Source organism: Topomyia yanbarensis, chromosome 3 (genome assembly GCF_030247195.1).
Source record: "Topomyia yanbarensis strain Yona2022 chromosome 3, ASM3024719v1, whole genome shotgun sequence".
In the NCBI taxonomy this organism is placed as follows: Eukaryota; Metazoa; Arthropoda; class Insecta; order Diptera; family Culicidae; genus Topomyia; species Topomyia yanbarensis.
The window spans coordinates 306,918,304-308,026,153 of NC_080672.1; the positions used below are offsets into that span (position 1 = coordinate 306,918,304).

Consider the following 1,107,850-nt stretch of genomic DNA (forward strand, 5'->3'; position numbering starts at 1 on the left):
TCGAAAAATTCTAAAGCGTTTCTCTCGTTTTGCGACAACTTTAATAGGAGTGAATTGCAAAACTTAAAACTTCTTCAATTGAAGGTAAATGAACCTTATTTGAGTTGTTTAGTTTTCTGCAGAGATCTACCACTTTAGGTGTCATATAAGCAATTTGTAGGTTTCTTTGCATTAATGAACTAAAGGAATTTAAACATCTGGTAGTGATAGCTATTTTTATGACATAGGCGAGATTACTGCCTCTCGATCACCTCGATAAACTGACGAAATTACTAATAATTAAATAAAAACAGTAAGAATGGGAGTAGTTTTATTGCAAGCTACAGTAAATATTGCAGATTTTTTCGAAAGAGCAAGATTTTTCGTTTTTTTCGAACGTACCAGATTTCGGTTCAAAATACTTGGCAACGCTATAATTGACAGCTGGCACTATTAAAAAACGAGTAATAAACCTTCACACTTAATTTTCTTCAGCCGAATCATTGAATACTTTACTCTGACGTCATAAATGAACTCAAGTGTTCATTTTTGACAGTTCGCTTGTACTGTTTACATGGACTTGGAAAAATTTATTGCGAATTACTACGAGCGAATCTAGTCGTCCACAAAATTTTTCTAAGTCCAAGTAAACAGTTGTACTTGTAGTAAACTGTCAAGAAAAGTGAGGTTAACTGCGTCCCTAAAGAACCTAACAGCATTACTTACATATTTTGTCGAGATTTAAACAGGCGAGCACTTGGAAAACACATAAAAAGTGTCCCACATCAAATAGCAGCCCGGATAAAATGGCGTCACCTGAAAAGCAACGTCGCAAGCACCTGGGAAATTCTCAACTCTCATCGGGACATCGGAAAACAACTTGGAATCGTGCAGTCAACTCTGAGCATCGAACGAAAGAAGAAATGTGGTCAGAATGGATGTTCTATTAGTGATCAGGATCATAAGTGCGTAGTGAAAGCGTTTCAACGGAATCCCAATGCTTCTGTCAGGGATGTGGCCAAAAAGTTGAAACTGTCCAAGTCTTTTGACCAGAGAGCCAAGGACCGGGAGGGACTGCATACGTACAAAGTGCAGAAGGTTTCAAATCGTGACGAACGGCAATATACGGTGGGAAAGTCACGGGCCCGGCAACTGTACTCCCAGATGCTGACGAAGTATTATTGTCTCATCTTGGATGATGCGACTTGCGTCAAGGCGGACTTATATCAGCTTCCGGGGCTACTGTTCTTCACCGCCCAGCACAAGTTTGATGTGCCAGAGGAAGTAAGGAAGCAGAAACTTTCAAAGTTTGCCCATAACTACATGATTTGGCAAGCGATCTGCTCATGTGGCAAACGGAGTGCGTCGCTCGTGGCTACCGGGACTGTAAACGGGTTAATTTAGCTCAAGTAGTATCTACAGAAGCGTCTGCTTCTTCAGTTGAAGCAACACGAGGGGCCTCTTCTGGTTGGATCAAGCTTCGTGCCACTATCCAAATGTTGTCCTGGAGTGGTACGAAGCCAAAGGGGTCACTTTCGTACCCAAGGGCATGTTAATTTTATATTAGAACGATTTGCACTGGTGTACTCAGATTGATATTGTTATCATTACAAACATCTGTGATGAATATCTCCCCCAGTGACCGATCAGAAACGCATAACAAAAAGATTTAAAAACGATATCTCGCATTAATACTTGTTATAAGTTTCTGTTATGTTCGACCTAATTTATAACACAATAAGTTAAGAAAATTTCGTTCTGTTATAATTTTGTTATTTCGTTTTGATCGGGTAACCACTCACACTAATCAAAGTTATTCAAACATGTCTTCAATTATCAAATCAGTATCTTGGCAATTTATTTAAAAAAACAGCTCAATTTCGGGCCTCGAAAGTAGAGGGCTCCATTAATATGTACTTTTTTTTATTCGTGCTCCGTTGGCCTCTATCTGCATTGAGTGCTTGTTATTGACGCCAAAGAGGCTACTCCACCATCTGGATCCTTGAGATCGGCCCACCAACCCATGGACCGGAACCATCGACTTTACTTCCCTTCCCGACGGGAATGTCACTTCAAAATAATTGTTATATTGCTTGTGGCACTCAAAACTGGATTCTAACCGCCTTGCGCAATTACCATTCTTTTTTTAAATTCTTCTCATAGACTGGTTAGTTCGACTGGTCTGTCTATGAAAGTACCATCTCTATCACTTGAAATACATGTGGTTTGACAGCTCGTAGTTTTGAAATTACTCGCACTTTAAAACTGTGGAGTCCAGGTTGGTGGGAAGTGCGCAATATTCAGTTTAGTTTTGCATGAATTCGTATTTTTCAGTAATTCGAGTATTGCTTGAAAAATTCTAAGAAATTGCAACAGATCTATCAAATCTCAATGCAATTTTGCTCTAATTTTGTTTAATTTGATACACCTGGCACCTCTGCATACTATATGTTCAAACCGTGGAATAATTCTGGCAAAATATTGTTTTTATTTTGATTGGTTCCTGCAGTTACACTGCTGTAAATGTTTTGTTTTGATTTCATCGAGCACTGAAACTGTCAAATTTCGAGCAATTCAATTTATTTTTTGTGACACATTTCAAACCATCCTCGTCTATTCCAAACCATTCTTAAGGAATGCGGGAAATGCGATCCCATTCCGAACTAATTAATACCAATCTTTATCAATCCGTTCAGAACTATGAATTCCATATCAACATTTGAATAGGGCTAATAAGACTTGTAAACAAACTTTTGTTTTGCTGATTTCTCTTAATTTGTTATCATTTCAACACAGACAACATTTGAAATTGATTCTGCCAAGATGTTGATTCATGTGTATTTTTCATAAAATTCAACTCGTTGGCGGAATAATGAGCGAAATAAGTTTGTTTACAAAAGTCTCATTAGCCCTTTTGAAGAATTACTATTGAATTATTAGTTCATTTCATCAACAAATCACCGTGCCGTGCCCTTCCGAAGGAAGACGTAACCACAGATTTTTCACTTCAGAAAATATCAATGGCCTCGGCTGGGATTAAACTCGGACCCACTGGAGTGAAAAGCGGTCACGCTTACCATTCAACCACCTGTTCATACCTATTTCGTGGTGAATTTTGAATTTCTATCTCTTATTCTCCCTACAACATCCCGCCAACAAACAGCGCAGCGCAGTCATCGATTACCCCGTATATGTATATGTACTATATCGCGTCGCAGGTCTGGTTTAGATAGATTTCCAGAAACAAAAAAAAAAATAGTTTCACAACACAACTACATAACTTGGTCAAACGTGCCAGACCGGCTGGCAAATGCGGTACGGTATCCGGACGAGATTTGTCTCTCGTCGGTACATTCAACCTTGTTTCTCTTCCCTCAGCAGTTGGTTCGTAATAGTAAATTTCATCGCTTTTCCCTAATTGTTTTAACAATATGTTACCTTAGAGTGGCTGGTTTTAGCTCATTGCTGCATTTGTGTTGTATGTTTGTTTGTTGGTTTTCGTTAGTAAAAAGTTGTTGTGTAAAGTTGGTTGGAAAAATCATAGTAAGAAAAGTCCTCTGTAATCATGTTAGAGATGATTGTATAAGACATTGTTCCTATAGAATTAGCGGAAAATTGTTGCTTGTTTTTATTACTTGTTTCTTCTTCAATATATATAATATATATACGTATCGCAAGAATAATTTCGAAAGTCTTTTTTCTTCTTTTTGATCTAATTTTATGTAATGTTCACATTTGCTTGATACATGTTTATATCTATCGGATTTTAGGTTTGTGTTTTACTTCTTCTGTATGGTTGTCACGTTATAATTGTTTTCTTTATTTGTTTCCAAACTATACTACACCCACAACTACATGTTTGCTGTATTTGAGATTTGCTCAGTTTGTTGTAATAATTAGTTGTTTGTTTAACCATTTTACCAGATAACTTTCAACACTAGTTTCTGATGAAATTCTGTCACACCGATACACATTGTTTTCTTCTTACTACATATTTCTTCTTAACTACTTTTGCTTACTTTTTGAAAATTGATCTAGTCTAAATAAAACCTACTTCATCCAATATTTTCCGCCTTATAATAATAAAAAATCGATACTCGTTCGTTTTTTCCTTTATTTTTTTTTGTTTTGCGCTAGACCTAAACTTATCGTTAAACATTCGAAAAAATCGTGATTTTTGCTCCGCGCCGTACTTGGAATAAGACCTCAAACATAGTTTCTGCTGAAATTGTAACGGGTTCCGTATTTGAATTAGTTTGTCGATCGCGCGCCTACATAGTTTGACTTATTTGTTCACTTTTTTGACTCTTTATTTTCGCTACTTTTGTTTTGATTTCAGTTCGGTTTGCTTATATTATAGTTGGTAATTATTTCTAAATATCGAATCTTCTAGGGTTCTTTTTTCAGTTATGTTCTTTCAAACAGGTTCCGATTAGGATTCGTACGTTCTACTAAACAGCTAGGTGACAGACAGTATTGATTCATGATTTGTAAAGTGGGAATCTACGGGGTCCAAATGTTGGTTTTACTGTCATTTAGTTGTTTTTTGTGTGGATCGGTTTACATGTGAAAGCTAACGCCTAAACCGTTTGAGCAAGGTTGATTTGGGTTTGCTACGCGCTATTATTTTTCTCTATTGTTATCATAATTATTTTGTTTATGCTAGTGTTAGTGGTTAGTTTTGAAACGTAGTTGCTGTTGCAAAAAAAAATCAACTGTTTTATGTGTATAAAAGATGCTTTTAATAAATTAGGATATCGATACTACATATGCAACAAAAGATCCACGAAAGGAGTTGATAGGATGTGTTATTGTGAAATTGGTGCACCATAATCTTATGATATTTACTCATGTTTTCTGTCGTGGTTAATACGAGTGTACTCTCTGCTTTTATATTGTTTAGATACTAGTGTATTAAGGAATACCTGTGAGATTTGTTCACCATAATGTTAAAATAGGGGCAAAAATAGAAAACAAAAAACAATACAAATACTATCTAATTTCGAGTGTTAAACAATACAATACTATCACTAAAATAAATAAAAATGTTAAGCAATATAACTATAATATTCCTATCAAAGTTATTCATACAAAAAACTGTGAAGTATGGGTATCATTAGTTGTAAAAGATTTTTTATTATTTTGTTTTCAAATTTGTGTGTTTATCCAGTAATACACTATTTCATCAATACTTGCATTATTTGTAGCTATATTGTATGTAGTGCTTGACTCTTGGTTTATGTTGCTAAGTAGGGCTAAAACTGGGACCAGCCAGATTCTTCATATATTACGAGCTGTGTTCTTGCGTGACATCTATGGTTTTCTGTACTTGTTTTCATCCGACACGGTGTGTATGTGGGGGAGTGTAAGTTTTTCGAAGATAACATATTAATAAGTCAATCACCATTTAATTTCTCCACAGAGAGAGGATACCGCGCTTCTATCCCGCAAAAGTAGATAAATGTTAATTGATCTATGTGCAAGCACAAAAATATGTATCCAGCATTCTACGTGCCACAGTGGTGGTCATGCCCAGTTTACATTGGTGCTGGTTGCAATCTGCTGGTGCCAGCATGCTGGCAACCAGCATAATGTAAACGTTCAGCCCCCTGTCAAGGACGACGTCTCTGTACAGCCAGCATCACTGCCATGAAAGGCAAAACATTGATTTTGAACCGAATGATTAGAAGCTGTATTTAGTTACAAAATGTCGATTTTCTGAATGATATGATATTAAATCATCCCACAAGATGCAAAACGTCGTGTGGAATGCTTGAATATCGAGCATAGTGCCGAACATAATTCTTTGGGGCTTTATAGCTATAACGCCCCATATATCGGGCCCATATTATTGGCTCGAATCAAAACTCGTCGAAATGTCAATTGACGATAGGTTCATCCGAAGTGTTCATTTGTGTTTACATTTTGCTAGCGTTGCCAATTTTATTTTATGTCCACCACCCAATGTGGCTACGCCACATCGCTTTTGCGCGTGCTGTCCGACTTCGCTACCGCTCAGTCGGACTTAAACTAGGGATAGCCCCTATGTTTGAGTAAGCCGGGCAAACGAGTGGATCACAGGTTCGTTTGCTTCCGACGGCGGGTCGGTGGCCACCTCGCCCGGCGGAGCCTCAGCGGCTTTGCGCCGCTTCGGTTCCTAGGCCTCGGTTATGCGGCTAAGCCGCATCGAAATGGTACCCCTTAAACATTCTAACTAGAACCGGTTGTGTCACCGGAGCCGGAATACGACTTAGAACCAGCCAGCATACCGGCTGGGCTTAACTGGGAAGTTTAGTAAAATTTAATCTGGAAATAAAAATTTTCTGGCAACGCTCCAGCACCCCGTTGAATTCTAACGATTTTACCACCTGGGCGCCAGGTTGACGATATGAAATGAACTTTGATTACTTTCGACAAGTTTTGATTCGAGCCAACAACATCCAGCCATTCCAAACTGGGCATTGCTGTCACGTGGCTGGATGTTGTTGGCTCGAATCAAAACTTGTCGAAAGTAAACAAAGTTCATTTTATATCGTCAACCTGGCGCCCAGGTGGTGAAATCAACGGGGTGCTGGAGCGTTGCCAAAAAAATTTTATTTCCAGATTAAATTTTACTAAACTTCCCAGTTTAACTCAGCCGAAATGCTGGCTGGATCTAATTCGTATTCCGGCTCCGGTGACACAACCGATTCAAGTTAGAATGTTTAAGGGGTACCATTTCGATGCGGCTTAGCCGAGGCCCGGGCGATGTGGCCACCGACCCGCCGTCGGAAGCAAGCGAACATGTGATCCACTCGTTTGCCCGGCTTACTCAAACATAGGGGCTATCCCTAGTTTAAGTCCGACTGAGCGGTAGCGAAGTCGGACAGCACGCGCAAAAGCGATGTGGCGTAGCCACATTGGGTGCTGGACACAAAATAAAATTGGCAACGCTAGCAAAAGGTAAACACAAATGAACACTCCGGATGAACCTATTGTCAATTGACATTTCGACGAGTTTTGATTCGAGCCAATAATATGGGCCCCTGTCACGTTGACGTGTAAACAATATAGTTCCTATATAGTTGGGCTGAGACAAAAGTCGAGAAACTGGTAGCTCTAATTTTAGAAATAAAATACTGGCATCCCATGCAAATGTTCAAGCTCTAACCGAGTGACTCCATTGTGAACGTCGTTAGCGATTTCGTACATGCACGTAGAGCGAAACGAATTGGTAGATATGGTGTATATGCGAACATCTCCCGGTGTCAAACATATTGTTTATTATCGTTTATTGTTCGACAATAAGTAAATAATAGAATTTTAAAAATTATAATCGCAATGCCTTTTCACGTGGATCCGAAGAGAAAACGTCAAGTAATACTCGAATGGCTCCGGCATTTGACATGTTCAATTAGCTTTGCTCAGTGTCTCCGCCTAACTATGAATATAGGAACTATGGTAAACAATTATTGTCAGAATAGCCAGAATAGAGACTGCTTATAAATTACAAACAAAATGAACTTGACCGCCATTATGACGAGTAAATAGCTGGATAGCCTTTAACTGACACTTCAACTTTGTTAAATAATGGCGCTCTTACTAGTGTCGTTGGATGTTAGTAATATTTGCTACTCTTTTAGACGTGTTGTCTTCGAATTTTTAAATTTAAAGTCGATTCGGTAGTTCAAAGAAAAAAAACCCAAAGCCCAGAAAATTGAGATATTGTAGGTTCATACGAATGTGGATCGCTCAAAAATGCTTCGTCAGGCAAAATAATTGAATGGCTGGCATCCAAAAGGGGCTAACCCGCATTTAGCATTTTTTTACAGGAAATGGGAAAAACTTCCACATTTCCAAATTAAGATTGTTTTGATTGCAAAAATACATTATTTTATTAGTAGTCCATTAACTCACGTTGTCAAGAACAAAAAAGGTCATGTACTACTTTTCAATTAATGCATTTTCGTAATTCTAGGAGGGGGGCGGGGGGGGGGGTTACCACCGGGGGTATCTGGCGTCCAAAAGGGGATAATCCACAATTTACACGTCCTTTCCTTATCTTTCGTTTTAGAGTTGGCAAAGTTTTTGCATAGCATCTAGGTATTTTTAGTAACCTTTTTTTGACGATACAGAAAGTGTTAATCTATTCATTCAATTTTCATTCAATAAAGCAACATTTGAACAACATTTACCTAAATTTTCATTGAAAAATATTGAAAAAAATTGGGATTCAGGAGGCACCTCGAAAAATTGCGGTGTGCCATAATTCAAAATCTGTAAGACCAATCGTTCTGAAATTTTGCACAGTTCTTCTTCACATCATTGCTCAGGTAACAACAGGAGTTTTTTTTACGAAATTATTATTTTTACAATAACATGTTAACTATTTTTTAGGGAACCGGATTTTTGGCTTCAAAGTGCCACTAAAAATTCAAAAATAGAGTGGGAAAAAATAAAAAGCTCCGTCATTACCTGAGAAATATTGTGCCGCTTCGTTTTCTAGGCCTCAGTTATGCGGCTAATCAGCATAATGTTGCCACACCTTAAACGAATATTCCTGAAGGGTATCGGATGGTTACCGGAAGTTTCTTTAAACGCGATCTGGGAAAAAAAATCTGGCAACGGGGCCCATATTATTGGCTCGAATCAAAACTCGTCGAAATGTCAATTGACGATAGGTTCATCCGAAGTGTTCATTTGTGTTTACATTTTGCTAGCGTTGCCAATTTTATTTTGTGTCCACCACCCAATGTGGCTACGCCACATCGCTTTTGCGCGTGCTGTCCGACTTCGCCACCGCTCAGTCGGACTTGAACTAGGGATAGCCCCTATTTTTGAGTAAGCCGGGTAAACGAGTGGATCACAGGTTCACTTGCTTCCGACGGCGGGTCGTTGGCCACCTCGCCCGGCGGATTCTCAGCGGCTTCGCGCCGCTTCGGTTCCTAGGACTCGGTTATGCGGCTAAGCCACATCGAAATGGTACCCCTAAAACATTCTAACTAGAATCGGTTGTGTCACTGGAGCCGGAATACGAATTAGAACTAGCCAGCATTCCGGCTGAGCTTAACTGTGAAGTTTAGTAAAATTTAATTTGGAAATTAAATTTTTCTGGCAACGCTCCAGCACCCCGTTGAATTCTAACGATTTCACCACCTGGGCACCAGGTTGACGATATGGAACGAACTTTGTTTACTTTCGACAAGTTTTGATTCGAGCCAACAACATCTAGCCATGAACCTATCGTCAATTGACGTTTCGATGAATTTTAATTCGAGCCAATAATTGAATAGTTTACGGGGCTGGATGTTGTTGGCTCGAATCAAAACTTGTCGAAAGTAAACAAAGTTCATTTCATATCGTCAACCTGGCGCCCAGGTGGTGAAATCAACGGGGTGCTGGAGCGTCGCCAAAAAAATTTTATTTCCAGATTAAATTTTACTAAACTTCCCAGTTTAACTCAGCGGAAATGCTGGCTGGATCTAATTCGTATTCCGGCTCCGGTGACACAACCGATTCAAGTTAGAATGTTTAAGGGGTACCATTTCGATGCGGCTTAGACGCATAACCGAGGCCCGGGCGAGGTGGCCACCGACCCGCCGTCGGAAGCAAGCGAACCTGTGATCCACTCGTTTGCCCGGCTTACTCAAACATACACTGAAAAAAATCCAAACGTTAATTCTATTTGCTTCAAACCGCTTAAAATTCATATGAAGAAGAAATGCTATTGTTATCTCGCGCACACATATCTTCTATGTGTCAACTGTATAAACTATGTATGAACACACATAAGTTATATGTGCATATTGTTATAGAATGGGGTTTTATGTGCCCAATAGTTATGAAATGTGAATGTAAGATTAATATTTCTTGTAAATACACACATTAGGTTTATGTGCCAGCAAATAGTGTCTATATGCCTCCGTTAATTGCAAAAATCTATGTGTGAAATCAATAGGCATAACGTTTACTTTTTTTTGAGTGTAGGGGCTATCCCTAGTTTAAGTCGGACAGCACGCGCAAAAGCGATGTGGCGTAGCCACATTGGGTGCTGGACACAAAATAAAATTGGCAACGCTAGCAAAAGGTAAACACAAATGAGCACTCCGGATGAACCTATCGTCAATTGACATTTCGACGAGTTTTGATTCGAGCCAATAATATGGGCCCAGTTTACGGTGACGTCACAAAGGCTGGATGTTATTGGCTCGAATCAAAACTTGTCGAAAGTAAACAAAGTTCATTTCATATCGTCAACCTGGCGCCCAGGTGGTGAAATCAACGGGGTGCTGGAGCGTTGCCAAAAAATTTTTATTTCCAGATTAAATTTTACTAAACTTCCCAGTTTAACTCAGCCGAAATGCTGGCTGGATCTAATTCGTATTCCGGCTCCGGTGACACAACCGATTCAAGTTAGAATGTTTAAGGGGTACCATTTCGATGCGGCTTAGCCGAGGCCCGGGCGATGTGGCCACCGACCCGCCGTCGGAAGCAAGCGAACATGTGATCCACTCGTTTGCCCGGCTTACTCAAACATAGGGGCTATCCCTAGTTTAAGTCCGACTGAGCGGTAGCGAAGTCGGACAGCACGCGCAAAAGCGATGTGGCGTAGCCACATTGGGTGCTGGACACAAAATAAAATTGGCAACGCTAGCAAAATGTAAACACAAATGAACACTCCGGATGAACCTATCGTCAATTGACATTTCGACGAGTTTTGATTCGAGCCAATAATATGGGCCCCGTCACAAATGAACTGAGTGTTCATTTTTGACAGTTCGCTTGTACTATTCACATGGACTTATGTGGTTTTCGTTTGAGGCGAAACTGAGTCAGTTCCTAACCCCAACTGCTGTCAAAATGTATGAACTGACAGCGGTTGGGGTTAGAACCTGACTCAGTTTCAGGTTCAAGCGAAATCGCTATTAGTAAAATTCTTTACGGTTTGCTTCGAGCGAATCTAGTCGTCCACAAATTTTTCAAAGTCCATGTAAACAGTACAAGCGAACTGTCAAGAAAAGTGAGGTTAACTGTATCAGTAAAGAACCTAATAGGGGCTCTCAATTTGAAATGAAGACGTGCGGTTTTGTCATGAAAATCCTGCCAACTTGAAAGTGAATGATTGAGGCTGGTTTTGAATTTGGATCATGGTTGGAGTGGATTACATTGAAAATTGGCATTTGAAAATGAAAATTCGCATCGCTGAGTAGAAGTAACTCGAAAAACGTCACAACATTTTTTCAGCGCATATTTTTTTTCATTCCCTGTAAGTCTCAGATAGTTTTGCTGTACAAAATAAGGTAATCGAACAACTATTTTTGGATAAATGTTGCATTCAAAACATTCTACGCCGTTTTAAAAATTCCTCATGTGTCAAAATGTTCTAATATCCAGACGAAATCATGGAAATTCATGACCCGAATACAACTGCCAAGTTTTGTTTGAATCAGGCAGGGATGGTTATATTTCATCCCATTGATATCATGAACTACAGATTTATTACATTTACTTATTTTTTTTGGCGCACGCCCTACCGGCTCAAAGGTTCGAATGTCTTGTTCGCAGCTCACCTCAATTCTAAACCCCGCACATAGGGTTGGAATTTTTTTAAATCGAAAAGAGGCGAATTACTCTGAGGTGAAAACCTCAACAATCGATAAAAATTGTTTAAATTGCGTCAACATTAAATATGATATTGATGGAAAAGCACGGTACTTCGTTAGCATCAGTGACCAGTGACCTCACGCGTCCATCGAAAAAAAAGTAATCAACGTAATTTTTTACCGTTCGTATCAGCCATCTGTATGCTATGAATGGTGAGTAGTTTTTTCCCGAGTTAAACAACAAATGTCTCACAAACAACAAAACTTACCAATATTCAAATTGCGAGTGGCAAAACATACAAACATCCTATATGTATTCATATCACACAAAACTGCTCTATTTTTCAATCCAGGTTGGTGATGACCATCAATATTTTATCTCCGATGATGAAAAACATTTCGCATTGAAAAAATCAACACGCGACACCGCATTTCTACTCATAAACCCCTATAAATATGCACTGCGGCGTTTTATTTAAGCTTGCTGTACTTCAACAAAACAAAACGAAAATGTTCACTGGAACCTGCTGCAATACTAAGCATTTTAGCTGCTTATGTTTCTTTTGTCCGTTTGTGCAAAAAAATAAAATAAGATAAAAATATACCACAACTTTCAAACTGAATGTAATCGACCGCAGAGAAAAGTTTTTTTCAGTTTTGCATCGCTTTCAAGTATTTACTGTTTGTACTGATATGAATAAAAAAAAACTTTTTAACATATTTACGATCTTTTCAGAGGAGACTGTGAACAAACAAACTCTCTTTCTCTCATGCATCTGATAAACCACGTTTCGCTGCACAATGATGCATTTTTCTGTTGGTTGTTTTGTCTGTCTTTTCCCGCCGCCTCGTTCTACTCGTATGTAAACTTGTTTTGATGTGTGATTCAGTATTGTGCGTGGAATACACGCCCACTCATTTCGTTTGCTATTTGTTATTTTTTTTTCAACTCTGTATGCTAATCTAGTTTGAATAATGTTCGGTTCCGGAAATTCAGTGTAAAATTTATGCCTTTTAGAGCCTCGCTACTCGCGGTGGGATGTGTAACGAAAAAGTTGCAAACTCGCCGAGACCATCTAAAGCCAACTGGACCTGCAGGGCAGCCAAACAGGGTGCGTACGATGTTTTGAGTATTTTACTAGATCAAGAAACTATGCACTATGTGTTTAAAGAAATCGACTATGTGGTGGCAAAAGACGAGCCAGACATGATTGATTTTTAAACATCGTTATCGCTTTTCGAATACAGGTTTCCAACAAGACGAAGATGGAAGCTCTCGTTATGTTGTGCACATTTGTGGTTGGAAGAATCGGCGACTTGCGGTAACAATTAATGGAAAGCCATTTTTGTCGGATCTAACAAACGCGAAGTAAAACAACAAGACATTCTTAAAACTTATGTAGCGCTGATTTTTTATAACTGTCATTGAACCTAGTCTCAAAACATTTTACGCACCTTGTTGTTGCTGAAAACTGTTGATGGGTGGTCTTGTGTAATAAAACTTGTTCTTCCACGATTTACGATACCGGGGAGCTGTATATATATGTATATATGTTACCTAGGCTAATTCTGCCAGCTGGAAGAACCCAAAATCCAAATGATAGCGATGAAAAAGCACAAGCTCAGTCCGTTCATTTTCACGGCTATCCGATGCTTTCCTTCTTCGGTTTTCCAACGCCGCTGCTGATACGACGGATGCAGCTTTCGGACCAATTAATTTGTTGATAATGATGTTGGAAAAACTGCTGCCGATGTCCCGAACCTCTTTCTGCTGCCCTTTCTGCACTTAGTGGCGCAACGTTCCTGAAAATGGAAGAAAACAGAAAGGGGAAAAACCGTAAATGATTAAAGCATTTTAATTAGCTTGGAAAGCATTTTTTGCCTCGAAGTGGGTAGAGTTTTCCATTTCACAGAAACTGGTATGGCGAAAGGGTACATTCGCTGTACGATAAATCCTTCGCGGAATTGAAATGGCAATGAGTTCTAATCAATTTGTAGAGAATTTAAGCAATGGTTGTGATATTAGTGAAATTTGTCTTGAGGGCCCATCCATTTATTCCTCGGACATTTTAGGGGGAGGGCGTGGTATTAAAAATTGCTTGTTTGTCCATGGGGACATTGTCATGGCATGACAAATTTACACATGGACATTTTAGATACATAAAAAGTGAATCATTGACATAAACGCTTGCCATTACTTTTAAATTTGTTTTTGTGTGTACAATAGAGTGGTACAAGAAAAAAATATTCGTGTGAAAATGCTCCAACCGGATTTTGAAAATATATGCAAAAAAATGTAAGCTGTTTCTTTTATTAAAATGCCAATGTTTCTTTTATTAAAATGCCAAATGAACTACTCGCACAAGTCGTTTGAAAATATTGCGATTTTCACAGTTTCAGTGAATTACCAATGTTTTCTCTCGAGAATATAGAGTACAAAGAGAATAGGGAAAGAGACGAATAGTGTGAAGCCAAAAATACCTTATTGAGCAGACCAATCGTGCAATGTAAATAAACATTACTCATGCCTGAGTTGGAGGAGATAAGTATTGTACTTCTATCAAAAAAGAAATTTGAATTTTCATCAGAATTTAGTTCAATCGTGATTGTAAGGTGCATTCTAGAGTATATGTATGAGTAAAAATAAGCTTTAGAATTATTTCATCTCTTTGTTTCGAAATGCACATCGTTTGATAAACAAATCCATCGATCGACATACGGTTTGTTTTCAAAATATAATAGGAGTCATTTAAAGTGCTGCCTATAGAAGCGGTTGCCAAAATTCTAGTGTTGAAATCATCATAAAGGGCGTGTTGCCGTTTTGACTGATTTTCACTCTTCGTCTCTTTCCCTATTCTCTTTGATAGAGTACTTGACAATCGGTAACTGTATTAGTGTGTTCGACGATTTGTTTTCCTCCATCTGTCACAGGCAGGGCAGGAAAATTTCGAAAAATGAATTGATTGCTGTTCGAAGCTTCACCCCAGTAAAGTTCAGCCGGAAATGAACTGGAATTCCGGCTGGTTCCAGTTCGCATTCCGGCTCCAGTGACACAACCGATTCTAACTAGAATCGCTTGTGTCACTGGAGCCGGAATACGAACTAGATCCAGCCGGAATTTCGGTTCATTTCCGGCTGAGCTTAACTGGGACGAAGCACCTTCTCAAGCATACCACATGCAATCGATGAGTTTGACACAATCGCTGCGAACATTTAGGGGTAAAACTTATCTCTGCTCGGACGAAGCGAGCTTCGCATCTAGTTCGCTTTTTACAATGTTCGAAAAAGTTCACATTAACCTTAGAAGCACACATCGTCGAACACGAGGTAAGCTCTTGGCTCGTGGTTTTTGAGTTTTTGGAACATTTCCACAGAGTTTCGAAGCGATATTCGGTGAACACATATAAAGCGAATGCCTCGTTTATTTGAGAATCGCGAACATCGAAGTTTTATATCGCTTCAAGCATCAGCATCATGAGGCCACCGCGAACATGTTCGCTACGTGACTATCTGTCTTAAAATCATAAACTGTAAATCTTATTTTGAGTATAAATAAAATGGATTATTTTAAGATTATAATTTAGGATTTAGGGATTAGGTGCGTCGCATACCTTACCAATTTATGAGCCACGAGTTTGAATGAGCGTAGTGGTAGTGAAATTCAAATTCTTTTTTTCGGAATACAATTATGTTTACTAGCTACTTTGATTGCAAACTCGTCTTTTCTTTTTCAATCGGAGTATATTTTCCCTGCCAAGGAGTTTAGGTGAAGATGTATAAAGTATGTTTAAGGGGGTAAGGGTTTCAGCGTGAAAAAATGTTTTTTGGTGAAATGACTCTTTTGGATGAAATGATACATTATAATGTACAAAAGTTTTGATCAATTCGCTTCGCCCAAATTTCTAAAAAAAATCGCATGTTTTTTAACGCTAAAAGCATTACCCCTCTCTTAATAATCTCCCTATCTAAAACAAATTCTTCCTAAAAAGAACAATTTTCGGATGGAATCTCACTGCTGACGTCCGAGTTCAGTTAGACGGCGAACTTCAGTTATTTGCATCCACTGAGGGGTAGTTAGGCGTAGTCCGTTGGCCTTTGTTTTCAACTTGTTGCGGTTTCTAACGTTCTTGCGCAACATTCCAAAATCGGCTAGTCATATTCACTCAATAATATGCGATGATTTGTGTGTTAAACGTTATTTTTAATTTTACCAAATGAATTTATTAACAAATACCTACATACTTGAATCCATTATTATTGTCATTAATTGAATTATAATTTCTTGGCATCTGTACCAAACCAAGAGGAAAGCTTCCAAATGATTTTTATAATATTGTTTTATAAGTTTATTGGTTGATTACCTAATCACAAGAGACAAAATATTTATTTTCAAACATTTTCGACAGAATCTGTTCACTTAATAAATGAAGTGTCAAACTTATTACATGTTCCACTTTTATGAAATTTATTTCCTGACTCCTGTACATGTGTTTTGTGATAAATAATAAGAAGGATATTCCAACTTGTTTGTATTGTATTTGTTAACTAATTACTGATGGAGAAACGCAAAGAACTTACAAACAATGTTCTAGTGATTTTTTGTTGTTGGAAATCCAAAAACAATTCTGAAAAGGACAAAATTTGGTTTATCTTCTCCATGATGTAATCTTCCCTTATTTGACTTTTACTAATAAAAAATAAAAGAAACAAATCTTTAGGGCCCCCTGTATTTTTTTTTGAATCAGTTGTAGCCGAAATGCTTTATGTAAGGGAAATCTCGGAAAATGAGAAGCGAAATAAATAACTCCAAGTAGAATGAAAGTCGTTCTAAACTCGAACTTTTTCGAATACTGTCTTTCCATTATTATTCGCTTTTTGTCGCATTCCATATTTTGATATATTATTTTGAAGACCCATATTTAAGATCAATACAATAGTAATTCTTCAAAAGGGCTAATGAGACTTTTGAATATTGTCTTCACAATCGTAAAACAATGTACTTTGGTGCTCAGTGCAGTTTTCGCTTTCTGTCCAGACATCACACTGAACCAGGGTTGCCAAAAATACAGAATAATCTGTATTTATACAGATTTTTCAGCCATTTTCAGACCAAGAATCTGTATGTACAGATATACAGATTTTTCCGTGTATGTACAGATACACAGATTTTTGAGAAATGATGTTACAAATACTGTTTTTGGACATAATTTTTTCAGTTTCAGTAATACTTCCTCTCTGTCTCTCTCAGCTTAGCTCTCTATATTAAAATATATCTTCACTTTTAAGATTGGTCGCTCACTCTGAAGACAAAAGTTTGTAATACACTCAGGTTAGCACCCAGCAAACGCCTGCCCAGTGAGCAAATTTTCTGGCAGAGACCGCTCTGCTAGATTTCTGTAAGTCTTGGTTTGGCAGCCCTGTCAGATTTCTGCGCGTATCTTGTCGGGTTAGTTGAGCTAGGGCGAACTCGGTTTCGCTCGCATTTTCTGGCAAATTTTGACAGGAACCAAGCTAAACCCTGGCATAACTCGGACATAAACTGTGCAAAGATCCTGGCAATTCCTACCTGGTAGAATTTAGCACGAATCGAGCAAAACATCTGACAAAGATGTTGCAGGAAGCGTGCAGAGATCTTGGCCGTACATTTCTGGCTAGATTCTGGATAAAAGTGAGCAGCATCGGTTGGTTTAACCGCTTCTGTCAGAAACTGTTGTTGCATTTGAGCGAATTCGTTGCCAGAATTCTCGCACAAAACGCGCAAAATGCTCGCAGAAACTCTGCCAGCATCAATTTCGCTTTGCTCAACTTTTGCTAACTTTCTGCTTGCCACGCTGACCGGGTGGCTGAAGTCTACTTCCAGAAACGTGAACGGCCAATTTCTTCACTTGAATGAAACGGTTTTCGGAAAATTGGTCACCAGCAACCTGAAAACTGGTTTTCATCCAGTGAAGAAATTGGCCGTAATTGTAATTCTCTGTGTCTTTGTTAATTCTCAATTTTTCCGAGAATTCGATAGCTGCATTGGTCGACTTAATGTATATATCATTATATGTCAACAAAAGTCATTAAATGAAGAAGAAAATTATTTTTCCTTTGTGCACATTGCTAAAGTTCAAGTTTCTGGATGTAAAATATCAGAACGACTTGTAGTGTTTTTTATGAAAATGTAAACTGCCCTTGCTTGACTGATTTAAACCACAAGAATTAATATCTTCGATAGATTATCCAGCAAAAGGTTAAACGACTCAACAGATTCGATACAGATATCGACACAGATTTTTCGAAGAGTAAATACAGATGAAAAGATTTTTTAGGACAAAAATACAGATTTAATTTTGGCAACCCTGCACTGAACCTTATCAAATGAATAACGAGGTTGGAGGGCAAGCTGCCATTTATACAGATTTATCTGTATTATACGGATTTTTAAGTGCAAATACAGACCTGGCACAGAATACAGATTTTCATAAGATTATACAGATTTATACAGATTTTTTAAAATCTAACTGGAAACCACTTGTGTGACCATTCCTTCAACAGTTTTTGCAGCTACCATCTCATTTCGAAATAGTTTTTAATATTATCATTTATAATTATGCCGGAATATCATTTTTACGCTATACTTTGAAGTTCTGAATTCACATTATAACTTCAAATTCCCTTTTTTCATTGAATACAGACGAATACAGATTTTCCATTGAGACAATACAGATTTTTTAACAAAATCATCTGGCAGCTCTCCTAATGGTCATACTGCTGCTCATACTATTATACTGGGAATCATGGGCCAGTTTACGAATGCTTGAATAATATTTTATCATTTTGTGAATTATTTTCCGGATACGCAATGCCAGTCCGGGCTATTATGCTAAGAATCATGAGCCATTTTCTCACGAATGCATGAATATTTTATGATTACGAATGGTAAGTCATGACTATTATACTAGGAATCATGAATTAGTCCACGAATACATGAATAATATTTTTCGATTTTGAGAACTATTTCACGAGCACAAATATTAAATTGTGACTAATATATTAGGAATCATGGATTAGTTCAAAGAATTCAAAGGATTCATGAACAAAGTTCCAAGTTTCGTGAAATAGTTCACGAGAAAATATCCAGACTGTTGATTTTGTGAACTAATTCACAACTGCGAAAACCATATCATGATCAAGATGTCACGTCGTATATTCGGACTGAATAGCATGAATAAAATCACGAATCAACTTTTTGGGTTGATGAATAGTGTTCATAAAGTTGTGAACACGTGCAAAAAATCGGTTTGGCAATGACATGGTGGATAGCGTAGCAGAAGTTCAAAAAACAAAAATAAGCATCTTCCCTAATAAAAGCGTTACGCGAACGTAACTAAAGGGAAATTTAACATAATTATAAAACACATGATTTTTTAAGGTCCTGTTTTCGTAACGTAAAAACGTGATTGAATAAGAAACTTCTTATATGCCACAAGAAAGAGCGGTTATTTCAGTTCCATGCTGACCTTCGCTCAATCAATCAATCATCAATTTTTCAACTGTTAGTTCGCTAATAAAGGATATTTTATTAAAGATTGTATATTTAATCAAATGTTTGATTGCAAAAATGTCGTTTTCTTTGTAAAAATCATCATTATTTCCGTAATTTTTCTTTTTCGCGAAACAAAAAACAGATCAATAAATACATCGGTTGTGAAAATATTGTGTTCATTGCCAAAACTATAAAAATGGACAATTCGAGTTAACGGCCACAGCTCTGCCCATGTTTAATATTTTCACATAACATTTTTATTTATAAAGACACGAAAGCATCTTCTACTGGATACATCTAACCGACTACTATTTAACGTTAGGAAAGCGGCGGTTCAACTGACAATGACGATTATCACAACTGGTTTGGGAAAATTTGAATTATTTGCCTAACTCGTTATCAATCCGATTTCACAATGTCCCTGTCTGTCAGTGGCAGAGAGCCAAGCCTCCCGCTCGTTGTGCTGGTGCTTGTTATCATTTATTGTGTGGGTTTACGTTTTGGAGTGGGTCGGAGGGTTCAGGTGAAGGTGAAGGATAAACCAGCAAGAACCGATAGAAAGATGCTTGAGATATCAAGAGATCTTATGACCCGGGTAATGATGGAATTTAATAAACTCCGATTACATGCTAAGTGCTGCCGGTATAAAGAATAGAGACACCGAGCAGAGAGAAATAGGAATAGATAGCAGGTTTTTCCCTCATTGGAGTGGATTTCAGATGAAGCGTACAGAACAAATGGAAAAATATGAGAAATGTTCTCGGATATCAAAAAGAAATGATGGACGCTTTTTGCGGAAAGATGCAAGAGTAAGTCTGGTGGAGGGTCGAAGCACTGGCCGAGGGGTCTTCAAAGGGTTTAGCGTTTAATATTCTTTGAAAATTGAAGGTTTATTGCTGATCAATAACACGTATTTTTTATTTTGTGATTGAAAGTGGGTGAATTCGTCAGCAATATTGGTTACGGCTCAACGTACTTACAAATAGTTACAACCAATCGAAACATGATAAATTCGTGAAATGTGTGACATACAGACAGAAACTGTTAATGCTGCTTTAGTCATATGCAGCGTTGCAAATTTTCCACAACCTTACAATTTACAAACCTCTCTCATTATTCCACTCTCAAGCGCTTTTCAGAACATGCCTCCAGCCATCGGCCAGCAAGGTGGCATTAGAAGAGTAACGAATGTAACTTCCGCTCTACGTAACTGGATATTTTAACCATTTTCAATTCAAATGATTACAACGATTTGTTGTTAAATTTCTGTATTTAGTGCTAGCATGAATAAAATAACAATTGATAAATCTCCCATAAGCGACATTCGGATTGGTTCCAATTTTTCACTGTGATAGGTTTGTGGCTTAACGCAAACCTGGACTCATTTTACTGTTAGATACTATTTTTTTAAAGAACTAATCTTTTAAAGAACACCTAACTGTAGTAGTTCTCTTAGTGGAGGCACTTTTCACTTCTTTGGCTATACTATATTGTTTGTGCAGCGGATAAGCAACAAAGTAGTATTGAAGTTGATTGCAGACGTTATTGATAGCTATGACAAAATTTTTTTTAACATTGTAAACCGATTGAGCTCGAAGCACATTTTACATCACTCTTTTACGAAAATGCCATGAGGGCATGTTGGATCGCAACGTAATTTGGATAGCAAAAGTTGATGAAGAAAGCACGTTTTGAGTTTTTTTTTTCTCCCATCATCACTCCCATTAATAGACCTGATGCTATCTAGTAGCATGAGTGGACAGAGCATAAGCTCGGGGATGAGTGTATGATTTCAATTAGCCACCCCTCCGTAGGTGTAACGAGCGAACTAAAGGTAAATACACATGAATGTAGGTTGGGAGTTGATGCTGAACGGAACCTTATACCAAGCGATCGGGGGTCGATTGGTAAGAACGATATTAGCCATCAGTAAATTGGAGTAATTAATTAATTAATTAATTAACGTACATTTGGATACTGAACATAGCGAGGTACCCGGATAGGAGACTAAAGTCATATAGATAGAACATAAAGAATGAGATAATTAGTGAATAGTGATTGCTTTATTTAGAAATTGGGCGTTGGTCTGGCTCAAGGTTGCAAAGAAAAAATTAAAAATGATCCTAATTAGCGAGCATTGCACACCTTGAATTCCTTTTGTGGTCTTGAATGACTGTGCAAATTATGGGAGCGATTGCGTTTAAAGTTTGTAGGGAAATTAGATGGGAAAAAATGTACTTTTTTGTAACTCCACTCGTACAGATCACTATTTCACTCAAATTGATAAACCAATGCAATAAAAGAGCTGTCTAGTATGTTTGGAATCATTCTGCGAAGTGAAAATGCTATGTGATTGATAAAAGCATAAGAAGAAACCTAAAATAATTTACAGGTTAATAATTCTAATGCAAACTTTAAATACATATACTGACACAGAAAATCGGGTCTGATCGAGATTCGAGCAAATAACGGCTTATTTACGTGTCTTGCATCTATCACCAGTCAATGGCAATTGATTGGGTCATTGCAATATAAAATGCGATAAATGATATCAGAATAATTCAATCTCACTGCTAGATGGTTTTATGACATTCCAACTAAGTTCATAGGATTCAGAAAACCAGTCTGAAAAAAACTTGTCAAAGACACCAAGTGTTTGCGATGAACACATTCTGAGATGTTTAACATTGAACATTAACCCTAGAATGTTGCACTGGGGTAAAATATACCCCAAGCCATCTTTGGAGCCGTGTGAAGACGAGAATTCGGATTTTACTGACCTGGGACTCCATAATTCAATTTAGAGTTCCTAGTAAGAGTAGGAAAAGGTGGTATAGCCAGTTTGCTTATAGCCTCCGTGGAAGCAGGTGTCAAAGTTGGCGTGGGGTACATTTGTACCCCAGTGTACGGTTGCCGTTAGTGTTTCGTCAGGTTTCGTGCTGTCAGTAGAAATGTGATTCGTGACAATACCAGTTTAAATACTGGTTGTTTTACTACGTAAGTAACAATTAGTATTATATGTTCGTTTTTAATCATTTGTTCAATTAATTTAATTTAATTTTGAAGTAGAAAAAAATCGTTCTTATTTTTGCTGAATTTTGTTGTTTATTTTTTAATAGTTTTTCAAAATAATGACTCGCAAGTATAATTTGCGCACAGTATCTGCTGTAACAGTAACGTTGCGTGTTACAAATGTATTACTGATCAGAAATATTTTTTTTTCATTTCAATTTCCACCCTATTAAGTGGCATTTTCCAAAACCGGATTTTTAAACTTTCACTCTTCCAAATAAATGTGCTTGTTAAAAATTTCGAAATTCCAGTTTATGCCGTTTCTAGACCATTCTTTCAACTTTTAGAATCATTTGATTATTTTGAAATCGGTTGAAAATTCGCAAAGTTATAGAAATTTTTGAGAAAAAAATCAAAACCACGATTTTTTCAATTTCAAGTTCAAAGTATTTATATGCTAACCGAATGTGACAGTCCTGGATGGAGCTAGAAAATGTAAGGTATTCCAAACTTTTGCATGGTGTAGAAAACTTCAACGTACGCTAAATCGAAATGAGTATGAAGATATTGTTAGAAGGTTCGAACGAAAAAAATGACGAAATTTGCACTAAATCTTTTGATTTAGCAGGCGATTCGTAGATGCGTAGAAACGGTTTAACTTTTATTTACTTGATCTGGTGTCATGCCACTATTACTAGTTGTATGACATCATGCTAACGCAATTGGTTGATATATTCTATTTAAATTAAACTATTTTCAAGGCTGGTCCTGGCCTGGCAAATCAGAGCCCAGGCCAGAGAAGATTCTTGGTGATCAACAGGATTAAAATATATATTTCAATGATTTAATCAACTAAAGAAAACTGCCCATAGTTTAATCTATTAAAGAACATTGTTCACAAATCGAAAGAAAATCACTTAACACCGATTACTACTATCTTCTAATTTACGTAAAATTTATTAAATGTATCATCGATGACGCCATCAAGCAGCTACAAATATGAATAAGCTCAATAGTTTCAGCATCTCTTGCTTCCGGCACATGGACATAAACCTTACTTCCCATATCCGGAAGTATAAGTGAGGTGCAAGGCCAACTATGACGATTTCGATTACACATTCTACACGCAGAAAAAAAATTAGTAAAAATAAACAAATTTTGGTTTTAAATAATAATTTTCCCGTTTGATATAGTGACAAACAAAATTCAGGTTTGATTCAATCAATACTGTTGGTTGAAATTACCAACAAATTCATTTGTTGGCTTTTCAATAGTTTCAACAAATATTTCGTTTGAATCAACAAAATCATGGGAAGTTTAACCGAATAAACAAGTTCGAAGAAACAAAAACAAATCTTTTGTATTAACCAAAGGAGAGAACAACTCAAATTTAGTTCAAATTAAACAAAGATTCTGTTGGTTTTTAACAAAGGGATCAGTTAGATCCAACAAATTTTATTTTGATTCAACAATGTTTTTATTTAAAATGTAAACAGAAGTATTTGTTGAACTAAACAAAATACATGCTTTCGAAAAACGCCCATTTCAGTTTGAAACAGTCGTTCGCCACGTTTTAGATTCAACTAAACGTTTTGTTGATTCAAAAAGGCCTGATTCTTCTGCGTGTACGTCAATTCGTCACTTCGTTAAACAAATATATTGACACTAATCTGCTCAGTAATTGGTTTGTTTTCGGAATGAAAGTATTTTTTTTCCACAAGATGTTCGACTACGTGAACAAATCTGTAATGTCTGTTTGATTGCAGGTTTATTTTACCACAATTTGAGAAACAGTCTCAATTAAAGCTGTTGCACCTAACGCATCAAAGTCCTACAGATAACGAAGACGTAAGTGTCTTTCGAAAATGAGAGGATCAGAGCATAATTCCGTAAGCACTCGAGTACAGTCTCTAGAAAAGATAGAAGAAGTGCTCTTGAGTCGATTCTAATTTATTGTTTATTTTTTCCGTGGTTTTCGATCATCTCGTTCATTTTATTCCATAGCGAACAAAAATCAAACGAAAGACTGTCACATACTGAAAACATTGGATCGAAACAATAATCCCAACTTATTGACTTATAGGTTCAACCAGTTACAACATTTTAGTCGTTCTCCATGATAGCCTATTGATGTCCGTTCACTGTAACGTCACGGCGTTTTCAAACTTACCTAGACATTAATTGGAAACCATCGGAAACGACTAAAATGCTACTGCTGGTTGTAACATTAAGTTTATTATGATTGATTGTGGTTTGGCATCAATACTGTGTACCTTTCTGCTGATAGGTTGATAGTAGACAGGTGTATATAATTCGTGGGTATATGAACATCTCAGTGTAACCGCTGTTCTACCACTTTTGGCTTGTTTACTTTTACATGTTCTCCTTGCCTATTATTCGATTGTTAAAAATATCAAGGTTTTCAGGATTACCAGTGTTTTAGTGCGGAACGTATTTCCTGCATTAAATTGTTTGTCAATAGAAATATTAGTTCACTAAAATGGCACGAAACAAAAACTGTCTTCTTGGTTACATTGTTATCAAGAAATTGAAATGTTTTTGTCTAGCACGCTTGAGTGAGATGCCTGGTGTTTATACTAAGCGTGCAGTGCATTAACCCATTACAGACATTAAATTTGCAAATAATTTAACTAGCTTTATTCTGGCCAATATCTAGCATTTGTTTTTGTTAAACATGGCAATCACTAGCGATAAAGTACTCATTTTTGAAGAGTTTTTGTGCTCAGTTTTCTCTAAAAGTTTTTTATTGTATAATTCGTTTATTCGATTCGGTTCAATGCGTTAGCTGAATGGAGCTGTGGGTCTTTTATATATTTCCATGATGTAAACAATAAAAAGTACAAAGCGTTAATGGTTGTCCAACAGATCTCGTGCGAATGACTATCGATTGCGCATGGATTCGGATGTTTATTAGGCTGGAAAATATTTTTCCTAACCAACAGCGTCTTGGTGGTGTAACGGGTGCGGGTAACGAGTGTGGATTTCTTTAATGATGGTGCTGGCTGTTTATTGTGAGATACTTGATGCAGCGTTTGCCGTCACTATTACCTGTCATAAATTTGGCAATTGTTTGTGGTTCAGATAATGGTATTGGAGACTATGGATATGCAAAATTATAATGCGCGTAATGATACTATCGCATTAGGTTTTGTACGTGCAGGGCTAGGTAGTAGGGGTAATAGGTTGGTCCATCTAGATTTTCTACACAGAAACAGCATTTGAAATACGGGGAATAACTTCCTAGATTTATAATGGATTCCATTTCTTCCAATGGTCACTGTGCAAGTAAGTGGTATCAGTTCATGAAACCGAGCATTAATTTTCTCCTCGTTAATATAAAGGGTGTTTGGTTCATGATTAGAACCTTACGAAAGGTGATAGAAAATTGAATAGAAATTTGGGGAAAAATTGTTCTACACAAATCATCAAATCTCAACCGTTACAGTTATTGAACTTTTTCTGTTGTACAGACGCGGCCGACGGTGGCCACTGATTATCAAACATGCAGGCAATAGTTTATCAATCGAATGAGTTAACACAGTTTCTTAGGTTTATTGACTATATCCATTCTGCACGTCACGCGTCTGTTACGCGTAATTACCCCTGACTACTTCCAAACCTAGGCACAGAATGATCACCGTCCAAATCACTTTCACTTCAGCGTAATCTTCGCTCAAAATAATTCTTTTTCTAAATCCCTGAGTGGCTTTTTTCCGATGAAGCAGATCACTGCTCCTCACAATTATCTTCTACCGACTGACTTACTTTCGCACGACTACCTTATTACTCAACTTACTGGACCGCCGGACCCGAGTCGGGCGGTTATCAACTACCGACTGCCTTACTTTCGCACGACTACCTTATTACTCAACTTACTGGACCGCCGGACCCGAGTCGGGCGGTTATCAACTACCGACTGCCTTCCACGACCGACTTCCACGACGGCCTACAACGACTCGATACTCCGACTGACTAACGCGGCCGGGCGAGAACAACTTAAACGACTGACTTATCCGACACGCGCACCTGTTGCGCGTGCGAACCCTAATTAACTTTTCACGACTGACCTCTTCCAATCTGACGCAAAAGACTTTTATCATTTCGTCTGTGTAGACTTCTCTCTTAGAGAGTCTCAGACCTAAACAAAACATTCTTTCCACGCTCGCGAGAGTAAAGACCCCGGTGGATGAATCAGTAGTTCACTATGACTCATACTCGGAAGCCTTTACTTTCTATAATAGCGTCGCCGTCTGCTGCTGGCAGCAACAAACTGTGTTTAATTAAACAAAGTGTTTATTCTTTTCCGTAAGCATATGGCTTGGAAAGCGCGAGTGCATCAAAATATCAGCTTAGCTTAAGGCTGTAGCTGGTGATGTAACCCAGGAAATTAGCTTCCATGGTGCACCACTTGGAGAAATTTTCCAGGGTTGATGCTGGCCGAAAACTATGGGCGCTGCATGCCCCCTTACTTACTGAGCTTGATGTTGCCTCGGAGAGACGCATCATCAAGACGATTGCGCGGGTTATTAGAAAAATTTATGTCAAAAAGTCTTTTGTGTCCTAACTCCTAAGATTGCCATTACAAAAATCATATTTGTTATTACTTTTGTCAAAACCAAATATTTACAATTTTCTATCATTATTTGACATTTTCTTAACATCCTAACTTTACGATGGTCCTAGTGTGCACCCCTGCTGTCCTTCTCGCGGCTCGTCCAATGCTTATACCGGTGTTTTCACCAGTGTGCTGCCTGGCTGCTTCCTCTCGGGTCGATAATGGTTTTCGGGACTTTGATCTCGGGGCACCTCCTCTGGTCCTGCACCCTCCTAGTTTCGTTTATATTCGCACCAGTCAGAGTTTGGTGTTTCTGACTGTGCCTTCCATTCGCCTTGCTTCGGGATGTCCAACCACCAGTGTCTAACATGACGGTGGCTGTCTTTCGGCGCAAAGTCGGTTTTGGTAATTCCGACTGCGTATAGTGCCTCATTATTGGAGCGGCTGACTGGGCTTTTGATTTTCTCCAGTCGTGTCTTCGTTCGGTAATTCACCGCAGTCGGACGTTATGGTAGTTCCGACTGGGGCAACATATATATGTGTTGGCCGAGCATCAGTCGAATTGTAGTGTGTCGACTGTGCGGCATGCTTATTGTTCTTGTATCATCGGTCAGAGTGTAATGTTCCTACCGAAGTACTTTGTAGTTAATTATATGACCGTAGTCGGGTTGTGATGTCCCGGCTGTAGCCTTTTTGCTCGTGTTTTGGAGTGAGCCGGGTATTGGCTGTACCGACTTCACTCCCTATGTCTTCTTCTTACTTCCAGTAGCGTAGCGGCTTTCCGTTTCTTGTTCTTGTTGTCTTCTGTGGCGCCCCTCAATCATTCCCGTCACCACCTTCGACTGGTTCCATCCTTATCGAACGCGTTGGGTAGTCTAACAAAGCTACCTTAATCCATCCTTGTCGAACGCGGTGGGTAGTGCTCGTGACTACCTTCTCCACAGGGCACACACTTCTCTGGACTTCTGCTTCCACTTTATACAAAATCTCCTATGTTTAGTAGTTATTATTATTTTTGTCAATATACGTTATTTGCTTATTTGTTGTACGATTTTGATAATTTGGCTGCTATAGATTATTATTGTATTAAAAACATGAACAAACTAATTTTTTTTGTGTTATCTTCATTCTCAACCTGGAATTTGCTATATCTATTTAATTATTTCAATTTATGTTTGTTTACAATCATTTGCTTTAATCTTTAAAATTTGTCATATGTGAAATTACTTTTGTTTATAGTTTATTTTAAAATGAGAACCGACTCGATTGGCAATCTTCCTAATCTTCTAATTTATTTTTGTCGGTGATTCTTTGCAAAAGAAAAAGAGTGTTAGTGGTTAGTATGTTTCCCCCAATTCCTTCTTTTTCCCCAGATGTGTTTTTTTTTCTTTTGTTTTTTTTTCGAGATCTTTTGCTACTTTGCTCATTTTAATAATTTCGAGTTCTTTTGCCTATTGTGCTCGTTTTTAGTAAATTTCTTTTTTGTGATATTGTTTTAGGCTCGAGATGGATAATATTTTTTTTTGTGTGTTCCTCGAGTTGTGTCTTTTTTTTGTAATTGTGTTTTTTTTCATAATTATTTTTTTTTCATAATGCATTTTTTTTTCTTAATTTTTTTTTTCAAAAATGTTTTGTGTCGACAACATTTGTCGAAGCGAGGTAAGTATTTTTTTTTTGTGGGAATACTTGATTGTCTTCCTTCCTGTCTATTGTGGCTATTGTGTATGTTGCTTCGACATCTCCCCCTATCCAATTGAGGTTGACCCAGGAGGGTACCTGTAAATAAAGACTTAAATTCCCGAAAAGATACATGGTATTTGTAACCATGCGGTTATGAAAGAAAAGTACTCTGAAAACTTACTTACCATAATCAACTACATCCGTCCTAGGGAGTACCTGAAAATTACAATCGCCAAGGTGGACTGATGCGCAACTTGTGAAACCAAATCGAAATTCTCCTAATAATATTTAGAAAGATAGAAAAAAAAATAACGCCCTTTGGCTGATTTGCGATTCTTGTGAAATTTCAAAATGAAATTCTTCTGCAGTGTCTGTCTCTACTGCAACTTGTTGATAACTTTTTTGTTTTGGCATATTTGCCCTTTTCATAAAATATTTCTCATCTGGGCGTTTTACTCGCCATTACTACTCATCTGCCTTTCATTATGTGTATTTATGTTTTAATCAGTACCTTGGACGGATTCATGTCGCGTCTCTTTGGTAAAATGTAATCTTCTGAGCGTGTTCGTTACACGTCTCTTTATAAATTGTTCGATAATGTCTTCTACTCCCACTTTCACGTTTTTCGTGACGCTTTCATCACCTATATATTGTAGTGTCCATTAACACTTTTCTTTAATTATGAAACTTTTTCCCTTGTTTTCACCGGTAAGATCTCCTACTGATTATTCCCTTCGTCTTTGTCTCGTATTCCTGTTCTTCACCCTTTTCGCCCTTACTTGGTTTGTCCTCGTTTGTCAACCTTTTCGTCCTATCTAAAATTTTAACACTCGTTCATACTTCATTCATTTATCATACATCCTGGCGTCTGTTTCCTTGTGTATCACTCACCCTTTTCACTCCAGGGGTCAGACTTCCCCTTGTTCATTCATTCTTGTGTTCCCATCTCGATACTTCGGCATTGTTAACTCCGGAGTTTCAAATCGTAGTATAGCTTACACGATCCGATTTAGAAAATACGTGAGACACCCTATGATTTTGGCTCTAGCTCTGGTCCTTTGACTCTGGCTTTTGGCTCTACTCTTATTTTGGCTCTGGTTCACTGACTCAGGCCTTCTTTTATTTTTACTTTATAAATTGCACTCGACTCAGGTCCTTTGACTCTGGCTTTTTGGCTCTTGACTTTTATTTTGGCTCTGGTTCGCTGACTCAGGCCCTTCTGTATTTTTGCCTTAGTTTGGTTCAGGTTTCTTGGACTCTGACCATCTCTTGTATTCATTGTCAATGTTTTGCAACCTTCCTTTTGATTGCACTTTTTCCCGTGTTACACTTGCAAACAACCTTGCAAAATTTATATTACTTTTATTCGCAACCTTTCCTTCGATTGCATCTTTTTCGTGTTTCTATTATATCCCATATTTTATACGACAGTCTACTTGACTCGTTAATAAAAAAAAATTTCCCACTTTCTGGCTTTATATTTTCTACCATTTTAAATTGCTTTTTATCGACAGACACTGCTTATTTTATTTTAAACTTTTGATTTTTTTTTCTGACATAAACCCTTTTTTTTAAATTAAACATTATGTCCTCGTATTATACTTTGCCCTTCATTTTGCATTCCGTTCTTTATTTGTTCTTCGTTGTGTTGTTCGTATACATATTTATTTTTTGTTCCTATTTCAGTATGCACAATGCTGACTAGTATATACATATTGATTTAATAGCTACTTGTGTTTATATGTAGAATAGTTTAATAAGGTGAATATATACATATGTATTTACAACTATGTACATTTTTTTTATTAGAACTCAGTCCATATACCTTTTTAATCGGTTGACATGTACTTTCTCGAGTCTATTTCCGTTTTTAATTACGGCTGTTTGTTCACTTGGCAGTTCGACCACTTCGTATGGTCCTCTCCATAGATTTTGCAATTTCTGTCCTACACCTATGGGGTTGGCTTTAACTAACACCAATTCGCCCCACATGGGTTGCCATTCGTTTGTGTTTTTATCGTATATTTCTTTTCTTTTTTGTTTCGATAAAATCAAATTTTCGCGTGCTTGAGTATGCATGCGCTTGAATGTAGACCGCATCTCATTCACATAATCTTCATAATATACGCCATCACTGTCCCATTTGTATACTGAGTTCGGGATGTTTGCGCGTTGACCATATAGTAATTCGAATGGTGTGTAACCAGTCGATGAATTTAACGTTGTATTATATTCAAACGTAAAGAAAGGCACGTGTTGATCCCAAGTTCTCGGATCCTTTCCAACGTACTGCCTTAGATAGATTTTTAATTCTCTATTGGACCTTTCCACCAAATTAGCTTGTGGGTGGTAGGTACTTGTGGTGATTTTCTTTATTTTTAAGATCTTACATACATGTTTCATTAAGGAACTTACAAAATTTGTTCCATTGTCTGTAACTAACTCCAAGGGAGTTCCAAATTTACAGATGTAGTTTTCTACAAAAGTTTGGGCAACCGTCGAACTTTCCTGGTTCTCCATCGGTGCTACTGTTAAAAATCTAGTTAGGTCGTCTTGCATGACTAGACCGTATTTATTTCCCCAATCTGATTCGGGTAATACTACAATATCCATGTACAATTTTTCGAAAGGTGCAATGGAAGTAGTTGTAATTTTCATCGGAATCTTGTTGGACCTACCAATTTTATTCTTTTGGCACGAGTCACATTGTTTGACGTAGTTTTCTACGTCTCTACGCATGTTTTTCCACTCGAATAGTGGGCTTATACGTTTTAACATTCTTTTACTTCCGACATGTCCGGCCAGCGGAGAGTCATGAAACTCTCTAAGAACAGTTTCTCTCTCTTCTACTGGTACGTGCATTCGCTCTTTCTCTGGTGCATATAGAGTGAACACCTTATTGAATTTTCCTGCAATGAATCTTAAAATATTTGTTTCCAGTGTAGTTTGTATATTTCTGTAAGAGATAATTTGAATGTTCTTATCTCCTTTCATATGTTCGGGACAGTTCGCAAACGCGTCTACTAACCCTTCAAAAAATACTTTTGTGTCGGCTCTTGATCGGCTCGACCCGTTCAATATCATTCCCCATATTTTTCGGTTGGGTATCGCAAATACTCTACCGTTCAAATAATCTTTCAACCCATGAGGTAGGTCGACCAATTCGCTTAGCTCTTTATAGGCTGATTTACTGTTGACAATCACGAATGTGGCGTCTGTTTGGCTTTCTTCGATCTTGCTCTTCGAAAATTTTAATAATTTAAAATCAATACGTCCTTGGGCTAGATCATTCTGGAAGTCTTGTGAGATCAATCTTTCAACATCACTCTCGTCCCATTCGAAATCGATATTCTCTAAACCATCCATGTGCGGATTCCACTCGGATATCTGTTTATTCTTGAAAAGACCAAATCTTCCCGTTTGATCCGTAATTTGTGTTGGGGTTTTGTTCTCTGCGTCTGTCCGCCTCGCAAGTTCTTTATCTTCTTGCTGCTGTTGCCGCTTTTGCTGTCGAGTAACTACAGCGACAGTGTGAGTAATTTCATCCTTATCGGTTTCCGGATGAAGTCTTGATAAAAAATCGGCTACAACATTGTCCTTGCCTTGTTTGTAGCGAATATCCATTTCTAACCCTTGTAATTTTAGGCGAAGTCTAGTAAGAGTCGGGGAAGTCTCTTTTAAATGCCATATCGAGATCAATGGTCTATGATCCGTATAGACAATAAATTTTTGGTTATATATAAAGTGTTTAAACCTGTTTACTGACCATACGATTGCGAGTAATTCTTTTTCTATCGTATGGTACATTCTTTCTGCATCGACTAGACCTCTGCTCGCATAGGCTATGGGTCTATCGGTGGACTTTTCATTAGAGAGTACTGCACCAATGGCATACTCGCTTGCATCTGTTGTGATCACAAACGTATCTTTGTAGTTCGGTCTTACCAACAGAGTATCTGAAGTTAAAAAATCTTTCAATTCTTCGAATGCTTTCTGACATTCATTAGTCCAACTAAATTTTACATTTTTCTTTAGCAGATCGTTCAATGGTTTACGTTTTTCTGCTATTTGTGGTATGAATTTACCATAAAAATTAACCGTTCCTAAAAACGAACGGACTCCTTTAACTGTTTTTGGCACAGTCATTTCTTTGATGGCCTTTATATTATCTTCCGTCGGCCGAATGCCTTCTGAATCAATTGCATGTCCGAGATATTTAATTTCGGTTCTTAAGATTTGGCATTTTCCTGCCTCAATTTTCAAATTGTGTCGGCGCATAGCTTTCAAAACTTTTATGAGGTTTTCATTGTGTTCCTCAATGGTCGACCCGTAAATGATAATATCGTCTAGGTAAACGATAGCTTTCACATTTTCAATTTCGTATAATATTGTGTTCATCAACTTCTGAAATGTTGATGGACTATTTCTAAGGCCCATAGGCATTCTTGTGAATTCAAAATGCCCTTTTGGGGTTGAAAAGGCTGTTTTAGCCGCATCTTTTGGATTGATCGGGACTTGGTAAAATCCAGATTTCAAGTCCAATGTTGAAAAATATTTTGATCCTCCTAGGTTGTCGAGTATTTCGTCGATCAGCGGGATTGGATATACGAATGGTTTCGTTACTAAATTCAATGCTCTAAAGTCGACCACGATTCTATACTTTTTATTTCCGTTTTCATCGTCCTTTTTAGGTACGCACAAAACCGGTGCATTCCATGGACTTTTACTAGGCTTAATAATGCCCTGCTTCAACATTTCCTCGATTTCTGCATTTATATGCTTTTTCGTTGCTTCGGGAAATCTATATTGCCTTTTATTTATCGGCACGTTTGACGTCGTCTCTATTTCATGAACCGCCGCGTCTGTAGTTGTTAGATGGTCTCCTTTTTGGTAGAACACATCACTATATTCAGCCATTATTGATTCCATGGCTTGGAAATTATATCTTTCTAAATGATTCAAATTAAGAATTTCTAATAATTTTTCAGTTCGTTCATTACCACGTAACTGATCGTACTTTTTATTTTCAACCAGACAATAGTCCTGGTTGTCATCCAAGTTTTCTGAAATTTGTTCTTCATAATAGGAATCCACGAAGCTCTCGTCGTTGGATTCATTCATGTAATTCTTTTTGTAGTAATTCTTATTTGTACCATAATCACTTAAAACTGTCCTATTTTCTGATCCGTATTCTGGGACCATACTAGTCATACACTTTCTTCTGTGAAGTGTATCAATTTGATTATTTAATTCTTCCATATTGTACTGAGACCCAGCATCAGTATAATTTATAATTGCCTCTGTCTGGCTTGCCTTCTCGGCTGTAATTTCGCATTTGCGCGACATATTTGAGGGCATTTCATTATCTCTTACCATTTTATTTTGGTTTCTATTATTAATCGCGTCCCTTCCTTCGGGGGTCTTATTACGTTTTTCTTCGACGTATTTAGTTGGATTCTTTTCATCCGTGTTGTTCGGAATATTTTCCCCTCTTAACGGAAAATTATCAGTATTTTGTATCTTATCTCCATTTGACTTTTTGTCGAACTCATTCGATTTACTGAGTGCGATGTAGTCCAAATGCTGGGAGATAAAAACTGTGTGTTCTTTTAAAAATTCTGCTCCAATAATTCCTGGAACACATAGGTCTTTTACCACATAAAACTTAATTTTATAATCGGAATTCCCAATTATGAAATTGGTCTCTACTGACCCGATGGTTTCTGTCTGTGTCAGATTAAAACCGGTAATATTTACTTTATCTCTATAATTGATGAGTCTGGCTCCAATTTTCGAGAGCGTGTCCCATCTTATTACATTAAGGAATGCTCCTGTATCAAGCATATACTTAACTTTAGTATCTGGCCTTGCAACTGAGGCGATATTTACTAGTAACTGATTGTTCCTAGTACATTCTATATTCAATTTTTCATATTGAGAAGTATCTCTTCCCAATTTATTATTGCCGTTATCTGGCCTTGTCTTGGGCCTTTCGTGGCCATTGTATCTTTCGGCAGGCAACTGCCTGTTAGTATTTGCACCCTGTCTGGTTGCGTAATAATTCCGTAAATTTGTATTTATGCTGCTTTCATTCGTGAAGCAATTTACGCCCAATTGGCTATTTTGATCTTGGTAGTGACCTATGTTAGAATCATAATCTTGCCTTCGGGGCTTCTCATTCTGTTTAAAAATTTTAGTTTTTGTGTTTTGATCAAAATCTGACCAGTAAGTTTCCGCATAATTCTGCGGTGAATATTTGAAATTACTTTCGCCTATTTCTGGCCGATAATTTCTTTCAGGTAGCTCATAATCTCTACCTTCATCTATATATTCAATTGGATTTCCGATATATCTTTTCGGTGTCCAACATTGTTGCGTAACAGTACGTGTACGCGATAATTCTAACAATTCCAGCCTGCTTTCTATCTCTTTCAGACACTGGTTTTCAATATCTACTTTCTCTAAGTAGTCCAGTAATTGCACTAGTGGCATCCCTCTGTGTCCACGCGCAAATAATTTTAACTCTTCATTTCGCAGACCCGCGATAAAATGTAATCTAAGGCTAATAATCATTGGCATATCTTTGATGCCAGTCCCTTCATTATAAACATCAATTTGGTCTTTTATTATTTCAGCCCGTATTCTATATTCTTTAAACGATTCGTTCGGACTTTGTCGAAGGGTCTCAATTTTTGAAATTACCTCTTCTATCCGTTCTCGTTTACTAAATTTCTTTATTAAATTTTCTCTTAATGCTGGCCAAGTATCGGCTTTAATTTTCAATATTTGGGCTGCTGCATTCTTTCTTAGTTTTAAGAGTACCACGTAGATCAACTCATCTCGTGACACTCCCTAGGGTATTTGCTTTTCAAAGTGTTCTATATGATAGATGAATGCATCTAGCTCATCGGTAGATCCATCAAATTCTGGAATGCATTGAATTGCTTCCGTCTTCGGAAACTCGTAATCCATCTTTTCAAAATAGAATAAATATTTAATATGGTTGCCAGCTATTAAGTATAATTGGAATATTAACTGGATTAAATCCTTTTATTATTATATTTTTATATTTATTGAAATATTTTCGTTCCACAGCACACTCTGCTGCCATGCGATTTTTAATAAATTTTTCAATATTATTAATTTATTCATTATTTCGAACAAAACCTTATAACAAATATTATGCTAATCATAATTAAGCCACCCTGATGTTCTAAAGTAAGCTTGACTATGGTCAAGGCTGGCTAAATAAACTACATCATCACTGCACGTGATTCATAAAGTAATAAGTCACCTTGCGCAAAGCAACGGGTGACATAACATAGTCAGCATATAACAGTGTTTTTACCCACAGGTAAACACCGTATTCCAATGGCCTACATGGTTTTAAGTTATTATTTTCGCGGTCAAGTTATTGAAACCTGACCTTCAATTTTCGACGCTTGCATTTGCTCGAACCTGACATTTAATTCGTTCTTCCAACTGTTTTGCGCTACGTAGTTAGTTCTGCCGTTGTTTATTCAAACAGCTGTGCTGCATAGCGGAGCGAAGAATTCATGGGTTTGTTTTTAATTTTTTTTGTTTCTTTTTATGGCAACCTATAGCATGCCACCAATGGCTCTTCGCCGTCGTGCTTTTTATGAAGCTCCTGGTAGGAGATTGGTAAGAATCGCTCGAAAGTGTTAAAAAAAACAGCTGCAATGCAACTTTGGAATGTGAACTGTACCTAGCAGTACCCAGATTGGGTTCAAATCTATATTGATAATGTGAAACTCAGTCGAAGCTCGTACGCTTCTGTTTATTTATTAATTTGATAAAAGCAAACACAAACACATATCGTGCTGTGTGCTTTCCCATTTTTAAATTGATTCGTCAGAGGCTTGTTCTGAGCGATACTAACAATGTATGTTTCCCTGGTATTGGGTGATGATTAATTCTTATTAATTTTCGAACTTTCTGTATTTTCGAATGACCGACTTAGTACCCTCCGGCTTTATGCCAGGAGGTCGGGTTGCATTATATGCTTTTTTTTTGTGCGAGACGGTTTTCATATTGAATGAAACGTTGGACAGCTACTTTTGCGTGTCACTTACAAAATCGGTTTCTCGTTAATTCTTTTGGTTTTTTGATTAAATGATTAGTAGTATTGATTACTCTATCGCCTTTTTGGTTTGATAACGACGTAGACCTTATTTTTGCCTCGTCGATTGGTTTAATTTTCGTAGACTTTTCAATTTTCTTCACCACGCGATTTCTTAATTGGATTACCCTATCTGTCGTATCTACTTGATAGGTGTAGCATTTCTAAAATTCATTTTGCATGTATATCTCTTCTCTTGGATTTCTCGATTTCATATATATAGTGGGTGGAAGAAATGTTTATTATTGTTGTTTCTTGATTGCTTGCTCTGTGACCCCCAATGTACGGGCGACATCAAAGGCATACGTAACAAAAACGTTACTTTCGTGAAACAGAACGCTGCTGCTATAGCATGAACTTGACCTACTCCCAGGTCTCGATCAAAGACGTAGCTCGTACGTTTTTGTTTATTAATTAACTCGTTAAAGGAAAACACCAGTACTTATGGTGCTGTGTGCATCATATACGCGGCATCCAATGTCTGACCGTGGTTTCGTTTGTTTAGAAAACAACTGCATTGCTTGCGACGGTTTTCGTCGACGCAATGGATAAATTAAATTGGACAGCCACTTTCGCGTGTCATCTACAATGTGCTGCTCCGGGTCATGATACCCTGGTAGCGCTTTCAGTGGATCTTTAATCAGTGATCCTTATATCCTTAAGGATGGTTGGTAATAATAAAACAAACTGACCTGATAGCTTGGGCGCGCCATTTCTATCGGTCTGTTTAGTGTTAGTATAAAAAATTTGTCATCGATTTAGTGTTAATTTGTCATCAATCTGAAAATTAATGATTATTTGCTTGAATAATTACTTTAACCCCGTATAGCACCCCTATCCTATTTGTATTGAACTGACACAGGTCAACATCTCGGCGGGCGCACAATTCATGAGCCCCACTGACAGTTCAAATTGTTCCGCTTGTCTCGCTCAAAGCCCGATTTTTTTTGCTAGCCAGATTCCGAGCGGTATGACTCAATTCTATTAGATATTTGGTAAAAAGCGAGAATATTGGATACACACCTAGAGAAAATAGTGCAAATTTACGTCTCCTGACCCTGACATATACGAGCATCAAAAATGACTTAGTCCCACGTTTGATTCCAATTTTATATGACGCTTAACTTCGTAAATCATGTAATTCCACTCCCCATACAGCGTTTGTTCTGAATGGTAGGAAGTGTAACCCTATGTCATTGCGCATGTAAAGCATATGTTTCATGCAAAATTAAACGGAACACGGCAATGTTCCATCATTTCGTCAATTACGGTTCGTTTTTTTTTTGGTGTGTAGCTAATTGAAGAAATAAAGTAAAAGTGGTTCACTTACCTGAATTGCATTGTTGCTCTGCCCGTTCTTGCCGAGATGATGCAGACCACTATTTCTACAGTACATGGAGCGCCGCTAGTTCCACAGCACAACTTCACGTGATGCCAAATCTGTTGGAAACTCTTTCCAAACTCTTATCAAGCGCAAAACGATGTATTTGTGCGGGACCGTTGACGCACTCTGTCAAAGTTTTGCGAACAAAGAAACTTGCACTGAATCGATTAGATCTGCTGAGTGTTTGCCTTTTTCCACATTTAAGCTATCGCATTTTTCGTGACTGGCTTGCGATTTTTCTTCAGTTTTCAACATCAATATTACGCAGACGATTTACGCATTTTTTTTTTCATCACATTCAATATTAACACGATCAGAAATCGTCGAATTTCTGCTTTTCTCGGATCTACACTTATGGTTAAGGTTTCCTCGCGACGAGACTTATTTCAGGCATTAAAACTGGTTACCACCAACAAGCAAACTTTCTAAGATATGTCCAAATCCACAACTTTCACTCACTGTCTACTCCAATCGTTTTTGGCGTTTCCTAGCCTTTCACTTTTGCGGCTTCAAGTCCGCTGTCACCAGAATGTACAGACGCGGCCGACGGTGGCCACTGATTATCAAACATGCAGGCAATAGTTTATCAATCGAATGAGTTAACACAGTTTCTTAGGTTTATTGACTATATCCATTCTGCACGTCACGCGTCTGTTACGCGTAATTACCCCTGACTACTTCCAAACCTAGGCACAGAATGATCACCGTCCAAATCACTTTCACTTCAGCGTAATCTTCGCTCAAAATAATTCTTTTTCTAAATCCCTGAGTGGCTTTTTTCCGATGAAGCAGATCACTGCTCCTCACAATTATCTTCTACCGACTGACTTACTTTCGCACGACTACCTTATTACTCAACTTACTGGACCGCCGGACCCGAGTCGGGCGGTTATCAACTACCGACTGCCTTACTTTCGCACGACTACCTTATTACTCAACTTACTGGACCGCCGGACCCGAGTCGGGCGGTTATCAACTACCGACTGCCTTCCACGACCGACTTCCACGACGGCCTACAACGACTCGATACTCCGACTGACTAACGCGGCCGGGCGAGAACAACTTAAACGACTGACTTATCCGACACGCGCACCTGTTGCGCGTGCGAACCCTAATTAACTTTTCACGACTGACCTCTTCCAATCTGACGCAAAAGACTTTTATCATTTCGTCTGTGTAGACTTCTCTCTGAGAGAGTCTCAGACCTAAACAAAACATTCTTTCCACGCTCGCGAGAGTAAAGACCCCGGTGGATGAATCAGTAGTTCACTATGACTCATACTCGGAAGCCTTTACTTTCTATAATAGCGTCGCCGTCTGCTGCTGGCAGCAACAAACTGTGTTTAATTAAACAAAGTGTTTATTCTTTTCCGTAAGCATATGGCTTGGAAAGCGCGAGTGCATCAAAATATCAGCTTAGCTTAAGGCTGTAGCTGGTGATGTAACCCAGGAAATTAGCTTCCATGGTGCACCACTTGGAGAAATTTTCCAGGGTTGATGCTGGCCGAAAACTATGGGCGCTGCACTGTAAATAATTAGTTCATCTTTAAATACTTGTAATTCAAAAAGTGTACTGCGTATTTCAAATCCTTCATTAGAAAGGTGTGAAAATTTCCTATCAAATGGTGTCCTCACTTGTTTCAGTTTATCTTTTAGGAATAATTTCTTTAAAAGTTAAAATTTTTTATTTTTCGTTCATTTCTCAATAATCTTGATAGTTAACATCACCATTTTAATGATTCAGATTGTTTGTCTGGAAAAGCTACATAATTTGCTCTTTGACATGATACACTTATCTGTACTTGTTTCCACGTGTTTGGGTTATTGAACTTGTTATTTTCTATAATACTGGTTATTGAAATCTTATTTTCTCTAATACTGGCTCTAATTGAAAAAGTGTGGCATTTATTGTATTTTTTTGTTTTCACTGGAAAATCAAAAAAAAATTGCAGAGAAAAATGTATTTATACCCTTCAGTTAAGTGCATTTAGTATTCTTTTAGAAATAAATTAGTTCAAGGTTAGTGTTATTAGTAGCATTTTCGTTAATTTTCATGAAAAAGTAAATAATAAACATCACTATTATTATCATCGAAATAATGCATCTCAGTAAGTTGTACAATTATTTGTATCACATCATTCCATATGTAAAAACAACGAGTTCGAACACACTGTATTTGGGGAGACTTCATGTTGTGTTTACTATAAATTACAGCGAAATAAAAAGAGATGTGGATAAAGTGTTAAAGAATAACTTGTAGGGAATGTAAAGAAATATAATGAACAATCCCAATGATAAGTTTTGTTAATTATCAATTAGAAAAATTACCAAACTCCGCGAAAAACACTAATTTTAAACTATTTAACTAGTGAAAGGTGACTTAGTACTCTTAATTAGATGATATTTATACTTAGCTCGGTAGGAAATTTTCTGAGCTTTCCAAAGAAACTTCAGATTAGAGTCTTTTAAGCACTTACAAGTCAATTTCAGAAAAAGTTGGATAATAAAATTGTAAAGAAATGAGAAGAGATAAGAATATGATGTTAAAAACAAATTATGGATCGTCTTGAAACGCAGCTTTTGGATACTAGTTATTGTTATGTTCATAATTTATTATTTCTAGAAAATCAACAAAAACCTCATTAAAAACACTAACTTTTAACTACTTTACCATTAAAGGTTAACTAAAACTAATTAACTGCTAGGTAAGAGGATACCTACCATTCAATCGGAAATTTTCATTGTAATTAAATGATTTCAAATGCAAAGTTTACTTTTTGATTTAGAGGTATTTTAAGGCAAATAAATTATTTACAAAAAAAAAATCACTAACTGTAACGGTTGAGGTTTGATGGTTGTATAGAACGATTTTTTTCTTCAAATATTATAGTCTCTCACCTCTCGAGAGATTCTTAACCATGAACCAAACATCCTGTATATGAGGATCTTAATTATAGCGGCGTCACAAAAACCCCGTGCTACAAGTTATTATGCGAATTGACTGCTTTTGCCGGGGCTAATTAGTTAAACGCTATTAGTACTGAATACCTGACATGGTAGAACTTGATAATGGTGACTTTTATCAGCATAACCTCCATTTTCACCCCCAGCAAATGTTTCACATCACGACTGCCTTATGCGCCTTAAGCGAAAAGGCCGGAAGTTAATATCCTCCATATTTAGCTGGAGCACCGCTTCTTGCTTCTGCGACTCACTCATCTCGACAGATCACCACGGCAAGAAGGAAAGTAACAGTTTCTTTTGTCTTTCCGATGAGTCACACAATATGAAAGGAACTGTTTTTGTCACACCCAACCTACTGAGTAGGTATCGTGGCCGGTGTCTCTGGTAGTTCGAAATAGCAATCTTTCTCAACATTCTCATCATTGTTCAAACCAATCAAGATACAAATTTGTTAAGAGTCACCGAAAACATGTTTTTCTTAAGTTTACGGCTACGTGCCTGTCGAGTAACTACAAGTCTAAGTTGTAAAAATATTATTGAATTTCTTGTTTCAGATAACTTTATCATGAGTCACCATGCCTGCTCCTCGACGTGGACATGGTTGGACGTCTACTCTTCGAACGCTTATATGTGTGGCCTCGCGTGACTGAACGCGTAGATATACGCATCACAAATCACAGTTCGATACCCAAATTTTATTGGATTGTGAAATTCTTAATCTCTTCTCCCAGGAGACTCTGGATCAATCAAAATGACTGATATAGTCATAGATACGGTTTATGACTTATGATACAGGTTTGTAAATACAAGAAGGTTATCTTTCTACATTTGGCTAAAAGTAATTATTTCGCGAGTTTTGCAGTTTAGACCACATTTAGGAAATTTTCGTTACACGAAAAGCTCCTGCTCTCGGAGATGACATATCAACCATTAATCCACATAGTAATTAGGCCTTTAAAATATATTTCGAAAAGTTCTTGTTCGGGATCGGTATATTGGGCAAAGTTTTAAAATATATTATTCTTAAAAGCTTTACTGAAAACACAAGATGTCTTTCTTCTTATTATTCAAATATGGAACATTTTTGTGGAAAAATCCAAGAACCAGTTATGGAAATTGTTTTTGGAGTCACTCAGTTTTGTAAATCTCACTATTTATGGTGCCTGTTGTCATGTATGGCCCACTAAGTTTGCCATTAGTACATAGTATATATGCACGTCAAATTTCAAACCCTAGATAATGGCCGATACACTCATAGATCGGGAACAACGGCCTTATGTTCCTTCCGAAGAAAGACGTAACCATACATATTCCGCCAGTCGATACAGAAAACTAGATTAGGATTGTCGCTGGTGTTCCCATTAATTTCGCCGTGGAACATGTTTGTTTTGCTTACGGTATATATCTGTCAAGGTACCGAAAGTCTCTCTAGTAAAAGTCTTTGGTCCGTCCTTTTGGTACACGCAGGAAAATATGGCCTGCTTGTAACCACAAACTGTTTAGTCATCATGCTAAACGTCCAATAACATAAAACAGCAGAATAAACGAGAGGCAAACAGAAACATGATGTGAAATAAAATTCTATGTGGTATACTATTATAATTTCATTAGCTTTCACATGATATCTATGCGTGACAGATAATGTTTATGTGTTACTACAAATTGCAACAAAAATATGTGTGAAATCAATATATGCAATATAACGAATTTTCTCGGCGTAAGTTTTCGACTGTTATTGTTATGAAATGAAAGAGTTTGTATATACCGTATATACCGCACAAGAAAATAAAAATTTATCAGTCCAGGTTTAGACAATTTGTGCATTCTAATTAGTGAAAATACATCAGCCAAGAATGGCCATTGTTTTGCTGGCTAAAAGAAAAAAAAATGATTAGTCACTATAAAACGGCGATGGGTTTTTTTTTGCTTTTTTTTTATTTGGCTTATTTGACAGGTATATCCCGGAATTAAAACAATGATGCTCCTACCACTGATGCCAGCGACAATCCTAATCTAATGTTCTGTATCTACTATTCCGCCTCAGAAAATCCCAAAGATCACAGATGAGACTAAACCCAGAGCTAATGGGGTAAGAAGCGATCACGTTTACCACTTAACCACTGGTGTCATTAAATTCAACGTTCAATATTTACGAGTTTAATGTCTCAGTTATGGTTGCGGTCGGCCATAACTGCGGCCGAAACCAGAGTGAATAAAGTGAAAGTACAGTATAAAACAGAGCCCAGAGGAGCGAAGCCAGCACAAATCCGGCCAGGATTGCAGTTAAAAACCAGAACATTTCCCGGAAAACAAGGACATCTCTCTCGTGTTTTTTATAAACGGCCAATAAGCATACTGTCAAATTTCACTGTGAGAGAAAATTCCGGACAAACCGTAACTCGCCAAGAGTGGACGTTGGCATTTTACAAAAGAGAAAAATTTTCTCTTTCGTTTACTGCTGTCACTAATAATCGGCGATTGATGGTTTGGCCAGAATTTCCTCTCAATGTGAATTTTGATAGTATGCTTATTGGCCCTTTTCAAAAAACACGCGTGATCTAGTCAATTTAAACATCATTATGTGGCCAGTTGTTGATATCTGAAAGTCTTCGACCTAACTAACGAATCGAGCTCGTTAGTTTAGCCGAGGTCACGGTGTGATTTAGTTACCTTGCCGGTTTGAGGTCTATGGGTTTTAGTTGTTTCTAGTTATTCTGTTTTTAATATTTTAGAGCCTGATAACGATCTATGCTGAGATATATTGTAAATATTCTAATTAGTAAACTTGACAGTCAAAAGAAATTTTGCTATTTTACTACATTGTGATATTATATTCATGCACTTCGTTACAAAAAATCACCACAAAGCCGCCCTAACTTGAGACGCCCCTCTTAAAACCACTTTCTGAGCAACATCACTGAACTAATAGCTGATTTTATCCAGAGATAGCTGAATAGTTTTGCATAGCCAGAAAAAAAAAATCGTTAGGAGCCAAACAAGCCGGTAAGCTATAGTCACAACATCCAATTATATTTTCTCATGAACATTCAACTTTCCACTATCATTCGGATGTGATGAGAAGAAGATTGGAAAACATTTTCCATTTGTTAAACTTTGCGTTTTAGAAGAGCGGCGGGAACAATTTGTGCATCACAACAACTCATAACGACACTAAGCGCGGTAGATAACTTTGAATCACACAGTTGAAGGCCGCGGCTAGAGCAGTCTGTGTTGTGCTATTTTAAAGCTAGTTTGAAGTGTACTTCTCATACGTTTTAGAAAATTGTATGATTTTGAATCAAGATAAAACCGCATATCGGCAAACTTTTTTAAAGAGACCACTTAATAAATTCATTCGGATAAAATTTACTTTTAAAGAAAATAAAATTTATTAAAGTTACTGCACGTATTTCGTAAGGTCAAACATCATTAAACTTGGCAACAATCGAAGATTGCTCCATTGAACTGTTAGAACCAATCAAAACGGTTGCCATTCAGATATTCCAATTAAATTTTCCGACACGGCGGTGTTCGTTATCAAAGCCAAAGCGGGCTGCGTACGCCCACAATCCATCCAACTAGCCAGGGCAATTTCTTCTAGATAGAGCATAATGCTCGAATTTAATCTCGACAAACGCCTGCTGCCGCTGCTCTGCGAATACTGGTGAATGTTGGCGGCTAAACCGAACGAGAAACCATCATCAGACAAAAATTTATGTTGTCGTTTGCCACCCCGCAAAGGTCAAACGGCATCTTCATCACTCTCTGTGAACAGTGTCTTTATATAGGTACAAATCCCATTCCGTTGTAGCTCACCAGCCAGCGAGCGGTTCAGCTTCTGGCTGACTCCTGGAAGGATATGATGACGATGATGTCGACAGATGAGAGCTCTTGATGTCAATATCTCATTCGCTTGCTAATGAAGGTTTTGGATTTAGTGGCTTTATGCCAGGTCGTCGCCGCGCGTCGCCGCTACACTGGCAGAGTAGGAAGTGCTTTGGATTCAAAATGGTTCTAGTTAAATTGCTCAATTTCATCGGAGCAGTGGGTGGGCTAGCCGTTGCAGAAGGTCCTGCTAGTTCGAAGGATTTTATTTCGACTTTTGAGTACACGGAATAAGCGTTTTTATACTTACAGGAAAAATTGCATCCATCCAGAAATGTGCATCACTTTATTACCGAGATTCATCAATTGAGTCGTTAAATGAATAAAATTCTCCTTTTATCACATATACCAATGGAGCCCTTTCTAAATGGAATAATATATGTATACAGTAATTCCATGAAAAAAGTTATACGTTATTTCAGAATTTCCAAATATTTAGTAGAATTGTTCTCTATCGAAAAAGTGAGACATGTATTATTTATTTAGCTATTAGGGTGCCGCTTTCCACGTTGGACTGACCCGAGAATGTGATTCTTCAAAATTTAATTTTAAAAAAATCATAACTTCTGAACCACTGAACCCATTTTTGTTGTTAACAGCTCAAATTAAAGGTTTTTAAATGTAGTTGCAAGCAATCTTGAATGAAGAACTTACACGTATTATTAGGTTTCCCTTGACATTTACTGCGAGGGGCGTGAAAACTCCATACTTCTATATTTTGAGCTCTGCTACATAACCTATCAAAAAATTAGGCTGCCCCATGCAGAGGCTTCGGAGATACATTTTTTTAAATGAAAAATCATTGCGCCGGAATACATAAGCCACACGTGCATGGAAATTATGAAAACACATGGTAGTTCATCATACATCTCTATTGAGTGACAGTAGCTGTGACCAACGGAATCTATGAGTAACTTACGAGCTCGGTACAAGATTCGTTTCAGCCCACGGGCTGTCCATTAGGCCAAATCGAATTTATTAAATTTATTAAATCTGAATCTAAATCTGAAACATATAAAATTTTCACAAATTTGCGTATTTACGCTTTCCCTAACACAGACCTCATCTTGACACTCATATGCGTCCTCCACATTTCATCGCTTGTTTCTGACCAAATTCCTTCGTTGCCATACCTACTCTGTTGGCAGAACTAGTGACATTATCGTTGGTGCTGCTGCTGATAGAATAGTTGTTGCATGTGCCATTTGACATGAGCCACGGAAGGGGAGCATTTGTCTATGTGTACTGGAAGGATTTTGTTGTTCGCAGTTCTAAGCGATGAAGGCGCAATAGAATCGAGATTGCGATTTGCTGCTTCATACCGTACGTATGAGTCGTACAGGCAAGGTTCGATTCGTTTTATAGGATTTTCGGCTCGAATCACAAGAGATAGTTATCAGCAAACCGTCCTTATTAGGACGAATACATAGTGGAGAATTGAATTAGAAAATTCCGTTTAGTAACTTGTATGAACTTTGGTAAGCATCAATTCTGTACCTTTACCATTGAATCATGATGTAAGCAAATATTCATCCAATTATTAAAAAGATCGATGATTGATGCGATGAATTAAATTCGCACCTGATGCTCACTAATCATGCTGCATTTTCAATGTAACTGTGGTCGAGTCTTGTACACAACTCTTTACTTTTTTATGTCGTTTTGCACATAAAAAAGTTAAAAAAATTTAACTACGTACCTATCATTAACGTCAGCCGCATACAAAAAAAACAAAAGCAGCGTATGGCTTAATGACCCAATTACAAAGCCACCCTAAAGAAAACAACTGTAGATCTATTCGCTTCCAAAAACACGGCAGAAAAGTATTAAATCATAAATCACACCACTCATTGTCACTGGGACTAGATTGACAGCGGGACACAAACACGACAGAGGCGCTAAACTCAGTAAGCGAGCTATAACCAAAAACCGAAATGCAAAATCAACAAAGAGAAGAAAGGAAAATATTACGAAGGAAAATAGCGTTTACGACTGCGGCTTCGGCAGGTCGGGAACTCAGTTGGAAAATCCATTGAAGCTCGCCTCGGGGCAACTCTGGGATCAGTTGAGCGACCGGGTAGAATAAAAAAAAACAATCTGCAAGCAGCATAGATTGAAACGGTACAAGATTGTCAATGCGATACTATTGCGAGGAAGGTCGAACAGTGTTGGTAGTGCTATGTGAAAGCAGACGGAGCTGCTTCCGGTTGCGGTCGCTATCATAACGGGATGGAAGAAAGCCAAGACTATCAAGAGAATGACATCCGAAAGATCCGGAAGTGCGCTCTAGTGTGCGGTTATATCGTGTAATTGGTATTATGATGTGATTCATTAAATAGGGTGTGTGACTATACGGAAAGGCTTTGTTCGGTTATTCTGGGTTAACCCGTGTACGAAATCTGCGGATGAAAATCTCAGTTTAATATTGCTGGACTCACACCGCTCACTTACACCATTTTCACATGTTGTCCTAGGTGAAAAGAGCGTAAGTGCAAATGAGAGTCTCGGTTTGTTTACTTCCTCTTCCGTCAATTACTCGGCCGCTTTTACCTTTGTTGCCTAACTCTTAGCACAATGCGCTAGGCGAAATCAGAGTCTTTCGTTATATACTGAAAAAAGGATGGGAAGTTTTATGATGAAGCCGTAATAATCGAAAGAGAAAGTAAACACAGAGAGGCTCTCATTTGCACTTACGCCCTTTTCACGTGTTGGTCTAGCATGCATCGTTTAAATTCTTCTCATAGACTGGTTAGTTCGTCTGACCTGTCTATAATAGAGTTTTCGATTGCTGTAACCGGTGTAGTTCTTTGCACTGAAATTGCAGAGATTTGGCACCGACAACGCAAACGTCAAAACGATCCAGCAATGGTCGCTAACAAATTCTCGATTTAACATCCGATGTGAATCATTTAAAAATTATACGCCGTTTATCGCGTATTTTTTTCTCAATAATTTATATTTCTTAACAGAGTTGACCAATGTGGATGCTATACACGTTAGAAGAACCGCATATTCTTGTAATTTATACTAAAGGAGACTGAGCCACCATGGTCTAAAAACACCGGAGTTATTCCAGATTGCGTTGGAGTAAGTCGGTTTTGCCATCTGCGTTTTTTATTAATAACAAACATTTTCCATGAGACTGACCTTAAACTATTTTAAAACATGTAGAATTTATTAAAGCACTTCATACTAAAGTAATTTGAGGTTTGGCCAGTCTTTCCTGAGGGCCTTAGAACTAGTCAAAAGAGGCCAATAATTAATGCACATTGAATCCATTGAAAAAATGACTCCAAGAATAGAAAGTCAGTGTAAGTGGTAGAAGACTACGTGTAAGAACCAAATCCAACATTGTCGGACTATGAGAACACTTGAGCGGTTCACCGGTGAATCCAGATTTTGGTCCTAGATGGCTACTTTTATCAAATCGCAAACCTTCATCATGGTACGTATCAAAACACATCTATTTCACAAGATGATTAAAGGCATTAAAGTTTGTATGCCATTGGGTCGCGATGGTTAGTTCCGCAATATGATCCCAGAGTAGGGTGACCATACGTCCTGGTTTCCCAGGACATGTCCTGGTTTTGCATTGACTGTCCTGGTGTCCTGGGAAGTCGAGGAAAATGCTTCATTTGTCCTGGTTTTTCTCCTGTAAGCCGAATCTATTTCTATTTATTCAGTCTTCGCTTTTCACTATGCTCCAGATCGCAGTTACGACCGACCGCAACCAGAACTACATAGTATACTTATCCTCAATCGGAATGCGACAAACAAAACTTAATACAGTCTAATTAATTTGAATTACATTCTTAGAGTGATCTGCCCCTAGGTGGAATCCTTTGAGTTTGAAACCTAGAGAAAATTTTTCTAGGTATTTCCAAGGGTGTTTGTTTCGAGAGAATGCGAGTGACGGAACCTATTCCTTCATATCTGAACTTTCAATTCAAAGCAAAATGCGTGACCAAATCTCAAATCACGCTGTGCGCGTATGAAGGACAGTCCCCTGCGTGCCCTTCGTTGTTACACAAGAAGACACACTACGAGAAACCATGCACACAAACCTCTAACGAATCAATATCGAATATCAACTGCAAGCATACCCATCACACAGCCCTTCATCAACATCAACTAAATCACAAATCACAAGATCCGATGGATAAACAATAAAATTCGATTTATTTATTTTTATTTACACATTGATAATATTAAAAGATCCACGGCTCAATAAATCAAATAAATGAAATAGCTAATGGACGATTAACATGCCTTCACGCCTGGACGCTGAACAACGACTAACCGCCGAGTGCAGCATCCTACATAAGTATGGAATGTCGCGTTCAAACAGTGCTGCGAAATTTCAAAATCAGTTACTTATTTCTGCTTGTATTTACCGAAACCAAAATTCAGGTTCACCGCCTCCATCATTCATTAACTTTCCAACTGACTGAAACTTCATGCAGACTGGAATGCTTGAGTGCAGAGGAAATAAAAATTCCTTTACAAACCAAAGCATTTATTTGTTTTTATGTGGACAGTTTGAAGGCAGAATCTGGCATCTTCTACATTTTCGATCATAAGTGAACTGTATAATCTATATCTGATGCACTTTTGCTTAATAATCCCTCTCATAGGTAGAATGGAAACAAAATTCAGTTTGCTTCTGAAACCGAACATATCCGAATCTGAATGCGCTGTGTCGGGAGAACGAATGACGAGGGAAATGAACCAAACATTTCATTCATTGCGACGGGCATGAATTGAATTTTGTTTCCTTTCAAGTTCATGCAGGGATGTCAATTTGTTCAAGCTCGGGCTCAAACTGATATTATTTATACCAAGCTATCATCCAGTTTTTATACAACAATCTCATGTTTCTGATTTTCGTCAATGTCGTGTTTTTGTACTGGAAACTCCTCGCCGGTCCTGCGCAGACCATCTCAACATGAAAAGTTTGCTGATGATGGTGTAGCAAGAACTGCCTTTGTTTAAGTCCGAAAAAGCTCTTGGTGATCGAATTCCGACGAAACACTTTCTGGTAGAGCTCTTCCTCTCAGACTCCTAGAACTTTTTTACTGTCGAAGCTATGCCTGCCACACCCCAGAACTTTTTAACTACCGAAAACAGGCGGAAAAGGCAATGTTGATTGAGAGGCAACGAGGGGAAGCAATACCCTTTCGACTGTCCTGGTTTTTTACTCGTCTGATATGGTCACCCTATCCCAGAGGGTCGCTTGATGAAGGTTGGCGATTTGATAAAACTGACCCTCTGCGAGCATATTTTTCGTTTCGATTGCTATGGCTAAAGTTCCGGCCAACTGCCGTAAGGCTGTCCGACAGGGACTGGAATACTTTTGTAAAATCATGAATTAATCCAGAAATCAATGAAAATTTGCTTTGTTCTGATATATTTTGTTTTTTTCTGCTTTATCAAAAATGGTCTCTTTTTTCATACAATCATATGCGACTTCGTGAGGAGGAATATTTTCTGCAGGTGAAAATAGAGCATAGTATTGCGGATGTCATCTATCTTAAGTGTGCAATGCAGTACTATCATTCAACATGTTACACCAAGCAGAAAAAAATCTCTCGGCAAACCGCAAGCCAAAACACGTGATTGAAAGTGATGGTGTTAGAAACTCGATTTGAATTAATAATCCCGTAATAGAAATTTGTTGTTTTTGATCATTTCAATAACATTAAATGCCAGTATATTAATTTATAAAAAAATCAAAATCACGAACAATTTGTGTCTTACGACAATTTCCTTCCGGTTAGTTTGTCAAAAAGACGCCCGTAGTATTTTTTTAATCGTTGTGTGTCCGACGCGGTACCCGGGTACCTTTTACATTTCTTATAAAAGAAATGTATAGAATTCGCTCAAACTTTCAAGATTTTTTCCGAGGCCCGGAGGGCCGAGTCTTATATACCAATCGACTCAGCTCGACGATTTGGGACAATGTCTGTGTGTGTGTGTCAGTGTGTGTGTGTGTATGTAACGGACAAATTCTCATTCGTGTTTCTCAGCAATGGCTGAACCGATCTTATCCAAACCAATTTTAAATGAAAGAACTAAAAAACAGTATGAATGCTATTAATTTGTTTTTGATTCTGATGTTTAGTTTTTAAGATATGAATGCTTGAATGCGTAAAAATGGCGCTTTTGGCAGTTTTTTTAAATTATCTGCCGAAATTGACAATATAGATTAACAATTTATATGTTTTTAGACAGCTTAAACGAATACCTTTCGAACAAGCTATAGATTGTTGAAATCGGACTATTATCAAAAGAGATATTTAATATTAAATGCGGACGAAAGATTGCTATCATTTCCCATTGCCAGAAATATGACCAAAAACATGTAATCTATTATTAACGCCAAAACGGCCTATTTTAGGTCAATAGTATCTTCGGAGAATTTAATAGAGGTAATATGCTCTTTCTTTTGGTATTGTGCTTTTGCTGATTAATCCCCCTATGAGTGAGATATTTTCACAAATTTTCTTGGAAGTGATTATAACGAAATGATGCCTTCAGCAAATTTGTAGCTCTTACTTTTGCGAATAACTTTACTGAAGACTTCAAATATCTATTTTGAATACTTTAAAAGTTATGGCTTGTTGTTTGTGGATTACTCTTCGTCGCCTATTTATTGTTCAATATAGTAATAATCCATTGAAATAAACCAAACATTATTTCGATAAATCGAATTTTGTATTTCATTTTTCTATCTACAACCGCTAGAAATAATCACCGAACACTTCCAAGTTGTCTGGAAGGAACTTGATAACTTATCAGTGCAAAAATGTTCATTTGTGCGAACCTTCTGACTGCAATTTTTCTAACTTATGACCATCGGATTGATCTGAAACCTTTTGGAAAATGAAAAGCGAAATAAATAACTCCAAGCAACGGCGTAGCCAAGAGAAGGTTTTAACACCATACAGCCCCCCCCACCACACAAAAAAAATATTGGATTGGAGTTGAAAATTTATTGATGCAAACTGATTTAATTCAATATTACAATAACATTATCTGATCCGTAGATTGATAACCTGTTGTTGTAAACATCATGAGGACTTTTGATAAATTGTCGGAATGGGGTCCTGATATGTAACTGATCTATTGGTCTTGATTTCACAGTTGTCTAAATTAGACAACTGTGAAATCAAGACTATTATTAAATAGCATCAATATCAAATTCATGCCTGAAAACATTCCAATAGAAAATTCCAGAGTTCTGTAATCAATCATAATCCTCAGATTTCTTTTCAAATTTTCAGCTTTTTTCCTACACAATATTAGGAAAGCTTATTACACAATTATTCCTAATAGGTTTGTGAAAATTATAAACTATTTGAATTTTTTTATAGTTTTATTTTTTATTTAACCGTGATTTTTTAATAAATAGTGATCATCGCTTCACAACGTAGTCTATTTATCATGGTTTGCGGTGAGCACGAACTCTCGAATTGCTGAACTGAAAATTATGGAATAGAAATTAATTTTTAGTATTCTTTACAGACCCGCTGGTGCCCTAAGACGATTTCGCTAGAGTTTTAGAGCACTGTGCACCCAGTGCATTAACGCAAGTGACGGAAGGTTATCGAAAAGTTTCGTGAAAATGAAAGTTCCAGTAATGATGATGATTTTCCCAAACGGTTCGTTTTCGTGAGGTTTTTATTTATTCTTTGGCATTAGGATTAGCGATAATAATTCAAATCAAGAATACTACTGGGAAGTCACCTTTAGAAAAAGTCGATGTAGAAGTAAAATTTGAAACTATGCACGCATGTACTTCAGAGATAGCGTGATATCAGGAGCTGCGATTTCATTTCAACGCTTTTTTTGTGAAAAGGGCGATACTTACAAATGTAAACATAGGGCTTTTTTCTTACATGCGAATGAGGGCTTTGAAACGCAACAAATTAACCTAAAAATTTTGATTCTACGATATTGCTTTCTTAAACTACAGCAAAAAATACAACGGGCGAAACTGTATTTTTGTTTGTTTATTTAAAGTTTCGCCCTCCACGCTCCATGCAAGCAAACAGGGCGATACTTTTTTTGCTAGCAGTTTAGAGGCGAAACTGTTATTTTCGTATTTTTTAGGATTATCAGACTGATACCAGCTGTAAATAGTAACAATGATCTCTATTGAAAAAACCCGGACGAAATCGGTGGTGTAAAACGGTAGTTATTGTAAAAAAACGTAAGGGCGATACTTCAATGCTGATAGATGGGACCGAAAAAGTAAACAATCGCCAAAGGGGCGATACTATCATTTTGTCAATTTCAATAGCAAAAACAAATTTTAATTTAATAATTTCAAATACTTTATGAAGTTTTGTGTTTCGATCACTGAATCATGCAAGCTAGGATGTCAAAAAACACAATAGTTCTTAAATAGGAAATAAAACCAAGTCTGGAAATATTCACTGTTGATTTTCTTTGAATGGTATCACTGCTAGTATCGCCCTTTTCAAGAAAAAGCGTTGATTTCTTAGTTCTCAGTCGCGATGGAAATTTGAGTAAAATATAAACTTCAATTCGATTAAAAAAAATCGTTTTTTTTGTTTCAGTACAATATATAACCCCTTTTAGGAAAATTCAGTTTTCCCACCACAATATAGATATTTTATTAACAGAGCATTAACAATAATTCGTTGGTATGTCTATATGTCTATTTTATGGGCCATTTTTTCGCTTTCCCATTGATTTTGTTTGAGATTTCTAGCACTGATGTTGTCCTATGCTGATTTGAGCGATTCTCTGAGTCCTGCCACTATCCCATGTAGTATGTGTTATCAAAAACATCGCGAAGCATCAAGTTCTAAATGCTCTCAAACGATATATTATCCGAAGAGAGTGATAAGAGTTATAAGAAATGTCTCATCACACTGTTAGGTGGATTAAACACGTTTTTAAGTTTCAATTAATTAAATTCCTATGTTTTATCCATAGCTGGAAATTGAAACTTTGTGACATCTTAGAACTTCACTAAATCAATCTTTTGGGTTGATAATATTGTTGATATAGTAAGCGTGGGAGTGAGGAGGGGCTCCTGATTTTTTTACTACGTTACAGGCCGACGTGGGTACCCGGGTACCCACAAAACTAAAATGCCCATAACTAAGGTAATATCCAACCGATTTCGATACTTTTGGCCGTTTTGGATTCAGGAACTCATCCACTTTTGGACTTGGTAAAAATGAATCGGGTCACCTCATTCGATTCCAGGGAATCCGGGTTTCCGGAAGCAGGTTCCAGTGCTGGGCTACTATTTGCGAACTTCAATGGAAAACTAGCAATATGGGTATCAAAATTCTCGGAACTGCATCAGTAGGCTGTATCTCGTGATTTTGGAATTTTTTGGTGATTTGACCCCGGAACGGACATTCCGAAGCAGATTCTAGTGGGGCCGTGAATGGCCATTCCATTCCAATTCCATTTTTTCAATTGCCATAGGGTCCCGTAACAAAAAAAACAGACTTCCAATTTGACAATTTGAAGAGTTTTGATACTCATATTGCTAGGACATCATTAAAATTTACAAATCATGTCCTAGTACTGGAACATTAATCCGGAAAATCCGGATTACCAAAAACCAGATCCATTCATCCGGTTCTATTGTTCAGAATCAAAAAGTGAACGAGTTCCTGAGTTCAAAACATCTAAAAGTGTCCAAATAGGTTAAAGGAAGCCATAGTTATGAGCATTTCAATTTGTGGGTACCCGGGTACCCTCGTTGGCCTGTTAAAGGTGTTTTTTTTTGTTGGACACATAACTGTTAAATAAGCAAGCTAAAAACCTGAAATGTCAATATAATGGCCAAACAATTTTTTTTTCGCAGAACCCATCTGGAATTGATTTTGCAATGCCAAATACTGCCGAAAAATGTATGTTCCATCAAAATTGTAATTTTGAAATTTTGACTCTATCACTCATGATTTTTAAGGTTCATCTGAGAACGCCTCATTAAGCGGCCATTTTGGAAAACGAAAAAAGCAGTTTTTTCTCACACCGGTGTGAAAATCTTCATGAAAATGAATCAATGTATTTAAGGCATTGGTAGAGAATTACCGATTCATGAAAAAATTTCCAACAGTGTGAGAAAAAACTGCTTTTTGCGTTTTACAAGATTGCCGTTTTTCTAAGCTTTCCCAGTTGAACCATAAACCAAAAAAACTGAAAATAAAATAATAATTTTTTCTTATAACGGGTGTTCAATAAAAAATGAGAAGGATTTCAATGTCTTTTTGTAATTAAAATAAAAACCGTAATTTTTTTCTCTCCAAGAGAATTGCTCTCTGGACTCCCTAGAAATGGGTGGCATATTTCTTTTCGACAGTTCAATCGAAGATGGCTTCGAAACAACAAGCACTCTGCGAACGTGTTGTACGGTTTTACCAAACGAATGATCATCGTGCAAAAAAGTTTACGGTAAACCACTTTCGAGACGTAATCGTGCCCGTGATTTACCGGATTCTGGCATCGCTGAGCGTGGAGTGGAAGGCTAGTAGCGGCCGTCCGGCGAAAATATTGACCAAGAAGAAAAAGGAAGTGCCGAAAAAGCTGTTTGACAACAAAGCCGGAACGACTGTATCGATTTTGTTGGCTATTTTCGGCAAATTTGAGACTAAGAGAAACGAAAGCAATGAAATTGAAAGACGGATAGGTATTCTAGAGCGAATCAGTTATAAACTTAGAACGGAAAACTAGAACTAGGCAGGCTCATATGGGCATGATCGAAAGGAAATGTGAAGAATTCTTTGCCTTATGCAGAGTAGGAGTTGGGCGTTGCACCCAAGTCTACCGCATGGTCTATGGTAGAACATAACTCATCATCATGTTTTACCGCCGACGCCGAACTACATAGTAACAAAGCCGGAACGAGTTTGTGTGACGCCGGCCAAAAATATCACTGCTCCCATACCTTGATTCAATGAACCCTCAAGATGGAGGACATCATCTGTCGGTCCCCCGAGTACACTGACGAGCAGATAGCGATCGTAAAATCGAAATGCCGGTGGATGACGAAGAACTACCGCGTGACATCGTTAATGCTGGACGACGAAAGTTACTTTCCACATTCCAGGAAATGACAGCTACTATTCCAGCGATAAGTAGGTCACATCTCCCGAAGTAAAATATAAGTTTAAGCATAAATTTGAAAAAAAAAAAAGATATGCAGTACATTGCCATTCGGACAGAGGGATTTCAAAACCGGTTGTCAAGCAGAGCGGTCTGGCTATCAATCAACAAGTTTACCAGGAGGAGTGTCTTGAGAAAATGGTTCTGCCGTTCTTAAAGGAGCATCATGCGAATGGGATGTACTTCTTCTGGCCGGACAAACATGGGGGAACATGAGAGGACTTGATCAGGTTTCCAGCTAAACCCGCGTAAATCTCTAAAAAAAATTCAATTCTTCAAATGTCATTGAAATATAATGTGCAAAGGTGTTGTGGGTGTTAATGGTTTTTTGCAGAATTTTTAATTTAATTTTCGTCTGCATCCTGTTGGACTAACGTGACATCCGTGAAAAGTTCGACCAGGTATTGATCCCTGATGAAGACCAGCGATGTCAGTGCTATGAGAGTCGAGACTTTTAGGGCATGCTACTCTCTGAGTACCGCTCAGTACGCGAAGAATGACAACGCAGAACGATTCAAAATGGTCTACTTAGAAGCGTACGAAGCCATTACGAAAACGCACTAAGTCGACGATATATTGATCAGCGTAGGTTCCAAGGATGAAGTAATTCATCCAGCGAACGACGTGAGGGTCTTGCATGCCCAAGGTGGGTAGGAACTGAATAAGCAATTCCACAGTAACCAGTTTAGCGTTACAAGAAACAAACATGGAAGAAAAGAATCTCGATCTATCTTCGGAGTTGTCCACGAAAAAGATTTTGGGTATGAAGTGAAATACATGCCTTGATGTTTTCATTTAGAAGGTCGGTTGGAATCGGCACGACGAAGCATTGCTGAAGGGTGGAAGACGCCCTATGAAATGAAAAGTTCTACGAGCCTTGATGACTATATATGTATGAAGATTTTGTTGCAAGCTATTTGGCGATCCGGCGTAGCCTGGGACGATGAGATAAGCTTTAATACGTTCGACAAATGGCAATTGTACTTACAAGTCCTGTCGCAGGTCGAAAATGAGCACGATTACCCGGTGCTATTTTCTTTCTGATTAGTGAAGTAGATGAGATACAGTGCCACATTTTCGTTGACGCTGGAAAGGTTTCGGTTCTCCGAATAGCCCGAATAGATGGAAATATCAGCTGCTCTCTTGGCACTGCAAAGAGTTCTGTTGAAACTAACATCGATTCCGCGACTGGAGTTACACGCCGCAGTGATCTGCGCACGACTTGAGCACACTGTCATTGAAACTGGGTATGCGAGGTTTATTGGTCTAACTCTAGGAACGTATTATACCGGATAAACTCGCACCATCGACGGGATCAGTTCGTAGGGTTCGCTGAAATCCTTGAAACTATGAAGGTAAGCGAATAGCGTTACATACCCAGCAAGCTAAATGTTGCTGACAACGCTACGAAGTGGAGCACACTTCCAGATCCGTCTGTCGAGAGCAGATGGTTCAACGAATTGGATTTTCTCTGATCAACGGAGTAGAAGTTGTCGTAGCTCACAATCAAGACCGCAACTACCGATATAGGATTTGAAGAAGGGCATCTAACTCATTAACTTTTACCAGAACCAATCATTCACGTCGAGGATTACTGCAGCTCGGTACTACGGATGGTACGATTCATAGCAAGCTGCCAATTGAATCTTAAAAAGCAGCTGGTCAGCACACGGGATTGCTTACCGATGGCCGAAACACACCTGATACGTTTCACAAGGCAAGAATGTTTTTCTAATGAAATCGACATTTTGTGGAATACGCCACGAAAGGTTGGAGAACTTGTAACTTCTCTTTCACAATCTTGTCCACTGTACAAGCAAACGCCGTGGTTAGATGAATGTGGAATGATTCGGATGAGAACCTGTGTCGGTGCATGTGAGTACGCTACCGAAAGCGGTAAGAAACCTATTATCCTACTGAGAAAACATCATATCACTACTCTTATGAAATCCCACTACCACAATATATACCACCATTAGAACCAAGAAACAGTAATGAACGAACGTCCGATATACCACATTGGGCGCTTACGTACGTGCTTCAACTAAGTGCGTAGAGATTGCAAACGCAGTATCGAACCCTTCAATCACGGCAGATCTTTCCTTTGCTCGACTAGCGGCTTTCGCATGCCTGTTCACACATAGTGGTGTCTATTGCTCTGTTCCAATCTAAGTGGAACTCGGTAGAAGAATCGTAACCTGTTTGACTGTTCGAGCGATAGATATCGAAGTAGTGCATTCGTTGATTACTAGTTCTCGCATTATGGCAATCTGGAAATTCGATGTTAGACTTGGTCAACCTCATAAATTCAACAGTGACCGTGGACTTCAATGGTGCAGAATGAGAGCTAGAAAGACTCGGTGAAGCGGTCGATCTCGACAAAATCGTAAAGAAATCCACTTCATCCGCTGGCAAATGGGCGATCAATCCTTCCCTAGCTTCTCATCTGGGACGGAGCTGGGAAAGACTGATACGAAGAGTAACCTGATGGCTCGATCAAGACTCCGTCCAACGAAGTCCTTCACAAACTCGCGAAATCGAGCACATAGTGAATTCTCGCCGCTTTCGCATGTGCCGGTAGGCCGACTCGGCATTTTCTTCTCGGTTCATCCAACGGTACGAAGCCACTGATCACAGTAGACGATAGTGGGATTTTTTCATGTTTCTATCTAAGCTGTATAACAAATATGATGTCATGCACAGTTTGTGCTCCTGTTAACATTTGTAACAGAACTTATTGTTGAGGAAATGGTTTGAATCAGTATCTCGATACAGCAAAGCTTTATTGCTCATATGTACAACAAACGGACAAAACTTACCCGAGTATCCAATGGTGAGCACCTCTACCGGCAGCGATCCACGCCGCCGGGACAGCAGATTATCCGTATCGGTACGCCGCTTGAACCGCTGCCAGGCGGACGAGGAAGACGAACTGCTGCCGGGTGCCGCTCCGCTAGTATCCTCCGACAGTATGGGACTGAGAATTTCCGCGCCTCCAGACGAACGCCGTCGTAGGGCTTTTTTCGTACTGCGCCGTTTTATGCTGAAGCTACTACGAATCACAACACTGTTGGAGCTCTCGCAGGGAACGGATCCACGTCGCTGCATGTTGTATACCGGGCCGATATTGTTGGGTAACGTCGGTGCCTCCGGTTGGGTCCCGTGCGGTTGGTCTTTTGTTTCTGTTGGAAGCAAAACTAACGGTTAGAAATAGATTTAAAATATCAGTTAGAAAGTTTCATCTTACGCATGGTGGACATGAATTCCGCTGGCATCGAACCACGCCGCAGATCACAGCCCTTGATGACGAGCGAAACGCCAAGGTCCGATTCGGTCGACTTCGGTGGTAACGCAACGGTGACCGGGGCAGAACCTCGTCGCCTGCTTAGGCTCCGTTTCAGCATCGACGGATCGAGATTCTCCTTTTGGCCGAGAGAGAGCTTCGGTATTTTGGCCTTGTCTGCGGAGCCGGAAGAATCCGTTTCGCGCTTAATGCTTTCCTTCTTAATCATTAGAATACCACGAGATTCGCTGTTTGTTCCAGGGTGGGAATTGGAAGAGCTGCTGCTGGAGTTGGATTCGAGCAATGCCTCCGGACAGGCACCAAGTTCGGCTTGCGAAGACATGTAACGGGTGCGTATGTACGGTTGCAACGGTGGGAAGGTTTGCTGTCTGATTAGATGTTTGGAAGTTCCAACGGTGAGAAGATTGGCGGTGTTGCCTATGCTGGCCGTTCCATGCAGCATTAGATTCAGTCGATCGCCACAGATACCAGCGGTCATGGACGCAATGCTGCAGTCTGGAAGAAGATTTTCCGCACTTAGTGGACGTTCTCGATCAGCCGTACTACCGGTAGACGAGCCTCTTCCTCCCCGGTGCAGGCTGTCACTATCTGAAGAAAAGATAGAGAGCGAATCGTTATCAAATTTGTGCTCGTCGCTCTCCTGAATAGATTCCGGTGGGTGATTCGATGCGCGGTGATCCCGTACAGGAAGCACAATTTTCGGTATACTGTGTACGGGGACAGAGAACCGTCGTTCACTGCGGACACTGCAAAATCCAGGAATCTGTAACGAGCCACGGCGTTCAAATTTGGAGAAGTTTGGTATCAAAACCTCCGAACTGTCCGACAGATCAAGCACTGGTTCTTCTTGATCATCACTTTCCTCGGGGTCCTCCTCTTCCAACAATTCCGCATCGGAGATTTCTGTTCGAGTTTCTTCGTTGATTTCTGCCTGCAGCTTACACTCCCACTGGGCCTGGTTGAATTTCAAATGATGCATCATACTGTGTGAGAGTTCCGTCTTCAAGAATCGATGCCACTCGTCCAACAAAGGCGTAACGACAAACTTGAAGAATCCAGTTTGAATCTTGGGCACCGACGTGGACTGCCGATCACAGAGCGAAGTAACGGGCAAATTGAGCTGTCTTTCGTAGTCCCCCTGGCGGAAAAATTCCTCGCAGACCTTCATGCTCCACTTTTTACTGATATCCCATGGCCGGCAGGGATTCGAGATGTCTGCACATTTGAGCGCGATCTGTAGAATGAAATGTCTGTGTTCCTTGTCGCGCATATCGAGCTTATCTCGACAGAGATAATCCCGAAATGTGGCGATAAATTCTTGCTGCCTGGTGATGTCCGTCGCTAGGATTAGAGAGCTGATTTGCTTTTCCAGTTCTGGTCGAATACCCTGTATCTGTTCGGCAACGCCACTCTCCAGCAGGCAACCGACGGCCGAACGCCAGTGATGATTCTCTAGCACCGAAGTGTTCTCGTACAGCGCCGCCAGATGGTTGGAGGTCGCTATCAAGAACGGTTGATTCACGCCCGGATGGTCCAAATCGTGGGTGACAGCACCAATCAATGAAGCCATAATTTCCAGCGGGCTCAGATTCTCCAGGATGCGTCTCTCTTGCAAGAAACAGTGCATTGCTTGTGTTACGTCAGTCGCGTGAATTGAATTGTGATACGGATTCGTACTATGATATCCTTCCTCGATTAAACTAAACAATTTCCATACTCTAACTACGTCTAGATTGAAGTGGTCCAAAAGGCCGTACCAATGGAACAAGTGAACACATAAGACAGGCAGTGACCGTCCTAGAAGGGAGATGAATATAATATACCTTTAAATCGTAGAAGAAGAATGCTTCGCTAGAACTTACCCCCCGTGACCGTCTCCAGGGTGAAAGCATTGAAGCGCCAGTTACCGACACGGTCCAGAATGCACTGCACTTGGCCGTGTAGGATGTCATCCAAAATTGCCTGATCCAGCACAAGGCTGCGAGTGTTGAGCTTCTTTCTGCGTCGCTTGTGCATCGTTAGGAACCGCCCGGTACAGGCATGCCGTCGCCGCGGGTTCTCCGAGTACTCATCGGCTATTAGGGCCTCGAACAGGGGCCGATCCTGATCGGACATTCGACGGGCCGGCTGGTAGGGTGTCGTCGTTACGGTGGTCGCCATCGTTGTCAAAGCAATCGTCGTCGATCCGGTCGATGGTATCGTGTTGGATGTTGTAGCTGAAATATAGAAAACAAACAAAAACGCTGTATTAAAACAGTTGAAGTAAAACGAAAGCTGCGAAGGGGATTAGGTAGCCTAGCTGATACAAATCTCACTAACGAAGAGCCACGATGTACATTAATAATGAAAGGAAAACCTCCGGGCTCTAAAGGTGTGATAAACAAACCGTGCGGAGCTAGTCCAACAACGAAATCGAACGTAATAAAAATTTATCACCTTATCACACTTTGTCGAGCTCCAGCCATTTCATCACCATGTTGGACTGACGGTGAGACCTGATCCTAGCCTATAGTGAATAATCCTACCAAGCTGGAGAGAAATGTGTGGTCAATTTAATCTAGTTAGATCGCCTTTCATTCAGTTTGCAGTGGAAGCTTCCAATTCATTTTCACATTTTTTTTACAAACCACTATCTCACCAGACCAAATGGTTAATAATCCCCGGAAATTGGATTTGAAAAAGAGAACGTACAATGTTTGCTGACTGTGGTTGCCTCGGGAAGCCGAATACTGAGCCCTTGTTGCATACCGTAACAGTAGTAGCTACGAGTTTTCCCTAGCTGGAACCGACCCTTATCTATCTCGTAGTAAAATGGTTTATGTCGTTTCCCTAGTTTCATTGTTCGGGAGATTACTGTGTCAAGAATCGAGTTGTTTGTATTATGTGTAGGCATAATGTGTGATAGGAAGCTCGAATGCCGATTGAATCGGGAACGGACCGATAACTTCTTCCAATTCACCCTATTCGGGGTGGGGGAGGAGCGTGTCGTAGGATAAATGGCCATTTTTATGAAAATGGCCAAATTGTATTTTTGATAATAATGTATTTTTGATCAAATCGAAACCTGATAGCAGAGTAAAAATAGAATCTGATTACTGGTCAGGGTGGTAAAGTTTCCCTTAACAGGAAAAACCGAATAACTCTAGAACAGGATATTTTCAACTTTTAAGGTCCAATATCAAAATTCTTATAGCAATGTTTCATAATTAAAACAAAAATTAAGATTAGGGCAATACTTTTATGGAAAGTATTATTCAGCAGCAGTTTCAATATCAATGTTATTATTTACGTTTCAAGGTCGCCAATGTTTTTTTCTGGTATTCACAATTGAAATTTTCCAAACAAACAGCAGAGTACAGGACCCCATTAACGTCAAACTTCGCACAGCAATGTACTACCCATGATCGCATAGTTGTCCCGTTTTCTGTGGGATTTCCTATCTTTTTGGGACTGATATGCAATCATGGGCAGTGTAGCACCTTGAAGAAGGGAACCACTACTGCTTATTTGTTGCTAAACTGAAAAGTAACGTGAAGGCTAAGCCGGCCTATTAAATCTTTAGCACACGAAGGAAAACTCAGTGAGTCAGTAATTTGTCATTATTCAATTTACACTGTCGACAGTCGCGATTTGACCTGAAATTAGAACATTTGAGCTAATACATCGAGGTGACCTTAGGACTAGATTCGAAATTTTCAGAAAAAACTACACTACATCAAATATGCAGTCTACTTGCTACTTCTGTCCGAGTTAGGCTTACAATCGAGCCAAGTGAGCGACAACTAGTAGCCTCTCGATTTAGTGTGCATTTTGTAGAGAATAAAGGAAAAATTGTATGTATTCTTGCTATAATGGGTAAAGCTTATGACAAAGCTCTGCTCCGACCCAACGTTACGGTCGTTGAGTTTAAATTGTGTTCGATACGACCGAGTTTTCGTGAAGCGCAATACCTTTTGAAGGTGTAAAGGGAGTATAGGCTCATGAAAGTTATCTATCTCCAGTATCATCATCTCCACAATGCAGTATTGATATCATTCAACATGTTAATTCAAGACGAACGTTTCGTTTTGCAGGACAACTATAAAAACCAATGGATGAAAGTGACAACGCTGGAATTATGATTCCCGTTTATATAGAAAATGACTTTATAGAGGTAAGCATACATGACTTAACATTGCCTGCCCCTTTTGACCTAATGGCAAAATTTGTGGCACTTGTTCACGCCATACTGAAAAAGCAGCATCCAGTATCCCAAAATCAACTGAAAGCAACATCGGCAAGGAAGTTAATATCCCTGACGATGGCTTTACACAGCCCAAACATTCATTGGTGGTTGAATTCAACCCGCTTCGGAGAACCCATCCGAATCATCACCGACCGACAATTGGAGTCCGATCTATTGCGCGAGCTGACCAAAGTTTTGAACACCACTCATCTAAAGACCTACCACCTGCAAGGCAATGGGAATGAGATCCTCTCTTACAAAAGAACTTCCAGTTTCGTCAGCCGAAGCTACCTACGGGAAGACTGGTTAATTCTTCGCCGAAGTTCTTACCAAAACACTAACACCAGAATTTGTTATGAATCTGAAGATGACCATGGTTAATCGTCCATAAGTAACCACTCTAAGCATCAACCTTGCGTGCATAGGGAATAAGCTACTTCCTCGCACGTTTTGAAGTAGAATACCGCCAATTTTGTAACTAATTCTGTAGAATGTACAATTAGGCCATCACAAATATTTTTTAAAAATTATGTCACCCCCCCCTTCAAAATCGCTGAAAAAAATCAGGGGGCAAATAATTTTTTTAAAATAACCAAAATTCAAAAAATTGTCACGTTTTATAGAACAACAATAGCTTCCAGATTTTGCTTTACGTAACTGAAAACTATTATGGTAGTTTTAGAAATTACCATCCCATGATAATTTTTATTTTGACCATTCTCGGGTAAATGTGAAGTTTAAATGAGATCATCGATCCAGTCCAACATCGAATGAAACGTTTGCTGGTCGCGGAAGGAAGGACCCATCTGTGTATTATCAAACAAACATCTCATGGAAAGGCTAATACAGACCGACTTCTGAATCGATTCCATTTTAAACGCAACAGTCGATAGAGACATAATCGATCGTTGCATTCGAAAATAATTTCGATAAGGAAACAATCTGAGTTCAAATCAGACTCCTGGAGATTTATATATGATTCAATATTCAATATACATGAGCTTTACCGAAAGGTTTTTGACATTTAAAGATTTCATATGGGATCTTAGTATTCATACCGTATTTCCGCAGCCATATGTGCGATTCTTATGAATCTGCTACCAAACCTTCCATTTAAGGCTAAGCTTGTGAAAATTGAATAAGCCGTTTTCCAAGAAGCCGAAGAGACATTAATTCTGAAATATTCCAAGAACCAGAAACATGCGAAATTTTCGAGATAGACGCTGGAATCAAAAAAACTTTGTCTGGCCATCAGCGATCATTAATGCTCTAGCAAAGCTAAATATAGATCTTACAAATAATGGTATCATCGGCACTTACCGCAGGAAGAACCGGGAATCCATTATCGATGTCAATTTTTGTAGCCTTGGAGTAACCGGAAAGATGGACTGAAAAGTGTGCGAGGATATATCCACAGCGACCACCAAGCGATTTGGTACAGCATTGATAACAGGACTATGAACTACACATGAATATGAATATGTAGGAGATAAATAAACGAGTGAAGATGGAAAACAGCGATTTATCACAGGAACGTGTCCGTCGAAGAACTTGAATTTCAGGGTATCCTCTTCAACCTAAATGCGAACGAGTTCACGGCACTACTAACAAAGGCGTGTAATGCGACCATACCAAGGGATGGGAAACTGAGAAACGGTCGCCGGGTGCAATACGACGATTATCGATCTACGTATAAGTTGCCTCCGAGCTTGAGAAGAAGTCGGAGATCACTTCGGTTTCTCATCTCGCTCAGTTCAGAAGCTAGAAATCGTTCCGCTGCAATAGCAGGGCAAGTAATCAAATTTACCCGCGCGACGCTTGGCAAAAATTGATTCCTTCTGCCTAGTGTGTGATACGTGAACAAACAATGAGTGACAATGCCAAGCAAAAGTATATCACGATGCGGGCAAACTGTGTTGCTGTTGACTACACGAAATATCCGGTAATACCATCAATTCATGAAGGGGAGCAAATGTTGAAGGTGAACTTGAAGTTCAACGTAGCTTGCGGTACTTTATGCGGTGCAATTCCACCATTTACGTCATGCGCTACTGAATATGTTAAAAAATATTAGTCAAGTAGAATCATTCGCTTCCCAGAACAACATGAAACACGTCATCGAATGTAATGACATTTTATACAGTATCCCAACATATATAAATGTTGACATGACCTGGCACCACGTACTAGTTCCTTCGCTATCAAACAAATCCTGTCAAAATACGGAGAGGTGAATAGTGTTAAGGAAGATAGTTGGAGGAACTTCTTCCCAAGACTCCGCAACGGAGTTCGTGTGGTGAGAATGCGTCCGACAAAACCTATTCCCTCTTACTTGACTTTCACATGCAAATCACCTCATGGTGTTGAATATTCTCAACGAACACTAGTCACGCACCCAGGACAGATTCCTACCTGTCAATATTGTGATCATCCGCTACACCACGGGAAACCTTGCGCAGAGACTGCTAAAGAAATTCCACCTGATACGACCAAAGCCGGTATACAATCATCGTATGTTAAACCACAACCAGTTGGTAAACCAACGACTGCAGACCGGACATTCACAAACACCAGCTCAACAACGATCGGCCCCAGTACCACTAAACCAACTGCCATTATCAACATCGAAGTAACAACGATTACAGCAAATGTTTCCAAACCAACAACCAACACCACCAATAAGGAATCTAATACCGATGAAGAAGAATTTACAATAGCGACCCGTAAGCACAAACAACAAATAAGAACATCCGACGATGAGCAAGATGAATGCAGTACCGATGATGACATGGACGTAAACTAAAACGCGAGAGAAGACGGACCAAATGACCCCCAAGGTGCGCTCCACGGCTCAGTTGTGCTAACGCATTGAGCCGTGTCAAATATATGTAAAATTAAAAAGAAGTCAGAAGGCTCGAGGTAAGCGAGCTGCAAGAACCGCTCTCAACAAAGCAGTCAAGCTGTACAAGAAAGCCTTACCACAAAGCCAACGCGAATTTCCTTAGGAGAGACCTACAAAGTTGGCATAACAAAGATAAAAGGCTCAGCTGCACCACCTGAAAGGTGCCCGGAATAGATGGAGGTCACCATCGAAAGGTTTTCCCAACAACATGAATCTATTATTAGGTATGATCACAAAGATGAAGATCGGTTTACCAACAAACAGGTTATCGAGATGGCGAAAGCCATAAAAGTGAAGCGATACATGAGAGCCCGGATATGTTCAAAACGATCCGATAATTGGAAGCGACAAAAGCTGATGTTGCTTCCGATACCGGGACAACATGGAAATCTTTCAGCGTAGTCAATATATCCCTTGGTAATGTTAGAGAGAAGGAGTAATCCTGAACAAGCTAACGAAGTACGCGGACCGTGAGAACGGCATCTCATGTAATTCGGCTTCCTTATAGGCAGGTCTACAGTGAAATCCATCCAAACGGTCGTGGGAGCTGTGGAGACAGCAGAGATACAACTGACGTTCCTAGACTCGACGCTGTGGAACGCAGTGTACGATGGAGTATTGAAGCTGAACCTTCCCAGAGATATACGATTTTCGGCTTCACGGATGATGTGGTGTTCCAAGTAATCGGACAATCACTAGAAAAGGAGACACTCGACACGGAGACGATTGCCCATCATAAAACAGAGTTGGTGATGACTAGCAGCCGAAAGACAGCGCGGTCGGAAAATATATCATCGACTTGAACTTTTTAAAGTCACGACGATTATGTTAAGGGGAAGGTTGTGAGAGCAACCACAGCTTTGCTTGAGGCGCCAGTGTACTGAGCACCACGAACCAGCGGAAATCGCTGGACCGAAGCATGTGAGCAGACTAGTTTCACCGTCAGGGACAAGATCGAGTAGGTCGAGTGAAGCACCAGCGGTGGGTCGTCGAGTTTTCAACGAACCGGAAGCAGCGAACCAGAAGCTACGCTCTATCCGGTATCGCCGAACCGTCCTCGCCAAGTACTGGTTGGCCCTTTGAGTAGGATTTATTGACTATGCGAGTAGATTGCGACAAAACTGGGAGCTAAATGATTCGCGCAACAGGCATCGGTATCGGGAGAACTTCCGACGGGGAATTGAGATGGCTCGCGAAAACAGGAACTAAATGGTTCACAGAAACTGGAGCCAAATGGCTAAAGGAAGTTCATCACTGCGATTAGCCGGATATGTGTTCGGAGCTAAACCGCTCTAATGTATCATTTTGTCTTGAGACTGAATCAGCCTCCCCACGATATAACGCTTCGATGCAGTCTCGTGCTTTTGTTCCACGAGAACCTCACTTTTTTGAAAGAAGAAAAGTGAGGACTGTTAGTAGTGGTTAGGCATAAAAGTGAGTCCCACCTAGGGCCAATGCAGTTTTGAAGCTTTTTTAACCATACTATAAAACATACAGACATTTTCAGATATCCAGAATGTTTTCCAAAAGTCCATAAGTGAAATGTTGCAATCCTGTTTCTGTACATTGTTATCAAGCAGGTTCACCTTTGACCGATTTTCATGCCTTGTGTGTACAGTCGGTCCATGTGCCACCACAACGGAATGAAAACTGTTCAAGCAACCAAAAGTTAATACCTTAATGTACTCTTAAATGTTTACATTAAGTTCTAGAGAACTTTCAAGCTTTTTTGGGAATTTAGAAATTGCACTGTTCGGAAAATTATTTAAAACGAAAACTTTAGCATCCCTTTCCTATGTAAACTTTTGATTGATTCAGTAATGTTTGCTTGAATTTTTCTAGTAAAACAAATAGCTCAACCCCGCTATACGAAATCACCCTGTGGAAACGTCCACCATTGTTCAATCGAAAGAAAATGTAAAAAGAAAAAAAATTGTGTTTATTAAAATAAATATTTATTTTTTGTTTGCCCCCCCCTTCAGAAAAAAATTTGTACTTGGACATAATTTTTAAAAAAGATTTGTAATGGCCTTATTGAAAGTAACGAAAATAATGGATTTTGTGAAGGCAGTTATTATCTGCACCATGATTAGTCCGTACAATTCGCTCCTCTTTAACGATGAAAGTTAATTATTTCTGTTCGATGTCAGGCCCCTTTGGTTGCGAACGTAAACTGAATTACGTAAAAAACCGGAGGTCGTGTGCTAGTATGGCATCATTTGTGAATTACACTCGTGCTGGCTACACCAGTACGTCCTGTCGGTCGAATCCATCGTTTGCTGAGAACGGCCCACTACGCTGAACTTCTTGGCTCCGGAGCAACCGTCTGCTTGGCAGCAGTGATGGAATATCTTGCCGCTAAAGTATTGGAGCTGGCAGTAAACAGTGCTCGTGATAATAAATAGACCAGGAGCATCCCCCGTCATCTACAGCTGGCCATTCGGAATGACGTAAAGTTGAACAAATTGCTTGACTATTTCCTAGGGTGGTATGTTGACTAGTATCCAGGCCTTTCTGCTGTCATCGCAGACCGAAAAGAAACCGAAGAAATCGGCTACCACCGGAGAGAATAAGAAAAAAAAGATAGGTGAGTAATGTCAGAGACATAACCGAAGTGAAGTAGAATACACTTCAGGCTGTTAATGCGAGTGCTGCAATTTTTACTACCTTCAAAAAATTGTATTGAAACTAGTTATTTCGGTATTTCTAATGGACCAAAATATCGGTACATGCACATTAAAATTCTAAAATATAGAAACTTATTCGAACATACGGATTCTCATATGATAAGCTGAAAAGCTTACTCAATGATAGTGAATCAATCCCTTTGGCAACAGCAAAAAAATTCGATATACGTGTACCGTTATTTCGGTATTTCTATTAGAAATACCCAAATAAGTGGTTTTAATTAAACTATTTAGAAGATAGTATAACTTGCAGTATTCGTATCAATAGCCTTAAATGTATTCTACTTCACTTCGGTTACATCTCTGACATTACATACCCATCTTTTTGACAGAGTTGACGTACTCAAAACGCCAATAACACCACCGTAAGAAGGCCCCTGCAGAGTACTATGACGCAAAAAAAGGACAAGAAACAGGCTATCTTCGTCGATCACCTCAACCTCCAAACCAGCGTGTTACCAATCCTGCCCACTCAATGAAAGGGGGTCTACCCCAAGCGTCCATCTATGTTACTCTCAAAATCGCGATTGGGCATCTATGATTGGCAGACTTTAACTCTCATGGTGTGGCTTGGGGTTGCCTTTATGATGATAACCGATCTACTTTATTCACGATTTTTGCGATAACTAGAAATATGAGTGAAAGGACACAGATTTCTCCGCAACCAACGCGCTCTGAATTTGATACAGCAAGGTTGCACGTAGAAGACAATCCATGATCCTTACCGTAGCGATCATGTTCCAATTATGAACAGCTCAAGGCCATCGGAAACAATCAATGTTTCGTATGACCTCACAGGAAGCATTGATTGGAAGAGCTACTCTGTCGCGATATCCGAAACTATCGACTCGACATAGGTACTTCCTCTTTAGGAAGAGCATAAGTTTTTGTCTGAACTGATTCTCGTTAACGCGATTCAAGATCAGACGAAACGAACCCCTCAACATCCAAAGGCATTACCTTGGCGGGGCAAAGCGTACTCAGACGTATACGTGAAGAAGTTCGCTGCCTATAACAGACGAAGGGATATCCGATAGCTACCGACAGACAGTACGCAAGGCGTGAATTGCGAATGAAGAGTTTGATGAATGTCAAGAAATGTGTTACTGGCCCAGATTCGTCGACGGGTTAACTAGAGAAACATCGATTATCTGTCTTTAAGGTACGGCTCGACTTATAGAAAATCAAAACAGCAATTATGCGAATATGGAATATTCAAACCGTTAAATATTGGATTTCACCAAGAAGGTTTGTCCGGACTCCGTCCCGACACAGGAAACCTACCGCGCAGCGTACCCTCACGATACTGCCAACGAAACATGGTGCAGTTTTCACTAGCTCTCTTATCATGTAAAAATAAATCCCCAGGGCCAGGCAGAATCAAATTTAATTTCTTGAAAAATCGCTCAGGTTCACAATTTGTATTGGCCGATTGCCGTGTTATCCGGGAATTGTTTGAGAAAATGATCCTATTTCGACTAGACAATTGGGTCGAAGCGAATAATTTCAAAGCGACGAACGATCGCCTTGCCTGACTATCAATAGAAATTCAAATGGCCCACGCTTGTAAGGAATAAATGGCATCAGTTAAGGGGGTTTTGACTTAGCCTTTATCAACGTTCTTTCTGATAAACTGTACCAGTATGGTCGTTCATCAACTTTGTACAATTTTTTACTGATTTTGTTGTCGGAAAAGCGCAACACTCCACTTTGAAATTTAGCTATTACTGGGTCAAACTATCACTTAGGTCTTCACAGAAAAATATCTGGTTTGACTCTTTAGGCACCTAGGGATTGTATATTAGGTATCTGAAATAGAAATATTACGAAAGGATCAGTTTTCTTCGCACAATAACAGGAACATGATAGTGTACCCATCCAGGGGATCTGCTCAGGTTGTAGCAAACAACAATATTTCCAGGAATGGAGTACGGATGCTTCGGTTATCACTCCGCTGCAAACATACACTTCATCGAAGCTTATTCGATATGATATTTTGAACCTGTTGGTGACTGAAAATTTCGACTTCGATTTTTGTATCATTATCTGTTCAAATCTTTCAAAAGAAAAATAATTGGTATAGGGTGTGGAGACTATTTTCGTCCTATTTCTATTATCGCCCTACCCATTTGAAGCCGTTAGTTAGAGCAGCGTCTGCCATCTTTGTTCAACGCATTAGCTCAAATGGTAGTGCGAAAATAGGAGCATTCGATTCGGGTTTTTGGGGCTCTCAAACAGAATAGTTTCCCTTTTTTCAGGACATTTTTGTTATTATATTGGTTCTTGGGAATGAAGCAAGGATACTGACGCCAATTTATGCGCAATTTAACGAGTGTAGGCTTCGTAATTAATAGAATGGTGTGGTACCCTCCCTAATGGGGCTAAAATTAGGTCTTTACCCTACTAGCCTTATTAACACTAGAGTCATCCAGAAGGTCATTTCAGAAAGTGATCTGATATTGATAGTTTCAGGTAGTTGAGCTCGAGCCAGTTCGCCAATTCATGCAAAACTTTGTCGGAGCAGAAAGTCAAAACTAACACCATTGCTTACTCAGACCTGGGATGGGACGTAAAAACTTCACGTAAAATGTAGCAAATCCGTTTAAAATATGTGGGACAGAACGAGAAGCTATGTGAGTAGATAGATAATTTGTAATTTGTATATTGGAGGATTTTACCAAGTGGTCATTCGCTCGTAGTAGATAGATTAAATAAACAGAAAAAAAGAAAAAAAATATCGGCTAGTCTAGCTCCAGTCTCTGACTATGCAAGTGCTGGGTAATTTCATATGTTGAGTATGCGACGCCGCTGTCGATCAAAATACAATGGAGTCGTTTAATACCACACTCATAATTTCTCCCTGTCAACTTGACGAATATCGGAAAATATAATTGTGGTATCAAACGACATAAACATTCCAAACTGCCCTGAACTTTGTGCAATTGCACGATTTCTGACGCTGATTGATAATACATTTTCTCCGGTAAGTTTAAAATAGATTGGATGAGGTAAAAACTGATTCAGTACACAATCATATATAGAGTGAAAGTTAAAAATATAAATAATAAATAACAATGTGCGTATCCACCGTCTGGTATAGTTTATGATACCTTTTATAAAAATATACTCGCAATCACCTGTCTGTCAATTAATAAAGTTACTCAGATTTATAACGAAAGTTTTGCACAATGCAAACCGCCCCCGCTCCCGAACTACGTTGAAAATCAACCTCCACCGTCTCCAACCGGCCGCCAGTCTCAAAAATAATTTGAAGTGTAAAACGATCCTCGTCCACCCACGGCTACGTAGCATTTGAAGAAACCAACCACCGAGCAAGCGAGCGAGCACCACATAACGAAGACGACAAGTCAAAGTGCAATGCGACCAAAGTGCCACAACTAATTTAACACGACAAGTGACACTTTCAAGTGCGCAGCATTTTAGTTTCTGCGCTACCTTCCAGTTTCTGTTGGCAATATTATTGAGCCCCCTCCCCGCCCCCCTTTCTTCCTCCCGCTGCAGAAACCTATAGCCATCGGCACAGATTTGAGACGCAGTTGAGTTTCCGCAAAATCTGTTTGAACTGCTGCACATTTAATTGAATGCAGCTTCTTCTTTCTCCAGTAATTTTATTAATTTTTAAGTTTTGCGAACTACGGCGAACTGTTCGCAGGTAGGTGAACTCTCCCTTTTCCACAGTGAAATGTTTCTAACTAAGTAAAATTTTCCCCGCAATGCTATGACAGTGTGGGTTGGTTTTAGTTTCTTCAAGAACAGCCTCGCTAACGTTCGGCTGCAGCTCGGCAGAGTGAAGAGCAATCTGAAAACTTAGCCCTTGTACGTCTACTGCCAGCCCGGGCGAGAGTAGAAACAAATTAGCCTAAGTGTATTCCGGTACCTTGACTTGGCTGCGGATTTGAAAGCTTCCTCCGCCAGAACCCACAGTCGGTGTTGAGTTGAGTTAGTAGTTATTTTTCGAACAATGAATGATAAGAAGCTCGCAGTAAGATGTTGAGTGGAATTAAAAACTTGTGCTGCCGAGCTAACACCGTTCCGGCGTTGTTCACTCATCCACTCACTTGATTACTTTGGGTCGAGTTGTGAATGGGGAAGTTGTTTAAATCTTTTCGCCAGCTTGTTCAATATGCTTATGGAAATACTTGAAATGGGTAATGGGTCTGGTAGAATGGATTTTATTAATGTCGTCTGTCGTTCTGCCATACCACCGATTTTGTCAGCCTTACATGAAAATCCGTTTGATGGACTCTAGTAGACAAACCAAACCAAATATGAGAAACTCTTCTCTTAAGCATTTTTTTCTTATTTTGGTGATGGAAAATATTTAAAAATATAAAGATGATTTTTTTTAAACCCCTGAAGGGAAATTTGTACCAAATAATCAGAAAGGGTTATGAGGCTATGTCTAAGAACTGAAGAGGAATATTCCAAGTAACAATTAAAGTTTTATAGCACTCTATAGGTGCATTCTCAGTTTCATGGGCGGCTAAACCTAAATTGTTACTAGGGATGTTAACAGCTTCGTTTTCTTAAAAAAGAAAAAAAATATGATAATTTGCTCATATTGCTAGGTTCTCCAACACTTCCCAAAATTTTTCGGCTCGATCGCTTAGCATGGGGAAATTTACTTGTATTTAGGTACGGAAAATACTTAAATTTTGCTCAGTGCTTACATACGCTGGATGTAATTACCCAAGAAAAAAATATTTGCATTGAAGAACAGCTCATGAAATAAAGAACGATAAATTACAATATTATTTATTCAACGGATATACAAATATTACAGCAATGATTCCCCCCATATTATTCATTTCAATGATTAAATTCTTGTTGCCATCAAAGATATGTCCGTGTACTGTATTGCAATTTCAAAATAAACAAGGTGCCTTCGCGAACGTAACACCCGTAGCCTAATACTTAGTCCCCCTCAAATACTGCAAGTTTTTATAAGCTCCGAAATTTATATTTGTTTTTTAGACAAACCAGCTTAAAGTTTAAGCCACTAAAAAATTAGTTAATTTGTTTGGTTCATTATTGTGTATCATCCATCAATATTCGTTTACAATTGTATCGGTAATACTAGACTTGAAATGTGTCTGAATAAATACTGTTCACTAAATTCAAGGCTGATCCGTTTGCAAAAACACGGACAATAGAAAAAAATCGCCGCAGATAAAATCACTTGCATAGTTTGTTGATTGTTATCAAAAAGAGCCTTAAGGTAAAAGTATTTTTTTTGTTTTATTATGCCTAACGTCGCGCACCCTTTTTCATGCTCTTGCCAAATTATTTTTATATATGTCTACTCTATTGTTCTCGCTGTCATCGCAGACCCAAGGCCATATTCAGCTGAGCGCACGCGTTTTTACTCGCAAATGAGCGTGAGTGTTTATAAATTCGTAAATTCAATTAGTTTATAGAAAAAGTGTTCGTTATTTGGGATTTAATTCGTAAAAAATTCGCTTCTCATTTTTATTAAAATTCATTTATCATGTAGGTCATGATCCAGGCATTCCAAGAATTTCCTGGAGTGAAGGTCTCAAGAACTATAAGCGTAACTAGATATCTTTCGGACGTTTATGACTGCGGCGCATACTCATAGAAGCTCATAATACAAACGGCTTTCACAAGAAGGTCATGCAACTGGATGAATGGCGACTTCCGGTTAGGCAATAGTCTGGATAATTTTAACAATATTGGAATTGCTGGAATGGCATAGACAATTAAAATCGGAAATCAGTGAATGACGTTATTTTAAAATCTGAGATGGCGACTTCCGATCGAACAAAATTTCCTATAACCCTAAGAATATTAGTATATTTGTATCGGGCTTGACAAGTAGACGATGGAAACCGACATGTGACGACATTTTGTCACTCAATCCTCAAAAGGGCAAGTTAAAATTGCGACTTTAAGAAAAATTGCTCCCAACGAAATCAAAAGCCTTTTTTTGTCGCTTTATCAGTAAGAAAATCGAAAGCCCGAAAACGCTCGAGCATTTGTATTTCAAACTACAAGTCCATTGAAACTAGACCCTTGACTTTTTGAGGGTTAAAATGGCAACATCTTCCTCCTAACTTCAATTTTCTTGAACCCAAACTATAAGAGTGGATATTTTTGAAACGGGCTTCCCAAGCAAATTCTCAAGGGTTTAAAGACCATACAATCACATAAAAATACCATGCATATGGTCCGCGCCAAATTTTACAACCATGAAATGGTCTCAAAACCCCATAAATGCTTCAGACTATGGTTTTTAACGGGAATCTTCAGAACCGTGGTGATGGTGTTTTCGTGGGTTGAACCCATTGCAAACATTATCAAAACATCACGAATTGGGAGTGAATTTGGACCATAAGCATGGGGGCGTTATGGGCTTCTCGTTTGCTCGGGTTGACGAGTAGATGAAGGTAAAAATGGCGTCTTTCGGTTGAGCAATTTATCTAAGCCGGAAGTCGCCATTTAACCATAAAATGGCTTCAGACATCGATTTCCGTCATCTACTCGTCATCTCCATTCCGAAAATAAACATATCGTTGAGGTTATAGAAAGTTTATGTGCAACGGAAGTCGTCATCTTGGTTTTCAAAATTGCTTCCGACATCGGTTTCCGTCATGTACTTATCAATCAAATTCCAAAAATATCCAACATTTATTAGTAATGGTTAGCTAGGCATATGCCAAAGCGATTACAACTTTATGGTGTACTGTATCGTCAACCCTCCCGCACCTTGACATTTAGCCTAAGTTGCTTGAAACCACCGTGTTTAGGATGATGTCACCACAGTAGAGTGCCGTCCGCTAATTGTGATTTCTACGCGAGAAAATAATTTCGTGACGTCTTTTACGAACTTGTTTTCTTTATTTACATTCGGACGAGCTAATCAAGATAACCATTTCAAAACAGTGTAATAATTTATTGTAAACATAAGCAAGTTAATTCATCATTTCGGTGTTTCGTAAAATGATTACGAATAGTGCCGAATGTAAAATGCAGAAAGCATGATTTGATTTGAGTGCGCTTCTAGTGTGAGCCCGTCGCCCTTGAAATATCTTTCGCATATTACAATTCTTTTGTCGTTAATCCTTAACAACATTTAGTTTTGTGATTGTCATTTTTTACTTCGCATTTGGCAATGGCGGAATTGACGTCGTTTGTTTATTTCTGACAGCATATCGTCTCACTCAGTGGATCTCAACCTTGTTCATACCACGGATCCCTTAGAAATCACACTGGGTTGCCGTGGACTCCCACTGATAAACATCGATTTTGTATGCTATCAAAATGTTATTTTCAGTTTTCTAGAAAGCAAGGCCTGAAATTTCAATATGTATTCAGAAAATATATTTTTCTTCGCGGACCCCCAGCAACGACTTCGCGGCCCTCTAGGGGTACGCGGACCCTGGGTTGAGAATCACTGATCTAACTGATAGGCACTGTGACATTTACGGTGCAAAGATTACCACGAATTTCAGAAGTGATGACAGCTCATTTTTTATTGAAGAAGGAGAAAACATGGACTGTATAATTTCTTTTTTTATCGAAGATGGAGAAAAACATGGACTGTATCATTGTGTGTGGTTGTTAAATGACTGGGCAATGCATAATATAGACCCGGTGGTTCGCCATAGTATTGCAATCGGTCGATACGAGTTGTGGTCGGAGGCTGGTTTTCCTGGTTTTTGAATGGCGATGACCTTCACTTGCCTCCAGAGGTTATTCGCTCATTCCCACGACAAGCAGTTTATCGCACAGCTTTTTTAACCTTAGTAGGCACGGACCCAACTTTTCATCTTTCAAGAAATTGCGAGAATTTACTGACAATGCAGTATGGAAGCGTGATAATTTCGCAGCTTCGAACCTCGTGATGAATTAAGTTCAAGAAAAACCATTAATATATTACATTATAGAATTTATTTCCCCACATTATTGCAGTATTTTCATTCTAAGGATCTGTATCTACTCATTTTTGTGAATTTTTGCGAAACTATCAGTTATTCGGCAGTTTTACATTAGGCGCGAAAATATCATCTCATATTATACCGCGAAAAGATGAGATCCAATGCTGTCTTGTCGAGAAAAGTTGGAGAGCAAACAATGTTACATCGTATGTTTGCTTTTTTATTGTTGGTCGAAGTAGGTGAAATATCGGCTTATTCTGTTCACGAATGCGAAAATTGTAAACTCTGCTTGCTTCCAATCATGAAGGACAATATTACCCTCAAGAAACTTATTAAATAAATTCAACAAGCGTCTCTTGGCAGAGTCTGGCAGATTCTTTAACAAGTTAAATTTGATTCTGTCTGGCCCTGCAGCTTTATTGTTACATGACAAGAAAGCAAGTGAGAACTTCACCATCGAAAGCGGTGTTTTGTTCGCGTTATCGTGAGGGGACGCAGTGCGGTAGATCTTCTGTGCTAGGGCGGAATCCGGCAAAACCTTCTTGGCAAAATCGAATATCGAACGGTTTGAATATTCCACGCTTTCGTTAGTACTGCTTCGATTTCGTAAGCGCCAGGCCGTACTCCAAAGAGTGCTCATCGATGTTTCTCTCGTTAGCCCGTCGACGAACCGGCGCCAGTAGCTACGTTTTTTGGCTTTCATCAAACTCTTCATGCGCGTTTCCGCCATCGCGTACTGTCGATAGCTAGCTGGCAGCCCGTCGTCCCGGAAGGTCTTATACGCGGCGGCCTTCTCCGTGTACACGTCTAAGCACTCTTTGTCCCACCATGGATTGGGAGGACGTCCGCGAGAGTTCGCGTCTGGTATGCGTTTAGTCTGAGCTTGAATCGCGGTATCGAGAATCAAGCAAGCCATGAATCTGTTCTCTTCCTCCGGAGGAAGCTCTTGCGTCGATTCTACTTTTCCGGATATCGCGGACGCGTAGCTCTTCCAATCAATATTTCATACGAAACATTGATTGTATTCGGTGGCATAAAACTAGCCTCAGTGCGGGGAGGAGTTCCGCAATATCGCAAAGCAATCGGTAGCTAACTGAGGCTCTAGTGGGGATATAGGTGGAAGCATTGCAAAGGTAGGCCTGTAATTCTGGTTTGGCAAGCGACAACTTCAATGCCTGGTGCCGAGTGGAGGTTGATTCGATTGAAAGAATAGCAGTTTTTGATCCCCAAAAGTACTCCTCCGTAAATGTCTTCTCGATCCAAGCGAATAACGTTAAAGTCGTGGAAGTGTAGGTCTATTTCTGAAGTGTCTCGCATAGTGCAAATGCATCGCATTTCAAGTTATTTAGTAAGAGTTTAAAGGAATCGATTTTCGGGATAATGGTTCTGCAATTTCACTGTAGAACAGTGATTAAATCCGCGATTTTGTTCGATGAATTAGCTATCGAAGGATACAAGCGCTGAAAGGAGGGACCATTTCGCAGTGAATCAATCAGTGTATCAAAAATGTTTTTACTGCGGGGAGAAAGTTTATCAAGATGCTTTTGAGAGGGTCAGAAATATTTAGTGCTGTAAAAATATGGTCCACAATGTCAGAGAAATTTATTAAGCCAGCGCTGGTTTCTTTCTCTGGTTGCGTATGGGAACACTTGGGGTTTTTGATGTTCCTGGAAGTGCTGGGAGCTCCTTTTCTGAGCTCAGGTTTCTGAGACCAGGAGCGACTTGCTTCGATTTTGCACCAATAATTCCTTGTGTAGTTATTTTAGGGGGACCATCAAGAGACACCTTCTGGCCTTTACGACGAAGCTTGGAAGATGAAGAAGGTGTTCCTCCTTTTTGTATTGATCTAGGCGCAACAGAAGTTGTTTCCCCCTGGGGCTCATCACAGTCGCCTTCGTTAGTAGACAAGTTGGTATAGATGTTCGTAGAGGCCGCTGGCGTAGCTATCCTAAGCATTTCTGCAAAAGCTCGCTTAGAGCGTCCCTGGAGGGAACGCTTAAGGTTCTCCTCGCGCTGTTTGTACGCGGGACATGCCGGGAGATCATGTAAAGACACTTTTCGACATCTCTTCCACAGCAATCATCCGAATGATTTCCACCGCATTTCCCACAATGGGCCTTATTGCTACAATGGGATGCTGTGTGTCCCAATTGTTTGCAATCAGTACAGTTTATGACCCGCGGCACCAAGAGGCGAACAGGTAGACGAACCTTGTCAAAAAGGAAGTAGTTGGGTAGAGCAGAATCGGCGAAGTTCACCCGTTAAGAGTCTGAGTTGACGTATATTTTAACGTACGTATGAAATAACTGTGCTTAATTGTGTGTATAATAGGGTGGGGCAAAATGATCGTTTTTTCAGCACAGCATTTTTTTGGTTCCTTTTGAAGTCCCAAACAACTGTGTAAAATTTGGGGTCGATGGGTGTTGACCCGGCGTAGCGCATTGCGTTTGAAATTTGTATGGAGATTAGTATGGGAAAACCTACATTTTTGCATTTTTAATTCTACAGACTACAATTCTTCCTGTAGTATGCCAACAAGTAGATAGAAGTGTAGTCCAGGATATCCTGAACAACTTTGCCGAAGGATGTATGGTGTTAGAATATCTCTAAGCCAAGTTGTTCAAAGTTCAATACATCGAATTAAATGCCAAAAATCATTTTTATTGCCAACACTGCGGGTGTACCAATAGTATTTCATATAGCATTCCAAAATAACATTATATATTTTAGATTTACCACATTGGTATGTTTGGATGAATTATTCAAAAGCCTTAGCTCAATTTCATGAGGTAGTTGAGCAATAGGGCGTAGTGAGGAGTGAGGGGGGGGGGGGCTTAATATGTAGAAATCCGAACTGAAATGATTTTTGGCATTTAATTCGATGTATTGAACTTTGAACAGCTATAACTTGGCTTAGAGACATTCTAACACCATATATCCTTCGGAAAAGTTGTTCAGCATATCCTGGACTATACTTCTATCTATTTGTTGGCATACTACAGGAAAAATTTTGGTCTGTAGAATTAAAAATGCAAAAATGTAGGTTTTCCCATACTAATCTCCATACAAATTTCAAACGCAATGCGCCATGCCGCACAGTGGGACCAATCTAAAAAAGGTAGGACAAAAAAGGTAGGACAAAACCTATTTGAGGCCTTAGATGTCATTTTAGAGCCAGCATTTCTTCGTAGGATATGTTCACAATATTATTCTGCAACTTTTTAAATAGAATATTTTGTTGTTGAACTAAAGTAGAGTACCCGAGCAAAAAATTTTTTTTCAAAAAATTGTTTTAGAGGGTCGATGTCTTCGACAAAGTTATAGAATATTATGTTTTGAATAACTTCTTCTAAGATACCACAGACATCAGACCTCAAATTTTAGGCAAAATAATTGTTTTTTGAAAATATGATCAAAAAAGCAGTTTTTCGATATTTCCAAGCTAAAAACCTTAATTGAATAATTTAATACGTTCTACAAACTTGCAGGTAACACTAAAATACAACTTTTTATCGAAGAAACTAATAACCTAAAATCAATATTTTGGCTTCTAAAACTATTTTTCATATAAATTTACTGTATTTTCATCAAAGATTTCTGTTTTCAGGTGCACTTTTGTGCAGCCAAACTTTGGCTATTCCGATACTCTATTATTCGTAGAATAAAATTAATACTACATAGAAACAGGATATAGTTGGACGCGTTGTTTGGGTAACCATTCATGTACGACGGTTTATAACATAAAATGTGCTTATATTATGTTTAATCTATATACATTATTAGCTATTAACAAAATCTTATATTTTGCACGCACCTACAAGCATCGAGGGATGCTTGTAGGTGCTTGCAAAATGACGGTTACAATATGGAAAAGTGAAAAAATAATATAAACTTTGAATTTAAACTGCCAAAGAACAACGATTTCGGATTAAAAAATAAATCTACAGTATGTATAAGGTATTTTTAACAAAAATGTTCGAAATTGAATATTATACAACTTTGCTGAAGTCCTCAACCATCTAAAAAAATAGAAATGATTCAATTATATTGTGAATATTTTTCGACACACTTAGATTCTATCATATCTAAGGCCTCAAATAGATATTAATCTACTTTTATGAATTTGTAGAACTAATCTTATTGGTTAAACTAAAGTAGAAATCCCGAACTAAACAAATTAAATTTTGTTTAAGTGGTTGAGGTCTTCAGCAAAGTTGTCAAATATTGTATTTTGAACAATTCTGTTGAAAATACCATTTATTTATTTTTTGAGCCGAAATCGTTGTTCTTTGGCAGTTCAAATTCAAAATTTATATTATTTTTTCACTTTTTCATATTGTAACCGTCATTGATCAACTAAATATGTTCTATATGCTTGTAAGTGCGTACAAAATGTAAGATTTTGTTAATAGCTAATAATGTATATAAATTAAAAATAATATAGACACATTTTATGTTATAAACCGTCGTACATGAATGGTTACCCAAACAACGCGTCCAACTATATCCTGTTTCTATGTAGTATTAATTTTATTCTACGAATAATAGAGTATCGGAATAGCCAAAGTTTGGCTGCACAAAAGTGCACCTAAAAACAGAAATCTTTGATGAAAATAGAGTAAATTTATATGAAAAATAGTTTTAGAAGCCAAAATATTGATTTTAGGTTATTAGTTTCTTTAACAAAAAGTTGTATTTTAGTGTTACCTGCAAGTTTGTAGAACATATTAAATTAATCAATTAAGGTTTTTAGCATGGAAATATCGAAAAACTGATTTTTTAATCATATTTTCAAAAAACAACAATTTTGCCTCAAATTTGAGGTCTGATGTCTGTGATATCTTAGTAGAAGTTATTCAAAACATAATATTCTACAACTTTGTCGAAGACATCGACCCTCTAAAAAAATTTATTTTAATTTTTTTTTTGCTCGGGTACTCTACTTCAGTCCAACAACAAAATATTCTATTTAAAAAGTTGCAGAATAATATTGTGAACATATCCTACGAAGAAATGCTGGCTCTAAAATGACATCTAAGGCCTCAAATAGGTTTTGTCCCACCTTTTTTGGATTGGTCCCACTGTGCGCCGGGTCAACACCAATCGACCCCAAATTTTGCACAGTTGTTTGGGACCCAAAAAGGTACCAAAAAAGTACTGTGCTCGGTTGATGTGGCCATGATTACATTTTTCCATATAACAATGCCCCACCCTAGTGTATAATGGTATCGATAAGGCTTACTAGAAGAACACTGTTTCACTGGTCACTGGCCGGTTAACGGTACTTAGAAACAGAAACACAAAAGAAGGGAAAATATACTGAAACCTCGACGAGGTGGAGAGTGTGCAAAATAAGCTTGACCGCGGATTACTACTACACAAAAAAATATTTCATGTTTTAAATTTATTTTCATGCACACTTTTGGAGCATGAATAAAAAAGTAAAATTAAGTTCCACCACAAATACACACAACTTGTCGTGCTTTCTTCAACGCATTTTATTGTATTTTTACCCGTTGATTGAAAGTTACAGTTTCATTAAACGGGATACCAATGTCCTTTAATGTATTTTTAATCTAATATTGCTGTAAAATAAACGACCTGTAATATCACACGAACGAAGGTGTAAAATTATATGCTTTTCGATGCTCCCATTAAGTGCATAGAATTCGAGCCCTATTCTTACAGTCCCGTCACCTAGTGACTAGAAGACAATTTCCTTCTAGTCACTAAGTGACGTCACTGTGATAATAGGGCCAATTTTCAATCAAATTTTGTATTCAAGCTTTGTATGTTTACATTGGTATTGATCAGTGCAGTAAAATTTCATTTCATTCAATCGAAACTGAATGAACGCAGTCAATCAGTCGTCTGCAGTAGCATTCACATTCATTTAACGCATCAGTTGTTGTTAATCTGAAGCTGGGTTCATGGCACTTCACTCACCGCTGCTTTCAAATGAGTCGCAATTCATATTCAACCTCCTTCGTTTGATCCTCTCAAATGGATAGATCAGCTTTCAATTTCCCGAGTGAGCACCAGTCAAATGAGATCCGGGTAAACCAAAGACAAAAAGAGACAACTGGCTTCGTATTTTTGGTTATCATGCCTTTCTTGTGCCAGATGACCGATGAGTGTATGCAGATAGCGAGGTTGGCAGTGAAGCCAATTTCTTTGTCATATTTAAATATGTTGCTATAATACACATAATAATGACCGTTTTATTGACACACATTTCGCATTTATCTGGTACTAATCAATCCAACATTTTTATCACATACTACATGTTTCTAGCAAATTTGACCAGCATAACAGCCTATTCATCAGAATCAAATTTGCAACAAAAATATTATAGAGATGAACGTACTACCAAATAACATTTTTCATTGCAACCAGTTTCAATAAGCTGTTATTAGTAGATTCATTATTTTCGTCTGAACTCTGCGAATTTAAGAAAATTTGAAAAAGAAATATGATAGCCGCAGTATGCTATCATAATTGTACGAAGCTGTCAAATTCATTGCTAAAATCAAATATGTAATTCAGCTATTTATTTGCACCTCTACCAATAGTTCCCTGTGTACAATTCCGATGACATGGTGAAGAGGTAAAACATTTCCGCACTGGTTATATAGGAACACATTACGAGCACAGTCTATAGTCTACGAGAATCTTTTCTTTTTCAGAAAGAATTCGAAAAGGTTCTGCTCGATATGAATGCTATAAATAGGTCATATCGAAGGTGGGTTTATTGATTTGAGGTAACCAAAAGGCGCCATATTGGATTGATTGATTGTAAAATGTCCTCAATCATCAGTTTCCGTCATCTAGTGACCATCATTGCAAAAGCGATATAGATATATATTGATCATGGTTTTTACTGTGGTGGTTACCCGAAACCGCCATCTTTGTTTTCAAAATGGCCTAAATTCATAAATTACGGTATTTTATGATTATTTTAAATGATACCCATATTGATAGTTGTTTTCACAGTTTCTTGGTCACTATAGGCCGCAATCTTGGATTTCAAAATGGACTAACCTCCTTTCAAATGGTATCTATGTTGCCCTCATCTCTGATTTAAAAATGACTTTAACCATCGAGCTTGAGCGTGAGCTTGACCTTGTACGACCACCCGTAGCTGCTACTCCGTTATCGATCTAGACTAGCTGAAGTTGCACAGGGAATCAGTAGTAGTGCTTGGGATTAGGGAAACATCTTTCAATGTGCAACTCCTGGTAATCCTAAAGTGTTTATTGAACAAAACCGGCGCCGGCCTGGCCCGAACGTAGATCGCAGAAGGAACGTTAGTCCGATACTTGCTTTTGCTAGGCAACGGCTTTACTTCCCTTCCGAAGGAAGATTTTACACCTCAGAAAAATCTCAGCGACCTCGGCTGGGAGTGCACCCAGACTAACTGGGATGGATGGCTGTCACGCTTACCACTCAACCAACTACGCCTTCATTTAAAATGACTAACCATCGATTTCCGTTATCTATCATCTTGGACCTTTAACGAGTTCGCCCGTTTACACCTAAGACAAGATAAAGCAACTAGTAATACGATTTCTGTATATTTCTGTATTTTGGTAGTACGTCCATCTCTATTTCAAAGTTTGTGGCAAATTTGATTCTGATGAATAGGCTGTTATGCTGACCAAATTTGCTAGAAACATGTAGTATATGATAAAAATCTTGGATTGATTAGTTCCAGATATATTTTGGCGAAATGTGAGTTAATAAAACAGTCTCGCTAGTTGCATACAGTCATCTGTCAACAATTATTCACCAGGGCACAAGAAAGGAAAGAAAACTCTCCAAGAAGAAGAGAAAGAAAGGTTCGGAACATTTGTCATTTTTGAGTGCATTTGTTTTATGTTTGTTAAGCAGAAAAGCCCACTACGTCATTTGTTTCATTCTTTTCTTTTTCATATCCTCCTGATTTATCAGCTTCATCGAAAAAAAAAAATACAACCTTACTCATGCAGAGAAAAAATGCTCGTACCTGTATCCGTCTTGAGTTGCCTCGTCTTATCATAGCCTTTACCCTATATTATTTATTATCTTGGTCGGAGTTATTTTTATGTCAGTGAGTGTTCCTTCATATTCATTTGTGAGTGGTTGGTTCACTTCCATTAGCTGAGACCGTGCTAATGTGAGGTTGGTGTTCAATAGAAACTAAACAGGCAAAAACGTCAAATGACTAGAACCTGTTATTCAATTGACAGTGAACTTTGAGTGACTCAAACGAAGACGGCAGCCGAACTCAACTGATATAGTGGTGGTATGTTTACAGTGAAAGGCTCGAAGTTTCACTTGAAACGATTATTTTCGTTTGAAATTGATATTTTACCGCACTGGTATTGATTAACATGTCGTTTAAATTTCATAATTTTTTGGTGTGTATTCTTTGTCGCTATACATAGGGATGCCATTATGCCAGATTTATCTGGTACAGCAAGAGTTTTTGTAGCTTCCAGACAAAAAGACAAACCTCTCATTCTGCCAGATTTTTAAAATAAAGAAGTGTTTGCACTCACATTTTGGAAATTTGGGGCATATTTTCCAAAATTTATTAAAAATCGATTAATAAATATTGATGACTTTGAGGTCGCTTTTAAGTGACAGATTTTTAGTTGATCTGCCAGATATTCTTTGAAAAATAGTGGCAACCCTGGCTATACACCACTCGAACTGGCAATAAACACTTCTATCTCGACCGAGCGCTCGAAAACGAATGAATTTTTATCGATATTCAAAATTCAATGGTTCAAAGTAAATATTGAAAATCATTCTTTTTGTCTGTACTGTCCGTGTATCAATAGAAGTCTGGTTTCAAACTGAAATAATTTCAAATTTTCAATCTGTTCAGATAAATAAATTTTCATAATTTCCTGATTTGCTAAGTGGAATAACAGTGTAAACATTCGATTAGTTCGAAGTTTCACCCGTCGGAAATGACTGGTGCGCGACATTCCCCACAAACTGATCTAAACTGATTACATCAACTGCTTCGAGAATGTCTACCAAAACCTCGACAAGTATTAAATCACCCCGTTGTGTAAGTGCTACACCCTTTCTAGAACGCATCTAGTAATAGCACTCAACTGCCCCCATATGTTGTCGACGCCGCCATACCACCGCCGCCATTGGCACAGTTGCACCATAGCGCGCCGTACATCTGCTAATTCCCCATTAAAAGCCAGTCGGACGCTCTTTACTCTGACCTGGATGGTTGGAAGTAGCTTGAAGATTATTTTAGTGCCGATATGATGCTTTCACCGGTGTTGTTACATTAGGGTGCTGGACTACTTTCGGGCGCTGGACACGAACTCGGACATGCACTACTTACGGCCACTCGGCGGGATGCTGAAACTATTAAAGGAGGTGTCGTTTCCCTTTCGATCATTCACCCGGGATTCGTAGCCTGGGGTGTTTATGCAACCTTTCACGAGTATCAGCGTGCGCTATAGTATGCACTAAGGCAACAGTGTGGCACTGAACCATAGTGTTCCAAAACGTCATTTTCGTGATCAAAATGGTATAGCTGTTAAACCATAGATTTTCAAGATTCGAGTTCTTCGAAGAATTCTCTAAGTACGGAAAGACACATGTTTTGATAGAAAGAGTTGGGTGATTAATTTCTCTAAAAGTTAGATAGAAAATATATTTTCTTTATAGATTTAGTTAGGGAATATAGGAAATTCAATTTTCTTTGTGTAGTTAGTTTATTACAAAAGCAATTCAATGTAAATTATTTGTATTAGTTATACCAAAAATTAATATCTATCTTTATTATTTTTAAGTTTAAAAATTTACTATCAGCAGCAAAAATGTGCAAAAATTTCCAATAAATACCTAACATAAAAGTTTGATTTTTAAGAGTTCTCCTCGTCAGTAACTAACACCAACTTAAAGCTAGTTAGATGAATCTTAACCAGCACCAAATTGGCGTTAAAGGGCGAACACGAAATTATTGCGACACATTCAACAGGGCATAACTTTTTTACCATTGGGTAACAATCAACCAAATTTTGCACACTTTCTCATTGATGTGTATTGTTTACATGCTGTCAAACTCGAAGTCGTGTTTTTCGATTCAACGAGAATGGAGGTGAACCAACGCGAGTCGAGAGAACAAATTCTTTTCAAACACCTGGAATTTCCTGACCTGTCGCACCGGCAGTTGGGAAAAATGTTGAACATTCACTATTCAACCGTCTCCAGAGTGTTGAAGCGGTTGACGTTGGACCACGGCAAAGGAGCTGGAAGAAAACCGGGACCGGAGAACAAAAAGACGGAGGGAAAGGTGAAGCGGATGATTAAAGCAAATCCCAACATGTCAAGCCGGGATTTGGCTAAAAAGATCGGCATGTCGCAGAGCTACGTCCAGAATGCAAAGAAGAGAGCTAGACTACATACATACAAGGTACAGAACTTCCCAAACCGCGATGAGCGGCAACAATCGACGGCTAAAACTCGGGCACAGAAGCTCTACGAGAAGATGCTGACAAAATATGGCTGCTGTGTGATGGACGACAAAACGTATATCAAAGCCGATTTTAAGCAAATTCCGGGGTTGGAGTTTTTCACCGGTAAGAGCAAGTTCTATGTGGAAGACAAATTTAAGAAGAAGAAAATGTCGAAGTTCGCCTCCAAATATCTCATTTGGCAGGCCATCTGCTCTTGCGTACTGAGGAGTGAGCTTTTCGTGACAAAGGGCACAGTAAATGGCGAGATCTATAAATCTGAGTGCCTCGAGAAGCGCCTTTTGCCATTCTTGCAGCAGCACGACGAAGCTCCGCTATTTTGGCCAGATTTGGCATCATGCCACTATTCTAAAAGTATTCTGGAGTGGTATGAGGAAAATTCTGTCCATTTTGTTCCAAAGGACATGAATCCGCCAAACTGTCCGGAGCTGCGCCCGGTGGAGCAGTACTGAGCAATGATGAAGCGGAAACTTCGGAAGAGCAAGAAGACAGTCAAAGACGAGGACATGTTAAGAAAATGGAAAAAAAAACTGAGAAACTGGTACCGGATGACACTGTAAAGACTTTGATGGAGGGCATCAAGCGAAAATGCGTTCAATTTTACACTCTCTTTACACTTACACTTTCTTTTGATTTTTGAAGTAAATATATGTATAAAACTACCCTAAAATTTTGGTTCGATTTTAAACATTATAAGACAATAGGCATGACATTTTCGGTGTCACAATAATTTCGTGTTCGCCCTTTAGTTAGGTACTAAAATCAAAAAGTGATTTGTCTTACGTGAACACTTAAACAACTGGTTGGTACCGAATGATGTCTCGGTAGTAAGCGTAGAAGTTCATGTTTGCTGATGGCGAATATTGGACCGATGCCGTCATTTGTGATGAGACCGAAACGCCTGGCGCTATGCAAAAATTTCCAAACGGGAAATTATATTGGGCTGGATCAAAACTTTTTATCCATGAGGATACAACAGCATAACATGGCGCTGGTTTAGACTGATCTAACTAGCATTAAGTTGGTGTTAGTTACTGACGAGGAGAATCCAAAACACTAAAAAACTAAACTTTTATGTTAGGTATTGTGTCCTTATGCACAAAAAAATATTTTTAGTCTTGTCCAAAAAAAATTCCCGTTTGGGAATTTTTGCAGGGTACCAGGCGTTTCGATCTCATCACAAAAGGCAGTTGCTACCGAGACATTTCCCGGTACTAGCAAGCACGCTAGATGTGTGACTTTTTTGATTTTAGTGTCAAACTGGCGCCAATTTGGTGCTGGTTTGAACGCATCTAACTATCATTAAGTTGGTGTTAGTTACTGATGAAACTACACTACAAAATCAAACTTTTAGCGGATGGTGGGCGTAGCGTGGCTGGTAAATCGATTGCCTTGTACGCAGCGCACCTGGGTTCGAGTCCCGACCCTGCACATAGGGTTATAAATTTTTCATAAGAAATTTTTCCAACTCGAAGAGGCGAATGACCTTAAGGTTCAAATCGGCGAAATCTGCATTTTTGCCATCTATAAAGTTGTGTGTAATTTGACCTGAAAATGTGAATGCAATAATTTACAGTAATGCTTTCGTTCGAAGAAATATAGATATACCTTCTTTAGCAAAAAATGTGAATTTTATTGTCTCAAATATGAAACTTGCATTTTGATCGTGAAAATAGAACACTGTGCGTCCGAGCAATTCCATTAAGGGGTCATGCCATGAATGTCCTCATCGTACGGAAAGTACCTACATAGCCGGTCTCGTACACTGCATTGGATAGTTTCCAAGGAAAGTAGAATGCAAGAAGGCCTCCATCTACGCGTCCCGTTTACTAGCTGGAACCATTTGGCAAGGTGCTACCGGGCAAATGAATGGCAGCACTATAAACGGGACTCACACACTCTCGGACTATTGGACGGACGGCAGGGCGCTGCGATGGGTCGTGCAGTTTGTGCTGTGAAATTCAGAGCACTTGTTAGCACTTGATGGTGAAATCTAGCCCGGCACTGCGTGTTTACATTGAAGACGGTTGGAAGCTGACGATTGCACCAGTTTAAGCCGCTTAGCTGTGAAATGTTTACCATAGCTTCCACAGCATCCTAAGCATCACGGCAAACAGCGAATGTTGGGTTGAGTAGTGTTGAGCTAAAATAATCTGGAGATCTATTTTAAGACCCATTGTTGGGCAAAACGGTGCAACGTGATCTAATTACACAGGTAGGTAGGTAACGAGACACGGAAAATTTTGGGTCCCTGTTCCATCACAGAGCATTCGCATAGATTAGTTTTGAACTAGGAGTACAGGGTGCAAACCATTAGACATATATGTTATAGACGTTAATTGGTTTATGGCGATATTGTCAAAGGTAATCTCCATCTTAGCCTGACATTGTACTCCAGAATGGCCATTATTCTCGATGACTCCAACTAAATGCTTGCCATCGATCACAGCCACTGTTTGAAATTTAATTAATCGTCAATTGAAATACCTTTACCGGCTTCGATAGTATACCAACAAACCACCGGAAATTTTCCTGCTGCATTTGCTATTACCGTGTGTCGACCAACATGTTACACTATGCGACATGGTGGTGGTGACGGTGGTGAGCCACTAGGAGACCATGCTGTGAAATGGTAGGTAAATTGATAGACAATAAACAGATTTTCCCTGTCTACCTTTTGTCCAGCGGCGGTGTGGTTTCCCTACTCGCATGAGCAAGCGATACCTATTCATTAGTGGTCGGCTACCTCACCGAAAATTCCATATTACTAGAGGTTCACAGTTCGGAGAATGAGGCTTATTTTTTAAATTTGATCGGTTTTAATTATGTTGAAAATTAATATCTAATATGCAGCGGAAATAGTTTTCACCTGCTCTGGTATCAGCCGATGCGCTTTTGAACATTTCAACCTCGCGCCCGCCATAATGCGATAAAACTGTTCAATATTTACTTTTGACACACGTTATTTGAACCAGTTGTCAATAATGTAGCGATAATCAAACTCAGTAGTCAACGGTTGACCTTACTGCAGAAGACATCTATTTACATGCGTGGGCAATTCCATTATTCGACGCTATTCATAGATAGAGAGTTCCGATGTGTGGGCATGGCTGGAAATAATATTTGCTTAAAAGCTTTCATGATTAGAGCGCTTCCCGGCTTGGCTCATGCCGGTTCGTGGGCAGATGCGTCGACTACGGGTGGGGGCAGCAGGAGCTTGCAAATTAACTTTGTGTTTGTTGCTTAGAGATCTGCAGCTTCTTTTTTGGAAACAAGATCTGAATCTGGTTAGAAATCCAAGTAATAAAAGGGCACCAAAAAAGCAAATTTTCAATGTACTTTTCAAATCGTTGTTGGTCTAGTAAACTACCACAAAACCACGTTTGAAAAATTTAACTCGCTCTCAAAATTTAGATTTACAACAAAAAACATTTTTGGGACCTTCGGCATTAAAAAATTATCTGCTATGTCAGTTCTCAGCTGGATTAAGATTTCTCAGCATTTCTGGAATAAAGAAGAATAAAACTTTCCAACAGTATGCTATTTGCTCTTTAGAGGGCCATTCGAAAAATATTTGAGATACGTTCCCAAAAATTTCACACCTTTAAAAGTATAAACTCTCGAAAAGGGCAAAAGAATTTGATTTCCTTTGAAAGGCTACAGTTTAAGACCCCTAAACAGTATATATTTTGTTCTAGTTTTTCACATGCGGTAACATGTGAATGGCTAAATAAAAAATCCATAGTGATTAGTTTTGTGACAAGTGTCCTGTTGTCTCGTCTGTAGGCAGCTTATAAGACAAAAAAAATAATTTTCGTATAATCTTTTGTATATAAAATGTTTTATACCCTCAAAATCTTGATTTATAGCAAAAACTAAACTATATTTCGGGACAACGCACCCAAGGATTACTCCAGGAGATCGTCCGTTGTAGTTTTTTGACACTGAAATTATTGTCGCAAAGCAAGTACCGTAAACCGGGGTGACTTTGATCACTCGAAACTTTTTTCGTAGATCGCTTATTAAACCAGAATAGTCAACCGAATCATTTTAATTTGAAATGATTTTTTTCTAAACTTATAAAATACTGATTTGTTATACTTTTTGAGTATATTGTTCGGTTTTTGGGTACAAAAACTACAGAAAACCGAAATTTGACTTTACCTTATTTTCACGAAGCTTCGTAAAGTGTCTATTTATTATAAAACAAATAAATCACAGATTTGAGGAAGAGTAATAAATTACAAAAGAGTTTATATTTTCCGTTACAGTGGGATGTGCTTAATTTACTTTTAAGAGTTTGTTTATTTTAAATGCAATTTTTTGTGAAACTAGTTGGCAATTATTTTAAACTAAAACTCGCAACATTTTTTTATTGTTCAACATTCTAACGTGTTAAAATGGATGAAACTTTTTGTATATTGATCAAGCACTGAAATAAACATTTTTAGCAGTTTTAAAAGCTTTCAGAATTTTTTATTTTAGTTGGAAGCAAATTTTACGAATTTTGGTTACTCGAATTTTATAGTACATTGAAATACTTTGTATAATATCAATTAACATCTATTTAACATAATGAGTATCTTTCCAGAATTAATTTAAACAAACATTTGAATGATAAACATTGACATCAATAATTTAATGTGGGTGAACATGCAGGTTATCAAAGTCATCTCGGAATACGAAAACGGACTTGAACTTGAAATCATTTTTGGAAAAATAGCTGTAAGTGGACAATTTTAGGTAAAACCATCCAATCTTGTTCACCATACATCAGTACATGGTTTAAAAATACTAAACTTGAAAAAAAATTGTTGCGTCTAAAAATATATAATGATTAATTCGAAACGTGATCAATGTCACCCCGGTTTACGGTGAGTAAGTTGGTGTAATTTTTGACTCAAAACTTAATTGGACAGTCCACATCGAAGAAGCGAATGACCTCTTCGATGTGGAATGTAAAACCTCTATAATCAAAATAAAAGAAAGTCCACATCGAATTCAAAATTGGCCTTCGACCAATGTAAACGGACCATTGGCATATCTTGGGAACTCAAACCCAAGTAGCGGTAAGCGGTACCGCCACACGGTATTATCTTTGATTTTAGACCTGAGTTTAGTCCGGTCTAAGACATTAGTACCTGTCATTGCAGAAATGGCTGCATCCTGAAGCCAAAATGAAAACAGTGTAAAAGGCCGCCATGTTCTTCTTGTATACATCTCAAAAATTTGAATCAACTTTTTGACCTTTATGTGCAATATTATATCCCATGTGGCACACAAACCATATAAGAACAAGTAAGCAATTTGAATCCCGTACGAAAAACAGGACTTTTAAATGCCATTTTTTATATTCTTTATCGTCCTATCTATAAGGTGCTACACGCTCATTTCAAAACGCCACGTTGAAGAGTTATATTGCAGGTTAGCAGAAGTCGAACCATTTTGAAACAAGCCGTAGAACGAAATTTTATAATTGAATGCAGAGCTGCATTAAATCAAAATTATTTCCGGTTATTAGTTTACTTATGGTTATCAAAATGAGTAAAGCTGTTTAATTTGCCCACTATTTTTTAGTTATTTTAACAAGAATATATAATCACAATTTGTATCCTTTTTTAGTTATATCTTCTCACAAAAAACACAATAATCAAGTGGAAGCTTACTTATATTTTGCTGCTTTCGAATGAGTCCAAGCTAAGATTAAATAAAAGATTGTAAATAAAGCCATGCCATACAACCTAAGTAACACTTTTAAATATGACGGCAAATAATCTGCTAGAAATATTCTCATTTGGTCGTTATTTAAATGATATCGAAGTTTTCTTATATTGTTTCACTAATTAGAATTTTCCATCAGATCTTGGACGATAAGCATTTCAACTGTAGAAAAAAATTGTCGTTTAATTCTTAGTGATAGAACAGATATGCACAGGGTATGAAAGAGTTGTGAAAGTTGAGACTGGGTAGATGACTTGGCAAAATAATGCAAAAAGTTGAATATGGAAGAATCACCTAAATCGTGTCGGAACTTAAGGGGGGTTGTGTAAGGTATTATGGGCAAAAAAATTGTATTCTTTAATTTTTTTCGATACAAGGATAGTTTGTTAAGTAACTATGGGAGTTTTTTTTGTCGATTTACAAATTTTTTAGTAGAACTTTGACGCCAAAGTTCGATTATTGCTAAAAAAAAATAAACATACTATTGTAAAAATAAAAATGTTATGCATTTTGCAAAAAGCTCGTGTAGATGTGAAGAGGAAGAACTGTGCAAAATTCAGAACGGTTGGTCCAGGAAATTCTGAGTTATGGTTTACACCGCATTTTGTCGAGGTGCCTCCTGAAGAGTGACAAAATTGTTCTCACACGCTATGGAACGAGACATATGATGAAAAAAGCTATTTTACTGCAAGAAAATGTCGGAATGAAAAACAATTCACCATGTTGTTTAATTTACTCATTTTCTTTAACTTGAATTTGTTGTTTTTTAACATTGTCGTGTATCGCAGATCAGAACGCAGCCATATAAATGACAGCATCGTTTGATTAAAGCTTACCAAATATTTTAGGATGTTAGTTCGGTTTAAAAACAATTAGTACGCCTTTGAGCTTACGGCTATCAGTGGATCTACATATCGATTCTTAGATCAATACTGGCAAACGGGTGCCTTGAGGGAGAAGTCATTGGAGACAATCCAATCGAAGTTAAATCATTTTCGGAGAATGGTCTTGATGGCGATGACTGGTGCGTTCTCGACAACATCTACTGCTGCTCTAGAGGCACTCTTGAACATCAAACCACTATATGTGTTTCTGAACTAACAAGTACTTCTTGTGCATACCGTCTCAAGGTTACTGGGTTATGAAAGAGTAACTCAACAGATCGTGAAGCTAGCCACATAAGATTGTGGCTTCAAATTCACGATTTTTTTTCGTAAGGGAAGGTGGGGAGTTGTGAAGACCGTCATTACCCGCTAAGCTAAAAATGTGGAAACTACTGTTAAATATCTCTACTGTCATGACGTCATTTTCTTATAAGCAATTTTATGCGAAGAACAGGAAACCACAACCGCTAATTCAGGTGGTTTGGCACGAATCATATTCTCACCTATTCATTGCGAATCAGATCATGTTCTAACTCATCTTTAGATTAGAAATATCTAACAATTTATCGTCTATTATAGCCCTGATAAAAATAAACCACGACAATATTCTCCTACTTTTTGTAATGGTTCACAACTCCCCACCAAACTAAAAATGCCGATTCCACGAATTTCACGGAATCTGCCATATTTCGAACAAGATATTGATTTTGACGTAGGACTACGTCTTTGTTTTCGATATAGGGGTGCACGTTGCAAATTCTACAAAAATGGTATGTAACGAAAAGTGGTCCAATTTTAAACGCATATAAATCACCCATCTTACGATAAATTTTCAAATTTTTTGCGCATATCGCCCCGAAATATTTCTAAGAATAGATTCCAATAGATAAACCCAAAGATTTTTGATATCATGGCATTAAAAATTTAAATAATGAACAACCTAGTCAAAATATCGCGCATTTACACACAGAAGATTGCGCTTCCCCAGTCCAGCACGACAGATTTGTGTACCTAGCGCGCCACGCCTCTATGAATGACGTCATCATCGACTATTTAAACGGACGGATTTCGCCGAAGCAGCTCAGTCGTCTGTTGAGCGGCAGGCGAAGCAGATCACTGTGCTTTTACAGCCAGTGTAGCTGAGTTAGAAGTCCGTTACACTGCCTGTGGAGGTACGCTACCCAGTGAATGCGAATGAACTTGTCCGTATGCTATCTTTTGTGTTGTGCTCGTTTCCAGCACATTTTTATGTATAGTTATTCGTACACAAAATAGTTTGTACATGCGAGCTCCATTTGCAAACACGGTTAACATAGTGTCGTGGTATTAGTTGTCTCTTTCGCTCTACCCATCATCATCAGCATTGATTCATTTTGCTTTGTGAGCTTGGGTTTAATGTTTGAGGCGAATGTGTAGGTAGATAGTTCTAATTTGTTACTAAATTGCACAACGAAAGTTTATTATTTACGTTCGATCAATTCATTGATTCATTTCCCCATCACGTGATTCATTTCCACTCAGCCTATAGTACTTTGATTCTACTGATAGGTACATACTACAAAGCCTATTTATGAATGAATACACTGCCACTTGAAAAACCGTTGCAAAAACGCATCTTGTGCATATATAAAATTGTTTTCGATTCTTATATATTTGTAGTTTCGATATATGATTAAGACCACTGCACTCGCTATATTTGTATGCGTACTTTAAGAAAGTTATAATAATGGCAAAATTTGATTTTTCTTCACTAGCCCGGGTTTTCTACCACACACAATCGAAAAGGTTTTACAAGCTAATCTTATTCTATAAAGATTTAGTTCCAGATATTAGTTCGGTCACAGTTTTCTGTACTTCCTTCAGATCTTCTTAAATAAGTTTAAGCAATGTCAAAATAATATGTTATTAAATACGAAAACTTTCCTAAGATAAACGAAATTTGTTTTTACCTCCAACGCCAGTACCCGCTAACTTACCCCAATCGCATATTTTATAAACAAGTGTTTAAAAAACAACTTTTGTTATCATTGCCCGTAATATCTCTACGGATACCGGAAGCTCTTTTTGTGCACTATCGAAAAATATAATAAATCGTGGAATAGATTAAAAATCATCTTAAATAACACAAAATGTTTAAAATTAAGAAAATTTACTTTGTGTGCTCGAACACTTAATATGGCACACATCTTCTACAAAACAAAATGTTATGTTATTTCACATTACTAGATGTTCACAACGAGAGAGAGAGAGAGAGAGAGAGAGAGAGAGAGAGAGAGAGAGAGAGAGAGAGAGAGAGAGAGCGTCATATAGCTAATGGAAAAGGGGAAAAGTGGACTCCTCCAACTTACCCCAACCGTCAACTAGCCCCGGGCCCCACTGGTAACATTTCCATTCCTAAATCAAACGCAAGCATGTTGGTATCGCATACTTTGCCCCTCTCCAATTACGAGAACATGCCACCACTGACTGTTCGCTCGTGGGGCGGAAATATTTAGTCCGATAGATAGTAGAGTGAAAACAAACAAATATGTGCGCAGTTTTCCCTGTAACGCTATTATCATTTCGGAGATTTCCGGCAGTGGATGCTCATATCTCACTATGTACATTGTATACACACCACAAAGCAGAACCTTACAGAATATGTGTCTCCGGCAAATATTGATTGAAGTTAACTCCACATGGTGCAGATGAACCGTTAGTAAATAGTTCATCCGTTTGCAAAACTGTTGTTTGGAATGTCGTAACTTTTGACGGTAAGAAGAGCGAGCTTCTGGAGCGCGAGTGATAGTTGAGTGGTCATGGTTCATCGTTTGGCTCTCCGGACACAAATCAGCATAAGATCTGGTCTGGTTTTGGGAAACTAAGATTTTTTTTTGGAGCACGGTTTATCAACATTCGATTAGTTAGGCCGAAGCACAAGAATCTTGAGCTCTTGGGCTGTATCCAAAATTGTTAGCTATTAATGCTGGAAAATTGCACCCAAACAAATGTTTTGCTGGCGAAATGTAAATCCTAAACATCAAGGAATTTGTTGCGATTGTAATAGCCATCCGCGACGGACATAGGGTAGACGAGCCCTTAATCATCTCATTAGTCACGATATCACACTATTTCGCTTATAACTCGGCTTACAAAGATTGGATTGCGCTTAAATAGGTATCAACATGTTTGCTTCGTTTCTAAGAAGCAGATCAATAAAAAATTTGACTTGGAAAATGTAAAATACTCGCGTTTGAGCGAAGCGAAAAGTCGAGTACAATGCACCATTATTCGTCCTACTATTTGAATAGAGATAGACCCTACTCTAACTAATGTGTTCAAATGGGTGGGATGAATAGAGGTGCTAAGATGAATTAGGGCACAGTAACGCCAAGCGTGTTTTTTTCGCTCGCGTCAAATTTGTAAAAATAGAAAAGTTTTCCAGCATTAGTTTTTCTCAGTTATATATAAATAGTTTTTTTTAAGAATTCAAGTATGTGTTGCAGCTTGGAGTGTATTATTCTGCATACATTCGTGTCCAATTGTGATTTTCGTGGAAACATAAGGCATTGACATGTCGCGCAGTTCAAACATGAATAAGGCTTTACCAATTTGTTAAAAAGAGGAAGCCTTCATTCATTATCAGATTTAGAACGGTTCTAGAGGGAAATAGGACGGAGAACAATCTTGGTTGTTATTTTCCATTACTTTTATTTGACATTTCTAATCTTTTCTCTCAAGAGCGTTTATTTGCTATAACCTAGGCTCATTAGCCAGGGCAGGACTAAATATCTCTGTCCTATCCCAGGAAATGATCAAAGGAGTGACATTAATCCTCTTAGCCCAACAATTTATCAAACTCCCCTCAAATTGAAACGGTCGCTACGGTTGTCCACGTTTCTTCCTTATTCAAGGTTCAAAATAATTCTTTGATTAAATTCTTCATTAAATGAAAAAATTGATTGCAGTATAATTTTGAATCATTTTCATTTGTTTCGCTGCACAGTTAGCATGGCCTCTTTCATGATTGTGACATATAGCATATGTGCCGCAAATATTAATATTGACAAGGGGCCGTTCATATACCACGTGGACAAAAAAACTTTCCTTTTAACCCTCTCCTCCCCCTCCATGGACAAGCGTGGATAATCCCTGTAGCCCTACCCCCCTCCCTACGATGTCCACGTAGATGTCCCAAGATTTTTTTGAGGGTAGTTTCATAAAAAATGTGTTTTAAGAAAATATTTTGGACTACTATGATACTGAAGGACTTTATTAAATTCGTTTAAACTTCAACCATTCTGTAAACACTTCTTTAGTCTTTTGTAACATTTCCATGTGAATATTCCAGTTCTGAACGACAACGTTTTAAAGATTCATTATAATGACACAAAATTGAAGTTACCTAGGGATTCTTGGATTGGCGCGTAATTTCAACCACAAGCTTTCAAATCTAATATTAGTGGTATTTGATCAAGTTACAGAAGATCGAATTAAGTGATTCAGGCAGAAATTTTTTCCTCGATTTCGTTTCGCACGATTTCCTCTGATTTTGTTTATGATAGTTGCCATCGATGTTCTTAATTTTCTAATAAACAAAAAAACAATAATTTTCAATTTTCACAGATGCATTGCACATTCACACACTATGCTGTTATAAGCATTTCTACTATTTCAAAATCTAGAAAAAAATGAAGGTTCCCGGTACTAGGTTTCCACGCTCACACTAATGACGATGCAAATTTGTTTCATTGTTAATAACAGTATAATGAAAAGTCCACGTGGACATTTCCTACACCCCCTCCTCCCCTCACCATGGACAAGCGTGGACTTTCTCGTGACCCCTACCCTCCCCTAAATTGTCGACGTGGTATATTGATGGCCCCCAAGCAAAATTGTAGGCAAACGTTTGCAATTTTCCAGGATCCCTGCATGTATTGGCTGTGTATATGTAGACTAGACTGGACTAGACTAGAAACTATCAAGGAATTTGTTGCATTTTTAAAGCTCATTTGTCGCATTTAATGAACACTGCAAGCTTAATTCCCTACTATTCTAAGTGCTACGTATTATTCGTGCCAACTTTGCGCATCTGAAATTATGAATATTTCTACCATCTGATAAATAACTGTTAGTCATGCAGTATTGCAATACCACATCAATATTTATGGTTCCGCATACAAATGAAAATATGTAAAGCGAGCTATAGCTTGAGAATATGTTATTGCTCGTACCCCAATGTGATAAAGAGCTATAGGCTTCATCAGTAGGGTTGATTCAGAATGAAGAATCTGGGATGTTTACCGTTCTGTGTTGTTATTGTTTTATGTACTCATTTTTTCTCTATTATTTCACTCCATCATATCATCAAAATAATTAGACGACATGTACTGAAAAAAATGGTTCACATAATCTTGAATAAAGTGCCATGAATTTTTGAACAACCACCTTTTTACGTTACGAAAAAAGGACCATGAGTAAAAACCATGCGTTTTATAATTATGTTCAATTTCTCTTCATAACGCTTATATTAGTGGAAATATTTGTTTATGTTTTGTAAACTTCAGTCACGGTTTCCGCCATGTCATTCCTAAAACGATTTTCTGTACGTGAATTAGTTCAACTTTATGAACATTATTGATAAAACCAAAGGTTGACTTGTGATGTTATTCATTAGTCCACAAAATCAAAACATCGTGGACATTTTCTCGAGAACTATTTCACGAAACTCGGAATTTTATTCATGAATCCATTCAATCCTCGTGAACTAATTCATGATTCTTGAATATATTAGTCACGATCTAATATACGCTCGTGAAATATTTTACAAAGTCATGCTCGTGAACCGGTCCATGATTCCTAGTACAATAGTGACGTCTGACTAATCGTGCTCGTCAAATAGTACACAAAGTCATGAAATATTATTAATATATTCGTGAGCTGATTCATGATTCATAGTACACGATTTACGATCTATTTTGCGTCCTTGCATATTTATAAAGTATTTCCAATCATTTGCAATTTCATGCAACATGGTAATGAAATTTTCACGTGAACTATTTCACAAAATTTGAAGTATTGTTCGTGGAATAATTTTGTTCTATGTACTATTTCATTAATTAGGTAATAGGTACTAGCAGTAGATATAAAAAAAAACTATTAGGACCTCGAACATCTTTATTCATTTGATAAGGTTCCGTGTGATGTCTGGATAGTAAACTTTGCTGAGCCCTACAAATCGTGTTCTTGATTTAGTTCACAGAACAAGATACCGCAAATCAGTCACACTTTTATGATTCAGTTACTATTGTCACGTTACTCCAAGTAAAAAACCGATAATAACCTAAAAATAATAGATCGCGATACGACGAAGAGACATTACGAATACCATGATAAATGATATCTGAACATGAGTCACATTACTTCACGCGTCGAATTCGAAAGTAAGCTCTAGAATAAAATATCACGATAACGCAATTTTCGAAAATCGTGACTAAGATCTTGAAACCGCGAACACAATAAACAATATTAATCTCTACTCGTTACTTAAGCATCACGACAACGTGAATAGAAATTATGAAAATCGTGACAAAGTCCCTGAAATCATGAATATTAATCACATAACATAATCACACATATAAACATTAAAAATCTTGGTTAAGATTCTGAAATTATGAACGTGAATCACTCTACTCATGATAAAAATATCACGATACACTGTAACCTCCATGTACGAACCAAACCGGGGATTCGTAAATTGAATTTGTTCGTAAAAAAAGTGTTCGTTCCGCTTGCGAAACCGGAAGTCGTCATCTTGGATTACAAAATGGCTTTAGACATCGATTCCCGTCATGCACTCGGCATTCCGATTCCAAAAATACCCATAATGTTGAGGTTATAGAGAATTTATCTAAGACGGAAGTCGCCATCTTGGATTTCCTAAATGACCTCCTACATCGATTTCCGTCATTAACTGATTTACTCCATTCCGAAAATACCCAACATTAGTAACAATTAGCTAGAAATATGTAAAATTTTATACAACTTCTTAGTCAAACTTTTTTGCGAACTTGGTTCATAATAAAAGAGTTTGTTTTTTTAAATTTAGTTCGTAAAAAAAAGCTACGTAAATCGAATATTACGTAAACAAAGAGTTCGTAAATGGAGGTTTCCGTGTATCGCGAATAAGATCCTGCAATCATGAACATAAATCTTGCTAGTCTGATGAAAAATCCGATAGTAAACTCATCAATTAGATAGCACGGTAACGCGATGAAAAATCACAGAAATGGCGAATAAGCTCCTGAAATCATGAACATCGTTTGACTATCGGCTGTCTTCCCAAATTATAAACAATAATGATAACAAATACTAAACATATCCAGGGAACAACAGCAGTAACCCAACCAAACATTCGAATGTAACGCCATATATACAGGGTGTTTAGTTCATGGTTAAGAACCTCTATAAGGATGATTGACTGTCATATTTGGAGAAAAAAATCGTTCTACACATACCTTCAAATCTCAACCGTTACTAAGTTATTGATTTTTTTGTGTTAAAAACTTAGTTGTCTTAAAATAGCTCTAACTCAAAAAATATGCTTTTTATTTCAAATCTTTTGGATCCATTGGATAGGTGAGAAAATTTTCCATTGAAAAATGCCCTCAAATGTTTCAGCTAATGAGATTAAGTAACCTTTTCGCAGTCATTTATTTAAAATTTAACAGTTTTGATCAATTTTTCGTTCATTTCGCGAAAATCATAATAGTTAACATCACCATTTTGATAATTAAAATTTTTAGTCTTGAAAAGTTGCATAATTTGTTCCTTGACATGATACACTTATCTTTTCTTGTTTTCCTGTGTTTGGGTTATTGAAATTGGATATTTTTATCTCATATTCACTTATACTAGCTCTTATTGAAAAAGTATGGCACTTATTGTACCTTTTCTTATTTTAATTCGAAAGCCTGGAAAATTTTGCATAGAAAAAGGTATAAATGCCTTTTAGTTAAGTGAGTTTAGTATTCTTTTAGAAGTTAACTAATTTAAAGTTAGTGTTATTATTAGCATTTTTGTTATTTTCTTAAAATAGTAAATAAGAAACAGCACCACTATTATCATGGAATTAATGCATCTCACCAAGTTCTACAATTCTTTCTTTGACTCCATTTAATTATCTCTTTTAGTTTCGAAGCAAAATCATTTTTATCACCTCGTTTCATATACAAAAACAACGATTTCGAATCCACTACATTTGTGATAAGGCCATGCTGTGTTAACTATTAAATTGCAGTGAAATGAAAAGCGATAGGGATAAAGTGTCAAATAACAAGTTGTAGAAAATATTAAGGGGCACCAAATGAACAGTAGTGATGATAAATTTAGTTGATTAATAATTAGAATAATTACAAAACTCTCCAAAAAACGCCAATTTTAAGTTATTTTACTAGTAAAAAGTCATTTAGAACACTTAACTAAAAGATTTCTGTACATACATCGAAAGGAAATTTTCTCAACTTTCCAATGAAGGCCTGGTAATAACGATATAAAGCATATTTTTAGATTAAAGTCTTTTAAGCACTTGCATGTCGATTACAGGAAAAAATTAGAAGTGAAATTACAAGGAAACGAGTAGAGATAGGAATATCATGTTCAAGAACAAATTATAAATCGTCTTCAAACCCATCTTTTGGATAATAGATATTGCTATAATCATAATTCATTATTTTGAGAAAATTAACAAAAACCTCATCAAAAATAACTACTTTGAACTACTTTACAACTAAAAGGCAATTAAAACTAATTAACTGAAAGATATGAGAACACCATTCAATAAAAAAATTTCTCACCTTTCCAATGGAACTAAAAGATTTTAAATTCGAGGTATACTTTTCGAGTTAGAAGTATTTTAAGATAAATAAGTTTTTTACACAAAAAGATCAATAACTCTGTAACGGTTCAGATTTGATGGTATGTGTAGAACGATTTTTTTCTCCAAATATGACAGTCAATCACCCCTCGAGAGATTCTTAGTCATGAACCAAACACCCTGTATATTCGGGGCGAATACAAATAGCGTCATGAATACGAGGTTTATTACTCAGCAGATCAGAAACTTGATCACAGTTTTCGTAAATCGTTCAGTTCATGAGATCGTGATCTTTTGTTCATGAAAGTATGAATGATTTTTTTCCCGTGTGGCAAGGCACATATCTCTCTGTAGCCTGAAGAATAAAACCACACAAACAGTGAAAAGAATCACACCTAGAACGATGTATTTGGATTTAGAATGAGTTGTACGAAGAGCAATAAAAGCTTGACGGGAACTCCATTCTGTCCCATCGCTACATATCGCCACAGAAACTTTGTCTGCCTTTTTCCTGTCTAAAACTTCATCTTTTACGAATGTTTTCCAAGTGAAACTTTACGCGAGGCTCGAAGTTACAGCGAAATAAATGTTGTAAAACTTTCGAAGACGCATGTTGCAACTCAGTACATACACGTTTGTTTGTGACATCCGATTTGAAGCGCTATACAAAGTTTTCCTTTTGGCGAAGTCGAACGAGCTAAAAACCGGCAAAAGCTACCTAACAGAACATTCATCTCCGTCAACTGTAACGCTTATTAAATGTGAAAAACTCAATACATGCTACAACTTTAAGCATGCTTAATTACGGTCGGTTTTCGCCCCCCTTTTGCTCTCTCAACCAGCAACCGCTCATCTCAATTCAATGCCAGCACGGAAGCATCGGGGTAAACATTCATCCTCCTGACTGCCGCCAGCCACCAGCGCACCACCACAGCTACCCATTAGAGCGCACAGCAAAAGTCGTAAAAAGTGATGTTGACTACCTTTCCATCACTTCTTTGGTCGCCGATTGCTGCGGTGTTTCCCATGATGGTTTACCACAGAGCAGCCAGTTTTTGCACTTTTTTTCTCGGCTCACCCACACTGTCCAGTTCTACCCTTCTTAAACGCCTCAACGAGTGACGGTCCACCGGGGGGTTTGGTTATTCATAAATTTTTGATTGCATACCATTCCCGCTGCATGGTTAGCAGCCGGTCGAGCGTGTAAAAGAGCACATGGGGGCTAGTTCCTATGCTACCTACAATCACCAGCTTCCTTGCGATCCGACGCCCATTAGGAGCGAAGCAGAGGAAAAAACTTTCTTCTTTTATTATCTTATGTCCTTCCAGTCCTGCTCATCGTCGGTGACAGCTTCGTTTCATTGCTCATTCAGTAAGCAAGGCGTCGTTATTATCGGGTCGTCCCACATTGCTATGCACGAACCCATTGCCATACTCTCCCCGATGGAGAAGGTCCTGGCTGATTGGCAGTAACGATGGCGTCAGCGGCCGTTTAGCGTGGGTTACTATTACGAGAATTGTTAAATTTCTGAACGGAAGCACTTTGAGTTGAGTTGGAATAATTTGACGTTTTGACGGCGATGTTATGAAGAAGTACGCGTTAGCATGTAGCTATCGTCTTGATATGAATTACGTGGCACGAAATAAATATATGTTACGTACTCACGGCGGTAAAATTATTTTTTTATTGATGTAAAGAAGACTGACAGTGTGTTATGGAATAGGCAGTGTGAGGTGAAAATAGTTGATACTCTTAAACGTTACACAAATATAGCGATATATGTAGTGTAGAACATTTTCTCCCTAACACTGTAGTGCATTAAAAAAACTTATGTAGCCTAAAAAGTTACAGAAAAAGATTTTAACAGTTGATATTTCTGAAAACTGAAGTTTTCTGGGTGTAACGTTAAAGATTCGTTTTATTGATTTTCCCATACATAGCTGAAACAAAACATCATTTTCGGAACTGGTCTTCGTATTGTTTCGTATAAACTACCCTGCGTTTCCTTCGTTAAGCGAACCTATGGGAGTGCATTGTTCTTATTGTATCTACTATATTGTGCCCTTAGCTCGAGATTAACCCTCCGGCACTTGCGTGGATGGCTCTACAAATTAGTAATAAGTTTTTCCTAGAGTTTCTAAAGGTGTTGAGCAAAATACAACGCGTACGTTTAGAAGAATCGTTTAGAATCGAATTTTTTTTTATTTCAGCATACTGAGCTTTATTTTGTTTTTGTTTTGTAGGACGATTAAGAGGGGGGGGGATAAGGGTTCAGCGTGAAAAAAAAACTTTTTTGTGAATTTTTTTAGAGCGTGAAGCAAATTTATCAAAAATTTTGTACATTATAGCGTATCATTTCAATAACATGCTGTAATTTTTCTATGCAAAAATATCAAAAAACAACTCTGTGACGAAGCTTTTTGTACAACGTCTCTGGAAAAACATGATTTGCGGTGTAACTGCCATTCCAAAACTACTTAACCGATTTCTTTAAAACTTTGCATACACATTTTATGTAAAAAATGCCTAACCCCTACGAAGAACGTTTAAGATAAAATTTTCAACAAAGGGGGTTTTATACTCATTTTAAATAAAAATTACTATTTTTCACGAAAAATCTCGCCTTTTTATGAGTAAACACCCCTTTGAATGAAAAATTGTCTCAAAAACTCAACGTAGGAGTTAGGTATTTTCAGCATAGAATGTGTATGCAAAGTTTGAAAGAAATCGGTTAGGTGGTTTTTGAATGGCAGGTAACACCGCAAATCATGTTTTTTCAGAGACGTTGTACAAAAAGCTTCGTTACCGAGTCGTTTGTTGACATTTTTGGATAGAAAAATTACAACATGTTATTGAAATGATACACTGTAATGTACAAAATTTTTGATAAATTTTCTTCACGCATAATTCTAAAAAAACTTTGGCAATATTTTTATACGGTAAATTCGGGGATTTCATGCTCAGTTTATTGATATTAAATAAGAATTTTGTTTATGGGCAGGCTGCTTCAATTTAATGTTCTGCATGCCCTTTTGATACACAAACTACAGTTTGTGGAATGAGATAATTCGGTGAAAACTTCACCAGAACCTATGAATATGTATAAAATTGTGTAGAAAAGGTATAAGAATTTTCCAACTTGTCCAGCGTCAAAATGATCGTGGAATGGAATGATCGTGGATTATGGAATAGCTGTGGATTAAACTACGCTACACGAAGCGCGAAAGGCTATTCGAAGCTGACAAACGGTTATGGCGCTAGGGAGAACGGAATCTCTGCCGATCTTCTAACAGTAACCGGCTGTACGAAGCAATTCACTGCGTGATAGAAGAAATGCCTTTGAACTGGTTGGCTGATGGGGGTAATAACAATCTAGATATAATGATCCTCAATACCGCCTTAAAAATACTCTCGCGTATTCTGTTTCGCAGACTGCGACTGTTGGCTGAAGACTTTGATGGTGAATACTAAAGTGGGCTTGGAGAAGTATGATTAAAAGATAATTATCATTCAAAAAATTCTGAAATAATTTCAAATATACAATTTGCGAACTCATTATCTACTTGTAGATTTTTAGGCAACGTGCAATTTAGTAAAACGAGAAAAACTGTGGTGATAATGCTAGAACATGACTTTTCGATCGAACGTTTGTGATCTTAGGAGGACTGAATCAAGGCACTATCTAATTCATGGTTCAACATAGCGCTTGAAGGAGCGATACGAAGATCTGGTGAGCAAACGGACGGGCTTATCATCACGAGATCTCATTACTTCTTGGCTTCGAGAATAAAATCGTAGCCATCGATCGCAGAGCTGTAAAAGATTGTTATTTCTCTATCCAACCTTTCCAGAAAAAAATCCGTGATTCCGGCTGGTTTCTGCCAATATTCCAGCCTGAGTTTCGGTAGAGATCTTCCAGAATTACGGTTGGTTTGACTCGATACTCATAGAACTAGATCGAATTACCACCTACGCACAGAGCCGAGATTGACACATACTAAAATAACTGCTTGTGTGATGCACCTATATTAGGGTGTCCCAAAATGACATCATGTTAAAAAAATGACATCATGTTATCAGGACCACTTTCTTCTTCGGAGTGAATTTGCTAAAACGCTCCCTACTGGTGGCGAATTTTGATTTTTCGAAAAATGGGCCGATTTTGGGTAAAATTTCAACTTCATGCTTGTTGAAGTGCTCCTGAACTGTCTTAGATTTTTTTCATCATTTTTTTATTTTTCTGGAGATACAAATGGAGAAGTTTTATTGGTTAGTTTGTACAAATAATGGATTATAAGAGCGACAGTGCCTTTAAAACTTAGTAAAAAGTGTAGTTTTTGGTGTTTTTCGTTAGTTTTTCATTAAAATTTTAAAAGCATAAAAAGCACTTCAGGTAGTTGAGCCACATATAGGGGCGTATTTTTGCCGAAGAAAGTGTATAGCTACGGCTAGATAACCTTTTGACATTTTATGCTATTCGTAAAAAATAACACTGTTCTACAAAATAAAACAATTTCAGTGTGCTTAGTCCATATTTTGTATTTCGCAAAATAGGAGGCAAATGATGAAAAATGGAGTTTTCTTCTAGTCTCTATTGCATCAGAATCGGTTTTTATGAGCATTCGACGATTTTTTTAAAATTATTTAGTATATTGATAACCCCTAGTGGGGTTGAAAATCATGAAAATTAAACAAATATGTCGAGTTAGTGGCAAGTTATGGCGTATATTTGTATGCCGAATCGATTTATGCATTCAGATTTTGTATATAAAGTCTCATTCCCATGTTAGGTACCTTAGAAAGAAGAAAATCCTTACGATCCTTACGTTTTAGATCACACATTTCCGAAATAGTCAATTTTGAAGGTTTTGTATTTTCGAAAAAGTTTTACGACAGAATACAATGCATCTTCTAGTACAATAATTTTGGTGAATAAGCCTTTCTAAAAATAATTAGAGACTTGGTATCATTAGTAAAGTTATTATTTTTATAATTGATGGTACAAAAAATCATCAAATTCTTATTAAACCCGATTCTGACGAATTAAAGACAAACAGAAAACGCCGTTTTAAATCATTTTACTTCTATTTTCAAAAAAACAATATGTGGTCTAAGCACATTTGAATTGTTATATTTTTTGGAACATTATTATTTTTGATGAATTGCTAAAAATGTCGGAGGCTCTATTACAAAAACTTATATTACTCATACCCCTTTTACCGTGGCTATACACTTTCTTCAACAAAATTACGCCACGTTATTCGGCTCAACTACTTGAAGTGTTCTCTATACTTTTAAAAATTTGTAGATGCCCAGTTTTGAAGAAAAACTAATGAAAAACACCAAAAATTACACTTTTTACTAGTTTTAATGTTTTGATGTTTTGCTGTTTTGATGTTTTGATGTTTTGATGTTTTGATATTTTGATGTTTTGATGTTTTGATGTTTTGATGTTTTGATGTTTTGATGTTTTGATGTTTTGATGTTTTGATGTTTTGACGTTTTGATGTTTTGCTGTTTTGATGTTTTGCTGTTTTGATGCTTTGATGTTTTGACATTTTGATGTTTTGATGTTTTGATGTTTTGATGTATTGATGTATTGATGTATTGATGTATTGATGTTTTGATGGTTTGATGTTTTGATGTTTTGATGTTTTGATGTATTGATGTTTTGATGTATTGATGTTTTGATGTTTTGATGTTTTGATGTTTTGATGTTTTGATGTTTTGATGTTTTAATGTTTTGAAGTTTTGATGTTTTGCTGTTTTGATGTTTTGATGTTTTGATGTTTTGATGTTTTAATGTTTTGACGTTTTGATGTTTTGCTGTTTTGATGTTTTGATGTTTTGATGTTTTGATGTTTTAATGTTTTAATGTTTTGACGTTTTGACGTTTTGATGTTTTTCTGTTTTGATGTTTTGATGTTTTGCTGTTTTGATGCTTTGATGTTTTGATGTTTTGATGTTTTGATGTATTGATGTTTTGATGTATTGATGTTTTGATGTTTTGATGTTTTGATGTTTTGATGTTTTGATGTTTTGATGTTTTGATGTTTTGATGTTTTGATGTTTTGATGTTTTGATGTTTTGATGTTTTGATGTATTGATGTTTTGATGTTTTGATGTTTTGATGTTTTGATGTATTGATGTATTGATGTATTGGTGTTTTGATGTTTGATGTTTTGATGTTTTGATGTTTTGATGTTTTAATGTTTTGACGTTTTGATGTTTTGATGTTTTGATGTTTTGATGTTTTGATGTTTTGATGTTTTGATGTTTTGATGTTTTGATGTTTTAATGTTTTGCTGTTTTGATGTTTTGCTGTTTTGATGCTTTGATGTTTTGATGTTTTGATGTATTGATGTTTTGATGTTTTGATGTTTTGATGTTTTGATGTTTTGATGTTTTGATGTTTTGATGTTTTGATGTTTTGATGTTTTGCTGTTTTGATGCTTTGATGCTTTGATGTTTTGATGTTTTGATGTTTTGATGTTTTGATGTTTTGATGTTTTGATGTTTTGATGTTTTGATGTTTTGATGTTTTGATGTTTTGATGTTTTGATGTTTTGATGTTTTGATGTTTTGATGTTTTGATGTTTTGATGTTTTGATGTTTTGATGTTTTGATGTTTTGATGTTTTGACGTTTTGATGTTTTGCTGTTTTGATGCTTTGATGTTTTGATGTTTTGATGTATTGATGTTTTGATGTTTTGATGCTTTGATGTTTTGATGTTTTGATGTTTTGCTGTTTTGATGCTTTGATGTTTTGATGTTTTGATGTTTTGATGTTTTGATGTTTTGATGTTTTGATGTTTTGATGTTTTGATGTTTTGATGTTTTGATGTTTTGATGTTTTAATGTTTTGATGTTTTGATGTTTTGATGTTTTGATGTTTTGATGTTTTGATGTTTTGATGTTTTGATGTTTTGATGTTTTGATGTTTTGATGTTTTGATGTTTTGATGTTTTGATGTTTTGATGTTTTGATGTTTTGATGTTTTGATGTTTTGATGTTTTAATGTTTTGATGTTTTGATGTTTTAATGTTTTGATGTCTTGATATTTTGATGCTTTGATGTTTTTATGTTTTTACCTTTTTATTTTCAAAAAACGGAATTTTTTTATTGCTTTATCCGAAAGTACAACTCCTTGAGAATATTTTCCCAAATTTTTGTAGAGATCCGAGAAATAGATCGAAAGTTACAGAGCTTTAAGGCGCGATCCGTCTACCAAGAGTAGTGGTAACTTGAAATTTTAAACTCGATTATCTCGAAATGTCGTTGTTCCAAAAATGGTTTTTTCTTGATCACGATTGCCGAAAAACCACTCAACCGATTTTCTGCAGTTTGTTTTTTTTTTCATTTGATCGTTATTAAGTTTTCTCGTATCTAAACGATTCCTTTGTTATGCATAAATTTTTGTTTTGTAGATAAGAATTTTTTCATGCAATTTTTAGAGTTTAAAATAGCGATTTTTTAGTAAAACGCTCCCGAATGCAGGAATTATTTATTCAACTAATCGTTAAGGTACGAGGAATACTCATATTCTAATGGAATTTCTTGAGTTTTGGGATTTCGGTTGATCCATTGGTCTTCAATCGTGATCACCGTAAACCTTTTAAAGAAAAAAGAGTTTCGGGGGAAAAGCCATAACTCAGCTAATTATCAATATATTTTTATAAACTTATGCTTGTTTATTTCACCGAAAAATGCGCTACCCAAATACTATAAGTATAATGTAATGAAACCATTGCTTTATGCCTTTAAGTAAATTCAAACTTTCTTGCAATTTTTCGAACAAAAATTTAATTTAAGGTGTTGTTGATGTAGATAATCGAAAAAAAACATTATCGAAAAAGAGAAGGAAAAGGAATTCAAAAATTCCGAAGCGCAATCGTGATCACAGCTAAGCAACCACGTGAACCGAAATGCACAAATTCAATTCCACGCTCTGGCGACGACGAGGACACCGAAGAAGTCATTCGCAAGTACTAAGTTAGACGCAGCTACTGAAAAAACATGTTTTTTCGAAATTTCCTTCCATGATTGTTCACATCATATGCCACTTTCTCGTTTTCTTACCTGAATGACGTCAGTGGATTGCGTTTATTATTTGGGTTATAAATTTTTAAATAATCTGCAGTATTTATATTCTTCAAATTAAAATTAACCGTTGATTTTCTAGGCGTGTGAATTGTTTTATTTAACCTCGAATATAGTGACACATCGTATCCCCAGATTTTATAAACGCCGAAAAAAGTACCTTCCCCTTATTAGCTTTAGCTTGAAAAATATTCAACCAGGCAAAAATTCATTATTGCCAAAACATTGACAGATGTATAACCATACCAACGAGTGCTTGTTTCTCAAAATTAGTGCAAAAATACCATCGCACGAGCTCGCCATAGAAAACTGAACTACTTGACCCCACTCTACTCTACCACAGTCCATGCTAAATTCGATCCAATGATCGCGTATTCTTACTGATCGACTGTGGAGGTTTGGCAAAACAATTTTTTTAGACTCTAATTCGAATATATAGAAATTTCTGGGAGTCATCCTAACGCAATATTACGTCCGGCCAAGTTGGTAGACATTTGCATTTTTGTAAAAGTATAGCTTTTACAAAAATAGTTACATGGTTCAAGCAAAACTGTGAACAAGCTGGCAATTTTAAGCTCGGCATAAGTCCCCGGGTAACAACCAATCGTCTAAAATTTTGGTATTGTCATTTGAGATCCCAAAAGAAACTTTATTGAACCTAGTTCTGGAAAATGATTGTGTGGCCGATGCAATTTTTAGGAACATTTAGAAGAATGTATTGCATCTCCATTTTAATCGGCTAAATTTTACATTTAAAGAAGTGAAAAAATAGTCTTTAAAAAGGACGTGATGTTGATAATGCCTAATTAAAAATTGTTTCGGCAATATTTGTGGTTGTTTTGTTACAAAAAGTTTGTTTAGATCAATTCACCTACATCCATAGAATTTAGAAGACTTCTTGTAACAAAATACCACGCGCTACCATTTGCATGGTTAACAATGGAATCATATCTTTTTTGTGGAATGTACATTTGGGTGTAAAAACTTTTTCAACGAAATGAAGTTAAGAGAAAATTTCCCATTGGACATTTTTTCAAAATATAAACTAGGAAAAAAGGTTGCACAATCGGCATCGAAGCGGTCGGACATTCAATCACACCTGGTACCCATAAAACGAATTAATTCTATTATATTAGGTGTCCAACATTTTCTGATTAATTTCCATTGGCGTGTTCGAAGGGACATGGGAATTCAGACATAACTATCTCATTTAATATTGCTGAAATTTCTATTAAAAGACACAAATCAAAGGGGTTCATTATTTTTCGAAACGATTCCACATATTTTTTCCGCGAGGATACATAATGTTATGTTTTAACTCTCCACAGAACCTTGACATCTTGACCTCCCCTTTTTTTTAAATAATTAAATGAGTTGTGAAAAGATTATTAGATTTGTAATGCATTACTTTAACGTAATTATTTGAACCTTTGGGCGACAAATGCCGCGACACATATACACAATGAATTGAAAATTCTCAATGCAATCCAATTTATTTCAACTCATATACGTGTTCTCAAAAGTGAGATACGCGTGCTACCCCTAGACAGACAATGTAAAGCAAAGCTTCTACTGGTTTTCGCATCATTAAATAACCAGTACCAACTCTAATGAGTTCCTCGAATGAATCAATGTCAGTCAATACAGCAGCCGAACCCGTGGGCAACCTGCCTTCTGAACAAACAACCAATAATCAATATCTGATTTTCGAATCATTCCCGAATCATGAGTGACGTGCAACTTTTAGTTAATATAATTAAATATTCCGAGAATGCGATTTCCCGCGCGTAATTCGGTCTCAAATGGACTGCGAAAAAGTTTCGATTCGTATTTCGCAGAACAAACCGTTGCATAACTGAAACAACCCATCAGTACAATTTAGACTACCAAACGCCAGACCGAATCTAGCCAATTTCATTAAATCCCCATACCCACTGCACTCTTCTGCCCACACTTTCTTCCTGATTCCATTAGCATAGCGACGAAGGACGCGGATTATCGCAGTAATTAAAAAGTTGGTTTTCGAAATTTATTATCGTAATTTTACTTTCTCATCCCACAGCCATAGGTGGGTAGGTAACCACGGCTCTGGATTTCCGTTCATTGCATCATCCCTATCACCACCACCACCATCATCACTATGAAACACACAAGGCCGGGCTAATGCGGTAAAAGGGTTTTAAAACCACAACAATATCGCCGGCAGCAGAATCGGGGCGAAGCAGAGGCAGCTTAAAATAAAAAGCTTCTACCACGCAGCTTTATTGCTCACTTGATGTTGTGTGGGTACTGAGTGGGTACAGCCAGGGATTGTTGTTTCCACTAGCAACAATGATTATGATCAGTAGTTAAACATGAAGTCAGTGCGTAAGATGCAAAAATTATCGTCACAATGCAACTGTTAATTGTGTTGGACATAAATATCAGACGCCGTTCTTATCAACGACATCAAATTAGTAGAAGGACAAAAGAAATATGGTAAAGAGCAGTAGTAGTAACATATATTTTTATTTTTGATGAATCTTGATGAAATTAATCGAATCGCGAAGTTCGTAAGAGAAAACGCCGGAAAATTGGCAAAGTTTATTAGTATTTAAATAGTTATTCTGAATATTAACATTTACGATTTCGCTCAGATTTATTAAAGTAAATTGGATCACGATCGATCGGTTCCCTTCCGCATCGAATCCAGCTACATAGCACAATTTACATGACCTATCGGGAACCTGTTTGAGTAGTTTATTCATTTACTTTGAATACGCCTTCCTACGCGGGCATAGTTGACGTAACAACAAATAGACAAGAACTACATCCTTGCACCCTACAGACCGGATCTTCTATCTGCACGTTCCGTTCGCTCATTCGACATTCCAATAGAAACTTTCCCGTTTACACAGATGCATAGCAACGGAAAGTACACATTCTGCTTACGATAGCTGCCAAGAAAACTTCCAACTTTCACCTAGAACGAACAGACACACTCATACACCCACGCATACCAAACTATATCCCCATGGACTATGGTTTATTTAGTACAACTGTGCGCCCTTAGCTGACTCAGGAAATTGCAAAAAAGATGCAAATTAAAGTTAAGCTTCTCCGGCTTTGGCTTTACTGCCTTCCTATGTGCCTGGCCAGATTCCACTTTCAGGCACATCCCCGAATCCTTCCTTGCAGCAGCTGCCATATCAGATGCTACAACGTCATAGTCATATCTCTTTTGCTATGGCTCAATCTTGCAGTTGCTTCCGAGGATGCACTTGACCGTGTGGGTGATGCTTATTTGAATAATGAATAGAAATTTGGGCTCCGAGGGAATACACGTACGCTTGAAATGACTGATGAATATTCAGACGCCTCCTTAAAAATCGATACGATGGAGACGGGTGGTAGTTACTTCTTTCTTCGGAAGAAACTAATCGCTTTCTGGCATTTCTCGCTTAGTTAAGTACTATCATTGATTACGCTATTAGATTATAACGGATAATCGTTCCGGGCAATACGGTTACTTTTCGTACAGTCATTTTGATTGCATCAACCCGAATGTGTTTATTGCATTAGCTAAAACTTTTCCGCCATCATCATCATCACCACTCAAACTAAATCGACTCAGTAGTAAAGAAATTCTAGTGGGAAGTAAGAGAAACTTTTCCAACCGAGAAAAAAACCATTGCCCAGCTCACCATTCGCTTGCCTAGTTCGAAATGTCAATTAGTGAAGTTCATTTGAATAACTTTTGATTAAACGAAAATGGTTTTCCCCTTTTTCTGCAGGGATCCTGACTGCACGGATGCTGTGAACTCAGAGCCGAGCCGCAAAATTGAAAGCACCAGTCAACCATCATCAACACTTGCTGAACTTTTCATTCTTTTTTTTGATTCGTTGCTCGTTTGCATTTCAATCATTGAGGCTGGGGTCTTTGCTTCTTTTGGGAGTTGTTCAGTGAAATCGAGAAAACCGGTTTGTAAGCTTTTACTGCATTCAATGTCTGGCTTCAGCTCGCCCGTGCCGGATTAATTCCGGGGATGGGAAAGTTATTTGCCTTTCCAGCATGGTCAGTTTATTTATGTGACTAATTGCCACATGACTTGTGCTTAGAACGGCCATGAACTGGGAAAATATCCATAGAACATTTTTTAAGATGATCGTAGGCATTGAAGAGCAACTCAACTCATCGGATTATTATTCCTTCAATCGAAGAAAAAAGCAGGAATGTTATTCTTGGTAATAAACTTTGCAGTTGCTTGCTGGTTACTGCATCTCAATTTCTCGGAATTAATTCCATCCAGATGAGTGCACTCAATAGGTTGAACATTGCGATGATGGAATTGTAAAGTTAGTACAAAAGAAAGAAAACAGTGCAGGAGTGCCATCATGCTCAAGCACATTCTCATCGTTGATTTATCTGCAAGGTTGAAAAATGTGTAGGGGACTCAGTATTTCTACATATTTCAAGCAGTTTGGAATATGCGGCTCGGAAACCTTGCATGTTGTATTCGTACAGGAGTTGTTTGAATCGCAAATTAAATTTAATAGAAAATTTAATCCTCGTCCACCTAGTATTGAATTTGTGACTGTCTCTTCAACGAAAACTGTTTTTTTCATACTAAGGAACTATAACAAGGAAATAGATCGGAAAACGAACAAGTGGTACAGCGAGAATGAAAATTGGACAAAAAGAGTTTGCTTTACTGGCAATATTCAAACATAGCTATTGCACTACACTATGTAACAGTACAGATGCAATTGAAGAATTGTTACTTGAGTGAGTAGAAATCATTGATTGTATTTCGTCTTCATCTCATCAGAATTTGGCTTCGACTTAGCACCAAATTGCACAGTGGGACGAGCCCGGAATTAAGTCCATATATGAAGGTTATGCGATATTCTCACTAGTATTTTTCTCGTATCAGATGAGCCATCAGAGACATTTTCGCGAGATTTTAGATGATTTGAATGCAAAATGAATTTTTGACAGCTTTTTGAAGGGCATAACTCAAGTGTTTTTTTCATTATTTGACCATAGGAACTACATACGGTTATTCTCGTTTTTCAAAGAAACGGTTGATTTTATGAATTGAATTACTTCACCAAAATTATCCGTGTGATAAAATTACATCGTAAAATCGCCAAAAATAAGTCACTAGTTGGTTTAGTTAGTGTTTAGATAACTGTTTGTCATGATTTTTTTTTATTGAATTCGAACTTCTAAAGCGATAACAACAACGACGCCCATGAATGCCCGCGATCCCACTATGCTCATTCGAAAGCTTTCATTTTCTCTTTAAAATGAGCCTATGCTAGTTTTGCGAAAACTTGCGATAAGCAGTCAAAATTTGAAAAAACTGTGGATGGGGACGCATGGTTATTACTGATATTTAATTTGAATATTCACTTTATGACTAGAATAATGACACTAATTTATGCACAACTTTCAAATAGCATTTAGCGCATGATCTACAAGGGGTTTAGTAGTGATCAAGAGTAAGGAGCCGAATGGGAAGTACTTAAAAACCGGTAAAGGAATTAAGAATGTTTAAAATTCAGTAATTTTTTTCAACCATCTGAAATGTGTCATAAAATGTTTCATGAACTATTACCAAAAACTGTCAAATTGAGTGAACACAGTTGAGTTCTAGTCATTTGGTGAGACTATTTTTTCCGAGTTTGCATAGCGCTGATATAGCTTAAGGGTATGCTATATTATCCTAATAAAATAAGACCATTTTTAAATGAACCATATACGCGAAAAAAGGATTTTGGATTTATTTTAATTTAAGGTATGAACTAAGCAATCTAAGCAACTTAAAACACACCTGCGAAAACAAAATCGTTAACCATCTTGTTGATTAGTGAATGTAAATCAATATTCCACTAAGACGCTCAAAATGTTTGTTTTGAAAATGAAAAAATATGTAGTTTTCATACCAAGTAACCCACTAATGAATTAAACGTTCCAAAATTAGTCGATCACATCTTATTTCATCCTTAAAAATAATGTAGTCATTTCTAAAGCCACATAATGAGAATCAATTCGTTTCAATACGGAAAATAAATTCCAAAATTACAATTGAAAGAAATCTTTATAAAAGACAAAATATTTACTTTTGAGCCACTCTAATAAGTAGTAAAGTTAATTTCTATTTTCTGTAACCAACATAGGAATTCAGCGCACAAAAATGTCTTTGAAAAATTGTTTAACCTTCACAGCAAAATAATTATTTTTGAGCCACCCTAATGTATAATGAATTTTTTTTGGAAATGTTAATATCAAAAACGATTTAGCACACGAAAATTAATATACACAAATTTTAAGAACGATTTAGAAAAAAAAAATTGAGACACCCTAATGAATAGTAAATGTTCATTTTTGAAATGTTTTATTATCGAAAACGAATTCAGCGTACCAAAATTACATAAAAACGTCCTATATGAACCGATACGGAAAAGTTTGGACTTTAGTCCACCTTTTGTTCTAAGTCGTGCCACTGTGGATTGGCGTAAAGTCCTACACAGAAGCCCGATTTATGTTGTAAAGCAAACAATTGGTCATAAGACTGGCTCTATGTTGCATGAAAAAAATTAAAATATTTATCGAGCACAGCACTTTTTGAGTTCTTCTCGTAGACCAAAATGACTGCGCAAATTATGACAGAAATTGGTTGCTGGCAGTTACATGTCAAATGATATGAAGTTTCGTAATCGGATTCACAAAGATAACGCGAATAATACTCAGCACGCTGACTAGTAGCCATGTGATAATAAAGTTTGCAATGTCCATTCAGTGCCCTGACTAGAGTACTATTATAATTGTGCTTGCAAAAATTCAGCAAATTGTTTGACATTTTCGGACTCACATCCGGCAGAAAAGTCTTTGTTTGAACGCATGTTTGCAAGCTGCGCCCATGGTTGGCATGTTAGGATGCAGTCCAAATCGAATCTTGTGCTTTTTCCAACTTATCGAAAGTGGCAGGACTGGTTCTGGACAGAACGAAGTCAGTCGCAGCGACCGCTCTAGCCAATGCGTCCGCCCATTCATTTTCAGTAATACCGGAATGACCGGGTACCATAGACGCATTAGAAATTCTAAGTTCTTCGACTTGAGTTCGACATACGAGTACTATTTTTGAACTTGAATCTGTCGAACTAAGCGCTTTCAGGGCAGTCTGACTGTCAGAGAAATAAAAAAATTTTTTACTGCAAATTCCATGCCGATTGTACGCCATACAGAATCGCGAAGATTTCTCTTGGAATACGGTACAGTGTCTACCAAGCTAATGGGATTGGTCTAATCTCTATTCACAACAATATACACCAGCACGGACTCAGCTCTCCAACAAAGAACCGTCAGTGTAGTCAATTACGCATTATTCAAGCTGTCGCTCCATACAACCAGACAGCCTTTCCTCGTGAGGAGGGATTCCCACATTAAAAGCTTTAAAAGGGAAACTACATGTGAGTGTAAGGTCCCTGGGAGTAAGTATATACTCATCCCAAGTAACCATTTGAGACCACATTCTACTGTGGTTAGTTACACTATCCGTATACACAAGAAAGTGTTTCTTGTTTCAGAAACACATATAGTGGTTTTATTTTCAAGAGTGCCTCTAGAGCAGAGGTAGGTGTTGTCGATAAAGCACCATCGCCATCAAGGGCATCCTATGTCCCTTCTGCCACCAGACAAGGCACTTGAATGCCAGTATGGGTCTAAACATTTTTCGTGTAGATCCACTGAATGTATTTGGGTTTGAGTCCAAAGGATTTGCCGAAAACCTGTCTACATTGGCCGAAGGTCATACAAGCTCTCTTGAAGAATTACGTACTCAACTTGATCTGCAACAATATTTTCATAATCAAAGAACTGCAACTGACGGGCTCCGGTTGTAGTCCTTTGTTGCGTGAAAAGCACTCATGATGTTTTATTTGGATTAACTGATAGTCCAACATGAAGACACCATTGGTCAACAACACATAAAGCTTGTTGCATCAAAACAAAAAGTGTGTTAATGCAAATACCGGTGATCATTATATGATAATCATCAGCGAAACAATATGTTGGAAACCAAAACTCATTAAGTTTCCTCAACAAGCCATCGGTGACAAGGTTCCATAGAAGTGGTGACAGCACACTACCTTGAGGACATCCGCAGATACTCAGTTTCCTTATCTCTACTTGTCTTAACGATGAGCACAGATGTCGGTTGCTAAGCATTGCGTGTATCTAGTTCGTGATATATGAATGTACTCCATAACCTCGTGCTGTTTCCAAAATGGATTCGAAAGACTTGTTTCAAAACACTTTCAATGTCGAGACAAACTCATACATTTGATTGTTTTTGCGAAAAAGTAGTGGTCGATTAAACATTCCATCAATTTCAGAAGGAAGGAGGTCAGACTGAGAATTAGAACTGCCTGAAAAGAACTCAGGGGCAGTCGTCAGTGATGGCTCCGTACAGCCTGGAAAGTGTGTGTCAAAAAGGCAGTTGAGTACTATATCTTCGTCAGACGAGTATTCACTTTTAGCAGTTCTAAACGAACTGACATGAAAGTCTTTCGATTTTGAAAGTTACTTATTTAATCTGCTAGTCTCGTTGAGACTAGAAACATTTGTGCAGAGGCTTTACCGACTACTTCGTTCAGAGGATCGAAGGGAATTTCTGTATGCTTTGCGAGCTAATTAGAATGCCTCTGACGCGTCCCTGCGTCTGCGATTCCAAGCTTTTCTACATGACTTTTTGAGTCGAACATGTTCGGTATTCCAACAATTGGTTTCTCTAGAAGCACGCATAATTGGAAGCGGGCTTGCCTCTTGGTATGCTGCTACTATGAGTGAGTTGGTTATATCCACGTCCCCATCCAAGTCACTTGGAGATTCAATCGTCGGAAAATACCCCTGAAACTAAGTCGCTAAGACTTCTCCCTAAAGATTTCAGTTCGTAGATTTGGGATTACAATATGTTACGATATCTAGCGAGACGTTTAAATGCTCAAAGACGATACTTATTATAACGACTCATATAACGACGGTTGGAGCTCGTTTGGTACGAGCCAGTGTGCCAGCTTTTGCATAATACGGTCAGAGCAGAGAGTTACATATAACACCTCTTCTCTGCCAGCTCGTGCAAATTTTGGGCGATTTCCTACATTAAGTATGTACAGATTTTTACTGCTTAAGTATTTCATTAATTCGGTGTCTCTCAAAATGATATATGAGCTGCCCCAAATTATGTGGTGGGCATTTGCATCACTGCCGATTATGAGAGGAAACCCATTTCGGTCATTGTATGATGCAACTCTTTTGAAATCATCAGAAAGTGATGGTTCATTATGCGGCAAATATGCTGAACAACTGACGTATTTCTTGTTTATCATCAGTCATATTGACTGTGACAGCGCAAATATCGCGAGATGTAAGATCGGTTATAAGACATGTGTCAATAGTAAGTATACATGCACGAGGCATTTCACGTAGGTTTGCCATGCCGTTTTTGTTGAAAGCTACCAAGACGTGGTTAACCCTTTATAAGGCCCAGATTTTGGGGCTAATAATGAATGTTATATTAATAGAAATAAAAAGTAACAAGAAGAGTTGCCAGACTCATAACAAGTAGATTTCAAAAGATTGGAACACTTCTCACTTCATATTCCTGCGTTACGAACGAAACGAAAAGGCGGCAATTTAGTTGCTGTTCTGCACATCGCAGTGGATTTGTGCTGCTCTATTTTTCATCGGTGTATTTCGCTCTTTGTGCACATTGTGTGAGCAAATAATAAGCCTGTCCACGACACTCCCTGCTCGATTGGCATATTATAGTCCTGCCAGCCGTTCAGTCCTCGACACTGAGAAACGCCTTGACTTGACATGGGAGCAGAAATCCAGTAGATCAATTCTTGGTTAAGAAACATCAACCCGCCGGATGCCAAACACGGCCTCTAGGCTGGTTTTGTCCGGATAAAGGTAATAGAACCTAGAATAAATCATGTAAATTTGCGTCTCCCGACCCTGACATATACGAGCATCAAAAATGACTTAGTTTTTCGTGGGATTTGAATTTGACGTTGAATTTCGAAAATCACGTAATTGTACTCCACATATGACGTTTGTTCTGAATGGTTGTAAGTATAATTTTATGTCATTGCGCATGTAAAGTATATGCTTCGTGTAAAACTAAACGGAATCTGGTTCCGTTTCAAGGCGAATGACCCATGAGGTTAAAGCCTTTAATTAAATAAACAAACAAACAATGTTTCGTCATTTCGTAAATCAATGATAAAATTCAGATTTTTTTGGTGTGCTGTTATCAACCTCCTAGTGGACCCCAGCCAGGAAACTATTGCTATTGAACGGGTGTACAAGTAGAAAATAGTACAATCAAAATAGGGATTGGGAATGATGGCCAAACTGTGGATTCGCTCACTATACACAAAGTGCGAAAGACTATTCGAGAGCGTAAAACGGTAAGACCGTTGAGAAGGACGGAATCCCGGCCAAACATCGAAAAATCCGGAGTAACAGGCTTTATGAAGTAATCCACTACGTGATCGGGATGATCTCGGTGGAAGAAGAAATGTCTTCGGATTGGCTGGATGAGCTGATATGCTCATATATCTTCAAGAAGGGCCACACACTCGAGTGTAATGACTATCGAGGTATAACGATCCTCAATACCCGCCTTCTGTTTAGCAGACAGCGCCCCTTGGCTGAATCCTTTGGCGGTCAATACCATAGCGGGTTATCGATGGGCTCTTTGACAGATCCGAGAAAAATTCGAGGAATTTAACTGTCAGATTAATAATCGGTTTGAGGATTTCAAAGCGGCGTACGATTCAGTGAAACGGAACGTATTGCGGCAGATAATGCCTGAACATGGTTTTCCGACATAACTGAGTACACTGATTCGAATAACGCTGGACGGGTCCAAATCAAGCGTCGATATAGCAGGAGAGACATTCGACTCGTTTGTGACGTTAGATGGATTGAAGCAAAGTGAGGCACTCTAATAAATTGATTAATATATCGTTCAAAGGTGCGATACGAAGATCTGATGTGCAAAAGGAACAAAACCATCATCATGAGCTTTTGCATGCTGTTTGGCTTCGCGAACGGTATCGAACTAAGACAAAACTGTTGGTTCTAAGGTGGAAATCGATAGGGTACAGTAAATGGTTTTTAAACGTATGCATTTATCTTGAAAGACCAATTACATGTTAGACATGAGCTACCAAGGCGTGCCCATTAAAGCATAAGAGTTCCATAAGGCCATTAATGCCATGATGGTCATTAATTTTGTAAAGGAACGATATTTTTGCGATTTTAATTGACATTTTACGTATTCGTTATTTTTATGGTTTTACAGTAACTGAAAATTTTCGAAAAATCGCTAATCGACTCGTTCGAATACAACATTAACTTAGTCACTAAGTTAGAATCGGATTCTGATGAGACCAAGTCGAAATGCAAACTGCATAATTAGCTGTGTTATAGATTAATCATTTCAAAATGGCGGTAGACATTAATTTTCGACCTATAGCGGCATGAAGTACTCAGTGTTGTTAATGTTTTCCCCAATTTACAACATTTTTGTGTTATTGATTCTTGATATCTTACTATACTTTTCTAAATGTTTTAACAGAGAGTGAGTTTACCCCAAGGTGCGCATTTAATCATCCCAAATTTGATTAATCTATCTTAATTAAAATAATGGTGACTATTCAATAGCAAATATTCAATAAATTCTAGTGACATAAGTAAAAATTGGATAAGTAATCGTTGAAAAATTCTATTATAGTTAAAACACCACCAGTACGACAAAGTAAATCAATTTTTTCAAATATCTTCCTAACATTAAAAAATACGATATGGATTTGGTATGTATCCCTTACCAATTGCCAATAGACGAATTTCGCGCCAACTCGAACAAATGTTGGCAGCACCCTCTCAGATTTTAATGAAACTTTCTGTACATAAAGACTTTGTCACAAAAAGCTACTTTGCATACTTTGTTTTTCCAAAAATGATCTAGACTGTCTTTTGAAAAGGGTCAAACTTTTTTTACCATTTTTTTTCAAATGGCTATAGTCTTAAAATGACAAATCCTGCAAAAATATTGTAGGAGTGATTTTTACAAAATTAGTCAAATTTTTGAATAAAAATATTGAAAAATTTCTTCATTGACTCCTACACTGAAAAAATCGAGCTTAAAAATTTAAAGTCGATTTACAAAAAAACCATTTTTGATTTGGATGAATTTTTGTTCCGAGATAGGTAATTATGTTCCCTACCTGATGTCAAAAATTCAAGTTGGGCACTTTCAAGAAAAAATAGTTATTTGAAAAAATCTTTTCCTTGTCCAAACTAATTTTTTGTTCAGTGTATTTTTATCGAAAACTAAACCAACAAAAGTCATAATCATCTCAGAATCCAATTTCCGAACTGCTAGTTACCTGATACATGCAAAAGTATCAGTAAAGAATTTGGTATATATTCATAACAAACTTGAATGGGGGCAAAGATAAGCCATTTGACATCGTCGATATATGCGATATTTAACTAAATACCACTTGGCCGTGTACGATAAAGTATCTTGTCTATGTACCCGCCCGTGAAGTAGAGATTGATGTTGTAGTCTCCAACAGGGGCCTTAATAACGAAGTATGGGGTTCACTCTTTCAAGAACCCTTTGCTTCGGCCAGTGAAAATTCTGGTTCGCAAGCAATTTCGTTCAGGAAAAATCAAGGAGTATTTGAAAACAACTAACATAGTTTGATCTTTTGGACCGGTCTAGTCTACCTGTTCGCCTTTTAGTGCCGCGAGGTATGAACTACCGTTGTTGAAAACAATTGGGTCTACAGCGACTTGTTGTAGAAACAAAGCACTCTGTGGAAAATGCGGAGAGAATCATGAACGGTTTTCCTACTGTGGAGAGACTTCGAATGATCCCTCGACTTATCCCGCATATAAACTATGTGGGGACAAAATGAAACATTCTTTTAAGGAAAGCTCTGATAAGGAATGCAATGCGCTACGCCCCCGACAACGACTAATTTTTATGTTTCCTTATACACTAAAGAGCGAGAGTCTAACTTTCCCATTATGAGAACACCTTCTAATGTGCTTATAAATTTCCGAAAGAGGAAAATTAGTTTTCTCTCCTAAGCTTCCTCGTAATGGCCTGAAAGCGTCCCTTGAAGGGTGCTGTTACAAAACCGAAGTAAGTGGTTCCTGATCTCGGTAATTGTAGAAACTAGCAGTAATTTCGACATGGGACATCAAAAACTCCAAGTGTCCCTATATTTTAGTCCCTACATTTTTCCCCAGGTTTTACAGAATGCATTTGCACTACGATTAACGGTCAGACGAAACGAGTACCCGACGCGAACAACCGTGAACAGTCTCCTACTTCGTGGTGGGTAGAGATTGCTTAGAATTATACGCGAAAGGGACTTTTGAACCGGATTTTTCCCAATATACGCGACGCTACAAATGCAAATGAAAATCTTGATGAAAGCTGAAAAACGCGATTATTGGCACCGGTCCGTCGACGGATTAACGGACGGATTATCAGAGAAACAATGTTTCGTCTGGTGGCCAGGGCCTACGTTGTGTATTCGATTCATCCTGTGATTGGAATACACGGAACGTTCGTCATATGATGGCAGCTATGCATCGCTTTTATGCTAATTATTATGACAGTAGCGGTGAGTGCATCCATAAAAGAGGCTGTGCTGCCAACATTCTCCCCACAAAACTGATGGTTTTATATCTACCTATCAGCGACCATGCCCATGTCGTTATAGTTACAGGAGGCTCTCCGTTTGATGGAGCATGCAAAGCACTTTTTGTATATTCTGGAGAAAACATGGGAGTTTTTGAGTATTTTTTCTGAAAAATCATAGCAGATTACCTTAGTTTGAGTTCTTTCGCTGTGCTCCATTCCGGGTAATGAGAAGGTGGACGATTGGATTAGAAAGATAATGAGAAGATGGACATTTTGGCATTATAAGGTGATATTTATGAAAGATCGCGTAGCTTCAACCAGTTTATAAATATTTTTCTCAGAAGAATTGCCCATTTTCGTGGAGCGATGGAAGTTCAGGAATACCATAGGTATCAACAAACCTTGGTCCAAGAGAATGAACGACGGTCATGACTTAATTCGGGTGATATCTCGGGTCATGTACAATACGTAGAATGCGCATCTCCGGCGTATTGGGGTCGTGGAGAGCGGTCTCTGTGCTTGTAGTAGCGGTTATCGCGATATTAAATATGTTGTCTGGTCGTGCGCTAAGTGTTCTAGTACCAGATCTCCGTTAAACGAATCCCTTCGGCCCCGTACCAGTCTAGTCCGAGATGCTATACCAAATTCGTTACTGATACTTTTTGCATACATCAGGCAACTAGCAGTTGCGAAACTGGATTCTAATATGATTATGACTTTCATTTTTCATTTTCAGTTTTCGATAAAAATGCACTGAAAAAAAAATCAGTTTGGACATGGAAAAGTTTTTTTTTTAAATTTTTTTCTTGAAAGTGCCCAACTTGAATTTTTGACGGTAAGTAGGGAACATAATTACCTATATTGGAACAAAATTTCATCCAAATCTAAGATGGTTTTTTTTTGTAAATCGACTTTAAATTTTTAAATTCGATTTTTTCAGTGTAGGAGCTGATGAAGAACTTTTTTAAATTTTTTTTTCGAAAATTTAACTAATTTTGTGAAAAGCATTGCTACAACATTTTTTGTAGTATTTGTTTTTCAGACTATAGCCATTTGAAAAAAAAAATGGTAAAAAAGTTTGACCCTCTTCAAAAGACAGTCTAGATCATTTTTGAAAAAACAAAGTGGCTTTTTGTGACAAAGTTCTCATGTACAGAAAGTTTCATTAAAATCTGAGGGGGTGCTGCCAACATTTGTTCGAGTTGGCGCGAAATTCGTCTGCGGTAATGCGGTATGGCGCACTTTTTTTTTTCATCAGAGTCGGTCAGCTTAGCAATAGCAATAGTTCAAAATACATTTATTTAAATTTTCAGCGTTATCTGGGTTATTTTGCGCATTTACTTTTCACGTGAAGTTTACGAGCTGTGAAAATAACGAAATAAAGCGGTTTTTGAATACAGGTTTAAAACTAAATCGTATCCGAACAAAAATCAATATCTCATGGGGAGTAATGTTTAACTAACTTCTTACATCCTTTTTTTTACTAATATGTAGTCACACTGTCTTGTTTACTTTTTAACGACACTCAATTAGCTAGAGATTTCTGGGTAGGGAAAGTTTTGAAAATTTAGAGCCATAGTACTCAAGTGAGAGCAAGGATATCCATATGTATGAAATATAGAGATCGGAAAACTAGAAGTGGCAGTATCATTAGAAACAGGCTTAAAAACTTACTGACTAATCTTTTGTCTTCGGCTGGCAGGAGTCGAGCTTGGGCAGCATTACTACGAATCGCTCATGTCTCACGGCAAATACATAATGGGACACGATTGGTAATCTATAAACAAATTTGTGCTTTTGCGTATAAACTGAAAGCTGATTTCGACATCCGCTTGAGTTGTACACTGTGCAGCTTTACTAGAGGCTATCGAAATGAATCATCTTAAGAATGCGAAGAAAAAACGTTAAATTTTAAGTCACTCTAATATCCACTCCTCAAAAAAGATGTACTCAAATCTGTCGAATGATTCCGACCGGACATCAAAAGAGAAAGTTGTACCCTTTACCATTATGCAAAAGAGTGTTTATTATGCAAACAAGTTAACAAAATTGACTAACAGTTTTTCCGAATGATGTTATCCTTCCTTCCCGTCTGGCTGCATTGACATTTTACATGAAGCAAACTCCTAACAAACCAACCTACATTGTGGGATCTTAATCCACTGGCATAACCCCCATGCCTCGCAATGATACATGTTCGGAAGGGAGACGAAACCCACTCACTTCAACATCGGAACCGGTCGGAAGGAACCCAGTCCAACTTATAGCCCCCTCAGTTCGCTTTTTAACGAGCAAACACAAAACGATAACTTTGATAGCGCCTGTTTGTATGCCCATGTTCCGGAGCTAGACAGACCGTCTCTAAGCCAACCAAGTGGTACTGCTGCTGGCTGCACCAAAAGCCATCAAATCGGACCGTTCTCTGGTGGGCATCGAATAGCAGCCTCCGCCGGGTCCAGCATATGTGAGGGGCGGCGTTGGTTTGGGATGGGGATTTATACGAAAGGGTAGAAAATGCCCCTGTAATCTCTTAATTTAAATGTACTTGATAGGAACATACGATGAGAATGCTAGTGGGCGGCCTCACTGTAGCCGAGAAGCTTCTTCCGGATCAAGCGATGAGGCTGTTTATGGTACTGTATGGTCAACAGGCATCAGCTTTGGTCAGACGAGAAGCTTATTGCAAACACTATATAGCAGCTTAATAAAATTTTTTATGCATGCTAGTGCTTCAAAACAGAAGAATCTGACCTAGGGGTGTGGCGTCTAAATTGATTAGCTTTCTGGTTATCGAGGTAAGTTTTTCTGTAGAGAAAAAAGGAAACTTTGTTTTTTTCAAATTTCGAATATATACAACTCATTCGAACACAATGCATGCAGGTTCGAAATTATATACTTTGTGGGTACCATAACGATTACTGATCTGCATCTACAGTTAACTACTCAAATGGAACAGAATTCATTTCCTGCAGAAAAGTGCCAGCTTTTTTTCTTTTTCGTATCCATTTAACCTCACATAAAAAGTCCTCTCCGATCCCCGTATATATAGCCGTAAATTGTTACACGGATTGCCGATTAGAATCAAATTACTGGCAGCAGTGGTTTTTGTCGGTGGTTACCAGCCGCATATATCTAGATGTATACATTTCGCCGGTGCGCTTTATCCCAAAAACAATTATTCCGATCTTTTTGGCTTGGTGCGCTGTGCACTGTACGGTCGCCGCCGTGGCGGGGGCCCCAACGTGGGTGTGGACATGAGAGCGCACAGGGGCGCGACCTGTTGCATCGTACGTTTTACGGCACATCGTGCTACGATTGAAACTGTACCAATGTTGGTCCCTAGCTGGAGAAAATTATCCTGATAATTCCGGGGCAATGGCAATTAACGAAAGTCGGCCCATTCATTGGGATGCTGCTGGTGCTCTAGGCCGAAATGTGGCTCGGGGCCAAAAAGGGGCGGAGGTGAGTGTTTAACTTTCTTTTTTTTTGCACGCTACTGTGTGCCGGTCTAATGAGCTTGAGGTTCGAATGAGTTGGATAACTATCGCTGTTTGGCGTTGAAAGGGTACACGGAAAGTCCTACGGGGCCTTGTTCGATGGAATCAAGCGATTCGCGTGCGGTTGCTTATTGAATTCTGAACTGTGCTGGGATTTAACGTTGAATAATTGAGCTGTTTTGTTAAATTAGTGTATGCTGTGAGAGCAGTAGGTACCTTATTGTAGTGCAGTTAAGTAGTTTGTCTCAACTTACCTGAAAATAGAGAAAAAGAATGTAATTAAAATATGCTAATTGTATTCCTAGAGTGGAAATTGCAAGTGGGAACATTGAAAATATGATGTATGGTTGCAGGTATCAAGGAATGAGACTGGATTGAATATATATTGCTTTTGATATCTGTTAAGGACATAAATTTAGCTGGTTATCCGCATCGCTTTATATTGACACTAATTCATGTAATATGTATTGCCAATCCAACCCGACAATGTTGAAGTAGAGAAAATCATAAGCAAATAGTTCATGTAAGCATTTATCGATATTTATTGAGTAAATGTAAATTCAATAGTTTTCAAAATCTCGTAACTCCAAAACTAAAATTACACGATTTCTTATTTCTGCGGCATCATTTTCCTCCTTCATGTCCATGTCTTTTTTAAACAACGACGTTTTCATTGAGTTGTATTGTTTATTGGACCTTTAACCTCGACAGGTCATTCACTCTAACAACGTTGTAAACAGTCGAACCTCTTGGCTTAGGTAAGATTTGCTCACAAAAGCAAAGTAAAGCTTTTATTTGAGGCAGGTTATAACTATGGTAGGTAGAACTGAAGTTATTGCAATTAGTCTGACTGGACTTGGTTGGAGCAGTGCTGCCAGGTATAGTTTCAGTTTACGTGTAAAATAAAATTTTGATATTTCTTCGTTGTCTTGCAATACTATTGAAAACTGATAAAACGTATCAAATTATATTCTCTTCGACTATCTTTCTATACAGTTAAACTACAATACAGGTCGGACTCGATTATCCGGGGATTCGATTATCCGTGACTCGATTATCCGGGGAAAATGATTCGATTACCCGGGTGTTTCTAAAAAGCTTTTCAGGATTCTGTTTGGATGCTTTCTAGTATTCTGATCGAAGTTTTCTTAGCATTCCGATGGAATCTATTTAAAATTTCGATTGAATCCTTATCCGTATTTCTATGGTTTTTTTTCTCTGTATTTAGCTTTTCAAAGGTCTGGTGCAATCCTACTCAAAACATCAATCTGCTGAAGATTATGATTTTTTCAAGATACTGATAGAATCATGCTCCTATTTTCAATGAAATCCGATATAAAATTCTGATGAATATCCTGCTGTGAGTTCCAGTGGACTTTGACACAATATTGCTCTTCTTTCATTATCCCTTTCAACAATTGATTCCTGCTCAGAATTCTAATGACATCTTTAACCGATTCATGCCAATGTTGTTGATAAATAACCACGTTTTTAAACGACTATAACTTTTGACTTACACAACGTATGTTTACTGTATCGATTTTGTTGGCTATTTTCGGCAAATTTGAGACTAAGAGAAACGAAAGCAATGAAATTGAAAGACGGATAGCTATTCTAGAGCGAATCATCATGTTTTACCGCCGACGCCGGCGGTAAAACATGATGATGAGTTATGTTCTACCATAGACCATCAGGAATCAGAATATATTGGCTCAAATGGCACGTTCCCCGTACATAGTCGGGAATTTGTGCCATAGACCATGCGGTAGACTTGGGTGAAACGCCCAACTCCTACTCTGCAGAAGGCAAAAAATTCTTCACATTTCCTTTCGATCATGCCCATATGAGCCTGCCTAGTTCTAGTTTTCCGTTCTAAGTTTATAACTGATTCGCTCTAGAATACCTATCCGTCTTTCAATTTCATTGCTTTCGTTTCTCTTAGTCTCAAATTTGCCGAAAATAGCCAACAAAATCGATACAGTAGAACCTTGCGGCAATTAAAACATAGTAACATACAACGTATGTTTACAACGACAAATAAGCTAATAGCTGTGACTAATATCTTTTATTCGAGCACTAACAGTTATAAATATTATGAGTAGAACAGAAGTTATTACAATTAATCTTATTGGGTTCCGTTGAAACAGTGCTGCCAGGGATAGTTTCTGTTAATGGTGAAAGTAAAATTTTGGAATATTTTCGTAGCCCAATATATGTAAATATTATTGAAAACTGATAGAGCTTTTCAATTTAGACTACCTTCAACTACCTTTTTCATGAAATTGGACTTGATCTGAAGGTAAATATTGAGCAGCTTCTAGCACTGCGAAAGAAGCACCTATCTTTAGTAAACCAGGTTTTTCGTGTTTCATGATGCCAACAGTTCTAAGAAAAAATAGTTTTGAAACCCTATATGCGGTAGAAAAAAGTTGGTCTAGAAATGATTAACAAGATTCTGATAACAGACCCGGCAGTCAATTCTTGGGTAGCTCAAGCAAAAATGGATGTTAGGCTATGTAAAGAGGGCGCCAACAGTACTTCTTGCTGAAGCTTCCGAGAACCCATCATCTACGTAACCTTCTGCAGTTCTTCGCTGGTGACAATCATGAGTCGGAGAGTTTCCGAAGACTACTAGCGTAGTGATCACCTGACAATCCGGTACGACATTGGTCAACTAAATGATGCTACAAGAACAAGGATCTCTTTGTGGAGACAACGTGCACTCTTCTAGCTAGAATGAAGATTATAAGAAACGTTAGCTGGGATATGTGACACCACCACGTACACTAAACTGGTGCCGAGAAACAGACGACCCGCAGCTTATTTACTATGTTTTTTTTCAGTATACGAGTAATCAAATCATTTACCCCGGAAAATCGAAGCCCCGGTTAATCGAGTTTGACCTGTATTGCACCTTGTTAAAAAGTTTGTCATAGTATTTTTGCACAAATATCTATAAACAACTAATACATGCCGTTAACTTGTTACCAGTATAAATAATACATGAAAACCAACCAAAAATACAAATCACACCTTGAGATTCTGAAAAATCGGCGAAAATAGGTACATTTACATTTTCCATAATAGGAAAATTTACGCTGATCATTTTATTTCCAATTTCTTAGCAAAAACAGCTTAAATTCATAAAATAACACAAAAAAAAGTTTGGTTCGATTATCCAAGTGATTCGATTATCCGGGGTGAGATTTTTTTGAAATCCCCGGATAATCGAGTCCGACCTGTAATTATTTTAGAAGAACAGTATTGGCTTTTATTGAGCAACTTCAAGCATTGCAAGAAAAGCACATATATTGATCAAAATAGGTTTTTCGCGTTTCTGGTCCCAAAGTCCACAGTCTCAAGAAAAACATAATTTTGGACTAGAGTGACAGGAAAAAAATGACCCTTATCGACCCACCCCTGAGTCGATTTCTAGTCCCACCAGCAGTACTTGTTCCAAATTTGAAGCAAATCGGACAAGTCTAGCTACCGGACCAACGTGCCTGAAGTTTGTATGAGATTTTTCGACAATTTACATGGAGAAAACCCATTAACTCGCATTTTTGCCGCTTGGTGGCACTGTATGCATCGCATTATCACTTTAGGTGAAAATAAGAAAGATAATTTAATTGTCTCCAACTTTGTCGAAGACTGCTAATGAATCTGGCTTTGTTAAAAGAAGTTATTAAACTTTTAGCGAAGTGATGTCTGAGTCAGTTTTCCATTGGGCCTAGCAGTGCATGCTTGTGCATCAGTACTCGATTCACACGAACTAAACATTTTTGTGAATTAACCGTTAGATTTAGCTCAATAGTATGTTCAGAAGAATTGTAGTAAATAATAGGAGTCATATTTTGGTTAGAAAATTTTAGTTCCACATTGTACCGCATAGAGGGCGCCAACGCTAACTTTTCAACGGAGAGAGATAGGAATTAGGTGTCTTCCACAAAGTTGTAGAACATTTTTCAATAATTCTCCCGAACATCTCGATATTCTATCTCTCTCCGTTGATAAGTTAGTATAGGCGCCCTCTATGCGGTTACATTTGGAACTAAAATTTTCCAGCCAAAACATAACCCGTATTGTGTGGTATAATTCTTCTGAACATACTATTGAGCTAAACCTAACGGTTATTTCGCAAAAATGTAGAGTTCGTGGGAATCGAGTACTGATACACAACCATGCACTGCTAGGCCCCATGGAAAACTGACTCAGACATCACTTCGTAAAAATTTTAATAACTTCTTTTAACAAAGCCGGATTGACTAACTGTCTTCGACAAAGTTGTAGACAATTAAATTATCTTTCTTATTTTCACTTACCGTGATAATACGATGCATACAGTGTCATCTAGCGGTAAAAATGCGAGTTAGTAGGTTTTCTTCATGTAAATTGTCGAAAAATTCCATATAAACTTCAGGCACGTTGGTCCGGTAGCTAGACTTGTCCGATTTGCCTCAAATTTGGTGCAAGAACTCCTGGTGGGACTAGGAATCGAATCAGGGGTGGGCCGATTGAGTTTTCAAAAATTCATTATTTTTCTGGGCAGTCTATTTTGGACCCTATGAGCGCTAGAAATAAGATGGACTTCATAAGATTACATAACAATGTTTAAGAACTTTCCAGCGTAATTACTTTGTAAAATATAAAAAAACAACCTGTGTGTCCTGAGACAGCATATTGTTTTTCGCAAACTCCACAATGACGTAGTTTCATGTATTGTTTGTGCAGTGGATAAGAAACAAGGTGGTATGCAAATTGTTTGCTTCCTTTACTATTAGATTTTGCTTTTCTACTGTACATGGTAGGAAGGTAGACTGATTTTCACAGTTATTTTTTGCTTTGAGTATCCTCCCCGGATGCAGGGTTACCGTAGAGTACTGCCTCAAATAGTGATTGGTAGTTTGACATGACTGTATTAATAACAGTATTTAGACAGTGAGTGAATGAGTGGTTGCAAATGGTTTTAATAAATTGGAGTTTTTTTTATTATAAAGTTTTTTGCATTATTAAAGTAAAGTTTTTAATGCCCTATAATAATAGAAATTTTTAAGAGAATATTTTTGAAATATTCCTTTATTAGAAGTTGTAAAATAATCGATTTTTTTCTAAAATTTTACTAGGTCTAGGTTTTTTTTCTAAAATTTTACTAGGAACACTGGGTTCGACGATTCTGGTCGCGCTCTCGGTCTAATTTTACTATGCATAGCAAGGTACTACCAGTCAGCTGAAACTTTGTCTATTACTCGAATTTCAACGGCACCAGCGGTTCAGTGATAAGCGTGAACTCTTCTCACCGCAGTGGGTTTGGGTTCAATCTCAGACGAGGTCAGTGAGACTTTCTGAGGAGAGAAATCTATGGTCACGTATTCTTTCGGAAGGGAAGTAAATCGGTTGGTTCAGGTCCATGCGTTGAAGGGTCGAATCTAGGGCCCAGAAGATGAAGTAATACTCAGTGTGAACAGAGACAGAAGTAAAATAAGCACGAATAAAACAATATTGTTCGAATTTCTTCAAACGGTTTTGGTTGATTATTCTTAAAATGATAATGTTTCAAATTATGCAAAAATAGATTTTTTTAGTATAGAAAATGCTTTACTCGTGTGGGGCTGGGGCTAGGTGTAAAACAAAAATTATATATTCAATCCGCGTTGCGAAAATTTGGCACAATTTTAAGCGACTGTGACGCCCATAATTCTTGCTGGATATGCGCCATTTAAATACCAATCGAAATAGAAACTTAAAATCGATAGGAACTTTAATTTGGTATCTCAACTGAACACTATTGAAATATCCGTATTATTGTAAAAAACACTGTGAAAATGTAACAAAACAGACAACGTTTTCACATTCATTTTGTTAATTGTTGATTGATTTTCATAATTAGAACACCATCAAATTATCACATTTGTCTGTGTAATAATAATTCGTAAATCTGCAAAAAATTGGGAAAACATAAACAATTTTCATAAATTTGCGCAAGCCTTTACATAACACAGACCTCATCTTGACACTCATAAGCGTGCTACGCGCTCTGTTGGCAGAGCAGAGTAAGATTATCGCTGATGCTGCTGCTGGAAAGATGGCTGTTACATCTCTCACTTGACGTAAGTCACGGAAGGGTAGCGTTTGTCTGTGTATACTAGAAGCATTGTGTTGTTCGCAGTTCCAAGCGGCGATGGCGCAATAGTAGCGAGATGGCGAATTGCTAGTTTATACCGTGCGTGCCGGCAAGATTCGAATAGTTCAATAGGATTATCGACTGGAATCACAAGACAATTATCCTTATTAGAACGAATACATAACGGAAAAAGAATTGAATTAGAAAATTATTTCAATTAACTTGTATATACTGTGCTCTTGTTAATGATCAATTCTGTGTCTTTTCAAGCGAGTAATAACAGTAAAAGCAAATATTCATTAAATTATTAATAATCTACGAATCGAAAATTTTAGAAAAAAAACGATAATCAGAAAATGTGGCAACCCTGACATTAAGCGAGAACCATACCAAAATAGGATGATGAAAATATTCTCATTTTTGTACAAAAGGTGGGTTTTACATCTGTATCGCAAAGCTTATAAAAAAGTTCTTCAGGTTTCAAATGTGATCATATTACATGAGCTGCCAAAGAGTAACGTTCATCTGTGTGTACTGGAAAGATGTTGTAATTCAAAGTTTCCAGCGATAACGGCACAAGAGAAACGAAATGGCGAATTGCTGATTTATACCGTGTGTATGAGCCGTGCCGGCAAGGTTAGAATCATTTCATAGGATTCTTGACCCAAATCACAAGACATTTTCAGTAAACCGTCCTTATTAGGACGAATACATAATGGAAAGTGAATTGAATTAGAAAAAATCCTTCTAACTTGATATTCCTTTACGCTTGTTAATGATTCGTTATATGCCATTACCAATTATAATAATAACGTTTGAAAATTATATCAACATTACACAGTTATTAATCGTTTCAATATTAATTTTGTGATAATAGAAAATCAGTTGAATCAAAAAGTTCTCATCCATTTACTCTCTTTCACTATACATTTTACCACATTGATACAGTCGTGATTCGCTAGTTGGGCCACAGCCTCTGTCCAATTAACAAATAAATTCGCTAGTTGGACCGTCTGACAAATGTCAAAAACTCTCCAAAGAAGACATTAGTAGTGTAAAAGATCGCTAAAGTAAATTTGACATGAGATTTTGACGTTCAGATGCTTTTAAGTTGGACAATGGTCCAACTAGCGGAGGTCCAACTAAAAAGCGGTCCAGTGAAAGAGTGTTCAACTAGCGAATCACGGTTGTCCCTGTAGTTCAGGTCAAACGATCTTTTATTTGTGATGGTGAAAACAAACAACGTGTTTTGGTTCAGTGTATTCTTACTGATTAGTTGTTTACATCAACCGCTCCAGCTGTTTTTATTTTGGACGAGATTTATGATGTTTTATCGTTAATTATCGTATCAATCGATAGCGAATTTTGTTTTTACCGTTGTTATTGTGCAGTGTTAAAGTGTCTGCTGTTTGCATTTGTGTTGTGAAAAAACAATCGAGTAAACTTCAGCGACTTAACCACCAAAAGTTCCCACCGAACGCAGTTCCATCTATATTTAATTGCCTGCATGCGGCACTCATTATGGCAAGTGCATACGATCACTGCGCGGTGACCGTCAAATCCGACGACTACTTTATTCAATGCATGGGCTTTTTCAAAAATGTGGTTCAAATGCAATGCGGGAAACAACATAACAAGCCGTTCTTGAAAAAAACTTGCGAAAAATCCAAATTTATTTTGGATGTGCAATGAAGTTTGCTCACTTTCGCGACACCGTTTCTTCGCTTGGAAGTTTTATCGCTGCTATCGCTAGAAAAACGGATGAAGTCTGTGCTGAAGTAAAGGCCGAGTTATCTAGAGAGAAACAGCAAATGTTGCGTCTCGCTAGAAAGGTCTTAACAGCTACTCCAATCCGCCCAATTTCCGGTATCTCTCGACCACCTCAGAAAGGTTGTCACGAGGATGGCCCTGATACCAGCAATATTCTTGTTGGCGGTCGAAAGCTATTCGATAATAGCAACATTGTTACGTTTCCATCTCCAGCGTCGGTGCTCTGGTTGTATCTTTCCTTCTTTCAACCCAGCGTTAGGAAGGAGACTGTTTTCTCCGCCTCCAGAAGAAGTATGTCAGCTACTATGGTACTGTGTGTGGGATTGATGAAAAGACCTTCCAACGCACTCAAAACGGCAACATGGCTTCGCTCTGTGCTGAACCTGATCCGTCCTCCAACAACATCGAGTTTTACTACCAGAATGTTGGTGGCTTAAATTCATCAACGGATAGCTATTTGCTCGCGACTGCGGGCTGCTGTTATGACGTCATCGCCTTGACCGAGACGTGGCTCAACAACCGTATTCTGTCTCGTCAGGTGTTTGGTTCATCATTCGATGTCTAGCGTTATGACCGCACCGCCCTCAACAGCCACAAGACATCAGTTGGTGGTGTGCTTATCGCCGTTCGTCATGGTGTAAAAATCGAAGCGATCAACGATGACCGGTGGGTGAGCTCTGAGCAAGTGTAGCTATGAATGATACTTGCCGATCGCAATATGTTCCTGTGCGTCGTGTATTATCCACCTGAAAGAATTGGTGATTTCAGCCTGATCGATGTACATCTTTCCTCCGACGCGCCTTTTTAGATACCAGCGAAACGTCGAGTGTTAACTAAAATCTAAGCCCAAGTCGTTCTGGAAGTATGTGAATGAGCAGCGACAAAATCCAGTTTAATATATTATGTCATTTAATGGAGTTTTAGGCACCGACACTAAGGAAATTTGCCAACTGTTCTCCAACAAATTTTCAAGCGTTTTTTTTCGACAAGAGCCTTCCACTACAAACAACCGAATTAGCGTCGATACTGCTGCCATTCTTGAAGACAATTCCAAGCTAAAAGCTTCTAGTTCCCCGCCTCCATATGGCGTTCCCTCAGGTTTTGTCAAAAAGTGCATCAGTGGGCTTCTTGAACCACTTCGTCGGAGTCTTCGTTCTATCACTAACTACTAGAGAATTCCCTTCCTGCTGGAAACCCGATCAGAAAGAAATAACAAAATTATTACAGACTGAGTTACTTTGTTATGATAACAAGTTGTGTTATAACTTTGGTCTCATTAGTTGGTAAAATAACAGAAAACATAACAGAAATTCTTCTAGTATATATCAAAAATATGACAACCTGTGATAGGCTTCTAACAGAATTATAACAAATTTTGTTAGGTTCCCCCATTGCCAATATAGCTTTTATTACCTATTGTATAGTATCAATGAATTTAGCGTGCAGGTCTAAAAATAGAATAGAATAGAAAAATATAGCATACATTAAGGCGTTTTCGTTTGTCAGCAAAAGCTTCATATAGCAAAAGCTTTTTATAGTTTGGTCAAATGATTGCATACATGCTGGCTGATTGTTATTACGAATATATGACACGCTGGTGGTTATTTGTGGATTATAGCGATTTGAACCTGGGTATTCAGAGTGTTACGTGTATGTTTCCTGCTTGAACCAACGACGTTGCTTTCGACTGATGTTTAATGTTAGCATAATATTCCTCGAATCCGTCAAGGGCAAAACGATTATAGATGCATCTTGTTTCCAGAACGCACACATTGAACTTTGCCAAAGCCTAAGGACTGTTTGTTTTCCTTGTATCATACGCTTTGTTTTCATGCAGTTTTACTCACTACTACAGCTGCCTATATTACGATAGACTGGATAGCTTTATAATATCTTTTCAGATTAGGAATGTGGGGCTATTTTTAGATTCTGAATAGTGCGCTTCGGTGCTTCTCTTGTACGTTAACATGATTTACACGGTTTTTAGAAATAATGTCGATGCGATATGGTAACATTGAGCGGATAATTTACCTACATTATTTTACGGAGAATACGACATAGATTCAAAGAAACAAATACCAAAGTTTTGAGGCTTGCATTTTGAGATTTCAAGTAAAGTTGTTTTCGGGGTTTTCTTATTGGCATTTTTATATGGGGAAGATTAAGCAAACCATTACAATAATCTCATATCTAATAAATTCGCAGAAATACAATTTTTTACAATAGTTCAATCTATCAGTTGCGAATATTATAACAGATAATCATAAAAGTCGAGAAATTGTTGAGGATTCTTCGGTGTGACGAATTTTGGAATATTTCATGTTTTCAAAAATACATTTTCTTTTCTTAATTTTATTTAGTTTAGGAGGAAATTATTCAATATTTTTACATTAAAGTTTTGAGCTATTTCAAGCACTATCTAAAACACATATTTAAATTGTAACAGCAAACAATATTACCAGCTGGGATATATATTCAGAGATTTCTGGGCCATTTTGGAATATTGATAGCTTTATGCAGCATACTCACAAATATTAATCTTTCAACAATCTGAACAGGTCGCATTATTCCTTTTTGACGTAGGACTTACGTCTTTCTTTACTATACTGGGTGTCATTTCAAAATTTTCAAAACGGATGCGTTACGTACACTTTGAACTCTAATAACTTTTCTCCTACTAAAGGAATTACTAATTTTGTTTCATAAATCGAAAGGAAAACGTTCAACGCTTGCTATTGATACCTTGTTTGCTATGTAAAACTTGTTTAAAAAGTTCAAAAACTACTTTTAATGCGAATCAACATTAATGCTAAAACCTATAAATATGGGTGTCACAGTTTTTCTTAAAGCCAGACGTGTGTAAGCCACAGAGCAGAACACACGTACGTGTGCTGCTCAACGAGAAGCTGCATTTTGACCACCAACCAAATCATAGCTACTGCCTTATCGCTGCCAACCAAGAACAGTCGTCGCCCTGCGTGAAATTCATTGCTCTCAGAAGTGGACAGAGTTACTAATTCGCAAGCTGCTCTTCCAGTGCCTGGTCCGTGAGATTGCAGAGAATTTCAAAACCTACTCTTCCGGAGCTCAGCCGTAATGGCCCTTTAAGAAGCCAGCGAGGCCTGCCTGGTTAGTTTGTTGGAAAATACCAATCTGTGCGCTATCCATGCCAAGCGAATAATCATCATGCCGAGCGGGAAACGGCGAAATAATATTCACAACAAACGGTCCTTATTAGGACCACAAAATCGTTCTCAGAAGAATTACAATTGAAATTTCCATTTCGTGCTTTGGAAAATAACTTCCCTCTTATCGGGTTAGTTATTTTCTATAATAATATCCGAAAAATGTGCGATAAAACCAATAAACTGACCAATTGGACGGAAGCAATAAAATACCTACAACAATTTGAGTCAGAAAAGTGATATTAACGGAAAAATGCTTCGATCGTTTCTAAGTGTTTGGCAGCTGAAGTTGCCGATTTGTTTTCCAACGTCAATTATTTGCGCTGTGCTGTACGGAACAGATTTTTGCGCGATTTGTTGGGAAATAATTGAAACAATTGTGATTCCGTAGATTTTACCGTAAATTTTGATAGAAATGATTTTGTAAAAGCATTAATTAGCCGTGCTTTGAATGGTGGTTTTTGCAAATCTTTCTAGAACATTAGTGAATGTGGAAACCCTGCTACTAAGCGAATGCCACGCCAAAAAGAATGATGAAAATATTTTCATTTGTCGCACAAAGGGATGGACTACCATCTGCACTAAGAAGTTTATAAAAGAGATCGCATTCCGACATACAATGCTCATTCGATGTGAGCTGCAAAAGGGGAATGTTCGTGTATGTAAGCAGTAGAAGCGAATTCGGGCAAGGTTCGAATCGTTAGCAAGGATTCTCGTCTGGTATCACCAAACATAGTTATCTACAAACCGTTCTTTTTAGGATGAAAACATAATGGAGAAAGAATTGAATTAGAAAGTTCCATTTAATAACTTGAATTGAGTTTGCGCCTGTCAATTCTTGTATACATTTACCAGTGATTCATATAAGCAAATGTTTATCAAATTAATCTACAAACCCGAAGGTTTTTGCAAGTCCTAGAAAATCAGTGAATGTGGCAATCTCATTCGACATGAAATTTCCAGTAAACATTCATTCAAAAAGTGCATTGGCTCAAATTATCCATGAATGTCATATGATATGCCCAAGTTTAGTCCTACGTCAACACCGCGGTTACGTCCCGGGCATTACCCACTCCTAGTTTTTTAACTTTCTACAAAATGAATCAAGTATCTTGATTATTACGAAAATTTGCTAGTTCGATGTTTTTTTAAAGGAACGAAGAACCATCGAATACAACGGAAACATTAGTACATATGCGCATTCAAAGTAATTGTTAGTTCATTGTGAATATCAAACTGTCTTAGGTGGAATGAAAAGATACAACAATCCCAAACTCAACTATTCTTATGCGGGAGTTTAAATAAACAAATTACAATGGTTTGGTAGCTCGAACGCACAAAATAAGATACCAAAAATTAAGATACAAACCGGACAAGTTTCGGTTGTTTATGAAAAACCCGCATAAATTGGAGAAATCGGACTGAAGATCAGGAGCGGATCCAGAAAAAAATTTCGGAGGAGGTCCAAAATTTCGACTTTGAAATGTTCATTGTACAATACGTAATATGTAATACCCTTATTTAATTAAAATCGGTTTTGGTAATCGAATCTGGTTTGGAATGGTTTTGAACTTAGAATGAATTTAAAATAGAAACTATTTTAGAATTTCTCAAGAAGTTAAAAAATTAAAGGGTTGTGTACAGGACACGACCACGGTGACATTAAAAATGTAGCTTTTTTCAAGAGCGTGCAAATGAGTTTTATCTATCACACATATCGACTCACGTTCTTGTTCACTCGCCTGTTTTCATATGTTACAATTTGCTATATACCCTCCCCATCGAAACATAATTTATTGAAGGTCTTTTAACGGTAATCTATTAATTAATCAAGTATCTCACTAGGTGATTGGCATTATTTGGCTGATCCATCTAGTAAAAATAGGTTGGTCTGTCCAGAAAATATATTCAAAAGAAAAGTTCCATATTGAGAGCTGTGATGAGGAAGCCCACGCCCGCCAACGGAAATATACAGATTCTCCATGAAATATGAAATTTCATTTTCCATTTAAATTTTCAATAATGTACTAATGAACTTAAGTAAACAATCTTAAGTTTAAGGATTTCTTGATCGATTAGTGGTGGAAAAAATGAAATTATTTGATAAATTACATTGTTATGCAACGTTCGCACTACCAGTTAAAACGGGTTTTTATGCTATCTTGGTGACAGTTTTCTTGTTGCTAATTATTAAAACGTGTTATAACTCTGTAGTGAAAACATTGTATTATTAAACCAATTCTGCAGCGTTTTATGTTATATAGGTGTTTTATGTGGTAATAGGACTGACATAATTATATCTTTACAGCGGTTTGTTTGATAATTTAAAACAGATTTATTTTAAAATTTAAATTAGTATACCCAACCGTTCTATTTGTTGTATACTTTAAAACGCAATTAGAACTGTGTTTTAAATACATCGTCGCTGTTGTGCTATCTTATGACAAGCGCCATTTAGCACATTTCGAGAAAAACGATTTTTAAAGTTTGAGATTGAATATCTTGAAACTTATAAATGGTATAAACAATCCAAAGAAGACAATTGATGCTTCTATCTATTCTGCATTAATCTCTCAAATATTACGAAGATCGGTTGACTATGTTGCGAGTTTTTACTATGAATGTGAACAAAAGTTGCACTCACACGTGTCATAGGCGTGTATTGATGACAAAATTTGTATGACGTGTCATAATCGTGCATGGAAAATTTTCCATAGAAAAAAATCATCACTTTTTAACTTTTATTCATATCTTTGGGTTCATATGGTCTATCAACATTCGGTGAAATGCATTTTAAAGGAAATGAGTCAGGGAATCTAGAAAAATGGTTATTCTTGATTACAGTGTTGCCAAATATATTTTATTTCCAGTTCAAAACTAAAACTGTGTTTTTCTCACAACTCGTATAATTTTCTTTCGAAAATGTTTATGCCATTGTGTTCCTCAGACATTTTCACACATAAAACCGTCTAAAACTTCAATATAACTTGAACCAATCCCTAGATATAGTGATTTGTAGCAAAAAACTCACAATTTCTCATCATGTTTCTAGCTATATCTAAGTAACCAAGTAGAATTTCGAAATTCTGAAAACGCCACTTTGTAGAGATTTTTTAAACAAGTAATGTGGCATATCTAACTCAGTTTACCCCAAAATGGCGTTTGTCATAAGATAGCACAACAGCGACGACATAGGGTAGGACAGATATTCTGACTGGATAAACTGGGAAAACAATTTTAAGACCAGTAACGCTTAAGACATGGCTTGAATTTGAATCGAAAAAGAACACCCGCTTCTACTGCTGCTGGGACGGTATGTTCTGTTTTAAAATTTTCCGTTGTGTGCAGTACGAAACAAAAGTGTTTGAAATTATAAAACAAAAAGTTCTGCTGGGAATGTGATTGTTTCCGATGCAATTACACTCAGATTTTTCACGCAGGGGATACAGGCCGTGTAAATGAAAACCGCGTAAATTTCAAAATCCGCGTAAAGAAACCTGAGTGTACTCTCCTATATAAAATACTACGCTGCTGAACAGTGCAATAGCTACAGAAGCACGTTGTCAGATGCCTTACTGATAAAAAACATATAACCGAAATATGAAACATGAAAACCAATAGGCTCTTTACCCTACGCAGCTACAAAGCGCCGTAAACATGGATTAACAAGTTACAACGCATACGCATGCATAGAAATAAATAAATTTTTTTCAAACGCAACACTCTTAAGCAGCACACACCGTATTGAATTAAATCCAAACTACCCCGCCCGCCCACTTTGCAAATCATTCTGTGACACCGTGCTGGTACCCGAAAAATCCGCACACGGCCACCGCTGCCGAAAATGCATAGCGTCTACCGCTTATTGTAGTGCCCAGACGCTGCAGCCATGATCTTACCCGTTCGACATAAGAACAAAAACTGATTCAAACGGGTGGGTACGCGTCACCTCTATTTATAAACTAACCGTATATGGTTTAGTCGCTTAGGTGCGAGTGTGTACAAATGCCAACGTTGCCGAAAATCGATAGCGCTTATTGCATCACCCGGAGACGATGTTGCTCGTATGAGATAAGAGCAACAACTGATTTAAACGGACATGCGTCGCTTCTGTTTATGACTTTTCGTCTTTCATTGAGTCACTAAGCTGCCCTCTTTTGACGGCTGTGTCCGAGAAATCTGCCTCACGAATGGTAATTTTCCCGTTTATCGTGAACTTTTTAATTTTACCAATTTCCAAAAGTCTACTTTTATTGGGGAGATATTAAATTATTACCAATATTTAAGTTAGATGTTTCTGAATCGGTTGGTGTATAAATGATTAAAATCCATCTAGTAATATCGGAGTTATAAGCGTGCAAACCTTACATAGTTTCGTTACATGTGAGATAGTTTAGATTTTAGAATGACACCTAGCCCCAGATAGTGGAGTAAGACATTTTTAATGTCAAAAATTTCGGGGGGGTCCGGACCCCCAAGACCCTCCCCCTGGATCCGCCACTGCTGAAGATCCTCGAAGATCCTCAAAATTCATAACGATTTTGTGTAAATCAGTATATATCAAATAGTTTTTTAAGTTCTGAAAATTCGTTTTCGCAATATGCACAATTAATTAAAAGAAAATTATTTATATAATTATTTGACTAAACCATAACAAATAGTTTTAAAATGCTTTTTATTTGAATCCGCGTTTCTTTATTTCATCTGGAGTGCTTAATACTTCCTGCATCTCCTTTAAAATAATTTTTATATGAAAATTATGATCTTTAGAATAGCTTGTTGATGACTTTACGATTCCAAAACTTTTTGAATAAAGGCTTCAACATTGAAATCATAAACCACATATTCGATGTTGCGCGTCAGACGACCCGAGCAGAGTCTGATATCAAATTGAGAACAAAACTTGATGTTGTGATGTAGTAGGGAATGATTGCTCAGGTTGTTACCATTTTGGTGAAATATTTCATTGATAACAAAATAAGTAATCAATTTAATGTTTGTCACAGAAATAGAAACATTTTTTGTTCTAAAAATGTAAGCACATCAAAATGAGATCAAAATATGATGTCATATCTGAAAAAATTTAAACTGGTATCAAAATAAGATTTCAATTTGATGCTTGATATCAAAATATGTTGTCTATTTGCTGTAATTTTGATGTTGGACTTTGCTCGGGGAGTGTCTCAGAAAATAGGCAATCTCTTAATCAAAATGCAACCAAGTAAGTTAAACACCTTACTTTCAAGTTTTCAGACCACTTGCATCTAAAACTTATCTATTCTCAAAATAATGGAAATTTGAATATCCATGTGGAAAACGCAAATTTAAGGAAATCAATAAAAACTTCGAAAATTTGCTTTAAAAAGTTGAATATATACGTATAAAAAGAGGTTTCAGCGTATTAGCAAATAGACAGTCATTTGTATAATATAACAATCATTCACAGTTGATTGATTGATTTGTTTATTGGGGCTTTAACCAACTGGTCATTTGCCTGCTTTACAGTTTACGGTTAGCAATCAATGATAATTGTGAAAGAATATGTAATATATTATAACACCATCGTTATATGCGTACATTAAAATCATATTAGCAGTTCGACGATATCTCCAGATAAGTTATAAGTTTGCTTGCCTTGCTGATTGGGATAATACAAAAATAACACAGTGAGTAATAAATATCAACATGAGATATAAATTTGATAGTTTTCTGTTATATCGTTCTGATCGGGAAGCAGCGCACATGTTTCAAGTTAAAAAAGGAACTTTGATAATTTTTAGGAGAATCTCGTGTTTAAGTGCTGTATCAAAACTCGAAATCAGCATTAAGGACTGTCTATTTGCACCATTCTTCGAAGCATCCGGTATCCCACAAGGAAGCCATCTCGGTCCAGTAATATTCCTCTTCGACTTTAATGACGTTAATATCAAATTACACCGCCTTTCTTTCGCAGACGATACCGAGTTTCTTCAGAGTGAACTGGAGAGCTTTAGTGCGTGGTGTGATCTAAACAGAGTAAATGCTCAATCGTTACGTTTACGCGGAGACGCCATCCGACTCAGTTTGACTACCCTTTGTTCGACACGAGCATTCCAAGACACTCTCACGTCAAGGATCTCGGAGTCATCATGGATTCGGTACTAACCTTTAAACCACATACTTCATACGTCATGGATAAGGCATCAAGCCAGCTCGGGTTCATCTTCCGAATAGCGCAAAACTTTAGGGACGTGTACTGTTTAAAATCACTCTATTACGTGTTGGTTCGCTCAGCACTAGAATATTGTTCTGTTGTTTGGAATCCGTACTACCAGAACGGCGTTGACAGAATCTAGGCCGTCCAACGCCGGTTCATACGTTTTGAACTCCGACATATTCCTGGACAAAACAGATTTCAGTTGCCGAGCTGCAGAATCCGTCGTCTGTTAATACAGCTCGACACCCTAGGCATCCGTATTTTCAATGTAACCGTGGTCGTGTCTTGTTTGATTGTATCTAACTTGCTAACAATTCATAGAGGATGAAAAAATTTATTAATGTTCAAAGTGTGCAAAGCGTTCGCGGTCTGTGAATATTTTAGAAAACTTCGGAGAATTGTAAAGAACAGACATATTTTTATTTAAAACGTTATTATTCTTGGCAGCCAGCCGAGCAAATAGTGCACATTTATTATTAAAATAAACAGCTAGGTATAAGTTTCCATAATGCAAACGCATCCAAAACACTTCGTAGAACAAGCAATCTCAGTTCCTGTAATTCATTGCACCAGCCGGGAAAAGTCATTGTCATTTCGTTAATTAGGAATAAAACTCCGCCAATTGTGAGCATTCCGGGCGAGTACAATACCCAGCCCCCTTGGCAACGAAGTCGGACGAATAACATTATGTACCTACTTCCGTAATGGCATCCCCACACACACACCACACTGCTGGCTGTGTAGGTACCTATATAGTGATAGTTCGGCAGACACTGCTCGAAGCATCGTCGCCACGGTACGATGCCAATTCCACTTTTCATTTTCCCGTTCGTGTCGCTCGGAGCACAGCACAAAATTAATTAATTAAGCGCTATATTTTGGAAACAAAACGCAACCATCGCAGCCAGCAGATGACGGCCGTGGGCCATCGACACTGCTCAGCACACCACAGCTCGAGCGGATAGGAAATAGATCATCCAAACCGACCGACCGACCGGGAGTTATGTCACAAAATCTGGCGGGGCGGAAGGGGAGACTTACGGAATTCGAGGAGCGTAACCCGAGTAGTGTTGTCGTTTGATGAGGTGAGCATAACTGGTGGGCATTGATGGCACGGTGCTTGAAATAAAGGTATTATCTGAAATAATCTTGTGAGAACTCCAATATTGGTATAGATTGAGCAATCTTTAAAAATGGTGTTAGCTAGATCTCTTTAAATGTGCATTTGATTTAGTGCCTAGAGTTCTATATTAGTTATGGAATTTGCGTTTCGACTTCGTCTCATTAGACTAACTTAGTGATAGGACTATGCTAGTGCCGGATTGACGCTAGCTCCAAAAAACTAAAACACTTTTTGTGTTTCAGAGCCATCATCACGCAGGACTAGAGGTTTGCTTGTCGTTTTTTGGAGCTAGCGTTAATCCTGCGCTAGCTTAGTCCTGTCACTAAGTTAGTGTCGGATTCTGATGAGACGAAGTCGAAACGCAAATTCCATAACTAATTTAGTTATAGGTTTTATGCTCTTCGCGCGCAAAGGTGGTTTTAAACAATTTTCTCCTTAAAGTACTATTTACACTTAACCGATCCGTTTCAGTGTCGGTTCAGTTCCATGCACGGACACCAATATTCTTTCACACAAACCAAAGGCGAGCATTCACACTTGTCCGGAACGGCATCGTCCCGATCAAGTGTGAATGCTCGCATTTGAAGTGTGTGAAATAATATTGGCGTCCGTGCACGGCACTGAACCGTAACTGAATCGGATCGGATAGGTGTAAATTCGGCTTAATGGAGAAAAATAGTTTTCAGCTAGATCAAGTACACAATACTTGCTGAAATTCAATAAGCAGCTGATGCCAATTGAGATGAAATTTCGTCCACGTTATGCTACCTAGTATGCAAGCCAAAATTTCAACAGCAAACCCGCCTCGTAATCACCGTTTTTTCTGGGGACTTTCCGTGCTGTCATAAACAGGACTTGAGGTTTCAGATTTTATTCACGAATCAGTGGCTCCACAGCGTACGTGTACCGGTGCTCCGATGGCATTCATGCGATGTGTTCCTGGTTTTAATTGCGTGTCTATCTTGCAAGAAAATCTAGGACACAGCACACGCCCTAATTGTGTGTTAAGAGTAAGGGAGAATACAAGTGTTGTGATTAATGAGGCACACATTAGGTGAATGAATAATTTTCAAATGGGACGATATTCTAGGAATATCCAATTTCTTGTTTCTACGAAACCTCATTTAAAAATTAATGATTTTTTTTTAGAAAAATCAACTGTTCTCAAAATTGAAACGAAGTAACAGAACGCAATCCCCACTAAACTAATCGACTAATCCATCAAGATAAAAAAAACCCGACAGCTGGTTCGAGCGGAAAAGTGCAGACGTAAAATTCATCACTGACATGGAAAAGTTGCATTCATAATCACTGAACCGAAAACTTCACCCATCGTCGCTTGTAGCAAAATGCATCCCAGAAATTCGGGTAGCGTCAACTGGCGTTGTATAGAACCCATCTCGTACCACCCGACAGAGAAATGTTCCAAACCTGTCAAAATGGTGTCTGTTGGAAAATTCCTCTTTCTCTCTGTCCACCGACCTACCTAATTGTTGCATCGTTGGTCCTAACCGCTCGTAGGGTTGGATTCGGGTCAGAACGTTATACCACGAAACGCATCACCAGCACGACTGTGATACTCTCCCTTTGGAAACTCCGAGCACGCCGGAAATGGATGCATTTTCCGTGTTGCGTAAATTATTTTTAACAGTAGGAGTTGGCCCCGGTACCCCCCACCACCAACACCACCGATCGTTTCGAATATCCCGAATGTGGGAGAGGATTAAGATTGTTCCGCTTTTCGGTTAGCTGAGCACCTCATCTCGACGATTAATGTAGTGGAAATTGTGGCAGTGTTGCGGTTTTAAAAAGCAGATGGTTTTATCATGAATTATTTAATTGCACTGAGAGATGCTGAGCTGGAGTGTTGTTGAACCACGAGTTCACAGGCTTCAGCAAAGTGGCGTATTATATATTGATGGGAAGAAATGTTACACCTAGATTTTAATAATATATTGATGCATTGGAGAAAATTGAATGGAATGATACTGAACAGTACCAGTTCAATTTAATTACCGAAATGCTTCCCTTCAGTTGGTTTGCGAATTAAATTTTGAACCGATTCAAATCAATGTAATTAGGAAACATTGCGACTAAAATATAAGGAATTGATGAATCAATGCAATGGTACGAGCAGGATCAGATTAATAATTGTGGGGATCCAAAAACCATTAATTCGATCGGGTGCTCTGAATCGATTCTTTGTCCCACTTGGAATGTCTATTCCAAATTTGAACCACATCGAACAAGTCTAGCTACCGGATCAAATGTACAGCAAATACTCCTGATGGAACTAGGACTCGACTTAGGGGTCGGCCAAGCCCCGATGGGTGTTATTTGTTGTCGTTACTAACCACTTACCTTTCAATATACGGACCCTTTTAAAATTTCGGAAGAAAAGTCGTGTATGATTTGGAACGTTTATATCTTTTGTAGTACTGAATAGAACTAATAAAATTCTTCGGTATTTTCTCGAAAATATGTGTAGCAATGTTGTGATAAATTTTGGAATATGTAGGACATGCATCCATAACGAAAAAATCGTGTATTGAAATCTTCCGAAAAACGGCTAGATAAAAATGAAAATTTCCTGACCAACTCGTTAGATCCGTCAACATAGTGTAGAGATGGTCGGGTTTCATTTTTTTAAAACCCGAACCCGACCCGAACCCGAGAGCTTGAAAATTGAAAATCCCGAAGCCGACACAAGCGCGAAGTTTTTAAATTTGAAAAACCCGAACCCGACCCAAGCCCGATCATTTCAAAATTGCAAAACCCGAACCCGACAATGAAAATTTGGTAAAACCCGAGCCCGGCACGAACCCGATAATTTCAAAATTTAAAAACCCGAACCCTACCAAACTAGAAAATTTATAATTTGATGAACTGGATCTGAACCGAACTTATTAAAGCGAAGAATCAACCAAAGATCCCGAAATTTTTTAATTTTAGGCACCTGAGCTGCATCCAAGACTCATCCAAATGAATCATCCAAGGCTCGAACCTGAAGTAGCACCATACATGTCCAATTATATCTACCTATGGCAGAACGAATTACTGGCGAGAGGAATTGGCGTTTATATTTGCTATTATAGAACGTTGAATTTGTAATGTTTTGAGAAACTTATAGATCGTCGATATCCTAACCGGAAAGTAAGATATATCAACGGCTAACGCATGGGGAAATAAGAGGCATAATGATGACAGATTCAAACAATGTTGCTTGTCGTACTTAATAAAAATTTCCAATTTTTAATTGAAAACCATTCCCGCAAGAGCAGTTTTGTACAATTTATTACATGCATTAAATAAGGGTATGTCAATTAGCAATTCGTATTCGACAGTTTACACGACGTCACCCGCGTTACTGTTTGGTACGGTCAAACTTGTGTCGAAAGGTGTCTATCAAAATTCTCTGATGCGTTCTTGATATCACATTATTAGCTAGTACTGTATGCGCGACACTAGATACTTCGACATCTCCAATAAAGTTCTCGGAACGACTCCAAACTTCTACAAGACTGTTCATGGCTTGAACAGAACACACCATATTTTTATGATTAATTTCTTTAAATCGTGGAAATTCCCTCTCCAAGGTTAAGGGGTTTGACGGTATTGCAAACATCATCAAGCATCAATTGCTTTAAGATGGGTATTGCATTAAACCTCGATAGTGGTGCATCGAGGAGACCGAGAGGGCTTATGCGCCTTTATTATGTTATATGTTTCTTCTTACTCTGCACCTGCGCATACCAACGCTAAACCACTGGTCTATGCGCGGTGTCGTGGCCGACTGGCGGATCGACGTAGATTGACTTTTACTGTGTGTCATGTTTGCAAATATTGTTCTATTGGTGGTATTCGTGGACGGGGCTCGCGGAGGGAGTCATTGTGTGTCCATTTATCGGTCGACTTCGTCATCATGCATATACTAATTAAATTAATTTAATAACTAAATTAATTTAATAAAGTAGAATAAGTAGAAACCTATTAGTTGTAGCTTTGTGATAATCGTAGTTTTTCGTACTAGTGTACAACTGTTATGCGCTAGTCGTATGTCTATCTATGTATGTATTCGTCCGAGTATTTGTGACAGTTGGGTCAGGGAATGGATGCAGAACTGACGTATATGATAGAATAGTGGCTAATACTTCTGGTGATCAATCTGAGCATTTGGTTCTGTTCATTTGAAAAAATCGGGTTGGATAAATTAGGGTAAAATAAATTTACCGACGCACGCGAGTCATCCATTCCCGGCTAGCATAGCGTGATTAAAGTCTAACAGCATGCAATTGTCGTTAATGATTAATATACAACATTTGCGACGAGTTTGATTGCATGTTACATATGTTTTTCTATTCTACTTCATTAGTCTGTTTCTTTTGTACATCTATTAGTTTGCTTTTCCAACACATCGGTAGTTAAGTAAACGTGGCATCTTTAAACTTCCAAACGCGGTCTCAAACATTAACCCACCACTCGCGCGATCATGAAACGGTCACGTCCGAAAGTGTTACCAGTCTGGACTAATGCCTTCAGTTGAACCAATCAAAAAAGTGACGCTCATATTCACTAAATAACACGTTCCATGGTGACATGACCTGGAACTCAAGTTTCCCCATAGGGAAACGGACTACCATCTGTACCATACACTAAAAATTAAGCATCAGATTCACGGTCCGCGCGCGATCAAACAAAAATACACATCATTATAAAATCGAAGTTATACACGCGAAGTCACATACACGTGACAAACACGTTAATATTCAAATGCTACAGCCCTTCGCGATCATCCCCGGCACCTACACCCGCGATCTAGTAAACATGATGGCATCCCAATGATAAAGTGAATGTCTCAGCTCCTATAAATTTTCAAATGCGGTCTCAAGCGTGAACCTAAAAACTCCCGCACTCGAACGATCATGAATCGGTCACTTCCGGATGTTTCCATCCTTGATATCAGCAGACTAGGTCCATGCCTTCAATTGGATCAATTAAAAAAAAAGAAAGCTCTCATATCCACTGGACACCACGTTACATGGCGACATGACCGAGGACTAGTGATATGGGGTACTCACTCCCTGTCAGAATGTGAATTGTACACCAAAATTAACTATCAGAATGAAGGCCCGCGTGACCATCCAAGAACGCACGCGTATATAGGAAATGCCACACGGTTAGAAAATCCAGTCTTGTACACGTGGAGTCACATGAACGCGAGCACACGTGACAAACACGTTAACGTACGAACGATTAAGCCTTTCGCGATTAACAACGCACACCTACGTTCGCGATCGCGAAAATTTAATAACACCCCGGTAATAAGGAGAACGTTTTAGCACTCACGAAGTTTCAAACGCTGTCTCAAACACGAACCTACAAACGTCCGTTTTCGCGCGCTCATGAGTCGATCACGTCCGGAAACCATTACTCTCTGTCCTAATAACTTAGGTCCATACATTCAGTAGGACCAAAAAAAATACAGCACATATCCACTAGACAACACGTTCCATGGCGACATCACCGGGCACTAGTGATATGGAAGATCTCACACTCTTTTTGCATCTTAGCAGTACACCAAAAAATAAAGTATTAGACTCACGGTGCGCGCGATTATCCAAGAATACACGCGAATATGCGAAAGGCACACGGTTATAAAATAGAATTCATACACGCGAAGTTACATACACGTTAACACACGCGACATACAAACGCACACGCGATCGAACACGTTAACTACAAATGCTCGAGCTCTTCGCGATGATACATGCGATCGCGAGTCCATACGCCCGCACATACCTGAACCGTACATTGAATATCACATTCAGAATCACGGCCTGATTCTAACGGGGAGCCCTTCCGAGAACCTAGCTCTACAGCTCCAGTAGGACAACTCTCGAAAATTTTTTTTCTTAAGATCGTGAAAATTCATGAAGGAATTCGGATCATGCAACGGCCCAGCCCGGGGACAATCTGACCGATCCCAAGTAACATAGCACGCTACAAGTGCAATCTAAATTTTATTAGTGGCTATAAAACTACCATAAAACCTCAATTGTTACTAGGGATAGCGCTTGTTTCGTGTATGATGTTTTGATAGTGGCGCTAGTATACCATTACCATATAAGTGCCATAGTTGATAGATTGTCTCTACTTCCCGTAGATTTCTACTCACATGAACCAAAATTTTCCGACAAATTTACTTTGACTTGGTTTATTGATGAATATCATGAAAAATAAATCGCATAAAAATTTTAGACGCGAAACACTTATTGTTGAATGCTCTCTCATGAGTGCTCGTTTAAAAAACAAAATAATTCGGGCAGTTTGTGAATCCTTAGAGAAGAAATTTTATATATGAATAAAAATACAATATTTGGGTATCAGAAAATATGACGAATTCTAGCGATTCAATGTCATCCATTCGTATCACGAAGTGAAGTTGAATGCTACAAAATGAGACTCGGTGGGATTGATCTGTTCAAAACCTGAACCCGATCCGAATCCGAAAATTTCAAATTCGAAAAACCCGAACTTGACTCGAACCGGAAAGTTTAAAATTTCAAAAACCCGGACCCGACCCGAACCAGAGAAAATCAAATTTGAAAACCCGACCCGAACCTGAGAAGTTCAAATTTACAGAACCCGAACCCGACCCGAAACCCGTCAGGTTCGGGTCGGGTCCGCGTTTCGGGTCAAAAACCCGAACCTGACCATACCGACCAATAAAATAATGAAAAGTTTTATTTATTTATCTATTGATGTTATTGGCGTCAAGCGCCACATAGACAATTTATTATTCTTAGTTTCTTAATCTATTTCGGAACACGTTTTTGAAGATGTTGAAATCATAGAGCGAATAGGTTTCGTTGAAGTGCCTAATGCAAGAGTTGAATGGCTGATTATATCCATAGATGGTTAGATGAGCAGGAACACGAGGAAATTGATGATTTCAAGTCTGGCGGTATGGGATGTTGATGCATAGTTCATGTAGGAGTGCAGGACAATCAATGTTGCCGGCAGATGTTGCAGATCAAATATGAAGAGACGATGCATATTCACTCTTCGATCAGCAAGAGGTTCAAATTGAAGTAGTAGACACCGGTGGGTGTAGTTTGGGAGGTTGCGTGGGTCGTTCCATGGCAGACGTCGAAGTGCATATCGAATAAGGCTTTTTTGAACTGTTTCCATTCGTGCGATCTGCGTTGCATGGTACGGCGCCCAATTTCACAGCGTGTACATCATCGAAACACGTGGTATTTCTCCTGATGAAGGCAAGGACGGAGAATGTTTTCGCTGTGGTCAATGCTATGTGGTCGTTGAACCTCAATTTACTATCGATTGTCACTCCTAGATCGCGGATAGTGCCGACACGTTCCAAAGACTCGTTCATCATTGAGTATTCGAAACTGACGAGAGTACGGCAGCGAGTGAATGAAATGGTTTTGCATTTTGATACGTTGATTTCCAAGCCGTTTTCTTCGCACCAACGGATCAATGCATTTATGTCTTCCTGGAGTATATAATAATCATCTTAAAGATTTTTAAATCATCTGCGACCATCAGCTTTTCACAATAAACGGTAAACAAACGTCATTCACGAAGAGTATAAATATGAGCGGTCCGAGGATGCTGCCTTGCGGTACTCCGGAAGTTATGTCAAACATCCATTTAACTTGACAAAAACTTTTCGGTTTGAGAGGTACGATTGGAACCATTTTGTGATCCATGACGGAAATCCGAGTCTTTTCATTTTTTCAATTGCTAAGGCATTTGACACTTTATCGAATGCCTTCGAAAAGTAGATCGCACCAATTTGTTTGCGTTTTTCTACATCATGTAGTAATCTATTTATGTACCACATAAGATTTGTTGTCGTTGAGCGGTTTTTGACAAAACCTTGTTAGGATATAGAAATGATCGGTTGGGATGCATGATAAACGACTTTGTGCACAATCCTTTCGAAAACTTTTCCCAAAACAACTCAAAATGGATATTCCGCGATATTTTTCCACACAATTTATATTGTCAGATTTGTGAATCGGCACAACAAAAGCTGTTTTCCAAGCTTTTGGGAAGGTTCCCTCCGTAATATGCTGTTTCCCGTTCCGTTCCACCTAAACTACCCCCGCAGAAACCACCGTGGTCGAATCCAAGATTACGCGCTCTCAAGCGAGCGCGATCAGCTGCTCTGCGAAAGTACTGCAGTTTCCGGTCGCCGTATTTTAAAAGACAATTGAATGCCACAAGCAACCAGTATCGCAGCTACAATCACCTCCTGTACAATCGTCATGTCAAGCGCACTGAAGAGAACCTTCGTCGGAACCCCAAACTTTTTTGGTCGTTTGTCAATTCCAAAAGAAAAGAAACGGGGCTGCCATGCTCCATGTTTTCAGAAAATATAACTGCTCGCACCGAAACCGAGAAGTGCAACCTTTTTGCAATGCACTTTAAACAAGTATTCCATGATCGTTCCGCCACTCCGATCCAGATAGAAGAAGCAACGTGCAGGATGCCTTGTGATGTGTTTGATTTCAGTATTCCGCGTATTACAGACGACATGGTAGTTGCTGCCATGCAAAAATTGAAACTATAGTTTACTGCTGCCCCTGACGGTATTCCGTCCTCCGTGCTGAAGCGCTGTGCAGTTGCTCTTTGTAGCCCGCTGGCTAGGCTGTTTAACCTCTCGGCTCAACAAAGTGAGTTCCCTGCACGCTGGAAGTTTTCCCACCTGTTCCCAGTTTTGAAAAAGGGGGATAAACGTAATGTTTCCAATTATCGAGGAATTACTTCTCTGTGTGCCTGCTCAAAGCTTTTTGAAATAATCGTAAACGACACTCTGTTCGCCTGCTGCAAGAGTTAAATAGACAGTGAACAGCATGGTTTTTTTTCCAAAACGCTCCGTAACGACTAATCTTATGCAGTTTACCACGAACTGCATACGAAACATGGATTCCGGATGGCAAATCGATGCCGCATATATGGACCTCAAGGCAGCATTCGACCGCGTGGATCATGGAATTCTTCTTAAAAAATTGGAATTACTTGGCTTCTCAGCAATGGCCGTTGCTTGGTTCAGGTCGTACTTGACGAACCGCTGTGTACAGGTTCAAATAGGTTCGACAACATCGGAAATGTTCTCAAACCAGTCCGGAGTTCCACAAGGTAGTAACCTCGGCCCGTTACTGTTCTCGTTATTTATAAACGATCTCTCTTTGCTGCTTCCGTCGGATTGTCGTTTCTTTTATGCGGATGATACGAAAATTCTTAAAATCATCAAGTGCCTATCTGACTGCTTGGAGCTACAGGGTATGCTGTATTTGTTCGAGGAATGGTGCAAAAAGAACTTTATGTGCTTAAGTATCGCAAAATGCAGCGTGATTTCCTTCCATCTGAAAAGTTTGCCAATCGCGTATGATTATCAAGTTTGTGGAAGCTCTTTAATGCGGGTAGAGCACATCAGGAATCTTCGCGTAACTCTGGATCGTGAAATGACCTTCAAACTTCACTACGACGATATTGTATCAAAAGCAAACCGACAATTGGGATTCATCTTCAAAATTGCAGCAGAGTTTACGTTTACGCTCTGCGGCAGTTACCATGGCGTGACCCAATAAACTTGCCACCATACGAAGACCGCTGCCGTCTGCTAAACATCGAACCGCTGGAGGTACGACGGATCACCGCACAAGCTTCATTCGCTGCAAAACTAATGACGGGCGACATTGACTGCCCCTCTCTGCTTATGCAGTTTAATTTGTACGCTCCAGAGAGACCTCTTCGTCGCCGAAACCTCCTGTCCCTGGAACCTCGGAATACGCAATACGGTCAGCATGACTCGCTTCGATTCATTTGCGTGCGGTTCAACGAATTTGCAGATTTATTTGACTTTAATATGTCGTCCAACGTGTTTCGTCAACGGCTACTTAACCATTTTCGTGTTGCTCGCCGTAATTAGCTTTTAAGTTTTTTTATTCATTAAGACAATTTGTCAGATGAATTTATATGCTCACAAATACAAATACAAAGTACAAATAGATTGTATGAAGATTAATGCAAGCGGACGAGCCGGCGAGCGAGCGCACTTTTTGGCAAAAGTAGGTGGTAGATCGTCCGATCCGGCTCCTTTGGAAGCGAAGCATTTACATCTTTTAAAGCGTCAAGAACGTCATTATCTTCCACAACAAGCGGAGAGACACAAATGTTGTGACGTGGTATACGGTATAATTTAAGGGGTTTTCTTGCGTAGACGTGCTACATCGTCACTGTTGTGCTATCTTATGACAAACGCCATTTTGAGGTATACTTAGTAAGATATGCTATATTACTTGTTTAAAAAAATCTTTGCAAAGTGGCGTTTTCAGAATTTCGATATTTTGCTAGGCTACTGAGATATAGTGAAAAACGTGCTGAGAAATGTTTAATGTTTTGCTTTAAATGACTCTGTCTGGGGATTGGCTCAAGTTATCAGGATGTATAAAATGTTTTTATATGTAAAACTATCTGAGGAACACAATGGCATAATCATTTTCAAAACAAAATTACACGAATTGTGAGAAAAATGCAGTTTAAGTTTACAACTGGAAATATAGCCTATTTGGCAACACTGTAACCAAAAATATTTTTTATTTTCTAGATTTCCACCAGTGTCCACCAAGGTTGATTTCGAGTCAATTTCTATGGCAACGACGGCGGGGGACTCTCACATTTAAAATTTCAAACAACTTATCATAGAAATAGGTCAACCCAGTCAACGGAGAGTAGATCGGTACATCGAAAAACGTGGTATTTCATGTCAAAGTCGCAGCAATCAAAATCGCATTCCGTTCGGTTATCGTCAAGTAGGTGAATCGTTTCACAGCATGTGTCGATTTTTAAAACGAATGGTTTATGGTCAATTTTTAAAATAGATGATGGCGGGTCAATCAGCTCGATGCAAAGATCATTCACAAACGTTAGGTCGAGGAGGCACCTATTAACATTTAGCAAAACATTTATTTGGTGTAGACCAACGGGGATCATCGTTTCAGTAAGGGAAATTTCTTGCTCTGATGATGCATTAACGGGAAGTATTCCGTTCACATCATCATCGAACGTCCAATTGAGGTTGGGTAGATTATAGTCTCCTACAACGATAATTAAATCATCAGCATCTGCTACATCGACATGACGCTGCTCAGCGTTAGCGTTAGTTAAATCCGTGCTTGAATTTGGTCTCAAGTAAATGCCGCAAATGAAAACTGCTTGCTGAAGAAGTTTAATTCGCACAACCTGTTCCAATCGATCACAATCTTAAACAGATATTGATTTGCAGTGAAGGTGAGATTTTACTGCAACTAGGACCCTAGCGAAATATTGTGTAGTTTTGAAGAAAGCTCAGTATTTCTGATGTCGGAGTGCAGCCGGGTTTCAGACAGTACGATGATGTCTTTATCGCAATCGGTTAGCATTATGAAGATGCTATTTGTTTTAGTACGCACTCCTCTAACATTTTGGTAGTAAAGAGTGAGGTTTTCGGAAGGCTGTTGTGCGATTCTGGTAACAGAGGACACGGTGTCAACCTTACTCACCATCGTTGCAGATAATTAAGCATGATGCGGATGACTACATGTACGTTGCGATGATGATGCTCGATGCGAGAGCCGGCAGGTAGTTTGGGAGAAGTTACTGGTTGATTTGTGTTGCAGTCACTGCGTCGAGGTAAAAGTTTTAAAGATAGGTCCGCTACAAATGTGTTTCTATTATCATTTGTATTGAGCTGCTTGAAACGAACATAGCTCGAAGGACCGTGTCATAGCGGATGGTGGAAGAAAGACGACATATTCGTTTTGGTAATGCTGGTGTTTGTACCCGAACGGGATGGAAAGGCACGCGAAACGAAAACGAGGGAGAGAGCGACAGTAGCGTGTATTCGCGCAACTATACAAAAATATCGGTCAATCGGTTTTCTCATCATTCGTTTGACCGTCGTTGTACTACCAGCATCAGCAGTAGCGGAGCATTTTTTTTTTGCGCTATAGACCTTAGTAAACAGTCCGCCCACAAGTACACTGGTGGGAAAGCTTCCCGTAAGCAGTTGGCAGCGACGGTAGGCCGAAAAAGTGTACCAGCCAATTGTGGTGTTAAGAAACTCCATCGACACCGGCTACTGGTCAGAAACTGTTGCCCAGTCAGAAATTCGCCGCAATTAAAAGTCACCGGAACAACTAATTCGCAAGCTGCTTGGGAAAAAATTGGTCCCAAAATCGTGATAAAGTGCCATGAATTCTGCAACAATCACGTTTTTACGTTACGAAAACAGGACCATGAACAAAAATCATGTGTTTCATAATAATGTTCCATTTTCTTTCAGTAGCGTCTATATAGCGCTTTTATTAGTGGAGATAATTGTTTTTGTTTTGTGGACTTCAGTCACGGTTTCCGAGATACCATTAACAAATCAATTTTCTGTACGTGAACTAGTTTACAACTTTGTGAAAATTAATCATAAAACCAAGGGTTGAATCGTGATTTTATTCATGACTTTTGGAACATTATTCGGAGTCCGACTATGCATCGTGAACTGACGCATGATTTGTTACATCTTGAACATGATCTGGTTTTCGTGGTTGTGAAGTAGTTCACAAAATCAAAACATATTTTATCGTGAACTATTTCATGAAACCCGGAACATTATTCTTGAATCTTTTCAATCATCGTCAACCAGTTTATGATTCCGACTATATCAGACACGATTTAATATCCGTGTTCGTGAAATAGTTCACAACATATTATTTAAGCGTACGTGAACTGATTTCTTGCGAATTAGTCACAACTCACCATTCATGTTCATGAAATTGCACAAAACCATGAAATAATTTTTATTTACTCGTGAACTAGTTCATGATTCGTAGTATGACTGGTTCATGACTCGTAGTACATGAGGGTCCCCGACTACCTATGCTGGATCCTGAAGTGCTACTGTACGAGACGAACGAAGGGCAGAAGTCAATGCGCGTGACAGCGGATGTTCCTCAGGGCTCTATTCTTGATCCAACTCTTTGGAACGGTATGCACGATGCGGTCTTGACACTGTCGCTGCCCAGGAAAGTAAAAATCGTGGGTTTAGAGGGCGACGTTCACTAACGGTGATGGGTGAGACATATGAAGTTCAGGTGTCGGTGATGGCGATCGAGAACTGGATGAACGGGGTCAAGCTGCAGATAGCTCACCACAAGATGTTGTTGGTCAGCAACTGCAAAGCGGTTCAATGGATGCGGGTCAACGTCGGAGGGCAGGTGATTGCATCGAAGCGTGCACTTAAACAATTGGGAGTGCTCATCGACGACCGGTTGAGCTTCACGTCGACTATACGCTTGCCCAAAATCGGCGAAGGCAACGAATGCAATAGCAAGGATAGTCGGCAGCCCGAGAAGCAGCACGAGACGTTTGCTATCTACTGTTTCGTCATTGGTACTGTGATATGGGGTTCCCGCCTGGGGTGCGGCGCAAAAAACCAAGCGGAACCGCGAAAAGCGGAACAGGATGTTTCGGCTGATGGCAGTAAGAGTCGCCGGCGCGTACAGAACAAGATCGTCGGAGGCAGTATAAATTATCGCCGGGATGATCCCCATCTGCATCACCCTGGAGAGGGATATCAAGTGCTACAATCGGAGAAACACCAGAAACGTGAGGAAAACGGTGAGAAATGATATGATGGTGCGGTGGCAACAGACATGGGACAATACGGTGAGAAAGTGGAGACGTGGGTCAATAGAAAGCATGGAGAGGAGAACCTCCACCTGACACAGCTCCTGTTGGGCCACGGCTATTCTATTCTATTCTATTCTAACCCTTACACAGCCAGTATTGAAAAGCATCCTGGAAAACACCGCAGTTATTCTTTAGTGTTTTTCTTGTCAACATTAATATTTGAAGCATATTATTTGTAATATGTCGCAAATATTAAAACGGCCAGGCCTACTGTACAGAGTTGGGTTAAAAGGTGTTTCAAAACTATACGGCAATCAATTTATTCATTTAATGAATAATTTAACTAACGAATCGTTTTGAATCTTGAATGAGTAAGAAACGAGGACAACCGTACCGACCGTTTCAGTTTATAGGGAATTAGCTCCTGTCGGGCCACGGCTGGTACAGAAAGTATCTTCATCGGTTCGAGCAAGCAAAGTCACCATTGTGTCCGGAGTGTGAGAACGTCGAGGAGACACCGGAGCATGTGATCTTCGAATATCCGAGATTCAAAGCGACGCGCAGGGAGATGCTTGAAACGCGATGAAACGGGATGGTCGAACATAAACCCAGATAATATCGTCTATCTAATGAAAAGCAACGACGAATGGCGTGATGAACAGCGAACAACGGTTTCGGGAGAGCAATCACCCCTGGGATACTCTCCGCTGGAGTAGGCTAGTCGGGGACAAGTCGAGTTGACTGCGACAGAGCGGCGGGTATAGGTCGTCGGGGTGCCAGGATTCCGGACACTACGCTCCACCCGGAATTTCCGGACCGACCACAGCAGTCGGCACCCTCTCGGTTACCTGATAGAAAGACAGCAAAACCCAAATAAGAATGGTTTCGGGAGAACTTTTCTCGACGAGTTCTTAGAAGTGTTCCAGTTGTCACGAACTGGGTGCCTTTTTTGAAAAATGCTGCATGCAGAAACTTCTACGCCATTGTAAAAAATGCTCTTGATTCAAAATGATCTAATTAATTGTGAAAAGTATTTAGTCTTCCATGCCGGTGGAACGTGTAAAGGTTCAATCCAAGATGGGCGGTAATAATTTGAATGAATTTTGGACGGATCTCGAGAAATTATTTCATTCCAGTACATCTCAAACAAGACCATTTTCTATGATTAGCTGTGAATGTATTCTCAAGTCAATCATTCAAGATGGACGTCTGTTCCCTGTGAGGCTAGTGAGGGACGAATTGTTTTTAATAATAGCGCTATTTTTCTGCAGCGCATCTTTCTTTACAATCATCATACTCTTGAACAGTATTACACTCAAGTTTTTTCACGCGGATTTTCCAATTACTGCGGTTTTTTATGCAGATTTTCCAATTAACGCGGTTTTTTATACGCGGATTTTCCAATTAACGCGGTTTTTGCAAAAATATTCTAAGTCCTTTGAATGCAAAAGATTTAGAAGATTTTCGGAAAGATGGAAGAGACGGGTCTTGAAGACTCCTTATAGCCCGCACCCCAACAATATACAGGGTGTTTGGTTCATAGTTAAGAACCTCTCGAGGGATGATTGACTGTCATATTTGGAGCAAAAAATCGTTCTACACATACCATGAAATCTCAACCGTTACTAAGTTATTGAACTTTTTGTGTTAAAAACTTAGTTGTCTTAACATAGCTATAACTCAAAAAAAATGCTTTGTATTTCAAATCCTTTAGATCCATTGGATAGGTGAGAAAATTTTCCACTAAAAAATGTCCTCACATGTTTCAGCTAATGATGTTAAATAATCTTTTCACAGTAATTTATTTAAAATTTAACAATTTTGATCGATTTTTCGTTCACTTCGCGAAAATCTTAATTGTTAACATCACCATTTTAATAATTCAAATTGTTAGTCTTGAAGAGTTGAATAACTTGTTCTTTGACATGATACACTTATCTTGTCTTGTTTTCATGTGTTTGGGTTATTGAACTTGGATACTTTTATCTCATATTCACTAATACTAGCTCTTATTGAAGACGTATGGCACTTATTGTACCTTTTCTTACTTTTATTCGAAAGCCAGGAAAATTTTGCAGAGAAAAATGTATTAATACCTTTCAGTAAAGTTAATTTAGTATTCTTTTCGAAATTAATTAGTTTAAAGTTAGTGTTATTATTAGCATTTTCGTTATTTTCTTAAAATAGTAAATGATAAGCTTCACCATTATTATTATGGAATTAATGGATCTCAGCAAGTTCTACAATTCTTTCTTTGGCTCCATTCAATTATCTCTTTTAGTTTCGAAGCAAAATCATTTTTATTTTCTCGTTTAATATGTAAAAACAACCCACTACATTTGTGTTGAGGTCATGCTGTGTTAACTATTAAATTGCAGCGAAATGAAAAGCGATAGTGCTAAATAACAAGTTGTAGAGAATATTAAGGGGCCACCAAAAGAACAATAGTGACGATTAATTTAGTTGATTAATAATTAAAATAATTAAAAAAAACTCTCCAAAAAACGCAAATTTTGAGTTATTTTACTGGTAAAAAGTCATTTAGTACACTTAACTAAAAGATATATATATATATATATATATATATATATATATATATATATATATATATATATATATATATATATATATATATATATATATATATATATATATATATATATATATATATATATATATATATATATATATATATATATATATATATATATATATATATATATATATATATATATATATATATATATATATATATATATATATATATATATATATACGTAAATCGAAAGGAAATTTTCTCAGCTTTCCAATGAAGCCCTGGTAATAGTGATATAAAGTATATTTTTTAGATTAGAGTCTATTGATAACTTGCAAGTCAATTACAGGAAAAGTTTAGAAGTGAAATTACAAGGAAACGAGAAGAGATAGGAATATTATGTTGAAGAACAAATTATGAATCGTCCTCAAACCCAACTTTTGGATAATAGATATTGCTATAATCATAATTCATTATTTTGAGATAATTGGCAAAAACCTCATGAAAAACACCAACTTTCAACTACTTTACAATTAAAAGGTAATTAAAACTAATTAACTGAAAGATATGAGATCCTTATTCAATAGAAAATTTTCTCACCTTTCCAATGGAACTAAAAGATTTAAAATATGAGGTACACTTTTCTGGATAGAGGTGTTTTAAGATAAACAAGTTTCTTTACACAAAAAGTTCAATAACTCTGAAACAGTTGAGATTTCATGGCATGTGTAGAACGATTTTTTCTCCAAATATGACAGCAAATCAACCCTCGAGAGATTCTTAATCATGAACCAAACACCATGTAGGTATTTTCGGGATGGTCTTGAGAGTAGGTGCCAGAAATTGATTTTAGACGCCATTTTGAAATCAAAGATGGCAACTTCCGGTTTAGCGAAATTCGCTATAACTGAATCAATATGGATATTTTCGGAATGGCCTTGATGAGTAGGATACAAAGGTCGATGTTTGACGCCATTTTGAATTCCAAGATGGCGACGTCCGGGTTAGCCACATTCACTATAACCTAGTCAATATGAGTGTTTTCGTAATGATCTTAACGAGTAGGTTCCAAAAATTGATTTTTGGCGGCATTTTGAAATCAAAGATGGCGACTTCCGGTTTAGCGAAATTCGCTATAACTGAATCAATATGGGTATTTTCGGAATGGTCTTGAAGAGTAGGTGCCAGAAATTGATTTTTGACACCATTTTCAAATCAAAGATGGCGGCTTCTGGTTTAACGAAATTCGCTGTAACCCAATCAATATGGGTATTTTCGGAATGGTCTCGAAGAGCAGGTGACAGACCCGTCTCTTCCATCTTTCCGAAAGTCTTCTAGGTCATTGGCATTCAAAAGGATATTTTTTGCGAAAACCGTGTCAATTGCGAAATCCGCGCAAAATAAAAACTGCCAAAATTGTTCTGAGTTCTTTGCATTTAAAAGGACTTCGATTTTTTTTTCAGAAAAAAGTCTTTTGCATTCAAAAGGGCTTCACTAGTATCAAAAAGTGGTGGAAACTGGAGCTAACCGTAATATGAACTCTAAAGCGCCAATTTGATGATAGTTCTATACCCTTTCAAACCAGCTAAATTTGGTGTATCGTAGCATATATTTATAGAACGTTTAAAGTATTTCATTACACCAGAAATCTGAGTAAATATTTTGTAAATTAGCGGCAGCAAAACCATTGTCGCAAAACTGCCACAACATAGTAATACCAAAGGTAATTGAATTGTCGTTCGTTTTATATTATTTATATCATCGCTGGCCCCGAGCCCATCCGACCTGTGCAGGAATCGCAACACTTGACCTATGCAGCTAATGGAATCAAATTTCAATTTAACTCCGATTACATCCGAACGGGTTCGAAACATTTATTTCCGGGCGCTTTTTTACCCACGCATAAACCGTTATTATATTTACTGAGTATTCGAAATCGATTCTAAATAGTGAGCGTTCAGAAAGTTTTAGAGAAAAAAAAGCTGTTAACAATTTACAATAACTAGTACCCGAACGATGAACGGTACCCCTTGCTGGTAAAAATTGTCTAACCAATATTCCCAACAAAACTGTTCAACACATGTTCTTTTTTTCTATATTGAAGGCATGTTTTACGACTGTGTGTCGCTTCTAGCGGCAGGTCGGACGTCAGTAACTGAACTGAAATGATATTTTAATTAAACTGGTCAACTGAGCAAATGCAGCTGTCCGTGCCACGTGAGCGGAAAATGGAAGTTTCACTGCTGGACCAGCAAATTTGGATGCAGCAGGAACTTGTAATACACCGACTAACCAAGCGTCCAACGTCCAACCGTTTTCAGAGCTGAGCACAGGAAATTGACAGTGCGTTTTGGGAAAGTAGTACTGTAACCTTTTTTGCACTCACCGGCGGCCGGGGACTGGGCAGCACAGCGCAGCCTAGCACAGCACAGGAAAGTGATGCAGCGACGCTTTGCGCAATTAGTAAAATTGCAATTTCGTCAAAGGGAAATTGGTTTGATGAATTACCGCCACTAGCCGTGGTAGGTAGGTAGGTAGGTGTAGGTGTAGGTACCGTTGGCAGTGAACACTTTTATGTGACTGAAATTAATGGCGTTTGTGGCCAGGCGCAGGTTGACAGGAGGTAATCGGAATTTGAGCGAACTGACGTGATTTACGAGCTGTAAGGTGGTTACGTACTAATTTCGACTGCGAACTGGAATTGAGATGTGAAATGTGATTGAATTTTTAATCGGAATGGGAAAACTCGTAAACTGTATAGCAAAAAGGTTCAAACGCTGTAGGTACTACGGACGCAAACCAATTGCGATATTCGGACCGTCTGCTGCGACAGATTTCGCAACCGATTGTCAGCGTGTAGGTTACTGATACTGCTAGGAGAGGATTTCTGATTTGGTAGATTAAATTCCAATATTAACAAGATATATATTGGAATAATATCAGTATCATATTTAAGGGCGCTTGAAAAAAAGTGTTTTTACATGTATTTTGGAAGATTTTTTCCAAAAAAAATGTGCATGAAAAAACTAATTCCGAAATCTAAACTAATTAGAAGTCATGAATTTCAAATTGTATTGAGTCCATATTGACTTTCCCTGTTATTGATTTGCCTCAAGTTGAGATGAATTTCGAAATAACATCGACTTCTCGGCTCAAGTTATTTAAATTTATTGTGCATTTCTGGAGTCCTGACACCAACTGAGAGTTCCCCGGCGGCGGAATTTCTCTCGGTACTGATGTCTGTACCGTGAGCCACTTAACTCCCTGCTTTTTAGCGATATAGTCGGATAGTCCACAGCGTGAATCTACCCAGCTGGGAATTCCTCGGTGGTGGATTTCTCTTAATTCCGATGCAAGTTTTCGTGAGACATTTAGCTCCCCGCATCGTACTCCGGCGGTAGACCTGGCCGACTCAACGTGCCAGTCAGCAGGTGCCGAGGTCTGTTCAGTCTATTCTGTTGACAGTATCCCAGATATGGTCGTCGTGGTACATCTCTTTGACGATATCGTCGACTGCCAGGTCCAGCATACCCCTTCGAATTTCTTTGAACCTAGGATATTCAAAGACCACGTGCTCCGGTTTCTCTTGTACATGTACTCCGACTACATATGGGGACCGTACCATTTGAACCAATATATTCTGATTCTGAATGGAGTTACGAAGTATATCAAAATCGATACAGGTACTTCCGGAAGCATTCGATTCCGGACAAAAACTGCGTCAAATAGAAGTTGACTTCACCATGCTTTCTATGCACCGGTGTACTACATTAGGCATAAATACGTTAGGGTCTTTTGGGTAGAAAACCGGTCAACTTCTGTAAACATTTAGTTTTGCTGTATGAACTTAAAGAAGTCTTTGTTAAACAAAAAAAAGTAAACCGAACGCTTAGCATTGAAAAAGCTGTTTTTGGTTAGATATGGAGAAATAAACATGCTTCGATAAGTGCTTACATACATGCTTATTGCAAGTGTGTAAGAAGATTATTTTTGTCTTGAAGAACAGCTCATGAAATGAAGAATGATAAATTATATTATTATTCATATAATAAATATTGCTGCTCTCCCTTTGCAAAAACACGAAAGGTACCGGTAACCGTAGGTACCATAAACCGGGGTGACTTTGAACATCGGGGTGACTTTGATCACTCGAAACTTTTTTCGTAGATCGCGCAAATTAGAATAGTCTACCGAATCATTTTAATTTTAATTGATTTTTACTCTAAACTTATAAAATACTGATTTGTTATACTTTTTGAGTATATTCTTCGGTTTTTTGGGTACAAAAACTACAAAAAACCGAAATTTGACTTTACCTGATTTTTACGAAGCTTTTTTTATAAAACAAATAAATCTCAGATTTGAGCAAGAGTAATAAATTACAAGCGAGTTTTTATTTTCCTTTAGATTGGGATATGCTAAATTTAGTTTTAAGAGTTTGTTTATTTTTAATACATTTTTTGTGAAACTTGTTGGCAATTATTTCAAATTATTGTAAGCTAAAATTCGCAACATTTTTTTATTGTTCAATATTTCAACGTGTTAAAATCAATGAAACTTTTTGTACATTGATAAAACACTGAAACAAAACAATTTTAGCAGTTTTAAAGGTTTTCAGAATCTTTTATTCTAGTTGGACACAAATTATACGAATTTTGGTTACTCGAATTTTACAGTACATTGAAATACTTTGTATGATACTAATTAACATCTATTTAACAATGAGTATCTTTCCAGAATTAGTTTAAACAAATATTTGAATGAAAAGCATTGACATCAATAACTTAACGTGGGTGAACATGCAGGTTATCAAAGTTACCCCGGAACACGAAAACGGACTTCAACTTGAAATCATTTTTTTAGCTGTAAACGGACAATTTTAGGTAAAACCATCCAATCTTGTTCTCCATACAACAGTACATGGTTTAAAAATATTAAACTCGGAAAAAATGTGTTGCGTCTAAAAATATGTAATGATTACTTCGAAAAGTGATCAATGTCACCCCGGTTTACGGTACCCACTTTAAACCTCCACACCTTTCACTTACCAACACATACAAAAATAAGCTAGCGTGAAGATAATATTGAACTAATGCTAATTAAGCCAATTAAGTATCAAGTGTAAAAGCAATGTAATAGATATTTCCAAAATTATATCTATCTATCTATCTATCTATCTATATATATATATATATATATATATATATATATATATATATATATATATATATATATATATATATATATATATATATATATATATATATATATATATATATATATATATATATATATATATATATATATATATATATATATATATATATATATATATATATATATATATATAAAAGTCAAAGTTTGTATGTATATGATTTATAGACTCCCAAACGGCTTAACCGATTTCCGTAAAAATTTGCACACAGTAGGTATTTGGTATGGGGCGTGTTTGTGTGCTATTAGTTAGAGATTATCTGCCCGCTAGATGGCGCTTTGGAACAAATTGTGTTTTCCTCTTATTTCGCAGAGTGTCGCTGCAACGCGCGATGGGTATTAGCTAGTTGAATATAATCAGCCATGGAATCATAGTTGGGATAAATGAGAAAGGCACAATTGCACCACTAGGTTGATTAAAACAGGGGTTTTACATTTATTTACAGTGTCTTTGGTAAGTTTAAACCTCGACATGTGTCAAATAATCTAATTTGAAAAATACAGAACCCTTGAAACAGCTTTTTAAACTTTGTAACTTTGAACTCCAAATCGAATTAGAACTTACAACCATTTCCGATGTCTTCGAAAGTCGTAAAATCGTATTCTTCTGCCCAACAAGTGTTCAAATTCAATAATTTAAAAGGTTCACCTGTTCATACTACTGATGCTTTCTTATAGAATTGATTCCATTTTGTAAATTTTAATATCAGCAAAAATACTATAATCAATTTGTTTAAATTACATTGTCCGTGTGTTTAGAAAAATGTTTCAATAATATCCGAAGTCTACTCATTGGGTGGACTATAGTTTTACGCTACACTTAATTTTTTCACGCATTGTGAGAAGAACCGAACCCTTCCAATCACATTACTGGATTGCAAGCCAGTTTGTTTTACGCCATCATCTCATCAAGCATTTCTGTCCTCTAACTTCAAATGATGAAAAAAACCAAACAAAATAATTTGATGTTTCGCCCCACCTAATTATGAAAGCATGCATCAAGACGAAGCATACGACAAGGATTTTCCGGGTTGACCAACGTCACGTTTAGAAATGACGCCCGAGCCGGTACGGTACATCGAGGAAGCAAACGAACAGTTGGTTCGATTCGACATGCACGTCACGTAACGATACACGGTAAACGGTCGTTCCTAATGGCCATCAGTTGTCGTCATGCCGAAAGCCAGAGTTGACATTACCTATTCGTTGAACAGAGATGTGCAGTTTCCCATCGGTGGTAGTTACGGCAGGCAGGAAAATTTTACGTATTGGCTAGTTTGTGGGAATGCCAAATCTGCACACCTCTTCGAATATCTATATACGCATTTACACATATTACGAATAATAGTTGCGTATACATATTCATTGAATGGATCTATCGTGTCACATCGGTAATCCTGGCACGTCCTACATCTCCACTGGCGATATTTTTATCTTTATAGCTAACAAGTGACAAAGATTAGGTTCATTCGGTGTGTTGGATTCGATTAATTTTACTTTCAGTTATCATAGCTCAACGTGATTATGGAATCTTGTACAGCCGATAGTGTGATGCAGCGTGGGAGAGATATTCTGTTTATAACGTTGAAGATGCATTTGACGCGATAACTTTTAGCGAACGTAACTGGGTGCAGCTAGTTTCGAATCAATGCAAAAAATAATACTTCGTTATCGGTTTGCAGTTTCCCGACAAGGCTGGGCGAACAACGGCGAAAAAAAAACAAAGGTCGCTAATGAGTTAAATCATGTGCCAAGTACAAGTGTATCTGCTTCAATTAGCAATAATTGTTTTACCCTGGAGGAAGCAATAGAAGGCTAGCGGCTGCCATGACTGCAAACAATCTCCACGAGGTACGGCTATCGCGAATAGAAGTTGTTTGTACTACTATAAATTCATATTCATAAAAATTAATTCGAGAGGTCTGAAATAAAGGAAGATGAAATAGGTGATTTTTACAAGGATTGGCTATGTTCTGTGTAATTACAGTTTTTTTTAAAATATTCTAATCACAACGATAATAATCACAAGTATCACTCGGTTTAGCATTTTACCATTCCTAAAAAAAACATGTTGAAGCCACTCAATCTTTGAAAAAGTTTTCCAAAGCAATCGATTCAACTTAACGAATTGTTTGTGTATGAGTGTATATGTGGCAAGCCTCTCAAGAATCCCTGAACTGATCTTAACCAAACTAGTTCAAAATGAAAATCCTAACATCCGGTTAGAACAATATTATTTTTTGTTACAGATTTTGGAGTTAAGTTTTCTAAACATGGCATATAAGATGCTCGAAAGCATAGCATTCAAGTAATCCGGTGATGTGTAATCATTGCAATTGAATACAATTTACTTCAACGTTTTTATTTTCGCAACGCGCAACTACGCTGAGTTAGAAAAACATCCGCGACCTGCTGCAGCTTTTTGTTCTAATTGCATCCCCTTTATAAACTGAACTATGCTAAAGAGCCGTCCATATATCACGTAGACAGTTTAAGGGAGAGTACGGGGTAGAGCCACAAGAAAAAATGACCCACATAAAATTAGAAAGATAATTTCATTGTATACAACTTTGTTGAAGACGACGAGTCAATCCGGCTTTTTTGAAGAAGTTCTTTGCCAGCTCTGTAGATCTAAGAGATTCTTTTTATTCTAAAAATTTATTTGGAACGGCTCAATGCCTTAGCACAACTGAGCCATGGGTCTTTTAATTTTTTCACAATAAGTAAAAATTAAAAAAATGCTAAGAGAGTCGGTCTGTCAGATCTTGTTGACGCAGTTTGCTGCTGCGTGTTGAGATCCTTTTCCTTGGCGGTGACAGGGGTCATTCAGTCTGCCTTCTCTCGCGTTATCGTTCCCGTCCATGTCATCATCGGTACTGCTTTCTTGCTGTTAACGATCAGAGGTACTTATTTGTTTCTTGTCCTTGTGTTACGGGTCGCTGTTGAAAATCCGTCTTCATCGGTATTTGCTTCTTTATTGGCGATGCTAGTTGTTGGTTTGGGAGTGGTTGTCGTGGGCGTTGTACCTGTCTTATTAGTCAATTGGATCGTTGTTTTTGGTTTATCTGAAGGTATCGGTGGCTGCTTGTTAGTGTTGGCTGTAGTAGATTAGTTTTGACTAGTTGCTTCGGCTCATATTTTTCCGTAGTAGCTGTAGGAGAGAGTGGGTACGCTTGATCTCACTTTTGTTTTTTTTCTAATAACTTTTCAACGAAATAAAAATTGTAATTGCAAAATTCGCCATCTTGTAGTCAATTCGAATTGTAAGAGCTATGAATAATGTGTCAATCCGAATATAAACATTTTTGAAAATCATCTCAAAACGAGGTTTTTGTGAAAACGTGTGGTAATTTAATCCCCCGCCTACTAGGGCTAAAGAAACAAAAATAACTAATGATACTACCTTTTTAGATGCACGACATGCTTTAACCACAGTAGAAAGTCAAGACAAGTATTTACGGTAAATCAGTGCTGTTTAACTGGCTTTTCAACCTTCAATAACTTATACTTAACTTATCTCATTCGTTCGCGGAAAAAAACATTTTAGATCAATTAATAAAGCCCGGTACTTTATGAAAATGATGCTTTTCTATTTTTATACATTTCGAAAGTATTTGAGAGACCTAATGATAGGGATCAAGAATACCCATTGTCACAGGGATCAAAGATACCTGTTGTATGAGGTGAACAAAATTAAAATTTATTTGTATGTTTTGTGAAATTTTTTATTCAAAAAACGTGTTTTTCTAGACAAAAGCCCTTAGAAAGTAATCGTAAATGAAAATATTCATAAATAATTAGTTCGACTATCTGATACAACCGCTAAAAAAAATTGTAAAAAGATCTTCGAGATGGATTTAAGCACATATTTTCTAAAATATATCACAACTTTTCCAAACCAAATGTAATACATCAGATTTGTTTTTTGAACATCATAAACGAGCAAAGACTTCATTTTCTTTTTATATTGTGATAACTTTATTCGTATAGTTTATGAGATATGGCCAAGGAATCAAATATTCCAAGGATCAAGTGTCCTCACTCTCCCCTATGGTTACAGAATTGGCATGTTGGATCCTGCTCGGATGATATGTGACTAGCGTTGTTTGCTTATAGGTCACGCCTTTCTTCGGTGATTTGCAATCGATAGTCATGTAAGAAGGTATTGGTTTAATCACTCGCATCCTCACAATAGGAACGCCGTTGGGAATGCTGGTGAAAAAATTTCTCCAGGTGTCATTCGTAATAGATTCTACTTCTTTCATATTGCGAAATGATTCGTTTGATGTAATCTTCCCTAGTGCCCTGGCCCAAATCATGGATACGCACGTCCACCATGTCGTTTTCCATATGCACGGGGATCTTGACTCTGGTGTTAAATTCGGCCTCGTGCTGTTCTTTGCAATGAAGTTCTCTGCCTGTGCTACACTTCTAAACGTGATCAAAACACAGTTTTTAACGTGGTGCAACTGAATGTACGTAACTTCAGCGAGATCAAGCTCCATTTTAACCTTAACTAACTGTTCCACATCCTGAACTGTGAGTCTAACACGAGTTTTATTAAAGTCGATCGAAATCGTGTTATCCCGTAGCACGGGCACTTTTGTTTCATTTGGCAAACTCATTTCACTCCCCAGCCGGGGGCAACAATACAATTGTTTGTGCACTGATATAGAACAAACGGCTGGCTTGCTTCACTGGTGCCTATAGCATGCTATAACGTAGCGATTTTTTGCTTCTGCAGATCTAAGACATTTCATATATGCACTACGTAGCTGACTTGTACACGAATTGATTAAAATACTGTCATCTAGCGGCGGGCACTAGTACGCTAGGAACCATTTCATATATAAATGAATTATTAAACTAGGAATCATAAACTAGTTCACAAATACAAGAAAATTAATTTTGTGAACATTTTCACGAGTACGAATGTTGAGTTGTGACTACTATACTAGGAATCATTCACCAGTTAACGAATACATGAATAATATTTCATGATTTTGGGAACTATTTTACGAACACGAATGGTGAGTCGTGCCAATTAGTTATGAATCGTGATTCAGTTCACGCGTACATGAATAATATTTGGTGTTTTGTGAACTATTTCACGAGCATGGATATTGGATCGTGAATAATATATTAGGAATTCTAAACTAGTTCACGATGATTGAAAGGATTCATGAATAATATTTCAAGTTTTATGAAATAGTTCACGGTATAATATGGTTTGATTTTGTGTAGTAATAATTTACAACCACGAAATCCACTTCAAGGTGTAATAAAACATATTTCAGTTTACGTCGTATAATCGGACTCTGAATAATGTTCCTTTAGTTTTATAAATTATATTGTTCACGTACAGAATCGATTTTTTTTCCAATTTGTTTATTTGATAAGGCACGTATGCGTTAGCTTAAAGGTGCCATTTTTTCATTGTTTTACATTTTGAATTTCTTAAAACTAGGGGGTTACACATTTCAATATTATTTTGTTTTATATAATGAAACTAAAACAAAACTTTACAGCTAACTTATACATATAAAAGAGGGTATAATATAATATTCGTAAGATTTGGGGGACGGGTCATTTTGTGTGTTCTTTGTATAGTAATTCACTTTATGATTTTTAGAAGGGAGATTGTAGGAGAAATTAATTATTAACTAAGCGGAACATTTTACAAGCTTATTAACTAGAAATAACTAGAAAGAGTGGTTCAAGATTAAGGGGAATTAATTAGGGCTATTTTAAAGTAGTGGTACTGTTGGGCATTTCTTAACGAGATTAAATATTGATCAACTAAAACTAAGCACTTAAGTTTTGGGAATATATTCAAGGGGAGAAGGGGGTGAAGTCATACATCTGTGTATCAGAGACATGGGAGGGAGAGCGGACAAGGCTGAAGGGGAGGGGGGTGAGATATAAACTTTCAGTTTCCGGCATCAGGAATTAACGGCCAGGATTACAGATTCGAACGGATTGATCAACTAACACTAGAAGATAGAGGGGCACATAAGTTTTGGGAAGATATTCAAGGGGAGAAGGGGTGAAGTCATACATCTGTGTATCAGAGACATGGGAGAGAGGGTGGACAAGGCTGAACGGGGGGATACAAACTTTCAGTTTCCGGCATCAGGAATCAACGACCAGGATCACAGATTCGAACGGATGCATCAAGTATTGTGACGCCGGGCGGTTTTCCTCGAGCCGGCAGGGGTTCCTCCAGACGATTTCGTAGTACGGCTCAGATACGGATCGGGAACACACCGCGCGGCGTGTGTGATGTTGTACTGTAGATCTCGTGTTGTTGGTTCATTCGACAGATGTTTTGTCTCGTCTTGGAGTCGTATCAAACCATCGTTGGGGTACGGTAGGCGGAAGAGGGCACTTCTGGGAATGATAAGAGAAAAGATAGGGGCATTTAAATTTGGACATTGATGGTTTTGAGGAACGTGTATATAAGGGACATGTAGAGAATATCGCGGCTTGCTAGTACATCTCGAACCGGGACATTGGGTGATCTTCCTCGGGCCCGAAGGGAATCGAATAGTTGAGATCTGGCAGAACAGTACTCGGCGCATGCCCAGACAACATGTTCGATTTCGTGATAACCGTTGCCACAAGAGCCGATACCGCTATCCACGAGCCCAATACGCCGGAGATGTGCGTCCAGCGTGTAGTGATTGGACATGAGCCGAGACATCACGCGAATGAAATCCCGACCCACATCCATCCCTCTGAACCAAGGTTTCGTCGATACCTTAGGGATTATCGAATGTAGCCACCTTCCCAGTTCACCATTGCTCCATGAAGTTTGCCAACTTTCGAGGGTTCTCTGATGAGTGATACTGAAAAATTCGCTGAAGCTAATTGGTCTTTCATATATGTCACCTTGTAAAGCGCCCGCCTTAGCTAAAGAGTCCGCTTCTTCATTACCTGGAATGGAGCAATGCGAGGGAACCCAAACTAAGGTAATCTTGTACGATCTTACAGACAAAGCACGCAGGCGCTCCCAGATTTTCCCCAGAAAATATGGAATGTGCTTTCTAGGTTTCATTGAACGGAGAGCCTCGATTGAGCTGAGACTATCCGAGACAATAAAGTAATGATCGGTGGGCAAAGTATCAATGATCCCAAGGGTATACTGAATAGCAGCAAGCTCTGCGACGTAAACTGAAGCAGGATCATTGAGTTTGAATGAGGCGGTGAGGTTTTGATTGAATATACCGAAGCCAGTGGAGCCGTCGAGGCTTGACCCGTCGGTGTAAAACATCTTGTTGCAGTCGACTTCTCGAAATTTACTATGAAAGATGCTTGGGATCACTTGCGGACGTATGTGATCCGGGATTCCACGAATCTCGTCTTTCATGGATGTGTCGAAGAATACAGTTGAATCAGAAGCATGAAAGAGATTGACACGGTTGGGATAGTATGAAGAAGGATTGATATTTTGTGCCATGTAATCGAAGTACAAGGACATAAATCGGGTTTGAGAATTGAGCTCGACAAGCCTTTCGAAATTTGCAATTACTAACGGGTTCAAGATATCGCATCGGATGAGCAATCGATATGAGAGTTCCCAAAATCGATTTTTCAGCGGAAGGACGCCCGCCAGCACTTCTAAACTCATCGTATGTGTCGAGTGCATGCAACCCAAAGCAATACGCAAACAACAATATTGGATTCGCTCTAGTTTGATGAAATGTATGTTCGCAGCGGAGCGGAAACAGAAACTCCCGTACTCCATCACCGACAATATCATTGTTTGGTACAGCCTGATCAGGTCTCCTGGGTGTGCACCCCACCATGTTCCGGTTATTGTACGGAGAAAGTTGATCCTTTGCTGGCACTTCTGTTTCAGATACCTAATGTGACATCCCCAGGTTCCTTTAGAGTCGAACCAGACCCCGAGATATTTGAAAGTTGAAACCTGAGCAATAGTTTGACCCATTAATTGAAGCTGTAGTTGCGCTGGTTCACGCTTCCTTGAAAATACGACTAGCTCAGTTTTCTCCGTGGAGAACTCGATACCTAGCTGGAGGGCCCAAGCAGACAAATTGTCCAAGGTATCTTGCAATGGTCCTTGCAGATCGACGGCTTTGGGATCTGTAATAGAGACCACACCGTCATCTGCAAGCTGCCTTAGCGTGCAGGAATTGACAAGACATTCGTCAATGTCATTCACGTAAAAGTTATAGAGAAGGGGGCATAGACATGAGCCCTGGGGAAGACCCATGTAGCTAATTCGTGATGTCGATAAATCACCATGCGAAAAATGCATATGTTTTTCAGACAGCAAGTTTAGCAAAAAGTTGTTTAGAGTCGGTGAAAGACCATGCTGGTGCAGCTTCTCAGAAATAATTTTGATAGAAACTGAGTCAAAAGCCCCCTTTATATCTAGGAAAACTGATGCCATCTGCTCTTTGCTAGCATAAGCCATTTGAATTTCTGTTGAGAGCAACGCAAGACAATCGTTCGTCCCTTTGCCTTTGCGGAAACCAAATTGTGTATCTGACAGTAAGCCATTTGCTTCAACCCAATTATCGAGACGAAACAAGATCATTTTCTCGAACAACTTTCGGATACAGGACAGCATCGCAATCGGTCGATACGAGTTGTGGTCGGAGGCTGGTTTTCCTGGTTTTTGAATGGCGATGACCTTCACTTGCCTCCAGTCATGAGGGACAATATTATCCTCAAGAAACTTGTTAAATAAATTCAACAAGCGTCTCTTGGCAGAGTCTGGCAGATTCTTTAACAAGTTAAATTTGATTCTGTCTGGCCCTGGGGCTTTATTGTTACATGATAAGAGAGCAAGTGAGAACTCCACCATCGAAAACGGTGTTTCGTTCGCGTTATTGTGAGGGGACGCGGCGCGGTAGATCTTCTGTGCTGGGGCGGAATCCGGACAAACCTTCTTGGCAAAATCGAATATCCAACGGTTTGAATATTCCACGCTCTCATTGGTACTGTTTCGGTTTCGTAAGCGCCGGGCCGTACTCCAAAGAGTGCTCATCGATGTTTCTCTCGTTAGTCCGTCGACGAACCGGCGACAGTAGCTACGTTTTTTGGCTTTTATCAAACTCTTCATGCGCGTTTCCGCCATCGCGTACTGTCGGTAGCTAGCTGGCAGCCCGTCATCCCGGAAGGTCTTATACGCGGCGGCCTTCTCCGTGTACACGTCTGAGCACTCTTTGTCCCACCATGGATTGGGAGGACGCCCGCGTGAATTCGCGTCTGGTACGCGTTTAGTCTGAGCTTGAATCGCGGTATCGAGAATCAAGCCAGCCAGGAACCCGTACTCTTCCTCCGGAGGAAGCTCTTGTGTCGATTCTACTTTTTCGGATATCGCGGACGCGTAGCTCTTCCAATCAATATTTCGTGTGAGGTCATACGAAACATTGATTGTATTCGGTGGCCCTGAACCGTTGGCAATATTAATTACGATTGGCAGATGGTCGCTGCCGTGGGGATCAGAGACTACCTTCCACATGCAATCTAACCGAAGCGATGTCGAGCAGAGGGACAGGTCTAAGGCGCTCGGACGCGCTGGAGGGGCAGGAATCCGTGTCATTTCACCCGTATTCAAAATGGTCATATTGAAGTTGTCGCAAAGCTCATGGAGTAGGGTAGATCGATTATCGTCATGAAGGCAACCCCATGCCGTGCCGTGGGAGTTGAAGTCACCTAAAACTAGCCTCGGTGCGGGGAGGAGTTCCGCAATATCGCAAAGCCGTCGGTGGCTAACTGAGGCTCTAGGGGGGATGTACGTGGAAGCAATGCAAAGGTCTTTGCCTTTAATTCTGGTTTGGCAAGCGACAACTTCAATGCCTGGTGTCGAGGGGAGGTCGATCCGATTGAAAGAATAGCACTTTTTGATCCCCAAAAGTACTCCTCCGTAAGAGTCTTCTCGATCCAAGCGAATAATATTAAAATCGTGAAAGTGTAGGGTTATTTCTGAAGTGAGCCATGTCTTGGGGGTTTTTGATGTTCCTGGAAGTGCTGGGAACTCCTTTTCTGAGCTCAGGTTACTGAGACCGGGAGCGACTTGCTTCGGTTTTACAACAGTACTTCCTTGAGTAGTTATTTTAGGGGGACCATGAAGAGACACCTTCTGGCCTTTACGACGAAGCTTGGAAGAGGAAATGTTCTTCCTTTTTCTACTACTTCTAGGCACAGCAGAAGATGTTCCCTCCTGGGGTTCATCACAGTCGCCTTCGTCAGTAGACAAGCTGGTAAAGATGTTCGTAGAGACAGGTGGCGTAGCTATCTTAAGCATTTCTGCAAAAGATCGCTTAGAGCGTCCCTGAAGGGAACGCTTAAGATTTTCCTCGCGCTGTTTGTACGCGGGACATGAAGGGAGATCATGTGGGTTTCCCCCACAGTAGAGGCACTTTTCGACATCTCTACCACAGGAATCATCCGCATGATTCCCACCGCATTTCCCACAGCGGGCTTTATTGCTACAATGGGAGGCTGTGTGTCCCAATTGTTTGCAATTAGTACAGTTCATGAGCCGCGGCACAAAGAGGCGAACAGGTAGACGAACCTTGTCAAAGAGGAGGTAATTGGGCAGGGCAGAGCCGGCGAAGGTCACCCGATAAGAGTCTGAGTTGACGTATGTTTTCTTCCCGTCAGCTGCGACTGATGCTGAATGCAAACGTTTGCATTCCAGTATCTTCACTGGCTTAAGCATGGGGTCTTTGAAACAGCCAGTCCCATATTTTAGCAGGTCCTCGCAATTCAGACTCGAATCGGAAACGACCCCACTGACTTCAACCCTGCTAGCTGGAATATACACCCTGTACTCCCCCGTAAAGGGCTCGTAGCCAGCAATATCATTTGCCTGAGTTGAACTGTTAACAACCACCCGAAGCTTATCAGGGCGAATTTTCGATATTTCTGTCACGGCCGAATACCGGTCTGTCAGAACGCGAGAAATCTGCAACAGATTCAAACACTTTTTTTCTTTGGTCCGAAAGAAGATCACAAATGGCCCGGTGGCCGAGCTCGGATATACTTTGAGCCGGGGAGCCGATTTTGTTTCGACGTCCATCTCACCTTGAGACGAACCGCCGTCAGGGGAAGTCATTTTTGCACGGGCCTATTGCCCAGTGCACGTTATTAAGACAACCAAGAAGGGGAAACGAAAACTAATACTTAGCTTGTGTAGGTAACGGTATCCAGACGGCTTACTAGAAGAACACTGCTTCACTTCACTGACCGGCTAACGGTACTCAGAAACAGAAACACAAAAGAAGGGAAAAAATACTGAAACCTCAACTAGGCGTAGAGTGTGCAAATAACCTTGAACGCGGATTAACACTATTTGTCGCTATAGAGTGTACGGACCGATGACAAAAGACTTCTATCTCGACTGAGTGCTCGATAACGAATGAGAATCGATTTAGTAATTGCGGAACACGTGACTGAAGTTCACAAACAAAAAGAAATATCTTCACTAGAAAAAAAAACCTTATATAAGCGTTGAAGGGAAATCGAACATAATTATAAAACACACGATTTTTGTTCATAGTCCTGTTTTCGTAACGTAAAAACGTAATAGTTCCCGAATTCATAGCACTGTACTCACGGTTTTGGGAACAATTGTTTTCCGTGTATGAGTATTATCAACGACGGAAATTTTTCTGAGCGTCCTGTCGTTTCACGTAGTTTCTGGTCCCAACGATTTTTTTTCTCTAAACGCTCGCAACAAAATCACTGAAAGTTGCCCTTTTATGCAATTTCTGATATTCCTCCTAAATTAAGTATACTTACAATGGTATTTTAAATGCAAAAATTTGGGAAATAACGAATTTGCGATCAGATTACGACGTCCTGTTGTTATGTCGCGTATTTTTTATAACACCCTTTTTTACACAATTATGTACGACAACAACCTTAACGACGCTCATTGACAATTCAGCAGGAGTGCTCGCCGCTAAATGAGTTCTTCTTAATCATAACATGAAGGTTAGTGACGCAAGAAGAAATATTAACCCATTCATGCCCATGTTGTTTGTGGACAACAACGTTTTTAAACGACTATAGTTTTTGATTGAGGCAAGATTTGCTCACAAAACAAGCAAGGCTAATAAATGTAATTATTGCCTTTCATTTGAGTATTAACAGTTACAAGCAGTCTTCCCATGAACATCAATAAGTTTGCACCTGTGTACAAAATTTCGTGCACGCGTTCAACCTCAAACTTTCTTTGCCTTTGTGTACAGGTTCGCCTCGAACACCGAACCCAAGCGAACGATGTGCAAACTTAGGTTTAAACACCGTGTACGTACACCGTGTGCGTACACCAGAAAGTCACAAACAAAACAGAATGAGTCAACACTAGTGATGATGAGTGATAGAAAGAGAAAACTAGTGTCAAGAACCTGTGTGTACGAACACCGCGTACGTACATGGGGTTCGGTTGTGCAGACGAACATGTGTACGTGTTTTGGTACGCATTAGCGTGTTCGTGTTTTTTTTTTTCGAGAGTTGTCCTACTGGAGCTGTAGAGCTAGGTTCTCGGAAGGGCTCCCCGTCAGAATCACATACTACAATTTGCAGACGAGACAGGCAATGTCGCCCAATAAAACACTGCATTAGGCCAATTGTAGCGGGCCGTGATTCTGAATGTGATATTCATTGTACGGTTCAGGTATGTGCGGACGTAGGGACTCGCGATCGCATGTATCATCGCAAAGGGTTCGAGCATTTGTACGTTAACGTGTTCGATCGTGTGTGCGTTTGTATGTCGCGTGTGCGTTTGTATGTCGCGTGCGCGTTTGTATGTCGCGTGTGCTAACGTGTATGAACTTCGCGTGTATACATTCTATTTCATAACCGTGTGCCTTTCGCATATTCGCGTGTGTTCTAGAATGATCGCGTGCGGACCGTGAATCTGATACTTAATTTTGATTTTTGGTGTACGGTTCAGATTCCAGAAGAAAGTGGGTTCTTACATATCATTAGAATTCCCATTCATGTCGCCGTAGAACGCGTGGTCTAGTGGATATGAGCTTTATTTTTTTTTCTGATTGGTCCAACTGAATGTATGTACCTAAATTGCTAGAATGAAGGCTAAAGATTTCCGGACGTGACCGATTCATGATCGCGCGCGTTTGCGGGTTCGCGTTTGAGACCGCGTTTGTAACATCGTAAGTACTAAAACGTTCACACAATTGCCGGAGTGTTATCAAGTTTACGCAATCTCGGGCATAGGTGTGCGTAGATGATCGCGAAGGGCTTAAGCGTTCGTATGTTGACGTGTTCGTCGCGTGTGCTCGCGTGTATGTGACTTCGCGTGTATAAATTCGATTTTGAAACCCTGCGGCCATTCATATATTCGCGGACCGTCATTCTGATCTTTAGCTTTCGGTGTACGGATCACATTCTGACAGGGAGAGAGTTACTCCATATCACTAGAGTTTCCGGACATGTCGCCATGGAACGTTTTGTCTAGTGGATATGGGAGCTATTTTTCAATTTTATTATTTTTTTTTATTAATTAACAAGGACCTAGATTGTTGGTACCGAGGATAGAGACTTCCGGACGATCCCGATTCCTGATGGCGCGAGCGCGGTAGTTTGTAGGTTGACGCTTGAGATCGTGTTGCTAAGTTTATGAGTGCTGAAATTTTCACCTTATCACCGGGGTGTAATCATGTTTGCGAGTTCGTGGGCGTAGGTTGCTTGGAAAATCGCGAGGGGCTCTAACGTTTGTGCGCTGACGTGATTTTGTAACGTGTGTTCTTGAATGGTCGCGCGAACCGTGAGTCTGATATTAAATTTTCAGTGCGCGGTTAGAATTCTGGCAGAGAGTGGGATCGTTTATATCGATAGGGTTCCCGGTCATGTCGCCATGAGACGTGTTGTCTAATAGGTATGGGCGTATTTTCTTAATTGGTCCAGCTGAAGGCATGGACCTAGTCTTCTAGGATGAAGGATAGACTTTCGGACGTGACCGATTCGTAATCGCGTGCACGATGGCATTTTTGTAGGTTCCCGCTGAGACCGCGTTTGAGAATGTGTGAGTGTTAAGACGTTCACTATCACCATCTTTGTTGACCCAGCTGAAGGCGGGTGTATAATGGCAGTATAGGACTCGAAAAGAAGAAATAAAAGACAATATATGAGAGACGTAACAGATTAGATAGGTACAAGATACAGCTGAAGTTATGATCATCACATGAGACATACATTAGTACTTCAAACACTACTAATACTTGAATAGCCAATCACCACACATAGCACATCCTTTCTCAATTATCTATTTGTTACTGGTTGATTGTTGGTTATGAGCTGGTAAATAGAGGAAAGGTATAGAACAGATAAAAGGCTCATATCAGCCCTCCCGGCCTCCCCGACACACCACTATCGAGGCGTATTGTAATCAACATCTTGAAGCGGGCTTTTATATAAATCAAATCCTCAGTAATCATAATGTTTGGTGGATTATTAACATGAGAACTAATTAACCTCTAGTAGTAGAACTTGGTGCAAATAAAAACTAAAAAGAGCGAAGGTCCTTATATTTAGATAACTCTATTGAATCTATTGTAGCTTGATGATGTTTACAATACCGTCAATCCCATCAACCTGCGAGAGGGTACGCATTAGCGTGTTCGTGTTTGCACACTAAATGTGGGTTTAAGAAGAGCACAGAACTAGAGCGAACATGGTGTTCGATGTTCATTTGGGAAGTCTGGTTACAAGGATCAGCACCAGCTATAATTTGTGAAAATACGAGCGAACAATGTTGGCTGCAGTGTTGTGGAAACTGCCCTGGAACGCAAATTTTAGCGACAGAACTAATGAGTATTCTTAGCACATAGCACATAGCTTCATATATATGACCATTTCATTTTAATTAATTATTTCATTCCAAATCTTTTTATTCGTTTTGTTCATCTGCGTTCATTTTACTTATTTTATTCGTTTCATTCTTTGGATTCACTCTAATCAGTTATTGCAATTAGTCTGATTGGATTCCGATGGAGTAGTGCTGCCAGGGACACCCAAGTAACAATTGCAGTTTTATAGCACACTACAAGTGCAATCTAAGTTTTATGTGTAGCTATAAAACTACCATAAAACCTTAATTGTTACTAGGGCAGTATACGTTGATGACGGAAAATGAATTTTTCATACATCTTCGTCGCGTTGTAATATAATTAAAAACTGATAAAACTTATCAATTTAGACTGTATTTTGTTAGTTGAGCAGCTTCTAACACTGTGAGGGAAGCACCTATCTTTATGAAAAAAGGCTTTTGGTGTTTCTTGACCTCACCGTTTACAAGAAAAAATTGTTTTGAAACCCTACCTGCACTAGAAAAAAGTTGGGCATGAAAGGGTTAACACCTCAGTGATCTTATTGTTTTGTCCATAGCTGTAAATTGTATACCAAGATTTGGTACGTCTAACTCTGAAAGAGTATGAAGGGTAATTATGGTTAAAACCGACACCTTGAGTTTAACAATTTTTCTAGGTTACTACAAAACCAATAAAATTATAATTTCTACGCAGAATTCTTCTTCAGGAAATTTTTAACAAGGCTTAATTTTGTCAGCGCTTCAAAAAAAAATATTATATGTTTTTAACAACATACAATTAGCAAGGGACTGGAAAATGAAGTATATTTTTCAATATTAAGAGCCATAGTACACTGAAACCTCCATTTACGAACTCTTTTTTTTACGTAATATTCGATTAACGTAACTTTTTTTTACGAACTAAATTCGAAATATCGAACTCTTTTTGAAAAGTTTGAGTTCGTACATTACAGCATGAAGTTATATACTTATGTGTTCTTAGTTAATTGTTACTAATATAAGTTGGGTATTTTCGAAATGGGGTTGACGAGTGCGTGACGGAAATCGATGTCTTGAGCCATTTTGGAATCCAAGATGGCAACTTCCGGTTTAGATAAATCTATTATCTATTATCTATATATATATATATATATATATATATATATATATATATATATATATATATATATATATATATATATATATATATATATATATATATATATATATATATATATATATATATATATATATATATATATATATATATATATATATATATATATATATATATATATATATATATATATATATATATATATATATATATATATATAAAAGGCCTCGGAACAAATTGTTTTCCTCCTGTTTCGTTGATTTTCAGCAACGCGCGATGGGTATTAGCTAGTTCTCTATAACCTCAACAAATCCAAAATGGCGACTTCCGGTTTAGATAAATTCTCTATAACCTCAACAATATGGGTATTTAGGAATGGGGTTGACGAGTGTATGACGGAAATCGATGTCTTGAGCCATTTTGAAATCCAAGATGGCGACTTCCAATTGAGATAAATTCTCTATAACCTCAACAATATGGGTATGTTAGGAATGGAGTTGACGAGTGTATGACGGAAATCGATGTCTTGAGCCATTTTGGAATCCAAGATGGCGACTTCCGGTTTAGATAAATTCTCTATAACCTCAATAATATGGGTATTTTCGGAATTGGGTTGACGAGTGCATGATGGAAATCGATGTCTTGAACTATTTTGGAATCCAATTTTCTATAACCTCAACAATATGGGTACTTTCGGGATAGGGTTGACGAGTGCATGACGGAAATAGAACCCATATTGTTCGTTATCAAGAATAATGCTCACCCGGCAATCGTCATATTGAACATGGAAAAACATTCTAAAAATACCCATATTGTTAGGGTTATCGAGAATATTGCTCAACCGGAAGTCGCCATCTTGAATTGAGTGTGTACCTTAGCCGCGATCGGTCGACTGTTTTGGAGCTCCTCGCTAGTCGATCCAAAATCGTAGTTTTTCGATACGGATTATCAAATAAAAGTGTTTTTTTAATACGAAGAATGACTCGGTGAACAGTCTTCGTAAATCGGAAGTGGAATTCAGTGATTTTTTTGGAGTTTTTCATCACGGCGTAAAGTGATTCAAAGCCACACAGCATTAGTGTAAAATGTGCTCCCCCCGCAATACGGGCCGTCTATTCCCGATGCGGGGAAGAAAAAAGTGTTTTAACAACGTAAATAATAATAGTGGAGATCAAAAACTCACAAAAAAGTGTTTTTCCCAGTGATAAAGCTTTCCCAAAAAGCGAAAATTTTTCAGCGTCACTTGGTGAAAAAGTGGCGATTCCAAATTATCAGCGCGTCACCCGTAGCTATCGCCCGATAGGTGTCGCACCAATTTCTTAGTTCCACATTCGGAAACCTGCAGGTCAGTTTTTCTCTTTCTTCCGACATTTTCCAAACCTTTTTCGGGTAAGGACCACGTGCGTGGCCAGTGGAGTCTTCTGTATCTGCTGCAAGCATACTGTTGTTGATAAATTGCGCTGTACTTGCAAACGTGAGAAAGAGAAAGGATTACTCGGGCTGTTTGATGCGTGAGAAAGAAGCTGGAGATTTTGAGGATATCTGGAGAAGGTTTTGAATGGGACGAAAAATGGATAAGCAAGTATCAGTCACTCGCGTAAGTAGGAGATGAGGAAGGAAATAGAAAAACTGGTATATTTTTCTACAGACATTCTAATTTATATATACAAAAATCAAATAAATACACCAAATACGCGTCGATTTCTTACCTCATGTAAGGAATCGAAAGTCTTATTGTAATGTTATAATCCATTTGATACAAACATTACAGTAAGGCGGGGCTGGTTGATGGAACGATGACCTCGGAACATGTCTGGCGCTGTACACGAAATGGGTCATCGGAAAGTCAATTGAGCTAACACCTACCTAAATCCTTGAACCAAGTTATTTGCATGGATATGTTAAAATACATGCAAACATCTTTTTTCTGTAAATCACTACCAGCTAGTGGGAGTTAGGTTGGTTAACACACACACACATCGGAAGTCGCCATCTTGAATTTCGAAAAGGTTCAAATTGTCCATTTTCAGCATCTACTTGTCAAGCCCGTTCCAAAAATACCCTTATTGTTAGGGTTATCGAGAATATTGCTCAACCAGAAGTCGCCATCTTGGATATCAAAACGGTTCCAATTGTCCATTTTCAGCATCTCTTGGCAAGACCATCCCAAAAATACCCATATTGTTAGAGTTATCGAGAATATTGCTCAACCGGAAGTCGCCATCTTGGATTTCAAAACGGTTCCAATTGTCCATTTTCAACATCTACTTGCCAAGCCTGTTCCAAAAATACCCATATTGTTAGAGTTATCGAGAATATTGCTCAACCGGAAGTCGCCATCTTGGATTTCAAAATGGTTCCAATTGTCCAGTTTCAACATCTACTTGTCAAGCCCGTTCTAAAAATACCCATATTGTCAGGGTTATCGAGAATATTGCTCAACCGGAAGTCGCCATGTTGGATTTCAAAACGATTCCAATCGTCCATTTTCAACATCTACTTGTCAAGCCCGTTCCAAAAATACCCATATTGTTAGGGTTATCGAGAATATTGCTCAACCCGAAGTCGCCATCTTGGATTTCAAAACGATTCCAATTGTACATTTTCAACATCTACTTGTCAAGCCCGTTCCAAAAATACCCATATTGTCAGGGTTATCGAGAATATTGCTCAACCAACGAATATTAATAAGAATGTGAAGCAAACTTTTTTACGAACTAAATCCCAAATAACGAACACTTTTTTCACGAACTAATTCAATTTACGAACCCCCGGTTTAGTTCCTAAATAGAGGTTTCAGTGTACTCAAGGAAGAGCAAGGGGTTGAAGGAAGAAAGTTTTAGAAAAGCGTAGAAAGGGTCATATGAGCAAGCTTAGAGTTTACCAGCGACTTAACCCTTTGTCTGCCACCGCAGGAGTCAGGATCTGACAGAATCTGACTTAACTTTTTGTCGGTTCCGACAGCATGAAATAACAAGTTGTTTTACGCTCGTCCGGACATGCCGTAGACTCAGGTGATTCGCATTTTTAATGCCAAAAGATCCTGACTCCTGTGGCAGCAGACAAAGGGTTAAGTCGCCGGTAAACTCTAAACTTGATCATATGACCCTTTCCACGCTTTTCTAAAACTTTCTATAGCTTGAAATGATTAAAAATTTGATTTCTAAGGAAAGTTGTGCGGTGTCAGTTTTACCCACAGTGTCGGTTTTACCCATAATTCCTCAACATTCCTGGTTTGTTAGACTTTTTGTATAATGCTTTACACAACCAGGAAAACGTCGTCTTCAACTTGTCTGAATAATTAGTAATTATCACTTTCATAGTAAATCCGCAAACAAAGAAACTTTGACTTGCATACATGCATTGAAGTAAAAATGTTGCCCTTGTTTGAAGACTTAAACGGTTCCATAATTATTCAACAACAAAAATTATTTTGTTTTGGTAATTTTCCTAGAAGTAAACCACATCATAATAACAACCGCAAGTGGCTAGGTCAGGCACCAACGCAACTGCCTTTACGCATTGAGTCACACAGGTTTATTTTTGGTTCACCTTTTTCGTCAGTTTTTTCTTCTATGCTTTTTGTTAGCGCACCTAGCGCCTACCTGGAGGACACATTTTCACTGAATTATAATAATTTTAACATTCACTCGGATGCCCGGATTACTTTTACGTAATGTCATTTATGTATTCTGCACTTTTAATTTGTTCCACTAGCACAAGTCATGTCAGCTGCCACTTTCACACTTTATTGCGAGTTATTCTTTGCTACTCAATCTCCGCAAACTTCTAACACAACCGATCAATTGTTTCGCTTATCGAGTTATTTGGAGAACCCCATGGATTCGGAATCAAATTTAACCGAAAATGCAATCAAGATACCGTTCAAAATAAGCCCACACAACGTCGCCTCCAACCACACATGTTCTGACGTCACAGCGAAGTTACCTACTGCTACCACCGCACCCATTCACTCTCTTTGCCACACTGACTCAATGGTTTCAGCCGTTGATGTGTCACTCACACAAGCCGAAAGCCATTTAATGCGAAGCCAGGTGGGAAAACATGAGAATGATGCATCGTCACCTAGATATGTAAATGTTTGCGAGGTGATGCGATGGTAGCTTTTTACCAGCCGGTAGCCATCATCTTCTACAGCGAAGGTGCTTTAATTTGTCACTTAAAGCTTCGGAAGGCACCGATTCCGTGCAGCACCACACTCAAAGTTCAACTTAATGCTTTATAAATGGCAAAAAGGCTTGAAACTGTACTGGATTAACCGTACATGGGCGCTGCGGTAGAGTGTGGTGCCGTGGCCACCCCCGCTCACGCAACGAAACGAAAAGTGAATCAAATTCTCGGCGTGGTTGCTTCAACTTTAAACGGTGGAAAATTGGATGATCCCCGTTTTTCGAGGTGCTGGAGTTTTGGGATGTTCTACGTTCGTTAGGGCGGGTGAGTGTTATAAAAGGGTATAAATTTACATTCTACTTACATATCAGTCGTTTGTAGTTGGAGTTGTCCGTGGTTTCCATTGTGGCAACGTCTGGGATCTGTAAAAGGCGAAATAGAACTGAATCAGTGGGGGGCTGGTTGGATCAATCATACGTACATACTGTGATACGGGCGTGAGTGACTGAGTGTGTATCTACAACAACAACAACAACAAAACCAACTGGCCGACTGAGTGCGAGCAGAGGGAGAGAACGTGATTTGCCTGCCGAGGTGCAGTCTGTCTGACGGTAGCTGGCTCGGGCGAATCGTGCCTCCGCGAATCAACGTGGAGAGACTGATGCAGTTACATTTAAATATATTAGTCGCGTAGTAAAATATCGTTTTTCCTGTTCACTAGACACTTAGCGCGGAGCACACGTTACTCGATTTTGTTTTGTTGTGAGGTTTGCGTCGAAAACAAATGCAAATTGGTGGTTATTCATGCTTGATAGACGGGGGTGCTCAAATTCGGGCGATGTTTGCTTCGATTAAAACAAACCGTATTTATTAATGTTAGAGCTTCATGCTCAGCAGTTATAAAACTGGCATAAGCCGCCGTACTATTTGTTGGTTAATTGAAAACACCCTTAAAATATATATAGAAAGTATTCATCTCAGACGCTCAGACTTAATAGACTTGAAGAAAATAACTTTGAACCCAGTAACGCTGAAGGCATGCCGAAACATAAACTATGAAATAAATAGAACAATAGAACACCCGCTAAAACTGTTGCTATGAAGGGCAATTTCTGATCTCAAAATTTTCTGTTTTATATTATAAAACTCTCAAAATTCAGAATCTAGAACTGAGCATACCCCCAGTACAATCTTCAAAATTTTGTAGAATCACTTATTTGTTCAAAATGATGACGTAGTAGGAGTTGTTAGATATTAAAATATTTTCCAAAAAATGAGGCGAAATACTGTAGTTGTATGAAGAAAAAAAATCAAAATGATATTTTAGACCACTTTATTATCTCCTTCACAGCCAAAGCTAAAAATCGTTCGACTGCAGCTACCAGTAAAGCAAGAAATAAATTCTACCCACTGCTTTGTTTCTTATCCACTGCACAAACAGTATAGTGACGTTGGTATAGTATCGTTACTCTCGACTGTGAAGTAAAGTGAGTGTACCACAATAGGCAAAAGTAGTTTTATTATGGCAAAATACAATTGCGATTCACTAAGATCCCCATATAAGGATGGATAGTGCAATCCACAAACAATCACACAAACTGGTTCCGATTACACCGGGCAGCACAATCCGCATATTCATGTCGCATTACGAAAAAGTGCTCGAATTAACATTGATATATGGAACATTTTTTCTCTACAACATTCGCAACAGAGTTCGAATAATTAGTTCTCACCTTCATGACCCTGGAACATGGCAGCCCCTATGCTCAGACAACATTGTGCAACTATGACAATCAGACGACCAAAACATCACAATTAACAATGCTCTTCAAGACAATTACTTCAACGATAGTATGGACGAATGTTGTCAGGTAACGCCAAAAACGATCCAACGTCGGGAAAAACAACCACCGTACACAAAGGTACATTTCTCGGAAAGGGTTCGATAGAAACGGTGTAAATAGGATTTGTATTATTTATATAACCCTTAAAAAGGCTGGCTGAAATTGTAACTTTATGAAGTATCGCTCCACGACCCAATTAAATCAAAAGCACTCTTTTTTGTCGTTTTATCAGTGAGAGAATCGAAAGGCCGAAAACTCTCAATCATTTGTATTTCAAGTTCATTGAAACTAGAGAACTTAAACCCGCTAGGCCTCTGATACCCCTTGCCTTTTTGAGGGATTCAAGATAAACAGCTCCACTCGCGAATCAAGCCATGGGTATTTTATATATTAACATAGAAATTGCGATGGACTTCCAACAAAATCGTTGTTAAATCGTCAACAGAAATAAAATGAATTTATTGAATTTCTTCTTAACCCTAAATATAATTAAAAATATTTTTGAACTTAAATCTACGGGTAACCCTAGGATCCTGTACCTAACACTTAAACTATACTTATATACTACACACTAGATTTATATATCTACATGCTATGAAAAATGAAATGTACTAAAAACTACAATCAAAATTAACACTACCACAACCACACAACAGCAATAAAAAGGGGGACAATTTAGGAATAAAGTTTAGTTTTATATCAGCAAGCACATCAAGCGGGTAAGCTTTATCGGTTGAGATCCGAAATCCAACCAAACGGAAAATTATACAGTCCACCTTCAAGGTCGAAGGCCGGTTCGCGAATTGAAGTTAAAAGTTCGGAATCGGGAGAAATTACTAAATTTTACATGGTCCTTCGAGCCGGATCTCGAGGACTAGTACTGACAGTGATAATCGCCGCCGGTTTATCGTAAATTGTGCTAATCGAATTAATCACGTGTACCGTGAACGTGGTGCGATACGTTTCGCCATCCACTGCTCAAAGGGTGAAAAAAGTGAATAACCTGCGGATCCTCCAAGATCACGAATTTGATCGCTAAACGACGAACATAGTGCCCACAATACCGCGTGTCGATCAATAGAAACCGCGTGGTTGCGATAGACCGCATTGTAATACCTGTTCTCGTATGTGCTTCCCAGTTGACCGTGAACAAAGCCATTGTTGGTCAACTATCACCGCATTGTGATAAACTTTGGATTGTCGAAAGTAAAGGAGGAATAAAAGTGATTGTGTGGTACTTCGCATTGTTCTTATGATATAATTGCTGACGACGCCAATGTCGGCATTGACTTTCGCTGAGTGAACAGCAAACCGATTATCACCTGCACGTGTTTCATTTATTTCGCCGGGAGGCTGTAAGGACTGCTATCACCGGCCACCCTGAGAAACACTGAAGGTAACCAGTGCTGAGTAAGGGAATTCGATCTATATATTCCTTACATACGACAATCGCGTCGGTTCGGTAGTGCCATTCCGCGTAGTGGCCCGGGAAGGATCACACCCGTCGTAAAATTCGGATCGTCGCTATCGGGACGGTAGAGTCAACCCGCGAGTTGGCCCGGGAAGGAGAAATCGTACGACTCGTACCGGTTCGCGTAGTGCCACGGAAATTGCTGAACATGCTGAAGGACGAGTCAGTGAGCAGTGAGCATGAAGAGGAGTTTTTAAAAAAGAATAAGGAGCATTTGCTGGAGACCTTAGCACAGTTGATGCAAAGTGCAAAGGATTACAAAAATGGAAAAAATACTGAGTTGATAGACACGTGGGCGGAAAGACTGGAAGAAATTGCTAAGGAATATCGACGTGTAGTGTGTGTTTTAGAGATGCATGGTGGGTGCTATAGAGAGGAACGTGCTGAGTTTGAAAATAAATACTGCGCCCTTCGAGCATTTTATACAAAACAAATCAAGGACAACCATGCCCAAAGTGCTCACACCGTTCACGTTCGTCAGCTCAGCCACATTCGTTACCCTGAACTGAACCTTCCCCGTTTCACTGGCAAATTGGAAGATTGGTGTGTGTTCCGGGATGCTTTCGAGTCCGCTATAGGCAATCGTGAGGAGGTAGCTAACATCGATAAGTTTCAATATTTGAAGGGACTAGTTCACGGTGAGGCTGCGAGAATCGTTGAGGCCATTTCGGTTTGCGATGAAGGATACAACGATGCGTGGCGTGCATTGAAATTGCGTTATGAGAACAAGCGTCAGTTAGTTCGATGTCACATAAAGGCCTTGTTCGATACTCCTACTATGAAAAGGGAGACAGCCGATGAACTTTTAGGGCTGGTGGACAAATTCGAACAGCATATTTCCGTTTTAGGACGTTTGGGAGAAGGTACGGATGCCTGGAGTTCTATGTTGGTCTACCAGTTGTCAATTCGTTTGGATTCCCACACGTTGCGTGAATGGGAAAACTACTGCGCTCGCCTCGATTCAGACAACGTAGCCGCCGTGCTTGGAGGGACGGCTGACCCTCTTTTTGAGGATTGTGATGATACCATGCCATCTTACATCTCGATGGTAAACTTTCTGCAAAATTATGCAAGGGTTCTTCAATCAGTTGGACCCTCTTCCCTTGCTGGACGGGAGCGCGAACCCAAGCCTAAGCCACCAGTTAAGTTTGGCGCTCATATTAGCTGTTCGTCCACTAAGCTAGGTCCCCAGAGCACGAGAAAATGTGAACAGTGTAATCAGGATCATTCTCTCTATCAATGTCCGCAATTTCAAAGATTATCAGACCAACAGCGATTGGAATTCGTCAGATTCAAGAAGCTGTGTCTCAATTGCCTCCGTCATGTCGACCACTTTGCTAAAAATTGTCCGTGGAAATCATGCAATCGATGTCCGCGTAAACATCACACACTTCTCCACGGAGCACAGTTTACACAGCAGACCCCTTCTGCTCCCCAGCCTAATGGAACAGTAACCCTCCTAGCTCAACCGACTGCTGTCGAAAGCACTCATACTTCAACTGCTGCACTGCAACCATCGTCTGCTCAATTTCATTCTACACAACCACCAAAGGCCACCAGAAACCCCGCCACAATGCAACCGTTTAGTTTGCCGGGGAATTTTCACTACGCCACGGTAGCATGCGATAAGGAAAATCAACAGAACACCGTAATTCTTCCTACTGCGCTAGTAGAAGTTGAGGACATTGGAGGACGCAGAATCACAGCTAGATGCTTGTTGGACTCAGGATCGCAGAGTCATTTTATAACCCGCGCACTTTGTCAAAAACTGAAGCTTCCTTGTTCAAGTGCACCATCTCCCATTCTGGTCAGCGGTATCGGCCAGACAACTACGAAAGCAACGCAATTCGTCACCGCCAAGGTGTCGTCCAGAGTTTCTCCATTTACAATTGAACCCAGACTTTTGATTCTGCCGCACCTTGCCATCACTCTGCCATCATCTACCATTAATATACGAGGATGGCATATCCCTGAAGCAGTACAGTTAGCCGATCCTACATTCCATTTGTCAAAGCAAATCGACATCATTTTGGGTGCTGAGTATTTTTTCAACACGCTACGGTATGGTCGTATTCAATTGGGTGAGCAACTACCGATACTGCAGAATTCGGCACTTGGATGGTTTGTCTCCGGCGCTTGCGTGATATCAGATCACGACCACACAGATCCACGATCCTGTTTTTCAAGCAGTACTGTACGCCTTGAAGAACTTCTTCGTAAGTTTTGGGAACTAGAAACAGTTCGGGACTCGAAGGGATGGTCGCCCACCGATCGAATTTGTGAAGAACATTTTATTGCTAATACTTCGCGGACGCCTGAAGGCCGTTATATGGTAAAACTACCGAAACGCGAAGAATTGATTATACTGCTAGGCGACAACAAATACCAGGCCACTAGACGATTTCTCTCATTGGAACGTTCATTGCAACAAGATCCAGAAAGGATGGCCATGTACAAAGATTTCATCGATCAGTATATATCCTTGGGCCACATGCGTGAGGTAAGCTCTCAAGAACTTGAGGTACGTCCACAGTTTATACTACCACATCATGGAGTACTTAAACTTGACAGTAGTACTACAAAACTGAGAACAGTATTCGATGCGTCTTGTAAATCACGTTCCGGATTGGCGCTAAACGATACGTTGCTACCTGGGCCCACTATCCAGGACACTCTCGTGGCGCTCGTGCTACGGTTTCGCATTCACAGATACGTTGTTTCAGCAGACATCGAAAAAATGTTTAGACAGGTGCTGGTGCATCCATCCGATCAACCGTTACAACGCATCCTTTGGCGAGGGGATCCCCGGGACTCCCTGAAATTGTACCAGCTGCAGACGGTTACCTACGGGTTAAACAATTCGCCCTTCCTAGCTACACGTGTCCTGTTACAACTGGCTGAGGACGAGAAAATGAAATTTCCAGTGGCTGCTCGCATAGCTAAGAAGGATTTCTACGTTGATAATCTTCTCACCGGAGCAAACGACACGTTAGAGCTTCAACGAATTTGTAAGCAGATGATTGGTCTACTCAACGCCGGCGGTTTTCCTCTTCGACAATGGTCGTCAAATTCTCAAGAAGTTTTGAATATAGTTCCAGAAAATCTTCGCGAAACCCGCACACTGTTGGAATTAGATCGAGATTCTTCTATTACCGCTCTCGGATTACGTTGGGAGCCAGCCGCAGATACGCTTTCATTCAAACCACCAAAGTGGAAAGGAAATCAACAGCTCACCAAACGGACTGTGCTGTCACAGATGAGCAGTCTTTTTGACCCTCTTGGGTTAGTAGGACCAAGCATAGTTCGTGCAAAAATTATAATGCAGTCTCTGTGGAAACATCAACTCGATTGGGACGCACCATTGCCGTCACAGTACGCACAGGAATGGATCAATTACCAGCTAGATATACCGTGCTTGGAAAATCTTCGAGTACCACGAGCCGCAATATTGTTCCCGCATCATGATCTGCAGATCCATGGATTCAGTGACGCGTCAGAGCAGGCATATGGCGCATGCCTTTACTTGAGGTCAATCAACGCTTCCGGACAATGTTCTGTACAACTGCTTACAGCAAAATCCCGAGTGGCTCCAGTTGATAGCAAGTCAATCCCACGATTGGAACTCTCCGCTGCGCTTCTTCTCACACATCTTCTCGTCCAAGTCACCGCTAGTACAGGCATCTCCATACCAACCTACCTGTGGACGGATTCCACCGTCGTTCTGAGTTGGATATCGGCACCTGCTTCAAACTGGAAAACTTTCGTGGCGAACAGAGTGGCCGAGATCCAAGAACATACTGCTTCTGCTACTTGGAATCACGTGCCGTCAGAGGACAACCCTGCTGATCTTTTGTCTAGAGGCATGAGTCTACATCATCTGTTAAATTGTTCTTTGTGGTGGCATGGACCCAGATGGGTGAATGCTTTGGATATCGCTTGGCCGAAAAATCCAGTCTCGAGAAAAGAATGCGGTGAAGTTCCTGAACTTCGGAAGGTTGTTTCATTAGTAGCAACTACGCAACCAGAAGATATAATCAATCGTTACTCACACCTGAACCGGTTGATTCGCACCTGCGCGTGGTGGCACCGTTTCCGCGAGAATACCCGTTGCGAAGCAAGCATCCGTGTGATCGGTTCGTTATCCTCCGCGGAAATTGACCGCGCGTTAATCGCTCTCGTTCGTCGTGTCCAAGAAGAACACTTTGCTCTAGATAGGAGGCAGTTGGAGCGGAACCAAAAGTTACACCCGAAATCGAAGCTGAGATTCCTGAAACCGCAACTAGTTGATGGCCTTATTCGAGTTGGTGGCCGGTTGCATCATTCCGCTCTCGCCATCGACGAAAAACATCCCATCGTGCTTCCGGCAAAACATCACCTCACCACGTTAATTGCGAGACGTTATCACGAGAAAACCATGCATGGAGGCCCTAATTTGCTGCTGTCAACAATTCGTCAAAGGTTCTGGCCACTTAGGGGCCGGGAATGCGTCCGTTCAATTGTACACGACTGTATCACTTGTACCCGTGCTCGCCCCAGATCGTTGGAACAGTTGATGGGCGATCTACCACCGGTCCGAGTAAACAAATCCTTTCCCTTTGAAAATGTGGGAGTGGATTTCGCCGGACCTGTATTCCTGAAACCACCTAATCGGAAGGCAGGCCCTGTAAAGGGGTACGTTGCGGTATATGTGTGCCTTGCAGTCAAGGCGGTCCACCTAGACCTAGTTCCGGATATGACGACTGACGGATTCATCGCCAGTCTACGACGCTTCACAGGCAGACGTGGAAAACCCAGCACCATCTACTGCGATAACGGTCGCAATTTTGTTGGAGCCCAACGAGAATTAAGCGAGCTACGTAAACTCTTCCTGACACAACGCCATCGGGATGCCGTAACTAACGAAGGCATCGATAATGGCATTCACTTTCTCTTCATTGCACCCCGCTCTCCATCATTAGGAGGAATATGGGAGGCGGCGGTCAAATCGATGAAGCTGCATCTTCGTCGCATCATGGGAAATGCAATGCTCACCGAAACCGAATTTACGACCGCTCTCATTCAGGTAGAAGCGGCACTCAACTCTCGTCCAATAACTCCCATGTCAGAGGACCCTCAGGATTTACAACCATTGACGCCGGGACATTTTCTGGTAGGTAAGCCATTAAACGCAATACCCGAACCAGATCTCAGCGGAATTCCCGAAAGCCGCCTTTCTCGATGGCAACGTGTTCAAAATCTCAGTCAGCACTTTTGGCGACGCTGGCACCACGAATATCTCAACACGTTGCAGAATCGTTATCGTTGGACGGAAGAAACATCAAATCTCGCGAAGAATGCAATCGTGCTGCTACGAGATGAGAATCTTCCCCCACAGCGGTGGGCGATCGGCAGAGTCGTTGACGTTCACCCAGGCGAAGATGGACTGGTTCGTTTGGCATCTGTAAAAACCAACAACGGAATCACCCAGAGAGCAGTGAACAAATTGTGCCTACTACCAGTGGAAGTTAGCCCGAGTGATCTAACCCAGTCCAGATCTATCACACCCATTTCATCCCACGAGGAAAAATAATTCATTTTGGCGGCCAGGATGTTAAATCGTCAACAGAAATAAAATGAATTTATTGAATTTCTTCTTAACCCTAAATATAATTAAAAATATTTTTGAACTTAAATCTACGGGTAACCCTAGGATCCTGTACCTAACACTTAAACTATACTTATATACTACACACTACATTTATATATCTACATGCTATGAAAAATGAAATGTACTAAAAACTACAATCAAAATTAACACTACCACAACCACACAACAGCAATAAAAAGGGGGACAATTTAGGAATAAAGTTTAGTTTTATATCAGCAAGCACATCAAGCGGGTAAGCTTTATCGGTTGAGATCCGAAATCCAACCAAACGGAAAATTATACAGTCCACCTTCAAGGTCGAAGGCCGGTTCGCGAATTGAAGTTAAAAGTTCGGAATCGGGAGAAATTACTAAATTTTACAATCGTATTAGACTTACAGTACGCGAGGGGGGACTGTTGTTAAAGGTTAGATTAGAGTCTAATCTCACGGAAGTGACCTATGTACAACTTCATCATACGTGTTATTGTGCACTTATAGCTTTTAAAGGTTTAGCTATGGTAGAATGTTTACCTGGAGTGGACAACATACAGCACGGCATCAATAACGTTAAAATCAAGATGACTTGCAATAAAATCGATCTACATTTACACGACCTATAACCGCGTGCAATTTTATACCACATTAAAAGATTCATATCGATAAACGGGAAACCAATTTACTAAAATCAACAACAGCAAACGATCTTCGACATATGCTACTAAACCCCAATTAAATGGTCAACAAATAACCAATGCGCTTGGTGTCTATACCTACTGCGAAGAAACAACGAGTGCACCAAGTTTCTACAAATAAAATAACCACCCGAACAAATACCATGCAACCCCATAAAAAGATCGTGAATATGGTCCGCGTCGAATTTCACAACCATCAAAACACCACAAGGTAGTCTCCAAATCCCATGCATGCACCAGAATATGGTTTTATTATGGGATCTTCCGGACCATGGTTATTGTGTTTTTTTTGGGTTGACCCCATTTCAAACAGCTTTTCGTTTACCTGGCCAACACCACTAACAAAGAAGTAATCACAAATGAGGACGGATACACAATAATGACCTGTCAAAACGAAAAAAAAAAACGAATAAGAAAAATATAAACAGTTGAAAATAGTAAATGAAAAAAATCATCCGAATTAAATAATAAATTAAATATTCATAAACTTACATTGGAAAGTACAAAAAATTGTTTAAATGAATACAATAAATAAATTAAAAAATAAAATAAATGACAAAGAAAAACAGGAAGAAAATAAATTAAATAAATATGTGAGATTACTTTATCTAAAAAATGAAATTAAATAAAATGAAAGAAATACATAATATGAATGAAAAACATAACATTAACAAAGTAGAAAAAAAGTAATATAAATGAAATAAGTAAATTAAATCAAATTACACAAATAAAACAAAGAAAATAAACAACAATAAATAAATAAACACGTACAATAAACAATCTAAAAACAAAAAACACATGAAATACAAAAAATACAATAAATGCAAAGAATACAATAAATACGATAAAAACAATAAATAAAATAAATAAAATCAATGAAACGAATAGAATCTTTAAAATGAACAAAATTCACACAATGAACAAAATGAAAAAAAAAATAATGAAATGAAAAAATTAAAAAAAAATGGAAGAAATTGAAACAAAAATGAAAACATAAAATAAAACGAATAATATAAACAGAATGAATAAAATTAACAACATTCATAAAATTTGATAAAATGAACAAATTTAATAAAATGAATAAAACGTATAAAGTGAATAAATTGAATTTAATAAACCAAACTAATAAGGTGAATAAAATGCATGAAATGATTAAAATTAATAAAATAAATAAAATGAATAAAATGAATAAAATAAATAAAATGAATAACATGAATAAAATGAATAAAATGAATAAAATGAATAAAATGAATAAAATGAATAAAATGAATAAAATGAATAAAATGAATAAAATGAATAAAATTAATAAAATGAATAAAATGAATAAATGAATAAAATGAATAAAATAAAAAAAGGATAAAATTATTTCTTTTTCTTTTTTTATTATAGAGGTTTTCGCCTCTTTGGAATAGAGAAATCTCTTATGAAAAATTTCTAACCCTATGTGCGGGGTCGGGACTCGAACCCAGGTGCGCTGCGTACACGGCAATCGATTTACCAACTATGCTACGCTCACCCGCAATAATAAAATGAATAAAATGAATAAAATGAATACGATGAATAAAATGAATAAAATGAATAAAATGAATATAATGAATAAAATGAATAAAATGAATCAAATGAATAAAATGAATATTTTGATATAATTGAGCAAAATGACTAAAATGAAGTAAATAAATAAAATAAATTTAATGAGTAGAATGAGCAAAACGAGTGCATAAAATGGATGGAATCAATAAAATGAATAAACAAATGAAAAAGATAATAAAATAAATATAATAAATAAAATAAGCTAAATTATTATAATTAATAAATGAGGAAGTATTAATTACACAAAAGCAATGAATAAAATAAATATGAAAAATAAATAAAATGAAGCAAATTGGATATATAAAATGAATTGTTTAATTTAAATATATGTAATTAATAAAAACATATGTGTAGTTTGAAGCCTCGAAAGATGAATTCCCGTGTTTTTGTCGTCGAGATTTGTATTAGCTTAACCTCACCTTCCAACTTATAGAAATGTAGTTTAAGAAGGGCGCGGGTAAAGGATATTCGTGGAAAAAAAGCTAAAAAAAGTTTTCTTGCGGCAAAAAGTGTGTTAGTTTATTAAATTAATTTCCATACAATAACGCAACATTTGAACAACATTTTTCTTGAATCTTCAGGGAGACAAAATGCAATGTACACCATAACTCAAAATCTTGTGGACCAATTGTTACAAAATTTCGCACAGTTCTTCTTCACATCATTGCTTAGTTAAGTTAGGTGTAGTATTCAACGGGGAAAACAGATCGCAATGGTGAGTTAAGCGAACGAAATTATGTGAAAAAAAAATTCCCCAGAAGTAGAATTGGAACCTGCAACGCTTGGGACTCCGACCCAATGCACAAGCCCTTATGCTATCCCTGGGATATGATGACGTCCCAGAAAAAAACACATTATTATCGCATTGGCGATAACCTAGCCTCTAAAGCGAGGTCACAAACAACCGCAGCTGCTACCCAATTAATTAATATTTTTTGACAAAAAATAAGAAAAAATCAAAAATCGCGCAAAGAATAAACGCTCTCGTAGTTACCTGGCAAATGATTTGATGATGAACTGTGTAAAATTTTAAAACGATTGGTATTAAATTCCTGTAATTCATTGTTACTCGCTTAATTGTCAGTATTTTGAAAAGAAGTTTTAGAGAATATATTATGATAGGAAAATTGAAAGAATATACTAACACGTTCTGTATCACCACAAATAAAAAACAAACCCTAACCTAACCCCACTACCTTAACACCTTTGGCTGTCTCATAGGAAAAATTAAAATTCTGCTAAGTCTACCTGTTATCTTAGACTCCAATCTCATGTTAGTGGAATATGACGATGCAATAATATACGAAGAAAGTTGTATGCTGGGTTTTTAACATGGTTCAGCATAAATTTAGAAACTCTTACTCAATAATATTGGAATTGTATCTCATGCAATATTGCAGCGTTGTATGCTGTCCACACACTGCTACCATGTATGGAGAAGGCGTTGAATCAGTCCAAAGACAGTTACTTTTGTACGCTTTTCGTAATCTAAACTTGGCGGCATTTCCACATTCATCATATGAAGCATGCTGCTTGCTCATTAAAGATCCAATGAGGTAATTTTTCAACAATCACATCATTACACTCTCAAACAAAATGTTATGTACCTAATCGTACCTAAGAACTATTTATTTAATTTAATAAATATGTCAATTAAAAAATTCCAATAATGGCGTTATGAATAGAATAATGAGTCAATATACTGAAAACTGCGAATTGACTTCGCAATGTCCAGAAAATAAGTTAAATTGCAACTGAAACGTAAAAAGTATATGTAGTAGACATGTATACATAGTAATATTATTTTATGTAGTTCACTTCTTCATAGTAAATAAAAATTCAAAAAATTTTCGAGAATATTTTCATAAATAAGTATTCCAATAAATATTTACAGATCCAGATGGAAAAAATCACAAGAAGAATCGCGAAAAGGACCATATATCTTCGTCTACTACCATTCTCCAAGAAAATTATCAAATGAGTATTGTTTTCAAGAATAGGAATATTTTAGTTCATTTAATACATGCTTTGTACTACAATGTACATTTGACCAACTTTTCAGAAATTCGATCACCTCTACAGCACACCGACATTTGCTAGCTCTCGTACCGAAACATTCCTGCTACGCTACTATAGTGTTTGATCTTTACAGCAACAACGCGGGACGGTGTAGCAAAGTGTATCAATAACCAAGTGGCAATGTAGCAAAGTAAGCGGAGCGGCGGGTTGGGTGGAAAAATTAGCGTCGACCAGTTTGTTTATGCAGATTTTATTAGTGTGTGTGTGTATTTGTATTTATGTGATCTACCATACCCAGCGTAAGTGCGGCAGTGAGTGAACTGTTTGTTGGACAATCAAGCCCTCGCGCTCCACCACCGGCCGCGCCTCACCGGCTCATTGCATTCGGTCGAGCGTTCCACTAAAACAGCATATTGTGGTGGGCAAGCTGTCTGAGCGTTAGGGAGTGGGGTGCTCGGGGGCTGCGGTCGATGCGTTTAAGCGTCCAAAATGATTTATTGCCTACCGGCCCTAGATACGGCATTATGAGTTAATGGGAAAATCTTTTGAGTGTTGTGGTTTTTGCATTATAGTTAGATGACGTGCGATAAAAAAAATCCTGGGAGCATTTCCTCGTGACATAAGTTTGTCAAGAAGTGAACGTGCCAAATAATAATTGAAAGTACCAATTGACATTTGCCAGATATAGATTTCGAGAGACTTTTCACTGTTCATCCAATTTATACCGACCTCTGCTTCTCCGAAACATTTCCAAGCGCACGGCTTGTGTCAAGTGATGGGTCAAATAGCGCTGTGCACATATCAAAGGAACTGTTTATTTAGGTAGCGGAATATTTCACCTGCCGCGGGCAGCAAATCGATCGCACATGTGGGTTGATGACGGGCATGGCGGGCGGATCAAATATTAAATTGTTGTAATATAAACCAATCGGCTGATACATAACTGTCTCGTGGCTTCGTTGAACAAATAGCGCGACACTTTAGCTCGTGGCTTTGAAGCTGCTCTGCCTACCCACCAGGCGAGTGCCGCGTGTCACCGGTTTTCATTGAGCGGAAAGCAAACAGCTGCCGTATGGTTTTGCGTTACATTAAACCGGCTGCTTCAAGTGACAGGGAGGGAGTCAATTTTAGTACGATTATTTGAAAGCGGAGATAGTCATGTTTGGAATAGGGAAATGCCGTGCGTGTGTTATTGCGAATTGACAAATTTCACAGAGCGAGTTCAGACGAATGGTATTTTCGTTCTCCGGTGCTTTCGTTACTGAGGTGATAGGATACTTATCATTAGAAAACGAGAATACTATTGATCGAGCAGAATAGTGAGAAAGGCGAGTACACATAAAGTAACAATAAAAATCACACGAAATTCAAATACAAATTTCTTCTAATCATTCCACAGTACAGCGAATAAGCCGATAAGCAATTTTATGCTCAGTCAGAAAATTGAGTACATGAATATTATTTCAATCTTCCACGGTAATTGGAAACTACAAGTGTTATGTTAGAGCACGCGTCACTATTTTGCCTCAGCATTGAATCCAGGACGGGCTGCCAGTAATTTGATTCTTTCGCTGAAGGGAAAAATTTACCTCGTCGACAAAATCGCGAACTCATCAATCGCTCACATTCAACAGTAGTACGTATCTACATATTTAGCATACCTTTTTTAAATGGGCCGGAACACAAACTGTCAAAAAACATTTTGAAGAAAAGCTCCATACTAATCAGCTGTCTGCGCGCATCGAAGTTACATTTATAGATGAGAGACAACACGTACATATTTTGATAGCTGGCTTTCCGGCCCTTTCGAAAAAAGACAACGCGATGTATAATCTATTGATGAGCTGCATGAGTCATGTCCCAAGTACACATACATATATACATCTATTGCAATTACAACCTGTCGTCACTCAGCGTGGTGGTTAGGAAGGCAACTAGTAGCGTTAGTCAGCCGTCAAATTACTTCGCGTGAAACCCGATATGTCGTCATTGGCGTAGCATCGGTGCGAGTTTCAGGCGAAAAAAGGGCCTTTGATACATATGCCCTGATTTATGATAAATCTTTCAATAATGATGGCTGATGCATTGGAAGATCGGAATGCTGGATTTATTCGTTGCATGTAAATACGGTGTCGGAGATGGCTGCGTACAATGGTGTGGTTGTCAGCACAAGGTGAGGGGGAGGCATGAGTACCCTGCATCACGAAAGCGAAGTCATTGAATCGCAAGGTGCGCAGTAAATTTGCGTATCGTTATCTAGACAACAATATGCACGCATGGTGTGTAATGGTACAGTACAGTGAATGGCAGATGGATAAATAACGACGAGTGTGAGGCGGGTTTATCCCATTAGGCATAAATACGTTCAGCATACCGAGGCTAGGCATGCGGCTTATAGGTGTTAGTCATAAAATACGTTTGGCAGAAAGGCCGTAAAGCATAATTAAGGACAGGTAAAATGCATCATACTGTTGTTCTATTTCCATAATCCATTAACAAAAACTCATTTTTGGCGATGATGGTATCGGGTGGTGGCAGCCATGCACGATTTGGTGGGAAGAGGTTTGGGGGGGCATGCCGGTTTTATGACGATATTTGGCAAGGGGGATGGCAGGGCCGACCGCAAAATATGACTATCGTCGATTCGAATGACACTTTGCAGTTGTGTTCGATTTATGAGTCTCCATGATTTTTTCTGGCAATAGCAATATTTTTTTTTAAATTCGTTTATTTGACACGGCTCATAGCAGTAGCTTAACGAAGCCGTGGATCTTTTATATGTTTACAATACATGTAAAAATAAAAATACAAATAAGAATTATTGTAGTAATATTGGATCTCGTGCGCACAACTTTTTATTGCAAGCGGAGACCTTCTTTCGCAAGGTCTGTTGACAAACAGCGTCAAGGGGGTCATTTGATTCTCTCTTGTTTTTCACGTCCCGGTCGAAGCTGACTTGGTGTCCGGGATCAGATGTTCTCCCTTGCTTCTTGCACTTATTGTTGATCAGTGTAAATCCGTCGTCATTGTTACCACATTCGTTGCCGATGTTGCGCACAGTTGCTTTTGGGGTGCTGGATGATTCTTTTGTGGTTGTCATTATGGTCTGAACAGCTGCCACAAATTTGGCCACCGTTTGTGGTTCAGGCATTGGTATTGAGAGCTCTGTTTTAGGTTGGTTTGCCGTAGATGAGTTGGCAATCGGTTGAGGTGCGTTTTCCTCTGTATCTTTCGCGCAAGGTTGCCCATGATCTGTCTGATTACAATACTTGCACGTAGGAGTTTGCGTAGTTTGCATAATTGTAGTTCCGTGAGTTTTGAGTTTTATTATCAAGTAGGAGGGTACAGGCCTTTCAACCCGCATCCTCACTACAAAAACGCCGTTAGGAGTACCCGGAAAGAAGTTTCTCCAAGTATCTGGTATAACGGATAACTTCTCCGTATTGCGACTTGCATTTTGCAATTGGCTCAGGAGGGCTACGAGGTGATAGGTCATACAACCTTACATCTATATAAACATTCTATATATATATATATATATATATATATATATATATATATATATATATATATATATATATATATATATATATATATATATATATATATATATATATATATATATATATATATATATATATATATATATATATATATATATATATATATATATATATATATATATATATATATATATATATATATATATATATATATATATATATATATATATATATATATATATATATATATATATATATATATATATATATATATATATATATATATATATATATATATATATATATATATATATATATATATATATATATACGGGAATCTTAATTCCAACGTTGTCACTTTTAACCACATGTTTTAAGTTGTTCTTCAAAACGAAACGCTCGGCTTGTGCTAACGTGTTGAATGATATTAAAACTGCATTGCGAAGATGATGATACTGAAGGTACAAGACTTCCGCAAGTCTAAGTTGCATTTTTACCTTCACTAAAACTCGGTCGTTTTGAACAAAATTAAATGTCAACGACCGCAGCGTTGGGTCGGAGTAGAGCTTTTTCGTCAACTTTACTCATGATGACAAGAATAATCCGTTGTTTTCTTTGTTCTCGAGACAATGCACACTAGATCGAGAGGCCTGTTGTTCACTTGGCTCGATTGTACGTCTGACTGCGGCAGAAGTAGAAAGTAGACTGTGATTGCAATATTTTGATACAAAAGCCAATTTTCAAAAGGGCGTAGTTTCTATGTGCATAAATTTCCAAAAAAAATTGGTGGATTACTCTATTTTATACAGCAAAACTATCTGAGAACGAGTTATAGGGAATGAATACTTCTATGCGAAAAGCTATACCCTGAAAAAAAAATGTTGCGTCATTTTTCACAAAAACAAAATTTATATTAAAAATTTTGATTGCAAAAAACCCATTCTTTATACTTTTTTATATTTTAAAAATTTGGAATGTGATTGCATAATGAAGAACTTATCGGTAAAAAAGTTGTTCTAATAATAACTATACATGTTTTTAAATTTCATACTGATTGACATGCAAAACATACATAATTTTATTACAGAAAATAGTATCAGTTTTAATTCAAAACGCATTTAAAAAAAATCCACAATGCGATAGTTTTCGAGATATTTAGAATTTTGCTGCAACAAAAACAATTAACTCGTGTAATTATGCCCTTTTTAAAAGTTACTCGCTTTACCCCATCATAAAATGTCAACAATCTAATGTTTATCGTTTTAAAGACGAAAAAGAAACTTTTTCGGTATATTTGATTATGATTCTAAATGCCATTTTAAATCAAAATGCTAGACAATATTTTTCATTACACATTTTTCAGAAGTTATTCGCATTTCTCCAACAACAACAATAGATGTTTCAAAAGGCCCATAAAATTTCCTGTAACTTTTTCTTTGATATCCAGGCGATATTGTAAACCACCTTGATTATGCAACTATTTTATTCGCTCTTTTTTATGGCAAATAACGAAGCAGTCTTCATTTTATTATAGTACGAATTACACATATTTTATCATATGTAATTTAGAAGGTTGTGGTAACCGGGTCAAGCCAATCGAGCTGATATTTCTTTGGACTGTGAAAACTTATTTGTTTATTTGTTTAGTGTTTATTTGACTAATTAGGGAACTAATCCACTGGGCTTTTAGTGTGCGTAGGGAATGCACATGGTTTTGTCTGAGTCTTGTGTTCTCATTTTTTATTGATTTCGTTTATTTGATAGGCACAAATGCGTTAGCTTGGCGGTGCCAATTTTTTTTGTATTTACCTTTTGGATATCTTAAAACTAGGAGGTTACAATGTTGAAATATTTTTTTTTATAAAAAAAAATTTTTTACGGCTATTTTAAGACTAGAAATAAGATTCTATATACAAGAGAGGGGGCAAAAGATTTTTTTCGTGAAAATTTTTAAAACAAGGAATTTAGTTTGATATACAAGAGGGGGAGTAGTTTTTTACGAAATATTTTACAGTTATCTTAAAACTAACAAATGGGGGGACAAATATTTATGAGAAATTTCACAGATGTCTTAAAACTAGGGATGCAATTCTATTTACAAGATGGAGGACAATAGTTTTAACAAAGAGTAAAAATGTCAGCTAGCTTAAAACTAGGAATACAAAGTTATTTTTTTTATCGGAGATTTATGCTTGGTCAAGATATTCAGAGGGGGGCTTATTTCCAAAATCGGTGTAGCAGCAGTTGTATCAGGGACAGGGGAGAGAAAGCGTAGATGGTGACCGGAAGAGAAGAGCAAAACTTGCAACTTTCGTTCAAACGGGAGATCAGTGAAACAAATTAGCGCCTCAGTCTAGTAGGTCGGATTGGCGAATGGTATTCTTCGGACCTGCGGGGAGTCCTTCAAGAGTCATCGCCCCAGTAACAATTGTGGTTTTATGAGTTTTATAACCACTGATAAATCTTAGATTGTACTTGTAGCGTGCTATAAAACTTTAATTGTTACTTGGGCGGACCTCGAGTCGCTCTCGCTTTAGTTTCCGTAGTAGTAAGGGCGACGGTGGTTACATAGTGGCACTCTGGAGCAGATCGGTTCCACAAGGCATGAGGAAACTTCTAAAAACGAGAAATAAAAGAGAGGGGCTAAATGGGGATATTTATCGTTTTTATGAAAGTATAAATAAGGGACATATAGGGGAAATCGCGAATTGCCAGAATATCACGAACTGTAACATTGGACGGTCTACCTCGGGCCCGAAGGGTTGTGTTCTCTTATATTGAGTACCTTCATATACTTTGGAATAGTACATGAACTATATTATTTATTGTACATGAGTATAAAAATATTATAGCTTGATTATTGACGTGAAATTGGACTAAACCAAGATCCCCATCTTTATATCTTGCAAATGCTGCATTTCATGGGCACATTGTTGTTTTAAATTAAAATTGTTTCGTTCTCATTGACTCTGATTTTGTTCTAGTATATAGCTTGAGCTTGTGCGACCACCCCTGGCTGCTTATCCGTTATCGTTATCGATCTGGGCTAGCTGAAGTAGCACAGGGTATCAGTAGATAATTATGCTTGCGAGTAGCGAAACATCTTTCAATGTGCAACTCCTGTCCTGGTTAATCCTAAAATGTTTATTGATCAATACCGGCGCCGGGCAGGCCCGAATGTAGATCGCAGAAGGAAAGGGAAGGAAAGTTAGTCCGATACTGGCTTTTGCTAGAGGCCGTATATACTACTGCGCACTCCACATATATCACGGGAGGAGGATATTTTTGTTAGTAAGAGTATAGAAGTTGGATCTACTTCTTCTTTACCGACTTCAGAGAGGTGATTCCACTACCTGGAGTAGACATCGATCCACCAATTTCATGGACCGGATACCAACGGCTTTACTTCCCTTCCGAAGGAAGACGGGACCACAGATTTTTTCATCTCAGAAAAATCTCAACGACCTCGGCTGGAATTGAACCCAGATCAACTGGAATGAGTGGCGGTCACGCTTACCACTCAACCACCGGCGCCCTCAAGATCTTGTTCTAGTATATAGCATATAAAAACCCGCGCGTGTGTCATAGGTTGTATATTTGACTTACAAAATTAGTCGCTTAACGTATTTCGGTAGTGCTTATTTTATACCGGTTAAAATGCGTTTCAGTTAGCATAAAAAACACGCGAATAATGGAAATATAAGAATCGACACTTTATTCAAACGTTCGCGGAGAAAGAAAACAATACATCCTCGTCATATCATTTCTTATAAAAATAATGGTAAAGTTAATACACGATAAATAATACTTATATTACGAATACGTATCACTTATCAAAGTGAATCCAGATTTGTGTAACTCTTTAACCCATCCTTCAAAAATTCCTTCCCGTGGCAAACGTAGAGGTATACACGGTCTCCACGAAAACCATTGTTACACTAATATTCCGCATTATCCCGATTACTGTAAGTTCGTGGCCGGCGCAGTTATTGGTATTTCAAAGTAGGTTTACTGTGCCCTGATTCATCTTAGCTAGTGTATTCATCCAACCCATTTGAATATTGTTAGTTTTAAGATAACTGTAAAATATTTCATAAAATACTATTACTCCCCCTCTTGTATATCAAAGTGAATCCCTTGTTTTAAATTTTTTCATAAAAAAATCTTTTGGCCCTCTCTTGTATATTGAATCTTATTTCTAGTCTTAAGATAGCTGTCAAACGGTAGGAAGAGACACATTTGGGATGAGTCGGTGGGTCCACCTTCCTTTCTCCGCGTTGTTCCACTCTTGCTGTCACTTAGCAAACGAGTCCGCTCTGATCAGTCTCCTTGCATTCCGTGCATTTCTCCGCTGGTAGCATTCCACATCCTCAACCAGAGTGATGCAGATGTGAATCATTCCAGCAATGACGCATAGCGCCTCCGACGATAGCGTTCTGTAGCACTCGCGACACGAATAGCCATTAGGCGAAACGTGCTTGTCAACTTCGTCGGGTTCCGCTTTGAGTTCTCAGCGCAGTAGTCCAGGTCGGTACCCCATACCTCAGTATTGAGGATGAAATATCCGCCATGAGACGTCTCCTGCTGCTTCTTGCTCCTCCGTGATTCAGCATGATCCTTGTCAATGCAATAGTTGTCTTTGCAGCCTTCTCACATACACAGTCGACATGACTGTTGTAATTTAACTAATCGACGACCGTCAAATCCAGGTGCTTCAGCGCACGTATCGATGGAACGGTTTATCCCCCGACGCTGATCTCTACACGCTGCATTTTTTTTACGGTTGCTGACCAGCACTACCTCGGTCTTGTGGTGAACCAGCTGCCTATTATCTCTGCTGTCAACATCTCCACCTCCTTAAAGGGTCTCGCTTGTTATAGACAGGACAACATCATCTGCAAAGCCGACGATCGCAACTCTCCTGGGAAGTTCCTGTGTTAACACTCCATTGAACATTACATTCCAGAGCGTTGGGCCGAGTGTGGAGCCTTGAGGTATCTTCGCCGTGAGCCTATTCGGCCTCTTCCCCATGTTCGTTTCGTAGACCAATACTCGGTTTTGGAAGATAGTCCGGAACCCGCGTTCTGTGCAGTGGTACGGCGATCGCCCCCAGCTCCCTAGTAACAATTTACGTTTTATGACACTCTTGAAGCTCTTCTTAAAACTTAGAATGCACTTGGAGTGTGCTATAAAACTAGAAATGCTACTTGGGCTGGCACTGTTGAACGCGTACTTCACGTCTATCGTTACCACGGCGCGGTAGCGATTACCCCTTCACTTTTGCTTCGACGCTTTCTCCGTGCTCGCGATGACTGTGAGGATGGCGTCCACCGTCGATATCCCTTTGCGGGACCCGAACTGCCTCTGCGATAGTTCGTTTTTAGTTTCTGAGTAGGTCGTCAGCCTGTTGAGAATGACCCTTCCAGTTTATCAAGAGTATCCAGTTGGCATATAGGCCGATACGATGCTGGATCTCGTGATGGTTTCCCTGGTTTTGGCAGCAACACCAGCTTCTGGATCTTCCATTTCAGTAGCCATCCTCCTGGCATTTCTGTAGGACTATCCTGAACATGTCCGAAAACGCCAGGATCGCGGACTTCAGTGCCACAGCTTTCTCCGCTTTCAGCCCATTTGCCACAATAAGGAGCTCGTCGTTGGAGACTCGATTGTAACAAGCATTTCCACCGTCTGCATCAACGCACGATGTAGGCGGTCATGCGGTTGTGTCGTGCTTCGGGAAAAGACCCGCACATATCGAATGGCGTCATTAGACCGTTGACCCAGGCCATAACGACACGGTAAGCATTGTCCCAAGGGTTAGCGTCTACTTTTCTGCACAGCTCCTTGTAGCAGGTGGACTTGCTTAGTACTATCTCGCGTTTAAAAGCGGCGGAATGTTACCCTGCACTTTTCTCTGACTGCCTCAGATCTTGGTCTCTAAACGCGTCTTCTGGCTTTTAAACAAGCAGCCCGGAGAATGCTGAACCTTTCGTTCCATCAGTACACCGGACGCTGGTTTCGTAGACTCGGCTCCATTTTCCTCGGCATTGTTACATTGCATGCTCTAGCTACTGTTACCGACAGCTCATCAGAATTGGAGTGACGCTGTCAGCAAAAAGTGCTTCCACAAAAAGGTTCTTGTCGAATTCCATTATTTTCCACTTCCGCTCGCCAGTTCTCACTCTCGGCGTTACCGTACAATTTCACCGACCAATGGTGTAGTGGATCGCTTGGTGGTCACTATTTGTGTACTGCTCACTAACTCGCCAATTCATCTTATCCATCAGCGACGCGCTGCAGAATGTTACGTCGATGATGGATTCCCGGCCGTCTTTACGGAATGTGCTAGTGGAACCTTCGCTTCACAGCTTTACGTCCAGCTTCGCCAGTGCATTCAATAGGCTGTAACCTCTTGCGTTGGTCAGCCTGCTACCCGGCTGCACGGCCCAAGCGTTAAAATCTCCTCCTATAGCAACCGGCGTTTGCCCGACTAACAAGTCGGTTAATGCGTCCAGCATCCGGTTGTACTGCTCTGGTGTCCACCGTGGAGGAGCATAACAGCTACACACGAATACGTCGTTGATCCTGGCGATCAATCCCTTCCTTCGAGTGTGTTATCCACCACCTTTTGAACAGGAAAACCGCCCATCACTTGGATTGCCGCCATCCCTGCACTATCCACCACCCAATTACCGTTATCGGGAGGGACACGGTACACCTCTGCAGTAATTGCAACGTCGCACTTCGTTTCTGTGGTTTACTGCCACAACAGTTGCTGTGCAATGTTACAATGATTGCGATTAAGCTGGGTTATCTCCACAATCATTGGTCTACCTTCTCTTTTTTGTACTCTGTACATAGAAGCCTCCCGTCATGCGGTCTTTTCCGCCTTCATTTGTGCAGAGCAAGCACTTCGGTTGCTTTGTACAGTCTCTAGCAATGTGTCCCTTCTCCCCACATTTTCTGAACAGATCAGATCTGTCCGGGCCTATACAGTTTCTCGCCTGGTGGCCGAAAGCCACCTCTCCGTTTGTTTAGTGGCTCTAGGGATCAATCGCAACGAGCATACCGACCATCCGATTTTGATCTTACCGGTCGACATAAGCTTGTTGACTGCGGTTGGCGATAAGCGTATCACTGCTGTCTGTGTGCCACTGTACGCCTTCTTCAACTTGATTGATATCTGCTCTTTCTCCAGGTTACAATGCTCTATTAACGCGCTTCTCACTTCGTCTTCCGTTGTGATCTCGTCCAGATTCCTGCACTCGATCACTGCTTCCTGAACCAAAGCTCTCACATTCGCTTCTCCTCCCACCGCTTCTGCCACGAGTTCCCGATAGGCCGAGCTCTTGATCAATAGATCTTTTTTCAGCTCGAACAGCATTTCGGTACTTACAACGTTCTCCCCCAGCTCCGTCAGCTTGGGATACTCACTCACCCTTTTGAGGATCGCAGCGTACGTCACGCCATCGTTTGCTTTGACGACTAGAGCGTTTCCCTTATGGTTCTGCTGGCGTGGCCGAAGGTTTTCTTTCTTCTTTTCCTCCTTTTCTTTCTGTTTTTTCCTCCTTTCTTCTGCGGTTTCTGCGGTTCGCCATTCACTCTGCGATTGTCGGCTGTTTCGCTGTCCTTTATCGACCTGCTTGGGCTTCTGCGGTTCCTCCTCCTATCCTGGCGTTTCCCTTATTCTTTTCACAGAACGAGAATACCGGTCACACCTCGGCGTCTCATAGGCTTCAGCTTTGTCGGTATCTCTGTGGTTTTCAGCGTCTTTTCGTCGTTTTCAACTCGCTCTAGTAACGCCATCTGTTCGCATTCGGCTACTGCTACAGCGGATTCGATGCTAATCACTAGATCCTTGATCTGTCCGTGCACGTTGCCCTTGTTGCTCACGAATTCGTAGAGTTCTTTGATTTTTTGCCTCAACTTCGTCACTTCAGGTAACCCAGACTGCGGGTCTTCTTAGATAATGCTTGCTTTCGGCGTGCACACCTGAAATTCTAGCTTTCCTTGGCGTCCAGTTGGTTTGTCGCCGTTCGTGTTCGGTATGGCCTCTCTGGGTTGCTCTCGCTGCTGCTCCTGTTGCACTTGCTGTTGCACTTGTTCGTTATGCTGGGTCGGCGACCTAGCTAGCCCACCTTTGGCGAACTGGTTCGCCACACTTGCTCCGATTGAATTTTTCTTATTTTTGTTGTTTGACCCTTTATGTGTGTATATGTAGGTGTGTATGTGTAAGATATGTGACTCAGTTTTATCAGAAATGGCTGGACCCATTTGCCCGATCTGTCTCAAATTAAAGGTACAACCTTCCCATTGGCTGCTATTGAATTTTGTGCCGATCGGAATTTCCGTTCCGGAGTTACGGGCTATATGATATCAAAATGATGCAAAACATTTTAAAAAAGGTGTATCTTATCACTTTGACCACATTGGCTACCTAAGACGGTTCCCGAGTCCATAGAAGCAGGGACTGAATATTGATCAAAGGGGTGAGTAAAGGAAAATTTTAAAATCGAATTTGTATTTTTGTTGCAAAATGTCTTTAAAATGCATGACACGTCGAGATTTGATGTAATCTCAAAAAAACTGCGAATTATATTATGCAGATGCAGAAGTGCAGTCCATAGATATTTGTAGCCTTCAAATGTTTCGCTATCTGTTAGATTTCTATTACAATATATCCCATCAACAACAATCATTATTCATACCAGTTGGCAAAGTATTATTTACCATAACTGCTAAAATGCGGATTTGGCAGATATTTTCTGCTAAATTTCTTTAAAGAATTTAAACATCCTGTTAAAAAATAATAAAAACTTTTCCCAGGATTCTCGAATTCCGGGAATCGGTATACATAAATTCCCTAGATTTGGAAATCCTGCAAATTGCAAAAATCTCGGTATTACCTGGAAATACGTTCCCGGGATCGAAGCTTTAGTAATATCACTCTAAGACTTAAAATATAATTCAATGAACTCAATTTTATAAAATCGGGAAATTTCTAAAATTCCTGAAATAAATTAGACACAAATGTTTCATTGGACATCAAATATATTGTTAGGCAAGCTGTGATATTTGAACGATTCGCATTGATTTTTATCGCTGTTTACACGTTTATTCCATTTGGTTGAATGAATACTTCTGGAAATGCTAGAACATTCTTCTTACAATCATCGTCATTGAATATGCCGACGATAAATTTTTTTTAGAAAATCTTATGAATCGATCGTCTGTAAAGCAGAGGCCTCACCTTCTCTCGTCGTTCAATTTTTTACAGACGTTGTCGAAAAATAATGGAAAATAAAAATGAAAGATATGTTTCGTCATAAACTTAAGCATAAGCTGATTTTTTTAATTCTTTTGAACCGAATCCCAGTAATTTTTGCATCTGTGACAATAGAGGAATTCCACTAAGATCCGTCTGAAAATGTTTAAAATCGTGACCGACATCTTAGATTCCTATGAAACTCTACAAGTTTCACCGGCATGGAAGATTGAACATTTTCCACAATTAGTATAATTATTTTGACTCACGATTAATTTTTTAAAAGGGCGTACAGTTCTACGTGCATCAATTTCATTTTTTTTTGTTCGATTACTGCATTTTATACAGCAAAACTTGCTGAGAACGAGTTTCAGGGAATAAATATTTATGTGCGAAAAAAATATACACTGAAAAAAATGTTGAGTCATTTTTCACAAAAACAAAAATTTGTGTTAAAAATTTAAATTTCAAAAAAATCCATGTTTTCTATTTTTTAAATTTGGTCAACAAAAACCTAAAAAGAAAAGAAACATTTTGAATGTGATTGTATGGTGGAGAACTTATCAGTAAAAAAGTTTTTCTAACAATAACTTTATACATAATTTACAAATTCATACTAATTGACATACAAAACTGTAATTTTATTACAGAATATATTTCTAAGCATCATTTCAAATCAAAATGCATTTAACAAAAATCTTCCAAAATGCGATAGTTTTCGAGATAGTTGGAATTTTGTTCCAACAAAAAAAGTTGATTCGTGTGATTATGCCCTTTTTTAAAGTTATTCGCGTTACCTCATCATAAAATGTCAAAAATCTAATGTTTATCGTTTTAAAGACGCAAAAGAAACTTTTTCAGTGCATTTGAATCATGGAGAAGCTTGCAATAAAAAAGTTTTCCTAATATTTTTATAATTCATACCATTTGAAGTTAAAATACAATTTTCTTTTTGAATGTTTGAATTCTAAACGCCATTTTAAATCAAAATGCTAATAACAAATTTTTTTTGAAATGTAGTAGTTCTCGAGATATTTTAAATTTTGTTTTAACAACACAATTATTTTGTTTTATTACGACCTTTTCAGAAGTTGTTCGTGTTTTTTCATCAACAACAATAAGTTTATCAAAAGGCCCATAACATTTCCGGTAACTTTCTCTTTGACATCAAGGTGATATTGTAAACCATTTGAAAGCTATATGAAAACAACTAAAAGACTATTGAGCCATAGGTTCTTAGGATTAAACTAAATAGTTCGATCATATTTTGGTTATTTCATATAGCTTTCAAATGGGTTATAATATCACCTTAATATCAAAAGAGAAGTTACAGGCAATTTTTTGGGCCTTTTGAAAAACCTATTCTTGTTAATGGAGAAATAAACGCGAATAATTTCCGGAAAGGTCGTAATAAAACAAAATAATTGCGTTGTTAAAACAAAATTTTAAATATCTCGAGAACCACTACATGTCGGAATTTTTTGTTAAAAGCATTTTGATTTAAAATGGCGTATTCAAAAAGAAAATTATATTTTTACTGCAAATAGTATGAATTATAAAAATATGTCAAAAGTTGTTGCTAGGAAAACTTTTTAATTGAAAGCTTCTCCATGATCTGAAAAAGTTTCTTGTACGTCTTTAGAAAGATATACATTTGATATTTGACATTTTATGATGGGGTAACGCGAACAACTTTTAAAAAGGGCATAATCACCCGAATTAACTGTGTTTGCTGGAACAAAATTCCAAATATCTCGAAAACTAACGCATTTTGGAAGATTTTTGTTAAATGCTTTTTGATTTAAAATGATACTTAGAATTATATTTTGTAATAAAATTACAGTTTTGTATGTTAAGTAGTATGGAATTTGAAAAAAAAACATGTATAAAGTTATTGTTAGAAAAACTTTCTTGTCGGTGGGTTCTCCATCATACAATTACATTCAAAATGCTCCTTTACTCTCAAGGTTTTTGTTGACAAAATATAAAAAATTAGAAAAAAATGGTTTTTTTTTTTTGCAATTTAACTTTTTAACACAAATTTTTGTTTTTGTGTAAAATTTCAGTGCATATTTTTTTCGTTTTCCCTGTAAATCATTTTTAGAAAGTTTTCTGTATAAAATACAGCAGTTGTACAAAAAAATGATGTTAATGAACGTAGAAATGTCTACGTCCTTTCAAAAAATTGCTATTGTATCAAAACATTGCAATTGTCAGAGAAAATCATGGAGATTCATTAACCGAACACAACTTCAAAGCTTCGTTCGAAGCGACGATGGTCATATTTTGTGCTCGGCCGGTTTCTCATGGAATCCCACAATATTTAAACCATCGAGCACTCATCAAACATTTTTTTGTACAATTCATTAAACAGGTGCTATTTTCTGAGGTATCAGTTTCGCAATTTACTGATTACACGATAATATATATATATATATATATATATATATATATATATATATATATATATATATATATATATATATATATATATATATATATATATATATATATATATATATATATATATATATATATATATATATATAATATATATATATATATATATATATATATATATATATATATATATATATATATATATATATATACATATATATATATATATATATATATATATATATATATATATATATATATATATATATATATATATATATATATATATATATATATATATATATATATATATATATATATATATATATATATATATATATATATATATATATATATATATATATATATATATATATATATATATATATATATATATATATATATATATATATAACTAATATAGTGGAGCAACTTTGTTTCCCAATGCCTTAATACGATGGAAACGCACGGTCGTTGGTGAGTTGACATGTTTCGTGCGTTGAGAGCTTATAGACAATTTAGGGTGTCATATGATGTAAAGTCGTAAAGCACTAACTACTCTTAGAAAAAAAATGTCACGTTGCATGTGCTACCTGGGAGTATCTGCAAACACACAGCTCGGTGGTAGATGACTGCCATGCAAATAGCTCACATGATCTACCTTAATCGTTGGGTTAAGGTTAATTCTACGGTGCGCTGCGCTTACGGGAGCCTTCACCAGTCTCTAGTTGATGGTTATCATTTCCCGTGACGGAACCGATTGCAATCCGATAGCAATAATGGGTACGAACAATGATTGCCGTTATATACGGGTGACCGCCGCCGCCGTTGGCAGTTCACAGTTTCATCATCTGTCGATGTCGATGCCAATGTGTAATTTAGCGACTAACATGGTCATGGCTGCAGGTTGATTTAATAGTGTTGTAACACGAACGGCACTTGTGCGTAAGGTGTTGTTTTGTTTGTCATCACTTCGTTTCTAGGGTGTCACCGAATGCATCGGCATTGAGAGCTAAACTAGCAGAACTATTTGAGACATGCGTTTCCGACTAGCTACTCAACATTCAGAGTTGCATGTTTTCGCCTTGATGAAACCAATCAGGAAAGTGACCCTTTCCCATTCATTCTATAATAATAGATAAATAGAATCCTATTCGTTTATTTTATCAGATTCGTTTGATTGGTATTCTAAATTCTCAGAAGAACCTGCCTACTTACCTATCTGTCTGATGGTCTACCAGTAATTCACACATCCAGCGCACGTTTTCTGATCTTTCACGACACGGTCAGAACCGAGGGAACAATCCTCAGTCGCACGTGATTCGATTTCCCATAGGTCGGAGCGGAACAAACGGAGCATAGCTCCGACCGGCACTGCAGACACATACACGCACGTAGGACACACATGACTAGACGGTGTCACAGATGCCAACAATATTTCACTTGCACAAACAGTAACACTTACGGTAATCGGTTTGTGTTATTGCTGCTGATGTGCACATCTTCCTCACACCTGACCGGAAATGGACTTGGTTCCGGACGGGCCGACGACGACGACGAGTGTAGGACACAAACGTCCGACGACAGCTTTCCGTTCTCGGAGAATGAATTATCTTCCCATTCATGGTGGCATATGTGGGTGTAGGTACCGCTGCCCCGGAAAGCAGATCGAGGCACGGTGAGAATCTCAAGGATTTATGTTCGAAATGAAAGTGACGGGTGTGATAAGGCTGTCAGCTTCAATGACAGCAGTAGTAAGATAAGAAAAATTGGAAACATAATTTTTTTAATGAATGATATTTATAAGAAAAACCTGTTTTAATCCACCTATAGGTGCAATTGTGCCTTTCTCATTTCTCCAAACTATGATTTAATAACTGGTTCGTACAATATAACATTATGGAAATGTCTTTCATTCTTATTACACTTGGTAAGTATATATAAGAGCACCTTTTTGCATTCATCGAGGTATCGGTTTGAATCGGAGTTTTCTATGTGATCGCACTCCACAACCCGTAACTCCGGAGCTGGAAGTCGGATGGAGATGGAATTTAATATCAGTTTCCGGGGACGCAACACCTTTCATTTGAGACTAAGTTGATCAAATCGTTCTAGCCATTTTCGAAAAACCAATATAACCGTTATTCTGAATTTGGATGCTTCCGGATCCGTCGATGGTGGCCAGTGTGGCCAAAGAGACTTTGAATGATCACCTCACCAATTCATCGCAGAATTCGTTAGAATCGGGATTTGCTGCGTGATCGTACGTATCACCCTGTAATTCAGGAACCAGAACTCGGATCCACACAAAATTCAACAGCAGCTGAAATCAATTTTGTCAAAATCGGTTCAGAAAATTCCGAGAAACCGATATGGACAAATCAACAAATTTTGTTTTGTAACCATACTCTTCAACTCGTAATCCGGAACAAGATGTCGGTTGAAAATGAAATTCAATAGCAACCTATGGGAATATTATACCTTTCATTTGAATCTTAGTTTGTAAAAATCGGTTCAGCCATCTCCGAGAAACCGATGTGGACATTTTGTTAACAAATCCGCACATACACACATACATACATACATACATACATACATACATACATACATACATACATACACATATACATACACACATACATACACACAGATATTTTGCGATCACGGCGAACTGAGTCGGATGTTGTATGAGACTCGGCCCTCCGGGCCTCGGTTAGAAAATCGGTTTTTGAAGCAATTGCATAACCTTTCTATATGAGAAAGGCAAAAGAATAATATTTAATTAGCTTAATAAGCATGAGTTCAATGTTATGTTCATGTGATTATAATTTGGAAAGGTAGGTGGAATGGGTTTGAACGTGTAGGGAATGGGGGGTTAGTAGAGTGGGAGTGGAGGATGCGTCAGAAATCCTTCATCTTATTTCGGTATACGGGATGGATGAAGGAAATGCGGGCGTGAGGGTGGTCCAAGGGGAGGGGAGTGATGAAGGAGGGAGGTGTAAGGGCAAGACGGGGGGGGGGGGCGGCGACGCAATACTCAACTGCATATTTTGCCTTCCATTTGAGACTTGGTTTGCGAAAATCGGTTCAGTCATCACCGAAGAATCGATTTGACTTTAATTGTGGAATATGCCCGGAATTCCGGACTTCCGGAATCGTTGATAGTGGACAATATATTCAAAGAATGTTTGATTGGCAATCAGTGATCTAGATCTGCGATTAGAAGTTATTTGGTGACCATTTTAATAGTTTTTAGCCTCTGAGGTATTACGATTGTACCGATTTATATGGGAAATTCCAGTGTATCCTTACTAACACCCCTGTAACTCCGGAAGCAAGAGTCAGAACCGAATGAAATTCAGCAGCAGTCAATGGCATTACTGTATCTTTCATTTGAAATCAAGTTTGTAAAAATCGGTAGAGAATTCGTTGGGGAATGGGTGTGATATAAGCTTAGGAACTTGGTGGGTTCCCCGGGGGGCGACATGAACCATCATAGGTGGCCAATGTGGTCAAAGCTACTTTGATTGATCATTAGTGATACAGACCCGCAAACTAGAGTAATGTTACATCAATTTTAATATGTTTTACATCATTTGAACATCATGGTGGTACCAGTTTATATGGGAATTTGCTGTGTGACCGCACTCTTCAACCCGTAACTCCGGAACCGGAAGTCGGATCAACTAAAAATTCAATAGCAGCTTATGGGAGCGTTATACCTTTCAGATGAAACTAAATTTGCGAAAATCGGTTCAGCCATCTCTGAGAAAATTGTGTGAGTTTAAATGACACACACACACATACACACACACATACACACACACATACATACACACACACAGACATTTGCCGATCTCGACGAACTGAATCGAATGGTGTATGACACTCGGCCCTCCGGGCCTCGGTTAAAAAGTCGATTTTTACAGTGATTGCATAGCCTTTCTTTATATGAGAAAGGCAAAAATGTTTTATGTTTTGATATACATATACGAATAGAAAAGCAAATATGAACAGTTTTAGTGGGTCTATTTAGTAGTGTGACAAAATCGACCGTTGACACATTTATTATTTCGCATCTCGTTTGTCAATTTATTCATAAAATAGTTCACAAATTCCCACACCGTGATACCAGTCTTCCCAGTTCTCCTGCATCCCGGAACAAGCGTGTCAGACCACTGGGTTGCTCGTCATCTTCTGAGACTGCCTTAGGACAGGGCACAATCGCATCGAGCGCAGCAGTAACCTTATTCATGGTAGCCGGTCGATCGGTAGGTTGGAATGTGAAAAACCCAGTTGGACAAACGACGACGATTTGAGAAATTGCGATAAGACGTTAGTTACAGAAAGAATGGCGTTTTGCACTGAACATTTGAAAGCGCTATTCATTCCTTCGCCAAGGGGGCCAAAGACCGACAGAGGATGGCCATTGCTTTGGACCTTTCGTATGTGCATGTGACCAGTTTGTAAATTACCATCAATTGCAGTGCACTTTTCGCAAATTGTTCGTTGCAGATTTCTGTTGCCATGCTAGCTGTGAGCCGAAATTGTTTCCGGACTGATAGTTATTAGTAAAACAATGCCGGCTAAGCATTGTGAAATTGTTTCATGTTAGGATGTTTACTGAGAATTTTGTACTCCATATTTAGTCAGTTATTGGTAAACATCCAAAACTTAACTATGAACCGGATGGTTGAAACCGGACATATCGAAAAGTATGGTCCCGACAACTGAACTAGAAGGTGGTTGCCATTATTGAGAAATATCCCAAACTTTCAGTTCGAAAAGTAGCTTGCAACGTTAGAATATTAAAATCGTCTGCACAAAAAGAGAAGCACAAACAAAACAAATTTCCAATGCAAAAACCTGTTTTAATCCACCTAGTGGTGCAACTGTGCCTTTCTCATTTCTCCAAACTATGATTCCTTGGCTGGTTATGTTCGTTTCAATTGTGGAAATATTTAGTACGTTCTTAATACACAATAATATGGTACAACTGGCGATTGGCAAAATGAAGGCTTCAACCTCGGCAAGCCCAGATGGTATACCAGCTGTTATTCTTAAAAAATGCTCTGTCGGTCTAATTGAACCTCTTTTTTCATCTGTTTAAACTTTCTCTAACAACCTGAGTATTTCTCAACCTCTGTAAATACTCCTTCATGTTTCCAGTTCATAAAAAGGTGATAAAAAGGAAGTCGACTGTCGTTATTTGAGAATTCTTGAAAGTCTGCTGCATTTCAATACTTCGTCCAGGTCACACAGAGCTCACGGAGAAACTGCTCAAAAAGAAGTTTCCTTTTCAGATTGAGTTCGGAGCGATTTTTCTTATTTCATCTGACTGTTTCAATTCTACTTTTCAGCATCATGTATGTTTTCATTATCTACAGTTTACCTGTTTACCTGATCTCTACATCGACAACTATCCTGGTATTACAACACTAAGCGCAGTTCCTAAGCTGTTCGAAATGGTTGTGTTGGAACCCATTTTCAGCCACTACAAACAGCACAGTATATCTTCGAGATTCGGCATGGATTTATGCCGAAACGTTCAACATCTGCGAATCTTCTGTCGTTCACAACCTATGTGACAGATGCCATGTCCGATGGCCTTCAAACTGACGTTATCTACATGGATCTTTCCACAGATTGATAAGATTAATCGCGTTATTGCAGTGGCAAAGTTGGATAGACTTGGCTTTGGTATTAATATTCTCCGTTGGATGCAATCGTATCTCAGTAATTGTGCTGGTGCTGGTGTCTACTGTCGTGAGATGAGATTGGAACAATCTCACTCACTAGGTAGATACTATACTGTATTCCAAGCAGAAATCTTTGCGATTATGTGCGGGGTGCAATCGGCCCTTCAACTGAGTTTGTCCGGCTGCGTTATAAACTTCTGCTCCGATAGTCAGTCTGCAATCAAGGCCCTTAGCTCAGACAAATCCCGGTCCAAGCTAGTGATCGCGTGCCGAACCCAAATTGAAGAACTAAGCATTGTCAACATTAAGATAAAAAATACGGTCCTGGGCTTCGTCCGAGCACCGCAATTATTGGAGAAATCTACAAACATGTCGCCAAACAAAGGCGTTTCTAGAACACCGTGCCCAGTGATTTCGAAAAATCTCTTACATTTTTCGAAGCTCCACTGCGACATGCTGACCAAGGCCACTGCAACCTCAATTATCACATGGCAACTATTCAGCACGCTGAGTCTTTTTCATGTGATCTTTGTGAATCCGACTACGGAACCTCATATCATCTGATATGCAACTGTCCAACGATAGCGCAATTGCCATTTCGAGTCTTCGGTCGTCCTTATATAGACGAAATCGTGTTTGGACGACTGAAACTCAGAGACATACTAAAGTTTCTTATCCAATGTGGTAAAGAGCTTTAGGCTTATTCGCAGGCAAGTTGAACTACTTGTGAGTTTAACTTACCTGTTGTTTATTTTTGTTTTGTGCTGTTATTTTCCCAACCCTTCCAATTCTACTTCCCCACACCTCCTTGTCCTTTCCTTCCGCTCAGCAAATGTTGAAAACACACGGCAAGGCACAATTCTCCGACTACATAAAAGGCAGCCAATATATTCTGATTCCTGGATGCAATCGTAACTCAGTAATCGTCATCTAGCAGTCCAGATAGGTGATTTTGTATCCGAAGAGTTCATCGCTTTATCTGGCATTTCGCAAGGCAGTCATCTCGGTCCACTGATTTTTCTACTGTATTTCAACGACGTCAACCCTTGTTTAGTTCTGATGAGGCAGCTTTCATTCAACCTGGTAACCTTTGTGGAATGGTTTGAAATCAATAGAATGACCCTAAATCCAAGAAATGCATGGTCATTACGTTCCCGAGGAAAAAACGTCAATTCGATTCGAATTCTGTCTAGCAGAATGATCGAGTGACAGAGCGAATTGTGTCGAAGATCTTGGAGTTTTTCTCGATGAACAACATGACATTTAAGCATCATATCAGCTATAATGTTGCAAAGGCATCTCACTGCACAGTAGGTAAAAAGCGATTCCCAATATATTTGAAATGTTTCGGAATTTGATAAGAAATTGAACGCAACTAGTTTGGTCCACTGCACGCATCTGTGGCCAGAGTTACGGGGGTTTATTTCCGGTATTTAGCAATAAGCGATTCCCAGGCATTCAATTGGTCACTACGGGATTCCTACCACAGTTTTTATGTAGAAAGTTACGGAATTGGATAATAAGTCAAACGCAACTGGTTTGGTTCACTGCACACATATATGGCTAGAATTACGAGGGTACCCGGAGTATTCCTGGTGTTAGGGTAAAGTAGTAAAACTGCCAAAATGTTAGACATTGTTTTCATTTCAGTGTTAACAATCACAATAGAATACAAATTTTGTTGGAAGATGCCATTTATAGAATTTAGGAGAGTGTTGTAACAGGAGAGTGTTGTGTATTTGGGTATCTTCGTGAGGTACAAACTAAGTTCAGAGTAATTTGTTTTATTTTTCGATAGTATTCAATAAACAAGTATTTCTTCGCTGCTGTTTCCGTTAGGGTTGTAGGGTTTTTCCACATTAGGGTGTCTCAGAAAAGTTTTTTATGTCATTTTTTCTGAAAAGGAAGCCCTATATTATAGACAGCACGCGTGGGTAAATATAATCCCGTATAAGCATAAAATAATGGGATCGGAATGAAAATCTGATTCGAGTTTCATAACCCTGGACTACATTCACTATATTCTGTCTTTTTACTGTAAAAAAGTCAAACTAGATTTTTTGGAAAAAAGTCAAACTAGGATTTAGCAAGAGATTTTTGGGCTTTGTGAAATTTGTTACCAATTACAGATAAATGTTCGCGAAAACTATAATTAAAACTTGTAATTTTAAGATTTAAATATTTTGTTTTTATTTTTTTACTGTACTGTGTAGTTTGTATTACACTAATAAGTTTAATAAAGAATTCGAGACGACATAGATGAAACCAGGTTTCCAATTTCGTTTAGAACGCGGCGAACATGATTTGAAATCCGAAGTCTTTTAAGTATAAAGTCATATAAATTTCAAAAATATACATAAATTGCCCTAATGTTAGCTTAAAATTCTGGTACAGGACTATCGTAAATGCACTCCTCAATTAACGCTGATAAATGGTCAAATTTGTAAGGAAATATAATATTACAAGTAATGAAAATTTAATTATTAAAATCAGTCAGAATCTGAATTCAATCCGACATCAAATTCTAGTTCAACTATAAATACTTCTCTAAATTATCGTTAGATACCCAAATAACCTACTCTCCTATTACCACACTATTAAGTTCCTATTAAATTCTATAAATAGCATCTTCGAACAAAAATTTCGTGATTGCTAACACTTAGAAACTGAAATGAAAACGAACAAAGTCGAAAATTTTGGCAGTTTTACTACTTTAACTACTCTAATACCAGGAATACTCCGGGTACTCAAACCCCCGTAATTCTTGCCACAGATGCGTGTAGTGAACCAAACTAGTTGCGTTTGATTTTTTATCAAGTTCCTCAACTTTTCATATATAAGTTATGGAACGCGCATTATCTCAACGGTGTCTATCGAATTGAAGCAGATTTGTTCGGTTTGCACCATCGTCGATTGCCCTGGAACAACCCTCACCAGCTGCCAAATAATGAAAGTCGTTTTTTTGTTTATTGGACTCAATATATTGCAAGCAGGGATGCCACATTGAAATCTGTGTTTCGGCCAAAAAAATCTTTTTACTATCTGTGATGACTAAAATAGGAAAAAAATCTGTGAAAGTCTTAGATAAATTTCCAAAAAATCTGTGACAAAGGTCTCTCTGGCAATAATAGTCTTTGGTCCACATTCTTAGTACACGCAGAAAAATTTGGCTTGACTATAACAACAAACTGTTTAGTTAAGATTCAAATTGGTGAAATACAGAGTTTGCATATTTTCCATTTCCGGCTCTTTTATACTGCTGTGATGTTTATGCATTCGAGACCGAAAATGTCCAATGCATAAAATTTACTGCAGAAAAACGAGAAGCAGACAGAAAAATGATGTGAAATTTGTTATGAATCAAAATTCTATGTGGCATAATATTATAATTTTGATGCACGGTATATGAATTTCAATAATTTTCATATGATATTTATGTGACAGATAATTTTTATGTGCTGCTACAAATTGCAAAAAATCATGCGTGAAAGCAATTGATTCAATAAAGCGTTTTTTCTCGGTGTGAATTCTCGACTGTTATATTTTTTTACTTTCTTCTATTTGGTCCATACCAGTCAAAAAGGGCAAGTTGCTGGCTAACCAGGGACTATTTGCTAACTCGGATGCGCTAATAGCCAGCAATTTGCCAGCAAATTGCTGGCAATTACGGGGGCTATTTCAAATGCAACATTTAGGCGATTTGGCGCCGTCATTTTTGTGCCTCCCTACCCGCCTTTGAATCACCCCCAGATCGCCCACGGAACGCACCATTTAATCGCCCTTAATTGCCTAATGAAGATGCTATTAATAGAATTTAATGGGAATTTATTTTATAGGCAATTAGCACAGGCAAGTTGAATCAAACGTCAAACTGTTTAAAACGCCTGAACCAAAGGCGTTGTTTATGTTATATAAAGGCACGCACAGAGTGAAGCCAAATCTACCTATCGAACAGTCAGATGGCTACCTATCGTGCAAAATAAACATTCTTCTTTCGGAGAACATGCAAGAAAAGTATTAGTGTTGAGAGAAATAATATCATGGCGAAATATCTCAATCGCCGAAACAAGACACTGTATTCAGTTTATTATACTTTTTTGTAACAATGTAAAATAAATTACATGAAATAGTATTATGAATAAAGTGCTATAAGCCACGAAACAGTAGATTTTCAATTCACTCCACTGTTTAACTCGGGTGAAGTCACTCAAAGTTACAGCAAAAACTGTGGGTGCCAGGAACAAAGAAGAGGGCATCATTTTAGGCAGTGTTGCGCATTCCTCTGTACGGGACTCTATAATACCACAGACTCTAGCCTGAACATGTTCGTCTGCATTTTTTTTGACCGGGATTTGACTACCCCCAGTCAAAAAAAAAATGCGGACGTACATAACAATGATGTTCCAACCACTGATGCTAGTAACAATCCTAATCCGTTGTTCTGTATCTACTATCCCGTATGACGATTTCAGATATTTTGCACGATCTAATTGACTGCCCCGAGCTTCTCAGTGCGATAAATATGAACGTTCGCCCTCGCGCCCTTCGCAATAATATATTCCTCCGATTACCTCTTCGCCGGACTAATTATGGAGTTAACGGTACCATCATTGGTTTGCAGCGGACTTTCAACAGAGTGTCATCCGAATTAAACCTTCGCATTTCACGTAGTAGATTATAATCTGACTTTTTATATAGATTAAGAAATTATCATTAGGACCACAGTGTGTCTGTTGATATTAATTAATTATAAATAAATAAATAAATAAAGTAAACGTAGACCTGCCAGAGTTTTGACGGGACGGAGGCAGCCGTGCTGTTGGCCCACTCGCCATTTCAAGGCGGGTCATCCTTCCTTACTGGGGGAGTAGAACAGCACGCTTGTCAGTTCAAAGTTGCCGTTCAATTCGTGATCCGTGTCCTGTCCGTTTGTTTCGTTTGTTTGTGTGTTTGACGAGTAGAGGCGTTTTTTGTAGAGAAGAGGCGTTTTTTCGCCTAACAAAGAAATTGAAAAGCGGTCTGTGATTGTGGGTTTCTCCAACTCTCGATAGCAAAACACGCGATTTTATGTTGTGATGCTTCAAGCTACAAATATATTTGGATAGCATTTTGGTTTACGGCTAAAGACATTGTTTACTCACAAATTTGGTGAAAACCCGGAACGGTAGGTTGGGACGTTTCAGACATCCAAATTTGCGGTGCAGTTCAATCCCTATTGGTACAAATTTGGCGATTAGGTTAAGTTCAAACGTATTCTTAGTTTATGGTGTCTTATAAAGCCATACTCACAGTAGAGTAGAATCCAGGATTTAACCAATATTGCACGTTACAAATTCTGAAGAGTTGGCATTTAAGTTTAAGTACAGTATTAGGTTGATCTAGATAGCCATAAGTATAGATTAAGTTTCGTATCTAGGTAATAATAATTTTGTCCTTGAAATTACTCATTCTCAATAAAGCACTTATTTATAATTATTAGGCAATATTTAAATTATAGAAATGGGGTATTTATATGACGGCACTTGTATCGATAATATTAAAATTGTTGAGATTAAGCACTGCGAACTAGTAACGTAACTGTCCGAGATAACGTTCAATTTTCTCTATCATCACCATTTTACGTTTCAGGTCTATCGCTCAGCAATGACAGTGAGGGTCGCGCTCGATCATCGCCGCGTCGCCGCAGCAGAGAGTATCGTCACAACTCGGTCGAAAACATAATGGAAATGCAGGAAGACTCATTGTAATTTTATTTAACGATTTCTCATATTACCGTCAAATAAAAAGAATTTTACAAAAATTTCAGGACTTTTTAAACGATGTCCCTCAAATTTATCTTATTTGTTTTATTCATTCACTTGATTTAATTAATTTTTTATTTGCACTCAGAAAAGTTCTTCTCACTGAGTTTTTCCTGCATTTAATGCATTTTATTTTTCATGTTATTTTTAATATTTGCTTCATTTTATTCCGTTACTTTGAATAATTTGAATAATAAGCTGCTGTTGAATTTTTAGTTGATCCGACTTCTGGACTTCCCCCTCTCTCACACTTCCCCCCTTCATTGCATTCATTTGATTCATTTTGTTTGTTTTATTTATTTTTTCTATTTTTTCAGCATATTCATTTCTTTATTTTGTTCCTTTTATTCAGTCTAAATAACCAACCTAGGAAAAAAAATTGAAGTGTTCAGTGTTTATAAACTGCAATTTCGTATTAGTATTACTGCCATACGCGAGCGATGGGTGGCAAGTCTAATTTACACTGGTATAACGATGTAGCTATTCAAACAGGGTTGCTATGTGTTCAGTAGAAGATTACCTTTAGAAATATATAGTCTTCTGATTAATTGAATGATGAGGTGATTTTTTAAGAATTTATTTTCAATGTTAACCGATTTTCCATACTAACTTCCATATAAACTTTGAAATTTTTGGAGGGTTCGTAGACACAACCAATCGGTACCAAAATTTGCAAAATTACTAAGGGCCATAAAAGGAATCAGTAGAGCCTGGTGGAGCTAAAAGTCAAAAATTGAACCAGTCTAGTGTACACCTTATAAATTCAAGTAAGGTTTTTTTTTGTTAATTTCAAATCAAATTCAAAGCAGAATCCAAAACAGGACATCATTTGATGCTAGTTCGGTTACGATCGGGTCTAACGTTTCTGAGATACAGATACACATACCGACGTTGCTCCACTTCGTGGAACAGAGTCGTTTGGCATGTGAGACAAAGCCCTTTGGGCCTCGAAAAGAGACTTGAAAGATTAGGCGGTTTCTAAATCGAATGGAAACAGAAAAAACTCCCTTCTCATCAAAAGACAAGATTCTTCAAACTTCAAAAACAATACCTGAGGCATTATAAAGGTTAAGTCATACAGTAAAGTCAAAAGACAAAATTCCAGCTAAATTTTCTTTCTGGACCACTGTGCATTGGAGTCTGCTAGGTCCCAAAGGAAAGCTACCCCGCAAAGAATACGACAAGAGCGACGCAGGAGCGAAAACCAAGCAAAAAAAAATGCCCCGTAAGCAATGAAGGGAAAAGCTTACCGCTGCTGTAGATTCGTTTGATCAAAGATTAAAGCGGAAGGCAAAATGGCAGAAGCTTTTCTTCTCGATTCTTTTTTTTCCATCTGTCAACAGATCAGATTAGAAGAGGATACCGCGCACGAGTTCACTCGTTCTCTCTATCTATCCATCCCCGTTCGCCGTAACACCGTGTCCGTTCCGTAATCACTTTGAAGCAGAAGAAAACTCCTCCAACTCCAATTGAAATATTTTCCATGTTGAAAAGTGTAAGCATTCAAATCACCGCATCAACGGAGCGAAAGTTCGCATAACGAGTTTATCGTTCTGATTTTGTGTGTGTGTGAGAGAGAGCGAGGATGGGTGGATTGGCCAGTTTGAGTATCTGGAATGAGGTCAATGGATCCCGGGAAGTGGAAATCATGAATGGGATAGTGAGTTCAGGTTCGTGTCATTCATTGGCATCGAGAAAAGCGGAAGGAAAAAATGATGACTCGAAATTTTGATGCTTGTTCGCTTTCGACGTCCTTTATGTTGGCTAGTAGTTAGTGGTATAAGTTATCAAAGAATTTTGCGTATCGTAATTTTCACAAAGCTGGCAAGAAAGGCATATGTGCTCACTTTTGCCTGTCTCAATCAGGAATGGCTTTGAAGGTATTTAAAAAAGCTTATAGAGTGTAGTGATTTTTTTGGAGCCACATGTTGATTAGAGGGGCACACATTTATTCAAAATTGATTTTATTGTTCTCAATTTTATAGTGTTTTGATGTTAACAAAAAGATAATGGTGTTGAGCTATATTTTTTTCTAAGGAGAAAGATGAACTCAACTATTTTGAGTATAAAAGGTACAACACCTGATTTTAGTAAGCCAATGAATTTGCGCTTCGACTTCGTTTCATCAGTATCTGAAACTGTCTTTGCACAAGGTAGACGCAAAATCGCTGGACGAATTCGCCTACATTATTTTGATTTGACTGTTTCTCACATTTATCGTACTTGCGGGACGTCATCGGTGGCATGTAGTTTAGTGTGAACACAAGTAGTGTTCTATTTTCGTATTTATCGTCAGTGGCGTGTCCTGGGGGAGGGTCTTCGGTGTCCAAACCTCTGCCCTCCTCAGCTTCCAAAAATTTCAAATTAGTTTGAAACTCGAAATCAGTTCAAATCAATTTTTCAGCGATTTTCATTTTTAATGAGGTTATTACATATTACGTATTGTACAATGTTCATTTTAAAATCAAAATTTCAGACGCCTCCTCCTGAAAAAAGTTTCTGGACCCGCCTCTGTTTGTCGTCTTTATTCGAGCGCTAAGACAATTTCAGATATTGATGAGGTTTCTTGCGGGATATCACGCTGGACTAGGGGTTTGGTCAGGAACACAAATTGTGTCTCCGTTTTTTTGGAGCTAGCGTCAATCTGGCGCTAGCTTAGTCCTGTTACTAAGTTAGTGTCGGATTCTGATGAGACGAAGTCGAAACGCAAATTCCATAACTAATTTAGAAATGAAGTCGCAAATTCCTCGACTTACTAATATTGTTGTCAATGGCTCGAGTGGCTATCATCATGCCCTGTTCAGTGCGACTGAAGCATTAGCTTGTGGCAAGAGTTGATCAGGCGTGTGATTTAGGAATGCAATTGGATGCGAAACAAACATTCGATTCACAACACTCGATCACCATCCATGGGAGATTGATGAACATAATGTAATAATTATAGAATAAGCAAACAAGTCCTTACTTGACACTTTAGGTCTTATATGACAATTGGTTAGCAGTACATATTGATAGTTAAGGGAGCATTCATAAATTACGTAACGCGTTTAGGGGGGAGGGGGTACGAGAAGTTGTGACATGTTGTGACATATGGGGGAGGGGGAGTAAGCTATATCGTTACGTAACATGTTTTTGCTGCACAAAAAAAAATCGAAGAATTTTTTACGTATTAGGTGAGGGGGGATAGAGAAATTTGTGACAATTTGTTACATCAATTTTGGGCAATTTTCACGTTATTTATGAATGGTCCCTTAACCAGTAAAACGATTGGCGTCCTAGTGGTGTTACCTTGTTAATTCAATTTCATTAGATAATTTTTATTTGACATTCAACTTACGAATATTTAAATGAAAATGGTGTTCCATCGCGTAAATACATACATTACAAACCGCATACCGTACGAAAGAGTAAATGATTTCGCAAACACCATGAAGTTTCCACGAAGAAAACGCAACATTCAAGTAACAATCATTTCTGAGCAAACGCCCCTCTCGGGAAAAAAGTGATGACTAGCTTGAAGACATTCGCCGAGTTAACCTCCATCAATCTGGTGAAATTCGTTTACAGCAGGTATGACTCAAGGAACCGGAACCAAGTACAGCCAACTCGGCAAATTTGGTTGTCAATCGTAATCGTACATCCCGTTCGGTTCCATCCGGCCCGCGAATGGTGTGAGAGATTCGCCTAGTTCACGTGACACAAAAATATGCTTGTGACAATTTTCAAAACGCTTGTCGTTTCTTTAACCGGAAATATTTTCACGTGGACTTTCGTCTGTGTATTAACCTTTTTCTACTGCGGTTACCGATTCAGTACACCGAATGAAGACTGAATTGATATTGGGGGCAATTTTTAATTTTTTTTATTTTCTATCCGTGGCACGGTGCTTTGATCACGACGACATTTGGGATGTGTATTTTTCATTGATCTCGTTTTTCGGTTGTCCTCACCATTTAGAATGACTTCGGAAGGGTTATTATTGTTCGTATACTGTAGAGAACGCCATCAATTTAAAATCTCTCGACAACAGAGTAATTTTGTCGGCTAAATTGCAGCAATATTTAAAATTGACTCAGGCCCGCCGAGAGGGGGGGGGGGGGGCGGGGTGTTTCCCTCCGGGCCCGGAGTTTTGAAGGGGGCCCGGATTTTTAACAGAAACTAAAATTTTGGCAAACACTTTTTCGACAAAAATAATTTGAGAATACAAATAAAAATTTAATATCTTGTGTATGAGGTAACTAGAATAGCGAAAAATATAAACTACTGCATATTTGATATCAACTACGTTCATACCAACCCAATTCTCGCACACACACACAGGAATAGAGATTTGTTATAGGAAAATTCCTAACCTGAATGAAGAAGCGAATGACCTTAAGGTTAAAATTTCTATAATCGAAACTAAAATATGATTAGATTTGTAAGGGTTAAACAATTAAATGGTTTGATTAGTCATGAGGTTGTCTTCAAATTTAGCCAATTTGAAATCGATTTTTTTGATTTATTGAATTTTCAAGCGCTGGATTAGTATCGAGAGTAATTATTGAAAGAAAAAAAAACCCTGCTTAGAGTTGCCACACCGGTTTTTGGAGACAAATTCTGTGTCTTCGTTCAGGCAAATCCGAATTCGCCAGGAAGAATCCATTGGATTATTTTGCAATTTTGCGTTGCCCTTTTCTTTACCAGGAATCGCCCAGTACCCAGTCCTCATAAACATAATCCTCGGGTTGCAGGCCCATATTGTTAAGAAGGGCCCCTCTTGGCGTTGACAAATATTATTTAAAAGTGCCATTTGGGTTTACTTTACCCCATTGAACCTTCGCTTCAATGAATCAATGTTCCTCACAAAGATTCTCGAAAGAAACTGAAGTGTGATTTCACACCCCTTGTTTGTTTACTGAGAAGCAGAGCAAAGCTCGCTCAGATTATCCTTCACAGCGAGAGTGGTTGGTGCTTTTGGATTCTTTGTGAATAACCGAGACTGTCAACAAATGCAAAAACATACAACTAAATGTGAACGGCACAGAAAGGTGGAGTACTTTACCAAAACATTACACCCTACGGTGAATGTGAAGAAAATAAAATATTTTTCTTCCTAGTGCTACGAGCTACATAAGAAATAAAACTGTACTATACAATAAAAAGCAATGGAAGTGCTCCGAAATTCTGTCGAGTGATCACTTTAATTCGAAATTCTAATTAATTTCAACGCAGACCCATGTGTCTCTTGAAGTCTGCTCAGTAAAATTCTGCTGGTCAAAGTACCACTAGAGGCGGTAATCCTACCTCTATTTGAGAGCTCAATTGGTCAAATGAGTCATCAACAACTCTTGATATACCAAAAGAATTCGAAATTAATCCAAATGAAATGAACGGTTTGGCGTTCATTGATACAAAATCTATAAAAATCCCATTCAGATACGAGATAATTCCAAAACATTTTTGTAAAGGGGTCATACTCAAATGACGTAGCTTTTTTCGGCGATTCGAAAATTACCAATTCCCCCTAGCAAAGCGGCCAGGGATGGAAAAAATGAATACGTTTTACAATTTTTTCAAATACGGCCTTTTATCAACATTTTCATTATAACAGGAAATTGCGTACACAACAAGCCCCTTTCGTGACGAGTACAGTGTTAATAGTTTTGTTTTGAATTTTATATGTCATGTAGCATGAAGAGAAGATCTCTCAGTTCGCAATCCTGCAGCTGCCAATGATTCTAAGAAGCATACGTTCAACTAAATTGCTAAATTGTGTTTGAATGATTTCGAAGAGAAAATTTAACTCTGTTACTAAAATAATCAACTAGTTAGCAAGATTAGCTAACTAATGCAGCAAGTTAAATCCGCATTCAAAATCTTTTCGTTTTGGAGGAGTGAGCGTGAGATTTTGAACGTCGCTTCCTGAACGTAACAATATTATTTTTATTTTTGAACTATTTTCTAGAAATCAGTTACAACATTCTTGTAAAATATTTTAAGGTGTACTAACACATCAACACAAATAAAAGAATAATTCATGTTTTTATAGGATTATGAATGTTTTCGAAACCAGCAAAGCGTAAACTCCAACCACAACCCTTATTTGAAATTTGTTACATGTTTCTCATTTTTTTCCATTTTTTTATTCCTATATGGATTTTTTTATTTTGTTAAAATTTCATTGATCAATTTTTTCAAGTTATGGATTGTATTTGTATTTTTATAGATTCTGCCTTTTTGATCTATTTGCATACTTTTATTTTATCCATCTTTTTACGTTCCTTACTTTTGCTTTTTTTTCTATTGCTATCACTATCACTTACTTTAATTTATAGTTTTTTCTTTGTTATTTAATTTTATTCGCAATTTTCCGAGAAAATTCTGCTTTCTTTAATTTTTTTCTTAATGTTTCATATTTTAATACCATACTTTTTTATTTGTATTTTTTGTCATTCCATCTAATTTTTAGAATTTACTACATTTATTTTCGTCATAGCCTTTTTCTATTGACTTTCTTTTCATATTTTTTTTTGCATTTCCAAAAGCAATTGTACTTATTCAAATTCATTCCAATTTCTTTTATTGTTTTATTTTTTTACCTTTCGCCTATTTTTTTCCTCATTTTCTAGTTTTTAGCTTTTCGTTTATAGTAGTTTTATTTTTTCCTAATGTTCATTTAATACAATTTTATTTATTTTTTATATTTTTTTCTTAACATTTAATTCGTTATTGTTATTTCTTCATGTTTTCCATTTAACCTATTTTGAAAGTACTTTTTCTGTTGACCGTTTTCCTATACGTTAGCATTGAATTTTTTTTATTTTCCTGAAAAAACATTTGATTTATCTTTTCTTGACATTATGCGTACTTTTTTTTCTCTGTTTGTTTGACACGGCTCAACGCGTTAGCATAGCTGAGCCGGACATCTTTTAATATTTTACAATGTGTAAAAATAAAGAATGTAACAGTATTTATTTTTACTCGTAGCATTTTGCTGACGCAGCTTGCTGCTGCGTGTTGAGATTCTTTTCCTTGGCGGTGAAAAGTTGTTCGCCGAATCTTGAGGGTCATTTGATCTACCTTCTTTCTCGTTGTCGCACTCGTCCATGTCATCATCTGTGCTACTCGCATGCTGTTCACGATCGGTTGTTCTGGTTTGTGCCTTAATCGTATGGGTCGCTATTGTGTGTCCGTTTTCTTCTGTTTTCGCTTCATTTTTGTTGTTGCTGGTTGTTGGCTTAGAGACATTAGACGCGATCGTTGTAGAATTCATGTTTGTTGCTGCTTGATACGGAAAAGCTGGTTTTGCAGCCGGCGTAAGATTTGTATTTATGATGTCCAATGTCTTAAAAATGCATAAAACGTCGAGATTTGATGTAAAATTAAAAAACAAATTTTGGCGAAAATGGGCTTTTTTGGACTTTGGTACATTTTTGCCTTTCTCATATAGAAAGGTTATGCAATCACTCTGAAAATTGTCAACCTAATCCCGGCCATTGTATTGAACATAAATTCGTAGTTTAGACAAGTGAGAAAGGCACAATTGCACCACTAGGTGGATTAAAACAGGTTTTTTTTAGTTGGAATTGGTTTTCATTGGAAAAAGGAAAATTGAAATTGGTCGACAAACGGCCGACGTACGTTTGTTTGAGCAGAAAAGATGAGTTTGTCTGCACTGACTTTCAATTACTGTTTTTACAAATACTTCGGATATACAAATTTGTTTTTCATTATTCCTTGCTTACTGTTTTTGTAAAAGATATATCTATCCAATGGTGAAGAAACATTTGAAATCGGTGCACAAACAGCTAAGATGTGGCAAGTTAAAGTAGCGTTCCCATTTTTTTCGTTGACCTTGTTTTAGTCTTTTTACGCTAACTTACGGTAACAACTCTATTCTTCTATTTTTTTTATGCAACGTGTTTGCAAAAGATATACCTTTCCAGTAGTGAAGACAGTTAAGTAATAGCTGAGAGTTTAATTTGGGGGCAAAACATCCCAAAAACATAACTTCTCGTATGTATTTTTCAAGAGACGAACATATCTCCTATGAAAAGCTAAGGTTGTTCCTTCAGGAAAAAGTATTTTATGCCCAGCTTTTTTCTAGAGCATGTAAGGTTTCGAAACTATTTTTCCTTGAAAACGGTGTGGTCAAGAAACACGAAAAGCTTTTTTTCATAAAGATAGGTGCTTGCTTCGCAGTGCTAGAAGCTGTTAAATTTTTACCTTCCAATGCTCAATACAATTCCATTAGAAAATTTACAATAGTCCACTTGCGTGGAAATCGTAGCCAAAGACAGTCTAAATTGATTAGTTTTATCAGTTTTCAATAATATTGCAATATAACGAAGATATATGAAAAATTCATTTTCCGTTGTCACTGTAAACTGGCAGCACTGCTCCATCGGAATCCAATCAGACTAAATGCAATAGCTTCAGTTCTAGAGCTGATTCTTGTAACAGTTAATACTCAAACGAAAGGCAATTGTCACATTTATAACCCTTCCTTGTTTTTGTGAGCAAATCTTGTCTCAATCAAAAACATGGCTGTTTAAAAACGTTGTTGTCCACAAACAACATGGTCACGAAGGGGTTAACTATAATTTTCTTAGAGCACCCGCTATTGAGGAAGGAATAATTATTTAGTGAATTTCTTATTTATTTTTTATGGGTGGCTTGATAACCCTTAAAGATATATTTTATATTACCGTACCATACTATATGCGATTACTATTGATTAAAAAAAACATGGTTAAAATTAATCTTTGGAGGTACACTATACCATACAACACAAAAATAGCTGTAAAATGAAAACTTGGATAGCTACGATCGGGTAAATTGCAAAAAGCACAAATTTATCAAATAGTAAAGGATCCGGCTAAACTCAAATGAAACAGGAAGGCTTTCCCCGCGCACTCTTTCGCAGTAAACTGTACAGGGCAGTTAACGTGATACTACATGTTATGAGCAATAAATATCAGCAAACTAGTTAAGGCCGTAGGTAGGTATAGGCCAACAGCTTCGAGGACAGCTATTGTGCAATACATACATAGTTGCTCGAGCTTAACCCCGGCCATCCGGGGAATATAAATTTATACGAATTTAATTAGTTTTGAAAACACTATTTATTATTGAAACTTGTAGGTTTAAATCACGACATTGTGCATGAAAATGGGGGATATAAACTGCAATTAGAATGACAATTTTATCGTACTTCACTCCGGCGCAAAACGGCGTAAATTTGAAAAGTTGTATCATGGCACGTGGGTTAGGACTGCGAGGGAAATTAGTTCATATATTTTAGCTTAATTAATAAAAGTCAGATTTAATGTAAATTATGCATAACGTTGCGATGAGGTTGTCGATGCCCAACACACAGATAATACGTTATAACTACGATTTGCTGTAAGTAAATTGAACGTACATGTATTATCGATTAAAAATCGGAACCATTGACTAAATTCTTTTGTTGCTAACACACATTCTCATTGAATACTATTTATCCGTTACCGTTATACCTGCTGCCGGATATTCAAAATCAATCAAAGACGTCATATCGCCGTCTTCGGTTTGTGTACCGATTATGGAAGAAATTTGGTAGTAGCGGTACCCCGTTATCTTTCGACTTGGTGGGTGGGTGACATACATAGAATAATGATGCTATTTGACATTATTAGAAATGGTGGCACAATATTTCGTTCATTTTTCGGCGTGCAAAAGATGGAATGCTTCTACACTGGCATAAATCTATTTGTAGGCTCCGAAATACGAATCAGTGTAATAACAAAAATGGCTTAAAACTATTTCACCATTTTCAAGCTATTTTTGTTATCGGGTTTAAATGAATCAAAAACTTGAAGCATGTGTCCCAAATCTTACCTTATCATTGGAATTAATGCGTGGAAAGAAGATGAGAAATAATGATATGGATAGTAGACTGTCCAGAAAAATAATGAACTTTTGAAAACTCTATCGGCCCACCCTAAATCTATACCTAGTTCCACCAGAAGTACTTGCACCAAATTTGAAGCAAATCGGACAAGTCTAGCTACCGGACTAACGTGCCTAAAATTTATTTGGGAGTTTTCGACAATTAACATGGAGAAATCCCACTAGCTCGATTTTACACCGCTAGGTGGCACTGTATGCATCGTACAATCACCTTAAGTGAAAAGAAGAAATATAATTTGATTGTCTGCAACTTTGTCGAAGACTGCTAGTCAATCCAGCTGTGTTAAAAGAAGTCATTGAACGTTTAGCGAAGCGATGTCTGAGTCAGTTTTGCATGGGGTCTAGCAGTGCACAGTGGGACGAGCCCGGACTTAAGTCCATATATGAAGGTTATGCGAAATTCTCACTAGTATTTTTCTCGTATCAGCTGAGCCATCAGAAACATTTTCGCGAGATTTTAGGTGATTTGAATGCAAAATGACTTTTTGACAGCTTTTTGAAGGGCATAACTCAAGTGTTTTTTGCATTATTTGACCATAGGAACTACATACGGTTATTCTCGTTTTTCAAAGAAACGGTTGATTTTATAAATTGCATCACTTCACCAAAATTATCCGTGTGATAAAATTACATCGTAAAATCGCCAAAAATAAGGCACTAGTTGGTTTAGTTAGTGTTTAGATAACTGTTTCTCATGAATTTTTATTGAATTCGAACTTCTAAAGCGATAACAACAACGACGCCCGCGAATGCCCGCGATCACACAATGCTCATTCGAAAGCTTTTCATTTTCTCTTTAAAATGAGCCTATGCTAGTTTTGCGAAAACTTGCGATAAGCAGCCAAATTTGAAAAAAACTGTGAATGGAGACGCATGGTTATTACTGATATTTAATTTGAATATTCACTTTATGACTAGAATAATGACACTAATTTATGCACAACTTTCAAATAGCATTTAGAGCAAGGGTTTTACTAGTGATCAAGAGTAAGGAGTCGAATGGGAAGTATGGTTTTTAAGTGGTAAAGGAATTAAGAATGTTTGAAATTCAGTAAATATTTTCAACCATCTGAAATGTGTTATAAAATGTTTCATGAACTATTTTTGCTAACTTACGCAATAACTGTCAAATTGAGTGAACACAGTTGAGTTCTAGTCATTTAGTGAGACTATTTTTCCGAGTTTGCATAGCGCTGATATAGCTTAAGGGTATGCGATATTATCCTAATAAAATAAGACCATTTTTAAATGAACCATATACGCGAAAAAAGGATTTTCGATTTATTTTAATTTAAGGTATGAAATAGGCAATCTAAATAACTTAAAACACACCTGCGAAAACAAAATCGTTAACCATCTTGTTGATTAGTTAATGTAAATCAATATTCCACTAAGACGCTCAAAATGTTTGTTTTGAAAATGAAAAAAAAATGTAGTATTCATACCAAGTAACGTACTAATGAATTAAACGTTCCAAAATTAGTCGATCACATCTTATTTGCTCCTTAAAAATAATAAACTCATTTCTAAAGCCACATAATGAGAATCATTTCGTTTCAATACGGAAAATAAATTCCAAAATTACAATTGAAAGAAATCTTTATAAAAGACAAAATATTTACTTTTGAGCCACTCTAATAAGTAGTAAAGTTAATTTCTATTTTCTATAACCAACAGGAATTCAGCGCACAAAAATGCCTTTAAAATTTTTTTGAACCTTCACAACAAAATAATTATTTTTGAGCCACCCTAATGTATAATGAATTTTTTTGTGGAAATGTTAATATGAAAAACGATTTAGCACACGAAAATTAATATACACAAATTTTAAGAACGATTTAGAAAAAAAATTTGAGACACCCTAATGAATAGTAAATGTTCATTTTTGAAATGTTTTGATATCGAAAACGAATTCAGCGTACCAAAATTACATAAAAACGTCCTATATGAACCGATACGGAAAAGTTTGGATTTTAGTCCACCTTTTGTTCTAAGTCGTGCCACTGTGCAGTGCATGGTTATGTATCAGTACTCGATTCCCAAGAGCTATACATTTTTGTGAAGTAATGGTTAGCTCAATCGCATGTTCAGAAGGATTGTAGTACACGATACAAGTTATGATTTGGTTAAAAAAATTTAGTTCCTGCTCTGAACGCATAGAGGGTGTCAACACTAACTTTTCATCAGGGATGCCAGCTGCACAGATTTATCTGCATTTCACAGATTTTCAATATGCTGCACAGATTGCAAAAACTACACAGATTTCCACAGTTTTCTGTTTTAACGCACAGATTTCCACAACTTTCTTCTAGAATGCACAGATTAGCACAGATTTCTCAATTTTTTACCCTGTGCGAAAGCCAAAAAAAGGTCGCCACATCTTGTTTTTAGCCAAATTTGTACGTTTCCCGTGACACAGATAGACACAGATTTTTAAATGGGCCGCGCAGATTTTTCAAAATATCACCTGGCGTCAGGGTTACCATATTCACAGATTTTTCTGTAACGACACAGATTTTTTTCACAATTTTTGATCACAGATTCTTTTTCACAGATGACAGATTTTTGGCATTTTGATAAAGATTTCACAGATTTTCACAGATTTTTGGAAATATTGTGATTTTTCACAGATTTTTTGGAAATTTATCACAGATTTTCACAGATTTTTTTCCCGTTTTAGTCATCACAGATGGTAAAAAGATTTTTTTGGCCGAAACACAGATTTCAATGTGGCATCCCTGCCTGGCATCCCTGCTTTTCATAGAAGGGAGATAGAATATATTAGTACAAAAAAAAAATGTTCGGATGAATTACTGCAAAATGCCTGTTCTACAACTTTATAGAAGACACCAAATTTTCATCTCTCTGTTGAAAAGTTAGTGTTGGCGTCGTCCTGTATGCGGTAACAGTTGCAGTTATTAGATGTAAACAATTAAAACTCGAAAATCTCGATTTTTACAATAAATTCGGCTGTATCTGAACTAAAAGTCATAGAGACCTAAAAATTTTTTTGCAGCTATATTAAACATTGGATTAAATAATAGATCTTTTTTGCAGAATTTTTCGAAAAAAAATTATCAAAATATGGAATTACCAAATTCACATAACTTTTTGTGATAGTTGTACTCCTTACATCCCTAAGAGATGATTGAAAGAATGAATTCGTATTTATATGTCGACTAGACTCTAGACTAGACTAGACTAGAAATCCAATAAAAACATAGAAGTAGGTGGGACGAATACGTCCCACTGCGTCGCAAAGGGTTAAACAGAAGCTAGGGTAGTACTTATTTTAGCAATGTTTAAAATTGAACTTTGTAACGATTCGAGATAGAGCTGAACTGTCTTCGATGAAGTTGCAGAGCAACACATTTTAGAAAAAATTGCCGAAGACATGGAAGCTCTAGCTTTCATACTTTCCATTGCACGAGAAATCCAAAATAGCTTTAGGGTGTGCCTTAAAAAAACGGTTTTATTTCTATGACTTTTGTAGTTTTTATTTTACACTAAAGTACTCTTTAGACAAGTTGAAGATTATTGCAGGGTGCGTAATTTGCTTCAAAACACCAACTACAAAACTTTTTTCGTTTTAAAGTTTTGAGAACTTGTGAATAAAAAAATATAACTTTTTTGTAATAACACTATCTTCGATTAGGCCACTTAACATTAAATACCGTTGCTGTCATATGAAATAGCATACTTTGCAATAGAGATCAGCAAAAAATGGCAAATGCGATATTTTTTTATATCTTGAAATATTTATTCGAACAATAGTTTATTTTTAGTACAAAGTATATCTAACTTTCTATTTGTTTTTTTATTATTTTGATTATAGAGGTTTTAACCTTAAGGTCATTCACCTCTTTTTGGGTTAGGGAAATCTTTTTTGGAAAAATCTCTAACCCTACGTGAGGGGTTGGGAAACGAACCCAGGTGAGCTGCGTACAAGGCAATCGAATTACCAACTACGCTATGCCCGTCCCCATATAACTTTCTAACGCTAGAAGTTCGGTATGTTAACCCTCCGGCTCTCGCGCCAAATTTTGTAACACGAGCACTCGCGCGTTGTACTTTGTACAACACAGATATTCATTAGAATCCGTTTCATTTGGAGCACTACTTTCTTCTGCAAGCTTGGGCAGTAGAGTTTTGGCCTTTCGGATGGACGAATTAACACGCCAGGCCGCGCTAGTGAGCATTAATTATTTTTCTATCTACTGTATCTGAAGTGTCTGATTTTTCAGCAGATATGTGTCTTCAGCAATGTTGTTCTGGTGATCAAAGCCTACGAGGTGGTATGCGAAATAGTTCGATATGCTGCTACTACGTGGCGCTAGTGGCCATACCATTTTTGGCCTACTGTATCTCGAATTCCTGATTTGTTAGCAGGACGCTATCTTCGATCTAGTTGCACTAGAGACAAATACCTACGAAGCGAAACACTGGATAGTTTGGGATTCTGCCACTAGGTAGCGCTAGTGAGCATGCATATTCATGATTTCTGAATTTCAAGGTTGCGACTATTTAGAAGTATGATAGTACAATTCATGTCATAAGTGAGCTATACTATTTTCGAATCAAATCAGTAGGTTGAAGAAATTGAAGAACAATTGTGCTAGTTTAGCAGTTTTTCTGTACTTAGGAAGGTTGTGCCATTATTTCTGTGCATGTTATTAGCAGCCCCTTTTACAGGTTACCATCGTGATTGGTTGATTGGTGTTACAGAAATAGTACACATGAGTTTTACAACTTCCAAATCTTAATTTCTTTGCGTACATATTCCAAAACTATAAATGAATAAATTTTTTTAGTTAAGTTAGAGGAACGTCATCTGACAATTTAGTGAACTTATTTTCGGAATATCATCGATTTATTCTTTCCCTTGATGATATTCACCATTTATGGTTTTAGTTCGAAGAAAAAATAGAACAACTACCTTCCAAAGAGACAGGAAACTGAGATACAGTGGGTCGAAAAAATTACATGCTCAAGTTCATTAGCGCCTCCTAGTCGAAGAATCCCATATTATTCGATATACAACATTGAAGGTTTTAGTCTCGTGAGCAACTTTGCCGAATGCAATTACTTGCAAAAAATCAGGAAATTGAGATACATTAGGTTGAACAACTGACAAGTTCACTAGCACCGCCTAACGGTAGTTTTATGAAGCAGCCGTTATACCACCTCATAGGTTTTAATCTGCTTATCAAAAACGTCGAAGATACTGACTCTCTAAAAAAATCTAGATCTTGAGATATAGTAAGCTGAAAAAATAACATGCTCACTGGCGTCATCTAGCAGCAGAATTTTATATCAAACTATTTTATCTTTCACTGACTAGCTCTTGATCTTCTGAACAAAGTTGCCGAAGGAAGTAACCCTCCACACGATATATATTGAACAGAATACTGTTTGATCGAACTTCCCACATCGCGCGTTCTATTGGTCTGGTTTTATCAAACAATTTCAGATTGTATTGTTGCACTTTAGGTATATCAGTGCATCAAAATGAGTGTATCTTGTCTAAAACATGATTTCTGAGGAATACATAGTGGTTTGGCCTTGATAAATGTCTATGTAACTAAATGATAACGCAAAATCCCAAAGTGTTGTACAAAGTACAATAGCGCGAGTGCTCGAGGGTTAAGAAAATTTATTCTCCTTCAAAATATTTGAAAGAAAGTGATCTTAATCAAAAATCAAAGCAGCAAAAGTTATATTAAGAAAACCATTTTTTAAGAAAAACCCTTAATGTTTTTGATAAATTTCTTTTAAAATGGAAAGTACACGACATAGAGTTCCAATGTCTTCGACAAAGTGTTTTAAAATTTTCTTTCATTCAATTTTCTGGAAGACAGCAAAACTCTATCTCGAACCATAAAAAGTTAATTTCACCCTACCCACTATTTGAAATAATAGAAAAGTATTGTAAAGTGAAATATTTTACCATGAAAACGAAACAATATTTTATATATTGTCCACCGTGAAAGTAATTTAACCCTTCGGAAGTCGCGATTTTGGTCCACTGAACGAGCAGCCGCTGGTGCCCTAAGACGATTTCGCTAGATTTTCAGAGCAGCGTGCACTCAGTGCACTAGCCCGACTGACGGAAGGATAAACATATTCAAAGGAATAATTCATGAAAAACCAAACTTTTTCAGTTTTCATTTTTTTAAACTATCCTTTAGATGTTTTTAGTGTTTTTGAAGTTGAACATTTCTATCTAATACGTAAAAACTCTAGCTTCTATTGTTCAAAAGATACTAGTGCTTAGTATATCAAAAATATTTTTTTTAAATCAATTTTATGAAATTTATTTATTTATGTATGTAGAACGACATCTTTGAAGGTCGTTTGGCTCTAGCTAGAATGATTAGAAAGTTAATTTTTTGATCTTGGTAAAATTAGTAAAATTCTCCAAAGACTTAATAAGGCTAAGTTGTTTAGTTTTAGTAAAATCTCAAAATTCCTAGTAAATTTGCATTGATTTCACGCTGATTAGGCCAATTAAATATTATACTTTTGATTGTTTCGAGTGTACTAGCGTCGACATGTAGCTCATCAGGTTCGTGGCAGTAATGCGCTTATACATACTTACCAAGTGTAATAGCTGTAATAGACATTTCTACAGTGTTATATTGAATATAAGCAGCTATTCCGTTACATATGAGGTTTTATGGCTTTCTTGAATCCCTTCTTAAAACTTAAAATGCACTTGTAGTGTGCAATGAAACTAGAAATGCTACTTGGGTTAAGTCATAGTTAAGGTAAATGAGAAAGACACAATTGCTCCACTAGGTGGATTAAAACAGGTTTTTATTTCTAATTATCGGGTTATGAGAAATTTGGTACTCAGATCGCGCATTTTGACGAATGACCAAATGATGAATTTCAAAATGCAGTTTCTGATATTCCATTCGATATATTCTGCATGTTCATTATTATCAGTATGTGATTCCCATTCATATCTATTGACAGCAATTTCCAATTGACAATTGTGCTTTGGGTATATGCACTCCGATTTGATGAGTTCGATAGACGAACTGTTTTGGTTGGTAAATTTCGGTCTAGAAAATGTTGTCTGCTGATAGAAAAAACCTGCACCTATCTGACTTTCATAGGTACATCCTGTTGTCTGAGCATAAAATGAGTTAATCCTAAGTCTAATAACCAATAGGACTAAACGGTCAAAGCACTAGGAACTGGGGGTTTGCTCAGAAATACAAATGCAGGGTGTCATACAATTCAGCGCATTCGCCGGAAGGTTAAGTATGGAAAATCTTTTGAGTAGGGGAACCGGGGGCAAGTCCGACACCGTGGGTAAGCCCGACACCCAACGTCTTTTCCTAGATATCAAATTTTAAATCATACAATAATAGTAGGATATCATTAGTACGATTTTTTTGAGCATTTCGAGACACATAGATGCCATATAGATTCAACCAAAAGGATAATCTAATATGAGAATCTAAAATGATATTGAAGAACAATTTCCATCGATTGCCGGATTTTTGATGAACAGAGTTCCGAAAAATCATAACACGAACCGGATAACTTACTACAAAAGCGTATGTTACTTCTAAGTGAATCGGATCTTACTCCTTAGAATGGCTTCACAAGCGATAATAAAGCTTGAAAAGATTAACGGGAAAAATCTTTACTATAATACAAACAAGTGTTGAACATTATTTATTCACACCACACATTCGTATGCTCTTCCTCTTGCTACGCGATGGAAGTCCAGAAAGCATGCATTTGTATCACACATACTCATATATACATATTTACACTTTATCACACATACACAACACACTTTTAATGAAAAAAAATGGACAAAAAGAAAGCTATCAAGGGTGTCGCTCTTGCCACTTCAGGGGATTTGTCTTACGCGCAGCGTTTTTATAATGTTATTGTTCTCAATTTTTTGGCAACTAGTCATTTTTAATGAATCCAATTTTTTGAAACGCTGAAAAAATAATATCTTGTTAAGAACCATCTAAACAAGGATTATGCACAGAATATACAATTTTTGGAGCTTGTAGCTTGTATATTTTGAAAAAATGATTGCGCTTAAGGTGTCGGACTTGCCCCCGGTTCCCCTAAGTGAATTTTATCATTTATGATTATTACCTGCATTATATAAATAAATAAATAAATAAATAAGCGCCGATTTCTTCCTTCCGGGAAGGAATTGAAAGTTTTACTGTAATGTTAAAATCCAATTGATACAAACATTACATTAAGGCTGGGCTGGTTGATGGAACGATGACCTCGGAACATGTCTGGCGCTGTACTCGAAATGGATCATCGGAAAGACAATTGAGCTAACACCTACCTAAATCCATGAACCAAGTTATTTACATGAATATATTTAAATACATGCAAGCATTTTTTTCTGTAAATCACTATTAGCTAGTGGGAGATAGGATGGTTAACACACACACACACACACACACACACACACACACACACACACACACACCACATTTGATGCACAAAAAGCAGCTCTTTTATGGGCATTTTGCATGACATTGGACAGCATTTCGGGCTTAATCGCAGCAATTTCAGCTCGTATATTAGCTTGCTGGGTTTGTCAAGGTTCTTAGGTTTGCTAGAATAAACTTTACTTTTCAGGTAACTCCACGCAAAAAAGTCTGATACCGTTAAATCTGGAGAACGAGGAGGCAACTCCAAATCATCCTGAGAATTTGGTCTACAAGAACTTGATTATAGCAGCTGCGGTGTGGCAATGTGCCCCGTCTTGTTGAAAATGGGAATCTGGAGAGTTGGTACGGATCCGTACTCAAAAAATTCTTCACTAAATTACAGATTGTCTTGTTTGTAGGCGCCGAATGCCTGCAATATTTTTTACGATAAGCACGTAGGGGAATTATGGTTAAAACCGACACCTTAAGCTTAACAATTTTTCTAAGTTGCCACAAAACCAATAAAATTATAATTTTTATGCAGAATTCTTCTTCAAAAAATGCTTAACTAGACTTAATTTTTTCAGCGCTTCAACAAATTAATTTCATTAAAAATTATTGGTTGTAAAAATTGGAAAACAAGTTGACTTTTTGTAGGCACTACGGGTAAAACCGACACCCCATAGGGGTAAGATCGACACCCCCTCTAATTTATTTTCTCTCCACTTTATTAAAATCTTTATCTTTATTAAAAATGAGATATATGAGTGATTAATAAAGTGTGAGTATGCATGATGCAACTATGTGCTTTTTATTGCTTCATAATGTAGTGAGGGGAAGAAAGTTCGAAAGAGTAGTACTATAAATAAGAGTATTTTATGCTATAGGATTATTTATTGATATGAGTATTTCCAAATAATCCTCGCGCACATCATTGAAACCTCCAGTGTCACTTTATTTCGTAAGAGATGATTTGCAAGCGTTCTACGTTCTGCTGATTGGATTCATTCACTTATAAGTGACACACACACTTCTTAGTAAAACTATCTTTTTCAGATTTGATTTTTCGGACTCTGATCATCAACGATCTATTGGGGTATACATAAGATCATTGTCTCATTGTGATAAAGTTCGTCTATGACAAACCAAGAGAACACTAGAAATTCGGTTTGATGAGTTTTTTGCTGAAATAGCAAAAGCTTCGATAGAATCAGATAAGCAAAAATTCCAATTTTTGATTTTTAAAGAGACTTACAAGAAATAAACACAATAAAAGTATTTCTGTGTATTTCTGCTAATACTATAGTGTTCTAATAGGCTAATTGAAGTGTCACAAAGATCCCCAGTATTTTGAAATGAATCGCAAGTATACACAGCCATCTTAACAGCGTGCCGGTTTTACCCTAACCATAGGGTGTCGGTTTTACCCCAACAGCGCACATTTTTTTATAAAAGCAATTAAAAATATTGCATTTCTCAAACTCGTCTTCAATACACCTAGTTGATCATAGGACAGGCCGATAATAATAGGTACTGAAAAATGTGGTGATTTGAAAAGCTTTTGTTCGGTTAAAACCTTAAAATCTACCAACGAAATTTAACATCCAGACGAGTATAAACGCTGCTGTCGTATGTTTTGTTCATTTTTATGACACTCGGCGTACTAACGTAAATCCAATTTTTCTTCAAATGCTCTAAATAAACATACTAATAATAATGTATCATAATGAAATGAATAAAAATTCGATTTCTTGGAAATGTTGTGGGGTTTTACCCACAGTGTCGGTTTTTCCCACAATTCCCCTACAGCTTTCACTATGGAACGATCGTTTTCAATATAAAGCGCTACGATTTCAGTGCTTTCTTTTGGTATAAATCGACTTATAGCTAAAATGGCACTAGATGACGTTTCAGAATTGTGTTTATCTGTTAAAATCGGCTGGAAAATGGAGGAGTTGTTCAATGTTGAAATAGGATACATCCAGATGGCGCACTCTGTAGTGTTTTCATTTCAGGAGCTAGCGTCAATAAGGCGCCAGCTTAGACCTGTCACTAAGTTAGTGTCGGAATCTGTTGACAGGAACTCGGAACGCCTCTTCAATACCTGATTTAGTTACAGCTTTTGTGCTCTTAACCCTAGAACGTTGCACTGGGGTACCAATGTACCCCACGCCTTCTTTGGGGCCGTGTAAAAACGAGAATTCTGCATTTATCGACCTGGGACCCTAACCATAATTCAATTTAGAGTTCCTAGTAAGAGTAGGAAAATATGGTATAGCCAGTTTGCTTATGGCCTTCATGGAAGCAGGTGTCAAAGTTGGCGTGGGGTATATTTGTACCCCAGTGTACGGTTGCCGTTAGTGTTTCGTCAGGCTTCGTGCTGTCAGTGGAGATGTGATTCGTGACAATACCAGTTTGGATACTGGTTTTTTTTACTACGATAGTAACAATTAGTATTATATAATCGTTTTTAATCGTGCATTTAATTTAATTTAATTTTGAAGCGGAACAAAAAATCGTTCTCATTTTTGCTGATTTTTATTGTTTTATTGTTAATTTTTCATAGTTTTTCAAAGCAATGGCTCGCGAGTGTAATTTGCGCACAATAACAGCTGTAACAGTAACATTGCGTATTACCAATGTATTACTGGTAAGAAATATATTTTTCATTTCAATTTCCACCCCATTTCGTGGTATTTTCCAAAACCCGATTTTTAAACTTTCACTCTTCAAAAAATTGCAGTTTTTCAAAAATATCGAAATTCCATTTTATACCGTATCAAGATCGTTCTTTCAACTTTTAGAGTCATTTGATTTTTTTCAAATCGGTTGAAAATTCGCAAAATTATAGTAATTTTTGTGAAAAAAATCAGAACAGCGATTTTTTCACTTTTTATTTTGTTCAAACCAATTTATGTATCATTGATTCAATAGATTCCCTACTTTCACTTACACAGCTGTTTTCGCAATTAAAAAACGAAGAAAATGGTGTATTCTTTGCATTTTTACCCGCGAAAATTGCAATCAAACGCGTGGGGTACATTTGTACCCCAGTGCAACGTTCTAGGATGGAAAACGCAAGTGCAACGTTCTAGGGTTAACGTGCAAATAAACCACAATTTTCTTCTTAGTGGAGAAAAAATAGACGATATCGCGACATGCGAGGACTCGTTGTATTGAACTATCGTCACATTTATTATCTTAATTTCCACGTTACGTTTATTTTTGCATGACAAAATTGCAAAGGAAACTGAAACAATTGAAAAACGGCAGTCTTATGTCAACTTAGTTGACAAATAATCCCGATTGAAAAAACGCTAAAAATACCGTTTATCATAAGACCCGAATAAACTTCACACCCTCAAAAGAGGTAGTGATATTTTGTTTCAATTTTCACAATATTCTAGGCCAACAGACTGTTTACTCAATCCTCGAGAACGTATAATCAAATCAAGATCCGGGAGCAACATATTGCTATTTTAGACAGCTAAAAATTCGGAACAATTCTTCTTTCCTCGTGTTATTTATCACAGCAAATAAATCTGAACCTGCCACTGATTGATGAACCAACAGAGCCTTACTTTTACTAGCAAACACAACGCCTTTTGAAAACGTTGACAATTCGACAAAGTAAAAAAAAAATAAATCCCTGCCAAGTCTTGCCACCGACATTTCCTTTCCAGTTGCAATCCTTGATTGCGATTCGCGCCCGCTCCCTAGTTTTCTTCCTCTCTCTATCCCTGGCTCCGAATTGTAAGCCCCGACAACAGCAAACAATCAGCATTTCGAGCAGAATACCGCGTTGTCAGACCGGGAAGTAGCGAAATAGTAGCTGAAATTAGATTAATGTACACTCAAATTTCCATCATCACCCAAAACGAGGTTAAGCAGCTTTTGGCAATCGCTTGTGTGCGCCTTGCCCCGGGTGCGGTTCCTACTTGGCTGGGAGTTAAAATCTAGGGCAAAACGGGTCTGGATTTCTGCTTTTGCGAGACCGAATCCTTTTTCCATTTCCGGGTGGAGTGGATGGTTCTGAGTGAAGAAAAAATACACAGGACGATTGCTGTGGGGACTGATAGAGATAGTACGGTTATAAATGGATCGCATTTGAATAGGTATAAAAAATAACGGTTGGTTGATCAGATGGAGATATTTGAGGGTCGGTCTGGGGACTTCTGCTCGAAGACGACCATTATTTTGAAGCACGAATCTAATAGTTATGATGGACGCACATTTTTTCGAGTGTAACATTGTATGGGAAAAGAGGGGCCTTAGTTCGAAAACAAGCTAACATTCGAAGTGATACACTCGTTCTCGTTTGGATTATTGCTCAAACCAAATTAATTCGTGACAGCATAGAAAGCACATCCATTCAGCGCAGATTTACTCGTTATTTTTAAATTCCAAACTACGTCAGATTTCGCTTTCCACACACAATGGCATCGTACCACGTACATTTAATTAAAACCGTCTAAAAATAAAAACGCATTCAGTTTAACTGAATTTATTATGGCTCTATTTCGCTACCTATCTCGTTGAGCTCGTGGGCTTCGCCGCGCCACCAGTGAACCTTCTCAATTGCCATTGAAACAGCAGTAGAGCACAGAGCGATCCATGTTGACTGCAATCAGGGATTCCGCTCACGTATTCAGCCTGCTTTAAACCGTTCAATTTTCATTCATTACGCCGCATTGTTGCCTCGTACGCGAACAGGTTATTCCTGGATTTGGAGCATTGTTCTGTTACGTTCGAGCTGCGTTGCGTATTGTGTATTTCGTGGGGATGAAAAAGTTATGAATCAATTATGTTTAGTTTTATTTTCAATATGAAAATTACTTGGGTTAGCAGGCATTGTACACGCAGAAAAATTAAGCATATTTAAATCAAAAATATGTGTTATTGAATACTATCATTTATTGTTTATTACTTCAAACAACAAACGTATTGATCTGAAAATATTTTTTTATTGCAGCAACAATAAATTTTTGCTTTCAATAAAAACTGTTTTTAATTTCAGTAATTTTGTTTTAATTTCAATAAAATATTTATTAAAAAAAATGGAACAATAACTTTTTTTTATTGAAACAATAAATAAATATTATTGAATTCAATAAATAAATTTATTGTCTCCCGACCAATAATTTTCTTTATTGAATTTAATCCATATTTTTATTGAACCTACAAATTTTTTTTCTGCGTGTAATTCTCTCTCACTCACGCGAGAAGAAGCTTATCCAATATCCAACTTTTCTGAGATAAGATGAGTCGCAAAATTCTCCGTCTCCACAAATAGCGTGAGAATGATTTTCCGGATAAAATTTATTTGAATTTTTCCTTCTCACCGGAGAAGGTGATAAAATTTTAATTTCGTGGAAATCAATAAAAACTTTAAAAAATACACTTAATTACAAAGAAAAGCGACAGAGAAATACAGTGACACAATCTCATATTCGTACACCTCTAGTATATGTTTAATATTGTTTCACAAACGTTTGCGCTATTTAATATAGGTATTGTTTTGTAAATGTGGTAGTAGAATCATCATCTGTCATTTTCTTATCATTTCTAATCTAAAGTGTGCAAGTTTCCATACACTACACATAAAAAATCATTACTTGATGTGAAAATGGCACAATTTCATATTCGCCCACTGAAAAGTCATTTAATTTGTAATTTAAGACCTGTTATTTCTTTATTTTTTTGTTTTGCTTTGAAAAATAGATTTTATGACTACAGAAAAGTGTTCATTGCCACAGTTTCTTCAAAACTAGTTTAAGAAATTCCCTCGAATTAACGTAATGGTTAAAAAAAGTAAACTAACTGCCATTATGGGACGGAAACTAATTATTACTCACCAAAATGAAGCTAAATCACTTCATAAAATCTTTGAAATTGTTCAAAGGTTGCGTCCAACTATTTAACATGTTGTTAAAAACATTGATGTGGCGAAACGCAGAACAGATATAGCGGAAAACTTGAACTGCAAAAAATTTACGATGAGGGATAACCGATTTTTAATTATAAAAATTTGGGAAAATTGAGTAATTAATGTTATATGCATGGAAAATAAATTGAATCATAGCATTTAAGTATAAGTCTGCTCTGGTACGGCTCGTAATGTACGGAGAACGGACAATTACAATGACTGTGTTCTGAACAAGAAGCTGTTCATCAATGAGAAGAACAAAGAATTGATTTTTTATAAACTAAACAACTTTATTAGAATATTGGAAAAATGTTAAACTTTGTCTACGAGTCCAAATTCAATAGCTTTGACTCAAATGGCTGTTGTTTCGAGTGGAGAAAATAGAACTCAGACCTGACCGTAATAGTCTTATAACAGCAGCTAAGCGCAGGGACAGTGGAGTTATTGTATGGGGTATTATATGTCCACTAGAAGTGCTAGAAATTTGGTCTTCATTGATGGAATGATGGATCAGAATGTGTATTTTAATATGAATATCTTAAAATAAATTTTATAGCAAAGCTTCCGTAGAATGGTACTTTTACTAAAAAATGGTGGACATTGGAAATACGATCAGGAGAAGAACCTAAAGCATAAGGCGTGCAAAAAACGTTTAGAGGGAATTTAAAATTGTTTACATGTTATGGATTCTCCACTGCAGACCCCGTTTATTAACTGATTAGAAAAATAAATGGGAGTATTTGCATAAAAAGTGCAAAACTATCCGGATTATAATGAGAATGATCTTAGACACTACTATTTAGAAACATGGGATAAAATTTAAGTTGAATGCACACAAAAACTAGTGGTTAGCATTCCAATACGATTGAAAACTGTACTTGCAAACAAAAGGTACCACATTGAACATTTATTATAGAAATTTCAATTGATTTTTGAAAAAATATGTGTACTGTACGAATATGAGATTGCGTGTATATTTGACTATCTTTAGAATTATGTTTTTTTGGGAAAAAATGACATTTGTAGTACAAAGATAATTATTGTATCTTCCTTATGCTGTCTAGTAAACTATTTCTACATAAATAAAATGTCTCGTGAACTAATTTTTTACTTGTAAAATGCAGATAAGCATTCCGCACAGCGGTGTACGAAAATGAGATTGTGTCACTGTATGATAGACTTGTTTTTTCGTGTTTTGGAATAACGACAGGAAAGCAGCGAGCGAAAAAAAGATACCGTGATAAACTCATTCACTCATTCTCCGGCTGTTTTATTTATCCGGAGAAGTTGTGTTAGTGCCAATAACCTTTCATGTGAAAATGTGAGTTTTTATTGTCGCAGTAGCAAACTATCCGGGCGCATTTACTCATAAAAGCGATACAGTCGGGTCTCCTACAACGCGAATTCCTACAACGCGGCTTCCTACTGCGCGGATTCCTACTGCGCGGTACCCGCGTTGTAGGATACCCATAGCTTATGGGATTTCGACTAATTGGGGCTGTGGCCGATTATTTCGTCCGTGTCAACATGTAGTGCCATACTTTCTTTGGCAAAGTTGTTGTACTCACTTGGGCCTACAACTTAGTGTAATTGGGTATCCAATTAGTTGAGAACTATGCCGCCAGGGGTGTTATGAAGAGAGAGTAAATAAATCGAAATTCTCGTCGTAATTTCGACTATCATCAAATGGATTCAATGTCAAATATATCAAGACCCTGATTATTTTGAAAGGTGGTGTCTTCGGGGAATTTATAAAAGAAGTCCAGAGCTTCTGGATGGTAGAAAGTATAACTCGCAATTACCCCACCAGGCGGCGCTAGTGCCAATGCAAATATTCAACACATTTTAAAATAATTCTATATCTCAACAACGTGATTAGATAGACTAGTACTGTCCTCAACAAAGTTGCTCGAGAGGTCGAGGACTACCCAACGGTGACAGATTAGTTTGGAATATTCTCACTATGCGGCGCTAGTGAGCGTAGAAGCTTTCAACATATGGTAGATTATGGTGTAACTTGGAAAAATGATGTTTTCGGCGAAGTTCTCGAGGAGGTCAAAGACTACTGGATTATGGATAGATTAAACTGGAATGGACCCGTCAGGCGGCGCTAGTAAGCATTTTCTTTCAAAGCATGTATCTCGAGATCATGATCATTTGGAAGGGTGGTGTCTTCGGCAATATTTATAGGCAGGTCGAGCTCTGTCCTACGGCGACCAAATTAGTTCAGAACTCGCCCACTAGATGGCGCTAAAGAGAATGAAACTTTCTGAACATTATAGATATATTTGTAAAGTCTGATAATTTTAGAAAACGCTGTTTTTGGTAAAGTTCTCTAGGGAGACAAGTGCAGTTTGACAATGTATAGGAAAATTTCGATTTTACCCACTAGGTGACGCTAGTGAGCACGAATTTTTTCTTTAAATTTCTGCATGTCAATATAAAGGCAGTTTAGAAGGGTGGTGTTTTCAACAAAGTTTCTCGAGAGGTCGAGGACTACCCAACGGTAACAGATTAGTTTAGAATACTCTCACTATGAGGCGCTAGTGAGCGTAGATGCGTTCAGCATGGAGTAGATAATGATATATCTCAAAAGTCTAATAACTTAGAATGATGGTGTTTTCGGCAAAGTTCTTGAGGAGGTCAAAAGCTACTCGATTATGAATAGATTAAAGTTGAATGGACCCGCCAGTTGGCGCTAGTGAGCATTATTTTTCATATCCTGTATCTCGAGATCATGATCATTTGGAAGGGTGGTAATATTCATAGACAGGTCGAGCTCTGTCCTAAGACGAACAAATTAGTTCTGAACTTGCCCACTAGGTGTCGCTAATGAAAATAAAACTTTCTCAACATTATATATTTCTAATGTCTGATAATTTAGGAAAACGCTGTTTTTGGTAAAGTTCTCCAGGGGGACAAGTGCTGTTTGACAATGTAAATAATATTTTGAATTAACCCGCTAGGTGACACTAATAAATACGCATTTCTTCTTTCAATTTCTGCATCTCTATATAAAGGCAGTTTGGAAGGGTGGTATCTTCGACAAAGTTGCTTGAGAGGTCCAGAACTACCCAACGATTAGTTTAGAATACTCTTACTATGCAGCGCTAGTGTGCGCAGACTTTTAAGACCTGGTAAATTATGATACAACTCAAGAGTGTAACTTAGAAAGATGGTGTTTCGGCAAAGTTCTTGAGGAAGTCAAGGGCTGCTCGATTATAGACAGACTGAATTGGAATGGACCCGCCAGGTGGCGCTAGTGAGCAAGCTTTTTTCAATTTTTATTTCTCGGGATCAGGATAATTGGGATGAGTGGTATCTTTGGCAAAATACATCGACAGGTTGAGTTTTATATTACTGTGATCAGATTAAGCATAAGCATAAGCATAAGCATAAGAGATCGCCCGTAGTTGCTACTCCGTTATTGACCAGAACCAAATTAGGTTGCAAAATGTTCATTGGAACAACATGCTTGGGAATAACATGATGAGCCACATTGTACAAACTATTCTGATCCCTGCATGCTGATCAATACCGACGCCGGCCACGTCCGAATGCAGATCTTCTGGGGAAGGAAGGAATGTTAGTCCGATACATGTTGCTACTAGAGACCGAGGAATCCTCTGCATCTCCACATGTATCACGGGATGGGGAGAGTTGTTAGTAAGTGTGCCAATAGCGTTATCATGTAATAATTGCTCTGGGCAGACGGCTGCCGAGAATTTGGGAAATTTATCATTTGTTGTATTAATACGATTAGCAAAATAAGCACCTTGAACTCCGGATAGCCGGCTATAAGGAGCACTGCTTATATTTTTTTAATAATATTCAATCACACAACGAATTTTTTCGTGATTTCTATCGTGTCGGTGCTGATTTTACCCGGCGATCGTTTGAATAAAATGAGGAATCTTATACAGAAGGTTTATCAGAATCTTCCACAGGTATCGCGGAGTTGGTGGTTTGGAAGGGAATAGGGTCTAGGATTCGCTCCAAGCAAGCGATGCGACCTGTATAGCATAGTTTATTAGGTAGTAATTCAGTTAGTTTTCGAGAACACGATCGCTCGAAAAATAAGATCTACCGAGAGTATCCTGTTTTCTAAACAAAAGCAATTTCACATCCACACAGCCGATCGTGGGAGTATTGCCTAGAAAAGCTAATCTTATCTGTGTAATGGGCCGGATCACTATTTATTGCGACATTATTTAGACTAATTTCGCTATTCCTTCTCTACGATATATTTTTTGGGTTGCAAACGAGTGATAAAACGTTATACAGACAGAGAGTTATGATAGCTCTAGATGTTATAAATCAACGAAAGTATTTCCTATTTCTAATATCGGATTGTTTGTGAAATACACGTATACGAACGATTATATCGAACATTGAAGGGAAATACAGAGGATCGTTAACCTGATGCACGGGCTTGTTACCAATAACGGAACTTGAAATTAGATTCATTAAAACAGACGCGGCGAATTTTCAGTACGTACTGACCCGCGATCATCGATACTAGTTAAATTAAAGTCTTATTGGCACTGATTTCCGAACAACTTTTACGGTATTGTTTTCTCGGCTATATCGCATACTCTCATTCTGCTACTATCTGCAGAAGGCTGATAGCTCCCAGTCGTCGCCGGTCTAAGGACCAAATGCCATCAATAGACTCGCGTGGAGGCATGCGATAGAATAGAAAACTAAGCTCAATGAAAATGACAGCAAAACACTTATTCTTCGTGCTGACATTACTGAAGGTAATTGCCAACCGGTCCCCGATCCCTCTCGCGAATTGTCAATGCTCAAACCTTATACATGATTGAAGTCATCATTCCACTCAAATAAGGCCATGTGTTTTCCCAAAGCACATTGAATGCTCTGTGAATCAGTTCCCCCGTTGGTAAAACAAACCCTAAAGAAACATAAAAATTAGTTTGCTCAGTCCAAAGAAAAGTATGCCGACCGGCAGATACGTGTTCCCTTACAGCGCCATCACATCAACGAACACCCAAAATTTACATGAGACAAAATATCTGCAATCCCGAATATAAAAGACTCAAAACCTATACTCATTTGCAATCAAATAATACAGTAAAAAAACAGTTGAATATCCAAGGCGGCTCATTTTTAAAGACAGCACCGCCGATGAAACACTCAATAAAAATAGGTGACAAGGGACGCGGACGAAATTAGCTGAGCGCCGACCGGCAGGTTTGCCACCTATTTTTCGGGCGAAGAATTTTGGGCGACACCTGGTAGTCGCTAGTCGCTGGTGAAACGCAAATTATTTGAATGTCAATTTTTCTTATTGCCATATTTTTTTCACTTTTCGGATCGATTTTTTTTCTCTGAAAAAACCATTTTTCACTATTTTTACAATGTACACTGTGTTTCTAGATGTTTTCTATACACTTTTATTGTCCTTGCATCAGGAATCGACGGCCCGTAATGCAAGGAAAAGATATTTTTTCATTTGCCGGAATTTAATTTTCACAAACTGTCACCACTCGCGTCAGTCGAAAATATGTCGAAAAATGCTTTTATAAACCACTTCACTTTGTATAATTGTTAAATCGCACCGTTATTAACACTTTTAATAACCGGGAGACAGTAAACTGTGCCAAAAATGATGAAAATTAACCGACTCGAAGGGAGCTCTACGAGAGTCAACCGCTCGCGACGAAGATACACACTCGAATCAGTTTTATATTACTGTGATCAGATTAGTTCAGAACTCACTCATTGCTAGGGAAAATACAACTTCTACTACGTAGTAGCTTAAGTCCAAAAAATATGTCCAACTGACAATTTGTCTTAAAGAACTAAACTAAACTAAGTTGAACTAAACACAATTAAACTAGTGACAATACACGACGACGAAACTGCAAAGAATTCATGACGAAGTCGAAAATTTCAGCAAACTCGTTGAAGCGACGACTCATTGCCAAAATTGGACAATTGCAGCGTAGTTAGTGCTGCGCATTTCAGAATGCAGCAGGGCTCGTGGGCGAAGAGAACGGGTAGGCGCGTAGAGGTTGATTTGCGCTAGTAGCTCCGGATCATCATATTCAGCCAGCAGAATCTTTGACACGAAGGTAGCCTGGACTGCATATATCCGATGTGTTAATGTATTAAGTACTAAAAGACGACAACGGTCCTCGTACGGTGACAGATTTAATGGATCGTTCCACGGTAATCCACGTAACGCATATCGTATGAATTTACACTGGACTGCTTCGATCCTAAGGCTCCACGTTGCTTGATAGGGGCACCAAACTACATTTGCAAATTCCAACTGCGGGCGCACTAATGAGCAATAAATCTGCCTTGCAACACAGAGGATCCCGAAATTCACTGGAAATTTTGAAAATAAATCCCAGTAATTGATTGGCTTTGTCGATGGGCGCAGAGACGTGATGAGTATACGTTAGCTTTTCATTAAGAATGGCTCCTAGATCCTTCACGTGGTCAACGCGTTGCAGCTGAGTTGCTGCGATGTTATAGCTGAAGGTAAGCATATTTCTCGTACGAAAATAGCTGATGACAAAACATTTTGCAACACTAAGGACCATCTTGTTTCTTACACACCAGCTATAAAAAGTGTCGATAAGATGCTGTAGCTCACGGCAATCGGCTTCATTTCGTATAACAAGAAAAAATTTTAAATCGTCGGCAAAAAACAGCTTTCCTCCACGCCTTAGAACGAAAACTGCATCGTTCACGAACAGTGAAAAAAGCAGTGGACCCAGCGTACTACCTTGAGGAACTCCGGAAGTGTTGATAAAGGATTCTGAAACAATATCTCCAATTTGAACAACGACTTCACGGTGTACAAGGTAGGATCGAAGCCGATGGCAGAATCCAGTAGAACATCCTAGTTTATCAAGCTTTGTTATCAGTATCTCATGATTAACTCTATCAAAAGCTGCCTTTAGATCAGTGTAAATAGTATCCACCTGCAATTTCTTAGACAATTGTTCCGTGAAAAATGACGTGAAGCAGACGAGATTCGTCTCGATCGAACGTCCGGGGAAAAATCCGTGCTGGGATGTACTGATGTAGTGTCGACAAGCAGAAAATAACGCTTCGTTGATGATTGATTCAAATACTTTAGATTCGACTCCAAGCGAATTGACTCCGCGGTAGCTCACCATGTTGCATCTGTCACCCTTCTTGAATACCGGGAACATTACTGAGCGTTTCCAATCCTCAGGAAACGTTTGCTGCTGAAGCGAATAGGTTAAAAATATATGCAAGTCCGAACTTTTTTTCAATACAGTTGAAGGTAACATTTTAAAGTTACATGAAAACAACCAAGATATGATTCAGCTATATAGTTTAATCAACAGACCCTATGGTTGAAATATATTTTAGTTGCTTTCATGTAACTTTCAAATGGTTTACAATATCGCCTTGATGTCAAAGAGAAAGTTACACGAAAGTTTACGGGCCTTTTGAAAAACTTATTATTGTTGATGGACTAACTTATGAAAAGGTCGTAATAAAACAAAATATTTGTGCTGTTAAAACAAAAGTTAAAATATCTCGAGAACTACTACATTTTAGAAAATTTTTGTGAGAAGCATTTCGATTTAAAATGGCGTTTAGAATCATATTCAAAAAGAAAATTGTATTTTTGACTGCAAATAGTAAGAATTATAAAAAAATGTCAAAAGTTGTTGTTAGGAAAACTTTTTTATTGAAAGCTTCTCCAGGATCCAAATACACTAAAAAAGTTGCTTTTATGTCTTTAAAACGATAAACATTAAATTTTTGACATTTTTTGATGGGGTAACGCGAATAACCTTTAAAAAGAGCATAATAAGTAGAAAAATTTCAAATATCTCGAAAACTATCGCATTTTGGAAGATTTTTGTTAAATGCATTTTGATTTTAAATGGTGCTTAGAATTATATTCTGTAATAAAATTACAATTTTGTATGTCAATTAGTATGAAATTTAAAAATATGTACGAAGTTATTGTTAGAAAAACTTTTTTACCGATTTTTTCTCCATCATGCAATCACAATCAAAATATTTCTTTTCTCTTTAGGTTTTTGGTAACAAAAAATAAAAAATTTAAAAAAATGGGTTTTTTCGCAATTTAAATTTTTATCATAAATTTTTGTTTTTTTTGAAAAATGACACAACATTTTTTTCAGTGTATATTTTTTTCGGACAGAAGTATTCATTCCCTGTAACTTGTTCTCAGATAGTTTTGCTGTATAAAATACAGTAATCGAACAAAAAAATTTTGAAATTCATGCACGTAGAAACGTTTACGCCCTTTTGAAAAATTACTCTTGTATCAAAATATTCCAATTGCCAGAGAATATCATGGAGATTCATACAGCGAACACACCTGCAAGGTTTCGTTCGAATCGACGATGGTCATATTTTGCGGTCGGCCGGTTTCTAATGGAATCCCTCTAATGTCACCAAGAACACGTGCTTACTCGCGTAACCTAGCAATTACCAGACTTTAAAAAAGATCTATAATATTGTGAAAATTTCATCATCGTTAGCGCCGCCTAATAGGTGAGTTCTAAACTAATCTGTTCACCGTATGGCAGAACTCGACCTGCCGATGAATATTACCAAAGACATCACCGTTGCAAATTATCATGATCTCGAAATACAGAATATAATATATACTTGCTCACTATCGTAACCTTGCGGGTCCATTCCAAGTTAATCTATCCATGATCGAGTAGTCCTTGAGCTCTTCAAGAACATTGCCAAAAACGCAATCATTAGACATTTGAGATATATCACAATCTACCACATGCTGAGAGCATGAACGCTCATAATGAGAGTATTCTAAACCACCCTTCTAAACTACCTTTATGTTGAGATGCAGAAATTGAAAGGAAAAATGCGTACTCACTAGTGTCACCTAGCGGGTAAAATCGATATTTTTCTATACATTGTCAAACAGCACTTGTCCCCCTGGAGAACTTTACCAAAACAGCGTTTTCCTAAATTATCAGACATTAGAAATATATAATGTTGAGAAAGTTTCATTTTCATTAGCGACGCCTAGTGGACAAGTTCAGAACTAATGTGTTCGCCTTAGGACAGAGCTCGACCTGTCTATGAATATTGCCAAAGACACCACCCTTCCAAATGATCATGATCTCGAGATACAGGATATGAAAAATAATGCTCACTAGCGCCAACTGGCGGGTCCATTCAACTTTAATCTATCCATAATCGAGTAGCTTTTGACCTCCTCAAGAACACCATCTTTCTAAGTTATTAGACTTTTGAGATATATCATTATCTACTCCATGCTGAAAGCATCTACGCTCACTAGCGCCTCATAGTGAGAGTATTCTAAACTAATCTGTTACCGTTAGGTTGTCCTCGACCTCTCGAGAAACTTTGTTGAAAACACCACCCTTCTAAACTGCCTTTATATTGAGATGCAGAAATTTAAAGAAAAAATTCGTGCTCACTAGCGTCACCTAGTGGGTAAAATCGAAATTTTCCTATACATTGTCAAACAGCACTTGTCTCCCTGGAGAACTTTACCAAAAACAGCGTTTTCCAAAATTATCAGACTTTAGAAATATATCTATAATGTTGAGAAAATTTCATTCTCTTTAGCGCCATCTAGTGGGCGAGTTCCGAACTAATTTGTTCGCCGTAGGACAGAGCTCGACCTGCTTATAAATATTGCCAAAGACACCACCCTTCCAAATGATCATGATCTCGAGATACATGCTTTGAAAGAAAATGCTCACTAGCGCCGCCTGGTGGGTCCATTCCAGTTCAACCTATCCATAATCCAGTAGCCTTTGACCTCCTCGAGAACTTCGCCGAAAACACCATTTTTCCAAGTTATTAGACTTTTGAGATACAGCATAATCTACCATATGTTGAAAGCTTCTACGCTCACTAGCGCTGCATAGTGAGAATATTCCAAACTAATCTATCACCGTTGGGTAGTCCTCGACCTCTCGAGCAACTTTGCTGAAGGCAGTACTAGTCTATCTAATCACGTTGTTGAGATATAGAATTATTTTAACATGTGTTGAATATTAGCATTAGCACTAGCGCCGCCTGGTGGGGTTATTACGAGTTATACTTTCTACCATCCAGAAGCTCTGGACTTCTTTTATAAATTCCCCGAAGACACCACCTTTCAAAATAATCAGGGTCTTGATATATTTGACATTGAATCCATTTGATGATAGTCGAAATTACGATTAAAATTTCGATTTATTTACTCTTTCTTCATAGCACCCCTGGCGGCATAGTTCTCAACTAATTGGATACCCAATTACACTAAGTTGTAGGCCCAAGTGAGTACAACGACTTTGCCAAAAAAAGTATGGCGCTACATGTTGACACGGACGAAATAATCGGCCACAGCCCCAATTAGTCGAAATCCCATAAGCTATGGGTATCCTACAACGCGGATTCCTTTTTCACGCCCCCAGTTAATCGCGTAGTAGGAGACCCGACTGTAAATGCAATGCCTGTGGGTTAGTAATTCTTAAGGGGAACATACCTTTTTATTTAATTTTTTTATCTGAAACTACAACTCCTAGAGAATATTTTCTCAAATTTTTATGGAGATCCGAGAAACAGATCGAAAGTTACAGCGCTACCAAGCGCGCTTCGTCTACCAAGAGCAGTGGTAATTTGAAATTTTAAATTCGATTTTCTCGAAATGTCGTTTTTTCATAAATGGTTTTCATCAGCTTTAGTTTTGGAATATGTTCGGAATCCGGGACTTCCGGAATTATCGATAGTGGACAATTTATTCTAAGAATCTTTGATTCACTATCAGTGATCAGCGAATCGAAGTAATTTGATGTTAATTTCAATAGATTTTTAACCTACCAGGTATTATGATTGTACCGGTTTATATGAGAAATTCCTATGTGACCTAGGGCATCGCAAAATTTTTTTTTTTTTTGAATTCTCAAAGGCCCCTCTCTCATATTGTGACAAATGTCAAAGTAAGCTCAGATGCCAAATTTCACATCATTTGGACAATTCTAGACCCCCGCCCACTTCGCTTGAAATTTTTGAAATTGGTGCTATGGGAAAATGTGGAGGAAAAATATATTAAATGTTATAACTTTTGAAGTAGCTATCAGAAAACTACAATTTATACCTCTTTTTAAAGAAAATAACCTTAGTATTGCAATGAAGATATTCCTGTTCCTAGAAAAATACGGGATTGTGGGGTACTGGGTCATTTTGGCCTCAAAATCCCCTTTTTTAAATTTTCTGCTCCGTTGTGCAAACCATACATATTTTGCAGTTTTTCTAATGTGAAAAAATCTCAGAAACCGAACGAACCTTTTAGATCTCTGTCCGAACACGAGAAGTTGGGGTTGAATGTTGAATGTGAAAAATTCTTAGAAATACAACAAAAATAGATTCGTCTGCGTTAAAATTCAAAAACATCAAATTTTTTGACATTAACTCTACAAACCACATTTTTTCATTAAATGTCCTAATACCTCAACTTCACCTATTTTTCCAGGTATGAAACTTTTCTCATGTGATTCCTAAGCGCATTTTCACTATAAATAGTAAATTAAATAAGAATTTTGTTGTTAAATGGAGTTAATATGTGCGATTTTATGATAAAAATGTGAAATCGAGAATATATGTCAGATAATTTGATGTTTCTGAATTTTACCGGTAACGAATCTATTTTTATTTTGTTCCTAAGGATTTTCCACGTTGAACAAGGTACAATTTATGAAAATTGAATGAAAAATAATAGAGATATATACACGAAAAAAATGATAAAATTTAATATAAATGACAATAGGCCCTATAACCCCAACTTCTCGTATTCGGACAAAGGTCTAAAAGGTTCCGTTCGATTTCTGAGATTTTTTCACATTAGAAAAACTGCAAAATATGTAAGGTTTGCACAACGGAGCTAAAAAATTAAAAAAATAGGGGATTTTGGGGCCAAAAAGACCTAGTACTCCACTTTCCCGTATTTTTATAGAAACAGGAATGTCTCCATTCCAATACTAAGGTTATTTCCTTTAAAAAGAGGTATAAATTGTAATTTTCTAATTGCTACTTCAAAAGTTATAGCATTTAATATATTTTTCCTCCACATTTTCCCATAGCACCAATTTCAAAAATTTCAAGCGAAGTGGGCGGGGGTCTAGAATTGTCCAAATGATGTGAAATTTGGCATCTGAGCTTACTTTGACATTTGTCACAATATGAGAGAGGGGGCCTTTGAGAATTCAAAAAATTTTTGCAATTCCCTAGACCGCAGTAACCAAGCTGTAACTCCGGAACCAAAAGTCGGTACTGAATGAAGTTCAATAACAGTCAATAAATGTATTATATCTTTCATTTGAAATCAATTTTTCGGTTCCGACAGCATAAAGTACAAAGTTACTTTACGCTCGTCCAGAACATGCCGCAGTCTGCGGCCCGCAGACTCACAAGATTCGCATTTCAAATACCAAAATATCCTGACTCCTGCGGTACAAAACGTTAAGTCGCCGGGAAACTCTAAACTTGCTCATATGATCCTACTCCTCGCTTTTCTAAACTTTCTTCCTTCAACTCCTTGCTCCCCCTTCAGTACTATTACTCTTAATATTGAAAAATATTTATCAAGGTATCACTGATAAATCGATGTAATTGTTATTTTGAATTTGGGTACTTCCGCCGGGGCTTCCGAAACTGTCGATGGTGGCCAAAGAATGGCTGTTAGTGACCTAGAACTACAAATCCAAGCAGTTGTGGACACATTTTGGAAAAGTTTTCACCTTTTTACATTCATCGCCTTATACGTCGAAATCGGGTTTTGTTGCGTGTTTGAACTCATCATCCTGTAATTCCGGAATCGGAAGTCGGATTAATTGGAAATTCAATAGCAGCGAGCTTATACCTTTCGTTTGAGTTCATGTTTGTAAAAATCGGTGAATTATTCGCTGAGAAATAGGTATGACATTAACCAAGGGACTTGACAAGTTCTCAGGGGGCATCAAGAGCCGCCAAGGTGACCAATGTGGTCAAAGCGACTTCAATTGGGTCATTAATGATCTAAACACGCAAATTCAAGTACTGTTGCACACATTTCAATATGTATTGCATCATTTGGACATCAAGGTGGTACCAGTTTATTTGGGAATTGACTGTTAACTCCGGAACTGGAAGTCGGATCAATAAAAAAATCAATAGCGACCGATGAGAAGGTTGTACCTTTTATTTGAAACTAAGTTTGTGCAAAGCAATCCCGCCATCTCTGAGAAAAATCTGTGAGATTATTTGACACATACATACATACATACATATATACATACATACACACATTCATACAAATATACACATGTACATACTTTTTCCGATCTCGACGAACTGAGTCGAATGTTATAAGACCGGCCTCGGTTAAAATGTCGAAGTTCCGACCAATTGCATAACCCCTCTAGATGAAAAAGGCAAAACGCATTTCATTTCCAATTTTGCATAAACTTTCACTCTTTCGTCGAAACATTTGTTCAACAAGCGTCTTACGCTGATCTGCTTCGTTTGATACATTGTTAGATGTAGAGTTAGTTTGTTGCAGGGCTTTGACGTCTTACACGCAACGCAAAATGCATTTCAAATTTCTATTTTGATGGAAAGTAGATATTTAATTTCGTTGATTTTCAAAAATGCATCACGAGATTTCGGTTCACAATTTGAAAAAAATCTATGCAAATCTTTATCGATTTAGGACTATTAACAAATCTAATGCTCGATTGGACATGACACTGACAGTAAATGGTGAACACACTATAGAGATAGCGAGTATTCAGCGTCTTTGTTTTAATCTATTGCGCTACTTAAATTTGACAACCGCACCGTTCGCCCGCTTTAACGGTCATTTTTAATATTTTTGTAGTTGGGACTGTGGTTACCTTTGCAATTATGGCGCAACTGGCATATGAACGAACAAGCATGTAACAAACCGGAGGGGTAACTCACCAGCAAATCAGTGTTTGGGACCGTTAATAAAAGGTGGAGCTAGTTTCCTGGGAAAATTGTTGGATCGATGTTTTTTGAGGGGATTCCCTCATACTGTTATGTCTGTTAGTCTGTGGTAAAAACTCTCACCTTTCGTTAACCATTCTGGACAAAGTCACTGTCAAAATAATCAAAACCAGTAAACTGTGATTTAGTCCAGCATAAAACATAGATGCAGAAGTACCATGATAAACACACTTGCTATTTGAATTGCTCAGTTATGACCGTTTTAGGAGGGATTGTCTTATGAATGAATTATTGAAGTATACCAAGTTTTATTTAAAAAAATGTCGCCATGAAGCAAAAATAGCAAATTGTAAAGAAAAATTCTCAAATATACGCCTTCTTGTTCGTTTGCAGGGTGGAATCAAACGTTTTAAGACATTTTTTTGAAAGAATATGTACTTTTTAACAAAACATTTAACATTTTTTACCAAAACTTGGTTAAGTGTTGTTTCATTATTTACAGAAAAATATTACCGAATGCTCGTTTCCAGCAGATTTCATGGGGCGCATGTATTTTGCGTTGCTTTTTCATGATATTTCATAATAAATCCTCAACGGCATGCCTTCAAACGCGCATGGATGTGTTATATACAATAATAACGTTCTTTTATATTCACTATTCTGAAAAAATGTATACCTTGCAATATGATATTTTGTTTGATGATTGACATCATGCTATGTAAAGGAATAAAACCACGATAAAATTTTATTGAATACATCTAATCAGTGAAAAAATCCAGGTTAAAACTGAAAGTTCCAACATGGATAGCATAAGAAGTTTTATGGACTTCTTCAGGATAACTTTACACAGTTTTATGATGGTTTAATAGCGCTCATATAATGGTTTTCCAAATTGCTAGGTCAGGAGAAGGTTTTATGCTGTTGGTTTAATATCACACCTATAGAGTAAAATAGAACTGTAATGAAACTATTACTCCAATGATAGTTTGCATAACAAGTTCTACTGATAACAATAAAACTGGGCCAATTTGTCACAACATGCGTTTATAGCAGCCTGTAGAAAGTACATAAGACCATAAGGTTGGCATGGGAGGTTTTAAATATTAGTTTCATTAAACGCTATAAAATTTAAATATAACTAAAATTGTTGCTTGGGATACCTCCTAACATTCCAAAACTTCGTCGATCGGATGTCATTTAAAAGGAAGTAATCAGTATACAACGGAAATTGATGATTAATGCCGTTTTGAAATCCAATTTCCGATTTCTACTGGCCACCCATTTTCAATTGACACCCAAATCGATGATGGTTATGAATGATATGTTATAAATAATTTCTGAAACCATTCTTAGGCTAAAAATGGAATATTTCTCCTCTTAGGGCAAATTTGGTATATCTTTATACCCTATTTTTGCGCTATGGTTTTGTTTATCCCATTTCTGCTCTTACTGGTACTCAAACCGGTTTTGCTCTTTTCATCCCAAGCCCAAACTTGCTCTCAGCCTGTCAAATATCAGTATAATTATTCCTGTAACTAGGGGAAGGCAGCATACATAAATTTCGCAACCAGAGAATTGGAATTGAAGTGATTCACGATATTACAAGCAGTTTCTGTTTAAGGGTACAACATTCCCCCTCAGAGTCTTTCTATCATAAAGGATATCAAATGAACCGCGCTGTTTGTCAGCTCTTTATCGGGGTACGCTCATTTTGCATAACAGCAGTGCTTGATATTACAACAACTCGCACAGTGATCTCGGGTTACTAGATTTTTTATCGCAATCAACAGCCAGCAGGTTGAACAATTTGTTCTTTTATAACTAAATTCACTCACGGTGCAGTGGTTGAGGTTAGGTTTTATCCAACGTACCTGAAAAAAGCGAAAGAAAAACACATTAAAATAAAGTCATAATAAATTCCGAGAATCTCAAGTCAATATTCGTCTTCTTGATGACAGCGAAAGCACGAAAGAATTTCAGCAATGAGACCAGTCGGCGGATGATTGCTCAATGCTCATCTTACAGCGAGCTTTTTTTCTTCTCTTCGTACATCAGGAGTACCTTTCATAAAACATTGACTGCGGAGCCCGCTGGGTGGAAGATGGGGAGGGGTGGTAAAACTTTTTGGCCCAAACCCATCATCATTTCAATTCGCCTAAATGTGTTCTTAAATCAACATAGCCGTCCTTCTTGTGTTGTTCTTTTTTGGGATGCGCACAGTTGCCCTACGTTGAAAAATGCAAATTCTGCATGCTACTGATGGAGCGGAGCGAGCCAGCCCAGGCAGCAGTAGCGTGCCAGGCAACGTAGTCTATTATGGTGAAACGTGGACTTGAAGAAGGCAACAGAAGACAAGTTTAACGTTTGCCCAAATGGGGCTGCTTCCTGGAAGTTAAGAAAATTGTTTGATTTGAGTTTTTCTTGGCTTTAGGAATTTCGACTTATGAATTTCCTATTCGCCTTTAATGGGGCAAAGTTTCACGGTGGTATTTAATTTGAATAATTTTAACGTTACAACTCTGCGATACCAATTCCCCCCACACCAACAGGATTGACAAAACGGTTAGCCGCTCTGTGTGGAGAATCTTAATCCTATTGCAATTTGTAAAAATCTTACCGTAATGCTTCATCGTTAAAAAAACCAAACGCCCTGGGTCATTGTTTAAAATTTATTTATTACAAAGAAAAACAATAAAGTGCCATAAGATCGAGTACGACAGGTCACGGTCCATTGTTAGTTTCGCTGGTACTTTCGCGCTCTCACAGCTCTGCGGCCGTTAAACGGAGCGCCTGAGTAAAACGGCGACGTTTGAAAAATGGAACAATCGAAACAAAAAAGAATTAAAAATGGGACGAGTTTCATAGAAAAGAAAAGCGCTTCAGTTTTCAAACTGGTGTTTTGTGTTATATTTTCTTAATCAGGATGCAACATAAATGGTTCTTTTTTCTGTGGAAATATGTAAAGAAATAAACAAATGCCTCTTTTCCTGGTACATAGTCACAATTGATTGCAATCGTTTGATCAACTTTCTCTATCAAGGGTTCTGTAATCGCTGAATTACTTTAATTAGAGTGTAAGCGCCTGATATCGTGAAAAAGTCGTAACATACTCGACCACGACTCGGAGTAATTCTTTGTACCAGTAGAATCATTGCATTTGTCCTAAGAGTCAGCTACGAAGTGTGTCTCAACCGAAAGTCAAACTATTGAATTGTGGCAGCAAGACGTTTCAATCGCTTTGAATTTATTGTTAGATTCAGCTGCATTCAGAGATAGAGAACCGAGGAAAAAAGAAACCATTAACATGCAATGAAAATAAGAACATGGGTGAAAGTAGAAGGAATGCCGTCGGAGATATTTTAACAAGGGAACGCATATTCTGATCCACGATGCATTTTTCAACAGAATTGGAAGTATGCAACTGAAAATACTATTTTGTGGTGGATAAAATTGGATTTTCTCTGTTGGGGTGGTACAGTCATTTTCGGTTTCTTTTGATATTCTGCCAGAAGTCAAATAAAATGTTTACCTTGTTTGTTGATCGTCTTTAATGGGTTTTCGCGTTGGAAACAGCAATATTCGGCTGCATCCGACGCAATCGAGTAGTACGGAAAATGTAAAGCGAACAAAGCTGCATCATAGTTTTCTTTTTTGAAAGTAGGAATGCACTGGATCTTTGTATGGCTTCCTTTGTGTTAAACAACGTTGATATATAAATAGAAAAAATAGGTCAGTTAAGCTGTCTATAAAAGTTGGCAAAAATTGGGCTTAGTAAACATAGCTTGTTTTCAATTCCAACTGCAGGAGGCTTCTATTCTAAATGTCACAGTAAACTCAAATAGTTTTTACCGTTGGCTTCAACTAGCACGAGACCTTATATGCAACATCTAATTGCGGTTTAAGATTACGTTAAGATGTATTATTTTGCTTAATTTTCAATCCCACTGAGCTATGTTATAATTGAATATAAAAAAAATTCAAATGCTCATTGAGATAGATCTTGACGCACCAGCGGCAAACGGAAGACGCAGTGGCGTAGAAAGAAAATTTTTCGGGGGGGGGGGGGGGGATATGATTTTTTTTTGTATATATATGAAAAATTGTTCAAAAACATTCTGAGCAGGAAAAAAATGTTCAAAACCAACAACTCAGGGAACGGGTTTGGGTAGTCAAGGTAGGAAAGCTAGCTGTTGGTATAGAATTAATGCTCTTCCCCTACGAGGACAATCTGGGCGGCAAACTTCAGACTGTCTAATTTACTGAGCCCTTCAGTTCCCTTGTGCAATTCAGTACCACTTCTTCGTTGAGTTTCCGACTGGTTCGCGAACTACTCGGTCTAGTCACAGACGATAGATCTAGCCTACTCCGACGAAAAGTTCCCCGGCGAGAGAAGTTCGAAAGCGAGCCAACCAGCCAGATGCTGCGGTCAGTTCGGCGATTCCAGTAGAGTAGGGCATCCAGTTTGCTGGAGCCCCGGCGCGGCTGGTGGTGTATCGTCGAGATCTAGGCGGTCTCGTTCCCGGCGGTGAATCTGACTGTACGCTGACGGAGAGGTCCCAGACGAAAGAAGTTCTCCCGATACCGATTCTTCAGTACTACAACTTCTTGAGCCGTTTGGCTCCGTGACCGGTACCATTTAGCACCGCAACTCCTTTAAACCCTTTAGTTCTCTTCTTGGGCCATTTAGCACTACTTCCTTGATGATCCATTCAGCTCCTCGACTTGTTCGCGAACAACTCAGTCTAGTCCCCGACGATGGACCTGACCTACTCCGACAGATAATTCCCCGGCGAGAGAAGTTCTCCCGAGATCGAGCTAATCAGCTATGTGCCGAGGTCAGTTCGGCGATTCTGGTGAAGTAGGGTGTCCGGTGCACTGGTGCGCCGATGACCCGCGACTAAAGGTGTCTCGACGCTGTCTATTCAGTCTAGTCCCCAGTGGTGAATCTAGCTTACGCTAACGGAGAGTTCCCTGGCGAAAAAAGTTCTCCCAATATCGATTCTTCTTTGGTTTTCGCTATTTTTCTATCAGAACAACCGGCGGGGTGCCGTGGTCGGTCTGACGAATCCGCATGGAGCGTGACGTCCGGTTCGCTGGCGTTTCGACGACTCATACTCGCTGCTCTGTTGCAGTCTACTCGACTAGTCCTCGGCGGTGAATCTAGCTTATTCCTGCGGAGAGTTCCCTGGCGGTGATTGCTCTCTCGAAACCGTTGTTCGATGTCCATTCCGTTGTAAGACGGTCATGATCTACATCAGCGGTTCTCAACCTTTTTCGTACCACGGACTCCTTAGATATCACACTGGGTTGCTGCGGACCCCCATAGATAAACATCAATTTTGTATGCTATCAATATGTTATTTTCAATTTGTTAGGAAACATGACTGGAAATTTCAATATGCACTCGGACCCCAGGTTGAGAATCACTGATCTACATCATATCTCTGTTTACTGTGTTTCACGTCTTTACGTCGCTTGTCATTCTGTAGGCTACATTATCCGGGTTGATGTCCGGTCCTCCCGTTTTTAGCTCCCTGCACGTCACTTCAAACCTCGGACATTCAAAGACTCTCCTCGGACATTCAAAGACTTCAAACCTCGGACATTCAAAGACGCTCCGGTGTCTCCTCGACGATCTCACACTCCAAGCACAGTGTTGACGTTGCGTACCCACACCGATGAAGATACTCCTTAAGCAACCGTCGCTCGGTAGGAGCTGTTTCAGGTGGAAGGTCATCTCTCCGTGCTTTCTATTGACCCACGCCGACAGGTTTGGATGAGCCGGTAGGTCCACTTTCCTTTCTCCGTATTGTCACATTCCTGTTGCCACGTCACCATCGAATCGATTCTCATCATCTTCCTCACGTTTCTGGCTTTTCATTGTTTGTAGCACTTGATATCCTCCGTCAGGGTAATGTAGATGGGGATCATCTCGGCGACAAGGCATACTGCCTCCGGTACACAATCGCAACTCGTACGACCAGCAGTCGAAGCGTCCTGTTCAGCTTTTCGCGGTTTCATTGTCTCCGTCACCGACACCTCCATTTCTTCAAGTGTCTCACCGTTAGTGACACATCGTCCACGAAACCAACGATTTTCACTTGCCTGGGAAGCCGCAGTGTTAAGACCCCATCGTACATCTCTTTCCAAAGTGTTGGACAGAGAATGGAGCCCTGAGGAACGCCCGCTGTGACTCGCATTGCCTATTGCCCGTTTGTTCGTCTGGTACAGCAGTGCTCTACTCTGGAAGTAGCTCTTCAGGATCTGGCTCATTCTTTTATTCCACGCTGCGGTATTGGTCTATTCGAGGTTGCATGGCTCGGTGACTTCCCACACTTTGGCAGCAATATCAGTTTCTGCACCTTCCTCATTTCGGGGATTACCATCATCTAAAGACTTCAGCAGTAGCATCCTAAACATGTCCGGATACGCCAGGATCGCAGCTTTCAGCGCCACGGTTGGTATTCCATCCGGACCGGGGGTTTACTTTGATTTTAGTCACATCGATGCTTCTTTGAGCTCGTCGTTAGTCACTTATCACTCGGCTGTGTTACCTCCTTCTTCTTCGTCGTACTGTGTCGGTGACCAGGTAGCTGAATCGTGATTCGGGAAGAGACCCTCAACGATTATCTTTAGTTTTCCCGGGTATAATTCAGCTGGTGTCGCAGACCCTCGTCTTCGTCATGACGACTCAGTACGCGTCCCCCAGAGATTGGCGTTTATTTCTCAGCACAGCTACTTATGGCAATTGGCTTGCTAAGCTTGATCTCCCGTTTTAAAGAGTCCTTACCTTCTCTCACTCTCCGATCTTACGCTCTGAGCCCGTTTTCTGGATCTAAGACAAGCAGCGTGTAGCGTACTGAGCTACTCATTTAACCCGTAATCTGCACGCCGTCTACTGCATGGCCCTAGTTTTCGTGACATTATAACGTCACAAGTCGTCACAATCCTTCTTGCCGCATCAACGTGCTTGATTCCGTTGTTCGCCGAACAACGGCCGAAGTAACTCAACAAAGAGGCTTTCGTTAAATGCTTTCGTCTTCCACTTTAGCTTGCGGCCCGTCCTTCTTCGTGCTGCTGAATCGCCTGGTGGTCTCTATGGGGATACTTCTCTCACACTCTCCAGTCCATGTTCGCCGTCAATCAAGGACTACAGAATGTGGCGAAATTTCTCTCGGTACCGATATCCGTTTCGTGAACCAATAAGCTCCCAGCTCCTCGCTTCGCCGCGATCTACTTGTTATAGTCCTCGGCGGTTGAGCTAGCCTCCACAACGTGCCGTAAGGTAGGTGTCGTTTTGTTTAACATATTGATTTTTTTCAAAATTCTCCAAAATATTTTGGGGGGGGGGGGTTGTTTCGTCCCCAAACCCTCCCCGCAACTACGCCACTGGGAAGACGGCATTTTTAATCATTTTTACACTAGAGTTTGGTCGGCAAAGGCTGAGTAATGCGTAAGACAGAGCCTCTTTCCAGCAACTCCTATCCCTACCTCCCCGTGGTACTGGCCGGGACCTACGAGCAACCTTAGGGAAGATCGGGTAACCAACCCCGGTGGGAACTTTGGTCGTAGGCTGACAGGGAAGGGGGGGGGGGGGGCTTTGCTGCTGCAAGCCTGAGCGCCTGAGCGTCTGATCTTCAAGAAAACAGCATGTTTCCCATGTTAGGGGCGGCTGATCATCGTCCGAGTGCCAGTGAAGGACCCCATGTTCAACTGTGCACTATGGTCCTCCGGAAAGTTAGGGAGTTGGTGTCAGGCCCTGCGAGCCAGCCGTAAAAAACCGATTGCCGCGAAAAGTCAACAAGATAAGAATGCGAACCGATACCAGTGGCGACAACCACTGCGACGAAAAGGGACTAGCGATTGGAAGCTTGGAACGTGGACCTGCAGATTTCTCAAATTCATCGGCAGCACTCGCGTACTCGCCGATGTTCTCAAGGACCGCGGGTTCGGAATCGTAGCGCTGCAGGAGGTGTGTTGGACAGGATCCATGGTGCGAACGTTTAGAGGTAATCATACCATCTACCCGAGCTGCGGCAACACACATGAGCTAGGGACAGCTTTTATTGTGATGGGCGATACGCAAAGGCTCGTGATCGGTTGATGGCCGATTGACGAAAGAATGTGCAGGTTGAGGATCAAGGGCCGTTTCTTCAACATCAGCATAATAAACGTGCACAGCCCTCTCTCCGGAAGCACCGATGATGACAAAGACGGTTTCTACGCGCAGCTGCCCAAGCCACGACGTCTAGATCATCATTGGGGACTTGAACGCTCAGGTAGGCCAGGAGGAAGAATTCAGACCGACGATTGGAAAGTTCAGCGCTCACCAGCTGACGAATGAGAACGGCCTTCGACTCATTGATTTCGCCGCCTCCAAGAACATGGCCATTCGTAGCACCTTCTTCCAGCACAGCCTCCCATATCGTTACACCTGGAGATCACCGCTACAGACGGAATCGCAAATCGACCACGTCCTGATCGATGGACGGCACTTCTCCGGCATTATCGACGTCAGGACTTATCGTGGCGCTAACATCGGCTCTGACCACTACCTGGTGATGGTTAAATTGCGCCCAAAACTATCCGCCATTAATCATGTACCGTACCGACGGCAGCCTCGGTACGATCTGGAGCGACTGAAGCAACCAGGTGTCGCCACTGCATACGCGCAGCACCTCGAGGCAGCGTTGCCGGACGAGGGAGAGCTCGACGTGACCCCACTAGAGGACTGCTGGAGAACAGTAAAAGCAACCGTCAACAACGTAGCTTAGGACATTATCGGGTACGAGGAACGGAGACGACGGAACGATTGGTTCGACGAGGAGTGCAGAGCGGTTTTGGAGGACAAGAATGCAGCGCGAGCGGTCATGCTGCAGCATGGAACCCGAAAGAATGTGGAACGATACAATCAGAAGCGGAGGCGGCAGACACGCCTCTTCCGGAAAAAAAACGTCGCCTGGCAGAAGCAGAATGCGAGGAAATGGAACTGCTGTGCCGTTCTCAAGATAAACGGAAGTTCTACCAGAAGCTCAACGCATCCCGCAAAGGCTTCGTGCCGCAAGCCGAAATATGTAGGGATAAGGACGGGAGCCTGCTGACGGACAACCGTGAGGTGAACGAAAGGTGGAAGCAGTACTTCGATGAGCACCTGAACGGCGAGAAGAATGTAGGTACAGATGACCAAGGCAACGGGGGATTTGACTGCGTCAGTGCAGTTGAGGACGGGAATGAACCAACTCCCACGTTGAGAGAAGTTAAGGATGCCATCCAACAGCTCTAGAACAACAATGCAGCTGGCAAAGATGGTATCGCAGCTGAACTCATCATGTTGGGCCCGGAAAAGTTGGTCACTTGTCTGCACCGGTTAGTAGTCAGGATCTGGGAAACCGAACAGCTACCGGAGGAGTAGAAAGAAGGGGTGATCTGCCCCATCCACAAGTAAGGCGACCATTTGGAGTGTGAGAACTTCCGAGCGATCACCATTTTGAATGCCGCCTATAAAGTGCTATCCCAGATCATCTTCCGTCGTCTAAAGTTAATGAGTTCGTGGGAAGTTATCCAGAAATGTCGTGAATACCAGGTCCCAACGCATCACCTGTTCATCGACTTCAAGGCGGCATACGACAGTATCGACCGCGTAGAGCTATGGAAAATCATGGACGAAAACAGCTTTCCCGGGAAGCTGACTCGACTGATCAAAGCAACGATGGACGGTGTACAAAACAGAACGCTGGATGAACTGGAAAGTTCACCCGAAATCCTTACGCTGCACAGTGGGGCGAAACTGAAAAAAGACGGTCAAAAGTCTTTCCTGAGTTTCACAGATGTTTTCATGCTTTTATGTCTTCAGGAAAGTTTCCTAGGACTACATCCCACATCTTTTAGGATAAGCACCTTAATTTTTCTTAAGGTGCAAGTGTCACTTAAAAAAAATTTTTTTTAGCTCGACATCCAAAAAATTTTTTTTTGTGCGGAATCTTGTAGAGTAATTTATTTTGAACAACTTTTAAGAACATATCTGCCATCTATATATTTTTCCTTAAGTGATATGTACGTTAAACCTTAAAATCAATTTTTCAACTTTCTCTTCTACAACTTAATTTTTTCTACATTTGTATATTCTAGAAAGTTTTAGATACCGTCAAAACACATAACTTTTCTGAAGACTCCAATGATGTATAACATGTGTATCGGGATTTAAATCGATTTTTCTTTAAAAAATACTCTTTTTCATTACAAAATTTCTCAAAATTGTGAAACTTTGTGAACCAAAACTCAGCATGATTAGATTCGTTATTTTATGTAGTATTTGTAAGCGAAGTATAACAATCCGGACTTTTCGGGTTTTTTAGTTCTCCTACATTTTTATACTGTATAATGCATGGATATTTCGCAGTATCTATAGAGCGGGCGTAATAATACAGAATACTACACTCAATGCAAAATATATCTTCTATTATCAACAATCAACATGTAAAAAACAATGAAAGTGTATGAAGCACTTATTAAACAATAGAAGTATTTTATATTGAACTAGCCAATACCCGCCGCGTGTTGCTGCGACTTTCAACGAAATAGGATTAAACACAATTTGTTCCGAAGCGCCATGGCAGATAATCCCCAATCAATAGCACACAAACACGCTCCATGACAAATGTCTACTACGTATAAATTTTTAGGGCAATCGGCCTTTTGGGAGTCCATAAATCACATACATACAAACATTGACTTTTATATATATATAGAAGAAGATGAGTAAAACGATTAATCTTGGAAAGATTACATAATTTTGGTATTATCCCTCTCATTCTTCGTTCCAGTTACTCAAAAATCCACAAAACGCAAGCTCTGAGAGTGATTCAGAATGATATTTGCTTTGATGTGTGTTTTATTTTCAATAATTCAAAATAAAATATTACTAATGCTATAAATTATTGGATTACTGTTAAGCGTGTAATGTACCCGCGTAAAAAGCAATTTAGGCGTCCTTCTAATGTATAATTAGTGCTTCATACACTTCATTGTTTTTACATGTTGATTGTTGACTGCCTCATGCCAAGACGGGAGGGTCGTAGCGTAGTATGTTGGAACTAAGCTACCGATGCCTCATGGCGTGGCAGAGGAGTGAAAGGGTGAGCATCCAAGTCAGTCTCACACTGCATGTTAAGGGTGAGCATAAAAGTCAGCCTCACAGGTTGGTAGAGGCTAGCACAAAAGTCAGCCTAGCAAGGAATGAAAAAGGTGAGCACAAAAGTCAGCCTCGCATGGTATGTCAGAAGTGGGGCCTAAGAAAAATGTCCCACATGGGATGCCAGAGGGAGTGACAAAGGTACAATAGAGTGGCACGATTGAGAGTGAATCAGGTGATAGGGTGAGCACCCAAGTCAGCCTCACATGGTATGGGTAGGGCGACCACAAAAGTAAGCCTAGCAAGGAATGAGTAAGGTGAGCACACAAGTCAGCCTCGCATGGAACGTAAAAGGTGAGCACAAAAGTCAGCCTCATGTGGAAGTGTTTGAGAGTGAATCAAAGTGCGATTGAGAGAGCACCCAAGTAAGCCTCATACAGGATGTATGAACGCGTGAGTGAGAGTGAATGAGTACATTTAGTACAGCCATCCCCCCAGAAGTAATACCGAGAAGTAGTTCCTGGGAGGAATGATGGCGGAGCCCATCACGCCCCCAGTGCACCCCGTGCGGTAGATTGGACCCTACCAATAGCACGTGTACTGGGCTAGGACATAAAGGTCTTCTCCATTGTAAAAAAAACATGTTTGTTGATAATAGAAGAAATATTTTGCATTGAATTTAGTATTCTGTATTATGACGTGTTGATTTACTAACGCCCGCTCTATAGATACTGTGAAATATCCATGCATTATACAGTATAAAAATGTAGGAAAACTAAAAAACCCGAAATGTCCGGATTGTTATACTTCCCTTATATTTACTACCTAACATGGCGAATTTAATCATGCTGAGTTTTGGTTCACAAAGTTTCACAATTTTGAGAAATTTTATAATGAAAAAGAGTATTTTTTAAAGAAAAATCGATTTATATTCCGATACACATGTCATACATCATTGGAGTCATCAGAAAAGTTGTGTGTTTCGACGGTATCTAAAACTTTCTAGAATATATGAATGTAGAAAAAATTAAGTTGTAGAAGAGAAAGTTGAAAAATTGATTTTAAGGTGCAACTTACATATCACTTAAGGAAAAATATATAGATGGCAGATATGTTCTTCAAAGTTGTTCAAAATAAATTGCTCTACAAGATTCCGCCCAAAAAAAATTTTTTGGTTGCCGAGCTAAAAAAAAATTTTTTTTAAGTGACACTTGCACCTTAAGAAAAATTAAGGTGCTTATCCTAAAAGATGTGGGATGTAGTCCTAGGAAACTTTCCTGAAGACATCAAATCATGAAAACATCTGTGAAACTCAGGAAAGACTTTTGACCGTCTTTTTTCAGTTTCGCCCCACTGTGCGCTGCAGCGTAAGGATTTCGGGTGAACTTTCCGGTCCATCCAGGATCTCGACGGGGACTGAGACAAGGTGATGGACTCTCGTGTCTACTATTCAATGCGATAAGCCGGGCTCAACAGCCGTGGCACGATCTTCACGAAATCCGGCCAATTTGTATGCTTCGCGGACGATATGGACATTATCGCCTGAACATTTGGAACGGTGACAGACCTGTACACCCGCCTGAAACGCGAAGCAGCGAAGGTCGAACTGGTGGTAAATGCGTCCAAAACAAAGTATATGCTGGTAGGCGGAACCGAAAACGACAGGATCCGGCTAGGAAACAGCGTTACGATCGACGGGGATACCTTCGAGGTAGTGGAGGATTTTGTCTACCTGGGATCCTTATTAACGGCTGACAATAACGTGAGCCGTGAAATCCGAAGACGCATCATCAGTGGAAGTCGAGCTTACTATGGGCTCCAGAAGAAACTGCGGTCAAGAAAGATTCAGCCCCGCACCAAATGCACCATGTCCAAAACACTTATAAGACCGGTGGTTCTCTACGCGCACAAAACTTGGACCATGCTCGAGGAAGACCTGCAAGCGCTAAGAGTTTTCGAGCGACGGGTGCTAAGGACGATCTTCGGCGGTGTGCAGGAGAACGGTGTGTGGCGGCGAAGGATGAACCACGAACTCGCTGCACTCTATGGCGAACCCAGTATCCAAAAGGTGGCCAAAGCTGGAAGGATACGGTGGGCAGGACATGTTGCAAGAGTGCCGGACAACAATCCTACAAAGATGGTGTTCGCTAATGATCCGGTTGGTACAAGAAGGCGAGGAGCGCAGAGAGCACGATGGGCGGACCAGGTGGAACGTGATTTGGCGAGTGTTGGGCGTAACCGACGTTGGAGAGCTGCAGCTACAAATCGAGTATTGTGGAGACAAATTGTTGATTCAGTGTTATCATGAAATTGATGTTGAACTAAATAAATGAAATGAAATGACACTAGAGTTTCTTATTACACAGCGCTACAGTGATTTTGTACTGTTCAAGGGACTTAGTATTGGTTGTACATTTCATCAAAATGCCACACAAAATAATTCATGAAAAGTATTCTGTACCCTCAAAATATTGATTTATAACAACAAAACTATGTTTCGGGGCTTTCGGGAGCTCTCAAAAATTTTCTACGTTGTCATTTTTCAACCGATCTTCAATTTTATGAGTTTTCTGGAAATAATTTTGGAAGTCCATCAATTCGGTGTCTCTCATATTAATATCTGAGCTGTCTCAAATTATGTGGTGGGTATTTGCATCACCACCGATTGTAAGTGGAAACCCATTTCTGCCACAGTATGATACAACCCTTTTGCAATCATCAGATGGGATTCATTATGCGGCGAATGTGTCGGACAATAAACGTATTTTCTGTTTATGTTATCAACAGTCATATTGACTGTGACAGCACAAATATCACGAGTTGTGATGTCGGATAGAAGATATGCGTCAATAGCACTATTCACAAGTTTACATGTACGGGGCATTTCACGTGTTTTTGTCAAGCCATTTTGTTGTTGTGTTGTGGGCAGTGATGTACCAAATCGGGTTTTTATAATTTTGGGGAAAAAACCCAAGGTTTTTTTCCCGGTTAAAACGGTTTTTTCGCGGGAAGATTGGGTTTTTTGCATTTTTTTATGTTTTGGTAATTGAACATTAATGTATTGTTATCCAAACATTTTTATTTTATTTATGAGCATTATTGTCATAAAGTTTTGCATGTATATGAATTCTGAATGGTTTTCCTCGATTGAATCATTGTTATTGCGGTGATCCAACTTTTTTTTTACAAATATTGTGGTTAAATAAGTGATAAAACTTTTCAATGTTTGGGCTAAGTCGATTGTGCTTCTTACTGTGAATCCACCTAAACGAACTAAACATTTTTTTTACTGTTGCTGATGTAGCTGATAACGAAAAAATTCGGATTGTGATTTGTGAGAGTTCTGATTACGGTTCATACTAATGACGAATGTCAAGGCCACTCGCATTCTGCATATGAGTCACTTTTCACCGAACTAAATAGATATTTTCTAAATTTTGTGTGAATACCTACCTCATTTCGCTAAAAGTATAGCAACCCCTAAAATGAGTAACAAGCAGAATAAAAGCAGTTTGGGCATCACACGATTATTCTAATTTTCACTTGTCAGAGTAACAATGACTATTGTTCCCAGTATTATATGAAACCAGTTGGAATATGGAATGGACCGAAATTAAAGTCGCAGGAACAGAAAATGCTTCGTAAAACCCGTATTAAATATATTAGAATGTGAAAATTGAATTTAAACTTCAAGTTTAAAAATTGGACAGGAGCTTTTCGATTATGTCCTACAGAATAAAAACCGTAAAAAAGTATATCCGGTTTTCGCAAAGGACTTTTCTTTATCCAACTTTTAATCTTGAATGTAACGTTGTACGGAATTTCCTCTGAGCGAATTATACTGGAGGTTCATCCTTGCCGACTTTTTCGGGTGATAATATTCTAAGCGATTGTCATGCTCATGATTTTAACGCTTGATGTTTATATTCGATTTTTACATGCTAAGATATCTGGAGTGGATTCTACACACCAAAAAATAATGAAATTTAAACGACATGTAAATCAATACGAATGTAAACATACAACGATTGAATCGAAAATTTGATTGAAAATTACGTTAAAATCAATTGGAGCACCAAACAGCATACAATTTTACACTCTCATTCGTGTAATATTACATGTCATTCATTTTACAGCAGTTTTCGAGTAAAAATACATAAGAAGCGCATTGGTTTTCCGTTTAAAGAAACTGTAATTTTCAATCCACGTGTAAAATTATAATAAAATTCGTTGAAGAAAGCACGACAAGTCGTGTGTGTTTGTGGTGGAACTTAATTTTACATTTATATTCATGCTCCAAATATGTGCATGAAAATAAACTTAAAATTACAAAATATTTTTTTCTGTGTACAAAGTATGTTTTATCCTTGCGACTTTTATTTTCGGTCTCTCAAATGTAAATGCAAGATTCTTTAACCCTCCGGAAGTCGCGCTTATACCCACTGAATGAGCAGCCGCTGGTGCCCTAAGACGATTTCGCTAGATTTTCAGAGCAGCGTGCCGACTGCCGAAAGGATAAAAAAAATTAAATGAACATTATACATTCGATAAAACGAAAAAACCCATATTTCGTCCGGGTTAAAATGATTTGGGAAAAAACCCGGTTAAAACCCAAAAATAAAAACCCGGGAGGATGGAATTTTTCCCATCGGTACATCACTGGTTGTGGGTCAATTTTTGGCAAAAATATTTCGAGAGATTTCAACCCACCGGGTACCACACGCCCGAGCAAACGATAAGTCCATAATACCCCCAGCTCATGGTCCAAATTCACCCCCATTATATGGTATTTGTTCTATTTGTTATTGGGTCAACCCATGAAAACACCATCGACATGGTCCGGTAGATCCCACGTAAAAACCATATTTTGATGTATCTGTGGGTTATTGAGACAATGTTGTGGTGTTTTGATGGTTGTAAAATTTGTAACGAACCATATTCATGGTATTTTTAAGGGGTTGTATGGTGTTTGAGCCCATGAGAATTTGCTAAAGCAATACACTTACCATTCTTGTCTATAATATCAGCTTGTACTGGGCCATAGGCCCATGCAAAAATGACTTCCCTTGACAGTGGTTTATCGCAAAGAGAGAGGGAGGTCGAAACAAAATCGGCTCCCGGCTCAAGGTTTATCCATTCTCGGCCACCGGGCCTTATGTGATCTTCTTCCGGGCCAAAGACAAAAAGTGTTTGAATCTATAGCAGACTTCTTGAGTTCTGACGGAATGGTATTCGGCCGAGACAGAAATATCGAAAATTCGCCCTGATAAGTTTCGGGTGGTGGTAACTAGTTTGAATCAGGCAAACGACATTACCGTTGCCTACGGGCCCTTTTCGAAGGTGTACAGAGCATATATATACCAGCTAATAAAGTTGAAGTCTGCAGGGTCATTTAAGATTCGAGTCTAAATAGCGAGGACTTGCTGACACATGGGATTGGCTGTTTTAAAGACTCCATGCTTCAGGCAGTGAAGATACTGGAGTGCAAACGTTTGCATTTAGCATGAGGGATTCCATGAGAAACCGACCGACCGCAAAATATGACCAATGACCATCGCCGATTCGAATGAAACTTTGCAGTTGTGTTCGGTTAATGAATCTCCATGACTTTTTTGGAGATTTCAATGTTTTGATACAAGAACAATTTTTCAAAAGAGCGTAGACGTTTATGCGTGTATCACCTCAAAAATTTTTCTTCGATTACCGTATTTTAAACAACAAAACTATCTGACAACGAGTTGCATGGAATCAATGCTTCTTAGAACATCGCCTTGATCTCAAAGAGAAAGTTATAGTAAAAATTATGGGCCTTTTGAAAAACTTATTGTTGTTGATGGAGAAATGCGAATAACTTATGAAAAGGTTGTAATAAAACAAAATAATTGCGCTGTTAAATTTTTTTTTAAATATCTCGAGAACTACCACATTTCAGAATTTTTTTGTGAGAAGCATTTTGATTTAAAAATGGCGTTTATTTAATCATATTCAAAAAGAAAATTGTATTTTTGACTGCAAATAGTATGAATTATAAAAATATGTCAAAAGTTGTTTTTGGAAAACTGTTTTTATTGAAACCTTCTCCATAATTCAAATGCACTGAAAAATTTTCTTTCACGTCCTTAAAGCGATATACATTTGTTTATTGACATTTTATGATGGGGTAACGCGAATAAGATTTAGAAGGGCATAATTACACGATTTAATTGTTTTGTTTGAGCGAAATTCCAAATATCCCGATAACTATCGCATTTTGGAAGAATTTTGTTGAATGCATTTTGATTTAAGAATACTTAGAATTATATTCTGTAATAAAATTACAATTTTGTATATTAATTAGTACAAAATTTTAAAACTTGTATAAAGTTATAGTTAGAAAAAAATTACCGACAGGTTCTTCATTATTCATTTTTTTTTTAGGTTGTTGACAAAATATAAAAAAAAATAGAAAAATGGGTTTTGTCGCGATTACTCTTTTAAATATTGTTTTTGTAAAGAATGAAACATTTTTTTCAGTGTATATTTTTTCATATAGAAGTACACTCAGGTTTTTTTTAAGCGGGGGATACAGGCCGCGTAAATGAAAACCGCGTAAATTTCAAAATCCGCGTAAATGGAAACCGCGTAAATTTCAAAATCCGCGCAAATGAAGACCGTGTAAATTTATGAATCCGCGTTAATGGGAACCTCGTTAATGGATACCGCGTAAATTAAAAAATCCACGTAAATAAAAACCGCGTAAATTTAAAAAACCGCGTAAATTTCAAAATCCGCGTGAATGAAAACCACGTAAATTTCAAAATCCGCGTAAAAAACGCATAAAGAAATACCGCGCAAAAACCGTGTAAAAAAACCTGAGTGTATTCATGCACTATAACTCGTTCTCAGATAGTTTTGCTGTTTAAAATACGATAATTGACACACATTTTTTTGAAATTAATGCACGTAGAAACGTCTACGACCTTTTGAAAAATTGCTCTAATATCAAAATATTACGATTGACAGAGAATATCCCGGAGATTCATAAACCGAATACAGCTGCAAAGTTTCGTTCGAATCGACGATGGTCATATTTTGCGGTCGACCGATTTCTCATGGAATCCCTCAATATCATCTAAATATCATAAGCACGCAACATAGATCGTGGTTAATATCCTAAAAATCATGAACCAGTTCACGAATTTATGAATAAAACGTTATGATTTTGTTAACTATGTCACAAGCACGAGTGGTGAGTCTCGACTAATATGCTAGAACCAATTCACGGATACACGAAAAAATTTTCATGATTTTGTGCATTATTTCACGGGCACGAAGCGCCGATCGTTACTGTTATACTTAGCTTCGTGAACCAGTTCACGAATCCTTTAATTTGTGGACTATTTCACGAGAACGATTGGTGAGTTGCACTAATATACTAGGAATTGGGAATCAGTTCACGAATACATGAATATATGTTGTGAACTATTTCACGAGCATGGCTGTGACAGATACACTAGAAATCGAGAACCAGTTCACGAATACTCAAATACTATTTTATGATTTTGTGCACTATTTCACCGGTATGCACGGTCAGGTGCGACTATTGTACTAAGAACCAGAACTAGTTAATGTATCCATGAATAATATTTCATGATTCAGTGAACTGCTTCAAGATTATGAATGTTGAATAACGACTAATATGCTAGGAATTGAGAAACAGTTTACGAATACTTGAATAATACTTTATACTTTTGTGCACTATTCCACGGGCACACATGGTCTGTCGTTACTAGTATACTATTGATCGATTTGGTAATGATATGGCGGAATTTCGTAAAAATAAAACAAATATCTCCACTAATAAAAGCGTAATGCACGCGTTTCTAAAGGAAAGTTGAACATAATTATAAAACACATGATTTTTGTTTACGCTCATGTTTTCGCAACATAAATACGAGAAATGTTCCAGAATTTATGACACTTTATCAACGGTATTGGGAACATTTTTTTCCGTGTACCATGAATATAATATGAAAGGTTGGAAAGGTAACACATTTTTTGAAAAATTCCATGTTAATTCGTTGTAAATACTTAAAATGATCAAGCTCATTATAATTTTTCCAATCGCTACCAGTTACTATTGAACATCAATTTAATTGCTTTGACCCTTTCATGCCCATTTTTTTTTTCTAGTGCCTATTTAACCCTGAAAAGAGTGGAATCAAAGTCTTTTTTCTTAATGATAGGTGCTTCCCTCGCAGTGCTAAAAGCTGTTCATTTTTTACATTCCAATGCTCAATACTATTCTCCTAGAATATTTACAATAGTTCGCTTGCGTGGAAAACGTAGCCAAAGACAATCTAAATTGATAAATTTTATAAGTTTTCAATAATATTGCAACATAACGAAGATATATGAAAACTTAATTTTCCGTCATCAACGTATACTGTCCCTGGCAGCACTGCTCCACCGGAATTTAATCAGACTAATTGCTATAACTTCAGTTTTAGAGCCGATCCTTGTAACTGTTTATACTTAAATGAAAGGCAATAGTCACATTTATCAGCCTTACTTGTTTTTGTGAGCAAATCTTGCCTCAATCAAAACTTATAGCTGTTTAAAATTGTTGATGTCCACGAACAACATGTACATGCAGGGGTTAAGGGCGTCGTGGTTTTGTTCGGTAAAATAAACTATCGTTCTAAAATAAACTTTTTAGGCGATATAGAGAGTGTTAGTCTGTTCAGTCAATTTGCATACAATAATGCAACATTTGGACGTTTTTTTTTCAAAATTTTTATTGCAATATATTGAAAATTGTACACTATACCACAAAACCTCGTTTTTTCCAATTGTTTTTCTTTTTATTATTACTTTGGTAACTGGGAGGGGGCGTCTTAGAAAATTATCATTATTACAATTGTCACAATATCATCTGAAATTATTTTTTTTGGAGAACATCGAATTAGTGGCTTCATAGTGCTACGAAAAATTAAAAAATCAAGAAAAAAAAATAAAAGCTTCCGAAGTTACCTGAAATAATGTGAACAAGAACTCTGCAAAATATTAAAACGATACAGTGCAAAGCAAGTTTTCGACGAGCCGCCTCCGAAGATTCAGTACTACTCGCTCAATTTTAAGTATTTTGTCATGAAAACTTGAGGAGCTATCACCAACACATTTTTATTAATGTGCCTTTTGTGTTTTCAGCTTTGGTCACCGTTCGATTCTGCTTACTGGTTTCGGTTGATGTTGTTCGGTGAAAACCGAACAACATCAACCGAAACCAGTAAGCAGTAATGTGCCTTTTGTAATCGAACTAACCTTGAGGCTTGAGCGCACCTCCCCCTTACAGTTCTAGCTGCACACTAAATTTCTTTGGTGATGTTCCAGATACTATCCACCTTCCTTCTTTTGTTTAAATTTCCTTATTTGAAATTGCGGTTGGGTGACAGAAATGATAAGCCGTTGAATGATTTGATCTTCGTTCCTACATTGTGTTGTAAGATCATTGGGGATGACTTAATTCAATGCGATGGAAGTAGGAATTGGCTTAGCTAAATATATTCACAGTACAAGAACCTTTATTAAAACCAATTTGATAAAAGATTTGAACTTTTAGTCGCCTTTTAGGTGGATTCCAACTGGCAGATGTGCAATAAAAAAACAGTCCGATTAAATAGTATCCAACTAGCGAATAACTACTAGTGCGCGAATTAAGTACACCGCACACCATCAAAAATTTTATTTAATAGTTCTACGACTCAAATTAAAGTGAAATTGTTTTTGGTGTGTGACATTTTGGAACGAAACAAGTTACGTGAATAATATCTTGATTTTATTGTCGTGCTTATTATTTTTAAATATATTAATTTACAAATTACTCATGAGAAATAATGAACCGTGTAAAACCGAATCAACGATTATTAATCACAAATCAGATTTCAATTCAGAACTTAATACATTGTTCGTCCTCCTAGAGCTCCAATTAAAGCTACTAGACGTCCTGGCATTGAATCAACTAATTATTCCAAGATCGAAGTGTCGATTTATTCCCCTGCTTCTTGAATTGCTGTTTTCGGCTGAACTGCTGTATCGATTTGTTGTCCTTTCGCAATTACACGCTCGAACAAAATACCCCAAGGAACACCTTATTAAGTTTAGATCAGGACAGATAGTAGACCATTTCAAGACATTGATGTTTCGTGATGCGAGAAAAGATCTTGTTTGTTTTGAGGAATGTATTACGGCATTATCCTGCAGAAACATGCAGGTTTCTCCCCACTGGTATCTATTAATTTTCCTCAAAGAATTCTCAAATATTGCTTTGATTTTCCGCCGAATCCAAGAGAAGGTCCCCTTAATAAAATGTGTGATGCCCTGACTAATAATAAGACGAATAAGTTATCATTTCTACTACTGTTTAAAACTTTGTCGATATTTTTGCCAAAGTCAGCGCCTCTAGCATTTTATTGTTTTCAGCACTAACTATCCCAATCAAACCACGAAGGATACATACATTAAAACATCAATTGACCCACTTCTTCACATCAAACAACATTCACACTTCCCCTGCGGGCACAAAAACTCATTCTGGGACACGGGCTCTATTGAAAAACCAATTAAATCCGATTTCTGTTCCGACTAGTTCGCAAGCCAAAACGCCTCGGCTCATCATACTGAAATGCAGCTCGAAAATAAACACAATTTCGGTCTGTCGATTCATCTGAAATGCGGTACCAACATCAACCATCTGTTTGTTTTTCCCGTAACCCCTTTTCCAACCACCCCGCCCAACCCGCTCAGAAATTTAGTAGCCAGGTGAACACCCAGCAACACGGAACGACAAACATTCCGAGGCGGAAATTGAACTACTAACTCATGCCAGCCGGATTATTGGCATTAAACTTTTCCGCTTCGGTGTTTGTTTTTCTTTCCTCGCTATTCAATAACTTTTGCTCTTGCAAATGAATACCTATATACTGCATATACCGGTGTCCGTCTACCTATTTTAACACTTGGCAATGGTAGTTGACAGCTCCGGGTGTTTATGGTCATCGAAAGATGGAGGAAAAAAAACTTCTGCCAGCAACCGAGCGGTTATGCCAGCCTTAAGGTTATTCGTGTCTGAGTTGCTTTTTCGCGTTCCGAATGTTCTGAAATCTCGACAAACATATGATCACGGCCTAAAAGCCAACTGTCAAAATCCACTTTGAATGGAAATTCCAGACAAACCGTTACTAGTCGAACACAGTTCACAACAGTTTATGAAAGAGAAAACTTTACTCTTTCATTTACTACCAACATCTATGATTGGCGTGTAACGGTTTGTCCGGAATTTCCATTCAAAGTGGATTTTGACAGTTGGCTTTTAGGCCGTAATCATATGTTTGTCAAGAAATGTTTAATTACCTATCCTAGGTATGCTGGTTGACTCGCTTTATTACTTGTTTGTATCTTTTGGATACTTGCCGAGAACACGTGGTTCATGTACTATTGTGTATTTGTTTGCTTTTTCGCAAAGCCAAAATATGCGGCAACAAATGTTGTTTTTGATAGCCAAGAGAATTTGCGAAAATGTAAATCTCCTGTGGCCACATGATCCAGAAATAATTACATCGACTTTCAGTATTATCCTTGATTTTGAATAAGAGTTTGATCTGGACTAAGCGTTTTTATAACGACGTTTATACTTGTTACTATAGTTAGATCTTAAGACGGCTCAGGGCCCCTGGACACTACTGGATTAAGGGTCCGCTATCATTGAACAGCTGCAAATAGATGTATAGTAGTATGGTTCTCCATGCCACTCAAAGACCTCCAAATTTGAACCAACTAGGCCAACAATTAAGTTCGTATGAGACAAACCATTAGAATACATAAAGAAAAATATGGTTATGAATTCTACCATCAGGTGGTAATTAATTGGCGGGTGACTCCATCATGTACAGGATTTACAAAAAAAATCTGATACTCGAACACGTTAAGGTAGGCGATTAAAATGATAAAGCAGCGTGCCACAGAGAGGACTCGTTTTTCAATCTAAGATTTCCACAAAGAGACGTATTATAATCAAATGGCTATTGGGAAGATAATAGGGCATTTAAAGGCTAGAAATAAAATATATTGCGTGTCGTTTCTCTCATTAGCAGTTATATAATGTATCAGTAACCTGACAGAATTAACATAGGCTGATCTGACTTTCATAGTTGCCTGGTGTTGTTTGAGGACGAAGAGTGTTTCGGTCAAGAGGGAATGCTGTATTAGGGCGGGTTTATCGTCCATCATTTCAATGATGTCTCGAGCAGAAAAAAATCTTTGTACTCTATGATGAGTTTAAGGTGACTTTTGTAAGCAAATCGCGAAATTTCCTATTTCTTGATTGTTTTTAGTAGTACATGTTTAATCTGAACTTTTTAACGTCGGTAATATACGGGCGGCAACGTTTTGGAGGATTAGGTAAAGTATCTCACATTCCTATTCTCATAATGCTGACAAAATATAGTGAAAAGTATTTGGTGTTGATTTTGACTGTTGTTCGTTTGTATTGTCGTTTATTTTTTAGAAGTTTTCTTTTCATCGCTCTAAAGCTTTAGAACCCAGAATATACCATTTATTAAAAATGATGTGATTTGCTTCGAACTGAGCTAACTGAAATTGGAAATGCATTTGCCAAGGAGTAGTAGTCAAGTACGCCATTTGACTGCACATGATATGTTGAGTTTGACATTTCGAATTCCTGTGATCTGCCTATGACAGCCACCTTGATCGCAATATAGACGTTTAGTCCAAAAATGCAAACAATAAATTTCAATGTCAAATAAAGTTAACTAGTTTTTAGACTACGAGTTACGTCCCATTTAGATCTGTTCAGAACTTTTTTGTAGTTATTTCACTTTTTGTGCGAATTTTTCGTTGAGGTACGTTTTACATTTCTTAGAAAAAAAATGTATAGAATTCGCTCGAATTTTCAAGATTTTTTCCGAGGCCCGGAGAGCCGAGTCTTGTATGCCAATCGACTCAGCTCGACGATTTGGGACAATGTCTGTGTGTCGTGTTTCTCAGCAATGGCTGAACCGATCTTATCCAAACGAATTTTAAATTAAAGGCATATCACCCAGACAGAACGCTATTAAATGGTTTTTGATTCTTATGTTTAGTTTCCAAGATATGAATGTTTGAAGGTGCCAAAATCGCATTTTTTTGCAGTTTTTTGACATTTACTGCCGAAATTGACGACCTAACTAAACAATCCATATATTTTTATGCGCTTATACGAATACCTTTCGAATGAACTATACATTGTCGAAATCGGACTATAATCAAAAGAGATATTTAACATTAAATGCGGACGAAAGATTTTTATCATTTCTCATAGCCAGAAATAAGACCAAAAACATTCAATGTATTATTAGCGCCAAAACGGAAAATGTTAGGTCAAAAGTATCTTCGGAGAATTTAAAGCATGCAATATGGCCTTTCTTTTGGTATTGTGATTTAATGATTAATCCTCCTAAGAGTGAGATATTTTCATGAATTTTCTTGGAAGTGATTGTATCGGAATAATGACTTCAGCAAATTTGTAGCTCTTACTTTTGCGAATAACTTTACTGAAGACATCAAATGCATATTTCGAATACTTTAAAAGTTATGACTTGTTGTTTGTGGATTTCCCTTTGTCGCCTATTTAGTGTTCAATCCATTTAAATGAGCCAAATATTATTTCGATAAAACGAATTTCGTATTTCATTTTTCTATCTACAACCGCTAGAATAACCACCGAACAATTCCAAGTTGTCTAGATGGAACTTGATCACTTATCGGTGCAAAAAATTTCATTTGCGCGAACCTTCTGACTTATAACCATCGGATAGATCTGAAACATATCTCAGAAAATGAAAAGCGAAATAAATAACTCCAAGCAGTGGTGTAGCCAAGAGGATGCTTTGGGATTTAACCACACAAAAAAAATTATTGGATTGAAGTTTTTGATGCTGCCTGATTTAATTTAATATTACAATGATAATTATCTGATCAGTACATTGATAACCTATTGTTTGAAACATCATGAGCACCTTTGATAAATTGTGGGAATGCGATACTGATCTGTAACTGATCTATTGGTCTTGATCTCACAGTTGTCTAATAACATCAATATCAAATACCTGTCTAAAAACATTCCAATAGAAATTCATTCCAGAGTTCAGAAATCCATCATAATCATAATCATAATTTCCTATCATATTGAGTTCAGTTTTAAAAAAGGTTTACTGCAATATGGATTAGGGTCATTTTTTAATAAAAAGCGAAACTGGAATTGCTTTAATGTCTATGAAACTTAGAACTGCTCATCGAAAAATTGCATTACTTCCAATATTTGCTGAAAATATTTTTATTTTGGGAATGCGTCGATTTGAAACTAAAACGTTATAGAATTAATAGCTGATAAGATAGAGGTACGGCTACACGACTTAGCGTCACATACCTCCAGTGAACCAATTACAAAATACGGAAAAAGGTAAACTTGTTACACCTGATACTTGTAAAATTTTTTTGCGTGTTGCCGACGGTGCTCTTATCGTAAGGGTCTAGTTCGAAAGACCTATTCCCTCCTCACTTGTTACACAATTTAAAACACATCGAACTATCACTACACAAACCACACTACACACCTATCAAGAACAGATTCCCACGTGCCAGTTATAAAATCGAACGGCACACCATTGAAGATCTTGTGCTGCACTCAAATTTAGCCTACACTCTTTAATATTTTTAATTATATCACAATCCGTCGTATGAATAGTAGTCTGGTTCCTCTAAACCAACACACAGTGCTACCAGCAAACAAGTAGATAACAAACAAGACCCGTAAGACCAACGAACAAATAAAAACATACAATAGTGTCCCCAAAACATCATCAGCGATGACAGTGTGGACGAGTATGATAGGTGAATAGAAAGCGGACTAACTAACCCTCAAGTAGCAGATGGCGAATCGGCAAATGGATTTTCTAGGAGAAAGAATATCTTCACTCGTAATAACAAATTCAGTAAGCAGTACTGTAAATACAGAAATGACTTACAGCTCTATGAAGGAGCGAGCGTACAAAACTGTGTCAAATAAATGATGTAAACAAATATTAATTATCCTGATTTGATAGACATGAAAAGCATCGAAAAATTGCATTACTTCCAACATTTGCTGAAAATATTTTTATTTTGGGAATGCGTCGATTTGAGACGAAAACGTTATAGAATTAATAACGAAAAAACCACCTTCCAAAAGTGGGAGAATTTATGAAAAATGGCCTTTTCCGTTCCGCCAATTTGGTATCTTCGATGATTTCACAAACGTTAAACAGCACATCATTTGATAAAATAATTTTGGCGTTATATCCTCCAAGAAGTATTTATGGCGAATTTACTCTTCAAACAAATTTAGTTCCAGACTTAATGTCTTCAGCAAAATTTTGGGGAGTGCTATTACAAACCGCTTTGTTGAAGACATGAAGGCTCCATGTGTTCAAGGTATTAACATATTTTAGGCTACTTCTATTTAATTTTAAATTAAATTATTATGATTCCACTGTTTATGATAAATCTCTTCTATTGTTTATAAACGATAAAATTTACTTTTTATCGAAAGCTTGAGTTTGTGAAGCTCACAATAGAAAGTTATTTTAGAAAAAACTAAATTAAGGAACACTTCGTAAATATCATTTTATAACTCGGTATACTCCATATACGTAGTATTTATGCCTACAATAAAGTTGTTTTAAATGAAAGTCTCAACAGGAATTATTTTCTAAACAAAAAAATTCGCTAAAGACAGGAACTCTGTTACAATTTTTTGAAAAACTGATGCTCCATAATTTTAAAACTTCAAAGATGGCGGTTTCGTAATTATGCCATTTGGGCAGTAAGTTAGATTTTCACCAAATCCCCACCAAACCGATATAAATAAATAATACATTGAAGACCCGATTTGATCAGCCCCCAATTTTATCAACCTCATATGCAGTGTTTGATGGGCTCTAGCAGACAAACAAGGCTGAATTTAAGTAAATCCTTTCTTGGCCATGTTTTCTTTATCCTAAAGATGCAAATACCCAACAAACAAGGAAAGCTGAACAAGCCTTTTATCAGAGAGAATAGGCTGAACAAGAACTGTTTAAGCCATTATTCAGCTAAATTGTTTATTGGGTACGCAAAAAAATCAATTTTTTTAAAAAAATTTGCGCTAGAAGACTATAATAAATAATGAGAAATAGTTATTAGACTACATCAAGGGAAGGGAAGAATATACCATGCATTGGTTGAATAATTTATATATGTTATTAACGGATCATTAGCAATAATTCGTTTTTATTTCTATTTTATAGACCATTTTTCCGCTTTTCCATTAAATAAGTTTAACCTTTGAGATTTCTTGCAATGATATTGTCCTATGCTAATTTGAGCGATTTTCTGAGTCCTGCCACTATCCCATGTAGAATGTGTTATCAAAAACATCGCGAAGCATTAAGTTCTAAATGTTCTCAATCGATATAATACCCGAAGAATGCGATATGAGTTATAAGAAATGTATGATCACACTGTTAGGTGGATTAAAAGCGTTTTACCGATAAGTTCTCCATCATACAATTACATTCAAAATGTTCCTTTTCTCTTTATGTTTTTGTTGACAAAAAAAACTTGAAAGAATAGTTTTTTTACAATTTACAATTTTTTAACACAAATTTTTGTTTTTGTGAAAAATGACAACATTTTTTTCAGTGTATATTTTCTCGTATATAAATATTCATTCACTGAAACTCGTTCTCAGTAAGTTATGATGTTTTAAATATAGTAATCGAACAAAAAAAATTGGAATTAATGCACGTAGAAATATCTACGCCCTTTTGAAAAATTGCGCTTGTATCAAATTATTGCAATTGTCAAAGAAAATCATCGAGTTTCATAAACCGAACACAACTTCAAAGTTTAGTTCGAGTCGACGATGGTCATATTTTGTGGTCGGTCGGTTTCTTATGGAATGTAAGTATGTTCCATTTGTTTTATTTGCAAAAATGAGTCATTTTTCTACTGAAAGAATGCGTAAAACTGGTAACTTTTAAGTTGAATCGTCCATTGATTTTTTTTTTGTTTCGATTAAGGAGTTTTCGACGCTTTGAGTCATTTGCCTCTTTTCGGGTTAGAAACATTATTTGCACATCAAACTTAAAGAAAATTCACCATACATGATGATAAAATGACAACAAAAATGCTTGTTCTTTGCTTTTTTCGTAACCAAGTGGTACTCACTTGTGCTCTCTGATTGGAGTCCGCATAATTGAACACGCGCAGAGAATTTTTCTACATACATATAACCATCACCGTTACTACCTCCATCACCATATAAAATGCAGCTGTCAATCCAAACCCACAGCTAGAGAGCTAGAGGCATCACAAACGAACGCCGATTATTTACATTCCGAGTGCGTGCAACGATGTGATAAGTTGACGTGATTTTGGTTTCCAGTCAGGCATCCTGTCTGTCCATTCGTTTGCCATCGTTGTGATGTGATGTAGTACGATGTGCCTAACCGTTATTGTCTGACATGTAGGTGAAAACACGCTTGGAACGAGTCTCACACGTACATACACTATACATACAGCTGCCTGCATATTTCATGTGTGCTTTTTCGTCTAATCAATTATTCTGGATCTTTTCTATCGTGGTTGTACTTTGTACTTTTGGGTGGCTGGGTAGGCTTTTGTATGAAGCAAAAAAACTTGGTTTGATGGATCGGCCCTATTTGGTGCATCCGGGGTAACGCGCTGGTGCTATAAATCAATTATCATATGTTCGAACCTCAAACAGAATATGTACTTAGTAGGAGAAGTATGCAATTGTCAGAAAAACGCTGCGAAGCCGGTTGAAATCAAAGGTCAAGTTCCATAATAAAATGTAGCACCAGACTTTGGTTTACCTTTGTGATGAAACGACAATATTAGATGTGACATACTCCCTTTGACAAGCTATTTGCTAGTGATGTCGTTTGCTCTGCTATATGTGGAGTTGTTTGATTTTTCTTCTTTGAGTAACGCCCTTTTGATTCCTAGCGTAACCACGGAAACAGGACGAAATTCTTCTATTCACAACTCTGTTTTTGTGGTGGCAAATGCTCATAGGAGCTGTTGTTCCTCTCATCGCATCTACCCAATTTTACTGATTGCTGTTGTTGTTGCTACTGCTGGAGCTACCGTCAAGCTAAATGGGAACCACGAAGATTTGCCGCCAGCAAAGGAAAATTGTTCATATCTGAATGTGTGATGATACTGCCAGTTGCTGTTGGCAACAAGAAACTGAATTGAGCTTTTTGGCGTACGTGAAATTTAAGGAAAATTTTATCCCATCACTGAGGAAAAGCATTTTACCATGTTGGAGAAACAACAGCGATCATGGAAAATATGAGCAGGAATTATTTGATACAAATTTTCATGTTCAAATTTGCGTTGTATTCAATTTTTCCTGTACCCTCGATTGTTCAACCCCTGAACTTAACCACATTAACAAAAATTATACAAAACTACCGCTGAAGTCTCTGTCGTTCCAACAGATTTCCTAGCTCAATCTGTCACTTTCCATACCCCCTGGCAGCTAGCAGTTCCTCGGCTGCTGCCAAAAATAATCCCCTCCAAATTCTAAACACTTACAAAAAGCTTCCAGCTTCACATCTGATGTGCATTTACCGAGTTCGGGCCAGGGCAGCAAAAAAAAGGAACAGTGCCATCAGTACCTCTCCAGAATGACTGGGCGATACTGCAAGGACGAGGAAAGCTCTAGTAAGAGCGAAAAATAAACGAAAGTCCCCAGGCGAGGAAAAAAACGTGTTTCTTTACGGATGCACAATTCATTCCGAAGATAAATTCTCTGGCTGATAGCCGTACCTGCTCCGTACTCGTCATGCCATTCACCTAAACCGTGTCTCGCTGATGGAAAGAACGGTGCACATTTTCGCTTCCTTCGCGGTTGTGCAACCACATTTTATCGCTTGCACTGACGGTTGTTGGCAGAAAACCTCGTTCTCCTAGGGTGCAATCGTAATAGCAGCTCTCAGCGAATGATAAATTACATTAAAAGCCTACCTACCGGGATGCCACCACCGACCGTACAGAATGACCTGGATACACACAGGAAAAGAATTGAAATGCACCAGGATTATTTATCGATGGTTGCTAGTTGTGGCAGTGGCAGCTTGAAACAAGCCAGCATTTCCTTTCAGTACAACCAGGACGGCACATAATATTAATCTAGGTCGTCAGGATATGCTTCACGGATATGATTTCTGGTGAGATTGATTGGAGTTTTAATGTGCGAGTCATTAGCTCAACAGTGATGACATACTTTGCTTCGTTTTTCTTGCATCTGTTATCTTTTGTCCTTTGCCCTTATTGAACAACTATATGTGGGGATCAAGTAAACTGCATCATAATATTCTTTTTCATATTTTACTTTTATGACTTATTTTGCACATTTCATGTCTTTTTTCCACTAGTTTCTCTGATTATACTTTCGTACCTATTTTCCTTCTATAGCTGGTTTTCTCAATATTAATAATCGGACTTATTTGACTTATTTTACTTATTCTGACTTATTGACTTATTTTATTTATTTTACCTATTTTACTTATTTCACTTATTTTAGTTATCATGCGAAGTTCACCTTTACTTTTTAATCGATTTACAGGCTTTACATATTTGACCAATGTATTTAATTATTAAACTTAGTTTTAATTTGCATTACTTATTTCACTTATACTCTTTTTACTAATTCTGCTTATTTTACTTATATTGGATAATTATTCTACTTATTTTTCTGGCATTTAATGACTTTACTAATCCTTAATATTCTACTAAGTCATCTTTTGTATTTTTTTCTTCTTACTTAACTACTTCTACTTTTTTATATTTTACTTATTTTACTTACAATATAACTTTAATTCGAAGCATTAGAATCGTTCTTCGTCAATGCAAAAGAATAAAATTTACAAGTAGAATTTTTTACTATAGATGACGTCGTGTTTCATAGTTCCTACGTATGGGACACACTGGTACATTTTATCACCAACTCACAGAGGCGTCAAATCTTGGCCAAAATGGGAAAAATATTGTTTTTGGTTATTTGTCCATATTTTAAGCTCAAATTGGCCTTCGAAACATACTCTAACGTTTTGCGTAAAAAGAAAAGCGTTTTCGTTTGATAATTTTTGTATGCAATTATTTGAAATCAGGTGATTTTTTTACACATTTTATTAGCTTGAAAACCATTATCCCTAAATTTCTCAGGAAGCTTAAAAACTAATTATCCCTAAATTTTTCAGGAAGCTTAAAAACTAATTACCGAAAGTCAATATATCAATCAAAATCGGGCTTTTCATAGCAAACTCCAGCAACTACAATCAATTGGGGTCAATTTTAGCTTTTCTTTGTCATTTTTTGGGTAGGTTTTATAAAAGTGCTCATTTTTATCAATTTTCCACATAATCGTTAGTAAAAAAAGTACCTTGTCGGGCTATGTTGGGGAAATCTGTTAAAAGGAGAAGATTATTTGGAGTGTCTCAATGAATCCCATTCTGTTTTTACAGCTGTTTGAAAATGGCGTGTTTTTTGTTCAGATTTAAGAGAATACAATTAAAAAAATCAACATTGGGGCTATTTAAAAGATCTTATATGAAAATAATAATTTGAGACGGCGCCGGTGGTTGAGAGGTAAGCGTGACCGCCACTCATTCCAGTTGGGCTGGGTTCAATTCCAGTCAAGATCATTGAGATTTTTTTGAGGTGAAAAAATCTGTGGTCACGTCTTCCTTCGGAAGGGAAGTAAAGCGGTTGGTCCCCGGTCCATGAGTTGATGGATCGATATCTAGTCCAGTGTTACCTGAAGTTACCTCTCTGGCGTCGGTAAAGAAGAAGTAGAATCCAACTTCTATACTTACCAACAAATATCCTCCTCCCTTGATACTTGTGGAGTGCGCAGTAGTATATACGACCTCTAGCAAAAGCAAGTATCGGATTAACCATTCCTTTCCTTTCCTTTCGCGATCTACGTTCGGGCCTGGCCTGCACCAGTATTGATCAATAAACAATTTAGGATTACCAGGAGTTACACATTGAAAGATGTTTCGCTATTCCCAAGCATATTTATCTACTTATTCCCTGTGCAACTTCAGCTAGTCCAGATCGATGATAACGGAGTAGCGCCCAGGGGTGGTCGCACAAGCTCAAGCTTATATGGAAAGAATGATTTGATTGAGTCCCCCATATTATTCTTTGTTAGATTGCGGTCATTAACCGAATTGAGCTACTACGACCACGAAAGCCATATAAAAGAGTGTGAAATAAAACGTACACCAGTTGCCTTGGAAACAGAAGCGAAGCATCAAACAAATTATATGCAATCTTCTCATTCCAGTTCCTTGTCTCCGGATTGCAAGTGTTAACGTGAATAATCCAGATTGAATAAGATAATCACTTGGATAGATTTCTATTACCGAGTATAAAAAAACTTGAATATTTGTTTCTATTATAAGAAAACCAGAAAAGCAAAATAAACATATGAACTTGAAACAAAATGTTTTAATTTATGAAAACAGTTGAAACAGACTAAATCTCAATACAAGGTTTCCTCAAACTGATAGATTACTCTAAAAACACGATTACATTGAAAAATAATAATGCTCGTGGAATTCGTTAATTTTCGGCTTTGCATCACACTGCAAGCAGATTTAATATTTTCATATTTTGGTCATAAATTGTCTAAAACCATGAAAAACCATTTTTATCACTTTTATCAGCTTAAAAACATGTGAAATTATTTTGGCCATGGATTTGATATAGTTACGCCACTGTGCGACTGTTAATTACCCATAAATAGTTATGTGCGTGAGTTTTACCAACTGGAAACATATATGTATTAGTTAATAACTGAGTGGCACACTATGTACCACTTTTGGCTAAACAAATAACATGTACTATCATCAAATATAAATCGTAGAAAAATGTGTTTCACCCCTCTCTCCTACTCATTTTACTTGTTTTATTTGATTCACCGTGCAAAACTTATTTCAATAATTCTGTTTATACCTTTTATTTTTTTTAAAATAATGTTGCCTTTTTTTCTTATAAACATTATTTCTTTTATTTTGTTAATTTTAATTGTCTATTTGTTACATTTGTTTCTTTTGATTTGATTTGTCTTTCACCCTCATTAACATTTTCGGATTATTTCTCCTATATAAATATACTCTACATCTTGATCTTCATATATGATTTACTTTTTTGATTTTGTGTCTTTATTATACCCGAGTTAATTATTTTACTTATATTACCTATGTTAGGGGAGAGTGGGGTTTACATGAACCATTTTTTGTTGCTTTCAATAATACTTAGGCCTTTTAAGATGCCGTATTGTCTCTGCAAGGATTTAAAAGAACAAAGAATACTTTACCCTATGTAATACCTTTGAGAATGAAAAGATACGTACTATCGTAATTATTAGGATTTTACAAATTTATGTCAAACGGTGTTATGTGTCAAGTTGAGGAAAGTTGAACCATGCTTCCGGCTGTTATAACAACGTAGACCCACATAAAAAGTTATACTACGTTCACACTACGAGTTAAAGCGTGTTTTAACGCTATCTTGATGACGTTTTGCGTGTTGCCAATTATTAAAACATGTTTTAACGCTGTAGTGTCAACGTAGTATTATCGTTTATCCTTTATACTACGTTTACACTACGAGTTAAACCGTGTTTTAACGCTATCTTGATGACATTTGTCTTATTGCTAATTATTATAACATGTTTTAACTCTGTAGTGTGAACGTAGTATTAGTCTTTTGTTTTATATGTGCCAAAAAGCATTCAATTTGTATGCTGTAGCATAAAAACTAAAATAAAAACCCGTTTTAATCCACCTAGCGGTTGAATTGTGCCTTTCTCATTTCTTCAAACTATGACTCCAAGACCGATTTCGTTCAACATAATTGTGGAAATGTCAATTACATTCTTAATACACTTTGCATCTACACACACTCGCCAGCCATGGACCGGATGTTCTACTTACTTCCCTAGCTACGCTCCTGTAAAATCCATAAATCCTATGTCAGTCGAAAGAAAATTAGATTGACGATTTTCAAAATGATTGCATAACCTTTCCATATGAGAAAGGCAAAGGCGAAAATTTGCCAAAATACAAAAAAAATCAATCTTTGTCAATTTTTTTTCGAGATTTCATCAAATTTCAACGTTTTATGCATTTTTAAGACATTTAGCATCAAAAATACAAAATTCGATTTTAAAATTTTTCTATCCAGTCCCTACTTCTATGAACTCAGGAACCGTCGTAGGTAGGGTAAACAGGTCTAATACGCCCCCCTTAAGCAAAAATAGCTATATTTCACCATTCGACGCTATGATCTTCTCACTAACTACTCTAATTTATTGTTATATTAGTTAGAAATTAGTACCCGTTTCATTTTTTATTAAAAACATCCTGATACAAGTACAATTAAACATTTTTCAAAGATGCCTAAATTCTAGTTTTTTTTCTTTCACCCAGGGCAAAATGCCCCCGGTGAAAGTGTAATATGCCCCACAACAAGAGGACGGTATGCCCCACAGCAATCGGTGAGTATGCCCCACAACAATGGGTGGGGCGTTTTGGCCGGTGATGAGCTGTTGTGAATACATGAATAATTCTACACACACATAGTTTTAAGCCAAGCTATAAACTAAGATAGTAACTATAACATTCTAGTAAGCTACTGGAAATAGTTCTATCGAATCCGACCATTTCTAATTGGTTGTAATGCTTTGGGAAAAAGTGGAAGCATACATAAAAGTAGCTCTTTTGAAACTTTTGTGTATATTGTTGTTTTGCAGCATATTAAAAATACCAAACTAACTTAGTACGTTGATTTCATGAAACGATACTGTTATCAGTCATTTTTACTTTTTAGATAATTCAGGAATCCTGGGAATCGAAGAGGGGCATTTAGCCCCGGTGGGGCGTATTATACCCTTTTACCCTACTGCCAATGCCAAAACGACTTTGAGGTGAGCCTCAAAAAGGCAAGCTATAATTGTGACTTCAAGATGCATCACTCCTAAAACCCAACGAAATCGTAAGCCTCTCTTTTGTCGTTTTATCAGTGAGAGAATCGAAGCCCCGAAAATATTCGATCATTTGTATTTCAAATTACAAGTTTCTTGAAACTAGAGAACAGTAACTAGCCGGGCCTCCGAGGGTTAAAGCCGTAACCCCGGAAACGGATTCAGATCGACATAAAATTCAATAGCAGCCGAAAAAATTTTCGACATGACATAAAATCTAGTCGTTTCGTGCATTTTTGAGATATGTATTTGGCGAAGTACGAATTCGATTTCTGAAATTTCATGTGGTCCCCTTATGAAAAAAAGTGTTCCGGTTTATGTGGGTATTTCATAGGTGACCGGAAGTTTTCCGAAACCATATAACCGAACCGTACGGAATTTTATAGATATCTATGACGATTATGTACCTTTCATTTGGGACTAAGTTTGTGAAGATCGTCCCAACCATCCCCGATAAACTGATGTGAGTTTGTTAATTTTTATAGGGTGCGATTCTTCCGGGGCACTTTCGGAACTCTCTATGATAGTCAATGCGGTAGACGAGACTTCGGTTGGCCGTCAGTGATCTAGAACTGCTAATGCAAGTTGTTTGACACATAGATATATTCGTTTTAGCAAAATTTTTACCTTTTTGCCTTCATCGAGGTATCATTTTGAATCGGAATTTTCTATGTGCCCGCATGCCACAACTCGCAACATCGGAACCGTAAGTCGGATCAGAATTCAATTTAGTAGCTGTTTACGGGGTAGTGAAAGCTATCATTTGAGTTTGGTCCAAACGGTCTAGCCATCTCCGAGAAACCGATATAATTGTTATTCTAAGTTTGGATACTTTCGTCTGGGCCGCCGGATCCAGCGATGGTGGCCAATGTGGCCAAAGAGACTTTGAATGACTATTAGTGACCTAGAACTATAAATCCAAGCAGTTGTGGTCGCTTTTTGAAAAAAATTCACCTTTATACATTCATCGCAGTATCGGTTGAAATCGGGATTTTATGTGTGATCGTACTCATCATTCTGTAATTCCGGAACAAGAAGTCAAACCCACACAAAATTCAATACCAGCCGATGAAAACGTTATACATTTCATTTAAGACAAAGTTTACGATAATCGGTTCAGAAAAAGCCGAGAAACTGATGTGGACAAATTATAACAAGATTTTCTATGTAACCATACTCTTCAACTCGTATCTCCGGAATCAACTCTCGGATCAAAATAAAATTCAATAACAGCCGATGGGAACGTTGTACTTTTCATTTGTGACTAAGTTTGTGAAAATCGGTTTAGCTATCTCTGAGAAAACGATGTGGACATTTTGTTGACATGTCTGCACATACACACACATACATACACACATAGACATTTTCCGATCTCGACGAACTGAGTCGAATGGTATATGACCCTCGACCCTCCGGGCCTCGGTTAGGAAGTCGGTTTTTGAAGCAATTGCATAACCTTTCTATATGAGAAAGGCAAAAATATTTACAGTGACAGTGTTTACACCTATCCCCCGGTTTACCTATCCACACTTAAACGACAAAAAACCAATTCGCAAAAAAACGCAAATAACCATGGGCCACAAATCGATTTGGTCGAATTTTTGGCCGAAAATGCAGAACCTATAAGCCTTACTATTAGTCATTCAGTGTCTTCGGAACAAATTCTCTGCCATAAGTGCCCTTTATTTAGGTAATACAAAATTAGAGTGCCCTCTCGATTTTTTAAATCAAAAAATATCTCTTAAATTGAAAAAGATAGGAGAACACACTTCTCCAAAGAAATTTGTATTTGTATTTGTATTTGTATTTGTATTTGTATTTGCCGTAGTTCTATCTCAACCCTCCCGCAACTTGACGGGCCGGGCTTCGGTAAAAAATTCAAAGTTTGAGCGAATTTTATACTTTGCTTTTGTAAGAAATTTCCGTAGTCGTAGTCCAATTAATTCTAGTCGTTATAAGATGTCTAACCGAGAAAATAACTTCAGAATACCAAATTCAGGTATACTGTACCCAATACTTGAACACCATAATAAGGTCAGGGCCAGCGGAATGCGTGGGTAGTATGGGTACTCGAAAATTACCGAGGGGGGAATTACCCACTCGAAAGTTTGGAACAAACCAAAACCTGAGATTAACCACGTATGTGTCTTGCGCACCAAATTCTTGCGTTGCAAATCCTCGATGTAAAAAAATTGCATATTTATATTCAAACACAAATTTCTTTGCCTCACAATTTAAATTTTTTGAGAAGAATAAGGATTTGTTTGGAATTTGGATTTTTTTATTATATTTATACTCATGGGAATACATTTTGACAAATATGCATTTTAAAACGAGGAGTTCAGATCGATAGACAACAAATATTAATACAATTTTATTCAGACTATGGGATGCAGTTAGAAATATTTTTAAGGACAATATAAACAATTTGTAATTTTTTAACATGAATAATCATTTGAATAAAAATTGTAGCAAGGAGACACAATCACTAGACAATCAGTAGACTTTTTATATGGGAGGCAAAAGATAGTTGATCCCAACATTAGTAGCAGATACCGTATCAGAGAACAATCAGAGAAAAATGATAGGGAAAAAAGAATTTAAACTTGTAGCTTTGTGGCAAACGGAAGATCACTATCAGGACATCATGAACCGGATCGTCGACTGGCCTTCTTGGATCCGCTAGGAACTCTTATGATCACATTTGCAAGTAGCTGTTAGTAAGTCAACCAAAAGAGTAGATATAAATAAATTTGGAGGATAGTCAGAATATCTCAGACTAAAACCAGGCCGAAGGGATTCGTTTAACGCAGATCTGGCGCTACACAACTAGGAACAATCGTGTAAATTTACCATCAAAGATGACATAGTTTCACGTTTGATTTTAATTTTACATGTCGTTGAATTTTGTATGTTACGTAATTTTACTCCACATATGGTGTTTGTTTAAAATGTGTAACTTTATGGCACTGCGCTTCGAAAGTACATCTTTCATGTAAAATTAAACAGAACACGGTTATATTTCGTCATTTCGTCAATTTCGGTTTGTTAGATTGTGGCAAGTTTCGAAATACCGTAAAGTTGTTAAAATTCAGTGCTTTTTGGTGTGTAGAATACTAGGCGCACGACCAGACAATATGTTTAATGTCACGATAGCTGTCGCCGCAAGCGCAGAGAACGCTTTTCACGACTCCAATACGCCGGAGATGCACATCCAACGTATAAATATTGTATATGATCAGAGATGCTACCCGAAGGAAGTCACGAGGTTCATCCTTATTTTTAACCAAGGTTGGTTAATGCCTTTGAGATTCCTAAACCATTTTCCTATAAAATTTGCCAATTTTCGAGTGTCTTCTGACAAAAAATACTGAAAAATTCGTTAAAGCTGCGCGATCTTTCACAAATATTACCTTCGAATGCCTTCTGTCTGTGAGTGTCCGCATTCTCATTACCATTCTTGTCACTTTTCTTATTACCCGGAATAGGGCAATGCGAAAGAACTTAAACTAATATTTGTATCAGGTAATCAGGAACGATTTTAATATAAAGAATCTAGAAACGCCCATATTTTCTCCAGGAAAATTAGGAACGCTTTCCATGCTTCTGCTTGGAACTGTAACGATGTGGACATGGTCGTAGGTAAATATAAAACCATAAGTTTTGTGGGGAAAATGCTTAGCACGAGTATCTTTGCTGTCAGGTAAATTGGCGTGTTTGAAGAACAATTATTACGTTTATATACATTATTAAAATTTCATCGCAAAACGTCTATCATTTGAATGTGAATCTACGTGGAATGCTGTTGTCGTCGATAAAGGATTCTTAGTTCCGTGTATTCCGATCGAAAGTCGAATCGAGATCACAGGCCCAGCTGCTAGATGAAATATTGTTTCTCTCGTTGACGAACCGGTGCCAATAACCGCGTTTTCCAGTTTTCATCAAGTTTTTTATTTGCGTTGCTAATATTGCTTATATTCGGAAAAATTTGGGCGATCTGACTGCTAACCCGACTGAAATAATAGCACGTTTTGATCCCCAAAACGCTCCTCAATATTGTTTTCTCGACCATGCCGAATAATGCTAAAATTTAGAAAGATCTTCGTCGGAAGTAAACTAGGTTTTACACAATGCAAATACATTGTGTAAATCCTAGAAAAATAATATGGCTGAAATATAGAGATACTTGGAGTTTTGGATGTCCCATGTGGACTTTCCGAGACCAGGAGCCACTTACTTCGGTTTTGTAACAGCACCCATCAAGGTTCTTTACGAGAAAATCTTGAGGAGGAAATGATTCTCCTCTTTCGAAAACTATTAGGCACATTAGAAAATGTTTCCGCAACGGGATTGTGAGAATATTGCTCTTTAGTGAACAAGGAAGCGTAGAAATTAGTCGTGGCCGGTGGTTTTTTTTAACATTTCTTACTTCCGTTTCTTTGCTTCAGTTTTTCTCCGTATAATTTATATACGGGATATGTTCACAGTTCATTCGAATTCTCCTTACAGAAGAAATAGTTTTCTTGATCATCTCCGCATTTTCCACACCCTGCTTTATTTATATAATGGACTCGTTGCTTGCAACGACGGCAGTTCATGCCCGCGGTACAAAAAGGTGAACAAATAGACGAGCCCCGAATCCCTCGAAAGGTTCGAAATGATTTTCTAACACTCCTTGAGTTTTGCTGAACACAATTGCTTGCATAACAGAATTTTCACTGAATGAAGCACAGTGATCTGGAATGAGCCACCCCCTAAGGCCCTTCTCGGAGGCTACACCATCAATCTCTACTTCCCGGGTTGGTACATAGACAAAATACCTTTTCGTACACGGTCGAGTGTTGTTTGGTTAGATCACGCGATATATCGATGACGTTAAATGGCTTGTCTTTAGTCCGGAAGTAGACCATCCAGGGGCTTTAGATATAATTTGAATCGAAAAAGTAACTCATATGCATTATTTATGCCATCGGAGAAATATTCAAATCGACCTCCACTAAGCCTAAAAGGATGTCGGTCGTCAGAGGTACCTTCCCATTAGTCAACACTATCATGCGGGCTTCAGCACTCGCACAAGGAAGGTTTTATAGCAGGAAACGGAAAATTAATGCAATGAAATTCAAAAGAATGGATTAATTGGTATTTAGCTGTGGAACTTTTGTAGTATCTGTACACCCAAAACTCGGCCGTAATACCTTCACGGCAATAAGGAAAAAATGCTCTAATAGCAAGACGTTTAATACTAAAACGGTCCCAACGAAAAATTCCATAAATATTGCCGCGTCTGATTGTCTGGAAGAGTGTAGCACTTCGCTTGTTATTGTATTGCGCATCAAGCGAAACGAACACAATGTGGATAAAGACCAGCTTCGATTTTCTCTACAGGAAACACTTGAAGATCGGCTCACACTCGGCTAATTTCAAAGCACAGTCGGAAAAAAACCGACTCGGAATAGTGAGGTATTTTGGTCGGAGTTAAATTGATTTTTTTTCTATGACCGACGTCAACAGCGGTAGCGACTGCACAAAACATTAACAGTCCTTCCCATCATGTACGGAAAGCAAGGCCGTTTGGATCCACATATCCGAACCGAGGGTCCGGATCCAGACACTTGTCTAGATCTAAGCACCAAATCTGAGCCTGGTTTAGGTCCGGACCTGGTAAGGAGAAAAGGAGGTGGGCTAGATCCAGGGACAGGTCAATTTCCGGGTACTGGTCCAGATTCGGGAACTGGTCCAAATTTGGGAACTGGTCTTGATCGGGAGCTTGTTCAGATCCGGAAACTGCCTAAAATTTTTATTTCACTATCTAACTTACCCTGTAAAAAAAACGTAATTCCGCCTATTTCTACCAATATTGGTCCAGATTCCAGCCTTAGTTCGGGCAGAAAGCCGCCAATATTCCAGCTGGTTTGACTCGATACTAATACTATTGTAGAAATCGACTGAATTATCCTACATATGAACAGAGCCGAAGTTGACACATACTGAAAAAGTGTTTAGTTGTGTGATGCACAGCTACCGAAATTCGTCATTCCACCGTTTAGTATCTTTGCGGTAATATGAGTTTAATACCGCAATGCGCAATTGCGTGGTCTGTTACCAAAAAGGCAATAGAATCTTACCCAAAAGCAATAGAAACATGTCCGTCACATTTTCGTTGAGCCGCCATATCTGAACTTTCGTCGGTACGAGGAGAAATTACTTCGAATCTTATTACCCACTCGGGAAAAATGTGTTCCGCCGCCCCTGAATTATACTAAAACGAACTGGCCATCTTGGTTTTCGAAATGGCCTCAGACATCGATATTTGACATCTACTCGTCAATTCCGTTCGAAAAATACCCATATTGATGGAGTTTAAGAGAATTCCACTGAACCGGAAGTCGTCATCTTGGTTTTCTAAAAGGCCTTAAACATTGATATCTGACGTTCACTCATCAATCCAGTTCCAAAAATACTTATATTGATGGGGTTTTACAGAATTCCACTGAACCGGAAGTCGCCATCTTGATTCTCCAAATCGCTTCAGGCATGGACATGGAAAACTTGATTAAAAATCGTCTAAGTCGTTTGCCTTTAAAAGGACTTAGAACCGTGTTAATTGCGAAAATCGTGCAAAAAAACCGTCCTAATTTCGAAAACCGTGTTAAAAACCATGTAAAAAATAGCCTTAGTGTATTGATTTGGTATTTGTAAAAATCACGTGAATACATAAATAATGCTAAAATAAAATATTGTACCTCATTGAGGTATTAAACTTGTATTGAAGAATGTTTCTTCAATACCTGCTTAATACCTCAATGAGGTATTAATAATCAATTAATACCAGGTTTCGGTACGCTACCAGAAAATAGTAAGCTTGGGTTATTGTCCAGTTATTTTCTCCTAGTCGGGTAGACGACAAATTTACGCCACGTTTGATGAATTGGTATAAATCCTCTATTTCAAAAAATCTAAATGGTAATCTGACAAGTTTGAGAAAGTCTTACTTTCACCAGGTAAATACACAATTTTATTCCGACGAGCCAACCCCGTCTCAGAATCGCACATAACGTCGATGCTTCAAAACTTCAACAACCAACTCCGAAGCCATCGCGCTTGAAGCTTTCAAAACTTTGAACAATGCTTTGCACGCTTCAACAACTAAGTGATTTCATAGGAAACAAATTTAAACTTTCTACCATCCTCTCGCAACTTACGGAAACCACCAACACACAAAGTGACAGCAACGATATCTTCACACACCCACTGTCCGGTCAACCAACGCACAGCGAAAATATGGATGCTGAGCGGTGAGACACTGACCTTGTTTTTCCTCCCACAACCGGATGGAAACTGCTGTTCAGCCCTAAACACAATCCTGCCAATTGTGTCGTCCGTCAGCTGTGTTTGTCTGTTTGTTTGCCGCCCTCTGCTCGAGTTGTGCCATATTCTGAGAAAGGGGCGTGCGATGCAAAGCAGGAATATCAATTTTCACTTCGGTTTAACTAAAGTAGAGTCCATTTTCCATCACCATCATCATCATCATCATCACCATCATCGTCAACAAAATCATCGAAGGTATCGTCCCAACTATCAGTATTGTTGCACAATAAAAGGATAAACTCTCGACTGGAGCGAGAAAACAATACCCGGCCAGCACTTGAAGCCATTCCCAGTAATGGAGTGGAAGCAATTTCTGCTGCAATTTTCCTGGCTGATAGTTGTTTGATGGGTTATTTATACACTTTAGAATGGAGCCTGCAATCGGATATCGGATGGTGGTTTCAAGACGAAGATAGACTACAATGATCTGCTTTCAATGAAAATTCAAGTTCGAGCTCATCTGTCGTAGTTCGACAAAGGACAAGGAGAGCGTACGGTGGAACGAGTCGGAGTTAGCCAAGGTCACCGTGGGATGAATACAAATTGCGTTTCTGCTAGTCAATGCAATTAGTATATTTTACATTGCTACTTGCCTGCATCATTCTAAGAAAAAATCGTCCATCGTTGGATCTTGGACGGAATCGTTTAACAATTATTTGCAAACGTTTTGTTGAAAGTTGAGCTGTCTTCTTTCTAAAAATACATTGAAAATGAAAGCTCTGCGTACCATGTAAACAATGAATAAATAATAAACTGAAGTGGCAATAAACATTTGTTTACGGATCAATCCTGGGTCATTATGGTAATATCCAATCAATTACATTTAAATTGATTGGTTCTAATGGTGCATTAAATTGTCACTTAATTGAATACTGCATTGAATCGTCACATTCCATCAATTGGCTTTACTCGAGGAACCACAAAGTTATCCAAAACCATTCCGGAACGTGCTACGAATAAGCGTATTTGGCCGAAATTCATCAAATATTTTAGCACATAATTCGGCCCCTCATTTGTGCATTTCTATGTGTTCTTTTGCCTTTTTCCTGGATCCCCTTCGTTGCTATGCTCTAGTTCACCCGTGCGGAAGCATCCACATCCACATCAATGATCCTATAGTCTCTCCCTGCCAGAGCAACAACCCCCAACTCGATTCGCAAACAAGGAAATCATAATTCAACGAATTATGTAATCAACATCACCGAGAAACGCGTGGCTTCTGGAATGGAATGAAAAGAGGAATTAGATGTGGGGATTACATACATACACACGCATATACACATACACATTCCCCAGTGAGGACCAGCCAGCGTTGGTGGCTGGCTCTTCCGATGACTATCAAAACCATTGATCTCGCAAAGTAATTGAAATATCCGTTTCCGTCAGCACCGGTTTCCATCGCTGCGCTAGCCGTCTCGCAGCGCCGCGCGGATGGTTCGAATTATCTTGGGTTTGCTCCGGCCCCGGGTCTGGGGAAAGTGGGAGAAAGGAGCGGATCGCATCTGAGTGGGATAATTAGCGTCACATAAAATACCATCCAATCGAAGTGAAAGAACGAAGCTTTGGTTGGGATGGCTGGGGGACAAAGCCCTGGCTGATAAGGGTTTGTGCGGTCCCCGGAATATGCGGAATTGATTACTTCCTTTTATAGCTCTTCTCGGGAGCAACTTGTTTGGGAGATTTAGCGGCCATGGCGTATGCTTTTGCGACTGTCTTCCAATTCCATTCTAAGATCGAATACAGTTGGGGACGCTGACGACCAATTTAATTGCTAGTATTTGTGTCTGTTTGCGTCATTGCGATTTGATGCTTTGAGGAGAGAAATGTCATATTTACTACGAAAAGCTGTTTTAATCAACCTAGTGGTGCAATTGTGCCTTTCTTATTTATCAAAACTATGATTTAATAGCTCGTCATTGTTGTGCTATCTTATGACAAGTGCCATTTTGCACTTTTCGAGAAAAGCGATTTCGAAAGTTTGAGAATAAAAATTGAATTAAAATTTATAAATATTAAAAAAATTTCCGAGAAGGGAATCGATGCATTTATCTTTCCTGTTGTAATATCTCGATTTATGCGAAGATCGGTTGACTATATTGACAGTTTTTGCTTAAAATGTAAACCAGAGTCACTCGCATACGTGTCATAAATGTGTATTGATGATAACACTAGTTTACAAAATAAAAATAGAAATCAGTCTACTTTCTACTTCTGCCCAAGTCAGACGTACAATCGAACCAAGTGAACAACAACTAGCAACCTCTCGATCTAGTGAGCATTGTCTCGAGAACAAAGGAAACTTTTAATTTATTCTTGCCATCATGAGTAAAGTTGACGAAAAATCTCTGCTCCGACCCAACACAGCGGTCGTTGACATTAAATTCTGTTCAATAAGATTGAGTTTTCGTGAAGTGGAATACCTGCTGAAGGTGAAGATGCAGCTAAAGCTCAAAGAGGTTATGTATCTACAGTATCATCATCTTCGCAATGTAGTGCTCATATCATTCAACACGTTAGCACAAGCCGAACGTTTCGTTTTGCAGAACAACTTGAAGAACGTGGCTGAAAGTGATAAAGTTGGAATTAAGATTCCCGTGTATATAAAAAAAGACTATGTAGATGTAAAATTACATGACCTATCACCACGTACCCCTCCTGATCTAATCGGAAAATACATGTCGCAATACGGAGAAGTAGAATCCGTTACACGTGATACGTAGAGAAATTTCTTCCCGGGTACACCTAACGGTGTTCTTGTGGTGAGGATGCGGATAGAAAGACCCTCCCACTTGACTATAAAACTTAAAACCCACGAAGCTACTATTCATCAAACTACGTTATGCACCCATGAGGGGCAAACTCCTACGTGCAAGTATTGTAATCAGACAGCACACCACGGACAACCTTGCGCGGAAGATACAGAGGAGAATGTATCGCTACCGATTGCCAACGAATCCACGGACAACCAACCCAAAAAAGAATTTTCAATACCAATACCTGAACCAAAAATGGTTGCCAAATTTGTGGCAGCTGTTCAGTCCATATTGACAACTGCCAAAGCAGCATCCAGAACCCCTGAAACAACTGTAAGTAACATCGGTGATGAAGATAATAAGAATGACGACGGATTTACATTGGTCACCCGTAAGTGCAAGAAGCAAGAAAAAACATCTGGGTACCAAGGTACTTTTAACGATAATGACCTTGATACGGAGGACAGGAGAGAATTAAACGGTCCCCATGACGCAGTAGGCGAACCGCGAAAGAAGGTCTCCGCTCGCAATAAAAAGTTGCGCGCACGAGATCCAACGGACAAACAATAATATTTGTTTATATTTTTATTTTTTGTATATTGTAAACACATAAAAGATCCACGGCTCCGTTAAGCTACCGCTATGAGCCGTGTCAAATAAACGAAATAAAAAAAAAATAAAAATAAAATCTGAACTTTAATATTCGAACACCATTTCTGATGTAAAATTTCGTGCTGAATCCAAAAATGAGGTCCAAAAAATTTACAATAGAACAGTTTTCGAGTTACAGTTACAGTTACAGTTCACCTTTAAAATTAAAAGTGCGTTCAGTAAAATCCAAATACCTTCGGTTGTAGTGCATCGATATGAAATATTATAATGTTGAATTACAGGTAATTTTATGCACTTTCGATCGTTAGAACATTTGGTTTTAGTGCGACTACTGGTTCTGGCTTTATTTACGAATCTATTGAACTTTTTCGTGATTTTTCGTCATTTTTTTAAGGAAAATGAGCGTTTGGTCAATATTTTGGGCAAGATAATGCAATCCTAAAAACTATATTTTTATGGGAAATTAAATCCTACTAATAACCAATGAAAATAAGCACTTATTAGTTAAAATCGGACGGAAATTGTGAAGGTTATTCAATTTTTGTTGAATGGAGATTTTTGAGTTTCTCTGGGTCAACTCATTGAACCGTCTCGATTCCGATTTTTTCTAGGCTTCGTTCCATAATATATGAGGGACTCTCTGTTAGAATTCTGTTAAACAAGTAAGTGGAAGAATTTTGAGAAAATTTAATGTGGGGTAATATTCGAACTCGTTTATCCAAATGATTCAAGACTTCTTAAGACAATAAGTTCAGGCTCAGTGGAGTAATGTCATCAAAAATTTGGCATTAAAATACGCATAATGTTCAAATGTGCCATACAGAATCGCATATGTCCATGAAACTTTGTAAACCGTACGCTCCAGAATGCCTGGATACACCCATCGGAAGCTTATGACGGTGCAAAATGTTAAATTCGGACACAAGCTTCATGAATGATGACTTATCCACCTATTTCGTCACGTTTTGTTCTACTAACAATTTATTTTACGTTATTAAAACGTCTTTGTCAACGCAGAAACCGTCGAGCTAGCAACACTGCCTGGCAAAGGCAACGCGTCAGCGTCAAAGCAAAGCAGCAACAGTTAAGCGTCGCGTCAATGGGTGACAGTCGTCATTTGACATCAGTCGAATAACGTCATCAAACTGTCAGCGACCAGACCACATTGCTTCTGGCAGTTCCTTTTCCTTACTGAAGCTCAGCGCGAACGGCAGCAAATAAAGTTGATGGTGAAAATTGAAGCATTGATAGAGAAGTATAGTAAGATTAGTAAAGATCAATTAAATTAGAAAAGGTGAAAGATAGGAGAGTAGAGAAGGAAGTCGTGGAGTACCTGTAAAAAAGAGACAGGAAAATCTCAAGCTGTAAATCGCTACAGCTAAATAGGGCGCAAGGAAGGAACAGCCCACCAAATTGTAAGTGTTAATTAAGGTACCAAAACTTTCACTAATTTCAAATTAAATTTTAGTTGAAGCCTATTAAAAAGTTCGCTATCAAAACGGTCTTTTCCTGCGCCCTACAACCTCGACAATCTTCAAAATTTGTGGTAAGATGGCCGAACAGACGCCAATTGGAGATACAACGGAGTTGGAACAAGAGGAATCCAATTGTGTGGCCTGCCAACGTCTGGATAGTGCGGACAATATGGTCCAGTGTGACCGATGCGACGGATGGCGGCACTATACATGCGCCGGGGTGGATGCGAGTGTGATGAACCGGTCATGGGTGTGCGGTGATTGCACCTCCATGCAAGAGGATGCCATTTCATTGAAGAGCGGTTCCAGTCGTGCCAGTGCAGCGTCGGCGCTTTCCGTCTGTATGAGCCAGCTGGTGGAAAGGCAGCAGCTAGAACGAAAACGTGCGGAAATAGAGCTGCAACGCCGCCATCTTGATGAGCAACAAAAACTCATCGACAAAGTGTTGGAAGGAGAAGAAAATGGCAGCCATCGCAGTGGTGTTTCAGCGCGCAGTGCTACCAATGAAGCGGCTTCACCTACTTCAAGTAAGCGTCTTTCTACTCCACTTCCCCCCGGTGCCCCACTAGCATCATCTGTTCGTCGTTCGGTACCGGCGCCGGGTACACCCAGATCGGTAGCGCCACCGATGGTAACCATTCCCCTAGCAGTGTTGAAGCCGTCTGCGTCTCAGTCACCACAGGGAACGAAATCTGAGGATGCATTGTTGGAACTCAGGAACCGAGTGGAGCAATGCGAAAGGCGAGCAAAACCGACACACGAACAGCTATCAGCACTACAAACACAGTTGGAACTGTGCCGCAACCTACTTGAGGGATTTCAATCCAGTGCGGAAATGTGCGAACGAGTCGGACAACCGGAAGCAAGCAGTACAGTGACGGAGCAGCTACCAAAGCCAGCGGCAAGCCAGCCGCGCATGGAGAAGCAGACCGGCGCCATTCCCAAGGCGGGCCGAACGTTAGCAACTGTCCCGGAGGACGAACGAATTCGGTCTAAAAATGGTTCCGAAGCTGAAGCAGTAGGTGGAATCGACCCAATGAATCGTCGCTGGCCTGTGAGGGAACCGGTAAGCCATACTAGTTTGGCAGCGGTAAGTCAAACAATCGCAGCAACGGAAAGCAATCCAAGCTATATGGAACCCCCAGGTAAGCGTCAAGCCTTGAGTAATTATTCAATAAATGCAAACGAATACACCTCTCAATATTGCCCCACGACCAATATGTATGAAATTTCCCGTGAACAGTCGCGAAATTTCGCGCATCCGGGAAATATTAAAATGCCTCCTGAAGTTCCCCGCGAGCAGCAGCAAGTTTTTCACGCGCGCCCGGGTGTAACACAAATACTAACTCTGCCCAAGAGTCAATATAAGAATAAAACCGATGAACGAATGCGTGATTCCCCCACATACCCGGTTGAATTCAATAAATTTCCTCTGCCCCCTCGTCTGTCAGAAAATGTGTATCAAGACCAAGTGATTCCCCCTCGAGCTCCAGGAGGTCCAACGCAGCAGCAGCTAGCAGCACGGCAGTCCCTGGCTAAGGAACTTCCCCGATTCTCTGGAGACCCAGCGGATTGGCCGATCTTTATTTCAAGCTATCGATACACAACAGAAGCCTGCGGCTTTTCGGATGGTGAGAACATGCTTCGCCTGCAACGATGTTTGTCTGGTTCTGCGCTTGAAACAGTACGTAGTCGGCTGGTGTTACCAGTAGCGGTGCCCCAAGTGATCGAGACACTTCGTATGCGATTTGGACGTCCTGAGTTGCTGATCAACGCTCTGCTACGCAAGGTGCGAGACATCCCAGCACCACGGTCCGACAGATTGGAAGGTCTCATCGATTTCGGGATGGCGGTGCAAGCGTTATGCGACCACATCGAAGCGGCGAACGAACGCGCTCATTTATCGAATCCTTCACTACTACAGGAACTCGTTGCGAAGCTTCCCGCAGATCAAAGGATGATGTGGGCAGGATATAAGCGTAGTTTTCAAGTCGTCGATTTAAAAACCTTCGGCGATTACATGACGTCGGTGGTGCAGGACGCGTCGAGCGTAGTAACCTTCGAACCTGAGTCCAGAAGGAACAACCCACGCGATCGTCCGAAGAACAAAGCGTTCGTGAACACTCACGCGATGGAAGGAGCAGTCAGTTCTATACGGTCAATAAATGTGCCAACCGGCGCAGCGAAACAGTTTGACTGCGCACACTGCAGCAAAACTGGTCATCGAGTGCGCGAGTGTATTGCATTTAAAGCGTTGCACGTCGACGACCGCTGGAGAAGAGTCCGAGCTTTAGGTCTTTGTCAGAATTGTCTATTCAGCCATGGACGCAGGGCGTGTCGGATTCGTAGTAGTTGTGACATCGAGGGTTGTCAGTTCCGCCATCATCCACTGCTTCACTCTCTACGTGGGCCTCCAAAGGCTCCAGCATCGAATGCATTAGTGGCGGAGAATCACACCCACCGTCTTCTGACTTCGTCGACGCTGTTTCGGATAATTCCCGTAATCCTACATGGAAGCGACGTCTCGATTGATACCTTTGCATTCTTGGACGAGGGATCAGATCTGACACTAATGGAACATGATCTGGCTGTATCGTTGGGTCTGAAAGGTAGCCCTCAGCCTTTGTGTCTACGCTGGACGGGAAACACTTCCCGCATGGAAAAGGGATCGCAACGCATCACTTTCGAGTTCGCAGGTGAAGGACAGCACAAACGGCACAAGATAGTGAACGCAAGAACGGTTCAATGTCTCAATCTGCCGAGTCAGAGTTTCCAGGTGGAAGAAGCAGCGACAAAACACGCGCACCTTAGGGGGATTCCGGTTAGCAGCTACCATAACGCAAAGCCTAAGATCCTCATAGGAATCGACAACCTACGACTTGCGCTACCACTTAAAGTAAGAGAGAGCGATGGTACCGGTCCGATAGCTGCGAGAACCAGATTGGGCTGGTGTGTCTACGGCCCGCGAGAAAGCGGTGACACCGAAGCTTATAATTTCCACGTAAGCAGATGCGATTGCGACGAAGAACTTCACGATACGGTGAAGCAGTTTTTTGCCATCGAAGAAGCAGGCGTGCGCCCGTCAAACATTCCAATGTCTAAGGAAGAACAACGAGCGCTAACCATCCTGGAAACTACAACCCGACGAGTAGAGAACCGTTTCGAAACGGGTTTGTTGTGGAAAGAAGACAATGTAGAATTCCCGAACAGCTACACGATGGCGGTACGTCGTCTAGAATGTCTCGAACGCAGAATGGATCGCGATCCGCTGCTAAAAGAGAACCTCCATCGACAGATGTGCGAATACGAGGCAAAGGGTTACGCGCACAGGGCTACGAAAGCGGAGATAGATGCAGCGGACCCAAGAAGGGTATGGTACCTCCCGGTGGGAGCGGTAATAAACCCTAAGAAACCAGGAAAGGTCCGAGTTATTTGGGATGCAGCCGCCAAAGTCGATGGAGTCTCACTTAACAGCGCTCTTCTCAAAGGTCCGGATCAACTCTCGTCACTTCCAGCCGTGCTATTCCGTTTTCGACAGTATGGGGTGGCGGTCAGCTCGGATATTCAGGAAATGTTCCACCAAATTCGTATCCGAGAGGAAGATAAGAATTCCCAGCGCTTCTTGTGGCGCGCTTGTCCATCGGAGAAACCTACGATCTACTTGATGGATGTCGCTACCTTCGGGAGCACCTGTTCACCAGCTTCGGCACAATTCGTCAAAAATCGGAACGCAGTACAGCACGCTGAACTGTTTCCTGAGGCATCGAAAGCGATCGTCCACGATCACTACGTTGACGATTACCTGTCGAGTTTCGGATCCGTAGAAGAGGCGACAAAGGTAGCAAACGACGTGCGATGCATTCACGGCCAAGGAGGCTTCAAATTGCACAACTGGCGATCAAATAGCGGCACGGTCCTCGAGCAACTGGGCGAAGTACCAGATGGAACTGAGAAGCAACTGAACCTGATCGACGGGTCGACAACCGAGAGAGTGCTCGGTATGCTTTGGAGCCCATCATCCGATGAACTGAGTTTCTCTACTCAAATGAGCGACGAGGTACAAACACTGATTCGCATGGCAACCCGACCGACGAAGAGGCAGATTCTACGTTGCGTCATGACGTTGTTTGATCCACTGGGGTTACTCTCGCCGTTTATCATCCACGGAAAGGTCTTGATCCAGGACCTGTGGCGCGAAGGCACGGATTGGGACGAACAAGTAGGCGATTTAGTCTATGCGAAGTGGCAGAGGTGGATCGAGATGATCAACCATATCGCAGAGATCCGAATTCCCAGATGTTACTTCCCCAACGCCACGAGAAGGACCTACCTCAGGGCTGAAATGCATGTGTTTGTCGACGCAAGCGAAGTAGCTTATTCGTGCGCTATCTACTTACGCACCTTCAACGAACACGGTAAACCACAGTGCAGCTTAGTAGCGGCAAAATCAAAGGTCGCCCCCCTGAAACCGTGGTCTATTCCCAGGCTGGAACTGCAGGCATGTGTACTGGGCGTACGGTGGTCAAAATTTGTGAAGGAAAACCTCGACGTCCCAGTTTCCAAGACGGTTTTCTGGACCGATTCCAGAACGGCGCTATCCTGGATTAATGCCGACCCTCGAAACTATCGACAGTTCGTGTCCTGTAGAGTAGGTGAGATACTTGAGCATACTTCGGTAAGCGACTGGAGATGGGTGCCTTCCAAATCAAATCCAGCGGACGAAGCAACGAAATGGGGTAGTGGACCGTACTTCAACCACGACAGCAAGTGGTTCCAAGGACCGCATTTCCTGAATCTCCTGGAAGCAGATTGGACCTGTCGCAAAGAACCGGTGATGGTTACCGTGGAAGAAATGCGTGTATCGACACTACATCACAGTTCGTTTGAACCAACGATCGATTTCGACCGATTCTCTTCCTGGGACAGGTTGCAACGTGCGACCGCATACGTTCTCCGTTTTCTGCACAATGTATCGAAGAAACAGCCACGATATAGTGGACAGCTGCAACAGTCGGAGCTGAAGGCTGCTGAAGAAGTCATCTTCAAGTTGGTGCAACGTGAACAATACCCGGACGAAGTTGCAGCGCTGTCAAACAAAGCGCCCAATGAGACCGGTCAAGAAGTCATCGGGAAAAACAGTTGCATCTACCAAATGATGCCGAAGCTGGACGAGAAGGGTTTGCTACGTGAACAGGGTCGAATCGCGGCAGTTAAGAACGTCGCCTACAACGTGCGCCATCCCGTGATTCTACCGAGAAGGCATCGCGTCACGGAACTTCTGGTGCATCGATTCCACCGCAACTTTCGCCATGGCAATGCTGAAACGGTCGTTAACGAAGTTCGACAATTGTACGCTATCCCGAGGCTTCGATTGGTGGTCAAGAAAGTGGGCAGAGAATGCCCGTCCTGCAAAATACGGCGAACCAGACCAATGATTCCTCCAATGGCACCACTGCCATCTGCCCGCTTAGCCCATCACGAGCGAGCTTTCACCTACACAGGGGTGGATTATTTCGGACCATTGCTGGTGAAGTTGGGACGATCCAATGTAAAGCGATGGGTCGCACTGTTCACCTGCCTAACGATTCGTGCCGTACACCTAGAAATCGCCTACACACTATCAACGGAGTCCTGTATTTCGTGCGTCCGCCGATTCGTTGGACGGCGCGGGCCACCTGCCGAGTTTTTCAGCGACAACGGAACGAATTTCCAAGGAGCCGATCGAGTACTGCAGCACCAGATAAGCCAGGGACTGTCCGCAACGTTTACCAGTGCAAACACGAAGTGGAACTTCATACCACCAGGAGCGCCACACATGGGCGGAGCGTGGGAACGCCTAGTACAGTCCGTTAAAGCTGCAATGAAAGAAGCGTATTCCGAGGGGAAGCTTGACGACGAGGGGTTGCAGACGTTGGTCGTGGAGGCTGAAAGTGTCGTAAACTCAAGGCCTCTGACGTATCTGCCATTGGAGAGCGAGGAGACCGAGGCCCTCACCCCGAACCACTTCCTGTTGTTAAGTTCGAATGGGATGAAGCAAATGAACGACGAAGATGAAGGACCGAGACAGATCAGCGAATCAGTTCGGTGTCGAATCCTGGGGGATTCCTGGGAGCACATCCAGCATCAGCTAGATGTATTCTGGGGGCGCTGGTTGGTGGAATATCTGCCGGTGATCCGCCGGCAACCGAAATGGTTCAGCGAGACACCATCATTGAAACCAGGCGACCTGGTGATGGTCGCGGAGCCGACGAGACGGAGTGGCTGGGAGCGAGGCCGAATAGTTTGCCTGAAGCAGCATGCGGACGGCAGACATCGACGAGCGGTCGTGAAGATAGGCGACAAGATCTGTGTTCGACCGGTGTCGCGGTTGGCCTTGCTCGACGTCAAGAGGAGTGGAGCTCCGGCAGACTCCGGACTACACCCGGGGGAGACTGTCAACGCAGAAACCGTCGAGCTAGCAACACTGCCTGGCAAAGGCAACGCGTCAGCGTCAAAGCAAAGCAGCAACAGTTAAGCGTCGCGTCAATGGGTGACAGTCGTCATTTGACATCAGTCGAATAACGTCATCAAACTGTCAGCGACCAGACCACATTGCTTCTGGCAGTTCCTTTTCCTTACTGAAGCTCAGCGCGAACGGCAGCAAATAAAGTTGATGGTGAAAATTGAAGCATTGATAGAGAAGTATAGTAAGATTAGTAAAGATCAATTAAATTAGAAAAGGTGAAAGATAGGAGAGTAGAGAAGGAAGTCGTGGAGTACCTGTAAAAAAGAGACAGGAAAATCTCAAGCTGTAAATCGCTACAGCTAAATAGGGCGCAAGGAAGGAACAGCCCACCAAATTGTAAGTGTTAATTAAGGTACCAAAACTTTCACTAATTTCAAATTAAATTTTAGTTGAAGCCTATTAAAAAGTTCGCTATCAAAACGGTCTTTTCCTGCGCCCTACAACCTCGACATCTTGAAGTTTATAATTTGAAATTATATGGGATTCACATTGACTTCTACGATGTACCGATTTTACTGTACTGGTTCATAAAATTTCAATATACTACAATATATTGCGTAAAACATCTAAGTGCAATTACACAATATTCTACGTTCTTCAAATCATTCTGAAGTTCAGATTTTGAGATTTTAAACCTAAAATAAGTTTTCTTCGATGTCCTACATAATTTCAAAACACGAAATGCTAGATGTTCTGTGAAGGATAACAAATTAAAAGTTTTACAAATTATTATTTTTATAATACTTGACGTATGTAGTATCACATATTTATACGGATTCAAACGAATTTTATGACGTGTGCGGATTTAGTATATAACGAGTTTTGTATCAATGGAGTGTTATTTTATGTAATACACTTGTAAATATTACACGCAGTATTACATACCAATCATTCGATGACTTATAATTTCATTGAGCCTAAAATTATTGTTATCAGAAGTCTTGAATCATTTGGATAAATGAGTTCTAATATTACCCCACATTAAGATTATTCAATATTCTTCCACTTACTTGTTTAACAGAATTGTGACAGAGAGTCCCTCATATATTATCGAACAAAGCCTAGAGAAAGGTTCAATAAGTTGACCCACAGAAACTCAAAAATCTCCATTCTATAAAAATTGAATAACTTTCACAATTTCCATCCGATTTAAACTAATAAGTGCTTATTTTCATTGATTATTAGTGGGCTTTAATTTCCCATAAAAATTTATGCCCAAAATATTGACCAAACGCTCGTTTTTCTTCATAAAATGACGAAAAATCAAGAAAAAGTTCAATAGATTCGTAAATAACGCCAGCACCAGTAGTCGCACTAAAACAAAATGTTCTAACAATCGAAAGTGCATTCAATTACCTTTAATATTTCTTGTCGATGCACTACAATCGGAGTTATTTGGATTTTGCTGAAGGCATTTTTAATTTTATAGGTGAAATTCATTTTTTACTGTAACTCGAAATTTTTTGACTTTATTTTCGGATTCAGCACACGATTTTACATTGAAAATGGCCACCAGCTTATTTAGTTCAGAAATGCTGTAAACTAGTGTAATATAAGTATGACTTGTTACAAATGTGCACAGAAGCTTTCATATAAAAAGAATCATAACTGATTCGTAAAATTATGCCTTATAGACCACTATTCCCAATATTATACTTTTCCATGCGGTAGCACGAATATCAGGTTACAAACTGATGGTATTGGAACCACAATTTTCCTCCTTTCATTAACAATTTAGAGACAATATATATCAAACAATGTTATTGTTGACAGGCGAAAAAAATATTTTTCTTGCATTATCCATCATTACATTTCGGCCTACTTTCCAGAACTAGTCCACGAAAAAAAAATGTTCCCAATATCGTGAATAAAGGGCCATGAATTCTGGAACAATCACGTTTTTAACGTAACGAAAACAGGACAATGAACAAAAATCATGGCTTGTATAATTATGTTCAATTTCCCTTGAGTAACGCTTGGATAACGCTTTTATTAGTGGAAATGTTTGTTTTTGTTTTGTGAACTTCGGTCATGGTTTCCACCAAGAAATAGTTCACAACTTTATGAACATTATCCGTAAAACCAAAGGTTGACTCATGATTATTTCATATAGGAACATTAGTTCACAAAATCAAAATATTCTGGATATTTTTTCGTGAACTATTTCACGAATTTCATAATTTTATTTATGCATCCATTCAATGCTCATGAACTAATTCATGATCCCTAATATTTTAGTCACGATCCAATATCCGTGCTCGTGAAATGGCTCTCAAAATCATCAAATATTATTCATACATTCGTGAACTGGTTCATGATTCCTAATATATTAGTTACCATCCAATATCCGTGCTCGTGAAATAGTTCACGAAATCATAAAAGTCACAGAATCAGAATATATTGGCTTAAATAGCACGTTCCCCGTATGTAGTCGGGGATTTGTGCCTTAGTATAATAGTCACAACTTATCATTCGTTTTCATGAAAGGCTCACGAAATCATAAAATATTATTCATGTATTCGTGAACCGATTCATGATTACTAGTACATGGTTTACGATCTGTCTAGTATCTATTTGCGTGCTTATGATATTTAGAAAATCCGTAGTCATTTACAATTTCATGCAACATGTTAATGAAATTTTTACGTGAACTCTTTCACAAAATTTGGAGTATTATTCATGGAATCATTTTTGTTCCATGCACTTTTTCATTAAATACCCAGCTGCTAGCGACCAGTAAAAGGTACGAGAACCTCGAACATCGTTATTCATTTGATAAGGTTCATTGTGATGTCCGGACAGAAAACGAAAACTGCACTGAGAACCCCAAATAGTGTGCGTGGTGTAGTTCACAGAACCAGATATCGCGAATGAGTCTTATTTTAATGATTCAGTTCATATTTTCACGTTATTCCGAGTAAAAAATCCGTTAGTAACCAAAAAATAATAGATCACGATAAGGCGAAAAGAATTTACGAATACCAACAATAGTAACAATAGTTACATTACTCTTTGAAGTAAAAGCTCTAAAATAAAATATCATGATAACATGAGCAGAAATTATAAAAATCGTGACTAAAATACTGAAATCATGAATACAAATCACACAACTCGTGACAAAAATATATAAAATCGTGACTAAGATCCTGAAATCATGAACATGAATTGCTCAATTCATGATTAAAATATCACGGTAACATGAACAGAAGTTACAAAAATCGCGACTAAGATCCTGAAAGCATGAAAATAAATCACACAACTCATGTATATATAAAAATCGTTTGAAAGATCCTGAAATCGTGAACATGAATCACTCTACTCAAGACTAAAACATTACGATAACGTGAATATAAATTACGAACATCGCGACTAAGATCTTGAAATCATGAACTTTAATCCCGCTTACGTCATGAGAATTCACAAGAATCGTGAATAAGCTCTTGAAATCATGAACACCGTTTGACTGTCAACTGTGTATGAACAAGAATCACAACAAGAAACTAAACATGTCCATGGAACAAAAATAGTAACCCAACCCAAAAATAGTTTCATGAATACGAGGATTATTGTTCCCAATTTCAGGAACTTGGTTACGGTTTTCATAAATCGTACAGTTCACGAAATCGTGACCTTTTGTTCATGAATTTATGAACGGATTTTTTCCGTGTGGAAATATCAAAAGGAAATTTAATCAATATTCTTGAAAACACAAGCCTACAATTTCCAGAAAAAAATCTATGGTAGGAAAAGTTTTGCTCCAAAGACCTACAGTGACACAATCTCATTTTCGTACACCGCTATGCGGAATGCTTATATGCATTTTACAAGTAAAAATAGTTAAAGATAGTCAAATATACACTCAATCTCATATTCGTACAGTACACATTTTTTTTTTCAAAAATCAATTGAAATTTCCATAATAAATATTCAATGTTATAGCTTTTGTTTGTAATTACAGTTTTCAATCATATTGGAATGCTGACCACTAGTTTTTGTATGCATCCAACTTAAATTTTATTCCATTCTTCTAAATAGTAGTTTCTAAGATCATTCTCATTATAATCCGGATAGTTTCGCACTTTTTATCCAAATACTTCCACTTATTTTTCTAATCAGTTAATGAACGGGGTCCGCAGTGAATCCATAACATTTAAACAAAACTTCTGCATTAGGTTCTCCTCCTGGTCGACTTTCCTATATCCACCATTTCTTAGTAAAAGTACCATTTTATGGAAGCTTTGCTTTAAAATTTATTTTAAGATATTTATATTAAAATACACATTCTGATCCATCATTCCATCAATGAAGACCAAATTTCTAGCACTTCTAGTGGACATATAATACCCCATACAATAACTCCACTGTCCCTGCGCTTAGTTGCTGTTATAAGGTTTTTACGTCCAGGTCTGAGTTCGATTTTCTCCACTCGAAAAAACAGCCATTTGTGTCAAAGATGTTGAATTTGGACTCGTAGACAAAGTTTACAATCTTTCCAATATTCCTATCATGAATCATTTGAATGTTGTTTAGTAAATAAAAAATCAATTCTTTGGTCATTTTATTGATGAACGGCTTTTTGCTCAGAACACAGGCATTGTAATTGTCCGTTCTCCATACATTACGAATCGTACCAGAGCAGACTTATACTTAAACGCTATGATTCAATTTATTTACCATGTAAATAACATTAAATGTTATATACATGGTAAATATATTATGACACACAACTTTGAATAATTACATTCCCGGAACAGGTAGTGGACAGATTAATATAGTAGAATATTGCATTTAAAAAGCAGAAACGGTCCTAGCAGGAAATATCATCGCATCCGGAACCACCCAGAAGACCCTCGGCATGGCGAGTCACCCTCCAGCGAACAGAACATTTATTAGCTATTGGTAAACATACATAGTTATACCCGTAGAGCTATAACTAATAGCAGAATCGTAAAAAAAAAAACCGGCAGTAACCTGACAAATGTATCGCTGAGCACGTTCGCAATCTCCATATTGGCAGCAACAAAGTATAGATTTTACGATCCTTCCGGGAAAACTAGCAAGCTTTGCACCCCCCATGATATGGAGTGCATCGAAGAGAGCATTTAACATTGCACCGTGACACTACCTTCATTTGCAAATTTGTAATTGTCCCTACTACTGTTCCTTTATGCACATGCACGCGGATCCCACATGCACCGGAGCGAGCAGCGGAATATGGCAGTCCCAAAGTTAGTACGTGCGGTGACAAATATTCTATTAATAAATCTCAATTCGTTCCCAACGGCAGTGTTTTATTCCGGGAGTGGTTTGCCTGCGGTTGACACCGGAATAATAGCGCAAGAAAAAGTTGCACTTTTCTCTGCCATTCCAACTTTGTAGTGATTCGCGTGGCAATCCAACGATATACCGACCGCACCGAGCACCGTGAAATTGGATTTATGAGCTGAACAAGTTATGACCAATGCATTGCATCTCCAGTGCTCTGCTCCTTCTCCGGGCGCGGCGGTAGGTACTTTTCTCGCCTAACAAGGATCTAGATTCTTCTAGAAGCTACAGACGTGGATCCATCCAGTAGAGTGGAGAGAAATCCAACAATGTGTTTTACTGCTTTCCCAGTGGGATCGGCCATCCGACCGTTTTGTAGCTGGGCGGTAGTTCACAGCTAGAACGGGCTAGACTCGAGGAGCCGTGCCCTGGCGGTTGGAGATACGAGTAATGTGCAATGTATAAAGTACCGATAGCTGCCAGTACAGGATAAGTTTGACGTTCGGAAAACTGAGACATTTGACGGAGCACTATGGGTCTGATTGAGTTCGATCTTTAAAGTTTCATGCTCAAAAAATCAAACAATTGTCTTTGAGAGACGTATTAAACTCTGTTGAAAAAATGCTGTAGATTTAAGGTAAAATTTGAGTACCTCTGTAATTTTTATGAAGTGTGAAATTCGGCCAACATTTCAAGTGATTGATACTTTGATGTAAGAATTGATTAGGAAATTGTTCTTCGAATAAGATGATTACGAAAACTATTAAGTTACATTCAACACCAAGATCCTATTTTTTGCAGGTTTTAAGCTCACGGTACTTTTAAACGAATTTAACATTTTAAAATTTTAACCGATTTTCATGCTTTTTAAGACCTTTTACGAAGCAGGCTTTTAACCATTAAAGGCGCAAACCAATTTTTCTAAAATTTCTGAAAATTGTCTCACAGTTTTAAAACGTTACTGTTACAATTTTGTGATGGTTTTCGCAATGTTGTTTTAAAACAACATTGCGAATTTAAAGGTTAATTTCCCACTTGCTGTTTTAGTTATCCTAAGCAAGTGTTGATCTCGGCGTCAAACATGACATATGTTCCAAATAATTGCACCAAATCATCATTTCCAACTTGCCACAGTAGAGACATATACGGCAAATAAAACTTTACACCCACAGGAATAACTAACAATCACGAACAACTGTTCTTCAACCATAATCGGGACCACTATGTCGGGGTGGTTCAAGTCTGGCTTGTTACCCTCTTGAACCAACTGATCATCGAACAAGGCCAGAGCAAGCGAAGTGCATAGTTTGCAAGCTGCAACCAACCACCGCAAGCTGTTTCAATTTACCGCACCGAGAACACGAAAACCCATAAAGTCGACAATTTTATACTTGTACACATTTTCAAACCTAATGGTTCATACTCACATCTTTTGCGTCAGACTATTGTTCCTCGACGGTCGTAATATCCTCACTCTTTGTACCGCCGAAGGGTATAGGAATTGAAGTCGGTTGGGTCGGAATTTGTGACCGAATACGAAGAAGCACACTAGTGTTGCCGCCTGTGCGAATTTGTCTGGAAAGGACCAGCTCATTTGATTCATTTTTGTACACATTATGTACGGTCATAGACGGCTTCCCAGTTCGTTAGTAAGAAAGAAGTGTGCCTTTGCGACAAAGTTATTATTCATAATTTAATGTTTAGAGAAAATCCCAAAAACCTAATTTCATTCATTTGTATCGTCACTATTTGTTTTTATCAGTTGGTATTACCATTATCACATCAGCGCAAACCAGCGCGCATCCAACGTAACACATCAATGTAGCATCCTTGAAGAACAGTGAAAACAACAATAGTATCACATTTCTTCCATGTGGGACTTCTGATTTACTACTAAACTGAAAAGAAACGTGATAACCAAGGTACTCCCCAGTTAAACAGGTATCGTATAAGGATGACCAACAAAAATCGTATAAGCATACAATTTTTATCGGAATCGTATAATGGTACACCGTATGTATACGCATTATACAAAATTTATCTTAACTTGTACGTTGTGATGACTTGTATATGAGTGCGAACTAAGTCATGTAATGTATGAAAAGGCTCGCTTTAAGGGCAGTAATAAGCAACAATTATGACTACACAAATGTGTGTCGGTAATAGCCAAGTTATTCCAAGTATTGCACGCCAAGAATCGTAAAGCAAAGTGGTGGTATGAAATGCTGGGTTGGTACCGACTTCAATTCAATCCCCAAAATAAATTATTAGTTTTGATAGGCTTTAAAAAGAAATAAATAAATCGATACTTTGTAACAAAGGGGTCTCAGTTATATGTTGATATTGCCTTCAATTCGTTCCCATGCCAGCATAGTTGCATCGTACCATAAGTAGAAACATATAGAACTATGAAAATATGAACAAGACTTTTAGGTAATAGTTAAAATATGAGTTTTTCTATATACTGTTTATAAACATTTTTAGTTAATTTCAAGACTGGCGCAGGTACTAATGTTAACAGAACAAAAATATACAAAGCGTGGATAGTATTCACAGAACTCGAAACATCTTGAAACTAAAGTGTATCGCAAAGTAAAATTTGAAAAGTTAATATGGTTGATGCAGACACTCTGTTTGTTATTTCTATGATTTCATAAATTTTGCAAACAATTTAATGGGTATCTATTGACGCAAAATGCTTATTTAAAAAAATATCAATCGGGTTTCTTACGCCAACTTGTATATTTGTTTCATATAAGCGAAGTAATAGTTTATAAATTATTTTAATAGTTATATTTATGGCAATCTCGTCGATATTTTTGGCGAAGATGTATAGCTTCTTTACTATAATAGAGCCCTCGAAAAATTTATACAAGTTTGACATTAATTGGATTATTATATGTACATATGGACATATATGTACATTTTCATAAGTACAAGGATGTTACAATATAGGAGTTGATTACAACACATTTCGGATATCATTAAGAGTTAGTTATCTCACGTTCGCATATACAAAGTCGTATATCAGAGTGGTATAATAAAGGCATTTTTCCAAGAGTCAATGAGTTTGACCCGAACTAACCACACCTATCAAAACGGTGTATGGGGTATGTTGCAGGCACGTAAGCTGATGCTTCAGGGTTCGAGACCGAGTGAACCCATTTGTAGTAAAAGAAATGCTAGAAACGTTTTAGGATGCGAAAATTCAAAGTAATTCTCATTCTTAAAAATAGGTGACCAAAAGATGTGTCTTATTCTTAATTTTTATTTTATATTAATATTTTCTATAATCGTATATAGTACTTTTTCGAGTCGTAAGAGTGTATAAAGGTGTCTGTTTCTTGCCACAGGGAATTAGGCTAAGTACCGACTACAGTCGCATTTATATACAGTTTACATCGTATATTGAAACCCAGTTTTATCTCAATGTAGATATATTGTCTCCACTTTTGTCCGTATATAGCATATTTGCGCATTGTATACGATTTAGTTGTACTGTATATTTACATATATAATTCAGTTGAAATTTCGGTATAACTACAAAATTGTTTGCCAGGTCATATTGAACGCTTATTGCACGGAATTTTCAGTAGTAGTTTTCATTCGACGTTCTATTTTTAACTTTATCGCCCGATATTATTTTTGCAATTTCCAAAGCTTACCGGTCATTATATCGTTCTGTGTGCGAGCACTTAATGTGTTCATTTATGGTGTGCAGTTAAAGTGCTTTTAAATCACCTTCTGGAAGCTATAAAGATTTCTGTTTTTATTGACTGTCAGTCACTATACAGGCACTGTTTTAAATATTGGAAAATTTAACCTTAGCTGATTTCAAGCAACAATCAATATTTGATATTTTATCGTATGAGATTTTCTAGTGTCGAACAAGTTATCTTAATCTTTTATTGATAGAAGATATTTTCAGTAATTGTACCAAGTTTGAAAGATTAAATAATATCAATATGATTCATGCAAGAATTTAGATATGCTAACAAGAATCTGAACCCGCCCGTACAAAGTGTGTTCGAGTCAAAACCGAATAGTAGCAAAACTAATCAACTGAACTCATCTATTTATTTGCAATTCAAAAGCTTATTGAAATATATCCCTATAATGCAGTTCAGTACAGTACCTTTTTCTACCATAATTCAGTCAGTCAGTAAATAGACAATATATTTCTTGCTCTACGAAAAGTATTTTGATGTGTAATTAAGCGCATTTGATCGTCCTGAACTTCTAAACGGGTGTCATTAGTTCCAGTAAAATCGTAAAAGAAGAATTAAAATAACAAACAGCACGAGTTCAAGTTCAAAAGGAAGATTGCAATTGCTACATGAACATTTTCACATAAAGTTCTCCAAGTTCTAAAAAACTTCACGGATTTACTGAAAATCAGTCTGAACCAATGTGATCTTAGATTTATTCCGGTATATCCATAATATTATTCACAAACAATTGCCTTCATCGGAACTGGTACCACATCAGGAATTCCACGATGATCTGTCCGGAAAACTTTTTGGTCAGTTTTTTATTAATTGACTACTCGTTCGAAAGGAAATTTAACAATCTTCACCACGTCGTATAGATGGCCAAAATCGGTTCGAAACTACCGGAGTTATAGCAATATTACGGAAAAAGAGAATTTTGACGTATTTCAAAGACTTGTTCTTTAAAAAATGTAACATTACATGATAAAATCGGCGAAACTCGAAAATTTGTGGACAGGCTTCTTTACGAATGGTTTTAGAATAACACTATCCAATTTGATAATAAATTCAATGAAAATTAGGCAAATTAGAGCGATTTTAGTGAAGGGGTAGTAAAAAATGTGGAGAGGTCTAAGGGGTACGAATGTACCCACAAAACCGTTTACGTATACAAAATGTCACGAAACCGTTGTAGGGTTAATAGAATATTTTTTTAAATATACTGGCACCACTAGCACGTCAGTTAAATTTTAACCCAACTATACAATCGCAACAGTAGATACAGAACACTACCTGGTAAGTCCAATCGGAATATGATCTCAAATTCTAGCTGGCTCTAGTTAGTATTCTGTCTCAAGTGACATAACCGATTCTTATTAGAATCTGTTCCCGATCAGAATGAAATAAAAAAAAATAGTATAGGATGTGCTATTTTGTTACGAAGATGTTCCGTTACAAGTTGTGTTGTAATTGTAACTCTGGTCTCGTTAATAGCTGAATTAACAAAAGATATAACAGAAATTCCTACAGTATATATCACAAATCACGGTGTTCCTAAAACCGTTATTAACAAAAAATGACCATAAATTTGTCATACGGCATTCGAAAGATACAGTATCCAAGCATCTTGTCAGTGAATTTCAAAATCCATCAATTATTCCGATTCCCAAATGGATTCTACCAAGGCTGTGACTAAAATCATAATTCAGCGGACTCTTCGCCACATTATGACGTAGTGCTGGAAAGGTTTTCCGCGGCTCAGGCGGAACAAAATACATCGGAAACAACTCAGCGGGCTCTTCGCCACACTCGAGAGGTTTTATTTGAGATGTTCTTTATCTATCTGATCTTATTTTAAAAATAGTTGCTAGGTTACACTGACCGTTTTACTTTTAATGCTACAAATAGTAGTAATATTCTCAATATTCAAACTAAAATAACATGAGGTAAACAAAAATGACCTCTGAGATTTTTTCATAAAACATACTATCAATTGTGATCTTTCGAATGCAAAAAGAAGAGATCAATTTCACTTGCTCCATTTTAGGATATCAACATTTGAAAAGGTTGTGTTTTTTTTTGCTAAAAATGCTCATAACTTTTGAACTAAATAAGCTATCTCAAATATGTCTATATAAATAATATTCGTCTCAATAAGCTCTAAAAGTTTTGTGAAGACGCTATTGACGGAAAAAAATTATTTAAAAAGTTATAACGAAAAAACTGATTTTGTTAGGGATACCCTATCACACAACATTTTAATAGCTATAAAATTAAAACCATTAAAGTTACAAATATGACGTCCTCAGCAAAGTTGCTTGAAAAAGGTTGTACTACAATTTTGCGGAACATTTCATTGTTCTATCTCTTCTTATTTCGAAAATAATTTTCAGATCGTACAAACAATAAGGACCACCGTAATGTCACCCACTTCAAAAGATGCCTCAATTGACACAGATTATTTGTTCCGAAGACATGAAATCTCTAGAGCCAGTAGTTTAGTCACAAATGTTTTTGTCATCCTAAATTCTGGATTCGGACCACTGTGCAGTGTGATGAGACATTTCTTATAACTCTTATCACTCTCTTCGGATATTATATCGTTTGAGAACATTTAGAACTTGATGCTTCGCGATGTTTTTGATAACACATACTACCTGGGATAGTGGCAGGACTCAGAGAATCGCTCAAATCAGCATAGGACAACATCAGTGCTAGAAATCTCAAACCAAATCAATGGGAAAGCGAAAAAATGGCCCATAAAATAAACATACAAACGAATTATTGCTAATGCTCTGTTAATAAAATATCTAAATTCCTCAATAAATGCATTGTGGTGGGAAAACTGAATTTTACTAAAGGGGTTATGTATATTGTACTGAGCCAAAAAAATCGAAATTTTTTTTTGAATCGATTTGAAGTTTATACTTTACTCAAATTTCCAACGCGACTGAGACCTAAAAACCAACGCTTTTTCTGGAAAAAAGCGATACTAGCAGTGACACCATTCAAAGAAAATCAACAGTGAATATTTCCAGACTTGGTTTTATTTCCTATTTAAGAACTATTGTGTTTTTTACATCCTAGATTGCATGATTCAGTGATCGAAACCCAAAACTTCATGAAGTATTTGAAATTATTAAATTAAAATTTGTGTTTGCTATTGAAATTGACAAAATCATAGTATCTCCCCTTTGGCGATTGTTTACTTTTTCGGTCCCACCTATCAGCATTGAAGTATCGCCCTTACGTTTTTTTTACAATACCAATTTTACAATTGGTTGGGGTTAGGTGAAAATCGATTTTACTGTCCAAACGGCATAATTCAGAAACCGTAATTTTTGAAATTTTAAAATTATGCAGAATTAATTTTTCCGAAAATAGTAACAGAGTTCATGTCTTCAGCGAATTTGTTGAGACTTTATTGTAGTCATGAATATTAACCTGAGAAAATTCACCATAAATACTTCTTGGACGATATACCGTCAAAATTATTTTATCAAATGATGCGCTGTTTAACGTTTGTAAAACTCATTGAAGATACTAAACCTCCGAAATTGGCGGTTTCAAAATGATGCTATCTTGACCTAAAATTACTGTTTTTAAACATTTGACTTATACATATAATTGGTCATACAACAAAGTTGGAAAGTGTTATCCTCGTTATTAATCATATTACGTTTTCGTCTCAATTCGACGCATTCCCAAAATAAAAACCTGTTTTAATCCACTTAGTGGTGCAATTGTGCTTTTCTCATTTGTCCAGACTACGATTCCATGGCTGGTTATGTTCAATACAATGGTGGAAATGAATATTACATGTTCAGTACGATTTACACATACATACAATGGATCGACAGCCACGATCTTGAGATACTATGTAATACTGAAACATCGCTTGAAACCAGCGGCGGATCATGGAGAAAGATCGGGGAGGTCCGGGTCCTGCCAAAAATTTTCAACTTGTTAAGAAATTTTAAACTAGTTTTAATTTTAAAGTAGCAATCCCTCACTGGATACACCCTCCGGGTCGGTATGATTGACGACTTTTAGAGTGATTGCATAACCTTTCTATATGAGAAAGGCAAAAATGTACCAAAGTCCAAAAAAATCAATTTTTGTCAAACATTATTTTTTCGAGTTAACATCAAATCTCAATGTTTCATGCATTATAAAATCATTTGGCATCAAAAATACAAATTTGATTTTGAAAATTTTTCATTTCACTTTATATGGGAATTTGCTGTGTGATTACACTCTTCAACTCGTAACTCCGGAACCGGAAGTCCAATCAATAAAAAATTCAATTGCCGCCGATGGGAAGGTTGTACCTTACATTTGAGACTAACTTTGTGCAAATCGGTCCAGCCATCTCTGATTAACAGAGGTCACATTTTTTTCCACATACACACATACACACACAGACATTTTCCGATGAACTGAGTCGATTGGCATATGACACTCAGCCCTCCCGGTCGGAATTAGATTGACGAATTTTAGAGTGAATGAGAAAGACAAAAACATTTTTAGCAAATGTTGAAAGTTATGCATTTTTTTTTGGTGAGCAGTTCTATGTTTCATAGACATTAAATCAATTTTAACTTCGCTTCCTATTAAATAAAGACCTTTATTACAGTACATCTCTACAAAAGCGAGCTCAATTTGAAAAGAAATCTGAGGATTATGATTGATTACAGAACTCTGGAATTTTCTATTGGAATGTTTTCAGGCAGGAATTTGATATTGATGCTATTAGACAACTGTGAAATCAAGACTAATAGCTCAGTTACATATCAGGACCCCATTCCGACAATTTATCAAAAGACCTCATGATGTTTACAACAACAACAAGTTATCAATGTACGGATCAGATAATTGTTATTGTGATAGTGAATTAAATCAGTCAGCATCAATAAATTTTCAACTTCAATCCAATTTTTTTTGGGTGTGGTGGGGGGTGGGGGTTGTATTGTGTTAAACCCCAAAACCTTCTCTTGGCTACGCCGTTGCTTGGAGTTATTTATTTAACTTTTCATTTTCCGATATGTTTCAGATCGATCCAATGGTCATAAGTTAGAAAAATTGCAGTCAGAAGGTTCGCACAAATTAACATTTTTGTACTGATAAGTTATCAAGTTCCTTCCAGACAACTTGGAAGTGTTCGGTGAATATTTCTAGCGGTTGTAGATAGAAAAATGAAATACAAAATTCGTTTTATCGAAATAATGTTTGGCTTATTTCAATGGATTATTACTATATTGAACAATTATTAGGCGACAAAGAGTAATCCACAAACAACAAGCCATAACTTTTAAAGTATTCAAAATAGATATTTGAAGTCTTCAGCAAAGTTATTCGCAAAAGTAAGAGCTACAAATTTGCTGAAGACATCATTTCGATATAATCACTTCCAAGAAAATTTGTGAAAATATCTCACTCATAGGGGGATAATTCAGCAAAAGCACAATACCAAAAGAAAGGGCATATTACCTCCATTAAATTCTACGAAGATACTATTGTCCTAAAATAAGCCGTTTTGGCGTTATTAATAGATTACATGTTTTTGGTCATATTTCTGGCAATAGGAAATGATAAAAATCTGTCGTCTACATTTAATGTTAAATATCTCTTTTGATAATAGTCCGATTTCAACAATCTATAGCTTGTTCGAAAGGTATTCGTTAAAGCTGTCTAAAAACATGTAAACTGTTAATCTATATTGTCAATTTCGGCAGATAATTTAAAAAAACTGCAAAAAACGCCATTTTTACGCATTCAAACATTCATATCTTGGAAACTAAACATCATAATCAAAAACAAATCAATAGCGTTCATACTGTTTTTTAGTTCTTTCATTTAAAATTGGTTTGGATAAGATTGGTTCAGCCATTGCTGAGAAACACGAATGAGAATTTGTCCGTTACATACACACACATACAGACACACACACACAGACATTGTCCCAAATCGTCGAGCTGAGTCGATTGGTATATAAGACTCGGCCCTCCGGGCCTCGGAAAAAATCTTGAAAGTTTGAGCGAATTCTATACATTTCTTTTATAAGAAATGTAAAAATATATTCTTCTTAATGAAAATTAACGATGAAACGTCTACTTATTCAATAATGACAAAATAATTAGAATCGGTCAACAAACCATTGAGATAAGGCCTTTTGAAGTAAACATTCCGATTTTCATCCATTTTTTTTTTAAATTTGCACATTATATTTAACGTTTGTTTGACAACCCTATTTTCATATTTTTTTAGTGCACCATATAAATAACACCTTTTGTCCATTATATACCATGTTCACACTACGAGTTAAAACGTGTGTTAACGCTATCTTGATGACAATTTTCTTGTTGTTAATTATTATAACGTATTTTAACTCTGTAGTGTGAACGTAGTAATAGTTATGTAATTAAATGGTAAGGTTTTCCTTTAAAAACTGCGACACGTATAAACGTTCTAAATAGTCAATGAATAAACATGGATTCACACTTGAAGTATGGTAGAAAACCCATCTATGACCGCATACCACATCCAAACCGTTATAAATTTCGATTCCGTCAATGAAATATTTTCAAACTTGCAGGGGATATACTTGATTAGTATATCTTTCGAATGACATGTACTAAATAATTAGACAAATATTTTTTTGTTTATGGAGATAGGGGTGTTTGTTGGTAGCCTTATGAAACGTGTCATAAAACTTCAAATCGCAATTTCTCTCGAATCTCTCGATGGATCATTTTGAAATTCACTGAGAAGATGCTTGGATACTGTATCTTTCGAATGCCGTATGACAAATTTATGGTCATTTTTTTGTTAATAACGGTTTTAGGAACACCGTGAAATGTAACAACCTGTGATATATTTCTATCGGCATTATAAAAAAATTTGATTCGTTCTCCCATGACCATGATACCACAGACTAACAGACATAACACTCATAAACAAAACTTCGTCCGCTTTAACGGTCATTTCAAATATATTTGTAGTTGGGACTGTGGCCACATTTGAAATTATGGCGCCACTGACATATGAACAAACATATGAGGGATAGATCACTAGTCAAAAATTCTTCCCAAACCTGAGGGGTAATCCACCAGTAAATGAGTGTTTGGGACCGTGAATAAAAGGTGTAGCTTGTGTTCTGGGAAAATTGTCGGATCGATGTTTTTAGGGAATTTCCTCATAGTGTTATGTCTGTTAGTCTGTGATCATAGCTTCTAATACTAATTGTGTAATATAAACGATTTAGGCGTTCATGTCAAAAGTAGAATGTAAACAAAAATATCAAATATTGAGACGCTTTTTGTTTGGAAGCAAAAAGCCTCACGCAGTAAAAGTTTTTTAATAGCTTTGTCATATTTTAGTTGTATACATGGTAGCTGACTTAGGGTCGATTTCTTCAGCCTCGCTTAAGGGAGTAAGGGTATCAGCAAGAAAAGAAACACTTTTTATGCGAATTTTTTTTAAAACTTTGCATGAAGTGAATTGATCAAAACTTTTATTCATTATAGTGTATTATTTCAATAACATGCTGTAATTTTTCTATGCAAAAATATCAGCAAACGATTCGGTGACGAAGCTTTTTGTAGAACGTTTTTGGAAAAACTTGATTTGCGGTGTTACCTGCCATTCAAAAACTACTCAACCGATTTCATTCAAACTTTGCATACACATTCTACGTAAAAAATACCTAACCCCTACGTTGAGTTTTTGAAATAATTTTTCGACTCAGTGGCAAAAGCGGCAACACTGGTTCCCACCAAAGTCATCTGATATACGGACGAGCGAATGCTGAATGCGAGGAAGATTGTGACCAATAAAAACTGTAAACTGATGGTACTGCTGATAAAGTTGACGATGTTTAGGGCGTCTCTACAAGGGTGACATTCCACATCTCGATGTGAAAGGTTTTTTTTTGTATACAAGCCTTTATGGAAAGGTCGATTCGGCTTGGTAGCAGGTTCACAACATCTTTCAAGACATTTCGAATTCTTTGACTTTGAATTCATTTATCAGGTTTAACGAATGAATCGGCATCATATGATAGGTTGTGATAAATTAATATCATTATAGTTGTGATTGAGCTGACATTATCTCGAACTTGTAACCTCAAACAGTTCTGATAAAAGAGAACTGACATTATTTCGAGCTCGTAGCCTCAAATTGCCATTCGCTCATTCGAACCTACACCCTATCCGAATTCAAAAAAAATGAAAAACTATCACCCGAAAATGTTTCCGGATTGCAGTCTGGTAGTTGTACAAAAAACTGCTCCCTTCTAGCGGTCACGTTCAGTTGTAGGTCATTCGTTTTTACCACTCGCAAGTTCGTGAGTGATCATCGCTTGTTACCGAGATATGTTACAATTCACCCCCACAAAAGGTCGGCGGGGCGGTGGTCTTTCCTCTAGCGAAGAGCACGCCATAAATCAAGACATCAAATTAACAACGTTTTGTTGAGCGATTGTGATGGCAACAAGCAGCGCCATTCCGGCGAAGATTTGAAAAGGCACATGGCATCACAAAATGTTGGAATCGTATACGGACCATTAGGGAGGGTGAGTCTGCTTGGGTTGCTGCTGTGGTTTTGTTGTTGTTATTACTACTACTACTTTTTTGTTCCGCTCCCGGAACGTTTATTACGATGAGCCATATTTTATGTATCCATTCCAAGGCCTTGCCGACCTTGTAGCATTTAATTAGGTTCGACTACTGGTCTGGGTCAGATTTCCCGCACGGATATACGGGATTATTGCGCCCACGGATTCGGTCTTTGAAAGCAACGCCAACGCTCGGAAAAGTGCCACCATTGCCTAATACATACCGCAATCCAGTTTTACAACACTCTGGGCGAGTTGCTTATTAGTGGTACAGGTCGTAAAATTTACGCTTTAGCTTGTAGTCCTAGCAATTAACTTCATGGGTTTAGTACCTACTGATGATAATGACATTCATTCAGCAAAATATTTGGTTTGTTGAACGTCGTTTTCCAGGGGAAGGTTTTAATCAACTTTGTACAGAGATGGACCGAATGTTCATATTCGCAGTGAGATGTTGAACATTAATAAATGTTGTAATAAAAATCTTGCTATTATTTGAACATGGGAAAACTTGAGTTAGTGTTGGTCCATAATTATAATAAAGACAGCTGCTTTTAGTACTTTGCTTACAAAGGTGTGAATTTATAAATATGGCTGTTTTGGCGCAAGTTATTTCAGTGCAATATTTGAGATTATAAGGAATGTAAGCCTAAGAGGACAGACCCATCTATATGGTGCTCTCAAACTACACTCTAATTACCACTCATACCAGTTAATCGGATTAATAAAATAAAATATTTTCCGAAGTCTTCTCGATACAACCCTAATAAGATAAAGTCGTGAATGTTGAAATTTATTCCTGAAGTAAGCCATGTTTTGCATAAAGCAAATGCACCGCATTTCAAATTATTTAAAAAAAAATAAGGAATCGATTTCCGGAATAATGCTTCTGTAATTCCACTGTAGAACAGCAATTAAACCCGAGACCTCGTTCGATGAATTAGTCATCGAAGAATACAATCGCTGAAAGGAGGGGCCATTTTGCAGCCACTTGCATCAATCATGTTTTCACAGTGGGGAGAAAGCTTATCAAGATGCTTTAAAAAGGATCAGAATTATTTAACGCTGTGAAAATATCAGTAAATTTTATTAGGCCAACAGTAGTTTCTTTCACTCGCTGAGGCACACTTGGAGTTTCACATTTTTTAGCATATTCTGGGAACTGCTTTTCTGAGCTCAAGTTTCTGAGGCCAAGGGGCTACTTGCTTCGGTTTTGTACCAGTACTTTCTCGAGCTGTTATTTTAGGATGACCTTGAAAGAACACATTCTGGTCTTTAAAGTGAAGCCTAGGAGAGAGAGAGATTGTCTCTTCGTTTTCAATTGCTTCCAGGCACAATAGAGGATGTTCCCTCCTGGGGTTCATTGGAGTAGCAATTGCCTCAGTTGCTCCTCGTGCTGTTCATACGCGGGACATGGTTATCCTCCACAGTAGAGACACATTTGAACGTCCCTTCCACAGAAATCATCCACATTATCCTAACCACATTTCTCACACCGCACCTTATTGCTAGAGTGCGAGGCTGTTTCCCAGTTAGTATTAGTACAGTTCATGACCCACGGCACCAAAAGGCGAACAGGTAAACACAACTTGTCAAAAAGGAGGTAGTTAGGTAGGGTAGACCCGGCGAAGGTCACCAGGCAAGAGTCTGAGTTGACGTATGCCCTCTTCCAGTCAGCCGCAACTGATGCTGATTGTAAACCTCGTATGACAGCAGATCCGCGCAATTCAAGCTGCAATCGGAGACAGCTCCGTTTATTTCAATCCGGTTAGCTGATACATATGCTCTGAACTCCTTCGTAAAAGGCATGTAGCCAGCAAGATAATTTGCCTGCTTCACACTGCGATTTTGGATTTGCCGGATAATATCTTTTATTAATTCCCTGTTTTGGGCGAGACTATCAACCAGAGTTAAAAATAATCGAAGCTCTCTTTTGACGACTGAAAATGAGCCTGATGCGACTCGCGGTGAATAGAAAAAAATAATCATTCAAATATCCATGTTATTCATTCAGTTGAATATCGTACAATATATTCATTACACTAATTATCTAGGAAAAAGTTTTCAAATGCCGATAAAGCATATGAAACAACAATCATCATCGCTTACATTGTGCCAGGGCCTACTTTGATGCGTTTGATTCGTTGCTGCACGGCCGCTTCGTGCAATAATCGGAGACGAATGAAAATCTGCATGGATGAATGGGCGGTTTGTTCGTTTGACGTTTTCAGCTGCGTCACTGAATATTGAAAATGAATGCGACAGAATATGGTCAATTTTCATTCAATGAATTTGAATATTTTTAACTCTGCTATCAACTGTTACTTAGGCCAAAATAGGAATTCATTTTTATTGGAAGAAATCGAAAAGAAATGGGTGGTCCGAATTGCAACAGGGTTGGGGTAATTCGGACCTTGATCAGGCTTTTAGGAAAAAATATTTATTTGTGATTCGCTTGACACGTTTCAGTTCTATAGCTCATAAACCCTTACTAGGTCCGAAATAGCCCAGTTCCTCCTACCAATTTTGGCCAGGTTGGCCAGTGGGAATGGGTGCCGAATGGGGTCATGTTTGGCATACATAAATGTATAAAGAACCGTCATCATAAGTCATAAGTTTATTGAGAGAATACTAATAATAAACATAACCAAAACAAAAATAATAATGTACATATCAGTTTTGTATATGATTGGACCGACCTTGGATGTTCCGCATTACGCTTCCAATGAAGATTCCGGCGATACCATAGTATTTCTCATTATACTGAACAAGTGACAATGTGGACTATCGATGAAACGATCCCAAGGTTTTGAAATAAGCTTGAAAGTTTATATAAAATTCCATCTAAAATGATATTGATACTCTGATTCAAATACTGGATTCTACGTGAAAATCAACCGGAAAATCCGTAGAGCTGTCCAATTCATGAATCTACTTTTAGAATTCTGCAGTTTTTTTTCGAAAACATTTATTCTCATTGCATTGACATAAATTTCTAGTTCAGAGTGAAAAATTCATTCGCTGAACTAATCAATTCATAAAGTCTTTGAATCATGGATTTTTAGTGTTTCTTGAATTCTCATTTGAACGAGTTCGTATTTATGACCTACACATGTTTTTTTGTTTTTTTTCCTTTTTTAATTCGACTACGTTAGTCACATTTTCTTTTTTACATTTTAACGACATTCAATTAGCAATCTTACTGGGTAGGGAAAGTACTAATGCTAGTGAACTTGGGTGATTCGTAGTTATGCTGGCTAAGCTCGACCCTCATTAGCAGAAGACAAAGATTAAGCCCGTACGATATTAAGCCTGTTCTAATGACACTACAACTTCTAGTTTTCCGATCTGTTTACTTCACATCCTTACTCTCACTTGAGTACTATGGCTCTAATTTTCATAACATGTTTTTTGGCTACATAATGACCTTCCGGAAGATCTGGAACATCAGTGGAATTGGCCTATTCATGAACCTTGTCCTAGAGGGGTCTGGGTCAATTAGCATAAAGTCATTTGGCATAAGGTAATTTTGCATAATGTTATTTAGCATAACGGACGTTTGGCATAGCGGTTATTTGGCATAATTTTGAGAAGTGATCACACTGGAGGTCATTTGCCATTTTTTTAACTACAGGGAAACACATAATTTAACATTGCGCGAGAAGTCAGGTAATTCGGAATAATTTTAAGCCGTGCTACTGCTGAACATCTTTCCGTACAAATATTTTTATGTTAAGGAGAACAGTAATTTAGCATAACGGTCGTTCGGCATAGGTATATGTAGTGATAAAGTTATCGATTACCAGGATGTTTTTTGAGTATATCCTTTCCTGTATGTATTATGTATTTTGATTGTATGTTGACAATAACGATCATCGTTGGAGGGAAAGTTAGTTATGCAGTTGTAAGCATCTGGCTTGTAGCTCAAATGTTTGAGCACAACGACAACTACCTAAATACCGTAAACCGGAGTGACTTTGATCATCGGGGAGACTTTGATCACTCGAAACTTTTTTCCTAGATCGCTTATTAAACCAGAATAGTCTACCGAATCATTTTAATTTGAAATGATTTTTACTCTAAACTTATAAAATACTGATTTGTTATGCTTTTTGAGTATATTGTTCGGTTTTTGGGTACAAAAACTACAAAAAACCGAAATTTGACTTTACCTTATTTTTATGAAGCTTCGTCTTTTTTTATAAAACAAATATATCTCAGATTTAAGCAAGAGTAATAAATTACAAGCGTTTTTATTATCCTTCAGAGTGAGATGTGCCAAACTTACTTTTAAGAGTTTGTTTATTTTAAATTCAATTTTTTGTGAAACTAGTTGGCAATTATTTCAAATTATCTGAAGCTAAAATTCGCGACATTTTTTTATTGTTAAATATTCCAACGTGTTAAAATGGATGAAACTTTTTGTATCTTGATAAAGCACTGAAATAAACAATTTTAGCAATTTTAAAGGTTTTCAGAATCTTTTATTCTAGTTGAACATAAATTATACGGATTTTGGTTACTCGAATTTCACAGTACATTGAAATACTTTGTATAATACTAATTATCATCTATTTAACAATGAGTAGCTTTCCAGAATTAGTTTAAACAAACATTTGAATGAAAAACATTGACATCAATAACTTAATGTGGGTGAACATGCAGGTTATCAAAGTCACCCCGGAATACGAAATCGGACCTCAACTTGAAATCATTTTTGGAAAAATAGCTGTGAATGGACAATTTTAGGTAAAACCATCCAATCTTATTCTCCATACATCAGTACATGGTTTAAAAATACTAAGCATGAAAAAAATCTGTTGCGTCTAAAGATATGTAATCATTACGTCGAAAAGTGATCAATGTCACCGCGCTTTACGGTATTTAAATGGCTTTAAATGAGTTTGTTTGCCAATAGCACTAAAATTGAATTTGACGGACTTAAACTTAAACTAATTTGTAGCCCCTATGTTTGAGTAATCTTAGCAAGCGAGTGGATCACAGGTTTGCTTGCGAGGGGCCGCCGCTTCCGATGTTTGAAAAATATGACGAAATCATGATATAAAGAAAGATAATAAGGATAATTTTAATTATTGAGATATTGTATGGAAAACCAAAACTCACTGGCGATCATAATAATAATGGCCAAAACAAAACATATGTCGGGTAAATCGCAGTTCTACACCGAACTATACTAAAACGTATGTCATTGCTAAGAATCAGTTATTAAATGTTAAATAATAATAAAATAAAATATAATCAATATTAGATAATGACTAACACATTATTATTATTACTTGGTGCAGCTTTAACCTTATGGATCATTCACCTAACCTATATATTCGTATGTTATACCAAATGACTCAGTGAGATCACTTAGCAAAATTATGTCAAATGCCCGATATGCCAAATGTTCATTATGCCAAATGTTCTTTCTGCCAAATGACCGTTATGCCAAATGACCGTTATGCCAAATGACATTCAGTGTGATTCTCAAAATTATACCAAATGACCATTATGCCAAATGACCGTTATGCCAAATGTCCGTTATGCCAAATGGCCTTCAGCGTGATCAATTATCAAAATTATGCCAAATGACCGTTATGCTAAATGTCCGTTATGCCAAATGACTTTCAGTGTTATCAATTCTCCAAATTACAATTCTCGACACAAGGAAAAGTTTTGACGCCGAAAAATACCTTCTGTATAAGATTCCACATTATTCAAACGATTGCTGGGTAAAATCAGCACCGACACTATAGAAACCACGGAAAAATTCGTCGCGTTATGGAATATTATTAAAAAATATAAGCAGTGCTCCTTATAGCCGGCTATTCGGAGTTCAAGTTGCTTATTTTGCTAATCGTATTAATACAACAAATGATAAATTTCCCAAATTCTCGGCAGCCGACTGCCCAGAGCAATTATTACATGATAACGCTATTGGCACATTTACTAACAACTCTCCCCTTCCCGTGATACATGTGGAGATGCAGAGGATTCCTCGGTCTCTAGTAGCAACATGTATCGTACTAACATTCCTTCCTTTCCCAGAAGATCAGCATTCGGACATGGCCGGCGTCGGTATTGATCAGCATGCAGGGATCAATATAGATTGTACAATGTGGCTCAACATGTTATTCCCAAGCATGTTGTTCCAATGAACATTTTGCAACCTAATTTGGTTCTGGTCAATAACGGAGTAGCAACTACGGGCGATCTCTTATGCTTATGCTTATGCTTATGCTTATGCTTATGATTAATGGCCCGCTCCACAGTGGCACGACTTAGAATAAAAGGTGGACTTAAGTCCTAACATTGCCATATCGGTTCAAACAAGACGGTTTTATGTAATTTTGGTACGCTGAACTCGTTTTTGATATTAAAACATGTAAAAAATAAACATTTACTATTCATTAGGGTGTCTCAAAATATTTTTTTTAAATCGTTCTTAAAATTTGTGTACATTAATTTTCGTGTGCTAAATCGGTTTTGATATTAACACTTGTCAAAAAAAATCATTATGCATTAGGGTGGCTCAAAAATAATTATTTTGTTATTAAAGTTTTAAAAAAAACGTTTAAAGAAATATTTGTGCGCTGAATTCCTGTTTTGGTTATAAAAATAGAAATTAACTTTACTACTTATTAGAGTGGCTCAAAAGTAAGTATTTTGTTATTTATAATGATTTTTGCAATAGTAATTTTGGAATTTATTTTTCATATTGAAACGAATTGATTGACATCTCATTATGAGGCTTCAGAAATGACTATTTTGTTTCTACGGATCAAATAAGATGTGCTTGACTCATATTGAAACGTTTAATTCATTAGTTGATTACTTGATATGGAAACTATTTTTTTTTTCATTTTCAAAACAAACATTTTGGGCGTCTTAGTGGAATGTTTAATTACATTCACTAATCAACAAGATGGTTAACGATTTTTTTGGCATGTGTGTTTTAAGTTACTTAGGTTGTTTATTTCTTATCTTAAATAAAAATAAATCCAAAACCCTTTTTCGCGTATATGGTAAATTTAAAAATAGTCTAATTTTTTTTTGTATAATGTTGCATAGCCTTAAACTATATCAGTGCTATGCAAATTCGGATCAAAATAGTTTCACCAAATTGCGTAAGTTAGCAAGAAATAGTTCCAAAAACATTTCATGACATATTTCAGATGATTGAAAATATTTACTGATTTTAAAAAAATCTTAACACCTTTACCATCTAAAAACCATACTTCCACTCCGCTCCTTGCTCTTAATCACTAGTAAAACTCTTGTAGATCATGCTCTCAATGCTTTTTGAAAGTTGTGCAGGTATGCGTGTCATTATTCTAGCTAAAAGTGATTATTTAAATTCAATATCAGTAATAACCATGCGTCTCCATTCACAGTTTTTTTAAATTTTGACTGCTTATCGCAAGTTTTCGCAAAACTAACATAGGCTCATTTTAAAGAGAAAATTAAAAGCTTTCGAATGAGTATAGTGTGATTGCGGGCATTCGCGGGCGTCGTTGTTGATATCGCATTAGAAGTTCGAATTCAATAAAAATTCATGACAAACAGTTATCCAAACAATAACTAAACCAACTAGTGACTTATTTTTGGCCATTTTACGATGTAATTTAATCACGCGGATAATTTTGGTGAAGCAATTCAATGCAAATCAACCGTTTCTTTGAAAAACGGAAATAACCGTATGTGGTTCCTATGGTCAAATATTGCAAAAAACGCTGGAGTTATGCCCTTCAAAAAGCTGTCAAAAATTCATTTTACATTCAAATCACCTAAAATTTCGCGGCAATATTTCTGATGGCTCAGCTGATACGAGAAAAATACTAGTGAGAATATCGCATAACCTTCATATATGGACTTAAGTCCAGGCTTGTCCCACTGTGCGCTCCCGTCATAGAGTTCTAGATTTTTTGGAATATTATTCGTATAAATCCATTCTTGTGAATGAGATATAGACCTCAGTCGTATCATTTCGGAAGATCCGGAACTGGCTCTGTAATTCTATGGTTTCCTAGAAAGCTTTTTTTTTTAATTATTATTGCAAAGAAATTGTATTTGTGACCGGAACAAAGACTCTATTTGGGAACTGGCCAATACAACTCCGGATCATCCGAAAGGTAAATGGGTCTTCGTTCCAGTCACAAGTACAAATTTATGCGAATGATATACCCTTACATGTTTTCGAAAATATCTCAGAGCTCTAGGACAAGATTCATTAATCGACCAGCTGTGTGGATGTTCCAGATCTTCCGGATGGTCATTATGTGGCCAATTTTCCTGCTTTAACTACAAATTTATGCCAATGCAACAAATATTTTCGAAAAACCTCAGAGATCTAGAACTAGATTCATGAAGTGACTAATTATACGGATGTTTCGGATGTTTTTCACGTAAAATCCAGGGTCAATAGTTGAGTCACAGTGTTCATATAATTTCAAAGATATTTTATATAAACTTTCAAGCTTATTTCAAATTTGTGTGGTCAGTTTCATTGATTGACCACATTGTCATTTGTTCAACATTATGAGATATACAATTATTCCGCAGGAATCAAGATCCGGAACGTACAAGGTCGGTCGTATCATGTACAAATTTGGTATATACATTCTTGCTTTGGTTTTGTTTGTGTTTATTATTAGTATTTTGTCAATAAACCTGTGATTTATGATCACTGTTCTGCATACATTTATGTATGCCAAACATGACCCCATTCGGCACCGATTCCCACTAGCCAATCTGGTCAAAAACGGTAATATTTACCAGCAATTGAAAATTGAAACTCTAACACACAATTTGGGGTTCAGATAGATTTGACTTGAAATGTGTCTTAAAACTGAGCTCGAAATCGAGGCCAATATAACCCGCTAACACCTTATTTTTTTTCTTCGAGAGTTGTCCTACTGGAGCTGTAGAGCTAGGTTTTTGGAAGCGCTCCCCGTCAGAATCACATACTACAATTTGCAGACGAAACAGGCGAATGGCGCCCACTAAAACACTGCTTTAGGCCAATTGTGGTGGGCCGTGATTCTGAATGTGATATTCATTGTACGGTTCAGGTGTGTGTGGGCGTAGGGACTCGCGATAGCGTGTATCATTGCGAAGGGCTCCAACATTTGTACGTTAACGCGTTCGATCGCGTGAGCATTTGAATGTCGCGGGTGCTAACGTGTATGTAACTTCGCGTGTTTAAATTCTATTTTATAACGGTGTGACTTTCGCATATTCGCGTGTGTTTTAGAATGATCGCGCGCAGACCGTGAATCTTATACTTATTTTTTCGTGTACGGTTCAGATTCCAGAAGAAAGTGGGTTCTTCCATATCACTAGAGTTCCCAGTCATATCGCCGTAGAACGTATGGTCTAGCGGATATGAGCTTTATTTTTTTGTTGGTCCAACTGGATGTATGGACCTAAGTCGCTGGAATGAAGAGTAAAGATTTCCGGACGTGACCGATTCATGATCTCGCGCGTTTGTAGGTTCGCGTTTGAGACCGCGTTTGTAACTTCGTATGTACTAAAACGTTCACATAATTACCGAGGTGTTATCAAGTATGCGCGATCGCGGGCATAGGTGTGCGTGGATGATCGCGAAGGGCTTAAGCGTTCGTATGTCGACGTGTTTGTCACGTGTGCTCGCGTGTATGTGACTTCGCTTGTATAAATGTTCGCGGTCCGTCATTCAGTTTTCGGTGTACATTCGGATCACATTCTGACAGGGAATGAGTTACCCCACATCACTAGAGTTCTCGGTCATATCGCCATGAAACGTTTTGTCTAGTGTGTATCTGAGTTATTTTTTCTTAATTTTTCAATTTTATTTTTTTATTATTTAATATGGACCTAGACTGTTGGTACCGAGGATAGAGACTTCCGGACGATCCCGACTCATGATGGCGCGAGCGCGGGAGTTTGTAGGTTGACACTTGAGATCGCGTTGGTAAGTTTATGAGTGCTGAGACGTTCACCTTATCACCGCGGTGTAATCATGTTTGCTAGTTCATGGGCGTAGGTTACTCGGAAAATCGCGAGGGGCTCTAACGTTTGTACGCTTATGTGATTTTGTAATATATTTGCGTGTGTTCCTGAATGGTCGCGCGAACCGTGAGTCTGATATCAAATTTTCGGTATGCGGCTAAAACTCTGGCAGATATTGGGATCCCTTATATCGATAGGGTTCCCGGTCATGTCGCCATGAGACGTGTTATCTAATAGGTATGAGCGTATTTTCTTATTTTGGTCCAGCTGAAGGCAAAGACCCAGGCTTCTAGGATCAAGCACAGATTTCCGGACGTGACCGTAATCGCGCGCGAGGGCATTTTTGTAGGTTCCCGCTTGAGACCGCGTTTGAGAATGTGTGAGTGTTAAGACGTTCACTATCACCATCTTCGCTGACACACAGCTAAAGGCTGGTGTAGAATGGCAGTACAGGACTCGAAATAAAGAAATAAAAGACAATATATGAGAGACGTAATAGATTAGACAGGTACAAGAAACAGCTGAAGTTATGATCATCACATGAAAGACATACATTAGTACTTCAAACCACTATCGAGGCGTATTGTAATCAACATCTTGAAACGGGCTTCTTATATAAATCAAATCCTGAGTAGTCATAATGATTGGTGGATTATTAACATAAGAACTGATTAACCTCTAGTAGTATTAAAAATATTTCAACATTGTAACCTCCTAGTTTTAAGATATCCAAAATGTAAAAACAAAAGCATTTGGCACCGCCAAGCTAACGCATTTGTGCCTATCAAATAAACGAAATGAATAAAAAAAAACCTGTTTTAATCCACCTAGCGGTGCAATTGTGCCTTTCTCATTTCTCTAAACTATGGCACGGAGGCTTTTTATGTTCAACATAATTGTGGAAATGTCCATTACATTCTTAGTACACTTTGCACTTATACACAATGGCATGCCAGCCACGAACTTGATGAGCTACGTTTCGACGGTGAAACACTTGAAACAAAAAAATATCATACTCCATTAGCCTAATCATCATTAGATCAATGTTATCTGCTTGCTAACTCATTTTGTCATGCGGGGCTGGGTATGTGAAGGGCGAAAGTCCCATGAACGAACGACTCCCCAGCTTAAATTGGTATGCTTTGTGATACAGTGGTGGTTTAAAGATGATGGGGTTGAAAGGGAGGGGTATGAGGGCTGGATGGGGTGGTGGTCTGAGGGGTGATTTAAGGAGATTTTTAAAGGAGGGGCGCGAACAGTAGAGGGGGGGGGGGTGTAACCCCTCTCCGTAAACCATCAACTACGCCCCTGTTAAAATCCAGAAACCCTAAACGAGTCGAAAAAAAAAATTGGCCGGGATTAGGTTGACGTTTTTCAGAGTGATTGCATAACCTTTCTATATGATAAAGGCAAAAATGTGCCAAAATCCAAAAAAGTGAATCGTAGTCAAATTTTTTTTTCGAGTTTGCATCAAATCTCGACGTTTCATGCACCTTGAACACATTTAGCATCAAAAATAAAAATTCTATTTTTAATTTTTCCTATAGTTTATATGAGAAATTTCTGTGTGGCCGCACTCTGAAACCCGTAATTCCGGAACCAGAATTCCGATCGATCCAAAATTCAATAGCAGCCGATGGGAAGGTTGCACCTTTCATTTGAGACTAAGTTTGGGCAAATCGGTCCAGCCATCTCTGAGAAAAATGAGTGACATTATTTGACACATACGCACATACATACACACACACACATACACACACACATACACACACACATACACACACATACATACATACACACACACATACAGACTTTTTCCGATCTCGACGAACTGAGTCGAATGGGATATGACACTCGGCCCTCCAGGCCGGGATTAAGTTGACGTTTTTCAGAGTGATTGCATAACCTTTCTATATGAGAAAGGCAAAAACCTCTAGTAGTAGAACTTGGTGCAAATAGAAACTAAAAAGAGCGAAAGTCCTTTAGATAACTCTATTGAATTTATTGTGGTTTGATGTTGTTTACAATACCGTCAATCCCATTAACCTGCGAGAGGGAATATGACCCGCTAAGAAGGTTAAGAAATTATGATGATGATGATGATGATGATGATGATGTATTTATTTTCTGAATCGTTTATAAGAAATATTTTGTCAGAAAGGCATGCCCCTCCTTTGCCAGTCAGCTGGAGCCGCCTATGATATTATTTCAAATCTGATTTTGCATAAGGGTACGGTTTCACATCAACTCATCAAGTTTCAGAGCAATTACATAAACCTTTCTAGATGAGCAAGACAAAAACTGTTGCATTTTCTTGCACTTACTTCTTCTTACGTTTCGGAGCAAAGCCACGATGCGAAGGATGAGAGCAATAACCATGAGCCTCATTAAATAAATTTTATTATAGAGAAGAGAAAGTACCAACTTCGAAAACCGATTAATTAAATTTAATAAGAACAACTTTTACCAAAGAACCATTGCGGCACCGCGGGGACCGAAGAGGCGCCATACGAAAACGGTCGTCGTGCCGAACTCTTGTTAGTGGAGAAAATTCTTCCAACAGCCAGTAACTTTCACATCTTAAGTTTTCGACGAAACCAAAGCGAGCGGCGGAAGGTGGAAAAATAGAAAAATGACTCACGTGAACCGTGTGTACGTGCTTTTCCAGCAACCTGTCAGCTCAATTAAAGTAGCGAACGATTCGTCGTCGTTTTCGCTGTCACGTTATTCGTTTCCATTCATGCAAACCCAGGCCAGCTGAGCTGTGGCGGAGGAGGCGGTTACTTGCTTCAGATGAAAATAGCTTCACAGGAGAAATTCTGACGAACGGAAGACACGTAGGAGTAGGGGACTTGAAAATTTATGTGATATCATATTCAATCCGCCCCATAAAATCTGGGCCGCTGGGATATTGGAGATTTGTTTGTTTTATATTCGACAATCGTTCTGGAATGTTTCCAAATTGAATCGTTCCTGCCAATACTGCGTTGTTCCACTTACCTGAAAATAGAGAAAGAAAAAAATATATTAATACTTTAGTTAATATTCAGCTCTGTTCTTAATGTCAGGATCGTCACAGCAGCACAGTGATTATCCTGTACGCTAAGACAAAGCCCGGGGAGAAATTTCGCAATGGGGTTGTGGTATCAAAGTTTCAAGGATCTAGTTTAAAATAATGAGGCAGCATCAAACAAAGTTCACAATAAATGCTCAATCCACGAAGTCAACAATTATAAACGCAACTAATCTGATGTGACTTCCCAGAACCACTTCTTGACTCAATATTCCCCCACAACTGACATCCAACATTCCAAACAATTTAAATTTAGATGATCCGCCGTTCAAAGAATATTTCCAAGCTTGAACAATTTCACGGACTTCGGAAATGTCGTCCCTAAACACCCGCGTGCAAATTAGTAGTTGGTCATTTCAAAGGCAAATCCGCCGTGTCCGGCTGTGTCGTATCCCCCCCCCCTCCCCCTTCCTACCCAGCAGCAGTTGTACCGGAATGCCGGTTGCCTGGATGTGATGGATTGAACGTTTGCGGTTGCGATTTCAAAGCCCGGGGGCAGTTACTTCGACCGCACGTGTTGAAAATGTGTCAAAAATCCGCCACAAATTTGATGGTCCCCTCAAAACGAAATAACTGTAACACGCGCGACCAATCGTACTTACGCGCATTGAGCGTTTGATGGATGAAGCGCTGTTGTTTGGTTCGTACTGGCTGTGGATTCTATTTTTTTGCCGTCGGTCACGGATGTGGTTCGATCCGATTTTAACGGAACGAGTGTTTTTTGTTAACAATCGATAGAAATTTGATTTGTATATCGAACACTACACCAATCTGTCAGTCAATTAGGATGGATTACTTCACCTATTGTTTGGTTTATTACGAAATATCTTAATTGGGCAGATAATTTGTCAGACCTCAATCGGCCCAAACTGCTATAACTGACGTAATCGTCAATAAATTTCGCCTGTAACCAACAAATAAAAAATGACGCATATTCAAAATGTGGGAACCTATTTCGACGGATCAAGAATCATCCTCTACTGCTACAACAGTGAAGACGGTGCTTGATAAAAAGGAGATGATTATTTTTGCGGTTCGGTAACCGCAGACCAACAACTGTGACTCCATAGTGCACACGATGACAACCTGCTGCTTTCCGGACTAAAAATCTCCTCTTGTGTGTGTGCGTTTGGGTACCTATGATGGATGTTCTTGACACGGGGACATTCTTAGTCGATATAGGTAGAAAGTGGCATTTGTTCAAATTGGCTTCGGCTGGAGATGGATCGAAGACAACCGAAAGTGTCACGTTCAGGTTAGATCTAACCGAGGAGGAAATCTGTTTGCTCCTGCTGGTATTCAGCGAACTGTACCCAAATCGAATTCTTATTCAATGCAGAGTGGGTGTTGTCACTGGTTTTGAGTTTGATGTGAATATATAGATATGGTTAGTAGAACGATGACCCTATTATCGAACAGCTCTGTCCGATGGCTGTGGACAACCGACAAGGATGGGTAATTTTAAGAAGTTTATTATATTGACCCAGTATTATTATATCCGCTTGATGAAATGTGTGGAAAAATATTTTGTATATTATTGAGTCATTGTAAAAATATTCACTTATTTGCTGTCAGGATTGCCACTCCTCCGGGTTTGACCCGGAGACTCCGGTTTCTGGGGGCGATATCCGGGCCTCCGGGTTTTATCTTAATTTCTCCGGGTCTGGTGAGACGACGGATTTTTATGCTTTTATATTGCTTGTGGCAGTAAAAACTGGATTCTGACCACACTGCGCACTTACTATTCTTCTATTGAATTCTTCTCATAGACTGGTTAGTTCGACTGGTCTGTCTATGAAAGTACCATCTCTATCACTTGAAATACATGTGATTTGACAGCTCGCAGTTTTCAGTAGCAGTTTGATCACTCGCACTTCGAAAGTGCGGAGTCCAGGTTGGTGGGAAGTGCGCAATACTACCTGCTCATGCAGTGGTTCTTAACTGTTAATCAGTGAGGTTTACTTCTTTGTTGGAACCTCCCTTGCGACGAAGAACCTGCAAAAAATTCTAGAAGATGCTACGGTGTGCATCACTCTTCTCTACCGCTGTGGCGGAGAGCAATGCCCGTTCCACTTATTAATTACAGCGAGAGTGCCTGGTGCTTTTGGGTTCTTTGCGGTTAGCCGGGGAAGTGAAATTCTACACACATCTAAACCAACAAAACTGTTTGCTAATGCGAAAAATGTGTGTTCACAAAGCTTAATGTGAATGTATGAGAACAGTGGTGTCCATTATACTTTGCCAATACAAAACATTCAATGGTGAATGTGGGTTAATTTGGCATTTCTCCAACCATTTGGTACTGATGGAATTAAAAAGTTTATACTTGTTTCTTTACATCTCAGTAAGTAATAATAACCGATTAAATTGCTCTAAAATATCCATTGATTCATATTTAAGTTTAAGTCTATACTTATGTTTTTTTGCATCTCCAGGTGAAAGTGTCACTGGTGCTGACAACCCTATTTGCCCATGGACCCATCCATCCAACATTCCAACATGAATTGTCTGATGAGCTAAAATCACCTCGATGACAGTACGACCGTATCCGAAACGTGGTGCTTGTCTAACTCTGTGATTTACCCAGTGCGAAATAATTCCTTGAGATCTACCCTCTAAGATCTCTGGTGGCTCCAGACTATTAACCCTTTGTGACGCGATATTTTTTTTTTCATTGTTAATACTGTTATTTTTAGCTTTATATAAGTTTTCGGGGTCGCTGATTCTGATTCTGATGTCAAAAATGTAAAATTCGAAATGGCGGATACAGTATGGCGACTGTGCTTGGCTAAATTTCATGTTTTTTATATTGGTCTAACACGTCTTATAAACAGGTTTTCCGGGTCGCTGATTCTGATTCTAACATCGAAAATCTAAAGGCGCCATTTTGAATTTTCGAATTCTTACACCCAAATTGTAATCAGCGACCCCAAAAACTCCCGTAAATCGAGTTTTATGCTTTGGAACAAAATTCGCAAATTTCGTGGCTATCAAATTCTTAAAATAAGTAGAATGATTAATTCAAATCAAACTAATAAAATAAATGAACAAATCAAATTAGTGTAGCTCTTTAATTGATAAAATAGAAAGTTTAAAAACAGGTTACAAAATTATTAAAATAAATTAAATTCAGCCAACTTAACATATTAGATGAAATGAATAAAAGAAATCAGTGAACAGAAATAATATTCATAAAATGAAGAAATAGAATGAAATGTATGAACTAAAAAAATATAAAATGAATAAAACAATAAAATGAATAAAATTCATTAAGTTTATTAAATTAAATATATAAAGCAAATTAATAAAATAAAATAAATAAATTAATTAATTAAATTAAATTAATTATATGAACCAAATAAATGAAATTTATAAAAGTATTACAATAAATAAAACAAACGTAGGTGTTAAAATTTTGACATGAATTAAATTAATAAAATGATAATTAATAAAAATCAATGAAATGAACAATATGAATGAAACGAATAAAACCTAATAAATGAATTAAATGGATGAATTGAATCAAATAAGGAAAACACGCAAAGGACCAAATAACTAAAAAAATAAATAAGAAGAGATGAATAAAATGAATAAGACGAATAAAATGCATGAAATGTACCAAATCGATAAATCATCTCAGTCTATATTTCTGGAACCAGATAACCGATCCGTACGAAATTTCATAGCTATCTGTGGGGGTAATACCCTTTCATTTGAAATTAATTGAATAAAGTTTCTAAAAATTGTTAAAGAATTCGCTGAGAAATAGATGGGACATTTATTTAAGAATATGCTAGGATATGGTGGATTTGAGGCTGCATTGGGCTCTGCTAAACCCCTACAAAAGCCACAATTCCGAAAGCAATTCCGACGATGCGAGTCTGTATTGCGTTTACTAAGATCCTAAGATTTCAGAAATCAAAAATCTTAGTAGTAACAGTACCCTAGCCCAACCGAAGTGCCAACCGGAGCGTCAGTATCGATGCCAGTAACATTCTGATTACGACGTACTGGTCATGACGAACGTCAACCAACAGGACACAGATCACGAATTGGACGGCGACTCTGGGCTGACTGACAGGCGTGCTGTCCTACTCCCTGAAGTAAGATAGGATGACACCGACATGAAATGGTCAGTTTGCTAACAGTACGGCTGCCTCAGTACCGCTAAAATCTTGACAGGTCTCCGGGTATGTTCAAAACTCGTCACCATTTAGTTGGTGGTACTAGGTTCGGATGGGCCATTCCCGATTTTACGCCGATCCGGCACTGAACACTACTCCCCATGAAGTATAGTGTCGACCCTAGCATGACCTACCTGCTTCCATAGATAACCATGGGATCACAAGAGGCGGCTACGTACAATGAGTGGAGATAGCGGCACAACAACAGCATCCAGATTAGAGCGGCGTAAGCAATATCTCACAGAAGCCGAAAGTAGCGAAGTGCTTGGTGGAGGAGCTTTACAAGTTTGTGGACGCGAGAAGCAGTGTCTATAAGGACATTGAAGAAATGGTTCTCAGAATCCGAAAGGTGCTATGTACTGTCTGCCGTGAAGAAGAGCTGGTTGGAGTGTAGAGCACAGCAGTTTCCGTGACTCCAAAGAGGGTAAGAGCCTCGCCAGGAACTGGAAAGCCAGGCGGGCCCAAGAGACGCGAAGACGCTCTTACTGCCAAAGGAAAGTACGTCACTCGGCCGAGAAAAAGATGGAGTATCTTTGAAGGTCGGAAGGAGAAAAACGAGAAACAGTAAAAGCGGAAGGAAGAGAGCAAAGCAGAAGAGGAAATGCTCGTTGGAAGGCGCCAAAGGGAGAAACCGTGCTCGTCAAAACCAATGACCCGACGACGTATGCAGCGATCCTCCGGTCGGAGAGGATTCGGAGCTGAAGGATTTGAGGTATAGCGTGGTAAGAATCAGGCGTACCCAAAAAAGGTGAAATGTTCTTCAAGTTGAAGAAGGATCGCACGATTAACACTTCGACCTTGCAGGAGACTATTACCAAATCAATGGGTGAAAAGGCAGAAGTAAAAGCCTTAAACCCGGATATGGTGATTGTGTGCAAGGACCTGGATGAGATCACGGCGGAAGATGAGGTGAGAGGTGCACTGAAGCAGTAGCACAACCTGGGAAAAGCGCACATGACGATCCGGTTACAGAAGTGGTATGGAGGAACTGAGATAGCGATGAGTCGTTTACCGGTAACCGCTGCAGACAAAGCGCTGGAGGTAGGCAAAGTTACGGTTGGAAGGGCGAGATGCCTATTGATAGCCGCCCCACGAGTGAATAAACAAGCGGAAAAAGGCTTTAGAGATTTTGCGGGGCCTTGCAAAGGACCGGATGTGGTGGAGATGCGGGGAGACGGGCCATCTTGCGGGAGACTGCACGTGGCTTCAAATGCTCTGCCTACAAGAAAGAGACTGCAGGCCGTCGCACAGTGATTCCTCTTCATGCAAAAGTCGGAAAAAATTAAAAAAGTGTATTAAATATTTTCAAACAATGGTTTCTTGGGTAATTTTGGGTCGCTGATTACGAATATGATGTCTACATAGCCCTAATATCTGAAGATATCATGATAGGGAGGTAAATAGGGGTATGACGGTCAAGACGGCTGTCATGTGCTGAAGAGCGGAACGCGAAACGTTAAAAACAATTTCAAATAATTTAAAGAAAATTTCACATGGTTACTTGGGTCCAGGAAGGATTGTACAAAATCTCTAAACAATTGGTCCAGTACATTTTGAGTTATGATGGACACTGCATTTTTTCAAAGTGCCTCTGGAGATTCACTATCACTCGCTCAATTTCTAGCACTTTGCTATGCAAACTAAATAAATTATTCTTCAAGTGTTGCCATATACAGTGGAAATTGGTTGACTATTACCACTCTCTGTATCGCAAAGAAATCTAAAAATTATTCCTTTTTTAACCAATTTACTTGAAAACTTAAAATTGTGAAATTTGCTTGAAATAAGGTGTTTGGACAAATCAATGTATCGACTATAGTAGTTTGCAATCGAAAGGACACTGAACCGTCAATAAAATGCACAGAACTTTTTTTCATAATTTTAAATTTATGTTCATGCACATATTTGGAGCATGAATATTTATGTAAAATTAAGTCCCACCACACACACACACACCACTTGTCGTGCTTTCTTCAACGAATTTTTTTATAAATTTACACGTTGATTGAAAATTACAGCTTCATTAAACGGGATATCAATGCACTTTAATGTATTTTTAAACCAATATTGCTGTAAAATAAATGACATGTAATATCACACGAACGGAACTGTAAAATCGTATGCTTTTTGATGCTCCCATTTAGTACATCGCATTCAACTTAATTTTCAATCAAATTTTTGATTCAAGCTGTGTATGTTTACATTCGTATTGATTTACATGTCGTTTGAATTTCATTATTTTCTGGTGTGTGGTGAAACACATAACTTTATTTAAATAAAATAGACTCGCATGAATATTCATTTTCTCTTTCGGTAGTACTCCCATTTCAATATGTTTGATTCATTAACTTTTTACGGTTCTAAAATGAAAAAAAAAATCTTCTGGTTTTTGAAATTATCCAAATTAGATTTGGAATGATGCCAAATTGTAGATCCTTTATTTTATTCGATTTTACAATAAAAAAGTTGAGAGAAAAAAACAATTTTGAACTAAAGTCACACAGATAAAAAAAACGCCTTTAATCCACCTAACAGTGTGATGAGACATTTCTTTTAACTCTTAGCACTCTCTTCGAATATTATTTCGATTGAGAACATTTAGAACTTGATGTTTCGCGATGCTTTTGATAACACATACTCAGAGAAACGCTCAAATCAGCATAAGACAATATTAGTGCTAGAAATCTCAAAGGCTGAGCCAAATCATTGGAAAAGCGGAAAAATGGCTCATAAAATAGACGGACAAACGAATTATTACTAATGCTCTGTTAATAACATATCTAAATTCTTCAATCAATGCATTGTGTAGGAAAAACTGAATTTTCCTAAAGTGCTGGGCCAAAAAAATCGAATTTTTTTTTAATCTATTTGAATTTCATACTCTCAATTGCGCTTACTCAAGTTTCCAACACGACTGTGAACTAAGAACTGAAATTGCAGCTCTTGATATCAGGCTACCTCTGAAGTGCATGCGTGAATAGTTCAAACTTTACTTCAATATCGACTTTTTTTAAAAGTGACTTCCCAGTAATATCTTTGATTTGAATTAATGTTACTAATCCTAATGTCAAAGAACATATTATAAAAAAACTCTCATATCTCGTCACGGAAAATCATTATCATTACTAGAACATTTTTTTTCGCGAAACTCTTCGACAAACTTCTGTCACCCGCACTAGTGCACTGTTCACGCTGCTCTGAAAATCTAGTGAAATCGTCTTAGGGGTCTGATTCAGAGCCATTTGCGCGATTTAAATCTGGGTGAGTAAAATCTGTAAAGAATATTAAAAACTATCGCCTATTCTATAATATTAAGTTCAGCAATTGGAGAGATCGTGCTCACCACAAGCCATGAAAAATAAACTGCGTTGTGGAGCGACGGTCATTACTCAGTTTATTAAAAAATAATACTCAATTCGCAACATATAAGCCCTTAAGCATACCAAATAATTTAGGATATCCTTTTAACATAAACTATCGCACGAATGAAAGCTAACTGAATATCGTTAAAAAGTAAAAAAGAAAATTTGACTACATAATAGTCGAAATAAAGAAGGGAAAAAGAATGGGAGTAGGTTCGCCAAATTTTGGAAGAAGTCGATAAAATAACTCCTTGAAAACTACTAAAATATTAGTGTAGTTCGTTGCAATTGAAAAAATTATCCTCAAAAAAAATGTACCAATTAATGTGGGACACAGTGAGTAATAAATACAGTAAAGACCCGTTTTTATCAGCCCCATGGTGTATTTTAGGCTGACGAAACGGGGACTAAATCGGGACATATTTCTTTCTCTCTTTAGAATAAACCGAAGCAGACTGAATCGGGGGCTGATCAAATCGTGGGCTGATTAAATCGGGTATTCACCGCATTATAATAGATAAGCAGTATTCGAAGAAGTTTCTTGTGGACGAGTGTAGAACGATTTTGTTTCTACTTACTTGGAGTCAGCGGCCAGAAATTCGGTTTGGTGAAAAATTACTGTCAAAATGGCATTCCGAAACCGTCATCTTTGAAGTTTTAAAAATGTGCAGAATAAATTTTTCAAAAACAATAGTAGCAGACTTCGTGTCTTTAGCGAATTTGTTAAGGCTGTCATTTGAAACAACCTTGTTGAAGGCATGAATACTTCGTGTGGGGAGTATATCGAGCTATAAAATGATATCTTTCAAAAATAACTTATTATTGTGAGCTTCACAAACTCAAGCTTTGGATAAAATTTAAATTTGATTGTTTATAAAAAGTAGAAGAGATTTATCATAAACAGTAAAATCATAATAGTTCATTTTAAGGGTAGATTCAAATAACCTAAATATTTTGATACCCTGAACACATAGAGCCTTCATGTCTTCAACAAAGTGGTTTATAATAGCACTCTCGAAAACTTTGCTGAAGACATTAACTCTCGAACTAAGTTAGTTGGAACAGTGAATTCTCCATAACTACTTCTAGAGCCTGAACGTTCATCATTCTGACTCGAATCTATGAAATACACCAAGTTTAAAATAATCGAACTACTGGATTTTGCAAAATGACACGAAATAAGTATATCTCAAATCAGAAGTAAAATTATCATTTGAAATATTATTTTACGCCTTGATCTCAACCCGGTCATGCCTAATACGAACCTTGTTTCGATTCATCAACATATTTGCAGCTTCAACCTCTCCATCGGCTCTGAGACTGATTTGTGCTGCAAATACAAGCTCTTCTGTTGTATACTTGCTTCTCAGCTCTGCCGTTTTCAACCGCTTCCTTCTGTCACAAAGCTCGTCAAACTTCTTCTCAGGTCTTCCGGGTTTGACTTGCCCGCCATTAGAGGTTACTGGTAGCTCAAATATTAAATATTCTTCCAACCAATCGGCATTTTCCTTGTTGAACTTTTCAACCTTCCGCTGTGTTTTTTTCCAACGACGATCATAATCTAGCCAGAAACATTTAATAATCCGTTGAGCATCTTCACATCTCTCCTCCTGAATTTGATCAAAAATAATATTTTCTATTTTGCTTCTTTTGCTATCAGCATTTTTTATGCTACTAGTAGCATCCAATAGACTTTTTCTTTTGAATGCTTTTTAAATAAAACAAAAATAAAGCTTCAAATTTAATGAGACAAAACCTCGAACAAAACTTACCATTAACTGGTGCATTCATGATGTATGCACAGAATTGAGGAGAATAACAAGTGGTTAGTATATCAAGTGATAATCTTCATAAAGAAAATATGTTTTTTGAACCATAAACATAACGTAGCACTTGTGAGTTAATACGAACTGATTAGTTTAGATGGCCAATTTTAAGTGATTCAACCAGATACAAGTAGGTAAGATCAATCATAGATGCAAAATGTCGATGACTACTTGATCAAAATTTGTCATCTGTGTCAATAAACAATAACCATATATCAAAAACTGCTATTTAGAACACAAACCAAATTAAAAACGTTAAAATCAAATATTACGAGCAAAATGCCACTAATGCACCGAACCTCTCCCTCCTCCCTTCTCACTCTTCATATGTGAACTCCCACTCGCCATATTTTATCAAAGTAATATATTAACCACCAGAACGCAGACTGTCAATAGCGCATGTTGGATGAAATCTTCTAAAAAATGTTCTTTGTTGGCCCTACGAACTAAAAACCTCATATGATAGGGGAACATGGGGAGACTTGACCAAGCGCAAAATTCTATGTTTGGCTATGGCGTCTTCTATTCGATTCTTAATTTTTTTTCAAAAATATTTTTACATATGTTTCGATCCCTTAAGGTAATTTTAAAAGTTTGGAGTAAAAAATCCTTTCCTTGCAGAAAATATTACGTAATTAATAAATTTGCATTAAATGATGTAATTTTTTATCAAACTTTGTATGGACATATCTACTCGACTACTAATTACCATTAAAGGACTAATATACCATCTTAATCCTTGTGAAGCAGTGAAATGATTTTACATAAACTGGAACATTGGAATAGTTATTACTAGAATTCGCATGAAATTGAACGCAATGACTAATGTTGGGGAGACTTGACCAAGATTTTATGGGGAGACTTGACCAAGTGGCGATCAGCTGAAGAAAGATACAAAATTCCTAATATTTATTATGCTTTGGTATCTACTGTTAATGTTAATCACGCCATAAAAAAATCCCACCCCAAACATAAGTCTTTATATTTTAAAATTTGTAAGCAAAGTTAGCAATAGTAGGACTGATTTTGTGACGTGTGAACATGCAATGCTTCAGTACAGTTAATCCTTAAAAAGAAATGCATTTAAAAAAATCAAAATTTATCAAATGCAACTCTTTTATATTTTTTACTGCTACCTAAGGATCTCGACAATAGGGAAAAAATAATTACAGTATGTTTTATGTCATTATTTTTTGTTATGATTTTTCAAAATTCTCTTAGTCAAGTCTCCCTACGCCTTGGTCAAGTCTCCCCGCAATGGGGAGACTTGACCAGAAAAAACGATCACAGAAAAACTTTTGTAACTTTTCAAAAATTAAATTAAAAATTTTGCAAAAAATCATGAAGATGCGCAATAACTTTGCGCATTACATCTGAATGATTTTTGGGAGATTGAAGGCTTTTTTAGAGATTTATGCAGTTTTAGCTGAAAACCTGGTCAAGTCTCCCCATGTTCCCCTACACATGCTATTACAACCTATACATATTAAGGAGGGGATAAGGTTAATTTGGTACAAAGACACGTTTTCTTTAAATTTGGAGATACAGAGTGTGTTAGTAGATTAGTTTGTATAGTTTTAGCTTATATTATCCACCAGTAACTACCACTCGCTCATTTGAAAGTTTACATTTAAGTTTATTATGAATATACAGGGTGTTTGGTTCATGGTTAAGAATCTCCCGGGGGGTGATAGACTGTCATATTTGGAGAAAAAAATTGTTCTACACATACCATCAAATCTCAACCGTTACAGAGTTATTGAACTTTTTGTGTAAAAAACTTATTTGTCTTAAAATACCTCTAACTTTAAAAGTGTACTTTGTATTTTAAATGTTTTAGTTCCATTCGAAAGGTGAGAAAATTTCGCATTGAGTGATGCCCTCACATGTTTCAGCTAATGAGTTTAAGTAGCCTTTTCAAAGTAATTTATTGAAAATTAAACAATTTTGAACGATTTTTCGTTAATTTCTTGAAAATCCTAGTAGTTAACCTCATCATTTAAATAATTCAGAGCATTAGTCTTGATGAGCTGCTTAATTTGTTCTTTGACATGATACACTTACCTTTCCTTATTTTCATGATTTTGGGTTATTCAACTTGGATATTTTTATCTCATTTTCACTAGTACCAGCTCTAATTGAAAAATTACGGCATCTATTGTACTTTTTTCTTCTTTTTATTCAAAAGCCAGGAAAATTTTACAGTGAAAAATGTATTAATACCTTTCAGTTAAGTGAATTTAGTATTCTTTTAAAAGTAAATTAGTTTAAAGTTAGTGCTATTATTGGCATTTTCGTTAATTTTCTTAAAATAGTAAATAATAAACATCACCATTATTATCATGGAAATAATGCATCTCAGCAAGTTCTATAGTTCTTTCTTTGACTCCATTCAATTATCTCTTTTGGTTTCGACGCAAAATCGTTTTTATCACATCATTTCATATGAAAAAATAATGACATGACTACATTTGTAGGGAGCTCATGCTGTGTTTACTATTAAATTGCAGCAACATGAAAAGAGATATAGACAAAGTGTCTAATAAAAAGTTATAGAGAACATTAAGGGGCATCAAATGAACAATAGTTACGATAAATTTTGTTGATTAATAATTAGAATAATTAAAAAACTCTCCAAAAAACACAAATTTTGAGTTATTTCGTTAGTAAAAAATCATTTAGTACGCTTAACTAAAAGATATTTGTACATACACTGATAGGACATCTTCTCAGCTTTCCAATGAAATCTTGCTAATAACGATATAAAGCATATTTTTTAGATTAGAGTCTTTTAAGCACTTGCAAGTCGGTTACAGGAAAAGTATAGTAATGAAATTACAAAGAAATGAGAAGAGATAGAAATATGACGTCCCAGAACAAATCATGCATCGTCCCAAAACCCAACTTTTGGATAATGGATATTGCTATAATCATACTTCATTATTTCGAGAAAATTAGCAAAAACCTCCTCAAAAACACTAACTTTTAACTACTTTACAGTTAAAAGGTAATTAAAACTAATTAGTTAAAAGACATGAGAACACCATTCAATAGGAAATTTTCTCACCTTTCGAATGGAACTGAAACATTTAAAATACAAAGTATACTTTTTAAGCTAGAGGTATTTTAAGACAAATAAGTTTTTTACACAAAAAGTTCAATAACTCTGTAACGGTTGAGATTTGATGGTATGTGTAGAACAATTTTTTTCTCCAAATATGGCAGTCTATCACCCCCCGAGAGATTCTTAACCATGAACCAAACACCCTGTATACCAAATTCGTTACTGATACTTTTTGCATGTATCCGGCCAATAGGCAGTTGGGAAATTGGATTCTGAGATGATTATGACTTTCATTGGTTTAGTTTTCGATAAAAATATACTGAAAAAAAATTCAGTTTGGACAAGAAAAAGTTTCAAATAACTTTTTTTCCTTGAAATTGCCCAACTTGAAATTTTGACGGTAGGTAGGGAACTTAATTACCTATCTTGAAAAAAAAAATTCATCCGAATCAAAAAAGGGGGTTTTTTGCAAATCGATTTTAAATTTTTTAAATCGATTTTTTTAGTGTAGGAGTCAATGGAGAATTTTTTCAATATTTTTATTCAAAAATTTGACTAATTTTGGGAAAATCACTCATACATTTTTTTTTTGTAGGATTTGGCATTTTTAGACTATAGCCATTTGAAAAAAATTGGTAAATAAAGTTTGACCATTTTCAAAAGACATTCTAGATCATTTTTGGAAAAACAAAGTATGCAAAGTGGCTGTTTGTGACAAAATCTTCATGTACAGAAAGTTTCATTAAAATCTGAGAGGGTGCTGGCAACTCTGAATACGATTTGGCGCGAAATTCGTCATCGCACTACTAGGTGAATTCAATCGATTTCGTCTCTCATACATGTATCTAGATATTTTATGAAAACATTTTTCTTTGAGTTTCGGTTTAATTTTGGAGTTTACAAACTCTTATTTAATTTAATTTAAACTCTTCTTGATCGAAAAGAAAAAAGAAAGTTTTCTTAACAACTTTTAGCATATTATTAAAATTCATACTCCTTTCAATAAAGAATACTATTTTATTATTGAATATAATTCCAAATACTATTTCAAATCAAAATGCTCATAACAAATAATTTCGAAAATGCATTAGTTTTCGATATATTTTAAATTTTGTTTTAACCAAAACTATTATTTTGTTTGATTACGACCTTTTCATAAGATGTGCGCGTTTCTCTTTCAAAAATAGTAGGTTTATGAAAATGCTCATTGAATTTCCTGTGGCTTTTCTTTTGACATCAAGGTGTTAAGGTAAACCTTTTGAAAGCTATCAGAAAACAACAAAAATATGATTCAACTATATAGTTTGATCATCTGATCCTATAGCTGAATCATATATTCATTGTTTTCTTGTAGCTTTCAACTTGTTTCCAATATCGCCTTGATGTCAACGGGAAAGTTGCAGGATATTTTATGAGCATTTTGCAAAACCTTCTGTTCTTGATGGAGAAACACAAACAACTTATGAAAAGGTCGTAAACAAATGGAATAATTGTTATTGCATTTATTGGAACAAAATTTAAAATATTTCCAAAACTGCAATATTTAAAAAAATCAGTGTATATTTTTTCGTGTAGAAGTTTCCATTCCCTGCAACTATCTCTCAGATAGTTTTGCTGTATAAAATACCGTAACCGAGAAATTTTTATTTTCATTCTGCATGCAAAAATTTCTACGCCCTTTTAAAAAAATGCTCTTGTATCAAAATTGACAGAGAAAATCATGGAGATTCATGATCTGAACACAACTGCAAAGTTTTGTTCGATTCGGAGATGGTCATATTTTATGGTCAGCCACTTTCCCATGGAATCCCTCAAGTACGTTAAATCGATGTATACCTGTACACTGTTAATACCAAAAAGATGTGGTTTGCGCAAAATTGCGCAAGATGTCATAGAGATTTTCGAAAAGCTGATAAAAAAATCTTCAAAATGGGCCTAGTGTGACATGCGAGAAAGTGTGTGCTCCTATTTGAAAATCGAGATAAAGTTTGTTTCAGTTTCTCCATATATTTTACAAGGGAAGAAAAAATCGAACTATGAGCGCACTGAACTTTGAAATACTGTAGCGGGCCAACCACTCATCCAAACGTCCTGAAATTTTGGCAAATCATTTCTCATATACTGTACAATAATACAAAAATAACCTTGGAACAAAATTAAAAGGTGCATTTTTTGACTTTTTTCCGCCTCGGCATCACTGTGCGTCGCTTTGATTGCGGCTCCGTATCATGTCTCCCCTGTTAACGGTAACTGAGTGGCGGATAGATCGCGAACGGCTGCGATACAAGCTATGGGATAATCCCCCACTCAAGAAGTGGTAGAATGCTCATTGCTCATACAAAGGCTTCGTGATCGCCAAAATCTCTAGCGTCTTCGGTGCAAGGGTTACGCTCCTCCAAGGTGGAGCAGTTAAACCTAATGCTGGAGCAGTTAACCGAACAGTTTATCGGCCAAAAGCCAGCAGTCATTGGTAGTGATTTAAACGCTTGGGATGTAGTGTGGAGCAGAGAAGTAATCAAAACAAGAGGGTGTACCCTGCAAGAAGCTCTAGCGAAGTTAGACGTACGATAGTGCAGTGATGGTTCCAACAGCACATTTCGGAGAGAGGGAGGTAGTTTTCATCGAGGTCACATTCTATAGCCCTTCACTGAAAGCGATTATGCGAGAAGTATACGTGTAGAGACCACCAGGCGATTCGCTACCGTATCGGCCAACGGAACCCTTTTGCAGCACGGAGAAGGATGACCGAAAGTGGAAGACGTCCTTCGTTGACGCACTTCGGCCGAACGGCGGGACCGAGAACGTGGATGCGGTTGATCTAACAAGAAGGATGGTGACTGTGGCGCCACAATGCCGCGAAAACTGGAACTACGCAATACACGGCGTTCGCCATACTGGTTGAACGAGACGCTTAGTATACTACGGGCTCTTTGTCTCATAGCAAGAGGGCGGGCTAAAAAGCCCCGAAATGTCGAAATACAAAAGCCGTTGTTGCTGTCAAAGCCAGAGAAACCACCGGGCGATCCAGCCTCGTATAGGCCTATATTTTGCTGGTTACAAACGGAAAACTCCTGGAAATAATCATTCTTAACAGGTTGGCGTAATGCACGGAGGGTGAGCGCAGACTGTGCAAGATACAGTTCGGACTCCGCAAAGGAGCATCGACAGTGGATGCAATTCGGACAGTGTTCGAGAGTGCAGTGAAGACATCTAAACGGAAGAGGAAATCGATACTGCGCTGTGTTTACGATTGATGTGAAGTATACATTTAACAGCGCCCTCTCAGGAGGCATCGCCGCAGCTCTGCACAGAGTGGGGGTCGCAGACTATCTATGGTGGATCCTGAAGAGGTACTTCCAGAGGAGAGCGTTGCTGTATGAGACGAGTTGGCTGCAGGAATAGGACAATGCGGAAAAGAGAAGGAGGACCTACCGGCTCATCCCAAATCTGTCAATGTGGAGAGGTAAACTTCCACCTGACACAGCTTCTGTCGGACCACGGCTGCTTCAGGAAGTATTTTCACCGATTCGGGAACGCATTGTGCCCGGAGTAAGAGAGCGTTGGAGAGACACCGGAAAACTTTGTCTTCGAATGTCCGAATTTGCTTGAAACAGTAGGACCGGACAAGCGATGTAAACACGTGCAATACGGTCGACAGAGTGAGGACACAGATCACGACCGACTTACAGCGGAAATAGCGTGATGCACAACGAGTAACGGTTTGGAGAGAGCAATCATCGCTAGATTAGCCCAAATCCACCGCCGGGGACTAGTCGAGTAGACTGGCAACAGAGCGCCGGGTATGCGTTGTCGAGGCGCCAGTGAACTGTACGCCACGCTCCACCCGGAATCACCGGACTAACCACGGCAACCTCCCGGTTGGCATGAGAGAAATATCGCGAAAACCAAAGAAGAATCGGTATCAAGAGAGCTTATTTCGCCGGAAAATTCTCCGTCGGCGTAAGCTAGACTCACCGCCGGGGACTAGACTGAGTAGACCGCGACAAGAGACCTCCAGACGCGGGTCGTCGAGGCATTAGCGAAACGGTCGCCCTACTCCACCGAAATCGCCAAACTGACCTGGACACCTGGTTGGTTGGCTCGATTTCGGAAGAACTTCTCTCGCCGGGGTACTCTCCGTCGAAGAAGGCTAGGTTCATGGACGGGGACTAGACTGAGTAGTTCGCGAACAAGTCGAGAGTTCAACGAGAAAAAGGAACTATTTTTTTTATTGGCACAAGGGAGCCGAAGGGCTCACTAATTTAGACGGTGCGTGAACTACACAGCCTTTACTTACAAATACGCGCAACAGCTGGATTTGTTGTAGTATCGGTACCGAAAATCTCGGGAGCCATCATCATTGTGGCCGAAAAATCTGATTCTGGTTTCAGAGTTACGGGTTGAAGAGTGCCGTGCCACATCATATACCCATATAAACCGGTATCACTTTGTTATCTCAATGACGCAAAAATTTATAAAATATATTCCAAATTACAGGGATTTTTAATTCTGGCTCAGTGACGCCCATTAAACCTTCTTTGACGACTTTGGTCACCTACGATGGCACCGGAAGCGTCGAGAAACTGACAAATTCGTAATCTTTTTTTCCGGGATGACTATCTCGATTTCCACAAACTCATTTTCGAATGAAAGAAATAATATCCTTATTACCTCCTGTCGAATTTTATTTCGAATGGAATTCTCCAAAGCTCGACTTTCCAAATACCACCTATGGCGGTTCTTGACACCGGCGGGAAATTTTCCAAGTTTCTAAGTTAATGCCCCTCCTATCTCTTAGAAAATTATTTACCGCTTTTTTCACCGCACACTTCCGATATAAATCTCAACTTCCACGACTTTAATATAATTTGTATGGATCGAGAAAACCCTTGCGAAGGAGTACTTTTGGGGATTAAAAAGTGCTATTCTCCCTTCGACACCAGGCATGGAAATTGTCGCTTGTCAAGTTATAATCAAACCTTTGCATTGCTTCCATCTACATTCCTCCTAGAGCCTCGGTAGAGCACCGAACGCTTTATAATATCACGGAATCCTTACCGGCACCGCGGCTAGTTCTGGGAGACTTTAACTCGCACGGTACGGTATGGGGTTGTCTTCATGATGATAATAGATCAACATTAATCCAAGATCTTTGCGACAATTTCAACATGGCCATCTTAAACACGGGAGAAATGACTCGGATTCCTACACTACCAGCACACGCAAGCGAGTTGGATTTATCGCTATGCTTGACATCGCTACACTTAGATTGCATGTGGAAGTTGATCCCTGATCCCCACGGTAGCGATCATTTGCCTATCGTGATTTCAATTGCTAACTGTTCAAGACCATCAGAAACTATCAATGTCTCGTATGACCTCACACGGAACATCGATTGGAAGAGTTACGCGACCGCGATGTCTGCTAAAATCTAATCCACTCAAGAACTTCCTCCGGAGGAAGAGTACAGATTTTTGACTGGCTTGATTCTCAACAATGCGAATCAAACTCAGACTAAACCAGTACCCAGCGCGAATACCCATGGACGGTCTAAAGAGTGCTCAGAGCTGTACGCGGAAAAGTCCACTGCATATAAGGCCTTCCGGGAAGACGGGTTACCCGATAGCTATCAACAGTACGCGTCGTTAGAAAGGCGAATGAAGAGTGTAATGAAAGCCAAAAAACGCAGTTATTGGCGCCGGTTCGTCGACGGGTTAACGAGAGAAACAGCGATGAGAACTCTTTGGGGTACGGCTCGACGTATGCGTAACCGAAACAGTACCAACGAGAACGTGGAATATTCAAACCGTTGGATATTCGCTTCGCCAAGAAGATCTGTCCGGACTCTGCCCCGGCACAGATAACGTGCCGCACCGCGTCTCCTCATGATACCGCGAACGAAACACCTTTTTCGATGGTGGAGTGCTCACTTGCTCTCTTGTCATGAAATAATAACGCCCCAGGGTTAGACAGAATCAAATTCAACTTGCTGAAGAATCTGCCTGACACTGCAAAAATGCGCTTGCTGAATTTATTTAACAAGTTTCTTGAGGGTTACATTGTCCCTCATGACTGGAGGCAAGTGAAGGTCATCGCCATCCAAAAACCAGGAAAACCAGCCTCCGACCACAACTCGTATCGACCGATTGCAATGCTGTCATGTATTCGGAAGTTGTTCGAGAAAATGATCTTGTTTCGCCTCGACAACTGGGTTGGAGCAAATGGCTTACTGTCAGATACACAATTTGGCTTCAGCAAAGGCAAAGGGACGAACGATTGCCTTGCGATGCTTTCTACAGAAATCCAAATGGCCTATGCTAACAAAGAGCAGATGGTATCAGTCTTCTTGGATATTAAGGGGGCTTTTGACTCAGTTTCTAGCAATATTCTGTTAGAGAAGCTGCACCAGCATGGTCTTTCACCAATTTTAAATAACTTTTTGCTAAACCTGTTGTCTGAAAAGCACATGCACTTTTCGCATGGCGATTTAACAACATCGCGATTTAGCTACATGGGTCTTCCCCAGGGCTCATGTCTAAGTCCCCTGCTCTAAAATTTTTAAATGAATGATATAGACGATTGTTTTGCCAATTCATGCACGCTAAGGCAACTTGCAGACGACGGGGTGGTCTCTGTTACAGGGCCCAAAGCTGCCGACTTGCAAGGACCATTACAAGATACCTTGGACAATTTGTCTGCTTGGGCTCTTCAGCTGGGTATCGAGTTCTCCACGGAGAAAACTGAGTTGGTTGTTTTTTCTAGGAAGCGTGAGCCGGCACAACTACAGCTTCTATTGATGGGTGCAACGATCAATCAGGTCTTATTATTTAAATATCTCGGAGTCTGGTTCGACTCTAAAGGTACCTGGGGACGTCACATTAGGTATCTGAAACAGAAATGCCAACAAACATACACTTCATCAAACTGAAGAGAATCCAGTATCGTTGTTTGCGCATTACCTTGGGTTGCATGCACTCGACCCATACGATGAGTCTCGAAGTGCTGGCGGGCGTTCTTCCGCTAAAAAATCTAATCCTTCTTCATATACTCCCAACCGTTTTCGTTTCCTAGATACTTCTGATTCTACTGTATTCTTCGACACATTCATGAAGGAAGAGATTCGTGGAATCCCGGACCATATACGCCCGCAAGTGATCCCCAATATATTTTATAATAAATTCCGAGAAGTCGACTGTGACAAAATGTTTTACACTGACGGATCAAATCTCGATGGGTCCACTGGCTTCGGTATCTTCAACAATACTATCACCGCTTCATTCAAGCTCAATGATCACGCTTCAGTTTACGTCGCAGAGTTAGCTGCAATTCAGTACACCCTTGGGATCATCGACACTCTGCCCACAGATCACTACTTCAGACAGCCTCAACTCTATCGAGGCTCTTCGTGCGGTGAAGCCCAAAAAGCAATTCCCGTATTTTCTGGGGAAGATACGGGAGTCCTTGTGTACGTTATCTGAAAAATCTTATCAGATTACCTTTGTTTGGGTCCCCTTTCCTTGCTCTATCCCGGGCAATGAAAAGGCCGACTCATTAGCAAAGGTGGGCGCATTAAATGGTGACATATACGAAAGACCAATCTGCTTCAACAATTTTTTTAGTATTTGTCGTCAGAGGACACTCAACAGTTGGCAAACCTCGTGGTGCAATGGTGAACTTGGACGATGGCTACATTCGATTATCCCAAAGGTATCAACGAAGCCTTGGTTCTGAGGGATGGATGTGGGTTGGGATCTTATTCGTGTAATGTCCCGACTTATGTCCAACCACTAAACCTTAGATGCGCATTTGCGGCGTATTGGGCTTGCGGAGAGTAGTCTGTGCGCTTGTGGCGAGGGCTATCACGACATCGAGCACGTTGTCTGAGTATGCGCCGGGTATTTGGACGCCAAGTCTCAGTTAAAGGATTCCCTTCGGGCCCGAGGTAGACCACCCAATTTCCCAGTCCGAGATATGCTAGCAAATCGTGATTTTCCGTATATGTCCCTTATTTATACTTTCATAAAAACGATAAATATCCCAATTTAGCCCCTCTCTTTTTATTTCTCGTTTTTAGAAATTTCCTCCTGCCTTGTGGAACCGATCAGCTCCAGACTGCCACTATGTAACCGTCGTCACCCTTACCACTACGGAAACTGAAGCGAGAGCGACTCGAGGTCCGATGACTTTTGAAGGATTCCCCGCGGGTCCGAAGAATACCATCCGCCAATCTGACCTACTAGACTAAGGCGCTAATTGGTTTTGCTGATCTCCCGTTTGCCCGAAAGTTGCAAGTTTTGCTCTTCTCTCCCGGTAACCATCTACATCTTCTCTCCCCTGTCCTTAATACAAATATTTCTACACCGATTTTGGAAATGACCAAGCATAAGTCTCCGATAAAAAAATTAAATTTGTATTCCGTATTCCTAGTTTTAAGATAGTTGTAATTTTTACTCTTTGTTAAAACTATTGTCCCCCATCTTGTAAATAGAATTGTATCCCTAGTTTTAAAACACCTGTGAAATTTTTCATAAATATTTGTTTTTCCTTTTGTGTACTAAACTATATTGTTAGTTTTAAGATAACTGAAAATATTTCCTAAAAAACTATTACTATTGAATTCCTTGTTTTAAAATTTTTAATAAAAAAAAATCTTTTGCCCCCTCTCTTGTATATAGAATCTTATTCCTAGTCTTAAGATAGCTGTAAAAAATTTCTCTTTTATAAAAAAAATATTTCAACATTGTAACCTCCTAGTTGTAAGATATCCAAAATGTAAAATCAAAAGAATTTGGCACCGCCAAGCTAACGCATTTGTGCCTATCAAATAAATGAAATGAGTAACAAAAAATGGATATTATAGTTATTACTGTTTCAACATTGTTCGCCGCAGAGTTTTCGCAATAGAGTAACAATAATATTTCATGTAACAATCAATTTTCCTGTCAACAAAAAACTGATACAGTAAATTCACATTAAATTTTACTGTTTTCGAGTAAACATATATGGAAAAAAGTCGGGTAAAAATTATGGAAAAAGTCGATTTTTTAAATGTTAAAATACATAACCACCCCCTTTTTCACTGTAATAGCAGATTATACATTAAAATTTACTGTACAAACGTTAAAGTTTATTGTTTTTGTGTTGTAGCATAGCTCTACAATTTACTGTAAAGTATTGTAAAATTACTGTACTGTCACAGTTATTACTGTACATTTCTATTCGGGTACTTACCATCAAACTGAACGTAACTGTTTACCAATTACTCAATCTTATTAAACAAATCAAAAACTATTCAAATAGCTAGCATCAGATGTGTGCATAAACACCACGCAAAAACTATTTTCAATTTCGCTAATATCCATCCATCCATTAGCACCAATTGGTTTGCGCCGCCTGATCGCGATGGGTTTGCGCTGGTCAGAATGAAGACAACAAATTAACTAGGCGTATAATTATTATCAATTCAAGCAGGCGATAGTACGACACCCGTACCGTGTCGTAGCCGTGTGTCAAGTCGTACACGCTTCATTGCCACAATTATTACCAATTAGCGTGCCCCTCTGTCAGCTACCGAAAATAATTAAAAGAAAAATAGCACTTCCTTAAAAGTTGCTCCACAGGTAATGGAACGTATCGGTTTCAAACAATAGGCGATTTTCGCGTGTTGAAGTATCAATTGTGTTCAACGGCAATAATGGTGACAACTGTAATTTTGCTTATTTTAGAAATACTTTTAAGGTTTTTGATGGACTCTTGTACTTGTCGCCAAGCCGTTCCATGTTTCCATGCGGAAAATTGAGCGTATTTTTGGACCTCATTTAGGTTCGCGGAATTTAAGAATTTTATCTAATGAGACCCGCCATGTGTTCAAATAAATCACGGTTAAACAATCATCTCCGAAGCACATCGCATCTACTGAAATAGCATGCACTTCCATTAAAAACAAGTCTCTTTTGCAGGCACGAAATACCTATTACTTAAGCGTAAAATACATTTGCTATGAGCCGTTTGTCTACTTGCAACAATGTCTAACCGTTTCGTTGAACCTTTTCTGGTTAGACTGTCCATGTGTGTGTGTGCGATCAAAATACACACGTACAGTACACATACACGCGCGGCGTGCCATATACGTATTCTATCAACTTTACACTGGAACACGTTTCTGACACGATTGTTATTTGTTTACCTTAACGGCTCGACACTCTTCCGGCCAAATCGGGAGAAGCACATCGGCAGCGTTCCGCCAAGCCCCCAAGAAAGTGCACGGGAATTAGGGCCGGGTTGACTATTAGTTGAAGAAATTCGTCAATTTCGTAATTTTCACAGATGATAGAATTTGATATTGTTAGTGGAGAAACTAATTTGTTACAAAGAAATTTAAAATAAATGTGAATTTCTTCATGGTAATTGGAAACCACGTGAACTGCAGGTAAGTTCCTGTCGCGGCGTCTTGCAACATTATTTCGCCATTTTAATCACGTATTATCCTATCTGTTTACCAACATCGGTTTTCAATAGAAAAAAACCCCGATTTCCCTTACAAGGTGATCTCCAAGAGTTTCATCTATCCAGCTCACACGAGATTTAATTTGTATTAATTAATCCCAATGCTCACACTTTGTGCACACCTCCGTGCCCGTTTTCACAGCAGCAACAGCACCGCCACCACCAATGTTTACAATACCCCAGAGGGGTGTAAATGTTTGGACACGTCTGCCGAATGGAGTGTAAATTTAGCGCTCGCTGGAAGAAATAGATCCGAGCTGCGGCTGCGGTCGATCATCTGGCGGCATATCAGTATCGGTTGTTCGGGCGGCAGGTTCAATGCGCTTCGAGATTAAATTGCATGGGGATTTTCACCGCCGCCAATCAATTCACATGTACCTATATCCAACCAGTCAGTCAGTCAGGCAGGCAGCCACCTGATGCTTGGTGGATGTGGACCACAGATGTTTATCGTGCGGTTGCTTCTCGGATAATGCCCGTCGCAGTTATAATACAAAAACGCGTTTCTCTCTCGGGGTGTTGGAGTTCTTGGGAATAACAACTCGCATAGATTGTGTTTTTGTAGAAGAAACAGGTGTTTACTGTCAGGGAGGAGTGCGAGGGGAAATTGAGAAAAATCTGGTTCATACAAACTGGGTCGTTCGCAGAAAGAGAAAAAATAAACATGTGTGAAAATGGTGACTTCGTTATATACTACGCTGGTAATAATTTTGGCCTTTTTTGCAACTCCGGTAATCTAAATGGTTACTCGGTCCACAAACCACATGCCAAATATGTATTAATTCTGACAGTTCTAGTCCACTTACAAGAGTTTTCAAGTTTCTATTGTAATGTACATGAAAAATCGGAAATAAAAGCTTAAAATTCAATAAAAAAAACCCACAGTAACTCAGCATACCTCAAAATTTAAGGTCATGTAGCTTATCCTGTAACGATCACTTTTGTTGAAGGTTGCATATTTAGTGGAGGTTTCTGAACAAAGATATTCAACTTTAATGATTTACAGAATTTTTGAAAATCTCCTATTCATAGCATGTGCGAGAAAGAATGGCAACCCATAACTTTATATGAGAATATCCTTTTACTGCAGTCTTCGGTAATGATGACTCTCACGCCAAAAACTATATATCGTCACTGTTGTGCTATCTTATGACAAACGCCATTTCGGGGTAAATTCAGTTAGATATGCCACGTTACTGAATTTTTAAATCTTTCCCTGACAATGGTTCGCCTCAAGGTGAGATGGACGTAGAAACTTAATCGGCTCAAGGTACATCCACGCTCGGCCGCCGGACCGGACCGTTCACCACCCCTTCTTATGTGTCAAAGATACAATGCAATCAATCTCGAATATCGAAAATTCGCCCCGATAAATTCCGGGTGGTGGTAAACAGTTTTAAATCCTGCAAATGATATTGCTTACTACGGGTATTTTACGAAGGTGTACAGCAGCGGTTCTCAACCTTCTTCGTATCACGGACCCCTTTGAAATCAACCTGAGTTTTTGTGGACCCCTAAAGCCACACAAAGTTATTGCGGGCAGGAGGGTCTTGTGGATGTAGCTTGCTGCTGCGTGTGGAGAACCCTTTTCTTTGCGCTAATGCATTAGCTGTGTTGTCCACAACATTGGAGTCAACCCATTTCTCGGCTCTTGTTCACGTCCACGTCTTGATCGGTACAGCTTTCAAGATGTTCGAAGTTCTTATTTGTTTCTTGCTCTTACGGGTTGTTGTCATAAATACGTACCAGGTTGAGAATCGCTGGTGTACAGAGTATATGTACCAGCTAACAGGGTTGAAGTCTGTGGCGTCGTTTCCGATTCCAGTTTGAATTGAACGACTCTGCTGACACTAAGGTTTGGCTGTTTTAAAGACTCCATGCTACATCCAAGCGTTGGCATTCAGCATCAGTCGCAGTTGACAGGAAGAGGACATACGTCAACTCAGACTCTTATCGGGTGATCTTCGCCGGTTCGTCTCTACTCAACTATCACCTCTTTGAAAAAATTCGTCTACCTGTTCGCCTCTTTGTGCCTCTGGTCATAAACTGTACTAACTGCAAACATGTAGGACACACATCCTCCCATTGCAGCAATAAGGTTCGTTGTGGGACATTCGGTGGGAATCATGTGGATGATTCCTGTGGAAGGGATGTTGAAAAGCATTTCTACTGTGAGGGAAATTCGCATGATCTCCCGGCATGTTCCGCGTACAAACAGCGCGAGGAGAATCTCAAGCGTTCCCTTCAGGGACACTCTAAGCGATCTATTGCAGAAATGCTTTAGATAACTACGCCACTGGCCTCTACGAACATCTAAACTAAATTTTCTACTGACGAAGGCGACTGTGATGAACTCCAGGAGGGAACATCTTCTCACGTGCCTAAAAGCAATAGAAAAAGGAGGAACATTTCCTCTCCCAAGCTTCGTCGTAAAGGCCAGAAGGTGTCTCTTCATGGCCCCCCTAAAATAACTACTCAAGCAAGTACTGGTGCAAAACCGAAGCAAGTCGCTCCCGGTCTCAGAAATCTGAGCTCAGAAAAGGAATTCCCAGCACTTCGAGGAACATCAAAAACCCTAAATGTTCCATATCTCAGCCAGAGAAAGAAACCATCGCTGGCTTAATAAATTTCTCTGACATTGCGGACATTCTCACAGCTTCAAATGTTTCTGACCCCCTTAAAAGCATCTTAATAAGCTTTCTCCCCGCTGTAGAAACATTCTTGGTGCAGTTCACTGCGAAATGGCCCCTCTTTTCAGCGATTGTATCCTTCGATGGCTATTTCATCGAATGAGGTCAAGGATTTAATCACTGTTCTAGAGTGGAATTGTGGAAGCATTATCCCGAAAATCGATTCCTTTAAAATCTTACTAAATAACTTGAAATGCGATGCGTTTGCACTATGCGAAACATGGCAGATTTCAGAAATAGACCTCAACTTTCACAATTTTAATATTATTCGCTTGGATCTAGAAGACTCTCAGTAGTAGTTTTGGGGATCAAAATGTGCTATTCTCTCAATCGAATCGACCTCTCCTCAACACCAGGCACTGAAGCTGTCGCTTTCCAAACCAGAATAAAAAGGAAAAGACCTTTGCATTGCTTCCATCTACATTTTGCGCTAGAGCCTCAATTGGCCACCGACGGATTTGTGATATTGCGGATCTCCTCCCCGCGCCGAGGCTAGTTTTAGGTGATTTCAACTCCCACGGTTCAGCATGGGGTTGCCCTCATGACGATATTCGACCTACCTCACTCCACGAGCTTTGCAACAACTTCAATATAACCACGTTGAACATGGGTAAAATAACACGGATTCCGGCCCGTCCAGCGCCGTCGAGCGCCTTAGACTTGTCCTTCTGCTCGACATCGATGCGGCTTGATTGCAGGTGAAATGTTGTCCCTGATCCAGGCGACCATAGTGACCATCTGCCAATCGCAGCTATTGCCAACGGCTTAGAGCCACCGAATACAATCAATGTTTCGTATGACGCCACACGAAATATTGATTGGAAGAGTTACGCGTTCGCGATATCCGGAAGAATTGAGTCCACACAAGAGCTTCTTCCGAAGGAAGAGTATTAATTCCTGGCTGGCTTGATTCTCGATACCGCGATTTAAACTTAAGCTAAACGTGTACCGGATGCAAACTCACGCGGGCGTCGTCCCAACCTATGGTGAGAGAAAGAGTGCTAAGACTAGCTATCAACAGGGCGCGATGCTAGAAACGCGAATGAACAGTTTAATGAAAGCCATGAAACGGAGTTACTGGCGCCGGTTTGTTGACGGACTAATGAGAGAAACATCGATGAGCACTATTTGGGACAAAGCCAGCGTATGCGAAACCAAAACAGTACTAACGAGCGTGTAATATTTAAACCGTTGAATATTCGTTTTCGCCAAAAAAGTTTGTCCAGATCCCACACCGAATCTATCGCTCCGCGTATCCTCACGATAGCGCGAGCGAAACATCTTTTTCGATGCCACAGGGCCAGTTAGAAACAAATTCATCTTGTTAATGAATCTACCAGACTGTGCCAAGACGCGCTTGTTAAATTTATTTAATAAATTTCTTAAGGGTAACATTGTCCCTCATGACTGTAGGCAAATGAAGGTCAACGCCATCCAAAAACCAAGAAAGCCAGCCTCCGACCACAACTTGTGTCGACCGATTACAATGCTGTCCTGTATCGGAAAGTTGTTCCATGATCTTGTTTCGCCTCGACAAATGAGTTGAAGCAAATGACTTACTGTCAAATACACAATTTGGCTTCCGCAAAGGCAAATTGACGAATGATTGTCTTGCGTTGCTCTCAATAGAAATTCAAACGGCGTATGCTAGCGAAGAGCAGATGGCATCAGTTTTCTTGGATATTAAGAGGGATTTTGATTCCGTTTCTATAGAAATTCTTTCTGAGAAGCTGCACCAGCATAGTCTTTCGCCGATTTTAAATAACTTTTTGCTAAACCTGTTGTCTGAAAACACATGCACTTTTCGCATGGTGATTTATCGACATCACGAATTTGATACATGGGTCTTCCTCAGGGTCATGCCTTAGCCCCCTTTTCCACAATTTTTACGTGAATGACATTAACGAAAGTCTTGTCAATCCCTGCACGCTAACCCGAGCAAACGAAAAGTCCATAATGCCCCCATGACCATGATTCAAATTCACCCCCACTACATGGTATTTTGAAGGTGTTTGGAATGGGTTCAAGCCATGAAAACATCATCACCATGGTCCGGATGATCCCATTTGAAAACCGTATTCTGGAGTATTTATGTTTTTATGAGTCAATTTCATGGTGTTTTGATGGTTGTACAATTTGGCGCGGACCTTTTTCATGCTATTTTTATGGGGTTGTATGGTGTTTAAACCCATGAGAATTTGCTCGGGAAGGCGGCTTGCAGATGACAGTGTGGTCTTTATTACAGGTCCCAAAGCTGTCGATCTGCAAAGACCATTGCATTATTTGCATAGGTTTTCCAGCAGATATTACTTATTTTTATACACGTGAAACAAAGATGCTTTTATTATCTATTGCTTTCACACATACTTCGAACGAAATTACTAGCATTTATCCATATATCAAGTGAAGATAGCTAACCACATTTTTAATGTACTATCCTCAAACTTATCTTCCAATTTATTATATTACCCGTAAATTCTGTATCTTAGTTCGCTTTTTTTAACTTATCACTTTCCGCCGGGTTCCTGGTCGGCACATAAATTAGCTCTTCAAAAAAACTCAGCTGATGGTAAAATGAATGTCGAATAAGATTCGTCATTAAAGATTCCGACTTCCCTTTTAAAAATATACAAACTGAGCTCAGCGGAGCAATCAAAATTACGTTACTGGCGATAAAGTATTATGGAGGACTACCGCGTCTACATGCCCACTCATAAAATTGAGAGCGACGGTGTAATCACCGATTATACTGATCACGGAATTGTCTATTTCCAGGACCCCTGGTTCCAGTGAGTGAATATTTCGAATAGTGAACGGGACAAGGAGGTGTGTCCCTTCAAGAACAAATACACACTTAATTTTTTCTGCCGAATCTCAGCTTTTTTACACCTTTTGCCGAAATCTCAACAGCTGAGATTCAGCAAATATTATTTTTTGCTGAGATCTCACTAAAAGTGACGTTTGAGTGCTGAGATTCGGAAAATATTTCAACGAAAATCAGCAAACTAATCTCACTTTACTAAGATATCAGTTTCTAAATTTGCTGCCTACACAGCTGTTGGGAAATTACCGAGCCGAATTGAGTATGTAGGTCATTGTGCTGAAAAGTGTAAATAGAGTTCACTTGATCTCCCAATCTAACCATTAGTATTAAGCCATTGCATAATATAATTTGCACTAATATTGCACAAAACCCCTATTTCTGCATTTACAATGCAATCAAGCTCTACATTATCATCGTAAATGCATAAAGGCACTCCCGAAATGTTACATTATCGCCAGCTCTATATACGCATATAAAGCTGATATATAGAGCAAATATAAAACCAATATAATGATCATACCATGATGTGGGTGAATTCGTTATGCATCCCTTCTTGATAATTACATTCGGCATATTTCATTGCGTTCGAACATATGCAATAAAACCTAGCCAGCAAAAACAGTGCATTTGCCGCGTGAATGTCGAGGTTCTGTTCGGGACTAACTAAAGGTAGCTTTTATGTTACGTGAGAAGCAAATTTTGTTTAAGTTACAAATATTCGTCACATATCATTATGCGAGAATCGGTTACAGTTCTAAACAGTACTTTTTAATTTCCTTCTTTTTGTACATCACACCTAAAAGGAAAAATATAGGAGCACGCTGCAAAAACATTGCGCAAACTGACTGCCCCTTGAAGTTGTCTAATAGCATGAGTAGTGCCGGTAACAGACTTTCAAATTTGACAGTTCTACATTGGTACTATATAAAAGCATTAGTAATGCAGAAAACGAGCTGTCAATCACTGCGTTGTAATAGCAGAATATTACGCCTTCTCTGGCATTATATCAGCATTAAATTAGTATATGGGTCATTTCGAGCGAAGTGATTAAAAAAAGGTGCAAGCTTGAAATCGACCTTCACGGATTTGGGGGAAATTTAGAGCCAATATATAAAAACCCAAGTTTTTGTGTCAATCGAACCACCCCTCGGGCCATGGGAGCACCCCTCGTTTTGATAAATTGCCAAAAACCTTGATTTTCTTTTGATTATATCTCCGGTTCTATTTACACTATAATTAAACCGCAAGATGACTTTTGAAGAAAATTTTTCAAAGAATCTATACAAAATATTAACTTTTAGCGGCAGTGCTGCCAACTGTGCGATTTTCTCAATTGAATATTAAAAGATAATTTTTCTCTACATATATTTTAATTTTGAATATTCCAATGCCATCGTGTTGCCTAAACATTTTTAGATAAAAACAATTATAATCTCAATTTAATTTGCGCAAATTGTGAGATACACCGTTTTGAAGGGAAAATTCGCATTTTCTCATATAAAAATCCATTTTTATTGGTCAAAATTGAGAAAATCTTCAAACGACCCTGATCTGGTAGAAGCAAAACAAAAACGTAGTTTCTCATCATTTCTAGACTACTTCACGATCGATTATATATGAACTCAGAATACTCAAGTTGGTTTTTTTTATTGTTGTGCGCTTGTGATTTTATATGGGATATTGCAATTTTTTTTCTTCAAAACAAATTATCTCAGGATGCGCTCAAATAATATTGAGATTATAAGTGTTGTTCGGATCACGAAAAATAACTATTTATTTTGTAGCCCTGTTCTTGATGCGCAGCTCAAGCTGTAAATTTAACGCGATTTAGTATAATAAAACATTAGATAAATCTAGGAAATCTTCCAGAAAATAGTCTGCTTATCCTGCACGTGACACTAACTTCAGTCGTACTTGTTTGCCGTATTATTAGTTCGTAGATACCCTAGTTTTAAGTGTAGACAGTATTTTTTAACTCAATTAATTGTTTAAACTCACATTTTCAAAGGTTCCACAGTAAATGATAGAATTTTGCTGATTTTTTATAAATCTTTCCTTAAGGGGTTACATATGTTGAGGTCGGCCAAAAAATCGATTTATTTATTTTTCTACCGTAAAGTTCAGGTTCTCAAGAATGTTGTTTCAAATTTTCATAGAGATCGGAGCAGTGGACGCAAAGTTATAGCGTTTTTCATCTTGCTCCCTTACGGAGGTGTGGCTTATACTTGAAACTTTAAACGCGATTATCTCGAAATCATTTTTCCCAAAAACGACTTTGCGGTGACTACGATTGCCGAAAAAGTTTTCAACCGATCTCAAAAAATTTTTTCAGCTTATTCATAATTTAACAGTCGTGTCCTTGAACGATTCCGTTTTGTCAACAAAATCTTCATATTAATGTTATTAATTTTTTAATAAATTTTTTCAGGTGAAAATAGTGTTTTCTTATGGAAAAATCGTCCCTATTTCGAAAAAAAAAAGAAATTTTTTTTAATAACTACTGCCAAGTGGTGCCAACAACCCCCGCCCCGTAATGCTTGGTCAGGTCCATAGACTGGACAGATTAACTCCTTATCTCTAGCACTGTTAGCTTCGATGCCGGTCACCTAAAAATTTCCCTACGTGTTTTAACCATGACTTGTCGAACACGTCCATCCTTTCCGAATATCAGTTCTTCGACAATGCCTCGTATCCACGCTCTGCTGTTGTTGTCGTCTACTAAATACACCAGGTCACCTATTTCGATTGGTACTTGCTCGTCATGGCAGGCAGAAATTCAGCCTCTACAGTTCTTCCTTCCATCCTGATTATATACGAGTCGATTAAAATCGGAGAAAGTTTCGCCAATTTATGACGTTTTGTTGTCGACAGATCTTGATTTTTAACTAGTATCTTAAGTTCTTCCGGAAATGCATCACGTTGAGCTATACCAAATAGAATTTCCTCAGCATGTTTGTATTCTTCCTGCTTCAAACCCGTCCTAATGGCTGGTATCTCCACAATACCACAATTGGTAACTTCTTCACTTTCCGTCTACAGTTGGCTACGAAGCGAATCACGCAGGCGATTGTTCTCACCAAAACATTGCAGCGGGATATTCTGGTGGGATCTATCAACGTTTGAGGAAACTCGATGTCATGATGGAAAAAGTACGGTCGCATCTTATCATTAACTCCTGCCGGTGGCAACCTTGGCGCCGGCCAATTATCGTCTGCCCCATTGAGAATGCTTGGTCCCAGGGACTGTTGGATTCAAGCTGAGGACTGTTATATTTTGTTGGAACCCAGCGCCAGTCATTCAAATTTGTTGTATTAAGGATTTCGCTTATCCTGAACGCGACAAACTGTTTATATTTACGTTGATCAGACTGTATCCACGAAAGCACTGTTGATGAATCAGTCCACTTGAAGCATTGCTTTATTTACACTGTATGACTTTCCTTAATTGTTTTTTAACAAACGTCAGCCAAGGGCGGCTGCCTGATGTCCCAGTCGTGGAATGGTAAGTTGTTTAAGAGGAGCAACTTCAGCCTTAGCCATGACCAAAACACTGTGTGGTCCATTTGGAGTCATGATTCTTAAAAATGCTACGCAACCATATGCAGACTCACTAGCGTCTACGAAAATGTGCAATTAAAGGGCTGTTAGTCACCAACGGATGAATATCTTTAAAGTAAAAACGAGGTATCCTTACGCCTTCAACTATAGGAAGTAGTCCTAGCCACTGAGTCCATTTCCTGTACGAATGGACATTGATTTCTTCATCCCAGTTACATCCCAAACGCCACAGATCTTGAATGAGCATTTTTCCGAACACCGTAAATGCAGCTGAAAGTCCGAGAGGATTAAACATACTCATTACATTACTGCTCGTTTAGTCGGTCGACTATCACCGTACACAAATGGTTGTAGTTCCTCAGGCAACTCCGTAGAGCATCAGCATAAGCATAAGAGATCGCCCGTGGTTGCTACTCCGTTATTGACCAGAACCAATTGAGATTGCAAAATGTTCATTGGAACAACATGCTTGGGAATAGCAGGCTCATCGTGCTATTGTGCAATCTATATTGCTCCCTGCATGCTGATCAATACCGACGACGGCCACGTCCGAATGCAGATCTTCTGGGGAAGGAAGGAATGTTAGTCCGATACATGTTGCTGCTAGAGACCGAGGAATCCTCTGCATCTCCACTGTAGTTCCTCAGACAACTCCGTAGAGAACATAAACACGTCATCGGTTCTAAGCTGATCAGCTAAAGTACGTTCTACCAACGAATAAGATGAGCCGTCGTTCAGAAAGATCATCGCTTGTATCGTACGTTGTCCACTTCTAAGAACTACCGGAACCATACGGAAAATTATCGGTTGAGAAGACTATGAATATTACAATCCGCCATTCTTTCGATACCATCCTGATGTATGAGAGCGTTATGTCTTTCCCGGCAACTTCCTACATTGCAACGTGTTTTAAACTTGCATGGAGCTTGGCCGTGATCATTCAAATAAATATGACAATTTCCATTGCTTTACTGTTTGCAGACGCTCGTTCAATGGAAGTCGTCTGAACTCGTCACAGTGCCGAGCTTTATGATCTGTGCGTTTGCAGATTTTGCAGAGTTTTTGGCGGTTTCCTCTTCTGAATTGATCATAATCGTAAGGCTCGAAATCTTGAGAAGCGTTTTCCACCTCACTGTGAGCGTTCATGAAACCTTCAGGATCAAATCTCTTAGTTCTACTGTTGTCCTTCGGAACTCTACTTGGTTGATGAAACGCTTCCGAAAACAAAGACTCACTGGCCTCTGACACTATCTGAGACAAAAAATCTGATAACGTTCGCAACGTAACACTTCTCTTGGCTTGGCGGAGACCAACCTGACCCACCACATGTTACGGTTCTGGGTATGAATCACTGAATCTTATAATAAGTTATATTTTAGATTTAATCAAGCTTTCTAAATATTGTTCTATATCTTGATATGCTGCACGTATAGAAAGTTTTTTCCATTATCTTTCTTATCAACTTTACCGAAGACACCAAGTCTCTAAATAATATTTTTAAGAGTTTTTAATTCACTTTTACTTCAAGGGATATTATGCACCAAAATATTTTTTTTCACTGTATTATGTGATAAAGTTTCTTCGAAGCTACAAAATTGACGATTTCGAAATTATGTGATCTTGATTGTAAAAAACTGTTTTTGAACATTTTATTAAGTACAATAGAACCTCTACCAAACCAGGGGTTCGTGAATTGAATAAGTTCGTACAAAAAGAGTTCTTTATTTGGAATTCAGTACGTACAAAAAGTACACTTCACATTCTTACTACAATTTGTTTCGTCAAAGCAGTTAAAAAGTTTTAATAATTATCGCGAATCTAGTTGTTCACAAAATGATTCTAAGTCCATGTTAACAGTACTAGCTAACTGTCAAAAACGTGAGGTTAACTGTGTCAGTAATGAACCTAATACCTTAATAGATGTCACAAAAAATCAACAAATTCTTAAAAACTCGTATCTTGATCTGTAAGACACTTACTTTCTACGTTCCGGAAAACAAATTCCAGGTGATTTTTTTTGCCGAAGACTCAGCTGTTCTTTGCCATATGTTATTCCGTATTCCAATACCTCTTCTACTTAAATGAAATGAACTAAAGACCGCGTGTATCGTACGGGGGTGACATTGAATTTGTGATGCAATTCTTTAACAACAACAAAATTGTTGTGAGTCATAAAAATGTTTCGAATTTCCATCCGTTATATACTAACTGGGCCCTACTACACAAAGTAAGGAACCATCGCCGTCACCGTTCGCCGTCATTGAGTCGGGAAATGTATTTTCATTGCTATCACCCGACAACCTCGGTCCATAACTCATCTGCGACCGGTTCATGGCGGGTGCAAAACTCGACAAACGTTACAACACAAGCCGAGAACTGCCAGCCAGGAACTTTTCGGCTAATTGACACCGGATCACCGTCGGAGCTAACCAGCCAACCATATACCTACTACTGTTCCGTGTCTTCTAGCTTGTTAGCGTAAAGTAATGGTAGGGACATGTAGCCAGCCATCATCTTGTGTTAATGGGCTCGTAAAAAGAAAAATCCGGCCCATTCCTCTCCGTCTCCGAGTGGGGATGGGGTGTGACGCGCAGGACACAATCCTGTCCGTAAATAAGAGGAAATCTTGCAATGTAAACATTTCGGGGCAATCAAATTCGCACTAATTTATGATGGCGTGTGTTGGCCGGGCGATGCTGCTGGCTGGTGGGAGGAGTGCTGTGATGTACTACTACTGAATCGTGACGAAGACGAGCGTTGAATTTCCACTTTGTGCTGTACCTGAGATGCAAAATATGGCTTGATATGATAAATAATTGAGTTCCGGGAGAAACGTCAGTTTTGTGTATATTAATATATTAATGCAGGAAAAATCTGTTACGAAGAGCCTTCCAAATAGGACATTGTGTGAAGTATAGACTTAGAAAGGAAATGGTCTATCATTCCAGAGCAAGTTAAATTTTGCTTTTAGATTGTAACCACCAAATAGTAAGTTGGTTTAATTAGAGTTTGAGCAATTTTGATTTTCAATGATCACTATTAAATATCACTAAATGTTCAAAAAATCGTTCGAGGTACATGAACATGTTTTACTAGCTAACAGATTGCTTTGTTCGTTTAATTAATATTGGTAAAGCTTGCACGGAACATTACAGTAGAAGCAAACGCTTTACTTACACATCTTAAGTCTAATAATAGTCAAAACGTGATAACGGGTGATTTATTTGAATCTGTACTTTCCCGAAAGACACCCACATCGAGGAAATAAAAATAAAAATCTTCAGAATTAGTCACGTGTATAGGCCTGATGTCGTGAGTAGCTAAAGACAGTGTGAATTTCGCTTGATCGCGTAGAACCAGTATTTTAGCAGATCACGAGACCCTTAGTCTTCTCAGCTCAGGCAGATGGAAAAGTTATAATCAATTCGCGAAAAAGTAAATAAATAAACTGTATGACGTCACAAATTGAGATATACACCCTGCACGAACAACGACTGACGGTGATGAGATAATAAAATGCAAGTAGGCAGCAAATCCCATTTATGCAACCCGCGACACGGTTAGAACTGGGAAATAGCACGACTCAAAACAACACCCGGCTAAGTCATATGACACCTGACGACTGATAACACAGCGTTCGGTGCGCCTAGGTCAATAAATTTAACCTCTTCTCTCCGGCTGTAGTCATACAGTCGTAGCCGCATTCCTGTCATTTACACATACTCGCAAAAGGGGGTGGGCGTAGCGTAGTTGGTAAATCGATTGCCTTGTACGCAGCGCACCTGGGCTCGAGTCCCGACCCCGTACATAGGGTTAGAAATTTTTCATAAGAGATTTTTCTAACCCGAAGAGGCGAATGACCTTAAGGTTAAAACCTCTATAATCAAAATAAAAAAAAAAAAAAAAAAAAAAAAAAAACATACTCGCAAACACACCTCTAACGGATGGGCTGGAGCGGGGATGGGGAGTGTGACAGTACGTTGTCTGTTGGTCTGGTGGAGTACCCCGTCACGCGTCAATCAGAGTCAGTGACGATGATGGTGATTCATGTGACACTTCAACTGGCAACTGCATGGAAAATTCTGATGGCGATGATTCCAGGCAAACCCGCGTATTCCCAGTCCCGCAGGAAGGCAACCCCATTATGGGGTTATTATTTTAGTAGCCCGGTGGGTGAAATAAACAACGCAAACACCTGTTCGGTTGGAACTATTCCACGTGTGCTGGTATGGGATAGAACTTACTTCAGTTGAAACACTTCCAAGACAAAGGCTGCTTTTACTCCGTTCATGGATAACCGAATATTAATGCATACACAAAGGCTTGCCAACATAGAATCGGAACACTTTTAAGCTGTACGCACACGAGGCGACAGGACACAATCCACAAAATATATTCACTATGAATTTTGTTCTACCTATTCCAACGCTGTTGCTGTTACCGCGTTGGAATAGCTAGTACAAAATCCATAATGTATTTTTTATGGCGTGTGATCTATCGTGTGCGTACAGCTTTAATCAGAACTATCATAGAATTTGTTCTGAGGTAGGGTGGACAAAGATGACAGGGGGAGAAAGTTATTAACTTTCAGTTTTAGGCGTCGGGAGATCAACGGCGTAGGTTACAGACTCGGGTGACCTTCATCAGGAAGAATTATGTATTGGGACGCCGGGTGGTTCTCCTCGAGTCGGCAGGGGTTCCTCCAGACGATTTCGCAGTACGGCTCAGATGCGGATTGGAAAGACTTTTAGTTACGCGTGTGATGTTTGTGCTGCAGATCCCGTGTTTGTTGGCTCATTCGACAGAGATGTTTGGTGTCGCCTTGGAGTCGCATCAAACCTTCGTGGGTGTATGGTACAGGCGGAAGAGGGCACTTCTGAGAATGATAACAATGAAAAACGGGAGTTAAATCTGTATATTGATGGTTTTTAGGAAGGTGTATGCAACGGACATATAGAGGAGATCGCGGCTTGCCATAACATCTCGAACCGGGACGTTGAGTGGTCTTCCTCGGGCCCGGAGGGTGTCCATTAGCCGAGACTTGGCGGAACTGTACTCGGCGCACGCCCAGATAATATGCGCGACATCATGATAGCCGTTGCCACAAGCGCAGATACCGCTATCCACGAGCCCAATTCCCTGGAGATGAGCATCCAGTGTGTAATGGTTTGCCATGAGTCGGGACAACACACGAATGAAGTCTTGGCCCACATCCATCCCCTTGAACCAAGGTTTCGTCGATACCTTAGGGACTATCGAATGTAGACACCGTCCTAGTTCACCATTGCTCCACGAAGTAATACTGAAAAATTCGTTGAAGCAAATTCATGGACGTCACCTTCTAGGGTGCCCACCATAGCTAAGAAGTCCGCCGGAATGGAGCAATCAGAAGGGACCCACACCAAGGTAATCTGGAAAGATTTGTTAGATAAAAAATTCAGTAGCACCCGTATTTTCCTCAAAAAGTACGGGGAGTGCTTCCCACGTTTCATCAGACGAATAGCGTCAATGGAGCTAAGGGCTATCCGAAACGATGAAGTAATGGTCTGCGGGTAATGTGTCAATGACTCCAAGGGTATACTGAAGAGCAGCTAGTTCTGCGGCGTAAATTGAAGCAGGGTCACTGAGTTTGTAGGAGGCGGTGAACTATTGATTGAAAATACCGAAGCCGGTGGACTTTTCGAAGTTTGATCCGTCAGTATAAAACGTCTTAGTACAGTCGACTTCTCGGAATTTATTATAAAAAATGTTTGGTACCACTTGTGGGTGTATGTAGTCCGGAATTTCACAAATCTCGTCTTTCATGGATGTGTCGAAGAAAACAGTAGATTCAGAAGTATTTATAGAATGCACACGGTTGGGATTGTAAGAAGAAGGATTAATATTCTGCGCCATGTAGTCAAAGTACCGGGACATAAAACGGGTCTGAGAATTGAGCTCAACAAGCCTTTCGAAATTCTCAATCACCACCAGGTTCAAGATATCGCATTGAATGAGCAATCGATATGAGAGTTTCCAAAATCGATTTTTCAGCGGGAGAACGCCCGACAAGACTTCGAAACTCATCGTATGGGTCGACTGCATACACCCTAAGGCGATTAGGTAAACAATGATACTGAATTCATTCGAGGTTGATGAAATGTATGTTCGCAGCGGAGCGAAAACAGAAGCATTCGTATTCCATTACCGACAGCATCGTTTTTTGATACAACCTAATTAGATCTCCTGGGTGGGCACTCCACCATGTTTCGGTTATTATACGAAGAAAGTTGATCCTTTGTTGGTATTTCTGTTTCAGATACCTAATGTGGCATCCGCAAGTACCTTTCGCGTCGAACCAGATATTTTACTGTGAAGACCTGACCGATAGTTTAAGTCGTTAATAGAAGCTGTAGTTGTGTGCTCCTAGAAAATTCAACTAGCTTAGTTTTCTTCGTGGAGAATTTGATACCCAGCTTAATAACCCAAGCAGATAAATTGTCCAAAGTATTCTGTAATGGTCCTTGTAGATCGACAGCTTTGGATCCCGTAACAGACACCACGCCATCGTCTGCAAGTTGCCTTAACGTGCAGGAATTGTCAAGGCATTCATCAATGTCGTTGACATAGAAATTGTATAACAGGGGGCTTAGACATGAGCCCTGGGAGAGGACCATGTAACTAAATCGTGATGTCGATAAGTCACCATGCGAAAAATGTATGTGTTTTTCCGACAACAAGATTAGTAAAATGTTGTTTAAAGTCGTTGAAAGATCATGCTGGTGCAGCTTTTCAGAAAGAAAGTTGATAGAAACTGAATCAGAGGCCCCCTTAATATATAGGAACACTCATGCCATCTGCTCTTTGCTAGCATAGGCCATTTGAATTTCGGTTGAGAGCAATGCAAGACAATCGTTCGTCACTTTGCTTTTGCGAAAGCCAAATTGTGTATCTGACAGCCATTTGCTTCAACCCAATCGTCGAGGCTAGATAGCATTGCATTGCGATCGGTCGATACGAATTGTGATCGGAGGCAGGTTTTCCTGGTTTTTGGATGGCGATAACCTTGACTTGTCTCCAATCGTGTGGGACAATGTTACTCTCAAGACACTTGTTCAATAAGTTCAATAAGCGTCTTTTGGCAGAGTCTGGCAGATTCTTCAACAAGTTAAAGCTTTATTGTTACCTGATAAGAGAGCGAGTGAGAACTGCACCATCGTAAACGGTGTTTCGTTCGCGTTATCGTTATCGTGAGGGGACGCGGCGCGGTAGATCCTCTGTGCCGAGGCGGAATCCGGACAAACTTTCTTGGCGAAATCGAATATCCAACGGTTTGAATATTCCACGCTCTCATTTGTGATGTTTCGGTTTCGCATACGTCGGCCTGTTTCCCAAAGAGTGCTCATCGAGGTTTCTCTCGTTAATCCGTCACTGAACCGGCGCTAATTATCGCGTTTCTTGGCATTCATCAAACTCTTCATTCGCTTGTCTAACGTCGCGTACTGTCGAAAACGAGCAGATAACCCGTCGTTCTGGAAGGTCTTATACGCGACGGACTTCTCCGCGTACACCTCTGAGCAATCTTATCCCAACAAGGATGGGGAAAACATTTTTGTATGCTCGCGCCGGGTACTGGCTTAGTCTGAGTTTGATTCGCGCTGTCGAGAATCAAGCCAACCAAAAAGCTGTACTCTTCCTCCGGAGGAAGTACTTGGGTAGATTTGATGTTGTCGGATATCGCGGCAGCATAACTCTTCCAATCGATATTTCGTGTGAGGTCATACGAAACATTGATCGTATTCGGTGGCCCTGAACCGTTAGCAATATTGATTACGATTGGCAGATGGTCGCTGCCATGGGGATTAGAGCTTCCACATGCAATATAACCGCAGCGATGTCAAGCAAAGGGACAGGTCTAAGGCGCTTGGACGCGCTGGAGGGGCAGAAATCCGTGTAATTTCACCCGTATTCAAAATTATCATATTGAAGTTGTCTCAAAGCTCGTAGAGTAGATGTAGATCAATTATCGTCATGAAGGCAACCCCATGCCGTACCATGGGAGTTGAAGTCATCCAAAATTAACTTCGGTGCGGGGAGGAGTTCCGAAATGACACAAAGCCGTCGATGGCTCTAGGGGAATGTAGGTGGAAGCAATGCCAAGGTTTTTGCCTTTAATTCTGGTTTGGTAAGCGACAACTTCAATGCCTGGTGTCGAGGGGAGGTCGATTCGATTGACAGAATAGAATTTTTTGATCCCCAAAACTATTCCTCCGATAGAGTCTTCTCGATCCAAGCGAATAATTAAAATCGTGGAAGTGTAGGTCTATTTCTGAAGTAACCATGTCTCGCATAGTGCAAATGCATCGCATTTCAAGTTATTTAGTAAGATTTTAAAAGAATCGATTTTCGGGATAATGCTTCTGCAATTTCACTGTAGAACAGTAATTATATCCGTGACCTCGTTCGATGAATTAGCCATCGAAGAATACACTCGCTGTAATGAGGGGCCATTTCGTAGTGAACTGCATCAAAAATGTTTTTACTGCGGGGAGAAAGCTTATCAAGATGCTTTTAAGGGGGAAGTGGAACTCCTTTTCTGAGCTCAGGTTACTGAGACCGGGAGCGAATTGCTTCGGTTTTGCACCAGTACCTCTAGTAATTATTTTAGGGGGATCATGAAGAGATACCTTCTGAACTTTACGACGAAGCTTGGGAGAGGAAATGTTCCTCCTTTTTCTATTGGTTCTAGGCACAGCAGAAGATGTTCCTTCCTGGGGTTCATCACAGTCGCCTTCATCAGTAGATAAGATGTTCGTAGAGGCCGGGGGCGTAGCTATCTCAAGCATTTCTGCAAAAGATCGCTTGGAGCGTCCCTAAAGGGAACGCTTAAGATTCTCCTCGCGCTGTTTGTATGCGGGACATGCCGGGAGATCATGTGGGTTTCCCCCACAGTAGAGACACTTTTCGACATCCTTTCCACAGGAACCATCCGCATGATTCCCACCGCATTTTCAACAACGGGTCTTATTGCTACAATGGGAGGCTGTGCATCCCAATTGTTTGCAATTAGTACAGCTCATGACCCGCGGCACAAAGAGGCGAACAGGTAGACGCACCTTTGTTAAAGAGGAGGTAGTTGGGTAGAGCAGAACCGGCGAAGGTTACCGTAAACCAGGGGTAATTTTGATCATCGGGGTGATTTTGATCACTCGAAACTTTTTTCGTAGATCGCTTATTAAAGCAGAATAGTCTACCGAATCATTTTAATTTGAAATGATTTTTACTCTAAACTTATAAAATACTGATATGATATACTTTTTGAGTATATTGTTCGGTTTTTGGGTCCAGAAACTACGAAACACCGAAATTTGACTTTCCCTTATTTTTACAAAGCTTCGTAAAGTGTCTATTTTTTATAAAACAAATAAATCTCAGATTTGAGCAAGAGTAATAAATTACAAGCGAGTTTTTATTTTCCTTTAGATTGGGATGTGGCAAATTTAGTTTCAAGAGTTTGTTTATTTTAAATAATTTGTGAAACTAGTTGGCAATTATTTAAAATTATTTTAAGCTAAAATTCGCACATTTTTTTTATTGTTCAATATTCCAACGTGTTCAAATAGAGGAAACTTTTTGCACATTGATAAAGCACTGAAATAAAACCATTTTAGCAGTTTTAAAGGTTTTCAGAATATTTTATTCTAGTTCTACACAAATTATATGAATTTTGGTTACTCGAATTGTACAGTACATTGAAATACTTTTTATAATACCAATTAATATCTATTTAATAATGAGTATCTTTCCAGAATTAGTTTAAACAAACATTTGAATGAAAAACATTGACATCAACAACTTAATGTGGGTGAACATGCAGGTTATCAAAGTCACCCCGGAATACGAACACGGGCTTCAACTTGAAATTATTTTTGAAAATATAGCTGTAAGCGGACAATTTTAGGTAAAACCATCCAATCTTGGCTTAATCATGGGGTCTTTGAAACAGCCAGTCCCATATTCCCGCAGATCCTGTCAGACTCAGACTGGAATCAGAAACGACCCCACTGCAACTGACTTTAACGATGTTATTTTTGTACGGGCCTATTGCCCAGTGCACATTAGTATGAGAGCCAAGAAGGGGAAACGTATAAAATAACTGTACTTAACTGTGTATACCGATATCCAGACGGCTTACTAGAAAAACTGAATCCTTGATGACTCCAAGATCCTTGACGTGAGAGTGTCTTGGAATGCTCGAGCCGAATAAATGGTAATTGAACTAAATCGGACGCCGTTTCCGCGTGAACGTAACGATTGAGCATTTACTCGGGTTTAAACCCATTCTGTTTAGATCACACCACGTACTATAGCTCTCCAGTTCACTCTGAAGAAACTCGGCATCGGTTTTATCCCGCATTTGTAGAAAAAAATTCATGTAGTCGGCCAAAGAAAGGCGGGGTCCTTGTAATTTGATATTGACGTCTTTAAAATAGAGGAGGAATATTACTGAACCGAGATGGCTTCCTTGTGGGATACCGGATGTAGCGAAGAATGTTGCAAATAGACAATGCTTAATACTAATTTGGAATTGCCTTCAATCCAGCGCAGAAGTTGTCCATGAATACCGAGTTTGATTCGCTATAGCGTTATCATGCCTAATTTTGTTGACGCACAGAGGAGTAACTGGGGTCGAATCCTGGCCAAAACTATTTTTTGCGGCTATTGCTGTTATTTTGCCTTAATATGAACTAAAAATAGAAAATAACTAGTTTTTGGGACAATTTGGCATCTATCCACCTACCAGTGCAGAGGCCAATTTACTAGATCCTTCCGAATACTAGTATTTTCGAGGTGATCTTTGTGAATGCATCTGTTTTTCCCGATGCATGAACAGTTAGTCAGTGGAAAAGGGAGAAGAAAAGGGATACTTGTGCACATATTCATAGATATACATTTTGCCAAACATAGTATTTGGCCCTACAGCATTTTGGCGTACCTAAAATTAGTGGAAATACCAATATTTTCAAATCGCTTGAAATTTGTGGATCGGAAAAGATCGGAAGAGATAGAATGTTTTTCGGATAGCCGGAAGCTTGTTTCGTAATGTTGTTTCAGCAACTTTGCCGGATCTTGCCGTATAGTGTAACTTTTTTATCGTTCAAATTTGAAATAAAATGTTTAAAAAGGGTGTTTCTAAAGCTGGTCCAATACACAGAAACACTACTATTTTCGTTATTTTTAAGCTGAGGTTAAACTAATAGTTGTGTTCAATTACGTTTGTTATAATATTGTCTTATTTAATACAAACATCATCATTAGAAAGCGATTTTGGTGGATATATAATAAAAAATGATTAAAAACCCCTTAAAATATCACCATTTTGCATCCATGCAAAAATTATTTAGCAATTTTCGGCACACTCTTTATTTTACCACAATATGCAGTATGCTTTTAGGTATCTAAAAATATATAACTAAATAAAAAACGTGCAAACTCTAGTTCAAACATCCGTGTACATACACCGGGTGCGTACACGAGAACGATTCGTACAAGGCAAAAAGAGTCAACGTTAGTGATGATGAGAGTGAGAAAGAGAAAACTAGTGCCTAAAACCTATGTGTACGCACACCGTGTACGTACATGGGGTTCGGTTGTGCAGGCGAACATGTGCACGTGTTTAGGTACGAAATAGCGTGTTTAAGTTCGTACACGAAGTGTGGGTTTAATATGAGCATAGAACCAGAGCGAACATTGTGTGCGATGTGCATATGGGAAGACAGATTATCAATGTTCGATTTGTTTCCTTTTTTATGAACTGGAAACATGAGCGCTGCTGTGCAGCAGAAAGGGAATGTTCCAGTAGTGAGTGATAGCACGAAGACTCACCGAAGTGGTTTAAGAAGATGCACTTTTTAACTGAAATCGAGGGAACGCCATCAGGGCCCGGGGAACTAGATACTTTCTGCTTGGAATTTGCTGCAAGAATAGCCTAAAGAAGGAGTTTCAAGCACTTCCAATCTTTGTAAATTTTGAGAAGCTTACCGGCGCATTAATAGAATTTGCGAGTTGGTTTGCGCGCTCGTTGCCAAAACATTGAATCGCCATCAATCGTTGCACTTGCTTTTGCTGATAGTTTCACAAAACGCATATTGTAGAAAAATACTTCCAAAACTTGTTTGTTTGATGGTACGACATTTACATTTCGAATATGACACTTCGATTTCTGTACACCATTGTAACCAACTTCACGCAATTAGGTTAGGAACAGCCACCTGGTAGGTGGCCGCAAGAGCATGGGAGGCATAACCATAGAAGCGGCAGGGCCCACCATATGTTGATTACTGTCCACGTCTGTACATTTACATAGGGATGCCACCCCCTGGTTGGACATGATCGACTCCGCGCGAAATTTAAGTTTTGTAATTTGTCTCTTGCATCAATTAAAATATTTTATATTCAATTTTATATTTAAATTATTAAAATTTAAAATAATTTATATAAAGAAACAGCGAAAATATGCAAAATTTCTATGAAATTGCCATTGGTTCACTTCAATTCATTTTCCGGTCCATTAATTTTTCTTGGATCGGTTTCAAATTGTACAGGTGTTAGGTTAAAAGGAAACTTTTTCAGCCCGGCACTCGTTGATATGTTTATTTTGAATTTTTTTCTAACGAAGTGCGGCCAGGCTAGTGTATATAGTGACAACCTGAGATCCATCTTCAAGATTTCGAATATGTCGGCTCGAATTTCAAATTGTAATCCTCTAATTTTAAGAGATTTAAAATGTAAAACGCCAATATACGCACATTCACGGCAAAGTATCGTGTCGTATTCAATAGACATACTGAGAAAAAAATAATACCTTTTAATGATGTCGCTGATGGAATCATACCAGCGTTTAAAAAAAACTCATAAAATGTGGACATGGGATTTAGTTTATTCCTGGCCTTGCTGCCAAAATATCCTACTACATATATACCTATATAATGAAAAAGTAGAGAAGAGTTGTGAACTTGTGCGGTAATTTTGTCGAAATCCCATATAGATTAAGAGTACAAATCTATAGCTGACAAACTGTCGCTCGTGTCATCTGCGAAAATAAATGATCTTTCTGTGGAGTAAGCGTGTTCACCTTTATGTAACACTCAGTGGTTAGCATGTGTTACGCCAGCGTTTGAAGACACAAGTGTACAATTATATGTATAGTTTAGCGCCTGTAACTCGGGCGCTTACTAATCAGTCAGAAGAGGTGAGCGATGCACGGTGAGTCCACATGTCATCACTTGACTGACAGCTAGCGAATGATGTATGAAATCTAGTGTCAACGCTGTACGTGTCCCAGCAACATGCGCGTCGACCTTCCTGTGGAGCACTCGGAACTGCTTCTATTGCTGGGTGATGATCGGTAATTTAGCAGCAAGTTATTGGACGGTGCGCTTTCTGTCTCTCTCTCTCTACCCAATGCGGTTCCACCCGGCTCCGGGAAAGTAAACCACAACGTAACAGCTGAGCCGGTTTCCAACTGCTGCTGGTATGCTGCTTCACGCTGGTCAGAGAAAAAATACCGCGCCGAGAAAGAAAAACCAACTTTAAAGATTATTTTTAACGCCGCCCTTCGCCGGGTGCCGCACGAACGAACCGCGAGAGAATGGAAAAGTAGTACAAATTTCTGCATCATCATCATCACCACCATCATCAACGCTATCATCATCAACAGCGTATTACCAGCTGTAGGTAGGTACCGCGGAAAAAATAACCGAGTCGCTCCGAGAAATACCGGAGAAAAACAAAGCCCAGGAAAAAAAATCGATGGTGTCATTAGCGCCGACCGCAAGAAATGCTGCATGCAATCAAAGGGGAAATGTGCAAAATCCATAAAACTTTGCACGAACACTGTCACCGACCACCGCTAAATGCCATTACGTAACAGGGGCGAAACTGAGCCAGAGGCCGAGCGAGACAACCCAAAAGGCCATAAAAAATCTATTCTTGCACTTTGGGTGTCTGGCAAAACAATCACCTTTTCGTGTATAGAGTTACGATGCCCGGTTGCATTGTCGGCAATCAAAACCCGCACCGCTATTCGTACATCGCAGCTAGTTGTGGTCAAAATTCGACCAAGTACCCTAACCAACGCAAAATTCATGCGGAAAGCGAATCAATCATATTTCAGCGACAGGATACGTTGGTTATTTCGAGGAACCCGACCAAAAAAGTTTTGACGTAATTTATCACAGCTTCAAATCAAGCGTGTGTCGTAAATATACAATTTTCAGAAAAAAGTTTCGAAATTCTTCGAGTAAACATTTAATCGCTTTTGCATCAAATTTCGCCAACTTTCTTGCTCGGGTTTCCTTCCGATGCACGCCAGGGCCATGATTTCGTGCCGACGTAGAATTGAACTTTTACGATAAACTGCTGACTACAGGAAAAAAATCTTAACTAAAAATAGCAACTATTCAAACGAACGCTAAAAATAGTTCATTCTTCTTCAATCACTGGCAAAACCACTTCTTCGCTAAACTTCCTGGCCATTAGGTTACAGGTCAGGACTCGTACAGTACGATGGTTGGTTAGGGGGGAAACGATACTGTGATTTACGGTATCGTGCATTCTGTGATACTGGGATTTGGTTTACAGCGTTCAAATAACAGAGCCCGAATGTTTCGATTTCTCAACCTGCCACTCGCTCGTCGTACCGTACCGAGTCATGGTGTGTACTAGGTATCCTATGTGTATGCACTACTTTCTACTACGTGGCATTGGACACTCGACACGAAAGGGTGAATAAAAATAATAGTGCTTACGGGACAGAAAAAAGGCGGGTATGTGTGATAAGGACTTTTGCAGTAGCGAGAAAAAAAATCATTGCACAGGAGTAAACTGTACATAGCCGGAGTATGGTAGAAGCGTTGCATCTGTCGTTTATGCACTGGAAACGATGTACGCAAAAACGAAAACTGATCCCGGACATGCACTATGACAGTGAAGTACCACGCGTTCGCATTGTTTTCAAAATTGTGGAGACAGATGGATGTTAGTAAAGTAAGGAAAGGATTAATCAATAGTTATTGCTATTGCTGATTGTAACCCTTTAGTTGATGTATAATATCGGTCGCACACTGGGATGAACCAAAATTTCAATCTGTTAGTCTGAAGCTAGATTGATCAATCTTCGGAGAATATCATTTGAATGTGAAATACAGGTAGCAACTGCAAGTTCGTGGCAGCTACTGACGAGTGGAAGACAAAACTCTTCAACCCATAACTCCGAAACAATAGAAGCCGATGGGAATGTTATACCTTTCATTTGAGACTAAATTTGTGCAATACGGCCATCACTGTTAAATGTTTGTTATCGAGAAGGAGTCATCAAAAGGTCGGAAGCCCCAAAACCGTGAACTTAATTCACTAGAGGTTGTAACCCGTGTGGGTAACAATTTAGCACTGGGTGGAAATATACCTATTTGTGGGTATGCACTCCGTAGAGTGTATTTGTTGACATGTTAAATTATGCTCACCGCTGTTCGATACCGTTCACTTTTTTATGTAAATTTTCTTCATTTTCGCGTATGGGAACGGTTTTGTTCGTGCAGCTAGGTTACATAATTTTTGTTTTACGTTTGTAGATAAATAATATAGGGATTAGTTAGGTCACCGTTCTCCTTTTGCTGTTCAATTGGTTGCTGGATACACTGCAAGGACGATGACAGCTATGCACCGAGGCGGTTTGTCGGTTTTGTTTTGGTCGGGTGGAAGGCGGTCATCGCGGTAATAGTTTAGTTAGTAACTCCGCTAGCGAATGACGGATCTCAATAGTGGCATGTCTGTAATAATATACGTACATGGAACTATTGAGAACCAGAGCTACAGGTCCAAAGCCCTGGTAAAGGAGGATGGTTGTGATGATCTGGGCCGAGGTCACCACGTAAAGCAAGGTAGGTCATAACCCCAATTCCAAGGCGTGAAGCGACCCGTGCCGAGGGATGAGTGATCGAGGGGGTGAAAAAGATGCTCGATCGTTAACGGAGCCTGTGGGGTACCTGGGCAACCCCCACAGTAAGCGTCCCTTACCACGTTAATGCGGAGCTCTGGCGTGGCGGACATTTATTCTCGCGCTACTCGTGGGATCAAACATGTAGTCAACAAAAAACAAAAATAAACAGTCGGAGGTGCCAAACCCCTTTGCTAGAGGAGGTTTGGCGAGGTCTCCCCCCGTGGGGAGAGTAGTGGAGCGATGAGTGCTGCATCTGAAAGCACCAGTGACCCCCCAGCAGCGGTAGGAAATAGTCCTACCAACGCACCGGACGGGCCACTATCTGCGATGCGCAAAGTGGTGGAGCAGCTCGATTCAATAATCGAGTACACTAGCGCAAAGCAAAACATAAGCAAGGAGTTAAAACAGAGTCTCCTGGAACTCCGAAAAACTGTTCGTGTCGCAAGACAGAAACATCAGGCTTACGCCAAGAGGGTGGAATGTCGGGAGAAGTCCGACAGAGAAACCCAGACAATGGCCTCCAAAAGGGAGGGAAAAGAGAAGGTCGATAGGGCACTCAGACAGTGGCCTTCACCTTCTATGGAGCAGCCACGTCGCTCGAAGCGGCGGCCGAGTTCCCCTCGAAGGGAAAAGGCAAGGGCAAGGGTCGCCAGGCGAGGGTGCAAAAACCGACACCATACGGCGTGCAACCGTCTGGCTAAGGTAAGCGAGGGCGAGAGTGACCTCGCTGAGCAGAGCGTTGGTACCAGCAACCCGGCCCGACCGAGGCAGGGGGCGTTAACCCCTGGACGCTGGTTACCAAGAAGAAGCCGGCACCGACACCGGAGGTACCGTGGCCCGCGAAGAAGGCCAAGGACAGAGGCGAGGCCTTGTGGTTAAAAACCGACAAGGACAAATACGCCGACGTCCTAACGTCGATGAAGGCGGCCGAAAGCCTTTCGGCCCTTGGGCAAGATGTGCGTAGCGTGAGACGCACCAACACGGGAGAAATGATTCTGGTGCTGAAGCGAGGCGCACAATCTAGTGCGGTATACAAGGCTTTGGCCCAAGAGGTCCTTGGTGAAGGCGTCCAAGTCAGGTCGCTAGGGGCGGAAATGACTCTCCAGTGCAAGCATCTGGACGAGTTCACGACCGCAGAAGATGTCGTCGAAGCCGTTAAGGAACAATGCGACGTCACAATCGAGCGGGCCTCTGTCCGATTTAGAGATGGACCCTCTGGCACCCAAGTAGCCTACCTCAGGTTACTGAAGGCGGATGCCAAAAAGGTAACCGACAAAGGGAAGCTGAAGATCGGCTGGTCGGTATGCCTCATTAGCATACCCCAGCCGCCTTCAGTGGATAGGTGCTATCGGTGCCTTGAGTCCGGCCACAAAGCCTACGAGTGCAAGAACACAGGCAGGAGCAAACTATGTCGTCGCTGCGGCGAGGAGGGGCATAAGGAGCGGGGTTGCACTAAGGCGTACAAGTGCCTTATCTGCACCGCTAAGAAGTAAGCCCATAAACATGCTATGGGCGGACCTTCGTGTCCCTTCGGTGAGGCAAATAAGAAGAAGCCGTGAACGTCACACAGCTAAATCTTAACCATTGTGCAGCAGCGCAACAGCTGCTGTGGCAGTCGGTCTCGGAGTCGAGGACAGATGTCGCCCTCTTATCAGACCCGTACCGCATCCCTGCCGGCAACGGCAATTGGGTGTCGGACGGGTCTGGAATGGTGGCTGCTGGCTGCTACTCCGTTATCGGACTAGCTGAAGTTGCACAGAGAATAAGTAGATAATTATGCTTGGGAGTAGCGAAACATCTTTCAATGTGCAACTCCTGGTAATCCTAAAGTATTGATCAACACCGGCGCCGGCCAGGCCCGAACGTAGATCGCGGAAGGAATGGTTAGCCCGATACTTGCTTTTGCTAGATGCCGTATATACTGCTGCGCACTCCACAAGTATCGCAGGAGGAGGATATTTTTGTTACTAAGAGTATAGAAGTTGGATCACTTCTTCTTTACCGACGTCAGAGAGGTGACTTCACTATCTGGACTAGATATCAATCCACCAAACTCATAGACCAGGGGACCAACGGATTTACTTCCCTTCCGAAGGAAGACGTGATCACAGATTTTTTCACCTCAAAAAAATCTGAACGACCTCGGCTGGAATTGTACCCAGGCAAATTGGAATGAGTGGCGGTCACGCTTACCACTCAACCACCGGTACCGGCATAACATTGATATGAAAATTGTGACGAAAAAATGGAATCGTTCAAGGACACGGCAGTTAAATTACGAACAATTTAAAAAAAAGTGTTGAGAACGGTTGAAAACTTTTTCGGCAATCGTAGTCATCGTAAAGACGTTTATGGAAAACATGATTTCGAGATAATCGCGTTTAAAGTTTCAAGTATAAGCTACGCCTTCGTAAGGGAGCAAAATGAAAAACTCTATAACTTTGCGTCTAGTGCTCCGATTTATATAAAAATTTGGGAAAATATTTTTAAGAACCCAAACTTTAAGATAGAGGAATAATTTTTTTTCGATTATATGGCTGACCTCAACATATGAAACCCCTTAAATTTAGTTTTTTTTCAATATAACTTTTTCCTCTGTAACTTTTCGTGCAAACCATGTTCCAAACAAATGTGGAAGGCCTTAGAAAACGCTTTATAAATCGATAACATTAAGTCCTGCAAATTCAAGTTGTTCAATAAAATTCTTCATTACGAGCATTTCTACAACTTTGTCGAAGACACCAACTTTCTACCTCGTCTGTATAAAAAGTTATTTTTTGTAGTTCAATCATAGTAAGCCATGCCTCAATTCAATTTTTATCAGATTGTGGAGAATATTCATACGAACAATTCCTCCAAAGACACCCTGTGAATATATTCGATGGTTTGGCGTCTAGTGAACGTTTTTGGTATTTCCGACTACTGTGCGTTGCCTGCTGGCTCGTGGTGGATTTGGATGGGTTTGTAGTAGTTGTTAAGCCAACCGACTAAACTTAAATCTCTTGTATCTCGCAAACCTCGTCCATCCGGGGCAACCGTTAAGTACTGTTTGGTGGTCTTACTTATTTTGTTTTGTGTTAATCGTCATGTTTTTATCCATAGCTACTTTTCCTTACTTGCAGTCCAACCTTCGCCATACATCTGACCTGCTCAGGTCTGCTGCAAATATCATCACCTGTTGAGACACAAACCGATCCGGAGATGTCTACCAAAAGGATTGACATCTGTTTCCAGCCACCTTCGCCGGGATTCTTACCCTTTTTGGTGCTAGTCGTTCCTATTTATCTGCCAGCTGGTGCTGAGAACTTCTCGGCGGCGGTATTTTCGCGATCCATTTCGTTGCCATTCCAACGAAATAATCATCGGCGGTAAAAGTTCTCTAGACAACGATATCCCGATTTTCTCCAACTTCGTGGTTTTTCCTCCTTAGTTGCCGTTGCTGACCGACATCTGCTGTCTACTCACTACTGTTGCTAATATCGAAGCTTGTCGAAACGCGAACCGATTCTTCAGATAAGCCGTCCAACTCGACATACATCCCTTTCCAGCCACCCTCGCACAGTTTCGTCCTTGGTTTCTTCATTGACTAGTTTCTAAAGTGACCGAACTCAAATGACATTTAATTTGTCAAAACGGTTTGCAGTATATTTTTTTTTCCTGAACAGGAAGTTAATAAATTTTTAAAAGTAATTCAAAATCTTCTTTGGGGGGAGGACGAGGGGTTTGACCCCCCCCCCCCCCTTGCGCACTGGCCTGGCAAATAGTAACAATTATTTCAAAACGCTTTACAAGCGATCAAAATTGAATAGCGTTTTTCGTGGAAATCATTCTTTCATTATAACTTTTTTTCTGAGATTTTTTCAATTCTTTAAATGTTCTAATATGTTGTTGGAATTGATACTACAGATATTTGTCGAAGACGTGAACATTTTTTATTTCAAAACTTAAGATTTATTGAATTAACGTAGTTTTAAAATACCGCCATTTTAAACGTCAATTACTAGGAGATTTGAAAACATGTGGAAAACATTTCGATTCTATGAGAAAGACAGTGAAAAGTACTATATTAAAAAATACTAGTCACAACGCGCATCAACCGGCTTGTATGTAAAAATTACTTTCCAGTAATGCATGCTCTGTATTTTGTAACAAAATAAGTAGAACTTGTTCAACATAACTTTTTTGGTGATTTTTTCTATTCGTCAAATGTTCTAAAACATCATTGGAAGTATCAAAGTACACATATGAATACAGAACTGTTGGTTGCTGTAATCTCAAGCTTTCGAATTATTCATAAATTAACACAATAACAAATAGGAATACATTCGTGATTCGCAGGTTGGCCATAACCTCTGTCCAACTAACAAATTTGATTTGCTAGGTGGACCGACTGACAAATGTCAAAAACCCTCCGAAGGAGACCATAATAGTGGAAATGCATCTGTTGCTTAATTTCAACAACTTCTTAGAACATTTGTAGAATTGAAAAAAAATATGTTGGGATAAAATGAAAAAACGAATATTTGGATGCCTTCCACGAACAACGTATTTTATCTCAACACCGTCACATTTTGGAGAGTTTTCATGTTTAGCAAGTTTTCTCATAGTAAAATTTTCTACAACTTTGTCATTGACATAATAGCTCTATTTCGAAAGTTAGTAGATATAAATTTTTATCACACTTTTAGGTAGATTAATCACAGTTCAGTATACATCAAAAGAAGGGGGCTTATATTCCAAAAAAGTATCCCTAACACACCAAATCACTAAAATCAACTCCTAGAGCACAATTAATTAAACGCACGAAGTTACTTCTTACGCTTTAGTCTACAAACTGTACAGCAAACATGGTTTTCATTGTTATAACAGGTTTGCAAGCATGTATATTTTATATCAATCAGGTTCCTTAGAGTGTATAGAGCAGCGTAGTGTTTAATATAGGAGTTTAGAAGTGGAATTGGAACGGAAACAATCACATCCTCAGTAGAAGGTTTTGTTATTACAAACAATTTCGTTTCGTACTTTCGTACTACGCTGCCGTTCACTTTGTTGCTTCATTCGATACACGTTTGGAACTGCAATTTGTTTGTTTGTTTTTTAGTTTCAGTTTTGACAGATTGAGATAATTGTCTTTTATGTGAGAGAAATAATTTCAATTTTATCATAAAAATGACAAAGAAATTAGGATATTTCACCGCCAAGCTTCTGATATTTGCGAAAGAAAATTAGGGTGAACTTACGCTTTGTGCCCATTTTTTATTGTAAAAACTAGCCTTTTTAAATTAACCCTTTCATGCCCAACTTTTTTCTAGTGCAAGTAGGATTTCAAAACTATTTTTCCTTGAAAACGCTGGGGCCAAGAAACACGAAAAGCCATTTTTCATAAAGATAAGAGCTTCCCTCGCAGTGCTAGAAGCTTCTCAATTTTTACCTTCCAATGCTCAATACAATTCTCCTAGAATATTTACAATAGTCCAATTACGTAAAAAACGTAGCCAAAGGCACTCTAAATTGATAAGTTTTATCAATTTTCAATAATTTTGCAACATAAAGAAGATATATGAAAAATTCATTTTTCGTCGTCAACTTAAACTGTCCCTGGCAGCACTGGAAGCTAATCAGACTAACTGCAATAACTTCAGTTCTAGAGCTGATTTTTGTAACTGTTAGTACTCAAATGAAAGGCAATAGTCACATTTATTAACCTTACTTGTTTTGTGAGGAAATCTTGCCTCAATCAAAAGTTATAGCTGTTTAAAAACGTTGTTGTCCACAAACAACATAAGCATGAATGGGTTAAGAACGCTACTTACAAATATCGTCCTGGAGAAAATGTTCATAGTTTACTATGTTCGCGATGTCATTTTAAACGAATTTAAAAATAATCATCTAAAACGACTTACCTAGAGTTTCCGATGACAATTAACGGTACAAGCTAGAAGGGAATACTTAAGTGTTTTCTTCTCATATGACCCTCTCTTTAGTATTTCTGTAAAAAAGGGATTGGGCGTCTTCGGAGAGATATCATTCCCATGAATCTCTGGGCACTTGCCACACCGGCCCAACCTTGTCAAAGGAGCGTCTGCCGGTTGGGATGTTTGTACCGCGAAGTAGTGTCCCGTTTTAACCCTTAAAGGCACAAACCAATTTTTTTCTAACTATACATTACTATGATAATTTGGAGATGGTTTTCGCGATGTAATTTTAAAACAACATGGCGCATTAAGGAGTTAATTAGCTAAGCAAGTCACTTGTGACAAATTTGAAGAGACATACAATTTTGTCGTCCTGTGTGATTACAATTCAAAAACCTCACTCAATGGAGAGAAAGGTCCTTGAAACAGCTAACCTCTTCACCACGCGCATGACTGGCTCGAATCGGTGACCACACCATCGATCTCAACTATGAGGACGAACATGTAGACGCGGTAGTCCATCATAAATCACTTGTCGTCAGAAATGTCATTCGCTTGCTTTAAACAGGATATCACAATTCTGGCAGTCATACAAGAACAAGCTTTGGAAATCCCGTATCCATTTTTAAAAAATGCTCACCCAGTTTACACCTAGCATAAACTGATTTCGCAAATTCGTCGTCAGTCGACTTCAAACACCTAACATCGAATGATATTGCAGACAAATCTGCAGTGAATTTATTTTTTTTTTATTTCACGAAATTTTAGTAGAGAACTAATCACTAATAAGGCCATTACAAATCTTTTTTAAAAATTATGTCCAAGTACAATTTATTTTCTGAAGGGGGTGGCAAACAAAAAATAAATATTTATTTTTATTAAAACAAAAAAAAGTTTATTTTTTTTTCATTTTACATTTTCCTGCGATCGTTCTCGTGGACGTTTCCGCAGGGTGTTTTCGGAATTTAAATAATTTTCCGAGCAGTACAATTTCTAATAGCGGTTTAATCTGTTTCTAAATTCCCAATAAAAGCTTGAATGATCACTAAGAACTTAATATGAACATTAAGAGGTACTTTTAGGTATTATCCGAACTTTTGGTTGCTTGGATAGTTTTCATACCGTTGTAGTGGCACATGGACCGATTTTACACAAAAAGCATGAAAATTGGTCTTGATAACAATGTACAGAAACAGGATTGTAGCATTTTACATATGGACTGGCGAACTGGCGAACGTACATTCTGTGCATACTATAATTTTTCGAGCTCTAGTGGACACGGCAGGTTTGGTTTATTGCTTGTGTTTGAAAACTTGCAGATTTGTTTGTTTGGTACATGATAGTCATTTGGCTCTGTTCCGTGTACATTTTCAAAATACTTACATTTTCCCCCATCTTGTTGTGCAGTCGTATGGATTTATGAAACGTATAGGAATCATCAGTTCATATTTGTCTTTTTCATATAAGGAATGCAATCACTCTGAAACTCGACTTGTCAAGCTAGACCCGGAGTGTCGAGTGTCATATATCACTAGATTCAGTTCGTCGATGTGAAAATGTCTATAAGTGTGTTTATTATAGTAAAGTTGAAAAGTTTCAAAAGTGCATTGACAATGGCTGTGACTCACTTTCGTGCATAACCACTTAAAACAGTCCTTACTTTTCTTCCTTCCTTCTGCCCCACGAGACTGCATCAAAGCGTGGGGAGACTGATTCGGGCTTGAGATACAGTGAACTCAAAAAATAGCATTATTGCCGGCACTGCCTAGTGGTAGAGTTGAAAACTATTTGGTCTTTCACAGCTCTTGATATTCCGAACATGTTTTCCGAAGATGGATACCCTGTACAAGATCGAGATCACGAGATATTTCGAATAGAATGTTCTTTTGTTGAAATTTCCATTTCGCTTGTTCCATTTACATGATTTTAACAATCTATTTCAGCTTTAATGGTGGTACTTAAGGTATGTCTTTGTATAAAAATAATTATGTATTGTCCAGGACAAATTATGACAAAATGATACAGTAGAGCATACATTCGAGCCGTTTAGCTCCGAACACCTATTCGGTTAATCGCAGTTGGGAACTTCCGTGAGCCATTTGGCTCCCGTTTCTGTAGTCTTCCCCTTAGCATAATCGTCGTAACTTTAAAAGTTCGAATCGATGATATGTTCTCCGACCGCGATTTTCGCCTGTTGCTGTCTTTCGGCTGCTAGTCAACACCTGGTGGGTTACTTAAGAGCTCTAATTATACAGTGCATTCCATACCGGACATCTACGGAATCACACTGTGCACTTTCACTCATCGTAAGTGACAACATATGCAGTTAATCTAAGCAATCTTTGACTCTGCCTCTTTCAGGTTTCAACTGTCCTACAGGTAATACGCGATTCCTTTCTAGACAACAGTGCAGACATTCACAAACACCAACTCTGTTTTATGATGGGCAATCGTCTCCGTGGCGAGTGCCTCCAGCTCTTCTAGTGATTCTCCGATTACTTGGAACACCACATTATCCATGAAACCGAAAATCGTTATATCTCTGAGGAGGTTCAGCTTCAATACTCCATCGTACACTGCGTTCCACAGCGTCGGGCCGAGGAACGTCAGTCGTAATTGTCATTCTCCCTTGTCTGTTTCATAGATCAGTGTTCGGTACTGAAAGTAGCTCTGTAATATCCTGCAGAGTTACTCATGCTGTACAACGAATGGGCTAGGAAGCTAGCTAGTACTATTGAACCATTCTTCACATCTAAGGTAACCACCACGCAATAGCAATATCCTTTTCTCTGTTGTCATCACAGCTCCCACAACCGTTCGAATTGCATGACAAGCTGTTCTCACGGTCCGTGTACTTAGTTAGCTTGTTCAGGATTACTCTCTCTAACAGTACCAAGAGACATATTGACCTATAAGTTGGAAGATCTCCAAGTTTTCCTTGCATCGGAAGCAGCATCAGCTTCTCGCTTCCAGTTATCGGCTCATTCTGAACATATCCGCGTTCTCATATACCGCTTTTTTCAGCGAAATATGAGAGGCTGGTACTGGGTCCTTCCACTAATGGCTTTCGCCATCTCGATCAGCTGCTTGTCGGTAATTGGAGCTTCTTCTTCATGATCATCCTCCTCACTGTACGGCGAAGATTGGTTCAAGTTGCGGCGAAAACCTTTCGATGGTGACCTCTAGCTTCTCCGGACACCTTTCAGGTAGTGCAGCTGGGCCTTTTATCTTTTTTTTGCATAACTTTGTAGGCGTCTCCTCGAGAATTCGCGTTGGCTTTGTGGCAAAGCTCATCAATTCAAGCTTTCTTGTTCAGCTAGACTGCTTTGTTAAAAGGGGCTCGCGCAGCTCGTTTCCCTCTTTCGATGTCACTACGAGCACTCTAACTTCTTCTCCAAGGTCGGAATAACTTATACGTAAATCGGTAATCTTCGTATTACAGCCGACTACCGTTTCTCGGTCTCCCATTTCTCGGTATGGTCGCATTACACGCCCTTGTTAGTACTACCATTAACTCGTTCGCATTTAGGTTGAAGAGGATGCCCCCAAATTTAAATTCTTCGACGGACACGTCCTTGTGAAAGATCGCTGTTTTCAACTTTCACTCGTTATTCAAACTGTGTCCGGTTACCAATGCTGTACCATATCGCTTGATGGTCGCTGTGGGTATATCCTCGCACACTTTTCATTTTTCCTGTCACTCCAAGGCACAGTGGTCAAAATGTGTAAATTCATGCCTTTAATTATTTAGCGGAAAAACTATAAGGTTCTGTGTTTTGATGACTTCGGAAAAGTTGTTGGAGCTACCAAGGCGGATTTTCGGAAGTAGACAGCCATGTTTCAAAATACAGTGTAAAGACATTTCTGAAATCTAACTTTTTACTGGTAGCAGATAGAAAGTTTCAGTCTTCGGCAAAGTTGTAGAGAATATTATTTTTAGCAAATCTTTCATAAGAACTAACTCTCTAACTATAGCCGTTTCAATGTTATGCGGTGTTTTCATGAGGACCCCCTTCAAAATTGGTTTTTTTCATGATAACTCTTGTCGTATTTATTTCTCTACAAATATGTGTTCCGAAATGTTTTAGATATTACGAAAATGCATAACTTTGTTGAATATTTCAAGACGATATTATGTTTTTGGAGAGAGTTACAGCTTTTTTATGATTAATATTATCAAACTTCATAGCCAGTTTTCTAAAAAGTTGCAAAAATATGCAGATGAAATATTGTTATTTTGAAACTATCATAAATCTCCTACAAAATCCTGAAGGAATGGTTTGTATCCGATAGTATCCTAAGATGTTATGATCGAATGAAAGTGCTAGTAATCGGGGCGATCGTATTATGTGTTATATTGAATATTTAAAAATAAGATAAACGTAACTGCCATCAAATCCCCATTTTACGGTCAGTTCGATCCTTAGGAGTTTTCGCTGTTCGCTTCTACTATGCGATTTGACGTATGATCAAGAAGCTTCTGTAAGTCAACTTCGACAGAAAACTCGGTAACAGTTAGGGACCATTCATAAATTACGTAACGCGTTTAGGGGGGGGGGAGGGGGTTCAACAAGTTGTTACATATTGTGACATAGGGGGGAGGGGGAGTAAGCTAGCTCGTTACGTAACATGTTTTCACCGAAGAAAAAAAAATTTCAAGGAATTTGTTACGTAATAGGGGAGGGGGGGATAAAGAAATTTGTGACAATTTGTTACATGGGGGGAGTCAATTTTGGGCAATTTTTGCGTTACGTAATTTATGAATGGTCCCTTATGGATGATTCATCGGGGTAACATTTTTGTTTCTCGGCGATAACTTTAGTGTATGATGGGTATATATTAACATTTAGTACTTTTGCACCTTTCTGAATTTTTATATAAATCGCTTTCGTAAGATTGTATTCGACGATCAAGGATGCTTCAGCTCCAGTGTATCGGATTTCTTGTGCTTTCTTCCATGAACGTTGCATTTTAGAAGCCCGAGTGGGAGTTGTTTGCGTTGCCTCTTTAACAACCAAAACTGCTGATAAATCCCCTGACTCTCGAAGTTTCATCTGTGTCGCAAAAGCTAACTCATCAGAGGAATATTTTGATCGCAAGATTGATGTTTTGATGCGCTTCACTTTGTCAGTGCTTTCCAAAAAGGGCAGAGTTTTTCTTCATCGACAAGTTTCAATAGGCTTTGTGTTTATTTTACTTAAAATGTATCCGGGTAGTCTGAACGAACTGTTGAAGTAATCAGTATTGTATTTTAGAACAATAGATTCACTTCGATGATATCTAAGCCATAACTTATTGAAATATTTGCAGATAGTCGAGGCAATTCTTTCAGTTTCGCTTGCAACATATGGCATATCATCAGGAACTATGCGATAAGCTTTGAAAATTGCCTGGCAGATTTCATGTAATTTTTTACTATGATCACCTTTGGTTTTTTTCCAAAGCTGAAACAGCTGACGTTTACTGATTTCGACTACACAAAAAAAGAAAATTTATGTTGAATAACAAACATATTCATCAGGGTATTTGAAACATTAAGATGTTATATTGAAATGTCTAATTCACAGAACATTAAATAACAGCGACAAATGTTCGAGCATAGAATAGAAATAAAACGTCTTATCAATAACAGATAACGAAATTGCCCAAATAAAATGTTGCGTTGCTTTCACAGATTACAATACACTAAACAAATATTCATGGTAACCATCAGTTTGCACTTACCCGCAATATTTGAATACATATTTCAAATTTGATTTATAACTCAGGATCCTTTGTTTTAATTTTATTCTTTAATTACGTAACAGATAAACGCTTCTTCAGAATGAGTTTGTATATTTGTGTAACGCCTTTCATGAGCACCAAGCATCGAAGTGTCGCCGAAAAAACTCATATACTCACAATTTCATTCGATCATAACATGTTAGGATACTATCGGATACAAACCATTTCTTCAGGATTTTGTAGGGGATTTATGATAGTTTCAAAATAACAATATTTCATCTGCATATTTTTGCACTTTTTTGAGAAAACTGGCTATGAAGTTTGATAATATTAATCATAAAAAAAGCTGTAACTCTCTCCAAAAACATAATATCGTCTTGAAATATTCAACAAAGTTGTGCATTTTCATAATATCTAAAACATTTCGGAACACATATTTGTGGAGAAATAAATACGACAAGAGTTATCATGAAAAACCAATTTTGAAGGAGGTCCTCATGAAAACACCGCATAACATTGGAACGGCTATAGTTAGAGAGTCAGTTCTTATGAAAGATTTGCTAAAAATAATATTCTCTACAACTTTGCCGAAGACTGAAACTTTCTATCTGCTACCAGTAAAAAGTTAGATTTCAGAAATGTCTTCACACTGTATTTTGGAACATGGCTGTCTACTTTCGAAAATGCGCCTTGGTAGCCTCAACAACTTTTCCGAAGTCACCAAAACACAGAACCTTATAGTTTTTCCGCTAAATAATTAAATGAATTTACACATTTTGACCACTGTGCAAGGCCACAAACATTAACATGGATAATGGATTCACGGCTCTCCTTGGAAAACGGCTAATTCAATTTTCACAAGCTTAGTCTTAAATGGAAGGTTTAGTAGCAGACTTTGATCTGGTGAAGTTCATACGAATCGCACATATGGGTGCGGAAATACGGTATGAACACTGCGATCCCATATTAAATCTTTAAATTTCAAAAGCTTTTCGGTAAATCATGAATATTAAACCACAAATAAATCGCCAGGAGTCTTATGTGAATTCAGATTGTTTCCTTATAGAAATTTAGAGTGAAACTACCGATCTCTATCGACTGTTGCGTTTAAAATGGGATCGATTCAGAAGTCGGTCTGATAGCCTTGCCATGAGATGTTTGTTTGAGAATTCACGAGCGGCTCCTTCCTTCCGCGAACAGTAAACGTTTCGTTTGATGTTAGACTGGATCGACGATTTTATTCGGACGTCCTATCTACCATTGTGACCATTCTTGGTCAAAATAAAAAAAATCATGCAATTTCCAAAACTACTAGAATAGTTTTCAATGACGAAAAGCAAAACTCTATGAAAGCTATTGTTTTTTTTATAAAAAGTGACAATTTTTTTAATTGAGGTTATTAAAAAAAATTATTTGCCCCCTGATTTTTTCCAGCAATTTTGAAGGGGGAGGGGGGTGACATAATTTTTATAAGATTTGTAATGGCCTAATTTTGATTTTCTGTGTCACATTTGGAAGATTTCTCAAAATCAGTTTTCCTGTTTTATTATAAAAGTCATATATGCTTCGAAATTAAATTTGAAAAAAAAAATATTGGAGTGTTAATTTTCCTCAATTTTTCATCGGTATATTTCGACTTCTGTGCACATTGTTTACACAAATAATACGCCTGGAGTACGTCGGCAAAGGACGCTGAAATCTTGAGTTGCTTTATAAAAAAACAAAGATAAGTCAAAAAAATCGGAAATTGGAATTAGAGTAAGTACCACTTTCAAATAGACAATTATTTGTTTAAAAGTCGAACTAAAAATGTAAACACCGAAAGAGCGCAAAATTTATACTCCGCTAAAGGCGCCAGAAGGTCACGTTACGGCACTGAAGGGATATACGAGCTAGAGGTACATGTATCCCAGACTTATAATATATTTCCAAAAGTAGAGTTTTTAAAAATTTTTAAGATGCGAAATTTTTATACGTAGAACGGCCTCGCACAAGGACGCAAAAATGAATTATGCCCATCATTACCATTGGTGGTAACTGTCAAATTAATTGCTCGACAAACGTAATCGAATAACTTTATATTATACGTTCTACCTTCCTCCGTGCAATACAATAATAAAGCGATTGTCTGCTCTTGTCAGATGATATTTGATGTGGAACTGGCAGATTCAATTATCAGCTGCCGTGATAACTGTAATTTTGTAAGAAGAGATAGATGCTATCATGAATAAAATCCAACGAGAAAGCTACTCAGGCTCATGTAGGATCCATGACTGTTACAGGTATTCATCATATTTTCCACTACCCTGTTTACTTCTAATGTCAACCGATTTGAATTCCGCTATTGCACACATCCTACACTAAACGCCACTTCGTCTACGAAACTGTGACAAATGTCTAAGCAATCTACTCCCATCATCACCAATCATTTAAACCAACCAGCAGCGATAAAACCCTCCAATGCACTCCAATCTAATTCGCGCTTTAATGTCATTACACCGGTTCACTGTCCCGTTTGGCTGTTTGGCTCTGGGCACACCCGGGTGGTTCTGCGTGTCATCATTCTACCGACACCAGCAGTACCAATTGCTTTCAATTGAGTTCAATTGCCGATGGCGGCAGCGGCAGCATATGAGGGATATCACCGTTTCGTTTCGATACATAGATAGGAAATAACCCGCGAGGATTTATCAACTACGTCGAGCAAAGGTGTAAACAAGATTATTACCGCCAGGCTGGAACTTGTTGCTCTCTACGAGGGCGCTTTTTTACGTGCGGGCAATATATGATCAGTGTATGAAGATAGTACATTTTTATAGATCCAATAAAACTCAAATTCATAGGAGTCTTTGATTTCAATGCTTTGCTATATCTGATGAGTTTATCTCCAACATGATAAAAATAAGAATTATAGCTCATAAATACGATTTAGAATGATAGTTTAAAGAAAAAATTAAATTGAAACACTGTATGACCTTTTCCAGCGAACCTAGCATACGTTTGCTGTACTTATAACGCATTATTATAACGTCCATCAGATAATCCGATCCAGCAGTCAACCAAAGACAGGTTAGCGAACGTTTCCCTCACTCAACCGGAATTTATCCCGGATCAGACAGTTCGACCGGGGCGGTACAGTGAACCTTCGCCCGTCGAACAGAACAGAATCGATCGTTTATATAATTGCCATGCCATGCCACCGAGCCGCAAATGCATCAGGCAAGTGCAATAAATTGATTGACAGATTACAGTGAAAACCACATTCCACCAGCCAGGGTTGATGGTCCGCGTTGCATTGTGCCTACGTCGCGCCATCCGTACGTGCGTCCGTGCACTTGCGGTGGTTTCGAATGCTCATAAAGTAGTACTTGCTGCCAATCAAGCTCTGGATGATGTTACCGAGGCCGATGGATCGAGCCGTGATGGAAAATTGTCCATCGCAGAAGATGTGAACGCCGCACTGCTGCAGTGCGGGGCCTCGATGAGAGGAAAAAGGTCAAACGCACTCCACAAGTCACTCACCTGAAAAAGAGATGGAAGAGAAAAGCAATGGAAATGCGTCAGTGTGTGGTTGGCGGTACATAGTTAGTCATAAGCAATCGACGGTGTGGTAAAGCTATGACAGACATTGCGGCGCGGGGGGGTAAAAGTGTGCTGGTGATGATAAATCTGGCCGCCAGTCGGGTTGATTTAATGCCATCGGCACAAAGGAGAATGGACAGCTTAAGTAGCAGAAGTTTTTTTTTCTTCCTATGTTTGAATTGTCACGGGGTGATCGGACGGTCGGTGGGGATATTAAATGGAGAAATTTAATTACCATAAGATATATATCCTCCACTATGGGAATGGTCACGCGGATAGTCAGGATGAAATGCTTTGCGCTTTTGACCTTGGCATTTCTGAAAGGCGTTGAGATGGACTTGAGCTGGTGAGAAAATTTTGCTAGGATGGTGAAAATAGAGATTAATCTTAGCGATAACGTTTCCATATAAAACCATATCAGATGTTTCAAATTTAAATTGTAGTGCTCATAATTGATTGATGATATTTTGCGGTTGTTTAGTTCATTGAAGAGTAGGCTCTCGTGGATAATCGAGATTGCATGATCGCGTTTGTGATTAGTGTTGTATTATTGCGCAGGGATTGAGCGTTTGTATGTTGACGGTGATGTAGATAGTGTGGGTTTGTCTAACCGAGTAACAGCATGTTAATTCGTGTGAGTTTTTGAATGTACGCGGGAATTACGATGTTGAGTGTATGGTTCAATTGTAGAAGGGAGTGAATTTTCCCATACCACTTGAATATCTGGCCGTGGCGCCACGAGACTTTTAGTGCATATGGTTATGTTTTTGTTTAACGAAGACTGAGAGCATGTATCTAAGTTTCTAGCAGCAAAGGTAAAGACTCCCGGACGTGATCGCGCGGAAATGGGCACTTGATCCAAGCAAAAGAAAATAACTTCAAAACACTAAATTCAGGTATTCCGCATCAACAACTGAATACCACATGATGGTGTTCATGAGCGCTACATCAGAGGTTCTACGAATAGCTAGTTGATAATGAAATAAGCTATTATTTTTTTGTTTTGGTTTTTCGAAGGGTGTCCTACTGGAGCTGTAAAGCTAGGTTCTCGGAAGGGCTCCACGTCAGAATCACACACTACAATTGCAGACGAGACAGGCAACGTCGCCTACTAAAACACTGCTTAAGGCCAATTACAGCGGGCCGTGATTCTGAATGTGATAGTCATTGCACGGTTCAGAGCTCGAGCATTTGTACGTTAACGTGTTTAATCGCGTGTGCGAGTTAACGACGTTGCTACCCAGATATGCACAAAAAATATGCTTACCTGGTGGCCCGTGCGATGGCTCTAGGTTCGACGATCGCCCTCGATATGGATGTTGACGCACCAACCATCGTCGCCGCGTGGACGAATAATGCTGACGACGGTCATCATCGTGCCCATCGATAGGTTTATTGTAACTTAGGTTTAATTAATAAAATCAGTCTGGTTTAGACAGTGACAGTAGTACGACTCAATTTTTTTAAAAATAAACCCGGATAGGTAGAAGTTTAACTGGCGTCCGAATAGGGACCTCGTGAGCATAGGGAACAGTATAATCCGGGAGTGTAAATTCTTGAAGTTCGGCAGAAATATTAAGTGATTTTTGAAAAAAAAAAAAAAAGAAAATCGTTCCGGTAGAAATAGCCGAGCCGTTCAAAACTGTTAAGTGTCCAGTGCCGTGAAAATCTTTTAAACTCAACAAGAGCCAACAATCCCGGAGAAGCGGAACGTCGGACACAGTGGGCAACCCAATCGGTGTCAGGAGCCCGAGTAGCGGAAGCAAAAAGGAACAATCCGACGAACCTGCCGACATTCCCCCCTTCTTTAACGAGGACCATGCTAATAATACTGTAAGTACTAAAATTACTTTTTCTTCAAACAGTGATTGTGAGTAAATTAAAGTGCAAATCATAGTTTTTCTAAATCCCGTATATCAAACGATCTATTCAAAATTTCCAAAATTAAGAAAAAAAAGGAGACTAAACTACTTTTATAAGGACAAAATGGACTTGCCACCAGGACCAAGCCCAACCGTACCTAATGTAGAATCAGCTAGTGGTGATAACTTCACGGAATTAGGGAGAATTCCGGATTTTTTGAAAGATTTAAGGACTTTCAATGGAAGCTCTACGGAGCTTATGAACTGGATATTAGATGTAAAAGGTATATTTCACATGTACCGACACATACCAAAAAATTCTCTACAATATGATTTAATTGAAAAAAGCGTGAGAAGAAGGATTACCGGTGAAGCAGCCGACGTTTTAAATGCCAACAATGTTACTTCTGACTGGGGTGAAATCAGATCCACCCTGCTACTCTATTATAGCGACAAACGAGAAGTGAAAACGCTCGACTTTGAGCTAACCACTATTAAGAAAGGGCACTCCGAATCATTAGCAGGTTACTATAGTAGAGTTAACGAACTATTATCTGCTATCATCGCCCAATTACAAACGGACGAAAAATACAGAACGAACGCTGCTGTATATATTGACTATTTTCGAGAAAAGGCTCTCGATTCTTTTATAAGAGGCCACGAAAGAAACCTCAGCCTTCTATTAAAAACGGCACAACCTAAAACTCTCAGTAGTGCTTATCAATTTTGTATTGATTACCGTAACATGGACATGCGATCTGGTCCATTGCGAAATGAACCAACGAATGTTTCCCTTCCTAGACCAAGAGATCTAGACATACCCAAACTTCCCCCGCGACCACCTCCCAGAATGTTTGTAAAACCTCCCGTGGTAGCCCCACAATTACCACCTAGGAGATTTTATAATCACTTTCCACAGCATCCACCGATGCAACTTTACGGAGTAAATCGTCATCCCAATCCAAATTTTGGTCAACCAAATCCTCCAAGGGTTGAACCGATGGATGTAGACCAAAGCATTCGTTCAAGAAATATTAACTATGGCAATCGGCCACAATTTAATTATAAGCGACCACATCCACCATCAACAATTTCAAAATTTCAAAAGAGTAGCTCATCCAGTCGAATTCGAACTTGGTTATTTCGATCATTATGATCCCTACTATCCAACGGAATATAACTATTATGATGAAGATGCAGAATATTATAGTACCAATCCGCAAGATTATCAAGAACTAATAATGCCTAATCCTCCTGAAGCATGTGCTGATATAGCCACAACATCAAGAGAAGAAAATTTGAATAATAATTCTAAAACTTCTGAACCTGAAAATACAGCTAATTTTTTAGAGTGGAAGACGAGTTGGTGACGCCAACTCTGCCATACATTAACCTTCGTACGACCATTGGGAGCTTTCCATTTTTGATTGATACAGGGGCAAACGTTAACCTGATATCACCAAAACTAGCGTATGCTTATGGTAAAACAAAAAGATGGGTGGGTAATGTCTGCGACATAACCGGAGAGATGTAGAATACATAAGGAACACGTTCTTCAAATATGTTGATACTCATTGGAATTTTCGGACAAAAGGTGATTTGGGCGAGGAATATTTCAAATTATTCTTTACAAAAATGATGGTGGTCCTGAAAAGGACCGTTTTTGTTGGTGTTGTTGGCCTTGGTGAGGGAGATAGCCAACGATGAAATGAATTGTTAGCATGAGGAAGTCGCATAGTACTGGCCAATGGCAGAACAGATAATAATTGATTCCTGAAAATCATTTTTTCTTTATTCATGTAAATTATACATACTTACAAATCTAACAGAAGATTCCTGATCATATTTCTGAATCATTAGTGCGAACATTGTGTAATTTGGTTAAGTACAATGAAAGTTACAAACTTTCCAAACTCGACCTTCTGTTCCTTCCGAAATATTGAAATGGGGTGTCTATATTAAACCGTTGGTCGTGGTCACAATAAAAAAGATGGGTGGGTAATGTCTGTGACATAACCGGAGCGTCGTGATTTCAATTCGAGACGTTAATTTAAATCTAATAATATTCAACAGAATCACGTTTGAATGGGAAATTTTTAAATAATTCTCTATGGTAATAATGGTGGTTCTGAAAAGAACCTTTGGTATCGGCGTTGGTGTTGATGGTGATGCGCTGAATCGTTGGATATATTTGGCATGATAGTAACGTGCCTGGCGAACTGTTTTGTAGCCTCGAACAAAACGACAAGACTGGCTTCTTCGGGTACCATTACGGCTGAACTTTATAAGCTTAGCTCGACTTTGAAATCCTGCACAATCTCACGAATCAGACACTGGTAGGGCCATTTTGTTTGCTACTACCACGGAGCTGCACAAAAAAATCATTTAATGCAGTTAGTACACGGAGGCTGCCAAAAAGCTCGAATAGAAGCATGCGACTTCAACGTTTCTCTTAAACACATGCAATTGAAGCAACACTGATCACTAGAGGGATGATGAGGCAACACGCACATTCGTTTTGGTAATTCTGATAATAACAGTAGAAAGGAATGGAAAAGCAGTGCACGAAACGAGCGAGAGGATAATTTAAATTTTTGTTCCGTGTGCAAGCTACTTCTTTCCACACAACGTATTATGTTGCTTGTTGAAAATTTGTTACACATCTTAAAATGAGAGTTTCAGTTTAACTCTCACTAGAACACAATTGATTGGTCCTGAAAAGAACCGTTGCTTTTATTGTAATTTATACCCACTCCCAGCGGACACTGTGAGCCAGTTTGATTTCTTTTGCGAGAAAGTTACGTACTTGGCGCACTATTTTGTATCCTCAAACAAACCGACCAAGTAGGCATCACTGGCTTCATTACGCCTGAGTTTTGTAAGCGTAGCTCGACTTTGAAGTAATACACAACCTTACGAACCAGACGCTGGAATGTTATCCAGCGGATTAGTTGATCCATTGCCCTTTAGTTGGGGCGAAATATTGGCATGGCGACAGGTCCTGATCGGTAGTTAGTTGCGATGGGCTACCAGTAGCTGGGGCACTTTTGCGGACCGTCATCATTGCCAACTGCTTTCCTCCGATGGACTGGCTGCTTGCTAGTGCTTGAACGAATACGAATGATGAGAAAAACACCGACCAATATTCATATATGAAAACACGAGAAAGCACTATTATCGCTCTCTCGCTCGTTTTCGTGCCATTCCTGTGCCTTTCCTTTCCGTTCGGCTACCAAACTAGCATAACCAAAACGAATATTCTGTCTTTCCATCGCCTTCAATCTAGTGGCCAGTGCTAGCAAACTTGCATGTTCATACTGGCCATGGGATGGTGGGGGAACACCCACATTCGTTTTAGTTATGTTGGCATTAGCAGCAGAAAGGAATGGAAAAGCAGTGCACGAAAACGAGCGAGAGAGGATAATTTAAATTCTCTTTCTTTCGTTCCACACATCGTATTTCATATATAGCTTTCTGAAAATTATTTGTTATACACCATAAAATGTAAATTTCAGTTTACCTCTTATTAGAACACAATTAATTGGTCCTGTAAAGAACCGTTGTTTTATTGCGGGAGCATAATTCAGACGCACTCCCCGCGGACACGTTGAGCCAATTTAATGTATTTGGCCTGAAAGTTATGCGCTTGGCGCACTATTTTGCATTCTCGAACAAACCGACCAAGTAGGCACCGTTGGCTTCTCGGGGCATCATTACGACTGAGCTTTGTAAGCGTAGCTCGACTTTGCAGTCCTGCACAATCTCACGACCCAGACGCTGGAACGATAGCCTACAGATTAGTTGCTCTGTTGCTCTTTAATTGGGGCGAAATTCTTGCAGGGCGACAGTTAGTGATCGGGTTGCGATGAGTCACCAGTAGCTGGGGCACTTTTTCCGACCGTCGTCATCGCCAACTGCTTTCCTTCGGTGGACTGGCTGCTTGCTTTGCTAGTGCTTGAACGAATACGAATGATGAGAAAAACCGACCGACAGATATTTATATAATCGCGCTAATATGCACTACAATCGCTTTCTCGCTCGTTCTCGTGCCGTGCATGAGCCTTTCCTTTCCGTCCGGCTTCTAATGGCCTAACCAAAGGAATATGCCGTCTTTCCCCCACCAACTGCTCTCGTCAAGCAACCCAATGCGAATAATCATAGGAACAAACATGTAGTGGACCTATACACAAACTTTTCATTATTTTATTGTTCGGTTGGTCCACCATTGTGACGGCTCTGTGCGGGATGGGCTGAAAATTTTCACTTTTCCGGGTCGTTTTCGAAAAAATTTTCAAAGCACAATTTTTTGTTATTTGTGCATGTTATACATACTTCAAATTTTAATACAGCATAGAGGAACATATTTGCAACAAATTGGCCTAAAATCAAATCATTCTGTTAAGTATGATAAAAGTTATTAACGTTCAAAATCTGACGCGGCGCCGCAGCCGATATTTTGAAACGGGACCCCTATATTGAAAGCTTAAATGTATTCTACATTAAAAACATTCAGTTTAGACAAAGACATTTTTTTCTTTATTTCCTTGAAAGTGCCCAATTTGAATTTTTGACGGTAGGTAGGGAACATAATTACCTATCTTGGAACAAAATTTCATCCAAATTAAAGAATTGTAAATTTGTAAATCGACTTTGAATTTTTAAAATCATTTTTTTCAGTGTAGTAGTCGATGAAGATTTTTTTCAATATTTTTATTAATTTTTTTTTGTGAAAATCACTCCTACAACAATTTTTTGTAGGTTTTGTCATTTTTAGACAAAAGCCATTTGAAAAAAATGGGTGAAAAAGTTGGGACCTTTTCAAAAGACAGTCTAGATCATTTTTGGAAAAATAGAGTATGCAAAGTGGCGTTTTGTGACAAAGTCTTCATGTACAGAAAGTTTCATTAAAATCTGAAAGGGTGCTGCCAACTCTGAGCACGATTTAGCGCGAAATTCGTCTATAGGTTTTCAAGGTCTGGTTCTGACGTCGAAAATGTCAAATTCAAAACGGGGGATCCAATATGGCGACTGTGATAGACTAAATTTCATGTCTTTTTTCATATCGGCCTAAAACTTCTTACAAGGGAGTTTTCTGGGTCGTTGATCCTGATTCTGATGTCGAAAATGTAAAATTCAAAATGGCAAATCCAATATGACGACTGTTCTTGGGTAAATTTCATGTTTTTTTATATTGATCTAAAACGCCTTACATGGGAGTTCTAGGGGTCACTGATTCTGATTGTGACGTCGAAATGTAAAATTCAAAATGGCGGATCCAATATGTCGACTGTGCTTAGCTAAATTTTATGTTTTCGGGGTCACTGATTAAAATTGATTAAAAATGGCGGATTTAATATGGCGACTGGGTTTTGCTAAATTTCATGTTTTGCCTTTCTCATATACAAAGGTTATGCAATCGGTCGGAATTTCGACATTTTAACTGAGGCCCACAGGGCCGAATCTCTTATACCATTTGACTCAGTTCGTCGAGATCGGAAAGTCTGTATGTGTGTGTATGTGTGTATGTATGTATGTATGTATGTATGTATGTATGTATGTATGTATGTATGTATGTTTCAAGTAATCTCACCGATTTTTCTCAGAGATGGCTGGACCGATTTGCACAAACTTAGTCTCAAACGAAAGGTACAACCTTCCCATAGGTCACCATTGATTTTTATCGGACCGCTGGTTCCGGAGTTAAGTGGTGTAGAGTTGATCACACATGAAAAATGACCTGGTACCATCATAATGTTCAAATGATGCAATACATATTAAAATGTGCACAACACTACTTGGATTTGCGCGCCTAGATCATTAATGACCCATCGAAGTCACCTTGACCACATTGGCCACTTATGATGGTTCTTGATGCTGCAGGGGAACTTGCTAACTCCTTTAGTTAATGTCATATTTCGCAGCGAATTATTTACCGATTTTTACAAACTTGGTCTCAAATGAAAGGTCCAACGTTCCCATCAGCTGCTATTAAATTTCTAATTGATCCTACTTCCGGTCCGGAAGTATAGGGTGATGAATACGAACACACAACAAAACCCGATTCCAACGTATACTACCATGAATGTAAAAAGGTGAATTTTTTTCGAAAATGTGACCACAACGGCTTGGATTCGTTGTTCCAGGACACTAATAGTGATTCAAAGTCTCTTTGGTCACATTGGCCACCATCGACGGTCCCGGAAGCCCCGGCGAAAGTATCCAAATTCAGAATGACGATTTCTCAGTAATGACTTGACCGATTTGACCAAACTCAGTCTCAAATGAACGGTGTGGCATTCCCAAAAACGGTTATTGAAGGCCATTTCGATCCGACTTCCGGCTGCGAAGTTACGGGTTGAGGAGTGTGGTCACATAGAAAACTTCTATTCAAACCGATACCGCGATGAATACAAAAAGAATTTTTCTGCTTAAAGGGGAGCCAAACATTTTGCATTTGTAGTTCAAGTTTACTGACGCCCTATCGAAGTCGTGTTGACCACATTGACCTCCATAGACGTGCCCGGGAAAAGAGACCATCTTTCAAAATTATGCGAAGCGTCTGGTGTTGTGGGTAAAGAAAAAACTTGTTTTTGCCTTTCTCATATAGAAAGGTTATACAATCACTCTAAAAATCGTCAACCTAATCCCGGCCCGAGGGCCGAGTGTCTTACGCCATTCGACTCAGTTCGTCGAGATCGGAAAATGTCTGTGTGTATGTATGTGTATGTTGAAAAAATGTCACCTCTGTTTCTCAGAGATGGCTGGACTGATTTGCACAAATTTAGTCTCAAATGAAAGGTACAATTTTCCCATCGGCTGCTATTGAATTTTTTATTGATTGGACTTCCGGTTCCGGAGTTACGGGTTGAAGAGTGCGACCACACAGCAAATTCCCATATAAACTGAAATGAAAAATTCTCAAAGGGGAGAGTAAGGGAAAATTTAAAAATCGAATTTGCATTTTTGATGCCAAATGACTTTAAAATGCATGAATCGTTGAGATTTGAGGAAATAGGCCGAATAAAATTTTTTGACGGAAATTGACTTTTTGGACTTTGGCACATTTTTGCCTTTCTCATATAGAAAGGTTATGCAATCACTCTAAAAATCGTCAACCTAATCCCGGCCAAAATGTTTTTGACCTATAAAGGCTTAGGTAGGAATATGTAATGAGGGGTTGCTACTTTAAAATTAAAACTAGTTTGAAATTTCTTAACCCTAGAACGTTGCACTTGCGTTTTCCACCCTAGAAAGTTGCACTGGGGTACAAATGTACCCCACGCGTTTGATCGCAATTTTCGCAGGTGAAAATGCAAACAAAAGAAATGTATAATACATCATTTTCTTTGTTTTTTCATTGCGAAAACAGCTGTGTAAGTGAAAGTACGGATTTATTGAATACATGGTACATAAATTGGTTTGAACAAAAAATAAAATGAAAAAGTCGCGGTTTTAACTTTTTTCACAAAGATTACTAATTTTTCAACCGATTTAAAAAAAAACAAATGATTCTAAAAGTTGAAAGAATGGTCTAGAAACGGTATAAAATGAAATTTCGATATTTTTGAAAAAGTGAAATTATTTGGAAGAGTGAAAGTTTAAAAATTGGGTTTCGGAAAATACCACGAAATGGGGTGAAAATTTAATATGAAAAAAATATTTCTGAACAGTAATACATTGGTAACACGCAACGTTACTGTTACAGCAGTTACTGTGCGCAAATTATACTTGCGAGGCATTGTTTTGAAAAACTATAAAAAATAAACAATAAAAAAATAAGAACGATTTTTCTTCTACTTTAAAATTAAATTAAATTAATTAAATAATTGATTAAAAACGATTTTATAATACTAGTTGTTACTTACGTAGTAAAACAACCAGCATTTAAACTGGTATTGTCACGAGTCACATTTCCACAGCACGAAACCTGACGAAACGCTAACGGCAACGGTACAGTGGGGTACAAATGTACCGCACGCCAACTTTGACACCTGCTCCCACGAAGGCTATAAGCAAACTGGCTGTGCCACCTTTTCCTACCCTTACTAGGAATTCCAAATTAAATTATGGTTAGGATCCCAGGTCGGTAAATACCGAATTCTCGTCTTCACACGGCTCCAAAGAAGGCGTGGGGTACATTTGTACCCCAGTGCAACGTTCTAGGCTTAACAAGTTGAAAATTTTCGGCAGGATCCGGACTACCTGATCTTCCTCCTTGATGCGTCGCTGGTTTCAAGCGATATTTCAGTATCTCAAGATCTTGGCTGTCGATCCATTGTATGTATGTGTAAATCGTATTGAATATGTAATATACATTTCCATCATTGTATTGAACATAACCAGCCATGGAATCGTAGTTTGGACAAATGAGAAAGGCACAATTGCACCAGTAGGTGGATTAAAATAGGTTTTTCAGTTTAATATTACCGTGGCTGTTTTTTCTTTTACAAAGTTTTAGAACTCAAATAATGATTTTTTCTTGTATATAGTTGTCATGTCATGTCATGTATAATAATAAAATGTAATATATGCATTTGAAAGCTTTTAATGAATATAAACAACGCAAACATTCTCGTTTTCATGTTTGAGAAAGGCACAATTGTACAGCTAGGATTAAAATGGATGGATTAAAACAGGTTTTTGCTGAGATGTCACTAAAAGTGTTATTTGATAGCTGAGGCTCGGAAAATATTTCGCCAAAAATCAGCAATCTAGGATGCTAAACTAAAGATATTGGTTGTTGGGAAATTATCTAGCTGAATTGCGTGTCCAGGCGCCCTTCACAGCCAAATAATGTTTAATCATTTGTTTGCTTAGTGGAGAGAAAAGAGTTTTTGCCTAAATTTTTCCCCATTAGGGAAAAATATAAAATATAAACTTTTAACTTCTGGCTACCTGCGTCACTAGAGAATTATTAGTTCCTGTAGTAAATCAAGCACAATTAGGATATCTAAAATCTCCAAGCCCTATAACTGAATTGTTTACACTGAATTCGACTAGAAATAATTAATAATTTGTATACCCTCATCACACGCAAAGAGCATTTTAATATGATTTGACTCGGAATCGCCCCATATCAAGTAAAACACCTTGAACCGGACTGAATGACCCTCTGTTAAACCCGGCTGAGCAACAGATTGGCCAGTAATTCCATCACAGGAAACTGCAACCATAATAACTTAAGCAATCGGTAGGAAAACTCAGCAAGATTTATACAAATCCGGTGCCGTGAGAAAAACTCATTCGTTTGCAACAATAATAGTAACCACCACAACATACCTCCTACAACCCTTCTAGACCAACCCAATGATGACAAACGATGATCGTGAGTATGTGTTGACAGCAAACATTCCACACGAGAGGCTCGAAAAGTGATGGACGCTACGTACGTGATGAGAACGAAAATAGGTTAATGACCCTTTCAGCGGTATCGATTATTTGCCCTCCGTTTCATAGGGGAGTGGATCCTACAGTTTTACGGCGGATCCAGCTTAGAATGACAGGGATTTAATCACCTACTTATTGGTTACGGTAGTGTACAGTGATGAAGATGCGAACTTGTTGTAAAAAATGTATGTACACTCAACAGCCAATGGCACCAACTGATGGGCCCTATCGCTCTCTGAGCCCTGAAACGGATGTGGCTTTGGACTCCCTGTAGTGAACCATCAATGGATTTGCACTCAAAGCTGTGGAGAGCATGCTGTCATGCACAGGCAAAACCGCACCACGGTAAGCCATAGGAAGGCTAATGGGAAGAGTATTGATTAAGATTAATGGGAACTTGCTGCTGCGGACTGCTGAACATTGTCCTGCTGTATAGAGGGAGGTATTTAGTACGACGTCGTATTTTCTGTAACGATCGCCAGAGTACGATTTGATGTTGTGCAACATGCACAACGGCGGAGGTTAAGGACCAGCTCAATACATCAAGATTTAGTGTAATTTATTACGCTGTGACGGGGGAATGTTTCTGGCCAGTAGCTACCATTTGTCAATCGTTCTCTCGTTCCACATCAAACGCGCTTGACCGTAATCCTGAAAGATGAACAGAACAGGAAGAACTGTATTCAACTTAGCATATCAGACGCACACTCCCACTTCATTATTTCCTCCAAGTACAGCATCGTAGATCCGAAAAGCCGCCTCATCCATGCGGTCGAAGATTCTCTTGAATGCCGCTCGCGTGCCACACGTCAACCATTCAACCCCTCGAAGTTAGCCTAAAGGCAAACCACCTGGGTAGCTGTAAATAAAAGCTCGAAAGGGCAAAGCAAACTTATCGCATACCGACCTCGCGCACTGCTGCTGCTGCTGACCCGTTTCCCAGCACCGTGGTGGGTATGTATATGTGTGTCATTGAAACTCCGATGGCATCGGGTGCCGCAGGCTGAGAAAAAAAAATGTTACCCCAACATTTCCGCGTCAGTAACTATAACCTCGGTGGTGCAGATACCTTTACCTTTGAGTACCGATTCTGCTGGGCAGTATATACTTCGATACTTATGCATGTTTTAGCTAATACGGGAAGTGTCCATTCAGCAGGAAGAACCGCAAATGCCGAAATGTCATGCTACATACATTTCAGACATTTTTAGTTGAATTTCTAAACGTCGAGGGTTGCTCGACGGAACAGTATCGGTTGATGAGTGGTTTACTGTTTAAATGGAGTTGTGTGATTGCCAAATTTCAAACCTTTCCTATTTTTACATCACGTTTTTGATTCGCTCTATATTGTATTAATTATTGGCAAAAATTTAAATGAAACTTTTTCAAAATGTCATCAAAACGCTATTCGGTCGACTGCATGAAAATCTAAGAATATAATATCAATAATTTATTTAGAAGATTACTTCACCATGCTTTCTATATAACCAGGTCGAGAGAACCGGTATGAATGTGTGAGTCATCCTTTTTTTTCGACGAGTCCTAATCATGCTGCTATTTGGCCATCGAGTCAGTTCTCATTGTTTTCCGTATTCCCCTGGCCCCTTCCGCTTATAGCATTCGTTATCTTCCAAAGGGGTGATGCCGATAGACAACATTCCAGCTATTACGCAGACTACCTCTGATGAGCTAGTCCTGTACGCGCTCGCGACCCACATGGTCATGAGCCAGAGTATACTACTCAGCTTTATGCGATTCCGCTGTGTCTCCAGCGCCGAAATCCAGACCGGGACTCCGTATCTCAGTATCGACGATGATTCGCTAGCCAGAAGACGCCTCTTGCTACTGCTTGGCCTGGCGTTGTTCGGCATGACTCTGGCTAAAACGTTTATAGCTTTGATCGCTTTCTCGCAGGCACAGCCGACGCAGGTGTTGAAGTTTAGTCGGTCATCTATCATTACGTTCAGCTGTTTCAGCGCCCGCTTCGATACTATGACATGCTCCCCGACGATGATTTCTGCTGGCTGCAGTACTTTGCAGTTGCTGACCAACAGCACCTCCGTTTTGTGATGAGCTATCTGCAACTTCCCTTGCATCCAGTTTCAAATCCTGTCGATCGCCTCCATCGTCAGCTTAAGCATCAGCACGCAGTTATACATCCTGTTTCAAAGCGTTGGACCCTGGATAGAGCCTTGCGGGACTCCTTCCGTAATTATAATCGATTTTTGTCCCGTTTGTCTCATAGTTCAGGACACGGTTCTGGAAATAGCTCCATAGAATGCTACACAGGCAGCAGTGATTCCGCAATGACTTCCCAGCTTGCGCTATAGCACGGCACAGATTTCTCTTCTTCTCTGTTTGCGCACCTTATCGGCTCTCTCGATGACGGACTCAATGGCATCCATTGTAGACTTGCCCTTCCGAAATCCGAACTAGTTTTTCGACAACCGGTTATCGCTTTCCGTAAATATTGTCACCCTGTTAGGGACAATCCATGCCAGTTTCCCAAGCGTATCCAGCAGGCGTATTGGTCTATACGACGATTGATCCTCGGGGAGCACTAACTTCTGTGTCTTCCTTTCGTCAGGGAAAGCTTTTGAAACACTTTTCTGGACACATTCGGGAGTGCCTGGAATGCCGCTCTCAATGCAATGTTGGGTGATTTCATCCGGTTCGGGCGATGTCTTCACTTCAAAAGCCTTGGCCAATGCGATGAAACCCTCATTGGAGACTTGTATCACTTCGACATTGTCCCGCTTTACCTCGTCATACGGTATAATCGGCCATATCATTGGATCGTGCTCCGGAAAGAGCCCTTCTACGATAACCTTCAGTTTATCAGGTCACATTTCCAGAGGCGTCATGGGCCCTCTGATCTTCGCCATCATCACACGGTATGCGTCGCTCCAGGGATTGGTGTCAGCACTCTGGCACAACTCCTTAAAGCAAATCGATTTTCTCACATTTCAATACTGTCCCTGTAGCGTGGAACAATATACTACGCTCCTCTCTGTCCGCTTCGGTACTAGCTCTCTTGGCGTATCTTCTGGCTCTAAGGCAGCTTGCGCGGAGGGCTCCGAGCTCCTCACCCTGCCAGTATGCTGGACACTGTCTTCTCCTTGGCTCTAGATTTCTTGGCATTGTGGCGTCGCATTCTCTTGCTAGAGTATCGGTAAACTCTTCCGCGTTTATGTCAGAGGAGTCGCTCGCTGCCTGTAGTATTTTCACAAAGAGATCGTTGTTAAATGACTTCACCATCCATTCCGTTTGTGAGCTCTCACCCTGTATATTGACGCTTGGTATCGTTGACCAAAACTGTACCAGATTGCCAAGAGGTCACTATGCGTGTAGTCTTTGCAAACTCCCAGCTCATGTTTACCGCTAATGACGGGCTACAAAAGGTTATGATGGATTCCCGTCCATTTCCGCGGAAAGTTATGCTGGTGCCCTCGTTGCATAGCATAACATCCAGTTTGGCTAGAGCAGTGGTTTTCAACCTTTTTCGTTCCATGTACCCCTTTCCGAATATTGATCCCAACGATGTACCTCTTCCTGAAAATTGTTTACCATCATTACCCTGTCAGAAAAAGTAATGATTTTCAATTGGATGAAAACCATAGTCAGTAAGTATTTCAAATTTTGATACACTGAAACAATATATAAAGACAAAAATCCTACGGGAACGTAAGGATAACAAGCTACATTTTGTCCCGGATAGTTCACCCCCTACAATTGTCTAATTTACCCCTGGGGGTGAATTTACCGGTTGAAAACCACTAGACTAGACTAGAGCTTCCAACAAGCTATACCATCTTGCGTTGGTATGTCTTCTACCCCACTCCACTACTCAAGCATTGAAATCTCCTCCGATGACTACCGGTCTGCGTCCGATCAGTCCTCCAGTAAGCTCATCTAGCATCCGATGGAACAGCTCTACCGTTTGAATAGCCCAAATCAGTCTCCAGCATAAAGGAACAGCAACTACGAATCTCTACTTATTCAGGAAGGTAAAGCTTCCATAGCATTGGTTCAGGCTCTGCACATCCATAAAGAAACTGCTATATTGGAAGGTTACATAACACTGGCTTTATTGCTTACAACAATAAAGGCATGACTAACCCACGTGAAATGCCTCGTGCATGCACTTTTGAAAAGGGCTTTAGACATATGTTTCATATCGGAGCTCACAACTCGCGATTATCTACGCTGAGTTCCTCTGGATAATGACTCGACACGTCAATCGTTTGTTTACCATTTATCTGTCACCAATATTTTTTAAACCAGCGGGAGTTTTATTGGTACAAAACTTTACACAGCACTTTATGATGAAAAAATTATCGACGTTGCAACTTTGCGGTAACTGTAGTATACGAGTCAACTGAAGATAACGCTGTGACAGTGGTGCTAGTTTGCAGAAAATAATGTTGCCAAACCATTTTATTTAGTTGGGAATAAGATGGCGAGTCTTTATTCAGTAATTCAGCGTCTTTTCTCGTGATATGTGTGCAGTTACAGTTACTCTGACTGTCGGTAACAGGCAGGAAGTATTTATATATATATATATATATATATATATATATATATATATATATATATATATATATATATATATATATATATATATATATATATATATATATATATATATATATATATATATATATATATATATATATATATATATATATATATATATATATATATATATATATATATATATATATATATATATATATATATATATATATATATATTGTTCCACATATCTGCCGCATAACGTTCATCACCTTTCAAAATCGCTTCATCATGTTGTAGCCGAAATGGGCTTTTCCGCTCATTAAGGGCAGTAATACAAATGCTCATCACGTCATTAGGGGAAGCTCAGACATCAATCTGAGAGGCTCTGAACTGATGGAATACACAAGTAGTACAAATCTCCATATTCTGAATGTGGGAAAACGACCAACTTTTGCGAGATCTGGGAGAGAGGAGGTGTTAGACATAACGCTTTGCCCTGAAAGAGTTTTGCATGAGCTGGGAAATTGGCAGATTCCAAATGAAACGGAACCGTCTCTACGCTGTACCACCATCACCGGGACGCCTGTTATACAGTACTACGGGAGCCCCCGAGCGCTCCGACGCAGTCGTGCTACCAGCCAGCGCCCAGCTCAGCCGTCCCGGCCCTGCGTTCGGAGGTCGAGAGGGGATCTTCCGAACTTCCTTTTCAGGCGAGTATTTTGCTTTAAATGGTCATCCGATCTCTGAAAACCTTTTGGTTTGCAGCACGTCGCCGAGCACATTGCGTGTGCCGTTGTTTGAACAAAGCTTCATTTCGTATACACCACCGTACCCGCATCAACCAGTTCATCCTGCGCTGCCATCACCGGAACGCCCGTTATACAGTATTACGGAAGCCCTCGAGCGCTCCGACGCAGTCGTGCTACCAGCCAGCGGCCAGCTCAGTCGTCCCGGCCCTGTGTTCGGAGGGCGTGAGGGGGTCTTCCGAACTCCCTTCTCAGGCGAGTATTTTGCTGTTTATCACGATCCGCTTCCTGAAAACCATTTGGTTTCTAGCTTGCAATCGAGTACATTACGTTCGGATAATATACCGGGACACCTGTTTGGCGTTGACGGTTTGCGGTTGTACTACCAAAACGTCAGAGGACTAAGGACGAAAATCGAGGACGTGTACTTGGCTGCAGCTGACGGTGACGGTGATATTTACGTTCTGACAGAAACTTGGCTTGATGATTGTATTACATCTGTGCAGCTCTTCGGGGATGGGTACACGGTTTATCGTGCGGATCGATGCGATAGCAACAGCATTCACGGTCGCGGCGGAGGTGTTTTGATAGCTGTTTCTTCCGCACTTGTCTTCTGTGAATTTGGTGTGGATAGTTCATCGTGCATCGAAGCTGTTTGGACGAAGATTACCACATCGATGAAGTGCTACTTTATTTGCGCTGTTTACATTCCTCCTGAAAAATGTCTTGACTGCAATATTATGCAGCTCCATCTAGACTCTATAGAATGCATTTCTTCTCAGGCAAATGCAAACGATGCGATGGTAGTGCTTCCCACATAACAGGACTTATGTGGGTAGCCTCTGAGCGTGGATACGCTTACCCTAGCCCGTCATCCTCGACAACTAATCCTGCCAGCCGTTTACTACTAGACGGGATGGCTTTCCACGGACTAAATCAAATAAACACGATTTCCAACCACCAATTTCGTTTTCTGGACCTCGTCTTCGTAAATGGGATTGCTCTGCCTGAGTGTTCTGTGAGTGAAGCTTCTAATAAGATCGTTCCTTTGAATAACTATCATCCCGCTTTAGTAATAACAATTTCTACCAGTAGCACCCTGCAATACGAAGAAGCTTTAGTTGCGGATCGTCGTAATTTTCGCAAAACTGATCTAGCTACATTGCGCCGCTCCTTGTTGTTGATCGACTGGAGTGTACTACTTGATCATGTGGATGTAGATGCTGCAGTTGACCTTTACAACCGACTACAGCTTGACTGTGTTGAAATATCCGTGCCTAAATGCCAACCTCCTAGGAAGCCTCCATGGTCTAATGGCGTGCTTCGGAATCTAAAACGTACTCGTGCCAAAGCTCTTCGAGCGTACACTAATCGACGATGTCCTTTTCTCAAGCGCTTTTTTGCAATAGCCAGTAATGAGTATCGTAGTTACAATAAACTGCTGTACAAACGATATGTTAACCGCATTCAACAAAACTTACGAAGAAATCCGAAAGGCTTTTGGTCTTTCGTTAACATGAAAAGAAAGGAAACTGGCCTCCCATCTAAGATGGTTTACATTGACGAAATAGCGACTACGACTGCGGCAAAATGCTCTCTATTTGCTAGTTACTTCTCGGGAGTTTTCACGACTGATGTGCCATCTGTAATCGAGCTCGAAAATGCGGTTCGTGATGTTCCTGTTGACGCAGTGGACATGGATGTATTCACAATTTCAGAACAATCGATTCTCTCTGCAATTCGGAAAACTAAATCGTCGTTTGCTCCAGGACTAAGTGCTATACCCTCTGCTATACTGAAAAAATGTTCCGATATTTTAGCGAAGTCGTTGTCCAAATTGGTGACAATGTATCTGAATCCTTTTCCAACCATTCTGGAGTTCCTCGAGGTAGTACGTTTGGTCCGTTACTGTTTACACTGTTCGTGAATGATGTGGTTTTCATCTTGATGCGTGGAGAAAAACTGTTCTTTGCTGACGACTTGAAAATATTTCTAGTTATAAAGAAAGAAGCCGATTGCTGTGAGCTACAGTATCTCGTTGATACCTTCTACAGAAAAAGAAACATGATGGTTCTTAGTGTTGCTAAATGCTTTGCTATCAGCTTTCATCGAACGAGGAACATGTTTACTTTCAACTACAACATCGCTGGAACTCAGCTGCAACGCGTTGACCATGTAAAAGATTTGGGGGTCATCCTAGATGAAAGGCTAACGTACACCCATCACTTCTCAGCGATCATTGACAAAGCTAATCGTCTACTAGGTTTCATGTTCAAAATATCCAATGAATTCTGGGATCCTTTATGTTTCAAAGCTTTATACTGTTCACTGGTGCGCTCACAGCTGGAATTCGCGAACATCGTATGGCGTCCCTACCATGCAACTTGGAGCCAAAGAATTGAAGCCGTCCAACGCAGATTCATGCGATATGCGTTACGCCAATTGTCTTGGAATGATCCGCTGAATTTGCCACCATATGAAGACCGTTGTCGATTATTAGGACTACACACCTTAAAAGACCGTAGGCACGCCTCGCAAACCACCTTCGTATCTAAGCTTCTTCTGGCTGAATATGATGTTCCCGATCTCCTATCGCAAATTACGCACCAACCCGTGTCCTTCGTCCTCGAACACTGCTACAGACTGAAATGCGCAGCACTAACCACGCTGCCAATAGCCCAATATTAGCAATGGTCCATCGCTTCAACGATTTTACCGACACCTTCGACTTCGTCATTAGTTCTGCGCAGTTACGGAACCGTTTGTTGTCACTTTAGGTTAATTATGTATAGTTTAGTCACAGTTATAGTTCATTAAGACTCAGTGTCAGATGGACTGAAATTGTTTTAATACAAATACAAATACAAAAATAAATGGCGAATTCGGCCGCGAACTGCTTCCAACGTTCACAATTTCTTCAATCCTATACAAAATTTGCAAAATATTGGTGGATACCTAAGCTTTATACAACCGATCATCATTGGACTCAGATTATTCCAAACGGAAAAGTTTGAAATAAAATTGCTGACAAAGAAGGTGAAACTATTTTGGTAGAATATTTCGTGAAACCTGCTTCAAATTTGCTCAATTTATTTATTTATTTCTCGAAATTTTAATAAAATTCTCATTGTAGTATATCGTGATATATTTTGTAGTGCGACACTAAATTAAACAAAGAAATCCTTGAGCATTTTCAAAGAAGTTGTCAGAATATTATCTACATCTAGCTATCCGTATAAATGGGAGCCATTTTTTTCCTTAATCAATTTTGCAGTCTATACAAGTCGCTGATACTCCATGCTGCTCTGCATGATCATGACGCATGGTCGTTGGAGGATACAAACTATCGAGTACTCGATGTGTTTGAGAGAAGAATTTATCACTCAGTACACCAACTGTACAAATATGCTGACGTCGCAAGGCTAGTAGAAAACGGCAGAACTCAGAGGAATGTGCATTTAGCGCTAAAGTTGGGAGAGAGAGATACCAGCTTAAGAAATGTACAGCAGAGAACCTGGGTGAGGAAAAGGCACGAGGAAGATTGAGCTCTAGAAACCCACCCGGTCACGATAATGATGATGATTTTTAGAAGATACGGATATTGATAGTTCAATATTATTTTGAAGCGAGAAGTGATGTCACAGAAATGTTATTCATTTATGTGTTTCTTACCAAAAACCGTTCCGATATGAACACTGAAGAAGACTATAAGTAATAGTTGAATTGCTAGTATCTGATTGATGGTGTAAAGCAACTGTTATTCGTTATTAGTTATTTACTTTATTATTTGTATTTGAAAAGGCACGTTGCTGTTAGCTAAAAAAGTGCCAATTTTGTTTTGTTTCATTTTCATTATTATTATTATAGTGGAATTAAACGAAAGCCATTTGCCTTAAGAGGATTAACGAAGGATTCCTCCAGCGAAGATCTTGTAGTGCTAGTCAAACAAATCGTTCAATCAGCAGAATCCAAACAAGCTCTGACTGACATTTTGGAGCAGTGGGCGAACCAACTAACTCTATAACGCCTTCAAGCAGCGTGGATCCTAAAAGTCCCGGCCAATTTAATAAATAAATCCGTGTTGTCGAGTTACTTTCAAGATTCAAACTGAGCGATGCTAATTGAAGGTTAACTTAGCATCCAACATGACGCCAAGGTCACTGCCGTTATCAACTCTATCGAGCCTTTAGCCTTCGATTTGGTAGTCGCACAGTATCGGATTAACCATGCGGTGGAAAGTTATTATCTGACATATAGCGATGCAAACAACGAGTCAATTTCTACGACAGAATCCACACGTTCAAGTATGTTTCACATCATTAGTTACTAACTTTATTCTGTCGTATTTATATCTACGCTTTTACTCAACTTCGAGCATTCACCACGGAGGACGCCGCTATAAAAACTACTTCATCCGCCACATTCCGACGACAAGGCAAACAGAAAGACTTCTACAAATAAATCACATTCCCTCACTCACTACAGAGATCCTCGAAGGCCAATCGATGCCACTTCCAAATTCCCCATTCGCCCATCGGCACATTCTCGGCAGCCTTCTTTTGACATAATTTGCTAATTTACTCTGCGCTGTCAGGACTTGATTGCAGCTGAGCCGCTACGTGCGTCCCATGTCCCATCAATAACACTGATGTATTCGATCTTACGACACAGTCGCTCAGCATTTCTTGGTTTGCAAGTCCACTGCTGCAAATAACACCCGCTTCATTGTCATGTGTAAAGCATCGCGGAAGCAACCACACCCATCCCCATCCGAACCGAAGGAAGTAGGAAACACCCGGCTATCGAGGACGACAAACTATGCTACCAATCCAGCAATTGCATAATTGAGTCAATATTTCCCCCCGGGTCGATTCGGTCGCCCACTCGACGACGACAACGACGACAACGACTACCACGACGACGATGACGACGACGATGATTACGATGATGTTGATGGTAATGATGGCAGTGACGATGAGCCTCCTGATGGTCGAGTTCCGTTTTCACCATCATCGCTACACGCTACCACAGAGTATCGGACCCCGGTCGGTAGCTATCGAATCATCGGGCATCGTCGTCAAATCAGTAACAGCAACTGTCCGCAAGCTGTTAGAAGGCGTCGCCCGCCACCGCTGTGAACCGAAAGGGGTTGCTTGCATGTCGATAGTGTTTCAGCAGCAGCGCACAATAAATGGCCTGTACGTGTAAAACAAATAGGAACCGGGGTGTAGTTTTTGTTCGCCGGTTATTTGCAGTTGGGTTCTGTTGTCGTCTGGATAGTGTGCAGTTTGGGCTACTTGGGGCGAAACTTAATGCACTTCTGGTCCGGGTACACAACCGCTTTTATTTATTGGTGTTGGTGGCATGGAAGCAATCCACGGAGGAGTGTATTTTAAGCCCTTTAAGTAGGGTAATTTCTTGAGGTTACGGAATAGATGTGCTAGCGGTAAATTGTTTAAAATTATTACGTCGAATATATGAAAGCTATGTCGTAAAGCAGCAGTTCTTTACCTTTACTGGATTATTCTCCTTTAATTTACTGCATTGTTTCTTTGTACCCCGGACCTTTTCTGCTTTCCACAGCTAATAACCCGATCAGAAGATGATAATGAAATAGTCAAAACCATGTCTCCCATTGGTATTTTCTATAAAGCTAATCTAATTGGATTTTGTATTTGAATTTTTCTCAACAGTTGAGTATCTGCACCTTTATGCACAAATTTACAAAGCACCCCAGTTTACTGCCTAAGGAGAATCAGCACATTGTCACATTGGCCTGCTGGCCAAAAAATTCAATTCCGTTCGGTCCTCATTAGCAAAAACCAAGACATTTTGTGACAACGCCAGGGACGTCAGCCCCGATCAGTTGTTTCAATTGTACACATAAGTTATATGGAATTTTTATATTTAAATAGCGCCCAATTGGTATGTTAGCTACTAACAAAAAGAATACGAAACATAAAAATCCATCGATAATTAAGTTTGGTTTTAACCCATTTTTCCCTCGCCTCTCCTAGAGAGAATTAGCATTATATTAAATTCCTTAAGAGTTCTTCCCTTACTAATTTTTTGTGAGCGGCATGTCTTTGAAACGATGCCCTCAATGTCGTGCTCAAAATGACGATTCTCTAGACTCAACCATGGAAGACGGTTTCAATGAGAATATAAAATCCTATGCTGTTGGCGGAACTGATCTTTGTCGTCCCAAAATTGCCTAAAAAATTCAACTGGGCAAAAACAGAGTTCGAACTTCATTCTAAGCAATCAAAAAATAATTTTGATATTTTTAAACTCTACTTCGGCGCTTATTATTCGGCCCCCATCAATGCGTTGTGTTTGGTCGTCTGGGATAGTCGCTTTACGATAAAGAACCGTGTCTACGTCGCAGCACACGACGTGAAAATAGACGGTGCGGTTACTGGCACGAGTGTCACTTACGTGATCTGTTGATGACTGGAATACAAGCAATTGCGGTTAGCCGTGATAAAAGACAACAAAATCAACTACACTCAAGTTCTATAACGTGATTTTTTTTACGCGGATTTTCCAATTAACGCCGTTTTTTACGCGGATTCCCCAATTAACGTGGTTTTTTCAAAAATATAAGTAAGTCCTTTTAAATGCAAAAAACTTAAACTTTTTTCTGGCACCTACTCGTCAAGACCATTCCGGAAATCCTCATATTGATTAAGTTGTAGAGAATTTCTTTAAGCAAGAAATCACCATCTTGGATTTCAAAATGGCACCAAAAATCAATTTGTGGTACCTATCAGGAAGCAAAATATATTGGCTTAAATGGCACGTTCCCCGTATGTAATCGGGGATTTGTGCCTTCGGCACCTATCAGGAATATTGTTGAAGTGCGGGCCATAAAGAGTCGTCCAGACGCGTCTCTTTCATCTCTCCGAAAATGTTATAAGTCTTTTACATTCAACTTTTTTTGCAAAAACCGTGTTAATTGCGAAATCCACGCAAAAAGCTGCAAAAGGACTTTAAATTCTTTTTCCGGAAAAATCAAAAGGATTTACATTTTTGCAAAAACCGTGTCAATTGCGAAACCCGTAGCAAAAAAACTTTCAAAAATAGTCCTTTGCTGACGGATTTATCTTACGCAGATTTTCGTATTACGGCTGCTTTTTACGCGGATTTTCGAATTAACGGGGTTTTTACGCGGATTTTCCAATTAACGCGGTCTTTTACGCGGATTTTCCAATTAACGCGTTTTTTTACGCGGTACGTATCCCCCGCGTAAAAAAAATCTGGGTGTATATCAAGTAGGGCTTGTTTTGTTTAAACTTCGCTGAGTGTGTTCTACCTACACGTCTTCCTGTACATTGCGGAAAAACGACGACTTTAGGAATTGTCCAAATGATATGTAATTTGGGATGAGTGCTAGCTTTGGCATTTGTTACAATATAAAGAGGGGGAGCGTAGATAATCGCGATTGCAGGTGCGCAAGGGTCACCAGAATTGAATTATCGCGAAGGTATAAACGTTTGTATGTTAACCTATTTGATCGCGTAAGCATTTTACGGTACTAGAATTCCTAATACCCACCCTTTTCGGCGAGAACCGATACTGAAGCCTTCAGTACTGATAGTTCCGGTGAAACATTGGTTATCGAATTTATTTTTTCAAAAAGCTCGCACTTCAGTGTAAAATTAAACGTTTAAAATCATGAGATTATCGATTAACTCAACATGTATTTTGCTCAACTAAGTCTGTTATTTCACATTTTAGCAGAAGTCGGTGCGACTTTCTTCAGAGTGAATAATTGGTAAATGCTGAAAGAAGGATTCTTTGTCGCCTAACACTTTTCGTGTACAATAGAACGCAGCCTAATACAACAGTGTGGTTTGCCTACTCCTCTGTTCTGCATACCATGGTTTCTTCTTTTTATGTGCACTGTACATTGTACAGCAACTGTCTATTTATTCCTGGTAATATAATTATGTAATCAATCGGTGCTTGCTATTGTATTCATAAATATTAAACAACAAATTGAACTCAGGTGTGACTTTGACCACAAACTAATTATGTCGGCACACAGCGAACAACTATTCCTATTTTCACTTTCTACACACAGCAAAAGAGTTTGACCGCTTACATAACTGATAAAAAAACTTTCTCCACTTCAATTCTCAAGTTTCCCTAAGGCGATGCAATCATTATATTTGCCGTATGTGAGTTTGTTATCGTTTCAAAATGGCACTCCTGACTTCCGCTCTAACAGAATAGATGACACGTCATGGTTTAGGTCTAGGTTAGATACATTTTTATCAGATGTTTAGTGTTTGAATTTGTTTATATTTTAGAGTGGGAGCTCCCGGACGAGTACGATTCGTAATCGCGCAAAGCGGGCCTTCGTATGTTGGCGTATGGGGCCGCGTTTCAAAGTTCGTAAGTTGTCTTAATCTCCTATGTGTTTTTATGATTGTGGAATTGTGGGTATATTAAAGTATACGTGTATTATCGTGAAACGCTCGAGCGTTTGTATGATATTATGCACGCTCTTTTCATCACGTATGCTAGCGCGCTTGTAGTTTTGCGTGTCAGGAATCAGGAATTAGTAGCGACTAGTTCAAATGGTACGTTCCCCATGTTGATCGGAGAATCGTGCCTTGCCGTCTGATTTTATCCGGAGAAAGATAATCAACCTCCTAGTGGACTAGACATGGTTAGATTTCTTTTTTTCAAACCCGAACCCGAGAAATTAAAAATTGAAAACCACGGACCCGACCTGAATTTTACAACTAAAAACACCGAACCTCGCTCTAAACCGAGAATATTTTTTTTGGAAAACCAAAACACGACCTGAGCCCGAGAATTACAAAATTGGAAAACCCGGAACGACTCCGGTCATTCCGCGCAAAGCGATCAAGGCACGTGTATTCGACCTTCACCGATTTGAACAATTGTGTTAATCTAAGACCAATTTAGCAGAATCCAACTTTTTGTACCAATTGTATCACCCCTCGTGCCCTGGGAATACCCCCCGGTTTGACAAATTGGTGAAACCTTTGATTTTCTTTTGATTATCTCTTCGGTTCTATTTACCCTACAATCAAACCGCAAGATGCTTTTCGAAGGTTGCTCGCGTTCAAGCAGCCTTTAGTTTTTAGTGACAGTGCTGCCAACTAGGCGATTCTTCCAGTTAAAAAAATTAAAGTTCATTTTAATTTGGAAAATTTTAATTCCATCGTGTTCCTCAGACATTTTTACATAAAAAACACCTATTATCTCAATATGATTTGAGCTTATTCTGAGATATACAATTTTAAAACGAACAAACTTATTGACCTCGATCTCTTGTCTATACGCCGAGATGTTTCGAAAGCAGTTTTCATCGCCGATTTACTGCAATCTCGAATCGACTGCTCTGAACTTCTGCTACTTTTGAACATAGACATTCATCGTCGTAGTCTTCGAACCCATCCTTTCTTTCGCATTCCGGTAGCCAGAACAAATTATGGCTATAACGGACCTTTCGTCAGTATGTGCCGTCTTTTCAATCGCTGTTCCAACGACTTCGACTTTCATTTGTCCCGTAATGCCATCAAAAAATCGTTTTTGACCTCATTATCTTGTTAGCTGTAGTCTAGTAATAGTTCATAGTTATTAAGATTTGCTGTTAGCTTTAATTGTAGTTATAAGTGTTGAATTGTATTGTAATTTGGATATTTGTTATCTGTTGATATAAAAGATGAGGAGGTTTTATGCCTGCTGGAGAGAGAGTTAAAATTAAATTCAGCTCCAGCAGGCTTTTTCCTGCTCCCAAATAAACTTCAATTTCTCATATGAAATCGCAGACGCCCAAAGACAAAAATTTAACTTTAGTAAACTGAGTTTACGCATAATTTCTCGTGAAATACGCGAGAAATGACGAAAAACTACGTTTTTTTGTCTCTAGCAAATCAGGGTCAGTTTTTATGATCATTTGGAGATTTTCTCAATATTTGTAGATAAAAATGAAATTCTATGTGGTAAAATGCGATTTTTTCCTTCAAAACAGTGTAGCTCGGGAATGGCTCGAAGAATAAGTGTTTTTGTTTAAAAATGTCTGAGGAACACGATGAAATTAGAATTTTCTAAATTAAAATATATGTATCGCGAAAAAAATGGAAAAATATCATAGTTGGCAACACCACCGCCAAAAACTAATATTTTTTCTAGGCTCCTTGAGCAATTTCCTTCTAAAACCTCTTGCAGTTTGATTTTAGAGTAAATGGAACGGGGGGATATAATCAAAATAAAATCAAGGGTTTTAGCAAACGGGTGGTGCTCCCATTGCGAGGGGTGATTTAATTGACACAAAAATTTAGATTTCTAGATATTGAATAATCGCTCCAAAATTGGTTTAAATTTGTGAAGGTCTGTTTCATGCTGCCATCTTTTTTTATCATTTCGCTCTGAATGCCCCCTATATGGAGAACCGTACAAAGATTTTAAATTTCAAGCACAAAAACAACTCGGCCCCAAGCATATAATATTTTTATTACAAATAACAGAATCAATCGAACCTAAAGTATCAACATACGCGTCCACGTATATCAACTTATTATAACACGAATTATTGGCAAATGGAATTATCATTTATATATATCATTATTGTCCATCGAATTTGTATTGTTCTGAGAAACTTTTAAATCCGATGTCTTAACCAGGAAGGTGGGAAAATCGCCTGCTATAACGCGGAAACAGCAAGCTTAATGCTAACAGTTTCAATCAGCCTAAAATGTCGCCTAAAATTTATATTTTTTAAATTCTGCTTCATAAAACTAATAATATACACATCTAGAGCCTTAAGCTGTAGGTAACTCCTATTTGATAGTTTTCACGATGCCACTCGCGTTACGGTTTGATACGATCAAACTGGTGTCAATTGTTTTATCTGACGCGTTCTTGATGTTATATCAATAGCGGTTATAATGTTTGTTTTCGCTTCAGATAGTATAGTAAACGCAACTGTAGAGCTATTTGGACATCTCCAATACAGTTTCCGATACAACAATCAAGCTCCACAAACCCGGTAGTGGGTAGACAGACCACATAGTATTGGTGATCAAGTTTTTGAAATGGTGGAAATTAGATATATTTCTTGTTTTGAAATGAGTCATGTTTTTTTTTCTTTTTTTCAAGGTTTTTAGGAACGTGTCGAATGAAAAATAGACAGGGAAAAAATGACCGAAACGGTGACAATTCACCTTTTAATTGGACACACTGAGAAAAGATTTATCCTCAAGCAGGAATCGTCAAAACAAGGAATATGTAAATTCCATCCAAATGCTGAATTTGTCGTTACCATCTGCCGAGAGGCTTTGAGAGCAAACTTCAGTATACTTCTCCATACCTCAATTCATCACCAAAAGTCTGGTGGTGTCGGGTGTACCCCATTAGGCATAAATACGTTAGTTATACGGACGTTTGGCATACGTACGTTAGGCATAATGGATGATAGGCATAAAGACATTACGCATAATGGACGTTAGGTATAATATACGTTAGGTATAATGGACGTTAGGCATAATAAACGATTCGCTTAACGGACGTTAGGCATAAATTATGATATTGAAGTATAATTGTAAAGAAATCACTTTTGGCGTTGACGGCCTCGGGTCGTAGTAGCACAAAAATGTTTGAAATTTTTGATATTGTAGAATTACTCTGGAAGCTGATCGAATTCGATCAACATTTTATTCTATTTTATATACTTGAAGAAATCATCACTAATATAAAAGATGCATAACGAATGCTTGGCATGCGAAAACTCAGCTTGCGCTGATGTCTTTGCGAACAACTGATAAATTGCACATGATTAAATAAGCTAAACACTCTTGTTTAAAATCAGTTTCATTCGTATTAGGGTATAAATTACGCACATTAACCATATTATGCCCATGCTGTATATAATCAACAACGTTTTGCCTTTCTCATATAGAAAGGTTATGCAATCACTCTGAAAAACGTCAACCTAATCCCGGCCCGGAGGGCCGAGTGTCATATCCCATTCGACTCAGTTCGTCGAGATCGGAAAAAGTCTGTATTTGTGTGTATGTATGTGTGTGTATATACGTGTGTATGTATGTATGTGCGTATCTCTCAAATAATGTCACTCATTTTTCTCAGAGATGGCTGGACCGATTTGCCCAAACTTAGTCTCAAATGAAAGGTGCAACCTTCCCATCGGCTGCTATTGAATTTTGGATCGATCGGAACTCTGGTTCCGGAATTACGGGTTTCAGAGTGCGGCCACACAGAAATTTCTCATATAAACTATAGGAAAAATTAAAAATAGAATTTTTATTTTTGATGCTAAATGTGTTCAATTTGCATAAAACGTCGAGATTTGATGCAAACTCGAAAAAAAATTTGACGACGATTCACTTTTTTGGATTTTGGCACATTTTTGCCTTTCTCTTCTTTTTTTTCGACTCGCATAGGGTTTTTTGGATTTTAACAGGGGCGTAGTTGATGGTTTACGGAGAGGGGTTACACCTCCCCTCTACTGTTCGCTCCCCTCCTTTAAAAATGTCCTTAAATCACCCCTCAGACCACCACCCCATCCAGCCCTCATACCCCTCCCTTTCAACCCCATCATCTTTAAACCACCACTATATTACAAAGCATACCAATTTAAGCTGGGGAGTCGTTCGTTCATGGGACTTTCGCCCTCCTCACATACCCATCCCCGCATGACAAAATGAGTTAGCAAGCAGATAACATTGATCTAATGCTGATTAGGCTAATGGAGTATGATATTTTTTTGTTTCAAGTGTTCCACCGTCGACACGTAGCTCATCAAGTTCGTGGCTGGCATGCCATTGTGTATAAGTGCAAAGTGTACTAAAAATGTAATGGACATTTCCACAATTATGTTGAACATAAAAAACCTCCGTGCCATAGTTTAGAGAAATGAGAAAGGCACAATTGCACCGCTAGGTGGATTAAAACAGGTTTTTTAAACAGCTATAACTTTTGATTTAGGCAGAATTTACTCACAAAAACAAATAAGACTAGTAACTCGGACGATTACCTTTCATTTCAGCGCTAAAAGTCCCCAGAACTGAAGTTATTGCTATTAGCCTGATAGAACTCCGCTAGAACAGGGCTACCAGAAATATTTTCAGTTAGCGTTGATAAATGGAATTTTGATATATCTTTGTAATTTCTCATTGTTATTGAAAACTGCTAAAACGCATCAATTTGAACAGTCTTCGATTATCTTTTTTTGTAGCATATTTCGTTTCGGCAACTCGTCACAGTACACAAAAAAACTCTCTCTATTGAAAATTTTCTAGAATTGTATTGAGCATCGGAAGGTAAATATTGAGCAGCCTCCTGCACAGGTTTCCTTTTTTTCTTAAATCCCATGAACACTAGAAACAATATGGGAATGAAAGGGTTGACTTAGATTAGATCATACATGCATGCATGGTGTAATTGTCCAAGAAGATAATATATAACCTTTAAGAACAACTCATGAAAGAAAGAATGATGCATTTTAATATTCATTCAACGAATATACGAATATTGCTGCTTCTATATTGATTATCTCTCATATTATTAAGGTCAATGATTATATTCTCGAGGCCATCAAAAATAAAACTACGGAAACTGTCTACTATGAGGGAAAGTTTTTTCGTGTACTGTGACGAGTTGCCGAAACGAAAAAGGTATCGTCATTCGCCACACACAAAAAATCCGTACCCTAATGCAGACGCTGCACATAACACTGCAAAGTTTCCATTGGTGCCAAAACTTAATGTTTGTTTATTATTTTGCTTTTTTAAATATTTGGATTGAACTGTATTGGTAATACATCTAAGAGGCTTGAAATGTACTTGTACCAAATTTGTTCACTTGAATTGATGAATACTTTTTTTCATTTCGTCCACTGAAAAAATGGAGAAAAACTCTACACTCGCAAGGAATAAATGTCTCGCTTGCTATTTTTCATTTTGGAGTCTCTTCTTTCTAACCTGAAAAACAAGCGTAAGGTTGGAATCTCTATAATAGCGAAAGCCTTGCGATTATTTGTGAATTATGCGAATCGTCCATTATGCCTTACGTATATTATGCCAATCGCCCATTATGCCTAACGTCCATTATGCCGAATGTACTTATGCCTAACATATGCATGCCTAACGCATTTATGCCAAACGTCGCGCACCCGGTGGTGTCCTAGCTAATAATATCTCAAGCCTGAACGCGATCCACTGAAGCTAAAAATTTGCTTATAGGAGGCATTGGGACCGATAAGTCCATTGCTGTGGCAGTGATCACAATACTGTTGAGAATCTGTGATGACATCGTCACAGTTTCTCGATGGCGGAGTGGTTAACGAACGCAAATAGAGACTGGAAGATTGCAGGTACGATTCCTTCTTGAGTACATATTTTTTCTCGGTGTGTCTAATAAAATGAGATTGGCACCGTTCCGGTTACTCTTTCTCTGTCTGTTTTCCATTGGACACGTTCTCAAAAACGTGAAAAATGGGATGTTTTCATGACGAAGCCCGCATCGTGCTGTGGCCTTTATAAACGATTGTTTAACCCTTTCACGGCCAACTTTTTTCTAGTGCATGTAGGGTTTTAAAACTATTTTTCCTTGAAAACGATTGGGTCAAAAAACACGAAAAGCCTATTTTCATAAAGATAGGTTCTTCCATGGCAGTGCTAGAAGTTGGTCAATTTTTACCTTCTAATGCTCAATACAATTCTCCTAGAATAATAACAGTAGTCTAATTACGTGGAAAACGTAGCCAACGACAGTCTAAATTGATAAGTTTTATCAGTTTTCAATAATATGGCATCATAATAAAGATATATGAAAAATTCATTTTCCGTCGTCAACGTAAACTATCCCTGGCAGCACTGCTCCATCGGAATCCAATCAGACTAATTGCAATAACTTCAGTTCTAGAGCTGATCCTTGTAACTGTTCATACTTAAATTAAAGGCAATAATCACATTAATGAGCCTTACTTGTTTTTGTGAGCAAATCTAGCCTCAATCAAAAGTTATAGCTGTTTAAAAACGTTGTTGTCCACAAACAACATGGGCATGAATGGGTTAAAGGCAAACAGCTTTGTACTTCGCAGCTAAGCCAAGAGTATACCCAGTTAAACCTCTGTATAGTGAACCACAGTCACATTGCTCCAATTCTTCGAGAGATTTCCGGCTGCTGGGTACCACACGGCTGGGTTTGTATTGTCGTGAAAAGCTCGAGTGTTTGTATGATATTATGTGCGTTTTTATCACGTCTGCTAGCGCGAGGGTAATTTCGCGTGTACTTATGCGTTTCTTCAACCGTGTGTTTGCATTTGAATATCACCGTGAAAGAAACCATAATGGAAGAGTCAACAGATTAACTAGACAATCATTCAGTAAAGGTTACATGGACGAACGATACATATACTACACTATATTAGAGCAATGCATTAGATATTGTGACAATCACGGACAGAACGGTAAGAACATATGACTGATATGAAAGGCAAGAAACGCAGAAACACACAGTACATGAAAAAGCAACATTAAAAAAACAACAACTACTGGTTGAAATCTGTTTAGGCAGGTGAGCGTAAGACACGTAGCATGCATTATGAAAAAGGCCCAATAAGCCCACCCGGCCTTTTGTACGATTCACCACTATCGATGCGTATTGCAATGGACATCGCAAAGTAGCTACAACTGTGATCAATAGAGTATGAATGGCTATTTCTGTATCTGGCGCATTAAATGGAGATGTTCGATCTTAAGTGAACGTAAAAAAGTTTAATACTGGATAAAAATCCGCGTTGTATGATTGAGATGTACTTCGAAGTTACTAAAAATTGTTGGCAAGAGAATATTATACCGTTCGCAGATAAATTGTTCGAATCATACACCTGGTTTTAGAGTCAAAGATGTTTTTGAGATGACTTACAGCACCGTTTCCCTCGTTTGATTTTTAGGTTTTTCGCTTAGGTTGATATTATTATTCATTCTTACTTACCTGAAAATAAAGAAATGAAAAAATACGCCATTAGAATTTATACTTAACAACATTTCGTTATCGCCTAATTAACTCAAAGCTTAGCCAACAGCCCATTTAGATATGCCAATTAGTGGCCACTTCTCGTATTGACACAATTATTTCCAAATAACCGAAAAAGCATACAAATACTCACACACACAACAATCACCCGATTAGCAGACAGCGAAGTTTTATCAATATTTACCAACACAACACGATTCATATCCACTAGCTAACGTGTGAAAGAGGAGCAATTTGAACCTATAAATGTCACACCTATAAAAAAAAACCAATTCCCCGGCTGCGACTGTGCCGTTGATCCTACCATAATTGATTGAACGAAGAAATTGTTATGAAACTGTATAGGACCACAAAAAAATCGCTCCCTTTCTTTTGTTGACGGAAGTTAAGTGAGCGAACATTGATACCTCTGAAGATAGCGCCGAATATGGAGTATTATTATGTATTGCGAATTGCACCTCCACTCATACCCGGCACCACCCTTGCTCAGACTATATGTATATGCATACGTGTGACAAAGTACCGACGACCCACATAAACAAGCTATCATTTTCGCCGGTTGACTCCCACCGAACGAACCTGTGCGGGTGAGCCTTGAAATGTAGCTGACAAGGTCGAGGTGTGCCAGAATTTACGACCCATGGACAAATTTTTGCGTTTCTGTATTCAGCTGAAACAATAAATGCCTTGCGGTGGTCGGGCGAGAGTTGAATTCCAATTTAGACAGACACGAAAAGGTGCAAACGAGAGGTGGTAAGGTATATTCTACGTTGAAAATAGAATCTTGTAGAGGAATAAAACTAGCTTTGCATTGTCATTCATAAGTAAAATTAAACAAATTTTGTTTTTTAAAATAGATAAAGCTGTGCACGGGAAAATTTGATTTTCTGCCCTGTTTATAGTTTCTTAACTGATAAAACGGGTCCTTACTGTACACCTTATTTTTTCAGAAAATCAAAAAAAAATTATAACTTCTCAAACTAAAACTCTTTTTTTTTTTTTTTCAATTTGTTTATTTGATAAGACACGTTTGCGTTAGCTTAATTTATTTATTTATTTATTCGATCTTCGGCAGATACCGTACAGATTGAGTGTAAACGACTTAGTGTTATAGTGTTAAAAGTTTATAATCGCTAACTTATAACTAGATTTAGTAATATGATAGTCAAAGATTTCGGAAGTTTCATTAAATTTGCGGCAACATCTATCTACCGGATTATTCTGGCCGTATGCTGTACGGTGCCTAGGAATCCATAAAAGCGGTCGGTTTCTTATAACACGAGGAGGAACAAACAAATTAATCCTTGAAAGAGTATCGGGACAGTCAATATTGCTCGACAACATATCAAAGTGAACATTCTTTGCAAGAAGGTACGACGTGACTCCAGCGTTGGCAAATCTAGCAGCATACATCTATTATTATACGGTGGCAGACGGATAGGGTCATTCCATGGCAGTTTTCTTAAAGCAAACCGTACAAAGCTTCTTTGAACACGCTCCAATCGATTGTTTTGCACGGCATTGTACGGCGCCCACACTTGTACAGCGTACTCCAAAATGCTACGGACCAATACGCAGTATATAGATTTCAGAGTGTAGAAATCCTCGAAGTCAGCAGTGTTTCGTTTCAAAAAACCCAATGTTGCAAAAGCTTTAGCCGTTGTCGCTGTGATGTGGTCGGCGTAGCGAAGTTTTTTGTCAAATAACACTCCCAGGTCACGGATAGATTCCACGCACTCGATGACACACGCTTGAAGGGTATATTCGCAGCGCCTTAGAGTTGTCGAGCGCCCGAAGCTTATCACCTTACATTTATCGACGTTGATCTGCATTCCATTCAGCGAGCACCACTCTTCAATATTGACTATATCCTCTTGGAGCACAGCTGAATCGAGTCCCGAAGCAATGGAGCGAAAGATTTTCAGATCATCAGCATAGAGCAGTTTTCCAGACTTGATGCGGGTGCAGAGATCGTTGATGAATAATATAAAGATAAGTGGCCCTAAGTGACTTCCTTGAGGGACATCATCAATTATGGTGAAGATGCAGCGTACATTGCATTGTAAACAAACTTTTCCAGAACTTTGGCCAAACAATTCAGAAGATACCTCTATAGTTTTGAATATTATGAGTGTTTCCTGCCTTAAGGATAGGAACTATAGCAGCTTCTTTCCACACACTTGGAAAAACATTTTCCGTGATCGAGCGCTTGAAAATAATGCTTACTGGTACAGAAAGCGCTCGGGCACAATGTTTTATGAACAAAGGGGGCAAACAATCCGGGCCTGGCCCTTTCAACGGGCCAACGCTGGACAAAGCTATCAAAACATCGGCATCGTTTACGTTAGGGCAGGGGAGGCTGATATTATAGGTTGGCAATGTTTCAAGGTAGTCTTGCGATGGGTAGACAGGAGGGCTGGTAAATACATCTCGAAAGTGATCTGCAAAAAGATCCACCGATTCGGCTGTGGTCTGTGAACATTTGTCTCGAAGATAAACATTTTCTGGAATACCCCCGGAGCGTCTTCTGCTATTTATAAACTTCCAGAATGTCGAGGGATTATTCCGCAGGTTGCATTGGACTTGGTTGAGATACTCACCGAATGCACTGTTTCGGGCTGTTTCATATTGCAGCTCAATTTGTCGAAGAATAACTTTGTTGTCGTCGGTCCTGTGATGTAAGAATCGCTTACGTTGCTTCCGTAGTACGTTGCGCAGCCGGCCAAGCTCATCGTTCCACCACGGGTACTTATAGTCTACTTTTTTAGTGGTACGTTTTTTAGGAACATTGCAGCGAAGAATTCCATATATGGCCTCGTAGAACGCCAAATCATTTCCATCCAGCATATCGTGCCAATTGACTGCACCAATGGCCGATGAGACTTCATCGAGGTTGCATCGAGTAAAATCAAAGTTGAGGTCGTCATTAGTTGAATTCGAATCGTCGCCGTCGTTAGAACACGCGTCAAATCTTAAAACGAAGGGCTTATGGTGAGGGTCTACTTTAAGTATAGATGTCGGGGGCTCGATCAGTTCGAACACGTTCGTGTCGTTGACGAAGGCTAGATCGAGTGTCCGTCCGTTCACATTGCTAAAAGAGCAGATTTGATATAAACCATCAGAGACCAAAGTTTCTGTGATGGCCGTCTCTTGCTCCGATGTCGCATTTTCTGGAATGTAGCACTTAAGATCGTCATCGAAAGACCACCGGAGATGAGGAAGGTTGTAACCACCAACAACTAGTACATTGTCTCGCCTGCTGGCTTTGTCAAGAATGCTCTGAACCGCGGAGGAGTGTACGTTATACAAGTCAGGATCACTGTTCGGCCTCAGATAAATGCAGCAAATAAATAACGACCGACCTGGCAGGGAAACGCGTACGACAACCTGTTCCAAACATTCACATCCAGGCATTTTTAGTTCAGTCGCAGCAAGATTTTTCTTTATCGCAATAAGAACACCACCTTCGCGGCGTAGATGGCTGGCAGAAGAATTACGATCGCAACGATAAATAGCGTAGTTCGTCGTAAGCTCGGAATTTAATATATCATCGCGTAGCCAGGTTTCGGTGAGAACAATAATGTCGTAATCGCAAGAAGTAAGGGCAAGCAAGAAGGTCTGAGTTTTCGTTCTCATTCCACGGACGTTCTGGTAGTAGACGGACAGGAAATCTTCAGAGGTCAAGTGTGTGATATGAATGGATCGATGAGAATCGAAGCTTACTTGGATGTTAACGGCGTCTCCACAGTGATCAGGGGTAGAATCGGGGTGTGCGGAGGTCTCCAAAAATTCTGACCGGCTCGTCCTGTATCCTCAAATTCGCGAAACCGAATACGTAATGGCCATGTATCCGCTGACATAGCTTATGCCTTAAGACTAACTGGCATGCTCACCTTGAAGGATACAAAGCTCAGCGTGCGTACTTCTCTGCCTCTAGGAACCAGCTTGTCTGCCTTCACTTCCTCAGAATCCAGTCTCGTACGCACCATTTGCAGTACGGTGTCGTCAGATACCTGCGGGTCAATGCCGGAAAGATATAACCAGAACTTTGGTTCGTCGCTCGCGATAGCTCCCGGGGCAACTATATTTGGGCCAGAGTTACAATTTGCTGTTCCACACAGAAGTTTCGCTGGGCGTTGGGACGTGCTATCCTCGTCGTTCTCGGTGTCGCGCAGTCTTTTAGCTCTGGATCGCGGAACTGATTGATACACACGAGGTGTCAAAACGGGAGTTGCTGGGACAGAGTCAATCAGCGCCTTGAAATTGGTGCGAATTTCAGTCCGAATGTCTGCGAGGATGGCATCTTTGATTTCGGTTTTGAGTGAATCTATTATGTGTTCATTCGCTGCATTCACAGATACTAAAGCATTCGAAAAACGAGCTTTACTGAGGATATTTTTGCAGGCATAACACATCCAAATCAGGTGGCCGCTCGATTTCAAAGCATCGTGAATTTCCGGTTTCATCCCAGAACAACGCAAACAAACTCCAGACGAGCAAAAAGGTGCCATTTTTTCATTGTTTTACATTTTGAATTCCTTAAAACTAGGGGGTTACACATTTGAATATCATTTAGTTTCATATAATGAAACTAGAAAAAAAACTTTACAGCGAACTTATACATATACAAGAGGGAATAATATAATATTCATAAGATTAGGGGACGGGTCATTTTGTGTGTTCTTTGTATAATAATGCACTTTATGATTTTTAGAAGCTGTTGTTGGAGCAATAAATTATTAACTAAGCGGAACATTTTACAAGCTTATTAACTAGAAATAACTAGAGGGAGTGGTTCAATTTTATTAAGATTAGGGGGAATTAATTAAGGCTATTTTAAAGTAGTGGTACTGTTGGGCATTTCTTAAGGAGTTAAATATTGATCAACTAAAACTAGTTATACCCCCTATCTTAAGTTTTGGGAATATATGCAAGGGGTGGGGGGTGGGTGAAGTCATACATCTGTGTATCAGAGACATGGGAGAGAGGGTGGACAAGGCTGACAAAGGGGGGGGGGGAAGATATAAACTTTCAGTTTCCGGCATCGGAAATCAACGGCCAGGATTTCAGATTCGAACCGGTGCATCAAGTATTGACGGCGGGCGGTTTTCCTCGAGCCGGCAGGGGTTTCTCCAGACGATTTCGTAGTACGGCTCAGATGCGGATCGGCAACACACCGCGTTGCGTCATTCGACAGATGTTTTGTCTTGTCTTGGAGTCGTATCAGACCATCGTTGGGGTACGGTAGGCGGAAGAGGGCACTTTTGGGAATGATAAGAGAAAAGATAGGGGCATTTTTATTTGGATATTGATGGTTTTTAGGTACGTGTATATAAGGGACATGTAGATAATATCGCGGCTTGATAGTACATCTCGAGATGGGACATTGTGTGATCTTCCTCGGGCCCGAAGAGAATCGAGATCTGGCAGAACAGTACTCGACGCATGCCCAGACAATATGTTCGATCTCGTGATAACCGTTGCCACAAGCGCAGATACCGCTATCCGCGAGCCCAATACGCCGGAGATGAGCGTCTGTCCCTGGGGCTTTATTGTTACATGACAAGAGAGCAAGTGTGAACTCCACCATCGAAAACGGTGTTTCGTTCGCGTTATCGTGAAGGGACGCGGCGCGATAGATCTTCTGTGCCGGGGCGGAATCCGGTCAAAACTTCTTGGCAAAACCTAATATCCAACGGTTTGAATATTCCGCGCTCTCGTTAGTACTGTTTCGGTTTCGTAAGCGCCCGGCCGTACTCCAAAGATAGCTTATCGATGTTTCTCTCGTTAGTCCGTCAACGAACCGGCGCCAGTAGCAACGTTTTTTGGCTTTCATCAAACTCGTTATGCGCGTTTCCGCCATCGCGTACTGTCGGTTACTAGCTGGCAGCCCGTCATCCCGGAAGCTCTTATACGCAGCGGCCTTCACCGCGTACACGTCTGAGCACTCTTTGACCCACCATGGATTGGGAGGACACCCGCGTGAGTTCGCGTCCGGTACGCGTTTAGTCTGAGCTTGAATCGCGGTATCGAGAATCAAGCCAGCCAGGAACCCGTACTCTTCCTTCCCCCGTAGGAAGCTCGTGAGTGCACTCGATTTTGCCGGATATCGCGAACGCGTAGCTGTTCCAATCAATATTTCGTGTGAGGTCATACGAAACATTGATTGTATTCGGTGGCCTTGAACCGTTAGCAATATTAATTACGATTGGCAGATGGTCGCTGCCGTGGGGATCAGAGACTACCTTCCACATGCAATCTAACCGCAGCGATGTCGAGCAGAGAGACAGGTCTAAGGCGCTCGGACGCATTGGAGGAGCAGGAATCCGTGTCATTTCACCCGTATTCAAAATAGTCATATTGAAGTTGTCGCAAAGCTCATGGAGTAGGGTAGATCGATTATCGTCTTGATGGCAACCCCATGCCGTAGCGCGGGAGTTGAAGTCACCTAAAACTAGCCTCGGTGCGGGTAGGAGTTCCGCAATATCGCAAAGCCATCGGTGGCTAACTTAGGCTCTAGGTGGGATGTAGGTGGAAGCAATGCAAAGGTCTTCGCCTTTAATTCTGGTTTGGCAAGTGACAACTTCAATGCCTGGTGTCGAGGGGAGGTCGATTCGATTGAAAGAATAGCACTTTTTGATCCCCATAAGTACTCCTCCGTAAGAGTCTTCTCGATCCAAGCGAATAATGTTAAAATCATGGAAGTGTAGGTCTATTTCTGAAGTGAGCCATGCCTCGCATAGGGCCAATGCATCGCATTTCAAGTTATTTAGTAAGATTTTAAAGGAATCGATTTTCGGCATAATGCTTCTGCAATTCCACTGTAGAACAGTGATTAAAGCCGTGACCTCATTCAAAGAATTAGCCATCGAAGAATACAATCGCTGAAAAGAAGAGGCCATTTCGCAGTGAACTGCATCAAGAATGTTTTTACTGCGGGGAGAAAGCTTATCAAGATGCTTTTAAGGGGGTCAGAAATATTTAAAGCTGTAAGAATACGGTCCACAATGTCAGAGAAATTTATTAAGCCAGCAACGTTTTCTTTCTCTGGCTGAGATATGGGAACACTTGGGGTTTTGATGTTTCTGGAAGTGCTGGGAAGTCCTTTTCTGAGGTCAGGTTACTGAGACCGGGAGCGACTTGTTTCGGTTTTGCACCAGTATTTCATTGAGTAGTTATTTTAAGGTGGCCATGAAAAGGCACCTTCTGGTCTTTACGACGAAGCTTGGGAGAGGAAATGTTCCTCCTTTTTTATTGCTTCTAGGCACAGCAGAAGATGTTCCCTCCTGGGGTTCATCACAGTCGCCTTCGTAAGTTGGTATAGATGTTCGTAGAGGCCGGTGGCGTAGCTATCGTAAGCATTTCTGCAAAAGATCGCTTAGAGCCTCCCTGAAGGGAACGCTTAAGATTCTCCTCGCACTGTTTGTACGCAGGACATGAAGGGGGATCATGTGGGTTTCCCCCACAGTAGAGACACTTTTCAACATCTCTTCCACAGGAATCATCCGCATGATTCCCACCGCATTTCCCACAACGGGCTTTATTGCTACAATGGGAGGCTGTGTGTCCCAATTGCTTGCAATTAGTACAGTTCATGACCCGTGGCACAAAGAGGCGAACAGGTAGACGAACCTTGTCAAAGAGAAAGTAGTTGGGTAGAGCAGAACTGGCGAAGGTCACCCGATAAGAGTCTGAGTTGATGTATATTTTCTTGCCGTCAGCTGCGACTGATGCTGAATGCAAACGTTTGCATTCCAGTATCTTCACTGGCTTAAGCATGGAGTCTTTGAAACAGCCAGTCCCATATTTTAGCAGGTCCTCGCAATTCAGACTCGAATCGGAAACGACCCCACTGACTTCAACCCTGTTAGCTGGAATATACACCCTGTACTCCTTCGTAAAGGGCCCGTAGCATGCAATATCGTTTGCCTGAGTCAAACTGTTAACAACCACCCGAAGCTGATCAGGGTGAATTTTCGATATCTCTGTCACAAAGGGCCCGGTGGCCGAGCTTGGATGAGCCGGGGAGCCGATTTTGTTTCGACGTCCATCTCACCTTGAGATGAACCGCCGTCAAGGGAAGTCATTTTTGCATGGGTCTATTGCCCAGTGCACGTTAGTAAAAGAACCAAGAAGGGGAAACGTAAACTAATACTTAACTTGTGTATGTAACGGTATCCAGACGGCTTACTGCTTCACTGGTCACTGACCGGCTAACGGTACTCAGAAACAGAAACACAAAAGGAGGGAAAAAATTCTGAAACCTCGACTAGGCGTAGAGTGCGCGAAATAACCTTGAACGCGGATTAGCACTATTTGTCGCTATAGAGTGTACGGGCCGACAACAAAAGACTTCTATCTCGACTGAGTGCTCGATAACGAATGAACTAAAACTCTTTGAATAAATTTGACGCGAAGTTTCTACAGAAAAAAATAAATCCATCACATAAATATTCAACTCCTGTATCAAGTAGGAAGAAATTTCTATATGTAGCGCCACTTGTCTTGAGATCATCCTAATTGGCGTAAACTGATTTCCACTAATAAATTCTCAGAAGGTATACAACTTGATGAGTGTGTATTATAAGCGAGCTAGCCGTGGTCTACCTGGAACATCTACTCGCAACATCAGCTAATTTGGCAAACCTAATTAAATTAGCAGAGGGAAAATTTTCTGTATGATTAACTTCCAGATGAGACTACGACATAAACAGCACAGTCGTTCCACTTCGTTCAGTAAGTGAAAAGTTAGTTTCATTAGACGATATCCTAGGCAACTCGAAAATCGTAGAATCTGCAGTGTTTTAGCGAAAAAATTACAAATGGAAAAGCTGTCAATTAAAATATAGCTGGTAAGCTTGCATATAAATTGAAAGTTAAATTTAAAGGTTTTGTCCGTCCCGGCCCACTGATAATTTACTGATAATATATTCAAGCATCATTCCCACAATTTTCGAACAGATTTTAATTTCACAATCCCTTTGGAACGCTAGAACAAATTGTAAAAAGTACCACGTCAATTCTGTTCAGCCACGCCAGGTTCCGAAACTTTGGCCCCGCGAACCTTGCGGGGAAAGTAAATTGCTTGTGAAAAAGGGTTAAACCATAAAAAGAAGAAACACACCATCGAATTCCCTATAGTGCCACACTCACCGGCGGGCAACCATTTGGAATGCTGTGCACAACATTTAAAACTTTCCGTAAAATTGAGCATAGGCGAACGGCGATCAAACCCTTTTTTCCCAGAAGCGCAAGCGATGAATAAAAGATTTTCCGCCAAGAAAGCGCGAGCGGGCAGCGCATCACGTGCTTGGGATTTGATCCGTGTTCCATGCGAATTTCCGCCACAAATCGGATCGGTGGCGGCTCAGGGGAAAGTTTGTTTCTTTCACCTCGTCATGCGGTACACGTGTACGACTTACGTGATACCGTTCGAATCAATGGTAGTGAAAATTTCGTAAGCTGATTTGCTGTTACAAGAATTTGTTCTCAGATGATGGGAAAATATTCGAGGCAGTTCGAAATTGTTGGCTGGCATAGCGGTAATCAATTTAGAACTATGAAGCAACTTCAAAGAGAAAAGTTTCATTAGGCCTGAAATAAAATCCAGCGAATTTGTGATATTCAGCTTTTGAGCAAGTTTTAGCGAATTTCGTTACATTCCTTTCATCCCGGATTAAGGGATGCGGAAAGCGTCAGTTGACAGTTGATAGGAAGCTTGTCAATATGTTCATCTCAAACGTTTAATCGTTGAAACTGATTCGGGTATTTGTGACAAGATTTTTGATTATTTTCAAACATTTTTTATTTTCAGTTTACAGACACACGCCACAAAATTTATCGCTGTCATCAGCCTTCGTTCCAGCTTCTAATATCGGGTCAAGGACAGCCAGCAATCCTTCCGAGCTCTGGCAATCGCTCACGTTCGTCCTTCTCTCACTGATGAACAATCATCCATCAACGACCACTTAATGCCCTGCGGGAGTCCAACCGGATCATGTCTTCCATAGTCGCCGGAACCAACACCGTCACGGTTCGCTTCAGGACATAAATTTCCACATTTTCCGCACAAATATTTATTGATTTATCATTATCTGTAGCACGCCGGGGAAACCAGCTGGACTCCATTGATTCCGGCTGACAATACATAAAGTACATACTTGGAACGATTTCTAGAGAACCGCCCGTCATCCCGAGCATAGCTTCAACTCGGCAAATGACTTCTATTATCTCACATACCTATACAGCGGAATTATTTCGACAGGATAAGAACATAAGTGCTGAAGACATTGGCAAAAATGTGCTTATTTGGCATTTTCATCCCGTGGGGAGAAGAAATTACTGGCAGTAGCCAACGCTCCCCGTTCCGGCTGGCCAAAGAGCTCCGAAGATGAGAATGAATTGATCTCAGAACAACAGGGACAGCTCTGGCTTTTCGCATCGCGATAATGAAGAAGATGGAAAACTGCTGTTCGATTTCCCAATGATGTCAAGTAATTCGTTTGGGGGGTTCGGTACAATGCAACGCTGCCGGTTGGGACTACTGATGGCGTTGGCGATGGTGAAAGGTCAAAGAGCATTTCGACGAGCGGTGGGACGATGAACGAATGCGAAAATAAAATGTCAATATTGAATTTTAAATTAACTTTGATTGCGAATTATTGACGAACAGTAATTGCACATTATGCGATGCCAACGGTAAGTGTTGTCTCTGTTTAGGGGAACATGGGGAGACTTGACCAGGTTTTCAGCTAAACCTGCATAACTCTCTAAAAAAGTTTTCAATCCTTCAAAATTCATTGAATTTTGAATTAATTGATTGTTGCAAAAGTTACAAAAAAATTTCTGTGAAAGTTTTTTTTTTGGTCAAGTCTCCCACTACCACTGCCCCATATTGCCACTTGGTCAAGTCTCCCCAATATTGGTTCTTACGTTCAATGTCGTTCAAATTTTAGTAATAACTATTCCAATGTTCCGATTAATGTAAAATCGTTTCACTATTTCATAAGGAATAAGCTGTGATATAAGTACTTATCAGTAGTCGTCGAGTAGAGATGTCCATACAAAGTTTGATAAAAAATTACATCATTTTACTCAAATTTTTAAATCACGGAATATTTTCTATAAGAAAAGAATTTTTAGATCCAAACTTTTAAAATTACTTTAAGGGATCGAAACAATATAAAAATATTTTTGAAAATTTTTTAGGAACCTAATAGAATACATCATAGCCAATAATGGAATTCTGCGCTTGGTCAAGTCTCCCCATGTCCCCCTACTCGCACTCGTTTACTGTGTTGTACTTTGTTTTGTATCTATTGTTGGTGAGTGCTAAGAATCCATAGTTGATCCCTTATAATTTAATCATAACCAAATGGTTATGATCATAATGAAAGCATGATCTGTTAAATTGTCGGAAAATTCTGGATCTAGGACATGCGCAGGACCTTATAATTAGTATTGAAATGTTTAGCTAAGGTTCAATAAAGATTAGCAATAGGCACCAGACTACAATTTTATGCTTAGAGATCTGTAGCTCTTAGAAAATCACACCATGGTCCTTAGAATCTGGTAGCAACATAGCGCGTGCTTCAGGTGGCACACAAACGCCTACGCTATAAAAAGAATGCCCACAATGATATACAAATGCTCAAATCTTTCGCAATAATACATGTCCGATTGCAAACGCGATCACTCACATATTCCTACTATAGATTGGCGAGAGAATCGCGAATCGATCACAACAATCGACTCTTTAAAAAGATTGGATGAGCCACGATTCTTTTTTTTAAAGTTGCGATTCTTTAAAAAAATCTGCTGTTGAACGACTCAGAGAAATGTATAATTACAACATTCAAAACGTAATAATTTTTGTAAAACTTGCCAATTTCTGTGTGCATTTATTGATGCCAGCATTCAGTTTCAACGCGTCCTTCGTTCATTCAGTTCCAAGCTCACTGAAGGTTTCAATAAAATTGAACGCCTTCAATTCGAAGGAAATATAAATTAATTCACAAACAATAGCATTTATTTGTTATATGTGAAGGCAGAATGAGGATCCTTTTTAAATTTTAGAGCATAAGTGAACTGCGTAATCTATGGCTGAAACATATTTGAGCGATTTTCCCACTCAGAGACAGCCCAAAAACATAAATTCAGTTTGAAACTGAAGTTGAATTTGAACCGAAAATAACTGAATGAATGCGCAACACCGAACTAATGAAGCACGATTATACTAAAACGATGCTAGCAAATGGAGTGAGTTAGCTGTGGACATTATTCACAAACAAATAAATAAGCGCGATGAACACACGCACACTTATGGAATCAAAATATCTACTCCAGATTAAAATCAAACAGATATTTCTTTAATCTTTCAAATGAATCACTGAATCGATCGAGAGTCGATTCAATTTTTTTCGAATGAATCGGGCACGATTTGCTCACTATACTGAATTGCCCATCTCTAATTCCTACGCTTATTATCTCGCAATCATATACACGTAACGGCGATTATATCTACGTCGTAGCACTTACGAATTTATAAACGATATCCCATGTGCTAACATACAAACGCCCGTTTCTCGTGCGGTCATTATCATACACACCCAGGAGCTCTAACACAAAAATACAGAAGTTATATACACTAATTTATAAACACTGACAACAAGTCTCAGAGCGCCATGACCGAACACTCTAGTGGTATAGGGAAACACACGATCTTCTAGTATATGGAACGCACACTGAAAATTAACTATCAGAATCACGTCACGCGCGATCATTCATGATCATACGCGAATATGCGAATGGTCACACGGTTATAGCATCGAATTTAAACACGCGAAGTTACACACACGCTAGCACAAGCGACACATAAAAGCCCACGCAATCGATACACGAAGACGAATGCAATCGCGATCATCCACGCATATCTGCGCCTTAGTTTTTGCAAACACAAAAACCTGTTTTAATCCACCTGGTGGTACGATTGTGCCTTTCTCATTTGTCCAACCCACGATTCCATGGCTGGTAATGTTCAGAATGGTGGAAATGTCTATTTCAGTACGATTTACGCGTGCATACAATGGATCGATAGGCACATGAGATTTGAGATGCTATACGTCGACACTGAAACACTTGAAACCAAGAGAATCTAGGAGGAGGGTCGGGGGGGGGGGGGGGCGGTATGTATGGGGTAAGTTGGCGGAATGCCAGAAAATAAGCAATCAAATGGAAATTCAATTACATCAGTGTCCGCATGAAACGGGGCGATTGTCTTTTCAATAAATCTGTATATTATTCAACACTTTCCATTGTATTTCAGTCTCATAACCCCGGCATTTTGACTCCGACGCGAACTCTGTATTCAAAAACATATTTTCGTAATTCTCCCGGTGATTGACCGAAGTAAAGGCCGAATTGACGAGAGTCACAAGAAAAAGATGCTCTTACTTTAGAGTTTCATTCTGTGCCAAAGTCCAAAAAAGTCAATACCCGCCAATTTTTTTCGAGATTATTTAAAATCTCGACGTTTCATGCATTTCAAAGACATTTGGCATACAAAATGCAAATTCGATTTTGAAATCTTCCTTCACTCCCCCTTTGAACATTTTTCAGTTCGTGCTTATACGGAATCAAAAACCGTCGTAGATGGTAAATGGTGTCAAAACGAGTTTCGTTAGCCATTATTGATCTAGATTGGTAAATCCAAGTAATTTTGCATCCATTTTAATAAGCTTTGCATCGTTTTGATATCATGGTGGTACCAGTTTATATGGAAATTGGCTGTGTGACCGCACTCTGCAACCCGTAACTCCGGAACCGGAAGTCCGATCAATAAAAAAAAATTAATAGCGACAGATAGGAATGTACCTTTCATTTGAGATGAAGCTTGCGCAAATCGATCCAGCCATCTCTGAGAAACAGAGGTGATATTTTTTTCCACATGCACACATACACACAATATCGTCGAAGAGATGTGCCTGGGACGCTGTCAATGGAATAGTTACGAGCTGTAGAGGAAGTGGCGAAGGAACCAACAAAGTAGCGCCATCGACTAGAACAGTGATCACCTTTCGTACAAACTTAGGACAAAACCTCAAAAGTGGCCTGAATTTGATGAAAACTTTATGTTGGCGTAACTTTGTGTCGCTGAATTCATATTTGATGGTATTTCATATTTGATGGTATTTTGGCTTTCTCATATAAAAAGGATATTTTTACTTCAAAATTTTGGCACCTAGGGTGGTTCGAAAATTTAACATTTACGGATATAAAGTGCACTATATCTAAAAATTCATTTTCAAAAACATTGGAGTGTTGAATTTTTAGCAGAATACATAATCTTTCAATTGTCGATAATACTGAGACGCATTTGTAAATTATATTGCGAACTCTAGGTACTCAAACACTACCATGTATCTCCATCAGACATATCATAGAAAATTACCTTTTTTATACCTCGGGGCAGAAAGGGGCAAAACAAGACATTCATTTTCGGAAAGTACGCTAATTTTCAAACGTCGTTAACTATAAGCGATCTTTCCGAAATGTTTCAAAAAAAGTACAGCCACATTGAAAATTGTAATTGAAATTTAATGCACGATTTATTATTTGTTCTTCATATCTGAGCGAGAAGAAAGGCTTGTATCGACTAAATCGAATGGAAGTCCAGCGAATAACCTTTCAAATGAAACGTCATCTATTTCATCTTTGAAGTTCTGTAAAAAATCGAACTTTTGTCCTCAAGACTTAATATTTTAAAAAGACTCTATTCAACCAGTTTACAAACAGAGAAAAATATTAAATCATGAAAAATCCAAAATAAAGGTTTTGTCCGGTTAGGTGACACTGTGCGACGGTGTCGAGCAGGTGCGTCCAGCGTCTAACTCGTTTTCATGCGATCGTGACGTCCATACATCCACACATTTGAACTGTGTTACTTTGCACCAGGCCAAACTATTAATCGTTGGTTAGAAATGCAAAAATAGAAGCCTATTAATTTTAGTATAGTAAAAATTATAGTTTTAAAACGCTAGAGGACAATTGTTAGCTGGTAGTCGTGTGTCTATCTGTGTATGTGTTCGTTTGAATATCTGTGACTGTTGGGTCAGGAAATGGATGCAGAACTGGCGTAGGTATGTGATTCTATTGGATTCATTCGGGAACATCAGATTGGATAAATGATGATACGACACATGGAGTAATCCATTTCCGGCCAACATAGTATGACAAAATCCCAATAGAATTGAACTGTCGTTAATGGCAAATAAGTACCATTTGCTGGCATTTGAACTCGTCTAAGTTATTTGGTTGCTTGTTACAGGTGTTCTTTTCTTCTACTTCATTAGTCTGTTTTTGTTCTACCTCTATGAATTTGCTATTTTGTACTAAAATAATATCGGTAATGCGCTTCTAATTATTCGCTTTGCATCTTTTTAATTTTTAATCGGCATGTCATTTTTTCCGTTTTTACTATATCTTAAATTCGACTCATGCTAACATTCACTAACACAATCAATTGCATATTCTCGCACATGCACTCGCAATCTTTCCCATTCCGAACGTAAAAACGTTCGTGGCCTTCTCGATAACACAAACCTGACCACAAACGCGAGTATGCAATTGCCCGTGATATAGCCAACAAACGCGAGTATGCAATTGCCCGTGATATAGCCAACATTAGAACACCCCGGTAATTGAGGGGTTACACCAGTGTAGAACACGAAAAAATATGCACATTTTAAAAGTTTTTGTTGACATAGGAAAGTGATGAATCAATATTATTTTAAATGAGATTTATAATACTAATTGTGATGTTTAAAAAATAATGATTTCAAATACTTCATCAGAAATCGAAATGTTTTGGTAGAGGTCCACGGCCGGAAATCTAGCTCCCTTAATTTTTGACCTAGACCATAAAAATAAAGTTTTGACGTTTTCTTAGAACGATAGCAAACAACCTACGTATGATTGTTCCAATATTTTTTCGCGAAATAGCACACATGTTAGTAGAAAAACGCTGAAAGGAGTTAAAAATAGACACAAAATTGCAATTTTTAAAAAATCACGCAATGAAAAATTAAGATCCTACGTAAGTAATTTTGAATACGCCGTAAAAATTTCATAACGATCAAAATTGGTTTGTTCGAGTTACATTTCCGGCCAGCTCAAAAAAGGGTTTCGAGAAAAACACGGTTAAAGTTTTCAGTTCGCTCAAGGTATACATTATAGGTGTTGCGGCAAAATAGAAGATTTTAACATTTACATATTATTGTTGCCTTCCTTATTTTGCCCTATATAATTTTTAAGACCCTAATGCATATTTTAGACCCACGAATAAATTCCGATTTTTTCAAATTTCTATGGTGGTGATACCCCTTAAGTGAACGGTACGCGCGATCATGAATCGGTCACGTGCGAAAGTCCCTATCCTCTTCCATAGCGACATCATCGGGAACTCTAGTGATATGCGAATTTTACTCTCTACTAGCGTTCAGTACGTTAACATTTGAAGGGATCAATTTAAGAACGGCCTAAGTAAAAAAATATCTAAAGTGGGTTAATCACAAATTATTGTATGTTATTGAATTTTCGAAGATTTTCTCCGATGCCAAACAATATATGTATTCAAATAAGTAACTTCAAGTTCGGTTTTTTTTTTTCAGAAGTCGGTGTCATTGCATTCATTACAAGATAACATACAATAATTTGTGAATAACCCACTTTTGATATTTTTGACATTGGCCGTTCGTGCACTAGGGCATGGCAATTTTTTTTTTTTTAAATTCTCGAAGGCCCCCCCCCCCTCTCATATTGTGACAAATGTCAAAGTAAGCTCAAATGCCAAATTTCACATCATTTGGACAATTCTAGACCACCGCCCACTGTGCTTGAAATTTTTTAAATTTATGCTATGGGAAAATGTGTAGGAAAAATATATTTAATGCTATAACTTTTGAAGTAACAATCAGAAAATTACAATTTATACCTCTTTTTAAAGGAAATAACATTAGTATTAATATGGAGATATTCCTGTTTCCATAAACATACGCGAAAGTGGGGTACTGGGTCATTTTGACCCCAAAATCTCCCATTTTTTGAATTTTTCTGCTCCGTTGTGCAAACCATACATATTTTGCAGTTTTTCAAATGTGAAAAAATCTCAAAAATCGAACGAAACCTTTTAGATCTTTTTCCGAATACGAGAAGTTAGGGTTATAGGGCCTTTTGTCATTTATATTAAATTTTATCATTTTCTCGTTCATATATCTCTATTATTCTTCATTCAATTTTCATAAATTGTACCTTGTCCAGCGTGGAAAATCCTTAGGAACAAAATAAAAATAGATTCGTTACCGGTGAAATTTAGAAACATCAAATTATCTGACATATAGTCTCGATTTCACATTTTTATCATAAAATCGCACATATTAACTCCATTTTATAACAAAATTCTTATTTAATTTACTATTTATAGTGAAAAATGCGCTTAGGAATCACATAAGAAAAGTTTGATACCTGGAAAAATAGGTGAAGTTGAGGTATTAGGACATTTAATGAAAAAATGTGGTTTGTTTAGTTAATGTCAAAAAAAATTTATGTTTTTAAATTTTAACGCAAACGAATCTTTTTTTGTTGTATTTCTAAGAATTTTCCACGTTCAAGAAGGTACAATTTATTAAAATTGAATGAAGAATATATGAACGAGAAAATGATAAAATTTAATATAAATGACAAAAGACCCTATAAACCCAACTTCTCGTATTCGGACAAAGGTCTAAAAGGTTCTGTTCGATTTCTGAGATTTTTTCACATTAGAAAAACTGCAAAATATGTATGGTTTGCACAACGGAGCAGAAAAATTCAAAAAATAGGAGATTTTGGGGTCAAAATGACCCAGTACCCCACTTTCCCGCATTTTTATAGAAACAGGAATATCTTCATTCTAATACTAAGGTTATTTCCTCTAAAAAGAGGTATAAATTGTAATTTTCTGATTGTTGCTTCAAAAGTTATACCATTTAATATATTTTTCCTACACATTTTCCCATAGCACCAATTTCAAAAATTTCAAGCGAAATGGGCGGGGGTCTAGAATTGTACAAATGATGTGAAATTTGGCATCTGAGCTTACTTTGACATTTGTGACAATATGAGAGGAGGGACCTTTGAAAATCCAAAAAAATAATTTTTGCGGTGCCCTATAGTACATATAAACGCTTAAGACCTTCGCGATCATGCACGCACTTCAAAACCCGCGGCCTGGCAAATAGGAGAACACCTCAGTGATTAAGTAAAAGCCTGGATAGTAAGACAGATGTGGATGGTCTGAATAATCAACTGCTTACAGTTTTACTTCTGACAATAATTTATCTTGCGTTATCTTGAACAACTAAGCTTTTTCATTATATGCTATCATTAGTGCTCGTGTTCACTGCACAGCATTGTTTTTTTTGAAACATGTGAAAAATCAACAAATCAATGTTTCGTTATTTTTGCAGCTAGATAAAAGAATTGACATCAATGGAAATGGAAGTCATGTCATTTGAGTCAACAAACAAACCAAACTGAAGCTAGCTGGCCATGGGATATCTATTTAGGCAAAATGTTTTAACAATGTAACAAATGTACCACTATGAATGGTCATTTATGCGAACATATTTTCAAAACTTTCTTCATTTTAAAACGGAACTCATTATATTTAGTTTATTTTAAAAAGTTATATGGATATATTCTAATAAGCACGTTTTACAACATTCGAAATTTGCTTGTGACCATATTTTATCCGAGTTCACATTGTGCATTGCAAACACCATAGGGTGCCGATATGGATGTAAATAAACATCCATTCTTCCATATCTTTCGAATAGGAAACTTTGATTTTTGACAACATTTTGTTGAAGCAGTATATTGGAAAAGCCTTATTGGAATGTCACAAAGGGATCAAAGTAAGTTCAGTGTTATTTTTTACGTATTTACGCACTTATTTTTTTCTGCCGAATCTGAGCTTTTTTCGCATCTTTTGCCGAAATCTCAACAGCTGAGATCTCAGTAAACCTTTTTTTGCTGAGATCTCAGCACGTTTCATAGCTGAGATTCGGAAAAGATTTCACAAAAAATCAGCAAACAAATCTCACTTTACAGAGATATCAGTTTCTAAATTTGCTGACTACACGGCTGTAATTGCCGAACTGAATTTTGTGTGTACGGTAAAAAAGTGACTAGAAAATTGAAGTACTAAAATGAGCTATTAGGTTTTTTACTAACGCAGTTAACCTCACTTTTCTTGACAGTTCACTAGTACTGTTTACATGGACTTAGAAAAACTTCAATTTAGGTAGTAAGAAAATTTCAATGAAATTCTACCGATATATACGGAGATAAAATTTGTTTTATGGAGTCATCAAATAAACGAAATTTTGACTGAAGCGATCCGTTAAGCATTGTTTCAGTGGGTGACATTTTCCGTCTCGTTTCCAATTTTAGTGACAGATCCTGGCAGGGAACCCTTCGGAGAACCCAACTCTACAGCTAGGACAACTCTCGAAAAAAATTGTCGCAATATTACGTGAGTACCAATTTCGGTATTAGATCGACGACAAATGCATAGCATAATCAACTGGCCCAAAAATTCCGACACGGTTTACGTTTGCTACACAAATTGAGAAAAAATTGTTACCTAGATATTTTGCAATAAAAAAGCTTCACTTATTATGATTGGATTGATGATAGTCCATTCGTCTAGCCAAACACGTCAGTCTGCTTCTCACTCTAGGCAGGCGAAAAAGATGAACCCAGCTAAAAATAAACTCATCTTTTCCCCTTCAGGTACCGACTGTCACCTGCTGTAGACCAAATACTGGCCGCAGTTAAACGTTATGTGACCATGGGTTAATGTAATAATATGACACACATCTATCTCAATTTACTATCAAACGCCCCTCGTTAGCACCAGACACCGCATTTCGTGATGGCCGTTCATCCAACAGGTTAACGGAAAAAAATATGGGATAATTTGTTTTTATTTTCGTTTTCTCCCTTCCTTTCATATGCGAGCCACCCTACCAGTGGAACCTTATTCATATCCGCCACACAGCTTGGGGCGTCACGTTAACCCGGTAGCAATGGAAAAGTCCAACCCTCTGACCATGTAGCAACACATTCGCGATACTCGACGAAAAGACCTTCGGACATTCGCTGGTCAAGCTGGTAGAGTAGGGACAACTGGGGGCCGGGCGAACCGTAACCTCAGAACCAGTGCGCTCGCGGGCGATTAATTGCCTTTAATTAGGTTTTTAATTGTACGTCTCTACTATTAGCACCACCAGCAGGAGCAGCAGCAGGCATAGAGCAAAATTATCGAATCGAGCCAATAGAACCAATTCCGGCTAACGAGTATTGGATTTACAGCACGATTCGATCGTTTTGGAAACAATCCGCTCTAATCTATTGGCTGCCATCGGTATTCACGTAGCGTTTGCTGATACGATTAGGAAGTTTGTGCGATTTTCTGTAGGATATTGCGAGGAGTAAAGTGAATTCAGAAACAAGGCGCAGACCTCTCATCGCATGACTTATCGATATAAAGGTGAAGAGTGGATTGATTTCGCTAGAATTATGATCATTAGTTTGGTACTTATGAGGAAATGATATCAAAACAGTTTGTTATTTCGATTATATATTTTTTAACCTTATACGCCACTTGATTTTCCAGCGAGAAAATTTCTTTAGAATAACCTCCAACATACAGGAACAGCGGATAACGTGGGTAGTATGAGTAATACTACCGACTTTAATATATCCGAGGGTCACTTGAAACCTTGAAACAAACCTAAAATTTTAAATCTGCGATGCACAAATGCATCACGAGTGATTTTATGTGATTGCGAAGCAAACGTATGTATTAAGAAAATGCAAAGAATCTCTAGTGATAAAGCGCCACACCCCTCCTTTTCCACATTGCTTACTGCCTACTCGGGCTAAAAGTGTGAGCTATATTGGTGAAATAATACGAAAGATTGGTGTGTAATGTCATAGACATAACCGAAATCAAATAGAATTCACTGAACCCGGCGCTAGCTTAGTCCTGTCACTAAGTTAGTGTCGGATTCTGACGAGACGAAGTCGAAACGCTCCCTTCCAACTAGAGATGGACAAATGAATCCCGAATCGATTAAAAGAATCGACTCTTCAAAAAAAACTGAATGAATCGCGATTCTTTTTAAAGAGCTGCGATTCACTGAAGGAATGACAATTAATTATAAACTCAACGAGAGCCAAAATGAACCGAATGAGTTTGCCATGATTAAGAATCACTCTAAAATAAACAAACACGATGAACAAATTAGCTCTGTTTGTCATACACGGAATAAAATATCAGCACATAACTAATTTAAATTTAATAATAGTTGTAATTTCAAGGGAGAAACAAATCTTGAAAATGGCAAACTTTTTGGTGAAAAATAGCAAGTTTTATTTCAAATCAGTAAAAAACTCTCTAAATTGAAAAATTATCTCGAAAAATTATCTCGAAAATTCAACATAGGGGTTAGGTATCTTGTGCAAAGAATGTGTATGCAAAATTTGAAATAAATCGGTTAAGTAGTTTTTGTATTTGTATTTGTATAAAAAAAGTCCAACTGACAATTTGTCTTAATGAACTATACTTAACTAAGGTAAACAAAACATAATTAAAATAATGACAATACACGACGACGAAACTGCGAAGAGTTCATGACGAAGTCAAAAATTTCAGCAAACTCGTTGAAGCGACGACTCATTGCTAAAATTGGACTATTTGTAGCGTAGTTGGTGCTGCGCATTTCAGAATGCAGTAGGGCTCGAGGGCGAAGAGAGCGGGTAGGCGCGTAGAGGTTGATTTGCGCTAGTAGCTCCGGATCATCATATTCAGCCAGCAGAATCTTTGACACGAAGGTAGCTTGCGCTGCATGTCTCCGGCGTGTTAAAGTATTAAGTCCTAAAAGACGACAACGGTCCTCGTACGGTGGCAGGTTTAATGGATCGTTCCACGGCAATTCACGTAACGCATATCGTATGAATTTACGCTGGACTGCTTCGATCCTAAGGCTCAACGTAGCTTGATAAGGGCACCAAACGAGGTTTGCAAATTCCAACTGCGAGCGAACCAATGAGCAATAAAGAGCCTTGAAACATAGAGGATCCCGAAATTCGTTGGATATTTTGAATGACAGTTAACACCGCAAATCGTGCTTTTCCAGAGATATTCTACAAAAAGTTTCGTCGCCGAGCCGCTTGTCGCTATTTTTGCATATAAAAATAACATAATGTTATTGAAATGATACATTATAATGTACCAAAATTTTGATCTATTCGCTTCACCCAAATTTCTAAAAATGAATCGCAAAAAAAGTGTTTTTTCACGCTGATACCCTAACGAACCCCCGTAACCATCCCACCTTAACGCCTAATAAATATATTTTTTTCCCGTTTCAGCTCAAACATTTTTCAAAGTATTGAAACGAATCACTGAATCAATCAAACGAGTCAATTCAATTTAGTGAGTGAATCGGGCACGATTCACTCTCCAAGCTGAATCGGTTTGCCCATCTTTACTACCAACCCCAACGATATTTAATTTTTATATAATCAAAGTACTGAATATAGTGCATACAGAAAATATAAGCCATATTATAAAAATAATCTAATAAATATAATATAATGTGTATATACTGAAACCATCATTAACGAACTCATTATTTTACACAATATTCGATTCGTGTAACTTTTTTACAAACTAAATTAAAAATAACAAACTTTTTTACGAACCAAGTTTGAGTACGTACAGTACAGTGTAGTATGAAATTGTGTACAATTTATTCTTAGCAAACTGTTACTAATAAAAGTTGGGTATTTTCGCAATTGGGTTGACGAGTGCATGACTGTGATCGATGTCTGAAGCCATCTTGAAATCCAAGATTGCGACTTCCAGTTTAAATAAATACTCTATTAACCTCAACAATATGTATTTTCGGAATGAGGTTGACGAGTAGATGACGGAAATTGATGCATGGCGCAATCTGGAAATCCAAGATAGCGACTTTCGGATTACATTAATTCTCTACAGTGAAGATCCGTTTTTATCAGCCCCTTAGAGAATTTTAGGCTGATAAAATGGGAACATTGATAAAATATATTTTTCTTTTTTTTAAGAAATCGTAGCTCTTAAAATATTCTTCTTTAGTCCCTAGATATAGCCTCATAACCATTCCTGATTATTTAGCTTAAGCTCCCCTTAAGGGGGTCTGACAGCGCAAAATTTAAAAAAAAATATTTTTTTGCATATTTCGGATCTCTAAGATAAGAAAAATATGCTCAAGAAAGGATTTACTCGAATTCAACTTGGTTTGTCTGCTAGAGCCCATCAAACTACCAACCATCAATTTTCATATGAAGCTGATAAAATCAAATAAAAAAGCTGATAAAATCGGGGGCTGATAAAATCGGGTCTTCACTGTATAACCCCAACAATTTGAACATTTTCTCAATAGAGCTGCAAGCGCATGACGAAAATCGATGTCGGAAGCCATTTCGAAATCCAAGATGGAGGTTTCCGATTTAGATAAATTTTCTATAACTTCAAAAACGTGAGAATTTTCGAAACGAGTACATGACGAAGATCGACGTCTGAAGTCAACTTGAAATCAAATATGTCAACTTCCTTTGATTAATTCTCTACAACCTCAATAATAAGGCTATTTTCAGAATGAGACAATTATAGAGCAGATTAGTGATGATATAGTTACAGAAAATTGATGATATAGTTACAGAAAATTTTTGGTCTTCAAAATTACGTCACTCATCGATTTCCGACATCTACTGTTACACGGAGCTGGCATCGCAGACTAATCGTGAGTTATCAAACAACCATAGAACACGATGAAAAGCGCAAAATTGTTAAAGTCACATATTAGTCCGCTATATTGGAATCGCCATTTTCATTTTTTTTATTTTTACACATATTAACTTGAATTCGTATTTATAGTCGATACAGAACACTAGATTAGGATTGTCGCTGGTATCAGTGGTAGGAACATTATTGTTTTGATTCCGGGATATATCTGTCAAATAGGCCAAATAAAAAAGCAAAAAAATAATCCTCTATCGCCGTTTCATAGCGACTAATCATTTTTATGACTTTTAGCCAGCAAGACAATGCTCATAATTGGCTGATGTATTTTCACTAATTAGAATGCACAAATTGTCTAAATCTGTACTGAATTTTGATAAATTTTTATTTCCTTGTGCGGTATATACAAACTCTTTCATTTCATAACAATAATAGTCAAAAATTTGCACCGAGAAAATTCGTTATATTGAATATATTGATTTCATACGTATTTTTTGCAATTTGTGGTAGCACAAATCTACGTATCTGTCACGCATAGATATCATGTGAAAACTAATGAAATTATAATAGTATGCCGCATAGAAATTTGTTTCATAGCAGATATTACATAATTTTTCTGTTCGCCTCTCGTTTATTCTGCTGTAAGTTTTATGCATTGTACGTTTTCGGTTTGAATGCTTAAAAATCACAGCAGAATAAACGAGACTGAAGTAAAATATAGACAAACTCTGCATTTTACTAATTTGAAATTCAACTAAACGGTTTGTGGTTACAAGCAGGCCATATTTTTCTGCGCGTACTAAAATTGCGGATCAAAGACTTACTAGAAACACTTTCTGCACCTTGACAAATATATACCGAATGCAAAACAAACATATTCCGAGGCGAAAACAATGGGAACACCAGCGACAATCCTAATCTAGTGTTCTGTATCTATTGTATTTATAAATCACAAAAACTTTTTTTCCCGATTTTCGCTAAAATTCTCCTTTTTTAGTGGAAGCCCGCCATATTGGAACGAACATTTTGAGTTTTGAAAAACTGTTTTCAGATTTGTAATCTGCGATGTTCAAACCCACAATTCCATGTAATTGTTACAAAATACATTAGGGTATTGCAAAAAACACTCTTTTTTAAATTCTGAAAGCCCCCTCTGACAAAGCTCAGATGTTACATCATTTGAACAATTTGAGACTATTTAGACACTATGGGAAAATATCAAGAAAGTAAAGTAAATGCTATAACTTTTAAAGTAGAACTCGGAAAATTACAGTTTAAACTTTATTTCAAAAGAAATCCTAGTATTTAAATAGCAATATTTTTCGAGAATCGAAAATCTCGACAAATACAGGAAATTGGGGATTTGGGACGATTTGTCCATAAAGTCATTTTTTACACTTTTTTGCTCTATATTGCAGTCATACATATTTTGCAGTTTTCCTATTGTGAAAAAATCTATGAAATCCAACGGAACCTTTGTCTAAATACGATAAGTTAGGTTTTCGGGGATGTTTTGACAATCGCATTAAATTCTATCATTTTCTCGGGTATCTCTAAAATTTTACAATGAATTTTTATAAAATGTACCGCGAGGAATGTGAAAAATGCTCAGAAAAAACGAAGCAAATTCGTTTCCGGTAAAATTCAGGTACATCTGATTTTTTGACATTTAGTCTAGAAACCATATTTTTTTCATTTAATGTTATAATACCCCAACTTGCCGTATTTTTTCCAGAAATAAAACTTTTTCTTTGTCATACCCAAGCGTATTTTACACTACAAACAGTAAATCAAAGAATAAATTACTATTAAATGAAGTTGATATGTGCAATTTAATGACAAAGTGTGGAATCGAGATAAACTCTAAAAATCCGATAGTTCTAAATTTTACCTATAACGAACCTATTTCTATTTTATCCCTAAAAATTTTTCACGATCAACACGGTACAAAAAATTGATTGACGAATAATAGATATCTGCACGAGAAAATAATAAAAATTGATATGAATGACAAAATGCCCTAAACTCCCAACTTCTCGTATCTGGACGACGGTCACAAATATTCCGTTTGATTCCGGAGATTTTTACTCATTAGAAAAACTGCAAAATATATTTTGCATCATAAAGCAGAAATATTAAAAAAAAAATCTTTCTAGATGAGAAAGGCAAAATAGGGGATTTTGGGAACAAAATGTCCCAAAAACCCGTTTTCAAATACCAAGATAGTGTCCTTCATAAAAGATATAAACTGTTAGTTTCCGAGTGCTACTTCGAAAGTTAGAGAATTTATTATACTCGTTCTTCATATTTTTCCATAGTGGCAATGTCAAAAAATTAAAGCGAAGTGGGCTGGGGTCTAAACTTTTCCAAATGATACTTTGACATTGAGAATATTTTTGCGATGCCGTAATTGACATTCTACCGCGAATAATACATCGCAAGTGTTCTAAAAATTTTAAACGCGTTTATCTTAAAACATGATTTTTCAAAACTGCGTACAATCTCATTGGAAAAAAAAAGTCCGATTTAAAGACTTCATCTTTTGACCTCTCGACAGCGAAACCTTTTTTCATTGGAGGAATGATCTATAAAATCTACAATTTTTTTACATTTAGTAGTGAAACCTTGAAGTGGAAAAAGGGCTAAAAATCGACCTCAAAGTTTGAGATCGCACCATTATATCAAAATTGATGTTTTTTTCCCGTTCTTAGGCCATTCCTCCAATAAATTTAGTTCATTTTAAAGCCTTATTATTAGTTTTGTGTTTCAGATTGATCCGGAGGCAGCAGGCTGAACGCAATAGGGATCTTTAGGAGTGTGCGGGTTAAGGCATATTCTGATGCAGATTAGTACCGTGAGTTAATATCTCAGTTCTTCTTCAATATTTTGGCCCGAAACTATTAAAAAAAACATTTTTTAGCTTGTTTCCCTTAAGGACAATAACACATCCAAACCCATGCGACTTGCACGACTCTATAGGTTGCCTTATCAGATCTACCATAGTTTGCAGATGAAACTTGGGATGGCAGGCTGCTAGCGGATTGAAAAAGTACCAGATCATGCTGTGTGGGGTGCTGTCCCGGTTAACAATGAGGCGAACGAGATATTTGCAGATACGTCATTTAGTAGGACAACTGTCAGTTTACTGGTTGAATTTAATTTGTTTTTTTTTTTAATTTAAAAATCATGAAAGAATAACTAAGGTTTAAGAATGATATGAGTGTACTCGTAAGGACACCCGCTATCAATACGTATGAAAAACTGGCACAATTTTTCCAAATTAAAGATCCCTATTTTGGAATTCTACACGCACCAAACCTTAGACAGAATATCACCATGGGGGCCATTTTGTTTACTCGCCTTGAGAAAAATTGTAAATGAAGACGAAAATATAAGCTTTTTGAATTCTAAAACTGTTTCCTTCTATGTTATTTATTAGCCCGTAAAAATCCAAATTTTGCTTTGAATGAGAATCCTCCACTTAAACATAGGGGAACCCGGGGCTATTCGGACCTACATAATCAAATCGCCCTTTTAGGTGGATAGATGTGAAAAAAGTTACCGGTCAAAAGTCCTAATTGTTAGTTTGAAACCTCAGCTACATTTGGGTACCACAAAAGGTTGATTTGCACCACTTAATGGCAGCGCTAGGCGACGATTTGCAAACCTCTACGTTTTTCCATCCTTTTACAATGTAGGGGTAATTCGGACCTCCCTACGGGGCAATTAGGACCGTCATTTTTCTTTAATTTTTTTACAATGGAATTATGTTTACCTACTAATTATTTACAAGAGACACTCTTTGTGAACAAAAGAAAGAAATTGCTTTACAAAAGCTTAATCTGGTATGTCACAGCTGTCGATCGGCGGCCCAAGTATTTTCTTTGCTGTGGCGTGTGCAATGGTGTGCGCAACCGCAAGCCGCTGAACGGTGGTTGACGGAATAGAGGGTCCGAATAGCCTACGCTCATATCGCACAAAAGTGGTGAGCGCCTCGAAAATATATCTGTTTTCACCCAAACAAAAATCATTTCATAAAATAGGAGCCTCAAGCTTTCCAAAACATTTACATTTTATTTTTTTTCACTTTTATTTGTTGATTTAATCACGGTTTTTCCATTATAATGATTTTTGTTTCGAGAATTGGAAAAAAACGAAACACGTTTTATCTCTTTTCTACAAAGAACAAAGAATCAAATTCAGCTCTCAAAATTAATGCTTCAGAATAGCGGTTTCACAAATATGTACGATATCAGAAAATCTTACTATTTTCTGAGAAATCGAGGGGGTCCGAATTACCCCCACTGTCTTAATAGCCCCGGGTTCCTCTATATAAAATGCTCATTTAACTGAAATATCTTTATTTTTAGGATAAATGCAAATAAGTGTCCTATTTTGTGCATCTATTCTCACCTCAACTACCCAATTATTGCCTCCTGGGCATGCGTCTAATTCTAACTAGGTATCCAGATCATCGAACCCGACGCATGATTTGTTTAAACGAATCATTCTACTTTTTCCAACCGATCCAAACACCAGGCACATGAAAGAACCTCATCAGCTATTAGCAGAAGGCTAACAACTCTTAGTGACTAGTTTCACATCAATGCTCAATGCGTTGTCCCGAGCCGAATTCTATGTTTAGATGAAAATAAAATTTCTGCAATCAGCAACCAGTTGAATAACTTGAAATAATTTATTATTTATACATGAAATTGCATTACAATATATTTTCAAGTTTATGTTTTAGTTTGGCCGCACAGCTGATTCTTTCCTGTGTGCTAAATGCAAAAAGGTTGTTTCGATTGCGGCAGTGTATCGGAATAACGAGATATGAGTCGGTTCGTAAATAAATTTATCGGTTCGTAAATAATAGTTTTGCTATACGCCGTTGTGTTCTGTTTCGGTTCGTTGTGTGAATGAGCTAAATTAGCAGATATTTCAAGAAGGTGAAAGTTTGGAATAAATCAAAACCTGAGAATTACCTTGTACATACAAGGTAATTCTCAGGTTTTGATTTATTCCAAACTTTCACCTTCTTGAAATATCTGCTAATTTGGCTCAATAATTTAATCTTATTTATTCAGATACAAATTTCTTTGCTGTACAAGTTAAATTTCTTGGTATATGGGATAATGATTAGGATTTGTTTGAAATTATTTTTTATATTAATACTATGGGGAATACATTTTGACACATCTACATCTTAAAACAAGGAATTCAAATCGATGCACAAAAAATATTTATTCGATTTTGTTCAGACTAAAGGATGCAGTTAGAAATATTTATAAGGACTGGATATACAATTTGTATTTTTTTAGCAAGAACTATTATTTGATTAACAATTGAAACAAGGAGAAACACTATTAGGTTATTTATAAGAAAGGCAAAAGACATAGACAAGAGGGACTGATTCCAACATCAGAGTATCAGAGATCATATCACGGAAAATGAAGAGAGGACGTAGAACAATGGCAGAAAAAAGGAGAAATCAAACTGGCAGCTTATTGACAAACGGAAGATAACTGTCAGAACACCATGAACCGAATCGCCGACTGGCTTTCTTGGATTCACTGAAAATCTTTAGGCATCAGATTTCTAGGTAGCTGTTAGTATATCAACCATAAAAAGAAGAGATAAATAAATTTAGCATATAAGGAAGTTCGAGAATAGTCAGCACATCTCGGACTGGAACAAGGCCGAAGAGATTCGTTTAACGGAGATCTGAAATTAGAACGCCACGCGCACGACCAGACAACATGTTTAATATCGCCATTACCATCTCCACAAGCGCAGTGATCGCTCTCCACGATCCAATATGCCGGAAATGCGCATTAAACGTATAATGATTGGATATGACCTGAGATATCACCCGAATGAAGTCACGACCGTCATCCATCCACTTGAACCAAGGGTTGTTGATACCTTTGGGATTCCTAAACTTCTATCGTTGCTTCAATTTTGCCAATTCTCGAACGTCCTCTGACAAAAAACACTGAAAAATTCGTTAAACGTACACAATCTTTCATAAATATTACCTTCTAATGCCTAAGCTGCCGTTATAAGCGTATTTGTCCCATGTTCTATGGGATTCCCTATACACGTGGGACAATTATGCGTAGAAGGGCAGTAAGTGTCCACCTTCTAATTACCATTCTAATCGAAGTGTCCGCTTTGGTCTCAGTACCCGAAATGGAGCAATGCGAAAGAACTCATATTAAGGGGTTATATAAAAGGTTGTAGTGAAAGAGTGAGCTAAGTTCTTTTTGTGCAAATTTTATTTGAAAAAGCGAAAGACAAATTGAATTAAAAGAAATATTCAAGGTTGTCGGAATTATTGCCCATCCCCGAAGCTTGTTTATGACAGATGTTTGCGGTAAACGCTCTTCAAGCTCAAGCTCAAGCTCAACTGAAATCCAAAAACTAAAAAGATTATTTAAAAAAAAATGGATTGTGGTTGACCAATAAAATTGAGTTTTGTGGTGTTCAAAATTTTAAACCAAAATTCATAGCAAAAAACTCGAAAATTTTTGGATGAAAAAGGAACCGTGCAAGTACACCAGAATGTTAATACAAACAATTAAAAAATTTATGAATTTATTTTTGAGATATCACGTTCACCGCAACGAGACTTTTCCAAAAAAAAACTTCATTCCGAGATAATTGCGTTTTAACCTCCTAAGCTAATCTGATATCGTTTTTCAGATAAAGCACTCAGGAGTTCCCTTGTTTCCCCAAGAAATATAAGGAGCACTTTCCATGCTCCATCGAACGGAGAGCCTCCCTGGTGATTTCTTTGCGCCATCGAACGGAGAGCCTCCAAGGGACTGTAACGATGTAGGCATGGTCAAAGTACACCTTAGCCAACACACAAAACATAGCTTCTCTCGTTAATCCGTCGACGAATCGGTGCCAATAACAGCGTTTTTCAGCTTTCATCAAGATTTTCATTTGCGTTTTTGGACATCGCGTATATTCGGAAAAAATCGTGCAACGATCCGACGTTCAAAAAGTCCTTTTCGCGTACAATTCTAAGCAACTCGTTTCGTCTGACCTTTAATCGCAGTGTCGAGAATCAAGCCAACCAAAACCTTGTACGCTTCCACAGAAAGAATTTCTTGTTTTGATTCGATTGTTTCGGATAGAGTGGGCGTGTAGCTTTTTCAATCAATAAACATGCTAATTGTAGCGAAGTCGAGTACAACGATGAATCTAACGCGTTTGGCCGCGATGGTGTAGTAGGAATTCGTATGATTTCTACAGTGTTCAAGATGGTCATATTAAAATTGTCGCAACTATCACGCAGTATGATAGATAGGTTATCATCGTGGAGACAACACCATGGTATTTCGTTTAACCCTACAACGGTTTCGTAACTTTTTCTATACGTTAACGGTTTTGTGGGATACATTCGTACCCCAGAGCTAAAACCGCTCTAATATGCCTAGTTTTTATTGAATTTATAATTAAATTGGATAGTTTTACTAAAAAATAAGCCAAGCAAAGCAACCTTTTCAAAAATATTCCTGTTTTGTAATTTTTATTATGCAATATTTCATTTTTTATAGAACAGGTCTTTAAAATACGTCAAAATCCTCTTTTTTCTTTAATATTGCTATAACTTTGGAAGTTTCTAGCCGACTTTGACAATCTATACGGCGTTAAAAAGATTATTAAATTGCCTTTTGAACAAATAGTACATAATTAAAAACCATCAAAAAAAGTATTTATTCCGATGCTTGTTTGAACAACAAACGCCAATATAAACAGTAAATATACAGCAAGATGCAGTGCTGAAGTTAAAACAGGAAGGCGTCGAAGAGACAGGCCAGTGCACTGTACGTTCTAGAGCCTGGGCTACAGAAGATGAGGAATTGAGTGGTGCGTAGTACATATTATATACAAATCATATTCACGAATGTGTTTTTACTCTTTCGTCCTCTAAACCAAAAAGTATGATAACGAATCAAGCGCCTTTTCTAATTATTTTGCTATAGTAGCTTTATTATATCAAATAACATATTCTATTGTTCAGCAATGTTGAAGCCTATACAATTTCAAGCAAGTTTCTCGGTTACTTTGCATCGATATTTTGCTCATAAAAAGATATAATAAATTTTCCGTATTATATACACATGACAAAACACTAACGTAAACGGTTTTGTGGGGTACATTTGTACCCCAGACAAACAAATTGATTTATGATAAAGTTTGCTTGCAGTTAAAATAAACCATAACGGAATAACAGGGATTGCAAATAGCTCTGGGGTACAAATGTACCCCACAAAACCGTTCTATGGTTAATTGAACCAGCTGAAGTGCGATGAATATGGAAACAATACCAATAAGTCTTTGCCTTCGATTCGGACTTGACAAACGACAAATTCAGTACCTGGTACCAAGTGAAGGTTAATCTGATTGAAAGAACAGCATATTTTGTTCCCTAAAAACGCTCCTCCATGATATTTACTTGGCCCTGGCGAATAATGTTAAAATTGTAGAAGTTAACCAGATTCTACACAATGTTAATGTATAGTGTAAGACCTGGGGGGAAATGTAGGGATTGAAATGTGGGGACACTTGGGGTTATTTATGTCCCATGTCCGAGACCAGGAATCAGGGTTTTGTCACAGCACCCTTCAAGCGACACTCTCAGGCCTTTACGAGGAAGGAGATGATTTTTCTCATTCGAAAATTTATAGGTACATTAGAAAATGTTTTCGCGATGGGATGGTCAGACGCTCGCTCTTTAGTGAACGTAGCGAAGCGTAGAAATTAGTTGTGGATGGTGGCCTAGCCCTCTTTAGCATTTACTCTAGCAGCTTTCCTTAAAAGAGTGCTTTAATTTTTCTTCACATAATTTATATATGTGATATGTCGAGAGATCATACGGAGTCTCTCCACAGTATGAAGATTTTTCATGATTATCTCTACATTTTCACACCGTACTTTGATGGTGCAATACAAGGCGAACAGACGAGCCCTGTCTAAAAGAACAAAGTTTGGAAGAGCAGATCCGGAGAGAGGCTCGAAATGAAGCTGATAAGAAATGAGTTTTTGCAAACCAGCATTTTCACTGACTGAAGCAAATGGTGCTTGAAGGAGCCAACCCCATACTTCGCAATAAGGCCCCTGTCGGAGATTACACCATCAATCTCTGCTTCCCGTGCGGGTGCGTAGACAAAATACTTCTTCGTACACGGCCGAGTGTTGTTTAGTAAGATCGCGCATATATCGATGATGTTAAAAAGCTTATCAATGGTCCGGAAGTAGACCATTCAGGGGCCGGTTGTATTAGATAATTTTGTATCGAAATCATCGGCATCATTTTTTTCACAGGAGAAATATTTAAATCGACCTTCATTGATCCTGAGTATGTCGGTCGTAGGAGATACCATCCCAGTAGCCAGCTTTATCATACGAGCTTCAGTACTAGAGATGGGCGGGTATGAGATTTTTCGTACCCGGACCCGACCTGAACCCGAATATCATTTTTGTAAAATTACCAGATCCCGACCCGTAATAAAAAAAATTCGAACCTGTACACGCATTAAAAAATTAAAACCCGTACCTTACCCGACCCGATTTTAAATAAATAAATTCAACCTGTTCCATTCGAAAAAGTAAGGGAGCCCGAGGCGGAATTTTATTTTTTCATCTCTTTGACTTAAGTAGATTGTGCACTATCGAAAAATAGCATAATTCATGTAGTTGATTAAAACTCACCGTAGGTAACACAGACTTCACAACATTCACTTATTAAGTTCGAAAGGTGTCGCCCACAACTTCTACAAAACAAAATTTAATGCAACATAAACATTAGAGCGGCTCGAAAATAACATTTTTCAGCACAGCACTTTTTGAGTTCCTTTTGTGGTCCCAAATGCCTGTGCAAAGTTTGGGAGCGGTTGGTTGCTTCCTGGGTTTGCGCATTGCGTTTAAAGTTTGTATGGGATTTTATATGGGGAAATCAATTACTTTGCATTTACGTTAATAAAGATCGCTATTTCACTCAATATGAAAAACCAGCTTTATAAAACGATAATTCAAACCTTGGTTAACAGCTTTGTCGAAGACCGTAACTAGCTACGAATTTTTAAAAATAGTTATAACGATTTTAAAATTTATGGTTCAATCCAAATGCAGAAATTAATTATTTCTTCCAACACTGTCAGTACACCACGACACCGATACTTTAAACTTGAATAAATAAAAATATTTTCATGGCAGAGACTTGGTACCTTTGAATGAAATGTTCAGAATGAACTGCTGAATAACATAGACGTAGTCAGAAAATGAAAACAAGAGGGAGTGTGGCTTGTGTACTCCCCAGTTCCCTGTTTAGATAGTTTAGTATAACATAAAGAGCACATCTTCAACGCAGGTTTAAACCACCGAATTAAAAATTAATCTTACGTGTTTGAGTGCTACTATTTAAAGGGCTCTACTGTTATCTCATTTAAAATGGTACAGCGGTTTATAAGTCTTACATATTTTAAAACCCTATTTCTTAGCCGGTCAGAGCCAGAATTTAAAAAAAAATGCATATCCTTAGATTCCTTGAAGTCTCGGAATTGTTTCTATTGACGTTTTCGTTTGAGAATCTAGGAACGAACCCAGGATAGTTATTTCAAACAAGCGTTTTATGATGAAGTTGCGTTAGGTTGACGCAAAACAGAGGTGATGTTGGAGAACCAGAAATATATTTCAGGTTAGAACCCAACGCGATTTCCAGACCTGTGTTAGTTTTTGTCACAAGCAAAAACAACACATAAATTTGTAGGTGTAAATTCTAAATATTGTAAATGTTATTTCCCACAACAAAGATTGTAGCATGATTCATTTTTGGAGTCTATCAAAATATTCAGAAAGTTCAGTCGTTGATATTTACAAGGACGTAATGATTATTTGTCTTATACAAAACAATCTAAACAGGGACTGGGGAGTACACATGCCCCCCCCCATCTTCTTCTTTTCATTTTCTGACTACGTCTATGATATTCAGCAATTCATTCTGAACATTTCATTCAAAGGTACCAAGTCTCTGCGATGAATATATTCTCATTTATTCAAGTTTGAAGTAGGGGAGCCCGGGGCTAGTTGGCGGTTGAGGTAAGTTGGCGGAAGCCCCTTTTCTCCGTTTCTATTAAACATAAAGCGTTGACTCTCGTTGTGTACCTCAAGTATTGTGAAACACATTATCCGATGTGTTTTAGTTGCAAAACGTTTTGTTTTGTTGAAATTGTGGGCGATATTTTGTTTTCGAGCATACTAAGTAAATTTTCTGAATTTTAAATGCTTTGCGGTATTTAGGGTAATTTTCAATCTATTTCCCGAATGATTATATTTTTCGATAGCGCGTGAAAAGAGCTTGCAATATCCCTTTAGATATTACATCTATCCACAAACAAAACTTATTTTTTAAATAGTTTTGCATAAAATATGCGGTTGGGGTAAGTTGGCGGTGTTGCACGCGGGGCAAGTTGGCGGTACTATTTACAGTGCAAAAAAGTCATCAAAAAAATTTATTTCTGGAATTCACTGCAAAGTAAGAAAATCTTTTTCTTGTGTATCTTGCCAATGTAGGAGACATTTATTCCGGCCAATTGCACGAAAAATTTCGAAAATTTGCTTTTGAATAGGGAGTAAGCGTCAAAGTCAAAATGCCGGGGTATTGAAACTGAAATATAATAGCAAATGTCGGTTAATATACAGTTTTCTCGAAAAGACATTCAGCACGTTCCAAAAGGACCCTTGAGGTAATTGAATCTCCATTTGATTGCTTAGTTTTGGGCATATTCTCACATATCGCCAACTTACCCTGGGGCTGGGGTAAGTTGGTGGGTTTTCCGCGTCACATATTTTTGTCTCTAAAAAAGGAGAAAATGCATCAAACACTTTAAAAAAAATCAAAGATGTTGCCAACAGTCTGCTCTTTCACGCCGCGTGTTCTATTTTGCAAGATCTACCTACATCAAAGCGGTAAAAATTGAAAACTGAAAACACGCCAACTAGCCCCGGTCTCCCTTATCGGTGTCGTGGTGTACTGACAGTGTTGGAAGAAATAATTAATTTCTGCATTTGGATTGAACCATACGTTTTAAAATCGTTATAACTATTTTTTGAAAACTCGTAGCTAGTTACGGTCTTCGACAAAGTTGTTAACCTAGGTTTGAATTATCGTTTTAAAGAGCTGGTTTTTCATATTGAGTGAAATAGCGATCTTGATTAACGTAAATGCAAAATAATTAATTTCCCCATATAAAATCCCAAAACTTTAAACGCAATGCGCAAACCCGGGAAGCAACCAACCGCTCTCAAACTTTGCACAGGCATTTGGGACCACAGAAGGAACTCAAAAAGTGATGTGCCCGCTAGTTTAAATCATTTTGAAGTTTTCCCATACAACCACGAGCCACTCTAATAAACATGTATCGAAATTCATTTCATATCACTTGATGTGGAAAACAAGAGATAGCGCCATTTATCTAACACAAAAATGGTCTCTGCCAACCTATGCCTACTACGAACTAGACCCGAACTCCTCCTCTGAGCTTGGAAAAAAATTCTGCCGCAATGGAATCAATAGTCGAAATAACGAGAAATGTTGAATATTGCACAGACATATGTCCAAATATTTGCTTCACAAGCAAATTCCCAACCAAGGCCTATCGAGCACAGAAGGAATTAGTCTTTCTACGATATAAAAATAAATCGATATTTCTAGTAAACCGATTTTAGCAATCGACTGTATCAGTACACACAATGTCTCCAACTTTCCCTAACACCAAAATGTTAAATTTACAACTGCTCTAGTGAATCGAATCGCACAGAAACATTTTATTGCGCTTTTAAAAATAAACCCCCTTCCCAAGAAGAACACTTCCAATTGAAAATGTGTCAGCTTTAGAAGGAAACTCTAAACAGCACCCACTGTCAAATTTGGCGCATCGGAATTGTCTCCAAATCGCAAATCCCACTTGGTTCTGCCAATCGTGCGAATTTGTATGTATGTATTTATATGCGTGGGCGTGTGGATCGTTACCACCGTTTGCATCAGCAAGCAGCAGCTCGCGGCGGGGTCGTATAGTAGTAAGAAGACCGCAATTTGAGCGTCGACGTATTTGCTTGTTTGCCAAAACTCGGGGGACGCGGCGCAGTGCTGCAGAAAAATAATAAATAGATATACACCCGCGAACGTGTCGAAAGGACGGCAATGGCGATGGCCATAAACTGGTTTAGTGTTGTTTGCTTGTATAAACGGACGGCACTGTTGTCGTCGTTGTCGTCGTCGTCGTCGCCCTGTTTACTCTAGAGGCCTGCAGTTAACCGCCGCCGAGGACAATGTCGCGCGTCGACAGCGACAGGCGCACCCGATCAACCCAATCTCTCGGGACGTGCGGTTGAATTGGAAGCTGTGGGGAGGTAGGGGACGAAGTGGATTGAATGAATCCTATTGTTAAACACCGGGTGGTAGTAGCCAAGGCTCAGCTGGGCTCGGCGGTTGTTTTGAACACGACCTTTCGCAATGTTTACAACAAGCCCACAGGTGAGATATTTATTAGCGGCCTAACGTCGAACTTTGCACCGGTAGCTGCCGACCCCAGTGAACTCTGTATGACATGGTGCATCGAAGAAACTTCCGTATATTGATATAATAGCAGTGCTAAGAACGTGTGTGGGCTCATTACTTACAATGGCCGGCGGCGGTGCTCTTAGGTCAGCTTCTAATTGCAAAGCAGTCCAGATCAGACGAGGGTGGTCATTTGCTATTATATTGCGAAAGATTTTTGCCAAAAGGGTGCTGGAAGGTTAAGAGATGTGTTGGTATAAAACGTGCTTCTAGAATCGCGTTGCTTACAGATTGTAAACCATAAACTTTTAAATGTTTTTAATTTTAAATGTAAGGCTAACATGTGTTGTACCAAAAATCTTATTAAAATATTGAATCCAAACCAACTGTTAGAGTTGGGAACAGGAACACATACCCTAGTTGTGCAACCGTTAATACAGAACAACCAAACTTGTTGCGGGCAACGGTGAGTTGGTCGAGCGGTTTATGGTTGAATTTATTACGGCTTTTCGCCCTTCTGACGTGCTTGGAATAATGCTTCCCCAATAAATTTATATTAGTTGACTTGACCACTCGTCTTAGTGTGCTCAGAATTTACGATGGGAGAAGCAATAAAGATGACTTTCTCAAGAAACAATTGCATCTCACGAAGAGTTAACTGAATTGAAATAACTACCGGTTTTCAGTTATTATGGATTGGACTTTTCAAACAGTCACTTAATCTTTCACGCGGACAAAATCCCGTTTGTGTTTCGTGATTATTCTAACGATATCATCATCAACATTCATGGCTGCTGTTCACGGTCCGTAGTTCGAAACAGCCATTCATCGCAAGAATTCAGTGGTAGTCCCAGCCAACTCAGATTTGAATTGTTTCGATGTGTGATATTTATTTATGTATTTAGGAAGATAACCCTAGTAATAATTGAAGTTTTATAGCACACTACAAGTGTAATCTAAGTTTTATGTGTGGCTACAAAACTATCATAAAACCTGAATTGTTACTAGGGAAAACTGTTTGCGCCCAGACCGATGGTTTTAGATATATAGTGTCTTCTACAAACTTTCTTAGTACTTTTTAGCCGGATTTTTTATGTTAGTTAAATTAGAGTGGTCCTTGTGGTTTGATTGTTCAAAGTATCAACTTTTTAGATATGTGAAATTTGGTTACATAATGTTCTACAAAGCCATGAAACAATTAAATTCAAGCAAGTTTGCTAAACAAACTGTAAGACTATCTCCAATGGTTCATATGTTATAATTTTCTAAATATTTAAGGTAGGGTGGCTCTTGAAAAATTGGTTTCCTTATACCTTCTGATATGTTATTTTCACGCAAATGCTTTGTTCTAAAGGTTTTTAGAGGTTTGGAAAATGCACATTTCTGCCGAAGTAACGAAGTTTCTATCTCTTTGTTTTCGCAGTTACAAGCAATTTTCCAAACGTCTATTCGAAGATTGCAAATAGATTTTCAATCCATCAATTTCATTTGGAAGATCGAAACTTCTTTAGTTTTCTACGAGAGCATTGTTTCTTTAAAAAAAACCTGTTTTAATCCACCTAGTGGTGCAATTGCGCCATTCTCATTTATCCAAACTACGATTCCATTGCTGTTTTTTAAAAGTTTTTCGGAACGTGTCCAATGGGGAATAGACAGAGAGAATGAACCGGAAACGATGATAATTCACCTTTTATTGAACACACTGGGAAAAGATATGTCCTCAAGCAGGAATCGAACCTGCGATCTCCCAGTCTCTAGTTTGGTGCGTTAACCACTCCGCCATCGAGGAACTGTGATGATTAGGGCATTGCAAAAAATTTTTTTTTTTGAATTCTCCAAGGCCCCCCCTCTCATATTGTGACAAATTTCACATGATTTGGACAATGTTAGACCCCCGCGCACTTCGCTTGAAATTTTTTGAAATTGGTACTACGGGAAAATATGGAGGAAAAATACATTAAATGCTATAACTTTTGAAGTAGCTATCAGAAAATTTCAATTTATACCTCTTTTGAAAGGAAATAATCATAGAATTTGAATTGAGATATTTTTGTTTCTAGGAAAATACGGGAAAGTGGGGTACTGGGTCATTTTGGACCCAAAATTTCATATTTTTAATGATTTTTTCTGCTCCGTGATGCAAATCGTACATATTTTGTAGTTTTTCTAATGTCGAAAAATCTCAGAAATCGAACGGAACCCTCTTGACCTTAGTCCGAATACGAGAAGTTGGGGTTATAGGGCTTTTTGTCATTCATATTAAATTTTATTATTCTCTCATGCATATATCTCTATTATTCTTCAATCAATTTTCATAAAATGTAACTTATTGAACGTGTAAAATTCTGAGGAATAAAACAAAAATAAAAACGCTAGAGGTAAAATTCAGAAACATCAAACTTTTTGATATTTACTTTACAAATCTCATTTTTTTCATTACTTTTCCTAATACTTCAACTTCCCCTATTTTTCCAGAAATAAAACTTTTCTCATGTGATCCCTAAGCATATTTTACACTAAAAGTAGTAAATTAAATAAGAATTTTGTTGTTAAATGGAGTTAATATGTGCGATTTTATGATAAAAATATGAAATCGACACTATATGTCAGATAATTTGATGTTTCTGAATTTTAGCGGTAACGAATCTATTTTTGTTGTAATCCTAAGGATTTTCCACGTTCAACAAGGTTACAGAATATTTTATATTTTATTAAAATTGAGTGAGGAATAATAGAGATATATTCACGAGAAAATGATGAAGTTTAATTTGAATGACAAAAGGCCATTTAACCCCAACTTCTCGTATTCGGACAAAGGTCAAAAAGGCTCCGATCGATTTTTGAGATTTTTTACATCAGAAAAACTACTGTTTGATTTGCATAACGGAGCAGGAAAATCATTAAAAATAGGGGATTCTGGGGCCAAAATAACCCAGTACTTTACTTTCCCGTATTTTCCTAGAAACGAAATATCTCCATTCAAATACTAAGATTATTTTCTTTCAAAAGAGGTATAAATTGTAATTTTCTGATTGCTACTTCAAAAGTTATAGCATTTAATGTATTTTTCCTCCATATTTTCGCATAGTACCAATTTCTAAACATTTCAAGCGAAGTGGGCGGGGGTCTAAAATTGTCCAAATGATGTGAAATTTGGCATCTGAGCTTGCTTTGACATTTGTCACAATATGAGAGGGGGGGCCTTCGAGAATTCAAAAAAAAAAATTTTTTGCAATGCCCTAGTGATGATACATCACAGATTCCCAACAGTATCGGCATCCCCACCACAGTCTTAATACCTACAGTGGACCGTCCTACCCCCAATGCCTCTCATAAGCGATTTTAGGACAGAATTCAACACGCTTTCCTATATTCTTTCCGGAGGGTGAGTCCATCCGAGCGTCTGTTCCCCATGTTAGGGGCGGCTCAAAACAGCGTCTGTTCTCCATGTTAGGGGCGGCTGATGTATCGTCCTCGTGTCAGCGTGGGACTGTAAACAGAGCTGACACGATGGTCCTCCAGCGAGACAGGGAGTTGGGGAAGGCCCAACAAGCCCTGGAAAACTAACCGTTACGAACAAAGAAAATACGAATCGGAACAATCGGCAAAGACCTACGCGACAAAATAAGGACTACGATTGGAAATTCGGAACATGGAACTGCAGGCTTTCCAGCTTTTGATAGGATAATCTACTACGAACTCAAACAACGCAACTTTGAAGTCGTAGCACTGCAGGAACTTTACTTGATAGGACAAAAGGTATGGAAAAGCGGGCATCGGGCGGCTACTTTCTACCAGACCTGTGACACCACCAACGAACTGGGAACCGGCTTTGTAGTGCTGGGTAGGATGCGTCAACGCGTGATTGGGTGGACTCCGATCAACGCAAGGATGTGTAAGTTGAGGATCAAAGGCCGTTTCTTCAACTACAGCATCATCAACGTACACTGCCCACACGATGGGAGACACGACGACGAGAAGGAAGTGTTCTATGCGAAGCTGGAGGATGTGTACGACGACTGTTCGCAACGGGACGTGAAAGTCGTCATCGGCGATATGAACGCTCAGGTAGGTAATGTTTAGACCGGTAATCGGGCCAACCAGTTTGCATACCGTATCGAATGACAACGGACAACGATGCGTGAACTTCGCAGCCTCTCGTGGCATGGTAGTCCGAAGTACCTTCTTCCCCCGTAAAGTTATCCACAAAGCCACCTGGAGATCACCTGACCAACGCACCGAAAACCAAATCGATCACGTTCTAATCGACGGGCGATTCTTTTCTGATATCACCAACGTTCGTACCTACCGCAGTTCGAATATAGATTCGGACCATTACCTAGCTGCAGTATGCATGAGCTGAGTGCAGTTACTCTTGAAGATGGCTGCAGGGAGATCCGTTCCGCCATAGGAAGTACTGCTATAGCAGCGCTAGATACAGCGATTCCGAATCGAGGAAACGACTGGTTCGATGACGAATGTAAGCAGTTAATAGAGGAGAACGGAATGAGACAGAATGTGGAACAATACAAATAAGCACGGAACAGGCAAACCTCGGTCCTCCGGAGAAAGAAGCGTCAACAGGAGGAACGAGATCGCGAAGCGATGGAGCAACTGTACTGCGTAAACGTCACACAGAAGTTCTACGAGAAGCTGAACAGTTCGCGCAAAAGCTACGTTCCGCAAGCCGATATATGCAGGGACTAAGACGGCAACCTTCTTACGAACGAGTGTGAGGTGATTGGTGGAAGCAGTACTATGACGAGCATCTAAACTGTGAAGCAACAGAGGACGAATGCGGTATGGCAACGGATCTTGGATCACGTGCAGAAGGCGATAGGCTGCTGGCCCCTGATCTCCAAGAAGTCAAGGAGGAGGAGGCGCTGCACTGAGTAATCGCCAAAATTTGGGAGGACTGAAGCCTTCAGTCTGATGTACGTTTCTGACATCGCCTCAAAGTTCCGTGCCATTATGTCAATGTCGTCGGCGAAACCAAGAAGCTGAACGGACTTCCTGAATATCGTGCCACTCGTGTCTATCCCCGCTTTCCTTATTACACCTGCCAGCAGGATTGGACTTCGTTTCGAAGACAAAATACATGAGAGGAAGAGCTTCTAGAGACGACAATGTGAACCTCCCATCCCGAGTTGGGATTGACGGTGACGAAATCGAGATGGTCGACGAATTCGTGTATTTGGACTCACTGGTAACCGCCGACAATGATACCAGCAGAGAAATTCAGAGACGGATCTTGGCGGGAAATCGTGTCTACTTTTAACTCCGAAGGACGCTCTGGTCGAACAAAATTCGCCGCCGCACGAAGTTGATTATCTACAAAACGCTGATAAGACCGGTGCGCCCTCGGAGTTTTCCAACGAAAGGTGTTGCGTGCCATTTATGGTGGCGTGCAGATGAAAGACAGAACGTGACACAGGCGAATGAACCATGAGTTGCATCAGCTGCTGGAAGAACCATCCAACGTGCATACCGCAAAAATAGGACATCTGCGGGTGGCTGGACACGTCGTGAAAATGTCGGACGACGACCCGGTGAAGATGGTTCTTGAGGGCGACCCTACAGGAACAAGAAGACGGGGTGCACAGCGAGCACGGTGAATCGACCAGATAGAGGACGACCTGCGGACCCTTCGAAGACTGCGAGGCTGACGACAAGCAGCAATGGAGACAGCTTCTGCATACAGCAAGAGACAACAAGGCTCTAACCTGAACGGTAAATAAGGTGGAAATGTCATATATTGGCCATCAAGGAATGGAGAACCTTGGAGCAGAAAGCAGATGTAACCGGAAAGGAGCTGTTGATGGCCAAGAAGTCCTTGGAAATTAGTCCAACAGTGGAACCACCGAAAGTGAGGGAAACTTACGAGGCGAAAGACAAACCCCATGGTACGTCCGTCTCTACACCGAAGAGCTCATAGGGTTCTCCAGGTGATACGAGACCAGGAGGTTCCAATAAACACAAGGAGGGCCCCGGCGTAGTTGTACGCGTAGCGAACGAAGCAGTCACCAACGTGAATAAAAACACCAAATGGGAAGTCGTCTGCAGCATAAAACGAAAGGTGAACAATAAGGATAGGTCCGAAAAGCGAAAGCTTTTCAAGGGACGAAACAAAGGTGAACCACTCATAGTCAAAGCTAACGATGACTCATACGAGGAGGTACTGCGCGCAATAAAGACAAACCCGGTACTCAAGAAGCTGGGCTCAGACGTTAACAAAATCAGGCGCACCCGCACTGGAGAGATGATTCTGGAAATGAAAAAGGATCCGAAGTCAAACAGCTCTACTTATAAAGAGCTCACCGAGAAAGCTATGGGCGAAGCGGTGAACGTGAAAGCCTTGTGCCCGGAGGCAACCATCCAATGTAAGGACCTGGATGAGATATCCTCGGAAGAAGAGCTAAAAGAAGCTCTGGAAAAACAGTGCGAGCTGGCAGAAGTGCAGATGTTGATCCGAATAAGGAAGGGACCTTTCGACACGCAAGCGGCTTCGGTTAGTCTTCCAGGCGAAGCAGACACTTAAAATTGGGAAGATCAAGGTTGGCTGGTTGGTATGTCCATTGAGTGTCTCTCAGCGACCGAAAGTGTACTCCAAGTGTCAAGAGTTCGGCCACCTGGCGAGAAACTGCAGTGGACCTGACAGGAGCAAATTATGCAGACGGTGCGGAAAGAAGCCACATGGCAAAAGACTGCCGGCAGGTTCCGAAATGTCTGATCTGCGCAACCGAAGAAGGTAGCAACCACGTTACAGGAGGCCCACGTTGTCCGGCCTTCAAACAGGCGACTGCAACGAAGTCACAATGGAGGTAATGCAAATCAACCTTAACCACTGAGACACAGCACAACACTTGCTGTGGCAATCTGTAGCGTAGTCTAAATGCGATATAGCAATCATTTCGGAGCCTTACCGTATCCCGGTCAGCGATGGAAACTGGATAAGAGATAACGCAAAATCAGCGGCGATTTGGACGACGGGGAGATATCCATTTCAGGAAGTGGTTTGTCATGCGGATGAAGGCTTCGTATTCGCTAAAATAAAAGGAGTCTTCTTCTGCAGCTGCTACGCACCTCCGCGGTGGCTAACCGATCGAGTCACACAAATGCTCGATAAGCTGACAGAAGAGGTTATCGATCGGAGACTTATCGCTATAACCGACGATTTCAACGCTTGGACAGTAAAATGGGGCAGCCGCTTTACCAACTCAAGAGAGAGTAGTCTACTCGAGGCCTTTGTAAAGCTGAACGTAGATATTGCAAACGATGGTATAACCAGCACTTACCGTCGCGAAGGTCGACATTATTGACGTTACTTTCTGCAGTTGGTTGGAAGCTTAAATTGGAGAGTGTGTGAGGGGTACACCCATAACGACCACTAAGCGATCCGGTACACTATCGGAAGCAATAGACAATTGGAAGCGCGTGTGATCCAATCAAACGAGTAGAGGTGGAAAACAACGACAAGGGAGTCTTCGTCGAAGCGTTGAGGCGTGAGTGCAATCACATTCAGTGCACATGAAGTAACAACGGCATTAGCAAGAGCGTGGGATGCAACCAAACCAAGGTATAGTGCCCAGCTTTCTTGTGGAATTTGGCGATTGCTGACCTAAGTGCATGCTGCACCGAGTCTGGAGGAAGATGCAGAAAGCCCGAAACGTCGCAGAAAGAGATGCTCGAAGACCAGCATATAAGGCGGCAAGAGCTGCACTTAATAAGGAAATTAAACTCAGTAAGAAAGCCTGTCTAGAAGAGCTTTACCGCAACGCCAATTCAAATCCGTGGGGCGAAGCCTGTAGAGTTGCCATGGCGAAGATAAGAGGACCGGCAGTACCACCGGATAGGTGCCCGGAGAGGATGAGAGTCATCATAGAAGCGCTATTTCCACTGCATAACCGACGGCCTGGCCGCCCACGCCATGCTGGACGCAGTATGACTACGAACAAGCTAGGGTATCCAACAAGGTGCTGATGGTGCACCATGGTGGTGGCAAAAGCATTGAGAACCAAGAAGGCCCCGAGACCAGAAGGTATCCTTAACGGCTATGAGAACAGCAATCCCATCGAACCCGGATATGTTTAGGACCGCGTTGCAAAAGTGCATCGACGATGGTGACTTCCCCGACATCTGGAAGCGACAAAAGCTAGTGCTGTTGCCGAAGCCAGGCAAGCCTCCTGGAGATCCTTCAGCATATAGGCCGATATGCCTGTTGGATACAGTCAGCAAGGTACTTAAAAGAGTAATACTTAACAGGCTTACGACATACACAGAGGGAGAGAATGGACTATCCAACATGCAGTTCAGTTTCCGAAAAGGTAGATCCACCGTGGATGCCATACGAACGGTCGTGGAAACTTAGGAGGCTGCGCAGAAGTGGTTACTCTGGGCGTAAAAAACACCTTCAACAGCGCTAGTTGAGCCGCAATCGCTGATTCACTGTGAGTTCCCGACTACCTCTGTAGGATTCTGAGAAACTACTTCCAGAACCGGTAACTGATCTACGACAGTAATACCGGGAAAAGAAGTGTAACCGTAACAGCAGGCGTTCCACAGAGTTCTATACTCGGCCCACTATTTGGAATGCTATGTTCAACGGAGTGTTGAAGCTGAGCCACCCCAGGGGCGTGAAGATTGTCGGTTTTGTGACGACGTGGTGCTCCTAATGATCGGCGAAACACTAGATGAAGTAGAAGTACTCGCCACGGAGGCGATAGATGTTGTGGAAGACTGAATGCGCGAGAAGAAGTTGACGTTAGCTTACCACAAAACCGAGATGATTATGATAAGCAACCGAAAGGCAGCGCAGCAGGCAAGAATTTAGATTGGAGAGTATATGATCAACTCAAAGCGAGAAGTTAGACAACTGGGAGTGATGATAGACGACCGGCTAAGCTTCAATGGCCACATCGACCACGCATGCGGGATGGCCGTAAAAGTGATCTCGGCACTATCTCGGATCATGCCCAACAATTCGGCGATCAGTAGCAGTAAAAAACAACTACTGTGTCTCAACATCGGTGCTCAGATACGCAGGACCTGTTTGGGTGACGGCACTCCAGACGAAGAGAAGCATGTCTCGGCTGAAAAGCACGTTCAGGTTGATTGCTATGCGGGTGTCTATCAAACTATTTCGTCAGAGGTAGCCTACGTGATAGCTGGAACGATTCCCATAAAACTTCTACTGGAAGAAGATGAGTGTTATAGGGATCGAGACGCGAAAGGAGTCCGTAAACGAGCCTGAGCAGATACCTTAAGCAAGTATCAACATCAGTGGGATAACGCAGCAAATGAAGTGACCTTACACATGACGCAATTCTTGTCTGGTCACTGCTGCTTCAAGAAGTATCTGAACAGATTCAGCCACGCGAAATCGCCGTTCTGCATCGTAGCTGTGATGCAGAGGAAACGCCTGAGCACATGGTCCTCCAATGCCCGCGATTCGAGCACGAACAAAATTAAATGAGAACAATTGTCGATGAGGACGTTAGCATAAACAATATTGTCCAAAAAATGTGCGCGGACAAAGAAAAATTGGACGCAGTCAACAGAACAGTCGTTCAGATGATGCCAGCGTTGCAACGAAGATGGCGAGAGGAGCAACGACCAGCAACGTGGTAGTACAAGGCTTCGAGTCGTCGAGGCACCGATGCACTGGAAGTCACACTCCAAACGAAATCGCCGGACCGACCTTGGCACTCGACAAGTCGGTCTGCTGAAGAGAGATGAAGGATGCTAGCGGGCGCGACCGGAGTAGACCAGATCCACCGCTGGGGACTAGACTGAGTGCACGTACCGTTGACGATAGGGCATCTGAGAACCGGAAGTCATATTTCACCCGTAATCGCAGGACTGACCTCAACATCAAGCACCGAGTTAACAGTTTCGAGAGAACTTTCGTCGTCGGCAAAAGTTCTCCGTCGGAGTAGGCTGGGACCACCGACTGGGACTAGTTGGAGTAGATCGTAAAGTAGCACCGACAAATCGTCGTCGGAGCGCCTGTGAACTAGAGCCATCCATCCAGATTAATGTGTCAGTCAATGGTTTTGGGAGACATTCTTCCGTCGGGAAACTCTTCGCCGAGGTAGGCTAGTTCCACCGTCCAGGACTACGCCGAGTAGCATCGAACGCAACAAACCATCAATATAGGGTCGTCGGGGCATCCACGACATCCAACTTGTCAACGTAAAGAGGAGTGCATATAAAATATCATGCCGTGTAAGATTGATACGGCGCTGATGAGACCAGCGAACTAGCACGACCAGCTAGACCTGGAATCGAGCGAAGGGCCCGGGGGGATCAGGCAAATGTCAGTCTCCTTGGTGGAGTTTAAAGAAGTAGGATTCAAAGTTATCTTCAGAGTCCCGCATTCTAGCACACGATAGACGAAAGCGGCAGTATTGTCTAACTACTGAACGTATGGGTTTTTGGTAGTAACCAACGGGGAAAATAGATCGAAATGGTGAGTTAAGCGAAAGCAATTATGTGAAAAAATTAACCCCCCCCCCCACACCCCAAAAGGCAACATTCGAACTTGCAACCCTTGGGACTACGACCCAATGTACTATCCCTTATGTTAACCGTAGAATATGATGACGTCTCAGAAAGGAGACATCATTATCGCATTGGCGACAGTGGTCGTACCCTGCCTCTAAAAGGAGATCACACACAACCGCAGCTGCCACCCAACGCATTAAATCCATTCAATTTCCCCGCTAGATACCAAGGCCCGAGTTTTTATTATCCTCTGGTGTATAAGTTTTTAGTTCATTGCTCATCGTACTTCGGTGGGTGACACAGCTAATGAAGACTGTCGATTTCTGGTCCCGGGTATGCAGTCCGTGATCGCATATCAGTCCCATAAAGATAGGAAATTCCATAGAATACGGGACAACTATGCGATCATAGGTAATATGAAGGGAGCGAATCCGCCGTTCGAATTAAGCAAACAATTATTTTTTTCAGTTTTTGACGAAAGTGCCAATACCTTATTTTAGCCTAAGGTTCTGTGCATTGGGCCGGAGTCCCAAGGGTTGCAGGTTCGAATCGTGCCGCTGGGGGATTTTTTTTCACACAATTGCTTCCGCTTAACTCATCATTTCGATCTGTTTTCCCCGTTGGATACCACCAAAAAGTCTTAAAGAAGGTATTGGTACTTACGTCAAGCGCCAAAAAATGAATTATTTGTTTACTGGACGTATGCTGGGTCGGCGAATAAGTATTACCACTGAGTGAAAAAAGGATGCACAAAGGCATACACCACAAAGAAACTTTGTTAGAGTTTGGTTTCGTTTCAATTTGCTGCTAACGAAGCTCACAAAGACTTTCTTTCTTCTACACCCTAGAGATTAGAGCCGACAAACATCTATTCGCTGAGGGATTCCATGAGAAACCGGCCGACCGCAAAATATGACCATCGTCGATTCGAACGAAACTTTGCAGGTGTGTTCGCTGTATGAATCTCCATGATATTCTCTGGCAATTGGAATATTTTGATACAAGAGTAATTTTTCAAAAGGGCGTAAACGTTTGTACGTGTATGAATTTCAAATGTTTTTTGTTGGATTACTGTATTTTATACAGCAAAACTATTTGAGAACAAGTTACAGGGAATGAATACTTCTGTCTGAAAAAAATATACACTGAAAAAAATGTTGTGTCATTTTTCAAAAAAAAACAAAAATTTATGATAAATATTTAAATTGCGAAAAAGGTTTTTTTTAAAAAAAATTTATATTTTGTTACCAAAAACTTAAAGAGAAAAGAAACATTTTGATTGTGATTGCATGATGGAGAAAAAATCGGTAAAAAAGTTTTTCTAACAATAACTTCGTACATGTTTTTAAATTTCATACTAATTGACATACAAAATTGTAATTTTATTACAGAATATAATTCTAAGCACCATTTAAAATCAAAATGCATTTAACAAAAATCTTCCAAAATGCGATAGTTTTCGAGATATTTGAAATTTTGCTACTACAAAAACAATTAATTCGTGTAATTATGCTCTTTTTAAAAGTTATTTGCGTTACCCCATCAAAAAATGTCAAAAATTTAATGTTTATCGTTTTAAAGACGTAAAAGCAACCTTTTTAGTGTATTTGGATCATGGAGAAGCTTTCAATAAAAAAGTTTTCCTAACAACAACTTTTGACATTTTTTTATAATTCTTACTATTTGCAGTCAAAAATACAATTTTCTTTTTGAATATGATTCTAAACGCCATTTTAAATCGAAATGCTCTTAACAAAAATTTTCTAAAATGTAGTAGTTCTCGAGATATTTTAACTTTTGTTTTAACAACACAATTATTTTGTTTTATTACGACCTTTTCATAAGTTAGTCGCGTTTCTCCATCCACAATAAAAGGTTTTTCAAAAGGCCCGTAAACTTTCGTGCAACTTTCTCTTTGACATCAAGGCGATATTGTAAACCATTTGAAAGTTACATGAAAGCAACCAAAATATGTTTTAACCATAGGGTCTGTTGATTAAACTATACAGGGTGTTTGGTTCATGGTTAAGAATCTCTCGGGGGGTGATAGACTGTCATATTTGGAGAAAAAAATTGTTCTAAACATACCCTCAAATCTCAACCGTTACAGAGTTATTGAACTTTTTGTGTAAAAAACTTATTTGTCTTCAAATACCTCTAACTTTAAAAGTATACTTTGTATTTTAAATGTTTTAGTTCCATTCGAAAGGTGAGAAAATTTCCCATTGAATAGTGTTCTCATATCTTTTAGTTAATTAGTTTTAATTACCTTTTAGCTGTAAAGTAGTTAAAAGTTAGTGTTTTTGAGGAGGTTTTTGCTAATTTTCTCGAAATAATGAAGTATGATTGTAGCAATATCCATTATCCAAAAGTTGGGTTTTAGGACGATTCATAATTTGTTCTTGGACGTCATATTCCTATCTCTTCACATTTCTTTGTAATTTCATTACTATACTTTTCCTGTAACCGACTTGCAAGTGCTTAAAAGACTCTAATCTAAAAAATATGCTTTATATCGTTATTTACAAGATTTCATTGGAAAGCTGAGAAAATGTCCTATCAGTGTATGTACAAATATCTTTTAGTTAAGTCTACTAAATGATTTTTTACTAACGAAATATCTAAAAATTTGTGTTTTTTGGAGTTTTTTAATTATTCTAATTATTAATCAACAAAATTTATCGTTACTCTTGTTCGTTTGATGCCCCTTAATGTTCTCTATAACTTTTTATTTGACACTTTGTCTATATCTCTTTTCATTTGGCTGCTATTTAATAGTTAACACAGCATGACCTCGCCGCAAATGTAGTTGGTTCGAAATCGTTATTTTTGCATATGAAACGATGTGATAAAAACGATTTTGCGTCGAAACCAAAAGAGATAATTGGATGGAGTCAAAGAAAGAACTGTAGAACTTGCTGAGATGCATTATTTTCATGATAATAATGGTGATGTTTATTACTTACAATTTTAAGAAAATTAACGAAAATGCTAATAATAGCACTAACTTTAAACTAATTTAATTCAAAAAGAATACTAAATTCACTTAACTGAAAGGTATTAATACATTTTTCTCTGTAAAATTTTCCTGGCTTTCGAATAAAAAGAAAAATAATACAAAAAGTGCCATACTTTTTCAATTAGAGCTGGTATTAGTGAAAATGAGATAAAAATATCCAAGTTAAATAACCCAAACTCATGAAAATAAGAAAAGGTAAGTGCATAATGTCAAAGAACGAATTATGCAGCTCTTCAAGACTAACAATCTGGATTATTAAAATGATGAGGTTAACTACTAGGATTTTCAAGAAATGTACGAAAAATCGATTAAAAATGTTTAATTTTCAATAAATTACTTTGAAAAGGCTACTTAAACTCATTAGCTGAAACATGTAATGGCATCACTCAATGCGAAATTTTCTCACCTTCCCAGTGGATCTAAAATATTTGTAATACAAAGTATACTTTTTGAGTTAGAGGTATTTTAAGACAAATAAGCTTTTAACACAAAAAGTTCAATAACTTTGTAACGGTTGAGATTTGAGGGTATGTGTAGAACAATTTTTTTCTCCAAATATGACAGTCTATCACCACCCGAGAGATTCTTAATCATGAACCAAACACCCTGTATAGCTGAATCATATGTTGGTTGTTTTCATGTAACTTTAAAATTTTTCACAATATCGCCTTGATGTCAAAGAGAAAGTTGCAGGAAAGTTTACGAGCCTTTTGAAAAACCTATTATTGTTGATGGAAAAACGCGACTAACTTATGAAAAGGTCGTAATAAAACAAAATAATTGTGTTGTTAAAACAAAAGTTAAAATATCTCGAGAACTACTACATTTTAGAAAATTTTTGTTAAGAGCATTTCGATTTAAAATGGCTTTTAGAATCATATTCAAAAAGAAAATTGTATTTTTGACTGCAAATAGTAAGAATTATAAAAAAAAATGTCAAAAGTTGTTGTTAGGAAAACTTTTTTATTGAAAGCTTCTCCAGGATCCAAATACACTAAAAAGGTTGCTTTTACGTCTTTAAAACGATAAACATTAAATTTTTGACATTTTTTGATGGGGTAACGCGAATAACTTTTAAAAAGAGCATAATTACACGAATTAATTGTTTTTGAAAAAGCAAAATTTCAAATATCTCGAAAACTATCGCATTTTGGAAGATTTTTGTTAAATGCATTTTGATTTTAAATGGTGCTTAGAATTATATTCTCTAATAAAATTACAATTTTGTATGTCTATTAGTATGAAATTTAAAAACACGTACGAAATTATTGTTAGGAAAACTTTTTTACCGATTTTTTCTCCATTATGCAATCACATTCAAAATGATTCTTTTCTCTTTAGGTTTTTGGTAACAAAATATAAAAAATTTAAAAAAATGGGATTTTTCGCAATTTAAATTTTCATCATAAATTCTTGTTTTTTTGAAAAATGACACATTTTTTTCAGTGTATATTTTTTTCAGACAGAAGTATTCATTCCCTGTAACTCGCTCTCAGATAGTTTTGCTGTATAAAATACAGTAATCGAACAAAAAAAATTGAAATTCATACACGTAGAAACGTTTACGCCCTTTTGAAAAGTTGCTCTTGAGTCAAAATAATCTTATTACCTGTGGAAAATATTTAGTCTTGCATGACGGTGAAACGTGTAAAGTTTCATTGGAATCTAAGATGGTCGGTCAAGATTTTAAAGATTTTCGGACGGATCTTCGTGGAATTCCTCCGCTAAAAAACACCTCTTTATTACCCGTGCTATGACAACACACTAGACTGCCCAGAAAAAGAAAAGAATTTTAGAAAATTCAATCGGTCCACCCCTGGGTCGATTACCAGTTCCACCACTTGCATTTGTTCAAAATTTGAGCCAAATCAGACTAGACTAGCTACCGAACCAACGTACTTGAAGTTTGCATGAGATTTTTCAACAATCCACATGGAGAAAACAGAGATAGCATTTTGGAACATTATCAAGCAACTGCGGTTTTTGCAGCGGCTGGAATCAATCGAATCTGGCCAACTTTTGAACTCAATTCGTCCACGTATAATCGATTTCGCTGTTGCAAAAATGCTGATGCCAACATTTCTCATTGATTGCAGCGGAATTTTTCCGCTTTCATTTGATTTGCTCTTCCGCGTCACCTGATTGCAATTTCCGTTTCCCAACTGCTAGCTTGGTACCCGCCAGGGGAGGAAACCGTGCACGACAAACGACGTTGAAAGATTTCCCGTAATCCATAAATATGATAGATAGCTGATTGATGGGTTGAGAATGAGAACCGGGAGACACTAAACAAATGTTCGCGTGTATGTATTTATATAGGCGCATCGACGTAAGTGCAATCCGTTGAACGTGACGACGGTTGATTGATACGGTTTATCTGAACGTTGCAGACTTCGCCTCACCAGGTAGAAACTGGTCGTCAAGTATGGTTTATTTCAAAATAAAGTTTGTGATTATTTTAACGAACAACTACAGGTCCAATCACGAACAATTCAATATTAGGAGTTGAACCCAGCTCCTTCCATTTCGGTCTTGAAAAAAAGCTCTCTCATCTCAACGGTAGGATTGCAAATAGGAAACTCATAAGAATATGAAGTAAATTAATTAAAAAATTCTTCTGCTGACTCTAGTAGGTCTACGCTAGCAGATCTATTGTGCTAGTGAAAAGCTATGCAACTGAGGAGGTAGCACGAACCAATCGATGTTGTACAATTGATATCACTTCACCAATTATCGTTTATGCTCCTTTGTCGGATTCCTGCAGAAGTTATATCGAAAAAAAAATCCGAAGAAGTTGTCCTCGATGCTTCCATGGAAACAGATTCATATCCCGTGAAGTACACGGTCAACTTTTGGATCTCAAAACAGAAACGAGCTCATGTCGGTACAACAGCTTTTTTAAAACAGTCGTATATTGAATACCATGATTTTGTTAAGTACGTCTAAAATATATAATGGATCACGTACTTCATCGTGCTCTAGATGAAGATCTTCGTCTTCGCGGACGTCTTTCATAGCTACTATCGTAGAACTCACGATGCTGCATTCTCCTGGTCGAACGTCGTGGAATTCGCTGACTATCGTCCGTTTCCAATTCCATCGTAGAACAAAGATGTGCCGGACACACTGCCGCTTGTTGTGGACGTGCCCGGGTAATTACCTCACTCAACTTTCCTAGGGCTTTATCATACACCTGCGCACCCCAGCTCACATATCCTGTTCCGATGGCTGTGAAAACAAATGTCACCATGCTGCACAGCGTTATGAGAAACTCCACCAGACTATCACCTCCCATATCAGCGTACAGTACCGGGTATTTACGGGATGCGAGACACTGGAATAATCGAAACAACAGGGCTTCGATTCGACACCACACGATCACCATGGCTATCTCAATGACCAAAAGAAAAATGAAAAACTCAGCCACGGCTTGCGCACTGAGTGGAACCCGCCGGTAACGCACCGGGAAGATTTTCGTTTTGCTGAGATACATCACGACAGAACTGAGAAACAGGACACTTCTTAGATTCGGGCCCACCGTACAACAGCTCTCCTCTTTCGCTGGCGGATCCATAAAAACAAGAATTTTGAGACCGGCATGTAGTAGGACGGCTAGAAACAGCGCTATAGAACTGCCCATAGGTCAATGTCGGGATCGTTTTTCGCGGGGCGAGCTTATGACTGAAAATGTGGAAGATCTGCTAAAAGGCAAAACAATGTAAAACATAAATTTGCTCACTTACGAATACGCTTCCGGGGCTCGCAAGAACTCCGATAGTAGTTGTATTGAATGACATTAGATGGAACGGAAAAGTATAGATTGCTTGGATCAACGAAACGAATATGGTTTCAAGGGTGTCAAGCGTTTGAAGGCTCCAAGACAAAGTATTCAATTTGACAAGCCATGGCAAATTTAAAAGTTAGTGGGTTTCTGTTCAATTCTAGGTTCAATTATTAGTGGGATAAAAACAGAAATTACAAAAGAGGGTGATATTCATAATACCGCACTTACGAATCGTATAATAAATCCTCACTTTAGGTTCTGCTTTTAAATAACACTCACCTGAAAAAAGAAGAGAAAATAAATAAGAATTAAGTTCAATGAAACATCTGCATAAATCCAGTACTAATATTAGTATTATAGCTACAGTCATTTCCACCCCACCGGATGTAGAAACTGTTTGCCTCGTCGCTTTCAAACATAACTTTTGGCCGATAGCCAAGCTCTTTTTTTTATCGAAACTACGACGTCTTACTCTACTACGAAAACGACAGCATAGCGCAGTACTGATGTCATTGTCCTACTAAAAGTTTATTTTCCTTCGACCTCGTTTTCGCCTGAGTCTATCCGCACTTGCCAAAAGTTGGCCTCCATCCCCCTCCTCTCTATTTCTCAACCATCTTTCGACAAAGGACATATGTGTATCTATGTAAACTGCAGCGGCATTGCACTTCGCACTGTAAATATCCCGAATTCAGCGAAACTGTTGAACTAGATTCACGCTGACTACGTGGCTGGTACTTTGCCAACAAGTGCATACTTACTCTCATTTCGAGCATAGATTGATCGACCCTCTCGCTATGGGAAGAGAAGGAACAACCAGACGATGCCCGAATTGAGGCGTAATTTACGTTCGGTACGAGAACAGGCACTTAAATCCGTTGCCATCGTGATACCTTTGAATGACTGTGTCCATTCGCTTCACTTTATACCTATAGGGCTAGGAGAAGTGAGATTCATTTGGCTACCATTTCATCCCCCGCTTCCATGCTCATTTAATGACGGCAATTGTCGTCCACTCCATCACACAGAGCACAGGCATGCTGTTACGATAAAACACCTAAGTGACATTAATTGTCAAGATAATTAAAACAACGTTGATGAAACCTAATTATAATTGGACTATTAGAAGGAATTCATCATCAAAAATAATTGTATAATGTTTGTAATTTTTCGCACCGTTTTTATAAGGATTTTTTTTAACAAAATAAGTGTGATACATTTTCAACTAAATTGCCCTGCCTTTTAAAAAGTGACTTCTGTACGTCATACAGTGGTCAAAAATCCCGTAAAGCTGGCCAACAGTCGAACTTCTTCATTTGCATCTTTTTTTATTAATTTTTTATGTAATTTATCTTCCCATTGTACCATATAGGCGGTGGGAGAATTCAAAACAAGTTACCAATTTTCTGCAGTCATATCAGAATCAGGGCAGGAAAATTTCGAAAAATGAATTGATTGCTGTTCGAAGCTTCACGAAGCACCTTCTCAAGCATACCACATGCAATCGATGAGTTTGACACAATCGCTGCGAACATTTAGGGGTAAAACTTATCTCTGCTCGGACGAAGCGAGCTTCGCATCTAGTTCGCTCTTTACAATGTTCGAAAAAGTTCACATTAACCTTAGAAGCACACATCGTCGAACACGAGGTAAGCTCTTGGCTCGTGGTTTTTGCGTTTTTGGAACATTTCCACAGAGTTTCGAAGCGATATTCGGTGAACACATATAAAGCGAATGCCTCGTTTATTTGAGAATCGCGAACATCGAAGTTTTATATCGCTTCAAGCATCAGCATCATGAGGCCACCGCGAACATGTTCGCTACGTGACTATCTGTCTTAAAATCATAAACTGTAAATCTTATTTTGAGTATAAATAAAATGGATTATTTTAAGATTATAATTTAGGATTTAGGGATTAGGTGCGTCGCATACCTTACCAATTTATGAGCCACGAGTTTGAATGAGCGTAGTGGTAGTGAAATTCAAATTCTTTTTTTCGGAATACAATTATGTTTACTAGCTACTTTGATTGCAAACTCGTCTTTTCTTTTTCAATCGGAATATATTTTCCCAGCCAAGGAGTTTAGGTGAAGATGTATAAAGTATGTTTAAGGGGGTAAGGGTTTCAGCGTGAAAAAATGTTTTTTGGTGAAATGACTCTTTTGGATGAAATGATACATTATAATGTACAAAAGTTATGATCAATTCGCTTCTCCCAAATTTCTAAAAAAATCGCAAATAGTGTTTTTTAACGCTAAAACCATTACCCCTCTCTTAATAATCTCCCTATCTAAAACAAATTCTTCCTAAAAAAACAATTTTCGGATGGAATCTCACTGCTGACGTCTGAGTTCAGTTAGACGGTGAACTTCAGTTATTTGCATCCACTGAGGGGTAGTTAGGCGTAGTCCGTTGGCTTTTGTTTCTGACGTTCTTGCGCAACATTCCTAAATCGGCTAGTCATATTCACTCAATAATATGCGATGATTTGTGTGTTAAACGTTATTTTTAATTTTACCAAATGAATTTATTAACAAATACCTACATACTTGAATCCATTATTATTGTCATTAATTGAATTATAATTTCTTGGCATCTGTACCAAACCAAGAGGAAAGCTTCCAAATGATTTTTATAATATTGTTTTATAAGTTTATTGGTTGATTACCTAATCACAAGAGACAAAATATTTATTTTCAAACATTTTCGACAGAATCTGTTGACTTAATAAATGAAGTGTCAAACTTATTACATGTTCCACTTTTATGAAATTTATTTCCTGACTCCTGTACATGTGTTTTGTGATAAATAATGAGAAGGATATTCCAACTTGTTTGTATTGTATTTGTTAACTAATTACTGATGGAGAAACGCAAAGAACTTACAAACAATGTTCTAGTGATTTTTTTTTGTTGGAAATCCAAAAACAATTCTGAAAAGGACAAAATTTGGTTTATCTTCTCCATGATGTAATCTTCCCTTATTTGACTTTTACTAATAAAAACCTATTTTAATCCACCTAGCGGTGCAATTGTGCCTTTCTCAATCATGAATCACGAGAATGTGTGCGTTGTTTATATTCATTAAAAACTTTTAAATGCATATATTACATTTTATTATTATACATCACATGACAACTATATTCAGGAAAATATTTTTCGAGTTCTAAAATTTTGAAAAAGAAAAAACAGCCATGGTAATATTGAACTGAAAAAAGGTGCGAAATCGGCAAAGTCCCAAAAAGTCGATTTTGATAAAAAAAAATTTTCGAGATAACATAAAATCTCGACGTTTCATGCATTTTAAAGATGTTTGGCATCAAAAATACGAATTCGATTTCTGAAATTTCATGGGGTCCCCCCTTTGAAAAACAATTAGAGTTCCGACTTATATGGGAATTTCATATATGACCGGACGATTTAGTCTATATTTCCGGACCCATATAAGCGATCCGTACGAAATTTTATAGACATCTGTGGGGATATTATAGCTATCATTTGGGACTAAGCTTGTGAAAATCGGCCCAACCATTTCCGGGAAACTGATGTGAGTTCGTAAATTTTGAAAGATGGCCGCTTTTCCCGGGCACTTCCGGAACCGTCTATGGTGGTCAATGTAGTCAACGAAAGTTTGGTTGGCCGTCGGTGACCTAGAACAGCAAATTTAAGTTGTTTGAGAGACATTTTAGCGAAATTTTTACCTTTCTTGCTTCCATCGGAGTATCGGTTTGAATCACAATTTGCTATGTGATCGCACGCCACAGCCTGTAACTCCGGAACCGGAAGTCGGATCGGGATGAAATTAAATAGCCATTTACGGGGACGCAATACCTTTCATTTGAGACTAAGTTTAGCCGAGTCGGTCTAGCCATCTCCGAGAAACCGATGTGACTGTTATTCTGAATTTAGATACTTCCGCCGGGGCTTCCGGAACCGATGATGGTGGCCAATGTGACCAAAGAGACTTTGAATGGCTGTTAATGACCTAGTACTACAAATCGAAGCAGTTGTGGTCACATTTTGGAAAAATTTTCACCATTATACATTCATTGCAGAATTTCTTAAAATCGACATTTTCTGCGTGATCGTACTCATCACCCTGTAATTCCGGAACCGGAAGTCGGATCCATTAGAAATTCAATAGCAGCCTATGGGAACGTTGCACCTTTCATTTGGGACTAAGTTTGTAAAAATCGGTTCATCCATCTCTGAGAAAAGTGAGTGAGATTGTGTTCGCGTACACACACACACAGACGCACATACACACACACACAGACATTTGCCGAACTCGACGAACTGAATCGAATGGTATATGTCACTCGGCCCTCCGGGCCTCCGTTAAAAAGTCGGTTTTCAGAGCAATTCCATTGCTTTTCTATTGAGAAAGGCAAAAATAAAAGAAAGAAATCTTTACGGCCCCCTGTATTTTTTTTTTGAATCAGTTATTGCCGAAATGCTTTATGTAAGGGAAATCTCGGAAAATGAGAAGCGAAATAAATAACTCCAAGTAGAATGAAAGTCGTTCTAAACTCGAACTTTTTCGAATACTGTCTTTCCTTTATTATTCGCTTTTTGTCGCATTCCATATTTTGATATATTATTTTGAAGACCCATATTTAAGATCAATACAATAGTAATTCTTCAAAAGGGCTAATGAGACTTTTGTAAACAAACTTATTTCGCTCATTTTTCCGCTACAGAGTTGAATTTTATGAAAAATACACATGAATCAACATCTTTTCCCTTGGTAGAATCGATTTCAAATGTTTTCTGTGTTGAAATGATAACAAATTAAGAGAAATCAGCAAAACAAAAGTTTGTTCACAAATCTATTCAAATGTTGATATGGAATAATAAAATCAATCAAGATCAATTTCGATTTTTTTTTAATTTTGCGGTGGTGTAATCCCTTAAGTGGTTGATTTAAAAGTTCTCAACCGATATAATATTCGAAAACAGTTATAAAAATGTCTCATCACACTGGTAGATGGATTCAAAGCGTTTTATAAATAAGTGCACAAAAAAACATGCGCCCTTCTAAAACATACTTCTGAATCAAAATGGTTTTACTGTTAGTCGAAAACAAGATTTACAAAACGACCAGAACTGCCAAATATGAAGCGGGAATGGTCGAGTTTATTGACATTCCCTATTTTTTTCTAGGATTCATCATACACATCATGACGTTATTTATTTAACTGATAATCGATTTTTCCTTTGAATGGATATCGATATCTTTATCCTCAAGAAACTGACATAACTGGATCCTCAAGAAACTGACATAGGAACATGACTAAGATAAGCCACTCAATACGTTGTGTACATTGTGTTTAACTTCATTTTCTAGCCCTAATTTATTTCATTTGAAAATTTATCCCCGCCCTGTCACGAAATCTTGATTTTATCCCTACTGGTAATATATCAGTAGGGTATCTTAAATAAACTTGTTACGTCACTTTTCAGTTAACCCCAGCATCCATAAGCTACACATTGTCACAATTATTTTTCACCTATTCCACCCTTAATACAAGGCCTCTGTCTAGAATATACTTTTTTTTGCATAACTAGTAGGTAGGTATTTGAATAAAGAAAACTAATATCGTCCGGCGAACATGTTAGCGATGGCCCTCGCGATGCTAAATTGATATAATCCTTCGGTGTTCGCGATTCTGAAATACTTCGAGGTAATCTTTTTTCTGTGTTCGCGAACATCGCTTCGAAGCTCCGTGTAACTGTTTCAAAAATATCGATCACACGAACCAAGAGCTTAGCTCGTGTTCGTCGAAAACTACGCAAAAGCTTTTACATATCTTTCCGAACATCAATGAAATGAACAAGAAGCTTCATTTGTCCTCGCCGAAGAGCATGCAAAAGTATCGCCCAAATGTCCGCAATTACGATGGTAAGCGATTGTGATGCGAAGCTTGTGAATACGAACCAGTAACGCAAAGCTTCGCGCTTTGAAAGTATTCGAACATAGGTTCGGTTCGAATATTTCCTGCCCTGAATTCAGAATGAAGAAGAGATGTTGAATTGTCATATTCATTGGTTTACTTTTAGTCCATAAATTCATCAATACTTTATATTAATTGTTCTTATTGTATTGCACTCAAAAAATAAATCCCTTTGCTTCTACGTGAAAACATATGCGATTCTCATCCACCACATTTTTCACGTATTTTTTATCGAATGATCCTGTAAATTAAAATCAACTTCAATATCTGAATCATCAGGTAGATGTTATGTGTTTTCGAGATAATTAGTAATAGAAAATCACGTAATCATTACATGAAGCGAAACGTAACAAATACATGGAGTCAAACGTAATAATTAAGTGAAAACAAATGTAACATTTACATGACGCCAAACGTGATAATTATTTGAAGACGTACATGCAGATTTTTTCAATTAATTTCATTTAAATAAATATAATCGGTTCATAACAATTTATTCAAATCCTAATTGTATTAACTGAATATAAGGCTTTACTTACATTTTAATAGTGTGCTTTAGACTCAAAGATGTTTCAAAATCCAATTTCTTTAATTAGCTAAATCACTTTTTTAAAGAAGGTAGGAGTCTATAAAAAAATAGATCCTGTGCATAAGAATGTTCATGATTTTCAATCACTAGATAAAAACCTGTTCCAGCATTGTTGACAATTTTAGTCAACGTGAATTAAAGGGTTATTTCCGAACGTATAATCTCCAACAATAAAACAACCAGCGTAGGTTTCCGGGGTGATAGGGAGATTATAATATTCCTGTTGGGGCAACGCGGTTACAATGACAATAATTTTAGGTTAGGTACAGTTCAGTACAGACAATTTAGGTTTAGTTAAAGAGATATCACTTACGTTTAGTCCTTCACTTAGTCTTGAGATCGCTTTCTAATTGATTTGGCAATTCAGTTTATAGTTCAATTGGCTGTCTACTGCTGAGGAAGTTGATTCCTGTATCGATTTGTACTGTACTGGCGTCGCTATTACATAGGCTTTTAGGTTAAGATAGCATAAGTAATTTAAGTTAGTTTTAACTCTCAATTTAAGTATGTAGCATATAGAATCTCACCTACTAGGCTTGTAAGTAGATGTAAGTTAGGTTTTAAAGCGGTAATTTTAGGCTTAATAAACCCCAAGTATTTCAAAAATTCAATTTATAAATTCACTCACTTGTATAATAAAATTTTCACACGTTCTTCTGCCTGCTTCTAGTTGTCTACTCACCGGGATCACACATGACAGCTGCTATACAGTCTATACCTGCCGAAGTGACACTTGACGGGTGTCTATACCTGTCATGAGCCCAGTGGGCTTGTTCCTACAGTTCGATGCATGCAGAGTGCGGACCAAGGCATGTAGCAGATGAGGTGCGCGCGGACCAGTTGGGTCCGATAACACTGCCCCCCAGTACGCCATCCTGTGGTTGGCTTACTTCACGTCGCGCTGAACATCCAGGACAGCAAGCTTGGCTACAGGCCGTTCGTACACGCCATTCGCCGTCCGTACAGTGGCTGATCGTACCTGGCCGTCTTTGGAATTGCAGGTCTCGATGATCTTTCCCTTCGGCCAACAGTTTCTCGGCAATTTCGGATCGATGATGACAACGACGTCTCCTACACATACGGGTTTCGTATGGATGAACCACTTCGTCCTTCGGGTGATCTCTGGCAGGTAGTCTGTTAACCAGCGCCTCCAAAATTGATTGACTAGCGCTTGCGATGTGCGCCAGCCTTGATGCAACACGATGCCGCTGTCGTCGTTTACAGTCAGTGGCTTCGTTCCATTCGAGGAACCGAGCAGGAAATGGTTCGGAGTTAGAGCGGGGTCCGATTCATCATCGATCGGAACGTGGGTCAATGGCCGAGAGTTCACTACGTTCTCAATCTCAGTCAGAAGGCTCCGGAGTACTTCATCGGTCGGTTTCTTCGTCGGGCAGATGGCGGCCAGATTCTTTTTAACAGTGCGGATCAGGCGTTCCCAACTGCCGCCCATGTGCGGCGAAGCTGGAGGGTTGAACAACCATTTAGTTTCGGAGCTGACGAACTCTGCCATTATCGCCTGTTGGTTGATAGCGGACTCGGCATTCCGTAGTTCTCGACTTGCGCCGACAAAGTTTGTCCCACGGTCGCTGTATATCATCCTGGGCGAACCGCGACGGGCGATAAAGCTGCGTAGAGCCATGATGCATGAGTCCGTGCTAAGTGAGTGTACCAGCTCAATGTGTATCGCACGAATGGTTAAACAGGTTGCGAGCATTCCCCATCGTTTTTCCACTCTTCTACCGACGACGACCTCCATTGGCCCAAAGTAGTCGATCCCAACGTGCGTGAAAGGACGTGAGAATGCCGCGAGCCGTGCTGGCGGAAGATCGGCCATGATTGGAGGACGTGGAACTGAGTTATCATTTTTACAACGTTGACATTGCCTTCTGACTTTAGCGTAGCAAACTCGTAGTCGCGAAATCTTATATTTCTGTCGGATTTCATTTATGGTGGTTTCATGGTTCTGGTGGTGGTATTTTTGGTGGTAGTATGCTATGATCAAGGTGGTTAGGTGGTGGTCGCGAGGTAAAACAATAGGATTCTTTGCGTCTTCTGTTACGTAGTCACAGAACCGTGTTCTACCCTTCATCCTGATGACGCCCCGTTGATCGAGTACGGGCGTTAGCTGATACAATTCGCTGTTCTTTGGAATTTGCTTGCGTGGTTCTTCCGGGAATTCCTTTGCCCTACGCAATAGGGTCACTTCTCCTTGGTATCCTTCCAGTTGCGCGTGGCGATGAAGGTAGCTCTCTGCCTTCTTGAGCTCTTCTGTTGTTGGTGGACCCGAAACGATCGGCTTCCCTTGGAGTTGCAGTTTGCAGTTGGCTGGAAGGCGGTATACATATCCGACGATATTGACGAGTCGCTTCCAGCTGGAGAACTTATTCACATCGATTACAGCTTCAGGGACCGTGTAGTGTAACAGAAGATTGGGGCGAAGCTCTGCGATTGTGGAACCGCTTTTGGTCGGCGATTGTGGCCACTCCGCCTCCGGACGCCAAAGAAAATCTGGTCCTTTAAACCATCTACTGTCGGGAGTCATATCCGGCTGACCAGTCCATTTGGTAGCGTCATCGGCTACGTTGAGCTTGGTGGGCACCCAGCACCATTCATTTATCTCAGTGATTTCGAGAATCTCACTAACTCGAAACGCTACAAACTGGGAGTACCGTCGATGATCCGAGTTTATCCAGCACATTACATCCCAGGAATCTGTCCAGAAAAAACGGTTAGAGATTGGAATAGAAAGGGATTCTCCAATCGATCGTGCTAATCTTGCACCTATAACAGCTGCTTGGAGTTCAAGTCTCGGAATTGAACTGAATTTCAGCGGCGCCACCCGTGTCTTGGCCGAGACTAGAACACACTCCACGATCTTGTTCTGGACAAAGCGTAGATATACGGCGGCGGCAAAGCCGTTCTCACTGGCATCGACAAATGTGTGCAGCTGTACTTCATAATTTGCACTGGAACTAGTCCGAATACGGTAGCATCGCGGAACCGTAACCTGTTCCACTCGCGGGAGAACCTGCAGCCACCGCTTCCACTTCTCGAATGAAGATTCGCTGATCGGGTCATCCCACTGAACGCCAGATCGCCAAACTTCTTGCAGTAAAATCTTCAGAAACATCAGGAAGTTAGCAATCAGTCCAAGTGGATCGAAGATCGTCATGAGCACCCGGAGTACTTCCCTTTTAGTAGGATACCGTTGGCCTTCTAGCAGCGCTCGATCATGCCGGCTCCAGCCGACCTTGTAGGTGAAGGCGTCCGACGACGTACACCACCACATCCCTAGCACCTTCTCGGTGGCCATCTCGGATGACAGATCCAGATTTTTCTCTTCGATGGTTTCTTCCTTCAGGGCTGCCAATACACGACCAGAGTTGCTAATCCAGTTACGGATTTCGAACCCGCCTTTTGAGTGTACGAACTTCACTTCCTGTGCCAAACTGATTGCTTCCTCTTCTGTTTCTACGGTCACCAGCATGTCATCCACGTAGTGCCTTTTCGTTATGACTTCCGCTGCTACCGGGTGAAGTTGTGCGTAGCGCTCGGCGTTGGTATTTTTAACATATTGAGCACAGCTCGGAGAACAGCAGGCACCGAATGTCATCACACGCATAACGTATGTTGCGATTTCTCCGTTCTCGTCTCTCCAGTAGAACCGTTGGCACTGCTGGTCTTCTTCTAGGATATCCACCTGGTGAAACATTTCACGGATGTCTCCTGTCAGTCCAACTCGATGCTCCCTGAACTGAAGAAGTATGGAGAATAGAGAACAAAGCTGATCAGGACCCTGCAGTAGTCCGGAGTTAAGAGATTGGCCGTAAGCCGTGGCCGCTGCATCCCATACGATTCTCAGTTTCCCAGGCTTGTTTGGGTTTGTTACGGGAAAAACGGGAAGGTACCACGTACGAGCGTATGACTGAGCGAGCTCCAGACTCGAAAGTTTCCTGATATATCCTTTGGTAATATAATCTGCAATCTGTCGGTTGAGGGATTTGGCTAACACTGCATCCTTCTCCATGCGTTTCTCAAGAGAGTAAAACCATCGAAGAGCCATCGCACGGCTGTCAGGGAGGCGAATGTCATGTTTCAAAGATTTTCTTCCATTTAATTCCACTATGTTTTTATAGTTAGATGCACTTGCACTTCACTATTTAACAGATACCGGTATTTCGATTACTACTTGTAATCTTCTTCAGTGAAGAAGATTACAAGTAGTAATCGAAATACCGGTATCTGTTAAATAGTGAAGTGCAAGTGCATCTAACTATAAAAACATAGTGGAATTAAATGGAAGAAAATCTTTGAAACATTACGTACATTCCACTAAGACCTCCGTTCGCGTATATAAGGCGAATGTCGTCAAATCGCCAAAGTAACCCTGTCTCGTATCTACCGTTTCTGAATTTTGTAAGTAACTTCAGCAAGTGTTGTGACCGACGATCATCGGTAGATAAGAGTGTGTTGTCCGGTTTCGATACTCCAAGACTATCCAAGGCGAAATACTCCTTCATACTACGATGTAGGCTTTCGTCCATCTGTTCTTCTGGGTGGTGTTCGTGAAACGCACATTGGACTATATGAGGAGCTTCTTCGACATGACCACCATATACAGTCCATCCTAGCCTTGTCTTAGCTGCGATCGGCTGATCTATTCGACCCTCTCTGCTTTGCAAAACCAAACCGACCCGTGCATGCTTCAGTCCTATCAGGATACGCGGCTGTGCCTCATGATACGGTTCTATTGGCAGACCTCGTAAGTGTGGGTACAGTTGCGACAACTCGGTGATATCCAGAGTTTGGCGTGGAAGCTGTAGTTCACCTACCGTTCTTACGTTACGCAGATTAAACACCTTGGTGTTGCCGTTTACTCCTGCTATTCCTACGTCAACGATTCGAGAGCTCTCTTCGTGACGCTCTTTACCTCCTGTCCACCGCAGACACAGTGGACTGACTTCACCATCTAACTGAAGCTCGTCAGCCAACCCGCTGTCGAGAAGTGTAAGTTCTGAACCGTCATCGAAGAAAGCATAGGCATGAACGGCCTTGTTGATTCCTTGCAGTACTACGGGTAAGTATCGGAACAGTATAGCAGACGTCGATGCTCGATGATGGTTGATCCCATGCCCTTTGCTCGGTGCAGGTTGTACAGACGAAGAATGCACGGTATTTGATGGAGGACGCTCGTTTTTCTGGTCGTTGTGTAATAACTCGTGGTGTCTGACGATACAGCCATTTTTGCCGCAGGGTTTTGCTTTGCAGTTCCCATTGTGACGACGTAAGCATGTTCGGCACAAACCAAATTCCCGAACCGCAGCCCATCTCGCATCTCGAGATAGTTCCAGAAAACGCTTGCATTTGTCTGCCGCTTTACATGTACCCTTGCACGTTGGACAGTCGTAGTTGACGCGAGCTTTGGGCACGAGTGGCGCCCTGTCGGTGGCGTCTGCGTTGGGCGTCTTATATGCCGGGATCTGCTCAGGTGATTCAAGGTGAGCGTTCAAGAAAGCGTTGCCCTTCTTAGGACCGCGACCTTCATTACGTGCCGGCTTATGCTCCTGTACAATCGAAGGGACGGCCACCGTGCTCACGGCTTCAGCAAGAGAGTAGACCCAGTCCCCGAAAATCGCCAAGTTGACCCTGGGTAGAGCTCGACGATGGCACGCCCAGTCTAACTTTATCGTAGGCGGCAGTTTATTGACGAGTTGCTGAAGTAGTGAGACGTTGTAAAGGTGGTCCTCCAGCCCACACGCATCCACTGTTGCACAGAAGTTTTGTACATTCACCGCAAAGTCGACAATAGTCTCTAACTTGTCCTCCCTCAGAGGTGGTAAGGCATTGATCTTGGCGATCAGAGAATATACAATGGCCTCAGGTTGCCCAAACATCATCTTCAAAGTAGCCATCACTCCTGGAACGTTAGAGGGGTGCATCAGACGGCTCTTCACCGCTTCGTATGCTCGTCCTTTTAAGCTCTTCTGCAGCCGGATAATATTCTCATCCATCGTGAATCCGCACATCGCCGTTGTGCTGTTGAACGATGACAGAAAGATCGGCCAATCTTCAGGATTACCAGAGAATGTAGGTAAATCCCTTGATATTGCTTGTCGAGCTGCAAGCTGTGCCCGGGTGGGCTGACGAGCTTGTTGTGGTTCTAAAGGGTTCCGATGTATAATGGATCGACTACACTTCGATGCGCGTTGGTACGTCAAGCCACTGTCCTGTGGAAGTTGCTGCTGCTCCGATCGGTCCGGATTGGTGATCGAATTGGATCTGTTGATGCGGCTGGGGATTCGAACGGATGATTGACTGTCTGGACAAGGGCCACATCTTTTCGAATTCTGTACCGAAATTGGCCTAGAATGTATGCTACCGTTGTCAGAAATCCGAGAATACGATTGGTTACTTCGATGCGATGCATTTTGATCCGAACACTGCCCATTCGAAATATCTCGATGGTCTTCTGCCCTGTCAGAAGCGTTGTGCGTTGAATGTTGTTGTGGGTTGAAGTGTTTTGGAGCCGAATCGACCATCTGTCCTTCCTTCTGAAGCTTGTTGACATCATTTATCCAGTCGTTCACGCGACTCAAACCGTCGTGGGAGTACACATTCGTCCGGCTTGCCATCTGTTGGAGAATGTTGTATTTCCTATCCACGTACAGACGCTGCTTCGCTGCTGCTTGTTGATCAAGCGCATGCTCCTCTTCCAATTTCAATAGCTCCAGTTTCAGCAGCGAGTTCTTAGAAGATGCGTATGAGACCATTGAGAGAGATCCTCTGGGTGGTTGTTCCGAAAGAGCCTTCTGCTTGACCGACTTGCCTGTTTTATTCAGTTGCTGCTGTTCTCGCTGCTGCAACTGAGGGGTACTGGAAATTAGTTGGTTCTGGCTGGCTCCTGGTCTCTGCTTTATGCTGTCTGTGACTTGATTCACTATCGCTGGAGTCTGGTTTGAAATCGTAGATTTTCGCCGGATCCCTTTTGCCATAGTACAGTTGGGACAGCTCCAGCTCTGGTTCTCGATCTCCTTCGTTACCCCCACGCAAGCGAAATGATGCCACTTGTCGCACTCGTCGCACTGAACCATGTCGTCGGTGTCCGGACCACCACATATCTTACACGCCTGACCGGGAAGAGTTATATCTGGTTGTTGCTCTACCTCCACATTGGCTTCGGCCACCATTGACACACCACCAAACGCACCATCTTCCACTTGTATTTCACTACCACTTTCAACTCCGGCTTTTGCCTTTGACCGCGAACCTTTCGAACCACTTTTCGCGACCGCTTTTGACCGACCCGACATTGCTCAATTTAAACTCAATCCGTAAACGAATATTATAAGATGTTGACAATTTTAGTCAACGTGAATTAAAGGGTTATTTCCGAACGTATAATCTCCAACAATAAAACAACCAGCGTAGGTTTCCGGGGTGATAGGGAGATTATAATATTCCTGTTGGGGCAACGCGGTTACAATGACAATAATTTTAGGTTAGGTACAGTTCAGTACAGACAATTTAGGTTTAGTTAAAGAGATATCACTTACGTTTAGTCCTTCACTTAGTCTTGAGATCGCTTTCTAATTGATTTGGCAATTCAGTTTATAGTTCAATTGGCTGTCTACTGCTGAGGAAGTTGATTCCTGTATCGATTTGTACTGTACTAGCGTCGCTATTACATAGGCTTTTAGGTTAAGATAGCATAAGTAATTTAAGTTAGTTTTAACTCTCAATTTAAGTATGTAGCATATAGAATCTCAGCTACTAGGCTTGTAAGTAGATGTAAGTTAGGTTTTAAAGCGGTAATTTTAGGCTTAATAAACCCCAAGTATTTCAAAAATTCAATTTATAAATTCACTCACTTGTATAATAAAATTTTCACACGTTCTTCTGCCTGCTTCTAGTTGTCTACTCACCGGGATCACACATGACAGCTGCTATACAGTCTATACCTGCCGAAGTGACACTTGACGGGTGTCTATACCTGTCATGAGCCCAGTGGGCTTGTTCCTACAGTTCGATGCATGCAGAGCGCGGACCAAGGCATGTAGCAGATGAGGTGCGCGCGGACCAGTTGGGTCCGATAACAAGCATATTTGTTTTAGTGTAACGGCTTTACCACCAAACAAAAATAGGTTGAAATCGGTAGCGCTTTTATGAAGATTGCCAACAGAAGGAACTGCATCTGAAATTTAATTGATTTTTTTTATAATCCGGTGAAAATATAACAATATTTAAATCTTACCACAAAGATCATCACAAATGAGGTTATTGTTGTGAATTCGATGCATTTCTAATCAGCTCCGAGTAGCAAATACAATCTCACCGTCCGAAATATATGCAATTTAAGCCTCCTCTAATTTTGTTCAGGTTAATGTTTGTGCACAAATCACCCACAGATCAAGAAGCACTTACGGTTTCTCACATGTTTGTGCAATGGTTCCAATTGCGACTCTCCAATATTAATCGCCGTTGCGATCATTTGTACAGCACGATCACCAGTATTGTCACATGATCACAGTAATAAGGATAACCAGATTAGCATGTACTAAATGTTAATTCCCGTATCATGCGATAGTTTATGGGACGATGTGTCCATCAGATCCACAAATATGGCAAAATAAACGTGGATAGAGATGGTAATAGCACTAACATGTTGGATGACTTGCTGGGGTTGAGCCCTTTCTCGTCCCTGAGAGATAAAGGTTGCCCAGATCGATGTTCAATTCGTCCATAGTCATTAATTGTGGAAACGGAATATCTACTCTACAAATATAGAAAAAAACATTGATAATTGATATAATCAGATGCAATAAGAACAGTTATAATACAATCAGCTCACCTTTATGACGAACCAGCACCGTCGGAAAGTATTTATTGGCTGTCCCTATTATTAACGGACTTCCTGTTTATCCTGAGCATTCCGAACGGCACGGTTAACGTATGTTGGTTGCAATCTATTTTACCGTCTATTGGCTCTGACAAGAGACTCGTCGGTACCTTTTACACTCGGAACGGTACTATTCCAATGTTGCATCACCACCAAATATAACAACAAACAAATCGAGAGTTTTTTGTAGAAAGGGCCAAACCATATTGACGAAGTATCTTTTTTTGGAAATAACGGAGGAAAGATTAATTTAAATTACAGTTTTGTTCAATTTGTTATGTGGGTTTCTTTACATGCAGTACATATTACCCACAGGATAAACAACGACTTTACTTTGTACTTACATGTCGTGCTCAATTTGGTCAAGAGTTATTCTGAAATTTAGATAAGCAATATGATTTTGCATATCCCAAAAAATTAGCAAGCAATACTTACAACATAATTAGCAACATTTAACTCAATAGATTCGAAATAGTTTAATCAGTGACCAAATTTGCAGCTATTTTTTCACATAGGAAATTCACGTGAGCTACGTTTCAACGATTAACGTACTATCACTTAAAGGTCATGTGTGAATAAAGTAGATGTTACAGGTTGGTCAAATGTCGTTTATAGGAATCACGTAATATTTGTTGAATGTTGGAAAATATTCATTTACATGAAAATTCATGTAACTTTAAAGTGTTTATTTTTTGAGTGTGAGTACTGCATATGCTTTGGAGTGGTACATGCTCTATATTATTGTCACGCTAGTCATATTTCTTTATGAGTATAAAAATATTGTAGCTTGATTATTGATGTAAAAGGTGATAAGGTCGTTTCTTTTCGTTCTAATTGTGTTCAATCTTGTTCTAGTAATTAGCGTAAAAACGCGCATATGTCGTCGGTTGTATATAGGGTTCGCAGTACCGACCCTTTTTGGCGAAAACCGGTACTACGGTACTGAAGCCCTCAGTACCGGTAGTACCGGTAAAGTACCGGTACTCGATTTTTTTTTTAAATTCGAAAAAAACTTTATAGTGAAATTGAATGCTTAAACTGATCACCTTATTCTCAGATGATTGATTTGTGCTGATCAAAAAAACATGTTTATTGTTTTTAATTGCTTCGGAGTGGCATGACTCATTTCAGTAGAAGATATTTTTCGTAAGCGGCACCTTCTTTTAGTTCGAAATATAGACCACCTTGAAATCATAACTGTAAGCGGTGCAACTTTCGTCGACTTCAACAGATGGTGAATGTAAGAAACCCTTTTAACAACAGTAAATCAAAGCGAGAAGGGCAGTAAATCCAGGATCGCATTTCCTCTCTTGCTTTTTTGTAAATTTGTTTCGACCTTTATGTCGTTTATCTACTATTCTCTAATGCATACCAAGGCTCCTTGCTTTCCTGTACTATGGAGTTTTGCTGAATTTTCCGATCACCAATAATTAAAAATCGCCCCATTTGAATCTGTTCACCAAGTCTAAAATTATATGTTACTATGTTTTAATTGCCGCAAGGTTCTACTGTATCGATTTTGTTGGCTATTTTTGGCAAATTTGAGACTAAGAGAAACGAAAGCAATGAAATTGAAAGACGGATAGGTATTCTAGAGCGAATCAGTTATAAACTTAGAACGGAAAACTAGAACTAGGCAGGCTCATATGGGCATGATCGAAAGGAAATGTGAAGAATTCTTTGCCTTCTGCAGAGTAGGAGTTGGGCGTTGCACCCAAGTCTACCGCATGGTCTATGGTAGAACATAACTCATCATCATGTTTTACCGCCGACGCCGGCAAAAAATTCTTCACAAATCCTCGCCTAGAACGACCATGCGATCATTCTTCTCAAATGGGGACCATGATTGAATATTTTGAAATTGAGTACAAGATCGTTAACCCATTTATGCCCATGTTGTTTGTGGACAACAACGTTTTTAAACAGATATAACTTTTGATTGAGGCAAGATTTGCTCGCAAAAACAAGTAAGGCTAATAAATGTGACTACTGCTTTTCATTTGAGCATTAACAGTTACAAGGATCAGTTCAAGAACTAAAGTTGTTGCAATTACTCTGATTGGATTCCAACGAAGCAGTGCTGCCAGGAACAGTTTATGTTGACGGAGAATGAATTTTTCGTATATCTTCGTTATTGTGCAATATTTTTGTAAACTGATAAAACTGAAACTGATAAAATATTCTTGTAGAATTTGGGAGGTAAAAATTGAGCAGCTTCTAGCACTGCAAGGGAAGCACCTATCTTTATGAAAAAAGACTTTTCGGGTTTCTTGATCTCTTCGTTATCAAGTTATTTTGAAGCTTTTCATGCACTAGAAAAAAGTTGGGCATGAAAGGGTTAAAATTTAATTTCGACAAAATAGAGCAGGAATTTAAACATACAGTTCAGTACAACGGGATCTAGGAATGTTTAACTTCTAAGATTATTATGATGATGGCCCCACCTTGTTCCCCCACAAAGGTATTAGCTCAACGATTTATCTAGAAGGTAATTAATATAATTAAAAGTCATCTTGCAGACCGATATTCTGAAGCAAGTCCCCCTAGAGAGTCCACATATTTTTATAAAAGTATGGTACCGAAAATACCGGTACTGGCTTTTGTTCAGTACCGGTATTACGGTACCAAAAATGGGTCGGTATTCCCGGGATTTTCGGTACCGGTATTACCGGTACCACAACCCTAGTTGTATATCCTACATAAAAAGTTTGTCTTTTCAGGTATTTTGATTGGGTTAATTATATACCACGGTGTTCCTAAAACCGTTATTAACAAAAAATGACCATAAATTTGGCATACGACATTCGAAAGATACAGTATCCAAGCATCTTCTCTGTGAATTTCAAAATGATCCATCGAGAGATTCGAGAGAAATTGCGATTTGAAGTTTTATGACACGTTTTATAAGGCTACCAGCAAACACCCACGGGTTTGGTCCTATCTCTATAAACAAAAAATATTTGTCTACTTATTTAGTACATGGCATTCGTAAGATATAGTAATCAAGTATATCCCCTGCAAGTTTGAAAATAATTTATAACGGTTTGGATGTGGTATGCGGTCATAGATGGGTTTTCTACCAGACTTCAAGCGTGAATCCATTTTTGCCATTGACTATTTAGATCGTTTATGCGCGTCGCGGTTTTTAAAGGAAAACCTTACCATTTAATTACATAAATATAGTGTACAAAAGGTGTTATTTATATGGTGCCCTGAAAAATATGAAAATAGGGTTGTTTACCAAACGTTAAATATGATGTGTAAATTAAAAAAAAGATAAAAGTCGGAATGTTTACTTCAAAAGGCCATATCTCAATGGTTTGTTGACCGATTCTAATTATTTTTTCAGTACAAGTAGACGTTTCATCGTTAATTTTCATTAAGAAGAATATAAAATAGACAATAGACAACATAATTATCCTCAACTATATGTATTATCACTATTTAGTGAATATGTTCATATTCAAAACTATGCCTTATCAATTTCTATACATGAGTTGAATGCAACGAAAGAAAACTACAAATCATGGAAAAATAAAACCAAAAATTTAAAAAATATGAAGGTATTTGCTGATTCAGATCAATGTATGTTATGATACGGTTTTTGTTGGAAATTTTGTACAATCGTGATTCGCTGGTTAGGTTGACAGATGTTATAACTGGTCAAAGGGAATGTAATTAGTACAAGTTCATCTGCTCATATCTCTAACTATTGTCAGTTTTATTGTTGAATTGACCTTATCATGAGAATTTGACATTCAGATGTTTATACAGCAATAAAAATCGATGGGTCGCTATTTTTAAAACAAAAATATTCACTAAATAATAATAATACATAGAGTTGAGATCAATTATATTGTCTATTTATTGATGTAGATGACTCTATTTTATATTCTTCTTATTGAAAATTAACGATGAAACGTCTACCTGTTCAATAATGAAAAAATAATTAGAATCGGTCAACAAACCATTGAAATATGGCCTTTTGAAGTAAACTATCCAACTTTTATCAATTTTTTTCAATCTACACATTATATTTAACGTTTGGTAGACAACCCTATTTTCATATTTTTTCAGTGCACCATATAAATATCACCTTTTGTACATTATATTTATGTAATTAAATGGTAAGGTTTTCCTTTAAAAACCGCGACACGCATAAACGATCTAAATAGTCAATGGATAAACATGGATTCACGCTTGAAGTCTGGTAGAAAACCCATCTATGACCGCATACCACATCCAAACCGTTATAAATTATTTTCAAACTTGCAGGGGATATACTTGATTACTATATCTTATGAATAAGTAGACAAATATTTTTGCCTTTCTCAATAGAAAGGTATTGCAATTGCTCTGAATACCGACTTTTTAACGGAGGCCCGAAGGGCCGAGTAACATATACCATTCGATTCAGTTCGTCGAGTTCGGCAAATGTCGGTGTGTGTGTATGTATGTGTGTATGTATATATATATATATATATATATATATATATATATATATATATATATATATATATATATATATATATATATATATATATATATATATATATATATATATATATATATATATATATATATATATATATATATATATATATATATATATATATATATATATATATATATATATATATATATATATATATATATATATATATATATATATATATATATATATATATATATATATATATATATATATATATATATATATATATATATATATATATATATATATATATATATATATATATGTGTGTGTGTGTATGTGCGTATGTGTGTGTATGTGACCAAAAATGTCACTCTCACTCACTTTCTCACTCACTTTCTCAGAGATGGTTGAACCGATTTTGACAAACTTAGTCTCAAATGAAAGGTGCTACGTTCCCATAGACTGCTATTGAATTACTAATGGATCCGACTTCCGGTTCCGGAAGTACAGGGTGATGAGTAGGAACATGCAGAAAATGTCGATTTTAATAAATTCTGCAATGAATGTATGAAGGTGAAATTTTTTTCCAAAATATGACCACAACTGCTTCGATTTGTAGTATTAGGTCACTAACATCCATTCATAGTCTATTTGGCCACATTGGCCACCATCATCGGTTCCGGAAGCCCCGGCGGAAGTATCTAAATTCAGAATAACAGTCACATCGGTTTCTCGGAGATAGCTAAACCGATTCGACTAAACTTGGTCTCAAATGAAAGGTATTGCGGCCCCGTAAATGGCTATTTAATTTCATCCCGATCCGATTTCCGGTTCCGGAGTTACAGGTTGTGGCGAGCGATCACATAGCAAATTGTGGTTCAAACCGATACTCCGATGAAAGCAAAATAGGTAAAAATTTCGCTAAAATGTCTCTCAAACAACTTAAATTTGCTGTTCTAGGTCACAGACGGGCAACCAAACTTTCGTTCACTAAATTGACCACCATAGACGGTTCCGGAAGTGCCCGGGAAAAGCGGCCATCTTTCAAAATTTACGAACTCACATCAGTTTCCCGGAAATGGTTGGGCCGACTTAGTCCCAAATGATAGCTATAATATCCCCATAGATGTCTATAAAATTTCGTACGGATCGCTTATATGGGTCCGGAAATATAGACTAAAACGTCCGGTCACATATGAAATTCCCATATAAGCCGAAACTCATTTTTTTTTTCAAAGGGGGGACCCCATGAAATTTCAGAAATCGAATTCGCATTTTTGATGCCAAACATCTTTAAAATGCATGAAACGTCGAGATTTTATGTTATCTCGAAAATTTTTTTTATAAAAATCGACTTTTTGGGACTTTGCCGATTTCGCACCTTTCTGCCTTTCTCATATAAAGAAAGGCTATACAATCACTGTAAAAATCGACTTTTCAACCGAGGCCCGGAGGGCCGAGTGTCATACACCATTCGATTCAGTTCGTCGAGATCGGCAAATGTCTGTGTGTGTATGTATGTGTGTGTTTATGTGTGTGTGTCATTTAAACTCACACAATTTTCTCAGAGATGGCTGAACTGATTTTCGCAAACTTAGTTTCATCTGAAAGGTATAACGCTCCCATAAGCTGCTATTGAATTTTTAGTTGATCCGACTTCCGGTTCCGGAGTTACGGGTTGAAGAGTGCGGTCACACAGCAAATTCCCAAATAAACTGGTACCACCATGATGTTCAAATGATGTAAAACATATTAAAATTGATGTAACATTACTCTAGTTTGCGGGTCTAGATGACTAATAATCAATCAAAACAGCTTTGACCACATTGGCCACCTATGACGGTTCATGACGCCCCCGGGGAACCCGCCAAGTTCCTAAGCTAATATCACACCCATTCCCCAACGAATTCTCTACCGATTTTTACAAACTTGATTGCAAATGAAAGATACAGTAATACCATTGACAGCTGCTGAATTTCATTCGGTTCTGACTCTTGCTTCCGGAGTTACAGGGGTGTTAGTAAGGATACACTGGAAGTCCGGAATTCCGGCAACATTCCACAATTAAAGTCACATCGGTTCTTCGGTGATGACTGAACCGATTTTCTCAAACCAAGTCTCAAATGGAAGGCAAAATATGCAGTTGAGTATTGCGTCGCCGCCCCTCACCCCCCCCCCCCCGCCGCCTTGCCCTTACACCTCTCTCCCATCCCCTTGGACCACCCTCACGCCCGCATTTCCTTCATCCACCCCGTATACCGAAATACGATGAAGGATTTCTGACGCATCCTCCACTCCCACTCTACTAACCCCCCATTCCCTCTACTTTCAAACCCATTCCACCAACATTTCAAAATATAATCACATGAAGATAACATTGAACTCATGCTGATTAAGCTAATTAAATATTATTTTTTTGCCTTTCTCATATAGAAAGGTTATGCAATTGCTCCAAAAACCGACTTTCAAACCGAGGCCCGGAGGGCCGAGTCTCATATAACATTCGAGTCAGTTCGCCGAGATCGCAAAATATGTGTGTGTATGTATGTGTGTATGTATGTATGTATGTATGTATGTATGTATGTATGTATGTATGTATGTATGTGTGTATGTATGTATGTATGTATGTATGTATGTATGTATGTATGTATGTATGTATGTGTGTGTATGTGCGGATTTGTTAACAAAATGTCCACATCGGTTTCTCGGAGATGGCTGAACCGATTTTTACAAACTAAGATTCAAATGAAAGGTATAATATTCCCATAGGTTGCTATTGAATTTCATTTTCAACCGACATCTTGTTCCAGATTACGAGTTGAAGAGTATGGTTACAAAACAAAATTTGTTGATTTGTCCAAATCGGTTTCTCGGAATTTTCTGAACCGATTTTGACAAACTTGAGTTTAAATGAAAGGTCCATCAGCTGCTGTTGAATTTTGTGTGGATCTGTGTTCTGGTTCCTGAATTACAGGGTGATACGTACGATCACGCAGCAAATCCCGATTCTAACGAATTCTGCGATGAATGTAAAAAGGTGATTTTTTTCCAAAATGTAAACACAACTGTTGAATTTGTGGATCTAGGTCACCAACACTCATTCAAAGTCTTTTTGGCCACACTGGCCACCATCGACGGATCCGGAAGCATCCAAATTCAGAATAACGGTTATATTGGTTTCTAGAAAATGGCTAGACCGATTTGATCAACTTAAGCTACCAGTACACTGTTTGTAATAACGTCAAATATTTGACATCTTCCGTGAAATAAATTTGAACTGCTGTGTACTGGCTCTTCAAATATTTGATCAAACACAGTTTGCCAAATTTTTCATTCGTGTTTGTCAAAGCGATTATTTGTCTTTTTGTCAAACATTGTACTGACCAGTTTGTCAAAACTTCAAACAGCGTAACGCTGCAGTTTGTCAAACTTGTCGATGGATAAGTTTGTCAAACTTGTTGATTGAGAAGTTTGACAAACGTGCTTTGCTCATTCAGGATAGCAAAATACGCCGTACGCGAAACTGATTTGTTTTGACAGAATTTGTTGTCAAAACGAAAAAAAGTTAAGGTTTGAAATTCGGCTGATTGATTGATTGTTTTATTTACGTGATTTTAAATAATTCATTCGCCATGTTAAAAAAAAAAATTCGGCGCTATTTTGATATTGTTGGTATTTGTCTTTCCAGGAAAATCATGCCTCAAATAAATCGGAAAGGTACAAACTATTTGAATTCAATTGTTTGATACATGCTGAAATGTAAGCAAATGCCATTTCTTTTGAATCCTTTCCGATAGTTCACCAAGAATCAGCTGCTCTTGAAAAGCATACAGCAGTTGAGTATACTGCCAGTCTTGCGTGGTATTATTGTCGAATGTATCTAGTTGAATTCTACATCCTGGTCGGACCGTAGCCTGTGTTGACTATTGTTATTTTATCATGAAGTACTGAATGAGCTCATGGAAGTCGAGATGATGAAGGGTCTGTCGATAGCGATTCCATCGAATCAATCAAACGGAACCTGCGTCTGGCGCTGGATATTTACGCTACTAATGTTGGTGCGTCAAATACTACCCAATAAACGGATACCCTATCCTCACCACTTGCCAAAAACATGCTCAGGACTAATTGCTCAAGTTGCCCGGTGTCGTGCCTGGTAGCTTTAACAATTTGGGAACGAGAAAGTTATTTTAGCTTCGGCAAATCGCCTCTCCTTCGTCCGTCTCCCGATCTCTCAAAACCTCTGTCGAACCGTTTGTGTTTGGTTTTGTTGCTCATGTGGTACACCCCGCTTTGCTGATGCTTGAATGTTTGGCTGTAGATTTTACACGAATACATCTTTTCCTTTACGTCGGTATTAGAAGCCTTGCATTTGGACACATATGTGTTATACTTTTTACCACAATCGCGACAATCGAACAGTTTCCCAGTGGCATGCAACTTCTCGTGCAGCCGGAAACTTTTCACCGATCGGTAGACCTTGCTACATACTCGACATTTGTGCTCGGGCAGCACGTCGACTTCGCGTCCTATACCATTATCTGGTTGTGTTGGGTAATGAACGATTCTTCTTTAGCGGCAAACCAGCAGATCCCTTTTTTCCCTTCCTTTTTTTTCCTTTTTGGTTCCAAAGGAAAATGTTTAATTCATCAGCATCTTCCACTGCGTTTTCGATATCTGATCGCTCATCGTCCGCGTCCTCGTGTACTAACTCTGGATCCACTTTGATGTTAACTTCTTCCGCGCTAGGCCAAATCTGAAAGCAGCTTTCGGAAATAATTAGCTGCTGTATGAGGGTTCGGCGGCGTTTGTAACATGTAATGTAGTTAGATTGCACTAGCGAGGCAACGGAGAAATTTGGCATCGTCTGGGTGCACCTGATTTGTTCCTTTCGTTCTTCCGTAACGGCAAGCACGCGCCGAAAGAGTGCTCTACATAGGCCAGCGTAGAAACCACACCTGTCGGAGCTGTGGGAGGAATATGGTCACTTAACTGTAAATGTGAGAAAATACATAAACAAGTGAGCGAGAAATGCAACTAAAATCCATACCGTGTTCATCGCCGTTTTGTATGTTCAACAATACAAGAGGATTAAATATTTTTCAAATTCCCGTTCTAATCATTTTTTGTCCAATTGAAGTCTGCCTAAACTTTTTTGGGGTAGACCTTGTTGCTGTAGAGTTCTATGCAATTCCTTTCACATAAAACTCATAAAACTCAGCCAATTTAAACGTTCGAAATAGCTCGCCTGAAGTATTTATAATGGTGTTGAAATGCTCTCTGTCGCTGTAAAACTTATTCAGGAGACGTACTCTATAGATATCTGACGTTTGAAATACGCACATCAAGATCTTGCAATTTTATATTACCGCCCTCCCCTTAAGCCCAGGAGTGGTTTGTTTTCCTCCCAATCCAAACGTCAAAACGGCACAGTACCATCGCAGCTGAATAAGTCTATACCGGTCAGGTTCCATCATAAACAAATTCCGACCGAAAAGATATTTTCGATTTGTTTTCCTCCACCTGTGACTGGTGGAAGAAAACAAATCGTTGAACACACACAAACGCAGTTACAGATTGCCAATTACTCTATAAAATGAAAACAAATGAAATGAAAATTTCAATCATATATGAACAGCATGCTTTGATCGAACAGCGCTTCCAAATCAATTTTTCTTCTACAATTCGACCTGTCAACACGAAGGATAGACAAATTTAATTGCGTGGTGAGTCATAAAATGATTACCCTTTTGTATGGGACCTTGGTGTATTTAATTTGTATTTGATCACACTCTGCATAATCACGAACAAAGGAGTGCGATATAGTTGCTTCGACCATTCATAAAAATAAAACAAATTTTCTGGAAAATCATTTGGCATCCCTGCGCTAACACAAATATTTCATGTGTTTGCACTCTTGAAAATTCATGAAGTTCAAACAGCACAAAAAATTTTTCGCATGGCTATTTGTTTGACGTATACGCCGGTTTGACTATATTTGACAAACAGTGTACTGATCCATCAAACTTGTTTTATTATGTTTGTCAAACAATATTAGGCGTAACGTCCGGTAACGCATCAATGCAAATATTTGATGAAAAAAGTTTGTTAAACAGTTGATCTCGTGTACTGCCCTTGTCAAATTTGTTTGTCAAACACGTTTATTTGATCAAATTTTGCTTCATTAAATATTTCACGTTATGACAAACAGTGTACTGGTAGCTTTAGTGTCAAATGAAAGGTGTTGCGTCCCGGAAACTGATATTAAATTCCATCTCCATCCGACTTCCAGCTCCGGAGTTGAATGCAAAAAGGTGCTACTTACTACTACTTATATACTTACTAAGTGTAATAAGAATGTAAGACATTTCCATAATGTTATATTGTACGAACCAGCTATTAAATCATAGTTTGGAGAAATGAGAAAGGCACAATTGCACCTCTAGGTGGATTAAAACAGGTTTTTTATTAAAAATGTGATATATACGTGAGTAATAAAGTGTGAATATGTGTGATGCAAACATGTGTTTTTTTGTAGCTTCATTATTTAGTGAATGGAAAAGTGCTCGAAAGCGTAGTTTTATAAACAAGAGTACTTTATGCAATAGGGTTATTTATTGATATGGGTATTTCCAAATAATCCTTACGCACATCATTGCAACGTTCAGTGTCATTTTATTTCGAAAGAGAAAATTTGCAAGGGTCTACATTCTGTTAATAGGATTCATTCACTTATAAGTAACACACACTTCGCAGCAAAACTGCCTGGTTCAGGATTTAATTTTTCGGGACTCTGATCATCAACGATCTACTGGGGTATACAAAAGATCATTGTCTCACTGTGATAAAGTTCATCTATGAGAAACCAAGAGAACACTAGAAATTCAGTTTGATGAGCTTTTTGCAGAAATAGCAAAAGCTTCAATAGAATCTGATAAGCAAATATTCCAATTTTTCGTTTTCAAAGAGACTTATAAGAAACTAGCTAATACCCATCGCGCGTTGCTGCGACACTCTGCGAAATAGGAGGAAAACACAATTTGTTCCAAAGCGCCATCTGGCGGGCAGATAATCTCCAACTAATAGCACACAAACACGCCCCATACCAAATACCTACTGTGTGCAAATTTTTACGGAAATCGGTTAAGCCGTTTGGGAGTCTATAAATCATATACATACAAACTTTGACTTTTATATATATAGATAGATAAACACAATAAAAGTATTTCTGTGTATTTCAGCTATTACTATAGTGTGCTAATAGAGTAATTGAAGTGTCACCAAGATCTCCAGCCTTTTGTAATGAAACGCAAATAAAAACATATCTTAACAGCGTGTCGGTTTTACCCTAAACAAAGGATATCGGTTTTACCCCAACAGCAAAAAACATTTTTTTTTAAGCTGCGGTAAAAAATATTGAAGTTGATCATAGGAAAGGCCGATAATAATAGGTACTGAAAAATGTGGTGATTTCAAAAGCTTTTGTTCGGTTAAAACCTTCAAATCTACTAGCAAAATCTAACATCCAGACGAGCATGAACGCTGCTGTCGTATATATTGTTTATTTTTATGACTTTCGGCGTACTAACGTAAATCGAATTTGTCTTCAAATACTCTACATAATCGTCCTAATAATAAAGTGTCATTATGAAATGAATAAAAATTTGATTTCTAGGGAAAGTTGTGGGATGTCGGTTTTACCCACAGGGTCGGTTTTTCCCACAATTCCCCTACTTGTTTAGCGGAACTTTCGATAAGTGCTCCGTTCGAATATAGTGGTCTAGCAGTTTTTCCATCAGTTTCAGAAGCGTTGATGTCCAAAAAAAGGTCTAAACGCATTGGGTAGTGTCCAGTCTTTTTTACCCGTTTTTGGAATAAATATTACCCTAACTTCTATCCAGCTTACAGGTGTGTGCCCAAGCATAAGACTGTATCTCAGGATGTCTAGTAGATCCGGAAGAATTATGTCTGCTGATTTTTGTAGCTCGATGATAGAAATTAATGTACGACGAAATTGACTAGTCCAGTAGATGATGGCACAAATCCCCGACTACATACGGGGAACGTGCCATTTGAGCCAATATATTCTGATACCTGAGATGATGGCGGGGACACCAAAGTAAGTCCAAGAGTTGATCTGATTGTCGTCGAAGTAATATTGCAATTTTTATGTAACCTTTTTCTTTCATTATGACTAACATTTTTCGTACGTTAAATAATTCCAGAGAAACACCTGTTTGTATGTGTCCGGATTGTAAGTAGACCATACTTTAGACCATACAAAAGAATTAATTTGCTTTTCAATAAAAACAAAGCAATCGCCAACCTTATTTGCCACGGTCGGCTTTTCAGTGATAATCAGTTTCCACAGCCAATTAAACTTATCAGTCCGTATCAGAATGGTATCTGGAAGTGCTGTCGATATAATGGCGAACAATCCGCTCTAGAATACCAAAAAAATACGCAGCAGCTCAGCTGAGCCCCACGCACAACGGTGGCCGTAGCTTTTTACTGCCATTCGAGTAGTCCGGTGCCGTGCGTCTTCGTGCAGATTGTTTTGTAGGTAGGTACTGTTTTGGCCTTCGGTCGATACGTAATTTCCAAACAATCTGACGCACGACCGCACCAGTTCACTTTGGTCCGTTATCGCCCAGAATATCTCACCCACAGCAGAACCGGTGGTAGTGGTCTCGTGACGGGGCACGCATGAGGACGGTCGAGGGAGGAAATGATTTGTTCGTTGCCGGCGTGCCACCGTGTTACCAAAGCATCGGGCACTGATGTTTTGATAATTGTCACGAGAGTTGAAATTGGACCACCGCCGTTCGTAATTGGGACGATAAATTTTGCACTATTCGATTTTCGGGCCGGCTCGGTGGCGTCACAACGTCCAGAATATTGTGGTGAATCTGTACGACTTGAATGAACATTAAGATTTTAATTGGATCTGATTCCGTTATGGGGCTCACGATGTACCTACCAGTGGTTTTTCTTCAGAGCGTTTCAAAATCAACTATGCTCTTGGATGCATTTTCAACAACTAAGCGACTACTAAAATATCAGAAAGACTGAAATTGAAGATATAAACAGTGCTGTAGGAATATTCGAATCTTGGGTTAAAAATCGTGCCAGGATTTTTTTTAACTCCATGCACAAAAATACCTTGCATCAAGCCAAACAACAAAAGGACAAGCACATAGTAAAAACTTAAAACACAATTTTCAGCGAAAACTATCTTTTTACGGACTATGCACTGTATTTTGTCTAAATTTTGCTAGTTACGCTTATGTACCAAATCAAAATTTTAAGCGAGTCCGACAGTCTCCAAAGTATAAAAAGGTAAAGGTTAAACTGTGTACATGTGTTGTCCCATTACCACACATTTTTCAAGAGCCCTTGAAAACACAAAGTCGAACGCCGATCGATTTGGATATGATCTGCCTGGACGAACACTTCAATTCCCGAAATATTATTATCGTTTCTTTTCTGAACCGGGCTGAACCCAAATCATGTGTCAATACCGCCGTCAAATCACAATGTGCCAAAGCCAGTCGACTGTGCAGTTCAGTTCAATGAGATACAAAATTGCCCTTCGCGTATCACAATCGTAGTGGGTTTACCGTATAAATGAACCTGTCCATCTTCATTGATCGCAATAAAAACAATTATCAATCGTAAATATGTACGTAGGTTTGGTTGTTTGCAAACCAACCGCACATACCTCAATCAAATTGTTTTGCATTTCGTTCATTTAAGTGCTCCTTCGCGAAGTAATCTGACTTCGGACGAACATATAGAAGAATAAGTAGGACATAACTATCAGAGCTCTATCTTGGGTAGATAGATGCAATTACCATGACGAATGCTCGGCTCACGGTGCATCCGCACACACGAGATCTATGTTGAACATTGCATTGCTGTAAACGCTGCGGTATGAATTGGAATCATTTAGAAAATTAAACCCGCAGAACTGACATGTTTTTGCTTTTCTCATATAATATGCAGTGTATGCAATTAGTGCTGTCTTAAACCATTTTCGGGCTCTCGGGCATCGTTGAATGAGATGGGGCAAACTCGAACAGCTGACGAGGATGGTAAAATTTCACGGAGATGATTGATTGCAGGATATTAATATGCAAACTTACTACTTATTTGGTTAACTTTCCTTAATGGAAACACCACTTTTGCATATGTATACGATAATAACTATTCCCTAGTATCACATGATTGTTTCTATCGCTTTGAAAGAACTGATAAATATATTAATTCTGATGACATGAAAATTTTGAAAGATTGTTTGTGAAAATAATTATAAAACAGAGACAATAGAAACTCTATAAATGCTAAAAAAATGTCTTTATACACTTGGTGGAGAAAATTTTTGGTAAAAACTTTTTTTTCCAAAAAGAGAAAATTATCTAAATCCATCCTTGCGCGCAGAGTTTAAAATTTTCGCATTCGTGACCAGAATAAGACGATATTTCACCTACTTCGACCAGCAATAAAAAGGCAAACATGCGATGTAACATTGTTTGCTCTCCAACTTTTCTCGACAAGATAGCATTGGATCTCATCTTTTCGTGGTATAATATGAGATGTATTATCGCGCCTAATATAAAACTAGCGAATAACTAATGGTTTCACAAAAAATCACAAAAACGAGTAGATACAGAGCCTTAGAAACAAAATTCTGCAATAATGTGGGGAAATAAATCCTACAATGTAATATACTAATAATATTTCTTGAACTTAATTTATCACGAGGTTCGCAGCTGCGAAATTACGCTTCCAAACACAACGCATTGTCAACAAATTCTCGCCATTTCTTGAAAGGTAAAAAGTTGGGTCCGTGCCTACTAAAGATGAAAAAGCTGTGCGATAAACTTCTTGTCGTGAGAATGAGCGAATATTGTAACCTCTGCTAGCGCGTCAAGAACACAAAGCCTATAACCAAATAAGTTATGGAATTTGCGGTTCGACTTCGTCTCATCAGAATCCGACATTAACTTAGTGGCAGAACTAAGGTAGCGCTGGATTGACGCTAGTTCCAAAAAAACGAAAACACTATTTGAGTTTCTAAGCAAACCCCTAGTCCTTGATGTCCCGCAAGAAAAGGAGTTGAAGGTAGGGCCGATCCGGCGCTAGCTTAGTTCTGTCACTAAGTTAGTGTCGGATTCTGATGCGACACAATTGAAACGCAAATCCCATAACTAATCTGTAAGACAAAAACTGTAATGTTTGTATGATTGCATGATAAGGTTCGTTTTACATTAGTTGAGTTAAAGTGCGCTACACCCAAAACATCATTTATACATTTTTACCTTTGGTTGGCAAAGCTGTATTATCGTGCAACATGAGGCCAATCTATGTCGCCATTCACCTCCGATACAGATCTCCTATCCCTTACCTCCCCGCGATGCCAACCGGGGTACAGGCCTTCTTTTGCCATTTTTGCTTAAACTCGGGACTGAGTCTGTTTCGGTTTCGTTTCGAGCTTCGTTTCGAGCGGGTGTGGCATTAGTGAAGATCGTCTAGGATCTGTGGTCGTATGCTGACAGGGAAGTGGGACAAATGACGCGCGCGTGAAGCTGCTAGTATATCCGTCTAGCAAAGTGAATCTTTCAGTAAAGTTAATAATTGTTTTAGGCAGCTCAAAATTATTTCTTAGTTTTCTTTTGTAAGTTCGGTTTGAAAAATAAATTTTTTTCTCAATAAATAGTTGTTCGGAAATCAGCCCCAATAAGACTTCAATGTGACTAGTATCGATGATCAAGGCGTCTGTGTTTATGAATCTAGTTTCGAGTTCCGTTAAAGATCCTTTGTGTTTTGTATGAAACACTTTCCTCGATTTATAACATCTCGAGCTATCATAACTCTGTCTGCACAACGTGTCACTCAGTAGTTTTGAATCCAATAAATATATCGCAGAAAAGGAATAGCGAATACTGTTGCAATAAATAGTAATCTGGCCCATTACGCAGATAAGATTAGCTTACCTTGGCAATACTCCCACGGTCGGCTGTGTGGAGTTCAAATTACTTTTGTTTAGAAAACAGGATACTCTCGGTAGCCGGCTACCCAGAGTTTAGAAAGAATCAAAAACTAAATAAGATCATTTCTTTTTTCGAGTGATCGTGTACTCGAAAACCAACCAAACTACTACCTAATAAATCATGTTTTACAGGTCGCATCGCTTGCTTGGAGCGAATCCTAGACCTTATACCCTTCCAAACGACCAACTCCGCGACACCTATGGAAGAGCCTGATGAGTCGTCGTCCTTCCGTTAAGTAGGTGGAACACCAATACTTCCCGTCTACCTTATACTTTATCCTTCCCAGTGAACGATGAAGATTGGGGCGGCCGGCAATGGTGGCTATCATGTTGTTGAGGTTTTAATATGAGTCGGATTGGTATGAATTCCTACTTACCATTTCCTCGGCAACTCTTATTGGATAATCAGCAGTCAAACATGATAAAGTCAGTGTGCAATCCGCCAAAATCATCGTCACAACTCAACGCAACGCAATGCTACACCTAAAACATCATTTGGAACATTTTAGCTCACAGATCGAGATCGGAAAAAACATATGCATTTGCGCTCCAAATTATTTGTTTTAGGTGTAGCAATCTCATCAATGTCGTGTGCTTTGCGCTTGTATTAGCTCATTATATCCTAGTGTATGAAATGTCATACGCAGAACTATCTGTCGTTTAACACGTATAACTATAATTTTGAACCGTGTATAAAAAGTGAGCAATACATTAAATTGTGTTTATATTCCCATTATGTGAAAAGCTTTCCCAGAGCTGTAAAGGAAATATTGTCTATCAGAAAGTCCAAAGAAATTGTTTTTATTTAAACAGACTAAAAATTTTACATGAGATATTTTCATTTTCCAAACTATTTTAAGCGGCGATTTTGTGTTTCCCATAATCTTCGATACATTTTTTGATAAAATTGAAGATATCACTTCATTTGGCTTACTTTAGAAAACCCTGGGTTATCGAAAAGATTAAGGAAGCGGTCTTGGGTCAAATCCCATTAATTAATTATTTTTCCTCTCTTTTCTCTTTATTTCTTAACATCTCTCAATCTTTATTCGATAGCCAATATTAGAAAAAACGTGAGACGATGATTTGCTTACATACCTACCAGGCTAGAGCCTTGTTGTCTCTTGCTGTATGCAGAAGCCGTCTCCACTCCATTCGGTCCATTGCTGCTTGTCGCCAGCCTCGCAGTCATCGAAGGGTCCGCAGGTCGTCCTTTATCTGATCGATCCACCGTGCTCGCTGTGCGTCCCCGTCTTCTTGTTCCTGTAGGATCGCCCTCAAGAACTATCTTCACCGGGTCGTCATCCGACCTATTTTTGCGGTATGTGCGATGGATGGTTCTTCCAGCAGCTGATGCAACTCATAGTTCATTCACCTGCGCTACGTTCCGTCTTCCATCTGCACGCCACCATAGTTGGTACGCAACACCTTTCGTTCGAAAACTCCAACGGCGCGTGTTCCTCCACGATCATAGTCCAGGTCTCGTGGCCGTAGAGGACCACCGGTCTAATCAGCGTCTTGTAGATAATCAACTTCGTGCGGCGGCGAATTTTGTTCGACCGGAGTGTCCAAAGTAGGCACGATTTCCCGCCAAGATCCGATCATTGTCGGCGGTTACCAATGAGCCCAAATACACGAATTCGTCAACCATCTCGACTTCGTTACCGTCAATCCGATCTCGGGATGGGAGGTTCACATTGTCATCTCTAGAACCTCTTCCTCTCATGTATTTTGTTTTCGAAACGTTGATGGCAAGTCCAATCCTGCCTTCAGTCTAATGTACGTTTCCGACATCGCCTCAAAGTTCTGTGCCATTATGTCAATGCCGTCGGCGAAGCCAAGAAGCTGGACGGACTTTCTGAAGATCATGCCACTCGTGTCTATCCCCGCTCTCCTTATTACACCTTCTAACGCAACGTTGAACAGCAGGCACGATGGACCATCCACCTTGCCGTAACTCTCTTCGAGATTCAAAGGGACTCGAGAGTGCCCCTGATACTCGAACAACGCACATCATCCGATCCATCGTCGCTTTGACTAATCATGTTAGCTTATCCGGAAAACCATAACTGATGCCGATTTGAAATCGATGAACAAATGATGTGTGAACACGTTATATTCGCGGCATTTCTGCCGAATCGCGAATATTTGGTCCGTGGTGGCGCGGGAACCCATGAATCCCATGGCGCTAAGTAGTGTGATCGCGCGGTAGTTGCAGCAATCCAACTTGTCACCCTTTTTGTAGATTGGGCAAACGACACCCAGCATCCACTCCTCCGAAAGAATCTCCTCCTCCCAAATTTTGGAAATTACCCTGTGCAGCGCTCTAACCAGTGTTTCACCACCGTATTTTAATAGCTCGCTGGGTACTTGATCTACACCGGCAGCTTTGTTGTTCATCTCCTCCTTGACTTCTTTCAGGGGCCGACAACCTATCGTCTTCTGCGCGTGCTCCAAGATCCGTTGCCATACCGCCTTCGTCCTCTGCTGCTTCACCGTTGAGCTGAACGATGCTTTGCTACGCGGTCGATAATCGAAGCGTATAAGACCACATTCTCACGAGAAACGCAAAAATGCGTGTAGTCAAGTCAGCTTCCACATATTGGAGATATGAAACTGAATCGTTAATACCAACTAACTATCCTAGGATGCCACCAGTCGCAGCATTTTAGTTGCTCCACGGAACTGCCTATTAATGTCTCCGTGCTATTTCAGCGCGTCGTGTGTACATTTTCATGGCCAACTATCGCCAATTATACAAAGCGGAGTGCTACTGACAGAACAGAAAAAATCGGAAGCGGCGCTGTGCGGATAACTGAACCCGTATCTCAGTAAGGCCGGTTTGTGTAAGTTTCTTCCTGTTTGTTTAACAACGTTTTTTACCCGGTTTTCGAATTATTTTAGTATAGTATCCGACATAGTCGTTCGTTGGGACCCTTACCGAGAAATAAACCGGGACCTAACATAGTGCATGCGCTGACTTGATTTCGGGCACGGTACACGAAATTGCCAGGCGTCAAGGCGAGATGCAACAATTGCGCTCGAGCGCATCCGACACGGAATTGTCCCCCTGAGGGAGCCACAACGGCTGCATTGAAGTGTGTTCACTGCGCTGAGGTGAAGACCATAGATCTACCGACAAGCAATACCGCATGCGTGAGGACAACACGTGCATTCACAAGGACGCTTTGCAACGTTATCAACCGCGGGCCTGGTTTCAACGAAGGTGATTTTCCATTGCCGCTACTGATTTCTTTGGTCCAGAACCAGTTCTACCGATAAGTCGATAAGTTGGATAAAGCACAAGATTCGCTGTTGGTTACATCCGAACAAACCAGCCATTGACGTACCCTGCAAACTTGCATTCAAACAAAAACTTTTCTGACGGATGTGAGTCCGAAAATGTCAGAGAATTTGTTGTTTTTCCCAAGCAGAGCACCATTCTCGACAAATATATGATTACGGCGTAAAAGCCAATTGTAAAAATTCTCTTTAAATGAAAATTTTGAACAAACCGTTAGTGGTCGAACACAATTTACAGCACTAAATGAAAGGAAAAACTTTTCTCTTTTGTTTACTACCAACATCTGTGATTGGCGAGTAACAGTTTGTCCGGAATTTTCATTTAAAGTGAATTTTGACAGATAGCTTATAAACCATAATCGTATGTTTGTCGAGAAATGCACTATTTTAGTCAGGGTATGGACTAAACAAACTCAATTATCACATGGCTACTAATCAGCAGGCTGAATATTATTTCTTTGATCTTTGTGAATCCGAAGTTGGTTTTCATCTTTTCCCTGTCATAGTAGACTTCTATTTCTACATCATCTCTGATTTGTTTTAATTGCCCAATTCAAATCTCTATGTAAAAATATTAACTGTTAAAGTTAAGCATGACCTTAATCGTGCTCCTCCCACTCTTCCCTTGCTTTTAATAAAATTCAATATTCTCATATATATCTAGCTCCATTCCAAGATTTATGTTAGTGCCAAAATTGTTTTCCTTAGTTGTAAAATCAAAAATAATTTCACATTTTGAATAATTCCAAATTACAGTACCCTAGTGTAGAGTTGTAAACTTTAAAACTAAGGTATTGCAATTGGCACCACCAAATTAATGCACCGTATCAAATAAACGATCTTAAATTACTGAAGCCGGAAAGTTTCAAACGTACTAAATTCTTATAAAAAAAATAATGAGCCAACTGTGAACCTAGCTCCTTTAAAATGTTTACTTCACCGCTGCTATCAGCACATTTCACCTAACTAACTGGAACAGATTGTCCGATTGGTCAGTAGCGATGTTGATTTTCTTCGATGACAATCGATAAGACTCCGAGTAAGTCGTCGACGAGCATAAACTTGTTTGTTATCAGTCCGGGTAAATATTTGACAATGACAGTACTCAATTTGCGTGTTCATTTTTTTTTCTTCTGGTTCCTTTCTTCTCCACCTACCTATAGGGGAATACCGCCGGTTGGGTGATTTGCGATAAGAAAATCAACAGCAAAGAATAGATTGTCAGCGCCGGGCCATACATACAATGTTATGGCGTGAGGAATTGGAAGAGGGGGGAAGGGGGCAGGACAACAGCTTACGAAGGCATACGGAAATTTGATACTCTAGTGCTATTGGGCACCCTATAAGTAACTGGCTGGAGAGTTTAGACTTGTGTCTCGAGCGTTTTCTTTTCTGACGAGGCCATACACCCACTGGACTAGTAGCGATGGGCACGTGTGACAGCAGTGATAATACTGCTGACAATTTCGACACAGTCAGGTGGGAATTACTCATAAGTTGCCTGGTGAAAATGCATCGGCAGACGTTCGGGAATTCTTATCGTCTCGCCGGTTAGCAGACATGCAGATTGCGTAATGGCTCCACCATCAATCAAATGTTATGCACAAATGTCAATGCTTGTCGGTTAATAAACTTTGATGAATGAAGAGATATCGAAACGACCCCCAAAGTGAGTTTTTCAAGCGTGCTGTATTTGGTGAGGTGTTTAATTTTTGTTGGATATTTTCCACTCAACCGCCAGAAGAAAATCATTACTGTTCCCGAACTCTTATTATTGTTACCATTATTCTAAATAACTCATCGTAAATTCAAGGATTGAGTGTGAAAGCAGCGCTCATAAAACACTCGACTACCAGTCAGTCATCACAGTAGTACGGTTTTATGACTGCTGCGCTAGCAGGATGCCATAAAAATATTTCCTCCGGATTTCACGATGGATAAACCTCGTGATCCCCCGGTTCATTAACATCGAAAGGCTTCCGAGCGAGGCAAATTGAGTGTAGGAGACAACGACTAGCTTGATGGTCTACAATCTGATTACTTACACCATCCAAACGAGGCGCCATTTATAAGACGAATTACTGTGATTGGCTCCTGCCGTAATAAAGTCAATCATTGCTAGAAAAATGTGACCCAATTCCCCACCGCTCCATTTTCTGTCCTCGTTTGCTTTACGACAAAATGATGCTTTTTAGGTTGAACAAATAATTGAACTGTCACACGAGACCGGTGACTAAATGACCCGTTCTCAATCACAACAGTCTATCACCGACCAACCAACCAACCAACCAACCAACCAACATCCCAGCGGCGATTAATGTGAACAAATGAATAATACCTTCTTTCAGTGCTCGTAACGATCCATAAAGAAGTTCAGTTTAATCGCCGTTTGCCACCCATCACACATCATGCAGGGTCGGGCCGGGACTCGCGCTGTCAAGCTGCTCGACTTCAGTCAACCGTTCTACTACGGTGCGGCACCATACAAACTGATACTCGCATAGTGTCTTTTACGAAAAAAGAATCGAGCATTGCTTACCGCTACTACTGCTGCTAAACTAGTAGATTTATTAATATATATGTATAGCTTCGTGTCCCAGTTTGTGCTTTCAGTACGTGCCAGCACGTTATATGTGAACGCATACGGTTATAGTGATTGCATTTGGATGGTACGTTCGGGAAACCCCATATGTCCATATTTGCGAAATGGATTCAAATTTTCTAGCATTTAGCATTTATTTATTATTTATATATTCAACATTATGTGCAACAAATACAAGAACCTGTCTTATTTAAGAAAAGATATTTTCGACCTTATCCTTTACAGCACAAGGTTAAAAATTTTCTGAAAATTTAATATTAATTTTTCTCTCATTTCGTAATTTTTTGACCGATTTAGATGGAACCAGCTTTAAAAGTTCTTGAATTTAGTCCAGTTTCTGTGTCCTCATTAGAGTTCGAATCCGTTGAATAGTTCGAGAATTATTTGGAGTCCCCCGTGGGGTATATCCCGCATCCAAAGGGGTTACGGACGAGTTTTGAAGGAACACATCATAAATGTAAGTAGAATTTTTTGAATTGGCCTACATATGACTATTTTTCATTGATCCTTCACAATGAACATGATTTGAATCAGTACTGGGCACCGAAAAACTGTTCCGGGAGAACCTTAGAAAATGTATGTAGCTTTTTGGACTCATATATTAATACGAATACACTCCTACAGCGCCCTCAACCATGGAATTCCGATACCGGCTCCGGATAAAATCAATTAAGGACGTTTGACGCCATTTTGAAAAAAATGGCATTTGCCGGTTACCACAAAATAGTGTAAACCATCGTCAATATGGGCGTCAAGTGCAATGGAGTTGTCAGTAGACGACCGAAAATGGTTGTTGACACCATTTTGAAACCAAATATGGCGGCTTCCGGTTACCATAAAACAGGGAAAACTATCATCAATATGGGTGTCATTTGAAAGGGGGTGACCCCGCGGACCCTCCTCCTGAATCCACCGCTGGTTTCAAGTGTTTCAGCGTCGACACATAACATGTTAAGCTCGTGGCTGTGTATGTGTAAATCGTACACCCAAAACGAATCTTTGGGAGCGCAAAAGCATCTGTTTTTTTCGCTCCCGAACTGTAAGCGAAAAGCTCCCAAATGATTCGTTAGTGTTCAACCAACCTCATACTAATGCAATACAATATCACATACCAACGTCTCCATGGTGTCTTACATGTGATACATGTGATATTAATAACAGTGGAAAAATGCTGCAAAGCAAAATGCCTCAAAGACAAAGCTGAAATGCCGACGCGGCGGCGGGGAGCCAAACGATACTATCTCACTCATTATTCGTGTAAAGCTTATATATGCCATTTTACTTCTCAACGAGTCTATGTCGTCATGGTACGGGTAGTAACGGGTTGTTTTTAACTAATGTTTGTCGGTTCTAATCTAGGAACCAGACGGCCGGATTTTTTTACTAGAAGTTAGAGGCCATGAGTTATTTATAGCAGCGGAGAATAGAATGGAACAAACCAAAATGCAGTGCAGCAGCAACGACGAGGTTGCGTGTGATGGGTGCAACAGGGGGTTAATGTAAGGCGGAGAAGAAAGGGCATCTTTTTTAAGCTTCGTAAGCAGCAATGTGTATTAAGTGAAGGTTTATTTTCATAGCAATACTCCGATAACGTTGAATTCTTCAATATATTTCCAATGGTGGGATTGTGCAGGTTTCTACGCTGTACTAGCAGCAGAATACATTTTTGTCTCAGACCAATATATGCATTATACCAGTTATAATGCATATTTCGCATTAGAATCATCCTTATTTGCATGTAAATCATACGGCTCGGGTTTTGGGTTTAAAATGAATATCTTAAATCGAAGGAGATAATATTTTCTGCCAACTTCAACAAGATGGACTTACCGCGTTTTGCCGCACCAACGACACATTTATGAACGCTGCCAGAGAAACCGACATCTTGTTCGGCTAAGACATAAGAAGCGCGTTAACCGAAGGAACGACGGCACTGATAAATGAATTTATGGAAGTGATATTTATTTTCCGCGACACTGCAAGTGCACCTGCATCGTGATCCTTATGGATATATAGGGATTACAGGCTGCACCAGATGGGATTTCACTTAGCCGATGACTTTGCGACATTACAGGGTTGTGATGCATTTTATTTCAAATATTTACTGAGAGGATTCTTTCAAATTTAGCATACTTTGAATTTTCAGCTATGGTTTGTAAACATTGACAGGAGCGGGCTTCGTGTCACTTCCTAATAGAAATTTATGGAAAAAATGCAAAACCTGGCACCGATTCTAGCAGCTCAAGAGCCATCTCTTCCCAATCAAACATACTTGGGTAATGCTGGAATTGTTTTTAATTACTTTATCCATTTCCAATTCAAACAATTTTAACAACTATGTAATATCAATATAGACCGTCGCAAACATATTCAGTTATCAAAGGTACACGATTCTAAACTCAATCAATGAAATTATTATTTCTTATTCTTTCCAACCCGGGCAAGTTCAGCTTCGACGCTACATTCACTTTCACTGATTGCTAATTATCACAGAAATATCACCGAGAAGTAAATCCCCCGTCGGATAAGCCTCGAGCCCAGGGCAATAAACCAGCGCAAGTTCAAATCCCCGGAGGAAAATCTCGCCTCCAATCGCTTTGATAAGTGGAGCTAATTGGAAAAAAAATCAATTGCAAGAGATTTTCTGCCAGAGGTGGCAACATGATTGAATGGTAAATCGTGTGGCTCAGAACGATGACTCGGAACGGATTTAAATCCCCTGATCTGCCGGCGGTACTCTCCGTTGAAACTCAGGTTTTTACTGAGGAATTGCTTGTACACACACTTTTGAGCCGCCGCCTACGTTTTGAAAACGCGCGGAATAGATGATAGATCGCTCCAACCGACAAGGATATTTCCTGCCGAAACCGAGCAATTCCTCCAGTGTCACTCCAGTGAGTGAGCGAAAGCGAGCTCCAGCCCGCGGAAAAAACGTGAAGGGATTGAGTTTAATCCTCCGTATTGAACACGAACAAGCTGAATGTTTTCCTATAACAGTTATTTTCTTTGAGCGATTTCGGTGTGATTGGTAGCTACTTCTCGGAGATGAGATTTTCCAGAACATGAAGCAAATCCAGATTTAGGATGAAAATATTGTACCAGCAGCATCGAGAAATGGAGCCAAGACATACTTACACTAATAAGAAGTCTACTTGAATTATCTTTTACGGTTTTGTCAACTAATTCACGAGCACGACCCAAGGACTGGGCTCAGACGTCAAGAAAATCAGGCGCAATGATTCTGAAACTGAAAAAGGACCCGGAATCAAACAACTCTATTTATAAAGTGCTCACCAAGAAAGCTAAGGGTGAAGCCGTGAAAGTGAGATCCTTGTGCCCGGAGGCAACCATCCAATGTAAGAACCTGGATGAGATATCCTCGGAAGAAGAGCTAAGAGAAGCTCTGGAAAAGCAATGCGAGCTTGGAGAAGTGTAGATGTTGATCCGAATGAGGATGGGACCTTTCGGCACAGTTAGGCTTCCAGTCGAAGCAGCAAACAAGGTACTTAAAATTGGGAAGATCAAAGTTGGCTGGTTGGTACGTCCATTGAGTGTCATCTCTCAGCGACCGGAAGTGTGCTTCAAGTGTCAAAAGTTCGGCCAACTGGCGAGAAACTGCGGTGGACATGACAGGAGCAAATGGAGGTAACGCAAATCAACCTCAACCAATGCGACACAGCACAACACTTGTTGCGGCAATCTGTAGCGGAGTCTAAATGCGATATAGCTATCATTTCGGAGCATTACCGTATCCCGACTAGCGATGGAAACTGGATAGCTGATAACGTAAAATCAACGGCGATTTGGACGACGGGGAGATATCCATTTCAGGAAGTGGTTTATCGTGCGGATGAAGGCTTCGCAAACGCCAAAATCAATGGAGTCTTCTTCTGCAGCTATTACGCACCTACGCGATTCACAGAAATGCTCGATAAGCTGACAGACGAGCTTATCAATCGCTATAACCGACGACTTTATCGCTTTGGCAGTAAAATGGGGCAGCCGCTTCACCAACTCAAGAGGGAGTAGTCTACTCGAGGCCGTTGCAATGCTGAACGTAGATCTTGCAAACGATGGTATAACCAGCACCTATCGCCGCGAAGGTCGACATTCAATTATTGAGGTTACCTTCCGCAGCCCCGGGCTGGTTGGAATTTCAAATTGGAGAGTGTGCGAGGGGTACACCCACAGCGACCACCAGACGATCCGGTACACTATCGGAAGCAATAGACAGTCGGAAGCGCGCGTGATCTAATCAAACGAGCGGAAGTGGAAAATTAAACGAGTTCGACAAGAGAGTCTTCGTCGAAGCGTTGAGGCGTGAGTGCAATCACATTGACTTCAGTGCAGATGAAGTGACAACGGCATTAGCAAGAGCGTGCGATGCAACCATGCCAAGAGAAGGTTCAGTCGCCGGCCAGCCTTCTGGTAGAATTCGGCGTTTGCTGACCTACGTGCATGCTGCCACCGAGCCTGGAGGAAGATACAGAAAGCCCGAAACGTCGCGGAAAGAGATGCTCTAAAACCAGGGTATAAGGCGGCAAGAGCCGAACTTAACAAGGAAATCAAGCTCAGTAAGAAAGCCTGCCTAGAAGAGCTTTACCGCGACGCCAATTCAAATCCGTGGGGCGACGCCTGTAGAGTTGCCACGGCGAAGACAAGAGTCGGCAGTACCACCGGATAGGTATCCGGAGAGGATGAGAGTCATCGTAGAAGCGCTATTTGCACAGCATCTGCACCGACGGCCTGGCCGCCCACGCCATACGGGACGCAGTATGGCTGCGAAGAATAAGCTAGAGTAACCAACGAGGTGCTGATGGTGGTGGCAAAAGCCTTGAGAACCAAGAAGACCCCGGGACCAGAAGGTATCCCCAACGTGGTTCTGAAAACAGCAATTCTATCGAACCCGGATATGTTTAGCACAGCATTGCAAAAGTGCATCGACGATGGTGACTTCCCCAACATCTGGAAACGACAAAAGCTGGTGCTGTTGCCGAAGCCAGAAAAGCCCCCTGGAGGTATGCTGAAGGATCTCCAGGGGGCTTGGCTGGCTTCGGCAACAGCACCAGCTTTTGTCGTTTCCAGATGTTGGGGAAGTTACCATCGTCGATATGCCTGTTGGATACAGTCGGTAAGGTGCTTGAAAGAGTAATTCTTAAAAAGCTTACAACATACACAGAGGGAGAGAATGGACTATCCAATATGCAGTTCGGTTTCCTGTAGATCCACCGTGGATGACGTATAAACGGTCGTGGAAATAATGGAGGCTGCGCAGAAGCAAAAGAGAAGAGGAAACCGCTACTGTGGAGTGGTTACACTGGACGTAAAAACGCCTTCAACAGCGCTAGTTGGGCCGCAATCGCCGATTCGCTGAACAGACTGTGAGTTCCCGACTATCTCTGTAGGATTCTGAGGAGCTACGTCCGGAACCGGCAACTGATCTACGAAACTGACGCCTGAAAAAGAAGTGTAACCGTAACAGCGGGCGTTCCACAGGGTTCCATACTCTCTGGAATGCTATGTACGACGGAAAACTGAAGCTGAGCCTCCCCGAGGGCGTGAAGATTGTCGGACGACATGGTGCTCCTAGTGATCGGCGAATCACTAGAGGAAGTAGAAATACTCGCAACGGAGGCGATAGATGTTGTGGAAGACTGGTTGCGCTAGAAGAAGCTGACGTTAACTCACCATAAGACGACGATGACTTTGATGGTTTTGATAAGCAACTGAAAGGCAGTGCAGCAGGCAAGAATTTCGGTCGGAGAGTGTATCATCAACTCAAAGCGGGAAGTTAGACAACTGGGAGTGATGATTGATGACCGGCTAAGCTTCAATAGCCACATCAACCACGCATGCGGGAAGGCCGTAAAAGTGATCTCGGCACTATCTCGGATCATGCCCAACAATTCGGTGATCAGCAGCAGTAAAAAGCGACTACTGGCGAGTGTCTCCACATCGGTGCTCAGACACGCAGGACCCGCTTAGGTGACGGCACTGCAGACGAAGAGGAACACATCTCAGCTGAACAGCACGTTCAGGCTTATGACCATGCGGGTGTCTAGCGCGTATCGAACAATCTCGTCAGAGGCAGCCTACGTGATAGCTGGAACTATTCCCATAAACCTTCTACTCAAAGAAGATAGCGAGTGTTTTAGGGATCGAGGCACGAGAGGAATCCGTAAACGAGTCCATGCTGACACCTTAATCAAGTGGCTGCATCAGTGGGATAATTCTGTTAACGGTAGATGGACCCACCGATTAATTCCATGCCTGTCGGGTGAACAGAGCGCACAGTGAGGTGAACTTCCCCATGACAGGTTCGGCCACGCGAGTTTGCCGTTCTACATTGCGTGCGGAGATGCAGAGGAAACGCCTGAGCACGTGGTCCTCGAATGCCGACGATTCGAACACGAGCAAAACGATATGAGAACCATTGTATGTGAGGACGTAAACATGACCAATATTGTCCAAAGAATGGGCGCGGACTAAGCAAAGTGAAAAGCGGTGAACAGAACAGTCGTTCAGATCATGTCAGCGTTGCAAAGAACCTGGCGAGAGGAGCAACGACCAGCAACGTACCCGTACACGGCCTCGGGTCGTCGAGGCACCGATGAACCGGAAGTTACACTCCAACTGGAATCGCCGGACCGACCATGGCGCTTGACAAGACACTCTGAGAAAGAGAGATAAAGTAGACCACCGGGCGCAACCGAAGAAGGCTAGATCCATCGCCGGGAACTAGACTGAGCACACGCATCGTCGACAGAACGTCGGAAAATTTCTCCATCGGAGTATGCTAGACCCCCCGCCGGGACTAGTTCGAGTAGATCGGGAAGTAGCACCGACAAATAGTCGTCGGGGCGCCTGTGAACTGGAAGTCACCCTCTATCCAGATTCGCAGGACCGACCTCGGTATCTGTACGGGTAGCATCGGTTTCGAAAGATCTTCACTTGAATCGTCGGGGCACTAGTGAACCGGACGCAATCCTCCACCCGGAATCACTGGACTGAATTCGGCATTCTGCCGGAGGCATCCACCTGGTCACGGAGAGAGAAGCGCATGTAGAATGTCATGCCGTGCAGGACTGATATGGCGGTTATGAGACCAGTGAACTAGCACGACCAGCTAGACCTGGAATCAAGTGAAGTGCATTAGCACGCCTCCCCCCGAAGTAGTTATTTCAAATGGAATCCGGGGGATCAAGTAAATCTCGGACTCCTTGGTGGAGTTTAGAGGAGTAGGGTTTAGAGTTATCTTCTCTGTTCAGAGCCATTCACTCTGGCACACGATGGACGAAATCGGTAGTATGATCCAGGCCCGTGCGCAAGGGGAGGGTTTTTGGGGGTTTAAACCCCTCCCATGAGGGTGTTGCATAATTCTTTAAAATATATATATTTTCTGATTAGGAAAAAATATACTGCAAGCCGTTTTAACACGTAAAATGTCACTCTAGAATCAAGCTGTTGAGGAAACAAAGGACTTGTGAGGGAAGCTGGAAAGGGATGTACGTCAAGTTGATTGGCGTCTCTGGATCGGTTCACTTTTTGACAAGTTTCAATATTAGCAACAATTATGAGTAGACCAGTTACACAACAAAGGTCGGTCAGAGGACCAGCTACGGGTGCTAAGGAAGAATACAGGAAAACGGAGAAAAGAGGGATATCGTTGTCTGGAGAAATTTTACCGTCAATAATTTCTCCATCGGAATGGCTGGTAGCTAAATAGTTCGCGAAAATGAGCATCTGTATAGGGAGAAATACCGCCTCCAAAAAGTCTCAGCACCAGCTAGCAGATAAATAGGAACGAATAGTACCAAGAATAATAAAAAACGCTGCGTTATAACGAGATGTAAATAATGCTGTCGACACCTCTGGATCGGTTTGTATCTTAACAGGTGACGATATTTGCAGCATATCTTAGCAGGTCAGTGTCGTGAATCGGCGCTTCCACCGAAGCTGGTTTATCCAGGTGTCGCTGTTGGACGGCTGTGTCCTGACCCGGCTCCACTGCTATCTCGCTCGATGCCATCCGTCAGGATAGGGGTATCATTTCCAGGTACACATTATTGTTTGAAAGTCGAAATGAAAAAGAAAGCCAAAGCAGACAACGAAAAGGCGCATAACTGAGACTCTATCAAAGGCGTAAGAACACTGCCTATTAGACTTCAAATTCAACAAAAATAGCTAAAAATATTGCAAGCATTTTCCGCGCGTTTTCTCAGTTTCATAGGAACAAGGGGAATGGAAATATGGTCGTGGTCAGTAAAGCAGGCCACCTTTTTAAAGCTGTAGCAAAGATCGTAGAGTAAGCTAGATCAATTATCATCGAAAAGATAACCTCATGCCGTACCATGAAAACTGATGCCGGGAGAAGTTCCGTAATATCACAAAGTTGCAACCTAGGTCTAACCAAGCCTGCACTAAGTTGAATCTCTGGTTAAAATGTCACATGGTTTTGGTGTTCGTGGAAGCGTTCGAAAGTTTTTGTTTCTTCTGAATTGACCAGGTGCTGATTGCTTCGTATTTGTGGCAGAGCATTTTCTTGCTGGTATATTTAGCGGACTTTCAAAAGAGAAAAAATATTTTTACCAAGACTCATTTGCTTGTAATTAGTGCAATATGCACTACATGTATGACGCGCGGTACAATCAACTGATCATGCAGACGATCCTTGTCGAAGAAGATGCAAAGCAGTCTCGTCAAAAGGTCACCTTACACTATTTTGAAGGTACGGTACGATTGTCACTCAAAATCTTCGCTCACTGGAGCAAGGGGTCATGGAAACAGACAATCTCGTCTTTCAGCAGATCCACACATGCCAAGTTTGAATCGATAACTACACCATCGATGGCAACTTTGTGAGCGGGTATGTAAACGCGTTAGTTCTTCTTGAAAGTTTTGTCGCCAGTAACGTCATTTGTTTGTTTTTGACAAAATATCACAATCCTGGCTTATCTAGTAAAACTTTCGAGATATCTGGCGCAACTGAATATTTCTACGTCTTGTTGTATATTAGAATACATCGCGGACTACCTATGATCCGAAAGAACATCGGATGCGGTCGAACCCAGCTTATTATCATTGATTTTAAATGGAAGCTCGGATCTATGGCGACGCATCTTGTTCGACATGCATTTTAAATTCATTTGGGTCTATTGAGGAGTACACTTAATATAGAATGGAGTGCCAATATTTAAGTTCTTCCTGAAATTTCAAATCGGACACACCTCAAAAGTATTGGTACCTCAAAAAAGTCCTCATGCAAAATTTGAGCGCAATCAAAAAATAATGTCATGAAGCGACGAGATCTGATGTAATGTTGAAAAAATGTTTTGTGATATAAGGCCTTTTTTCGAATTGAAATGGGACAATGCAAATGTTTCTGTATGCCAAATGTTTTAGAAATTAATGAAATGTCGAAATCTGGTGTCAATTCGGAATGAAACAAGTTTTTTGTTTTTTATTTGAAAATCTCAGTTTAAAAATCAAAAGTACCAGATAGGAAATTTTTGTCAAAACATTTTTTTATGAGAAGACACAAGATCCGTTTTTTCATGCAGTTCTAAGATATTTGGCATAGAAAATTAATTAAAACCAGCCTTTTCAAACCCCAGTATCAACACAAATCCAAGTTTCATAAAGGCTATCTTAAAACAAAATTCAGGGTTTTTTGTTTGAGGTGCGTCTGGTTACTAAATTCGATGATCGCCTGTTTTCCATACAAGTCATTTGCACTCTAATATACAGTTGTCTGATAGATGCTCCCTCCGTCGCCTTCAAACTTCTAGCGTCAACTGATTTCCTAAATATACAGTAAAAGATGTATGGTAGGAATTAAATCTACTGGATTCTAAGATGTGGCAATGCTATTGCTCTCTCGCTCGATCTCTATAAAGCACGTGGACAACAGATATATGGAAAATATATGGAGTCGAAATTTATTACATAATAAATTTACAGAAATTAAGCGAGAAAGCAATATAGCATTGCCAAACCTTAGAAAATAGTACATTGGCTGGAATTTACATGACATGAATGGCAGTCAAGCATTAGTTAAGTAGGGAGTAGATGGGCTATTTCCATGCACATAAATTATTATTTTAATGTCGAACTGAAAAAGAAAGCCAAAGTAAACATCAAAGGGACACAAAACAGAGACGCCGCCAAGGGCGCCAGAAGACCACGCTACGGCTTTGACAAGAGATTTAGATTTATATTTTAACTTCTAAAAGCCAATAGGACACTGCCACGAGCCAGCAGACAGCAGTATCTGTTGAAGAGTCCTTCTCGATAACACACATTTACCCAATCTATTGAGCTGAGTTGATTGGTACACAAGACTCGGCCCTCCAGGTCTCGGAAAACACAAAACATGATCACATTAACGTTCTGAACGTTAAAAAAAATGAAAACCCTCCCCTTGGGAATTTTCTGCGCACGGGCCTGGTATGATCTAACTACTGAACGTGTGTTGGGTCGGCGTAAAAGCTTTACCACCAAGTTAAAAAGCACACACACACATCTGGAGTCACTTTAAGTCATTGATGAATAATCCAACAAGCAACTCAATTTAGTTGGATTCAACGCCCCAACATTAAGCATAGATTATATTTCAGACAGATTCAACCACTCGTGAGGCTTTCTTCAGTTTTTGTGTGGACTGAATACACAGTTAACTTTGTACTGTACGCTAAGAGTCGGTTGCAAAGCCTGTCGAATGTCGAAATAGAAGGTCAAGTTCCACACCAGAAAAAAGTACTATGTCATTGCTTTTTGTTTTACAAAGTATCCTCTATTTAACATCAAACAACAAATAATCAAATTATATTTCCAGCATTGAAGCAAGCGAGATAATAGAATAAAAAATGAGGAACTTTCCATTACACATTCCGGTGCAAACAACCCTAACTGTTTGATACAATACTGTTTACCTACAGCAGCGAGCATCAACCGAACATGAAAATGGAAAAGGTTATATTTGCACTCACCCTCATACACAGCAAAGAGTTACTGCCGTTGCAGATACACCCCGAAACAGCGATAAGCTCAATTCGACACCTTCTTACCCTAAACCCTACCCGGCCGCACCCGGCAACAGTTCCGGCTCGAGTAGCTCAAAGAGCAGCTCGTTAAACATTGTTTAACCCATAGTATCTACTGCTGCGGCGTTTGTTCCAGCGTACCTACCTCGGCTCGGCGCCAATTTCTTCGTAACAATATTTACTCACAAAGTGTAAATATGCATAACGTCCGATAAACTAAAACAAACATCAAAGTTTACAACTAAACTGCCGGCCGGCCGCTGCCGACACCAGCGCCCGCTTGGGCATCGTCTATATGCCCTGTTCCGGTCGGATTGCAGAACGAGTCTGAGGGGGTCAGGCGATTGCTCAATCAGAAACTTGCTGCTTCGCAGACAACGGATTTTGTATGTCATACGGTGATCAATAAGTAGATCGGATTATTTAGATCGGGTATAGATCCGGACAGCTCTACGACAGGCATGATGAGTTTTGTTGAGTGCCTTACAGGCGGATTGCATACATTGCATACCATGCGTTCCCTGCAAATGAATCGTTTCAAGGAGGTTAAGTCATGTGGTGTAACAGGCTATAGCACATTTTTGCCAACGGAAGCAGATTCTTATTCATACCCATAGTCCCAGTTTCGAAAATTGTTGCTTCTTTCTCATCGCTCCATAGCAAGGACTTCAATCTGATTAAAAGCGAAATGAAAGTTTTCAGCCATGATAAGCGCCATGTGTTTTATTTTTTCGAACGTGCCTCGTATACCAAATATTAAACGGAATGGTTTCATTTTAAGAATCAAACCCGTACAACTATAATTCTCACGTACTAAGAATATTCAATCAACCACTCTGCACCGCACCGGATCCAATATCCGTGTTGCCTTCCCTGGGTGCTTCGCGAATCGTTCCCGCATATCCATTCCAAATCGCAAAATACACCTGAATGCAATTCTTGTCCGTTGCGCCAGTTGGCTTGAATTGCTTATCAAAGACCGAACAGATACAAAGCTTCAACCGGGGAAAACACACCCGGGAAGTAGATTCAGCGATGATTGAAGTCATTCGAACGAATTGCACGAATGATAGATCTCAAACAATCAAGCTTAATCCAACAACCATCCGGATATAACCGATATCGCCGCCGTATGTGACGCGAAAAGAGGAAACGTGACATTGACGTTGTCTGCGATTGGCATCCGACTAGAAATTGCAATGGCGGACTAGAAACGGGATATATCAGGTATAATGATAATACCCAGTTCGAAATGGGTGGTGGTAGGAAAATCTCCCACTTCGAATACTGTCAGGGATTCGATCAGATTTATGATTCTATTCCTAGCCAGATTGTTTGATTTGACTTCGTAATGTTGGAATTGTATGCTTTCGATTATTCCGGCCTGCAGTGATGCAAATTTGTTGTTGATTGTATATTGGCAAATATTACAGGTCCAATTTGAATCCTCAGAAGTTTCTTTGTCATGGTGATACCGCAAGAAGCGCGTTATCATTTTAACAGTTGTAATAGGGGAAACCGAGAAGATTTGAAACAGAGAAGAGTTGAAACAATGTTCATTATTAGTGAAATAGTACCGTTAAGGATTCAACAATAATGCATTTATATTATTTATATGCCCACAAATGCTTCAATACACGCTAACCAGGCCCGTACGCAAGGGGAGGGTTTTGGGGTTCAAACCCCTCCCATCACCTGTTCATCGACTTTAAAGCCGCATATGACACGGTGGACCGTGTAGAGCTATGGAAAATGATGGACGAGAACGGCTTCGCTGGGAAGCTGACAAGACTGATTCAGGCTACGATGGATGGTGTAAGGTGTTGTGTGAAAATTGCGGGCGGCCTCTCGGGTCCGTTTGGAACACGCATGGGACTAAGACAAGGCGATGGGCTGTCCTGCCTGCTGTTCAATATAGCGCTGGAAGGTGTAATGCGAAGAGCAGGGGTTCAACATGCGGGGCACTATTTTCACGAGGTCCAGATAGTTCGTGTGCTTCGCTGACGACGTGGACATAATCGGTAGAAATAAGGAGACGGTAGTAGATCTGTATACCCGACTGATGCGCGAAGCAGCACGAGTAGGACTGAAGATAAATGTGTCTAAGACGAAGTATATGCTGGCTGGCGCAGTTGATCGCGATAGTGAACGCTTGGGCAGTAGTATTACGATCGACGGCGACGAGTTCGAGGTGGTTGACGAGTTCAGCTATCTAGGCTAATTGGTGACTGCGGACAATAACACTAGCCGGGAGATCAGAAGGCGTATTATCTCTGAAAGTCGTTTTTTATTTTTATTTCGTTTATTTGACACGGCTCATAGCGGTAGCTTAACCTTCTTTTGCGGCTCGCCTACTGCGTCATGGAGACCGTTTAATTCTCTCCTGTCCTCTGTATCAAGGTCATCATCGTTAAAAGTGCCTTGGTGCTCGCGACCAGATGTTCTTTCCTGCTTCTTGCACTTACGGGTGACCAATGTAAATCCGTCGTCATTGTTATTATCTTCACCGATGTTACTTACAGTTGTTTCAGGAGTGCTGGATGCTGCTTTGGCAGTTGTCAATATGGACTGAACAGCTGCCACAAATTTGGCAACCGTTTGTGGTTCAGGTATTGGTATTGAAAATTCTTTTTTGGGTTGGTTTTCCGTGGATTCGTTGGCAATCGGTAGCGATACATTCTCCTCTGTATCTTCCGCGCAAGGTTGTCCGTGGTGTGCTGTCTGATTACAATACTTGCACGTAGGAGTTTGCCCCTCATGGGTGCATAACGTAGTTTGATGAATAGTAGCTTCGTGGGTTTTAAGTTTTATAGTCAAGTGGGAGGGGATAGGTCTTTCGATCCGCATCCTCACCACAAGAACACCATTAGGTGTACCCGGGAAGAAATTTCTCCACATATCACGTGTAACGGATTCTACTTCTCCGTATTGCGACATGTATTTTGCGATTAGATCAGGAGGGGTACGTGGTGATAGGTCATGTAACTTTACATCTACATAGTCTTTTTCTATATACACGGGAATCTTAATTCCAACTTTATCACTTTCAGCCACGTGCTTCAAGTTGTTCTGCAAAACGAAACGCTCGGCTTGTGCTAACGTGTTGAATGATATGAGCACTACATTGCGAAGATGATGATACTGTAGATACATAACCTCCTTGAGTTTTAGCTGCATCTTCACCTTCAGCAGGTATTCCACTTCACGGAAACTCAATCTTATTGAACAGAATTTAAAGTCAACGACCGCTGTGTTGGGTCGGAGCAGAGATTTTTCGTCAACTTTACTCATGATGGCAGGAATAAATTAAAAGTTTCCTTTGTTCTCGAGACAATGCTCACTAGATCGAGAGGTTGCTAGTTGTTGTTCACTTGGTTCGATTGTACGTCTGACTTGGGCAGAAGTAGAAAGTAGACTGATGTCTGGAAGTCGTGCTTACTATGGGCTCCACAAAACTTTGAGATCCAGGAAGCTTCACCACCGCACGAAATGCGCCATGTACAACACAGTGATGAGATAGGTGGTTCTCTACGGGCACGAAACGTGGACAATGCTCGAGGAGGATCTGCAAGGACTCGAAGTCTTCGAAAGAAGGGTGCTGAGAACGATCTTCGGTGGTGTGCAGGAGGATGGCGTGTGGAGGAGAAGGATGAACCACGAACTTACGCGACTCTATGGTGAGCCAAGTATCCGGAAAGTAGCTCAAGCTGGAAGCGTACGGTGGGCGGGGCATGTTGTGAGGATGCCCGACAACAAGTTGGTTTTCACCTCCAACCCGGCAGGTACAAGACGGAGAGGAGCGCAGCGTTTCCGGTGGCCAAGTGGAGCAGAACCTGGCGAGTATCGGGCACCTGAGAGGTTGGAGACAAGCAGTTACTGACTGAGTGACGTGGCGGAATATTGTGGAACAGATTAAATCATGATAATATGAGGTACAATCAGGAACTTTAATATAATATAATATAATATAATATAATATACCCCTCACATGAGGGTTTCGACTTACTTTAAAAAACTTAAGAACTTCCTGTTCAGGAAATAAATATACTGCAAACCGTTTTGACACATAAAATGTCATTGAGTCCAGTCACTCTAGAAACAAGTCGATGAAGAAAACAAGGAAGAAACCCTACTAGGGCTAGAAAGTGATGTATGTCAAGTTGGCCGGCTTCTCCGATGAATCGGTACACGTTTCGAGAAGTTTCGATATTAGCAACAGTTGTAAGTAGACCAGCTCCACAGCAGATGTCGGCCAGCGGGCTACAACGGGGACTAAGGAAGAAAAACACAAGGTTGGAGAAAATCGTGATATCGTTATCTGGAGAAATTTCAACGCCGATGATCACTCCGCCAGAGTGGCTGACAGCTAAGTGGATCGTGCATATGGGCATCGGTATCGGGTGAAATACCGCCGCCGAGGAATTCTCAGATAGGGTAAAAGGGTATAAAACGCCTCACCGGAGCAATACGCCCCATTTCCGATTTAAGTAGTTCAGAATTAATATTGGTGTAAATTTAATTGGTAACCCTGCCTTTCCATGCAACCACCCTACTATGCAAGTTTGACAGTTGACGTTTGCTGCAAAACGACAACACAAAGAAAAGTTTCAAAACCATCTCAGGCATGTAACTTTTTGCGTCAACTAAATATGCTTTTTAGGCAAGTAAAACTACAAAAAATCGATAGATCTTTTGCTAGCTTGTGTTGCTTGTACTAAGGTTCCTGTCTCACATAAAGATAAGGTAAGAAAAAACGTTAATTATTGATAAATTAGTATTTTTCCCATCGCTTCATCTCTGGACAAAATGCCCCACTTTTGGTTCGATAATATGCCCCAGTATTCACACCAGTGCTTCATACATGCAGTTTTTTGTTGATTTATGTCTTATAGATGCCGCGAAATGTAAGCCGTAAGAAGGAACGACGGTCGTGGACGGTGGAGATGTTGTCACAGGCCATCACAGCAGTGCACGATGGGATGTCCAAGAACCAAGCAGCAAAATTATTCGGCATTCTCAAACGAACACTAAGACGGTATTTGGGCATAAATTCGGAGAGTACAGAAATTTCGGAACGACTAAAGCTGAAGCCCTTAGGAAGTTTCACAAAGCAGGAGGAGCAGCTTGCAATGTACGCTTTACAAATGGGGGAATGCTTCTATGGGTTGAGTGCCAGAGAAATGCGCAGTTTAGCATACCAAATGGCGGAGAAAAATGGCATTCAGCATCCTTTCGACCAACGACTTAAACTTTCCGGGACAGACTGGCTGAAAAATTTTCTTCGACGTCATCCAACTCTTTCACTTCGTACACCGGAAAACATGTCACTTGCGCGTGCAAGAGGAATCAACCGGGAGAGTGTTGCGAAATTTTTCGACCTTTTGGAAGGCATTTTTAAAGAACATATGTAAGCAGAATAATACTTTATATATTCGGTCATCCACGTTATTGTCGAAAATTTGTTTTAGGTTCAGACAAGGAATCCAAACGTTATTGCAAGAAAGGGACAACATCAAGTTGTGAAAATGGTATCGGCTGAGAGAGGCGTCAACACGACAGTGACAATGGCCATGTCAGCAGCTGGTCAATTTTTACCACCATTCTTTATTTTTCCACGCCAACGTATGAACGATCTCCTGAAAGTAGGCGCACCTGCAGAATCGGCGTTCACGAGTAATTCGAGTGGATGGAGTACTATGGACACATTTGCGCTGTGGTTTGAACACTTCTTATCGTTCGTCCGTCCTACGGCTGGGAGCCCGATATTGCTTATTCTAGACGGACACTCGAGCCACACGAAAAATTTGGAAGTGCTAGAGAAAGCCAAACTGAACTTCGTTCGAGTGATATCAATTCCGCCTCACACTTCTCATAGAATGCAACCTCTAGATGTTTCTTTTATGGGACCCATGAAAACACACTATTCGAAAGCTTTGATCAACTGCTTAAAACGAAACAACGGAAATCCCATCACGGTTTATAACGTGGCTGCATTAGTCAACGAGGTATTTACTTCAGCTGCTACACTCGCCATAGCTCAGAATAGTTTTCGTAAAACCGGTATATATACATTGAACAAACAGGCTTTTACAGAAAGTGACTTTGGGCCATCGGATTTATTGAGTCGAGCAAGCAATGCTAACATTGATTTCGGTTCTTTAGCTAATGCTGATGGTATGAATTCTACAGTAGACTCAGATGAAAATAAATTTGATCGCAACATGCATCAAGATCATTCACATAATTTACAACATTATTCTAGCACAGATAACGCTATTGCTCTTATGGATAACAAAAATGATTCACAAGAATCTGGTTGTATCCTGGATGAATCAATGATGGATGTAAGTATGTTTTACTTAATTGACGAAAACGGTTTAATCTCGTCGCTTTCTGTTGAGGAGAACAAAAAAGATTGCATCGCCATATCGCATTGCGTGGAAGCAATAATTGAACCGATTTATGCAGAATATTTACCTGCTCTACACCAGGGCAATAATGAACATTCGTCCAAAGACAAGGCATCATCGATTAATTCTGGTCAAGCCGCATTGAAAAATTTTTCCCACCCAAACAATAATAATTCTGCCAAACACCAAGAAAACGTTTCTCCAGCTGCAGTTATTACTCCGCTAAAAACGAAGCACTGTAGATGGGATCGGAATATTTTAAAAGTTCGAAATAGTCCAGATACTTTTGACATTCCGCCACAAATAAGTGATCTCAAACCAAACGTTGAAGCCCAGAAAGACAAAAAACGCAAAATTAGTCGGAAGAAGGAGCAAACTGCAGAGTTAACATCTTCTCCCTATCGGAAGCAGCTTAAGCAATCACACGCATCCAAGGATATACAAAATATCAAGAAAAGGTCTGGACGGAAGACAAAATATAGAAGAGACGAAAAACGGGAAGATATCGTGTGCCCTACATGTGGATCACTTTTCAGTAGTTCAGCGGACGGAGAAGGCTAGAAAAAATGTATAATTTGCTCCGAATGGTTCCACGTTGAATGTGATGATTCAAACATTGATTCTGTGAAGTGCTTCATCTGCGTTTCATTGTAATCCAAATTTCATTCGTTAATATGTTGATTATTGAAAAGGTCACAAATTGAATTTTAAAGAAAATAAGAATTTCTTACAATGTGTAATTTTCTTTTGTATCTTTAAAGCAATAAACTATCTGAATTTAGAACGTGTTTTTATACGACAGCTCAAAAATTTGAAAACACTGCTGATTATTCTACCATCGGTAGTAATCTATAATACTTTCTTTTACCCATTATTTCCACGCTATGTAGTGTAGAAACATTCGTTGAACTGGAACATATCCCATCCTACATTGTATAATAGTTTTTAGCATGATACAAATATCACTAATTCGGTTTGTGTGGGGCATACTGTCTGATTGTTGTGGGGATATTCTCCGATTGTTGTGGGGCATTCTGTCCCTATGTTGTGGGGCATATTATACCGTAACAGGGGCATTTTGTCTCGAGTGAAGCATGAAACTAGAATTTCTGTAACTTTGAAAAATGAGAAATATTTCTGTTACTAGGATGTTCCTAAGAAATAAATAGGCTGGAATTAATTTCTAATGAATGATGTAATAAATTAGAGTAGTTAATGTAGAGATTATGCTGTCCAACGTTGAAATATAACCATTTTCCCTTAAAGGAGGCGTATTACACCCGTTTACCCTAGCAGATGAATAGGAACGCGTAGCGTTAAGAAGGATAAGAAACCCTACGAAGGTGCTTGTAAAGAGATGTAAATCATTATGGTCGACAACTCCGGATCGGTTTGAGTCTCACCAGGTTGCAGCAGACCAGAGCAGGTCGGATAAAGCGTGAAGGTTGGACAGCGAGCAAAGTAAAGCAGCTATGTACAAAAACATGAACGATTAACATAAAACAATCCCTACTGAAGTAGTGCCTAACGGTTGTCCCAGACGGATGAGCATTGGGGGATACAAGAGGTTTAGGTTTAGTCAGCAGGCTTAGCTAGTACAAACCAATCCGAATCTACTACGAGCCAGCTGGCAGCAGTGCCTGTAGATGATTCTTTCTCGATAGCAAACATTTACTCAATCTGTTGAGCTAAGACTATTGGTACACAAGACTCGGCTCTCCAGGCCTAGGAAAAAATCTTAAATGTTTGAGGGTTTCTATACCTTCCTATTAAAAGAATCGTAAAACAATCCAAACCCTCCCCTTGAGAACTTCCTGCGCACGGGCCTGACGCTAACTACTAACTAAATCAGCGGTTGGGTATTTATGGTAAACACACAACAAAAAATGAGCAAAAGTATGTTTTTGTTATATTTTTCAAATTAGCATAAATAGGATATTATCATCATTATGTAGTCTTACAGTTAACATTTATAAATTGAATGCGTTTCTTCCTATCTTTGCAATGTATAAATTGTAAATTGTGGATCAGGTTTTACTTCTCATTCGTTATCGAGCGCTCAGTCGAGATAGAAGTCTTTTATTGCCAGTCCGTACACTCTATAGCGACAAAAAATAGTGCTAATCCGCGTTCAAGGTTATCTTGCGCACTCTCCGCCTAGTCGAGGCTTCATTTTTTTCCTTGTTTTGTGGTGCTGTTTCTGAGTACCGTTAGTCGGTCAGTGACCAGCGAAGCAGTGTTCTCATAGTAAGCCGATTGGATACCGTTACCTACACAAGTTAGGTATTAGTTTACGTTTCCCCTTCTTGGTTGTCTTACTAACGTGCACTGGGCAATAGGCCCGTGCCAAAATGACTTCCCCTGATGGCGGTTCATCTCAAGATGAGATGGACGTCGTAACAAAATCGGCTCCCCGGCTCAAAGTATATCCTAGCTCGGCCACCGGGCCCTTCGTGATCTTCTTCCGGACCATAGACAAAAAGTGTTTGAATCTGTTGCAGATTTCTCGAGTTCTGACGGATCGGTACTCGGCCGTGACAGAAATATCGAAAATACGCCCTGATAAGCTTCGGGTGGTTGTAAACAGTTTAACTCAGGCAAACGATATTGTTGGCTAACGGCCCTTTACGAAAGAGTACAGAGTGTATATTCCAGCTAACAGGGTGGAAGTCAGTGGGGTCGTTTCCGATTCGAGTCTGAGTCTGAGAGGACCTGCTGGAATATGGGACTGGCTGTTTCAAAGACCCCATGCTTAAGCCAGTGAAGATACTGGAATGCAAACGCTTGCATTCGGTATCAGTCGCAGCTGACGGCAAGAAAATATACGGTTTCTCTTCATGGCCCCCTAAAATAACTACTCAAGGAAGTACTGGTTCAAAACCAAAGCAAATCGCTCCCGGTCTCAGTAATCTGAGCTCAAAAAAGGAGTTCCCAGCACTTTCAGGAACATCAAAAACCTCAAGTGTTCCCATATCTCAGCCAGAGAAAGTAAACAGCACTGGCTTAATAACTTTCTCTGACGTTGTGGACCGTATTCTTACAGCTTTAAGTATTTCTGACCCCCTTAAAAGCATCTTTATTTCCCCGCAGTACAAACTTGATGCAGTTCACTGCGAAATGATCCCTCCTTTCAGCGATTGTATCCTTCGATGGCTAATTCATCGAACGAGGTCAAGGATTTAATCACTGTTCTACAGTGGTATTGCAGAAGCATTATCCCGAAAATCGATTCCTTTAAAATCTTACTAAATAACATGAAATGCGATGCATTTGCACTATGCGAGACATGGCCTACTTCAGAAATAAACCTACACTTCCATGTTTTTAACATTATTCGCTTGGATCGAGAAGACTCTTATGGAGGAGTACTTTTGGGGATCAAAAAGTGCTATTCTTTCAATCGAATCGACCTCCCCTCGACACCAGGCATTGAAGTTGTCGCTTGCCAAACCAGAATTAAAGGCAAAGACCTTTGTATTGCTTCCACCTACATCCCCCCTACAGTTAGCCACCGACGGCTTTGCGATATTGCGGAACTCCTCCCCGCACCGAGGCTAGTATTAGGTGACTTTAACTCCCACGGTACGGCATGGGGTTGCCTTCATGACTACAATCGATCTACCCTACTCCATGACCTTTGCGACAACTTCAATATGACCATTTTGAATACGAGTGAAATGACACGGATTCCTGCCCCTCCAGCGCGTCCGAGCGCCTTAGACCTGTCCCTCTGCTCGACATCGCTGCGGTTAGATTGCATGTTGAAGGTAGTCTCTGATCCCCACGGCAGCAACCATCTGCCAATCGTAATTAATATTGCTAACGGTTCAGGGCCACCGAATACAATCAATGTTTCATATGACCTCACACGAAATATTGATTGGAAGAGCTACGCATCCACGCTATCCGACAAAATCGAGTGCACTCAAGAGCTTACTCCGGCGGAAGAGTACGGGTTCCTGGCTGGCTTGATTCTCGATACCGCGATTCAAGCTCAGACTAAACGCGTACCAGACGCGAACTCACGCGGACGTCCTCCCAATCCATGGTGGGACAAAGAGTGCTCAGACGTGTACGCGGAGAAGGCTGCTGCGTATATGACCTTCCTGGACGACGGGCTGCCAGCTAGCTACCGGCCCAAAGCTTCCGATTTGCAAGGACCATTACAAGATACCTTGGACAATTTGTCTGCTTCGGCTCTTCAGCTGGGTATCGAATTCTCCACGGAGAAAATTGAGTTGGTTGTTTTTTCTAGGTAGCGTGAGTCGGCGCAACTACAGCTTCTATTAATGGGTGTAACGATCAATCAGGTCTTCACATTTAAATATCTCGGGGTCTGGTTCGACTCTAAAGGTACCTGGGGAGGTCACAATAGGTATCTGAAACAGAAATGCCAACAAAGTATCAATTTTCTCAGGACAATAATTGGAACATGGTGGGCTGCCCACCCAGGAGACCTGATCAGGATGTACCAAACAACGACATTGTCGGTAATGGAGTACGGATGTTTCTGTTTCCGCTCCGCTGCGAACATACACTTCATAAAATTGGAGAGAATCCAAGATCGTTGCTTGCGCATTGTCTTGGGTTGCATGCACTCGACCCATACGATGAGTCTCGAAGTGCTGGCGGGCGTTCTCCCGTTAAAAAATAGATTTTGGGAACTCTCATATCGATTGCTCATCCGATACGAAGTTTTGAACCCGTTGGTGATTGAAAACTTTGAGAGGCTCATCGAGCTTAATTCTCAAACCAAATTTGTGTCCTTGTATTTCGACTACATGGCACAGAGCAATTCTTCTTCGTATAATCCCAACCGCGTCCGTCTCTTAGATACTTCTGATTCTACTGTATTCTTCGACACATCCATGAAGGAAGAGATTCGTGGAATCCCGGACCACATACGCATGCAAGTGATCCCCAATATATTTTATAAAAAATTCCGAGAAGTCGACTGTGACCGATGGTCTACACTGACGGATCAAATCTCGATGGGTCCACTGGCTTCGGTATCTTCAATAATACTATCACCGCTTCATTCAAGCTTAATGATCCCGCTTCAGGTTACGTCGCAGTGTTAGCTACAATTCAGTACACCCTTGGGATCATCGATATTCTGCCCACAGATCACTACTTCATCGTTTCGGACAGCCTCAGCTCTATCGAGGCTCTTCGTGCGGAGAAGCCTAAAAAGCAATTCCCGTATTTTCTGGGAAAAATACAGGAGTCCTTGTGTACGTTATCTGAAAAATCTTATCAGATTACCTTTGTTTGGGTCCCCTCTCATTGCTCTATCCCGGGCAACGAAAAGACCGACTCTTTAGCAAAGGTGGACGCATTAGAAGGTGACATATACGAAAGACCAATCTGATTCAACGAATTTTTTAGTATTTGTCGTCAGAGGGCACTCAAAAGTTGGCAAATCTCGTGGAGCAATGGTGAACTTGGACGATGGCTACATTCCATTATCCCAAAGGTATCAACGAAGCCTTGGTTCAGGGGGATGGATGTGGGTCAGGATTTCATTCGTGTAATATCCCGACTTATGTTCAACCACTACACCTTGGATGCGCATTGGGCTTGCGGAGAGTAATCTGTGCGCTTGTGACGAGGGCTATCACGACATCGGGCGCGTTGTCTGGGTATGCGCCGGGCATTGTGACGCCAGGTCTCAGTTGAAAGATTTCCTTCGGGCCCGAGGTAGACCACCCAATGTCCCAGTTCGGGATATGCTGGCCAATCGCGATGTCCCCTATATGTTCCTTATTTATATTTTCATAAAAACGCCCCTCTCTTTTATTTCTCGTTTTTAGAAGAGCCTTGGGGAACCGATCAGCTTCATAGTGCCATTATGTGACTGCCGCACAGTGGCGGGTCTGCAAACAAAAGTCGGACAAAACCTCAAATGTTACCTAAATTGGCTGAAAATCACAATTTAAGCTAATTTTGAGGTGCTGAGCTCATTTTTGATGTCAAAAGTCGTAAAACATTAAATGCATTTTTCCATACAGTGTCATTGGACCTTTCTTATAACTATGATTCCGTTTTCATGATAGATTTTCCGTTACTGTTCACCAATGTCAGCAATATCATAAAAAATGAAAAACACTATTTTAAATCTATTGTATAACGTGTTGGTTTACTGTAGATTGTCTAACTATTTTACACAAAACACCATGCGCCTCCATATCAGCAACAAAGCTTCAAAATCTCCTTAAAACTATTTGCGCACCTAGGCGCAGAACGAGACCATGATATTCGAAAAGTAGAGGTTATTTCCCATAGAATGTATACTATGCGACCGTTCCGAAATGTTTCCTAAATTTGTACAGAATACATTAGTGAAAAAAGTATTTTTGATCTGACCATCTCAAACATATTTAAACTAAAAAGTCATAGTTCCAAGCAAATTTACCAAATTTATTTTATTCACTAACCTTTCGTTCCTCTACACAATGAGACTAGTTGTGCTAAAATCGGACCAAAATCAAAAGAGCAACATGCATTTGAAGTGAACAGAGCAATGGTGGTTTCGGAAATGAAAATCATTACAAAATCCGGACTTTGCTACGTTTAAACTCATGTTAAAAATCTTGTTCTTATCCAATGACTATAAAATTTTGAATATACATTATTCAATACATGAGAAATTTGGGAAAAATATAAAATATCAATATTTCAAAAATAAATTTTTGAGGTTTTGGCCAGCCTCCAGCCACTGTGTGCCGTCGCCCTTAACATGCAATTTGAAGCGAGAGCGACCCGATTCTCCGCAGGTCCGATGAATCCCGCCCATCAATTCGGGTCTTGACGTCTGAGTAGCCTGAGGCTCTAAGTCATGACGCTGATCTCCCGTTTGCATGAAAGTGGCAAGTTTGGTCTTCTTACTTGTCCCCATATCCGCCTACTTTCTTCTGTCCCTGATATAACTGCTGCAACACCGATGATGGAAATAAACCACATTTGCATTCTGTATTCCTAGTTTTAAGATGGCTGTGTTTTTGTCATAAAAATATTCTTTCCCACCTTGTATATCGAACTGCATTCCTAGTTTTAAGATAGCTGTTAAATTTCTTATAAAATCTTATTCCCCTTTCAAACTGTATTCTTAGTTTTAAGATAGCTGTAAAATTTTTCGTAAAAAAAATTATGTTCCCCCTATTGTATATCAAACTCGATTCCTAGTTTTAAGATAGCTGAAAAAAACTCTAAAGAACTATTGTATCTCACTACAGTATATAGCATTGCCTTTCTAGTTTTAATAGCTGTTAAAAATCCCCCTTGTTGTAAAAAAATATTTCAATATTGTAATCTTCTATCTTTAAGTCATCCAAAATGAAAAAATGAATTTAGTGCCGCCAAGCTGATGCATTTTTGCCTATCAAATAAACGAACTGAATAAAAAAAAGATGATGATGATCATCATGATGTAGTAGGTGAGCAGACAAATGTTTCCCCGCCGCGAAAGTAGGTCTCCGCACGCAAGAGTCGCATGCACGAGATTCAACGAGTAATCAATATATATTTTTTTATAAATTGCAAACATATTATAGATCGACGGCTCCGTTAAGCTACGCAATTAGCCGTGTCAATTAAACGCATCATAAACGACAATAAGAGAGCAATGACGAGAGTTTGTACTCACTACTCTTCAGTGAACTAGCGTCAATATAGTTGGTTCATGTTCATTATTGATAACAAACCATTCATTTTAGAACCGTCAAATAATGTCACTTGCGATTTTGATATTTTTACGGGCATTTGTACAGACTAGCAACAACCAATCAAATTAGTCAATCCCATATTTAAAGAATGAGTTGCTACCTAATTTCCGACGTCTGTCACTAGACTATTGTGTAACATGTTCAAAATTTGAGATATTTATGGGATCCCCACGAAAATCTGCCCCAACGAAATCGAAAAGCTTAATTCAAGACAATCGAAATTTATAGCCCTCTTATCGTGTTGAGTTATTACCGACTGTTCACTCTGTTGATACGTCTTAATCTGACTGTACCGGTCGATTAGATCGGGCTGTACGTCGTGCGTGGCGTCTCAGCCGACTTCGTACACCAGCCAGCCGCCGTCACGTTAGTCTGACGGTGCTAAAATAATACAGTACGTAGCTTGTTTAGGTGTACTTACATTAGTTTCCGCCAGTTCCTGGTAGTACGACTCGCCGCTACCACGCCGGGACCCGACGCACATGGCTCGCCTCAGCAGGCTGGAAATGATCGAGCAGAGACCGCATCGTTGCATCACCCCATCGACGGAGCCCTGGCGGGAGTTGGTGAAACTGGTCGTCGTCTCCGTTGTCGTGGTCGCAGTGGTCAGGCGACCTTCCGACAAGGCGCCCCGAGATCCCTTCGACGCGGCCACTTTGGAAGATTTCGCTGCCTTCAAGCACCCACTAATATTGGATTATTATTTTCGCTTATTACCGCTTATTACTAACACACGCGTACACCCACACCCACGTGAGATAGCACCTAATCTACCGATTCTAGCCGAGGGGGTAAACACTTCAACACTAGGAACATGCACGTAGAAGACATCTCTTGACCATGGTGAGACACTACTGAAATGATTTGGAAGGGGGGAACGATGGGAGACAGCGACGATGATTGCTTGTAGATTTCACACCTATTTACTGCACCGCGCGCGCTGGATTTATTCACTTCGCGCTTTTATTTCTATATATGTATAGCACGGGTAAAACACTTCAAAAACACGCGTCGCACTTGTTTCGCTGTCGATTGCTTGTTTTACTCAGCTGTTGGCCGCTTCACATTTTTTTTTTGCTCAACACATATCTTCTTATTAAACATTCACTAGGGGCAGGAGTGGTTGGTATTTTATTTGTATTTTGGGTGGTACATTTTTTTCCGAGCTCCTCTTCGCACCAGCCACTCACGCATGGAAACGATTCGCCGCCGCAGGCAGCCGCCACGCATAAACGAACATTTAAATCTGCTGCCACTTTCTGCTGTTTATTTTGTCGTCGGTATTATTATCACCACGTGCAGCGCTCGGATCGGGGCGGAAAATATCGATTAAAAATTTAAATTTATTTTCTCATTTTTTTTTGTTCGGTAACATCTTTTCACGGTATGCGTAGTACGAGGGGGTTGCTAGGGGCTGATGCCGGTACTGCCGGCCGCTGTGGCCGATAAAACTGCATTAATACACACTTTACCAAGTGCTGTTGGCACCTTTTTTTCGGAATCAGCTGGAAAAAGTTTGGCTCAACCACTGCGACTGTCCGGACCGGCTGCTGTGGAAAAAAGAAAGCTTGTTTGTTTGTCCGGTGTTTTATAATAAATTATTGCTTGATTGCGCCGGTCGGTGACGGTATGTATTCTACTTTCATTCTGTCGTCAATATTTTACCAACTAATTGCTATCAAAAATGTAAAAACCGAGTAAATAAAATTGCAATTTATTACCAAAAGAGAAAAGTTGTCGGGATACTAAATAAATGCTTGTCATGGATTTTCAGGGGGAATAAAGTCTTCTTATTATCTCTTGCGCATCACTGTGTTTTGGGAGTGAGAATGTGACGAATTCAACTTTATAGTCTTGCGCTTAAGTTATTTAATTTAAAATTAGAATGACAATATTCTATTTTTAACAGGTCCCCTATGAGGATGCAATTTTTTTTGGAACTATTCTGTTTGGTAATTTGTTATGGTTATTAAACCATAACAAATTACCAAACAGTATGGTTCCAAACAATTTGCTTCGTAATCGGGGAATAGTATAAAAACAGAATATTGTCATTCTAATTTTAACTTAAATAACATTAACAGAAGACTATAAATTATTAGTCTTATTACGAATTCAGTTCAAAGCTTGCACCAGTTAAAATCCGGACGCAAGAAATATCTTGGAATTGCTTTGGTCTAGAAAAATGTGAAGTCGTCAAAAATGATGATATTAGGCATTTCCACAGAAAAAATCCAAGGAGCTATTCATTAATTAGCTTACGCATTTAGGGAGGGTGAGAGAGCATGAAAAAAATGTCACTTATGGGAGACGTAAAGTAAGCTAGTAAATGACGTTACATTTTTTTACTATAGAAAAACTTATTTCGTTAGACCGAAGCATATAAATTATTATGACAATTTGTGACGTGTTGGGAGGAGGGAGTCAATTTTGTGCAATTTGAGTCACGTAATTTATTAACGATTCTAAAATGGTGTTTGATGATATATAGAACAATTGCTTTAAAATAAAATGTATAAAAGTGGTCATATCATGTGACAAGTGAATGTATAAAAGTGGTCATATCACGCTCACACGTAAAGCTGGTCATGTCATATGACAAGGATTATTGTTTTTTTTGTGGAGGACTACATAAACATTATATCTATTATATTGTTTTCGTATTGCATTGATTATCTTCGTACGAGTTTATTTTTTACCACTTTAAAATATTCATTTTAATTGAGTTATGATGCCTGCAAATACACACGTGCAAACAAGTGAACCACATTGAAAAAAAACTTTACCCATTTTATGTATTCAAATTGCCTATTGTCGGAAGTTATTCGAGCTATCAAAACAGGGTACTTTTTTGTGTGAAATTCCGCGGAATTTCACGCTGAATTTGGAGCGGAATTTCACACAGAATCTCTCGTGGAATTTGGGGCGGAATTTCACGCGGAATTTTGCACGAAATTTTGCATGGAAATTAACTCGGAATTCCGCGCGAAATTCGGCGCTGAACATCACGCGAAATTTCGCGCTGAATTTCACGTGGAATTTACACGAAATCTCTCCCGGAATTTTGCGCGGAATTTCGAGCGGAATTTCACGCGGCATTTCGAACGGAATTTAGGGCGTAATTTCGCACGAAATTTCAGGGAGAATTTGGAGCGGAATTTCGCACGGAATTTCGCGTGGCATTTTACCCAAAATTTCACGCGGAATTTCACACAGAACCTCTCGTTGAATTTCGCACAGAATTTCACACGGAACCTCGCGCGGCGTTTCACGCGGAATTGCACGCGAAATTCCTCGTTGCATTTCGCTTGGAATTTCGCCTGAAATTTTCCCCGCAATTTCGTCCGGAATTTCACGCAGAATTTCGCGCGGAATTTTACGCGGAGTTTCACGCGGAATTTCGCACAGAATTCCACGCGGAATTTCACGCGGAATTGCGCGCGGAATTTTACGCGGGATTTCGCAAGAAATTGCATGCAGAATTTCACACCAAATTTGGAATATTTGTCGCGTAATTTGGCGACGAATTTCACGCCTAACTTCACGCGGCATTTCGCACGGAATTTCGCGCGATATTTCGCATGGAATTTCGCATGGAATTTCACGCGGAATTCCGCGGGGGGTTTGGAGCGCAATTTCACGCAGAATCTCGCGCGGAATTGGGCGCTGAATTCCACGCGGAATTTCACGCAGAATTTTACGCGGAATTTGGAGCGGAAGTTCACGCTGTACTTCGCGCGGGATTTCACGTAAAATTTGATGGGGATTTCAAGCGGCATTTCGCACGGAATTTCGCCCGGAATTTCACGCAGAATTTTATGCGGAATTTTACGCGGAGTTTCACGCGGAATTTCGCACAGAATTCCACGCGGAATTTCGTGCGGAGTTTCACCCGGAAATTCGCGCGGAATTTTGCGCGGGATTTTGCAAGAAATTGCGTGCAGAATTTCACACCAAATTTGGAATATTTCTCGCGTAATTTAGCGACGAATTTCACGCGAAACTTCACGCGGCATTTCGCACGGAATTTCGCGCAGCATTTCGCGCGGGGTTTGGAGCGGAATTTCACGCAGCATCTCGCGCGGAATTGGGCGCTAAAATCCACGCGGAGTTTCACGCAGAATTTTACGCGGAATTTGGAGCGGAAATTCGCGCTGTACTTCGCGCTGAATTTCACGTGAAATTTGATGGGGAATTTCAAGCGACATTTCGCACGGAATTTCACTCGAAATTTTCCGCGGAATTTCACGCGAAATTTCGCGTGAAATTTCACGCAGAATTTCGTGCTGAATACCACGTTCGAGCAACTTTTAAAAACAATAACAACAGTGATTTCGGTTGCCAAGTGACACCTAAATGAAATGACAAACAAACATCACGTCTAAAGCAAGATCGCGTGCGTTTTACAACGGCATTGTTGACCACGTTTGATTGCGTCAAAATGGACGATGAAACATACATCAAGACAGATTTCTAGCAACTCCTAGGCCAAGAGTTTTAATCGGATACCGGAAAAGAAATCTTCAACGTTCAAGATAATTTTAAGTAGAAAAGTGTCAAAATTTTCCAAAAAATACTTGGTTTGGCAGGAGATTTGCATATGCGGACTGAAATGCAAACTTTCTGTGCCAATTGGTATTGTCAATCGAGAGTACGCATTTAGTTGCTACTGTTCTGCGAAAAATAATGGATAAAACGTATCCAGGTTGACGTACAAGGTCTGTACTCATTATTGAGTACAAGCTCTTTACCCATTAAATGGGTTATTCCACTTTTATTGATAATGGATAGTTTCTATTTGTTTCGATTATAGAGGTTTTAACGTTAAGATCATGGGTTGGGTTAGAAAAATCTCTTATAAAAAATTTTCAACTGGGTTCGGGACTCGAACTGGGCTACGGCAATCAAAGAAATTTATCTCACCAAACGAGAAAAAAAGCCTAGAGTTGCTTAGACTAAACAAAAAAGAGCTATGCATCATGACAGGAATACTTCCCGGCAATGTTCGAGTAAATATCATCTTAAGAAAATAAGTAATCTTATAAACGATACATTCGAATGCTGTGCACTGATACAACATGGAATAAGAGTCCTCGGTAAAGGAACATTGGAGCCTTTTGATATTTGGACTAGCGAATCCCAAGCAGGTAATAAACTTCATGCGAAGTGGTGTGCCTAACTGGGAAGAGTGTTAGCTCAATAACGACAATCACTCATCAATAGTGATATATCAGTACACTTAGATTAAGGAAGGATCATACCACAATAGATTTAAATACTGGTCGCCGTGGTTCGTCTCCAACAAAAAAAGTCAGACTTCCAGGTTGCTCGATATAGGGCCATCAGTCTGCAGTTTCCTTGAACGCCCACAGCATGCGCAGATTTCTCAGCCAGAGATTCCAGGGTCTGTCCGAGATTAACGACATTTCCTAGATTCTCTGTTGAATATATCTTTAGCTGATCTCAGATTGTAATCAGTAATGTCGTCCCGGTCTTGTTTGCGGCAGTGGAGAAAGGGTCTTCCAAACTTCCTACTACGGCAAGTACCCATCCATTAAGAATAATTCAAGCGCTGAAATGTTCCCCGATTCCAGTTCCCCGCTAATTGCGTCGTATCAGCACCAGATGCCGTTCTTCCTGCCAGTGAACCGCATCTGTTTACGTGAGGTATCTTGTCCAGCTATATTGCATACATCCCACGTAATCTCGTCTCTTCGGTCACCGGGATGCATATTTGCCGCCAGTCGTGAGGAAGCCCTTAGTCCCCCCCCCATCACAGTCGAGCCATTCCTGCTAGCGACCAGCAGCCGTCCCGGTCCTGTGATGGAGTTGGGACGAGGGGTCTTCCGCAAATCTACCTCAGGCAAGTACAATGCATCTGTGAGCTCTTCCTTGCCTCAAAGCTCTTCGATTTCCAGCCTTGATCAACGACGGCATAAGCTGCTGTTGTACTACCAAAATGTTGGTGGTATCAACTCAATCGTCGAGGCTGTATGCCTTGCAATATCCGATAAGAATTATGACATCATTGTCTTCGTCGAAACGTGGTTGAACGATGACACGCTTTCTAGTCAGGTACTGGATACGAGGTGTTTCGTTGCGACCTGAGCCCTAGCAATAGCCGAAAATTCACCGCCGCCTCCGGTGTTAGTAGCAGTTAATATCAGTTTGAAGGCAAAAATTGTCGAGAATATTTCTTGGGCTTGCCTAGAGCAGGTTTGGACAATTATCGAGCTTGGCGACCGTAAGTTGTACTTGTGTGCGTTGTATGTTTCACCCGACCGCGCTCGTGATATCGAATATGTTGAAGCACACTGCAGCTCAGTTTTTACTAACCTCGAAGACGCTAACGCATTTGATGAGATCATGGTACTAGGAGATTATAATCTTCCCAGCATTCCATGGAAGTCTTCCCGCAATGTATTCCTTTATCCGGATTCAGACCATTCCGTACTCCACCCAGGTGCAGTGAGGCTCCTTGACAGCTATAGCTCAGCCCCGTCACTACAAATCAATACAATGAAAATAGCCGCCATCTAGATCTTTGTTATGCCAGCAATCAGGTTTCCGCCACATCAATAGTGATGGCGACCTCTCCTCTAGTAAAACCTGTGATGCATCATCCTCCATTGATCGCTACGATTGATAACACTGTTATGCATGATTCACCACTTTCTGTCACCTAGGATTTCCGTGAAGCCGACCATCGCAGTATCGCAGACCTTTTTTCCACCCTCGATTAGGACAATATTTTCGACCTCGAAGATATCGAATCCACTGTTCAAACTTTTTCCAACGTTCTGCTGTACGTTATTGACAGGCACGTTCCGAAGAAAGTTCACCATCGACAAACTGGCCCACCATGGCAAACGAGTACATTGCTACGGTTGAAGTCTATCGAGACAGCTGCCCTGCGGAGGTTTACCAAGTATCGTACAATATCACTCAGAGACTATTACGTCAGTCTCAACCATGCGTACAAACGAACCAGTCAACACTGTTTCTATCGATATCAGCAAAATATTCAGCGTAATCTCAAGTCGCATCCTAAACGTTTCTGGAAATATGTGAACGAGCAGCGCAAGGAATCTGGACTGCCGTCGTCTATGACTTTCAATGAGAACACAGCTTCCACATCACGAGACATATGTGCACTTTTTCGTAAAAATTCGCGAATGTGTTCACAGACGAGGCATAATGAGCATCATATGATGCAATGAGCAAATTAAACTAGCTGCTAGCAGAGCTCCACTTGTGGGTCAAACGCTGGATGCTATCAATGTCAATGCAACGAAGATTACCATAGCTTCCTCTCGACTTAAGACATTCTTCAATCCGGGACCCGACTGGTTCTCCTCCGCTTTTTTGAAAAGGCACATCGAAGTGCCAGGCCCCTACATTCACTTCTACGTCTGGAATACCTCAAGGAAGCCACTTGGGACCGTTGGTATTTCTGATATACTTCAATGGTGTACATCTAATCCTGAAGACTCCATGATTATCCTTCGCGGATGACCTCAAGATATTTCGCCTAATTCGTTCAATTGAAGATTGCAGAGTTCTCCAACAGCAGCTTCAAGTCTTTACTGACTGGTGCAATACAAACTGCATGTATGTAAACCCGAAGAAGTGCTCGGTAATAACTCTTTCACGGAAGAAGGATTCGATTTATTTTAACTACCGTATACTAGAAACAGAAATCGAACGTGTCAGTCACGTGAATGATCTGGGAATGATTCTGGATTCTCAACTTACGTTTAAACAACATGTCTCCTATGCAGTTGGAAAAGCGTCTCGAGCACTGGGCAAAAACTTTACGGATGTTTATTGTCCCAAATCGCTGTACTACTCTTTATCCCGATCAATTCTAGAATATTGCCCTGAAGTATGGATCCCAAACTATAATAATGGCGTTGAGAGAATTGAAAGTATGCAGCGTCGCTTTTTACGTTTCGCGCTCCGTAGATTGCCGCGGAGAGATCCTGTCCGACTACCTATCTATGAAAACCGATGTCAGCTGATTCAACTAGAGCCCCTACATGTTTGAAGGAATACCGCAAGAGCTTTGTCCATCGCCAGGGTTGCCACTATTTTTCAAAGAATATCTGGCAGATCAACTAAAAATGTCTGGCAAAATCTGTCAGTTGACAGCGACTTTAATTTCATCGAAGTTTATCTGTGGATTTTTGTTAAATTTTAGAAATTAGGACTCAGATTTCCAAAACTTATGTGCAACAACTTCTGTAATCTAAAAATCAAGCAGAACGAGAGGTTTGTCTTTTTGTCTGGAAGCTGCCAAAATCGCCGGCACCAGCGGTGAAACATGATGATGAGTTATGTTCCATCAATGACCATGCGGTTTACTTGGGTGCAACGCCCAACTCCTACTTAGCATAAGGCAAAAGACTCTTCACATTTCCTTTCGATCACGTGCATATGAGCCTAGTCCTAGTTTTCCGTTCCAAGTTTTAACTGAATCGCTCTAGAATACCTATCCGTCTTTCAAATTCATTGCTTTCGTTTCTCATAGTCTCAAATTTGCCGAAAATAGCCAACAAAATCGATACAAAAAAACTTTATTGCGCCAGATAAATCTAGCATACACTGATAGAATATATTCGTAAATCGCTGCGAATTAGATTCGTACAGACAATTTTCATAAAATATACGAATTTTTATACGTACATATGATGAATCATTCGTAGGTCAATTGAAACATTTTTATTTTTTCTTACGAGTTTTTCGTGAAAATCACGAAAGGACTTTCGTTGGCTTATTACGAAACGGCTTCATTAGGCAAACGAATTGTTCACTGCTATATACGAAAGTCTTCGTAATATTTACGAGCATCATTCGTCAAACCGTCAACGTCAAAAGAGAGGTAGAATATGGGTCAATAATTGTTGATCATCACGACGATCTCGGTCTGACTATTTAGTAACCGTTTCCGTGTCCTCCGGTTTCAGGAAGATTTCCTGAATCTCTTTCGCTTCCAGTTGATCCATAATCCGGAGCAGTATGGATCCAGTTGAGCCATCGCGAACTGCTCGTTGGTTTTGTATGAAGAAGTTTGAGTTTTTCTCTGCTGGAGCAATGTAAAAATAATATGCTATTAAATACGAAAACTTTTCTAAGATGAACGAAATGAATTCGTGCCACCAACAAAATCGTTCGTAATATACACAACCGTTCATTAAAATAAACGAAACATTTCGTTTTATTCCGGAAAAATATTGCCTTTTTCAACAATAACATTCGTGCAATGTACACTAAATATGTAAAATTTACGAAAACTTTCGTACATCAAGCGGCCATTACTTCACACCACCATCTTTCTAGTCCTCAATAGAGGTGAGCAGTTTGAAAAAAAATCGATTTCGCCAGTTAAAAAAAATCGTTGTTGTCATGGATCATTGTTGTGATCCTAAAAGAATGATTGAAAAAATATGGTAATAAATGCGAAAACTTTTCTAAGATAAACGAAATGAATTCGTCCAACCAACAAAATCGTCCGTATTATACGCAAACATTTATTAAAATAAACGAAATCATTTCGTTTCATTTACCCAAATGATGTCGTTATCAACGACAACAATCGTGCAATGTACACTAAATAAGTAAATATTACGAAAACTTTCGTTCATCAAGCGGCCATTTCTTCATACCACAATAAAATCGATTTTGCCAGATCGGTTTTTAAATAAAATCGGTGTTGTCAAATATCGATCCAAAAAGATCGAATGAAAAAAGCTAATAAATACGAAAACTTTTCTAAGACGAACGAAACGAATTCGTGAGACAAACGAAATCGTTCGTGATATACACAAACGTTTATTAAAATAAACAAAACATTTCGTTTCATTCACGAAAAATAATGTCGTTATCAACGATAACATTCGTGCAGTGTACACTAAATAAGTAAAATTTACGAAAGCGACCATTTCTTTTCACCACAATCTTTCTAGTCCTCAATAATGATGAGCAGCTTGAAATAAAATCGATGTTACCAGATCGATCCCTTTAATTAAAAAAATCGGTATTGCCAAACATCGATCCTAAAAGATCGAATGCGACCAACGAAATCGTTCGTAATATTCACAACCGTTTATTAAAATAAACGAAACATTTCGTTTCATTCCCGAAAAATAACATCGTTTTCAACAATAACATTCGTAAAACGTACACTAAATATGTAAAATTTACGAAAACTTTCGTTCATCAAGCGGCCAAAACTTCACACCACAAACTTTCTAGTCCTCTATAGAGGCGAGCAGGTTGAAATAAAATCGATTTTGCCAGATCAATCCTATTAGTTTAAAAAATCGTTGTTGTTATAAATCGATCCTAAAAGATCGATTAAAAAAATTCCAATGAATACAAAAACTAAGATGAACGAAATGAATTCGTGTGACATCATTTCGTTGATAATGATGATGGTCCGTAATATACACAAACGAAACTATTCGCTTCATTCACGAAAAATAATGTCGCTATCAACGATAACATTCGTTCAATTTACACTAAATAAGTAGCATTTACGAAAACTTTCGTTCATCAAACGACCATTTCTTCATACCACAATAAAATCGATTTGGCCAAATCGATTTTTTTAAATTAAAAAAAATGGTGTTGTCAAACATCGATCCCAAAAGATCGAATGAAAAAAAAAAATGGTAATAAATACGAAAACTTTTCTATGATGAACGAAATGAATTCGTGAAACCAACGAAATCGGTCGTAATATACACAAACATTTATTAAAATAAACAAAACATTTCGTTTCATTCACGAAAAATAATGTCGATATCAACAATAACATTCGTGCAGTGTATACCAAATATTTAAAATTTACGAAAGCTTTCGTTCACCAAGCGGCCATTCTTGGTTATGAAATGAACGAAACCTACTATTTACAATGCACGAAAATACTTCGTTACAGAAAACGACGAATGAATTCGTGTATTTCAGGTTCAATTTCATAATATTTACGAATTTATATTACCAGTGTAGGTGGGGTGTAACGAAAAATTCAAAATATCTGGGAAAATCTGGCAAAATTTAAAAATTCTGGCGAAATATCTGGCTTGAACGAAAGTCTGTTCAGTTGGGAAAAATCTGGAAGATTCCAGATAAATCTGAAACATTGGCAACGCTGTTCATCGACACTCAGCAAGGCCGTATGGATTCTCCAGCTATTTTGGAACAAATCAACATAAACGTCGCACCTCGAGCACTACGCAACAACATGTTTCGATTACCATTCCGACGCACAAATTATAGTACACGGTGTTCCTAAAACCGTTATTAACTAAAAAAAATGACCATAAATTTGGCATACGACATTCGAAAGATACAGTATCCAAGCATCTTCTCAGTGAATTTCAAAATGATCCATCGAGGGATTCGAGAGATATGGCGATTTGAAGTTTTATGATACGTTTCATAAGGCTACCAGCAAACACCCACGGGTTTGGTCCAATCTCTATAAACAAAAAAATATTTGTCTACTTATTTAGTACATGACATTCGAAAGATATAGTAATCAAGTATATCCCTTGCAAGTTTGAAAATATTTCATTGACGGAATCGAAAGTTATAACGGTTTGGATGTGGTATGCGGTCATAGATGGGTTTTCTACCAGACTTCAAGCGTGAATCCATGTTTGCCCATTGACTATTTAGATCGTTTATACGTGTCGCGATTTTTAAAGGAAACCCTTGCGATTTAATTACATAAATATAATGTACAAATGGTGTTATTTATATAGTGCACTGAAAAAAATATGAAAATAGGGTTGTCTACCAAACGTTAAATATAATGTGTAAATTAAAAAAAATAGATGAAAGTTGGAATGTTTACTTCAAAAGGCCATATCTCAATGGTATGTTGACTGATTCTAATTATTTTTTCATTATTGAACAGGTAGACGTTTCATCGTTAATTTTCATCAAGAATAATATAAAATAGAGTTTTCTACGTAAATAAATAGACAATATAATTGGTCTCAACTATATGTATTATAATTATTTAGTGATTATTTTTGTATTAAAAATAGCGGCCTATCAATTTTTATATACTAGTTGATTGCAATTGCTGTTTACTACAAATTATGGATATATGAAATGTTAAAACTGACACAGTCGTGATTCGCTGGTCGCTCAATTTTTAACAGGAGCCATCATGTTAAATTCAATTCGACAATAAAACTGACAATAGTTAGAGATATGAGAACTTGTACTAATAACATCCCCTTTGATCCCCCTACTAATAACATCCCCCAGTTTTAACATCTGTCAACCCAACCAGCGAATCACAATTGTACAAAATTTCCAACAAAAACCGTATCATAACATAAATTGATCTGAATCAGCAAAAAAATGGTAATAAATACGAAAACTTTTCTATGATGAACGAAATGAATTCGTGAATCCAACGAAATCGGTCGTAATATACACAAACATTTATTAAAATAAACAAAACATTTCGTTTCATTCACGAAAAATAATGTCGATATCAACAATAACATTCGTGCAGTGTATACCAAATATTTAAAATTTACGAAAGCTTTCGTTCACCAAGCGGCCATTCTTGGTTATGAAATGAATGAAACCTACTATTTACAATGCACGAAAATACTTCGTTACAGAAAACGACGAATGAATTCGTGTATTTCAGGTTCAATTTCATAATATTTACGAATTTATATTACCAGTGTAGGTGGGGTGTAACGAAAAATTCAAAATATCTGGGAAAATCTGGCAAAATTTAAAAATTCTGGCGAAATATCTGGCTTGAACGAAAGTCTGTTCAGTTGGGAAAAATCTGGAAGATTCCAGATAAATCTGAAACATTGGCAACGCTGTTCATCGACACTCAGCAAGGCCGTATGGATTCTCCAGCTATTTTGGAACAAATCAACATAAACGTCGCACCTCGAGCACTACGCAACAACATGTTTCGATTACCATTCCGACGCACAAATTATAGTACACGGTGTTCCTAAAACCGTTATTAACTAAAAAAAAATGACCATAAATTTGGCATACGGCATTCGAAAGATACAGTATCCAAGCATCTTCTCAGTGAATTTCAAAATGATCCATCGAGGGATTCGAGAGATATGGCGATTTGAAGTTTTATGATACGTTTCATAAGGCTACCAGCAAACACCCACGGGTTTGGTCCAATCTCTATAAACAAAAAAATATTTGTCTACTTATTTAGTACATGACATTCGAAAGATATAGTAATCAAGTATATCCCTTGCAAGTTTGAAAATATTTCATTGACGGAATCGAAAGTTATAACGGTTTGGATGTGGTATGCGGTCATAGATGGGTTTTCTACCAGACTTCAAGCGTGAATCCATGTTTGCCCATTGACTATTTAGATCGTTTATACGTGTCGCGATTTTTAAAGGAAACCCTTGCGATTTAATTACATAAATATAATGTACAAATGGTGTTATTTATATAGTGCACTGAAAAAAATATGAAAATAGGGTTGTCTACCAAACGTTAAATATAATGTGTAAATTAAAAAAAATAGATGAAAGTTGGAATGTTTACTTCAAAAGGCCATATCTCAATGGTATGTTGACTGATTCTAATTATTTTTTCATTATTGAACAGGTAGACGTTTCATCGTTAATTTTCATCAAGAATAATATAAAATAGAGTTTTCTACGTAAATAAATAGACAATATAATTGGTCTCAACTATATGTATTATAATTATTTAGTGATTATTTTTGTATTAAAAATAGCGGCCTATCAATTTTTATATACTAGTTGATTGCAATTGCTGTTTACTACAAATTATGGATATATGAAATGTTAAAACTGACACAGTCGTGATTCGCTGGTCGCTCAATTTTTAACAGGAGCCGCTTTTTAGTTGTACCTCCGCTAGTTGGTCCATTGTCGACATCTGAATGTCAAATTTTCATGTTAAATTCAATTCGACAATAAAACTGACAATAGTTAGAGATATGAGAACTTGTACTAATAACATCCCCTTTGATCCCCCTACTAATAACATCCCCCAGTTTTAACATCTGTCAACCCAACCAGCGAATCACAATTGTACAAAATTTCCAACAAAAACCGTATCATAACATAAATTGATCTGAATCAGCAAATACCTTCATATTTTTGAATATATGTATTGAATTTATGGTTTTATTTTTCCATGATTTGTAGTTTGCGTTTGTTGCATTCAACTAATGTATAGAAATTGATAGGTCGTCGTTTTGAATATAAAGATATTTACTAATTAGTGATAATATATGTAGTTGAGGATAATTAAGTTGTCTATTGTTTGAAGTAGCCAACACTATTTTATATTCTTCTTGATGAAAATTAACGATGAAACGTCTACCTGTTCAATAATGAAAAAATAATTAGAATCAGTCAACATACCATTGAGATATGGCCTTTTGAAGTACATTCCAACTTTCATTTATTTTTTTTAAATTACACATTATATTTAGACAACCCTATTTTCATATTTTTTCAGTGCACCATATAAATAACACCATTTGTACATTATATTTATGTAATTAAATCGTAAGGGTTTCCTTTAAAAACCGCGACACGTATAAACGATCTAAATAGTCAATGGGCAAACATGGATTCACGCTTGAAGTCTGGTAGAAAACCCATCTATGACCGCATACCACATCCAAACCGTTATAACTTTCGATTCCGTCAATGAAATATTTTCAAACTTGCAAGGGATATACTTGATTACTATATCTTTCGAATGCCATGTACTAAATAAGTAAACAAATATTTTTTTGTTTATAGAGATTGGACCAAACCCGTGGGTGTTTGCTGGTAGCCTTATGAAACGTATCATAAAACTTCAAATCGCCATATCTCTCGAATCCCTCGATGGATCATTTTGAAATTCACTGAGAAGATGCTTGGATACTGTATCTTTCGAATGCCGTATGCCAAATTTATGGTCATTTTTTTTTAGTTAATAACGGTTTTAGGAACACCGTGAGTATGTATGGAGCCATCACTGGTCTGCAACAAATTTTTAACCAGGTAGCTTCAGCATTCGATTTCGACGTTTCTCGACAAACTCTGCGTGTACGTTTTGCCAGATTTTTTAATCAATTCATTGACAACACTTGACCTTTTATTCTTTGTTTGTAATTATTGTATGATTATTGTTTTATGTGCGACTTGATTATTAGAAATAAGATTAGCATTTAGGCCAACATCATTGGAGCTTTGATATGCCTGTTGATATATTAAACAAATACCGAATAAATAAATACTGGCTTTCAACTGAGTTTAACTTCCAATGGGTCCAAATAGTATTTGTTATCCGATTTGGCCTTTAATTTATTTTATTTGTGCATGCCATGCTTTAAAGTGGCCTATTCCTAAAAAAAGCAGCTAGACGAATGCCTTTTGATCCCACTATGCATATGTGTAAAGAAATATTCAATAATGTGAGTAGTAAAGGTAATACTATCCACTTGAAAAATAATTACCCTCTGGAAACTTGGGAACAAACCTAGCCTCAGTTGAATTTTGCCACACAAGTGTCTCGGGCGGAAGTTTTCGAGTTTCGAGGTAGGACCGAAATTTCATTTGCATAAACGCATCACAAGTGATTTACGTGTAGGTAATGCATATATATAAATAACAGAAATACTTGATGGCTGAATTTAATGCAACCATGCAGAAGGTAACAAAAATTACAGCATTAGAATTACCAGCCAATGCGTTCTACTTCACTTCGGTTATGTCTTTGACGTTACCTACCGATCTTTTTCTGAAATGAAACATCCACCATGTGAATCTACTTCTATTTTGTTACTTAGTATTTTTACGTTCACACGATACATTTAATAGAATTTGCTTGAAAAATATTTGAGATATTTGAACGAGAAAATGATGAAATTTTATATGAATGATAAAATGCACTAGAACTTCAACTTCTCGTATTCTATTAAAGATCACAAAGGATTTTTACATTAGCCAAATATGTATGATTTGCGTCATTGACCAGAATAGTTATTAGGAACAGGGGACTTTTGGAACAAATGTCCCAAACCTCCAACATCCCCTATTTTCCGAGAAACGAAATTATTTACATTAAAATGATGAGAATGTTTCCTATCATGTATAAACTGTAATTTTCTGAGAGCTATTTCAAAACTAATAGCATTTAATATAATTTCCTCTCATATTTTCTCATTGTGACAATGTCAAAAAACTTGTCCGAAGTGGGCGGGGGCCTAAAATTGTCCAAATTATGTGGAATTTAGCATCTGAGTTCACTTTAACATTTGTCACAATATAAAGGCTTCGAGATCTCAGAAAAAATCAATGCCCTATTGCAAGCAAGGTTCCTCAACAACATTTCATGTACACCAGCACAGGACAGGTAAAAAATGAGAATATAAATAAATAAAGAAATTCATTAATTAACTAATTGATTAATTAATTAATTAATTAATAAGCAAAAGTTACTCAAATAACTCTTAGTGAATGCCATAAAAAAACATAGTTCGAATTTTGGGCGTGGGATTCCACACATGAAAATATTTCAGATGTAGACTTTGCTTTATTTCCAGAGGGCTTCTGTCTGCTGCCTGCCCTGTTAATTTCCTTTTCGGATTCTGTCTGTGCCCAGTAGAAGTAGTTTCTCAAGAAGCGTCAATCAGTGTAAATAATAATAGCACGTCTTTCGATATTCAACAGATATGCACAGTCAAGGAACACTTTATGATTAACAGCTTTTGTGTTAGGACATTATTTGACATTATTTGCCAAAGACGAAACATTAAATAAATAAATAATGATTCACTCTAAAGAAACATGGTAAACAATATTCCCAAAACATTTTTGGCAAACCCCACCGTTCAGGAAAAACTGAATTAGAAGAAGCAAACAACAAAGAAAAAAAATCGAAACGATATATTGTTGCTCTTCTAAAAAGACTAAAAAACATTTGTCTTTAAAACACTCTGTGTGACCCGAAGCCATACATCGATTGGTTGACCCCTTTAACAAAAATAGAACTATTTAGTTGATTCAACTGAAGTGCTCTACTCAAAACAGATTTTAAAAAAAACACGACAGAAATGCAGGCTATATAATTAGAATAAATTAATGACTCTTCAAAATAGACTATTACGTAACTGATTTGACGACAGAATGAAAGCAAACACATACATACCTGTGAGAAGCGAAGCTTGCAGCGGGCCGCGGAAATCCGAAACCAAGTAATTCACGTCGCGAAACACTAATGTATGCTAGTCAGCCTCAATTATCGTCACTGTCATTCTCCTGAAATGTGAACCAAAGCATCCGACACGGGACGGCAGCGGTGATATGTCGTATTTCATGAATGTAAAACATCCCATGGAACAAGTTCCGAGTGGCGGTAGCATTAGCAGAGTCTAGCAGAGTCGCGTGCAGCAGCTGTTCAAATCAATGCCAACCGATACCAAACCCAACCCGAACCCCACCAGCCGAGATCCCAGTCAACGCACGCTTTCATTCGAGCCGCTACCTACTTCTTCTTCATCGGGCTAATTTGGACAAGATACGCGCTTCTCCATGCGAAAATAAGTACGCAAAAAACAGTGCCTCCTGCCTGCACACTCACTAAGCAGGAGGCGGCAGGAATCTCATTCATATGATTAGCTAACGTCACAACTCACTGCCGCGGCAATCGGCAGCACCGCCGTCAGTAACGACTATTATCGACGTCTCCCGGGATATGGGTGAGCTGTGTCCCGTCCAAGATGAGAAGGAGGAAAAAAAGCAACGAACAGATTTACTGGTTTACCTTCACACGGTACTCGACAATCGATAAATTAACAACAACGTCAACAGACATCATGTTTCATTTTTTTTTCGTCGTCAGTCAGCGTCTTTACGTGCGGCTTGTTTTTCCGTCTTCGAGAGAGTGGGAGGGAGTAAAATGCGCACGGTCTTTATTAGTACACTCTGGTTTTTTTTTACGCGGGGGATACGAACCGCGTAAATGAAAACCGCGTAAATGAAAACCGCGTAAATTTCAAAATCCGCGTAAATGAAAACCGCGTAAATTTCAAAATCCGCGTAAATGAAAACCGCGTAAATTTCAAAATCCGCGTAAATGAAAACCGCGTAAATTTCAAAATCCGCGTAAATGAAAACCGCGTAAATTTCAAAATCCGCGTAAATGAAGACCACTTAAATTTAAGAATCCGCGATAAAGGGAACCTCATTGATGGATACCGCGTAAATTCCAAAATCCGCGTAAATGAAAACCGCGTAAATTTCAAAAACCGCGTAAATGAAAACCGCGTAAATTTCAAAATCCGCGTAAATGAAAGTCGCGTAAATTTCAAAATCCGCGTAAATGAAAACCGCGTAAATTTCAAAATCCGCGTAAAAAAAAACCGCGTAAAAAAATACCGCGCAAAAAAAAACCGCGTAAAAAAAAACTTGAGTGTATTCTTATTCGGAGAGTTTAACCCTTTCATGCCCAACTTTTTTCTAGTTTTCTATTTTTTCTTGAAAACGGTGGGGTCAAGAAACTCGAAAAATCTTTTTTCATAAAGGTAGGTGCTTCCCTTGCAGTGCTAGAAGCTGCTCAATTTTTACCTTCCAATGCTCACTACAATTCTCCTAGAATATTTACAGTAGTCCAACTCCGTGGAAAACGTAGCCAAAAATAGTCTAAATTGATAAGTTTTATCAGTTTTAACTTATATTGCAACATAACGAAGTTGTATGGAAAATTAATTTTCCGTCGTCAACGTAAACTGTCCCTGGCAGCACTGCTCCATCGGAGTTCAATCAGACTAATTGCAATAACTTCAGTTCTAGAGCTGATCCTTGTAACTGTTAATACTCAAATGAAAGCCAATAGTCACATTTATTAGCCTTACTTGTTTTTGTGATCAAATCTTGCCTCAATCAGAAGTTATAGCTGTTTAAAATCGTTGTTGTCCACAAACAACATGGGCATGAATGGGTTAAGGGTGTGTTCTTTGCACGCTTCTGATTCTGATCCACATATGTATTTACATCTGTGATTCGTCGAAGTATCACTCAGTTACTGTTTATGTTCCACATATTGTCTGCAGATTAAGGGCCATCTATTTTTTAAAGTCGACCTTCGAAGAATATGTGTGCCAATTCTGAGCATTAAAATCCAATGATTGTGAATTTCTTTATATTTGGGTTTTAGTTGATTAATTTCATGATTTTTCACCAAATAATGTTCATAAATTGCCAAGAGTGATTATAAAAAGTTGATTTTTTACTGAGAATGGCTATTTATCGGGTTGATTAAAGATCCATCATCGAGGAATTTTGATCTCCAGTATGAACTTTTATGATGCATATCAATAAGTATTGATGACAATGATGAAAAATTTATGTCTTTAGGCAAAGTAATGAATTTCTTCATATTAGATTTTTTGCGACAAGAACTCAAAAAAGTCATAAAACTAGTCATTTTTGGCACATTTAGACCATTGTGCTGATTATTATAATTACAAACTAAGTTACAATAAAAAAAAAGTTTAAACGAAGTCAAAATTCCTCAAACAGGCCACCCAAATAAAGTTAAATTACAATGGAATTTATAATTTTTCGGTAGTATTTGGCATTACAATATCAGATCTAGATGGACTTCGCGAAAAAATAAATGACAATGCAACAAAATATACAACAGACATGTTAGTCCATGCGGGGTCGCGGGAACGGAAACTGTTTTCACCTTCAATCCGCTGTTTAAAATCTGCGCGCGGCGACGTTCGGCATAGCAACTTATGGCGATTTCGCTTGAACCTGAAACTGAGTCAGGTTCTAACCCCAACTGCTGTCAGTTCATACATTTGGACAGCAGTTGGGGTTAGGAACTGACTCAGTTTCGCCTCAAACAAAAACCACATTAGTTCCAAGTGTGGAGCCATTTTTTTCTCTGCGGCAGGTACTGCAAGCAGTATATATGGTTTTTTCGACCAAAAAGAGGTCAGCCTTTTTATTTTATTTTGTTATACACAATCGTTTAAAAATTTACAATATAGTAACTGTTCAGATCGCAGAAAGAAATCACAAACAATCTGTGTTTTACGACAATTTTATTGGTGGTTAGTTCGTTAAAATCGATCGATTAGGTCGTCCTTAGTATGTTCTTAAAAAATCCATCTGGATTTGATTGTGCAACACCAAATGTTACCGAAAAATTGGATCTTTCATTAAAATTGTAGTTTCGGCTAATTTGGGTGGCCAGTTCGAGAGATTTTGACTCAATAAATAAAACTTATTGCAATAAACAACTAATACAACTTTATTGATACATTTTATCGTTTTTTGTTAACTCAATGACACTGTGAAAATTGCAATATTTTCAAGTAACTTTTACCAGTGGTTTCGGTTGAAATTTTAATGAAAGAAACAGCTTAAATTATTATTGCTTACTTTTTCAAAATCCGGTTGGGGCATTATCGCACGAAAAACTCTAGAGTGTTGGACCACTTCAAGTTTCTCAGAGATAGCTGAGCTGATTTCATAAATATCATTCTCAAAATATAGGCTGCCATTGATTTTTTTTTTGATCGAAGTTCTGGTTCCGGAGTAGAGTGAAGCGCGCGGTCTCACATCAAATTGCCATAGAAACTGGTATCACCATGCTATCCAACTAATTACTGGAATGTCAAAGTCCAGTTTGAAAAGCATGCAAAAACTTAGAGCCTTCTGTTCGACTGTTAAGAGAGTTATCGATGAAAATTTTGAAAAACTCATCTCATTTATTGAATTTCGCAAAAAATCAATCACTCTTTCCAAAGCTTTCAAATACTAAAAAATAATTCCATTCGAGGAGAATGACTATTTCTACAAGGAACTCTCTTCGTTCTGGAACCCGTTTTACTCCTTTCAACCTTACTCGTGGACGGGATGACACTCTGTAAAAAGTTAGGGTTAAGTTAGATAAATGGGTGTGAGTCATCTTGGGGTAGTCTTCTTTTTTCGGCAAAGTAAACACACGCCAACACTGTAGAAGACGCCATTTTTTTCACAAAGTGGCACATTCTTTTGACGACTGTGTATCTGTAGACAAGTAGTACTATCCTTATTTTTTCATTAGCTAATATTGTACTATGACACTTTGTCGGCTTTACCCGTTACAAACGTGCTGAATGGATTACCCGTTCAATGATGACTAAAACAGAAGACCATTTTTAGAATCTTGTGACTTCCAAAAAAATCTGAGTTCAATATATTCGGTTACACTTTTCGATGCATTGGCAACTGCCGTCAGTTCTATCTTCATTAATGTATCGAAAAACATGGAATTGAAATACTGTCGGTTGCTTTTCATTTGAACCGCGTGAATGACCAATTTATGGAATTTGAAATATTGCAACTATTGAATAGCGACTGTTCTGACGTTATGATCAAATGTTTCAAATCTAACAGAGTTAAGCGAATCATCGTTTACGCGACTCAAAAGAATCACGAATGTCGTGAAGAAGCGAGTTTAGTGTAAAATGTAGCCATTTTATATGTTGTAACAGCTACCTATAAATATTACTTTCTACTCAAGAATTAAATATATAATAACAAAAAAAACTAACGCATTCCAAATGTAAATTTTACACTGTTCGATAAAAAACAACGTGAATGTGTTGAAACCGCATATCGTTTTTTTGAAATCAGAAGGAAAATGACGAAAAATCCCGTTTGTCTCTAATACGCCAGAAAAGATTTTTATGGATATTTTTTAATAGGGGGAGGTGGGCCAATTCGGCCAATTTTAGGCAATTTCGACCAGCTCTTACTTTTATTGTATATTTACTACAAAATGTTTTATATCAAACTTTTCATTTCACAATTAAAAATTTAGTAAAAATCAAATAGGAATAACTTAGGCCAAAATAGGAATTCATTTCTATTGCAAAAAATCGAAAAGAAATGGGCGGTCCGAATTGGAACAGGGTTGGTAATTTGGACCTTTTATCGAATTGCATATAAACGGTTCTGCGCAAAAGTACATGACTTTTGCGCAGAACCGTTGATACACAATTCGATAAAAAAGCGGGAAAAATCGCCTTAGAAAAAAATGTGCGCAATTAATTCAGGCTTTCAGGAAAAAATATTTATTTGTGAATCGGTTGACACGTTCCAGTTCTATAGTTCATAAACCCTTACTAGGTCCGAATTGGCCCAGTTCCCTCTATTGTTTGTATTATCAATTATAAAAACAGCCGACATTAAGAAAATCAAAAATGTCAAGTAAATGGCTATTTATAGTGTACATTTGAGGACTGAAATGAATGGCGTAGTTAGATTTACTATACAAGGTCTGGTTCTCAAGTTATGTACTTTTAATGTCGAGAAAATTGAAATAAATGTTAAAAATATTTTTTCTACGACCACGATCACATAATTTCGAAACCGTAAACATTACCAGTTTAGTATCTTCGAAGAATTAATTTTACTGATAAAAAAGATTCAAATTACCATAGAGCTTTTGGAGAATTGCCACTCTATAATATAATTATTAAGACACTTGTTGTCTTCAGTAAGGTTTCTTTTCTGAAAATGATTGGTTAAACCCACTACCCCCATTTTTACGTGACACTGTGTGTGTCAGCTTATTACTGCAATTGAAAATAAGAAAGATAATTATAAGTCAATTATCTACAACTTTGTCGAAGACTGCAACTCATTTCAGCTTTTTTAGAAGAAGTTTTTAAACTGTTAACGTAGTAAGCTCTGAGTCAGTTTCGCATGGGTTCTAATATTGCATGGTTGTGTATCAGTACTCGATTTTCATGAACTGTGCATAATTGTGTAATAATGTTTATTTCTATGGTATATTGAGGAGTACTATGCTGTATAATACGAGTTATGTTTTGGTTAAAATTTAGTTCCCTATGTTACGGCATAGAGGGCGCTAACACTAACTTTTCAACAAAAGATATAATAGATATAAATCAGGTGTCTTCTTCAAAGTTGTAGAACAGGCATTTTGCAGTAATTATTCAAAAAAATGAATTGAAAAATCCCATATAAATTTCAAGCACGTTGGTCCGGTAGCTAAACTTGTCCGCTTTGCTGCAAATTTTGAGCCAACACTCCTGGTGGAACTAGGAATCAACCAGGGTTGGGTCGATGAGGGTCATTTTTTGTCACTCCAATGTGAACGCTATAAGTCCTATGTATTTTGATTTTAATGAATAATCTCCCTAAACGCGAGAGATGTCTACTACCATTCTTTCGCACAAAAAAATAAGATTATGTCTTCGGCAATGTTGTAGCCCATACATTTACCAACCATTTCGCTAAAGACACCAGCTTTTCATCATTAATACTGATAACGATATTGCTCACTAATTGTGGATGACTCATCAATATAGCTTGTTAAACATCATCCTGCAGAATTTAGTATGATACGTAAAAATGTTTAAACAATGAAAATGGACAACTTCCTATACCATAGCATTCACTCATCTTTAATTATGGCACTGGTGTCCATTAGCCTTGCTGTGTGCGGTGGGCAGAAATAACAGATCTGGCTGTGGTGGAGGTTGATGACAATCTATTGTCTTTCTCCGGATAAAACCAGCCTAGAGGCCGTGTGGTATCCAGCGGGTTGAAGTATCTCAGCCCCGAATTGATCCACTGGGTGCATGCTTCAGAGAGGGAGGCTATTATTTGCTCAAATAATGTGTGTACAGAGGGAGAAATACACGGATTAAAAATTGAATAGCCGTCGGAAAAAAAAATTTACTAATTTTTATTCAATTTCGAAGTATGTATGACATTTATTAAAAATACGGAAGCTAATTTTTAGAAATTCTTTCTAAAACGAAGCGGGAGATCGAAATTTTCCACCTTATTTCGGGCAAGTGAACAAAAACTAGCAACCTCCGATCTAGTGTACATTGTCTCGAGAACAAAAGAAACTTTTAATTTATTCTTGCCATCATGAGTAAAGTTGACGAAAAATCTCTGCTCCGACCCAACACAGCGGTCGTTGACCTTAAATTCTGTTCAATAAGATTGAGTTTTCGTGAAGTGGAATACCTGCTGAAGGTGAAGATGCAGCTTAAGCTCAAGGAGGTTATGTATCTACAGTATCATCATCTTCGTAATGTCGTATTCATATCATTCAACACGTTAGCACAAGCCGAGCGTTTCATTTTTCAGAACAACTTGAAGCACGTGGCTCAAAGTGATAAAGTTGGAATTAAGATTCCCGTGTATATAGAAAAAGACTATGTAGATGTAAAGTTACATGACCTATCACCACGTACCCCTCCTGATCTAATCGCAAAATACATGTCGCAATACGGCGAAGTAGAATCAGTTACACGTGATACGTGGAGAAATTTCTTCCCGGGTACACCTAACGGTGTTCTTGTGGTTAGGATGCGGATCGAAAAACCTATCCCCTCCCACTTGACTATAAAACTCAAAACCCACGAAGCTACTATTAATCAAACTACGTTATGCACCCATGAGGGGCAAACTCCCACGTGCAAGTATTGTAATCAAACAGCACACCACGGACAACCTTGCGCGGAAGATACAGAGGAGAATGCATCTCTACCGATTGCCAACGAATCCACGGTAAACCAACCCAAAAAAGAATTTTCAATGCCAATACCTGAACCACAAACGCAGCATCCAGCACCCCAGTAACCACTGTAAGCAACATCGGTGATGAAGATAATAACAATGACGACGGATTTACATTGGTCACCCGTAAGTGTAAGAAGGGGGAAGAACATCTGGCCGCGAGCACCAAGACACTTTTAACGATGACGACCTTGATGTGGAGGACAGGAGAGAATTAAATGGTCCCCATGACGCAGTAGGCGAGCCGCGAAAGAAGGTCTCCGCTCGCAATAAAAAGCACGAGATCCAATGGACAATCAATAATATTTGTTTTGATTTTTATTTTTAACATATTGTAAACACATAAAAGATCCACGGCTCCGTTAAGCTACCGCTATGAGCCATGTCAAATAAACTAAATAAAAAAAATGTGGAGCACAAACAGAACCATAAAGTTTTGTGAGATTTTAAATATACGTTCACTGCAAAGCATTTTTTCTGGAGACTGTAAAATCAGTTGACGCTAGGCGTTTGGAGACGACGGACGGAGCTTTTTCCCGGAAGACTGTACATGCATATCGGTTTGTTCAGGATATTATGATGTATTGAGGAATTCTGGTTGCGTCTATCGTTGAAAAATCCCGAAGAGTTTATATGAATGTTTGCTCCTTCATCAATCCCCTTGTGAGGGCACTTATTACTGCTCCTTAAAACTATAGGCAGATGAGATTCCTTGTAAAAGTTAATATTTCTCTCTTGAAATGTCGGCAATTATAATAGCTTAGGGAAGCGCAGATCACAAAACCGAGGCAAACAATTACTGGTCAATACTTTAACCAGAAATTCAACTTAGTGCAGAGCCGGTTGAGCTCTGTCAACTTTTTGTTATTGCGGAACTCCTGTGTAGTGCTGTGATATGGTATGGTTATAATAGCATAAATCAATCTTCAGCCTAAACGTACAGCAACTATGAATTTATCCCGCCTTGCGCCGGACGGAAAAGCTTCCATAGATTTGGTTTAAGAACCGTATTTCTATAAAGGAAACTTCTATGATCGAAAGCTACTTTGTCCCGGCTTCGTAGCTTTCAACAAAATGCCTCGTGCATGTATATTTGCGAATAGCGCTATTTGACGCATACCTTATATTCGACCTAACAACTCGCGATATTTGTGCTGTCACGGTCTATAACATAAACAAGAAATACGTCTATTATTCGGCATATTGGCCGCATAACGAACCATCACCTTCTGATGATTTCAGAAGCGTTGTATCATGCTGTGGAAGGTGACGGTGAATCAAATGCCCACCAATCGCTCAACATTTGCACGACCTGGCAGAGAAGCGGTGTTAGATGTAACTCTCTGTTCTGACGGTATTACGCAAGAGTTGGCAAACTGGCTCGTACCAAACGAGCTCGAACCTTGTCGATATCTGATCAAAAGAACATCGTCTTTGATCATTTAGACGTCACGCTAGATATCGTCACAAACTGTAATCCCAAATCTACGAACTGGGACCTCTACGAACAGGGCTTGGCGATTAGGTTTTATGGGTTTCTCCTGACGATTGAATCTCCAAGTGACTTGGATAAGGTCGTGGATGAAACGAACTCTCTCATAGTAGCAAGAGGCTTATCCGCTTCTAGTTCAGCGTGCTTCTATAAGGGCACCTTGGTGAAACACCAAACTTTTTCGACTCAAAAAGTTATGTAGAAGAGTTTGGAATCGAAGACTCAGGGACGGGTCGGAGACCTTTAAGTTAGCTCGCAAAGCATACAGTAATGCCCTTCGATCCTCTGAGCGAAGTGGTTGGAAAAGCCTCTGCACAAATGTCTCAAGTCTCAACGAGACTAGTACACAGAATAAAATATTTTGTAATTTTAAGTCTATTTCCATGCACATATTTGGTGCATGAATATAAATATAAAATTAAGTTGCACCACAAATACACACGACTCACACCAAAAAATAATGAAATTTAAACGACATGTAAATCAATACGAATGTAAACATAACAAGATTTAATAAAAAATTTGATTGAAAATTACGTTAAAATCAATTGGAGCATCAAACAGCATACAATTTTACACTTTCATTCGTGTAATATTACATGTCATTCGTTTTACAGCAGTATTCGAGTAAAAATACATTGAAGTGCGTTGGTTTTCTGTTTAAAGAAACTGTAATTTTCAATCCACGTGTAAAATTATAATAAAATTCGTTGTAGAAAGCACGGCAAGTCGTGTGTATTTGTGGTGGAACTTAATTTTACATTTATATTCATGTTCCAAATATGTGCATAAAAATAAACTTAAAATTGCAAAATATTTTTTTCTGTGCTTGTCGTGCTTTCTTTAACGAATTTTATTATAATTTTACACGTGGATTGAAAATTACGGTTTCTTTAAACGGAAAACAATTGCACCTCAATGTATTTTTATTCTAATATTACTGTAAAATGCATAACATGTAATATTACACGAATGAAAGTGTAAAATTGTATGCTTTTTGATGCTCCTATTGAGTGCATTGATTTTAACGTAATTTTCAATTAAATTTTTTATTCAATCTTGGTATGTTTACATTCGTATTGATTTACATGTCGTTTAAATTTCATTGATTTTTGGTGTGTAGATTAAATAGGTTACTTTCGAAATCGAAAGACTTTCATGTCAGTTCGATTAGAACTGCTAATGGTGAATACTCGTTTGACGAAGATGTAGTGCTCAGCTGTTTTTTGACATACACTTTCCAGGTGGTACGAAGCCATCACTGACGACTGCCCCTGAGTTATTTTCAGGTAGCTCTGGTTCTTGGGCATTTGCTCATAAAATTGTGACAACCGAATCGATAAAATGGGCTGTTCAAAGTTTGGCGCAGTACAAGTCTCCGAGAAAAGATGGAATAATTCTACTTCAAAGAGGATCTGAACACTTCAAGCATATTTTGAAAAAGGTTTTTGCTTGAAGTCTTGCAACAGGATACATTCCATTAGCATGGCGAGAAATAACTGTAAAATTCTTTCCCATTCGTGGCCGCGTTACTAATGAAGAGGCAAACAGCTTTAGATCGATCAGTCTGACCTTCTTCCTTTGAAAAGCGGTGGAACGTTAAATCGACCACTACATTCGGGATGTTAGCTTGGGCGAGCAGTCGCTGCATGCAATGCAACATGCATATCAGCGGAGAAAGTCTACTACCACCCTGTTACACAATGTTGTCTACAACATTGAAAAAGTTTTTTCACAAAAGTAATCATGTTTAGAAGTTTTTCTTGATATTGAGGGTGCTTTTGAAAACGTAAATTTATTTTGGAAGCAACACAAGGTCATGGAGTACCTTCATATATCCCGAACTGAATACACGCAATGCTTAGCAACCGACATCTGTGCTCGTTGTTACGAGAGTAGAGATAAGGAAACTGGGTGTCTGCAGATGTCCTCAAGATGGTGTGCTGTCACCACTTCTATGACAGCTTGTCGCCAATGGCTCGTTGAGAACACTCAATGAGCTTGGGTTTCCGACATATCGTTTCGTCAATGAATATCACATAATGATCTCCAGTATTTGCATTAACACACTTTTAGATGTGATGGTTGAGCAATGGTGTCTTCATGTTGAACTATCAGTTAATCCAAATAACATAGTAATGGTGCTTTTCACGCCTCGAAGAATTACAACCGGAGTTCGTCTGTTGCAGTTCATTGAATCTGAAATTATTGTCGCAGATTAAGTTTAGTACGTTGGAGTAGTTCTTGACTAAAAACTTAATTGGAAAGCTTACATCGATTTCAGAATCAGGAAAGCTTGCTTGGCCTTCGACCAATGTAGACGGCCTTTCGGCAAATCTTGGGGACTCAAACCCAAGTACATTTAATGGAGCTACACAACAATTGTTAGATCAATATTGGCATCGGGATGCCTTGTTTGGTGGCAGATGGGAGAAGTTTTGACAAACTAATCAAAGTTAAACCATCTTCAGCGGATGGTCTTGATGGCGATGACTGGTGCGTTTTCGACAACACCTACTGGAGCTCTTGAGGCGTTCTCTTGAACATTTGTTGTTATACTGACGATTCTTTATTGGAGGGTCGATCCGGTGCTGGTGTTTATTGACGTGAAATGAGATTAAACCAATCTCATTCGCTTGGTAGATACTGTGCATTATTCCAAGCTGAAATCTTTACGATTCTGTGTGGCGTACAATCGACACTTCAACAGGAAATTTACTGTAAAAGAATTTATTTTTGCTCTGACAGTCAGGCTGCCATGAAAGCACTTGGTTCGACAGATTCGGGATCGAAATTAGTAATCGCATGTCTAACCCGAACCGAAGAACTTAGCATTGCAAATGCTATCTACCTTCTATGGGTACTCAGTCATTCCGATATTACTGGATATAAATAAGCGGAGGAATTGGCTAGACTGACTTTGTTGGTCCAGAACCAATTATACCACTGTCGAAAACATGGGTAAAGCACAAGATTCAGTATTGGGCTACATCCGGACATGCCAACCATTGGCGTAGATTACACACTTTCGTTAAAAAAAACTGCCGGATGTGAGTCCGAAAATGTTAAAGAATTTTCCAAGCACAATTGCAGCATTCTAGTCAGGGCACTGAATGGACATTGCAAACTCAATTATCACATGGCTACTATTCAGCGTGGTGAGCTTATTCATGTGATCTTTGTGAATCCGATTATGGAACTGTATATCTTTTGATAGGTAGCTGCCCTGCAGTATTGCAATTGCCTATTCGGATTTTGGATCCCCATATATGGATGAACCTGTGTGCAGAGAGCTGAAACTCACGGATATGCTATTGTTCCTAATCCAGTGTGGTACAGAGCTATAGTTTCAGCTGTACTGGAATCACAATTTCTCTTCAGGATGTCGATATATCCGCTCATCGAAAAGTGTCTTTTATTCTTTTGATTCCCTTGGGAGTGAAAAATACTTCCGTATTGTCTATGTTATCTGTGTCGTCATTTTTCTTACCCCTTACCATTTCCTCAATCCTTTCCATAAGGAAATCCCTGATCAACATGTGGAACGTGCCATTTGAGCCAGTCGCTACTAATTCCCGACACAAATGGAAAACCGTCATTATGAACAAGGCTGTGATTGTTCCAAGGTATTCCAGAATTTTGTGACGCGGAATATTTTTGAATAGCACCCAAGTCGTGCAAACCATTTTAATGCTAAAAGCTGTTGTCAAAATTTTCAAAAACATTCGGGCTAAGCTTGCAGAAATATGAAATCATAACTACACATAAAGATAACACATTGAACCATAACGGTATGATTAGTTTATTGCGATTGGTTGTTTGGATCTATGCTGGTAAAGTCTGAAAGGATGATTTGCAGATACCCTGTACGTGTTTGGATTACTACTTGCAAGAATCTTCAGTGACTGCATCGGCTTTCACCAACGCAAAATTCTTTGTACGTATATTTTCGGTTTTCCAATTTCAAAACACATCACCGTAACCGGTGCGGCTCCGGTGTTGGAAGCAAGCTATCGAGACAACTGCATCAACATGCTCAATGATTCCAATATTGCTTGCCATGGATACCGCTGCAGTATCCGCCGGCAATCGATAGCAACATCAAGCAGCTGAGAAGGTATACACGAATGTATCTCCGTCGAACGAGTCGATCCGCATCTTTCGTCGCCACACGAAGAGAACGATTTCAGTTGTCAGCAAGGAATTTCTAACCTTTGAAGAATTACTCGAATCACTCAAGTGTAAAAATTCTCAACCAAATAGACAACATAACATCCAATTGGTTCGAAGCGAAGGAACGCCACGGTTCGCTTGAAAGAAGCTGTCAATTTTCGAGAAACTCGGGCGAGCAACAAAAAACATGATTAATTAACGATTCTGGTGTCTTTTCATCCCCCGCCGGTGTTTGGAACGTATACGGGAAAAGCTTCTCGTTGACTTCAAACACCGTGACGGCACGTTTCTCAGCATCCGTAAACTGTGCGTGCTTGCACTAGCAATTAGCGGCGCCTTGGAAATGAGGATAGCGAATTGTTTGAATATTCAATTTGGAACATTTTGAAAATCAACAAACAAAACTAAAAGTGAGTTAAACCTTCCGGCTCTCACGCCATATGATATGTTCTTTCCTACTGACCTACAATCAAAACCAAACTGAATCGTTGAATAAAAACAATATCACAAGCGATTGAAGAGCACCGAAAGGCGCCCGTGAAACTCTTTTACACGATGCGCCACACACCGGGCGGGAATTTGACTGACAGTTCAACATCCTCCAATCAAACGTCGAGATAAACACACACTCATCGAAACGAATACTGTCAGTTTGCTACGATTAACCGCTCGGATGTGTGGTTTTTATCTTTGACTTGTTGTTTGTAGGAAGACCTATTTTTTCACAAGAACGACGAAATTAATTAGTACACTCAACAAATAGTGGTGCTTTCTGGTGCAAAGTCAGTACTATGTTGGCTTTCCCGCACTTTGTAGTCAATGGGTTCCTCGACCGATTCTGTACGAGGAAATATTTTCTTCGCCTCAGTTCTTTATACAATTAATCTGTTCGAGGGGTTCCGATATATATACTAATCCAATTAAATTATTCCGAAATAATTTGCCTTACTTTATTTTCGAACATTTCATTCTATCTGTTAATCTATCTCGCTGCTCGTTTCAGAAGGATTTCAAAAAACGGGCAATGGCTCATCAATCTTTCTCTTATTGGGCAGTATCTTACAATTATCATCTCTTTCGCTAGAGAATTTAACTTGCAAAAATATGTGGCGCCATGTGACCTCGACTAGTTTCATAAAATGATTTACCATGTAGTAATTGGAATTCATGAGCCACAACTTTTTAGGAAAACTATTTCTTTGATTTTACATGCTCTTTGCTTACATAGTGAAGCATTAACAGAACTCAGAATATCTTCGTGCACGACCTAAATATGAAACCGTCAAAAATTTACTTCAAGTAAATGAATAAAAATGCTAATGGTAACTAACTACGACAATAACCGCTTTCTGTATCCACTCGCTCACAGTTAGCCGAAAGGGTGTGTGGGCGGGTGGGTGTCGTTTCAAGGGTGTAGAATTTATTGCGAATTTATGGAGAAACAAAACGGTGCCGCGCTTGATGTGGCAAGCTGGCGGAAAAGAGTCCAAGGGGTGTAACATCGAGGTAAAATTTGCACAATAAAAACAAGAACTCGGTCATGGTTTAGCTGTTTATTTTTTCTCACTAGGTCGAATTGTAGGTTCTAGGCCGGAATGCCTTTTGCGCTGCTGTTTGGGATCATCATGTAGGGGAAATATGAGCGAGGCGAACAGGCAAGCTTGTATTCGGTTGCGGAATTTTGACCTTCCTTCGACAGACTTCACGAATGATTCTCAGTGCTCGGGATGGTAGCAGAGCTGACATCACGAACCCACTGCTATCCGCTAATACAGTAGTGACCCGTTTTTATCAACCAACCGAAAAATTTTGGTTGATAAAATCGGGATTTTTTATCTTCATTTGTCCATCCTAGAAAATTAGAAGTAACCTGAGAATAATCAGTGCAAAAACGTATTAAATCAAACTGTCTTACAGTTGTCTAATCCAACTGATGAAATTATTCTTTAACTAATTAGACATAGAGCGTTGGTAGTTCACTGCCATTCTACGCCTATGTTACAAAGCTGACAACTAAGAAAAATACGATCGAAGATGAAGATTAAATTAGCGATCTGGAGAGAAACGGTGAATCAAATAAAGCTTTACAGTCTAAAGCTATGTTCATATTCAACGTTTCTAGTGTAAGTAGTCCAGTTTTTCAACAAAAAATTCAATTTACGGAAGATTTTACGAAAAATGCTTAGTAGCAAAATCCGATAGGAATCAGACACAAATGATGTTGTCTATTCATTTTGTTCACGAAAGTGTACGCTGAGAGCTTTCATGTTAAGCAGGCGATTTCAAGTTTTACTAAAATCGGAAATCGAAGTTTCTGAAAGCGACGACAGTGATGATTAGTTTTTCAGGATTGATCTCACTATTGTAGTTAATAATACCGTACCAATGTTTTAATTAATGAAACTTTCTCTTTCCACAAACTTAATATTTATTTTTTTGATTATTTTATTAGTGGGACAGTTATGCGTAGAATTTCAACTATGGGACAAACAGTTTGACGGGCGATTTGAGCCTGGGTCTGTGGCTTTCGGCTGGTATGACCAGTTTTCATTGGTTCGGACTGGTTGGTGTGTTCTTACTTACAAATGAATAGATCCATTCGCTTGGGTGACATAGAAGATAACAACAGAGCACAGTAACAAGACTATAGCTGATTCAATTCGAAGTTTGCTTATTGATAACTCAAGCGCACTGACAGGAGATCTTTTATAGGAGTAGATAAACTAGAGAACAGACATCACAGTCTCTGAGACAAATATGCGCTAAATTGTATCTTCCGGGCCGGTATTCACAGACAGCCCGCCAAAATAGTCTTTGGTTCAAATTTTATTTGCGGTTTGGCATGAACATAATAAACATAATAACATAATAAAAACATAATATTACTAAAGAGGGATTCCACGAGAAACCGGCCGACCACAAAATATGACCATCGTCGATTCGAACGAAACATTGCAGTTGTGTTCGGTTTATGAATCGCCATTATTTTCTCTGACAATTGCAATATTTAGATACAAGAGCAATTTTTCTAAAGGGCGTAAACATTTCTACGTGCATTCTTTTCAATTTTTTTTTGTTCAATTACTGTATTTTATACAGCAAAACTTTCTGAGAACGAGTTTCAGGGAATGAAAATTTATGTGCAAAAAAAATGCGCTGGAAAAAAATGTTGTGTCATTTTTCACAAAAACAAAAATTTGAATTAAAAAATTTAAATTGCAAAAAATCCATTTTTTACATTTTAGAAACAAAAATCTAAAGAGAAAAGCAATGTTTTGAATGTGATTGTATGATGGAGAACTTATCTGTAAAAAAGTTTTTCTAACAATTACTTTATACATGTTTTAAATTTCATACTAATTGACATACAAAACTAGTTTTATTACAGAATATTATTCTTAGTCTTATTTTAAATCAAAATGTATTTAAGAAAAATCTTCCAAAATGCGATAGTTTTCGAGATATTTGGAATTTTGTTCCAACAAAAATAGTTAATTCGTGTGATTATACCCTTTTCAAAAGTTATTCGCGTTGCCCCATCATAAAATGTCAAAAATCTAATGTTTATCGTTTTAAAGACCTAAAAGAAACTTTTTCAGTGTTTTTGGATCATGAAGAAGCTTTCAATAAAAAAAAAGTTTTCCTAACAACAACTTTTGACATATTTTTATAATTCATACTATTTGCAGTCACAAATACAATTTTGGCTGCAAAAGAGAAAAGCAATATTTTGAATATGATTTTAAACGCTATTTTAAATCTAAATGCCAATAACAAAATTTCTGAAATGTAGTAGTTCTCGAGGTATTTCAAATTTCGTTTTAACAACACAATTCTTTTATTTTCTTACGACCTTTTCAGAAGTTATTCGCGTTTCCCCTTCAACAGCAATAAGTTTTTCAAAAGGCCCATAATATTTCCTGTAACTTTCTCTTTGACATCTAGGTGATATTGTAAACCATTTGAAAGCTATTCGATATCAACCAAAATAAGATCGAACTATTTAGTTTAATTATAAGACCCTATGGTTGAATAGTATTTTTTGAGTTTTCGTATAGCTTTCAAATGGTTTACAATATCACCTTGATGTCAAAGAGAAAGTTACAGGGAATATTATGGACCTTTCGAAAAAGTTATTATTGCTGATGGAGAAACGCTAATAACTTCTGAAAAGGTCGTAATAAAACAAAAGAATTATGTTGTTAAAACAAAATTTGAAATATTACGAGAACTACTACCTTTCAGAAAATTATTAGCATTTTGATTTAAAATACAGAAAATTGTATTTTTGACTGCAAATAGTATGAATTATAATAATATCTCGACAAACATATGATTACGGCCTAAAAGCCAACTGTCAAAATCCACTTTGAATTAAAATTCCAGACAAACCGTTACTAGTCGAACACAGTTCACAACAGTTTATGAAAGAGAAAACTTTTCTCTTTCGTTTACTATCATCATCTGTGATTGGCGTGTAACGGTTTGTCCGGAATTTCCATTCAAAGTGTATTTTGACAGTTGGCTTTTAGGCCGTAATCATATGTTTGTCGAGATATGTCCAAAATTGTTGTTAGGAATTTTCTTTTTTGAAAGCTTCTCCATGATCTAAATACACTGAAAAAGTTTCTTTTACGTCTTTAAAACAATAACCATTAGATTTTTTACATTTTATAATTAGGCAACGCGAATAACTTCTCCAAATATCTCGAAAACTATCGCATTTTGGAAGATTTCTCTAAAATACATTTTGATTTAAAATGAGACTTAGAATTATATTTTGTGATAAAATTACAGTTTTGTATGTCAATTAGCATGAAATTTAAAAACATGTATAAAGTTATTGAAGGAAAAACTTTTTTACCGATAACTTCTCCATCATACAATCACATTCAAAATGTTTCCTTTCTCTTTAGGTTTTTATTGACAAAATACAAAAAATTAGAAAAAAATGGTTTTTTGCAATTGAAATTTTTAACACAAATTTTTGTTTTTGCGAAAAATGACACAACATTTTTTTCAGTGTATATTTTTTCGCAAATATATATTCATTCTCTGAAACTCGTCCTCAGAAAGTTTTGCTATATAAAATACAGTAATCTAAAAAAAAATTAAATTAATGCGCGAAGAAATGTTTTCGTCCTTTTAAAATATTGCTCTTGAGTTAAAATAATCTTACTGATTGTGGAAAATGTTTAGTATTCCATGCCGATAAAATGTGTAAAGTTTCATAGGAATCTAAGATGGTCAGTCAGGATTTCAATTATTTTCGGACGAATCTTCGTGGAATTCCTCTAAATATACAACAGTACCGTCTTTACACATGGGCACACTGGGCACCGGGATTTTAGGGGCCCCACGATGAGGATAGGCGCATACTGACTGTCTGTACTACTGGCGTCATAAAAACTAAAGAGAGCGGCCTAATCTTTATTTATTTGAAAAATACCGATACCGTTTACAAATAGAATATGTTTTGCTGAATGCTGATTTCAGTTTCGGTTAACCCATTCATGCCCATGTTGTTTGTGGACAACAACGTTTTTAAACAGCTATAACTTTTGATTGGGGCAAGATTTGCTCACAAAAACAAGTAAGGCTAATAAATGTGACTATTGGCTTTCATTTGAGTATTAACGGTTACACGGATCAGCTCTAGAAATGAAGTTATTGCAATTAGTCTGATTGAACTCCGATGGAGTTGGAAAATGAATTTTTCATATAACTTCTTTATGTTGCAATATTAGTGAAAACTAATAAAACTTATCAATTTGGACTATTTTTGGCTACGTTTTCCACGCAGTTGGACTATTGTAAATATTCTAGGCGAATTTCAGTGAGCATTAGAAGGTAAAAATTGAGCAGCTTCTAGCACTGCAAGGAAAGCACCTACCGTTATGAAAAATGGTTTTTGGAGTTTCTTGACTCCACCGTTTTAAAGAAAAAATAGTTTTGAAACCCTACATGCACTAGAAAAAAGTTGGGCATGAAAGGGTTAAACCAGATTAATGTCAAACGCAAAGATAAACTATGAGTAACGGCGACATATATTATACCAAACCAACCAGAGATTCGTTATTCCTTATCCTGCAGCAAGAAACACGAAGCCTGAAAAAGAATCATCCTGATTCTAAATAATCTGAAAGGGATTCGCCAACACAGTATTGGTTTTAAAGCCTTCTCTTCGGTTGACTGGTTTTAAAGCCTTCTCTTCGCAAAGTGGAATGTTTATTAAAAGACAAAATATGGCTTTTCTGAAGCCACATTATATCCAGTTTTATCACATCAGGAACGTGATACTGCTCACTTTCAATATATTAAGTATAACTCTTTTGAAAGCCCCGTAGTTTAAAACTAGAGATCAATAAAAATTGACAGATTCGTTTAAAGAATCGTAACCAAAGCATAATTTTAACAGTTGAATTTATTGGCATATTGTTACTTGGTTTTCGTAGATTGTCATAGTGTTATATCAGCCCCATTATAATGCATGGTCAACCAAAACAAACGAATCCTCGGTACTTCTACTTCTGATTAGATGTTAGCTCAGTCCAAAGTAAAACGCATCAAACTGGATGGTATTGATGTATTTTGTATCATGTGTACTTTTAGCATGTTAAATATTTTTTAGTTTTACAACTAAAGCTTAATAATTTGGCATAACTCACACACTTTTTCTTCAAAATTCGAAATGTTGCAGGTGCTGGATCATTTTACTAGAACATATAATAAAGCTAGGTGGCCGATATAAAGAGTTATATAAGAAAAAACAGTTTTGCATTTCCTCTTCCATCGTATAAAGCACGTTGCATGCTCATTAATATACAAACACTCAAAGAACGCCGCGAATTTGCCATGCTTTGATTTATCAACGAAATTATTTCTGAACGTGTACAATCCGCATCATTACTTTCGCAAATAAAATTTTATGTACCTAGACGTCAACTAAGAACTCGAAATTTATTCCAAGAACAATCTTTTAGGACAAACTATGCTAAAAATAGCCCTATCAATAGAATGATGCATCATTATAATGAAAATTGTGCAATAATCGAGCTTTCCTTGTCCAGAAAACAAATTAAATTTGAACTTAATCGAAGAAATAATATATAGTATACTAGCTAATACCCATCGCACGTTGCTGCGATTTTCGACGAAATAGGAGGAAAACACAGTTTGTTCCAAAGCCCCATCTGGCGGGCATATAATCTCCAACTAATAGTACACAAACACGCCCCATAACAAATACCTACTGTGTATCAATTTTTACGGAAATCGGTTAAGCCGTTTGGGAGTCTATAAATCATATACATACAAACTTTGACTTTTATATATATATATATAGATAGATAGATAGATAGATAGATAGATAGATAGATAGATAGGCAAATATTATTGTAATACCATTTTGTCGCGCACTGTAGGTCAGTGACATTTCAATCATACACCAGAATAGCTAACAGGCTATCGTCACAAATATACATAAAAATACAAATGTTCTCCTTCAAAAAGAATTCGAAAAGAATTTGCTTGATATGAATTCTTTTGACAGGCCTCGTATTCGTATTAATAAATAAATGGTAAACGAATTATTGATATTTCGAGTCCTCAGTTGACAGCAAACTGTTGTCGTGAACACACTCGTTTTAACGACAACGACATTGGTTTCTATGTAACGAAATTCGCGGACTTAGTCCGGCATTGTAAAACAAATTTAATTCCGATATTCGGAACAAGCAACTGCCAATATGGCATCATCGATTGACAAAACATTTGTGATCAACTTGATCAACTTTAAAGTTGTACCGACTAAACTGAACCTTTCTGCGAACGCAGAACTCATCACAAAAAATCTCGCTATCGAAGCGACTAAACTACGGCACTTGCAGGTCAGCAATGGACGTGTCTTAGTGGGCACCGATTCCGCTTGAACAGCACAGGACATAGTACAAGAAAACAACACGAAACACCAGCTAGAACACGACGGGAAATCCTACAGCATTCCACTGTCAATGGAGGATAGATCTATTGAAGTTAGAGGTCCATGACCTCCGCCCGAGCACAACTAACAGACAGCTAGCATACCGGATGCGTGAGTACGGTGAAATCATATCAATCCGCAATGAAGTCTTGAAAGATTTCTTTCCTGGTGTCCCAAATGAAGTAAGGATTATGCGCATGAAACTTGCTAAACCGATACCTACATATGTGACGGTGGACACGACTATGACTCTCATAACCTACAAAGGTTAATTCGCCACATGCAAACATTGCAACCGACGAGTTCACTATGCTCAAAAGTGATCTGACACATTCTTTCGTGACGTTACAACGATTTGACGATTCTTCATTCTATAAATATGTTATAACTTTATCAAATGAACGCCTACATCAAAACTTATTACAGATTCAGAAAGTAGACAAAATTTCACTAAAGATTCAATAAACATAAACTGAATATACTGGAAGAGGATTGTTTTATAACTGATAATGCAACGTGACGTTACAACGCGTCACAAATTAGAACTTTCAACACATTTCCATAAATATTTTTAACAAGAACAAATCTTCTACGATGCATTTCTAAATAGCAGACGCATAACTAGGTGTCATTAAATATATTTTTATTGTTTCGTTTCTTATTAAGCATCTTTTAACTTTTGTGACGCTCCTCGTACAACGCTCCTTTCTCAGAAAAGCGATATCTCGTTGCGTTGTAACGTCACGAAAATCTTGAACTTTTCTATAACTCTGTAAGTTACGCTGATGCTATTGTTTGGAGTAAAATTTTAAATATTTATCACATTTAGTCATTTTAATAAAAATTTACTCGAATAACAATATGGGGTTGTTGAAAAATCACGCTACAGTTTATTTTTTTAATTGTAGCAGAAATAATTGATCAAACCAAGATTGTTTTTATATCTGTTGTGGATAAATTTGAGTCATTTGACATATTTATTTATTTGACACGGCTCAATATTGTAGTTAAACAAAGCCAGAATAGCAGCTTTTATCACATAATTCACAACCAAAAATAAACTGGCAGTATTGCTTTGTTTAATTTGGTAAGGAATTAAGTTCCCGATCCGAGTTTATAGTATGATATTTGTATTATTGGGCCTAAGCAAGTGAATTTATATGACAAAGCGAGCACAATTTAAGCGCCAGACAATCGACAGTGCTAAGTATACTGAAATATTGTATAAATTATAGTTGCAAAGATTCAGAGAAAAAGAACACGTCACGTCGCCGTGATGTTGCGAAAGAATGTGTTACATCCAATCGTCAATTCGACGGGTTTTTTAAAGTCTGCAAACACTAATAAACACTCCCTCATCTATCTTTTTTGGGCCCATTTGAGATGAGCTAAGCAAGCTAAGCGACTCTAAGCAATTGAGACGATTTAGTGCGGTCACCCAGATAGGTCTCTGTAGACCCAATTATGTTTTTACAACCTCCCGTAAATTCGAATAGATACCCGTCAATATTGGATTTAATACCTCAGGCATTTCGATAATGTAGCTGCTTCGATGATGTATTTGGGCTTGTAACAGAAGAATTGGTTAGTTACTAACTGACGGCACGTGCGACTACAACGGAGGTTGCGGAGAACCTTATAACGGGCGTCTCGTCGACGATGGCGAAGTGTGGAATGGTTGATTACTGGGAGGAAAGAAATATTCAGGGAACGCATTATTATTCATGGCGAAATACTAACCCGAGAACAAAGTTCAGAAATTCCCTCACAACCTTCCATCGCATGTTCTGGACTACGTTGCTGTTAGCGTGATTGCATCGGAACGTATCATATAACCAGCGTCTAGGAGAGTACAGCGTAGGTGGACTTTTAAAGAAACATAATGTGACGTTGTTCAATCGTTTATTAAAATTAACTCCTCCAGTGCCTTCAAGTGTTGTAAATCAAATCTTAGATAAAATTTCGTTTATTTTCTAAATCTATAATTAGGTTTGATGAAGGAGTTCATTTGAAAAAGTTATAACAGATTTATAGAATGAAGGTTGGTCAAATCGTTGTAACGTCACGAAAGAATGCGTCGATGGTATATAACCCCTTAAGCACTTAAGGATATACATTCTGAATTTATGAATATCACGCTAGTATAATTTCCTGTTTACGAAACAACTTAAAAGCGTTTAAATAAACCATACGTAGGAAAATTTTACACTATATCTGATAAATCATTCAAGCGTCTGATAAAAGTTGAATTGCGTGACGTTACAACGCAAAGTATATCTATATAAATTTGAACAAAATTTTAGTTTCTTAATAAAATTTAAAAATGGTCATTATTCGTGACGTTACCGCAGAAACAATCAAAACTTCTATTAGTTCAAAAATTATTAGTGGTCCAACCAATGAAAAAATCTTTCTAGTTTTATTATTCTACACTCAACAACGAACAAATTTCTTTAAACAGATAAAAATTTCAATAATAGTTTCATAAAATATAACTTTTCTTAGAAGTCAATAATTCAGGAGCCATTTTCCGTGAAATTCAGCTTACTTTTCTATATATTTTTCAACTATTTGTCGAAATGTCAATCGTTGGATTACATAACTTTTCAATGGTTTAAACACTGCCGAATCTAGGAAAAAATATTGTTATACCAAAATAAGACAAAACAAAAACGTCATTCTGGTGTACAAGCCCGCGGAATGTGTCATCTGAGTATGCAAAATCCTGCAGCGATTCTCGTTTTTCTTTAAATCAATACAATGTCACTTGGTGTGGTCTTACTTAACACCGCCTAATTGATCGCACGGTTTTGGCAAAAAACACTGTGCGGTGGGGAAATAGTAAGAATGAGAGGCAAGTGTTGCATTTATTCTTGTTTGCCGATTCTTTAGTGTGTCTATATTTCAATACTCAAAAATATAAGTTTAGGGTCATAGAAATTTTAACAGTATTTTTTACTATTAATTTATACTTTTTACTAACACAATGCTCGTGTTTTGCGAAATACCACACCTCCTAACTAAATAATAGTAAGAAAATTTATGGCTCACGCAATCTTGTTCGAATACATTTCCAACAATACTGCAAAGGTCAAATCTGTATAAAATCTGTTTACTACGTAGTGGCGTAAAAAATTACTACACGACAGCTCGTTGTGTAATGTTCAATCAGATAATATAATCGTTTCACTTAATAAACATGATTTGTGAAAAACACACCGAACGACACTCTAGATACTTCTCCCGCTAGTAGCATGACATTAGCAGCACGAGCGCTGTTGATTATTATTCCCGCAGCCGAGATATCAAATAGCTCGAGAAGCCCAACCAAAACATCTGTTCGTCGAACTCACGTGGCTCACCACGGTCGGAGCAGAATGAGACAGCAACCTTCGCCCGCATCAGATGAACCATACCAAAACTAATGGCATATTCGTTTTTGACACTGCACTACACCGGTGTAGTCGGTGCTACACTCATTCAAACTTGGGTGTAATCAGTCTATCTCTTTCTTTGCACTACACCGGTGTAGCACCAAGAAAAAACGAAAACGCCATAAGAACATACAGCACCATCCCATCGCATCGATCGCTGGCTGACTGTGTGTCGGGCGGACACGGAGAAATAAAGAAGAAGAAGAAAAACCCGCGATAATAAAACCGAAAATCGAAAGTAACCCGAATAACACGAGATTTACCGCACACTCCTCGGTCGGTTTCTGTTGTTCCTCTATGCCTTCAAACGCACTGTCGTCTGCAGATATATGTACTGTACAGTAAGCTCACTGTAGATGATGGTCCAAAACACGACACGCGTGTGGGAAGGATATAAAATTCCATCGACCTCCGCACACCATACCAACCGCAACGTCTTATTTGCCTGCTTTCGCGTTGGACTCTTCTGCTGATAATTTCGACAAGTCGGGCAAGTGTTGTATTTTGTCCCCATGAACGACAGAATCACTTTGTGTTAGAATCGTCGCTCGTATAACACGGTGGTGGGGGGGGGGGAGAAGCATGCGGGCACGCGCCAGTAAATCCAGACGGCGGGGTGGTCTACGCGTGTTGAGCCGGAATGTAAATTCCATCGCGTGGAATTTTCGCTGTAGATCATTTTCCGGTGGCAGGCGGTGGCGTTTCAAATTCGGGACAATATAGAATTCCGTCCAGAGCAAAAAAAAACACCATTAAAGTTCGGTGAGGCGGAATGATCCGGTCGGCGTGCGACGGGGAAGTGTTGTTGTTGTGGTTTTTGTTGATATGAATCTCATTGATACGCCACTCTCTTGACCTTTGTTAATCGGTTCGAGTAGAAGTTTATTTGGATGGTTCAAAACCTGCTCAGAATACGCGCTTTGTGGATGCTTCAGCCAACACATTACATGCAAATGTATTGAAGCAAATTTAGCTAACCTGTCAAATTCAATTTGAAGTTTGTATGGGAAGCACGAATACATGTTCAGTGGGATCATCATATTTATGGTATTCGTCAAAATTATTATATATGTACATTGTAATTTTTTTCGACATATCAAGGACAGGACTGTTGGATAGATGGGCGTCATTTTCGTGGTTGATCAATCCATGACTGAATGTATTGCAGATTTCTAGGATGCTCTTGTCCCACATTCTCAAATCTCCTCGTACATCGCACGCACAACTTCAACGAATGTATACTGGTAACGAAGTTGGATCTGCCCCGAAAACGTCGGTCTCGTACACTATGCTATACTTTTCCTTAATGAAGAAAATTTAGGTAACCAATGACGTTTCAAAAACGGTGTTTCGCGTTCCTTTCATCAGAATCCGACACTAACGTAGTGACAGGACTAAGCTAGCGCCAGATGGACGCTAGCTAAAAAAACAGAAATTTGTGTTATTGAGCAAACCCCAAGACCTGCGTGAAAATTAAATGAACCGAGACTTCTATATTGAAAACCAATTAACCCCATCTTCGTAGCTCAGTAGTTAACAAAAATGGCATTACAAATCAACGTAGAATGCCTCGTGCATGTATACTTGCGAATAGGGCTATTGACATGTCTTATATCCGGCCTCACAACTCGCGAAATTTGTGCTGTCACATTCAATATGACTGTTAATAGCATTAGCAAGAAATACTCCTATTGTTCGGCATATTTGCCGCAAAATGAACCATCACCTTCTGATGATTTCAAAAGGGTTGTATCATACTGTGGTATAAATGGATTTCGACTCTTAATCGACAGTGATTCATATGCCCGCCAGATAGTTTGGGGCAGCTCAGATATCTTATTGAAAGGCACCGAATAGATGGAATACTTAAGTAGTACAAATCTGCACATACTTAATGTAAAAAATCGCCAAACATTTTCACGAACTGGCAGAGTAGAGGTGGTAGATGTAACTCTCTGCTCAGACGGTATTACGCGTGAGTTGGCAAACTGGCTCGTACCCAACGAGTTGGAGCCGTCGTTATCTGGCCATAAGTAGATCATCTTTGATCATTTAAACGTCAAATCTACGAATTAGGACCGCCACGAATAGGGCTTCGCGACTAGGTTTCATGGGTATCTTCTGACGATCGAATCCTCAAGTGCCTTAGATAAGATCGTGGATACAACCAACTCTTTTATAGTAGCAGCATGCGAAGAGGCTTGTCCGCTTCAAGTTATGCTTGCTTCTAGAGGAACACCTTGATGATATACCGAACTTTTTCGACTCAAAAAGTTATATAGAAGAACTTGGAATCGCAGCCACAGGTACGATTCGGAGGAATTCAAGTTGGCTTGTAAAGCATACAGAAATGCCCTTAAATTCGCTGAGCGAAATGGTTGGAAAAGCCTCTGCACAAATGTCTCAAGTCTCAACGAGACTAGTAGATTAAATAAGTTACTTTCGAAAACGAAATACTTTCATGCTAATGGTCAATACTCGTATGTCGAAGATGTAGTACTCAAGTGTCTTTTGTACACATACTTTCCAGACGGTGCGAAGCCATCAATGACGACTGCCCCTTTTCAAGTAGTTCTGATTCTTGAGCATTTGCTCGTGGAATTGTGACAACGTGGAAGATTCCAAGTCTTGCTACGTATAAGTCTCCGTGAAAAGATGGGATCATTCCGGATCTACCTCAAAGACGATATGGACACTTCAAGCATAAAAAGTTCTGACTTGTAGTCTTGTAACATGATACATATCATTAACGTGGCGGTAGATAATTGGGACTGGTGGTATCCAACGGGGAAAACCGATCGGAAATGGTGAGTGAAGCTAAGCAATCATGTAAAAAATATAGCATAAGGGTTAGTGCATTGGGCCGGAGTCTCAAAGGTTGCGAGTTCGAATCTCGCCTCTGGGGGGAATTTTTTCACATGATTGCTTAGCTTCACTCACCATTTCCGATCGGTTTTCCCCGTTGGATACCACTAGTCCTAAATAAGGTATTGGCACTTAAGTCAAAAGACCAAAAATTGAATTATTAGTTTAATTCGAACGGGCGCATTTTGGAAGATTTTTTAACAAAAATCTGCATTTTGATTTTAAATGGTGCTTAGAATTATATTCTGTAATAGAATTACAATTTTGTATGTCTATTAGTATGAAATTTAAAAACATGTACGAAGTTATTGTTAGGAAAACTTATTTACCGATTTTTTCTCCATCATGCAATCACATTCAAAATGTTTCTTTTCTCTTTAGGTTTTTGGTAACAAAATATTTTTTATAAAATGGGTTTTTTCGCAATTTAAATTTTTATCATAAATTTTTGTTTTTTTGAAAAATGACACAACATTTTTTTCAGTGTATATTTTTTTCAGACAGAAGTATTCGTTCCCTGTAACTCGTTCTCAGATAGTTTTGCTGTATAAAATACAGTAATCGAACAAAAAAAAATTGAAATTCATACACGTAGAAACGTTTACGCCCTTTTGAAAAGTTGCTCTTGAGTCAAAATAATCTTATTACCTGTGGAAAATATTTAATCTTGCATGACGGTGAAACGTGTAAAGTTTAATTGGAATCTAAGATGGTCGGTCACGATTTTAAAGATTTTCGGACGGATCTTCGTAGAATTCCTCACTTCACATGTAGTTTTCCTTTTGAATCCTTCAATGTGAGAATTCCCCTTAGCGAGGAATGGCTGTCTGGCTGGAGGGCCGAATCGGTGCTGGTGTCTATTGTCATGAAATGAGATTAAACCAATCTCATTCGCTTGGTAGATACTGTGCCGTATTCCAAGCAGAAATCTTTGCGATTCTGTGTGGCGTACAATCAGCACTTCAACAAGGAAACTGCGGTAAAAGAATCTATTTTTGCTCTGACAGTCAGGCTGCCCTGAAAGCACTTAGTTCGACAGATTCGAGATCGACATTATCGCATGTCGAACTTAAATCGAAGAACTTATCATTCCAAATGCTATCTACCTTTTATTCTAGTTGGATAAAGCACATTATTTGCTTTTGGGCTACATCCGAACATGCCAACCATTGACGTAGTTTGCAAACTTGCATTCAAACAAAAACTTTTTTGTCGGATGTAAGTCCGAAAATGGCAAAGAGTTTGTTGTATTTTTTCAAGCACTATTGCAGTTTTCTAGTCAGGGCACCGAATGGACATTGCAAACTCAATTATCACATGGCTACTATTCAGCGTGCTGAGTAATATTCGTGTGATCTTTGTGAATCCGATTACGGAACTTCATATCATTTGATATATAACGGTCATGCAGTAATGCAATTGCGTGTCCGGATTATTGGTTCTCCATAGAAAGATGAAACTATGTACAGGAAGCTGAATCTCAAAGATATGCTATTGTTACAAACCCAGTGTGACAAAGAGCTATAGTGTTTCCTGGGAAGTTCTGAAAGCCAAGTCGATTATAGAGAAAATACAGCAGTATTTTTACCGATCTTTGGGATTTCTGGCGAAAAAAGGGGTAATAAACTAAGCTATGACTTTTAAAAACTAACGGCGAAAGTTTATAAAACTCAATCGGTTTAGGTCGTATTTGAATGACAATACCTTGTCGCGGGGTATTTGAATGAAAATACCTTGTCGTTGTTCTTCTGTCTCACTATCCCCTTGGGGTGTTGGTATATCCGCTCATTGAGAAATGTTTTTTATACCCTTGAGAGTGAAAAATACTCCCGTATTGTCACTGGTTGTTTGTTTCTCTGTATCGTAATTTTCCTTTTCGCAAACCTTACCACGTCCACAATCCTTCCCATCTGGAAAATAATGAAAAGACAAATCGTGGCAAGGCACAAATCTTCGATTCAAAGGGACCAAAACTGTCTCGCACAACGGCCGTGAGATATATGAGAAAATCAAATTCACTTGTAATGAAGCAAAAAAACCGATATTTGGAGACAGAAAATGTCGAAAATGGTTGAACCCATCGCTTGGTCAGCACAGCTTGAGACCAATCCTATTAAAAATACTTGAGCAATCTTCAATTCGGATAAAAAAATAATTCTAATAGCTGTACTCTGCGGCGACTCTGTGTTCGAGAAGATTACAAATAATATTTTTTTATTCAGTTCGTTTATTTAATCGGCAGAAATGCGTTAGCTTGGCGGTGCCAATTTTTTTTTACGTTTTCAATATCTTAAAACTAAAAGGTTACAACAAATATTTTTTTAATTTTGAGAGGAACATTTAGTTACAAATAATATCAAGCAAGTAAACAACCCATCCGAAGCCTGGAACAACAAATAGTGGCCATAATTCAGTACCGTAAGCTGTTCGACCAAGTGTTGATGAAATTCGATGGATGTGTTTCGACTGACGATGCGACGACGAACCTGTGCGATAGCCGATTTTAAACAAATTCCATGGCTCAAATCTTTCGCGGATCAGATCACGAAAAAAAAATGATTTGTCAAGGAATCTGTTCCTGTGGCATGTGGCATGGAACTTCGGAAGTAAAAGAAGTTTCTCAACAAATGGATGTTGCTCTTAATTAAGTCCCATGATTGACCGATACGTTTTGAACAGACTTGGCCAGCTGTCCTTACAGCAAGATTGTGCTAGAATGGTACGACAGTGGTGTCCAGTTTATCCCAAAAGAGCAGAATGCACTGAATTGTTCCCAGCTTAGTTCAATAGCAAAGTATTGCGTGATAATGAAACGGAAACTGGAAATGAAGAGCACAATCTCCAGCGACATTGGTCGGATGAAGATTTTGGTGGAATCAGCAGGCCAAGATCGTAACTGAAGGTTTTGCGTCAGATGAAAAGCGATTTGCACAGAAAAGTGCGTGGATTTCTTCACAAAATAAAATTTTATTACCTTTGCTTCATCCTTAGAAAATTATTCGATTGAAAGAAAGATTAAGCAAACATGTACACACATTTAAAAAAGCCACATTTCTAAGAATCAAGCCTTTATTGTTGGTTACAGGGTTAGAAATTTTCCCTTTCGTGAACAGACATATGAACGATTAGCCTACTAAGGAAGAAAAAGATGTACGATAAACTGATTGTTGCGAAAACGATTTCAAGCTCTGTTTGATTGCCATGAAAACCGAAATCTTCCGACCACAGCTGCAGATTCCCTGCCAGATCAATGACTTACCGCAAAAACAAATTTATATTTTTTGGAAACATTTCAGCAACCCATGGCAACATAAAGCCTTTGTCGCGTAAAAGCTGTTTGAAATCTAATTTGACACACGTTTCATCGTCTATAAGGATCCGTTTGATTTGCCTGGGAGTAACAAACCATACTTTAAATTGGAGCCTTTTTGACCTTTGTCCGAATACGAGAACTTGGGGTTATAGGGCCTTTTGTCATTAATAAAGGGCGAACACGAAATTATTGCGACACCGAAAATGTCATGCCAATTTTCTTATAATGTTTAAAATAAAACCAAAATTTTAGGGTTGTTTTATACATATATTTACTTAAAAAATCAAAAGAAAAGTTAATCGATGGAGCCTTGAGTGTAAAATTGAACGCATTTTCGCTTGATGCCCTCCATCAAAGTCTTTACAGTGTCATCCGGTACCAGTTTCTCAGTTTTTTTTCCATTTTCTTAACATGTCCTTCTCGTCTTTGACTGTCTTCTTGCTCTTCCGAAGTTCCCGCTTCATCATTGCCCAGTACTGCTCCAACGGGCGCAGCTCCGGACAGTTTGGCGGATTCATGTCCTTTGGAACAAAATGGACAGAATTGGCCTCATACCACTCCAGGACACTTTTAGAATAGTGACATGATGCCAAATCTGGTCAAAATAGCGGAGCTTCGTCGTGCTGCTGCAAGAACGGCAAAAGGCGCTTCTCGAGGCACTCAGATTTGTAGATCTCGCCATTTACTGTGCCCTTTGTCACGAAAGGCTCACTCCTCAGTCCCCAAGAGCAGATGGCCTGCCAAATGAGATATTTGGAGGCGAACTTCGACATTTTCTTCTTCTTAAATTTGTCGTCCACATAGAACTTGCTCTTACCGGTAAAAAACTCCAACCCCGGAATTTGCTTAAAATCGGCTTTTATATACGTTTCGTCGTCCATCACACAGCAGCCGTATTTTGTCAGCATCTTCTCGTAGAGCTTCCGTGCCCGAGTTTTAGCCGTCGATTGTTGCCGCTCATCGCGGTTTGGGAAGTTCTGTACCTTGTATGTATGTAGTCCAGCTCTCTTCTTTGCATTCTGGACGTAGCTCTGCGACATGCCGATCTTTTTAGCCAAATCACGGCTTGAGACGTTGGGATTTGCTTTAATCATCCGCTTTACCTTTTCCTCCGTCTTATTGTTCTCCGGTCCCGGTTTTCTTCCAGCTCCTTTGCCGTGGTCCAACGTCAACCTCTCCTGGAACCGCTTCAACACTCTGGAGACGGTTGAATGGTGAATGTTCAACATTTTTCCCAACTGATGCGACAGGTCAGGAAATTCCAGGTGTTTGGAAAGAATTTGTTCTCTCGACTCGCGTTGGTTCACCTCCATTTTCGTTGAATCGAAAAACACGACTTCGAGTTTGACAGCATGTAAACAATACACACCAATGAGAAAGTGTGCAAAATTTGGTTGATTTTTACCCAATGGTAAAAAAGTTATGCCCTGTTGAATGTGTCGCAATAATTTCGTGTTCGCCCTTTATTAAATTTCATCATTTTCTCGTGTATATATCTCTCTTATTCTTCACTCAATTTTAATAAACTATACCTTGCTGAACGTGGAAAATCCTTAGGATCATAACAATAATAGATTCGTTTCCAGTAAATTTCAGAAACACCAATTACCTGACATATATTGTCGATTTCACATTTTTATCATAAAATCGCACATATTAACTCCATTTAACAACAAAATTCTTATTTAATTTATTACTTTTAGTGTAAAATACGCAATTAATGAAAAAATTAGATTTGTAGAGTTAATATCAAAAAGTTTGAAGTTTATGAATTTTATCGGTAACATTTCTATTTTTGTTCTATTCCTCAGAATTTTCCACGTTCAACAAGTTATATTTTATGAAAATTGATTGAAGAATAATAGAGATATATGCACGAGAAAATGATAAAAATTAATATGAATGCAATATGTATGTAACTGCACAATATGTATGATCATCATTATGCTGCAGAAAAATTGTTAAAAATGGGGGATTTTGTGGCCAAAATGACCTAGTATCCCACTTTCCCGTTTTTTCTAGAAACAAAAATATCCATTCAAATACCAAGATTATTTTCTTTCAAAAGAGGTAAAAATTGTATTTTTCAGAGTGCTACTTCAAAATTTATAGCATTTAATATATTTTTCCTCCATATTTTCCCATAGTACCAATTTCAAAAAATTTCCAGCGAAGTTGGCGGGAGTCTAGAATTGTCCAAATGATGTGAAATTTGACATCTGAGCTTACTTTGACATTTGTCACAATATGAGGGGGGGGGGGCTTTGAGAATTCAAAAAAAATGTTTTTTGCTATGCCCTACCGACCAGTGCCGAAAGTAGATCGCAGTGGGAAAGGGAAGGAATTATAGTCCGACACTTGCTTTTACTAGAGGCCTTATATACTACTGCGCACGCCACAACTGTCACGGGAAGAAGGAAACTCCAGTACAATTTCTAATCATTAACTTTAATGATTAGAAATTGTACTGGAGTTAGAGCGCTATTCAAGATTTTAGGAGTCTCTGGGTGCCCGGCCATCAGAAGACTCGTTAGGTTTACGACGTTTTACGAATATCGAATAACGAGACAATGTATAAAATTATACTTAATTCGAATATCATTTTAACGTAAGACAAACTAGCAAAAGGAAAAGCAACAAAAAATTCCGAACGAAAAAAATAAGAGTGGAAATCAAACAGGGTCTGAATATATTGATTATTTTCACGACAAGGATATGAAAAAAATTTGAGCGGTCCAAAATTAACTGAACTGAAAACCTTACTTTATTATTACCCCCAATACTAGAAAGAAGCAAGTAGGTTTATCACGAATAAAAAAATTTAAAGGGTTGTGTTCAAGACACGACCGCAGTTACATTGAAAATGCAGCATTATTAACCCTTAAAGGCGCAAATATTTTTTTTTTCATTATATATTCGTCCTAATAAGGACAGTTTGCTAATAACTATGTTTTTGGATATGGGACGAGAATCCTTTCAATCAATTCGAACCTTGCCGCGCTGGCGATTCGTTTCTACTGCATACACACAGACTTCAAATTCGTTTCTACTGCATACACACTTCCATGAAGGTTTGGAAAAACTATCGGGTTGATAGATTATTTTGAAGAATATTTGCATATATTAGGATTCACTGGTAAAGCTACAGAATTACCAAGCACAAACTTAATACTAGTTAATAAAAGGAATTTTCTAATTGAATTCTTTTTCCATTATGTATTCGTCTTAATAAGGACGGTTTGCTAGTAACTATGTTTTGGGATACGTGACGAGAATCATATCGAACGATTTGAGCCTTACCTGCACGGCTAATACGCACAGCATAAACCAGCAATTCGCCATCTCGCTTCTGTTCCGCCATCGTCGTTTGAAGCTACGAACAAAATCTTCCCAGTGCACACAGACAAACGTTCCCCTTCCGTAGCTCGTGATCAAATGGAAGATCTAACAGTTATCCTACAAGCAACAATAGCGATAATCAAACTGGTTCTGCCAGCAGAGCAGGCATGGCAATGAAAGAATTCGGTCAAAAACATTCCTTTTATATCAAGCGATGAATTGTGTAGTACGCTTAGGAATGGCGAAATGAGGTCCGTGTTAGGGAAAATCTTGCATAAATTTGCGAAAAAAAAATTTCCCCTATTTATTGTATAAAGGACGAACACGAAATTATTGCGACACATTCAACAGGGCATAACTTTTTTACCATTGGGTAAAAATCAACCAAATTTTGCACACTTTCTCATTGATGTGTATTGTTTACATGCTGTCAAACTCGAAGTCGTGTTTTTCGATTCAACGAAAATGAAGGATAACCAACGCGAGTCGAGAGAACAAATTCTTTCCAAACACCTGGAATTTCCTGACCTGTCGCACCGGCAGTTGGGAAAAATGTTGAACATTCACCATTCAACCGTCTCCAGAGTGTTGAAGCGGTTCCAGGAGCGGTTGATGTTGGACCACGGCAAAGGAGCTGGAAGAAACCCGGGACCGGAGAACAAAAAGACGGAGGGAAAGGTAAAGCGGATGATTAAAGTAAATCCCAACATCTCAAGCCGTGATTTGGCTAAAAAGATCGGCATGTCGCAGAGCTACGTCCAGAATGCAAAGAAGAGAGCTGGACTACATACATACAAGGTACAGAATTTCCCAAACCGCGATGAGTGGCAACAATCGACGGCTAAAACTCGGGCACGGAGCTCTACGAGAAGATGCTGACAAAATATGGCTGCTGTGCGATGGACGACAAAACGTATATAAAAGCCGATTTTAAGCAAATTCCGGGGTTGGAGTTTTTCACCGGCAAGAGCAAGTTCTATGTGGACGACAAATTTAAGAAGAAGAAAATGTCGAAGTTCGCCTCCAAATATCTCATTTGGCAGGCCATCTGCTCTTGCGGACTGAGGAGTGAGCCTTTCGTGACAAAGGGCACAGTAAATGGCGAGATCTACAAATCTGAGTGCCTCGAGAAGCGCCTTTTGCCGTTCTTGCAGCAGCACGACGAAGCTCCGCTATTTTGGCTAGATTTGGCAGCATGCCACTATTCTAAAAGTGTCCTGGAGTGGTATCAAGCCAATTCTGTCCATTTTGTTCCAAAGGACATGAATCCGCCAAACTGTCCGGAGCTGCGCCCGTTGGAGCAGTACTGGGCAATGATGAAGCGGGAACTTCGGAAGAGCAAGAAGACAGTCAAAGACGAGAAGGACATGTTAAGAAAATGGAAAAAAAACTGAGAAACTGGTACCGGATGACACTGTAAAGACTTTGATGGAGGCCATCAAACGAAAGTGCGTTCAATTTTACACTAAAGGCTCCATCGATTAGCTTTTCTTTTGATTTTTTAAGTAAATATATGTATAAAACTACCCTAAAATTTTGGTTTGATTTTAAACATTATAAGAAAATTGGCATGACATTTTCGGTGTCGCAATAATTTCGTGTTCGCCCTTTATTTACGGATTTTTCATTAGTGTGCTAACAAAATACACAGATAAATTTTAAAACAATTTTTACTGGCAATTTTCTGAGTCGATTGGTGTTCGAATAATGAAAATCCATCAATAATTAACAAAACGTAAGCGAAAACTTTGTCTGTTTTCTTACATTTTCCCAATGTTTTTACAATAATACGGATTCAATAGTGTAAAGTTGAAACACCAATTTATAGTTGCAACCAATTTTAAGTTGGTCTTCTCTGACTCTACTAGTATTTAAATGTATTCAACAATTAACAACACTACAGTCGTTTAAAATTATGCCACATTTTCGTGACGCAGTTCAAAATCAGTTTTTAGTTTTACACCTAACCCCAACCCATATAGTAGAGTAAAGCATTTTCAATGCTAAAAGAATCAGAATTAATCTACTAATTTAGTCCAAAAGCATAAGATAGATCACCCATGCCTGCCAATCTGTTACCAACCAAAACCAATTGAGACCGCAAAATGTTCATTGGGCAATTTGCTAATTTAGCTCAAAAAATTAGAAAGTATAAAAGATGCAGTAGTTGAAGTATAGAGTCCTATCTTGGTCACTTCTTACGACTTGGAAGCAGAAAAAACTAAATTACTAAATTGAAACAACAATGTACCAAAACCAAAAAAAACAAATGGATAGGCGATTCCCAGTTTTGTCGCCATTTAACACAAAAATCAAGCTATAATATTATTATGCTCATGTATTTCATGGCAATTAATAATATAGTCCAAACTCAAAACCATATGAAGTTACTCAAAATAATGAGAAAAAAATATGTAATGAACATGATTTAATGAGCTGAAAGCAAACTAATGAACATTACCATAAAACATTTATTTATCGTGCTGAAATGACTGAAGCATATTGGTAACTCGTTTTTTATCCTTCTCGCGAATTGTCAATTCTAAAACCTTATACATGATTGAAGTCATCATTCCACTCAGACAAGACCATGCGTTTTCCCTATGCATATTGAATGCCCTATGGATTAGTTCCCTGGTTGGTCAAATAAAAACTAAACAAACATAGAAATTAGTTTGCTCACTCCTAAGAAATGTCAGCTCGGTTGGTATCACCCAGCGGATGCGTGTTCCCTTACAATGCTATCCAATCATTGAATATTTAAAATTACATACCTCAAACGTATGCAATTTTGAAAAAAATCGAACTACTTGGTTGCAATAAAATAAGAACGGGAAAAATAGTCGCATAACCAAGGTGACTCATTTTCAAAGATACACTAATAGAATATATTCGTAAATCGCTAGGAATTAGATTCGCGCAGAAAATTTTCATAAAATATGCGAATTTTTCGTACATATAATGAATCGTTCGTAGTTCTACTGAAACACTTTTATTTTTTATTACGAGTTTTTCGTGAAAACCACGAAAGGACATGCGTTGGCTTATTACGAAACGGCTTCATTAGGCAAACGAATTCTTCGCTGCTATATACGAAAGTCTTTATAATATTTACAAGCACCATTCGTCAAACCGTTAACGTCAACAGAGCTTCAATAGAGGTAGAATATGGAGTCATTGTTGCTATACGTCAGATAATTGTTGATCTTTACGACGGTTTCGGTCTGACTATTTAGTAGCCATATCCGTATCCGTAGATTTCCTGAACCTCGTCCGGTTGATCCAGAATCCGGAGCAGTACGGATTCAGTTGAGCCATCGCGAACTGCTCGTTGATTTTGTATGAATAAGTTTGAGTTTTTCTCTGCAGAAGCAATGTCAAAATAATATGCTATTAAATACGAAAAATTCTCTTAGATGAACGAAATGAATTCGTGTGACCAGCGGTATTGTTCGTAATATACACAAACGTTTATTAAAATAAACTAAACATTTCGTTTCATTCACGAAAAATAATGTCGTTTTCAACGATTACATTCGTACAATGTAAACTAAATAAGTAAATTTTACGAAAACTTTCTTTCATCAAGCGGTCATTTCTTCGTACCACAATAAAATCGATTTGGCCACATCGTTTGTTTTAAATCGATTAAAAAAAATCGATGTTGTCAAACATCGATCCCAAAAGATCTACTGAAAACAACAACAGGCTAATAAATACGCAAACATTTCTAAAATAAACGAAATGAATTCGTGCGACCAACGAAATCGTTCGTAATATACCCACACGTTTATTAAAATAAACAAAACATTTCGTTTCATTCACGAAAAATAATGTCGTTATCAACGATAACATTCGTGCAGTGTACATTAAATGTGTAAAATTTACGAAAGCTTTCGTTCAGCAAGCGGCTATTCTTGTTCATGCAATGAACGAAACCTACTATTTACAATGCACGAAAATAATACGTTGCAGAAAACGACTAATGAATTCGTGCGTTGCATGATCGATTTCATTATATTTACGAATTTATATTATCAGTGTAGCACTATCGATAAATCACCTAATAAAAATAGGTGATAAGGGACGCGAACGAAAATAGCTGACTACCGCCGAGATTCTGATAAAATAAAATACTGTCGAAAATTTTTCATAAATTCGTCGTTTTTCTGGGCAGTCTAAATAGAATACTAAATAATAAATATTTTCATTGAAAATGATTAAAGTTACTTGCTTTTTATTAAGAACTAATTGTTTCAATTTAATTTTTATCACAAACTTTGGCAAAAATTCATTTTAATCCTCTCTTTTTTAAAACTCTCGTAACAGTCGTATAACGTATGGTTGCACCATATTAAATCTCAAACAACCTTTCAGAATGTAAAGTAGCAGTCTAGAATAACGCCATCTTCAATAAATCGAGACCTATGAATATCCTATGGACAAAAAATATATTCTAATTCAATAGACTGACAAAAATCGAGTCAAAAAGCTGACAAAACCGGGGGTAGACAAAATAGAGGACTGACAGACCAAATAGGGAACTGACTACAGTACAATAATACATCTCGTCCTGTACCGACAAGTTTCCTATTATCCAAATGTACATTGATATAGGTAGACAGTAACATAAAACCGCTACTTCAAAGAACCGTTATAGATTCTCACGTTCATCCATAGAACTAAACCAAACTGCTGCAGAAATATGTTTTTAATTTATCACTTCGAAATATCTTTCCACTCAATAAAAAATCGGTACAACTTCTTTTTTCGCGTATCACTGCTTTTATCTCCTCGACGTGCCGAAACATTAAAAATTGCGCGCGCCTTTTCGATCGTTGTCCGCCAAGCACAGCCATTCCTGCGAATCCAACCAACAAACACACGCCCTCTCCGCATGCATCCACAGATATACGCACTTCCAATTCGCGGCATCCCGTTGCTCATTCATCATCAGTGGTGCTCGAATCAAGACACAGACACAACCTACATACCACACATTTTCCTATTCCAATGTCAAGAACCTCCATTTCCCATACCACTTCAAGCCACCACGAACATGGGGACCGCTTGCGGTGGAAGGATGTAGGGAAAATTCACTTTACCAAACACAGCATTTCTTTTCACTTCATTCACGCTGCTGGATCCCACATACACTCACACCGCACCAGGCAGTGACACTCCCCCCTCCTCCTCCCCTCGAATATGCAAGGGGTACGAAAGCACGTTCATGCAACTTCCGCTCAAGTAGGCACCATCGACGAAACAACGCGCCTGTATATAGATCACTCGGTGACCACCAGCAGGGAAGAGAATACGTGGCAACCATAGCAACCACCCAGTGCCACCCACTGAGAACTGAGCAATAAAACGGAGTGGGTGAGCAGGCGGAAAGCTGGTACGGATGGTTTGCCTTTGCTTACACCGAATCAACTTTCTCAATCATAATTGACGCTGATGGAACACACAGCGAAACCCCGGGACAGCAGAATCGCTACAAACCCTGACTGAGTGCTCGACATGGATAAACCGTGGTCGCCGTTATCCTCCGTTCAGGATATCGCAAAGTATAGCCTAGATCTTATGGTAGGTATATCTCATCCCCCATAGTTTATCACGTTTATGGATTTCAATGATTGCTACTACTGCTAATGCTACTGCCATTACTTGCCGGCGATAGTGGTTTCACTTTTATCCGCAACTGATTACACACCGCTTTGCGCACCCAATGCGACAACGGCGAAAATAAACCCGATAATCCAGCTGGTTCGAAATTCTTCAAATTTTCACAGCACGTTTTGTTATGCTGACAGGTTATCCACGAATCGACAATCGAGGCTGATTAGCATATCATTTCGCATTATCACTCTTCGTTTCGTTTGTAACCACTTTCTTCTCCCGACGACCCGAGGAAAGCTTCTCCCCGCGCATGGAACAAATTTTGTTCCGAATGCATATTTTGCACAATATTTACCTTGAGAACTGCACTAACTGTACCCCGATTTTTTCTTTGGTTTGGGGAAGCGGATCAACCGATGCACCGTGATTCACCTTGCAGGTCTCAGGGCCCGTGTGCGACCCTGTGCTGACCGTGGCAACCTGCAGACCTACGGGGAGCGCACCGAAATTCCAAAACCCGCACGCACGTACACCGAACGATACTCCGCGCGTAATACAATCACAACAAGAGGAAGAGAACGAACGCTAATTTCTCTCTCAGCCTCTCTCGCTAGCCGTCGTCTGTCCGTGCCTCTTTATCAGCACACGGTTCAGTGTGTGACGTACGGCTCAGTCAGCCCGAGACGTGTGTGTATGAATGTTGTATTGAAGAGACAAAAAAAACTTCACTTTTGCATATTTGTGCTTATAATATGCCTAAACATTTGTATACACATACCTTCGTTTGTGAGATTTTAAAAACTTGGTGTCTGTCGAATGATCTACTGGGATTCTGGGATGCTGCACGTCAGGAAACTACGAGCAGTTATTTATCTGTCACAACTATAATGGTATGCTGTCTAGTATCACCTATCATCACATAACTTTCAACTTTCCAAGGGGAGCACCTTGACTGCACACACGTACGCAGGTCATGGAGATATCACCTTGTATGGGTTTCCAGGTGTGGGCTGTCTCCAATTGATTTTCGCACAGAACTTGGCCCCTACATGGAACAGGTCGGCTGTCACTCCTAGCACAAGAACGCACCCACCACCCACTTGGAGGCTCTCCGATTAGAACCGAACTCAATATCCATTTGCTTGGGTCATACACAGAAACTCCACTATCCAGACAGCAATTGAAAGATGGCCCTAGCAAGTCTTGAAGACAAGCACGGGTAATTTTAATTCCACTCAACTCGCTAGCAGCATAGATTTCACACTAGACAACCGAGCAGCATCGAGACAATCGACGGATGCAACCCTCTAAAAAATCACAGCAGCAGCAAACACTTTTTCACTGTCCCCTGTGTACTTTTCCACACCTCATCCACTCTGAGTAGAGCAAAAAAGTAAACCGTAGTCGCGAATCGCGTTCCGCGTACTGAAAATCCTCTGTCCTACGTTCAGCTTGGTCGAGCTAATACTGAACCTGAAGAACACACAGTCGCTGTCAGCGAGCAAATTTTGGAGTATATCTTGCGCTCGCTGGTCGCGGCACCAATACACTTACAGCGCGAGCTCAGCTAGAGCCATGATAACACGAACACCCGCCCAGGGGTGTCCTGTTTTGACGGGGATCCACCGGTGCTGTGTTGGTGTCCCCACGAGCTCCGAAAGCACCAACACCGATCCTCGCAGACAGCACCACGCCGATCGATAATAAATTATGAAAAATGTTGATCTCGCTCTCCGGTTGTTGCGGTCTGCGCTATATAGCCACATAAAAACAAATGCCAGCTCGTATGGGTGTGCTCATTTTATGCTGCTTTTTGGGGGACTCACTCTCCCGCTCTGAGAAATTTCTATGAAACACCTAATAAAAACATGTGGATCCACTTCGCTCAGCCGCAACTTGCAACTTGCAAGCACAACGCGCCGCATCAGAAGTGACATTTTTTTATTTTATCTGCTGTGAAAGATTTGAATGTAAAAAGTAAGAGAAATATCGCACAAAATATGATACAAAATAAATAAATAAATAAATAGATAGATAAATAAATAAATAAATAATTAATTAATTAATAATAAATTAATTTAATTAATTAATAAATGAATTAATTAATTAATTAATTAATCAATTAATTAATTAATTAATTAATCTATTCATTAATTAATTAATTAACTAATTATTTATTTATTTATTTATTTATTTATTTATTTATTTATTTATTTATTTATTTATTTATTTATTTATTTATTTATTTATTTATTTATTTATTTATTTATTTATTTATTTATTTATTTATTTATTTGTTTATTTAGGGGAACCCGGGGCTATTCGGACATACTTAAGTAAATGGCCGTTTTAGGTGGATAGATGAGAAAGAATTTATCGGTTAAATGTCCTAATTGTTAGTTTGAAACCTCAACTACGTTTTGGTGCCTTGAAAGGTCATTTGCAGCACTAGGCGACGATTTTTTTAAAATTTTGTTTACAATGGAATGTTGTGTACCTATAAAATATTTAGCGGAAAAGCACCAAAGAAGCCAAAAAAAAATTGCGTTACAGATACATAAGGTTGAACAGAGAATGGGCAAAAATCGAAAACGAAAAAAGCAGTTTTTTCTACGCCGTGTTTTAGACCTTCAAAAAATCAATCAGCAGTACTGTAACAACGTTCTACATATGCTGATTGATTTTTATGAAGATCTGAAAACGATGTGAAAAAAACTACTTTTTTCGTTTTCAATTTTTGCCCATTCTCTGTCCAACCTTAATCTGGTTAGACAAAGATGTCGATTGGCGCATCATGTATTTTCTTTGCTGTGGCGTGTGCAATCGTGTGCGTAGCCGCAAGCCGCTGAACGGTGGTTGATGGAATATGGGGTCCGAATAGCCCCGTATGCTCATTTCGCACAAAAGTGGTGAGTGTCCTGAAAATATCTGTGTGTTCACCTAAACAAAAATCATTCCATAAAATAGAAACCTCAAGCTGTCCAAAACACTAACCATTTATTTTTTTCACTTTTATTTGTAACTTTAATCACTGTTTTACCATTATAATGATTTGTGTTTTGAGGATGGCAAAAAAAATAAAACACGTTTTATCTTCTTTCTAAAAAAAACAAATAATTAGCATCAGCCGTCAAAATTAATGTTTTAGAATAGCAGTTCCACGAATATGTGCGACATTCAGAAAGTCTTACGATTTTCTAAGAAATCAAGGGGTTCCGAATTACCCAAACGATATTAATAGCCACGGGTCCCCATATTTATTTATTTATTTATGTGCTCATTTATCTATTCATTTATTCATTTATTTGTTCATTTATTTATTCATTTATTTATTTATTTATTTATTTATTTATTTATTTATTTATTTATTTATTTATTTATTTATTATTTGTGATGTGTGATACGATGTTGTTTATAAATGATAACATGGTACATTCACAACAATCTTTGAATGTTTTTGACCGTGCTTCCTGTCCGTGTAGTTCTGTTCAAACTAGTTTACAAAGTGCAAACAATAAATACTGCTTTTGTACTAATTCTATTCGGTTTGCATACCTTATTGAAAATGGCGACCAAACTATACTACAATATTCTAGTGTTGAACGCACATGGTCAAGGCTCCGAAAATGGCAACCACAGGCGAAATTATTTTTTATCAAATTTTGCGTCAAACTGTTTGTTTTCCGTATGTATATAACCTCTAATATTAAAAAATATGAATGGTGATCCTAGAAAAACTTTCATGTCTGTCATTCATGAAAGTTTGTTGATGCTACTTGCATGACCTGAAAATGACTAAAAGACCGTAAGGAGATAAAAAGGTAAACAAAATCCAAATTTTCAACTTTTTGCTTGCAACCACATTTTTCTATCGTAGTCTAGTTTAAATTTAATAACATCGCTTGAAAAATTTTGATGAATATGAATTATTGCTTATTTTCAGTTGTGAAGTAATGGAAACCAAATAACTTGTAACGTGACAGATCAAAAATTCAAAAAAGTTTTGTGGACCACACCAACACCATGCATACAATGTCTAACCTGCATTATTTATTACTACTTTGAATCTACTTTTTGAAACTGTATTGTGACAACTTAAAAGTTTTATTCATTTTTAAGAAAACACAGTTTATCTAATGTAACGAGAAAGATTTTTTCTGCTATAAAGCAATTCCATCAAGTTTTATTCAATTGCGTCAATATTGGTGACCATCTTTGATTCTGATGAAACCTTTTACGTTTCATGTATAGGGAAGACTAAGTATTTTTCAATATCAAGCAAACAATTTTAATTCAAGAGTAATATTTAAAAAGGGCGTATGAGATCTTGAATGCACTGCTTTCAAAATATATTGTTCGAAAATCGCCATTTGTGCAGCAAAACTATATGATAGCGAGTTATAGGGAATTAATTATTCTGTGTGAATATTTTTTGGTGAAATTTTTCCAAAATAAATGCAAAAAAATGTTAAAAATACAAATACCTTGTCAAAAAAAAATTACAATTACAATTACAGAAATCAATGTTTTTTTCGTTAACGAAGGCCTATAAACTGATGAAACAATAATTGCACTATTAGGAAGTTATTAGTAAGAAAGCATTTTTAACTTTAAGTATTCTTCTAAATTTCTTAGTATTTGCCAGTCATAAATATAATTTTTTTATACAATATTAATACTAATTATAATTTCCAAGCAAAATGGTCTTAAGAAAATTTTTCCGGAATATTTTGATTTTTTTTTTTCAATAAAAATATCTAGTAGTGAAAATACGCCCTTTTAATAAATTACTCACAAATACCAAACGCAAAAAACACAACACGTTTAAAATTTAATTGCAAATAAAAAAAACTTTAAAATATAATTGCATAGTAGAGAAAATAACAATAAAAAGTTTTAACATATTTCAATAATTCTTTTAATTTTGAAATTTTATTTAATTTTTTCTCCTTTAAATAATTTAGTTATAGAATGTATTTCAAAATGGGTTTTCAATTCAAAATGCTCACGAAAAAATATCCTTCAAAATGCAGATGTTTTCAAGTTATTTTGGATTTTCTTTCGACATAATGTTACTTCGTGAAATTACAACCTTTTCAAAAGTTATTCACGTTTGTTCATCAAAACCAATAAGTTTTTCAAAATAAACATGAAATTTCTCGGTAATACTCAGTTCCTAGATTAAGGATGTTTTGTGTACGATTGTCTTGATATCCTTGCTTCAATGAAAATGCAGATCTGTAACGTGACAGATTCTGGTTGTAGCGTGGCAGATCATTGAGAATACTCCATAAAATCGAAAACAAAGTTTTTCTTCAGGAAAACTATATTTCAAACTCTTCCTTGCTTTCTAAGCTTCAACTTAAAACTGTTTTCATGCATATTTGGGGGCCAACGGAACAGACTTTTTCTATTTCGTCGGGCCACCTCCAAACTAACTGCGAAAATTGTGTAACGTGACAGACGTATCAAAATGACAATAAAGTAAAAACGGATCATGATAGAAAAAAACTTTCTGTAGAAAAAATGTGCGGTTTAGTGACCTTAATAATATGCAGTTGTGATAGACTATGGTTTTATTGTTTTTGCTGACTTATCTTATGAAATATACGTAAAAATGTAATGTGACAGACAGAAGCCTTGACCACATATGCTACATATACTGTTCTGCTTTTTCTTATATAAAGAAAGACGATGCAATCGCTCCAAAAATCAATTTTTTATCCGAGACCCGGAGGGCCGAAGTTCACATACCGTTCAATTCAGTTCGTCATGATCGTTAAATGCTTGCGTGTATGTGTGCCATTTAAACTTAAACAAGCTTCTCGAAGATGGCTGAATCGAGGTAGAAGTAGCTTTACGGAGCCATGGATCTTTCATGTGTTCACAAAATGTAAAAAATAAAAATAAAAAAAAATATTGATTATCCTTTGAAGCCTTCTTTCATGGCGGAAAAATATTTGCCTGCTCGATTACAGCGTCATAAGGATCATTTAACTCTGACTAGTGTCAATCTTCTTCGCCACTGTAACTTACAGGTTTGGGGTGCAGTATGCTGCTTTTGCGGTTGTCATTATGGCCAACCGTTTGTGGTTCAGGTATTGGTATTAAAAACTCTTGTTTGGGATGGGTTGTCATGGAAGCGTTGGCAGTCGATTGAGATGCATTATGCATCTTCCCCGCAAGGTTGTCCGTGGTGCACTGTCTGATTACAATACTTCCATGTAGGAGTTTGCCCCTCATGGATGCCTAACGTAGTTTGATTAATAGTAGCTCCGCGGGTTTTGAGTTTTTTAATCAATTGGGTTAGTTCTTTCTACCCACATCCTAACCACAAAAACACCTCCAGGTATACTCGAGATGAAATTTTTCCACGCATCAGGTTTAACGGATTCTACTTCTCCGTATTGTGACATGCATTCTGCAATTAGCTCAGGAGGGGTAGGTGGTGATATATCACAGTCTTACCTCTATATGGTCTTTTTCTATTTACACATGAATATTAATTCCAACATTATCATTTTCAACCACGCGCTTTAAGTTGTTTTTCAAAACGAAATGTTCAGCTTGGGCTAACGTCTTAAATGATATCAATACTGCATATCGAAGATGATGATACTGAAGATAGATGGCAACCTTAAGCCAAAGCTCCATCTTCAGCTTCAGCAGCTTCCCTGATGGCAAGAATAAATAAAATGTTTCCTTTGTTCTCGAGACAATGCACACTAGATCGAGAGGTTGCTAGTTTGCCATTCCCTTCATTCGATTGTACGTCTGACTTAGGCAAAAGTAGAAAGTAGATTGGCTAATCCGACTTGCACAAACTTATACTTATTCAAATAAAAGGTAGTACGCTCCCATAAACTGCTATTGCATTTTTAGTTGATCGGACTTCTGGTTCTGGCGTTACGGGTTGAAGAGCGCGGTCACACAGCAAATTCCCATATAAACTGGTATCACCATGACACACAAATGATGAACCACATATTAGAATGAGTGTAACACTAGCTTTGACCACATTGGTCGCCTATGACGGTTCTTGATGCCCCAGGGAAGCTTGTCAAATTCTTAAGTTAATGTCACACCAATTTTTCAGCAAATTCCTGACCGATTTTTACAAATCTGATTAAAATGAAAGATACAATTTTTCATTGACTTCTATTGAATTTCTTTCAGATCTGACTCAAATTCCGAAGTTACAGGTTGATTGCTGTGGTCACATAGGAATTTCTCATAGAAACCGGTACAACGGACATCAAATTTGCAGGTCTACACAGCAAAAAAATCATGTAACTTTACGTCTTGCCAGATGCACAAAAAGGGGCGTCCCAACTCACATAAATTTACATTTTCTTACATGTAAAAATGTGAGATGTTCAGCTTTTTCTAGGTCATTCAGTCTGAGTTTTACAACAAAAGAGTCATAGTATTCAATTTTACATATCATAGCATGTAAAATCCTATTATCGGACAGAAAAATACGTCGGTGCGTTGTTTACGTCAAATGTAATTTTCATTTTTCTAAGAGTGTAGATCGCCGTTGGCCAATCAAAGTTTCGTAGAATATATTGTTCACTATCGACAATTCCGAAAGCTCCGGGTTTTTGACATATTCCAGAATTAAAGTCACATCGGTTTTCGGTGTTGACCGAACCGATTTTCTTGAACCGTGTTTCAAATAGAAGGTATAATATGCAGTGTAAAATGTAAATTTTAAAATATATTGGAAGTGGCAGCACTGGTGAATCGCCCATTGTCGTTAACGTCCAATATTGTTCAAAGTTTTTCAGTGATATACAGTATGTTCAACAGGAAAATGAAGTCATTCGTTTACTAGGTAGTTTTCCAGTTGAGTTACATGTTAGTAGGTTGAAATATCGTGAGAGAAGTGTTATTTTCCATAGAAATTTATTGTCACAACTTTGCAATTGAAGTATGTGAAGCAAGCAGCGAAAAAATACGCCCGTTCGTTCCGCTTAGCGCCTACAGCGACGCCTGGAGTTGAGTAGCTGATGCAACAATTTCCCGCATGGAGGCGAATTTTTCACAGAAATCTCACGAATTTATTTATTCAGAGCTGGTGAGATCGTTTCATGTCGTTTTTCAATGCTAAATATTTTTCTTTTTGTAAATACGTGCCAGAATCAAATATATTGGAAGTGCGAATATATTGAAAATTGATACGTGGATGTATCCGCGCGGGGCTTATTGTATTTGAAGGCGGCCTCAGAATGTACGAGTAGAAACACGCATTCTTGAAATGGTTCTTTGGATGTACAGTCACAGAGAACAGACATATAAGCTAGAACAAACTTTCCCAAAAAACCTGTGTAAACATTTAAATGAAAATACGTTGAAAATCACCATCGCATACAGGTTCGCATGCGGGAGTCACCATAGTATCCAAGTTTGTACACAAGTCCCGTATAGCGATTGCTGGCCGATCGAAGCGCCGGCCAGTGGCAAGTTGCTACTTGCTGTTGTCATTTTAAAGCGACAGTTTTATTTCTTACACAAGTTGAAAACTTTACTTGTATGTCAGTTCTCAGTGGTACAGTAGAGCTATCGCCTTTCAAGTTTCTTCCATAAAAGCACTGCCGGACAGTGGGAAATGGATTGAATACACACATACTCTCTCACACACAAATACTCTCTCTCTCTCTCTCTCTCTCTCTCTCTCTCACACACACACACCATGTATAAAATATATTTACCGCATTTTGGAATGTTTAAAGTTTTAACCATTTCTTATTATTCTAGAAAAAGTATCATAAGGAAAGGATAAGAAGGAAATATCGATAACAAATAACAAAAAATAACGAACCCAAGTGGCAACCTTGAGAGGCTTCTGATATAACTTGAATTGAGGTTGATATTGTTCCATTACATCAAAGAGCTTTCTCGCGGTTTGTATGATATGACTGTACCCAACATACTCAAGTCTATATAGAGAGCTTCTACGTGTATTCCATTAACCATGGCTGTCAATGTATATTTAATGCACTCGAGTAGATTTATACCTGTAAAACGACCTTTAAAAAACCTTTTTTAATCCACCTAGTGGTGCAATTGTGCCTTTCTCATTTATCCAAACTATGATTTAATAGCCGAATACGTTCAATATAACGTTGTGGAAATGTCTATTATATTCTTATTACACTTGGTAAGCATATATGAGTGCAGGCTTGTTACGAACCTGAAAAGTAAGATGTCGACGCTGACACACTTGAAGTAAACCAAAATATGTTTAATTAACATAATCAGCGTGAGTTCAATGTTGTCTTAATGTTAACGTATTTTGTAATGCGGGGAAGGGTGGGGAAGGGGAGGGGTAAAATTGGTGGGAGAGGGAGTATACTTTGGATTTTGAATCTTTTGGTTCCATTCGAAAGGTGAGAAAATTTCCTATTGAACGATTTTCTCATATCTCTCAGTTAATTAGTTTTAATTACCTCTTAGTTGTAAAGTAGTTAAAAGTTAGTGTTTTTGAGGAGGTTTTGTTAATTTTCTCAAAATAATGAATCATGATTATAGCAATATCTATTATCCAAAAGTTAGGTTTTAGGACGATTCATAATTAGTTCTTCAATATCATATTCCTATCTCTTCTCGTTTCTTTGTAATTTCATTACTATAGTTTTCCTGTAATCGACTTGCAAGTGTTTAAAAGACTCTAATCTAAAAAATATGCTTTATATCGCCATTTCAAATGTTTCATTGGAAAGCTAAGAAAATTTTCTATCGATGTATGTACAAATATCTCCTAGTTAAGGGTACTAAATGACTTTTTATTAGTAAAATAGCTCACAATTAGCGTTTTTCGAGGAGTTTTGTAATTATTCTAATTATTAATCAACAAAATTTATCGTTACTATTGTTCATTTGGTGCCCCTTAACATTTTCGATAACTTGTTATTTGACACTTTATCCATATCTCTTTTCATCTCGCTGATATTTAATAATTAGCACAAGATGACCTCACTACAAATGTAGAGGGTTCGAAATCGTTGTTTTTGCATATGAAACGATGTGATAAAAATGATTTTGCGTTGAAACAAAAAGAGAGAATTGAATGAAGCTAAAGAAAAAATTGTAGAACTTGCTGAGAAGCACTATTTCCATAATAATAATGGTGATGTTTATTATTCACCATTTTAAGAAAATTAACGAAAATGCTAGTAATAACACTAACTTTAAAATTATTTACTTCTAAATGAATACTAAATTCACTTAACTGAAAGACATTTTTCTCTATAAAATTTTCCTGGGTTTCGATAGAAAAGAAAAAAAAGTATCATAAGTGCCATAGTTTTTCAGTTAGAGCTAGTATTAATGAAAAAGAGATAAGAATATCCAAGTTTAATAACCCAAATACATGAAAACAAGATAAGTGTATCATGTCAAAGAACGAATTATGCAGCTCTTCAAGACTAACAATCTGAATTATTAAAACGATGATGTTAACTATTAATATTTTCGAGAAATGAACGAAAAATTGATCAAAATTGCTATGTTTTAAATAAATGACTTTGAAAAGGTTACTTAAACTTATTAGCTGAAACATGTTAGGACATCACTCAATGGGAAAATTTCTTACCTTCCCAATGAACCTAAAATATTTGAAATACAAAGTACACTTTTTGAGTTAGAGGTATTTTAAGACAAATAAGTTTTTAACACAAAAAGTTCAATTACTTTGTAACGGTTGAAATTTGATGATATGTGTAGAAAGATTTTATTTCTCCAAATGTGACAGTCAATCACCCCTCGAGAGGTTCTTAACCATGTACCAAACACCCTGTACGTAATATTGAGTAGGATGCTTTCATTATCAGCATCTGGAATGAAATCAATCCCACCCAACAAGCAACTTAGCTGGATATTGGCTTGAACAGTTCTTGTTCAGCTTATTCTCTCGGATCAATGGCTTATTCAGCTTTCTTTGTTTGTTGGGCAAGCAACAATTTTGGTTTTATGGTGCTCTTGAAGCCGCTCATAGAATTTAGTTTGCACTTGTAGTGTGCCATAAAACCTAAAATGTTACTTGAGAATATTACGTTGATTGAAATTTCCCTATATGTGAGCTTTTACTTCCGGGGAGAATTTTTCGTAAGTCATTTTGCAAGCAAAATCTGAAGGAAAGTACACTGAAGCGAAAAAGTGTGTTTCATCATTAACATAAAAGTACACGATGCTCGAATTATTTTGATTTATAGTCATGATAACTTCCGCAAGGAAACTGCAATAAAACCCGCTAACTTCTATCCAGAAACTCGACAGTCGCGGTCAGTGGCGGCGAACCACTTTACGCCCGAGTGAGTAGAAAGCATAGGGTAAGGGGTCCATTAGTAAGGAATTTTTCCCATTTCGCAATGCACACGCTTACATTACATTCACATTAAATCTCGTTCGTTTATGCAAATGGAATTGTGGTACATCGATGTTTTCAAATGTAGTGTAGTGCGAGATACATGCGTTGCGCATCTAAATTTTTTGAAATGATTCAAAATTTTAGTGGGTAATTACCCACACGGTTATTTTCGAGTGGGTAGTACTATCCATACTACCCACGCTTTCCGCCGGCCCTGGTCGCGGTCATCCTTGAAAGCATTGCAATTGCATTCGAAATCTTATTGCAGGGGTGATATTTAATAAATATTAATTAATAAATAATAAATAATAAATAATAAATAATAAATAATAAATAATAAATAATAAATAATAAATAATAAATAATAAATAATAAATAATAAATAATAAATAATAAATAATAAATAATAAATAATAAATAATAAATAATAAATAATAAATAATAAATAATAAATAATAAATAATAAATAACAATAAATTTATAGGTATCGTTCAACCTACCAAGAACTTTTTAGACTCAAATCGACAATTTTTGGAACAATATCTGTCAGTGAGTGTTTGTGGGTGCACAGTGTTTCACAATTACTGATGCTGAAAATTTCGCTTAGGCTAAGCCACCTTTATCCAGGTCCATCATTTCAGGCATACAGTACTGAAAAGATTCCACTAATGAGCCTAGAACAAATCCAATGAACATTTTTATTTGTATTAGTATTAGCTTCCTTGCTGATGGGGCTGGCTGTTGACTTGAGAGTCCTGAAGGGCTGCTTTTTCAGTTATCATCACAGCCACTGCTAATTGATGTGATTATATACCTACTGATTTACATATGCATACTAAGACATGTACACATACATATGTATATGCACAGATACATGCATACATATATGGATATATAAGCGTGGTATAATCGAAACATTATTGTACTCATATTTATGGTTAGAGTAATTTCAGTTCCGTGTTTTGAATCGTAGAGTAAAGTAGGAAGCGATAGGTATTTCAACCTACTACCTCGCTATAAAAACGCTGTTAGGAATACTTTTTTTCAGATTGAACCTCCTAAAAGTAACATATTGCCCTAAACTTCCTTTAAGTAAATATAATGAGACGATGGTATCACCAAATTCGTAGAAATTATTTGTGTGGACAAGTTTGTTGAAAGCGCATAGTCTCTATTTTAATTAGTTTAATGCAAATTTTGTTAAATAACGGTTAACGTTTGTCTCTAGTACGCCAAGATCGGCTTTTCAGAGCATTTGATTCACAATTAAGTGGACTAAAAAGTCAAGTAAGTGGTTATTTAGTGCGTACATTTGAGAACTGAATTAAATGGCGTAATTAGATTTTGTATACAAAGTCGCGCTCACAAGTTATAAACTTTTAAGGTCAAGTATACTGAAATAAATATTTAAAATCAGTTTTTTGCGGTTAACAGCAAATAATTTAGAAACCGTAAACTTTGGAGATTTAAAGGGTGTTATGATCAAAAATTGGTGAAACAAAAATGTGTATAAATCGTTCAAACTTTTTATTTCGTTTGCAAATTCAATTTATACAGGATAAAGAAAAATATTCACTCAAGTTTCCTTTTTGGCGAATTGCCGATTCTTCCGTTTGACACCTTCCATCAAGTTTTGCACAGCCTCCTTGGTCACTTTCCTCGCCGCAGAACGTCAGTTTGCCTTGAACTACATCTCGCTGACAATGACAACTATCGTCTACTCGAGGTTATGTTTGACGATTGCCCAATATTTTTCTATTAGGCGGAGATCTTATGTCCTTGTACCGGACGTTGTTCGCGGCGTACCTTCTTTCCTTCGTAATGACAAGATGCCAAATCCAGCCAAAAAAGAACGGAACAATTGTGTTGCTTGAAGAAAGGCAACAGATGATTTTCTAGACACTCCTGCACAGAAATTTCCTGATTGACGGTATCGGTTGCGATGTAAATGTCGCGCGTCAAGCCACAGGAACAGATAGTTTGCCACACGACATATGACTTTGCGAACTTCAACAGCTTAATGGGTTTGAATATCTCTTTGAATATCCCCACGATCCACTTCTTCTGTCTGTCGACATTTTTGCCAATTTGACGTGCGAGTAGTTCGGATTTTCGCGATGTGCGAGAAAAATTTTGCTCCGTTGCTCCTCTTGCTTCGATGCCATTTTCACAATTGAAGAGCAAATGTCACAATCAAACAATGCACATGCAAATTTAAAATAAGTGGTGTGCAGGTATTTCAAAGGAAGATGAGCAATAATGCGCCCAGTTAAAGTCAACCAATTTTTGATTGAAACACCCTTTATGTCACAAACATTATCCACCCATATTTTTTCCCACCAACCCTAAATTTTCACGAATTATTTATTGGTGGCCCATATATCTAAGACCACCTTGACCGAATGTTAGTGGCTTTCCAACCCATCCATCCGCTGTAACTTGACCTACTCCTGCAAACATTAAAATCATCCGTCTCATGTTCATGTTCTCAGATAAGGCTCACATTAGTCACGCTGAACATACCGTGCACAATCAGAATCTACTCCTGTCCTCCAATCCCGCGGAAATGCATCAAACTCTCTGCTCTCCAAAAAGCTCCTAATCATAACGAATCGTGTTAGCCTTTCCAATCGCCCAAAATGCAACAACACACTAGCTGCAGCTTCTTCCACCATCTAGCTGCCAACCTCAATTCCCCCGAGATCAGCAAACCAAGAGAGTATCATGCACCTCTATACAAAGAGGAAAAGCTCGACCATAAGCATAAAGCGGAACTCTTTCAGAAAAGCTTTTTTATGCTCTGTTCTTTCAAGGATGTCCGTTCTTGGTCGTACCAAGCCGAATGGGGTTGGCAGTGGCGCACTGTACGTCCTCGGCCGGTTGGGTGCTAGATGGCAGTATTGGGAAATAGTTTGAAATGCGCCATCGAAGCAATAGATTAATGTGATTATAGTGTTGCAAAGGTTGAAGGTTCTGGTTCCACGCGAACCAAAGCTCCGTAGAAAACTAACTTTACTTTACTAACGGCGAGACATATTACGTATATAGGTACGAATCGGGAGCAAAAAGTGATTTGAATAAGTGACTTCATTGAAAGGGAATCATACTCCCACAGGTATACAGAGGGGTGCCTCATCTCATCCCTTACAACCCCAACCGAATGCATCGAGTAGATGTGACCTAGAAAGCAAGCAAGTACCGAGTCTATATGTTGGTGCTGTTTTAGGCTGCACGCCGCCGTGCGTCAAAGAAAAATGGGACGAAGCGGAAATGTTCTCCAATCCGCCCGGTGGGATTGGGTGGGTGGTAAGTATGGCGACTATTACCCGGTACCCGGTAATGAAGAATTTTGCTGCTTGAGTGAAATTATGCAACGTGATATGTGTTGATGGAACCGTAACGTGAGCTTATTGTACTGGAATATGGATCCCTAATTCGTTTCGATTGCGGTCCAGTCGTTTTAGTTAAAGATATCACAACATTTTAAAAAATAGGAAGGGAAGCGCTTATAAAAAATATTCGAATAATGGCATTAATTTCCGGTTCCGTGATTGAAAAACACATCTTCAGGATTGAAGCTATTGTAGCTATGCTATGAGATTCTGCTAGGAAGCCATATCGATTCTCTTACCATCTTTCCCATTTTAACGAAATCCTGAACTATGCGGTGAAGTGCAGATGAAATACGCAATGTGGAAACGACATATAAACCTTGAATTGCAACAGAAAAAGTTTTGAAATTTCCTACAAATGTCAAACAAAAGCTTTTTTTCATAAATTCTATCCTGCAATAATTATGATCGATTGGTGTATAAATTTGTATATATCATCGCTTTGAATTCAAACTTATGGACTGAATAAATGGATACAACACTTGCTTGCCACGCTTCCATTCGTTATCGCTTAATAATGCGACAAAAGCTGCAACAGTCATGTTGGTTCATGCGGGGTCGCGGCAACACAAGCTTTTTACGCCTTTAATCCGTTGTTCGAAATCAGTACGCGGCGATTTTCAGCGTGAATTGACTTAGTTACAAATGGCGGCATGTTGGGGACCAAAAAAGATGTCCAGAACACCTTTTTATTCCATTTTGTTATAAAGAATTGTTTGAAAATATGGAAAATAGTTACTTTTCGGATAAGAAAACCTCACAAACAATCTGTACCTAAGGACAGTTTCATTTCTGGTTAGTTCGTTAGAAACGGTCGGGTCGATCGTGGTATTTTTTTTTAATAAACGAGCTATGGGCAAATTTTTTTTTCGCGGGATCCGATCTTGCAATGCCGAAATTTGATCTTGTAACGCGAAATACCACCAAACAATTAAATCTTCCAGTGTAGTTTCATCTAATATGGGTGTCCGAGATTTTTAAACACACTAAGCTGTCGATATTCGCAAAGAAGAGCGAGATGCAGTTCAAGGCAAACTGGTGTTCGTCGGGGAGAAAAGTAACCAAGGAGGGCAAAACATGATAGAAGGAATCAAACGAAAGACCTGGCAATTCGCTAAGCAGAAAGCTTCAGAGGATATTCTTCTATTATTCTATATGCATTGAACTAGCAAAAGAAACATGATATGATTTTTTAATAAAAAGTTTGACCAATTTACACGCACTCTTGTATGACTAATTTTTAATCGTAACAGTCTTTAACATCCCGCTTCGGGCTGCTATCACAGACACGTTCCAACTGTGCGTAAAATGCTTCTAACTAGTTCTCCGGCCCCGCTCGGTGAGAGCACAGTGCACGTTGATGATGCTGTAGTCGAAGTAACGGCATACGATCCTCACGACACAATATATATGACATATTTTCTATAGTTATTATTTATTTTATTTTTTTGTAATTTCCGCTAATTGTTATTCTTTTCATTTTTACTATTCACTCTATTATTTTAGCGTTTTTTATTTAGCTATTTGATTTCTATATATTTGTCATTCTTGCTAGTTTTTATTTTTAGTTTTTCATTATGACATTATTTTCATTTGGCTGCCTTTCCCCTTATGCATTCTTTTTTGCTATTTTTGCTATATATGCTTTTTCATATTTACTTTTTTTCCCATTTTGAATTATTTTCTGGTATATTTTGCTATATTTGTTATTTTTAAAATTTGGACTGCTTTTTCCATATTTGCAATTAGTGCTATTTTTGCAATTTTACAATTTTTGTTGTTTATGCTATTTGAGGATATTTCTATACCGTTTATTCAAAACGTAATATCTAACAAATGTAAACAAACTGAGTTTATTTTGCCAAATAAAAGCTAAGCATTGACTCTTTGTCGTCCACAAATAATAGAGAAAAATGATAACTCTTTATATGTTAATTTAATCTTAAGTCAAAATGGCACATATAGTATACCAAAGCTTTGCTAATATTTTGTAGATGTGATGCTTTGCGTTGTGATGTTCCTCCAAGTCGACTGTAGTTAGCATGTTTTTCCAGTGCCAAACCTCATATCTACACTCTCGGTTGCAATACAGCACATGAGTTATATCACAACTACAAGCCCGTCTCTCAAAACGTCACAGTCAAATGTGCCATCAACAAACGGTGTTGCCAAGACCACATATGTAAAAGAGCATAATAGCAAAAGTGATCGGCAAAATGTAATAAAATAATAGTTATCAATTATCTCCCTATTATCTTCGCGAAAAACATGTAATATGCTTATACGATCCTGCAATGAGTAAATTCAGAGGTGATAGAAGAATTAATAGCCTTCTGTGTGCTTTAATTGTTAAATAAATTTAAAAGTTGCAAGGAAATTTTTGCACGCGATTTTTTCCGTTTGACGTTTTTGTTAGATATGATGTAATGATAAAAAGCTGTAGATTTTGCCATTTTCGCTATTTATTATTTCAGATTTCCACTGTTTACATTAAGCTATTTAAGTTATATTATTTAATTAAGCTATTTTTTGTTATTCTCGTTATATTTGATGCTTTTATTTTACTTTTTTATTTTTATTCACGAAGCTAGTCAAGCCATTTGCGCTAACTTAGGTATTTTTGATGCTTCCGATATTAATGCTATTTTTTCCTGCCATATTCTGCTTTTTTTCAATTATTGCAATTTGCGCAAGTTATTTATTATTGTTACTTTTCCTGCCATATTTTTAAATAGCCATTTAAGTTATTTTTCATGTATTTGGTTTTTTGTTAATCTTTCTATTTTTGCAATTTACGTTACTTTTGCTATTTTTGTTTCATTTTTATGGTTATTTTTGCAATCTGTGGCCAGGTTTTTTTATTTTTTGTCAGTTTTATTTTGCTCTTTTTTCATTTTTTGCTATTTTTATATTTGGTTTTTACAACTGTCTTTGTTCTAGGGAAATATTTACGGCTCTACAGTCAGAATAAAATTGAACATAACGTTTTATAACGTCGTTTATAACGTTTGGACGTTATAAAACGTTATGTTCAATCTAATTCTAACTGTAGAGCCGTAAATATTTCTCTATTTTTATATTTCCTGTTATTTTTGTTAACCTTGCTAAATTAGTCTTTCTTATTATATTTGATGTTTCGCTATTTTTGCCAGTATTTATTTATTCCATTTTAGATTATTTTTTTAGTTGGTTATATGTATGTTTACTAAATTTATCATATTACGATATTTTTTTCTACTTTGGCTTTTATAATTGAAGATTTTTTATCCATTTTTTCAGCTATGTTTGCAGTTAGAGATTTTTTATATTCTTGTTATTTTTCATTTTAGTTTTTTCCCATTTTCCATTGTTAGTTTTGCCATGTTGCTGTTGCAGTTCTTGCTGTTTTGCATCTATAGTGATTTGGCTATTTTTACAATATTTACTATTTTTATTACACCTATTTTATTTTTTATAAAGCTAATTTTGTTACTATTGCTATATTATGCAATATTAGATAATTTTGTTATTCTTGATATTTATGTAATATTATGTTATATATGCTTATTCTGCAATTTTTTACTATTTGTGTTTCCATTTTTTTTTATTTTCACCATTGCGCAGTGCTCCAAAAGGGATCATCCATAAATGACGTAGCATTTTTGAGTGAATTTTAACGCCCCCCTCCCCCATCGTAGCATTTCGTCACAAACCTCTTAATACCCCCCCCCCCCTTGGTAATTACGTAGCTTGAAGGTAACCCTTCCCACCCCTTGACCCGGAAAAAAATTAAAAAACATAAAAAACGATGTTAGTTAGATGAAACGGGTAAGCTTGTCGTAATATCAGGTCAACTCCATTCCCATTTAAAAAAGCTACGTAGCATGACATGACTCCCTACCCCTCTGTCGTTACACAGCATCACAAAATACAAAACTTCCCCCTCCCCGATATAATGCTACGTCATTTATGGATGGTCCCAAATAAAAATTTTGCTAGAATTTAACTGTTTACTTAATTCAAATAACTTAACCTTATACACTGAAACCTGCATTGGCGAACCAAACCGGGGGTTCGTTAATTAAATTAGTTCGTAAAAAAGCTCACGTTATTTTGGATTCAGCTCGAAAAAAAGTTCACTACACATTCTTACTTCAAATTGTTCCGTCAAAACGGTTCACTAAACTTAATAAATATAACGTAACAAAATGGGTTTATTTGGAACGGGCTTAACAAGGAAATGATGTAAATGAATGTTTGGTGTCGTTTTGAGATCCACGATGGAGACTTCCTGTTGAGCAATATTCTCGATAACCCCTAATGGCGACTTGCGGTTTAGCAAGATTTTCAGTATTGCTGATTTTATAAACTAAATAAATAGCTAAACCGGATGTCGCCATATTGGTTTACAACATTACTTCCGACATCGAGCTCCGTCATCAGTAATCCCATTATAAGAATACGGTCGTTGCGAGGTTATAGAGAATTTATCTAAACCTGAAGTCGCCAAATTTGTTTTTCCAAATGGCTTTCGACATCGATTTCTGTCATCCGTCAACCCCATTCTGAAAACATCCTTGTCTGCAAATAGAACCAGTCCGTTTTTTGTTAACTGGTCTTGTCATAAGTTAAAACATTAATTATCTTCTAGATAAATCATTTAGCTCACACCTTTGTGGGGGTATGAGGTGCGACCATAATCAAACAATCATCATATTGTTGAGGTTATAGAGAATTTACCTGAACCAGAAGAAGCCATTTTGGTTTTCTAAATGGTTTCTGATATCGACTTCTGTTACGTGCTCGTCAACCTCATTCTAAAAATATTTATATTGTTAAGGTTATAGTAAATTTATCCAAACCAGAAGTCGCAGTCTTTGTTTTCAAAATGGCATACGACATCGATTTCTGTCATGTGTAGACATCTCCAACAAAACGACAATGCTATTTTTTATATTTATAATAAAATGATCTTTTTTGCAAAAAGTGCTTTCCAACGCCAGTAGATTCGGTATATTGAAAAAAATGTTCTTCAAAATAACTGAAGGCGTTTCTACAGTCAAAAATCAAAACTGAAAGTTATATAAATGAAACCATTATTAAAAAAAACACCTATATCATTATCGGTAAATTTCTTGTGAAATGGAAAATACAATATAAAGAGCTCCAGTGTCTTCGACAAAGATTTTTAACATAAATTTTTCTTCAATTTTCTGAAAGACATCTGTTCCACTTGGAGTGAACTGACACTGGTACGAGCACCAGCGCCAAGCGCTAGATCTTCGCTCACGCTCTTTATTTAGTTATTTGGAATGCGGGCCCAATTAAGGACAATTAAGGTGCCGCCACTATTACGTGTGAATGGTGCTTGCCATTTTTGGTTACACGTTGTCACACCAACAGCAAAAATTAATTATTTATAATTTTTAAACGAGAAAGAGAGAGAAATTTCACTTTATTTCTTTCATCATAATTTATTGTTGTTGTTGTTTATTTATGACACTTTACACCGAAGAGCGGCACGTTCGTGTCGAATCATAATTTATTAAAATTAGGTATAAGTCATAGTAAATTTAATCTATTTTACTAAATTATATTCATTTTTCATTTCAGGGCAATGCTGCGAGAAGCCGTGCACTTGACAAGGTAGGACGATGTTTCGCGCGCAAAGGCCAATAAGATCCGCCATTTTGAAACCGCAATTTTCAATTTTCAAAAAAAAACATTTTCTAATTATCGATAAATAACGAATAAAAGATCAAAAGCAAAAGTTCATATGTCTTTTCGTTTACTACATAATGGCTTTTCATTTATCCACAAAAAATCTCTAAAATTGCTGGATTTTCGGCCGAGTCCAAGAGAAGATGCCCTTAAGCGACTATTTATGAAAAATCTCATTTTATTATACCTTTTACAGCTTTTATATTTTTGCTAACATGTCTTTCAGATTTCATTCATAGTTTTGAAGATGAACATTTGTTTCTATCGCAAACAAGTTCTAATTCTTATTGTTGAACAGATATAAGTGCTTTCAATTTCAAAAATTTCTTTTTTCAATCGATTTAGGTAAAAACATTTCGTCGTCGCAATACTGGTACTGGTACTGAAGATCTCAGTACCCGCAGTACCGGTAAAATACCAGTACTGAAATATTTATTTGTAATTTAAAAAAAAAAAAAGCAAAAAACACTAGTGTGAAAAGTATACTTTTATTAATATGCTTCGATATGCTTTAGTCTATCTTTTAATCTCGCCCAGAGCAGAAGAAAAATTTCCTCTGTTTTTGCTATCACTAAAGCAAGCAAGCAATTTCCACCGCTTTGTTGCTTATTCACTGCACACACTATATAGTATCGTTCGTCCGATTCTGCAGTGGAATGGAAAAACCACAACAGTGAAAAGTGTCTCTACTACGAGAATCACCATTGCGACTGACTTTAAATAAACTCGTATTAGGTTAAACATGCGCTAGGTTGAACAGTTACTAAAGATGAAAACGGAGTCCATAGACAGGGAATTGACTAAATCATGGGCGTAATGTGATATTGATAACGTTCAAAAGTTTTGTCAATGCTGAAAGAATGATTATGAAGGACGTCATGCAACACAACATCAAAGAGAACAATGTTTAAGCCAAGGTCCCGTATATATGGATGAAAACGAACACAAAGCGTTTAAATTCGTTTTCATACATATGTACGATTTGCACCAAACCTAATTTGGAGCTTCTTAAAAGAATCATACGGAAAAGTGGAACTAATTATTTGAAGAAACTTTTTCCTACATATTTCCATGCCTGACATTGAATGCAAACCACATACAATTAAACAACGTTGATTACAAACTCAGGTCAGATCTCTGCGTGCCTTATGTGGATAGAGACTGGATACTAAGTCGGCGTAGGTATATCCAAGTAACTAATAAGCATTATAACGTAGCCTAATATCTGCTTTGTATCTACATATAGGGTATTCTTAAAGAGCTGGCAAGCCATATATTCTGATATAATGCTGGTATTATGCTAGGAAAAGCGAAATAATGTACTACTACTGCTGTGCTTTTTTGCGTTACTAATGCTATCATATAACACCAGCACATTAATGTCAAATTTCCAAGCCTAATATTGCCACTACTCATGCTATTAGAAAGCTTCAATTGGCAGTCATTTTCCGCAATAGTTCTGCAACGATTTTTGCCTTTCTCATATAAAGAAAGGCTATGCAATCACTGTAAAAATCGACTTTCTAACCGAGGCCCGGAGGGCCGAGTGTCATACACCATTCGATTCAGTTCGTCGAGATCGGCAAATGTCTGTGTGTGTGTATGTATATGTGTGTGTGTGTGTGTGTGTGTGTGTGTGTATGTGTGTGTGTGTCATTTAAACTCACACAATTTTCTCAGAGATGGCTGAACCGATTTTCGCAAACTTAGTTTCATCTGAAAGGTGTAACGCTCCCATAAGCTGCTATTGAATTTTTAGTTGATCCGACTTCCGGTTCCGGAGTTACGGGTTGAAGAGTGCGGTCACACAGCAAATTCCCATATAAACTGGTACCACCATGATGTTCAAATGATGTAAAACATATTAAAATTGATGTAACATTACTCTAGTTTGCGGGTCTGGATCACTAATGATCAATCAAAGCAGCTTTGACCACATTGGCCACCTTTGACGGTTCATGACGCCCCCGGGGAACCCGCCAAGTTCCTAAGCTAATATCACACCCATTCCCCAACGAATTTTCTACCGATTTTTACAAACTTGATTTCAAATGAAAGATACAGTAATACCATGAACTGCTGCTGAATTTCATTCGGTTCTGACTCTTGTTTCCGGAGTTACAAGGGTGTTAGTAAGGATACACTGGAATTTCACATATAAATCGGTACAATCGTAATACCTCAGAGGCTAAAAACTATTGAAATGGTCACCAAATAACTTCTAATCGCAGATCTAGATCACTGATTGCCAATCAAACATTCTTTGAATATATTGCCTACTATCGACGATTCCGGAAGTCCGGAATTCCGGGCATATTCCACAATTAAAGTCAAATCGGTTCTTCGGTGATGACTGAACCGATTTTCTAAAACCAAGTCTCAAATGGAAGACAAAATATGCAGTTGAGTATTGCGTCGCCGCCCCCCTCCCCCCCTCCGTCTTGCCCTTACACCTCCATCCTTCATCACTCCCCTCCCCTTGGACCACCCTCACGCCCGCATTTCCTGCATCCATCCCGTATACCGAAATAAGATGAAGGATTTCTGACGCATCCTCCACTCCCACTCTACTAACCCCCCATTCCCTCCACTTTCAAACCCATTCCACCATCATTTCAAAATATAATCACATGAAAATACTATTGAACTCATGCTGATTAAGCTATATATTATTCTTTTGCCTTTCTCATATAGAAAGGTTATGCAATTGCTCCAAAAACCGACTTTCTAACCGACTCATAACATTCGACTCAGTTCGCCGAGATCGCAAAATATCTGTGTGTATGTATGTGTGTATGTATGTGTGTATGTATGTATGTATGTATGTATGTATGTATGTATGTATGTATGTATGTGTGTATGTGCGGATTTGTTAACAAAATGTCCACATCGGTTTCTCGGAGATGACTGAACCGATTTTTACAAACTAAGATTCTAATGAAAGGTATAATATTCCCATAGGTTGCTATTGAATTTCATTTTCAACCGACATCTTGTTCCGGATTACGAGTTGAAGAGTATGGTTACAAAACAAAATTTGTTGATTTGTCCACATCGGTTTCTCGGAATTTTCTGAACCGATTTTGACAAACTTGATTTTAAATGAAAGGTCCATCAGCTGCTGTTGAATTTTGTGTGGATACGAGTTCTGGTTCCTGAATTACAGGGTGATACGTACGATCACGCAGCAAATCCCGATTCTAACGAAGTCTGCGATGAATGTAAAAAGGTGAATTTTTTTCCAAAATGTAAACACATTTGTTGAATTTGTAGATCTAGGTCACCAACAGTCATTCAAAGTCTCTTTGGCCACACTGGCCACCATCGACGGATCCGGAAGCATCCAAATTCAGAATAACGGTTATATTGGTTTCTCAAAAATGGCTAGACCGATTTGATCAACTTAGTCTCAAATGAAAGGTGTTCGTCCCCGGAAACCGATATTAAATTCCATCTCCATCCGACTTCCGGTTTCGGAGTTACGGGTTGTGGAGTGCATAGAAAACTCCGATTCAAACCGATACCGCGATGAATGCAAAAAGGTGCTCTTATATATACTTACCAAGTGTAATAAGAATGAAAAACATTACCATAATGTTATATTGTACGAACCAGCCACTAAATCATAGTTTGGAGAAATGAGAAAGGCACAATTGCACCTCTAGGTGGATTAAAACAGGTTTTTGTGTTTCATTTTTGGTTTAATGAATAAAAGAAACAAATATTAAAATACTGTTTAAAACCGTTATTGACTTCTAATGTATTGTAATGAATATCCTTAACAGAATTTCGCTCTCACACGAAATGAATATTGTTTTATGAATATCATCTTTAGTAAGCATCGAATAGAGGTATCTTGCCTTGTCCTTCACGGTAAATACGCTGCTTTTGCTGTCTGGGCTATATAGCAAGTGTTCGAATGAAATGAAATATATCGAATATAATTTTCAAAAGGAATTGTCGCCCCAAACGATAATAGGTATGTGGAGGATTGAAGAAACTTAAACGCCCTAAAACAAGCTTTAATTTGCCTGAATATAACATCAATTTGAATTCAATACCGCAAAAGTTACACGAATAAAACCGTTTTTCTAAGAAAAACGCTTCGCCTTAGTTTTAAATTTCTTGAAAAATGAAAAGTATGGCAGTAGACTCTTAAATATCTTCAGAGAATATCTCTAAAATTAGTCGTTCTATAAATTTACTGAGGCTGGGATGGTTCAATTTAGAATTATTAAAAAGTTTTTTTTACGATTTTGGTAAAATTGGAACCACCCTAACTGTTGTTCAAACAAAGAGAACCAAAACTCTCCCAAAGGCATGAGAAAGTGTTTAGTTTCAGTAAAAAAGGTAAAATTTCTGGAAAAATTTGTATTCTGAACCACTAGCCTGGTATTGGTGTTTTGGTACTTATTATTTGAGCTATTTTTGGTATGTTGCATACATTTAATCATTTGTGCCCTTTTTCTTTTTGCAGTATATACTCTTTATGCCATTTTTGTATTTTTTTTGTTTTACCCATTTTTACGATGTTCTATACCGTACACATTTGGTACAATATATTTGTTAGTTTTGCTTTTTGCTATTTTCACCATTTCTCGACAAACATATGATTACGGCCTAAAAACCAACTGTCAAAATCCACTTTGAATGGAAATTCCGGACAAACCGTTACACGCCAATCACAGATGTTGGTAGTAAACGAAAGAGAAAAGTTTTCTCTTTCATAAACTGTTGTGAACTGTGTTCGACTAGTAACGGTTTGTCCAAAGTGGATTTTGACAGTTGGCTTTTAGGCCGTAATCATATGTTTGTCGAGATTTTTAGTATATTACTATTACTGTCAGTTTAGTTTTTTCGCTATTTTGCTATTTTATTTCATTTCCTTCATATTACCATCTGAGTTTTAATGACATTTTAGGGAAAACCCCTACTAGAATTTGCTTAAAGATTTTAAAATATACAAATACAAATAAACCATAAAAATTTAAAAAAACACTTACATGACAGATGGCTTAAAACATTCTGTACGACAAAAGTTCGTTCCAGAATATCGTAGAAGAATCATTTAAATATAATTCGTCAAAAGCCAGACCGAACGTTCGGCAAATAAAAGAAACTGAGGTGTCATTGAGTATATCGAAACGACAGGTTTATTGTATGCAAGCTTGTATGAAAGACTCGATTCGGAATGATTCCATAATGTCGCCCCGGATTTGAGCTTCTGTACGATGTTCGATGAACCGAGATCGCGCATAAATGCTAAACCTTCCTCAAAATTAGGATTCGCTTGCGAGACTTAACGCTTGACTAGGGCTTTACTCATGAACACAAATTGTGTCTCTGTTTTTTTTTGAGCTAGCTCCAATCCAGGGATAGCTTAATTCTCTAAATTGGTGTCAGATTCTGATGATACGAAGTCGAAACGCAAACTCCATAACTAATTTACTTCCTTCCGGTTATCACGAACGGAGTGTTCCACTGCCCACACGAGCAAATTGCCTGCCAAATCACGAATTTTTGGGCAAACGAAATCAATATTTCACACTCCTTTGTCAGACTGACCGTCCACAAAAATCGTGTTTCCATTCATTGTACACCGTCATAAATAATAAAATTTCCCAACACCGTAAACCAACGTTTTCTGGTTTACAGGAAGGAATCATGAATAAATGTATAACTCTTGTCCCGCCTCTTATCAAACTTTTCTCTTTGCCAACTATTACATCCACTCAGCCAGGCAGCTTCCTGTTTACATCTGTTTCGACGAGTAGCGTTTAATCAATTCAGCGGATGTAATGGTAGAAATTTTTTCTTGTTGAACCTAAACCGAGAGCGGGACCGGAATGCTTCCAGCGCCCGTTCTGGGTCGGTTGGGTGATTGACAGACGGTACCGGTCGAAAGGGCCGCTAGGTTACAAACTGTGAACTCTCCGACTGAATGTGCAGTATCTTTCCGTTCCTGTGTAAATTTTTATCTTGCCGTTGGAACTGTCGGTAGCTATTTTCCGTGTTTTTCCTTCCTCTCAATGCAAATAGATTTTTTTTCCGGTGTAATGTGAACAAAAACAACCCAGCATCGCCGGGTCCCTACGGACCGGCAGGTCCTGGAATGAATAGATATGGCGCGCGCCAAGGCTCGGATTACTCGGAAGGACTAAGGGACAAAACCACTTAACCTTGACAAGAACTAATTGAAAATGTTTTTCCTCTGCTTTTGGACGGAAGATTGGAAATCTCTTATCTGTGTGAATAGTTGTGAAAGTTTCACGGATGAGTGGAATATGTTAGTTGAGAGGAGCCCATTTCCTGCGATGAAATGGTAGCGTGGTATGTATTGACGGGATGATCTGGGAAGTTGAAACATATCCTTAGCAGTAAGTTTTCACCTGGTCGTTCTTTGATGTCAAATTGAATTTGCATAACTCATATGGTTCTTATGCATAACATTCACGACATTTATGTGACGTGACCGAGAAAATGACAACCTTCTATTTAGACATCATGTGAACAATAACACTGTAATTGCCAAAAAGTAATTAAACCAGTTGCTACGTCTGCGATCAAAATTGATAAGTACTAGTGGTGATATCCACAAATAAAGTATGTTGCATTAAATATTCCGAGAGGGTTGCTGGTCTCTAGAAACCAGTTTTGGTATGATTGCCCAAATCAAGAGCATATCAATAGGACATTCATTTTTCTCATAATTTTCTCATTTAAATAAATTATTTGAGTTTTTCCGAAAGATACCACATAAAATCAATCGTGTAAACTTCCGAAACAACGCACATGCATCGTACACAAAATAAATTTCAGATTAGTAGGAGATAAACCCTGGTCCCCAACCAGGAGGGATTTTCAGAGGTAGCACTAGCCCTGCAATTGCATAGTTCTTAAAAATCGGTTGCGATGCATGTCTAAACAGACGGCCACTTTCCGCAACGGTCTGTAGTACATGCTAAGGCTTTATGTTGCTTTCAAGCGGTGAACCACTGTGTAGTTTGACTGACGAGGGGCGAAGATACTGGTTCCAGCTGTATGCGAAAAGGATGACTCTGATCAACACAGATTATCCCTCTCATTCGAAAATTTGTGAATATAAATGTTCTACTTCCGGTGTGCTGTGTGTGTGAGACTCGAGTAGGGTTATTAAAATTTCACAACTGGTGACGTTCTTGTAGGTGGTGTTTGCTTCGGTGCCCATTCGGATGTTGGAAAAATGATTCAGTGCATATTTTTGCAGTGCAATCGAGAGAAAAACATGATGATGAATGTGCAACTCTACTAGTTGAAATGTGGACTCAAATTCGAAGTAAAATTTAGTTCAACATCTTCAATTTAATTGTCACATCAATCATATGATTTTTTATATTTTTTTATGTGCAATGCACGATGAATTCGAAGTGTAGTATTTTAAAGATCGACAACAGATAGAAATTATTTTTGAGCATATCCTGATAATGGAAATAAATATTCAAATTTAATTTATTTTTCACTCTCATTTAATGCGAACCATAAACCAGTAAAATTTAAATTAGCTAGGGGTTTTTCGTTTCGACCTCGTCTCATCAGAATCCGACACTAACTTAGTGATGGGACTCAGCTATCACCGGATTGACGTTAGCTCCAAAGATAGAGACGCTAATTGTGCTCCTGAGCAAAGCTCTAGTCAAACGTGATGTCCCGCCAGACAAGAAGTTCGTTTTAAGTCGATGAGATCTAATGAAATCGAAACATTAGGTTCGGCTTTGCAAGCCACTGCAAGATGCACTTTGGGGCCGTACACAAATGACGTAGCTTTTTTCTGGCGATTTTCGACCCCTTCCTCCCCCCTCGTAGCATTTGGTCACAAAATTTAAACCTCCCCCTTGTAAATGACGTAGCATTTCCCTACCCCCCCCCCCCCACGCAACGCGACCATGAGATGAAAAAAATTACATATGTTTTTCAATTCTTTTAAATACATGTCCTTACAAAATGTTTGACGACTTTTATCAACATTTTCATTATAACAGCAAATTGCCTACAAGCAAGTACATTTCATGACAAATGTAGTGTGGATAGTTTTGTTAAGAATTTTACATGTCATAGAGCATGAAGAGAAGTTCACATCCTGCAGCTGCCAACGATTTTAGGAAGCATAAACTCAACTAAATTACTAAATTTTCTTTGATTGAATCCGAAAGAAAATTTAACCAACATAAGTCTACTAGTTAGCAATATTAGCTAACTAATGTGGCAATTTAAATCCGCATGAAAAATCTTCCCATTTCTTTGCGAGCCTGCCATTTCGCGAACAGTAAAATTTACCAAAAGAAAAAACCTCGTGAAAAGCAACTTGGGAATGGAGGAACATTAAACTGTTTTCTCTAATTAATGGGTTTTGATGCCCGTCAAAAAAAACTTAAGCTTCATGCTACGTCGCACAACTTCTGACCCTACCCTCCCCCTCGTCACACTTCGTCACAAATTTGGTATAACCCCCCTACCCCCTAAAATGCTACGTCATTTATGCATGACCCCTTTGCTGAATTTCCCCCTAAGGAGAAAAAATTGAGTGAAAACAAATTTTACTCCTCCAATCCGGTGCTAGTTTAGTGCTACCACTAAGTTAATGTAGGATTCTGATGAGACTTTTCAAAAGTTATCGTTTGAGAATATTTCCTCGTAGTGAAAATTGGCAATAGATCTATCGCCGAGAACTACATTGAGTAGATCGCGATGAAACAGAGAGTTGAATGCCTCGTAACGTGACAAAACTGGGAGCTAATTGGTTGACCAAATGGACATCGGTACCGAGAGAAATTCCACCGCCGGGGAGCTATATGGCTCAACGAAACGGGTATCAGTTTCGGGAGAAATTCCGCTGCTGGGGTACTCTCAGTCGGATTAAGGAGAGGTTACCACCGGAGACTATCCGAGTAGATCACAACAAAGCTGGGAACTAAATGGCACTTAATTTAGTCTTTAACTAAATGGCTTATGTTAACAGGAGCTAAATAGATCACTGAGACAAAAGCTAAATAGCTCAAGAAAATGAGAGCCAAACGGCTCACAGAAATGCCTTGCGGTAATTTACCGCTGGGTTATATCAGAGTAGAGTGCGGGGCTAAATGGCTCAAGTAAGCAGAGGATCTATACAGCGTAAAAGAGAGCGAATAGCGAATGACGGATGGCAAAAGGAACGCCGGGAATAAAATGCATGGAAGGTCGAGCCATTTCATGGATCAAGTGAGGCTCCGATTCAACTTTAAAAAAAAAACTCGTTAGGAAAAGGCTTCGTGATCACGAAAATCAACGGCATCTTCATCTGCTGCTGTTACGCTTCTTCCAGGTGGATAGTGGAGCAGTTCAGCCTAATATTGGTACAGTTAACCGAGCAGTTGATCGGCCGAAAGCCGGTAGTCATTAGTGGTGACTTCAATGCTTGGGCTGTGAAATAGACAATAGAGTAACAAACACAAAAGGCTATACCCTGCAGGAAGCTCTAGTGAAGACGTACGGTTGTACAATGAATGTTCCGTTAGCACATTTCGGAGCGACTGGAGGGAGTCTATCATCGACGTCACACTTTGTAGTCCTTCACTGACGGCAAATGCCGGGAGAGTGCGAGAGAAGTATACCCATAGCAATCACCAGGCGATTCGCTACCACACCGGTAAGCCGGCTGCAGCACAGAGAAGGATGATTGGCGAGCGAAAGTGGAAGACCTTTTCGTTGGGACACTTCGGCCGGACAGTGAGATCGAGAACGTTGATGCGACTGATCTAACAAATATTGTGATGGATTGTAACACCACAATGCCGAAAATTGATGCCACACAGTAGACGGCGTCCAACCCCACGTCCGGATGTATTACTAAACGTGGCAGTGAAATCTGTGATCCTGGTATATCCGTAAATGTTCAGGATCGTGCTACATAATTGGTTAGATGATGGCAACTTCTGCGAAAAGTAGAAACTGGTGATGCTGCTAAAGCCAGGGAAGTTACCGAGCAATCCCACCTCATATAGGCCTGTATGTCTGCTTGATACACTCAGAAAACTCGTAAAACTAATCGACGACCGGTTGAGCTTCAAAAACTAGGTCGACTACACCTGCGAAAGGTCGGCGAATACAACGAATGAGATAGCAAGGATCATGTCAAACGTCGGCGTTCCGAAAAGCAGTACGAGACGTCTGCTACCAAATGTTTCGTCATCGATACTGTGATATGGGGTTCCGGCGCGGGGTTCAGCAGCGAAACCGCGAAAAGATGTACAGGATGTTCCGACTGATAGTCGTACAAGTCGCGTACACAATAATATCGTCGGAGGCAGTATGCGATATCGCCGTGATGATCCCCATCTGCATCACCCTGGCGGAGGATATCGAGTGCTACAATCGTGGAAACACTAGAAATGTGGTGAAGATGGTGAGAATAGATTTGATACCGAGGTGGCTGCAGGAATGGGACAATACGGAAAAAAGGTGGACCTACTGGCTCCTCCTAAATCTGTTAATGTAGTTCAAACTTCCTTGACACAGCTCCTGTCGGGCTACGGCTGCCTAAGAAAGTATCTTCATCCGATCGGACACGCAACGTCACCGTTGTGCCCAGAGTGAAGAACATCGGAGAGACATCGGAGCACATGGTCTTCGAATAGCCAAGGTTCGAACACAGCAAGAAGCTTGAAACGGGAGGGCCGGACATCTACCCGGATAATATTGTCCACAAAATTATTAGAGACATAATCACGTAGAGCGCGATAAACAGAGTGGTGACGCAGATAATGACTGTCTTACAGCAGCCATGGCGTGATAAACAACGAGCAATGGTTTCGGGGGATCAATTTGAATTGCCGCCGGGAAACTCTCTGCCAGAGTAGGCTAGATCTACCGCTGGGGATTAGTGGAACAGACAGCGACAGAGCACCTGGTATGGGATGCCAAGCTACACCCGCAAACGCCGGACTGACCACGTTACCCTATCGGTAGTCCCGATAGAAATATAGCTAAAACCAAAGAAGTATCGGTATCAGAAGAATTTCTTCTGTCGGGAGACGCTCCCTCTGAGTAAGTAAGATTCACCTTCAGGGACTAGACAGTGTAGATCGCGACGAGACACCACCAGGAATCGCTGCCGACCTCGGTTCCTGGCAGGTTGGTTCGGTTTCGGGAGAACTTCACTCAGCGGGGAATTCTCCGTCGTGCTAAATGGCACATTAAGCGATACAAAGGGCTTAAAGTAATGGCGGTGCCCAATGGTTCAAGAAGTTTCAGTGGTGAATGGCACAAAGGGTTGTAGTGTTTAATGGCGTCAGGGAGCCGAAGGGCTCCGTAAAATTAGACAATCTGGAGTTTCCCGCCCGAACAGCGAAGAACAACATGCAACGCAACGTCCAATATAAAAACGTGAAAACCAAGATCCTTGTGCATATTGGCCTTGATCTGACGGAAATTCGCTTACACGATTTAGCACCGCATACTAGCCCCGATTATATCAAAAGATTTATTACGAAGTATGGAGAAGTGGAATTTGTTACAAACGAAACTTGGAGAAACATTGTCCCTGGCATTCTCACCGGTGTTCGGGTGGTGCGAATGCGGCTGAACCAACGTATACCGTCTTATATGACTTTCGCGGGGAGATTATCTCAAGGTGTTAACTATATTACAAATAATTCAATGCACATACCCTGGGCAGACGCCAACGTGCCAGTTCTGTAACCAGACGGCACACTACGCCAAAACATCTAATGAAAATTATTCTACTACAATCATCAAACAGCCACAAACGTTCGACCAAAGAAAATGCCGAACAACCAATCTTCCACGGTATTTCCAAACCAAAAGCTAACATACCTAGAAAAGAAATAAACAAGAAAGAAGCTTTACTGGAGTTACTCGAAAACACAAAAAGCATTAAACATGCAACAGAGAAAATCAAAGCACTATCGACGACGACACAAACACAAGCGAGAAAGAAGGCAGACGAGATCAGCAAGCGGCAGAGGATAAACCTGAGCATTTCTCACCACCAAGAAAGAAAATTAACACAAGAAGCGGGAAGCAGTGCGCCCAGGATAGTCGATAGAAATAATATCAGATTATTATTTTTTATCTATTTTGAATTGTAAAGTGAATTGTATCTTTGAAATGTATATCATTTTCAAAAAGACGAATGACCCTCGATGTTAAAACCTTAATAAATGAAAAACATTTTTTTTAAGACTTGAGCGACTCGTAGTAACACTGCCGCTGCCTAAGACCATTCTAACCGTAAGTCTGACGCCTGTTTCTAATGACTCTGCCACTTTTAGTTTTCCGATCTGTATGTTTCACATAATGCGTTCACTTCAGCAGTATGGCTTTAAAAAAAAATTTAAACTTTCCCTACTTAGTAAGCTCTAGCTAATTGAATGTCGTTAAAATATAAGAAAAAATATAGAATTCGATTCCGCTACCTGATCTGTTATATAAAATTTCCGTACATGCTACCCGAGAATTCGCCCGGATCCACCCAAACATGTAACTGTTTGGATTTAGTGTCTAACTGGCACCCAATTGGTGCTAGTTTGGATGTAACAGATTCCAAGTTTGTGCTAGTTACTGATAAGGAGCATCCGAAACACTAAAAATCAAATATTTCGTGGCTTGTGTGCAATTCCCGAGCACTACAATAAAGGACATTTAACCAAAAGGTACCCGCCCTTACCCGCTTTCCTTCCCCCAAGATAGATAATTTTCGAGTACATCCAGCTAAATCACTTGACATCTCATTCTTACCAACATGAACTCACTTACTAAAAGTAGAATCTCGTCATTCTTTTATCCAATCATGATATCGAGGACAAAAGCTGGCGTAGATAATAGCATGTTTCGGCGAACCATCACGAGAACAATAAGCGCCGAGAAATCACGTTTTCCAAATAGTGTAAAAAAAATCGTGAAGAAAGCTTCCAGGGCACAGTGGCACGACTTAGAACAAAGGGTGGACTAAAGTCGAAACTTTACCGCATCGGCTCAAATAGGACGGTTTTATGTAATTTAGGTACGCTGAATTCGTTTTTGATATTAAAACATATTAAAAATAAACATTTACTGTTCATTAGGGTGTCTCAAAAATAAATATTTTATCAAAATAGTTCTTAAATTTATTGTATATTAGTTTTCGTGTGCCAAATCGTTTTTGATATTAACATTTGTAAAAAAAACATCATTATACATTAGGGTGGCTCAAAATAATTATTTTGTTGCTAAGGTTCAAAATATTTTTGATAGAATTTTTTTGTATGCTGAATTCATATTTTGGTTATAAAAATAGAAATTAACTTTACTTCTTATTATGGTGGCTCAAAAGGAAGTATTTTGTCTTTCATAATGATATTTTGAATAGTAGTTATGGTAAGTTGAATCTATTTTCTATATTGAAACGAATTGATTTATATCTCATTATGGTGCTTCAGACATGAATATTTAGATTTTTTGGATCAAATAAGATGTGTCGACTAATTTTGGAACGTTTAAGGTTGGACAGAGAAAGGGTAAAATTCGCAAACGAAAAAAGCAGTTTTTTTCCACACCGTATGTCAGATCTTCATAAAAATCAATCGGCAGTACTGTAACAACATTCTACATACGCTGATTGATTTTTATGAAGATCTGACATACGGTGTGGAAAAAAAATGCTTTTTTCGTTTGCGAATTTTGCGCATTCTCTGTCCAACCTTAATTCATCAGTGGGTTACTTGATATGAAAACTACATTTTCTTTAATCCCTAAAAAAGGCAAGGGGTCTCAGAGGCCCGGCTAGTTACAGTTCTCTAGTTCCAATCAACTTGTAATTTGAAATTGATCGAGCGCCTTCGATTCTCTCGCCGATAAAACGACAAAAAGAGGCTTTGATTTCATTGGGTTGGCGATTCTTCATGAAGTCACAATTTCAGCTTGTCTTTTTGAGGGTTAATTTTCAAAACAAACATTTTGAGTGTCTTAGTGGAATGTTTAATTACATTCACTATTCAATAAGATGGGTAGCGATTTTTTTTCGCAGGTGTGTTTTAAGTTACTTAGATTGCTTATTTCATATTTTACATAAAAAAATCAAAAACCCTTTTTTCGCGTATATGGTTTATTTAAAAATGGTTTTATTTTATTTGGATAATATCGCTTACCCTTAAGATATATCAGTGCCGTACAAATTTGGATCAACATAGTCTTGCAATATGACTAGAACTCAACTGCGTTCACTCAATTTGACAGTTACTACGTTAGATAGCATGAAATTGTTCCAGAAACATTTAATAACACATTACAATTGGTTGAACATATTTACTGATTTTTTAACATTCTGAATATCTTCACCATCTAAAAACCACACTTCCCATTCGGCTTCTTACACTTGATCACTAGTAAAATCCTCCTCAATGCTGTCTGAAAGTTGTGCATGTATTCGTGTCTTTATACTAACTATAAAGTGATTATTCAAACTCAATATCAGTAATAACCATGCGTCTCCATTAACAGTTTTTTTTTAATTTTGACTGCTTATCGCACGTTTTCGCAAAACTACCATTTGCTTATTTTGAAGAGAAAATTAAAAGCTTTGGAATGAGTATAGTGTGATCGCGGGCATTCACGGGCGTCGTTGTTGTTATCGCATTAGAAGTTCAAATTCAATAAAAATTAATGACAAACAGTTATCTAAACAATAACTAAACCAACTAGTGACTTATTTCTAGCGATTTTACTATGTAATTTCATCACACGGATGATTTTGCTGAAGTAATGCAATGCATAAAATCAACCGTTTCTTTGATAAATCAAAATAACGTGGTGTAGTTTCTGTGGGTAAATAATGCAAAAAACACATGAGTTATGCCCTTCAAAAAGCTGTCAAAAATTCATTTTACGTTGAAATCCCCTAAAATATTGCAAAAATGTCTCTGATGGCTCAGCTAATACGAGAAAAATACTAGCGAGAATATCGCGTAACCTTCATATATGGACTTAAGTCCGGGCTCGTCCCACTGTGCAGGGGTACTGCATTCCATGGTGGAACTTGACCTTCCATTTCGACAGACTTCGTCGTTGATTCATAGCATACTTATCAATTCCAGGACTAGTGGTTCTATGAAACCTTCCTGGTGGGTGCTCGAACATATGACATTTGCTTTATGATGCCCGCGCAGCTCTGGTGGCACCCGTTTAGTATCTCGGTATATTGTACCAAGCAAAAAAAATCAAGCTTTTTCGATCGTTCAGCAATGAAAGCAGATCGTTCTACTCATTCCACGTAACAAGGCTCTGATGATGGTCGCTGATGGTCGTGCATAAGCTTTCACTTTAGCGAAGATGGTTCGAAACGCAGTTCCATGCACCTTGATAAGCGATGGTAAAACTATTTTGGATAATTAAAATTTAAGAATTTCTTTTTTTTTAAAACTAAAATAAAAAGATGCTATCTATTGTTTCACCAGTCCATAAATTAACCCTCTTAAGTCAAATGTCTTCCGTTTTCACTGTGTATACAGGGTGTTTGGTTAATTGTTAAGAATCTCTCGAAGGGTGATAGAGGATAATATTTGGAGGAAAATTGTACTACACATACCATCAAATCTCAGTCGTTACAGAGATATTGTACTTTCTCTGGGATTTAATTGGGATTATCTTTAAATACACCTAACTCAAAAAGTACACTTTGTATTACAACTCCATTAGTTTCATTAGAAAGGTAAGAAAATTTCATATTAAATGGTGTCCTCATATATTTAGATTAGTGATTGTAAGTAACATTTTAGAAGTAAAGTATCTTACGGTAACATTTTATTATCGAGTTTTCGTCTGTTTCTCGAAAACTTTAGTAGGTAACATTATTAGTTTAATACTTTCGATTGTTCGTATGAAAAAGCTGCATAATTTACTCTTTGACGTCATACACTAATCTCTTCTTGTTTACATGTGATTGGGTTAGTGATCTTGAATATTTTTCTCTATTTTTCTCTTATACTAGCTGTAAATAAAAAGTATGCCACCTATCATATTGTTTTTTGTTCTCATTGGAAAGCTACGAAAATTTTACAATAAATGTACGAATATCTTACAGTTAAGTGAAACCGGAGTCCGGACCCCCTCCGAAATTTTTAACTCATTGAGAAATTTTAAATAAGTTTTAAGTTTATATTAGTTTCAAACTGAAAATCATTTCAAACCAAATTTGACCAACAAACCTTTTATTCATTCATTAAGGCCATTATGCATTACGAATTGTACAATGTTTTATTTGATCGAAATTTCAGACCCCTCCCGAAAAAAATTTCTGGATCCGCCCCTGAAATTAGTTCAAAGTTAGTGTATTATTAGAGTTTTTGCTAATATTCTTCAAAATAGTAAATAACAAACATCACCTTTATTATAATCGAAATGCAAGTTGCACAATTCCTTTTTTGAGTCCGTATCAGTATCCCTTTTCGTTTCAACGCAAACTCATTTTAGTAACATCAGTGCATATGCAAAAAGGACGATTTTGAACCCACTGCATTCGTGGCGACGTCATGTTGTATTATGGGACATTGCAAGATGACGTCATATGAGTAAAAATGCTCGAAAACATGACAGTTCAGCGAGCTTGTTTACATGGTGTTAGAAAATTTTTGATTCCACCCAGAACAAAAAACTTGGCTCGAATGCCATGTAAACAAGCTCTCTGAACTGTCAGAAAAGTGAGGTTATATATTTCCGTGCAATGGTCTATTAAATCGCAGCGAAATAACAAAAAGAGGGATAAAATTTAAAAAAAAAAAGTTGTAAGAATCTTAAGGGACATGAAATTAACAATCGCAATGATAAAGTTTGTTAATTAGTAATTAGACAAATTACAAAAATCCTCTAAAAACATTAATTCTAGACGACTTTACTGGTAAAACGTTACTTAGTACACTTAAGTGAAAGGTATTTGTACATAATTTGGTAGAAAATTTTCTCAGCTTTCCTATGAAATATTGGTAATAAGAATATAAAGCCTTTTTTAGGCAAGAGTATTTTAAGCATTCACAAGTCCACTACAGAAAAGGTTTAATAATGAAATTTCAACGAAAAGAGAAGAGATACGAATATCATGTTGAAGAATAAATTATGGATCGTTTTGAAACTCGACATTTGGGTAATAGATATTGTAATGTCCATTATTCTTTATTTTGAGAAAACTTACAAAAACCTCATCAAATCGCAAACCTTTGGCTACTTGATCACTTGAAGGTTACTTAAATCCATTAACTGAAAGATACGAGAGCTTTATTTAGTGTTAAATTTTCTCACCTTTGCAATGGAAGTTAATGATTTGAAATACTAGCTATACTTTTTGAGTTGAAGGCGTTTAAAGACAAACAAGTCAAATAGAGAAAAAGTTGATGTGATTTGTTAATATGTGTGCAAGCCACTCTGAAAATCTAGCGCGTTAAAGAAGGAAGAGTTTCACAAAGACATTTAGATGCACTGACATAAACTGGATGAGCAACACTTCACTTAAATATCACAATGTAAACTTGCGAATTAGTGAGACCGACAACGACATAAGAAGTGTTGCTGACTTGACATGACAGTTTTGGTAAAAACCCGTTGAGAATCAATGTCGTATATACAGGTATAGCGAAGAGGACACTTTGGTATTCGTAAGATGAATCTTACATGAGTGGTGTCAGTGATAACAGAATAAATCGACTTGCTTTCGTCATACCGTTCGTTCCGCTCCCATTGAATCGTGTGAACGCTATGACGTCGACCCGTTGTGCTTCTGGATTGTTTACATATTTTTGGTTGCCAAAACTAGCAAAGGTGTGTGTTCTGTCACACCTATATATACCTCATTGGTTGGTAATGGTGTCCCTTGTAGAACCATAAGCTTCTTATTTCCTGAGACAATTATCTGTAAAAAATATTTTAACCAAGTTTTTATCAATTTCGAAATACATATGACTAATATAAACAAAAAGCAGAAACTAATTTTTGGAAAGTATTTTACAGGCGAACATATTTCTGGCAAAGTCATAGACTATTCTACTGCTCATGTACGTATACGCCACATGTCACGAATACAACATTACTAGCTGGTGGAAAATAATAAACAAAAACGGCAAAAGCAAATGGGATTGTTTTCAACCAAGAAACTGCATTAGTGTTCGTGCGACCGGCCGACAAGAACGCTATAATAGACGAGAAAATTTCAAATTGGCCGATAAACAAAACGTAAACAATTCCGGTTAATACTTACTTCAAATGGACACTAACAAAGCTTTATACATACCTTAAATAAGCCGATTCTGAAGCCTTGCTGTTGGTGAAATAATGGATTATCGAAAAGGCACATAAGCAAAATAACTTGTTTTCCTTCTGTTCCCTTTCATTTCCTCTCAAAAATAAGCGGTTCATATACATCAAACAACAAAGCGGAAAAAATTGTTTATGGGCCCTTTTCTTAATGAAAAAGACTATACTTGAAAAGGGAACAAAAACAACGCAACACCAAGAAAGGGATCAAAATAAACGTCACATAATCATTTGATGTACACAAAAGGGCTCACCCGCACGCACTATAAGCTAACGTCTTGCCGAAAAGGGATTATGGGAGAGGGCACAAAACCAGTGCGATGTTTCAAAAGGGACCAAAACATTTCTCTGCAAAAATCGTTCAAAACGTATTTTTTTTTAATAAATCTGGTATATTATTCAGAAAAAATGGTTAATTTAACACGGCATTGAGTTGTTTAGTCCTTAAATCAAGCTCCTGTTCATAAATGGAAATATAAAGTACGAGGTAATTTTTCAGACGCCATTTTCTCAATATGAGCACATTGTACATAATGCCTTATGAAATGTTGACGTCGTATTGGCTCTCAAACTTCACATTTTTCCGATCGACGCGTCAACTAGATTTTCATTATTGGTACCAGGGATGCCAGGTGCACAGATTTTCAATATGCTGCGCAGATTGCAAGAACTGCACAGATTTCCACAGTTTTCTGTTTCAACGCACAGATTTCCACAGCTTTCTTCTAGAATGCACAGAAAAGCACAGATTTCTCAATTTTGTGCCTTGCGCTTAATTTTTGACTCGCGCAAAAACCAAAAAAAGGTCACCACATCTTGTTTTCAGCCAAATTTGTGCGTTTTCCATGACACAGATTTTTAAATGGACTGCGCAAAGATTTTTCAAAATATCACCTGGAAGCTGGAACCCCTGATTGGTACCAGTCAAATGATGAAATTATTTTCTTATATTGATGCTATAGTCACAGTGAACAGACATCCATGATCGAACAAAAATATTTAAAAAACGTGTGTAAACAATTGAATTAACATAGGGTAAGGTGGGGCAAATCCGACCTAGTAAATGGTTTTGGCTGAAAAATGCTTATTTTACATCGGATCAAGTCGTTTTATATACCAAATTAAAGGTTAGACTCCTGGGCAACTTTTTTCTTTATTTATTAACAGATTACGGCCGAAGTGGCCTGTGCCGTATACAAAAGATTCCTCCATTCCACTCGGTCCATGGCCGCGCGTCGCCAGCCACGCAGTCTGCGAAGGGTCCGCAAATCGTCTTCCACCTGGTCGATCCATCGTGCTCGCTGCGCGCCACGTCTTCTTGTACCGGTCGGATTGCAATTGAGAACTGTTTTCACCGGGCTATTGTCCGACATTCTGGCTACGTGCCCGGCCCACCGTAGTCGTCCGATTTTCGCGGTATGACAGATGGGCGGCTCGCCCAACAGCTGATGCAACTCATGGTTCATTCGCCGTCTCCATGTGCCGTCTTCCATCTGCACTCCACCGTAGATGGTACGCAGCACTTTCCGTTCGAAGACACCAAGTGCGCGTTGGTCCTCCACGAGCATGGTCCAGGTCTCGTGCCCGTAGAGAACGAGAGAACGACGGCGAACTCTGTTCGACCGAAGTGTCTTGCGGAGGCCAAAGTAAGCACGATTTCCTGCCACGATGCGTCTACGAATCTCTCTGCTGGTATCATTGTCGGCGGTCACCAGTGAGCCCAAGTACACGAACTCTTCAACCACCACGATTTCGTCGCCACCGATGCAAACTCGAAGCGGGCAGTTCTCATTCTCTTCTCGTGAACCTCTTCCTATCATGTACTTTGTCTTCGACGTGTTGATGGCAAGTCCGACGCGCTTGGCTTCTCTTTTCAGTCTGATGTAGGCTTCCTCCATCTTCTCAAAGTTTCGTGCAATAATATCAACGTCATCGGCGAAGCCAAGTAGCTGAACGGACTTTGTGAAAATCGTACCACTCGTGTCGATCCCTGCTCTTCTTATTACACCTTCCAGCGCGATGTTGAATAACAGACACGACAGACCATCACCTTGCCGTAACCCTCTGCGTGATTCGAAGGGACTCGAGAGCGTCCCTGAGACACGTACTACGCACATCACCCGATCCATCGTCGCCTTCACTAATTGCGTCAGTTTGTCCGGGAATCCCACCTTACCCTACGATAAACACTAGCGCCGCCACACCAACCTATCCCAACTATCCGTCAAATCCATTCCGGAACCGGTTCTAAATCCTGAATGGATTCAGTATGAAATCTTGCTCAAAGAAAACAACCAATTCCGTCACTATCGGTTGATGCATTTGAGCTGGAATTCATGCTGAAAGCCCGAACCGGTTCCGGATTAGTTTGACTGGGTAGAGGAATAAGAGCTGTCAATTCAGTCGAATTCAGCCACAAAACACATGACGACAGTAGCGCACTTGGTTTGGATATCCCAACTACCTTCGAAACCGTTGGAGATTTTACACAAGTTGAATGCTGAAGATGGACGTATGTTCTCTGTGATATAGTATGATTGTTCTATTTTTATTGTTTTAGGATAAACATTACATACCTAGTTTTACAAAAAAAAATTAATTTCCAGTAATAAGAAAAAACTCGCTTTATCGTTTGATGCCAAAACATTCAGTCGAAATCGATATTTTATTGCGAATTTTCGAGACGCGGATTTTTTTTTTTGAGGTTGGGTTGTTTTTTGTTACGGAAAATGTTCACCTAGAATTTGAATTTATCAGTGAATAGCCTCAACGATCAACCTGCACTCTTCAATCCAGTGATTTTCACAATGACAGATATCTTGTAAGTTCGCCCAAATAAGCTCAGAATTGTGATATTCTGTCTAAAGCAACAAACTTACGTTACTGGCGACAAGTCATTTATGACGGACTACCGCGACTACATGTTCGCTCACAGAATTGAGATCGACAGTGTAGCGAACGAATCGAGTTTGTTATGTATGCATGGATCTACTGAAGCACGGGGTTGGTTGTTTCAAGAACTCCTTGCTCTAGTAAGCAATGTTTTTCAAATGGCAATCGTACTTCACTAATTCATTATTTACTCGGCATACAATCAATGAAATTCGAAGAAATTGGCATCAATAGCTTTGCTTCGTTGTTAAGAAGCAAGATAATAACACAAATGAGCTGAAAACTTTGAAATTGTATGGAACGAATACAAAACACGAAACAAATAATTTTCAAACATGCAATTTATTTTATGCGAGCCACCGTTTATATTCATCCAATAGGTCGGAAATCAAACCGAGATTGACTGCGCATCAGACAAGTTTCATTCCAAGTATTCTATAGCACACAATATATCAGTAAATAGCGAGCAGAAAGAAAGTTACTAATGCACATTGAAAGTGCATTAGAATTGAAAAACGCCCATGGTCTGAAAATTTGTAGGCTTTCAGTAACCTGACACAAGCGAAAATTTAACCCATAGCGCTTTGGTCAGAAACCTCGTGAATTCGAATTCGTGTAAAATAAATACTGGCCGTACATGATTATAAACCAGATGCGTCATCATGAAGATCAATATTAAAAAATAACAATCTGCATCTAGGATCAAAAATGTTGAATACAGGAAAATGTAATTTAATACTTCACCGCAAAACAAAATGTTTTCATAGCAACTGCTGCAGCCTACTCTCTACCGATGGTTGCTAGTTAGAAGCCAACCAGCAAAACTTTATTATTTTTTTCTCGTTTAATTTATCGAATGTTGATAAACAATCAAAGAAGGTTGTGGTGCGTCGATAACGTCACAGCTGTATCGACAGAGATGCCAGATTTGCAGACATGTCTGCAAATTCGCAGATTTTTTCGATGACGCAAATATTTGCAGATTTTTTAGTATGGTTGCAGATATTTACAGATTTTTTAGTTTGGTTGCAGATATTTACAGATTTTTGAAAATAAAGGCTTTTGGTTACACTACACACCAAAAAATAATGAAATTTAAACGACATGTAAATCAATACGAATGTAAACATACAGAGATTGATTAAAAAATTTGATTACGATTACGTTAAAATCAATTGGAGCATTAAACAGCATACAATTTTACACTTTCATTCGTGTAACATTACATGTCATTCATTTTACAGCAGCATTCGAGTAAAATACATTGAAGTGCATTGGTTTTCCGTTTAAAGTAACTGTAATTTTCAATCCACGTGTAAAATTATAATAAAATTCGTTGAAGAAAGCACGACAAGTCTTGTGTATTTGTGGTGGAACTTAATTTTACATTTATATTCATGCTCCAAAAATGTGCATGAAAATAAACTTAAAATTACAAAATATTTTTTTCTCTGTAGTTTCAAATCACAGCTTTATCTACCTTAGCTTTTTCCTCCATAAACTATTTCTCTCTACTTATTTTGAGCTATAAATGCGCTATTTTCATTTAATATAAGTCATTTTTGGTCAATAATAGTTTTGCTGACATTTCTGGTACTTCCCACACTTTTAAAATTATTGTTGCAGACATTTGAAAAAATATCTGGCATCTCTGTGTATCGAGATAAACCATTTTACACATCCCACCCAATTCCCTCCGGGATCAAATATCCACCCACGCTGCTGATCCCGATCCTATGCTATCGCACCTGCTTTATGTAGCTGCCCCAGTTAATAACTGTCATGATACACCGCTGACAATACCGACAATGAAAATATATGCGTTATGGTGTGGCCTTGAACCGAATGCACCGCGACATCCGCAAGGACACGCCGCTGACGATGATGAGCGGTGCTGACGCTGCTGATGCCCTCATGATATTTGAGCAACAGCAAGGAATTTTCTGGGGCGCGCACTCCGGTGTTACTTTTTTCAAATATGTTTGCTCGCGCTATATTTATGCACAAACAGGTGCGCACAAGCGAAATGCTGGGAGCGGTGATTCTTCTAGAAGGGAATGAGAGGCGGAATCAGAACGATCGGACGCATGGTGAGCCCGGTGGTGGGTCATGCTTGCAGCTACATCAGCAGCAAGGAAGGTCGTCACCATCCCACCACCCACCAGTAGCCGGCAGCATCAATCGCATCCACACAGCAGGCTGAAGCTGGAAAGTATGCGTTTGATAGCATCGGGTGAGTGCTGTTCTGATGCTCGAAGCGTTTAAATTAGGAACCATTTCTAGCAAGATTATTCGTCCTCTTTTGTTACGAGACTGATACATTCTGTGCCTAGCTTAAACTGACTACAGGCAAGGAAAAGATAGATACTAAACGAAATACATTGTTCGTGGGATGATGCAGCGTTGTTCTAAGGTGTAGATTTCCGGCTTCAGATTATTTGATTAAGGATTCAGACCAACTGGCAAACAAGTCATGTAGAATGGCAGTCGTGAAAACTTTGTGTATTAAGAACTGGATCGATGGTGATAAGTTTCTCATCACACAACACGATAATCGGGTGCTGCTTCATTATTATGCACAGAAATACTTCGAGATAAATTAGTTGTAGAACTGCGTTTCGACTTCGTCTCATCAGAATGCGACACGCACATTCGAGAAAGCAATGATTAGTAAGGAATACTGAATCAAAAAATGAGGATAAACAATCAGTTTGACAGTGGCAAAGAGACAATTTCGCAAATATTCGATATGGTTATATGCAGGGATGCAAGAAGCAAAGATAACCTTCGTGCTCGAGCTGTAGGATTCGAAGAGCTAGCACCATGAGCTAACTCGGTAAGCTTAATGAACTAGCACGGTAAGCTTGCCCGATGAGCTAGAAAGGTGCAGTCGACGAGTAAGCTATGAAACGAAATAATAGGACAAAGCAAGAAATATACGTTGGTGAATGTGCGACAGGTTGCTGGAAAAAGCGATGCAAGCATTGTTACTCACACTAACACGTTGTATTTTTTCAAATTTGCTATAGCTGAGCTATAGCTCACCGTGCTAGCGAGCGTTCTCGCTCATCGGTGCTCGTGCTGCTTGCTAACTGTAACTCATCGAAAACCAGCACAAGCACTAGCTCAATGAACTTAGTTCTGATACATCATGAGTGCACAGGAATAGGACATTGTGCAGCACCGTTCTTGTGCATGCAATGCTATATGGGAGTTATAACCTAAACATGAACCGACGTGACTGGAAGCAGCCAAAGCGCCTCTTTTTCGGTTTAGTAAAATCATAACCCAATATGCGGAGTTCGGAACCGAACCCAGTTTAGTTGCATACAAGGCAATCTACTTACCAACTCGTCTATGCCCCTGCTATCTCATGACTACACACTAGTCTAAGTCTATTTATGACATTTGGTCCTTAGACCGACGTCGACTGGGTGCTATCAGTCCTCTGGCGTTAGTCGCAGAATGAGAGGCGTGAAAATACTACCTTTTGGGTTATGTTTCGGAACTCTTTCAGCAAAGGTTTTTAATTGTTGGCTTTAAGTTAAAAACAAGCTTTATTTTGTATTTTAATTTAGGTTTAAGTATGGTAATTAAATTGATTAGGTGCTTACAATTTTGGCTGTTTTTGTTTTTCGTTGCTCAAACAATGTAGTGTTTGCACCTGATAATATAGCTCTAAATACAGTTAGTAGTGCCATAGCCGTACTGACTGGTTGGCGAAAGTTAGGGCTATGTACTATTGCGCGAAAACATGTTTTAATATACGGTAATGTTTTCTTCTTCTGCCACACGGTACTGCTGCATGACGTTTCCTCGTGAAAGCTCGTTTCCTCGTCAGCAAATCTGTCACCGTCGAATGAAGCGCTGCACTTGGTAGCGTTGCCGCAATGACCGGTCTCGTCGCCACATAACCCCGCTGGTAAATCTTGGTGAGGATCCAGCAATAACGGAACCGGGTTTGCTCTTCGGCTCAATGTCCAAAATAGGCCAGTTTCGCGACTGGTTTTCGAAGCAAACCCGTTGCGGTCTGCACCAGCACCTGCCGCACTCTGCCGTTTTGTCCAGGAATGGTTCCTCACCGCCTCGCCAACTTCCAAGACTTACTTACTTTAGCCATCTGTGCCAGAATCCGTCGGTAACTTCCAGCTGCTGATCAGTGTTGAACTACTATCTGTCGGGCCCGTTGTCAGGAACTTGATGCCGGATGAGTTTCTCATGAGAAGTGATTTGGTGTCAAAGCTTCTTAATTTGCAACGGGATGTGGGTAAGTGGCCTTGAGTTTATCATGGCCTCCGCTTCGAACAGGATTGATTCCAGTGTTTCATTGTCGGATTTTCGGGATCCATCCAGAGCTGCTCCGACCGCGACTTCAACTGAGCGAACAAGTCTCTCCCATGCACTTCCCATGTGTGGGACAGCAGGTGGAATGAACTTCGATGTCGTTTATGCAGTAGTGATCTTCTTTGTCACCGCCTTGTTGTACGCTTTCGGTTCGTTGCTAGTACCGTGGAAACAGGTGGCGTTATCGGACAAGAATACGCGTGGCACTTCCAAATGGATGGCTCTGGTAGCGAGAGCACGTGGTCCTCTTCACCCAGCGCTTGGCGTTGTGTCTTGACAAGCACCGGCCCGAAGTAATTCAGTCCGGCGAAAGCAAAAGGCTCGATGAACGAAGTAAGACGCATTTTCGGTAGTGGAGCCAGGTGAAGTTGGATGCGATGCAGGTTCTTGGGAAAGGGTGACCTAAAGCAGCACCGCGGTATGCGGATTTGGCTTAACTTTCCGAAGAGATCCGACCACTGTCATCACGAATCTTGTTTGGTTTCTGGGGACTAGAAACTACACCATGGAAAAGATACCAGATCCGCCAAAGCAGCCTTGTGAGCGTAGCCCATGCGCCCTTATCCGAAGATTTGCTCGCGAACGCACTGTTCCATAGTCGGATCCTTTGATCCTTTCCGCTCAAGTCCCTCCAGCCGTCGCACAGCCATCGGATAGCTGTCGGGGAATTCCAAATGCTGGGTTCTCCATAGAAGTTCCGTCTCGTAGCCGTACCCGAAAGGAAGCCGCTTGGTTGTTTCCTGTAGCAACTTTCTTGCACACTTGTCGTCATCGAATTCCGGAACTACACATGGGCTCAGGACTCCAACGTTCTCCAAAGTAAAGTAATCGCGGAGCTGTTTGTTTACCTCTCGATCAGGATCGGAAAACGCTCTGGCGTGAAAGCCGTACCACAGACCCACCAGTTTGTGACCGTAAATAAAAGGTGTTCTCGGGGGAAATCGCCGGATCGAAATTTTTTGAGGAAATTCCTTTATAGTGTTATGTCTGTTAGTTATGGTATAATACCTAGGATTCGCTACAAGCAAGCGATATTACCTGTAAAGCATAGTTTGTTATTTAGTTGTTTAGTTAATCTTTGAGTACACAGGCACTCGGAAGGGGAAAGATTTTGTGTTTTTTTTGTTAAACTCTGAGCAGCCGGCTAGCGTAGCATATGTTTTCTAAACAACGGTAATTTGAACTCCAAACCAGGCATGGAAAAAATCGTTTCACGAAACGATCAATTTCAAATCATCCACCATGTTCTGGCATCACTGGCAGTTGCACCATTAGGTTTTACACCAACCGACATAACCCCGCAAAATGGGCCGGATGAACTTCGTTTGACAATTCTCGGTGGTTTGTTTACATGGAAGTTACGTGAGTTCGAATGTAACAGATAAGCACCCTTTGCACTCGCACTCACGCAACTGACAAAGTAAACAAACCACCGAGAATTGTCAAACATGAACTTCATTCATCATAGGTTCATTCGTGTCGTCATCTTGTAGAACTCAATTGCACCCGTGTCGAATTGACAGATGCAACAAATTTGCTGTCATACTGACAGACGACGAAATGCATCACGAATGTAGAGCGAGGGAAATGTCAGAGACAACATAAGTAAACAAATAACATAAGAAGGAAAGGAGGATAGAAAAAAACCATTTTGAAAGTGATAGTAGTAGAATAGTAAAATACGTTGGAGTAAGAAATTAGAAGTTGTGTGCAAGGAAATTATTCGGATAGCGGATAGATTGCAGATTAAGCTGTACTTAAGAAACTAAGATCCAGAATACGTAAGTTTGTGAAACAATATAAAGCAGTGAATTAAAGAAACAAATTTATGACTAGATACGCGGAGGCAAACACTGGACAAGTACGAACGGTACAGTTGAGCTTATCAATTCCGAGATAAAACGAAGTAAGTGAACATACAAATTAATTACTAAAACCGATAAAATGAAAAATGTGAATACAAAATTGTAGATAAATTGCGATAGACAGCGATAGAGGAAGGAAAAGAGGAAGCTGTAAAGTAAGGAGAACAAACAATTGTGAGTAAGACAAATAATCGATTATTTACGGAAAATTGAAATAAAGTTATTTAGTTTGATCTGCACAGTAAAAAAAGGTGGATTTTCAAAAATCTTGTTTTCGCCTGCCGTCCGAACACACCAACATGCTCTTACTGTGAAACCCGACCTCGGCAACCCTTTTTGTGTAGAGTAGTTCATGCGAAAGCGAGAAACAAAACAAAAAACTGAAAAAAGTGCCAGCGCACAGCAATGTTAGTGTTCACCCAATGATTCATTCTCCATCACATATATAGTGTTTTGAATGAAAGCAGAAATGATCGCAAATGAATGCATTCTTTCATTCACAAAGATTCATTTCAAAACATTCACCAGATCGTTCTAATAAAAAAGAAATTGTCGTTCTTGTTTATAGACCTGTGAAATTTTCACTTGGTGATCTCTAATTGTCAAGTAAGTAGCTTGCAATGTACTGGTGGAAAAAAAAAATTTAAAATGAAACGACGCTGTACCCAAAAAAAGATTCTGTTGCAAGTTATCCAGGAGGAGGGCAGAAAATTCCACTGCAAAGCAGATGAGAATTGCGAATATAAGCAAGCACCGCTGATACTCGAAAATTTCAAAAGGGACATTTTTAAAATGCACATACGAAATTGTTAATTATACAATTTTCAATTATACAATTTTCATGTATGTCATGTGCAAGCATGCATTTGCCCAGAAATAACTTCATAAAACGATTCCCTGCATATAACAACATCAATTTCAAGTGGATTCTAGTGCAATATACTTCCCAATAATGATTATAGTGTACATTTGTAGTATAAAGTTGACCTAACCCAACTGGAGAATACAATCTCACATTCATTTGTGAACTAAAAATTGATTCACTTGTGAATGTTTACAATACAACCTTCCGATTCAATCCGCGAATAAAAAACCACAATCTTCTTCATTCAACATAGTACGTGTCATTCTTTTACCTGGCTCACTTCTTCGGAAGTTCATCTCTATCTACGTTCAGTTGTGTTCATTTGGGGAGTTTTCTTCGGATCGTGAATGAACGACTGGCTACTGTCAAAGCAATGAACGGATTCGCCAAGAATCATGCGAATGAATAATTCCCATCCCTGCTCCAAACAGTCGAGCCTGGGAGTATTGCTTAAAGTTAATCTTATCTGCGTAATTGATCGGATCACTACTTATTGCAATAGTATTTGAACACAAATTATGGATAAATAGTTACGATAGTGCGAAGTGTTATAGAACAGGGATGTATTTTCTTTTCTTCATGTAGTAGTACAGTAGTACGGAATGTGAGAAAATAATCCGAAATTCAGAATCAATTCTCTTCTGCTCGATATGACCACCTTTCACCCTGACTGTGACCTTGAGACGACCTTTTACCCTAACTATGGCCTTGAGATGGTCGAAAAACGAATCGAAAGCTGTCCGAATGTGACTGGTTCGGAATGTTGGTTTTCAGCCACCCGGACAGAACGGGACATCGGAATTGATAGTAGAAACATTGCACTCAAATGATGCAAACAAATCAAAACAAAACAAAAAATTGGTCTAGATGCCTCGTCTCTACTTAAAACTTTCCTGAAGGTCGAAAATATATTCGGAAACTCAGAAAACTTTTCTAAACATTATAACCTACTTTGCACAGTATAGCGCATGCTGTTTCTAAATCCTGATATTCGTTAGACTTAAATGTGCAGGACTTTCTTGATGTTCGAAGCACTTAGCTGGAATTCATTAAAAATTACTAAAATTCATAGATTTTAAAGATCATTGCAGAAATCTCTTGAAGTTGTCGGCCCGTTCCAAAGTTCTATCCAGAATTTTACAGTATTCTAATCAACATCCATAAATGTACATAACTATGCTTGTGTCCCTCACATTATTATCCAAATTTTTTCATTGAAAAATTATATTTGAGATTTTAAAATAATTTTACGTTTTTAAATCGTAATCTCAAAATATTGTCATAAAAATACAAATTTTGTAAAAAAAACCTCGTATAAAAGTTACTTTTTTGGATTTAATAAGAATCACAAAGTAGAGCTTTCCCAGACGTCACCGACAGATCTATAAATAATTTGCGTATGGTGACAATTTCAACGTACAAAATTATGTTAGCGAGCACACCTAAAATTTCAAAACGTTAGGTCCTTTCTTTCCTCTGCAAGAAATTGCACAACGCAGCTTAACTTTTGCTGTCCAAACGCAGGCCAACCCTAGGGGCAGATCACTTGTGATGCATTTTTAAAAATCAGCGAAATTAAATGCTTTTCTTTCCATCAAATTAGAAAGTCGTAATGTATTTTGCGTTGCGTGCAATGCAATTTGCGCTGCGTGTAAGACGTCAAAACCCTACAAAAAACCATCCCTACATTCAACAAAATTCAGCTTTTTGTTGGTGGCTGCGTTCCCAAATGCGCTCCCCACTATGACAAGTCGACCGTCCAGTGTCAATTTTGAGAAATCGACAGGAGTGTCCATTTTGACAAGCCTTCAGTGTCACAAACTTTAACCTACCCTGCTCATGTTCTCAACTGTTAAACGTCAAATTTAAAATTTGTTAGTTTGTTTTCAATAATCTTTTCCGTTGATATCAATCGCTTCGCGCATCTTTTTGTAGGCTGGTTAATAGATTTATAACATATTCTCAGTTGTTTGGATGCTACTATGAGTGTCGAGAGAATTAAGGGATTCAAGCTTCTGCTCCTACATGAATTCATCACGTACGATATGACCAACGAAACTCGGTGCAAAATCACCCGGAAAAGCACTCCATCTTTTTTAATACAGTAAATTTGCAAACCTTGTTTAGAGATGGGCGATTTTCGATCAAAATTAACCATTTATCACAACCACCCTTATTCGAAGTAAGCCCGAACGAATCTTGCATTCGTCGTAAAAAAGAATAAAGCCAAACTAGAAAAGCGATAAAAACAATCTCATAGAAAATTGACGATTGCAGCTGCAATGACGAAATCGGTTGCAATTCAACCGGCTTATTTGTTTCAACTAAATCGAGTGTCGCTGATAATTGTTTTTCTCAGTATATCAATCGGCGAATTGAATTAGAGATGATCCACAAAACAAACACCTCAATTCACTCGATTGTGCCGACTCGAAAGGAAATCGGTTTTTTTATTTTCACGGAAAAATATACAAAATTTTAATTTGACGTTTAACGTTTTAGTTGAGAACAGAAATGAACGCCTACCGTGATGTGAACATTGAAACTCAAGCGACGGCTTGTCAAAATTGACAAGACTGATGATTTGTCAAAATTGACATTGGACGGACGACTTGTCAAAGTGGGGTGCGCATTTGGGAACGCAGCCACCAACAAAAAGCTGAATATCGAACAAAGTGGATCAGCGTAGGACGATTGTTAAACAACATAGAAAATTTGACAGTTGTGAAATTTTCCAGTCGACCGACTAAATAGGGTGAAATTCCAAACTAATAATTCAAATAAGGCCAGTGTTATTGGCTAGTAAATTTTACACCAATACAAAATACAATTTGAAAGAAGGTTAGGGCATGTTCAGGAGTGTTTTATTTTATATAGGAGTTTCAAAGTAGAACTGGAACTGAAACATTCACATCCCCAGCAGAGCGTTTTGTTTTATTATTTCGAACAGCTTTGTTTCAAAATTTAAAACTGTTATACGACGCCATTCTATTTGTTGCTGATTTTAAAACACGTTTAGAACTGTGTTTTAAATACATGCAAAGTTTTCAGCAGAGACACTTAGAACCGACAGACTGGGGAAAAATAAATTTGAATGCAGTAACGCTGAGGGCATGGCGAGACATCAATTTTAAACTGAATAGAACACCCGCTAAAACTGCTACTGGGGACAGAAAGATCTATTTTTGAAATTTCCAGTTTTATATTATAGAGCTGTCAAAATAATAAATCTGAAACTGACACTCTCCTGAACATGCTCTTACCATCTCATTCTTAAACATTTTGTCAAACATAATTTAAATTCTAGGTAGACAAAAAGCGTTTCAGTGCATCGAAAGCCTTTATACCACTTCACTTTTGGCTGCGTTCGTCGCCATGCGCAGAAGTGCCAACATTACGAGCTGATCCACTTTTTGCTCGGGATCGCACTCCGCTGTCAAACTGTTGCCGAATCGTATTTCGCTTGCTCACGTTCGACACTGTTGTTTCCCGAGGAACTCTGAAATCAGTAGAAAAATCGTAATTTTAGACAGAACACTTTAGTTTCTTGTGGTTCAATCACCTTAATATTAATCGAAGCAAAGTATCTATTCAGGTATGTTAGAAATGCAGCTGATTTTCTGCTCTATTCAACTTCTCTCCAAGCACCCTTCAAATTGGCTTTGTCATTGTAGGTTCTCTACGAGACAGATTCCATCATGGATCAAAACATGGACCTGAACGCGTTTGAGGGCCGCATCGTCAAGATGGAAGTGGATTACAGTGTCACATGCGACGAGAAGATTCCGCTAGCCAAAGAGATGGCAAAAAACGAAAACAAGTTCAACGAAGCATTGGAAATTCTGCTGCAACTGGAGAAACAAACCCGTATTGGAGCGGATATGGTATCCAGTTCGCGAGTTCTCATAGCCATCGTTCAAATCTGCTTTGAAGCAAACAACTGGAATTATCTCAACGAGTATATAACGATACTGGTTAAAAGACGCTCGCAGTCGAAACAAGCTGTAGCTAAAATGATTCAGGAATGTTGCACCTATGTCGACAAAACACCAGACAAGGAAACCAAATTGAAGCTAATCGATACGTTGCGCACCGTGACGGAGGGTAAAATTTACGTTGAAGTAGAACGCGCTCGACTTACGAAAATGTTGGCCGACATCAAGGAAGCGGATGGGGATGTGACCGGAGCTGCTTCGATCATGGAAGAACTGCAGGTTGAAACATACGGTTCGATGGACAAGCGGGAGAAGGTAGAGCTCATCTTGGAACAGATGCGATTGTGTTTGGCAAAGCAGGACTTGGTTCGTACACAGATCATCGCCAAGAAGATCAGCATAAAATTTTTCAACGACGCCGCACAGCAGGATTTGAAGTTGAAATATTATGATTTGATGGTAAGTGTTATGATAATGCTTCTATGTTATCAATTTAGTCCTATAAAATGCACTTTTGCAGATTCGTTTAGATAAAGAGTCGAATTTTATCAAAACATCCCGCCACTATTTGGCTATTGTTGATTCGGAAATGATTGCGAAGGATACCGAACACCGGCAAAAAATGATGATTTATGCTGTGCTATACTGTATTCTGTCTCCGTACGACAACGAGCAGGTGGATATGATGCACAACTTATCAAAGAATAAGCTACTCGAAGAACTGCCCGTTTACAAGTGCGTGTTATATTGTGTCTTAAAAATCATAGTCATTTTATTATTATCCTTTAACATTTTAGGGAATTACTACGCCTGTTTATGTGCAAAGAATTGATTAACTTCGACGCCTTATGTACTGTATACGGTGCAGAGCTAAATACGCTGGACATTTTCAACCAGGAAACCACCCACGGCAAAAAGTGCTGGGCTGAACTGAAGAACCGACTGATAGAGCATAATGTGCGTATCATCTCAAACTATTACACCCGCATCAATTTGAAACGCATGGCCGAACTATTGGATCTGAGTGAGCACGAGTGCGAAGAATATCTCTCTCGAATGGTGAATTCCAGTACGTTGAAAGTCAAGACCGACCGACCGGCCGGTGTTATACACTTTTCGTCCAAGAAGGTTGCCTCGGAGATTTTGAACGATTGGGCTTTCGGGCTGAACGAGCTGATGAATCTGGTGAACAAAACGTGTCATCTGATCAACAAAGAGGAATGCATCAACAGTGTAATGCCGGCCCCGGGTGTTACCAATGTGGCGTCCTCCTAAATTGGCTCATTACGCGCGGTAACCGCTAGCTTCGTTTGTATTAGAATACTTTGTATACTATGCTAGCAGAACATTCTCTTAATAAACTCAGTATATAATTAACATTACTTGTTTATTTGTATATTATTGTCGAAAATTAGTCTACAAATCAGCAAAATTTGATTGCTTTGCCGGAACTCGCTAATAAGTTCAAATCTATGTCGATTTTTTTTTGCTTGAGGTCTTTTTTCGTATACTTATATGTCCATATTGTCTTGGTATTCTAGATGTCAGATAACCCAATACCGCTGTCATGCATGCTTCGCTCTTTTTGGTTGTTAGACACTGAAGAGAGCATTGCTCGTTCGACTTTTTCTCTACAGCGCGAATGGCTGGCGCTTTTGGACTATTGGAGAGGCTGAGAGCAAGATTGGCTTAAAAAAGAAACTACATGCGAGGAAAATAGTATACGTTTTATTAAGAGCAAAACCCTAAGCCTAAGTGCAAAGATTGGTTGAATAGATATACCAGATATTGCTCTGAGAGGATAAATCCATATTAAATTTGCAAAAGGGCGAATAAGATTTGTAAACAAACTTTTATTTTGATGGTTTCTTTTAATTTACTATAATTTCAAAGCAAAAAACAATTGAAATTACGTCTACGAAGAGTAAAACTTTACATTAACGCATATTTTTCATGAAATTCCACTCTGCAGCAGACTAATGAGCGAAACAAGTTTGTTTACAAAAAAACACTTTCGCCCTTTTCACGAATTAATATTGAAATGTTCCATTTTTATCCTAAGAATGGTTTCAGAAATTATTTATCACAAATCAATGAAAACCATCATCAACATGGATGTCATTTGAAAGAGCGCAGTTAGTAAACATTGGAAATGGATGATTAGCGCCATTTTGAAATCCAAGATGGCGACTTCCGGTTATCACAAAATAGTGAGAATGATCATCAATATGGGTGTCATTTGAAAGGGGTAATCAGTAGACAGCGGAAATTTATGATTAGCGCCATTGTTTAAATCCGAGATGGCGACTTCCGGCTATCACAAAATACTGCAAACCATCTATATGGATGTCGTTTAACTCTTTGCAACGCAGTGGGACGTATACGTCCCACCTACTTCTCCTAAGTTTTTATTGGATTCTTTCTTTTAATCAACTCTTAGGGATGTAAGGAGTACAACAAGCACAAAAATTATGTGAATTAGTTGATTACTTATTAATCACAAACAATTAAAACTCGAAAATCTCGTTTTTACAATAAATTCAGCTGTGTCTGAACTAAAAATCCCAGAGACGTAATTTTTTTGCAAGTATCTCGAACATTGAACTAAATAATAGATTTTTTACAGAATTTTTCGTAGGTCAGTTTTTTCGAAAAAAAAATATCAACATATGCAAAAATGAAGTTTATTATTATGTTGGTCGATGAAAGATTCTGAGAGACAGGGATGACTTCTCAACTAGCATAAAAATAGATTATGTGGTTTTTGAGATCGCCAATTACGATTCTGATGACAGAATTTAAAAATTCAAAATGGCGACTACACAATGGCAGCCATTTTTTTACGAATTTTGTTACAATGAGCATAAAACTCGATTTACGATAGTTTTTGGGGTCGCTGATTGGAATTCTGATGTCAGAATCAGAATCAGCGACCCCGAAAGAAACATAAAATTTAGCCAAGCACAGTCGCCATATTGGATCCGCCATTTTGAATTATACATTTTCGATATCAGAACCGGAATCAGCGACCCCAAAAACCTATACAAAGCTAAAAATAACAGTATTAACAATGAAAAAATCGCGTCACAATGTGTTAAAAAGGGGTGGTTAGCGACATCAAAAAATCATGATCACCGCCATTTTGAATCTAAGATGGCTACTTCCGGTTTCAACAAAAAAGTGAGAACCATCATTGGTAGGGGCGTCATTTGAAAAGGGCTAGTTAGTAGACATTTGAAATTTGTGATTAGGGCCATTTTGAAATCCAAGATGGCCGCATCCGGTTATCACAAAATAGTGAATTTGGGTATCATTTGAAAGATAGTGGTCAATACGTAACGATTCCTAGTATACAATGGCTAGCGTTACGTTACATGGCTAGCGTTACGATCTTACTAACACCATGGATCCTTCCTGATTGGGGCTCGTGTTGCCAGTTCAGTGTGGTAATGCGACAAAAAATCACAGCCATTTTTTCGAAAGCATAATTCAGCTAGGTCGATAGTTTTTCCAGCAATTATAGTGTATATGATTTATTATGGTGTGATTATTTACCAGATCGTCTGATATTCTTCTTTTAGAGTTTAATAAAGGTTTTATATGCATAAATCGTGACAAAGCTGAATCCCTCGGCATGATACCGTACCTTGACGGGGGGCTTTTCCACTAAAGCAGTAGTACAGTGATTATACCATATTGAATCTTTGTCTACGACTACTCTTTAGTTAAGCTACATTATGATCAAAATTAGCACTTATCTTCGCGATTACTTATTAGAAATTATAAATTTACAAAATATCAACCTACAAACGCCCGCGTTCGCACGATCATGAATCAATTACGTCCAAAAGTCTCTACTCTCGGCTCTAGCAACATAGGTCCATGCATTCTGTTGATCTAATAAAAAATAACGCTTATAACACCTGGACAACACATTCTATGGCGCCACGACCGGAAACTAGTAATACGGGGGAAACTCTGTTCTAGCATCTGAAACGAACACTGACAATTAAGTTTCATATTCACGGTCTGCGCGATCATTCAAGAAACCAGGCGAAAATACAAATGGGCACATAGTTATAAAATCGAATTTATATAAGCGAAGTTACACGCTAGCACACGAGGTATTCAAAAGCCCACATGATCGAATATGTTAACTTACAAACGCTCGAGCCCCTCGCCATGATACACATAAGCGAACATGTTATCGCGACCATCAACGCACAACTACGCCCATGATTTCAAAAACAGAAAAGCGCCCCGATGATTTAGTGAACGTAATTTCATTTATAATCTGATGAACGTGGTCTGAAGTGCGATGAAATATACGCTCATTCCCATACATCCCATACCATACACTCAGGCTGTGAACCATTTGGTGAATTTTTAACTTTTAGTTAAAATCTGACACTTCGAAAGTTATTTGCAAAATAACCCTACTCTGGAGCATGGTTAAAATTGACAGAGCGATAGTTAAATTTGACAGCTCGATGGTTAAAATTTTGCCCATGATGCAGAATAAAAAGGTGGAAACATTTTCTGTACCTAATTGAGGTTGTCAATATTTTTCAATACAAAATTAAGGGATAAACATGGAAACGATAATGTGTTGTGTTAAGATTTGTTTGGGTTATTTCATGATGTGGATGTTTACTTCTCGAAGTTATGACTGTCATACTTAAAGTAATAAGAAAAAAAACTAATTATAAAATATCGACAAATGTTCACACCTCTACCAACTAGTAGTCATCGCAGCTGTCAATTCTAAATAACTATCCATATGTCAACTTTTGAAATGTTCGCTCTCTCGGTTAAATTTTTCCATTCAGGAGAAAATAACTTTCGAACTGTCAAATTTTAACTAAAGATTAAAAAAAATCGCCAAATGGTTCACAGTCTCAATATCACAATCGGTCTGTAATTGGCCTTAAGTAGGACTTTAGTGGCGATATTTCCGGTCTCGACTGCAATTGTAGTGAGTGCTTCTGGTAGGGAGCCCTTCCAAGAACCCAGCTCTACCGCTTCCGTAGGACAACTATAATAAAAAATAGACCGGTGATAAAGCCGAACATATTTTTTTTCCTACGCATGGCATGTTCGTTTCAAAGGTCGAAAAAAACTGTTCGAAATTGTACTTTGAAACTTCTATATGCAATAAAACGCTCCTGAACATGCTCTTAGGAATTTGGTAGATATAAAACATTGATACTAGCAAACCTGTTATAAAAATTAATACTAATAATAATTAAAATTTTGGTCAGGTGGCATTACTTTTTGTTTGACTAGCGAGGATCGCTTTAGATAAGCTTTGCAACTTTTTGAAGATAAATTAAAACTGCAACTGCTCGAACATTATCCACCAAAATTTCCAATTAACCCCCGCCGGTCGGTAAGCGCAAACCCAGTTGAATCTGCTTTTCTTTAGAAATACCTACAGAAGCATTTGTTGCACCAGCAACAACAAAACAGTTTTCGGAATTTTGAACTCGTTTATTCGATAGTCGAATTAAAATTTCCTATAAATTATGATATTCTATATATGAAAGGACGAAACAAAGCAAACGTGTGTTATCTATAACTACATATAACTGAAATTAATTTGAAACAGTTCAGCCTATTTTAGTAATGTTTTTGTTGTTATCGTGCCCGATTCGAAGTTTCCCTTCGCTTTTATATGTGATTTTAGTATAATTACTGGGTTCAAATAATCTTATCTACGCAGTACCGCCTAATCATCCGAAATCAAAAGCTCGTACAGTTATGCGTACGCTATTTCGTTACTCTACGTTGCAAAGTGAAACTTGGGAATTTATTGACCATTGATAGATTGATGCACTTTCCATGGATCTAATTACTATATAGGATTCAGGTTCTCTGCAAGCATTCCCATCTTGTTTACTTCCCCAAAAGCGTTAATCAGACCACAGATCGATTTACACCGATACGAGTTGAACAATTGATAACATGCCTCCAAGAGCATTATGTTTTCGATGGAACAGGGATACGCTAAACGACTCCTTGAAATGCTTAGGGGAGCTAGTTGGCGGTTGGAGTAAGTTGGCGGTATCCCTTTTTCTCTGTATTAGACAACCCGTTATCCAATGTGGTTTTGTTGCAAATCGATTTGTTTGGTGGAAAGTGTGGGTGTTATTGTGTTTTCGAGCATATCAAGTAAATTTTCTAAATTTTAAATACTTTGCGTTATTTAGAGTGTCTATTTCCCGAATGATTATATTCTATTTCCCGAATGATTATATTTTTCAATAGCGCGAGAAAAGAGCTTTCAGTATCCGTATAGATATTACATCTATTCACAAACCAAAGGTTTTTTTTTAAAATAGTTAATAATACAATATACGGTTGGGAAAGTTGGCGGTGCTGCAGACGAGGCAAGTTGGCGGTACTATTTACAGTGCAAAATAATTCATCAAAAATCTTTATTTCTGGAATTCACTCCCAAGTAAGAAAATCTTTTTACCCCGGGGTAAGTTGGCGGATTTTCCGCGTTACATATTTTTGTCTCTAAAAAGGGAGACAATGCATCAAACAAAATCAGAGATGTTGCCAACAGTCTGCTCTTTCAGGCCGCGTGTTCTATTTTGCAAGTTCTACCTTCATCAAAGCGGTAAAAATTTAAAACTGAAAGCACCGCTAACTAGCCCCGGTCTCCCCTATAGTATGCACATATACATTTGCATATGAACTTGAAAAAACGGAGAGAACCAGCAAAGAGTTTCCTAATTGCAGAACGGTGGTACTATGCCAAGGTTGCGCCCATAATGGCTGTACCATTTCCCACCGAGGTTATCCTTCATACCCAGCAATTAAACACGTGTTTGTGTATGGGTACTTACATTGCAACGATTTCTCAGTCCCCAGAAAAAAAACGTGTTCACGTCTGGCCTAGTCTAGTGGAAAGTTACGGTGGCGCGAAGCGCAGGTCAATAAATGTCTCGTTGTTATTCGGATTGACATTTTTCCAACCTCCCTTCGACATACATGCATCTCCAGCATCTAAGTATTCAGCTAAAACAAAAAGTTACATATTTTGCATGTTCGAACCAAACAGGAAGAGCCTATCGGTTAGCAGAGCTACGAAGAGCGAAAAATGTAGAATAGGGATATCCTGCGGCTCCTGAGTGGGATTTAATTCATTTAGGGTGGTTTGCCTATTTCAAACATATTGCGTCAATTGCTCGACCTACACCTGTTCTATTGCACACCGATTGGTAACAATCATATCACTTCGTTCCTAAAAATCAAGATGAACCAAACGTGAAGACTGGAGAATATTTTAAATATTTCATCTTTCGTGTTAAACAGAGATAAATCACAGTCGAGTAGGGTTTAAAAGAATCATTTGATGAAAATGAGCTCAACGCCCTATTTTCGAAGGTTTCTGCCATACTCATCTGTACCAACTATGCTATTTTTAAAGAGTAGAACGTAAACAGAAGCAAGAATTGAAATATTGCGATCTTTGTGAATCGTGACCATCGTGATGGGGCAGACAGAATTGATTAACTTTCTTATTAACTTTTTTATGCCTATCATTTTACTAGCTCGTCTAGAGTTCTAAAACTTTTTGCCCCCAAATTTCTAAAGACAAAATACACAACAACTTAAGACGGATCTTCGAAAAGCCAATTACGATGGTGTTCTCCCGTATAGAGGGAAAATGTGGTTCACTCATTTCACTCGTAGATGGAGGAAACGAAGCCTTTCTGTGTCTTTATGTTACATTGATACGTTAGAGTAGCGTGGCGCGAGTAGTAGTTTTCTTTATTTATTGTTTTATTTGTAACCGGGAAAATCTCGCTGGAGCTAGGTTTCATTCAAACCCACTATCCAGCAGGCATAAAACCTCTTATTTTTTGTACCAACAGATTACAAACATCCAAATGATGCATTTCACAACTTATTTCTACAATTAACACTAACACTATAACTGTGCTACAATATAACTAACATAGGGATAAAAACAAGGATTTTTTTGATTATAGAGGTTTTAACCTTAGGATCAATTGATGAAAGTCAAAAACTTGAGAACATCGGTTGAATAAACGACACATACTGGCAAATGGCTCATTGTGGCTACAATCGAAGGCCACCAAGGGTGTTAACCGTAGAGGGGCGCAGAAATATTGATTTGCTTTATCAGGATATGTTATCAAATAAGTCCGGATAAGCAATATGGAAACTCCTTGTTTGGAATACTGAACGAAACGCATTATTTTTGGAAATATATGCGCGTTTTTTCTATTCAATTTCGCAAAATGTACGACTACTATAAATAAAGCACAAGCAGATTTTTAGGAAACGACTGGGAAAATGTGAAATGTATAAGCCTACTTCAAGCAGAGCCGTCAAACGGAGCATATAAGCCTTTCATCCCATACGGGAAAGATATTTATACAGGTCACGCGTGCTCGTTTTGTATCAGTCGATGCTTACCCGCCAAACGAGCAACATGTTGACCGTATTGTCCAGACGGTAAGATAAGCGGTAGACGTCCACACGGTACAATAAGTGGATTGTCAACATCGTGAGAATGCCCATGCACACACTCAAACCTAAGTGATTCAATCAAATAACTGGTAGTTTACAAATAGAGGGTCATTCGTCCCTTGAATATTAAACGAGCAACGTCATGGATGTATCGTTCGGACGATACACCAGTTCGTGCATATGCAGGGTTTCGGTTCGCACGGCGGGGTAGGAAGCGTACGATAGACTGCACACAGCAGGGAAACGGGTGCAAGTTTTACACGGCTTAACTGTGTGCGAGGTGATGCCGCCACTGCCGAAAATACATAGCGTCTACCTCTACTATGGGGTTTCGGCAGTGGTGGTATTGACACGAACACAATTGGACCGTGTGGGGCTGGGCATGTTTTTGATTTGCAATGTTGTTAGGATTGAGTTCAACACTGCACGGTGCGATGTGTGTGTATTGCTTGCGAGTTGCGTTTGGATAAATTAATTTATTTTTCTGCTTGTGTGTGCGTTGGGTTGATACATGTTTTTGGTGGTTTGTGGGTGTTATGCCTATTGGCACTCACGTTTTATTTTCAAATAGGCGTGATGCGTTTTTTTTATCACTGAGGCATTTGACAACATGTTTCTGTAGGATTTTAGTTGGCGATAAGAACGAGATATGTTAGAGAAGTTTCAGTGATTCTTGGTAGTCAACCCTGGATGGTTTCTACTGTTATCGCAGATTTGCAAGCAATAGTATGTTTTATCGATCAGGTTACCTAGGATGTATTCAGCAGCGCAGTGTTTAATATAAGAGTTCAGAAGTTGAATTGGAACGGAAACAATCACATCCCCAGTAGATGGTTTTGATTTATTATTACGAACAGTTTTTTTTTCGTACATTAAAACTGGTGTACGCTGCCGTTCTCTTTGTTGCTTCGTTCGAAACACGTTTAGAGCTGTGATTAGTTAGGTTAGTGGCGAACTGTATATATTGCACTCTCTTCAAAAAGGGGCTATATTTTTTATGTTTCTGTGTTTGTGTTATTTACACAACCTCCTATTGTTTTATTAATTATCAATCCAAAATTTCTATGGATTCATAGCGAGATTACGAATTAACATTGTTTAATAGCGCAGAAATTCAAAAGAGTCAAGAAAGTGTGTATGAACCTTACAGAGATAATTATCTTTTATTTGAGAGAAATAATTTCAATTTTATCATAAACATTACAAATAAATTAAAGTATTTTATCACCAAACTTCTGATATTTGCAAAAAAAAGTCTTTAACACTCGGAATACCAAGGGGGTAAAAAAAATGGGAACGCTTACTTTGGCCGGTCATATCTCAGCCGTTACATAATCGATTTTAAATCTGTCTTCACCAATAGAAAGATATGTCTTTTGTGAATACGTCAAATTAAAAAATAGAAGAATAGAGTTGTCTACCGTAAGTTACAGTAAAAAGAGTATAACAAAGTCAGTGAGAAAAAAAATGGGAACGCTTCTTTGACTTGCCATATCTTAGCTGTTTGCTCAGCAATTTTAATTCTTTCTTCACCATTGGATAGGTAAATCTTTTATAAAAACAGTGAACATAGAATGATGGAAATCAAATTTGTATATCTGAAGTAATTGTAAAAACAGTAATTGAGAGTCAGTACAGAAGAAATGAGTTTTTCTGTTCAAACAATCGTATCACGACCGTTTGTCAACCAATTTCAATTTTCCTTACACCAATGCAATCCTTAGAGCTTCTAGACTTGTAATATATGCAATAAATAGTAGATTTTCAAAAATTACTATGCTTTTTCGAGTTTTTAGGAGATAGGATTTTTACAATGTACGTGGCATACGGTTGATTGAAATTCTTTGCGACTTGTTAGTTTTACGGTTTGAAAATTATCTGTTTACTCAATAGTTCTACATATTATACATGAATATTATTATATCAAAATGTTTGCACGAACGTGGAGAAACACATTATTGTATGTAAGTTACTAAATAATAGAGTGTGTTAGGACGATTCAGTAAATACGAAGAAGTTCAGAATTTTAAAATATTCGTCATATAACTTTAAATTTGAAGCGATGACCTATACATTTTAATACACCAGTCGATTGTAATTGATGGCGGCTACAATTTCTGAAAAAACACATTTTTATATTTTCTCAAAAAATAGCCAAAAGTACGTAGAAGTACAGAAATTTCATTTAGTTGGCAAATAACGTCGAATTCAAAGTGATGGCCTATACCTTTTTATATACCAATCGATTATAATTGATTTTGGTTACAATTTCTGAAAGAACAATTTTTATATTTTCTCAAAAATAGATAAAAGTACGTAGAACTACAGTAATTTCATTTAGTTGACAAATAACTTCAAGTATTCAAAGCTATCACCTATGCATTTTATACACCAATCGATTGTAATTGATTTTGGCTACAAGTTCAGAAAGAACATATTTTTATATTTTCTAAAAAAATAGCCAAAAATACGTATAAGCACAGAAATTTCATTTAGTGGGTAAATAACGTCGAATTTTAAGGGATGATTTATACTTTTTTATACACCAATCGATTGTAATTGATGGTGGCTACAATTTCTGAAAGAACACATTTTTATATTTTCTCAAAAAATAGACAAAATACGTAGAAGTACGAAAATTTGATTTAGTTGGCAAATAAGGTCAAATTCAAAGTGATGACTACACTTTTATATATACCAATCGATTGTAATTGATTTCGGCTACAATTGTTGCAAGATAAACTTTTTATATTTTCTTAAAAAAACGACAAAAATACGTAGAAGTACAAAAATTTCGATTGATTGACAAATAACTGCAAATCAAAATGACCTACACTATTTATACACCAATCTATTGTAATTGATGGCGGCTACAATTTCTGATAGAACAATTGTTTATATTTTCTCAAAAATTAGCCAAAAATACGTAGTAGTACTGAAATTTGTAGTTATGTGCCAATCAGACGAAATTTCTGTACTTCTACGTATTTTTGTCGTTTTTTTTGGGAAAATATGAAAAGTTTATCTTGCAACAATTGTAGCCGAAATCAATTACAATCGATTGGTATATATATAAAAGTGTAGGCCATCACTTTGAATTTGACCTTATTTGCCAACTACATCAAATTTCCGTACTTCTACGTATTTTGTCTATTTTTTGAGAAAATATAAAAATGTGTTCTTTCAAAAATCGTAGCCGCCATCAATTACAATCGATTGATGTATAAAAAAGTATAAATCATCCCTTAGAATTCGACGTTCTTTGCCCACTAAATGAAATTTCTGTACTTGTACGTATTTTTGGCTATTTTTTGAGAAAATATAAAAATTTGTTCTTTCAGAAATTGTAGCCAAAATCAATTACAATCGATTGGTGTATAAATTGCATAGGTGATAGCTTTGAATACTTGAAGTTATTTGTCAACTAAATGAAATTACTGTAGTTCTACGTACTTTTGTCTATTTTTTGAGAAAATATAAAAATTGTTCTTCCAGAAATTGTAACCAAAATCAATTATAATCGATTGGTATATAAAAAGGTATGGGCCATCGCTTTGAATTCGACGTTATTTGCCAACTAAATGAAATTTCTGTACTTCTACGTACTTTTGGCTATTTCTTGAGAAAATATAAAAATGCGTTTTTTTAGAAATTGTAGCCGCCATCAATTACAATCGACTGGTGTATTAAAATGTATAGGTCATCGCTTCAAATTTAAAGTTATATGATGAATATTTTAAAATTCTGAACTTCTATTTATTTATTTACTGAATCGTCCTAACACACTCTATTATTTAGTAACTTACATACAATAATGTGTTTCTCCACGTTCGTGCAAACATTTTGATATAATATTATCCATGTATAATATGTACAACTATTGAGTAAACAGGTAATTTTCAAACCGTAAAACTAACAAGTCGCAAAGAATTTCAATCAACCGTATGCCACGTACATTGTAAAAATCCTATCTCCTAAAAACTCGAAAAAGCATAGTAATTTTTGAAAATCTACTATTTATTGCATATATTACAAGTCTAGAAGCTCTAAGGATTGCATTGGTGTAAGGAAAATTGAAATTGGTTGACAAACGGTCGTGATACGATTGTTTGAACAGAAAAACTCATTTCTTCTGTACTGACTCTCAATTACTGTTTTTACAATTACTTCAGATATACAAATTTGATTTCCATCATTCTATGTTCACTGTTTTTATAAAAGATTTACCTATCCAATGGTGAAGAAAGAATTAAAATTGCTGAGCAAACAGCTAAGATATGGCAAGTCAAAGAAGCGTTCCCATTTTTTTTCTCACTGACTTTGTTATACTCTTTTTACTGTAACTTACGGTAGACAACTCTATTCTTCTATTTTTTAATTTGACGTGTTCACAAAAGACATATCTTTCTATTGGTGAAGACAGATTTAAAATCGATTATGTAACGGCTGAGATATGACCGGTCAAAGTAAGCGTTCCCATTTTTTTAGACCCCCTTGGTAGTCCGCGTAACTTTTTACCCCCTTGGTATTCCGAGTGTTAAAAAATAATTTATGATGAACTTGCGCTTTGTGCCCATTTTTGTTGTAAATAATAGTACTATTAAATAACAAACACTACTTGTAAATATCGTTCTGGAGAAAATGGAGATTCCGATGACAATTTACGGCTCAAGTTAGAAGGGAAAATTTAAGTGTAATCTACTTCATTGCGGTTATGTCTCTGACATTACTCACTAATCTTATTTTTAAACGAAGAGCTTGTTTCTTCGATTTTGTGTCTCGTGATGTTATATTTGGCGACCCTTCATGCGAAAACTATTAGCCTTTACAAGGAATTTCATCTGCCTATAGTTTTTACGGGCAGTAACAGATGTCTCCACAAGAGGATCGTCAGATTCGCACTTTTCCTGAGCCAAGAGAGCATAATGATTCGTCGTAGTGAGTGGCTAAACTCTCTTTAGTGTAAAAAGTCAGTGTAGAGAAAAATACTTGAAACCGTCAACCCCTTCACCGCACGTATGACCAACTTGAATTGGTGACCACACCGTCGATCTCCACTATGTGAACGGAAATGAAGACGTGGTAGTCCTTCATAAAACAGTTGTCGTCAGTAATGTCATTTGCTTACTCTAGACAGGATATCTGAGATTCTCTGGGCGAACTTTCGAGATATCTACTACGGCTGAATATTTCTGCCGCAGTTCTTTCGAAATCTAACCGCTTTCAAAACCTAGTGTCACCTGATTCTACGAATCATCCCGCAAAAATTGTTCGTCAGTCGCCTTCAAACACCTAACATGGAATGATATTGTAAACAAATCTGCAGTGAATTTCAAGCTACGGCTCTGACGACGATGGATGTCGAAATCCAAAATCATTTGATTCGAGATTGGAGTAGATCGGCGATAAAAGCAGCTTTGGACCCGACGAATGGATAGGAGATCGAGATCGATGAATCTGCAGTGATCACGGTAGCCCAGGAGCGAGTCTCTCCATGGCAGTCGCCGAAGTGCGAATCTGAAAAATTTACGTTCGACTGCTTCGATGCGTTGAATATTGTTTTGGTGCTCAAACAACAGCTGAATATTCAAGCAGAGAATTAACCTAAGCACAATATAGTGCCTTTAAGCAGTGTACATCAACGAATTATATTGTAACACGAAAAATAAATCCAACGAGTTTGGAAGTTTTGGAAATGGTTTATATCACGTGTTTATTAAAATTCAGTTTTGAATCTAGCAGAACTCAGTAGTACTTCACGGACGATTCGCGTTGTAGAACAGCCTGAGAAATATTAAGAATTCATCATCGGTGGATGTTTAATGAGGTGGAATAGTTTAAAGTCGTGGGAAAATGAAGGTTTCATACATTTTACCCAAAGATTTAAGTCGTTGAGGTAGAGCAAGAATATGAAAGGTTCAAGATGTTTACCCCACAGACAAACAGGTTGAAGAAAATTCTAAAACAAATCTTCGCCCACGGTATACTAGCGCCATCTGTTGACCACATTGCACAACATGTGATTCTGGCAGTCATGACAAATGATTTTTTTTTTCAACCGAAGTCCTGGCAACAATGCCCATACCGCTTGTCAAAAGTAAGATGATAAACGAAAGCTATATCTATAGGAGCATTGTTGCAGTTGTTAAATTTGAATAGCACCTATGTCACAAACTTAAATTTTCCATGGGATAATGCTTGCAATAGACAAATTTAAAGAATGCAGAGCTTCATTATTAACACCCAACACAACCATTTATTGTTCAGGAAAATTAAGCAACGCCAAAATTGTTTTTCTTCTCGTTTCTACTCAATTCTTGTCGTTTATTGGTGGCGTCATTGATTTTTGTCTCTATTTACTCTTCTTTACCGTCGCTTTTTTGGAATCCCGGAGAAATCAGGTGCTCTTTTTCATTTTCCAGGCTGGCGTTTACTTTTACTTCTTATAAGTATCAGGCTATGAAGCCAATTTCCAATTTCTGCTATCGAGGTCATGATTGGATCAAGATCGCGGAGACACAATACCGAATCACATTCGCATCAACGAATTCATTTTTCCGTAGGTGAGAACTCATTATGTAGGCTATGGGAGAATTCAATTTTATACAATACTAAACTACGCCACGATAATTTTGCATACGAGTTAATGACACTAATTTTCCTCTCAATGAAAGTTTTGCTTCCATCTCGAATGCAAAGCACGCTTGATGTTCTGTTCTTATATGGAACTGCATCCTGACGCAACCAAAATACCTCGACAAAAATATGATTACGGGTTAAAAGTTAACTGTCAAAATTCTCTTTGCAAGGAAATTCCGGACAAACCATTACTGGCTAAACACAGTTTGCAGCAGTTAATGAAAGAGAAAACTTTTCTCTTTTGTTTACTACCAACAACTGTGATTGATGGGTAACGGTTTGTCCGGAATTTCCTTTCAAAGAGAATTTTGACAATTGGCTTTTAAACCGTAATCATATGTTTGTTGAGATATGTAGTTTTTATCATTCATAATAATTCAACAACTTGATCATGAAATATATTTAGATTGAATATGGTCTGAGCGTATCTTCAGTTTTCGTAGCTCCTGCACCCAGCCAACATTGAATTTCTTCATCAGATCCGGGGACCGACAAATTCGGATCCATTGCATACATCCGGTTAGTTTCGATATACCGAACCAGTTAAATTGGCAAGATCCTAAAGTGTATCTGCTGATCGATCGGCATCGTGCGGGAAACTATAAAATTAATTTGAATATTTCTTGCCTTGGACACTTGAGCAGAAATACATTTCACGTTTCCGGACCATTTTGTTTGTTTTGGTTTGCACAAGATGAAAATGCTGGTAACGTTTTCCAGCACGACGGTACACTGCCCATAATCGCAAGCCAGTCCCATATTCTATGGGATTCCCTCACTGAAAAAAATCCAAACGTTTATTCTATTTGATTTAAACCACTTAAAATCTATATGAAGAAGAAATGCTAATGTTATCACGCGCACACATACATTCTATGTGTCAACTGTATAAACTATCTATGCGCACTAGCCTGGCCCAAAATAGCTTAAATCTCGAAATCAAAACCTTGCACCTGAATATGATAGTTTGGGTAGCTAATAAGCTTCCCTGAAAATTTCAGCTCATTTGGTACACTGGAAGTGGTTCCGCAAATGACTTAAAATTTGTATGGAAAAAATTGACCAAATGTATGGAGAAACGCATCAGTTTCACATTTTCGTATCTAGGTGGCGCTGTAAATGATCAATGTTTTTCGTGAGAAAAATGAAGAATCCTCTTGTAACAACAAATCGACTCGTGCAAGTCAATTCAACAAGAACTGATAAAGTTATAAGCGCGCAAACTTGATGGTGTCATGGGTTGTAGTTGGGGTGGCTCTGTCGAAAGTGAAAAAAGCGGCTTGTGATGAACACACGATTTGCATGAGGTAACTAGATTAAATTCAACCTTTAATAACACGAAATGCTGACCATTTGGAAGGGAGGTATCTTCGGCAAACTGGATCAGAATATCAAGGGCTTTCCTATGAAGAACAGGTTAATTCAGAATTATCCCACCAGGTGGCGCTAGGGAGTATGCAAATGATCTAAATGGTCAGCATTTCGTGTTATTAAAGGTTGAATTTCATCTAGTTACCTCATGCAAATCGTGTGTTCATCATAAGCCGCTTTTTCACTTTCAACAGAGCCACCCCAACTACAACCCATGACACCATCAACTTTGCGCGCTTATAACTTTATCAGTTCTTGTTGGATTGACTTGCAGTCTTCACGAGTCGATTTGTTGTTACAAGAGGATTCTTCATTTTTCTCACGAAAAACATTGATCAATTACAGCGCCACCTAGATCTGAAAATGTGAAACTGATGTGTTTCTCCATACATTTGGTCAATTTTTTCCATACAAACTTTAAGTCATTTGCGGAATCACTTCCAGTGTACCAAATGAGCTGAAATTTTCAGGGAAGCTTATTAGCCACCCAAACTATCATATTCAGGTGCAAGGTTGGAAATTCCACACTTTGCATTTTTTTCATACAACTTTGGGCCACTCTAATGCGCACATTTAAGTTAGATGCACGTATTGTTATAGAATCGGGTTTCATGCAAAGATAAACTTTATCTTTGTTTCATGTGCCTTATAGCTATGAAATGTGAATGTAAGATTAATATGTCTTGTAAATACACACAACAGGTTTATATGCCAGTAAATAGTGTCTGCCTCCGCTAATTGCAAAAATCTATGTGTAAAATCAATACGTATAACGTTTACATTTTTTTTGAGTGCTATCTACATGGGACTGGCTTTCGATTATAGGCAGTACAGGTGGCCACATTTTTCTGTGTATAAGCACAGCTGCATTTTTCTTCGATAAAACCAATAAAACAAACGGATGTGAAGAAGACAAAACCTAAACAAATGCGCTTTTCTGTGACCAGAGGTTTTGTTTCGGTTCGGTCATAATTATTTTTTATCAAGTGTCCGAACGGAAAATCCGCGGTGAAATTTCCCCTTTTCATCGTGCGCCAAAGCATTAGGATACTAGTTCGGATCTTTATGATTAATTCCAGGGTCGCGGACGCCATGTTTATTTTTACATGTATATAATAAATACACTCAAAAGTGACATTTTTCATAATTTAAATCGACCGTTTTTTTCTGTGGGCGATGGAAGTTCATCCCTTGTTACGTCTGTTTGTCTGTGTTTACCCTAAGGAACAACAGATCTTGCAGCAAATGGAACGGTCGTACAATATCCCTCCAATTTTACAACCTTTTCTCGTCCAGATAGATAGGAGTGAAGCCTATTCAAAAAAGAACTGCCGAAGCCAAACCTGTCTAGCTTAGCTGTTACCTGGAGGTTGATCTTGTCAAAAGCTACCGAAAAATCGGTGTATATGGCATCTACTTATAGCCTTGCTTGCAAAGAACGGAGGATGAAGGATGTGTAGAATAGTAAGTTAGTAGAGGTTGATCTTTTAGGTATGAAACCGTGTTGGTCGTCGGATATGTAATCGGAGCAGTTATGGGTGACGAAATGTAGAACATAGCTTAAATATTGTAGAAGCTATTCCACGATAGTTCGAAACAACGCCCTTTTCCGCAAACAGAAAGATATAATTTTTTTCGTTTTTGGTTGTATGCTGTTTGTAAGCGGTACGCCTTTTGTCTTCTGATCTGTACGAGCTGAAAAAACAGACTGAGATTCAGGAATGTTCGACAATCAAATTGTAGGTTAGTAGCGGTAGAAAGGGTGGCCCTGTTAGTTTTAGGAAGTTGAAAGATAAAGAACAAGTTCAAGCGTCATACACATTTGTCGGCTCGATATGTTACAAAAAGAATGATTGCTTGAGTTTGTTTTGGTTAGAAAACAATGAAGCGTTCTCCACTACATGTGTATAAAGTGAAAAGGTACCGACCGAACCTAAAGCTGTTGAAAAACTCGCACAACGAAGTTTAAGTTGGTAAGGACAAGACGAACGGTCAACAGTTACCGCGACTGGATGTGCTATCACCGACGAAGTGTTATGTTGCTTTTTCTGAATTTTGGCTGTTTCGAAACACATTCGCAAGAAGAAAATGTAGAAATTGACAAAAAAAAACATAATTTGGCAAGCAATTTGTGGATGACGCAAATTTAATGTACTTTTAATCACCTGCGATACTATTAGAAGCAAGAAAGAATGTCGTCAGATAATTCTAGCAATAGAAAAACCTTTGTAGAAGCGAACTTCCACACTGTGCTGGGCTGTTTTGGCATCATACCACTATGTCCGGTATATTATGTATTGGTACAAAACCAACGAAACCAACGTTTAGGAGAAAATTATTCAAATTCTGTGGAACTCTACCTTGCTAAAAATGTTGGGTTATCATTAAATCAGCGTTTGGTAAAACCCAGATATAATGTTAACAGAGCCTGAATTAAACGGTGGTTGACAGTGAATGAAAAGTTTCCGGTTGGTACCTACTTTACAAAAAAAGACGCGAGTGTTTGAAAGATCAAGGAACTTGAATTAAGTATACCAAAACTTATAGTAATATTTAATTCCAAGATAGTAATGTGTAAGTAGTTGTTCACGGTTATTTGCCTAAGAACACTAATCAAACCACTTTCAAACAGAAGAAAATGTCTCACCTTCTTTTGGGGATTAACTGCTTGGAGTAAGCTGCCTTTTATTCCAAATTCACTTCTTGTAGATTACACTTACCTCCTATCAATATATTTTAAATGTACTTACCACATTTTCCAATACCAAGAATCGCACTGGAAAACCGTCATTCGCCATCTGCACCCAATCGTTATCCACAAACCCTCGCCATGCCCGACTGCTCTTGGTGGGATTCCACAACATACAAGTGGCGTGAGGAAACATGTTCTTAATTTCTGTATGATATGATTTATTAGGTTCAAATTGGAATGTTGCAAGGTACCTCGTAAACACTCTTTTATTATGCTGATGGAAAAATCACTACTTATAATGCTTTCACCGGTAATATATTTCCATTTCTCCACATGATTATCACCAAGTACACCAACACTCCACCTATCGCACAAATCTCAACATCGATTCATCTTAATCTAAGATTTTGCTATCGCAATAACAAATATTAAAGTGATTCTTCTTTGTCTGTGCTTCTTTGCTGCACTTTCCTGTTGACACAATAATCAAACGACACATCAACACTAATGAATGCACTATACACAAACAATGCTAGGCGAAACAGCTGACACTTTTACCTTCTGGGAGCACACGAAACACCAAGAAACATATGATTGGAAGCAAAAGGGGGGCACGTCTTCATGTGACTCCAGACGATCTTAAAGTGAGCATAACTGGTCAAAATGTTTATACTACGGGAAAACTTTTGTGCTTCAGTAACCACGGGAAAATTCAGGAGCTTTGTTTTTGCACAATATTTTCTCGCTCCTCGTTACGACAAATATGCTACACAGGTTAGAATGGGGTAAAATGGGCTACGAAAAATCCGAAATTACAATCTGATAATATTCAATTATCATGTTCCTCTGAATGACTGTCTAGAGTATTGTTCGTATCAACTAATACCTATCTTCATTCCACCTGAATACAGCGTTTTGAACCATGGCCCCCACTCTACCGCTTTCAATGCAGTTGAAGAGTAAAGCTGCTGAGCGGTATGTTGGCATAGGGAAAAACCGCACACTCAACAGAGAGAGAGAACCCCGTGAGCGGTGATCCACCCAACCACCCACATAACCTATTCGCAAATTTGTGCGTGGCCCAGTTTTGCCTTTTCCCTTTCGCCGGTGTCACGAAAATCCTGCCGCGCCATACAATGAGGTAATGAGGTACAAATACTATCACATCGCTCAGAGCAGTGTTGGTTTTTTTTTAGTAGCACATACTCCACCAATGCTACGTTCGACATAAGCACAATGCGCCTTATCTTCGAATTTCACATATGTATTTACTGGATCCACAGGTAAACCGCTGATAAAGCTTACCCCCTATGGGAAGTCTGCTTCTACAGGAGGGCGGTTTTCGAGCATGTGACAACTTTCTCAAATATACATACATATGACTCGCGATGGGAGTGAATTGTAATGGAGCCGCGCGGTTGTGCACATTTGGTAGGCCATAGAAAATTATGGGTTTAACCAGACACGATGCAAAGAGCCGGAACATGCTGTTGATAAGAAGTACATGATGCGGAGTTTATTATTAGTACCATGATTGCATAGACTGATGGCATAGATTGCAAAGCTGAGTCATATCCAATAGTTCCTGTTCATAGTATTGAACTTATAAAATGAAGTATGGTTTTTTTAGTGTTTCGGATTCTCTTCGTCAGTAACTAACACAAACTTAATGCTAGGTAGATAAATCTAAACCAGAACCAATTTGTCGCTAGTCAGACACTAAAATCAATCTTGCGTAAACGCTAATCAACTGGCTTACATCAAGTGATGTCTCAAGAGTAAGCACAGAGGTTCTGTTTGCCATCGAGGAATGTGAAGCGAAACCGTCTTTTGATGTCATAACCAAACGCCTGGTACTATGCAAAATTCCCAAACGGGAAAATTTTGGGTAAGACCAAATGTTTTGTGCACAAGGACACAAGACCACATTCCTCGTCGGTAAACAGAAGCTCTGTGCTTACTATCGAGATTTCACTTGATTTTAGTGTCTAACTAGCACGAATTTGGTTCTGGTTTAGATTTATCTAACTAGCATTAAGTTGGTGTTACTGACGAGGAGAATCCGAAACACAAAAAAGACATACTTTATAATAGGTATTGTGTCCTTATGCACAACAAATTTGGTCTTATCCAAAAGTTTCCCGTTTGGGAATTTTGCTTAATAAAATGTTTAAACTTTCTATTAAAATTTATTCCAATATACGTATAAAAGATCGGTGCTTTGGACACCATGGTGTCCTGCAGTGCGGTATCACACGCAAGAGATCGATTAAGTTACATATATGCTATCTTTGGTCTTTTACAATGCAGCTAACGTTAAAGATACGTAGTTGAACTTTGATACGTAAAATATTAAATAAAAATTATTCATTGGAAATTCAGCCAACTTGACCTCTATTTTTCACAGCGCTGGATTTTTGTTTTCAGCAAAAACTTAGCTCGCCCAAATATCAACAAGAAAAAATCAAAAAATCATCTAATTTTTTGGTTGAAATTGTGATGAATCGGTTTTCTTTGTAATATTGAGCCGAATGAATGCTGAATGAATTTTAAGGCTAGTTTCAGAGATGCCAGATTTGCAGACAAGTCTGCAAATTTGCAGACTTTTAATTTAAGCTGCAGATTTTTTTGATGACGCAGATATTTGCAGATTTTTTAGTTTGGTTGAAGATATTTAAAGATTTTTGAATATAAAGACTTTTGGTTACACTAGCTTTCTTGAAATTTTTTGTTCTTCCCAGACTTTTAAAACTGTTATTGCAGACATTTGAAAAAAGTACCTGGCATCTCTGGCTAGTTTGCAGTTCGGAAAACGTGTCACGAGATTTGGGTCCCTGTGTATTTTAAATGGAGCTCGGGATTTTAAATCCCGTGACGGGAAATGAGTCTACACAAAAATGGCGCACAGTATTAGTGTGTTCAATGATTTGTTTTCCTCCACCTGTCATAATTTTTGATAGGTGGAGGAAAACAAATCGAAAAAGCTTTTCGGCCGGATTATTTGCATGGTGGATCCAACCCAACCGGTATTGTAGTCTCCAGAATAAGCTTCACAGTGACACAGAGCATTTAAACACCATTATAAATACTTTAGGAAAGCGATTTCAAACGTTTAAATTGACTGACAGTTTAACATATGACAGCTGGAGGAAAACAACCCCCAAGTAGTGTGAGTGAAATCATTTGCATAGAACTCTATACTGTTGGTGGTTTATACAAGCAGCAGAACTTTTATTTTGACAGTTTGGAGAGATCTCGGTGGAAAATTTTTCCTGATCAAATCCCGTGACTCATTTTCTGAACTGTAAACTAGCCTTTAGGTCGTTTTCTATATGCGTGGTAGGTTCAACGGTTAATAAAATCTAGGGACACACTGCACATTGTGCGCTTGGTCTGAGTCGGCCCTTGATAAATCAACCAGATATTTATTTTTTAATTTGAAACTGCCTGAGCTTGCATTTAAACTAAAGCCATTTCGATCAAATAGATTTGAAATTATCCCACACAACTTTTACAGTAAACAGCAACCTGGACAAAAAAAATGCGGACGGACATGGTCAAGCGCAAAGAGAATAGTGAAAGAGACGAAGAGTGAAAATCAGTCAAAACGGCAACACTCCCTTTATGATGATTTCAACACTAGAATTTTGGCAACCGCTTCTACAGGCAGCACTTTAAATGACTCCTATTATATTTTGAAAACAAACCGTATGTCGATCGATGGATTTGTTTATCAAACGATGTGCATTTCGAAACAAAGAGATGAAATAATTCTAAAGCTTATTTTTACTCATACATATACTCTAGAATGCACCTTACAATCACGATTGAGCTAAATTCTGACGAAAATTCAAATTTCTTTTTTGATAGAAGTACAATACTTATCTCCTCCAACTCAGGCATGAGTAATGTTTATTTACATTGCACGATTGGTCTGCTCAATAAGGTATTTTTGGCTTCACACTATTCGTCTCTTTCCCTATTCTCTTTGGTCAAGCGATTTAAACAGTTTGACGTTTGACTCAACTCGCCTGTGCTAAAGGCTAGTTTACAGTTCGGAAAACGTGTCACGGAATTTGGGTCCCTGTGTATTTTAAATGGAGCTCGGGATTTCAAATCCCGGGACGGGAAATGAGTCTACACAAAAATGTCAGTTTTCCTGAAGTGTAAACCTAACCGCGGGAAACATCACGGGATTTTAAAACTCTCCACACAGAAATCCGGCCGGGAACAATTCAACACAAATTGTTTCCGACGGGGAAAATAGTATTTTTATAAGGTTTGCAATTCGCTGCAAGTTTGATACTGTCTGTATTTTTAAGAAGCAGCAGAGTTTTTGGTTTGACAGTTTGGAGAGATCTCGGCGGGAAATTTTCCCTGATCAAATTCCGACGAAAATCCCGTGCGAAATCCCGTGATCCATTTCCCGAACTGTAAACTAGCCTTAATGGCTCCTACACTCAAAAAAAAGTAAACGTTATGCCTATTGATTTTACACATAGATTTTTGCAATTAACGGAGGCATATAGACACTATTTGCTGGCACATAAACCTAATGTGTGTATTTACAAGAAATATTAATCTTACATTCACATTTCATAACTATTGGGCACATAAAACCCCATTCTATAACAATATGCACATATAACTTATGTGTGTTCATACATAGTTTATACAGTTGACACATAGAAGATATGTGTGCGCGAGATAACAATAGCATTTCTTCTTCATATGAATTTTAAGCGGTTTGAAGCAAATAGAATTAACGTTTGGATTTTTTTCAGTGTAGGAACAAATGCAATTTGCGAATGCGATTTAAAGGCAATTTGAATACTAAGACAAATTTTCTGGCGGCTGAAATGGACTTTGTTTATTGTCTAGTGCACTTCATTTAGCCAACGAATGTGGGAAATTGTGCGGAATCGTGTGTAAGTATAGTAGAACAAGATCTCTGACCTAAGGTCTTAATGAACGTAAGATTGTGGTAAGTTTTGGTGTGCAATGCTAATTTCACCAGTGATATAGTTTTGTGTACAGACCCTTTATATAACAGACTAGCGAAGAGAAAAACAGTTAAACTAGCAAACATGAATGTAAACTGGCATCACGGATGCTCCCATAAGCTTTACATGGGCTTCCTCTTGCACTTCCCCTCGCAAAACTCTCATGCTCGTTTGGCGGCACTTTTTGACAGTCCGTTTGGCTGCAATTTTTGACACTTCACTAGTCTGTGTATAAAGTGTCTGTAGTTATGTGGTGATAGCCTAGTATACTGATAAGTTTATGTGAGTAGATAATTAATCCCAAAAAAAGTATTATTTGTAATTTTCACATTAGGCAAGTAAGGGCGATAAAATGGCGTGTTCTATAGGCGATTTGGGGGCGATTTATAGGCAGGTTTGGCGTCAAAAAATGACGGCGGAAAATCGCACAAATCTTGCATTTTAAATAGCGCCCTAATTGCCAGCAATTTGCTAGAAAATTGAAGGGCAATTACCGCATCCGAATTGGCAAATAGCCCCCCGTTAGTCAGCAACTTGCCCTTTTTGACTGGGAAGTAACGGCGGGTAGTATCCCAGTCAAAAATGGCAAGTTGCTGGCCTACCGGGGTCTATTTGCCAACTCGGATGCGCTGATAGCCTTTCAATTTACCAGCACATTGCTGGCAATTAGGAGGCTATTTCTAATGCAACATTTTGGCGATTTGCCGCCGTCATTTTTTGCCGCCCAATCCGCCTGTAAATCGCCCACAGAACGCGTCATTTAATCGCCCTTAATTGTCTAATGTGAAAATTACAAATAATACTTATTTTCGAATTAATTATCTACTCACATAAACTTATCAGTATACTAGGCAATCACCACAAAACTATAAGAAGAATCACTGGTGAAATTGGCATTGCACACCAAAACTTACCACAATCTTACGTTCATTAAGACTTTAGGTCAGAGATCTTGTTCTACTATACTTACAAACGATTCCGCACAATTTCCCACATCCGTTGGCTAAAGTGCACTAGGCCGACAAAATACACGAGAGAACACGCCAATTGTTAAAAAAACAATTTTAAGCTTAAGCTAAACATGAACCGCCATGTTAGAAAAAAAACGCGAAAAACAAGTCCATTTCAGCCGCCAGAAAATTTGTCTTAGTATTGAAATTGCGTTTAAAGCGCATTCGCAAATTACATTTCTCGACAAACATATGATTACGGCCTAAAAGCCAACTGTTAAAATCCACTTTGAATGGAAATTCCAGACAAACCGTTACACGCCAATCACAGATGTTGGTAGTAAACGAAAGAGAAAAGTTTTCTCTTTCATAAACTGTTGTGAACTGTGTTCGACTAATAACGGTTTGTCTGGAATTTCCATTCAAAGTGGATTTTGACAGTTGGCTTTTAGGTCGTAATCATATGTTTGTCGAGATTTGTTCCTACATGGAAAAATAAAACAACCCGCAGAATAAATTGTTTTAACTTAAATTTAGGTAGTTTTGAATCTTGCGTCGCTTTCGCACTTATTAGTGTTGTTAAAAACAAAGAGAGAGATTCGACTCAGTCGAGGCCTTCCATGGAATAAGGTACTTTTGAGTTGTTTGAGGTATACTCAAAATTAAGTAGATTCAACTTAAATTTAGGCATATTTAACTCAAGGTTGAGTATAAAAAACCTGTCAATGAGTTGTGGTTTTTGTCGTGGTTAAATGGAAACTACCTTCAACACGGTTTACCTAATTTTACCTTATTCCACGATACCCCGAGATTGAGTCAAAAGAGCTCAACTTTTGGTAGTTTTTCGTATCCGTGTAGGGGTAATTAGCACAGGCGAGTTGAGTCAAACGTCAAACTGTTTAAATCGCTTGACCATGTTCGTCCGCATTTTTTTTTGTCCGGGCTGTGATCCCAGTGGCTGCGTTCGATAAAAATACCACTCGGAGAACGTTATCAGAGATGCCAGATTTGCAGACAAGTCTGCAAATTCGCAGACCTTTAATTTAAGTTGCAGATTTCTTCGATGACGCAGATATTTGCAGATTTTTTAGTTTGGTTGCAGATATTGGCAGATTTTTTAGTTTGGTTGCAGATATTTACAGATTTTTGAATGTAAAGGCTTTTGATTACACTAGCTTTCCTGACATTTTTGTTCTTCCCAGACTTTTAAAATTATTATTGCAGACATTTGAAAAAAGTACCTGGCACCTCTGAACGTTATACGTTAATATCCCCTTCCGTGAGCCGCTGGTATAAAAAATTAAAAATATACCAGATCCCACAACAACATTGGTTCGCGACTCGGCTAAACGCCAGGCAGATGTCCGTCCGCGATGCAGTGAAGAAAAAAAAACGAACGGAGCATTTTGCATTTGTCACTTGAAATGAACAACTTCCAAAAGAAAGTGAGCACCGTTTGTGAACCATATTTTTACCTGATCCGATTTCCGGAACCGTCCCGTTTTGTCAGATCCCGATCTAGCAGCAGTGTTTCTCCGACGCGAACGTGGTGAAAAAAGTGTGCAAACCGTGTCCATTCAGTAAATTGCGTGTTAACTTTTGGCACTCCGTCTGCGCTGCAAGTCTGGAGAACTGCTTGTGATCCGTCTCCTGTTTTTTTTTGTTGCTTTCTTGTCCAGTCTGCTTGGTCCTTTTAGGGGTGTTCGTCTGGTCCCTTCCCCGTTAGACTGGTTCTGTCAGTGTGTGTCCAGAAAAACTTGTGCTAACGTCCAGACGGAAAAGCCTCTTCCCCTATAGACAACATCGTAAACTAATTTTTGTATCTTCTCTTCCTCAAACGCTCGCTATACCAAAAGGATGTAAGCGGAATGCCTTCCTCATCAAGACCTCGCGGAATGTCTGGCCCTGGATCAGGTGGATCTGGACGACCAGCTGTTACGGCACCAATGTCCGAGCGGCAGCAGATGGCACTGCTTATGCAAATGACTTCGTCTGGAAGCAATGAAGGAGGTACTGTTGATCTGACTTCGCTACTGTCCTCAGAATGATTTTTTGATTTTCTTTCTAGAAATGAGTCCGGGATCCGCTAGTTCTGCGTCGGGAGTAGGTGCAGCTGCCCATTCTCGCCGAGACAGGATTAATGAGCGAGGGGAAACGGCTCTCCATTTGTCAGCAAAAAAGGGTGACGGAGAAACGGTAAAAAAACTCCTCGAGCAGGGATCCAATCCGAATGTGACGGACTTTGCAGGTTAGTATCTTGTTTCCAGTACGAGAAACCGCGATTGTATTGATTTGAATCCATCGATTGTAGGTTGGACTCCACTTCACGAGGCATGCAACCACGGTCACTATAACGTGGCTCTGGCACTTGTCAAAGCGGGTGCCAATATCAATGCTACCGGGCTGGAAAACGATACTCCCTTGCATGATGCTGCAATTGTCGGACAACTGAAACTATGCAAAATGCTCATTGAACGGGGAGCAGATCCTGCGTTTAAAAATCAAAAGGGCAAAGCACCTTGCGATGTGGCGGCACCTGCAGTGTACAACTATCTATTACAAGCCAGGGGTAAGTGCAGCTTTATTTTTCGATTTTATGGCTGTTTCGCGTCTTACTCAAGTACTAGTATTATGCATTGGATTGAAAAATGTATGCAAATTTCTAAGTCGCGGTTTTAAAGTCTAAAACAATATTAACGTTGCTAGAAGTTGTGCTTCAGACGTGTGGTTAAAGTAATATATTAAACTCGTTTATGAGTCCGACTTAAACCTTCGCTCGATCTGGACGCAAATCATGATGGCTCCTGGGTTACCTAGAGTTAAGACTACCTATATTTTCGCTCGATCAGTTTCTCAATACAACCTACTTTTTCTACTCAATCAGTCCTTTTCATTACTAAAACGTTTCTCAAGAATAATAGGCTACAGGCTGCCCTATAGTAATATTTAACCCATTATAACCCAGCTATGTTAAAAATTTTAGTAATATATAAAATACTTCGTGAGCCTATTATGCCGAATTAAGCATGGGAAAAATAAACTAACCACCTTGGAACGTTTTGTTGCGAAAAAAAAAACTAACGAATGAAATTTAATACGCTGGGCTGATAGGGTATCAAAAGCAGTACAAAGCAGTAAAATTCGGTTAATATTATATTCAGCATAAAATCGAATAATATCTTCAACCTTGCGGGATCATTCATTTAGCAGGTTTTTTGAATGATTTTAACACTTCTCTCCTCTTGTATCGTTTCGTCTCATGATTGGTTCGTTGCATCAAACCATCTTTCCCTCACACTTTGTAATTATTTTAAGAAAAAGAACATTTTCTTACGAGAATTTACATAAAAAATATTCTGGGTAGAACCAGACATGATTTGCAACGTATTATAAGTATTTGTTAGCCTTGAATGCACTGATTCAACGTAAAAATCAGCGAGAATGTTGTGAATCTCCTCCGGGTCCTAAATAGGAAATAATTTTGCCTTAGGAAAAAAGATGCCTAGCGTATGAAATTTCATACCTTGAGCTGACAGCAGAATTTTTGCAATTGTTTCACCAATTTCTTCCATTGTTTCGCACTGAACCACATATTTCACACCTCTCATGGCCATTCGTTTTCAATTCGAAACAAGAATTAGTGATTTAGAAGAGAAAATTAATAATATGTATTGTTCATATTTTGGTTTGATTTTTGTCCAACTGTGACATTCGAAAACACAATGGAATTTTATAAAAAAAAGATTATTGGTAAACACATTATAAATTATAGGGTATTAATTAACGTTCACAGAAGACCAGAAGTTTAAAAACGCCTTTGTTGTATAACAAGTATGATCCAGAAATGTGTTGTTTTTGCGTATGAAAGTTCATACGCTAGTCTATAATGGGTTAATGTTTCCAACATGTCTGGGTCCTCTCAGAAATGCCGCCAATATTAAAAAGGGTAACTTATCCACCCGAAAATCCAATTGATTGTAGCAACTCATTCGATAATATAACCGAATGTGAAACAGAATAAATTAATCGCCTTTGCCGATAACAATGATGATCTCCAACTTCAAAGCCTTTCGAAGTTAGAGTTCGAAGTTCCTTCCGGACGTGGAATCCTCTTTTCAGATAGGCGAAGAGGAAAATGTCGATTTACAACGGAAAACTGGTTGGCCACAAACGACATTTGAATTCCAAATGTATGATCTGTGGTCATACATCGCACACAAATGATGCTTGTACGGTGAAGGAAACCATAGGAAGTTTCAAATGCGCAAATTGTATCGAAAACCATAAATCAAATCTCTGGGCATGTCCAATTCGAGAAAAAATTATAAATTCTCGCTCAAAGCAACAAAAACAGCAAATAAAATATTTAACTACTTCTTCGGGTACACTTCAAGAAAATAGGTTTAAACGTGTTAATCTGCTTCAAAATAGATTAACAACTTCTCTACCTATACAAGGATCTTCTATCTCCGTCACACCAGCCTACAATGGTGTGTCATCTCATTCTTCAGCGGCTGGTAAAACAGCCAAAATAACGGCTATCACGCCTCCAAGTTCGTTTGCACACAACGCTTTCTTTGCTCCTATGGAAAAATTGAATTTCTTGCAAGAATTTATGCTACAGCTGATGATTGCTATGTTACATTCTAACTTCATGTTTGAAGCTTTTCAAACTGGGTGGAATTTTTTTTAACAAAAATGTAATGAAATTAAAGTTTAATAATGACCTTAAATTATCATTTAAATTTATTAAATTGGAATGCTCGTTCATTAAAATCGCGCGAAGACGAATTTTTCAACTCCTTGAGGATACATAATGCGCATAAAGACGTGACCGAAACTTCTTTGAAACCAAATATCAAATTGAAGAGCAACTCTAGTTTCGTTATTCATCGATTTGATCGAAATCGCAATAGCGGTTAATCGCAGGGATCAACCATAGCCTCATACCGTCTCTTGACACCAAGGTGATCGAGATTTGGTTTGGGTATCGAAGTTGCAACCAATCGTGGTATCATTTTTAGCCAATCAACCGCAACCTACTACTTTTTATGGCAAATTACTTTTTAATGATTGCTCTGTTGGTTATTATTCAATTTTGTGGACGTACGTGCTATTCGCCTGTAAGCAATCCACCAACAATTGAATTAGTTTTGACAGATAAAAGTTACATTTGTTGCGAATCGATTACACACGCTAACTTTGATTCTGATCCCTTCCAGCAACTTTTTCTCTTTCTCAAGAAGCTGTTTCCCATCCCATTAGCTCAGTGTTAAATTATCACAAAGCGAATTGGGAAAGGTACAAAACTTATATTGAGAATAATTTTAGTCATAATAATGATTTATAAAATAAAGGTGACATTGATACGGCATTACAATATTTAAGTGATTCTATAGTTGATGCTAGAAATTTATCAGTACCAACAACACAGATTAAAATTAATGCTTCTGTTATTGACAAAAATCTTCAACTTCTGATTCGATTGAAGAATGTTCGAAGACGTCTATATCAATGCTCTCGTGATCCTGCTATTCTGAAGCCAGATAACTTCAATTACTACTAGGGAATTTACTTTCGTTTTCGGAAACAACAAAACTTGGCAGAAAACCTGTTCCTTTCAAAAATAGTGATAGCATCACAAAAAAATGGAATACTGCTGGTATCCAAAGTAGCCATCAAGTCGTTGAGCTGGTATTTGCTACTGAAAAGAAATGACGAGAAACTAATCAGTGCGATGTAGCAAATATTCTTCGAGAAGATATACAAACAACACCAACACGTGTATGTAAAATAAGAAGTTTCCTGAATAAGACGGTAGACAATCCAGTCTACAACTATTCCGTTTTGGAAGCATTAACGTTAATTGTACACAGTAGCTTATCCACAAAACAATACAAAAAATCAATCAGGAGCAAAAACACGGAATGCGAACATCTACGAACACATTACCGTATCGGATACTGACATTGATGTCAAGTTGCAACAATTGCTCAACATTACTTCTGAGCGGAGCATAGCAGGATGCTCAATGTAGAAATGATCATTAAGTATGGAATGGCTAGAAGTACAAGAAACTCCGAATACAACCAAAAATTTGAAAATGATGATAGTTCAAAGAGCGACGCAAGCATCTTTATATCGTCGATTGTTCCGATAAAAGCGATGAATGAATATGGCTGTTGATTCAAGCGAAGGTCAGAGGTTTCTCGAAAGGAACGGAAGATTTGAAGATTATAAATATTCTTCTGGGTACTATGAATCATTGCACTATTGTATTTCGCTAAAATCGCATCTTATGGACTTTGGGATTACTCAACGTTTGTTTTAGGAAATGGAAAGATCTTTTTAGGGCCGTCAATCAACCACTGCTAGATATACAAAGAACAGATGCCCGTCACGAAAGGTTTTGCTAAAATTTTAGGCCTATTCAAAGGTAGTTGGCATATCACCTTAGTGGTGCACAACTAAGCTCGATGAAATTGGTAATAATTGAAATTGATAATTATACCTCTTGTTGGGATATGCTGGTATGATAACGCTAGTGTTTTACAACAGTTAGTGAATGCATTTTTGAACGAGTCCAAGCAGAAGGTGAGGAAATCGCTCAAAAAAGTAATTGTCAAAGGCACAGCAATTTGGTTTGCTGGAGGAGACTATCACAAGCTATTAACGAATTAACCTTCGGTATGTATCTGCAGAAACTTGAAATACTTGAAACAGTGAATAAATGAGACCAACTTGCTGTTAGACTATAAACCCAAACTAACACCAAATTGGCGAGGACCGTGAACACTTAATCCAAACACTCTACACAACGTATGTGAACGCCTAAAGCAACTAGCTGCTCCCGAGTGATGTCTCGGTTAGTCAAGCGCAGAAGCTCTGGTTTGCTGACGAGTAAGCGGAAACGGACTGTTCTCGTTTGGTTTGATAGCCAAACGCCTAGGAGTATGCAATATTTTTTTAACTTGCGAAGGTAAAACATAAATGAACCAATTTGCGCATGAGGACTCAACTCCTAATTTATAAAAAAAACTAGCTGTACCCGGTGAGCTTCGCTACACCCTTCGAGGTTAACTAAACGAAATTATTTAAATATATCAAAAATCACAAATATTTTTATTACAAAGAAGGAACTCGCGAATAGACAATGTTCTTGGTTTGACCATCTGGAGCACAATGAAATAGATTGGTCGGTTTTCCTACACACAATCGTTTGAAAGCCGTTGGTATCATTCTAATTCGTGGTAGCAGTACATCTGCTCCTTTATATTTTCGAGTTATAATGGTCCTTTAAATGAAATTATTCAACCAAGGCACAGTCGTGGTGGATCGATGTTGCGCAGTAACCAAAATAATAGGCACACAAAGTTTCAACTGCAACAATTGCGGTGGAAAGCCTGGCGAATCGGCTGAATTAAAGAATTCAACAGGATAATTCATAGATTTATATGGGTAATCGAATTTCCATCGATTTTATTTTGGATGCAGTAGTGTATGCAATTGAAGTCAATATACGCAATCGATCAATACTTCAACGGATTGTATTTTACAAAATCATTATCTACCACGTCTACCACCACCGTCAACTCACGGTTTTGTTCCCTCAGAAAATTCCATTACCTCGGTTTTGAGGTTCTCCCTTGCCTGTTTTAAAGTTTCCAATGCACAGTGGTCCAGAATGCAAATTTAGCAGGAATTTTGAGATTTCACTAAAACTAAACGATATAACCTTATAGTCTTCGGAGAAGTTTTCGTAGTTTGTGAGCCTCTTCTTTTTATTAAAACAACAGTCAGGGTAGTTCTAATTTTGCCAAGATCAATACATTAACTTTTTAGTCATTCTAGTTAGAGCCAAACGACCTTCAGTGAAGTTGTAGAACGACAAATTTTGGAATAGTTTACTGAAGGCATGTACGCTCTATCTATCATACTTTTTATTTTACAGCAATTTAAAAATCAAAGGAAAAACTGTTTTAGTCAAATAACTTTTGAGGTATTGATTTACGTATCTAATTATTTTCCCTCAAACTTTTACGCCAAAAATGGGGTAAATAAGTAAAGTATAAATAAGGTCATGATTTTGAGCAAAAATGGCGAAAACGATATTTTTTTAAAATTTCATGAAATTGATTTTAAAAAATCTGTTTTTGATATACAGTGGAGACCCGATTTTATCAGCACCCGATTTTATCAGCCCCCGATTTTATCAGCTTTTTGAGCCGATTTTATCAGTTTTATGTGAAAATTGAAAGTTGGTAGTTCAATGTGCTCTAGCAGACGAACCAAGTTGAACTCGAGTAAATCCTTTCTTGGGCATATTTTTCTTATCTTAGAGATCCGAAATATGGAAAATTAAAAATATTTTTTTTTAATTTTGCGCTGCCAGACCCCCTTAATGAGAACTTAAAGTAAATAATCAGAAATGGTTGCAAGGCTATATCTAAGGAACAGAGAATAATATTTTAAGAGCTTCGGTTTATTGAAAAGACAGAAAAATATATGTACCAATTTTATCAATGTCACCGTTTTATCAGCGTAAAATTCGCCAAGGGGCTGATAAAAACGGGTCTTTACTGTATTACGTTCTTATATCTTTTCAGACCTGTAGCGTGGTCTTCTGGCCTCCTTGGCGGAGTCTTTGTTTTGCGTCCCTTTATTGTTCAATTTGGTTTTCTTTTTCAGTTCGACCTTCAAACAATGATTTGTGTACACACTCAATTCGGCTCGATAATTTCCAAACAGCCGTGTAGTCAGCAAATTGAGAAACTGATATCTCAGTAAAGTGAGATTAGTTTGCTGATTTTCGGTGAAATATTTTCTGAGTCTCATCGCTCAAACATCACTTTTACTGAGATCTCAGCAAAAAAAATTGCTTCTACAGCCTCCCTCTGAATATCTTGACCAAGCATAAGTCTCCGCTAAAAAAGTTCAAATTTGTATTCTGTATTCCTAGTTTTAAGATAGTTGTAATTTTACCTCTTTGTTAAAACTATTGTCCCCCATCTTGTAAATAGAATTGTATCCCTAGTTTTTAAACACCTGTGAATTTTCTCATAAATATTTGTTCCCCCTTTTGTGTACCAAACTATATTGTTAGTTTTAAGATAATTGTAAATATTTCCTAAAAAATTATTACTATTGAATTCCTTGTTTTAAAATTTTTCATAAAAAAAATCTGCCCCTCTCTTGTATATAGAATTATTTCTAGTCTTAAGATAATAAAATTTTTCTCCTTAAAAAAAAAATTTCAACATTGTAACCTCCTAGTTTTAAAATATCCAAAATGTGAAAACAAAAGAATTTGGCACCGCCAAGCTAACGCATTTGTGCCTATCAAATAAACGAAATGAATAAAAAAAAATTGCTTAGTCTCAGCTGTTGAGATTTCGGCAAAAGATGTCAAAAAAGACAAAATTCGGCAGAAAAAATTAAGTGTGTATATGGGTGCCATTTCCATAATACCTACTCCCTACATAAGGATATACAAAGTTGTGGCGAAAAAGTGAGCTAAGTTCGTGAATTTTTTAAAGCGTTTTATGCAAATTGTTTTTGAAAAAGCAAAGGACAGCTCGTTGGTAGTGCTATCGAAGTTCGAAAAAACAAGTTGAATTAAAAAAAATATTGAAAGTTGGCGGAGTTATGGCCCATTCCCCGTAGCGAGTTTTTTGGCAGAGGTTTGCGGTGAACGCTCTCCAAGCCGAACTGCTTAACTGAAATAAAAACCTGTTTTAATCCACCTAGAGGTGTGCAATTGTGCCTTTCTCATTTCTCCAAACTATGATTTAATAGCTGGTTCGTACAATATAACATTATAAAAATGTCTTTCATTCTTATTACACTTGGTAAGTATATATAAGAGCACGTATTTGCATTCATCGCGGTATCGGTTTGAATCGGAGTTTTCTATGTGATCGCACTCCACAACCCGTAACTCCGGAGCCGGAAGTCGGATGGAGATGGAATTTAATATCAGTTTCCGGGGACGCAACACCTTTCATTTGAGACTAAGTTGATCAAATCGGTCTAGCCATTTTCAAGAAACCAATATAACCGTTATTCTGAATTTGGATGCTTCCGTATCCGTCGATGGTGGCCAGTGTGGTCAAAGAGACTTTGAATGACTGTTGGGGACCTAAATCTACAAATTCAACAGTTGTATTTACATTTTGGAAAAAAAATCACCTTTTTACATTCATCGCAAAATTCGTTAGAATCGGGATTTGCTGCGTGATCGTACGTATCATCCTGTAATTCAGGAACCAGAACTCGGATCCACACAAAATTCAACAGCAGCTGATGGACCTTTCATTTAAAATCAAGTTTGTAAAAATCGGTTCAGAAAATTCCGAGAAACCGATGTGGACAAATCAACAAATTTTGTTTTGTAACCATACTCTTCAACTCGTAATCCGGAACAAGATGTGGGTTGAAAATGAAATTCAATAGCAACCTATGGGAATATTATACCTTTCATTTGAATCTTAGTTTGTAAAAATCGGTTCAGCCATCTCCAAGTAACCGATGTGAACATTTTGTTAACAAATCCGCACATACACACACATACATACATACATACATACATACATACATACATACATACATACATACATACATACATACATACACACATACATACACACATACACACAGATATTTTGCGATCTCGGCGAACTGAGTCGAATGTTATATGAGACTCGGCCCTCCGGGCCTCGGTTAGAATGTCGGTTTTTGGAGCAATTGCATAACCTTTCTATATGAGAAAGGCAAAAGAATAATATTTAATTAGCTTAATAAGTATGAGTTCAATGTTATCTTCATGTGATTATAATTTGGAAAGGTTGGTGGAATGGGTTTGAACGTGTAGGGAATGGGGGGTTAGTAGATTGGGAATGGAGGATGCGTCAGAAATGATGAAGATCTTATTTCGGTATACGAGGTGGATGAAGGAAATGCGGGCGTGAGGGTGGTCCAAGAGGAGGGGAGTGATGAAGGAGGGAGGTGTAAGGGCAAGGCGGGGGGAGGTGCGGCGACGCAATACTCAACTGCATATTTTGCCTTCCATTTGAGACTTGGTTTGAGAAAATCGGTTCAGTCATCCCCGATGAACCGATGTGACTTTAATTGTGGAATATGCCCGGAATTCCGGACTTCCGGAATCGTCGATAGTGGACAATATATTCAAAGAATGTTTGATTGGCAATCAGTGATCTAGATCTGCGATTAGAAGTAATTTGGTGACCATTTTAGCCTCTGAGGTATTACGATTGTACCGATTTATATGTAACTCCGGAAGCAAGAGTCAGAACCGAATGAAATTCAGCAGCAGTCAATGGCATTACTGTATCTTTCATTTGAAATCAAGTTTGTAAAAATCGATAGAGAATTCGTTGTGAAATGGGTGTGATATTAGCTTAGGAACTTGGCGGGTTCCCCGGGGGCGTCATGAACCGTCATAGGTGGCCAATGTGGTCAAAGCTGCTTTGATTGATCATTAGTGATCCAGACCCGCAAACTAGAGTAATGTTACATCAATTTGAATATGTTTTACATCATTTGAACAACATGGTGGTACCAGTTTATTTGGGAATTTGCTGTGTGACCGCACTCTTCAACCCGTAACTCCGGAACCGGAAGTCGGATCAACTAAATATTCAATTGCAGCTTATGGGAGCGTTATACCTTTCAGATGAAACTAAGTTTGCGAAAATCGGTTCAGCCATCTCTGAGAAAATTGTGTGAGTTTAAATGACACACACACATACACACACATACATACACACACAGACATTTGCCGATCTCGACGAACTGAATCGAATGGTGTATGACACTCGGCCCTCCGGGCCTCGGTTAAAAAGTCGATTTTTACAGTGATTGCATAGCCTTTCTTTATATGAGAAAGGCAAAAAGTAAAAAGATTATTGAAGAAAAATGTATTGCGGTGTACTTGAACGGATCGGTTTCCCAAAAAAAATTGTTTTCCTGCAAAAAAAACGTGTTAACCAAAAAATTGAGTTTTATGGTATTCAAAATTTTAAACAAAAATTCATGGCCAAGAATCAAAAAAATTTGGATAAAAAAAGAACCGTTCAAGTACACGAGAATGCAAAAACAAAAAAAAATATGAAAATCGGATGAATAGTTTTTGCGATATCACGTTCACCGCAACGATACTTTTCAAACAACTTAGTTCCGAGATAATTGCGTTTAAAGTTTTGTGTTAACTTTTTTACATTTGTTTTCCTTTTTTATTTCGACTATGTTAGTCACATTTTCTTTTTTGTCGTGACTAACGACTTACCTTTCAATATAGGGGCCCCTTTTCAAAATTTCGGAAGAAAAATGATGTAAGATTTTGAACGCTTATATCTTTTGTTGTACTGAATGGATTTAATTAATTTCTTCGGCATTTTGTCGAAAATATTTGTACCAATGTTGTATTAAATTTTGGAATATGTAGGACATTCATCATCAACGGAAAAATAGTGTTTTGAAAAATCTTTCGAAAACGACTCGGAAAAGTGAAAATTTTCAGCCCATCCCGCACAGAGCCGTCAAAATGGTGCAGCAAATGAACAATAAAATAATGAAAAGTTTATATATAGGTCCACTACATGTTTGTTCCTATGATTATTCGTATTGGGTTGCTTGACGAGAGCAGTTGGTGGGGGAAAGTCGGCATATTAGTTTTGGTTAAGCCATTAGAAGCCGGACGGAAAGGAAAGGCTCATGCACGCCACGAGAACGAGCGAGAAAGTGATAGTAGTGCATATTAGCGAAAGCGTTACGTACATTTTGAACCTTAATAACTTTTCTTCTACTAAACGGATTGCCAATCTTGTTTCATAAATCGGAAGGAAAACGTTGAACGCTTGCTACTGATACGTTGTTTGCTATATAAAAGTTGTTTAAATAGTTCAAAAACTACTTTAAATGAGAATCAACATTAATGATAAAACCTATAAATAGGGGTGTCGCAGCTTTTCTCAAAGCCAGACGTGTGTAAGACGTAGCGCATAAGAGACGTGCGTGGTCGTGAGAAGCTGCATCGGACGACCAATCAAATCGGCTACCACCGTACAGAAGAAAAACGTGGGTGGAGGTGGTGGTGGTGAGAAGGCCAAAAAGCCAAAGGCTAAGAAACGCAGTGCAGTCACTGAAAAGGCAGTAGTAACTGCCACTAAAAATGCCACCAAAACATCGAAGGCTGCAAAGCGTACTCATTCGGTGTGAGCTGCGAAAGGGGAAAGATCGTAGGGGAATTGTGGGAAAAACCGACACTGTGGGTAAAATCGACACCCCAAAACTTTTCCTAGAAATCAATTTTTTTTTCATTTCATAATGATACATTATTATTATTTAGAGCATTTGAAGAAAAAATTGATTTACGGTAGTGCGCCGAATGTCATAAAAATAAACAAAACATACGACAGCAGCGTTCATACTCGTCTGGATGTTAAATTTCGTTGGTAGATTTTAAGGTTTTAACCGAACAAAAGCTTTTCATATCACCACATTTTTCAGCTCCTATTATTATCGGCCTTTCTTATGATCAACTAGGTGCATTGAAGACGAGTTTGAGAAACTCAATATTTTTAATTGCTTTTATAAAAATATGTGCGCTGTTGGGGTAAAACCGACACCCTATGGTTAGGGTAAAACCGACACGCTGTTAAGATGGTTGTGTATACTTGCGATCCATTTCAAAATACTGGGGATCTTTGTGACACTTCAATTAGCCTATTAGAACACTATAGTATTAGCAGAAATACACAGAAATACTTTTATTGTTTATTTCTTGTAAGTCTCTTTAAAAATCAATAAATGGAATTTTTGCTTATCTGATTGTATCGAAGCTTTTGCTATTTCTGCAAAAAGCTCATCAAACCGAATTTATAGTGTTCTCTTGGTTTGTCATAGACGAACTTTATCACAATGAGGCAATGATCTTATGTATACCCCAATAGATCGTTGATGATCAGAATCCGAAAAATCAAATCTGAAAAAAGATAGTTTTACTAAGAAGGGTGTGTGTCACTTACAAGTGAATGAATCCAATTAGCAGAACGTAGAACGCTTGCAAATCTTCTCTTACGAAATAAAATGACACTGGAGGTTGCAATGATGTGCGCAAGGATTATTTGGAAATACTCATATCAAGAAATAATCCTATAGCATAAAATACTCTTATTTATAGTACTACGCTTTCGAACTTTCTTCCCCTCACTACATGATGAAGCAATAAAAAGCACATATTTGCATCATACATACTCACACTTTATTAATCACGCATATATCTCATTTTTAATAAAGATAAAGATTTTAAAAAAGTGGAGAGAAAATAAATTAAAGGGGGTGTCGATCTTACCTCTATGGGGTGTCGGTTTTACCCGCAGTGCCTACAAAAAGTCACTTTGTTTTCCAAGTTTTACAACCAATAATTTTAATTGAAATTAATTTTTTGAAGCGCTGAAAAAATTAAGTCTTGTTAAGAATTTTCTGAAGAAGAATTCTGCATAAAAAATATAATTTTATTGGTTTTGTGGTAACTTAGAAAAAGCGTTAAGCTTAAGGTGTCGGTTTTAACCATAATTCCCCTATGTATGTACGCAGTAAAAAAATGATGGGTGGGTAATGTCTTTCACATAACCGGAGCGTCGTGATTTCCATTCGAGACGTTAATTTAAATCTAATAATATTCAACAGAATCACGTTTGAATGGGAAATTTTCAAATAATTCTCTATGGTAATAATGGTGGTTCTGAAAAGAACCTTTGGTATCGGCGTTGGTGTTGATGGTGATGCGCTGGATCGTTGGATATATTTGGCATGATAGTTACGTGCCTGGCGAACTGTTTTGTAGCCTCGAACAAAACGACAAGACTGGCTTCTTCGGGTACCATTACGGCTGAACTTTATAAGCTTAGCTTAGCTTAGAATAGAAGCATGCGACTTCAACATTTCTCTTAAACACATGCAACAACACATTCGTTTTGGTAATACTGATAATAACAGTATAAAGGAATGGAAAAGCAGTGCACGAAACGAGCGAGAGGATAATTTAAATTTTTGTTCCGTGTGCAAGCTACTTCTTTCCACACAACGTATTATGTTGATTGTTGAAAATTTGTTACACACCTTAAAATGACAGTTTCAGTTTAACTCTCACTAGAACACAATTGATTGGTCCTGAAAAGAACCGTTGCTTTTATTGTAATTTACGCCCACTCCCAGCGGACACTGTGAGCCAGTTTGATTTCTTTTGCGAGAAAGTTACGTACTTGGCGCACTATTTTTTATCCTCAAACAAACCGACCAAGTAGGCATCATTGGCTTCATTACGGCTGAGTTTTGTAAGCGCAGCTCGACTTTGAAGTAATACACAACCTTACGAACCAGACGCTGGAATGTTAGCCAGCGGATTAGTTGCTCCGTTGCCCTTTATTTGGAGCGAAATACTGGCATGGCGACAGTTCCTGATCGGTAGTTGGTTGCGATGGACCACCAGTAGCTGGGGCACTTTTGCGGACCGTCATCATTGCCAACTGCTTTCCTCCGGTGGACTGGCTGCTTGCTAGTGCTTGAACGAATACGAATGATGAGAAAAACCGACCGACCAATATTCATATATGAAAACACGAGAAAGCACTACTATCGCTCTCTCACTCGTTTTCGTGCCATTCCTGTGCCTTTCCTTTCCGTTCGGCTACCAATACTAGCATAACCAAAACGAATATTCTGTCTTTCCATCGCCTTCAATCTAGTGGCCAGTGCTAGCAAACTTGCATGTTCAGTTTTTCTATAACAACATTCCAACAATATTTTCAAAGAATGTTGCAGATTTGAAAAGAAAGAAGAAAAAGATTTTCACAAATTTAAATTCTTTTATCTTATTTGTTAGCGCTGATACTGGCCATGGGATGGTGGGGGAACACCCACATTCGTTTGTTATTATGGTATTAGCAGCAGAAAGGAATGGAAAAGCAGTGCACGAAAACGAGCGAGAGAGGATAATTTAAATTCTGTTTCTTTCCACACATCGTATTTCTTATATAGCTTTCTGAAAATTATTTGTTATACACCATAAAATGTATAATTCAGACGCACTCCCCGCTGACACGGTGAGCCAGTTTAACTCTTATTAGAACACAGATTAGTTTCTCTGTTGCCCTTTAGTTGGGGCGAAATTCTTGCAGGGCGACAGTTCCTGATCGGGTTGCGATGAGTCACCAGTAGCTGGGGCACTTTTTCCGACCGTCGTCATCGCCAACTGCTTTCCTTCGGTGGACTGGCTGCTTGCTAGTGCTTGAACTTGAACGAATACGAATGATGAGAAAAACCGACCGACAGATATTTTTATAATCGCGCTAATATGCACTACTATCGCTTTCTCGCTCGTTCTCGTGCCGTGCATGAGCCTTTCCTTTCCGTCCGGCTTCTAATGGCCTAACCAAAGGAATATGCCGTCTTTCCCCCACCAACTGCTCCCGTCAAGCAACCCAATGCGAATAATCATAGGAACAAACATGAAGTGGACCTATATATAAACTTTTCATTATTTTATTGTTCGGTTGCATGTTATACATACTTCAAATTTTAATACAGCATAGAGGAACATATTTTCAACAAATTGGCCTAAAAATCAAATCATTCTGTTAAGTATGATAAAAGTTATTAACGTTCAAAATCTGACGCGGCGCCGCAGCAGATATTTTGAAACGGGACCCCTATATTGAAAGCTTAAATGTATTCTACATTAAAAGATTCCAATGGTTGTTTCGAGGGATTTTAACATTGATATTTCAAAGCAAGAAAATTGTTCATTTCATGAATGAATGTCTCAACGAGCTTAGAATCCAGCGCATCCCCTGTCAACGCAGACGCCAACAACAAAGGTTCTTTTCAGAACCAGAATAATTATTATAAAGAATAACTTGAAACATTCCCACATATTTCATTGAGTATCATTCGATTTGAATTACAAGTCAAACGAGTAGTCACGACACTCCGGTTATGTCCTAGACATTACCCACCCATCTTTTACATTTTAACGACATTCAATTAGCTAGAGATTACTGGGCAGGGAAAGTTATGAAAATTAGAGCCATAGTACTCAAGTGAGAGCAAGGATGTGAAGTAAACGGATCGGAAAACTAGAAGTGGCAGGGTCATTAGAACAGGTTTAATATCGTACGGGCTTAATCTTTGTCTTCTGTTAATGAGGGTCGAGCTTAGGCAGTATAACTACGAATCACCCGAGTTCACTAACATGTGTCCTGGTAATGATAGACGTGTCCATCTTTACCGTGACAACCGTGTATTAACTTCATACGCGGAAGAACCAGCGCGCTGCGAACTCCTGTAGTTTGGAATCTAGTGCTCTGATCTGGATGAAATTTCGCACAGATATTTTCAAAAGTATGTACTTTCAGAATATCCAATAAAATTTTGTTCGATTTTTTGAGTTCCAACTTTGTATATAACCCCTTAATTCATGTTTGGCTGCCGATCATTTCAAATGCTAGCTACAAATCCTTTACTGTATATTTATGATATCAGTTGACGGCGATGGAGGGAGCATCTAATCAACAGAGTGTTCATTAGGGTGCCAATGGCATGTATGGGAAATAAGAGTTCATCAAATTTAATAACCGGACGCACCTCGAAAAAAGTCTCTTTGCAATAGATTGGTGCTATCGGACACGATCAAGATGTTGCGCAAAACGGCCAACGCACAAAAATGTTCACCCGTGTTAAAACACAAAAAGACCCTTAGAAGATTCATAGATTGAATTCGAATTTTTTGATGCGTACCACAAAGCCACTTTTTCAACATTACACCAGATCTCGACACTTCATGACATTGTTTTTCGATTGCACTCAAAGGTTACATCGGTACTTTTTTTCGAGGTACCAAAATTGGTTTGAAATTTCAGAAAGACCTTAAATATTCGCACTCTACCGTATATCAAGAATACTGAGGAGACCATTTTAGAAGCTGATTGGTGGATTGTTGATTAAGCTGCATATCATTAGGTAGTCTAAGGACCGTCACATCATTTTGGTTATATTCCAGATGGCATCCATTCATGTTTTTGAACAAGCAAATGAAACAAAGATGCTTTTATGATCTATTGCTGATTATTTTTTTACATATTCTTCGTTCCAGTTTCTAATAAAATAGGTTGCATACAACCATATATCGTGTGAAGATAGATGACCACGTTATTCCTTTACCATCAAATTCAGATTGTTCTTCAAAATTATCTACCATAATTTCTGTCTCTTACTTCCTATTCATCACTTTGCGTCTGGCAATTGGTCCGTTCATAAATAAACTCTCCTGAATTGACACAAATGATCCTAAAATGGATGTCGAACAAGATTCGTCGCCAAAGACTACGAGCTTCCATTTATAGTCAAATACATTGAACTGTGTTCGACCATATCTTCTTTCGGATCAAAGATAGTCTGCGAAATAATCTAATATTCCGCAAGACACAGAAATATTCAGCTGTGAAATTTTGCCTAGATAGGCTCAGAATGGTAATATTTTGTCTAAAGCAAACAAATGACGTTACCTGCGATAAAACATTCATGAAGAACGAACGCGTTCACATGCCCGCTCACAAAATTGAGATCGATGGTGTAGTTATCGATTTGAACTTGGCATGCGTGGATCTACTGTAGGACGGGATTGGCTGTATTGCACTAATTACAAGCAAATTGGTCTTTGTAACAATATTTTTTTCTCTCTTAAAAGGCCGCCAAATATTCCAACAAGCAAAATCTCTGCCACAAATCCGAAGCAAACAGCACCTGGTGTTAGATAATTGAGAAGAAACAAAGAGTTTCCAACGCTTCCATGAACACCAAAAATCTCATGTGACATGTCAACCACAGATTCAACTGTAGGATTTGTTGAACCTAAGTTGGGAATCGGCAACTTTGTGATATTGCGTACCTCCTCCCAGCATCGAGTAGACTTTAATTTTGATGGTACGGCACGGGGTTATCTTCTCGATGATAATTGTACAAAATAAAATTAAAAAAAAAATTGTCGTAGACACTGAAACGCTAGGTCATGTACTTTTCATTTTACAAGATATCTACCCAAAAAAATAAGGGTGCTTCTTAAAAAAATAGTTTTAAAATTTTAGACTTTAAAAATACTTTCAGATATTTTGAAGGAGAACAATTTTCTCTCGTTACAAAGTTATATATACTTTTTACTAAAAAAGCTAGAGATTGCATGTCTTCAGCAAATTTGTCTAAAATGTGTTGCTCCACAACTTCATCGAAGACAGTCAAGCTCTATCTTGAACCGTTAAAAAGTTCAATTTTAAATATTGCTAAAATTACAACCACCATAGCTTCTGTTTAAACAAGAAGAGGGGTGTTCAGATGATAAATGAAGAAATCCACTTTCTTGAAGCAGTCCGTAGCATACAGCTCAAAACTAGAAACATTTTATTTCATTTAGCTTAGAATATTAGGATAATAAATCAATAAATCAATCTTACTTTTAATGGTGTTCTTCACGTGGCTTCATTCATCTAACAATCGATCTCGATCTGTTTTAGCCTAAGCCTAGATTATAGACCTTAATTATATTTAAGTTTACAAATTGAAATTCGTTGTTACTTACAAATTCAAAGGTATATAGAGAAATTCACTTAGGTATTTAATTTTAACCCATTCATGCCCATGTTGTTTGTGGACAACAAGGTTTTTAAACAGCTATAACTTTTGATTGAGGCAAGATTTGGTCACAAAACTAGTAGGGGAGAGAGGGTAACAATGAAACACATTTTTTCTACAATTTTATTTTGATGATAATACATGTTATTTGTGCAACCAAAAGTGATACATAGTGCCACTCTGTTGTTAACTATTACATATGTTTTTTTCCAGCTGGTAAAATTCACGGGAAATAACATTTTTTGGATAATAAACAGTCGGTGGTAAAATGTTTCCGTCTGCCCCATCGGTAGGAACTATGAAACACGATGTCGTCTATAGTGAAATATTCTACTTATAAATTTTATTCTTTTGTTTTGACGAAGAATGATCCTAACGTTTTGAATTAAAGTTATATTGAGGCGAAAATCGTTTGTTTACGAAAGAATTTACTATATCATCGCGTAACATCGAACCACCATATATGCATATTAGCTGCAATCCTGAAATAAGAGACAATTTCTACAAAACTTGCCAAATTTACTAATTTTGCACTATATGAGTAGTATTTACTGTGGAAAATCGGAACCCATTCACATTTTGAGACAGATCACAAAAACAAAACAAAATCACTGTTCCCCATACGCCATCGTTTCACAGTTACCCAATGGGTCTATTCATGAAAATTGTGAAATTACACAGAACCATGAGAAGTTACCAAAAAACTTTGTTCGCGGCAAATGTTAAGCATAAAATTTGCTATAAATAGCAATTGATTAAACATTTATTCAATGAATGGTAACTCATAAAGATGGAATAATGTTTTTCATTGCAAATTTACTCTGGCTATCACAAAACAAACAAATATCCATTAAAAGAGATAGAGTTATCAGATCTCTTCCAAAATATAGCAACACGTGTAAAGAATTAGATATCGTGAAATATGAGGGAATGAGATGATTCTGATCATGCATTATGATTTTATTGTGAATGTTTCATAGTTCCTGCTGATCCACTGTTACCCTCTCTCCCCTAAGGCTAATAAATGTGACTATTGTCTTTCATTTGAGTATTAACAGTTATAAGGAGCAGCTCTAGAACTGAAGTTATTGCAATTAGTCTGATTGAACTCCGATGGAGCAGTGCTGCCAGAGACCGTGTACGTTTAGGACGGAAAGTGAATTATTCATATAACTTCGTTATGTTGCAATATTAGTGAAAACTGATAAAACTTATCAATTTAGACTCTTTTCGGCTACGTTTTCCACGCAGTTGGACTACTGTAAATAATCTGGGAGAATTGTACTGACCATTGGAAGGTAAAAATTGAGCAGCTTCTAGCACTGCGAGGAAAGCACCTACCTTTATGAAAAAAAGTTTTTCGAGTTTCTTGACCCCACCGTTTTCAAGGAAAAATAGTTTTGAAACCCTACATGCACTAAAAAAAAGTTGGGCATGAAAGGGTTAATTTTAATTATGTAATTTTAGAAATTATAGGAAAGTAAATGTGCGACTACTCTCTACACTTTAATCTTTAGTCTGTCTAGCATCAAACGTCAGTGTCACTTGCAGACGAAACTGGCCCGGTGCCACATCATGACGTTTCCTTCGTTTCTCGCTTTTCGGCAGGCCTGGAGGTGGGCCCATTGGTGTTGTGTTCAAGTGGCGGTGGCAACAAGGGGCCTTGCAAAGTACAACAACTTTGCCAAACATATTGTACGGCTAAATCATTTAATTTTATTAAAATTCCTGCTACAGTGACACAATCTCATTTTCGTACATCATTATGCGGAATGCTTATATACATCTTACAAGTAAAAAAATAGTTCACGGGACATTTTATTTATGTAGAAATAGTTTACTAGACAGCATAGCGAAGATACAATAATTATCTTTACTGTATCGATTTTGTTGGTTATTTTCGGCAAATTTGAGACTAAGAGAAACAAAAGCAATGAAATTGAAAGACGGATAGGTATTCTAGAGCGAATCAGTTATAAACTTAGAACGGAAAACTAGAACTAGGCAGGCTCATATGGGCATGATCGAAAGGAAATGTGAAGACTTCTTTGCCTTCTGCAGAGTAGGAGTTGGGCGTTGCACCCAAGTCTACTGCATGGTCTATGGTAGAACATAACATAACTGATTCGCTCTAGAATACCTATCCGTCTTTCAATTTCATTGCTTTCGTTTCTCTTAGTCTCAAATTTGCCGAAAATAGCCAACAAAGTCGATACAGTAGAACCTTGCGGCAATTAAAACATAGTAACAATAATTATCTTTGTACTACAAATGCTCATTTTTCAAAAAATGATCATAATTCTAAAGATAGTCAAATATACACTCAATCTCATATTCGCACAGTACACATAATTTCTTTTAAATCAATTGAAATTTCTATAATAAATATTGAAAGTGGTAACTTTTGTTTGTAATCACAGTTTTCAATCGTATTGGAATGCTGACCACTAGTTTTTGTGTGTATTACGCTTAAATTTTATCCCATTCTTCTAAATATTAGTTTCTAAGATCATTCTCATTATAATCCGGATAGTTTTGCACTTTTTATCCTAATACTCCCATTTATTTCTCTAATCAGTTAATAAATGAGGTCCGCAGTGGAGAATCCATAACATTTAAACAATTATATATTTACTCTAAACGTTTTTTGCACGCCTTATGCTTTAAGTTCTTCTCCTGATCGAATTTCCAATATCCACCATTTCTCAGTAAAAGTATCATTTTACGGAAGCTTTGCTTTAAAATTTATTTTAAGATATTCATATTAAAATACACATTCTGAACCATCATTCCATCAATGAAAACCAAATTTCTAGCACTTCTAATTGACATATAATACCCCATACAATAGCTGTTGTTATAAGGGTTTCACGTCCAGGTCCGAGTTCGATTTTCTCCACTCGAAACAACAGCATTTTGAGTCAAAGATGTTGAATTTGGACTTGTAGACAAAGTTTACAATCTTTCCAATATTCCGATAAAATGTTTCAATGTTGTTTAGTAAATAAAAAAATCAATTCTTTGTTCTTCTCATTGATGAACGGCTTCTTGCTCTGAACACATGCATTGTAATTGTCCGTTCTCCATACATTACGAACCGTACCAGAGCAGACTTATACTTAAATGCTATCATTCAATTTATTTACCATCTATATAGCATTAATTACTCGATTTTCCCAAATTTTCCAAATTAAAAATTGTTTATGCCTCATCGTAAATTTTTTACAGTTCAAGTTTTTCGAAATACCTGGTCTAGCTTTCGCCACATCAAACTTTTTAACGACTTATTAAATAGTTGGACGCAACCTTTGAACAATTTCAAAGATTCCATGAAGTGTAATAGTGTTTCCGTCCCATAATGGCAGTTAGTTTACTTTTTTTTAACAATACGTTAATTTGAGGGAATTTCTTAAATAATCATAAAATCTATTTTTCTAAGTAAAACAAAAAAAAAGAATAAGGAAATACCTGGTCTTAAATTACAAATTAATTGACTTTTCAAAAGTGTACGAATAGAAAATTGTGCCATTTTCACACCAAGTAATGGTTTTTTATGTGTAGTATACGGAAACTTGCTCACTTTAGATTACAAATGATAAGAAAATGTCAGATGATGATTCTACTACCACATTTACAAAACAATACCTATTAGACAGGCAACAATTTCGACTTTATTTCGGATCACTGCTAAATCAAACGGTAATAGGTAATAGCATTTATCGAATATGAGCTTTTTCCGAAAACTCTAGTTCACTCACAAGAGTTTTGAAGTTTGTATGTGAAAATATATGAAAAATAGGCGATAGAAATAATGAATTCAGTACAAAATGCCAGTGTCTTCTTGTGCATCCCAAAATCTGCAGATATATAGCTTATTATATAAGGATCAATATTACCGAAGACTGCAAATTGATCCGTAAGATATTGTCAATAAAGTTATGTGTTGCCTTTCTTTCTAGCACATGCTTAGAATAGGAATTTAAAAAAAAATCGGTTGGACTTTATCGGGGAACCTCCAATCAATATGCAGTCTTGAACAAAGCTGTTCGTTTTAAAATAAGCCACGCGACCATAAGTTTTGACGTATGCAGAGTTACTGTGGAATTTTTTATCGGGTTTTAAGTTTTTATTTCCGAGTTTCCATATATATTACTACAGAAACTTGAAACCTCTTGTGGGTAAACTAGAGCTAAAGGGCGAACACGAAATTATTGCGACACATTCAACAGGGCATAACTTTTTTACCATTGGGTAAAAATCAACCAAATTTTGCACACTTTCTCATTGATGTCTATTGTTTACATGCTGTCAAACTCGAAGTCGTGTTTTTCGATTCAACGAAAATGGAGGTGAACCAACGCGAGTCGAGAGAACAAATTCTTTCCAAGCACCTGAAATTTCCTGACCTGTCGCACCGGCAGTTGGGAAAAATGTTGAACATTCACCATTCCACCGTCTCCAGAGTGTTGAAGCAGTTCCAGGAGCGGTTGACGTTGGACAACGGCAAACTAGCTGGAAGAAAACCGGGACCAGAGAACAAAAAGACGGAGGGAAAGGTGAAGCGGATGATTAAAGCAAATCCCAACGTCTCAAGCCGTGATTTGGCTAAAAAGATCGGCATGTCGCAGAGCTACGTCCAGAATGCAAAGAAGAGAGCTGGACTACATACAAGGTACAGAACTTCCCAAACCGCGATGAGCGGCAACAATCGACGGCTAAAACTCGGGCACGGAAGCTCTACGAGAAGATGCTGACAAAATATGGCTGCTGTGTGATGGACGACGAAACGTATATAAAAGCAGATTTTAAGCAAGTTCCGGGGTTGGAGTTTTTCACCGGCAAGACCAAGTTCTATGTGGACGACAAGTTTAAGAAGAAGAAAATGTCGAAGTTCGCCTCCAAATATCTCATTTGGCAGGCCATCTGCTCTTGCGGACTGAGGAGTGATCCTTTCGTGACAAAGGGCACAGTAAATGGCGAGATCTACAAATTTGAGTGCCTCGAGAAGCGCCTTTTGCCGTTCTTGCAGCAGCACGACGAAGCTCCGCTATTTTGGCCAGATTTGGCATCATGCCACTATTCTAAAAGTGTCCTGGAGTGGTATGAGGCCAATTCTGTCCATTTTGTTCCAAAGGACATGAATCCGCCAAACTGTCCGGAGCTGCGCCCGGTGGAGCAGTACTGGGCAATGATGAAGCGGGAACTTCGGAAGAGCAAGAAGACAGTCAAAGACGAGAAGGACATGTTAAGAAAATGGAAAAAAAAACTGAGAAACTGGTACTGGATGACACTGTAAAGACTTTGATGGAGGGCATCAAGCGAAAATGCGTTCAATTTTACACTCAAGGCTCTATCGATTAACTTTTCTTTTGATTTATGTATAAAACTACCCTAAAATTTTAGTTTGATTTTAAACATTGTAAGAAAATTGGCATGACATTTTCGGTGTCGCAATAATTTCGTGTTCGCCCTTTATTGGAAAAAGCTCATAATTAGCATATGATATGTGCATTGTTCATCCAATTACCATTTGAATTAGCAGTGTTCCAGAAAAAAAATCAAAACTGTTGCCGGTCTAATACCTATATTAAATAGCGCAAACATTTATGAAACAATGTTAAACATATACACTAGAGGTGTACGAATATGAAATTGTGTCACTGTAGATTCACATTCTGGACCACTGTGCAATGAGTAGAGTGGCAATATTAATAATGTGAAAATAAACTGAACACCCTACATCTCACACCATGTGCAATGGTCAATAACGACACCCTTCTTGTTTATCTAGTTTTATTTGGCATTTATCCGTTGTTCTCGACATATTTCTTTATGCTATGCAAATTTTGCAAACCCAAATGAACATAATAATTCAACACATCGATAGCCAGGCGGGTTCATCGAAAGAAAAATATATAACAGGTATATGTAATGAAACCTTAAACCTATACAACGATCGCCATAACTCCAAATGAACTCCATCGAAGCTCATGTAGATATAGTGCTATCGGTGCCTGTGCAGAAAGTATAGCTATGAGATATACTTTTTTACAGCGAAAAGGTGATCATCCATGAGGGGACTGAGCCTGTACTGCAATAATTTAGTTTGCCTTTACACGAATTAGCATTTTTTCTGGTGCGATTAGAACAGTCGTGAAACGAAATACTATATCAAAAAAATCAAAAAATAGTTCTCCCTAGCGATTATTCTGATTTCAGTACCAAAGTTTGCATTGCTGGATAGTCTAAGAGATATGATGGTAATTAATTCTAATTGATACGATAAACATACGACGAGAACCTCGAGCTAATTTTTGCGTTTGTATCGGTCAACACTCCCGATTTGTTTCACCGGCCGGACAGAGTGGTGGTAGTGCCTTTTTTATGATTTGCGCTTCCCTCAACGGTGAGCGAGTAATACAGAAATAATTTAAATGCCTTGATGTTGTAAAGGTTATCGGGATGATTAATGCGTACTGCTTTTTGCGTTCTGGTCGATGTCCCTTCTTTCTACGCTTTGGAGGCCATTTCTACCTTTCTGTTTCTACATTGATTCGGTATGTTTTGCTTACGAGTATATAATACATGTTATTTATTTTTATTTTTCATTTGAATTTGCTTATGCATACTCACGTCAAAAGCTCATTTGAAGATGAGACCCGTAAGGCGCTAACTCGAATCAAAAGAGTGACTTCTTCGTCTAAAACTTTTTGAAGTAGATAAGTCGGTGCTAGCACAATCGCATTATCTATTTAGTGAAAGCATTTCAGCATCAATGCAGCATATAACCTGAAATATTCACTAATTTAGTTATAATAAGCATCTTGTCATACGGAATTTAAAGTACAGTGAAAACACGATTTCACCAGCCCCCGATTTGTCTGCCTCTGATTTTGTGTATCTCCGACTTTGCCAGCTTCACATAAAAATCCAATCAAATTTCGAGTAAATGCTCTCTTGAACATAATGTTATTATCTAATGGATGCAAAAAATGCAAAAAAAAAATTTTAATTTTTCTTAACGGGAATTCATGTTTAACAATAAAAAGGATTATGAATCTATGTCTAGGGGCTAAAGCAGAACATTTTACAACTTCAGTTTTTTTTTAAAATAAAGAAAAAAATATGTCTCGATTTTGTCAGTATGTATCCCTATTTTGTTAGCATAAAGTGCATCATGGGGTTGATAAAAACGGGTCATCGCTGTACTCATGTATCTTATAAACTATGTGTTTGTGTGATGTTTGTGTATTCGAACTTTGATCACTTTGTGTAAACAGGTTTAGGAAACAGAAAATGTATACATTTCAATGTATAATTATTTATAAACCTCCTGTCTTTATTCCTTTGTGGCCAGTTGGTTAGAACACCAGGAAATTTTGCTATAAATTTTGAGCATTGTTCACCGTGCTTAGGATGGTTTTGTATTTAAAAAAAACTGAAAATAAAGAGTTGTAACTTGATTTATTACCCGACCAGGAGATAATAACTGACCAATAACCCGAGCATACTATTTTCTGGTATCATACCACAACCTGGTATTAATTCATTATTAATACCTTACTGAGGCATTAAGCAGGTATTGAAGAAACATCCTTCAATACCTGATTAATACCTTAAGGAGGTATAATACTTTATTTTAGTATGATTGATGTGTTTCAGTGATTTTTACAAATACCAAATTAATATCTTATTGAATACCGCCATACGGTGAATTTAGTTATTGGAAGGTTGAATAGGTTTTGTTATTAATCAGGTATTATAATAACTCGTTTCATTATCAACTAGTTATTCGTGGTACATGTCTCAGTTATTATTTCAGATATTTTACCTCGTATGCAAGGCTCCTCAATACCTTATTGTGGGGTTCAAGTATTGGGCACAGTATACCTGAATTTCGTATTCTGAAGTTATTTTCCACTGTAACACGACGAGAACATACAGAGCCGTACAACTTGAGAACCCACTGTAGCTCACATTTCGCTCACTCCGAGCTTTTATGCGCGATTCGTGTCGGCAAGGTTGTGCTGCGCGCGGTGTGGTGGATTCAATTCGTGTTGTTGTTAGTTGATCCCCTGAACTACACGCGAAACGCTCTAACGGAAGAGGTTGATCACCTCTTTTGCTATTTTCCCTCTCTGCTACTGTGTGCCCCGTGTTTTTTGCGCAATGACGCACTACCCCTTTAAATGTGCTTCGCGGCCTTTCGCTTTCCCCGCAGCAATAGTGGTCATTTGGACGAGGTTGTAATGGGAAATCTTTCACGAGAAAAAAAAAACGTCGAACTCGGCAGATCGACGCTGACAGTAGGCATTTTGTGCGTGAATTCGCTATACAAATAACCTAGTTAAACCATTTGGATGCTTTTTATTGACGTAATCAATATATGCCAGCTATTTGAAAGGGTAGAGAAACTATCTTATAATCATTAAGGCCATTACAAATATTTTTTAAAAATTATGTCACCCCCCCCCCTTTAAAATCACTGAAAAAAATCAGGGGGCAAATAATTTTTTTTAAAATAACCAAAATTCAAAAAATTGTCACGTTTTATAGAACAACAATAGCTTCCATAGAGTTTTGCTTTTCGTAACTGAAAACTATTATGGTAGTTTTAGAAATTACCATCCCATGATAATTTTTATTTTGACCATTCTCGGGTAAATGTGAAGTTTAAATGAGATCATCGATCCAGTCCAACATCAAATGAAACGTTTGCTGGTCGCGGAAGGAAGGACCCATCTGTGTATTATCAAACAAACATCTCATGGAAAGGGTAATACAGACCGACTTCTGAATCGATTCCATTTTAAACGCAACAGTCGATAGAGACATAATCGATCGTTGCATTCGAAAATAATTTCGATAAGGAAACAATCTGAATTCAAATCTGACTCCTGGAGATTTATATTTGATTCAATATTTAATATACATGAGCTTTACCGCAAGGTTTTTGACATTTAAAGATTTCATATGGGATCGTAGTATTCATACCGTATTTCCGCAGCCATATGTGCGATTCTTATGAACTTGATCAGATCAAAATCTGCTACCAAACCTTTCATTTAAGGCTAAGTTTGTGAAAATTGAATAAGCCGTTTTCCAAGAAGCCGAAGAGACATTAATTCTGAAATATTCCAAGAACCAGAAACATGCGAAATTTTCGAGATAGACGCTGGAATCAAAAGAACTTTGTCTGGCCATCAGCGATCAAGAATGCTCTAGCAAAGCTAAATATAGATCGTACAAATAATGGTATCATCGGCACTTACCGCAGGAAGAACCGGGAATCCATTATCTATGTCAATTTTTGTAGTCTTGGAGTAACCGGAAAGATGGACTGAAAAGTGTGCGAGGATATATCCACAGCGACCACCAAGCGATTTGGTACAGCATTGATAACAGGACTATGAACTACACATGAATATGAATATGTAGGAGATATATAAACGAGTGAAGATGGAAAACAGCGATTTTTCACAGGAACGTGTCCGTCGAAGAACTTGAATTTGAGGGTATCCTCTTCAACCTAAATGCGAACGAGTTCACGGCACTACTAACAAAGGCGTGTAATGCGACCATTCCAAGGGATGGGAAACTGAGAAACGGTCGCCGGGTGCAATACGACGATTATCGATCTACGTATAAGTTGCCTCCGAGCTTGGAGAAGAAGTCGGAGATCACTTCGGTTTCTCATCTCGCTCAGTTCAGAAGCTAGAAATCGCTCCGCTGCAATAGCAGGGCAAGTAACCAAATTTACCAACGCGACGCTTGGCAAAAATTGATTCCTTCTGCCTAGTGTGTGATACGTGAACGAACAATGAGTGACAATGCCAAGCAAAAGCATATCACGATGCGGGCAAACTGTGTTGCTGTTGACTACACGAAATATCCGGTAATACCATCAATTCATGAAGGGGAGCAAATGTTCAAGGTGAACTTGAAGTTCAACGTAGCTTGCGGTACTTTATGCGGTGCAATTCCACCATTTACGTCATGCGGTACTGAATATGTTAAAAAATACTAGTCAAGCAGAATCATTCCCTTCCCAGAACAACATGAAACACGTCATCGAATGTAATGACATTTTATACAGTATCCCAACGTATATAAATGTTGACATGATCTGGCACCACGTACTAGTTCCTTCGCTATCAAACAAATTCTGTCAAAATACGGAGAGGTGAATAGTGTTAAGGAAGATAGTTGGAGGAACTTCTTCTCAAGACTCCGCAACGGAGTTCGTGTGGTGAGAATGCGTCCGACAAAACCTATTCCCTCTTACTTGACTTTCACATGCAAATCACCCCATTGGTGTTGAATATTCTCAACAAACACTAGTCACGCACCCAGGACAGATTCCTACCTGTCAATATCGTGATCATCCGCTACACCACGGGAAACCTTGCGCAGAGACTGCTAAAGAAATTCCACCTGATACGACCAAAGCCGGTATACAATCATCGTATGTTAAACCACAACCAGTTGGTAAACCAACGACTGCAGACCGGACATTCACAAACACCAGCTCAACAACGATCGGCCCCAGTACCACTAAACCAACTGCCATAACCAACATCGAAGTAACAACGATTACAGCAAATGTTTCCAAACCAACAACCAACACCACCAATAAGAAATCTAAGACCGATGAAGAAGGATTTACAATAGCGACCCGTAAGCACAAACAACAAATAAGAGCATCCGACAATGAGCAAGATGAATGCAGTACCGATATTGACATGGACATAAAAGAAAACGCGAGAGAAGACGGACCAAATGACCCCCAAGGTGTGCTCCACGGCTCAGTTGTGCTAACGCATTGAGCCGTGTCAAATATATTTAAAATTAAAAAGAAGTCAGAAAGCTCGAGGGAAGCGAGCTGCAAGAACCGCTCTTAACAAAGCAGTCAAGCTGTACAAGAAAGCCTTGCCACAAAGCCAACGCGAATTTCCTTAGGAGAGACCTACAAAGTTGGCATAACAAAGATAAAAGGCTCAGCTGCACCACCTGAAAGGTGCCCGGAAAAGATGGAGGTCACCATTGAAAGGTTTTCCCCACAACATGAATCTATTTTCGCCGTACAGTGAGGAGGATGATCACAAAGATGAAGATCGATTTACCAACAGACAGCTTATCGAGATGGCGAAAGCCATAAAAGTGAAGCGATACATGAGAGTCCGGATATGTTCAAAACGATCCGATAATTGGAAGCGACAAAAGCTGCTTCCGATGCCGGGACAACATGGAAATCTTCCAGCGTAGTCAATATATCCCTTGGTAATGTTAGAGAGAAGGAGTAATCCTGAACAAGCTAACGAAGTACGCGGACCGTGAGAACGGCATCTCGTGTAATTCGGCTTCCTTATAGGCAGGTCTACAATGAAATCCATCCAAACGGTTGTGGGAGCTGTGGAGACAGCAGAGATAAGGATTTCGTGGTGGTTCCCTTAGGCGTGAAGAATGCTTCAATAGTACTAGCTGGGAAGCAATCGCCCATTCGCTGTACAGCATGAGTAACTCTGCAGGATATTATAGAGCTACTTTCAGTACCGAGCACTGATCTACGAGACAGACAAGGGGGAATCACAACTACAACTGACGTTGCTCGACTCGACGCTGTGGAACGCAGTGTACGATGGAGTATTGAAGCTGAACCTTCCCAGAGATATAACGATTATCGGCTTCACGGATGATGTGGTGTTCCAAGTAATCGGACAATCGCTAGAAGAGGAGACACTCGACACGGAGACGATTGCCCATCATAAAACAGAGTTGGTGATGACTAGCAGCCGAAAGACAGCGCGGTCGGAAAATATATCATCGACTTGAACTTTTAAAGTCACGACGATTATGTTAAGGGGAAGGCTGTGAGAGCAACCACAGCATTGCTTGAGGCGCCAGTGTACTGGGCACCACGAACCAGCGGAAATCGCTGGACCGAAGCATGTGAGCAGACTAGTTTCACCGTCAGGGACAAAATCGAGTAGGTCGAGTGAAGCACCAGCGGTGGGTCGTCGAGTTTTCAACGAACCGGAAGCAGCGAACCATCCGGTATCGCCGAACCGTCCTCGCCAAGTACTGGTTGGCCCTTTGAGTAGAATTTATTGACTATGCGAGTAGATTGCGACAAAACTGGAAGCTAAATGACTCGCGCAACAGGCATCGGTATCGGGAGAACTTCCGACGAGGAATTGAGATGGCTCGCGAAAACAGGAACTAAATGGTTTACAGAAACGGGAGCCAAATGGCTAACGGAAGTTCATCACTGCGATTAGCCGGATATGTGTTCGGAGCTAAACCGCTCTAATGTATCATTTTGTCTTGAGACTGAATCAGCCTCCCCACGATATAACGCTTCGATGCAGTCTCGTGGAACAAAAGGAAGGAAGAAAAGTGAGGACTGTTAGTAGTGGTTAGGCACATAAGTGAGTCCCACCTAGGGCCAATGCAGTTTTGAAGCTATTTAAACATACTATAAAACATACAGACGTTTTCAGATATCGACGAACTGAATCTAGTGGTATATGACGGGTGTAGCTTAAAAAGTCGAGTTTCAGAGTGATTGCACAGTCTTCCTTATATGAAAAAGGCAAAAAATGAACTGATGATTGCTATACAATTCATAAATCCGTACGACTATCAAATGAATTTCTCTGATGTGGCTACCTACTGCGCAACAAGATGGAGAAAAATGCAAAGATTTCGAAGATGCACACGGAACCGAGCCGAATTACTATCATGTACCAAACAAACAAATCTACAAGTCTTCAAGCACAAGCGATAAACCAAAGCTGATGTTTCCACTAGAGTTCGAAAAAGTATAGTATGCACAGGATGTACGTTCACTAGGCTACTGTATACGAAATACGCAATAGAAAAAAATATCAGAGAAAACCATATCTGAGATGAATAATTCCATTGACGCACACTTTACCTTTGGATTCATTCCAGAATGTTTTCCAAAAGTCCATAAGTGAAATGTTGCAATCCTGTTTCTGTACATTGTTATCAAGCAGGTTCACCTTTGACCGATTTTCATGCCTTGTGTGTACAGTTGGTCCATGTGCCGCCACAACGGAATGAAAACTATTCAAGCAACCAAAAGTTAATACCTTAATGTACTCTTAAATGTTTACATTAAGCTTTTATTGGGAATTTAGAAATTGCACTGTTCGGAAAATTATTTAAAACAAAAACTTTAGCATCTCTTTCCTATGTGAACTTTTGATTGATTCAGTAATGTTTGCTTGAATTTTTATAGTAAAACAAATAGCTCAACCCTGCTATACGAAATCACCCTGCGGAAACGTCCACGATTGTTCAATCGAAAGAAAATGTAAAAAGAAAAAAAAATTGTGTTTATTAAAATAAATATTTATTTTTTGTTTGCCCTCCCCCCCCCCCCCTTCAGAAAAAAATTTGTACTTGGACATAATTTTTAAAAAAGATTTGTAATGGCCTAACTAATTTTTGATAGTCTGTTGTTTTTTCAACATTTCATATTTATTGCAAGATTTTCTGTGCCAGGGCTTCCGATCTACAAACATATTTTTAATAAATAATGGTTCCGGCTTTGGGGAGTGTCGTATTTACAAGGTCGAAAAACACTTTAATCGATAATTATAATATTTTCCAAGACACAGAGTACACAGCAGGAAGTATTAGTCTATTCAGTTAATTTCTTTACAATATAATGATTTTTTAGCAAAAATCGAATTTTCTGCTTCAAAGTAGGGTTACTGTGCCCTAATTCATCTTAGCACCTCTATTTATCCCACCCAGCTGATCACATTGGTTAGAGCAGTGTCTGCTATCGCTATTCGACGCATTAGATCAAACAGAATCAATAAGGGTGCGTTGTTCTCGACTTTTAGCTTAACCAACTCCGCAAATTTATTTCAAAAATTCGACCTCTTTCAGTAAGACTTGAGATGCCATCGGCCAATACAGGCCGGTTTCGATTATCCGTAGTGTACAGAAAAATTTCGGATAATCGAATCATCCGGATAATGGAATCAGACATGTAAGAAAAATAAGTTATATAGCCAAGTTATTTTATTTTAAAGTATTGTGTTCGATTGATTGGGATACTTATGTTTGGTCTAATAATCATGACGCATAAAACTAAATTCTCTGCGTGAAACTTGAGTTAACTTAATACTGGTTTCAGTAAATTCAGACAAAAATAACAACTGAATTTATGATTTCGCACTACTGGTTTGTATACAACAACAAAACTTTGGGAGTCCTTTAAGGGCCGATTTCTGCTGAACGGTCTGCTGGGCGTCGCTTAACGTTTATCCTACGAAAGACCAGCATTGGACGATTTTCAAACATGGATTACTAAGAAGTTTAGTTTTGCACACGTTACAAGTAAAAATACCAAGGATCGTGCGTTGTTCAATCAGCAGCATCATCATCGTCGTCATGCGCTCTAGGGTTTTGGAGAGCTACTCAGAAACTAGCTGATTCTTGGTTCTTGGAAATTTTTAACTATAAATATGTTTAAACGCATTAAGTGATTCAGTTTGTTATACATCGTCGCACAGTAAGCTTTTTTCTCTTGTTTGCTTGGTGGAAACATCATCCAGAATTCATTTGGTCATTGTTCGGCGTTGTACGTAGCCGAGTCGCTTAAAGGATGTTCAGTGCACCTACTTCGTAACGAATTATTAGCGCTGTTCTTTTTAAAGCGGTTCAAAATGCTGACCACAGTGAAGATCCTATTTTATAAGTCCCCGTGTTTTTCCGCCTCCGAATTTGTCAGATTTTTGACCCGATTTTGTCAGCCACATTTAAGACAAAGTCTTGTGGTTTGATTCTCCTATGTCACATGTTGGGATTAAAGCAAAAGCTTTTTACTTAAGTGAGCTAAGAATTTAAAACGACATGTTCTTAAAGTGATTAAAATGTTTCGATTTTTTAACTGATGCGATAATAGACTGATTCCGAAGAGTTGAGTGGGGTTTTATATCATACTTCAATATGAAACATATATGTTCAGATCTTGTCAATCTCCAATACATAATGGGGATGACAAAATCGGTCATTATATTCATTCTAAAAACTACAGAAAAAATCACAGATTTTATTTTTTTTCTTCTGGTAATTATAGCTGGCATCAACAGGAAATTATAGTTTGTAGCCAATCTATTAGGTGCATAAAATTATGTAGGACACTGCACTGAATTGAAATATTTGTTGATTATATGAAACTTCTTTATTTTTCCAAATTATTGTAATTTTTACGAGAGTTTAAAATTTTGTGCTTCCTGGAATTGTAGCTGATATCAATTTCTATCGATTTTTGTATTTAAATATTGGGACAATTTTTTTGTGAGAAATACGATATTTCTGTATGTCTACGTATTTTTGTGTATATTTTTGAGAACATAAAATTCTGGTCTTCCAGAAATTGTAGCTAGTATCAATTGCAATTGATTGGTGTACGAAAATATGTAAGTCATCGCATCGAATTCAAAATTATATGTTAAATAATTAAAATTTCTGTTTTTCTACGAAGTTTTAATTATTTTTTAGAAAATAGTTATTCTTTTAGAAACTGTAAATAGTAGCAAATAATAAACTATAAATGTGTAATGTAGCTTGAGAAAATATAATGTGCCGATAATCGTAACAATTTCTTCGGATTGTCGTACTACGGATAATCGAATCATTTTCTACGGATAATCTGGTTACGGATAACCGAGTTACGGATAATCGAGTCTACGGATAATCGAATATGGCCTGTATGACCAAATAGTATTTAATTGTCTATTGAGGGGTTACATACTTTGAGAGAAAAAATTAAGGAAAGTTTGGTTTTTTTAAGTATGTAGCAATGAATTTATTACTACAGAGTTATTGTTTTTTTATAGAGTGGGGTCAAGTAGGTCAGTTTTTTTGGCGAGCTCGAACAAGGGTATTTTTGCACCTATTTTGACAAACAAACATTCGTTGGAAAGGTTATACATCTGGTAACGTTCTGGCAATACAAATTTTATACCTGGCCAAATATGTTTTAAACTAGATCTATTAAGGCAAAGGTACTTTTTTCGACGTTTTTAATAGGGTTGTGGTACCGGTAATACCGGTACCGAAAATCCCGGGAATACCGACCCATTTTTGGTACCTTAATATTGGTACTGAACAAAAGCCAGTACCGGTATTTTCGGTACTATACAATTTTTTATGACAAATATGTTAACTGTGCAGGGGGATCTGTTTCTGTAATAATACTATGGTCTAAGTCATGTCTGCATTTGGTTTGCTCTTAAACCTTTATCTATAAAAGAACAAACAACGATTTAGTAGCTAATAGTTTTAGATTTGGTGAACTGCTTCAAATGGGGCGATTTGTAATTATTGGTGATCGGAAAATTCAGCAAAACTGCATAGTTTACAGGAAAGCAAGGAGCCTTGATATGCCTTAGAGAATAGTAGGCAAACGACATAAAGGTCGGAACCAATTTTCAGAAAAGCAAGAGAGGAAATGCAATTAACCTGCTCGGATTTACTGCCATTCTCGCTTTGATTTACTGTTGTTAATAGGGTTTCATACATTTACCATCTGTTCAAATCGACGAAAGTCGCACCACTTAGCAGTTATTGGTTTCAAAGTGGCCTAGATTTCGAAATAAAAGAAGGTACGAAAAATATCTTCTGTGAAATAAGTCTTGCTATTCCGAAGCAATTAAAAACAATAAACATGTTTTTTGATCAGCACAAATCAATCATCTGAGAATAAGATCATCAGTTTGAGCATTCAATTTCAGTTTGAAGCTTTTTTCGAATGTTTTAAAAAAATGTTCGAGTACCGGTACTTTACCGGTACTGAGGGCTTCAGTACCGTAGTACCGGTTCTCGCCAAAAAGGGTCGGTACTGCGAACCCTAGTTTTTAAGATCTGGGGGTACGATAGATCACTTTATTCGAGTTTAAACAAAACGATACACAAGCCTAGAAAATCAGAAGTTCTACTATGAATGCTGCAGATATTTAAAACAATTCTAGTTAGAGCTTCCATCCCGGGAATTTATTTCCCGGGAATCCCGGGATTTTTGGATTTCCCGGGATTCCCGATTCCCGGGAAATTGGGTTTTCTCATTCCCGGGATTCGGGAATCCCGGGAAAAACAATTTTTAATTTATTCCAAAAGGCTTCGATTCTGCGAAAGAAATTCTGTAGGAAATATCTTTGCCGGCAAATATTTGGAGTAAGCAATGAATGCAGATTGTGCTTTTCCAACTGATTTGCAAATCAATGGACTAAATATCCTTAGGCTAGCTGATATGTTTTCGTGATTTTTTTTATGTATATAGTCCAAGCCTTACTCAAAACACTGCTAAAAATGTTGATATTTTCATGCAAAAATGGATTAATTTGCCGGCCGTTGTACCAAAGCATTTCCTTACAGTAGCGTTAGTGATGCGATATCTCTGCATTAATTAATTAATCAGATTTCTTTTACAGTGCTTTTAATAGTTTATTTTAATAATTATATTTTGAATGAAAGGGCTTGCAATCAAATTAGTAATTTAAACAGCGGTAATTTCTTAAAAAATCAATGAGGTTTTGTTTCAAAACTTGGGATGGTTTGTAGTGATATCATGCTTAACGCAAACGCTATTTAAAATAAGAAATGTTTCTAGAACGTCTGCAGAAATATTTTATCGGTTCATCGAATGCATATTTCGTCTAATTTGTTATACCGTAACTGTAATATCTGTAAATTTTTGGATGCATGAAAAGAAATGCATAAATGCTGTAACTGTCCAATATCATGCGCATCCAAACTCTTTGAATGTCGATTTTTAAGGATGCTGGCAGGATTTTTGAAGGGATAAGATCAAGCAATCCAGATACTCGCCCGTAACAGGAAATCGATGGTAGATTTTGATTCACACTTAATTCGTAGTGCTGCTGGTCCTACTGCGACGGAAATGGATTCCATATATCACACTTTCTCATTTGATCAGAAATAACTGCACAATACACTGAAGCAGCTCAATCTTTTCATTCAAATTTTCATTACCAAAGAAGGTGCTTTGCATTAAATTGATCACATTCCATCGTATCAGAACAACGAATTCCAATTTTGGTCAGTAACTCCAGCTGCTGCGTTCAGTATATCGTCCAATTGTAATCGTAATTACCAAAATTTAGGTTACACATATAGCCAAGAAAAATTATCAAAAGAAGTTGATGTTGCGTAAACTTATTGACGAGATATCAAATGATTGAATAATTTGTAGGACACCAAATCGCCGTTTTCTGACAACTGCTTCTAGGACAGATATACATGTAATCAAACGGGTTTGAAAACTTTTCAATTTATTCTTTTTTTTAAGAAAATCATTAACCTTTTCATTTTTCTTCTGAATTCCCGGGATCCCGGGATTTCCCGGGAAATTTATTATTTATTTCCCGAATCCCGGGAAGCTGAAAACCGTCGGGAAATGGAAGCTCTAATTCTAGCTTCGGCGGCTGCTTTTTTGAGCTGTACCTGCTTACTCAGTTCATGAAGACTCCAGCATCACTGAATCAGTGAGAAGTGAAGCTTTCGGCCTCAATTCGATGGTTTGAGCAGTGGAGCTTTGGGAACAGCGGAAAGTCTTAAATTGAAATGAATTTAAAAATTTGGAATGAAATCCCTTTCCTTATAGAAAATATTCTGTAATTAATAAATTTGCGTTAAATGATGTAATTTTTATCAAACTTTGTATAGACATATCTGCTCGACTAATAATTACATTTAAAGTACTCATACATTATTTTATTCTTTGTGAACTAGTGAAATAATTTTACATAAATTGGAACATTTCTATAGTTATTACTAAAATTAGCACGACATTGAACCATTGAACGCAATAACTAATGCTGGGGAGGCTTGACCAAGATTTTATGTGGAGACTTGACCATGTGGCAATAAGCTGAAGAAAGATAAAAATTTCTGATATTTACTATGTTACTGTTAATGTAAATCACGTCATAAAAAAACCCACTTCAAATATCAGTCTATATCATTTAGTACTAGTAAACAAAGTTATCAGTAATATGGATGATTTCGTGACGTGTGAACATGCAATGTAAGCAATACAAGTAATACTTAAAAGGAAATGCTTTAAAACAGTTGAAATTTATGAAATGCAACCCTTTTATATTTTTTACTGCTACCTAAGGACTCGACAGTATGAAAAAAGAATTAGAGTATATTTTATGTCATTATTTTTTGTTCTGACTTTTCAAACTTGTCTTGGTCAAGTCTCCCCTGGCCCTATAGGGGGGAAACTTGATCAAAAAAAATCGATCACGGAAAAACTTTTATAACTTTTGTAAAAGTAAATTAAAAATTCTGCAAAAAATCATGAACACACACAATACCTTAGCACATTATATCTTGATGACTTTAAAGGATTGTAAACTTTTTTGGAGATTTATGCAGGTATAGTCGAAAACCTGGTCAAGTCTCCCCATATTCCCCTACTGAAGACGAAAGACAATGGGTTTTCGCAGAACAACACGCGAAAAATCAAACGACGCTGTAACTACTATAGCCGATCCACGGCAACAGCCGAAATGACAGTCGTAAACGATGTTCTCTACCGTGTATCTAATTCACGCAACATGAGCGACCTCTGCAATAACAAAGATAATGCCCTATACCTATCGTATCCCCATAACTATTTGACCCCATTCTACTCTATTTGTAATTTAATATCAAACCAAAAATTACCAAAATTGAATTTTTTTTGCTGATTTTTGTATAGAATGAGTCAAAAACATGATAAAGTAAGCTTACCCTATTCATAGGGTTCTAAAGTGCCACCGACCAATCCATCTTACCATTATTGTGCAGAGTCTAGACATTGAAAAAGTGCCTGCTCGTGCATCCTGGTTTGCATCTTTCTTTTACGTATTTGAAATTGGCGTAAAAAATGTAAAATAATTCAATAGCTGTGCAACGAATGAGTATTTTTACATAGAGTCTTCAACATTATTATGTGGTTTTGATGCTCCACATTTGTCTGAAACAATATTTGCACGAAAAGTTCCACTGGAAAAAGTTATGTAAAAAAATTATATTTAAGAGTGTTGTTGCTACAAAAGCACCGCAACTGGCAACTCAATCTTCAGCAACCACAGGTATGCAGAGCTGAAGAAATGAATGTCAATCTAACAACAAAACTTCCTATCGCGTATCACATCAGAATTAGCCGTAACATGCGAACCACTTATATCCAAATAGGTTATAGAATTTAAAGTGTTTATTAGGTAGTTATTATCTAAAATTTATATCGATTTATATCTATGTTAGAGATGGTCGGGTTTCCATTTTTTCGAACCCGAACCCGAGCGCATGAAAATTTAAAAACCCGAGCCCGAAATTATAAAATTTGAAAAACCCGAACCCGAACATTTTAAAACTGAAAAACCCGAACCCGACTCGTACCCGAGAATGAAAATTTTGTAAAACCCGAACCCGACCCGACCCGAGAATTTTAAAATTTGAAAACCCGAACCCGACCCGAACCCAAAAATTTAAAATTTGAGAAGCCCGATCCGAATCCACCTTGCTAATACGGAGAATCAACCAAAAATCTCGAAGATTTTTAATTTTAGGCACCCGAGTTGGACCCTTGACTCACCTAAGAATAGTAGAATCACTCGAATCTGAAGTAGCACCATACGCATTGAGTTATATCTGCATATGGAAAAACAAATCACTGCCGAGTAGAATCCGCATTTATATTTACTATTATTGAACGTCAAATTTGTAACGTGCTGAAAAACTTGATAAATCGATATCTTAACCGGAAATTAAGTTAAATCGGCGGCCAACTCATGGGGAAACCGAAAGCTTAATGGTCAAAGTTTGCAACAACCTTGCCCGTCGTAATTAACCAAAATTTCTGATTTTTTATCAGAAACCATTCCTGCAAGGCAGTTTCGTAAAATTTATTACATGTATTAAATTAAGCTATGGCAATTGGCAATTCGTATTCGACAGTTTACATGACGTCACCCACGTTACTGGTTGGAACGGTCAAACCTGTATCGAAGGGTGTCAATCATTTTCTGACGTGTTCTTGATGTCCCATCATTAGCGTTAGGACGATCTATGATTGGGTATCTAAGTTATTTTATCCTTTTTTTTTATTTCGACTATGTTAGTCACATTTTCTTTTTTTACGTTTTAACGACATTCAATTAGCTAGAGATTACTGGGTAGGGAAAGTTATAAAACTTAGAGCCATAGTACTCAAGTGAGAGCAAGGATGTGAAGTAAACAGATCGGAAAACTAGAAGTGGCAGGGTCATTAGAACAGGCTTAATACCGTACGGGCTTAATTTTTGCCTTCTGTTAATGAGGGTCGAGCTTAGGCAGAATAACTACGAATCACCAGAGTTCACTTACATGTGTCCTGGGCCTGAGTGTTTTAGCAATGTTGGTTGTAGGCAAAAGGTCTGGATTGGGGAGAAGCCGAAACGATGACAAAAATGGTGGTCAATGGTTTCAAGCGGAACACCACTCCTACTGGGAATGTCGTGGAGTTCTGTGTGAATTATCTGGCGGAATTTTCTTTGTAGCCGGGACCGTCAACCAGGAACGTCTCCTTGGTATAACCGTCATATGAATACGACCAATAAAATGCTTCGATCGTAGCCACTATCACGAAAGACTCTAACATTGCGTATCTTCAAAAGTGTTCCGAAACAAATATTCCAAAAAATAAAACTCAAAGGAAGGGAAGGGAAACTCTTTTAGAAAATATATTCAGTACTAACAGTGCAACATAACACTTCAACAATTGTCCTAGCTTCTGAACAATATTACCCTGCTTGACACAAAGCCATTTGGCATAATATCGTTTGACATAAGACATTATATGGGGGCGGGCATAGCGTAGTTGGTAAATCGATTGCCTTGTACGTAGCTCACCTGGGTTCGAATCCCGACCCCGCACATAGGGTTAGAGATTTTTCTAACCTGAAGAGACGAAGACCTTAAGGTTAAAACTTCTGTAATCGACACAAAAAAAAATAAAAAGGTGCATTATATGGTATAAGTACCATTTATTTTCGAGTGTATTTAGTGCCACATGTTTGAGTAAACCGAGTAATCTGGTGGTTCGTACTTTTACGTACGAAACATTCCAATGCAAAAGAAGGATAAATACTCTAAAAACACACCAAACCATTCATTTCGATTTTATTATAGATTTAAGGAAAGCTCGAAAGAAGGAATCAACACCTATGTTTGAATAAATCTGGCAGACGAAAAGATCAAAAGTTTGCGTGCAGGAGTTATTTGGCTTAAAGATTTGAAGAACTGTTCATGTTTGAAATAAGGAATCATTTCCTACGTTCGAGTAAATGGGGTATTCGAATGGATAGCTGACTTGTTTGCGAGGAGCGCGCCTTGCTTACATAACACAGTTTTATTTTTTTGGATTCTAGGAAGGGGGCTATCGCTTTCTATGGCTCTCAAAAACACACCTGTACAGAATTTTGCGATTTGTCCTATATATGTATTTTTATATTATTAAAAGAAATGTAAAAAATATTGCTATTGTCTAATGCTGCTAGTAGTGGACTCTACGAGGGGAGCAACCCGATCAGAAACACATAACAGAAATATTTCAAGACTATAACTCGCATTGTTACTTGTTATAAATATCTGTTATTTTAACTACTAACGAGACCTAATTTATAACACAATATGTTACAAAAAATGTGTTCTGTTATAATCTTGTTATTTCATTCTGATCGGGAATATGGCCAACATTCTGATTTTTTATTTTCATCAAGATTTTTTCCCACTTCAAAAAATGTCTGGGAAATGGTTATATCTGTGGAATGAACTTATGAGCATTGGTTTTCATTCTGGATATGGTTTTCTGGAGAATAGTTCTTTCTGGGGAAAACACTTCGGTATTTTAGTTTCTGTGGAATGGTTTTTGGGGAAAGTCAGCAAATTCTTTATTTTAATTCGAAATATATAATATCTTAAATTCCGGTTTCAACACAATACAAATCATTTCAAATGTGACCGAATCGAAAGCGAAGAATGTCGTTCGATGGAAGTAGGAAAGAGTAGTACATTTGAAAAGATCAAATCAGTAAAACTTTTCTGTGGATTGACATTCTGGGAAATGGTGCATTCTGGGGTATGGAATTCTGGGGAATGGTACAATCTGGGAATTGCCTTTCTGAGGAATAGTATATTCTCTGGGATGATATTCTGGGGAATGATTTTCGAGGGAATAGCATACAATCTCATTGTACTGTTTTACAACACGATTTACCGTAGATTAGACCATTCCCAGCTTCTTGCGGTGAGGGAAATCCGGATTTTCTAGGTACGTGCGTAACATTTGTTTACGTCGCTGATGTTTTCAGATTCCATATTCGCAATGGTTGCGCAATTGCTAGTGAAACTTACACAATGTGAACACGAACACGAAGTAAACAAGGATCCATGAATAATATTCTGAGTTCTATGAAACTGGTCACGTGCAAATATTAAAACCATTCAATACTTTCTGAACTATATCATAACAATGGTAACGTATTATATGGTTTTGTGAATAATTTGACGAGCACGAATGGTGAACTGCTATTAATTATGGCTAATTTTAAGCAATTGTTCACGTGCAATTATCAGCACCATAGTAAGAGTTGTTTGAACTCTGAAAAAGCCCATAAAAGCAGATATACATATGTATTCCAAATACGTGAACTTATTCACGACCAAATAGAAATCTATCTGAATAATCTATCTATCTTCTATTTATCTATCTATATATATATATAAAACTCAATGTTTATATGTATGTGATTTATGGACTTCCAAACGTATCAACCGATTGCCGTAAAAATTTATACATAGTAGGCGTTTGTTATGGATCGTGTTTGTGTGCTATTGGATGGGGAGTATCTGCCCGCCAGATGGCCAGACGGTCGCAGCAACGCGCGATGGCTTTTAGCTAGTATACTATAAATCAGGAACCAGTTCATAAAACAGGGATATAGTAAATTTGTGAAATAGTTCACGAGCAAATATAAGGACTGCAAGTGTCACAGAAGATAAATTGAACACAGATTTTCATTCACGGTGCTGTGTTCGTGACTTTAAAACATAATATTCTTCGAATCCACAGCAATTTATTCACGAATTAAGGACTACATTTTTCCTTGTATTGTTTGAAATAAAGTGATATTTATCATTTGTATGCAATATGTATTCCCAAAGGGGAACTATTGGATTGAACCAGCTTGTGCACTGAGGGCACAAGACCTAACCTAAAATTAAGTTGGATTTTTGTATTTCGTATTCATCTCGCCAATAACTAACACCGACTTGGGGCCAAGTTAGATGATGCATCTGAACAAGTATCCAGTAATCACACAGTTTCTTTTTTGCAACAATGGGGTCTCTAGGATCTGAAAACTGAACAAACTAAAAGATAAGACCATCCATCAACTCAGCTTTCCGAAAATCCTACTCAAAAAATCTGCTCTAATCCAACTAGTGGTGCGATTGTGCTTTTCCCATTTATCCAAACTATGATTCATTAGTTGGTTATGTTCAATATAATTGTGGAAATGTCAATTACAATCTTATTACACCTAGCACGTATCCCACGACTACCACAAACGTCGAGGCTGACACAGTTCAAAGGGTTACACCACTGTAGAACACGAACAATAGGCATATTTCAGGAATTTTTCTAGACGCAATAAAGAAGCAAATCGAGATCTTGTCAAATAAGATTTATAATACTAGTTATGAAGCACAATAAATATTTTTTTCAAGAAATTTTGCCAGCCATGCCGCCTTTTCCCGTGGACGCCTCTTTTTGGAAAGAGTCCACACAGTGGTCGAAACGCCAAAAACGTGAACTTAATTCACTAGAGGACAAACCATCAAATATATTCACATGGTGTCTTTGGAGGAACTGTTCTTATGAATATTCGCCAAAATTCGATACAAAATAAAAATTAGGCATGGCTTACTATGATTGAACTAAAAACAATTAAGTTTTTATACTGACGAGCTAGAAAGTTAGTGTCTTCGACAATGTTTTAGGAATGTTCTGAGTAAAGAATTTTGTTGAAGAACTTGAACTTGTAGGAGTAAAGCTTATCGATTTATAAAGCATTTTCTATGGCAACCCCTGTTTTAGGGAACAAGATAGGCAAACCCTGTTCTTGACAGCAGATTTCGATCTAATTCAATTTTTTTTCGACCCAAAAGTAGCTTCAGGCTTCAAGGAATAAATAGTGAAGTTACCTTGGTTCAGACGCAAATATATGTTACCTACCTATCAATATGCCTACTGGGTTTCGTTTCTAGGACGACTACCCTTTTGTCGAATTCCTACGTTACTTACGGGTGCTACTACAAAGGCATGATTTAGTACCACATGGGAAAAATTATGATGATCAATTCTAACCTGTATCTGCGTACTAACAGGTGCATCTCTGAGCGAACACCGACACACAATGTAGCGTGCACTTTTCTTAATACAATAGTTTTAGATGGCTAATCATGTACCAAAATAAGTTAATGTATAGATTAGAGATGGTCGGGTTCGAGTTTTTGGACCCGAAACCCGGACCCGACCCGAACCCGACGGGTTTCGGGTCGGGTTCTGTAAATTTAAGCTTCTCGGGTTCGGGTCAGGTTCCGGGTTTTCAAATTTGAAATTCTCGGGTTCGGGTCGGGTCCGGTTTTATGAAATTTTGGACTTTCGGGCCCGGGTCGGGTTCGGGATTTTCAAATTGGAAATTATCGGAGTCGGGTTCGGGTTTTGAACAAAACAACCCATCCATTTCATAAAACTGTTTGCGTCTATACACAAAACACAGTCTTTTTTGTAGTAGTGAATTATACTTCGTAATACGAATGGATGACACATATAACCGTACCAAATGTTAGCACGTCTGAATCGCTAGAATTCGTCGTATTTTCTGGTTCTCAAATATTGTATTTTTTCATTCTTGCATAAAATTCTGTCTCTTCAGATTCGCAAACTGCCTGAATTATTTAATTTTTTAAACGAACATTCATGAAAGATCATTTAACAATACGTGTTTCACATCTAAAATCTCTTTGCGTATTATTTTTCATGATAATTAGTAACAAACCAAGTCAACAGCAATTTATCGGAAAATATCGGTTCAACTTTCTATAATGGAATATAAATTTCGACAGGTACCTTAAAACCGATACTTAGGCCGCGGCGACTTTTTCTCTACGTAAACGGTTTTGTGAGGTACATTCATACCCCAGAACTAAAATCGCTCTAGTATGTCTAATTTTTATTAAATTTATAATTAAATTGGATAGTTTTATTCTAAAATCATTCGTAAAGTAACCTGTTTAAAAATATTCGTGTTTTGACTGTTTAAGTATGTAATATTTCTTTTTGTATAGAACAAGTCTTTAAATTACGTCAAAATTCCCTTGTTTCTTCATATTGCTATAACTCCGGTAGTTTCAAATCGATTTTGACCATTTATTCAACGTTGTAAAGCTTATTAAATTTCCTTTTGAACAATTTTTTTTTTTCAAAAACCAGTCAAAAAGTATATTTATTCCGAGGCTTTTTTGAAAACCAAACGCCAACACAAACGTTAAAAATACAGCAATATGCAGTAACAGAGATGAAACAGGAAGGCGTCGAAGGAATAGGTAGAGCCGGTGCATTGTACGTGTATATAAAGTAAGTATGTTCCAGAGCCTGGGTTGAAGATAACGAATCGAATGATGCGTCTTGCATAGTATATACAAATCATATTCACGAATGTGTTTTGACTCTTTCATCCGCAAAAGCAAAAATTACGATACCGATCCAAACGCATTTTCTAGTTACTTTGCTAAAGTGCTTTGTTATACCAAATAACAGATACTATTATTCAGCAGAGTTGTAACTTATACAATTTTACACAAGTTTCTCGCTTACTATGGATCGATATTTTGCTTTTAAAAAAATATATAATTTTTTTTGAATTATGTACACATGACAAAACACTAACGCTAACGGTTTTGTGGGGTACATTTGTACCCCAAAAAAACTTTAAGCAAGCACTGTTAAATTGGTCAAACGAAACAAATAGGTTGTACGTGCCTTCACGGAAGTTTAATAATCAAATTGGTTTATGATAAAGATTTCTTGCAATTAAAATAAACTGTAACGGAAAAATAAGGATTTGGACTCATAAATTGGTATCATTATGATGGCTCAAACTAAAAAAGGGCACATTATTTTTTTAAAAGCAGATAGTTTAGGCCAAATTTATTTTCTAGAGACTGTCTTTGTTCCATCAGACCTAAACCTAGCTTCACTTCCGCCAGGTTTCGTTGTTCATGACACTCATATGGTGATGGGATAATTATCAATCAGCACCATTATCAAATCAGTGGTACATATATGATATAAGCACTTTCTGTCAGATTGTTCCCGGGCTGAGCTGTTGCATGATCCGGGTTCCTTCATGAAAATACATGAATTTCCACGAACTTAGCGAAATGATCGCAAAAATTTTGTATGTTCTGTTGAAGCCATTGAAGATTTTTAAAAGTTTGGAGTCGATCCGGGAGCTCCATTGGAGATGTCGAGCATCTCTATTGGCGCGCATACCGTATAATCTGAAGCATAAAACAACTTATTTTTACGTTTTAACGACATTCAATTAGCTAGAGATTACTGGGTAGGGAAAGTTATGAAACTTAGAGCCATCGTACTCAAGTGAGAGCAAGGATGTGAAGTAAACAGATCGGAAAACTAGAAGCTCCAAAGCAGAAATGAGGAAAAATGGATTTCCGCACTAAAAAAGTTGGCCCCAATGTTGTACAAGACTTTACTAGCAGTGTTAAGAGAAAGGTGCGTGCATTTGGATATGGCGAATTGAATAAAACGAACATGGAAAAAATATGCTTAGTTTTATTCCCTGAATGTTTTAAAGCGATCGGTTGAATCGGTTTCTTGTGATGCAATTTGATTCCGTACACCCTTTACCTCTAGAATAAAATATCACGATAACGCACAAAGAAATTATGAAAATTGTGACTAAGCTCTTGAAATAATGAACATGAATCGCATTACTCTGCATGAAAAATTAGAAAGTGAACTCACGAATAAAATATCTTCATAACGTGCATAAAATTACGAAATTGGTGATTAAGCTCCTGAAATTATGAATATCGGTTTTTAGTCGATGTAGTTAATGCAAATCAGTATATTGCTAAATTAATTTAAATATGTTCAGGAAACAAAAGCAGTAGCCCTACCAAACACGTGAGTGTAACTCCATTTTTAGTTTTAACTTATTTTGTGGGAAAACAAATAGTTTCATGAATTCGAGGTTTGTTATTGTTTCATAGATTTATAAATATATTTTTTCCGTGCCCCTTTTTATTCTGATTCACAACAAATGCTAGATTCGTTCAGTATTAATTCTCATTTATTCGGCAATAAGCATGCAAACCCCTTTAAATGAGTTTTGCATTCGTCGTAAATTGGGATATGGGTGATAATTCTTTCAACAAGGGAAGTTTCAGAATGAACGAAATTGAAGGATCATCGGATCAAAAGTTTGAAATCGCTATAAAAATGATCATCCTGATATTAAATAAAAATGAACAAAACTACTAGGTATTTGAATATTTCAAGCAGCCATAGTAAATCATTTTGTAAACCTATCAATCCTTGTTCTCGTATAACAGAGTGACAACTATGTACAAGTACCTACTAGGGTGGGGCAATGTTATATGGAAAAACGTAATCATAGCCACATCAACCGAGCACAGCACTTTTTTAGTACCTTTTGGGGTCCCAAACAACTGTGCAAAATTTGGGGTCGATTGGTGTTGACCCGGCGTAGCGCATTGCGTTTGAAATTTGTATGGAGATTAGTATGGGAAAACCTACATTTTTGCATTTTTAATTCTACAGACTACAATTCTTCCTATAGTATGTCAACAAATAGATAGAAGTATAGTACAGGATATGCTGAACAACTTTGCCGAAGGATGTATGGTGTTAGAATGTCTCTAAGCCAAGTTATAGCTGTTCAAAGTTCGATACATCGAATTAAATGCCAAAAATCATTTTTATTGCCAACACTGCCGGTATACCAATGATATTTCATATAGCATTCCAAAATAACATTATACATTTTAAATTTACCACATTGGTATGTTTGGATGAATTATTCAAAAGCCTTAGCTCAATTTCATGAGCGTAGGCAGTTGAGCAATAGGGCGTAGTGAGGGGTGAGAGGGGGGGGACTTAAATATGTAGAAATTCGAACTGAAATGTTGTCGAGTTGGAATGTTCAGACGAATTATTTCAAAACATTTACACAATATCCTACGCATAATAGTAACGTTGAAATAAAACATACTGTATCCTTTTGCCTTGACTTTTATCAATAGAAGTTACGTTACAGACTGAATCAATTGATGTCGAGTTGATATGTCAGAGGATTTCATTGATTATATTTCAGTTTAATAGGCACTATGATTTGATGGGATGCTCATTTCGATGCTGCTCGATCACCTGAAGCAAAAATTGATGTAGGGATCTGGTAGATTTCATGTTGAAATCCAGAAATTAGCTTCACGCCTCGTGATCGAACAGCATCGAAATGAGCATGCTATCAAATCATGCGTATTATACCGAAATATAATCCTCTGACATATCAACTCGACATCATTTGATTCAGTCTGTAACATAACTTCTATTGATAAAAGTCAAGGCAAATGGATACAGTATGTTTTATTTCATCGTTTCTATTATGCGTAAGACAGTGTGTAAATGTTTTGAAATAATTCATCTGAGCATTCCAATTCGACAACACTTCAGTTCGAATTTCTACATATTAAAGTCCCCCCCCCCCCCCCTCCATCACCCCTCATTACGCCCTATTGCTCAACTACCTCATGAAATTGAGCTAAGGCTTTTGAATAATTCATCCAAACATACCAATGTGGTAAATCTAAAATAAATAATGTTATTTTGGAATTCTATATGAACTTCCATTGGTACACCCGCAGTGTTGGCAATAAAAATGATTTTTGGCATTTATTTCGATGTATTGAACTTTGAACAGCTATAACTCGGCTTAGAGACATTCTAACACCATACATCCTTCGGCAAAGTTGTTCAGCATATCCTGGACTACACTTCTATCTATTTGTTGACATACTATAGGAAGAATTGTAGTCTGTAGAATTAAAAATGCAAAAATGTAGGTTTTCTCATACTAATCTCCATACAAATTTCAAACGCAATGCGCTACGCCGGGTCAACACCAATCGACCCCAAATTTTGCACAGTTGTTTGGGACCCCAAAAAGAACCAAAAAAGTGCTGTGCTGAAAAAACGATCATTTTGCCCCACCCTAGTACCTACAAGTGATCAAAGTAGTTGAACGTGATGAATCGATGGGATGAATGAATGGCATGAGGAGGAATGACCATTTTTACGATAATCTGCGAGCGAAAGCTTTGCAGAAATTCCTCTCTGCCGGTTAAACGCGAATGAGTATGTGTAATCTCCCATTCTCAGTTTCGTGAATGACATTTCTCAATGAACTTTTGTGAAGTCGTCTGAGAATCCGGTATCGTAATCGCAACCGGAGAATGAGTGAATTCATTCCGCGTACGCGAGTTCTTTCTCTCTTTTTTCGTGAATGGACACACACAACACTACTATTCCATTCCATTGCCGATTCGGTCGGTTTTGGTAGTATTATAGCAATAAACCCTACTCTGGCGGTCACGATGAAGCAGCGCCAGCACACATCATCAATGCCGTGTTCGATCTCGCCGTGGCCACAGCACACAGCAAGAGCCGATCGTCGCCGTACTTTGTTCTAAATTCTGATATATCGGCGCAGTTCTGCCTTAGAAGTGCAATATTGGATACTGGTTTAGCTTAATCGAAGTGTAATTATCATGTCCTACAATATATTTGTCAATCAACGGATGTAGTGTGTTTTTAGTGTTCTTAGTTCGATCTGCGTTGGTTGGGATGGCTTTTGTTCCAATTGTGGTTGGCTCAAGTTCAGTCAACATTTTAATTATTTATTTTTAATGTTCAATAAATTTTTTTGTGAACAAGGAAAGGAAAAAGTGGAAGTGTGAGACAACAGAGAAATTCTGAGAGTGACCGACGGACCAACCGGTGTTGATGTGTGTGTACGATGATGAGTGAGAGAAACGCAGTGAGGACGAGAGCATGAAAGGGAGTTTATTGAGACTTAGCAAGATGCTTGTGTGTTCAAAGAAGATGTTACCGTTGTGTATCAATAACATTGAAATGAATCTTCATTCTTGTGAATTGAAAGAGGAAAAATTAATTAAAATCGGTTTATTCGCTAAGGGAGAAAAGGAAAGAGAGAATGAAATGTCGGACCGCATACAACGATGATAGAGTGGGACATGGGACCTGAATTGGGAATCGCAATCAATTCAATCCGCCACAGGCTGGTTTCTCCGGTGTATGGCCTTCGTGAGTAAATGGTGTCAGTTGATCCGCAAGTGAACGAGAACGGAGTGAGTTGTATGAGGTTCGCGAACGGAATGGTGAAACAAACGGAAAGATCACAGAGGAAACTAATCGAAGTGTGTAAGGGGAAAGGGAATACAAGGTTTTTTTTATTCTTGTGATTAGGCTCAGTGAAGTTATCGAACCGAAGTTTCACTAAAGTGGGTTCTTTTTTACCTACGATAAATTATCAATTGGTTAATGTGGTGGTAAAACCATGAAAGCCAAATAAATCCAAATACACATTCTGTTGATATCGTGCAGTGAACTTTTTATTGGCGCCGTGTTGTAAAATGGATCATTTGGCAAATGATCTGGAGCAAACGTAAACGGGTACAGCGAAAATTATAAATATATGTGCAGAATAAAGTGGTCACGGCTGGAAAAATCGGTGTTTATCTCGAACCTGTATGAATGGATTAGCAAGCATGAATCACACAAGTCTATAACTAAATGCTATTTAAAACTTCTCTTCAATTGTGCAGTTTTAGGAGCTGTCAAAAATATTTATTCTTTATAATGGACGATTTCTCAATAAATTTTCCACCAACACATCCATTATTGCCATGTGTGAACCATTCATTCATTCCAAGCGGGGAACTAAAGCTTTAGATACTCTCGTGGCCATTAGATGTAATTGCAAAAGTTCATTCACCCACACAAAATTCAAGAGAGAAGTGCGGAGGGGTTTCAGCACCCTTCGCCATTTGTGCCGCTCTACTACGCTACATATCCGACTAAGGATGTACTAGAACGCTCAACGTAATTTCGCGTCTCTTGCCTACACGTAAACCTGGTCTTGTAAATGTGTGAAGAAGTGCAAACTTGTTGTATTGACATTCTTTTGCAATTTATTTTCCTTTCTTCGCTGCTATTTCGCGCTTCGCCATGCAAACTTGTTCAACCGGAGAGCGTTGGAAAGTGCTTCGCTGAGCGGGAGTCCGAACGTAGAAAGGTGGTCACGGTTAGACATTTTTGGGGTTAGGCGGGTGTGCAACGATGGTTAGGTACTGCCAACCGCTTAGTAACTTGTAATGAGCGGCACCACCGTCTACTGGTGGTGAGTGAAGTGAAATGCATTCATTGCCAAGTGGGCGGCGGAAAGTGAGCAAATTGAGTGCTACTACGTACCACTTTGCCGCCTACTGAATGCATCTTTGATGCTGCCTTTGAAACTGCTACTGCTACACTGTGTATGGGCCACCGTGTCGTGCCGTTATCAAAGCCGCAGCGGTCTCGTGCGAGTGTGGCGGCAATTGAAGTGTACTTATCGCATGTATTCATCAATAAATGTGGTCGGCTCGGAAGGCAGTGACTGCCTGTTGCCTTGTCCATCGAGATCGAGCTGGCGGCAATTTGTGCATTGTATTATCGTGTTTTTTTTTCTTCAACATGGCCGCTCAATTCGGTTGGTGTTCTAATATTAAAAGTTTTTAATTTTCGGATTATTCCAGGTTCTCTACTGCACATTAGTTCAACTCTACATCCATTCTTGTATAGATGTATAATTAATCCTTTAAAACAACATTGCGAAAAATATGTCGTAATTACTGTAGTATAGTGTGCTGGGAGAAAATTTTCACCAAATTCGTAGAAAATTGATTTTCATCTTTAAGGGTTAAATAACTATAGTTCAAACTATCAAGCTGCCCGTTCTACAATTTAGCACCGTGTATTTGTAGAAATGTTTTTGTGACAATTGCTATCATGTTATCGTGATTAACATCGTTGTCTTATGTCGCAGCTCTCTGAAAATGTAATATAATATTCGTCGATGATCTCGTTATGCATTCCGTGATTCGAGGTACATTACTTTCTTATGTTAGTAGATTTTATCAGTTTAATATTTCTCGAATCCAAAATCACATAGGATTTTTTTTTCAAACCATTCCTCTTTGTCTTACCAAATGCTAGTAATGTGTATGGAAAACAAAGAATCTTCAATAAATGTTACAAATCGTGGATGAACCCGAAATGTTCTATATTCTAACAATTTCCAAAAACTCTTGCAATACCAGTCTATTAACAGGTAACGTTTACTAAACGCACATTAATGCTAATTTCGTTTTTGTATCCGTGTTAAAGTAGATACGCTTGAAACTGTCATTTTTATGTTAACATTGAAGCCTACTCTATCTCGGATCTACACGGATATGCAAACATTTAAAATTGAGTTTTTTTTACCCGTAGGTATATTTAGGTACACTGGGTTAAAGGTATGGGTGGGTAATGTCAAAGACATAACCGGAGTGAAGTAGAATACACCTTAGGCTGTTAATACGAATGCTAAAATTTTGACTATCTTCTGACAGGTTGTATTAAAACCAGCTATTTCGTTATTTCTAATGGAAATACCGAAATATCGGTACTCGTACATCGAAACCTAAAATATTCGAACATATTTATCCTCTCATATGGTAACCCTGAAAAGAGCATTTAATGAGAGTGAAACAATTCATTTGGCAACAGCAGAGAATCGGATATACTTGTAGCACTATTTCGCTATTTCCATTAGAAACACCGAAATAACTTTTTTTAATAAAACCTTTCAGAAATTAGAAAAAATTGCAGCATTCGTATTAACAGCTTAAAATGTATTCTACTTCATTTCGGTAATGTCGTTGACATTACCTACTTTCTAATCTAAAACAGAAAAACCCAATAATTGCATAACCTAAGGCGATTCGAAGCTACACTTTTGTGAAATCCCGACAAAAAACAAATTAGCGTAATTTATAATGATTTTGAAACATTGCAAATTTTACATGTTTTTGAACATTTCGCAAAGCGTTATAATGTGCGATTACAGGGAAGAGAGAGTGGAATTTTCCCAATAACCCTGCAATTGTCACGTATGATAATCGACAACGAATTCAGTACCAGAACATGACTTTTAATGGAGCTTTTCACTTGTATAGTCTCGTGATATTCGCAAACAATATAAGTAAAATGCACATTGAGTCTTTTAGCCGCACATAAAGTAAGCCGGTCTTAATGTGGATACAATTAATCTGGTTTTATGTATCGTTATTTAACTGTGTTTATAGCATGATGCTACGTAAAACTTTTTTCAGATTGCTCCGAGGACCGAGTATTTTAAATTTCCTCCGGTAGTGTAAAAATGCTCTATAAACTTGTAAATAAACTTTCCGAAGCAACTTGTATCATCAACAGAAAATCATAATATCAGGATCCAATAAGCCAATACCATCTAATAACAACGAAACAACCAGTGCTTATCTAATCGTTAATCGCAATCGCACTACCGCTTGCCAGAGAAAAACATACCAAAGGGCACACGTTAGTTACAACTTCATTGTATACACCACAGCGCCCTCTGAAACGCGCGCCGTGCTGAATTTATCTTTAAACGCACCTAACGCCACATATAAATTATAAAAAATTATAGAGCAAATTCTTCAAAACGGTGTATCTCAGGATGCGCTCATATTATATTGGGATGATAAGTGTTTTTTATGTAAAAATGTCTGAGGAATGCGATGGCATTAAAATTTTCAAAATTAAAATATACGTATTGAGAGAAAAATTAACTTTTAATATTTAACTGAAAAAATTGCATAGTTGGCAACACTGTCGGCAAAAATAATATTTTTTATAGATTCCTTGAACAATTTTCTTCAAAAGCCATCTTGTGGTTTGATTCTAGAGTAAATAGGACCGGAGATATGATCAAAAGAAAACCAAGGGTTTTGGCAATTTGCCAAAACTGGGGGTGCTCCCATGACCCGAGGGGTGGTTCAATTGTCACAAAAATTTGGGTTTTTATATATTGGCCCTAGATGAACAATTCCTCTAAATTTTGTTCAAATCCGTGGAGGTCGATTACACGTGCCTTGATCACTTCGCATGGAATGACCCATATATAAAGATAATACTAGAAAAAGAGACTGGTTGTAGACGCAAACAGCATCAAGAAATGGTTGGGTGTGATCTGTTCAAAAACCCGAACCCGACCCGAATTCGAAAATTTCAAATTCCAATAACCCGAACCCGAAAGTTTAAAATTTCAAAAACCCGGACCCGACCCGAACCCAAGAAATTGAAATTTGAAAACCCGGAACCCTGCCCGAACCCGAGAAGTTTAAATTTATAAAACCCGTCGGGTTCGGGTCGGGTCCGGGTTTCGGGTCCAAAAACCCGAACCCGGCCATCTCGAGCGGCAATCATGAGATGGATCACCTACCACCGAAGAATGTTGCTACACTTACAACGTCAGAACACAAACTAGCGAATTTTTACTTATGTTCCCTTTTTATACGTCTCGCAGCTCATTCGATGAAAAAGAGGCAGTCCTAGCAACGCTTGCTACTTGAGCGAATTGTGCCGACCAATCATGGATCAGATAATTAGTACTTTCGTAAAATCCATTATTTCCGTTATTTTTAGCAAATTGTACATCCTACAAAATTGGATACAAAATTGTTGTATAGGGGAACCCGGGGCTATTCGGACCTACTTCAGCAAATCGCCCTTTTAGGTGGATAGATGTGAAAAAAGTTACCGGTAAAAATTGTCATAATTGTTAGTTTGAAACCTCAGCTACATTTTGGTGCCATAAAAGGTTCATTTGCACCACTCAATGGCAGCGCTAGGCGACGATTTGCTAACCTCTACGTTTTTCCATCCTTTTACAATGTAGGGGTAATTCGGACCTCCCTACGGGGCAATTCATACCGTCATTTTTCTTTAATTTTTTTACAATGGAATTATGTTTACCTATGAAATATTTATAAGAGACACTCTTTGAGAAGCAAAAAAAAATAAATTGCTTCCAAAAACTTAATCTGGTAAGTCACAGCTGTCGGTTGGCGGCCCATGTATTTTCTTTGATGTGGCGTGTGCAATGGTGTGCGCAGCCGCAAGCCGCTGAACGGTGGTTGACGGAATAGAGCGTCCGAATAGCCCCGTACGCTCATTTAGCACAAAAGTGGAGAGCGTCTCGAAAATGTCTGTGTTTTCACCCAAACAAAAATTGTTCCATAAAATAGGAGCCTCAAGCTTTCCAAAACACTTACCTTTTATTTTTTCACTTTCATTTGTTGCTTTAATCACGGTTTTTCCATTATAATGATTTTCGTTTTGAGAATGGCAAAACAACGAAACACCTTGTATCTCCTTTCTACACAGAACAAAGAATCAACATCAGATCTCAAAATTAATGTTTAAGAATAGCGGTTCCACGAATTTGTACGATAGTCAGAAAGTCTTGCTATTTTCTGAGAAATCGATGGGGTCCGAATTACCCCCACTGTCTTAATAGCCCCGGGTTCCCCTATATTTCCAATCAGATAGCGCAATAATCTTATTTTCCCATTCAGTACAATGGCAGATATTCACGTTCAAAAATATTCTCCGGATGGTAGATTTTTGTTCCGATTGTTCCTGCTTTCTAACACGGAGCTGCACAAATTTCTCCACGGAGATGAATCCTAATAATCATCTTCTCTTCCGGTGTTGATATACAGTCTGCGGACATCTGAAAAGCGGACTTGCTCAAAACCGACTGGAATGACAATTCTTTCTGATCAAGATTTGCGGCTCGGTGTATGAAATTAGCGGGAACCGATCAGGAACGAGCTTCAGTCAGATGATTTGAAATCGTTTTTTTTTGCGTGTGTGTGCTATCTTACATCCATCAGAAATGAAAATGATGGCCTCTGCTAGTAGCACGTATCGACACAATTCATCCACCAGTCGTGTACAGCTCACAAATATTTCTCGGTATTGTACAGCCATCCGTTCGCGCCGAGCAACCAAATACGAATGTTGATAGAAATAAATCTGTAGCGGACCTATATTTAAAACATTCCAACATTTAAGTGTTCGGTTGGTGCACCATATTGACGGCTCTGACCGAAATGAGCTGAAAATTTTCACCATTTTCGGTAGTTTTTGAAAGATTACACAGTATTTTCGGTATTAATGCATGTTATACATACTGCAAATTTTAATACTACATTGCGGAACATATTTTCGATTAAATTGCCTTAAACCTCAAACCATTCTATTAAATATGATGGAAGTTATTAACGTTCAAAATCTGACGCGAATGCCACAGCCGATATTTTGAAACGGGACCCCCATATTGAAACGTTAGAAGTATTCTACTTCAAAACTTTATTAATCCACCTAGCAGTGAAATGAAACGTTCCTTAATCACTGCTTTATTCTATATTCATGTAAAAAGGTACACAACTAGAAGCAGGGAGAACACAATGTGAATACGTGTGATCTTTGTAAATCTGATGACGGAGTCTCACACCTTTTGATATGAAACTGCCCTGCAGTAATGCAATTGCGTATCTGAATTTTGGGATCTCCATACATTCCAGCAGACATTTAGGCCAGAACAAAACTTCCTTAACAACCTGTTTAAGCTTCTGATTCCATAGCCGAGGCAAACTTTCTGAGAGTGGCGTAGATTGTATCGCTTATAGAGCAGAAACCTCGGTGTATGTAACTACTTATTTGATCCCTTTTCCAAAAACTCATTTCCGTGACATCTGTGAATAGGCACGATCTTCGCAACCAAGGTTGTCACGGCTGTTCTTCCTTCCTCGATAAACTAAAAACCCTCTAGTCATTGGCATTTCAAAGTTCAGAACCGTTGAACGTGCCCATTGAAGAAGGAATACCACTGATTTTCTCCTACGCATTTTCTGCCGCTATCTACGTTCAGTTTTAAGACACTTCTTGAAACATTTGATCCCTCACGACAAGATACACTAGACTAACAGATTCTAAACTGGTTAGCGTTAGAATTTTGGTCCAATCTGTACAATTTTTCACGCAGTTTTGTTTTGTTGGCGTCCATAAAGTGTAACCACTCAACCAATTGTGATGGAATCTGGCTGATATGAGCCGAAACTATTTTCAGTCTTTTTGTCTCAAACGTTGAAAAGTAGTTTGTGTGTCTACTTTTTATTGAATATAGTCTAGAATCTTCTTGTAGAAATTTCAAAGTTTGTATCATCCTAACAGTAATGCTATTATTAATGCTGTCCAGCCCATACTGGACCTGTAACGTGTGGTGTTACAGTGTTTGCTGGCTATTTACCAAATAATAATCATTAGTAGTTGATTTGTTTTTGTTGTTCACTGGTATCAGGAATCAGAATATATTGGCTATTGGCTGAATTGGCACATTCCCCATGATATTCGAAGATTTGGGGAACATGTCATTCGAGTCAATAGATTCTGATTCCTGGCCAGTGAACAACAAAAACAAGCCTATACGTAGCGGATCCGTCGACATTTCGACGACATTGTAAAATGATTCAAACAGTGTTCAATTGCTCGACACTTTAGATTTATGTTTATGCTGCTCCTACGCACGTCGAAATTTTCTTATGCCTCATGAATTACTTTCATACCAATGTTCCATAGTCAATCTTATTGTAACAGATAAAGGCGTATTCTTGTACCCTACTTATCATAAAAACAAATAAAATTTCACAATAAAGGTCGACATTCTTTAGGATGTCAGGGTCGAATAACTGTGTGAATTTGTCCTCGCCCACGCCACCAGCATTCCCAGCAATGTGTACAGATCTTAAATGTAACACGTTTTAACGGTGCAGTATTCAAGTAGACCTGCCCCAATTTCCCAGCAAGCGGTAGCTGTTTTCGGATTACAAAAACACTGCCAGGCAAATGTACAGGGAACAAAGAACATACCGTACTACCTTACCCCTTTCACCTGACCCGGACTCGTCAAGGACCGCAGGTATACGGAGTTCGCTTACGTCACCAAATTTGGTTACGAAGGAAAATGCAAATAGCGTACCTACTTGTGCCACCATTGATTGCTTTATTTATTCTCGTCCTATTTCGGCCGAGGTCGTATAGTGGCCAGGTAAGGTGAAGTGATATTGAAAGTGCCAATACGTGTGCTTCCTCTTGCTGTGGTTATTGCCCATTTTTATTCGTTTTATTATTGTTTTAAGGCACTTAAACATACTGATCTACCCGGTGAACTTGTGGTGTTTTTTTTTTTTTATTACGAGAGGTGAGCTTCGGAATCTGTTCCAATCGCGGTTTGGGGTTTACCTACCTTTCCGGCATAAATCAGTTAACATTATTAAAATCAGTGGCACGCCACTGATATTGATACAAATTGCTCTGAAACGTGATTCCCGCTTCGAGTGTGAGTGCGAAAAGACAAGAGTTTATGTGGAATTGCGGTTCGCGTAGAATGTTGGGGTGAAGCTGGAATGGTTGCGGCTGTGCTCTCTTACATGTGTGTTTGAACAACTGGAGCTCCACTAACTTCATGTAATGATCGGATGAAGGGAACATTTATACGGACGAATGGGCATCGTTCCTTTGAGGCAGTACCAGAAAGAGTAGAGACAAATAAAACGAATGAAAAATAGTCGTGTCATTTATTATAATGCTTATTCCGTTGTATTTATATTTTGCATTTGCACATTTCTGCCTCGATTCATTCGCCGATCATTTGAACGACATTCTCAAAGCCATGCAGTGTTAAACAGACAAGTGTGTTTTTTCAACAAGTGAAGATTTTCTACAGCAAAACAGTGGAGATGCAGACTCAGTGAAACAAAGCAAAAAGTGAATCCAGAACGGAGTTATTTCAATTAATTGAACTGGACTCGTTGTGTTCTCCAGTGTTATTGTCAGCATCGTAAAAAGTAACGTTTTGCGACAACCAAACACCTATAATTGCCATCGAAGTGATTCCACTGTTTGCGTCATGCAACGACGTACGCCAGCATCGTCCCAACAAAGTAAAGGTAAATAAATATCTGTTGGTATAGGGAGCATTTAATGCAACATGTTCGCGTGCAAAGACGGGCCAGTTTGGCATTTTATGACCTGTAATGTACGTATTGATATAAGGGTGGAAATGTTGGTGGTGAACGCACTATTGCATTTGGCTTTGTAGGTTAATTTTATTTCTAGCGGCAAGCAATTAGCTAGAGATTACTTTATAAAACAAGATATTTAAAATTAAGAGCATTAGTGGTCTAAATCAAGAGCAGAAAAGATAGTAAAAATTATAGCACTCGAATTACCAGCCTAAGTGTATTCTACTTCAATTCGGTTATGTCTCTGACATTACCTACCTACCCATCTTTTTATTTTTATGATCTAGTACGTACGGATGAATTGTATAAATGCTTTTTTGATTAGGTGGAAATAAGGTTTCTAAATTTATTTAACTGATATGTTTCCCATCTTTCTGTGTGTTGACAGAAGAAATGGTTTTTGTGATATAATACGTACTAGCCAACGTTCAACTACTATAACTTGTTTTAGAGGCATTTTTAATAGAAATTTTTTTTCAGCAGTTAAGCACTTGCTGGGATACGCTGTTATGTATTACGTTGCGTATTACAAGGAAACTGTGGTCTCTGGAATTGAAATTGTAAAAAGTAGAGTTTTCCTTACTAATTTCCTTGCAATTTTCAAACGTATTGCAAGACGCCAGACCATAACCTATCAAACTCAAATTTTGCGTAGCTATTTGGGACCCAAAACAAACATTGTTCTGAAATAGTAACCATGTCGCCCCACCCTAATGTAGAGTACGTAATTATCATGTAAATAATACTTACACCTCCCACATAGCCCAAGGCTACGGGTCTTCATTGGTGCGAGGGACAGCGAATAGGATCATAACTCTTAACAAAATACTTCACTCGGTACATAGAATGTCGCTACAATGATGCCAGCAATATTCATTAAAGCAGCACAAAAACTAGACTTGCTATGTCAACCGCACTTTTTTGTAATGTACGGTAAAATGAGGTGCCCGTTTCTTACGCTGTTTTATAGGGAAAATTGAGTTAAATAATATGGTATACCATTGGATATAAATTACACAGTAGGGAAAGTTATGAATAGTTTAAAGTGAGTGAAAGAGGAACTTGAAATAAACTGATCGGAAAACTAGGCAATTGAATGTCGTTAAAAGAAAAAAAGTGACTAGTCGAAATAGAGAAAAAGGAAAAACTATGGTATAATGTATACACATTAGACCGGCAACCATTTTGACCTTTTTTTAGGAACACTGCTAATTCAAATGATAATTGGATGCAAAAATCATATGCAAAATATGAGCTTTTACCGATAGCTCTAGTTCACCCACAAGAGGTTTCAAGATTCTATAGTAATATATATGGAAACTAGGAAATAAAGACCTAAAATCAAATTAAAAAAATCCACAGTAACTTTGCATACCTCAAAACTTTTTGTCACATAGCTTATTTTATAACGAACAGCTTAATTGAAGGTTGTATACTGATTGGAAGTTCCCCGACAAAGTTGTTTAACTTTCAAGACCAACCGATTTTTTTTTAAATTACCTATTCTAAGCATGTACGAGAAAGAGAGGCAACACACAACTTTATACGAGAATATCTAAATCATTTATTGGAGGCGTTTCGAATTCCTCTCATCAAAATCCGGCAGTTAACGGACTAAGCTAGCGCCGGATTGACGCTAGCTCTAAAAACGAAAACACGATTTGTATTTCTGAGCAAACCTCTAGTCCTACGTGATATCCACCTTTCCCATAGGTCGCTATTGATTTTGTTATTGATCGGACTCCTGGTTCCGGAGATACGGGTTGAAAAGTACTATCACACAGCAAATTCGCATATAAACTGGTACCAACATGATGTCCAAATGATGCAATACATATTAAAATGTGCACAACATTACTTGGATTTGCGTATCTAGATCACTAATGACCCATCGAAGTCACCTTGACCATATTGGCCACCTATGACGGTTCTTGATGCCTCCGGTAAACTTGCTAACTCCTTTAGTTAATGTCATAACTTGTCATGTCATAGCTAACTCATAATGACTTTCGGTTCCGGAAGTACCGAGTAATGAATACGAATACACAGCAAATCCCGATTGTAACGTATACTGCGATGAATCTAAAAAGGTGAAAAATTTTCGAAAATGTGACCACAACTGCTTGGATTTGTAGTTCCAGATCACTAATAGTCATTCAAAGTCACATAGAAAACTTCTATTCAAACCGATACCGCAATGATTACAATAAGGAATTGTTTTAGCTGAAATGGGAGACAAACATTTTGCATTTGTAGTTCTCGGTTACTGACGCCCCGTCGAAGTTGTGTTGACCACATTGACCACCATAGACGTGCCCGGGAAAAGTGACCCTCTTTCAAAACTTAAGTCAGTGTAGTGGGCAAAAAACGATTTCTGTTTTATTTACTAAATTGTTAGTGTTGAACCTCTAGAATAGTCTCTCGCAATCTCTGTTATCACGCTGAACTTTTGTTTCAAACAACCCTGCGTTCCTAGCGCGTATTTGCCGTAACACATGCAGATTTCCATCTATCGGCAACATTTATAGCATTTTTCTCGAAACCGCATTTTTCAAATTGTTGGACACGATAAATCAAAAACTATTCAACAGATTGACTTGATTTTTTTACGACTGCTAAACAGGCATTGTAATTCTCTTTCACTCACGCGAGAAGCAGCTTATCCGATGTTCAACTTTTCCGAGATAAGATGAGTCGCAAAATTCTTCGTCTCCACAAATAGCGTGAAAATAATTTTCCGGATAAAATTTATTTGATTTTTTCCTTCTCACCGGAGAAGACGATAATCTTGAAAATCAATAAAAGCGTCAAAATATATACTTAATTTCAAAGAAAAGTGGCAAAGAAGTATAATTGACTTGTTTTTTCGTGTTTTGGAATAGCGACAGCAAGGCAGCGAGCGCAAAAAGGATACCGTGATAAACTCATTCGCTCATTCTCCAATAGTTTTATTTATCCGGAGAAATAACACGTTGTATTTATCCGGAGAAGTTGTGTGAGTGCCAGTAACTTTTCGTGTGAAAATGTGAGTTTTAATTGTCACAGTAGTAAATTATCCGGACGCATTTACTCATGTGAGTGATAAATGCAATACCTGCTGCTAAATATGTGTAGCCAACCGATGAACTACGGAATTCTATTGTAGTGAACGAATTCTACACTAAAATATGAGATTTTTCGGTTTTCATGAAGCCATTTTCCGAAATTCAGACTTTTTCCATTTTTTTTTGGTTCATCGAGTAACTATAAGTCTAAGCTTTAAAATTTTTACTAAATTTCTTATTTCAGACAATTGTATCAAGAGTTATCATGTCCGTCGTGGCGCTCCTCGACATGGAAATGGTTGGACATCTACTCTTGGCACGCTCGTATGTGTGGCTCTGCGTGACTGAAAAATACTTTTTTTCGTGCATATTGAATGTATAAATATATCCTTACATTATATAAGAGGTACATTGTTACCTTACCTTCGAAGTTGTATAACAAAATTACTTTCGGTTTGTCTAGTCTACTCTACAGCCAATACATGTAGAGGTCCTGGAAAATTGCAGACGTTCGCCTACAATTTTTCTTGTCAATATTAATGTGTGTGGCACATGTGATATGTGATACAATCATTAAAGCGGCCAGGCCAACTGTGCAGCGTACAAAAAGAAGATGATTCAAAATTTTACAGCAATCAAATTAATTATTCAATGAAGAATTTAATAAGCGCATTATTTTGAACCTTGAGTAAGGAAGAAACGTGGACAAACGTCCCGTTCAGAAATACCTAACAAAAAATAAATCAAAACTGGCTTTGTTAGTTGTTATAAATTTCTGTTATTTTAACTTTTTACGAGACCTTATTTATAACACAATATGTTACGAAAATTGCATTCTGTTATAATCTTGTTATTTCATTCTGAACGGGGTACCGACCGTTTCAATTTGATGGGGGTTTGATAAATCGTTGGAAGTGACGTGGCTAAGAGAGTTAATGTCACTCCTTTAGTCCTTTCCTGGGATAAATTTCAAATTCTTTAAATTGCATGAAACGCCGAGATTTTATGTTGGCCCGAAAAAAATAATTTGAGCAAAACCGACTTTTTGGGACTTACAATACTGCTACGGTGAAAATTATGGTTTTGTTACTGTACATTTCTATTCGGGTAACGAAACGTAGCGTTGATGTTGTGACACCAGTTTTAGAGGAGTTTCCAAGTTTTCAACTTAGTCCATCCTTCGGCGCGTGGGTGTTTATTCTTTGTTATATCGCTCCCTAAGAAGATAATTGTGAAAAAACTATTTGTGTTGAAGGGCACAATATCTACTTCGATTACGTTTCAACTTCATCTTAGCTACATTAGCCATACGTCTTGATGGTCCTATAGACGTAAAGTTCAGAAGTGGAAACACTACTCACTTTTACGTACTTGTTTCAAAATATTCTCACTTACCCACATTTGGCTAAACATTTGACAAAAGTCAAGCTTTTTTTGTAAAGATAGAATGACTTTTAACGGAAATAGCTTCATTTTGAGCAAAGGATCTAACTGCATAGCTACCCAAAGCTAGAAATATTGAAAAAAATCAATAAATGTTTCTTTCTTTGTTATTTCTTTCTCAGCGACAAGCAAAAGAACTTGAAAAAATGCAATCGAAATACAGTAGAAATGCCCACGCGAATGAAAGAATGCACTCAATACAATACAAACGTTCGAGCCTACCGTGATAATACAAACCCGGTCCCAAACGCGATCATTCACGCACACCTACACCCATGATTTTGTAATCATTCAAACGTCCTAGTGATTAAATCAACGTGGTATACCTTACGAATTTATAAACGCGTTCGCATGTGCCAATATACAAACGCCCGCTCACGCGTGGTCATGAAACTCGTCCGGGAGCTCCCACTCTAAAACACGGAACTTATATACACTAGAAAACAAGTCTTCAGGTGCCATAGTTTTAGTCCTCAGTGAGATCGGGATGCTCATTTTCTTCCTTTATTTGAACCGTGCACTTGAAATTAAACATCAGAACAACGGCCCGAACATACATTCAGAAGTCCACGCGAATATGCAAACTGATACACGGTTAAATATTCGACTTCAAACTCGCGAGGTTATAAACATGTTTGCATACGATAGAGTTATAGACATAAAAACGCTGACGCGATCAAACACGTTTGCATTGAAACGCTCGTGTCTTTTGCGATAATGCAAAATCTGATCACACAATCGATCATGCCTCCACATTTGGTTTTAGCAGCCTTGGTTCATGTCGTCAATCTCGGTGCAAAAAATCAATTTTTTTTAAGCAGGATACTTCTAACGTTTCAATACAGAAATCCGGTTCAATATTTTCTGCTAGGATTGTTTCCTACTCTCTAAATGCGAATATCTTTCGTTGTACTGAAGTAAATCTCAATATTTTTGCGCTATATGGTAGGAAATATTTGCAGCGCTGCACTATGGGGTGGCTAGAACAAAAAGTTGGACAAAATAGGGAAAAACTTTTTCTAACTTTTTAATCAAACTATATTTTTTAAACATTCTTCAATATTTTCTACATCGTGTACCATGGAAATGAAAACTAAAAACTTTGATCTAAATTTGTGGCACACGGTCAAACATTATTAAAAATAAACACGTTTTTTTCTACTAAATCAGGCAATAGGAAACAGTTTCTACTGAAATTGAACAGTACAATCAATGTAGTATTATTATACCAGGATACGTTGCTAATGACCTATTCTAACTATTCTAATGCTGGATATATCGAAATAAAAAAAGTCAAACTATTTTGTTTTGGCAAAAAAGGTAATTGTTTGTTATGTGATTTTAGTACTATTTCTCAATTGAAAAATTTATCAAATTAAGTCTAATTAAGATAAAAGGTTGAAAGCATTCGAAACTATCGGCTATTGTCAGTCCATCGCAGGTGGATACTCATCCGACCGCGTCCGACCGTTGGTTTGAGAGCAATTTGAAAATTGTAGTTTTTACATAATTTTGGTGCTTTTTATAAAACATTATCAGCAACTATAAGTCTTATTTAACTGAATCGCCTGCTAAGATTTCTTATCAGTTTCGTAAATTGTTTACCGTTTATAATAGTCATAAATTTTCGATGACAAATCCTCACCTCCCTCCCTCCTCACCTTTTCAAACCAGCGGTAGAACTTGTAGATGAGGAACAAAGAGTCATCGAGGAATGTTAACGTTACACACTTTTCTTCAGTATACAGTAGCACTTCCGAAAAAAAAATTATTGCTTTTGTTCATAGTTGATAAACTGAAAGTGTTTTTTTCTTGAATTTACTATTTACCAAGAGAATGAGATTCTCCTAGTAATTTTTTATCCATGTCGACACAAATATTTTCTTTGGGCGGTCATTTACATCCACACCTCAATCTTTGAACAAAACATACATACACAATGACGAACAGCATTATTGTGACTGTAATATTAATTGCATGCATACAAAGCAGCAGTTTCTGTAGTAATCAGTTAAATATCGTCTCCTTTAAAAATATTACTTTTTGCTTTGAGAAAAATATCATAACAAGTTTTGGAATGATCATCAATAAAACAAGGTAACTTATGTATTGTCTCCAATGAACAAATATAATCTAGAAAGTTGTATTTGTTAGAAAATCGTCCTTCGAATGTTACTATAGCCACCATTCACAATGGTTTCATTTAGATTGAGTTTTTGAAGAAATATTAGAAGAAAACAAATTTCGCACTGTTAGGTGGATTTTTTATGAGAAATGTGCACAAGATCAAATATTTAAGCTTCTCTTGAATTATAATTGCAAAATAATATATAGAACAGCAGAAAATAATTTTGTCCATGTTTTCGGCCTAGTTACCCCATAGTGCGCTGTGTTGTATTCAATTCCATAAAATGTACGAGTACTATGAATAACAAAGATGATGAATTTTATGAAATTAGTAATTGGGGTAGTGGTATATTATCTATAACCACAGAGAACAGAAATATAAGCTAGCACTTTTTTTTGGAAAATCTGTGTAAACATTCGAATAAAAATAGGTTTCCAGATCATGGACGCCATCGTATGATTTGTGAAACGAATCATTCTACATTTTCATCCGATCAAACCGAACGTGAACATCACACACATGAAATCACCTTATCAGTCGTTAGAAGAAGAGCTCTTAGAATTACCCTCGCATGGAATTACTATGCGAAACCTAACAACTGGTATTGACTGGTTTCACATTAAACATTCCGTTGCCACGATATGTTAAGTGCACGATGAAATTAAAATCTGCAATCAGTAATCAGTTGAATAACATGAAATAATAGATTGTGTATAGCTGAAATTGTATTTCATCATATTTTCAAGTTTATGTTTTAGTTTGACTGCACTGCTGATTCTTTCTTGTGTGCTGGGTGCAGAAAAATTGTTTTGATTGTGGTAGTGTTTCTAAAGTTAACATGGTGAAAAATCATATTTTGAAATCACGTATTATAACACTGGGCATATCCTAGCGTTTAACGAGTGCCTTTCTAGTGGATTAATCATAAATGGATTCTCCAACTAAAATAAAGGCGATCTGTCAGTAATTTTATTTTAACCAATAGTTGAATTTAGCCGATAGTTGTGCATGAATATGTTCATAACTGATGAAGAATACAACTTGAACTTATTCTTGTACACTTTTTTCAGGCATATCTATATTATCTTATATGCTTGGTTCAACACCAAAAGGTTTGAAATAGGGCCAGAATAGATTCTCCTGTCATAATCAGGGATGCCAAAGGTACTGGTAAAATACATTTTTTTCGGTATATTTACATTTTCACAAGCCGTACAGCCCGCTACAGCGACGCATCACTACAGCTCTTGCCAGAACGGTAGCCAAACCGAGTACATTTTCCCGTAGAGCAGTAGAATACATTTTTGTTTTGCTGCTGTACTCCGACTGCTCGGTGAGAGTGTGGCGTAGTAAAGTTTGTTCTCTCGCTTTGTACATTTTTATCTGCATAGTCAAAGGGAGAGGCCCGCACACGAAAGCGATGATGCCGGTCGTGGCGTAAACGAACCGCATTTATTGTCGTCGTTTGTGATTGAAAATATTGAATAGATTAACACTATTAAAAAGTGTAAAATAAGGAAAGAGAATCTGTGCCGCTCGCGTCTGGTGGCTGTACTGGGGGCAGTATTTCTTTGTCATGTTACTGCTTTGCTTACAGACTGCCGTACAGCGCTGGGCGTCCTGCAATAGCGAACGACAGCACCGTCGAAAGAGAAATGAGAATGTAGGCAGAAAAATTACAGCCGCAGAAAAGGTAGGCATTTTGCATCCTTGGTCATAATAGAGGCATCACCTTATACGATCTTGCGGGACATGTCGAAAAATCCATAGTAGCGCAGTTTGCCCGTTGCCTGGTAGCTATTTGCTTAAGATCGACACTCATAAGGACTATACTTCACTGCCCTAACGGTTGATTCAGTGAGTTCGTAATGTTTTTTCCTTGTTAGAAGTTTAATCAAAAGAATATGAGATAAATGATGGATTTCCCTAGGTAGAAGAAAGTTACTGACGAGATCGGTTAAAGGCACCTGCTTCCACGGAATAAGAAATTAATCAAGCAACGTCAAATAGAACGATTAGCTTTTATAGTCGCTCTCGTCGAAAACTTAATAAACTCGTGAGAAAAAAAATGCGCCATTGAAGCCGACCTGCGCTCACATTCCCACTATGGCCTCGATTGCAATCGATTTTTAACACTTTATTGCGTTTTATATTTTCAACTCTTTATATAAAATATTCTGCTCTCGATTTCATCCCATGTCATCTTTTTATGTTAATGCATTCGCAAAAAGTGAAAAAGGCTTGTGGTTGTTCACGAAATAAAAAATATGAAGTGAGCATGTGATATGCGAATAAAACAGTACAGGTTCCTTTCTTGCACTCGAAAAAAAAGACATGGACATCGAAGCTCGCAACACAGCGGTTGCAGCGTACTACACAGCAATCACTGTCATATGGGTATTGGGTACACGTATCATACAAGACGGAAACCTCCCGTTTGGAACGAGGGGACCTCAAAAAGATTCTCGTATTTATACGAGTAGTTTAATGTTTTGCTGAATATTTCGGCACTTTTTTGAAAAAATAAATGTGGAACACACCTGTAGTTAGTTGGGGTTTTAGGATTTACAATATGAACATAACTTTGGGCACCCCTGGGCAGCAATTTATCCCGAGCGGCGGAGATTGCGGCTTTTGCCGGTACCGGTCGGAGCTGTTGACGGTGGTTGAACGAGATGGCGGGTATTAAACTGCTCCAGGAACGCGTAAAAATGCTGCTCATCAAGTTGTTATACCAGCCACCGACAACGACCAGTAGAGGTAGGTTGATGACGTGTGCGGAAAATGCTAAGCCACAGCAGCAGCAGCATACATGCCGCTGCGATGGAACCACTCTCGCTCTGGTTTTACGCGCACAAGGCACGTACAATGATATGCCTTTTGGGGACCGGCTGCTGTCTGATGCATTTGATCGTGGCCGCTAGCATAACAATCTCATGCATTATTATCTCTTGCTATACAACTACTGCGATGGCCGTACCCGGTATGAATGTGACGCGGTATTTTCACGGGTTTGGGGGATTAACAGATGATCCGACACGTTTTTGGCAGCAATGAAATTTTTATTGTCAAACTTCAAAGAAAAACGCTCACCTGCTATGTAGAGGGAAACATATGAAAACTATTCAGCTCTACGGGATGGTATTTTGGTCACGGCATATTTACGGCAATATCTTTAGTAAGCTTTCAAAAGATTCCAGTTTTAACTAGGTTGTGCAACGTGGTCACTTTTCAGAACAACGTTTTTTTGTTTCTCCTAGGAGTCTTAAGTAACTATGCCGAAAATTCGGGTCAATTGGTTATAATCTGGCATCCCGCACTAAATTTGAAATTAGTATGGAAAATAGCTTGGGGAAACCTACTTTGCGTTTTTATTTTCTAGCAGCCAGAGATTATATCTATTTAGGTCTTAAAAATATAGTATATTGGCGATTTTGGGTGTACCCCATTAGGCATAAATACGTTAGGCATACGGACGTTTGGCATACGTACGTTAGGCATAATGGACGTTAAGCATAAAGACGTGTGGTATAATGGACGTTAGGCATAATATACGTTAGGCATAATGAACGTTTGGCATAATGGACGATTGGCAGAATGGACGTTAGGCATAAATTATCATGTTGAAGTATCCTTTACGAAAATAACTTTTTGGTGGTGACAGGTGGTAAGAGCGCAAATGTTTGAATTTTTTTGATGATGTAGAATTACTCTGAAAGCTGATAGAACTCGATCAACATTTTATTCTATTGTAAATACCTCAAAAAAGCTTAACTCATATAAAAGATGCAGAACGAAAGCACATCGAATGAACGAATATACAAATAACACATCTCTAATGTAGGCTTAACTTGTTTAAAATCGGTCTATTTTGAATTAATGCATGAATAACGCACATCAACCCCTTCATGCCCATAATTTTTGTAATCAATAACGTTTTCAAAATGCTAAAACTTTTGATTTAGGCAGAATTCACTCAAAAAAAAACAAGTAAGACCAGTAACTGGTACTATTATAACTTAGAACTAAAGTTATTGCTATTAGTCTGATATAACTCTGTTAGAGCAGTACTACCAGAGATATTTACAGTTAGCGTTGATAAATGAAATTTTGATATATCTTCATTTTGTCCATTATTGTTGAAAACTGATAAAACGTATCAATTTGGACCGTCTTCGACTATTTTTCCTAGCATTTAGAATATTGAAAATTTTATAGGAGAATTGTGTTGAGCACCGGAAGGTAAATATTGAGCAGCTTCCAGCACTGCGAAAGAAGCATCTTTATAAGCGGGTTTTTCGTCTTTCTTGAACTCTATGATAAAAGTTGGGCATGTAAGGGTTTACTTAGATTAGTTTTCATGCATGTAAGATGAAATTGTCCAAGAAGAATATATATAACCTTGGAGAACAGCTCACGAAAGAAAGAATGATTCATTTTATTATGCATTCAACGAATATACGAATATTGCTGGTTCTATATTGATTGTCTCCCATATTCTTAAGCACAATGATTGTATTCTCGAGGCCATCACAAATAGAACTACGGAAACTCTTTGATATGAGAGAAAGTTTAATCCCGTACTGTGACGAGTTACCAAAACGAAAAAGGTATCGTCACAAACGTAGACTCCGTAGCCTAATGTTGATCCTTTACATGACACTGCCAGTTTCCATAGGATCCAAAACTTAATGTCGGTTAATTATTTTCTTTTTCTTTTTTAATATTTGCATGCAACTGTATTAGTAACAAATCTAAGAGGCTTGAAATGTGCTTGTATCAAAACTGTTCACTTAAATGAAGGGATATTTTCTTCGTCTCGTCTTCAGAAAAAATAGAAAAAACTACACTTCCAAGGGTTAAATATCTCGCTAAAGTTTTGCGAAGGTATGGTATAGCAAAGTGTCCTTTTTTCCAATCTGACAAAAACAAGCGAAATCTTTATAATAACGAAAGCCTTGCGATTATTTTTTTATTTTTGTGAATTATGCCTATCGTCCATTATGTCTAACGTACATTATTCCAATCGTCCATTATGCCTAAAGTATATTATGCCAATCGTCCATTATGCCTAACGTCCATTATGCCTAACGTACTTATGCCTAACGTATGTATGCCTAACGTATTTATGCCAAACGTCGCGCACCCGGCGATTTTTATTTTATAATCATTTTAGCTTTTATGATACTATTTTGCATACATTTTTAGTAAATGTTTAAAGGTATTTGTAGTAATTTTTATGTTGAAACTGCTTCCAAAATGACAGAGATATAGCCGTTGCCATGGATCACGCCATTTTGTACGTCATGCGCGGTGACCATGATAAATCAAAAACGGCTTATCTGTAATGGAAAAACCAAGTTTTTCAATAGTAAATGTGTGAACTAAGGATTTCACACAATTCTGTTTTGTTACAAAATTGTGATAATGTTTCTGAAATTTTTAATTTGGATGACTCAATGAATTGGTTTTAGTCTAAAAAATAGAAATATGCTCAAAATAAAAATTTCGTCCACAAAAAAGCCATTGTAATAAAAAATTATAGGGTGAAGATTTTAAATCGATTTAGTTATTGCCGAGAAATCGTTATAAATGCTAATTCGTTTTCGAAAAAAACACTATTTTGAGACAATTGCGTTTATTTAAAATTTCAAGTCAATATTGTGAAATGTTAAAACGAGTTATATTCGAATTCTAGAATGTCATTTTTATGTCGACGGCGCATCATTCTTTTTTCATTAGTAGCGAAGTTTTGCCTATTCGAACGGCATTCATATTTCTACTGGAGGTCACGCACTTAGTACTTAGCGAAATCACAATATCTACCAAGATATATCCTGATTCATTTGCTTACCTATTTACACCAAACCTATCCTGCGACACTTGTATGGATGATGCAGAGAATTCCTCGGTCATAATGGTCACAAGTGTTGAACTAACATTCCTTCCCATCCCAAAATTGACCTGCATAGGCGTGGCCACGTTATTGATATTTGTCTCTTTAGGTTGTACTCTCGGAGGGTTGTTATTGTATTTCCATAGTCGCGACCAAGACTGGCTCTTTTTGTCATTCGCTTGTGAATGCCACTAATAGCATCACAGGGTCCTTTTCCATAGGATGTTGCCAAAAATGCCATTCTGCGCTTAATCCATACTTTGACTGGAATCTACAAAACTTGCGAAATTTTTCTTATTTTTGTATTGTGCTACTGCTCCATCAGAAATAAAATAAATTTTAGAATAGTTTGTCAATTGTTTCATAAAATTTATCATTTTTCAGATGAACAATTGAACTGCAATCAGCCAATCTTCCAGTCTCCCAGTCTTCATTTAAGTTTGTTATTAATATATACCAAATTCGTTACTGATACTTTTTCCATATATCAGGTAACTAGCAGTTGGAAAATTGGACTCTGAGATGATTATGACTTTTATTGGTTTATTTTACGTTAAAAATACACTGAAAAAAAAATTCAGTTTGAACAAGGAAAAGTTTTTTGTCAAATAACTTTTGACTTTTGTAATATTTGACAGTAGGTAGGGAACATAATTACCTATCTTGGAACAAAATTTCATCCTAATCAAAGATGGTTTTTTTTGAAAATCGACTTTAAATTTTTAAAATGGATATTTTACAGTGTAGGAGTCAACGAAGAATTTTTTCAATATTTTTGTTCAAAAAGTTGACTAATTTTTTCAAAATCACTCCTACAACATTTTTTGAAGGATTTTTCATTTTTAGACTAGCCATTTAAAAAAAAATTGTTAAAAAAGTTTGGCCCTTTTCAAAAGACAGGTTACATAATTTTTGGAAAAACAAAGTATGCAAAGTGGGTTTTTGTGAAAAAGTTCTCATGTACACAAAGTTTCATTAAAATCTGAGAGGGTGCTGCCAACATTTGTTCGAGCTGGCGCGAAATACATCTATTTTTCATCCAATCTTTGCAATTCGCTTTTTGACAATATCGATTTTATTGTGGAATAAAAAAATCAAACTGGTAATATCGATTTTCATTCAAAATTTCCATTAGTAAATCAATGTTGTAAAACGGATTTTGTTTTGCCAAATGCCTATCACTAAAACCAAAAATGTCGTTTTTGTACCAAAAGAGGTCAACCCTCCAAATACTCCGTAACTTCGTCCTATCAAGAGGAGGAAAACCTACTTAAAAACTCAAAGGTGTTTGAAAAAGAAACGTGAATTAAAGAAAGTGTCACGTTGGTCCTACCATTGTCCAAAAACCAGAAGAACTAACTCTAAAAGTAATTTTATTGTACAGCCTATAGTAACGCTACGAACGCAATCCACCATTTCAAAACTAAGTTTTCCACCATTAAACTACCAAACTAGTTTGGTATTAGCCCGTAATACTTATATATCAAGTTCGCTCCCATGACCGCTCCTTCCCGCGAACCTTTTTCAGCTCCACCAGATACGTTTGTTTGGTGCAACTAACCTGGTTTCGTGACAGTGTTCCCAAATGAAAACCACACCACTGAAAAGTACTAGTAACCCTGACTAAAAACCATGCAGTGCTGACTGGAATGAAGAACATGTTCGATGGAAAAGTGCTATCGGTGCTACTATACCAAGTAGTGCGAATGCGATGGAAAATGACTAGCCCCACAGCAGGAAGACATGAAAGCATGAACGGTTTATCCGGAAGGGAAGTCAAAGTCACCATCAACCACGAGAGAATATGTATTGATGACGGTTGAGTACTTTCGTTTATGGACTCGAGTTACCGTACGGTGTATGATGTATTGCAGTACTAGAACACGTTTCCGAACCAATACATAGAATAAGCTGAAACGTACGCTATTACTGCAAGACCATATGATTGTATTGTGATTGAAGAGTGCCCCACTAATAATACCTCTATCAATCCGTTGCACACGCGAATGAATTTTTCGCTGTGAAGAAGAGAAATGAGTAACGCCAAATCAAATGCTATTTAAATCTTTATTTCGCGAAACAGCGGAAGAGCGCGTATTGCGTTTTGTGGTAAGAAAAGTTAAATGAGCCCGCTGAAAGAATTACTTAGTATGTTTTCAAATTAGTTTTACTGCTTGAGTGTTTATGAGTAATATTTATTTTCATCTACATTGAACCCCTGGAATTTACTCTAAGATGGAACAAATAATTCACAGTGTTGCGACTCGTGTGAGTATAGGAGAGATGTTCCGTGCTCGAACCAAATACATTCAAACTGCCGTCCTCGACAAAAATTATGCTAATCAGTTTCGAAGCAGTCCTGAAGAAAAGTATAATTGCACGCTTATCGCACACCTTATGCCTATATTTTTTTATGGCGAATGAGTCGTTCGTTACAAAAGGTGCTTGATGGAAAATTTTAATGCCATTAACTTTTTGTGCATATTTGACATAAACTTAAGCATGTCGTTAAATCTTCTGGTAAATTGGTTTTCAATTGTTTTAGTCGTGTAAAAACATTCAAAAAGAGTATCACTAAGTGTATTTGTATTTAAACTTTATTTAGACGCAAATACACTTTGGGATAAGAAAACCATTTCGAAAAAATCGAGTTTCAAGTTTCAAATTACCACCGCTCTGGGTAGATAAGTCGCGCTATGGAACGCAATAAATTCCAATTTATTGCTCGGATCTGGGCCGTCGAGAGCCGCGCCGGGCCCCGGGGTTTGAAGTACTGACGGGCCCTACCATATATGACTTCTTATTTCAATATCGATTAGAGAAACTATACGGATGCAACCGTTTCAATTAAACTATTTTTTATGAATATTGTTTATTTGACACGATTCAATGCGTTAGCTTAACAGAGTCGTCAGTATTTTAAATAAGTAATAGATGGAAAAAATAAAAATAATAAAGGAATATTTGTGGCTGGCCATTAGAATTACTTGCGTCCGATTTGCCATTGCGATTGGAAACCTTTTTTGCGGCATTGCCATACAGTCCATATCGCCATCGTTCATGCTCCCTTGACGCACGTTAATGCTACCATCGTTAATGCTGCCCAGAATCCGAGCGTAGAAAAATTGACATCCCTCTTTGTGAGCTTGAAAGAGAAACAAAATTCAATTCATGCCCGCCGCGATGAATCGAAGGTTTGTTTGTTTCCCTCGTTCTTCGCTTTTTCGGTACAACGCATATATTCGGTTTCAGGAGCAAACTGAATTTTGTTTCTATACTAGCTCTGAGATCATCAAGCAAAAGTGCACCAGATATAGATTATGCAGTTCAGTTATGCTCGAAAATGTAAAAAAACTGCCTACAAACTGTCCACATAATAACAAATGAATGCTTCGGTCAGTTTGGCAGTGAATTAATGAGGGAAGCATTGAAACTGAATGTTGAATTATTCAGAAATAGGCAACTGAATGTGAAATTTCGCGTTACTGATGCTACCTTGTTTCTTGTTGTTGGTACATGTTGTTGATTTTGAGGAACTGGATGCAGCTATTGCAGTTGTCACTATGACCTGAACGAATTTTCTTTATTGGTTTCTGAACATGGTAAAATCGGTTTTGGAATCATGTTACATTTGCGCTGACATTCAGAGAGAAAACATTCTGAATGCGATGACTGTGATCCAACAGCGAAATCTGCTGTTAGAAAGATTGAGACAGAGAGTTGTGAGAGAAAGAGTTTCGACTTTTGGTGAAAACTAATGGGTAGAATAAGTATCTAGTTAAATTCCCATATTTTTCTGCATCAAATGTGTACACTGGAACTTCCATTTACGAACCAAGCCAAAGGTTCGTAAATTGAATTAGTTCGTTTTTTGGGATTTAGATCGTAAAAAAAGTTCACTTCACATTCTTATTAAAATTCGTTGGTTGAGTAACATTATCGATTACCCTAAGAATATGGGTATTTCCGGAACGGGCTTGACAAGTACATGATGAAAAAGGAAATTTAATACCTTTTGAAATCCAGGATGGAGACTTCCGATTGAACAATAATCTCGATAACCCCAACAATTTGGGAATTTTTGAAACGGGCTTGACGAGTAGATGATAGAAATGGTACTTTGGAGCTATTTCGAACAATATCTGTATAAACTATGAGGGTATTTTTAAGCAGGTTTGACGAATAGATGAGCGATGCCCTTTTGAAGGCCAATATAGCGTCTTCTGGTTGAGAAAAGTTTTCTATAATCATATCATCCGCATCACAAATCAATATACCTATATCTCTACACAAACCTCTAAGTACCACCCCCTGGTAATTACGTAGCTTGACGGTAATTCCCCCCCCCCCCTTGTCAACGTAAAATTAAAAAAAATAAAAAACGATTTTAGTTATTCCCCTTTAAAAAAGTTACGTCGCATGACCTGACCCACTACCTCCCTGTCGTCACACATCATCACAAAATACAATACTCCCCCTCCCCCATATAATGCTACATCATTTATGGATGATCCCTTATAGAGATGTCTTAACTAGAATTCGCCATGTTGGTTTTCAAAATCGCTTCATTCATAGATTTTCGTCATTTACTCGTCAACCCCATTCCGAAAATATCCAACTTTTATTAGTAACAGTTAGCTAAGAATATGATAAATTGTATACAACTTCATACTGTACACTTTGACAAACACTTGCGATAAATGAAACCAGAATGGTTCAATAGCACTGTTAAATGAATTTAATTGGGTTACGTTCACGTACTTCAGAAAACCATTGGAACGATTGGAACGTAGTTATATAATATATTTGCAGTGTCGACAGAAACAATAAACTTCAACAATTAAATTAAAATAAATTTAATTCAGTTAAAAATGCGGGCCCCCAAAACAGACCCGGGCCCCAGGGTAGTTGCCCCCCCTGACCCCCCCTCTCGTCGGGCCTGCGGATCTCTATGTAGATGTGGGAAAATGCTTGCCAAATTAGTTAAAATGAAACCGTTCCACTTTCTCCAGATACTACAACCAAACAATAATGAAATTCAAACGACATGTAAATCAATACGAATGTAAACATACAATGCTTGAATCAAAAATCTGATTGTAAATTAAATAAAAACCAATTCATTCAACTATAGCACCAAAAGGCATATGTTTTTACACTTTCATTCGTGTGATATTACATGTCATTTATTTTACAGCAATATTGGGTTAAAAATACATAAAAGTGCATTGGTTTTCCGTTCAATGAAACTGTAACTTTCAATCAACATGTAAAATTATAATAAAATTCGTTGAGGAAAGCACGAAAAGTCGTGTGTATTTGTGGTGGAACTTAATTTTACATTTATATTCATGATCCAAATATATGCATGAAAATAAATTTAAAATCACAAAATATTTTTTTCTGTGTAGTAAACCAAGGAATTTCACAAACATTTCAGGAGTTTATCTTACCATATGGGGAATGTCACGAAGATCCGTCCAAAAATTTTAAAATCATGACCGACCATTTTCGATTCTTATTAAACTGACACGTTTCACCAACATGCAAGACTTAACATTTTTCCACAGCCAATAAGATCATTTCACTACTGAACAATTTTTTAAGAGGGCGTAGAAGTTTTTGTATGTAGTATGTTCGAAAAAAGTTCGATTACTGTCTTTTAAACAGCAAAACTGTCTGAGAACGAGTTACAGGGAATGAATACTTCGGCACAAAAAAAAATCACTGAAAAAAAATTGTCATTTTTCATACAAACAGAAACTTACGTTAAAAATTTAAATTGCAAAAAATCCCATATTTTAAAATTTTTATATTTTGTCAACAAAAACCATATCAAACCAAAATGAATTTAACAAAAATCTAACAATCGAAATGCGATAGTTGTCGAAATATTTAGTATTTTGCTCCAACAAAAACACTATAATTTCGTAAAATTGTGCCCTTTTTAAACATTATTCGCGTTTCTCCTTCATTAACTATCAACAATCCAAATGTGATTCAACTATATAGGTAGTTTAATTCTCTTCATGCTATGGTTGTTTTCATGTAGCCTTCGAATGGTTTACAATATCGCGTTGATGTCAAAGAGAAAGTTACAGAAAATTTTATGAGTATTTTGAAAAAAATTAAGTTTCTTGATGGAGAAACGCGATTAACATATTAAAAGGCCGTAATAAAACAAAATAATTGTTTTTGTTGACACAAAATTCAAAAATATCTCGAAAGCTACTACAGGACTTCTTGGTTTTGAACATTTTGATTTGAAATGGCATTTAGGATCATATTCAGTAAGGAAATTGTATTTTTGACTGCAAATAGCATGAATTATTATTGTTTAAGTGCAGAAGTATTCATTGCCAGTAACTTTCTTAGATAGTTTTACTATATTTTTTTAAAATGTTATTATAGACGCTTTACCATGAACGGTCATTCGCGTCTTAGTTTTAGTGTATGTATGGTAAATGAGCAAAATCGTTTTGAAAGTAATGAGCGCCAAACAGTGTTTCAAATAAACCACACATTTCACTCCAAGGAGCCAGTTTCCAAAGGAGCGGTGGAAACCAATCATTGTTATGCACGTTTCTGGGAGTGAGTAAAAAAAATTGAACCAATCCAAGCAGATTTTGACTCTTACACTGCACGGAAAAAAATTGTTCCCAACATCGTGAATAAAGTGCCATGAATTCTGGAACAATCACGTTTTTACGTTACGAAAACTGGACCATGACCAAAAATCATGGCTTTTATAATTATGTTCAATTTCCCTTCAGTAACGCTCGCATAACGCTTTCATTAGTGGAAATATTTGATTTTGTTTTGTGAACTTCAGTCACGGTTTCCGCCAAGAACTAGTTCAAAACATTATGAGCATTATTCATAAAACCAAAGGTTGACTCATGATTTTTTTTCATAGTTATAGGAACAATAGTTCACAAAATCAAAATATTCTGGCTATTTTTTCGTGAACTATTTCACAAAATTCGAAATTTTATTCATGAATCCATTTAATCCCCGTGAACTAATTCATGATTCCCAATATATTAGTCACGATACAATATCCGTGCTCGTGGAATGGTTCATAAAATCATCATTCCTGAACTAATTCATGATTCTTAATATAATAGTTACGATCCAATATCCATGATCGTAAAATAGTTCACGACATCATGAAATATTATTCATGTATTCGTGAACCGATTCATGATGCCTAGTATAATAGTCACAACTTACCATTCGTTCACATTCACGAAATCAAAAAATATTATTCATGTATTCGTGAACTGGTTCATGATTCCTAACATACTAGTCACGATCCAATATCTGTACTCGTGAAAAAGTTTACGAAATCATGAAATATTCATGTATTCGTGAACTAGTTCATGATTCCTAATATATTAGTTACGATCCAATATCCGTGCTCATGAAATATTATTCATGTATTCGTGAACCGGTTCATGATACCTAGTATAATAATCACAACTTACCATTCGTTTTCGTGAAATAGTTCACGAAATCATAAAATATGCATGCATTCGTGAACTGGTTCATTATTCCTAGTACATGATTTACGATCTATCTAGTATCTATTTGCGTGCTTCTGATATTTAGAAGATATCCCTAATCATTTACAATTTCATGCAACATGGTAATGAAATTTTTACGTGAACTCTATCACAAAATTTGGAGTATTATTCGCAAAATCATTTTTATTCCATGCATTTTTTATGAAATACCCAGCTGCTAGCGACCAGTAATAGGTACGAGCAGTAGATATAAAAAAAACTACTAGAACCTCGAACATCGTTATTTATTTTATAAAGTTCATTGTGATGTTCGGACAGAAAACAAAAACTGCACTGAGAATAGTGTTCGTGATGTGTGCGCACCCAAAATAGTGTGCGTGATATAGTTCACAGAACCAGATATCTCGAATGAGTCTTATTTTAATGATCCAGTTCATATTGTCACGTTATTCCGAGTAAAAAAAACCATTGGTAACCAAAAAGTAATAGATCACGATAAGGCGAAAAGAATTGACGAATACCGTAATAAAACTGCTGATATCATGAACATTAGTTACATTGTTCTTTGAAAGTAAGCTCTAAAATAAAATATCATGATAACATGAACAGAAATTACGAAAATCGTGACTAAGATCCTGAAGTCATGAACACAAATCACACAACTAGTTACAAAAATATCTAAATTCGTGACCAAGATCCTGAAATCATGAATATGAATTGATCTATTCATGGCTAAAATACTACGATAACATGAACAGAAGAAGAGATCCTGAAATTATGAACTTAAATCACACAACTCGGGACAAAAAATATTTAAAATCGTGACAAAGATCCTGAAATCATGAACATGAAGCATTCTACTCATGACTACAATATCACGATAACGTGAATGGAAATTACGAACATCGCGATTAAGATCTTGAAATCATGAGCTTAAATCCCGCTAAAGTCATGAGAATTCACAAGAATCGCGAATAAGCTCTTGAAATCATGAACAACGTTTGACTGTCGACTGTGTATTCCCAAATCATGAACAAGAATCACAACAAAAACTAAACATGTCCAGGGAACAACAACAGTAACCCAACCAACCATTCTAATGTAACGCCATGTATATATTCGGGGCAAACTGGTTTTGAGAAAACACAAATAGTTTCATGAATACGAGGTTTATTATTCATAATTTCAGAAACTTGGTCACGGTTTTCGTAAATCGTTCAGCTCACGAAATCGTGATCTTTTGTTCATGAATTTATGAACGGATTTTTTTCCGTGTGATAAAAAATCACACTATAAAACCGAAGGACATTTAACATCATTTTCAAGAGCACTTGCATGTTGAAAAGCAAATGAAATGATTTCCCTTCGAATTTCACATGAAAATCTAATAAAACGCAGTTCATGTCCTATTTCAAATTATATTCATACAACTTTCAAATGAGTATGCTTCGTTGAATTTTAGAGTCGCATTGTATGAACTTTCCACATAACATTCATGTGAAAAAGATAGAGTGCATATCCATATGCAAAACAATTAATTTTGCCGATTGTTCTACCCATTACATCTAAGGGGAAAACTAATCGATATTCACGTGTAATTAATTTGGAAATCTTATGCAATGGTATTTCTTATGATGTTTATGTGATTTTCACATAATGTTAGTAAGAATTCCACTTGAAAATCACATTATCTACACTCTATGCCTACAAATGGCAAACGTATCCTTTTCATGTGTTTTACAATTGAATCAATTTAAGTGTTTTCCACATGATGTTAACGTGTCTAGTTTTTTCATTGTAGGTTTTCACTCCTAGTTTTGGCTCCTCCTGTTCATTCCGGTTTGTGATTCTTGTACTGTCACCGCTTATAGACCGAATTTAATTTCAAACTTTGCTAACAGTTCTTCAAGATTTGTACGTTTAAATTCTCAATTATCCCAGCAGCACGTATGTATTGAAACAAGTCCTTTGTTTACAATTTAATTTTCTTTAACAAATATAATATTATAACACGGGGAAACATATCTCAAATCCGGTGAAAAATTATTTCTGCTGGAGTGATGAAATCGAAATAGTTCAAATGCATAGTGGAAGGATGCAAAACAGGTGTACTTTTTATTACTGTAATAGCCGTGTGCACTAACCATTGAATGTCAACCTGCGAGGTCTATTGAAAAAGAAGATTTCGCCACGAACTGTACTAAGATTCTGTTTTACTTTTGTGATTGATAAAATTAAAATCAAAAATCTTAATTGAGCTCAACATCGGGCTTTTAAACTGTATGCTGCAATTGACAAACTATGTTTTTTCAACGCATGCTGATTGGAGTGATTTTTGAAACACTGGCGCAAAAATGTCTACGCTATTTCGAAAAAAATGCTCTTGTTCGAGTCGGCGGTGGTCATATTTTGTGGTCGGCCGGTTTCGCATGAAGTCCCTCATATACGAACTTCATTTTAGCCGCTATTTAAATTTTAGGCAAAAAATCATTTATTTCTGCTATTCACTTTGTGCACTTATTCATTTTGTTTATTTCATATATTTTCAATATTTGATTAATTTAATTTGATTAGTTTTAATTTTGTTCAGTTTATCAAGCGAATAATTTTATTCTTTAGATTCATTTTTTTAAATTTATTCCTTTTTTGCATTTTATGAATTTCATTATTTTAATTAACTTTATTCGTTGCTTTCATTTTGTTCTTCTTATGCATTTGATTCATTTTGTTGCTTTCATTTATTTCATTTTTTATCATTTTGTTAGCTTTCTACAGTTTTTCCATTTCATTCATTGTTTTCTTGTCATTTGGCACATTTCATTCATTTTGTTCACGCTATGTTTTGTTCATTGTATTCCATTTATTCATTTTGCGCATTATATTAATTTTACTCGTTTCAATTCTTTTTTTTTTTCCTTCCTAATATTCTACTTCGCACTTAATCAATAGCAATAATAATTCATTGTTTATTTAATTAATTTGAATCATTTTGTTAATTTTAACCGAATTTCGAAAGAATTTATAGCAGTTACAGTAGTTTTATATGGAATAGGTAGTAAAACTAGGTATATTTTTTACATTTTAACGATATTCAATTAGCTAGAGATTACTGGGCAGGGAAAGTTATGAAAATTGGAACCATAGTACTCAAGTGAGAGCAAGGATGTGAAGTAAACAGATCGGAAAACTAGATGTGGCAGGGTCATTAGAACAGGCTTAATATCGTACGGGCTTAATTTTTGTCTTCTGCTAATGAGGGTCGAGCTTAGACAGCATAACTACGAATCACCCGAGTTCACTAGCATGTGTCCTAGTATAGACAGACATGTTGACTTGTGGGTTGACACGTTCCAGTTCTATAGTTCATAGACCCTTAATAGGTCCGAATTGGCCCAGTTCCCCTGTTCATTTTACAAATTTTATATAATTTGATTTCATTTCGTCTTATTGCTGGGTGGATCATTATTATTATTTTGTGAAAAAAATATGGCTAGGTTTGGCAAAATAATAGCATGTTTAGAAGAATTTTAGTACATAATCATTTAGCTTCAAAATTTTAGTTCCACACTTCATCGAATATAGCGCATTATTGCTAACTTTTCAAAGAAGAAATGTATGCGGTGAAAGAGAACCGAACCCAAGTGAGCTGACTACAAGCCAATCGACTTTTCGACTTTCCAGCTATGCTATACCCGCCCCCATGTCAGATGCTTTTAAACGATTATATCAGATGTGATAGGGTTGAATGTACGATTAAAAGCTAAAAGAAATAAACCTGTCCCTATGAATGCTAAGAAACATAAGGATGCTGCTATATGACCGCCTTCATTTCGCAGCGTATGACTTGTTACCATATTGCAACGTTCAACGCTATTCGGTAAACCAAGCTTTCCTCAGATGGGCCCAATATTACGGATGGTACTGCTCACCCATACCCGTGGGTTTGTGTGTGCCTTTTTATATTCAACGATAGCTGATCCATGCACGATGAGTAATTTTTATGTCCCACAGTCACAGGATTGCACATCGAGCAAGATTCCGCTATTAGCAACTGACATAGAATGTAACATAAACTTCCGCTGGATCGCTACTCCGGAAGCACTATATCAGCCGGTCGACTATGTAAGAACCGTCAGCAATTCCATCAGCACGCCGGTCGTCACTTGGGACAGAGAGTGCGACCGAAGACAATATATCAGGAAGACTGCCAACTCTGTGGAGCATACGAGGACCGTCGAAACAAGATCTCTTCCCGGTAAATAGATACTCTTGGATGAGTGTAAACTTGTAACGCTTTCATTTATATGGGGAAAGCAGAATTTCCAGTCTTTTTGATGTGTTGTGTTCAGTTCCACAAATCTGCGCAGAGCAGCCAGATCTATCATTATTTTCATATTTATTCTTACTGAATATTACATATTGTTGAGCAACCTACACTTCCTGTTGTTTTTTATTTTGTTTTGATCAATCTGTGGATCAGTGTTTTGAAATAATATGTCAACATGTTTCTGGAACAAAAATCGAAACTTTCAGCGAGTCCATCGATAAAATAATCTGGTCACCCTAGATGTGCGTGATGCGGATGTTTTCCTTTTAGTATGGGTATAAATCGAGACCAGCAAGATGAGATAAAAACGCCGAGTGAATGCAGTGCATGGGCAGCGTGTTAACGGTATAGGAATGATAACCCGAAAGGCGGAAATAAATCGTTGATATAGTTGACGGAAGCAAATGATGTTTGATGGAAGATATGTGCGCTTTGAGTTGACTAGGCAATCCCATACGTGTGCTCTTTCAGTATCGTTCTCAACATAACACTTTTTTGAAGCTGCCGGTAGTAGTAGGGATAACAACATCAACTGGAAAAACTGAATAGAATTGTTCTTACACTAAGCATAAAATGATTTTTCGCTCTTATCAAAAGACAACCAACACATGCTGTAAATTAAATTTTGATAATTAATTACACCGATTTCAGTAATGGCGGGCTATTCCAGTAATCCATAAAATAGTGTGGAACCCAAATTAATAGTATTTTTTTTGTTTATGTTGTCAAATTGACGGCTAAGACCGTGTGGTCCATCTTGCCCAAATTAATAGTATTAAAATAGGTACGATCACCCTAAAAAGCAGTCGCAATCCTCGTCACTAGCTGAATCGGTTTTCATCTGTTTCTATTTTCGCAGACGTCTGCTTTTGTAAATATTTTCCGTTATTGTTTTATGATTCCAGCCCATATTTTAACTCATTAGTATATAACATTTCACCCGTCCATCCATTCATTATGGTGCTTGCCTGGCTCCTTTGTCCGATGGCTAGCTGTATTCATCCTCGCCCAAAACAAAACATTGGCGGTTTATCGAATGAAGACAAGCCGGTATGTGCTTGAAAAGCCTTTGATCGGCATGCGAAAATAATGAAGGGAGAAAATTTCGAATTTATAAATAACAAACGCAATATTGTTGTTACTATACAACAGACAATTTTTGTTTATTTAGTCTGGCTGGCTGGTTTGCTGACTGGCCCACGTCTGGTGGAGTAAAGCAAAAAGTGTCTTACATACAAACATAGTTGTATGTTGCCTTGTTCAAAGTCACATTCTAGCAATTTTGAGCAATGCTTTCCCGGTCTCTTGTTCATATGGAGGTTTTGAATGGAATGCATTGTTCCAGGGGCTTCGTACTTCACGTCAGGTTCATCTGCACTGATAAGCTTTTAATCCATTTTTTGGTTATGATCCGAAAGTTTATTTTAAAAAACTCACCGGATGAAACAAACGAAAAAATCATAGCTCACCAAATGGTGATGCTTTCCTTGTACGTAAAAAGCCTATTATATCCTAGCACACTAAGTTAAATAGAATAAAGTGCCTATTTTCACCCTATTAGGAGGGGGTGCCTTACTAATTCCTGAATTACTCGGTCTACAATCGATGGGATGCGTGCAAATGCCCTGAAAACGTTGAAATGTTCGTGTTTTTATGCTACGAAAACTCGAATCGAGTGTCCCTAGCATTTGACTCAAAGCGTTGAACAAAGATTCCAGGCGCTGCTCTAACCAACGGCTTCAAATGGGTAGGGTGATAATAGACACATGGCGAAAATCAGCTCATTACCTTATGCAAAACCATCCATCTTTTAATGCTTAATAACTGTAGAATTTTACCAATGGGAAAATTACACCCCGTAACCTATTATGACCCAGATGTACTCCAATGTAAACCAAATGACTTGATATATCCATTTTCATCAACAAAAAAAAGTGCTAAAGGTTATGGGAAACACAAAATCACCGTTTGAAATAGTTTTGGAAATGGAAAACCCGTTTGTATAAAATTACATACACTCAATTATAAGCAGCAAATTTTAGGTTGTTTCGCATATTTCGTCGGTTTTTCTGAACGACAACACGTCTTTTATACCTCTGGTAACGTTTTGTCACATAATGGAATTAATAGCACTAATTTCAACAATAAATGTGGAACGGAAAACTAGAACCAGGCAGGTTCATATGAGCAAGCTCAAAATAAAATGTGAAGAATTACTTTCCTTCTTGCTAGGAGTTGAGCATTCCACCGGAGTCTAATAGCATGGCCTAACATAATGTAAATCTTCAAAAATCCTGCGATCATTATACCCCTACTGATAGCATCAGCTGTGTGCACCGTGTCATTAGACACTAAGTAATCAGTGCCGTGCGGATTCCGATTGTGATTGAGCTAATTATTGATTTTTCGTTCCGCACACATGGGTGCCGTGTCCCAACTAAGCTTACAGAAATCTAATTTTAGCTACTTTTCTACTGCATCGATTTAGTGAGACGTTATTATGTTTTAATCAATAAAGCTCATCTTTGCGATAGTTAAAACATAACAAAAGTTGCAGCAATGATGTTCTGTTTGTTTTATGTATAATTTTTTATTTGAGTATATCCAAAATCGTTTTCAAAATTCTGTTCTGAATCCTTTGAAGCGTTTTCTTCCTAGCAGCACCAAAAATTTGTCAAAATTGGTACTGCATATAGCAGTCTAAATATTTGTTTATAAATTAAAAATTTGTTCTTTAGGCACAGCCTAGAATTCCTCTGTATAAGAGGTTATAAACATTTTGTATGTTTGTTGCATGTTGTTTGGGTTTCTTCAATGTGATGGTTCGATCCGGAAGCGGATCATTTCGACGATAGCCACGACCGTATACCATTTTGCCGAATAGGTCTATTTGTCGAATGAAAGTTCGACGAATGAGCAATTTTGGTAATGTCTGCAGTACTGTTACCTTTAAAAATGCTTTTCATAAATAAAATTTCAACTGCAAGCTGAAACCCAATCAATACCAATGTTAAACTTCCTGATATGTTGGACTACATAGGAGATTCTGTTGGACTGTGTATGATGCAAAGCATGTAGTATTGCATATTTTTGCACCAGCAAAAATTATTACGTGATTCGCATCGAAGACTATGTAACAAAATCTTCTCACCCTGGTAAGATGACGCATGAAATCAGATTTAAGATAACAAATAGCATTTCTAAATGAGCCCTTTACTGCCCATGATCGCATACTTGTCCCGTTTTCTATGGGATTTCCTATCTTTATGGGACTGATATGCGATCATAGGTAGTTTACTGGTCATACGAAGCAGGAATCATGAGCATTGAAGTTCAAAACATCAACTCGTCTTCATCCCACTAACACTGGGAATTCCCAATGAACACGATTTATTCTTTCCTCTCGAGATCCGGAGAGCTTCTTGACTGTACACCATCTCATACGGGCTTTGCAAGGCTTCGTAGGAACGGGGAATGATTCTGGGCTAGATTACATTTTGGAATCGCTCACATGTAGAGCTCTGTGGATAATATCAGAAATTACAATACTTAACAGGATTTTCGGGAGATTTTTCTCACTATCTTATGAAATGATAGTTTTCCTTCGTTTTGGTAAGCAATTATCAACAAATTAAAAGAGGATATATTGCTTAAAAGTTATATTCTCACCAATAATTACACAAAATATATCCACTATGACAGAACAATATGAAATCGGCAACACTCTGCTTCCAGCGCTTAAAATAATAATTTTAAAAGTTATAATAATTACCGCCAAACACTTTTTTTTAAAGGAATTCCTGCTAAAATAAATGAATAAAATGACACAAATTTCATTTGCATAGGAGCTTGCGGTGTCCTTGAACGACACATTATTTTTTTTTTGCGAGCGAGGACGATTTTTTTTTTTCGAAAAGGCCACTTTATATGTAAAAAAATATTTAAAAATTCATGACATTAAAAAATCAAGTCTGTCAAGAAAATAGAAAATAAACTACTATTAATTTAAAAAAAAAAAAATTTGCTGGAGAGGGGGGGGGGGGGGGGGGTGCTTCTCTAATCTTCCGGCCATCTTATCACATGATTTGGTATTCTTAGTAGGGGACATTGCAAGAATATACGCCAAAGCGTACAGGAATATTTCGCGAATCTGTACTCCTCCACGCATACTACAGTAAACGAAAATTTCAACCCAACACAACGCATCGCAAACGACAATGAGGACAACCAGCGTATAGTGAGTGAAATTTCATCCAACGAGATTTTACAAGCAATTAAAGCAAGCAGCTCACGTAAATCTCCCGGCATTGATGGTCTACCAAAGGAATTTTATCTAAAATCGTGGCAAGTAATTCAGCGAGAGTTCACCTTTATAATAAATGAAGCCTTGTCCTCTCAAGCCCCTAAGGAGTTTTTTGACGGTGTCATTGTGCTAGTCAAATAGAAGAAAAGCGACGACAGCATAAAATCGTACAGGCCGATTTCACTTCTGAACGCTGACTACAAAATCTTCACTAGGATACTGAAAAACAGAATAAGCCCCCTCCTGCCACTGGTGTTATCAAAAAATCAAAAATGCTGCAACGGAAAGCGAAACATTTTTAAGGCTACCGCCCGCATACTGGACCGCATTTGTGAGCTAAAACAACAGCATGGAAACTCGATGTTGGTAGCATTTGACCTCGATCATGCCTTCGATAGAGTGGAGTACAACTTTCTTGCAAGAACCATGGAACAAATGAATTTCAATCCGGAACTGATAAACCTCCTCATGTTCTGTATGAATAATAGTTTCTCGAGAGTTCTGGTCAACGGTAAATTGGGAAGTGAGATCAAAATTCAAAGGTCAGTGCGCCAAGGTGATCCAATCTCAATGATTCTGTTTGTCATCTACCTACAACCATTGCTTGATAAGCTGCGGAGACAATTCCCTCGCGCAGTATTAAATGCATATGCGGATGACATCTCTATGTTCATCGAAAGTGAATCTCAGTTACTCGCAATCATAAACATCTTTGCTGCCTTCACAGCTGTTTCAGGAGCAAAACTCAACACCCAGAAAACAAAAACCTTGAGGATCGGTCTATTGGATATGACACCATAAAGTGAGTGGTTGCAAACGCAGACTTCAGTGAAAATTCTCGGAATATACTTCCTGAAGACTTCTCGAGCACGGTTGAACAAAATTGGATTGCGGTACTAAGGGGAGTACAAACATGTATGTGGATGAACAACTAAATCTAAATCTCATACAGAAAATAATTTTGTTGAACACGTTCATAACGTCGAAAATCTGGTTCACAGCATCAGTGATCCCCCTACCGAATAAATACGCTGGAAAATTCATTTCGCGGATCGGCTCCTTCCTGTGGTACGGGATGAATTGGACCAGAATTGCCTTCGAAACACTAATACTACCAAAATGCCAAGGTGGTTTAAATTTACATTCACCGTCCATCAAAGCAAAGGCCCTGCTAACCAACCGCATGATACATATCGGAGCACAACGCAAATCCTCCAAATTTGTCTCGCATTCCACGAAAATACGAGCACATCCGAACAGTAGTTAAAGAGACAGCATTCCTGACCGAAGAAATAGCTAGAGCACCGGATTCAAGTACAATATACCACCACTTTTTAAAACATTTAAAGGAACCAAAAATAGTACGGGAAAATCCTCAACGTGATTGGAAGACTATCTTTAAAAATATTCACTCCAAATTTTTAAACTCACACCAACGATCAATGTGGTTTTCTGTGGTACATCACAAAATTGTAACCAACGTGTTTTTGTATAGGGTGAACAGGAGAGCTGACCCTAACTGCAACATTTGTCCTGGCCAGACGGATAGCATCGAGCACCACCACCTATTCAAATGCAGCGAAAACAAACTCATTTGGACTGGATATACCCGGTTTTCCAACAACAAAATAGACGCACCCGCCAGCAAATCCTCAAACAAATTTCGTCAATGATATGCTACATGACAAGCGTACCAGCAAATGAGAAGAATGTGAATAACTATAAGTGAACTTAATTCACTAGAGGCCAAACCATCGAATATATTCACAGGGTTTCTTTGTATTTGTATTTGTCATATATACACCAACAGGCATTTCAAAGCCCCAATGATGTCTTAATGCTAAACTTATTTCTAACAGTCTAATCGCTAAAAATTTTGATAAAAATAATAATACAGTTAAAAAACAACAATGAAGGTATCAGCCGAAATTAGCGGGTGAAGGTTCTGGAAAACGTAGACGTCGAATTAGGCGAGACAAATAAAAGTCGAAAACTGATGCGACTCGGTTGAAAATCCTTTGTAGGCCAATAATGGCCCAGTGCATGCTATAATTAGTGCGTCGAAATGGCAATCGGAGCATGAGGTTGTTACGCGTTGTTTGAGGTGCGACATTTATGTTGATTTGCTCCAAGATGGCTGGGCAACCCAGATGACCTCGCAAAGTATCAGCAACGAACAAAGCCCTTGCTGTATTCCTTCGAACAAGCAGGGGTTCCAAATTAATCAGCTGGCACCGGCTTTCGTAACTTGGCAGACGGACGGGATCTCTCCACGGCAACCTACGAAGCGCAAAACGTAAAAAGCGTCGTGGCACGGACTCGATTCTCTCAACACCGTTGTTATAGTTTGGACTCCAAACTTCGCAGCAGTACTCCAGGCTTGACCGCGAAAAGAGCAATACAGCGCTTTGAGACAATAAATGTCCGTAAATTTTTTCGCTATCCTGAAGATGCATCCCAGCATTCCAGATGCTTTGCTAACTGTATAGGAGACGTTCGCTAAAACGTAAGTTGGGAGTCTAGTATCACTCCTAGATCCTTCACCTTCACCGCGTTTAATTTCAGTAGACGGTAGTTAAAACAAGCTGGTTCTTTTTTTTCGTGAGAGCAATATCACCGAGCACTTCTTTGTATTTACACACATACGGTGCGTGTTACAACAGTCAGCGAAGTTTTCAAACTGTCGTTGGAGTAATTTGCAATCTTCAATAGAGCGGATGAGAAGAAACATCTTGAGATCGTCTGCGAAGGACAGGCGTGGAATCTTCAGAACTAGATGGACGTCGTTGAAGTAAAGCAGAAACATCAACGGTCTCAAGTGAGCTCCCGGGGGTGATCCTGACGTAGAAGTAAATTTGGGTGCCTGACAATCTCCTATGACAACCACTATCTCTCGACCTGAAAGGTAGGATCGAAACAACTGCAACAGACTACCGTTAATTCCAAATCTCTCCATTTTAGCGATCGTTATGCCATGGTTCACTTTGTCAAAAGCGGCACATAGGTCTGTATAGATAACATCGGTTTGAGCGCGACGTTCTATACTCTCTGTTTTGTAGGATGTTAGGCAAAGCAGGTTAGTCGTTGTAGAACGCCCATATTGATCGTCACTTAGGTACTGCTGGCAGTGAGCCTGAAGTGGTTCCGTAATCACCAGCTCAAGCAGCTTCGAGACAGCACTCAATGAAGTAATTCCCCGGTAATTATTGACGTCTCGCGTATTACCTTTTTATGGACTGGGAACATATTCGCGGACTTCCAGTAGAATGGAAAGATGCCACTGGCAATAGATGCTCTAAAGATGCGAAGAAGTGGTGTCACTAAAACGTCGATGTGCCTTTTAAAAAGTACTGAAGGGAAGGCATCGGGTCCCGGATTGAAAGACGATTTTAACCGAGAACAAGCTCTGATAATGATCGTTTCATTGACATCTATAGCGCTTAGAGTTTGGCTCACAACCCGAACTTGACTAACAGCGACTTCAATTTGATCTACTGTTAAGGCCTCATCTGTGAACACATTCGCGAATTTCTCCCAAAAAAACATAAATTACCGAGATTAAAACTAAAAATTGATTTGAGACGTACTAGTGGAGCGGAGATAATAAAACCAACAACATTATGCTTGAAGGAGAAATCTATTTTAGACAACTTTCTTTTTTCCGCGAGACATTGTTTCTGAATGGCCCTCAAAGAAACAATATTCCATGACGAATATCACGTAACATCGATAACGGAGCAGTGGGATTAAGTTTCCTCCGAGACGTGCAAAACTGAGAAGCAACATCAATTTAGGCACAGAGAATAGACGTCCTTTCCAAGCGTAAATGTTCAGTATAAAATTTACGGCACACTCAAAGGTAATTGTGATGTTACTACCAGAGATGATTCTATTGTTATTCCAAGTAGTGTACAGTATTGACAGTCAACCACACAATTTGTGTCCAAGTGACCGCCATAATTATATTGGGATATGTCAGTGTGGTCGCCGTAGTATTATAGCGGATACTTGTTCATATGACAAAACAAATATTTTAAACTTATTTATACGAGCCTGGATGACTGTTCTCTGTGACATTAATACATACTAGAACAGAAATATAACTGGTAGAATAGTTGCAAAGAAATTAGTATTAGTGGACATTACGGCTACCAGTGCTCTCTGATTTCCTTAATAGTCGATTGATCCGCTTCAGACGTAGTGGACCCAAGAGAAGATCAGGAAGAAGACAGAAACGGGATCAATGCGAAGTTTTAATTGCATCACTGACGACTTAGCACGCGTTGTTAGGAGCAGTGTATATTGGACTAGACAAAATAGAGGTCTTGGCGTTACGCACTTTGAGACAAACAGGCGCAAAGTGTAGTCCTCTTCTCGAGGACCAGTGTTTACTTGGCAGACAGTTGCCACTTCGTCCGATTTTGCAAATTTTGTCTCGTGGGACGGATCGAGATCCCTTAAGCTATGACATTGGCTAAAAACTTATTCGATAATCGTAGTCACCGCAACGACCTTTATGGAAAAGTATTGTTTTGCGTTTAACGTTTCAAGTGTACTCCTCGCCCCCACACGTTCGACACACACGCGACATACAAACGCCCATGCGATCGAACACGTCAACGTAAAAACATATATCTGAACCGTACAATGAATACCTCATATGGAATCACAGTCCGCTGCAATTGGCCATAAGCAGTGTCTTAGTGGGTGACATTTGCCGTCTTATCAGCAATTGTAGTGGATGATTCGGATGGGTAGCGCTTCCGAGACCCTAACTCTACAGCTCCAGTACGACTACTATCGAAAAAAGAAGCAATCTGTTTCCTCTCCAATTTGCCAGTCAAGAATTTTTAAGTACATGTTGTTACCTCTAATGTAGCACAATATGCCTTCAGATCTATGTGCACTATAGATCGGGTTTTCATTCCCGCCATTAAAAATTCAGTCTTGGTTAAACATCTTTACGAATTAGCGTCGCAATCGAATACATATAAAAATCAATTGAGGGGAATCTCTCATATTCAGCTACATAGAATAGTTTGTAAAACAACACTATATTCTTTGTAGGTGACAACAACCAGCTTTAGATTTCACCACGTGTGCATTTTTTCAAATGACCTTAATGCATTTTTAATCAAAGTACGATACTTATATAAATTACAGTTATTAATAAGTGCTCGCTTTCTCACTTTCCAGACAATGCGGCGAATCGAATCCAGCAGCAGCTGAAAAAGCCTTCCGAAGGTGGAAGCACCAAGAAGGGCTCTAACCAGGATAGTGATGCCGATGACACTGCCAGCAACAGTAACATAGGTGGCTCCAATACACCTTCGACAGTGAACAACAAGGACGAGGACGACATCTATGAGTTCAAGTCGACACCGAAAGATTCCGGTTCCAGTTCTAGCGATGAGAAGGAGAGCAACAGCGATAAGAACGAAAAATCATCTTCTGAGAAAAACAGTGCAGGAGGGGGCGGCGACGGTGAGTCCAGTCAGAACGCTGGCACATCTGGATCAACGGGAACAGGAACGGGTAGTTCGAACATATCGAAGCGACCATTTTCGGAAGTAAGTGACCCACTGGAGGACAGTACCGGTGCTTCGAATGATGATGATAATAAGAGAAAGAAACGAAAGGATTCAGATACCACTAATAAGGAAACCACGAAAGGAATTCCAGGAAGTAACCGTGGCTCGACGCCCAGACAGGATAAGAGCACTAAATCTTCTGGGCCGCCATCGAAAAATCTCAGTTTAACGGGAAAAAGTGCTCTGGAGCGAAAAAGTCCCTGCGCGAGTCCTAAACCTGCTTCCGCCGGTCCTTCCGGTTCGTCCAACAAGGGATCGAGTAGTAACACTAATGACAGTGAAGGAGAAACCGACGATAGTGGTATTAAAAATACTGACACTAGTTTCCCGAGCGGTGGGGGACCAAAGGTACCACCGCTGAAAATTGTCATACCGCAGCAAAATTCCAGTGGAGATGCTGATGCTGGCGGAAGTTCACGGAACGGCAAAAATGCCTCAGCTAGAAATCACGCAGCCCTACCCTACGTGGTGGCATCTTCCAACAGGTAAGTCCACATTTGATTATCATGGCGCCAATTGTTAATTGGTATTCATGCGTTTCATTGTTTGTACCAAAACAGAATAGGCATGATATTTGAATACAAAAAGATGGGTGGGTAATGTCTGCGACATAACCGGAGAGATGTAGAATACATAAGGAACACGTTCTTCAAATATGTTGATACTCATTGGAATTTTCGGACAAAAGGTGATTTGGGAGAGGAATATTTCAAATTATTCTTTACAAAAATGATGGTGGTCCTAAAAAGGACCGGTTTTTTGGCGTTGTTGGCCTTGGTGAGGGAGATGGCTAACGATGAAATTAATTGTTAGCATGAGGAAGTCGCGTAGTACTGGCCAATGGAAGAACAGATAATAATTGATTCCTGAAAATCAATTTTTCTTTATTCATGTAAATTATACATACTTACAAATCTAATAGAAGATTCCTGGTCATATTTCTGAATCATTAGTGCGAACATTGTGTAATTTGGTTAAGTACAATGAAAGTTACAAACTTTCCAAACTCGACCTTCTGTTCCTTCAGAAATATTGAAATGGGGTGTCTATATTAAACCGTTAGACGTGGTCACAATAAAAAAAGATGGGTGGGTAATGTCTGTCACATAACCGGAGCGTCGTGATTTCAATTCGAGACGTTAATTTAAATCTAATAATATTCAACAAAATCACGTTTGAATGGGAAATTTTCAAATAATTCTCTATGGTAATAATGGTGGTTCTGAAAAGAACGTTTGGTATCGGCGTTTGTGTTGATGGTGATGCGCTGGATCGTTGGATATTTTGGCACGATAGTTACGTGCCTGGCGAACTGTTTTGTAGCCTCGAACAAAACGACAAGACTGGCTTCTTCGGGTACCATTACGGCTGAAGCTTAGCTCGACTTTGAAATCCTGCACAATCTCACCAATCAGACACTGGTAGGGCCATTTTGTTTGCTACTAGCACGGAGCTGCACAAAAAAATCATTTAATGCAGTTAGTTCACAGAGGCTGCCAAAAAGCTCGAATAGAAGCATGCGACTTCAACATTTCTCTTAAACGCATGCAACAACACATTCGTTTTGGTAATACTGATAATAACAGTAGAAAGGAATGGAAAAGCAGTGCACGAAACGAGCGAGAGGATAATTTAAATTTTTGTTCCGTGTGCAAGCTACTTCTTTCCACACAACGTATTATGTTGATTGTTGAAAATTTGTTACACACCTTAAAATGAAAGTTTCAGTTTAACTCTCACTAGAACACAATTGATTGGTCCTGAAAAGAACCGTTGCTTTTATTGTAATTTACGCCCACTCCCAGCGGACACTGTGAGCCAGTTTGATTTCTTTTGCGAGAAAGTTACGTACTTGGCGCACAATTTTGTATCCTCAAACAAACCGACCAAGTAGGCATCACTGGCTTCATTACGGCTGAGTGTTGTAAGCGTAGCTCGACTTTGAAGTAATACACAACCTTACGAACCAGACGCTGGAATGTTAGCCAGCGGATTAGTTTCTCCGTTGCCCTTTATTTGGGGCGAAATACTGGCATGGCGACAGTTCCTGATCGGTAGTTGGTTGCGATGGGCCACCAGTAGCTGGGGCACTTTTGCGGACCGTCATCATTGCCAACTGCTTTCCTCCGGTGGACTGGCTGCTTGCTAGTGCTTGAACGAATCAGAATTGCCACTATTTTATCAAAGAAAATCTGGCAGTTCAACTAAAAATGTCTTGCAAAATCTGGCACTTGACAGCGACCTCAAAATCATCGACCCTGGGTCAATGGATTTTTGTTAAATTTGGGACATTATTACCCAAATTTCCAAAATGTGTATGTAGTAGCTTCTAAAACTTAAAAATCTGGCAGAATGAGAGGTTCGTCTTTTTGTCTGGAAGCTGCCAAAAACTCTGGCTGTGCCAGATAAATCTGGCATAATGGCATCTCTGGAACGAATACGAATGATGAGAAAAACCGACCGACCAATATTCATATATGAAAACACGAGAAAGCACTACTATCGCTCTCTCACTCGTTTTCGTGCCATTCCTGTGCCTTTCCTTTCCGTTCGGCTACCAATACTAGCATAACCAAAACGAATATTCTGTCTTTCCATCGCCTTCAATCTAGTGGCCAGTGCTAGCAAACTTGCATGTTCAGTTTTTCAATAACAACATTCCAACAATATTTTCAAAGAATGTTGCAGATTTGAAAAGAAGGAAGGAAAAGATTTTCACAAATTTAAATTCTTTTGTCTTATTTGTTAGCGGTGATACTGGCCATGGGATGGTGGGGGAACACCCACATTCGTTTGTTATGATGGTATTAGCAGCAGAAAGGAATGGAAAGGCAGTGCACGAAAACGAGCGAGAGAGGATAATTTAAATTCTCTTTCTTTCTTTCCACACATCGTATTTCTTATATAGCTTTCTGAAAATTATTTGTTATACACCATAAAATGTAAATTTCAGTTTAACACTTATTAGAACACAATTAATTGGTCCTGTAAAGAACCGTTTATTGTTTTATTGCGGGAGCATAATTCAGACGCACTCCCCGCGGACACGGTGAGCCAGTTTAACTCTTATTAGAACACAGATTAGTTTCTCTGTTGCCCTTTAGTTGGGGCGAAATTCTTGCAGGGCGACAGTTCCTGATCGGGTTGCCATGAGTCACCAGTAGCTGGGGCACTTTTTCCGATCGTCGTCATCGCCAACTGCTTTCCTTCGGTGGACTGGCTGCTTGCTAGTGCTTGAACTTGAACGAATACGAATGATGAGGAAAACCGACCGACAGATATTTTTATAATCGCGCTAATATGCACTACTATCGCTTTCTCTCTCGTGCCGTGCATGAGCCTTTCCTTTCCGTCCGGCTTCTAATGGCCTAACCAAAGGAATATGCCGTCTTTCCCCCACCAACGGGAGTACTACGAAAGGCCGAATCACATAAGGCCGAAGCACAAAAGGCCGAATCACAAAAGGCCGAAATCTCTAAAAGCCGAAAACCACAAAAGGCCGAATCACATAAGGCCGAATCACAAAAGGCCGAATCACAAAAGGCCGAATTACAAAAGGCCGAACTACAAAAGGCCGAAGCACGAGATCAAATCGCTAAGGTCATTGTAGTAACCCATGGCGTTATTAATGAGCTGGTGCATATCATATCATGAATTGATGGCTGAAAACTGCTTTAATTGATTTTTTATTTAATTAAATTAAATTCAAAAGAACAGCTCATGTTAAAAAGAAGGAAAAATACCCGAAAAGATATTACAATAATTAACATGGCAGGATTTCTAAAAATCTATTCAACATTGATTGACCATTTTTCGTTAAAATATGCGCTATCCGCATCACATATTTTCTAATAAGGTCTTTTCGGGCATTTTGTAGTAGATTAGAACGATGCTGGGGGTCATTAGTCAAAGGGTTATCCGGCCGAAGGATATATAGACGAATAGTCATTAGGGCGAGGCACACTAGGTCGAATGCACCAAACAGGGTGAGAAATAAAGCCTTTGGAACTGAAAACAAGATTTGAACGAAGCTTTCAACAATTTGATTGGAACCTTTGAAAGAATTTGATTGGAACCATTGAAAATAATATTTACGTCATTTACGTCATCTTTCTCGCTGTAAATATGCAGCGAATATCAAGGTGCTGGGTCATTAGGCTGAAAGCCGGTAGGCCGAATGTCGTTTGGCCGAATGCCGTTAAGCCGACTGGTCAAATAAGAATGACAAATATGTAGAGCAGTTGAAACTGAAAATTTTCAATGATGATATAGTAAATAATATCAATTTGAGCACAACTTTCCATACTACCTGTCATGTAGAATGTTAAACACGGCAAGTTGGTCGTTGTTCCACAGGCTACTGCTTGCATTAAGCCTAATATGATTCCATAATCACCAACTCGAGACAGAACACAATGAAGTTATTCCACGAAGTTGCCAAAAAGCGGGGTCTCCAAAATGTCGATGTACCTTTTCAGAATGGTAAATATGTAGAGCGGTTGGAACTGGAAACTTTCTAAGAGTGATTTTTTACGATTTTTTTCAATAGAATAATAATGTTTGGAATATTTACGACACTTTTCTCGTTGCATATTTGCCGATTTACTGGAATAAATAAACAGAACGAAACCTAATGTGGCTACGCCACATCGCTTCATGGCAAGTGCTGTCCGACATCGCTCCGCTCCGTCGGACTTAAACTAATTTAAGCCCCTATGTTTGAGTAATCCGGGCAAACGAGTGGATCACAGGTTTGCTTGCGCGAGGCCGCCGCTTCCGACGGCGGGTCGGCGGCCACCTCGTCCGGCGGATCCTCAGCGGCTTTACGCCGCTTCGGATCCTTGGCCTCGGTTATGCGGCTAGGCCGCATCGCACTGGCTTCGCCGTATGCGCTGGCGCAGTGCAACAACCAAACAATAGTTGTGGCTAGCGGTTACATTTAGCCAAACTGACTTTTTTATATTAATTTTCTTTTATTATCTATGCTTTTTATAAACGCGATTTTATTTTAAAATATTAGTCATGGGCAATACTAAAGTATCATCAACACCAACAGATTAGATCATTCGATTTCTGATGCATGTGGACTTGCGGTTTTATATGATTCGGCCTTTTGAGATTCGGCCTTTTGTGATTCGGCCTTTTCGGGTTTCGGCCTTTTGTGGTAGGTTAGAACATCTTCGGCCTTTTGTGTTTCGGCTTTTTGTTATTCGGCCTTTTGTGATTCGGCCTTTTGTACCGCTCCCCCACCAACTGCTCTCGTCAAGCAACCCAATGCGAATAATCATAGGAACAAACATGTAGTGGACCTATATATAAACTTTTCATTATTTTATTGTTCGGTTGATCTACCAAAGTGACGGCTCTGTGCGGGATGGGCTGAAAATTTTCACTTTTCCGAGTCGTTTTCGAAAGATTTTTCAAAACACAATTTTTGTTATTAGTGCATGTTATACATACTTCAAATTTTAATACAGCATAGAGGAACATATTTTCAACAAATTGGCCTAAAAATCAAATCATTCTGTTAAGTATGATAAAAGTTATTAACGTTCAAAATCTGACGCGGCGCCGCAGCCGATATTTTGAAACGGGACCCCTATATTGAAAGCTTAAATGTATTCTACATTAAAAAGCAAACGACCAGAGGTTGAAATACCTATGTGCTTATTTTCGCGACAAGCAGTGTCGCACATCGTTTTGATCCATTGTAGGCAGGGACTCAACTTTTCACCTTTCAAGAAATTGCGAAAAGTTGCTGACAATGCAGTAGGCAAGCAAAATAATTTCGCAGCATCGAACCTCGTTAAGTCCAAGAAAAACCGTTAATATATCATATTTTAGGAATTTAGTTCTCCACATTATTTCAGCATTTTGATTCTACGAATCAGTATCTATTATTTTTTGTGAATTTTTACGGAAGCATTAGTTATTCCGCAGTTTTATATTAGGTGCGAAATTGTCATCCCATATTATACTGCGAAAAGATGAGGTCGGATACTATATACTAATAAGCAAACAATGTTACATCACATACTCGTTTTTCTATTGCTGGTCGAAATAGGTAAAATATCGCCTATTTCTGTTCACGAATTCAAATTCTGCAAAAGACTTTTATGCCAAAAAACCATTATGCGAGACGACCTTAATAGGATTCAATGTCCTGTACCGTTTATTCCAAATGGTTATTATGTCAAATCACTACTATCAATTTTTTTTTCTTATTCCAAACGGGCATTATGCCAAATGACTCCATGCCAAACAGGCTAGCCTCATGGAGAAACATATTGAAGTCTGCCCTCAAGCCTAGCGGCAGATTGTAACGGCAAATCCAGCTGCTGATGCAATTTACATATGGTTAGGTCAGACCGGACTAAGTCGCAAAATCTTAGAAAATGAGATAATGATAGCACTGGATAGAGAATTTCTGCAGCTACTTTCGACTTTTACCAGATTTGGAATATGTTACAATAAGTAAGAATTATGACAAAAATTCATTTCAAATTATAACGTAAAGGATGCTGCGATTCAAACTTTAAGCTCGTTTTTCTCGAAATCAATGCAATGTCATTTAGTCCGGTCTCATTTAACACCGGCTATATATTCCTTGTTTTGATGTGAGTCATGTTTTTTTTCCTTTTTTAAGGTTTTTCGGAACGTGGCCAGGCAGCGAATCAAGATCGTGCGGGGGTGGGGAAGGCTGTGTGAAGTTCAGTCGGACATGGTCGCAAGGCGGTCGAGGTTCGAGGGGTTTCGTGAATTGGTATTGGCGTCGGAATCCGCTGTCGCTTCGAAAAAAAAATTGTTTCGGAACGACTTTTTGGGGTTTGGACGCCTTTTGGGTCAGGATGGAACCCGGGGTTAGAGGTGCAGTTGTTGACCTTTTTTCTTTTGCCTCGAGAAGGGTGTGCAATAGACTGCCCAGAAAAATGATGAATTTTTGAAAACTCAATCGGCCCACCCCTGAGTCGATTCCTAGTCCCGCCAGGAGTACTTGCACCAAATTTGAAGCAAATCGGACCAGTATAACTACCGGACCAACGTGCCTGAAGTTTGTATGGGATTTTTCAACAATTTACATGGAGAAAACTCACTAGTTCGTATTTTCGTCGCTAGGTGGCACTATATGCATCGTATTATCACTGTAAGTAAAAATAAGAACGATAATTTAATTGTCCACAACTTTGTCGAAGACTGCTAGTAAATCCGACTTTGTTAAAAGAAGTTATTAAACTTTTAACGAAGTGATGTCTGAGTCAGTTTTGCATGGGGCCTAGCAGTGCATGGTTGTGTATCAGTAGGTCCCGCGAACTATACATTTTTGTGAAATAAGGGTTAGATTTAGCTGAATAGTATGCTTACAAGAATTATAGTAAATAATACGAGTCATGCTTTGATTAGAAAATTTTAGTTCCACCTGTGACCGCATAGAGGGCGCCACCACTAACTTTTCATAGAAGAGAGATAGAGTATCAAGATGTTCGGAAGAAATACTGAAAAATGCCTATTCTATAACTTTGTAGAAGACACCAAATTTCTATCTCTCTTCCTTTAAAAGTTAGTGTTGGCGCCCTCTATGCGGTAACATGTGGAACTAAAATTTTCTAATCAAAGCTCGACTCGTATTATTTACTATAATTCTTCTGAACATACCGTTAAGCTAAACCTAACGATTATTTCACAAAAATGTTTAGTTCGTGTGAATCGAGTACTGATACACCACCATGCACTGTTAGGCCCCATGCAAAACTGACTCAGACATCGCTTTGTTAAAAGTTTAATAACTTCTTTTAACAAAGCCGGATTTACTAGCAGTCTTCGACAAAGTTGTAGACAATTAAATTATCTTTCTTATTTTCACTTACAGTGATAATACGATGCATACAGTGCCACCTAGCGCCGAAAATGCGAGCTGGTGGGTTTTCTCCATGTAAATTGTTGAAAAATCCCATACAAACTTCAGGCACGTTGGTCCGGTAGTTAGACTTGTCCGATTTGCTTCAAATTTGGTGCAAGTACTCCTGGTGGGACTAGGAATCGACTCAGAGGTGGGCCGATAAGGGTCATTTTTTTCCTGTCACTCTAGTGTGCAATCTAACTGGTTTCGGGTTTCGCGTGGAGACTCTGGGTGCTCTAATTGTGAGTCCGTTTAGTAAATTCAGGATGCCCATTCTTATAGGTATCCTACTGTGTATCCTACGTGTGATATGGAAAACTCGCTGTCTTCTAGCATCTGAACCGTACACTGAAAAATAAACATCAAATTTTCGGTCCGCGCGATCATTCATCAACACACGCGAATATACGAATTGACTCAAGGTGATAGAACTGAACTTATACACGCAAAGTTACATACACGCTAGCACACACGACAAACACGTTAACATACAAACGCTCGAGCCCTTCGCGACCATACAAGCACACCTACGCTCAGGATCTCGCAAGCATGAAAATATCCTGATAATTAAGTGAATGTTTTAGCACTTATAAACGATGTCTCAAGCATAAACATGCAAATGATCTTATTCACACGATCATGAATCGGTAACGTCCGGAATTTCCTATCCTCGATCCTAGCAGTCTAAGTTCATGTCTTCAGTGTGACCAATAATCCAAGAAATTAAGCTATTATACACTAGACAACACGTTCCAAGGCGGCATGACCGAGAATCCACGATATATTCTTCTAGCACCTAAACCGCACACTGAAAACTAAGTATCAGGTTTACGGTCCGCGCGATCATTCAAGAACACACGAGAGTATGTGAATGTCCACGTGATCGAACACGTTGACATATAAACGCATAACATATAAATACTCGATTTTATCAGTCCCGATTTTGTCTACCCCCGATTTTATCGGCTTTTTGACCCGATTTTGTCAGCTTCATACGAAAGTTGATAGTTGGTAATTTGATGGGATCTAGCAAAAGAACCATGTTGAATTCGAGTAAATCCTTTCTTGAGCATATTTTTCTTATATGCATGCAAAAATAAAATTTTTTTTTGATGTTGTTCTGCCAGACCCTCTTAAGGGAATTTAATTAAATAATCAGAAAGAGTTATGAGGCTATACTGCCGTGATACGCACAACAGTCCCACCTGCATAGGAACCCATAGCAAATGGGACTGTTATGCGGATCACAGCAGTATATCTAAGAACTAAAAAAAATATTTTCAGAGCTTCGGTTTCTTAAAAAGACAGAAAAATATGTGTCCCGATTTTGTCAATGTCCCTGTTTTATCAGCCTAAAATTAACCAAGGGGCTGATTAAAACGGGTCTTCACTGTACTAGCAAATCTAGGTTCAAACTGTAAACAGTTTTTCATGGAATTGAATTTGATTAATTACATTTATAGAACTACCAGTGCACGGAGAGAATGTAAATTTAGCAGGAAGTTTATCTTTTCGCTAAATTAAATAACTTAGCCTTATAATATGTTTTGAAAATATATTGTGGTTTGCAAGAGCCTTGTTTCTATTAAAATAGCAGCCAAGGTGATTCTAGGTTTAGCAAGATCTATATTTTTACTGGTTGAAGATAGAGCTGTAAACAAATTGCTAAAGACATGCAAGCTATATCTTTTATAATTTCTATTTCACATTAAATTTAAAAGTAAGGCTTTATGCATATAACATTTGTAGATTTTATTTTGCACTAAAGTAACGTTTGAACAACTAGATCCTTATTATTCTACGTATTATTTCTTTCAGCAATGATTCCAGCGCCGACAAGGAAAGTACCTCGTCCCGTTCGGCAAGCCCATCTGATTCAAAGAGTTCCGACGAAAAAAACACATCGAAATCAAGTGAAGATCGGGCCCAGGCACGTGTTCTTCGGAGTCACCGTGGTGGTGGGGGAGGCGGATCTTCCGAAGGTGACAGAGGTCGCAGCAAAGACAATCAGAGCGATCGTTCGGTAGACCGATCCAACAACTCATCCCCTCAGTTGCAGCAGAGTAGTGCCGCACCTTCTCCCGCCTCCAACAGTGGTGACGGTGGTGGGGGTAACAGTAGTACTGGTGGCGGTGGCGGGAATTCCGGCAAGGATGGTAACAATTCGAGCCCTGCTGCCGGAAATCAAAAAGATGGAGACTCAGAAACCGGTGGAAACGGAAGCAGCAATCCCAAAAGTCCACCCGCGTCAACGACATCGACAACTTCGACTACCACTACCAGCAGTAGTAGTAGCAGTATGGGAACTAACTCAAACCAGAACAATCCACCAAACAACACAAGCTCGACTACTACATCGGAAACTGCAGTACATCCACGCAAGAGGAAAATTAAAACCAGCAAAGATACCTCGTCAGCAACAGCTTCGAGTTCATCAACACCGTCGACGTCGGCTGCTTCGGCGTCCATCTCGAACGAAGAGAAAAAAGAAATCAAAGACGAGACACCAGATGTTCACCCTCACGATCAACCGATTACCAACTGCTATCAAATGTTTCTGAACATCCGCAGACAGATCGAACGACGGCAACGATGCCTGTTCCCAGTACAACCGAAGCCCCCACAGGGCTTCAAAGACTACTTACTAAACCGCTGTGCGTATGCCCTGGCAGGAAAGTCGCCATCCGAGCCGAACACTCAACCACCAGCCACGCTGCAACCACAGATGAAAGATATTTTCTGCATACAGGAGAAGGAACGCCATAAATTGAAGATGCAACATATCGTTGAAAAAGAGAAACTGGTTCTCGCTGTCGAGCAGGAAATTCTACGAGTTCATGGTCGTGCAGCACGAGCTCTCGCAAATCAATCTCTGCCGTTTTCCGTGTGTACAATCCTGAAGGATGAAGAGGTGTACAACATAATTACTCCGGAACAGGAAGAGAAAGATCGCAACGCTCGATCGCGATACAACGGACGATTATTCCTTAGCTGGTTGCAAGACGTCGACGATAAGTGGGAGAAAATCAAGGAAGCAATGCTCTTGCGACATCACAACGAAGCAGAAAGTCTGCACGCTGTTCAGAAGATGGACTGGGAGTGGAAGATGAAGGAGAATCTATTGTGTGAGTTCAAGGCCAAGCCAGTCATTGACGATATCCAAGTACCTATGGTTAACGTGAGTGATGATTTTGATTTGTTGCCTGCCTAGGTATAATAGTCTAGTGTAACATTGTGGAGATTGGAAACGGTCATCGAAATGTAGATGACATAATAATAGTTTTAGGAACAGTACAGAATACTGTGTTTTGTATAAGACAAACTTATGATAGAAATTACATGAAATACTTTCAATAATTTTGAGTTGCGTCGTTTATTTTAAGGTAAGAGAAGGTGAGTATGTCATTTTGAACGCCTGCGTTGCAGAAGACAAACTGTTAAATCGCCGGGAAACTCTAAGCTTGCTCATATGACCCTATTCTACGCTTTTCTAAACTTTCATCCTTCAACTCCTTGCTCTTCCTTGAGTACTATAGCTCTTAAGAATAAGCACTATTTAGACTCCCCGTGAAAATGAACGTGAACACGTGTTGAATACCTTCCATTGTTCAAGGTGGAGGACGTCGTGAACAGTTTTAGCAGCGAAGAACGATTTCACGCTCAACTGGCAGTTTAAGGCGGGTGTACCCCATATGGCATAAAGACGTTTGGCATAATGGACATTTGGCATAATGCTTATTGAGAGGTAGGGACATTTGGCATAACGGACGTTTCGCATAATGGACATTTGGCATAATACCTATTGGGGGGTGAAGGGACATTTGGCATAATGGACGTTTGGCATAATGGACATTTGGCATAATACCTATTGGGGGGTAAAGGGACATTTGGCATAATGGACATTTGGCATAAAATGGCATAGTATTTATTGGAGAGTGAATCCAAAATTATCATAATCAACTTTTGTTATATATACGATGTTTTATTTCGTAATTTGGAATCAACTCAAAAAAATATTTTTCATTTTGTATGAATTACGCAATCTATAAGTAATTTAGATGGATCATCGCAAAAAACGACTAAATATAGGCACATTTACACACAATATTCTTAATGGGTTAAAAGGGTCCTTTGGATTACGTGGTGTAAATTCAGCAAGTAAGACTTCCGTTTTTTGATAACTTGAATGAAGAGTAACATGTACGGCAGAATACAGATGTATAATTGTGTTATTGAAGAAGGCTGCATCGCTATGCTTTTCATATAATACGTAATTACTATTATGCACAGAATTGTGATGCACCCTACTTTACATTATATATGGAGCATTCCACATAAAATTTACCACCCCAAATTTTGTTTACCATTTGTTTCGATTTGGCTGTCTAAAATATTTGACACGTATTTTTTTCTTTCAAATAGTAGTAATTTGCTTTAATTTTTTTTAAATACTTTTATTTAATCTCCAATACTGCAATAACTGAAGAAGATATTAAAAATTGTTGAAAACATGTAATGTGTGCTTTTCTCAGTTTTCGAATGAAGTTTATTGAAAATAATCATGCTGCTTATTTATTGTAAAATATTGAAAAGTTGGATGACTTTTTTTCTCCTAAAATATTTTTCTTAACGCCTTTAACATTTTGGAAAGAACATTTGAGTATTTTCGGCGTTATGAATTTTTCAGTCGAACCTTGCGCGCGCGAAGCATACCACCACACTCTTCGCTAACACGCGGGTTTGGCTGCAAGAGTTTCTACACGTCAGCGCGTGCGAAGCGCATGGAGGAACCTTTCGTGCGCGCAATATGTATACTATTCTGTGCATATTAATAAATAAATAGTATATGAAAAGTATAGTGATTCGCCCTTCTTTACAAAGAACGCAATTATACTTCTGTATTCTACTGTAGTACTGTACAATGTACAGTTTACATGTTACTCATTGTTCAAGCTATCGAATTACGGAAATTTCACTTGCTAAATTTACATCACGTAATCCAAAGGACCCTTTTAACCTATTAAAAACATGTTCAAATGTGCCTATCTCTAATCATTTTTTCTTTGCGATCCATCTAACTACTTACAGATTGCGTGATTCATATAATATGAAAAATATTTATTTTCTGTTGATAACAAAACAAGTAACAAAATAAAACATCATATATACGACGAAAGTTGATTATGACAATTTTGGATTCACTCCCCAATATTATGCCAAATGTCCATTATGCCAAATGTCCATTATGCCAAATGTCCCTTTACCCCCCAATAGGTATTATGCCAAATGTCCATTATGCCAAACGTCCGTTATGCCAAATGTCCCTTAACCCCCAATAGGTATTATGCCAAATGTCCATTATGCCAAACGTCTTTATGCCAAACCCGTTATGCCAAACGTCCATTATGCCATATGGGGTATACCCGTTTAAGGCCTATTTACACCCTCGGGGAAAATGAACGTGAACTCGATGCGCACCAACTTGTTTTTTTTTTTCAATATCTCACTTATTAGTGAATAGAAATTGAGGAAAATGGAACTAAACAATAGTACATTAATATACTTAGCGAATCCAAGCACTATTATTCGATATAATTGAATCAATGCAATAATATTCATATTCCTCGATCATTTTAAATATTCCACGATGAATTATGTTCGCAGTGGATATTTCACGTGTTCACCAGGAGTGTAAACGCGACGATGGACGGAATTGATGCGGAGTGGTGAATATAAATGTCCTCGCTGTTCACGGCTTATCTATTTTACCTTATTATTCCACGATACCCCGAGATTGAATCAAAAGAACTAAATTTTGGGTAGTTTTTCGTATGCGTGTACATAATCTAAAATTTATTATTATCAATATTTTTCATTATTCATTTATTAGGGTTTCAGCCTCGAGAGTGAGCCTTTTTTAAAATAATATGCGATTCAATCTAGTGGGTAAATGGAGAACAGTGAATCTAGATATGCAAAGTATGCAAACTAGGCTCGATGGAACTATCTAAGTCAGTCTTGGATCACATACGTTTGGAGCAACATCAGATGTTGCTTCAAGCACTAGGTGAAAATATACCTGTTTTTGTGCATACATTTGTTTTGTAGAGTGTATTTTTTTTATACAAAATATGCTCACCACTAGAGTGGGACATGGTTATATGAAAAAATTAAATTTCGCTCCGAGTAACTTTTTGGGTCCCATTTAGCTCCCAGAACAACTCTGCAAATTTTTAGCTCGATCGGTGAAACTATATTTTTGCGCCCATGGTTTAAAATTTACATGGGATTTCGTATGGGGAAATCGTCTCTTGCAAATTAAATCTTACAAGAGTCGCCCGTTACCTCCTAAAAATAGATAGATGTCTAATTTTTATAGGAAATTTGCCAAGGAAACAAAGTCTAGAATACCACGAAACGATCTGATGCTTGCGGAAAGTTATTAAGCAAAACCGATTGATACCCTGAAGATTAATGAAAATTTTACTTTTCATAGCATCACTGCTGCTGAAGGTCGAATTATATACAAAATCTTTAATTTTCTCTTATTATGTACTCAATTTATCCCTCAAAACTCTTGCGAAGTAGTCAAACAGTATAGATAAATGATTTAGACACATTAAGAGATGATCAAAACAAAATTGCATATATTTGGACAACCAACAACAGTACTGCTAGAAAAAATGAATGTTATCAATCGTCAGAGCATCAATTGGTTTAGCTTAATAACTTTTTTCTCGAGCGTCAGATCGTTTCGTAGCTTTCGAGACTTTGTTTGTCAAATTTCCTAGAAAAACCACATAACGGTTTATTTCTAGGAAGCAATGGGCGACTCCTGGAGGAATTATTTTGTGAATGTTAATTTTCCCATATAAAATTCCATGTAAACTTTGAACAGTGGGCGCAAAAATATAGTTTCTGGGATCAATCTAAGAATTTTCACAGATGTTCTAGGACCCAAATGGTACCAAAAAAGTTTCTCGGAGCTGGAATCTATTTTTTGTCCCACCCTACTCACCACTGTTCGATGTAGTTGTAAATTTTTACTCATTTTCGCGTTTGTGATATGTTTTATTCGGGCAAATAGGTTAGACATTCTCACAGTCACGTCATCTAGTGACTAGAAGAAAAATTCCTTCCAACTATTCGGTCAACCGAATATTCGGGCCGAATACCAGCAGATTTTTATTTAAGCCGAATATACGGTACACCGAATAATTAAACATTAAATATTCGGTATTCGGCAGAAAGCCGAATAGTACTATTCGGTGCATCTGGTAAATTTATTGATTTATTTTGTTTGTTTATGTTCGAAAATCCGAAATTCTTGTAGAGGTGCCTAGGCCGCCTGGACAAAAGGGTCTGCCAGGCATATAAGAACCCGAGTAGTGGCCAACCCCCTACTTACACTTGGTAAGTCCAAACTGGTGTCGAAGGAGGTCAATTAAAGTTGTATGGCGTATTCTTGATGGTTATGTCTTTTTCGTTTCAGATAGATAGTATTCGCGCCAGCAGAAGAAAAGAAATGGCGGATCTTATGACAGAGATTTCGAGTCTATAAGACGACAGATGTCTCGATAGTAAGCACAGAGGTTCTGTTTGCCAACGAGGAATATGAACCGAAACTGTCTTTTGGTATAAGTACCAAACCCCTGGAACTATGCGAAATTCCCAATTGAGAAAAATTTTGGACAAGGCCAATTTTTTTTGTGCATAAGGACACAAGATCTTACATAAAGTATGGTTTTTTTGTTTTAGTGTTTCGGATTCTCCTCGTCAGTAACTAGCACCATCTGGGTGTCAGTTAGCCCATGTATCTAAACTACACACAGAAAAAAATATTGGTAAAAGTAAGAGTGTTCCGCTCTTAGCAAAAAACGGCAATTATTAGGTTGAAAGTAAAACTTTTAAATTAATCAAGAATAATAATCAAAGTAAAAGTTTTCCTTTTAAGCAAATGAAGAATAGTACTCAAAACAAAAGTTTTATTTTTGAACTAAGAGTTGGTTGTTTTTTGCTAAGTGTGAAAAACGCTTATTTTTACCAACTTTTTTCTGTGTGTTGTACCCAAGTTAGCACTAGTTAGACACTATTCTGGTTACAGTTGAAAACTGGAAAATCTAACCAGCGACAATCGTATTTTCTCTGGTTCTAAACAATAGAATCCCGTCGGAAGTAGTGCGTTGTTTTCGTACAATGATGCGCTATCCTAAATTCCAAAAAGCCACACGTCTTGCGTGAACACTAAACCACTGGCTTATACTATCGAGACATCACTCGGTGTAAGCCAGTAGTTTAGTGTTCACGCAAGACGTGTGACTTTTTGGAATTTAGTGCACAACTATTGCTAATTTGGGTACTAGTTTAGACACCCAGATGGTGCTAGTTACTGACGAGGAGAATCCGAAACACTAAAACAAAAAAACCATACTGTTAGTATGTTTACCGTACCCATTAATAGTCGATTGCTTCGCTTCGTACCCGAGGGGCAGTTCACTCCCCATTCAAAGTGAATTTAAAATACACGACTGAAGAAATACACGAGAAATACTTCACTACACCTTAATACATTTAATACGTCAAAAATACACCACTACACTAAAAATACGTTACTGGCGAAAGATTTTTTCAATACGCCGAAAATGCGATAATACACAAAAATACGTTATTGCCGGAAACATTTTTCAATGCGCCGATTATCATCCAATTCGTCAAGTAGTACACTGTGAATACAAGCCGTACAAACATTACATTAATTTCATGATGGATAAAACAAATTCAGTATATTTTATTAGTTTTTATCATAACAAGGCGTATGTTATTTAAGCTAGATTGTTTACTTTTCTTCGGAATACGAACTCAAAGGAAACGGACTCAGAATCGGTTGAATGATTTAAGTAAGATGCAGGCAGAAATCATTAAGAATTCCTATTGGTTTAACTGGGAGGTACAAGGTTTTAATCTTTGGAGCCTAAAGATTACAAACATCCCGTACATTTGAAAATACTCCCAGGGTACGTGAACATTGGAAATCCGAAACTTCTTAGCAGCATAAGTCAGAAATTTTTGAACAAGAATTTGCTCGTATAAATGTCATAAATAATATGTTATTGTTTGTCTTAAATAGTCAAACTAAGCCCACAAACTTGCATGTTCGAAGTTTGCATTGTGACAGATAATTTTTTAGATTAATAGGTTACATAGGGTTGCCACGGAGACTCCGGTTTTCGGAAACGAATTCCGGGCCTTACATCAATTTCTCCGGGTTTGGTCAGAATAAGCATAATTTCAATTTTTACTTTTCACAAAATATTTAATAAGTCTAAGTTAACTATTGCTCTGGTTCAGATTTATTTTACCCGACTAACCCTTCGTTTCAAGAAGGCGAAGATAAGTTTACTAAATATTTCCGATTTCTTTCACAAAGAAATGAAAATGAAAAACAAATCAAATTCACTACAAATTAAGGAAAGTAATATTTCACTATATGCTACAATTTAAATGTTGCATCCCACTAAGTCGCTCAAAATGGTGTAAAAAAGTTATTTTGCTGCAATTTTACCAAAATAATCACTGTTAGTGGTACTTAGCACCAGCTGTACCAAGGTATGGTAGATTTGTTCTGATCCAACTGGCTAGGCCAACATCAAACGAGTTCTTCCGGTGTTGTTGTTACTCCTGTTGCGATCCGTAACTGTTGGCTAAGGAGGTGAGTTTTGCCCCTTTGTTGCGAACTCTGGTGATGAATAACCGACACCACATATGCTATGTGATGCTGCTGCCCTGCCTCCTTTGCTCGCATTTTCCTGTTAGTTGTGGAGGCGAGCAATACTCAATCGACTTGTCCTCCACAGCGAGAGTAGTAGATGCTTTTGTATTCGTGGCACTTAGTCGGGGAAGTTAAATACTACACCAGATTAAATTATAGCTTTACTTTAACGTAGTAATAATAAACAATTAAATTGCTCTAAAATGCCGAGCAATCGTTTTGATTTCAATTTCTCTCTAGTTAAACTGAAAATCCACCACCCTTCAGGTCAGTGAAAATCTCTAGGTCAAAGCCTCTCAAGAGGTGGCAACCCTAAGGTTACATTTGAAACCAGCACCATAGTTTGGGGAATAGGGTGAAATCGAATCCAACGCTCGTTGGATTGAGAATTCAAAACACAAGAATCCATCGTCTGCAAATTACCAGTTGCTGCTGATCAACTTGCAGGAAGGAGTTCAGCCATAACTTTAAGTCCAGTTGGAATTCTGATTGGTTTCTGCCAGAACTCATGGTCCACTGACAGAAACGAGTCTAATACAGACAGCAGGAATTTCGGTTGATTTGACTGAGGAGCATGTCAATCTCTAAAATAAATTCAGCGAATACTGCAGTGATTAAATATAACACCGCGTTGCTCAAAAACGATGCTGAAGTATGCCTAATTAGTTTTCACCCAACTAAACATAAAGGTTATTTCAATTACATGTACAGCAAGACCAGCATATCTGGCAAATTTTCCCGATTATTACTATTCCTACTCTTCAAATCAATAATGAAAAAAGACCCTAGTAATCCCATTTGTGCAAAATTATTCCATTTGCATTCTACACCAACATATAAGCGTCAGAATTCTATAACATACGGCTTCAATTGATTGTTCAACAATACTACAATAATTGCATACAGGTATACGTTTTAGTGCACTAATTCATAATAATTATGAAATAATTCGCCAATATACATAATACATTGTATTTCGTGAACAATACACAAATACGTCTTTAATACTCTAATACATAAGAATTATAAACAAAATCATTAATACACAAAATACATATCATTTCACGAAAAATACACAAATCGAAAATACTGGAGTGAATCGCCCCTCGTTCGTACCTAGGGAATAAAAAGGAGATTAGGGAGAGACATAACAAGCCGAACAAAAGCTGAATAATTGCATCTCCAACAGATTTAATCAGCAGCTTTATGTAAAAGTTGAACAAGTTTTGATTACATGTGGAAAAAACTCAATACCAGCCAACTTAATCAGAAATAGTGGAGCGAATGTTATGCGATACATTGAACTGCGACTGAACAAATGCTATTACATCAGCCCTTATAAGAAAATGCTGAATAAATTCTCCAATTTCAACAGGTTAAGTATTGAATAGCAGTCGCTTGTGTATGAAAAAAGGCAGCTAATCAGCATAAGCTGATTAAAATATATTACACAAACTTTTAATAATTATAATAATAATTCCAGCAAATTATTAATTTTCATAAAAACAATATAGTGGAAACAAAATGGACGAAAAATTGATAAATTTCAAAATAATCATTTTTGTTAATTATTTTGTAACAATTTTTATCAAAGTACGTGAAAACTAATTAACATTAATTGCTTCTCAGTGGAGCGTATTATTCTGAACCACCCTGTATTTTCAAAGAGGTCTAAAAATTTATACTTCAATGTGAATACGGTGCAGCGATGCCACATGTTTTTTTGAAATGTCTGCAGAAGAATAACTAAAATGTCTGTAAAAGTCTGTAGATGGTTGTGTAAATCCTAGTTACACTAAAATTTTACTTTAAAATTAGATTGAAAGTAGAATTCTATTGTGAAGAAATCACTCGTATTCGAAAACCGTTATTCTAGTGCAATTTTACTAAACACTATTACCCTTTTAAAAGTCTGTAGATCTCTGGCTACGTCTGTAGGAGACATCAAAAGTCTGTAAAATACAGACATGTCTGTAAATCTGGCATCGCTGATACGGTGCAACATATTTATAAACATTAATTTTTGCCAAAGAGAATAGGGAAAGAGACGAATAGTGTGAAGCCAAAAATACCTTATTGAGCAGACCAATCGTGCAATGTAAATAAACATTACTCATGCTTGAGTTGGAGGAGATAAGTATTGTACTTCTATCAAAAAAGAAATTTGAATCTTCGTCAGAATTTAGTTCAATCGTGATTGTAAGGTGCATTCTAGAGTATATGTATGAGTAAAAATAAGCTTTAGAATTATTTCATCTCTTTGTTTCGAAATGCACATCGTTTGATAAACAAAATCCATCGATCGACATACGGTTTGTTTTCAAAATATAATAGGAGTCATTTAAAGTGCTGCCTGTAGAAGCGGTTGCCAAAATTCTAGTGTTGAAATCATCATAAAGGGAGTGTTGCCGTTTTGACTGATTTTCACTCTTCGTCTCTTTCACTATTCTCTTTGATTTTTGCAATTTTCTTGTAAAGCAATATAGTTACAGTGTGCACTGTTTGTAATTTGTAGTTTTATTGCATACGAAAATCTGTTAGTTTACACTGTACATCAGGTCAACTGTTAACTGTTCAAGGAAATTAAAAGGAATAACTTTTATCAAAATCCAGGTAAAAACATTAGTACATTAAATAGGAAAATTTACATTAATATAATGCAACAAAAAACGCGGCTCTTTGCAATGTAGACTAATCGACCATGTGCAGCATTGCGGAAGACGATTTTGGCGACGAGGGTGGTTTGCACGTGATGAAGGAAGAATCACCCACCCCCAGTACGGCGGGTTCAATAACAGATGAATGCTGTCGCAAGTGCAACCAGAACCAGGCTGTATTGAAGCTGAACCTGAAGGAACCTCAGTGTCGCGATTGTTTCCTGCACTACGTTCGACATAAGTTCCGAGCTGCACTCGGATCGACTAAGATCGTCCGTCGGGGAGCAAAGGTTCTGGTTGTGTTCAATGGTTCTCGAGAAAATGTGGTTATGCTGGATATGATACGCTACGGATTGCAACAAGAATCATTCAAAAAATTAAGAATCGATCCTGTGGTGCTTTTCGTAAGCGAGGACTTTTTAGCAACGGATCAGAAGAAACGATTGAAAGCGATAGAGGACAAACTGAACGTGCTAAAACAATTCGAGTTTTCATCATATGTTACTGTTCTTGGAGGACTTGAGTGTTGCAGCTTGAATGAAGCCAATTTGTTGGAAAACTTTGTAGACAGTCAAGAAAAACTTGAAACGATTTTAAAAGGCATCAAAAGTACTACTTCAAAGCAGGATTTTATAGTGCAAATTAGAAGACAAACATATAAAACCTTCGCGAAAAAACTCGAATGTGGTTATATCTTTTTGTCTGCCATTGGGCTAGACCTCGCCAAAACACTTCTCTCCAACGTTGCTCTTGGGAGAGGACGATCCCTTGCTTCTGACATTGCATTCTGTGATGATCGCGACGAAGAACGAAAGATTATCAGACCCATGCGTGATTTAAACCCGGATGAAATAGACAACTATTTGACTTTTTCAGAGAACCAACTGAATTATGTCGTGCTGGAAGATCCTTTTAAAAATAGCCCAAGTCTTCAGAACCTAACTAGCCAGTTCGTAGATGGTCTACAGAAAACCTTTCCTTCGACAGTTTCCACGGTGTTTCGAACAGGAGATAAATTATGCACACAGATTGCTCCGGCTACGGTGGGACAAACAGGTGATGATGAAGATTTGCTAAACCTGTTTGAAAAGTCATTACAGCTAAACGTATCCAACTCTTTGCCGACAAGGTGCAAGTTTTGTCATTCTGCTTTAGATTTTCAAGGATCCAGCGCACTTTTTGCAACGGAATTCTCACGAATGGTATCCTCGCGTATCAATGTAGAGCTGAGTCATGAGGAAATAGTTGAGAGCACGCGCCAAATGGAGCAAGATGCCGCTAAAGCAGTTAACGGTGAAGTTGAAGGTGATGGGCAGGAAATGGAATCGCTTAGGAAAGAATTGTGCCATAGCTGTAGGAACATCTTTCTGGACTTTTCCTCCGAATGATGTTTATGCATCCAACCCGTGGTGGTCGCACAAATTGTAAAGCAGGGGCCCTATTCTCACAGTCACGTCACCTAGTGACTAGAAGGAAATTTTCCTCGTCACCAAGTGACGTGACTGTGAGAATAGGGCCCCAGATGGGCAAAAGAATATGGAATCGTGGACTAATTGAATAAAACCGAGTTAAATTTTGAAAAAAATATTACGAAAATAGATTGCTGCGTCTTAAGTTGTAACACTCATCCTTTTTATTTCAATCGATAGTAACACAATAGGGTAATCCTTTTAATTTCGTGTGTACACAAAATTTTATACACGAAAGTTAGCAAACCAAATGAATATAATCATAGGATTTTCTCTAACATTGCAACTGTAAATCGGAGCCATATCTCATATTTTATTGAACTTTGTTACTTATTCCTCTTACGCCTGTATACTAAACGTAGAGTCCCACGCTTTGGCATTGACCTGTTTAAGGACCGCTTTCAGTCCTTGACCTGGTCCACACTCAAACGTCCGAGGGAAATAATCCCCAACTTTTCTTTCGTATATATTGTGTAACGTTTGTTCCCACTTAACAGGTCGCACGATTTGTTTCGGCAACTGGTTCAGTACATGACCCGCATTACGGTATCGTTTGCCATCTACATTCGAGTGAACACTGATAATTGGATCCTCGATCTTTATCTTTTTCAGTGCCAGTGAAAAGGGCTCCACGGCGGAGGCCATCAACTCGGTGTGAAATGCTCCATTAACAGGGAGTCTTTTGATTCGTTTTATGCCAAACGTTTTCATGTTCGCTTCGAGGTATTTTAAAGCTTCTTCATTTCCAGCAATTACCTAGAGTAAATATCAATGAGTGTCTTGCAAAATCATAAAAAAAATATTAAATACCTTGCAGCTAGGATACAAATAGTTTGCAATTTTGCACTCTGGATTTTCGATTCCTCGCAGTATACACCAGTTAACCGCTTCCTTGCAAGCTTCCCCTATCCGTGCATCCGGTCCATATAGCACTGTACACATGCCACTTTTGCTCTGCTCGCTAGCAAGTTGCATCGCTTCCGCTCTAATCTGCACAAGCCGGAGGGCTCTGTCGAACGGCAATGCCCCGGCAAATACCAACGCACTAATTTCTCCCAAACTAAATCCAGCTGTCGCGAAACAATTTTCAATCGCATTCGGACGTTCCTCTTTAAGCTGCTCCAGAGCGGCCAGTGATGAAACCATTACCGCCGGCTGGCAGTATATCGTTTGATCGAGTTTAGCTTTTGGGCCTTCTAGGCATAGTTTGAGAAGATCGTAACCGAGCACTTCATTGGCCAGTGCGAAGATATCCCGAGCACCAGGATATTTCAGCAAGCGTGACGCCATTCCGACAAACTGAGCGCCTTGACCGGGAAACAAAATAATAGTTGTTTCTCGTGGATCAATCTTCGGTCTGATAGATTTGTTAGCTTGATCGCGATTAAAATGTGTTCCATCTACGTACGGAAGTGTGGCCCATCGATCCTGTTCACTGTGTGGTCGCACATCTTCAAAGCTTGCCGCATTATCGAGCAGTTCCTGCACTTTGTCCGTTCCTAGCGCAGCCGGTTTCTCCGGCGCAGTTTTGCGCCATAGTCGACTCGAACGGTATAGATTTCGAGTGACAATCTTCGAGTACATGTTGCGCTCAAATAAAGATTATTGCTTTTGAATGAAGGCTCCAATGTTCCTACATTAATATTAGAATAATTTTTGATTTAAAATAATTCAGCTGTTAATGTAAACAAACTTCACGTTTTCATTCGGGCGAGATTTGTTCTGAATGTGATCTAAAATTCAGAAATGTCATTCATTCAATCCGTTGGTCAGATTTTCAGGCGAGTTTGTTCGGGGCTGTTTAGGGTTGGATTTTATAGGTCAGTGTCAGTGCTGCCCGTTTACCATTCAGTTTTTTAAATTCGTTTCCTATCAATACCTTATGTAGGTTTATTTAAAATCCTTGAAACGAAACCAGAGCATAAAAAATATTGTTCTGTGTGTAGGTGTTTTGTAGTGTATTATCGTTTGAATGTTTACAGAGCTCTTACGAGAAAAGACTACCTAATATGTCTGTTATCTATGCAAACGACGTTATGAAAAGCACATGTTGAATTAATATACGTTAAACATGTGATTCGATGTGATTATTTCCAATGGTTGTCGGTTTCAGCAAAATTTTGATGAATTTTCATCAGCTGAAAGTTTCAACAAATCAAGTTGCCGAAAGATCGGCAATTAGAATTGATCCAATTTGACAGATTCGCTTTACTGACAATTCAGTAATTCAAATTGACAATATTACTACCGGATTTATAGTAACCCAGCCCGGAATACTGAGAATTCTGCAATTGCGCTGTCAATTTGACTATTTCAATTGCTAGTTTTCAGCAAAGTGAATCCAACGTTGGTGAATCTGTTAAGTTTTATTTCTTACACACATTGAAAACTTGACTTGCATGTCAGTTATCAGTGCTAAAGGATAGAAAACACTTACCTTTCTACCCAATATTCCAATTTGTGACATTTGGTATGTTCAGGGGTGTCTCATACATAGTCCAAATCAGTCATTTTTAACAATACTATCAGATATTAAACTGATAAGATAAGATACTACACTTTAATTCTAGCCTTTGGGTCGAGAAACAATTATTCGAGAATACTGTTTAAAAATGATTATTTTCGACCTATGGCGGCTCCCATATTTTCGACAAATGAAACAACAATTACGAATGCCTTAAAATTCTGCGATAAATAATTTTATCTGAAATCCTACCTTTTTCTTAAAATCATTCGACAAATAGATAGTAAATTAACATGCGGAGTGTTTTCTAGGTATTGACTTTTAAATGAATTAATATGAATATCATATACATATCATCCACACATTTTCAAAAAAAAAATGAAACGCAAACGATTTTTCCATTATAAAATAGTATATTGACAGTCGAGAAAGGTAAAAATTTGTTAAAATAATTATATTCAATTCATATACCAATATTTTATGTTACAATCTTCCTTGACCTGATTCAAAGTCTGTACCAACAGGTTATCGTGCTCAATAAAATTACAAATTACAAAATTACAATCCAACACAACGATGTGCTTACCGAAAAAAACTGCCAGCACTGCTTGCCAGTCGAGTTTCGTTAGCTGCAGTGCTGGTAATGCACTTTCGCCTTCAACTCGGTGCAGTTTGTGTGAATCATCCGAAGTGTTAGGACAGTCAATCCGCGTCTCTCCGCTATTCGAACAATTCTGCAAATTTTTTCGCAAGGAACCTCCCAAAACTAACAACAAAATGTAAGTAAACAGTCTGGAACTATTTTCCTGTAAAAAACTTCTACCAGAACATGTTGGTTTGCATGAAAACGGGATTTTTTCCTCGCTGGATCTGTGCCACCACGGGTGGAAAATTTTCATTTCAAGATGGCGGCCACATTTTACCTGCTGTTTTGTGGCTTGTACCAATTAGATTTTCTTGTGGAATTAGTTTTTTTTTATTTCAACATGTATTTGGAATATTTTTTTAATGTTAACAGGAAATACTTTCAGCTATTTTTTGCTTTTAAATTCTGGAATATTCCAGGAACTAGAGATAAACTGCGCATGTGTGTTTCTCATGTTTCAGCTGCTCCGTACCAGATTATCCCCACGGCTAGTCTCATCTTGTGTAGGTTAGCTTCTAGAAAATTCCAGTATCTATAGTTACAGATACTTGCCTTAGTTGAAAAGGGTAATTTGTTCCAGCTTCAATAAATTCGATTTGATTGTTTAAAAAAATACATTGCGTATTTAAGGGTTAATCATGATTCATATGATACAGTGAAAGCCAGCATTGAGCGTACATCTGTGGTGAGATTTATTTGTCAATATTTGATGTAAATTGTCTACATGTATTAAACTGGTAGCTGTTTTAACTTATTGGTTTTGCTATGATGAGCGCAGACAAAATTAGCAGAAGTTTTTAATTTCCAATAATTACAATAATGTCTTTACCGAAGATAATAAGTAGGAATAAACACAGCTTCAATATTTTTCATATATCCTATAGGAGATATCTATTGTCTACTAGTACAATCTGTTGAGTTCAAATCCTACTAGTGGGGGGTTTCCAAAATTTTCAATTTGATGCAAGATACCCAACTTCAGCAATAAACTAGACTCCATTTTGAACCTGTACTAGTTAGATTTTTGCTCGCCGTAGCACATGTTCATAGGCACTCGATTTGCTGACTTGAAATGTAGATGGCTAAAGGAGTGAATCTTTGCTAAAACTATTGAGCTCTTGTCGACCGATGTCACGAATACTAATGCAGTTTCTTGATTGAAAAAAATCTCATTTGCTTTTGCCGTCTTTGTTTATTATTTTCAACATAGTTTATGTCATGTGAAGTGTACGTACATGAGCCGTAGCAAAGTCTGTAGAGAAATAAAGATATCTATAAGTAGAAAGATACTAAAGATATAAATACGGAGAAAGATACCACGCTTCGATATTTTTCATGCATACTATTGGGGCCATCCCTTTATTGCCATTAGTGCCGTCTGTTGGGTTAGTCTTACAAGTTTTTAGCGAAGATTCGCTTCTTTGGCCATCTACATTTCAGGTTAGCAAATCGAGTGTTTGTGTATATGCGCTGCGGTGAGCAAATATCTAACTAGTGCAGGTCAAAATGGTGTCAAGTTTATTGCTGAAGTTGGGTATCTTTCTTGGCATTGGAATTTGTTCTTTTTAAATGCTGAGCGATCATCGTTATCACAAAATTCACTTCCAGCTAAACATCGTAATTTTTATTTTGAAAATGCTATTGTAATCAATGTGATTCAATTAATTGTAAACAAGATGGAGAAAATATCTAGTTTATCTGTGATAGTGATTTTTCCGGTAACATCGATTAAAACAGTTTATTGGTAATGCAATTAACAATAAACCAATACTAGGGCCAATCGGTATTCAGATTTAGTACGTAACTTGATGTTGAATTCTACTGTTTATCGTGGACTAGAGCGCACAATACGATTCTATCCAATAACTACTATTTCGGAACGGGCTCTGCATTAAATAGGGTAGACGAGCCTTTATTCATCTCAGGATGCCACTGTTAGCTGTCGCTGGAGTGCGCTTAAATAACTTTCAACATCTTTGCTTTATTACTAATGGGATTTTTGATTGGTGTAGTGGAGTGCACTGGTTTTGCATTTTCTAACAGAAATGTCAATGGAACATACCCAGTTTTCTACACACCTACTAGAAAGTGCAAAACGGTGCAGTTCCAGTGCACTCCACTACACCGGTGTCAATCAATCGAAAATCCCATAAGAAGTAATACAATGAAAAATTTAGCCTGGAAAATGTAAAATATTCACGTTTGAGTATAAAGTCGAGCACAACGCACCCCCTTATTCATCCATTTAAGCTAATAGAATTGAATAGATAGGGCAGACACTATTCTAATTTTTTTTTATTTATAACCATATAGAGGTTTTGACCTTCGAGTCATTCGCCTCTTTTCGGGTTAGCGAAATCTGTTTTTGGAAAAAACTCTAAACCTTTGTGCGGGGTTGGGAATCGAACCCAGATGAGCTGCGTACAAGGTAATCGTTTTACCAACTACGCTATGCCCGTCCCTTACTCTAACTAATGTGTTCAAATAGGTGGGATGAATAGAGATGCTAAGATGAATTGGAGCACATTTGCACTACATGAAAACGATTCCCACCAAAAATAAGACAATTTCAAGAGTGCTGATTCAAATGGTCCTTAGTGACAAATGTAAAATTGAGTTATTTGCAGCGCAGCATGTAATTACAACATAGCTAACGAATACCGAAAACCTGGATTCATTATACCCAGTATTTATCAAAATAACAAGCATTATATAAAAAGTCGCAAATTTTTCATGATCATATTTTAAAATTTTGCGCTTGAGACCTTTTAAATTGAAAGGACCTATGCGTGAAACATTTCAAAACCTCTGCAACTGTTCATAGGCGCCATGCAAAAACGACGCAAGATTCATTTCATTCTATGTTTTTCTGCACATAGGTATCTAGTAAAAACGTCCTAGGCATCAAAATAAAAGATTATTTTCTTCTGTTTATGCGACTTATTTTCGAAGTTGAATTTGGAAAGTATAATAAATTAAATGATAATTGAAAAGTTTAGTTATTCTAAAGTAACATACCATTCGTTGGTTTTAACCACTTCCAACCAATGGTTTGTTAATATAAACTAAAGTTTCCCGCAATTTAAGTTAAATCCAGTGCAACTATTTACCATAGTAATGAAGAACATTCGTATTCCGGTGCTCATTTTGTCGAAAACTTTGAAAAAATTAAATATTCGTCGTAAGAGCCACGTTTGCTGAAAAAAGTCTTAAGATCAGCGTTGTATGATTCTTAGGCCCGAAAAAAGACCTATGTGAAAGGTCCTATAATTTTCAAAAGGACGCATCATTCTAAAGCGCTTTAAGCTTCAACTACATTTGCACTAAACATTTGAAGACTTATTTTTTCAATAGGTCCAATCTGCAAAAGAGAGCCTCTCTTTGTTTACTTTCTCTTCCGCGAATTATTCGGTAACCTTTCTGATTTCCCTTCAATTCTATGCATAATAAGCTAGTAAAAACCTTTCTCTTTCGAAACGTACTGATAAATGTTTTAAAAGTTATACGGTTTCGCAGTAATAAGCGAAAGAGAAAGCGAAAAAAGTGGGCTCTCATTTGCAGATTGGACCTAATGAGAAAAAAGTCTTCATTTCATGTTTTTAGTATTATTTACCTAAAGAGAATAGTCCTTTAGACTATATTGGCATAATTCAATATTAATTCTTCAAAAGGGCTAATGAAATTTTTGTAAACAAACTTCTTTCGCTCATTACTCCGCTGCCGAGTTGAATTTCATGAAAAATATACTTGAATCAACATATTTACCCTTGGTAGAATCAATTTCAAATGTTTTCTGTGTTGAAATTATAACAAAATAAGAGAAATCAGCAAAACAATAGTTTGTTTACAAATCTTATTAGCCCTATTCAAAAGTTGATATGGAATTGTTCCATCAAAACACATATTTCTTGAGCGTTTTTTCAAAACGTCATATCTGCAATGAGTTACTCTCTTTGTTTACTTTCTCTTCTGTTAATAATTCGGTCACTAACATTTATCCCTCAGCTCTTTGCATAATATGCTAGTTAAAACCACCGTCTTTCGATCTGTACTGTAAAATAAGTGAAAAGTGTTATAGTGACGCCGTAAAAATCGAAAGAGAAAGTGTAAACAGAGAGTAACTCATTGCAGATATGACGTTTTGAAAAAACGCTCAAGATTTGTTCTCTAATGGGGATTTGTTTTAGGTCCATGAAGCTTCAGCCTCGTTTTTCTCAGTTCGAGCTCAATGTCACTTAGGACCTTTTGAATAAGTACTCTTGATTTCATCACGAGTGTACTCTCAATAGAGACCTTCAAGTGTACTGAGGTGCCCTCTACAAATTTATAAAAAACTAAGAAATATGTGAACAAACATGCATTTTATAAGCATATATATTTTAGCACAGGATTTAAAACAATTTCTTTATGAAAACCCTTTCTCATATAAAGAAAGGCTATGCAATCACTGTAAAAATCGACTTTTTAACCGCGGCCCGGAGGCCCGAGTCTTATACACCATTCGATTCAGTTCGTCGAGATCGGCAAATGTCTGTGTGTGTATGTATGTGTGTGTGTCATTTAAACTCACAATTTTCTCAGAGATGGCTGAACCGATTTTCGTAAACTTAGTTTCATCTGAAAGGTATAACGCTCTGCTATTGAATTTTTAGTTGATCCGACTTCTGGTTCCGGAGTTACTGGTTGAAGAGTGCGGTCACACAGCAAATTCCCATATAAACTGGTAGCACCATGATGTTCAAATGATGTAAAACATATTAAAATTGATGTAACATTACTCTAGTTTGCGTGTCTGGATCACTAATGATCAATCAAAGCAGCTTTGACCACATTGGCCACCTATGAAGGTTTATGACGCCCAGGGGAACCCACCAAGTTCCTAAGCTAATATCACACCCATTCCCCAACGAATTCTCTACCGATTTTTACAAACTTGATTTCAAATGAAAGATACAGTAACACAATTGACTACTGCTGAATTTTATTCGGTTCTGACTCTTGCTTCCGGAGTTACAGGGGTGTTAGTAAAGATATACTGGAATTTCCCATATAAATCGGTACAATCGTAATACCTCAGAGTTTATTGAAATGGTCACCAAATGGTTTGTTGATTTGTCCACATCGGTTTCCCGGAATTTTCTGAACCGATTTTGACAAACTTGATTTTAAATGAAAGGTCCATCAGCTGCTGTTGAATTTTGTGTTAATCCGAGTTCTGGTTCCTGAATTACAGGGTGATACGTACGATCACGCAGCAAATCCCGATTCTAACGAATTCTGCGATGAATGTAAAAAGGTGATTTTTTTTCCAAAATGTAAACACAACTGTTGAATTTGTAGATCTAGGTCACCAACAGTCATTCAAAGTCTCTTTGGCCACACTGGCCACCATCGACGGATCCGGAAGCATCCAAATTCAGAATAACGGTTATATTGATTTCTCGTAAATGGCTAGACCGATAGATCAACAACTTAAACTGATATTAAATTCCATCTCCATCCGACTTCCGGCTCCGGAGTTGTGGAGTGCGATCACATAGAATACTTTCAAACCGAAACCGCGATGAATGCAAAAAGGTGCTCTTATATATACTTACCAAGTGTAATAAGAATAAAAGACATTTCCATAATGTTATATTGTACGAACCAGCTATTAAATCATAGTTTGGAGAAATGAGAAAGGCACAAGTGCACCTCTAGGTGGATTAAAGCAGGTTTTTTCTTAGTACTATTGTCAAATAATTGGTCTTGAACCATACTTTGCAATCCGTATGTCAGCCAAAGATGAAGAAACCATACTGACCCCATTGATTCATAGAAAAACGATGTTGCCTATTTTCAAACTCTGTATGTAGAGATAGGGATGTTTGTTGTCTGGTACTCACACGTTCCGTGCCCTTGATACCATGTTTGTCTGAAAGTCCTCGAACAAATACAAAAGATACTACTTAGTCCTCCGTTTAAGTGCTTTATAAAATTTAACACAAAAGTGTAGAATTGTTTCCTTAAATTTCAAATTAAGTCAAATCCTCTTGAGAACGGTTCAAATCTTGGCTTTTAGCAACCAAATTAAATAAAACCATCCGTCGAGGGCAACAACATGCTTAAAGTACGATTTACACGATACGTCAAGCTTCCGTCACCGGTACAGCACGTCAACGGAACGTTAAATTAGTTACAATGGTTAAATGGAGGCATTCACACGCAACATCAAAGGCACGGAACGTTTTGACGAACGAATCACGCAAACGGGAAACGCATTTAACTTATCCTTACGGAATGGTGACATGACATTGACGTTCTTTGTCGTTGCCGAAAGCTGATCTATCGTCTGAATAGGGCTTAATACAACCTAAAAACATATCGTACGTTTCCCGCTAGTGATCTGAAATTTTAAGCTTTGTACGTTTCCATGTTTCAACATATTTTTCACAAAATAATCACTTATCCTGTAAAGTGAGTACTGCATTGCACGTGGTAAAATTATGAGGCTATAGTGGCTGTACTTAATCCTTTCGTTTATTAAACCAATCACTAGAGGCCAATAACCTTCAGGTTATTACTATATAATCAAAACATAAAAAAAATCACTGCCTAAGATTTCGGTAAGAATCGAAGTAACCCAAGGAGTGTTTAAAGGTGACTTCAAGGGTGTACGGAATCAAACTGCATTCAATAAAATCAAACAACGTTTTCTATATTCATTATATCCCATTTTTCGTGAATCCTGCTTCCGATTTAATTTTCTTAGGATGCTTCCGGAGAGCCTGCTTCATGATGGCTCAATATTTCTCGATTGGTCGCAATTCAGATGCGTTCGGGGGATTATGATCCTTACCCTTATACAACTCCAGAACATCTTTCGAGTCATTACTCGAGGCTTAATCCGGCTAGAATAGCGCGAGGCCCATCGTGGGACCTTAGAAGTAGAAGTAGATGCTTTGGGGTTTATTTTTTCAAGTATCCCTGCTTAATGATCGTTCCAGATGTCACGAACGGGGTGCTCTGCTTTCCAGATGTGTAAATTACTTGCCGAATCATGTATATGTTGGCAAATTTGTTATTTAACCCTTAAATGCATGAAACTCATTTTTCTTTGGTACTGATTTTTCGGTATGGATGCAATATTCACCTCTTGTTGAGGCTTTATATCACAGAATTCGGTATGTTGCCAAATGGCAACAGTATGCATTTAAGGGTTAACTTCCTAGGACGTGGATTATCTTTTGCGCGTACCAACATCTCGGCTCGGTCCAACACTTAGGACTCCGTTTTTTTTAATTAATTCACCCCAAAAAGAGAATATAGGGTAAGCAGTTTCGCATGTCTCGTGCATTAGTCGTTGACATATTTGTAAAAGGTAAATCAGGTCCGGTCCAGCTGATGTTGGGTACGAAATACTTGCTAGACACCGTCTTCCTGGCTCACATAGATAGAAGAGAGGGGGTGGTGATCACGGTGCTGTTGGGAATTTGTGATATCACAGTTCCTCGATAGCGCAGTGGTTATATGCAGCCAACTAGAGACTGGAATATCGCAGGTTCGATTCTTGCTTGAGGTCATATCTTTTCTCAGCGTGTCCAATAAAAGGGGAATTTTGAAAATCGCACCTGGTGCCTTCCAGTAGCTCATCGACACGATGTTGGCCGGTCTTAAAGGAACTTGCGGCTACTTGGACGACGTCATGGTCGGTGGTGAAACCGAAAAAGAACATGATTGCAACCTCAAGGCAGTGCCGCAGTGCATCAAAGAATTTGAATTCACCATCCGTGCCGAAAAATGCTCGTTCGGCAAGGAACAGATTTCCTATTTGGGTCACATTATCGACAGCCGTGGACTGAGTCCTGATCCAGGAAAAAGCGAGGCTATTCACAGTAAACTGGATGTACCTAGAGAATTGGTACTAGCGCTGTACCCAAACAGAAGGTACTATTTACCCACTAATAGGTGGAAATCTCTATAATATTTATTCTTTTTCATGTACAAGGTATTTATAATTGATTCGTAATCACCTAGTTTAGGTAGAGTGAATATACCCACTTCTAAGTTCGTGCACTTTTCTGGATGCCTAAGTAAATAGTACCTAAATTCCACAAAACCGCACATACTCACCAGTAGGTAGTTAGAGAAACCACCTAAAATTAGGTAATTGTTAATCAAATCTGAGCGGATATTACCTAGAAATAGGTAAATATTATAGGGATTGGAACCTATTAGTAGGTAATTTGTATCCCTTTTTTGGGTGCTACGCCACTACCAATTTTCTAGGTATATCCAGTTTACCGTGTTATTAAGTTGCCGCCAGAGCTGCCAGATGATTTTGTTGCAAATCTGAATCCTCGGAAAAATCTGTATTCGTCTGTTCTCATTGAAGAAAAACAATTTTGATAACTGATGCACTTTTAAAAGTTTCATGTATTGTTTACTATAAATTCAAACACTAAAAAGGGGTTTAAAATGTGTACTTTGCAGTAATCTGTACATTTTCTGGTTATGGTTAATTTGACAGTAAATTGTTGAATATATGGCTCTTCTTAATGAAAACGGCTCCATGAAGGGTCCGCCAATAACTTGTGTAAATCTGTATTGTGTATTGAAAATCTGTATTAAATCTGTATTCTGTATCAGGTCTATATCTGCACTTAAAAATCTGTATAAATGGCAGCTCTGGTTATCGCCTCCCACAGACATTTTTGGTGTTCGTTCCTTACTCGATGCGATACATTTTTATGGCATGGTTGTTCCCAACATGCGAACACTGCGGTACCCACTCGATAAACTACTGAAGGCAGATCGAATGGACCCACGAGTGCCAGCAGGCATTTGAGCACAAACTTGCCATAAAAATTTATCTTATCCTCGTCGTTACTTTTGTATCTGTGGAAAAGGGGACTCAAGCTATAATAAAACGACGAAAATATAACTATATAAAAACACGTTTTATTCGCACGAGGTTAAAATCTGACTGACAAACGGAAACAGCTACTGCTACTTCGATGACGTCACTTTCCTGACAGCTCATGCCGTCAGGGTCGAGCCTCTTGGTAGTGACCATGTTCGTCCGCCTTTTTGGACAGGGAGTCAGCGGTGGAAAACCGCCAGTTTTCCCAGTCGTAACAACAATCAATGCAGAGAAAAAGATTGACGCAAATGAGACCTATAATATATTGATTTCTGATAATTTTCTATTGTTGGTTTAATTTCTAATTCTGCTCTTTATTTTTCTTCATTCTAACAGGTACGGCAGCCAGCAATCCGGTGGATTCCGCGGTGGTATGGGCGGTGGAAACCGTAACGGTGGCGGCGGTGGTTTCCGTGGTGGAGATCGCCCCTCGGGAGGACCACGCGGAGGAATGGGCGGCGGTATGGGCGGTAGCTTTGGAAACCGCGGTTCATTCGACCGGCAGGCGAACAACGGAGCTAGCCTACGCACACTGCAGTGGAGCAGCTCAGATCTGCCTGCGTTCGAGAAGAACTTCTACAAGCCGTCGGAGCAGATGCAGGGTATGTCCGAATCGGAGCTCACGGGATATCTGGCCGATCATGAGATTACCGTCAAGGGCAAGAGCGTTCCTCGTCCCAGTATGAGCTTCGAGGATTGCGGATTCCCCGAAAGTATCATGGATGAAGTTCGCAAGCAGGGCTTCAACAAACCAACAGCTATTCAGGCCCAGGGAATGCCAATCGCATTGACTGGTCGAGATATGGTCGGAATCGCACAAACAGGCTCGGGAAAGACTTTGGCCTATATTGTTCCGGGTTTAATTCATATTATGCATCAGGATAAAGTACGACGCGGGGATGGCCCGATCGCGTTAGTTTTAGCTCCCACTCGAGAGTTAGCGCAGCAGATTCAGCAGGTCGCAATCGACTTTGGACAAAGAATGAACGCCAACAATACTTGCGTTTTTGGAGGGGCCCCGAAAGGACCCCAGATTCGCGATCTGGAACGAGGAGCTGAAATAGTAATTGCAACACCTGGTCGTTTAATTGATTTCCTTGAACGTGGAATCACAAACTTACGTCGTTGCACCTATCTGGTTCTTGACGAAGCTGATCGCATGCTGGACATGGGATTTGAGCCTCAAATTCGTAAGATTATGGGTCAGATTCGTCCTGATCGTCAAGTGCTCATGTGGTCTGCCACTTGGCCCAAAGAGGTTCGCAATCTGGCAGAGGAATTTCTTACAGAATACGTTCAGATTAATATTGGATCGCTTAATCTTTCGGCCAATCATAATATCCTTCAGATTGTGGATGTTTGCGAGGATTATGAGAAGGATCAGAAACTAATGAAATTGTTAACCGAAATTTCGGCCGAAAGTGAAACAAAGACGATTGTGTTCGTCGAAACTAAACGCCGCGTAGATGACATTACGCGGATTATCAATCGTAACGGCTGGAGAGCCGTTTCGATTCACGGCGACAAATCACAGCAGGAACGTGATTACGTTCTGAATGGGTTCCGAAATGGTCGCCAGGGTATCCTGGTGGCTACGGATGTCGCCGCCCGTGGACTTGGTAAGTGTTCAGGTGCTAGACAAGCTTGCGAGAGCGACTCGAGGGCAATCAACGGTTGAACATGTAAACGGATTTTCCACTCTGCAATGATTATTCACATCATTATCGGAGCGAGTGTTCCTGTTACCATGGTTCGCCGTAGATGGGCCCTCTCCGCATTGGAGATGTGTTACTGCAAATGTTTTTGGGATATTTAATTTCCTGTAAAATTTTGTCAGTCAATCGTTTTCGCTGGCCCGAGATCTGCGTGAGAGTACAATCCGAGGAGAATCAGACACTGTACACCTGTGAAGAAGTTCTTCTGTATTTGTTTGTGGTCGTCATTCCGTATTTGCGAAAGAGATGGCTTTATGTATTTCCTGTATTCACGAATAAACTCTTTTTTACGTTTCAGCCTTTGCGAGGGGGGTGCAAAAGAACTAGTGCGTTTTCCATTTGTTTATATTTACTTTCAGGTTTCACGATCGGATATTGGACAGGTACACACATCACTACTGCGGATATCAGGTTTATTATTACTATTAAATTATATGTATATATAACAGTGAATACCAGGAAAGATATAAATTGTGGAACATTTCTATTCGTGTTACCATTAGCGTCGCCTAAGCGATCTTATGCTAATGCAATGGAATTACGAAAGCCTCTATAAATTTGGCTACCCTTTCGCCCAAACAACAAATATGGAGGCAGTTTGTTTTGCAGTGTGCATTTGATTTACCCTTTGAGGCAATAGTCGATTTTTTGAACTCACAATCTCAGAATAACCGGAGAAGATATCACTGTTGTTTTAATTTGATTAGTCTATAATTTAGGGGTTGGAAACTGCTAAACGTCTTAAAACTCGTTTTGTTTTTCAACCTGATGAATAATTTACTACAGTTCTAATTTTAATGTTACTAGCAGTTGTGTTTGATTATAGTATTATTTATATGTTTATCGACGTTGGTACATTCCCTAGAGAAGCTCTCCGTTAATTAGTATATATTGAAAATTTTAAAAAAATATATAAAATCGATGCCAGTTTAGCCTAAGTTAGCGAAACTTTTTAGATTTCAATATGGAAAAATGTGTTGTAATGTGTATTGGGGGCTCGACAAACCATTCGCCCTGTGCAATCGTCAACGTGGTGCCTGTAAACAATTTCGTTTTTCGAAAATAAAAAATTATGCTTCACATAATGAAAAAATAATGTAATAGACGTGTGGTTCGTATAGATTCATCCTATTATACACAGAATGGTAAATTCGAAAGAATTGTCAAAAGGTATCTTGTGAAGTGCATCTCGAACGAATTTGTTTCTTGTTATGCTTCATATTGTTTCTTCGTTAATATGTTGAGATACGTAATACGAATTGTTTTGAATGAGATCCTCAAAAATTACTTCTCGGAGTAGCTTCTAGGTGAAATGTACAACCTGTTAGATTTGATTTGCTCTGTACCAGTCTAACAGCAAACTAGCAGTGAACTTCTCCTGGTTGAAGGATTGTATGGCATAGGCTATTGCTAGATTTTTTTTCTTATGTTTCATTCACTGAATCCGAATACACAAAGGCATTATTGATCACTTCCTCGTTCGTTTGTACTTGCTGAGGGCAGTGCTCATTTCTCTTTTCGTATTTGTCATCCTGCATTCATAGTAGTTCCCCCGAATCGATCGAAACAGGAGTGCGCCCTCTACTATTCATCAGGTAACAAATTAATCTGCTTGTTTACATACTCTGCGTTTAGCTCCTAATTCCTAACCTTCCGAATATGTCCCTTGATGCGAATGGTTTTAACCGAGGACTGAGCTTTCTAACAGCTTTACTAATCCTGTTCCAACCATTGCTTCAGTGTTGAAATAAGCAGAGCACATGGGTTTCAAGAGCCGAAAAACATCCTCCCCCTTTCAAACGAAAGAAAATAGTGCCTGTAGCAAAACAGCAAACCTAAAGTGAGTGAAATGTAAATCGATTGCCAAATTTGAATTACTTCGGGTATGATCTCTCGGCCAATTTTGACTGAACAAAAGCTCGTATCACAATGTAGTTGTACTTAAAACAGAAAGTGAATTTGATTATTAGCGTTTAAGAAACAAGTGTTAAGTACCGCTGCACTGCTCTGGTGCCAAAGACAATAATCAAAGGCACAAGCTCTGATGAAGAAGACGTTCGACCTGTAGTAAGGGTAATGTGATTGATAGTTCGAAATTTAAGCGCGTCTAGTGTTTACTTGGCCCAATTCGAGTAACCCAAACATCATCACACAACTTGCGGGTGGAACATGGATTCCTCATCAAGAGATGACTTCATAATCTGTTTTAAAGACCGTTAGAATACTATCCCATTTGTGATAAACAATCAAAAACTCCAGTTACAAAAGATTTCGGAAGTTTAAGCTCGCTATTGTTCCGACATCGTATGAACTACATCTGTATTTTGAGAAACGTAATAACACGATCTTCCTGTTACATGCCAACCCTTCAGATGTCGAAGACGTGAAGTTCGTAATTAATTACGACTACCCGTCGAATTCTGAAGATTACGTGCACCGTATTGGTAGAACTGGTCGTTCTAACAATACCGGCACCGCATACACGCTGTTCACAAATTCCAACGCCAACAAAGCCGGGGATCTCATAAACGTGCTTCGGGAGGCTAATCAGGTGAGTTGAAATTATTCTTTCGCATTTAGTCATTTAGTATTTCATAAAGCTAACATATACCTATCTGCAATCGGAATCAGGAAGACTTATTTCGGTTCCCAGCACGAAGCCTCGATACACAACATTGTCCAGTTTAGTTAAAAGTTGTCCGCAGACGAGGCAACAGTATGTGCACCAAAACACATAGATGCTATTGCCGAATGTGAATCGCTAGGCCAAAAATCCATAGTGATTATTTAATGTGGCATGTGTCGAGCTTAATTATTTACACAATACATATTTTCTTCATTGGCAAAAAGTCGTCTATCAAACTATTACGGAGAGTGCTCGAGATTGCGCGGTTTGTGAAACCTAATAGATTTTTCTGATTTTGATTGTAAACGTGTACTCGACAAGTGCCGAAGACAACTAATGCTATCTTATTGCTTACTCCGCTAGGTGATCAATCCGAAGCTGGTTGAAATGTCCAAGTCAGGTATGGGTCGTGGTGGACGTAACAACCGCTACGGAAACCGGTTCGGTGGTCAACAGAATCGACCACCACGAGATGGAGGTTATGGTGGACAGCGCAACGATCGCTTCGGTGGAAACAATCGAGATGGTGGTAATAAGTTCGGCGGTGGTTTTCGTAGGGACGGAGGTGGGGACAAGTTTGGCTCGAAACCTGCAATGAATGGAGGTTTCCAGCCACGGGACCAGGGTAACCGTATGTCCAACGGATCTGGACCTCCACGTCCAAACCGTTTTTCTGCTCCATCCGGAGCGCCGCCATCCTACTCGTCCGGTGGAAACACGACTGGAAGTGGCTACAATAAGAGTAGTTATCAAAGTGCTGGCGCTGCAACTGGAACGACTGCCCCCGCTAGCAATGGTTACGGATCATATAAGCCATATAGCACAGCGCCACCAAGCCAGTCCACATCGTCTACCTTCAGTGGATACCCCAGAAGTACAGCAGCACCTCCTCCATCTACCTACCAGTTTACTTCTCTCCCTCCCCAGAGTGGACAGTCGTTCGCGTTCCCACCACCAGTGGCGATAAATTAAATCGTTTAATCATTCATCCTTTTAACGGACATTTTACATTCTCATTAATTTTTATAGACATCATCTAACCCATAGAAGAGAAACAGAGTGATTTAGTAATTTTAAATGCAAGAGTGTGAACAATTGAATAGGAAAGCGACTAGGATTAAGCATATCCTATTTATTATTATTATTGTTATTAGCAGACACTAATGCTGCACTGGAATACAAATAATTAGGAATTTCACTTTCGAATAGTAGCGAATGGAAATTTTTCGTTCTCCTTAGTACTCCCTTGATACGACGGATTACTTGATTGTGATACATACTATAGCACCAAGGTCCAACAATAGCAGCAACAAGAATTTCAAATATCGTTTAGGTATTTATCATTTCCTATGTGGAGGCTCTTCTGCGTGGTATCATGCGGAAATTTCCAACGTGAACTTTATAAATGTGCGATGTGAAATGCAAGTGACGATTGAAAGTGTGAAGCTATCCAACAAATTATATTTATGAATATACGATATAAAAACCGAGACCTAATCTTATTCCAGCTAAAAACATGCAATAGAAATTCTACTAACCTATTCTTTTTCCAGCATTTTAATAGTAGTAACATTACTAAAATCTAAAAACTGTAATTTGTTTTGCCGGAATTCTGTTTTGGTGAAATAAAAACAAATATTTGGAGTAGTACAATAAATGGATATATTATCAATGGAAGTAAACTTTATTATTTGATCCGATTCAATCGGGCTGTTAGACATATGTGTCCGCTGCACTGTGATCATAGATTAGGGGCTCTATTCTCACAGTCACGTCACTTGGTGACTAGAAGGAAATTTTCTTCTAGTCACTAGGTGACGTGACTGTGAGAATAGGGCCCTAGAATTAGGCGTGCTTCGGTGTTTTCAGGAAAGTTTCAAGTTGTTGATGCTTAGGTAGCAGTTTTTAGTTGCACATGACCTACACATGGGGCCCTATTCTCACAGTCACGTCACCTAGTGAGTAGAAAATTTCCATCTAGCTACTAGGTGACGTAAACTGACTGGAGGCTCTCTCAAGGCAAAGGACAGTGGGCCGTGATTCTTATGTTTAATTAAGAGTGTACCGACTCTGAGACCGCGTTAATACCCAGTTAATTTTAGTCGAAAAATTAGCCGGAAAGTTGGCTGGTTCTAGTTCATATTCCGGCTCCAGTGAAAAAAACCGATTCTAGAAGCAATTGTGATTGGAGCCAATACTAATAACTAAACCCAGTCGAATTCCGGTTGAACTTTACTGGGGTGGAATCACGTAAGGTGATAAGTGATTATCACCCTGTGGTGATAAGTTGGTGATCACCCAAATCATAGGAATCATCTAAGGTGATCACCTTGATTGTCACCGGCTTTGTGATTGAGCTAACTTCACTCATTATCACCCACCCGTCATCAAATGTCAGAATGAAGTACGAATCACGCGATGCGCAAGCTTTCGTCAACGAAATAGAACGTCAACGTCACGTCACCGTTTCGTCATGATAATTTGAATGCATTTCTCGTATACACATTTACATGTTACGTACGTCAAGGATCAGTTCCGATGATTATGTGTCTGAACGTCTCCCTACGAACTGTATGTCACTAATTTTGACATTCCGTTAACGTTCTGTACCGGTGACGAAAGACATACGGATTGTGTAGATGGTACTGAAAATGTTAATTGTTTTTTTTTGTGTAGATGAAAGTTTTTCTTGTCGCGGACAAGATGTTAGAAATACGAGAAATCATATCGCGATAAGAGTTGGGCTGTTGAATTAATTGTAAAGTTTGATTCACATACAGAGAATGTATTGTTCCTTCAAAAGAAGCCAAATCGACAAAAGGCATCTGATGAACGATGAGCGTGGGCGCAGTTGCAGGAATCCGGCCCGCTGTGTAAGTATAAACGTCCCTATTCATATCAGCAAAAATAGTTATATGTATTCCTATTATTCTTAACCATCATTATTATCCGGCGAGTTTTTGTGTCGGTTCTGCTTTTCGGAGCAAAACATTGTGTCCGGCAATTTATTTATTTACGGCTTTCCAGCTCACACAGGACGCCCCGCTGGCACTTGTATCGTGTTCTACAAGCGAAACAATGAGAAACGAAAGATACTTTTGGCGGCGGCGCAGAGGGCTAAGCTGATTGAGGAGTGGGTACCAAAACCGCTTGTAGAAGACGTTCCGGTGGACCATCCCGCACTGTATACGCACGTCGTCTACGGAAAGGTTGGCAAACCGATTAACATCGATGGTAAACAGTGCCTCAATTTGCCGGCTCATAACTACAGTGGACGTGCATTTGGAATTGGAGGAACGTTTGACAAAGTAGAAGGGACGTGCGCGTTTTTCACTATCGCGAGCGCTATGCCACCGTATGCCAAACAAGGCAATGTTTTTTAAGTAAGTGATGCGACAATATTTCATGTCTGAATAATACACGCTATAATATATTTCCATATTTATGAATCCTACTTTTCCATGCAAAAGGGTTTGCATGTATAGAGAAGTAAAAAAGTATTTTTCAAACACAATGACGTAGCTGACCTAGAACGTCTGCCGGAGGAACAAGTTGAATCCAAAATTAGCGATGACCTGTAGGCGGTTTAAGATGACGGAAGCAATCTATACGAATACGAGAGGTAAAGGCCGTCCGCATGAAATGGCATTGCGAAAATGCTATAATCTTCGGATGTTTTTCAACGAGGGTCTCATGGCGTATGGGTGATAATGGACGAGCACTGGTGGAACATTTCAATGTAGATGTATGTTTGGGCTGTGTGTGATATCATACGATACGTAACTATTTTGCTCTTATTGTTTTTAGAAAACGGAAGCTAATCTATGGTCGGCTAGATTGGATTGTGCCGCCGGTACGATCAGAGGTTTCTGCGCCAGATTATCGTGGGACATCAACAGCTGTCCGGCTTAGGCTATTGCTTTTCCGTTTCGCTTTCATCACTACGACTTAGGCTGCCATCAATGGGCTCTATAAGTTCGAAATCGAGCCAAAAATCTTTGTCGTATTTAAGGAATGCTATCGAAAGTGTCCCAGTAAGTTTAACTCCGCTGTTCTGGTGGAATTTGTATTGCTGAAAACGATGAAATCAGCGCCGTTGGTTGTGCTACCAAAGGAGATGACTTGGTCAGCGTTGTGCTTAAGGAGCGGTTCATCAAGGTAGAAGAAATTTCCCGTCGTCTGGCCGTTGTAATTGCCGAAATTGCCCGTTTGCTGATGTACTTCCTTTCGTTCCTGCATGTGGCCCTCATCGTCCGTCCCAGCGATTCCATTTCAAAGAATAAACTGAAGGACAAACCATTCGATTTCAGTATGTTGGACACCTATGACATTCTGAATCGGGCTCGGTATTGGCTTGAACGAAGCGATTCGGTTCGCACCTTGCAGTACATGAACTTGATCAGCTCATCATGAAAAGCTGCACTTGATTGGCACGTATAATACTATTGGAAACCCAACAAGCTACCAACACTCTGATGCAGGTTCAAGTGGTATTCGATTTCTGTGAAAAATGTCCAAGATCCTCCCCTTAAGTTGTTCTTTTGTTCACGTATTCCCAAATACACGCCAGCAGAAGCAGTTGTATGAAAAATCCTGAAAAATGCATCGTGGCCAGAATCCGACACTGACGAGAATTCTAGAAAACAAACGATCGTTTGTTTAACGAAACGTCATCATCCGAAAGAATTAAAATTCAAATATTGTATCTCGTATGTATTGCTGAAATCTTTTTCGGAAAACAAGTCTCTCTTAAATTACAAGCCTGTGGATTTGATTATAGTTGCATGAAAAGAATGCCACTTTCAAAGTGTACTAGTTTTTATTTGATAGTTCATATGCAGCAAAATACAATAAAAAAAAGTTATCATGCCAGTTCAACCATTATTCAGTGCAAATTTTAATTGATTATACCTCATTAAATTAAAAAATCAATAAATAAACAATTCGACGAATAAAGAATTTTAAATTGGTCTCAAAAGCGGTGCTGTTTTTGAAGGTCCGTACACACGTTATGATTGTGACTTTTTAGTTAACCGAAGACTTTTAAATTGTGGCTCTTTCGATTAATATACTTTTTCTGCTTATTTGCTGGGAGTATTTGTAGGGTTACTGCACCCTAATTCATCTTAGCTCCTCTCATCATCCCACCCATTTGAACACCATTAGTTAGAGCAGTGTCTGCTATCTCTGCTCAACGCATTAGTTCAAATAGTAGAATGAATAACGGTACGTTCTACTCGACTTTTCGCTTCTCTCAAACGCGAGCGTTTTGCATTTTCCAGGAAAATTGTAACTGTGCTGCTTCTTGGGAACGAAGCAAAGACGATGATGTCTATTTAAGAGCAATCCAGTCACTCTAAATCGAATTATCAACAAAATAGTGTGACATCCTGACTAATGAGATGAATAAAGTCTCGTCTAGTTGTTCTTGCGTCAAATGCAAAACAATCGCCAGTAGCGAGTATCTGTACACATTAAAATTCGAATATGTTATGTAATATGCAACACCGTGGACCCTGTGTAATAAAAGATGATACATACCACGTAACTCAACAACATTAACTTCCCAGCCAAAACCATCCCTAACTCAATTTGAAATTCTGGTCATTTTTTCAACATTCCGGTTCAAATGTAACAGCAATTCCTAGTCGGAATTGGTTGTTGCAGTGTTCCGAATCAATTTCTAACACCAACTATGTTGTGGTTTCAACAGAAACACTGATTGATGGAGCTTGTACTTGAGCAGCGGCTTGGTGTAGATCCGGGGGAATGTCAGAACGAACCAAAGAATTTAAGCTTGAGAAATACCCTGAAGCAATAATTCTTGGCACAATCTATTGGCAACTATACGAGTGCAATTAGAAATTTGCCTATTATGACAACGACGACCCGTGAGAGAAAAGCATTTCTAGAAATTAATACTTCTAGTTTTACGTTACTAGAATCTGTTGGTTTTTCTCGTTTTTCTACGTGGAGGGCTATTGACAATAGACAAAAGAATAACTTAGAATTTATACAGATACTCCTCTATGATCTGGATCTTCTTGCAGGCCGTTTCGTTTAGGCCGGTGGCGACTGAATTGCATTATTATCGGTCTCAAGGTGGCCACTTTTATGCTTGCTCTCCTTCTCAGACTTTTTACTTTTGGCGGCCGCCGCATTTGCCGCAGCACGTTGGAGATGAAATCGTAGTTCATATAGCCCTATAGGCTGAAAATCGTGGTCAGCAACAGCGACAGGAAGGTCTGAAATGAGTTAATGTATATTGTAAGATGTGTCTTCCCCGTTTTTGCAACTTTCGATCATAAACGCGATTCATTCCCAACAAACAACGAAAGCTGAACAAGCCTTGATCCAAGGGAATAAGCTGAACAAGAACACTTCAAGCCAATATTCAGCAAACTTGTTTGTTGGGTTTTAATGCCCATAGAAACAAGGGATAGCAAAGATTCGTTTACTTACATATCCCGAATTTATCGTCCTTATCAAAGGTATCGACCAGCTGAATAGGCCGGAAGATTAACTCGCACATGTGGTGTAATTTCACCAGCAGCATTTCAGTGCACTGGAATTACAGTTCATTCAACCAGTAACAACCACCGGTCTCCCCCAACTCTAGGAAGACGATAGGCCGAGCACATGCTGAACCTTTGCACCCTGTTTATCCTTTCTCACTTTCTGTAAGTACAGTACAACTCCAGCCGCATGTGTAGTACGGCATCTGGATGATAAGCAACAGTTTGTGCAGACACATCATCGGGTGATCTAGGAAATCCTTTCGCAGTTTACCCACGTTACCAACATGCTGCTCCCGGACGATCGAGTCGAAGCTTCACAGGAAGGATATGGCTTAGAATACGTTGATCAGATTCATTGAACCACAACAGTTTGAATTTTGTCAAGCGATTTTTTCTGGAATTTAAACAAAAGCAATGAAAATTCTCGCCAGGGTGTTTGTGGGCTGAAATGAGTTTGCGTTACTTTTAGCAGCTGTCAAAATCCAAAATTTACTGTTTTCTATCGAAGTAGTTTAACGGATGAAGAATGTACAAAAGGCAAAACTTTCATTCAATATCAATATGATGAAAAAACAAACCAAACCCATGAATCTGCGATTACACTTAATCTCGGGGTTGTTTTCGGCCGGTTGATTTAGAGAGGGTTAGATCGGTAAACTGTGTCAGTAGTTTGGGTTGCTGCCTAGTTGTTAGCCACCAGTTCTGGAACCGTATAACCAAGAGAACCTATTCTTCGGTTGCTATTCTGTCATAGCGTAGGTTTATGATTCTTATTATTGATTCCTTCCGTAATGTCAATGTGACATAAGAATCTCTTTAGTGGCCTAAAGCTCGTGTTAATATCCCTGGAGCTGTATAACATATATTGTCCAATGCCGACAAACACGTCTCCAAATAATAGTTGTGAGCTTTGGGTGGGGAAAGCGTTCTTCCTACAATTTAGTATCAGTTGGCCGATTTAATTGTCGTATTCCGAAGAGACAGTAAAACTTCTATATACCAAATAGCCCAGCTTGAACACAGTCGAGCCTTCATCGGTTGCTTCATCTCCATGTAATCACAACAATGATAATGCTCCAACCCCCACACCGACCGAAAGAAAACTCACTCGCCTTTAAAAAAGGAGACTTAAGTTCGAGTGCAATTGTTTAACACTGCGCGTAGTGTAGTATGATAAAGTGACGTAGTAGTAGTGTAGTATGATATATGTAATAACATGATTAATATTCGTTCTGTCTGTAACTACATATTAGACAGTTACTACATATTCGACGACACTCTTGAGTATCCATTGTCCTTATTTTCGTATTTTGTAAAAATTTGCACGAATAATCCACAAATCACTAGTGTATATATTTCGATTTATACGAAAAGTGATAAGTTATTCGTTGTCACCTATGATTTGACAGAAAAGTGATTACAACAAGGTGATTGTCACCTTACATAATTCCAAAATTTTAATGTGATGTTAGCCCTACCGTAGTGGTGATAAATTGTGGTGATTGTCACCTTACGTGATATCAAATATTCAAAAGTGATAATCACCTGGTGATAATCACCTTACGTGATTCCACCCCTGGTAAATTTAGACCGAGCACAGGCGTGAACGATTTAGTTTTCCTTCTAGTCACTAAGTGGCGTGACTGTGTCGAATAGGGCCCATGATCACGTGCAAAATACCGACCGGCACGTTTCATTTTTGCGAGATCGCGGATATGAGTACGCGTGGATGATCGTGATTGTATGTCCGTGTTATCGCTAACGTATTTAATCACGTTATGTTTTGGTGTTTGCATTTATTTGTAATTGATATCCACAGTGTGGTCCTAATGATAATTTCTTAATCTATTTAAAAAGTCAAATTATAATCTGCTACGTGGAATGTGAAGGTCGAACACGGATGACACTGTTGAAGGTCCGCTGCAAACCAATGATGGCACCGTTTACTCCATAGTTAGTCCGGCGAAGAGGTAATCGGAGGAATAAATTATTGCGAAGGGCACGAGGGCGAACGTTTATATTTATCGCACTGAGAAGCTCAGGGCAGTCAATTCGATCTTGGAAAATATCCGAAATCGTCATAGCACGGAATAGATCCCGCCGCACTTGCAATGTATCGAGTCCAATAAGCAAACCCCGGCTTTCGTAACTTGGCAGCTGGTGAGGGTTGCTCCAAGGCAATCGACGAAGGGCAAACCGAACAAATCTGCGCTGTACTGTCTCAATTCGATGGACACCGTTAACCCATTATAACCCAAATTTAGATTATGGGAAAAATAAAATCACCGCTTAAAATGGTTTTGAGAATGAAAATTTCTCGTGCAAAAAATTTCGTGCGCTTAAATAAAAACAAATTTTAAGTTGTTTGACATATTTCTTCGGATTTTCTAATAGACAACACTTCTTTTACATCTGTGGGAACGTTTTGTCACATAATGGAATTATTAGCAGGAATTCCAACAATAAAATTCAATTAAATGTATTGCTTACTTTTCAGCCGCCATTTGCCCCAGCTATACACGATTCAAAAATGTAAACAAAATTATAAAAAATGGCAATTGCCTTGTTTCACAATGAAATATAAGGTGCAATGATCCCATTAGTGCAATAATAAAACAGTTAGATGCCAAAATTCTGCAGTAAATACGCGTTAAACGATGGATAGTTCTGCGTATGAAATTTCATACGCTAGGATATAATGGGTTAAGATAATGAGGCTTCCACACAACTGAACAATATTCCAGAGTTGATCGAACGAGTGAGCAGTAGAGAGATTTCAAGCAATAAATATCTGAAAAATGCTTAGATATTCTCATTATGAACCCCAAACAGCGTGATGCCTTTGCGACAATATAGCTGATATGCTGTTTAAACGTCAGTTGTTCATCGAGAAAAACTCCGAGATCTTTGACACAATTCGCACTATCAATCGTGGAATCAGCTAGACAGTAATCGAATCGAATTGGCGTTTTTTTCCTCGAAAACGTAATGACCGTACATTTCTTGGGGTTTAGGGTCATTCGGTTGAACTCGCACCATTCCGCAAAGGTTACCAGTTGGCGTTGAAGGAAAACTGCATCACCAGTATTCCAGATTCTATGGTATAACTTGAGGTCGTCGGCGAAAGACAACCGTGGTCCTTCTAAACAAAAGTTGACGTCGTTGAAATACAGAAGAAAAATCAATGGACCGAGATGGCTGCCTTGTGGAATACCAGATGAAGCAAAGAACTCTTCGGATACACAATCACCTATCTTGACTGCTAGACGACGATCACTGAGATACGATTGCATCCAACGGAGAATATTAGTACCAAAGCCAAGTCTATACAACTTTGCCACTGCAATAGCGTGATTAATCTTGTCAAAAGCAGCTGAAAGGTCCGTGAAGATAACGTCAGTTTGAAGGCCGTCCGACATGGCATTTGTAACATATGTTGTGAACGACAGAAGATTCGTAGATGTTGAACGTTTCGGCATAAATCCATGCTGAGTCTCGGAGATATACTGTTTGCAGTGGCTGGAGATGGGGTCCAACACAGCCATTTCAAACCGCCTAAAAACTGCGCTCTTGTTGTTGTGTCTCTGACCTGCTTGTTTGTGATCTGAGCTGCTATCGATTATCGTTAAAAATTATTGCGTGAACGGTTCCTACATTGTGCTTAGTGTCACCTTTTCTTAACGCCAGTTTAAGTGCACTCTTTCCGGATCAAATATTTGCATCAACGGTAGTAATTGATGAGAAAAAGTCGATTTTCTGCCTTGGAAAACGAACGATTAATTTGCTACCATTCGACACTACTACATTGATACGGTGATTCCATTAGACGCTACAGAGCGTAGCTTGCCACCCGCCTATTATTGGAAAAGATACCGTCGTGCTAGCTGAAGATGTTTTGCTGTAAATGTGCTCTGCCTATTGCGCCCAGTGATGAAATGATCGCCTGCGATGGATTCTGCTCGGATCAATATCATGCCAAATGTGCTACTGACAATATCAGAGGTTAGAAGCTGCAATAAGCACAGGAATATCTGGTGGATATGTAGCCCTTGTACAACGATCCTGGTCGATGTTCGCAAAATTCAAACTTTCCGGGATAAACGTGAAACGATCGCCGATGCCGCTTCACTTACCCCCGCTCGTGCGGCTACTGTGTCTGTTAATGTGAATACCCAAACAGAAAAACCCAGTGCTGATTTTATTGAAGATGTGTCTAATATGAAACAAGCCATTGCTGCTATTCAAGAATCGATTGTCGAAATTACACGTTCACGCGTTGATAGATTCTCATTCGCCGAAGAAACTTCATCACTGGTTCAATCAATACCGCATTATGTCCTCTACTCGTTTGCAACAAGGGTGTAAGGCTGTTCGTGAAATGACTAATGCTTCGGAATCAAGCAATCTGTGCTGGTTATTCTTCACTCGTGTCAAAAATACAGCGAATGAAAGAGATATATCTACTTTGGTCGCCGAATCACTTGGGACAAATACTGTAATCGTGAAAAAGCTCGTACCTGAATGGAAGGATCAGTCATCGATGCCATACGTTTCATTCAAGGTAGGAATCGACGCGAGATTGAAAAACGCTGCATTATCTCCATCGACGTGGCCAATGGGAATTTGTTTTCGAGAATTTTACGAAAAATTTGAAGTTTGGGAGCCGCCGCAACGCTGAATTTTGTTTTAAATATTATTATGATATTGCTTAGTGTTGAATGTTGTTTATTGATCTGTTTTATTATTATTTGTAATTAAGTAGTGTTAGACTAGTTTTAAGAAACAGTCTGTATGGCACAAAGTGTCAAAGACGAAGGAATAAATTAAATGTAATGCCACGGTAGTTGTCAACTACCTTTTTATCACTTTTTGTGAACTGGAAACATGAAGGAGGATTTCCAGAGTTCGGGAAATACTCCGGTTGTTAGCGACAATTGAAACAGATGACAAAGAGGTTCAATTAGACCGGCTGAGCATTTTTTTTCAGAATAATAGTTGTTATACCATCTGGGCCTGCCGAAGTTGAAGCCTTCATTTTGCCAATCGCCAGTTGTACCATATTATTGTCGATATTGATAGAGTTCAAAGACTGGTATGATTGAGGTACATTAAGAGCCGCGCGTGAAACCTGGGTCGGTGTCAGTTTCTCGTTGGAGAAAACACTCGCAAACTTTTCAGAGAATAGTTGGCAAATCTCCTGTAAACTAGACCTTATACGTCCTCCATAGCTCATCGTTGAAGGCAACCCGGATTCCTTTCTTTGCTCGTTTACATGCTTTCACAATGTTTTAGGTTCGGACTTCAACTTACGTTGCACGTTTCGCAAGTAAACAGGCATGGCAACGCTTCGATGTCTTTTTATAGACTTGGTTAACATGAACGTAGTGTTGTCGCAGCACGTAGCCCACAAACTTGGAGTACTTCTTCAGAGCGGCTCTTTTAGTCGCTTTTAACCGTTTCAGTTCGGCAGTGTGCCACGCTGGGTGCTTAGATTGAAGGCCACTTCTTTTGGGTACATAGCGATCGATAGCATAGCTCATAACATTGGAGAAGGTCTGCACTGCAACGTTCACATCATCATTGTCGAGAATTTCAGTCCAGTGAATATTCGACAGGAAGTAAATAATCCTATTATAGTCAGCTTTTCTAAAATTATAGCTGACGGTGTCAGAAGCATTGCAGTCATGCTTCACTCGAATCGCTTCAAGCACTATATGCAGGGGAGGGTGGTGTCTAACAGTTTTTACCAGGGGGAATGGTGCTGCGGTAACATTTGACGCGTAGTCAGATTTGCTCGAAAAACAGAGATCAAGGATTCTGTTTTTCTCGTTCACCACATTATTCGTTTGGCGCAGCAGATTTAGACTGTAGCAGTCAAGCAAACTGGTGATACCATCATGAAAAGATGACAGTTCGGGATCAGCGAACATAAATCCGTCAGACGAGCGCTATTTTAATCCGGAGAAATTGAAATCGCCAACAATCAGGATCTCATCAACCGGGCTTGCTTGAGCGGAAATCCGTTCCAGTGACTCAGTATGTAAATCAATTTCGAATCGCGAATGCGGTTCGGTGGAAGATAAACCACGCAAAGAAAAAGTGCGTAGCCAGCCAGTTTGATTCGCACCCACACCTGCTCGACACAGACCCCCAAAGTATCGTCAATCAGTTGCGCTTTCAATCGACGATGGATAGCCACAAGTACCCCGCCGCCGGTAGCCTTGAGACTGTTGCGTAAGCTGCGATCAGTACGGAAAACATCGTAGTTGGCACCAAATGCTTGTACTGACAAAGTGCTATCGCTAAGCCACGTCTCTGTGAGGGCGATTATGTCGAAGCATTCATCCGAACTTGCTATCAAATAATCGCCGATTCCTGAATTCATACCGCCGGCATTCTGATAATATATGTGTAGGTTTGAATGCCGCGATTGACTGGAAGCGAGGAGCTGATCAATGCTTTCATTAACAAAATCAGGTTCGTACTTGCCGTTGGTATCGATTTGGAAGACCCCTTCACCACTCCTGCACACAGGACCGGGACGACTGGTGAACGCTGGCTGCAATGGCTCGACTGTGGCAGGGGGATCAAGGGCTTCCATAGTGCTAGCTGCAGTGCGTCCCAGGGTGCGTGGTGTTTGCATGCCACGTGTGTTAGCGTCCATGGAACTTCGCGTTTATAAATTCGATCCGTTGCGATCCGTTATAATGTTCAATTTTGAGTTATGGTTGAGGTGCTGGAAGAGATTTTCCCCACATCATTACCCAAGTAACAATGACAGTTTTATAGCACACTACAAGTGCAATCTAATATCGTTTTCGTTTTTTCTTGGTGCTACACCGGTGTAGTGCAAAGAAAGAGATAGACTGATTACACCCAAGTTTGAATGAGTGTAGCACCCACTACACCGGTGTAGTGCACTGTCGAAAACGAAAATGCCATATCGATCGTGAACCGACAAATGGGCCTATATAACAAATGTACACAAACGGAGATTTGAGTAATATCTTAAAGAGGAGTAAAAATACTTCATAATAAATATTAAAACTCATTTATAAATGATTCACACTTCATGAAAATCAATAAAAAACAAAACGGCGGAACCGACTTTCGACTGTAAACAAGCCGCCAGGCGGATTACGCCTCTGCATTTCTAAGGTAGTGTGTACGGGCGAAATTGACAGCATCATTGTTTACAAAGCCCGTAAACAGTGTCGCCCTAAACAAAAACCAACTGCTTGATACGCCCGGGAAGAATAACAAATTTTCCCCTCCGGCGAGCACGGCGAAACCCACATTTGGTTTTTGTTTTCTGGCGACACTGCAGGGCGAAATTGTGAGTGGTCAAAATAAGAGGGCGACTCAAAAATGGCCTAATCAACATTTCATAACAACACTCGGCGAAATATATTTTTTTCAATTTTATCAACGAAAACGTTATTATATAAATTATTTTCGTAATGCTTCCGAAAACTAGTATTGTTTTGAAGTGTTTCAATACGTTTGAAAGCGCAGTATGCAAACACTGTTAAAATACGATTTAATTTTTTGAAGCGAATTTTCAAAGCTATTTTTCTCGATTCGATATCATTGCGTCTTCGGCCCTTTGGTCGATTCATGATCGATATGTTTTATGTGTAGCTATAAAACTACCATAAAACCTTAATTGTTACTAGGGTAGTCTCCGGCTATGACGTCCTGAGACTTGTTATCTAGTGTATCTGAGTTGGTTTTCTTTTTTTTGTTGACAATCCCAAGTCCCAATGCCGTTTTCGATTGAGACCCTAGAAACTAACCCAAGTTAGTTGCTTCAAACAAACGTTTTTAAGGTTGCACAGAGAATGCGTAAAATTCGCAAACGAAAAAAGCAGTTTTTTTCCACACCGTATGTCAGATCTTCATAAAAATCAATCAGCGTATGTAGAATGTTGTTACTGTATTGCTGATTGATTTTTATGAAGATCTGACATACGGTGTGGAAAAAAACTGCTTTTTTCATTTGCGAATTTTACGCATTCTCTGTGCAACCTTAATGGAACTGACATCGGTTCTCGCAAAACAGCGGTGGTGTGAGCGAACCCGAAATATATTTCAGGTTAGAAGCCAATCCGGTTTTCAGTTCAGTGGTGTATAATCTAGGTTCGAAACTGGCTTCAAACAAACGGTTTGGCAGCAGTTTCTTCCGTAACTGAGTTAATTTCTGCCTCAAGCGAAAACGACATAAATGAATGAACCTAGCCTAGTTGTTTATTACAATTTCCATTTTTTACAAAAGAAGTAAAAAATTACTTGTATGGGATAAAACCATACGAGCTGTCTACACAAACGAAACTAGCGAATAAAATGGCGTGCATTTTGGAGGGTATTTGCGCAGATATTAGGATGTTTTGATACACGTTGAATCCTGTTCCCTCAAGGTTTTACCAAGTACACCCAAAACGCGAGCCGTATGAATTACATGCGAATAAGCATGATTCTAATGAGAATTTTGCATTGTAACTGGTATAATGCATAGAAAGCGATATTGGTCCGGGACAAAAATGCATTAAATGGCGATTACACCACAGAAACTTACACAAACCCACAGTTGAGAATGTATTAGTGAATTTAACGATATCGGAGTATTAGTATTGAAATGACTCTTCACTAATACACATGAAAAGGACATCTCCACTCGGATACATGTGCGCTCTGAAAATACTAATACACGCTCAAGGACCTGTTTCCATTTCGCCTTTCTACTGATCACATGCTGCATATTGGAGAGAACAGTTTATAGCATCATCAAATTGAAGGGGTGTGGGTGATGATTATGTGTTGATTTTATATTGAGCTTTCGGCGTTCTCTCAACCCTAAATTTACCAGCGATATGCGAGTTCTAGCCACTAGATAGGTTCATAAATGTTAATAATGATTAATGATTATTTAACCGCACTATACGCAGGAGAAAGTTACCTATATGGGAACATTGGGCTAACAAATTTCAACATTTGTCTGATAGAAGCCGTCCGCCAATCATTTCTGGCATTCCTTATATCAATAGTACTTTCAGGTGATATCATATCAGTATTTCGCAGTAAAAGTATTTAAGTTTAAAGTATCATAAACTATAAGGGCAGTGATGACATGGTTTTGCACTTTTGAGCAGCAGTGGCAGTTACTCATTTCAGTTTGTATTATTTCCCGAACATGCGAATCCAGCGCACACAGAGTGTGACAATTAGGTTTTACATCAACCGACATAACCCCACAAAATGAGCCGGATGAACTTTGTTTGACAATTCTCGGTGGTTTGTTTACATGGGAGTTACATGAGTTTGAATGTAACAGATGAGCACCCGTTGCACTCGCACTCACGCAATTGACAAAGTAAACAAACCACTGAGAATTGTCAAACATGAACTTCATTCATCATAAGTTCATTGTAGAATAGGTATAGGTCACATCGTTTTTCAACCGATCAATGGGGGTCAGTTTGACAACGTCAAAATCGCTTGAAATGTCATCAACAAATAGCAGTAGCAGTAGACAATAGAAAACAATGCACACTTTCTCTAATTTGATCGAAACTCGTGCTTATCGTTTGTATTTAGACAAATTTCGTTAATTTTGTTACAAACAAAGTTTTTTATGTTGACTACGCCAATATTACGCCATGTCATCCAGCGAGCGCACATCATCGCCCTGGTCAACGATCATCGCAAATCAATCTGAGCACAAATCATTTTCTTCCACTCTTCTCTGAAGCGTAGAATGAGAGTGATGATTATGGCAAAAGCCATTCGCTATGGGAAAATAACGCGTATATCACACACTCTCATAAACGCAAACTGTTCACGCGTTTAGTGTGATTGGAATTGAGCTGTTTGCAGACAAAAAAGCGTAACTGTGTATGAAGACAAAACTTCTTACAAACACCACAGAGGTATTCATGTATAGAATACACCACCTTTTTTGGAGACTCAGCAAGCAAAACCAACTAATACTTTTACATGCGGGCAGATAATATGGTAGCGTGTATGCTCAATCGATTTATTTCATCATGAATCAAGCTGTGTTGGTATAATGCAGTAACTATGCTTGGTCTACAATGCGAAGAAGGTATGATTCTAATTCGGAATATGCACGAAAGGATGTAATGCCTTTTTTGCATTGGGAAATTGTTTTGGGTGTACCAACTTGCCTTGATGTCCCCTACGTACATTAACCGGAGAAACCCCCAAGGAAATCGATGCTTCAAAATCAAATTAAAATGAAAGAGCGGTAAAGCAATATAGTTATAACGCATATTTATAATGCTACCAGTACTTTTTACAAATCCACATTTTGGTGATGACTTGGCGAGCTTTTCTGCATTGAACTGTTCGGACTAACCCCCATAGTTTCACCCGAAGTGGCATCTTTAGTTTCGATCTGAGATCTCCAGCATGTTCAGATGGGTTTTCCATTAAATGAGATAGGGCCAAAATGGGCTCTTTACCCAACAACATTTTATTCTATATGTTAAAATGTATGGGATATGATATGCTATCATCAGATCATATGCGATCATTTCTCTTCTAAGTGTGTACGCTGCATACATCCTAACAGTTCAACGAAAATAGCTGGTTAATCATTTTATTTAGCAGTGGTCATGAGTGATGTTTTCAATAGAAGAGTAATGGGGGTTAACGTAGTATGTATATGTTTTTCGTTAGAGCGCTGGTGTGGCTGTATGTTTCCATTAATTGCGATAGTATGGTTTGGACCGATAATTTTCGACAAACATGGGTTAAGCGAGGTTAAACCAGCTTTCAAAAATTAAATTTGAGTAGTTTTGAGAAGAAATCGTTTTCTCTTTCAGTTGCTGCCGTGTTCTGTGTTTGACTAATAAAGGTTTTTTCAGAATTTCCATTTTAAGTGTATTTTGAGAGTCAGTTTTGACCCCCTTATTATAAGTTTGTCGAGAATATACCTACGCCTTTGTTATGCAAAGTTTTTATGTATACTACATTACCCCCGTTAACTCTGTTCGATGAAAACAGTGTTTGATTTTGTTTCCTACATTAGGGTAACGGCGCCTTAATTCATTTTAGCTCCTGCATTCATTTCACCATTTGAATACTTCAGTTAGAGCAGTGTCTGCTATCTCTATTCAACGCATTAGGACAAATAGTAAAATGAATGGGAGCTGTGTACTCGACTTTTTGGTTCACTCAAACGCGAGTACTTTACATTTTCCAAAGCAAGTTTTTATGTTACAGTTTCTTAGGAACTAATCAAGGATGCTCATACTTTGTTAATAGCAATCCAATCACTGTAAGCCGAGTCACAATCAAAATAGTGTGACATACTGACTAATGAGATGAATTAGGGCTCGTCTACCCTACCAATTGGATTTATTAGTTTCGCATTTTGTGACCTTGATCAATAAAGATAGTATGGAACACGTGCGTAGACAGCCGAAAGCAATAGTTTTGAGCAATTCTAGCAATTTTACTGTACAGTAAAGCAGACTCCACAATACTTTCCCAATAATATGTTGCATTCACTTTGACGCCAGGCTCGATGAATACGATTGGAGAGCGCCCATCTGCGGTAACAGCGGCCCAAGCTATTACTTGTGGCGGGTGCTGCCTCCTGGTGACTCGAATTCTCATATGAACGGTGGCTAGGTAAACTCTATCGTTTTGAGAGTTTACGAATTCTTGACAAACATATGGGGCCCTATTCCAACAGTCACGTCACCTAGTGGCTAGAATGAAATTTTCTTCTAGTCACTAGGTAACGTGGCTGTGGCAATAGGGTCCATGATTACGGCGTAAAAGCCAACTGTCAAAATTCTTTTTCAAAGGGAATCTAGGATAAACCGTTACTAGCTGAACACAGCTCACAACAGTTAATGAATGAAAAAACTTTTCTCTTTTGCGTACTGGCAACGTGTGTGATTGGCGTGTTACGATTTGCCCGGAATTTCCACTCTAAGTGAATTTTTACAGTTGGCTTATACGCCGTAATCATATGTTTGTTGAGAATTGTTCAATTATAAAAAAATCGTCAAAGAACACAATGTTCGGAATTTGACCGCTTTTGGCCAAGCGAAGCAACTCCTTCATTTGAATTCCACCACAGATCACTTTTTTGAGTTCACTTTTGGCAAAATGCTTTTGAACGCTTATACACTAGAGTGCCCAGAATTCTTTTTTTTAAACTCAATCGGCCAACCCCTGAGTCGATTTCTAGTCCCACCAGGAGTGCTTGCTCTAAATTTGAAGTAAATAGAACAAGTCTAGCTACCGGACCAACGTGCCTGAAATTTGCATGGGATTTTTCGACAATTTAGATGGAGAAAACCCACTAACTCGCATTTCCGCCGCCAGGTGACGCTGTATGCATCTGCAAAGCCGGATTCACTAGCAGTCTTCGACAAAGTTATAGGCAATTAAATCATCTTTCTTATTTTCACTCACAGTGAGTGAAAATAAGAAAGATGATTTAATTGCCTATAACTTTGTCGAAGACTGCTAGTGAATCCGGCTTTGTCAAAAGAAGTTGTTAAACTTTTAACGAATTGATGTCTGAGTCAGTTTTGCATGGGGCCTAGTAGTGCATGGTTGTGTATCGGTACTCGATTCCCACCATGGCCAATGGCCCTTATTACGGGTATCACTTCACGGTGTAAACGAAGTGAAGTGATCAACACCCTATTCCGGGTGTCACCTTCGTGATAAAATGTGTAAGAGTTCATCCGAAGTGACAACTTGAATGAACTCGGTGTTATTATGAACGTCACGCCACGACCGCTTTGTCGAAAAAAATGACACTTCTCGTGTATTTTTTCCACCATCATTTTCAAAGGTGAAAAGCAGTCACGTAGAATGGAGTAAGTTCAAAGATTGAATTTTGAATTGTTTTTTTTTATTATTTTTGTAAATCTTTGTACACTTTTTAGCAGGAAAAAACGAACAAGCGATAAATTACCTGCCTCATTGATTTATGGTCAACAATCCCGAGCTAGCTAGAGGAAGTAAATATATAAGTTCGATGGAATCGGTTACTTCTCTCTGGTGGACTATTATAAGTACGCTGAATAGCTTGTGTTCTCCCACCCGTGCCGTTGCAGCCTGGCAAAAGGTAAGTTTGGCAGTTTTAATAGTATTGTTTGTTCTATGCATTTATTTGCTAGGATTGATGATTCTGATTGAAACACACAAATGCCCTATTTTCTTCTGGTTTTTGTTTTGCTTGCTGTTTTTTCCAGGTCTTGGTCGACAAAAAACTGCAGCTGAAACGTAAGTTGCAGCACAATTGAGGTGAATCAATGGTCACTGGCGGCGGGTCAAATACGTTGCACTCGTTCAATGATTTGGAGCAAACTATAATACGCCTTATTGAGAGAACGGTTAATCACAATGGTAAAATTTCGAACAACTAGGAAATTATCTAGCATAAGTAACACTTTCTAATCTAGATTCTGTTTTTAGAACGCCATCATCACACAGTACAACAGTCTCTTGTAACGAAGAACAAAACGAGGATCCAAGCAACCTTGAAGTTAGGCAGCACATGACAATGCAGCTCTTGAAGAACCTGGAACAAGTCATTTAGCAAGGCGTGAGGGAGGACGAGCAACCAAACGAAATTTCCGGAAAGCTTTCTTCGAAAAGCAAACGGCAAATTGTGTTGAACTGCCAAAACCATAAAAGTTATAGAAAAAGCAGAAGTTTGACTTCGAAATGGGGCGAGCAACAATTGGTAGTAATGATGACCAAAACGATCACGCTGTGATTGATAAAAAGCAACGAATGAATATTTTTACGAACATACGGGCATAACATTACTATCTACTTCTTTGATTATTTTATTGGAGACATACACGTTTAAATATTAGCCATTTAAGAAAGCTGGCAGTATGACAATTATTTCATATCACACTAGTATTACTGTCGTTCTTGTCTTTGTTGTTGCCACTGCTATCCTCACCCTGCCAGATTTCTTTCCAGTTGGAGCTTTCAAGTTCACAAAGTTGCCTTCCTCCTTCAGGTTGGAGGCCGGAGTTTCTTTTTCGATGAAACTGTCCCTGTTCCACCAGTGGCATCTGAGACACCACCTCCAAGTGAGAACGAAGACGAATTCACCTTAGTAGCGACAATCCACTGGGCAGGTTTAACGGGACCATCCGGCTTGCCACCGGATTCGGACAGTGCGGGAAAGGCTTTTGTCGAATTAACGCTCGGTACCACCTTTTGAGCTGGTACTATCTTTATTGCATCCTTCGGGGGAACGACCATTGCTACCTTGTACACTACGCTGGAAACGGACACGTAATATCCACCATACCACGGAGCTTAGTTGACATAGCGTTCAAATTTACCATACCGTTGCTACCTTCGAGATCCGCATACATGTCGGATTTCTTAATGCCTGACTTAGTGGTTCCTGTTGAAAGTAAAGCAGGGATTGCATAATTTCTTCAACATCAAGCTGTTCACTAGAACTGACCTGCTAACGCCCAAAAGTCCCGCTGCACTGGGTTTCTTCATTCACATTGATTGTCGCAGTCGGTGGTCGATTGGAGACGTGGATAATCATGCTGGTACTTTGTTTGGAGCCCCACCAGCTTAATCTATCTGTTGCTGGTTTCTGTCGCTGTTACTGCCGTTGCTTGGCTAACTATGTTTTAGCAGCGAGCTGGTGGTAATGTTATTACTAAAGTCTTCATTGATGCTGATTGATCCTGAACCTTCCCGACCTTCCGACCCGAGGGCGAGGAAGTTCTCTTTCGTCCTGGCCAAACACTCACTGTTGTATGGAAACATTGTGAGTTCAGAACAACGGATTGGCACCGGTTCCTCCGTACATTCTGGACAGCTTGGCGATGTGCTATCCGTGCAAACAAAAATGAAGAAAGGTACAATTAGTCATCAAAAAAAAAAAACAAATGTATAAAATTAAAGCACTTACCTAGGAAGAAATTGCTCTACAGTAAAATAAATAAGAACTTTTGCTTTTACCAAATAATCCTCTTCACTGTCGGTATCAGAGCACAATTCAATACAAAAACAAAGTTTCCGCTAAAAAAACAAATCGACAGAAGCAGACAATTATGAATAACACGCCATGGTTATTCCGAACATCACCTCACTGTCACTCTCACTTCACGGTGTTCATTTTCATCACTTCACTTTAGGTGACAACGGTAATAGGTAAAAACAAGTGAAGTGACGTGTAGGTGAAGTGAAAGTGAGCGTGTAAGTGAGAACGATAATAAGGGCCATTTTTGTGAAATAATGGTTAGGTTTAGGTCAATAGTATGTTCAGAAGATTTACAGTAAGTAATACGAGTCAAGTTTTGGTTAGAAAATTTTTGTTCCACATTTTACCGCATGGAGGGCGCCGGAGTGATAATACGATACATACAGTGCCACCTAGCGGCGAAAATGCGAGTTAGTGGGTTTTCTCCATATAAATTGTCGAAAAATCCCATACTTCAGGCAGATTGGTCCGGTAGCTAGACTTGTCCGATTTGCTTCAAATTTGGAGCAAGTACTTCTGGTGGGACTAGGAATCGACTCAGGCATGGGCCGATTGCGGTCATTTTTTTCCTGTCACTTTATTGTACACTATACTGTCAACTGTCATTCAGCCAATTTATAGACAGCTGATGCCAATGCGACAGCAGCGCAAACGGTCTGAAGTTGGCTACACTTCTAGTGCTGGATCCTGTGTTTGAAAGGGTAGATTTCAGATCTCATTACTGGGTGGATTAATCTTTGATATGTCGCGGGTAGAGGCTTTTCTTGCACTGAAACTTTCTCAATGATACCCTATTGCTGAAATGCAAAACTCGCGAGATAATTACTTTTGGCCAGCTTTTAACCGGTCTGGACCACTGTGCGTCTTGATACATTTAACGATCCACAGAAGTTGACCTGAACATACGCCCATATGAAACAGTGGTAGTAACGACGATGATTAGGCATGTTTCGGTGTTCTTCTTGGCGCACTTTGAAATCTTGTACGTCAAGTAGTCAAAGAACAAACAAAAAAAATTAGCGAATTCAGTATTTTTTTATTAAAAATATAATGTTTATTCTTCAAAAAAACCATCAATGAATATTGGAGAAGGGGCCCTGGTCAGCCATACGACGCAACTTAGTCGCGATGCTCTCACAAGAGCGCTGGATCGCACTGACGTCCATCTTCCAGATACAATTCCGGATCCTGGTGATCAACTGCTTCGTATCCTTGGCCCGCCAATTATTTTTGTACACTATAGTGGCTTTGAAGGAACCAAAAAAAAATCGTCCAGCACGAACGACGTCCCGCGGTAGTTCTTCGTCATCCACCGGCACTGCGATTTCACGATCGCTATCTGCTCGTCCGTGTACTCGGGGGACCGAGTCTTTTTCCGACCGATGATGTCCTCCATCTTGAGGGTTCGGTGAATCAAGGTATGGGAGCAGTATTTTCGGCCAGCGTCACGCAAACTCTGTCCGTCCTTGTTGTCGGCCAGTTTTTTCAACGCTTCCTTCTTTTTCGTCGTGTTTTTTCCACGATGGCCATGCGTTTCGTAAAACCGTACAACACAATCGCGGAGTGCTTGCTGTTTCGACGTTATCTTCGATTGAACTGACAGTACCCGAGCGAAAAGAAACATTTCTAGTCCAGAGAGCAATTCTCTTGGAGAGAAACAAATTTATGCCCTTTACTTTAATTACAGAAAGGTATTGAAATCATTTTCATTTTTTATTGAACACCTGTTAGATGATATAAAGTTTTCCAAAAATAGTTTTCCAATGTATCAATGGAATTATCTATGGTTTGCAATGAGTCTGTACGTATGCAACACTTGGTTAGTTTAGTGGTTAATATTGAAGAATCGGCTGGTTCGGAATATAGTTTCACTTTTGCGCACATCTTCATTCAAATTTTGCTTCAGTTGTGTCTGTGCGGGCGATTGTTTATTTATGCTGCAGTAGACAAAATTAGGCAAACGGTGATAAAAACTGAGTGGTTTTCCATCCGGAAAGGGTGGGTTTTCCAGGTTGGGAAAGTCACCATTTTATCCCAAAAATACGCATTTCCAGAAAACGTCGGAAAATTACTTTGTAATTCGTCAGTTTTCCAGGTTCATATAGAAAATATACTTAATCATAAATATTTGTGGTTTCGTTATTTTGCATTTTTCTCGTCAATTAGGTATTACGAAAATTTTAAATATTTTTTTCAATTTTATCAAATATGTAAAAATATGCATAAATTTTCCTCTTTTTCTGTTAAAACTCGTGCTTTTTGTGGCATCTCAATGAAGGCTGTCCCCTTAAAAGCAACGGTATTTTGCTGTTTCTCTAGAGCCACTAAGAGTAGAAAATAACGGATCGCTGAAAATAACAAAATTCTTCACAGCTAAACATCAAAATGAAGGAATCGGTGCAGGGATGACTAACGTTTTCCCTGATAAGTTAACTGCCGCCAGAGAGGTTCAAACAATTGAGTCACTCTTACTTTCCTAGCTAAATGTCAGAGACCACTACCGTGATAGTCAACGAAATACTACAGTCGGTTTCTTACGGTAAAGAGGGATAAGTCTGTCTTTACCAGGAGACATGTACACTTGAGTGATTCGTAGCTATGCTGCCTAAGCTCGACTCCTGCCAGCAGAAGACAAAAGATTAGCCCGTAAGATTTTAAGCCTTTTTCTTATGACGCTGTCACTGCTAGTTTTCCTATCTGTACATTTCACATCCTTGCTCTCACTTGAGTACTATGGTTATTGAGAATGCGAACCACATTCGTTCGAAAAAGTGATACGTCGTAATGCAGAATAAGGCCGGAAATCTCTTGTCAAATTAACTTTGACCATCAAACTGAGTTCAAAGAGTTAGAGAACAGTATGTGAACAGATGCATTTAACTTACTAACATCTCCTTATACCCGTTTCTTGAGCTGCCTCCCTAAAATCTTCGATAGTATGTTGTAAGATGTCATCGCATTAAAACACATCATCACTTTCGACCAGCATGGTTTTGTAAGAAAGCGTTCAACAACTACCAATCTGATGGGCTACGTGTCGTCGCTGATTGAAAAATTGGAAAAACGGAAACAGATCGATGCGGACTGGATTGCCGGACTGGCTGACTGATTGGATCTACTCGTACCTTGCGAACCGTAGCGCCTCGGTGCGACTTGGAGCTACGCTATCGCATTCCTTCCACACTACATTAGGTGTTACTCAAGGAAGTCATTTTGGACCTCTTCTTTTTGTACTCTTCGTGAAAGACCTCTGCAGTGAATTGTCGTGGACTAAAGTCATGTATGTATATAATTTGAAAATGCTCCGTGTTATGAAAACTATGGTTGACTGCTGCGCTTTGCAAATGGACCTCGAAAGGGTTATGGATTGGTGTGACAGAAACGGAATGAGTGTGAACGTCCAGAAATGCAGCATAAGTACTTTCGCACGAGTACAATCGCTCATTGTTTTCGAATACTTGATGTGTTCTGCTCCTGTAGAACGAGTCGCATCCGTCAAGGATCTAGGTATCACTCTCGACTGTGAACTACGGTTCATCGCACATGTTTCTTCTGTCATAGCCAGTGATGTACCAAATTGGGTTTTTATAATTTTGGGGAAAAATCCAAGGTCTTTTCCCGGTTAAAACGGTTTTCTCATGGGAAAATTGGGTTTTTTTTAAATTTTTGTGATATTCTAATAACTGAACTTATGTATTGTTTTCCAAACATTTTGTTTTTGTTTATGAGCATTATTGTCATTAAGTTTTGCTTAAATCTTAAAATTCTGATAAGTTTTAGTCAATTTAATCGCTGATCCCACATTTATTCACATATTTTACAGTTAAATTAGTGATATGTTAGCTGTTCAACATTTTGCAAGCTAAGTCCATTGCGTTTTTACTCAGAGGGTAGGTATTTTGAGTGAATACCTTCCTAATTTCGTTAAAAGTGGAATAGCCCCTAATATGAGAAACAAGTAAAATAAAAATGGCTTGGACACCATTATTGTGAATTTCACTAGTCAGAGTAACTATCACTATTGTTTGCTATATAAAATTTATCTATATTAATTAAAACGAGCTGGAATATTTGGCTGCGGATTAAATGAAACACCGAAAATAGAAATCGTAAAAACAAAACATGCTTTGTAAAACCCGTTTTAAATTTATTAGAATGTGAAAATAGGATATAAACTTCAATTGTAAAAATCGGACAGGATCTCTTCGATATAAGAGTCGATTAAAAAACCTTCAGTATAAAAGCCCTAAAAAATTATCCGATTTTTACAAAGCACTTTTCTTTATTCGGCTTTTAATCTTGACTTTATACGGATTTTTCTGCAAGAGAATTATACTGGAGGTTCATCCCTGCCTACTTTTTCGGATGAGACATTTTTCTTATGCTGAAGTCCGATTTTGACGTTCATTTCGATTTTTACTTTCTAAGATATTTTTAATAGGTTTTGCAAAGCATCCTTGCGACATTTATTTTCGGTCGTTCGAATGTGTCACCAAATCTAGTTATAAGTTAGCTATTAGGAATTTTTAATTAATTTAGAAAGTATGTTCTATTTTTTATAATCTACGGTATCTACCGAAGATCGAACAAACAAATAAATAAATAAAATAAATAATAAATGCTAGATTTTTAAAAACGTTAAATGAACTTCATGAAACCGATAAAACGAAAAAAACCATGTTTCTGTCGGGTTAAAACGATTTGGGAAAAAAACTCGGTTAAAACCCAAAAATAGAATCCCGGGAAGATGGAATCTTTCCCAGCGGTACATCACTGGTCATAGCTAAATCCTACGCTGTGCTTGGATTCATCAAGCTCAACAACCGTGATTTCACTGATGTTTACTGTCTAAAATCTCTATACATCGCACTGGTACGCAGTATTCTGGAATATGGAATTACCGTTTGAGCCCCGTATCAAACCGTTCACATTAATCGTCTTGAACGGGTACGGATGAACTTAATCAGGTTTGCCTATCGTCGGCTGCCCTGGCAAAATCGATTACAACTACCTCCATACGAAGATTGCTGCGTTCTCATCAATCTCCCTTAGCGAATCTGTGACGACTCTTCATCTTCGACTTGCTTACAGACAACATAGATTCCCCTGCGCTCTTAGCAAAGCTTGACTTCAACGTTCCAGGAAGATCTTTCCGAAGAAATGATTTTTTCCGGCGCTCAACACATTGTACGCTATACGGCCAAAATAATCCACTGGTTGTTTGCTGCCAGCTCTTCAACAATGTTTATCCACTTTTTCATTTTAGTATAAGTAAAGAGTCTTTCAAATTAAAAATAGTTAGCTTATAGTTTTTTAGTCTGTGGGATGTAATATTTTTAATCAAAGACAATACACAATCAATCAATCATTTTTGGCATCTGTCAATTGTTCCAACCAGCAAGTTAAATTTGTTAGGTGGACAGAGGCAATGACCCAACCAGCGACTGTACTAAGTTTGACTGAGTTGACAAAGCTGATCACATAGATTTCAAAATGGCCTAAAATATTACACTTTTAGTTGGGATGCTATATGGTGACGTTCGTGTTTCAACCGGTATTCGGTATGCTTACACACGTTTTACCCATTTATTTATTTGAACATGGCTCTCAGCTCTAGGTGATAGCAGTAGATAATCACAAAACAAAATTCTTCCGATAGGTTTATTACTTTAATAACTTGTATTTACGTAGCAAATTTGCACAACAGGTAGCTCTAATCAGACTTCTCCGAGGTAGGCACGGCTTCGAACAGCACCTGGATAAGATATGTGATTTTATCTGAAAGTAAAGAAATCCTTATGAAGGCAGGTCACAAATTACTCACGCTCGCGTTTTACCCATCCACTTTGGCCGCACGTTATAGTAGACGAACGGAGTGTAAACAGCCACTCCGCTAAGGATGAATCCAACGGCGAAGAAATACTTTAACGATGGATCGGCCACGATCGGTACTACGGAGAGGAATATGGACACCGCCAGGGTGATGATCGGTACGATCAATGGCACTTTGTACGGTCGATGAATGTGCGGCTGAGTTCTGCGCAGGGTGAATAGCGCGACTACGGCTGATCCATAGAAGAACCATATGAAGAACGAGGCCAGCTCAATGAGCTCTTCGATGTTACCAACCATTATGAACATCAGTGCCAGTAAGCCTTGCATAGCCACAGCTGGAGCGGGAGTAAGCCGTCGCAAGTGGATGTAGGATAGCGGTTCCAACATTTGACCCTCCTGGCTTGCGACGTAACACAGTCGTGTTACTCCGAATTGTATACTGAGAGCGCACCCAAACGTAGCGAGTGCTACACCCAACGGAATGAGGAATGCAAAAGATCCCAGAACTCGTTCGCCAAAGTCAAGACCTACGGCTTCCGATTTTATCATCTCTTCCGGTGATAAAACAGTCATATAGGCCATATTCATGAATACGTACAGACCCGTGATAATGGGTACGGCGATCACAATGGAACGTGGAATGTTTCTGTAAGTATTAACAGTATTAGTTTTTAGTATTTGCATGGTTTTACTACACTACTCACATTTCAGGCTTTTTGATTTCTTCTGTAATAATGGTGACGCTTGACCAGCCATCATAGGCCCACAGGCCATTGTAAAATGCTAATGCTATTGGGCCGGCACTGAAGTTACTTCCTTCGAATCCTCGAGAAAGATTTTCGGTTTTGCCGATTGCCAGTTGGTAGATACCACCAAAAATAACTATAAGACAGGCGAACACTTTGCAAAAACCAAAGATGTTGTTGATGGTGACGTATAACTTTACACTGCTTAGATTTATATAGGTGATTATTCCTAGAAAGTAATGGTGAGTTAATTTTATCGATTCACATTCTGCATTTCCTCTTCATACCTAAACCTAGTATTGCTATCAATTTGATTAGATTGTGTAGATCCCCAGCGGGGAGATTGTTAAGCCCCAGCACATGGCTGAAGGGTAAAATTGAGTATTCGGCGAACGTGAGAATAATAACAGCTACCTCGGCTGGTCGTAGCACCATAACGTAGACCCATGCGCAGATGAACGACGGCAGCGGACCCCAAAATTTGTGCGATTTCCTGAACGCCTCTATCAGGTATGCATACTCAGCGCCCGATCGGGGCACTACAGTTCCCAGCTCTGCAAAACATAACGCTCCCAGCAGTGAAATCACTCCACACACACCCCAAATCACTAAACAGAATCCGACGCTGCCAGAATATCGGAGAGCTGCCGTTGGAGAGACGAATATTCCCGAGCCGATCATAACGCTAATGATGACGTTGATGGCAGACATCAAGCCCATCTCCCGCTTGAGCCCGCCAGTTTTCGTTTCCGCTGCGATCGTCATCTTGCTTTTCGTATTGTCAAGGATGCTTGAATTTTGTAGCAGAACCGATAGTTCGGAGAGGAAAACCTAGCTCGTGTTCGTAGGGAATTGCATGTTTCAGTGCGCCATGCTGACGGTTGTCCGGTTCACTTATTACTGAAAGAAATGTACTCTCATTATTCAACTGTTGTTTCAATGAAATGCTGAAGGTTGGCATGAGGATTATCTGATAACGCGATGAATTATCTCAAAGTAACTGCAAATGGGTAGGCGAAAGCAAAAATTTACGCAGAGATTTTATCAGCCAGAATTTCTTATCAATTACCATTTTGAACATAGGTGCTACGTCACTACTGATTCACTGCGTAACTCCGTTCCGTCCATTAACCAGACCACACTCGAACAGGAATACATACTGACAATATTTTATATTTATTCATCAATATAAATGGTGTAATGCAAAATGATTTGTATTTTTGGAATGTGTATAACCAGGATTTCCAGCATTATTGTCTCGTAAACCTTATTTTGCTTATCGCTATGGTCCGTTTCAAAGTTTACCATGTCATTCGTTTCGACTACGGGCAATGTTATCACTTTAACTGCAGTCTGCACTGCTAAGAGCAAATACGTTATCGCAAAAATGATTGAATGATTCGGCCGTAAGAGGAAGTGAAGTTGATAAACGAAGCTTTTGCGGAGATGGCTTTCCAGTTTTTAAAAGCCTAATCGAGCTGCTAATTGTTGGCATGTTTGCTTGAACTTGAAGAAGAAACAAATCTCAAATGCCCCACTATTTTTTGTAGGAGCCCAGCCACTGCGACCAGTATTTAGATCTTTAGATTTAGATCGATTGTTCATTGCATGATTCATTCAGCACCATCGCTCAATCATTTTCCATTCATTTTAATCTTCATTGGTGACCCGTATAAATAAATACCATTCCAGGAACGTTTTGAACTATTCCAAACTATTTAATATTCACCATATTGCGAATTCTACTGATATAATTCCATCGTTATAATTCAACTATTAAAATACCATATTAATTTTAGTTACCGTTTCCAATATCTTCCGTGAATCCTATATTAAAGAATAGTATACTACATTTTACTTCTGCTCCGAAAACCTGTTGATTAATATGACGAAAAACTTCGTCTTACAACTTCGTCTTCAACGGCTGTTCGGTCATCTGTGGAAGCCGTCCATCAATGTCAGCTTCTTTCTCCGAGCAGCCTAGATAAGCCGTGTAGTGGTTGTTTCAACCGGCTAAGAATTACACTAGGGACTACCTGTTCTGGTGGTAAAAACCCACCAAACAGGGAACCCCAATTCCACAGTGTCCCGTATGCTGCATTACGCCGAGGAACATTCGCTCTACGCACCGAGGTTTTTCGCCGATGATCCGCATAATTTTGCCGAATTTTTGTTGGCTGGGGGTTTGCTGAGACCCTCGGCTGATGATAGTTCGGTAATGTTTTGCTAGGTTTCGATTATAAAATTTTGATGTGTACAGACGAACCTGCCTAGAGGCCGTGTGGTATTCGGCTAAGAATTGAGCCACTGGGTTCCTACTCCCATGTCGAAGGAGGCGACTGAAAGTAGGAGGCCCTAAATCAAGGTGTAATTCCGTGCCGAGGACTTGATGATTGAAGGGTGTAAAATATGCCAGTCGTACACGAAGTATTTTGAGCTCAGTCTGCTAGTGCGTCAGTAGATCAGTGCGTTGTTTTTTTCCGTTTAAATGTCCAAACCAACTTGACAAAGATAATATTGTTAGTGTTTTTTGCCCTGAAGATGAAGGCATAAACCTTCGAAACGTAGGTGATAGACGGAATAAAATATTATTGTAAGAAACCCGTGACCAAACACCATCTCTCATTACTTAAACTTCTATTTTTCAAAGCAATTAAGCATTGCCTTTCTTGCTTACAACAAGACAGGCATGACTAACCCACGTGAAATGCCTCGTGCTTGCATTCTTGCAATTAAGGCTATTGACGCGTGTCTCATATCGGAGCTCACAACTCGCGATATCTGTGTTGTCACAGTTACACTGACTGTCGGTAACGTAGACTATATATATATATATATATATATATATATATATATATATATATATATATATATATATATATATATATATATATATATATATATATATATATATATATATATATATATATATATATATATATATATATATATATATATATATATATATATATATATATATATATATATATTCATATATATTCAGCATATCTACCGAACCGATGGAGTACATAAGTAGTACAAATCTCCATATTTTGAATATGGGAAACCGACCTACTTTTGCAAGGTCTGGGAGAGAGGAGGTGTTAAACATAACGCTTTGCTCTGAAAGAATTTCGCCTGAGCTGGGTTATTGGCAGGTTCTAAATGAAACTGAACCGTCTCTATCCGATCATAAATATATATATTTTTCGTTCATGTTGATGCCACCTTCAATGTGGTAACATATCGTAATCCTAAGTCTACAAACTGGGACCTCTTTTTGGAAAACTTGGCAACTAAATTTCATGAATATTTTCTAGCAATCAGTAAACTAGACAAATTAGATGACGTCGTGGATACGAAAAATTCATTCATAGTAGCATCCTATGAAGAAGCTTGTCCACTTTGTACTGCTAAATCGACTAGAGAAACCTCTTGGTGGAGGGCTGAGCTTGAAAGGATGAAGAAGAATATGAGAAGAGCTTGGAACCGGCGTTAGCGTGATGACTCGAGGGCTTTTAAGTCAGTTCATAGTGCACATAAGAAATGTTTTAGATCTTTAGAGAGGGCTGGCTGGCAAAACCAATGTACTACTCTCTCTAGTCTGAACAAGGCTAGCAGATTAAGTAAAATTCTCTCGAAATCGAAAGATTTCCAGATAAACTCTTTAAAAACCAGATATGGTGTTTATGTTGTGGGATTTTTCAATCAGACACGCACAATCGTACGGAATTCGGCGGAAAATTAGAATAAACGTATTACACACGCGGTACAGTTAAGACTCGGCTTTTATTCTTATGCTTTTGTTCAGAGTGATACAGGAAGTAGAAAAAAAGAGATACATGAAAGAGAAAATACACTGTTATGCGCAAATGATAAGATTAACTCTAAAGCTTATAGAAGCCGTGTTGCTAGTATCCGTTCACTCCTCCTCAACACTGGCTTCCTAATTCTCCAGGCCACTCAATCGTCGAAGTTGTTCAACTCGTATACGTGCCACTGGCTTGGTGAGCAGATCAGCAACCATTTGTTCTGATGGGCAGTACACGTACTTGATAGCTCCAGTTGTATACAAATCCTTGACAAAATTGTACTTCGTATCGATGTGCTTCGTCCGGTTGCTGAATTTTTCCGACTGTATCATTTTTAAACAAATCTTGTTTAAAAATGATACAGTCGGAAAAATTCAGCAACCGGACGAAGCACATCGGTTATCCTCATACAGCTGAACCATGTGAACGTCCTCACCCAAATCACGTAAAAGTCGCTGAAGCCAAATCGCTTCTTCCGATGCCTCGGACAAGGCTACGAATTCGGCCTCCGCTGTGGATAAGGATACACAGGTCTGTTTGCGGCACGCCCATGATATTGTACCGCCACAAAACTTGAACAGAAATCCACTGTTTGATTTGCGATCCATTCGACATTCAGCCCAATCAGCGTCAGCATGACCTACCAGTCCAGATTTATCTTCACGACGACTCAGTCGAAGTTTTAGATTGATCGACCCCTTAAGATAACGCACAATTCTTCGCAATTCAGTCCAGTCTCGCTGTGTAGGATTTGAAAGTTTTCGGCTAAGAATCGACACAGGAGCTGCTATATCAGGTCGGCTATTCACTGCAACAAACAGCAACTTCCCCACTAACCGTTGATATTCCGAGTTATCTGCAAGAGGTTTAGCTTCGGTGTCCTGTTTGAAATAACCAACATCAATGGGAATCTTAGATGATTTGGAATCGTATAAGCCAGCTGACATAATGATATCCGCTATGTACTTTTGCTGCGAGATGTGGAAATCACCGAAACTATCGCGTTCTACTTCAATGCCGACATAATTACGAACTTCTCCAAGACTGACGATTTCAAAGTTACGAGCTAGTGTCTTGCTAATCAATGTAATGATTTCTTCCTCCTCACTGGCGATGATCAGATCATCAACGTAAACCAAAATATAACAGCGTTTATCATTCACCATTTTGCTATACAAACACGGATCCGCGTTGCTTCTCTTGAAACCGCCACCTTCAAGTACATGATGAAGTTTTATGTTCCACGAACGAGCACTTTGCTTTAATCCGTATATGCTACGTTTCAAACGGCAGACCTTGCGTTCAGCACCCTTGACGGCAAACCCCGGAGGCTGACGCATTAACAACTCCTCCTCAAGGTCGCCGTTTAGAAATGCAGTCTTAATGTCATACTGTTTAACGACCATTCCTCGCTTCGCTGCAACAGACATGAGAGTTCTAAAAGTAGTCTGACGAACAACGGGTGCGAACACTTCGTCATACTCACTTCCATATTGCTGGTTGTAGCCTTGCGCTACGAGCCTGGCCTTAAATCTGGCAATCTTCTCGTCCGCAGTGCGCTTGAGTTTAAATATCCACTTGCACCCCAATATTCGCTTTCCTTGTGGGGCATCGACCAATTCCCAGGCATCACAGCTACTAATCGATTCGAGTTCATCCAGCATCGCTTTCTTCCAGTTTGCACTATCCGCACCTGACAGCGCTTCCTTTAGTGTTCGGGGCTCCTGCTGAACTGCAGCTTCCGCCGAACAAGCATACCGAGTTGGTAATTGACCCTTGGTTGTCCTGGTTGACCTTCTCAGTATATCTTCATCATTAGCAGTCGTCGCATCCTCCCAAACGTCTGGTTCTTCTGGCTCTACCACAGCTTCTTCATTTTGCTCAATCACAGCTGGAATCTCTGCCGCAGTTTTCGATAAGGGTACAACAACTTTGCTACATGGGAACTGATCTTCTGCTTCAGACACAAAACTATTCAAAAATTTCACATCCCGACTAATAGTGATCCTTCCAGTCGAAACATCGATCAGACGATATGCTTTTGAAACCTCGCTAAAGCCCATAAACTTAAGCTTTCTCGCCTTGTCGTCTAGCTTGCCCCTTTTTTCTTGCGGAATGTAGCAGTACACGTCAACGCCAAATGGATGCACGTGACTGAGATTCGGCTTTACTCCATGCCAACGTTCATACGGCGTTACTGGAATTGTACGAGAAGGAAGACGATTTTGAATATAGTTTGCTGTTACTATGGCTTCACCCCAGAACCGGTCATCAAGCCCTGCCTGAATCAACATGCAATGGGTCATTTCTACAAGATACCGGTTTTTACGCTCCGCAATACCATTTTGTTGAGGAGAATACGGTGCGGTGAACTGACCAATTATGCCATTCTGCTTCAAAAATTGACGAAAATCTTCCCCAGTGTACTCTCCACCGTTATCCGAGCGAAGTATCTTAGGCCTCCTACTAAACTTTGTGGTAATCATCTCAACATACTCGCGCAGTTTCTCCAGTGTCTCCGATTTTCGCTTCAGAATATAGACAACTGTATACTTGCTAAAGTCATCCACAAACGTAAGAAAATAGCGCCTCCCGCTCAACGTTGCTGTACGCATAGGTCCGCAAATATCCGTGTGGATCAGATCCAAAACGCCCGACGATTTGCTGTTGGACGCTTTTGGGAACGGCACTCGGTGCATTTTTCCACGAATACACACTTCACACTCTTCCGAACAGTTGCATTCTTTAATCTTCATACCCGATACCATTAATGGGAGCTTCTTTAGTCCGTCACTGTCTCTATGTCCAAGTTTGCGGTGCCATTCATGAATGCACTCGGCGGTCTCGGTCACCAGCGATACCGTTTCATTCAGCAATTTCATTACGAATAAATTATTCCAAAGTTCGGCCACTGCACCAACTGTCCCGTTTCGGCTGATAGTCGCACCATTTGCATCAAAATTCACTTTGTACCCTTTGCTTACTAACCGCTTCACTGAGAGTAAGTTTGCTTTCATTTCAGGCACCAGCAACACATTATCTACTGTGATCACACAACCTTTGTTCACATTGTCAACAGCAATCAATTTCCCGGAACCTCTTCCTACGGATCTTACTTTCATTCCGTTAGCGACACTCACATCTTCTCTGACACTGCTATCAAACGATCCAAAAAAATCACGACTGTTCGCAATATGGCACGTCGCACCGGAATCTAGAATCCAAACACCCGGTACTATATCACCGGCTGCAAACGCCCAGTCGATCTGCACAGCACTGTTAGCCTTATTATCAACTTTTTCATCCTTGGGTAAATTTTTCTTCTTGTTTTCCTTCCACTTCTTCCACTTATCACAGCTCGCTTTCTTATGGCCCGGCTTTTTGCAAAAATAGCACAAAACTTCCCTACCGGCTGCAATATGCAAAGCTGCAAGTGCATTTTATCTCCGTCCGTTCGATTTGCCTTCTTCAACCACTCGTCGATTAATTTGCCTTTTACGAGATCTAAGGTTAAATCTGCGTCCGGCCTCGCGTCTAAAGCTGTCACTAGAGTCTCGTACTCTTCTGGCAGGCTACTAAACAAAATGGCCACCAACCACTGATCGTCTAAAACGGCATTTGTTTGCAAGCCGTTTAATTTTTCCACCAAATCCGTCAGCGTTACAATGTGTGCCTCCATATCACCGTTATGTTCCAACCGGAGACGGCAAATCTTTCGCATGAGAGAAACTTTTGTGCTGAGGGTCCTTTTCACATGAACTTTTTCTAGGTTTTCCCATGCTTCTTTAGCATTTTCCGCTTTTCTTATGTGGATCAATTGACTGTCCTCGACTGCTAATCCGACAGTTGCCATAGCTTGCTGATTTTTCGTCTGCCACGCCACGGTAACCGGTACTGGCTGCACACGATCGATAGCCTCCCAACACCCGTCTTTAATCAGGAGTAGCTTCATTTTGAAGCTCCAGTTTTCATAGTTGGAAGCATTCAACTTCGTGAAAGACACCAGTTTTTCGCTCATCTTGGTAGATGAAAAAAAATTAACCGCGCAAAACGAACAATTTCCGAATAAGCCACCAATTTCCGAATAAATACTCGCGACTTCAGTGCGCTGGGCCCATGACCTGTGGGATTTTTCAATCAGACACGCACAATCGTACGGAATTCGGCGGAAAATTAGAATAAACGTATTACACACGCGGTACAGTTAAGACTCGGCTTTTATTCTTATGCTTTTGTTCAGAGTGATACAGGAAGTAGAAAAAAAGAGATACATGAAAGAGAAAATACACTGTTATGCGCAAATGATAAGATTAACTCTAAAGCTTATAGAAGCCGTGTTGCTAGTATCGCTACATATGTGACGGACGAAAAAGACATTCTTTATTGTCTCTTCGACGCACACTTTCCAGGTTGTATCTATCCGGAGCTGAACATTATTCACAGATATCATTCTGGTGACTCGTGGGCGTTAGCATGCACATTGGTTACCACTGAATCGGTCATGTGGGCAGTTGACAGATTTGCTCCATACAAGTCGCCTGGAAAAGATAACATCTTTCCAGTGGTGCTGCAAAAGGGATTTGATATTGTCAAGCACGTCTTGAAAAAGATTATTGCTTACCAGTCTTGCTATCGATATACCCGGAAAGCATGGCGAGAAATAACTTATATTTATTCTCAAGGCGCTCAAACTATGAAGAAGCCAAGAGTTTTAGGCCTATCACCTTAAGTTCTTTTCTACTGAAATTCACATTAGGAACAATAGTTTAGTTAAATATCCACTGCACAAAATGCAACATGCATATCAGTGTGGGAAATCTTCGATCACTCTGTTTCACGATGTTGTTTAAGCCTTCTCGCTCAAGGAATCTAGCTTGGATGTGTTTTTAGATCTTGAAGGTGCTTTTGACAATGTGCCCTCCCAGTTTATTCTGGAAGCGACGCGCGGTCATGGGGTATCTGCATGTATCCCGGGTTGGGTAAACGCAATTCTTAGTAACTGCATTCTTTGCTTGTCACTGCGACAGGCTGAGATACGGAAGTTGAGGATCTGCGGTTGTCGTCAGGGTGGCGTTTCGTCACCTTTGTTATGGAATTTGGATGCCGACGGCTTGTTGGAGAAACTCAATGAGCTTGAATTTCCAACCTACGGGTTTGCTGACGATTACCAAATTCTAATTACTGGACTTTGCATCGGATCAATCTTTGACTTAATGCAACAAGCATTATGAGCTGTCAAACAGTGGTGTTGACAAGTTGAATTATCAGTTAACGCAAACAAAACTTCAATAATTCTTTTCACGAAAAAGCGAATAACGACCGGGGTTCGTCCTTTGCAGTTCTTTGATTCTGAGTTAGTGTGTGCAGATAAAGTCAAATACGTTGCACACTTAATTTGAATTACTGGGTACAGTAAAATTTTGCTGGGGTTTTGAACAGCAAATCGTTTGGTAATCAATTCAGTAAAACAATTCGGTTACCGAACTCTCAGCAATCCGTTCTATACAAACGTCAAAAAATACTGGTCAGTCAGCAGTTTTCTTTGAAAATGGCGACATGACAGATGATTTGCTGTACCTGTTTTGTAAGTTTTTGACGAGGTTCGGTAATGTTGGTACAATTTTGCCGAACAATCAGTCAGTATTTTACTGGATAATGTTAATGTACTGAAAAGAACAGAAGTGCTGATAAATTCAGTTAAAAATATTGCGGGTTTCAGCAAATTATTCGCAAAATTACTGAAAATCGTTAAAAAATGAAAACTTTACTGCAATTTTTTAAACAATTTGCTGACAGCTCAGTAAAAATTTCACTTTACTGTGCAAGTCGTCAAAAGAAATTACTGAACAACTTTTCGCTGGCTTAGTGTGTGGAGTTATACTGGATTCCAAACTGAATTGGTTTGCTCACATTGGGTGGCAACCCTACTCAAAACCGTTTACGTTAGTCCTTTGTCATGTGTACATAACCCAAGTAACAATTGAAGTTTTATAGCACGCTACAAGTGCAATCTAAGTTTTATGAGTGGCTGTAAGACTACCATAAAACCTCAATTGTTACTAGGGAATTCAGAAAATTGATTATATCCCTTTTTTATTAACGACTAAGAGTGAGTTCATTTTCCTTTTTTTATGTTTTTATCGACATTCAATTAGCAAGGGACTGGAAAATGAAGTTTATTTTTCTATATTAAGAGCCATAGTACTCAAGGGAGAGCAAGGAGTTGAAGGCAGAAAGTTTAGAAAAGCGTGGAAAGGGTCATATGAGCAAGCTTAAAGTTTACCGGCAGCTTAACCCTTTGTCTGCTACCGCAGGAGTTAGGATCTTTAGGCACTATAAATGCGAATCATCTGAGTCTGCGACATGTCCGGACGAGCGTTAAAGTAACTTGTTAATTAATGCTGTCGGAACCGACAAAAAATTAAGTCACGGCAAACTTCCACACTAAGCTTTTTACGACGTTGAATCTCAGGGGCAAAATCTAGCTCATTCAATGAGTTTCAACGTCGTAAAAAACTTAGTGTGGAAGTTTACCGTGACTTAACTTTTTATCGGTTTCGACAGCATGAAGTAACAAGTTGCTTTACGCTCGCCCGGACATGCCGCAGACTCAGGTGATTCTCATTTCTAATGCCAAAAGATCCTAACTCCTGCGGTAGCAGACAAAGGGTTAAGTCGCCGGTAAGCTCTAAGTTTGCTCATATGACCCTTTCCACGCTTTTCTAAACTTTCTTCCTTCAACTCCTTGCTCTCCCTTGAGTACTATTGCTCTTAGGGCCGATTTCTTCACCCTCGCTTAACTTTTAAACCAGGTTCATCAGTACGTTTAAACCTGGCTTAAGCGTTAAGCGAGGGTGAAGGAATCGGTTCTTAATATTTAAAAATATGCTTAATTTTCCAATTTTTAATTTTAATTTTTTTTTTGATTATATCTTTTTTATAAGTAAAATATTGATGCATAGTAAGCGAGAAACCTGTGTAAAACTGTATAAGCTGAAACATTTCAGAACAGCGAAGTAACTAGAAAATGCGTTTTTATCGTTATCGTAATTTTTTTTATGAAAGAGATGAAACACATTCGTGAATATGGTTTTTATGGAGTTCTATGAGAATTATTCTAAACACTCTAATTGGGGATTTGTTTTCTTTCAGCTGTCATATTTAAAACTGCATTATGCACTTCCTAACTTATGTATGAAAGTATATGTGTGATAGCGTTTCATCATAAAGTCATTTTCGTCGCACTGAGGAGTAATTGGGGTCGAATCCTGGCCAAAATTATTTGCTGCTGCAATTGTTGTTATTATGCCTTAATATGAACTAAAAATAGACAATTTTTAGTTTTTGGGACAATTTGGCATCTACCCACCTACCAGTGCAGAGGCCAATTTTCTATATCCTTTCGAATGTGATCTTTGTGAATACACTCAGGTTTTTTTTTACCCGGGGATACGAGCCGCGTAAATGAAAACCGCGTAAATGAAAACCGCGTAAATTTCAAAATCCGCTTAAATGAAAACCGCGTAAATTTCAAAATCCGCGTAAATGAAAACCGCGTAAATTTCAAAATCCGCGTAAATGAAAACCGCGTAAATTTCAAAATCCGCGTAAATGAAAACCGCGTAAATTTCAAAATCCGCGTAAATGAAGACCACTTAAATTTAAGAATCCGCGATAAAGGGAACCTCATTGATGGGTACCGCGTAAATTCCAAAATCCGCGTAAATGAAAACCGCGCAAATTTCAAAAACCGCGTAAATGAAAACCGCGTAAATTTCAAAATCCGCGTAAATGAAAACCGCGTAAATTTCAAAATCCGCGTAAATGAAAACCGTGTAAATTTCAAAATCCGCGTAAAAAAAACCGCGTAAAAAATACCGCGCAAAAAAAAACCGCGTAAAAAAAACTTGAGTGTATATTTGTTTTTCCAGTTGCATAAACATTTGATCAGTGGGAAAGGGAGAAGAAAAGGGACGCCTGTGCATATTTTCATAGAGATGCATTTTGGCAAACATAATATTTGGCCCTACAGCATTTCGGAGTACCTCAAATTAGTAAAAATTTCAATATTTTCAAATCGCTTGGGATTGGTGGATCGGACAAGATCGGAAGAGTTCGAATATTTTTTGTATAGCTGAAATCTTGTTTTGTAATACTGCTTCAGCAACTTTGCCGGATCTAGCCGTATAATGCAACTTTTTTATCATTAAATTTTGGAATAAAATGTTTAAAAAAGGTATTTTTTAAAGTTGGTGCAATACACAGCAAGTCTACTTTTTTTAGTTAGTTTTAAGTTGAAGTTAAACAAACGGCTGTGTTGAACTACGTTTGTAATAATATTGTCATATTTAATACAGTCATCACCACTAGAAAGCGATTTTGCTGAATATATTACGAAAACGATTAAAATATCCCTTAAAATATCACCATTGGGCATACATGCAAAAATTCTTAACAATTATTGATATACTCCTAATTTTGCCACGTTATACAGTAGGTTCTTAGGTATTTAAAAAAAATATAACGAAACAAAAAAAAACCGAAAAAAAAATATTTTGGTTTTTGGCCAAGAATTTGTTCTAGTTACTCCTCTGTGCGTCGGCCCGTAGAAGTTTAAGGTTCAACTGAGAAAGCATCAATAAACGACCATCTTGGAAAACGAAAAAAGTAGTTTTTTCTCACATCACTGCAAAAATCTTCATGAAAATGAATCAATGTATCCGGGGCATTAGTAGAGTATTACTGATTGATTTTTACGTGGATTTTTCCAAAGATGCATCGTTGCATTGCACATTGCTTCGCGATGTGAGAAAAAACTATTTTTTTTTCGTTTTCTCAGATGGACGCTTTTCTCAGATTTCTCAGTTGAACTTTAAAATCAATTCTTCAAAAGAAATGGCTATAAACACTGAAAAGTTCGCATGTCCTGGCAGATAGGGTTGGGAGTACCCGTTTTACCGTTACCGAAAACCGGTAAAACCGTCCAAATATCCATCCCGAAATGCCGGTTTTATAAGCATAAAAACCGGTATTTTCGCTATTCTGTTGGAAATATTATTCATAAAATGTAATATTGTTAACAACTCAAAAATCTTTCATGTGAAACAGTGCATATCAAATTATGCTGGAATAAGTAATTCTGCAAGATAAAATCTTCGAATTCTATATTCCTACATACTTTATAGTGTATTCAACATTTTTCGCTCAACTGGGCGAAAATATTATATAACTCTGCCAATCAATTTTCATCACGAAAAATCGAAACATTGAATATTATTTCACAAGCTTTCCAATTAAGAGCGATACTGCAATGGGTTAGGTTAAAAATCAATTGGAAAGGAAAGCAAATAGGGTAGACGAGCCCTTATTCATCTCATTAGTCAGTATGTCACACTATTTCGTTGATAACTCGACTTAGAGTGATTGCATTACGCTTAAATAGGTATCATCATCTCTGCTACGTTCCTAAGTAAAAAAATTTGCATGGAAAATGTAAAATGCTCGCGTTTGAGCGAAGCAAAAAGCCAAGTACAACGTACCCTTATTCATCCTATCATTTGAGCTAATGCGTTGAATAGAGACAGCAGATACTGCTCTAACTAATGCGTTTAAATGGGTGAGATGAATAGAGGAGCTAAGATGAATTAGGGAGCAGTAACCCTAAATACTGGTTTTTAAGACTAGGTGGAATTAATGTTCAAGCACTTTTACACACTGAGTAAGACTGTTTAAATGACACTTATGGATACCGGTGGCAAATTTGACCCGGATAAACCTATAGCAAATCTAAAACGTTTTTGTTTCAGTAAGTGTTGAAGCATTCGGAAACTTCAAGTTTGATTTTCGAAGCACTTGTTTGTCAAATTTCGGATTGGAACGCTAACTGCATCTAGCTAACCAACATGCGACATGACGGCATACAGACTTTTCAGACCATGATGAAGTAATAAGTTGCCAAATCACATCAGGAATATTTAATAACGATTATTTTGTTAGTAAAGTTGAAATAGGACCAAACCAAAGTCAAAAATGACTGCGTTATGAAGGCTACTTGTTTTCCATTTTTTACCACCGTTTTTTAACGGTTTTTTCGGTATTTTCATTTCCACTGACGAAAATACCCGATTTAAAAAAAAATGCCTCGCTTTTTCCAACCCTAGTGGCAGAAATTTTATCGTGTCAGGGGCGGATCCGTAATTTCGATTTTAAAATAACCATGTGTGCAATGTCAGGGGCGTTGAAAATTTGCGGGAGGGGTCCGGACTCCCTTAATATGTACCACGCACCATTCAATTCGTTATCTTCCGTAGCCAATGCTCTGGATCACACTTACTTCATATACACGGAGTAGGGTAGATTCACCAGGCACATCGCGATAAAGCTGGGAGCGAAATGGTTCATAGAAGCTGTCATCGGTATCGGGAGAAATTCGGCCGCCGGGGAACTCTCAGTCGGAGTAGGATAGTTTCAACGCTGGGGACTACCCGAGTAGATCGCGACAAACCACTGAGCTTAATGAAACGGGTCGAAGTGGGAGCTAAATAGCTGAATGAATGCAAAGGATACAAGAGGCTTCGAAGAAGAAGAGGTGGGAAGCTAAATAACTCAAATAAACGGACCGAGGCGGAAGCTAAATAGCGCAAAGAAACCTAGGGGCTCAAGAAAAGTCCCGGAAGGACGAGAACATGGAAACACAAGAGGTTAAGGTTTAGTCGGTAGGAGTACTTGATAATGAACAGCATGAATCCAACAGATAAAAAAGGAGGTAGACTTGAATCGGTTATGGATCGGTTGAAGTTAATAAAAGTTTCTATTAATCTGATTTGTTGGTTCGAATCGTATCGTTTACTTATAGTAAAAATTGGATGCACATTTTCGTCCCCGTTTTCGAACATAATGGATGAATTGAATTAAATTAAATTAAAATGATGTGCCCCTTCGCAAACCCAACCCAGCGGGCCTCTGTCAAGAGGTCAAAGTTTAAATTAATTGCATAACCTTTCTATATGAGAAAGGCAAAAACATTCGATTGCGTATCTTTGACGTCAGATCAAAAACAGGCCAATTGACCTTATTGAATGAATATTTGTGTTACTCAGCACTATTCACAGCAGGCTCTTTCTCATCACGCAAAAATGTCAATTTTTTCAACGCTGACTACATCCAGTTTTAAGCAGCTAGTTGTGAATATTCTTTGCCAGTGAAATCAGTTTCATTCTCATTTACGGTATGGTTCTTATCACTTCATTATCACTTCATTATGGCACTAATATACTCTGTCACAAATCTGCTGTTGATAGCATTTGGACCGTTTTATTCTCTATCAATAGACTGATTAGCTTATTATAGAAATTGTGAAGGAAAGCTGGACATTCATGTATATTTTAAGTCATAATATTGCAGATATCAATTCAGGTCTGACCGGACATCAAACGGTGGAAGACAACGACGACGGTGTCAAGCGGCAGTCGATACCAATGTCCATTTCTTTCGTCGAGTGATTGATTACTGTCTGCACAATGTCTAGCAGTGCTAGACGAGTGATCGATACTCTTATTTCATTTATTTCTAGGTGAAGGTTTATTAATAGTTTAAAATATGAAACCGTTTCATTTACAAGTTTTGCAAATTAACAGAAGAATGTTTTTGGCTAAGATGTTTCTGTAATAAAAACTAGTCTATTTCAGTTAGACCCCGATATATATTAAAATCAATAATGTCAAAATATAGCTCAATTTCATATAAGACATCAAACCATCAGAATGTATTGTTTTGGCATTTGGCAACGCTAGAGATATTGTTCGTGGATCAGATGGATTTATCATGAATACAGTCACACAGTTAGCCTATGTGGGCCCATGTAAAGGGTGTTTTTTCTGACAAATGGGTGGACTTATGATCTTATTTTTTTTAATTTCTTTAGTTTTCTTTGCAATTTGTAATTTCAACATGCAAAAATATACGCAAAAACGTTTCCAAGTTTTGGAGTTTTCAATCATAAACGACCATTCGTTCCAGCAAGCTTTTCGTAGACAGGTTGGTGCCAATGAATTGTCCTTTCATACGTGGCTCATATTTGGTTAAATGGCTATGCAAACGAACCAAAATGCCTATACGGTGCGAAATTATAATTATAATTATGTTCGGTTTTTACTTCAGTAACGCCTATATAAAGCATTTCTTAGTGCAGATATTTGTTTATGTTTTGTGAAGTTCAGTCACGGTTTCCGCTATATTAATACCAATTCAATTTTCTGTACGTGAACTAGCTTACGACTTGATGAACATTATTCATAAAACCAATGGTTGAATCGTGATTTTTTTCATAGCTTCGGGAACATTAATCAGAGTCCGACTATGCAACGTGAACTGATTTATGATTTGTTACATCTTGAACACTATCTGGTTTTCGTGGTTGTTAAGTAGTTCACAAAATCAAAACATTTTCTTATGAACTATTTCACGAAACCCGGAATATTATCCCTGAATTCTTTTAATCATCGTGATTAGTTCATAATTCTTAATATATTAGTCACGATTCAATATCCGTGCACGGGAAATAGCTCACAAAATCATAAAATGTTATTCATTTATACATTTCTAGCGAATTAGCCACATATCACTATTCCGGCTCATGAAATAGTTGACAAAACCACTATATTATTTTCATGTATTCGTAAACCAGTATAATAGTCACGACATACCATTGAAGCTCGTGAAATAGTTCATAAATTTGAAGAATATTATTCATGTATACGTGAACTGATTCATAATCCCTAGTGACTGACCATTCATGCTCGTGAATCAGTTTGCAAAATGATGAAATCTTATTCATGGAAACGTGAACTGATTCATGATTTCTAGTATAATAGTCACCTGACTATGCGAGCCCGTTAAAAAGTTTACAATATCATAAAATATCGTTCATGTGTTCGTGAACTGGTTCTGATTTCAAGTATAATTTTCACGACTGACCATTCGTGCTCGTGAAATAGTTCACACAATCATAAAATATTCATGGATTTTTGAACTGGTTCAAGACTCAAAGTACATGATTCACGATCTATCTTGAGTGCTTGTCATATTCAAATTTGGAGTTTGGAGTATTATATAGCTATGTCCAGCTTTTAGTGACTAGTAATTGATGCGAGCAGCTGATCCAAGAAAACTTTTAGAACCTTGACCATCGTTATTCATTTCATAAGGTTCAATGTGATGTCCGAATACAAAATGAAAATTGCGCTGAGCACTAAAAATATATTATAGAGCCACAAATCATGTTCGTGATGTAGTTCACAAAACAAGGTACTGCGAATCAGTTACGCTTTTATTATACAATTCATACTGTCACGATTACGCAATTACAATTCCGGAAGTAATTGAGCATGAACATGAGTCCCACTACGTATCAAATTCGAAAGTGAGCTCAAGAATAAAATATCATGATAATGTGCATATAAATTACGAAAATCGTGACTAAAACATAAAATATCATGACTATGATCCTGAAATCATGAACACAAATCGCTCTACTTGTGACTAAAATATCACGATAAAGTAAATATAAATTACGGATATCGTGAGTGTGATCCTGAAATCGTGAGATAAAATCTTTAAAACAAACACAGGCATGCCTCTCCACCAATGTGAACAAACTGGAAGCGAATTTAGATAAAACCATAAGGGGAAACGTTTCTGACAACGCGATTATCTTGGGAGTGCCTTTCCTTTCTAACGAAGATTTAGTCGGTCTAGTTATAAAAATTGCAAATTGCATTGGTGTGCCCTTAGGCCGCGATGCAGTGATGTCTGCTTCAAGGTTGTCGCCAGGGAATAAAGTTACTAATAGCCTGGTTCCCATCAGAGTGATTTTTAAAGACAATGGAGATAAGGAAAAGTTGTTTGCAAACAAGAAAGAGTTTGGTAGGCTATTATCTACTACGATCGATAAATCTTTACTCATGAATGGAAAACCTACATACGTTGCAATAAGAGATGAGTTAACACCGCTTTGTTTAGAACTTTTGAATGAGATGCGCGAGTGTCAGGAAAAACTTGATATTAAATATGTGTGGTCAGGTAGAGGTGGAGTTGTCCTTGTAAAGAAGGATGAAAGGGCAAAACCTTTACTCATTAGGAATCGGAATGACCTTAATCGCACTATTAGCTATCACATGGAGAACTTGGATTCAGGAGATCATTTAATTAGAGCATCGAAAATATCCCCATCCCCAAAAAGAAAGCGTAATAATGTTTTATCGAATATACGAGGCAGCTTCTCATCAAATAAATAATAATATAATATAAATACATTTGTTATGTCATATAAACCTATATTTTATGCCAATGGGTTACATTAACAACTTCTTGCATGATGATATCGATAGTTACAATAAAAATGCTTCAAGTAGCAAAAACAAATTCTTAAATATTTTGCAATGGAACATACGAGGTATGAACGATCTTAACAAGTTTGACAATATCTTACAAACCCTTGATCACTGTAATAACATGATTGATGTGGTTGTCATCGGTGAAACGTGGGTTAAATCTGGAAATGAGGATATTTTCAAAGTTCGTGGATATAATAGCGTTTTTTCATGCAGAGATCAATCAAACGGTGGACTGGCAATCTATATAAGGAATAATATGTCACATAGAGTAGTAAGTAGCGCAGTCACTGACGGCTTTCATCATATGAGTTATGTATCAGCCGAATTTACTATGATATCCACAGTTTATATCGCCCACCTTCGTATGACATTGGAAACTTTCTAAACAAACTTGAAAATGTCTTGTCCACAACTTCAAATACACATCCATGTTTTATTGTAGGAGATGTTAACATACCAGTAAATCTCCCGAACAATAATGTTGTTACTAGATATTTAACTCTCCTTAAGTCATATGGATTCGCGTGTACGAACACATTTACGACGCGCCCAGCCAGTTCTAACATTTTAGATCATGTTACTTGTAGACTTGAGGATGTTCCACGTTTGCGGAATGACACTGTTTTTACGACAGTTAGTGACCATCTTCAAATATTTTCTTCCTACAAACTAGCAGTAGAAAAAGAACCTGTAAAATTGACAAAAAACCATTGTCAACCATGAAAAGCTTAATAACGATTTCACAAATTTTATAAATGGCTTTCAGGTAACTGATGATGTGGACGCGTGTTTTAATAGTATTATTTCTGTGTACAATTCTCTACTAACACAGTGCTCGAAGACAGTCTCCAAAACCAAAGTGTAAAGGTGCCTACTGCCCATGGATGAATTTTGACCTGTGGACAATGATTAAAATTAAGAGTAATTATCTAAGAAGGGTAAAAAACAATCCTAATGACGAACACCTCAAAGCTCTACTGCGTCATGTCACAAAAAAAGTTGATGTTTTGAAGAAACACTGTAAAAAAACGTACTTTGAAAATATTCTCACTAACACACCTCATTCGAAGCTCTGGAAAAACATAAATAATATTTTCGGTCGCTCTAAAGTTGAGAACTCCATCAGCTTGATATGCAATGGTGTTAGAATAGAGGAACCTAGCGCGGTATGCGAAGTCATGAACGACTACTTCTCCACCGTAGGAAAAAAAACTGGCTGATAGTATACCCTCCACTCCTAGAGCCGATCCGCTTGCCAATATGCTACGCATACGTGAAACGATCTACATGCGTCCTGCAACCGTCAATGAAGTAATTTTATTAATCAACGGTCTCAAGAAAATCCATAGCTGTGGTCCCGATAATGTTCCCCCCAGTATTCTGAAAACTAATTGTACCGCGTTTGCCAACATCCTCACCCAAATTTTCAATATAATACTTGAAACCGGCTGTTATCCAAACTGTTTAAAATTAGCTAAAGTAATCCCCATTTTCAAATCTGGAGACCCTTGCGACTCGTGCAACTATCGTCCGATATCAACAGTCTCAGTTTTCAACAAAGTTCTTGAAAAACTGTTGATCTCTCGATTACTAGAATTTTTAAACAAACACAAGATAATATATAACTTCCAGTACGGCTTTAGACAGGGTTGTAGTACTTTGATTGCATTAACTGAATTAATCGATTCTATTGCAAAAGAAATTGACGAAAAAAAAGTTGTTGGCGCCCTTTTCCTGGATTTAAAAAAAGCGTTTGATACACTAGATCACTCTATTTTGTTAGGAAAGTTAGAATGTTATGGTTAGGGTTCGCAGTACCGACCCTTTTTGGCGAGAACCGGTACTACGGTACTGAAGCCCTCAGTACCGGTAGTACCGGTAAAGTACCGGTACTAGAATATTTTTTTTAAAAAAATCGAAAAAAGCTTCAAAGTGAAGTTGAATGCTCAAACTGATGACCTTATTTTCAGATAATTGATTTGTGCTGATCAAAAAACATGTTTATTGCTTTTAATTTACTTGCATGACTCATTTCAGAAGATATTTTTTGTATGCGGCACCTTCTTTTATTTCGAAATCTAGGCCACTTTGAAATCGATAACTGCTAAGCGGTGCAACTTTCGTCGACTTCAACAGATGGTAAATGTAAGAAACCCCATTAACAACAGTAAATCAAAGCGAGAACACCAGTAAATCCGAACAGGTTGCTCGCATTTCCACTCTTGCTTTTCTGTAAATTGGTTTCGATCTTTATGTCGTTTGCCTACTATTCTCTAATGCATACCAACGCTCCTTGCTTTCCTGTAAACTATGGAGTTTTGCAGAATTTTCCGATCACCAATAATTACAAATCGCCCAATTTTAACCAGTTCACCAACTCTAAAATTGTTAGCTACTAAATCGCTGTTCGTTCTTTTATGGATAAAGGTTTAAGAACAAACCAAATACAGACATGACTTAGACCATAGTCTTATAACGCGCCACCTAATGAATAATGGAAGCAAATCAGAATGTCGCGAATAAAAAAATCATAGCAAATTTTAACGTCTCTTACGCTATATGTGAGTATTTTGAAATTTAGTACAAGATTGTTAAAATTTAATTTCGACAAAATAGTGCAGGAATTTAAACATACCGTTCAGTACAACGCGAGCTAGTTAACTTTTAGAATTATTATGATGATGGCCCCAACTCATTTCCCCACAAAGGTGTTAGCTCAACGATTTATCCAGAAGGTAACTAATATAATTAAAAGTCATCTTGCCGACCGATATTTTGATACAGGTCTCCCTAGAGAGTTCACATATTTTTCATAAAAAATTGTATGGTACCGAAAATACCGGTACTGGCTTTTGTTCAGTACCGGTATTACGGTACCAAAAATGGGTCGGTATTCCCGGGATTTTCGGTACCGGTATTACCGGTACCACAACCCTAGTTATGGTATAAGGGGTTTAGCCAATGATCTAACTCGCAGCTATTTGACGAATAGGATTCAATGCGTGTCTATTGGAAATGTATCTAGCTCGTATAGAAGCATCGAAATAGGAGTTCCACAGGGCAGCAATATTGGTCCATTGCTATTCTTGCTTTACATAAACGATTTAGGAAGGCTTAAATTAAAAGGTACACCTCGTCTTTTTGCAGATGATACCGCCTTGTTTTATCCAAACACCAGCTGTAGTGGTATTGTGCGTGATATGGAAGATGATTTAAAATTGCTTATAAAATATTTCAACGCTAACCTTCTCTCCTTAAATTTATCCAAAACCAAATATATGATTTTCCATTCATTTAGAAGATCTATAGCCCAACACCCTGACCCGTGTACTGAAAACTACATGATCGAGGAGACGAAAGTCTTCAAATACCTGGGTCTTTGTCTTGATTCCACACTTTCTTGGATCGACCATATAAAATCACTCGAAAAAAAGATCGCTTCATTATGTGGGGCTATGCGCCGGGTTTGTTCTTTTATCCCACAGCACGTACTATTGAAGTTCTACTATGCGCATATCCATTCCCTTTTAAATTACCTTATATCACTGTGGGGGCATGCCAGCATATCCAATTTAAAAAAGCTTCAAACACTTCAGAATAGATGCCTTAAAATTATATTCAAGAAGCCAATCATGTATCCAACTATCCTGCTTTATACTAATAATTCTCATAACATATTGCCCTTGCTTGGATTGACTGAATTACAAACAATATTGTATGTTTTTAATGCACAGTACAACCCTCTAGCACATAATAACATACGGTTTACTACAGGCATTCGTATGTATACCACTAGGCAAGCCAATAATTTACAACGCACCAGGGCTTTCAGCAACCTTGGTCAGAAACGCATTTCCTTTGCCGGGCCAACGATTTTCAATCAGCTTCCTACTGAGTTAAGACAGATAACAAATCGCATCCATTTTGAAACAAGCTTAAAACGTTATTTGGAAAATAAAATTAGTGTGTTTTTAATATGAACTTAACATGAACTGCATAAACTTGATGTTCCCCCAAAAAGCTTTCTTTCTTTTCCTTTTCCATTTTCTTAGAATGTTAATATTAAATTTAAATTTAGTTTAAATAGTTTAGTTTAAAATCCGAATCTATTTAATATTAATACTACAGCGGGCCCCTTAAAAGGAATTATCGTTCCACTGGGTGCTCTTTGTAGCTATTATTTGTACATTATACTGTAATGTTTGTGCCGGTTACTTTCACGTGTTAATTTTGTCTATTTTTTCGTTCTCAGCGTCTTCGCGAATACCTTTTTTTCATTTTTGTGCTGACCTTTTTTTTTGTACGCTGAGAACTGATGTGTCCACTACCAGGGGGCTCTCTTTGCGAGCCTTTTGGTGTGGGGGTGAGAGGCGGGCAATTTAAAAAAAAATCTTGAATATAAGTCACACTTCTCTGCCAGAAAAATCCAACACGAAACTCGTGAATAAAGTATCACGAAAACGTGAATATAAATTACGAACAACGTAACTAAGGCTCTGAAATCATGAACATAAATCGTGCTCTTTTCCCAGAAAAATCCGATAGTACATTTATAAATAAAATATTGCGGTAACGTGATGAGAAATTACGTAAATCGCGACAATGCTTCTGAAATCATGAATATCACTTAAATATCGGTACTTTTAGTTCCTATACTTTATACAAACCAGTGTCTCCAAAGTATGAACAAGAATCATAACAAAAACTAAACATGTCCAGGGAACAACCACAATAGCCCAAAAGAATATGGCAATGTATCATGTTCATTTTTGCGCGAGCTAGTTTTTTGAAAACACACATAGGTTCATGGCAAAGAGGCTTATTATTCATAATTTCAGGAACTTGATCACGATTTTCGTAAATCGTTCAGTTAATGAAATCGTGATTTTTTTACGTGAATTTATAAACGGATTTTTTGCCTTTCTCATATAGAAAGGTTTGCAATCACTCTGAAAAACGTCAACCTAATCCCGGCCCGGAGGGCCGCGTGTCATATCCCTTTCGACTCAGTTCGTCGAGATCGGAAAAAGTCTGTATGTGTGTATGTATGTGCGTATGTGTCAAATAATGTCACCCATTTTTACGGGTTTAAGAGTGCGGCCACACAGAAATTTCTCATATAAACTATAGGAAAAATTAAAATAGAATTTTTATTTTTGATGCTAAATGTCTTCAAGGAGCATGAAACGTCGAGATTTGATGCAAACTCGAAAAAAAATTTGACGACGATTCACTTTTTTGGATTTTGGCACAATTTTGCCTTTCTCATATAGAAAGGTTATGCAATCACTCTGAAAAACGTCAACCTAATCCCGGAGGGCCAAATTTTTTTTTTGATTCGCATAAGGTTTCTGGATTTTAACAGGGGCGTAGTTGATGGTTTAAGGAGAGGGGTTACACCCCTCTACTGTTCACTCCCCTCCCTTAAAAATCTTCTTAAATCACCCCTCAGACCACCACCCCATGTAGCCCTCATACCCCTCCCCTTCAACCCCATCATCTTTAAACCACCACTATATCACAAAGCATACCAATTTAAGCTGGGGAGTCGTTCGTTCATGGGACTTTCGCCCTCCTCACATACCCACCCCCGCATGACAAAATGAGTTAGCAAGCAGATAACATTGATCTAATGCTGATTAGGCTAATGAAGTGCGATATTTTTTTGTTTCAAGTGTTTCACCGTCGAGGCGTAGCTCATCAAGTTCGTGGCTGGCATGCCATTGTGTATAAGTGCAAAGTGTACTAAGAATTTACTGGACATTTCCACAATTATGTTGAACATAAAAAGCCTCCGTGCCATAGTTTAGAGAAATGAGAAAGGCACAACTGCACCGCTAGGTGGATTAAAACAGGTTTTTTTGAGTAGTTTCAGCTCACTGAAGCCTAATTAACCCCACTTTGACCATTTTGGACAACTTTGGAGAAGCCGGAAGCTTCGGGAAAGTGACTAAGTTCCTGTATTGAATTCACATCTGCTTTTTAAAAATGTCTGACTCGATTTTCTCAAATTTAGTCTCAAATGTAAGCTACAGATCCTGTTGACTGCTAATAAATTCCATTGAAATCGGAGTTTTTGTTCCTGTGGTACGGGTTGAAGTATGCACATGAAAAATTCTCATACAAACCAGCAAAATTATTATATCTAGGTGATGCAAATCTAAATGAGATGTGTTCTAAATTGCTTGAAATTGTTGGTCCAGATCACTTATTGCAAATCAAAGTCTTTTTGACCACATTGAGAACCGTTGAGGATTCAGAAAGACACGAGGAATTGGCCACATCCTGAAATTAAATTCGGACTTGTTTCTCATATATTGCTGACTCAATTCTCGCAATGTTAGTTTTAAATGAAGGGTATAGTATTCACATTGATCACTACCAAATTTCATTTGAACGAAGTATTGCTTCCGGAGTTGTGTGTGTGGTATCATGAAAAAAAAGTTTTCTGCATACGATCTGGCTTACCCATGAAAACAACTTGATTTCGGGATGTAGAAGTTGTTAGCTCTGCCGATTTGACAATGACCCATTTCAGAATGACAGAGACCTAGCGTACATTCCGAGGTCATTTTCCCGTCGGCAAGCCCTGCGTAACTTTAATCCGAGTGTCAAATTAATACCAGTATTATGATAAAACGTTCAATTCCTTGCTACGAATAAGTGCGCATGGAATTGACGCGTATTTAGTGTGTCATGAAATTTAAATAAATTGCTTTCAAGCTTTACCTAGGATTAGGTAAATTAGGATTATATATAAGTGAAGTATATTCAATCGACCAGGATAAAATTTCTTCTGACAACAATCGAGACAAAGCCTCGAAAAAGATGTCATGTCGAATACCTGTTTATATCGATACAATAATGTCTTCAGTGATGGCCAAGTAGAAATTGGAGTAATTTAAAAACGTTTAATAAGGAAAAGAAACGACCTCTCCGGATTACATTAACTGGGATGGAAGTTCATCTAAACTATGAGCAGCGTAACATCCTTTTGGAATTTATTCTCTTGAAATTCAGTCCTCCTCTTCAGCAATCTCAAATCATGAATCTGTCGCTGCGCCTAAATCCTCCAAGTTCCTCTTGATAAGAACCAGTTTGAAGCGAACTCACATCTGCCTTTTCCGCGCAAGCATCAGTTAATCACTCGCGACAATCGAAATACGCCCGGGTGCTTCGGCACCTGCGTTTAACAGTCTTCCTTGGCCAATCACACCGCTCTCACTTCAGTGCGCGATCCATTTATACACGAGGAAATATTAGGAATTTTTGGAAATCGACACTGGTTTGCCTAAATTTGACGGAAGCTGAAAATTTTCACATCTAACGCGTAGGACTACTGCGATCCCATTCTCACACGCAGTAAGCTTTCAGGTATGTAAAAAAAATAACTCAATAAAAAATCGAAGATTTTTTTTTGGATATTGACCAGGAATTTGTTCTAGTTACTCCTCTGTGCTTCGTCACGGATTGCAAGAGAACGGCTTGACCAATTATCAATTTTCACCCTTTAGTGTTTTAATCACGTCAAAAGTGTGAAATGTGTAATGCACTTCAGAGGTAGCGTGTTATTAAGAACTGCATTTTCAGCTCTAGCCCAGAGATCGCTATGAAAACTTCAATCATACGTAATAAATTTTTTTCGAGTTTTTTTGAACCAGCACAACATAAATTAACCCCTTAAGGTAAATCCATATTTTTCATATATAATACATTGATTGAAAAGGTAAATATTTTATTTACAAAGCATTAGTCCGTCTATTTTAAATGCAGTTTTCTTACACTTTACTATTGGTTAGATTAGACTTACGAGATTTCTCGCACTGATGTCCCATGTTGATTTGAACTTTTCTCTGAGCTCTGCCACTGTCCCATACATTTAGTAGGTGTTATTAAAAATGTCGCGTAACATCACGATCTCAATAAAAATAATGTCCGAAGAGAAAGTTTTAACCGTTATAAGAAATGTCTCACCACACTGTCAGGGTTGATTAAAAGCATTGGTATGTGTACTAAGGACTGTTAGGCTCCCAATTTGAAGGGCATACATTTATCCGTTTGTTTGAAAAAATCGCGAGGGGGATGAACTAGCGGAATAATCGAAAGTTTTGTTTACACACATGGTTCTATGTTGTAGTGAGAGCAAAAAAGAAATACGATTTCTTAAAATATATTTCTCGCTTATCATAACTTTGTCAATCCGTGGGACGATTTCATCATGTACAATTACTCCGGAACATGTCAATTTAGTCCATCAATTGCTACTCAGCTTCATCGGGTGTATAATATGACGATAAGTATATTTCGGATCCTAACAAAAGATGCCTCAATTGAGAGCACTTAACCAACCTCGAATAAATATGAAATATTTAAAGAATGAACGGTTATGTCTGCCAAAAATTTAGATGGATTAGACTATACTCTTTGGAATGATACCACTTTAACAAGCAGGAGTACGCATAGTAGCATGGTCTAGCAGTTGAGATTTCTCTCTGTCTCTCACTCGAGGAAATTAAAATGTTGCATTTTGTATTTAGCTAACAAGTGCTTGGCGAAAGCTGTTCATTTGGCACGTGTGATTTCATATACACGGATGGTTATCGGATCATTTCACTTTACCGATGGCGACGGCTAAGTGGAATGATAAGTTTCACTTTGCTCAGAGCACATGTCGCTGAGACGTACAATTTATTATATAGGATTATTGGTCACTGTTTAGGTGAAAGATGAGAAATATTCCTGCGTAAAAGAGAGCGTAAAGGGTGAAAATGTGATCTACACCCCATTCAAGTTAACTCCTCCAGAATGTAAGAAAGTCCCATTTTGAGTACTGTAGCTGCATCGTTTTCTTATCTGTAAATAATCTGGTTATAATTGAGCGTCGCACTAGTAAAAAGTTCATTGGGAATGCTCTCAAGAACAGTGGGAAACTCACTGTCTCAAGTGGATTCAAGTGCTGACAGGCAGTCTCTTGTTCGGCATTACATTGTAGCATTGTGTATTTAGCCAACAGGCGATTGACGTACGCTATTCATAGGACACGTTTCACTTATTTTTGGGTATAGATGTTTATTGAAAACGCAGTCAAACATAGTTGAACATGATTTCGTTACCGTTTGGGTGCTACGTATTTAGTTTATTCCAGTACCGTAAACCGGGGTGACTTTGATCATCGGGGTGACTTTGATCACTCGAATCTTTTTTCGTAGATCGCTTATTAAACCAGAATAGTCTACAGAATCATTTTAATTTGAATTGATTTTTACTCTAAACTTATAAAATAGTGATTTGTTATATTTTTTGAGTATATTGTTCGGTTTTTGGGTACAAAAACCACAAAAAACTAAAATTTGACTTCACCTGATTTTTACGAAGCTTCGTAAAGTGTTTATTTTTTATATACAAATAAATCTCAGATTTGAGCAAGAGTAATAAATTACAAGCGAGTTTTTATTTTCCTTTAGATTGGGATATGCTAAATTTAGTTTTAAGAGTTTCTTTATTTTTAATACATTTTTTGTGAAACTAGTTTGTAACCATTGGTTCCATTGCTTAGGTTTCTGGTGTAAATATTATTTGTTTGTCTTTAGAACCTTCACGTTTTCTGTACTAAATACACAACAACAGTAAGCAGGGTAGTGAAAGGGTGCGTACCGCTGTAAGCTGTCAGATCGTCTCAGTGGGTAGGTGAACCACCCCTTATGGAGACGCGAGATACTGAAAATTACAAATGGTTTTCGGATAAAAATTGGAGGGAAATGCATTTCAAAATTGTATAAAAGGACCTGTAGTGCATAACTCTGGTCTCTTTTAATATCAGGCGTCCGTGTGCTGAAGTTTAACTGGTGAAGTGTAGTATACCCCCCCCCCTCTGGGGCGGGAAGTTTGTTTAAAGTGTATCGATTCGTTCAGGTATTTAAAGTTTTACTCTGAAGAATCGATTAGATTATTTAGCAACTTTGCGTTGCCATATTCTTCACCAGGACCTCTTAGTGCCTCTTAGCGCGACTTCAAATCATCCAGCACACGGTTCGGCTCGCGAATCCGGGAGGATTCCGCGCTTAACACGTTAAGGATCACCGTACGTCATCTGGCGCTGCGCGCCAACAATTCACACCCTCGGGCAAAGGCCCTCAATCGAAAAGGAGGGTCCCCTCTCGGTGTTGGCCATTGCGGTTAGCCGCGGTCACGCCGATGCTCGCCAAGGAGGGAAGACGCCTGCCTGCATCCAAGCCAGCAACGCCCGCTGGTCCGTCCAACTGCAGTCTAGATCACCATCGTACCGTGGCCTTCATCCGGCCAGTTTCGCCGACGTCCGCGAGGGGATCTCGCCCGTCGGCATCGTTAGCGTCGCAACGCCCGCCAGCCGAAGCAGCAACAGTACGGTACGTTTGGTGAAAATAATAGTGTACACTCCACAGTAATATTGTAAATTACACCCCACACCCACACTACAAATACTCACAAATAAAAAGTGTATAAGAAAAGTGAATGTTCTTAGATCTTTGTTCTTGATCCGCGTAGCCCTTGATTACCCGGTAGCTAGCCGACCCTGCGATACCAGCAATAGAGTCGGTTCTGCCGTAGAGCCTTGTAGAATCGTTAAGTAACAATTGGCGCCCAACTAAAAGTCCGCGAAAGGTAATCAAGGGTTCGGTAGAGTTCAAAAATCTAAGGATTTTTCCGACGGGAGGTGGCAGGGATTCGTGTAAAGCACGAATGTTTGTGCCCTTTCACTGTCCCACTGCTCCACAAGAAAAGATAGTGAAAGTGACGATAAAACGCGATAAGAGGTCCTGAACGCAAAAGAGGACATGCTGTGCTTTTTAAAATCGTTTTCCGTGTGAAGAAATTCGTGGTTTTTGGTTTGCCTTGTGTGTCGTGAAACATTAATTTTTGTTCATTCCATGATCAATCATAATTTTGCTTTACATACTTTACCCAATATAAATCAGATTAACAATAGCACAATTTTAATATACTCACCAGCAATAATTGAATCATTCATGGTTTTCGGCATTTTTGCTTTGCTCTATCCCGCTTTAGATCGGCACACAATAGAGCGCACCGATGATATAAATTGAACCTTACAAATTGATCAGCACAAAAATGATCAGAATACGCAGATCGGTTGGATGAGGATCAATCTACCTACGATCCATACCAATCTGCTAATCAAAATAAAATTGGAAGATTGCAATTGTGCATAGGAAGTCTTACTTCAGGACAGTCGCTCCCCGTTGGGTACTGATAGCAGTCCCAACCAGTGTAATACGCCCGGCTTCCATAGCCTGGGTTAATCTAGTAGTGAAATTGAACCTGGATGGTTAAATATTGAAACTTACCGCAAAGATAATAACGCGGGGAATAGGTGAAGTTTTAACTGCATAAAATTTTGTCTAAAATGATTAGGCGGAGAATGAAGTTCGGACCATTTGAAAAGATAGGTTCGGATAGTTTAAAAAGAAGTTTATTTCGATCATTTACAGGTATTTTGATGGCTGATCGGGCCAGACCGTAAGAATTGAACGGCAGGATCGGATGTTGGCTATGGCCAGAGGGTACGGATGAAGTTTCCAATTTTTCTCTGGGGCCGACGATTTGGATCCTGTGATCCGTTTGTTTGCTGGTTGGTCCGATGGCATCATAAGTACTGTAAAGGAGAGAAAGAGAACAATTAGTTTGGAGAAGGAACATTAATCAAACACGGAAGGAATAAAAATTGTGTCAGTCCGTGTTGCTTGATTTACTTACCTTTTCCATTCCATCATGGGCATCCATAGTCGCACTGGCCGATTCGGGGATGACGAAGGGGTTAATAATTTTGCCCTTTATCTGTGCGCCGACGGTGGAGATGCGATGAGGGGATGGCCCACTTAGTAAAATTGGCCATATCTGCAACAGAAAGAATGGCTCAATTATAACATTCAATTATTTAATAATGTGCACTTTTACTTACCTGTAGTGCATCTTGCAAGACAAGATGGCTTCATGGTTAATCCCGGGAAGATTTGGTGGTTACTGCAGGTCAATCTTTCGCAGAAAGATTGCATCCTGGCAGCAAAACACCACCACTGTTTATGTCCTAAAAGAGACAATTTTTTAACAATGAACCGCTGTCGAAGGCTAAGTTTCGATATGTTCATTGATAATTTATCACTTACATCGATTTTCGTTGAAAATTTGGCCGATTTCAACGATTATTGAACTGAACTTTTAGCACTTTCATCACTAAATAAACATTGAGCATAACGATATGCTCCAATGACATTGGTGTGACGTTTTGTAACTGACGTGAGAAACGTCAGGTTGCCCGCCGGTAGACTTGCCCGCCTGGGGGTTTGCCGTGGGAATCGAAAGTGATCTAAAAGTGTTGTACATACATGTAAATAGGGTTGTATACTATTTTGTTGCTAACTGTTGTAAATAGTTCGTCCAATTATTTAAAATGTAGTATTTTGTTTGTATAGTTGTTTTGTATATATAAATTTGATTTGTACATATTATGTTTGAATTTTTAATTTGTTTATTTATTATTTTAATATGTTTGTAAAGTCTAATTATGGTTTCGCGCGTTGTAAATATGTTGTAAATATTGTTTGTAGAGTTGTGTGTTACCTATTCACGAATCTCTTTGAGCCGAGGATGATTTTTCAGAAGAATTTAATTTAAAAAAATGTAAAATCACTTCGCACTTTCACATTTTTTTCACCGGAGTAGTGGATAGTGTAACCATTGGTTCCATTGCTTAGGTTTCTGGTGTAAATATTATTTGTTTGTCTTTAGAACCTTCACGTTTTCTGTACTAAATACACAACAACAGTAAGCAGGGTAGTGAAAGGGTGCGTACCGCTGTAAGCTGTCAGATCGTCTCAGTGGGTAGGTGAACCACCCCTTATGGAGACGCGAGATACTGAAAATTACAAATGGTTTTCGGATAAAAATTGGAGGGAAATGCATTTCAAAATTGTATAAAAGGACCTGTAGTGCATAACTCTGGTCTCTTTTAATATCAGGCGTCCGTGTGCTGAAGTTTAACTGGTGAAGTGTAGTATACCCCCCCCCCCTCTGGGGCGGGAAGTTTGTTTAAAGTGTATCGATTCGTTCAGGTATTTAAAGTTTTACTCTGAAGAATCGATTAGATTATTTAGCAACTTTGCGTTGCCATATTCTTCACCAGGACCTCTTAGTGCCTCTTAGCGCGACTTCAAATCATCCAGCACACGGTTCGGCTCGCGAATCCGGGAGGATTCCGCGCTTAACACGTTAAGGATCACCGTACGTCATCTGGCGCTGCGCGCCAACAATTCACACCCTCGGGCAAAGGCCCTCAATCGAAAAGGAGGGTCCCCTCTCGGTGTTGGCCATTGCGGTTAGCCGCGGTCACGCCGATGCTCGCCAAGGAGGGAAGACGCCTGCCTGCATCCAAGCCAGCAACGCCCGCTGGTCCGTCCAACTGCAGTCTAGATCACCATCGTACCGTGGCCTTCATCCGGCCAGTTTCGCCGACGTCCGCGAGGGGATCTCGCCCGTCGGCATCGTTAGCGTCGCAACGCCCGCCAGCCGAAGCAGCAACAGTACGGTACGTTTGGTGAAAATAATAGTGTACACTCCACAGTAATATTGTAAATTACACCCCACACCCACACTACAAATACTCACAAATAAAAAGTGTATAAGAAAAGTGAATGTTCTTAGATCTTTGTTCTTGATCCGCGTAGCCCTTGATTACCCGGTAGCTAGCCGACCCTGCGATACCAGCAATAGAGTCGGTTCTGCCGTAGAGCCTTGTAGAATCGTTAGGTAACAAGTTGGCAATAATTTCAAATTATTTTAAGTTAAAATTCGCAACTTTTTTTTTATTGTTCAATATTCCAACGTGTTAAAATGGATGAAACTTTTTGTACATTGATAAAACACTGAAACAAAACAATTTTAGCAGTTTTAAAAGTTTTCAGAATCTTTTATTCTAGTTGGACACAAATTATACGAATTTTGGTTACTCGAATTTTACAGTACATTGAAATACTTTGTATAATACTAATTAACATCTATTTAACAATGAGTATCTTTCCAGAATTAGTTTAAACAAACATTTGAATGAAAAGCATTGACATCAATAACTTAATGTGGGTGAACATGCAGATTATCAAAGTCACCCCGGAACACGAAAACGGACTTCAACTTGAAATCATTTTTGAAAAAATAGCTGTAAACGGGCAATTTTTGGTAAAACCATTCAATCTTGTTCTCCATACATCAGTACAAGGTTTAAAAATATTAAACTCGAAAAAAATGTGTTGCGTCTAAAAATATGTAATGATTACTTCGAAAAATGATCAATGTCACCCCGGTTTACGGTATTCACTTCTTGATTCTGGATTTTTTAGAACAGTGCGGTCAACTTTGGCTGTTACAGAAACCATCCTTTCCAGTTGGTTCAAATACTGAAACAAAGCTATTTATCTCTTTTTACAGTCAAAGTATTCGAAAACTTGCAGGTTATTTGTCTTTAAAACTGTTTTAATCTTGTTACAAGTCATACACGACTGTGGTCACAAATGGTTGTAAGAAGTGAGAATGCTCCCAGTGAAATTGTATTCACATTATGTTTTCTTTACAGGACATTCTACGTGAAGTTTATCTCTCGAGAAGATAAATGAAGAGACCACATCAAGCACAAGTGGCATGTTACATTGACGACTTTCTAATTGAGGAACATGCTAGTGCCGGTGTCTACTGTCATGAGATGGGATTGTATCATTCACTAGATAGATACCGCACAATATTTTAACCAGATATGGTCGCGCTTATGTGTAAGGTGGGTCGATTGTTCAACAGGGCTTTTCCAGAAAAGTTAAAAATCAGGGTTAATGAAGACCTTCAACTCCGATGACTCATGGTCCCTGCTAGTGATCACAGGCCCAACTCAAATTCAATTATCACATAGCTATCATTCATCACACTGAGTAATTTCTTTGTGAATCGGGCTACGGCATCTCATATCATCGATTAGTGACGCAATTTCGTTTCGAAGGTATCGGTTTTCTTTACATATACGAAATTGTGTTTAGATGATAGAAACATGCGTGAGTTTCTAGTCTACTGTAGCACAGAGAACAGACATATAAGCTAGAACAAACTTTTCCGAAAAACCTGTGTAAACATTTAAATGAAAATACGTTGAAAATCACCCTCGCATACAGGTTCGTATGCGTGAGTTACCATTATATCCAAGTTTGCACACAAGCCGCGTATAGCGATTGCTGGCCGATCGAAGCGTCGGCTAGTGGCAAGTTGCTACTTGCTGTTTTCATTTCAAAGCTACAGTTTTATTTCTTACACAAGTTGAAAATTTTACTTGTATGTCAGTTCTCAGTGAATGTAGTGGAGAGATTTTTCTCGCAGGTGATGCGAACTATTCGTTAGTTTGAGTTACCTGTAGTTTGCTTTTGCATCGTTATATTTTTACTCTTTTCATTCCAATTTCTTTCCTCCTCCTACTTCGTTTTATTTTCCAATCAGGAAAATGGTGAGATGGTATGGCCAGGCATAAATCCCAGACCACATTCGGCGAACGTTCCCTTTAAGCCAATCCATTCTGATTCCGGATTTCTTAACACTTTAACAGTTTTATCAACATGAATCAATTAGAGCCTATGTTAAATGAATGAATTGACTAAATAATGTAAAGGGTTGTTTGGACGACACGACCGCAGTCACATTAAAAATGCAGCTATATTCTAGAGCTGTTTTTCAACGCATCATATTTAACATAAACGTCAAAGAGAGAAAATCCCTTGGAAAAATTTCCTTGTTATTTAAAAATTTATTTAAAAGCTAAAGTACACGGAAGAAACGCTGTAGAAAATTACTTAGTGGGCCGATCCTTATCAAACTTTCAAGCAACAAAATTTAACCATTAGTAAGCTTTTGGCATATTTATTTCATTCAACTTCAATACCATTACGGGATTTCTAGTTAACTGAATGTCGTTAAAATCCATCGGCAGCGGTGGGTAGCCGCTGTAGACACAGCCACCACCTTACACAATGTATGCAAACCCGCTACGGCTGTAAGTGCAGTGACAATAGTCTAATAAAAATCTATCCCGGCATTCGAAAGGCAAACAGAGATGAACAGCAGCAATCATCATTGCAGGCGTGGCTTTTCTTTTGTCGGTTAGGTTAGGAGGGACAAGTCTGTCTTTGCCAAGAGACATGCTGGTGAACTTGAGTGATTCGGCAAATTTTTTTAGCGCAGAAAGTTTCGAAAAATAGTTTTTTTGCCATGAATCAAAATTTTGAGGGTATACAACATTTTTCATACATTATTTTGTGTTGAATTTGATGAGATCTACAACCTATAGTAGACCACTTGCAAAGTACAAAATCACTGTAGCACCGTGTTATAAGAATCCGGACCGACCATCACGTTTCACCGGCACGGAAGACTAAACCTTTTCTAGATCAACGAGATCATTTTGACTCAAGAGCAATTTTTTAAAAGAGTGTAGAATTTTTTGCAGGAAGCATTTTTCAAAAGATAAAATATTCGATTACTGTATTTTATACAGCAAACTGAGTTATATTTAATGAGGACGTCCGCACGGAAAAATATACACCAAAGAATGTTTTTACATTTTTCACAAAACATTATGTTAAAAAATTAAAATACCAAGCACCATTTTTTTTTTATTTCTCGACTTTTGTCAATAAAAGCCTATGGAGAAACTATCAGTAAAAAAGTTTCTCTAATAATAACTTTAACATGTTTTTAAATTTCAGGGAGATTGAGATTGAAGAGCGCAGAAGCTTTCGAGATATATAGAACAATTAACAAGACCTATTAGTTTGTAATTGTAATTGTTTATTGAGGGCTTTAACCAAATGCTATTATTTTGTTCCAAGGCGTTATTCGGAATTATTTGAAAGCTACAAGAAAACAATGAATCAACTATAGGGTATGATTACACTATATACACGCAGAAGAATCAGGCCTTTTTGAATCAACAAAACGTTTAGTTAAATCCAAAACGTCCCGAAAGACTGTTTCAAACTGAAGTGGGCGTTTCTTGAAAGTATGTATTTGGTTTAGTTCAACAAATACTTCTTTTTGCCTTTTAAATAGAAACATTGTTGAATCAAAATAAACTTTGTTAGATCTAACTGATTCCTTTGTTAAAAACCAACAGAATCTTTGTTTAATTTCAACTAAATTTGGGTTGTTCTCTCCTTTGATTAATGCCAAAGATTTGCTTTTGTTTCTTCGAACTTATTTGTTCGGTTAAACTTATCATGATTTTGTTGTTTCAAACGAAATATTTGTTGAAACTATTGAAATGCCAACAAATGAATTAGTTGGTAATTGCATCTTGTTTATCACTATATCAAATGGGATAAATAACAAACCAAAATTTGTTTATAGTTTATATGCGAATAACTTATGAAAAGATCGAAATGAAACGGAAAGCTTGTATTTGTTGGAACAAAATTTAAAATATTTATGACATTTAGAATCATAATCAATAAAAAGTACAAATAGTATGAATTATAAAAAAATCTAAAAGTCGTTGTTAGGAAAACTTTCATAATGATGGCTTTTCCATGATCCGAACACTAAAAAAATCTTTTTCGCGTTTTAAACGGTAATCGTTTGATTACTGATGATGGAGAAATGTGAATATTCGAAATATCTCGAAAACTATCACATTTTCGAATTTGAAATGACATTTAGAATTATATTTTATAATAGAATTATAGTTTTATCTGTCAGTTTGTATATAATTTCAAAACCTCTTTAAACCTTTTCACTGATACGTTCTTCATAATGCAATCACATTTAAAATGTTTCCTCTCTTTTTAGATTTGTTTTTGTGAAAAATGTGACTTTTTTCCAGTGTATGTATTTTTGTGTAGAAATGTTCATTTTCTGTAACTCTCTCGCAGATAGTTTTGCTGTGTGATCGCACTTTGTTTTTGAAAATACTGCATGCAAAAACTTCTACGCCCTTTTTAATTAATGCTCTTGTGTCCAAATGTTTTAATTGTCGGAGGAATTCATGGAGATGCCGTATCTTTTGTCTATGTTATCAACTGTCAGATTGGACAATTATTGCAGGTTAAGAGCTCGGTTATTAGGCAAGCGTCACCAGCACAATTTGCAAATAACATCATTAAGACTAGAGACAGGTCGAGTCGAGATATTTTATATGCAGACGTCATGCCGATCTAGTTGCGTGCAACGAAGATCCGTCACACATTGCACAAAAAGATACTAAGCACGTTCGCTTATAATCGCATATATGGCAAACCCTGAAAGGTTGATTTGATGTATGACCATCATTTTAATCCAATGATTTGTGAAGGAACAAACGTGTATCAGAGATATGTTTGACTCAGCAAATCGTCGCTGTTGTGCTATCTTATGACCAGCGCCATTTTGCACATTTCGAGAAAAACGATTTTTAAAGTTTGTGATTGAATATCTTGAAACCTATAAATGGTACACACTTAATTTGAATTACTGGGTACAGTAAAATTTTGCTGGGGTTTTGAACAGCAAACCGTTCGGTAATCACTTCAGTAAAACAATTCGGTTACCGAACTCTCCGCAATCCGTTCTATCCAAAGGTCAAAAAATACTGGTCAGTCAGCAGTTTCCTCTGAAAATGGAGACTTGACAAATGATTTGCTGTACCTGTTTTGTAAGTTTTTGACGAGGTTCGGTAATGTTGGTACAATTTTGCCGAACAATCAGTCAGTATTCTACTGAATAATGTTTATGTACAGAAGTGCTGATAAATTCAGTGAAAAATATTGCGGGTTTCAGCAAATGTTTCAAAAAATTACTGAAAATCGCTAAAAAATGAAAACTATACCGCAAATTTTTAAACAATTTGCGGACAGCTCCGTAAAAATATCACTTTACTGAGCAAGTCGTCAAAAGAAATTACCGAACAGCTTTTGGCTGGCTTAGTGTGTACAAACAATTCAAAGAAGACAATTAATGCTTCTATCTATTCTGTATTAATCTCTCAAATATTACGAAGATCGGTTGTCTATGTTGCGAGTTTTTACTATAAATGTAAACAAAAGTCGCACTCACACGTGTCATAAGCGTGTATTGATGATAAAATTTGTATGGCGTGTCATAATCGTGCATGGAAAATATTCCATAGAAAAAAACATCAATTATTAACTTTTATTCATATCTTTGGCTTCATTTGGTCTATAAACAACCGGTGAGATGCATTTTGAAGGAAATGAGTCAGGGAACCTAGAAAAGATAGTTATTTTTGGTTACAATGTTGCCAAATATGCTATATTTCCAGTTGAAAACTTAAACTGTGTTTTTCTCACAATTTGCGTATTTTTCTTTTGAAAATGAGTATACCGTTGTGTTTCACAGATAGTTTTACACTTAAAAACACCTTATACATCAAGATAACTTGAGCCAATCCCCAGACACAGTCATTTGAAGCAAAAAATTAAAAATTTCTCAGCACGTTTCTCGCTATATCTCAGTTACCAAGCAGAATGTCAAAATTCTGAAAACGCCACTTTGTAGAGATTTGTTTGACAAGTAATGTAGCATATCTAACTCAGTTTACCGCAAAATGGCGTTTGTCATAAGATAGCACAGCGACGAAATGGCAATGTTTCTTCTACTTTTCAGTCCTCCACACTCCTGTTTTTTTCCTTTTACGAAATGAGTGCAGTAATAGTGCACAGCAATTTTTTACATCTCAAAAGCCCCCCTCTCGTATTGTGACAAACGTCAAATTTCACATCATTTGGACAATTCTAGACCCCCACCCACTTAGATTGAAATTTTTGAACTTGAAATATTGAAAATTGTAATAATTAAACGCCGAAGCGAATGAAACTTGCATTCAAAAATATTGGGAATTCGATGACTATTACATGAAGTGTTAATTATTAATGGATAATTACAAACAAGATGCACCAAGATTTCCAAACTTCGAGAAAAATCGTTGATTAAGCTTTAAAATAAACGCTTAAAATTTGGAGCAGTTTATGAGAATAGAAAAAAAAATATCCAAAAAATAGTAAAGTGAACGTATAAATGTGGGACACCACTTTTTTCACTTAAACTGCCATAACAAATGAACATAACGCACCAGAGCTTCGAAATTTCGAGAAACATCTTTGTTTAAGTTTTAAAGCAATCGCTGAAAATTTGGTGCAGTTTGCTCAAACGAAAAAAAAATTATAAATGTGGGACACACAGTATAACTTTTGAAGTAGTACTCAGAAAATTACAATTCATACCTCTTTCATACCTTAGTATTTGAATGGAAATATTTTTTTTCACGAAAAATACGGGAAAGTGGGGTACTGGGTCATTTTGTCCCCAAAATCCCCTATTTTGAACAATTTTTCTGATATGAATCATACATATTTTGCAGTTTTTCTAATGTGAAAAAATCTTAAAAATCGAGCAATATGCAGAAGAAATGATATATTAAATTTAATAGGAATGACAAAAGTCCCTAAAACCCCAACTGCTCGTAATCGGACAAAGGTCAAGTTCGATTTCTGAGACTTTTTTATATTAGAAAAACTGCAAAATATGTATAATTTGCATCACGGAGCAAAAAAATATTGAAATTAGGAGATTTTGGCGACAAACTGACCCAGTACTCTACTTTCGCGTATTTTTCGAGAAACAAAAATATCTCCATTCAAATACTAAGGTTATTTTATTTAAAATGAGGCATGAATTTTAATTTTCTGAGTGCCGCTTCAAAAGTTATGGCATTTAATATATTTTTCCTCAATATTTTCCCCTAGCACTAAATTCAAAAATTTCAAGCGAAGTGGGCGGGGGTCTAAAATTGTCCAAATTATGTGAAAATTGGCATTTGAGCTTACTTTGACATTTGTCACAATATAAGAGGTGGGGGGGCTTTGAGAATTGAGAATCAATTTTTTTTGCGATGCCCTACAGTAACTAATGGTTCAATTATTCTCACGGCCTTGAGGTTTGTTCGGAACTATATTAATATTAACCTTCTAAGGCATCGCCGAGAGCCCTAAATATTTTCCAAATAATTCCGTTATATGCACACTAAGCTACAGATTGAATTGAAAAACACCCCCTATTCAACCGAAAAGTGACCCAGAAGAAAAGTGTGTGTACAACCTTTCAGTGAATATTTGTTTTTGTGAATCATTATGAAGCATTACCGTGTTTATTCAGAACATTATATTTCATATAAAGGAGACAATGCGACACAAACACATTGGAGAATGTATTACACTTCACTTGAAGTACACAACAAGACCCAAACGTTTAATATAAATTAAGAAAAAAGGGCCCCCAATTAATCTTACCCCAACTAGTCTCGGGCTCCCCTACACTCTATCACTCGCGTTTAAATTGGCATGGTAATTTGATTTGTATATAGTGCAGATTACAACTTCACCGCTCTAACGATACTAAAAAACACGTTCTAGATGTCATTACTGATTTATGATATTAATATCTTCACCAACTCTAGCTCATAGATATGTCGTTCAAATTCAAAACGTTAATGATGGTGTTGTTTAAAATGCTCATAACCTTTTCATCATAACACTGCAATAATTCAATTATTTCTCGGATGTCAAGACTATACGAGATAAAACTCAAAAACTCAGAGCATATCGTCGACGTTACCTAGTGCGTATGAAGGTAATTGGAGACTTCATCACTTGACGAGTCGTGGAAATCTTATGTAGATCATTAATTTTACTGATCTCGTTTATAACTAAAATAATTTAATTTCAAACTTTCGTCTCACATTTCTTCATAAACTTTTGACAGGACAACAAACTGAATGGTAATCAAAGAAGCTCACGACTACCCGTTGAACCAGCACCATATATTCTATTAAAAAGACAATGCCAACTTCCTCAAATCAATGAAACGAAGCTTATCAGTCATTATTTGCCAACCGCACTGAAATCCACCGTTCCTAGATAATACACCCGGTGTTATGATGAGCGTTGCCAAAATATTCTTGTTCCTATCGCGAACTTTAGAACAGCGAAAAAACAGCTGATAAATTAATCACTTCCCATTATATGCGGTGGCCTCACCGGCTTTCAATCAGAACGATTGAACCGCCCAGTCGATGATGATTGTCGCTCACACATGACCTACAAACCATGATCAGCGCGTATCGAAGTGCTAATGACCACTTGAATGTATTCAATCACTGTGTTCCACCTACCACCCTTATCCTCTGCTATCACGTCAATCAATCATTCTATATCTGGCTTAGCACTAACGCACCTTATGTTCTGTACGTTCGCCAGGAATATCCCTTTGCTTTGGACACAAATGCACCAACCTGGACGAAATATGAATCCTCCGCTCCACGTTAGTAGAACTCGTAAACCGTACTGACTTGAGGTTCGTCGCATTTGTCGGCACAGGGCGGTATATTCTGTCTGATAACAAGTCGCCGAGCGAGCACACTATGAAGCTCCTCGTCGCTGATAAACAAACAAGCGTTCGTGATTCCGTCGGGGATCTCGAATGAATTCTGAATGAGCCGTATAATATAGGCTACCTTTAGATTGAGTGAGTACCTTACAGTTAGTAGTTCCCAGTGTGTTGAGAATAAATTTAAGCAACATGTTAGGCGTGCGGGACGTACCTATCGAGCAATTAAAATTAAAATAATGTTGTGCTTATTCTTCCATCGTTCTTGTTCTGCTGAGTTTGGGATAGTCTTATTTATTAGATTATTATGCAGTTTTCACATTTCAAACTTGTGACATCACTTATTGATAGCTTTTCATGAGTTGAGAATTTTTTTGTTTGTTATGGTATCACAATTTGAACTTGACTGGTTGTTTATTTGGAAATAACAAAGGAGTCAATAATCGAACACCCAACTGCGATGGCATAGACGAATACGACAGTTCGAAAGTCAGCAGATTGGCTGACCCATAGCAGTTGGTGACGCAGCAATATGATATAATCAATCAAGGACACGATATTCAAATTCAACAAGCATGCACTAATTTTGTTATGTTTAGAAATTGTAGGGATTGGTTGTAGGGTAGGGTGAAGATCGTATTTCAGTCCTATTAGGGAAGGTGCTGCATTATTTATTTATTTGTGCGGCCTACAATCGATGGAATGCGTATAAATTGAAATCAGCTTATTTGCTTTGTTCCTAAGTCTCGATACTTTTCAATATTACACTTGTCCGAAATAGAAATCACAGGGAAACGTTCGGGAGAAATAATTAAAACGGACTCACTTCGTTAATGGTAGGTATAAGAATGTTGCTTCGACAGCAACCGTTATATTTTTCACTTTCTGTCTCTAATGCATTTGATACTTTTAGTTGGTATTTCTATTAATTGACAACCGTGTTCTACTGTGGTTGTTTACAGTAGAGGTTTATATACATCAGTTCTTCCCTTTTTAGGAAGTTTTTGAATCAAATATATACAAAGACTATTTACATTTAATCTAGTTCTAATTCATATTATTATTCGAAACAAAAACAGCTTATTATTAAATCTAAACAATTCAAATTATTCGACAGAATATACATCTCAAAACTAAAAATCTTTCAATGAATTAAATTTTTACTGATATCGAAATTATCAGTGATAGATAAACACTGGGTCTTCCACCCATTTTCGAAGACGTTTTGAACGTCTCGGATTGCCCCCCGGCAAGTTCGCCGTTGAAGCTTTTCTTTTCGATTTTTCTCTGACCTTTGCCAGATCGTGTTCCGGGAATCCCCGAAACATCTCCTCCTCCGAGCCGCTTCCAGCTCCCATCAAAAGTTCTTCTCCTTCCAAATCGCCTGCGCTTCCCCCGCCTGTATCCGACATCATAACAATATTCGGCCGTGTCTCCGGGTCTCGCTCGTAGTAACGCCTAATCTGATTTCGATGCGCCATTATTGCCACGTTTCCAAGCAACACCTGGAAGGTATTTAATGAAAATTGTTTAAGAAAAGTTGTCTTTACCCATCTATTTGGTTGATGATGATGGTGATTCTTATACCAAACAGTATCCCCTTCCATCAGATCACTCAAATTGTCATTTGACTTCTTGGTGATTGATTTTCGAATCTCTACTCTAATTTCATCATCTGGGGTCTGTGGTACTGATAAATTATTTTTATAATGCTTCTTTGGATTTAAAAGATCAAGCATTGTTTTTGGTTTGTAAAGAAATACTTTTTCTGAGGGTAATTGCCCGTCATTTGTCACAATATTATTCCTATAATTCATTAGGAATAGGTTAATTTGATCCTCCAGATCAACGTCTATCAATTCTGGTTCTAATAAAAACTTTTTTAAAACTTCTTTTGTCGTCCTCACCAGCCTTTCGGCTTGGCCGTTGCTTGAAGGGTTATAAGGAGGACTTTTCATCACCTTAATTCCTTGCTTTTCAAGGAAGGCAACAAAGGAGAACGAATTGAAAGGAGGACCACCGTCTGATACCAGAACATCTGGTAACCCAAATCTCGCAAAATAAGCTACCAATTTCTTCACCACTTTCGCACAATCCGTGCCTTTTTTCATCCATTCTACCTCCAACCACTTTGAGAATGAATCAACAATCAATAAAAAAGTGTGGTGAGAAAAATGAAAAAAATCGATATGAATTCGACTAAAAGGTCTTGTAGTATGTGTCCAATGAGACAAAACCTTTGTCTTTGGCACTACTAGCATGCTACCGCACACTTCACATGTCGTAACATAATTTTCAATATCTTTGTTAATCCCAAACCAGTAAACTTGTTTTCTTGCCAATTGTTTCATTTTAACCATTCCCGCGTGATTGGCGTGCAAAAGCTTAAGTATTCCGCTTTGCATTCGTTGTGGAATTACCACCCTGTTTTGATACAATACGCATCCATCGATTATTTCCAAATCATTTTGATTGGCAAAAACGTCCAAAAAGCGTTTATCTAATTTTTGTGGCCAACCATCACGCAGAAATGTCATAATTTGTTTTAAAAATTTGTCGTCCTTTGACGCATTGGCAATCATAACAAAATCAATTGGGAATTCTCTACTAAAGTTTATACTCCTTACAAACTCTTGATCAATTTCAATGGGAACCGACTGTTCCAAGGGGAATCGCGAACAGAAATCCGCATTGCCCATTTTAGCAGAAGGTCTGTACTGGATTTCGAAATCATAAATGGATAATTCAAGTATATATCTTTGGAGTCTTGTTACAAATATTGAATTTTTGCCTTCTTTGCCGAATATTCCTATCAATGGCTTGTGGTCAGTGTAAGCCATGAACCTTTGCCCATATAAATATTTATGAAATTTTTTAATTGTGCAAACTAAGGCCAAAGCTTCTAAATGAAGAATCGGGTATCTTTTTTGTGCGTCATTTAACGTAAAAGAAGTAAAACAAATTGGCTTTTCAATGCCATCAATTACATGTGCAATCACACCACCCAGACCATAGCCTGAAGCATCTGTTACAACTATAACTTCCTTTCTCGGATCATAAAACTCTAAAATGTTAGCCGAAATCAATGCGTGCTTACTATCTTGGAAGGCCTTATCACAATTTTTATTCCAAATAAATTTTACATCCTTTCTCAACAAATTGTACAAGTAATACAACTTGGAAGACATATGGGGTACAAACTTATTATAATAATTTATTAACCCCAAATAAGATTTCAATTCATTAACATTTTTCGGAACTTTTGCTCTCTGAATTGTCGATATTTTATCTGGGTTAGGCAATAACCCGTTTTCCCCTATAATGTGTCCTAAATAATCTAATTCTGAAACAAAGAATTGACATTTTTCTAGGTTTACTTTTATATTTGCATTTGCAAGTCTTGTTAGAACTAAATTTAGTTTATTATGACAGTCGTTCAGGTCTTTACCTGCAATCAGGACGTCGTCAAGATAACAAAACACTCCATCAATTCCGTCTAATATTTGATCCATAATCTGTTGAAATATCGATGCACTAGAAGATGCACCTTGAGGTAAGCGATTGTACACAAATAGACCTTTAATCGTATTGATGACCATAAATTTCTTAGACCGTTCTGTTAAAGCAAGTTGTGTATAAGCGCCTTGCAGGTCTAAGGAACAAAAAACTTTACAGTTTGCCAATTTAGCGAATAAATCACCTGCCGAAGGCAAAGGGTAAGTATTTGGTATTAAAACTTTGTTTATCGAAACCTTACAATCAATAACAAGCCTAATTTGATCATCTTTTTTCATAACTACTATCACAGGTGATGCCCACTCGCTGGTCTTTACCGGAGTTATCACATTTTCTTTTTCTAAATTATTTAAATAAATTAAAACTTTGTCCCTTAATCTGAAGGGAACGTCATATGCTTTTTTAAAAATAGGAACCTCACTTTTCAAAATTAAATCTGCCTCAAATCCTTTGATGGGCGTCGAAAAATCTTTTTTAAATACATCTGAAAATTTATTTTTAATTTCTGCTATCATATTATCACCATTTGGCGTAATCATTTTGTTTACTTGTTCGTTATTAACCCTTTCATTTGAAAAGAATTGCCTCCATTGAGGAAAGAAAACATCCAACCAGTTTCTACCAATCAATGGAAAGAATTTAAAATCAGTATCTAATATCAAAATTTTTAAATGACTTTCAAACCCATTTAGTTGAACCAAAACATTTGTTTCGCCTTTAATTTTCAGCTTAGAGCCGTTTACAACTAATAGTTGCTTGTCGCATTTGCTTAATGGTTTGTCAAAAAGGTTTGTATACTGGTTTTTACCCATAACTGTTACTGTTGACCCACAGTCAACCTCCATTCTTATCAATCTATTCTCAATTGAGACATTTATCATGCAAGGCTCACTTATATTGTTTAAGGACTCCACACACATGCATTGTAAATCACCTGGGTTCCAATCTCTAAATTCTTCCTCGCTATCAGTGTCGCCCTGGTGTGTTGTCGTCATCCTACCCATTAAAGTTGTCAGCTGTTTTTCTGCACTGGTCCCTGGCTTAGCTGCATCTATAAATTTTACTGCATCCCTTTTCAAATTCTTTAATTTAAAACATTTTCTTTTCAAATGTCCCTTAACCCCGCAATGATCGCATATCATCTCAGCATAATTTGGCTTGAACCTCACATTTCCGCGATAATTACTGTTATGACTAACATCCCTATTTCTGTTATCGTTATAGTAATTATTTCTATGGTATCTAACTGTTCGCTCTGTATGTTGCTTGTTTTGTAAATAATAATTTTTGTTGGGTCTATCGTTATTATCCTGTGCTCGTGAATCATCTCTATGTTTATACTTATGACCAAGCCTTTCGTGTACTGGACGCCTTATATAGTTCACGTGTCCAGGTGGGCCGTATGGGCTATGAGAGGGATATTGGTCAAGACCGGACGCAGAAAAAAATGGTTTGATTTCAATGTACGCGCATTGTCCTTTGCCATGCACCATGTGGTGATGAACTTATCCATGGACTCTACCGTCAGTTTTTCTTCATTTAGAAGTAGTTGTTTTAAATGTTCATCCCTAAGCCCCGCTAAAACCCTGTCCTGGATTGCCAAATCCTTGAACTCGCCAAAACCGCAGAATTCCGCCTGCACTTTAACTGCCTGCACGAAATCCTCGGCTGACTCGTCGGGTTGTTGGACCCTATGGCTAAAACGAAAACGCTGAACCAAATCCGGCTCCGTTTTATCGAACTTTTGTTTCAATTTAGATATTATTTCGTTATAGCACACTGCATCCAATGCGTCTTTCTTATAGATCAATTTAAGCTGAGCGTAAACAAAGGGACCACAAAGGTTCATGAAATGAGATTTACGTTTAGCTGCTGGGACCTCGTTAGCTTCGAAAGTGTATGCTAAACGATCTGCCCAATCCCCAAAGGAAGTTCCCTTGCGATATGGCTCAATCGTAGATGCCATTCCCACTAGACTCATTTTTAATAAATTTCCACTTTTGTTAGGGGCAAATATTTTTTTAAAAAAGATCAAAAAAGAAAAAGAAAAAAAAAAACACCAAAAAAAGCACACAATTATTTTCTTTCTCCAGGGACAAAAAAAAGAATAAAATGACTCACCAGAAAGTATGTCCGGCCCTTGCCAGCAGAAAATATAATCGCAGGTAACTTAACCTCTTTATTTTTCCTTCGTATGATTTCCCGGCTTTTCCTTACCGTCGACACAATCTCGGAACGGTGCTTGATTTGCCTAGATAAAATATTGAAAGAGACACTCTTATTATATTGTTAAAATAAATCGTTTGTACTCATTATGCACTTGAACAAAAGCTGTTGTCTATCCAACAATGGTTTTCTATAGCCTTGAAAAGAATAAAATTTATCCGCACAATGCGAAAACAAAAAAATTTCACTCAATCACCAATCTTGCAACACAATTTTTTTTATTAAAACCTCCAACTTTTGTCTTACCGAAACTCCGTCGATGATTGTCCGGTGCCTATTCAGGTGGAAAGAAAGGATTTGCCGAATTCCCTTAGCCGTCCGCTACTCGTATTGTATGATGAAAATGGCGGTCTCGCACCAACCATGTTTTATATCGCCTCGTGCCGGGAGAATTCGGCCTTTGTCCGTAACTGTATCACCTTCTTTTTCGGCAAAAACACAAACCAGCAATCCTCAGCTACCGTGCACTGAATTTCGTGTTAAAAAAGAAATCTGCTGCACACAATTTTTTCGCTCGTCGCCACTTTTCAATATTACACTTGTCCGAAATAGAAATCACAGGGAAACGTTCGGGAGAAATAATTAAAACGGACTCACTTCGTTGATGGTAGGTATAAGAATGTTGCTTCGACAGCAACCGTTATATTTTTCACTTTCTGTCTCTAATGCATTTGATACTTTTAGTTGGTATTTCTATTAATTGACAACCGTGTTCTACTGTGGTTGTTTACAGTAGAGGTTTATATACATCAGATACATTAACAAAAACTTGTTTTAATCCACCTAGTTATGCAATTGTGCCTTTCTCATTTCTCCAAACTATGATTCCATAGCTGGTTATGTTCAATTTAATTGTGGAAATGTCTAAATTACATTCTTAGTACTCCTATATACAATGGCTTGCCATCTACAAGCTTGATGAACTATGTGTCAATGCTGAGACACTTAAAAGAAGAAAGATATATCATACTAAAGCTTAACCAGCATTAGTTCAATGGTATCTTTTTGCTATCTTTGTGCCACACATCCCTGTTCAAATTCAGAATACCTATTTTAGTAAAAAAATCGTCTTGGATTAGGTTGACGAGTTTCAGAGTAATGGCAAAACCTTTCTATATGAGAGGCAAAAAGTAAGTATTATGACGGTACAGGCATATGGGAAATTCCTATGTGACCACACTTCTCAATCAGTAACTCCAGAACCGGATGTTGCATCGGTATTAACTTCAATGGCAAACTGTGCCTTTCACTTGAGACTAGGTTTGAGTAACCGATGTGCGATTGTGGCTACTTACACACATACACACCCACACACACAGGCCCGATGAGAGGGGGGGGGGTCAGCCGGGGCGATTGCCCCGGGGCCCGGATCGTATTTAGGGGCCCGCGGTTTTACCCGGAAGATGGGCGAAAACGTATGTATGTATGTATGTAGGTAGCCACCATCCTAGCTTGAGCCTTGCTCTGCATGCGGCTCCACTTTACAGTACGCTCAAATTTCGTTACCATTCTGCGTTCAGCATACCGCTGTATAAAGGGCCAAAAGGGGGGGTGGCGGACCCGTAGGTAAATGCACCTACTCAGTATCCGCGGGCTTCAAAGAATCTCCTTCCAACAGTAAGATCCAGCAGATTGAATAACGAATTTTGCAATACTTGTCAAGCTTTCCACGAGATGGTTTGTTGTAGAAGAGCACGTCAAATTGTTTACAACTGTTGGAGAGAAATTTATCTGTCGCGAACGACGGACACTTTTCCTCCTTGACTCCGATTGGCTTCCACTTCATTGTCCAGTTGTAACTTCAATGATGCCCTGATGCACCCTCCTCACCCCGTAAATCATATGCATATAATGTATACATAATATATATCAATCATAATATAATACAACACAATATAATATAATACAATATAATATAATATAATATAATATAATATAATATAATATAATATAATATAATATAATATAATATAATATAATATAATATAATATAATATAATATAATATAATATAATATAATATAATATAATATAATATAATATAATATAATATAATATAATATAATATAATATAATATAATATAATATAATATAATATAATATAATATAATATAATATAATATAATATAATATAATATAATATAATATAATATAATATAATATAATATAATATAATATAATATAATATAATATAATATAATATAATATAATATAATATAATATAATATAATATAATATAATATAATATAATATAATATAATATAATATAATATAACATAATATAATATAATATAATATAATACAATATAATACAATATAACATAATATAATATAATATAATATAGTATAACATAATATAATATAATATAATATAATATAATATAATATAATATAATATAATATAATATAATATAATATAATATAATATAATATAATATAATATAATATAATATAATATAATATAATATAATATAATATAATATAATATAATATAATATAATATAATATAATATAATATAATATAATATAATATAATATAACATAATATAATATAATATAATATAATACAATATAATACAATATAACATAATATAATATAATATAATATAGTATAACATAATATAATATAATATAATATAATATAATATAATATAATATAATATAATATACACAAGTTTTTCTTGTACCTTTGTATGAAATATAATGCAATGTATAAATATGCTATTTATGTGACTTGTAAGATTATGCCGCTTCCACTGAAAAAAAAGTATGGTACTGTTGTATCAATTCGTGAAAAGATATGAGGACCTTGCATGATACTTAAAGAAATTATATTTGATGCAATGTAAAGAAAGCAGAGACGTTGCTATATTACAAGAAAACAAGAGAATAATAATTATTAGGAATGTACTGGAAAGTTTGCATATTATTAATATGATTGAAAATAATAATTATGCTGTGAATAACAACTATGCTGAAAAAATAATAGCGCAAACTTAACAAAATGTTACTACTATAATGTACTACTGGTGCTTTGGTCGTCGTTTTCAGCTCTCGGTTCGGTAAACGTGAGGGGCATGATGAATTTATCGCAAATAATGCGCATGAGATTTATCTCCTGGCTACAAGAAGCTGATTTAAATTAGTAAATGTAAGAAATTATGCATCTAGTAAATGGTTCCCACTGTATATTAAGGAAATAATGAATATCTAAAAACATGTCAAAACCGACCTTTCGTATGATTCAAACATCAACAACATGTGTGTTACACGCCCAACGTCTAAAACGTCGCTTTTTCCCATTTTTCATATGAGCGTACTCACAACTTTGAGGTACTGTAAATGTAAATGAGCGCACAGAACACACGACCATACGGTCCTAGCACACGGTACCGTACCGAAGTGGTTTAGATAGTAGGAACCCTATTAAGTAAAGCACACTGCGCCACACAACAGCACCCCACTAGCCAAAGCCCGGCCGAAATGACACCCGACGCGCTCTCCGCCTACCCGGCTGTACAGCTGTTCTTTAAAAAAAACCTGTGAACAGTTCATCAGCCAAACAAACGAACAGCGCAGCAAATGTCACCACGACCGAGTAAGGACCCAAAAAGCACCGCTATGTAACGCACCATCTACCACCTCATGATGTGATGTGTGATGTGTGTTACTACCACCTATTGTAGCAGGACCACCGCCCATAGCACTGGGCAGTCCTTACACAGCAACTTGATCAAGCATTACCCACTGACCATAGTCAACATGCCACTGTATAAAGGGCCAAAAAGGGGTTGGGTGGCCGGCAAACAACTTCGCTTACACGTAACATGGGGGTGATGAAGAATCTCCTTCCAATGACAAGATCATATAATAAGTCAATCGCAATACAAGCCGTTGCAGTGAAAGGTAGCCCCAATAGGTGGGGAGAAGAGCCCGCCCAATATTCACGAAATGTTATCAACAGGAAGCTGGCTACTCCACTCTACCTGTCCAAATCGCTTCAATAATGTGCCCTGATGATCCCTTCCAATTCCCATACATTTTATATATTTCAGAATACATTGTTATATAAAGACATAAAAAATCTTGCATGTGAAATAATAGTCCATTATTGTTGAATCAAGCCGTTGAAGATATAAAAGATAGGACTGAAAAAAATTATGTGATGGAAACAATTTAGACACATTGATATTCATGAGAGAAAACAATGTTATAATAAATATGAAGAAAATACTGAGCAGTGTACATTATGAGTGATTCGAAAAGTAGATATATGCCACCAACCTAGTTTGAGTTTTGCTCTGCTCGTGGCTCCATTTGACAGTAAATTAAACTTTCGTTACCATTCTGCATTCAACATATCGCTGTATGAAGGGTCTAAATGTAGGTGACGAATCCGTGAACTAAAAGGGTTAAAGAATCTCCTTCCAACAATATGATCCAACCGATTGAGTATCAAGATTCGCAGTATTGCCAAACTTTCCTTGGAATGATTTGTTGAAGAATGGCGCATAAAATCGTGTTCAATTATTGGACAGAGCTATAACTGTCGTTAACGACAAACAACTTTTCTCCTTGACTCCGACTGTCTTATGTAATATAATATAATATAATATAATATAATATAATATAATATAATATAATATAATATAATATAATATAATATAATATAATATAATATAATATAATATAATATAATATAATATAATATAATATAATATAATATAATATAATATAATATAATATAATATAATATAATATAATATAATATAATATAATATAATATAATATAATATAATATAATATAATATAATATAATATAACATAATATAATATAATATAATATAATATAACATAATATAATACCATATAAACCGGGGGCCTAGACAAAAAAGACCACCGCTCAGTCGATCTCACGTTGAAAAAAAAAAACAGTTGCACATAAAAAAAATGAATATGATGAAAATATTTGGTTCAATAAGAATACTAAAGTGATGAATATAATGAATACACAGAAATATGTCGAGTAAAAAGGTCTCCATGAATCTGGTCCTTGAGATCCTCATTACAAAAGAATGGTATTAATTATGCTTAGACCGTAGCTAAATATGTCAACAAACATTATTTTGTTTTTAGTTATTTATTGTAGGATATAACCTTCGTGGTAATTCGCCATGTGACAAACATTGGATCATCCCTCCGTAGTTTCGAAATTTAATAGAGCATATAGTAATGGATTGGTCGGAGTTTCAGGACAAACGAACAACGTTGCGAAAATCATAAACGAAAAGAGCAGTGTCCTCCACACAGTGTATTTGATCTTCACCAAAACGATTTAACAGCACTGTAGCAAAATGCTGCATAAACTGATTTTTCCGAAGATCCAACACAAAACACGAAAAAACGCCACTTTTTGCTATCTACCCTCGCACAATTGCCCATTCCATCTAATTAATAATTAATATAGGATCGATCTCACCAGTATCATGATGTCACCCTATGTTCGCCGATTTTTCTTCCCACATTTGATGTCAATCCGAAGTAAGATGGCGTTACTGCGCCAAGCTCATCTTCAACTAGGTGGTGTTAGAAACATCTTATCCAAGACACACTATCACCGTCACTATTGAAACTACAGTGGGACATGACCACAGTTTATTCAGTGACGGTGGTTAGACACTATTGTCACACACACATTTTTCACATTTTTTTCGCTTCGCTATTCCGGGTGGCGTAGTCACACATCACCATTCGTAAAATATTAGTAACTTCTCCGCTTTCAATCAACATGCATGCAGCCGTCCACCGACTCCCTGCCACTGAAACTATGCAATACATATTGCCCAGCTATTAGGCCTTTATTCCACCGGCCTCGCGCGGATTCCGTGTCACAACGACACAATTAACGTTCAACTTTTTCTCCTCTATCTTTTCCACTCCCGCTGTATTTTGCTTCCACCTTTACACTTTTTTCACTATTCCTGGCAAAATTTATTGCACTAGATTTCACACCCGATAATAAGGTCACGTATAAACTTTTTTTCGACCAGCACACCCGTTGTAAATCAACCAAATCGAATTGCTCTCTGTTAGCTTAGCACCGCTGCGACCGTCTCGCTCAACAGCAATCTTGCGAATGACCCGGAAGATGGGCGAAAACGTATTCACAAAAGAGCAATAAAAATGGTGATTTATTTGTAATTATTCATTTTATTAAATAGTCATATAATGAAAGCGGAAAAAAATCGAAAGACATTTTAATTTAATAACTTGAGAATTCGAACTCCTGTTGTGGATACCAGAACTTTATTTGATATTTGACTTTTAAAAAAAAAAAAACTTTTGTAAGGGAGTTGTCTACTTTATGTACTAGATCAAAAAAGCCGAGTTTTATTGTTTGAATCAACGGAATACGCGCCGAACAGGAATGCAAGCGCACGGACGTATCCGTCCTCTTCTGCGTTCGATTCTTTGTTGGTGGTACCGGTTGTTGATTTGGAGATACTGAGAACGATTTTTATTGAATGAATTTTTGTTCCTGTAAGACCCGTAAATCTTGCTTTTGAAGCTTTTTGTGGGTTGCCACAAGGAAAGTATCTATTGTTTACGGTTATAGTGGGCGGACTTTTCTAAGCTACTTCTGTGCAATGTTTTCCGTGGTGCAGTGTCTTTTTGCAGAATTTGATGAGAGGTTACATTTTTTTTATTAATAGCCCGCTTCTTACCCCCACAACAAAAAGCTCACAAACGGAGCCCCCTGGTAGTGGACACATCAGTTCTCAGCGTACAAAAAAAGGTCAGCACAACAAAACAAAGTTACGAATCGCGGAAACGCTGAGAACAAAAAAAAAACAATACGAGACCGACAAAACACAAAATTTGACAAGAAGCTACGGCGAGTACCCAGCGGAAAAAAATCCTTTTAAGGGTCCCATCGTAGCTTTGCAGGAAGCTCATAATAATTTAAATTTATTTATTACTAATTGCTAGAAAAAATGCATTTATCAATTGTTAACCAATTATAGCTAAAGGAATAAGCTCGATTGGTGGTGAACGAAGTTTATATTAAAAATTCTCCTATTTTATTTTTTAAAATTAGTTTCAATTTTGCTTGGAAACGAGTGCGATATGTTATTTGCTTTAAATCAGTAGGAAGCTGGTTGAATAACTTAGGTCCGATGAAAGAAATGCGTCTTTGACCAAGGTTCGTGGATACTCTGGAGTATAATAAATGATTGGCTTGTCTAGTGCTGTGAGCTCGAATGCCTGTTGTAAATTCTAGATTATTATGAGCAATAGTATTATGCAAAGCATTGTGGATGTATATTATTGTTTGGTAGTTAGTCAACCCAAGCAAAGGTAAAATGTTATGGGCATTATTATTGTATAACAAAATAGTAGGGAACATAAATGGTTTTTTATAAATAATTTTAAGACATCTGTTTTGAAGCGTTTGTAGCTTTTTCAGATTCGAGATACTGGCACGGCCCCACACAGATACAAGGTAGTTCAGCAATGAGTGGATGTGCGCATAATAAAATTTTAGAAGTACATGCTGGGGAACAAAAGAGCATACTTTACGCATAGCCCCACATAACGATGCAACTTTTCTCTCTATAGATGTTATATGCTCAATCCAGGAGAGTGTGGGGTCTAAGTGAAGTCCTAAATATTTGAAGCAGTTAGTTTCCTGAATTACAGACTGTCCCATTCTTGGGTCTGGATGCACGCCTATAGCTCTTCTAGATGAACGAAACAGCATATATTTAGTTTTTGATAGGTTCAAGGAAAGAAGGTTTTCGTTGAAATACGTCGTTAGTGTTTTTAAATCCGATTCAATGTCGCGTATCCAGGCAGTTGTTGTTAGGGTAGAACAACGCTGTGTCATCCGCGAAAAGACGAGGAGTCCCTTTTAACCCGAGTCTACCTAGGTCATTGATATACAATAAAAATAACAGTGGCCCAATATTACTGCCTTGGGGCCAAGGATGCAAAATGCCTACCTTTTCTGCGGCTGTAATTTTTCTGCCTACATTCTCATTTCTCTTTTGACGCTACTGTCGTTCGCTACTGCAGGACGCCCAGCGCTGTACGGCAGTCTGTAAGCAAAGCAGTAACATGACAAAGAAATACTGCCCCCAGTACAGCCACCAGACGCGAGCGGTACAGCTTCTCTTTCCTTATTTTACACTTTTTAATATTTTTAATCTATTCAATATTTTCAATAACGAACGACGGTAATAAATGCGGTTCGTTTACGCCACGACCGGCATCATCGCTTTCGTGTGCGGGCCTCTCCCTTTGACTACGCAGAGAAAAGTGTACAAAGCGAGAGAACAAACTTTACTACGTCACACTCTCACCGAGCAGTCGGAGTACAGCAGCAAAACAAAAATGTATTCTACTTCTCTACGGGAAAATGTACTCGGTTTGACTACCGTTCTGGCAAGAGCTGTAGTGATGTGTCGCTGTAGCGGGCTGTACGGCTTGTGCAAATGTAAATATACCGAAAAAAATGTAGTTTACCAGTACCTTTGGCATCCCTGCTTGGGGCACTCCTATTTCTATTGGTCTATAAGAGCTACACGAGACTCCAATAGATACGAATTGGTTCCTATACGACAGATAGCTACGAATAATATGATTTGCTAATCCCCTGATACCATAGCATTCTAACTTTTTAAGCAGGATTGAGTGATCCAGAGTATCGAATGCTTTTTTTAGGTCCAGAAAAAGGACACCAACAATTCTTTTGCTATCAATTTGACTAATGATGGAGTCAATTAGTTCGGTTATTGCAATTAAAGTGCTGCAGCCCTGTCTGAACCCATACTGGTAGTTGTAAATTATGTTGTGTTTGTTCAAAAACTCGAGTGGTCGAGTGATGAGCAATTTCTCAAGAATTTTATTGAAAACGCACAATGTTGAAATTGGTCTATAGTTGCAAGGTTGGTTTGGATCACCAGCTTTGAAAATTGGAATTACTCGGGCTATTTTTAAACAGTCTGGGTACCTGCCGGTTTGAATTATTAAATTAAAAGCTTTGGTTAGGATGTTTGCAAAAGTGGTACAGTTACTCTTAAGAACACTAGCGGGGATCTTATCAGGAACATCGGTTGATCTGCATAGAATAGTTATGTAAATAGGAAATTGTTTGTTGACAAGCATTCTTACCACAGGAAATGAGTTGGTAATACCCGGGAAAATGTTCCTCAAAGTTAAGTGATCCACTTCCTCGTATCTTGACATATTTTTTTATCACCATGTCAGGAGTGAGCGGAGATAAATCATGTAAGCGCACCTGTCTAGAGCCGTTGTATATATATATATATATATATATATATATATATATATATATATATATATATATATATATATATATATATATATATATATATATATATATATATATATATATATATATATATATATATATATATATATATATATATATATATATATATATATATATATATATATATATATATATATATATATATATATATCCGGAGATGCTGTAGTTATCGTTGGCGGGTGCTTCGCGGAACGAATGACTGTTCTTGGTTAATGTTTGATATGATGTAATTACAGTGTATTAGCTCCTGCCAGATTGAGCACCTTCTGCACTTTAAGCAAGTTGTTTAATTTCTCGAATAGCTGGTCTTATACAACTTGTCTAGAAACCAATAGCAGTACAACTCGGCTACAGTGTGGCTAATTTTTGACGTGTATCTATAGCGGAACGATTTTTAGCTTCGACTATGAGTGAGATGAGAAGGTAGACTGACCTTAATTAACCGGTAATTGAAATGAATATTTTTTGTATATTTGTGTTTTTATAGCACTTTAAAGTATTTTTTTAAAATGCATTGCGTTAAGATAGAACAATAATAGTGGGCCTTGCTAAAGATGTTTATGATATCTATAAGAACCCAATTGTTATGTGCGAAATAAAGAAATCAAATCAGTTCAATTCAGCCACCAGCACCAGCAGTCGGTTGACCGATATACTCGCATTTGTTTTATGTGTGTCTGATTCTTTATTACTGCGTTCTGTATCTTTATTTTGGTCAGTTACTACATATTCCAACAGTGTATCAAAACCGGCTCTTACACTAACACATCCATTGCTTTCCAAAAAAATAAAATGAAAATTCTGATTAGAAAATTTTCTCGACAAACTTATATAAATATAAAATCTTTTCGATTTTATATTTTTAAACGAGAATGACGAGCTATATCTGCTACCTTCTCATCTTGCTTACAACAAAAGCTAAAAACTGATCCACCGCTACCAGTAGATAAATCTACCCGTGTATCGCTTTAGACAAAACCGCAGAAGCAAAATATCCTGCCCCAACCTACTATGTTGAACATGAACAATAATGAGTGTCGATCAAAGTAGAAAGTGTGTCAAACTCTATTCCTGTTTACTTTTCGAGATATGTCCTTAAAATTCACGTGTTGGAGAAGTGGAAAAAATATCAAGTTTACAAATGTAGCTAAAGATGATCAATATCTACACCCTACAATTTCACCATGTTAGACAGCATATTGATTATTCTTTAGACTATTAACCAAGCAGAAGCGTTAGTTCCGCGAAACGAAATATATCGTTGAATGTGGCAACAAGAATTCAGTACCTCTAGCGATAACACAATAGAAGTGCTAATACACGAGTTAGATCCGTGTACCTCTAATAACGTTGTTAACCATTGTGTACATTTTTAACAGGCCGAAAGGGTATCCGCGTACCCGTAACCATAGCAAGTTTAGCAGAAACAGTTTGATTTGAACAGTTGAATGTATACAATTCTTCTAACTAAAATTCAAATAAATAAGTTTAGAAGGGCCCAGCAGTAAATCTATCCTTGGGGCCCGCCGCGACTCTCGACGGCCCTGCACACACACAGATATACATTCATTTGCTGAGATTGACGAGGTGAGTCGAATGGTGTTAGAGTTTCGGCATTCCGGTCCTCTGTTAAGGAGTTAATTTTCAGAGTAATTGCATAACTTTTCTATAGGAGAAAGGCAACATATATGGGAAATTCACGGGACTCCGGGACCAATACTTCGTTTAATTTAATTTAAGCACGGTAGCAATCAATGCGAACACTATACCCTTCATTTAAGACTAAGATTGTGGGAATCGACTCAGCAATATATGAGAAACAGGTGTGACTCTAATTTCGATACTTGGCCATTTCTTCGGTTTCCTGTTGGATACAGTCGGCAAGGTGCTTGAAAGAGTAATCCTTAACAGGATTACAACATACACGGAGGGAGAGAATGGCCTATCAAATATGCAGTTCGGTTTCCGGAAAGGTAGATCCACTGTGGACGCCATACGAATGGTCGTGAAAACTATGGAGGCTGCGCAGAAGCAAAAGAGAAGAGAAAATAGTGCGGAGTGGTTACACTGGACGTAAAAAACACCTTCAACAGCGCTAGTTGAGCTGCAATCGCCGATTCTCTGCACAGTCTGAGAGTTCCCGAGTACCTCTGTAGGATTCTTAGGAGCTACTTCCAGAACCGGCAACTAATCTATGAAACTGACGCCGAAAAAAAAAGAAGTGTAACCGTTACAGCGGGCGTTCCACAGGGTTCCATACTCGGCCCAACTCTGTGGAATGCTATGTACGACGGAGTGCTGAAGCTGAGCATGAAGATTGTCAGTTTTGCGGACGACGTGGTGCTCCTAGTGATCGGCGAATCACTAGAGGAAGTAGAAGTACTCGCAACGGAGGCGATAGATGTTGTGGAAGATTGAATGCACGAGAAGAAGCTGACGTTAGCTCACCACAAAACCGAGATGGTTTTGATAAGCAACCGAAAGGTGGTGTGTATCATCAACTTAAAGTCTATCATCAACTCAAAGCGGGAAGTTAGACAACTGGGAGTGATGATAGATGACCGACTAAGCTTTAATAGCCACATCGACAACGCATGCGGGAGGGCCGTAAAAGTGATCTCGGCACAATCTCGGATCATGCCCAACGCGATCATCAGCAGTAAAAAGCGATCATTGGCGAGTGTCTCCACATCGGTACTCACCCAAGTAACAATTGAAGTTTTATAGCATGCTACAAGTGCAATCTAAGTTTTATGAGTGGCTATAAAACTACCATAGAACCTCAGAGGAACACATTCGGGCTAAACAGCACGTACATGTCCACCATGTATCGAACGATCTCGTCAGAGGTAGCTCACTTGATAGCTGGAACGATTCCCATAAACCTTCTACTCCAAGAAGATAGCGAGTGTTATAGGGATCGAGGCACGAGAGGAGTCCGTAAACGAGCCCGAGCTTACACATTAAGCAAATGGCAGTATCAGTGGGATAACGCTGTAAATGGTAGATGGTCCCATCGACTAATTCCATGCCTGTCGGTGTGGGTGAACAGAGCGCACGGTGAGGTGAAGTTCTACATGACGCAGTTCTTGTCTGGTCATGGCTGTTTCAAAAAAGTATCAGCAAAGGGTCGGTTACGCAAGTTCGCCGTTCTGTATCACGTGCGGTGATGCAGAGGGAATGCCTAAGCTCGTGGTCCTCGAATGCATGCAATTCGTGCGCGAACAAAACGAAATGAGAGTCGGTGGAGACGTTAACATTTATAATTAAAATAAGCTCTTCCGCACTCGACGCGGCTTGATTTCATCGATGCCAGATTCGTTCTGCCGCAGGTAAAGCTGTGTAGTGAAGTGTACTTATTTGCCGCACTGCTAAGCCGTTGTTAGCAGAAGCTCCGCTGGGTAGCAATACAATTTGCGCTACTGAGCACAAGGGGATGACAATGCTAATAGGGTTGGTCACCAACAGTAATAATAGAAACAGGACGAACGTAGGCTCATTACCCTATGTAGAAAAGATTTACACCTAAAATCCTTTCAAAGATTTGCTTAACAATTAAAACTATCGGCTTTTGTGTGATTGGATTTCAGAACGCCCCTGAATTACACAAACGGAATTTTTCATCCAGAATATTGTAGAAAGAGGAAAAAGAATAAAATATATTCATTTCAAATGGATGTTTGCAGTCACATAAACGTCCTTCACCCATCAATTCTAAAAATAAAGATGTTTCAGAATATTCATGTTAATCTATTCAGCCGGCACTACATGGCGTTTCTGCATGTACATTATGCTTCTTATATCGTATCTGAGAATCATACATTTTGACGTACTCCAACGTCTACTGTCGGAACGAGGTCGGTTCTCACGGTAAAGAGGGACAAGTTTGTGTTTGTCTTGAGATATGTTGGTGGACTTAAGGGGTTCGTAGTAAAACCGCCTAAGTTCGGCTCCTTCTAGTAGAAGACAAAAGATTAGTCCGTAAGATTTTAGGGCTGTTTCTAATGACCCTGCCACTTCTAGTTTTCCGGTCTGTATATTTCACATCCTTGCTGTCATTTAGTACAATGACGCTAAATTTTCATAACTTTCCCTACTCAGTAATCTCTATCTAATTGAATGTCGTTGAAAAGTTAAAAATGTATATGTACCTTTTAATATCATTTCGATTATACGGAAAATACTTCATTTATTTCAAATATTATGTGTTATTTTATTACAACAGCCATCGACTACGCCTCTCCATCGAAATATTATTTATGTTGTCCTACATGCAGTATTTAGCACTATGAGAGTGGCTCATCATAGGTAAGGTCATTTTTTTCTGCACAGCTCTTAATGAGTTCCTTCTGTGGTCCTATCAAGAATCAGGAATCAGTAGCGAGTGGCTCAAATGGCACGCTCCCCATATTGATCGGAGATTTGTACCTTACCGGAATTTGTCTTTTCACCATTTCTCTGAAGGGATGGATTGGGGAAGTAGTAAGGTTAAGTATAAGGAAAATAACACAGAGCACATTGACAATACGGAAGTACTCTTCAATCCCAAGGGAATAATAGACAATTCTCGTTGAGCGGATATATCAACACCCTCAAGGGGATATTGAGATAACAGAACGACAACACCCCCGAAGAGATATTGTCATTCAAATGCAACTTAAACGGCAAAAATAAATTCTTTTACCGCAAATCCCTTGTGAGCTACACAGAATCGCAAAGATCTTCTAAGCGAACGAGATTAGTCTAATCTCATTTCACGACAATATACACCAGCACCGACTTGGCCCTCCAACGAAAAACCACCAGTGTATCAAACAACGTTTTCTTCAAGTTGTCGCTCGATACAGCCAGACAGCCATTTCTCGCGAGGAGGCATTCTCAAGATAATTTTGTTTTAAGGAAAATTATATGGTAAGTATAAAGTCACTGGAAGAAGGTATACACTGATCCTAAGTAGCCAGGGCCACAGTTACACGATCTATTGGGTTACTGTTCCAGAGCTTAGAAGCTTTAATACTGTATGCACAAGAAAGTGCACCGATGTAGTGATTTTATGTTCAATTCCATTGGTATGTGAGTATTACTCGTATCTTAACGATTAGTTGAATAAATAATAATTTTTTTCATGCATTTGGGAACGTCATTCCTAAAAAATCTCTGTTTTAAGCATTAAAATTGTATTAAAAATTCTCATCTACGACACAAAAATTGTGCATACAAAAGGAGTCGTATGAGAAACGAAAAAATAATCACGATCAATTGAAAAAAAAAATGAACAAAATCGGTTGAGTGGTTTATTGGCAATCGTGATCACGGAAAAACCATTATTGGAAAAACGACATTTCGAGATAATCGAGTTTATAATTTCTAGTTACTGCTGCTTTTGGTAGACGAAGCGAGCTTGGAAGTGCTGTATCTTTCGATCTATTTGTCGGATCTCTATAAAAATTTGCAAAAATATGCTCAAGGAGTTGTACTTTCAGATAAAGTAATAAAACAAATTTCGATTTTTGGAAAAATAAGAAGGTGGAACTGTACTCTGTCATATATCGATCTATTTATCGAATGGTGGCTATCCACAGGAAGTGGTTTCATATCATATTTTTTCCAAAAATTGCGTAAGTATTATTTTAAAATTGAAATAATTCAGCGTCTAACAAAAAGTATTAAATTTGAATTATACCCAAGATTTGACCGTTCCTGCACGCGTTGCGCATCAACATCATGCGGGCGGGCAACATTGAAAGAGGCGGGATAATTCAATTTAATGATTGAGAACTGGCAACGCGGTTATGTATATGTCATGTGCATGTCACTTTCGATGGCTTGTTTGTCAACATTCTATTCGCTGCAGTTATTAGATAAATTTTCAGGAAAATAGTAAACCAACATTAAAACTGAGTTGTTTTCCATAATTTCATCGTAAGCATATAGTAAAATGACTCGCCACGCACGCAACTGTACTGCCGGAGCTGTTTACACCTACCACGAGAAGAAGAAAGATGCGGAATCTTCCGGTTTCGGGACATCGTCACGTCGTCTTGGAAAAGATTCGGTGAAAAGTTTTGATTGCTGTTCGCTGACGCTGCAGCCCTGTCGGAATCCGGTTATCACGTAAGTGCGCTTTTCTTAAAAGTTTTTAGCTATTTCTCCGATTCCCTGACATTTTAGGAAGGATGGTTACTTGTTTGATAAGGAAGCAATTTTAACATACGTAATAACAAAAAAGAAAGATTACACCAGGAAAATGAAAGAATACGAGCGTCAGGTAAAGGAGGACCAGGAAGAGCAAGCTGAGAAAACCAATAACGAAACCAAGAAACAGCTGGATAAATTCATTTCGATTGAGAAAAATATTGTCAGTAGTAAGATATCGAATGCTTCAGGTGAGTACAAATTGTAAGGATATTTGAAAAGCAATGTGGAGTACTGTTTGAATGTGCTTAAATTTTGTAGAAGACATACCCAGCACCAGCGGAGCAATCTCGAACGTGTCACTTGGCAAGCGTAAGGAATTGCCAAGTTTTTGGGTTCCTTCGCAGACTCCGTCAGCAAAGAAAGCGCGCATCGAGAAGCCTGATAGTAAAGTGTACTGCCCCATGTCTGGCCGGCCGTTAAAAGTGCGAGATTTGATTGATGTGAAATTCACTCTAGTCAAAGATCCATCAGACAAGAAGTCATTGATTGCGAAGGAAAACCGTTACATGTGCGCTGTTACCCATGATATCCTGAGTAATGCCGTGCCTTGTGCTGTGTTGAAAACAACGTAAGTTGGTTTATTTTTAGGAAAGATTAAATACAAATGTACAAAAATGCTTTTGTAATTAATTATAGGGGAGATGTAGTTACCATGGAATGTGTGGAGAAAATAATTAAAAAGGATATGATTCATCCTTTATCTAATGAGAAACTGGCTGAAACTGATATAATTCCTTTGCAAAGGGTAAGTTCTCGACTTTACTAACTTATCATCGCTCGGTAGATAGTAATTGACGTTTGTTTAATTTATAGGGCGGTACTGGTTTCTCGACAACCAATGATAACCTACAAGCAAAGGAGGCAAGACCTGCTTTGCAATGCTAAAAATTTTAGATTTTAATTTATGATTAAATTTTACAATAAGTTACAACTTAATAAATACGCAACAATTCAATCTTTCTGTTGAACTCTTCATATCACACCACCTTCAAATGGCAGGTTTTACTTCAGACCGGACTAAGTCTCAAAACATCAATGAGTTAATGATAGCACTAGATAAAGAATTTCTTCAGCTACATTTCACTTTTACCAGATTTGAAATAAACATTAAACAAGAATTATGGCAAAAATTATTTTCCAATTCAAGCTTAAAACGCGTTTCTCTCGAAATCAATGTATTGTCACTTAGTCCGGTCTGACCTAATATCGACCAAATATAAACAGGGTCACTATCGGTTCTACTTGACAATAGTTTCAGCCACATGGGTTAAATTATTATTTGGATAGATATCTCTCAGTAACCGTTAAGCAATTTCGAATAACTTCTTTTCCATGGCTTACCAACAGAATGGTGAAAAATTATATGTTTATAAGTAGCTATTTTTTGCTAATAAGTATTTTATTCTTACAGTCACGTCACCTACTGACTAGAAGAAAATTTCCTTCTAGTCACTAGGTGACGTGACTTTGAGAATAGGGCCCTTGATTTACACTATAGGCTATAGGTACCCATTGATATGTTTTCTATTATTTCAATAGAAGTTCTCTTCTTTTGTGACATACATGTCAAGAAATGATAATTTATCATTTTGTTTATGTGTGACCAATAACAAAACAACATTATGCGCTGTAGCGAAATCTATAGTGATTTTGGTCGGGTATTAGATCGCTCATATACCGACGTAATTTCAGGTATTTTGGTGTTGTCGTTTGTACAGGACCACGTTTGATTTTTGTGGTGCTGGTGAGTAAATTTCTGATTTTGTAAAGTAATGTGTGTAACACGAATCAGTTTACAAAAAATGGTACCGCTGGAAATAGTGTTCAAAACCCAACAATATGGTATAACAGTTTCTATCGTAACCTTACTTTTGTTTTTGTAAATCGTGATTGTTCTCGAAAATGTGCATTGGGGTAGGTTGGTCGAATTTTGAACGGAGCTGGTTGGCCGAGTTGTAAATTTCGAGTATGTGCACTTTAGTATTCGTAAAATACTAAAGTTTTTCTAAGCGATATTGGATATTATGCTAATATTGATGATAATAAGGAAAAATATGCAAGATAAATCAGTAATAAAAAAATTATCTTAAAGTTTACTAAAGCTGCCTAAACTACGTCTAATAAAGTTCGAAAGACTAGAAAGTAATGTGTAATAAAAGTTTTCCACTGTTGTACTTGATGTGTTTCACTTATTTTACCAAACTCGGACAACCTACTCCAGTACAGGGTTGATTTTTCACTCCGTGTTTGGTTGTTAATAACTTTTTCCGTTTTTGTATGAATGAATAAAATCACAAGTGTGCTCAAGGGTTGTATCTTCATGATAGCGCAAAATGTTTATCAAAAAATTTAACCGCCTTCTCGGATCGATGTAATCTGTTCGTTTCGAACCAGAGATACATTCAGGTTGAGCAAATTTTCATGGAATTCATTCGGAGGATTCGTCAATAAACATCTCACATTCATTCTTTATGGGCAAAGATTCTTTTTGTGGAACATTAAAATACTTTCACCCGTCTAGTTACGCAGCATAATGATAATTGAAAAAAACAGGACGGTCTCATAATTCATGGTGGGACAAAGAGTGCTTAGGCGTGTGCTCGGAGAAGGCCGCTGTGTATAAGACCTGCCGGGACGACGGGCTACCCGCTAGCTATCAACAGTACGCGACATTAGAAACGCGAATGAAGATTGTGATGATAACCAAGAAACGTAGTTACTGGTGCCGGTTCGTTGACGGACCAACGAGAGAAATATCGATGAGCACACTTTGGGGCACGGTCAGGTTTATGAGAATCCGAAACAGTACTAACAAGAGCGTGGAATATTCAAACCGTTGGATGTTTGATTTCGCCAAGAAGATTTATCCAGATTCCGCACCGGAACAGAAGATCTACCGCGCCGCATCCCCTCACGATAGCGCAAACGAAATGGCTTTGTCGATGGTGGAGTTCTCACTTTCTCCCTTATCATGTAATAATAAAGCCCCAGGGCTGGACAGAATTAAATTCAACTTGTTGAATAATCTGCCAGACTCCGCTAAGAGACGCTTGTTGATTTTATTTAATAAGTTTCTTGAGGGTCCCTCATGACTGGAGGCAAGTGTAGGTCATAGCCATCCAAAAAAACGTGTCTCCGACCACAACTCGTATCGACCAATTGCAATGCTGTCTAGGGTTGTGGTACCGGTAATACCGGTACCGAAAATCCCGGGAATACCGACCCATTTTTGGTACCGTAATACCGGTACTGAACAAAAGCCAGTACCGGTATTTTCGGTACCATACAATTTTTTATGAAAAATATGTGAACTCTCTAGGGAGACCTGTATCAAAATATCGGTCGGCAAGATGACTTTTAATTATATTAGTTACCTTCTGGATAAATCGTTGAGCTAACACCTTTGTGGGGAAATGAGTTGGGGCCATCATCATAATAATTCTAAAAGTTAACTAGCTCGCGTTGTACTGAACGGTATGTTTAAATTCCTGCACTATTTTGTCGAAATTAAATTTTAACAATCTTGTACTAAATTTCAAAATACTCACATATAGCGTAAGAGACGTTAAAATTTGCTATGATTTTTTTATTCGCGACATTCTGATTTGCTTCCATTATTCATTAGGTGGCGCGTTATAAGACTATGGTCTAAGTCATGTCTGTATTTGGTTTGTTCTTAAACCTTTATCCATAAAAGAACGAACAGCGATTTAGTAGCTAACAATTTTAGAGTTGGTGAACTGGTTAAAATTGGGCGATTTGTAATTATTGGTGATCGGAAAATTCTGCAAAACTCCATAGTTTACAGGAAAGCAAGGAGCGTTGGTATGCATTAGAGAATAGTAGGCAAACGACATAAAGATCGAAACCAATTTACAGAAAAGCAAGAGTGGAAATGCGAGCAACCTGTTCGGATTTACTGGTGTTCTCGCTTTGATTTACTGTTGTTAATGGGGTTTCTTACATTTACCATCTGTTGAAGTCGACGAAAGTTGCACCGCTTAGCAGTTATCGATTTCAAAGTGGCCTAGATTTCGAAATAAAAGAAGGTGCCGCATACAAAAAATATCTTCTGAAATGAGTCATGCAAGTAAATTAAAAGCAATAAACATGTTTTTTGATCAGCACAAATCAATTATCTGAAAATAAGGTCATCAGTTTGAGCATTCAACTTCACTTTGAAGCTTTTTTCGATTTTTTTAAAAAAAATATTCTAGTACCGGTACTTTACCGGTACTACCGGTACTGAGGGCTTCAGTACCGTAGTACCGGTTCTCGCCAAAAAGGGTCGGTACTGCGAACCCTAATGCTGTCCTGTATCCGGAAGTTGTTCGAGAAAATGATCTCATTTCGCGTCGACAATTGGGTCGAAGCAAATGGCACACATTCAGACATTTAGATACACAATTTTGCTTCCGCAAAAGCAAAGAGGCGAACAATTGTCTTGCGCTACTCTCAACAGAAATTCGAATGGTCTATGTCAACGAAGAGCAGATGACATCAGTTTTCTTGGATATGAAGGGGGATTTTAATTTAGTTTCGACACTCTTTCTGAGAAGTTACACCAGCATGGTCTTTCACTGATTTTAACCAACTTTTTGCTAAACTTGTTGTCGGAAAAATTCATGCATTTTTCGCATGGTGATTTATCGACCTCATGAATTAGCTACATGGGCCTCCCTAGGACTCGTATCTAAGCTCTCTTCTTTAAATTTTTTACGTAAATAACATTGACGAATATCATACGCTAAGGCAGCTCGCAGATGACGGTGTGGTCTCTATTGCTATCGATTTGCACGGTTAATTGCAAGATATTGGACAATTGGACAATTTATAATATCGAATTCTCCACGGAGAAAATCGAGTTAGTCGTATTTTCATGGAAACGTGAACCAGTGCCTAAAGGTATCTGGGGATGTCACATTAGATATCTGAAACAGAAGTTTATTTTGTTTATTTTGTTTATTTTGTTTATTTTGTTTATTTTGTTTATTTTGTTTCTTTTGGGAGCAGGGAAAAGCCCGCTGGAGCTGAATTTTACTTTAACTCTCTCTCCAGCAGGCATAAAACCTCCTCATCTTTTATATCAACAGATAACAGACATCCAAATGATACATTTCGACACTTATAACTACAATTAAAACTAACAGCATAATCTTAATAACTAGGAACTCGCACTAGACTACAGCTAACAAGATAATGATCTTAGAAACGATTTGTTGACAACCTTACGGGACAAATGGAAGTCGAAAACATTGGAACAACGATTGAAAAGACGACACATACTGACGAAAGGTCCGTTATACCCATAATTTGTTCTGGTTAACGGGATGCGAAAGAAAGGATGGGTTCGAGGACTACGACGACGAATGTCGATGTCCAAAAGTAGTAGAAGTTCGGAACAGTCGATTCGAGATTGCAGTAGATCGGCAATGAAAACGGTCTACGAAATATCTCGGCGTACAGACAGGAGATCGAGGTCAATAAGCATACAGCGATCTATGTAGCTCGGTAGGTTCAGTGGGTCCCTCCATGGGAGTCGACGAAGTGCGAAACGAACAAATTTGCGCTGCATAGCTCCAATGCGTTGAATATCATTTTGATTTTGGTGCTCAGACTACATTGCCATATTCGAGTGTAGAACGAACCAAAGCACAATAGAGTGCTTTTAGACAATATATGTGGGTAAAGTTCTTAGTGACTCTAAAAATGAATCCCAACAGCTTAGAGGTCTTAGAAAGAGTGTACTCAATGTGACACAGAACACTTGGAGGCATTTAACTTCATCCTTTTGGCATAACACCAATTGGTGAATACATCCAACTGGGACTGCGAGAATTCTGCGTCTTTGGCATTCTTGATAAGCTGGAATAGTTTGAAGTCGTCAGCAAACGAAAGTTTCATGCACTTTAGCAAATGGTTTAGGTCGTTTAAATAGAACAAAAATATGAAAGGTCCGAGATGACTCCCCTGAGCAACTCCCGAGCTGGAAGTAAATGGTGATGTCGTGCAGTCCCCAATTTTCACTGCCATTTCACGTTCGGTTAGGTATGAGTAAAGCCAATCCAGAAAAGAGCCATTAAATCCAAATCTGCTTAATTTGGACACAGTTATCTGATGATTAATTTTGTCAAAAGCCGCGGAGAAGTCGGTGTAAATCTACCTGTAGTCTAGTTTGATGAAAGATGTGTAAGATACTAAGTTTGTAGTAGTTGACCGTTTAGGCCGAATCCATGTTGGGTCTCGGATATGTAGCTAGAGCAGTTATGAGTGATAAAATCAAGCACAATCAGTACGATTAGCTTAGATACTGCACATAATGCAGCTACTCCTCGATAGTTCGAAATAAAAATTCTGTTCCCTTTTTTGAACAGTGGGAAAAAGTATGATTTTTTTCCATAAGTCAGGGAATCTTCCTGACGACAGAGAACTATTGAACAGCATTGATAATGGAAGCTGGAGACTATCTGAGCATTTTTTTAGTACGACAGATGGAATTCTATCGGGCCCTGGACTGGACGATGACTTCAGCTTAGAAAATGTTCTGCTGACTGTAGCGGGTGTAATAATAGGATGAGAGCCAATTGCAGAACGTAGAGGAACGACATTAGCAGCTTCGGAGATTTGAACATCAGTTAAGATTTCTTCAGAAAAAAACAAATGTTGGCGGAATAAGTTACAATTTTCGGACGAAGTTGATGCTTGAACCCCGTCGGTTGACATATGAGATGGTAAACCGGTTTCCTTCCTCTGTTTGTTGACGTGATTCCAGAAGCTTTTAGAGTAGGTTCTTAGCTTGTTCTGTATATGTTGATTGTAGGAATAGTAAAGAGCCTTATTCAATCGTTTATAGCGGTTGTTGAGGTAAAAGTAATGTGATCTAAGGTGGAGTGAAGGTCACTTCGTTAGTTTTTTTTAAATGCGAAACGTTTAGCGAATTTGTAGCGTTTCAAAGTAGAGTTGGACCACGGTGGGTAGATTGGTTCACGGTGTAGTTTTTTTGATATGAATTGATCAATAGCGTTGTATCATACGCTGCGTCCAAGACAAAGCAGCAGAGTTGCACTTACTATTGGATAACAGAGAATTCCAGTCCAAACTTGAAAAAATTTAAGAAGTGCCAACAAGGGATCAACTATCTCCGTACAATAACCGGAACATGGTGGGATGCTCACCCAGGAGACCAAACAACGATATTGTCGGTGATGGAGTACAGGAGTTTCTGTTTCCGCTCCGCTGCGAACATACATTTCATCAAACTAGAGCGAATGAGTTATATGTACTGGATTGATACGACAAATCTAGAAGTGTTGGCGGGCGTTCTTCTGCTAAAAATCGATTTTGAGACCTCTCATATCGACAGTGGCGCAGTAAGAAAATTTTTCGGGGAAGGGAGTTGAGCAGGAACAAAGTCTACAAAAACCAACAACTCAGGGAACGGGTTTGAGCAGCCGAAAGACCCCCTAAAACAACTATTCTTGCATTGAACCTGATTTCTTCCCGGAACTACGGCATTACTTCGGGGAGACAGCACACACACACACACACCAATCAAATAACTTAGTAGTTAGTTCTTAGTTCACAACGTGGTAATTTCTATATGGCAGTAGGAAAAGTCGAAAATTAGTGCTCTACCGCTACGAGGCCAAGCTGGGCGGCAAACTTCAGGTTGTCTAATTTACTGAGCCCTTGTTCCATTTAGAACCACTTTGTCGTAGAGCTCCTCACATGTGCACGAACTACTCTGTCTAGTCCCCAACGATGGACCTAGCCCACTCTGATGGAGAATTGCCCGACGAGTAAAGTTTTTTAGCGAAACTGAGCCAATCAGTCAGATGGCGAGGTCAGTTCGGCGATTCCGGTGGAGCAGGGCGTCCGGTTCGCTGATGCCCCGCGGGACCCTTTCCGGGACGTTTTACCATCCAGGCCTTGAAATCCGGGACTATCTCACTCAATCCGGGATGTCTGGATGCAAAAACAGAAGCTAGTTTCTGGACTAACCTTTATTGAACACCTGATGAAGCATTAAAATAGTTGTTGATAATGGCAAAGTTTTTTTTACTCAGTTTTCTGTGAAATTTCTTCTATAAAATTGCCACAACAATCTGTTCGAACCTTTTCTAGCCAGTGGTGGCGCTAAGGGGGGGGGGCGAAGGGGCCAACCGCCCCGAGCGGCAAAATCAGGGGGCGGCATTTCCTACTCAATAAATTTCTATTTGATTTTTTAGTAATTGTTAATATTTCATTAACCACGATAAAAATCAAGTGTGGGTTGAAATTCAATTTATTTTGGCGTCTGTTGACGAATAAATAGTAGGGGATCGCGACGACGGATGCGATCGAAAAAAAACTATATACATATTGCTCAGTCTCGAAAGATTCAACTGAGATGAACGCACTTGAAGTAGTGGGAGTATGCTGGAATTAAACCAGGGAGATCTATCATATACAGAGTGTTTGGTTCATGGTTAAGAATCTCTCGAGGAGTGATAGAGATTCTACACAAACTATCAAATCTCAATTGTTTCAAAGTTATTATTTTTTTCTGAAAACAACTTGTTTGTTTTTAAATGTCTCTAACTCAAAAAGTCTACTTTGTGTTTTCAATCTTTTAATTCCATTGAAAAGGTGTTTCCTTTCCTGTTACGTGTTACGGGTACGGTGATCCAGTATAGTAGATAAGACAACCGGTTTAATAAGCGTTCTAAAGAAGGTTTTCGTACAGTAGCGCACGTTATTTGACCCAATGGTTTTTTTTGAGTGAGTGGACCTGGCGATTAGCAAGGAGTAATCAAACCAACATTTTTTTTGTTCACTGATTTCTAGACGGAAGATTATCCGAGAGCTTTAAAACGATAAGACTGTTGCGAAGGGCGGAATCCCGGGTGAACTTCTGAAAGTCTAAGAAGTGATCGGCTGTGAGAAGCAATCAACTCCGTGATCGGGATGATCTGCATGGTAGAAATAATGCCTTCGGATTGATTTAATATCCTACCTTCAAGAAGGACTACAAACTCGAACATAATATCTTTCGAGGCATAACGATCCTAAAATGCCGCCTACAAGGTAGTCATGTTCTTTTGAGGAGACTGCACCTGTTGGCTGAATGCTTTGTCGGAAAATATCAGAGCGAGTTTCGAGAAGGACGATCGACGACGGACCAAATGATTACCTTGCGGAAAATTCTGAATATATTCCGGGAATACAACTTGCGGACTCACCATCTGTTTGTGGATTTCAAGGCGGCATACGATTCAGTAAAACGAAATGAAAATGTTCCAGATAATGGTTGAGCATGGTTTCCCGACAAAACTGGGGCCATCCATATACCACGTGGATAATGTAGGGGCGGGTAGGGGTCACGAGAAAGTCCACGATTGTCTATGGGAAGGGGGATGGTGGTATTGAAAATGTCCACATGGACTTTTCATTATATTTTTGTCTTTCATAAGAAAATGAAATTTAGCTGGAAAATTTTCTGAAAACTCATTTTTATGAAACTACCTGAAAAAAATTGGGAAGTTCATGTGGACATCGTAGGGAGTGGGTAGGGGTACAGGAATTGTCCACGCTCGTCCACGATGGAGGTGGAGAGGCTTAAAACGAAAGATTTGTTTTTGTCCACGTTGTATTTGAAAGGCCCTTAAGCTGATTCGTATAACGCTGGATGAGATAAAATCAAGCGATACAAAAATCTGATGTGCAAAGGAACAAGATATCACATGCTTTTTGGCTTTACGATCAACATCGACATAATTGGCATTGATCGCAGAGCAGTGGAGAAGGAATTGTTGCCTTTTAAACGGAAAGCTGCAAGAATGGGATGATTATAAACTCTCACAAGACTAAGTACGTCGTAGCTGGTAGAGAATGTGGCAGTCATGTTGGGTTAGAGGTGGAAATACCCCGTACAAATTCATATATCTTAGAACAGTGACATATGATAACGATGTTAGCCGCGAAGGAAAAATGCATGCTGCTGCTGCGAATATGGTTTACGTAGTCAGCTAAAGTCCCACAGCCTAAGGATGCATGTAAAACTTACTTTATTCAAATCGCTTATACTCCTTGTTGCTCTGTATGGCCATGAGACATGGATGTTGAAGAAAGTGGGGTATCAAGTGTTCGGTTTGTTTGGGAGAAGAATTCTGCGTTCAATACTCGACAGCACAGTAGAAAATAGAGAATGGCGCAGACGCAGTGAGCTGGGCTTGTAGTACGGAATGACGAAAGAGACACCAGTTAAATTTATGATCAGCCGAGAACCTGGAAGAGGTCGTCTACTTCGGAGCAAACCCCGCTCTTGCAGGCTGTGCACAATTGAGGAAGATGCGTGTGCGGTGGGCGTCATTGGAGGTTAGGAACTGGCGGTCTAAGATCGAGTAACCTGGAAATCTAAAATACATTCAATTATGATTCGGATTATCCGGATATTTCGGTCACCACGTCACTAAGATAATGATGACGATTGTTAATTTGTATACGCAAATTTGAATTTATGCAGATGCATCTTGGCCGCCATTTTTAACCTAGGGACGTTTGGGAGCACATAAATAGAATCCAATTTGTGACAAACAATTACTCACAAAGCTGAGGCACGAGCTAGAAGCTAACGAACACTAGGAAGTATTCACCATTCGACTATCTTGTTATTAGTATAAAAATACTACAAAGACTATTAAAAAAATTGTCGACTCTTGTACCATAATGAATAATTATATGGTGCCGCATCCAGAAAAGGTTGCAGGTCTGGTCAAATACTATACAAACCCACGTTTCATCAAATTAATATACCCTCAAAATGTTGATTCATGGCATAAAAAAACTATTCCCCGGGTCAAAAAAATAAGTTGTCTTGTTAAAAGAATTATGCGGCATTTTTCATAACAATCGGTTGAAAATGGCAGTGTTATTCTTTTTTTTAAATTAGAAACTTGCTCGCATGAACTTTTAAGGGGACGGTTTAATGTGTATGTGTGTAAACGTTGAAGTTAAAATTAGGAAAAACAACGAAAGATATAATTATAGAATCCCATAGTGCGCGACAATCCATCACTAACCCCACAAAAGTTCATGCAAGCATCTAATTAACTTTACCACTTTTCAACCGAATTTGGAGATAAACAGATCGTTAAATGCAGAACTCAATCTCTCTAATTTTTTAATAAAATAAGAATGTTGAGTAAGTTTCCTAATTTTCATGGAAAAATCGAAAAATGTTGGTTGTTTACAAATTTTTGTCCTAAACCAGCAGAATATTTTAAACAAATGAACATAACAAAGCATACTGTTGGAAAGGTCTTTTCTTCTTCTTTCCAGAACACATACATTGAAAATCGGTTAAAAATGACTGCGTAGTTGCATTTGATGAGATCTAAAACCTATTCTAGGTCACTTGAAAAGTACAAAATCACTATAGCACCGTGTTATTTGTAATACTCCCAAAGGCATTAATTTGTGATACTTTAGTATCTAAAGTTTTTATTTATATTTATATTATTTATGGCGATTATAGGGCTCCAAAAGAATTTTTCATCAAAACTTTGGGGATCATAGAGCATAAAAAACCTGTTTTAGGTTCTTCTTTCGCAGTGCTGCAAGCTGCTCAAAATTTACTTCAGTTCTACGACTAATACATATAGATGCTAGTGCTTAAATGATATTTAAATGTCTCAATAATTGATTTTATAAGCTAGTCTTACCGTAGCCAAAACTTATAGTTATAGATATACGTTATTGCTTAGGTAATGGTAAATTATGTTTCTCTGAACTCTCTGGTTAAAGGTAAATTATGTTTCTCTGAACGTTTAGCTAGAGAATTAAAAAAGAAAATGGTTGATCGCCAGTAACTTACAAGAATAATATTTTAAATTGATTTGTCCAATTCGATTGGTTTTTGAAATATGTAAGTTTTGAAAACACGATGCATTTCTTAAAATAATTGTTATGTGTTCAATAAGATTTTTTAGTAATTTCGAGATATTTTTATCTTTATACAATTTTTAAATTAAATTATCTTGCACTTATATTTCATATTTTTTGCTATATTATTCAGGACTATAATAACTAACATCTTATATTTTATAGAGGGTGTACCAGTAGTTGCAAACCAAAAATCGAACTCTTTTGAAAACTCATCATAAAAGGGGCGGCAAATTTAATTTTTGGCCCCGAGCGGCAAAACACCTCGCGCCGCCACTGTTTCTAGCATATCCAGGAGACCAAAACTTGCTTGAAGTCCTCGAGATTCAAGTTTTTCAGGATCAGTGACAATTTTACCGTTAACCCTTGATTTCTGAAAAATTTAAGGGTGGGAGTCTTAAGCCCCCTCTGACTACGTGCCGTTTGTTTTACTCCCGTGTGTATGTTTGTGTATGTATTTGTATTTGTCTTATTTACACCACCAAGCATTACAATACCCCAATGGGGTGTTAGTTCTAAACTTATTACTAACAGTCGAATATTTACAAAAAGTGTTGAATAATAAAAACAATGAACTCAAAAAAAAACAATGAAACAACAGATAATGGAGGAATCAGTCGAAGTTAGCGGGTCCTTTGAAGGTTCTGGAAAATCGAAGAGGCAGAGTTTGGCAAGACGGTTGAAGATCCTTTGTAGGCCAGTAATGGCTCCATGCATACTACAATTAGTGTGCCGAAATGGTAGTCGGAGTATAAGGTTGTTTTGCGTTGTTCGTGGTGCGGCATTTACGTTAAGCTGTTCCAAACTGGCTGGGCAATCCAGATGACCTCGCAAAACATCAGCAACGAACAAAACCCTTGACATATTCCTTCTAATAAGCAGGGGTTCCAAATGAATCAGCTGTCACCGGCTTTCGTAACTGTGTAGCCGAACAGAATCTCTCCGCGGCAGTCTACGAAGCGCAATACGTAAAAAGCGTCGTTGCACGGACTCAATTATCTCAACTCCGTTGTTATAGTTTGGGCTCCAAACTTCACAGCAATACTCCAGAATTGTCCGCGACAGAGAGCAGTACAGCGATTTAAGACAATAAATATCCGTAAAATTTTTGGTGTGCTGTTTGAACGTAAGTTGCAAAGCTAGTATAACTGCCAAATCCTTCACATGACTAACGCGTCAAATTTCTGTATCCAGTAGACGGTAGTTAAAACAAATCGGGTCTTTTTTTCGTGAGAATGAGATCACCGAACACTTCTTCGGATTTACACGCATGCGGTTCGTGCTACACCAATGAGCAAATGTTTCAAACTCTCGTTGGAGTAATCTGCAATCTTCAGTCGAGCGGATGAGTAGAAACATCTTGAGATCGTCTGCGAAGGACAGACGTGGAGTTTTCAGAACTAGATGAATGTCGTTGAAGTAAAGCAGTAATATCAACGGTCCCAAGTGACTTCCCTGGGGTACTCCTGAAGATGAAATAAATGTGGGTGCCTGATAATCTCCAATGACAATCACAATTTCTCGATCTGTAAGATAGGATCGAAACAGCTTCAGCAAACTACCGTTGATGCCATATCGCTCCATTTTAGCGATTGTTCTATCATGGTTCATTTTGTCTAAAGCGGCACACAGATCTGTGTAGATACCATCGGTTTGAGCGCGACGTTTCATACTCTCTCTTATATAGGATATTCGGCATAGCAGGTTAATCGTAGTCGAATTTCCAGACGTGAAGCCATGTTGATCGTCACTTAGGTACTGCTTGCAGTGAGCCTGAAGAGGTTCCATAATCACCAACTCGAACAACTTGGAGACAGCGATTAATGAAGTGATTCCGGTAGTTGTTGACGTCTCGCTTATTTCCCTTTTTATGGTATGGGAACATATACGCGGACTTCCAGCAAGATGGAAAAATGCCACTGGTAATAGATGCTCTAAAGATGTGAACAAGCAGAGCCATGTGCCTTTTCTAAAATACTGAAGGGAAACCGTCGGGTCCCGGATTGAAGGACGATTTGAGCCGAGAATAAGCTGTGGCAATCATCGTTTCGTTGATATCAAAAGCACTCAGAGTTTGGCTCACGGCCGGAACTGAACTAACAGCGAGTTTAATTTGATCAACCGTTATGGTATCATCTGTAAAAAAATAACCGGGACGACTGTTGAACGCTGGCTGCAGTAGCTGGACTGTGACGGGGGGATCGAGGGCTTCCATAATACAAGCGGCGGCGTATCCCGGTATCCTATTAGCGAAATCTATCCTACTTTGGTTGGTCGACATTAAATTCCTGAACGAGTACTCCAGCTGGCCAAGTAGACGCTTTGAGTGCAATGTCCTTTAGTTCGCTTGGAAGCTAAACTCGGAATTGAGTTTCGTGAGATCAGTATTTTTTTTCACCAATAATTGCTTTGGGTGTGTCGCTTATTCCCAGGCATTCCTGGGTCATAGCAACAATCTCCTCCACTGTATTGCTCGGGTCGAGATGGCTTAGATACACCCAGAACTGATCCCGTTCATCAGCAACTGTTCTGATTTCTCGTTGAAAGGCTCTAGTACCACAGATAGCGGTGGAAGGAAGCGCGAATTTTTGCTTAATTCTCGCGACTTCGTTTTGGAGTGGGAAAGTCTCCCGGAAGTCGCTTGACAAACAGCCCCCTTTGAGCTACAGAGCCAGAATTAGTGTGAAGCTACAGAGCCAGAATTAGTGGGAAGTGAGTCGATGCGGCTCGAGGGATTTGAGACTACCGTGTTTAGATCGTCCACTGCCTCATATAACTTGGTTGTGTCCACGATAGGAGCAGCGGAACCGGATTGCTGCACCCATATGTTGAAACAGCAACAACAATCGTCACACAGCCAGTACAGGTTTTTGTTGAAGCTAGACAACAGGTCTAGTGCTGATCGCTGTATACCAGGAATAGCGCGGTGGAAAACCGATCCGCAACGGCAAATTGCATGTTATGCATTTCTCTCAATTCCATTGACGGGAGAATCGCATAACTTGCTACTCGTACTCATTGCTGCTTTCCACCCGCCCTATGTCCGCCTTTTTCGATCTCGTCTCGCTGTGCGCCAAATTGCAATGTGGGCAACACTTTCCGCTATTCGAGTGCAGATGGCGAAATGAGCGCGAACAATTTTTGTGGGTAATTTCACACAAGTGCAATCTGGATTTTTCACTGGATATTTTGACGACACAAAAACAAACAGGAAGCACTTCTGAACTCCACAGTATCAAGGTCAAGAATAAAATTTCTGAGCTGATTGAACCATTAAACGGCAAAAAGCGCATCAAATATTAAAAAATAACTTCCAACGAGGTATTGGTTTTCATCTCAACTCGTTACATTGTTTAAACTGCTATTGCATGTACACTTTTGTATTACATTTGCAAAATGCGCACAAAAAATCTTTCATACACAGTTGAAGTCAACCTAGGGTGAAGTGCCTATTTTAACCACACTAAGCAAGGTGCCTCACTCATTCATTAATTTCTGGCTCTACAATCAATGGAATGTGTAAAAATTGACATCAACAGCTTTGCTTCGTTGTTAAGAACCAATATAACACAAATGCGCTGAAAACAGTAAAATTCTCGTGTATGAGCGCAACGAAAACTCGAATCAAGTGCTCCTATTGTTGCGCTACCATTTGACTCAATGCGTTGAACAAAGATGGCAGACACTGCTCTAACCAACATTTCAAATGGGTAATGTGATAATAGAAACGTGGCACAAATGGGCTCATCACCCTATTCATTCTGACTGCACGATTGGCATTCTGCTGCAAAGCTCAATTACCTGCTGCGACATCTACAGATTAATAGCATAAACAAGATAAGGTGGATGTTTGCGTGTTTTTCGTATCTACGCTAAGTAATTTGATACATTTTTTTGATGTTTTTCCTTAAATACTTGAATAATGGACTCAGAGGGGAAGAAAAACGTGTTGGAAGTTAATAAAAACAGTTTTTGGTAGAATACTCCATCTTCAATCTTCAAAAGTGTGAATACTGCCCGTCTAGGGTAGGTTTTATAACCATTCGATTTATTAATATTTAAACAACCCATCGAAGCGTAACGAGTATAAGTTCACTTTAGACAACGATTAGCTCTCATTGCGAGCATATACAACTTTCTGCGAGGTGGTTTTATACCGGTTCTGAAAGAAAAATTTACAAATATGCTACATTATCCCTCGTTTGCAGGAAAAGTCTGCTGCCATCTTCAAGGAAATTAATTTTCTTCCACATTAGTATCAGTTTTTTATGCGAATATGGTCAGTTTCCTTAAAAATGTAAAAATTACATGAACTTCTGAAAATGTTCTACCAATTTGACAGTTCGTACGCAAAACATCCACCTCAAGCATGTAGCGCCCACTATATATATATATATATATATATATATATATATATATATATATATATATATATATATATATATATATATATATATATATATATATATATATATATATATATATATATATATATATATATATATATATATATATATATATATATATATATATATATATATATATAATATATATATATACATATATATATATATATATATATATATATATATATATATATATATATATATATATATATATATATATATATATATATATATATATATATATATATATATATATATATATATATATATATATATATATAATATATATATATATATATATATATATATATATTTTGCGTAAATATACCAACACATTTTTACTTTAGAACGAGGAATTTCCATACTAATAAAGTTCTGTGGAAAAAAGTTTCTACTACTATTTACGTATTCGAAATCATTTTAAAGAGTAAAATTGAGCTTTCATGATGTATTAAGTTCCACACTGCAAACACGACCTCACAATTGCACGATGAACTCACCCAGAGCGCTTCTGTACCACCCGGAGTTTGTTGTGTTGCAGAGTTACTAGTAATGACATAACGTAAGGAGTTTAATGATGTAACAATTTGTAAGGTTGAATAGCTCCCATTCGATATTGCAATTCTGCTCACGCGATGTAGTCTGTTATCAAAATGTAGTGTTTCTGCCTAGCAGGGCGAGTACTGGAATTAGTATATACTATATGGGGTGTTGATCCCATGTTCACTTTGAAGCTATTGTTACTCGACTTCATTTGATCCCGTTGGTTAGTGCAGTGTTTGCCATCTATGTTCCAAACACTAGCTTAAAGGGTGTGGTGAAAATAGTGTTCATTTTCCTTCCACTTAAACAGGAGATTTGCACAATTTTGTAATGTTCACGCATTCCGTCGTTTGTAGGCCGAATAATAAATAAAATAGTGTGGCACCATTTATAATAGTCAACATAGGCATATCAGATGATTCTTTTAGATTTCAGTGTTTGTTCTAAAGAAACATAGAAAAACACAGAAAGGATTTATATTTATTTTCTTTATATGTAAATGATTCTTGAGTTTTTATAAATAGTTTCAAAATTCGCCATCTTCCAAGTTGATTACAATTTGAGCATCTCTATCACAAAACGTTCGTCAAACCGACCCGGAATGCACATGTGTAATTTAATCCCTCAATGGCAACCGCTGAGCGGGAAAACTGCAGGCAAACGCAACTGCACCCGGCTGACCAAGTTCAGTATCTCCCTATTCCATTCCAGCCCGCTGCTACTGCTTAGTGTCGGCCCTGGCGGGAGCGATAGAATCGTCGCGAGGCGACTTGTTGCATTGCAATACTACCAACCGTAGCAGTGTACTACAGTGCTCGTCGTCGTCAGTAAAAGAAAACTCAGATGATACTGGACTGTTTCGGGCAGTAGTGCATTGGAAGTGTGTCAGAGCGAAACTGAAGTGATTCCTGCCAGGCAGCAGCGCTAGAAACGGGCGCGAGCGACTTGCTGCCTCTGCCGATGCGCATCCAGTGACTTACGCGGCTAGTCGGTTGGAGAAAACAAAAAAAATATACTAAACAGAGTGAACGCGGTATTATGAGTGTGTTGGTACTAGAACACTACCTAGACCGCGACCTTCGTTCATAGTTAGCTTTGTAAATAAACGAGCGAGTGCGCTTAGAAGATTCGCTAGGTGAAATGTGTTAGTAGTTCTTACCCTGGAGAGTATACTAGTTGGCCGTAAATAAGATACGATAAGATTGTCAACAATAAGGCACGATGATATGGAAAGCGTTATAATCAGATGAATGTAGAAAATTTGAACTTCTACTAGTGCGATATTTACCCATGCTGACTCGGGATAAACGCGCCACATTCATAATAATTCAATGACGAGCAGCTAATGTTAGCAAACTTGGTTGCATGTTTTTTTCAACCTCGGTAAGTAACTGTCTCTAATAAACATGTCGTTAGTGATTTAGCCTTTTCGGTGTGGTTGTTCGGCTAAATTAATAGACCTACAATTATCAACCACATAATAATATTATAATTTCAGTTCTTCCCCTTGAACTATCATTTAGTTCGTATTTTGGTGTGCACCTATGCATATTCTACATATTCAGAAAAAAAAAACTTGTTAAACCTAACTGAGCATCAGCTCACAAATTCTTTTAACTTGTTTAGCCTCATGTAGAATGGCCACTACTCAGCATTTTCTGAATGATACATTATCCACACACGTTCTGCAGAAAACACCTTGTGTAATTGTGCTTTTCATTCATATATACCTTACTGGTTATTATTTTCACTTGGTGTCTATATACAAACACAATGTATGTCGAATTATTCAATTCGCTAATGCATCTGGAATCATGACAAAACTAAACTTTATAATGCAGCTTAATACTCCAAAAGTAGAAGTTTGATACTCAATTTAAAATATCCATAACTGTTTGAAGATCCGCAAAAGTTAATGCAATGTGTGGTTCATATTTCCCCGAATACCCTATAAAGATTTAGAACGACACATCTGGCTATTTCAAACCAATTGGCGATGAGTAAGGTGACATTTGAACCACGTAAGGAGTAAGGATTCTTGTTACAGTTCGGAGGTCAATCTTGTAGTACCAATGCACAGTGATCCAGGAAGCAAAATTAGCGGGAAACAATTGATTACGCTTTCATCTTTGGATTTCGAGATTTGATGTTTTGGAAACATTTATTGTGTGTGTTAAACACCATCTTTTGGCTGAAACGGTTTTAGGGTGGTCCTTAAAATGTCAAAGTTGTGGAAATTATTTCACATTCTAGTGAGATAGAATGATACTTTCTTTTGAAATATTCTAGAACAATCAATTCTGAGCAACATTGTTGAAGATTTTAACTTTGTATCTCAAACAGTATTCATTTTATAGTGAGCTCCATGCCATAACTTAGGGTGTCTCTAAAAAAACAGTTTTCTCCGTACAGTTTTACATTTTTTACAAAAGAAATGTATAGGATTCGCTCAAACTTTGAAAACTTTTTCCGAGGCCCGGAGGGCCGAGTCTCATATACCAATCGATTCAGCTCGACAAATTAAGACAATGTCTGTATGTGTGTATGTATGTACAAAATGTCATGTAATTATCTCAGCAATGGCTGAACCGATCTTAACGAAACTAGTTTCAAATGAAAGGCCTAACGTTACCATTTGACACTATTATTTTTGTTTTTCGATATGTTGTTTACTTTCTGAGATATGGGTGATCTTGTCTAAACAAAACAGGTTTTTAGCGAATAACTTTCGAACAAAGCGATCACATCGCTTTAAAAGGAATAAAAATCTTATGACAATACCTTTCTAACAAGCTATAGAATCCGTTCACGAGCGGAGGAGATATTAAACATTTTGTATTTTTATTTCTCGCCTATCAATTTTCACTAACTAAAAAGGAGACCTTTTTATACAGAGTATTGCTTTACTGGTGTTTTAATCTCATCTACGCGATTCAAGGAATTCGATATTGAAAAAAAAATTGTGAATTAAAATAATAAAAGAACCATTTCCAAAAATTAATATGTAAGTTCATTTCAAAGAAAGTGCTCATAGTGAAATTTTTTCTAGAGTTGTATTTATGTATGTATTTATCCCTTAGATGAGGCGTTGCATTCAATCGTGTGGTAAATGTTGATGGTATATTAATACATAGATCATCAAGTAATTCACCTAGTATGAAGATAAAAGATGTCTCATATAATTATACTCGCGGCATCACCGAAAGCAACTGTATTTTTGAATCCCAAAACTCTAGCGAAAATTTAGCTCTTTTGCAAGATTTAGGTTATTTATACTGGTTAAGGCGTGAAAATTACTGCTTTCATTATTTATAATAAGGATTTAAGGGATCAATATATCGCATAATATACCTTTAAATATAAGGTCACGGCACTAAACAGCATTTGCTATTTCTCACACGTCCCCTCCCCCTTTCTCACTCTCACTCACTCTCTAGCACTTACTCTCTCACTCTCTCTCTCTCCCTTCCTTCGTGTTCGTGGTAACTGTCACGACTCACATATTACTTGCTGTTTCTCTATCCATTTCTGATAACCTGAAACTTTTATTAATGTCCAATCATGTATGCGATGTAATTGTGGTGGTTTGAGAAGGCAATACTATTTTTGTCTGCCGTTACTCTGTAAATAGATTTTTGCATTTTAGTGTATGAAAACAAGCTTAATATTACATCCTACTTGGTAAATAAATTATTTTATAGTTCTGAGAAAATTTGCAAAATGTTTGTATTATGAGAAAACTATAACTATTTTCAAATGTTCACACCCTCAAGATGAAATGTTGAACTATGGGTTGGCAGGCGACCAAAATTCGAAAACTACATCAACTCTAATTTATTTCATTTCTATTCAGAGCTTTTATATACACTATAATTAAGGAAATTCATGGCTATCTAGAAAAATATTTGACTTAACTGGGTAATATGGATGTTTGGAGATGAAAATTTTAAGAAGGGACATCCCAGATGCGTTATTTAAACTTTTCGTATCTGAATTGAATTTTAAATGAATCATATGCTCAAATATGTCATGTGAAAAGTAAGAACATCTTTTTTGTGATGATATTATTGAAAATATATATTCATTGTATTGGTTAACTATTATGAAGAATAATGGATCAAAGCCCAAAAATCCACGGGAAAAGAAGTCTCCTACAGACCCCATTCTCGATGGGGGATACAAGTAAAATATTTCTTCTAACTTATCGTTGTCCATTTTTTCTCTATACTAAGTAAAATTCAATTGATGTTTCAATGGCAGTCACAATTAGTAGAGAGGCGATGGATGTACTGTGTACTGAAACGTTTGATCTAACTACATTTTTGTCATACACATTACTGTGTAACAACAAATGAACACGAAGGTACTTTTTTCATGACCAATGTAAGAAACATATTTATTCGCAGAAAATTAAGACTTGTAATGTCAAGCATGCCTATCCATCAACAGCAGTTTTATATCAAATGACACTTTCAATGGCACTTGCATTTCCAGCAAATTAAATACTTATCCTGAAAATTTGAACCTCTTTATCGTAGTATTGGTTTGTATAGGACTCATTTATCCATATTTCCTGAACGAGAATTCCGAACAAAACAATATACACGCTATAAGGATGACTGGAAAGAGAGTACATTATTATCACCTGAATGCACGGCTTTTGTGCTATCGACATGGCTTAGGCTCTTTGTCGCTCTCTGTTTAAGGGGTTTGAAAATATATGTGACATTGTCCTACTTTACAGTTTCCATTTGCGCATATTTACGTATTATGCAGAAATTTTTTTTTGAGAATATGTGACCAAAATGACAACTTTGAATTCCAAAAGAAATTGAACGTTCCATGTTCCTGATAACTAATTAAGGTCCATCAATAAGGTAGAAACACTAGATAATCTTAAACGACGCCGCCAAGAAAAGAACAACGAAAACCAAAAAGTAGAAACAAAGAAGAATGAAAACTTAAGAAAGTTCATTGCATATTAATTAGCTATTTTTCAGATGATGGGATTATCAAAAAAATTTATAACTTTCTGATACACTAGTACTCCAATTCGTACAATGCAGTTTATTCATTTACTTTATTCAAAAATGATTCTAAATAGTCAATTTTTTCAGTTTCTTCATTTCATGGAGTTTATTCATTTTCAATATTTGACTAGTTTTAAGTATATGATTTTTTGTATTTTAATTATTTATTTCATTCAGAATTCCTTTTATTCATTTGATTTGCGTTCATTTAATTTTATTTTATTCATTTTATTCTTTGGATTCACTCTGATCAGTTCATTTTTTCGTACATTTTATTCATATCATTCATTTAACTTATTTTATTCATTGTTTTTTCAGATTTATTCATTCCATCCAAATTATTTCATTTTTTTATTCATTTATATATTTATATATTTCATTCATTTGATTCATTGTTTTCACTGGATTCATTAAATTCGTTCTATCCATTTGATTAATTTGTTTCATTTGATTCATTTGACTAATTTGATCCATTTGATTGATTTGATTCATTTTATTCATTTCTTTAATTTTAATAATTTCATAATCAGTCATTTCACTTATTTATTTCGTTCAACTTGTTAGTTTGAGTCAATTTAATTTGTTCAATTAATTTTATAACTATTTTTAAAAAAAGACTATTTTTTATTTTATGAGCTACTCCAATTTGATTTATGTATTTTATTAACTTGATTTATATAAATCATTGTACTTATTTTATGAATTTGAAAACATTTTGTTTTGCATTTTTGCCTTATTTTTTTATTTGGTTCGTTTTATTGATTTTCTATATTTTATTCAGTTTATTCGAGGTTTTATTCGTGTAGTACCAGAAATTGCAAACTAATCAACGAGATCTGCAAATCAATGAATGATCCAACAGTGACATTTGTAAGAAATGTCTCATCTCACTGCTAGGTGGATTGAGTTGGTTTTTTAGTGTGATTTTTCTCACAAAAGTACTCTTCTGTGTACTTTTAGAGCTTGATTACTTGCTGAAGGAAAATAAAATTTATCTTGTCTGGTTCAAAAGTTATACATAATTTTCACTGAAAAATACGCCCTTTTCAAAAGTCGATATCTCAAAAGAGGGCAAACGAAAATTGATAATTTTGATTGCATTTGAAAGGTTGTATTTGTGTCTATAATACATAAAAAATTGGAGAAAATTGCATACATTCCTACACTGCCCATAAACGCATAAGAGTCCCATGTGGATTTTTGTCGAAAATGAGTTATCCGTTGGATTGTATTCTGTATCACAACTGAATCACACTGCACAAATAAGATTACCGGGTTTGTTCAGAAAATGTCAAAAAAATACCAAAACATGGTTGTCCCATCCATTTGGCTCAATGGATGGGACAATCTTGAACAGCGTTTTTCTCGGCTTGCTGTTTTTCAACATGGGACTCTTATGCTGTTATGGGCAGTACAGCGCTCATATGAAAAAATATTTGTTTAACGCAGATTCTGTGAATTTTTGCCAACACTTTTCAAGGACCACATACATTTGCAGGCTTTTCATATTGCTGATAGTGCAATGACCATATTTTGGGCCTATTCGTTAGGGTGCCACACTATATCATCAATTACTCGACCTATGTACAATCGTTGAAATGCATAATGAATTATGATCAATGCGTTAGGGTCAATGTTTGCTTTATTACTGAGAACCTGTATATTAAAGAAAAACTTGTATACGAGCGCAATAGAAACTAGAATCGTTTTCCTCTTACTTCTACCCTACCATACCACCAACCATAACAGAGCCAGCGAGAATGCAAATACCAAGTATACACTGAAGTCTTTTACGCGCGTATCCCCTTCGTAAAGGAACCTTAGTGTAAATACATATATGGGAATAGTTGTATTCGCGCAATTCTCTTTTTTCATCTTCGTCGATGAAGCTTTGATCATACCATTTAATTTTTGTGATAGAGGGTTATGTTTGATGATTTAAAATCCACAATGAGCACGTCTTTTAAAGATGTCTAATAGCGGAAAGCGTTACCAAACATCTTAGCTACCATGAGTCGAACTCTCATCAGTTCCCTATTTGATAATCAATATCATGCTTAGTTATAGTATTGCACATGATGTATTCAAGCGCTTTGCAGAGTGGTTTACCAAATCTACGACAGTTTTTGAAAATTCGTGTGAGTTCAATTGCAATTAGCATGACATTAGCATGCGAGAAACCTACTTGCAGCAAATCAAATGGAGCATATCAGAGTAAACGTAGGTGCAAAAATAAAACAACCCATAGAATAAGTTCTTTTAACTTACTTTTGAGTTGTGCGTCGCTTTCGCACTTATTGGTGTTGTCAAAACAAAACGAGAGATTCGACTCAGTTGAAGTCTTCCGTGAAGTAAGGTACTTTTGAGTTGTTTGGCGTATACAAAAAATTAGGTAAATTCAACTTAAGTTTTAGTATATTAAATTCAAGTTTGAGTACAAAAAACTTATCAATGAGTTGTGATTTTTGCCGTGGTTACCGTGTAGGCACTCCAAGAAGATTCGCTTGGCTTTCACTCAAATATCATCCTTTTGATTTGGTGGAAGCAGGTTTCTCCAGGGGTGGAATGCACCTCAGAGAAAATAAAGAGAAGAATAAAAACGCTCTTTACACTTTTCATGCATACCACCGCTCTTCTCTTTCACAATAAACCTTTTCACTCCGATGTGTGTTGCTCCCATGTGTGCATTCTACTCCATGGCCGCACACTTCAAAAAGTATAAATAAAGAGGCTCTTTAGTGTGCATCTTGGTCCCACGCGCACGGAAGCAGAGAAGGCAACTAAGAAACACTTTAAAAACGTTCTTCCGATCAATCTTTATCTGAATTTGAATAGTTTTATTCGCCTTCCTCCCTGTTTGCTAGTGTGGGGAGGCACAAAGAGTGGCTCTTCAAGGTGACTCTTTGTGCGAAATTCTGAATCTCTTGGTCTTGGTCTTCTCTTTTTCGTTTTCAAGTTTCTCTTTGTGCGGATGATCTCCATATCGCAGTGTTCTTGTGCTGCTCTTTTTTCATCAATGTATTTCGCTCTTTGTGCACATTATGTGAGCAAATAACAAGCCTGGGTTACTCGCATATCGCACTCTAATGTGAAGTTCAGTCAGTACCAACTTCGCTTCAGATTATCGCCATCACTCTGTCAGCGGCCTAACTCAACGTTTACCTGGTGTATACTGGGGTGCATCGCAAGGTTAAATTATTTTACTTTGCTGTCATCTAAAAAATCTGTACTTTTTTACAAAAATCTGTAATCTGTACCGTACAAAATCTGTACCGAAAACGCTTCAAAAATCTGTACCTTTCTAGATAAATCTGTACTTGTGGCATCACTCATCACGGTAGCGTTAAAACACATTTCAGCTCGTAGTACGAACGTAGTATTGGGGTGTGTGAGGAAATCACGGGTTATGCGTTTACTCGCTCCCCTCTCGGTAACACGGGGCAATTTTTATGCTTTCAAATTGACAAATTTACCTTTCTTATATAGAAAGGGTAAGCAATCGCTCCAAACATCGACTTTTTGACCGAAGCCCGGAGAGTTGACTGGAAAATGTTTGTGTGTGTCTATGTGGCAAATAATATTACCTCTGTTTCTGATGGCTGGACTGATTTTCACAAACTTACTCTTGAATGAAAGATACAACCTTCCCATCGGTTTTGTAGATTTCGGTTCGATCGGGATTCCGGTTCCGGAGTTACGGGTTGAAAAGTGCGGCTACACAGCTATTTTGCATTTAAACTGGTACCACTATCATGCCACTATCAAAATAATGCAAAATTTATTAAAATGGGTCCAAATTAAAGATCATATTTTTTGTTTCAAGTGTTTCACCGTCGACACGTAGCTCATCAAGTTCGTGGCTGGCGAATCATTGTGTATAAGTGCAAAGTGTACTAAGAATGTAATATACATTTCCACAATTATAGTGAATCTAACCAGCCATGGAGTCATAGTTTTAAGAAATGAGAAAGGCACAATTGCACCACTAGATGGATTAAAACAGGTTTTTCATTGTGCAGTTGTGTTGTGTGCCCAGCACAGTGTGGTAGTGTGACAAAATAGTATAGCCACTTCAAAAGCACCATTCCAATCGGTCAATTGTTTTTCCACCAACTATTTGGCATAATATGAATCGTAATTATCCAATAAACCGACTGATATTCTTCTTTTAGAGTTTTGAAAAGGTTTTATGTGGATAAACCGGTGGCGAAGCTGAATACATTTTATTTCTACGCATACTACTAAGCGTACAATTCTTACACATGCTCAAAAAAGGTTCCTTGAACCTTAATTGGCTAACCAGCGTGAGTTCAAATTTACCAAACCATCTCTGGGAAACTGATGTGAGTTAGTTTGTTAATTTTAAAAGATGGCCATTTTTCCGGGGAACTCCCGGAACCGTTGATGGTGGTCAATGCGCTCAACGAGATATTGGTTGGCCTGGAATTGCAAGTGCAAGTTGTTTGGCACTGATTTGAGCAAAATTTTTACCTTTTTGCATTCATCGCGGTATATGTTTGAACCAGAATTTTCTATGTGATATCACTCCACAACCCGTAACTCCGGAGTCGGAAGTCGGATATAGCCTACTCACGAGCTATCCGGTAGGGTGTCGAGGTCGGTCCAGCGATTCCGATGAAGCCCGACGTCCGGTTCACTGGCGCCCCGATGACCCAAGCCCGGCGCTATGTCGCGTACTACTCTGTGTTTTTTTTTTTTTTTACAATGGAGAAGACCTTTATGTCCTAGCCCAGTACACGTGCTATTGGTAGGGTCCAATCTACCGCACGGGGTGCACTGGGGGCGTGTCGGACTCGAATGGTGACCAGCCATTAATACCGACTAAACTCCATTGGGCTCCGCCATCATTCCTCCCAGGAACTACCTCTCGGTATTACTTCTGGGGGGATGGCTGTACTAAATGTACTCATTCACTCTCACTCACGCGTTCATACATCCTGTATGAGGCTTACTTGGGTGCTCTCTCAATCGCACTTTGATTCACTCTCAAACACTCCCACATGAGGCTGACTTTTGTGCTCACCTTTTACGTTCCATGCGAGGCTGACTTGTGTGCTCACCTTACTCATTCCTTGCTAGGCTTACTTTTGTGCTCGCCCTACCCATCCATGTGAGGCTGACTTGGGTGCTCACCCTATCACCTGATTCACTCTCAATCGTGCCACTCTATTGTACCTTTGTCACTCCCCCTGGCATCCCATGTGGGGCATTTTTCTTAGGCCCCACTTCTGACATACCATGCGAGGCTGACTTGTGTTCTCACCTTTTTCATTCCTTGCTAGGCTGACTTTTGTGCTAGCCTCTACCATACCATGTGAGGCTGACTTTTGTGCTCACCCTTAACATGCCGTGGTTGACTGACTTGGGTGCTCACCCTTTCACTCCTCTGCCACGCCATGAGGTATCGATAGCTTAGTTCCAACATACTACGCTACGACCCTCCCGTCTTGGCATGAGGCAGTCCACTTATACGCCTATACACTCACTCTTCTGTCTTGCTTCGGGGTGGCTGGGTTTACCCCTTACGCGGTTGCCATTCGCTGCGCCAACCTACCTCGGCATGAACAGACCATTCACTCTCTTATTTTGCGCTTAGCCTTTTTCGCTCCAGCTAACCAATCACTAGTTAGCCGTGCCCGTCGTCTGTTGCTCGGTTCGCCAGATTACCTGTAGCCTACTGGCAATCTGGATGGTAGCAGCCGAGACTGCGTTCCACTTCTCCACCGATTGACACATCCGCTGAATAAGGGTATCAGGGGTTGTGTCCCAGCCACAGACGTCAAGCATTGCTCTTCTTTCGACGTCGAACCGATGACATACGAACAGTATGTGTTCGGCAGTTTCATCTACACCTGGGCAGTCCGGGCAGACTGGGACCTCCGCGTGCCCGAACCTGTGGAGGTACTGACGGAAACAGCCATGGCCTGACAGGAATTGTGTCAGGTGGAAGTGAACTTCCCCATGGGGTCTTCCCACCCAGCTCGATATGCTAGGTATCAGCCGGTGAGTCCACCTACCTTTCGAGGAGTTGTCCCATTCACGCTGCCATCTGGCGACCGAGGTCGCCCTGGTGCGCTCGCGGGCTCCCCTATTTCCACGTAGCTCAAAGCACTCCTCATCTTCCCGAATGACCAGCCCGACTGGCATCATGCTCGCTATCACGCAGGACGCATCGTGTGATACCGTGCGGTAGGCAGATATCACTCTGAGGCACATCACGCGGTAGGTGCTCTCCAGTTTCTGTAGGTAACTGGTTACCCTCAGTGCTCTTGACCATGACGGGCCGCCGTACCTGAGGATAGATACGGCAACGCCTGCCAGTAACCTACGTCTACTGGCGCACACCTTTGAGCTGTTGGACATCATTCTCGATAGTGCCGCAACAGCAGTCGACGCTCTCTTGCACGTATAGTCGACATGGCTGCCGAAGGTCAGCTTGTCGTCTATAATGACTCCGAGAGACTTCAGACTTCGCTGTGAAGTGATCGCGACTTCTCCCACATGGATAACTGCATGTTGTGCCGACTTGCGGTTGTTGACGATAACTACCTCCGTCTTATGATGAGCGAGCTCCAGGCCTCTCGCGCTCATCCATTCCTCCACCGTGCTAATCGCGTGTTCTGCGGTTAGTTCTATTGGCCACCTTGGTGGGGCGTAGCAGCTGCAATAGAACACACCATTGATCTTGGCAATCGCCACACCCTCGGCGGAGGGGTGTACTACCTCTTGAACCGGGAACCGTTCCGTTGTACAGATTGCCACCATTCCAGACCCGTCCGACACCCAATTGCCGTTGCCGGCAGGGATGCTGTACGGGTCTGATAAGAGGGCGACATCTGTCCTCGACTCCGAGACCGACTGCCACAGCAGCTGTTGGGCTGCTGCACAATGGTTAAGATTTAGCTGTGTGACTCTCACGGCTTCTTCTTATTTAACTCGCCGAAGGGACACGAAGGTCCGCCCATAGCATGTTTATGGGCTTGCTTCTTAGCGGTGCAGATAAGGCACTTATATGCCTTAGTGCACCCCCGCTCTTTATGTCCCTCCTCGCCGCAGCGACGACATAGCTTGCTCCTATCTATGCCTTTGCATTCGTATGCTTTGTGGCCGGATTCAAGGCACCGATAGCACCTATCCACTGAAGGCGGCTGGGGTATACTAATAGGGAATACCGACCAGCCGATCTTCAGCTTCCCTTTCTCGGTTACCTTTTTGGCATCCGCCTTCAGTAGCCTGAGGTAGGCTACTTGGGTGCCAGAGGGTCCATCTCTCAGTCGCACAGAGGCCCGCTCGATTGTGACGTCGCAGTGCTCCTTGACGGCTGCGACGACGTCTTCTGCGGTCGTGAACTCGTCCAAGTGCTTGCACTGGAGAGTTGTTTCCGCACCTAGCGACCTGATTTGGGCGCCCTCACCAAGGACCTCTTAGGCCAAGGCCTTGTATACTGCACTTGATTGTGCGCCTCGCTTCAGCACCAGGAGCATCTCTCCCGTGTTGGTGCGTCTTACGCTACGCACATCCTGCCCAAGGGCCGAGAGGCTTTCGGCCGCCTTCATCGATTTAAGGACATCGGCGTATTTGTCCTTGTCGGTTTTTAACCACAAGGCTTCGCCTCTGTCCTTGGCCTTCCTCGCAGGCCGCGGTACCTCCGGTTTCGGTGCCGGCTTTTTCTTGGTGACCAGCGTCCAGGGGTTTGAGCCCCCCTGCCCCGGTCGTGCCGGGTTGCTGGTACCATCGCTCTCCACAGCGAGGTCACTCTCGCCCTCGCTTACCTCACCCAGGCGGCGTTTGACCTTGACGGTTGCACGCCGAGTGGTGTCGGTTTTGGAACCCTCGCCTGGCGACTTCCTAGGGCGCTTCGCATTCGATGCCGTCTTGCGATTGCCCTTTCCTTTTCCCTTCGAGGGGAACTCGGTCGCCGCTCCGATCGACGTGGCTGCTCCGTAGAAGGTAAATGCCACTGTCTGTGAACCTCTATCGACCTTCTCTCTTTCCTCCCTATTGGAGGCCACTGTCTGGGTTTCTCTGTCGGGCCTCTCCCGACATTCCACCCTCTCAACATAGGCATGCTGTTCCTGTCTTGCGACACGAACAGCTTTCCGGAGCTCCAGGAGGCTCAACTTCAATTCCTTGGCTATATTCTGCTTTGCGCTAGCGAAGTCGATTATAGAATCGAGTTGCTTCGCTACTTTGCGCATCGCAGCTATTGGCCCCTCCGATGCATTGGTAGGGTTATTACCTACCGCTGCTGGGGGGTCACTGGTGCTTTCGGATGCAGCACTCATCGCTCCACTACTCTCCCCACTACTCTGTGTGTATGTATGTGTGTGTTGTGACCTGTGATTTCTTAGGTCACAATATCGTCGCTTTGGTCACTGAGCCCAGCTTGTATATATTTGTAAATATTGTTATTTTTTTGTCGTATAAATAAATAACAGTGTACGGTCTATCCCGTGTATTTGACGACGCCTGTTCTTTGTTTATACTTTGAAATTATTGTTCGTAAATGTCTAAGTAGAATTTAAACGTCAAACCGTTACTACTCCGTGCTTGCATGTTTGAGTCGCGTTTAAGTTCTGCTTAATAGCCCAGGTTGGTGTCAAATGTAGGTTTCGTTATTTATTTGTTCAGAGATTTATTTACTTATTTATTTATTTATATATTTATGTGCTTATTTATTTATTTATTTATTTATTTATTTATTTATTTATTTATTTATTTATTTATTTATTTATTTATATTTGTTATTTATTTTGCTTGTTTATTTATTATTCATTTTGTTATTATATTCGTTATAATTGTTCATTATAAAAAAATCAAGGAAACAAGTACCGCACGTTTAGCATGTCAATACATTGTACTAAAATTTGAGCATATTTCGTGACACCAACCAAAACGATAAAATTTTTGTAAATGTCAACCGTCATCGTCCTGTCATCTCATCATCACCGTCATCAAATGCGGGGTGGGATGCGAGGAGGCGCGGTGGGTATATTTTGGAAAACGGACAGGGCAAGGATAAAATCTACCGCGAAAAAGGAATGCGGTCTCTAATAGTTAATTGACCCGGAGGAGTGACGACCAGCAGCAGCGAGTCATAGACCCATTGTGACCGTGCGTTTCTTCCGTAATAAAGTTTGTGTCGATCCGTAGGTTGACCGTTCAGAACATCCACATCGTTTGGTTCTGTTCGGTTGCTCGAGCGGGATAAGTGTGGCTACCGGTTTTTTTGTGAATTAACGACGTCCGACGCGAGTGCAGAAAAACGGTCAGTGATTGGCAAGCCAAAAACGCCATTGTGGACGCCTTTACCCAAGTACCGGTAGGGTAGGGTCCATTCGACCGAAAAACGTTGAAAATCCCGCTCGATTGATAGTTAGACACTCGTGTGTGAAAAGTGCGCGCAGTACCACTCCCCGGGTCCCGTAGTGAAACGCAGGCCTCCGCTACGAATAGGCCGAGTTGCTGCTTCATCTGGAGCCCCCGTCGCCATCGTCCGTCTGTTCCTGCACCACCATCGAAGCCCATCCCGCATCCAGCCTGAAGAAAGTCGACCAACGATCATCACGGCCGCAACGGTATCGCCAGGAGAAGGTTTTGGTGAATAAAAGTGCGCAAGTAAAAATTCAAAAATATTTTCTGTTTGTTTTCAAAAGAATAATTAATAATAAATTACAAGTGTAAGGTCTCTATATACAAGTTGTGTCGTCCATTTTGTTTATAGTGTAGTCCTTTTTGGTACTTGTTTCCGCCGAAAATTATTTACGATTCGTTCAGTGACCATAGTGTGGGAAGAAAAGTCCGCCCAGTGTGAATTTCTCCAGGAGACAATAGTGAAACGACCCTAATATCTGGTGAGTACAGTGTGGCCCCACCACCACAAATAAACGTTACGAAACCGATACGTAACAATTGGCGCCCAACGCAAAATAAAAGAAAAAGTGATTTGTTTCCAAGACCAGAAGCAAATCCCTTTTTCGTTGTGTCTCCCGGAGAAATTCAATTCACATTGTTCACTTCATTAATCGCGAAGTCATTGGGTCGATATCCAAACTTGAAGTTGATCCTGAAACTTAATTATGATTAGTGGAATTGCGAATTGTTGCGAGTGATGAAAAATTGTATATCTGGCACGCCGTCGTTTGCTAGTGCTTGAGTAGAAAAATTGATCGTTTGTTTTGAACATATTTCATACACAGGTAGCATTGATCGGATTGAATTTGACATTTACTAATACCATTACATTTGTTTCTTGTCGGGTTTTTGTTTACTTTTCTAGCGGGTGTTAAAACTATTTGTGGTTTGTGATAATTTTGTTATTTTTTGCCTTTTTATACAATGGCAATGGCACAGCTCACATTCGATCAAGCTAGTGAGCTGATCCAAGGTTGGTATTTTGATATGAGTGTGGAGTTTTTAGCCGACGATGAACTGAATTATGAACTGACTGCCCGTTCTGTCAGTTTGTCTATCGGTCTCGATCGCTCACGAAAACGCAAGTGGCTGCGAGACCAGTTGAAGGTGGAAAGGGATGATACGTCGGGAAAATGCCCACGAAGAGTAGTGGGTGATCCTACTGTGGAAGTCGAGGTTTGTACGCATAAGTTTACCGAGTTGAAATCGTGTTTGGAACAGGAGGATGATGAGGAAAAGAAGGTTTGTTCCACTAGAATGGTACACGTCGGTATGCGTTTAGTGACTGTGTTCAGGGACTCGCGGGGGTCGCCCAACTTGCACAGTCAATTGCAAAATACGGTGGTTGAATTAGCGGAGGTTCTTGAACATTTCTTTCGGAGTTCTGCTTCGTCTTTGCAGAGTGATCAGCAAGAGGGAAATGATCTTTTAGCTCTGTTGGATGCAGACAAAGCAGATGAAAATCCTAGACCGAGAGTTTCCGTTCTCAGTCAGGATGATCTTGAGTGGATCCATTCGTTGCAAGCGAGAATTACGGATCTAGAAGCCGATTTAGCTCGACGAAGAGAAGTAAAAGATGCTGTAACTCAAACTCTTCCCGATCATGCTCAATTTACTTCATATTCACAACACCCCGATACAAATTTCAGAACATTTCAAAACTATAATTTTCCGCCAACAAAGCCTTCCAATTCATTCGATACTTCATCTAGTTACCATAATTTTCAAAATATCCCAGATCGTACATTACATTCTAACAATATACCAATTCCCAACAATACATACAATATTCCCTATCATCCGACGAGAATTTCTAATCCTACTGGAGCAAATCCCGAGATGTACAACCATGCTTCGGCTATCCCATCTTTCCCTAAACGAAATTCACCTCCCATGTATAGTGGTGTTCTACACAATCCGTACCCCGCACCGTACCACAACCGTCACACTCTTCCGGTGTCCAAATGGAACATCACTAAATACAGTGGTGACGATCAAGGGCTGAAGCTAAATGAGTTTCTGGAAATTGTACAGGCTTTATCCCAAGCTGAGCATGTGTCGGAGGTCGAGCTTTTCGAGTCGGCTGTGCATTTGTTTGTTGGTTCAGCGCTCAAGTGGTATATGGCACAAAGAACCACTGGTAGATTGATGAATTGGCAGCATTTGGTATTTGAATTAAAACGCACCTACATGCACCCTGATTTGGACGCGTTGATCAAAATGAAAATTTACCAGCGTCGTCAACAAAAACATGAATCTTTCCACGAGTACTATTTCGAAATCGAGAAACTGTTCAGAACCATGAGTGTTCAGATTCCCGATTACGAAAAAGTACAGATTCTACAGCAGAATATGCGAGTAGACTACAAGCGACAAATGACATTTATTCCGATAGTCGACCTTGAAACACTTGTTGCTGCTGGACAGAAATTAGATGCATTAAATTTCTCGGCATACAACAAGGTTTTCGGGACGGACAGGAATGTCCAAGTGGTCGAAAGCTCTGAAAACAATTCGAAGAAAAAAAATAAGAACCAATCCCAGACTCAACAGGTGATAGATCAAACCGCAGCAGTATCTCAGGTCAACCAAAATAGAAACAATTCACACACATCCACTAATTCGTCTCGTCCCAATCAACTTTCCAACAAAAACAACCAATCCTTACCGAACACCCAAACGAGTCAAAATTCGTCTCAAAATACCGCCCGACCAGACCCGGTCGCGGTGCCATCTGGGTTCAATTCTCGTCCACAGTTCACGTTGGAAGAATTGATAAACACGCACATTCCCCCACCGGCCAATACCTGCTACAATTGCGGGAGGATTGGTCATCACGTAGCGATGTGTAAACAGCCTCGGGGCATATTTTGCAGTACGTGCGGTCTTCGCGGTTTTCCGACTAACTATTGCCCGTTTTGTTTAAAAAACGGACCAAACGCGAACCAAAATCGTCGTTCGCAGACACCCAACGCGTAAGTGAAGACCGTTTTCTTCAACGTACGCCTCCCCCTTACTGGGTGCAGGCCACCAGAGATATTTACCCAGAGTCTACGGAAATTCTTCAAATTACCTACCCTGTCCCCCACGATAACCGGCCGTACGCACACGTAAAGATTTACGGTTACCCGGTACGTGCTCTCCTGGACAGCGGTAGCAATCATACGCTTATTAGCGAAACCCTTTTTTCGCAATTGAAGTACAAAAAGTTGCATCGTCCCTCCAAAAACGTAATTCTACGGTCTGCAAGTGGAGACGAACTGCAAATTCAAGGTCAGGCTCATCTTCCATTTGCTTTCCAAGGATGTGTAAAAATAGTTCCTACTTTGGTAGTTGCAAATCTGTCCATAGATTGTATCTGCGGAATGGATTTTTGGAGGAAATTCAAAATTCAGCCCGCGATGCAAAACTGTGGAGGGATTGAGTCCACGGCGTCGGCATCTATTACCGAACACCGTAGTTCTGCAAATATTTTGACCGATGATGAAATTATGGTGATCGAGAACGTCAAAAAACTTTTCCTTCCTGCTCAAGAAGGGAAATTGACCCTGACCAACCGAGCTCAGCATCGTATCGTGTTGGGAGAGGACTGGAAAAATAAACCACCAGTCCGCCAGTTTCCATACGTGATGTCTCCGAAGACGCAGGATCTGGTAGCCGTCGAGCTGGAACGATTGTTGGGTTTAGGGATTTTGGAACGGAGCAACTCGGATTGGTCGCTTAACTGCGTGCCGGTCATCAAGCCCAACAAAGTTCGGCTCTGTTTGGACGCGCGCAAGATTAACGAGCGGACTGTTCGGGATGCTTATCCGTTACCTCATCCCGGTCGAATTTTAGGTCAACTTCCCAAGGCTAAATACCTGTCCACGATAGACCTGTCTGAAGCGTTTCTCCAGGTTCCATTGGACCAAGAATCGCGGAAGTACACGGCCTTTTGTGTACAGGGCAAAGGGCTATTCCAATACACACGGATGCCTTTTGGGTTGATCAACAGTCCTGCTACGTTAGCACGACTGATGGACAATGTCCTGGGCCACGGGATGCTTGAACCGTACGTTTTCGTCTATCTCGACGACATTGTTGTGGTGACGGAGACATTCGAACACCATGAACGCCTTCTAGTGGAGATTGCACGTCGCTTAAGGGAAGCAAACCTAAGCATAAACCTCGAAAAGTCTAAGTTTGGAGTGTCTGAGATTCCCTTCCTGGGATATCTCCTTAATACAGACGGTCTTCGAGCCAATCCGGAAAAAGTTCGTCCGATTGTCGAATACGAACGGCCCAATACCGTAACAAAACTAAGGAGATTCCTAGGAATGGCTAATTACTATCGGCGCTTCATCTTAGACTTTAGCGGGGTGACCGCTGCACTCACAAACCTTCTGCAAAGCAAAACGAAAACCATCCGTTGGAACGATGACGCCGAACAGGCATTTTGCGAAATCAAAGAGCGGCTGATATCTTCACCAGTCTTGGGCAGTCCTGATTTCAGCAAGGAGTTCTGTATCCAAACGGATGCTAGTGACGTGGCGGTAGCTGGGGTTCTCACACAAGAACAGGATGGGGTAGAGCGGGTCATTTCATTCTACTCCCATAAACTGACAACGCCCCAGAAGAACTACCATGCCGCAGAAAAGGAAGCGCTTGCAGCCATTCTCGCCATCGATGCATTCCGTGGGTATATTGAGGGTTATCATTTCACCCTAATAACCGATTCTTCCGCGCTGACCCATATACTCAGTACAAAATGGAAGGTCGGGTCACGATGCAGCCGATGGGCGTTGAATCTGCAGCAATTCGATATGACCGTCAAGCATCGCAAGGGCAAGGAGAACGTGGTTCCGGACGCCCTCTCGCGAAGTATCGCAACTGTTCAAGAATCGTCGTGGTACGCGTCAATGTCCGACAAAGTGGCTCGCCGGCCCGATGATTTTGTAGACTTCAAGATCGACGATGGTAAACTCTTCAAGTTTATCACCGTGAACGATAATCCCTGTGACACTCGCTTCGAGTGGAAAATGATTCCCCCGCCCACCGAAGTTCCAAATATTCATCGACAGTACCACGACGATTGCTTTCATCCAGGCTATGACAAAACCCTGGCACGGATCCGTCAACGATTCTACTGGCCAAGGATGGCAGTAGAAATACGACAATATGTTCAACAGTGTGGTATGTGCAAGGAAGTCAAAGCCTCTTCTGTCCCTGCTGCACCTGCCATGGGAAACATGAAGATTGCCACCCGCCCTTGGCAGATCGTATCAGCAGATTTCATTGGTCCCCTCCCCCGCACTCGTCGCGGTAGTCAGCACATTTTGGTAGTTTGTGACTACTTTTCGAAATGGGTAATGGTTCAGCCTGTGAGGAATGTCAGTAGTGCCCCCATGTGTGCGATTTTGAAAGACCAATGGTTCCTGAGAAACTCGGTTCCTGAAGTGATAATCACTGACAACGGAAGCAGTTTCATTTCCAAAGAGTTCAAGGAGCTGTTGGATCGTTTCAAAGTGGCCCACTGGCTCAACTCACGATATCACTCACAGGCAAACCCGGTCGAAAGAGTCAACCGAACTATCAATGCTGCTATCAGGACATACGTGAGGGAGGACTAACGCCTTTGGGACACTCGTGTTTCGGAAATCGAGATGGTTTTGAACACCAGTGTTCACTCGTCGACTGGATTCACACCATACTTCATTACTCACGGGCACGAGTACTCTGAAGTTGGCACCGATCATTTACTCACCCGTCTCGATGTAGAGCTGACTCCGGAAGAGATGGAAGAACGACGATCGAAAATGTTTGAGCGAATCTACGACCTTGTCCGCAAAAATCTGGCGAAAGCTCACAACGCTTCCCAACAGCGCTATAATTTACGGCACCGCAAGTTTGCACAAGCTTTCGTAGAGGGACAGCTGAAATACCGCAGAAAAATGAAACCGTCTAGTGCAGCACAGAACTATAATGCCAAATACGGCCAACAATTCCTTCCATGTCGTGTCAAGGCGAAAATCGGATCGTCTTCCTATGAGCTGGAGGATTTGAACGGCAAAAGTTTGGGTATTTGGCCAGCTGTACATTTGAAACCCGGTTAGCTAGTTCTTCGCTCCACCGCGGAATGAATTATAAAAAAGCACCATCGATTACACTTTATTTACAAAACCAAAACAAATAAAATAAACACACGAAAAAAAAAACACACACCTGCACAGCACAGTGTCAGCCAACTATCCGTCCTCCTGAATCCTCCACCGATCTCAAAAAAAAACGGTGCAAACTTCGACGTTATATCTAAAATAAAACAAAAAAAAACATAATTAGCAACAAAAATACTTACCAACATCACGAATCATCCTTTTTTTTCATCACTACATAAACAATCAGCATTAGTCAGCTGAGTATGAGTAGCTGTGACAGATCGGATAATAGACAACCTGACGACAGGGTTGTGCTGGGTTACGACGGGGTTACGTTTGCCCTCCGCCAGTTTTAAGTCGACTTTACACTCTAAGCGTGAATGGGTTAATTCTGCGTAACTTCATCTAGTTTTCTCTCGCATGACGAGAGAGTAAAAGAAGTTCGCAACGAGTTAACCATTTCACAAAAGTAATAGTCTTTCCGACTCTTGAAAAAGAGTCCGGTAAAGCACAAATTTAAATTTAGGGGCCCCTAGCATAATTAAAAGTTAGTGTTTAGTGTTATTTATGGTATGAATGTGAGTGTAAATGAAGAGGAATGAAAGGCTAGCAAATTGAATTCTGAGTGAGTGTGTGCGGTATGTAAGCGGTAGTGTTAGATGTTTCGTCCAAGGATAGCCCTTGTGACGGTAATGGTAGCAGAAAGAAATGTCAAATTCCGTCTGATTTCTTTCTGGTAATTTTCCGCAATTTGAAGCGTATCCGATCAATAATTCTACTCAGCCAATGCAGCAACGGCTTTTATTCTGACGCATTACAGGCAATTTCGACAGTGAAACTTTCACAGTTGTTTTGGGATTGATGGATGGATTGAATCGTTCCTGATTGTGACAGATACATCGGTGAGTGCGCGAGACTAAAAACGGACAGGCTCACTTCCTCAGAGTCACGTAATTTCGTGGGACAGATTCCTCTGGCCTTTGGAAAAATCATTCCACGGAATTAAAACTGGCACTCGGGAAGAAGTAGTCGCGTTTGAAGTCGGCATTCATTCAAAAAAAAACCATTTGGGTTTTTTTTTTACCCGAGTCGGGGAAAATTGTGACCTGTGATTTCTTAGGTCACAATATCGTCGCTTTGGTCACTGAGCCCAGCTTGTATATATTTGTAAATATTGTTATTTTTTTGTCGTATAAATAAATAACAGTGTACGGTCTATCCCGTGTATTTGACGACGCCTGTTCTTTGTTTATACTTTGAAATTATTGTTCGTAAATGTCTAAGTAGAATTTAAACGTCAAACCGTTACTACTCCGTGCTTGCATGTTTGAGTCGCGTTTAAGTTCTGCTTAATAGCCCAGGTTGGTGTCAAATGTAGGTTTCGTTATTTATTTGTTCAGAGATTTATTTACTTATTTATTTATTTATATATTTATGTGCTTATTTATTTATTTATTTATTTATTTATTTATTTATATTTGTTATTTATTTTGCTTGTTTATTTATTATTCATTTTGTTATTATATTCGTTATAATTGTTCATTATAAAAAAATCAAGGAAACAAGTACCGCACGTTTAGCATGTCAATAGATTGTACTAAAATTTGAGCATATTTCGTGACACCAACCAAAACGATAAAATTTTTGTAAATGTCAACCGTCATCGTCCTGTCATCTCATCATCACCGTCATCAAATGCGGGGTGGGATGCGAGGAGGCGCGGTGGGTATATTTTGGAAAACGGACAGGGCAAGGATAAAATCTACCGCGAAAAAGGAATGCGGTCTCTAATAGTTAATTGACCCGGAGGAGTGACGACCAGCAGCAGCGAGTCATAGACCCATTGTGACCGTGCGTTTCTTCCGTAATAAAGTTTGTGTCGATCCGTAGGTTGACCGTTCAGAACATCCACACGATCGTTTGGTTCTGTTCGGTTGCTCGAGCGGGATAAGTGTGGCTACCGGTTTTTTTGTGAATTAACGACGTCCGACGCGAGTGCAGAAAAACGGTCAGTGATTGGCAAGCCAAAAACGCCATTGTGGACGCCTTTACCCAAGTACCGGTAGGGTAGGGTCCATTCGACCGAAAAACGTTGAAAATCCCGCTCGATTGATAGTTAGACACTCGTGTGTGAAAAGTGCGCGCAGTACCACTCCCCGGGTCCCGTAGTGAAACGCAGGCCTCCGCTACGAATAGGCCGAGTTGCTGCTTCATCTGGAGCCCCCGTCGCCATCGTCCGTCTGTTCCTGCACCACCATCGAAGCCCATCCCGCATCCAGCCTGAAGAAAGTCGACCAACGATCATCACGGCCGCAACGGTATCGCCAGGAGAAGGTTTTGGTGAATAAAAGTGCGCAAGTAAAAATTCAAAAATATTTTCTGTTTGTTTTCAAAAGAATAATTAATAATAAATTACAAGTGTAAGGTCTCTATATACAAGTTGTGTCGTCCATTTTGTTTATAGTGTAGTCCTTTTTGGTACTTGTTTCCGCCGAAAATTATTTACGATTCGTTCAGTGACCATAGTGTGGGAAGAAAAGTCCGCCCAGTGTGAATTTCTCCAGGAGACAATAGTGAAACGACCCTAATAGCTGGTGAGTACAGTGTGGCCCCACCACCACAAATAAACGTTACGAAACCGATACGTAACAGTGTATGTGCGGCCATGTTAATAAAATGTCTACATCAGTTCCTCGGAGTTGGCCAAACCGATTTTCACAAACTTAGTAGCAAATGAATGGTATAACGTTTTCATCCGCTGCTATTGAATTTCATTTCAATCCATCTTCTGGTTCCGGAGTTAAGAATTGAAAAGTACACACACTTAGAAAAAATGAAAATTACGATTTGGTGTTTTAGACCTTTTGGACATAAAATATCCATCGTGCACATGGCGTGAACATTACCCTTTTTCTCCCACCAACTGATCAAGACAACCAAACTATGTCTTAACCCGCCTTTTACTAGTGATGATGGTTCCAGTTTTCGATTTAGTCTATTTTATTGATCAAAATTTTAGAAATCGAATATCAATTTTATTTTGTATATCGTTGTAATATATATATATATATATATATATATATATATATATATATATATATATATATATATATATATATATATATATATATATATATATATATATATATATATATATATATATATATATATATATATATATATATATATATATATATATATATATATATATATATATATATATATATATATATATATATATATATATATATATATATATATATATATATATATATATATATATATATATATATATATATATATATATATATATATATATATATATATATATATATATATATATATATATATATATATATATATATATATATATATATATATATATATATATATATATATATATATATATATATATATATATATATATATATATATATATATATATATATATATATATTCCACAATTTATAATGAAACATAACTAACCATGAAATCCTTGTGTTCATGATTGAGAAAGGCACAATTGCACCGCTAGGTGGATTAAAACAGGTTTTTTCTTACGATTTTTTTTTTTTAATATCAGAAGTGGAATTACTTAGCTTTTTGATGGCTCAAACACTACCGAATGATGAAACTGGAGTGGGTAATATTTAAAATAAAGGAACACAATAATGTACTTCTGGTGTACAAGCCCGTGTTATGTGTTTTACAAATAGAAGTTGAAAGTTAAACATTCATACACTACTGTTATCCCGATGATGATGCGGTCGGGGGAAACCACAATCATTTTTGTGCTATAATAAAATACAAATCAGGATGTGGTTTTATTGATTGCTGTATGAATGATACTAGGGAAATATTCATATATCCAGTTTTCATTCCCTAAGGTAAAAATGTTTCCAATGCCTAATCCATGCTATCTTTGCTCAACTCATTTGCTCAAACTCAAGTGGCGCGTTGAATTCAACTTTTTACCTCGTTCAAATGCAAGTAGTTTGCATTTTCACAACAGATTGGTTATTGTACTGGTTCTTGGGAACGACGCATAAGTACTGATATCCTGGTAGGAGTTTGCTCAATCCATTCATTATTGGCCGAGTAATCAATAAAAACGAAACGACTAGTGTATAGCGGCCCTTACACGTTCAATATTTTCGTCAATACGAGTATTGACGATATTGTTACAATATTTCAGTCCCGTTTGAAATCCACATCGTCAATATTTTTTTTCCATTACACGTACAATACTTTTGTCAATACACTCTAGTATTGACAAAAATATTGAACGTGTAAGGCCCGCTTATAATGACTCGTCTAGTTTAGCTCAATAGTCAATAGAAATATACGGAACATAATACGTATATTAATTGAAAATTAAGTCAACTGCAGGCATTGACGTACTAAAATCTGGCTTAATTGAAATAGTGAAGTGACAATGAATTAAGGAGAAAAAACTTAAACCGCGCCGTAGTTGTCCATTGGTTTGTTTCTGAGATTTCAGGGGAATTATTTGTCCCGCGCAAGCTGGTTCCAGACCGTTGACCGATGGTGTATCATGTGAAGAAAAATTGCCGGCAACGACCTTCCAGCAAGTTCAAGTTTATGACCACATACGATACCTACACCGATTGTCTATACATCGAGGTACCCACTTAGCTAGTCGCAATATTTCCGTCGTGACACGTTCCCTCCCATTGCGCCGGCTGGCAAAACGGGCACCACTTCAAAGCACAACTATTACATCATTTACGTAACAGTTATAGACTATTGAATAGTTCATCATTTGTATTCTAATATTACTACACTATTGTAGGAATATTACCAACACAGTAAATTCGTATTAGTATTTTATTGCCGGCTTTACAAACAAAAGTACATTTGCAGCTCGGGGATGTTTGTGTTTGTACTGACTGCTCTCGTCAGAAACAAAAACAACCTGCATATTGCACTAAAATAGTGAGCTGATAAAATTCTACACGCGCCAGTCAACTATTTTGCGCAGTTTTCCAGGGGAGTACTTTGGGGTGGTAGCGTAATTTGCCTTTTTTGACCCTATTTGATAGAAATCCGTACCATCACTCGGGCTACGTACTATTTACTTCACTCCCAATAATCAGTATAATAACAAAATGGACGTAAAAATGTGAAATTCTCGTGTTTGAGCAAACTTGAAATGCGAATGAAGCGTTCCTATTTTCTCCTCCCTACCTACTCCCCAACCAGCCAGTTCCAATGGAAAAGGCGACGGTATGAATATGGTGATAATAGACCCAACAACCTAGTTAGTGGTTTTGACGCGGATGCAGAGATAATGCACATTTCAGCGTACAAAACGAATCGTCTTGTTACTACTGTTGTTCTCGTTGTTCGCCGTTGATGATTCTCACTTATTTACTATTTTGTCGGACTGCTGGATTGTTTTGGAACAGCTATTGCGTAAGATTGTTGCAGTATTACAAAAGCGCTGGCTACATGCTCAATACAAATCACGGTTCGAATCGTTATTCGGGTATAGTTTTAATAAGTTACTAAGTTGGTAATGCAGTAAGACTCGTACAAAGATGTATATTCCCATTTTTTTCATCCTAATCAATAAAACTGAGTTTTCGAGCTTTTATGAACGTTACTCATTACGTACAGTGGTCGCAATGGCACCAAACGTCTGCTTTAGGAGTTGATTGTAGTCAGGGGCGGATCCAGAAAAAAAATTCGGGGTCCGAAATTTCGATTTTAAAATGAACATTGTACAATTCCTAATAATCTGATTAACCCTAGAACGTTGCACTTGCGTTTCCCACCCTAGAACGTTGTGATGCCACATGTTTTATGAAATGTCTGTAGAAGAATAATTAAAATATCTGTAAAAGTCTGTAGATGGTTGTGTAAATCCTAGTTACACTAGAATATTACTTTAAAAGTAGATTGAAAATAGATATTAAGAAGGAATCACTCGTATTCGAATACAGTTATTCTAGTGCAATTTTGCTAAACCTTTTTAAAGTCTGCAGATCTCTGGCTATCAAAAGTCTGTAAAATACATACATGTTTGTAAATCTGGCATCGCTGGCGCTGGGGTAAAAATGTATCCCACACGTTTGATCGCAATTTTCGCAGGTAAAAATGCAATCAAAAGAAATGTATAATACATCACTTTCTTCGTTTTTTAATTTCGAGAACAGCTGTATAAGTGAAAGTACGGAATTTATTGAATAAAAGATACATAAATTGACGTTATTCACAAAAATTACTATAACTTTGTGAAATTTCAACCGATTTGAAAAAAAAACCAAATGATTCTAAAAGCTACAACATTGGTCTAGAAACGGTATAAAATGGAATCTTGATATTTTTGAAAAAGTGCAATTATTTGGAAGAGTGAAAGTTTAAAAATCGGGCTTTGGAAAATATCACGAAATGGAGTGAAAATTGAAATGAAAAAAAATATTTCTGAACAGTAATACATTGGTAACACGCAACGTTACTGTTACAGCAGTTACTGTGCGCAAATTATACTTGCGAGCCATTGTTTTGAAAAACTATAAAAAAATTTAAAAAAAACATTAAAAATCAGGAAAAATGAGAACGATTTTTTCTATTTCAAAATTAAATTAAATTAATTGAATGAATAAAATAAATGTAAACGATTTTATAACACTAATTGTTACTTATGTAGTAAAACAACCAGTATTAAATCTGGTATTGTCACGAGTCATATTTCCACTGACAGTACGAAACCTAACGAAACACTAACGGCTACCGTACACTGGGGTACAAATGTACCCCACGCCAACTTTGACACCTGCTTCCACAAAAGCTATAAGCAAATTGGCTATACCACCTTTTCCTAGTCTTACTAGAAACTCTAAATCGAATTATGGTTAGGATCCCAGGTCAGTAAATGCCGAATTCTCGTCTTCACACGGCTGCAAAGAAGAGCTGCCCATTTGTACCCCAGTGCAACTTTCTAGGGTTAATGAATATCAGTTTTGTTGGTCAAATTTGGTTTGGAATGATTTTGAGTTTGAAACTAATATACAATTGAAACTCATTTAAATTTCTCATCAAGCAAAATAATTTCGGAGGGGGTCTGGGCTCCCAGGACCCACTCCCTGGATCCGCCACTGATTGTAGTGATTTAGTGTGTTAGGAATTCTTGTTTTTGAACAGAAGTCTCCTTCTTTAAGTGTATTCTGAATTGTGATCCTAAAATTAAGATCGAAAGCATATTCCAGCAAGCAGTGGCGTAGTAAGAAAAATTTTCGGGGGGGGGGGGGGGTATATGAATATTTTTTGTATATGTAGGTATGTATATATATATATATATATATATATATATATATATATATATATATATATATATATATATATATATATATATATATATATATATACATATATATATATATATATATATATATATATATATATATATATATATATATATATATATATATATATATATATATATATATATATATATATATATATATATATATATATATATATATATATATATATATATATATATATATATATATATATATATATATATATATATATATATATAGAGCAGAAAAAATATACAAAAACTGACAACTCAGGGAACGGGTTTGAGTAGCCACCCGACCCGCTATTACAATTACTTTTGCACGGAACCTGATTCCTCCACGGAATTACCATACGGCATTACTCCGGGAAGAGGTGTTTTTATGTGCACAGTACACATCCTATCTAACTACTTAGTAGTTAGTTCTTTCAGTAGAGTTACAGTTCCCATCCTCGACATACTACCAGTTTTCGACCATCCACACAACGTGGCAATTTCTATATGGTAATAGGAGTGTTAGCTGTGGGTCGAGAATTAGTGCTCTTCTCCTATGAGGACAATCTGGGCGGCAAACTTCAGACTGTCTAACTTACTGAGCCCTTCGGTTCCCTTGTGCCATTTAGTACCACTCCCTCGTTGCGCTTCCGACTTGTTCGCGAACTACTCGGTATAGTCCCCGACGTTGGATCTAGCCTACTCCGACGAAGAGTTCCCCGGCGAGAGAAGTTCGAAAGCGAGCCAACCAGCCAGGTGCCATGGTGACTGTACGCTGACGGAGAGTTTTCCGGCGAAAGAAGTTCTCCCGATACCAATTCTTCTTTGGTTTCAGTACCACAACTTCTTGAGCCCTTTGGTATCGTGCACTGATAGAATATATTCGTAAATCGCTATGCATTAGTTTCGTACAGATATTTTTCATAAAATATACGAATTTTTCGTACATATAATGAATCGTTCGTAGTTCTATTGAAACACATTTATTTTTTATTACGAGTTTTTCGAGAAAACCACGAAACGACTTTCGTTGGCTTATTACGAAACAGCTTCGTTCGGCAAACGAATTGTTCGCTGCTACACCCAAAACAGACCCTCTAAGAATCGCTTACATTAATGCAATAAATATGAGCGAAAATTGCAAGCATTCTGGTAATGTGCAAAAATTGCAAGAAGCTTCCTTGCATGTAATGCAAGAAACAGAAAAAAACGAATTTTGCCTATGTATTAGCGATGTATGTGTATTGGTAAGTAATTTGAGTTAAATAAAAAAGGCAGCTGGCATTGAAAAATTATTTCCCCTCCGCGGGGAAATCATTACCCAACACTTAGTTCATCCAACCATGCTATCAGACGATTATGATTGGATAAAAGTCGTATATAAACACTGGGATGATTTCACGATTCATAAAAAAAGTGAAAGACGCACCCAGATTTGAACTCACGTCATTATGCATCATTGCAGTGACTATAGACACTTTTCTATCTTAGCACATGTGGATAGAGCGTTAAAACTCGTATAATCGGCACATCCGCCATTTGATGCCGTCTCGTGTGTAATGAATAAGTCACAAAACTGCGTTTCATGATGGTGGTGAGGAATGAATAAAAAGTAGGCGGAAAATAAAAACTCGCCGTGCGTTGCTATACCAACCAGCATAGGCATGTGAATGTAGTGGTAATCTTTTGACAGTTGTGTTGAAGAAACGTATGTACGTATAGCAAGAGATGAAGTCATTTTATATGCTTGCAACAATTGCAAGCGGCTTTCACTGCAAAATTGCAAGCGATGCTAGCATTATTTGCAAGTGATTGTCGCTTGCAACTATTGCAAGAGATTTTTGTTTTGGGTGTATATACGAATATCTTTATAATATTTACGAGCACCATTCGTCGAACCGTCAACGTCAACAGAGCTTCAATAGAGGTAGAATATAGAGTCATTGTTGCTATACGTCAGATAATTGTTGATGTTCACGACGGTGTCGATCTGGCTATTTAGTAGCCGTATCCGTGTCCGCCGGTTTCAGGAAGATTTTCTAAACCTCTTCCGCTTCTAGTTGATCCAGAATCCGGAGCAGTTCAGTTGAGCCATTGCTCGATGGTTTTGCATGAATAATTTTGAGTTTTTCTCTGCCGGAGCAATGTAAAAGAGTATGCTATTAAATACGAAAACTTCTTTTAGATGAACGAAATGAATTCGTGCGACCAACGAGATTGTTCGTAATATACATAAACGTTTATTAAAATAAACAAAACAAGTCGTTTCATTCACGAAAATTAATGTCGTTATCAACATTTCAACAAGCATTCGTGCAATGTACACTAAATAAGTAAAATTCACGAAAATTTTCGTTCATCAAGCGACCTTCATATCACAATAAAATCGATTTTGCCAGATCTGTTTTTTAACTAAAAAAATCGGTGTTGTCGAATATCGATCCCAAAAGATCGAATGAAAAAATAAGAAGATAATAAATACGAAATTTTTTCTAAGATGAACGAAATGAATTCGTGCGACCGACGAAGTCGTTCGTAATATACACAAACATTTATTGAAATAAACGAATGATTTCATTTCATTCACGAAAAATATTGTCGTTATCAACGATAGCATTCGTGCCATGTACACTTGATAAGTAAAAGTTACTAAAACTTTTGTTCATCAAGCGTCCATTTCTTCACACCAAAATCTTTCTAGTACTCAATAATGATGAGAAGGTTGAAATAGAATCGAATTTGCCAGATCGATCTTTTTAATAAATAAAAAATCGGTGCTGTCAAACATTGATCCTAAAACATCGAATGCGACAAACGAAATCGGGTGTAATATACATAAACGTTTATTAAAATACACGAAACATTTCGTTTCGTTCACGAAAAATAATGTCGTTATCAACGATTACATTCGTGCAATGTCAACTAAATAAGAAAAGTTTACAAAAAATTCGTTCATCAAGCGGCCATTTCTTCGTACCACAATCAAATCGATTTGGCCACATCGATTTTTTTAAATAAAAAAAAATCGCTGTTGTCAAATATCGATCCCAAAAGATCGACTGAAAACAATAAGAGGATAATAAATACGAACGCTTTTCTAAGATAAACGAAATTAATTCGTGCGACCAACGAAATCGTTGGTAATATACACACACGTTTATTAAAATAAACAAAACATTTCGTTTCATTCACGAAAAATAATGTCGTTATCAACGATAACATTCGTGCAGTATACATTAAACGTGTAAAATTTACGAAAGATTTCGTTCACCAAGCGGCCATTCTTGTTGATGAAATGAACGAAACCTACTATTTAGAATGCACGAAAATACTTCGTTGCAGAAAACGACGAATGAATTCTTGTATTGTATGATCGATTTCATTATATTTACGAATTTATATTATCAGTGTGTGCAGTGCCATTTAGCACCGCAACTCCTTTAAGCCTTTTAGTTTCCTTCTTGTACTATTTAGCACTGCTTCCTTGATGATCCATTCAGCTCCCCGACTTGTTTGAGGAACTACTCGGTCCAATCCCCAACGATGGACCAGACCTACTCCGACGGAGAGTACCCCGGCGAGAGAAGTTCTCCTGAAACTATTCCTAACTATTCCTCTATTCCCTAACGGTGAATCTAGCTTACGCTGACGGAGAGTTCCCTGGTGAAAGAAGTTCTCCCATTACCGATTCTTCTTTGGTTTTCGCTATATTTCTATCGGAATAACCGGTGGGGCTCGCTGGCGTTTCGACAACCTATACTCGGTGTTGTTCTGCAGTCTACTCGACTAGTCTTCGGCGGTGGATCTAGCTTATTCCTGCGCAGAGCTCCCTGGCGGTGATTGGTCTCCCGAAACTATTGATCGATGTTTATCACGCCGTTCCCGATGTAAGACGGTCATGATCTACATCATAACTCTATTGACTGCGTTCCACGTCTTTACGTCGCTTGTCATTCTGTAGACCACATTATCCGGGTTGATGTCCGGTCCTCCCGTTTTAAGTAGGTCCCTGTACGTCGCTTCAAACCTCAGACATTCGAAGACCACATGCTCCGGTGTCTCCTCGACATTCTCACACTCCGGGCGCAATGGTGACGTTGCGTACCCGAACCGATAAAGATACTTCCTGAAGCAGCTGTGGCCCGACAGGAGCTGTTGGAGGTGAAAGATCATTTCTCCGTGCTTTCTATTGACCTTCGTCGACAGTTTTGGGATGAGTCGGTAGGTCCACTTTCCTTTCTCCGTATTGTCCCATTCCTGCTGCCACGTCACCATCAAATCGATTCTCATCATCTTCCTCGCGTTTGTGGTGTTTCATTGATTGTAACACTTGATATCCTCCGCCAAGGTGCCTCCAATAAACAACAACAATAAAATTAGGTCGATTTTTAAAAAAAAACCTCTAGAACCTATAAGTTGGTGATGCAAATTTGTAAAAACAATTATTTTTAATCCGAAAATTTGGTTTATGAGTGGTAAAAATTGAAAAGAAAAAAAATAAAATGAACAAATGAACTTCTGTAATCTGTCGTCTCATTTTTCAACTTATCCTCAGAATCCAGGAGTTATTTACTGTTAATCAGGTGATAATTAGTAACCCACCTTCATTTCTTTCTGAATGTCTGATCGATTTTAAATCATTTGACCCAAACTCGTTTGTGATTGGTTCCCGCTAATTTCATGCACCGAGCAAATCTTGATTAGTTTTTGTTCGGAGTTCCTCTTTCTCGATGGAAGCGAACTGATTTCATTTGATGGCCGAATAGTGATTTCAGTCGGTTTCAGCAAGTCTTGTCAGATGTCCGAAGACTGTATGTGAACACCAGGAGAGGGTGATTATAAGTATTCATCTTCGTGGACTTCCTGCGATAATAACCAGGACCAATTGGAAAAAAAATCTCCCACCCAGAGCATATTTTCGTTGGCAAACAAATTAGCCCTTATTAGCGCTATCAAACCACTAAAAAGAATTAAATTTGAAAATGTTTTCCTTCGACAACTATTTTTTTCTCTTATGAGTGGAAGCGCTAATCAATTTGAACATCTTTCCTTCACCAACTATTGTTTTTATTTCCGCCGGGTCGAAATTAGCATAAACACACGAAAAACCCCGATTTTTAATCATCTGACTGAAGCCAATCCTTATTGGTTCCCGCTAATTACATGCAACGAGCAAATCTTGAACAGTTTTTGTTCGAATATCCTCCTCTTTCTCAATGCAAGTGAACTGATTTCATTCGATGGACAGCCCCGTTGGCTTCGAATGTAAACTGAATGGAGTCCATGTTGTTTATAAACAACAACATATTTAAACATCTATAATTTGGTTTTAGGCAAGATTTGCTCAAAAAACGACTTTGATTATTCCCTTTCATTTGACCACCAATTATTGTAAGTATTATCCGTAGAACTGAAGTTATTGCAATTAGTGTGATTGGATTCCTCTAGAGCAGTGCTGTCAAGAACAGTTTAAGTTAGCGGTGGAAAGTGAAATTTTGATATATCTTCCTTGTCTTAAAATATGATTAAAAACTGGTGAAACCAATTTTGACTATTTTCGACTACCATTTTCAAGCATTTGGACTATGGTGATTGTTCTAGGATAATTGTATAGAGCATCGGGATGTAAAAATTTAGTAGCTACTAGCACTGAAAGAAAAGCACCGAGCTTGATCGGAACAAGTTTTTCGTGTTTCTTGGCCCCAACTGTTTTAATGAAAAATTGTTCTGTAACATGTGCTAGATAAAAGTAGAACATGAAAGGGTTAATTTGAAACCAATAGTTGTGATTTAAAGTGGCAATGGGGCTCTATTGCTATGATAGACACAATGTCATATATGCAAAATAAAAAAGTCCAAAGAGTTATGCAGACTGCTGTAATAGACAAGATATAGATAACTTTATCTCGTTATCACTTATATTTGTTGGGTTATTCACTTTTTTCGATTGAAAATAGCTTGTTTTCCAAGGTTAACAACATTCGGATGTCGCGCATATGGCCCACTGAACGAGCAGCCGCCGATGCCCTAAGACGATTTCGCTAGTTTTTCAGAGCAGCGTGCACTCAGTGCACTAGCGCGACTGCCGGAAGGTTAAGGGGGTAAAAACGTATGCAACATATATGTAGTTTATCCCAAAGGAAAAAAAATGGATGAACCAATTTGCGCATGAGGGCACAAAACCTAGCTTAGAAAAGTTGGATTTGCATGTTTCGTGTTCCACTCGTCAGTAACTGACACCAACTTGCTATCAGTTAGAATATATACCCAAGCTAACACCAAAATTGGCCTCAGTTCCATCCAATTTTTTGGTTCATCGATTTTTTTCTTTTGGGAAAAATATATGTTGCATACCTACAGGCGTCTGTCCCTCCTGCCAAAAGACAGATTTCGTTTCCCTATATTCGACAACGAGCCAAGTCGTCTGTGCTCGGCTAACCGAGACATTACTCGGTACCAGCAAGTTACTTTAAGCGTTCTCATATGTTGTGAGAACTGTTTGGATTTAATGTCTAACTGGCGCCAATTTGGTGTTAGTTTGTTAGTTAGTTGTTATAGTCTAGCTGATAACAAGTTTGGTGTCAGTTACTGGCGGGTAAAAATGGGCATTCAGGAAATAAATGAAGGTCCAACTAAATGCAAAAATAATCGTACTAGTAGTAACCTGTGATTATAAAATGAGAGAAAATTTGATTTCTGGAAAAAATGCCAGATGTCAGTTTTAACCATAAATCCCCTAAAAGAAACTGCTGATGCCTAGTTACGTTATCGTTACGAGCGATGTGCGAACTTTGCAGCTTCCCGAGGAATAGTAGTCCGAACCATAATCTTCCTATTCGGATACCTTCCCCCTCAGCTTACCAATAGACATAAATTCTAAGGACTGTAACGAAAAAAGAAATCGGTCATAAGTGTTTTTAAAATACAGAATGTCGTGATCTATTTTAGCTGAAAGATGATGTGCATACTGTTCGAATGATTGATATAGTAATGACTAGCAAAACTATAGAACTTGATGGTATACAATGCATCGTGTACCTATGGCTTGAACGTGTATCTCACGAAACGTGTCGTTTGAGCAAATTTATTCCGAATTGACTTCCTCTCTACTTGTAGTTATATCGTCAAATATTTGTCAGAAACAGACTACTCAAACCCCAGCCTCCGTGCAACCGAACCGAAACCAACATCCCGGTTCGATTAGCTCATAATCAGTTTCAGGCTTTCCCAGCTCTCCGTCCCTTATTTTCTGAATGTATTTTCCACAAAAAAGGTAATACAATACGTCTGCAAGGTCGATGTTTGAAACTCCTGAGTTGTATCTTTATTAGATAATCGAGCTGAAGGATTGCAAACAGGTTGGCAGTTTCTTTTGCTATGCCATTTCGAGTGCGGTATTATGTGGATGATAACGGCGGATGATGGGTTGGCGGAAAAATATTGAAGAGGGGTTGTACATCATCTAGCGTCCGTCCTGTTGTACTTTTGTTTGTCTTTTTCGAAGGATTTATGGCGATAGCAACATTATCGATGAATATGAGGAAAAGTTTCAATTCTTTGGTCTCGTAAACTGAATGTACATCTGACGATGACAGTTATGATGAGCTCAATCTGTATACCCTGCTGGGTTTGTTTCCTTTCACAATACATATTCTGTGTGTTCAGCAATGGAAATAACGCTATGCAGAAAAAAAGCATGAAAGGGATGCATCCGATGAAGGTGATAATTCAATTTGCCAATAATTGGCTGTAACAAAAGAGAGCTGATCAGGTGTATAATGTCGCTCGTTTCAAAGTCGTTTCCATAATCAATGTTCACATTACTGCACTAACAACTGTTTTTACAATAGCACTGAGTGAACTAGCTACCACTTGAGATGACGTTATTCGAAGTTTAATTTATGTTTTCGTCTTTTGCAGGTGCTACACAAATACCTTTAAGTCCAAAGGATGATCTATCCGAAAAGGTGAGTAGTGACATTCCTCATTCAAGCTCATTCTTTTTCTACTGGTTCATGTTCCTTTGCTATTTTGTTATTCCCGTGCATTGATTGATTGTATTTTGTCTTATATACGTTGATTTATTTAGTATTCGACAAAATTGTAGATTTACTTTTATTTTGGATTTTATTTTATGTGGATAACATTGTGTTGTGGTAATAATCACTATGATTTATAGGTGAATTTATCATCACGTGATTGTTGTAATTTGATAGCTTGCAATGTTGAAGAAATACTAGGAGCCGATTATGTATCAATTTTCGCTTTTCTCGGGCTTTAATTATTTTTCTATAGTGATTGGTATCAGTAATTGATTTTTCGAATTTGATAGTTCCTTCCGCGTTAAAGGCGCCCAATCATACTGAATTTAATCATCTCACTTGGTCTTCAACGGATGTTGCTAAAACACATAGCACATAGACTAGCGAAGATTTGATTTATTACAGAAAAATGTAGCCAATCAGGTAGCCACGAATGTGACAGTTCAGTGAGAGGCAGTATAGTAGAAGCCAATGCAAAGCTTATGCGATCTGGCGTAATGCTAGTTTTTGCCTTTCTCATATAGAAAGGTTATGCAATTGCTCCAAAAACCGACCTTCTAATCGAGGCCCGGAGGGCTGAGTGTCATACACAATTCGACTCAGTTCGTCGAGATCGGAAAATGTCTGTGTGTGTTTAGTTTTTTTTTTATTTTATAGTAAGGTTAAAAAAGCTTCAAAAGCCTGGCCTGTAGTGTATTGGCACTGTGTGGGACTCACGACTCACGTTCGTGCCTAACCACTAAAAACATTTCTTACTTTTTACGCCCTTCTTCCCCACGGAACTACGTCATCATATTACTTCGTGGGGGGTTCGTTACGCTTTCGTCGCACCTCTTTCTGCTGCTCTATCTCGGAGTCTCGCTTGTTTTATGGAGTGGCACGACCTATGAGCTTTGATTTAACTCTCGATTCCTCTCCTGCTTCTTGTCTCCATCCATGACGTCGCCGTTTATTTCTCGTCCCTGTGGTGAGCCGTTTAGGTGCTGATTCCCTGAGCCATTCAGCTCATGTTTCCGTGAGTCATTCAGCTCTTGGCCTTATCACGATCCGCTTGGATAGTGCTCAACGATGAACCCGCTTTCTTGAGCCATTTAGCTCTACTAAAATCTTCCAGCTTTACCGCTTATCCTACTCCGATTGAGAGTTCCCCGACAACGGAATTTCTTTCGTTACCGGTGTTTGTTTCGTGAGCCAATTAGCTCCCCTTTTCGTCACGATTCTGTCGGGTAGTCCACGGCGCCGAATCAGCCCTATCGTGAATTCCCCGACAGCAAACTGCTCCCGATACCGATGTACGTTTCTGTGAGCCATTTAGCTCCCCGCCTCGTATACTCGGTCTAGTCCCCGGCGGTGGACCTATCCTACTCAACGGCCAACCAGCAGATGCTGAGGTCTATCCAGCGATTCCGGGTAGAGCGTAGCTTCCGGTTCACTGGCGCCCCAACGACCCACTTCTGGCTATTCGACGCGGTCTACTCGGTCTAATCCTCGACGGTGGATCTAGCCTACTCACGAGCTACCCGGTAGAGTGTCGAGGTCGGTCCGACGATTCCGGTGAAACCTGACGTCCGGTTCGCTGGCGCCCCGACGACCCGAGCCCGGTGCTACATTGCGTACTACTCAATTGGTCCCCGGCGGTGGACTTAGTCTACACCGTCGGTGAGTTTCCCAGCGGCGGAATTTCTCCTGAAACCCTATTTGTGGTTCCACTGCGGCGTTCTAACCAATGTCGTTACTTTGTTGGTCCCTTCGCCACTTCCTTTGCAGCTCGGAGAGTATACTCGTAACAACTCTGTTGACAGCGTCCCAGATATGCTCGTCGTGGCACATCTCTTCGACGATATTGTCCACTGTTATATCAGGCATACCCCTTCGGACTTCTTCGAATCTGGGGCATTCGAAGACCACGTGTTCCGGTGTCTCTTGCACGTTCAAACACTCCGGGCAAAGGGGTGACAAAGGTCAGATGGAAGTTCACCTCTCCATGCTTCCTATATACCCAAGTAGACACATTTGGGATGAGTCGGTGGGTCCACCTTCCTTTCTCCGCGTAATCCCACTCTTGCTGCCACTTAGCCAATGAGTCCGCTCGAACCAGTCTCCTTGCATTACGTTCATTTCTCGGCTGGTAGCATTCTACGTCCTCAGCCAGAGTGATGCAGATGGGAATCATCCCGGCAATTACGCATACCGCCTCCGACGATATCGTTCTGTATGCACTCGCGACACGAACAGCCATTAGGCGAAAAGTGCTTGTCAACTTCGTCCGGTTCCGCTTTGAGTTCAGCGCAGCAGCCCAGGCCGGTACGCCATATATCAGGATTGAGGATGAGACACCCGCCAGGAGACGTCTCGTGCTGCCACTTGCCTCTCCGTGATTCGGCATGATCTTTGCCAATGCGTTAGTTGTCCTCGCAGCCTTCTCACATACATAGTCGACATGGCAGTTGTAATTCAACCGATCGTCAACCATTACACCCAAATGCTTCAGCGCGCGCATCGATGGAATAGATTGTCCGCCGACGCTGATCTCGAGACGCTGGATTTGTTTACGGTTGCTAACTAGCACTACCTCAGTCTTGTGTGTATGTATGTGTGTATGTATGTGCAGACTTGTCAACAAAATGTCCACATCGGTTTCTCAGAGATGGCGGAACCGATTTTCACAAACATAGTCGCAAATGAAACGTACGACGTTCCCATCGGCTGCTATTGAATTTTGTTTTGATCCGACATTCGGTTCCGGAGATACGAGTTGAAGAGTACGGTTACATAAAAAATCTTATTATAATTTGTCCACATCAGTTTCTCGGTATGTTCTGAACCGATTATCACAAACTTAGTTTTAAATAAAAGATACAACGTTTTCAGCGGCAATTTTGTGTGGGTTTAACTTCTAGTTCTGGAATTACAGGATGAAGAGTTCGATCACGCAGAAAATCCCGATTTCAACGGATACTGCGATGAATGTATAAAGGTAAATATTTTTCAAAAATGCGACCACAACTGCTTGGATTTACAATTCTAGGTCACTAACAGTCATTGCAGTCTCTTTTGCCACATTGGGCACCATCGCCGGATCCGGCGGCCCAGGTGGAAGTATCCAAACCGTTTAGACCAAACTTAAATGAAAGCTTTCACTACCCCATAAACTGCTATTAAATTTAATTCTGATTCGACTTACGGTTCCGGTGTTGCGGACTGTGGCATGCGGTCACATAGAAAATTCCAGTTCAAAATAGTACCTCGATGAAGGCAAAAAGGTAAAAATTTCCCTAAAATCAATATATCTATGTGTCAAACAACTTCCATTAGTAGTTCGAGCTCACTGACGGCCAAGCAAAGTCTCGCCGACCGCATTGACCATCATAGACAGTTCCGTAAGTGCCCCGGAAGAATAGCCACCTATACAAGTTGACAAACTCACATCAGTTTATCGGGGATGGTTAGGACGATCTTCACAAACTTAGTCTCAAATGAAAGGTATATAATCGCCATAGATGTCTATAAAATTTCGTACGGATCGGTTATATGGTTCCGGAAATATACACCGAACCTTCCGATCACATATCAAATTCCCACATAAGCCGGAACAATGTTTTTTGCCTTTCTCATAAAGAAAGGATATGCAATCACTCCAAAACCCGACTTTTTAACCGAGGCCCGGAGGGCCGAGTCTCATATACCAATCGTCTCAGTTCGTCGAAATGTCTTTTTTTTTTATAATGGAGAAGACCTTTAGGTCCTAGCCCAGTACACGTGCTATTGGTAGGGTCCAAGCTACCGCACGGGATGCACTGGGGGCGTGTCGGGCTCGAATGGTGACGCTGCCATTAATACCAACTAAACTCCATTGGGCTCCGCCATCGTTCCTCCCAGGAACTACCTCTCGGTATTACTTCTGGGGGGATGGCTGTACTTAATGTACTCATTCACTCTCACTCACGCGTTCATACGTCCTATATGAGGCTTACTTGGGTGCTCTCTCTCTATCGCTCCTTGATTCACTCTCAAACACTCCCACATGAGGCTGACTTTTGTGCTCACCTTTTTCGTTCCTTGCGAGGCTGACTTGTGTGCTCACCTTACTCATTCCTTGCTAGGCTTACTTTTGTGCTCGCCCCACCCGTACCATGTGAGGCTGACTTGGGTGCTCACCCTATCACCTGGTTCACTCTCGATCGTGCCACTCTATTGTACCTTTGTCACTCCCCCTGGCATCCCATGTGGGGCATTTTTCTTAGGCCCCACTTCTGACATACCATGCGAGGCTGACTTGTGTTCTCACCTTTTTCATTCCTTGCTAGGCTGACTTTTGTGCTAGCCTCTACCATACCATGTGAGGCTGACTTTTGTGCTCACCCTTAACATGCCGTGGTTGACTGACTTGGGTGCTCACCCTTTCACTCCTCTGCCACGCCATGAGGCATCGATAGCTAAGCCCCAACATACTACGCTACGACCCTCCCGTCTTGGCATGAGGCAGTCCACTTATACGCCTATAAACTCACTCTTCTGTCATGCTTCGGGGTGGCTGGGTTTACCCCTTACGCGGTTGCCAGTCGCTGCGCCAAACCTGCCTCAGCATGAACAGACCATTCACTCCCTTTTTTGCGCTTGGCCTTTTTCGCTCCAGCTAACCAATCACTAGTTAGCCGGGCCCGTCGTCTGTTGCTCGGTTCGCCAGATTACCTGTAGCCTACAGGCAATCTGGATGGTAGCAGCCGAGACTGCGTTCCGCTTCTCCATCGATTGACACATCCGCTGAATAAGAGTATCAGGGGTTGTGTCCCAGCCACAGACGTCAAGCATTGCTCTTCTTTCGATGTCGAACCGAGGACATACGAACAGTATGTGTTAGGCAGTTTCGTCTACACCTGGGCAGTCCGGGCAGGCTGCGACCTCCGCGTGCACGGACCTGTGGAGGTACTGTCGGAAACAGCCATGGCCTGACAGGAATTGTGTCAGGTGGAAGTGAACTTCCCCATGGGGTCTTCCCACCCAGCTCGATATGCTAGGTATCAACCGGTGGGTCCACCTACCTTTCGAGGAGTTGTCCCACTCACGCTGCCATCTGGCGACCGAGGTCACCCTGGTGCGCTCGCGGGCTCCTCTATTTCAACGTAGCTCGAAACACTCCTCATCTTCCCGAATGACCAGCCCGACTGACATCATGCTCGCTATCACGCAGGATGCATCGTGTGATACCGTGCGGTAGGCAGATATCACTCTGAGGCACATCACGCAGTAGGTGCTCTCCAGTTTCTGTAGGTAACTGGTTACCCTCAGTGCTCTTGACCATGACGGGCCGCCGTACCTGAGGATAGATACGGCAACGCCTGCCAGTAACCTACGTCTACTGGCGCACACCTTTGAGCTGTTGGACATCATCCTCGATAGAGCCACAACAGCAGTCGACGCTCTCTTGCATGTATAGTCGACATGACTGCCGAAGGTCAGCTTGTCGTCTATAATGACGTCGTCGGCAAAGCCGACGATCTTGACCCCAGAAGGGAACTTGAGTCTCAGAACCCCGTCATACATGAGGTTCCATAGCACCGGGCCTAGGATCGAGCCCTGCGGGACTCCGGCGGTAATCGGAACCCTTTTCTGACCGGCATCCGTCTCGTATAGCAGAACGCGGTTCTGGAAGTAACTTTCTAGGATCCGGTACAGACCCACCGGTAGGCTAAGCCGGTGTAGCGAGAGCGCGATGGCATCCCAGCTTGCGCTGTTGAATGCGTTCTTCACGTCAAGTGTCACTAACGCACAGTATCGAATACCTCGCCTTTTCCGTTGGATCGCTATCTCGGCAGTACTTATCACTGAGTTGAGAGCGCCCACTGTGGACTTACCCTTCCGAAAGCCAAACTGGTTGCTTGACAGGCCGTCCGTACCTTCCGCGTACGGGGTTAGCCTGTTGAGGATGATCCTCTCAAGCAGTTTGCCAGTCGTGTCAATCAGACAGATTGGTCTGTACGCCGATGGGTCGCCTGGCGGCTTCGGCAACAGCACCAATTTCTGCCTTTTCCATCTATCGGGGAAACGGCACTCGTCAAGGCATCTCTGCATAGCTAGCCTGAACATGTTCGGGTTCGCTATGATCGCTGCCTTGAGAGCGTTGTTTGGAACTCCATCCGGCCCTGGAGCTTTGTTCATTGCTAGGGATTTAGCCACTGCGAGTAGTTCTTCATTCGTCACTGGAGCCACCATTTCGGCCGTGCCCGCACTGTCTCGTAGTGCAGGTGTCCAGGGACTGGTGGCTCGAGACGGGAAGAGTACTTCGATAATCGTTGCCAACCGGTCCGGATACCGTTCTGGGGGTGAGGAGCCCCCTTTGGTCTTGGCCATCACAATCCTGTAGGCGTCACCCCACGGATTCGCGTTGGCACTCTCACACAGGTTGTCGAAACACGCTTTCTTGCTGCTTTTAATAGCCTTGTTAAAGGCCAATTTCGCAGCTCGAAACACTTCACGGCGGTTCTCTCTTGCATCCTCGGTGCGAGCTCTTTGCATCCTACGTCTAGCTCTGAGGCAGGCTGACCGTAGAGCTGCAATCTCGGCACTCCACCAGTATACCGGGCATCTGCCGTTTCTTGGCAGTGTTTTCCTCGGCATAGTGGCGTCGCACGCGCGTGATAGAACAGCTACCAGCGCATCCCCGCTTAGACTGTCGGTGTTGGCCTCTAGTCCCAGGGCCGCGGTGAAAGCTTCGATATCGAAGTGATTGGACTTCCACCCGCGTACCTGACAGGGATCTCCCGCCCTCGGATGCTGCACACCATAGTTGATCCTAAAGCGGATTGCTAAATGATCGCTATGAGTGTAGCCTTCGTCTACCCTCCATTCCATGCCTGGAGCCAGACTCGGGCTGGCAAATGTTACGTCAATCCACGGCTCCACCCCGTTTCTACGGAATTTACTAGCGGAGCCATTATTAGCTAGCACAGTATCGAGTTTCGCAAGCGCCTCCATTAGCGCTTGACCCCTGCTATTTGTACAGCGGCTGCCCCACTCCACTGCCCAAGCGTTAAAGTCTCCCGCTATGACTACCGGTTTCCGGCCCACTAGGTCTGACGAGAGTTTGTCGATCATCTGGTTGAACTGTTCTATTGGCCACCTTGGTGGAGCGTAGCAGCTGCAATAGAACACACCATTGATCTTGGTAATCGCAACAGCCTCGACGGAGGAGTGTATTACCTCTTGAACCGGGAACCGTCCTGTTGTACAGATTGCCACCATTCCAGACCCGTCCGACACCCAATTGCCGTTGCCGGCAGGGATGCTGTACGGGTCTGATAAGAGGGCGACATCTGTCCTCGACTCCGAGACCGACTGCCACAGCAGCTGTTGCGCTGCTGCACAATGGTTAAGATTTAGCTGTGTGACGTTCACGGCTTCTTCTTATTTACCTCACCGAAGGGACACGAAGGTCCGCCCATAGCATGTTTATGGGCTTGCTTCTTAGCGGTGCAGATAAGGCACTTGTGCGCCTTAGTGCAACCCCGCTCCTTATGCCCCTCCTCGCCGCAGCGACGACATAGTTTGCTCCTGTCTATGTTCTTGCACTCGTAGGATTTGTGACCGGACTCAAGGCACCGATAGCACCTATCCACTGAAGGCGGCTGGGGTATGCTAATTGAGCATACCGACCAGCCGATCTTCAGCTTACCTTTCTCAGTTACCTTTTTGGCATCCGCCTTCAGTAGCCTGAGGTAGGCTACTTGGGTGCCAGAGGGTCCCTCTCTAAAGCGCACAGAGGCCTGCTCGATTGTGACGTCGCATTGCTCCTTAACGGCTGCGACGACATCTTCTGCGGTCGTGAACTCGTCCAGATGCTTGCACTGGAGATTGTGCGCCTCGCTTCAGCACCAGAAGCATTTCTCCCGTGTTGGTGCGTCTCACGCTACGCACATCTTGCCCAAGGGCCGAAAGGCTTTCGGCCGCCTTCATCGACTTTAGGACGTCGGCGTATTTGTCCTTGTCGGTTTTTAACCACAAGGCCTCGCCTCTGTCCTTGGCCTTCTTCGCGGGCCGCGGTACCTCCGGTGTCGGTGCCGGCTTCTTCCTGGTGACCAGCGTCCAGGGGTTAACGGCCCCTGCCCCGGTCGCGCCGGGTTGCTGGTACCAACGCTCTGCTCAGCGAGGTCACTCTCGCCCTTACTTACCTCGACCAAACGGCGTCTGGCCTTAACGGTTGCACGCCGTGTGGTGTCGGTTTTTTCACCCTCGCCTGGGACTTCCTAGGGCGCTTCGCGTTCGGCGCCATCTTACGATTGCCCTTGCCCTTGCCTTTTCCCTTCGAGGGGAACTCGGCCGCCGCTCTGAGCGACGTGGCTGCTCCATAGGTGAGGGCCACTGTCTGAGTGCCTGTATCGACCTTCTCTCTTCCCTCCCTCTTGGAGCCACTGTCTGGGTTTCTCTGTCGGACTTCTCCCGACATTACACCCTCTTGGCATAAGCCTGCTGTTCCTGTCTTGCGACACGAACAGTTTTCCGGAGCACCAGGAGGCTCTGCTTTAACTCCTTGCCTATGTTTTGCTTTGCGTTAGTGAACTCGATTATTGAATCGAGCTGCTCAACCACTTTGCGCATTGCGGATAGTGGCCCGTCCAGTGCATTGGTAGGGCTATCTCCTACCACTACTCGGGGGTCACTGGTGCTATCAGATGCAGCACTCGTCGCTCCACTACTCTCCCCACGGGGGGGGAGACCTCGCCAAAACACCTCTAGCAAAGGGGTTTGGCACCTCTGTTTGTTTATTTTTGTTTTTGTTTATCTCCATGTCTGAACCCACGAGTAGCGCGAGAATAAATGTCCGCCACGCCAGAGCTCCGCATTAACGTGGTAAGGGACGCTTACTGTGGGGGTTGCCCAGGTACCCCACAGGCTCCGTTAACGATCGAGCATCTTTTTCACCCCCTCAATCACTCATCCCTAGGCACGGGTCGCTTCACGCCTTGGAATTGGGGTTATGACCTATCTTGCTTTACGTGGTGACCGCGGCCCAGATCATCACAACCATCCTCCTTTACCATGGCTTTGGACCTGTAGCTCTGGTTCTCAATAGTTCCATGTACGTATATTATTACAGACATGCTACTATTGGGATCCGTCATTCGCTAGCGGAGTTATGTCTGTATGTGTGTGTATATGTGTGTATGTGTGTGTGTGTTTTCAAATCTCAAGACTAAGAGAAACGAAAACAATGGAATTGAAAGACGGGTAGGTATTCTAGAGTGAATCAGTTGTAAACTTAGAACGGAAAACTAGGACTAGGCAGGCTCATATATGAAATGTGAAGTATCCTTTGTCTTCTGCTGGTAGGAGTTGTGCTTTCCACACAAGTCTACCGCATGGTCGTTGATAGAACATAACTCATCATCATGTTTTACGGCGCGGCGACAGTGTACTATACGACCTAAATCCAAAACATGTAAAGAAACCGTATATTCTAAAAGAGTTTATAAAAAGAAGAAGAAATACGGATATTTTTTCACACCAGCTGCATCCCGTTTAATATTTGGTTGCGGTAACTTACGGTATCTCAAAATGGAAAATATACTTAAAAAATATTGTTGCATGACATTTCATACCGAACTATCCTCAAGGGATTACAATAAAGTTGTATCTGTTGTTATGTAAAATGATCATCATAGAAGTAATATACTATATCAACTAACCGGACAATCCTAGTGATCATGATTGAGAAAGCCGCAATTGCACCACTAGGTGGATTAAAACAGTTTTTTTTTTTCAATTTTCGACCTCTGTGCAGAGTTGCAGTGTTATTCACACAATTTTCAGTATTGTTGAATATGAATCTGGGAGTGGACGTAGCGTAGTTGGTAAATCGATTGCCTTGTACACAGCGCACCTGGGTTCGGATCCCGACCCCGCACATAGGGTTAGAAGTTTTTAATAAGAGATTTTTCTAACCCTAAGAGGCGAATGACCTTAAGGTTAAAACCTCTAAAATCGAAATAAAAAAAATAATATGAATATTTGGGAAAATATTGTTCAAACGTTGCATTTTTATATGGAAATCAACTCAATGGACCAACACTCTCTGTATTGTCGAAATAAATTTATTAAAAATAGTTTCCTGGGAGGGAGGAAGCCTATTTAGTTCTTCTTAAAAAACAAAATTTATAATTATTACGAAGATGACGGAGGAGATCATTCTACAAAAGTAAAACAATTTGCATCTAATCTGAACAAATGCAGTTTAATTCCATTTTGTGCATTAACTCCCTCGAAGAAAAGCTACTTGTTCAGTAATATACTTCATATATGTTGTTTAGGATTCGAATCGAAATCGTAAAATTAAAAGCTGATTGCAATAAAAATGGGCTCATACTCTTGAATCAATTTGATGAGATGCTTCATTTGCTTTTACATATACTAGTCACCGAAACCATAACCAAACCACAGGCGAACGTATTGGAATTAAAGCATTCGAGATCAAACATCAGTTCATCGGTACGGGTGCGTATTAATTTGAATCGACAATGGTTTTCGGTTAATTTTAATTCCAAAATAACAAGCTTTATTCCATCCACATAAACGATACCAAGAATCGGCATGGACGGCCGGCCGTCGGATTAGCATTGCCGAGCATGGAAATCAGACTGGATGGCACCCTTCTATAGACTAGTCTGTTCGATGTGCATATGTATGACCACAGGGAAATTGCTCAGCCGTGGCGATCTCGCGTGAAGATTTTTTGTTTCTATACTTGGGAAGGGTGTAGAACAGATAGAAGAATAACACTGCTCAAATCTTGATTTCGCCGGAATCTGCTACGATGCCAATGTGACATTCTTGTTCAGTTTTGTTGTTCACCTTCAGTAAGGCAAAGCGGTCATCAATGAAACTGCAGGAAGAGACTCGGTTTCACATGGACCAAATGATGTAAATGTGAAAACAGTGCATGGATAATTTTCATTAAACAATATTTTGACCGCTACCCTGTAAATATGATGTAACGAGATAGATATACCAAAGGACATCAAGTGCGATAGAAATGAGCTGGATGTGGTTTAATCCGCTAACAGCTGGACATACAGCTCACTCACAAAGTTTTTTTTTCTAATTCCAAAGTAGACAATTTCTTCCCTCACTGGTTTTTGAATATATTGATAATAGATGGAGTTTTTGTCGTGAGATTTGAAGCTCCGTTTTCTCTCAATTTGCAAAAGTCCATCCTTTTTCACTCTCTACTGTTTGTGATTGTGCCTACTGTTATAGCACGGTAGAACCTGTTGACTGTGGGAAGGCAGGACAGGTTTTCCATTCAGTTTTCACATGCAATCGGTATGGTACATGCGCCATGCAGTCTCTGCGGTGAACCACAACTTTCCGCCCAACTTTTATCCATCTCTAGCGAGAATCAACACTGGCCATATTATCGGGAGAAGCTAGTAGACAGCTCTACTTGTTTTGAGGTGGTAAATGTGTTTATCATACGGGTGTCTGTGAGGATATGCCATCATGAGATGTGCAAAAGTCAAGAAGATACTGCTTCGCGAAAGGGTCCCTGAACCCTATTCCGAATTCAACAATGTAACGAGTTTTCTATTGTCTTGTCCTTGATTTTATTCTAATACATTTGTTATGGGGTCATGTTAAAGAAATGTGGGGCTATAGTTTGCGAAAATTTGATTCAAAACCAAGCTAATGAACTTGAACAGATGAACGTTTTATGATTTTCGCACTATATCGCTTTGTTCGTGATTTAGCCGCAATTTACGCGGAATTTCGTTAGATCTATCGAGTTCCTCATCCTTTGAGCTTTGAACTTCATCCATTCAGGCTTTCTTTACAGACTTCGGCTAGCCAGTTTATCTGCGTTAGTTAAGCTATCTAGACACTCTGTGTACATGACCTGTTCAGCTCGCTGTTTGGTTTCGATCTACTTCGATAGTCTTTCGCCGCGTCGGTGAATCTACTCTACTCCAATGGATAATTCGGCGAAATTTCTTCTGAGTTGTGCGAGGCCGATGTCCGTTTGCATGAAGCATTAAGTTCGCTGCTTAAACACTAGTCACACTTTTATGCCCGGCGGTTAATCTACCCTGTTACGACTGAGAGCCCTCGGTATTTAATAAAATTTGTTTGAGGAGTTAATTCTCCAGGAGAATTGATCACTAAAATAATGTTATCAGAAGATGCACAGCGAACGTTGTAAAAAATTAAAGATCTGAAACCTCCAAAGTTGACGGTTTGGAAATTTATCCTATCTCCAGTGATTTTCTTTTTCATTCTAATTATTATTCCGTGGTTAGTTATGTTCAATATAAATCTGAAAAGGTTTTGCGATTCCATCTTCTAATATTATTTAAGGCTTTTTTGTGGTTTCCGACGGGATCGGAATCTTTCCTGCGGCAGGAACCCTTGAAATTCCGGCCTAATGCAAACCCTTTTGCTATCCCTATGGGGTATACTATCCTTATGGGCTATGAAGATACCAATAAGGTATTGACACTTACGTCAAACACACAAAAAATGAATTATTGGTCTAATATTATTATCTACTGTATGCGTGATATAGTTAACTTTATCTATGAAATTTAAAATCTTGGACTTTGACAAACTTACTAGTAGTGCTATTGACGTTAAGTTTAGATCCGGGCTTACACCTTACGATTTTTGTGCTGTCACAGTCAAAATGACTGTTGATGACATAGACATCCATCTGTCGGAATAACAACTTAATAATAACTGCTAATATTGTGTCATAGTGTGGTAGAAATGATACTACCCTACGACACTCGGTTCTGAATTGGTGGAATACTTTAGTACCACGCATCTACATTTATTCAATGCAGAACATCGCCCAACACATGCAGGATGCGGGATTAAAGACGTATTAGGTCGAGTTCTCTGCTCCGACAATATTTTGCATTAGTTCACTAACTAAATATCTCACGTCTCACAAGTTCAAACCATCGTTATATGACCGTGAATAGAAATCTTTGAGGTTTAAATATTTGATGTTTGATCATTTAAACGTTCCTTCAGATATCGTAACATATCGTTATCCCGATACTGGGACATCTGGGAAGAGCAATTTGTGACTGGAATTTATGGATATCTACCTGCAATTTCAAATCCACTGGGTGGCAATTTTTGTTTTACAAGTGACTCAAATAAGGTAAATACTACAAACTTCCTCGTAGTAGCAGCCAACGAAGAAGCTTATCCGCTTCTAGAGGCCAACCTGTGTAAAGTGCAAAGCAATAACAGACGACTACTCCGGATGTGTTTTGTGGAAGTTTTGATTCTTGGGCATTAGCTTGTTAAATCGTATGGACTGAATTGCGGTGTACTAATTTTCGAGAAAAAGCATGAAATTATTCCATTTTTTGCTTCAAATATGTTTTTAACACTTGTGAATAAGATCAGCATGAATGAGTAAAAAGCCATTCTTGTAATAATTTGTGTTTAGTGTTCAGGGCAATCCTGTACATCGATACAAAGCATGTTTCGAAACAAATTGTGCACAGTCATATATGTTTCTATTCAGTTTGTTTATACGAAACCGCATATTAGCTTGAAGATTGTGTTTTTAACAGTTAAAATACCTAAAACTAAGAGTTCATAATTTGAAAGAATTTTAAAATTAAGAGATAAATTGCTGAATTGAGGTTTGCAAAATTTATAAAATTTATCTCAAAGCTTGGAATGCATTTCGATTTACAACAGGTATTTATTGAATTTTATTAATACTAAGATGGGCAATTAAATATCTTTGAACGGACTGGAACCATAGTTCAGCATTGATTATTGCATTGAAATCGTTAGGAGAAACACATTATAATTTGTTCTTGTAATGATAAACTACTATACCTGAGAAATACATTCGTATGGAGGATAAATTCAAACATCGATGTAGCTATACAGTATCAGCAAATATGAATCAAAATTTATATTGGGTATCATACAGAGAAGGGAGCGATTAAAGAAAACTAAAAAAAAACAGAACATAAATGTACAACACACTAATGAAAACTCAAACCACATCCATCCCCTTGAACCAAGGTTCGTCGATATCATCGGGATCATAGTAGCTAACTCACGACCAAGCTCCTTATAGGTCAATGAGGTCTTTCGAACGACCTCCGACGAAAAGTACAAAAAAATTGTTGATTGGTCTTTCATAAATCTTCGCTGTTGTACTATCTTATGACAAACGCCATTTTAGTGTAAACTGAGTTAAATATGCCACATTATTTGTTTAAAAAATCTCTACAAAAGGTCGTTTTCAGAATTTTGACATTCTGCTTGGTTACTGAGATATAGCGAGAAACGTGCTGACATTTTTTTAATTTTTTGCTTCAAATGCCTGTGTCTGGGAATTGGCTCAAGTTATAGTTATAGTTAAAATAGAAACTAGTTTAAAAATCTTTGACCATAAGGACTAACATTTTTTTACAATCACCTTCACAGGTTTTCTTATGATTTTTGGTGCTATTCGTTCATATTTATCTGATAACTGATGCGGAGAACTTCCAGCGGCGGAATTCTCTTGATTCTGATGCCTATGAGCAATGACGAAGAGATATTCCGATTTCTGCGACATTTTGTTGTTCGCTTCCTTAACTACTATTCTTAGCTGGATGATCGACTTTTGCTGTGTAACTGTGTTACTCACAACTGTTGCTAATATCGAAGCTTGAACAGATTCGGAGATGTCGACCAATTTGCCTTTTGTCTCTTTACAGTCACCCTCGCAGAGTTTCTCCAACGACTTGTTTCTAGAGTAACCAAATTCACATGATATTTTATTTATTAAAACCAACAATCCAATTCATAATTTAAGATCAGCAAAAAATTGGAACGAACTTAAAATACCGGAGACGTCGTTAATAATCAGCGTAAAAAGCAACGGTCTGAGTGTACTACCTTGAAGAACTTCAGAGCTGTTCGAAAAGAAATTAGACTGAGGAGTGCCAATGTAAAGAGTAACTTCATGATAAACGAGATCAAATCGAAACCAGTCACAGAACCTAGCCGTGCAGCCAAGTTTTTCACTCTAGTTATCAGTTTATCGTGATTCATTTCGTGAAATGGGGATTTCAAATCTGTATACACTATCCGTCATAAGTTTGGAATCGCTTCAATAAGTATTGGATTACCCTTATTGAATATTGCAACACTCCCCGAAAAGTTTAGCATCACCTAGGAAGTGTCAATACATGAGGCTCTATCTCAAAATCTTGATTATCTACATATTTGCTCTCTTTAGGAAAGTTGTTCATTATGTCAAGGAGATCCGGCAGGCGAACCTTTTAGTTTAGAAATATATCACTGCTTGACACTGGTGTACATGTGAAGTTGTGCAATTTAATTTGTTTCATCTCATTTTTCTAACGACCTAATGGGTGTTCAATAAAAATGAGTATGATTTCAATACCTTTCTGTAATTAAAGTAAAGAGCTTTTTTTTCTCTCCAAGAGAATTGCTCTCTGGACTCCCTAGAAATGGGTGGCCATTTTATTTTCGCTCGGGTGCTGTCAGTTCAATCGAAGATGGCGTCGAAACCGCAGGCGCTCCACGAGCTTTTTTTATGGTTTTACCTAACGCATGGTCATCGTGGAAAAAAGTTGTTGGTGGACCACATTCGAGACCAAAACGTGCCCGTGTGTAAAGTTTACCGGATCCTGGCATCCCTGAGCTGGGAGTGGAAGGCCGGTAGCGAATGACGAAGAAGAAGAAAGAAGCGTTGAAAAAGCTGTTCGACAACAAGGACGGAGAGAGTTTGCGTGACGCCGGCCGAAAATATCACTGCTCCCATACCTTGATTCACCGTACTCTTAAGATGGAGGATATCATTTGTCGGAAGAAGACTCGGTCCCCCGAGTACACGGACGAGCAGATGCCGGTGGATGACGAAGAACTACCGCGGGGCGTCGTTCGTGCTGGCCGACGAAAGTTACTTTCCGCTCTCGAAGACCCACATTCCAGGAAATGACAGCTACTATTCCAGCGACAAGTTGGCCATATCCCCCGAGGTAAAATATAAATTTAAGCATAAATTTGAAAAAAAGTTATGCTGTACATCGCCATATCGGAAAGAGGGATTTCAAAGCCGTGGTTCAAGCAGGCTTAATATCTTACGGGCTTAACTTTTGTCTTCTGCTGATAGGGGTCGAGCTTAGGCAGCATAACTACGAATCACTCAAGTCCACAGCATGTCTTCTGACAAAGACAGACTTGTCCCTCTTTACCGTCAGAACTGATAAAAGAAAAGCCATAACTTTTCCTACCCAGTAATCTCGAGCTAATTGAATGTCGCTAAAATGTAAAAAAATAAACATTATGTTTTTAATAAAAAATACTGAATTCGTTGATTTTTTTTTGTTTTTTAACTACATGACAGAAAAAATCTCATTTTTTATTGAACACCCATTAAACGTAAGTCTGATTTGGAGATTCTCATCCGCTTGTTTAACATTTACGGATTGAACTAATGCAGAAAAAATTTGTTTGACTCGCTCTACGAGACCTCCCATGGCGGAATTCTTTGAATCTACCACCGTACCCAGATCGATGCCACCTGATCGGTCTCGACCCATTAGAAAAATTCAATAAGCAGTATTTGTGGCGAAGGTGATCAACGCCGAAATCGATTCTATCCCTTATTGACTTACGCGGTTCGCAACGCGGTTCAGTTCGCATCGTAAGGCGTAAAGATTCAACGAACCGATATCAGGATATATGCGAATTTTCTTCACAGTTGAGTGTCTTTTCGCTTTTGAAGAACCGTCGTACAAATTTGCATTGAAAATATCGCGACCTTCGTTTTTATAATTAGACTTCTGTTTATTCATTACGACTATTTACTGTCAGATAAATTTAATAAATAAATAAATAAACAGTAGTTCTCACTACATCCCAAAAATATTAGTGCGAACAATTTTGGACTGTGGATAAACATGATCACGTGCTTACTGGATAGACTGTAGAACTGTGGAGTCATATATTGTGATAAAAGTACTAACAAATACCTTAGAACGCACAAAAAATGTTTCAAACCATGAATACTTTGAATCAGTTGTTTCTATAGAGCTTGCCTTGCGTAGCTCGAGTATGAATCCAGTTATCCGTTATACCAACATGCGATAAGCGCTACAGTTATATATCTGCGGTTAGTCAACGGAACTATGTAATATGTCATGTGCCTACACAAAACAAATGCACTGAAACATTGAACGAGAAACAACCTAATTTTTTCAAACTGAAACAAAAAGGAAACTGCAGCAAATGCCGTAACAGGATTTTCTTCATGGCGATGACGTAAAAGTTACCACGCTTCCATTCCATCCCATTGCTGTTCGACGTAACGTGTCGGGGTGGTAGAAGTATTGCCAGGCAAGTGTTTTCCCTGTTCTGTGTTGGGCGTTTTTCTCTCTCCCAGCAGGATCCGCCGTCTGTTGTCGCTGTGGGGGTGGTGTAACATACACCTTTACTCCTCCAACAGGTACTCAAACTGTGTAGTACGGTGGAGGTTTAAACGCCAATATCTGGTACTGTCTGGCACAGTTCGGGTACAGTTCATCGTGCGGATCGGTCGTGAAAGGATGTGAGCGAGCGCTTAGGACAGGAACACGTTCCGTCCGTTCGGTTAGTGGACAAGGATTATATTGCGTCTGTTCTTCCGGGAATAAAATTTGGATTAAAGTGAGCTTCCCAATGGTGATAGTTGAATGTTGACAAGTGAATTTTATGGGAACACCTTGAGGTGTAATCTGATCTGAGAGTGAATTGAACAAGCATTGCATAATCTAATTAGAACATGTGGAGCAACATACGAAAATTACCTACGACCAATACTTGCAATTCTGTGAAACAATTCAATGGATACAATGTAATTCCGGCTTGCAAGCGGATCCACTCGGTCGAAGGCACAATTTAGAAACTGATTACTTTTATCACTATTTCTCTATATGGTATCGAAAAACACATTGTGGAGTAATTTATTGGGCTATTCGTATAAATTGAGACCTTGAAAAATAATCTAATTTTCTCTGTACATATAGACATATTCTATTATAAAATCTATGTTAATTTGCACAATTTTTTATTTATTTTGAAGACTAATAATACTGCGTTCCCGCGAGATCGAGGTTCACAGATTTTCAATAGTCCAAAATGAGTCACACATTACATTTGAACATCATACAAGTGTTTGAACTATTTTATATTTTTCATGGAGAAACCAGGATCTGAACTGTAATTTGATGTATACGAAACAAAAGCCAATCTGGGAATCTGACATGTGCGATTTGCTCTAATATGACTTGAAGGTATCATCTAGAGCAAGAATAATGAATGGTAATAGACAGAATTAGGAATAAGCGACTTGAGCGTTAGAAGCTCGTTAAAAAGAAGTGATTGTCTTTTCTTGTGAGGAATTTGTTACCATCGATCCTGTGTCCAGAAAGGATACTAGTATGCTTATTGTACATCGAAGAGGCCCCAGTGACATCAAGTTTAAATTTGTTATCATATGCCTGTCAGTGTCAATATTTTTGGAGCATTTATAGCCAATCGGTGAAAGATTCCTTCAGTTTTGATGAAAGCTATAATATGAAGTTTCATAATCTCGGTTTCTCATCCTGTTAAAATCAAAATTTGTTTCCTATTATTTAGTGTGTGAAACATTTACGTCATGCGGTACTGATTATGTTCGAAAACATTTGTCAAGCAGAATTATTTCATTCGCAGAACAACTTGAAACACGTCGTCGAATTTAATGACATTTTATACACCATCCCAACGTATATTGATGTTGACAGTATTGAAATAAAGCTACATGACCTGGCACCACGTACTAGTTCCACCGCTATCAAACAACTCATGTCAAAATACGGAGAGGTGAATTGTGTTAAGGAAGATTCTTGGAGGAAATTATTCCCAGGACTTCGCAACGGTGCACAGAGGAGTAACTGAGGTCGAATCCTGGCCAAAATTGTTTTCTGCTGCTATTGCTGTTATTATGCTTTAGTATGAACTAAAAATAGACAATAACTAGATTTTGGAACAATTTGGCATATATCTTCCCTACCAGTGAAAAGGTTAATTTTCTATATCCTTTCGAATACTAGTAATTTCGAGGAGATCATTGTAAATACATTTGTTTTTCTAGTTGTATAAACAAATGATCAGTGAAAAAGGGAGAAGGGAAGGGACGACTTTGTAGGTTTTCATAGGGATACATTTTTCCAAACATATTATTTGGCCCTATAGTATTTCGGTGTACCTCAAATTATTAAAAATGTCAATATTTTCAAATCGCGTGGAAGAGTTCTTGTGTTGTTTGAATAGCTGGAAGCTTGTATTATAATTCTACTTTAGAAGCTTTGCCGGATCTTGGCGTTTAACGTATTTTTGAAAGTTGGTGCAGTGCACAGTAACACCACTATTTTCAGTTAACTTTAGGCATAAGTTGTCCAAATGCTTGTGTTGAACTACGTTTGTAATAGTATTGTCTTATTTAATACAGTCATCATCACTAGAAAGCGATATTGCTGGATATATAATGAAAATTATTAAAAAAAACCCCTTAAAATATCACCATTTTGCATCCACGCAAAAATTCTTTAACAATTTTTGACATACTCCTAATTTTACCAAGCTATTCAGTAGGATTCGAGGTATGTAAAAAAATATAACGAAACTAAAAATCGAGAAAAAAATATTTTGGTTATTGGTCAGCAATTTGTTCTAGTTACTCTTCTGCAGTACGCAATCTCCCGAAGTATGTAATCTTCAAAATACTTTTTCATCCTTTCGTCCTCTATTTCCACGAAATCAAGACTACACTAGTTAATTATCAACACGGTCTTGTTTTGATTGAGTGGGAGGTATTGCGAATCATCACGAGTTCTGAGTAAGACAGAACAGACAGAAGGCTAGCTAGTGTCAAGTGAGCAGGGAATTGTGAAATATCTCCCGATTGTTCATTTGTGGACAAGGTAACCAATGTCTCAGCATAGGGTCTGGACAGGAAATTAAACCATTGGTGGGTGTTACTGGTGATTAATTAAATAACCGAATGTATGCGAAATGAATTCTTGCTTTGAAAACAACATTGTGCAGTTTAATTTAATATACGTTGGTAAAAAAGTAGTAGAATGTATCAACTAAACATCATGGATAAAAAATCCACTAGAATTGTGAAAACATAATGCTTAATTTTAGACATAAAAAAAGCAGAACAGAACCAGATGGCCGTAATTCACCTTACAATGTGTGCACATTTCCAATTCAATGTGGATTTGGACCGTTACGAAACAGTAGGACATTAAACCTACATAACCAACGATAACTACGTGGAATATCGCGGGTTAATCCATATCAGTTCCTCTAGATAATTTATTATTTATTTTTACAAATGATTACCTGGTGTCTTTCACTATCCGCTAAACTTGTGATTATTTTATTATTATGCCAGCAACAAAAGTGCCGGATGATCAACGTGAGTATCTGACGCTGGACGAGCTGAAGCCTCACCAGCTGACGGAACTTGGCGTGTCGGTTTCGACCTATCTGCCGGTGCCGGAGCATTCGCTTGGTCCGTCGGTAGTTAGCAGTGACATCACCGGCAATCCAGTCATCAGCACCGGTGGATTACTGCAAAACTATCACCATCACAACGTTTTCTACAATCTTAATCATTCACGATCAGCTAACACAAAGTAATAATCATGACCTGGCGCCAGTTATCAAATTTGTAATATTATTTGTGTAATCATTTGGTCCTTGTTATTCAATTGTGGTTTTTAGTTGTTAATGTTAATCCAGTGCCGAATCATCCGATCGATAGTTTTCAAGTGGTTCGGGTTCCTACTAATAGCTGTGTTGTGATTTGTTTCCCAAATTTCCTATCAGTGCACACACCGGTGGCAATGACCATTTGACGGCACCGCCAAGTGTATCGTCCAACTCGTCTGTGTTGGATTCAACGCAGAGAAGCATGTCCACAGCATCCAACCACAACAGCCGTCAGCCGAGTTTGCAAAGCGGTGGTGAAAATCATCATTCGAATGCTGATCATGGCCATCACCAGCAGCACCCAGATGATGCCAGTAATGGTGGATCCGTCGGGAGGAAGCGGAAGTTTTCCTACAAGTAAGTAGCCTGTTTTGTTTTTATTGTTGTTCATACTGGTTAACTTGTAGTTTTTAGCTGAATCCTTTGACCATCCTAACGCAAGTTAGTTGTGTATAGCACTGAGTCATTGAGTTCAGCCGTAAAGTACAGCGGGTATAATGAAGTCACATTCGTATTCCCGAGACAGATAAACAATTTATAATCGAATAATTTGAATTAGTTGTGGAATTTGCGTTTCGACTACGTCTCATCAGAATCAGACACTAACGTAGTAAACGGACTAAGCTAGCGCCGGATTGACGCAAGCTCCAAAAAACGGCGACACAATATGTGTTCCTGAGCAAACCGCTAGTTAAGCGTGATGTCCCGCAAGAAAATAAGCTTAAGGAAATATTAGGTGCACCACCATACAAGAGTTCCTCACCCTAGAGCATCGCCAATTCGAACGAAACTTTGCAGTTATGTTGGGTTTATGAATCTCCCTAATTTTTTCAGCAGATTGCAATATTTTGATAAAAGAGCATTCAAATGGTTTACAATATCGTCTTGATGTCAAAGGAAAGCTACATAAAATTGTATGGGCTTTTTGAAAAATCTATTGTTGTTGATGGACAAACGCGAATAATGTATAAAAGGGTCGTAATAAAGCGAAATAATTGCGTTGTTAAAACAAAATTTTAAATATCTCGAGAACTACTATATTTTAGATTTTTTTTGTTATAGGCCTTTTGATTTCAAGTGGCCTTTAGAATCATATTTGAAAAGAAAATTGTAATTGCAAATAGTATGAATTATATTTCCAAAGTTGTTGTAAGGAAAGTTTCTCCATGATCAAAATACATTGAAAAAGTTTCTTTTACATCATTAAAACGATAAACATTAGATTGTTAGTATTTTATGGTGGGGAAATGCGAATAACTTTTAAAAGGGCATAATTACACAAATTAATTGTTTGTTGAAAATTCCAAATATCTCGACAACTAACGCATTTTGGAAGATATTTTTGATTTGAAATGATACTTAAAATCATATTCGGTAATAAAATTATTGTTTTGTATGTAACTTTGTATGAAATTTAAAAACAAGTATGAAGTTATCGTTGAAAAACTTTTTTACCGATAAGTTGTCCATCAATCACATTTAAAATATTTCTTTCCTTATTGGGTTTTTGTTGAAAAAACATTAAAAATTTAAAAAAAGGATTTTTTGCAATATAATTTTTTAGCATAATTCTTTATTTTTGTGAACAATGCTGTAACAATTTTTCAGTGTATATATTTTTAGTGCAGAATTTTTCGTTCCCTGTAACTCGTTTTCAAATAGTTTTGCTGTATAAAATACGCTAATCGAACAATTTTTGTTCAAAAATTATTCATGTAGAAACTTTTACGCCCTTTTAAAAATTTGCTTTCGGGTAAAAAAAAAAATTTACTGTGGAATATGTTAAGTTTTCTATGCAGGTGAAACGTGTAAAGTTTCATCGGAATTTAAGGCTCAAGTTACCTCAAGGCTTGGTAGTGTGCTTAAGAAAAATTGTGTTCAGCTTTGCCACCAGATTATCCATTTAAACCTTTTCAAAATTCTAAAAGAAGAATATCAGTCGATTTATTAGATCATCACGATTCAATTCATGCAAAATACCTGCTGGAAAAACCATCGGCTTAGCTGAATGGTGCTTTTGAAAAGTGGCTGTGGTTTTTTCATTGCGCTGTTGTGTTGCGTACCCCAGCACGGTGTGGTAGTGTGGCAAAAAATCACAGCCACTTTTTCAAAAGCACCATTTAGCGAAACCGATAGTTTTTCCAGCAGCTATTTTGTATGATTTGAATCGTTGTGATCTAATAAATCGGCTGATATTCTTCTTTTAGAGTTTTGAAAAGGTTTAAATAGATAATCTGGTGGCAAACCTGAACACAATTTTTCCTACCCATACTACCCAGCGTTCAAATCTAACACATGCTCAAAAAAGGTAACTTGAGCCTTAAGATGGTCAGTCACGATTTTAAAGATTTTTGGACGGGTCTTCGTGAAATTCCTCTTGTGCGGAAAATTGTGCGCAAGCTTGTACGTATACTTATACGTAAACTGCCCCGCTAAGCTCAGCCGGAAATGATCCGGAATTCTGGCTGGTTGCAGTTCGTATTCCGGCTCCAGTGACACAACCGATTCTAGTTAGAATCGGTTGTCTCACTGGAGCCGGAATACGAACTGGAACTAGCCAGAATTCCAGTTCGTTTCTGGCTGAACTTTACTGGGTGGCCGAAAACTTATATGTTTGTGTTACGTGTTTTTTTTTTAAAGGGCCAATAAGCATACTGTCAAAATTCACTTTGAGAGGAAATTCTGGACAAACCATTAAGCGCCGATAATAAATCACAACAACAGACGAAAGAGAAATTTTTTCTCTTTCATAAAATGTTAACATCCATTCTCAGCGTGCCACGGTTTGTCCGGAATTTTCTCTCAAAGTGAATTTTGACAGCATGCTTATTGGCCGTTTACAAAAAACTCGCGAGATATTGACTTGTAGGGGACCTCGGGGCAAGTCCGACACCTTAAGCGCAATATTTTTTCTAAAATTCCACAAAGCTCCTAAAATTTTATATTCTGTGCATAATCCTTGTTTAGGTGGTTCTTAACAAAATATAATTTTTTCAGCGTTTCAAAAAATTGAATTCATTAAAAATTATTGGTTGCCAAAAAATGGAGAAAAATGACATTTTAAAAACGCTGCGGGTAAGACCGACACCCCAAAGGGGCAAGAGCGACCCCCTTTTAAACTTTCTTTATGTCCAATTTTTTCCATTAAAAATGTATTGTGTATGTGTGATAAAGTGTAATTATGTGTATATGAGTATGTGTGATGCAAACGCATGCTTTCTGTAGTTTCATCGCGTAGCAAGAGGAAGAACATTCGTATGCGTGGTGTTATGAATAAATAGTGTTTAACGCATGGTTTATATTATAGTACGGGTTTTCTCAAGTAATTCTTTCGAGCTTAATTGCCACTTGTATAGCCATTCTAAGTAGGAAGAGCTGTTCTGCAAACAGATTATATACGCTATTACTAGGACTCATTCACTTAAAAGTGACGCACGCTTCGTAGTAAGCTATCCGGTTCGTGTTGTGATTTTTCGGAATACTGTTGATCAATAATCCGGCGGTCAATGAAAATTTTTCATCAATATCATTTCAATATCTCATATTAGATTATACTTTTCGTTTCTGTTTGTAATATAACTATGAATCACGTTCAATTTAATTCCTAATTTTTTTGGTCGGCTTTTAGACAATACTGATAAATAAAGACAAAAAAAACATAGTTTTTGTGTATTTCAATTATTAACATGACGTAATTATAGTATAATTGAACACAACAAATATACCCAGTCGTTTGTATCGATTCAAAAACGAACCCAATCAACTAAACACCGTGTCGGTCTTACCCCACCCAAAACTGTCGGTCTTACCCCAACAGCGCACATTTTTGTTAAATGCTCAATTAACAGTATTGAAATACTCAAACTTATCTTCAATACACTCAAATAACGATATGGAGAGTAGAATAGTATGTGTGACACAAAAACTGGTCATTTTCAAAGCTTTTGTGCTATTGAAACCTTAAAATGTATCAACTAAAAATAACATCCAAGCGCGCATCAATTTTGCTTTCGCTTGTTTTGTTTATTTTGTTGACGTTTAATGAATCCATACGGCATCGATGTGTATCGAAATGCCTAAAATAATCGTACTAATAATATCTAGTCATTATTGTATGATTTAGAATTTGATAACTAGGAAAAGTCGTGGGGTGTCGGGCTTACCCAGGGTGTCGGGCTTACCCCCAGTTCCCCTACATAAACTTGTATGCACACTTATACGTAAAACTCAACGCAACTTTGTACTCAAATTTGAAGGATAGACCTACCAGACTCTCGAGGTCATCAAAGTGTCGAAAAAATTTAACAACTTCTTCAAACGTCAAATTATATTGCTCACCACCAAGAGAGTGAATGTTTTGACGTTTCTTTGAAAAATGAGTGAAGCCAACATAAGCTGGCTTCCTGGCTCGGATAGTTGCCAAAAATGACAGCGAACATTCACATTGCTACAAGCCAATGTTGTTAACACGACCTGAAACTTGTCGAATGCAAACAAACTTCATTTTGATGTGCTTGGCCGGTATGCAGGCGATAAAAACGTACGAATTTTATAGAGAAGAATCATTACAAGAAAAAGCGTGCTTTCTCATATATTGTTAATATTTATTTATTCTGAATCCCACTTTCAATCAGAGTTGTACAGTTCATGTGAACAGACCTTAAATATTTGGAACGTAGCTAGCGCTACTGGCATTTGGTGGTAGCTTCAGACAGCAAACAGTTTTCATGGGGCTGCTCACCACTTGCTTACTGCAAGAAGCGCGCATCCGTTTGACATGATAGATAAAAAAGATCAAACACACACACTATTGAGCGCCCGTCAATGCAATACATTTTTCACGATAATTTATCGTCGTTACTCGTTAACGATAATGTATCGTCATCGGAAACTCCGTTAACGATAATGTATCGTTGCATTAATCGTCATCGTCGATGATTATATCGTCGTATTCATCGTCATCGTCGATAATTCATCGGTTATCGCGAAACATTTTGCGCGACTTTCCGGTTTATTGGAGTTGAAGTTGATGCGGTTAACTTTTAATTGTTTAGAAATAAATACCTGTTGAGGGGCATGCTGTTGGCAGTTGAACATCAATAGTTTTGGAAATTTTCGATCCACAGGAGAGTCTAACGATGTGTCAAAATGGATTTTTTTTCATTTCTTCTGGACGGTGTTTTATATTGATGGGAAAGTTGTTTGCAGTTGAAAGTTAATAGTTTTTGACATTTTCAATTCGCAGGGAAGTCCATCGATGGGTTAAAATGGAATGTTTTCAACTTTTCGGGAAAGTGTTTTATGTTGCAGGGAAAATTGTTGGCAGTTGAAAATCAATAGTTTTGGAGACTTTCCATGAGCAGGGGAGTCCGACGATGTGTCAAAATGGAATTTTTTCAACTCTTCGGTAAATGGTTTTATATTGAAGGGAAAGTTGTTGGTAGTTGAAAATGAATTGTTTTGGACATTTTCAATCCGCAGTGTTTCCAAAGTGGCAAAAAGGGGATCCAAATTTCTTTGACCATGGAAAAATGAATTTTGAGCTGTCTTCAGTCAAATTTATTTACAAAATGTTTCCCACTTTGGAAAAAAATATCATAAATTACACTACACAGTTAAGGATAAGGAGAAAGTATGGAACATGTTGTTACATAGTGGATAGCGGGAATGGAAGAGGGGGCTGAAAACTTCCCAGCTAGAAAAGGACATCAAGCATTGGAAATATTCTCTGTTTTCAAATCCGAAATCTTCTAGTTTAAATTAAATTTATAATAAAATGTCTTCATCACCACTTGTGTCGCTTTCATCGTCTGTGTTGGCATCCGGCCCGACCAAAGTATATTTCGCATCCTTTGACAGCGGAGTATTGTTCTTCTGAGGAAATCCTCTGATTGATTGGGAGATCAGCTGTCTCCAGCAATCGGAGCACTAGATCTGTATTAATTTCTACCCTAGAGAACTAGCGAGTATGATCCTCTCTGTAATTTCGTATGTTTTTGTTTCTAGATTGCTGCGCTTCTGCTGACAGTTGTGCAATATAAATTAGAAAAGACGAAATGGCTTTGGTCTCTGAATAAGGATTTTGAGGACCGACACCGGCATCTGGTATACATATATCATACAAGTCATAGAAGTCCAAGACTCGTAGTTGTAACAAGGTACTATTAATTTCCTTTTTCCTATAGCAAAAAACTTGGTACGCTAAGTTTCAGCCCCCCACGCCCCTTTCTCTAGCCACTATGTAACAAGATGCTTCATACTTCCTTTGTTTTACCCTAAATATGTAGTGTAAATTATAAACGGCCTCATAATATAGTTTTAGTCGTTTTTGAACACAGTGAAGACGCGTTTTATAAGCCTCTTGGTGAATTATAGGCTGATAAATCGGAGACATTGACAAAACCGGGACATATTTTTTTTCTTTCTTTTCAACAAACCTCGGCGGTTAAAATATTCTCCTTCAGTCCCACGACATAGCCTCATAACCATTTCTGATCGTTAAAAAAATTCTCACAGGTTTTGCACAGCAAATTTTTTTAAAAAAATATTTTTCGCTACGCTTTATTTCATCCTAAGGAAAAAAATTGGGTAAACACCAAAATTCCTCACGAGGGCGAAACTTTTTTTGGTAAAACCAGTCTTTGCACTTGAAGGACACAAAACCTTACTTACAAGAAGGCGCTAATCTATTCCGACAAAAAGTTTGTGTCGGTTTCTGATGAGACGAAGTCGAAACGCACCCATGTAATAATTAATATTTTATTTTTGCATATTTTGCATCTCTAAGATAAGGAAAACATACACTAAAGAAAGAATTTGCTCGAATTCGACTTGCTAGAGTCCACCAAATGGATTTGCATATGAAGCTGACAAAATCGGAGGTAGACAAAATCGGTGGAAGAAAAAATCGGAGGCAGATAAAATTGGGTCTTCACTGTATATGTTTTAGCATGCAAAAGACAGCATGCGACAAATGGTTATCCATGGATTCGATAGTGTTTGGTTTACAGATTATCAGAATCAGTCTGCAGAAATTTGCGGTTTCCATACCAAAATATTGCTTTTTGGGCACTAAAACATTCGATAACTCCAAAGATGTAAGAGATAGAAATTAATTTGCATTATAAGAAATGTGTATTTTCTTATGCAGAATAAAATCTTGAAACATTTTGAAATTCTACAAAATCAACAGGACTTTTCCTTGACAAAAAAAAATTAAAATTAAACTATTAAAATCGACAGATAGACACATAGTTCCTTTAGCGAAGTTATTGCTTAAGATATTCTTCACAGCTTTGCTAAATAATGTTTTTTTTTTATTTTCATAAATGACTAAACAAAAATTTGCTTTGGGGGGATTAATTACCAAACTGATACTTTTTAAAATGCGAAAAAAATTATAAATGAATTTTTCTGAAGATACTATAGCGCAAAAATTGTATTTTCGTAGTCAAAACAATTTCTATCGCGTTTTTGCCACTTTAGAAACACTGTGCACTGGTGGATCCCCCTATGAATTGAAGATGTCCAAAACTATTGATTTTCAACTGCCAACAACTTTCCCTTTAATATAAAACACTTTCCCGAAAAGTTCAAAAAATTCCGTCTTGACATATCATCGGACCCCCCTGTGCATTGAAAATGACTAAAACCATTGATTTTTAACTGCCAACAACTCTTCCTTCAAAATAATACACTTTCTGAAAAGTTGAAAAAATGAATTTTGACACATCGTTGGACACCCTGTGCATTGAAAATTATTAATACTATTTATTTAAAACTGCCAACAACTCTCCCTTGAATATTAAACACTGTCCCGAAAAGTTGAAAAAAATTCCATTTTAACACATCGTTGGACCCCCAGCGCATTGAAAATTTCCAAAACTATTGATTCCCTTTCCCTTCAATATAATACACATTCCCGAAAAGTTGAAAAAAATCTATTTTGATGCATCGTTGGACCTCCATTGAAAATGTCCAACACTATTGATTTTCGACTGCTAACGACACGTCCTTCAATAGGTAATTATTTCTAAACAATTGAAAGTTAACCGCTTCAACTTCAACTCCAATGAACGGGAAAGTAACGCAAAATGTACCGCGATAACCCCCGACGATGACGATGAATTCGACGATACGTTATCGTTAACAGAGTTTCCGATGACGTTGACGGGTGGTTAACGTTATCGACAATGACGATGAATTATCGATTAACAACCCTGCGCTCGTGGTTGTTCTTGTCGTTATTGTTATTATGCTAGCTTTTATGCTTTATGCTGCTGTAGCTGGAACTCTACATTTGATTTTTTTTTTTCAATTTGTTTATTTGATAAGGCACGTATGCGTTAGCTTAAAGGTGCCATTTTTTCATTGTTTTACATTTTGAATTTCTTAAAACTAGGGGGATACACATTTCAATATTATTTTGTTTTATATAATAAAACTAAAAAAAACTACAGCTAACTTATACATATAAAAGAGGGTATAGTATAATATTCGTAAGATTTGGGGGACGGGTCATTTGTGTGTTCTTTGTATAGTAATTCACTTTATGATTTTTAGAAGGGAGATTGTAGAAAAAATAATTATTAACTAAGCGGAACATTTTACAAGCTTATTAACTAGAGATAACTAGAAAGAGTGGTTCAAGATTAAGGGGAATTAATTAGGACTATTTTAAAGTAGTGGTACTGCTGCGCATTTCTTAACGAGATTAAATATTGTTCAACTAAAACTAGAAGATAGGGGGGGGGGGGGCACATAAATTTTGGGAAGATATTCAAGGGGAGAAGGGGGTGAAGTCATACATCTGTGTATCAGAGACATGGGAGGGTGGGTGGACAAGGCTGAAGGGGGGGGGGGGTGAGATATAAACTTTCAGTTTCCGGCATCAGGAATTAACGGCCAGGATTACAGATTCGAATGGATTGTTCAACTAAAACTAGAAGATAGGGGGGGGGGGGCACATAAGTTTTGGGAAGATATTCAAGGGGAGAAGGGGGTGAAGACATACATCTGTGTATCAGAGACATGGGAGAGAGTGTGGACAAGACTGAACGGGGGGGGGGGGGATATAAACTTCAGTTTCCGGCATCAGGAATCAACGGCCAGGATTACAGATTCGAACGGATGTATCAAGTATTGGGACGCCGGGCGGTTTTCCTCGAGCCGGCAGGGGTTCCTCCAGACGATTTCGTAGTACGGCTCAGATACGGATCGGGAACACACCGCGCTGCGCGTGTGATGTTGTACTGTAGATCTCGTGTTGTTGGTTCATTCGACAGATGTTTTGTCTCGTCTTGGAGTCGTATCAAACCATCGTTGGGGTACGGTAGGCGGAAGAGGGCACTTCTGGGAATGATAAGAGAAAAGATAGGGGCATTTAAATTTGGATATTGATGGTTTTGAGGAACGTGTATATAAGGGACATGTAGAGAATATCGCGGCTTGCTAGTACATCTCGAACCGGGACATTGGGTGATCTTCCTCGGGCCCGAAGGGAATCGAATAGTTGAGATCTGGCAGAACAGTACTCGGCACATGCCCAGACAACATGTTCGATTTCGTGATAACCGTTGCCACAAGCGCAGATACCGCTATCCACGAGCCCAATACGCCGGAGATGTGCGTCCAGCGTGTAGTGATTGGACATGAGCCGAGACATCACGCGAATGAAATCCCGACCCACATCCATCCCTCTGAACCAAGGTTTCGTCGATACCTTAGGGATTATCGAATGTAGCCACCTTCCCAGTTCACCATTGCTCCTTGATGTTTGCCAACTTTCGAGGGTTCTCTGATGAGTAATACTGAAAAATTCGCTGAAGCTAATTGGTCTTTCATATATGTCACCTTGTAAAGCGCCCGCCTTAGCTAAAGAGTCCGCTTCTTCATTACCTGGAATGGAGCAATGCGAGGGAACCCAAACTAAGGTAATCTTGTACGATCTTACAGACAAAGCACGCAGGCGCTCCCAGATTTTCCCCAGAAAATATGGAATGTGCTTTCTAGGTTTCATTGAACGGAGAGCCTCGATTGAGCTGAGGCTATCCGAGACAATAAAGTAATGATCGGTGGGCAAAGTATCAATGATCCCAAGGGTATACTGAATAGCAGCAAGTTCTGCGACGTAAACTGAAGCAGGATCATTGAGTTTGAATGAGGCGGTGAGGTTTTGATTGAATATACCGAAGCCAGTGGAGCCGTCGAGGCTTGACCCGTCGGTGTAAAACATCTTGTTGCAGTCGACTTCTCGAAATTTACTATGAAAGATGCTTGGGATCACTTGCGGGCGTATGTGATCCGGGATTCCACGAATCTCGTCTTTCATGGATGTGTCAAAGAAAACAGTTGAATCAGAAGCATGAAAGAGATTGACACGGTTGGGATAGTATGAAGAAGAATTGATATTTTGTGCCATGTAATCGAAGTACAAGGACATAAATCGGGTTTGAGAATTGAGCTCGATAAGCCTTTCGAAATTTGCAATTACTAACGGGTTCAAGATATCGCATCGGATGAGCAATCGATAGGAGAGTTCCCAAAATCGATTTTTCAGCGGAAGGACGCCCGCCAGCACTTCTAAACTCATCGTATGTGTCGAGTGCATACAACCCAAAGCAATACGCAAACAACAATATTGGATTCGCTCTAGTTTGATGAAATGTATGTTCGCAGCGGAGCGGAAACAGAAACTCCCGTACTCCATCACCGACAATATTGTTGTTTGGTACAGCCTGATCAGGTCTCCTGGGTGGGCACCCCACCATGTTCCGGTTATTGTACGGAGAAAGTTGATCCTTTGCTGGCACTTCTGTTTCAGATACCTAATGTGACATCCCCAGGTTCCTTTAGAGTCGAACCAGACCCCGAGATATTTGAAAGTTGAAACCTGAGCAATAGTTTGACCCATTAATTGAAGCTGTAGTTGCGCTGGTTCACGCTTCCTTGAAAATACGACTAGCTCAGTTTTCTCCGTGGAGAACTCGATACCTAGCTGGAGGGCCCAAGCAGACAAATTGTCCAAGGTATCTTGCAATGGTCCTTGCAGATCGACGGCTTTGGGACCTGTAATAGAGACCACACCGTCATCTGCAAGCTGCCTTAGCGTGCAGGAATTGACAAGACATTCGTCAATGTCATTCACGTAAAAGTTATAGAGAAGGGGGCTTAGACATGAGCCCTGGGGAAGACCCATGTAGCTAATTCGTGATGTCGATAAATCACCATGCGAAAAATGCATATGTTTTTCAGACAGCAAGTTTAGCAAAAAGTTGTTTAGAGTCGGTGAAAGACCATGCTGGTGCAGCTTCTCAGAAAGAATTTTGATAGAAACTGAGTCAAAAGCCCCCTTTATATCTAGGAAAACTGATGCCATCTGCTCTTTGCTAGCATAAGCCATTTGAATTTCTGTTGAGAGCAACGCAAGACAATCGTTCGTCCCTTTGCCTTTGCGGAAACCAAATTGTGTATCTGACAGTAAGCCATTTGCTTCAACCCAATTATCGAGGCGAAACAAGATCATTTTCTCGAACAACTTTCGGATACAGGACAGCATCGCAATCGGTCGATACGAGTTGTGGTCGGAGGCTGGTTTTCCTGGTTTTTGAATGGCAATGACCTTCACTTGCCTCCAGTCATGAGGGACAATATTACCCTCAAGAAACTTATTAAATAAATTCAACAAGCGTCTCTTGGCAGAGTCTGGCAGATTCTTTAACAAGTTAAATTTGATTCTGTCTGGCCCTGGGGCTTTATTGTTACATGATAAGAGAGCAAGTGAGAACTCCACCATCGAAAAAGGTGTTTCGTTCGCGTTATTGTGAGGGGACGCGGCGCGGTAGATCTTCTGTGCCGGGGCGGAATCCGGACAAACCTTCTTGGCAAAATCGAATATCCAACGGTTTGAATATTCCACGCTCTCATTGGTACTGTTTCGGTTTCGTAAGCGCCGGGCCGTACTCCAAAGAGTGCTCATCGATGTTTCTCTCGTTAGTCCGTCGACGAACCGGCGCCAGTAGCTACGTTTTTTGGCTTTTATCAAACTCTTCATGCGCGTTTCCGCCATCGCGTACTGTCGGTAGCTAGCTGGCAGCCCGTCGTCCCGGAAGGTCTTATACGCAGCGGCCTTCTCCGCGTACACGTCTGAGCACTCTTTGTCCCACCATGGATTGGGAGGACGCCCGCGTGAATTCGCGTCTGGTACGCGTTTAGTCTGAGCTTGAATCGCGGTATCGAGAATCAAGCCAGCCAGGAACCCGTACTCTTCCTCCGGAGGAAGCTCTTGTGTCGATTCTACTTTTTCGGATATCGCGGACGCGTAGCTCTTCCAATCAATATTTCGTGTGAGGTCATACGAAACATTGATTGTATTCGGTGGCCCTGAACCGTTAGCAATATTAATTACGATTGGCAGATGGTCGCTGCCGTGGGGATCAGAGACTACCTTCCACATGCAATCTAACCGCAACGATGTCGAGCAGAGGGACAGATCTAAGGCGCTCGGTCGCGCTGGAGGGACAGGAATCCGTGTCATTTCACCCGTATTCAAAATAGTCATATTGAAGTTGTCGCAAAGCTCATGGAGTAGGGTAGATCGATTATCGTCATGAAGGCAACCCCATGCCGTGCCGTGGGAGTTAAAGTCACCTAAAACTAGCCTCGGTGCGGGGAGGAGTTCCGCAATATCGCAAAGCCGTCGGTGGCTAACTGAGGCTCTAGGGGGATGTAGGTGGAAGCAATGCAAAGTTCTTTGCCTTTAATTCTGGTTTGGCAAGCGACAATTTCAATGCCTGGTGTCGAGGGGAGGTCGATCCGATTGAAAGAATAGCACTTTTTGATCCCCAAAAGTACTCCTCCGTAAGAGTCTTCTCGATCCAAGCGAATAATATTAAAATCGTGGAAGTGTAGGGTTATTTCTGAAGTGAGCCATGTCTCGCATAGGGCAAATGCATCGCATTTCAAATTATTTAGTAAGATTTTAAACGAATCGATTTTCGGGATAATGCTTCTGCAATTCCACTGTAGAACAGTGATTAAATCCTTGACCTCGTTCGATGAATTAGCCATCGAAGGATACAATCGCTGAAAGGATGGGCCATTTCGCAGTGATCTGCATCAAGAATGTTTTTACTGCGGGGAGAAAGCTTATCAAGATACTTTTAAGGGGGTCAGAAATGTTTAACGCTGTAAGACTACGGTCCACAATGTCAGAGAAATTTATTAAGCCAGCACTGTTTTCTTTCTCTGGCTGAGATATGGGAACACTTGGGGTTTTTGATGTTCCTGGAAGTGCTGGGAACTCCTTTTCTGAGCTCAGGTTACTGAGACCGGGAGCGACTTGCTTCGGTTTTGCACCAGTACTTCCTTGAGTAGTTATTTTAGGGGGACCATGAAGAGACACCTTCTGGCCTTTACGACGAAGCTTGGAAGAGGAAATGTTCTTCCTTTTTCTACTACTTCTAGGCACAGCAGAAGATGTTCCCTCCTGGGGTTCATCACAGTCGCCTTCGTCAGTAGACAAGTTGGTAAAGATGTTCGTAGAGACAGGTGGCGTAGCTATCTTAAGCATTTCTGCAAAAGATCGCTTAGAGCGTCCCTGAAGGGAACGCTTAAGATTTTCCTCGCGCTGTTTGTACGCGGGACATGAAGGGAGATCATGTGGGTTTCCCCCACAGTAGAGGCACTTTTCGACATCTCTACCACAGGAATCATCCGCATGATTCCCACCGCATTTCCCACAGCGGGCTTTATTGCTACAATGGGAGGCTGTGTGTCCCAATTGTTTGCAATTAGTACAGTTCATGACCCGCGGCACAAAGAGGCGAACAGGTAGACGAACCTTGTCAAAAAGGAGGTAATTAGGCAGGGCAGAGCCGGCGAAGGTCACCCGATAAGAGTCTGAGTTGACGTATGTTTTCTTCCCGTCAGCTGCGACTGATGCTGAATGCAAACGTTTGCATTCCAGTATCTTCACTGGCTTAAGCATGGGGTCTTTGAAACAGCCAGTCCCATATTTTAGCAGGTCCTCGCAATTCAGACTCGAATCGGAAACGACCCCACTGACTTCAACCCTGCTAGCTGGAATATACACCCTGTACTCCCTCGTAAAGGGCTCGTATCCAGCAATATCGTTTGCCTGAGTTGAACTGTTAACCACCACCCGAAGCTTATCAGGCCGAATTTTCGATATTTCTGTCACGGCCGAATACCGATCCGTCAGAACTCGAGAAATCTGCAACAGATTCAAACACTTTTTTTCTTTGGTCCGAAAGAAGATCACAAATGGCCCGGTGGCCGAGCTCGGATATACCTTGAGCCGGGGAGCCGATTTTATTTCGACGTCCATCTCACCTTGAGATGAACCGCCGTCAGGGGAAGTCATTTTTGCACGGGCCTATTGCCCAGTGCACGTTATTAAGACAACCAAGAAGGGGAAGCGAAAACTAATACTTAGCTTGTGTATATAACGGTATCCAGACGGCTTACTAGAAGAACACTGTTTCACTTCACTGACCGGCTAACGGTACTCAGAAACAGAAACACACAAGAAGGGAAAAAATACTGAAACCTCAACTAGACGCAGAGTGTGTAAATAACCTTGAACGCGGATTAACACTATTTGTCGCTATAGAGTGTACGGACCGATGACAAAAGACTTCTATCTCGACTGAGTGCTCGATAACGAATGACATTTGATTTTTATAACCGTTCGTCTAGAAATTAAGACTCTAAGCGAGTATGAGGAAAATGAAATTTTCTATTTTTTAGAAGATAGTTTGCGGCATTCAAAATGCATCGCATTGAGGATGATTATGACAGATTACACACTGATTCCATCCTGTTTGTCTATGGAATACTAAATGAGAGTATATTGAGACATTGTTAAGAGTTAATACCAATCCATTTGAAACTAAATAGTTAGAAACAGAGCTTAGAAATATTGAAATTCCCGAGGGAGTTTGAAATGAGCAAAATTCAATTCATGCGCGCGCGACGCTGAATGGAATGTTTCAGTTGTTTGCCTCGTCCTTCATTCAGTCGGTGCAGCGCATTCATTCAGTTATGTTCGGTTCAAATTCAACTTAAATTGCAAGCTGAATTTGGTTTGAAACTTTTGCGTGAAACTTTAGTCAGCTTGGAAGCGAATAAATGAGGAAGGCGTTGTAACTGAATGCTGGTTTCAGTAAATACATGTAGAAATAGCAACTGATTTTGACATTTGGCACCACTCATGAGAAAGAATGGCATCGTGCGAAAGTATCCTTCTCTTAAATTTTAATTAAAAAAAAACATGGTGCACGACTTGTGGGCAATGGTCCACACTACAGTGCGGAGCGATCAAATTGTGCAAATCGTTTCATGTTTAGAAGAAAATGTTTTCCAAGCAACACGAACAACCCATAACACATCCTGGCCATTTTTACCAGAATTCAATTTTGAAAAAAAAAAAAAATGGTCTAGGCCATCTCTTTCGTTCAATTGATGTTGGATGCTACGCTAGGCAGTTTCACAAATGTTTTGCAGTTGAATAAAACACAAGATTCGTTGTTTGGCTTCGTCCGAACAAGGCATCCCATTGCGTATCTTGTAAATTTGCGCTAAAAAAACTTCCTTACCAGATGTGAATGTGGAGGTGATTCGTTTCCGAATTTTTGATTCTCTGTACATAGGAACATAAAACTTATGATATATTTTTCTTCCTAACCCAATGTGGTAGAGCTATAGGATTACAGTAATGTTTCGATTATGTCACTATGCGTTTATATTAATACTCGTTTATATCACCCTCGATTATATCACGGTTTTGTCTCGATTATATCACGTTTTTTGAAAAACAGACAAGGCACACTACGTTTTGATCCAATTAAGCCACATGTTGTGTCCTGGCACTTTTAGGATTTTTTTACAATTGATTTACTTATTTACATGTAGGGTGATGAGCCTATTATTGGGTTTCGGACTATTTCGTTAAGGGTTTATATATGATGAGGTCGGTCAAAAAGTCGAGCTTTTTTATTTTTTATCTTAAAGTATAGATTCTTAAGAAAGTATCTGAAATTTTTATAGAAGTCTAAGCAGTAGAAGCAAAGCTATAGCGCTGTTCATCATTGATTACCTTTTCTTTTGAAAGGACATCAACAATTGGAGATGGGACTATTTCTATGGATGTTGAAACAACGGAAACTTAATCGTAGCCTCTTCGAATACACTGATTTTAATGGTCATGATATTTGTCCAAAATCTTAACGTGCCAGATTCCTTCAAGTTTAGCTTTGGGAGGTTCAACAACTTTATGAAACGGTAAAGTGAAGCTGTATGGGGGAAAATTATCCGCTTATGCCATGTCGTTTGACCCAACGCGTTGAACAAAGATGGCAGACGCTGCTCTAACCAACGGCTTCAAATGGGTAGTGTGATAATAGAAACATGTCAAAAATAGGCTCATTACCATACTATGATTTATTCTTTTTGGTTAACTTTAACTTTTTATTACTTTTTGTTTATAGAAATACATGGGTTAATGCTTGAATGTAATTTTTTGTTTTGTTTTGAATATATCACGCTTCAAATATATCACGCTAAAATACAGACCGACCGTGATATAATCGAAACATTACTGTATTCTCATTATTCCTTCGGAAGTGAAAATCCAGACTGTTTATTGTATCAGGTTGTGCTTATATTGCGTTACCATTTTATATTTTCCTACCTTTTTTCATCTTTCTTCCATCAGGAAAATGACGAGACAAAATAACAAGACCCAAATGCCGCAATAACAGCGTGCTGATTGGGACACTGGTCAGTTTATTCTGATTCCTGTTTCCACAAAACCATGTGAAAACGAATACGCTATAATATTTATTAGGTTGTCGAATTCATGGTTCAAAATAGTCTTGAGATATTGAATTCACGTTAAATTATCAAACGGTGTGTATTTCCCAAATTGTGTTAGAACTGACGTAGAAAAGAATCCTTACAATTAGTATGACCTTCTTGCGAGGCAAACAATTTTCTTCTGCACCCAGTCAGTCATAGGTGAAACAAGTGAGAATAAAAACATTTACAACTCAGCAAAAACAAACAAACATGTAACTTGTTAGATTTCTTAACACTTTCTCACTGTCTAGAATGGAAACTTTGATTTCTTTAAATCAAGCAAAAAGTTCAAAGGACGTGAGACTAGGGTGGCACTGCAAGGGTTTCCACAATTGTTTAGCACGAGACTGGCGATAATGATTGCCACAGACAAATAGACAAGTTAATTTTGCTGCTGTATGTCAAATGTATGCAAATACCTGTTGACGATCAACGATGCAATTGTGGTTTACTTCACCTGCCTAGGTAATGCTGATGTAGTAATAGCGCCTATTGGAAACCGTTACAGTTCGAATGCCGTTGTTGTATGTTGCAATTTGGTTATGCATTCGAAAGTATTTTGCAATGCTTTGCAAATTATGTAACTACGGTTGGCATTCTAGACAGGTCGAGTTACCGAAAGAAGGAAAGTAAAGGTGACGAGCGTTGTTAGCGTTTGAAACATCCTCCCTTTACCATTCAACGGAGGTTTAACAGGTGTTGAACATTCGACAGAAGCGACAAATAGCGAGGTTAAACGATAATAATGATGACTGGGACGTAATACGAGAGCGGGATAGCGTCGGGCGGTGCGTTTGATGGGATTCGTTTCTGCTGTATGCAAAGGTAAAAGTTTTATTGGAACCTGGAAGAAATAACTCTAGCAATCGGGTTAGGTTATACGTCATTTTAATTACGATTGTCAATATGCAGTTTGTAAGATAACTAGTTAACGGTTAATATTAACTTTGTTAGTATGTGAAATTTTTACTATATATTTGAAAAATTGTAAAGTAAGGCTTTTACCACTACTTTGGTTCAGATTTGTTTTACCCGGTTGACCCTTCCTTTCAAGACACGTCCACCAAGTAGTGCAGATGTCGTACGAAAAATAAGGAAATTAAAGAAAAAAACATAATTAAAAATTTATGAAAAAAAATTCGGCTAATTTCTAAAGCTGTAATTATTGTAAAGTCAATTTTCATTTATTCCATCAATTTTCCTGATGTTTAGCTGCTGCTTGGTGATAGACGGGGGTCACTTCCGACTGGGCGGGTAAACAACATTCAAGTCCTCCCACAGTTATCATAGGCCGCTGCTTCCACAGCGATTCTTAACTGTAGTAAGAGAGGTTAGTTTTGCTCCTTTCTAACCTTTCTAACGACCCGTAAACCCGTGTAGACAAGGCAACTTACAGCAAAATTTGAACGGCACAGAAGTCAGCACAGTGATGAGTATTACATTTATGTTGCCAAAACAACTCTAGGGTAAATATGACTTTGGCTGTAAGTATATCTGTATCTTTTCAACCAATTTGGTAATGAAAGGCGATTAAAATGTTCTAAAATTTTATGGACCAAACATTTTGATTTGAAATTTCATCTGGTTTAAGCATATACTTATTTTTCTCATGTAGCCCATCCCTATCCTCAGGTCAGTAAATATCAGCGGGTCAAAGAGCCACCAAAGGTAGCCCGAAAAAATACAGTTTTTGTTTGCGATAGCACAATTACTTTTTCCTCTAATTTCCTTTTCTTTTCTATTTTCAGTGATAATAGTGATATTGAAGAAGATATGGGTGATGATGCCAAATCGGTTCGAACAAATGATGAGAACAAAAAGTAAGTAACAAAAAGAATACTGCTTTTATACTTTATACTATTTTTTTATACTGATTGTTTGACTAGTGATGCAATTTTGATGAATTTTATGGGATACTTAGGCTTGAATCATTGGTGCATGTCTTTTTCTCAGCAGTTTTATGTTAACGACACGGCAATTGCACAAATTGTGATGTTGTATAGATAAAAATCTACTCTTTGTGTGCATCCCAGGAACTTAATGTTGCAACCAGCAGCAATATTTTAGTCGCTCTCTATGATTGCCAATTGATGTCCATTAGAGTGGGACATGGTTACATGAAAAAAATAAAATTTGGTTCCGAGTAACTTTTTGGGTCCCATTTAGCTCCCAGAACAACTCTGCAAATTTTTATCTCGATCGGTGAAACTATATTTTTGCGCCCACGGTTTAAAGTTTACATGAGATTTCGTATGGGAAAATTGTCTTTTGCAAATTAATTCTTCCAAGAGTAGCCGTTATCTTCTAAAAATAAACAGATGTCTGATTTTTATAGGAATTTTGTCAAGGAAACAAAGTCAGTTTTCTACAATCTGATGCTTGTGGAGAAAGTTATTAAGTAAAAACCGATTGATGCCCTGAAGATTGATGAAAATTCCACTTTTCATAGCATCACTGCTTTTGACAGTTTCATTATATACAAAAAATTTAACTTTCTCTTATTATGTACAAAAGAAGCCTCAATTTATCCCTCAGAACCTTGCGAAGTGGCCAAATAGTATAGATAAACGATTTAGATACGTTAAGAGAGGATTAAAACAAAATTGCGTATAATTGGACAACCAACAGCAGTGATGCTAGAAAAAATGAATATTTTTTCAATCGTCAGAGCATCAATCGGTTTCTGCTTAATAACTTTTTTATCAAGCATCAGATCGTTTCGTGGTTTTCGAGACTTTTTTTCTTTGTTAAATTTCCTATACAAGCCACATAACGATTTATTTTTAGGAAGTAATGGGCAACTCCTGGAGGAATTATTTTTTAAAAGTTAACTTTCCCATACAAAATCCCATGTAAACTTTAAACAGTGGGCGCAAAAATATAGCTTCACCGATCGAGCTAAAAATTTGCACAGTTGGTTTAGGACCCAAATGGTACCTAAAAAGTTGCTCGGAGCTGGAATCTATTTTTGTCCCACCCTAATGTCCATGTAAGTGTACTTACGATGCGACTAAACAACAGAGAGGTATCAATAGGCAATCATAAGGAGGGACTAAAAGGTACCGAATGGTTGCATTTTTAAAGTAATTTCGAATTAACGTATCGATTTAATCTCTTCAGTACGTGGCAGCAGACTTATCTGCACGCATCTTTCAGTTATTCGCTAAAACGTGATATTAGAGAATAACGTTTCTTTCGTTGTTTTGTGTCGTTGTGGGATGAAAAGAAAGGAATAAGAAAACATCAGGGAGAAAAAGAATCAGTTATTTGCAAACGACTCATATCTTTTCCATACACTCAATACAAGTGCTTTCGAAATTGCGCCGCGATTCTCACCGGATTCACATCTTACGTCTTTCCTAATTGTACGATTTTGACGATCTTGTTATCATATAAACTTTATAGTCAATCTTGATTCTGAAAAAAATATTAAAACCCTTTTTCCAAAATGCGAATCCATTTCTCTACAAATTGGCGCCAACATAATTTTCTTGAGTATTTGTTTGGTAAATCTTATCCCCAAATTTTGCTTGTCCCAATTTTGAAGTTAGTGAAGGAATTGACCTAAAAATTGTAACTGAAAGGTGTAATTATAATACGGATATTGTTTACCTTTTTTTCTCCTTACGGTCTTTTAGTCATTTTGAGGTCATGCAAAAAGCTTTAATAAATGATAGGGATGAATTTTTTTTGAGCTCGCCAATCATATTGTTTAATATTAGAGGTTATATACATACGAAAAAACAGCTTTGATAAAAAAAATGCGCCTGTGAATGCCATTTTTTAATTTCGCAGTTTTAATTTTAAACTGGTGAATCTGGTTCCATTTTTTTTTTCAAAAATCTTTTCACATTGATTTAGTTGGAACCCCAAACCCCTGCATCATTTGGATTTGTTCTGCTCCCAAGCCCAGTGCGTTAGAAAAATTCGGTGGTCAAAAGTTTCTCCAACTCCAAAGAATGACTTTTTATAATGTCACTAAAAACAATTCTTTTTCACGCTTTTTACCACTTATTATATACCATATACCACAGATCTCGTCGGTTCATGCATTTTGAAATCATAAGGCATTACAATAAAATTTTTGATTTTTGGATTTCTTTCCAAAAATTTCGAAGTCCGTGGTCATAAAAAGAAATTAAATTTGGTTTTAGCGGTCTTCGTTTGTTTTGACACTAGATGCTGACGTTTCATATGATTTTTAGACTTATTTCGACAAAAAAATCGATGTTCAACAACAATTTTTTCGAATATTATGAATTCAATATTCAATCGCCGCACCCCCTTAATGGTGTTCGATTGAGCTGAAAAATTGCAAAGATTCCTTTTTCGATATAATAAGCATTTTTTAAGACTTTATGCGAAAATTTAAGATGACCATTTTCATTGATATCTTCCCTCTTGAACACCCCTAGTTCTCCATACAAACTTTGGATTTAAACTGTGAAGCTCTGTATTTTTCAAAAATTTCTTCACCAGTGGTTTCCTGGAATCCCAAACTTTCGCCATTTTTTTCGTTCTGCTCCCAATTTTTTTTTTTCATTTTGTTTCGCAATGTTATCACAGATCTCAACAAAATCGCGTTCATTCGCATGAATCAAAAGACAAAAACCTGTTTTAATCCACCTAGTGATGCGTTTGTGCCTTTCTCATTTATCCAAACTATGATTTATTTGCGGCACACTTTAAACAAAAGAGTATAACAATTAATTAATAGCTTAATCAGCACGAGTTCAATGTTATCTTATTGTGATCATATTTTTAAATGCAGGGGGAATGGGTTTGGAAGGAGAGGGAGTGAGGGTTTACTAGCTTGAGAATGGAAGATGCGTCAGAAATGCTTTAGCTTGTTTCGGTATGCGGTAGCCTTTTGTCAAATTCCTCCAACCGCCTTTTAGGCGAACGTATGAAAATGAACTGACTTGCCGTCTCACAAATCGCTTTCGGTGCTCTCCTAGTAAGGAATAGGATGAACGACGACACACCAGCAAAATAAAAACATTCATCTCACTCTGTATTTCTGTCATTATACATCATGAAGAACTCGCCACCCTTGGTGAACCCATTCAGCACACAGAGATATAACAGTCTAGATAGCAAACGCTCTGTAAGATCACTCACTAAGAAGTTGTATTGCTTTAGTAGAGATGGTCGGGTTTCAATTTTTTCGAACCCGAACCCGACACAAACCCGAGAGCTTGAAAATTGAAAAACCCGAACCCGACCCGAGCCCGAACATTTTAAAATTGAAAAACCCAAACCCGACCCGAACTCGACAATGAAAATTTTATAAAACCCAAACCCGAACCCGAGAATTTTAAAATTTAAAAACCCGAACCCGAGAATTTATAATTTAAGAAACCCGATTCGAGCCCGACTTGTTAATAGAGAGAATCAACCACAGATCCCGAAGATTTTTAATTTTAGGCAACTGCGCAGGATCCATGATCGTATCACTTTAACCTGAAGTAGCACCATACGCGCCCAGTTATGTCTACCTATGGCAAAACGAAACCCGGAACCCGAACCGAACCCGAGAAGTTTAAATTTACAGAACCCGAAACTCGTCGGGTTCGGATCAGGTCCGGGTTTCGGGTCCAAAAACCCGAACCCGACCATCTCTACTCTTTAGAACCTCTCCAAAAATCGAATGTTTTAAAAATAGAGGTGAACAAGATCTTTTTACGGAACTGTTCTGTCGGGAATGGTTCTTCGAAGTGAACTGTTTTGCCCATCTCTAGTGATGAAGGAGGGAGGTGTAAAGACAAGAGGGGGGGGGGATGAATTACTCAACTACATATTATACCTTCCATTTTAGACTTGGTTTAAGAAAATCGGTTCAGTCAACACCGAAGAACCGATATGTCTTTAATTGTGAAATATGCCGGGAAGCCGAGACTTCCAAACTGTCGATAGTGAACAATATATTTAAAGAATATTTGGTTGGCCATCAGTGATCGAAACCTCTGAATCAAAGTAATTTGGTAACCATTTCGATCGATTTTTATTATCTGAGGTATTACGATTGCGATTGTAACGGTTTATATAGGAAATTCCAATGTGACTATGCGCACTTTGTGCTTTACTCACAAAAGGTATATGTAATTATAGTTGGGTAATTTCAAAAAACATTGAAAATCCTATCATAGCAAATACAACATCCAGAAGAAATTTCCAAGTTGTCCACACACTTGGTAGATCACAAAAGTATATGTATATATAGTAGTTCTGGGTACTTAGTTGACATTTCTCATAATATTTAAGACGATATAATGTGGTCAATCCTTGAATTCCGCACCGATGGTCCGGATCCAGACACTTGTGCGGATCTAAACACCAAGTCCGTATCTTGCTCAGGTCCGGCCCTGCTAAAGGGAAATGGGATGGGTTAGAGCCGGGAACTGATCCGGATCCGGGAACTGGTCCTTATCCAGACTAAAGTAGTTCGGATCTTTTTTCTTTTTTTTTGTAGTCACATTTTCTTTTTTACTTTTTAACGACATTCAATTAACTAGAGATTACTGAGTAGGAAAGTTATGAAATTTTAGATCTAGCAAGGATGTGAAATATACAGATCGGGAAAACTAGAAGTGGCAGGGTTATTAGAAACAGGCTTAAAATGTTACGAGCTAATCTTTTGTCTTCTGTTGGCAGGAGATGAGCTTTTTTTTCATTGCCACTGCGACCCCTATTCAGGCTATCTTTTGTGGCTGTCTCCTGGTAAAGACAGACTTGATCCTTTTTACCGTGAGAACCGACGAGACATGTTGGTGGACTTGAGTGATTCATGGTTATGCTGCCAATGCTCAACTCCTGCCAACAGAAGTAAAAATATTAGCCCGTAAGATTTTAAGTCTGTTTTAAATGACCCTGCTATTTCACATCCTTGCTCTCACTTGAGTACTATGGCTCTAAATTTTCATAACTTTCCCTAGCTAATTAAATGTCGTGAAAAAGTAAAACTAGTTCAGATCCATGGATTCATTTGGGTGCGTGATCTCTTCCGGATACGGGTTGTGGGCCTAAACCGGTACCAGATATTTGGAACCCAAGGCGAATCGAATTTTTGTCCAATCCAACCCAACCCACGTACAAAAATCCGGAAGTCCAGCTGGTTTCTGTCTGTATTTCGGAAGACAGTTACCACAATACCGGCTGGTTTGGCTTGGTACTAATACAATCACAGAAATCGACCGAATTATCCCACATACGAACAGTGCCGAGGTTTGTACTGAACAATTATTTGGTTGTGTGATGTACATAAAGTATCTTCGCGGTAATATGGGTTTAATATCGCAGTGGGCAAGTGCATGGTCTATTACCAAAAAGATAATAGAATCATACCCAAAAGTAATAGAAACTTACCCGTCGGCTTTTTGGTGTAGAATTCTGCCGTTTTTTCATAAGCATTTTTTTACAAGTTTATTGGAATAAATTGGTGCTTGTGACATTAGTGGCCTACCGGAAGATAGGGAACATCCGAAAAAGTAATTAATACATAAATTTAATTTTAGAATTCGATGGTTTTGTCATTTTATTCTTTGTATTTTTAGTTTATTTTGTGTACTTCATATTGTCTATTTTGCTTTGCTCATCCATTGATTTTTTAATTTAAACTAATATTGATTATATTATTGTTAATCGTTTTGTTCGCTTCATACAATATTTTCTGCATTTTGATCACTTCCTCCTTTCTATTAATTTTTTAAATTTCATTTTATTGGTTTAGTTCACTTCACAGTTTAGTTCTAACTAAGAACCAGATGTTTGCTAGCGTTGGATTAACGCAAACTTTAAAAATAAAGACACTATTTGTGTTCTTTAGTAAATCACCTATTAAGCGTTGTGTTCGCATTAATAAAGTTAGTGATTACGCTGATTAAAACTATTGAAATCGAAACTTACCTCGGCTTAGCAATCCAATACTATATGTACCGCGCTATATTTTTCCCTAATCAGGAAAATCTGGGTGAAATTCAAATTTTCACGTGACGGGTGCAAAACCTGTAACTGAATTAGTTATGGAATTTGCGCTTTGATTTTCTCTAATCAGAATTTAATACTAACTTAGAGCAAGGACTAAGCTAGCTAACTAATTTAGTTGCAAATTCAATTTAAGGTTACGTGCTCTTACGCGTAAAAATGGTTTAACTATTTTTTTTTCTAGTGGAGAATATTTGGGTTTCACCTAAATGTTTTATCTTAGGGTGATTTCTTTATTGTATTCAATTCATCCATTTAATTTGCTTTACTGTATCGATCTTTTAAATTTCATTTCCGTAATTATTTATTTTTATGATAAGAAAATTACGATTTTTTTTGCATTTTTTGCAAGTATACTACTTATTGTTGCTTTCCACTTTTTGTGTTTTACTCTCGTATCAATTCCATCACTCTGTATAGGCAAAATCACAGTGAAATTGAGAAACGTCGACGTGATAAGATGAACACCTACATCACGGAGCTATCGGCGATGATTCCTATGTGCCATGCCATGTCCCGTAAGCTGGACAAATTAACCGTCTTGCGGATGGCGGTGCAACATCTGAAAACGATCCGCGGTGCGGTGCATTCGTACACCGAAGGACACTACAAACCAGCCTTCATCTCGGACCAAGAGCTAAAGATGCTTATACTGCAGGCGGCCGAAGGGTTCCTATTCGTGGTTGGCTGCGATCGGGGGCGGATTCTTTACGTCTCGGAATCGGTTTCGCAGGTTTTGAACTACTCTCAGGTATGCAGGTTACGTTGGAAAGTTGTGAATCGTGTTTATAATGTCTACTATTTGACCACATCAGGGTGATTTATTGGGGCAGAGCTGGTTTGATATACTTCATCCCAAGGATGTGGCTAAAGTGAAGGAACAACTATCATCTTCAGATCTGAGCCCACGAGAGAGGTTGATCGACGCTAAAAGTATGACCTAAACTTGTGCTCTATTGGTATTAAATTGGCATGTTTTTTGTCATTCTAGCTATGCTTCCCGTTAAAACGGACGTTTTGCAGGGAGTTTCAAGGCTGTGTCCAGGTGCTAGGCGATCGTTCTTCTGCAGAATGAAGTGCAAAACGAGCGTACAGGTGAAGGAAGAAACGGAAGCTAACAGCTCATCACCCAGTTGTCACCGCAGAAAAAGTAAAGTAAACTCAGGTAAGTAACAACATATAGGTGAAAGAACAAACAGTTCCATAGAATTTCGCTGCAAATTTATTTCAATTTTATTCCGCAGACAAAAAGTATTCAGTCATCCAATGTACTGGCTATCTAAAATCCTGGGCGCCGGCCAAAATTGGCCTCGAGGAACACGAAGCCGACGGCGAGGGTGATACGTGCAATCTATCCTGTCTGGTAGCGGTTGGCCGGGTTCAGCCAAGTCTCTTCCAGCACCAGCAACGCTCCGGCAGTGCAAGCCTCAACAACCAACGACCGACGGATAGTGGGGCGAATGGTTCCAATGGTACTGCCGGAGGACCAACCGGCACAAATGGTGGCAAGAGCTACTGTCGAAATAATATTCCTAATCTGAGAAATGAACAATTCATATCACGTCACGCGATGGACGGGAAGTTCCTATTCGTGGACCAACGTGCCACACTAGCATTGGGGTTTCTGCCGCAGGAACTCTTGGGTACCAGTATGTACGAATACTATCACCATGAAGACATTCCGGCATTGGCGGAGTCTCACAAGGCGGCCCTGCAGGGAACGCAGTGCATTACAACGGCGGTCTATAAACTAAGGACGAAAGAAAATGGTTTTGTGCGATTGCAGAGTGAATGGAAATCGTTCCGAAACCCGTGGACCAAAGATTTTGAGTACTTGATAGCGAAAAACAATGTGATAATGTCGGATCTGGCCGTTAGTAGTGGAGGCAACTATGGTGGGAGTGTGGCGACACATGGCGGAAAAAGCAGCACCAACAATACCGAACTGAGTGAAGGAAACAACGAGAGTAATGGACAAAGTACGGTTGGATATGATTTTTTTAATCATTGTAAGTAACGTTTTGGTGTTAGGGAACCTAACTGAAGAAACCAGAAGTAGTTCGGTTGGAACAATAGACACAATTTTAGAGTTATAATGATAACACATGTTTTATTACCAGTGACGGTTGCCAAGATGAATAATAAATCAACTTTTTTGATTTTAGCTAACGGACGTGAAATACAACGAATTATTCACTCGCACGTAGAAGCCAGTAAAATAGGACGACAAATAGCGGAGCAAGTAATGGATCGTCAACGAAGAAATGGAAATTCGTCAACAGGTATGGATTGTATAGTACTGATTAAAATATATAGATTGGAGTATTGCCAGTGTCTTAATCCTATACATTCATTTAATTTGCGAGGTGAGAATTGGGACCTACGTACTTCTTGCCGAACAATTTAGGCTGTGAAACATTTGGCGAAATTTTTAACCTTCAGTTAAAATCTGATTCTTCGACAGTTATTTGCAAAGCAACTCAGTTCTGGAGCATGGGTAAATTTTACAGCTCGGTAATTAAAATTGTTGCCCATGATTCTGAAAGAAAGATGGAAACATTTTCTGTACTTAGTTGAGTTTGTCAATATCTTTCAAAATATAATATGAAGGGAGAAAGGAAAACATGTTGTGTCATTTTATGGCGTGGATTGTTGCGTTTCGAGGCTACGACCGTCATACATAATATAAGAAGCAAAAAACTAATATTGAGATATTGACAAATGTTCACACCTCTACTATTTCCTAGCTTTCGCAGCTGTTAATTCTAAATAACTATCAAAATGTCAACATTGGAAATGGGTCGCACTCTCGGTTAAATTTAATCTTTGGAGAGAAAATAGCTTTCGAACTATTAAATTTTAACTAAAACTAAAAATCGTCAAATGGTTCAGTCTTAGATGTTACTTCGATCCATGACAAAATTTATCCCGGTTTTCCATATTGCTAGGTCTTGGGATTATCATCTACACAAGTGCACATTGCACACCCTATACGTACGCGTTTCCTCATCGAGATCACGCAGTTAGTTCAGGGTCAGTCCTAAAGTGAACAATTTCTTCTAAGGACTCCACTCGATGTAGCAGGTGGTGGTTTTTTTATTTCGTTTATTTGACACGGCTCATAGCGGTAGCTTAACAGAGCCGTGGATCTTTTATGTGTTTACAATATGTAAAAAATAAAAATAAAAACAAATATTGATTGTCCGTTGGATCTCGTGCGCGCAACTTTTTATTGCGAGCGGAGACCTTCTTTCGCGGCTCGCCTACTGCGCCATGGGGACCATTTAATTCTCTCCTGCCCTCCACATCAAAGTCATCATCGTTAAAAGTGCCTTGGTGCTCGCGACCAGATGTTCTTTCCTGCTTCTTGCACTTACGGGTGACCAATGTAAATCCGTCGTCATTGCTATTATCTTCATCACCGATGTTGCTTACAGTGGTTTCTGGGGTGCTGGATGCTGCTTTGGCAGTTGTCAATATGGACTGAACAGCTGCTACAAATTTGGCAATTGTTTGTGGTTCAGGTATTGGTATTGAAAACTCTTTTTTGGGTTGGTTTACCGTGGATTCGTTGGCAATCGGTAGAGATGCATTCTCCTCCGTATCTTCCGCGCAAGGTTGTCCGTGGTGTGCTGTTTGATTACAATACTTGCACGTGGGAGTTTGCCCCTCATGGGTGCATAACGTAGTTTGATTAATAGTAGCTTCGTGGGTTTTGAGTTTTATAGTCAAGTGGGAGGGGATAGGTTTTTCGATCCGCATCCTCACTACAAGAACACCGTTAGGTGTACCCGGGAAAAAATTTCTCCACGTATCACGTGTAACTGATTCTACTTCGCCGTATTGCGACATGTATTTTGCGATTAGATCAGGAGGGGTACGTGGTGATAAGTCATGTAACTTTACATCGACATAGTCTTTTTCTATATACACGGGAATCTTAATTCCAACTTTATCACTTTGAGCCACGTGGTTCAAGTTGTTCTGCAAAACGAAACGTTCGGCTTGTGCTAACGTGTTGAATGATATGAGTACGACATTACGAAGATGGTGATACTGTAGATACATAGCCTCCTTGAGCTTAAGCTGCATCTTCACCTTCAGCAGGTATTCCACTTCACGAAAACTCAATCTTATTGAACAGAATTTAAAGTCAACGACCGCTGCGTTGGGTCGGAGCAGAGATTTTTCGTCAGCTTTACTCATGATGGCAAGAATAAATTAAAAGTTTCCTTTGTTCTCGAGACAACGCACACTAGATCGAGAGGTTGCTAGTTTTTGTTCACTTGGTTCGATTGTACGTCTGACTTGGGCAGAAGTATTAAGTAGACTGATCAGACCAACGTGGTTGAAGTCTGTCGAAATTTTTTTGACAATTTACATGGAGAATATCCACTAATTTCCATTTTCACCGCTACGTGGTATTGTAGGCATTTTAAATGACAGTTATATTGTCTGTAGCTTTGTCGAAGACTGCAAATCAATCTATATATTACTAGTGGCTCTGAAATGAATGGTTAAAGTCGCAATAATTAGCCTTCCTTTCTTTTGTAAGCCCGTCTTGAGTGAATCAAAAGTTACAGCTAATCAAAAACCCAACAATGGCGCAAGTGGCGAGTAATCAAATGCATTTGGTCGGTGTTAAGTCAGACCGGACTAAGTCGCAAAACTTCAAAAAATGAGTTAATACAATACTGGATAAAGAATTTCTTCAGCTACATTCAACTTTTGCCAGATTTGAAATATGTAACCATAATCAATAATTATGGCAAAAAATAATTTCCAATTATAACGTATAGGATGCTTCAATTCAAACTTTAAACTCGTTTTTCTCGAAATCAATATTTTGTCACTTAGTCCGGTCTGACCTAACACCGACTATTTGATGGCTGAATGATACAAACTTCAGCTCGAGTATTTTCATAGAGGGCCGCTTTGGGGAGATCTGATTTACAGCATTTGTTGTCCTTTTCTTGCACTTTAATTTGTTTAACAAGTGGTTTGCCCGTTTAAAAGTTATCGGCAACGTGAATATCTCCATACACACTAGCGATAGCAAGTTTCCATCTTCGGCAAAGTAATGCAGTTTAACAGCCCAAACAATGTTCTAGAATAAACATTTATATAATGAAAAAAAATCTAGAAGAAGACTAATGATGAAAAAACTCTTTTTAAGGAGCGTTTCGCAAATAATCTCCCATATCTCAAAAAGATTAAAAGATAGAGTTGTAGTCTTCAGTTAAAATTTTTGCAACGAGTTTCTCTACTACTTTGCTAAAGTAAATATTTTTCCATTTGAATTATTGAAGAAAATAAATTTCATAACTCACTATTAGGAGGATTAATCATCAATCCGATAAGACGGAAAAAAGGGGAATTCTATTCCAAGAAACTTTCTCAAAGACACCACATTGTTAAAGTCAACAGTTTTGACGCAATCTAGACCAGGTGCTGTTTGCATCGCATTTGTGGCAGAGCTTTCTGGTATATTTGGCGACCATTCAAGAGAGATAATAAATTTTCGTTACAAATACCCTTTTTCTTTTAATTAGTGCAGTACTGCATGTATGACGCGCGGCACAAACAGTCGATCATGCAGGGGATCCTTGTCGAAGAAGACGCAAAGATGTCGACCGCACCGTTTTTCACTCAAAATCTTCGCTCACTGGAGAAAGGGGTTATTGAAACAGCCAAACCCGTCCTTCAGTTGGTCCACGAATGTCGAGTTCAAATCGATGACTACACCTTTGATCTCAACTGTGTAAGCGGGCATGTAAACGCGCTAGCTCTTCATGATTGTCTTGTCGCCAGTAACGCCATTTGTTTGCTATAGACAAAATATCAAAATTCTGAGCTAGGTTTCGAGATATCAGGCACAGCTGAATATTTCTGCGTCTTGTGGGGTATTAGAATACTTCGCGGACTAACTTTGATCCGAAAGAAGATCGGATATGGTCGAACCCAGTTGAATGTGTTTGATTTGGAATGAAAGCTCAGAGTCTTTGGCGACGAATCTTGTTCGACATCCATTTTAGGATCATTTGGGTCAATTCAGAAGAGTTGATTTATGCACGGACCTAGAGCCAGACGTGAAGTGAAATCTGAAGAATAGGAAGGAAGAGACAGAAATCATGGGGATATAATATGAAGCACAATCTGAATTTGATAGTAAAGGAACAACGTAATAATCTATCTCTACATGATATATGGCTGGATGCAACCTATTTCATTAAAAACTGAAACGAAAAATATGTAAAAAACTTAACCACAAATAGCTCATAAAATCTTCTTTGTTTCATTTGCATGTGCAAAAAGATGAGTGGGTGCAATTTGGAATATAACCGAAATGCAGTGACGGCCCTTGGACTGGTAATATGCACCGTAATCAACAATCCCCCAATCAGTTCCTAAAATAGTTTTCTCAGCATACTTGATATACGCTAGAGTGCCAATATGTATGGTCTTCCTGAAATTTCAAACCGGACACACCTCAAAAGTTTTGTTACCTCGAAAAAGTCCCCAGGCAACATTTGAGCGCAATCCAAAAATATGTCATGAAGCGTCGAGATCTGGTGTAAGGCTGAAATTCTTGAATTGAATTGAGAAGGAACTTGAGTTTGTATATGCATATATGATTTATTTTTTTTGTATGCCAAATGTTTTAGAAATCCGTGAAATGTCGAAATCTGTTGTCAATTCAGAAAAAAAAACGATTTTTGCCTTTCTCAATAGATTGCGATTTCTTTGAAAACCGACTTTTCAACGGAGGCCCGGAGGGCCGATTGACACATACCATTAGATTCAGTTCGTCGAGTTCGGCAAATGTCTGTGTGTGTATGTGCGTATGTACGCGAACACAATCTCACTCACTTTTCTCAGAGATGGCTGAACAAAATCGTTTGACAAACTTAGTCTCAAATAGGCTGCTATTGAATTTCTAATGGATCCGACTTCCGGTTCCAGAATTACAGAGTGATGAGTACGAACACACTGACAATGTCGATTTTAACAAATTCTGCAATGAATGTATAAAGGTGAAAAATTTTCCGAAATATGGCCACATCTGCTAGGATTTGTAGTGCTATGTCACTAACAGCCATTTGAAATCTCTTTGGCCACATTGGCCACCATCATCGGCTCCGGAAGCCCCGGCGAAAGTATCCAAATTCAGGATAACGGTTATATCGGTTTCTCGGAGATGGCTTGACCGATTCAACCAAGTCTCAAATGAAAGGTGTTTTATCCTCGTAAATGTCAGTTAACTTTCATCCCGATCCGGTTCCGGAGTTACGTGTTGTGGCGTGCGGTCACACGGCAAATTCCTATTCAAACCTATACTCCGATGAATGCAAAAAATACATTACGTAAAGAATTGGGGCAAACCGAGTATACACGTTTCGAGTGGCCATTCTAACTATCTTCAATTAATTCCCCAGAATTTTTTGCATAAGAAATACTACTTTTGACCAACCGCATTCAGCCTCGTTCTGAAATGTAGAGCCAGGTTTAACTTTATACTTAAGTTATGGGAGGAATTGGGGTAAAATGGGTACATACGTTTCGGGCGACCAGTCTCACTATATTCAAGCGATAACCTGGACTTTTATACATAAGAATTACCACTTCCCATCAGCAGCATATAGCCTTTTACCGAAATATAAAGCCAGGATTAACTTCAAACTTTAGTTTGGCGAAGAATTGGGGTAAAATGGGTGTATACGTTTCGTGAGATTATTCTTATTATCTTTAATCGATTCTCTGGACCTTTTTTACATAAGAAATAGTATTTTTGTCAGCCGTTTTCAACTTTCTTCCGAGTTATATATTCAGTTTTGAACATTAACTCAAACGAAAGGGGGAATGGGGGCAAAACGTGCATGATAGCATACCGTGCGGTCCTTGTAAATACTAGCAATAAATTTTTCAGACCTTTTGACATAAGGAAAACCTTTCCTGGTAAACGACATTCAGCCTTTTCAAAAAAAGTCGCCTTTTGGGTCCATTTTACCCCACTGTGCAATGGTTGGGAGTACACCCGCGAGAGTTCGCTTGCGGTACGCGTTTAACCTAAGCTTAAATCGCGGTGTCAAGCATCAAGTCAGCCAAGAACCCGTACTCTTTCTCAGGAGAAAACTAGTGTTTGAACCCGATATCGCGGACGCGTAGCTCTTCCTATCAATATTTCATGTGAGGTTATGCGAAAAAAATAATTGAATTGAACCGTTAGCACTAGTAATTACGATTGACAGATGGTCGCTGCCGTGGGGAACAGGGATTAACTTCCACGTGCAATCTAATCGCAGCGATGCGATCTGAGCGACTAATACTAAAATTGCGAATGTTGAAGTCTATTTACGAAGTAAGTCACGTTTCGCGTAATACAATGCAATTATTTATTGAAATTTTAAAGAAATCGATTTCTCCAATTCCACCGTAGAACAGTGATCAAATCCGTGACCTCGTTCGATGAATTTTCCATCGAAGGGTACAATCGCTGAAGGGAGGAGCCATTTTGCAGTCAACTGCATCAAGAATGTTTTTATTACGGGGAACAAGTTGATTAATATGCTTTTAAGAGGGCCAGAAATATTTAAAACTGCGAAAATACGGTCCACAATATCAGAGAAATTTATTAAGTCGGAGCTGGTTTGTTTTTCCTGCTGAGACATGGGAACACTTGGAGTTTTTGATGATCCAGGAAGTGCTGGAAACTTCTTTTCTGAACTCATCTTTCTGAGACCAGGAGCTACTTGCTTAGGTTTTGCTCCAGTACTCCAGTACTTTCAACATTCGCTGTTATTTTTTGTTCTACCTGGCAATTACATCGAAGTTTAGATGAGGAACTATTCTTCCTTTTTCTATTGCTTCTAGGCGTAGCATAAGATGTTCCCTACTGGGGTTCACCAGAGTCGCATTCGTCAGTAGACAAGTTTGTGTAGATATTCGTAGAAACCGTTGGCGTAGCTTTCTTTAGCATTTCCGCAAAAGATCGCTTAGAGTGTCGCTGAAGTGTACGCCTCAGTTTCTCCTCGCGCTGTTTTGTAGACGGAACACGGGAGATCATTTGGATTTCCCCAACAGTAGACACTTTGCAACATCCTTTTCATCCATCCATAAACATGATTTCCACGAAATTCTCACAACGAACCTTATTGCTTCCATGAGAAGCTGTGTGTCCGAGTTGTTTTCAATTAGTATGGACTCGCGGTACAAAAAGGCGAACAGGTACACGAACCTTGTCAAAGAGAAGGTAGTTAGGTAGAGCAAACCCGGCGAAGGTCACCCGATAATAATCTGAGTTGAGGTATGTACTCTTCTCGTCAGCTATGACTGATGCTGAAAACATTCATTGGTCGAAGCATGGGATCTTTAAAACAGCCATATCCTGGTGCAGCAGATCCGTACAATTGAAAGGTGAATCGGAGACGACCCCAATTTCAACCCGATTAGCTGGTACATATATTCTGTTTACCTGGTGCAAACTATTTACAACCACCCGAACCTTATTAGGGCGACTTTACTATATTTCTGTCACGGTCCATCTCCCCTTGAGGCGAACCATTGTCAGGGGAAGTCATTTTTGCACTGGCCTATTTCCCATTAGACGTTAGTGTGAGAACCAATAAAGGGAAATGTAATATAATAGCGGTACATACTTATCTTTTATTGAAGTATCTAAGCAGCGCACAAGATGAGAGACACTGGCTTGGCTCTGCTGGTCGAATAACGAGTTTTTATTGGATATCTAGTTAGAGTTGACATCTAAATACGAATTCTCTCTTTTATTCAACTCTTTGGGATGTAAGGAGTACGACTAGCACAAAAAAATATGTGAATTTGTTATGTACTTATTAGTTATAAACAATTAAAACACGAAAATCTCGTTTTTTTGCAATAAATTCGGCTGTGTCTGAACTAAAAGTCCTAGAGATCCAAAAAAATTGGTGCAAGCACAGATATCTGTGGTGCAAGTATCTCAAACATAAATAATAGATTTTATTGCAGAATTTTTCGTAGGTCGTAGGATTCTTAAAAAAAAATACCAATATATGCAAAAATGGGGTTTGTTATTATGTTGGTCTATAAAAGATTCCGAGAGACAGGGATAACTTCTCAACTAGCATAAAAATAGATCACGTGGTTTTTGAGGTCGTTAATTACGATTCTGATAACAGAATTTGAAAATTCAAAATGGCGGCTACATAATGGCAGCCATTTTTTGCGAAAGTGGCAATTTTTGTTAAGTCAGTATAAAACTCGATTCATGGGAGTTTTTTGGGTCACACAGTCGCCATACTGAGTCAGCCTTTTTTGCATTTTACATTTTCAACGTCAGAATCAGAATCAGCGACCCCGAAAACCCCCTTGTAAGACGTTTTAGGCCAATATAAAAAACACATGAAATTTACCCAAGCACAGCACAGTGGTCGGAAACGCCAAAAACGTGAACTTAATTCACTAGAGACCAAACCATCGAGTATACTCACACGGTGTCTTTGGAGGAATTGTTCGTATGAATATTCCCCACAATCTGATAACAATCAAAATGAGACATGGCTTACTATGATTGAACTAAAAAAATAACTTTTTATACTGACGAGATAGAAGGTTGAAGAATTTTGTTGAAGAATTTGAACTTGTAGGACTAAAGGTTACTGATTTATAAGGCGTTTTCTATGGCAAACCCCTTAAATCGAGTTTTTTTAATTTTATTTTTTTCATTGTGACTTTTCGTACAAACGATGTTCAAGACAAATGTGTACAATTACATAATTTTGTCGAAAACTGTATATAAAAATACTCATTCGTTTCAAAGTTATTGAAGATTTTTACATGTTTTTTCACCAACTTCAACTACGTTTAAAAAGAAAGGTGCAAACCAAAATGCACGAACATGCACTTTTTTCACTGTCTACACTATACAGGGTAAGTTTATTATATATTTCAAAAATTGCGGTAAAAAAACTTAAAAAAATATGTTTTTGCTGATTTTTGTATGGAAAAAGTCAAAAACATGATAAAGTAAACTTACCCTATTCATAGGATTCTAGCGTGCCACGCACCAAATCTTCTTAGTTTTATTGTGCATAGTTTACACAGTTAAAAAGTGCCTGTTCGTGCATTTTGGTTTGCACCTTTCTTTCTTATACGTAGTTGAAGTTGGTGTAAAAAAATGTAAAAATCTTCAATAACTTTGAAATGAATAAGTATTTTTATAAACAGTCTTCGACAAAATTATGTAGTTTTGATACCTACATATTTGATTTGAACATAGTTTGCACGAAAAATCACAATGGAAAAAATAATATTAAAAAAACAATTGGTTTAAGGGGTTTGCCATAGAAAAAGCCTTATAAATCGGTAACCTTTAGTCCTACAAGCTTAAGTTCTTCAACAAAATTCTTCACTATGAGCATTTCTAAAACTTTGTCGAAGACACCATAGAAAGTTGGTCGTCAGTATAAAACGTTATTTTTTTTGTTCAATCATAGTAAGCCATGTCTCATTTTAATTGTTATCAGATTGTGGGGAATATTCATACGAACAATTCCCCCAAAGACACCCTGTGAATATATTCGATGGTTTGGCCCTTTAGTGAATTAAGTTCACGTTTTTGGCGTTTCCGACCACTGTGCACAGTCGCCAATTGGATCCGCCATTTTCGACGCACAGAGGAGTAACTAGAACAAATTCTTGGCCAACTACCAAAATATTTTTTTCGATTTTTTATTTCGTTATATTCTATTTGCATACCTAAGAACGTACTATATAACGTGGCAAAATTAGGAGTATGCATGGATGCCCAATGGTGATATTTTAAGGGATATTTTAATCATTTCAGAAAAATCGCTTTCTAGTGATGATGACTGTATTAAATAAGACAATATTATTACAAACGTAGTTCAACACAACTGTTTGTTTAACTTCAGCCTAAAACCAACTGAACATAGTAGACTTGCTGTGTATTGCACCAACTTTAAAAAAATACCCTTTTTAAACATTTCATTTCAAATTTTAATGATATAAATGTTCCGATCTTGTCAGATTCACCAATCCCAAGCGATATGAAAATAATGAAATTTTTACTAATTTGAGGTACACCGAAATGCTGTAGGGCCAAATACTATGTTTGCCAAAATGTATCTCTATGAAAATTTGCACAGGCGTCCCTTTATTCACAAATTTCACCTAGAAATTACTAGTATTCGAAAGTATATAGAAAATTGGCCTCTGCACTGGTAGATGGATAGATGCCAAATTGTTCCAAAAACTAGTAATTGTCTATTTTTAGTTCATATTAAGGCATAATAACAAAAATTGCAGTAGCAAATAATTGTGGCCATGATTCGACCCCAATTACTCCTCTGTGAGAATCAGAATCAACGACCCCGAGAACCTATATAAAGTTAAAAATAACAATATTAACCAGTTCGGTCTTGACCATCGTACGAGACAGTCTACTTCTATTGGTTCTGCTTATCGACACATCAAAGTTTATCTCTCTATTGTTTCGAAAGATCTATACATCCAAACAAAAGGTTATTGTTTGCTGCTGAAGTTTTTTTTAAACCGTGCTGACGGGTAAGTGCGAGAAAATGATCCACGATCCGGGAGGAGGAGGGCCATCTATATCATTTGGCTCTCGATTCGAGTGGTTAAACAACGACGAAATCGATAATAACGACACACCTAAGGCCCAGAGACAAAAAACAAAAAAAACAACTGGCAAATCGAGAAGCCACGAACGAGACGCAGTTCACCAAACATCTTAGGATAGATGGCAAAAATAATGGCCCCAGATATCTAATTCTTTCGCGGGTAGATCCAGACACGAGTATGAAAAACGTTTCCCCTTTTTTCATAAAGAAGGCGATTGATGCAATTACTCCGAATGTGAGGATCACTAGAATACAAGACGGAACACTTCTGCTGCAAACGGTGGACAAACAACAGGCAGATAAATTATTAAAGCAAAGTTTATTAGGAAACCAGATAAAAATTAAAATTACCGATCACCCCACACTGAATACTACGAAAGGAACAATCAGCTGCTACGACCTTAAATTCCTAACGGACAAGGAAATTCTAGAAGGATTGAGTGACTCCCATGTCGTGGGGATCCAGCGGATAAAACGAAAGAACAGTAATAAAGAATTGGAAGATACTTCAGTATTTGTACTGACCTTCAATTTAAGCAGTTTACCAGATTCAATCGATGTCGGTTTCTACCCATGCAGAGTAAGACAATATGTTCCAACACCGATTAGATGCATGAACTGCCTTAAGTTTGGACACAAAAAAGATCATTGCCGTGGAAATAGGATCTGCGCCAACTGTGCTGAGCTCTACCACGATGAAACTAAGTGTAAACAAGAAGAGAGATGTGTTAACTGTCGTGGCTCTCATTCCGCATTACGCAGAGAGTGCCCTGTTTTCATGGATGAATTCGAAATCCAACGAATCCGAGTCACTGATCGCGTTAACAAGAAAGATGCGAGAAGAAAACGAAGGCTCCAGGCCCATGCCGTATTCGTTCCCCAGCTGAACCAAAGCTTCTCCGAGGTCGTGAGGCACCGCTGCAATGATATGAACGTTCAAAGCTTCAAGCAGCCCCAGTCACAAAATATCCCGGACCAAACACTCCATCATCATAAGAAACAATCACCTGGAACAACACCACCATCAGGATTACATGAAAATCAAGAGACGCAGATACGAAGTCCTACAGACAGAAACAACCAGCTACATCAGCCGATCACAAGTAACACGATCGACAACTACAGCGACCAGCCGATCCAACAAAAAGAGAAGACCCCGAAGCAACAAATACAACCCCAACCCAACAAGCAATCAGACGGAACAACACTACGACCAGAGATAAGACAAGAGACGACAACAACAATAGCAATGAGATGCGAAACGGACAGCGACGATCAGCTATACCAACCGATTTCGAATACAACTAATGGAGTAAACACACACGAACGAACGCAAGGTACACATATGAAAACACATATGATAGAGATAGAAACATAACTGAAACCATTTATGATAGTACGATAACGATGAACCCCTTAACTACACCAGCAAACAGTTTTGACACAGTATACCAAGCAGTTAGAAACTCAATATTCCTCAATGACCCCCCCGATCAATGAACGCTACCGCTAGGGATACTAGCTCACCACTAATTTTTATCTTATGAACCCTACAATTATACAGTGGAATACGAACGGCTTCTATAACAAATTCAATGAAATTAAGTTATTGGTCAATGAACTCAATCCGTATGTGCTATGCATACAAGAAACACACTTCGATCACTCGAAAAAACCAACTTTGAAAAATTTCTGTATCTATTATTCAATTGATAATTTCCACCTCCGCGCTTCTGGAGGCGTAGCAATCTGTGTCCACGAGAACTATCATTCTATTAAGATACCTTTAAACACGAACCTTCAAGCAGTGGCAGTTAAAGTATTTTACCCATTAGAGTTGACTATATGCAACCTGTATTTACCGCCTAACACAGACATAGCCAAATCAGACATTCAAAACCTTATCAATCAACTAAATCCTCCTATTTTATTCACTACGGATGCTAATGCACATAATATAATGTGGGGCTCTCAAAAAAGATGATTGTCGCGGAAAACTCATTGAATCGCTCATTGAAGATAATGATCTAAATCTTTTAAATGACGGTTCAAATACACATTATTCCTTGGCGAATAACTCATATTCAGCAATCGATCTTTCCTTCGGGTCTCCTTGCTTATTAACGCATTTTAGATGGACCATACATTCAGACTTATGCTCTAGTGATCATTTCCCAATTATTATCTCATCACTGAAGGTTTCCTTGCAAATAAGCAGACGCCCGAGGTGGATAACGTCAGCCGCAGACTGGAAAGCTTTTCAAGATCAAATATCGGCAAATATTGCTCCAGAGAACGATGTGAAAATTAAAGTCAAAACGTTTTCTAAAACCATTGTTAACGCTTTCTAAAACCATTGTTAAACTCTATCCCTAAAACCTCGTCAACTGTCAAAAGAATTAAACCCCCTTGGTGGAATCAAGAAATTGCACAGGCAATTAGAGAACGGAAAAAAGAGTTACGAAAATACAACAAATATATGACTACAGAAAATGAGATGTCATACAAACTAGCGAAGGCCAAAGCTCGTAGAACGATACGTGCAGCGCAAAAAGAATCCTGGCAGAAATTTGTTCCCTCAATTTCCCTGAATACGCCTTCTAAAGAAATTTGGTCTAAAATACAAAAAATATCCGGAAAATTCGTACCCCAATTCATAACTTCTTTGAAGATCGATAACTCAATAATAACAGACACCCAAAGTATAGCCGAGGAATTAGCTCAATCCTTTGCATTTACGTCCAGTTCTCAGAATTACACCGCACAGTTTCTTCAGTTCAAAGCACAATCGGAAGAAGTAGACCCTATTGGAATATTGCCAGATCGGTGCCCAGAACTCAACCATCCTTTCACCATGAATGAAATAGACAATGCTCTGCAAATCTGTAGTGGATCTTCCCCAGGACCTGATAATATTCAGTATGACATGATTAAAAGCCTTACTGTTGACGTAAAATACTACCTCCTAGAAATGTATAATGAACTCTGGACACAGCAGAAATTCCCCAAAGAGTGGCAAGAGTCCTTGACTATCCCAATAAAAAAACCTTTTAAAATGCATTAAATCCTTCCAACTACCGTCCAATCTCCCTAACATCATGTTTGTGTAAAGTCATGGAGAGAATGATAAACAAACGTCTTGTATGGCATCTTGAATCACAATTTTTTTTCGATCCCAACCAGTCCGGTTTTCGAAAATACAGAAGCACACTTGATAGTATAGTTTCCCTCCATTCGGCCATCCAAGAAGCATTTGCTGCAAGAGAGCATTCAGTCTGTATATTTTTTGACATAGAAAAAGCCTATGACATGACATGGAGGCATAACATAATCAAACACTTATCGGATCAAGGCGTCACTGGGAATATGTTGGCATTTGTTAAACGTTTTCTGCAGAATAGAACCTTCAGAGTTTCATTGGGAAATACATATTCATCCGTTCACACGCAAGAGAACGGGATACCCCAAGGGTCAATTTTGAGCGTTACTTTATTTTTGGTAGCAATCAACTCAATAAAATCATGCTTTGCTCCCCCTATCCTCCGCTTGATTTTCGCAGATGATTTGGTAGCATTGTTGAGAGGGAAGTCAATGATAGAAATCCAACAAACTTTACAGAACCTGTTAAACCAACTTAACACATGGTGCATGGAGACGGGCTTCAAATTTTCGGTTTCCAAGACCAAAATCATTCATTTTTTCAAATTGACCAGCTGCAATTCTGATCCAGCACTATATTTAAATGGACAAAAAATTGAGGTCATAAATACCCACAAGTGCCTTGGTATGATATTCGATAACAAATTGAACTGGGATCGCCATATACGACAGTTGAAGGCAAACGCGCTTGGCGCGTTAAAAAATTTGCGTACACTGTCCAATACAAATTGGGGAAGTGACCGAAAAACTAATATTACACAGAACACTAGTGGTCTCTAAACTTGACTATGGATCCGTAATATATTGCACAGCTAGGAAGACGTTATTAAACCAACTCGACTCAGTCCACCACCAAGGAATTCGTCTTGCAACGGGAGCTTTCCGGACAAGTCCCACAACAAGTCTGTTGGTAGATGGTGGAGTAATGTCGTTGAAATTACGAAGAGACTTTCAAACGTTGACATATGGAATCAGGATCCTATCGTTAGAAAACCATTCCCTCCACCTAATACTAAAGAATCAGATCAATAATTTCAAACAGACGAAAAAACGTCACTTCGCTGCTCGCTTCGATACTACTGGACAACTATATAATTTAAACATATCGAATATTCAAAACAGAAATTTTCACGCTATTCCGCCATGGAGCGGCCAAAATATACGAATCGATTACTCGTTGACCATTCATCGCAAAGACACTAAACCGTGTGCTGTATTTAGATCAGAGTTTAACAGAATACGTGAATGTTATAAAAATTATTATTTCATCTATACTGACGGTTCGAAAATTGGGGAATCAGTTGGATTTGCGATATACAGCCAAAATTATGAATATAAAAGGAGTCTACCAAAAGTTTGTTCAATCTTCACGGCTGAACTGATAGCAATTGAAGAGGCAGTGAAATCTGCATCTTGCTACGACTTGTCTTTATTCATTATAGTATCAGATTCTTTGAGTGCTCTCAGAGGATTGGAAAATTTGTTTTCCGTAAACCCAATTGTGCAAAGAATCCACGATTTGTTGAACTCTCCCCAATATAAACTCAAACACCCAGTTTTTCTTTGGATGCCTTCGCATAAGAAAATTGAAGGAAATGAGAAGGTTGATCGTTTGGCAAAAGAATCTCTAGATGAGCAGGAAATGCAGGTTGCAACAACAACTTACGATGCCACTAAAACCGCGAAAGCTATAATCAAATTGAAATGTGATAACGAATGGTTAGATGTCACCGACAATAAACTTAGAAATATCAAAGCCATAACTCAAGAATGGATCTCCTCTAATCGGAAACATAGAAGAGAAGCCGTCGTTCTTTCACGATTAAGGATAGGGCATACCAGGTTGACTCATAGTTACCTATTTAACCAAGACCCTCCCCCTCATTGTGAAGAGTGTGACGTACCACTAACAGTGAATCATTTAATGTTCCTTTGTAAAAAATATCAGCTACAGCGAAATACTTTCAAAATAACAGAACAGGCTTTAGGAGATAACTCACAAATGATTGATAGCGTCATGGAATATTTAAAAGAGATCCAATTATACTAAGAAATATAAAAGTAAATATTCGCACTGTAGGGAATAGCGAGAGTTTAATGATATTTAACATATTGTAAGCAGATTCCATTATATTTTGTATTTCTAGTAGTTTTTAATTAGTATTAGTTTCAACTTTGTATACAAAAGTAATCAGGCGCTGATAGCCTATGAAGTGCTGAGTGCGTTTAAATCATATAAATAAATAAATAAATAACAATATTAACAATAGAAAAGAAATTCGCATCGCAAAGGGTTAATGAGTCGATAATCGATTTTTTTCATCGCTTCAATCGTTAGAATTATTTTCTGAGAATATTCTTTTCCAACTTTCAGGGTATAGCCGAATAACATCTCAGGTCTGTAGGAAAATTTTTTTTTTTCCTTCTAAAAACTTTAAAACCCATTTTATGAAAACCATGTTTTTCAAAACTCCATTCACCATAATAATTTCCTATGCAGAAAAGTCTTCCGAATAAGGAAGTATTTCAATTTTTTGTTTCAAGTAAAAATTACGGACTTGAACGTGCACGAATTTGAGTTGTCCGCGGCGAGCTGCTGCGCGAAATTGTTTATAAATCCGCCATTTGTATTTATTTTGACACTCAAAAAACAGCAAAGCAAAGTTTGAGCAAATGAATGTTCAAGAATACGCAAAAGATAATTTGTTTCTATTGTTTTCATGGTTAAAAAAATCCAAAAAACACCCTTTTATGAGCAGTAATGAGGTCCCCTTAAAGAGCATAAACAAAAGAAGCAAAAAAAATCCAAAACCTCGAAGAGGCGGTGAACACTTAAAAAACGTTGAAAGTGGATTAGCTAACTTTGCTTTATATCGTTACACTGCACGAACTGGAATAAACGTCAGCACGCTCCGAGAGTCATTGCGCGAATGATAGTTCCAGTTCTAGTTAGTCTTCAAATTGGGCATCTTTGTTTGAGAATAGGAAAAAAAATAATGCTTCACATAATTTTAACTAGTAGTTTGCCCCTCAGGTTTTAAGAAATTTTATATGCAATCCAGAAAATAATGACACCTTAAAGCTAACGTAATGTGCCGTCCCATATGCGCAGACTGAAAAACATAACTTTATCTATTACGGAGGTTACGCATTGTACACGGCTTTCTATTTTGGCGATACCCTGCAACGAAATCGACTATCGCAATACTAACTTTGGCATTACTTCCAGAAAGCAGTCCGGATCCAGCGGATGTAACTATTCCTCAGAACTTCCAACCCATCGCCCAGGAGGTCAGCAATCTGTCTAGCGAAGCGGTACTGACCGTAGAACGAACTCTAGCTGCATCCACACGAGTTTCACCGGCATCATCAGCGGGTGGCATTCCTCCCTCCCAGAGGGTTAACGGTACGCTTCCCGGTTACCAGCATGTGCGAAATAGCTCTATCATCAGTCCAGGACACGGTATGATTGGTTACTTGTCTCAACTATGAAATATGTATTCAATTGACCAACTATGATAAAAAATTGCAGAAGCACCGCACACTCAAACTACCAGCACCGATGGAAACGACGAAGCAGCAATGGCAGTTATTATGAGTCTGCTGGAAGCTGACGCTGGACTTGGGGGTCCGGTCGATTTTTCTGGATTGCCCTGGCCACTACCCTAGTGAATTAAGCAAGGATTGTCATATTACAAATAAAGCCAACCAACCACGCATTGATTCAAAGTTACCAGATGACGAGAAGATAATTTTATGTGCAAAGTCAGTTATTTTTTATTTTATTATGTTTAACGTTTTGGAATATAAGTGATTTATTGAAACTACAAGAGGCTGTTGCATATAATAACTTATACATAAGTAACTGTATTTTTAATAGGAAATCTATTAAACTATTAAAACCACAAACGAATGTTCGGTACGAGTATGAAAAAAACCTTTCGAACTGTAATGGTCAATAGATTTGTTTCGAACTATGACGTTCCCTTCTTTAAATCTCATTGAAGTCTCTTCAATCGTTCATGAGTAATTATGGCTTCTACAATCCAGCTATGGAGCAATCCAATTGCAAAGGCATTGCTTTCTTTGTTACATTACCTCGGTCTAAATACGATTTTGTACGGTTTTGGAGATAGGGTGATACCCGATTGCAGTTTTACAGATGGATCTTCGAGGCAGTTTTCGGGCTTGTGCATACTGAATTTCTGAATTAAACCAACTAGAAAAGTGAACATACAAGCGCGGGCAAGCGACTCGCCAAGGCAGCGCCTTCTGGCAAGTCCAAATGGAATCAGTCTCTCCGTGTTAGTGATATTATTGTCAGCATCAAGAAATCTTTCGGGTCTGAATTCCTCCGGATCGCTCCAATGGTTTGGATCCATATGAACTGTTCGTAAGCCCATCAGAACTGTAGTGTTTTTGGGTATTTGGTATCCGCCCAGTGTGCAGTCTTCGAGGGCCCTCCTAGGACCACTAACAGGAACAATATGAAAGTAGCGCTGAACTTCTAGGAGGAAAGCTTCTGTATACGGAAGATTTGTTCGATCAATCTGCTGAGGTAGTTCATCAGGCTGGAGGTTGGCGTCAACTTCTTCTCGGATTTTCTGTTGAATATTTGGTTTGAGAACCAACATCATAAGGGCTAAATCGATTGTAATACTGGTTGTTTGAGACCCTGCTATGAAGATGTCCAATATAATCATTGTTAATTGTAGATCTGTGAAAGTTGTGTTCTTTTCACTCTGTTGATTCTTCATTTCTTTTATATATGCGTAGATCAGATCATCGTTGCATTTATCTTCGCTGTACTGTTGATGATGCTTATCAATTGTAATCATGAAGAATTCGTTAAGCTCTTTATTGAATCTTTTCAGTAGATTGTATCCTGTCCACTCCGGAGCGATGTACCGTAGCCAGGGTAACTGGCTTAAAATTCCCCCTGACATATCGAATGCCTTAGACCGATTCTGCAGTAGCAATAACAATCTAGCTAACCTTTCGTCATCTCTAGCGATTCTCGAACCAGTGGTAAACGTCCACAGAACATTGATCACACTCGTAGGCAAAATACTCCCCGGCCAAACTGGTTCTTCTTTCAAGTCTCTTATCATGCCTATAAGTTCATTCAGTTCATTCTGTATTTGCAGTTGCATAGGTTTTCTGCCATAGCCAGCTTGGCGCAGATGGCGTGTGACGAAATTTCGGTGCTCAGCCCAGAACGGTCCATCGGTGCAAGTTACTCCAAGTCTACAATGAGAATTGATTTATATCTTAATAACAGACAATCCCATTATCATATCACCTGGTTCCCATAGTTCGCAATCGAATGAAAAAATTGTTTGGCCTCCCATCGAAGGCTTCCTTGCTGTGGACCTCTCGCACTGCGGGATACTGCAGAGCTACCACGACATACTCGCGGCCAAGCTTCAGCCCAATTACGTCGCTGTTGTACTGTTTGGCAAGAGCCTCAAATGCCAGATGCAGCCCGCCGTGGGCTTGAGCAAGTTTACGAATGAATGGAGTATTGCCGACGAATGGAAGCCACCGAGGACCTGCGGGAAAAAATAAATGTAGTTTTTTACTAGCAGTTGGAAACAAACATACGATTGGCTGCTTTCTGGAATGGTGGTATGTGCAATTGAGACCTGTGTCAGAAAGTGTGCTTAGAAACGACCTAAGCAGCAAGGAGCTGGTCATTTTGTTAGATAACTAGACTGGTCCGTGAGCCGTTTAGATTCTGATTCCATGACCCATTAAGTTCGTGTTTCCGTGAGTCATTCAGCTCCCGGTCTTATCACGATCTACTCGAACAGTCTCCAACGATGAACATTTAGCTCCCAACTTTATCGAGATTTAATCGGATATTTTTCGGCTCTACTCCGACTGAGAGTTCCCCAGCAGCGGAATTTCTCCCGGTGTTTGTTTCGGGAGCCAATCAGCTTCCATTTTTGTCACGATATAGTCGGATAGTATATCGCGGCAAATCTACCCTACTGTGAATTCCCCGGCGTTAGATTTTTCTCGATTCCGATGTTCGTTTCCATGAGCCATTTAGCTCCCCGCAACGTCCCGATTTTTTCAACCTAATTCCCATGCGGTGCACTTAGCCTATTCAACGGGCTAACCAGTAGGTGCTGAGGTCTGCCCAGAGCTTCCCGTTCACTGACGCTCCAACGACCCATTGCTAGCTATTCGACGCGGTCTACTCGCTCTAATCCTCGGCGGTGGATCTAGCCTACTTACGAGCTACCCGGCAGGGAGTCGAGGTCAGTCCGGCGATTCCGATGAAGCCTGACGTCCGGTTCACTGGCGCCCCGACGATCCGAGCACAGTGCTACGTCGCGTACTACTCAACTTGTACCCGGCGGTAGAACTAGTCTACACCGACGGAGAGTTCGCCGCCAGTGGAATTTCTCCCGAAACACGATTCGTTGTTTTACGGCGGTCACTTTGTTGATCCCTTCACCACTTTATCTGCAGCTCGGAGAGTGTACTAGTAACCACTTTGTTGACTGCATCAAAGATATGTTCGTCGTGGCACATCTCTTCGACGATACTGCCAAGTGTCACGCCAGGCCAAGGGTATTCGAAGATCACGTGACGGCGCCGGTGGTTGAGTGGTAAGCGTGACCGCCACTCATTCCAGTTGGCCTGGGTTCAATTCCAGCCGAGGTCGTTGAGATTTTTCTGAGGTGAAAAAATCTGTGGCCACGTCTTCATTCGGAAGGGAAGTGAAGCAGTTGGTCCCCGGCCCCTGAATTGATGGATCCGATATCCAGTTCAGATATTGGAGTCACCTCTCTGGCGTCGGTAAAGAAGAAGTAGAATCCAACTTCTATACTTACTAACAAATATCCTCCTCCCGTGATACTTGTGGAGTGCGCAGTAGTATATACGGCCTCTAGCAAAAGCAGGTATCGGACTAACCATTCCTTCCCTTTCCTTCCGCGATCTACGTTCGGGCCTGGCCAGCGCCGGTATTGATCAATGAACACTAGGATTACCAGGAGTTGCACATTGAAGGATGTTTCGCTGCTCCCAAGCATAATTATCCACTTATTCCCTGTGCAACTTCAGCTAGTCCAGATCGATAACGGAGTAGCAGCCAGGGGTGGTCGCATAAGCTCAAGGGTATTCGAAGATCACGTGCTCCGGTGTCTCTTACACATTCACGCACTCCGGGTAAAATGGTGATGAAGCATGCCCAAACTCCTTACATTACGTGCATTTCTCCGCTGGTAGCATTCCACGTCCTCAGCCAGATTGATGTAGATGGGAATCATTCCAGCAATTACGCATATTGCCTCCAACGATATCGTTCTGTACACACACAACACGAACATTCATAAGGCGAAACTTGCTTGTCAACTTCGTCCGGTTCCGTTTTGAGTTCAGCGCAGCAACCCGGACCGGTACGCCATGCCTCAGTATTGATGAGACACCCGCCAGGAGAACGGTGGCTTTCCTGTCTTTGGCAGTAACACCAGCTTCTGGATCTTCTATTTGTCCGGGAAATAGCCTTCGTCCAGGCATTGCTGAAGAACTATCCTGAACATGTTCGGAAACGCTAGGCTCGCGATCTTCATTGCCACGTTGGGAATACCGTCCGGACCGGGAGCTTTCGTCACTTTCAGCCCTTTCGCCACTATAATGAGCTCGTCGTTGGAGATTCGATAGTCACCAGCATTTCCACCGTCTGCATCAACGAACGGTGTAGGCGGCCATGCGGTTGGGTCATGCGTTGGAAAAATACCCTCCACGATAATTTTCAATTTGTCAGTGCACATACCAGCTGGCATCGTTGGACTCTTGATCTTAGCCTTCACGACGCTCCTTCTTCTCTGCACATCTCCTCATAGCAGGTGGGATTACTTAGCACTATCTCGCGTTTAAAAATGGCCCTGGTCGCCCGGAATGTCACCTTACACTCTTCTCTGACTGCCTCAGACCTTGCTCTCTGAATGCGTCTTCTGGTTTTAAGGCAGGCAGCACGGAATGCTGAGCCTTTCGTTCCACTAATACGCTGGACACTGGTAGTTGATCGGCTCCATTTTCCTCGGTATTGTTGCGTCACACGTTCTCGCTAATGTTTCCGACAGCTCACCGGCATTCGGAATTTGAAGCGAGGCTGTCAGCACGAAGTGCTTCCACATAAAGGTCCTTTTCGAAGTCCTTTATTTTCTACTTCCGCTCGCCAGTCTTCATTCTCCGCGTTACAATGCAATTTCGTCGACCAATGGTGTATTTTAATATCTTGTAGAAATTCTCAAGAACCCTCATGCCGTGCGGTGAATGGGCGATTGCTTTCCAGCTAGCACTGTCGAAAAACTTCTTCACGTCTACGACGCACGTGCGCTTATTTGGGCTTCTTCTTCACAGTCTGTACACAGTACTGTGGAAGCGGCCACATAGTTGATTCATGTTACAAGAAAAGCCCTTCGATTATGACTTTCGTATTTTCCGAATGCTTTCCAGGTTGTCCAGTTTGGACTTTTATCTTCGCCATGGCAACTCTTTAGATGTCTCTTCAAGTATTTGCGTTGACTTTGTAGCAAAGTTTCTCAAGGTAGGCTTTCTTGGTTAGCTTCATGGTTTTGTGGAGAGTTGTTATTGTAGCTCTGTTCGCCAATTTTCGTTGCTCCCTTTCGATATTCTTGCAACCCCTCTGACTTTTCCTCCAGGCTCGGAAGCAACATAGATGTAGATCGGCAATCATCGTTTTCCACCAGCACGATAGGCGGCGAATGTTTCTCGGTTTCGCATTTCATCGCATGGTCGCATCACTTGCCCTTGCTGGTGCTGCCGTCAACTCGCCCAAACTTAGGTTTAGGAGGATGCCCTCAAATCTAAATGCTTAGATGAACATGTTCTTGGCTGAGATTTTCCTCCTCCGCTCATTTATCTGCTTGCCACGCGAATCAAACTGTCATGTTCCTAATGCTGTGCCGGATCGCTTTATGGTCGCTGTAAGTATACTCATCGCACTCCCTCCAGTTAATATTTCCTGTCAGTCCCGGGCTGCAGAAAGTGACTTCGATGATGGACTCCCGACTCTGATGAGATCTTCGTTAGCAAGATCTACTTTTAGTTTTGCTAGAACCTTCTTGATTACTGATAAAAGACCCTTTTCAACGAAGTGTCCACCATCGACAATCCCGTAAGTCTCGGGTTCTGGGAATATTCAAAAATTAAAGTCTCATCGGTTCCTCGGAAAGGGCTAAGTCGATTTTTATAAGCTTAGTCTCAAATGGAAAGTTTAATATCCCCCAAAGACTGCTGGTGAAGTTCGTACGAATCGGACCTATGGCTGCGGATAAGGCAGTGCAGTCTTTATTTATTTATTTATTTATTATTTATTATAGCATAGTCCCGACGTTCTTTCAATGTTTGAATATTTATCAACATACAACGTGCTTCATAAAATGGAAGAGGGAATGCTGTCCATCTTAACTTGCGTAGGGCATATAATAGAAACTGCTTTTGGATTGACTCAATTCTCACTTCGTGTTTTTTATGAATGGTGACCAAACAATACTACAATATTCTAAAACAGACCGAACATATGCTACGTAAAGAGTTTTAATTGTGTGAGGATCTTGAAAGTGATATCCGAAGCATTTTATAAAATTAAGCATATTACTAGCTCTATGAACAATTGTGTTGTAATGTTCCACAAATTTTAAATTTTTGTCTAAGATAGCTACTAAATCTCTTATTTTATCGCATTTCTGAACGATTCGATTCCCTAATGTAATTGACACGGAGGTCGTGATTTGTTTTCTGCTGAAACTTATGAGATTACATTTTTTAACACTTAATTCCAGTAAACATTTACAACATTATGTATAAAAGATTTGTGTTTCATTGTGAAAAACATTATAGTCATTATTATTTCTAATTTCTAGAAATAGTTTCATATCATCCGCATCCGAATTTTAATGTTTTTTTTAAATATGAGAGATGTCGTTGACATACAAAATGAAAAGAAGATGTCCTAAGTGTGAACCTTGAGGAACCCCCGAAGTAACTTTAATTATATGAAATTTCATCTCATAGAATTTTACTATTTGCTGGCGATCTGTTAAATACGACTTAATCCAATTGAGGAGTCTCATCTCGATTCCCAATTTTTCAAGTTTGAAAATTAACATGGGAATGGCCAGTTTATCGAAAGCTTTGCTGAAGTCAGTGTAAAGAGCTTCTATATGATTTTTTTATCCATAGCATTTAACGAGTAATCAACAAATTCTAAAAGGTTTGTACTAGTTGAACGGCCTTTAAAAAACCCATGTTTTGAATTTGTTATTTTATGTTTGATTTGGTTGAAAATGGTGTTATTTATGATGGATTCTAAAAGTTTGGGAAAGCAAGACAGAATGGCAATTCTATGATAATTGCGAATATCATGTTTTTTACCCGATTTATAAATAGGTATTTTTTCCAGTCTTTTGGGAAAATACCACATTCTAGTGACTTATTCAACAGCCAGAATAAAGGTGACGTGAACTCAGTTGCTAAATTCTTTATGAAAGCAGGTGGAATTCCATCAGGTCCTGAGCCTTTAGTGGCATCTAGATCATTGAGACCAGACAAGATATCTTGAACATTAATGTGACTGACACCAACATCCCTTGAATAATCAGGAAAATAAGAAAAATATTCATAGTCACGATCATTGTCTGAATAGTTAGAATAAGTTTCTTGAAAAAATGTTGCGAAGAGATTACAAATATCATTTGAAGTTTCACCCTCCTTTCCATCCAAAGACATTGATGGAAAGTACTACGGATGAGGATATGGACATGAACGACAACGCGAAAGAAGACAAACGGATCGAACCTCAAATTGCAGTGGACAACACTGGCAATATTTCACCCCTAGAAAAAGGATCTCAACACGCAGCAGAAAGCTGCGTCCGAACGAGACTTCTAACTTAGTTGTTTTTTTTTATTTATTGTAAAAAACGAACAATCGGCCTCGTTGAGCTACCGCATTTGGGCCTAAATAAATTTAATAATTATATAAAAAAGAACAACAACAACGAAACGAATGCCGAAAAATACGAACATTCATCAATGTTTGTTAATAGCAGATCTAAATAACGATTGTGTTGATTTTTTATATGGTTTACTTGATTGAGTCCTAACAATGCAATTTTCTCAAACATATATTGTAATGTTTCGTTTTCACCAACGACAGGAAGTAGAATGCTTTCATTTTCAGAGTTAGGAATAAAATCTAAGTTGCGCTGTTTAAAATCACCATAAATATGAACTTTAAATTCTGGAGGAAAATTAGAGATTATTTCTTCAGCTTCTTGAAAGAAAATCGCATATGTTGATTTGCAAGCTAGATGTTGTGGAAAGTACACTGAGACAAAAATGTGGATTTCATCAGTGATATGTGCTTTAACCCATACATGTAAAAATTCTTTGAATTTTGGTGAAATAATAAGATCGGAATCAAATATAGATGAAACTACGATGAGAACTCCTCCGCCTGACATTCTTTGGGTTAGTCGTAAATCACGATCATCTCTAAAAACATTATAGTCACTACCAAAAACCTCTTCACTTTTTACATCCTCATTCCAACTTGTTTCGGTACCTAGAATTATCGAAAATGAGGAGCCTAATATATTCTTAAGGATTTCGTTCGTCTTTACGGCGCTCCTCATTCTATTAAAATTTTGACAGTAAACCAAAATTTCAGTTCAGCTTTCGAAGAAGTTGGTTGTGATTCGTTATGCGTAAAAATATTACCTAAACCTATTGTACTGTTACCAGCTGCGTCATGTTTGTCCTGGTCTGCCTCTGAAAAGTGCGTTAAAATTGGCGAAAACACGAACGTTCACTTGATGAACAATGATGTTGATTGTTATGGTGATTGTTGTTAAGACCATTGTTGTTTCTATTGTAGTTGCTGTTTCTGTTATTGTTGTTGCTGTAACTGCTGTTTCTGTTTTTGTTGTGTTTGTTGTTGCTGTTGTAGTTGCTGTTTCTGTTGTAGTTGCTGATTTTGCGATTGTTGTTGTTGTTGTTACTGCTATTAATTTTGTTGTTTCTGTTTCCGTTGTGGTCGTTATTGTTTATGTTGTGTCTGTTTCTATTGAAGTTGTTGGTGGTATTATTGGACTTGTAGCTGTTGTTTTTGTTGCTTTTGTTGTTGTTTCTGTTTTGGTTGTAGTTGTGATTATTGTTATTGTTATTTTTGTACTTTTTGCGGTTCCTGTTCTTATTGCACTTGCTGTTTTTGTTGTTGTAGTTGTCATTGTTATTACTGTTGATATTGCTGTATCTTGTAGCCTGTTTTCTTCTCGATTTTTTACTCTTTGCAGCTTTATCTTTCTCTTTTTGTTGTTTAATACGACGCTGTTTACGTAAGTCACATTCTGACGAGTCGGAGCGCCACACTTTTTTCGAACCAAGTGTGCGCCATCCATCTTTTGTCACTTGATTATGCTGCAAACCTGAGATAATAGTTTTATTTGAAACGACGGTCAATTCGTCCATCAGACTGGGGGGAGACACCGCAGGTGTCAAACGAGTATTATTAACACTGGTTTCCAGGTACTAATTGTCGCGGCAATTGCCCTTACTTCGTCTAAAATATCGTCGCCAACAGCGCTGGCTTGTGATTTTATTTCGTCAAGAGCATCACGACCAGAAAACGACTGGTCTAAATACTACGGTATCTTTCAGTGTCAAAAGCCTTTCAGCAAACCTTATACACGAACCCGGACCGATTTTTTTATATATAGATCTCTTGAAAAAAAAAATAGTCGCCACTACATTATTTCAGCGACTTTGAAGAGCGGTAGAGACATTTGTAGTGGCCTCAATAGAACCAAACCTTTGATTTCATCATCCAAACCCCTAGCGTTTGGCTAAGGACTAACCATCACGAAGCTAATCCATGGGGTTAAAACAATTTTCAAGGAATCAGAATACACTGGCTCAAATGGCACGTTCCCCATATGTAGTCGGGGATTTGTGCCTTACCGTCCAAATACGGTGCCGTCAATGCAAGGACGGCCGAAAACTCGAAATCGTGGGGCTGGGACAAAACCCAGGATCGAATTTTATATCTTATCCAACTTGTCGAAATTGGCAGGGCGGGCTCAGGACCAATGAAATCAACCGTTGCACCTGCCCTGGCCAGATTGTCAGTCCGTTCTCATCCAGTGATACCGAAATGACCAGCTTGGACCGTGTTTTGTTGAAGGGCCGATTGTATTCAGCACATAATCGCGAAGATTTCCGCTTGGAATACAGTACAATATCTACCTAATAAGTGAAACCGTTTCAATCTCATTTCACGATAGTATACACCAGTACCAGAACGTCCCTCCATCAGAGAGCCGTCAATGTAACAGGTCCCTTACGTATTTTGTTGCCTCTCCATATAGCCAGACAACCACTCCTCTCGAGGGGGAATCTTCACATCCTGTAAAGAAAACTACATGTAATTATAAATATCGCTAAGAGCAAGAATTGCATGCAACCATTTTCTTTTACTTGTTTTAGAGAGCAGAAAAGGTGCTCAAAAACCCGTTAAAACAACTACTCTTGAACGGAATCCTATTCCTCCCAGGTACTACCTTACCCGATTACTTCGGGGAGCGGTTCTTATGTATATAGCACACACTCTAACCCACCTACTTAGTAGATAGTTGCTTCAGTACACTCATGCAAAAAATAAAGCGAATTTTATAGGAAAACAGTTTAATTTTTAGTAACAAGTAGCACGTATGTAAATCATAAGATTACCTTATGAAACGGCATTTATTTTGTCAAATCGATTTGCTATGATTTCATGTTCCATAAGGCATCTTTGAATTATCATAAGACAATTGTATACATTTCTCTTATATTTATGAGAATGAGAATTATTTAGATGCTCGCATGAAATTCGAACGACTGGCATATGCATTAACTTATAAAATGTTAAGGTAATCATAAAAGTCGTATGTTTTTCGTATTAATCTTATGAAAACATAGTTTTGTTGCTTTTCTATTCATCATAAGATAAATCTTATGAATTTCGCTATGCGTTTTGCCTTAGTGTAGGGTTGCAGCACACCTCCTCGACACACTACCAGTTTTCGTCCATCTACACAACGTGGAAATTTCTGTGTGGCAGTAAGAAAGCTATCTGTGGGTAGAGAATTAATGCTCTTGCCCTACGAGGACGATCTGGGTGGGAACACTATCAAGACATGACAGGGATATAGGAGTGAGAAGGAAAATGCGGTGAGACAGTTTTAACAGTATATTAACCCATTATATTCTAGCGTATGAAATTTCATACGCAAAACTATCCATCGCTTAACGCGTATTTACGGCAGAATTTCGACATCTAACTGGTTTATGATTGCACTAATGGGAACAGTACACCTCGTATTTCTTTGTGAAGCAAAACAGCTATCGTTTTTTGTCATTTTATTTACATTTTCGAACCGTGTATAGTAGGGGCAAATAGCGGCTGAAACGTGAGCAATATATTTAATTGAATTTAATTCTTAGACTTATGTCTCCTATTATCCTATTATTAATAATTCTATTATGTGACAAAATGTTACCACAGCTACAAAAGAAGTGTTTATCAGAAAATCCTAAGAAATATGCGCGCCAAATTATTTTGTTTTTGTTTTTATTTGAGCGTGCTAAATTTTTTAGATGATATATTTTCATTTTTAAAACCATTTTAAGCGTTGATTTTGAAATTCTCATAATATTGGATACATTTTTTTGGATGAAATTGAAGATATCACTTCATTTGACTCACTTTAGAACACCCTGAGTTATAATGGGTTAACCCTCCGGAAATTGCGCAAATGGCTCACTGAACGAGCAGCCGCAGCTGTTCTAAGACGATATCGCTAGATTTTCAGAGCAGCGTGGACTCATTTCCGGAAGGTTAAGGAAGAAGGGGGAAACACAGCAATAAAATTTATGTAGAATCAGATTTGTGGGTAAGCCTCCATCCAACATTTTAAAGCAAGTAACTTCCTTATTAACTACAAGCTTGGGCAAACAAAACTACGAAAAAAGGTATGTATAAGCTCAGCTCAGATGAAATGCTAATATCAAATGACGAGGAACCAGTAAATTCCTTAAGTTCTGGAAACCCTAATGTTCCGGAATCCAGTGAAACGGATAAAAATTTACCGAATATAGAGTCCTCTAAAAAACAATCAAATTCAAATTCTGATCCCTCTTCAGCTCAAATTCGCCAAAGCAATTTTTGCGACCAATATCTTTCGGGGGCCTTAAAGAACTCGCTCTGGGTCACCCGTGGATCAGATGAGCTCTTGGCTCACGAAGGACCAGAAAAGTTTAAGCAAACCAATGGACCGGATTTCTTCGGGCCATTTGAAGGACTGGAGTACCACTGGGAAATTTACGGACTGGAGTATTTCTGGGTTTTCGAAGGACAAAAACCTGTTTTAATCCACAGAGCGGTGCAATTATGCCTTTCTCATTTCTTCAAACTTTGACTGTTACATTATTAATACACTTTGCACCTACACACGCTCGCCAGCCACGGACCTGATGTCCTCCTTTCTTCTCTAGTAAAATCCATAAATCGTATGTCAGTCGAAAGAAAATTAGGTTGAAGAAAGGCGAAAGCTTTTGCCAAAATGCAAAAAAAAAATCAATCTTTGTTAATTTTTTTTTCGAGATTTCATAAAATTTCGACGTTTCGTGCATTTTAAAGACATTAGGTATCAAAAATAGAAATTCGATTTTTAAATTTTCCAATTCAGTTCCTACTTTTATGAACTCAGAAACCGTCGTAGATAGCCAATGTCAAAGCGACTTTGGGGTGTCACTAGTGATTTGGACTGTTATAGTGGTATCAGTTTATATGTGTGGTCGCACTCTTAACCCTCAAAAAGGCAAGCTATAATTGTGACTTCAAGAAGCATCGCTCCTAAGACCCAACGAAATTGTAAGCCTCTTTTTTGTCGTTTTATCAGTGAGAGAATCGAAGCCCCGAAAACATTCGATCATTTGTATTTCAAATTACAAGTTCATTGAAACTAGAGAACAGTAACTAGCCGGGCCTCTGAGATTATTTGCTTTTTGAGGGGTGAAGCCGTAACTCCGGAAACGGATTCAAATCAACATAAAATTCAATAGCAGCCGAACATTTTTTCGACATAATATAAATTCTAGTCGTTTTATGCAATTTGGAGGTATTTGGCATTGAAAGTACGAATTCGATTTCATGTGGTCCCCAAAAAAAAATTGTTCCAGCTTATGTGGGAATTTCATAGGTGACCGGAAGGATCGGTCTATATTTCCGGAACCATATAACCGATTCGAACGAAATTTTATAGACATCTATGGCTTATATACCTTTCATTTGGGACTAAGTTTGAGGAGATCGTCCCAACCTTCCCCGATAAACTGTTGTGAGTTTGTTAATTTTTATAGGTGGCGATTCTTCCGGGGTACTTCCGGAACTGTTCACGATGATCAATGCGGTCGACGAGACTTCAGTTGGCCGTCAATGACCTAGAACTGCTAATGCAAGTTGTATGACACAGATATATTCATCTTAGCGAAATTTTTACCTTTTTGCCTTCATCTAGGTATCATTTTGAATCGGAATTTTCTATGTGACCGCATGCCACAACCCGCAACACCGGAACCGTAAGTCGGATCAGAATTAAATTTAATGTCAGTTTACGGGGTAGTAAAAGCTTTCATTCAAGTTTTGTCCAAACGGTCTTGCCACCTCCGAGAAACCGATGTAATTGTTATTCTAAGTTCGGATACTTCCGCCTGGGCCGCCGGATCCGGTGATAGTGGCCAATGATGGTGCCAATGACTTTGAGTGACTGATCGTGACCTAGAGCTATAAATCCAAGTAGTTGTGGTCGCATTTTTGAAAAAAATCACCTTTATACATTCATCGCAGTATCCGTTGAAATCGGGATTTTCTGCGGGATTGTACTCATCATCCTGTAATTCCGGAACTAGAAGTCAAACCCACACAAAATTCAATAGCAGCCAATAAAAACGTTGTACCTTTCATTTAAAACTAAGTTTGTGATAATCGGTTCAGAAAATGCTGAGAAACTGATGTGGACAAATTATAACAAGATTTTCTATGTAACCGTATTCTTCAACTCGTATCTCCTGAAGCAAATGTCGGATCAAAATAAAATCCAGTAGCAGCCGATGGGAACGTTGTACCTTTCATTTGCGACTAAGTTTGTGAAAATCGATTCGGCCATCCCCGAGAAAACGATGTGGCAATTTTATTGTCATGTCTGCACATACACACACATACATACACACATACACACATACATACACATACATACACATACATACACATACATACACAAGTTTGTTCAAATCGATCAAGAATTCGTAGAGAAACGGGGTATTAACTTAGGAATTTGGCAAGTTCCCCGAGGGCATCAGGAGCCGTCATAGGTGGCCAATGTGGTCAAAACTACTTCAATAGGCCATTATTAATCTAGACCCGCAAATACAAGTAATGTTGCATGCATTTAAATATATATTGCATCATTTGGATATCATGGTGGTACCAGTTTATATGGAAATTTGCTGTGTGGCCGCACTCTTCAACCCGAAACTCCGGAACCGGGATTCCGATCAACAAAAAATTCAATAGCAGCCGATGGAAAGGTTGTACCTTTCATTTGAGACTAATTTTGTGCAAATCGGTTCAGCCATCTCTGAGAAACAGAGGTGACATTTTTTCTACATACACACATACACACACATACATACACACACATTTTCCGATCTCGACGAACTGAGTCGAATGGTATATGTGAATCGGCCCTGAGGGCCTCGGTTAATAAGTCGATGTTTGGAGCGATTGCATAACCTTTCTATATGAGAAAGGCAAAAACATTCAAAACTCTCAAAAGACCAAAATCGTTCTGGGCCTTCAAAGAACGGGAATGTTGCTGGGCCTTCAAAAGACCAGAAAGTTTCTGGGCTTTCAAAGGACTGGAAGCTTACCGGGCTTGCAGAAGACCGGAAGAAATCTGGGTCTCAAAACAACCGGAATATATTTGGGCGTCCAAAGAACCAAAATCATTCTGGGTCTAATGAGCAAACTCACTCTTGGCCTTCGAAGGACCAAAAATGCACTGGGCTCTCAGTAGACCAGATGCATAGAAGACAATCCACACTAAAATAATAAAGAAAAAAAAGCGCTGGCAACATTAAATTCGTGCAAATAAATTTACATCATGCCAAAGGAGCAACCAGAATCCTTTGCCGAAGATTCTTGAAAGAAATTATATGCGTAGCACTTATACAAGAACCCTGGGCATATAATCACCAAGTTCTTGGAATAGATGCACAAACAGGTAAGCTGATCAATTTCGCACCCATTTCACAATTTATTACCAAAGATGTAGTTGCGGTTCGATTGGAGAACTGAGGGAAAACCGAAGCTTATATAGCTTTATTCTGTTTCCCCGAAGATATGTATACGATACCTCCACCCGAATTAAGAGCTTTTATTAGTTTCTGCAAAATGAATAATAAGCATTTCGTTATTGAGTGCGATGCGAACGCCCATCATACCATATGGGGAAGTAGCAACATTGACAGAAGAGGCGAAGACCTTTTTGAATACATATCTTCGAACAATATCGATTTGTGTAATAAAACAGATCAGCCTACATTTGGTACAAAAAACCAGACAACAAGTATTAGATATAACAATTTGTAGTCCTATACTTTCGACAAATATTAAAACCTGGCATGTCTCAGATGAAGAATCTTTATCTGACCATAAACACATAGTGTTTGAGTACAATGCTGGCGAATTAATCAAAGTTGTCTACAAAAATCCTAGGAACACCAAAAATAGCAAAGCTACAAAAAGTACTTTCTAAAGACTATTCAAATGGCCTAGGAAATTTAAAGAAACCAGATGGTAATTTTACTATAAATACAAAAGAAACTCTGGAAATAATGATGGAAACACTCTTTCCAGGGTCAAACTTAGTACCGAGGGACGAGGGAATAGATGTAAGGGTTGAAGAGAGCAGGAGGCCAGCTAGGGCTACGAGCAACAACTCATCCCTACCTAACACCATATTGACACAATCTAAAGTTGAATGGGCCGTGAAATCCTTTGATCCTTTAAAATCTCCTGGAAGGGATGGAATTTTTCCTGCACTTCTACAGAAGGGTGGAGACGAATTACTTGATACCTTAACAACAATTTTCGAAGCAAGTTTAAAACTTGGTCGCGTACCAACCAAAAATATGGAACCAAGTTCGCGTTGTCTTCATTACTAAAACAAGCAAAAAAGGCAAGACAAACCCAAAATCTTTTGGACCAATAAACCTAACATCTACCGTGTTTAAAATCATGGAAAAGATAATTGACGAGCACATAAAATCTAAATATTTACAACTAAATCCTCTTAGTAAATCTCAATTTGCATACCAATCAAATAAATCTACTGTCACAACTCTACATAAATTAGTAACCAAAATAGAGAGCACTCTTGAGAAAAAAGAAATGGCTCTAGTATCATTCCTTGATATAGAGGGTGCTTTCGATAACGCATCTTACAAATCGATAAAAAAAATCAATGGAGAAAAGAAACTTTGATCCTTGCATTAAAGTCTGGATTATGGAAATGCTGAATAACAGAAAGTATCTGCTGAATTGGGGGAATCGTCCATAACAATAACGATCACTAAGGGATGTTCTCAAGAAGGTGTATTGTCGCCTTTGCTATGGTCGCTTATTGTAGATGATCTACTCAATAAACTTGCGGAAAAATGATTTGAAGATATTGGGTTTGCTGACGACGTGGTCATAATAGTTCGTGGAAAGTTCGACGACATCATCACAAATCGAATGCAATCTGCATTGAATTGCACTTTCCAGTGGTGCCAAGAAGAGGAGTTAAACATAAACCCCTCTAAAGCAGTTTTGGTTCCGTTTACTCGCAGAAGAAAAGTGACGCTCAAAAGTCTGACAATTAAGGGATCTATCCTGAAATATTCGTCAAGTGCAAAATAGTTAGAGTATTCTAGAGGAGAAACTTAACTGGAACTTACACTTAGAGCAGGTAATAGACAAAGCCCCAAATGCTCTCTGGGTAAATAAAAAAAACCTTTTGGAAAAAATGGGGGCTGAAACCTAAAATGATTCATTAGATCTACACGGTTATAGTAAGACCCAAACTAGTGTATGCTGCACTAGTATGGTGGCCGAAAACAAAGCAAAAAATAGACAAATTACAACACTTGGTCTGCATGGCCATAACAGGAGCAATATACAGCCATACCTCGATAGTACGTACACCTTCGTTTCGTTTAGTGTACGTACTATCGAAACGTACGTACTATCGAATCACAAAAATAAACTTCAAAATATTACTTTTTATGTTTAATATTGCTTAATAATTTACAAAAATAATATTTATTGTTAAATTAATCCCCATATTAGTGATGAACCGTTCTATCACTGGGTATTTAATATAAGTAAAAAGGTTTCCTACAACCAGAATGGTTCAAAATGTAAAAAGCATTTTCTTGGACTCGTATAGTTTCTTGACGTATGTACGATTTTTCTGAAGTTCGTTTAAAATATTCCGAATTTGCAATACAAACCGAAAGCAATAAGACGCCTCTGAATATTGCAGGTTCTTCGAGAGTTTCTGATAAATTCTGTGGATTTGGTAGCATTTCCTTGCGTGCTATGTCATTAAAAATTCTTCTCCGAAAAGGATTACATATTGTTTTCTATTCCTTATATTTTTGGTCGAAAAATGTATATTTAACTATACTTACAAAGACGATTTGATTTCAAATATAAATTATGACAACATATGAGCTTATATAAACCATTGTTCCGTGACACACCTTAACCCTTGAACCACGCCAATATTTTGAATACTTTTTTTAACCACTAGCACAGGATTCACAAAAGAGGTGTGGAGAAAAAACGCTGCTTTTTGTCTTTATCTGTAAGTCATACGAGCCTCCATCGAAGCCGATAGGCCTGCTTGATCCGAATCTCATCCATTCCATTCAAAACATTGTGTATTGACGCACTAATATTTTATGTACATAATTTTTGAAGATCTATTAGCAAAATTTTTTTTATCATTTTTATTACCTGCAAAGTTGCTCAAATCTTGTTTGATGTTCGGAAAAATTCTCTAAATTTTACAGGTTATCTAGAAGTTAGTAATACTTCTCTGTTACTTTAGGAACATACCATACATAAAGGCATGCAAAAGCTTTCGGTCAGACTATCTTAATTTTGTTAGTTTTACTTCATTGAAGTTAAATGTGAGTTTGTAAAACTTGCAGACACTTCTTGATGTTTGAAAGATCTTCCAGAAATCTTTTAAATATTCTTGAAGCTTCGTAAACTTTCTAGACATTCTAAAGATTTCATTCAAGGTTGAAGAATTTTTTGAGGTTCGCAGAATTACCCCGAGTTTTGTAAAATGTGCGTGAACATCGTGAACACTCTATTGTTTATAGAAATTGTTTAAGCGCACAAAATTTTTCTGAAGTTTGAAATAATTTCCAAAATTTTATACAACCTTCGAAGTGCCAACCTTAACGATAATTGAGATCCTCTGAAGTTTGACAAAAAAGCTATGAATGATCAGAACTTCGTACAAATTGTCTAAAGTTCTAAGGATCTCCTTGTAAGTTTAGCAAGCTTCCGGAATTTCGAAGACTTTCAAGATACTTGTAGGACGTCCTTAAAGCTTGTAGGATTCTTTTCATACTTGATAAATTTTCATGATACATTTGTGGTTTACTTAAACTTTGGAATACTTTGCTGGAGTTTGCAGAACTACTCTGAGTAGCATAGATCTCTTTACAAAACCTCTCTAAAGTATGCAGAAGTAACGTGAAACCGGTAAAACTTCTATAAAATTTGTCGCATTTTGTTGAAGTTTACAAAATCAAACGAAAACAATTTTGTTCGGTAGGTGTACGTACTATTGAGGCAAAATGTACGTACTATCGAGGGTACGTACTATCGAGGTGTACCTGTATAGTACACTAACAAAGGCCATAGAGGCAGCTCTTAATAAGCTTCCACTGCATAAATATGTACAAATTGAAGCTGAAAAGAGTAAACTAAGGCTGCGAAGAAACAATAATTTTCTTGAAGGCAACCTTTTTGGGCATCTGAGTGTACTGAAAGATTTCTTCATAAATCCACTAGTAGCAATAAATGAACACTGGATGGAAAAAATCTAAACCTAGACACATCGTACCAAGTGGTCGAAATGGACCGTCGAACTTGGGAGATAGGAGGCCAAAATATTCTACCAGGATCGATTAATTTATACACAGATGGATCAAAAATGAACGGTAGCGCCGGAGCTGGAGTGACTGGTCCTGGGCTTGATGTCTCAATATCAATGGGAAGATGAACAACTGTTTTCCTTGCAGAAATATATGACATCTTAGAGTGTGCATCTATATGTTTAGAAAAGAACTATACACACGCACGAATTTGCATATTTCGAATTCAGTCAGGCAGCTCTGAATGCACTAAAATCCTACGAATGCCAATCCAAACTGGTGTGGGAATATATGACACTTCTGAAGCAACTGGCTGATAAAAACCAGGTTTATCTGTACTGGAAAAAGCCGATATACTAGCTAGACAAGGATCAAACTTACCATTCATTGGACCAGAGCCTTTCTGCGGGGTGTCCAAATGTGTACTACAAATGGAAATCAAAAAATGTCAGGAAAATATAATACAGTCAAACTGGATTGCAACAAATACTTCAAGGCAATCTAAACTGTTCATAACTCCAAACAAGCGAGTTATGGAAAAATACTTAACTGAAATAAACAATCACTAAGCATTGTTATTGGGCTACTTATGAGGTACTGCCCGGCCAGATATCATTTGAAAAAGATAAATCGAAGTCAATCAGAAGTCTGTCGGTTTTGTGACTGTGATATAGAGACCTCTCAACATTTGCTTTTCGACGGTTCAGTACAATTAGTGCGTAGAAAACAATATTTCAACAAGACCATACTAAGTCCTTGTGAAATCTGGTTAGAAAATCCCAACGTGGTAGTTAAATTGATTTTAATAATTATACCAGACTGGGGTACTTCGCACAATCAGACGACAGTTACCCTCAATGGTAACTCGTCGGCCTGAACCGATGCGATATTAAGCAGGGGTGTACCACAATGGATCAACTCAATGGTCGCGGTGGTTCCAAATCCCAACAAAAAACAAAAAAGCCTTCTTATGCTACACTATTGAGCGATTATAGTTCCTAGTATAGTTTGGGTTTAGAATTTAAACTGCATAACTGCAGTTGAAAGGAATATCTACCCGATTTTTCATTTCCATATCTTTCGTTCATCTTAGTCGCCAATTTGCCGAAAATATTCTATAAAAATCGTTACAATCTAGATAGTATGTGCTAGTTCTAAATGAGAGGAGTTCGAAGCGATAATGCAATGAGATAAGAGATGTCAAACCATTCTTGCTTCCGTACAAAAGCACACACCCAAGCGTCATAAGCATAATAGAATACCTATCTATACGGAAGTCGAACGGAAGCCGGGTAGACGCAGAGTGACTGCTGATAAACACTAAAAATGAACACAGTTCGAGCCACGCGCGAGAGTTTCACTCTCTGCTACGCTCTATTCAAGCCTCATGACCAGCTGTTTCGCCAAATTCACATGTCCGTCAACAGACGAATGTGTGGTTATGTAAAATCGTGTCTTATCAATATGCCGGTACGGAAGATGACAGCTCCCTGAAAACAATTAGTTGGCACCAGTCAATAAAAGATCACCCTTGAAAGTATCAATAAGTTGCTGGCTGCCGGTTAAATGTCGTGGGAATGGCATTTGATTGATGTTTATTTTGTCTTCGATGGCATGGGGAGTCAATGAGTTTACCATGAATTGAATTACACAATCGAGTATCATAAATGCGGTTCTTGCGTATCACTGTACCTGGTGGGTAGTTTGTCGGGCGCTGCAATTCTTGAAGTAGATATCCCAAAGCGGCAATGGATAGACATATCAAAAGTACTATGACGATCATAATTATCGCTGATGTGATTCTTCATATGCTTTTCACCACACTCAATTTACACTCGATTGCATAACACCCGATCAGTCAGAGAATCTTTTGTTTGTCTAGAATTTTCAATCAATCATCAATTTACTTTCACGGCAAAGTTTTTCTTAATCACATATTATACTTTTCATACAAATAATAACAAATTGTGCAGTTATAATCGAAACCATAGTGAACAAGAATTCGACGTACGATCTAGACACAATGACATCCCGCAGTGAACTGAAGAATACAAGTATTATTCGAATCGAAATTGCAGTGGTTATGCTCGCAATCGACAGTGAGATTGTAAAGCAAGGAAGAGAGAACCTTATCATCATGGTTCATTATGTCGCGCGAGAGTGCGATGTGTTTAGTTTTCTGTGTGGTATTGTGTCTAAAAACCAGAGACTCGGGATGCTGAAATTAACCGTCCTCGATCAATACATAGATAGCGAAACTTTCAATCGACTAAGAATGAAATAGTTTCTTTCGGCAACCTGACGTCTAAAGATTAAATGTGTACATACATTACACGATACAAATTTGACTCGTCTAATCCAAAGGATTGCGCACTTGAATCAAATTGGCTTCTATCACTACCAAATGAAAAGATTTAGTCTTGAATTTGTGATGATTGACAATCCGTACCTATGTGATCAGGCCTTTGAAAGTTATTTCATGGAAAACACCTTCAAATGGGCATACATATATGTTGAATCCGCACCACTGCACAAATCAATTGATTATGAATAGATCCACATTTGTTCAAATTATCAATGTCGCTAATAAACAAGTTCAAAATGTTCATAAATCGGAGCGAAAAGTAGAAAATCGGTATTTCCAGAATAATCTTGAGCATGAGTATTTCGCACCTCCCACCAACCTGGACTTCGCCCTTTCAAGGTGCGAGTGATCTCAAAACTGCGAGCTGTCAGAATTCATATATTTCAAGTAATAGAGATGGTACTTTGATAGACAGACCAGTCGAACTAACTAGTCTATGAGAAGAATTTGAAAGAAGTATCCAGCTTTTTACGTGCCATAATGGCGGTCTCAATTTTTCAGTTCGTAATACGTTTAATTGCCCTTTTTTGACAATAATCGTTTACGCCAGCTTGACAGCAACGCCCAGTCGAAGATGTCGGGCGTTCATTGAATAAACATTAGGGTGGGACAAAAAATAGATTCCAGCTCCGAGCAACTTTTTGGGTACCATTTGGGTCCTAGAACATCTGTGCAAATTCTTAGCTTGATCCCTGAAACTATATTTTCGCGCCCACTGTTTAAAGTTCACATGGGATTTTATATGGGAAAATTAACTTTCACAAAATAATTCCTCCAGGAGTCGCCCATTGCTTCCTAAAAATAAACCGTTATGTAGCTTTTGTAGGAAATTTAACAAAGAAACAAAGTCTCGAAAACTACGAAACGATCTGACGCTTGAGAAAAAAGTTATTAAGCTGAAACCAATTGATGCTCTGACGATTGATAAAATATTCATTTTTTCTAGCACCACTGTTGTTGGTTGTCCAATTATATGCAATTTTGTGTTGATCTTCTCTTAATGTGTCTAAATCATTTATCTATATTGTTTGGCCACTTCGCAAGAGTTTTGAGGGATAAATTGAGGCTTCTTTTGTACATAATAAGAGAAAGTTAAAGATTTTTTATATAATTCGACCGTCAGCAGCAGTGATGCTATGAAAAGTGAAATTTTCATGAATCTTCACGGCATCAATCGGTTTTTGCTTAATAACTTTTTCCACAAGCATCAGATCGTTTCGTGGTCTTCTAGACTTTGTTTCCTTGACAAATTTCCTATAAAAATCAGACATCTATTTATTTTTAGAAGGTAACGGGCGACTCATGGAAGAATTAATTTGCAAAAGACGTTTTCCCCATACGAAATCCCATGTAAACTTTAAACCGTGGGCGCAAAAATATAGTTTCACCGATCGAACTAAAAATTTGCAGAGTTGTTCTGGGAGCTAAATGGGACCCAAAAAGTTACTCGGAGCGAAATTTTATTTTTTTCATATAACCATGTCCCACTCTAATAAACATCCAACGCATCGGACTAACGTAGGATAACTTAATCTCACTGGGCGGTTGACGTAAACGATTATTGCCAAAAAGGGCCATTAAACGTATTACGAACTGAACAATTTAGACCGCCATTATGGCACGTAAAAAGCTGGATAGTAAGTGCATGGTGCGGTTAGGATCCAGTTTTTAGTGCCTCAAGCAATATTATACAGGTTTTGTTGTGGTCAATTTTATTATGCCATTATTTATTTTCAAGTGTCGGAATTGATCGGAACATATATAGATAAATCCAAAGGAAAATGAAAAGGAGAAATACATGATCGTTGAGCAGCAGTGTGCAAAGCATTTCCATATTGATATGATTTGCTGTTGATTTCGTTCTGCTTCGATATGATCTCTGCCAATGGATTAGCATATCGCATTGTAACACGCAGAAAAATGCATTGTAGATATAATCCCATGTAACAAATCAAGTTTTGAGATAAGGTTGAAGTGGTTCTTATAGAAAACACTTCAAACTAAAAATAAAACTAGTAATACCACAAATGCTTCTCTAGTACTATCATAGAACTATAACATGATCAGAAAGGCCCACGCTATAGAAAGCTATCATAACCTTATTATGAAACCTCATTAGGAGCATTTGTCCATTTGATTGAGTTCTCAAGCGTGTAATTTAAGCCTACTCTAGTTAACATTAAACCTGGAGCTGGCCAAATTTATTTTCTGAGCGATAAAAATAAAACAATATCGCCTACACTATTTAATTGATCATCTTGATAATTTTGTACAGAAATTGGTCGTGAAATAAGAATGTGCTAAACACTTTGGAAAAGCCATTGACTTCGCAGTACTCTTTTTCATTATTGTTGCGTACATACAAATTAGGTGCGAATCCAAATTTTCGGTGATAGTGTATATAAAAGTGCTCCAGAAGCTGTGCGCCTCATAAATATACATATTTTATTTAAAATATATAAATATTCTATTATAACAAATATTTTTGAAACATTTTTACATTTCTTATAAAAGAAATGTATAGAATTCGCTCAAACTTTCAAGATTTTTTCCGAGGCCCGGAGGGCCGAGTCTTATATACCAATCGACTCAGCTCGACGATTTGGGACAATGTCTGTGTGTGTGTGTGTGTCTGTGTGTGTGTGTGTATGTAACGGACAAATTCTCATTCGTGTTTCTCAGCAATGGCTGAACCGATCTTATCCAAACCAATTTTAAATGAAAGAACTAAAAAACAGTATGAACGCTATTAATTTGTTTTTGATTCTGATGTTTAGTTTCCAAGATATGAATGTTTGAATGCGTAAAAATGGCGTTTTTCGCAGTTTTTTTGAATTATCTGCCGAAATTGACAATATAGATTAACAATTTATATGTTTTTAGATAGCTTTAACGAATACCTTTCTATCAAGCTATAGATTGTTGAAATCGGACTATTATCAAAAAAGATATTGAACATTAAATGCGGACGAAAGATTTTTATAATTTCCCATTGCCAGAAATATGACCAAAAACATGTAATCTATTATTAACGCCAAAACGGCTTATTTTAGGTCAATAGTATCTTCGTAGAATATAATGTAGGCAATATGCCCTTTGTTTTGGTTTTGTGCTTTTGCTGATTAATCACCCTATGAGTGAGATATTTTCACAAATTTTCTTGGAAGTGATTATATCGAAATGATGTCTTCAAGAAATTTGTAGCTCTTACCTTTGCGAATAACTTTACTGAAGACTTCAAATATCTATTTTGAATACTTTAAAAGTTATGGCTTGTTTTTTTTTGGATTACTCTTTGTCGCCTATTTATTGTTCAATATAGTAATAATCCATTGAAATAAGCCAAACAGTATTTCGATAAAACGAATTTTGTATTTCATTTTTGTATCTACTACCGCTAGAAATAATCACCGAACACTTCCAAGTTGTCTGGAAGGAACTTGATAACTTATCAGTGCAAAAATGTTCATTTGTGCGAACCTTCTGACTGCAATTTTTCTAACTTATGACCATCGGATCGATCTGAAACCTTTCGGAAAATGAAAAGCGAAATAAATAACTCCAAGCAACGGCGAAGCCAAGAGAAGGTTTTGGGGTTTAACACCATACAGCCCCCCACCACCACACCAAAAAAAAATTGGATTGGAGTTGAAAATTTATTGATGCAAACTGATTTAATTCAATATTACAATAACATTATCTGATCCGTAGATTGATAACCTGTTGTTGTTAACATCATTAGGACTTTTGATAAATTGTCGGAATGGGGTCCTGATATGTAACTGATCTATTGGTCTTGATTTCACAGTTGTCTAATAGCCTCTATATCAAATTCCTGCCTGAAAACATTCCAATAGAAAATTCCAGAGTTCTGTAATCAATCATAATACTCAGATTTATTTTCAAATTTTCAGCATTTTTCCTACACAATATTACGAAAGCTTATTAAACAATTTTTCCTAATAAGTTTGTGAAAATTATAAACTATTTGAAATTTTTTAATAGTTTTATTTTTTATTTAACCGTGATTTTTTAATAAATAGTGACCATCGCTTCACAACGCAGTCTATTTTTCATGGCTTGCGGTGAGCACGATCTCTCGAATTGCTAAACTGAAAATTATGGAATAGAAATTAATTTTTAGTATTCTTTACAGACCAGCTGGTGCCCTAAGACGATTTCGCTAGATTTTTAGAGCATTGTGCACTAGACTGCCCAGAAAAATGATGAATTTTTGAAAACTCAATCGGCCCACCCCTGAGTCGATTCCTAGTCCCACCAGGAGTACTTGTACCAAATTTGAAGCAAATCGGACAAGTCTAACTACCGGACCAACGTGCCTGAAATTTATATTGGATTTTTCAACAATTTACATGGAGAAAACTCACTAGCTCGTATTTTCGCCGCTAGGTGGCACTGTATACATCGTATTATCACTGTAAGTGAAAATAAGAAAGATATTTTAATTATCTACAACTTTGTCGAAGACTGCAAGTATATCCGGCTATGTTAAAAGAAGTTATTAAACTTTTAACGAAGTGATGTCTGAGTCAGTTTTGCATGGGGCCTAGCAGTGCATGGTTATGTATCAGTACTCGAGTCCCGCGAACTATATATTTTTGTGAAATAATAATTAGATTTAACCGAATAGTATGTTTACAAGAATTATAGTAAATAATACGAGTTATGTTTTGGTTAGAACATTTTAGTTCCACCTGTGACCGCATAGAGAGCGCCACTACTAACTTTTCATAGAAGAGAGATAGAGTATCAAGATGTTCAGAAGAAATACTGCAAAATGCCTGTTCTATAACTTTGTAGAAGACTCCAAATTTCTATCTCTCTCCGTTGAAAAGTTAGTGTTAGCGCCCGCTATGCGGTAACAGGTGGAACTAAAATTTTCTAATCAAAGCATGACTCGTATTATTTACTATAATTCTTCTGAACATACCATTGAGCTAAACCTAACGATTATTTCACAAAAATGTTTAGTTCGTGTGAATCGAAGACTGATACACAACCATGCACCCATGCAAAACTGACTCAGACATCACTTCGTTAAAAGTTTAATAACTTCTTTTAACAAAGTCGGATTTACTTGCAGTCTTCGACTAAGTTGTAGACAATTCAATTATCCTTCTTATTTTCACTTACAGTGATAATACGATGCATACAGTGCCACCTAGCGGCGAAAATGCGTGCTGGTGGGTTTTCTCCATGTAAATTGTTGAAAATTCCCATACAAACTTCAGGCCCGTTGGTCCGGTAGTTAGACTTGTCCGATTTGCTTCAAATTTGGTGCAAGTACTCCTGGTGGGACTAGGAATCGACGCAGAGGTGGGCCCATAGGGGTCATTTTTTTCCTGTCACCCTACTGTGCACCCAGTGCATTAACGCAAGTGACGGAAGGTTATCGAAAAGTTTCGTGAAAATGAAAGTTCCAGTAATGATGATGATTTTCCCAAACGGTTCGTTTTCGTGAGGTTTTTATTTGTTCTTTGGCATTAGGATTAGCGATAATAATTCAAATCAAGAATACTACTGGGAAGTCACGTTTAGAAAAAGTGGATGTCGAAGTAAAATTTGAAACTATGCACGCATGTACTTCAGAGATAGCGTGATATCAGGAGCTGCGATTTCATTTCAACGCTTTTTTGTGAAAAGGGCGATACTTACAAATGTAAACATAGGGCTTTTTTCTTACATGCGAATGAGGGTTTTGAAACGCACAAATTAACCTAAAAATTTTGATTCTACGATATTGCTTTCTTAAACTACAGCAAAAAATACAACGGGCGAAACTGTATTTTTGTTTGTTTATTTAAAGTTTCGCCCTCCACGCTCCATGCAAACAAACAGGGCGATACTTTTTTGCTAGCAGTTTAGAGGCAAAACTGTTATTTTCGTATTTTTTAGGATTATCAAACTGATACCAGCTGTAAATAGTAACAATGATCTCTATTGAAAAAAACCCGGACGAAATCGGTGGTGTAAAACGGAAGTTATTGTAAAAAAAACGTAAGAGCGATACTTCAATGCTGATAGATTGGACCGAAAAAGTAAACAATCGCCAAAGGGGCGATACTATCATTTTGTCAATTTCAATAGCAAAAACAAATTTTAATTTAATAATTTCAAATACTTTATGAAGTTTTGGGTTTTGATCACAGAATCATGCAATCTAGGATGTAAAAAAACACAGTAGTTCTTAAATAGGAAATAAAACCAAGTCTGGAAATATTCACTGTTGATTTTCTTTGAATGGTATCACTGCTAGTATCACCCTTTTCAAGAAAAAGCGTTGATTTCTTAGTTCTCAGTCGCGTTGGAAATTTGAGTAAAGTATAAACTTCAAATCGATTCAAAAAAAAAATTCGATTTTTTTGGCTCAGTACAATATATAATCCCTTTAGGAAAATTCAGTTTTCCCACCACAATATAGATATTTTATTAACAGAGCATTAACAATAATTCGTTGGTATGTCTATTTTATGGGCCATTTTTTTGCTTTCCCATTGATTTGGTTTGAGATTTCTAGCACTGATGTTGTCCTATGCTGATTTGAGCGATTCTCTGAGTCCTGCCACTATCCCATGTAGTATGTGTTATCAAAAACATCGCGAAGCATCAAGTTCTAAATGCTCTCAAACGATATAATATCCGAAGAGTGATAAGAGTTATAAGAAATGTCTCATCACACTGTTAGGTGGATTAAACACGTTTTTATAATAGCGCAAACGTTGCGTTGCGTTGTGATGATGATTTTGGCGGATTGCAAACTGACTTCATCATGTTTGACTGCTGATTATCTAATAAGAGTTGCTTAGGAAATGGTAAGTAGGAATTCATACCAATCCGACCCATATTAAAACCTCAACAGCATGATAGCCATCATTGCCGTCCGCCCCCATCTCCATCGTTCACGGAGAAGGATAAAGGATAAGGTAGACAGGAAGTGTTGATGCTCCACCTACTTAACGGAAGGACGACGATTCATCAGACTCTCCCATAGGTGTCGCGGAGTTGGTAGTTTGGAAGGATATCAGGTCTAGGATTCGCTCCAAGCAAGCGATGCGACCTGTAAAGCATATATTATTAGGTAGTTGTTTAGTTAGTCTTCGAGTGCACGATCACTCGAAAAAGAGATCTTGTTTAGTTTTTGGTTCTCTGGGCAGCGGGCTATCGAGAGTATACTATGTTCCCTAAACAAAAGCAATTTGAACTCCACACGGCCGTCCGTGGGAGTATTGCCTAGAAAAGCTAATCTTATCGGCGTAATGGGCCGGATCACTATTTATGGCAACAGTATTTGGACAGAATTCGCTACTTCTTCGCTACTTCTTCTATATTTATTGGCTTGAAAACTACCGAGTGATAACACATTATACAGGCAAAAATAGCGCGAGATGTTATAAATCAAGGAAAGTATTTCTTATTTTCCATATCGGATAGTTTGTGGAATACAAGTATACGAGCGATAATAACGAACACTGAAGGGAAATATAAAGGATTGTTAACCTGATGCACGGGATTGTTAGCAATAACAGAGCTTGAAATTAGGTTAAAAAAAAAGACGCGGCGAATTTTCAATACGTATTGACCTGTGATCATAGATACTAGTCAGATTATTCGTATTGGGGCTTATTTCCGATCAACTGTTCATTTTTACGGCAATGTTTTCTCGACTAGGTCTGTTCGCACCCTCTCATTCTACTACTATCGGCAGAAGGCTGATAGTACCCAGTCGTCGCCGGTCTAAGGACCAAATGTCATCAATAGACTTAGACTCGCGTGGAGGCATGAGATAGGAAACATGTGAGAATTTTGTTATCCCACCGTTTGACGACCCATTTTTTAAATAGCGCAAACGGTCGAGAAAGGAGAAACGTGCCTCACTATCGTCCCCGCGCTATGGGAGAAAGAGGGAGTCCTTTTTTGGCCGAAAAAAGACATGTTTTGAATCCATAATGCCAGTATGGACCACCTTCAATTTGCTGGATCGAAACTTCTTTAGGAATCTTGAGTAAAATTCTGGAATCCCGCGGAAGAACATTCGAAAGAATTCAGAACTTCAGAATTTTGAGATCTTTCAACGCATTTTATTTTATGTTGTTGGTGATAGCCCACGTGCGAAGATCGCTAAGCAACCGCAAGTTCTCGAAAATGTCATCGTCTGGTTCACCCGGATTGTACTCGAACGTTGTTTCTTTTGTCTGGCCATTAGATTCAACAGAATAAATAGAGGGAACATTTATGTTAACTGCAGTTGGGTTAGAGAGATTGAGGTTCAATTGAAACGCATTGGATATTTCCACACAATTATCACTAAATGGTTCAACTGTGATTCTGATTGGAATATTTTTAGAAAATTTCGCTTCACATTTCGCTTAAAATGACCACTCGCTTTTATTTTCTTCCACTTCTCCATTTTGACAGATGTAATGACAAAGCTTTATAATAGTTTTTTGGATGGTTATTTAAACAACATTTTTTATCTTTACAGTTACTTTGCTTTGTATACAATCAGTATGTCGTGAGATTGTTTGAATAAAGAATTCTTAGCACTCTGTCGCACAACCAACATAAAACTATGTTTTCTTGTTTTAATATAGCATCATCCGATATCATTTCAAGTTTACATAGAGCAACGTTAAAACATTTATTGCGAGTAAATGGAAATTTAAAATGCCAGGTTTTTAGATTGTTGTAATATTACTGTGATATGTTTCAAGCGTTCGCATAAAACGTAAGCCGTTAATACGTAAACGTATTAACAACTTAAAATGTATGCTACTTCTTTTCGGCAATGTCGTATTTCTAATCCAAAAAAGAACAATTGTTTTGAAAACCTAATAATTGCATAACCTAAGACGATTTAAAGCTACACTTTAGTGAAATCTCAACAGAAAACAAAATTACGTGTTAGTCCAACGAGCTTTCTGTCCCGTTGTTGTTGTGAATCATTAAAATTTTGAACATTTTTCAAAGCGTTATGATTGCGATTACAGGGGGAAATGTTGGTTGAATGATATTTATTAAATTCTTCCAATTAATGTTCTATAGCTAAACTATGATCAGATTTCTTTAGTAGACGCGTTTTACCCCATGTTTTCATAAATAATAATATGCTCGAATCTTAACCAAGCAGGTATCTTAGAGAGGGGTTTTCACAATAATGGAGCTTTTCACTTGTGTAGCCGCGATATTCGCAAACAAAATAAATAAAATGCACATTGCGTCATTTAGCCGCACATAAAATAAGCCGAGCTTAATGTGGATACAATTAATCTGTTTTATGGAAAATGTGTTTATAGTATGATGATACGTTAAACTTTTTCTCCGTTTGCTCCGAGGACCGATTAATTAATTTCAATTAATGAAAAAACAAAATTGATGACTAGTAGCTTCGATATAACTTTGATAAAACTTGAATACAGCTAAACAGTATGAAAAATGTTACTTGGGAACAATTTCTGTGGAAATTTTTCTGCGTGAATGCTTGCACGGATACGAAAAACTACCAAAAGTTGAGCTCTTTTGACTCAATCTCGGGGTATCGTGGAATAAGGTAAAATCAGGTAAACCGTGTTGAAGGTAGTTTCCCTTTAAACACGGCAAAAACCACAACTCATTGACAGGTTTTATATACTCAACCTTGAGTTAAACATGCCTAAATTTAAGTTGAATCTACTTAATTTTGAGTATACCTCAAACAACTCAAAAGTACCTTATTCCATGGAAGGCCTCGACTGAGTCGAATCTCTCTCTTTGTTTTTAACAACACTAATAAGTGAGAAAGCGACACAAGATTCAAAACTACCTAAATTTAAATTAATAGAACTTATTCTGCGGGTTGTTTTATTTTGAAGTAGAATACTTCTAACGTTTCAATATAGGGGTCCCGTTTCAAAATTTTCTGCAGGAATTTCACCCGATTTTTTAAACGCCTTCGTACTGAATGGAAAAATAAGATTATTACGCTATCCGATTGGAAATATGTACAACAATTTTGTATCCAATTCGGTAGTATGTTCAATTACTAAAAATAGCAGAAATAATGAATTTTATGAAAGTAGTAATTATCTGTTCCATGATTGGTCGGTACAATTCGCTCAAAAAGCAAGCGTTGCTGGGGCTGCCTCTTTTTCATCGAATGAACTGCGATGGGTATAAAAAGTTAACACAAGAAAAATTCGTTAGCTGACGTTGTAAGCGTAGCAGCTGCTGCGTTTCATGTCACCTGACATTCTTTGATGGTAGGTAATAGATACCATGAATGCCGCCTGGCGCTGATAGCATTTCATTCTAATAATGAAATGACGTGCCAGTTTCAAGCATACACGGAAGATACAATGATGACACAACACAGAAAAAGAAGAAAGCTCTTTTCTTCAGAGCTGAATAAATGGTTTGGCGATGGGGTGGGGTGGTTTAGTGCGAGAACCGCGCTCTCTTGTTCTTTAAATTATATGTGGCGTCAGGTGCGTGTACAGATAAATTCACCACGGCGCGCGTTCTAGAGTGCACCGTGGTGAATTTATCTGTGTGTTTCCTCTGGCAAGCCGAAGTGCGTATTGCTTGTTTCGTTGTGTAAAGGAGATGATGTTGGCTTATTGGATGTTGATATTATGATTTTTTGTTGATGATTTGATACTAGTTACTTCGGAAAGTTTATTTACGAGTTTATAGAGCATTTTTGGACTACCAGGGGAAACTCAAAAGACTCGGTCCTCGGAGCAAATGGAGAAAAAGTTTAACGTATGCTAACATCATGCTATAAACACAATTTCCATGAAACAGATTAATTGTATCCACATTAAGCTCGGCTTATTTTATGTGCGGCTAAATGACGCAATGTGCATTTTATTTATTTTGTTTGCGAATATCGCGGCTACACAAGTGAAAAGCTCCATTATTGTGAAAACCCCTCTCTAAGATACCTGCTTGGTTAAGATTCGAGCATATTATTATTTATGAAAACATGGGGTAAAACGCGCCTACTAAGGAAATATGATCATAGTTTAGCTATAGAACATTAATTGGGAGAATTTAATAAATATCATTCAACCAACATTTCCCCCTGTAATCGCAATCATAACGCTTTGAAAAATGTTCAAAATGTTAATAATTCACAACAACAACGGGACAAAAAGCTCGTTGGACTAACACGTAATTTTGTTTTTTGTCGAGATTTCACAAAGGTGTAGCTTTAAATCGTCTTAGGTTATGCAATTATTAGGTTTTCAAAACAATTGTTCTTTTTTAGATTAGAAATACGACATTGCCGAAAAGAAGTAGCATACATATGAAGTTGTTAATACGAATGCTGCAATTTTTATTAATTTCTGAAAGGTTTTATTAAAATAAGTTATTTCGGTACTTCTAAAGGAAATAGCGAAATAACGGTACAAGTATACACGATTCTCTACTGTTGCCAAATGAATTGTTTCACTCTCATTAAATGCTGTTTTCTGGGTTACCATATGAGGATAAATATGTTGGAATATTTTAGGTATCGATGTACGTGTACCGATATTTCGGTATTTCCATTAGAAATAAAGAAATAGCTGGTTTTAATATAACCTATCAGAAGATAGTCAAAATTGTAGCATTCGCAGCCTAAAGTGTATTCTACTTCACTCCGGTTATGTCTCTGACATTACCCACCCATCTTTTTTCCGTGTGGCAAGTAGTGCGAATTCAACAGTAAATCATTTTACATACTTTTTTACCGTATAAGTACCAAAATTGTGCGTTAGCGGAGAGAGGGTAACGATGCAACAGCCAGAGTTAATTTGCAATGAAAAACCTGTTTTAATCCACCTAGTGGTGCAATTGTACATTTCTCAATTGTCCAAACTACGGCAAAGTGACATAACAAAGGTAACATTCTTAATTACTATTCGGGGCTTGTTCACAAATAATAATACAATCTCGAAATTGAGTTTCGACAATATTTCAGTCTAAGACAAGACGTGACAATCGGCTTCTTTTTTATCCTTCGACATTTTTCTTTCCGCACATATTTACATTGTCGACATCTTTCGAACAGTGTTGCTATTTTTATTAATGAAAATGGATTCAAATGGGGTTAAATAGGGGCACAATAGGTATAGAGCATTATCTTTGCTATGTTATTGCAGAGGTCGCTCATGTTGCGTGAATTAGATACACGGTAGAGAACATCGTTGACGACTGTCATTTTGGCTGTTACCGTGAATCAACTGTATTAATTACGGCGTCGTTTATGTTTTCGCGTGTTGTTCTGCGAAAATGCATTGTCTTTCGTCCTCAGTACAGTACATTCAATCAATGTAAAAAAGTCCAATGAGTTTTTTCTTACGACATCAACATGAAACATACGCTTGGGGGCACGATAGGTCAATTGTTTGGGGCACTATAGGACACTACTATAATGTAAATTTGCATTATTTTGACAGGGAAATTGTGCGCAATTTCGCGCAAAAACTCCAAAACAAGGTGAAAAGGACATAAGGAACGCAATAACTCCTGTACAAGACTGCGGGAGTATTCACCCAGCAAACAATTTTGTAGTTATACCGACATTTCAACCGAGTTATATATGTAAATATACAGTTAAACTAAATCGTATATAATGCGCAAATATGCTACATACGGACAAAAGTGGAGGCAAAATATAAAAATAAAAAAGATAAAATTGGGTTTTAATATACGATGTAAACTTAAATAAATGCGACTATGGTCGGTACTTAGTCTGATTCCACGTAGCAAGAAACAGACACCTTTTATACTCTCCTACGACTCGAAAAAGTACTATATTCGATTATATTAGGCTTTCGGAAAATATTAATATAAAATAATTCACATCCTAAACGTTTCTAGCATTTTTTTTCACATCCTAAACGTTTCTAGCATTTCTAGGGTTTCTACACGCAGAGAAATGGATTGCAGAAACAACAATATTCTGGTTAGAACTCAACAATAAATATTATTATCTCAAGGCTAATCACGTTAATTAGTTGTTTCGATCGATAATATTGTTATTTCTACAATCTGTGTTGGTTTTTTGCATTTTTTGATTTCAAGCTCAATAATATTGTTAATTGGTTAAATTAACAATATTATTGTTGAATTTATTGCACAGTGTATTATTGATTCAGTGACGAAACACAATAAATTCAATATTGCATTCTTGTTAAAAGAACAATAATTTTATAGAATTGATTATATATGGTTATTGATTGTTATTTTTCTTTTGTTAACAAAAGTAAAACAAATTAATAGATTTAGCAACTATTCATTTATTTTTTCACGCATAATTCATTGAAAATTCCTAACCGATTTGCGAATGGATTGACCTGGATAAGAAATTGAGAGAATTCCGAAGCATATATCGGATAGATTTAACCTGGGTTACAGTACTAAACAGTAATCGTGCCACTTCAAATTTCTTAGTAAATTTTACCTGTGACTGATTAGTAAACAATCCATGCAGTCGACGATAAAATGCTTTACAGCTCTCTTGCGAGGAACGTGGACCTTGGTACCGTTGGAGTAGAGCTATTTTCTTGCCGGATGAACTCAATCAATACACTGCTGTGCCACGGCCTAGTGGAGCCTGCGGATGCTGTGTGTAATCAAAATCCGCCACAGGAGGAAAACCATTTATTAATATGACTTGTTTAAAGTTGTTTTGACGTAGGACTACGTCTTTGTTTTCGATATAGGGGTGCAAGTTGAAAATTCTACAAAAATGGTATGTAACGGAAAGTGGTCCAATTTTAAACGCATATAATTCAGCCATCTCACGATAAATTTTCAAATTTTTTGCACAAATCGCCCCGAAATACTTCTAAGAATAGATTCCAATAGATAAACCCAAAGATTTTTGATATCATAGCATTAAAAAATTAAATAATATACAGCCTTGTCAAAATATCGCGCATTAACACACAGAAGATAGCGCTTCCCAAGCCCTGTACGACAGATTGGTGTACCTAGCGCGCTACCTTTCTATGAATGACGTCATCATCGACTATTTAAAGAACGGACTTGGCCAGCCACGCTCAGTTCCCTGTTGAACGGCTGGCGAAGCAGATCACTGCGCTGTGTTTTTTACAGCCAGTGTAGCTGAGTTAGAAGTCCGTTACACTGGCTGTGGAGGGACGCTACCCTGTGTCGTTCAACAGGCGACCACTGCTTCCTAAATGCCACTGTAATGTTGCCAGTAAATTTTTGGTTTAACTAGCACATGTATTTGCTATTTGCGCTTGAAATTAAGTAATGTAGTGATAGTAGTAAGCTTCTTATTTTGGATTAAACGCAAGGACAGTTTTTAAAACAGGATTTGATTAGTTAGTTTAGCTCATTTAAGCAATTTTATCAATTCTGTAATTTAAAAAGAATTTTACGGAACTTGGTGAATTTGGCCCCACTTGCAACTGGTATAATCAACCTGCACAAAGTGTTGCATAACGCAGGGCTGTTTTTTGGAACAAAATGTGTTACCATCAGCCCTTCGCTATGCAAAATCACGATATTATGACAGATGGGCTAAGCGCGGCCGTTCCTTTCAATCGGGAAAGGCCGCGTGGAATTTTGGTGAAATGCGTTAATAGTGTCGTGGTGGTACTAGTTGTCTCTTTCGCTCAACCCATCATCATCAACGTTGACTCATTTTGCATTGTGCGCTTGGGTTCAATGTTTGGGGCGAATGTGTTAGTAGGTAGGGGAACTGGCGGTAAAATGAACACGTTAAGCAAAGTCATTATTTTCTAACTAATAAGTGAATGAGATATTACAATCACCTTATAGTTCTTGTTAGACATGTTTTGTACATATCTGGTAAAAATACTTCGTCATAAACACATTTTTTCAAACATGATTCTTGATTTCTAAACATGTCCAAAAATGAGACATGTTTATAGCGAGTGGGTAAAATGAACATGTGGCGGTGGTAAAATGAACAGCTTCTGGTGACCTGCAAAATGTTCTGTATGTATGCAATGCGCAGCGTTGGAAAGCATTTTCCGATCATTGCTAATATTCCAACAAATCATGAGCTTTGCATACACACAGGGCATTTTGCAGGCAAAAAAATTGTCACGGAAGAATTGAATTTTCATGACGTAATATTAACCATTTTACAATCCTGTGGCATCGAAACACATCTACAAACTTGGGGTTATCCATGGGTGTTTGAACTTTTAGGATCTGTTTGAGAGCAACTAGAAAGCTTGGTCTATACATGAGATGTGATTATATTGTCTAAAATTTGATTTTACTTCACCGGTCCGGGTGTTTTTTCCCACACACTAAGTACTAAGAAAATAAATATTTTACATTAAGTAGTATAGTCCTACGTCTGCAGTTCGTGCAACCCCATAGGGCTGCCCCTTGTAGTTTTTAAGTAATCTACATTTTTATACTCACGAATAAAGAATCCAATTGTGTCCACTCTCAACCCAAATGAAAGGCGGGCTATCACCAATTCATCGTCTTTAAGTTATTTAACGTTTAGCTCAGATTTCTTCTTTGGCGAAATCATTTTGAGATTTTTCAATTTGCCAAAATGGCGGATTCTCATGCGTACGATTTACATAAAAAATATGATACACGTTCATTCGTTACTATGCTAAATCAAAGTAAGGTAGAATATTGTTGAAATAAAAATAATATGTTTAGTTCAACAAGAAAGCAATGTTAATACAACAATATTATTTTTAATTCAACAACAGGTTTGTCTATTGAAATCAAATATTTTATTTTAATTCAATAATAGGTAGTCGATTGAATTCAAAAATATTTTTATTGATTTGATCGTTCAAAAATTCGCTACGTATAGGGTTCACTCGGTCTCGAACCCTGAAGCATCAGATTACGTGCCTGCAACATACCCAATACACCATTTGATAGGTGTGGTTAGCTCGGGCCAAACTCATTGACTCTTGGGAAAATGCTTTTATTATACCACTTTGATATACGACTTTGTATATGCGAACGTGAAATAAGTAACTCGCCTATTATAACATACTCTTAATGATATCCGAAATGTGTTGTAATCAACTCATATATTGTAACATCCTTGCTCGTATGAAAAAGTACATATATGTCCATATGTACATATAATAATCTAATTAATTTGTATAAATTCTTCGAGGGCTCTATTATAGAAAAGAAGCTATACATCTTCGCCAAAAACATCGACGATAATGCCACGTTATATATTAAATAAATTGAAATTTTTAAAATAATTTATAAACTTTTGCTTCGCTCCTACGAAACATAGGGTGATGAGTCCATTTTTGATATGTTTCTGTTATCACCCTACCCATTTGAAGCCGTTGGTTAAAGCAGTGTCTGCCATCTTTGTTCAACGCATTGAGTCAAGTGGTAGCGCAACAATTAGGGCACTCGATTCGAGTTTTCGTTGCGCTCAAACAAGAGAATTTCACTTTTTTTACGCATTTGTGTTATTATATTGGTTCTTAACATCGAAGCAAATCTGTTGATGTCAATTTTTACGCATTTCATTGATTGTAGGCCGAGAAATTAATGAATTAGTGAGGGACCCTGCTTAGTATGGTGAAAATAGGCACTTTACCCTATATACAAGTTGGCAGAAACCCCATTGATATTTTTTAAATGAGTATTTTTCGTCGACAGATATAAATTGTTTGCAAAATTTATCAAATCATAGAAATAACCAAAAGAGTGTCTGAATCAATCATATTAACTTTTCAAAATTTACTTTAGGATAAACTTTAGTTTCAACATATTTCGAGTTCTGTGAATACTATCCATACTTTTTATTTTATTTTTTGGTTCTGTTAACATGAGTACCTGCGCCAGTCTTTAAATTAACTAAAGCTGTTTATAAACAATATATAGAAAAACTCATAATTTAACTACTACCTAAAAATCTTGTCCATATTTTCACAGTTCTATAAGTTCCTATTTATGGTACGATGCAACCATGTTGGTATGGGAATGAATTAAAGGCAATATGAACATATAACTGAGACTCCTTTTTTTCAAAGTATCCATTTATTTATTTATTTTTAAAAACATAACAGATCTGATATTTTATTTTGGGGATTGAATTGAAGTTGGTACCAAGTCAGCATTTCATTCGGAATTAACCTCACCACTCTTTGCTTTACGATTCTTGGCGTGCAAAACTTGGATTAATTTGGCTATTACCGACACGCATTTGTGTAGTCGTAATTGTTGCTTATTACTGCACAAATAACGAGCCTTTTTATACATTGTATGACCAAGTTTGCACGCGTTTATACGAAAATCGTAAACGAGTAATCTTAACGTATTAGTTAAGATAAATTTTGTATAATGCGTATACATACGGTGCACCATCCCAAGCAACCAAAAGTTTGTATAAGGAAGCTGCATAAGCTTCTCGTTTTAAGTAATTTTGCAATACGTTTTATGTTCTAATAGCGACTTAAGCAGCTTTTTTAAAGCTTAAGTAGCTTGAAAGTTCGCTAAGAACTTTAAGTGAACTTTAAAGTGTGCTTTTTAAGTATTATCCGAACTTCTGGTTGGTTGGGATTATACGATTCCGATAAAAATTGCATGTTTATGCGATGCTTTATGCTGATTTTCTAGGTGTGTACATTGTTTTATTTAACCTCGAATATAGTATCCTATCGTACCCTTAGATTTTAAAAACGTCGAAAAAAAGTACCTTCGCCTTATTGGACTTAGCTTGAAAAATATTTAGCCATGCATAAAATCATTATTGCCAATACGTTGCCACCTACTGATTTTGACAAACAAGCACTCGTTAGAAAGGTTATACAACCTTTCTAACGAGTGCTTGCTTGTCAAAATCAGTTCAAAAATGCCATCGCACGAGCACGTCAAAAAACTGACCTGTTTGACACCACTCTACTCTAATGACAATATTTTCCTATAAATATAGCCAAACATCATTTCGCTATCCCTACAGTAACATTGCCTACGGTGCAAAAAGTCAGAATCAACCAATCAAGAGTATACCCTGCCAAAAAAATGCGGACGAACATGGTCAGGCGATTTCAAAAGTTTGACTCAACTCGTCTGTGCTAATTGCCCCTAGGAACAAATGCAATTTGCGAATGCGATTTAAAGGCAATTTCAATACTTAGACAAATTTTCTGGCGGCTGAAATGGACTTGGTTGTGTTCTGCATTTTTCAAACATGGCGGTTCATATTTGTCTTAACCTTAAAATTGTTTTTTGAACAATTGGTGTGTTCCCACTTGTATTTTGTTTATCTAGTGCACTTAATTTAGCCAACGAATGTAGAAAATTGTGGAATTGTGTGTAAGTATAGTAGAACAAGATCTCTGACCTAAAGTCTTAACGTCAGATTGTGATAAGTTTTGGTGTGCAATACCAAATTCACCTTTGATTCTTCCTATAAGTTGGTGGTGATTACCTAGTATACTGGTAAGTATATGTGAGTGGATAATGAATCCGAAATTAAGTATTATTTTTAATTTTCATATTAGGCAGGTGCGATCAAATGGCGCGTTCCGTGGGCGATATGGGGGCGATTTAAGGGCGGGTTGGGTGGCAAAACAATGACGGCGGCAAATCGCCCAATTGTTGCATTTGAAATAGCCCACTAATTGCCAGCAATTTGCTGGCAAATTGAAGGGTAATTAGCGCATCCGAGTTGGCAAAGAGCCCCCCGCTAGCCAGCAACTGGCCCTCGGTAGTTACTATATCAGATCTTCGAATTGGTTTTTCTATTCGTACATGTAAGGTTCTTACCCACGACGACAATGAAATTTTAAAGCAAAGATTCTATCTTAATTGGTTCAGGAAATGAATTTCGTATATCTCTTATAGGTTAATTCACCTATAAGAGATATACGAAATATCACTGAAAAATATATTCCTGTAGATGCGCAATCATAAAGGTAAAAACTTCTCCGAACAAACCATACCCAAAAAGTTAACGGCTTAGACGCTATTAATTTTGAGCACGAAAACGACGTTTTAAATCACTGCAAAATGTTTTTTTTTGCCAAAAACACGCGATTAATTATTTACACAAAAACTGTCAAGTTTAGATCAATAATGTCTTCTGAAAGTGTTATCAGTATTTCAAGACCTTTCTTCTGGTTTAGTACATTGAGTGATTAATCTCCCTAAAAGTTAGATATTTTTCTCATTTTTTTTAAATGTATAGATAATGAGATCATATGTTCTGCAATGTTGTAGAGCTACTTTTTACTGTATCGATTTTGTTGGCTATTTTCGGCAAATTTGAAACTAAGAGAAGCGAAAGCAATGAAATTGAAAGACGGATAGGTATTCTAGAGCGAATCAGTTATAAACTTAGAACGGAAAACTAGAACTATGCAGGCTCATATGGGCATGAGCGAAAGGAAATGTGAAGAATTCTTTGCCTTCTGCAGAGTTGGGATTGGGCATTGCACCCAAGTCTACCGCATGGTCTATGGTAGAACATAACTAACTCATCATCATGTTTTACCGCCGACGCCGGCAAAAAATTCTTCACAAATCCTCGCCTAGAACGACCATGCAATCATTCTTCTTCCTTTCTGCTGGCATCAAGCCGTGACGTATGCATTCAATCGACACCAAGCTATCGGTGTCGCACCGATCCTATTGTGATTGAACTACTTATTGATTTTTTCGTTCCGCACACACGGATGGCTGATAGCAATTAATGACACAGCTCAGCTAGCAGAAATCGAATTTTTATATACTTTTTTACCAACTAGTTTATATGTTACTATGTTTTAATTGCCGCAAGGTTCTACTGTATCGATTTTGTTGGCTATTTTCGAAGGGATTGCCCTTTCCAATTTCTTTCCTGCACACGCATACGCAAAAAGAGAATCCAGCGAGGAACAGATGACAATTCCACTTAATGAAAAATGCATACTAAGCAGCTGTAAGCACGTCCTCAACCGTCCATAACAGCACCGGAGACAACAGTAGACAAATGAAATAAATTGGATTTTGTAGTTCATTTGTTGTACTAATATTTATAACTATAGCTGGTTGCCCGTCTTTGCCCGTTCAAAAGTTTTTGCTATTGAAAATAGCACTATTTTTTCAAAAATTGCTAAATAACTTCGAAGATAGAAGAGCTAGAATAAAAATATCTCACTTTTAGGGAGATTAATCACTCAATGTACTAAACCAGGTCTTGAAATACTGATAACACTTTCAGAAGACATTATTGATCTAAACTTGATCGTTTTTGTGTAAATAATTATTCGCGTGCTTTTGGCAAAAAAAACCATTGTGCAGTTTTTTCTTCCTGAAATAAGAGCTGCCAGTTTTCCGGCTTTTGTGTCCGCTTAACTCTGAATATAGTAACTCTAATCAGGAGTTGGAACATTCTGACGAACAATTGGACCACCCCGCCTATTGTCATTTCTTGTCTTACATTTTAGTTGACAATTCGTCAGATTGGACTGAGTCTCAAAATCTTTAAAAAATGAGAAAATAATAATCAATTTCTTTAGCTACATTCAACTTTCAACAGATTTGAAATATGTTACAATTAAAAAGAATTATGCCAAAAAAACCACTTTAGGAAATAGTGATTCAAACTTTAAAATCTTTAATCTCGAAATCCATACAATGTCACTTAGTTCGGTCTGACTTGATACCGATTAATTAGTTTTCTACGTTTCATAAATCATTAGTTTAATGATAAACATAGAAAGAGTGAGCATTCCCCTAACTATTTTAAATATCTGATCCGAAGTCACATTACTCTTCGTCTGAATATTGCTTTGTACGGTTTCGGTAGATATATTATACCCGGAATCAGTTGCATTGAAGGAAGCCGCTCTCCTTCGGGACATGTTATTTCGTATCGCAACAGAAGACCTGAAAAATATTCAAACAGACAAGCTCTCGCCAGTCCATCTCCCAGACATTTTCGTTTGCCTAAACTAAACGGAATCAGTCGCTCCGTGTTCACCAGCTGCCCATCCTCATTGAGGAACCGTTCCGGGCGAAACGTTTTTGGATCAGTCCAGTACTCTTCATCCATGTGAACACTTTTCAAATCGATCAGAACTGTGGTGTCCCGAGGAATGTTGTACCCGTCGAGTTCACAGTCCTGCATGGCTCGTCGAGGACCACTTATCGCAGCGGTGTGAAAGAAACGTTGAACTTCAAATATGACCGCTTCCACGTACGGAAAGTTGGTGCGATTTGTCCAGCAAATCGGTCCCTTGAATGCATCGAGTTCAGCATGAACTTTGGTTTGAATAGCCGGATAAATTATCATCATCATTAGAGCTAAGTCAATAGTAATACTCGTCGTTTGGGCTCCGGCTATGAATAGGTCTAATATGGTCATGACCATCTGTGTTTCGGTGAAAGTGGTCTTCGGATCATTACTTCGGTTTTTTATTTCTCTGATGTATGCGTAGATTAAATCATCACTCGAACATAGCTGATTGTAACTGGTTAAGTGCGCCTTGATTGTTTCAGCGAAAAAGCTAATCAGTTTATGGTTAACCTTGACGAGTAGGCTATATCCACTCCAAACCGGTGCTATGAAACGCAACCACGGAATATGGTTTAGGAGACCTCCTGACATGTCGAATAGTTTGGATCGTTTCTTCAGAATATCAATTAACTCTTTCAACATATTGTCATCTCGTTCGATTCGTTTACCAGTTGCTAAAGTCCAAAGAACATTCAATACACTTATCGGGAAAAGCTGGCCGGATGTCACAGGACCTTCTAAATCATCGATGATTTGAATTACTTCTTCCAGTTCACGTTTAATCAATTCGTTCATTGAGTTGCGACCATATCCTACTTCTTTGAGAGTTCGCACGATAAAGCATCGATGTTCTTCCCAGTATGCACCATCAGTGAAGGTGACTCCCATTCTGCAAAAAATATAAGTTTGAAGATCTAACGCTACAATGAACTAACTATAACAGATACAACCTCTTACCTGACGTTCTCATGCGCGTGAAAAAGTTATCAGGCCGTCCGCAGAGATTATCATTTGTTAGCGCCTCCTTTACCAAGGAATAACCGAGTACGGCAACTACTTTCTCTCTTCCTAACCTCATGCCCACCAGCTTGGTATGATGCTTCTTGGATAGATACTCAAAAACACCATGCTGTCCACCAAATTTTCGTCCCAGCTTCTGGACCAAAAACACGTTTCCGACCAACGGTACCCAGGGTGGACCTTTTAAAGAGACTAAAGTCAGTAATTAACGCCGTATTGGTTGATAGCTATTGTAGAGTCTAAGCAAATTCTGATAATTGCACCAGTTATTGCTGCATCCAACTTTTGAATTTTTTTACGATTATTATTAGTATTTTGGAGCTTCGGTTGTAAGATAAATCACATAAAGGCCAGTCAATCGAGCACGGCATACATTTTTGATAATTGTTTACCGCAGTGGTATAGCCAGAAGGGGGTTTAGGGGCTAAGACCCTCTCCAAACCAAAATTAATTGAATTGAAAAAAAATATTGGTGATGACCAGTTTAATTTAAAAAAAATATCCTCAAAAAATGGGGCGTAGCTATTAATGTTTGGACAGAGTGAATAACAAATACAGTAAAGACCCGTTTTTATCTGCTCCATGGTGTATTTTAGGCTGACAAAATGGGGACATTGACTAAATCGGGGTATATATATTTTATAATAAAATGAAGCTGTTAAATTAATTATTTAACATATCCAGTTTTGTAATTCTTCGAAAGACAAACTCGCAACATCACATTACAGTACTAAAGTGACTCTACGAGATATAGAGAGTGCGGCCTCTCACTCGAAATTATCTTATTGATTTAAATCAATACAGGTCTACATAGTGGTAAATCTTTCAGTCCTGGCAAACTACTCACCAGGAGGAAATCCCGATGGACGAACTGTATCCTTCCACAGAAAATAAGTTAGTAGAGCACCTGCTGCCAAAAACACAAACCACAGCTGAAACATGTTGTTCCGATGTACTACTATCCGTATCTGCGAACTAAAGTCAACTAACTGGAGTGCTCGGAATATTAGAGCAGGTTTTTATGCGCGGCTGTAGGGTGGTGATTTGCCCTTATTACTCGTTCAAAGAACATCTTGGCTAAAATTTCGTAACCGGCTCTGGTGATAATACCATGCTTATACACAGAAAATAATTGTGCTCCATCTGCACTTTTCGACGTCAAATGTACTAGATTAGCTTGAGCTTTGTAAGGCCAACCTACACAGAGAATAACGCACACAATTTACATAATAGCTTATAATTATAAGCTTGGGTAGTTTTCGAACATTAAAATTATACTTCAATTTGTTACCCTACAAAGTGATCCTTTGCCTTTACATATTGCGTTTTATATCGTTTATATTTCAGTAGCTTCGGTTGAGAATTAAGCGCTTACACGCGTTTATCTTTTCTGTGCTAATCGGACAAAAAAACTTACCATAATTGTACAACACGACAATTTTATTTTGGTTCAGTCAGTTTTCCCAGTAGTTTTGTTCTAGAGAGCAAAGTGGAAAGCATTACCAGAAAGGAATATGGTCCAAACAGTGATGTTTCCATTACACTAAAATCATTAAATCGTTTGGAGTTTCTATGTGCTACTCTAACTCTAACTCTACAGACTGTTAGGATGTATACAAAGCTGTTTTTACTGGTTTTGTAAGTTTTCTAATAAAATGTAGAACGAATTTAAAGGGCGTGGGGGGGGGAGGTTGATACACTAGTTTGTATAAACTATATGAACCGACAGTTAAACGATGTTCATGATTTTGGGAACTTCGTCAGGATTTTCGTAATTTCTATTCACGTTTTCGTGATATTTCTATTCACGATGCTCATTTCGTTTTTTTCTGGCGGAGTAGTGTGGTTTATGTTGATGATTTATGAATGTTAGTCATGATTTTCGTACCTTATGTGCACGTTATCGTGGTATTTTATTCTTTAGTTTACTATCTAAATTGACACGTGGAGTAATGTTATTCGTAATTTCTCTTCGCTCTATCGCAATATGTTATTTTTTGGTTACTATCGGGTAACATGACAACATGGGTGGAATCATGAAAGTGTGGCTGATTCGCGTTTTCTTGTTTTGTGCTTTATTTGTGGCTCGCTGATGAATTTTTGGTGCTCAGGGGAGCTTTTGTTTTCTGGACAAGCATCAGACTAAACTTTATCAAATGAATACCGAAGTTCCTAGGTCCTAATAATTTTTTTCATATCTACGGCCCTTATTACAGTTTTCACTTACACGTTCACTTTCACTTCACCTACACGTCACTTCACTTGTTTCTATCTATTACCACAATGAACAGACATAAAAGCTGGTACAAACTTTCCCGAAAATCCTGTGTAAACATTTAAATGAAAAAACGTTGAAAATCACCATCGCATACAGGTTCGCATGCGTGAGTCACCATTGTATCCAAGTTTGCACACAAGTCCCGTATAGCGATTGCTGGCCGATCGAAGCGCCGTCCGGTGGCAAGTTGCTACTTGCTGTTGTCATTTCAAAGCGACAGTTTTGTTTCTTACACAAGTTGAATACTTTACTTGTATGTCAGTTCTCAGTGCTATTACCATTGTCACCTACAGTGAAGTGATTAAAACGAACACCGTGAAGTGAGAGCGACAGTGAGATGATGTTCGGAATAACCTTAGTCGAAAAATTTACACTTTCGATGTATTTTTTCGCCATCATTTTCAAAGGTGAATTGCAGTCAATGTCGTATATACATGTCTGGCGAAGACGGCACTTTGGTATTCGTAAGATGAATCTTACATGAGTGGTGTGAGTGATCACAGTATAAATCGACTTGCTTTCGTCATAGCGGTCGTTCCGCTCCCATTGAATCGTGTGACCGCTATGACGTCGACCCGTTGTGCTTCTGGATTGTTTACATATTTTTGGTTGCCAACACTAGCAAACTGTGTGTTCTGCCACACCTATATATACCGCATTGAATTGTAGTCACGTAAAACGAAGTTACTTTAAAATAGGTGTTTTTCATTGCCTTTTATGCTGATTAGCAAGGAAAAGTCTTTTGAAGGAAAGTTGTTGGCAGCATAGGACGTTTGTTAAACAAACTTTTCTGCGAGGGAGTGCAAAGTTAATGCAAAAATGGAAATTAAATGCATTTTTTCTAATTTGATGCAAATTTGTTATATATTTCTAGAGTGATCTGCCCCTAGGGGTCTGCGAATGTGTCAAAACGAAAAATTTCCCAACTTTATGGGAATGAGTTTTATATTAAAAGGTAAGTTGTTGGCACTTGAAAATAAATAGTTTTTGGCATTTAAAATGCACATGAGGGTTCGCCAATGTGCCAAAATGGAATGTTTTTCAACTTTCTGGGAATGAGTTTTATATTGAAAGACAAGTTGGCAATTGAAAATCATCATGCGGTAGCAGTAATATTAGGTTAAAGAATGATGGTTTTGTAACTCAAAATTTTCATACTTTTCAGTCTTTTGAATGAATGAATTAATGATTGTTTCATTAACAATTTAGTGTCAATAGATATCCATTAAACAATGTTATTGTTGACATGTGATTAAACGAAAAGACTAGATCCTTTTTTCACAATCTATTATTACTTTTTAGCATACCTCCCAAAATAGTGGAAATCTCTAAAGGAAATATATTCGATCATTTGCAAAACACATGTCAACCTATGGAACAGCGAAAACTATGGCGGGAAACGTTTTGCTTTCAAAATATGAACCTAACTGATGATTATGGTAGTTCTACTTAGGAGTTATGTATGGCATCACCAGCGATGCCAACCTTCCAGTTTAAACTGAATTATTCCAGTTTTTTAAAAAACATCCAGTCAAACAGACAATCGGCAAAATCTTCCAGTTTTTTGAAATTTGAGCCAGTTTTATCCAGTTTTTTATTAATATTCATTTATTTAGTTTTTTTTTTACAAATTGTAACTTAATTCGTAGAATTTTCAAGCAAGCGATGGGATGATGCCGCGTGCCCCAGAATAAGATTTTAATCCACCGTAACCTGAACTCTTTTTATATCACTTGTGAGTAAAACGGTTAGGGAATGTACATTTTGATACGATTTCAAATGAATTTTACTCAAACATAAAGATGGCAGTACATTGTGTCAAATATTTTGATAAACATTCGTTGAATTCTCAACTAGTTGCTATAGTGTTACTGTAAGAAAGGTTTAAGCGCATCCTCAAGTTTAGCAAATGGTTTCAAATTTAGGATTTTGTGGATGTGTAGACTGAAAGCTTCAAAACAGTAGAATTCGACTGTAACTATTACAATTACAATCAAGTTCGAGGGTTTTAATATATTTTTTAATTTGGACAACAATATCAAAAAACCGACTCAAATTTTTAGTAAAAGGTATGGAACAAACGTGTTTACTTAAAATTACGTCCGTTGAATCGTTGACTTAAACATTACAAGGTTAATTTTCGAGCATCCAGTTTTTCCAGTTTTTTCTAGAAAGGTTCCAGTCTTTTTGAAAAAAATGTTGACAACGCTGGGCATCACAGATCTTTTGGCTTGCTAGAAGTATTTTGGCTTCATTGCTCGCTTCATATGTACTAGCAAAAGAGATTATAACTACTAGAGGTCGCATGCCGCTGCTAACACTGATAATTTATCATCTCGCTCTTACATATACTAGGCTCATTAGTTTGACACATATTCCTCGGGTACACACATGTCAAAGTAATGGAATACAATATGCTAGAGCGAGACCCCATGTTTCAGTCCGTGAATACATGGAGACACTTGCCCTATGCTCCCTCTAGTAGTTATAATCTCTTTTGCACTAGCATTGTTTTTTTCGTTATATCAAGACAGCACAACTCGTTCACTCGACAGATTGGCGCTTATCACAATCGTGTTACGCTTTATTGTGGTTATCACTGGAAATTAGCAAAAATAGCGAAAAAGCAAGATAGCGACAAGATCGCGATAAGGTTGCGAAACCGCCATTTTTAAGATTTAACCTCTTCAATTCCGCAATGCTATAAAAATGTAATTTGAATTGTTTTTTATATGAAGCGTTCGAGTGACTGTCGGTCTTGAACCAAGGAATAAAGTTAGGAATCAAAAAGGCACACTAAACAATAAATTAAATGGGTGCCAAAAATAGTAACAAATAATTTCGCTCCACAGGTAGTGAAGGGGTGAATAAATCCATGAACTATCAATTCATGACCGTCCGATTCCTGACCAACAGGCCCTATATATTGCTTGATGTTTGTTATAAACTGGGCGGATGGAGCTAACAGGGTAGATTTTCAATTCTTTCGCTATTTTGAATTGATTCCGTCGCATGCTAATCTTCGGTGAAACGCACAATATCTCAGTAGTCAAGCCGAATATACCGATAAGCCAATAACTTAGCATATTTAACTCAGAGTATGAGAGTAAAATATGAGAGTAAAATATGCGCATTGAAAATTATTAAAACTATAAACATTAAAAATGATGATTTGCCGTGGAAATGACAAAATTGTTGCTTTTCAATGATTCAATTTTCCATTATGATTCATCCACGGACCATCCCGTGCATTGGTAATGTCCAAAACTCTTTATTTAGAACAGCCAACAACCTGCCTTTCAACGTAAAACTCATTCCCATGAGGTTGATTTTACTCATTTTTGGCACATTGGCGGACCCCCGTGTGCATTGCAAATGACCATAACCGTTGATTTTAAACTTCCAACAACATTTCCTTCAATATGAAACTGACACCACGCTTCTAAATTGTCATGATCTCGAGGAATAGAATTTGAAAAATAGTACAAGCTCACTAGCGCCGCTTGGCGAATCTATTTTAATTTTATTTGTCCATAATCGGGAAGCCCTTGACTAAAGAAACTAAAATAACAAAGAGACGACATGTTCAGTTTGGAATTCGAATTCAGCTATAAACTTCTACAGATGAAGGGTCCTCCTCTAGAACATTACCGAAAACACCATCTTTCTACGTTATTAGAATTTTTAGATGTATCATATTCTATAATGGGCTGTAAGTTGGTACGCTCACTAGCGCTACATAGCGGGAGTATCCCAAACTAATCTGTCACCATCTGATAGTCTTTAATTTCTCGAGTAACTTCACTGAAGACAGTACCCGTCTAAATAATCTCGTTTTTGAGATAAAGAATATTTTTAACATTAGTTGAACATTTGCATTCGTATTGGTGCCATCTGGTGGGACAATTCCGAGTTATTATTTCCACCATCTAGAAGCTCTTGACTTTCTGGATGAATCATCCTGAGACATATCCATTCGAAATAATCAGTGTTTCAACATATTTCATGATTTTTATTTACTCTCTTTTAAAGCGGCACAGTTCTTAACTAATTGATTATTCAATTACTCTAAATTGTAGGTCTAAGTAAGCACGACAACTTTGCCAAAGAAAGTATGGCGCTAAATGTTTACGCAGATGAAATATACGCCCATAGCCCCAATTAGTTCAAATCCCATAAGCTATGGGATTCCTACTACGCGGATTCTTTTTTGATCTCTGCAGAATCGAAATTGTCGTACATCCCAAGCCAAAAACAAGTCGCAAATAAATATCAATTAATCAAGAAAACCGGCTTCCCTAGCTACTTCAGGATTCTTCAACCGAAAATCTACAAATCACACAAATCTTCTCTTGTTTGTCTATTTCTGGTTAAACAGCATAAAATATTTCAAAGTAATAATAATAAAAACAAAACAAAATTCAAATTTTAAACTCTCTTCATTTTAATTGACTGCTATTCACCTTTGAAAATGATGGTGGAAAAAATACACGGGAAGTGTAATTTTTTTTCGACAAAGTGATCGTGACGTGACGTTCATAATAACACCGAGTTCATTCAAGTTGTCACTTCGAATGAACTCTACACATTTTATCACGAAGGTGACACCCGGAATATGGTGTTGATCACTTCACTTCGTTTACACTGTGAAGTGATACCCGTAATAAGGGCCTACTACTGGTCGCTGGTAGCGCTATTTCATGAAAAAGTCCTAGGAACAAAATAGTTTCATGAATAATATATCAAATTTTGTGAAGTCGTTCACGTGGATGTTTATTTGTTTCGTCTTTGGTGTGAGCCACCATACAGACTATTACTTAACCTAAATTTGATTCAATTACAATACACAAAATTAATTAGGTACACATTACAAAAGAACAAATAAAAGATAAGCTCGATTCAACTCTAATCACATTAACAAAACTGAAACATGGAACAATCGTCATCATGGACTCCAAACGCTGAACTGCTCATGAAATTCCCGGAAACAAATTCCGTGAGGCCAAGTAGTTGGAGCCAATGCAATCCGTTTTAGCTTCGAGTCGACTCCCACCTTGAAGGAGATGAAAGGCATTGATGCCACATCCTTCCACTCAGGCACCAACCTTTTTACGATGATATCCTCACTCCCTAATGCCTCCGCAACCATAGCGGTGACTTCGTTTTCACTAACAGTGTTTTTTATTCGTATGAAGAAAAGCCAGCAGCGAGATGAAACAGAATTTTTCTTCGTCGAAGAGTGCGTAAATCTTGATACGATACTGGTGCCTTGCAATAGTTTGGTTGATGACATTGAAGACGACAGATCTGGAGAATTTTCCAGTGCAGATGTAGCGTCGGGACGGAATCGGCAAATCTCAGCAACAGATTCTTGAATGTCTGCAATCTGTTGTTTCAGTTTGCTAATCTCTTCGAGATAATTCGAATTGTCTTCATCCGTTTGCGATTTTGTGTGCACAGCAACAGAAGCAGCACGTATAGGAACAAAACAATCAGCATCAGATATAGCCTGTCTTTTATCGCGGAATGCTCCAAAATTCCGAACATCGCTCATTATATCCGCGCATGGAGTACACATCCAAAAAATATTGCGATGTTTGTTGCAGCTTAGCACCTCAGCAACGGTCAATGCAACGCATTCGGAACAAAACCCATCGCAATCGATGATATTGTCTCCAGGAACAACTAACGTGGTACACTTTTTGCAGTTCATCTTCTAGCACTGTCTATCGTTTGTTTGTTTCTGCTAGCTATAACGCGCGTTCGTTGGTTGATGGAATTGTAAAGAAATAACCTATTTTTTCGACGATCGGTAATTTGGCGTAAAACTGCAGTCGGTTAGTCAATTGAACGAATAGCAATCAGTATAACATGTATGGAATGTAACTACACTTTAAACAGCGCTAGCGAGGTAAAATTAACAAATTGTGTCGAGCGACGTACAGGCACATCCACTAGAGCTAACACTGAGAATCAGACTGCTATGATGAACTAATGCTGGATCATGAACATATGCAGAGTTGCATGAAATTAAAAATTATCTTCCACATATCACAAACCCGCTACATAGTTTGTACTAGGAACAATGAATCACGAATACACGATTAATATTAGTATTTATCACGAACACCTAAATGGTTAATATTTTATGATTTTGTGAACTATTTCACCAGCCCGAATGGTCAGTCGTGACTATACTACTATACTAGGAATCATGATCCGCTTCTCGAATACATTATACTTTACGATTTTGTGAACTATTTCACGAACACGAATGGTGAGTTGTGACTAATGTTCTAGGAATCATGAACCAGTTCACGTATCTATGAATAATATTGTGTGATTTTGTGAACTATTGCACGAGCACGGATATTAAATCGCGATTAATATTTAAGCATCATCAGGATTGGTAGGATTTCTGAACAATATTTCGAGTTTCGTGAAATAATTTACGAAAAAATATGCACATTGTTTTAATTTTGTAAATTAATTCACAACCAAGAAAATCAGATCATGATCAAGATGTAATAAATTGCGAATAAGTTTACGTCGTGTAGTAGAGCTCTGAATAATGTTCCTACATTTATGAATAAAATCACTAGTCATGCTTTGGTTTTTGAATATTGTTCGTAAAGTTGTAAACTAGTTAACGTAAATGTCGGATGTCAGAAATCGTGACTTATCTTATGGATAAACACCAAAATCTCCACTAATAAAATCGTTTTTCCGGCGTTATTCAATGATTTGGTCACAAATGCCATCCATGATACTGTTAAAAACAAAGTTCTGCCTCTGCCTACTCTGTATATTCTTTTATTTGACATTCGTTAAGCAGCGACAGGAATAGAACAGAGGAAAAGAACTTTTTAGCTTCGGGTCGCTATTGACGAGCCGTTTGACGTGCAGCAAAGCATTGATGAGAGCACGACAATTCTGTTTCTCAATAGATTCGGAGAGGAAGAGATAATCTGTGTCAAAAATACATAGCTTCCATTCTTTTCCCGCGTGACGTTGCAAACGGAGTCGCATACCGACATTAACATATGCACTGGAAAAGGTTCAGATTTAGAGATTAGACCAGGTGATGCTCGTTCACTGTTATCTACCTACAAAAGACAGTGGATGAAGAGAATTCCGTTCATTTCATGTAGAACTTTTCAAACGCGAAGATAAATAGTACACTTCCTTTTCTTCTATTTAGTTTTTATGTTGTGATACTTAGTGTTGGGTGAACGAGATGTGGCTGAATTTATTTTTATTGGTTTTACTGCTAGTGTTATTTTGTGTGAGAGATGTAAAGAAACCAGCGTTTTTCCCGCCAGGTGAATAAGTTCGGCAGATATAGTGATATTAGTGGTAGAATTTAAACTATTGTATGCATTTTTGGTGGGTTTTGGAGCTAGCGTGTTTGCAGTTTCCGCATAGAAACAGAATTCAGTATTTTTTCATGCATTTTGTTGTTTAATATTATTTTTTAACGTCACCAAAAATAAGCTTGTCTGATATTGATGATTTGATTGTCAAAATAATCCAATGTATTTTAATGTTGATATTTGCATCAATACCTAAAATTTGCTCAAAATTTCGGGATGATTCATTCATGTCGTGAATTCATAAAAGATTGTAATCCACGCCGTCGCCTAAGATAAAAAGTTGAGATAAGTGCATCGTTTTCACTAAAGGGAAATAACCATGTCATTAGCTTTCCGATGTCCACATGGCGAATTGTTTCACATTTTCCATCAGATTTTGAACACTTTATTTGATATCGAACTGTTTTATTAGTCTTATACACCAACAGACATACCAAAGCCCCAATGGTGTTGGCCTAATAATAAACTTATTACTAACATTCAAGTCATATATAAAAATAGCGGTCAATTATTCACAAAAACGGTAAAAAGTCAAATGTGGTTAAAAGATCGATTAAAAAGTCTAGAAAATCGCTGACGCAGAGTTTGTCTGGACATGTTGAAATCGAAAGCTGAAGCAACCTTGTTGAAAATTCTTTGTAAACCAGTGATGGCTCCATGCGTACTATAGTTAGTGCGTCTGAACGGTAATCGAAGCATAATGTTGTTGCGTAATGTTCATGGTGCGACGTTTATATTAGCTCTTGCTGTATTCCTTCGAACATAAAGGGGCTCCAGTTGAATCAGCTGACACCGGTTTTCATAGCTAGGTAATCGGACAGGATCTCTCCCCGGAAATCTACGGAGCGCGAAACGTAAAAAGCGACGCTGTACGCTTTCAATTCTGACAACGTCGTTATTGTGGTTTGGGCTCCACACTTCAGGGAAATATTCTAGGATAGATCGGAATAAAGCGCAGTACAGCGATTTGAGACAATAAACATCTGTTAAACTTTTGGCTATCCTGTAGATGCATCCTAGCGCTCGAGACGCTTTAACAACTGCATAGGAAACGGGTCCTTCACGTGACTGACGCGTTCGATTTCTGTTTCTAGTAGACGATACTTAAAATAGATCGAATCCTTTTTCCGTGAAAATGTTATTACCGAACACTTCTTCGGATTTACATAATGCGGTGCATGTTACACCAGTCAGCAAAGGCTTGAAGCTGCTGTTGGAGAAATCTGCAAATCTTCAATTGTACGAATTATGCGAAAAATCTTGAGATCATCCGGGAAGGACAATCGTGGAGTCTTCAGAATTAGATGTACATCATTGAAGTATATCAGAAACATCAACGGTACCAATTGGCTTCCTTGAGCTATTCCTGACGTAGAAGTGAATATAGGGCCCTGGCAATCTCCTATGACAACCGCTATCTCTCGGACTGTGAGGTAGGATCGAAACCACTGCAAAACACTATCATTTATTCCAAAACTCCATTTTTGTTATTGTGATATCGTGGTTTAGCTTATCAAAGCGGCAGATAAGTCGGTGTAAACGACGTCGGTTTGAGCGCTACGTTCCATACTCTCTGTTATGTAGGATGTTAAGCATAACAGGTTAGATGCAGTTGACCGCCTGGACGTGAAGCCATGTTGATTGTCACTAAGGTGGGAGAAACCGAGGAGATTTGAAACAGAGGAGAGTTGAAACAGTGCCCCTTACTAGCGAAAGAGTACCGTTAGGGATAAAACAATAATGCATTTGTTTTATTTGTATCGTGCCCACAAACCATCCAATACACGCCAACTACCTTAAATGAGTGGTTGAGTATTTACGGTAAACACACTATAAAAAATGAGCAAAAGTAAGTTTTTGTTATTTTCTTCAAATTGGTATAAATAGGATATTAAGTGATGTTCGATCATGAAAGTATCACTATTATGTAGTCTAAGAGTTAACATTTATGAATTGTATGAGTCTTTTTCTATCTTTACGAAGTATACATTGTAAATTGTGGATCAAGCCTTACTTCTCGACCTAGGAGAGTTGAAACACCTTGTTTCAACTCTCCTCGATGGTGAACTTCTAGTCCAATGGGAATGTTATATTCACGTTAACGTTCCTGAACAAATAATAATAATCAAGATTCTTCTTTCCTTAATTGAAAACCGTGATTAAAGTTCTCAATTTATTAGATCTAGGTCATTTATAACCACGCAATATGCATTTGTTCTAATTGTTTACTCCTATCAGCTTCTAAAGCTTGGAGCGAAGTGACCATAACTCGAAATGAACCATATACAACCGACTTGGATACCAAATTACCTGTGTTCATAAACCCGTATCACTTGTAGTCATAAATAGTATCACTGGTCGTATCAACCATTTTAATGAATGCAGAATGTTCTAGGGAAAGTGGTTGGAAAATAATACATAACTAAATATATGAAAAATGGGTATCAAATTTCTTGATTTTACAGTTATAGTTAATAAGTGGTCAGTTTCTATGTAGATATACACTAGACCTCTCCACATTTTGAAAAAGTTTTGAAATATACATGGGTCAGCTCAAATTTTTGTTCTAGGTGTAAATTTAAGAACTTTCGCCAAAAATGGCTTAATTTGGACATGATTTAGAGGTGTCTCCAATCAAAAATCGTGTTTTTGCTATGTTTACATAGGAAGATTACTTACACTCTGATTTAATAGGCCCTACATGCCCACATATCATCAAAGGTTGTTCCTTACACATATCTTAACATGTTTTAACAGGTGAACATAGCTCTAATCGCAATAGAAAATTTGTTAACTGGATTTTTATATAGAAAAGAATACCAAAACCAAGAAAAAATACTACTAATTTTCCTTGGTTTTGATATACTTTTCTATATGAAAATCCAGTTTACAAATTTTCTATTGCGATTAGAGCTATTTTCACCTGTTAAAACATGTTAAGATATATGTAAGGAACAACTTTTGATGATGTAGGCATGTAGGGCCTATCAAATCAGAGTGTAAGTGATCTTCCTATGGAAACATAGCAAAAACACGATTTTTGATTGGAGACACCTCTAAATCATGTCCAAATTAAGCCATTTTTGGCGAAAGTTCTTAAATTCACTTCTAGAACAAAAATTTGAGCTGACCCATGTATATTTCAAAACTTTTTCAAAATGTGGAAAGGTCTAATATACACTGTGGAAAATAATGTTAAGAATGCATCCCATTTTGAGGAATTATCTTAGCGTGAACGAATAAAAATGACACAGTTGCAACATTTGATGATTTAGAAAACGTTTTGATAATATTTAAAATGTTTGGTTACTTGTTTCAACTCACATTCATCGCTGTTTCAACCTACCTCGGTATGAGGAAAGTTGAAACAAAGAGAACACTCTAACAAAAGCACTGTTTTGAGCGACTTAGTGGAATGTTATATTAAACACTTTAAACCGTTGTCTTCCGTTTTAATTCCACTATGATGAACAAAATGCAAAATTGCACTTTTCTGTTACAGATACGTATTTCGGCTACGACTTGCAGCCTTCTTCAGTGTATTGTATCAGAAATTCTGATACAATACACTGAAGAAGGCTGCAAGTCGTAGCCGAAATACGTATCTGTAACAGAAAAGTGCAATTTTGCATTTTGTTCATCATAGTGGAATTAAAACGGAAGACAACGGTTTAAAGTGTTTAAAGAGAACACTGTTACAAAAATCTATATATTAATGCTTTGTTATTGATTTGTACAAGTTATTTTGATGTAATTTTTTAAAGCACAAACAGAAGTAAGAAATATAAAATTAAGCAGTCATCGAATGACAGTTTTTGTCGATTTATCTAACAAAAACAAAAAATTGCTTCAACCCTCCTCGGTCTCCCCTACTGCTTACAGTGAGCCTGAAGAGGTGCCACAATCACCAGCTCGATCAACTTCGAGACAGCACTCAATGAAGTTATCCCACGGTAATTATTGACGTCTCGCTTACTGCCCTTTTTGTGAACTGGGAACATGTTCGCTGATTTCTAGCAATATGTAAAAATACCTCTAGTAATAGATGCTCTAAAGATCCGAAGAAGCGGAGTAACCAAAATTTCAATGTGCCTTTTCAGTATCGCGGAGGGGAGCCCGTCGGGTCCCGGATTGAAAGATGACTTAAATCGAGAGAGAAGCTCTGGTAATCATCGTTGCATTAAAATCGATAGTGACCCACAAGTGGAAGTCACATTTGACTTGAATTGTTTCTCATTTTCAATAATTTTTTGAGTTTTCTTGATACTTAGCTTAACGATTTCCCAATATTTTTGAATTGACCGTAGCTCTGGTGAGTGTGGATGGTTTTGTCCCTGGTTACGACTTGTATGTTGTTGGAGTGCTGGTCAAAACAGCACAATGTTTCTTCAAGAGGCAAAAAGCGTTTTTACAAACAATCCTTGACATCAATATCTTGACTGACAGGGCCAGTTGTCGCGGAAATTACGCTTTTAAGCCCTCATATGCAAATCACGTGCCAAACCAAATATTTTTTCAGAAACTTTGACAACATTTTCTGCTTAAATTTATCATGAACAACTTTTCAGGTAGCTGTGGAAGACTTGGAAGTTGCTTGAAAACGTCCATTACGACGCAATCAAACTTGGTCGACAATGCTGTGAAGTACTTACTAGGGTTCGCCGTACCGACCCTTTTTGGCGAGAACCGTAACTACGGTACTGAAGCCCTCAGTACCGGTAGTACCGGTACTCGAATATTTTTTTGAAAAATTCGAAAAAAGCTTCAAACTGAAATTGAATGCTCAAACTGATGATCTTATTCTCAGATGATTGATTTGTGCTGATCAAAAAACATGTTTATTGTTGTTAATTGCTTCGGAATGGAAAGACTTATTTCACAGAAGATGTTTTTCGTATAGGGCACCTTATTTTATTTCGAAACTTTAAAATCAATAACTGCTAAGTGGTGCGACTTTCATCGATTTGAACAGATGGTAAATGTATGAAACCCTATTAACAACAGTAAATTAAAGCGAGAATGGCAGTAAATCCGAGCAGGTTAATCGCATTGCATCTCTTGCTTTTCTGAAAATTGGTTCCGACCTTTATACCTTTATACCTAACGCATATCAAGGCTCCTTGCTTTCCTGTAAACTATGGAGTTTTGCTGAATTTTCCGATCACCAATAATTTCAAATGCTCCATTTGAAGCAGTTCACCAAGTCTAAAACTGTTAGCTACTAAATCGCTGTTCGTTCTTTTATAGATAAAGGTTTAAGAGCAAACCAAATACAGACATGACTTACACCATAGCCTTATTACGCGCCACCCAGTGAATAATGGAAACCAATCAGAATGTCGCTAATTAAACTTTAACTTCTAGAATTATTATGATGATGGCCCCACTCATTCCTACACAAAAGTGTTATTTCAACGATTTATCTAGAAGGCAAATTAATATAATTAAACGTTATCTTGCAGACCGATATTTTGAAACAGTACCGAGTTCAGTACCGGTATTACGGTACCAAAAATGGGTTAGAGTTCCCGGGATTTTCGGTACCGGTATTACCGGTACCACAACTCTAGAACTTACGCACTTCTTCCTGATCCTGGTTTACTAGCAGCCGTCAGACGTTATCCGAACACTTTCACAGACGATTTTCAGCAATTGTGTTTAATCCACGTGGCAGTACTTTGGATTTTTCTTAAAACAAAAATAGAGGCAACATTCCGCTCGCACACACCTGCAAATTTGTTAAATGCGCGATCAAAAAGAATTCTCCAAATTTAAGTCGATCTAATTTTGATCGTCCTACCCTGTACGTTGGACAATTTTTGTGCATCATCTACGAATGATTCGTTTTCAAACAAAATTGACTGAAACAATATTTTTGTTTTCTGTTATTATAAGATTCCAATAAATTCAATTATAATCATAAGAAAATGTTTTATCTATGTATCACAAAAAATTGTAAATAATAATATGAAATGTTCTCGTAAATTTAAAAAAATAATCTTATTTTTTAAGTGTATTCGAAGTACTGTAACTGGGTCTCGTACCTATTGGAATGTATTGCAACTCGCTTCTCATTTGCTTGGAGGCTAAATTCCACATTCAATTCAGTTTTTTCTTGTTTACAGTTCCCTTCTTCTTCAAGATAACGTTCACAATCGACCAGACTCGATATTAGATCCGAAATACGACCTAGATTCCACTTCTTGATGATCACGAAGAAGCATCTCATTTTGAACCATTGTTTTAAGTCGATACAACTCGCCAAGTGGGCCGGAAAAGATAAGTATTCCTATGTTTAGTCACAGAAGGAATTTCAAATTTACGGTTCTAGCTCAAGCACTAATGCAAAAGTTACTTTGTAGTCCGCTGTTTGTGTGCACAAACACACCACACTATTTATTTTTTTACATTGAACATGTTTTTCTGGTAGCTGGTCTTACAGAACATTTCCCAAATTCAATAGCAACGAATTTCGTCTGCAGTAGAGTTAGTTTTTGCCGTATATTTATAGCGGAGCGATCTCTAGCTAGGCGAGATGAGAAGATAGGCTGACCCTAATTAACTTTCAATCAAAATGGATATTTTTGTAGCACGCCTAAGTAATTTTTCCACTAAAATGCATTATGTTGAGACAGAACGGTGATTTTAGGCTTCGCCAAAGATGCTTTTGATAACTAAAAGAACCCAATTGTTATGTGCGAAATCAGTTCAATTCAGCCACCAGCCGACTGTACTCGTAGGTGATTTATTTGCGTCGAATTCTTTATTACTGCGTTCTGTGTCTTCATTGTTGTCAGATCCTACGTATTATCACAGCCTATCAAAACAGACTCCTACGTTAGATGCATCACATTGTTTAAAAAAACTGTGTACTGTGCTCTAAAGTAAACTAAATGTATTGTAGGAATGACCTAAGAACGTGTAAAAAACTTCAAATTTGCCGTAATGGTGTAATCTCAACCTTTGACGTCGATTTTTTAGCCCTTTTTTCCACTTTAAGGCTTCACTAAAAATAGTGAATATAGCTAAAATTCGTTAGTTGGGTGTCCGCCAGTTGGGGCATGCCCCAACTAAAAGACACTCTTATTTCAAAACTGAAAATCAAAAAGTGATTGACGTTTGAAAGTCATCGATTTCAGGGGGCTCATTAGTTGATTTCTGTGGCGATCTAGAAAAAACATGCTTTGGAATCCAATGGAACTTTATTTTTTGAAATCATATTCCGGAATGGTTTTAATGAAATAAATGTGTTGGATGTTGCGCTTCTTCCATTCACCATCAATTAGTTTGTGTCGTTGTGTGTTGGTTGCTAACTTCCTGGAGGTTTTTAGCTAGTGGTAACGTATGCTTGAGCTTTATCGGGTATTTTTCCGGTGGCGTATCCATTTCCTGTAGGGTTTGCCACCTCTGGAGAGGCTTTGACCCGGATATTTTCACTGACCTGGGGGTGGTGGATTTTAAGTGGAACTAGACGGAAATTGGAATCAAAGCGATTGCTCGGCATTTTAGAGCACTTTAACCGCTTTATTACTACGTTACAGTAAAGCTGTAAATTTTTCACGCTTGAGAACGGTTTTGTCGGTTTTATCTGGTGTAGTATTTCACTTCCTCGACTAAGTGCCAAGAATACAAAAGCACCAGCTATTCTCGCTGTGGAAGATAAGTCGAACGAGCGTTGCTCTCCCTCATAACTAACAGGAAAAGGAGAGCAAAGGAGGCAGTACTGCGGCATCACATGGGAAGCGGTGTCGGTCACCAGAGGTCGCAACAAAGGGGCAAAACTCACCTCCCTAGCCAACAGTTAAGGGTCGCTGCAGGAGTAGCAACAACACGGGAAGAACTCGTTTGATGTTGACCTAGTCAGTTGGATTAGAACAAATCTGCCATACCTTGGTGCAGCTGGTGATAAGCACCATTAACAGTGAAGTGATTTGATAAAATTGCAGTAAACTTTTTTACACAATTTTGACTTAGTGGGATGCTACATTTTAATTGTAGCATATAGCGAAATATTAGGGGAGAGCGGGTACGCTTGATCCCACTTTTATTTTTTTCTCATAACTTTTCATTGGAATAAAAAAAAATTATTTCAAAATTCGCCATTTTGCAGTCAATTCGAATTGTAAGAGCTGTGAATAGTGTGTAAATCCGAATATTATGTCCTGTCAGTAATTTAAACAGTTTTGAAAATCATGCCAGAACGAGTTTTTGTATAAACGTGTTGTAACTTGATCCCCTGCCTACTGGGGCTAAAGAAACAAAGTACACTACGACAAATAGACACGAAAGTTTAGCTAGTTACCTGTCCTGACAAGTTAGATGCACGACAAACTTTAACCACAGTAGAAAATCAAGACAAGTTTTTTTTCAGTAAATCAGTGCTGTTTAAATGGATTTTCCTACCTTCAATTACTTATCCCATAATTTGTTCACGGAAAAAACATTTTAGATCAACTAATAGTGCCAGATATTTTATATAAATGATGTTTTGTCAATTTCTATACATTTCGAAAGTGTTTGAGAGAGCTAATGATAGGGATAAAGAATACCCAGAGTTACAGGGATCAAAGATACCTGCTGTATGAGGTGAACAAAATTTAATTTTTTTTTGCATGCGCCGTGAAACTTTTTATTAAAAAAAACGTGTTTTTTAGACGCAAGCCCTTAAGTAATCGTACATGAAAATATTCATAAATAATTAGTTCGACGATCTCATACAACCGTTAAAAAAATTTGTAAAAAGATCTTCAAGATGGATTTAAAAACATATTTTTTAAAATATTACACAACTTTGCCAAACCAAATATAATGCATCAGATTTGTTTTTAAAACATCATAAACGACCAAAGATTTCATTTTCTTTTTATATTGTGATAACTTTTTGTGTATAGATTATGAGACATGGCCAGGTAATCAAATATCCGCAAGGATCAAGTGTTCTCACTCTCCCCTACTTTCCTTAATTTGTAGTAAATTTGTGCTTTCCATTTTCATTGCTTTGTGAAAGAAATCAGCAATATTTGGTGAACTCATCTTCGCCACTTTGAAACGAAGGGTTAGTTAGGAAAAATTAATCTGAACCAGAGTAATAGTTAACTTAGACTTTTTAAATATTTTGCAAAGAATCAATTAATTCCAAAAAAAATGAAATTATGCTTCTTCCCACCAAATCCGGAGAAATTGATGTAAAACCCGGAGATCGCTTCCAAAAACCGGAGCCTCCGGGTCAAACCAGGTGAGGTGGTAACCCTATTTCTGTTTGTTTTTATCAAAAAAAAACAAACAGCGTTTCCCTCGAGTATTTTTTGCCAGCTGTCAGTTGCCCCAATTAACGGATGCGAGCACCTAGCGGGGCACAGTCGTGCCCAACTAACGAATTTGCACTGTATAAATACTTGGCAGATTTTCAAGTTGAACCATTTTCAAACGAGATTGTACCAAGTTTTGAAAAACCATGTTTTGAGATAAGCGCGTTTAGAGTTTTGGGAACACTTTCGATGAGTTATTCGTGGTAGAATGTCAATATTTTGTAACAATTACATGGAATTATGGGTTTTGGACATCGAACATCTGATTACGAATCTGAAGCCAGTTTTTCGAAATTCAAAGCGGCCCATATGGCGGATCCCCACTAAAAAATAAATGGTATTAATGGCATAAATCGAGAAAAAACCTGTTTGAATCCACCTAGTGGGTCTGTTGGGTGGATGGTTGCGCGATATGTGGGGGAGTAACCCCCAGCCACACACCTCTGTTAAATCCAGAATACCTATTTAAGTTAAATAAATTGGCTTAGATTAGGTTGGCGATTTTCAGAGTAATGACAAAATCTTTCTATATGAGAGGCAAAAATTATTATGGAAAAAAACCTATGTTACCGCACTAATCAACCTGTAACTACGGAACCGACGGTCATATCGGGCTGAAATTCAATAGCAGCCGATAGAAACATTACATCAACCATTTCAAATTTGGAAGATGGTTGAAATCGTTCAAGAAATTTCGAGGAATAACTGTCTGAACTTCGGCAACTTTCTATACCGGCACCGGTAAACGAAAATCAAAACCAAACCGTCGTGCTGTGTAAACGAAATTCGGTTTGGTTTTCGTGTCTCGTTGAAACACAATCAGCGGTAAGACCGCACACAATGTAAAGGAAGCACAAACACGTGTAGAGATTTGGTTTACCGTACCGGTACTCAACCGGTTTTTTCCCACCTCTGCCTGTGTGTCACTTCGTCTACACCACAGAAGCAAAATATCGTGCTCCAACCTACTGTGTCAAACGAAAACAAAATTGAGTGACGTTTGTTATTCGAGATATTCCTTTAAATGATCTGTTCGAGAAGTGAAAAATATTAAAACTGTAAATGGAGCTCATATTGGCAATGTTTACACCCTACAATTTCACCATGGTAGACATAGCGTACTGAGTATGTTTCAGACCATCAATCAAGCAGAAGCTAAATTAGTTATGGAATTTGCTTTCCTACTTCGTCGCATCAGAATCCGATATTAACTTAGGGACAGGACTGGCCACAAGAAAAGAAGTTCATTGCTGATGAGAACAAGTGAAATCGAAACATTTGGTTTGGCTTATCAAGTCAATGCAAGATGCAATATGCTTTATTTCCTCTTAGTGGAGAAGTTATAGGTTTTGTTCCATTAACGCGCAAAGATTTTAAGCAATTTGTCCTTAGTTGAGAAAAATATATTTTTACCTAAGCCACCTTGCTAAGCCGAACCAAGTTAGTGTCGGATACTGAGGAGAATTCTAAACGCAAATCCCACAACTAATCATTGATTAACCTTCAAAACAAGCTCTGAAAAGTTTGCTTGAATAAAAAAATTAATCCCGGAAAGATAGGGTGAACGTATAAATTTTAGACACTCTTGATCGACATCATTTTTCTCGTTTGGTTGTCAGTTGCTTATGATCTCGAGCCCGCGTTGGTCTTTTTATCAAATTCTCTTGGTGAAACTTTTGATTCTCAAGTGCAGTGCCCTTCAAACCATATTGATTCTTCCAATTCCGAATTGTTTGCAATGTCAAGTGCATTTCAAGCTCACTACTTTACGACCGTAGGAGCTGATAAGCCATCAATTTTTGTATTTCTATTATTTATCTAACATCAATGCTTCGTTAATATATGACAATCCAACTTTTTGAATTTGTACATACCTGTAGCATTGAAATTCATACGAAATCGTAGCATATCGGTCGTTTTATTGCCATTACTTCAGTTTGGACGACGTTCTATCGTGTATTTTGGAATACTCAAGAAATATTGAATATTATTTGGAATTTTATACGTAAATTTCCATACTACAATACTCACAAAAATAAAACTGATAGTATTTCTGTAATATAAATAAAATCGTTCCTTTGGTATGGCAGAAACATGAAATAAACAATTGATACCAAGTACCAGAAAATAATATGCTAGGGTTATTGGTCAGTTACTTTCTCCTTTCGGGTAGGTTTAAAACGGGTTATAATTGATCTGATTTAATCTGTATCACTCCGTAGGGCATTCTTACCGTTTCAGCGCCTAACTTTTGTCGTTTTACACTAGATTCCGTTATTCGAAAAACTTGTTTCACCGAAAACGGGCTGAATAAAAAAATTCTTGAGATAGGTCAAGCTGTACATTTCTATTTCTCCTATTCCCGTTTCCGGTTATTTTACATAAATTTCCTTTTCTATCACTTTTACAGGTCCCACATGGTTCCCGCTGGTGGGTAGTGGCTATTACGTGTACAAATTGGTTAAATCTTTCAGCTTCTACCATCTACTGTGGGCTGAGCTTGTGCGCCGATTTGGACCCGTGGTTGGTTTGAAGCTTGGCCGTGATCGAGTTGTTATCGTTTCGGGCATTGATGCGGTACGAGAATTTTACTCCAAAGAGGAACTTAACGGCCGCCCAGACGGGTTTTTCTTTCGGGTGCGATCGTTCAATAAACGACTCGGTGTAGTGTTCACCGATGGAGAAGATTGGGACGTTCAGAGACGATTTACCATCAAAACATTGAAAACACTGGGAATGGGTAAAACCGGTATGACGTTCAACGTGGAGAAAGAAGCAGAGGAGTTAGTTCATCATCTTCGGAAACTGTCCAGGACACAGCATAAAATAGCTATGCACAATGCGTTCGACATCTCAGTGTTGAATGTTATTTGGACGCTTATCGCTGGTAAAAGGTATTGATTGCTTTTCTTCATATCGTTGTTCAATGTACAAAAAAACGTATTTTCTAGATTTCATCTTGGCGACAAACGACTGGAGTGGATTACGAGTACAATACATAAAAGTTTCCGAGTGATTGATATGTCCGGAGGCGTGTTGAATCAGTTCCCCTGTGTTAGGCATATTTTTCCTATTGGTTCTGGGTTCGCTCCATTGGTTAACCTGTTGAGCCCTCTATGGGAATTTTTAGACGTAACGCGAAGCACTCTAATTGCTATGAAACGAACATTTTCAAACTACCCATTCCTTCCAGGATACAATTCAGCTTATAAGTCGAACATCAAAAACATCCGACGACTCAGATAGTCTAATAACATCATACCTCCGCGAGCTTCAAAAAGACGGCTTACATTCCTCGTTCAGTAACGAGCAGCTGCTCTGTCTCTGCCTGGATCTTTTCCAAGCCGGGTCAGAAACTACTAGTAACACTTTGGGATTTGGAATCGCCTACATGCTGCATCATCCAAGCGTAGTCGAGAAAATCCACCAGGAGCTGGACAGCGTAGTCGGACGCTATCGTCTTCCACTGTTGGACGATCGGCGTCATTTGCCGTTCACGGAAGCAGTCATTTGTGAAATTCAAAGGATAAGCAATGTAGCGCCTTTGGCCATCGCCCATCGAACGCTGCAACCCGTCCAGTTAGGGACCTACGTGATACCGAAAAATGCAATCACAATGGTTTCGCTCCATTCGCTTCATATGGATCGAGCCTACTGGGGGGATCCGGAGGTTTTCCGTCCGGAACGTTTCCTAAATGAAACTGGGGATAAATTGATCCAACATGAATACTTTTTACCCTTTGGTGCCGGTAGATCGATTGATCCTTGTTCATCAAATATAGACATTAATGTGATCATTTCTTTTTTCAGGGAAACGACGCTGTCTGGGTGAGTCTTTAGCGAAGTCAAGTTTGTTTTTGTTTTTTGCTGCATTCATGCATGCATTTATTGTGGAATCTGCTACCGAAGGACAACTACCTGAGCTAAATGGAATTGATGGAATTACGCTGTCTCCGAAACCGTATTACGTTAAATTAAGAGAAAGATTGATTTGAAATACAACCACTTTTTTCAAAACAATATTGCTTTTGAGGATATTCGGAAACACGTAGTATTAATTGTACCATAAAATGTCCAATACAATTTTCCTGTTGTTACAAAGCATTGTAATGATTGGGGCCTCAAATTTTCACAAATATTTAATACCGGCGATTTGACACATATCTTGTAATGTTTGAAATCACTTCCGGCATAAAAAATCCACTATAAATGTCTCGTGCATGTATAATTGCAAGTAGTGCTACTGACGCATGTCTCGTATCTGGCATTACAACCATAGGCGGCTCCAGCCGGATGGTAAAGGGGGGGCACGCCTTCTTGAAAAAATGTGTCTGACGCACGATTTGGAAAATGAAATCTCGAATCTTGGAAACGCATTTCCTGGTAGGCGTGGAGTGTGGCGAAAAATTTGTCAAATGAAACACAGAAATTATTTTATATGTTCCTCTAAGGTTTGGTTGAATAGGGGGGCACGTGCCCCCTCGTGCCACCCCCTGGAGCCGCCAGTGATTACAACTCGTGATATGTTGCTGCCACAGTCAATATGATTAGTGAGCATGATGACCGTACAATTCGTAGTTGTTGCTCCGTGATTGACCACAACAAGCGAAATTGCACAAAGATTCAACGAATGGGGTCTGGAGTAGGGTTGTGGTACCGGTAATACCGGTACCGAAAATCCCGGGAATACCGACCCATTTTTGGTACCGTAATACCGGTACTGAACAAAAGCCAGTACCGGTATTTTCGGTACCATACAATTTTTTATGAAAAATATGTGAACTCTCTAGGGAGACCTGTATCAAAATATCGGTCGGCAAGATGACTTTTAATTATATTAGTTACCTTCTGGATAAATCGTTGAGCTAACACCTTTGTGGGGAAATGAGTTGGGGCCATCATCATAATAATTCTAAAAGTTAACTAGCTCGCGTTGTACTGAACGGTATGTTTAAATTCCTGCACTATTTTGTCGAAATTAAATTTTAACAATCTTGTACTAAATTTCAAAATACTCACATATAGCGTAAGAGACGTTAAAATTTGCTATGATTTTTTTATTCGCGACATTCTGATTTGCTTCCATTATTCATTAGGTGGCGCGTTATAAGACTATGGTCTAAGTCATGTCTGTATTTGGTTTGTTCTTAAACCTTTATCCATAAAAGAACGAACAGCGATTTAGTAGCTAACAATTTTAGAGTTGGTGAACTGGTTAAAATTGGGCGATTTGTAATTATTGGTGATCGGAAAATTCTGCAAAACTCCATAGTTTACAGGAAAGCAAGGAGCGTTGGTATGCATTAGAGAATAGTAGGCAAACGACATAAAGATCGAAACCAATTTACAGAAAAGCAAGAGTGGAAATGCGAGCAACCTGTTCGGATTTACTGGTGTTCTCGCTTTGATTTACTGTTGTTAATGGGGTTTCTTACATTTACCATCTGTTGAAGTCGACGAAAGTTGCACCGCTTAGCAGTTATCGATTTCAAAGTGGCCTAGATTTCGAAATAAAAGAAGGTGCCGCATACAAAAAATATCTTCTGAAATGAGTCATGCAAGTAAATTAAAAGCAATAAACATGTTTTTTGATCAGCACAAATCAATTATCTGAAAATAAGGTCATCAGTTTGAGCATTCAACTTCACTTTGAAGCTTTTTTCGATTTTTTTAAAAAAAATATTCTAGTACCGGTACTTTACCGGTACTACCGGTACTGAGGGCTTCAGTACCGTAGTACCGGTTCTCGCCAAAAAGGGTCGGTACTGCGAACCCTAGTCTGGAGGTAGCTATCCCTCCTCAATGTGCAAGTTTTGGGAGTTCTACACTTTCATATGGCAATATTGGGCTATGCATAATTGACGTAGCATTTTGGGGTGTATGGGGGAGGGGGGGGGGTATACCAACTTTGTGATCATTGTTTTGATCAGAAGTTGTGCGACGTATCAAGTTTAATTGTCTTTGACGGGTTTCAAACCCCATTGATTAGAGAAAACAATTTAATGTTTCTCAATTCCTAAGAGAAATGAATATATTAACTAGTAGAATTAGTTTGGTAGCTGAATTAGATTCGCCTTCGGATTCAACCAAACAAAATTTAGTAATTTAGTTGAACGTATGCTTCTTAGAATCACGGACAGCAGCAGGATTGTGAACTGAGAGAACTTTTCTTCATGCTCCATGCCAGTGGCGAAGCCAGGGGAGGAGAGCTGGGGGTTG

General features: G+C 38.5%; 14 protein-coding genes and 2 long non-coding RNA genes across 35 annotated transcripts; 8 read left to right on the forward strand and 8 right to left on the reverse strand.

Moving 5' to 3' along the window:
• Positions 1–9,965: 9,965 nt before the first annotated feature.
• Positions 9,966–693,918, reverse strand: LOC131688666 (cAMP-specific 3',5'-cyclic phosphodiesterase 4A-like). Of its 6 annotated transcripts, none has more exons than XM_058973084.1 (8): positions 621,629–622,781; positions 564,865–565,990; positions 268,095–268,130; positions 188,451–188,508; positions 61,054–61,407; positions 59,135–60,988; positions 58,707–59,069; positions 9,966–13,364 (listed from the first exon to the last, which is right to left on the reverse strand). In XM_058973084.1, exons 2-8 carry the CDS (start codon positions 564,976–564,978, stop codon positions 13,348–13,350), a joined length of 2,796 nt encoding a protein of 931 aa, XP_058829067.1. In that variant the 5' UTR covers positions 564,979–565,990; positions 621,629–622,781; the 3' UTR covers positions 9,966–13,347. The 6 variants fall into 6 exon arrangements, with proteins under 6 accessions (XP_058829067.1, XP_058829066.1, XP_058829070.1 ...); XM_058973083.1 differs by having other exon boundaries at positions 564,865–565,993; XM_058973087.1 differs by lacking the exon at positions 268,095–268,130 and having other exon boundaries at positions 564,865–565,993; positions 621,629–622,779.
• Positions 500,461–501,511, reverse strand: LOC131688668 (uncharacterized). Its single transcript, XM_058973092.1, has 2 exons — positions 501,393–501,511; positions 500,461–501,330 (listed from the first exon to the last, which is right to left on the reverse strand). The coding sequence occupies exon 2, from the start codon at positions 501,287–501,289 to the stop codon at positions 500,618–500,620; it is 672 nt and encodes a 223-aa protein (XP_058829075.1). The 5' UTR covers positions 501,290–501,330; positions 501,393–501,511; the 3' UTR covers positions 500,461–500,617.
• LOC131688667 (26S proteasome non-ATPase regulatory subunit 12) lies at positions 673,433–675,323 on the forward strand. 2 transcript variants are annotated; one of them, XM_058973091.1, is made up of 4 exons: positions 673,433–673,606; positions 673,702–674,405; positions 674,467–674,681; positions 674,744–675,323. In XM_058973091.1, exons 2-4 carry the CDS (start codon positions 673,710–673,712, stop codon positions 675,219–675,221), a joined length of 1,389 nt encoding a protein of 462 aa, XP_058829074.1. In that variant the 5' UTR covers positions 673,433–673,606; positions 673,702–673,709; the 3' UTR covers positions 675,222–675,323. The 2 variants fall into 2 exon arrangements, with proteins under 2 accessions (XP_058829074.1, XP_058829073.1); XM_058973090.1 differs by having other exon boundaries at positions 673,434–673,606; positions 673,686–674,405.
• A 6,530-nt stretch (positions 693,919–700,448) lies between the features above and the next one.
• On the forward strand, positions 700,449–804,741 carry LOC131686706 (ankyrin repeat domain-containing protein 11). Of its 7 annotated transcripts, none has more exons than XM_058970620.1 (6): positions 700,449–700,554; positions 700,966–701,119; positions 701,178–701,357; positions 701,421–701,678; positions 793,093–793,972; positions 803,203–804,741. In XM_058970620.1, exons 1-6 carry the CDS (start codon positions 700,534–700,536, stop codon positions 804,593–804,595), a joined length of 2,886 nt encoding a protein of 961 aa, XP_058826603.1. In that variant the 5' UTR covers positions 700,449–700,533; the 3' UTR covers positions 804,596–804,741. The 7 variants fall into 7 exon arrangements, with proteins under 7 accessions (XP_058826603.1, XP_058826604.1, XP_058826605.1 ...); XM_058970621.1 differs by having other exon boundaries at positions 700,499–700,667; XM_058970622.1 differs by lacking the exons at positions 700,449–700,554; positions 700,966–701,119; positions 701,178–701,357; positions 701,421–701,678 and adding exons at positions 749,629–749,776; positions 758,876–759,154.
• Positions 804,742–813,621: 8,880 nt separating this feature from the next.
• LOC131691299 (cytoplasmic tRNA 2-thiolation protein 2) lies at positions 813,622–815,287 on the forward strand. The gene is made up of 2 exons (XM_058977585.1): positions 813,622–813,766; positions 813,844–815,287. The coding sequence occupies exon 2, from the start codon at positions 813,855–813,857 to the stop codon at positions 815,196–815,198; it is 1,344 nt and encodes a 447-aa protein (XP_058833568.1). The 5' UTR covers positions 813,622–813,766; positions 813,844–813,854; the 3' UTR covers positions 815,199–815,287.
• Positions 815,288–815,378: 91 nt separating this feature from the next.
• Positions 815,379–816,989, reverse strand: LOC131691302 (probable malonyl-CoA-acyl carrier protein transacylase, mitochondrial). Its single transcript, XM_058977586.1, has 2 exons — positions 816,090–816,989; positions 815,379–816,035 (listed from the first exon to the last, which is right to left on the reverse strand). Exons 1-2 carry the CDS (start codon positions 816,861–816,863, stop codon positions 815,619–815,621), a joined length of 1,191 nt encoding a protein of 396 aa, XP_058833569.1. The 5' UTR covers positions 816,864–816,989; the 3' UTR covers positions 815,379–815,618.
• A 1,379-nt stretch (positions 816,990–818,368) lies between these two features.
• On the forward strand, positions 818,369–833,122 carry LOC131693706 (uncharacterized). The gene is made up of 4 exons (XM_058981782.1): positions 818,369–818,522; positions 827,628–828,910; positions 831,379–831,557; positions 831,996–833,122. Coding segments are annotated over exons 1-4 (2,073 nt in total). The 5' UTR covers positions 818,369–818,520; the 3' UTR covers positions 832,605–833,122.
• Positions 833,123–833,569: 447 nt separating this feature from the next.
• On the forward strand, positions 833,570–836,295 carry LOC131692239 (uncharacterized). Its single transcript, XR_009305939.1, has 4 exons — positions 833,570–834,505; positions 834,660–835,015; positions 835,103–835,377; positions 835,440–836,295. It is a non-coding gene; the product is annotated as an uncharacterized LOC131692239 (long non-coding RNA).
• Positions 836,296–851,576: 15,281 nt separating this feature from the next.
• Positions 851,577–853,400, reverse strand: LOC131692846 (uncharacterized). The gene is made up of 3 exons (XR_009306078.1): positions 853,095–853,400; positions 852,633–853,013; positions 851,577–852,569 (listed from the first exon to the last, which is right to left on the reverse strand). It is a non-coding gene; the product is annotated as an uncharacterized LOC131692846 (long non-coding RNA).
• Positions 853,401–858,608: 5,208 nt separating this feature from the next.
• Positions 858,609–900,403, reverse strand: LOC131690627 (b(0,+)-type amino acid transporter 1-like). Of its 4 annotated transcripts, none has more exons than XM_058976549.1 (5): positions 900,313–900,403; positions 860,035–860,647; positions 859,706–859,976; positions 859,004–859,647; positions 858,609–858,944 (listed from the first exon to the last, which is right to left on the reverse strand). In XM_058976549.1, exons 2-5 carry the CDS (start codon positions 860,510–860,512, stop codon positions 858,880–858,882), a joined length of 1,458 nt encoding a protein of 485 aa, XP_058832532.1. In that variant the 5' UTR covers positions 860,513–860,647; positions 900,313–900,403; the 3' UTR covers positions 858,609–858,879. The 4 variants fall into 4 exon arrangements, with proteins under 4 accessions (XP_058832532.1, XP_058832531.1, XP_058832530.1 ...); XM_058976548.1 differs by having other exon boundaries at positions 900,255–900,360; XM_058976547.1 differs by having other exon boundaries at positions 900,193–900,349.
• Positions 900,404–921,322: 20,919 nt separating this feature from the next.
• LOC131689562 (nitric oxide synthase-interacting protein homolog) lies at positions 921,323–922,656 on the forward strand. The gene is made up of 5 exons (XM_058974752.1): positions 921,323–921,617; positions 921,675–921,889; positions 921,960–922,269; positions 922,338–922,446; positions 922,515–922,656. Exons 1-5 carry the CDS (start codon positions 921,442–921,444, stop codon positions 922,584–922,586), a joined length of 882 nt encoding a protein of 293 aa, XP_058830735.1. The 5' UTR covers positions 921,323–921,441; the 3' UTR covers positions 922,587–922,656.
• A 16,725-nt stretch (positions 922,657–939,381) lies between these two features.
• Positions 939,382–1,039,974, forward strand: LOC131693894 (protein cycle). 4 transcript variants are annotated; one of them, XM_058982151.1, is made up of 11 exons: positions 939,382–939,955; positions 974,413–974,459; positions 995,433–995,672; positions 1,013,942–1,014,013; positions 1,020,597–1,020,927; positions 1,020,992–1,021,109; positions 1,021,168–1,021,341; positions 1,021,421–1,022,185; positions 1,022,342–1,022,458; positions 1,039,224–1,039,457; positions 1,039,527–1,039,974. In XM_058982151.1, the coding sequence occupies exons 2-11, from the start codon at positions 974,443–974,445 to the stop codon at positions 1,039,661–1,039,663; spliced, it is 2,205 nt and encodes a 734-aa protein (XP_058838134.1). In that variant the 5' UTR covers positions 939,382–939,955; positions 974,413–974,442; the 3' UTR covers positions 1,039,664–1,039,974. The 4 variants fall into 4 exon arrangements, with proteins under 4 accessions (XP_058838134.1, XP_058838132.1, XP_058838133.1 ...); XM_058982149.1 differs by lacking the exons at positions 939,382–939,955; positions 974,413–974,459 and adding exons at positions 992,072–992,219; positions 995,005–995,239; XM_058982150.1 differs by lacking the exons at positions 939,382–939,955; positions 974,413–974,459 and adding exons at positions 992,072–992,219; positions 995,005–995,239 and having other exon boundaries at positions 1,021,421–1,022,155.
• Positions 1,039,975–1,040,009: 35 nt separating this feature from the next.
• Positions 1,040,010–1,060,321, reverse strand: LOC131693896 (probable cytochrome P450 305a1). Of its 2 annotated transcripts, XM_058982154.1 has the most exons (4): positions 1,059,988–1,060,039; positions 1,049,281–1,049,440; positions 1,041,297–1,041,546; positions 1,040,010–1,041,241 (listed from the first exon to the last, which is right to left on the reverse strand). In XM_058982154.1, exons 2-4 carry the CDS (start codon positions 1,049,345–1,049,347, stop codon positions 1,040,089–1,040,091), a joined length of 1,470 nt encoding a protein of 489 aa, XP_058838137.1. In that variant the 5' UTR covers positions 1,049,348–1,049,440; positions 1,059,988–1,060,039; the 3' UTR covers positions 1,040,010–1,040,088. The 2 variants fall into 2 exon arrangements, with proteins under 2 accessions (XP_058838137.1, XP_058838136.1); XM_058982153.1 differs by lacking the exon at positions 1,049,281–1,049,440 and having other exon boundaries at positions 1,059,988–1,060,321.
• A 21,076-nt stretch (positions 1,060,322–1,081,397) lies between these two features.
• Positions 1,081,398–1,083,629, reverse strand: LOC131688043 (probable cytochrome P450 305a1). Its single transcript, XM_058972170.1, has 3 exons — positions 1,083,520–1,083,629; positions 1,082,603–1,082,852; positions 1,081,398–1,082,541 (listed from the first exon to the last, which is right to left on the reverse strand). Exons 1-3 carry the CDS (start codon positions 1,083,611–1,083,613, stop codon positions 1,081,398–1,081,400), a joined length of 1,488 nt encoding a protein of 495 aa, XP_058828153.1. The 5' UTR covers positions 1,083,614–1,083,629.
• A 6,266-nt stretch (positions 1,083,630–1,089,895) lies between these two features.
• On the reverse strand, positions 1,089,896–1,090,663 carry LOC131688044 (uncharacterized). Its single transcript, XM_058972171.1, has one exon. The coding sequence runs from the start codon at positions 1,090,661–1,090,663 to the stop codon at positions 1,089,896–1,089,898; it is 768 nt and encodes a 255-aa protein (XP_058828154.1).
• A 1,446-nt stretch (positions 1,090,664–1,092,109) lies between these two features.
• On the forward strand, positions 1,092,110–1,105,631 carry LOC131692302 (methyl farnesoate epoxidase-like). The gene is made up of 5 exons (XM_058979288.1): positions 1,092,110–1,092,272; positions 1,104,042–1,104,525; positions 1,104,583–1,104,763; positions 1,104,825–1,105,380; positions 1,105,442–1,105,631. The coding sequence occupies exons 1-5, from the start codon at positions 1,092,188–1,092,190 to the stop codon at positions 1,105,624–1,105,626; spliced, it is 1,491 nt and encodes a 496-aa protein (XP_058835271.1). The 5' UTR covers positions 1,092,110–1,092,187; the 3' UTR covers positions 1,105,627–1,105,631.
• The last annotated feature ends 2,219 nt before the right edge of the window (positions 1,105,632–1,107,850 follow it).

Coding starts and splice junctions, on each gene's coding strand:
- LOC131688667 (XM_058973091.1), top strand. CDS start 673,710: ATGGATCAAAACATGGACCTGAACGCGTTTGAGGGCCGCATCGTCAAG. Junction 674,406..674,466: donor TGAAATATTATGATTTGATG/GTAAGTGTTATG, acceptor GCACTTTTGCAG/ATTCGTTTAGATAAAGAGTC. Junction 674,682..674,743: donor GAAGAACTGCCCGTTTACAA/GTGCGTGTTATA, acceptor TTAACATTTTAG/GGAATTACTACGCCTGTTTA.
- LOC131688666 (XM_058973084.1), bottom strand. CDS start 564,978: ATGCAACGATGCGGTCTCTGCTCGATCATTTCCAGCCTGCTGAGGCGA. Junction 60,989..61,053: donor CCTGGAGACGGTCACGGGGG/GTAAGTTCTAGC, acceptor TCTCCCTTCTAG/GACGGTCACTGCCTGTCTTA. Junction 59,070..59,134: donor GGAATTCATGTCCACCATGC/GTAAGATGAAAC, acceptor TGCTTCCAACAG/AAACAAAAGACCAACCGCAC.
- LOC131693894 (XM_058982149.1), top strand. Junction 1,014,014..1,020,596: donor ACAAATGATGAGAACAAAAA/GTAAGTAACAAA, acceptor CACTCTGTATAG/GCAAAATCACAGTGAAATTG. Junction 1,020,928..1,020,991: donor AGGTTTTGAACTACTCTCAG/GTATGCAGGTTA, acceptor TGACCACATCAG/GGTGATTTATTGGGGCAGAG.
- LOC131691302 (XM_058977586.1), bottom strand. CDS start 816,863: ATGTACTCGAAGATTGTCACTCGAAATCTATACCGTTCGAGTCGACTA. Junction 816,036..816,089: donor ATTTGTATCCTAGCTGCAAG/GTATTTAATATT, acceptor TATTTACTCTAG/GTAATTGCTGGAAATGAAGA.
- LOC131688044 (XM_058972171.1), bottom strand. CDS start 1,090,663: ATGAACTGCAAAAAGTGTACCACGTTAGTTGTTCCTGGAGACAATATC.
- LOC131689562 (XM_058974752.1), top strand. CDS start 921,442: ATGACTCGCCACGCACGCAACTGTACTGCCGGAGCTGTTTACACCTAC. Junction 921,618..921,674: donor TGTCGGAATCCGGTTATCAC/GTAAGTGCGCTT, acceptor CTGACATTTTAG/GAAGGATGGTTACTTGTTTG. Junction 922,270..922,337: donor TGTGCTGTGTTGAAAACAAC/GTAAGTTGGTTT, acceptor AATTAATTATAG/GGGAGATGTAGTTACCATGG.
- LOC131693896 (XM_058982153.1), bottom strand. CDS start 1,060,078: ATGATCGTCATAGTACTTTTGATATGTCTATCCATTGCCGCTTTGGGA. Junction 1,041,547..1,059,987: donor CCCGACAAACTACCCACCAG/GTACAGTGATAC, acceptor TTTTTCCCGCAG/GTCCTCGGTGGCTTCCATTC. Junction 1,041,242..1,041,296: donor TTGCGAACTATGGGAACCAG/GTGATATGATAA, acceptor TTCTCATTGTAG/ACTTGGAGTAACTTGCACCG.
- LOC131688668 (XM_058973092.1), bottom strand. CDS start 501,289: ATGGGCAGTTCTATAGCGCTGTTTCTAGCCGTCCTACTACATGCCGGT.
- LOC131686706 (XM_058970620.1), top strand. CDS start 700,534: ATGAACAACTTCCAAAAGAAA. Junction 701,358..701,420: donor GAATGTGACGGACTTTGCAG/GTTAGTATCTTG, acceptor CATCGATTGTAG/GTTGGACTCCACTTCACGAG. Junction 793,973..803,202: donor GTGGTGGCATCTTCCAACAG/GTAAGTCCACAT, acceptor TATTTCTTTCAG/CAATGATTCCAGCGCCGACA.
- LOC131691299 (XM_058977585.1), top strand. CDS start 813,855: ATGTGCAGCATTGCGGAAGACGATTTTGGCGACGAGGGTGGTTTGCAC.
- LOC131690627 (XM_058976549.1), bottom strand. CDS start 860,512: ATGACGATCGCAGCGGAAACGAAAACTGGCGGGCTCAAGCGGGAGATG. Junction 859,648..859,705: donor GAAATCAAAAAGCCTGAAAT/GTGAGTAGTGTA, acceptor TAATACTTACAG/AAACATTCCACGTTCCATTG. Junction 858,945..859,003: donor CGTGCGGCCAAAGTGGATGG/GTAAAACGCGAG, acceptor CTTTACTTTCAG/ATAAAATCACATATCTTATC.
- LOC131693706 (XM_058981782.1), top strand. Junction 828,911..831,378: donor TGTCGCCGCCCGTGGACTTG/GTAAGTGTTCAG, acceptor CCAACCCTTCAG/ATGTCGAAGACGTGAAGTTC. Junction 831,558..831,995: donor TGCTTCGGGAGGCTAATCAG/GTGAGTTGAAAT, acceptor TTACTCCGCTAG/GTGATCAATCCGAAGCTGGT.
- LOC131688043 (XM_058972170.1), bottom strand. CDS start 1,083,613: ATGTTTCAGCTGTGGTTTGTGTTTTTGGCAGCAGGTGCTCTACTAACT. Junction 1,082,853..1,083,519: donor TCCATCGGGATTTCCTCCTG/GTGAGTAGTTTG, acceptor TCTCTTTAAAAG/GTCCACCCTGGGTACCGTTG. Junction 1,082,542..1,082,602: donor ATGAGAACGTCAGGTAAGAG/GTTGTATCTGTT, acceptor TATTTTTTGCAG/AATGGGAGTCACCTTCACTG.
- LOC131692302 (XM_058979288.1), top strand. CDS start 1,092,188: ATGTGGCTGAATTTATTTTTATTGGTTTTACTGCTAGTGTTATTTTGT. Junction 1,104,526..1,104,582: donor ACGCTTATCGCTGGTAAAAG/GTATTGATTGCT, acceptor CGTATTTTCTAG/ATTTCATCTTGGCGACAAAC. Junction 1,104,764..1,104,824: donor CTCTATGGGAATTTTTAGAC/GTAACGCGAAGC, acceptor CATTCCTTCCAG/GATACAATTCAGCTTATAAG.